The 1,100,270-nt window shown below is 48.3% G+C and overlaps 23 protein-coding genes, 2 long non-coding RNA genes, 31 other non-coding genes and 2 pseudogenes across 131 annotated transcripts; 30 read left to right on the forward strand and 28 right to left on the reverse strand.

Annotated features, from left to right (window-relative positions):
• Nucleotides 1-19,387: 19,387 nt before the first annotated feature.
• LOC141945032 (E3 ubiquitin-protein ligase RBBP6-like) lies at nucleotides 19,388-36,491 on the reverse strand (annotated as a pseudogene).
• A 115-nt stretch (nucleotides 36,492-36,606) lies between these two features.
• Nucleotides 36,607-47,068, reverse strand: LSS (lanosterol synthase). Its single transcript, XM_074872361.1, has 21 exons — nucleotides 46,869-47,068; nucleotides 46,648-46,786; nucleotides 46,458-46,566; nucleotides 45,930-46,051; nucleotides 45,503-45,599; nucleotides 44,529-44,664; nucleotides 44,216-44,324; nucleotides 43,796-43,914; nucleotides 43,273-43,370; nucleotides 43,119-43,146; nucleotides 42,471-42,527; nucleotides 41,698-41,769; nucleotides 40,964-41,014; nucleotides 40,667-40,816; nucleotides 40,220-40,316; nucleotides 39,937-40,042; nucleotides 39,328-39,393; nucleotides 38,843-38,923; nucleotides 38,384-38,554; nucleotides 37,869-37,947; nucleotides 36,607-37,651 (listed from the first exon to the last, which is right to left on the reverse strand). The coding sequence occupies exons 2-21, from the start codon at nucleotides 46,724-46,726 to the stop codon at nucleotides 37,436-37,438; spliced, it is 2,043 nt and encodes a 680-aa protein (XP_074728462.1). The 5' UTR covers nucleotides 46,727-46,786; nucleotides 46,869-47,068; the 3' UTR covers nucleotides 36,607-37,435.
• A 3,528-nt stretch (nucleotides 47,069-50,596) lies between these two features.
• LOC141945034 (uncharacterized) lies at nucleotides 50,597-52,403 on the forward strand. Its single transcript, XR_012629398.1, has 3 exons — nucleotides 50,597-50,703; nucleotides 51,324-51,366; nucleotides 52,233-52,403. It is a non-coding gene; the product is annotated as an uncharacterized LOC141945034 (long non-coding RNA).
• Nucleotides 52,404-55,821: 3,418 nt separating this feature from the next.
• Nucleotides 55,822-58,854, forward strand: S100B (S100 calcium binding protein B). The gene is made up of 3 exons (XM_074872363.1): nucleotides 55,822-55,976; nucleotides 57,219-57,371; nucleotides 57,894-58,854. Exons 2-3 carry the CDS (start codon nucleotides 57,234-57,236, stop codon nucleotides 58,032-58,034), a joined length of 279 nt encoding a protein of 92 aa, XP_074728464.1. The 5' UTR covers nucleotides 55,822-55,976; nucleotides 57,219-57,233; the 3' UTR covers nucleotides 58,035-58,854.
• Nucleotides 58,855-61,795: 2,941 nt separating this feature from the next.
• LOC141945012 (uncharacterized) lies at nucleotides 61,796-62,476 on the reverse strand. The gene is made up of 3 exons (XR_012629393.1): nucleotides 62,386-62,476; nucleotides 62,122-62,273; nucleotides 61,796-61,933 (listed from the first exon to the last, which is right to left on the reverse strand). It is a non-coding gene; the product is annotated as an uncharacterized LOC141945012 (long non-coding RNA).
• A 431-nt stretch (nucleotides 62,477-62,907) lies between these two features.
• Nucleotides 62,908-65,767, reverse strand: LOC141945020 (uncharacterized). Its single transcript, XM_074872352.1, has one exon. The coding sequence runs from the start codon at nucleotides 65,765-65,767 to the stop codon at nucleotides 64,691-64,693; it is 1,077 nt and encodes a 358-aa protein (XP_074728453.1). The 3' UTR covers nucleotides 62,908-64,690.
• Nucleotides 65,768-66,355: 588 nt separating this feature from the next.
• Nucleotides 66,356-206,236, reverse strand: DIP2A (disco interacting protein 2 homolog A). Of its 9 annotated transcripts, none has more exons than XM_074872365.1 (39): nucleotides 206,013-206,236; nucleotides 160,030-160,101; nucleotides 139,750-139,869; nucleotides 131,225-131,344; nucleotides 125,497-125,742; nucleotides 119,179-119,307; nucleotides 118,238-118,357; nucleotides 116,112-116,309; nucleotides 114,408-114,499; nucleotides 114,052-114,162; nucleotides 113,222-113,345; nucleotides 112,819-112,928; nucleotides 112,287-112,389; nucleotides 107,653-107,717; nucleotides 107,249-107,342; nucleotides 106,668-106,787; nucleotides 105,139-105,253; nucleotides 103,933-104,072; nucleotides 92,571-92,707; nucleotides 91,095-91,175; nucleotides 90,804-90,931; nucleotides 88,650-88,764; nucleotides 87,292-87,493; nucleotides 86,606-86,715; nucleotides 86,386-86,466; nucleotides 83,787-83,910; nucleotides 82,835-82,956; nucleotides 82,404-82,515; nucleotides 82,065-82,174; nucleotides 81,425-81,555; nucleotides 79,494-79,662; nucleotides 78,149-78,319; nucleotides 76,028-76,057; nucleotides 74,904-74,965; nucleotides 73,230-73,287; nucleotides 72,712-72,786; nucleotides 71,868-72,042; nucleotides 69,132-69,255; nucleotides 66,356-68,365 (listed from the first exon to the last, which is right to left on the reverse strand). In XM_074872365.1, exons 1-39 carry the CDS (start codon nucleotides 206,107-206,109, stop codon nucleotides 68,113-68,115), a joined length of 4,746 nt encoding a protein of 1,581 aa, XP_074728466.1. In that variant the 5' UTR covers nucleotides 206,110-206,236; the 3' UTR covers nucleotides 66,356-68,112. The 9 variants fall into 9 exon arrangements, 7 of the variants coding, with proteins under 7 accessions (XP_074728466.1, XP_074728465.1, XP_074728468.1 ...); XM_074872364.1 differs by having other exon boundaries at nucleotides 76,028-76,150; XM_074872367.1 differs by lacking the exon at nucleotides 125,497-125,742 and having other exon boundaries at nucleotides 76,028-76,150.
• Nucleotides 206,237-210,383: 4,147 nt separating this feature from the next.
• On the reverse strand, nucleotides 210,384-315,067 carry PCNT (pericentrin). Of its 10 annotated transcripts, none has more exons than XM_074872374.1 (55): nucleotides 314,885-315,067; nucleotides 308,734-308,928; nucleotides 306,720-306,770; nucleotides 305,583-305,762; nucleotides 304,018-304,161; nucleotides 302,408-302,572; nucleotides 298,638-301,109; nucleotides 298,436-298,528; nucleotides 298,065-298,241; nucleotides 296,803-297,058; nucleotides 294,866-294,924; nucleotides 294,512-294,686; nucleotides 292,839-292,975; nucleotides 292,207-292,318; nucleotides 289,998-290,030; nucleotides 288,357-288,621; nucleotides 288,017-288,104; nucleotides 286,762-286,978; nucleotides 284,505-284,743; nucleotides 282,481-282,956; nucleotides 280,629-281,205; nucleotides 279,277-279,510; nucleotides 277,504-277,668; nucleotides 274,180-274,326; nucleotides 271,463-271,614; nucleotides 270,443-270,657; nucleotides 269,768-269,976; nucleotides 268,170-268,332; nucleotides 266,942-267,085; nucleotides 263,596-263,634; nucleotides 258,101-258,330; nucleotides 257,551-257,670; nucleotides 257,021-257,041; nucleotides 252,968-253,195; nucleotides 249,047-249,217; nucleotides 247,525-247,677; nucleotides 246,759-246,929; nucleotides 245,383-246,504; nucleotides 238,857-239,381; nucleotides 237,843-237,948; nucleotides 237,249-237,403; nucleotides 231,314-231,511; nucleotides 230,872-231,045; nucleotides 230,053-230,248; nucleotides 229,178-229,391; nucleotides 228,349-228,499; nucleotides 225,985-226,692; nucleotides 224,953-225,233; nucleotides 224,124-224,226; nucleotides 220,665-220,829; nucleotides 219,095-219,333; nucleotides 218,055-218,143; nucleotides 216,428-216,581; nucleotides 214,427-214,554; nucleotides 210,384-210,783 (listed from the first exon to the last, which is right to left on the reverse strand). In XM_074872374.1, exons 1-55 carry the CDS (start codon nucleotides 314,936-314,938, stop codon nucleotides 210,740-210,742), a joined length of 13,479 nt encoding a protein of 4,492 aa, XP_074728475.1. In that variant the 5' UTR covers nucleotides 314,939-315,067; the 3' UTR covers nucleotides 210,384-210,739. The 10 variants fall into 10 exon arrangements, with proteins under 10 accessions (XP_074728475.1, XP_074728474.1, XP_074728473.1 ...); XM_074872373.1 differs by having other exon boundaries at nucleotides 237,843-237,945; nucleotides 269,768-269,979; XM_074872372.1 differs by having other exon boundaries at nucleotides 269,768-269,979.
• A 633-nt stretch (nucleotides 315,068-315,700) lies between these two features.
• On the forward strand, nucleotides 315,701-333,071 carry C6H21orf58 (chromosome 6 C21orf58 homolog). Of its 3 annotated transcripts, XM_074872230.1 has the most exons (10): nucleotides 315,701-315,743; nucleotides 319,062-319,145; nucleotides 322,003-322,068; nucleotides 323,641-323,698; nucleotides 325,604-325,671; nucleotides 326,390-326,533; nucleotides 327,002-327,116; nucleotides 328,523-328,662; nucleotides 330,400-330,572; nucleotides 332,042-333,071. In XM_074872230.1, the coding sequence occupies exons 3-10, from the start codon at nucleotides 322,009-322,011 to the stop codon at nucleotides 332,055-332,057; spliced, it is 774 nt and encodes a 257-aa protein (XP_074728331.1). In that variant the 5' UTR covers nucleotides 315,701-315,743; nucleotides 319,062-319,145; nucleotides 322,003-322,008; the 3' UTR covers nucleotides 332,058-333,071. The 3 variants fall into 3 exon arrangements, with proteins under 3 accessions (XP_074728331.1, XP_074728333.1, XP_074728330.1); XM_074872232.1 differs by lacking the exons at nucleotides 315,701-315,743; nucleotides 319,062-319,145 and having other exon boundaries at nucleotides 321,726-322,068; nucleotides 331,794-333,071; XM_074872229.1 differs by lacking the exons at nucleotides 315,701-315,743; nucleotides 319,062-319,145 and having other exon boundaries at nucleotides 321,726-322,068.
• A 2,042-nt stretch (nucleotides 333,072-335,113) lies between these two features.
• On the forward strand, nucleotides 335,114-345,525 carry KMO (kynurenine 3-monooxygenase). 3 transcript variants are annotated; one of them, XM_074872233.1, is made up of 15 exons: nucleotides 335,114-335,261; nucleotides 336,436-336,505; nucleotides 338,088-338,185; nucleotides 339,167-339,256; nucleotides 339,503-339,551; nucleotides 340,291-340,378; nucleotides 341,034-341,199; nucleotides 341,720-341,791; nucleotides 342,306-342,427; nucleotides 343,769-343,916; nucleotides 344,370-344,427; nucleotides 344,509-344,591; nucleotides 344,856-344,957; nucleotides 345,051-345,110; nucleotides 345,311-345,525. In XM_074872233.1, the coding sequence occupies exons 1-15, from the start codon at nucleotides 335,208-335,210 to the stop codon at nucleotides 345,476-345,478; spliced, it is 1,428 nt and encodes a 475-aa protein (XP_074728334.1). In that variant the 5' UTR covers nucleotides 335,114-335,207; the 3' UTR covers nucleotides 345,479-345,525. The 3 variants fall into 3 exon arrangements, with proteins under 3 accessions (XP_074728334.1, XP_074728335.1, XP_074728336.1); XM_074872234.1 differs by lacking the exon at nucleotides 339,167-339,256; XM_074872235.1 differs by lacking the exon at nucleotides 338,088-338,185 and having other exon boundaries at nucleotides 335,133-335,261.
• A 1,331-nt stretch (nucleotides 345,526-346,856) lies between these two features.
• ITGB2 (integrin subunit beta 2) lies at nucleotides 346,857-362,180 on the reverse strand. 3 transcript variants are annotated; one of them, XM_074872384.1, is made up of 17 exons: nucleotides 362,109-362,180; nucleotides 361,764-361,909; nucleotides 354,083-354,149; nucleotides 353,656-353,744; nucleotides 353,173-353,356; nucleotides 352,811-352,981; nucleotides 352,333-352,574; nucleotides 351,841-351,996; nucleotides 351,561-351,656; nucleotides 351,339-351,428; nucleotides 350,863-351,003; nucleotides 350,415-350,599; nucleotides 349,472-349,716; nucleotides 348,986-349,205; nucleotides 348,612-348,817; nucleotides 348,333-348,499; nucleotides 346,857-348,066 (listed from the first exon to the last, which is right to left on the reverse strand). In XM_074872384.1, exons 3-17 carry the CDS (start codon nucleotides 354,144-354,146, stop codon nucleotides 348,001-348,003), a joined length of 2,322 nt encoding a protein of 773 aa, XP_074728485.1. In that variant the 5' UTR covers nucleotides 354,147-354,149; nucleotides 361,764-361,909; nucleotides 362,109-362,180; the 3' UTR covers nucleotides 346,857-348,000. The 3 variants fall into 3 exon arrangements, with proteins under 3 accessions (XP_074728485.1, XP_074728486.1, XP_074728484.1); XM_074872385.1 differs by lacking the exon at nucleotides 362,109-362,180 and having other exon boundaries at nucleotides 361,764-361,914; XM_074872383.1 differs by lacking the exons at nucleotides 361,764-361,909; nucleotides 362,109-362,180 and having other exon boundaries at nucleotides 354,083-354,368.
• A 4,177-nt stretch (nucleotides 362,181-366,357) lies between these two features.
• Nucleotides 366,358-426,221, forward strand: SLX9 (SLX9 ribosome biogenesis factor). 2 transcript variants are annotated; one of them, XM_074872386.1, is made up of 6 exons: nucleotides 366,358-366,520; nucleotides 369,731-369,839; nucleotides 413,479-413,547; nucleotides 417,606-417,759; nucleotides 423,122-423,190; nucleotides 425,590-426,221. In XM_074872386.1, exons 1-6 carry the CDS (start codon nucleotides 366,380-366,382, stop codon nucleotides 425,714-425,716), a joined length of 669 nt encoding a protein of 222 aa, XP_074728487.1. In that variant the 5' UTR covers nucleotides 366,358-366,379; the 3' UTR covers nucleotides 425,717-426,221. The 2 variants fall into 2 exon arrangements, with proteins under 2 accessions (XP_074728487.1, XP_074728488.1); XM_074872387.1 differs by lacking the exon at nucleotides 366,358-366,520 and adding an exon at nucleotides 366,707-366,992.
• A 15,569-nt stretch (nucleotides 426,222-441,790) lies between these two features.
• ADARB1 (adenosine deaminase RNA specific B1) lies at nucleotides 441,791-532,187 on the forward strand. Of its 5 annotated transcripts, none has more exons than XR_012629401.1 (12): nucleotides 441,806-441,900; nucleotides 465,818-465,854; nucleotides 479,524-479,598; nucleotides 486,875-487,806; nucleotides 497,233-497,347; nucleotides 504,835-505,003; nucleotides 505,524-505,672; nucleotides 506,289-506,457; nucleotides 517,061-517,242; nucleotides 525,114-525,292; nucleotides 525,985-527,241; nucleotides 528,986-532,187. XR_012629401.1 is itself a non-coding variant. In XM_074872392.1 (12 exons), the coding sequence occupies exons 4-12, from the start codon at nucleotides 479,571-479,573 to the stop codon at nucleotides 526,159-526,161; spliced, it is 2,100 nt and encodes a 699-aa protein (XP_074728493.1). In that variant the 5' UTR covers nucleotides 441,864-441,900; nucleotides 465,818-465,854; nucleotides 477,874-478,047; nucleotides 479,524-479,570; the 3' UTR covers nucleotides 526,162-532,187. The 5 variants fall into 5 exon arrangements, 4 of the variants coding, with proteins under 4 accessions (XP_074728495.1, XP_074728493.1, XP_074728496.1 ...); XM_074872392.1 differs by adding an exon at nucleotides 477,874-478,047 and having other exon boundaries at nucleotides 441,864-441,900; nucleotides 525,985-532,187; XM_074872394.1 differs by having other exon boundaries at nucleotides 441,791-441,900; nucleotides 525,985-532,187.
• A 3,962-nt stretch (nucleotides 532,188-536,149) lies between these two features.
• POFUT2 (protein O-fucosyltransferase 2) lies at nucleotides 536,150-552,478 on the reverse strand. Of its 4 annotated transcripts, XR_012629403.1 has the most exons (14): nucleotides 552,322-552,478; nucleotides 552,110-552,238; nucleotides 551,086-551,154; nucleotides 550,527-550,890; nucleotides 549,503-549,753; nucleotides 548,272-548,416; nucleotides 547,831-547,941; nucleotides 543,469-543,535; nucleotides 539,978-540,103; nucleotides 539,228-539,408; nucleotides 538,289-538,412; nucleotides 537,816-538,000; nucleotides 536,856-536,919; nucleotides 536,150-536,633 (listed from the first exon to the last, which is right to left on the reverse strand). XR_012629403.1 is itself a non-coding variant. In XM_074872397.1 (13 exons), exons 1-12 carry the CDS (start codon nucleotides 552,446-552,448, stop codon nucleotides 537,847-537,849), a joined length of 1,848 nt encoding a protein of 615 aa, XP_074728498.1. In that variant the 5' UTR covers nucleotides 552,449-552,478; the 3' UTR covers nucleotides 536,150-536,919; nucleotides 537,816-537,846. The 4 variants fall into 4 exon arrangements, 2 of the variants coding, with proteins under 2 accessions (XP_074728498.1, XP_074728497.1); XR_012629402.1 differs by having other exon boundaries at nucleotides 536,856-538,000; XM_074872397.1 differs by having other exon boundaries at nucleotides 536,150-536,919.
• Nucleotides 552,479-552,539: 61 nt separating this feature from the next.
• On the forward strand, nucleotides 552,540-580,483 carry MCM3AP (minichromosome maintenance complex component 3 associated protein). Of its 3 annotated transcripts, none has more exons than XM_074872388.1 (28): nucleotides 552,540-553,357; nucleotides 553,449-553,675; nucleotides 554,353-554,431; nucleotides 556,303-556,450; nucleotides 557,526-557,710; nucleotides 559,278-559,417; nucleotides 559,903-560,100; nucleotides 560,319-560,587; nucleotides 561,261-561,423; nucleotides 561,982-562,142; nucleotides 563,351-563,595; nucleotides 564,329-564,519; nucleotides 565,459-565,559; nucleotides 566,436-566,567; nucleotides 567,119-567,232; nucleotides 567,747-567,899; nucleotides 569,274-569,471; nucleotides 569,764-569,832; nucleotides 570,522-570,656; nucleotides 571,067-571,220; nucleotides 571,667-571,925; nucleotides 572,280-572,377; nucleotides 573,745-574,135; nucleotides 574,283-574,540; nucleotides 575,206-575,335; nucleotides 576,277-576,483; nucleotides 579,575-579,725; nucleotides 580,215-580,483. In XM_074872388.1, the coding sequence occupies exons 1-28, from the start codon at nucleotides 552,556-552,558 to the stop codon at nucleotides 580,371-580,373; spliced, it is 5,517 nt and encodes a 1,838-aa protein (XP_074728489.1). In that variant the 5' UTR covers nucleotides 552,540-552,555; the 3' UTR covers nucleotides 580,374-580,483. The 3 variants fall into 3 exon arrangements, with proteins under 3 accessions (XP_074728489.1, XP_074728490.1, XP_074728491.1); XM_074872389.1 differs by having other exon boundaries at nucleotides 564,332-564,519; XM_074872390.1 differs by lacking the exons at nucleotides 579,575-579,725; nucleotides 580,215-580,483 and adding an exon at nucleotides 576,612-576,771.
• A 9,900-nt stretch (nucleotides 580,484-590,383) lies between these two features.
• Nucleotides 590,384-606,043, forward strand: LOC141945043 (centrosome-associated protein CEP250-like). The gene is made up of 16 exons (XM_074872398.1): nucleotides 590,384-590,395; nucleotides 590,428-590,508; nucleotides 591,730-591,957; nucleotides 592,537-592,633; nucleotides 593,075-593,173; nucleotides 594,161-594,310; nucleotides 594,615-594,793; nucleotides 595,244-595,426; nucleotides 596,336-596,480; nucleotides 596,765-596,911; nucleotides 597,092-597,321; nucleotides 599,499-599,691; nucleotides 601,885-602,011; nucleotides 602,204-602,373; nucleotides 603,233-603,404; nucleotides 603,926-606,043. Exons 3-12 carry the CDS (start codon nucleotides 591,758-591,760, stop codon nucleotides 599,533-599,535), a joined length of 1,467 nt encoding a protein of 488 aa, XP_074728499.1. The 5' UTR covers nucleotides 590,384-590,395; nucleotides 590,428-590,508; nucleotides 591,730-591,757; the 3' UTR covers nucleotides 599,536-599,691; nucleotides 601,885-602,011; nucleotides 602,204-602,373; nucleotides 603,233-603,404; nucleotides 603,926-606,043.
• Nucleotides 606,044-606,409: 366 nt separating this feature from the next.
• On the reverse strand, nucleotides 606,410-606,482 carry TRNAM-CAU (transfer RNA methionine (anticodon CAU)). The gene has a single exon. It is a non-coding gene; the product is annotated as a tRNA-Met (tRNA).
• A 120-nt stretch (nucleotides 606,483-606,602) lies between these two features.
• TRNAS-GCU (transfer RNA serine (anticodon GCU)) lies at nucleotides 606,603-606,684 on the forward strand. Its single transcript has one exon. It is a non-coding gene; the product is annotated as a tRNA-Ser (tRNA).
• A 4,029-nt stretch (nucleotides 606,685-610,713) lies between these two features.
• LOC141944917 (vitelline membrane outer layer protein 1 homolog) lies at nucleotides 610,714-611,459 on the forward strand (annotated as a pseudogene).
• Nucleotides 611,460-612,070: 611 nt separating this feature from the next.
• TRNAT-AGU (transfer RNA threonine (anticodon AGU)) lies at nucleotides 612,071-612,144 on the reverse strand. The gene has a single exon. It is a non-coding gene; the product is annotated as a tRNA-Thr (tRNA).
• Nucleotides 612,145-612,454: 310 nt separating this feature from the next.
• TRNAP-AGG (transfer RNA proline (anticodon AGG)) lies at nucleotides 612,455-612,526 on the reverse strand. The gene has a single exon. It is a non-coding gene; the product is annotated as a tRNA-Pro (tRNA).
• A 276-nt stretch (nucleotides 612,527-612,802) lies between these two features.
• On the forward strand, nucleotides 612,803-612,884 carry TRNAS-CGA (transfer RNA serine (anticodon CGA)). The gene has a single exon. It is a non-coding gene; the product is annotated as a tRNA-Ser (tRNA).
• Nucleotides 612,885-613,595: 711 nt separating this feature from the next.
• On the reverse strand, nucleotides 613,596-613,667 carry TRNAA-UGC (transfer RNA alanine (anticodon UGC)). The gene has a single exon. It is a non-coding gene; the product is annotated as a tRNA-Ala (tRNA).
• Nucleotides 613,668-613,917: 250 nt separating this feature from the next.
• On the forward strand, nucleotides 613,918-613,989 carry TRNAP-CGG (transfer RNA proline (anticodon CGG)). Its single transcript has one exon. It is a non-coding gene; the product is annotated as a tRNA-Pro (tRNA).
• A 638-nt stretch (nucleotides 613,990-614,627) lies between these two features.
• On the forward strand, nucleotides 614,628-614,709 carry TRNAS-UGA (transfer RNA serine (anticodon UGA)). Its single transcript has one exon. It is a non-coding gene; the product is annotated as a tRNA-Ser (tRNA).
• A 529-nt stretch (nucleotides 614,710-615,238) lies between these two features.
• Nucleotides 615,239-615,310, reverse strand: TRNAA-CGC (transfer RNA alanine (anticodon CGC)). Its single transcript has one exon. It is a non-coding gene; the product is annotated as a tRNA-Ala (tRNA).
• Nucleotides 615,311-615,914: 604 nt separating this feature from the next.
• TRNAA-UGC (transfer RNA alanine (anticodon UGC)) lies at nucleotides 615,915-615,986 on the forward strand. The gene has a single exon. It is a non-coding gene; the product is annotated as a tRNA-Ala (tRNA).
• Nucleotides 615,987-616,278: 292 nt separating this feature from the next.
• TRNAP-AGG (transfer RNA proline (anticodon AGG)) lies at nucleotides 616,279-616,350 on the reverse strand. The gene has a single exon. It is a non-coding gene; the product is annotated as a tRNA-Pro (tRNA).
• Nucleotides 616,351-617,237: 887 nt separating this feature from the next.
• On the reverse strand, nucleotides 617,238-617,309 carry TRNAA-UGC (transfer RNA alanine (anticodon UGC)). The gene has a single exon. It is a non-coding gene; the product is annotated as a tRNA-Ala (tRNA).
• A 1,089-nt stretch (nucleotides 617,310-618,398) lies between these two features.
• TRNAP-AGG (transfer RNA proline (anticodon AGG)) lies at nucleotides 618,399-618,470 on the forward strand. Its single transcript has one exon. It is a non-coding gene; the product is annotated as a tRNA-Pro (tRNA).
• Nucleotides 618,471-619,154: 684 nt separating this feature from the next.
• Nucleotides 619,155-619,226, forward strand: TRNAP-UGG (transfer RNA proline (anticodon UGG)). Its single transcript has one exon. It is a non-coding gene; the product is annotated as a tRNA-Pro (tRNA).
• Nucleotides 619,227-619,500: 274 nt separating this feature from the next.
• Nucleotides 619,501-619,572, forward strand: TRNAA-UGC (transfer RNA alanine (anticodon UGC)). The gene has a single exon. It is a non-coding gene; the product is annotated as a tRNA-Ala (tRNA).
• Nucleotides 619,573-620,404: 832 nt separating this feature from the next.
• TRNAS-CGA (transfer RNA serine (anticodon CGA)) lies at nucleotides 620,405-620,486 on the reverse strand. The gene has a single exon. It is a non-coding gene; the product is annotated as a tRNA-Ser (tRNA).
• Nucleotides 620,487-620,761: 275 nt separating this feature from the next.
• TRNAP-AGG (transfer RNA proline (anticodon AGG)) lies at nucleotides 620,762-620,833 on the forward strand. Its single transcript has one exon. It is a non-coding gene; the product is annotated as a tRNA-Pro (tRNA).
• Nucleotides 620,834-621,082: 249 nt separating this feature from the next.
• On the forward strand, nucleotides 621,083-621,154 carry TRNAA-UGC (transfer RNA alanine (anticodon UGC)). Its single transcript has one exon. It is a non-coding gene; the product is annotated as a tRNA-Ala (tRNA).
• An 828-nt stretch (nucleotides 621,155-621,982) lies between these two features.
• On the forward strand, nucleotides 621,983-622,056 carry TRNAT-AGU (transfer RNA threonine (anticodon AGU)). The gene has a single exon. It is a non-coding gene; the product is annotated as a tRNA-Thr (tRNA).
• A 668-nt stretch (nucleotides 622,057-622,724) lies between these two features.
• Nucleotides 622,725-622,806, forward strand: TRNAS-GCU (transfer RNA serine (anticodon GCU)). Its single transcript has one exon. It is a non-coding gene; the product is annotated as a tRNA-Ser (tRNA).
• A 5,038-nt stretch (nucleotides 622,807-627,844) lies between these two features.
• On the forward strand, nucleotides 627,845-628,141 carry LOC141944919 (feather beta keratin-like). The gene has a single exon (XM_074872236.1). It carries the CDS (start codon nucleotides 627,845-627,847, stop codon nucleotides 628,139-628,141), a length of 297 nt encoding a protein of 98 aa, XP_074728337.1.
• A 5,503-nt stretch (nucleotides 628,142-633,644) lies between these two features.
• On the forward strand, nucleotides 633,645-633,716 carry TRNAP-CGG (transfer RNA proline (anticodon CGG)). The gene has a single exon. It is a non-coding gene; the product is annotated as a tRNA-Pro (tRNA).
• A 158-nt stretch (nucleotides 633,717-633,874) lies between these two features.
• TRNAA-UGC (transfer RNA alanine (anticodon UGC)) lies at nucleotides 633,875-633,946 on the forward strand. The gene has a single exon. It is a non-coding gene; the product is annotated as a tRNA-Ala (tRNA).
• A 516-nt stretch (nucleotides 633,947-634,462) lies between these two features.
• Nucleotides 634,463-634,534, forward strand: TRNAA-CGC (transfer RNA alanine (anticodon CGC)). Its single transcript has one exon. It is a non-coding gene; the product is annotated as a tRNA-Ala (tRNA).
• A 915-nt stretch (nucleotides 634,535-635,449) lies between these two features.
• TRNAP-AGG (transfer RNA proline (anticodon AGG)) lies at nucleotides 635,450-635,521 on the reverse strand. The gene has a single exon. It is a non-coding gene; the product is annotated as a tRNA-Pro (tRNA).
• Nucleotides 635,522-636,105: 584 nt separating this feature from the next.
• On the reverse strand, nucleotides 636,106-636,177 carry TRNAP-AGG (transfer RNA proline (anticodon AGG)). The gene has a single exon. It is a non-coding gene; the product is annotated as a tRNA-Pro (tRNA).
• Nucleotides 636,178-637,094: 917 nt separating this feature from the next.
• Nucleotides 637,095-637,166, reverse strand: TRNAA-UGC (transfer RNA alanine (anticodon UGC)). Its single transcript has one exon. It is a non-coding gene; the product is annotated as a tRNA-Ala (tRNA).
• Nucleotides 637,167-637,440: 274 nt separating this feature from the next.
• On the reverse strand, nucleotides 637,441-637,512 carry TRNAP-UGG (transfer RNA proline (anticodon UGG)). Its single transcript has one exon. It is a non-coding gene; the product is annotated as a tRNA-Pro (tRNA).
• A 684-nt stretch (nucleotides 637,513-638,196) lies between these two features.
• TRNAP-AGG (transfer RNA proline (anticodon AGG)) lies at nucleotides 638,197-638,268 on the reverse strand. Its single transcript has one exon. It is a non-coding gene; the product is annotated as a tRNA-Pro (tRNA).
• A 1,060-nt stretch (nucleotides 638,269-639,328) lies between these two features.
• On the forward strand, nucleotides 639,329-639,400 carry TRNAA-UGC (transfer RNA alanine (anticodon UGC)). Its single transcript has one exon. It is a non-coding gene; the product is annotated as a tRNA-Ala (tRNA).
• A 292-nt stretch (nucleotides 639,401-639,692) lies between these two features.
• Nucleotides 639,693-639,764, reverse strand: TRNAP-AGG (transfer RNA proline (anticodon AGG)). Its single transcript has one exon. It is a non-coding gene; the product is annotated as a tRNA-Pro (tRNA).
• Nucleotides 639,765-640,040: 276 nt separating this feature from the next.
• TRNAS-CGA (transfer RNA serine (anticodon CGA)) lies at nucleotides 640,041-640,122 on the forward strand. The gene has a single exon. It is a non-coding gene; the product is annotated as a tRNA-Ser (tRNA).
• Nucleotides 640,123-640,531: 409 nt separating this feature from the next.
• FTCD (formimidoyltransferase cyclodeaminase) lies at nucleotides 640,532-646,736 on the forward strand. Of its 3 annotated transcripts, none has more exons than XM_074872237.1 (14): nucleotides 640,532-640,661; nucleotides 641,436-641,619; nucleotides 642,000-642,128; nucleotides 642,295-642,383; nucleotides 642,636-642,815; nucleotides 642,904-643,041; nucleotides 643,323-643,454; nucleotides 644,127-644,188; nucleotides 644,966-645,095; nucleotides 645,225-645,386; nucleotides 645,631-645,674; nucleotides 645,754-645,892; nucleotides 646,296-646,391; nucleotides 646,589-646,736. In XM_074872237.1, the coding sequence occupies exons 1-14, from the start codon at nucleotides 640,608-640,610 to the stop codon at nucleotides 646,673-646,675; spliced, it is 1,626 nt and encodes a 541-aa protein (XP_074728338.1). In that variant the 5' UTR covers nucleotides 640,532-640,607; the 3' UTR covers nucleotides 646,676-646,736. The 3 variants fall into 3 exon arrangements, with proteins under 3 accessions (XP_074728338.1, XP_074728339.1, XP_074728341.1); XM_074872238.1 differs by having other exon boundaries at nucleotides 642,904-643,023; XM_074872240.1 differs by lacking the exons at nucleotides 642,636-642,815; nucleotides 642,904-643,041.
• Nucleotides 646,737-651,768: 5,032 nt separating this feature from the next.
• Nucleotides 651,769-680,374, reverse strand: COL6A2 (collagen type VI alpha 2 chain). 2 transcript variants are annotated; one of them, XM_074872400.1, is made up of 28 exons: nucleotides 680,234-680,374; nucleotides 675,579-675,713; nucleotides 674,044-674,642; nucleotides 673,485-673,505; nucleotides 672,696-672,761; nucleotides 671,902-671,955; nucleotides 671,744-671,788; nucleotides 671,531-671,557; nucleotides 671,225-671,251; nucleotides 671,082-671,126; nucleotides 669,838-669,891; nucleotides 669,379-669,441; nucleotides 669,045-669,107; nucleotides 668,029-668,118; nucleotides 667,123-667,185; nucleotides 666,662-666,724; nucleotides 666,455-666,517; nucleotides 665,840-665,902; nucleotides 665,375-665,425; nucleotides 664,964-664,999; nucleotides 664,524-664,586; nucleotides 664,209-664,271; nucleotides 663,885-663,920; nucleotides 663,581-663,626; nucleotides 662,843-662,995; nucleotides 662,147-662,599; nucleotides 661,789-661,827; nucleotides 651,769-653,332 (listed from the first exon to the last, which is right to left on the reverse strand). In XM_074872400.1, exons 2-28 carry the CDS (start codon nucleotides 675,682-675,684, stop codon nucleotides 652,725-652,727), a joined length of 3,060 nt encoding a protein of 1,019 aa, XP_074728501.1. In that variant the 5' UTR covers nucleotides 675,685-675,713; nucleotides 680,234-680,374; the 3' UTR covers nucleotides 651,769-652,724. The 2 variants fall into 2 exon arrangements, with proteins under 2 accessions (XP_074728501.1, XP_074728502.1); XM_074872401.1 differs by lacking the exon at nucleotides 651,769-653,332 and adding an exon at nucleotides 657,282-658,820.
• Nucleotides 680,375-703,517: 23,143 nt separating this feature from the next.
• On the reverse strand, nucleotides 703,518-729,213 carry COL6A1 (collagen type VI alpha 1 chain). The gene is made up of 35 exons (XM_074872402.1): nucleotides 728,976-729,213; nucleotides 728,035-728,164; nucleotides 725,920-726,120; nucleotides 725,438-725,597; nucleotides 725,121-725,243; nucleotides 725,009-725,029; nucleotides 724,777-724,797; nucleotides 724,632-724,676; nucleotides 724,318-724,371; nucleotides 723,458-723,502; nucleotides 723,327-723,353; nucleotides 722,921-722,947; nucleotides 722,783-722,827; nucleotides 722,490-722,543; nucleotides 721,638-721,700; nucleotides 721,152-721,214; nucleotides 720,934-720,987; nucleotides 720,810-720,845; nucleotides 720,579-720,641; nucleotides 718,139-718,201; nucleotides 714,154-714,216; nucleotides 713,601-713,663; nucleotides 713,064-713,114; nucleotides 712,944-712,979; nucleotides 712,408-712,470; nucleotides 711,878-711,943; nucleotides 711,132-711,167; nucleotides 710,750-710,786; nucleotides 709,857-709,865; nucleotides 708,898-709,031; nucleotides 707,700-707,809; nucleotides 707,211-707,394; nucleotides 706,819-706,993; nucleotides 706,367-706,396; nucleotides 703,518-705,588 (listed from the first exon to the last, which is right to left on the reverse strand). Exons 1-35 carry the CDS (start codon nucleotides 729,082-729,084, stop codon nucleotides 704,978-704,980), a joined length of 3,072 nt encoding a protein of 1,023 aa, XP_074728503.1. The 5' UTR covers nucleotides 729,085-729,213; the 3' UTR covers nucleotides 703,518-704,977.
• A 9,147-nt stretch (nucleotides 729,214-738,360) lies between these two features.
• Nucleotides 738,361-800,174, reverse strand: PCBP3 (poly(rC) binding protein 3). 31 transcript variants are annotated; one of them, XM_074872420.1, is made up of 17 exons: nucleotides 799,942-800,174; nucleotides 795,809-795,899; nucleotides 789,100-789,181; nucleotides 787,771-787,876; nucleotides 769,063-769,134; nucleotides 768,750-768,773; nucleotides 767,732-767,764; nucleotides 766,959-767,075; nucleotides 766,440-766,571; nucleotides 766,031-766,159; nucleotides 763,195-763,269; nucleotides 760,144-760,185; nucleotides 755,797-755,872; nucleotides 754,981-755,040; nucleotides 751,882-751,934; nucleotides 748,771-748,940; nucleotides 738,361-738,807 (listed from the first exon to the last, which is right to left on the reverse strand). In XM_074872420.1, exons 4-17 carry the CDS (start codon nucleotides 787,834-787,836, stop codon nucleotides 738,762-738,764), a joined length of 1,095 nt encoding a protein of 364 aa, XP_074728521.1. In that variant the 5' UTR covers nucleotides 787,837-787,876; nucleotides 789,100-789,181; nucleotides 795,809-795,899; nucleotides 799,942-800,174; the 3' UTR covers nucleotides 738,361-738,761. The 31 variants fall into 31 exon arrangements, with proteins under 31 accessions (XP_074728521.1, XP_074728519.1, XP_074728506.1 ...); XM_074872418.1 differs by having other exon boundaries at nucleotides 755,797-755,875; XM_074872405.1 differs by having other exon boundaries at nucleotides 763,126-763,269.
• Nucleotides 800,175-802,262: 2,088 nt separating this feature from the next.
• On the forward strand, nucleotides 802,263-808,106 carry SLC19A1 (solute carrier family 19 member 1). 3 transcript variants are annotated; one of them, XM_074872443.1, is made up of 6 exons: nucleotides 802,263-802,372; nucleotides 804,791-805,101; nucleotides 805,832-806,579; nucleotides 806,901-807,093; nucleotides 807,177-807,318; nucleotides 807,416-808,106. In XM_074872443.1, the coding sequence occupies exons 2-6, from the start codon at nucleotides 804,925-804,927 to the stop codon at nucleotides 807,602-807,604; spliced, it is 1,449 nt and encodes a 482-aa protein (XP_074728544.1). In that variant the 5' UTR covers nucleotides 802,263-802,372; nucleotides 804,791-804,924; the 3' UTR covers nucleotides 807,605-808,106. The 3 variants fall into 3 exon arrangements, with proteins under 3 accessions (XP_074728544.1, XP_074728546.1, XP_074728545.1); XM_074872445.1 differs by having other exon boundaries at nucleotides 802,268-802,372; nucleotides 804,912-805,101; XM_074872444.1 differs by lacking the exon at nucleotides 802,263-802,372 and adding an exon at nucleotides 803,955-804,720 and having other exon boundaries at nucleotides 804,912-805,101.
• COL18A1 (collagen type XVIII alpha 1 chain) lies at nucleotides 807,899-849,643 on the reverse strand. Of its 5 annotated transcripts, XM_074872442.1 has the most exons (43): nucleotides 849,591-849,643; nucleotides 848,991-849,058; nucleotides 821,695-822,239; nucleotides 818,733-818,813; nucleotides 818,581-818,640; nucleotides 818,259-818,397; nucleotides 818,039-818,142; nucleotides 817,924-817,950; nucleotides 817,658-817,828; nucleotides 817,522-817,548; nucleotides 817,369-817,431; nucleotides 817,175-817,261; nucleotides 816,962-817,015; nucleotides 816,733-816,882; nucleotides 816,521-816,583; nucleotides 816,290-816,334; nucleotides 815,180-815,320; nucleotides 815,017-815,088; nucleotides 814,874-814,900; nucleotides 814,700-814,744; nucleotides 814,493-814,555; nucleotides 814,063-814,098; nucleotides 813,902-813,991; nucleotides 813,697-813,726; nucleotides 813,559-813,585; nucleotides 813,312-813,374; nucleotides 813,089-813,163; nucleotides 812,960-812,995; nucleotides 812,792-812,845; nucleotides 812,462-812,536; nucleotides 812,178-812,249; nucleotides 811,924-811,966; nucleotides 811,717-811,779; nucleotides 811,584-811,627; nucleotides 811,354-811,476; nucleotides 811,114-811,258; nucleotides 810,928-811,001; nucleotides 810,718-810,846; nucleotides 810,497-810,532; nucleotides 809,983-810,255; nucleotides 809,701-809,898; nucleotides 809,376-809,491; nucleotides 807,899-809,285 (listed from the first exon to the last, which is right to left on the reverse strand). In XM_074872442.1, exons 1-43 carry the CDS (start codon nucleotides 849,599-849,601, stop codon nucleotides 809,072-809,074), a joined length of 4,059 nt encoding a protein of 1,352 aa, XP_074728543.1. In that variant the 5' UTR covers nucleotides 849,602-849,643; the 3' UTR covers nucleotides 807,899-809,071. The 5 variants fall into 5 exon arrangements, with proteins under 5 accessions (XP_074728543.1, XP_074728540.1, XP_074728541.1 ...); XM_074872439.1 differs by lacking the exons at nucleotides 848,991-849,058; nucleotides 849,591-849,643 and adding an exon at nucleotides 825,982-827,410; XM_074872440.1 differs by lacking the exons at nucleotides 848,991-849,058; nucleotides 849,591-849,643 and adding an exon at nucleotides 826,672-827,395.
• A 37,474-nt stretch (nucleotides 849,644-887,117) lies between these two features.
• Nucleotides 887,118-913,085, reverse strand: LOC141945051 (aryl hydrocarbon receptor-like). Of its 4 annotated transcripts, none has more exons than XM_074872448.1 (11): nucleotides 913,002-913,085; nucleotides 912,670-912,857; nucleotides 900,668-900,774; nucleotides 895,928-896,017; nucleotides 894,873-894,996; nucleotides 894,475-894,605; nucleotides 893,439-893,641; nucleotides 893,204-893,313; nucleotides 892,769-892,910; nucleotides 890,466-892,059; nucleotides 887,118-888,956 (listed from the first exon to the last, which is right to left on the reverse strand). In XM_074872448.1, coding segments are annotated over exons 1-11 (2,847 nt in total). In that variant the 5' UTR covers nucleotides 913,004-913,085; the 3' UTR covers nucleotides 887,118-888,800. The 4 variants fall into 4 exon arrangements, with proteins under 4 accessions (XP_074728549.1, XP_074728548.1, XP_074728547.1 ...); XM_074872447.1 differs by having other exon boundaries at nucleotides 894,475-894,602; nucleotides 912,963-913,063; XM_074872446.1 differs by having other exon boundaries at nucleotides 912,963-913,063.
• Nucleotides 913,086-914,380: 1,295 nt separating this feature from the next.
• LOC141945052 (uncharacterized) lies at nucleotides 914,381-945,519 on the reverse strand. Its single transcript, XM_074872451.1, has 10 exons — nucleotides 945,479-945,519; nucleotides 941,102-941,289; nucleotides 926,478-926,596; nucleotides 922,666-922,755; nucleotides 920,720-920,834; nucleotides 919,909-920,051; nucleotides 919,585-919,775; nucleotides 919,090-919,199; nucleotides 918,606-918,747; nucleotides 914,381-918,157 (listed from the first exon to the last, which is right to left on the reverse strand). The coding sequence occupies exons 1-10, from the start codon at nucleotides 945,517-945,519 to the stop codon at nucleotides 916,294-916,296; spliced, it is 3,003 nt and encodes a 1,000-aa protein (XP_074728552.1). The 3' UTR covers nucleotides 914,381-916,293.
• A 9,653-nt stretch (nucleotides 945,520-955,172) lies between these two features.
• NDUFA10 (NADH:ubiquinone oxidoreductase subunit A10) lies at nucleotides 955,173-999,349 on the forward strand. Its single transcript, XM_074872452.1, has 10 exons — nucleotides 955,173-955,302; nucleotides 956,423-956,591; nucleotides 957,209-957,424; nucleotides 958,244-958,330; nucleotides 962,232-962,353; nucleotides 964,827-964,906; nucleotides 968,732-968,786; nucleotides 976,287-976,372; nucleotides 984,628-984,736; nucleotides 998,874-999,349. The coding sequence occupies exons 1-10, from the start codon at nucleotides 955,222-955,224 to the stop codon at nucleotides 998,940-998,942; spliced, it is 1,074 nt and encodes a 357-aa protein (XP_074728553.1). The 5' UTR covers nucleotides 955,173-955,221; the 3' UTR covers nucleotides 998,943-999,349.
• The last annotated feature ends 100,921 nt before the right edge of the window (nucleotides 999,350-1,100,270 follow it).

The raw sequence follows: 1,100,270 nt of genomic DNA on the forward strand, positions 1-1,100,270 counted from the left end.
GTCAGCATTGTTATCTTTGCAGACAAGAGGACCACCGCTGTCACCCTGCAGCAGAGGAGAGAGGGAGGGTTCAGGTGGTGTCGGGTGGCCGCTGGCAGCACTAGGGCTGGCTCCTTCTCTCTGCCAGCACCTGCCAGGGCTGTATGTGCTGCACAGAGAGGCTCTGCTCAGTGCTGGGGCCTGCAGCACCTTGTCAGGGAGAGGGTAGTAAGCCTGTGGGGTAGGGCTCTCTCTCATCTCGGCACAGCGATGCTGGCTGTGTGCAAGAGGGATGTTTTGGGATTGGGATCTGGACCTCGGGGCTGCCAGGAGCGCTGGATGGGCTTTCTGGGCAGAGTCCCGGGCCTCGGGGACAAGTGGGGCCCTGGGCAAGGAGCTGCAGCTGGGGAAGGGGAGGTGAGCCCCGCCAGCGGCGGGGACCCAGCGGTGGGAGGGCGACTTGCCAGGCAAAGCCCGTGCCGGGGTGTGTCTGGGCGGCTGTGCCGGGGCTGCCTGTGCCGCTGGGCGCTGCCTTGTCGCAGGCTCCTACCTGGCAGGTGTCGATGCCGCCCTGCGGATAGCCAGCGCACAGGTTGTGGGGGTGGACGGCCCCTGCGTACCACCGGCTGCTGTTGCAGAGGTTGACGCTGATGAGGTGGACCTTGGCCTCCTGCAGGACATCCGTTGATCCTCCGTCTGTGGGCACAGAAAGGAATTAACACCCAGCAGCTCGTTGCCAGGTCTCCTGCCCTGTCTGGGTGAACCCCTTCCCTGGGGCTTGCCCTTCTGTCTGGCCTTGGGCCCTGGGCCAGGCCCATCTCTCTATGGGCACACGTCCCCACAGCCGCACTCTGGCTCTCGCCCAAGCCACCTCCCCGAGCTCGCACTCAGGACACGAGCACTTTTGGGAACTCACATCTCGCCGTCGTGGACCCCCAGCCGCTGACGTAGCAGGTTGTCAGCTCTGACACTCGCAGGGAGGCGTCGGGCACACAGGCGAGCTGTACGTGGTAGCCGCACTGCACAGGCCGGTCCAACTCCAGCAGCGCAATGTCGTTGCTCTCCGAGATGCTACTGTAGTGTTCGTGAACCAGCAGCCGCTTGATATTGCGCACTTGGGCCTCCGGTCCCAGATGAGTCAACTGGGTGGCCCCGATCACCACGCGCCACATGCTGATGTGCCTGGAAGGCAGATGGGGAGAGGGCTCAGAGGGAGAGGAGCCACGTGCTGCAGCAGCCCAGCAGTTCCCTGTCATCTGCTTCAGGCGGGGGAGAGGAAAGCAGCGCTACGGAGGCTGCGACTGCCCGAGCGTGCCTTGAGCTCAGGACGTGTTGAGCTGGAGGCTGCTAGGAAGCCGTGGCAGGAGCCCAGCCCTCTCCTGAGCAGCCTCTCAGCGGGGCTCTGCAGTGCCCAGGCACTGGGCGTACCGCAAGGAAAGGGGATGGGAGTAGCACGTGGTGCTGCGCACGGGGCACCCGCGAGTGCTGGGGGGATATCCCCGTTCCTGGCCCTCCTTACCTGGCCTTGATGAAGCAGTGGGCTGCTGTGAGGACCCACTGTGGGCTGATTAGGGACCCTCCGCATATGTGCCCCGTGCCTGCTGCATAGGGATCCTGGATGCTCACGATCCAGGGCCAGGCCCCCGGCTGGGCGTCTGTGCCTCCCACGACGCGCGACGTGCCGGAGTGAGCAGCCGTGGGCCGCAGCCCGCAGGTCCTGTAACCAGAAACTCATCACCGTCCTGCTCGATGGCTCGCTGCTGTCCCGGCTGAAGGTCAGCCGTCTGCCCTCCCCACGAGGCACTGCATGGACAGCGAGGCCAGAGAGCCCCGTGGGGCGGGCAGGCGGGCGGCCGCCCCCGTTTCTGCTTTAGCCCCCGCAGGCCAGTTGTGCCAGCAGCCCGGGCGCTGCAAGGAGCCGAGGCTCCCGCGTGGGGCTGGGGAAGCCGTGGTGTGGCCACGGGGGACAAGCGGGCACCCTCCAGGGAACCCCATCAGGTTGCCCAAGCTCCCTCCCAGAGCCTCAGCCACTTACCCACAGCTGTCCCAGGTGCCGTGCGCAGGCCAGCACAGGGCCAGCAGGATGAGGAGCGGGAGCAAACTCATCGCTACCAGTGGCATGTGCCAGCTGCCAGAACCGAGGGCTTGTCACCACCAGTGCAGCAGCTGACAGACTGCCCGCAGGGCTCGCGTTGCCCGCAGTACCCTTGGCAACAGCGCTGATGTCACAGGGTCGCTGGTTCCGGCGGCTGGGCGCGGTCGTCTCTAGGGGTGGGGGGGGGGCCACAACATGGGGGTTTCCAAGCAGGAGGGGAGGCAGAAGCTGGGATCGGACACCCCCAACAGACGCCCGCTGAATGCTCTGCTTGCAGGACTGGGTGTGCAGGCCCCGTGGCAGGCAGCAGCGTCGGCCCCCAGCACTGCCTGCCAACGGCGAGCAGGAAAAAACCCAGTGTGGCACCACAGCCTCTCTGGGGAACTCACTGACCCCTGCTCTCCGCAGCCCTTTGCCACCAGGTCCTTCCCAACAAACGTACACCAGAGAACGTGACTACTACAGGCAGTACGCACGTTTGGGTGTTAGAGAGCCGATCCGGTTACAGCCGCGGCAGGCAAGCGGTGATGTGCGAGCCCAATAAACCGAGCAGACCCAAGCAGCGTCACCCTTCCTGTCACCCCCAGCAACCCCCTCTGGCAGGCTTCCTGACCTTGCTGTCTGTGCGTTCTGTTGCTGTTCTGGGCCAGCACCGACAAGGGCGGTTGTGGCACCTGGTGCGCGTGGCCGAGGACAGGCAAGTGCAAGCCCTAAACAGAGAAGGCTGCTCCTGCTCTCAGCCCCACATGCCACTCTCCATGGCTTTGGTCAATCCTGGATCGGCCTCAGCTCGTCAGTCTGCCTTCTGCAGCTGTATGGCGGAGCCGTGCTCACATGCGGGCGTGCAGGGCAGTCACGGGAGAGAAGCAGGAGCCAGCCACCTGCGTTGCCTTTGCCGAGCAGGGCTGGGTCCCTGGAGGCCGTGGCTTGAAGAGCGGCAGCCTCAAAGCTCACGAAAGGTGTGGTGGGAGCTCCCTGCTGGCATCCTGGCTTGTGTGGATAGACATAAGGCACACAGCTGAGCGCCCAGCCTGGTCCCTAGGATGCCAGGGACTTTCTCTGTCTGAAAGTGGAACAGCTGCTCTCAGGGCCCTTGAGGTGTAGCACGGCTTCAGAGGCACCAGGGCTGGGCCCCAAACTGGACTCAAGGCTGCTTCGGTTTCTGAAAGTTGACCTGGAGGTGGTGCCCCAGATCTGCTCAGAGCAGGCAGAAGACGGCCTGAGAGAAGGCATCTTGTCTTCTCCAGAGGCCTGGCTGCTGGCAAAGAAAGAGTGTTCTGAAGGTGAAAAGTTGAACGGAAACAAAGCTTGGTGGGAACGACGGCCTCGCTTAGCTGACACCCACTCCAGATTTCACAGGCTAGGGTAGTGGTAGCTCGTGTTCACGCTCAGAGCCCGCTTGCCCTTCACAGCCCGGTGCGTGTTTGCTTGACCTGGCTGAAAGGCGAGTGCAGCCTGTTCCCCCTTCTCCCCTCTCCTGTATGCGTATCCTCCGAGTAGCGGTACCTGACACTCCTGTCTGTCTGTCTGACAGGTCTGTTTGCACCCAGCCTCGCTTTTCCTTTCCTAAGCGTTAGCTCTGGCTTCCAAAGCCTCATTTTGATGCTCTAGGGCCTCATTTTGATGGTCCAAAGGCTCAACTGTAGTCTGCAGCATCTCCTGTGAAGGAGTTTGCGTGTGACCCCGTGGGAGGTGCGTTCTACGAGCGCACGCGTGGCTGGGTGCACGCTGTGAGCTTGCAGGTGGGCGCAGGGGTGTGTGCACGCGGGGTGCGTGCGTGTGGGGCGCGTGGGTGGGTGCGTTCCTCGTGCGTGCGTGCTGCAGCGTGTGCACGCGCTGCCTGTGCACGTGTGTGTGGGGTGTGTGTGTGTGGGTGTGTATGTGTGTGCACACTCGGGGGGTGTGTGTGAACACTGTGCGTTGCGCTCTGTGTTCCAGACGTGTGTCTTGGAGTACGGGTGTGCACACGCTGCGGGTGTGCATCGCACCTTCTCTTTGTAGCCCACGTGTGTCTCCAGGGAGCGTGTATGTGTGCACATGTCCCAAAGCTGTCTGCGTGTCACATTGATTTTTCCTGTCCTCTTTCTAGCCCCGAATGTGCCAGTCTTGTCTGTGCCGTGGTGACTCTGAGCACCCTCCTCTCCGACCAGGTCCCGGGTTCAGCCCTTCTGAGTGGCTCTTTCCCTTTGTGCCCGACCTGGCTGCCTGCAGCCTCATTTTGCAGGTGCCGGGCATGGAATCCTTGCCTTGCACAGGAGACTGAATTGGACTGCAGCGTGGTGAGCTGTGAAAATTGGCAACTTTATTTCCAGAACTGGAATGCTCAACTGGAGCGTTTGTGTGCGTGGGCAGGAGCGAGCAGGCCTTTGACACTGCGGCTGCCTTTGGATCAGCAGGCAGTGCCCCAGCAGGAGATGGTCGTGGTGCGCTGCAGCTTGAGCTGGGTCCTGCTCATGCTGCTGCCGCCGGAGCCTCTTTCCCCCACAGGCCCTGCAGGAGCTCCTGCAGCCGAGTGAAGAATTCCACCAGCTTCTGGAGTGGAAATGGACAGGCCGTAGAGCTGCCCGCTTGTGTTGGTATTGGCCTCGGCCTCTGAAAGGGGGTTGAGGTGAAGACTGGCCGTGGCGTTGGAGGAGCCGTTGCTGCTGGGTGCAGCCCCATCTGTACCAGGATCCAGTCATAGAAGTGCTGAGTGGAGGTGTAGACGCCGGGCCGTTTTGCTCTTGCGCAGCCTTTCCCCCAGCTGGTCACCCCAACAAGCCAGAAGTGGTCAGCATTGTTATCTTTGCAGACAAGAGGACCACCGCTGTCACCCTGCAGCAGAGGAGAGAGGGAGGGTTCAGGTGGTGTCGGGTGGCCGCTGGCAGCACTAGGGCTGGCTCCTTCTCTCTGCCAGCACCTGCCAGGGCTGTATGTGCTGCACAGAGAGGCTCTGCTCAGTGCTGGGGCCTGCAGCACCTTGTCAGGGAGAGGGTAGTAAGCCTGTGGGGTAGGGCTCTCTCTCATCTCGGCACAGCGATGCTGGCTGTGTGCAAGAGGGATGTTTTGGGATTGGGATCTGGACCTCGGGGCTGCCAGGAGCGCTGGATGGGCTTTCTGGGCAGAGTCCCGGGCCTCGGGGACAAGTGGGGCCCTGGGCAAGGAGCTGCAGCTGGGGAAGGGGAGGTGAGCCCCGCCAGCGGCGGGGACCCAGCGGTGGGAGGGCGACTTGCCAGGCAAAGCCCGTGCCGGGGTGTGTCTGGGCGGCTGTGCCGGGGCTGCCTGTGCCGCTGGGCGCTGCCTTGTCGCAGGCTCCTACCTGGCAGGTGTCGATGCCGCCCTGCGGATAGCCAGCGCACAGGTTGTGGGGGTGGACGGCCCCTGCGTACCACCGGCTGCTGTTGCAGAGGTTGACGCTGATGAGGTGGACCTTGGCCTCCTGCAGGACATCCGTTGATCCTCCGGCTGTGGGCACAGAAAGGAATTAACACCCAGCAGCTCGTTGCCAGGTCTCCTGCCCTGTCTGGGTGAACCCCTTCCCTGGGGCTTGCCCTTCTGTCTGGCCTTGGGCCCTGGGCCAGGCCCATCTCTCTATGGGCACACGTCCCCACAGCCGCACTCTGGCTCTCGCCCAAGCCACCTCCCCGAGCTCGCACTCAGGACACGAGCACTTTTGGGAACTCACATCTCGCCGTCGTGGACCCCCAGCCGCTGACGTAGCAGGTTGTCAGCTCTGACACTCGCAGGGAGGCGTCGGGCACACAGGCGAGCTGTACGTGGTAGCCGCACTGCACAGGCCGGTCCAACTCCAGCAGCGCAATGTCGTTGCTCTCCGAGATGCTACTGTAGTGTTCGTGAACCAGCAGCCGCTTGATATTGCGCACTTGGGCCTCCGGTCCCAGATGAGTCAACTGGGTGGCCCCGATCACCACGCGCCACATGCTGATGTGCCTGGAAGGCAGATGGGGAGAGGGCTCAGAGGGAGAGGAGCCACGTGCTGCAGCAGCCCAGCAGTTCCCTGTCATCTGCTTCAGGCGGGGGAGAGGAAAGCAGCGCTACGGAGGCTGCGACTGCCCGAGCGTGCCTTGAGCTCAGGACGTGTTGAGCTGGAGGCTGCTAGGAAGCCGTGGCAGGAGCCCAGCCCTCTCCTGAGCAGCCTCTCAGCGGGGCTCTGCAGTGCCCAGGCACTGGGCGTACCGCAAGGAAAGGGGATGGGAGTAGCACGTGGTGCTGCGCACGGGGCACCCGCGAGTGCTGGGGGGATATCCCCGTTCCTGGCCCTCCTTACCTGGCCTTGATGAAGCAGTGGGCTGCTGTGAGGACCCACTGTGGGCTGATTAGGGACCCTCCGCATATGTGCCCCGTGCCTGCTGCATAGGGATCCTGGATGCTCACGATCCAGGGCCAGGCCCCCGGCTGGGCGTCTGTGCCTCCCACGACGCGCGACGTGCCGGAGTGAGCAGCCGTGGGCCGCAGCCCGCAGGTCCTGTAACCAGAAACTCATCACCGTCCTGCTCGATGGCTCGCTGCTGTCCCGGCTGAAGGTCAGCCGTCTGCCCTCCCCACGAGGCACTGCATGGACAGCGAGGCCAGAGAGCCCCGTGGGGCGGGCAGGTGGGCGGCCGCCCCCGTTTCTGCTTTAGCCCCCGCAGGCCAGTTGTGCCAGCAGCCCGGGCGCTGCAAGGAGCCGAGGCTCCCGCGTGGGGCTGGGGAAGCCGTGGTGTGGCCACGGGGGACAAGCGGGCACCCTCCAGGGAACCCCATCAGGTTGCCCAAGCTCCCTCCCAGAGCCTCAGCCACTTACCCACAGCTGTCCCAGGTGCCGTGCGCAGGCCAGCACAGGGCCAGCAGGATGAGGAGCGGGAGCAAACTCATCGCTACCAGTGGCATGTGCCAGCTGCCAGAACCGAGGGCTTGTCACCACCAGTGCAGCAGCTGACAGACTGCCCGCAGGGCTCGCGTTGCCCGCAGTACCCTTGGCAACAGCGCTGATGTCACAGGGTCGCTGGTTCCGGCGGCTGGGCGCGGTCGTCTCTAGGGGTGGGGGGGGGGCCACAACATGGGGGTTTCCAAGCAGGAGGGGAGGCAGAAGCTGGGATCGGACACCCCCAACAGACGCCCGCTGAATGCTCTGCTTGCAGGACTGGGTGTGCAGGCCCCGTGGCAGGCAGCAGCGTCGGCCCCCAGCACTGCCTGCCAACGGCGAGCAGGAAAAAACCCAGTGTGGCACCACAGCCTCTCTGGGGAACTCACTGACCCCTGCTCTCCGCAGCCCTTTGCCACCAGCAAGAATCCCTCAAACTAACTAAATGGGAGATAGATTTTGTAGTAACACTTCGGCCAGTTTGGACCGGAGAAGGTGTGGAAAGCATGCCTTTACACCACAGCTGGGGATCACGGCCCTGCCTGGGGCCTCTGGCACAAAGCGCCTCGAGAGACTCCAGGTTGACCTCGAGGGTTTTGAGATGAGGATATAGAGGGTCCAAGGCCTGTTATACTCCAACTGCCAAGAATAAATTTTAGCAGCATACAAAGCGCTTTGAGCCACTTAGAAGCAGTTAATACTGAAGCACATCTGCTCATGGACTGGCCAGGTCTAAACTTCAGACACCAGAGGAGGTGACTTGTGCTGAAGGGGCCCCACTGTGTAATAAATTACCAGAAAAAGAGGCAATATGCCTTGTTTACAGATGTGTCCTGTCATTGTGGGAAGACGTCAGCGGTGGAAAGCTGCTGCGTGGAGACCTACATGACAAGTCACAGAAACTGCTGAAGGAGAAGATGAATTGAGTCAGTTTGCAGGGGTGAAAGCCATGCACTGGCCTCGGATATTGCTGAAGGAGAAAAATGGCCAGTCCTTTATTTCTGTACTGACTCACGGATGGTGGCAAATGCTCTGGGGAGTGGCTACAGTGACGGAAGCAGGGCGGCGGGCAGCACAGAGGCAACCCCCCACCACAGAGGCTGCTGAATTGTGGCAAGATATTGCTGCCTGTGTGGAGAACCTGGTTGTAAAAGTATCTCATGTAGATGCTCGTGTGCCCAGGAGTCGTGTCACTGAAGAGCATCGAAACAACGAGCAAGCAGACCAGGCTGCTAGAATGGAAGTGGCTTGGGTGGATCTGGCCTGGGAAGAGAAGGGTGAGTTATTTATAGCTCGATGTGCCCAGGACATGCCAGGACATTTAGGAAGGGGTGAAACACCGATGGGCTCGGGATCGAGGCGTGGACTTGACTATTGATGCCATCGCACCGGTTATCCACAAATGTCAAACGTGTGCCACAATCAAACACGCCGGGCGGCCAAAGCCTTTCTGGCGTACAGGGCGATGGCTGAAATATCAGGCCCGGAGACTGATTGTATCACGCTACCACAAACCTGCCAGAGCAAGCACTGTGTGCTTACAGAGGTGGAAGCGACTCCTGGAGTCAGCAGCCTGCTGAATGGCTGTGAATTGATTTTCACAATCTTTTGGTTAAAAAAACCAAGCAAAATATGCTTAGCGAGTCAGGAGGTAAACTCAAGAATTAATGTACCAGAAATTGGTCATATGGGGAAACGATGTTCAAGTGTGCAGGTAATATGGTGGAAAACACAGCTTCAGGATGGCATTTACTCGGTTTCAGGCCCCACCACGCCTCGTATCAGCAACTGGAGCTCACGTGAGGAGGCAAGGGTTCCACGGTGGTCTGACTTCTACACAACACGTGCAGGCCAGTCCCTGGGAGCTTGGACTTCTCCAGCCCTGCAGCTCTTCCTCGAGAAAGCAGTCCCAGCACCTCTCGACATCACACCTCAGTGGCACCAGTTCCACAGCGGACACCAGCCAGACAGCGCCCAGAACAAAACCTGCGGCCTTTAGACTGTTCCCTTTCTCGGAGGCTGATGTGCCTGGACCGAACAACAGGGATAAGCCAAAAAGTATTCAGTGTCCTTGCATTAACGAAATCATGCAAGAGCCCAAAGCCAGACAGCTTCCCTGCTCAGTCCCACCTGTGCAACAGCTCAAAATCTTCCCAAAGCAGATAAATCAGGTAAGGAACGAAGCCACGCTGCAGCCAACCACACAGACCCCACACCAACCAAAGGCACGGGCAGAACCCGGCGAGAAACTCAACCTGTGCAGCGTGTTGGAGCTGGAAGCACCGAGCTAGCCCAGGGCTACAGCAACCACCACTGCCAAACACAGCTGAAACTGCCAACCCCATTGTGTTGTTACGTGTCCTGATGAGACACTTCTGCCTTTCCCTCCTACGTTGTATTCTGTAGTACAGGAATATGCAGCTGGTTATTCTTGAACAGGTTATGAGATTATTCAGCTATGCAAACCAGAGAGGGACTGAGAGAAAGAGAGACATGCAGATGAACTAAACTATAAAATAATATCATTGACTACAAAGCAAAAGACCCAGAGACCGACTGTCGGTTTTGTAAGGACAAAAGCAGATGCAAGAAGTACACGGAAGCGTTTGCAGGTGGAAACCTAGCACGAGACTAAAGATTTGTGACCTGTCACTAGAAGGCAGCGGATGCTCTCAGTGCTGATCTGACATGTGCCAAGACATTTAATGTGGGATCTCCTGGTACAGATGGGGTGAGCAACCAACTTTATTGTGCTGGTGATAGGGGCCAGCACTTGGGGCTGACACATGACCGCTCAGAAGTGTTCTCCAGGCCGCTGGATGGTTTTTGTGCCCGACGCTCTAATCGTGCGTGGTGTCGCACCCGGTCTGGCCTGGGGTGGCTGCAGTGACTGCTGCTTCCAGGCACTGCGGAGCTGCAGGGTGACCCAGTGCTGCCTGCCTGACGGTGCTGGGGCTGGCAAGCTCTGAACTGTCACTGGAGGCTGTGAGGGGAGGCAAGAAGGTCAGTGGCATGGCCACCTGGCCCCGGGGTGGGAGAGGCCATCGTGGTGTCCCCAGCACTCCTGGAGCCAAGCCCAGCCTAAGCCCCTGCTACCAGGCTTAGCCTGGACACTAGCTCCAGCCCAGGGGCACCTGGTGCTTTGCCTCTTACCGGTGCTGAGGCCAGCACAGCTGTCACACTCCCAGGAGGTTTCTTCATTCCTCAGGTCAGAGCAGTGTTGGTGGGTGCCTTTGGCCCCACAGGAGCTGCACAGGAGCAGTTGCTAGGGCCTGGGGAAGACAAGGGGTTGCTGGTTGTTAGGACAAAGCGACTCAAGCAAGGGATTGCCTGGCAGAGCCCTTGTTCTTAGTCCTTCCTCCCCAAGCCTGTGGGGAGACAGAGAGCCCACGCAGAGCTCTAGATCAGTGCTTTGGCAACTTACCCCTCTTCCTCGGCCTGCTCCCTGCCTCCTGGACACAGGCACTCGCTGGCGTTGCAGCAGCCGTGCCTCTGGGACACCGCTCTGAACGCGTGGGCACTCTCCCGTGGTGGGTGTCTGCTGGAGAAGGAAGGGGAAAGGGTTGAGTCCTGCAGCCCTGCACCCACCCCAATAAAGACCGAAACTTCTCAACCGCTAAAAGGGAAGAGTTAAAACTAGAAGCCACACTTTGGGGGTCGAGCTGCATGGTGACTGTGGTCACACACACCCCGGATTTATGGTAACATTTTGGCACCCCAGATGGGACACTGCTGCTGAATCTCGACGGATCCGTGGGACCACAGGATCTCCAGCCAGCACCAAGGGATTCTCGGGGACAACCTCCGATCCCCAGACCAAAGAGCTTGGTGCAAGTCACCTGGTAAGATTAAAGGCGTTCTTCTGGGATTTCTGGTTGCCTGCCTGTAAGATGTGCTGAAAGCCTCACGAGGTTGGGCTATAAGGGTACCCAAGGGGTTCGAGTCCCCTCTTAGATAAGTTCTACCAGATGAAAGTTTGGAGGATGCCTGGGTTGTTGGCTTGGGGTTAGAGTCCCCGAGTGGGTTAGAGTCCCACTGAAAGAGCTACAGGGGTTCGAGTGCCTCTACTCCATACGCTTGACATAAAAAGGCCTGAACCATAGGCCTTGAACCAAAGCCTGAACCACAGGCCTCGAACCTAGGACTTGACTTCTGAGTGAACCTCCCAAGCAGTATCATATCAGCATGAAATATGACCATGCTAATATCCTCTGAAAACTATAGGTAAAGAATATATAGTTTTGGACCCCAAGCCAGCTGTTTCCTAGAAGACAGGAACTCCTTGGATGTGCCTGGGATCCTGGACAGATCTGGGATGCACCCGAAGGAAGTGAAGCCAACCTACCAGATGTTTCTGTGCTGCTTTTTTTATATGATTTGTTTGTTAAACTGTATAAAAGCAGGACCCTCTCACAGCGAAGATGGAGACCTCACCTACAGGTGGCCACACTGCGTAGGACTTCCCAATTGCCGGGAGCAGTTCCCCGATCCTTCGCTGTGATGGGGCTCCCCAGCTGAAGCATGGATCTGCATGATGGTAAAGCATTGGGGCAACTGGTGATGTATCTTTCTCAATCACTATAGCTAACTCTATGTGGTAATGATCAGGTGCATTACCTCGCTTATTCTTTCTGCTGCTGTAAACTAAAGTAAAATAAGCTTATCATTTTAACTTGGTGTCTGTGTCCCCTCTGTTGACCCCGTCAATAGGCAAAACAAATTTGGCATCACGGACAGGATTCTAACAAAATGCCACTTTTTAAACCTAAATGTAATGAATCTGCTCCGTCTGAAATTCCCGGATGGGAAAGCACTCCCAATAGCTCGCTGGCTCTCGAGTGGGCTAAGGTCAGAGAACCATGCAAACAATGGGAAGGACGGCTGAAAGAAGCCAAACAGCTGGATGTGTTAAAATACATACAAAATATTGCCTGTTGAAAAAGGAAAAGAAATTATGGGTTTGGGAAGACAGGGATGGATTTCGTTAGCAGCACATCGGAAACAGCACCAACTGAAAGAACAATTGTTTTCCCACATGGAGCGACAAATGTGTGATTTGCAGGGTCAAATTGTAACGTTACAGTGCCAAAATAAGTTGCTTGCCAATAAGTTGGATACTTATCAGACTGTAGCCGAAAGAGCTGCAGTACAGGTTGCACAGTATAAAAGAAGAAGGGGATGAGTGAATTGTAAGAAAGCGTGTGCAGTGATTGCAGAAGCGGGTGTGCAGTGGGATCCCGATAGATGGGATGGAGATATCTGGGATTCTACAGGTTCTGATGAGGCTGGTCCCCAGATGAAATAGTGGATGTGAAACCAGCGTGGAGATGGAAAACAGAATTAGATGTTAATGGGCAACAAGGAAGGAAGGATCTGGTAGAAGATCGTACTCAGCATGACATAAATGATAGAACTGAAAGATTTAAACAGAGGCCGGGGGAACCCCTGCTCTCTTGGGTGGTGTGTTTGCACAATCAGGGAGTGGCACGCATAACCCTAGATCCAGGGGATTCCAAGAAATTTTTAAGTTGGTATACTTTGTGAGACTAAACAATGAATGAAGGAGAAAGGGATGAAAATGGCAATCTTTGTAGGACACCCTGATGTGATCATGGTTGGTGCTTTAACGGTTACTCACAGGAATCGATTAATTAAGACTGCCCCACCGGCATATGAAAATGTAATCATGACTGTTTTGATTAATGAGACAGGAAATCCCCTTTGTGATGTGATAGAAAAAAAACAGCAGCTGGGTGACCCTGGAGAGTGGGGCCCCCAAGGGAGTGCAGGGAATCGAGATACTCGAGGCAACCCTAAAGGCAGTGAAAACAGGATTTCTCATAAGAAAACGTTTACAGCTTTGTTAAAAGATGGCATGTCTCGTGAAAATATTGACAGTGTTCCAACTGACTAGCAAGAAATTGCAGAGTTCCAAAACTAAGGATCCAGGGGTAACTCAGCCTACAGCACCTCTTCTTGAACCTCAGTGGGACTCCACATCTGTACGTAGTGGGCCCTCCACGGGCAGATCAGTTGTTCTGGGGAGAAGGAGGACTGGGAGCTGGATTATGATTTACACCCATGGAAAGAGACAAGGGAAATGGTCCAGTGTGATAAACAAGAGTGAAGTGACGGCCAAGCTGCGGTGCAATGGACGCGGAAGGACCAGTGACCCCATGTGGAGCTCCAAATATTTTGGGAAAAACAGTCCTCGCAAAATGTAAAAGCCTTAATTGACACTAGCAGCACTTGCACTATCCAGGAAAAATTCCTTTGCTTAGTTGCAAGAAAAAGAAGACCTTGTGCTTCCAGCAGCAGACGCGTGGACTCCAGGCTCTGAAATACTGCCCTTGCTCCTTGACGAGCTACAATTGTCTTCACTCCCTGGAAAGAAAAAAGGAAGAGTCAAAACATGATGGAAATTAGAACTCAAAGACTGTTTTCAAAGTAACAGTGAATCACTTCTTTTGCCCATCCCATGTGGACTTTAGAAGTTGTGTGAATTTTCAAACATCTCTGAGGACAAGCGCTGGATTTGTTCCAGATGTTCAACATTTCTTCAGAACTGGTACTTCAACAAGAGCAGAAAAAACATTTGGACACAAACCCTTCACGCTACAGAAGCCGTGTTAGGACTCGGCTGAGACATTTGTCGTGACAACCTGTTTGCTTTCTCACAGCCACCAACGCGTGAATGAGGCTGCTCACGTGGCTCCCTCGGGAGCACACAGCTGTAACTGTAGGTTTCCCTTGCTTTAAACCACAGGAAAATGCTACGCGCTGGGAGGAAAGCTGCTTCCCTTTTGGTTTCTGAGCTGATGTACACCTTGGCTAGCAGGGTAGATGCATGTGTATAAGTACACACATACGCAGGTTTTCATGGGGCCCAGAGGCATGGTAAGGCCGTTCCAGTAGCCTTTAAATAATCCAATAATCACACGTGGCTCTCAAGTGATTCTCTGGGGTTAAGTCATCTACTCGATTACTGACTTTCTACGGATCACAGCTTTTATTTCCCAAGCTCTGGCATATACAAGGAAAACTGCTCTTGTCTTGCTGAGGCCAGCAACAGGTAGGTGTACTAAGAAAATCTTCTCGTCAGGAAAAACCCACCCTAAAGTAAGGATTTTTTTCAGTCTGTCTCTCAAAAGGCAAATGTCCCAAGCCATCTCCAGATCTCACGCTGCAGCCACAACTGTGTATGATGACTTTATCTGAGGGGCTGGAAATAAGCTTCCAACATGCTCTGAACAGCTGGTCAGGGGGGAGCATCTCTCACCTGAGAATGTCTGGGCGCCATCCCACGCACAGACACCCCCGGCCAGCGGCTGCAGATGTACCAGGAACCCCAGTTTTGCCATCATTCCCATGAGGGGAGATGCTGCTGCAGCTCCCATCATCCCCAATGGGGCAGATAAACCTTCAGGTGCACAATCTCTATGAAATCCTTCACAGAGCTGATGGTGATGGGCACATCTTGCCTGACTTTTCCTGATAAACAAAACTCTCCCATCTAAGAGACTAAGATACCAAATGCTGTCTTGGTATCACACTCCTCCCAAACCTACTTTTCCAAATAAGACCTGAACAGGTAAACACATTGTCCTAAAAACTTAAAGCACTTAATTTGCTGAGCTTCCTTGCCTTCAAAAGCATCCTGTCATATGGCAAAGAGACTAAAATATGAACATGTATGTTCACCACTCCGGCGCAGCAACCAGAGGAATAAGTGGCACGCTGTCTCTGTAGATGGCTTTATTTAGAGACCCCAGGGGAAGAGAGAGCGCCTGACTTGTTCCAGCAAAGCCATTAGAAGCAGCTGGAAAAGTAGAGAGAATTCAGTTGTAATGCCCACTTTTGAAAGCACCTGTATTTTTAAGGGATTTATCTTAATTCCTCTTAAAACCTTTAACTCTCAGCTACATCTCCAGTTCCAATCTTTACCAGCATAAGCAGTATATTTCCAGGAATCACTAATGCTGCTTCTTTTCTATTTAATATGGGGTTGTTCCTGCAAGATTGGTTTTGTACACCATCAAGGAAAGAAAACCACACTGCTCACATGCACTGACAAATGTAAGAAAAAGAAGCTGCAAAGAAGTGATGAAGTCTTGCTTTAGCCTTTCAGGCTTTTCTTCAACTAACACCCCTAAGAATGACCCAATTTGAGGGCAAAGTCTCCCAGTGGGAAACATACTCGATCCACAGTGTCATGCCCACAGCTGGGTTTGGGCTCCGGTCCCTGGCCTTTGACTTCTTACTTATTTACTATGACTATACATGAGACTCTTGCCTTGGACGTACTATATATTTTGCATGAAACAGTAACTGGGTAAAGGCGAGTATAATCCTGGGAGCAAGGAACAGGACCCAGCACTCTCCTCCACACGGACTGCTCTGTTCTTTGGGTGGCAGAAGCTGCTCCCACATGCTCTCCCTCTGCTCATGTCTCCTACTCTCTACTACCACGAGGTCTAAAGTCAGTGGAGGAAGCTGAGGATGCTCCGCGGGTTGCAGTGGTTCAAGAACTCGTAGGAGAGGTGTGGATTTGAACTCCTTTGGTCTAAGGAGGGCACTGAACTCGGATCTTTCCCCCGAGCTCTGACCGCTCAGCTGCGACACAAAACAGGGGGGTAGCACTAGCACAGGCCATATTTCAAAGGAATGAAACGTGCTAGTTGCCTGCACTGACAGAGGAGGTCTGGCTCCAGTTCAGAGTGAAGCCGAGGCACACACGTGGGCACACCCAGGACTACAAGTAGGTGGCCAAGTCTGGGAGACGGGCACTCCTCTCTGCATCTCCTGGGGACGGGTGGGGGTGTGTTCCTGCCTGGCACGCTCTCTGCTGTGGATCTCAGCTTGCAGTACCCAACCGCCCCCTCTTATTTTCGATGCACTTTAGTCATCAAGCTCAGCAGTGGGAGCTGTGCTCCCAGAATGACGGAGAGAAGCTGAGCACAGCAATGCCTGGCACCGCCAACCCTGAGGGTACCAACAGGCAGCCCCTCCCCGTCCCACCGCACTGCCCAGTGAAGCCGTCGCTCCCCACTCGTGGGCGGACGCCCACCCAACTGCCTGCCTGTGCTCCCTCATCAGACAGAGCTGTTGATCACGGCTCAGCTGACTGCACGGCACAGTAACAACTGGGAACTCGGGCAGCTGGCAAAGATGCAGTCAGAGGAGACGTGGAGCAAAACTTCCAGTGTGAGTCTCCATCAATTGTTCAAACCTGCTGGGCGAGGAGACTTCCAGCTCAATACCAGACAGATGATTTCGGGGAAGAACTGCAGTGTGGATCCTGCTTCCCTGCCTTTAGAGCTAAACTTGATTTTACTCTTTCCCCTCAATTCATACTGCACGTTGTCTGATCTAAACTAGTTCCTTATCTTGATTTTCACTCATCTAGCTTGCTTACTCTTCTCACTTTGGAAGAAGGTTTGTTATCAAATAGTCAAAATTTAGCTCATGAAGCAGTTTTCTGACCTCATCTAAATACTATCGTTTTGGTAGCAATGGGAACTGCATTAATGCAAGTTATAAGCACTGCAGATCTCAAAATAAATACAGAATGTGACTTGTGTATGCTGTGAAACCACAACCAGTCAAGCTCTTCCCTAAACACAGTCACTACAAACTAATTTCTGAGAGTGGCTGAGAGCCGTCATGTAGATTCTGCATATCACGATCATCTGAGCTTGTGTGTTTCTTAATTGTTTTCAATTCATGGATTTGTAGAGCAGCCACAAGTGGATGTTGGAACAGACAAAGAGCATTACAAGTATTTTTGTTTCCTGCTTTATAGACCTTGAGGAGATTCCTCATACAGGAATCAGCCCAACCTAAGTATTTTCCTGTGCTTCTATACGCAGTTTGAGCTGTTCCAACACCACCTTAAAACTGGCTCCCATCAATTGTCTCTCCTCAGCCTGAAATGACCTTTGTCAGGGGGAACACATGTTCACAGAGTAGAAGGGAACAGTCTGGGTGACTTATCTTCCTCTTCAAACAAAAAGGCTCTTTCAATCAGAGATGGAAAGATGCTACTTTGCTACACCAACCTCATCAGGAACATTGAAACTGGAGGTTCAAAAAATACAGACAGTCGTATAACATGATACTCAACTTGCATATGACAGCTTTATAAAACGGATGTGTAAATCCACCTACTGACTTATCTGACTTAGAACAGACACTTATCTTTCCTAAGGAAGCACATAGTGTCACCTCAGAAGATTTTTCGTATACCTGGCACTACTATTTGTTCTGCTTGAAGGGATGGCAATATACTTCAAGTTCCTTGGGGAAGCGATGTACACCCTGCAGCGGCTGGAGGCTGGATTTATGAAAGGATGCCAGGTGCCCAGCTCCAAAGGGAGAATTTTGGAAGTAGCACTCTCCCTGTCTGCCACCTCGCCAGGGCAATCTCTGTCTCAACCAGCAAAGCTTCTCAGCTGTGGGAAACACTTGTTCCTGGGCATGCCTAGAAGCAGGCCGGCTTTAAAAGCACTGAACAGCTTGGCGCCTGGCTCCTCTCTAAAGACCGGGGTGAGTTTTCACACTGCACCTAGGACATCAGAGTCCACACAAAAGCAGCCCAAGGAAAGCTCTCTTCTGCTGTCTGCTTCACTGGAGAAGGGATCCACCTGGGATCTGCAGGGCCACATTTAGCTTTGAACTGGGAGGAGGCTGCGCTTCATCTCCCCATCACACCACCTGGGACATGCGCAGCATCCAGCAGTAAGAACCGGAGGAAGAAACGGGGTTCCCAGCCTCTCAGCTTATCATGGCCCTCTCCAGCTCCTCCGTAAATCCACCCCATTTAGGACGCCTGCCTGTCATCACCACCTGCTACTACATGGTGGGATCCCAACAGGCCTGAATTTCCCACGGCTCCCACCTCCATCAGGAGACCCCCTACCCAACCCCTGCACCCAGAACACCTGAGAAAACTAAGCTCTACAATCTAAAGTTTGGGGCAAAGTTGGGCAATGTCCATCTAGTTGCTCTTCCAGATGCTGGTTTGTTTTATTTTCTTCATTGTGGTTTACTTATTGGAACAGGGACTGGACATGCATTTCTCCCTTCTCCTAGCTACAACTGTAAAGGAATAAAAAAAGTTTCCTTTTAGCACATAATACTACGGAATGGGACTGTCAAGTCTGTTTTATGGCTATTCTGCTTCTTACATTGCTACATTCACATATGAAAAAGAAAAAATAACACAAACCTCTCTCAGTGGAGTCATTAGAACAGTTGCTCTCAAAAACGATGTGCAAGGCCGAGTCAAAAAGCTCAGCCAAGACCTGCTCACTAAGTATCCAAAGTGCCACCTGCACAGAGGGCTCCTCCTGTGCCTGCAGCGGTGGTGTCTGCCGGCCTTCGCACGGTTCCTGCCAAGAGAATGCCACCTGTCAAACATTCAGACTTCAGCTGCCACTTCTCTGATCTGGAAGAATGACTCAGCAAACAACACAATGACCAAGGACATCAGTATATGCAGCACCTGGTCCCTCCAGCCTCTACTTCTGCAAAAAGCATTCACAGGAGAAAGTGCTGGAAAGCAGGCACGCATTCAGCCTGGGCAGTAGCAAAACCCCCACAGGCTAGAGGGGAACTTCCTCCTTGATGTACTGGCTTTCTTTTTGGTAAATCTGAAAGTCAAGTGTCTCATGACTGGCCAGACTAAGCCTCTCCTGCTGCCTCAGCATGCCCTGATCTCCAGACACGTGGCTTTATTGAGACTGCAAATAAAGATGACAGTTAGCTGTGGGGCAAGCAGAAGGTGGTCCAGGATTTTCTGCACTTTCCAGCATTCCTATTTTCTACCCTGTTTGTTATAACAAACAGGATCTCCTGTTATATCCTTATAAGGCAAGAGTGAAAAAAGAAATGTATAAGGTTGAGTTACAATATAGGTTTACCTTTTCACCTCACTGTTGATGGGGAATTACTCATATCATCCGTTGACTACTTGGAAATCAGGGGTGCATTGCGCTGCTATTTAGGTTACAAGGTAGGAGGATGATTTTTTGAATTTCAGAGCCTTGAAAGTATTTGTTTAGGGCATTACCATCATGAACATGGCCAAGCTAACTGCTTGACTAACAACTGTACAAGGTACAGAAAAAGCTTGCGCTCAGGCTTGTCCTCTTGATGAGCCATCTAACAAGGCAAAGTCCCAGAGCACAACTGCTTCAAAGAAAGCAGTCTTCTGCCTCGGTTTTGCCCCAGAAACTGCAGATATGGGTTGTTTTGCTACAGCGTTTGTGAGCCTGGCTTTGCCTCATACCTCTCCTCCTTCAGCTTGCTGAGCCACGGCTCCTCCTTCTTCTGCCAGGCTGCAGAGCAAAGAGGGTGGTTGTTCAAGGCGCACGTCTGCATGTGAGCCCCAGGTTTGCTGTTGGGCTGGAGAGGCTGCAAAGCGCTCAGGAAAGCCAGGCAGAGAATACCCTACTCTCACGGACACAGGATTTCTTAAAACAAGCCCATTTATTGGATTTTGAGATGCAGAGGCTATACGGAAATGCAGAGGCTGTGTGGGAAGCGGGGACCTGGCTTCTGTTCAGCTCATCACGGGGCAGAGGAGGAAGCACAGCACGTTCTCTGGCAGGTGCTCTCCGGGGATACAGGAGTGCCTCGCTGGCGGATCCCCCACAGTGCCCAGCTCTGGTGGAAGACGTGCCCGAGGGGTGGTCTCAGTGGCACCAGCAGCAGGCGGTTGGTGATGTTGTTCTTGGGGGTGCTCAGGTGTTCGTAGGCTCTGCCCCATCCTTAGGCTGGATGCATCCCTGTCAGAAAGGAGTTCTTGGGAAGGGCTTGGCAGATGAAGTGGGGGTCCCCACTCGAGAGTTGGCTTGAGCCAAGGTGTCATTGGGGTCTGCTTTGCCCTCCCAGTCATCCTCCTCTCCCTCCTCATCAGCATTGCTGGAGCTTCCCCGCTGGCTGCCGCTGTCACAGTCGGCGCTCCTCCGCCTGCGCAGCCAGTAGAGCTCAAGGAGCAGGAGCAGGGTTTCGGCAGAGGCCCAAAACCACCAGTGCTGGCAGACAGCAAGGCACACGCCTTCCAAAGTGAGGCCGCATGACTCCTGGCTCCTCTGCTCCATCTGCGCCAGTGAAATTCCTAGGAAAGCCACCAGTTTGCAGTCCAGGTTAACGTCTCCCCGTGTACCCACAGGAGATAAACAAAAGAGGAGGTGAAGACAATTTCTCTCCCATATCTCCTCCCAGGTGCTTTGAGGCAACGGTTACACTCAGAACAGGGAGACACAGAAAATCCAGGCACTAGACCTCTTCAGGTTCTGGCCTCCTCATGGCTGTCAGGAGGTGAAGGGTGTCACTGCAGAGAAGCTTCAGTGAAAGAGACACCTGCTCCTCAGCAACTGCTGCCAATTGTAACTCTCAGTCAACTGTAATCTCTGCCGTAGCTGAGCTAGTACCCTACATACAGAACTCCTCTCCCTGCTAATCCCTGGAATCATCCCATCCACCTGGAGAGGGCAGTGGAGATCCTCCTGATTCCTCTAGCCAGCCTGCTCCTCCATTAAGGACATGTAAAGCAGTTACCTGGAAAAGGAACGCCTACGCTCCTTTGGAGTCTTTTTAGATTCCATCCGCTCCTGAACCATCTGTAAACTCATCGAGTCTGGACTTCTTCTTTTCCCTGTTAAAATAAGTTTGACCTTTATTACAATTACAGCTTGACCTTTATTACAGAAAGACACCAAGAAACAAAACATGGCCAGTGTGAGAAAATGCATACTGCTTGCAGATGTAAAGGTGGACATGCTATTTAAGCAACACCAGTTTAGAATTCCTACAAGTCTTAGGGAAAGTTTTAGGATGACATTTGTCTTGGTTTAGTTTTGCATGTTCACCATCTGCACCCAGAAAGTCTATTGGAGACAACACTCTGTCATTTTTGCTGATGTCAGATGCACTCGAGTGTAACTGCTGTCTGACAGGCCATCGAAACACAAACATGAAAAACAGCCCAACTTCACTGAGCCAAACCCCCACTCTTCTTTAAGTCTCGTTGTTCTCTGTCAAACTCCTCCCTAGACAAGGGAGGCCAAAGGCACCCTGCTGTGTCAGAAATTGCAGCAGGACCAGGGGAGCGACGGTCGCCCTGTCCTCGGCTCTGGTGAGGCCGCTCCTCAAATACCGTGTTCAGTTTTGGGCCCCTCACTACAAGACAGACACTGAGGGGCTGGAGCGCGTCCAGAGAAGGGCAACGAAGGTGGTGAAGGGTCTAGAGAGCAAGTCCTGTGAGGAGCGGCTGAGGGAACTGGGGGTGTTTAGCCTGGAGAGAAGGAGGCTGTGGGGAGACCTCATCGCCCTCTACAACTCCCTGAAAGGACGCTGTAGCAAGGTGGGTGTTGGTCTCTTTTCCCAAGTAACAAGCAATAGGAGGAGAAGCAACGGCCTCCAGTTGCACCAGGGGAGGTTTAGATCACCTATTGGGGAACATTTCTCCACTGAAAGGGTTGTCAGCACTGGAACAGGCTGCCCAAGGAGGTGGTTGAGTCACCATCCACGGGTAGATGTGGCGCTGAGGGACATGGTTTAGTGGTGGACTTGGCAGTGTTGGGTTAATGGTTGGACTCGATGATCTTAGAGGTTTTTTCCAACCTCAGTGTTTCTACGATTCTCCAAAGGAGGTGCTTGTGTCATTGGGATGGCATTTGAATGAGCCATTGGAACTGCTGCTGGTCCTCAAGCTGGTGACGTGTCTGCAGGAGCGGGGGGATATCCTGGAGGAGGGAGAGTGCACCCAGCAGATGGAGGCTGCCCAGGTGGAAACTGAAGAAGAAATGGTTGTGGTGGTACCCCTGGGGGAAGGGGAAGTGCGGGGGGTGGTGGAGGATACAAGGGAGGTGGAGGCACAAGCACAGAGAGCGTGTTGATGCTGGTAGTGCTGGGGCCTGAGTCCTCTGGGTACGTTCACTGTGCGGGCATCCTCGATTTGAGCTTCTAAAGAAACCCCAAAACACCAGTCACTGCTTGTTACACTCTGCCCTGATTTTAAAGAGGAAAGTGAATGGAGGAGGAGCGTGGTGGCGAGCACTTCTTGTTCTCAACTTAAGCATTTTTCTCCCCGCTTTTTGTTCATTTGAGACTACGCTCATTTCTTGGTCCTCATACTTGCCTTCCACATCCTCACCCCCAACAAATCCCTCAGTCTCCCCTTCTTATAGTTTGTTTGGCAACTGTGGCCAGAGGCTGCCCGTGGTAAAAGAGACACGTGCCAAGCGCTCTTCTGCCACACCTTGACACGCTTAATACTTCACAGTTCTGATCTTCAAAGTACTGCACAGACATTAACTCATCTTCTCTCAAACTTCTTTTAACATCTTCCGCACACGCTTCCTAGGTTGTTGCCTCATGGTGACGTCTTTGGCCCGTTCTTGGCCCTGAATTGCTGGTTTTTGCTTACTGAACTTGAGGTTTTAGACAATCTGTGGGATGGACCCTGGTTTTTGTTTTGACTTATCTTTAAGATTTTATACACACAATTCACCCTTACAATCGATCTATAACACATAGATACCAAAAGGAAGGACTAACGATGCTGCAATAAACCAAAAGAGGCTCCTCTCTCTCCAACCGAGAGAAAGCAGCTTGGCTACTTGAGATGACTAAATAGTAAAATAACAGCCTTGCCTTTTCCAATAGTTTGCTCAATCAGTATTAACTAAGGTGTTAAAAAGAATATTGGAGGCTGATCTCTATTGGGAAATCAATTTCTTCAGCCCTATTCAGTAATCAAGAGGGTGCCTTTCCATCTGATCCTTTAATAATGTTTCATTTTTACATGTAATTATGATTGCCTCAGAAAGACTTCATTCTTCAGAGTCCTCTTTTCAATCATGTACTGGAGTTTTATTTTAAATAATCTTCCTGAGAGCACAGATCCCCTTTGTGAAGGCCAATTCAAATTAAGCCATTTAAAAATTAATTACCACATGTATTCTCCACAACGATCTGTGCATACTTATTCCCTTATAAATCAGATGTTGTGTCCGTTATGTGTTACGGCCTCGTTTAACAGGTTACAAGCAGCAATATATTGAATTTCTGTAGCATACTTACACTTCCCAGTCTGGTCTGCCACTTGCCGAGCGAATTTTGCCGGCTCTCACTGGATGACCTTTTGGCATGGGGAGAGAAAAAAAATCCCTTTCAGTTTACCTGAAGAGAATTTTTTAAGAGAAATTTGTAAGTTACAGTTACTTACCAGTTGTGCGTATCGATCGTCCTTGGTACCCCAGAAGACTCGGCAATGCTGGCTGTCTCAGTCCAGGAACCAGATAGCCCTTGTGAATCAGTGCAAACAATTGGAAAATAAGCTCTACTGAAATACGAGAATCACTCCATATGGTGGAAGAAAACCTACCTTCTCTTCCCGCAAACCACGGATTGACAGCGGGGAAGATTGAGGACATCCCGTGGCAGCCACCAGCGCAGCAGGAGGTGTTAGAGCTGGTGGATGTGCTGGTGGCTGCTGCTGCTGCTGCCTCTGCTTACGGATCACCTGTGCATACCCAGTTCCATTTTTGAAGTTGTTCACACCCTAGAGGCAGAAAAACATTTACAAAGAGGTAACATGAACCTTCAGTAGCTCAATGAACAAAAGCCTCCACAGAGTAAAATTACTTGTGTATTCCCATATATACTACCCATCCTAAAATAAACCAACATACGGATATATTCAGATTAGATGTAAGGAAGAAATTCTTCCCTGTGAGGGTGGTGAGGCCCTGGCACAGGCTGCCCAGAGAAGCTGTGGCTGCCCCCTCCCTGGAAGGGTTCAAGGCCAGGTTGGACGGGGCTTTGGGCAACCTGGGCTAGTGGAAGGTGTCCCTGCCTGTGGCAGGGGGGTTGGACTGGATGGGCTTTAAGGTCCCTTGCAAGCCAAACCCTTCTGTGATGCATGAACGCATCCCATTAAACACTGGTGTTAATGACTGGTAACTCAGACTATCTGTGTGCAAAGCACTCCGGTGTTAACACTGAATTTGAAACTGAGGCAATCCTGTTGAACACAAGTGTGACCTGAATTTGCCAGCTTGTCTCTCAAGAGTTGTCAGCTTCTGTAACAACAGGGAATGTATTTGCAAAGTAAATTTATTCCATTTAGCCTTGTTTAAGGAGGTGTAAATTAATATTTTCTTCCCTTTCAGCTAATTGACTGACTAGACTTTTCTTACAAACAGTTTATCTAAAAGTCACTGCATTACCTGGCGTAGGCACTTGTCGGCAACTAAAGTGTCAGGAGAAACACCTGCCTGATGACATGTTGGGCATGTGTGTTCCTCACATTCCAGTAATGCCGTTCTAATACCTGGGTATAATCAGAATCATCAAAATAGGTTTTAGCTAAACTAAGGACACCGTTTGGGTTCTAATCAGTTATAAAAGCCTGTAGATGGTTAATGGGTGAATATGGTCCCGAACTGAGAGCATGAAGCTATAAATGTTCAGCAGTGTAAAAAATTTCTAGTATGCAGGAAATAGCTGCCCAGTTTTGATATTTCACTATTGTAGCATTTGAAGATGCAGAGTTGGCCGTGTCTTGATGTTTTGACTAGTCTTTTCTCCACTGCCCAGCACAGTGAGAAGTCACCAACCTCAAGGTTCATGAATAAGACACATCTCCAAAAACCATTGGTAGGTTCAAGTTCTGACGGTTGTAACCAACTCTCCCGTGGAGAAGAATGTGGATTAAATGCCTAACGAGCCATTTGCTGCAGACCACAGTAAGTCACCAGCGTTGGCTCTATAGTTTTGTATGAGAGAAAGGACTGTGCACAAACTAAATGCATTTGATAACTAATACCATAATCAGCTGCAGCATTACGCACTCTTCTTGTACTCATCCTTCTGCATGGAAAGAGGATTTAACTAGATGCATAAAAAGGGAAAAAAGCCTTCTGCCTTTGTTTTTTCCTTTCTACAAGAAGAGTCCTTTCCTACTCGGGGTATACTTAAGTATTAAACAGAGCTGGTAACAAAGGAATGTTATGATCTTTCTGCTGTCAGAAGATCAGGTGTGATGTTTTGAATTAGCAAACATGGCAGTAACACTTACATTCGTCACAGTAACTGTTTCCACAGCAGGGAATAATAACTGCATCGGCCGTGATTTCTTTACAAATGCAACATAAGAGCTCCTCTGGAATAGGGTCGTCTGAGGAAAAGGACGAAGAGGATGGCTCCGCTGGTAAAAAGGGAGGCTTTTCCTTCTTTCCTCTGGCATAAGCTTCCCTGGAGGGGGGATGGGGAAGGAAAAAGAAAAAAAGTTAAAGATGGGTAAAGGAGAACTTTCCCAAGCTTTGGATTTTGTCCAATGAAGACAGTAGGTGGCATTCTCACTCCACATTAGCCTTCAAAAATACAGGCATTTAGTTTAAACTACTTTTCTCTAGCCAGAGCACAAGAAAAGGGAGGGGGCAACAACTTTCCTTCTGCAGAACTCTTCCATTCATTGGATCAACTAAGAAATTAGCTCAGACTAGAGAAATCATTTTCTGACAGCTAGAAACCTGGTGAAATGAATCCCACCTCTCCTTTGCCAGACGGTAAATGTAGATCAGTCAGTCAGAATAAAGTCAGTCTCTGTGTAATTATGTTTTATAAATGGAAGAAGTCTATGTTACAGCTTCTGCAAAAGGAGATCCATGACGGAAGAACAGAGCTGCTACCGAGTACATTTTAAAACAGCCACTCTTGTCAGCACACAGCAGGATTTTCTTAGTTTACAGCAACAGGAAAACATCCCCCTGCTTCACACATGGGATCTGATAAATGTCAGAGGGAGAGGGAATCTCAGTCCAACAGCTATTTGTTAAATTCTGCAAGAAGCCTTAGCAAGATAAAACAGAAGCAAAAGGAGCTTTCAAAAACAATGATGCCACTGTAAACACGACTGAAATGTTTTGCAGAAATACGGATTCTTAGCATACCACAAGCTTAACCAACGTTCAGGGGTGTGAACAGCAGCACTGTCCTATTTTAATATTAGAAATCATCACAGATTTTAAGGTTAAGATACAATGACAGTGCTTCTTCCCCCGTAATTACAGATGCTGGCCAGCTTGGTGGCATTGCCACTCAGACACTGACACGTGGCTTCTCTCCTTCACTTTTTGGTCAGACCAACTAATTCCATACTCACGCATTAATAATTGGTATTGCATATCTTCCAGCCTTTGTCAGCATTGCACCCTTTGTATTGGGATCTTCCACCTCCACCATAAAACTCCTGGGAATTCCTGTGCACTTTTAAAGTCTGGGAACAGACTGAAAATTACTGTCCTGTTAAGAAAAGAAATGCAGACATAGCTCGTCTTGAGACCCACACTTAAAATGACATTTCAACCACTATTTTAAGCAGGAAAAGCCTTTTACCTAGCCTAAGGGTTGCTCAACTGAAATACTCTTTTTCCTAAATGAATATAGCCAGGATGCTCCAAAGGCTCGAGCAGTGTTCTGAACTCAGTCGACACTCTTTGGCTCAACTTCAGGGTCCTTAAGGGTGAAATATCCCTCAGCTCCCCATCCCCTCAGAGGAGAAGCACAAACCCCCTCCTCCTCCAAAGCGCAGTTCAGAGGGAGAGCTTAATGCAGGGCTCTGGATCGGCCACTGGGGAAACTGATATTCACCCCCTACAGATGAAGGTTGAATTCAGAGCTGATGCACGTACGTTCAGTGAGTAATGTTAAATGGCATGAATACTCAACCAGAGACTTGTGTAATTATAACACGCAAATATTCAATAGATGGGGTCAAGAGAAACGTCATCTTTTTCTACAAAATACTAAAAACTGCAAACTCTCATTAAAAAGAGTTAAGATGAGAAAAATTTGCAGTAACATTGGAATATATAAAAATATACATTAAAGTTCATAGAGAAAGATCTATGGACATATATAAGGACTATGACCTCGAAGAAAGAAAATTTCCCATTGAAAATCCCAGCTTTCCCTGGAATTTTGAAGGGCTTTGCACCACTGCCATAGAACCTCTGTATTTCAGCCCAAGAGACACAATTCCTAATAGGGGTATTCATGTAATTGCTGCGTAACTGCCAAGGTAAAACCATTAAAAACCAAGTGACACCAGAAGCCCCCCACAATCTTACCCCATTTCTTGGGCAGTTCTTTATATAGTGCCCAGGTTTTCCGCAGCAAAAGCAAGTATAGGACGGTGGAGGTGGACCCAAGGGTTTCTTCATGTAACTAAAAGGTTTTTGGGAAAAAAAGAAAATGGTATGTATGCGTCTCTCTTGTTCCAACAACCATCTCTACAATGTTTCCACAGTCTTCAAAGAACAGGTAGGACTTTGCCAACACTTACTTGATTGGATCGTACTGACGGCAAGACTGGATCATCATAGCTCGTATTTTATCTTCCTCGGAAGTGTTGGCTTCAGCCAGATTGCCGGTCTGTTTAACAGGTAATTATTGGACACGCACATTAGAAACACATTTAATATCCCCCAGCCAAAGACTCACCCAACCCTGCAAAAAGCAGCCCAGCAGTAGCTGAGGTTGCACGAAAGCAGCTGCTTCTATGAGCCAGAGTTGTCCCAGAGATGTTCTGGGGAGCCCTTACGCCATCACATGGTGTCTCTGTGCCCGTTAACCTGCTTGGAAGGAGCATTCTTGGGCACTCAAAACCTGAGGCTCTGTTTGTACCTTACATAAAGATTTGTGTAACCAATCCAAATGTCTTCCAAGCAGACTGAAGCTCTGCATAGAAAAAATTACATTATCCAGTATTTTTAAATGGATTCTTGAGCTCCAGAGTATTTGAAGGAGAAAATCTCCGCTGTACATTTAATGGAGATGTATGCAAGTATCAGTGTTTACATTTTGCAGCATTAAAAGGATATACAACTTAAGAGTCAGGGAAGTTGCTTTTGCTCACTGAAATTCAGCTTCAGACACAGAAGCATTAAGAGGAATCAAGCTTTTTATAATTCCTCAGCAAGACAAGAGATTCTTTTCAGCAGAAATTGGACCATCGTGTGCTGTAGGCAGCCCAAACTGCATGTCCCCTGCCTACTCACTTCTTCACGGTAAGTGATTTAACTACGGTCAGCACAACCTGCAGGTTTTTTCCTGTTTGCTGTGTCCTTCTAACACACAAATTGTAATAGAAACCTTACGCAGAACTAGACCTTCAAATTATCGAAGCCAGCTGATTTTTTGTAAGTAGCATTTGTTCAAATGTTCTCATTACACACTAGTGCAGATCCCAGCAGGGTCGAAGGGAGGGATGTAAAGGATACGGACCTCCAAGCACCCATCATTCAGAGCAACCACTCATGGTTTTGATTTTATATGCATTCGTTCGCAAAAGCAACCCACTAGTTTCAACAATTTATTAAATGGTTGTTTTATAGACACAACAGTAACATAATCCAGATCGACATCTATGAAACCCCTTCCGTTACCATTTACAGAAAACTTTACAGATACTTGACCAATTTGTTTAAACCCAGACAGTTTACAAGACACACCCAAACCCCACAAACCATTACTAGGCACAGACCATAATTCAAATACGGAATTTCCTACAAGGTAATAATAAAGCAGAAAACTTTTCAACACATTGCCTCCATGCCAAGCCCGTCTGCACTGAGGAGGTTGGAGTATAACAGTTTGGAGCTGCTTTACGTTACATTCCTGCATTTTTCTGAAATACCTACATTTTCTGAAAAGCTTAAATGTGTACAGCACTTGGACAGTTTTTCACATTTTAGAGTCAAACTTCACATGAGTTTACAGAACCAAGGACATGTTCAGGGACAGCGCTAATGGAGACCAATTTCTTCTGGTGACTACCTTCCAAAGTAACTGTTGGGGTTTTTTCCCCAAATGTACACAATTTAATTCTGCAGTGAGAGAGGGAAGAAGAGAGTGGGAAGAGATTTCTCGAACTCCAGCCTTTATTTTCAGAAGAAAGAACTAGCCCCTCTGCATGGCCCTGCCTTCTCTATTCTCTAAGACCAGTAATTTGACAGGCTCACACTACGCCTTTTCACAAAGTGCAACCACTAGTGCTTTCCCAGACAAAGTGACACATTGTTGAGCAAAACATGCAAGCAGTTCCATAGCAAACCATGGCATTACAGCAGCTTCAGAAGGCCACCTCTGCTAATACACTGCACTAACACATTGGTATATTCCTGCAAACAGTTAGGCACATTTACACAATTTACAGTCTGCGTTCAAACAAATTAGGGTGTGTTGTCCACTCTCCATAGACTACAAGTTATGAAACTGTGCAGCATTCAGAGAGTGGCTCTATAACTGCAGTGACTAGAAACTCAACAGTAGCCACGCAATTGTCCGTGTTACACAAACGCTTCTATTTTGGCTGTTGCAACCCCCCCCTGAAATGTCCATAACTTGCAGCCAGTTAAATTCTTCTGTGAAAATTGTGTCAGTCTCCAACACAAAATTAACACAAGGTCTGAGAAACAGTAAACAGCTCCCAAAGTGCTGCTTCTTTATGTCTTGAAGATGAGCAATAGTGCAACATTACGTTGAGGGACTCCCCTTCTATCCTCCCAAACTGGGAACTACTCTTTATGGGGTACTACGGGAATATACACACATTTTAAAGTTAAAACCAATACTGTAAATTATTAAAAATTGTTTTGTTCACATTACAACAGTCATCCAGTTATACCTCACCGTACAAGATTTAAAAATATGAAGCAAGTGGGGTTTTTTGGTGGTGGTGGTGGGGGGTTTTAAGTCTTTGACAAGAATATACACATACCTTAATGAGCTGGACCAGAGGAGTGGGTGCAGAAGAGTCCTCAATCTGTTCACAAAAAATTAAACACACATTCAAGTTGTAGAATCAAAACATAGCAAACGTTAACCTCTACTGTAGCCTGAAAGTCTGCACTACATCCTCCGAGTGTCACGGAAAGAGACATGTCCAACCTAATGTAAGTGTATTGGTTCAAAACAAAGTCCAAACCTATGACAGCTTCAGAGGGCCTACATGGTTCATGAGAAGCGGCTAAACTCGGTGCGCTGGGTTTCAGATATTTGCATTTGCAGACAAACTATGAAACTAAACCGTTTCATCGGATAAAACGGAAAGATCAAATGCAGAACTTAGGAATGCCACTTCAGGTAGCAACAACATTTAAACTCACAGCAATCTGTTAGAGACTTTAAGTACTCAGAGGAGGCCAAACAATAGCACTTCAGTTATACAGCTTTAGGAACAAATACCCAAGTATTTCAGGACACAAAAAGGAATCTTAGCTGCACAGAACTGTCCTCAAAATGTATGGGATACGTTGATTTTGGGATTTGTTTGAACCGCCAAGTCAAAAGTAAGAAACAGCACCAAGCGGAACAACAATGGTTTCTCAGTGTGTTTTGATAACATCTTCCAAAACTGTTAGGCAGAGAAAGTATTTAAAAACAAAAGCTAAGTGATACAATGTGAAAATGGCAAAAAATACACTCCAAACAATTTTAACTGCAAGAAACAAAGAGCACACGACAGCCTATACAAACATAGTAGCTCTAGACAGACAGATGTAGAACACAGCACCAATTGAACTGTGCAAACCTTGAACCTACCTGATCTAAAACCAATCCTACGTTATCTGTACAACACAAAGTCATTCAGGAAATATTCCAGCATATTCAATATGAAACACAATGCATCACTAGGCACAAACACCAATATTCACATTAGAACTGTGCAAATGATGGCATTACTCAGTTTTCACTGTGCTGTGAATCAAATACATGGTCTCTACAACATATACTATGTCTTACTGCAGAACAGATTAAGTTAATGTTTGGGAGATTAATACGAGGCTACGTTGTTTAGAATTAAGTGCAATGTGTAGAAAAAAAGTGTGAGGTTGTGTTTTTACATACTGCTTTTGGTGTTCCACTCCCTGGCTCAGTTCAAGTTCTAGAGGAAGAAATAAAGGTGATGAGAACTTAGAACAAAGCACTTGTACCCAACCAAAAGCAGTGAAAACAGATTATAAAACCTAAACATCAAGGCATTATGTTCTGATAGTCTAGTGAATGTGGAAATGTATTTGTATACATAAACTGTTCTCTCTTGGCACATTCAGTGCAACCAAAAAAAAAAAAAATCCCATTTCTAGTTTGTCAGCAATTACTGTCAGACTTACAGCTCTAGAACACAACAGTGCCAGAGGAAGTCCTCAGATATTTTGACTCTGCTGTGTAAGCATCAAAACGATGAAGTCTGTGCTAGAGCTTTGTGCTCTTAAATAACCAACCATCCAAACAGCGATCCTTGGTCTTTCCTCTGTAGCCAGTATGCCAGAAAGCCAGATTTGAGGCGTAAAAATACCTGCCATATCCCACCCCGCCTCCCCCAAATGCAAGACACAGTCAAACACTGTCAGACTCTTCTGAGAGGGGAACATGCGTATCTCTCTTTACTGTAAAAGCAATAAAAAGAAGAAAGATACACTTCGAATGCCTCTGTAAACTAATCTCCATACAAAAAGTTAACACACTGCAACCCCTCACAGACTACAATGCTTTATGGGTACTTACATAACTCGTGTTTTGCTGGTAGTTTTGACTCCTCTAACAGGGACTCTTCTAACAATCACCGAGGAGTTCTTAGGAATCTGGGTGTTATCATCTGTGCATTCTGAAAACAACACCAATACAGAAGAAAACATTAGTCAGTTCGTAAGAATGTATATTAATGTGTCATTACATAGCACTTGAGAGAACCCCTTCACAGACATCAAAGCAAAATTTTGTATGTGACATGGCACTTCTGTCATCTCAACACACTAACAGAACCTTTCAAGAAGTCTTCAGGTTTGAGAATCAAACACCAGCAGCAAAACCTTTTCCATTCTTTTCAAACACTTTGGATGCCAGCAGCAAAATGGTCTCAGAGGTCACTAAAGGAGAGTCTGCTCATGCATGATGTTCTTTCCTGACCTAGCTCAAGTTGCTTTTGCTTCTGTTAGGTTACAAACCCGAGAGATCTTTGGAGAGGAACAAACCACAGCAAAGTCTCACCTGCATAAACCAGATTCTAAAGTCTGACCAGCTTGCCCTGAAACAAAGCAGGCGCTCGGCTAAAGCATGAAAACTCTGCGCCGCTGCTTTCCGAGCTGTTCACTAAAAACGATTCCCCTCTGCCGCGAGTGCTGGGGACTGACAGAACACAGAAGAGAGCCGCCAGCTCTCTGCTTCTCGGGGCTTCATCCATCGACAGCCACACTGTCAGCTGCTCAGGGCTGTACATGCGAATGCAAACGGAACTGGCAGTGCTGGAATTTGGATCACAGAAACCTGAGGGGTTTTTGAGCTTGCTTTCACACGTAGGGCAGAACTGGCTCCAACTAAAGTGGTATTTCCTCTATTAAGCTAGTCATCTAGTTTGAATAAGCCAAAGGGACGTGAATTCTTTCAATTCACTTTTTGCAGAGCAGAGAGACTCAAATGAAATTAATTACGAAGACAAGTCTTCCGAAAAGCCTTTTGAAACCAGTGTGTGCCTCAAGGTCTCCATGCTTTGCCTTGGCTCACACCGTGTCCGTCTGTTGAAGAGGAGGAGCTACCTGAGACACTTTGACTGAGTGAGCCTCAAATGTAAAGATCTCCCATGAGTGACCTCAAATGTAAAGACGTCTCCATGAGAAGTGTTTATGTATTGTACTTACGCAAGCTGGATATGACTAAATGTTTTAAAGCACCATCAGCAGCCATGCCCTGTAATCTGCCTACAGTTTTAACTATTAAAAGCCCTTACCTTTGCAGGCCAAATCAGAACAATGGCCTGAAAGCCAAAGTTGCTGTGAAAGTACTACTAATGACAAAACCCAAAGCTTTTACAGAAGTCATACCCTGAAACCAACGCCTAGAGCTCTGCTCAAATGGGGAATCTCACCATGACACAGCCACCTGTCAGGAAAGGCCTGAGATGGGACTTTTTGATGTTGGAGGAGCTCAAACAGCACTGAGGCTGACAAGCAACGGGGAGATGATGCCAGCTGCAGCTCTGGAAGCCCAAAGCAGCTGTTTCCACCTGCTGAACGGAGTCATACAGAGTGTTCTTTCTGGTCCAGATCACAAACCACTGACTGAGATTTCAGAGGCACAGGATAAGTAACAGTGGCTCCACAAAAAGGCAGGAGTTTGCTACGCCTGTGCCCAGCTGAGGGTTGTGCTAGGTCTGCAGAGGATTGCAGGTGGCAGCACCTCTCCTCGAGGGAGGCTGTGTATATGAGGACAGCAACCAGTGCACTTATTTGCCAATTCTGCAAGCCTGCAGAGGTCAGCTGGAACATGCACAACAGGTGTATGATGCAAAAAGAGGAATGGGTCCTCTTTTTGTATTTTATGACAATTCATTGACCATTAGAAGAGAAGCATTGACATCTGCCTTCTGAATAGACTGTCCTTGCATGCAGATATATATAGATAGAGAGAGGGATGTTTGTTTTCAATGTACTTGTGAAGTGCACAGGGAGGAGACCTCCAGCCATCTAATACCAGACTGATAGAAAAATGAATTCCCCTTAAAAGTCAATCAGTACACATTTCAATGGATCAACTGAAAACTGAAGAGTGACAATAACCTGGTGAAGTAAAGGCTTTATTTGCACAGGACACTTATCACAGCACATATTTGTATGTGGGACTTGAAGCATCCCACCAGCTGGGTCACTGAGGCAGAGAATTTGTGGAAGAGGGTTTACAAACAGCGGAGTGCGCTGCTGAAGTAGTTCTGTGAAGGGACCTGACACCTGTTGGCTTTCATACATTTATTTTTCCTTCACGTCAATTAATTGAGTTCATTTTGGTGATGAAATCTGTGTCAATGATGAAATCTGGTGAAGTCAAACAATGTAGACTTAAAAGTTAACTTTTTTGGTTTTAAATAGGAAAGGACTAAAGCTGGAGCATTATTCCTGAAGTCCCCGGAAATTTCTGTTTGCTCATTTTGAATTTAACAGCTGCCAGCTTAGTCTAACAGCTCTCAGACAAAACTGGCATCTGCCAGCAGGAGCCTGTTCCCCGCAGGCAGCAACATCCCATGTAGCTGCGGGGCCTTGGCAACTACCAGTGTCACTCTGCCTCGCCACGACTCCACATCTGCAGATTGAGCAGTGACATCACGCTCAACAGGGCTACTTTTCACGCTTGTCCAAGCAGAGCTCCAACAGAAATGTTCAACAAAGCTGGAGCCAACACCACTGTTGATTCCTACTCCCTTCTAGCACAAAACTTGTTTTACTGCCAGTGATGGCCAGTAAGTGGCTACTGGGCTTTTGCAAGCACTAGACGTTGCACATCGACCACGTAGTCTTCTACGCCCAGCTCCGTGTCTAACAACAGATCGGAATGGCTCTGTGAGGTCCCCACACAAGCCACAGCTACCGATGGTGGCCGAATCGCACTGTCCCTTCCCACCCCACTGAATCGCTGGTGCCACTTGCCCTCCCGGTTCCCCGCACGCCGGCGGGACGGGCCCCAGGCTGACTCATGCCACGTGGGGACAAGCCACAGAGAGCAGAGAGTGGCTCCCGCAGGCCGCGGCCGCCACCAGCCAGGCAGTGTCCGAGGCCCCGTGCCCGCCACCCCACGCACCTTCTCCAGTCTGGGCATTGGTTATCTGCAGCTCGCAGTTGGTCACCTTCAGCTTCTGGCGGCCCATGATCTGACGCTTGAGGTCGCCCAGGGAGATGTGGAGGCCGCTGAAGGTGACCGTGTCGTAGTGCAGCAGGGAAGAGAACTTATAATGCACGCACGGCATGGCTGATGTTCCACTCACTGGCTCGGTTCGAGTTCTAGAAGAAGAAATGAAGGTGATGAGAACTTAGAACAAAGCACTTGTACCCAACCAAAAGCAGTGAAAACAGATTATAAAACCTAAACATCAAAACATTATGTTCTGATATGTTCATTATGTTCTGACAGTAAGGACTTTGTGAGTCCCAGCTGGGAATGGCCGAACAGGCCCCTGTGGGCCTAGGACTCAAAGATGGTGCAAGTCCATCACAGAGAACGGGATTTTGCCATCTACGTGCCAGTACAGGCATCCAGAAGGTAACTGCTGCCTTTATGACACTATTCAGCAAAAATGTTTATTTTGTTTGGTGCTTCCAAGCTTACGCCAAGCGAATACGGCCAGTGGGTTCCTCTCTCTCCGAGGGCCATCTATTCAGAAGATGAAAAGCCAGGGAAACAATCCCCCATCTCCACAAAAGGAGGCTGGTGCTGTGTGAGGAGCCAGGGCTCTGACACGTGTACATTGACCCTCCTGCTCTGAGGGGGAGCCGCTGCCCGCGGCTGGGCCACCCGCCACCCCGCTAAAAAAACCCCAAGCTAACAGGTTTCTTCTACCTTTAGAGGACCTATTTGCTGCCCTGTATCTCTGCTTTGCTACTCACCACAGCCTTCCCACTGCCCTGAAACTGAAGTGAAGGGTTCCTGAAATCCCAACTGAGAAGAGAAAATAAATTACATTCAGCAGTTTATGGCTGTAAAATTTGCAAGGCAACCCTAGTTTTGTTTGGTTAAATATGTTCTCAAGCCAAAACATAGGTGGAAGTCCAAACAGCCACATCCTCTCAAGACACATGACTGCATGACACTTGAATCAATTCAGTTTCAGCTAGAAGAAAGCTTAGTAACCACCACTCCCTGCTCCTGATCTCGTGCGAGGATGGAAACAACTAACTAACTGGTACCCAACATCACAAATCTTTGGCCCCTTGCCAACCAAAATATTTATAATGAAAATGGGATTTTAGTGATAAAACAACTGCGTGTTTGCAGCGCTCCTAAAAGACACCATGCTTTTTGGAGCAGTGGGTATCAAGAAACAGTATACTATAAAGGAAAAAAACCAAACTTATAATAACATGTGGACAGTTTTTATCAAGTTCCCCCACAATGACTTAAAACCAAAACAACAAAACGCTCTTCCTGCCTGTAATGGAGAATATGGAGGTGCTTTAAGTGCAGAGTAGCGTCACAGATAGGTGTAAAGGAATCCAGAATTTGGAAAAGGCAAACAGGGCTGCCAAAACAGCCCAAGCTGTTTGCTTAAGTAAGCTTTTCTAGCTAACAGCCCAGGCGAGGGGATGGGGTGCACGCTCAGCCAGCCTGCAGCCCCTACCAGTCTGGGCAGGCAGAGGATACGGTCCAGAGATGCTGCTTCTCAGAGGCTGGAGAAATGAGTTGAAGAGAAAGGTCCGTGGGTCTATGGTTCTTCCATGAACTTAGACCCAGGCAAATACAGTATTTTGCCCCTAGGATGGAATAACCCCACGCAGTGGCCCAGGCCAGCCAACTGGCTGGCCAGGGGGCTGAGGAAAAATGGACTGGGGGTCCTGGTGGTCAACGAGTCCAAGAGAGTGCAGCCAACTGCACACCGGGCTCATTGGCAGGGGTGTCAGCAGCAAGTGGGGGGAAGTGACCATTCCCCTGCAGTCAGCTGCTTCCTTGATTATAGTTTTGTGGCCAAAGGCCTGGGAGGAGGGCAGAGCAAGCACAGGGTCCAAGCATGCCCTGCTCACACCACGGGGTAAAGATGACCCAAGCTGGGTTACAGGACACTGCTGTGCAAGCTCGCCCCCACTTGGGACACACACACTGGGGCAGACATAAGGAGACCAACACACAGTTAAGCTCCACTTGCAAGACCATTAGCAATTTATTAACCTGTCAGTCGATGTGGCTTCCAACTCTGACAATGGAATGCGAATGCACAACTGCACCACAGCCTGAACAGAGGCACTGGCTGTGCTGGGAGGAGGCTGGAACCCAGGGACCCAGGCTGTGCCCTGACACTCACCACCTCAGTACTTTCTGCTTCAGTTTCCCCTTTTTCAAAGTGGGAATGATGCTGGTGACTTCACCTGTGAGGTTCTGGGCAGCCAGGTGTCACCAGCTGGGGGACAGAAGGGTAAGAAAAGTGAGTGAAGCATCCTCTTTCCCATGTGTGGGGGGAGGACAGGTGCCCTTCCCCGCCCAGTACAGGCTCCAGAGCAGAGAGCACTTCAAAGGCAGTTGCTGGCACCCACAGCACAGAGGCCAGCTCAGCAGGGATTGGGCAGCGCACCCCATCACCATGCTGGGCACAGGGGAGGCCCCACATCCCCCACTCCTGCTGCAGACAGCCAACCCGGACAGCAAAAGGGGAAGGTAAAGGCAGCCTTGCTCTACCCAGGATGAGAAAGTCTGTCTAGATGTGTAACACAACATAGCTTGGCAGCTTTCTCTTCTCAGATCACCTACTGGTCTGAAAAGGCACTTCACTCCCTGTTCCCTGAGGGAGGATATACCTGGAAAAAAACCTACGAAAGTGGATTTTTAGAAAAGGTTCAACAGAAAGCAGAGACTCTGCAGCACCGCAGGAGCACTCCCCCCCCAGCAGAGGCAGCAGTCCCCGCGTTAAGATCAGCACCGAGATAGCCTACAGAGGAAACACCGCCGTGGCCCCATGCAGCAGCCGGTACCTAGGACCGGTCAGAGGCCACAGCATCGGCGCTGGCCTGGGCCACCTCCTGCGTGGTCCTCCCTGCCCCAGCCGAGGTTCCGGATTGCAGCTTCCCTGCAAGAGGGCTGTTGGGATGCAGCCGGCAGAAACGCCCCAGCGTCCAGATGGGGAAGACGTTGCGGTACGCAGTGTAACTGATGGCACAGGACTTGTTGAATACCCCAGCAATATTCTCCTGAGAGAGAGACAGAGAGCGAGATGGGATGGGTGACAGTGGACCAGAGTGTCCAGGATGTGGTGCTGAGCTCACTGCCTTCCTGAAGTCCCCCACCAAAACCCACACATGGCTTCCCTTCCAGGTAAGAGAAAGCACACCACTGCAAGGGCTGCACAATGCCCAGGAGAGCTGCAACACCAGGGAACCCCTTGGAAAGACCAGAGGAAAGATGTACCTGAGGCCAGTCCCCATTGGGCAGCTGCTTATCGAGCAACACTTTGATGCCCCTTTCCAGCACATCAGTGTCAGGGTACCTGCCAAGCACAAGGGAGATGTGAGCACTCTTACCCAAATTGTCTGCAAACCCCCATCCATGCACTTCAGGAACTCAACCACCTCCAGGCTGCTCCGAGCTTGTCCCAGGCATGCTGGGTGCTTTGGGAGGGCCCCTCACAACCCTAGGACACCAGACATTATGAACACAGCAACATTTTCCCAGCCTGGAGGCCTGTGGTTACAACCCAGACCTTCGCTTTGCACTGACCCCGCCCTGCCCGCCGTTAGGAGCCTCGCTGGCCTTGCAGGAGGCTTGTGACCAACAAGGTCACAAACACACACAGCTGGGTGCATGGCCCACACCAGCCAGGCCCAGGGCCCACACCAGCCCTGCCACACCAGCCAGCCTGCGTTTTCTATCTCACTGAACACTCAGGGCCAGGCGATGCCTGAAGAGGTGAGGGCTGCTCCTACCTGACAGCCATGAGTCCTAGAAGGGCCCAACACGTGTTGTGGATCTGTGACGTGTCACTCTGCACATATGTGCGCTGCTCGCACGACTCGAAGTTCTCTCCCCACCCACCATCTGCCATCTGCTTGGAGAGGAGGAACTGGCAGGCCCGGGCCACCTCCTGGCGTGCAGACCTGCAAGAATGGGGCAGAGAATCAGACAGGGCCAGGGAAAAGGAGCATTTGCACACCCACATTCCCCAGCTGCTGTGCTCTGCCCTGCCCACAGCTGGGGCTGCCCCTAGAGTTCAAGGCTCAGGCAGGGAGTGCCCTGGTCATACCACAGGCACAGAATTTGGGAGGAGCAGTACCTGGGGCAGAAGAGCCCGTCTGCAGCCAGGGCATCCACCCAGCCCCACCACAGAGCCTTGCCCCAGCCCAAGAGAGGGGGAGGGGCAGGGGAAGCAGACAGCCCCTTCTCACCCATTGCGGTATGTGTGCTGCATACTGGCAAACGCCTCCAGACCAAACCAGGTGCCATAGGTGAAACAAACCCCCCAGCTCCTAGAAGGAAGGGAAGAGCAGTACCGTCAGGGGTAAAGGTAGGCAGCGACACGGCCACGTTCACAGCAAGAGCACAGCTAGGCACTGAGCTGCAGCCTGCCTTCCCCTGTGGAGCAACCATGCCCAGTCCCACCAGCACCTGCTCCCAGCTCACTCTGGCTCAGCAGCCACTCTGGGACCAGAGGAGCTGGAGACACCCTCCCCCCAGGGCTTGTCCCAGTCTTTTGCAATGCACGAGATGCCTGCTCAGCCTGGGCTGGAGGGAGAGGAAAGGAGAGCAAAGCTAGGAGGACCAGCCCCTACTTGTCCTTCCCACAGATCCTGCCAACCAGGAATGTTTGCCATCATGGTCCCCCTCACACTGGGGCAGCCAGGGAAAACTGGGCACCAGGAACACTACTTACCCTTCCCATGACCCATCAGCTCGCTGCTGCTTGCAACAGAAGTCCAGACCCTTCTGCAGAGTCTCCCTGGTCAGGAAAAAGATACCCACTTCAGAAGCAGCTCAAACTCAGTAGCTGCTTTATCAGGGGCATCCCTCAGTCCCTCTGATGGGTCCCGTTATTAGAGGGCTCAAGAGGCAAGAGCATGCAGACAGGCAGCCACGTTGTTCAGGATCTCAAGTCAAATCGTGCACCAGTTGGGTTCTTTTCTGCTTCACACTAGCACACAAACAGGGGACCAAGCCTACAGCTGGCTGCAAGATCAAGGCAACTGCTATGTCAAGAGGCAGGCAGATCTCCACCAACTTCCCCCAGCCTGATCCCAAACAGCCTATGCCCTGCTCCGTGAGAGAGGCTGGGCCTCAGCCTCTTGCAGGGGGCTCTGGTTTAAAGAAGTCACCAGCATCCCCACTGTGCACACACCAAGGGCCACTGCAGGGGCTATTCCATGCCAGTGCAGAGGTCCAGGCAAGACCCCTGCCAAGGCTCAGTAGGGGTTGTGCCAACAGAGGCCATCGGCTGTCTGCAGCTTGTCTCTTCCCCTACCTGACTCTTATCTCAGCGCCTCACCTGATCTCTGGGGCCCTGTGCTCAGGGAACTCATCGTGGAAGTGTCTCAGTGCCTGCATGACAGCCGACGTGCACTCCACGTAGGTGTAGTCAATCATGATGTCGCCTGCCAGCAGGTGAAGGGTATCAGTGGATCCGCCCCTCTGCTGGGGAGCCCCCGAAACACACGCTGCCCACCTCTCCCTTGGACCCAGGGCACCTTATCCCGCCAAGCACAGCGAGGCCAGGCCACTGTGTTCCTTCACAGCAGACGGGATGACCAGCCCCACACAGCTCCCCTTACCAAACACCTCTGAGGGGTTCAGCAGCTCCAGTAAGCGGCCTCCTCGCTTGGTTTCGTATGTGGCAAAGCCTCCATCCGAGTTCCTCATGCTCAGCAACTGCCCAGACAAGCAAAGAGAGCAGCTGGGCCTGGCTCACGGGCAGCACCACCCCAGTCTGGCCCCAAGCCAAGTGTGAAGCCAAAGTCAGACCCACCAGTCCATGGGGCTGGTAGACAACCCAGGTCCCAAACCACACTGACAGGAAAGTCCAGACATGGACCATCACGTTACATTAGGTCACATACATAGCTCCCTATCACAGTACATATGATGTTGCCATCCCAGGCCACAGGCCTTGCAGTAGCTTAGTAATACCAGATATAAAACTCATCAAGCCTTGACTTCTCTTATTTTAGCTTGGTTTAGCTGCCTGCATTTCCCTTGGCCCTAATCTTTGCAGCACTTACCACATTCACAGCATCAAAGAGGCGCTCAGGGGGGACAAGCTTGGCTATGAAGGGGCACTTCTCCTGCAGCAGCATAACCGACTTCAGCCCCTCTGCTGTGCAGTCTGCCACGATCCAGCCGCAGTCTCGGGTGCTGAAGGGGAAGCCACCCTGGAAAGGGGTCAGGAGGGCTCAGCACCCTCCCCTGACCTGTTTTGTTCTTGTAAGGGAGGAGGCGCTGCTCCTCATTACCAACCCCTCAGCCCAAATCCCTGCCCCGTTCATGCGTCCTTCAGAGACCAGCTTCAGCCATCGTACCTTGTTCATATGGCGGTAATATTTCTGGTAGTCAGGTGGGTTCTCTGGTATCTGCAGAAGACAAGAAACAAGTGAGGGCAGTCTGGAGGTGCCTGGCTGCAGGACCATGGGCTGAAACTGTCACAGATGCAGAACTGTGTGTGACTGTGCACCACCTGTCTTACTGAGGGAGGCAGACAGGGAAAGACGTCAGCTCTGGAGCAGGGAGCACTGAAAAGAAATCCCATTCTGGCCTGGTTTCAGCAAGTGTTGCTCAAGTCCCCTCTCTGGGCGCTTTCCTGCCAGGGAGCCAGCTGCTTTCCATGCTCCCATTGGCAGCACCATGAGCAAGATCTATGAGAGCATCTGCACCAAGCTGTTGGTGACAGTGACCCCCACCTTGAGCCACTGGCCTGGCCAGCAGGAGCTGAGCTCACGCAGTCACTAGCCAAGGAGTCTGGCCAGGCACCACATAGGATGAAGGGCAAAGAAGCCTAAGCTCTCAGTTTTCCAGCATCTCTTAGCCCAGGTAGCCAACCCAGACATCCCTGGGCCTGGCCAAGGTACTCTCCAAGCTGCAAAGATGGCTCCCAGCAACAGGGAGCAGTAAACAGGAGGCTGTCCCTAGGACTTTGCTAGTCCAGCCCTTCAGGAGAGCTCTTCAGAAGGCAAAAGATGCATCCAACAGGGCTCTGAGAAGCAGCCAAGTCTGCATAGCCAGCATGTGAGAGACACCACCAACTTGCTGCACTCACCTGGGTGAACTGGAGGAACTCATGGGCATTTTGGAGGCAGGATGTGAACTCGGGCATCTTCTGGGCTTCTGCCTAGAAACAGAGGTGCACAGTCAGCAAAAAGTTGTGGCCAACAAATGTGCCCCTCAAGAAGAGGATGTGCTGGGACCTTGCTAACATGCTGATCTTGGTGCCATTAATGCCTGGCCCTTCACACAGCCCCTTCTGTAGGTTTGCATTCATACTTGCTTTACTGTTTCCCTTACACACCTTTACAGAGAGAACTGAACCAACAACTGTTGCTGGCATCACTGAGAGAGGTATTTACAAGACCAGCTTAGGGACCTACCAGGGCAATCACACCACCCTCCACGAAAGCATGCCCACCGTAGCTGTCTCTGCCCCAGTGCAGGGAAGCAGGAGACCTGCACACTGTCCCTGCCAAACGGCAACGCTCTGGGGCCAAGCAGAGCAAGGAGGAAGGGCCAAGGTTTTACCACAAGACTGTAGCAACAGGGGAGTCTAACCTGACCCACTCAGCTGGTGCTGTGGCCTCCTGCTTCAAAAGCAGCTGGCAAAGATGGGTTGTAGCAGCTGTGCTGGGCATCCTGCCTACCACGGCTGAGGCAGGCTCTGAGCAGATGTGTGTTTGTCCAGCTCAGTCCTAGGATGCAACACCAGAACTGGCATAGCCGAGGTCTGGGGGGACGCACAGCAGGAGCTGCTGGTATTCAGGGATGCGCCAGGAGAGACTGTTTTCCCAAGGCAGCATGTAGCACTGAGGGGTGCATTACCTCCAAGAAGGCTTGGATGGCAAAGGCAGTATCCCAGAGCTGCGATCCATTTGTGCCCTGGAAGAAAGAAAGGAGACAGTGAGGCGCAGGCGCTGGCAGCAGCCTGACTGAGCGGTGAGGATGTGGGGACAGCACATCCCCCCTGCATCACCCCCACCAGCTCCCTCCTCCCTGCATCTTGTTTTATATCACCCAGCATCACAGCTGATGTGCTGGCACACAGGGGACAGATGCAGCAGCTCAGGGACAGCAAGGGAATAGGAAATGAGACAGCTGCTTCAGCCTGCTCTGTGAACAGCAACGAGCAGCAGAGGGACACAATAGCTACGAGAGAAGCACAGCTCAGTCCACATGCAGTATCATGCCTTTCTCCTGCCCTTCTCCCAGGACCCCTGGGGATGAAGGAAATGGAGGCCTAGAGCTGTCCCCTTAGCTCACAGCCACAGAGAGGCCAACTAGCAGGACGGACGCTACTCGCTCCTGGCACGGCCAGGGGAAGAGGCAGTGAGACAGACAAGGCCACCAGGCACCAAAGGCGAGATGCCAGGAGCTCAGGCCCAGGGTGAACAAGCTATCCTGTTATTCCATGGGCTGCTCCAGACTGCCAGGGTCCCTCTCAGTCACAGCTGAACTCCTACAGCACTTTACCTGCATCTTCATGCCGTCAAGGCCCAGCCTGTGGGAGAAGAGAGCACAGTGCTGTGGCACAGGGACAGCGAGGGTGCCAGGAAGCGGGTCGAGAGCTCGCACCACAGCAACCAGACCCCTACGCTGTGCCAGGTGAGCCACGCTCAGCCCTTACCAGAGATAGTCGGGGATCCTGGAAACATGCTCCTGAAAAGCCGAGGAGTTCTCCCCATCCACAAACCAGCGAACCAGCATATTGATCGTCTTGGAAATCTGCCCAAAGTAGCACTGTCACTGCTCTGGATACAGCTTCTCCCAGGCCCAGAGAATCCCTCCCAGCCAGCACAAAAGCCATCCAGAGGTGGTCCTGGGCTTGATCCCAAGGGCTCTATCTGTGGCATCGCTCAGTGTAGCTGAGTTAGTGGGGCAGGTGCCATGAGATTACTCCAGAGCTTCCCCTCAGATCATTTCCCTAGACCACAAGGAGAGGTACCCCTCACCAGGGCCACAGCTGTCCCCATGCCCTCTGCATCTTCTGTACCCTGTTAGCACTAAGCTCTTGAGCATGAGGAGTTGTGCTTGAGCAAGATCTGGTGATTAGGGTTACACACCACAATTGCACAGGGCTGCAGAGCCACAAAGTGGTCCCTAAAGAGCAAAGGGCAAGGTTTTTAAAGCATCAACAGCAAGCATCCTACCGGCCCAATGCTGATGCACTTGGTGAATCTATCATCAGCTTTGATGTGGTCATACAGCTCTGTGATGGCTCGCTGCCGCAGGTGAGTGCTGTGGTGGGCTTCATACACATTCATGATGGCTACAGAAGAAAGGGACATGCAGTGAAAAACCCACCCCATGTGGCCAGATGACCCATCGAGGAAAGCATGGGAACTTCTCTGCCCCAGAGTGGCCCGAGGACCTGGGCACAAGGCCCTGATGCTCTCAGGGCAGGAGAAGCCCAAGGATCACACAGTCCACGTCTCCATCCCAACTCCAAGGCATACACTGGTAGCTAGCAGTAGACCCTAAAGAGCCCCCATAGTACAAAGCAGCTTCAGTTCCACCACCAGCAGCTCACATGGCAAGGGCCCTCCGGCCCCAGCCCACACCACACTCACCATAGGCAGCCCCCAGCAGCCAGCTGTGCGGGGTGTACACATCACAGGCAGCCACATTGTTCCTCTGGGCTGGCCAGTCTATGCTGGCGTAGTCTTGCACATACAGCTCCTAGCACAAGACAACAAAGGGCATCAGCCTGGCAAGCTGGGAGCAAGCACTCAGAGGCGGCTTACTGCTGGAAGGTGGCTCCACTGCCTGGACAGAGAGACTGTGCAGGTATGAGAGCTGTCCTTCACAAGCCAGAGGCTGGCCCCCAGGGACACAGCGGGCACAGCAGGTGGTCAGGGAGCCCCACCAGGGTCAGCTCCTTACCTGCCGCAAGCTCCGTATGAGCTCATCCTCTTCTGCTGACAGACGCCTGGCGTAACAGTAGCTCATGGGGAGGTAAACCTGGCGGCAGTGACACCAGAGCCGGGACGGGTGGGCTGGGAACCACGTAGGAAGCAGCCTGTTGCAACAGAGAAGGTGTGATTGTGTGGAACAAGGAGGGCCAAGGGTAGCACAGAGAGACGTGCTGACAGGGGGATGCCTGCAGGCAGGGCGTGCCTTTCCCTACCCCTGTACCAGGCCTGCTGCTGCTGGTACAGCTGCAGGAGAAAAGAAGGGAATATCCACACAGCCTCGCCCTGCTCAGACCCTCCCCAACAGGGCTGCTCCCTCCCTACCAGGGCTGGCAGACACTGCTCCTGGCCCAGCTGACACAGGGCAGGGAGGATCCTGAGCTCGGAGAGGAGGGAGGGGAGAAGTCAATTCAGAGGTCCCTCTCCTCCCCACGTGAGTTTGAAGGCAGAGGCCCAGACTGACAATTAAGTGCATTTGATGACAAAGCACCAGCAACCCTTGGTACAGTGCAGCCCCTGATTTCCCCCAGGGAAAATGTCACACACTTCACCCCTCTGACACCCGGTGGCCCTCTGAGTAATCAGAGAGGGTAGGGGTGAGGGTTAGAGCTGGCAGCCTTACATGTCCTGTCCTGCTAGGGCCCAGTTCTGGCTGGCCACAAGACCACAAGACACTGGTGGCAGGCACATGGATGTATCAGGGACCCCGTGGGTAAGGTAACAGGGCTGAGCTCTGGCATCTCCCTTCAGCGCAGGGTTCGGTGCTATCCACCCACTGGCTGGCCTTGCTGCTGATCTCCCAGCTGACAAGCAGCCCAAGCATCCCCAGTTCCAGACCATAGCTGGAGTTATCCCAGCAAACACCAGTGCCCGGGACAGCTCTGGGTGGAGGCTGGTGGCAGGACAGACAACACCCCCTACCTCCACATTGAGGGCGGCACATACCACATCTCTGGGAGAAGAGTGTTCATTCCCTCCCAGCTGTAAACGTTCAGGACAGCCAGCCAAAACTTCCCCCAGGAAGGGATTCCCACAGCACCTCCTGCAGAGAGCGATATCAGCTTTCAGGGTTAACGAACCATGTCAGCTCCCTGCTTTCTTCCCCACTGCAGGGTCCACTTCTCCCCATGTTTGGGAACATGCCACTCAGGCTGGGACACATGGCCCAAAAAAGGGCAAGCAGGCAACCATACAAAAATGTAACACACTTTCCCATCATCAACTGAAAATGCAGGTGCCATCAAGGGCAAGCAAGAGGAACACTTCCTCTGCTACCTGGCAGCCCGCCATGCTCCACGCAGCCCTTGGGTCGGGCCAGACCTCTCCAGTGTACCAGCCCCACGGCTGCCATGCTGGGCCCAACAGAACTGACCTTTGCTGTGCAGGTTGACACGGGCCCGCACGATGTCAGGGTCATCTGGTCCAAGCCCCAGGATCCTCAAGGCTATGTAGTTGAGTGCTGTGCCAAACACCGTCGATTTGTCTTCCACATGCCTGTCAGCACACACACACAGAGACAGCATAGCCATGAGCCAGCCACTAGCATTAGCAAGGCACGACCCACTGCACAATGTTGTCTTTGTCGAGGTGAAGTGGGATGCCAGGGGTGACTGTGGAAAAGGGGAGACCCAAGTACTGCAGGGAGAAGCCCTGCTCTGCACTACCCTGTTCACACATGATGCTCTGGGATACAGAGGCACAGAGGAGATGCAGCCAGGCTTGATGCTCCAGCCATCTCTGTGACAACAGGTGCAGCTGGAGTGCTACACAAGTGAGTCCAACCACCCAGCAGTATCACACTTGCTGAGTCCCACTCCCCAAGCCTGTGCAGACTTGACGGCAGCTCCAAGTGCTGGACCTCAGAGGTGCCGTCAGTAAAAGAAGCACCTTCGCTACTCACAAGCCCCAGCCTCCATCCGGGAGCTGCACAGAGCGCAGGTAACGCACCATCTCTTTCCGAAACCCCTCCGGCAGTTGGATCTTGGCGGTGTGGCAAGTGATGAGGAGACCTGGAAGACGAGACAGGCTGGCTCCTGAAGCCAAACGCGACACATTCGCCCCCCTCGGGGCAGGCGCCCCGCGAGGCCTACCTGGCAGGAGGAAGAGGGGCCCGCCGTAGTCGCCCGCCCAGTGCCCGTCCTCAGCCTGCAGGGCAGCGTAGAACCGCATGGCCTGGCGGGCAGCCTCCCGGGCCGTGCCGGCCGCCGACGAGGGCCGCAGAGCCTCGTCCTGCGGGGAGACGGCGCCTCAGCCGGGGGTGCCCCCGGGAGCGGGCCCTGCCCCCGGCCCCGCCGGCCCCCCCGCCCCGCACCGTGTCCAGGCCGAGGCTGTGCTTCTCCAGCGCCGTCTGCGCCCGCCTCTCTCCGCCCGCCTCGCCCTCGTCTCCATCGCCCAGGTAGCGCCAGCGCTGCCGGCCGCCCTCGCAGCGCAGCCGCCAGGCGGGCAGCGCCGTGGCCGCCGCCGAGCGCCGCGGGCCGCCGCGCCGCCGCACCGCCCTGCTGGAGAGGCACTGTGAGTCGCTGCCGCCACCTCCGCTCTGCCCCGCCGGCTGCCCTACAGCACCAGCACCAGCACCAGCACCAGCACCAGCACCAGCACCAGCACCAGCACCAGCACCGCCACCGCCACCGGCACCCACCCGCCGTCCGCCGCCATCGCCACCCGTGTCAGCGCCGGGCGGGAGCCGGGATCGGGGCCGGAGCCGCGGCGCCCTGGGACGACATCGCCTCACGGGCGGCAGCCAATGGGAACGCAGAGCCGCCGCTAGCCCCGCCCCCGCACCGCCCGCCGCCCCGCCCCCGCGGGCCGGGCCCCAGGATTGCTGCGGGTCCCGGGATAGCGGCGGACTCCCGGGATAGAGGCGGGGTCCGGGATAGAGACAGGTCCCGGGGTAGAGGCGGGGTCCGGGATAGCGGCGGGTCCCGGGGTAGAGGCGAGGTCCGGGATAGAGGCGGGGTCCGGGATAGAGGCGGGTCCCGGGGTAGCGGCGGGGTCCGGGATAGAGGCGGGTCCCGGGGTAGCGGCGGGGTCCGGGATAGCGGCGGGGTCCGGGATAGAGGCGGGGTCCGGGGTAGCGGCGGGGCCCGGGATAGCGGCGGGGTCCTGGATAGCGGCGGGTCCCGGGATAGAGGCGGGATCCCGGGATAGAGGCGAGGTCCGGGATAGAGGCGGGTCCCGGGATAGCAGCGAGGTCCGGGATAGAGGCGGGATCCCGGGATAGAGGCGAGGTCCGGGATAGCGGCGGGGTCCCGGGGTAGCGGCGGGTCCCGGGATAGCGGCGGGATCCGGGATAGAGGCGGGGTCCCGGGGTAGCGGCGGGGTCCGGGTAGCGGCGGGGTCCGGGATAGCGGCGGGGACCGGGCTAGAGGCGGGGTCCCGGGGTAGCGGCGGGTCCCGGGGTAGCGGCGGGGTCCCAGGGTAGCGGCGGGTCCCGGGGTAGCGGTGGGGCCCGGGATAGCGGTGGGTCCCGGGATAGAGGCGGGATCCCGGGATAGAGGCGGGTCCTGGGATAGCGGCGGGGTCCGGGATAGCGGCGGGTCCCGGGATAGCGGCGGGTGCGGGATAGCGGCGGGGTCCGGGATAGCGGCGGGTCCCGGGATAGCGGCGGGGTCCCGGGGTAGCGGCGTGGTCCCGGGATAGCGGCGGGTCCCGGGATAGCGGCGGGGTCCCGGGATAGCGGCGGGTCCCGGGGTAGCGGTGGGGCCCGGGATAGCGGCGGGTCCCGGGATAGAGGCGGGATCCCGGGATAGAGGCGGGGTCCCGGGATAGCGGCGGGGCCCGGGATAGCGGCGGGTCCCGGGATAGAGGCGGGGTCCCGGGATAGCGGCGGGGCCCGGGCCGTGCTTCCCTGGGCGCCTGCGGCAGGGCCAGTGGAGGCTCCGGGCTGGGAGCCCCCTCCCAGACTGCCCCGTCGGGCGGTTTGGGCTATCAAGGCGCTCTCAGAGGGCTGACACCCAGCAGGAACTCCGGCATCACCCTTGGTCTGGGGGGCGGCGGGAACCTCCTGCCTGCGAGTACCTGTCGGGTGTGGCGTTGCTCAGAAGTCCTCTGCCAGCCCCAGAGCCACCAATGGGCACTAAAGGCACTTTTATTTAAACCAAGGAGCTGTACGTTTCCCTTTCCACCAGAGACTCCCTTGCAGGCAGGTGCAACCACCAGAGGTGATGCTTTGTGGGTCCAGCGGGCAGCCCGGCAGGGGAGGGGGATCTGGAGGGCAGCAGGTGACAAGCAGCAAGAGCAGCAGCTCATGGTGGTGTTTGATGAAGATGGACACGCACCCAATGGAGCAGGCGTTGATGGCATTTCACTGCCTGGCAGCGGTGGTTCGTCCTGAGGACCCACCTTCACACAGGTGGCCATGGGCCACCAGCCCCAGCTCAGCTCCGCAGGCATTGCTCTTGGACCTGGCGGCCCCAGTGACACAGCCAGCTCTGACACCTGGCCCCAGGGTGTGCCATGGTGTTGCTGCCCCTGGCTCTGCGGGGACGTGCCACTGTGTCTGTCCTGACAAGTGTCCCCCTCCTTGCAGCACCTCCTATCATGGGGACGTCATTACCCTGCCAGCAGCCGGGCCCCGGCTCCTCTGTCCCACATGTCTGGCCTGGGCACAGAGACCCCACTCGCTTTCCCAGGAGTGCTGTCCCCTGCAGACCTTGACAGCTGCCCTGTCCCTTTGGGTGACAGCGCCAACCCCAAGAGCAACTGTTGCCACCTCTGTGCATCCCCAAAGCCCAGGTGTGTGGCTTCCACTGTTAATGGAAATAATGAACCAACTGCAGCCGAGCCTGGGTGCCCAGCCCGCGTCCTCGCAGACCATGATGGGCTGGGGACACCGTGTCCTGGTGCACCCTGACCCACGGGTGCCCACGCTCCCACTGCCCCCATGCTCCCAGGCTGCCCTGCACCCCGCCAGGCGCTGCTGCCTCGGGGAGACACTTTCACTCACCAAACCTGCAGGAAAGGTCCCAGCAGAGGCGATGTCAGCAGCACCCTCTGAAAGCACCACTGCCAGCAGCACCCCTGATTACTGTCCTCAGCACGGCTCCCCTCGGGTGGTGGGCACCCGCTAAATACCAGGGCCCTGCCCGGGCGAGGAGGGGTGTGGCGGGCAGGGGTGACACCCATAAAGCATTTTGTTATGCTTTATAGATGCTGTAACCATGGAGCTACAGGAAAATGGACACATGGCACATCCCATCACAGGCACAACAGTCTGCCAGCCCTTACAAAAACACCGTCAGGGTTGGGGTGAGGACGGGTGGTCGTTTCACCTCTGGTGATAGAGTGAGTCAGGCACCCCCACTGTGCACCTTGCCTTGGTGCCCCCAGCATGGGTGTAGTGTCGGGGGTAGGGGTTGTCACCCTCCCTCAGGCGCTGCCGTGGGACGGTGATCCAGGAGGTCTATGAGGATGTGGCAGAGCTCCTCCTGTGCTGTCCTGCCCCATCTCTCTGCTAACACCCCCGGTGCTGCTCCATACTGGGCAACGCTCCCTTCCTGGGCCAGCGCTCCCAGAACGGAGGTACGAACTCCATCAGGCACACAGGTGGCTGGGAAGGGGCTAGCACCCTGCTGTGAGCTGAAGAAACCCAACAGGAGTCTGGGGAGGCACGTAAGGAGCCAGGGAACCCCTCCGGGACACTTACGGTTGTGTTGCTGGCAGAAGCGTGCAGGCCGGGGTTGTTAGGGACTGCTTTGCAGGAGGCAGGCCTGAGCTGGGCTGCAAGTGGGATTTTGTGGGACAGAAACATGCCTGGCTGGCAAACCCTCCCAACACACGCTGGGGCCCTGCAGCCACATCCCAGAACTGTGGGGATACAGACTTAAAGCACACATCCTCAGCATGGATGAGTTCCCCTTTCCTTTCCTCCTGCGGACATCGGTTCTTTACCATCTCTGTTCCTCCAAGGAAATGCACTGTTTTTATAACACACCTATAAAACCTGCTCTGGGAAGGACGCATGTGAGCCAGAGATGCTTTACTTGCAGCTGTTGTGTGTTGGAAGGGTGGAAGGGCTGGGTGGGAATTTAATGCGTACTTGTTTAAATGCGGTGATAAAATTTCTTCCTGCTGCCTTTCAGAGTGACCTGGCTTCCCTCCTACTGCAGAGGTGACACCAGATCAAGCTAAGCTAGTGGAAAGTTCAGGTACAAAAGCCCAAACTCATGGTCGCAAATTCAAACCTTGACTCTAAGGCCTTGAAGGCAGGGAGCAGCTCTGTGTCTGTGCACCGCCTGGCACAGCAGTCCCCAGGGGCCTCACGGAGCAAGGGAGGCCCAGGGATAAAAGAGCTACTCCCAAAGGTGGCACCCAGCAGCAGCCCAGGACAGAAACATGCCTGCGAATTAATACTTCCTCTTTTCACACGCTACAAGTTGAATTTAAAACGCTCCTCTGCTAGCAAATAGCTCTTCACTCATGTCCAGCGATTATTTGGAGAGGATACAGTCATTTGATTTGGGAATTATAGAATTAATTTTGTATTTATTTTATAAACTAGGCTTAGGTCACACACAGGTTTAGCCCTGGCTGTGTTCAGTAACGTCAGAATTTTGTCTGAACAACTAACAGTGCTGGAGTCCTCCCCGGGGGGTGTTATCCATGAGGATAACATCTTTTGGCTTGTGCCTCATACCACCCGTCCTCACTAGGGAGAGCTGTGTTGCTTCTCTAGCGCAGTTTAAATGGACAAAAGGAACTCTAGAAGTTCACAGATATGGGTGTTGTATTTGGGGCTTAATAGCCTGTTGTTTATTTTTGGTTTTAGAAAAAATATCTGTCATCATGAATCTGCCTGAGATGAGCTTCATGTAAGTATCTGCAATTCCTTGAGGATGCCAAAATCTTCAGATAATTTATGGTAATATTTACCTAAAGGCAGGGATGGAACATGAACCACTTGATTTTATTTTTCTGTCTCTACACAACCTCCCTGCTTAGAAATTCCATTTTAGTTATGAAACTTTTATTCTTAATAATTGCCAAGCTCCTGTTACCTGGGCATTACTTTTATACTAATTTTCATCTGTCTGAGGTTTAGACCACAGTTGACAGGGTAATGTGCTGTTCCTGCTTGTGGGCACTCTGCTTGCCAGAGACATTAGAAACTGAAAAATGTTTCCCTGAGCAAGGGACACCATCAGCTCATAAAAGCAAACACAACTTCCCTGCTTTTATTGCGGTCCAGCACGAGACTCTGTTCACAAGGTTTTATCTGCCAGCTTCTGTTTGTTAATGCTGCTAGCGTAAAAATTGCAAAAGTACTTTAAAGCCATGGGATATCATCTAGTTTGTGTTAAAAGGGAGCTGGTCAAAGGGATTTTACAAAACACGGTCTAAATATGGCCACCTCTGCTTTGAGAGAAGATAGACCTGAAATGGTCATTGTTTCAGCAGAAATATTTTAAGCTGAAACACTTAGAAGCATCTAACCCCCGCCCCAGTTTCCTCTGTCCCTGTTAAGATAACTTGGCTCCGTGCAGCCGAAGGTGGGAGCCCTCAGCACCCTGCTCCAGCAGCAAGCCTGCAGCCCTCTCCCGCTGGGGCTGGGGCTGTACCAGGGCCCAGAGACACACCGGGTCGATGCTGTAATGCCTTCTCTCAGCACAGGTTTGGTGGAGAACATATATTAATATATCTTTTTAATGAACTTAAGAGTAGTCTCTTGCTGTTTCAGCTGAATTCAGCCCAGAACTGACCTAAGCTCAAGGCCGTGTTCCAGACAAGGTAAGAGCATCCCAGTGTTTTCAATCCAGAGAATTTGTTGCAGTGGCAACAGCACTATTTGGTGTTTTCTTAAGGGCTCACAATAACTGCCAAGATGACAGCATCTGGTGGGCCAGCAGCAAGGTTCAGAGCAGCTGCTCTGCAACCCTAGTGCATGTTAGTGCTGGGAGAACAGTGGGGGAACAAAGAGACTGGGGGAAAGGGCAGTTAGTCAGAGCCCAGAGCCCAGGATTTGTGAGATGAAGGTGGATGGAAAGCTACATTTGCCTGTGGTTCCCAAGAGGGAGGCACCATCTTAACCTTACAAGTCTGTTCTGTGCGGGCAAAAAAGACTCACTGCTCATCCCATGCAGCCTGTCCAGTCTCTCCTCGTCCTCAGGTGGAGGCAGAGGTGACATCTGCACAGGGCTGGCAGAGATGGTGCAGGGCCCAGCAGGGCCCTCCTGGGGCAGACACAACCCCTCGGGCCCCCGGACCTATGGGCAGGGCACTAAATCCGGCCCATCATCTCCCTGCAAAAACTTCAACAAGCACCAGCCCAATTCCCAGATGTGTCCTGGTGTTTCTGCTTCCAGGCATCATTTGAGGCTTCCCACGAGGACCCTAGCTCACCTCTGGCTGCTGTGTTTGTGGGTTCAGAAACGGGCACAGGGACCATGGCACAGAGCTGGGGAGCCTGCTCTCTGCAGCACTGCTCTGCCTGCCGGGACTGCGAGCACAGCCCTGTGGAGGCAGAAGCAGCTGCTTCCCCCTCCCACCCAAATTCCTCTGCTTTCATTACTTTTTTCTCCCAGTTCAATGACCACCGGCCTTTGTCTCGTGGTCTGGCAGAGCCTGGTGCCACACACACCAGAGAGACAAAGAAATACACTGGCTTTTCTCCCTGAGCCTGCTATGAAGAGCCCACATTGTGTTCCACTGGGGAGGGAGTCAGGGATAGGGCTGAAGTGTTTTGCTCGGCCTTGGGCTCTGTAAAACCCTGTTTCTTCAAACACATCAGCTCAAAGCTCTGGCAAGGAAGCAGTGACCCTGAGGAAAGGAGCCCCAGGGTTACAATCTCCTGTTCAAAGATCAGGACCATCAATTTTGAAATAATGGAAGCAGCTCTATGGGCAGCACTAAAAGCACAGCCAGCTCGCAGCCCCACACCCATGCCCAGACCTCCTGGACTTTCACAGGCTGGGTCAGGGACGACCCGGGCAGGAAAGCAGTGTTTGCTAGGGTGTGAGCCTGGTCGAGGATCAGGGAAGTCGCCTGGAGCTGCTCACTAGCAGAAGCAGGAAAGGCCAAGGTTTCTGGGGGTCACACCTGATCATGCTGCTCCTTCCCACCCTATCAGCCAGTGCAGCAGATCATTCCAGATCATTTCCTATAAAGTACAGAAGTCTGAATGATTTGGGGTGAAATGGACAGTAAGAATAAGCAGGAAAGAGAATTTCAAGACTGTTCAGGTTTTGATCTGCCACACACTGATTTTTCTGTTCCGTTTTAAGAAAAGGTCACTTTCAAGAATGACATCAGGAAACAGTTTAATGAGGCCGAGCTAGGCCCTTGTCTCTGACTAGAAATGGTGTGCTTTGATGCACTTCTTTGCTAATGACCGAGCTAAGAGATCTACCAGATCAAATTGCTATTGATGCTGAAAAACACTGTTGCTTTCCTGCTGACAGAGAACCCCATTTACAGCCAGCTCTTAAGTGAATACAAATATCCTTGGAAAAAATTGAATATTGCAAGATTGTTGACAAACTATCTCCACGCTAGAAACACCGCTGCCTAGAAGTGGTACGCCCTGTCCCTGCCAGTCCTACAAAAGCACAGAAAACTGCGGCAGTTTGCAATGCCAAAAATTTCAGTGGTCAGGTCTATATTTAGAGTCAACATACTCAAGTTTAACATGGGAGAAACTATTTTTCCCCATACCAGTGTTTGAAGCTGTTACAAAAGCTTTGAGGAGCTGTGTAAGCAAATGATCCATGTGCATGGGGTTCTTTCACACCGGTATGTGAAAAACTGTTAAGTAACATGGTAGGTGTTGTCTCAGTGATCGCATCCATGGTAGCTTTGGGGGACACAGGAACTGCCACAGACTGTGTCTGCCCAGCAACTCTGTCTTGCCTCCTCAAAGGGACATTTTTGAAGAGGTCCAGACCTTCATCCTACCCCACAAGCATACACATAAGGCTCTTACACACTTCCCATTTCTCTGCAGGAGCTGACTGTAGTAACAAAATGACACCTCCGGGCTTTCCATCATGGGTCTAACCTGTCTTCTTGGTAACAGCACTGACCTGGTGGGAGTTGTGCTGAGTCTGAAATTCAATAAAGGCTTAAGACATAAAGCAATTATTGATCCTGTGCTGCAGTGAAAAAGATGTAAATGGAAACATGCCACATCAGTAATAGCAGAGAGCTGCAACTTTGGCTCATCCCATCTCGTTCTTGGGAAATAACGTGGCTAGGCAATGAAACACAGCGAAAACCTGCTTTATTCAGCATGTTGTCCATGTTTATCAACTACCTACTTGTACTGTGCCACCAGGAGCAGTCTGGGTGAAAGATGCTGCTTGCTGCTCTTGCTGCTTGTCACCTGCTGCCCTCCAGATCCCCTTTCCCTGCCGAGCTGTCTGCTGGCCCCCAACAAAGCATCACCTCTGTTAGGTCTGTGCATCTGCCTGCAAAGGAGTCTCTGGTGGAAAGGGAAATGTACAGCTCCTTGGTTTAAATAAAAGTGCATTTAATGCCCATTGGTGGCTGCTGGGGCTGGCAGAGGACTTCTGAGCAACGCCACCCGCTCGGCTGTGACATGGGCGACAGGTACATGCAGGCAGGAGGTTCCTGCCGTCCCCCCAGACCAAAGGGTGCTGTTGGAGTTCCTGTTGGGGTGTCAGCCTTCTGAGAGCACCTTGATAACCCAAAGCCACTGGACACAGCTTTTTGTGAGGGTACAGCAAGGCATGCCCCAGAATCCAGCACTGTTCCCCCCGTAAGCATCAGGAAGGAGCTGCTGCTGCTGCCAGCTGTCCTTCAACCACCTGCACCCCAATACAATCACAATTCCCTCATAAAGGGTCCCACTGTCCCCCAGACTGACAGGGTGGCAGAGAAGATACAGCCAGACCCGTCTCAGAGGTGCACAGCAAAGGGACAAGAGGCTGCAGGTACAAGCTGCCGCGATGGATGTTCCTGTCACGCACACAGAAAAAACTCTGCCCCGGAGGGTGCTGCAGCCCTGGGACAGGGCCCACAGGGCCAGGGGGGCTCCATCATTCCCACACGCCTGGCTCTGACTGTGGGGTGCCTTGGGGCAAGTGTTGGGGCCCCCAGACCAGCTCTGACTGTGCCTGTCCAGCCGTGGCTCATAATTCACTGCCTTTACTGTGCAGAAGAGCAGCAATGCCGCCAGGCTGGCTCTCCTGCTGACTGCCCAGTTATTTTTTTCTCACAACGGTGGCTTTCTCTGTAACGGCTCCCACGCCTGTGGCCGTGGGCTGGCAGCAAGTCAATGCATCCCTGTGTGCATCGCTGCGCAGTGCGGGAGCAGTGCCCGGCTCTGGACGCCCCTGCCTCCAGCTGCCATTGGCGCCGCGGGCACTGCGGCAGGGCCCAGGGCTCCCCGCCCCTGGCCATAAGAAGCCAGCGGGTCCCCAGCCACACTGCGCTGCTGTGCCACAGCTCCGCTGCCAGCAGGGAGGTGAGAGGGGCCGGGGGATGCCGGGGCAGGCGCTTGGCTGCTGGAGTGGGGGGGCTACGGCTGCGGGAGGGGTGGCACGGGGGGCATGATCGCAGCTCCGAGCTCTGCCACTGCAGCAGAGGCTCGAGCACACGCAGGCAGGGCACGAGCATGCAGAGGGCTGTTAGGATGCAGGCGGGAAGTGCTTCAGGAATATTTCCTACCTGACAGGAAACAGTCTTGCAGTTTGGACACTGACTGCTGCATGGGGGAGGGCGTCAGCCGTGGGATGAGATTCAGTGCCTTCGGCGTTGGGCCTTGAGGTGGTGAAACAGGAGCCAGGCTGCAGGGCAGGAGACATTTATCCATGGGGTATGAATTAACCGAGTACCAGACAACAAGGTGGCTTTTTTTTCCCCAGCGTCAGTGTATTCAACAGCTTTTGAGAAGGTGGTTTTGCATCTCTCCCTTTTCTATCAGAGTCTCTTTGGTTTGTGAAATCTGCAGGAAATGCTGCAATCCCAAGTATTAACATTCCTGAAAGGGTCTCCAGATCAAGCATGGGAGGAGGGAGGTTAGAGATGTGCTTATTTTGTCCCGCTGACACTCATCAAAACTGGTTCCTGCCTGGGTTACCCCGACTGCTCAGTTGGAGATAGGCCTGCAGGCAAGAAAGGCAGAGGGAGAGTGCCTGTGACAGAGGGGACAGCAAAACCTTTTCTGAAACTCCAAGTGCAGAAATGAAACCCCTACCTGCCTCTCTTCCATGCGAGGAGAACAAAGCAATGGGTTAAGCAGCAGGAGCCAAAGAAGAAGTGACAGAAGTGAAGTGACAACAAGCCGCCTGCTAGCCAGGTCTGCACATACAGAAAATGCAGGAGCACCTTGCTGGAAGCCGCCAGGGCTTTGCAGCCTCTCCTTGTTTTCTCTTCTACACTCTGATCACACAGACACCTAAGGTGCCAAGCTCACAGCAGTCCCAGGGGATGTACCAGCTCCCAGCGTGCACCAGTCTTATACTGGGCACTCCTTGCGTTGTGGTTCTCCTCTCCTTGCGAGGTCCCGGAGGCAGAGCCAAGGTCTTTCGGGGTCCTCCTCCCTGAAGCGGGAGCTGCCTGCGGTGCTTTTCAGCACCATGTTTTGAGCACGGGGTTCGGCGTTGCTGATGTGCGGGGGGAACCCGGGGGTGGCCGCGCCTGCAAAGCAAAAGGCATCGCTGGAGCTTGCCCAGGCTAACGCACCCGCCACTCCCTCTGACCTCAGGGCCACGCTGTGACCATGTCTGAGCTGGAGAAGGCCATGATTGCCATCATTGATGCCTTCCACCAGTACTCAGGGAAGGAGGGAGACAAGCACAAGCTGAAGAAATCAGAACTGAAGGAGCTAATTAACAACGAGTTGACCCATTTCCTCGGCGTAAGTATTGCCCTCCGCGCAGCACGCCTGGCTGGGCGCAGGGAGCCGTGTCGAGCAGCTGCCAGGCTCTGCTCACTCGGTCTCCTACGGGAAGCAAGCACAGGGGAAGAGGTTTACTCACACATCAGTGCATTAAACACTTTGCTCCAGCTCCGCCCGAGCAGCCAGTAGCAGGACAAATACAACAGCCTGCATTGGGGGCTGGGGTTTGGGTTGGATATTAGGGAAAATTCCTTCCCTGGGAAGGGTGGGGGGGGCAGCCTTTCCCCAAGGGGCTCAAGATGTCCCTTCCCGGCAGCACAGCGGTGGCTGTGATTCCTGCTTCAGGAGCGCTGCTGCTGTGCTGCTGCTACTGCAGGTGCAAGGCAGTGCCCCAACACAGATGGGAAACAGCCACAAGATATTTGGGATGTGTCTGAATAGAGATTCAGCCATGAAAGCACCCAAGAAGCGGGGACTTGTTACTGTCTGGGCCTCCCTCTGATCCTCCCCAGCTTTGGCTGCCTGTTTCTATCCCTTCAGGAGATCAAAGACCAGGAGACTGTGGACAAAGTCATGGAGGCGCTGGACAGTGATGGGGATGCAGAGTGCGACTTCCAGGAGTTTGTAGCCTTCATTGCAATGGTCACCGCTGCTTGCCATGAGTTCTTTGAGCATGAGTGAGCTGGTGGGAAGCAGGCGAGCACCTCCTCCTCATGCTGGAGAGATGCAGAGCAGCATCACTCCTCCAGGAAAAAGACTGGGTGTGATTAGGGGCTCCTTGGAGTTAAGCTTGTGCTAGACTTAAGCAGCTTATTAAGTTCTGCGGCTTTGTGAACAAGAAACACTTGCACAGCTCAAGAAAGCCTATCGGCCAGTGCCCACCTGGCTGGATACGGTGTGCAAATGCCTTGACTCAAGCTCCTTCACTGCTGCTGTATGCGAAGGACGTGCATGGGGCTGGAGGCAGGCGGACGCCGAGATCCAAGCTTGCTTGCAAAGGGAAAAGGGAAATTCAAGGGCTGAAATAGGAGGTTATGGCAGAGGGGCTGGTTACAGAAGCCTGGTTCTGAGCCCGCTGACCTGAACAGAAAGGCTCCCGTTGATTCCTGTGGGCTCTGACCACCCTGTGCATGGTACTAACCCAGGCAGCACAGCCCCTGTCTTGTCACAGGGGCTCAGCAGAGCCCAAGCATTTCTTGGCAAATTGAGACACCCTTGGCTTGAAAGGCAAAGCATAACCATCTAACAGTCCAGGCTTTTCTCTTGTTGATGAATCCTCCTGCTTTTAGCAGCCTGAAGAACTGGTAGTGAAGTGTATGAGGCTTCTGGGCTGGGGACAGCTTCTGGACCTGGGATATGCCTTGGCAAGGTCTCCAGGCTCAGTCAGAAGGGAAGGGGGGATCCGCCCAGCGTGACCACAGTGCTTTAATGTGGACCAGGCACAGCCTCCAGTGTGTGGAAATGATGAGAATAAAATGTTGTTTCGGTCTCTGGGCTGCAACTGGTCTCTGGTGAAAAATGTGTCCTTTTGTCCCAGGCTGTGTGCAGCTCCCCAGCTGCCCTGCACTGTCAGAGGGGAAGGCTGGAGGATGCAGCCTGAAGCACTGCTACAGCTCATGCCCCTGGGTTTCTTGTTGGGCCTCGACCCTTCATCTCCTCCCTGGCATCGCTGTGGTTGGCCAAACAGCTCTAGGCTGTCGCCACCACCGTTGCTCCACCTGGCTGGCCAAACCGGGAGATGTACCTGCAAGGCCAGAGGAGTGCAATGGGCCTCCCTGGGACTGCTGCTGTTCAGGATGTGGCTGCTGCTGCCAGGCTCATCCAGGGGCTTGCAGTGGTGAGCCTTTGCAAAGCCAAAACTAAACCTAGGACAATTTCCCCAAAGCCTATGCTCCTGCCTTTTTCACTCTGCACTTGCCACCCAGCTCAGCAATACCTGTGCTTAGGTGTTCATGGCTAGCAACACCTACAGTGAAAAATTCATAACAAAGATACCTGCTGATGTTGCTGTTGTTTTCACCTCATTCCACATTTCGTAATTATTTCATGTGTAAAATAACATATCTTCAGACAGAGACCATCTGCCTCCCCCAGCTGTGAAAAGGTACACTCAGGCAGAGACATGCATACAAGAAAGACAGCATCTTGTACTCCATCTAGAATTTAAAAAAGCATTTTTGCCATCTCAGGGTAGCGCTCATTTGTTGAGAACTTGTTTAGCATCCGAGTTACTTCCACCACATTTTTAACATCCTCATCCGTTCTCGGTTCAGCTGTTTCCAACACTTGCACAGACCTGAGGCAGCGTGTGAGGACAACGAATGGGGACACTGTCTGTCCCAGTGTCCCCAAGGTTAGACAGGGTAGATGGGACCCTCATGACTCTCTCCTGAGCCTGAACCTGAGTTCAGCAGAAGGGTCCGATGCTTTAGTACAAGGGCCTGCTGGTGAGGCTGCCTGGCAGCTCTCCAAGTCCCATCCGCCTTCTGCCTCACTGCCCCAGCAGTGCTCACAGGGATGAGGAACCCTTCCCCCAGACCAAGCCTTTTCAGCAGCTCTGCAAAGCACCGCAGCAGCAAAGAGCTGCAGGTGAAACAGGCGGCCTGAACGCTGGCAGAGCCAGCCAGACACAGAGCAGGTCACCCTGTCCCTCAGCGAGCAGCGAGAGCCGGAGCAGGGAGTGACACGGTACGACGGCGCACGTGTTTCTGGCAGTAAGGCTGATCCTGACTTAGCAACACCACTGCTGGGAATTCACAGAGGCTTTACCTGGCACAGGAGAAGGTGCAGCAGAGCTGCTGCCTCTTGTCAGGGGGGAAGAGAGTGTGCCTTCCTTTGAGGTGAGCACCCTGACTGCCAGTGGTGCAGCATGTGCTGGCTCAGGTTACTGAGCCCTGGATACTCCTCCCCAGTCAGCAAGGAAAGCTGAGCTTTCCTGAAGTGAAATTCCAGGAACAGAGATGCGTGGTTACAGGCCCCAGCGTCACCTAGTCTGCACTGCAGCTCTGCTCCCGTTATGTCCTGCTGCTCTTCGACACAGGCGGTGCCTCAGCTGATTGTCTCGGTTCACTTACTAAAGTTATCAGCTAATGAAGTTGCCAGTGGAATCGTTCCTCCGAGCCATTCTCTTAAGTCATCATCGTGACTGGACCCACCCTGTGGCTCTGCTGAGCAGAGACCGGCTCTTCCACTGCCACGCAGGCTCTCGGGGAATTCAAGACATTCACCCACCTCATAACCCACCCCGTGGGACGAGACAGGGATGGCCACACACGGGTGCAGTGGGGGAGGCAGGCAAAGCAGTTTGAGCAACACCAGCCCACGCACATAGTCTGAGGGGCCTCTGCTGACACCTCACCACCAGCAATCCCTCCTCGCACACACAGGCACAGCCACCCGCAGCACCTCTGCTAACACCCTGGGTCCCCACTGTGCCAAGCTGCTGTGGCCAGCCTAGAAAAAGGATGCTGCCATGCCAACAAGGGGTTTGAGTAGCGTTTTGAGGGGCTCAGAAGTGCAGCGACGCTTTCCGGGGGAAAAAAAAAAAAATCACTCAAGCCTTGGGGCTGATCAAGGAGCCGGTGTCAGAGCTCTGCAAGGCAGACATCACAGCTGGCTCTGAACGGGCTCAAAAAGCTTAAGCAACAACTCGCTAACCTCCCAGCAACAACAGGCTACATACTTAAAAGTGCCAGTCCTGGTACCACTGGTTGTCAGGCTCTGGCAGGAACCATTCAGTCTTCAGGAAGGGAAGGTGATAGGCTGATGACATTATTAAATATTTAATTTTTAGTAATGCTCCCATCCCAGCCAACAGAATCAGCCTGCTGGAAACACAAGGTGTGTGTGCTCTTACAACACCTCACTGGCACTGGTTAGCTTGACCTGATCACTGGGTGTATCGATCACCGGAAATATCAGAAAATCCACATTCCTGTCATTAGTGCAGACTGGCGTGTGACAACCTGCAGAAAGGCTGGTTTGGTAACAGGGAGCTCTGGGGTCTGCGCTGTGGGACCCTCAGGGCCCTGGGAGGCTCCCCGAGGACAAAACAGCACATTACACTGGCAGCGCCTACCTTACGCTTGGACACATCTGTCAGTTATGCTTTTGACTCCGTATAGAAGAGGATGCAAGTGAATTTCCCACCAGGAAGGGCACCAATGGATGGTTTCTTACATTAAATGAGCTGTCAGGACAAGAACTATTAATCAACAGTACTAAAAGTGAAACAAAGAGAAGAAAGTACACCAACAGGAGGAGCCTGAGGCATTTAACAGACGCAAATTAACTTTGCAAACTAGGAAAGTGACAGATGGGGGCAGATTTAGTACATACATGTTGAATTACATTTTCATAACTTAAAATGCTGCCATTACTTCTTTCTCTGGGAGATTAGAATCTGCACTTTTACTCTCTGCCCAGATAATTTTAGGCAAAGCGCACGTGTGAAAGGGAATCCTCCCTCTGGGTCAGACACAAAATTACTAGTGCTGGAAGAGCACTTACAGACCCCTACAAAAACTCTTCCACATAGGATGTAATTTTGCTGGGAGGGCCGATTATTGCTGTTAGCATACCTAAAAAAAAAAAAAAATTCATCTTGTTAACTATCGATAGAAGTGCATCCAGGCTGAATCATCCAATACCAGAGTTCATGTGCTGACAGCAAGAAAAATTATTTATCTTAAAAAGAAAACCAAAGTATGGTTTTTTCCACAAATCAAGTGCGGGCTTTTACAGACCCCAGGGAAGGAACATTCCTGACCTGGTTGGATGGAGGAAAGCAATTGCGTAGACAAAGCACTGTGCCCCTGGGCCACGTCTCCCACACCTCTGGAACTGGCACGGAGAGGTGCTCCTCCAGCCTGGCGGTCTAGTGACATGGAAGTACGTTCCTGCTCCCTCTTGTACATTCAGCTGAAAAATACATTTCAAAAGAAAATGGCAGCATTTCTGTGAGCGATCTGTGGATTGAATTTGTTCCCCCTGCCAGATATTAAATCTAAAGTATTTGCCTAGCCTTACTTACTGTACTGCAACAGTCAGGGCATTAGAGCATATTTTCAGTTTTTCCATTCTGAAATATTCTCAACACTGGATTTGACTGTACAAAGTCTGACTTCATCCTGCATCCCGAACAGTATGGACTTCCCATTGCAGGGGGAAGGTAGCTGACAGAGCAGGAAACTAGAAGAGCAAAATGGGAAGCTTTTTAAACACAACAAAATAAAACACCTCCAAAACTATTAAGGAGAAACATAAAACTGATCTTTAGAAGGCCACTGTTACATTTTCTTGCCACTGGAATTTTGATTCTGCACGGAGGCATACCATGCTACAAGTACAGACACAACCACCATGGCACTGTCGTCCACGTTTGGCAGAGAAAAATGCCAGAAATAAAGACAAATCATTACTTTGCACTTACCTTTGCAAGCTAAGTTTTAAGGAATGCTAGAAAATTAGGCAATGTTTTTCACTTCCATAAGCAAATTTTTATGTTTAGGTGAGAACAGGATTAAAAGAAAAAAAAAGTGACTGGAGGAAAAGATAGTGGTGCATATTATTTTAATAACCTGTATTGAAATACAAAAGAAGATAGAACTCTGCTTATATGGCACTGGCATAATTGAACTGGAAATAAACCCCAGTGTGTCTGGCTCTTTCTAACCAACACAATTGGTCACAAAACAAAATCTAAAGACTGCAGCAAAAATTTACATTAGAATTTGTCACGACAAGAAACTCTGGCTTAGAAACATCTCATTTGAAATATCTGACCATGTAAATGTTTAAAGTGTATTAACCAACTGAATATAAACATCAGTTCAACAATAAGTTAGACTTTAGTATACCCAGCATCAGCTAAATTCTGAAGTGCAAAAAGTTAAGAGAATTATTCAATGCATTTTGTGGCCGTAAATCAGTTCCTAGATGTAATCCAGCTCTATCATCTACTAACATAATTTCTGGCCTGACAGGCTGCAATACTTTAAACGTGCAAGCTTTCGGAAAATTCCTTTTTTGGCCTTAAAACAAAGTTGTGAATATGCTATAGAAACCAAAACGAGGTCTATCCAAAAAGATCCTTAAAGTGCGTAATACGTGTTTTCACACAATGGCAGGGAAATAGCATTTAAAAAATCAGGGACTTGCTACAGAAAATTAGGAATGTACACTTAAAATGAACTCACTGCTTCCTTTTCGCTGCTATAATAAATTCCTGGGTAACAATAAGCGTTAACTAAAGGCATAAAGTAACCTCATTGTACTGTGGCTAGAATGACATGAAACTTATAAAAAGTCAGTATAAAGTGCTGGCTCACAAAGGACACTGCTGCAATAAAGGCAGTTTTATTAATGTTTATGAAGTTATTTAGTACTCACTGGAGTCTGACCTCACACCCCAGAATAAATCTGAACCATTCCGCTTCCCCAGCAACCCTGCTGAGGCATCTTGACTCACTCCCTCAGCATGGTGACTGGCCAGTGAACCAGCTACAGCAGTATATTAATTCAGAAAGACATTGTACATTCCCAAATGACAAGGTTAAAAAAAAAAAAAAAAATCTTGCGCCTTTACTACAAGCTGGAACTTCAGATGTCAAACTCATTTAATTTAAGATGAATTACAGATTTTTGACCCCTGTCTTCATTGAGTGTTTAATTGTTTTGGTGGTAAAATAAAATTTGGCAATAAAACCTGCCGTACTTTAAATGCAGCTCATACACAGCATTATCTGGATGTCTTGTTGTAATTAACGGCGAGAAAACCAGAAAAGGCTCAACGATGCTATGGCTATGTACAGTGCTTTTAAAAACACATTGTGTTTCGCAGGATAAATTCCTGCTTGTTTCCTAAACCCACTGTTGGTACAAATCTGTTTTCTGTAGGTGCACCACCTCTCTTGCCTCTTCAAACAAAAACTCTGCCTTCATTTAAGAGGCTACAACTTAATTTATTTCCACACACAGGGAAGCATCTCTCTTTCAGTCTGGGTAAAAGCAGGTGCTTTTATCAGGAACCCCTAGAAGTCTTGTGTTAGAAAATGCTGCTGACATGAAACAAAACCAGGGGGGCCCACGAAGCGGGTGGAATCCCCTGTAACCGCCCAGCGTTCTGCACGCCACACCGCCTGCAGGGAGCCTCGTAGACTTTTACATATCTGCTGCGCCCCAGAGAAGTGTTTGCATGGAACCCTGCGTCGGAGAAAGAATTCCATTTGGAAACACGCTCTGGAGTGACGCTGGTGCAGCTTGAAAATTAAACCAGACACTCAACCTCCATGAGCCATGTTGCGGAGGGCCAGGAACGGTTCTTATTTTAGCAACTTTTACAGCCTTTCTGCCTGCTGCTGCTTCGGGTCAGCCTGGTGAGGTTGCTCGAGGCTGTTATCTCGGTGTTGCTGTTTCTGCTCCTGCTTTTTCTTTTCAGTCAGTGCTTTTGCTCTGGTGGTCATTGGCCTGTGTCTAGCATCAGGCCTCTCTTCATCCTGCTGGTGCTTTTTGCAATGTTTTTCAAAGGTAGAAATTTTGGCATATGTGCGGTTGCAAACCAAGCAGTGGTACGGCCGCTCCCCACTGTGTGTTCTCATGTGAAGCTGGAGGTAAGATGACCTGGAAAAGGCTCGGCTGCAGACCGAGCAGCGTTGAGGCTCGCGTGCCTCGTGGGTCTTCAGGTGCTGCTTGAGGGATGACGCCTGCTTGAAGGCCTTCCCACAGGTGGAACACTTGAAGTTCCTCTCACCCGACTCCAGAAGCTGGTGCGACACGAGGTGGGCGGAGGAGCGGAACTTCTTCCCGCACTTGTCGCACTTGTAGGGCCGCTCCCCGGTGTGCAGGCGGACGTGGAGGACCAGCCCGGCCTTCTGCGTGAAGGCCTTCTCGCACTGCAGGCACTGGAAAGGCCTCTCGCCCGTGTGCATGCGGCGGTGGGTGGCGAGGTGCGAGGCGCGCCCGAAGAGCTTGCCGCAGTCCTCGCACTTGAAGGGCCTCTCGCCGGTGTGGATGGCCTTGTGGCGCACCAGGTGCGAGGACTGGAGGAAGAGCTTCCCGCAGACGGGGCACTGGTACCTGCGCTCACCTGTGTGCGAGCGGAGGTGGAGCGCGAGGTGCGACGAGGAGATGAAGGCCTTGCCGCAGAGCGGGCAGGCGTGGGGCCGCTCCCCGGTGTGGGTGCGCTTGTGCAGCACCAGCCCCGAGGAGAGGGCGAAGGCCTTGGCGCACACGGGGCAGCGGTACGGCTTTTCCCCGGTGTGGACCCGTCGGTGCTTGGCCAGGGCGCCGGCCTGCGCGAAGGCCTTCCCGCACTGCTCGCACCCGTGGGGCCGCTCCGCCTCGGCGCCCAACGCCCCGCCCCGCCCGCCCCCCGCCCGGCGGCCCGGCCCGCCCGGCGGCCCCGCCGGCACCATGGCGGCGGCCCCGCGCCCCCCCGCGCCCCGGAAGCGGCGGCCGGGACGCGCCCTGCGCGCATGCGCCAACGGCGCGCGGCGATGACGAAGCGAAGCGCGGGCCGCCGGGGCCGGTGAGGGCGGGCGGGCGGCGCCGCCCGGGGCCCAGCGCGGCAGCGGCCCGGCGCCGCTCCCCCAGGGCAGAGGGAGGCCCAGCGGACTGCCCTCCTCCCGTCCGCCTCGCCCGGGGCTCCGCTGGGTGCCGCGGGGAGGGGTGTCCCACACACCCCCCCACCTCCCCGCAGGCCTCGGCCCAGCTTCAGAGAGCTCGGGGCGGGGTACAGGCGCCGGCCGGGGGAGAGGAGGAGCCCCACTGGGGTCAGGGCAGGGAGGCGAGGCAGACCCGAGAGCAGTTCGGGCACCGAAAACATGACATTGAGGAACAGGCAGGCTGTGAGGATGTGCGATTGCCTTAACTGTAAAGCAGCTGTAATGACATTTTGCAGAAAAAGCCCTTCAGGCATTAAACTGTCCAAAACACAGGTGAAAACTCTTGTGTAGACAAGCTAACTTTCTGACCTAACAGCGTTTCAACATTCAGCAGGCAGATTTTCAAGAGCTGTTTTGAAATGTTTAATGTGCTTTTTGTTTCAGATTTACAAGGCAACTTGTCTCACTGTCATCAATATCTAAATACAAAAATCTTACAATGCTTTATTTGCTAAAAACCTACAACATTAAAATTGGGGTTAGGTAGTTCTTTTGTTTTGCCAGCTGTTTTTTTTTACGAGGAGCGTCCCACGGTCCACTGCTAGAAGTTGCTGTACTTCAAACAATAAGTTACACGAGTTCTGTACATAATTACAGTCATAGTAGAGTATGCAGCTGTATGATACACCACAGTCAAACACCATGAGGGCAAAGAACTACTATACATGAAAGCTTTTTGTTGAAGACTTTATAGTTTATTTGACCAAGAGTCAATTTGATATCCTCATATCAGGAGACTGACATCTATCTTTCTTAGGCACTGATCCAGGCAGAATTGCCTTGCAGAAAAACCTGTCTCTTTTGCCAAACTCATGCGTTATTAAAAAAATTTTCTGTAGCTCAAAGTCTTTAAACAACTCTATAAAAATAATTATTTGCTAGTCTCGTGCTTATCTTCAAATACATGAAGTATTTGAATAACTTCACATTCTCTTTCTGAATTAGGTTCACTGCAGTAATTAGATCAGGCAGAAACTTCAAAGCCTTAATTAGTCAAGTGTGACTCAACCAACGGGGTATTTCAGCTTGAAAAAAAAGTGTCTAAATACAACTCTAAAAAAAAATGATAGTTTGTACCACAGCAGATCAAGCTAACTAACACTGAGTATCTTTTCCATGGTGGGAAAAAGAAAAAAAAAAGTCACTATCATAAATTTTAGCACAGGATATTCAGGAAAAACATATTGTAAGACCATGCTTTGTAAACATTTCTACAAATCATTCAGAGACTATTGGCTTTAGAATGAATTTTCAAATACTTGGCGTTATGCAGGGCAGTAATTAATAGCTAATGCTGTGAAAACAAGCAACTTTAACATGAAGTTACGCAGCAAGAGCAGTGAAAGCTCCTGCATCAAGTAGTTAAAACTGGATATTAATTTATATTTTATTATAAAGTTTATAGCATTACAGAGTCCAGCATGGCACGATAAGTAACCTTGTTACAGTTGCAGTATTTGTTTTTGCTTGGTACAAAAAAGCTGAACAGCAGCGTAATTGTTCTTATCTTGAATCTGGGACTGGAATGAATTCGTTTCTTCTGAATAGGGATGAGTCAGTGATTCAAAATAAAAAGGCTGCATTTTTAAATCTCAATATGTGCAAAATTCCTTTCAGTACAGTAAAGAATACGGTAGAGATGTGTGCAGTCCTGAAAGTTACATGCCAACCCAGATACTGCCAATATATTGCAAACAATCACATGAAGGGTAAACTCTGGTTACTCACGACTTTCAGTATTATTTCCAAGAATCCTCCTCACAGCTGGTGTTCTCTCCCCACCCTGATTTATGTCCTTTTATGCAGTGCATCAAGTACTGACATTCATAATTATTGTAAAAAAACATTGGTCCGTGATAGTTCTAATAAGCTTCCTTCAGGAATTCCAGTAAACTCTCCATCCTAAGACAGCTGTAACTGTTACAATGGATTTATGAAAGCAAATGCAGTCTGAGAGATGAAGGTCTGTGAAGATTAGGATCTCCATTTTTCTAAGGTCTTCAACAGCTTTTAAAAACACAGAAAATGAATTCCCATGTTATTGTCTGGAAAGTCCCTTGATTTTGGTGCTTTAGCCTTGATGTGATTTTCTGTTTTCACATGTTGTAGGCAACATAAATAGGATCTAACTGGTCAGCTAAAAATCCGTCTCTCAAGTGCATTCGTTGTTTCTCACCACGGGAATTGATAGGAATAACACCGGGGTCCACAATGACCACAACACCTACTATGAGATAATGCTCTTCCAGAACCACATTTGTTACCAGCGCGACCAGGTCCAACGCTTCTTGTTCTGAGCCTTCCAACTCCACAACCACCACAAGCAAGTTGGTCCATGTAAACACAGCGCTGTTGGCATAATACAAGTATTAATCGTCAGAAAAAAATACATCGTCAAAGGAAGCTAGTTATCAAAGACTCACTGGAAATAAATTTTGTAAATCAAGAGGTCAAAGCTGTAACTTCTTGGGATATTCTCTGCCACTTGTTTTTTAATTGTTCATGAACAAAATATAAGCAGGTTTTTTATATATACACAATCATGTATTTAAAAGCTCTTTGCACTTACGTATTAAGATGGGAACCATTAAGATTTCACATTCACATACTTGAGTAAATCTTCAGAGATGATTAAAGGGAAGACAAAGCTTACAAGTAAACACTACCACTTTGAGACTGAAGGGGACCTACAGCCAAATGGTATACATCATCCGTCAGGACCAAATGACAATAATATATATTAGAAGACAGCATTCAAGAAATCTTTGAAATGTATTTACCACGTCCAAGTGCGTCCGTTCTGACACAGCCAGGGAAGTCAACAACACAACTTGGATGCGTTCTGCTGCCCTGTTCATCCCCTGCCCTCCCTGTCTTCCACACTATGAAGATCAAGCTCTAATAAAAGTGTGGTTTGTTTTTTTTTTCCCCGCAGCAGAGGCAGGGGAAAGAGGGGTGTTATATTTCAGTGTCTCACTGCAGTAGTTTCTAAGCAAAGTTTTGGTGAGTTCACTTTACAGCAAGCTCTCAGTCTAGCATGCTTTTCCAAAGAGCTTGACTTCTGCTACTTTAAAAGACGTAAAAGGATACATAAAAATAATACTGAGGCTCTTACCATTCTGCAATGCTCTTATGTGCTCTTATTACAGATGTCTCTATGTCAATGGGATGGTACCTCATTCCTCTGAGCTCCAGTGTTTCATCCAAAGAGCCTACCACATAAAGGGCATCATGCCTCTCTGCAATATAGCACAGACATTTAAAACATCATCAGATCTATAGAGCAAACATGGTCATTTGTACGTGCTTATTCCTGACGTTCTAAGGTGTTCCCGGTGCTTCCTAGAAGAAAGAGTCTGTAATACACATCAAGCTCTCACATTTGGAGAGAAGAGAATTAAGAGGAGGTCATGTAGCACTTCTGCCTATTGACTCAAAGCAAATGAAAGAAGACTAAAAAGAATTTCTAGGTCATCCAATTATGCCCCTTTTCTCCCATAATGTAATCTCAGTTCATAAACTCAATCAAAATCCATTGTTAAAGCCTCTTTTTGTCCTACTATTCTTTGTCCCACCAGAGAACTTCTCTGACTGACAGGAACGCTTTTCCAATTTCCAAATTTAACATTTTTTTCTTTTTAAAACCAGCTTATACCCACTTGTCCTCATGCCAACAATATTCTTCTCAGCTTCTTAAGTTCCCCACAGTTAATGCAGCGAGAACAACTCTATTCCCTGCACAGCCTTAGCTTTGCTAGGTTACATAAGCAAAGCTCTCCTAGACCCTTCTTGAAGGACATGCTCTCCACACTGAGACATTCATCCTATAACTCTGTTCAGTTCAACTTCGCTTTTTTTTGAGCAGAATTATAAAATAGGCATAATCATGTAACTTGAGACGAAAAGGATGCTGGGAAGCTCCACTGTATTTCATGCATACTTGCTAGGTTAATTCACCATACATAACCTCTCAAATGCTGACAAACTAAAGGACAACTGACATTGTTCCACAGTGATAAAAATCTCTACGATACGTGATTTTTCAGAAAGCTACAAGGCACAAAAACTTGCTACACTTAGCTGGTGCCTTGCCACCTGCATCTTCTCCTTCTTTGCGAATGTCTACTCACAGATTCAGATTTCTGTCAACTACCAGCTTTCTCAAGAACAGGGAGCCATTTAACTTTGAATAGTGACAGAAGGACAATTCCATCAAAGCATCCTGTGCTGAACCTTGCACTAAGCAGCAATGTGCCCTGGAGGTCAGGTAGCTACCCTAGAAATCAGAGAGGAGGAAAGTAAGGAAAGCTTAGAGCACCTTGGTTGAGTGTTCTTTTATCATGCTCTACCAGCTCTGAAGAGGAAGATGACATGCAGTAAAAGTTTTTGAGGGAACTGGATTGACATTACATCAGCTCCCACCAAAAGCCTGAGACCACATTCCTTCAGGAACAGACTGGCAAACACAGAACTGCTCAGTGTACTACGTAGGTTGAACAGCTGGAAAGGCCTGGTGCCAAAGAAGGGACCCTTCTGTGTAGTGGTGGTAACTGTGGGCTAAGGATTCCACACATTGCTGATGTGTTTCTTTACCAGAATTCACCTTTTGCTCTCTGATGGCACTCTGGCTGTGGAGGAGGGAAGCCTGCATGACACTGCTCTGGGGGAGATGGAATTGAGTAGGCTGCAGGGATTTCCACAGCTGGAGCAATCGCATCCACCTTTCTTGTTCTCAAGAGCCCAGGGAGACTGAATAGCACATCAGCACAGTAGACTGAAGGATGGCCCTCTCTTAACGACTAGATTCAACAGAGTTACATCATGGACCATTTCTGAACCCTGGACTGGTATCCGCTGCAACAGATGGGCTAGCTCCTTAACAACAGTCTGCACCTTGAACAAACTGCTCTCCTCACTCACCCTTCTTCCTTCACATAACTGAGGACTAAAAGTAGGATGGACATGCACAGACACTTATGTTCCAGAAGTAGGAACACTGCTTTTCCATCTTGTACTATGAGTTAACCACAGGAAATGTAAAAGGTTTCTGTGAACCCCCTACAGTTCATTATCCAGTGACAGCAATGAGCAGACACTGACTATCCATGTGGATACCACCATTTGTTTAAGTCCAATCACAGACAATTAGCAATATACATTTGCTAATAAGTTATAAGCATCCAAACTCCTTTACTTAGGATGTTTAGAGATTACTTTTTTTTTTTTTTAAAAAAAGTAATAATCAAGAGTTATTCCTACTCCATATTCTGTCTCAACAGAAAAAGGAGCAGCTTTCCTTCCATCTCCTTCCATGCCTCAAGTTTACACATCTTGGCTTAGATTGAAAAAATGGTATTAAGAATTTATTTTCTATACTGGAAAAATTATGGAGAAGTTACTCCTCTAGACCTTTAACTTCTGCAAGGCTGGGAAGCCGCCGGTATTTGTGCGTGTCCGAAAACTGCTGAATGACAACATTAGTTGTGTTCTCTGGATCAGCACTGAAATACTGCATCCTGTCTGTAAGGAAAGCGGTGCAGAGGAAAAGTGAGTAGAAAGGCTCTAGTGCTTCTAACAAATGTGCTCGTATTATTTTGTCTAAGTGGAAATAAAGGAAGATGAACATGATTTCTAAATCTGTCAAAAGGGCATTATGAATTTCCCATTTTGCATGATGACCCGGTATCATTGTAACCAATGAATATGTACAGAGTAACAATTCGCGTTACATTCAGCACTTTTCTCTGATGGAAGTCAGGATAAACTTGCAGGACAGCTTACTCTTTGCTAGCTCAACTGCCCCAAGGAGTTTCAAACACACGCTTCTGTAACTACATTGGTTTTCTCTCACCTCCACTAGCATCAGTAAGTTCTGTTCTGCGCAGAAAGCCGAGGTACCCAGTCCGAGCCCACACGGTCTGAGTGTCTCCAAAACTCAAGCGAGCAGTAAAGTGATCAGCGTGCAGTGCTTCTTCTCCATACACTGTGTAGTAACCAGTAGCATTGTGCGGACTACTCACCCATATCTAGGGGATAAAAAAAAAAACAAACAAAAAGGAATCATTCCCATATAAACATAGGTTATTTTGCTAGACCCAGGCAGCATCACTTATTGATTTAAGAGATCTGTTCCACTGACAATTTCATTGCTCCTAAAATGCCAGGAGTTTTAAAATAATTCATTAACTTCTGCCTCACAGAAAATGACCAGGAAAAAGAAGTAAAAAGAAGTTTTATATACATGTAATTGGGGATGGTAAAGAGGAAAAATGAACTACACATTTGGCTTACTGGAAGGGAACACCTGTTAACCTGCAATCTTCTACTAGTTGGGCATCTTAGCATACCCAAATCCAGATTCATATAAAACAATGGTTAAACCAAACAGCAAATTTACTGATGTCCACTGATGGGACTACGTAAGGTACTGACTGCCTCTTCTAGCTGCCAATTTGACACAGACTAGTCAACTGGTATCACCTGGCACTAGCATGCAGTAGTTTGGCACAGGAGGGAGAAACCATTCAGACATACATACAAGTGTGTAAACAGTTCCACTCTCTGTAGAGTTCATTCACTTTCCACATTAAGGCGACTGTGGCTGTCCCACTAAGAGACGAGCATTTATCTAACATGATTTATCTATATATTAAATTACTGCTGATAAACAAAGTACAACAGCATCAAAGCTTTACCTCTCCTAAATGCGAGTCTCCCAGAGGTCCCTTGGTTTCTGTGTGTGCTATGATGACCTTTACCCCTGGAAGAATCTTGAATAAGAAGCAAATAGAAGATAAGAGAACTTGAATTCATCAAAAGAAATGTTAATAATGCAGAGCCACAGAAGTCAACAGTCTGTGCAATTCCTCCTTTTCTACTCTTCTCTGCACCACAGATATCAACCATCTCTTCCTATCAAGTTGTATCAAGCAGCTGTTTTGCAGCTTCAGAGTTGAAGTTTGTTTCACACCTGAAAAACACCTTCCACATGAAGGCCTGATTTTTTCAGTTGTAGCAACGTATCCTATTGCTTCACTTCACGTACCTGGCTTCATCTTAACTAGCTGTTCATTTTACGCTCTCTCTAGTGCCTCTCCTAGATATACTGTGATTAGTGAAGCTCATTGCACAGATTCTGTATTGAGATCCAGCTGAAGCATCTCACCACCCAGGTAAGGGTCATGAGGAGGAAGGATTGCTCTCAATCTCTCACCTTCCCAGACTCCATAAGCGGCAGACTGTGTGGAGAACCTCTCTCTACCAAACGCACCCTGAGAAAATAAGAGAATGCATTTGTACAAGGATTTATGCACTTAAATAGAAGTTAAATAGATGTGTTCCAGAATATCCAGTGTTATCGTATCCTTAGCTGCACTGACGAAACTGTTATGATGCCAGTTACTCACAATGCAGTAAGACAGTTAAGAGTATCTAGCTGTCTTCAAGACTTCCATATTAGCATTCCCATACACCATGTTTCTTTTAAGAATCAGAAACTCAGCTCTCTGGAGAGAGAGCTTCTTCCAGCAGAGCTCTAAGGTTGCAGTTCCATCAGCATTTTAAATTCACCTTCTTTGCTGGACTCTCCTGTCACACTGAACTCTGCTTGCCACACTGAACCATGGCACAGCATCAGTAGGAATTACAAAAAGTGATGAGCAAGCAGCCTAAATGGAATTGAGTGACACTATGCAGTCCATGAGTAGCATAGCTTATGAAGATAGCACGTTTACAGAAGGAACAAGAACTGGGTGCAGTAAAAGAGGTGTACAAGAGAAGCAGCTCCTACACATTATGTTTATTACACTATCCATAGGTTAGAACTAACTAACAGCAGCAGCTTTGAAACTATGGCCAAACTTGTTTTTAACAGGAATATATACCATATTAGTGATATATTAAATAAGGAGAAAATGTCTGTAGTTTACATTGATCTGCCCAGATGCCAAATCAGGATTATGCAAATGATGGTGAATAGCTTGTCTTCTAATGGCTAAGATTTAAGCAAGTTAACCAAGAGACAAGTTAATATGAAAATAATGACTACAGAATTAAGTCTGATAGAATGAGGTATCCCTGGCAAGTTTCCAGATGACGTGTGTGTACACGTGTTTGTGTATGTGTGTGTTTTGACATGGTGCATCCATTTACTGGATCTGGGAAGGCTGAGGGAATTGAGTTGGCTTTGTCTGAAGAAAAAAAAAAAAAACAAACAGGACACCAAAACCAAGGGGAACTCTTAACTGCACTTTTTCCACTACCTAAAGGATTGCTGCAGAGAACATGGAGCCAGATTTCTCAGTGTCACACACCATAAGGAGAAGAGGCCAGGGATACAATATACAAGATGGGAAATGTCAGTAAGGAAAACTTCCCCAGAGTGGGGTGTCAGTCTCAGCACATACACCCAGAGAAGAGGAGGATCTTCATTCTTGGAGATTTTCCGTACTGAACTGGTCCTGGCCCTCAGTAACCTGATGAATCTCATCTGGTCCTGCTCTGAGCAGAAGGTTGCATGAGGGACATCCATAGAACCTGCCCACCCTGTTTCTGTGATTCTGTGACTGAACGGCCAGTTGGCAAAGTCACCTTTTGCTAATGGTATGGTTAGGTAAGAAACAGCTCATGAGTCTAGATTATACAGGGCTGATGAACAGACAACAAGTTAGGTGAGGGTCTAGAAAGGAACAGCAGAACAAGTGATGGAGGACGAGATGCCGGACCACTTCCAGCACACAGCCGTCATTCTCTAGGGTGGGGTTCCTTGGACACGGTGATGAGGGATTAGCTACTGCCAAGAATATCTCAACAAACCAATGCAATGCAACAAAGCTGAACCTTCTCCTCTACAGCCATTAAACAGATAATGCTTTAACATAATCTGTACCTGTCATGTCGAAGCGCTCTCATATCTACATAGACTGTGGTTGGATCTGGTCCTGCTGTTCCCTAAGAATAAGAAAGAACAAACAAATTCCAACAGAAGCCAGAAAATCCTGCTTTCATTCTCACAGCCACACAAATCCACAAATTCCTCTCCCTTTTTTACTGACAAAGTACTGCCCTAATCTACCAGAAATACAGTAAAATAGCCACCCTTTCTAGAATGACTGCCATAAAGCTTTGATGTTTTATGGAATCAGTAAATGAATGAACAACTGAAGTATGTATTTATAATAACAGTTATTTATAATAATGAAGTTTTTAAAATTTTATTCTGGTAAGCACCTCCTCTAAAAATTACATGGCAAGTGCAAAGCATGTAAGCATAAAGTTATGCAGGCCTAATCTCTTTCCCAAAGCTCCTTTATAATAGTTTTGTCAACTTTGAAGAAAAAAAAATGGCACAACATTTAACTAAAACATAACTCTAACCAACCCATATCTTTTCAAGGCTCCTCCCAGTAACAGCACAGGCAGGGGCAGAGCTCTTGTTGCAGTCAGAGGATAAACCTTCTGACCAGCTCTGGTGAGAGGTTTCTCGCTTCCCAACATGGAAACAGGGGACCTTTTCTTTTCCCCAGCAGAATTTAATCTCAAAACAACTGGAAACTACTGTGAAATGCATATTTAAGCTAAAAAAATATGCAAAGTTTCGCTGACTATTCCCCCCCACCCCCCACCCCGGTGCACAGTTTCTTATTTTAGAAATACTTAAAATGAGGACACTTTGACATCAACTCAAGACTGCAGTGCTGGAGAACAGCAATAATGTCTTTATAATGACATTCCCTTGTAATTCTGTAGCACCGCTGAGGCTCAGTGACACTCACAGCCACACCAGTGGTAATTTTAATCATTGTTATAACCCCCTTTCTGGCTTGTTTGAGAAAGAGGTTTGGTACAGCTACAAGTGGTCTTTGTGAGTAAAACCGAACGTCCTTAGAAAAAAAAGTCTCATTTGATCTGTTTCAAATGAAAACTCTCTCAAACGGCATACATTCATTACAGAGCAATACTGCTGAACCAGATTGACTTTCGGACATCACAAGCACACATGCATCACTATACCTGTTCAGCCAGCTTGCCCAGCCTGTTTGGCTGACAGCGGGACCACAAACAGAAGTAACAGAGGCCATCAAAGTGTGTGAAACAGAGAGAAAGGGGAAAAAAGAAAATACAAACAAAGAGGCACTGGAAACATAAGATACACACAGTAAGACAGAAAACAAAACTCATACTGTTTTAGAGTGAAAAGAAAATTTCCATTTCAGATTACTTAAGAGCTCGACACTTTTAAGTGGTTCACTGGGAAACATGCAAGTCCCAGTTAATAAACAGTAAGTATGATCCCAGACAGATCATACGTAATGTCTGTTGCCTTATTGTAAATCCCTCCTCCACCTGTAAGTACCTAAAGGCTGCTTGCAGCTTCAGAAACACCTTCCCAAGTAAACCAGTCCAGTAAGGCTGGAAGATATTATGTATTTATTTGCATGCTAACTTGTACCAAATACCCATTCAGTTTGGTTATTCATCTATATTCATTTAAATTCAGTAATTTTAAAAAGTCAAATACAGATATCACTTCAGAAGAATGGGGGAAACGGGTTAAAAAAAACACTAAAAAAGGGCTCAAGAATGGAGGACAGATGAAAAAGGTATAAAATGAAGAGGAAGCTTAACTGCCCAGCAGCCCTACACTCTTCACGGTTTTCTTGGAGTACTTTTCACGTTGCCATTTAATATTCTGCAGAAAAACTGTTTTTTCCCCCTTTGAGCAGTCTGAACAGCAAATATCCAAAACTGGCTTTTAAAATTTTTATTTAGACAAGCAGTTCAGAAAGCTGTTGTCTCACACTTGGCATATGAAATGTTTTATCCAATGAATTTAAAGTCTTAATTTACAATCAACTTATTTTCATCTACATCCTTCCTATTTTTCCATCTACTGATTCATAAAATTGCTCTGGCTGCATTTCTTTATAACCATTTACTTAGGGGTTGTTAAAAACCTCTTCTCCTTTAATGTACGTGAAAGAAACGACAGAAGCTAAAGAAACAATTACAAATGGCAACATATTTAAGAAACTCATGGCCCAAAACATCTTTCTTGTAGGAAATCTAGAACATTAAAATATGTTCTGAGACGAAAAAAGGCTTTCCTTCATCTAGTGGGCACCAGAAAGAAAAAAAAAAGAAAAAAGTTTTGCATAAGCACAGTAGCAAACTTCATAGAAACATAATTTTTTTTAATGAAGTGTAATTCATATCAATGAAATTGGAAATAAAATTTACAATTACACACATATGTAATGCATGTGACATCTATGAAATTCCCCACATAAAAAGCTATATACTGCTGCAACTGAAACTTGAGCAGTTTATTAACTCAAGTATCATCCAAGACCCAGGGTGCTTTACCATTTTCTAGACCATACTTAGTACCTGATTTTCAGGCAAGGTGTGGAATACATTTTTGTTTCCTCTCCTAACTAGAGAAGAATCATCTCATTAAGAAAAATTAAATTTAATCTGGTTAAATTACACACACAAGATTATCATCAACTGATATGAAACCATCAAAGGTGGATCTAGACCACAGCATGTCATTATCTCCAGTCTGTGAAGTAAGGCTGTGTAATTCTATGGGCGTACTCTCCCCCTCAAAAGCTTCCAATTTTATACCTTTAATTGAAAAAATAGTCAACCTCTCACATGAGGTGAGACAAACATACTTCCATGTCGATAATACTCATTTTTAAAAGAACCTGCCAAGCTTGTTCATTTTCCTGGGTCTTATTTGAGGAACTCTGTCTTCCACTTAATTCCACATATACACAAGCTATTTTTCAATAGACAAAATCCAAATCACAAACAAACTGAAATAGCACTGCTTAAAACACTTAGTATGTTTATGAACAGGAAGTTGTGTATTTAATTTAATACTGCTCCTGCACGGTAGGAAGGAAACAAGTTTCTTAATCCTCTGTATTAGAAAGGCAAATCAATTGGTCAATTAGTACAGAAAAGTGAAATTATCATAATCCACATCTTCAAGGCTTAGTTAACTTGGTGATGAAGCAAGCAAGCAATGGAGCTCTAACTCATTAAAAAAAAAAATACAGCTGAACATGATTTCCTATAAAGTCCTCAGAGATTCTGTGTAAGCAACAAGCAGTTTAATCTCACCTGTAAGCAAACTGCTACGTTGACCCTGCACCCAAACGTAGTGCTCACTGCACGAGCAGAGAGGCCCAGGTCTTTGAATAACTTAGAGAAAGACTGTGTTAATGTAATCCTTGGTCTCTCCTCTGCGACCACCATGCACGTTCGCACGCAGGACAGGTTAACTCCTTTCATCTGAGAGGTTGCATGAAGAAAACAACGTTTTAAAATTGAAGTCAACAATTCTAGAAATAAGCTGTTTTAATTTGCAGAACAGATGGACTTTAAAAACACTAGAATAACGGACATGAACTGGTTAAACAATATAGACATGGACTGCACTCATTTTGGCTCCATCCACCCAGGACAACCCTCTAAAATCCCAAAATGCCAAGCAGCTTTGTGGCAGGGTTTGATACACAAGATGCAAACCACCCGCGTCGTGTGGCTGCAACACAGCCACTCATCATTTTGATCTGAAAAAACCCACAAAATGTCATTGTGTCACAGGGCTGGGCTCACGAGAGACCTCCTCGCTCCCAGTGCTGTGCAGTTCAGATGCAGGGAGAGTGTTCAAGGTGTTATTAGCTCTCAGCAACAGGCTGCGGGCCAGGATTCCCTTCAGTGAGGTCCAAGAGACAGAGGGACAGAGTTTTTTGTCTATACTGAGAATAAGCACAATGTAGCTGCTTTCTTGTGTGCAACAAGCTTCCAGACATTCCCAATGGAAGTCCTGAGCAGCTTAGTTACTACAGCCGTGGGAACTGTCCTGCCATTGAAACAGAGGCGCCTCTTCAAGGAAATTAAGTTTCAGTGAAGAGATTTCCCTCAAAAATAAATGGATGTATTAGTGTGTAATTGCTGCTGTTAGGAGGACTGCATCCATTTTAGAACTCAATCCCTTTGGTGTCAAGCGATCTGAAAGCAGGTGAGACTTGCCAGGTTTTTGGGGGGCTTTTTGTTTTGGTTTTTTTTTGGGGGGAGAGGTTTTTTTGAATTTGGGGTTTGGTGGGGCTTTGGGTTTTCTTCTTTTTTGGTATGGGTTTTGTCTGGGTTTTTTTGTTTTTTTCATCTCAGACAAGAAGAAGTTGATAAGCTTGCTATGTATTTTGCCCAAAATCTCAGAAATACCCAGCAGCACAGAGGTGGCACAAATAAGTAAAGTGGAAAACATAAGACTTCTTTTTTTTCCCCACCAGAAACAGAAGAGCTGAAACTTCCAGCAATTTCAGTATTTCCCAAAAACACAAGTCATAACAGGCTTTCACAGAAACACTTATGGGTCCATCTTCTGCAAGCCAAAACGAAGTATTTTTAGAAAGATACACGTCTTTATGTATCAGTATGTTGAAAAATTAGGTCCACTCACCCGGAGTACATCGGTCTGTGTTCCAAGGCCTTTGGTGCACATCTCCATCACAGAGTACGAGCAGAATGTGACGCGCACTTTATACTGACTTACAGCAGACAACCACAGAGATACATTGCTCTCCAGCTCCAGAGGAGGGACTAGAATAGACTGGTGACCTGAATATACACTAGAGAGAGGAAGAAAAAGAAACATGAAAACTTCAAGCCAGCATATAAAAGCCAGAAGTTACATAAAGTCAAAATGAAGCAAATACAGGAAAACTGAGAGCTTGGTATCTATCTGAACTCCAGCTTATCTTCTCCACACAGAGCAAGTTCTCTCTTAGTTAGGAAAGAACTATGGGTTAGAGTTAAGTCACAAACTTTAAGATGAGTGTATTTGTCCTGCAGTAAACTGTGCTGAACTATAGGCAAATACTCAATGCCTCGAACAGACAGAACTTCTGACACTAAAACATTAACATCATTTCAGTTACAGATTACAATCGATAATTGAGTTTATCTTTGTGAGCCATTCTAGGGAAAACTTTGCACCTTTTGCTTGGAGTGGAATGAGTCTTTAACATCTATATTGCACCACTCAAGTATTTAGTATAATTTTCTAGCCTTTGCCATAGGAATCTCAGTTTTTAAACAGTGTTTATGTAAAATATTTAACCTGGATACTGGTTAACATGAGTGAAATTCAGAGTAATTGAAGGAGTCAAATGAGTCAAATTCAGAATTCATGCCAACTTTTAATTATTCAAAAAAAACCCCAAACCAACCTCATTTCAAGACAGTAAACGCCACGACCATACAGTCTTAAGTTACCAAATGTTTTTTAGATCAGTTACTATCAACAAAATCAGTGACACAGCCCCCTGTAAAACCACACTTAGATAAACCAATGCATCTTGAAAAAATAACAGCATCTCTAATTGCTTTCAGCAGGTAGCTTGACACACTTGCCATTTCTCCTGACTAGAGCTGATGTGTTTTTGTAGCGGACAATATGACGAGTTTTTTTGTTCTTTTTAAACATTCTAAAATAGAAGAAAAATCGTTCTGCAATAAAACAGTCCTTCACACTAAAACAAAGCTGTAACTCAGATGAAACACAGCAGACCTTATATTAACTCTTGTATAGAAAACATGACACATGTAGTTCCCTTCCCTAAAAATATTTTTTTAAATGCATTTAGATTTTAATTCTTCCTTCCCTGAGGTTTCTTCTCCCTCCACCCTGCCTCACTTTATTGATGATATAAATCATTAGATGTTACCAAAGTTAAATTTTTGCTTTTCTTCAGTACACTTCCTTTACAGCTGGGGAAATGAGAGAAGTAAGGAACAGGTTAACTACAGTAAATTTAACCTCACCTGTTTACAAAATAACCTTTCATATTCAGTTTCTGCATTTTTTTAAATGAAATATCTAAAACACTATTAAATCTTTGGATTAGTTAAAGCATATGGAATGTTTTAAAAGGCAAACAAGAGGAAAGTTTTGCAGCTTTGTAAGATGTGCTGCATTATAGTAGTTATCTGATTGGATCAATTCAGGTCTCATTCATTTTAAGAAACGTTTAATTGCTTCCTTTAGCAATATTTCTTAGTGCATACCAATTTTGCAGCCAACACCTTAAGGGTCTTGTAAAAAGGTATGATTTAATCTCAAAAGACTTTAAAAGGATTTATTTAATCAATGTGAAATAGACGGTGAAGTCCTTGTTTTCTTGGATTTGGTATCTAACTAATTCCACTTGCAAAACTCAAGTTACTCAAGTAACTAACTAACTTAAATTGTGTTACCACAAAAGGTATTTTACAAAATACCTATAAAAAAGGTTAATTTGGGTTTGGCTGACAGTTTCATCCACGACTGTGCCCTTAGATTCTAGAGAAGGCTGGGAACACATGAGAAAGCCTTTGACTCAAACGACGTACCTGCACAAGCACCACAGTGCAAATCCCAAGCCACAGTAAGGGTCAAGGCAGATAGCAATCTGGCGTGAAGGGTACAGCTCACACTGTAGCTTGATAGAGCGACATAAGGCACTTGTAGCTGCATGTGACATCTGTAAGAGGAAAACAGGGCGCTCTCTGGGACTTTTTTTTTAAAAAAAAGGTATCACGTGTAATAACTGATAGAAATGTTTATTGTAGAAGACACAGCAACTCGTAGTGATTTGGGTTTTTTTAAGCACCTTTAAAACAGGAAAGGGATACGAGCCCAGGACTTCACAGGTACTTGTCGTGCTAGTGACAAATGACATCTGTCATGACATCGAATGACGCCAAATGACATGACATCTCTATGATAAATCACAAAAGAAAACATTCATGAACTTTATGACACTCTCCATTTAGTCCCCTCTGTGATTCCTCACACAGAGCCAGTAAGATTGAACGCTTCCAAAAAGTGCATCAAGAAATTTTGATGTCATGTAAATTGAAAAATAAGCTTTCTGAACACTAGGATGGTCCACTTACAGTTTTGTGTTTCTTCTCTGGCAGAAGGAATGAATGCAGAATACGCCTATATATAAGGAAACAAAGTATAATAATCTCTCTCTTGTTACTCTACCTTTACTCCTGCTAATATACCAGTAGTAGACACACTGAAGTCCAAGTATGCCAACATATCTGGAGATGTAGGTCTGAAAATACTAGCCAGCTTCTTTTTAGGCATATCATCTATTTAAAATATATAAAAAGAGAAGAGTACCATATTATTATTTTGGAAAAAAGAGCACAGGACAAAAATATATCTTTCTAGCATTAACACGAGATGCTTTCTACAGTTTCTGGACAGCTATTGTGATGCAGTGCAAGATACATCCATTCAATTAGGCAGTTACGATATAACAAAATAAATCAGTCTTCAAACTATTTACATTTCGGCTGGTAGGCAAACATTCTGTACCTGTATCCAAAATAGTGGGCCATGTTTTAATATCTACAGCTGTTGCAGCTTCCTTGGACTTCAGCAGTTTCATTATCACCTGTGTGGTCAGTATACATGCAGACTTACTGACCTGTAAAAGACACAGCGTTAAAAACATTTATAAAACCAGTGAATGAATGCTCGAGTGCTTTCATATCCATCCAGATGAGATAACCAGTAAGTTGAATAGATGAAGAAAAAACGTTGGAAACGAAGCAAAATAAATCACAACAATAGAAAGAACATTTTAAGGGAATTTCTGAAAAAAGAATTTGACAGCTCAGTCACAGCATACCGATTTTTTTTTTTCCTAGCTTAATTTACATTGACTGTGGCAAAGCAATTTATAAGGCTGAATCAATCATCCTACAGCCACCAAAACCATTAGGAGAGTAATGTCTAATACATACCTCTACAATCATTTTGACAGTGGGCAGAGTGGTAGCAAGATTCTGTGGATGAGGTGGGCGAACGGTGATAGGTATACAGCCAGCATATAAGCAGCCATAGAAAGTTGCTATCAAGTCTACTCCTGAAAAGGATATTTGTGAAATAAAGAATGATTAGAACAAAAAGCCAAGCTCTTTCACCAAAATCAAAATACGTACTGATTTATTTTATTAAGATGTAAGGATCTGTCACAAAGGTGTCTTCAAAACAACGGGCTGTTCTTGGCCATGCCCAGTTCTATAAGGTTAAAATATTTTGCATTTGAGAGTTTGGAAAAACTATTCAAACCCTATAAACTTTAAATTTGTAGGGATATGTTTTCATGGACAGGTAGTATAAAATAACAAAAATAACAAAACAAGGTATTGTAGGTTATGAAGATGACAACTCAGATTCTTTTAAAGAGCATACATTTGTTTTTCATAATTATCACTCTGAAATATGCAGCCATCCTACTTTTACAAGGTAATACTTTTTTCCTGAGGTACACTTGTAAATACACACTAGTAATGCAAGTTTGGGGTCCAGATTTCACTTTTAGAGACATCCTTTCAGGAAAGAAAGGGTGTTCATACAGTGGCATCCCTAATTTAGCTTTCAATGGATACACAGGCAGTTTTATTCCATTCTCTGAAGCTGAAAACCGAGACTCTTTGACGTGGTTTAAATCAAACTACTCTTGCATAACTGCCCAGACACCTGGAGCAGTGAGATGAGATGTCTGGTAAATGTAGTTTGCCACTTAGGAGAAGCAACTTAATAATAAAAAACCAAAAAGGAAGTCTCTTTCTTGCAAACCTAAGTCACTGCCATATATCACTATATTAAATGGATTTTGAATGCTCTGTCTTGGCAAGAGTTGTTCCTTTTCTTGTGGTCTGACTTTGATTTTTGCTGCTTGTTTTGCCCTACCTGGAGGATAAACGAGGGCCACGTGGTCACCAACATTCAGTCGTCCTTTCTCCATCAGTGCGACCGCCACTCTCTCTGCTCTCTTGTGCAGCTGTATGCATGACGCAGTGCTGGCTACAGTGCCCTGCACGGAACAGATGCAACATCAGGAAACTTTGTGGAGAACAGTGTGAAACTGAATAAAGTACATGCTGCAGATGCAGTATTTCCTTGTCCTTATTTTAACAGTACATTTTAAAGACTGGTGTTTTGGAAACCACGCTGCTGGTATCGTGACCTTTTAGAACGCTGGAGAATTTTATACGTATTATTTTGAACATCAGACAGTGAAGTAGCTTCTCAATTTATTTGGGACTGCAAAAAGAATACCTTACAAATATTTGAAATTTCACAGGCCAAGGGAGAAAACACAGTAGCAGTAGTGGTAACACAACTGTTTTAGCAGTGAGTGAAGCCCTGCATCAGCTTTACCCTGCCGTGCACAGCCAAACCTCCAGGTGCTTTTGCAATCAGCCGTCTTCAAAGTGCAAAGGGAACTCTCCTGATGTCTTTCATATAGATATTCTTTTAAAGGGTCATAGAGGCAACCTGAGCTGTGTGTCCATCTTGTAGAAAGTGTATTTCCCACAGCTGTGCATTTGGAAAGTCTTCAGATGGAAGCAGCTGTATCTTTGGATTGCTTAGGCAGTTGCAAAGTCATGGGGATTCCAAAAGGCTTAGTCCAGTTTTTGATGTGAAGACAGAAAACATCTTTTTGCTATCCAGCCTAGGAAGTGATGCCTTAACCTTAAGCCTGTTGGGAGGTTGGGATGTATCCATTTTTCCAAGATTACAATCCGATTCAAGAAAAACTGGCTGGACAACCACCTCAGAGGAAAGCAAACAGTCAGAGACCGAAGGAAGCCTCCCACTATACAGGTAAGGATTAGCACAGCAAATGTCTGCTATACAAGTATTCAGTTTCAAGCCCAAGACGAGCTGCCACACGTAATCCTCAGCCCAAGCACACAGCTCTCTGATCCGACACCTAGTTTGATGCAGGATGGCACTGGCACTCTGCTCGGTTTTATTAAGGAAACTGTTGTTAAAGTCATGCAAAATAAGAACAGTAAATACAGTGTATTGCTGATATAGGAATAGTAGCAGCTCAAGGCCTTGGGAGAAAAATATTGACATAAAAAGGTGTAAAACGAAAGGGTTTCTCACAGAGAGCTGTGAACATACTAACGTTTAGCACTGTAGCTTATTAGTCCCAGCTATTTAAGATGTGTTCACCAACACATAAATTTCTTTGCGCTTAAGTTTTTTGTCTCCTTTTTGCAGAGTCTCCTTGTCAAGGGTAAAAGTTGCCTGAACAAAGTGACCCAGACAGGGGATTCCTCATACTAGAATACTTCCTTCAAAAGTCTCTTCAGCTCTGAGAGAAGAATAAACCAATTCTGTGGCTTTTAACAATAGCCATATTGAAGCAGTTTCTTCTGCTAAAGCAGAGTTCTTATGAGAGAAGTCAGAACTTTGAACCATGTCCTAAACCATTTTGCCTGTGTGAATGAGACCCCAAAGGCAAATCCTTCACTTCCCAAGGACTGCTGCTGGACCTTCCGAAAGCACGTTCCCTATCTCATACGTCTGCAGTACAGCACAGCAGAAGGTAGACCTGATTTGTCACTGGGCTGTTATTGTCACTGGAAGGGTAGCTACTGAGTACAGGCTCAAAAACAGACCAACTCTGCCTCCTGGTAGGAAAGGAGGGGAATAAAAAAGTGCCAGAAAAGTAGCACAAGAATCTAAAATATTTGAGTTTTCTGAAATAGGTCCAGCAGTAGTGCTCCTCAAGCCCAGGGAGGCTGAAATACTGAGGAACATATAAAAGTGCTTGTTTTTTCACACCCCTTTACAAAATGTTGGATGCACAGGGTACGTGAATGCTCTGAAACTACTGACAGTCCCATGCAGAGCGTGGCTATGAGCAAAACCGATGTATTTACTGGGAAACATGACTGTTGCTTTGTCATATGTCATAAAGGCTCAGACAGCCCTTGAATAAAATAAGTATATAGAGCCTATAAGTACATAGAGCCTGCACTCCAAAACTGAAGCATTTACTTGTTCATTTCAGAGTGACTGTAAGTGCTATCCTTTTGGGGGGCAGAGCCTCGCCAAGGACAAGGCATCAGTGTCTCCTGAAGGCAGTGCAGTGCTCCTGGAAAATACGACTCCAAAGCTGTCTCAAGGGTTCTTTGCTTAGGCTCTAGATCTTCTAATTAAAAAATCCTCCATCTCTGACTTCCACTTACCCTTGTGCTCACTCATGGCTTCCATTAACGCGACAAAAAGTTGTGTTCCAGCAGGAAATGCAATTACTGCAATGTTTTAAGCTAGGCAGAATGCATACTGAAATTCCAGACGTGGAATGAAAGATGTGGAGTAAAATTCCAGATGTGGAAAAATTACGCTGCTTGCTAATCAGCAATTTTTGTCTGCTTCATCAAAATAGCCTGAAGCCTTTCAGGAAAAGACTTCTAGCTGGAATTTTCTTAGAATCCAAACAATCTTTTGCTGATCTCAATCTCAAAGTATGACCTAAAGTGCATCTCACCTTGGAATTCAACAAAAGGAAGAGAGGATGATCTGGAGTTGTCTGAGCTCGCCACTGAAGAACATCTGCTAAATACAGGAACTAAAACAGAAAAAAAAGGAGACTCTCAGATTCACTCGAAATGCACTGTGCTTAGTTTCAGCAGAATACTATAACTGGTCTTCTCTCATTTTGAATAAGCCAATTCAAATATTTAATAATACCAGGACATCAGTGTTACCTTTCTTGCCTGGTCGTTATCCTCCAACTGGGTAACATCTCTCCCTGAGGCTTGTGCAATTCTCTTTCCAGCAACAAGGTTTCCTACTATCATTGAAGCAGGGCCAACATCTGCATTTTGAAAACAATGCAAAATGAGGAAAAATAATGTAAGGAACATGTAATAATCTATAATTCAGCCTGTAGCTTACTATAAATGCCATATGTAACATACATCTGAAAAGAAGAAAAGCTAAAACCAAGGACGTTTGCATAGAAAAAGAGAGGATAGTATATGGTACATTAAGAATCAGTCCATTATCAGGTCGGTACATTAAAAATCAGTCTACTACTGATTCAGCAAATTGAGGTCTGTCTGTACTTCAGTTTTATTACGTGAGTTACAGCATGTCTGAGGACTGCCCTTTGCAAGATGGCCAATACAGGAACAATTTATCACGCAGCTAAAGCAGCATGGAAGTGGTACGTGCTGTACGTCCTTGCATTTACCTGGGACTCGAGGCAGACCATAACGCCTCCACTGAGCTCCGGGCTGCTCTGACACTACCACTAGCTCTGCCAAGTTACGCAGCTTAAAACCATCCAACTTGCACAGCCCTGAGCTGTCATGTTGCCCCTGGATGACACTCGGCGCACACCCTCGGAAACAGACACGCAGAACGAGGGAACGCGCTCTGGGTTCCTCACCTGGTTGTTTCTGTCGAGGCTTAGGCAGGTTAGTAACACAAGTATGTGGACACATCAAGACATTACAAGGGTGCAGAGCACCCTCTAAAAAGCGCTGCTTGGTTTCTGAAATATGAATTCCTCCGAGTGGAGCCTTTGGCAAAGTGTTGGCTGGCACCAAAGCAAGACAGTAGACGCCCACTTGGTGAATGCTATCAATTGCCTTGACAGAAAGAAAAAAAAATACATTCCATGTTATCAACTGGGATGTAGCTAGAGCAAGAATTTGAATTCAAGTCATTTAATAACATTAAAATTTTTACTTGCACCACAATTTGCAAATAAAGGGTCCAATTCTGCACTCACTGAACTCATAGAAGTTGTGCCATGACTTCAATGGGAGCAGGAGCAGACCCAGGACTTTGCTTGTGCACTCTATCAAGGGGATGCCACCTGCACATCAGGGATTAGGAAAGTCTCTTAAAAGTGGGCAAAAAGTGCAGAGATTTTAAAAAGCCAAAATTATACCACAGCAAATTTAGCACGTATGGCACAATCACAAAAGCGCAGTAGAACATAAAACCACAAAAATAGGGAGGGAAACATCTTGCTGCCTAAAACTTCAGTGTCTATTTTAGCTATGACACTTCTAAAAAGAGCAATAAAAATATTTTCTCCCATCAAAAACAGCTTTTCTATTACCAGATATTCCCTCAAAAAAGATTACAAAGCTGAAATTAGACAGAAACCATTATTACACAACTGCCTTACTTGTAAGAGGAATCTTCCCTTAAGTTGTTCTCTCTAGCCACCCCTTCAGTTGTCCCTTCACCAGAGTCTTCTTCCATAATTGCTCTCTCACTTTTTACTTCCTTAGAACTGATTAATTCTGAAATCTTCAAACGCAAGTCTACTAGAATGCCCCCACCCCCTCCCCGAAACGCGATAAAGTAATCAAGGAAAACGTTTTTAATGCTTACTGTTGGAGATCTAGAATAAGGATGTTAGTGACATAAAAAGTTTTCAGGGTCTGTTTTGATACTTGGCACTAAGTATACCCTTAAACATTTTCAGACTTAACTCTCCCAGCCGTATGAGATCAGCAGAGATATGTAGAATTGAAATGAACAAAAACTATCATTCTTAGGACTCTTAAAATTCCTAGAAGTATGAAGTTAAAAAACATTCTGAAAGAAAATCTTACTTTTTACAAAATTCTGTTACCTATCAACCCTGGAATACATTCCAAAGTCAGCTTATTACAACTCTCTGTAGTTACACTGATAGGTTTTTCTTATGGAAAAAAAAGATGCTCTAATATTCTCATTTCATACATCAGCCTTATTCACCTGGAAAGAGAGAAAGGACAGACTGACTACCTGTAGAACCCTGCTCATCCACTGAAAACTATCCTCCTCTGACGCATCAGGGCGCTGCTCTGCCACAAGCACTATTCGATCATCATGCAAAACGGTCACAGAAAACACTGCTATCCTAAAACGCAAAGGACAGAAGAATGATAGGATGCAACATATGATGAACATAGCATGGTTTATTATAATGTGGAAATGACTGCAACCTTTCATGGTACTGTTCCAACACATACAAGCATTATTCATGCCAGATCATCACAAAGTCACAGACAAATTTAGAACAAATGTAGGTTCTTTATTGTAATTTTTTTCTGCTGGGGGTCAAGGGAATTTGCAGTCACCGATGTAGCACAGTTTAACACAGGCAGGTTCATTCCGTGCAGGGGCTGTGCAAACCTTGCCTACAGGACTCCATCATGCACGCTAAATTGGTTGCGCCTACATACAGTGTCCCTTCTGAAAGGCAACAACCATGCCAAATTACTGACCAGCACATGTATCAATGCTTGCACGGAAAATTACTTACTCCCACTTGTGTATTAAATTAGTTTTAGGCTTGCACCTTCTAGGATAAAATATTAATAACGCCTCAACCAGGTATGTGCCATTATTTTTATGATATGCAAATTGCACAAGTGATGCAAAAATGAGGAAAGCTCAACTTTCATAGAATCATAGAATGGTCTGGGTTGGAAGGGACCTTTGAAGGTCTAGTCCAACCCCCCAGTGCAATGAGCAGAGCTAGCTTCAACCAGATTGGGTTGCTCAGAGCTCCGTCCAACCTGACCTTGAATGTTTCCAGGGATGAGGCATCTACCACTGCTCTGGGCAACCTGTGCCAGTGTTCTCATCATAAAAAATTTCCTCCTTATATCTAGTCTGAATCTACCCTCTTTTAGCTTAAAACCATTACCCCTTGTCCTGTTACTACAGACCCTATTAAAAAGTCCCTCCCCATCTTTCCTGTAGCCCCTTTCAGTACTGGAAGGCCGCTATAAGGTCTCCCCAGGGTCTTCTTTACTCCAGGATGAACACCCCCAACTATCTCAGCCCTTCTTCACAGGAGAGGTGCTCCATCTGTCTGGTCACTTTTGTGGCCCTCCTCTGGACCCACTCCAACAGGTCCATGTCTTTGCTGTGCTGAGAGTCCCAAAGCTGGACACAGTACTCCAGGTGGGGTCTCACAAGAGCAGAGCAGAGGGGCAGAATCCCCTCCCTTGACCTGCTGGCCACGCTTCTCTTGATGCAGCCCAGGATATGGTTGGCTTTCTGGGCTGAGCACACATTGCTGGCTTGCGTCCAGCTTTTCATCCACCAGTAGTCCCAAGTCCTTCTCTGCAGGGCTGCTCTCAATCCCTTCATCCCCCAGCCTGTACTGATACTGGAGGTTGCCCCAACCCAGGTGCAGAACCTCGCCCTTGGCCTTGTTGAACCTCATGAGGTTCACACGGGGCCACCTCTTGAGCTTGTCCAGGACCCACTGAATGGCACCCTGTCCCTCAGGCATGTCAGACACACCACTCAGCTTTGTGTCATCTGCAAATTTGCTGAGGGTCCACTCAATCCCACTGTCTGTCGTTGATGAAGATATTAAACAGTACTGGTCCCAGTACAGACCCCTGGGGGACACCACTCATCACTGATCTCCATTTGGACATTGAGCCATTGACCACTGAAGAGCAATAAGGCTGGTGATACAACATATACTATCTTTGAAGGTCCTTCAGCAGCCTCAACACTCATAGTTTGTTCTTTAGAACATGCTGCAAAGTTCCTCCCTAGGCTGCTCTGCATGAAAGGCTCAGGTGGACAAAGGAGAGTTGTGTTTTACACTTGGCATACAAGCTTCATTTGACTGTCTTAAGAGAAGCTTTGGAAGAAATTTCAAACAGACACTTAAAGATCTATGTTTATACTGTGTGAAAGTAATTTAGAATCTATTATGAATGAAGCAGGGTGTCAATATTTGTCTTCCAAGTTAGCAGGGACACCCAAGTCCTTATCTGGCATATCACAAGCTAGTGCCACCTTTCCTACAAAATACATACGTAGGAGTTCACATGCAGAGCTCCTGTGTACACTATGTTACTTGTTCATTTGCAGGTGAAGAAAGGAGCAACAAAGTCCAATCAGGAGTGGTGAAGTTTTTAATATACTCACCTTCCCCGATAAACAAACTTCATGGGTTCGACTGCCAATGCAGTGGCTACCACATCATCTGCATTGTGCCTGCGGCCACTAACTGTCATTAGGCCATCCAATTTTCCTACCACAAACACCAAATAGTCCTGAAAAGAAGACAAGATTAGAAATAGAGGGGAAAAACCTCCAGACTCCTCAAGATCTGTACGAGGTCACTGCCCCGACACAGAATTCTGCTGAGTTGGGGTGCATCACTTAGAGTTGGGAGTCCGGACAAAGCAGGGCCCCAGATGGCTCATTCACACTTACAGGACCCACAAAGCCAAGCAATCCTGTTCTTGTAAAGGGTTGGTCTGAAACAGGCACGCCGGCTGCCGTCACTGGAATGGCCTGAAAGAACATGTTAAGTATTCAGAAACTCACAGTACTGATAAGAAAAATGCTTTCTGCCTGTGGCACTGCAGCTCTGTGCTCAGGTGAAAAATGACCCGATGACAGCAGTTACTATCATGTCAAGTATGAACAACAACTTTTTGGATGGAGAACACACCAATTCTTCTTTCTTATCTTTTTCTCAGCTACTTAGCCTTCATAACAACAGTTCACACCACTTTTTAAATCAGGTTTTATAGTATGCACTCATATAACAATCAGAAAGTCCTTCTGTTGTTACTACTAACATCCCCAATGAGATACATATCCAGGCGTATCACTTCAACGGCGACAAACTCTACACTATCAGAACTTGGAGAAAGTTAAGTCTGCTGCAACTGTGGGACTGCCTACAATGGAGAATCAGAGCAAAAGCATTAAGCTCATCGGCAAGTTCCTCTCATGTGCTCAGGTGGTTTCCTTGCCCTCCCCGCACCCCCCAACTCTTCCATTACATCAGGTTTCTTGTTGGCTCTCTCACTAGCTAAGGACAGTGCTGAAAGCCAAGCTCTTTGAAGTGCTGAGGCTTGGCAAGCTGACAGGCAGAGCTTTTTTTGAAAGAGAAGACTATGGTCAGGATTTCCTTCACCTCTCTGGTAGAACATACTTCTGCTGAGCGTTCAAACTGCTGCCCAGTGTAACACTACTGCGTGTGCAACATTCACTCCTTTCTTGCCAGAAAAGACAAAACATGAAATTGGGGTACCACTGTGAGGAAAAATCTGGGCAGAAGGATTGCTTTTGCTTTACTTTGACAAACTACAAGGCTTATGACTGTTATGCTATCATCCTTACTATCTCTTCTTCCATATACCTAGGAACATAATTGCATATATCCAACAGCAAACTGTTTAGTCTTCTAAGCATTACAGCAAATGAACACTAACGGTCATTTTGAAAAGCACATACTGTTTGCAACACACAAAGGAAGCGTTCCTAAACCATTTATTACATCTTAACAAAGGCATTTTGATTGTATGAAGAAGTTCGCAAATATTAGAGCAACTTCTAACTCCATGTCCCAAGCTGTGCACTAATGAATTTGAAATGTCTACAGGTGATTTTACATAAGACTGCTGTGTTAATACAGAGCTAAGGTGAATTTAAATGCTAACACAGAAACAGCACTGGGTTGCAGAATATAGAGGCAACTGACTGACTGCTGATGGCACTTTGTATTTTTGGTTATAAAAGACTGAATTTCATATTCTGATAGAGAATAAAGCAGTATATTTGGCCATGGCTTTTTTCTAATAAAATAAAAAAGGAAGTTTAAGGAACAAATAAGTTTATGTGCAAGAAGAAATACTAGAAATGTAACAATGAAAGTACATTACAAAGAGAAATACAAACCTCAAACACATTCCTGGTGATTCCGAGGAGGCCGAAATATGCCATCCCAGTTGCACCTGAATTCACACATATTTCTCCAACCTCATCAGCTTTACACAGATAAGGAGTTCCATCCACCTTCACAACACACACATTTGCTAAAGGGAGAGGAAGAACATAGAGTCACAGCATTGGTTATGCTTCAACAGCTGACACAGAAGTTGCTTTGCCACTGAGAGGCAGATAAAGATTTTAGTATCAACTATCTATCAGCTACAGCAAAACCACAGCATGCAAGAGAGCTCTATCTATCTTTCTGACAGCTTGTGTAACGTGTTCTCCAAGATGCAAGTTTGCAAATGCAAATTTATTTCTGACAGTGCTTCACAGTCTGCACATTAGCAAACACCATAGCAATTGCTTTGCAACATGAAGGCAGGTGGTTTGATCAAGCACAAACATACATGAGAATAAAGAAGAAAAAGATAAAGATACCTATTCCAGACGTACTGCTCCTTTTATTTATTTACTTTGGTATTCACACTATCATTCCTTAAGTTATGTGAGAAATACATTAGAAATGGAGAGAAAAATAGGCATTTTTATTCTCTGTCAGGTCAATGATTTTTCTGCATTATATCCCACCTTCCCTTAAAGCAGACCAGCCTACCAACTATTATTTGGAGACCACAGACAATCCTCGCACAGAGTTGTCCCTTACTGAACTTACTCCTGTGACTACGTATTATATCTTCCCTAGCCTCAGTGTGATGTCCTTCTTCAACTCATGAAAAGGATTGCATTTCATAAAGGTCCTGCTGCTGTTATCCTTACCAACTTTCTTCTGAAATCTCAGAAGTCTTTCTACTCTGAAGTTTTCTTATTTTTAATCAAGGATATATACACACTTGTAAATCAAATATTACAGTGAGCTTTGCTCTGGTCACTGGTTACATTTTACTTCTGAAGCCACTGTTTTCTCAGGGGTTTCTCTGGCTAAGTAGAGCCCTTGCTTAAGCAGTCTGGATTTGTCCTTTCCTGGTTCAAAAGGGAAAGGAAAAAGGATATGGAGGGAGAAGGCATGACGGAGCAAGGAGGTTTAGCTTAGCACTCAAGACTCAAGATTAACAAAGATATCAAAATGGCTACCTAGGTCAATACAAAATAAAGAGAGCCTTTGAAAAATAACACAGACTATGCCATAAATTAATGTTCTGCCCTTTCCCATTGCATCTGCTCCCACCTCAGATAATCAGAGTACTTTGTGGTCATGCATACTGTATTAAAGAAACCAACCATGAGACCCCAGAGGTATCAGAAATTTATTTAGTTGGTTTATCTCAGTCAGAATCTTTTGAATGTTTTGGCCAGGGACTGTATTTCAGATAGGAAGCCCAGATAAGGCTTACAACAGCCATTATGAAGGACTGGACTACTGTTTTCTAATTTAACCATTCTTAAGTGATATACAGATAGCCCTTACTTCTACCACTGTTCAACGAGCATGAAGAGAAATCATAAATGGGAAGTGGCACACTTCCTTCAATACTAATACATAATAAAGCCAGGTCTGCTGTAAGCATGGACCAAGAACTCTGCTGGGTAGAACAGGTTCATAGGTGCATCTTCAAATCTCAGAGAAGTCTTCAGTTCTCAACAATTTAGGTCTGAATAGGAGAGACAGTAATTCACCCTACCAGTAGATCAATCTCTAAGTTACCTTGGTTTCATAAAAATTATCTATCAGAACAACTAGCATTTATTAATAAAATGTTTGGAAGCATGCAGTGATCACCTTTGGTGACCAAATAAGGAGACACCATTCAAATTCTGGTACAAGTCCAAGTCCAAATTAGAGCAACAGTTTCAGCTGCTGAAAATTCCACATATGAACTAAAAAGCTGGAATTAAATTATACAGTATGAACTATCAGTCAGTTGTGCAAAAAATGCATTTTGCAAATTAGGAGGAGAAACTGGGAAAAAAAAGCCATTTAAAACTTAATGGTAAATAGAAACAGAATAGTTTATTACCACAGGAAGTAACGAGTTAATCTCAGAACTCTGTATGTAATGCTTAAGCAATGATGCAGAGAGAAGTGCTAATAAGTGGAAAAAGTGCCACAACTTGTAGGCATACACAAATGCTACAGTCCTCAACTCATTCACAAACACGTAAAAACCAACAGATTAGCCTACTGTCCCCAAACGATGCTCCATCCATGAAGCCCAAGGACAATCCTATCACCCTGATCAAGTGAAAAAAAATACTTACCAGTAACCAATGTATGATACAGGTAGTCTACACGTACATTCTAACAGCAGGCATAGTTCTGCCCTGCCATGTGATACTGCAAGGTTTTCCTTTTGCAGTATCTGTAGAGCCTGTACTCTTGCTTCTCCTTCTTTTTCTGCTTCATGTGTGACATACAAGAGAGTGCATCTACCACCATTTCAGTCTCTCTCAACAGCATTGCATCTGAAAAAGAATTAGAGAGAAGGGAAAAGCAGATGGGATGGGAATGTACATGTGGACTACACATCACAAAGAATACTGATGACTGGTAAGAAAGCTTTCTTTCTTCAAATGAGTCCACATGTACATTCTTATAGATGATGACTCTCAGCAGTTAGCCCTGCCATGAGATTTCTGGCAGAGGATGAGAATCCTACTGTGCAGATGACCGCACTGATGCCCTACAAAAGACTGGATTCAGCTTTGGATGTTTCAAGACCAGCACAGCATGAATGGAAGAAGAATGTCGGAGGCCTGCACAGCAGAAGGCTACTACCAAAGGTGCCTGATGAGTGTTACAAAAGTGCTCTCTTGTTCCACTTTCACCGTTTCACAGTGGATCTGTATGCCACTGATATTCATTTGGATTGTTACTGTGTGCCAACAGTGGAACTTCAGGATCTTCTTGTAGCAAACAAGTCTTCATAAAAGGCCTGGGTCTGTGAGAATAAAAAGAAGAGGGTCCTCCTTGCACTACAGTCTTTAGTTATAGCTTCTGTTCTAGTGTTCTGTTCTGTTCATGAAGGCTTAGGAAAAATACTAAAAGGCTAGGATGAAATGCCCCTACCACCATTGTGGAAGGTATTTGCAGGGTTTCCAGAGAAACCTAATCTTTCAAGAAAACAGCACAAGGAGATGTCCAATGCAAGGACCTGAATCTTTCCCTGCTCTTCTGGGAAGGGCAATAGGCCTAAAGCAAGCCAACTTCCTAGATAAGGATGAACAAGAATCTAGACTCTAGAGGTGGTCACACAAGCATCCAAAGCACAACATTTAAACTGGAAGAAAATGTCTCATCACAAGTGTACACATTGCCACAGATCTCCACGAGAAGAAGTTCTGCAGTGGCAGGCTGTTGTGCCATCAGGTGATAGACCAAAGCCAAGTAGAACACACAGAACCGGTTACTACGATAAATTCCAAGGACTGAGTGGGGATGAGGTACTGCTATCTCATATTCACAATCCAAGAAAAAAGACTGAAAGCTTCACAAAATTGTTCTGTAAAAACTCACAAATCAGGTACTGAGATAAAGGAACTAAATGCATCTGCAGTGAATATACATCATGATAAACTACAAGAAACTGGGCAAATGTTTGCTGAGAGAAGGACAGAGGAAACAATAACATCTAAGGCATCCATAGACTGGAGACAAAATAAGCATCCTGCCATTTGAGAAATCTGAACTATTCTCCTTGAACTTCTGGGAAAGGAACTGAATACAGTCACAGTCCAGAACTTGGAACTGTATATGCATAAGTTCATCTTATGATCATCAAGAAACCTAAGATCTGGCACCAACCCAAAGTTTTCTGCTTAAGTATAAGAAAGTAGCTGCTGCATCACTCTTTCTATGAACCACGCTTTGTATGATTAAGAGTTATAAGGATATAGATCTTCTGGATTAGATTACTGTCCTGTCAAAGAAAGAATGTGAGAAGGATCCCTGTAGAAGAATGGAAACATTTAGTCATGAAGTAGCAGGGAGGCAAACTTAGTTGAATACCCTGAGCATCCATATACAGGTCCAAGCATAAAAGTATAATAAGCTTCCAAGATGACAGAAGACACAGGAATCACATCCCAGTTGCTGTGAAAGTTAGAGGCAGAAAACAGGCAGAAGAAGAGAGGTTTGGTACACTCGCTACCATCTTTACCAGTCCACTTTGAAAAAATGAACTGAAGATTGTTATAAGCCAAATATTGCTTCTTAGTAACATTAGTCCCAGACAGAAACCATGCAAAATAGCTCAAGGTGGTCAACGGGTGAGGCAAAACATCATCCCTCCAGGAGCTGCAGAGGAGACCTCAGGAGAATGTGTACTAGGTTGTCTCTTAAGAATTTCCATGCTATCTTTGATGGGAAGATTTCTTCATGGATGCTTGGACTTCCCTGGTGGCTCTTGTGATTGGCATTCATCATAGATAGTGAAAGTGAACAGCCAAGGCAACCAAAGAGACTGTGGCATCAAGAGTGGTCTGTGGGTTAAACACCGGTGACATAAGACATGGTCCTCCTGCTGAGGGGTCTGTTGAATGAGATCCCCTAAGCAGGTGGGCTCAGATCTGAAGAAAAGGAGAGGAAAAGCGGACACTTGATCCATGACCTTTTGACCTGCTGGTTCCTGAATAAAGTACATCAGAGATCTTCAAGGGTAATAAGATCAAAACCTTGAGGCTTGACTGAACAAGCCTCAGCATGACTACCAGTTCTTGGCTAGGAGACTACTTTCACAGCACATTTGACCAAATGAAATTCAGGAATGTGAGCTCCTATGACATAAAGTGTTTGAAAGACTAGGGCATGTAGTCACTTCCAAGACCTTAAATGTATTCAACAGGGATCAGAAGATGGAACAAAGCCTTCGGGGATGGCATCTGATTCAAATTAGGCCTTTGGTAAAAGCACAGCAATCTAAGGAAAGGAAAAAAATACAAAACCAAAAGCAGATAAAGAGCAAGACTCACCAGTCAGCAGAGTAATTCAAGAGGGTAACTAACAGGAAAGGAAATGGTGGTATGTTCCTCTCCTGTATGCCAAACACCAAGGAGAATGGACAGAGCACATCCTCCATGAATACTACATAGGCAAAAGCATCGATCTTACAAGGTAAGACACAAGTATATCCACTGTTAGAATGTACATGTAGACTTATTTGAAAATAAGTCATTAATTTCCTTAAGTCATTAATTTCTTTTCATTTGGCACACATCTATAAATAACTGCTAGCCTTTTTACTTTCTTCCTACTCTGGAAGCTTTTAACAATTTTTTGTTATTTTTTTTTAAGAGAAAACTCACAGGGAATAAAGTCATCGGATTATCCTCTATAGAGATTATCCTCTGTTGTGTTTGTTCTGACTTAGGGAACACACAGAGAAATTTCTGCTAAAAACATACCTTCAGACCTGGAATTTTTATCGTTTGGTCAAATTGAAGCTAATCTGCCCCAGATACTGATAGCCCAATGCTGATCAGAGTTTTAAAAGAGTTAATGAACTAAGATGCCCAACTTCTGCTTAACCTACAAGTAGTTTTGCCATTTGCTACTGTATTTCAAAATAGCAATAGCCATCCATTACAAGTCATATCATTCTAAGGCACTAAATGGACACACACTTAACTGTTCTCTCCTCATGCGATTAGGCAAGTCACTCAACCTTTCTTACTAATACAGAAAGTCATGGTAGTGTTTGCCAATGGCAATCCTAAACCAGATGGGTCCGTTAGATTTACCAGAGAATGCTCCAAGGCATTTGACAAAGGAGAAGGAGTTTTGTCAAAGATCCCTCATGCTACCCAATTAAGCACTTCACAAGGACAGGGTCATGTTTTTCATTGACAACTTATATAGAAGAGGAAACACACATACAGGTAATTCTTTCAACATCATAAGGCAGACTTGAACCTGCCACTGAGCGAAGGCACTACAAAAGGTTAACCAAGTGGCCTTACGGCTGTAATGGTTGAATATGAAGAGTAGCTTAAGGTGCAACACAGCCGTAGGCTGCCCATGTGATAAATTGAGCCAAAGAAAGATTTCAATCAATCCTGCATCCAATACCACTTTTTTGAACTCTCAAAAACTGGACCAACATCCAGTTCAATCTCAGCCAGTTCACCCAAGGATCCTGACTACCTGAAGGGCATGCAAACTTGTTCCCTCCTGTTCCTGTGACTGACCCATAACCTAAGTAGAAGATTGGGAGCACAGCTAAATTTCAGTGAGGTTTCAAGGGGACATCAGTAGTCTTAACAGCCAAACCAGATGGCAGTAATAGTCCATGCCACCTGTATTGTAGTTGAAGTGGAAAAATAACCATTCTGTTGAGACACAGAAGCCAGTTGCAGCTGACAGTCTTCTGGGTCTTTGCAGACAAGTTTAACAACCTGAATTTGAACATTCAGATGAAGCAAATTAGAAGCTGTAGATCAGATTAGGTTACCATACTGCTTTTTGTCTGCACTCATGTTTTCACATTGAGGCCATACAACAATGCACAGTCACTATTCTTGGTGGCTGTATTCACGCTGGCCTGCCTTTACAACCTTACTTCCTAGAGTGTTAAGTTGAAGCAGAAGCAATTTTGCTGTAAATTACCTGGCCCACCTATACTGACTCAGATCCGTAATGCTACAGTATGCTCATAAGGATCATAAGCAGAAAAGAGAAATGGCGACGTAATGGTAACTGCCAGAGCAAAGAGGACACAAGGATTTTTCACAGATCTGCTCAGATACCACCTGCCTGAGGGTGCCTGGCACACTGAACTCTAACAGGGTCTGCAGAATGCACACAGTTCTACGAACGTAGCTAGGAAAGTATTAAAACCCTCCTGTTGGCCACAAAGCCCTTGCTCCCAGAAGAACATTTTAAATATCTTGCCTTGCCTATCTACCTAGAAGGTCAGAATAGAGATGTTCAGTTTTCTGCAGCTAAAATAAGCAGATTGGACACGAATCCCCACAGGAAGGGCTCCTCTTCCTTTGCTTTCGTATGAAGTGCAGAGCTTCTGCTCAGTCTTTTATTGGTAGGAGGAGGAAGCAGGAGGAATGTGAATTTGAGTTCAGTAAAAACTGAACCACCAACCTTATTGGTTGCAGAGTGCTTCTGGGAGCCACGAGCAAAATGAAACACATTCAGTGCCACTTGCTACACGATGGCTGAAATTTTTATCAGCTGACTGAAAAGGTGTCTGCCTCCTCTCAGTCATAATGGGGGCCTTGATGTACTGAGAAGAGGTGGTTGCTGAAATAGCACAAGATGGCTCTTCCCTTCATCTTCACCTTGAGTCAATGCTCTACAGAGAGGAGGGCTTTGGAACCACAGCTCAGCAAAGCATGATGTTTGTAATGGAACCAAGAATAGCAAAGCCACAGGAGCCAAGGGCATGACCAGAACAAATCAGGTTCTTTGGTCACTACACAGTAAACCTGAAGGGGTAAGGAGAATTCAAAAAAATCTGTATCTCATCCTGTCCAAGTACACTCAGATCAGTTCAGGGCAGGGCCTGAAGCCAGTGGTACTGTCAGACAGATAGTGCCAGGGAACGTTACACTTCCAATCTAGATGCTGCAATCTTCACTTCTGCAGTAGAGGGCACTGAGAGGTCCGTCAGGACAGATCCCAGTCACTGCCCACAGTCTTAGGTCTGGTTTGGCACCCTCATTTTATTAATCTATCTCAGAGTGCTCTCCTCTCAAAATAACGCATAACTCAGCAGCCTAGCCTCAAAAGAGCACAACAGGGAAGAGACAAAGTCTTCTTGCTGCAATCCACTTAATGGGCTGGGGAACAATGCCCGTATCCACCTACTTTAGGAAGCACAGTCTTGCAAACAGATGTCATTAAGAAACTGAGGTTAATCCAGGACTGACCAGTTTGCTGTGATATCTAGAGTATGGGACTTTCAGAATGGTTAAAGTTGGAAGGGACCTCTGGAGGTCATCTGGTCCAACCCCTCAGCTCAAGCAGGGCCACCTAGAGCCAGTTACCCAGGACCATCTCCAGACAGCTTTTCAGTATCTCCAAGGATAGACTCCACAACCTCTCTGGGCAACCCATTCCAGTGCTCAGTCACCCTCACAGTGGGAAAAGTTCTTCCTTCTGCTCAGAGGAAAGCTCAGGTGTTTGTTTGTATCTACTGGCTCTTGCTGTCAGAGGACACCACTGAAAAGAGCCTGACTCAGTCTTCTCTATAAACTCCCTTCCGATATTTGTACATGTTGATGAGATCCCCCTCAAGCCTTCTCTATTCCAGGCTGAACAGTTCCAGCTCTCTCAGCTTGTCCTCATATGCTGAGATGCTGCAGTCCCTTCGTCATCTTGGTGACCCTTCACTGGACTCACTTCAGTAGCTCCATCTCTCTCTTGTACTGGGGAGCCCAGAAATGGACCCGTCACTCTACCTGTGACCTAACCAGTGCTGAGCAGAGGGGAAGGATCACCTCCCTTGGCCTGCTGACAACACTCCTCCTAACGCAGCCCACTACACCATTAGCTACAAGGGCACGTTGCTGGCTGCTGTTTGACTTGGTGGCCACCATGAACCCCAGGGTTCCTGCAAAGCTGCTCTCCAGACAGTTGGCTCCCAGCATGTCCTGGTGCACAGGGTTGTTCCTCCCCAGGGGACAGGGCTTTGCATTTATCCTTGTAGAATGTCATGAGGTTCCTGTCAGACCATTCCCTCAGCCTGACAAGGTCCCTCTGGATGGCAGCACAACCTGCTGGTGTATCAGCCATTTCTCCCAGCTTGGTGTCATCTGAAAACTTGCTGAGGATACACTCTGCCCCATCATCCAGATCATTAATGAAGATGCTGAAAATAACTGGAGCAGGTATGGAGCCCTGGGCTGGCTACATAGCTAGTTACTGGCCTCCACCCAGACTTTGTGCCACCAGTCACCACCCTTGGGCCTGGTTGTTCAGTCAGTTCTCAGTCCACCTCCCTGACTGCTCATCCAGCCCATACTTCATTAGCTTCTGTGTGAGGATCAAACAGGAGACAATGTCCAAAACCCAACCAAAGTCAAGGCTGACAATATTCACTGCTCTCCCTGCATCTACCAAGCCAGTCCCTTCATTGTAGAAAGTGATCAGGTTGGTCAAGCATGACTTCTCCTTAGTGAATCTATGCTGACTACTGCTGAGGACATTCTTGTTCTCTGCGTGCCTGAGAAAATGGTTTCCAGAACTAGTTGTTCCATCACCTTCACAGGGTTTGAGGTGAGGCTGACCAGCCTGTAGTTCCCTGGGTTCTCCTTCTTGCCCTTCTTGAAGACAGGAGTGACGTTTGCTCTCCTCAAGTCCTCCAGCACTTCTCCCAGTTGCCGTGGTCATTGACAGATAGTGGAGAGTGGCCTCACAATGACATCAAATTGGGTGAAGCCCGTCGGGGCCCATGGGCTGGTGCATGTGCAGGTCGCTTTAAGTATTCCTTAACTTCATCTCTTCTACCAAAGGTATGTCTTCCTTGCTCCAGACTTCCCCCAGGTCTCCAGTGCCTGGGCTTTCTGAAAGCCAGTCTGGATGGTAAAGACTGAGGTGAAGAAGACATTCAGTATCTCAGCCTTTTGCATGCCCTGTGTCACTGGGTCCTCTGCCCATTCAGCAGCTGGCCCATATTTTCCCAGGTCTTTATTTTGTCACCTATGTTTTTGTAGGAGCCCTTCTTGTTGCCTTTGACATCCCTTCCGATCCAATTCCACCTGGGCTTTGGCTTTCCTTACCCCATCTCTGCATGCTCAGTGGCTCTGTATTCCTTTCAGGTTACTTGCCCCTGCTTCCACCTTCTCTACACTTCCTTATGACATACGATTTCTGCCATGAGCATCTTGTTCATCCATGGAGGACTTCTGGCATTTTTTCCTGACTTTCAGCTCTTTGGGACGGACTGCTCTTGATCTTGAAGGAGGTGATCCTTGAATATTAACGAGCTTTCTTGGGCCCCTCTACCCTCCAGGACCTTATCCTATGGGACTCTACCAAGCAGATTCCCAAAGATGCCGAAGTCTGCTCACCTAGAGCTTTTGCTGTGATCTGTCCTCTCAGGATCTTGAGCTCTGCTATCTCACAGTCACTGGAGCCTTCAACCTTCACGTCCCCAGTGAGTGCCTCCTCATTTGTGAGTATGAGGTCCAGCAAAGACCCTCTGCCTCATTGGTTCCTCCATAACATGGGTCAGGAAATTGTCACTGATGTTCTCCAGGAACCTCACAGATTGCTTATGCCCTGTCCTGTTGTCCCTCCACCACACATCAGGGTGGCTAAAGTCTCCCATGAGGACAAGGGCCCACAAATATAAGGGTGCTTCTAGCTGTCTGCAGAAGGCCTCATACACTTGTTCTTCCTGGTCAGGCACCCACTACAATGTCACCCGTACTGGTCTGTTCTTTAATCCTCTCAGTTGGCTCCTCATCCAACCTCAGGTGAGTTCCATGCATTTCAACTGTTCCCTTGCATAAAAAAACCTGTTCTCTCCTGTCCTCCCTAAAGAGATTGTATCCATCCATGTGTCTGTAATCCCAGGTATGTGAATGTGTCCAGAAGAAGGCAACACAGCTGTTAGAGATGTCCTATGAGGAGCAGCTAAGGACTCTGGGTTAGTCTAGTTTGGAGAAAATGAGGCTGAGGGGTGACATCATTGCTCTCTACAGCTTCCTGAGGAGGGGATGTGGAGAGGGAGGTGCTGAGCTCTTCTCCCAGGCATAAAACACCTGGGAATGGTTCAAAGCTGTGCCAAGGGAGGTTCAGACAGGACAGCAGGAAGCATTTCTTTACCAAGAGGGTGGTCAAACCCTGAAACAGGCTTCCTCGAGAGGTGGTTGATGCTCCAAGCCTGTCAGTGTTTAAGAGGCATTTGGACAATGGCCTTAAAGCATATTAATTTTTGATCAGCCCTGAATTGGTCAGGCAGTTGGACTAGATGATGGTTGTAGGTCCCTTCCAACTGAAATACTCTATTCTATTTTATTCCAACATGTGGACTATCACTCCTGGATGAAAGACAGCATTTCATATTATGCTTTATGTTTTGTTTTGTTTTGCTGTAATTGTTCTGACATAGCTCTATGTCAGTCAGCACTAATGCTAACAAGTGAACAGTAACACAACTCTGCAGACCAGCCTAAAGCATCTGCCCATACCAAAACCTATGGTCATTCGAATTTATCATTGATTAATCTCTGCTGAAAACACTGAATAATCTAGTACTTAATCATCATGGGTTCAGATAACGTGTCAAAACTAAGTCATACTACCTTGAAAGTATTTATCATTTTACATTTTTATTTATTTCATCAGCACGAGTATAATAGTAAAGATAACTTATGTGGCGTGTACTTAAACCTATACAAAATGCTTTCCTACCTCCAGGCATAATCTGACCAACATCCTGCACAGTTAATACCGACAACTTCTCTTCCGTATCCACTCTTATCACGCCGAAACTCAGACAATTCATAGATAACACTGCTTTTCCTGGAGGAGGCCCGCCCAGTTCTGGAGGTCTGAAAACAGAAAGTCAAATTAGGTATGAAACAATAGACCAATGGCAAAATGGTCATCAAAAACACTGCGCCAGTCTCTCAGGCTTGTTACCAGAAATAATGGTTTCCCATTTTAAACAAACAAGAGTTCAAGACTGGTAATATATTTTAACTAGATGAAAAAAGAGCTGGAACAAAACATCATATAGCTTCCTCCCACTCTAAAATGTTACAGAGAGGATTTAGTTCTATTATGGGCAAAGAAGTGTCAAGAATAAGCATTCAATGGAAAAATTTTCTAAACAGCAGGAAAAATCAGAAAGTGTTTGGAGGGCTTGACACTTCTTACTCTGAGCAGAATTGATTGAGGACCAACAACTGTATTTTGTGTAATTGTTCAACTTTGAGTATGGAACAGAGCAAAAGATGCTGTTGTAAAAAACAGTTAAGTGCATTTTTTAAAAAACGGGGAAATGTCAGTTCTCCCACCACAGAAAGCACTCTCCAAAATCCCAAACCTTTTTTGTTTCAAGTTTTCTTGAAATTGATTTTCCGAAAACGCACATTTTGATCAAAACCACTGTCAACAAACTCCAGCATATTCCATCCATGTGTCTATTAATAATCGAAGGATTTCCCTTCTCCGGCGCATCCCTTGCTATCTCCAGAAATCCAATGGTATTTTTCAGCCCAGCTACAAATATTTTTTCTTTCTTGAGCCCCCTGTTTACAAGATATTGTATATAAGCAATTACCTTCTTCCTCCCAAGTAAGTAACAGTCTTGATTTTTGGGGCATTTTATAAAGGTCCTCCAACAACATCAGTGCGAATGAGACCTCGCTTTCCCAAACAGTAAAAAAAAAACCCTAATGGCTGAGTACTTTTAGGAAATATTAAACTTTATAAAGAAAAACAAAAATCACCCATCCTTCAGTAAAGGAGATATCTGTGAGCCTCAGACTTCCTCTGCCTAGGTCTTTGGGCATCTTTACGTGGGTAATGGTCTCTTCTGACTAGGATTTTAACATCAGACACACTTCAGTAGTCAAGAAATGCTTCAGTTCACTTCTCAGAAAAGAGAATTACCTGCGGATAGCAACAGTTAGTGCCTCTGAAGAACTCGCACAAGGACAGATTACTTCTGGTCTCAAACCTCTGGATTGAAATACATTCAGGAATGCATCACAGGAAGATATTGACCCTAAAAAGATCAATCACACAATTGGAAACATTTTGCCAAGGGAGGAAAGCTTGAGCTGCAGGATTTCAAAGTCTATGCTTACTCTCAGCTCAGCTACACAAACACAATATACTTCCAAACTGCCTAAAAGACATTCCAACCTATTATTAGATGCTAGATTTAGAGAAAAAACTCCCAGTGGTTAACAACTCATTGACTGAATTAAATTCACAACTCTCACTGCATAGTCTCTTTATCTGGCAGCACACTGTAACACTTAACATCATGGAAAGTCCTTCAGTGGCTCCGAAATTTTTGTCACTAAGGGTAACTTATGTCAACTTCCTATGTAGCTCCTATATGAACGTTTCTTATAGAGGTCACAGAACCAGAGCATTTAGAAATAGTATCAAATGTTTCTGACACATCTTCAGTTCAGAACTCTACCTGACCTTCATCACTCAGCCCAAATTGCAGGAGGATACTTCATCACTTACAGCTTTGCATTTTACAGTTGTGGAATTGCAGCACATAATGCAAACCATCAAATTTCACTGATTACAGTACATCCAAGGTATAATTTCATGTCAATTCATGTAACAGTACAGCACAGATGAAAAGATGAGGTTAAAAAATTAATTTACACAGCTAAATATAGCTAAGAAGTGCAAACAGCAATAAAAAAGCAGCGGCATCACTAGCATAGAAATTGTATTTTACTGTAGAACAAACTGCCTAACTTTCTAAGCACCAGGTCTGAAACAGTGCTTACAACAAACACAATCTTAGCAAGACCATTTCAAGTTTTCATCTTCCGCCATCACGGCTTGCTGACCTCTCATCATGCAACTCCAAGGCATCTGAAATATGATTGATTTTCTGGTGTATGAGAACAGCAAAATTAAGCAACTAAGGTATATTCTTGCCTGTTGCAAAAAACCCCTCCTAGCTGCTTTCTCAAATTACTGTAAATCACCACTGTATCATTCATAAAAAAGTGAAGAACCTACCACATGCTCTAGTTAACAGTTGTCATGGTTTTGAGTTAAGGCTGTGACTGCTCCCATTTTTATGCCCCTGCACACGACTGAGACAAGCCCTAGAGGCACGTACAGAATCAGACACACTGCAACTCAAGATTTTATGTCTCCATGCAATACATGAACAACTACTTCGAAACTGGCATTACGACTCACTTGCAATTTTAAAAGCCTTTTCCAAATTACATTGCCAACTATTCTTTATATAAAGAATAGATCCTTCAGAACATTTTCTATGAAAGTTTTGCTTCAGTGTCCTTGGCAAAGAAATGTTTTGCTGAAGATAACCGTAGCCAGTGCTGCTGAGCTCCTACAGTGCAGACCCAGAGTTCTGCGATTTACAGGGTGCTTTACTTCACCTTGGACTGACACGCAGAAAACGCATCCATACTCACATGGATTAGCTCCATCTGCCACTATTAACATTCGTAAAGAGCTCAGACTGACATCTCTCTGATCCCTCTGAGCCAAAAGTGACCAGTGCATATCACGTGATTTTACTAGTGCTACACGGGCTGAAAATAAAAAAATAATTATGGTGCATGTGCAAAACAAAATAAAGACCAATTATAAAAGTATATAAATATTTTTGTGTATTTACATAAATTTATGAAACTAGTTACACAGAAAACAAATACAAATGCCAACTATTTAACTACTATGTCACGTGTAAACTCAATGTCTCCAGACAGACTTGATTACAGACTTTAAATGCTTACTATAAATTCAAATACTGAGATCAGAAACACAGTTTCTTTGCAGGTCTATCAGAAGAAGACATCAATGTCACTCATCAATGAATCTATCAGTATATATAATACTGAAATGGAGTACCCAATTGCTAAAGCTGTGCAAAGAAAATCAGCTGGATAAAACAGCAGTGGCTTTGGCTAGAGCATTTTATACAAACAAATTGATTTTTTTTTTTTAAATCATCCAAAAAGAGATGGGTTAAGTAAAAATACTTTAAGGCTACCTTTGTACGAGCAGACTTTCTGTATCCAGGAAAGTGGATTAACCTTCATTAATGCATAGGGAATACTGATGACATGCATTCTGTTCATAACACTCTATGAGAAAAATATTAAAAAATAAACTTTCCAGTGGCTCAGAGAATACACAGCATGTACCATACTTTTAAAAAAAAATCATGACAGCTACAGCGTAACTCTTACATTTAACTGTTAGTGAAAACTACGTGTATCATCAGTAAAAACATAAGCTATGCCTATGCAGTGAGTTACTCAAAAAGTAACGCTTTATTCTGAAAAATATAAATATTGAAATACAGTTTGAGAGAGTTTATGACCTCATTCTGATACCTATACCACTAAAAGAAGCAACTTGCTGCAGGTTTTTTTCATTCATTCAAATACTCACTGTTAAAACTCCGTGCCAAAGGCCAGCATCTCTTTTGAAATCCAAGACATTTGTTAGTGTTTCAGCTGAAAGTGAAGGAAAAACTATCAGACTTAAGAAATTTATATATTTATAAGAATATTTAAGATCTCAAAATATTTGTTAAAGCAACTATGAAACTTCCAACACCCCTAAGAAATCAAAGCTATGTTGCCATGCATTCTTGTCTATAACAAACAGGCTGCTTAAGCTGAAAGTGTCTTATTTTACTTACTACAATCACCTTTAAATTATGATTATAGACTAGATTATTACAAAGTATTTAAGACCCTGTTTTCATTATAATACCACTTCCATGTGTTTGCTACATTTGCCAATGAACTGTGCAGACCAGAACTTTAGTTTTGATGCAAACTGAAAAAGTTCACTTATATTAGAAAGAATTAAATTTAGTGAGAAATATTGCCATGCCTGTACTAAATTTTCTTCAGTGTTTTCTCTGAGAAATTTGAACACCTGAGTAATTTAAAAACACAGAATCAAATATTTTAAATGAAAGATTCAACCTGACTTTAGAGGGATTTATTGTATTGATTAGGTGAAACTGGCTTATCACTGCATGCACCATGAATTGTTCTTTGAGGTATTTATTATTCTTTTTAATTTTTCAGAATGTACACAGCTATCTCCCAGTAAATAAAATACTTCATTAAGTCAGCCACATATCCATTCATTCTCTGGGTGACAGAGAGGACCAAGCACTCTGAGACAGGTGCATTGTCCCAGCCACGAGCCTGTATATAAGGAAATGCAAATCTTCCATACCCTCACTTCTTTTCAACGTTCATGAAACGTGAACTGCATAAAACTGGATTTGCTGGAGAAAGCAGCCAGCAGTTTCACAGCATCTTATGAAAGACTCTGTACGATCCTCATAGAGAAGCTGATGGAAGTATGGGCTAGATGAGCAGACAGGGAGATGGACTGAAAACAAACTGAATGCCTCTTCACCTCAGTCTTTACCATCCAGACTGGCTTTCAGAAAGCCCAGGCACTGGAGACCTGGGGGAAGTCTGGAGCAAGGAAGACATACCTTTGGTAGAAGAGATGAAGTTAAGGAATACTTAAAGCGACCTGCACATGCACCAGCCCACGGGCCCCGACGGGCTTCACCCAATTTGATGTCATTGTGAGGCCACTCTCCACTATCTGTCAATGACCACGGCAACTAGGAGAAGTGCTGGAGGACTTGAGGAGAGCAAACGTCACTCCTGTCTTCAAGAAGGGCAAGAAGGAGAACCCAGGGAACTACAGGCTGGTCAGCCTCACCTCAAACCCTGTGAAGGCGATGGAACAACTAGTTCTGGAAACCATTTTCTCAGGCACGCAGAGAACAAGAATGTCCTCAGCAGGTTGTGCTGCCATCCAGAGGGACCCTGACGGGCTGAGGGGATGGTCTGACAGGAACCTCATGACATTCAACAAGGATAAATGCAAAGCCCTGTCCCCTAGGGAGAACAACCTGTTGGAAGTGTGGGAAAAGCAAAACAGCGAAAAAGCTGCAAAACACACATTTCCTTAACACATGGTGCCCAGAACAAACACAGGACGGGATGGAGACCCAGTGACTTGTGTTGCCACAGTACCAAGGAGGAATGTGAAGCGAGGTGGAGGCCGCGCGGTCCCGTTCTTCCGCTTCTCTCAAGGAATATTTGACATGACTGCGCAGATTTATCTCCTGCTCTTCCCCTTCCCTCAAGGACTCTTTTGCAGTACTCTGTGGACCTTATCTCTCATTCTTCCTCTCTTCCCACAGAACCAGCACACACCTTGCACCAAGGAATGTGCTGTGTTGCTACTCAAGAAACAACCTTGACCACAGTCCCACCCACCCACTCACACACACTTAGATAAACACTACCCCGAGTTTGTATTGGACTCGGAGGGACGATAATCCGATACCAAATCGGAGGGACAGATTGACGGGTCTGTGCTCCTCACCCCCCCGAGAAGGGACGCCTTTTGGTAAGAGCTGGGCCCTCGGCTACGTCGAGTGACTACCCAGGAATTGTGTGTGATTGCAATCATTTTTTGCGTGTAGTGCTCTAGAGCCAGCCTGCAGTTTGTGCGTTTATCGTAGGCAATCTCAAAGAATCTGTAGATGTTGCATAAGAATAAACCGTACTATTCGTGACCCTGACGGCTTCTCTTGAATGCAACCGGACCTACAGCACACGGGCTGTTCGTGCTATAGTTACGGCCCTAATTGGCATAGCTATTAGGAGGTAAGTCCAGCTGCCCCCAGCCCCCCTGATCTCTGAGGACCAGCTAGAATGCAAGGGGATTCATCTCTTACCAAATTGTTCACTACCTTAAATGCAACACAACCCTGTGCACCAGGACATGCTGGGAGCCAACTGTCTGGAGAGCAGCTTTGCAGAAGGGGCCCTGGGGTTCATGGTGGCCACCAAGTCAAACAGCAGCCAGCAACGTGCCCTTGTAGCTAATGGTGTAGTGGGCTGCGTTAGGAGGAGTGTTGTCAGCAGGCCAAGGGAGGTGATCCTTCCCCTCTGCTCAGCGCTGATTAGGTCACAGCTAGAGTGACGGGTCCATTTCTGGGCTCCCCAGTACAAGAAAGAGATGGAGCTACTGAAGTGAGTCCAGTGAAGGGCCACAAGGATGATTAGGGGACTGGAGCATCTGGAAAAACTTTATGCACGGCTAACAGCCCTAGCACAAGTTGCCCAGAGTGGTTGTGGAGTTTCCATCCCTGTAGATACTGAGAAGTATGGACATGTTCCTGGATAACTGGCTCTACGTGGGCCTGTCTGAACCGAGGGATTAGACCAGATGATGTCCAGAGGTCCCTTCCAATCTCAACCATTCCATGATTCTGTGCGTATGTTAGCACACACTACGTCATTATGGGGTAAAAGCTAGTCAAACCATGAGATTCTTCCAGCAAACAGACTTCAGAGGGAAAAGTTTTTGGTTAATGGTAGCACAGATGGACTCAATGCACATCGTCAAAACCAGGTGCATTGAGAGGTTCATTGAGAGGATGACTGAAAACAAGTAGATCTCTCACATTACTCAAATCCCTATGGAGGTGTTCTTTTTTAGGACATGATTAACTAGGAGAAAGGTCCCTTCCTTTCTGAAAACAGGAACTACTGTGGTCAAAACTGTGAAGCTGCAAGAAGCTATAAACAAAACAGAAGGCAAAGTTTTATACTGGGTATGTTCTATACAGCACACAAACCTCGTGACAGCAACTCTAGCACATGGCAATAGAAATTTGAAAAACGAACATACAAGAGCGTTCAGTACCCTCTGTGAAGGTCCGACATGTTAATGGCTAGCAACGCTATTCCGTATTTGTCTGAAAAGGTGTGTAGACCCCTTCAATCCATAATTGCTTGCCATTATCCTTTCAGGATTCAGGAACCACCTACCTGCAGGCTGGGTACACCCTCCCCTCTCTGAGCACAGTTCCTGCAGTTGGCAGCTGTGATGGGAAGGTGTCCCAAAATGAAAATGGGAAAGGGTCCTCTTTGATGATAAGTAAAAGGAGTGCAGATATGTGACTGTTAGAAGTTCTTTTATCCTATTATACTACTTATGTGGACTTTGGAGCACTACAGGCATAAACCAATTGCCCAAAGGAGGAAGGAAAAAAAAAAGTGTAAGAGAGGACAGTTAGCAACTGTTAGCAATCTGTTCATGCCCTCAAATGCACTATTTAGAATCACAGACCTAGTTCAAGTATTTGGACCAGATGACTTGCACTGCGACTTTTAACTTTATGATCTATGCAGGCAGGGTCATCAAAGGTGCAAGAGCAGTAAAGTCAAGCAAGTCAGGGTGTTTTTAAATACAGTAACTCTCAGATTTTCTTGATCAGACTGTCTTTTAGGGGTGAAGTGTCACACTCCTAGGGATTACGAAGTAGAATTGTAAGGACTATGATGCATTTTACATCTCACCTAGTCATTACTGGGTTTCAAGTCAAGACTTCAAAAGGCCTTCCCTTTGGTCAGCAACTGCAACTCCTTCTCCTGTGAGATAAGAAGCTGCATAACTGCCTGTCTGCATGGCACACCAGTCTGCACTGTTACAGCAGCTACAACTGGAACTGGCAGCATCCAAAGCTGTTCAAAGAGATCCAACTAACCCAAATGGTCTCTAGGATCAGTCTAAGAAAGCTCCCTCAATTTCTGCTGGGAGGGCTCCTCTAACTCTGCACGTGGGCATCTCAAACAGGCCCCCTTATGACTTCATAAAGTGGCCAGTGTCCAAAAGGCATTAGGGAGGGCAAAACAGATTTGTAACAAAGCTCTTTTCAAGAGGATGAAAAATCAGTATAGCTCTTACCACCCACTAACAAATTTATGAAGATTCTAAAATCCAAACCCTTGAATAAAATCGATAAGGATCTTGGCTCAAAAAAAATTTAATACACATTGATTGTGATTTCACAAGTGGCTTCTTACTTTCCTTCACATATCACACCGAGGAAGTTTGTCTTTCCCTTTACAGTTAAAACTACCACTGCTTATCTAAAGTTCTTTTAAGACAGTAAACATGATTTTGCAACATAAAATGTCTGAATATTAAAAGCTATGAATATCATTTTAAAGTTGTACCTAACTTACCTTCTGAATAACCACATGCCTGAGTCAATGCGTGACAGTGTGCCAGCATGGAAGCATGAGATATAGTAATGCCCACTGTGCTGCCCTCTTTGCTTGTTTTGTACTGAAAAGAGAAAGTTTACACAAGCATTAGATTAAAAACAAAATCCAGAAAATTTATGGTAGTGAACTGAAAGGATATTTTATTATAAAAATGAAGCGAGCTTGGAAAAAAAAACAACAAAAAGCTAGCGTAAAAAATACATTTATGTTCAGAGAACACACTAATATTGTTGTGAAATCTGACTGTTTCCCTACTCCAATTAAACAAATTGTCCTAGGAATCCAAAAATGCCAATTATCCCCAATCTTCAATCTGATTCAACACAACTGTGCAACGACCGTTTTCCTTTTTGAGGGTAACATTCTTGTTTCACACTTAAAAATATTATAATCATCTCTTCTATTGCATCAAGAGATTAAAGGAAGAAAACATGCTGTGACACGAACTACAACAGAGTAACCGTAAGTTAGGCATATTATACTGGATCACCTCAATATATGCAATCTCAGCACTGGCATCCCGTACTTGCGGATGCCAGTCCTTAGTTGGTTTTGCCAGATGCTTCCCATCAATCACAAACCAAATGAGACGAGGCCAGCCTTCAAAGAAAAAGAAAAGCTACTGTCATTACAGTTTTTTTCCCCTGATTATTTCCCTGGCATTCAGGGATAAGAACAGGAGACAAGCAAAAGCTGCAGAATCACCCCCCTGACAAGCAGAAGCAGCACTAAGTACTGTCTTGACAATGAAGGCACTTCTTCTTTATATGGCAGTGGTTCTTTATAGGCAAGCTAGAGGCAGGCAAGCAAACTCAAAGATTTAAGTTTAATAGCAACAATGGATATACCCACTCTTTATCCTATAAAAACATTTGAGTACCTTAAAAACATACCTTTGAATGTAACCACCTCACCAGTCTGAGCTTTAGGAAGGCCTTTTTGACAGGCATCAGTGGTTAAAGCTAGTGTTACTCCACAGCTGCCCAAAAGAAATCCAATCTGCTGGCTGCCAGCATCCTACAGAGAAGCCATATTATAGAAAATTTACAAATAATGAAGCTTTTGTACAGTTTACTGTAGCTTTTCCGTGTTTAGAAAATATTAAGCCAATTTATATCACAGGAAAAAACCAAAATTCTAGCCTATAAAAGGTTTTATGGAAGACAAAAGACTGAAGTCTGCGCTCAAAAGGCTTAGTTTTCTTTAGTGCCAACTAAGTTAGATTTGGCAGTAGATCTGGCAAGCAATGGTTGTGCATCCCTCCCCAACTCAACAGGGGTGTTCGCAAGTTCTGGTAAAACAGAGAGCTGATCTGATGCTGCGCCTGAGTCCTGAGGCACTGAAGAGCAGAGCCTGTAACTTTTCAGCTCCGATTTCACACCTTCCCTCATAATCTTACTGTGTGTGGTGATGTGTGATTTTCAATAACTATGGTGTCTCCACCTGCCTGAGCTGTCATTGCATTTCTGTGTTGTATTTTAAGAAATATTTTCACACATCTTTAAAAAAAAAAAAAGAATTAAAATAATTTTTACAGTTATGTATCCTAAAATAGTTAACTTAATAGCTTCATACTATTTCCCCCTTTCCCTAACTAAATATTGAACTGCTTTCAGAAGGGCAGGCTGGCTTTGAGGGGTCCCATATAAGGACTATAGGATTCAGACACCCCCCACTTCATTTATTTACAAAGCCATAAAAATGTTGTAACGCATTTGCCTACCTTTCTTGTTAGTGGAACTTCTATTGGGACAGGAATAACTTCCGCCAGGAGACATCCATAAAACGCCACCATAAACATAACTGGATCACTATTAGGAAATACGAGAGCTACCTACAAAAATACATTAAAATAACGAGAAATGGGGTTTTTGTCATTTGGCAGAGGGACGTCTGCTTTTTATTTTATGGAAAAAATCTTCACAATGACGTTCAAGTTCATACTTAAACTATGAACAGAAATACTCAATGTTGTGATAATACAGTATTACAAGTCACAAGATGACAAGGCTTTCTTTAGCTAAAGTTGTTCCTCACTGTCTATTTTACCCACAGAGCCCATTTCAAACAGAAGCCTACCCGGTCTCCAGGCTTCAGCAGTGGTTCATTCTTAGTGGTTAGCTTGTTTAGCAGGGTATATGCTAACTTCAAGCTTCGACTCCACAGCTTGCCTAAAGAAAAAAAGGTAGTACAGATATTAAAAAATAGTGACTAAAATTTTAACATGCAATTGGAAAATCTCAGTGCTTTCTATATGCATTAGGCAAGTCAATAGTATTAAAACTGGGTCAACAGGCACATGAGCCTGTTGGGGCAAAGGGAACATTGCCATTGTGAATGCAATCCCACCTCACAAACCTGCTGAGTTCTTCCAGTGTTCCAGTGCGTGTCTGTGTGTGCAGACATGCAGCCTGGCCAACACAACCTAATCACATTTCCAAAACGCACTTAACAGGACTCCTTCCTAAGGGCTCTTAGAGACAGCAAACTGCTTGGGATAAAGAGTCCTCAACAGGACAAAAAATTAACTGAAGAAACAAAGGGTAGGAATGAATGCCACAATATCTGGCTCTGTGAAATGCCAGTTCATTGCTCTGTAGTGATCTACACTGCTCTAAATAATTCAAAACAAAAAATTATTCCAAGCTATTAAATACAAAGACAACAATCTAACTATTTGACACAATATAAAAAACAAATTTAATTTGTAGCCTCCAAAACAAAGAAGAGCTTTGCTAAAAAACCTGTTTATTAAAAATTGAGCAACGGCAAAACCCATCCACTGTAAATGGCAAATCAAAGCAAGAACCCCCCCAAGAAGCATGCTGTGGCAAACAGCATGCATCTGAATTCAGCCTTCTAGTACAGGGTCTTTATCATGGACCGACATCCACAGTCAATCCCTTCACACCATGTAGCCACTATCAGTTATTTTGTGTTTGTGCGTCTCAAACTTCTTCATTTCAACAGGTTTTTTTTCCTGTGTAATTTCCCATTATATAAAAAAAAGTTACACAGGGCTCAAGCACATCAAATAGTTCAGTGGCCTTTCAGTGCAGTTAGCAGAGAGCCCAAGTACAATTTGGAGTTTGGCTTCTTTATAGTTTGTCTTTTCCTTTCTTTTTTTTAAACGTAGGACTAAACACGTAGAACTGAACAACTCTCAAGGCTCCACTGCAAAGTAATGAAACTAATGCAGCTGCTCAGTTACATTTCCTGTAAGCATACTTCATCTCTAAGAATACAAACACGAAATTTTAACATTTTAACGTACTTTACCATGAAATGCTGCAGTTAGCTGTCCTGAGGGACAAAATTATCTTCCAAAAAAATGCAATTACTATAAGACTTCTCGTTCATTGGTAAAGGCAAGTTTCATTTCCCACACTAACATCTTTAATATGCTCCTGAAGTACAAATCTTCTCTATACGGATATGCAAAAGCATGCTAAAATTTAATATCTGGAAATCTGAAGACTGAATTGTCAGTCATTCATTTCTTCCTCCTATTTTACACCAGGCTATTTTTAGCCTTTTTTTAAGAAAAAAACCCCCAACTGTCTGAAATTTAAAAAGAGCCACTTGTAAAGAATCAATACCATATATATTTTCCCTTTGTTAACTTTCTTTAAAATGTTTTTCATATACAACAAATTCATAATTTGCATCTGAACAGCAATCTCAAAGTATCTGTCATGAGCACAGTCAGTCCCTATTAAGTAAAGCAAATTGTTCGTTCCACAAGGAACGCCTAATTCTTCCTCAGTTATTACCAATCCCTACCGTAGGTAAGCGTATAAATAGCTTTTCCAGTCGTATCCAAGGCAGTCAGACAGGGGGCTTTTGGCTGGGTAGTTCCCCAGCGCTGCAGGGCAGCCAGCAGAGAGGGCGGCCAGTTGGTTACCACCCCTAAGGGTTCACCTTTAAGTACATTCATTTGATTTCCTTCAGGCTTTGGTTGATTTGGGTCAGGCCGTTGCACTAAAACCAGAGCACAGTAAAATGACAAATGTCAATCCTTATGAAATGTGCAAGTTACAGTTAATAGACCACCCTACACACCATTCTCACAGCTATCCTTACTTCTCCTCTGCGTTACGATGATGCTATGCTAATCATCTCTTGGCTTCACAAAAAATAACTACCATCACTTTAGCGTTCTGATTCCACGTTATTCAAAGGACCTGGCCACAGGAACACAATTTGAATCTCTAGTTCACTTTTTCTCTACTTTGGAAAGACGATCTTGTCTGTTTGTTCTGCACATTTATTTAAATGAAAGCCTACACCAAGTTAATAAGTGTTCTCAAAGAGAATGGCTTCAGTGACAACTGGACATTTATTTTTGCTGCAACAAATTCTCAGCAGGTGATGAAGAGCACTATGCTCTGGTAACAATGTATTAAAAAAGAAAACAAATGCTCCTTGTATGGATTATCTACAACTAAAACTGTACTTCTCACAGAGTATTTTGTTTGATTTCTGGATCATGTCTCTCAGCTGTGGAACATTGCAGGGTTTGTACGCCATCTGCTCTCTGAGTAGCCTGCTGTTAAAATCCTGCTCCGAGCTGCTCAGGGTGAAGTATCTCGATCTTAGTTAACAAAACAAACTCATAGTTGGAATTAGTTAACACTCAATCTAGGCAATAACTAAAATTAACAGTTCAAAGCGATGCTCTCCACTCTCCACAATGACATATATGCACCTCAACAAAAGTCTGTCTGAAAAGTCTTCAAGTGGAAGACTAGAATCGCAATCACTTAATATCTTCAAGTATCAAACAGTACAGGGAGTCTAGTAGCAGCTGCTCAAAAAATGTCCCATCGAGAACAACACTTCCATTTAATCTTTAAGACTAAGAGAACAGAACAAAAGTAATTCTCCAAAATTAGCTGATGCAGCTGGTTTTATAGGCAGCGACATATTGCTAAGCAACTTCTACATTTGGTAGAGATGCTTTTCCTTCCGGCCAGACACATGCATACAGAGAAGAAAACAGTGGTTTTTAGCTGAGCAGCATCTGCAGAGCATGTACAAGCACTATCCTTTCATGTAGTGCACAGACAAGACACTGATTGCACAGTGCCCTCAATGCATTTAATTCCTCTGAACCTCTAAAATAATGAAAGTTTCTGGATTTCAAGAAAAGGGTATTAACATGCATGCCAACAATATTATCATAATAAATCCCAGTTACTAGTAAGTAACTTTTTTCATCTAACTATATTTGGGCACTGAGCAGCTGCAAAGCAGCTTTGTGGAGCAGGATGTGGGGGTGCTTGTAAACAAGCAGCTGAACGCGAGCAGCCAGAGAAGCCGTGGAATGCCCACGTTTGAACTGGACATGGCCCTGAGCAGCCTCATCTAGTCAGACCTGCTTTGAACAGGAGGTTGCTCAGAGGCTTCCTGAGGTCCACTGCACCATCAGTTATGCTTAGGCTATGCCCTAACTTCCTCCAAAGAGCACCCTCTGTAAATTTGACGATTATCACACAGCACAGTTTAAAATCTCTTGAGGCAAAAAGTGATGGTGGGACTGCCTCCAAACATGATCATTTCTGGACGAATGAATTTCTTGACAAAGATGTGAATAGAATTCTCCAAGTATCTGTAAATCACTGTCTTTAGTATTTACTAGCTCATCACACTGGTCCAAATTGGGCTGAATCGGAAGAGTTTCCAAAGCTAGGGAGGAGAGGAGAACAAGTACACCGAGTAGGAGGGTTGAGTTGAAGACTATGTTACACTTGCGACAGCACAAGACCTTTCCTCTCCAATCTAACAACTCTACTATGATTTGTTTTCTACTGGGAAGAGAAAAAGAAAACAATGCCTGCTAAGAAGTATCAGTTCTTTCCTGAACAGCTTACACAAAGAGTGAAAAATGTATTTGAAAGAAAATTAACCTTCTAGCAGTTCTTCAAAATCATCAACAAAAAACTCTTTCAAAGGTGGGCGCTTTGGTCTTTTCAAGGTGTTCAGAAGCTGCTGGATTTTAGAGGACACTCTGCTATTCACTGGGACACCTGCCAAACAGAAAAGACTTATTACTTACCATATATTAATAAAAAAAAAAAACACTAAAACACATGCTGCCACACTGCTAACAACATCACGCTAAGCTCAGTGCAGCTTTCAGATGGAGGAGTCATTCAAGATCAGCAGCTTGTTTGAAGAAAAAAAAAAAAACACCAAAAAAACCAGCTTTGATCAGTAGAAGTTTCAACCCTGGATTTGTTTTAAAACAATCCTGCTCCCTAGCTACCTGGCTGATGCATGTACCTTCTCACACTTTAATTTAGCTTTTCAAACTGCTGACTCCTTCATGAGATTCCAAAACAAACCTTTCCTTCATGAGTCTAGGTATTTGCTACATCTTAACGTTAATTCAGTACTGAAAACTGTGAGAATGCTTGGAAAAAGTGATTCTTTCAATATTTTACAGGGCTAGCAAAAAATAATCACAATACAAAACCATGTCAAATGCTGATTTTCATTTGTATATGTGATATATTTATTTTAAATTAAACATAAATGTGTATGTTTGTTTATTTTTATTGAAACTTAAAGCTCTGAGGCAACATAAAATTAAAATGTGAGACTAAAGGGCTTACATTGCCTTTTACTACAAAAATATACAGAAACGGGGACACGGCTCCCACCAGCAGAACACGGGAAATTCAGTACACTTTCCTCACCTGTGGCAGACTGACAAATACACCACACTACTGTAAAGCTTTGGAGGGGGCAGGCACATAGCACATGATGGGTGTCAAGCTCTGTTACGCCTTTGCTTATTCAGAAAAAGGGACAGGGATTGAAGGGAGGAGGTTTAGAATACAATCACCATCTGCAGTTTCCAAAATGCTGCTGTTGTAGCCTCTGGGAACTCCTCGTACTGATGCTACCTGTGGACGCTCATGATGTAAATGTTCCACCAGGCCAGTGGTTACATCTGGAGGTGCAGAGTGGTTATCTGTAGAAACAGAATACAGACAGGGGAGCTCATCAGTCATTTAAGAATAAATATAGCCAAAGTCGCTTATTACAGAATTCTTGCAGTTCTCTCGTGTTCTTTTAACAAAAGTCCAATTTCTCTAATCAAACTGTAACCAAAATCTTCTAGATACAGGGGGAATCCTGAAAGGAAGCGCTTTGTCTCTCCAGGGTGGAGAGGAGCTATTCCAACTTTCAGAGGGATCCAAACAAATTCTGGCCAATAAAGTGAGCAAGGGCTCACTCCACGGCGAAAGTGAGGAGATTAATTATGAGCAAACAGCACAAGTCTACAAAGAAAGCCTGTCTCACATCTCTCAGAAGAAATACAGGCACCCAAAGTCTCACCACAGAACTGGAATGACTAGTCTAAGTCCCATAGGAAGAGAAAGGGACAAAAGCATAAGGTCTAAAAGAATGTAATTTTTGCCCCAGGATAACACGAAGCACTTCTCTCCATTCTGCAGGCTGTAAGGGGAAGCCTTTTGCTGAGAAACACAGATTAAGATTTCAGGTGGGAAAGATAACACACTTAGGCCTGAACACACCTTGAGGATGAACACGAAGAGATGACAGACTGCCTCAGAGGAGGGTAACAGCTGATTTAAACTGTCACCTGCAGCTTCTAAGACCAGTCATGGTTTCCCTTTAGCAGCTTTTCTTACCACCTATTTTTAACAGTCTTGCAAGGACACTGTGGTAAAAGCTTCCTGTTCATGTTGTGGTACAGACACAGTATAGTCTTCACTGGGGCATCTATCAATGCAAACAGCTGGAATGCCTGTAACCCTCAAAAAAACCTGTGGTGTAGACATCAACATTATACACACACACTACTCACAACAGATAAATTTAGTTCAGGGTTTTCTGAGGCACGAGGTGGCCATTTATGGCTGTACACGGCATTGTTTCATTTTAATGGTGTGCACTACAAGCAATTAAATTTTTTATAATGTATATTTACAAAGGAAAAGCGGGGCCATTTCTCAAATCCTCACATACTCACAGGGGTTTGAGAACCACCTCGCAACAACCTGGAAGCAAAAGCCTGCTTTGCTTGGATCTGCACCACGTTTCCGTGCTGCAGAACTATGCTTAGGGAATACTGTCACTCCAAAACTGTGACCTAGATTATGGAACAACTTTGAATGGAAACAGAGGTTAGGAGATGGCAGTACTGGGGAGAAGCGTTCAAACAAGAAAAAACAAGAATTTGAAGCCTGAAATAAAAATAGAAGTGCAACAAGAAGGAGCTTAAGAACATGGTGCTGCACTGTGCTGGAGGAACAGCTTGAGGTCACGCAGCTCCGCAGCGATACCCCTTGAAGGACCTCAGCGTGCCACAAATCCTGCAGAAAGAACTTAAAAGCATAGGGCGACCTAGGCAGTGATGTGAAACACATATATCACTTCACCCATTTTGAGGAAGCGATTAGCACCAAGATAACAAGTGCTCACAGCTCTGTTCACAGATGTCCAGAGCTGCCATACGAGCCACCAGTACAGCTCTTAAGTGGCTTTAGAGGGATCACCAGAAGAAAAAATTAAATCCATTCCCAATGGTCATTACTGCAAGGCCACTTTTTGTATTGCAGAGACCTGTCTTGCTGGGTACTAAGCAAGGACTACAAATTCCTTTCATGTGGGTAAGATAGAAGAAGGATGTCTGACAACTGCCCGAGTTAGAACCAATAATAAGAAAAGGTGACAACTAAGCTGATCTGTGTAACTACTTCACAGGGTGCTCAGTAAAGAAACAAAAAACCCATTAACAATCATTCCCAGCTGAAAACAAGCACAAAAAATAGCTATATATGGAGGTGCTAATCTACAGCATTCACATCTCTTACAAGCATCTGGGAGCCAAGCTGACACAAATCAATGTCCCTCCATAGCAGGGAAATGGCAGGGGTCCTTATGAACAACTCTGCTGTCCACAGGTGTTTCATCTTACATGCAGCAGAGAACTGACTCCCTCCCAATTTTGCCTTGAGAAGGCAAAATTCTTTCTATGCATGTAGAAAGAATAAGTCCAATTTTCAGGATTTATGCTCAGATAAAAATCACATTAGCTTCATTAATTATTTAGGCATTTCATTAATATTTAGGCATCTATTTTATTAATATATGCCCATGAGAATCCATTAAATTAGTCTGTATCATCTAGAGATACTGTTGCAAAGCAGAAAAAAAGAAGTGGTGAGTAGTTAAAAAAAAGAAGTCTTCACAGACTTGTGATTTCAGGAAAAAAGTTAATTGGTTTTAGACTGAAGCACCTTTCTGTTACTGATTAGAAGACAGTTAAATACAAAAGAGCAGTGGCCCAAGAAAGAATGTATGGGATACGATATAGAAAATTATATAGAACAGATTAAATAAATATATTATTTATTTTCTATATAAAATTATACAGAATATATAGAAAATAGAGAAAGTAGTATCTAAGGAGGAATTCTCAGTGTGAAGACTCCAACACTTTAGAAAACTCCCTACCTAGCAGGAAGTCGGGTTAGACCTAGAGATGGCTGGGTATAATTTTTTTTGGTCTCTAGGAACCCACTCAACCAAAACGGACATTTAAAAGCACCTTTATTAAATTGTATTGGAACAACAAAACAAAAAAGAGCACACCAACCCAGCCAGAACATAAAATAGGATCCACAAGCCACTACTTCATTCTTGCATTTTCTCTTCAATAAACTCTTTGAAACTGTTCCTAACACTCTTCACTCTAACAACTCCTGTAAAACTCCTTACAGAGCCACAGCAGTTCAAAACATCTACTCTTATAACCCTGCTTCCCCTTAAGAAAAGGAACTGTACTTTTAAGTCTTTCAATAAACAGTGGGTCAAATACCATGATAATCTGTTTTTCCAGCCACTCTCAACAAGAGCTAAGTTGGGAAATTCTCCACAGTTGAGATGGTGACCTTGAGAAAAACCTAGACACACTGCTAGCCTTATTTATTACACTAAAAGAAAAAAAAGACCCCAAACCAACATGCAGATGGTGTCCTTGCTTTTACAGGTGAAAGACAAACAGCTTAAAAATAATGCATGTCTCTATCTGACTTTATTAAATACTGTAAACTTGCACTTCCACTGCAGTCTATTGCTTGGGAATTTAGCATGATCTCATCAGTAAAAACACAAGCTGGAGAAGATGAGCTGCAAGGGAACAATCTGCTAAATTTAAATTCTCCGACATATCAAAATTTTGAATAGCTATTCAGTACATAGTCAAAATACAGAATATTTTAGTAAGGCATAATATTTAAAATATGTAAGATGCCTTTTATATTGCTGAAGTCAGCGCATTAACTGAGAAAATAAACTCTTTTAGGACAAATGAAAGGAGTCCTTTTTGAAAGTATACTAATACTAATTGATAATCAAAAAAGTTTGCAATCTAAGAACTAAGTTTTCATATTCCTGTGAGCAAGGAAGACTATAGACAAAAATGAGAAATGTCACAACTGAATTGTTATTGGACATGCATGAATGTTACCAAGCGATGGAATACGGCAAGCATTTCAGAAATGAGGAAGATTATTCTTAGGCAAAAGGACATTTAATTTTTTCTCAAAGGCATTAGAAATTTTATCTTTCTGAATATTTTTAGTAGATCAGCTCTTAACGATCCCCGAGATTTCTTCCTGATAGATACTATGATTGCATATTTATTTCCCATTAATGACATTTCAAACCATTCCACTGCATGCAGTCCAACATTTAGCTGTTTAAATGTTAGACTTTGAACTGCTAATAAGGCCTTGATTTTGCATACAGTTTTGAAGATTAAATAGCCCTGATGGATAGGTCTTAAGAAGCTAGTTGTGAAATTTGATATGTATTTATACGGCCTGAGATATTAGACATAACAGGATGCTTGCAAGCTTTTACAGCTATATTAAGAATTTCAATCACACTTACAACTATGGCTAACCCTCCAAGTTTATTTGTTAATTTTAAGGAGTTAAACATGATTCTTATAAATTCATAATGTGAAATCCAGAATGCCCTCAAAGCAAGGTATAGACATATTCTATCTTTCTTAAATCCACTAAGTAAAAAAAAAAATTTCAAATTTCTCATTATAAGCAAGCTTGGGAATGGGAAGATAAAAATTTAGATTTCTTTAAAGGCAGTAAGATGGGTACATTTTGTACAAACAGGACAAATTTCACTAGAAATAAAGCCACAACAGTTAACTGAAGAGGCAAATCTTTCTAACTGTGTTTATGGATGAAGTACTGATGAAGTGCAGAAAAATAAACAAAGCCAAATGCAGCCCGTAAGTTTGCAAGACACAAACCAAAACCCAACATTTCAGCACGCAGGAGCTTTCTAAGGCAACAGCACTAAGCAGGCTGGGGGAAAAATGTTTTGCCCTGTAAAAGCTTAGATATCAGAATTACTCTCCATACTTTGCTTCCCCAATAAAGAGGTCCCCATACAAAACAGAGGAGGGAGCAAAGCAAGTAGGAAAGACACAGGTAACTCTTCCCAGACTCTGACATCTAAAGAGCCTTTCAGAACAGCTACCACCTCTTTCCATCCCAGCTCCACGTGCAGAAAACTGCCTGCACTGTGAAAACTGGGATGTTAATCACAGCCAAATTAGTCAATCCCTGTTTCTGTCAGCACCTAAGCCACACAGAAGATCCAGAGGATGCTCTTTCATGGAAGCTCGAGCTTGTTCATATCCCTTTCCCTGTTTCATAACGTGCTTTAGGAATCTGAAGAGGTAAAACTCCCAGTCACAAACGACAAGCATTGGTTAGGTTTTGAAGCCAATAGCTACTATAAACTATGGCTGATACCCCAAACTTAGTATAAGGCAGAAGGAACTTGGAGGGCAAACCAGCAAAAACAGAGAACCGACCCTCTCATGAATGGCTGCCTCATGCCTGAGAGAACTGGGAACTGTCTGTATCATCTAAACAGAGAAGTCTAAAGGATACATGATTGGGCTTTCAAGAAAATTTGAAGGCAACAGCTAGACCAGCTAAATGAATGGGTATTTGTAAAATATATTTGTGCCTTAAATTATCATGTTAATTGACACCTCTAAGTACACAAGAAGTCTGTACACTCAGTTTAAATCTAAAGCATTTCAATCTCTTTTCCTAACCTGTTCCAACAAAACAGAAAAAATGGTCCATATAACGTATGCAGGCATACAGCCACAGAGAAAATCAGGTAAGTAGAGCACCAAAACTGCCCAAACCTGAAATGTCCAGGAACAATGTATGTGATGCCTACTGCCTATTACTAGAAGCACAAGAACTTCATGCTGTAGCCCATAAGTGAAATAAAAACATAATTCTTCATTTCATTTTTCTAAATTACTTTGGGGAAAAAAATCAGTTGAAATACAAAGTTACTGTTTCTCCTCTAGGTCTTATCCCATCATTTAACATTAGTGTGGACCTGTTGCACATGCGTAGATCCACTATCAATCTTCACTACAGTGTACAACAACATTGTAGAAATTATTTCCATGGTGGAAGAGACTGCCTTTCTCCCTCCCTACCACATCTAGCACAAGACTAGTGCTCTGCATTTTTAGGACAAAAAACATAATCTTCAGCATTACATTTTGAGACAAAACTCACATTTACATTTTGGCTTACCAGTACTTCCAGATTTTCACTCTAGTTTCACAATAAACAACTATTCATGACTTAAACTTCAATTAAAGGGAAAAAAAAATCACAATTGAGCTTGAAATCTAGCTTTGTCAATATCTCTGATTTAATAACTTTCCAAAAGATTCTGGATGTTTTTCTAGTCTTTTTGGTGTTTACCAATGGAGTTACCTTTGAAATCCACAACCCAGTATTATCTACTCTATGGTAAATACCTGCAGATTGGAAAGCACGCACCAAAAATATGCCGCCTTTGAAATTCTGCTTTTGAATCCAGTAAAACTGAACCTTAGTTTCTTGATAAATCAAGCATTTTACCAAGAAGAATGCATGTTCAGATCTCATGAACAACTCGTCTGGTTTAAATTAGATACATATATATCATACATACCTGGTCTGTGGATTGTACATTTTAAGGCTATTTACAGATATCTTCTGGTGAAGACTTTTGTGTTAAGCTCTGCTTTGGGATTTTTAATTTGATTTTATTCCAACCACATAGGCAGTTCTTTACTGACCTAGCTGGGTGTGTGCCATGAGATCTGCAAGCACAGTGGCAGCAGTGGTGGCAGTAGCAGTATTGGAAGCAGCAGCAGGTTTCCCTCCTGGATGAGATGAGGTGGAAGATGCAGAGGATGAGGTGGAGGAGCCCTGAATAACCCGGTTAAGCCAGGGCTCTACGTTGGAATGGCTCTGGAACGGAGTGGAGGTGATCCGCCCTTGCCGACGTAACGAGCCCTCATCTTCTGATGCTGACGATGTGTCTGTGATTAAAATAACGATGACAGGCATGTAATGTGGGAATGACCCAACAGACGGGAACATGAAGTTTTTCCATGTTCTTCACGCAGTGTTCTCATGTGCTACACATGAGATGCATGTATTAAGCAAATGGTAAATTCACATGCACAAATTTTGCTCGTTGCCATTTTTTAGGTTAATGCAACAACTTCTACACATTATAGCTAGAACATATTTGAAGCAAAGTTTCAGTTACCTCCTCTATTCGAAAGGACGTAAGACTCACAAAAGGCTTCTACCCAAGGTACCCAGTACACTCACTAACCATGCTCAGCGAGCATACTATTCCATTGAAATAATATTTCTGTGCTGAACAGGTAAATTGGATCTCATCCCGCCTGAATAAATTCCATTACGTTTTTAATTGGGTATTTTATTTTTATTTGGGGGGGAAATTCTTCACTTTTCGATTCTTCTGACAAATTTTTTGAGGATTACTAAAAAAAGCCCAGTGCTATAAAGTTCAATGAAAGAGTAATTTCATTAATCTAAGAATAACTTAAAGGAATTTAAAAGCATGTATTTTAACCACATAAACTGGTATTAATTAGCACTAGATAGAAATGCTTAATAAAGTATCTTTTCAATCTAGATGTTTATTTGTTGCTGTTAGAAGTCTGATAAAGGCTCCTATTTTAATTACCATTCCATCATTTACAACTTTCCAGAAGTTTCCCTTTGACGCTCAATCTTTCCACATTCATTATCCACTCAATAACAAATAAAAAGGTCTTTCTAAAGATCAAGAAAATACATCCTTCTTGATTTTGAGTGAAAAACAGGAAGTTTTGTTACAGAAATAAAATCCTGCCCTCCTAAAGAGATTGCTGCATTTTAAAAACTCGATCCTTTATATGCCCCCCCACCACCACCTCTCCCAGGGTAATTAAAAGAAAGCTCCTAAAACAATGCATTGCCCATATACTGATAAAGTTCACATCAAGTCAGTTTGTGAAGAGTGGTTTTAAGTCACATATAATGGCCAGACCAATGAAGAAGTCAGCAGGAGCTGAAAAGCAGCTTCTGAAAAAGTTAGGGTGACCATTGCAGACATGGAAATCCTGGGTGATAGTGGGGTGGGTTACCTCAGAAATTCTGCAATATTAATTTTGGCTTTTTTTTTTTTTTTTTTTTAATCCTCTGAACATGTCACTGTTCAGCTATATACAATTCTATATAAATTTTGTGGAAGCCACATTAAAAATCTGCTCCTCATCTTTGGCAACAAATTTCAGTTACCAGGTGTTTAATTTTGTGCTTTTCAAGAACATGTACATTTTCAACAATATTCAGAATAATTGCTCTTAAACACTCTAAAAACACAAAAATCAGAAGTCATTTCACAAGCCTGCTTAACTCAATGGCATTTTCAAAGTTCAAATCGCAGATCTCTCATTACTTGAACATCCCTAGTCAAACATGACAATTTTGAATGAAAATACACAAACAATTGATCTTTGAGAAGATACAGATGGATCACCATTCCTGGGGCTGTGCCTTGTATGATATTTCTGGTCTACTGCCACGGTTGTAGTTTTGGCTGCTGACTCCATCTGCTTCTGGAGAGGAGCCAAACCTGCCCCTTAGTGCTTGCAACCTTGCCTTTCTTTTAGACAGAAAGCAAAAATAAACAATTCCAGGAATATGGAACAAGATAGGGCTACAAACAGTCAGGTTTCAAAAAAAAAAAAACCACACCAAGTCCAAAACATTTGCTATCTACTATCACTTCAGAGTAAGAAATGAAACTACAGAAAAACCAGGTTTCTCTAAGAATACATACTTTTGAGAGTATCTCCTTATCCAGACAGAAGTTTAATGAAGTCTCTATAAAATTTCTAAGCTTTCAGAAGTCTTATACAAGTGGAGAGGGAAAAAACCCACTTTAAATGTAAAATATTAACTGTGTACAAAAACGAAGGCTCTGTAGTAAAAACATTCTAACGTCAAAACATAATTACAACAGAAAAATAGTCAACGTCCCATCAGTAACTAGCTCCGTGGCAGTCGCAAGAGTTAATTAGTGGTGCTCAGCGTGCTGTGAGCAGAATGCTATGTACTTGGCTTGCGGCTCTTCCTGGCTGGGAGCTGACCCAAGAGAGCCACAAAAACCACCGCCCTTTGGACCAAACCTTCATCGAGACTACAGCTCAAGTTCTGAACATGTGAAATCCGTATGGGAAGGATGAGAGACTCGATGGGATGAAAACAAAAGTACATTAAAATTTTTGGAAGGATGACTGATGAAAGCAGTTCCATTACTGCCGGTCAGGAGATGGGTTTGAATATACTGTTGTGACTAGAATCCAATGCTTCCTTCCTGGTGACTGTTTGCAACAAAATTTCAATTACTAAGAAAGCCTGGTTTTAATTGCATTAACTTCTGCCAATATATGGATTTTAAGGCAGTGGTTTAATGGCTTAAGACAACAAAACTAGATGCTTCAGCGCTACTCAGGTTCTTTGCAATTTCAGATCTTTCCTGCTGAGCTAACTTTGCAAATAAAGGCAGGGCCATAAAAATACAATTATTCTTGTGAATTGATATAGTTGAAGCAAGTCCTCAGAATATTTTTGAATGGCCTGATCTCCCATGACACAGAATTCATCCAGTGGCCCCTTCTCTTGCAGAGATAAAGGCAACTCATAACAAATCACCTTCTCTTAGAAACAGCACGATAGATCCCAGAGACACTTCACTCCTCTTTCAGAATGTATCAGTTAGGGTGCTCCTGTATCCTGCCAAAGCCCAGTGCGAGTATACTTGTCTTCTCTGCTAACCACCTGGGCAGGGATGTTGGAAGATGATGCTCTCCAGCAGCACAAACACAGAAAAACACTTGCACAAACATGGGCAAATTCCATGGCCTCATCCTGCTCCCCTCTAACATGGGCAAATTCCATGGCCTCATCCTGCTCCCCTCTCTGGCTGAAGAGGATGGAGGTCATACGTGCACACACACAGACAATGTGCAACCCTCCAGCAGCTGGGCTTGGGTACTTGGTCTGCCAAGTAGCTGCCCCTGGATCCCAGTGTCCCCAGTTGCTGGCACCTAGATGGACATGCCCAAGGCTGCAGTCCCACTCCATTTGTTTGCACGGACTGACTGACGCAGCCACTCCACCTACACAGAATATAGAGTCCCTCATCCAGGAGAGGTGTTAGAAATGGAGTAAAACAGGAGGAGAGGACAGACTGCAGGGTCAGGTGCAGGGCATTCCCAGGCAAGTGTACATGACCAGACATTTTATCCCCTTACTCCACTATTTTCCCCACCCTTGTTGCTCTACAAATCACCTAAATCTACCCTTTTCCCCATCTGTGGTTCCTCACCTAAACATCCCATGCAGTCCCCAAATACTTCTGCTCTGCATCTCATAATGTGTCCTATACCCCTCCACAGCATCCCCCCTCAGTCCAGAAGGTGCTCTAGTGTTGACTGGTCTTGATGGGTTTCATGCCTGGAGAGGAGCCTTAGGAAGGACCTGGACAGGGTGACCTTCTTCTGAGTCCTTAACTTGATCCCACCTCCTGTTGTTTCCCTGTGCTCCTCTGGAGATGGGTCTGTGACAGGCTGAAGGCTTCTGGGACAGGCCTGGGAGTAACTGGGGCGGGGTATTATTTGAGCTCCCCTGCCTGCCACTTTCTGTGCTCCTGAGAAGGTGTGCAGACCAGCTTTTATCATATAATCTAACATTTTACCCACAGCATCTCAATTTTATTTTTTTTTTTTAATAGAGTCTCTTAACCCCCTTCAAGATTTTGCTCCTTCAGAGCAGCATGGAGAGCCCTGACCTCAGGCAGAGTGGGCACAGCAGTAACCACAGGGACATTGCTTCAAATCTGTCCTGACGGTATTCACAAGAGAGTATTTTGGTTCTCTCAAAAAAACTGCAAGGAAATTCCTCCTAGTTTGAAAAGCTAAGGGAGACAGCAAAGCCTAGCTGTCCTCCGCTCTCAGCTGAGCTTCTGGAGACCAGATATTTTTGTAGAGCAAATTTTAGGCAGAACAGTGGCATGTTCTTTTCTTGTCGAGATATACCTCACTCCAAGCACGCAGTGATTTGTCACACCAGAGGAATGAGAGAAAAGGACAGAGTGACGCTGCATGAAGTGCACCGCTGACTGTTCTATCAGAGTTTATTGTGGAGAGTGAGAAGGAATAGTGCTTTGAAGAGCTATAAACAGAAACCTGAGGGCCTGTCTCTCAAAGCCTCAGCATACAGATGGTCACTATGCATTAATTTTCTCCAGGATTTCACTTTATGCAGTTCATGACAACTTTCACATACCGAAGCAACATGTACGCAAGAGAACTCAAGAGCATGACAACCACCCTGCTGCAACGGCTGCCCTGATGGGCTTCAGATTACACAATAATAAGAGAAATATATAATAAAAGAATAAGCTAATCAAAACGCATGATACCTTAACATATCTTGCAGGCAAAAACATAAGGGTGAAGAAAGATCATATATAAGACTACAGAAGCACCTTATTATTTCTTAACTAATGAAATAACCAGAGAACCCACAAGGACAATATACAAAAGTGTGTGACTAGCAAACAAAAGTGACATTTCCTTTAAATAGGAAGAACAGAAAGAAGAGATATAGCCCAGGAAGCAAGAGAGCAGCACAGCAGACCTGCTCTTTTACAGAAGGGGGTTAAGAAATAGAATTGATGGAGAAGGGCACTAGAGGTCAGTGTGCCTCTACTCCCAGGCCACATTAGAAAAGACAAGAGGACATCATTCAAAACTTAAAGAGTTTAGGGAAATTCCTCTTCGTTGTATATAAGACACTGGCCCCAAAACACTTGGCTTGCTAGCATAACATGTTATCTGGAGAGAGATTTTTTTTTTAACCTCTAGAGAATTCATTGTGAGACAGCAGGAAGATTACTTTTTTTTTCCCCTAAAAAAAAAAATGAAAGAAAACATTCTGACCTAAACAATCTGAACAATTATAGCATATGATTTTCTGAACGTTTTAAATGGCTCACACTTGAAACCATCTGATGAGTGTTCTGCAAGCTAACGCAGCAACTTAATGCTCTGGCATTTTCTTCAACTATAAAAAAAAAGAATCTTATGCAACATGAAATAAGGTATTTACAGCTCTGTCATGCTTCCCAAGATTATCTTCTTTCAAGCAAGATATTACGTAAGAGAACATACTTAATGCATAAAGGGCAACTGCTAACTCTATCATTGCTTACAAGCATACCTTTAGCAGCTACAGTATCTCTAGATGAGACACGAAAAATCTTGAGGTAAGACATCAAAGTACAAACCCAACCAACACCTGATTATCAGGAAATACAGACGTGAATATAGAAGAAGTTTATTGCAACATACTTACAACTTAGAACAAAGCATTTGCTCTTTTATTTTGCTATCACGTTTACCTGGCAAGATTTATGTATGTTAACTCAATAGATACCTGGAGGTGTGTACGTTTCTACTGAAGAATGCACAAGAACAGACCGTCTTTTGGAAGGCATGGGCATTTTTCTCTCTTTGTATTTTGCGAGTGCTGCCTGTACTGCTTCAGTGTGGACATCTACATAGAAAACAAACAAACAAAAATATTAAGAGATTAAGTTTAAGCATTCTTTCTTTCTAAAAGCATAGAAGACATCAATGCCATCTTTTACAGCTCAAATCCAAAGGCTGAATCACACACGACAGCTCTTAGGGCTTTAGTCCTGTTTAGCCCAGTTGCTCAGCTTGCAGGAAGGAGCAGGTTCTCAGCTTCAGAGGAAGCAGCACTTCTCCGACAGCAGAAAGGTCCAAAGCTAAACTACAGGAACATGGTTTTTCAATTGTGAAGCTGTGACAACTTTCTCCTTCATTGGCATTTAACAGGACTGAATAAATACACCTGCCTCCCACCCAACTTCAGCTCAGAAGCAATAGTTTCAAAAGTTAAGGGAGGATATACGCAGGGTCAAGTTGACATATTTTCCTCATGAAATCAGCTTGAAAAGGAAGAACACCCTGAAAATCAATACTGAAGTTACAGAATACCTAGTACATTAGTTCTGAGCAATGATTTATTTTCATTTGGGGGGGGGGGGAAATTTCAACACAGATAATTTGAATTGGCAACAGCATTGGACTCTTCCTCCTCAAAATCCACAATGGGTAAAGAAGTGAAAAATGTATACTTGAAGCTCTCACAAAAGAACGCAAGTAATAAAAAGAAAGAAGACGCTAAATATATAAGAAGAATTAGGCAAGAGACAAAGTGTTTTCACTTTCCTGAAAGCAAAAGTTACCCTCATGTACTCATGGGTTGTATTTTAACTTTTCTTATTTCTAAGCCAAAACTGAGATTAAAGAGGAATTTAGTGTACAATCAAGACCACACTGCAGATAAAATTTAATGTATTCAAGTAATTCTAAATTGCCTTCAGCAGATTTTTCTCTTTGACATATATATATTTCAATGGTGTCAAAAGCTAAAACTTATGTAGAAAGAAAATTCATGAGGAGTGAACAGATGTCAAGGAGAAATGAGGCAGACCAAAAATATACTTTAACTTATGACCCAAGATTCAAACTCATGAAAAACAAGTACAACATGTATACACTCACACATAGCTACAAAGGGCCCAAAAGTATTATGATTCTGTTTTTGTCTTACCACATTTCTTTTACACGGAAGCTGCTATACAGGAATTACAGAATGAAACTGTTCAATTTGAAAAAAAGATGTATTCTTTCATTAAGTATCCGTCTATGGCTGCAAATACATAACAGGTTGATAGACCTGTAGGTGTGAAACTCGGATGTGTGACATACATACACTTACACAACTTACCTATTTAAAAAAAAAAAAAAAAGTAATTTTTCTGCCCCATACCTATAGGGATTAAGCTTGATGATGACTACAGTTAAGGCTTCATATTTTATGGTACCTTTTTTAAAAATAACATATCATTTGTGGTACTAGCCCTGAACCTGCTTTGGTCATGCTCAGCATGAGGTTCTTCCTAATTTATTTCAAACATGCTGATCAATTCCAGCTACCTTTGACAAAGCATGACATAGCTCAGGGGAAAGCTAACCAGTATATATTTGAACACAGATCAGAAGAGATTTTTGAGCGTGGCAAAGAATTAAAGGCTAGGAAACAGCAAAGCACAGCACATCAATGTAAACCTGTAGGAAGCCTTGGCACAAAGCACTTTCCAAAGGCAGCTGTGTCCCAAGGCACTGGATAAACACCTGACACTTGGGGGACAACTATTTAATTCTCCATTTCAAAAAGAGATTACAAATGCTGCCCATAAACTCAGAAGCATGACCTCGCCAGAGAAGGCTTCATGCAATATATTCCTAACCAACTCTAACGATAGATGCTGCCATATGACTTACTTTCGGAACTTCTACTCTTAGGTAAGTCAGACAAAAATCACCATAGCTTAATCTGACATCTTCTGCGTTAGATGAGAACACTTCCATTTCCACATGTAAAAATCCCCCCTGCTCCTAAGCATATTCACACCATGTACTGCAGGCATTTAACTTCTGGTCCCTGACTACACAGCACGATTTACTGCAATACATGAGTTCAAAGAGATGCCATGAGAGAAGCAAGTTAAAACCCCAGTACCAAAAAGCACAGCGTCTTTAAGAGAAATGCCAGAAAAAACCCAGTCCACTCTTAACCAAAAATCAGAAAGCTCCAAATGAGAAACAGTTTCCCTCAGCCTGGCCAAATGGATCAGAAAAATCAAAATAAGCCCTGTTGCGTATGGTCCCAGACACCACCTAGTTCTTTGCAGTAACAATGCTGCTTTTTAAGTCTGCAGCTTCCCCCAGATAATCTGCTCAGTGCTGCATTTAAAATATATATATGCAAATATACTATACAACCTGTGTATTCTTACAAGATTTAGGAATTTACTAGGTAGATGTTTGCTTCAAATAAGAACTTTTTGTGCAATTAAGCTGTGAGATTCAAGGACAGTGCTGCTATGAGGGGAAAAAAACAATTTTTTTAAAAAAAATCACCTATTAAACCTCCATCTTTTGAGACAAGATTTTATTTTTTTTTTATACTGGACACCATGTTAGATTTTTACTGCTGTCCTTCACACCAAGGGGTTGTTTGTAGATGTTTTACGGAATTAAAAATTCACTACCCTCTCTCTATGTCTCCCTGCCTCCCTTTCCCACATCTAGGCTACTGCTTTTTGTCAAGTCTTGCCTTCTTCTGACCCTTAGTTTTGGACATTCCCCCCCACCGCTTGTAGGTGTCCACTGTTGCAGTTTATTCTCATGGATACCCCAAAGCAAACCTCTTAATTCCACAAAACTCCAGAAAGTTTAAGCAGAACTCGACACAATTCTTATTTTGCTGCGCTAATTAGATGCACCAAGGGCATTACTGCTATCCATAGGCTTGAGAATATTACTTAAATTAAAGGTTGTTTTTGCAGCCTTAAAAGCTAGAGGCAAAATGCCAATTCTGCAGGACACATTTCCATAGCAAAACCTGAAGTCAAAACTAAGCTCTATGTTTTTAAAAAACGATGGTAACTATTGGATGCATTCACTTCAACCATGCATATATCTCCATATAATTTAGAAGATATTTTTATGTTACATTAACATCTGGTAGGAAGAAGGGGAACATAACAAATGTTTTCTCTCCAGAAAAGGTCTTCCAAAAGACAGAAACCCCCCCCCGATATTTATAGTATGTATATAAACTCATTAAATCATTAAATAACATTGCAGATTAAAAAAAATGAAAGCATTCTTAGCTATTTGTGTATTTAGGGAATGGAAGGGACTAGCTTGAGGCAAGGGTGTGTGGAGGCATTTTAACAAAGTAGAGTGGGACAGGTCATACAGATTTGTGGTAGCAAACATGGGAACTACTTTTTATTCCACTTCCAGAGGGCAAAATCAGCACCACCTCCTCCTCTAGCCTTCCTAACTCCTACCCCAAAACCTGGAAAATACTAGATTAAATGATAAAAACGCAACCAGAAGACAGTCAGGATAAAATTTTATTCTGTTTCATGTTTTATTTTTATAGCGCTGATTTAACTCATCAGTTTCTTCTGTACTTACTAAGATCTATTTCCAGCTTGAAATTTTTCTTTTAGTATCTCGTCCTTGGATACCAACTGAGTACGACCATCTCAGTCATATAAATTAAGTAATTGGTTTCACTTCCCTGGAATGCTTTGTTCCTATTCTACATTTCCTTTAAGAGCTTTTCTACACTATGTACACAATTAAACAGACTTCACTAAAAAAAGTAAAAGGAATGAAATAATTTTAAAGAAACAGAACATTTAGGGTACAAAAATTCATAAATTACTCTAAAGTTTAATGGGATATTGGAATTGCAGAAAGAAGCTCTCTACCACCGTCTATTACGAAATTCTTAAAAATTTACTGTGAAACTGATTTAACATGTAAAAACTGTGGACTTCAGTGTTCTTCAGTGCATTAAATAGTCATTAAAATCGGATCAAATGGGATCTATCTGTATTACGTCCTATGTCTGACAACAGGGAACACAAATGTTCAACAGTGAACACTGAAAGCGATGAACAGCAAGTCCAGCATCTCATTAACGTGAAGATTACACATACCAAAGTGAGAAAAAAATACGTATGCTGAAAAATACATGCAAAAGCAGGAAAAAAAAGTCTTGAAAAAATAATTCTAAGTTTCTATACTTCGTTAAGCTACAAACAACCATCCACAATTTTTTATTGATTCAAAACATTTTTTCCTTCCTCTGTTGTAGTAAACCACATAATCTCCTCTTCCATTTTACGTACTGGTTCTTCTTTTCTTTCCTTCTACGTGTCCTTAAAAAAGGATGGGGGAGGAAAACTAAGAAATAGTTTGTGGACTATAAATCACCTAAACTCTTACACCCTAAACCCTCCAGCTATTAGAAGAGCATTTTTCTTTCCTGTTTGTAGCCTCTGCTTGTTTATCAGCCTCTGATTCTTGTTCCTGCCTTAGGCACAGGAGGAAGAATTTCTACGGTTCTTTGAAGAAAAAAAATGACATTCATAGGTTGACCAGTTTCCCTTCTATTTACAGATCTCCAAATACCAGCAGCTAAAGCAACCAGTGCTGTCTGCCTCTACAAATGGCTGCTGCAAACCAGTGTCCCATATGATTGCATCCCTGTGACAAGGATTGCCAATGAAAGAAAAAATCAAAACAAAAGCAAAAATAATTTTTAAAAAGACTCCAGGAAGGCTGGTAGAGCAGAGAGGATCAGGTTTATCCCATGAGATGAAAGAGAGTGCTGCTATATATGGCACACTGCTGTACATCCCGGCGTGCTCCCGAAATGCATCTCTGGATCCTGCTCCAGGCGAGCTGGCAGAAGAGATACTGCAGCTGTATATCCAACAGGCTGAAGAACAGTAACCAGAAAAAAGTGCAAGAGAGGACAGAGAAAGTATATCTGCAGGAAAGCTTTTCCAGACACCCTAAAGGCTTACCAGCTAACTCAGCTGTGTTCTTACCCAAAACCAGGCAGCAGCAGCGCTGAACCCAGGAGAAGGCACAATGCCTCCACCACAAACTGCACATCCTCCCTGGAAGAAAAGGCAGCAGCAACAGCAATACACCCATCACCAAGCATCCTCTAAACTGAGGGTCTTAGCGCTTATCACAGACGAATTCTTGCAAAGTCTCTGCATTTTTCACTTTCTCTATCACGCTGTCACATTTAACAGAACAAAAACCTTGTTAAAGCACTGTAAGGTTAACTGCTGTTCCGGGATCTCTGAGGTAATTTAGTAGCCTACAGTATTTATTGATGGAAAGTTTTTTGGTAATATCTACTGCTTGAAGACAAAAATCTGCAGATGATAAACATTATAGTTAATTTAAATGGACAACAACTCTGGGAAACTATAAAAAAAGAAGTACTTACAGCTAGTACATAGCAGATCGATTGCATAAAAAGGCAAAATTGTTCTGCTTGCTTGTTTTAAGTAATTTATGTTGATGGTTCTAAAATAACTATAATTGCTCCAGAAAGAGATCCTGTTCTATGAAAAGTTGCGTTCAACCCTCATCAGCTACTCTTGAAAAGGACACAGAAGAACTGATAAAATGCAAAGAAAGGATAAAAAGAAATAAAGATTGTAGGAAATAAAAAAAAAGAAGAAACAACACACCCTCCACTCCCCCAAAAAGTCTAAAGAATTAATAAGGCCTGCAATTGATAGAAGCAATAGTATCCAGAATTATAGCCTAAAGCTGTTCATCCTTCACAACACATAGTGTGTGTCAACATACAGGGAAATTCAAAAAGGTAGTAACATTCCAAGCTGGTGGTGGTAGACATCTTTTCTTTAGGTAGAAAACACCTACAGCATAGTCAGAATTTCTCAGATAAACTGGGACTACTTTGTGAAGCCAAACTGTGACTCTTCTTATGTCAAAGTATTGGGAGGAACAAAGTGAAGCTACTTTGCAGTAGTGCTTTCTGAGTGTTCAGTGTTTTCTGAGATACCTTGTCAACATTTCTATTCATGATCTACATATACATAAATCTCACAGCATGAGTAGCCATTAAAAAAAGCATCAACACCATGAAGCGTTTTCAAACTCAAATCTACTGGTGATTCAACATCTATTGGAATCATAGTAATACTTCCAAAGAGTAAAAACACATGCAACAAACACCTTCACTGAGGTAAGGAAGAGAACCACTAATGAAATAAATCTGAAGAACATTTTCCTAAAAATTAGAGAGGAAAAAGGCAAAAAAGATACTGGATTCTGAAAGCTGTATCTACATTACCTTGTACAGACCTATGTTTAACCTAAATCAAGTCAAGTAAAGCCACCACTATTTGGTTTTGGTATCACCCAAGCACACTAAGCCTTGTCATATCACTAATGGGAAAAAGAAATGCAATAAGTAAGAACTTTTTCCCCAAGAGTTTAAACTTCAAAGTGAAGAACACATTCTAGGCAAAAATATTCAATGCAACATGAGTTAGAAGAGCAATGATGGGAAACCACAGAAGGCCACGGCAGGCCACAAAGTACTACCTAGGGTTTTTGCACTGGCCAGGGATAAGTTCAAGAAATAATCTAAACCCCCTACGCATCAGGCTTCGTCTTGAGTAACTGTCCACTGGAGGATTGCCTGAGCACAGGTTATACAGAAATACTCATATTGAGGTATAAAAACACCGACTAACCTCTAGGCTAATGAGACTGTGAGCAGTCCTTCAGAATCACTGGAAGCCGATTTAAAGGATTTTAAAATCAACAAGGCCATAGAAGTATTAACTCTATGAAAAGAGGAAGCACTGATAATTAACAGTGACAGACTAATATTTAAAAGCTACATCTATTCATAAACACGTATGCTAGCTGAACTTGCTAATATCCACCCACTTCTACTTGTCTTGCACTGTAAGACTAATGAGCCCTATGCCAACCTTCCCCCAAACAATACCAGTAATATGGCAGTGTTGTTTACCTGTTTCTAGTTTTGTTTGTTTGCTGTTTTAAGCATCCTCAGTGCACATTAAATAGGACATCTGAGGCTCTGAGACAGGAAAACTGTCTGTGTATACAGCATCTTGCTCTAGACCCTCCTAGCTCTCTCAGCAAATGGTTCCCACGTATTCCCTGTTGTAGTTGTGCTCTTTTCACAGGTTTTATTTCTGTATTTTAACAACTTCACGTTACTTTAAATAAATTAATTTCTATCAGATTCATGACTCTGCTTGTAATTTATTTGGAATCTACTTGGTCACAAAGTAACTAGGAAATTATGGCTGTAATTCAACCACTAAATCTGGCGGTTTCTTCAGTATATATTCAACAGTAGAATTATATTGATGATGCATTTGAAAGGCAAAAATAAATTTAAATGACCAATTTGCACACACTCTTAAACATGTCATTTAGTTAATTTTGATACTGTGTAATCTTCCCTGACATTCAAAAGTTTCTTCTTTGTGTGGCTGAATACATGCATCTTTCCCAGGAGTCCATATATATCCTCAGACTATTTAAGAAGTCTCATCCATCCTTCAATTATCCATAAGGAACACATACAGGCATATCAGCTCCATTTCTGGAGCCGTGTCAGCAATGCAAGTATGATGCAATACCCACTATGCCCAAGCAGTTGCAGAGCAAGGTGACGCAAGACCAACAACATATTAAGGATGCACCGTGCATGTCATTACTCGCACTTCTCATCCCCAAACCCAAGACATATAATTACCCTGGAAAACAAACAGAAAAATGTCCAGTGAAAAGTCCAAAGGTATTTAGGAGAGAAAAGCTTCCAAACACCTGCCTTTTCTCACTATTGTGACAAGGAATTTCACAGGGAAACAGTGTACTTCAACCACCTAAAAAGTAACAATGGAAACAGGATGTGATGAGGATATTGATATTTTCACAGAAGTTTCCAAAACAGGTTTGTCACAGTGGTGTCCATTTAAAATTAAGTAGAATATCTATTGTGACATTTCCCTTTTTTGTGCACTTGCTTTAAACCAGGAAACATTTGAAAGTGAGCTAACAGTAAATATGATAATCCTATAACCTTCCATTAACAAAATAGCCCAATCAACCAAGCAAAAAAATCCCCACAACCCACACGCTGTAGTCTTCTAAATGTTTAAATAACTGTTCTAGAGACCGGAAACCCAATCAGCAAGCAAAATAAAATTGTTAAGCACGGTGTAAAATTCACAGTAAGAAAAACATCAGAAGGCTTGTCTACAATTTCTTGCCCTCCTAGCATTTCCTCCGTGCTGAATTCAGACAAAACCATTCATGTTTAGAAATAAAAAGAGCTATTTGAAAAATATTCCTTAGCTCTTCCTGTCTTTCAAAGCACTTCCTACTTTTTCTTTAGGTGTAGGTATTGCTTTACTGGTACATTTTTCCTCTTAAGATGCCTGATGTTTTAGCTACATTTCGTTTCCTTACCAGATCGGAAGCGTTCATCCCTCGAGTTGGTAGAACGGGATTTCTGCTGTTTAGAGACAGCAGCGGTAGCTTGTGAAGAGCCTGGGACTCTGTTCTCTGTTTGCAGGGATGGATCCACACCTGAAATACAGTTTTATTTCAGTACGAATTCAGGTTTGCAAAAAAATCATCTGCTCCCCGTGCCTATGTTGTTTTACCACCCTTGACACCTACTTACAAGTTTAAGTGGAGCCCTAAGTCTACACCTTTAAAAAAAACTCATCTTCCAACTGCATTTTAAATTATTTAAACTAAAATCTATCTTGATCTGATAAGCATTTCACATGGAAGATAAGAAACACTTCCAAATAACAGAAAAACTCCTTTGCTCCTTGCAGGAGTCCACAACCATTTGTCATTAGGTATTCTGTATGCCAGATCCATGCGGGGGGAGGAGAGGGAACCAATCATCTCCCAACTTACTGCTGGACATCAAGAGAAATGCTGCAGAGACGGTTACAATTACACATGGGACTTGGAGATCCTTAAGAGACAAGATGATACTGCTCGCTCCCCCTTTCTGCCAAATTTCTTTTGAGTCTAAGCACAAGACCGCTAATCTGAGTAAAATTCAGGAACGTGCATATCTGTTTAATCTATTCTTATTTAACAGAGCAATACATAGAAGATCAGCGTTTTACAAAAATTCCACAATTCCCCAATAAAAACTTTTTTTTTCCCCCCAGGGGGACAGGGTGGGCAAGATCTTGAGAGGGGACACAACCAGGACAGCTGACCCAAACTGACCAAAGGGATAGAAAAAAAAAATTTTGACATAGCACTTAGGGATTTGGTGTAGTTGAGAACGGTCAGTGTGAGGTTAATGGTTGGACTAGAGGATCTTCAAGGGCTTTTCCAACCGAGATGATGATTCTGTGATTCTGTGAACTTTGCAGATATTAAGGGCAAAATTACTCTGTCAGCTTCAGCTGTCTAAAAACTACTGCTCTAATCTAGGTTGGCTGGGTACTTTATATTAAATATTTGTATTAAATGATTACAGATCTTCCCATCCCCATAAAGGGTAACAAAACCAAGAGGAACTGAACTGCTCTCTGGTTGTTTCCTGTTAGAACAGGGCTCTAGACAGCTAACCTAGAGCAGGCACCTACCTTTAGGCTGGCTAACATTCAGGAAGACGAATCTCCCCTTTACATTCTAGCACAGCAGAAGAAAACAAAGGGGTGGACAGAGGCTATTAAACATTCCCTGTCACTCCCCAACCCCCCAAACAAGGAGAATCCCTGCTGGCTCTTGATGCATCTGCAAGAACCATACAAATTAGAACTAGGAACTTACACTTGCAGTTTTATTTTCTCATCTATTATAAATCTACACTTAAAAGGACAAAACCTGAAATCTCTGCAAGTGCTCTCTGAGGATAGAGGTCACGCACAGACATGAGAAGTCAGAAGAATTAAGGAACAAAGAAGCACTCTTTTCAGTTTGTACTGTTTTAGGACCAGTGAATGATCACCTTCAGAAGTGCAACAGCCACTACATACCGAGTACAACAGCTATAACATTACAATGCAGTTGGAAGGGGGTTTTGTATGAACCTAGCATAAATTTATTACCTTATGTGGCTATTCCGCTTAGTGTTGTGTTTAATAGTAAACTTTCCTCAACATAAGATCTGCTGCACCAAGTTTACCGTGTGTCTACCCCTGTTTACCATACAGGGCTGAGTATATCTTTTCATTTTACTCTTTCCTTCCCTTAAAGAGCTTCTGCTTTCCTACCTGCCCTCAAGTCTTGCTAGAACTAGAAACATTACCAAAATTTTGCTAGAAACAACATTTTCAAAACCCAAATATTTACAGAAAGCAGCTTTCACTGAACTGAAGATGTCACTCGAGGAATCTGTGCCAGTTCATTTGCAAGTAAAGCTCTTACTTTAACAAGTAAGAAAGGATTCCAGGTTCCTCTTTCTCTCATGGGGTTTCTGTTCCCCCCTTCTCCCCAAGTATGTGCCAAGAAAGAAACTGGTAATTAATTAAGTGCAGCAATTATAAGAGATTTTTATTAAGACCTTTCACTAAGACGTTGTCTTCACATCTGAAGTGTAAATTTTCAAACAGTAATTGGATTAAATATACCAGTTCTACTGGAACTTTCAAATACCCTCTTTAAATATAATATCTTCAGGAAAACTGTTTTATCATCTTCCTGACTGGATCAGTTACTATACATCAACTTTCTTAGGTATCTGTTAAGACCACTAGGTGAACGTGCTCCGAAATCCCTTTCCCAACCCCACTTGCAGCTGAGAGTTAACACCTCTGGATGTTGAGAATGCAACCTTGAGTTAGTCATGCGTTTGGGGAGAGTGCATGTGGGGAAAAAACAAGCCTAAACAGTAGAAAAGGAACATTTAATTAATCACACAGATCTAAGATTTTAGAAATAATCCAGCCCCAGAGACATGCTCCTGTCTTTTACAATTTGCTCTACAGAAGCAACAAACACATTCTAACCTAATGGAGTTTTGCTACTCTCCAAAAGTAAAGCTTTTTAAGTAGACAACAGGCTAAGTTTCCCCAATAGGGGAAATGAGACAGGCCAGTAAAGAACCTGAAGTGTCCTCAACAGGGAGCAGTTGAACATGGAGCTGAGCAAGCACATGATGTTTCAACACTACCCAATATAAAGAGGCAACATTCCCTGAAAGACTTCAGCAGAATTCTGTTTCTAAAAGAAAAGCAAATTTAGTCTACCAACTGAATTGATTCAACATATCTGATACCTTAAGAGTGGTGAAAATACTTGAGAATTTTATTTTACACTTAATGTGAACAAGAGTTTTACAAAACCACAAGTCAAGAGTCCAGCGACATTTATTGATCTGGAAATAGTAAAGAGCAACTTCGTATTTCATTAAAAAGATTGAGGCAAATCATCTCCTCAAACCCTGAGCCAAGAACAGAGCAGATACAAACAGATAACACAGTAACGGAAGTGGTGAAAAGGAGAATAGGACAATCAGCTAAACTGGGAGTCTCCTTAAAATAGACTGTTTATGAAATTTTCAGACAACAGTGTATCTGTATTAGGAAGGCGAACATGCCAAACATCAGGTCAGTTTTGTGTGATCTTGTCACAGGGGACCTTGGATGAAGAAGGCAAGAAAAGAACAGGAGATATTTTTTGTGTGCGCACCATTTTTTTTCCTCCAAAAGAGGGTTGTTGTAAGTAGAAGAAGAGATTAAGGCTCCACTCATCATTCCTTGCTCTTATCTCTTCCAGTCCTACAGTTCAGTACCCAGCTTTCCAAACCTGTCTCTCTCCTCAGTCACGGTATATTCTCCATTTTGAACTCCTACGGCTCGTATGTAAGGAATTAACTACAGAACCTTGGAATCAGGACTCATCAGACCACAAACAAACCCCTTTCCCACTCTGTGATCCCACGTGCTCAACAAAGTTGGTCAGCGGGATCCGTGATGAATGACATTACTGCAACTGGCACAAGGGTCTAGTCCTTGAATGTACGGGGGAAATAAGATGAAAAATGAGCTAACTGGTATAATCAATCAGCAGACAACAAGCTGCATGTGGAATGCTCCTGAGCCACGTGCAACTTGAGCACTGTTATTTGGCCAGAGCAGTATTTGGGGCAGGAGAAGCGGGGCAGAGAAGGAACCCCAAATAAGCATAAGAGTGCATGAAAGCTTACCAACTCCAAAACCAGAACCCTCTCCTCCTCCAATGTTTATGGAACAGATTTTTGTGAATCAGAGTTAGAGCAGATGTATTGTGATGAAATATATATCAATGAACCTCAGAATTTTCATTCAAATTAGGATGAGGCACAAAATCAGTGGCACTGTTGGAAACCACAAGTGTGTTCCTTCAGGTTAAGTCTCCCTTTTCACTTTCTCAAAGAAGAAGGTTTCACATCATAGCGCAAAAACACCAAGGATGAATCTGAAAAACATCACTTTTTGGTAAAAAGAGTAAGATATTGCATCTAATTCTTAGGGTACACAAGTATGTACCAGAAAATCCTGTTCCACAAACTTGCTGAACTTATTTATTCTGGTACTGTGCAAATCACTACCTCAGCCTTCAGCAAAAGCAGCTGGATAATTGCGCTAACTCCACCCATTCACACTGAAAATCTTCACAAAAGTAACATTTTAAGAAGTATACACTGAAGACACTTGATCCACTATCACTGTATTTTGTCCATTTTTAACTTACCCAAAGGTAGCAAGAATGAAAAGTCATCTTAGAAAGGCTGCTTGTTCCAATTAACTGAGCAATTCACTTCTACAGGATGAAATTAAAGTTAATATTTGAACTATAACTGTATTTTTCCATCCTTTAACACTGGAGAATCAAGACTAACACTGACATTTCTAGCAATTCCAATTTTTACAAGCAAAGAATATTTCACTGTAAGAGCACTGAACAGTTGACAGTACAACGAAGACTCTTTGCTAGCATCGCTGGGGAGGATGCCTAACTAAACACATCTGGCACCAGATAGGCAGAGATAAAACTTCCAAAAACATACTTAGCAAAAGCACAAACTATTGTTAGAGGACTCTCCTGGGAACCTACGTGTAGAGCAGTTGCCATGTTGCCTCTTTCATCTCATCTGCATAAGATGTGACGTCTTAACGTCAAACTCAACTGTTTTTAAAGACTTTCACCAATGTGTCAGCAAACCCTTATTTGTAAGAGCTGTTACACGTTCAAATCTGATTATTTTTGCAAAAAGACTGATCATGAAATTCATCTCCCAAAACAGAAACTCAAAGTAATTTCAGTTCTAAACTAGGTTAATTTATATGAGGTAAGTTGTGCGAGTTTACTAGCTGAACCTTTCAAAAGTATTCTCTTCCAAGTTTTAATGGTAACTTGAAAACTAAAACTAAAGCAGTTAAAATAGCATGGCATCTCATTTCAGTTTCACTTGCATGGCTACCCAGTTATACATCATGCCTCCAAACATCCGCAGTCTGCAGAAGATGATGTATCATATTAAAGAGCTTTGCAGAGAGCAGAGGGGAAGAGAGAGGCCAAAGAGGAAACACCAGGCTTCTCGTACACCGTTAAACCTCTCTGCAGCTGTTGAACTGGATCCAGAAATAAGAAAGGGACAAAAGATGGCAAGCAGGTTCAAAGCACTAAAAGAAAGGAAAAGGGGTATGACAAGGCAGAAAATAAAACAAGTGTGGGAAACTCCCAGTTTGGCTCTAGGACAACCTTCCGGTCCATCTAGCGCTGCTCTAGGCCCTCTCTGCTGTCTCCTTGGCCCCTGGCACCCTGCTCTGCCCAAAGACCATGGCCAGCCATCCAGCCTTTACTGCCCTGTGCCCCCGGCTCTTCAGCCATCTCCTCCAACCCTGCCCCTGGTTTCCACCACTCCCCCCCGCCAATGGATTCAAGCCCTGTTCATGTTTCTCCGTTGTGGTGTTTCCCACTCACACCCACAAAGGGCCCCTACCAAAACGAGGGAGGTTTTCACCACGGACTGCAGTATTTATTTCCCTCTGCCTTTGCCTGCCCTAAAGGAGAGGGAGCTTCAGGAGTCTCCTAGTTACAGACAGGTGGTCTACAAGAATAGGTAAGGTCTTTCTGGCAGGTTTTTCAGCCAGTTATTAATGTAGGCAAGGAGCAGGGGCAGGGCCAGGTGTGCTGGAAGTAGCTTCTCCTCCCCCGCCAGTACCGCTTCATACACCATGGCAGAAAAGATGCACCGTCGTGTAGCACCTTCACATGACCTGGCTGCATGGAACCGCTTGATTTCAACATCACTAGGGTACCTCGTACTCCTCAGAGTCTTCTCAAGCAAAGCTGTGTAGCTGTGCTAATGCATACCTAGCTTAAGTACAGCTCCACAGTAACAGTAATATTCATTCCAGATGTCATTAAATAGAATTTTAGATACAGTTATTTCCCACAGAACTGCGAAGAGAAAAATAAGCAAACTTCTCACAAAAACAACCTGAGATGCTTAAGTTTTACATGAAACACATACAGTGAGTACTGGATCTTTTCATAGAAAACTTAAGGCAGGAGACTAAATGCAAATTATTCCTCAAAAGACTGAAATCTGAGGACTGAGGCCCTCTCTTTACGTTTTGGTCTGAGAAGCCTCACCTCAGTTATTAAGCATCTAGACCTTACTCAGGTCGTAGCTCAATTTTATCATTCTTTGCTGTTATACCACATTCCAGAACATATTACCTAATGCACACATTTTTGTCTTCAAGATCTGAAATGATTTAAGTCAGGGGTTCTCAACCTTTCTTTCACCGCGGACCCCCTTTAAATACCTTTTGTAGCCATGGACCAGCAAGACTTAATTCAAGATTTAAAGCACTAGACTGCATCAAATATATATTTCAATTTTCTCATGAAGGGTCTTCAAATTTGGAGAGACGGGGAAATAAATTAATCTGTTAATGCACACACTCCTATTAAATATCTCTGTTACAGTGATTCCATATGAATTTAAAATAATAGCATCAACACTCTTCCTGCTCAAATGGCCCATTTTATGGTATTTTAATATGCTAATTCCGAATCTGGTGCCAATTTTTACATTAAAATTTGATGAAAAGTTTTTACAATTCTTCTCACCTCCCCCCTTGTTGGTCTGTGTTCAGTCACCACATATTTTTGTTTACGGGTCTAGGGCCACCACTTGGAGGAAGAGACTTCAGCCCCGTTGTGGCCCTAAAGAGGGCTGTTGGGTCAAAAATATGTTTTTAAGGGAAAAAACTCCTAGTTAAAGTGGGTCCCACCAACCATACTAGCCCCAAATATACTAATGCGTCAGGGCAGACCAGGGTGGGGGATAAGCTGAGCTTGAGTATAAGAGGAGCACTGAGGAGAGGAGGCTGTAGGAAAAGGAGGCACAGTGCTTGCCATGGGCCAGACCAAATGTTTCCGGGCTGGACATTCCCCACCTCTGCTTTAAGCCTTCGCAGATCCCCTGTGACAACACTGTGGTCCCCCCAGGAGTCCACAGACCACAGGTTGAGAACCACTGATCTATGTGTTCACACCTTCTGGGTCAGTGGAACTGAACAGGGGTCCACCCCATGTAATTTATTACCCAGAATAAGATATGAGAAAACCATTAGTTTAAAAAAATAGTAATAAAAATGGGCATCATATACATGCATTATGCTTAACAATCTTCTACCGTTCTGTAACATTTTCCTCTATTCAAAGTAGTAAACTTCATCTCATAAGTTTCTACTTGGAGAAAAAGAAACAATTTTAAGGGCACTCTTACCTTCCATTAAAGTAAGCATACAACAGCAGCAAAAAATACAAAAGCATAGAAGACACTTGATAAAAATTCAATGAATCCAAATACTAGCCAGCAATTACACTGTCTCAATGAAAATACCAACAGCAAGAGACATGCTTATTTAGACATTATGACTAGACAGGTAAGCAGAACACCTACGTGTCATTAGGTAGAACTTTTATTTCTCAAAATAAGCAGCAATTCAGGAGCTGCTTCACAAGCAGCCCAGCCCTCCTAACGTAAGCGGATTCCTGCCTGTCAGTCAAGCCCAAATTAATATAAATTACCTCAGTGCCACGCAGCACTGGTCTATTCAAAGCAGGCAGTAAAAGAAGCAGAAGCTAGATAAGAAAACCTTCCATGGCAGAGTGTCAACAAAATCAACAATACAAGCAGGGAACGGCACGTGAAGCACAGCAACCAGAGGAAGGTGGCTGGCTGTGTAGCACCCAGCTCCAGCAGAGACCAATGGGGCAATACCATCCCTGGACCTTGCAAGATCCCTGTTAAAACACTCCTTGCTTTGCTGTATCAACTTTCAATGGGATGTTTGTCACATCACTTGCATAAACGTGGTTATATTAGCTGAGCCAGCAGAGGCAATGACTATTTAAGCACACAGATTAGAAAAGAAGAAAGCAAGCTACCAAGGATGATGGATATAACCACGTTTCGGTCCCCAACAGGAACAGAGGTCTCACATTGTTACTTTGAGAAAAGTACAAGGCATTGTCTATCAAAAAAGGCACGCCTCTGAAACAGCAGCAGCAGCAACGCTTCATGAGCACAAGGGACCATGAAGGACTGCCACCTACAAAACGTGCCCAAAGAACCCAAAACCTATGAATTCAAGTTTACTTTATTGCTAGGAAACACGTTATTTCTAGATAAAACCAAGATCACAAAAAACGCACCTTTTAATTTTATCATCATTTTTAAAAACTATTTACCTCAATGTTTCCTACAGCGTGAAATCCTTTTAGTATGCTACTTGATCGTTTGCTCTTGACTGTCAGAAAGTTTACACCAAGATGTGTAATGTCGCATAGCTTCTAAACCCTCAGCCAAATATTCTACAGCATGAAGATCCATACAGAATACACCATCCTTAAAATGATGTGATTATTAAGCTCTATACCATCTAGGCAGCCTGTACCACTGCTGAGGTGGTAACCACCAAAGACTACCAAATGAACCATGGGAAAAGATGAATGGCTTGGACCTGACTACTTAAGTTCTGATTACTTTAGAAGCACTTGCCTGAAGACTGATTTCTTTGAATTTATTTTTTTTTAATTCACAGTGAAATCACCAACATTTTGTTTCTTCCTTTGTCAGCAAGCTCAAAAATATTTGTTGTACCTAGACAGATATAGTTAAGACTGGTGCAGGATGACTCTTCATTTTCATGAAAAATTAATTTATCAGAAAAAAACTCAACAAAAACCATAGTCAACCTAACAGCCCAATCTCCATATTCAAGCTCCCGAAAGAATGTACTAATGAAGATTGGTCATAAAGGTGTAATACTAAAAAAATCACTTAATTAAAAAGGCACATGAACAGCAATCTTTTGGTGTCTTCAGAAACTGTGAGCAGTGAAGCTATAAACAGTTTTTTCAACTAGCCCACATGACATTAAATTTTCGTATATTTAATTTGTACCATTACACCAAGATCCAACCAAATTAGCCTATTAAAATTTGCATATAGTTTGATCATAGCTCTTATACCCATAATATAAAGTAGGAGTTTTAATTCAGTAGCATCAAGAAAGGTAACTGCACTTTTTTTCCTATAAATGATAAGAAATTATAAAAGCTATTGTGGACTCTAAGACACCAGAGTAAATTGCAGATTCCTTAGAAAAGGAACTGCAGAACAAAGTGCTATAGGGTATGTAAAACTCATCCCATTATAATTGAATGCTAGGCTGAAGGACTCACGAAGAAGTAAAAACAAAAATCACAGCTACACAGAATGACAGAACAGCCCAAATTGAAAGGGACCCCGAAAGATCACCTGGTCCAACCCTTCGGATGGAATAGAAAGGGCATGCATCCTTATTAGCAGCAGAAATATTTCTCAGAGACTGGAGAAATTTCAAATGACTGCAGTCTTAAACTCAGCTTCCTACACTAGCTGACTATGCCTTAATCCCACTCTAACATGCCTTTCCATTCAGCACAGCTAACAGAATATGCAGTCATCATTCATCAAGTAATTAAAAGTATTATAGTGTAAGAAAGATGCTCTTTTATTTTCAGGACTTCATACGGCCAGTAGACAAAACCATCAGTCATACAAGTCTGCACTGCTAAATTATCTTAAGCACTATTTGATTGTTTGATGCTTTACCTGAGCTCTTACAGAATTAGCAGCAGGGTTTTTCAAGTAAGTTACATAAAACAATGATAATGTAAGAAAAAGAGAAGTATGCATTTATATGCCATCCTCAATCAAAACTAGAGGAGGTTTCATGATCATTTTCCTTAAAACTGAAAATTTGAAAATGATAACATTTTAATTTTGATAGAGCAGAAGTGTTAAGGAAGAAAAAGGGAGGAAAGAACAGAAGAAAGTAATTTTAATTAGGATGGAATCACTCTGACAACAGAGGGAAAATAAAGTTATTCAGTGAGGTGCTTCTCTAGTGCTCACTAAATCCAGTGAAATCATTTACACAGATTGTTCTGTAAAGCAGCACCAGGACACTGACTGTCGTTGCAATCTGATTTACACAGCAGAAAAATTTGAAAATAACCCTTAGCACTGGAAAGATCAGTAAGAAATGAGGATACCAAGAAAATGAGCATCACAAGGCAAGAGGGTGGATGCACAGATTCTCGGGAGCATGCATGGCACAGTTGGCCAAAGGTCCTCAGGCTTCAGATCCAGTTCACCAAAATAGGCAGAAACCTCAGGGAGACAAGTTTCATTGACACACTCAAGTAACTGGCCACCGACGAGAAAAAAGAGGTTCAACAAAGTAATTCAGGGCCATCACAGAGAAATCCTGTTTCTGTATTAGCAGCCCTAGTGGAGAGGAAATGTTTCCATGCAAGGTGGCAGCAACCTAATGAAGGGAAATTATTCCATAATGTGTCTGCTTGATAAGATGGCCAGATTTACTTTTGAATTGATACCTCTCCAGGGGCAAAAAAAAAGGGAACTACTGCGAGGTGTTTCTACCATGAACCAACTGTCTAGACTTCTGACAGTATCAGAGGGCTGCAACGATGACTTGGCACCTGGGTGTAAAGGTGAAAAGTTCTCACACAGTATCTGAACACGGTCTTGCAAAATACTGGAGATGAACCAGCAGTAATAGTTCATGCGACACCAGTAAGATAAGAAAGAGGTTTCAGAGTTACAACTTGAGCTGTTTAGGACAGGGAAGTGATCTTGCCCCTGTACTCGGCACTGGTAAGGCCGCACCTTGATTACTGGGTTCAGTTTTGGGCCCCTCACTCCAAAAAGGCCATTGAATGACTCGAGCGTGTCCAGAGAAGGGCAACGGAGCTGGTGCAGGGTCTGGAGCACAGGTCTGATGGGGAGCGGCTGAGGGAACTGGGGGGGTTTAGTCTGGAGAAGAGGAGGCTGAGGGGGAAACTCACTGCCCTCTACAACTCCCTGAAAGGAGGTTGCAGAGAGCTGGGGATGAGCCTCTTTAACCAAGTAATGAGTGATAAGACAAGAGGGAATGGCCTCAACTTGCACCAGGGAAGGTTTAGACTGGATATTAGGAAGTTTTTCTTTACAGAACAGGTTGTTAGGCATTGGAATGGGCTGCCCAGGGAGGTGGTGGAGTCCCCATCCCTGGAGGTGTTCAAGAGTCGGGTCGACATAGCGCTGAGGGATCTGGTGGAGTTGGAAACTGTCAGTGCTAGGTTAAAGGTTGGACTAGATGATCTTCAAGGTCCTTTCCAACCTAGATGATTCTGTGATTCTGTGAAAGGAAGCTGAAAGACCAGCACCTTCATGGTAGCATCATCATTCCTGGTAAAAGCCACAGAATTACATGAAGACATGTGCCTGAGAAAACCGTGATGTCCAGTGAATTGAAACTGATAAGCTTTTCGAAGAACAGGCAACAGCACAGTAAGCAACAGAGCATCTACAAGCGTAAGAAAGCAAAATTAACAGTCATAGCAGACACTATTCCCTAGTTTCATCTCACAAATTAGATGACAGTTTTGTCTTCTGTTTTAAAGAGATCACTTTTGAATGTCTCCTCCCCTTCCATCCAAGCAAATCACAGTTCTCCTTTACAATGCAGTCGTCTTTTCCCTTTCAGCAAAGCTCCCCATTATCTCTGCATCTTTTTTTTCCCCCCTAAAAGTCTCCAGGCATCTTTGCTGAAGCTTTATCAAAACTAATGCTCTCCACAGTACTGCCTAGGAGATGACGGAGAAGAGGGACTTGTACTACAGGCAAGAGCCAGAAACACCCACACGGGACCGTCTCCCATTCCAATCTTGTATCTCAACTTCTCCAGAGGGAATTTCACCAGAAATACACTAACACAGGAAGAATGAAGTGGCACCTGCAACACACGTTCAGAGCAAAAGTCCCTCAGCTAATACCCAACAGCAATCTCCCACTCAGCACAACACATCAAATGGAAAGGAACTGGGATTTTATGATTTCTTTCCTTGCTCGGAGAATACTCAAGGAATTGGTCAGGATGTAGTTACTAACTCTAGGTTTAAGCAAAGGGGAAGACTCTAAATGAGCTTGAAAAGTTGGCTGGTACTCCTATCTGGAAGTTTGCTTACGATAAGCCCTTTGTCAAACCTCTCAGCTGTTAAACTAACTTAATTCATACTTGCCATTACCACACCCTTCTGCAAATATTTTGAGGAGTTTTGCAATATGATTCTCGGAGGCAGTCGTCCAGCTTACATAACCTTGTTTACATTGACGAATAAACTCTTCCCCTGATCTGCTTGCACATAACCCCCCCTTCCCTTTGACTGTGTCTTGAAGCCAAAGTCAGTTTGCTTTCAAGAATAACATGAGAAGGAGGAGTAACACTTTACGTATTTTGGGGGTTTAATGACCCAAACAAAGGAAAGCCATAAGTGATAAATCTGGAGCAGAGGAAACTGCAAACCAAACCATATCAAAGTTTATGCAGAAATACAGTACCTTTTATTAGAACCAGTAACAGTTGGGACAAAGTAGACAAGAAGAGAAAAAGCCCCCTTGATCTCAGACATAATTCCTTTGCCATACAACTCCTGTACATCCACAGGTACTTCACTTTTACCAGACATACCAGCTAGTAGAACATTTGTCTGCTTACAAAAGCCCCAATGGCAAAATCTCCTTCTATTATATGGCTTGCAAGCAATACTACCACTAATGATACATGTGGTGCTTTAAAATTTCAAACCACCTTTATAAAGCCCTCACTTATAAAGATATTTATGCAGTAGAAAATATCAGCTCTTGGGAACAGACAAATGAGTAAAGGACACTGACTGAACAGCACTTCTGTTTCAGGCCTAAAGAGGTCCTTAGAGATCTATGAAGGAACAAGCTGAAATCACCTGTCCTTATTTTAAAAAAATCTGAAGAAACATGTGTTTTAATAAAAAAAATATGATCAGCTTGTTTCCTTTAAGACTATCTCATCTCAATCATTCTCCAACTTAAATATAAGACAGCATTAGTAATAGAACTGAAAGATGTCTCTGTAGGTGTTAATTTGTCTCAGATTAAAACACGATGAAAAATTGGCTTAACTGATGCCGTTGAATGACCATTGGATCTCGTGATACTCAGAGGCAAGGTTTTGCTGTATTAAAAAGAAGCTATATGCTCAGGTTACTTGATATTTATGAAATGCAACATTTAGCATCGCTTTATCTCAATAGAATAACCTGTGCTTTGCTGCCATACAGGGTTTTTTGCATTTTATTTTTTTTTAATCCTGAATATTAGAAATAATATTCTGTTAATGACAATCAATTCAGGGATTTCTCTTCTCACTAGTTACACTCTTACCCTATGAAAAAGTACACTGGAGACATGCAAGTCTCTAAATTTAATCCACCACAGGAAAACTCCAGAACAGCAAGCTCAAGTCAGCTCTCAAGAAAAGAAATGCAAAGCTTCACATGGTAGCAGCTTTTTTCCCCCCCCCACCTTTTTTTTTTTTCAGTAATACCAGGAACTTGACCTAAACACTGTGGATTTTGTAGGTCATACTTTATGCCAGATTTCACTCAGGTAAGCTTTCTCAAAACTATCACTAATCTAGACTAGTACTTACGGTTGACAAACACACCATGTCCTGTAAATAACAGCTCTCAGAGGAAAATTAAGACTGTGTGTTTTTTCAAGTTTATAAAGCAGAAGCGTATTTTGTTTAGTATTTACATATCTCTCCATTTCTGTTTTCTTTGTATTTGTTATATTGTCACTAACAGATAAGCAGCAGTGGCAGCTGCACTATGGTTAAAGTATCACCTGTATGTTCTTTCACAATAAATCCATAAAAGTGACAATCTTAAAAATTTATTTGCCCAAGATGACAACAGACATTTGGAACTTTTATGTGAAACCTGATGGCTGAAGAGACGACCAGAGGCAGCAGGGATGAAACTGTAAGTTTTAATTTTGCACTGATTGTTTCTTCTTGTACCAAATTTGTTTCTAACCTCTACCAAAACAGACACGACATAAGGAAGCTAACAGGAATAGACCATTACGTGCTGTGGCTAATTATAATCACGTAGCTGATACAGAACAAGTCTATGTCATTGAATGATTCAGTGTAGATCCACTACTGACTGCAGAAGTATGGCCTCAAGCTGAAGCAATTACCTTCAAGTCAATAGAGTCTCTTCTGTCATCTCAGGATTAGATGGAAATCAACCAATGCATTTTTCGTGTTTGATTTTAGCTCATTTCTTCTGCTTTGGCTTGGAAGTGTTCTTGAAACTTTAAGATGACCAGGTCCTAGCAGGTTCTTCTGACAAACAATTTCTTTTTTAAGTACTTAAGTATATTTAAATACTTTTAAAAACCACTTATGTTGCCCAAGCCAGAACCTCTGAAATTTTCTTTTCCCAGCAGAGCTCTCCCAAGTTGGTTCTAGCTACCACACCAAGGTCTTCTTGGACTTTCTCAGAGAATAATCTTGGAATTTATTCTTATTGTTCTCACAAATGGCAAAAACGGGGAAAGGAAAGCTTACACACATCTTCTGTTCTTCAGAAACACAGGGCATTCAAGCCCTGATGACCCTAGGGTGCCTTGGCTAGGAAGAGGTCTCCGAGCATAGTGGTCAACCTGCAAATCCAGTACCAGTACGGAAGGTGTGCCTCAGCCAAGTACAGGTGCTCAAGGCACTGCTCTGATTCCACTGGCATTTAACAATTCATCTACACACCAACAGCTAGACTCAAATGGGAGCATTTGAGTTTTCTCAACTAAAAACATATTTAGACCAGGAAAATCTGACTTCTAAAACATTCAAGATATTTGCCTATCAACAGGCAAATAAAAAATAGTGCTGTATAGCTGCTGTTAGATATATAAAATATATATAGTGCTATATAGCTGTTGTTATATATATTAAATATATATTTTTTTATATATATATATTAAAAGCCAAGCTTTTAAAACTACAGAAAATACCCTTTTTTTTTTTAAGAAACAGCTGGTAGGTAAGCAGGAAATTACTACATCAGGAAAAGATGGTTCCCGGTTAATTCTTATTTAACAAAAGGGAATGCAGACTACCTTCAAGTGACTGACTGGTTGCTGTCAGAACCTCTGAGGTTCGTATTTCATCTCCCCCTTTGGTTAAAATAGTTTTGAAATTGTTTCGAATTTTGAAATCTGAGGTTGCAGAGAGCTGGGGATGAGTCTCTTTAACCAAGTAATGAGTGATAAGACAAGAGGGAATGGCCTCAACTTGCGCCAGGGAAGGTTTAGACTGGATATTAGGAAGTATTTCTTTACAGAACAGGTTGTTAGGCGTTGGAATGGGCTGCCCAGGGAGGTGGTGGAGTCCCCATCCCTGGAGGGGTTTAAGAGTCGGGTCGACATAGCGCTGAGGGATCTGGTGGAGTTGGAAACTGCCAATGCTAGGTTAACGGTTGGACTGGATGATCTTCAAGGTCCTTTCCAACCTAGATGATTCTGTGATTCTGTGAAATGGTTTCAAGTGTCTGGAGTATCAGCAGAATTCATGTAATGACATGGCCACCACTAAAAAGAAATCTACAGTTACCAAAGTATCACATTTGAGTGCAGAACAGAAATTTCATTTATTTCACATTCAACAATCAGCTCATGACATTCCACTTCCTGACATGAATTTTTTAATGCTCCAGCTTCACAGGTAGAAGTTACCTGCTCTCCCAAGCATAGCACTGAGATTGCTTCTAACAAGGCTTTTGGAGTTGCCATCGCCTTTGGTATTGTTTCTCATTCTGAGATATACTCCACATGTGGGAATATAAAGCAATTCTAGAAAGAAACAGTTCCTTTAGCCATCAAAAGTTTCCTGAAATTCAACAGAAAAATGACAATGAAAGTTGGCTACAAAGAAAAAAATGGAGAAGGGAGTACAGTATTTGCTCCCCATCAGGACAGTCCACTCCAGGGTGCAAGTTACCAAATTACACTGTAAACACTGCTCATTTTATCATGTTATTTCTGAATCTTTTTACACCCAAGCTCTATCCACATTCAACACACGTTTTTGCAACGTGTCTGATGTCACCCATTACTCAGAAGCTTCACCTAGGAGCATGCCAGGTTGCCTACAGATATATTTTATTATTTCCACAGAGTTTTATCTGAAAGTTGGGTGCAGAGGTTGACTGAGGAAACTGATTACTGTCTGATTACCGTTAAGGCTTGCTATTACTCAACACTTGTTTTTATTTTGCACAGTGCATTTGGTTGGATTACTGAAAGGGAACACGTTTTAGTTAGTATTTCTCCGTAACTACGTAGTTTTACAGTTCCTAAGTGAAATCTAGCATTTCTGCTAACTCTTGATAACTGCAGATTTAGAATTTTAGAACGCAAAACAGAGCCTACAGGAACACAACTCCTGAATACTAACATGTTCTACTTAATTTTACTGTTAATTGAAAATATGCTTTGCAGACACTTTTGTCTTTTCCTATTCAGCAAGCCCTCTGTGGGGTTATTTAACACTGCCTGTATAGTGATTTGGTTCCCCACAGATTCAGCTACACAGTGCAGTAGAAACTTAATCCAACCCATTTTAAGTGGCATTGAAAGAGCCATTCTCATATGATTAGTTTTTACATGGCAGCTGATGAAGTATAACATGAAAAGTTAAACTTCCAGAATTCAAATCTTATGAGTATGTGAGTAGGCTTTAAGAAACAAAGATCATACAACTTCTTGATTCATAAATATTTGTTAAAAGAAGATCCCATCAACTGCTCATGTAAGCTTACATAGCACTGAGGGATCTGGTGGAGTTGGGATCTGTCAGTGCTAGGTTAACGGTTGGACTAGATGATCTTCAAGGTCCTTTCCAACCTAGATGATTCTGTGATCCTGTGAAATCTGAACACTATGATTAGAAATACCTGTTTCCAATTTTTAACAAGACAGAAGAATCACTTACCCCAAAATGACAGAAAACCCTGTCCACATTCAAGTCTAAGTTGGAGAACCTACAGCAAATTCCCGGAACGGTCACCCTCTCCTCTCAATTTAAGACATCTCTTTCCACAGTTGCTTCCAAACCTATGCCAGCACTTTCTCCTTCTTTACAAGTACCACATCAACATGCAGTCCTATCTTGAGCTCTCTAATCATTTCATATTTCATAAACTTACAGTAATCAAAACCTTTCATTTCAAACAATATTTTCATTTCTCCTTTTTCTACTTTCCTGCCTCTCACCAGGGATCTACTTCTTACTCAGCTGCCCGCTCTACATTTTGTTAAAAACCTTACAAATCAGCAGAACTGTACTATCAGCTAAAGTTTTGTAACAAAACAAGTAGAGCTACGTATTGGTGCACTATGAGGAAGACATCAGGTTTTGTGAAATTCAAGTAAGTGCTGAAGAACATGAGATAAAATTAACTAGTCAGCAGTCTTTACCTGATAGACCAGCAGAGAAAAAACAATAATGCATATACGTGGAATAAAAAATGATGACCAGCTTTAGAAAGTCACAAGTTATTGGTCCTGGGGATGGTCAAATCACAGACTAAGAACTCTTCAAATCTAAAATGCTGGCATCAGTCTGCAAAAACTTGATGGATAATGGGAAACTGAACAAATCCTACCAAAAATGCTACTGAGCAAAGGACGTCACAAAAAAATCCTGTGATCAAATTGTTAACGATCAAAAATTACTGCAGGCTCAAAGCCACTGGGACTCCCACACATTAATCTGAGCCATGCTGAAACTGTGTCAATTAACAAAATTCCAAGCTAGAACTGGGTTAATGGAACATATGTCAGGAAACTGAAATAAGTAGTTGCTTAGAGTTTTAAGCGACCTTCGTCTTTTTGCTAGAGTATCATTCTTTGTGCTCAGAGGCAGACTGTCCGCTCACTCTCTTTTTAACATATTAAAGCTAGATTCCTGTCATCTTAATATAAAGCTAGGCAGAGGTGGTAGACAAATCAGGTAATCCATTATTTCTTAGAAAATGTGGTATCAAGCAAGTAGGACAAACCATAGTATCGCTAATTTTTGACCACTCCTTAAGATGATTAGGGAAAACCTGACTGATGAAGGAGAAATTTTTAAGCAGCTAGAAATCTGAAGAGACCTAAGATTCTTAGTTGAGCCTAATATCAGATCACAGACAAACTAGGAGACTGCTGAATTGCACCGCCATCTCCTTAGGGCATTATTGTCCAGGATGTTAAGGTGTTAACCTAGATTATATGAAGTCACTTCTCCTGAATGAAACACTCCTGAACACCTCAAGTTTGAAAGGGAAGCTTCAGTGAAAACAATTCTAAAAAAGTGTCATTAACATATTTTTCTTACTCATTTTTTTACTTCCAAAGCTGGCTAACAAGTCAATTCTGTCGTTCCATATACTGCTTCACCTGAGTGAGTTCCTGAATGAGCAGGTTACCTAAATGGGGTATTACAAAACACCTCTGGAAATTATGCAGGTATCACAGCAGGCTTCTAGGGCAGACAACCGAATCGAATCAGTCTTAACACCCCTGGAAACCCTGCACGGGAGTCAGTGTTGCTTCTAAGACCCCAAGAGCTAGAATATGACATGGGGCCAGCAGTATTCATGACGAAAAGGGGAACAAAGGTGTTTTACACTGCATCCTAGCTTTAAAATTTACTTTAAAAGTGTGGAAGACAAAGTGCTGTACTTCCTAAGCTACACTTGAGAGGTCAGAAGTTGAACAATTTGTGCAGCCTTCCAGTTTAAGGGTTTAGAGGGAATAAAATAAAAAAATAAAATAAAAAAATCACTATCAGTAGAATGGAGAGAAAGGGACAGTAAATCAATGGTCATGAAAGATTAAAACAAGAGACAGGAATCCAAAGACATGACTTTCTAGCAGACAGAGCTCACTGACAGAACACTTCCTCTAACTGTTAATCCTCAGCCAAAATCCATACTTAGCCTGGTCTCTAAATCTTTAACTAAGCTGACTTGGAGGACAGGGTATTTTGAACAGAAAAGTGAGACAGTTCCTTAGAGAAAAATGGTGTAAGGAGGAGAAGCTGTGGCAGATGAAACTAGAGCTTGCTGCTGACTGCAATATTTACCAAAAAAATCCAAACTGCTTCTATTCAAGGAATGAGCCTTTTATACATGAGTTAGGTCCTAAGTGGTCTACAGAGTATTACAAATTTGCTAAGGCAAAAGCTACAGTTGTTCTTAAAAAAAAAAAAACCAACCCACACAACAACAAAGCTGTGCTAGGAAGCCCCATGATGAAGCACCAGATCATGTTCTAACTGTTCAATGCCAAATACACACCATAAAACTTCTTCTAAAACACCGTAACTCAGCAGTCAGCAGAACTCAGGAGAACAAAACTTTTGTCTGTCTTGCTAGGAAGAGCCACAGGAGTCACTGCATCAAGATTTCAAAAGCAAAAGAGACTATCATCAAGTCCAATTTCCACAAAACTGGCTGGAGATGCCCATTCCTCCTTCAAATCAGTAACTTACCTAAATATCAGAACCAAAAGAGGACAAAAATCAGCATTAATGCCTCTGTTCTCTGATCTGAAAGCATAACACTGACATTGTAAAATAACACCTGTTATTCTTTTTCTCTCATCTGTCTACAGTGTCTCATTATCAGTTCCACTCATCTCAGTTGTCTTTTCATTTCAACTTATCTCAAGCAGAATCTCTCAAGCTGTAGAAGAACTGGCCTAGGGTTATTATACAAGACCAAAGCTCAATGGCAGCACAACAGCTTTAACCCCGAGTGATTTAAGTGTCCTAGTATAAAAATAAATTTTAAAAGTTGGGCATTTAGCTTTTGGCCATTGAAGATAAAGTCTGATAATAACTAGCTTAAGAAGTAATAGTTTATTATAAAGTCAGTATTTTGAAGAAACTTGGGGGGAGGGAGGGACACGAACGACACCAAAAAGCACACTAAAGAACGAGAGTGACTACTAGTGAGTGTTTTCATTTAATGAAACTGCCCAAGTGGCTTTCAGGAATAACTTCACTTATTTTTAAAGTTATCTTAAAACCCTGGATGTATCTCTCAAACTAAAGCTTGCTGACAAAAATGTTACCATTTAACGTTTCACATATAATATTCAAGAAAAACCTTTCAGACCCTTCTCTTGTTCTGCACTTCTCTGTAATAGCCATTTTCCACTACTGGTTAGGTGCCATGTCAATCAAATGCTATTAATTAATCGATTCTATTTAGGGAGAACTTTTCCATTACGTATTTTCACACATTTAGCACAAAAGGTGTAACTTATATGCAGTCTCTTACCTTGAATTAGTGGTATGTACCGTGCTAACAGCTTTGCTCTTTTCTTTTCGTATCCTTTCTGAGTGATGTCTCCTAAAGAAATTAAGAAATAAATTCATATTGTTTTGAACAGTTTTTAAATAAGCCTTCTCATTTTTGTGATACCTATGATTAAACTCACGAACTTTGAATCAGTCACATTAGCAACAAAGACCTGGGCATGTCAGATAAATTCACGGCCATACACATACCACCCACGCAGCACTACCAGTGCACATATGAAAATGAGTGACTTGGAGGTATACAACAGAGGAACAGTGTTTTTATCTGCACCACCTATTTTGAACCTGGTTCTGGAGATATTTACCATAACGCAGAATGCAGCACAAAAGATTTGCAGCGTCGCAGAAGCCAATGAAGCTAACAAGCCTGGCTCTGCACCCTCCTGGGGTATCGGAGATGCTCAAGATACCCGGGCTGGAGAGAACATCCTCTAGCACACCTTTGTAGGGCCTTCCAAACTCTAGACTATGTTGTCTGCTCTGCACTGTGCAGGCATATCAGTTCTCTGCTTTCAAATTCTAGGAGATGACGATCTCCTAGCGCTAGTTTTAATTCCCAGTTCTCATCTGATATCCTGTTTTAAACCTATATTGCAGACTCCACTGGTAAAACGGGACGTGTTTTCACACAGACTACAGTAAAACTTCTGTAGAAACCCAAAATAAGTTTCTGAGACGTTTCAGAATCTGTACTTTCATGATTCTACCAACAGAACAAGGTGTCTTCACACAAAACCAGTAGCAGGCTTAGAATTAAAACAAAAAACCCAAACTCCACGAAAATTTTACAAGCTTTGTGCATTTTCTAGATCTCAGCATAGAAAACAGTGATCTCAGATAACTTAAAACCACTCCCACCTCCCAAAATTCACACTTGCTTAAAAATGGTGAGATACTATGACATTCCACTAACAAAGAGGACTTTTATCCCTCCACATCTGGCAAATCACTGAATGCTTTGGTTTGGAAGGAACCTTAAAGATCACCTAGTTCCACCCCCCCACCACAGGCAGGGACACCTTCCACTAGCCCAGGTTGCCCAAAGCCCCGTCCAACCTGGCCTTGAACCCTTCCAGGGAGGGGGCAGCCACAGCTTCTCTGGGCAACCTGTGCCAGGGCCTCACCACCCTCACAGCAAAGAATTTCTGCCTTAGATCTAATCTAAATCTGCCCTCTTTCAGTTTAAAACCATTACCCCTCATCCTATCCCTACATTCCTCCCTTTCAGTCCTGGGAGGCCGCTCTAAGGTCTCCCCGGAGCCTTCTCTTCTCCAGCTGAACCCCCCCAACTCTCTCAGCCTGTCCTCACAGGGAGGTGCTCCAGCCCCCCGAGCATCTTCGTGGCCTCCTCTGGCCCCGCTCGAGCAGGTCCGTGTCCTTCTGATGTTGGTGCCCCCAGAGCTGGACACAGCACTGCAGGGGGGTCTCAGGAGACCGGAGTAGAGGGGGACAATCCCCTCCCTCGACCTGCTGGCCACACTGCTCTGGATGCAGCCCAGGACACGGTTGGCTTTCTGGGCTGTGAGCACATGTTGCTGGCTCACAGCCAGTTTTCCATCCACTTATACCCCAAGTCCTTCTCCTTGGGGCTGCTCTCAATCCACTCATCCCCCAGCCTGTATTTGTGCTTGGGATTGCCCCGACCCATGTGCAGGACCTTGCACTTGGCCTTGAACTCCATGAGGTTTGCCCAGTCCCACCTCCCCAGCCTGTCCAGGTCCCTCAGGATGGCACATCCCTTCCCTCCAGCGTGTCGGCCGCACCACACAGCTTGGTGTTGTTGGAGAACTCGCTGAGGGTGCACTTGATTCCACTGTCCATGTCACCAACAAAGATGTTAAACAGCGCCGGTCCCAGCACCCACCCCTAGGAATGTCACTGCTCTCCACTTGGACATCAAGCAACTCTGAGTGCAACCATCATGTATCACAACAGCACGAAATATAACCAAGATTAAAGACATTAAAAATATATGATGGTATTTTTGAAAACATATTCAAGTAGAAGGTGAATTTTAGAAACGTAGGCAGATAATTATCGTGACTTTAATTCGGACACAAAAGTAAAATTTTTCATTTAGATCTTTGTTTCAAGCACATTCTTCCAGCAACATACTGGTGAATGTGCCTTTCAAAGCAAACTACAGAAAAGAAAAAAAAAAAAAGAGCATGAATTACATATATATGGATTAAGTAAAACATCCTACCTCTGGCCATTTGCTTTCTGCCAAACCTGAAACTTTCTCAATCCTATTCACACAAGGAATCAAAAGTTAATGTCTGGAAACCGTAACAGGAGTAAAAAGAAAATACAAATTCTGCGAGTCTTAGCATGGCTGGTGCTTGAATGGATGTAGGCCTTTCACTGACAGAACTCCAAGAATACTACCCCGTGCTACTTCTAAGGCCTCTCTGACATCAGTCATCAGGTGTGCAGTAGGAGCTGACATGTCCCAGACCTGGGACTTTGCTAGGTAATTATCTTTATCCTTACCAAAGTTTTCTGCAGGCAACCAGCAGAAATCGAGTTATGAGGGCAACCCAGAGAAAGGCAGAGCATGATTTACACGGGATTCATTCCCTTTGGAAATGAGGCTATAAAATTATATATAAGATTATATGTTACTAGTAACAGTCATGTTTAATTGATCCAGACGAGTGGCATGGCTTGGGTATGCAGAAGCAGGAACCCCTTTTCCAATGTCAAGTTTTACACAGTAGAGTTCTTATTCAGTATTTTAAAATGTTTCTCTGGTATTTGCCTTAATACATAAGGGTTGGGTTTGGTTTTTTGTTTAACACTGCCCATAGCAATACGTGCTCTAAACATACTTCCTCAAACATCCACCTCCCTCCTACATCAGAGGACACTGCTAACAGAAACAAAGTCACTTCATTCTACCACCCCCCCGCAATTAAGTGAATATACATCGTTTAAAGTTACTGACTGTATGCCAAGACAAGCAGTGAGATCTTGAAGACGCTGTTCAAAACAAGTAACAAAAAAAAAAAAGCAAATTCCGGGGTGCTTGAATCATTGCCAGTATTTCAAACTACAACCAAACAGAATTTATCAGTTTTTACTCATAAACCTGTGTGAATATTTCACATAAAATTTGGACATAAACCAGAAATACTTTGGTTACCATTTTTCTTTAGCAGAAAAAATATATATAGAAATATAATTTTTATATATACATATCTGCATGTTATATTATTATATCAAAACAAGAATGAAATCAAAACAAAACACACAAATACCCAAGCAGATTGGTGTGCCTGGGAATAGCTGATCAAAATGACAAATTACACTCTTTAAGTAAGTCATTTCTACAAAGAAAGAAAAAGGAGACCTAAGATGATGTATAATTTTCAGTTATGGAGGAAAAAAAAACCCCACAGACAAGAAGCACCAGTAAGAAGAACAGTTAATCTTAAAACATAAGTAATTTGGAAGACTAAAGCAATCTCAGCAGATTATTTAGGTGACAAATGCTGCACGGAACACAAATTTGCCATACCGTAACTTCAGTGAGGACGGTAATCTTCACAGCTTCATAAATGATTCAGGTAATCCTTAGTGCCTGCCTCTGCCCAGATGAGCTACCTTGCCAGGTATCACCCAGCTGAAGAGGTATGCCATGGAAGCAGCAGATCAAAAGATGGGGTTGGAAAGAGAGTCCCATTTAAACCAGAATATCTCAGACTTTGGCATCTCACTGCATTTGGAAATTCTTTGATCTTGCTGGAATGCTGACTTGTATTATTTTCATTGAATCAGGTTAAGAAAAGTCCAAATCAAAAGCATCTCTGTCGACTTTTGCAGCCCCACTGGCAAGTCAGACTTTGCTGCCTAGCAAAGCTTTTCTTTGTTCCTTTCTCAAAAGCTCGGGGATGGACTCCTCCTGACAATTGCTCCCCACCCCCTCACCCTCAGAGCCTCCTCAGTGGGATTAACCCATCATTTGGGGTTCTTTGTGATCCCTCACCTCTTCCAAAAAGAGCTGCTTAGCCACATCTGGTATGTTGGGGCCACAGCTGCTGTCATTTAGCCTCACTTTCTCCCTAGTTATTAGATTACACAAAAGCAATATGAGGTTCCTCAGTCTCAGCAAACCAGCTGGGAAGCCTGGATAAAGCCAGACACTGGGTCGAGCTGTTAGTTCTCTGCCTGGAATATCTGACATACTGTAAAACAAGTTGAGGCTCCAAGAAAATATTCTAGACAGAGAAGAAAGCATTGGCATTTCTTAAAATCACCTCTAAAAATTATTTCCTTAATTAGTGCACAAAGAATCTGTCATGCAGTTACCTCAAATCTACCCAGGCATGTTTTTATTTCACAATGTTAGCACTAGAGCTAATGCCAAATTAACTAAAAAAAAAAAAAATTACCTACATTTTATTGGGTTTTGATGAATTATTTTTCACTGGCTATCCACTTGCTGGGTTAAAAAATGTCAACTTGCTTATTTTCAATTCTGAAAAGTAGGTGGGAAACACTAAGTGCTTCAATGCTCTTTGGAAAACATAAGAATAAGAAACAAGCACATGCTTTACTGCCTAGATACAGCTGCCATGCTTCATCGCATCACAAAATCCTCACACTGCAAATTCTGACTTTGTAATACCAAGTATTTTATGGTAGCTCTACCCACTGGATAACAATACTTAGAAAAAGCTTTTTTTAAGCTACGAATTGGGCATATGTGAGCTATGTAGCTCATAAATAAATACAGCGTGCCTAACAACATTATTTCCTTGATCACCCAAGGACACCCACAAGTGCAGCAACCTCTCCTCTTCAGTGCATGAGCATCCAGGGCAGAGCACATCATCCAGGGCCATTACTGCTCCTCTGCAGCTTTGTATCCCTGCACTGAGGAGTCATTGAAGGCTTCTGTTGGAGAAGGGAAGATGGGCAAGATGCAGGGACTGAACAGCTCATGGAAAGGTGAGCTTGCTATGAAGGGAGTGACTTCTCCAGCCTTTAATCAGTAGTTTGCCCTAAAATTCTCTCTGGGAACAGCTATAATACGCACCACACTGCTGGCAATAGGTCTCAAGAGTCCGTTGTGTCAAGGCTCTTCCCAAGATGACTGTGTACACCATAGAGCTGAGGACTGCTCTGTGAGAGCCTAGTACTTGCTAAAGAGAAGGAAATGGCTCCAGGTCACCAATTTGCAGAGGTCAAGAATAGAGACATTTCTAAATGAGGTAACTGTGCATTAAACGTGGATGAAAAGAACAAGATATATTAGATCTGTAAGATGAAACCTTTAAGGATTCCTCGGTTTGGCCACTGGTGAGCACAGGCACAATCTCAGGTACATTAACTATTGACAAATCACTGCAGAAGCTTTTGCCAGTTCCTTCAGTATGAAGTGAAAGTCAAGGCTGTGAATACTGGCTTCTGCCTGAAGAGGTGGTTCTTGGATGGTTTGAACAGACAGGCAAGTTGCCAGTCTAAAACATAACTCAGAAGTCACCTGTGGAAAAATTGAAAGTAAATCTCCAGTGTTTCTGGGGACAGGTTGTCACTGTATTTGAAGGGTTGGTGGAGTTGGAAGAGCCAGTTCAGCAGTCATAATTTCTAATTCTACCTCTTAAGACATCCTTGGTAAATATTTTTGTTAAGTGAAACAACTCATCAAGCTTTATTTTGCATCATCCTAGAAGTATTATAAAAGGAACACTGCATTGCTACGTGATTCTGACTTACTTCAAAGTCAGAAACAACAAAAAATTGCAAAAGAAATAATTACTCTGACATCTGTGATTTTTGTCCACTGCAAAAGCAAAAATAATCAAGGCATTTCTAAGAACTATGATCGTCAACAATAAGGAAAGCCAGTAACACTTGGTGTAACAGCTGGGGAATTAAAAGATCGTGCTGAGGAACATTGAACCATGCAGCCAGCAGAAGAAATGGCTCCCTTTCTCCTGTTATCTGTCCTCCAGAGTAAACAATGTGCCAGTCCTGAGGAAATTGCTGATAATGGAAGCACACAGGAAGAGAAAAGACACCGATAAAAAGGTTGATGACAACAGAACCATCAATGGATGGGTCATCTCCTGTGCTAACAGGGCAAAGCTCTGAAACTAGAGCTATCAGAGCATGGAGACCACAGAGATCATGAGCTTCTGAGTCGTATGGTGCAGTGCATAGCAAGGTAAAGCATTCCTGATACAGCCTCAGAAAGCACCAACGAGAAATCCCAGCCAACATCAACAGCGAAAAAGTTCCTTAAGGATGCTTACTACTCAAAGGCTTGAAACCAATACAGACAAGTAATAGCTAGTAATTGGTGCACCGGATCTGAAATAAGGATGATGAAACCATCTAAACAACAATCCCTATTACAAAATCTCAACTATAGCTCTGCAGTAAGCAGAGACTGGAAAAAAAAAATCCACGCTCCTGGAAACACATTTATCTTTCCATCAAGATGCATTTACAGAACATCAGCAGGCTTCAGAAAGTCCTTGCTAATAGTAATCAACATGTAAAACACTGAAAATGGAGAGAGCATGACAGTAGGATAAAGCTGTTTCTTCATCAAGGGGCAGATGCACAGCAGTACCACACGTAGTTCCCGAAATGAATACTGAGTCGGCATGGTAAGTCAGATCTATATTCTCAGTCATATATGGTACATCTCAAGCAATGTCATGCGTCCCTTGTCACCCAGCTTTCGAACTGCAGGGTACGTCATTTGTTACAGCACCCTGGTAACCAATATTGGTTGCTGATACCCTGAGAAAGAGTAGAGTGTGGCATTGAAATACAGCAGGATGGTTGTATTTATGCCTAAACTCGTAGTCACAAACAGGGCCTTGAGGAAGAGGAGGAGGAGAAGCAGCTCTGCTGGGTGCTGAACGCCCTCGTTGGGCAGGGCCATGCATCACAGGGCATCTTCGTGCTGTGGCGTTCAAAAGCTGGCAAAAAGGCAAGGTCAGTACCTTACCAAACAGCCATTTGCCTCTTAACACCTGACTCCGAAACAAAGACCAAATCACAAAAATGCCTGCAAGGTTGCCACTTAATTGAAATTAACGTCTCAAAATCAAACATTAAGAGGGTGTTTCCAAAGTCTAGCATTTGCTTTCCAAGAAGGTAAAACCAGCACAACTGCAACCCCTGATAAAGTGGTTGATGGACGAGCCCCCATGTAGCCAAGCCCGCTGCACCAACAGCAGTGAAGAAGAAATGTTTTGTGAAGCCTTCATTCTGGGACTGATAAACTTGTGGATGAGAGGACTAATCCCAGAGCTGTAAGACTATGATCTCACGTGCATGAGTATTGGCCACACAGATGAGAAGTGCCATGCTACCCAGCAAAGGGGGGAAAGTAAGAGACATCGGGAGGTCCCAATCCCCACTGAGATTAAAGGGCAGAGCTGCCAAAGTTGACCAAGGTCTTCCTAGCTTGAAAACAAAAAAAACCCCAAACCAAAACACACATACAAAAAAAAACCCACAGAAAAAAAACCCCACAAAACAACCAAACCACCAGAACTTTACTATTCACATAAAGTTCTGTGGACTTCTCCAGAAGATCATCACACAGCTTACACTCACTGTTTAAACACGCTTAAAGGCGTACCTAGCCAACATTTGGAAAGACACGTTCCCTTCCAGGGCTGCAGACATGTCTCATAAGAACGTGGAATCTGACAGGTGCAGGTAGTTCAGGGTTGAAACCTTTAGGAAAGTCCCTGAAGATGAATCAAATATCAAAACACAAATCCTTGAAGAGGTAGTAGAAATATTGGAAAGGAAGGGGGAAGGTTGAGAAAAACTTGCAGAAATTAAACACTCTTAAGAAAACTGGAAGTGGTTTAGGGACATATTTTCTCCATTTACACACCCATGAGCTTCAAGCTGGGCTGCATACAGGTGAGCCATGAACAGATTCTGCCGAGTGACAGTTCACAATTATTAACTCTCAAGTTTTAATCACCACTTAAATCTAAAAACCAGAACAACTCTCCCAAACCTACTACTACTTCCCATTACAAGCCTTGGCTACCTGCTACACATTTTTCTCCCACACTTTTTTGTATAAATCAGGCAAAAACCAAACTGATCAACAGATGATAAAGGAACTAAAAGATGAAAATCATTTGCAATTAAAGTGTTTTGGACCTCCAAACTATGCAGAAGCCAACATTTGCTGCCACCCATGAGATACAGTCTCTGGTAGGTCTGTGCTGTTCAAATCCAATAATCGAAGTGTTGGACGGGGAGAAAAAAAATCTTCCATAACTATAATTTACCAATATCTGGAAATTGGTGCACTTATTAAACAAACTGGTTCCAGACTGGATCCACATCCCCACAACTCTTCTGTAAACCATGCTGAGTTTTTTTCCTCCTTTTTCTGACAGCTGAGGAACCACCATTTTTTCCTGGGCAAAACAGAATTTTAGCACTGGATTCTTTCCCTAATAGCTTAATTCTAACTCAACAGTGCCTTGATAAACCAGCAGGACATCTCACAATGGTCTGTAAATATATTAAGTAATCTTGGTTCTACATTTTTAGCTACTCATATTTTTCCCATTTCAATCTTAACCTTTGATTCTTCTCCTAAAATTTTATTACAAGCTGTATATCTATCATTACTGAACTTTATACTGAAAGAAGTGACTGTATACATATTAGTGATACTGCTAAACTCAGTGGTTTGGAGGGGTTTTTTGGTTAAGAGTGGTAAGTACATCTGTTTCCAATTGTTCACTCTTCTATAAAACTCATGCTTCGCAATCACAGCTATAAAGAAGCACTTTTAACTTGTCATGTAACTTGAAGTCCATTCTGGCATGCAATTTCTAGTAAAAGTCCCATTTTTTTTTTCTCCTCTATACAACATTATCTTCATTCCAAGGCTCATTCTATAGCACAGTATTTCAGTCACAGCTAAGTTGATGTTCATGTTGTCTTTGAAAAGCATAGAAAATTGTAGACGCATGAGAAGCGGGTGAAGCTTTTAACGTCCAGAAAAGAAACATCCCTCCATCTGTAAGTTTTCAAAGTATTCAAACAGCAGTCCTTTATCCTAAATCACTGCTGTTTTCTGAAGGGCTATCAATTGATGCCTTAATTTAGTTTGCATATGATGAGCTAATTGAAGTGTGAAAATATCTTGATTATAATCTTTACTATTACATGAACCTGTTTAAAATTGAAATAAGTGACATCTGATCATTCCATCTGGCGATGCATTTGACTAACCTATAAGAAATTCTATTTCAAAGATCCTATTTTAAACAACCTGAGAGCATCAAGATGCCTTTTAAGCAGTATTAGAAGTTTAGCACAAGTTCACTGAAAATGTATGTTATTGCTAATCCTAATTTGCAGCAGAACTTTCACCCCTTGGACGGATTTTAAGTTACCAAAGTACAAAACTTGTCTGCATGTAGAAGTAGGAACATGGAGATACACAACTACTTAAATGTACAGAGTTTCATTAGACCTTTGCATACACAATGAAATCACGGAAACATCAAGTCCTAGAAACTAGACAAATATTGACTAGATAATTGCATGTATCTTAATGACAGAGAGGGAAGTAGTTTTACCAATATGTTAGTAGCAGAGTAAGTTTTCCACCTTGTGCACAGGTACACAATGGGACTATCTGTTTTACAAAACCATTAATTGCGTAGGGTGTTTGATCTTGGCCTAAATTTAGTCTGATCAAGCCATTAGCAGTTTTGCTATTGGCAATGTCAGATGTTAGAATTAGAAAATTCTATTCCAACACATTTGTACACCACCTTTTCACCTCAGTTTCAAAGCAGTTGTTAGACAAAGGCACCGCTTACATTTTACAAACTAAAAAAAAAGCCAAGGTGAAGGAAGTATGCAGTACAGTGAGGATGAGAAAAGTCTGTGCATTCCAGGTTATGCTGTTCTGCACAAATCCACGCTTGTAAATCGTGCATGGATGTTGAAAGACAAGAGAGCTGCTCCTCTTTAAATACTGAGCTGCCTGGTTTTAAGCCATTACTTGTTTCATCTGTCAGGAGTCAGCATTTGACAGGGTAAAAGAAGGTTAAATAATTTGATCACAAAAGCAACCTGGCAAGTTTCCAGGCTCAGTTAGCCCAATTAATGAATTGCTCTTCTACTGCTTCAGTAGATCCTTAAGCTCACTCCACAGGGAGACAGGAGAATCTCAAACTCTACCACTGCCCTTCTATCCCATTGGGGCTCTCTGTAGAATACAGAAACAGACTGGCAGATGTACCAGTCTGACCCTGGCTCCTGCTCTCACAATTATTTAAAAACTAGTTCTGCTTTATGTAAGTTGTTGCCTTTCAATGAAACATACTCTTATCTACCATTGCCCCAGGAGGACAAAAGAAGAACCATCTCCATTTAAGCTCGGGTTAAATTATGACTTGTATTTCCACGGCAGATACAAGCTTCAAAATATAATCCCCCCTGCAGCTTCATAATGTCAGGCATTTTTAAGTGTGAAAACTGTTTTTGAAACACTCAATTGATATGTTGTGTAAAGTTGATTAGAACCTTCGCACAGAGGTTATGAACAAAATTTATCAAAACAGATACAGCTTTCATATTTCATTATTATGTAAATCAGTAACGTTGCCATCCCTTTAACAAGCTGAGGAAAGCTACACGCATGGGGAGGGGGGTGTGGAAATCATCTGGTACATGGGGAATGTACTGTCTGCTTCCCACAAAAAACAACAAAAGAAGTTGAAAAAAAAAAAAAAAAGACTAGGAGTGGACGAGCAGTTCTACAAACAGGATCTTTTGAAATCTGAGCTAAAAATATTTTCTGACACAGTTGAAAATTACTTTGGTAAAATACAGAAATGAAAAGCTTTTGAAAGGATGTTATATGCATGCAATGTATCCCCCTTTTAAACACTATTAAGAAAACGGTGTTTCAAAATAACCAAGATCTTAGTGTACTGGAGAGACGAAAATATTCCGACTTTTTGCTTGTCAATTCCTAGATGCATCAGGGAGACAATATGAAAGTAGAATAATTGTGCCTGGCATGTAGTCATCAACCATTATAATGAATTAGGTCAGCAATAATTGTCTGAACCAAGTCATTTTAACCTAAAGCATGCAGTGGGGAGGGAGGGGGAAGAGGCTTCTCTTCCCTGCACTCGGCTGCATTGACAATTTCTACTGACATTAACGTCCAGGAGCAATCTCAGACCAAACTCTGTTCTGTGGTTACCACAAAAGACTCCCTGAAAACTGCCCCAAAGATAAAAATACAGAAACAACAAGATAAAAATCCAGTGGGTCATAAAGAAAAAAGCTTTATAGAGTACTTTTTGCAACAACTTTAATATACATTCCTCTCCAATAACGCGATGAGAAGAAAATTATTGGCTAGATAGAATTTCCTCTGTATAATTCAGTTAAGATAACCAACCACAAAACAAAATTCATATTTAACTTGGTAGTAAATGCCTTATATCACGAAGTCATCCCTTGCCTTGAAGAACGTGCGTGTACAAATAAAAGAGGATAAAGGCACCGTTTAATACTGTGTGAAGCTGTTAAGTTGTTGTAACTACCTTTCTGATCCAAGAAGCCTTTTTTTTTCCCTTTCACATCCTCCACACACTCATTACATAAGGCACAGTGATTAATGAGCAAGATTAAGATATTTCACACTATTGAACTTCTACATCTTGTATGAAGCTTTATTTTTATGGTGCACTTTTTGGATGTCAGTGATGTAGATTTTTTTTTTTGTTCTCTCCACCAATACCCAAGAAGTTACCCCATCAGCTGCAGATGTTTTAAGCAACTGAGCATTTCATGTTTACAAGTTGCAAAAAGCTCATATTCATACTTTGGTAGCAACCACAAAGCTCAACAGATCACAGCAAAGATGCCGTTTAGACACGACAAGAGCAGCTCAGAAATCCATGACTACAGGAAGATCCAACTCATTTATTAGACCATGAAAATCTTTTGAAAACTCACTAGAAAAATCTCAAATCACACGTACCACAATATTCAAAATTCACAGAGTACATTCAAAACACACAAAGAGAAGTACATAACCTCCAATACCTAGACCATACACAACTCAAGTTATTTCAATTTGTAAACTACAAAACTTTTCCAGTGTATTTCTAGGTCTCAGTTTCAGGTTTGATTAGTTTCCTGACACAGTATTACCACACCCTCACAAGCATTGTCAAATCCTGCTTTTAGAGGGAAGGACAGAAATGATTTAAAGTTGATCTTGAAATAGCTGGGGCAGGGTGGGGGTGGCTACTGGGCCAAGTTTTACTACGAATGCAGACACTTTGACTTTTTAAAATAAAAAGTTAGTATATATTAAAAAAAATCTTCATCAGTATCCATGGTAAAACTACAAAATAACATAATACAATATAATTTTACTAGGAAATTAGACCTCACTAAAAGGCTTTATATTGGATCCACATAAATCATCTGATGTGATCGTGAAAGAAACAGATGCAGTGATTCAGAGTTCCTGGCTGAACTACAAAATGATAAACCACACTGAAAAACTGAAAAAACCCAGCTGAATTATTCACGGAAGCATTCAGAAGAGCAAGCCAGCTGGTGCGCAGAAACAACCTCTCATGGCAAGAGAAAAAAAACCATCAATCCCTATTACGACCAGAACACTTCAGCATTTACAAGCTTGGGAAGCCCCAGCACGGGTCCCTGTGACAGCTAAACTTACTTACATTTATTTCTAGTTGCAACAGCATCTAGTTGAGGTTAGGAGTCTATAAATGATCAGCAAACATAAAGTATTTTCCTGAATCGGGGACTGGAAAAGTGCAAGAACATGTCTTGTAAAGGCCTTTCTGATTCCTCACGCACACGGGAGCAGTGCTTTGCCAGTCACACTTACCACACAGCACACACCGTGTATTTGTTCAAAGTCAGCAACTGTGAGTGCTCGCAAAAATTAAACGAATCATCTCATGCCAACTTTCTGCGTAGAAGGCCGTTATCAAGGACCAAGACCACCCCAGCCCAGCCTCCCATCAGTGCTGGTTATGGACAAGTGGACTGCTTCATTCCTGCAACCCTCCCCAGCCGCTTAACGACCAGACAGGAGCCACCAGTTCACTACCAATACTAGGAAAATTAGTTCTTCAAAAGGAATATGTTGATTTCTCTCCAAATGTTTTCATAGGCTTCACTTGACAAATCTTCCTTCGAAAACCAAATATCTATTTTCTGACGAGCTAGAGCTCTCCCTGTGCAGCAAGAATAAAAGGCTGTCATTTCTGCCCACTGCACTTTTTCCTCATTTCCCTTGTCAGAGAGAGCGAAAGGAAAGCCCAGCTCAGTGTCTGTAGTCTTAGATGCTCAAGCCCAGAACTAGCACCATGTCTGAGGCTGAATGTAACACACCGCTACGTGCTGTTGCTGAGGCAGTGGCTAACTGGCAGTATTTCCTATGAAATAAGGTTTGGTAAAACCAAAGTAGTGAAATGCATCGTTTTTATTATATTAAGTATTGAACACAAGAAATTGGTTTTAATTGGCTGCTAAATAAGGACAAAATATGTTAGGGAGAAAAAGTGAAACAACTCCAGTAACAAAACAAAACAAAAACCCCCATGTTTCCAGAATTTTACATGCAGTGATACCCATAATTAAAGGCTGCAATGTGTCTGAAAAATACTCTTTTGCAGTAAAATACCCTTAGTAACCAATGTAATAATGTTGTAAAGAGGTTCAAGAGACTTGTAGGAGGGAATCTAAAAACACCACTTACAGCAATCAATCTTGCCAATGAGTGTCACCATCAATTAGGCAGGAGAAATAACATTGCTGAATCTATGAAGCCCATTTAACATTACCAAAATATATCTGTGGTCAAACTGATCGCACTCTCTGTACCATTCTTTTTATATGGAAAGCTAAATGTTCAAAACCTGAGAAAAAAAGCTTAGAATAAAACTTTATTTGGCTCCTGATTCATATTTACTAGCAAAGTTCCTCAACCATGCACACCTTTTGTCTTTTCAGAAGTTCATTTCTTTCATTTCTGACATAATTTAAAAATCTACATCCGTGGATAAGCCACTGAGTGGGATGCATCACTACACAAACCGTAGCATACTCTGAACACACCACCTGCTGAAAAGAACGTTTTCCTGACAAATTTGCTTTCAGGCAGATCACTTGGTGACCAGGAGAGCCAGCACAAGGGGCCAGCAGTCCTCCACACACAGCACCGAGGACTTTGCTGGAATACATTAGCCCCATCGGGTTTTATAGCCATCATTGTATCCCGAGATATTCTGAAGCACTGCCATGGGCTAGCTGCTAAATTCCATCTTCGTTATTGAGCGAAGACCTACTCCCTTTATTAAGGGCTGACTGAAGCACAACACTTGGTAATTTTATAAATGTAATAACAAGAGCAGGTCAGCCAATTTCACCTGGTTTTTATTCCAGCACATAAATGATTTTTATTTTAACAACTCTGGTAACATTGTTATTTAATTCAAGGTGTATAGTCCAGCCTTTGCATTAATAAAATTGAAAGGTTTTTTTAAAGTTATTTTATAACTCAAATCTACTAAAGCACAGACTTCAGCATGACTAGGCAAAGAACACCAAGACTTCAGGCAATTTACCTCATCAACCTGACCAACTACCCAGCTATGCCCAAAAACACATTTGCTGCTCATACTGTGTGCAAAGTTCGATTCAAGTGAACTATTCTGTGTTTTTCCTTTGATCCAAGCTATTTCTTTATTAGAGAAATGTGTTAGTGGAATCTAATCCCCTTTTAGAAGCTGCAGATGAGTGCATTGAAGTGCAAAAATAACATAGGAAGAGAAAGGAATGGACCGGCAACTCAATTAGCCAGGAAATCAAAACTGGGAGGACAAAAAACCACAATAAACTGGTGTGGTTATCTTTGTTTACCAATTGCAGTCTACTTCAGCCCATGTAACAGTTTCTTCTTTCCTTCCTGTTACTCCCACACTTCACTAAAACCCTGATATATACATATATATACATATAAAAGTGACTGTCATCAAGAACTACACCAGCAGTATCACCTTGAAAACTCTTCTCAGTACAAGCTTTGAAAGTGTTGCTCCTTCTAGGAAGAAGTTATTGACTTCACAGGGAACCTGGCAAATAATTACTTTCCTCTTAAGTATTTCACACATTTTATATATCTGCTCAAATTAACAGATCAGACTCAGTGTTCACTTGGTTGGAATGTGAATGGCAGCTAAAAGACTAATCTAGAAAAGTAAAACAACAAAGTTCAGGTTAATTTCATCTATCAAAAATTTTATTCTGATGTAATCTTGTGTTTGCTATTCAGAGTTACCAACTCATACAAACACAGCTCATTTAAGTGTTGGATTTATGACTGGTGACATGCTTTTACACCTGGGAATTTCAAAGATTAACAAAACCAACTTGTACTGAACTTGAGTTTAATAAGAACTACCCCAAAATGAAGGATTTGATCATTAAGACAAGAACACATTCCTAAACTTACAAGACCTTCCCCCCATCCCTAAGCAAAAATGTAACTTTTTATTATTGACAGACAGGCCCTTAGATAGGTTCCCAGTGCTGGTCAACACCACAGAGGTTTCTCTAGTTACATACTCTCCTTAATGCAGACCTTTAAGTTGCACTGGGTTTCAATTGCAAGTTCAACAGTCGTACTTGAACAACAGCATCTTTACAAATACACCTCACCTTGATTTCAAATACTTTAATAGCAGAAATGTTGTTCCAGTATTTCCTACCACTAAAAAAAAACGTGTGCTTACTTTCCATTTAAGGTTTGACTTACAGCCACTGCTTCTTACTGTTCCCTTCCGCGACAGCTCTGAGAGCCCTCATCACCTTTGTTTTTCACATACTAACTAGTCTCCTGAATAAGCTCAGTCAATGCAGAACTCCCAAGCCCAATTCCTTAACCTATTCTCCCATTTTTTTTTTCAGCCCCCTCTATCTTTCCCAGTTTGCAGGCAGCAGAAGCAAAGAGATTCCCAGCAGCAGATGAACACAACGTTACTTCAGAAAGCTGCTATAATGTATTCAAGAGCCCCACCAACACCTGCAGCCTGAACATCACCTCTCTTGGCCAACGGGTCCCAAATTTTCTGCAGCTGCACACTGAGAAAACTGACAAAGCTCTCCTGCAGGACATTCAGCTCCTTGCATCTCCCACCCCTGCTCTCTCACCACCTCTCCTCTTGTGCCAATGACATTAATAGCACTGTCACTGACATCAAACTACAGATATTAAGTGGGACCCCTTCGATTCTGTCTGAAGCCACTTGGACATCTACCTTGTTCAAAGCTCCAAGTCTTGAGAGCACAGTTTGGCAGCACCTAAACTTACCAGTACAGAACCAGTCTGGCCAAGCTCGTTCTTGCCTCATGCTCTGGCATGCCTCAAATTGGAGAGCCACTGTTATATGCCATGAGACTGCACAGAAAACCTGCGTCAACTGATTATCCACTTCTCCCTATTCTTTGTGATTGTTGCTTCCCAGAATACAGCATATGGATAATGCCCTACATCCTTTGTTCCTGTGTCCATATATTTGATGGAATTGCCTCTAAATCTCCTCACCAAGATACTTCACTATTTACCTTTACTTCTCCCACTGGAATCTAAAAAGTATTCAACTGCCAATTGAGAAGTCTACTAAAAATGCTGTGATTCAAGAAGTGGTCATATTTATAATTCCATTTTTGAAGTCGTATCATTAAGCTGCTTTTTAAATCATTCATAGTGACTTCTAATCTCCCAATACCTCTATTTTTTTCAGAGATTCCCCCATGGGAGCTATTCACTATTTGGTCCATACAAACACGCTGGATTCTCAAGCCTTCCCCTATTCCCATAGGCCTCATCCTGTCCTAGGACATGCTCAGTCATGATCTGCTAGATGTCTGTGTTACCCAATGGATCCTAATTCCTTCCAAATCATCCATTTAATGGTTCTCTCAAAGCTGTGGAGCTTCCAAAGTCTTCTTCCTCTGTCCCTCAAGCTAAGTCTTCATGAAATAATTCCACTCTTCCCACTCCTATTAACATAGAATTGGAGAGTAATGAAGGCTGGACGGGACCTCAGGAGGTCTCTAGTCCAACCTCCTGATAAAAGCAGGAAAATTAAGAGGTAAGATTGGGCTGCTCAGATGTTTACCCAGTTGAATCTTGAAAACCAGAACAGAGACTGCACAGCCTCTGGGAATTCTGATCACCCTCATGGTGAAAAGGCCAATCCAAATCCTTCTCCTTACATCCCACCAGATCTCTCCTGCTTCATTTTAAGTCCGTTGCCTCTCATTCTCCCTACATGCACCACTCTGAAGTGCCTGGCTCCATCATCTGGATAACTTTTGGGAGATAAGGGACATCAACAGTTCAATGACCTTCTCCACTTGCCTCTTCCACCCCTTTTTCAAGGGCTCTGGCATGCAAACTGACCTCAGTTGCCGATTTAAAGTTTTCTCACTCCCCTGGGCAATGCTTAACACTCAATTACAGCTGAAAAAAAGGCATACAGCATCTTCTATCCCTTCCCTATACCCAGCAGGGAATTCCTTTAAGTACTTCTGCCTTTCCCAAATTATTTGAGAAACACCAGATTTCAATACGATTATGCTCCAACATCTCTCGGGATTCCTTTTTCCTTGATACAGTTATTCTTCTTTCAGTCTCAATGGGTCACATTTTGATGACTTTTTGATGTTTCTGTGCTCTGAACCTGGGAATATTAACTACAGAGTATCTCCTCATCCATTCTTCTAGTGTTTGTAGCATTATTACCTCACCTGCCTCCAGTTACACAAAATAAAATTGCTCTGGCTAATACAACCTGCCAAATTAAGCTTCTGGTTTCTTGGTGGGCAGTTTCTTAATTTTTTGAGTCTGGGAAACGGTTCTTTGCAAATCAGGTTGGAGAGAACGATGACTACCATCGACAATTCTCTGTATTGTCAGATCTTGTTTTTCCGAACCACGACATCTTCTTCCTGCTGAGCCACCAATACAAACCTCGTACAGAGAAAGTATGGTGTCAAGTCAGAAAGAGGAAAGCATTCACCTGCTGTTGATCAGCAGTAAGAGACCAATGCAATGTTTGTATTACAAAATTGTGTCTCAAAAGATTGTAGACCTTCTCTCAAGATACACTTGCATTTTCCACGGCAGCAACAGGCAGGTAAAGGTCCTCAAAGTCAGCAGGTACATAACAGAAGAGGACAGGCGTAGTAGGTACATAAGTTCCCGAGCCAAGGCCAAAGGACACTAAGGAAAATAGGATTAAAGCAAACAGATTAATTTCTCCAAGTCTGGTCACGCAACACACCTAGACTAATTTCATAGGTTACTGCTGCTGAAAGATGTAGCTCTGCTTATAGCTTCCAAACACTGCATCCTCCCGTGTGCCAGCCACAGAGCTCACGTGATCACAAATTACGCTCAAGCAAATCACTAACCTGGCAAGTTAACAGACAGACAGACATCCACTTTGTGCCAGGTAAGTCTTCTGTTCAGTCAACAAACTGAAACAGCTCTCTTTTTTTGGCACCAGCAAGCTGTTAAGATTTCCTTAGCTCCTACGGGGTAACTGGGTCCTCATTTTCACTTTTGTCATCTCCGTACAAGGAAATATCAATAATGTCCACAGAAAATGTAACTTTCCTAGAACAGCCATGAGTGTCAAAGCCAGGCAACTCATTCAAAAGGTTTTCCTTTTTTTTTCTCTCATACGTGTGTTCTCTCCATCTTCTTTTGCACCTTGCCCATGCCCATATCATACAGCTTTAGCTAGAGCTTATGTCAAATTTGCTGTTTATGTTTGGTGCTGTTGGTAATGCAAGTATTGTTGAAAGGACATTTAAATGTGCTGAAAATTGTTTCAGTTCATTACGAGGGTGGCTGAGGAGGGGTGCGGCAGCATAACTATTCTTCACCTTGGCAAGTAGGCAAAGGGTGTGGCTGCACAAGGCAGGATTGCAGCTGGAAGAGACAGACCTGCTCCTCTTCAGTGTGCTCCAAAAAACTGCTTCTGCCACAACTCCACACCAGCTCCAGCACTCAGACCCCTCCAAAACCTGAGATTAACTGAGGCAACAAAATTTTGAGGCAACAAAATGGGACGGGTGGCTCAGAAAGGCCTGTTGAGTCCCATAGTCAGGAGAGCATCTTGCGGCCCTGAGCACAAGAGGAAATACCAAGCAGCAAGGGACTACGCTGTCCTCAGCCACTGGTGAAGTACCAAAGTTCTTCAGCTTAATAGCAAACAGTTATGTTTTCCTGAAGCTCCTCCATTACTACCAGCTTGCTCTCACAGCTCCTTCACAGTGATTACTACTGAGCGATCACTAATCACTTGGAATCTCTTTATTAAACAGATTGCAAGAAATTAATTTAAAACAGTACTCATCTACGAACTTTAGAAAGTTCATGTATTAGATGCTCTAACAGTGAAGCCTAGTACAAAAAACCACCATATACAATGCTACCCAGTACTAACTGCAAAAAGGACAAACATTAAAGACAAATATGGGAGTTTAAAAATATCAGACTTCAGCTTGTCCATTCAATCCAATGTAGTCCCTTGCGTGCAAGTACTGGGAAAATCGACATGACCACATTTATTTTTCAAGACCTCTGACTCACCCAGTGCACTGAAGAGACATTGTTCAATGAACAGAATATTGAATAGGTTTGTGGTTTTTGTTTTAATTCTTATGCCAAGATAGAACAGGCTTCGGAATGCAAGAGCAGAGGAACAGGAAGGTCATGGCTGTGGGTACAGATTGGGGGTACTTGTGAAGGAGTTACACTGGCTGGCACCACGTGTCCAAACTTTTTCAAATAGTATGACAAGCCATCTGATCCTAAATTCAGATTCAGTCTGAGCATGAATTTATTTCAAAAGTCCCACCAGGATCCCCAGCAGCACCTCTTGTTGGTGTTCAGAACCTGATGAAGCAGCAACAACCTGCTGAATGCCTGGGACTGGATGCAGCACAGAAAGCAGGACCACACAGAAGTTGGTATCTTCAAAGATAACACCTGGATCTGGTTTCACCTTGTATAACCTGTATTAAAATAGTTTCCAGATATGTGTGGAATAAAGCTATCTACTGTTAGGTTGTTTTTAACTCTTGCACTTAAACTTAAGAGATTGGGACATAAAAGTTTCCACAGGGGAAACTCATTAGCAGTGAAATTGTCCTAGTTCAAAGCAATAGATTTTGACATTTGCCTCCAAAAGTCTTGGCAAACTTAAGGCATGCTGACATTACCCTTCCAAACACTGTGGTATAGAAGCATTTTTCAGCTGATTACAAGGTTATGTTTAACAGTAGCACATTAAACTACTTGATGTTTAGATCCACTTTAGCAAATCTTTAAGTTTCAAAACAAAAACGTCAGGGGATCATGCTAAAGGGCTGCTTGGTTTTTCCTTCAAAGTTAAAGCAAGTGAACTTCCAGGCAATGTAAGAGCTCATGGATGGGGATCACAGAACATGGAGGGGATGAACAGCAGCACAAGGGAGAGGGCAACGTAACACAGACCACATCCACTCCATTTCATACGGCAATATTGCTCCATTTACGCTTACTCAGCAGGCTATAGGAAGCCCATTTCCAGCACAAAAGTTCACTTAAAAAAAAAAAAAAATGTTTTGCAGAAATCCTTATCAAAAGGATTTTGGTTTTTTTATTTCTTAAGTTACCAATGAAGTCTAAATATTGCGTTTTCAGGAAAGCACTACAATGTTATGCAATCAAGATTTACTTTTTATTGTCATCAGAAAGGACTGGGGCACAGCCATATATTCATACAAATGCCAAGAACGGACTGTTCTGACTAAAAGTTATGAATCTGTAGTTATTTTTCCCCCAATATAACAGTCACTACGTAATACACAGTTATGATTCAACACCACCTCTTATGATGGTGAGAATTACCACCAAGAGTTTCAAGATTTTTGAGATAAATGAAATGCCCAAGCATTTTTACACTGACACCCCGAATCATGTTTAAATTGCCTGAATAATTGGTTTAAACATTCATGAGACAAAGCCATTCCTGTTTATAACAGACAAATGCTTCAGGGCTTTACATTATTTTAGACTGGAATAAAGAAGTCCCCACATTGCTAATATAAAAAATGCAGATACTCTTAGACTTAAGGATTTCGAATAGCTATAATTAGTCCCTTTATTTTGACTGATGATCAGAAGACATTTTAATGGCCTTACTGTGTTTTATAAACAGCTGTGGAATTTTAAATCAATTAAATTACTGTTAATCTAATATGTGGAAGCTGCTGACATGACCTGTACAAATGCTAAGCTTCACTTGCCTTGCCCATTCATCTAACTTGATTAGGTTTCTCAAGTTCCCCAGTATTCTCTCCCCAGTCTTGACTAAGACGAGGGAAAAAAATCCACCAGAGCTACTATCCACTTATCTACTATGACTTTTATTAATTCATGAGAGCATTTTCCTTTTTACTCCTGGAAAAATTAGTCCCTCCAGAGGGCTGGTAAGAGAGCTGTAAAAACCTGTGCCCTGAGTTCTCATCAAATTCCCCATTATCCATTAGTCTGACAAATTTAAATAAAACTGGAAAGCAGTCCAACACAGTTTTCTCGTAGAGAAGGTCAGGCAGTATTGCCACAGACTGTTTTAATCTTAACCATTATTTCACCTAGTTTCTAGGTAACTGTTACTGCATTCTCTAAGACAGGACCTGGAAATCTTAAGGTAATAAGCTTCTATTAGAAAGTGACAGGTAGCTCTTCCGTCCTCAAAAAACCTACACCTCATTTTCTAGGGGAATAACCTCCCAAGCTATCTAATAGTATTCTCCTTAAATTTCTAAGTGACAGAAAGGTAACAAATAATAAATGGCTAAAATACCATATTTGCATATATTGACATTACTGTAAGTGATACAGCCAAGATTGCAGGAACTCAGCTCTTCCATTAGAGCTCCGGCCCCTCAGCCTAAGCTGCGACTAGCTCACTTAGACCCCAGCTTTATTTCTTTCACAATAATTTTTTACTCCTGAAAAATATGTTTAATGTGATCTTTATACTACTAGATATATATATTTGTACAAGATTTCTCTTTTGGAAATGCAAGTCCTTTCCCAAGAAAATTGTCTTGGTATACCATGATTAACAGCTCCACTTTTTCAGCTGAAATTCTGCAATTTTAAACTTTCCAATATCCCCAAACTGCAGCTTTTCTGATTTTTGCATGTGTCTTCCTAGTATGTGCTGGGTCTGTAAGAAAATAACTGAATCCCAATAATCCTATATTCTCTACGGTTTTGTGGCTAAATCCTCCTGTGCTTCAGAAATTAGATGTTCCCTTTTTAGCTGCTCTCAGGAACAAAGGCATCGTAGTTTTCCATAATTATCTCACTTGTCAACTTTTTCAGTGTACATGACTTAACCCATAAACCATGGGTTTAAAACACTCAAAAACTGACACAAGTGGATAATAATTTCAAATCCTCATATATTTCTATTAGATATTCAAGTGTTCTTTCAACAGCTAGACTGATTTAGTCATAAATTTAGAAAGTAATTTTAGTTCCCAAATTATGAACGATCAAGTTTAAAATCTGAAAGCTTTTACAGTTGCTAAGGTTCCCTCCTTCCAATATTTTAGAAAGCAACATTTTAACCTTCTTCCCAGAACCGGAAAGACTGAAATCAAGAAATCCTGATTTCTCATGCCAGCCATCAGCAACAGCCCTGAAAAGCTCAAGTCACTGAAGCTAGGAGAGAAAGGGAAAAAAAAAAAAGGTCATTTCAAAGTCAATAGTCTGCATGATGCAGATTTTCCTTAAGGTCCTGTTGTTACTTTTTTTGTTGTAAGCATAAGCAAGAATAAAATTCATTACAAAAGCTACCAGTAAAGTCCATTCCTGCAGAAGTTGGAAATCAGTTATGTTATTAACATGGCATCAAGATGCACTAAAATCTAGTGGAAACACCAAAAAATGGTTAAAGACATCAATGTGACATTCTTTTGCAAAATGACGGATTTTATGTTTATTTCTATTTTTAGGCCTCAATTTCAACAGCCTTCAGTTGTTAAAGGATGTGCTGCTCAGAAACTCATCTAATAAATTCACGTGTATTCATGATTCTCCAAGAAACGTCATGTGAAAGCCCTGACATCATAAACTTCCTTGAAAAACCTAAGAGAACTGAGGTGAGCCAACATTTGTTAATTAGCACCTAAGAAAGGTTAGGAACTAAAAAGGTAGATGTTCTCCTAGGAGAAGCACCACTGGTTCTCCACGTGAATGTGTAAACAGCAATGTCCCCAAGGTCTTCACACACAGTTTTCCTGGCTGTTTGTAAAGCAGTAACCATCCAGTGCAAAGGGCTTCCTTGTGTCCCGAGCTCCCATTTCCTTTGGGTAGCAGAAGACTGCATTTGGCAAAAAAGCTGCAACTTCCTACAGCACAAAAATCATCACTGAGGTCGAACATAGCCCTGCACACTCTTGAAGTCCTTTTCTGCCCAAGATTTTGCAAGCATTTAGTGTAAGACAAGCATTTTTCCAGAAAGAAAAAAGAAAGTCTATTTGGAACTGATCCTGGGAGGAGAAAGAGGTAGAATAAAAACTTCTCAGCTAGCACTAGCAAAGAAAAAAAAAAAAACTTAATCTCCACTTGTCATCTGTTTTAAGCTGATCTCCAGCTGTCCTGTTATCTCGAGTCAAAAAGGAATAGTATGCTGTTAAGTTTTCCTCCATGCAGTAGAAAGTTGTAGAGGAGAGTTAGAGCAAGTGCCAGATACTGGGCAAACAGAATTTATGCTGAGCAAGTATTGAATCATAGAATGGTTTGGGTTGGAAGGGACCTTAAAAGATCACCTAGTTCCAACCCCCCTGCCCACGGGCAGGGACACCTTCCACTAACCCAGGTTGCCCAAAGCCCCGTCCAACCTGGCCTTGAACCCTTCCAGGGAGGGGGCAGCCACAGCTTCTCTGGGCAACCTGTGCCAGGGCCTCACCACCCTCACAGCAAAGAATTTCTGCCTTAATCTACCCTTTCTTCCTAAATCTACCCTCTTTCAGTTTAAAACCGTTACCCCTCATCCTATCCCTACACTCCCTGATCAAGAGTCCCTCCCCACCTTTCCTGTAGCCCCTTTCAGTACTGGAGGGCTCCTATAAGGTCTCCCCGGAGCCTTCTCTTCTCCAGCTGAACCCCCCCAACTCTCTCAGCCTGTCCTCACAGGGGAGGTGCTCCAGCCCCCTGAGCATCTTCGTGGCCTCCTCTGGACCCACTTGAGCACTGAAAAAAAGAGAATTACTATTTGGAAAGTAACCTCCTGCTCATTGTAGGAGGACTGGACTAGCAGACCTTTGAAAGTCCCTTCCAACCCAAACCATTTTGTGATTCTATTCTATGATTCAGTTCAAGAAATAACTGGAATAACGGTGCCTCTTGGTTTTGTCAAAAAACCCACTTCAATTTCTTCAAACATTTTCTCTAGTAAACATACCAATAGAATTATTTTTTTAAAATGCTCATGCCAGGTAAGTGTAGACTGCACAGACTAGCAATTCAATAAACAGTTTAAAAATACTTTGATATGCTTGGAATCACACAAATCAACTTATACAGAAAAACAAGTCCAAAACCTGAAGATGAGCTCAAAGAATACCAATTCCTATGATGCTGGTAATTAGACTTCTTTTAAGTGTAAGTTTCCTTAGTCTTAAAACACAATGCACTGGCATTTACCATTAAACACCCAATCACTTCATTCCATGAAATGTGTATTACTTGACTGCTATTAAGAATGTCTACAAATCTATAAACCTGCAAGTGTTACTATTTTATCACCTGGTTTATCATCTAAAGGTAGTATGTGAACATGATCAAGTTTGGGGTTTTTTTTTCCCCGCCTCTGGTCATAATGTAAAAGTGTTGTGCTTACAGAAATATCTCCATTTAAAATCACCTGAACCACATTTTGCTGAAGATACTTCTACCAATTATGCACAACAACATTACTTTCCAGTGAACAGCCATATTGTCCTCCTAGCAAAAATTAGGCAATGGTCTTTGTAGAGCATCAGTTAACAATTTCACTGCAGTCATTCTAGCAAATGCAATATCCAGTGATGACTGCAAAAGAAGTTCTCTCAAGTTTTGAAGTTCAGAATTTCCCTTATAAAAGGGCATTGAGAAGCTACTTAATGCGATGAACAGAATTTTGATAACATCAGTACTGCCTGAGTCATCAATCTATCCAACAGTACCCTTCAGTCACCACAGGGAATTATCTCATGCCGATTCATAATCTCTCTTTATTTTGCATTGTCAAAACATTGCTTGTTTTAACACAGCAAGGCTACCTCTTGTTATGATTTAGCCAATGTCATTTTTATTTTATCACGATCACTCGTTACAGGCTCAGTGAACAACAGCCAGTAATGAAAAAAACATTGGGGGGCAGCAAGGAAAGAACGAATGGCTCACAGAATACCTGCAGGTATGTCTCTTCTTAAGGAAAGTGTCTGTCCAAAGTTACAAGGCTGCTGTTAAATGCCCCCCTCATCCAGAAATGCTTATCCTGCTATCACACTTTTCACTGCAGCACATACCCATATTGCAAACATGACACAGAAACGGCTATTGAGCTTCATGCATAGGATCATGCTACAAGAAAATACTTCTTTTACAATCTCTGATCTTTTTTACTCAAAAAATATCCATGTGGACTTAACATAAAATAACATTAAACATATGCATGAATGCTTGTGATTCAGTTTATTTGGCTTCTCAAACTGCACCAACACAGCAAACATGATTGAAGCACTGCAGAGGACGGCTCAGAGTCAAGCATGAAGTATCTATTGATTCACTTCACTACTTACAAATATCCACCAAAGAAAGATAAAGGTGCCAAATAATCATGGGTTGTCACTAGTGCTGAAGGCTTGGGACAGAGTTGGCTAAAACCAAGAACAGCCTCTTCCCACAGTCAAGAAAAATCTACCTGTTTGTAGCACAACAGTGACCAAACCGGCCTAACCACAAAAGGAAACAACCCAAATAAATAGTAAAACCAACCCAGACGCAAGTGGAAGATGCAATGAAGTGCAATAGGGCACAGAAGACACATAATGATCACAGGAGCATGTGGTCAGATATTAGCTACGCACAAGTTTTGTGTATTTAGAATTATTTTTAAATTATTTGTTCTCCACTGGATACACGCCAGACAACACCAGTCCTGCCAGAGAAGGATCAGCAATACAGCAGATGTGTAAGTACCTACTGTCACTGAATTTGTCAAATCTTATTATTTAAGCTTCCACTTAAAAAGTACAAGACTTCATTTATTTCTTACTACTATCTACTATTTACTGGTTTTCACTAGGCATTCTGCTCTTCTTCCTCTGTCGTCTCAAACCAGCCTGTAAGCTACCTTCATCATCACAACTATGACTTTGCAACACACCGACTTATCTCAAAGTTTAAGACCCATACAACTTGCTGGGCAAAAGTAATATATACCAGGATTTACACACAGCCATAGCTATTTTATTATTTAAAATACTATTTGCAGTCTTAACAGTAGGATAAGATTAGAATATGGAGCTATAGCTACAAGCAAACACAGAGTATGAGGGACCCCTACAAACAGAAGGTAACAGCCTAAGATGGACAGAAACTCTCAGGAACTAGGAATCGTGCTGATGCCTCGACTGCAATGTTGTCAGAGTGTGGTTGATTATTCCATTTTCCAAGTAAGAATTCATATAGATAGTCTATAAGTAATTCTTTTTTAATCGCCTGTCCTGGAAAAGGAGAACAAGTGAATCTCCCTCTATATCGTTCGGTACCTGGTAAGATCCGTGGCCTGTTCACCAAGTGTGTCTCAGAGGCACATCACTGACAGGGTTAGAAGTGATTCCATGTGGCTCTGGTTCCCTTTCTCTTCCTGATGGAAAACTATGCAAGGTTTTTCTAGTTTACAGTGCGCTGTGCCGCAAGCTTCTATTATTAACAATAAGGTAAAAAAAAATTCACTTTCACTGGAAAAAGAAAGAGCCATAACCACACTGCCACCTTTTGTAGATCTTCATTCTTCTCTGGCGCAGCCTCTGCCACCCACAAACAGCTCCACTACAAGTATTTCCAGCACCCAAAGTTGTTCTTTCAACTAGCAGAATGTAAATATTCTGAAGGACATCTGCAAAACCCCTTTTTAAGGAAGGGAAGATTCTCGTTTGCTAATGGTCAGTCTCAGGCACTGATAAATTTATGAACTAATGTCCTATGGAAATAAAAACAAACCAAATCAGAACAGTGTCAGTGTCTGCTAAAACCCAAATCTGAACAAAACTATGACTTTGCACTCATTTAGGCAATAGTTGCTGATACATCTAATCCTGGCATCACGAGTTTGAAAAGCCTAGAAATATAATTTGTTCTAACCGCTAAGTTAATCAGAAGAGCGTTTCCTGTTTAAAAATACCCATTTCCTTAACACATTCCTTCATCTGTCACACAATCACATCGGTCAATGCTTTTAAACAGACCAGTTTACTGCATTATTCAAGAAAAGTAACCCAAAACCTCACAAAGAAGACGGGCACAGCTGTAAAGGGAGCACAGGGACCAAGGCACACCCTGCCTCTGCTCCTGTGCCGCTGCTCAAACGGACACGTCCAGCTGTGGTTTCAGATCTGACCACCACAAAAGACACTGCTTCTCAATTTACCAAACTGCTCGAGGAAGACAAACTCACAACCAACAAAAATGAGACACATAAACCCAAAACAGCCAAACTGATTCTTACCTCGCTGGTGTTTTCTGGGTGAATGGTTAACTGAAGCCCAGAAGTCAACTGAGACTATGAGGAGTCCAAGAGGAAAGGACACCAGTCATGCTTGCACTAGAGCAAGGAAGGAAAAAAAAAAAAAAAAAAAAAAAAGACCTCTAGCTCCTGCTTAAGGAGTGACTCTGGGTTCATCAGTTTGACTGCTAAGAAGTTTCAAGGTTATGAATTTTACTACGCACATGTATAACCCAAGGGCAGTAGAAAGAAGGCAAAGAGAAGAACGAGCAGTCCCAAGTACAGCCACTGTAACTCCCACAACATGTACTACAACCTCAACTAGCTGGTTTATGTAATTTAAGTTTCTTAGTGATTGTGACTTAGTAAATGAATACTTAGAGATCAAAAAATTAGAAAAAGATGCTCAAACCTAAATACTTGCAATACTGTTTCTGGAAAAAAAAAAATGAACGGAAAAATCTTTACTGAGCATCTATCTCTGGAAATAGTGAATATTCTGCAAACTGAAGAAGATACTACAAAATACAAATTATACACAAACATTTGAAATCAGAAATGTAAATATTTTTGTTAAACAGCATGTAATCATAAACTAACATTTTTTCCCCAGAGACCCTGAATGTCTTTTCCTAACACCGCCTCCCAGAGTGCTTTAATGACATGATATGTCCGACATGTTTTCTGTGCAACAACACATTCCTGCATTTTCTTACCATTTCTTATCCCTTATAATGTAAAGACAGAGATCTCATATTGTGGGACTTTTACAGAACTCAGGCTTCATATCAGGAAGCAAAATGATCTTGAAGATAACAAAACTGAGCAGCATACTCTTTTACCCCTCAGCTTCTTCTCCCTACTTTATTACGACACGTAGATTGTTTCTGCCAAAAACAGATTGGATCAAAGACCAAAGGTAAAAACCCTACAGTTGTCACGGGACACAGCGTGACAGTGTCAGCTGGAAATCTTCCTTGCTTTGTTACCCTGGGATCACAATTACAAAGCTCCAGGATGGCAGAGCCCACCCCGGCACAGAGGGTGACCAGCAGGACGGTGCAGCGCGGCGTTGCTCATAGGTAGCACACACCACTACAGCCACAGGACGGACCCACCAGCAGTCTGCAGCGGGAGGGCTGCTGGAGGGGAACACGTCAGCATGAACTGCAAGACAGCCAAAAACCTAAAGCCTGGTGAAGGGGGAAACTCACTGCTACTCCCCCTGCCCTTCCCCCAGACTACGCATTCCCACCATGGACTCTGCACGGCGGCTGGTGCTTACCAGCACCTGTGAGCTGAATCTGCTCCGCACAGAACAAACTGCTTATACATAATCTTTATACCATTCACAGGACTTCTTTTTTCAGCCTCACAGTCGCACTGCCACGCTCCATAGTACATACACCCCCTTCCCTTGGCCGCCTCCTCCTTACGTGCCTTGTTGCGAGAGGAAAAAACAGAATCAAAATCCCCAGCCCTCCAAGCCTCCAAAAAAGCTGGAGTTCCCAGACTGCCCTACTGAAACCTCTGTGTGGCAGGACGGAGCTGAAGGCCCTCTAGTTACATTCAAACCACCTACCATTCCACATTTTCAGTTCTCCATACACAAATAGCTTTTTCAAACCTTATCTGATAAAACACTGCGTGGCTTGTATTTTCTTTCTATCTGATGAGTCACAGATCTGTGGGACACTCAAATATTGATCTTGCACCATGATTTATGGGAGTTTTTATATATCAAGTTCTAGAAGGACAAAATGCTGCTATAACCAGCAAGGCCAATGTTTCATTCCAGGCTGGATCCAGGACAGCTCTGAAGGAACAGCAGTACAGGATACAGGCAGACGCTGAAAAAATTTTGGGTACTGCAGGAATACAACAGAAGACTGGCAAGGACTGTAAACATGTTCAAGTGACTTGCAGCTGGGGTGTCAAACACCACATATATCATACTAATTGCTGTTTAGCTTTGTGTGCTTGACAGGCAGAATGTCTGCGCTTAGATAACGCAGGCCTGTGATGGACTCAGAGGCACCTTATCGAACAACCTTGAGATTCCTGCTGTGGGAAAGATCAAAGCACAGTGGAAAGCTATGCCTGCAAAAATCCCTGATATATACAGGCAGAAGCAGCAGGTTCAAGGTCTTTTCTCTTTCTGGCTAGCAAGGACCGAGCTCTGCAGTGCCTGCGTGCCTCTGCCTGGGTGCTGCTGCGGGGATCCCCCGGTGTCGTGAGGTAACAAGAATAAATTTACTCTTCGCATTTCAGGTTATTCCTGCCTCCTGCCTATGTCAGCTCACACAGGTATGGATTCATGCTGCAGCTAAGCTGAAGTACTGGCACCCTCCTTCATCCTCCTCCCCTCAGCCCAATCCAGCTCTGAGCCCATCTGGCTATAACACTAAGCAAATTCAACTCACTTAAATTGCTTTAAAAAAATATATTTGTCTCATGTTAACTTGCTACCATTGTGCCCCAGCATCAGATGGACACCAGATGTAGCTCAAGATAAATGCTTGGGGCAGGAATTCCCCTTTTGGGCAAGGGCTGCTTCTCTAGTTCAGCCACCTGGGGAAGGGGCACCCTACCCAGAGCCCAGCGGGGGGGGCCCTTCCAGCTCCCTCCACCACAGAGCAGGGAAGCAAGGCAAGCACGCCACCCCCACCGTAAAAACTGAAACTCTCCTGTCTGCAAGATGGGACTCCTGCAGCAGCAGAAGGGTGCCCCCAAACTTCATCAGAAAACCGTTACGCAAAGGATAACAGGGCAAAAAAGAAAGTGGCAAAATCCCAGTGCTACATTCTTTTCCAGCAGGAAGGAAGTAGCCAGCTGAACAGATATGGCCCATACGGACATATGCACGCGCACACCCTTCAAACTTCAGCATCAGCCTATTAAGTGTAACTGGCATTTTCTGCAGGAGCATGGAATGTTGTTTTAAGGATAAATAAGGAAACGTTACCCTCATAACTTTTTCCTGAAGTAGCTGTTTACTTTGAAAGGCACTCTCGGAAAAAAAAAAGATAACCAGAAATGAAAGAAACAAGAAAACTGGGAAAAAGGGAAAAAAAAAAAAAACCTCCAAAATTTGAGTCATGATGAATTATAATGAAAAGCCAGAATAACAGATGATTTGCATCTATCTTCATGATGTTATGACATCAGCTATTAGTATATTTTCAGTGTTCATAAATAGTAAATACTAGAAGAAGCAGAACGTTGTCAGACTTTTCTTGCTGGCATCCAGAAGAAACACTGAAGAAGTTCCTGCTAGTGAAGGGATGAGGCCCAACTATATTCATCAACTCTAAGAGGTCTATCCAAAATCTTAAAGGGACATACACAGAGATAATAAAATAGACACGTCTGGACCTTTAAAAGGTAACAACCTGACATGGAATATTAAGAGCTGCTTCTTTCTTCGCTGTCTTGTCAATAAGCTTATCACAGACACCTATTACAAGACACAAGCTTCCACACGGGACAACAAAACACAAAAAAATCCAAGGAGGTTTAAAAGAAAGCAGTTTATAAAAAAAGGAGGAGTGAATAAAATGCACTTGTTAGGAGCAAGCCAAACAATGCTGCATTTTTCAGTAAGACTTAAGGGAAGGATGTATCTTTGTGTCCTGCTGAGCACTGCTGGGGAAAGAACAGTTGAGAACGGACAAAGGTGGTAATAAAACAGTAAGAAGAAGGTAGAAGTATACAATGATGATTTGGAGGCTTTAATGATTCAGCCACACATTTCAGCTTGGTCCCCTGAATTCGGCATTGAAGAACTGCTTTCTTCAACCTTAGCGCAGAAAAACTAGACACTCGCATTTGCTGCAGATCTTCCAATTTGGGTCTGCAATCATCACCAAGAAAACTCAGGAGAATGGAGCAAGTTTATGCTTCCTTGAAAGCTACAAACCTCGTGCCAAGAAACTGTCAAATACTTTGATATTTATTCCAAGGTAAATACACAGGTTCTTTATAACCAAATGAATGTCATGTAATCAGAGAGACTGAAATATTTTGCCTCTGTATTTGCATACAGGTATAATAAAAAGATCTTTCTTCCAGTAACAGAACTGGGTGATGCATCTGTAACTCAGCAGTATGAAATGTCATCAGGCTGGCATCCTGGGCATCTTGAATCTGTGTCATACTGTTCTTCAGTCCAAAAAATGTCCATAGCCCTTTGCCAATGAAATCACATTTCAGAAGAATAGTTTATTCCTTTAAAAAAAAAAAAAAAAAAAACACACACCACCAAACCAAAAAAAACCCACAACCCAACAGCATTTTAACTAGCAAATAAAAAAAAAAAAAATCACTTTACATTCTCAAGACTGGCAGAGCTTGATTTAGGTTTGGGGGGAAGGAGAGGGGGATGGAACACAAGACAGTGTTCAACGTTAATTTTATAAAGGTCGATTCACTTCGTAAATATGTGCATTTATGAATTTAAGAGAAGCTTACAATTTTGCATGAGAACACCTGGAAGAGAAAGTATTTCCTTTAATTCTCTTGAAGTACAGGTTGCCATCACACTTATGTCCTCAGCAGGATTTAACCCTCCTTGCCAAAGTAACTTACAAAAGAGTATCAAGGTTTAAAGACCAGCCCTCTGCCACAGAACAGCCAAGGTCAGAAAGAATGCCTCAAGTTCAACCTAGTTCAACCCCTGCTCCTTCAGGGTCAGCTAAAGCAGGCTATCTGGGATCACATCTAAAGAAATCCTAAAGGAATTTCTGACAAAAATTACCCATGTCTTAGCTAGATAAACCCCAGCATTTTACAGTTATCATTATTGTTGCCATTCAGACCAGCAGTGAATTAAGGTATCTCCCAGGAAGGTAGCAAGCTGCCACTTAAGTCTTCAACATCAATTTCCAACTACAGTCAACCATTCAATGCAGAATTGGTTCTGAAAGAGAGTATTTTACATTCTTCTACTCAAACACAGGTAAGAGAATAATTAAGCACTGGTTAACAACAGCAGAAACTCGAAAGGAAAAAAAAAAAAAAAAGCAGCCCCAACCACCTAACTGGTAGAGTCTGAAATTCTGCTTTGATTGGAAAGTTGATGACCTAGCACTCCCAGTTCTCCTGGTTGTGCATTTTCTGTTTCCAAAAGGTGATAAAAATAACAACACAATAGATTTAGTCCTTTTTTGTAAGCCTTTAAGTGCATCACTATCCCTTCTAAGTTGGAAGCCACAGACGTCAAAATAAGACTTTATGTCCTTATGTCTTCTGCAGATTCTCACTGCTCACAGAACTGTTTTCATTAGAAGCAGTTAAAGATAAACGTGTAAGGAAGCTCTCAGCTACGACAAGACACATTGCTCATCCTCCCATGTTCCAGAAGGCAGAGGAAAGAAAAAAAAAAAAGGGGGGGGGGGAGGGAGGCAGAATAACACTGATGGAAAATGAATGGGGGAATAGGAATCGGAGTGAAAGGAAGGGTGCATTGCAGATGAAAGCCATGGTCAATTCTATTATTTCACCACCACAACAGAACTTTCCAGCATGGTTGCTAATCTTCAAGGCCAACCCAACAAGAGTCCCTAAAACAGCTTCTCATTACCTTCCAAAACAGAGGGGAGAAAAAAAGAAAAAAAAAAAAAAAAAGATTCTATTCTGATCATCCAGCATGTCAGACGTGGTAAGAAAAAGAAAATGGGTCAATTTTTTTTTCTCTCACAACATAGAAGGGTACATAGGACTCTGACCTGTTCACACCACCTGTGTTAACTGCCATGTCTCTCTCAAATTCCTAGTTTATGAATTAGTTCTACTGAGGACATAGCAAGGTTTGGATAATGAACTTAATTATAGTGCATTCCCACAGGTGAATGAGAAGTGACAGTCTACCCCCTTTCTGAGGAATAGGCTTCTCATTTGAAAAACAAAAAATTGAAGGGTGTGGGGTGTAAAAAAAGACAGCAGTAAAAAGGTGTAAAACTCTTTTTCACTGTAGTAATCCAACAAACATAGCTACAAGAGTCTCAGCTTCACCATTACAATTATACCAATGCAATGGGATAACTCTGAAACATATGGTTCCATTCACAACATCTAACTCAGTTTAGATAAATACCTCCCACAAATTCTAGACAGGACAGCTGAACCTCAGCAGCCACTGTCAGCAACAGACCCAACCGCACCTTCACAGACCAACACAAGCTTTACAGTGTCACGTGGCTGATGTGCAGAATGGAGGAGGACACCAATGTTTAGGAAAAACAGCTGCTGTCATCTCAGTGCCCGGCTCAACAGATGTGCTCCTGCCTAGCCCAGTGACAATGCCTGTTGAAAGAACGCAGAGGGAGCCCAGCCATCATTTAATGCACAAAGGCTCAACTTTATTAGTACTCACACTTCTTTTATATCTACAATAATCAGTTCATACATATTGCAAAAAGCGAGCTCCCTATAGGTTGCTAAGGTTAGATACCTTGGTTGCTAAGGTTAAATACCAATCCCACCCCTTATGATTTCTACAAGGCCTTCTACATAGTCTTGCTTCTGTTCTTTGTTCTTCTTTGATACTTTTCGGTATTTTCCCATCACGTCGCCGTTGTCAGCAGTTCCTCGGTGCTGTGCCCTTTCTCACGTAGCCAGTTGTTAGCAAACTGCTCCACATCTCCCCCGTTTTCTTTTTGCACTTGTGCTAAAAATATTGCAGAGGCAGTCTTCTGCAGGGCCCTTTGCAGAAGACTGACAATACATGGCAACATCAAAAGTACAACCACAATTACCAAGATCACTACCCCTATAGACTTGATCAGAGATATTAACCATCCTGAAAGTCCCCATTCTTTTAACCAGCTTTCAATCCCTAATCCATCTACTTGTTTCAAGCTGTGCAGGCCTTCTTGCAATTTCCTAATCTTTGCATGGACTGAAGAATAATTGTCTGTCAGGTTCATGCAACACATTCCTTCAAATTCCTCACATCCATGGCCTTGTGCTAAAAGCAAAAAATCAATAGCTGCTCTATTTTGTAATACTGCATGGTTAACACTTTCTACATCTGCTGTAAGCCGATCTAAAATTTCAGAAGTGCGATTAAGCTCATCTTTTGTCCAACATCCTATCTGTTTTGCTAAGTTCATGGCTTTATTAGCCGCTCCTCCTGGCAAAATAGTTGCAACTAACACCTGTGTAAATTCTGCCCAGAATCGTGGCTCTCCTATCCCACTACAATCTAGTTCATGTATGGACCGCTGCGTCCTGGTTCTGTTAGTAAGTTTCATCAAGGCAGACATATCCGGGTGAAATAAACTTAGTCGTCCCAGGTAACAGGGACCTCCCTGTGGGTGTATCGGTATACCATTCCAGGCTCTGTCACCACATATTAAAAAGATTCCTGTTGGTAGCTCTCTTGCTGTTGTTATGTTGCTACCATTACAGCTTGAATATAGTTGCTCATACACACTACCAGGGTCTAATGCTGAATCTAATGAAGCCCACACCTTCCTGTGTGTATTAAGGTGTTCCTGCCTTTTTGACAGAAAGCTGACCCATTTTCCAGTTCTTTTAGTTGTTATGCTAGCATTTGCACTTCCAAAAAGTTCTAATTCCTCAGGTGGGGATTCTAATGTTGTATTTAGTGATAATATAAGCTCACACTGATGTTTCCCATCATCCTCTGTATAAGCCGCACTGCATAGTGTCTGATTCACAACATAACTACAAAACTCTCCAGGTTTCCACACTGGAAGTCCAACCAAACAAGTACGGAATGGATGGCTGATACTTCCTAAAGCCAAACAGAGTGATGACTGTCCTGTCAAGTTGGCCAACGTTACCCACACATTTTCCCTTGGCTGATTAAACCTCATCAATGCATCTATTGCTCCACTTAGTGTGAGGATGTAAAGACAAATTATACCTCTTTGTTTCATTGTTTTACCTTTTTCCCTATTGTTAGATATCGTCTCTGCATCTGTCCCCACCTACGGGGAGTAACCTGCATCCATGTAGGGATAGCACTATGTATGAAACACTCAGTCTGTAAGTGCACAGATTTTGATTCTTGCACTAGCCGCTGTTCGTGATGCTGTAACCACCAAACAGCCGCTGACAAGTATAATGACTCCTGATTTTCCCACAGATATAGACACTCTTGAGCTGGCTGTCCTGTTAACCTTGCAAGTGCCCTCAGTGGATTCTCATGAATCCATGCATTACGACAATTAATGCACCTTGACCCAAAATATAGCTGCGATTGATGTATCCAATATTTTTTCTCACACCCCCCACAGAATAGTTTTACCCAGGCCTTATGGTCTTGACTCTGGCAGCCTAAGCAAGCGTGACTAACACTTGTCACACTAACATTTAACCATTCAATAATTCTCCAAACATCTGACAGCGTTGCCCAGTAAAGTGGATGTCCGAGTAGACTCTCAATCCACGCTAGAACCGGCTGAATCTTCAGTCGCTGTCGATGAGCTTGTCTCTCTTCCGGCGTCATTGGGAGGTGCGGCAGGTTTCGCCCATCTCGCTGGAACCCATGCGGTGCCTTGAAATGACAGGTGAACAGTCTTTCTGGGTCTCGTACTCAGATTCAGTGTTAGCAGGGTCAGGCTTCCTGTGGATCCGAAGCCTTTGTTTCCGCGACTCTCCTCAGTCACTGGTCGTATTGTTTGAGTCACTTGTGGCAGGGGCACCAGCTGTGCAATCCGTTGTCCCTGTGCAATCTTTACTGGTGGATTCAGTGTATATGCCATAATATAGATTTCACCTTCATAATCTGCATCGATAACTCCCGGTAAAACAAATAGTCCACATTGTGATGCCGATGATCTTCCTAATAATAAAGCTCCCATGGCTCTCCCATTAATGATGATAGGTCCTCGTACGTTCGTAGATATTGTTTGAGGATTATTTGTTAACAGGGTAACATCTACTGCTGCTGCCAGGTCCAACCCGAGACTTCCCCGGGTGGCGGGTTGAAGGACTGCGCTGCGGCTGCAACTTTCGTCGTCGCGCGGCGGCCGGCGAACGCGCTCCGTGTGGAGTTTCCCGACCGTCTGCGGCAAGCCCCCTCATTATGGGAGTTGGATCGGCAAGTTTGACACCATACATTTCTGGCTGTACAACTCTTTCGTACATGCCCTGGAGCTCCGCATCGGTAACACCGCAGCTGCCCCTTTTGAGGTGTTTGTACTCTAACTGCTGCCGAAGTCTGAAGAGGCGCAAGGGCTGCCATAACCTGACTTTGAGTAGCCTGAGCCTGTTCTTTCATTCCTTCCCCTAATTTCTTTATTGCCTCTACAAGAAAAGCCTGAGGTCCAGTGGGTATCGATGACGCCTTTTCAAGTGCCTCCTCTACAGTCCAATTTGCCCCTAATGTATTCAGTAAACTCTTTGTAGCAGGATTGCCATTTTGTAAAATACATTGTTTTAAGAGAGCACCCTGCATGTGGATAGGTACTCTTGCTCTTTCAATTGCATTTACCAACTTATCTACAAAACTGCCCAAAGTCTCTTCTCTCCCTTGCTTAATCCCCATATACATTGGAACTCCGCCTGGCTCTTTCACTTGCTCTATGGCTTCTCTCACTAACCTCATTGCCTCTCTCACCTTATCCGGACCGAGCAATGCTTGAGCTTCTACTCTAGCATAAGGTCCTAACCCCATTAATTCATCCATTGTGATCCCTTGTAATGGATCTCCTGCTTGCCGCTGTACCGCTACCGATTCTAATACTCTCGCTTGCCAATGCGCATTAAACAACAACAACTGACTAGGAGAGAAAATTAACTTTGCTATACCCCGACAATCTGCAGGCAAAAGAAGTTGAGTGCTCCAGAGATAATCTAACATTTGACGAACCGGTTCACCAGTAACACCATAAGAACTCACTGTAGAGCGCAATTGTGACAAAAGCTTCCAATCTAATGCCGTAACAGTAGCATTTATTCCACCAGCTGGGTTCGGCTGAAACTGAACTGGAAAAGCCATTGCTGTCGCCATCTGAGTCATCGCCTCATCCCCTTTTTCTAACCCCTCTCGTGCCAATGCATTCCAAGCCCGACACCTTTCTTTAGCGATCTCTATCCCCAGCCCATCTTCTGAGCCAGGAGTAGAATTCTCGCTTTCCGGCGTCACAGTGTGGCTGGACGCGTCAGGGCTACTCAGGGCGGGGGCGGGGGGAGCGGTAGGGAGAACTCGTTCTGAGCTTTCCTGTCCCGTCTCTTCGGAACGTAAAGGTGGTAAAACAAGCTCACGAAACGTAGGCGGTAATGGCCACCTAGTTTCCTCCTCCCCATATCTGGTGTTTTTCTCTTTTGCCGCAACTGCGCCCTGTGCAGCTCTTTTTTCAGCCTGATGCCTTAGCAATTCATTATGAACCACCCTCCATAACTTTCCCAACTTTTTTGCTGTCTTATCATCGTTCAATGTTAATTCCCATAATTTATCTCCAAATTTTCGCCATTCCGATAACTCATGAACTGCATGTGGATTAATAAAACAACCTTGCTCTACCCCATAAGCTAAAAGCCCCTGAAGATCCTTTTTTACATCTATTCCCTCAACCCGGCGTTGTGTCAGCCAGGATGCAAATAAATCATATGCTGCTTGCCTGTCCATACCTGAATTTTTCCGTTGCAGCCTTTCCAGGTCTCGGCAGCACGTATCAGCAGGGTTCACCTCTTATGACACCCAGGGCGCGGGCCTTTTCTCTTATTTCAGTCGCCTTTCGCCGTCCTCGCTGCTTAAGGACCTGAACCACCTTCACTGGTCTTTATCCTTCGTGGCGCCTTATACGTCCTTTGGCACGTATCACGTCGGGGTCACCATTTGTTGAAAGAACGCAGAGGGAGCCCAGCCATCATTTAATGCACAAAGGCTCAACTTTATTAGTACTCACACTTCTTTTATATCTACAATAATCAGTTCATACATATTGCAAAAAGCGAGCTCCCTATAGGTTGCTAAGGTTAGATACCTTGGTTGCTAAGGTTAAATACCAATCCCACCCCTTATGATTTCTACAAGGCCTTCTACATAGTCTTGCTTCTGTTCTTTGTTCTTCTTTGATACTTTTCGGTATTTTCCCATCACGTCGCCGTTGTCAGCAGTTCCTCGGTGCTGTGCCCTTTCTCACGTAGCCAGTTGTTAGCAAACTGCTCCACAAATGCCTCTCTCCTCCGCCTCTCCCTTCTCCTCTCGCTCTACCAGCAAACCAGTTCACGGTTAGGGCATCCCACAGACCAGCTGTCCACCTGCCACCCAGCTAGCTGGAATGTCTTTATCTCCACAGACATGTGGCCTTCAAATGGACTTCAGACCTATCCTGAAGCAGAGTAGGAAGATTCTGAACCCACTTTTGGAAAGAAAACACTGTTCCTGACCATACCAAGTAAGGATGCTATTTCCTTTTTATAGTTTAATGGTATCAGCAACTCCGTCCAGCAGTAACAGCTTTTGCCCATGAAACCACCAGCTTTTCACAGCAGGCAAGAAATCTGCTTGGATAGAAACAAAACAAAGGTTTTGGAGCAAAGGCCTACCATCATGAAGGCAGCAGCTTTGATCTCCTAGAAGACATCCTCGAAGATGGCTACAACTGGAATTCCATATATCCACTCACTGTGATCACTTCAAATAGCAGCAAATTAAATCTTCCACTTGTTACCGGCTATGAAAACCCCTCTTTGCCTTAAAATAACCAAATCTCTCCCTAATAATAGTCCCCTAATACATGCATTAAACAACATAAACATAAGAATGACACAAATTGAGAACGTGCTTAGAGACCCACCAATGAAACACTGGACTCCCACAAGGTCAAGCCATTATATTAGATTCTGAACATTTCAGGAGGGCAATGTTAGCTACATCGTTGTGTAGTTTTACAATCAAAATCTGTCACAGCAAAACTAAATACAGGCACATTTTGATAAAAGGATCCAAATATGCTGCCCACATAAGGCACATCTGAGTTGGCTGATATACAGTATAGCATTAAAGCAGTGTGTATTCAGAGACTATGACAGCACCTGCCTTCCAGACAGGGCTGGCAGAAAGAGCTAGCCTTGTTCCATTGACTGATAGTCACCAACAGCTAACTCTCACGCCCCTCTTCAGATATCTCACATGACCAGAATTAAAGGATCCCTTGTGTATGGTAGCCATGAAACTTGCAATGGCAACCACTCCTTGCCACAAGACTGTTTTATAATAAATAAATAAATAAATCAGAAACCTCCTTTCCTTTGAACATTGAGTGACTGTCACAAACCAGACCTAAGGATACGAGCTAGCCTGAAGGATGTCAGACAGTTGCCGAGACCTGCGCCAGGTGTAACGTGAGAACAAGCTTTGTAGACTTACTCAGTCCCCATGGGCATTTGGCAAGCCCCACGTACTATCACACAATTAACAGTTTCTGTTGGAGAGGCCCAGAAATTAAGCAACAAAGATGCTGCAGGTCAAGTTTCACAGACTGCCATCCACTTGCCAATCATCTGTCTGCCCAGTTCCAACAGTTCTCCTCACTGACAGCCTCAGATTATATTTATTTCCAAGTATTAAAATGGCAGCAAAGTAGCAAACAACTGCAATTTGCAGATATACTTTTTGAACACGTCCGTAACAGAAAACTACCACTTTAAGGCCCAAAAAAACTTAACACCCAAATACCATGCTTTATCATGAGAATAGTCGAAGTGTGTGTGCATGCATGCCTCTGCCTCACCTGACTGCACATACAGTATTTTAATACCACATCAATACTGATAGCGTAACAAAAGCAACTAAGTTAAACTTTTCAGCTCTGACCGCTACCTTTGGTCTTTATAAGAAAGGTGTTCTGCCCAAAATAAGTATTCTGTTATCAACTTATTTTTTAAAAAACCCAACCAGACTGTTAGTATGGGCTAATACTGGCTAGCTGTTATTACAAAAAGTATTTGTTGGAGTATTGCTGGAATATTTGCAGTAGCCAAAAATGTCAGAGGCTAAATACATTTAATTTTTTGCAGGAAGCCTTTCTTAGCTGACACCTTCTTTCACACAGCTGTACGCATTACACTACCTGCAGTACCTCAAAACACACCAAAAAAACCCAGAACCACATAAAGCTTCCTTGTCACATGCATCAAATCTTCCTTTCTTAAATGGGAAATAAATTATTGGGATCAAAACTATGTGAGAGTCAGCTTTCTGCCCAGGCAGACGCAAACATCTCACTGGGAACCAGACAATTCCATCTAAACTGCCACGCTTTCCACTACAACTTAGCCAGGCTCAGAAGAAACTTTGGAGCGATGTGTTCGGAGATGGAAAACACAACACCCCAAATAGTGAATAAAAATCATAATTAAGACAGTAAACTACATGACAATTCATTTCTATCTCAGGACTAATTCTGTAGCCTGTTTGATAGAAGTCATCAAGAGCAGCACTTCCCATCTGGCAAACAGTGGGTAACGGAATAGATTTGAACTAGAAAAAAATATCTTCAGCCTCTTTACAGTAGGTAATCTCTGTTAAGAGTTACAGCTCAGTTCCAAAATAAGACTGACCTACAAATTCCTTAAAGCTGATCAGAAATTCAGACCGAAAAAAAGAAAAGTGTTATAACATTCACACGCTGGTCATACAGCCACCTGAAAGTCTGTAAACCCACATTTTTCTTTCCTCAGCTTTTATATAACATTTACTGAATGCAAATCACGTTATGTATCCAAACGGCCCGGTCTCACCAGAACCACATAGCAACAAGTACAGAAAACCTCCAAGAAAAGAAACAAGCTAGTCATATGTTCTTGTAAGACTCGGAACTGCTAGCTAAGAGGACTACCACCACGAACAACTCTACAAAACGAAGCCACACAAGCCAACACCAGTGGGATGCTCCTCGCTGCCACACAGACACGCAATACAGTTTTATCTTTGCCTACTTCTACATATATTGTCCTCGGATTAGAAAGGAAAAAGCAAGGCATCTTCCTGCACAGGTGACCTGAAAGAAGCAAAAAAGTGACCCAATTCCACACGCCCTAGGCTTCGGAGAGTAAAAGCGAAGCTGCTCAAATGGTGGAAGCGCACTCTTCAGAAAGAGGTCTTTGAACATCAAGATTTATTTCTGCCAGAGGAAGGGTTTCACGGCCTCTCGAGCTTTTCTCTTACCTTAACATGCATCTCGTTGCATAAGCCAGCAAATTATAGCCATGGAAAAAAATGTAGCAGAAAAACTGGGAAAGCTCTGAAGAGGAAAAGGATAAAAATTGGGAGCCTTTTGCGTGAGAGAAGAGTCAATGTTGTTTTGAGGCACAGCTTTCAAACAGAACGTGGCTTTCACGAACGCACAAATTACACAAGTAACATCTGTATCTAAATAAGACATGCTCTTCAAAATTATCATACCTTAATGAAATGCAGTGTAACAAGTACATTTAGATATATGAAAATATACACCAAAAAATACACAAATACATGATACGCTATAATAAAACAGGTACAGGCTTTAAAAAAAAGCACATTGATGTTATTCCTACAAAATCTCTACTGCAGATTGGATTTTTAAAAAAAAAAATGGGGTTTATAACCTTATAAGGAAGTTCTCCTTCCATGGACAGAGGAAAAAAATATTTTATAGTGACTAATAAAAAACTAAAGTAGTGGACTCCCACGGCATCACTTTTATGCTGTTACAGAAGATCCTGCCAGGCTGATTGGGGAACTCCACATCTTTACATAACATTAGAAAGTTGCAGCCTCTTATAGTCTTAAGGTAAGAAAGTCTCCAGATTAATGAGCTACAATTCAGCTTAGCTGCCAACCACAGTCTCAACACTGTCCTTATCTCTCAAGAAGGTTGTGGCAGATCTCTTAGTTTTCACTAAAAGATTTGCTGTTTTTTTTCAGCAAGAAAGAAATTACATCGTTGATATAACAAAGCAACATAACAGCATTGTTCTAGGGTTTTTTTTTTTTAGTCCCAGCTATTTTTTTTCTAGTACATGAAGAATATAAACAATTGTCAAGCAAGAGATTAGGATCTTGTACAAGTGGAAGGATCCCTAACAGTGACCAGAATCACAGCAAGAGTTGGGAGTTCCCTCCCCATTCAAAACTCTTCTAAAGCTGAACATTGCATTTGGGATTTTGAGTTGTCTTTAGAGAGTAGCAATGTACTCTGACTGTCTTCTGTTTTCTCTACATCTAAACGCAAACACTTTTCTCAACTTTCACTATGACAACCTGGGGCAAAACCAAGGGAAGTTTTTAATCCTCTTCCCAACTTATTTATAGGTGAAAAATAATGTAATCAAAGAGAACATACATCATTCCTGCCCCAGCATACGACACATTTCAATTAACAAAGTATACATAAAAAGTAGAAAGGAACTTGTGCTAAAGATTCTTCTTTTATTTTCCTCCCTTCCCCTCAGATTATGGTAACATCTTCCTAAGTACAACCTTCTCGAATTTACAGTGTATTCAGCATAAGAAATCCCCCGTTAAATCTCCCTGCACTCTGCCTGTTTTCACACACACAAGCCTTCACGAAGGCAGAGGTCAGCTACAACATCCATACACAAAGAGCAGAAGAGCACTCACTGTACATCCAGTAAAAGGCTGCTGAAAACTTGAGGAGGCCGTTGTCAGCAGTGGCCTTCCACTATGGGCTGGATTCTACTCAAAGAGGGAAATAACCGACAATCTCTACAGGTATTAAATTACTTCCACTTTACACAGATTAAAATGCAAGTATCTAATCCTAGATCACTATTCCTTCCTCTCCAATTAAGCAAGTTTTGAATATTAATGACAGAGGAATCCATTAAAAGCAGCATATCAAACATCAAGTGATCGCAGAACACGAGCACGTAACATATTACCGGGTGCTGAAGAACTGCCCACAAACGCTTTCAAGTCATTCAGGCAAGGCACAAAAGGAATTGCATCTAAGATCAGAAACTAAGTCTTCAGAGCGGTCAAGAACTTTGAGTTAACATTATCAATTTATCCAATCAATTAATTAATCCAGCAGCTATACAGCAATACAAAGTTCAGTACCAGATGCACTGCACTAAGAGAGTTCACAATCTCTTTAGGCATTTCACAGATTTAACATACTGCAGAATCACCGAATCCTCTGGGTTGGAAAAGCCCTTGAAGCTCCTCCAGCCCAACCATGAACCTCACCCTGACCGTTCCCAACTCCACCAGATCCCTCAGCGCTGGGTCAACCCGACTCTTCAACCCCTCCAGGGATGGGGACTCCCCCCCTGCCCTGGGCAGCCCATTCCAACGCCCAGCAACCCCTTCCGTAAAAAAATGCTTCCTAATATCTAGTCTAAGTAGACCCATATTAAAAAAAAAAAAGATTCCAGTGGTTAAACACAGAGTCAGGACCCAGGCAAAAGAGGAGCCAACCCCAGGACATCTTGGCCGACAGCAGGCACACACGCAAGAGCCGCTGTCCCACGCGTGGCTGCGGTGAGAGCACGTGGGTGCCAGCCCCACACGGCTCACGAGGCACAGCAACTCCTCTTGCACAAGCAAAAGTATGTGTCAGGCACTGCTTCCTACTCTGCTGGCAGGCATGCAGCAACACGTTAAACTTGGACAACAAAGTTATTAATCCTTTTCCCCTGCCTCTCCACCAAAGGTTCCACACTGGAGGCGAGAACAGCCGATCCGTGAATCATTTCCTAAACCACGACATATGTCAGGCAGCACGTTAAGGTGAAATAACCCCAGTTTTGCCCACCTGAACATATTGATCTGAAAACTACGACATCTGAGGAACAGATTGAATGCTCCTACCCCAAGGTCCATGGCATTAACAGCTTTTTAGCAATTCTATTCTAAGGTGCAGCTCGACAACATCGCTAAGGAAAATGCAATGACTATCTTAGACTGGCTCTTAGGAAGGATTTCTTTGCAGAAGGGGTTGTTGGGCGTTGGAATGGGCTGCCCAGGGCAGGGGGGGAGTCCCCATCCCTGGAGGGGTTGAAGAGTCGGGTTGACCCAGCGCTGAGGGATCTGGTGGAGTTGGGAACGGTCAGTGTGAGGTTCATGGTTGGACCGGAGGAGCTTCAAGGGCTTTTCCAACCGAGATGATTCTGGGATTCTGTAACTGGTCCCGGAAAACGCTGCCTCAGTCTCCTCTGCCCCTCACGTGCTCTCCCGCGTCTACACCTGCCTGTCCTCAGGGTGGGCCACGCCAAGGAACCAACATGCAAAAAACCCCGCCCCAATTCTACCAAGAAAACAAGTACAATTCCCATGGGCACCATAGAAGGACTGTTACCACCAAACACAAGCCTAGAGGTGGAAGGAAAGGACCGAACCTCTTGGGGGCAGCAGATCAATCGATGGGCTTTAAGCACGTTGAACCTTATCCTGGCAGCGCATCTTTGCCACCTCTGGGCAAGGGCTTGTTAACTAGAGATGTGGAGGGAATGTCACCGTGTTCCTGCCTGGAAACTTGATATACAGGAGAGCATGAAAACGTTCGGAATTTCAGAGAGATCTGAAGCGAGAGGTTTAAGATTTTAGCTGTAATTAGGAATAGATATCTTTTTTTAAAATGGTGTTTTCAGAGTATCCAGCTGCATACTAACTGACCGTTTCGGTGCCAGCTGAGATTGAGCGGAAAAACCTCTCGTGGTTGTTCCAGAGCCCTCTGAAGGGGCCCTTCCACCGCGTCCCCCCGGGGGCAGCGGCAGAGGCCGGGCGGCCGGAGCCCCCCGCCAGCGCAGCCCATCCGCCGCCCCGCCGGGTGAGCCCGCCCCGCCCGCGGGGTCCCGGGGAGGAGAGCGCGGCCCCACAGCCCCGAGCCCGGCTCGCTGTTGCAGGTGTCCCCCCCGGCCCCGATCCTCCACGGGCTGGCGGCGGGAGAGGAGCCCCGGGCCCGCAGGCCGCACCGCTGCGCCGGAGCCCGGGGCACGGGGCTCCCGCCGCCCCCAGGCCCCTCGGAGGGGCCCGGCCCCCGCCCCGTCCTGGGCGGGCGGCGGAAGCGACCCGCAGGCTTCCTGCCGCGGCGCGGGCCGGGCACCCCCCCCCGCCCTCGCCCCGGTCCCGGTGCCGGTGCCCGGCCGCGCTCACCCTCCGACAGCTCCAGCTCCAGCTCCGCCAGGCTCTCGCGCACCTCGGGCGGCAGCGGCACCGCCTCCAGGGAGCAGCCGCCGCGCTCCGCCGCCATGGTGCGGCCGAGCAGCGAGCGGGCCCCGCCGGAGCCGCCGCCCAGCGCTGCCGCAGGTGGGGCCGGAGGCGGGGGGAAGCGGCGGCGGCGGCCCCGGGACGGGCCGGGCCGGGCCGGGAGGAGGCGCCGCGCCGACCCTGTGGCCCCGCGCAGCCGCTGCCGCAGCCGCGTGCCCCGCGCCAGGGGCGGGCCGGGGCGGGCCGGGGCGGGGCGGGGGCGCAGGAGCCCCCTGGCGGCGGGAAGCGACCGCCGGCGGCTCCGGCAGCGGGAGGCGGCGCCGCTGAGGGCGGGGGAGCGCCCGCCCCGCCCCGCCGGGACACGGAGCTCGGGGCCAGCGGCGAGCGCTCCCCCAGGGCCGTGCGCCTTCCGCGGCGGAGCGCGGGGAGCCCCGGGGCTGCGGAAGGCCCCGGCCCCCGGCGTGTCCCAGCACGAGCCGCCCTCTCCCTCATCCGGTTCCTGCCCTTCCCCTTCCCGGTGCTGCGCCCCCTCGGGAACACCGGCACCGCGCGTGTGTCCCTCCCCACCTCATCCAGGGAACGGGGAACGTGGCCGAGCCCGAGGCCGCAGGGCCCACCCTGCCCACAGCGCCTGCACAGAGGTTTTCATGGAGCAGAATCCCCGGGAGTACTCGGGAATAGGAGAACTTGGATGTGAAGTGCTGCTTGGGCCTGCGCAAAGTTTAAAAAAAAAAAAAAAATTAAAAGACAACCACCTTTGAAGGTGACCGCAGGGACCAGCAGGAAATGTTTTGCAGCCCGTATGGATGCAGCGGCACAGCCCAGTTCAAGCACAGGTGCCAGGGCGGACGCGGGGCAGGACAGCAGGGCCTGGTCTGCCCCCGGCATTCCTCAGCCCCCAGAGACTCCTGCGAAGGCAAAGCCAGGACCTGGCCAGTGGGCCTGGCCAGAGAGGGGCTGCTCAGCCACTAACAGGATCTTTCCTGAAGCCAGAAAGTCGGGAAGAAATCCAGGGCAAAGTTTTCCACCAACAACTACTTCTGTCAGCAGTACAGTTCTCCCTCTGAGAGTGACCAGGTTTGTGTTGGCATCACATGTGGGGCAGGGGCCGTGCAGCCCCCCCAGGCCTCTGGAATCAGTGTGTTCTCTGCAGGTTGCCCTCCGGAGTGCAGCGCTGCAGGTCACCCGGCCGTGGCACCACACCTGCTGTCCCTGCGAGGCTGCAGAGTTCTGTTTGTTCTGAGAACAGGACACCGCGCTGCTGAGGACGTCATCACCTGAAAGCTGTTCTCATGTACGTACATGACAGGTACTAAAAAAATTACCCAGGTTTCACGTGGGTTAGCGTAGGTTCACGTCACACAGCGGCCCAGCACCAGTGGTGCAGTAGAGCCTCCCACAAGGGAGCAGTTTGGGGCTGCACACCGCCAAGCAGCAAGAGGCAGCACCCCATCCATGTTTGCCAGCTCCGTGTTTGCGTTCTGTGCAACGTGGGTCACTGGGTGGGAGACAGGCAGACATTTGCATTAACAGATACTCCAGGTCACTGCAGCAGTAGGAGAACCTCTACTCACGCTCCATTCAGGCCAGATTACCAAAAAATGACTTTGAGGATGAGCCACTCTCTGTTCCTGTTACCTACAACTGGTCCTTCCTTCCCTTTCCTTCTGCTCCTGCCATCTTCTTCCCCTACCCAGCCCCGAAATGCTTCAGGCTCTGATTTCTTTGCTCACACTACTGAGGTCGACACATCACAAGAGGGCGGGTCCCGTGAGGCTGCCCTTCGCCACACCAGCACTTGGAAAGCCATGCTGTTCAAAACTTGACCACCTCACGCTGAGCAGAAGCGTTTCTACCACAGCGCTTCCCTGTCCTTCAGAAAACCGTCTCTCTGGGATCCAGGGAGCTGATGGGAGCGTAGCCATGGGCAACATGTCCTGAAGGACTGACAGGCTTGATTTCTTCTCTGCAGATTTTGGGTTGACCCAGCGCTGAGGGATCTGGTGGGGTTGGGAACGGTCAGGGTGAGGTTCATGGTTGGACTGGAGGAGCTTCGAGCGCTTTTCCAACCAAGAGGATTCTGGGATTTCTTTTCTGAGTAGGAAGCTGCAGCATCTGCCTCTTACCCCCCACATCCCGCCCGTGTTTCTGGGAACAGCAAATGCCCAAGGAGACTATCTTAGAGGGGCAACTGCAGTGCCTGTGGGGTAGGAGGTCTCCATGGAGGGAGGAGTCAGGCAGGGGACTGACACCTCACAGGCTGTCACGGGAAGGTTCCACATGAACGCACAGCAGAATACAAGCCCTGCAGAGGTATGTGCAGAGGCAGGGGACGAGCCCAGCCCTTCAGCGAGTGCAGACTGCTTGGCTTCCACAGGTGGTGTGGGAGCCTGGCTGGGGAAACCTCAGCAGCCAACGAACAGCTCGCATGACCTGGAGGTGACTTGCTAACAGCCAGCCTTACTTCCTTCACAGTCCCCGTTTCTGAAGATGAAGTAGGCTGTGCACAGGAACGCTTAAATTATCCACAAAGTGCAAAGGGAAAATAGCGTTTGTTCCTAGGGTTTTTGGGTACACACTAGGGGAATACTTGAATCGTTTTCATCCTAAGAGCAGTGAATCTTTGGGACATTAAATTACTTATCCTGTAGATTGATTTAAAAATGTGCAAATGCAAAGCCAAGTTCACTTGAAACAGAACTGATCCTCATGATGTGCCAACCTACGAACACCAGGGCACACCAGGGAACTAAATAAATACACAGCTGTTACAATTCTGCCTGTACTTTTTCTAAAGAAAAAGAAAGAGAAGAATAAATCTTAGGTTATCCCAAGAACCACGTGGCTTCTGTGAAATATCACAGAAAGAAGTCTTTATTCAGCATGGTATTTGGAACGTTTCTGCACTATGATACATTATGAATGGAAATGGGTGTACCACCAGAACCTCCTCTTTCCCCCCGCTTCCCTTTTCCCTTCTCTGACCAGCAACTTCATACACAGCCCCCCAAAAGGTACCTACAGCACAAGGGCAGAGCTAGGATTTGCACTCAGGACTTTCACTTACATTAGAGGTAGAGAGAGTTTAGGGGTTTTGTTTGTTTTTACCAAAAATGTATGCAGCTAAACAAAAGTTATGAGCCTTTTGAATTAGGAAAATGAAGCAAAAAGGATCCAGACTAAATAGGACAGATCAGTACCAGCAGTCCAGTTGTGTTAAAAACTTCTAATTCAGTGCTTGTAAGCTTTACTTATTTTTCTATCCCATCTATTTGCACTTTAGACTGAACTTAATTTCTACTTCCCTGCCTTGACTCTGTTTATTTTCCCCTTTATAAACACTAGTCTAATCCAAATCTACTTTGGAAATAATTTATTTTTCTTAAAGTTCCTGAACATGGAAGCATTTCTGTAGCACAGATGCTCCAGTGCTGAGTGTCAGAAGCAGCTCTTTTCCAGACTACTCTAAGTCTCTGGTGAGGGCGCAGCCAGCTGAGTTCAGCTGTTTCCAAACTTCTGGAGCCTTCCAGAAGACCGGTGCCTGTCTTATCTCACAAGCTCCAGCACAGGTTTGCTCATATGTGGCCTAGCACCCATTACCTTTATTCAAATGATCAGCAGATACAGCCCAGCACCCTAGTGGCTGGTTGTGACAGGGCAGTGAGAGAAGATACCTGCCCGAGCTGTCACCCGGAGCAGGGAGGAGGGGACACGCCCGCAGTGCGGTAAGGGCAGACACCCTGCACTGTGTGGAAATACCAGACCTTGAACACAGAGGCAACCTCCCCCCAAAGCTCTGCTCAGCTGCCGTGGTGGCGGCAGGGGGAAGAACCAGGTACTCCCACGCTCCACTGCACCAGAGGGAACATGAGAGGAAACTGGAAGGACAGCTCTGCCAGGGAGTCAAGTTCATGGCTGGAAAGATCAGTCCGATGGGTGAAGGTCACTCTGGAGGAAAACCTGACATTCATTTGACTTCCCGAGCAGGCACAGATTAATTATATTGCATGAATTCAGTCAGACCAAATACATCATGCATGCATAGCTCAGTCACAGAAGAGCTCAAGGAGTGGTGGCTTGACACTGAATTGGAATGTGAAGAGAGAGACTGAGGGAAGGACAACTTACTTATTGTCAAACCAGAAGAGCAAACCCTAAATTCACAGAAGGCTACACGGATCTTTGATATTTGGGAGAGTATTTGAGCTGTTCTATTAGTCAGAATGATCCTACATACATATTAAAACCCAAACAATTTTAGGAAAGGCAGGAAAGTAAATAGGTAAGGTGGAAACAAATAACCATACAATGTAAGAATTCACTAATAAAATGCCATTTTAATAACTTTTTTTACAAGGAATCCAGCTATATGCTATAGAAAAATAAACACCAAAGAGACTATTTGCAACTTACAATACAGTGATGCAGGCACACTTCAGCTGTTAACTTAGTAATAATTTCACATGAGAATGTAAAACATTGTTCTTAGTGAAAAGTAATTTCCTCTTAAAGTACTAAAATATAATAAAAAGAGTCATATAAAAATCTGATGCAAAAGCACTGCCCTTTATTCAGTTGCACAAGAGATCACAAGCGCCTCCATTCAGTACTGACCAACTCAGAAGGAAGCAGTAACTCAGGGGGGTTCACAGCACAGATCTCAAGTGTTCTCATCACTTCTTCACGTTTCCCTGGCGAGGTGGGCCTGGAACTTTTCCTAAATTTAAATAAAACGAATGAGTATTAGAAAACTGCTTGTGTTACGAAGCAACAGGGTGCAGTTAGCAGCATGTAATTTCCTCGATGTGCTTCATTGTGAGCTACGCTGAAAGCAATTCCTGTTTTCATGAGGCACCTAGGAGCAATACAGATTGGAAAAAAAAGATTTGAAAGCTCACGCGTCTGCCGAAGCGAACCTTCGGACACCAAGCCCAGTGCTCCATCACGGGCTACCTTACACCCAGGCACAGCGCTGCTCAGCTCAGCCCCAGTGCTCCTGCAGCGAGTTCTGTGGCTGGACAAGGTCTTGTCACTGATTAGATGTTTTAAAGTTCATTAGAAACTGGGAAATCATTTTGCTTACAGCACCGTTCTAAAGGTTGCAACATCATTCTGTAATTCCTGACATCGTTCTGGTAACATGAAAATAACAAAAATGACATACACTTTCCACAAAATTGCTATTAATGGTGTCCCAGTTGTGGAATACTTATTCCACGTGTAGTGGAAAGCAAAATACCTTATTTCTATAAATGCTGTCAGGTTTCAAATCTAAAATTTGTTCATCTATCTTTATCTGCCATAAACAATTGCAGTATGGGGACGGGGGGACGGACACACGACCCAAAACCACAAAGTCATGGTATTAAGGTTTCTAGGTAAAATCCTACTAAGAATAATGTCAGACTTCCCATATGGAAGTGTCACTGTAGCTGTTGACTTCAGTGATAGAAGCAAGACTAGAATTTATAAGCAAAGCTAGCCTTTTTTTTTTTTTAATTAGCATCAGAAAACCAGGTAATATTTCAGACTTTCACCAGAGCTGTTGCCCAGCTCTACCAGACTCCTGTGAATGTTGACAAAGCCCAGATGCCTCCCTTTCTAGAGAAACGTGTAATCTTAAAGTATAATTTTTCAAAGTTAATACTAAAAATGTGTTAGGAATGTAATCATTAAAAAAAATTGCCTCAGAACTTAAGAATCATTATTCTTCTAAAAGCAGTAAAGTCAGTAGTCACAATAATGCCTTTTATAAATTGTGGGGAAACTGAATGAGAACAATAGAGCACCTCTGCGAGGCAGGTTGAGTGTTCAGCCCTGGTACTGCTGGCAGCCAGGGTGGTGGGTGCCATTTGAATGAGCGTCTGCAATGACTGCAGGGCCAAGAGCCCCTCATTTAATGCTGTGATCAGCGACTGAATCCCCACTCCTCCTCCCACAAAAACCACCACACAGATGATCTGCTGACAATAAGCGGTAAGAGCTCTGGTGACGTGCAGAGATTTTGTGGATACGGTCAAATATTTTTCTCATCTCTGGACAACTGATATAAAGCCACACATCTTTGGGCAAAGGCTGAAGGACAATTACAGGAGGCAAGTCTGCCTGGGAAACAGCAGCTGACAACGGTTACGCTTGGTGAAAGAAACATGTAAGATGTGTATGTGCAGTGTGTGAAGGAATCCACATGGCACAGCCCACCGTACCAGAGCTGGGCACCTTTCCAGCTTTTGGCTGAAATTGTGAGGAGCCAAGGGTGGTGGAAGGAAGGAACCAGTGCTTGCCTGGAGATCAAGGACCATGACACCCAAAAGGAGCATGACAAAGTAAACTGATTGTGGGGATGAGTAGCCAGAAGTAACACAGGGGAGGAACCAGCCACAGCAGATGGAAGAGATGAAGGTTGGATGAAAACATCCATGGTGTTATCTGACCTAGCGGCCCGGACCAGCTCAGACCAGAGGACTAGCAACACAAACCTGGGGGGCTGGAGGAAGCTTTGGGGAAGGTGCTCCTAAGGTCTTGAAGGAACAGCTGTCAGGAGGCTCCTTGGGAGCCTCCACAGCAGAGGCAGCGCTGGAGCTTTGTGCTTCTCCCTGGGCCTGGGATGAAGCTCTGTGCTGGGGAGCGTGGTCATGATGGTCCATCCCTATCAGTGACCTGAGCTAGCCCGAGTGCCTCCCCCCATCCCCTCCCAGGGTCGCGTGCAGGAGCAGCCTGCCCCAGCAGAGCCATGGCACAGGCTGTCTGCAGGTGCACCGATATTGTAAATATTATGTTGCTGCCCTGCGGTGGGGAAGGCAGGGAGCAGGAGGCTGCCTCCACAACACCATGGTCACACGTATAAACAAGGACCAGGTTATCTTTGTATTTGGTCTAGCACAAACAACACTGCAGCCGGAGGTCCAGCTCTGTTTTCACAATTCAGAGATACTAATACACTGGAAAAGGTTTAGACATAAGTCTCAAAAATAACAAAAGATTGGAAAACACATCTAATCATATCTTGATAGGAGGTGATTTGTGGATGATGTGATGACAGTTTATAAATTCTTCCTTGGGACAAGGAATTTCTGTGATATAACTAAGATATATAACCAGAGCGAGTAACTAGAAGATTAAATTCAGTCTAGAAATTAGGTGGAAGTGTTTTAAATAGCAAAGATAAGTGCTGCTACAATCCTTTGTGTGGTCTTTGATCAATCTTAGAACTAGATGGCTGTTTTTACCAGCCTCCAGATTTTTTGTTAATCTGCTAGGGAATATAAGGAAGTGATAAATGAGGGTAGTATTATAGTTTGTGCTGCAGAGGAAGCCATGTTCAGCTATTACAATGGTTCTCTTTGACTTTAAAGCAAATTAACTCTATACACAACTACATTTGAACTGCAACACTTGCTTAATTTAGACTTAATAACAGGAGGGGGCCAGAAAGCACATGAAATTATTCAGCCTTATCTCTGAAGAATTTCACTAAGAATTGATTTTGATTGACAGCCGGCTGAACATGAGCCAGCAGTGTGCCCAGGTGGCCAAGAAGGCCAATGCCATCCTGGCCCGTATCAGCAATAGCATGGCCAGCAGGGACAGGGAAGGGATCTGACCCCTGTGCTCGGCACTGGTGAGGCCGCCCCTCGATGAGTGGGTTCAGTTTTGGGCCCCTCACTCCAAAAAGGCCATTGAATGACTCGAGCGTGTCCAGAGAAGGGCAACGGAGCTGGTGCAGGGTCTGGAGCACAGGTCTGATGGGGAGCGGCTGAGGGAACTGGGGGGGTTTAGTCTGGAGAAGAGGAGGCTGAGGGGAGACCTCATCACCCTCTACAACTCCCTGAAAGGAGGATGCAGAGAGGGGGGATGAGTCTCTTTAACCAAGTAATGAGTGATAAGACAAGAGGGAATGGCCTCAAGTTGCACCAGGGAAGGTTTAGACTGGATATTAGGAAGCATTTCTTTACAGAACAGGTTGTTGGGCGTTGGAATGGGCTGCCCAGGGAGGTGGTGGAGTCCCCATCCCTGGAGGTGTTTAAGAGTAGGGTCGACATAGCGCTGAGGGATCTGGTGGAGTTGGAAACTGCCAATGCTAGGTTAAAGGTTGGACTAGATGATCTTCAAGGTCCTTTCCAACCTAGATGTTTCTATGATTCTATGATTTTGAGAAATGCCACACTTGGACTAGTTTTTGACAGGATTCACAAAAAGATTTAATTTCAGAGACTTTATCCCCCCCCCCCCATTATAACTATTCATTAAAATTATACTCTTTACATGCTTTAAGTGTTATAGGCAATATGTAGGAAGAACCTTGCAGAATAGCAGCCCAGACTGTTGGCTGCTGTGAGGGGTAACAAGGTAGTTCTTACCTGGCTGCACACCCCCTAGTCTTTGCTGGATAGCCTCTAAGCGATGGATGTATTCCGTTAGCGATCGTTCGGGATCCTGATTAGGCAAAAGTGACTTTTCTGAAGCTGAACTTGTGGATAGATGCAATCTTAAAAAGAAAACAAATTATTTTCTTCTTCTCATGCTATACTCTCAAATAGATATAATAAAGTTATGGGCAGTAATTCAGTGCAAAGCAAACTAGAACAACAGTAAAAGCCACCACTACCAAAAAAATACATATAAAATAATATAGACCAGGCAGCTTTGTATATAAGGGACTCAAAAGAAGGGATGTTTTGATAAAAGCTGGAGTATCTGTGAATAGATAGAATCTACTGGTACACAACACAAAGTCCCCCAGGTAAGAAAGCTGCAGTCAGAGGCAAGTCCAAATGGCCAAGTGAGAAAAGACCCACTTCTGCAGAGAAGGACTGAAGAGGAACATGCTACACCCTGGCACGCACTCTCCTGTTCAGCAGGTAAAATGCTGTCTTGAAGGACAAGGTTGAAAACGGGGACCCTTTAGATGGTACACTGCATTTCCTTTCTGGACATTAACACCACATTTCAAATATTAGCAGAAATGCTCGTTGGAGGGGACACTGTGCAAACATACTGCTCTTTGGAGCTAAGATTTGTTCCTTCCCCCTGCATCTTCTGATTAGCAGAAGGCAGTTCCTATCCACCCCTGCCTTCTGTATAGCTTTGCCAGGAAACAAAAGCAGCAACAGGCATCATTTAACGTACCTTGGATCCGTGTTAGACTTGAGCTACCATCACCCAGTCACACAGAGTGATTAGTCAGGGCCTACGATTATTAACACCCTTGTTCCATACAACACAGATGACTTTTCTCGATAGGCAAGCTGCCCACTACTCTTTCTGCCTGTCAGACCCATGGCACATCCAGTGCCATGACAGAGGAACAGGGTGGGGTAGAATTAAGTCTTTTTGGGAAATGCTTGCAAGTGTCTAACTCTCAAAAACGTTTTGATAAATCCTATGCAAACCAGAAGGCTACCTGTCCTTCGTGACAAGCACTGTCCCGTCCCCCAAAACAGTCAGCAATGTTAAAAAATCTAAAATAATTTGGAGCATTAGCTTTGTGATCAACACAGCTACTTCCTTGATACTCTTTTTTTCTGCTTCCCTGCTGGTTGGAGTTTCTAATTTAGCAAGGAGGTTAAGAAACAAACCACATGTCCCAGTCTGATGGGACTGAGAACAGCTAACCATCAACTCCTGCAAATCCTTATTTAAGGAGGAAGCCACACACAAGGCGTGGCTTGGGAGAGGAGACACTACACCCGGTAATGGGCTGTGCAATGCCCGAGGCTCCTCTGGGTCCTGGGAGAGCCTGGGAGCGGGAAGGTCAGTAACGGCTGAAGGCCACCTTCCTCCAACCAGCACAGAGCCTGCAGCTCAGGCACTGTCTTCGCAGCACTGTGCAGAATGTCACTGTGACATCCAACCCAGCAACAAGTTGCTGGGGTTGTATTTCTGTGCAGAACTGGCTGTAACGAATGAAAAACTGCAACAGCATGCACCCTGCAAGCTCCCCATCTCCTATTTGTGTGTGTGCACAGAGCCTGAAGGCAGCTAATACTAACGCAGTGCTATCATATGGTAGGGCAGCTGCTTCCACAGGATGCTCAGAAATTAATCTCCAACTTGGATGGCAAAGGCAACAAGAATTACCCCTCAGAGAAGGCTCACAGACATAGCCCTTGTAAATCCTGTAGCCAGTCCAAATTAAACTGGGGAACACCACTAGGAATGCTCTCAGCCCAGGAACGTCAGACATGCTGCCTGAAGCAAACACGTTTCTTCTCCTGTAGCATCTTGAAAGAAAACGTTTACCAGATCTGAGAAAACAAATTCCTCTTCTCGTTCCAGTACCTCCTCCAAGAAGTGGTTACATTTTTATGAAAGGCTGTTGTCCATCGGGGTGACTACACAGGCAGATACTGCGGACTGACCTGTTGTGTAAGCAGTAAGAAGATCTGGGGGAGCGGCTCACAAATCTGGCAGAGCTGGTTCTGTGGCACAGCCCCGTGTCCCGGGTGGGGGGAGAGCTGACGTGAACAGCTGGGGGCTGCTGCTCTTTCAGAATTTCTGTTCTAGCACCAGAAGCTGTGTTAAATATGAAACAGTTACATGTGCACTGGGAACCATTCAAAACAGGCTATCGTAAGCATAACCAATAAAACCCACAAGAATTACAGCAGGGTACAATTGTGTTTTAAATGCAGATAAAATACACTTTCTACAGCTAATTGCTTTTTTGTTTTGTTTCTTTGTTTTAACCAGACTTAACAGAAATTTGACATTTTCATGTCGAGCAACTGCCTCCTGCAAATGGAGAACTTGCACTGTTTTCTTTCTCCAGACTTGCTTTTTCAGTAGCTGTTGCTATACCCACACAGGGGACATTCTAACATATTTTTATAAATATTAGCAAAATATTTTTTCAAGAAATTTTAATACTTGTTGTTTGCTCTAACTATATGTTACTGTTGACTTACACTCTCTGACTTTAGAGACAGTGGAGAAAGAATGAGATTTTTTTTTTGTCTGGTGAAGGTTTGGGGCACGGGGTGGTGGTGGTGTGGTGTTTTGTTTTCATTAAAAAAAAGAAAAATCCCTTCAGGTAAGTCCTTTAAGTCACAAAAAGAAGTCAAATATTTTTTAATGAGGCTGCCAAAATGCTATTTTGTCACGAGGTAGAAAGTTCAGCATGCATTTTAGGATCCAAGTGGTTTTATGTAGGAAGCTGGGTTTCTTAAAATAAGTATTTCCAGTAACTTAGAAACAGTAAAAATTATGTAGTACCAGGTAATGAAAAATGCATTATTTCATCCGAATTTTTTTTAGCATTGAAAAGCTACAAGCAGTGGAATATTACATGAAATGGGGCAGTTCCTTACAATACTGGGTACTGCATTAAGGTGTTTGTCTGAATTCTTACAAACACACCCATAAGTAACTCAAAGGAACACAGTCCTTACCAAACGCATCAGCCCATCTATCCATCTGCTCCAGTTTGTCATCTTTGATAGCACTTAATGAACTCCAGCAGAAACAGTTGCAGGATATCTGCCATCGCATTAAGCCTCTTCTGAACCTCTGGAACCACCCTTTTCACCTCTGGTAACACTAGCAAGTACACCACTTCTAAGATTTATCTTGATACCACATGTACCCATTTTAATACTATTACAGCAGTATTTGTCCTTGCCTTATTAATAACTCGAGGCATTAATTTCCATTACAGGTAGCTTCAAACTGTACCAAACATAATTCTCTGATGAGTTTTAAGAACACAGGACTCTGTTTCGCAGCTTGAACAGTTGCAATAGAGGGAGAAGAGGACGAGCTTGCCCCTGCTGTAAACTATAAATGCTGAAAGTTTTCCATTGTAATTTCTTACAATGTCCTTATAAACTCATAATCACTGTGTTCAGGAAACGCATAAACACATTTGTGTTAACATATGAACAGATTTTGCCACTTCTGTGGGTATTTTTTTGGTTTTGTTTTTAAATGATACATACATCACTAAAGAGAGATTATGATTAAGACAACGTACTTGTCCAAAACACTTACCTGCATTACGTCTTATACTGTGAGAAACTGTTTCACCCTGCACGCTCTTCCTGCTAACCTTGTTCCACTTTTTCACCAAAAACTTTAACCTTAGTAATAAAATAAATTCGCACAATCATTAAAAATAAGCAAAAAAATACACTGAATTTTAATAATAAACTCTTTGTTGGCATGAAATGTATTAAACAACATAAGCAACAATCCTTGCAGGAATGGAGGAGGAATTCTTCAACTTCAGTCTTTAGAACAAAGGCTTATCCCGTTTTGCTCTGCAATGATCCTCTAGTGATTGGAAGAATTTGCTTGTTTTGGCTGCTCGTCCACTCTGTCCCTAATCCCCCAGGAGTTCTGGGGCAGCTCTTCCTGCCTTAGAGGAGTACTTTAGAGGTCACTGTTCCTACATCCTTTGATACTGCTATCGTTATAGCATCCACGTCAAAGACAACAGCCTGAAGACATCCTGTGCCATCTCCTGAAAGTCTTAAACTTGCTAGTAATCTTTTTTACTAGATGAGGAAATTGCTCAGAAGTAACCACCTATTACATTTAAAACTTTTTTTTTTTCATTAAATGGACTCAAATGCCATGATGATATGGCATATTGTCCCAAGTACAACCAGCAGAATCCATTTGATAGTAAAGTGACAGAGTATGACAGAATCATGCCCAATGAAACACAGGCTACTGGATTCAAGGGAGGGAAACCATCACTGGTGAGGTGATCAAGGCAAACAGGTAAGGGTCAGACCTAGAAGGACACCAGTTTGTAACGGTTGTGCACGGATTCTCAAATACACTGCAGCTGGGTATCTTCAAGACAGAAGCATCTTTTTATAAATCTTTAGCTTAGTATGCATCCAACCAAGCACTGACTCTGAAATGGCAGTTTGGCTAAAGTTCTAGCTAACAATTCATGTGTGAACTACGTCTGGAGATAGCTTTTGCTTAATATTAATGTAGGATAAGCCATAGGAACTATCAATTTTTTAAATTTACAAGAAAACACCAAGTATGAGAGACAGTGAAGACTTTGGCTTTACCTTGACACTGCGATGATTGCCCTGACTGTACATCTGAACTTGGTAAAAGGACGGGAACGGGATCCAGAAAGCTGCAGGTCTGCAGGTGAGGGGTAGATTCCCATACGTGCTATTAGGGAGAGAGTTGCTTGCTCACAGTCCTGAAATCCACCAAGCAGCAGCAAGAGGTATTTCTTCTGATAAACTAGAGCCTTTCTAAAGCTCTCTGCTCTAAGATACTTCCTATAGAGTCTCTGCAACTGGAGAAAGAAAAAATGGAAAAAACAAAACCCAATCTGTTAAGTTTTGGCTACAGAAAGCTGAGAAAAGTTGGTCGCTTTTTCCAGTGGTACCTCCCACAACTTGGTTGGGCACGGGTATCTACAACCTACTTTGCTTTACAAAATTGTAGAAAGCTATTTAATAATTATGAAGTACGGAAGCAGTGTACATTTATCTCTAAAATGAAATTCTGAGCAAGTATTTGTATGACAGACTCTGTGACTTGGCCAGTTTTGGTGCAAAGTAGCGGTATCACACTCCAGCAGTTCAGACACCAGCCATGGAGGCTTGTACCAAGCCTACTGAATTTCTGTATGTCTATGAAGTCTTGGCTAGGCTGGAAAATTTTGGCATGGCTACTAGTTGGTGTGCAAAAAGCCAGCCACAAACAAGCTGTCTTCATGTCAAATGTCCACGCTGCAGACACGGGCGGATGGAACAGTTCTGTACACAGCTAAAAAGCACTCGTGTGGAGTGTCAGACTGCCTTAAATCTCCTGAATATTTCCAAGCAAAATTGTCATACCCAAAACTCTAAAAAAGATTAACTCTTTAACAAAAACCATTACATCTGCTTTAAAAAAATATTAACTAGAAAGCATGTCAGGATAAGTGTCCATCTGACTTGATTACAATCAAATGTGTCAGAAATAAAAAGTATTTAAGATTAGGGGGAAAAAAAATTAAAAATAATGGGTGTTTGATATTTTCATGCTTGGACAAGAAATCTGAATCCCCCTCTCATTTAAGAGTAGAAAGGGGTTCCAAAGAGCTAGGTTACTTTTGGTGCAAGTTCCTGTCCAATGCTGAGAAAGTTACAAAGGAGCTTTTCTGATGAGACACATGTGAGGAAAGTGTTCCTAATTTAATATGCAGTTTATAAAACTGTTCATTTATAAAATCACCTTTTAAAATAGCAACTGAAAGAAAGATTACAGCAATAAGCGTAATTTAAATGCCATAATCTGACAGATACTTATATCCCCAGAAATCTGAGCTGTATACTTCCTGGCTCCTCTGCAACAGCAAGTGTTAGCAATTCTATTTTTTTTTTAATAAATAGGATAAATTACCTGTTCTACATGTGACACTAATCCCTTAGGCAGTGCCCAAGAACACTACTACCAAGGACCAAATTCTCCAGAGGTTCTTATGGCTGGCAACAGTTCTCACAGAGCAAATCTGTACAACAGGCAGAATAGTGAAAGCAAACCAAGTGCCAGAGGTTTAACTGACACACTGAAGGCTATGGCACCGCTCGCTGGTCAGGCTCCAGACAGCCCATCTGCTGGCCATCATGATCATTTTACCTTAGGACTGGAAGTTTCTACCACTGGTTTGTTTTCAATTTCAACAGTCGCTTTAGCCAGTTCAGATTCAGCCTGTTTCAGTGCATTCTGCAAAGTGTTTCTCTCCCGCTGCCAAGCATCTCTTTCCAGTTCTTGAACAGAGACAGTATCATCTGTAGATCTGATCTAAAAAAGAAACCCAAAGGAAGTGACCCATGATGGTTTTTGCACATTACTTCCACAGCCAAACATCAAACTGAATAACCACCTAAATTTATGGACAAGCCAAAACATAAAAAGCATGAAAATCAGCAACGGCATTCAGGTGTTAAACAGTAGGATGGGAAACTGAAACACACAAGCAGCTCTTCTTCAGAAGTATCCCATTCATTGTTAATCAAGCTGCCCCTTCTCTACACATCTGTCTGATCAGCTTTACAGGAATCCTATTCCCTTTAATAACAGAGTCTCCCAAACACTCAGAAATGGAAACAAAATCTGGCTTTCTTCCACATCCACAGGCAGCACAGAAACTGTGAAGAAAGATGTCTGTGTATATGCATGCACAAAAACATGTTGTGAAGCATCTACAGAAGTAAATTCTGAAAAAACACATTCCATTCTGAGAAATTCAGTTTTGTAGTAAGTCATCTCTTGTAGGAATGAGACCCACAACTCCAGTCCAGTTCTTTTGTGGAAGTTTTGCCTTCATGACCCTCTTCATATTGGCTATCAATTTAGTTATCAACAGTTACATCTCTGCATGATGCAGCAGACCACAGAGAAACAAAACATATTTGAGGTGGTTAATGTTATATCCCTTGAAATAAAATCTGTACATTAGAGGAGCCAGTACACACAACTGACCCTAGCAACTTATTTGAGTACAACCTTATTAGGAGTTTAAACATTTTCAGAAGTAATTTCTTATGAATACCTTAATACACTAATACATGCCATTTACATTTGACTTCTATGAAGAGCATAACTTGTCAAGTAATAAAGTTTAATGAACCACAGCCATCTAAGTCTTTTTACTGCCTGCAATATATACAGCAAACGGGGATTCCAATGCTATCTGCACCTTCATGGTGCATAATCCACCTCCCTCCCTTTTGACTTTGCAACATCTTTAAAGTTTCTGAAGGCAAAGGTTCTCCACTTCTCAGCTTCTTCCTAACAATTCTCAGAGTTAAAAAAAATGCTTCAAGAATCTAATGCTACCTTCAGTATTGTTTTGATATTAGGCATTTATTTCTGTCCAAGTTAAACTGTTGTCCTGTACCGATTATCTAATTCACAGATGTTCTATACAATTTCAGGTTTTTATACTGAAGTTCGACTAAAGCACGCGTTTCCCTATGTACAGCTTTCACTGGCATGGTGGTTTGCCACGTCACACATGGAGATGGGACAGAAGAACATTTTGAGAACAAGAGCAGAGGTAAGGACTTCAGATACAAACCATACTTCAGATAAGTATTATTAAAAATAGTTCAAGCATGGAAAACAAAACCCATTTGTATCATACTGAAGCGGAGGGAAGATGCTTTATATTGGCCTCCTCAGCAAGCATCCCAGTAAGGACTACAGCCCCACCATCCCAGGCATTTTACAGACCTGGAAAAGCTCAGATTGAAGGCAGTAACAGATACTTGTAATATGTGGAGGGGCGCTACACGATCCAGCTACACACTTGATTTCTACTGCACCAGGTGGTATTTGATCGACCAGTTGATTCCATATTCGTTTTGGCACAGATTTTTCAGTTTGGCATTTTGCCAGTTTCCCTGTCTAATAGTCCCCAAATTTATCACAACTCAAGGAGCTAACAGCAGTAAATTCCTTCAAGTCTCCAGAGCGTGTGGTTCAGTACCTTGAAGGAAGGAGAAATTCAGGGAGGAGACTGAAACAGAAGGTGGTTCTAGAAAAAAAATCAAAGCCTGAAAAGAAGGAAGAGTGGAGGACCATTTGTGCCCACAGAAGAAAGGATATCAAGGTAGAGTTTTTGCTCTCTAGGCAATAGAAAGGCATACATCTTTAGTGTGCCCCACTAGTCTCTTTTTTTGTTAAGCAAAACTTAAGGCCGAAAACTTGAGTCCCTTTGTTTTAGTGTGGCCATAGTCCCTGGAGGAGGCAATTGCAAAGTCTGGTCCCAAAAGAGAAGGGGCTGCTATTCTACATGGCATTCACTGGCTTCACGTTAAGAGGTCTGCTAATCGATGGTGCTAAGAGCCTCGAAACTGTAGAAGTTGTGAAAAGCATTTGCAACAGTTTCTAAGGCAAAAGATCTAATGGCATCAGAGGAAAAACAAACAACCCAAACTATTTTTTCTTTTCCAGTAGAGTAATAACTTAGAGGGAGCCAAGCCAGAAAAACAGCTCAGCTCTGGTGGGAGTTAAATCTGCTAAGTCAGATTTAAATAGAGCCATAAGGCTGTCTGGTTCTGCCCCCCAGGCTCTCCAAGCACCCTGTCCAGAGCAGAGGGCTCTAAAGCATTGGGAGAGGAAGGCTTAACCAAAATAACTCCTTGAACACCTACTTGGGAAGATGTCACATCCCCCTCCTCAAGGCTGGAGATGGTCCATTTGGCAACCACCCAAGTGGTTGCACAGGCAACAGAGGGAAAAGTATTTATTGTATTTTGTAAGCAGTCAGACACAGGGAGAGCTTGCACCATGCCAAGGCAGCTTGTCCTATGTCAGACTTGTATTATAGAGCATGTGAGAACAACAGAAGTTACAGAAGCCTCTTCACGGACCACAGTCAGAACTCCTTCTCAAAGGTGTGTTTCTGAGGATCTGCTATCGAGCAGGTGAAGGAAGAGAGAAGCTGAATCGAACAAGAGCCAAGACTTAAGTTAGCCCTAAATCCCAAAAGTTTGGCTGAAATGTGCTTGAAGATCTCTTTCTTACAAGAGAAAGACATAAATGATAGGACAAAGTTATCCAGTGAATATGATGGGATCTAAAAAGCTATGTTTTGTATCAATAGACCTGAGCTCAGTCTTTGATAATCCCTAGGCCTGTAAAAAGTATTTGCAATACTGCAAACATCTGTCAAAACACCCCTCCTGAGCTGACAAGCCACTATTGTGCTTTTTGAAAATTACTTTACAATTTGATGAAAAACAACTGTCTCTGGATGCATACAGAAGCAGCACAAACATATCCCAGGATTTGATATCCTTGGACATATTACATATCTAGGATAAGAAATGCCATCAGAAGCACTCTGCAATACAACAAAAAAGCAGGAGTCTGATACTAAAATACGTTAATCTAATGACAACGTGAGCACAAGAGTACATCTTTCTTCCATCCCCAAGGCAAAACACCATCTTCCTCAATGTTTTACCAAAAAAGGAAGGGGAGGGGAGAAAAAAAAAAATAAAAATCAATCAACTTACATGTATACTGCAACCCAAAGAATACAGAACAACTTACTGATAATCAACAAATATATGCTGTTTTCCTTACCTGAGATGCAGGAGGAAACAATAAATCTGATTTTAGTTCCTTTAACGTCTGCAGTAAAGAGGTTACAGCTTCATCATTTGATGCAGACCAATCATTAACCGTTCTGTTAAACAGAAATACTTTTTCAGTATCAGGTTGTTAACGTACATTTGATTCCCTCTCCTCACTGGATGCCCTTTAAGTTTTGAGGCTGTACTTATGCACTATTCATCACACAAAATACTACAAACACACACAGAAATTAGCACGTTTTGTTAATTTTTAAGAGTAGAACTTCTAAATAGTACTGCATAGAATTTATTCGGAAGTCCATATTTTGTACCAGCTTGAAATTCTATCATGCAAATTCAGGCTGCAGCAAAACGTCACTAGTATTTTACTCTGCTGCCAAAGAAATAAGAAATTACTGCTACGTGGCCACTCATTTCTGACCCCTAGCTTTTCCCTGCCATGCTCAATGGAGTTTCCCATTCTAAACACATGTTGATTGACTTGGTTTTTTGATTGCTCTGTAATTCTAAGGCTGTTGCAGCTGCCAAACTACCAAATGACTCTTTCCAGTAGGGGTTTTTTTTGGAGTTCTTTTTAAGCAGGGTCACTTCACAGATCTAGTTCAAACACAGGCTCAAAAGCTTCTAGTGGGAATGGCTGCAGTGGGATGACAATAACCAGAGTCTGCTGCCACCACGAAACCATGGTTTCAGACAAGGTTGAGTCTTGTAAGCAGATACATCACTCGGTCCCTTCAGCACAGGGCTCTCAGCCACGACCCACACAAGTTCAGAGGCAGGATGGAAAGTAAACTACTATTTTATGAACAACTACTCACTTATCTACAGTTTTATATATGAACTCATTCAGGTGTACAGCTACAAAAAGCAACTGCTGTCTTATCTTCTCCAGCTGTTGTTGCTGCTGTTGCAAATGTGGTTTTTCTGTTTCTTTTGCCATGGCCTGTTTGGCATTTCGATCTTTGTTTAAGGTACCCGACAGTTCTTGCTGAACCTTTGGAGATTGAAGGTTTCTTTCTCTTTCTTTTAAGACTGCCAGTATTTCCTGCAGCTCTTTAATTCTTTGTTGATCCCTCTGGTGTTGCCATTCCAACTTTTGCTATTTGAATAGAACAAGTAGTAGTTAATTGCATCTTATACATACACACACAACATATATATATATACACACACACACACACACTCACATATAAGTGGGGTTTGTTTTGGTTTTTTTTATACACACACAGAGGCTGCAAATAAAAGCATCACACCTAACCAGCATATCCATCTCAGTGTTCCTTAACTCACAGACCACTTTTAGGAGAAGGCTTACAGTACTGCCTTCCAGGGCCACCAAGAAGCCATTTAATGACTCTGGAGTGGTCATTTTCTCCATCCATTTCCAGACGTGGTGACTGACAAGTTTCCAGAGAGCCTGCAAAGCCTCCCTCCTCCTCTAGTGAAGGAGCTCCTCTAGTGAAGGAGCTCCTCTAGTGAAGGAGCTGAGAAACAGGAAGGGTGAAACCGATACTGTCGCAAACCATAATTAGGTGCCTAGCTCGAAGTAAGGGCAATGACGTGAAACCTAGTTCAGTTCTGTTTCACATTTAATTCTTCTCCATCTGTTAACTACCAGCAATTCCCAACCTAAGCAAAGATGTAAAGATCAGCTTCTGACAACAATAAACCCAGGCACAAACCCCTGAAAACAGCTGCGTTTGAGAAATGCAGGAAAAGAGCTCATTTAATGTGTTTTTCAGAATGCTTTAAGGGAAGGAAACGTTTCAATTAAAGAACACCATCCACGGGGTTAAATCTCAGTTTAAGGCTATTTCAGTGTAAGGCAAGGCTTGCAGAGGAATTCTCACCAGTCTCTCTTGATCTCTCTGCCAGTCCTTCTGTTTCTCTAGCTCTGTTTGTTGCTGCTGTCTTCGCTCTCTCTCCTCTTTGTTTTTATCTTGCTCTTTCATCGTCTTGAAGAGCAGTTGCAGTTGTTCCCACTCAGCTTTTAGCTTCGCCTCTTTTTCCTTCTGGGCCTCTAAGGAATGGATTACCTCTTGCTTTTGACCCTGGAGAGATTCCAGCGTAGCTCGCAATTTGTCGCTGACCTCTCTCTCCTTCTGGGTTTCTTCACAGTGTATCTGTACTTCGGCCTCGAGCTGCCTTTTGGAACGAATGGCCTTCTGGTGCATTCTCTCAATAACAGCAGCTAGCTCCATAGTTCGGGACCTCTCTTCTTCCAGCTGGGCTTGCAGCTCTCGAACAAAGGCTTGTTCCAGCAGCGACTCCCTGTGCTGACAAGAAGCACCTTCTTTCACTCTCATGCTCAACTGCTCTGTCAAAACACGTTCGTGATTCAAGGAATTCAGGAGCTCTAACGAACGATTTTTCTCAGCATCCAAATCTCTCTGTAGCTCCAACAATTTGGTCTGTTCCTGGGACAGCAGTGCTTCACAGCGGGAGTGCTCGATCTGAAGTTCCTTGCGGAGATTATCGTTTACCATCTGCTCGTGCTCCAAGGACACGGTCAGCTGGCTGTTCTGCACTGACTGCGACTCCGAGGCAGCCTGCAGCTCCTGTTCAAAAGGGAGAAGCACGTATCAATAGTCCAGCACAAACACTCATTTGGGGGCCAGGCTGGCATTTGGCAGTTTTCAACCTCCTGTTTTATCCAGGAAGAAATTCAAGGCTGAACTAAAGTAGTTCAGGCATTAAAAAAATTAATTTAAAATTACAAGTTTAATTTCCTAATTACAAGTACTAGAAGCATGCTTGTTAGGAGCATGACATTAAGTTACAAAACCAAAGACTGTAACGTTAAAATATCTTCCAGTACGTTATTTTTTCTCCAATTAGTAAGATCCTCATTAGGAAATCACTATTCTTTACGTCACTCAATCACCTTAATAAGTGATATCTGCAGCAGAAATAACCCATGTTGATTTAAAAAGAAGCAAAAATCTAAGCAGTAAGAGTAAACATAAAACCTCTGGATTTTACAACCCATCAGTTTAAAGCACCTAGTACACACCAGTAAAAATAATCCATCCCTGGGTCCATTTTGGGAGCCAGCCTTTCTGCAGAAGGAAAGGGGCAACTGAAGGGACAGTCCCAGGGCACTTGGAGACAGAGCCAGCATTGCTGTCCTCCTAGCAGGGGGGGGCCTGCCCTACCCCCCCAGCCAGCACCACCGCTCCTCTGACCTCACAGGAAGTCAGGTCAGATGCTAAGCTCATCAACTTCCCATAGAAGGGCTTCAAGGGACCATTTGGGAATGCCAGACTGCAGCAATGGGAACTGCGAATGGGTTAATCTGTTGCACAGTTACACCTGGGGCAGTGCACTTTCCTCTTTGCCCTGGCTGAGATGGTCCCTGCCTTCCCTGCGTGAGCAGTCCTTTTACAAGATGGAGGATGGCAGCACCATGTCCTACCAATGCCAGTAGTAACAAAAATCCCAACAAACAAAAGCCACCCATAAACCTAAACCCCTACCAGAAAGATGATGCGAGATGCCAGACTACAAGGAAATAGTGTCAGAATTGTGTTTCCTTACTTAGGACATTTAACTAGAATTGTTTTGGAGATATCTGATAGAGTTTGGTTTAGTTTTTAAGTTTAAAAAAGCTTTATGTTAAAGCTTCCTTTTCCAGTCACTGTAGGCCTTTTACAAGAACTGAGTCATTGATATCACATTATCAGAGAGAAAGCTGTTAATTTATTTTCTGTTCAATTTAGAAGAAAGGAAACAAAAACACATGTTATATTGGAAAGGCTCCAGTCATTCTCTGCCAAGCATATGTATCATTGTGTGGTTTTCTTTATAAGCTCCATTGATCATACACATCACGTCCTTATAGCACATTTGCTCTGGAATAAAGGGTGCAGTTACACAACTGTAGAATCTGCCTCTCCCTACACAGTAAGGGGCAGTACAAAAGTGGTGAAAACTGGTGAAATATGAAAGCGTAAGGCTCTGAAAACAGTAAGAAGAAGAAGATATGGAAAAAAAAGGCTAACTACTTTTGCTTATTTCTGCATGTGCAAATAAGGAGAGTAACTAAAAGCTTTGAGTCTACAAAAAGAAAATATACACCTTCAGTAGAAGTTTGGGGGGTTTTTTAAACAATTATTAAACAAAAAACATTGGACTTGAAGACTGCAAAAATAACCTCTTAGTTAACTTCATGCACCAAGGAAGGTGAACCGAAGCACTGAGACGTAGGGCATTACCTCCAAGGCCTTTGTCTTTTCCTCTTCTGCTTTCTTATGCTGAAGCTGTTGTTCCTCAAACAAACCTCGTAGCTCTGTTTCCTTCAAATGTGCAGTCTGCAAGTCTTCAAGTGCAGCTGTCAAATCCTTTTCTTTTTTTTCCAATTCAAAGCTGCAAAGTTCAAAACGACACTTCTATCTATGTTCAGAACAGAACATCCTTCACCAGCAATGCAACCAAGACATTTTCAGTTACTTTTTGTGAGTTGGTCTATTGACTTGTTTCTTTAAGATGGCCTCTGCTCTTTCTAAAGAGGGTCAGTTTTCAAGTCACAGATCTAGCATCTGAAAACATTTACCTCACTGCAAGCAAAGCTGGAATTGCTCTATTTAGAAATAAGAGATAGGGAGAAGTTAGCTATCCTGGCAGAGCAAAACTGTTGTCCTGTGAGAGGACAAAAACCCCATAGGAATGGAAGGACCTATCATCTACACAAGATGATAGGCAAGCTGAAGTACCAACCAAAAGACTAAGACAAAAACTGCAGGAATAAGATACACATCAGGGATACAGGGATCTACTCTGTTCACTTTTAATACACCCATATAACATGCACTTGTTTCCAGAGCCTTCTCAGTCAAGGCTAAAGAAAAGTTAAATATGTAAATTTGCACTGAAGAATAAACAAATTTAAGCAGTTAGTAAAGGAAACTGAACATATCTATGAAAAGTGAGAGGTTAGTTTTCCTCCTTGTGTTTCCAAGTGCTAAGCCATTTGTGGATCCAATGAGTATAAATCTCTTTCAGACTTTTTTATAAATAAAATAAATGAATAAATCTACTTCTCACCGTAACTGGTTTATTTCTCTCTGAAGCTCTTCTAGGGATTTCTGGAGCCTTTCATTCTCTTGCTTACTTTCATAAAGCTCTGATTTCAGCACTGCTTTTTCTTGATTCAACAGATGACATGTTTCAGAGGCTCTCTTCTGCTCCTCAGACAGGGTGCTGTGCAAGTCACTTAAGACAGATTTTTCCTGCTGAAGCTGATATTCTAATAATTCAACTAGGATAAGAAAGTGTTAACAGTTATTTGTATTACAGAGAACTTGACAATATGTTATCAGTTACACTGGTTCAAACTGGAGAAAAAAACCATGTGTATTTAAGTGTTCTTGTCTGGAGAATTCATTTCTTTTCAAACATGAAATGAATCGGCAGAGAGATCCATGTACACACTAGAGCTCTGCTGCTTGTGGACCAGGCAAAGTGAGAACATGAAAGCTGGGTGAGACGATGAGAGCTACTGCAATATGCTGTAAGCAACTGGTTACTAATGGATTCTAAACTTCATTAAGCAAAGCCATCCATTTACTAGCAAACATACATATAAAGAATTTCCTGAAAATCAAGAAGGGTATTTTACTATCCTTGACGGGTTTTCTATACCTATACACTATTTACCAGAGAGTCACCCTTCAGTTCTATTGCTTTGGGTTATTTTAAAGTTTCTTGTTGCTTTTCACAGATTTTTCTTAACTATTAATATTAAAAGAAGAATTCCTTCCTCTGCTAAAATAGTAGGAAACCTGAGTGCATTAGTAAAACTGAAGAATTGTACAGTATCTGCTTCTTCGCAAAACAATCTTTTTTGCCTTTTATCTTCTAAGCAAAAAAGGAAAGAACTGACACAGAAGGCCAGATAACAAGAACTTGGTGAGTACTACCTTTCCTCCGAAGCTGGTGTTCTTGTTTGCTCCCATGGTCTTCCGCATTGGTAAGGGTTTCCTGTAACTGCTGTAGCTTCTCCTGGTTCTGAAGATGTGTCATGCGTAGCTGAGCTCGGAGGTCCTGTATTTCAGACAGCAAGCTATTCCGGTCTGAGGAGAAGAGGTGCTCTACAACCATCTGCCTCTGTTCCTCCTGAAAACAAACCAAGTCCTATTAAAGCTACAAGGCTATTTCCATATTTTCTACTGATAAACCCTAGAGAAACCCTTGCAGTACAGGTTTTATACAGAGGGACTTCAAATGACTAAGTTCATGCTTCACATTAATGCAAAATGTAACAAAGAAAACCCCACCCCCACTTCACTAGCTTCCAAATAGATTAATAGTTATAATAGTTTATACATTATAGTTACCACAAACCATCTGGTCAGAACCTAGAAACTAAGTATTATCAGAAAAAAAAAAATCCCAGATTCAGTTAGATCAGTATATACCCTTTGCAAGAGAGGTTTGTGAAACTCTAGATAAATAAGGAAGGAGGGGAAGAATTCTATCAAATATTTCCTTTTCACTATCATAATCTTTCTGGATGTCAGCTAAAATAATCAATAGGCTTTGTAACACAATATATAAAGTTTGAGAAAAATGGCACTGAAACGTAGACTATAAAAGCCTACTGATCCCACACGATCTGGATCAATGCACAAGATAAAATTTAACAACGGAAGTAATGAAACTGTAAGAACCTAAAAAAATTTTAGAAAGACAATAAAGGAAGTGATCTCTGAGCATAACACTTTAAGAAGTTTTCTTACTTGTTGTTTCATGATATACTCCAGTTTTTCCACTAATGAACCTTCCTCACCAGACCCAGGATTGGAGAAGCGAGACGTCAAGTCAATTTGCAACACATCTCTCTCCTTCTCAAACACGCTCTGTACTGCTTGCAGAAGTTCTCCTCTCCAGTCAGCAGCAATACTGGAAAATTCCTGTTAAAAATTTTTTTTTTTTTTAAAATGGCATCTCTCTCAATCTGTAATCCACTGTCTTTCATATCATTATTGTGTAAAAGCATACCTACATATTAATTTAAGCAGACTAAAGGCATTTAAAGAGGTCTGTTCACATCTCAGAGAGGACTCTCTTGCTCCTCGCACATATATATACACACACACAGACAAACTACATAACAATATACATTTCTATATATATTAAAAACTGGTTACCTTGCTTTAAAGGATATTTTTATTGTCATACCTTGTCTCCTCTATCTGCCACCTTGCTAAGGTAATCCTTCAGCGACTGTATAGCGTCCAGCAAGGCTAAACCCTCCTTCTGCCAGCCCTCCATCGCTGCTCTGGTCTGATGAACATTTTTCAGCTCCCTAAAACCAAAGGGATGTTCTGACAAAGCCAATATTTTGCGGCTCTCCTCATACACCATCTTCAGCACAGTCTGAGAAGGAAAAAAAAAAAAAAAAAAAAAAAGGTGTAATATTAGGAAACAGGCATCAGCACCCTGACAGGGTAAGAGCAGGATGGGATAGCACTAGACAACAAAAATAAGGCAGCTGTCTGAGGCTGTGATAAAGGCACGCCGTCTGCCCTGCTATTTGGTATGCTTAATAAACTAAAAAACACACATACACACACACAGAGTGAGCCAACAGTTACCAGAGAATTTTTATCTCCTAACAACTGAGGTCAATATTTAAAAATACAGTGGCCAACGTTAAAGTACAAATGGCAGCCTCAGCCAGCACATTTTATTGCTGTGTACATCACCATGCTAATATGCAATTAAGCCAAAGGACTGCACTTTATCTTTGTTGTTTCTGAACCATTTAGCTAACTCCCCTGGGAACAGATTGAATTCTATCAAGTCGCTAAATCCCAGTCATGCCAGAAAACTGAATTATGTATTTAGACAACCTTGTCTTAATTTAGCAGATTGTGTACAAATAACACCTCCCAAAATAATCACTCTTAATTCACACAGTGGAAATTGTTTCCTCTGACATTGTCAGGCAAAATAATCTCTTTTAAATAAATTCCCTGTTCACAGACTATTACATCATGCACAGATGTTTCCTGGTCTCTTTTCAAAGAAGGTCACTGGAGATTTAACTCCTTTTCTACATACAGCTTATCGAAATATCCCAGCCTCAATGTGGAGCTGTTCCTCATGGCTACTCACTTTAACAACAACAATAGAGTACTTCTCTTTAACTCTTGATATTCTTTCTTTGCACTTTTTGAATTACTTAACTTCTGAACCAATCTGAGTTGCTTTTCTGACACCAGAATCAAAATAGTGATTATTTCAAGAGGCAATGCTATATGATGAAAACCTTTACTAAGCATTAACAACAGAAGCACGCTAAAGTGTTCAAACTAAACATTCAGTACTGGAATATGCACTCAGACCTTACAGCCAGTAAACTCTAGATTAATGATCCACAAAAGAAACCAAAAAATTCTGTTTCTTAAGATAAAATCCACCTTTTCCATGAAGTCTATGAAATTATGCTCGCTGAGATTGTTTTTTAGATAGAGAATCAGAATGGTTTGGGTTGGAAGGGACCTTAGAGGTCATCTAGTCCAACCCCCCTGCCACAAGCATGGGGACATCTTTCATTATAATGGGTTTCTCAAAGCCTTGTCTATCCTAGTTTTGAACCCTTCCAGGGAGGGGACATCCACAGCTTCTCCGGGCAACCTGTGCCAGTGTCTCACCACCTTCGTTTAAAGAAATTCTTACTTATGTCCAATCTACCCTCTTTCAGTTTTAAACTGTTGCTCCTTCTCCTGTCACTACTGGTGCTGGTAAAAAGTCCCTCTCCATCTTTCTTACAAGCCTCTTTTATATACTGAAAGGCCGCTATAAGGTCTCCTCAGAGCCTTCTCTTCTCCCGGCTGAACAGCCCCAACTCTCCCAGTCTTTCTCCATAGGTGTTCCAGCCCTCTGACCACTTTCATGGTCCTCTTCTGGACCCACTCCAACAGGTCCATGTCCATCTTGTGCTGGAGACCACAGAGCTGCACACAGTACTCCAGGCTGGGTCTCATAAAAGCCTCCCTTGACCTGCTGGCCATGCTACTTTTGATGCAGCCCAGCATACAGTTGGCTTTCTGGACTGCAAGCACACGTTGCTGGCTCATGTCTAGTTTTTCATCCTTCTCTGGTAGGGCTGCTCTCAATCCCTTCATCCCCCAGCCTGTACTGATACCACGGGTTGCCCCAACCCTTGTGCAGGACCTTGTAGTTGGCCTTGTTGAACTTCATGGGGTTCCCATGGGCCCACTCCTCCGGCCTGTCCAGGTCCCTCTGGATGGCACATCCCTTCCCGCAAGTGAATCAGTGGCACCGCTCAGCTTGGTGCCATCCACAAACCTGCTGACGGTGCACTCAGTCCCACTGTCTATGACATTAATGAAGATATTAAATAGTATTGGTCCCAGTACAGACCCCTGAGGAACACCACTTGTTACTAATTGCCACTTGGACATTGAGCTGTTGACTGTAACTCTTTGGATGCTGCCATTCAGCCAACTCCTCATCTATCTAAGAGTCCATCCATCAAATCCATATCTCTCCACTGTAGGAGTCTGGGCCGCGCTGGGGGAAAGTTAGTGCAGACAGGAGAATGCAAGGACGAAGACAAGGCCAGCAAAATAAGGCTGGCAAAAACACACAAGATAGCAGATAAGTGAGAAACACCTGTGGTCAGCAAAAGCACACAAGTCTGAGCAAAACAGGGTATGAGATAAGGGAGTTTTTGGCAAGTTTTGGGCTTTACATGCTAATTGCAATTAACCAATGCAAATACTTGTAGAGGCGCATGAACAGTGTGTGCAGATAACCTGTAGCCTATTAGAAGATAGATGAGTGTGTGTACGGAACTTAGTAGGATACAAATGTAACTAGGACTGGAAAAATAATGATGGATGATCTGATCATCACATTGGTGTTGTGTCGTTCCTGTTCCCGCACGGAGAAATAAGGACCCCGGCTAATGGTAACCCCGACACTCCACTTTAAAGGCAAGAATGTTGTAGGGGACCATATCAAAGGCCTTACAGAAGCCCAGGTAGATGACATCACTTGCTCATCCCTTGTCCACCAATACAGCTGCTCCATCATAGAGGGCCACCAGATTAGTCAGGCACAATTTGCCCTTGGTGAGGCCATGTTGGCTGTATCTAATCACCTTCCTGTCATTATGCTTCAGTATAAGTTCCAGGAGGATCTGTTTCATGATCTTACTGGGCACTGAAGTAAGGCTGAAAGGTCAGTAGTTCCCAGGGGCCTCTTTATTACTCTTATTAAAAATCATTGTGATGTTTCACTTTTCTCCAGTCACTGGAGACTTCATCCAACTGCCATGACTCTTCAAGAATGATAGAGAGTGGCTTAGCAGCCACATCTGCCAATTCCCTCAGGACCTTGGGATTCAGCTCTTTGGACTTGTGTGTGTCCAGGTTCCTCAGGTGGTCTTGAACCTGATCTTCCCTTATGATGGGAGAGACTTTATTCCCCCAATCCCTGCCTTAAGGTTCAGGGACTTAAGATGTGAGAAGAGCAACTGCAGTGAAAACTTGGCAAAAAAGTTGAGTACCTCAACCTTGTCGGTTGTCACTAGTTCTCCTGTCTTATTTACCATGTGTGTGTTCTTTAATCTTCCTTTTCTGTCCAATGTACTTGTAGAAGCCCTTATTATTATTCTCCCTCACATTCCTTGCCAAATTCACCTCCAACTGTGCCTTAGCTTTCCTGATCCCATTCAGACAGCATCCCTATGTTTTTCCCAGGTTACATATTACTCATTCCCCTGCCTGTGCAGTTCATTCTTACACTTTAGTTCAACCAAGGGGTCCTTACTCAGCCATGCTTGTCTCGCACCTTCCTTGCCTGATTTCTTACATATGGGAATTGAAAGCTCTGGTGCTCTAAGGACGATGTCCTTAAATAGCTGCCAGCTCTATTCTGCTCCTTTACCCCTGAGGGCAGTTTCCCAGGGAGTCCCATCGACAAATTCCTTAAACAAAGCTTGGTCTCCCAAAATTCAGCACCCTGACTCTACTCTGTTTTTCAAAGACAGCTCTGTAGTCAATCTGGTTGTGTGTTCGGTTTTTTGGTGGGTGGTGGTTTTTTTTTGGTTTTTTTTGTTTGTTTGGGGTTTTTTGTTTTTGTTGTGCTTTTTTGGGCAGGGTTTTTTTTGTGGGGTTTTTTTGTTTGTTTTTTGGTTTTGTTTTTGTTTTTTTTTTTTTACATAGAGAGAAACCCTACTGACTCTCCTTCCTTGCCTGTCTCTTCCAAACAGTTTATAGCCATCAATTGCATTGCTCCAGTCATGTGATTTGTCCCACCAAGTTTCAGTGACAGCAATTAGATCATAGCTTTCTAGCTGCACAATGACTTCCAACCCCTCCTGTTTGTTAGCCATGCTATGTGCACTGCTATAGAGGCACTTCACTTGGGCTGTCAACCGTGTCACCTTTGTGGAGGAACAAGCCCCAGTTTCTTTGAGGCATTTCATTGGTGTTTCCCTGTTGGTTTCTAATACATCAGCAACCCCTGGCTCTTCTCTGTTGCTCAAAGTTCCATCCCCTTCTCCCACTACATCTTATTTAAAGCTCTCCTTATAGGGTTGGCCAGTTTATTGGTGAAGATGCTCTTGACCCACTTGGTCAGGTGAATCCCATCAGCTCCCAACAGACACAGCTTCTCAAAGGAACATCCATGATCACAGAAATTAAAACCTTGAGTATTGCACCAGCTACACAGCCTGGCATTAACCTCTGTGTCCTCCATCCTGGACCCATTCCTCTGACTGGGAGGATAGAGGAGAATACCACCTGTGCTCCCACTCCTTTTAACACTGATCTGACACATAGTCTCTTCCGATGGTTCCAAGTTGCCTTGTCACAGTATTGTTAGACACTACGTGGAACAGCAGGAGCAGATGATAATCTGTAGAGTTCACCAGGCTTGGCAGCCTTTCAGTGATATCACAAATACAAGCTCATGGTAGCAAACTTCTCTAGAGAAAGTGTCTGGACAGCAGATGGGTGCTTCAGTGCCTCTTGGTAAGGAATCTCCAATTACTGATACTTCACATGCTTTTCTGGTGGCACTGGTTCTAATGTGAGTGGGTAGTTGCTTCAACTTCACATGGTTGGCTTTTCTTGGATCATGTCCGTTACTCAATGTGCTCCTTGTTCTCCAACCCCAGAGCATCATGTGTGCTATGAACAGGCACTTCAGAAGATGAGGGAGGGTTCCTTTGCCTTGAGCAGAGATGAAGGTCCAGTCTCCTTCATCTTGTGAGTTACTCGTGTCAGTCAGCTTAAGTTTGAATTCAGGCTTACCCTGCCCTTGCACAGCCTTCCTTCATTGCACAGATCTTCCTGCTTTTTGCTGAGCAAGATGAAAGAATCTGTTAAACATTTTATAAGGCAGCATTCACTTTCTAGGAAGTATATTTCTCCCAGTTTCTTATTACTCAAGTTCCCTGAAGTATTCAAACTCCCTGTAGCCTATTGCACTTACCCACATACTTCTCACCAGCCTTATACATGAGATGATTTGGAGCACTGGATTTCTCCCTTTCAACAGCTGGAATTCCTGGAATGGCTGAGAGCCTGTCCAGCTGCAGCACCAAACCAAAGAGTCCCAGGCATATAATTTCTTGAACTTGCCTTATTGGCTACAGTAAGCAATCAGCACTCAGTCTTCTGTACATTCCTCATGGTCCTTGAACTGACTCTGAAAGATCCCTCCACAGCTTGCAGTGGTGTTTCCATAGCTCTCCATCATATCAGAATGACAAGAATAGGCAGGGGAGCATGATGTCAGCTAGCTGTGCTTACTTACAAAACAGCTTCTGTAAAGCCTCCAAGACAAACCCATAAATCAGGTCAATTAATCCTTATACTGCCACATTCTGGAACATCACTAGTGCTGTCTAGCAAAACATTTTCAATTGTAGCAAGTATAAGCAAGACAAATGTCAGCAAATCTGTCACATGAGATGCAAAAATGACTCAAAAATCATAATCAAATTGAAGTTTAAACCATTACAGAACAGTTTACAGTGTAAAGGTAGCAGCTAACTATTTTATATTAGCATTTTATTTTCACTGTTTCAGTTTTAATTTGCTGGTATGCTTATATATTAACCATACATTACCTTCAGCTGTGGTGAAAGTATTTCCTTTTCTCTCATTGATTCCATAATCTCTGGAAACATTCCACGGTACTGCAGATAAGCCACGAAACTAGCATCTAGTTGGTCTGACATCTGTAGCTCCTGCTTCAGCTTAGCTGCCAAATTTGAGCTGGTATCTGAAAAATGAGACAGCCCCCCACCCCCACAAGTGTTACAAAGATGAAAAGAACTTGGAACCAGCATAACCACTTGCAAAATAACCATGATTTCTTCTGCTAGTATGAACACAGGGTCAAGCTGAAGGTAGTTGGTTGAGATCTCAACTACCTTAAACAAGTAAAAAGGTTGTAAGGTGCCTTTAGCACCAGAGAAAGTGTTGTAGTTAAGTCAGGACTCATCAAAACCCCATGCCTCCTTTTCAGTATATAAAGATAAAAAGGTAAAAGCAGACTTCCACTAGCACAAATATAAAAGTCTTTTTAAACAAAGAACTACCTGAGAAAGGCATAGTTTTCAAATAAAAGATCTACAGTAGAAAAGGGGATAAAGAAGAAATGTAATATTTTTATACTGAAATTAAGAAAAGGTGAAAGGAATCTACAAAGTTAAACTTACTGCTGTCATATCCATCGCTCATCGCATCTATGGCAGATGCTCTTGATCTTACATCGTCTTGTAAATCAGAAGGGGTTAAAGTTAGATTATCAACTTCTCTCATCTGCTTGGAAATAAATTTTTCACATTAATTTTCTGAATCCAGCTATAGTTTTCTGCATTCATAACAACTTGGTTACTAGTGCAGGTTTTCACAAATGACTACTTGATCATAGTGTTAGAGATGGCAAACACCACGATGAACGCAACATTGGTGCTCTTTGGAACCCATTCCATCTCGGTTTTTTCTCCCTTTCAATAGTCTTAATTATAAATACATGTCTGTTTCTTAATCACCCTTCAAGAGCAAGGCACAAAAATATACAACCAAAGATTAATTTTCTGAAGTACAGACTTAATCTTCCTGTGAAATGATACAGATACAAATATATAAAATATTTCCATTAAAAAGAAAAATCTCTATTCTTTGCTTTTGAAACGGTCTCTTCTAACACTCAATGACAGATATTCATAAGTGAGCTGTTACAGAAAATTGAGTATCGTGGTACCAAAAATGTTTTACAGATTTTAGCTCAATTACTTACACGTTAAGTATTATCACAAGTTTATCAGTTACTTCCATGTAGCGTCACTGCAAAAGTACCAGGATTTGAAGAGTTCTCTCAACAACTCTGAGAGCACAAGAGCAATACCCATATTTTTACTGACACCACATCAGCAGCGTATAGACATGCAGGACTGCTGTAAGCAGCTTATTGCTCAATTTTAGGTTTTCAAGACTGTTTTCAATTAGAAGCAGTGGTAAACAGTGCTTTAATACAGGCCAGAATTTGCTGCACTATCTGACAGGGCTAGAGGAACTGACAATCGTACATCCAGGACATCACTGGACCTACCCCTCCCGGTGTGTAAGTTTCTACTACTTGGAGCCAATGGCCCAACAATGATCCGAGGAGGACAGAGCTGAGCGTTCTTGTTTAATTAGAATTAAATCAGACATGAAATATCACTTACCAAACTCTTCTCCATATCTTGGCCATCATCAACAGAGTAGGTGCTTTCAGAGAAAGCTGGAGATTTTCTACCTACTCCCACTGCTGCTTCCTCACTGCCATTCTCATACAAGTTAGAATATCCCAGCAGTACAGAATTATCTTCTGGCATGGATGACCTGGTGGGCATCATTTCAAAATCTGTGCTTTCAACTTCCGAAAAGGGCGTCAGATGAAGCACTGGTTGAAGTTCCATACTTATATCTTGCTTTCTCACAATCTCAGGTGAGCTCCATGAAGCCACATCTGCAATGAAATTCTGGAAGTCTTTCGACGTGTCTTTGCCTAGGTTCAGGTCATGTTTTGGAGAATCAGGAGTTTGATGAATTTCCAACGTTTGCTGGCAATGCTTTTTCAAATCTTGCTCCTTTTCTGAGTTCTTGATCACATCCAATTCCTGAGACAAGATATTTTCTTGTGATTGCTTAATCTGAGTTTTTGGATTTATATTGTGAGTGGTCAGGTCAAACGTAGCTTCATCTTTTTCCTACAATGAAATAACACATACTGTTTAATGGACTTTAAATATCATTTTATAAACTGAAAACCATGCATTAAAACAGATCTTCTTAAATTTAATAGTCATATCTATTATTATTCCCAGGTTTTATGTAAAAATGATCCAACACTTCAGTATATTTTATATGCCAGCTAACCAGGCCTTTTAACAAGCATATCATCAACAGGAGAAATAAAAAAATCTATACAATAAGCAAATGCATTTCTGCAGACCTGATTTTTATATCAATCAGGAAAAAGGGTAATCCTTGTAGCTGTGTAGATAAATCTTCCTACTTTCAAATAAATACAAATCAAAACCTGTGGCTTGCCTAACTGGACACATCTCCTGAATATCTTAAGGCTTAATTCCTGACCCATGGCACCAGGAAAAAATGGTTAAGACAACTACCTATGGTTCCTATGCCTGCCATTTCAATGCAGGAGAAACTGCCAACTGTCTACTTCTACTCACTGGAGGGAAGAGCAACATGGATTCACATGTTGCATCATGTGAGACACACAGGAGCCATACGTACCAACATGCTTTATCCTAAATTTTGGTAAGGCCATACTTGTAACTTCTGGCATCCTGTTCCCACAGGAGTACTCTACTCATTTTTTTTATTTTTCCAAGCACCAAACAACAGACTTCGGTCTCTGCTGATCAGCAACACTGCAGACCATTTCTCAAACTGTGACTGTAAAAACAGCTACACTAGGTCAGATGAAAGTCTTTCTACCCAACCACCATCTCTGACAGAGGCCAACAGGGAAGCACAGCCAGCATGGACACAACAGGTTTTTGTGATCCTTGCACATAACTAGCTGTTTTCCAGCCTGAGGGCTTGGGTATCTGAATGGCCACAGCATTGTTCCCATGGCATGAGGGCATGGTCACTGACCAGGCCAAGGCTAGACTTCCACCTTCAAACTGCAGAGACACCTGAAGAATGTCAATACTGTGCCATGGAGTATGCAGATACATCCCCACCTACCTTGCTACAAGGGTTCTCATTTAGTCAGCATTTCTATATAAAGAACTTTTTTCCATTCCCAAGGTCTCTTGAAGTTATTGTTCATTTTCTATGATCTTAATGCTCTTTTCAACAAGCAGGTGTGTCACAGACACCATGGGAAGGCTGCTGTTGCACAGCCACTACCCCAAGTCCCACTGCTTGCTCCAGAAGTCAATCCTCCTTCCTGTCTTTCAGCCTCTAAACCTCTTACTCGCTTCACCTGGAGGATGACATCCAAGGGGAACATCTCTGAACCACATCATGAAAATACCTTTACCTTCATCCTTATCACCTCAGGGACTCAGTGTGGTAGACTTGCCATCACCAAGTGATTAAGGAACCCTAAGGCCTGACTCGCTGTAATTCCAGATCTTACTGATCTCATTAATATAGAAACTCCTAAGGGAAAAGTAGGCACAGGTATACTTATGGCAAAGGCTGTGCCTCTTCTGTGGCAGAAGGGAGACTCCAGAATGTGTATTGAGCATGGCAAGCCGCAGCTTCTCTTCTAATGCCTCCACAACTTCCACAGAAGCTCTGGCTGCCTTGGTTCCCTCACAGCTTTTCATATTCAGCACCCCAGGCACTGAATCCTCTCAAAGCCCGCTCCCAAGCGGGCCCACCCACTGCTTTAAGAGGGGTCTGTTTTCCCTCTTTCCTGCCATTTTTACTGTCATCATCCCGAGGAAGGTTTAACAGGACTAGAACAATCTTTCTTGCAAAGGAACCTTGCCAGGCAGCACAGCTTTGGCCTGTCCTTGCAAAGTGGTACCTGCCCAAGCATGCCTGCCCAGCTCCCTGCCATCTACACACCCCAGGCCACATACACAGTCAACATCTTTCTGTTTGACAGTTCTTGATTGATTTTTGCTTCAATTGCTTCATCTGATTCATTTTAAGATAAATCTTTTGACCTCTTAGCTACTGTTGCTAAGAGTCTAAATGATGCACTGTTTGAAAAGATATTTCCTTTAGTTTATTTTCAACCTGCCGTCATGCAAATTTGATTTCATCCTCCATACCTCTTACATCGTAAGATACAGTGAATAATTGTTCTCTCTCATTTTAGACAACCACCTTAATTCTTTTGTGTTAATCATCCACCTTAGCTGATGAGTCCTAGCCTGTTTTACACCTAGTGCTAGCTGCAAGTACTTTTAGCTCCTCCACCAGCTTTCGTTTCAATAGATTTCCCACATTTTTCCCACTTTTGAACCCAAGAATAACTGCAGGGGGTTTCTTTGCTCCTTTAAGATTGCTGCATTTGTTTGTGTTATGCTCACTATTACACAAAAGCTTTTTGATGTTAACAGTTTTAACCAACTCTCATTCATTATTCAAGGTTAAGTAAAGAGCTGCTTTAATCTCATATGGGTTTTCTGTCTTGGTATTCCAAGCTGTCCTTCCTTTTCTTCTGAAGATGTTCTGTATAATGCCATTTAGCTAATCCATACTGGAACAGAAGTACCCAAATATTGTTATTTTTCCACCTCTCCAGCTCTCGGGTTCATGGTCACTGTCTTGCTCAGACAGTTGATACTCTAAACCAAATATTGTACTTTTTCTGGTACTGGGATGAGCTTGATCCATAGGAGAAGGTCTAGTGTAATGAATGCTTGAAGACACAGTAGTTTACTTAATTTGACCCAATATATTCTCCAAGTTTGATGCTCATCCCTCCTCAGCCTACTTTAAAACTTTTAGCATTTAAACATGGAAATACATATACTGACATATATACATGAACTTAAACATTTAGGAATCTGTTTCTACTCGAAAAGTGATTTTTAATTCATTTAACTGACCCAGAATTCCAGCATACCTTTATGTCCTTCAAAATTTTACCAGTTCTCTCTTCATTGAACCCTAACTCCTTTTTTGCTGAACCCAATTCAGAGTTAAGTTCTTTATGAGATGCCATCTTTACAATTAAATTCTTTCCATTCTGTGAAGCGTTCGTAGCCTTTAACTCTCCCAGCATTGTGTTCAAAGGAAAACTATTTTTTACATAAGCCATTTCCATACTCATATAGATTGTATATTTTTCATACATTCTCAAATTGTATCTACAGTAACTACAATTTTAAAGTTGTGAATGCACCTCACACAGTGTATGTATTTCACGTGACAAACAGCATAAATAAAGGAGTTGGCTGGAACTCACAGAGCAAGTTCTGGTAGTGTAAGCTTGTGTCCTGGTTTCCACGGGGATAGAGTTAGTTTTCTCCCTAGTAGCTGGTACAGTGCTGTGTTTTGGGTTTAGTATGATAAAAATGTTGATAACACACCGATATTTTTGGTTGTTGCTAAGTAGTGCTTATCCTAAGCCAAGGACTTTTCAGTTTCCCATGCTGCCGGTGAGCAGGTGCACAAGAAGCTGGGAGGGAACACGACCAGGACACCTGACCTGAACTAGCCAAAGGGATATTCTACACCACAGAACGTCATGCTCAGTCTATAAACTGGGAGGAGTTGGTCAGGAGCTGTGGATCACTGCTTGGGGGCTGGCTAGGCATCGGTCAGCAGGTGGTGAGCAATCACATTATATTCTAATTATTTTATTATTATTATTATTGTAATTTTATTATTGTTATTATTAGCATTAATATTATTTTCTTCCTTTTCTATCCTATTAAATTGCCTTTATCTCAACCCATGAGTTTGACTTTTTTTTCCCATTCTCATCCCACTGGGCAGGGGGTGGGAGCAAGCAAGCAGCTGTATGGTGCTTAATAATAAATAATCATTACTAAGGTGAGATCAAGCAGCTGTACTCTTATTCTGGACGAGAGAAAGACAGTGTTGCTGCATGTGATTTCCACCAGAAAGCTGACAACTGACCTTCATGAGTTACTGCTACTACTAATTGGCTGTTACAGCTTGAAACAGATCTATAGAGACAGATAAACCACAGCCAGTGAATTTGGTACTTAGTGCATATGGTTATAGCAGTTGTTTATGTTCTTTAAACGAGGATCTAATAATCACTATCTATATAAGCAACGTGGTCCAGTACACTGGAAGGCTGAGCTCTGATGCTGCCTTGCACACATACATTCAACAGCCCGATGTACATCGTTCTGCATCGGTCATTCAGTGCTATTCCCTACCTGATCCCTTGTTCCGAGGGATTACTGAGACAGACCCTGAATGTACAGTATCACCTAGGCAAATGGCACTGATCCAAACTAGAACTTCTAAGCAAATAAAGATACAAACACACCAGTAACGATCACACATTTTGCATAGCTACACTTCATTTCTGCTTAAAAAATAAACACAAGTCATTTTACATAGTCATTATCTTATTTCTTTAAATAAGGAGAGATGGCATTCATGTACAATTTAAATAAGATACATCCTAAATACATCAGTGTAGCTTAACGATAACAGACAAAAGCCTACTGAAAACCCACTGTTATTACTGAGTAGGTTTTAAAAGGAAGAGCTGCATCCTGTTGGGCTTGCTGGGCTATGAAGTGTAAATGGCAAAGGAATATGAAACATTCTGTAACATCGCAGTAACTCTGCAAGTAGGTTTTTTTACCGTTAGTGATACCAATGTTAAAGCACAGTTATTTTGCTTAACTTGAAAATCCAATAATTCTAGCTATAAACCATCATTTCCACGTGGTGGTGAAAAACCATCTTCCCTTCCCACTACGAAGGGGCAAGTTGTACAGTGTAAGTCAACCACCTTGGATTTTTATACCCATATCATACTGCCAATCAGGACCCCCAAAATTCACATAAGCCTGACATCAACTTTTTTCCTTTCCTATGCACTCAAAAATTTTTTTCATATAAGCACTCTTACTAACTTACTAACACTTATCACCTCTGTAAGCCAGCCTTAAAGACAGTAAGTTGGTATATGAGACAACTACAGCTCTGAAAAACAGGTCTCTGGGTCCTACTGCTTTCCAACACTTCACATTAGGTTATCTGCAGCAAATGCTTCTAGAAGAGATTCAGAGTAAATACGAGAGTGTCACAGTAAATAGAGATTTCTAACAAAAATATGATACATGACAAAGTATTTTCAAGTAGTTCTCCAAGACAGCCATCAAACATGGCAACCATAGCCCTAGTAGCTCGTGGTGGGTTGACCTTGGCTGGCTGCCAGATGCCCATCCTCACTCTCCCTCTTCAACAGATCAGCGGGAGAAAATAAGATGGAAAGAGCTCATGGGTGATAAGACACCTACTAATTACTCTCATAGGCAAAACAGACTTGACTTGGGGAAAATTTATTTAATAATAGATTTTATTTAAATCTATTAAATTTAAAATAGAGTTGGATGGCAAGAAACAAAGACAAACACTGAAATAGCTTCCCCCCACCCTGCCTTGCTTTTTGTCCCCAGGCTCAATTTTGCTCCTTCATTCCAGACTCCTCTACGTCCTCCCCTGCAGCGTGGATATCTGCTCTAGCATAGTCTCTTCCAGGGGCTGTTTCTCACACTTTTTCCCCTCACTCATCACTATCTGTGCAGTGTTTTGCCCTTCCTTAAACATGCTTTTGCAGCAGTGCCATGCACATGGCTGACAGGCTCTGCTGTGTCCTGCGGTGGAACCAGCTGTGCCCAGCATGGAGCAGCCCCAGCCTTTTCTCACAGAGGTGCCCCTGCAGCTCTTCCACTGCCAACACCTTGTCACCTGCGCCCAATACATACCTTAGGATCCATGCCCAAAACCACACCCAGCTCAGAAAAACTGACTGGGTTGGGTTTCTACACATCCTTGCCGTGTTCTTAGACCTTCCAGGCATCTACCTCTAGCCACTGCTGGAGAAACTACACAAAGATAGACAGGCCCTTCGACTGACTCACCACAGGCATTTTTATGCCACAGTATTCTCTTCACCCTTTCTTACAACAGTGAAAAGGATGAACTATAGGGCTTTATATGACACATAAAATCGTATTATTTTAAAACACAACTAATACCATTGAAAAACAAATCACATACCAGTTTATCAGTAGGGAAAGCCAGTACTGCAAATGACTGATCAACGTTTGCTTCCAGTTCTTCCAATTCCCCCATTCCTTTTTTAGGGGCTTCACCTTTTCTTTCTCTCTGGCAGAATGACTTGAAAAGGCTAGTCTCTTCATGATCACGTTGCTCCTTTGGCTTATACAACTCCAACTGTGAAATAAGTTCATCTCTTTCCAACCGTAAGGCTTCAAGCTCTTTCACATATGCCCCAATCTGATCTTTCAGTTTTGCAGTGCTACCTTGCAGTTCAGCAATTTCTCTCTGATAAGCTACTTCTTTCTGATTCAGTGCTTGCACGTGGAAATCAAGTCTAGAATCTTCTAACTGAAGACTATAAACATCTTGAGCCTGGCTTACATCTCTCTTTTCCAACTCGGTTTGAAGCTCTGCTGCCTTTTTTCTTAAGTATTGCAACTCGGTTGTGTCAGCTTCTCTTTGATCTGCCATTTTCTTCATTTGCATATCTTTCTCTAGAGTATTTGCTTCCCTTTCTCTCACAGTATCTTCAAGTTCTTGAATGCGAGAAGTCATCATCCTTGCTTCAACCTCTCTCTGAGAAAAACGCGTTCGAAAAAGGCTGTACTCTTCCTGAAGTGCACCATACTGTATTCTCAGAGATGTCAGCTCTGCAACGTGCTGCTCTGATGACTCTCGCAGGTTTTGGCATTTTTTCTCCAAAATTTCCACTTCCATTTTGAACTGTGATTCCTTCTCTTCCAGTTGGTGCTGCAGAGCTTCTTCAGCAGTTGAGACAAGCTTTAGTTCCTCCTGAAGTTCTCTCACTTTGGAAAGTAGCAATGCATTTCTTCTGTTTGGATCAATATCGCCCTGACAATCTATGAGTCCCTTCCTCAACTCATTCTGAAGGTTTTCCACTGGCTTTCCCAATGAAACTTGATAGAGATCATCTTGGTTGTCACCAACTTCATGACATACTGGTCCAAATTGTGCCAGCTCTTTCTGAAGCTTCTCAATTACTCCATGGAGTTGCTCTACCTCTTCATCTTTGTCCTTATGCAGCCTTTCCTGGTCACCACGAAGGTGCTCGACAAGTGATCTGAGTTCTTTAATTTCAGATTTTTGGTATTCCACAACCTGAGCAAAAAGATAAGGTCTGAATATTGCTGTATGTAGGCAGAATTACTATTGCACATAGAGTTTAAATTAAGTTTTTATTCTGAATCACACAGGTATTAATTTGCACGTTTAACAGCACACTTCAGCTGGTAGCTACTCAGAATACTCTGTACCTTCCTAAAAGAATTATTAAATAGATTTCATTTACAATAATATTCTTTACACCTTTCTTCCCTCAAAATCAAGCAATAAACATATACTATTTATCTTACTTTATTTTCCTGAGTGTTCTCTAGCTCGTGCTGGAGCCTCTTCATCTGCTCATTCAAGTGATCAATTTCTTGATTCTTTTCTTTAAGTAGTGCTTGTGGGAATGACAAAGCTGAGGAATCGCCAATACCCAGATCCCGATTTTGCTTCACATGAAATTTTGTTAGATCCTCCTGATCAGAAAAAAACAGCAATCTCATCAGAAAGGACTTACTTTCTCTCCCAACCTAATGACAGAACAGAACCAAGGGCTTTATTTAAACATTTTCCTCCTTACTATAATGTTAAGGAGCTCAAGAACACAGCTACAGCTACTTTATTTAGATTTGTACCACTGGATTAGATTGCCACAACGTTTCTCATCTTTCAAGGTAAGAGATGAACACTCTAGTCGCCAGACTGACAGCCAACCAGCTTTCTAATTTGTAACATGTACTATGGCTGTAGAGGTCAGGAATGCACACAAAACTGTATAGTGTTTACTGTATGACAGCACTGCAGTTCATAATCTGACAGGGCTAGAAAAAAGCTAAACTTTTTATTTAAATCAAATGACTGTAGAAGAAAATGCCATAAGCATGAATCTAGAGCATCGGGGTTTTTTGTTCTATAGTAACAGTATCAGCCCTGTAACAGTAATGCAATATTCCTTTGACAAGAGAAACAACCTAAATATCTGTTTATAACATCACGAGATGAAGACCACAACACTCAAGAAAGGAGGTCTCTGAAGTTTTAGCTGGTGCCCAGAAAGCCAAGGAAACCTACCTTCAGCTGTGCATTCTCTAACTGCAGCTGGCTGATGCTGGAAGTGCTAAGGTTTTTTTGCATCTCTAACTGCAAGTTCAACTGCAATATCTCCTCGTTTTTACTGATCAAATTATCTTTACATTGTTCTAGTTGGTCCAACAAGCTTGCAATCTAAAAAAGAAGAAAATGCACAGTTATTTCAGTTAAGTCCTCTTATTTAAGCAGAAAAGATAAAACTTCATTCATCGCCTCACCTCCTGAGAGCAAGTAACTTCAGCAAGTTCTATGATTTAAATTCTCTCCAATCAATTAATACTTGAGACACAAAAAAAAGAGTAAGAAGCTAGTGTTCCAACTGCAAAACCGAAGTATTGCAAAGATGGTTTTCCATTTTCTTTAAAAAAAAAATCTAACTGGTCATAAAAGATATGTTAATCTGTTCTGAACAATCAAGGCTTGATCACCAATGTAATTTGACATAATAGGAGACATGTTAGCATCAGATGTATAAGGGAATCACAAGCAGTTAACACATAATCACCATTCTCCCCCTCCTAGAAAACAGAAATCAGCACTGCAGGGCTAATCCCAGTAACAGAGCAATCAAAAGAGTTCCGAGCATTGACTCCCTCAACCTGTAAAAGAGTCAATAATTACACATTTCTCTGCTTGTAGCTGTTTGAAAGCTTGAGGGCAAAGAGCTATTTGGAAACTCTGATCTTGCTACCCACAGCTTTTATCATCTCTTGCCTTAATGGGTAGGAAGCTACAGGGGCTTTGAGAATGAAAAAGACTTGGTGGATCCTGAAGCCAGACTTCATAAAAGACATGGAACTTCCACCTGTAAGAAATTAGTTTTTATTATCTTACTGCTCTTGAAACTGGTTTATAATTAACTGGAGAATCACTCAATTGGTCTTTGCACATCCTAAACTGGACTGTGTATATTACAGATACTATAATAATTCTGTGATATTACATAAACATACAGCAGGGGTCAGTGGGTGGGTGCGTATGTATCTACGCACGTAAATCCAATAAAAATTCTAAATAATGGGACCAATTACACCACGTTTCAACTTAGCTTGGTGCAAGAGCTCATCACTAACATACTCTGGCTCACAAAATAGTCAGATGACCATTATGGATAATTGTCCTTTCTGTTCTTAACGAAATTATTGCTTAAAGTCAAACAAAAATCTATCTACCTTCTGCTCCACTTCAACTTTGGAAGGAAAGGAAAATCAGTTTACAACAGATATTAACCAATCAGTCTCAAAGTTGATGTGAATCATCACAAGACAGTTTCCAGTGGGAGGGGAGACAGACAGATGGGGAATGACAGAACAGAACAAAGCAAGAGAAAGGAAGGTTAGTTAACACCAAAGCATGGAGAACGCTGGGTAAGAAGGCACATTTACTGCAACATTAGTCACTGGGTTTTTAAATGGCTTAAATTCCCAGTTACAAGTTTGCACAAAATGTTTCTGCAATTACATGAGTGACTGGGAAGTCTACAGGACCCTGCCAAAACTCTTACCTCTCTCTCTTTTGTCTGAAGTGCTTCCTGCTCTGCCTGTAACTGCTCCTTCAGCACTGGGGCAGAACTGCTGTCTGCTGGGACTCTGTGCCTCGCTTCATCCAGTTTAGACTGCAGGGCAGAGATCTGAATCAGGTTATTGTACTGTTGCTGTTGCAATGCCTCTTTATCCTGCAAAATATTTTTTTTTAACATTAGAATTAATTGTTGTCAACATACATACCCACCTAACCAGAACAATCCTGCCAAAATACTTCTTGATCCCTGACAAACCCCAGTACATAATCCCCATGGCCTATAAAGAAATAGGAATTCAAAACAACTGGATGTTTTTAGCTCACTTAATTTTTTACCCCTTTATTTTTTTAACAACTTCTGAAAATTTAGCATTCAGTGATATATTATACTTTCTCAATTACACAGCATTCTATATTTAATAACCTAAACAGCTTGCTCTCGTAGCCTTTTTCAAATTTATTATGATACCACAGATTTGCCAAACTAAGTTTAAAGGTGGAGACAATTTAATTTAACAGATGGAGAGATCTGGGTAGATCAAAAACCTACTACAAATACATCATGTTAAGTCAGAATGTGGAGCATTAAGTTTTTGTCAGATCTGTGGTCCGTCAAGCTACCACAGTATTAGTTATTTATTTTAAAGACTTCTCCTTTGGTCCGCTTGCTCTCACAGTCCTTCTCAGGAGCTGGGTCAGTTCAAGGAGGAAAGCTTCACTTGGGAAGTTGTCCAAACAGCAGGCATACATATCTATACTTAATACAATAAAAGTAAGCTGGGCAAGAAACCTAAGGCAGTAACTGCCTGTTGTTCAACGCTTATTCCACCCATAGCTCAATACACATACCTCTAACAGAAGGGTTATTTTACACTAATCATAAGATTTGCCAAAAAATTATGTAAAATTTCTCTATAACCAAAAAGAACTAAGACCCAGAGTACATGGGTAGCATCTTCTGATCTTAAAAAGAATGACGCATCAATTAAAACATAAAAAATAAATTACAAAGTTAACACTGTATCGCAGCATCAAAGCAGCATGCCCAAGAATAGCTATTGAAAACATACTAAATAGGCCATCTGATTTCCACCACTAGCCCCCAAGGCAGTCCCTGATGGCTTTCTGGCCAGCTCTGGCGGCTGCCCAGGCACACACAGCACATATGAGGAAAGATAAAATCACAGGGGAAACAGGCAGTTAGGGTACAAAGTTGTGTCATTCACACCTAGTATCACTGGCAGGAGAAAACCCAAATGTAATAATTATGAAAATATCACCTGCACTTTTTTGGGTAGGAAAGTACCCATCACAAAAATTTTTGTTTGTCCTGAAGGGAAAAATGAAAACTCTTCTTGCCCTCAACTGAAACCTATGATATTAACCAGCCCCATCGGCATCCTGCTGCTGTACATGAAAGGACACACGTAACAACAAAACCCAAGCAACAACAGAGCCTTTTTTTGTTGTGTATCAACTAAAAATGTTACCCATACCATCATGATCACTGAAAAAACATCTAGTAACAATGTGCAAATTCAGATTCCTGCAGAATTAGGCTGCCTTAGCTCCGCTGTTCCTGCATTTACTGGAGAGCAGAGCTGCAAGTGTCCTGTAGGTCACAGTGTCAGTATGGCTCTGCACACAAGACTGAAGTTTCTCCTAGCTTTCTCCAGTTGCTATGCTCTGAGGTTGCTACAGTGACCCAACAAAAACAAGTGGCCACCCGGGGAAAAATCAGAGCTTTATGCAATGCACCTTCACTGTAAAACCTTCTCCTGGCCACCCACACAGACGTAGTCTAACACAGTATTGTCTTTCACCAATACCAAAATCCATAGGACAGCAGACTCCTGAGATGAGCCCCACTTTCAAGATCTCCAGCAAAAGGCTGAACAATCATCTCAGCACAACCCTAACCAGAAGTGTCAACATTACAGCACAACCACCTGAACAACCGAAAGGAACCGGACCAGGAAAATACTAACACCTTCTCCATGCACACGACAGCAGGATGTCGTGGATCTGCTAGCTGAGAGTTTAGCCAGTATTCTTCACTAAAACATACAGTTCCATATTCAAAATTATTCTTTCCAGATCTATTTCTTATTAGTTCTAGTCTCCATTATCTGCAATACCTACATTTTTCATGTTGGAATTTGGGGGACAATAAAAATCTCTAATTGCCATTCCCGTCAAGTGTATTTTTACAGAAAAAAATCCATGACTTGCAATCATTCTTAGAGCTCCTTCGGCACTTATTTACTGCACAAAATTGCTTTAAGACACACTGTTACAATGCCTACAGTTGGCAAATTGAATAGTATGATCTTGCTTAAAGCTGATGAATTAGTTTCTTGGAAAAAAGAAAAAAACAAACATAAAAAGGAGTCTGAATTTGGCTTATTCAGGATTTTTAAGACAGACCATTTAACTGGGACATTAAGACAGCTAAAAGAACACTTTGCATTCCCATGGATAAAGAAGCTTGTTTAACTAAGCAAAGCTTGTTTAGCTAAGATTTCAGAGACAAGAGCAACTTGCCAACAGCAGTCTCAGAGTCTCCATCCACTCCAGGACAAGCCAGACAGAAAGCTAATGTGCACAGCTTTTGTATGTTTGGATAAAATCACAGAATAGCTTAAGGTGGGAAGGGTCTCTAGAGCTCTTTGGTCCAACCTGTGACTCAAAGCAGAACCAGCTTGACCAGCTCAGGGCCTTGGCCAGCTGAATTCTGAACATCTCCAAGTCACAGAGACACCACTGTCACTCCAAGCCCTTTTTTCAACATTTGGCTGTCCCCAGTACGACCATTTCCCCCTACCATTTAATTGGAATTCCCCTTGTTGCAGTTTATCCTTGTATCTTCTCATCCCTTCACTGTGCACCTCCCAGTCTGACCCCATTTTCTCATTCTCCTTCTCTCTTCTCAATCTCCTCATATTACGTGGTTGCAGGCAGCAACAAGATCTCTGCAAAGCTAAACACACCCTTTTCTCTCAGCCTGCCCTGAAAAATCATTTGCTCCAGCCCCCTGACCATCCTGATGGTCCTTTGCTAGACTTGCTCCAGTACGCCAGTGTTTTTCTTGTACATGGGAATCTAAAACCAAGCAGTTCTCTCCAGATGCAATCTCACAAGTGCCACATCGTTGGGAATAACAGTACCTGATTAAACTATGATTGGCTAGTCTACATCACGTTAGCTGAAGCTAAAACAAAAACATATCTAGTTCAATATTTTTAAAATGAAAAATAGTAGAAGTAAATATTTACAGAATTAGCAATTAAACTAATGGATTTAATTTAGATCATGCCAATCTCAAACCTTCAAACTTGACAGACACACCAACAATACAAGGAAAATTGCTGGGAAGAAACTGAAACATTTAGTTTAAGGTAGGAAAGGTTACTCAGATGTTTGGTAAAAGACAAATACTTTTGCCAAACGGAATGTAATTTTTAACTCTAAATCTGCAGTAGTAACAAAGGACTAAAAATTTAAAAGTATGGCAAACAGATCTGGCTCCAAAGACACATAGCAAGAAGAGCTGTCAATTAAGATAATATGATTTTGAACATAGTTACTTATTGAAGAGCCATGATGTTTAGTATTCAGTAACAGTATCTTCTCAGGAAGTTTCAGAGAAGCAAAAGGGCAGCTCTGATCGATGCAAACATGACAACTGTCAAAAAGCAGTGTCTGTAGTAAGTAGGCTTAGAGTTCGTAAAACCAGAGTTTGTTTAAAACTGTGGCTGTCATACCTACCATTAACACAGCCGTTAAACTCACCACTAGGTGCCAGGGCTAGGTCTCAAACAACACTAACACCCTCATTGATATCCCCCATGACGACACTGTCTGCATAATGCCACACCCATTTAAAGAAGTACTTTAAAATTACTTGTTTTAATTCGGTTTCCACTTTCTTCATTTTTTGCAGTTGTTGCTCCAAGCAGCGTACAGTCTTTGAGACTTCGGTACCGCTGTGTTCCAGCTCTCGGATCTGTGCCACCAGCTTTTCTATCTCTTTATCACGAGCTGTAATCTCTTGCTGGTTTTGCTCCTTTTCTAATAACAGCTTATTGTAATCATCCATCTTCTCTTTTATTTCTGCTTGCAAAGATTCTACCTATACAGAAATCACATTATACAGACATTCAGACAATATAACAAACTTCCAACTGGAAGCAAGAGTAATTTCATGGCAAAGCAAGTGGAGTTTTACTATGAACTAAACTAGTGCTAAAATCCCAGATGAAAGTAAAACCAGATGTGGACAGAAAGGATGAAGAAGTAACTTTCTGAAATCTTGTTTTCCAAATGCAGCAGCTCTTAAGTACACATTTGATTAGTCTCTCTCAATATTTGCAGTATTCTCACAAAGTACTGGATGAAGGCATACTCTCAAGGCTCAGTGGTCATCAAAATAAATCTTGTGGTGTGTGGGTTTTGGGGTTTTTTTTGTTCTTGTTTAAGATTAAAAATCACCCAGATTACATTACTTATTACTAACAGCATTAGATGTATTTCTGTAACATCAGAACCTTCCTCCATTACTTCAAGGAATTCCAGTTTAAAGTAAGATACCAAGAATTGAAGGGTAAATATGCAACATAACATAATGGCTGCAAAACAGAGATTCAGAGCAGTCAACATAGACCAGGTACTCTTTTCCAAAAACCATGCTTAAATATGAAGAAGGTAACAATTTTGCATTTGAGCTCACTGAGATCCAATCGTGAACAGAGCTGCAGGAAAATGGTCACTCATTCATCCCAGTAATTAATGTGAAGGCAAGGCTAGGAGCTTTGGTGGGTAACACAGGCAGGACAGACCCAAGTGTGACAGACAGATTACACCAGAAGTGATAAAGTCATTAAGCACATTGAAAGCAAGCTCAGATAGGAAAGGAATGGGAAACCTAAATGAGATATAATTTGGTCAGTACAAATGAGCAAGGAAGACAAGATTTTTAAAAAATAAATGCTTTGTTCATCAATGTGTCTGAATTTATGCAAATTCCACTTCAATATTATAAAATAAAAATTTTGTGTGTTAATATAGAAGCTTACATCCTCACAGCATTGTACAGATATTACTAAAGCAGAAAAACACCCACTAGCAAAATACAGAATAATTTAGTCAAATTACTACGCACAGAGAGCATTACAGACTGGTTAAGAATACCAGAAGTGAATAACATTACATTTTCAACTGCTTGCAGGCACATATACATTTCCTTCATTATATATATATATATATATCTAGATGTAGATCTTATTCCCTTCTTATCTCATCAGCAACTAATCAACTGTTAAGCATAACACAGGCCTTAGAGTAAAGCTTTTTGTTATAGTAAAATCTTTTAGAGGTCTAATACTTTCTATTGCTATAAAACTTTGGCATCAGAATCCCAAAAACTATGACACTTAACACATGAGAAGTGTGGTTTTTAACACCACATTGCTAGAAAGCTAGTGGTGCAGTCCTGTAGCTAAGAAAACACTTCCACAACCTTCACTCTCATGGCATTCTCTCAGATGGTAGCTCCCAGCACACTTTTCAGAAAATAATCCCACTCGCATAGACCTTGAGCCTGTCAGAGAGAACTACTATAAACTTGTTATAACTCCTACACGCACAAATTAGAAGTTCAAATGAACTGATTTGTTTTGGAGTGACTTAAGTAATTACCAACATTACAACTGCATTAAACAACTGTACAAGAACTGTCTAAATCCTGACATTTTATTTTGGCACAGATTGTGTGCCTAGATCACCCTACCCACAAATTTCACTTGCTTAGTTACCATCCTTGTGTGCCTTTCTCCAAGAAAGTTTTAATCCCTTCTGATAGAGGTTGCAAAGTTATGGTAGCTAGTCTTCATTTTTACAGATATTCCTCTTTACTGAGCCACAAGCACACTAGTAACTGTCATCCACGTAGTATCTTAGACAGAAAACAAGCTGTGATCTTAAGAGTTTGACATATTTTGAATAACCTGACATCACAGGATGGTTTGGTTTGGAAGGAACCTTAAAGATCACCCAGTTCCAATCCCCTGCCATGGGCAGGGACACCTTCCACTAGCCCAGGTTGCCCAAAGCGCCGTCCAACCTGACCTTGAACCCTTCCAGGGAGGGGGCAGCCACAGCTTCTCTGGGCAACCTGTGCCAGGGCCTCACCACCCTCACAGGGAAGAACTATTTCCTTACATCTAATCTAAGTCTATCCTCTTTCAGTTTAAATCCCTTAGCCCTCATCCTATCCCTACACCTCCAATAAAAAGTCCCTCCCCATCTTCCCTGTAGCCCCTTTCACTACTGGAAGGCCGCTATAAAGTCTCTCTGGAGCCTTCTCTTCTCCAGGCTGAACCCCCCCAACTCTCTCAGCCTGTCCTCACAGGGAGGTGCTTCAGCCCCCTGAGCATCTTCATGGCCTCCTCTGGATCCACTTGAGCAAATCCTTGTCCTTCTGATGTTGGTGCCCCCAGAGCTGGACACAGCACTGCAGGGGGGGGGGGGGGTCTCATGAGAATGGAGTAGAGGGGAAGAATCCCCTCCCTCGATCTGCTGGCCACACTGCTCTGGATGCAGCCCAGGACACGGTTGGCTTTCTGGGCTGTGAGCACATGTTGCTGGCTCACAGCCAGTTTTCCATCCACTTATACCCCAAGTCCTCCTTGGGGCTGCTCTCAATCCACTCCTCACCCAGCCTGTATTTGTGCTTGGGATTGCCCCGACCCATGTGCAGGACCTTGCACTTGGCCTTGAACTCCATGAGGTTTGCCCAGTCCCACCTCCCCAGCCTGTCCAGGTCCCTCTGGATGGCACATCCCTTCCCTCCAGCGTGTCGGCCGCACCACACAGCTTGGGTTCATCGGCAAACGTACTGAGGGTGCACTCGATGTTGATGTCCATATCATCAACAAAGATGTTAAACAGCGCCGGTCCCAACACCAACCCCTGAGGAACAGCACTCACTTGTCACTGCTCTTCACTTGGACATTGAGACATTGACCACAAGTCTGAGTGTGACCATCCAGCCAATTCCTTATCCACTGGGTGGTCCACCCGTCAAATCCAAGTCTCTCCAATTTAGAGAGAAGGATGTCATGCAGGACAGTGTCAGAAGCTTGTCATATACCCTCTATGATTTTGTATGCCCAAGACTGCCACAGAGGTATACCTTCTGGGTGCAACAGATCTTCAATAAATCATGTGGCCTTCAAAGCAAAAATCTTTGCCATTTTTTTTTCTGATCTTTGCCATGGCGTAAGGAACATGTAGGCTATGTGCGTGATGTACTCAGAAAATCTTATTGCCAGATAATGGCATTCATGCAAATGAGAAGCTGAGACTGATGCAGAATGATATGTCATCACTCGACTTCTTAAGAAGCCTAATGAAGGGCTATTAGAGGTTACAGAAGGCAAGTGATGATCAGGTGCCCTTCAACATGGAAAATTCAGTTGTTCCTACAAGATTTGCTTCTCCAACACAGAGGTACCTAATTACATAAACTGTAGATAAGCAAATAGAAGGAAATGAAATTAAGTAGCATACACATTGAAGTTTTGTTAAGAACAGGGCCACAAACAAAAGCTGAAGGCTAACGCACAGTATCATCAGAATTCTATTATCTTTGTTTTCATATTCCAAACCTCAACTTCTCCTTTCATGCCAAAAAGCTCTTTTACAGTAACTGCCTGTAATACATCTGAGCAATAAGCCAGGAGAATGAAGCACTTATGTACAGGCAATTAAATTGAAAGCAGTTCACTCCCTGCAAGAAATCAGCCACTGTAAAACATGTATCCTTATCTTGAAGTCAAGCTGAAGCAGCCTTGACGTATCAAGAACAGGAAAAAAGCCAAAGCAGATCTAATTAATAGAAGGGATTGAAAGGAAAAGGAAAGAAAAGTTAAAGAGATGTTCATGCTGTTTTCCATACCTGTAGAATCAATTCATAGTTCTGTATAATGTTCATTTATGTGAAAAAAAAAAAAAACAACAAAAAGCAAACGTTAATCTCCAAAACCAAGAATCAAACAAATGAACATGTGAAAAAAAGGACTGATTTATACACTTAAATAGGACAAGGCATGCAGACAAAGAACATCTCTTATTACAACTGTTACAGCTGGAAAAACTAAACACATTTAGAACCCAGAAGTCACCCTTCAGGTGTGCTCTGTAGAACAGAGTGTCTGTATTGCTGTCCTCAGTTAATTTAAACCAGACTCGTAGGCTGTGAAACTTTATTGTAATGCACAGACAACATTTCCTTCTGTCTCCCTGAGAAATAATATAAGTACACTCTCACTGCCTAATGAAGTCCAGTCAGCTGGGGGAAAATTTGCTTGCTGGGTGACAACAGAGAAAAAAAAGTCTCTCAAGACCCAGTCCCCCAAAACAATACAGGTTTTGGTATTTAATTGTACTAAACAAATGCCTTTGCCCACTAAGTGTGATTTTACTCACCCTATACTCTCTGGGCTCTTCCGAAGTTTGTGACTTTGCTGAAAGTTTTAATTGTTCTTCCAGTTTCTGAATTTCCTGCTGAAAATCATCACGTTCATGTTCTCTTTCTATAGCCTGTTCCTGTAAAGCCAGTCAGAGATAATGAAAAATCTTTTTTAAGAAACTTTGCATTTCATTAAAATATTGAGTACAAGAAAAATTTGGGGGTTGTTTTTGTGGTGAAGAAACTGAGCTGACGTAAAAATAATTAACACCTTTTAGTATTCCTGAAACAGCTAAAATTACAGGGAAAGAGAAGAATCTTTTTGACTCCAATGTACATACAAGCTACAATTAGCCATTAATAAAAAAGGAAAAAGTTATCCTGTAATCCTACACAAAGGGAATTTAAAAACTACCTTTTTTTTCTTTTGCAAGACTAGAACACCAAGGTCTTAATTTCAACCAAAACAGAAAGGATCCTATTTTAGAAACCAAGTCTCAGTCACAAATTAGAAGTAGTATTTATCAACCTCCAAAACCATGGAAATGTGGTACCAAGGCTGCTTACATCCATGAATTGCCGCTGGTTTTTAAGTTGTTTTTCAAGAACTTGAATTTGCTGTTTTAATTCAGCAACCTCCAATAACTGTGTAGCCAGGTCTTGATTACTATGCAGCTGTTCTTCCAGTTCCACCTCCAAAACTCTCATTTGAGAGCGTAAGTTGGAATGGTCCTTTTCTGCCTGACATTGAAGCTCTAATTTCTCCTTTGCTAAAAATTCTACTTCCTTGAGTAGACCTGAATAAGAACACAAAAATAACAACAAAGTTGTCAGTGCAGGGTACAAAAGTCAAATTGAGTTTAAGATGATTAAATTCAGGTACTTTGGACAGCATCAAAACCAAAGAAAAGATCTCCTGAGACGGTCTGTAAGACACAAAGCAAAGTCTGATATTTGACTGCTCCTTGTGTCTCCGAAAGCCATCTCTGATAAGATGTAGTAAAGGAGGACATAAGCATCTCTTCTCAATCCCAAAGTGAATCCTGGTTGGAGATATTCTGGGCACATAGAAATCTTTCACCTTCACCCTTGGAGACCTCACAATTCCGGAGAGCCCTATCTCACCTGAGCAGGAGTCCTTCAGATTCCCTCCCTAGGTCCTTGCCCTTTCAACCTCAGTTCCACACTCTTCCTGCCCCAGAGGCTCATTCCAAACCACACCAGATTCTCGATCCTCCAAATTCACTCCATTCCAGATGTGCTCCATCTCTAAATTTAAGCCCCACAGCCCACTGTCAGTCACCTAGTCTCTCATACCCATCCTTCCAACTGCTCCATCCTTCACTGTTCTATCCCAAGTCCTTGCCACCCCTTCCATCCCAACTTTCCATGCTACTTTGAATCTCTTCCTAATCAAGCCATCCAATACAGACTTCTCAATTCCTCCAAACTGTCATGCTGAGATCCTCCTTAGACCTCCAACATCCAACCTCAGGTCAGCCTCTCAATTACTCCTCTGCCTCGTGCCATGCTGCACACTGCTGCCAATGTCCACGCTGCCAAGTTAGCACCCAGTTCATCTTTTCAGTGGCTACCAGTACCCAGCCCTACTTTGAAGCTAGCTGCTATGAGAAAGCAAAGTTAATCTTCTCTGAACCTGAGAGGGGATTAAAACCCAGAGAAGAAAAAAAAAAAAAAAAAAAAAAAAAAAAATCACACTTACAGAAGATCAGTCCGGTTCTGGAGCTACAAACACACACCTGGGAAAAAGATGGCACATACTTGCCCTACACAGGGCCCTACTGCAGGAGACATACCACAAATATGAAAGCATACATAGCTCACGATTAAGTTATCAAGAGCTAATTTATACCTACAAACTGCAATTTCAGTCAGTTGGATGTACTGAATACACTGTTCAGGAGACAAACTGAGACTCTACTGTGAATGCACTTGGAGCAAAACTATTTTAATGAGAATACAGCAAAGTCACCTGAACATGAAAATAGAAGTCCAGCTATTCAGTGTTTAAAGCAAGGTCCTGTAAGAGCTCATTTTACTTTTGAAATGTTCCATTATTCATCTTATATGTTTTCAATCATAGAGGAAAAGGTAAGTGTACGACTCCAACAAGGACCTTAACTGGTCATCCAGCCCAGTTCCCAGGATGGGACCATTCCCTTTTCCAACTCAATCCACATGATTTCCGACTTAACAGAAGGTTCTGTTTTAAGCTTCTGTTACAAACCTTTGAAAATGGAAGCGATACCACACCCTCCTTACAACATCTTTTCTAGTGCTTCACTATCCACAGGCAATTAATTAAATTTCTAGACACTTTCACATAAGCCAAGAAACATGAACATTTCTATGTTCATGCTTAAGAGGATAAGCATCACAAGCTTAGAATGATGCAATCATATTTGCATTAACCATCAGGGAAAATGTCACCGCAGTAAGGGTAATGGAACAGAGTGTGCAGGGACTATGAAGTCTCTGTCTCTGGAAATTAAAGAGGCTGGATAAAAAAGTAAAATAGATTCTGTTTGGGGACAAAAATATGGATTAAATGAGCTCTCAAGGTCCGCAGCAACCCTGTGATTTCATGACTTAGTCACCCTGGTCCTTTACTATAACAACTCTACTTTCTCTGCATTAATATTAAAATATGCAAGATAAAACTAAGACGTTAATTGAGCAAAAGAAAACTTAGCAGATATGGAACTGTACCAGATTCTTTGTCAGATTTGCTAAGCACCCATGGTAGCTGGTGAAACCAACTGAAATGGACACAAAATTGCTTATGGATCCCTTGAACTCTGAGGGGCACAGCATACACGTACATTGCCAATGTGAGGGCATGACTGACACACCAGCTGAAGGAAAAAAGCATTTCAGGTTGCAGTCACTGTAGACAATGCATTAAGAGCCCTGCCCTCCCTTACAGACAGGTACACTGGCACGGGGCTTCTCCTGCCATTTCAGGTTTGCTATTGCCTGATAAATACAAATCACAGGATTAATAAAGGACTTTGATGAAGTGATGGAGATATACACAGAAACTATGTATCTCAAAAAGCTCCAGTCCTGGTAAGTACTTTCTGCCTTTAAGTGATAATCCACAACTACATTCCAACTACATTTCACTAATTTTGCAGACTCACAATTGCCAGGAGTGGTATCTCAGATGCCTACATAAGAACCACAACTCTGCAACAGCTGTGCCATGCTCCCTACTTTTTCCAGCACAGTGCTAAATAATCCCACGAACTAAGCTTCAAGTTGCCTAATGTTCATTTGTTCTTCGAATTGTGGATGTAACTCAGGCTCTGGCAGAGTACGTCACAGAATCGCAGAATGGTTTGGGTTGGAAGGGACCTTAAAGATCACCTAGTTCCACCCCCCCACCACAGGCAGGGACACCTTCCACTAGCCCAGGTTGCCCAAAGCCCCGTCCAACCTGGCCTTGAACCCTTCCAGGGAGGGGGCAGCCACAGCTTCTCTGGGCAACCTGTGCCAGGGTCTCACCACCCTCACAGGGAAGAATTTCTTCCTTAGATCTGTTCTAAATCTACCCTCTCTTAGTTTAAAACCGGTACCCTTTGTCCTATCACTACACCCCTGATCAAGAGTCCCTCCCCACCTTTCCTGTAGCCCCTTTCAGTACTGGAAGGCCACTATAGGGTCTCCCCAGAGCCTTCTCTTCTCTGGGCTGAACACCCCCAACTCTCTCAGCCTGCAGGCTGAGAATACATGAATATGCAGGTAATTGAAGAGTCTCCCCCACAGCAATTTCTCTCACAACCCATTTGGAGCTGTAATAGCCTCCCACCATCATGAGATGCAACAGAGCAAGTTAGCCAAGGCTGAAACACAGAGTCCAGAAAAAAGCCGATGACAGTCTGAATTCCATTCAGAGACTGCATACCAAGCCATAACTGCTCAACACAGAGAGAGTATCTTTGACCACGTGCTCTGTTTTGCCAGGCAGGACATGGGAATAAAATAGCACTCTACTGTATTTGCTTACACATGGTGCACAGAGGAGGGCAACATGCAGTGTGCACAGATATATGTGCACTCACAGGAAGGGCACATACACAGGCTGCCCCCCTGAGAAAAGAACTGATGCTTTTGTGAAAACAAGCGCAGGAATTTTTTCTTCTATATCCTAAGAAACACGGTCACTAATGAGTTGATGATTTCTTTTTAGCTTCAAAATGAACACTATTGCTTTCTGAAGAACAAAATACTGATTAGATAAAACTGAAATAAACAGTCACGATCACCTCCTAGGACAGAAATGCAAGTTAATGGAAAAAAGTAATTAAGCTAACAGATTTTACGTGGAATTGAAAATGTTTCAAGACAAAGCAGGTATCAAATTTTGGCAATCTCAGTAAGTGTAATCTGTTTGAGCTATTTTTTAGTCGTTTTTTTTAAAGCACATGTTCCCTAAGTGTATTATAATTTCAAGCAACATGAATAGATCATCAGATCACAGACTCGTTTCTTCGTAGGGACAAACCTGCTATTTTATTAATGCGAGTTCAAGTCATGCAATCCCACTTTGGTAATGCCCCAGCACACTCCTCCCCGCTCCCAAGATCATCATTAGCAAAGGCCAAGCTCCATTCTAAGTGCATTTTATTAGTGAGGCTATTTACTCACATTAGTACTCCACATCAAAAAAGGGAGGAGGCATCAGCTTTTCAAGGAATAAGCCATGTCAATCAAACCCAAACAATAGGATTTTTATCTTATTTTCCACATACTACAAACAATTCCAAACCAGAGGAAGAGTACTACAGATGGCTGCAGTGGGAGAAAGAGGATGAATTTTAGGGCTCAACAATTGCAGCAGATGCAACTGTTCAAGTTCTAATGAGCTGCTGGCAAGAGCTGGACTGCAGCTACCGGGAGGATGTCAATCCCCAGACACACTCTACCCAGCTAGGTTAGATGTTCCCTCTCATTGAGCGAGCAGCAGCAAATTTCAGGACATTGAGGTGGTTACCAAAAATATGTTAAATAAAAATAGTGTTTGAGGAAAGTCTGAATGGACATAAGGAATAAAGATATAGTAATGGGCAAGACAGCCCAGGGCAGCTTTTTAACCCCAACTGGAATTTCCCTAGATAATTTGTTTTTATTCACCTGAGGAGCTTTGTTTACCCAGCTCAAACTCTTGGGCAGTAAAGAAAAAGTCTAGCAACAAGAGACAGTGACTATGCAAGAAAATGCATCTACGAATATATATGTGTGTATAAATAAAATTAATCTAAAAACATGATAATTACATTTTGAGTAGACAACAAAACATAATCATGGCAGCTATGAATTTATCAGAGCTTAATGTTTGCTACTCAGAAGTTAAATATGCAAACTTTAGTTTGGGAGGAAAAAAGATGTGTCTTTCAATCTGAACATTTTACTTCAGCATTTGACTTCTAAAGTCAGTGTAAAACTCTATGGATCCTCCTTGCTTGTTTTCAGTTTCATCTTTCCTCCCATAACTAGCCTTCCTTTCCACTCTGTTCTCCCCTTCTTTTTTCTGATCTACCTATCCAATTCAGTACATTTCTCTAGTCTCCCTTAGACTTTCTTCAGTTCTTCCTGTGATTTTTTTAGCTCTCCGTTTTGCATCATCTCAAATATTTTTCCTTTTTCCCTCCCTTTAAATTAATTTAATCATTTTAACAGCCCACGGTGTATCATTAGAAGCTCACTGCAAGCTTACAACCCACTCACATCCCCTCAAAAGAAAAATTATGCTTGCAAACAAAGATAATAGCACAAGGCATTTTAAGCCTAATGGCAGCAAAACATTTTTTTTCCTTTAAATATTGACCAGTGAATTGAATATTCTTCGTTTTAGTTGTCTTCTGATGCATCACAGAAGTCATAACCTCTTTTTGTCAAGACATTCATAATACCAGTAATTTGTTGGGCCTATTTATGAAGTACTATTCCTCTTTATTAAAATAAAATCAGAACTATCAGTTCATTCACTGTGTTACAGCAACACAAACCAGAAAAAACCCACACTCATCATTACGAACCTGAACCTTCTTTTTGTGCTACATTAGCAATAGCTGTTCCTAGAAATCAAAACACACAGACACGTATAAGACAAGAACAGAACATTATGATCCATTCCATCTTCTAAATCACTACAAACTCATATGTAATACAGACAGTGCCTACCTTTTGTTCGGCAAAAATGCATTTCATCTTTATTATGCCACAAAGCTCCTGATGACATGTTGATCCATGTCTGTAATTGGACTAGAGCTACTATAGAAATGGTTTTACGTTATGACCATGCAAGTTTATTGCAACATTCTTGGCTAGTCACTTACACATTTTCTAAGATAATCAATATTCTCTTTTCACAATTTTTCCCATACAGAGATAAAATAATTAATGTCTCTAACCCCCTTTTTTGTTCCTGCCAGGGGATTCAAAGCAGGATTCGGTCCAGCAGGACTCACTGGCACAGACTTACAGACTCTGTAATCTGCCATACATTTCCATGACACACAGCTGTACTTGTGTTCAACAATAACATGGAATGATTTTGCGTTTCCTGTGGGACACATTACCCGATGCCATAATCACTGTCATAAAGCAAGCACAACATGCATTTAGTTTCAGCTACAGCCCCTGAATCTGTTTGTGTTCTGTCTTTCCCCTGAGGAAGAGGTGGGGGAAGACCTCTCTTCCTGGGGCAAAGTGTAGGCTCTGTAAACCAGGGCAATCTGTGAGACCACTATTCAATTTTCTCTTAAGGTAATAGTAAGATATTATTAAGATACCATATGAGAAGTCAAAGACTGACACAACTTTTAATACTAACATATGTCCTATACTTTTTAATAGGGCCTGTAGCAATAGGACAAAGGGTAATGGTTTTAAACTAAAAAGGGTAGATTCAGACTACATATAAGGAAGAAATTTTTTTACAATGAGGGTGGTGGAACAGGTTGCCCAAATAAGTTGTTGATGCCCCATCCCTGGAAACATTCAAGGTCAGGTTGGACAGGGCTCTGAGCAACCTGATCTAGCTGCTGGTAAAGGGCTGGAAGGCATGTCCTGTGAAGAGCAGCTGAGGACTATGGGTTTGTCTAGTTTGGAGAAAAGGAGGCTGAGGAGCAGCCTCATGGCTCTCTGCAGATTCCTGAGAAGGGGACCTGGAGAGGGAGGTGCTGGTTTCTTCTGCCTGGTGTCCAGAGACAGGACACCTGGGAATGGTTCAAAGCTGCACCAGGGGAGGTTCAGACTGGACATTAGGCAGCATTTCTTTCTTTACCAAGAGGGTGGTCAAACACTGGAACAGGCTTCCTGGTGAGGTCATCAATGCCCCAAGCCTGTCAGAGTTCAAGAGGCATCTGTACAACCCTTAACATGCTTTCACTTCAGGACTGACCAAAAGTTGTCAGGCAGTTGAACTAGATGATTGTTGTAGGTCCCTTCCAACTGAAAATATTTTACTATATTCTAGTTGAAGATGTCCCTGCTCATTGCAGAAGAGTTGGACTAAATGATCTTTAAGGCTCCTTCCAACCCAAACCATTCTATGATTCTACATACAACATAAGTACTTAGATCACACTATATTTGAAAGGTCAAGTGCAGAGCCAAAAGGAAGGTCACGGAAGGATGCCCACAAGAGCAGAACAATGGTAGAGTCAAAAAGTCAGAAGAGAGGTGAAGAGAGCAAGGTGAAGAGAAGATGAGGTGGGAGAGAGGCAAGAGGCAGACAAAAGTTGCAGAGGAATGATACAGTAGGACTGAAAGTCAGGCAGGAGTCTACAGCAGAGGTTCCTGAGAAGTGGACAGGTAATTGCAACATATAGACTGTGTCCAGTCAAACACACCCCTCCTATAGAATTTGGCTCCATACCCTAAAACCTAGAGTCTTTACATTCCTTTACTACTGACAATAGAGAAATTCACTACAAAACAGTTTCCTGCTGTCTTTATTTCTGACCTGTACAACTATACACAACTACCTGTTATGCAGCCTGCTCAGGCAGTAAAGATCTGTGCAACATCGCTGAAGGTGACATTGTGGTGACATAGCTGAGGGTAGCGTAATGTTGGCATTAGCAGAAATGGAAAGGCAGTGATCCCAAATGATAAAATTTCTACTGGAAGATGATACAGAGAAATTCACTTATAGAATTACTAGAATGACATTAAGGCTGCAAATTCAAAAAATTAAAACTATATAATGCTATTTAAATGACTCAGATTCATCACCAAGAACCAGCATAACCTAGTCTTGAGTTCCTGCATAGTGCAAGTCACATAAGATCTCTGAATTTTCTTCTGGGAATCAAAGTAGTACCTTACATGTAAGCCAGTTATATTACACTGAGATTCTTCAGGGTTTTTATTAAATCAGTGCTGTCACTGTTGAAACGTGTGCTCCCTCATTTGCAGTGTGAGTTATCACAGCAACAACTTCCACTCATTGAATATTAGACTCCACCCAGTGTGTTGAAACATTCCCCCCCATCCTACTCCCCTTCCCTACACAAGCTCCCTGTAGTTAGCTTACATCATATCACATACTCTGTGGGGCTGAGGGAGTGATGGAATGGGGGAAGGAGTTATGCAGATTGCTTATTTACACTTACTCATCTGAGTTTGATTTGGTATTTCAGTGGCTGGCTGTGCCTTGCAGTGAGTCACCCTTATATAAAAGTTTTAGATACTTGCCTCACCTTATCCTTTCCAACAACACTACCTCATTCTGCTCTTTCAACCCATACACTTTCCTTTAAAAACCTACACAGACTTTGAGCTTGATCATTACAGTCTTTCCACAGTCACCCTTACTGATCATATGTGTGTGTGTGTTTTGACAGGACAAGGCTGGAGAGCAGGGGAAAAGCTTATGTATGAAGCTAAGTACACATCACCACCACAATTGTGGCGTAATTCAAATAATCTTCCAGGAGTATTTTATTTCTTCTGTCATTATCAAGCTATCTTCTTAGTTCTGGAAGCAGTCAAGACCCTTGAAGCTCCAACTCTTCTCTTGGACTGCAGTTGTCAAATAACCAGCATTTCAGTTACTAACTACGTAGGTGCTAATCATCTGTTGCAACTAACTACCTGTAGTTAATATATGCCTCTTATTGTCTGAGACACTTTCCATTTCTAACCAAGCATAAGACTACAGCAGTACTCTTCACTGACAGTACTATCATCTTATAAGCAAAGAACCAGCTGTTTTATTTTCTGCTTTTACAGGAAGACCCTGCTAACCTCTGTACCAGACTGAGCTGCTCACTAGGTCATCAAACCAGAGACCGATACGTTCTAGAAACACACTGTGGTGTGCCCTGACTGGAGACAATTTTGTTTTCCACTAATAGTGTCATACCCACTCCTCACCAAGAATTGCTTGCTCCTGGGTTAGCTCCTGGAAGCGTTCCCGCATATTCTCCAGCTCCACAACAAGGCGACGTTCAGATTCCTCTTTCAGATTCAAGGCCTCTTCCAATGCAGCTTTTTCTGCAACATAGCCTTCGATAATGCCTAAAATCCCAAGTCAGAATGCAAATAAAGCAACAAACTCACTCATCTATTGGAAAAAAGCAACTTGAAAACATGAGTAAGCAATTTTTTGCAAAAACAAAAGGTGATGCAGAAAGAAAGAAATGCAAGAAAACTTAAATTTACACTGTAGCTAGGCTTTTTGAAGTATCTTAAGGAATAACATGTACCAGTTGATGTACTCTAACAGATTTTACGAGGACGCCATGTCACAAAATGTGTCCAAACATGCAGAATATATATGGGGATTGTTAAGCCTTGATGGCCTGGGATCACCTCACAACACAGGACAGTCTGACACATCCTCTGCTGGGGGCTGAAGTTCAAAGAAACAGAATCTCCAGAAAGTAGAATCAAATGTTAGATTCAGAGACCAAGAAATCCAGAAATGATTCACAGAAAGGAAGGAAACAGGATTTTGGAAAGACTAAATAAGCCTAAAGGAGTATGACTGAGAAGAGGAATGGAAAGCAGATTGCATGATTAGGGAGAGAAGCTCAACTTGAAGGACATGAAAACCCTAAAAAGATTCTCCTACATCAAGGCAAAAGCCTCGAGTCATAATCTTTACAAGGGGGAATTAGACCAACAATATGCAGTCTGTGATAGCGCTGAGACCAGCTGCCTCAGCCTTTTTGTCTCTTCTTACAGAATCCCTTTATGTCTGCACTGCCATCAACCATTGCTCTAGTTAATGCTGAACCCTTCCAAGGTCAGACAAGTGGGCTGATTTACACTGCAAGCATATATTCTTCTCAATAATCCAAGCAGGAATGCAAATTGCTGTTTTAAAATTTACGGTATTTTTCACACATGGTCAGTGGTGTAAGTATAAGACTAAGCACTATCACACTTGCCCCAGGGAAACCACATGAAGAGAATTAAGTAATAGATCTGCAAGAGAAGACCCATGCTTCAAGTAACTTAGCAATCTGAAATGCAGAAAATGGATGACAGATAGGCAAATTAACAGCAGAAGACACAAAAAGCGTATCTCAGATATTTGGAGGAATGAGCTACGAGTCAATGACACTGAAGTCTCTTTACATTGGTTTCATTTTCTTACCCTCCGCTTTATGAAGCTCTAGTGCCAGCTGATTCTTGGCCTCGCTCTCCTCATTGAGGCACTCCATTAGTTCCTGGTGCTGACTAACCACTTGGGCAGTTTCCCGATTTCGGCGGCTGAATTCTTCTTCAAATTGCGCATGGTTTTCATGCATTTTCTCCAGCTAAAAGTAAACAATTTCCCCTAGCAACAGATCTTGGATGCACATGCAGTGTAATAATACTACAGACATTTAAACAAAAGACTTAATTTTTATAACATTTATGCATTAAGGTCCAGGTTTTGAAGTCTCATTTTAGTACTAGGTTGACTTTGCCCCAAACCCCTGGATACTTTGGTGACTCCTTGTACTCACAAACCTGTATTTTGGCCACAAATCTTCCTTAGGCACATAAGTGTCTTCCTGTGCATAAAAAGGTACACCTCCCTGTTGGCTACACTGCTCAGCTTGATACTTCCTGAGCCACTTGAAATTCTTACACTTAAATTCTTCAAGAGATTCAGGCATGTCTAATAGACTGTGAAGTCAAAACATCATCAGGTTTCCAAGGTACAGCACCAGTTCTCTGAGTCTGTGTACCCTGCACTCCTGTGTGCAATGTCTCAAGTTCAAAGGAAAGGAATAGAGCAGCGCCATTCCCATTTAGTTTATATTTAGCTTATCCTGGTGGATAGAACAGACACAAGCAAAGTATGCTTGAATGCAGCTGATGAAGGTGACCTAGAATCTAGATCTGCCATGGCTTGGGCAAGTGCTTTAACAAATTAGCTAAATGCTAGTGGAACCAGCATCAGTGCCCAAAAGTACAAATTTAAGCACCTCGTTCTAGGAGGGATTTTTTTAAGACAGCAAATATACACTTCACACAGATCCTTATCTCTGGGTTGTATGAAATATCTGATAAGATGAATTTCAGATATATTCCTTCCCCTCACTTCTTCCTCTTAAAGTAGGGGCTTCCTTACTCAAACTAGTTTCTGTAGCACTAAATTCAATCCTCTAAGTACTCAGGCATCTACCTGAGATTTACAACTTCTCTTCTCAAAGCTGAATGTCTAAACACTGCAAAACTCAGTATGAAAATACTCAACTTTTTATGATATTCAGTCCAGCTCCTTTTATCACAACTAAACAGTACATAATTACAAAGATGTTTGCTTGCTGCTGTCTACATATTTCCAAAATATTTTAACATAGGACTGAGTTTTCTTGAACCTCTTTATCAGTGTTGAAGAAGCACTGATGTGAGGTGCAATAAAAACCCCCCAAAAACACTTAACTCTTGGTCTCCTGAAGTTACAAATGCATCTAAAACCCTAGTTTAAATCTACTTAAGGCAAACAACTTACAGCTTGCATCTGCTAGAAGAAAAAAGTCATTAAAGTCTCGCTGATAAGAAATGTTCAAATAAGGTAAAACCTTCATTGTAAAGAAGCAGGGGATGCACATGCCTCCCTATACTGATAACTTGTCATGTATTCAGACAAAAGCTGTTTCTTTTTAGCAGCCAGTCCTACAGGGTGCTAAATACACAAGCTTAAAACAGATTTCACATTTTCAGTGTATTTATACATCTGTACAGATTAAATAGTTTTACTTGTTTAGTTGATTCTGTAATCAGTCCCAGAAGTCTCTCCACTGCAGTGTGCAAACGATGGCAAATTTTCAGTATCATTTCTTCATTTTCACATGCCAATTCTGGCTTTGCAAAAACACTTTCACATAAATATTGGCTCAACTCAGACCCCTCATCAGTCACTGGAGACAATTGGTTGTGTTCTGTAAGAGTTTCATCAAGCAGCTCATCTACTGAAAAAAAGCAAGGTGTTCAAAAACACAGAAAAATGACACAGAACTGGCTACTCAGATAACAACTGACATCAGACAGTGACATCAGTTGGTCCTGAAGATGTATTACAAGGTGAAGACTTGTACACATCAATGCTGAAAAATCAAGATAATCTTTCACAACATTTGGAAATAGTGTGCTGTATCAGGGCCCAAAACTCTGCATTCACAAAGTTCATTTTTCCTGTCCTATAATCCATTCAGCCTTTTCCAGCAACGATTTAGTAGTTGCACTATTGAAAGAATTAAAATGAAAGAGCACTGATAGACACTATCTTAAGTGTGGAGCAACTTTGAAAGAGACACAGAAAACACTGCAACAAGAGTTATCCCCTTTCTGAACCTCATCCATATAAAAAGAAATGAAAAGGTGTTTTGCAAGAACGTGAATTGATTACATCCAGTTATGCAGATTTGTACTCACCTTTTTCTAGGTGATGCTTTTCTTTGGCTTTGAAACACTGCATGAATCCCATTTCTTCCATAATACTGTGGCTGTCTCTAGAATCTCCAGAAGCCAGACTGTCATCAATGCAAAGACCAATCTTGCTACAGATAAGGTCCTCAATAGCTATTGTGGCCTTCACCAACTCCATAAGCAGTTTCAAAACATGCTGATAGGATTCCTGCAGTTTTTTCCTAGAACAAAAGCATATTGAACACTTCAAAAATTGCATGCACTTGATTTAAAAGACACTTTGAACCAACTGAAAAACTGATAGCCTAAAAATAGCCTTGCCATAGGTTTGACAGTGATCAGTGAAGAGGATTCAGATGACTCACAAAAAAACAAGACCATTTTCACAGAGCAGGCTCAGCAAAAAACCTTTGTTTTCTCCACAGGTAGCTGGAGAGATCATACTGCAGTCACAAGTCTCCTGGGCTTCCACATCTGTGGAAGCACCAGTAGGGAGAACATGGCTACTACTACAGTATCTGTGGCATCAAAATAACTAGGGTGTTCTGGCAGAGTAGACAACAAAAATTATATTTATGAAAAAAAAATTAGTTTTAAGAAAAACAGTAAGCCAGTTTCTTAGAGGTGAGTGGGGGAATTCTTCTAGAAGCTTATTCACCACGACAGCTTCTCTAACCCACACATTCCAACGACATATCAAACCAACCCACATTACACTCAAAGGTTTCAAGACCAAGAGGCTTTTTCCATATCCTAGCTTCTTCCAAGATTATAGACAGTGGAAAACCCAAAACACCAAAGTGTCCATCAGACTGCAAGGAAAAAAAAGGAAAAAAAATCTTGCTCTCAATATCAAGATAGGTTGATAATTAAGAAAACCTTGCAAATAAAGCCAAAGCCATCATCTTACACTATTAATTTGAGCTGGCTTAGTTTTACCTAGTTATTGATTTCTTTATGAAAAATGAGAAAACAAGCAAACAAAAAACCAACCACCAAGCATTATGTAACCCAAGATGTACAAACCTTTCATCCTTTGACTCCTCTATATCAGATCTCAGCATGGCTACCAAATTCCCTCCTTCTTGGTTTTCCCTGTCCCGCCGCTGAAGCAGAGTCTCCAGTCCGGAGTTGGTCACCTCTATTTCATGGTTTAAAGACTCTACTTTCTTTTCCAGCTATGGAAAATATAGTAACAATACAACAAAGTCAATCATTTTGTCTAAACTACAAACTTCACCCAACGATCTTTGGATGATTTGGACTGGATGATCTACAAGGTCTTTTCCAACCTAGATGATTCTGATCTTACCCTTCATCACTTCATATATATTCACACAATAATTGTCTGCTGTTACACAAATTTACTTCTACAAATACTAGAAATGAAGGACAGCAGAAAGGCTAAGAATGAATTGTTATTTTTCTAGTTCTTTTCCGATGCTAATTTTGCTTCAGGGAGCTGACTCACTTGCATTCAGACTCAGTGCACACAAGCAATGCAAAAAGCTTGTAAAAAACTTTGCATCATACTGTAGTTTGTTTTCATTGTTATGCCTCAGAGACACAAAGCAACATCCTAGCACAGGCTTTGACACTAGCACACAAACCTGAACAGCAACCTGATCCAGTATCATCAGTGCCAACTAACTTCCTTTGCTTTATAAGCTCTGCCTGAAAACAAGTTCCTAGAAAAATGTCTTCTTACATTCATATGCTCAGATGACACCTCTGACACCCATTAAAATATATATACAAATACATATATGTATGTATATACCCACCTCTGACCCCTGGATTTAGCTGCCACACAAATCAGTACTATTTTGTTAGAAACTGTCTCAAAAGTAAGCCATCAAAATATTTGTTTGGGAGGAAACTGCAAGTAAAGCAAAGCTTTCTACTCTCCTGCCAGCTTTCTCACCCCTCATGAAATACCTGCATGAAGAGCAGGAAACAATAATGCATTTCTTCCAATAGGGAAAATTCTTAGTGTTTCTCCCAGTTTCCCCACTAAACAGGCCCTACAGAACAGCCCAATATACCAAATTTACATTTTGGTCAGAGCTTCCCAGACTGTGATAGGAGACATGAACGTTTGATTTCATTTTATCTTCTATTTTGAAAACTCAAAGCTATTATTTTAATCACTGAAAAAGAACTTGACATTTCTAAACTTCCTAATTAAAACAGATACCTCTTCCAAGCTGTTCTTCTTTCTCTAAAGCTTTCTTGGTAATCTAGATTCAACTTAGATACTTGCTTTACAGGAGGCATAAAATTTTGTTTTGTTTGGCAAACAAGTATTATCTTTGCCACTTCCAGATCCAAACTTCCAGTTTGCCTGTCTTACTTCCTCCGAGCTATAGACAAGTTGGTCCAACAAAAGCTACTAGAGCACTAATTCTTTTGACAAAAACTGTGATAGATACAGATGGCACCAATACACAGACAACAAAAAGGCAAACATCCAACCTTATCTTATAAAGCAGTGTTAATCTCCCTGAGAAATGGCTGAAGACCAGTTTTAAGCTGATACCAAATTTCCATCTTACTCCAACTAAGAGACAGAGCCCATGTGTGCTGGGTTTGTGTGGTGGGGTTTTGGTACTGGGGGAGGGGGCTACAGCAGTGGTCCCCCTTTGAGAAGCTTCTCAAAGCTCCCCCAGCTCCCAGTCAGACCTGCCTCTGGCCAAGGCCAAACCAATTAGTGACAGTGGCTGTACCTCTGTGATAACATATTTGAGAAGGGAAGCCTGCGAGAAGATTGGGGACTCTGAGGAGGCGTTACGAGAAGGACACCTATGTGAGCCCTGAGGTCAGTGGAAGGAAGGAGGAGGAAGTGGGGGGAGCTGCACCAGAGCAGGGAGGCCTCCCATATCCTGCAGTGAAATGGCAGGGCTGCCCCCACTGCCACCCGCAGAGCTCACAGGAGGAGCAGAGATCCACCTGCAGCCTGTGGAGAACCCCACACCAGCACTAGCCCGGGACTCTGAGGGAAGAAGCAGTCCCTGCTGTTGTAGTCTGGCGCTGAGAGGACTGCAACACATGGAGGTGACCCACACCAGAGCATCTCGAGAAGAATGCATCCTGTGGGGAGGACTCACAGCAGAGAGCTTGTGGAGGACTGTCTCTCATGAGAGGGATGCCATGTGGAGCAGAGGGAAGAATGCAGAAGAGTGCTTCCCTCCCCACACACCTTTTGGAGGAAGAAGCAGCAGACTGACCATACTGCTCCCCGCACTGCCCGTGTGCTGGGAGAGGAGGTACAAATATCAGGAACAAAACTGAGCCAGGAAGAAGGGAGGGGTGGGGGGAGGTCTTTTTAAGACATGGTAATACTTCTCACTGTCCCATTCTGTCTATTAAGTGTTGGCTTTGTTAGTGTTTGTATTAAAGTGATGGTCTTGTTTTCTTCTTGCCCTAACAAGTCTGCCTTTTGCCTGTGACTGTTAATGGGTGAGCAACCCCTCTCTGTCCTTATCTCCATTCCTGAGCCTTTTGATTCATTTTCTCCTACCCAGCACTGGGAGAGGAAGGGGTGAGTGAACAGCTGCGTGGTGCTCAATCGTTCTCTGGGCTCAAACCACGACACCATGACACATTACACCTTGAAAACTAGCGATCACAAGAATTATACACACAGTCCCTCTATATACAGCATGAGAAACCTGTGAGCACTGTGTTAAAGTCCAACCACAAAAGTGCATTTAATATCTAGATTTGAAGTATTTTCCACGTACCTGGACAATTATTGCCGCTTTTTCCTGCAGCTGGGCTGATAACATCTCCTGCTCCTTTTGGTGAGCAGTCTGTGTCATCTTCCTCTCCTGAATCAACATCTGTTCCTTGTCATGTAGTGATGCTTTTTTTTCAGCTTCAAATTCATCCTGCGTATGTCACATATACTTTGATTTACAGAGAAGGGGAAAAAAACCAAAACCAACCCCCAAAAACCCCAGAACCAAAACCCCTCTGCCCCCCCCTTTTTTTTTATTGCCTTTAAACATGCATACCTTACCTCTCAGATTAACTAGCAGTAACTTACACAGTTAACACTCCCAATCAACAAAACTATGCCAGAACTATGACTTAAAAATAGTTAGGTAGGTAAATGAACAACCTGAATGTGCTCACTGAGACCTGGGTCATTTCAGACCGCTGAGATAGTGATGAGGAACAGATGGATAAGTCAAGAGATGGAGAAAAGCTACTTTAAGCAACTGCAAGTAGTACGATAAACATAGTACTGAGTTCGACGTAAGGGGAGTGATTTACCAGAAAAAAATTAAAACCTATAAGGTAGACTTACATGGGTAAATGATCTAGAAGCTATTAAATTGGATATCACCTTAGAGTGCTCTAAAGCACTCTAGAGAAAGGGATTACTAGACATTCCCCACTCCTGCATCAGCAGGGAAGGTGAAACAAGGTCCTGGGATCCCTTTCCAAAAAGGCTAAAAGGAACCCTGATTAGTAATTGTTTCTGCAACACCAGAATTGGGAAATGAGTCTTCTTGATCACAGTATATAAAAAAAACACCACTCGTGTAATTTGATCTGTTGAAAGGGCTCAAACAAATGAATTCCTGACAATCATTGATTAAGACTAAACTGTGATGCATGAAAGCTTTGCTTGTGTTTTGCTTTGTTTGTTTTCCAAGGACTCCTTAACTGTTTTCCTAGGCCTCTTTGTCTGTTTAGGTAAGATTAAAACGTTCGTTAGGCTCCCTAGTAAATCACTGACAGCAGAGACTCAAGGCCTTCAACAGACACTTGGGCAGCTCCTAGAATGAGCAACTAAGATAAACGGGACTCGAACACAGAAACCCGATAATGGGAGGATGATTTTGCTGATTTAGGAAGAAGACACCCGGACTTTACTTCACAGCACATGCTCTGAAAAGGTCAACTAGCGACTACTGAAGGCTACTTACTTCTTCCCTTGAGCACCAAAGACCATCACACTATTTTTACTTCACATGCTTGGACTATGTAAATGAATGCTGGGAGCTCATTATCATAAGACACCCCTTTCCAGGAAATCTGATGAATATGTATAATTGGTGTGCATGTAAACTCATGTCCCTTGCTAATTCTTGGAAGCCCTTACAGTGGAGAATCCCCAGGGCGACCCCAGTGCTGCTAATCAAGAATATCTGCTTAACAGTAAAAAACTTTACTGTTGAGTCAATTTCTTCATTTCACTATGAACACCAATACACTCTAAGGTGATAGCTGCCTTTTTTTATTGGTAAATCAAGAAAACAGTTTTTTCCCAGGGCATGAAATAAGACTTCAGAGCAGAACATATATAGTCACCTGAGCTGTCTTGAATCCTTCATGGAAGACTCAGCCAGTGCTTGCACTGAGTAGACTGAAGCAGCAGAGTGCCTAGTAGTTAGCAAGGTACAAATGAACAGACACAAAGGAGTACGAGGACTTTCCTTGACCAGTACAGTAAACTTGTGGACAAAGTCACTAAAACAGCCCTGCCTATTCTTCTCAGAAGCAGTGCATCCACTAAAAGAGCATGTCAGACTGTAGACAGGAACTCTGAATACCTAAAACCTGCTAAGTAAACTGGCTAGCATGAAGACAACCCCATAAATGAGCACAGGGGAAGTCAGCAGGGAAAGGTTTGTTTTAAAAACCTCTATCAGACCATGACACAGCTCAGCCTGACATTGCAAAAAGATCCAGTCATCTCATCTGGGACAAAACACTGGTCATCAATTTAATGAGGAAAAAAAAAAAAAAAAAGCGACAGCTGTACTAGCAGTAGAATTATCCCTGGCTAAATTTCAACGAAGAGAGGTTTCTGGTGTCCCAAATGCTAACAAAAGCACCTAGGCAGCACAAGAGAGAGAAAAGCAGGATTCACTTCTGGGGTATAGGCATAGCAGTCAGTCCAGTCCCAGCTTCTGTGGACTGAAGGCTGGGCTTCAGTCGAGGACAGCAATGCCAAATATACCTCCAGCAGCCTTTTGGGGTACCCCTGTGTCCTCTGTTTCAAAAGACAGCTACACCAGACAGAGAGGTCAAAGAATGACCAGGACTCCACAGAGGCCCAGAGGCAAGAAATAGGAGAAATTTTCTGCACATCTGCAGCATCCAGTTCTAGAGGTTTGTGCAACTGTTAGGAAGAGTCCCATCTCAGGTTGGAGCACTGACAGGAACAGTAAGGATTTGTTGAAAGCTCCCAAGGAGAAGCAAATAAACAGATGGTACTTCATCTAATCTAACTTATCTGTGCTCAGCAAGTGGAGCTCAACACATGCTCAGTACAGGGATAACACTGAGATGAACGTAAGCACTGCTCTCAGTGTGTTGGCAAGTTTCCCTTTCTTCTGACACGGGATGTGTCTTCTCCACTCATTTAATAGCTCGAAAAGCACTTGTCACTGACCAATGAAGGTATTTCGCTCAGAAGATGATAGGTAATTACTACATCATACACAAGGCCAAACAAAAATAATTTTCAGGGATAAGCCTCTTGAAGATGCTTATCAAGATGAAAATTTGGAAGTCAAATGATGAACCCAAGAAAGCAGAAATTAAGAACAACTGCAGAAAAAAAAAAATTTCATGCACAAAGTGCTCACTGTCATCACAGACTTGGTAAAAGCTCAGATAACACCGAATGTGGTTTTGCCATATATACACAAGCACAGTAGACAAGGGATGATAGGCCAAGGGCACAGTCTCTGCAGACATGAAGAAGGAAAAATTTCAAATGACAAACTGAATATAAACATACACAAGGAACACTGCTTATTGCGAATACTTTCCACTGATTGTTTTGGTTTTGTTTGAAGGACATGACTTCACATCCAATTCAGGATTTTAAGACAACCCTGTAGTAAATACCATAACTGCTTACAGAACTCTGCATTGTTTCCAATACTGCTTTTCTAGTTCCAACATTGTGAAGAAAGGAAGAGATTTAACTCAGATTGTCATTTTAGAGTCATATGGCTGAAGAACAAAAACTTATACCAATTGTTCTTTTTCAGCAAAACATGCTATCAATGCATACGCTGAAGTTCACTTTAATCAGACTCTACCTTCAGCTGTGCAATCTGCTGTTCAAGCAGTACCTCCGACTGGCACTTCAGCAGCTCAATCTCTTCCTGAAACTGAAGCTGCTGCTTCAATTTTACCTCCTCAAATTGAGCCAGAAGAGCTGTTCGCACAGTTTCTACTTCAGAGGCCGATACAGAAGCATACATCTGCAGAGAAGTATAAAATATTTTAGCCATAGTGTTATAATTAAGGAAAAAAATAAAACCAAACCAAATCAAAACCATCAAGCTCAACCGAATTCTTAAGAGTATTTTCACAATAGCTCTCTCCAGTTTCCAAGGTCATACAGAGCTGCTGTCTGTCATCACGCTGACTATAGAAAAAAGCAAGTCAATAACAACAGATAAGCAGCAACAAGGCATTAGGTACCAAGTATCTCCTGTATTCATGAGACCATCAGGTCAGACTAACAAAGTACTCCCTACTTGTTCTTTCCAAGAGAAATTTGAAGAAATAGGGGGAGAAAAACACAGGGAAAGCATATTTTGTCAAGACATGATTTCTCTTGTTCAAATGGGATTAAGCATTACGCAGCTATATTTAATGCAATTATCCTATGAGATACAGCAAAGTCCATCAAAAATATCAGAGAAGGGTTTGGGGTTTTTTGTTCATTTGAATTTTCTATTATCCTCCACGAGAAGAGTCACTGTAGTCATCAGAATAGAGAGAAATCCTCTTTCTAGGGATGAAGGGCTTAAAAACTAAGAAAACTACCTTCCCAGGCAAGCTCTTCTTCCAAAAGTAAAGAGAGTTTGCAATGCACTCCAGCCAGCTGGAAGCCACTACAAGCTCTAAAGGCCTGACAGCCCAAAAAGAACAGAAGAGATCTCCTCCAACCTAAATGTTTTTTTGTGAGGTGCACCTGCTAATACAAGGCTGCACCAGTGATTAGGAAGTTATTTGGCAAATTATCCAATATTCAAATAAGTGAAAAAGCAGAGATAAGTTCTATTTTAACATAACATGTTGTTTGGTTACAGCTGAATAAAGCTCATTTTGTTTATGACTTCTAATATATGAATGTAATATATAATATGGAAAAGTGAAAAGTCTTGATCACTTGTGACTTATACAATCTGACTTCTGTTGATGCAAGCAAAGATTGAATAAATTGCCATTATTCCATTTCAATGTTTACAGAGAATTTACTGTAGATCAAATTTTTAGCCTTCAGTATGAAAGTAAACATCATCAAGCCTACACATAAACATTCCCAACAATGGCAAGATTTTAAGAGCAACTAGGAAGATTTCCAAACCTCACTGAGAAAATGTATTTGGGAAAGTATTACCTACTATAATTTCTCTAAGGAAACAAGAAGTCAATGGTAGTAAAGGGTGCTCACTTATAAAAGCTTTAAGTGAGCAGTTACTTTCCACAAATGGTTAATGACTGAAATTATTACCTATTATTTTTTTATCAAAATGGCAGCTTTAAAATTTTGAATCAAATATGACAGGAACTCAAAAGAAAGCAAGCCCACCCCCACTCCACTCAAGAGAGCACTGCAAACGTGGATTTAAGTTTTAAAAACTGAGGCTAATACACATCTATGAATTCTCTTAAGTCCTTTTAGATAAAGGAAGGCTCAAAAAAATGTTAGCATTGTTTATTATCTACTGGCACTATTAAAAGAAAAAAATCCCAAAAGCACCTAGATATACAGCCTTACTTCTAGGGTTAATAAAACTAAATTTACTTTATGATAAAGTATGGATTATTCTGGGTTTAGGTATTAGCAACATTCTGACCTCTTGCTCATGTTCATGTTGTGCTTTCAGTTTCCCCAATTCTTTTTCCAACTCCGTGGAGTATTCTTCCTTATGTTTCTTAATTTCTGCCTCATGAAGATCCTGAAGTTCTTGGAGTGCTCTTCTATGCTTTTCCTCCATACACAAGACTTCCTTGCGTAATATATCCAGGGCCAGACGTTTATCTTCTTCCAGCAACCTCTTTTGATTTTGAAGAGCTGTGTTCAAGTCATCCTGTGTAAGCATAAGTTAAAAAGGAACAAAAAAACCCATAAGTACAAATATTTCTGTAACCCATTTATGAAGCACATGTCCTACTGTATCAAAGCTTTTTAAGTAAAGAGGAACAATATTGCCTCACAAATGATGAGCACACATACATATACACTCTCTATATCACTGAAATGGGGTTATTTTTCCTATCTAGTAGAAGTTTTGTAAATCCCCTACTAATTCACTATCCATGACAGCACTCCCCATCAGCACGACCTTCAACTTTTTCTTTTTGAAGTTCTTTATGTTCAAGAACAATTAAAATGCAGATTTAAGGTTAGATAGCAGAGATAGGACAGAAGAAAAATACCCACCTTTCCCACCCTTAGGCTAAGACCTTCCTCTTTGCTTTTGTGGGCACAGAAACAACATGTAATCAGAAGTTTGGGAAGTGGGCATGACTGTCAAGTCTGGAAAACATTACATCTTTCTCTGGAAGGTTCTTTAGTTTTAGCAATGAGCTAAACCTTCCTACCTCCTTGACCTTGGAACAGTCTTGGGATCATTTTTTACCCATCTGAACTCTAAAGAGCTCAACCCTCTGCCCTATCAAGAGTGAAGCTATGGACTTTGTTAAAGGCCCTACGACAAGATCCACTCACCCAGAATCTCATGTGGGATCTTTAGAGATACCTTTCTTCTATTCTTCCCTTCTACACTGTGCCACATAGGGAGGATCTGTAGTTTCCTAGAGATGTAGCTTAACCTACAGAATTACATTTACTTCGTTTTAATCACCTCTAAAGAATTACATGGTAACTATATCAGGCAGAGAAGCTCTGAGCCACAAAATGGAGACCCTCCAGTCTGAAATATGTTAAAAGTATTTACCCCATTTCTACCTTTTCCACACACTGAAATAGAAAACTCATTAGTCTGAGCACTGGAGGGGGGAGGCAACAGATGGACTTAATTTTCAGCTTCATTTTCCTATTTCAATTCACAATATGACCACGTACAAGTGTTAGTGCTGGCACAAAGGAGGTTGCAGAAATACACCCCAAGAAAAAGCAAAAGGTGATCCCACACAATGTACCATGAAATTATACCTTCTATGTCAAGTTTCCTTTCTGGCTCACCTTATGAGCTTCTTCAGCCTCAACAGCCATGGCTTTAAGTTTTTCCATATGAACGGTAGCTAGCTCAATTTTCAAGTTATTTTGGCAAAGCTGAAGTTCTTCAGCATGCTTTAATTTCAACATCTCTATCTCCTGAACCAAGCGTGCTTGATCTGTTTTCTCCTTTTCATGGAGCTGTTCTGTGTGCTGCAGCTGTAGATTCTCAAGAGCCTGACAATGTTCATCTCTTATATTCTGAATTTCAGATAGGTAGGACGACTCCAAGGAATCCAGATTTGACAGGTGTTTAGCCTCCAGTTCATCAATTTGTGCCTGATGCTTTGTCTGTAGTTCAGCAACACAAGCTTCAAGCTGAATCTGCTGCTTTCTTTCTAGTGTAGATTTAAGCATCTCAATTTCAGCTTGGTGCTTTGTCTGAAACTCAGCTGTAAGAGAGGAAATTTGCTGTTTGTGTTTCTCCTGTAACTGCTGACTTCGGAGTTCCAACTCATCATCATGTTTCTTTTTCAGCTCTTGGAGAAGAATCTCTTGCTCAGTTGTGAATTTCTGAGTCATAGCTTTGTGTTCCTCCATAAAGCTATATTTCCAAGAAATTCAAGAGAACATTGTTATGAAGGCAGGTGTTGGGTTTTTTTTAAATAACTGAACTAATAAATAAAAATCAAAGAAAAATAAGTAGGCCTTACTTAGCCTCCACAAACTTTACTTTACGTTTCAAATAGAGAACTAATTCCAAGCAAGCCACAACAACGATTGCATAGCCACAAAATTAAAGTTTTCTGCAATGTCACTTGGTAGTATCTGGTTATGACTGGGTAGACTGGCACCCCTCTTAAATTACTCATACAACATCATTCACTGTCTCTCTGAGAAAATACCACCATATGAGAACATCTAGGACATAGTACATACATTGACTACATCTCAAATATGTTGTCTGCAAGTAAACAAACTGTCATAAGAAACATCTCTAAAATCATCTGGGGTTAAGACCGAGACATAAAACCACTGTGGAAGTGTACGTGGGGTACTTGGGGGCTCCTCCAAACTCATCTCGGCTCTCTGAGGTCTGCTTAAAGCTTGCTGCAGATGATTTAGTATCTGAAATGCTGCAGTGGATTGTAATCATTAACTATAGCATTTCTGGATACAGACACCAATAATTAAAAAGTGATTGGTTATTTAAAGGCTAAGCTCTTGCTTTTGTTGTTTTCTTATTGTAATTATTTCCCCAATCTTGTTCTGTGAGTGTATGTTGGGGAGGAATGGATAAATTTGAAGCAATGCATGCAAATACAAACAGGTAGTTTGAATATTTCCTTTAATACACTTAAAGCAATGGGGGTAGGAAAGGGAGGAAAAATTGAGCAGTTACAACCTTCATGTCTAACCAGAACTGAAGAATACCATATACAGCCCATCAACCTCAGCATTCAGTGGTTAACACAAGCTTCACTCACCAGGAAAAGCTTGCTCAAATTCATTTGAATTGTTTGAAAATACTCGAAAAAATTTAGAGAATTTTTCCACTTACACATCCTGTAACCCTTCCCCTCCTCCAAGGCTAGTGTATGATTTTCAGTGTTGTGTTGTATTCTTAGCTGTAACAGGCAGAACTTGACTACACTTCATTCGACTTGCTACACTAGATTAAATGCATTTACATGAAGCAAAATTCTACAGTAAACCATCAGCATTACTGTTCTTTGAGAGAGTAAGCTTTATGTAAGTTAGCTGGTACCATCAAGTGACAAACCTACATCACTACCACTCATCAAGCTTCAAATAAGAAAAAGCAACAATAACAATGACTGAACTGGTAGGTGAAAGTGCTCAGATACTCAGGACTTACTTGTTTTGTGCTTCCATGAGCTTCAGTGCACATTCTTCCTGCAGACAAAGCGTGGCCTTTTCCATCTCTTTTGCCATGAGCACTTTGGCTGCCTGCAGCTCAGTGTCATATTGCTCCTGAGATTTCTGCATAGCCTGTGCACTTGCAAGGCTGTCCTCTAGCTGCTGCAAGGTGTTTTGCTGCTCTTTTACCAGCTTCTCCAGTTCTAGAATTTTGGCAGCTTGGTGATCTTGAAGTTGTTTCATTTCAGCTTCACGAAGTTCAAACTCTTTTTGTAAATTTTGCTTCTCATATTCCGCTTTATTCTGCAGTTCTATACGCAACAATGATAACTTCTCCTCTGCTCGGATTCTCTGGTCCTCGCTTTCACATTTCCACTTCTTCTCTTTTTCTTTGTACATTGTCTCTATTTTCTGGACTTCCTCTCTGGCTTCCCTTAATTTATTCTTGTGATCCTCAGCAATTTTATATTTTACCTGTGAACACAGTTATTTAAAAAAAACGCATAAAATACCAAAACCAAACTGAAGTGCGTGAAGAAAACATTCTCAGATATTTAAGGTCTTGGAGAGATTCAATTCTTGCAGTGAAATGACCCTTCCAAATAAAAGTAAGGTTGAAATGTCAATTTATAGGTACTGGAATTCAATGTATTGTTAAGAATTAATTGAGGTAAGGAAGGTAACAAAAAAATTAAGGCAAAATTCTAGAATTAATATAGTACTCTTATTTTCTCTTGGGACCACTTCTCTTCATTTCAAGAGTTCAACTTACAAAGCTTACCTGGGCACCTTAGGTATTTATATTGCACATGATTAAAAATCTTTTTCAAACCTCTCCTTTTATGTTCCAGAGATATTTTATATGCAGTGTCCAAGTCCATGACAAGGACAGTTCTTGTACACAGCATAAAAGCAACATAAAAAGCATGTAAAAAGCACCAAATGTTTGCTCAGTGACAAGAGGTAAAAAAACACTCTAAAATACACTAGAGGTAAACAGGTAAACAAATAAATAACAAACTAAGGAAACAATGGGGTCTTCTCTTAAAAGAAAAATAAAAGCTAGTAAAAGATCACATAGAAGCATGAAGTATACTCTTCAGTTTTCACTTGGAAGGTTTGTTTTGAACAAATATTTAAGCATTCAGTTATGCTACAACCTAAATGAAGAGGCAGAAAACCCAGATCTTTAACACACAATCCATGAAAACTTTTGTGGGGGGCACTGGAAAGAGAGGCAGTTGAGGAAATTGGCTCACTCTGTTTCTGAGAGCAAGAGAGCAGAAGGCCAACGATACATGTGTTTCCAGAGAGAGGATCAGTGTGCAGGACAGGCTCATTTCAAACACTGCCAGCAGTGCCACAAACAAGATACTGCAGGTAACAGGAGTAAAGTAGTAGTACTGAAAGCTTTACTACTAGAAGCTTCAGCTCTGATTCTCTTTTTCCCCTCAAAACACAGTATGAAAAATTATTTTTTGTTATTGGCTTCAGAAGACAGTCCTATCAAAACCAGAAATTTCTTAGAGGGGACTCATTCAGCAGAGGGGCTTTTCCCATCTGACACAATGCTTTCTGCTGAATTCTCCATTACCACATGACATGTCACAGTATGCAAGAGCACCATGTTACTTTTTCACTAGGACACTATGAGGTACTGCAGGGAGATGTTCAGGATGAGGATCTTTTGTATGTGCCTGTACTGGAGCAGTATACATGTGCTTCACCCACATCAATATAAAAGGTGGGCTGGATCAACCCTTGAAGCACCTGCCTTCCCACAGCATCTCTGCTCTTAAAGAAAAGTTCATCTGCAGAGAAACTAAGTGTTTAACATTAAAGTTCTCTGAACTTCATACTTGCATTCCAATATTTGTGTGCATCCATGCAAGTCCATTTAAAGCTGAAGCTACTATCACTAAACTAGACACATTTAAAGATAAGTGCTGCTTCTATTTCCCTTGGCCTTCCCAACAGATACGAGTTTGCCCAACTCTAAAACAGTACTGTAATACGAATTACCTTTTCCATTTCCTCTTTCAGATGCTTTTCATTCTGCACAGAAAAATCTTTTTGTTTAGTAATCTCTAACTTCAAGTGCTTTATTTCTTCCGAAAGCTCTGCAATACACTGTTTCTCAGAATGGAAGAGAGAGAGCTTAGCTTTGTGCTCTTCCTCCAGCACAGACACTCGCTCAGCCACCTCCATTTCAACTTGACGTGCTGCATCTTGAGCACTCTGTAGGCGCAGTTTGGTGATTTCTGATCAAAAAAAGAAAAAAAAAAGAGAAAAAACTACCAAACCAAGCAATAAAATGACATTCTGGAAATTATTTTATTTTAACAGGTCCTATTAATGCACAGAAATAAAGTCAAATAGTCAAATGTTGTCAGCTATGCAGTTTATCAGTAGCCATACTAACTACAGACCAACAAGAATACCTTATCAGGATGGTTTTGTACTCTGTTCCACTTTATCACCACCTTTGGAATTTATCAGTATCAACACACACAGAATAACGGGGATGGATCATGAAATGTGTGACAGGACCTCCCTCCTATCAGCAACAGCCACAGGAGCTGACTTTGAGCAATGTAATGGCAGATTTATGGAAGTTTTGTCTCCTCCTTTGCACATACTACTTACACAAGGCACCTCCCCAAAAAGCAAGTCTCTAAACATTCTAATTTAAGAGGTTTTGATATACTGTCCAGTATTAAAAACAAATGTTTGAAGAAATATAACTGCAAATTTTAAAAGTTGTACTTATCCTTTTAACCAACATACAGTGGAATATAGTTATACCCATGTGTGTTATAGAGCCAAGTTATGGACTGTAAATCCAAATGCTTATGTATCATACTATGCTCCCAGAAAGAGGTTGCAGATAAAAGAACTGCCATGACCCCTTACCTGCACCTCAACAATATATACATTTCATATTGAACCAGTACAAGGCAGTATATTTCTATAAATTACAATTCCAAGAAAAGCAGTAACTGTTAAGAGATTACATAAATCCATGATCACATAGGAAGTCTCATTAAATTTAGCCTTAAGAGGAACTTTAACCTGAACTCTACAGCAAAAGACACCCATTACAAATTCTGCTCACATAAATACTTTCCTCTTTGTTCAAAAAATTCATCCCAATTTGTATGCCAACTAGTGGAAACAGAAATATTAATGATAAACGAGTGTGGAGCACTCAAACCTGTAACAGAAATACAGGGAAAAGAGGCACGGAACATAGAACAGAAGTGGGTCTACTCTATGGACTAGACTAAGAACTGCCCTATTTCATGAAAATAGAGGAGACAGTTAACATAGCTGACAGACAACACTAACAAATTTTCAAATAAATATTAATCTGGGAATTGACAGTGCTATTCTAGGCATCAAGAATGGAAATCTGACCAACTCCTTTTAGCAACTGCTCCACAGTTGTAGTAGGTTTTACTACAGATCAAATTCAAGTCACCACATCTTTGGAAATACAACTCAAGAGGCCTATAAAAGTCAAAAAGCAAAGTGCTCGATGTCAAGGATTAACATGTGTTGTGTTCCCTGTAGTTTAGAGTAGACTAATTGAAATGGGGAACTAGGAAATTAAAATAGGATATAGAAATTAGGCATTTAAGAAATGAAGATATAACTTAGTTTAGAGATAAAGATGGAAGACTTAGAGATCAGGCTAGGGGCTAGAGGCCCATTAGTTAAAAGATAACTAAGACTAAATAGGATAATAGATCATAGTCGATGGGCCAGAGAGCAGAACAATATAGAAACCTTGATTAATAGAAGCTGTGAGGGAACGCTTCCTGATGGAATAGGAAGACAGCCCTAAAAACTGGTCAAAACCAACCCCATGGTCCGGCCTGAGTCCAGGAGGCTACAGAGACCGTGTAAAGAACAGAGGTAAAAAGTTCAACAGTGAGGAAGAGGAGCTACTTCATCTCGGCAACCCCAGCCCACGACCACCTGGACACACTGCGGGGATAGGTCATGCCTATGTATAGGCATATTATGAATATGTGATGCTTTGTAGCATAAAGGCAAGACAAGGTGCCACGAGAGGGGCGCACGTTTGGGGTGGAGCGATCCCCCGAGCGCCTCGGCGCTGAATAAACATACATACTTTATAACCTTATAGGTTGTGGGGTCGTGTTTCTGCAAGTCGTAATAACAAATTGAAAACTTCTTCAGATAAGCCTATTTAAATAAATACATAGGCCACACAAGCAGCTTACCACTTTATTTCCCAGAGCGATCATCTTACCTTTAATATGTTCTTCTGAAAGGCAGGCACGGAGTTGCTCAAGTTCTAAGCTATGCTTTCTTTTCATGTCCTCAATTTCTGTTATACATTTGTCAGACAGATCCATCTTCATTTTCATTAGGTCCTCCTTATACTGAAGTGCAAGGGAAGATCTCAAGGAATCTAATTCATGCTTTTGTTGTTCTTTAAGTTCTGCCTGCAAACAGGCAAGTTCTTCCTACATAAGAAATAGGTTAGAAAGACATCATTAGCTTTGAAGAAACCATGCTGAGAATCTTTCAATGAGAGCACTACATGAATTGCACTCTAAAGCACCTGTTTGACATGTACATATCTGGTTTCCAAAAACCCAACTGGTTTTGCTCCATTCCTGCCACTCCATCTGCTACTAGAGCAGCAGAGCCCGTCAAGATAGATACACTTTGGAACCATGCCACAAGGCAGATCTGAGTTCCAGGAGCTGTTTGAAAGTATAATAGAGGAGGAAGTCCCCCATGCATCTGGGTAGAGAAACTATTGACTCTCAACAATGAGGAGACTCCCCCCTTCCACACACACCACAGAACTCAGAAGTAATGATCTATGAATGCAGTTTCATACTCAACTAGGTAACAGATAGCAAAAAAAAAGCATGATGTATACATTTCTCATTTATAACTCATGGTTTTTTATGTGATTTACTAATGAAATTGAGCTCATGCTGTCTTGTGTATGTTTTGTCTGCTTATCATTCCCTCACTAAAAAAATATTTTTTATAATTAATTTAAAAAATAAAAATCTAAAGCCCAAAAAAGGAAAATTCCTTTTTGAGACTCAGTCAACTTCAAGTAAGTTGAGCAAAGAAGTCAAGACCTTAAAATTACAAGGTACATGAAAATAGGTGCATAAATGGAAGAGGAACCAAATTAGCATGTCCACTTGAAGAGATCAGAGTAATAAAAGGCACAATTACTACAGAAGCTATAGAGAAGAGAAGCACCATGAATTCTTCACTTGTGTGGAAGAGCTTTGATAAGGTCGTTAACTAGGCATGGGATGACCCAAACAGAGGACACAAAGTTACAGAACACTGTTTCATCTGTTCTGCTAGTCTGAGAACTATTTCAAGTTGATAATTTACAATATACTTGTCAAACATAATTAAGCCTTAATACGTGTCTCAACTAACTCTTTGCTAAGAGCTAGGAATCAGGCATCAATTTTCATACAGGGCATGTAATGAACAGTAGAACTTTACTATATCAGAAATCCTACCTGGTGCTGTTCCAGCTGTTGATTTAGCTGATCAAGTGTATCCCTTCTCTCTTTCTCAGCATTCTCTTCAAAAACTGTGGCAGAAGAACTGAGAAAAGGGTTTTAAACTTTAAGATTGTAATATGTATCACAAATTAAGTTGAATGAACTTGCTGTTGACTTACAATTAGACACAAAGCAACTATACCAGGACTGCCCACTCACGACTTCCATTGCCAGGTTTCTAACTACAGATCACCTAATCCTCAATCTCATTATATTTAGAGGCTAACATCACCTTTTATATTAAAAAATAATAATATGGAAGCATGCTGTCATAGCATGAAATGAAAAAGATCACCTGATGTCCCCTGCTTGATTGTGACTCACTGCCAACTCTGACAGCGAATATTCCTTCACTTCTTGCAGTCTCTGATGCAGCAGAGTCAATTCTTCTCTGTAGTTTTCTTCAGCAATTCTTAACTTCTTTTCAAAATAAAGTCTCAGTTGTTCCAATTCAGTTTCATGCTCACTTTTTCTTAACTGACGCTGCTGTTCAAATTCTTGTTTTAAACGCTCTATTTCTTCCACCCGTGATGCACGAGCCAGGAGCTGCTCCTTCAGCTCTGAAATGGAGACAAAACCAACACAACTACTCAGTAGTACATATCTTTAGGCCAAGTCATTCTGTGAAGATCAGCCATTTTTTGTTGTTGAGATAGCAATAAAATGTTATCTCACAAGCTACGTTAGAAAACTAACTTCTGAAAGACAAAACATTCCTTCCTCAGAAGACAGTAAAACCACGTTCTCCATTTACACTGCATTCAGAGAATCCTCATGACAAAAATCAAAAACCACCATCAGACTGGTAGCCCTCCTCATTTCCTTATGCTTCAGGTCCAGGCTAGTAACATGCAGAGTCCTGCGATATTGCTTAATCTTCACACCTGCTTGTTGTAGCAACCAGAAGCAGTAATTCAGTCAAGAATATTTAATTTGCTCCAGAGAAAACTAAACAAACAAAAAGAACTTTAGCACAAACTATGCAGAAAAACAAAATCACACAAAAGAATGAATAAAATCAATTCTGGATTATTTTAGTGATGGTTTGGCTATCCTCAAGCAGAGGCTAAATTTCACTGAATTAAAAAGAACCATCAAAAAAAAAAATAGACCTCAGTAGAAAACAGCAATCAAGGCTGGTTCAGCAAGATACCCTCCTTTGAGGGAGTGAGGGCAATGGCCAGCATTGCAGCGTATTCATGAACTCTGAGAGCTTTCTTCCCCACGTTCTATATTAAAGAGCAGTAAGGTATCAGGAAGTTAAAAGGTAGGAAAAAAGGACAAAAATCATGAGAGGGAATTCAAAAAGTTTCCCAGATGGCTCAGCTTCCCAGATGACTGAAGTTAGCTGAATCCCCACAGAATCAGCTGAAGATAGAACTGCATTTCAAGAACGAACTTGGAGTTGCCTATGTTATACAATAGAAATTTCAGAAACATTTATGAAAACAGAGGATGCCACCCAGGAAGCAACACAGCTGATTGTCACTGTGTTTTTGTGTAGCAAGCCAGAAAACGCACACTTGGCATGAAAAATTCTCACAGTGAACGTGCAAACAGAAAGAAGAAAAGTACATGGCTCAAGCCTGCTGCCAAAGGGAGCAGTTGCCAGGCACGGGAACCAGAGGAATCAAGTGACAAGCAGACACCACCAATGGCATGGGCAAGGGAATGCAGTCTGACACAGGCAGGTTTTGCCTAACCAGCAAAGTTTGCTGGCACAAAATTGACACAGAAAAGCATTTAACCGTTTAGAACTGCCATGTCATTCTTGCGTCAGAGCAGCAATCCCATCATCCAGCTGCTATGTTTCGAACCCACCACCACGAGTTCTCAAATCAATGCAAATGAATTGTCAAATGATCACTCAAGCGAAGAAAAGCAGAGGAAAACAAAACACCTTAAAGATCTCACACACCAAAAGAGAAATTCTCACCTGGACCATGGGCTTGCATTCTGGTCTCACCATCTCAAGCAAGAGGAGGAAGAAACAGAAACAGTCCAAAGAATGGGAATGTGATTAGAAACATGGAAAGGCATTTGAAAGGTCAATAAAGATTAGGGCTACAGAGACAAAATATAAGAATTCCAGCAAGTACTGTGAAGTGCTATCTGCTATAATTCTGTAATATCAAAACAGAGATCCAAAAAAGTGAAGGTAAAGTCTGACTAGACAGAAAATTTATTCCATTTATGACTAAAAACACAACAAAAAGCCACCCTCACAAAACCCTACTATACTTCAAAAGCTATTTACAGTTATATTATTCAGAAAATCTGAAACTGTATTTGAAGCATATTACATTTGCCTTTTGTTTTAATTACTCCAGCAGAACTAAAGACCACCACCTAATGTTACAGTCTCAATACAAGGTGAACACACACATTCTTGTGAGACCCCACCTGGGGTACTGTGTCCACCATGGGGCCCCCAGCATCAGAAGGACATGGACTTGCTCAAGTGGGTCCAGAGGCAGCCATGAAGATGATCGGGGGGCAGGAGCACCTCCCCTGTGAGGACAGGCTGAGAGAGTTGGGGGGGTTCAGCCTGGAGAAGAGAAGGCTCCGGGGAGACCTTAGAGTGGCCTCCCAGGACTGAAAGGGGCTACAGGAAAGGGGGGAGGGACTTTTTATTGGAGGTGTAGGGATAGGATGAGGGCTAAGGGATTTAAACTGAAAGAGGATAGACTTAGATTAGATGTAAGGAAGAAATTCTTCCCTGTGAGGGTGGTGGGACGTTGGCACAGGTCAGAGAAGCTGTGGCTGCCCCCTCCCTGGAAGGGTTCAAGGCCAGGTTGGACAGAGCTTTGGGCAAACTGGGCTAGTGGAAGGTGTCCCTGCCCATGGCAGGGGGGTTGGAACTGGGTGATCTTTAAGGTCCCCTCCAACCCAAAACAGTCTGTGATTCTGCTATTCTATGATAGTCAAGGTTAACATCATGGTCTATAGCTTTTTAATTTCTAAAAAATTTCTTATTTCATGTAGACGTAATGAAATAAAACATGTCTCAGCTGTGTGATGCAAACAAGCAAAAATGTGTCATTTCTGATCACCAAACTGTAAAGCTGACTGTTTTATGTAATACACCTAAATTTTGAAACAGAAATCTTAAGCTATATAAGGTCTGATGATGTCTTATGATGACATATAATGTCAGATTTCATCCATTCTGAGGCTCAAAAATTTTTTCATAAGTTTAATGCAGATACACATAAGACTACTTAAAAAAAAAAGAAAACAAAAGAAAAACAAATAACCAAAACCTGTTCATGTTTAATTGCTGTGCACAACATTTTTCCTTTTATTTTTTGCTTTTATGATTAGGGGATTTGTTTATTTTTGAAATAGAAGCATCATAATGAAAAATAGGTTATTTTTAGCCTTATAGGAAAACAACATTATTATTCCTTCCTATTTCAGAAGTATCTCCTGAATGTGTTTATTTTCTACATGTAAGAATTAAATTGCATTGCCTTTCTGCATCTAAGAATTGCAAGTCTTTCAGAAGATGATGAATCTCCATGTTGAGTGTCAATGAAAAAGCGTTTAACTTACCTCACAACTGAAAGGGGAAAATGCCATTTCTACTTCAAGATATAACCTAACCAGTTTTAACATATTTCTGCCTTTTTTTTAAGCAGACTGATTTCTAATTATCTCCGGATAAAAGAACATAGCCATGATAAACCACTCAAAGTCATAGACAGCAAAGTTCACTGCTTAGTTTACCTCAATTAGTAGTTTTCTCAACTGAATCCATACCCACTTCATACTGAATACAAATAGGAGCACAGTATTGCATGACCAGCATTTTCTCCATTTTTTAACCACATTCTTTTTAATTTGACATTGCAATGAAAAATGTTCAGTTTTCACTAAATATTTTTATAGTGTGCAGGAACAGATTGGGAAGGAAAAGGACAACAGGAGTGAACTTTTCCCCACAGCCACACCATGCTTTTTGACATTGCAGAACCAGCTGGTCATCTCTCACTTCAGAAACAGATCACTAGGGTATAACCCAGTGACACTTCTGTGACCTACCTGTGTGTTTCTGGTACACAACTGAAAGTATTCGATGTCAATAATGTGTACCTCTATATGAAGAAGAGGCAAAAAATAAAATGTATCAGTTATGAACATACCACTTAGCTCTTGTCGATTTGCTCGGGTACTGTCAAGCTGAGACCAAAGCTGCCTGATTTCTTCTTGTGACTGAGTCTTGAGTTTGTCATGCATGACCTGAAGTTTCTCCAGCTATGGAAGGCATGTTAAAAAACAAAAAACCCAACTTTTTAAAACAATTTTGTTCTAATTGCTTATTTTATATGCAACAGATAGTTCTTTCAGAAATATGTGGAAACACTTAGTGACAGACTTTCAGCTCCTGAGCCAGGCTATCAAGAGATACTGAGTAGCACTTAACTGTTAGACTCATCACTTCTCAGAGAGAGGAATTTGTTCCTGATGCCATATTTATCATCACTAGCAAAAGTAAAGTATTAGCTAGATAACAATGAAACATAAGAACCAGAAAATTAAGCATGTAAATACAGAGGAAGAAACAGTACCAAATGACACAAACACAATTTCATTCAAAAGATTTTGAACTACTACAGAAAATCCCAGAGTATTTACCTGCTTCATGAGATGCATTTTAGTTCTTCAATAAAATCCGTAAACACAAACAAGTCACTCAAATGATATGTATATGGTCTAGGTTTTGTTATATAAAGAGTAATCAACCACTCTAAGTGAGTAAATAAATCTTATTTACCTCTTTCTGAAGATTCTGTTCTTTTTCTTGGCTTTTCACCTTCACATCTTCTAGGAGTTGGTTATGTTCAGCCTGCAGCTGTTCTTGTAATTTTGTAATGGCTAGCTGGTGTTGCTTCTCCAATTCTATGTATTTTACTAAAATTAAAATTTAGTTCTGTTACACCATCATCCTGGGTACTGAACAACCTGTACAACTTTTGTGCAGCTAAAATAGAAAAGCATGTGTCTAAACTAGAATGGTAGCTTACAGGAAGTCACAGAAATACTTGAATAGTAAAGTATTTGAAAGTCAGACATTTCCACACAGTGCTTTCTAGTTCTCTGCATCCCATGCTGTTAGCCAAGAGAAAACCAACAGTAGTGCTAGAGGGATGAGCATCTGTTTTCTGCGTACATGAACAAGCATCTTGTACTAGAAACACACATACTTGGAACATGGAATCAAGCATTTCTTCACAGCCTACAAACACAGAATTTCTCTTAAGGCCACGCTCAGCAGCAGGCAGTAGGATGAACAAGAGGAGTAGGAAAGTTCATGCCAAGTATGCTCTGCCTCAGTGCTAAGCACTCTCTGAACTCTCTAAACTTGCTACTACCTCATTTAGTCAACAAATCTTGACCTGCCCAGAAAGAACCTGCAATCAAGTGACTGCATTTTAGCCACAGCTAGCTGCAAGAGGTACACATAATCCTCAGAGAACAGACTTTAATGATAAAGGTTCAAGGAAATCCGGGAAAGTCAGTGCAGGCTGGGAAGAACAAGCCATTGCTACAAACATGTCCTCGCAGCAGCCAAAGGCAAGCCAGACACTGTGAAAGCATCCAGCCCTTGGCAGGTTGAAAAAGGCTACTCTTCACTTCTCAAACCTGGTCTTGCTGCCTGCCAGCCAGCATCATCCAGTACCTTAACACTGCATTTCCATTTATTTGGAGAGAGTATTACTTCCCACGTCTCTCCCCCGCATAGCGTCTCAGCGGCTATACAACCCAACCAGCTATCTCTTCTCTTCATGGCACACCACCTCTCGTGGCTCCTTCTCACACCATCACTGACAGCAAATCTGATGCTATTGTGCCGGTCAACCACTCGATAAATGTGTCAGATTTCTGAGACCTACACAAACTTTTTATAGTTCTATCTCCTATCTGTACCTCAACACAAGACACGAACAGATGTGCCTGGCCAGGTACTCATCCAGATCCCATTTTTCAAGTTAATGAAAACTTCAATTACAGTAGTCTCAAAAACATCACTTCCTGAACAGTATTTAAAAAAAGCTACTGTTCCATTAAGCTTTAACTCTTCACGATCCAAATCCTAGTTTTTTGTTAGAAGAAGCTTCTATTGATATTAATTGGAATTTTAATGAATTCAGTAACTGCCAAAACCAGCTTTCAGCTGGAAGCAAAACAGCACCTCCCTTTAACATGCGTGAAGGAAAACACGGTCCATCTCACTCTGTGGAAGTCAAAGCACAACACAGCTACCTAGGCCTTAAATAATTTTTAATTTACATCCTCTTTCTAGACAGTCTCATGCCATCAACCCAGTTTTTAAGTAAGTGTACATGGCTATATCTTGTATTTGTTTTTTAATACAGGTTTTAAAACACTTAGTTAGCTTTGCTGTTGTTCCAGAAAGACAACTGCTTCCCAGACCATGGAACTTACTTTTAGACTGTTCGTTCTCAAGAGAAAGAAGCCCCAGCTCTGCTTTGACTTTTTCTAATTCCATTTCCAGAGTTTTCTGCAGTTCCACCATTTCAGTCTGATGTTTTTCAGACAGCTCTTCACATGTGTTTTTTAAACGCATATCAGACTCCAATTCCCAGTCTCTCTTGAGAGTCTAAAAGAGCAAGACATGCATTATTAAAGCAAACACATTTAGTAAATTAGTACTTTTTTTTTTTCCTCCTCCATTTATTTGTCCTCTACAACAAATGTATAGTAGACACGCAACTTCTACCAGCTCTAGTTTACTGAAAGAAGTTTTACTTTTTCTTGTATGAAGAACAGAATTTGTACCTCTAATGCCTGGATATGTGTCTCTTCCATTTCCAATTCTATTTTCTTTCTCTGATCAACTGTGAAATAAAATACTTATTAATAAATTTATGTAAAATGTTATGATTAAATGATAAGTAGAAATATGGATGAAATCACCATTTTCAGCATCAAACCTGGGGCTTAAATAGGTAGACATGCAGAAGTGTAAGGTACTGGGTTCTAACCAAACCTGCCATTATACTATATCCTAGTAACTCATTTTCATTTTAGAAAATAAGCACCTAGCAGTTACAACTGCAAAGACAACCCTGAAGGTTAAGTTCAGCTTAATTAGCAAAAGAAAATCTGCTTAAATCCAGAGAGCACAATACTAACAAAAACCCAAACAAAACCCACCATCCCTTTAATCTTAAAGATATAAATTTAAATGCCTATCAATCTCATTTTAGATGCTAGTATTTCACTGCACATCACTATTAAGTGTCTGAATTATCTCCAGAGACACAGCAGAAGAGTAGCAGGCAGCAGCAGCAAGTAGGAAACTCTTCAAATTTCTTCTAAGAATGCCTAGGAAACAGACTGCAAGAGAGATGCCTTTGTCTGCTCAGTTATCACTGACACTGATGGCTTCCTCCTTCCCAGTTCCTCCCCAGATTCATTCCAACTTCTTGTTCAGCACTTTTCTTTGTCTGCAAAAACCCTGTAAAAGCCTATCAGTCTCCTTCTCACACCTTCAAAGTACTGTTGACTTAGCTTGCAACCTTATTTCAAGTCTTCCAGTGGGAAATGAGAACTCAGAGACTAAGATGGTGCCAGCTACCCAGCTAATGGTCCAGTAGAGAAAGAAATATCATTTAAGTCACAAGACATCATCCCAACGCTCCAGGGAGTTGAGTCAGGCCCAGTCATTGCCTCCCTAAAGAGAAATGTCTTTCCTCTAGCCCCCCAGGTAACAATATCCACAACTCCCCACCAGGTCTCCTGCATAATCTGATTCTAGATTCTCCTCTACATTCAAGCACTCAAAGTGGTTATGTTCATATTAAGTTACTTTGCCAAAACAGACATAAACAGCATTGATCTTCAGAACTGCATCTAGACCTCCTTCTGCTCCCAAATCCCATTGTGCCATCAGTTCACTATATTACTGGTGGCAACAAATGCTTTTCTACTCTTGGGTCAAAAAGACACAGCCCTAAAACATTCTCTTCTTCTCAGGGAAGGACAACTAAAGGCATGGCTCCTAAGCCTCTTCAGTGAATTGCTGTAGGCCTCACCTTTCTCCAAAAATTCCTCAAGCTCTGCCATAGAGGTCAGAAATGGTCTCCTGATCTGGGAAGAGGCAAATATCCCAAACAATGCCAAAAGCACCATGAGCAGGCCTTCCATATAATAAAGTGCAGCTTTCTTCTTGCTGATGTCAGATACAATCTTATATCAAACACATCTCAAAGGACACCCAGCTGCAGGTTCTCACTGAGCCTTTCAGTTCCTTTCTAACTCCTTTAACCTCCCTTTAAAACCACTGAGAAGGCAAGCTGGGAAGCATTTCCATATCTTGTCAGAAACACAACAGTAGTCAGTAGCGACTTTGGGCAATAAAAACCCTTAAGAAGCATAAGGGATAAGAGATTTACACTCTGCACTGATGCAACTCCTTATGTGAGCTCTGTCTAATGCCTCTTGAAAGTAACTAGTTCAGTATAGTGCTGTTTTACAGAGGGAGCAACAAAACACCCATATGGTTGAAGAAAAATTAAACTTAGGTCTGGACAACTTCATTTTCATATATAAACCACGCACTCTTGCACATGCCAGTCTAGCTGCTGTCCCTGTTCAAGTCAACACCAGCTATCACTCAAAAGGCTGGCTCTACACCAAGACAGGAACCTGTAGAGGAAGAAAAATACTGATGGGGTTTCAATTTCTGGTCCATTATTCCCAAATTTTAATACCTAGTTCTTGCTGATACTTTGACTTAAGGTCTTCTTTCTCCTTCAGACACTGTTCTTTAACCTTCTCCCACTCCAGCTGATGGCGGCTTTGCAGAATTGCTACCTCTTGAGCACGTTTATCATTGAGCATCTCACGTAGTTCCACAAGGGCAGTTTCCTTTTCTTTTCTCAAGTTAGATTGCGTAAGCTCAAGCTGAGAGGTATGCATATTATTTAAGCTTAGGCGTAAAGCTTCCAGTTCAAGGCTGTGGAGTGTCTGTAATGGAGAAGACAAACAGTTTTTCCCTGCCCTCTAATGAAACACATTCAAGATTTTTCAAGACCAGTTTCAGTTTCAACTGCTTTCAACTGTTAAACACATCTAAGTTTTGCCTTTCTGCACTTGTAAAGTGTTTCTACATGGCAGGGACAGAACCCTGAAAATAAGCTGACTTGTTACAATGAGATTTGCATAACATTCTCAGTGCAAAGTAAAAGGCTTTTCTTACTTGCCTCAACTTCACCTCCCACCATATACCTTGTATCTGTCCACTTCCTCACAATGTCACTGGAACATAACACAAGCACATCCCAACCCTTCACCATCTACTTAAAAAAATTCCTCATATTTGCTACTGGTTATAATTTGCTAAAAAGCAAAATTCTGAAGTGGTATTGGAAAAGTGGAAATAAAACTCACCATGCTTTACTAAAAAAAGAAGTGAGGAATATCCAACAGTTAGATATGGCAGCTAAAATAGAGCAACCAAACTTTTCAATTCTTAAATAAACTAAACAGTACCCCAACATCTTGTAATTAGACCTAACGCTAGACATATTCCTTCCATTTCCACTTTACATTTAGTGGAAGTATTCAAAAACCCAGCAAATATTCAGAGGAAAAAGTCAGGTTTAGCATACTGAAGTTTAGCATGAAAGCATTCCTAATTACATCAGTGAGATAATTAAGAAGTAGGAGGGGTTTAGTATTTTTTATTAATTTACTTGTTAAACTTATCAAGACATTAAAAATGACAAAGTTTGGGCTTTTTTTTTTTTTAAAACCCATCAATTTAAGCATCCAATTTGCTTCAGAGTTAAAATATAATTGCAGTGAGGATCCTGGAGAACTCTTGTTCAAAATATCTACCACCATGCACGAAGAGAACACTCCTAATTCTTCAATTGCAGCACTACATAGAAGAGCACATGCATCTGCAAGAATCAAAAACTTCTTTACATCAGCCAGGTAAGCACTACGGTAATTACTGTGTTTATTTTACCTGTGATTGGAGCTGAGCTTGCTCCATCTCTGCTTTGTGTGTGGCTGCCATTTGCTGCCGAAGTTCATCCAACAGTTGCTGCTGTTCTTTATTTAGTTCAGCACGGAGCTTCTCCTTTTCGTCTTCATGTTTAGTAATCAGTTCAGAGATTTCACGATCATGCTCTCGTTCGTGTACCTGCACAGAATACTCAGATAAAGAGCTTTCTTCAAAATAGGGTTAGTTAGCTCCTTAATAAATAATTGAGCCAAGATTCTCCCCTCCTCCTGACCCCAAATCAAAGACACCATGGAAAAAACAACAGATTTCTGCAAATGAAGCAAAATGTTGGTGTTTTTTTCCCCTGAAATAAGCCTAATTACAACATTTACCTTTTTTATTAAAGCAATCTGTTCCTTTCTTTCTTCTTCCAACTTCTGCTGTTTGTCCACCTTATCTTTTATTTCAGCATTTAATTCTTCTATCTGAAAACAGGCATACAAACATTTGCAATGACTACCTTCAGCATTCTGAAATCTCAAATCTCCTGCTGCTATAGGGGTTTCCTACCTCCTTCTTGTGTGTCAAACTCACTTTAGATAATTCAGCAAGGTGTTGAGTCTCCCTTTTATCAATTTCCTCTTTGTAATGTTTCACCATCTTGGATTGTGCTTCCTGCGCAGCTTGTGCAGACTGAAAGGACTCCTGCAAGCGAGTCTCAAGCTCCAAATAAGCCTTCTTCAAACGGGTGATTTCTTTGGTCAGCTGGCTTTCTTTCTCACTGTATTCAATACTTTTTGCCTTTGTTTCAGCATTAAGTTTATGAATTTCTAGGTTGCTGGAGTTTAACCTGTCCTCATATCCCAGTCTTTCACACTCCCGTATTCCTTTGAGGTTTTTCACTTCAGTATTGAGTTCATGTATGTTTTTCTCAAGATCCTCAATGATGTTAGCATTCTCTGCTAGTGCTTTTTCTGCTTTTATTAGATCCTCCTCCACGTCAGATAACCTTTCTCCTAAGGCTGCTTTTTCCTTCAGTAAGAGTGCTAAAAGTTGTTCTTTATCATTGATTTCAGCTTTGAGCAACTCCTGTTCTTTTAGCAATGTCTCTTCAGATACAGCTTTCTGACCAAGCAGCTCTGCTATTGTCTGGTTTTTAGCCTTCTGAGAATCAAGCTGGCTTTGCATTTGATCCCTCTGACTTTGCAAAGCAGCCAGCTGACGTCCAAAAAGAGTCTGCACTTCACTTGTTACAGAATCAGAAGCTGTTTTCTGCTCTTGAACATCTTTCACTAACTGCTCCTGAGTTCGCAGCTGCAACATCAACATTTCTCTTTCCTCCTGGAGGTCTTTTACCATTTCTTGCCAGGTAGAGGAGTTTGACGCTTGTGTTAAAGACTCTAAAGCACAGGAAGGTTGGCCGCCACCCTCACCCTGCTGCTTTACTAGAAACATTATTTTGTTTTCAAGTTTTTTCTCCTTCTCTGTTTTTTGAAGAAGTTCTTTTTCACAACGGATCCGTGCTTCACGTTCCTCATCCAGTTCCACACGTGTATGTGAGAGCTCAGCCATTACCTTTTCCCATTTTCCAACAGCTTCTTGGGTCTCCTGATAAGATTTCTTCAAGACTGACTCTTTCTCATGAAGCTGCTCTGTTAGTTTCACACATCTCTCTACTAAACAAGTTGTCTCACCTTCGTTTATGTCATCATGGTCACTTATTTGGTTCTGCTGCAGGGAGTTATCTGACAAAAATGAAACAAAGGCCTCTGCTCCCACCTCAGTATCTTCAAAAGTCTCTTGAGCCAAACCACTAGGACATGTTTCCTCATGAAGGTCAAAGTTTAACGAAGAAGGTATAAAATCTCTGCTGGGTTCCAGAAGCACACTACTGTCTAACCCATCCCTACTGCATCTACCTTCTTCAATGGCATAACCTTCAGAAGCACTGGATGCATATGACTCTTCCGGTCTCTCTGTGGAGATAAGATATTTAGCCAATATACCTTCATCACAACTGAGAAGCCCTAGCTCTGACAAGTGTTCTTCAGACAGGTTATAGCCATCACTACTTTCATTATTCTCCGTGATCTTTGAATTCTTAATTTCTTCTAGTTGATTCCTTGAGGAATGTACTCCCAAGTCCCACTGGAACTCTAGTTCTTCATGAACTAGCTCATCGTCACCTTTCAACTGGTGAGGTTTATTCCACATCTCCTCAAGCTCTGCTCTCTGCAACACCTCTGGTAAAATCTGGTTTTCCTTCAATTTCATTAGCTTTTTACTGGAGACAATCTCTTCATCATGCTTTTGCCTTACATCTACACTTTTTTCAGCCTCATAAAGTCGCTTTTCATTTAATTCCTGGATGAAAGAATTCAGTTTCTGGATTTCTTCATTCAAGGACTGTTTTTCTTGTTTATATCGCTGAGCTTCCTTGGCCTGCTCTTCTGCATCAGAAAGTTGAGACTTAAGGTCATCAATTAAATCCTTGTATTTAGTTTCAATTTCATATTTTTCTCTCTGGAAGTCTTCCTGTTGGTTTTCAAGTTTCTTTCTCAAATTTTCTTTGTTAATTTCAGACTCACAAAGTCTGTTATTTAAGTCAATTATTATGCCTTTCAAATTCTGAATGTGTTCTTCAGAATTCAGAGTACAGAGCTCTTTTTTCAACTGTTCAAGCTCATTCTTATACTTTAAAATAATTTCTTCCTCATATACCTGCTTGGCTTCTGCAATCTCTCTTCTGTGGCACTTCTCCAGCTCGGCCCTCAAGTTCTCCAATTGTCTGCAAATATCCTTTTCATGACTGATTTTCAGTTTGTCAATACATTGCTGTTCATTCATTTTGGATAAAGCCATTTCATTTTTTAATTCTGTTATTTCTGAGTCCCGGAGAGAAAGGGTGTGTTGTAGTACAGACAAGCTAAATCTTTCCGATGTCAGTAGATCCTGAAGACTTTTAATATGCTGTTCTTTTTCTCCTATGCTTTTGTATAGTTGTTGCATTGTATCTTTCATATCCTCTTCCATTTGAGCGAGCAGATTTTCTTTATCTTTGGTATTCTTCAAAATAAAATATTACATATGAAATATGCCATTGAAATATGCCATGTTTTAATTTCCTTAAGCCTCATGCTTTTAATGTGTCTTCACAAATACTATTTACTGCTAAGTGCAAGGTGTATCATTGGCCTAGACAACAGGATTTTTAAGCACATCGTTGAGAGAGGAAAGTACTACTTAAAGACTCTTCAAATGTGGTAACAAATATCAAATTGTTCAAGCAATAACAAATGGTATGCCACTGACTCCAGAAAGAATGAAAATAGCAGCTGTGTCAAACTTCACATAATTTAAACAAATGAATAAATAAAAAATAAAAAAAATCAGAGCTACAGACATCTCTCCTTCTCACATCCATCTGCACAAAGAAAACACCTTCCGCAGGCAGGAGTAGGCCAACAGAACAGCCATGTCAAATTTTGACTCATCTGATTCACTTAAAAGTTTAAGGCTTCTACTTAAGGCATTGCTGATTATGTGCTTAAAGGAAATCAGACCTTTTTAAACTGTTCCTTTAATATATGCTAGTAATCACAATCCCTATAAATTTCTTTCTAAAGAAAAAGACTTTTCATGACTATGCTACTACAGCAGGTAAGAATTATCACCAAATTTGAAACACATTATAAAAAAAATCTGTTATGTGTTTTTAACTGAGTTTCTTTATTCATAGTGCTTGTTTCTGGAATGATTACATCAAAATATTCCAACACAGGCTTTTTGCTTTGTTTTGTATCTGAAACTAACATGATTACAGATACAGTTAACTTTTACTCTTATCCAGGTGTTTCAAGTTCATGCACAACTGTTGTTGTATGTCTCCACAGCATATTCAGCAACCTTCACCCCACTGCAAGCCTCTGTCAGTTATGTTCCGACGTGCCTCAGTTCAAAAAACATCAGATGGACCTGCTTCTCATGGAAACTTCTTATACAACAGTTTAATAACTGAGTTAAAGACCAGTTCTTCTGCAACACAAACCAGTGGAGTAATTTCAAAAAATAAGCAAATTTTAAAGAGTCAGAACTGAATCCTTATTTCATGCAAAAAAAAAAAAATCTTAAGTTGTGAGCAGCTATTTTGCCTTAGCTGAATATCATTACCTTCAGAAGAACAGACTTTTAATTCCATAATAAATAGTAATTTCAGTCCTGAAGCATCAATGTTACCTCCTGCACAAATCAAATCTTCATTGCAGGTTCTTCCTCCAAGTACCACCACCTTGGCTTGCACAATTGCAACAAAAACCTAACTACCTAGAACTCATAACTATAAAGGAACTTTAAACAGTTTTTACCTTTTGAGGAGACTCAAGCTGTAATTCCAGGTCACGTGCTTTCTGATGTAGCGTCTCCAAATGAGCATTTTGCTCTCTCAGATGGTTCTGAAACAAGGATATTTGCTGCTGGGCTTCTAATACTTTGTTTTTCCCACAGCTTTTACTCCTCGGCATCTCATTAACCTGAACACATAAAGGTACTCACAGTCAGAAGAAAGTTTGTATCAGAATAACTCATACAGAAATCTCTCTGTATGCATACAATATACTGTATTCATTTACTACAGACTTACCCTATGGCTTTCATTCTCAATGAATAAGAATTTCCCTAAAAAGTCAGACAACACTTTCATGTTTTAGATACTATTACTTACTGTAAAGATATAAGTGTTAGATAATTCACTTCTATGAAGCCCCCAAAACAAAGCAGGACTTCCAATGGACTGGACATACTGGCAAGAAGACAATGAAAAAAATCTCTGCAAAGGATTTACAGCTCAATACAAAAGGTGGTTTTTTTTTTTTCTCTCCACTTCCCTCCAAATGAAAACATTTACCACTATGGCGGTAAAATAAAATGTGTTTTTAAAACATTTTTAAAAACTTTTCCAAAAGACTTTGCTAAAACCAAGAGGATAATATCTAAGACAGTATTAGTCTCTTTCACTATTACCACACATTTTGTCAATAGCAATCAGAATTGTAGATAGAAAACAGTATTTTTTTGTCCTTTTCCAAAATTTCATTTAGGAGAGGATCTATTGGCCAGGACATGAGCAACTCCTTCAAGATAATCCCTGGACTTCAGTAAGTCCCAGTTTTTAACTTTAATTTTTTTTTAAACCTGCTTCCTATCCAGACATTTAAAACATGTAATCTTTCCTAGCACAATTTTTATCTTACAAACCTGCAATTGTAAGTGAACATAAATATTACTTTTTGGCATACACTACTCCCAAGACAACACATATACAAGTGTTTAGAGAGAGAACAGCCACTAAAACACTGAGCTTCACCAAAAAAAGAAGTATTTCAAAATATTTTTTTCAAAGTAGATGAAAGTAGATCTCATTATCCAGGGATTAGATCCACAGTCAACTTGTGGCACTGAAGCAGGTTCCTGTGTGTCACAGGGGCTGCATCAACTGTCTTCAGGTTATTTTAAATCTCCTTCTTTGAGCCAAGTCACATTACCTCAACATAGCAGGTTTCTGTATAACAGCTGAGCTGCTACACTTACCCATGCATGTATTCAGAGCTTTCTTCGGCAAAGGCAAGGAAAACTGATCACATGTAAGCCCCATCACTACAGTGATTGTTGTGTACAGATGCCAAATCACTAACATAATGGGGTAAAATTCCCTAACAATGGCTAAACTGATGAACAAAGTAGTGTAATGACCTCCCAAACATTACACAAGCAATTAAGTGGAAAATAAAAGGATATTTCCAGGAATTCTCCCTAGCAACTGGAGAAAACTCTGCCTTGCCCTGAAATCATTTTCACTGCTGCACTGCAGGCTGAACTGTGAAGAGCTATGTGATAAGCTCAATATGTTTTTATGTTCAGATTCCAAACCTGTTCTTATTCTCTTTGTAAGAAAACAGAAATAGGAGGAGAGGCACACCTGATGTAACTGGAGTTGTAAATAGTGGATCTGACCAGCTACACATGAAGCCTCTTCCTGTAGGTCATTCCAATCCTTCCTTGCCTGTTCAAGGCAGCTCCTTAGTTTCCTGATGACTTCATTCTGCTCTTGTGCAGTAGTTTCCTATGTGGGTCACAAGAAGCACACTTTTAAAAAAATCAAAATATTCTTAAAGTATTAGGAACCCAGTAAGTTTTCTTAAAGCAAAGCTGTTAGACTCTATAGTTACACTTAAGTTTTAACAAACTTGCACCAAAGGACCAGAAATATTTGTGTTCAAACATGATGGCAGGGCTGATGAAAGAGTAATCTTACACTGATCTTAAAAGAGATGACAAAACTAAAAGTGACTTTTTAAACAAATTACAGGATACCAGTAATGAAACAAATATTTTTACTTTAAAATTTTATAGCTCTTACTGATGTAAAAGCAATCAAATTTTCTACAGGATATAATGAATATTTAGTATCCCCTAAGTTGTTTCCTATCTGTCAGCTCTTCTTTTCAGTCATGTGAGAGAAAGCTAATGAGATGGGATACATCAATCCTATTTTATGTTAATCACATTAACCTTTTCAACTTATTTCTCACCAACAGGAAATGTCTTTGCTTCCCAGTCCTAAAAGGAGAAAAACAACACGTAAAGAGGGAAGTAACTATTCTTCAGAAGCACCAGATAATTTACCTTTACACAGAAATGCTAGTGAAGGGGAATTCAAATTATCTTTTTCTTAATATTTTGGGAGAGGGGAAGCTACACATCAGTTTATTAAAGTTTAACTTATCCTACCTAATCATTTGTCCATACAAAAAAAAATCCCATCCCAAACCCAAAAAGCCACAAGTATTTACAAGTATTCAAAAAGCGTGAATGATCTCTGGGGGAAAAAGTCATCGGGCAGGTGATGGGGTAGTGGTGTCTGCCATCCTGTGTGAACACTTGGAAAGGAGCCTAGCTGCATCCTTAAAGTGGTTTCCAGGCATATCCACAGGAACACTGACATTTCAGTACTTCTTTTTCAAGAGTTTGAATGCTACTTTGGGGTTTTTTCCTCAACCATTTTCCAGCATGACCTTGATAGATAATACACTTTTTTTTTTTTAAAGTCAGTATTTATAAAAATATAAGCCCCATGCTTTTACATTGAGCCCCTACCTCAATGTATGATTAACTATACTTACTGTAGTGGTTCTTGTGGGTTCCCTCTATAAAGGCCTCCTCAATATGCTAAGAAAATTTATCAATAAAAACTAGTAGCAAGTGTCCAACCATTTCTCAGCAGATGAATTTAACTATGCATTTCATAAAAACTCTAAAAATAGAAGCCTTTCAAGTTTAATTTTACTCTCACTTGATTCCAGCAATATGAAGTCCTGGACATTGGTGAATGGAAAACCTAAGTACTGCTTTTCGCAGCACATGTTAGCAAAGTGAAGTATTTTTCAATAAAAAACAATACTTATTTTGAGTTTTGACCACTAAAGATTTTTAGGATTACAATAAAGTTGTATTATCCCCATTATCCAGTTCTGCAAAACATACCTGAAGTTGCACAGAGTCACTGTGCTGGGTAAGTTGTTCCTGTAACTCGTCCATCTGTGCAGTGAGTCTTTCGACTGCTCCCTGTTTCTCCAGAAGTCTGTTCTCTAACTCAGCTATTCTCACCTGACACATCTTAGCATCAAGCTCACTGTATTCTGCAGCAGAACTTATCGTAGCTTTCTTCATAAAAGAAACAAAAATGTATTTATTCACTGAAACAATATGCCATTTCTTTTTTGTGATTGCTCTAAATATAATTTCAGCTTCAAGCTTAAATTCTTAGCAAATTCTACTTTAAAAGTAATTCAACATTGGGACTTTATGTATAATGTTTCTATTAAATACAGAGTCCTTAATTCTTAAAAATTTCAAATAAAAAGTTTTCATAGATAATATATTTTCATATGATACTTTAAGGCACAGAAGTAAATTAGGGAGAAGAGCATTGTGATTCTATAGCACCAAATCACAGCAAAGTGCCATTTTGAGACACGTTGGGATTTAAAATACATTCCAACTTACAAGTTGGGGTGGGGTAAAGAGGGCAGGGCAGGAACACTACCAAAGTTAAACAAGGTTTTTACATCCATCTGTGCTGAGTGCAGAACTGTCCATCCATAGGAAAAATAATAATGCAAAGTTCTTGACTTAAAATTAAATTCAAGTGTAAGCAGCTATTCCAAATAAATATTCAACATACTCTGAGTTTCTACGGCCTTTAACAGCAAAACAAAAAAACAAGTACAAAGACAGAAGCTGCTCCAATCAATGGTGTGGTTTTTCTTAGGAGCAACATTGTCACAATTCTCACAGAGGAGACAGTATCTTGTATGTTATTTTAAATAATTTGTTTTTAACATGTGAAAAAGAATAAACCTACTTTTCAATTACAAACATAGTTCAGATTTCTCTGGACAAGGTCCATGATTTCACTAAAACCAGTTCTCTTAGCAACCAATTTCGTACATGTACTGACGGATAAGTACCCGTTTTAGACTGTAAAATGGTGAAACTGCATCACCTCCAGCACATTTGATACAATGCTCAATAAGTAATCATTTTAGTAACCAGTTATCACACTTTTCTTTCACACATATACCAGCATCTTTTACTAAAGATACATTGTCGCACACTTACTTCAGCCGCATGATCATTCAGTACATCCCAGTTGGACAAGTCAGCACTCCCCTGGTAAGTAAACACATGAAACAAACACTAAACCATGGCCATTTTAGAGACACATAAGGAAAAGCTGAATTTTTCTGGAAACACCCAAAGCACATAAGACAGAAAGGTCCATGCTGTCTCACAACATACCAGTGAGAGAGAGACTGAATTTAATGCTAAACTCAGCTGGTTGTCCATTCTCAAATGAATGAAATAAATGCAAAAAAATTTAAAATTATTATGATTGTCTACTCAAAAATTTAGGGCTAAGTCTCACCACTGAGATATAATGTTTTATATTCCACTTGTGTGGCTTGCAAATACAGTTGAGCACTCTTCAATCTACTACTAAGTATTAGTAAACTAACTGACAGATTATTTAACAAACATGCTAAAATCATTCAGACAATTACAAAAGCACTACTATTTTCTGACACATATACTTAATGTAGCTTCATATCTTAAAAGATATTTACCTCTCACTAAATTCAGAACAGAGATGACTGTAGCACTATTTAGAAAAGGCAGCCATAGCCCCTCTCTGTTTTGAATCTGCACAAAGTAGTTCCCAATAACTGTCTCCCTAGACATGTCCTCTCCACATAACCTAGAAAGCAATTCCATTTGCTTTACAAGACAGATATTTTGACAGAAGGTGTTTAGAAGCAATAAGTGATTTCTGTTTGTTTTTTAGTTTAAGTTCACATGAATGCAATAAGAACACTGCTGTGGTTGAGGGACAAAATTCTGTATGCTTTTTCCTTAAGGCAGAGACAGCTTGTAGCTTCATAAAAGCCTTTGCAATGCTCAGGGTAACCTCAAAGCACTAGGGATGCCCTCACAACAGAAAGCAGGACGATACATGCCAACAGTATCCTCAGTTACTGCAGGTTTGCAGACACACTGCTTTGATGCTATTGTTGTGTGTTGTAAAAACACACCAACAGCTGGAGAGATGCTTTTTATGCAGAAGGTACCACCTCCCCAAAAGTCAAACCTTTGCATAGACAACACGCTGAAATGCACTGGGAAACTACTTTCTAAACAAACTGCCAGAACAAGACAGATACAGTTTGTTGTGGCCAGAGTTGCCTTGTAGCTTCTGAGGCTTGTGAAAGCATTAGCCAACCGCTTCTGAAGCAAGCTGGATTCCTATAAAAAAATTGTTCAAAGCTACGTTTTGCTTATTTTTATTACAAGACAGACAGAAAGAAAAAGCATTACATGACTGTCTAATCCACAGCTGATATAAAAATTAAAATCTTGCTTGTGAGCTAAAGCAAGAAAGCAATTGCTTAATTCAGGCAGACCAGTACATCTACTAGCAGACATCTAATAATCTCTCAAGCTATATCACAAGCTATATTTCTATCTTTATTAACATGACTACCTTTAAAGGGCCACCAGTACAAACATACTGAAATGTATCAGGCACAAGCAGAGTCACATTTTAAACAAACTTGTCACAGAACATAACATCTATGCTGGCTTTACAACAGATACTAAGAGCATGCTGAAACAAATTACATTTTTTTCGGAAAACAGTAAGCACATTTGAGTCAGCAAAATGATAAAAAAAACAAACTAATGATGTGCATTATAAGGTCCTGGCAATTTTGCTCAGCTACTACGCCTCTCAGTCTGGATTTGCCATTTCATGAAGCCACAGCCACATAGCCAGACATCTGCCCAAAGAAGGTCACAGCAGTGAAAGGTGAAAGACCTCAATTTAGCAGGCTAAGAGCAGACAGCTCCTTGACAATACCAGCTGTCCAGTCCATATAGTGGAGAAGTTTTTTTTCAGTTGTTTACATCACTGTGTAAGAGAATTAATTATTACAAGTGAAAAAACATCAGTTTACTTCTCAATGGCAGGCAGTTGACAGTGCCAGAGAGCTAATACTCAAGTAAGTAAAACAACCACTTGGAATACTTGTTATTTGCAGATAGAGTCAAGCGAAATGCAAGAAATACCAAGATTTACCTCTGTCTCTGTTGTCTCTAATAGGTTGGTGTCTTCAGCCTTACTCTCTATACCCTTACCAACATCTTGGGCTGCGAGGGCACACTCTTCCTTCGGAACGTCATGCGTGTGGACAGACGAGCCCTTCCTCGTCGCCGTCTTTTTCTGCGACTGCGTGATGTCACTTTTTGGTTTTCGTTGTCTGAAGTAAGCAAACTGTGCAGAAAAGATTGGAAGAGGTAGAGGGAGAGGTAAGTGAGAAAAAGGTAGCAGGACCACAAGATTAACACACTCATGGGTGATGAAGATCTTATCTTGGTAAAATATATACATCTGCAGAAAAACTGCTTTATCTTCCTATTTTCTACACATTCAGAACATACTGGGTAACTGTGAAATTAAGCAAGAAATCTCACACCAGTACTAAAGACTCATTTCTATACAGAAATCAAATTTTACTCAGTGAAACTTTATGTGTCAACGATAATCCAGAATTACAGCAAGGCAAATCAGTAAAGGAATGAGTTGTTAATATACTAGAATCATTAGGAAAAAAGAATAATTGAGCAGTCTTTCTGCAAGACCAGCAAAAACAGTTACTGCCTACAAATGTATCTAAACAGATCTTTGCCAGCGTAAGCTTTAAGATTAAAATTAACGGAAGTGAATCCTCATGCTCCTTCCCTGTCACCCCCTTAAGGGAATACAGCAAAACTTCCTAGCCAGAAAGCAGCCTACAGTACATAAATAGAAAATCAATTAAGCCAGGTCATTTTAATTTTTCTGTTGAAGAATCAGATGCTCTACTTTATCACACTATCACAGCTCTACAAAGCACCAGGGACTTGTAAAGAATGTCACTGACAGAATTTATTACCCAACTTTCGTTAGCACCTCAAACAGCTTTAAAAAGATTATCGTATTTTCAACTCTAGTATTGTGTTTAGGCAGCATTTCCAAGTAACATCTCCCTCACAGCATAAAGCCAGCCATCACCCTCGTAAGGAAAAAGCCTTCTCCAAGGTTACAACCATAGGTTATCAAGTGCACAGTTCATATATCCTTGTGATGAGATAAAACAGTTAAGTGACAACGGGATGTAAACATGTTTGTCAAGTTCCACCTGCGATACATATGAAAATCCACTGCTTGAAGGCTTGGTTTTCCTGTAAAATAGACACCTTGCAGAAGAATTTTGTCTGTTTCTTTTCATTCAACTTGTGAACTGGATTTGGTTCAGCCCTTTCTCCTTACACTGGTAACATTATAGCAACTTCAACCTGAGAGCTTAGCTACTCAACAGATACACAGTTACAGACCCGCTGCACTGAGCAGCCTGTTTAAAAGGTGTATTTGCAGGAAGATAGCCCGTTTTTACCAGCATTCAAGATGTTCATGTACAAATAGCTTATTTTTAAGATTATGTTCTGTAGTTTCCACAGTTATTAATACTGAGTACAGATTAAACAAAGATTGCCAGGTGCTCTGTTGCCTTTCATAATACGCAAAATGAACAGACCAGTAGATGAAGCTGTAGTAAGACACAAATACTATTCTCTGCAATCAGGTGTTCACTCTAGCACTTACCAATGCCAATATATGTCAAAAATAGCTATTGCACTAATTAACCTGATAACACGGCGAAAAGGAACAGGAGGAAACCTGCATAAAAATGGAGACTAGAGGAAGCTGCTGAAGCAGGAAAAAGGGGAAAACAGGAGTAAAACATCAGAAAAGCTGAGAAAGAAAGGCAGAGAGCACAGCCATCATAGAGAGCAGTTAACAATTTCATGAACGGAGACCAAGGATTTGACATTAACATACCAAGACTTGCCATGACTGAACATCTAAATGAATATGAATTTTTAAATGCACGGCTCAAAGAAAACAAAACTTTGTCCCATTCGTATGTATTGAACATATGAAATCATAATACGTATCATGCAAAAATATCCAACTACTCCAAAATTTTATGGAACTACAGGATTTGTTGGTCCATGAAAGTGGCTGGAGTCAAGCATGCTCCAGATTTATGAAAACACTTGATGAGGAAAAGCTCTATTTAGGGCAATATCAGGTTTCCAAAGCCTTTAATTAGCTACATAAATTTAAGTGCCATTGTAAGAGTATCATCAGACACACACAGAGTCATCCAACATGAAGTAGTGTGTGTGAACATGAAGAAAGCATATAACACCGACTCTCCCCCATCCCAGTAAGAACCCATCATGTCCCCTTTGAAGGATCAAATTCTCAGTTTGCTTTCTGGCAGCATGTGCTCCATTTTTAGCTAAGATGTAGCATGCCACTGGAACACCAACAGCATGTTCACAGTAGCATCCAAAGCAGCCCTCTGTAAGAGAGGAACACCCGGCCTTTCTGCAGGTACCAATATACTGCAACTTCACCAGGACCAGGCAGTTAAAAGTGGCAACCGCAAGGCAGCTCTGAACTGGCACAGCCAGGACCATCGAGCATCCCAGAACTAGAACAAGCCTGCCAGGTTTTGTCGCGTGGTCCCCATGCCATCCCAGTCCCCAATTAACCGCTGCACTGACATCCTTCCGCCACATTATTGCAAGCTGACTGGCACCAGTGATACGGGCCAGCAGACAGGAAAACTACAGCACATGCAGCACTGTTCAGCTCTCCCCAGCCTACCTCACACATAATTTACTCTTTGACTTACTGCTTTACACGCTTCAGAAATTAGTACCAAAAGAATACCCATAGAAAATGAAACAGAGCAGAAAACCACATCAGACCACAAACAGAAACAGCTTGTTCAAATAAACCTTAGCCCACCTCTTGGATACGGTAAACTTAAGCAATGAGTGCTCTTAGACAGAATCCAGAAGTGTTTTCTAGAGCTTTCTCAAACTGATCAAGTGGGAAAACTTCCTGGAAAACAGGCACTCCTTTTTGAGCTCCTACCGCACAAGATGTGGAAACAGCAAAAACTTCTCGCACATACAAATCTGTAACTAGAGGCCAACATGCATACTAGGTAACGTGAGGTGGAAAAAAACAAGGAGGAAAAAAAGCAGCACTGCATACTTGGGCTTCATTCTGTTTCTCAATTACTACCTTGGCTATCTGTATTACATTTATTAAAAATGGAAATCTAATGTACCTAATACAGTCAGTACTTAGCTGCCAAATCACAACAATTTCCAATTAATACAACAGTTGGAATTATTATTATTAAGCGATAATTTAAATGCATTTCAATAATGGAGGTTTTGTTCCTATGTGAAAAAGAATAATGCAAGTACTGGTTTAAAGAGGAAAACATTCACATTATATTCCTTTCCTAAGTCATTATTTCGCAGACAAAAATCCAAGGATGCCAAAGACAAAAGAATAAATTGGGGGAGAGATGCAAAAAGACCCCACAGCAGTTCACACCTCCAGATCCAAGCAGCATCAGACTGCAGTTAGGCTGACTCCATAGGTTGCTACAAGTCAGACTGCTACAACAGAGGCCTGCAACATGCAGCTAGCCTGGCACTCCTGTCCCCTGCCGCTGTGAGCACCCTCGCAGTGATGTGGGGAGATGATTCAGGAAGCTGATCTGGATGAACACTGAACGGCTCTGTATCAGTCCAGAGACGGGATCACCTTAAGCTCCTGTAGGCCTGCACCACAGGAAGGCAATACTGTACCTGCTCATGGTCATTTCTCCCTTTCAAAATTGCATTTGTATTCATGAGGAGGGCAGCTCAAAGAAAACAAGAAAAAAAGAAAAGGAAAAGAACAATTTTCCCTGCTGCTCTATTATATAAGAGCCTTCAAAAACATGAGCTATCCAAAGGAAGAGTCTGAAGCAAGCTACAGTCCTGCAGCATGACCACATCCTACTGTGGGCTTACGGAAAGGGCTACACCAAGTAAGACCAAAGGTGCATTTATTCCAGTAATTAGCCCAATATGCATCTGTTCCATAAGCTAGTTCTACAACTTCAGGTATATAAGTAAAGATACAAAGACAGGGCAAGCACACAGCCATACATGGTAGAAAGTGGGTGTCAGCACAGTAAGGAATATATGTGCAGCTCACATGTTTGCCTTCCAAACTCTAACATACTATCTTTGCGTTTAATAAGCCCCAATGCATATAGTTGCCATTCATTTATCTGGACGTTTTTTGAAAGTCTGGTGCCCACAATCTGCTAGCTAAGTAATGGATCTCCGACATTTTAACAAGCAGAGGAAGCACTACATCTATCTCTGCCTTTCTAAGCCCTTTCTTCTCAGTATATCAGGTATGCAATACCATGCAATAGCAACACTGCTAGCATTGATATTGCTAACAATTTTTCTAAAAAATGGTAAGATGAGAGGTATTTAGCACATAGTTTATAAAAAATATGAACTACAACATTGGTTCTGCACACATAACTTGAAACATAATGCAAGTCCCCACTTTTTTTTTTTTTCCCAATGGCAAACAACAGCTGTACAACAGGTGGGAACTAATAACTTATTCAAGGCAAGTCCATCACATTTTTTCTAACTATAAACACATACTGCACTTAGGAGAAGTGTTAACAAAATAAATGTTAACATAAGTCTTGCCACAGCTAATGTAACTTTTCAACCCATTCTCAAAGTTTCCTCTCTCAGTATTAATCCAAACCCTAATCATGCGATTGCTCTCCAACAGGGGATTTTGTCCACACAGCACACAACAAGGCTGCAAGGGCAAGCGGATGAGGAGCTGCTGAGCAGAGAGTGTGGCAACTGTGACAGCATCTGGGTGGGACAGGCCAGGGACAGAGGAGCTGTACTGCCCACCATCAAGCTGCTTCAGCACAGCCCAGTCACAACCCCGCTCCCCGCCCAGGAACACTCTCTTTAATTGCCTTCTGCAAGCACTGGGAGGAGGGATCTGAAACAGAAACACAGAAGACTGCTGAAAAAAGTCTGAAGCAGACAGCGCAGCTCACTCCAAGCCACCTCTGACCCCTCTAGCTAGATTTCCAGACAGATCCCCGGCAGAGAGGCCATGCCCCTACACCTGTAGGAGAATCACTAGGAGTGATACCAGGGGTGAAGAGGCTGTAGCACATCATGTAAAGATCAGACCAGTCCAAACATCCTGAAACCCTGTGCAGCCCTTCCAGCTGCAGTCCCCCATTCCAGTCCTACTAGGATGATGAGAACTGGGAAAAGCTGTAGCTGCAGACTGGCAAGCCTTATTCAGCAATAGATTCCCAGAAGGGAAATATGACAATAGCAACTCAAAAAACAGCAGAAACACTGAATTTAAAGAAAAGCAATCAGGGAGTTCTAACCAGCTTCTTGAACATCATTACCAAAACAAAGCAGAAAGGAGGGTTAATACATATCAAGTACTAGTCATATAGTTGCAGACAATAATTACTAAGAGAATGTTATCTTCACACATGTCACATCATATGGGCTCTCTACACAGTCCCACCAAACTACACCTAACTGAAAGCATGTAACTGCTCAAAGCAGTGAAGTATTGGCCAACAGCATGACTGGAAACAAATCAAATCAATCCAGTTCTCCAATAACCCACCTGCAGATGCAAAGGCAAGACTAGTCACTGAAGTAACATAACATGCAACACCTATTCTTGGGGATTCTCACCTGGAAATACAGTATTTCCACAAATAACTGGGTGGAATCCTATGTAAAAATGGGAGAATTGGGAAAGGTCAACAAAACAAAACGAGAACCTGGGGAAGATATATGCACCACTTCAAGATGCTCCTTGCTCACTGAGGATAATGTTTATATACCTCTGTAGTAATTCGGGAAACCTCCCAGGCAACCTGCATTCCGGGAGCACCGCTAGGCACGTTTATTTCTGGCAGAGCCACGCTGCCCAGCGAAACACCTCTCACCTCCTGCCACAGCTCCGAGCTAGCAGCAACGCTTCAGCACCGCCGCTGCCCAGAGCCTCGGACTCGGGCTTCGAGGGCGGCACCGACCCCGCCATGCAACGAGGGAAAACCCGCCGGCGCAGCGCCGCGGGGGGGAGACCCGGGGCGGGCAGAGGCGACACCGCGGGCGGCTCCAGGAGCCAACCCCCCGCCAGGCCCCGCCGCTCGGTTCCCGGCCGGGAGCGCTGCAGGGCGCCGGGAGCCAGGCCGGGCCGGGCTGGGCGCGCCCCTCCTCCAGGACAGGAGGCCCCCGCTCACCTTGGCCCTGCCGGCCTCCACTTTCTGCCTCCGCACCCCCTCCTCCGCGTCCATGTGGCGGGCAAGGCGGGGGCCCGAGGGCGGCAGCCGGGACGGGCCCGGCCCAGCCCGCTCCCCTCGCTGCTCCAGCTGTCACACCGCAGCGGGGACCGAAGTTTCGATCATGGCCGCCCCAGCGCCTTCTCCCCGCCCGCCTCGCCCCCACCGCCAACCGCAAGGCGGCGGCAGCGGGCGCTGACCAATAAGCGATCAGGGGCCGGCCCGCCCCCCGGGGAAGGGAGGAAGTCCTCCAGCAATTGGCGCGGCGCACCGCACGTAAGAGGCTGGCCAGCCAATGCCGAGAGCGGCCGCTGTCTTAGTCCCGCCTACTCCCGCTAACTGACTCCTGGGAGCTGCCCCGCCCCTCCCCAGCACCCCCGGGCGAGCCGCCGCGCGCGGCGCGGGCTACGCTGGCTGGCCCGTTTCAAACAGGCCGCCGGGCGCGGCCCCGCCCAGCGGCGGGACACAGCCAATGGGGAGAGGGGGCGGCTGCCGCGCGGCGCTGAGCGGCGGCCGGAGCGGGCTCCGCCGCGCGGCCTCAGCCCCCTCAGCCGCCTCTCCCGTTGGAGGTGCTGGCGCAGAGGGGTTGCCCATCCAGCTGGATTATAAACTCCTGTGTAGAAATACTACCCTTTGCAGCACGCCTAGTCCGTCGTCTGCGTGTACATTGGGTCCTGGTTTTACAGCGTCGCAGCGCCCTGTTTCCATTGCAGCAAGCGGGCTGTGAGGAGTTACCTGCGGAATCCCTTCATCTAGGAAGTGTGGGTGCAGTGAGAGCTAACATCTGGAAATAATTGTCAGATAACAAGGAAGAAATAAGGTGCTCTTTTCTTAATATTGAAAATAATTAAACTTACAGTCAGCTACGAGACTTGGCAGCTTGTCTCTTGAAGCCATGAAATCATACTGGAAAACATGCTTTAATCAAATTTGCTACTTGCCCCAGTTCAGAGGTAACCTCTTGCAATAATACACTGGCTTTTTCTGCCTAAGAAACACAGAAATGCAAACGTTGTCATGATCTAACAACCCCTTTTCTATCCCTGGGCCTTTCCATGCATTTGGTCCTTAAGTTGGACTCCTCTGTATGGGCTTTTGCCCTAAATTCAGACATTGCATGGTCCAGGCCGTGAGCAGGACCCAGCTGCTCCTGAGGACTGTGTCTATGCTGTCAGTGTTTCCCATGCCTACTGTTGGGTTTAAGCCCAGAGGGCAACCGAGCCCCGTAAAGCTGTTTGCTTACTCCTTCCCCCTCAGGGATGGGGAAGAGAAAATAAACCAAAGGGCTCAGAATCGAGACAAGGACAGGGAGGGATGACTCAATTATGGTCATGGGTAAAAGAGAGACTCTGACTTGGGGAAGAAAAAGAACATTAGTTGAATTTGAACACAACCTTCATTAATTTTCCAATCAGAGTAGGACAGTGAGAAATGCAACCACATCTTAAAAACACCTTGCCCCCACCCCACCCTTCTTCCTGGGCTCAGCTTTGCTCCTGATTTCTCTCCCTCCTCCCCCGCAGAGGGGCAGGGGATGGGGGTTGCTGTCAGTTCATCACTTGTTGTTTCTGCTGCTCCTTTCTCCTCAGGGGAGGACTCCTCATGCTCTTCCCCAACTCCAGCATGGGGTCCTTCCCATGGGAGGCAGTTCTCCACGAACTTTCTCTGACATGAGTCCTGCCCACGGGCTGCAGCTCTTCCCAGACTGCTCCAGTGTGGGTCCCTGCCGCGGGGTGCAGCCCTCCCAGCAACTGACTGCTCCGGTGCAGGCTGCCCTCTCCGGGCACAGCCCCCTGCTCTGGCTGCAGGGTGGCATCTGCTCCACCAGTGACCTCCATGGGTGCAGGGGCACAGCCTGACCTTTCACCACTGGCTGCAAGGGTCTCTGCTCCTGCACTACCTCCCTCCTGCTTCTTCCTTTTCTTCCACTGACCTTGGTGTTTGCAGAGATGTCTCCCTCACAACTACTCCTCTCAGGTTCCCCTTCTTAAGTATCTTATCACAGAGGTGCAGGCACCATCACTAATTGGCTTGGCCTGGGCCAGCAGCAGGTCCAACTTGGAACTGGGGGAGCTTCGAACAGCTCCTCACAGGAACCCCCCCTTGTAGACCCTCCCCTGCTACCAAAACCCCACCACACACAAACCCAACACACTATGTCAACCAGCATCCAAAAAGTATCTGGGAAGAAACATGGACATGATCCTGTTCCCAGAGTAAACCCTTCTGTACCATTTTAGATGATTCTGTGATTCTGTACAAGCGATAGGACCAGAGGGAATGGCCTCAAGCTGTGCCAGGGCAGGGTCAGACTGGCTCTTAGGAAGTATTTCTTTGCAGAAGGGGTTGTTGGGCATTGGAATGGGCTGCCCAGGGCAGGGGGGGAGTCCCCATCCCTGGAGGGGTTGAAGAGTCGGGTTGACCCAGCGCTGAGGGATCTGGTGGAGTTGGGAACGGTCAGTGTGAGGTTCATGGTTGGACTGGAGGAGCTTCAAGGGCTTGTCCAACCTAGATGATGATTCTGGGATTCTGTACCCATGTCCTGGTCTCCCACATTATGTAAATATTTCAGGATAGACAACAAAAAGACTGGAGCAATGCCTGCTCAATGCTCCAAAGAGAAAGCTGAGGACACCAGGAGCAAGGCAGGGTTGGCGAGGCTTTCTCTACGCATCAGAAAGCCTGTCTGTGTCCAGAGCTGAGGTAGAGGTTAAGTTTTAAACTACTGCAGAGGTTGCTGGGGGACAGTGTGCCTTGGCTTTCCTTTTCTTCACAACCAATTTGTCTCTTCTAAGGAAGAGTGGAAGTTCCAGTGAGCAAACCATGCAGGAACATTAGACAGTGAGGACAGACTCCTGATGCTAATTCTGGTCACCTGCTTTGTCAGGTCTTGGCTGTTTTGAGGTCTTTCTCTGTTTATTTGGTCTTCCTGGTCGTACTGCCATGTCCTCTGACCCCATGGCCAGGATTCTGAGTTTGTCCCCAGTAAATGCTAAGAGATAAAGTCTGAATTATGAAATTTCTTAGTGCAAAAGCTTGTGTAATCTGAGAAGCAAAAGGAAACTGGTAAGCTCAGGATAAAGACGTTTCTTAAAAGAGGTAATATCATGGTATTTATAATGGCAATTTTGTTAGATATGTCACTTAAAAAATTGCTGCTTGGACTTCTTGCTCCAGCTAAAAATGTAAAATAAATAAGTCATGTTTGTTTGGGTTTAATGGATTTTGGTTTATTGGAAATTCTTTATTTAAAAAAAAAAAAAAAAACAAACCAACTCATGCATTATATTTTCTAATATTCCTGTCTGTTTGTTAAAACGTCAGGATTTCTAGTGCTAATCTAATTAAATTGACTCAAGTGGAAATATTTGAAGAGAGACCTGTCTCAGCAGCACATCAGCCAGCACCAGCAACTCCATTTGGGTCACCCCCAAATCGTCCCGCTGGCAGCTGGGCTCAGGTTCTGCACTATTCGTGCAGCTTTGCAGTGGGGGAGCTGAAGCCAACCAGACAGGGTGGCAGAGCCACCGCCGCTGTTTCCACTGGGGCCAATCCTACCTGACATAGCCATAAAAGCAGTAGAGATCATTTATAGGTCGACTAAATTAGCAGTAGTGCTGATAATGCTGCACCAAGATCAGGCTGGTAACAAAACTTTACTGAGAGCTCTGCGTGCTGCTGCAACACATCTGCAAATAAATGAGCAGTGTTTGCAGAGACTAGTGGTTTGCCACTGTCGTGTAGGAAGACAATAATCATAAGTATAGTATATGATTAGTACAGTGTACTTAATCATAAGGAAGAAGATTTAATCGTAAGTATAATTTGGTTCAAACAGGGATCAATGTTTTCAGAAATAACAGTAAAAATCAACATTGCACGTTGTTATATGAAAGTGGCATGAAATCACTCTTAATTGTAAAATATGTTTTATTCATATGTTTAGCTTCAAATGCAGATAGGACTTTTTACAATACCTGTAACCACCAAGCAGCCTAACAAGAGCTCTCTACTGTTAATTTGCAACATTACAATTGGCAAAAGTACGCAACTGATGGGAAGGAAATTGTATGTACTTCTCTGTTGGTGATTTGTGTATGCGTGTGTTTCTTTTTTTATTCTTTTAACTCTCTTTTAGTAAATTTTAAAACAAGCTGAAATGATAAAGACTCCTACCTGGGGAACCAAAGCGTGAAAGTTTATTGTCTCCAGATATTTCCAGGTGTGTCAGTTTGTTTGGTTCTTTTTATATTGTGTTTTAGAAATCATAGTAATTAAAATTAAAGGCATAAAGTATCAAAATCAATAAAAGACATCATAGAAATGTAGTACTGGTATGGACCTTACCAGGTTATCTAATCCATTCTTGTATCTGAGGAGTGGTCTAATAGTCCTACAGTGTACAAACTTACATTCTGTAAATGTACCGTATTTATCTTTTTTTCCTGGACTTTCTTAAACCATGATGTCTAAAATTAGGCATTAGTATTCAAACTCTGACTTCAGTGCTGCTAAATAGAGCAGAATAATTATCTCCTGTGGGGTGCAAATAACACTCCTGATAATCCTTTGCAGAATTAAGTATGTCTGGTTTGGCTCTTTGCATCACCCTGTTCATGTGTGATCCCCAGTTTGTGATTCAATGTAACTATAGATCCCTTTCAGCAGCATCCTTCGTGTCTGGCTGGCACATTTCTGGCAAGTCATTAATTAGCAGGTTGTAAGGTGTGCCTAGAGTAGGGATCCCACTGTGACCGGGACATCCATAAGTGTGGAAAAAGAAAGATCCCTTAGCAGATTTGCTGGAAAGCATTTTTTACCTAGTGTTGGATTTTCTCTGGGGTACCTGTCACATCAAGCAGAAGTTTCTCTCTCTTCCTTTCCTCTACAGTCAACTCAGTTCCTTAACACTGCCACTGTATTTTTAATGGAATACTTATACGTGGTTCTTTTTGTCAACCTTTCTTGTAACCCTCTATTCCTATTGCAATGAAGGCTCTAGAAATTTAACGTCTAGGGGGCACTGTATTAAACCAGTTGATGGTAAAACATCAGCTCAATATTCATCAGCAGTCAGGAAGTCTACTGCAGCATCACTAATGACTAATAGCAGGCTTGTGGCTGTTGCAGTTGTCTGGAGATGCCAACACAGCTTGCTTTGATACATCCCTGCCCAAATACTGCCCACAACCCCAGTCACCCCATCACGGAAGGGTTTATGAACTAGGAAGGTGCAGAGATAAGCAACTAGGATGAACATGAGACTGTACAAGCAGACGTACAGCCATGGTGTGATCAAAGGTGCAGCTGATGCAGCACCTTCTGAGAGTGGCCAGTAGAGGTGGGTTCTTTCATTACACCTTCCCAGCTGAGTTATGAGATCCATGAGTAAGGAAAATCTGCTATTTGAGGGCAATTAAATAGATTCTCTTGCTTAGAAAGGGAGACACCCAAATAGGAATGTGATACCTAAATGATTCTAAGTTGTGAATGGGATGGAAAAAGTGCATAGAGAACAGTCATATAAATTTCACACAACAAATGAGATTTCCAATAAAATTTTCAGGAATCTACATTCAAACCAGGCTAAATGTAATCATTTTTTTGCCTAATACTTAAGTAAACTATGCTTACACAGTTTACTTGCATAACTAGGCTTATGTTTAAGTTTAAGATAACTGGGAAACTCCTTGTCAAAGGTTATTGCAGCTGCCCAAAGGATGAAGGGATCAAAGATATTAGAGATAACGGGAGAAAAAGCTATTGGGGCTTTAAAGTACAAAAATGTACACAGAGCTGCTTCTCAGGAAAACTGCTGGCAGGTGAGAAGGTTTTCTGTCCCACCATGTCACTCGCAGCATTCACAAATGAGCCCTGCCAAAGAAAGCTGAGCCCCAGCTCTGACGCGGCACAGCTATTTTTGGGATCCCCACGTCTCAGTTTCTATAACCTCTCCAGCGACTACCAGCCTGTGTATTTTTAAGGACAGATTGCGCCCACATGCTGTGTGGGTCACAGCTGGAGAAGGTGATCCATGCTGTTCCCACACAGCTCCCTACAAGCATCAGTTGCTCCAGCTGCTAGCAGTGGCTCAGCTGTGGCTTTGCTAGGGCCTTCAAATAAGGAAGGGGTTGTAACTTTGCTCTCTGAGGAGCAGAATCAGGCTTAAAATATGATACTGAGAATGAGTAGCTACTACCTGGCTTCTTTCTCATGCCTTGGTGCTGATTTTATGGATGTCACTGATGAATGTTGTCTTGTTTTTTATGCTGGTAGGGCTTTGCTGGAAGGGGGAGACACCCTACATGTTGCTTGGGAGATGGGAAGCAAAAGGATGTTATACCATAGCCTCTTTACTCTTTTACTCATCCACAGATGAGTTCCAGCTATGCTCTTTAACTTTTTGAGTTTTTAGTTACTATCTAGTGATGAAAACTCATATGAAGGGCTATGTCAAAAGTGTATGAGCCCCTTACAGTGGGATAAATATTGCAATCAGCAAAATCGTAATCGGACCCCTAGCATTGGGCTTGTGTTAAAGAACCTTTGGCTTTTATTTATTTTGTTCTTGTCCTCTAATATGCTGGGCATTTGTTTTACAAAAGGAACTGGACCTTCTACACCTGGAGATTAAATTGTTTATATTGTGGCTTGACACTACAAACTTAGCAACCAGGTTCCAGGAACAAAACTCTGAGCTATTTAGAAGGCACTAACAATACAGAGGGCCAGGCTTAGTGTCGCTGCCAGGGGAGGGCTAGCAACCATTACGAACAGATTAATATTCACCCTGAGTCACCCTTCTGTGACTATCACAGCCTGCAGCATGAAAATGCGTTGAGAGAAATGGCAGGAAAAGCTGTGTCTGTGACATCGTGGTGAACATCGATACTCATTTTTACTTGGGAGAGAAATGAAGCTTTTATCTTCATGCCTCAATTCCTCGCAATCTTTTTTTTTTTTTTTCCTTAATGAAATTATTCTTCTATGAAGATTGTGGAGGGGAAAAAATGGCCACTGAAAACCTATCTGTCTTTGTTTAGCTTTTTAACCTATTTTTGCCTGCCCACTCTTCCAAGGCTATAATGACAGATCCTTTAGTGGTGGATCACCTGACACAACTGAAACTCAAACTCCTAGAAAAGGTAAGGGAGTAATTCTGCAGTGGTCACCTTTGTTCTGCTTTTTGCTCTTGCATGTTTAGGCATTAACATTGTATTTTAAATAATTATATTTCTACTGAGGTACAAAGAGAATCTGCAGTCAATTGAGAACCTCTTTCTTCATGCAGGCAGAGACAGACCAATGTGCAGTGGTGCTACAGTCACTATCACTTCCTTAAATAACATTGAACAAGTTTACATGGACCTACAGAAAAGAAAAATAGAGTTAAAGTGACTTTGAACTTATGGGATGTCTTATGGGAGATGTCACGAGTTATCTCAAAACCTGTTTGAGTTGTGACGGGAAAGGTTTAGGAGTAAATTTGGGGTAAATAGGACCTCGGATTGTTTTAAGGCAATTTCATGTCTTCTTTTTTGTTTACTTTTACATAAGATATGTTGCCTAGTGAAACATGGGCAGTCCTTCACTGGAAGCACACAAGGTGCTGCACAGAATCCCAGTAGCTCTTTGCTTTGACTCCACACACTAATGCACCCAAGGTTCTTGACTCAGCCCTGTTGCTCCACCCTCAGCACACCTGACATCCATTTAGTGTGGATCTTCTGCTTCAGTGTCCTCTAGAAGCCACTTAAAGAGTTTTCTGTAAGGACAAACAATTTGCCTGGGAACAGGAACACTGGAGGTGGCATCTAACCTTTCTCTACAGTGGACTTTTGTTCTTAGATGCAGCAGCCATTTGAGGGCAAAGCTTTCACCAGTGTGAAGACATACAGAACCAAGAAAGAAGCCTGTGCATGAGCGAAAGGTCTCTAATTTCTGAGTATCAGGGAGCATCAAGGGGCAAGTGCTCCCTAAGGAGGAAGGAGTTGAGCACAATAACACAGCCAGAAGGGCAGGGGCCTGGCTGTCCAGCCCCCAAGCAACGCAAGCAGAGCAGAGCCAGAGAAGGTGTCCAGGTTCAACCAAAAGTCCAGATCTATCAGGCAAACTTATGGTGATGGAGCAGGTCCAAGGCCAACCTGAGAAGTGTCTGCAGGTTGGGTATCGGGGTTAAATGGATCCATGGCCAGTCACAGGCACAGCTGTGGTTGAACTGCAGACTAGTACTCATCCAGTATCAGTTATAAACTGAAGACCTAGAGCTAAGATTAAAGGGGATCCTGGACACATGAGCAGCAGGTGTGGATGGTAGCCTCAGGTGGGGGTAGTCAGGGCCATTTAGGCCTATTAGTGCACCAAATACCCAGAACTGTACAGCATCAAGTTCTTCATATGATCCAGCTTTTTGCCCTACAAAATAAATGGTATACAAGACTCCTGATTCACCATGCTATCAATTTCCAGGTCTGGGATAGCCTGACCAGTTGGAAGCATGACTGTTTTGTTACCATAGATTTGTAGTGAGACATTTCATACTTCTATGAATACTTCTTGTATCCCTCACTAGCTGTGTTTCAGCAGCTAAGAAGCACTGCTTGTCTACACTTCTGCTTCATTTCCTCCATCCCAAACCTATGCCTGTAATTGTTGGAAATTGTTGTGATCTTTGCTGCCTGACTCATAACCAGTTCTTGTTGTGGTTCTACCAACAGAGACTACAAAATGAACAGGAGAACTTAGAGAAGATGGAGTCACTTCTCCCAACTGCAAGTAAAAGAGAAGCATTTGTTCTAATTATGGACATGATATACAAAGGGCTTAGTGATGTTCTCAGGCATGAGTTCCTCAGCAGGTCACACCAGATGATCACATCTCCTCCCTAAAAGCTGGAAGGGGCCTCTGTGTGCTCAGTAGTTGGGCATTTGGGTAGTCAGGACTTGCTCTGTCTTGGCTTCTGTGACAGGGACATTGTCTGGAGAGCAGGAGGGAGACTGAACTTGAGTCAGTGCTGCCCTAGCTCAGCCTGCAGATCTAAATCTATATGCAGCCCTGGGAGTAGCAAGAACGCAAGGTCCAGTGAAGCTTGTGCAGTAATGTCAGTCTGTATACTAGTCTCAGTCCTAACCAAGTTGGTGAATCTTAGCAGCCTTGATGCAAGGAGAACGGGCTTGCTATACTGCACAGCTATCTAAATTTTATCTTTTGAACTATCTAAATTTTATCTTTTTGAATTTCTTCAACTTTTTTTTTTATAAAGGGAAATGATCTGCCAGCTGAGCACTAACATAAGAATGACCTCCTGCCCAGCTGTTCTCTGCAGCCTCTCAGCTGCAGATGCTGGTTCAGCTGCAACAAACTACTGGTGATCCGATTTGTCCTAGCTCCTATAGCTAGGAGTGAGCCCCTGTTGCAGTCCAGCTGGATGCTTGGCTCTGGTGATCCTGAAAAGGAGTCGTTAGGATGGCTGCATGTCTCTGAGGGATCCAGGCAGGAGAAATACTCCACTACCAATGCTGCTTTGCACCTTTGAAGCTGACCAGTGCAGCCTTGTGCAGACCAGAACATGGTTTCCAGTGTAAGAAAATGTGACTCAGCTTATGAAACAAATCGTTATACTGAAAGAGTTGGTCTTGAGGACTGTGTTGATAAGAGCTGGGGAACCATTTTACCAGGAAACCACGCATGTGCGATTACATCCTGACTTTGGTTTGGGCAGAAAGGTCAGGAATTCCAGCATGCTTATGAAACTTCCAAAGTTTAGACAGTTTGCTATAAAAGCTAGTGAACCAGCTAAAAGTTGATAAATAAGGGAGTTGACAATAACTTGTGTCTTTATCAAACCCTTTCAAAGACTGCTGTGATATTTCACATAGAAGTAGCGTGTTCCCTTCAACAATACTCCCATGGAAGCTACGCATGCTATGTGCAATGCATTAATTTCTTTGCATGGCACATGCACTGTTTATAACTATATTATCTATGGATTAAAGACTACCAGTAGAAGATCAGTAATATTTCTGGATTGTACTCTGGGCTCATATCCATTGAGCTGATGCACAAATAGTTGGAAACTCAATGCTGTAGCCAAAAATTAAAAACCCGTTTAACAACTTACAGTTTCAAAATACAAAGTTATGCTTTTCAGAGCACATGTCAGACATGCCTCCAAAGTATCTGAAAGCGTTCTTTCTTATTTTCATTTCAAGCGGGTTCAAAATCAGCTGTATGTGGGAAGAACTGAAAAGGAAGTTGATTCAGAACAAAAAGGAAACAGAAAAGTTGACTTTCAAAACTGGGTTTGTTTTGATACGTCACAAAAACTTTCTTTACTATTTGCACAATCATCCTCTGCACGTACAGAGTATAGGTAGAAAATTTCAGGCTGAAATGAGTTTCTAAGCCAGGAGGTTAAAAGGGGACTTTCAGAGCAATCTGAAAAGTTTATTTTCAGAGAAGGTGCATTGCCTTTGTAGAGCTGCTGAACAGCTGTGTCTGCGTGTGGCACAAAGTCATTATCCATTCGTGGATTTGACAAGAAAAGTAGCCTAAAGCCTTTTGTGGAAGAAGTCAAGCTATCTTATAACACATTTTCCAGCATTAATCTCATAATGTAGGTGCTATAATAGCTCTGCCTTTGTGATCCTTTGAGAAGATAAGGGGCTTTTCTTCCTTCAGGGAACAGACGTGAGGATATGCTCCAAAGTGCCCTAAGGAGAAGGAAAGATCTCCTGAAGGAGCTTAGGGTAAGAGCCCTCTCTGTGGACAGAAGCAACAGAAAGGGTCAGGTTATCTGCACATCTGCTGCCTTTGTGGATTCGGTTTTTTCTTGTCCTTTAGTTCTTAGGCTGGGCAGTATTCAGTCTTCTGCTGGTCCAGAGTATAGAGGCTGGGCCAGCTAATGAGGGAGAGGGGCCAGAGAGCAATGTCCACCCTCACTACAGCTAATGAAGCTTGCACCCACTTCAGTTAGTTGGTGGGTTGATTCTGTTTGTCCTGAACTGCTGTATTATAAACTCTCTGGAGTACTGCCAAAAAGCAAATAAGGGTCTTTTAATGCCCCCAAAACAGGGACAATAGTAACTGTTATTTATTCCTAGTTTATGGAGGGTCCCAACCATTAATGAAACATTTTCCCAAACTTTTGGCAGTTTGTTCTTCACTTTATTTTACATTCCTTTTTTGCTTGCACTGAAAACTGTGTGGCTTTGAGATATGTGGGAAGAAAAACTTTCTTTATACTTGTGTGAGCACTGGTTGAGTGCTTCCCTTCGTGCCACGGCCACTTGTGGTCTGCCTGTCAGACGTGGCAGTGCTGGGCGTTTCTGCAGCGGTGTTTTGGTGAGTGAGGCTGCGCCCTGCTGTGGGCTCCCAGGGGCTAATCCCATTTATTCCAGAGAGCATAACAATACTGTCTGCCTTCCTGTCACTAGGGTTTCTTTAAGAAGATACTTGATTTTACAGGAGCAGCACCTTCTGGAAGAGCTTTCACAGCCGCGTGCACCAGCTGAAGGACAGTGTCTTAACCACAGAGCTGGCCTCCCTCATGTCTACCAGATACCTTTTCCAGCTCCCCGAGCAGAGCCACCAAGGATTATCCAGCAGACGGTAAGGATCCTCTCCCCTTGGAAACACGGCTAGTGCTGTGCCAGTCTGAGACAATAACCACAGGTGGAGGGACTTGGGGGCTGTATGGAAACACTCATCCCACTGAAAGGGACAATATGCCTCTTGCTGTGGTATGGGACTTACTGCCCTATGCAAAATCTAAGGGAAATCATCTTACAAATAAGGCACAAAATTAACAGTGTGAATGGTTTACCATAGGAACATGGTAGCAAGAGGAATGGGAGAAGTGCCCACGCTCTGACCCAGCCATTCAGCCAGTTTCCAATGCACATCACTGTCTGCTCATACAGCCCACAACTTCAACAGCTTCTCCACGAGGATCTCATGGGAGACCATGTCCAAAGACTCACTGAAGTCCAGGCAGATGATACCCACTGCTCTGCCCTCTCAAAGAGGAGGGAGCTGGCCAAAACCAACCCTGACTTTCCAATTTTCCTTTCTTTTCAGATGCCGCCTCAGCCTGCCACCATCATCCAGCAGTTACCTCAGGCACCCCCCCTGATCACGCAGATCCCTCCTGCCCAGCCTTTTGCAGCCCCCCACTCGGGAAGCATTAAAGAAGGTAATGTACCCTCCATCTAGCAGCCAGCTCCTATCACCAGGCCTGGAGAGGGCAGGCAGGCTGCCATGGCAAGTAGAAGGGGGCACGGGACAGCATCCAAGCTAGTTAGTGACGTGTTGTTTCACGACTGGGATGCTGCTGGAGCTGTGGGAATTGCACTCCATAAGTGGACTAGATACCGTTTCTGAGAGGCTTTCAGACAAATTCTTATTACTATAACTAAAGAAAAAGGGACTACAAACTCAGCAAAGCCAGATTAAGCTGCCAGGGAAACTTGGGAAAGCAAATCAGCTCAATCCAAGGCACTGAATAATATTAATGAGGTTAAACTCATGCACACAGATGTTTCCAAAATTAACAAACAGGCTTCTAAAATCTGGTTTTATTCATTTGTTCCCTGTTAACCTGCTGTTCAAACTCCTCAGAACAATACAGGCTTTTATTATGCCCTGAGTTTGGAAACAAGACAGAACAGCTGAAAGTGCTGTTCCAAATATAGTGCAATGGCAATAAAAAGCATTTGTTTCTAAACATAGGTGGATGCTATTGTGAAATAATACATGAACAAATCCCTAGGATGACTTCCCTGGCTCAACCTTCAGCCAAAGTTTTCTTCATCCCATAGAGAAATCCTCAGTCATGAAATTGCAATATTTCTCAGCTTCATTCTTCTTCATCTAAGTGCCTGAATTTTTGAATCAGGGTTTATTTTCATAAACAAACTAGTCCCAATTCATGCATGACTTTTCTGAAGCTGATGCATGTAAATTATTTTTGATATGACCAGTTAAAAAAAAAAAAAAAAAAGGAGAGTTGCCTTGATATTTTTTTTCTTCTTTTTTTTCCCCTCTCCCTCCTTCCTTCCTCCCTCCCCCAACCAAATTAGCTCCACTGCACAGGTCCTTTGTGATTAGGACCCAGAGATCTTGGTAAGCAGATTTGATGCACATGCAGTAGACTCTCAAGGTGGCACTGCAATATCATGTAAAGTTTAGGAAACCTCTCACATGGAAAGCAATGATCTTGAGCCAAAGCAATGGAGAGCACTGTAAGGAGCAGGTCCATGCTGGAGGAAGCAAGAGAGCTCTAGTGCTCAGCCCTTCTCCAGCACAGCCAGAGGGGTGGGCTTGTAGGGAAACTAACAGACAGAAGATGCTCAACAGCAGCTTTCTTGCAGAAGAGAGGAAAAACAGGAAACCTGGTATGAATATTCTTATTCATAGACATTAATTTTGCACTGCCTGGGCAAATAATGCTAATATTCTTCATGTGTCCCTTTCAGCTGCTTTGTCTTGGTTGCAGTGACCGGGCTGTGTGCTGAAGGACACTTCTTGCTGAGATGCCTCTGCTGCTTGTCAGTTGCTGATAAGACTCTTACTTTCTTCCTTGGGGTGACCTCTTCCCAGATATGGTAGAGATGATGCTGATGCAGAATGCTCAGATGCACCAGATCATCATGCAGAACATGATGCTGAAGGCTTTGCCACCGATGGCGTTCACACAGCCTGCTGGAGGCAGCTCTCCCCTGCTTCAGCATGCACAGCAGGTAATGACACTGGAGTGGGAAGGGCACCCTTGCTCGCACGAGGCAATGGTTGATCTCCTGGGTAGGGTGCAGGGCTTGGACAAAACATACAGAAAGTCGGGGATGTTTAACAGCATCTTCAAACTCACTGCACCAGGGAAGTGTTACTGAGCAGAGCACAGCCTGCCTCTTTACCATTATGAGCACTGTGACAGGACCCAATGGAAGAATTGTCTCCTCCACAAGTGCAAACTAGATTCAGTCTAGCTCTGAAAATTATCTGGCCTGTACAGTTGAACCACTAACAGACTATGCATGGAAGACATCTACAGGGGGCACCTGCTGCTGCAGGTCCACTTGCTGCAAACAGCAGGGCAATATTTGTGTTACAAATCCTGTAATTGGTAAAATTTGACTGGGCAGTTTCAAATGTGCTAGAAGAACAAATTTTGCGACTGTACTTGGAGGCCCACTGCTCTAGTTCCTGTCTCACTGAAAATCAATGGCTACTGAGCTCTGAAAGGACAGATCTTAAAGATATTTTGGTGTGTAGATCCCTATAGGGCTTTTTCCAAAACGTGTCCAGTGCCTGATAAGAGGTAAGTCATTTTGAATGTATCCTTAGATACCCAATTCCTAAGCTATTTTTAACAAAGTGATATAGCTCCTTAACATCCCTAAGTGCTTTGGAAAAATGCATTTCTAATCTCTACTCTGTAGCTTACTTATTACCTAAGAAGCAAGGACATTTGATCTCTAGGGAGGAGGGGATGTCCCAGTGTTGCAAAAACTCCCCTGGTACTTTTCCTACCCTTCCATTTTCGGGTTATGTCTTTTGCCAGTGCTGTAAGAAAGATTTGTTTTCTTTTTCTCAGATGTTAAGGTTGTCTAGTGCTGAGAAAGTAACGCCCACACTTCTGCAGTCCTTGCCCAGCTCACTCGCACCTTTCCTACGTGCTATTTGCAGAAGCAACAGACAGCTTAAAAGGCCCCGAGCCCCGGGTCTAGAGGAGCGGTAGGAAACGCCATCCTCCTCCATCACCCATCCCATGGCCTGGGTGGAGCAGACGGGTTTTTGCACCTGTTGGGACCAAATGTCTTCCCTGAACAGAAGCCCCCAGCAGCAGCTGCTAGCTCTCGTGTTTCGGGGTGCTGACGTCCCAGGAGGCCACCCGCAGTGCAGAGGGGCTCACTGGCTCCGTCAGCCATGGTCCCAGGGCAGACTTGCTGTGGAAATGGCAGGCAGTGCCAACGCTTCCTCGTGTCAGAGCTGTACCGAGCGCTGCCTCAGATGAAAGTCCTTTTCTATTTTCCTTAAACTTTGCAGTTTCTGGTTTTCAATACTCCTTCCCCCTTGCTGGGGGGGAGATGTCTGGGGCAGACGGTGGTGCTGGGAGAGCCAGCAGACTCATCTGCAGCCTTCTGTGGAGGACCCCTTCCAGGAGGAAGAGCATGTGTTGCCCCTGTCCCCACCTTCCTCCCCAGGCCATCCTGTCACCCCGTGTTTCCCTGGCATAGACTGGTGGAATAAACTGGGTGGGAGTGGGGTCTGAGTGCCTCTGAATATCAGGTGAAATCTGAAATCACCAAGTATTTGCTGGACCTTCTATGTTGGAGCCTGCAAAACCCATTTCCAGATGCATGCTGAAGGACTTCCTTTACCAAGCAGTGGCCACGTGGGAACGCAACCCCTCAGCCAGGGACCCTTCCTGTGGGGGCACAGGTTTCACAAATCACCCTTTGTCTCTCTCCAACAAGGACCTGCAGTTTGCTGCTCCCCTGGCTCTGAAAGCAAACAGGCCCAGGCCATCTGCAGTGCACCACCACCACCACTACCCTCCCGCAGGGGTACTCCCAGTGCCCCATGGGGGCTTCCCGGCCACATCCACAGTGCATCACTGGACCGGCAGCACGCTCCCTGTCCAGCCTCTGTAAGTAAACAGGTAGCCATGGCGTCAACTTTAGCCCTTCCTTCCTGCATGGGTTGGGTAGCACAGTAGACCAGATGATCCCATGCCTTTGTGGTTCTTCACTAAGGCCAGTTCTGTCTGGGCTCTTCACTAAGGCCATATTGTCTTTAACACAGCAATGGGATTGAGGTGGGTTAAGTGATGATTTGATACACTCAATCTTATAATTTGAGTAATTAACGCTTGCTTACCGTGGAATAAATGAGATTCAGACAAGGTCTACAGATGATACCAAGCTGTGTCCCTGCCACAACAGAGCCACCCAGCAATGCTACATGGCTCTGCTCTGCAGCAGCTGTTACCCTGGGTTTTGGGTCTCCCTGTGAACCCAGCAGACACCCGATAAATAAGGGCTGCACATGTTTGACATTCAGCCTGAGGTTCCCAGTAGGATTTATATTCTTGAGACACTGCTGAGACATTTGCTAATCAGAAATTCCTGGAAAAAAACCCACCACCACTCGCTAAGAAAAATGGTACAAAAGGAGGGGAGTACTCAGAATTAAAGCTGAGCCTTTGCGATAAGCCTGTGCTTGCAGCTGGGATGTTCTTTCAAGTGCAGAAATGGATGGACTTGACCCCAGGCTGTCCCCAGGTCTGTAGAGCCCTTGAGCCCTTCACAGAGCTCAGCAGCTGGCTTCTCCAGGGGCTCACTTGCCTGGGCCTTCCCTGCTATCTCTGAACTTGTCCTGGTCGGTTTTCTAGGTGTGAGCAGAACTCAGCCAGGACTAGTGTTCAAACTAGCCAGCTCATGTGAATGCCAGTGGCAGGAGGGGCCTTGGGCAAGGATCTGAGCCGAGAGAGAGGAGTGGTCTTGCCGAGTACGTCAGGAGGGCATAGCAAGAACGCAGGCATGGAAGCAGTGGTGCTAGAAAGTTCCTACATGCTAAGGCTGGTGAAGAAGTGCACATTGCTAGAGTGTGGTGGGATGACTGGGGACTTTGGCATGGGGACTCACTGTTGCTTCAGTGAGAACACACCTTTTATTTCTGTGCTATGGCTCTTTCAAAGCCTTGGTGAACAGAAGGACAAGATGGAGGCAGCTGCATCCTCAGGCATGGGTGGCTTGCTGGCAGGGGTATCCCTATGGCCCTCTTCAGCTTGGAATTTGAATTCCTGAACAGATTATTTACACAATGGGATTATAAAGGATAAACATTTCTAACCCTTTCACTTTTACAGGGGTTTGTAATCTGAACCAGTAAAGATCTCTTGGCTCCTTCCAGAATTGGTGCAATTAGCAGTTTGCAGAAATCAGCAAAGATCTTGTCATGGCTTTTAAGCTGTCTTCTTCTTCAGTTACCTTCCACCATGAATCATGAGATCAACACATCTACACTGTCCTTTTGCAGCTGCAGCAGGCATGCACTTTTGGCTACCAAACACATGTTGTGCTACCAAACACAACAAAGCCATTTTTCTTGTTGCAGGTGGCCCACATACTGACAGTACGTGCTCCTCTACAAGTGGATCATAGCATTGCTGAGGTCAACCTGTATTTGAACAGTTCCTAAATAATCTGTCTGATTGACAGTCTAATATCTGTAAGACTGCACATTTTCAGTACAAGAAGCGAGTGGGAGAAAGACTGCAGATGTTCAGAACAAATGTACCATGCTCCTGTAGCCTCACCCGTTTCTGCTAATTCAGTTGTTTCCTCTCATCTTCCAAGATCAGACCAGCCACAAGTAATCACCACTTTTTTTTGCTGTCTCTTCAAAGAATCAAGAAAACTCCTCCCAGACTGTCTTGCAGGCCTGGCAGCCCACAGCAGCCCCTGGGCATGAAATAATCTTAACACCAGTGTTATCTGAGCCCTTGCAAATGAATATGATCCAGCCCCAAGTCTGAGAGTCCCCTTCATGTGCAAATTGAGGAAATGCCCTTTGGAAAGGTGCATGCTGCTGTCTTTGGGAGGATGCAAGCTAACCCAGGATGCCTGAATGAGGGTTTAGTTGCCAAACCTCATCAGCTTGAAGTGTTCCTCCCTCAGCGTTTTTGGTTTTACTCCCTCACAGATATACTTGGCCTAAAGTAATTACCTATCCAGGGAACTAAAGATGAGCAGGAGTGACCTGTATAGCAGAGAAAAATCCAGGCATTGGATTTTCCTGAATACCAGCACTCAACCCTACCTGTGTAAGCTGCCTTTATGCACTATTTGAATAAATAATTCTCAGAGGAGAAGAACAGAAAGCAATCTGCTCCTGCAGTCATTGGGTCTGAACGCTGAAGGGCAATGCCTACCCCCAGCTAACCACAGTCCACGTTTTCTGCCCCAGGAGGGCTCTGACTCTCAGCTACCCAAGGTTTTTTTTGTCAAAGAGCTATTGGAAGGTGATTTAAGCAGCCTGGAATTGTGTATATTTGCTTCATTATTTCTCAACCTTTCCCTCATACAATCAGGGTTTAAGACTTGATTTTTAAAAAAATAATAAAGTCCTGAGGTTTTTCCTTGGATATTGGCATGTCTTTTTCTTCAGCAACACTTTTTCCTTTCTTTACTTTTCCCACTAATTTTCAGAGGGCAGGCTTTAAACTGAGCCCATGCTATCCTGTTCTTTTTGTTTTCATTTAGGACTCCTCAGAAGCTTCGCTCAGAGTTTTAATCAAGCAATACTTTTTCATGCTCTCAGAGCCTGGTTGTGTTTAACACAGAAAGATAAACAATGAATTAGTAGCACTTTCTCAGTGACTTCCCACTTTCTCCTGTCTTTAAAGTGGAGAACATCTTTATGTTGGTTTTGCCTGGTGCAGTTTGTGAGTGAATCTGATGAAGATAACCCAGGGACTTACATTTTGTTTGGAATGGTTACCCAGAAGAAAAGATATTGCACTGGGCATAGATAGCCCCCGAGAGGGAAATTTTAGTCTGGTTTGCCAAGAACTAAGTTCTCAAAATATAGTCTGGTTTGTCAGTAACTAAGGAGATAGGTTGGGCAGCAAGAAGCTGATGTGTATCATCTTAAAACTTTCAGTCTGTGGCCCATTTAGTGTACCACACAGCACTGCTCACCGACGGGTCGGGTGCTCCCCTGCGTGTCCGTGCCTCCTGCCCCTGGAGCAGGTACACGGACCGTGGCTGAGGCTGCTTGTGCAAGAAAGCAGTGTTACAGGACCGACTTTAGTTACACAGCTGTATGCTGTGTTATCCGCAGGAGTCCGTGAATTAATTGGTGTACCTTAAAGTGCTGCTATCAAATTGATAAGCCAGGGTGGTGGAGTAATCTGTAAAGCCTATCGGACAAGTATGCAAATGATGCTGTGGGTGATATTTCCAAATAATAACTGTCACTGCTGGAAGCTAATTGTGTGCTGTCTGTTCTCTGAAAACAATTCATGAATAATTTATTTACTGTGTAAAACTTACCTTGCTCTTTGCACTCTCTGCTCTGTTTTCTTTGCTCTGTGTGTGTGAGTCAACCAGATAGTGTGGGTCAAGTCACTGCTGTGTAGATCAGAGAAACCCAACAAGAGAGTCTTCAGCCGTGACTCATTCGGACGCAGTGCCAGGGCCCACGGGCACTAACGGCCTTTAACAACCCCTGCCCTCACCAAGGCCACCAGTCCCATTTAAGCTTGAGCCTGGGGCTGCTTGTGGGTCCTGTTGACCCTGGCCCGTGTGTCCTCTCTTTGCATGGACTGCAGGTTGAGACTGTGGCGTGGCACTTGCTCCCCGTCCCCTCAGCAGCAGCGGGCCCTTGCTGCACCGGGAACCAGGACATGCAGTGGAGGATGATGCTGTGCAGGGGTTTGGTCTTCCTCCTTTGGGACAAATCTGATGTTTTGCGCTTGCATTGCAGGGCTAGCAATAAATGGTAGTTAGTGTATGTTAATGTATGCATTTTCACTGCCTGCTGTTTAATTATTGTGTGTAAGCTGTGATTGGCTCCTCCCTTTTAAAAGCTTACTGTGTACAGCGCTGGTTGGGCAGAGCGCTTCCTCCCAAGGCCAGGCCTGTGAAATGGTACATGCCCAGATGGCTCCTCACAGCCTCATCCAAGTCCTGGAAAGCTTCTGCGGGTTAGGCACGGACCCTCTGCTCAGCATCACACCCCAAAACGCTCGAGCCACCTGCAACTTCCCTGGGAGAAAGATGTCCTGGCAGATGGGCTCAGGCCCCCGGGCCAGCAGCATGGTTCACATCCCACCCTCAGGAGAGTGCCTGCGAGGCTCCAGGAGTGACTCCATCATCCCACCGTGCCTCTGCAGTTGCAACCCAGTGAAGCACCAGCAAAAGCCTGGTAGATGCAAGTTCTCCTCCTGCTCTGTGCACATTTCCTTAAGACGTACTTGAAGGCTGCAGAATTGCTTTGCAATTTTCAAAAGAGGCCTTTTAATAAGGCCTGGCTGAATAATGCCACATTCGCATCTCTTTACCTGAGGCTCAGTGTGGCTGGCCACACAGCCTGGCTGACTCACTGACAGTCTCTGGTCTGGGAGTTAAACTTTAATATGAACCAGGGGAGAAGAACTCAGGCGTGACTCAGCCACCCACATCCTTCCCCTTCTCCCCCGCCACTGGCAAGGGCAGCGCAGCAGGACGGGGAGCGGGGACGCAGCAGTAAGACCTGCGACCCAGGGGCTGCCGCAGCGATGGAGCCCGGTGACCCACGGGGGAAAAGAGTCGCCATTGTCGGCGGTGGTCTGGTAGGAAACACAACTTGGCTGCTGTGTGATTGCGTTTGCCGGGGAGCAGGAGCTGTAAAATCATTGCTTGGAGGTGGGGTGAATGTTTTTCTTAAAATCATTCCGCCTTCAGATGACGGGGTGCTATGGAGGAGTTGGTTGAGTTCCCGCTGTGGGAGGCAGTGAGTTTTGTTTGAGCATCTAGGACTTTGTAGGAGGAGAACGGCTCTTTCCCTCGAGGGAAAGCTTTGCTGCTGTGATATCCCAGAGACGCAATGCGTGTCTGTGGTGGGCACTTGCCTTGAACGGTGTGTGCAAGTAAATCCTGCCGCCAAGAGTCCTTTTCTCAGAGGAGGGGGTTTGGGAGGTGGAGCAGTGGTGCCCAGGAACACTAAATAACAGTCCTCATTTGGGCTGCCAGGTCCTCCTGCCCCTCAGCTGCTTCTGGCTTTAACCAAGTCACTAACGTGAAATGCTTGGTGAGGACTAAGACTTGATAAATGCTAGGCTAAGAGGAAATGCCTTCCTCTGACAAATTTTGTTTGGGAATGGTTTTCCTCCATTGCACCTTGCAGAGTGGTCTGACTCTAAAGGACAACATGGAGCATTGCAGCACCTAAATCTCTCTTTTGACTTTTTGGCCATTAGCCTCTTGGTCCCCATGCTGCTGGAAAAGAGTGATGACATTAAAGTCTGTAGTCCTGACAGCGATTAATGATGGAAATTAAACAAGAAAAAGGGAGCCATCCATTTAAATAACAAGCAGGACGTATGTGTGCTGTCCTTTTGCACAGGTCTGCTGTGTTCCCAAGGGAATGCTGCAGCACCCTGCATTCAAGGAAGATACACAGGCTCCGAAAGGGAGCAGGGAGCTTGCCCTTACCAGATCCTGTTGCCTCTGGCTGAAGGGGTTAGCCCTGCTGCAGTTAATCACTGTGTGTAAACAAGCCCTGAACTTGGTATGACTTTGTACAATGAGTTTTGATGGATGACTTCTGTCTTGGAGGCTCTGTAGGCACATCAGGGTTCCTTCCTCCAGGAAGAAGTCCTCTAAGGTTGTTGATCAAAGGGTCTTCCTGTATATGCTGAGCTGCATCCCCTGACCGCTGCTTCCCCTTGATACATTCCAGTAGTGATCTGTTACACAGGTACTAGTGAAATGCTTCATCCACCATTCCTGATCCTTCTCTTGTAGGTGGGTGCATTAAATACCTGTTTCTTCGCTAGACGAGGTTTCCACGTTGATGTTTATGAAGCCAGAGAAGGTAAGTTCAGACTGATCATTACCGCTTTATTCATATGTTTCTGTCCCTTTACTGATAGCAGTTCTTGGAGAAGCAAAAGAGGAACTGTGTGAGCTCACTGAAACTGCAGAAAGAACATGAAATCTGAATGCGTGGCACTTTGAGGGATGTTCTTTTCACTTTTCCCTTTAGCTCCTGTGGTGAGGGGCAGCATTTAGTTGAAATATGTTGTCTTGTGTGGAGGGAACCCACCCTTCAGCTACTAAAATGAGGCCCTTTTTTATGTTCTTGGCTTAAATATTGATTCAAATCCTCACCTTTGAAAATTGGTGTCTGCATGAAGAATTATAGCACGGTGCTATTGAACCAAGCTGGGTCAGAAGTCTGGAAGCAATGGCTGTTGTGATGCTGCAGCATCTCTGTTAGGGTTAAAAGCATCAACTTGACTCGTAACCACTGCCACTGGCGGTGAGGAGGGCTGGTGGCAAGAGGGGCAGAAGGAGAGATGGAGTGTTTTCAGGAGCCTTCATCTCCGCAAGGCACTGCAACAGAGGAATGATGATTCGGAGCCCAGGTGCTGGCTGAAAGGGAGAGAAACTGTTCACCTTCAGTGTCTACCAGCTGACAGACAAATAAAACCTGGGCAGAGATGGCAAGCCAAGTGGCAGATGAGAATGAGACTGTGGAAGGTGAAACTCCATATGGAAGGGAAGGAGCAGCCCTGCCTGCCACGTGCTCTCTGTGGTACCCGTTCCCGCTCAGGCAGCGTCGGGACAGGCGGTTCTGCTGCGCGGCTCCCTGCTGCGCCCACCCGAGCCCTGTGCACAGCCCCAGGGCCCCGCTGCAGAAACGGGGGGTGACAGCAGCCAGCCCTAAGCAATGCCAGCAGGCTGCAGGCTCAGAGCAAGAGCAAACAGCTTTTCACTGTTGATCAACCGTTAAACTCTTCGCTGGAAGTTGTACATGCTGGAAGTTTCACAGGTTCAAAAAGCCTCTGGTTGCTCTTTCCTGCCTTCTGCGTTTGACAGATTTTACCACCCTACTCCAGTTTTTGGCCCATTGTTCACGCTGAGATGCAACCCTGCAAGGTATGGGGATGAGGCTCTGTCACACACACTGGCTGGACCACCCAGGAAGTCTGAGTGAGGCCGTTTGGAGGAGGAGCAGGCCAGTGCTGAGACACTTCCATCTAAACAGTGATGAAGAGGGTGACCCACGAGTGTCCTGAAAAGCATCAGTCCGTGGCTCTCAGCAGAAGCTGCCAAGCATTCTTCAATCAGCCCTCTCCACTTAGAGGGGAAACGGCTCTTAGGGATAACGCGCTCTCTGGCACTGTGGGGAGCTGTCAGGATCTGGCATTCCCTTCGCAGCACTTGCCTGCAGCTGCTTCTTCCAGGCTAGAGAAAGCGGCCCTCGAAGCTGCCCAGCTGCCTTCCTGACAGCTGAAGGTGCCTTTTGCTACCTGCCCTCTCGGCATGCAGCGCAGGGGGATGGGGACGCCCTGCTGCCCTGCCTGCTGTGGCTGCAGGGATTTTGGGAGATGCCAGCCACAGCAGGCTGTGTGGTATCGGTGTCTCCATACCCAACTGCTCTTTCCACGCAGATATCCGGGTGGCCAGCTTTACCCGTGGCAGAAGCATTAACTTGGCCCTGTCCCACAGAGGACGCCAAGCCCTCCAAGCCGTGGGGATGGAAGAGCAGGTACCCTGGCAGCTTCTGTCGGTGGTGGGATCTCTGTGGTTAAAACGCTGTTGAGTTCAGCTGGTGATGGACAGGCTCTCTTCTGCTCCCCAAGCACACAGAGGCCACCGCAGTGGTAGCTCTGCTTTCATGAGGGTGGAGGTAGACCTCTCCCACTACACGCTTGTAGCCTGGCTCTCCACTGCTTCACAGCACAGCTGCCAGCTGGGATCTCCCCCAGCCTGGGGGCAGCACCCAACCCCGGGCAGCTGAGCTCTGCGCATGGCAAAGGGTGCTTCCCCAGGAGACCAACACTCAGACAACACCTTCCAGTATTTACCTCCCTGCTGTGCTCTCCTCCCTCCTGGAGGGTGAGGGCAAACGAGACAGGAGAAGGAGGCCTCCCAAAAGAGCTGAAATACCAGCAGGATGCGATAAAGGGGGCTGATTTCCCCACTGATATGCCCAGATTTGTATTTTCTCACAAAACCTTGAGCTTTGGGCTGACCCCTGAAATTTGTGCACATCGACCTGTGCACAGCACACTTGGCTGAGAGCCCAGCACTCCTCTGCAGGGTGCTTGCTACCACTTAACATCCAGATGTTGGCAGTGGTGGGATCTCCTGGTCCCTGGCTCCCTGCAGAGGATTCCCTGCTTTGACAGCTCATAACCCAGCACCAGATGTAATCTGGCTCTCGTTCCCTGCCCTGTCCATACCCAGGGACTTTTCATGTCCCTTCTATCCAAAAATAATTTCCCCCTGATTTTTATGAGAATGAGCTTGTAAGAAGTAATCTCAGTAAAATGTAGTGACTTGGCACTGACAGCCCTGTAAAATTTTCCCCAGTAACCTGGATAACCGCACAAAAACATACAAACTGAGAACATCCCATTCTTCCTGGAGTGTGGTGCGTGGCAGGGGTGGCACTTGAATACTTGTGCCCTCCCCTTGGCAACTCAGTTTTGGCCAGAAGGCTGAGTTGTGCTCCCTTCCATTTCAGATTGTGTCCAAAGGCATTCCCATGCGGGCAAGGAGGATACATACGCCTTCAGGGAAGAAGTACTCTATCCCCTATGGGAAGAAGAACCAGGTACTGGTCTCGTGCTGCCACTCTGGAGATGCTTGGCAGAGCACGAGGAGTGTTTGACAGCATCTGTAGCTCTGTGTGATGGACAGGCTGGGCTCACGCTCTTAGACAGGATGCTGTGAGCGGGAAGGTGATTGTGTGACCCCCCGGTTTCGGCAAGGCTGTTTGGAGAGGGTGGTGTTTCTCGTCTGGCCATGCGGAGCATCCGTCAGCAATGCCTCCTGAACCCCGTGTTTGTTTGCCTTGCAGTACATTCTCTCTGTGGACAGAGCAAACTTAAACAGAGAGCTGCTAACAGGTAGGTTGCCAGCTCTGTTTGCAAACACTTTTACACCCTGTTCACCGAGGATTTAGGGTTCGCCCCATGAACAGGAGACTTTGGGCCCCAGGCTCTCTTTGCCCAGGAGTTCTGTATAACCTCGTTCTCAGAAAGTGCAAACGTGAACTAGCTGTGTTTTTAAGAACAAAATCTGTGCTGTTTCCCTGCTGCTTGCCTGACACAAAAGAGTATTCAAACAAGTCCCCTAAGGCCTCTCCCGCCTTTGCCTTCAAGTGGAGCTGCCTCCACTCCCCATCTCCTGGCACTGACATCTGCTCCCAGAACTTCACCAGCCAAAGCAGGAGGTACCTCCTCAGCCTTGCCATGGTTCATGGTGTTTTCTGCAACCCCTAATTGTGCAGAAATAAATAGAAATTGGAGTGCTGTGGCAAAGCATGTATTCAGGCCAGGCCAAATTTCCCCAAATTTCCCACTGACTAGAGGCACCTCATCCCATCCCAAAATATAATGTAGTAATGGTGGAAACAGGTCAATGACTCATGTCATTGCAGGGAAGAAAGAAATCTTTGCAGGATTCCTCACACTTTTTAAATAGTTTTCACCAGAGTTGACCAAACACAGCCCTAGTGTGCCCTGCCCACTGGCCATCATTCAACACAGCAGTCTTATTTGCTGCAATGGCAAAAGTCCCTATAATTTAGGGATCCCTTGGAAATATTTTTGGGGTCACAGTATTAGTTGTCTTTTATTTTCACAGCTGCTGAGAAGTACCCCAACACTAAACTGTACTTTGGACACAAGATCCTGGAGTGCAACGCAGAGCTGGGGAAGTTAACCATAAAAAGGTAATCCTTGTGCAAGCCTGAGATCAAGTGCCGTGTTCAGTTGGTTTCTGCTTAATCATTCATAAAACTTCAAACAATTGAGCAATCTCAGTCTGAAACTAGCATGTTCTTACTCAGTGGGCAAAACTTGGTATCAGCTTTGGAAAGGAGAGACATCAAAGCAGGGTTCATGGGGAGGCTGCAAAAAAATTAAGCAACTTGCTAAAGCTCCAGCAGCCTGGCAGTAGGCTAGGCGCACGCTTGCTGACCCATGCAGGGAACAAACATGCCAGTCTCCAGAGTGCTGGTTTTCAGGGACAGATGCTCATCAGCGAGGGCAGCTAACGACCTTGTTTCATAGTTGGTTTAAGTTCTGTTCATGCCTCAAGTCCACCTGGGATTGCAGGCTCTACAAAATAGCAGTATTATCTGAACAGTGCCTGTTGCATTCTTGGGCAGATCTGGCAGACTTATGCTTTTGATAACCTACAGGATAATTATTTATCCTAATGCTGAGCTTCCCAGTCAGTGAAAGCCAATCTTCCCTCGCACTAGAAGATTAATAACCCTGGAGGTGACCACAGCATTTTGCAATAGGCAGATCTTCTGTGCCCAGTGGTGCTGAGCTGGCCTGGAGTTATGGCAGGATTGATGCAAGGGACTCTCTTGTTTCCAGATCTGACCAGCAGCCCTTGGAAGTCACTTACGATCTCATTGTGGGATGCGATGGAGCCTTCTCAACAGTCAGAAAGCAGTTCATGAGGCAAACGCGCTTTAACTATAGCCATGAGTACATTCCTCATGGCTATATGGAGCTGACCATCCCTCCCAAGGATGGAGATGTAAGTGTACCTGTCCCAGGGGCTGCTACCACCTTTGCAGGTGGGACACCCTGCTTCCCTCTCATGGTGGTTCTGCTACAGCAGCTCTAGAAAAAACAATTTCTCTCCTCGGGCTCATCCAAGGGATTAAAACTTGCCTAGGAGAAGTCAGGCATCTCTTCCTCTTCCAGTGGTGGGGCCAATGTCTTGGTATCTGGCTGCAAAAATCCTAGAGAGCCTGCCTCAGAATGGTGGGGTTAACTCTAGCTCTGAGAGGTCCTGGGGATACAGGAATGTGTCTGAGGACATTAGCAACTGCAAACTAGCAGATTTTTGCCCATCTTTCCCACCCTTTCCTCTTGCCCTTGTTCTGTGTCTCCCTGAAGCATCAGGTACGAGAAAGTGGCTGTGTGGTCATTGTGTCTTCTCGTGGTACAGAGGATGGGAACTGGTGTGCTGGTGTGGAGGGGAACCAGAGACTGCGCTGGGGAAGCTAAACAGGGCAGGGCGGGGACACAAGGCCATTTTCCTTCTCTTTCAGTTTGCCATGGAACCAAACTACCTCCATATCTGGCCGAGAAACACCTTCATGATGATTGCACTGCCCAACATGGTGATAACCCACAGCCACCCTCCCATGGGGCACGAGGTGGAGCTTGTGGGCATGAACCGGCTGTGGTGGCAAGCACGTGGCCGGGGCTGGGAGGGCCGACAAGGTGCCAGGAGGGACCCTCAGCCTGTGCCAGGTGTCCCACAGCCTGGGGGGGGAGTGCAGGACAGGATCCCCAGAGCCAGCCCTGCGTCACTGCACTGAGCAGGTACCTGTGTCACCTCTGCCCACGCACCCGAGCCCACCCAAAACCCCCCCAAACCAGCTCTCAGCAGCTGGATGTGATAAACTAGATATGGGAGTACCAGGGCAGTGTGCCAGGCCTGTGCTGGCAGATCACACGCTGCTTCTTTCTGCCTCCCCCCATGGGAAAGGGGGGGGCTGGGCACTTGCCCCACTGCTCAGGCGGGTTGCTGTGACTGCAGGGTGACTGGCTGGGCACTGAGCTGCTGCTCCAGCTGCCAGGTGCTCTCTATGGCCTCTGGGCTTCTTTCTGACCTTCCTTCCTGGCTGGTAGGACAAGTCCTTCACCTGCACGCTCTTCATGCCCTTTGAGGAATTTGAGAAGCTCACAACGGGCGAGCAAGTGCTCCGTTTTTTCCAGACCTACTTCCCAGATGCCATCCCCCTCATCGGAGAGTAAGTGTTTCCATCTCGCTGTCTCACTCATCAACACAGCGCCTTGAAGCCAGGGGACACATCCCCACCCAGGCTCTAGGTCCTGGTGACAGGGTCATGAACAGAGTTGGGGTGGATCCCCGTGGCCTGTAGGTCCGTGTTGCACCCACACTGGCATAACAGGCTCAGCAGTGGGACACAGACCCATCCCACGGCAGGTTTTGATGGAGTCGCACTGCAGCACCGCTCCGTCCCTTGGAGGCACAGCCCAGGCCCTGCCGCTGCAGAGGCAGAGAACAGATCACCCCCCACCGCTTCCATGTCGCTGTTAAAGGTTTTGAACTCAAGGATTAGCTGTTCATAAGCCGTGGTTTACTGACGTTAGGCGTGGGTTAGCAAAGTGACTCTGCTAGAGCGAAGATAAGGGCTGCACACCAAAACCAGCAGCAGGAAGGCATGTTCAGATAGCGGAGTTGTGCAAATGTTGAGATTTTAGCTAACAGACTGAGAAAAGCTGGGCTTGGCAAAAAAAAACCCAACAAACAAACCACCGTGCTGACTAAACAAAGACTGGCACTTATCGATTGTATGGCTAGAACAAATATCAGGGCTGTGAGACACAAGAGCAGGCAGTTCCTAGTGACAGCTGCTCCCCAGGCAGGTGGGACCCTCTTGCTGCTGGGCGAAAGGCACAAGGGGAGCAGCATGGAGCCAGAGCATCCCACTCCCCCGGGGGCCCTGGCGGCAGCGGGACGGGGACCAGTGGTGGCAGGGAGACAGGGACCAGCCTTTCCAGCACACGTCCTGATGGCCGGGGCTCTGTTCAGCGAGTCCTCATGTTCCTGCAAAGGGGGATGATCCCCAGTCAGTGGGAGCTCCAGCCCACCCTATTAATGCTTGTGCTTTGCAACGTAGTTATCTTACAGGCTTTTTCTGGCTGATAGGAAGGGTCTCAGCTGTGTTAGGTATTTCCTTTCCTCTTAAGGAGGCTGCATCACAGGACTTCATATAAACTTAGAAACTCAGATACCCTCTAGTATATCCTTCCTACAGTGACCAACATCCACCACTGCTCACCGTTAAGAGGACTGAGATGTCGGTCACACTCTTACTCATGGTCAGGTTGTGTGCAGAGCTTAAAACTTGCAGACAAAATATTTGGTCCATAGGGGGAAGTTAATGAAATAGGTTCTATGACCTCTACATTTTTCCCAGACAAATATCCTGGTGAATAGGCTTGGTTTTCACATCCCAACACTGACAGCACCTGTGGCTCTGGCTTCCTGAGCCTGCACATGGTGTGACTTGTTTTTCTTGTCTCTTGTGGTCCCACAAGTGAAGTATCTGTTGTTTTGCCTGAAGGCGAGAGCTGAAGCACGATTACTTTTTGCTGCCAGCCCAGGCCATGATATCTGTGAAGTGCTCCTCCTACCACCTTGCTTCCCAGTGCGTGCTGATGGGAGATGCCGCGCATGCTGTTGTGCCCTTCTACGGACAGGGCATGAATGCAGTAAGTTCACGGCTGGCCCTGGGCCATGTCAGTCGGTGTCACTCTTTTCACCCAGAAATGCCTGGTTTTAGAGTGTGGCTCCACAGAGTTCCTGGGCTGGCCTGTCCCAGAGTCTGATGCGCTTTGCACTGGCAGGCACTGAACTCTTCTCAGGCACCTGGCTGCTCGCTAGGACCTGGCTGTCCTCTGGGGAGGAGAGGGGATGGGGTGGTGGTGCCCATGGGGCAGAGGACTGTGTGGGAGGGCGTCCAGCAGGACAGCCCCAGGCTGCTGGGAATGGCAACCCCCTGAATTTCTTTGCAATACCCCTGGCAGAGTGGCCTGGAGTAAGACTCCTGCTCTGAAGTTGTGGCCAGTGGGACCCTGCACATGCAAACAGCTACACTAGTGAAGCATCTGGAGAGCACTTCTTGTGATTCCTTCTGCCTATTTATCCTCTAATTTTCCTCCCAGGGCTTTGAGGATTGTCTAGTCTTTGACGAATTAATGGACCAGTTCCACAACGACCTTGGTGAGTGAGGTGGCTGGGGAGGAGCAAGAGCTGGATACCCTGCTGGGGAGCTGCTCCTGAGCTGCTGCTTTCTTCTCCCAGGTGTCTGCCTCCCCGAGTTCTCCAGGTTGAGGGTTCCAGATGACCACGCGATCTCAGATTTAGCCATGTACAACTATGTAGAGGTAGGCAAGCTGCACAGGGACTTGTGGGCTGCGCACACAGCAGCACCCTGTTAGGATGCACACAGCAGGCAGGAGCTCTGGCAAGACTCTGGTTGGGCTCTCACCCCGGCAGACTTTAGCCTAAGAGCTGCTTGGGAACGCCGCTGGCTCTGGGGAGGCTCTGCTCCCTGCGGTGACCCCCAGGACAGGCAGCCGTAGAGCTAGCTAAACACAGGGGGCTCTGCCAAGACACCCTGCAAAGGTGTCATGGTTGTTCTCTCGCAGATGCGTGAGCACGTGAATTCGATGTGGTTCATTTTCCGGAAGCACGTAGACAACTTCCTCCACACCCTCATGCCTTCCACCATCGTCCCGCTGTACACCATGGTAAGGCCAGCACCTTGGTCCCCGCTGCCTGAGCTGCCGTCAGCTCCTCCTGGCTGGCATCAAGGTGGTGATGTGCTCCTGCAACCCTCCTAGGTGACCTTCACCAGGATTCGCTACCATGAGGCACTTCAGCGCTGGAAATGGCAGAAAAAGGTTGGTCAGTGGTGGTGCCCGTTCTCCCCATGCCATGAGCCTCGAGAGCTCCACATCCTGCACAGCAGCACTGCTCAGCTGCGGGGGGGAGCTTTGGTGGTGCGATATTGCCAGGTCGGTGCAGGTGTGAAGACTTGGCTTGGTGCTGCAGGGTAGGAACGAACATCTGATGACACCGGGGTTTCTCTTTGTACTTGTAGATAATTAATCGAGGGCTCTTTGTCATGGGGGCAGCAGGACTGTGTGGCACCTTTCTGCTCATAAAGTGGTTGGCACAGGACCTGGACTTCCGCATGGAAAACTTGTGGGTCTGGTCCCATTATCTCAAGAACAATGGAAATTTTCCCTTTGGCACACAAGTGGCTTAAATGTGAGGGGAGATCCTGGCTGTAATAAAAGTGAAGGCATGGGCTCAGCTGGATGATGTTGATTCTCTTGGGATGTGGGCTGGCAGCTCCTGCAGCCCCTCTGCCTCCTGCCCTCCTGGGAGCAGTGGTGGTCCCTCTCCCTCTCCTCAGGTGAGAGTACCCATGGGGGCAGAGTGTCCAGAGAGCCTCTGCAAGGGCTCAGGCGTATCTCCACCTCATCTCAGCAGCCTTGTCTCAAGTGCTGTGGTGTGTCATGGGCCGGGTGCGGGTTTTGTGTGCAGTAACAGGGGGGGCGTGCGCTCTCCCAGCCAGCAGGATGGCCACTTGAACTGGTCGGGGTGTCCCAGCCTCTACTGCTGACTTCTGCTCTTACCAAAATCAAGTCAACATCTTGACTTGAAAATCAGCCGGCTTCCTGCCCACCCCAAGTCAGAGAAAATGCAGTTCATTTATTCTTGTTGGAAATGAAACAACTTTAAGAAAGGATGTTCTGGGGCAGTGCTTGAAGCCTGGAGAAAGGGCCGTCCCACGTCTGGCTGAGAATACTTCTGACTTCTGCAAGCAGGTCTCCACAGAGAGACCACCAAGCCTTTGGGCTAAAGCAAGACGAGGGGCCCGAAGGACCCTTCTTAGTGCACTGTTCTCCCCCTGGGCTTTTGCGCATGCCCTGGCATATACTTCTGTCTAATGCAATTACTGTTCATATTTCTTTTGGAAAAAGTCATTGATTTTCTCTAATTGTTCTCCAAAGCATGTATGTGGTTGTACTTGTACTGTACACACTACACCAGCAGTAAGAGCTGCTGCTGACAGGGGAGATAGATAAATGTTCAAGTAAGAGTCCTTGGCCATGGGCATTGCATCCAAGAGCCAGAGCCCTTACGGGTGCCTCTGGTGACTTTGTGCAGCCAAGCGCGGGGTGCGTGGGACCTACACTGAGTTTGGGGTCTTTGAGCCAAAAATAGCTGCAGGCTGGGATAGTACCGGGAGGAGTATCAGACACACTTTCCTTCATCTTACCTTGCCCTAGACCTTCACAGTCACTGCTGAGGAACAGCAAAATGGCCCAAATTAACCCCTGATCTGATGTGGCACAGCCAGTCTTGCTTAAGGTAGTTTACATGTAGCTGCCAGCAGACCTGCAGGGACAAAGGCTGGTTTGCATCATTTAGTGAATCGTTTTCGGCTTGCAAGGGAGCACCTTTCAGGCTGTAGGTGGAAAATTAGTGTAGAACACAGCTTGTTTCTCTGGCCAGCATCTTTCCCAGGCACTGTATCTATGGGAGATGCTGGCACAAATGACAGGATTTTGCTGTAGTTTCTCCCATGAAGGCTTCAGCTGCTGCCCTTGCACCTGATTCTTAGAAGGACAGATGTATTTACTTTATATATTAATTTTTATTAATGTTAAACCTCTTCAGAGAGCAATTGAAGATGTGACATAATACAGCTAAATGCAAATTATTCCCAAACTTAAAGCAAAGAAGGAATTGTACCGCTATTTCACAGGAATGACCCCACAACATAATTAGCTGCTGTGCATGTTTTGGAAAAGTGCAGAGCTGGCGATGCTCCCGGTACTGCCGGGTCTTTTGCACGTCTGGCCCTTGTCATGCCTGATGTGCTCACAGAGCAGGGAAAAGATCTAGCTCTGGGGGCGGTGGAAGAAGCTGTGGGCAACCTCCGAGCTGCAGGCAACGCTTCACCTGCTCGGTGCGGATGTTTTGTAGTTCAAACAGTTGCTCCTTTGCCTCCTTGTCATTCATGCAGAGGGCTCAAGGCCTGGTGGAGGTAAGCCAAGCTTGCAGGAGGCCAAGTAGAACCTTGCCCAAGGTAGGTCTGAGATGGAAGCAACACCGGGAAGCAGCTGATGATTTGGAAAAAAGATTCAGTGCATGTTCCCCAGCTGCTCGTCATCTCCGGGTACAGGTCCTCACTAGCCCTTAGGGCCCATCCCCTCACTGCAACCTCCAGAGCAGACCACCAGCCTGGAGGACCCTCCACATCCAAATCAGCAGTGAGTGCTTTAGAAACTAATAAAAACATAGTGATGGAGACCAGTGCAGCAGGGGAAGGCATGGAGCAGCCTGGGGGCAGATCCTGCTCCCAGGAAGATGGCAGTTTTGAAATTCCAGCTCCAAATCAAAGCTGGAAGTGCTCTGTGCGCTCAGCTGGCTTTGGGGCTTGGTGTCCGAGAGTTCTGCCAGAAGGCAAAGACAGCATCAAGTGCTGAGACAGTTGGTGGCTGGGATGGGAGCCATTGTGTGTGCCCGCTGGTGAGACCTGCTCTGCAGTCCCAGCCACGGCAAAGTGGTGTCTGTTCCCTTCTCCTGGCTCCATTAACTCAGCCTGCACCAGCAGACAGGCGTGGTGCAGCCAGCGCCTGACGTGCTGGTGGCCTCTTGGAAGAAGGGAACAAATGGGACAAAGAGGAGGAGGTGGGAGCCTTAGTTTGAGATTTCCTTAGCTTGGCGTTTCTTTATTTAACGGTGGGTCCTAGTGCTGCCAGGCGTTGTTCTGCTTCATTGCCCATTGAACCTGGGGTTCACAACCGTAGTGGTGGCACTCTTGAAGAGGGGGTTATCAGCCTGGAGGGAGAGAGGCGAGAGGCCCACACTGTTGTGCTGTATCGGATTTTCAGCAGAGCATCACCCACCCCACCCCTCCCAACAGTGCAGACAGGGCCCACAGGCTGCTTTAGCCCCCTGAAAAATCCAGCTGGCTGCCAAACTGGCCAGTGGGAGGGCTCAGGTCTGCCCTGGCTGCCTCTGGAGAGGATGTCCCCTCGGGGTGTCCCCACCACATGTACGTGAGCGTCCCAGCACACCCCACCCCTGCAGACAGGCTCTCTTACGTCGTTCCACTTGGCCTTGGACTTCTCCTTCTCGAACCGACGGTATTCCCGGCGGTCAAACAGCTCCGTCAAGAGCTTCCAGATCAGCAGGAGCACCAGGCCGATGAGGGCCACGCCAGCGATGGTGCTGCCCACAATCAGCGCAATGTTGGGAGGCTCTGGGCACTCTGAGGGGCAGACAGACAGTGTCTGGCTGCAGGCCCCAGCAAGGTGACAAGGCCACCATGGCAGAGATGGCAGCCTCTCTGCAGAGGGGCAGGAGGAGCAGGACTAGAGTACCTTTATTAGGATTGAAGGTGACGGTGTATATCTCGTCGCCATCCTCCTGGACCATGTGGAAGGAGATCCAGCAGTTTTCAGAGTCCTTCTCCCTGCACTGCCTGCTCTCCCCTGTCAACTCCTCGGCCACCAGGATGTTGGAGCAGGCCTGGGAGCAGTTCTTCTTGAAAGGGCCACTCTGGAAGGCCCTGCACTCCACACAGGAGCTGCAAAACAGGAGGCCACAGCTCACCTCTGCAGGAGCAGAGGCCCTCCCACCTGGCTTTGGCCATGGCTGGGCTCTGCCCAAGCACAGGCAGGGCTCGCCTGTGCATGCCTGGGAGGTGGGGGGGATCCCTGCCACCCCCCATGCCGCCTCCACACGCATCACTCACACATATCTGCCGCAGGGTGAGGGGCAGCTGGGGCACTCCTGGCAGAAGGGGGGCTGGTATTCCTTCTGGCACTGGCAGCGGTTGCAGTGGCAGGTCCCGCGGAGGCTGCACTCGTTGCCACGGATGTTCAAGCAGCCATCTGTCGACTTCTTGCACTGGCAGGCGCTGCCCTGGTACCCAGCCTTGCACTTGCACTCCCCGCAGTCACATCTCCCGCGTTCTGCAGTAGAAGACCTTTCAGACCAGGATCCTACAGAGAGCCGGGTTGCCCTCCCTCTGCCTGTGCTTGGAGAGCATCACCCACCCTGCGCTCTCCATCCAACCCTCCATGGGATGGTCGAGGAGGTCCTGCCGGCTGGTGCAGTGGGATCCAGGACCCCCAAACCCACCCTCTTGGGTTTTGGCAGGGAAAGGCAGCATCTCCCTGGGGATTTAATCTTTCTTAAACAGTGCCCCAGTAGAGACATCATCACGCAGATGCATCACCTTTGCCACCACAGGGAGAGCCGTTGTGAAACTCGCAGTTCATGTTGTCGCACTCGCAGAAGGTGCCATAGATCTCATTGTCGGGCACATCACTGGTGTGGCAGATGCACTGCCCGCACACGCAGTCCCCCAGCCCTGAGCAGATGACTGAGCTGTTGTCCTTCCGGCAGCTGCCCTCCAGCTCCTTGCTGGTCTTGCCTTTGGTTTCGCACTCGCAGTTCTTCCCCGTGTAGCCCGAATTGCAGCTGCCATCAAAGGAGAGGAGCAAGCCCGGGTCAGTGGCCACAAGAAATGCCTTGGAGCGTGTGCCGGGCCCAGATCTCAGCCAAAGCAGAGCAGATCTGGGACAGCCTCACCGAAAACCAACCATGGCATGTTGGTGCTAACTCCGTGCTGGAGCAGGGCAGCTGACTGGGAGGAAACCTCAGAAATGCTGCTTTTCCCCCAGTCATATTTACAACACCAAACACTTGCCCAGAGCTTATTGTTGTATTTATAATTTCCAAACCCTTGCCAAGGAGATCTGAGTATTTCCTGAGGAAACCCATTCTTTTCCTCTCCCTGTCACCGAGGGGCCATGAAGCAATAATTGCACTTAAAGACCTGCACGAACTGCAGCCCAGAAATGGGATTTTGAGAGATTTCTACAGAAATCTGTGTCTGCTCAATGGATGGGTTGGTGGGTGGTTGGATAGCTGGGTGGATGGGTGGATAGCTGGATGGACGGGTGGGTGGATGCTCTTAGGAAAGCAACAGAGGCTCCACCAACAGAAGTGTGGTGGTCACTGTGCCCCTTGCCTTCACGAATGTAATCCGCCTCTCTGAATAAGAAAATTGGTGCAAAGCTGCAGAGCCACGCCTTCGGCTTGGCCCAATGGCTCTCTTCCAGAAGCTCCCCAGCTCTGGCAGCATTTGAAATAGCGTTTTGGGGGACAGCACATACCTGCAGATCCCACAGATGATGCTGCCTTTCCCACTGCAGGCAGTTGGGTCAGGCTGCTCGTTGCAGTTGCAGTTGCAATTGCTGTCCAGGTGGACAGTGAGGGTGTCTGTGAAGCCCAGCGGCCGGATGGTGAAGGACTGGCTTTTGATGCATTCCTTGGCCGTGACCTTCACTTTGAAGATGACCTAGAAAGTGCAGAGTGAGAAAGGGAAGGGCCAGAGGCCATCAGGTAGCTTCAGCAACCGAAAGGTGGTATCAATCCCAGGCTGAGCACATACACATCTAGTGCAATGGAGGATGCCCCCATCCCGCAGCATTTTGGATACTCTTGGCCTTAAATTAATGTAAACAGAAAGTCTGGAACAAGAGGCTGGGTTCCTGCCATTAAACAGGATGGGAATCAGGAACCTTGCAAGCTGCAGGGCATTCCTGGTATGAGGGAACGTACCTCATCGTTGATCTTGATGTTGTCACACTCCCCTCTCGCTTTGTCCAAGATAACCTTGTCCTTGCTGCATATGGAATCGTATTTGACATCCAGGACGTCTGGCAGGGTGGAGTGGTCCAGGATGATCCGCGAGGAGAGGTTCTGCGGGGAAATGGTGGAGGAAGTGCCATCAGTCCAAGAGGAGACCAAAGTAAGGGGGTGTGGGTTTGCAGGTCAGGGCTTCCCTCCAGCCTGGGGGATAGGGGCAGGGAGCACCCCAGGCTGTGGTCTCAGCTGCCTGGGGTGGTTCTCAAAAGGCAGGTGATAGCATTGGAGAGGCAGGGACCTCTTGCCTGCTGCGGGCAGAGGGACTCAGCATGTCCTGTACTCAAAGCCCTGGTCCCATCTGCTCTCTGACAGCGAGGACACATGATGGAAACCTTTCCCTGCTCGGAGCCCTGCCAGACAGGCGAAACACAGCTTCCTCCAGCACTTACATTGTAGGCCACCTGGATGAGTTCAATGATGTTGCTGGAGTCTTCATTCAGCTCCCCTACTGCCGACTTTGGGATCATCTCACTGAGTTTCTGCCAATGGAGAGCAAAGAGGTGAGCAGTCCCCCTCTGTGTGGCAGCGGAGCAGGGGGCAGTGGCAGGAGGGCACACACAGCTGTTTCAGTCCTCCTGGGGAGGCACCTGGACCATCTCAAGTCTCCTTACCTTGTAAACATCCACCACCTTACTGGTGACAGCAAAAATGGGCTGAATGTTGTTTTCAGCAAGTTTCTGGACCAGTTGGCCAACAGACGGGTAGTCCTAGGTGGGGAGAGGGACAGCACACTCAGCTCAATCTCACCCACCAGCAGAAGGGTGGACAGTTTGTGTTTCACAGGCCAAATTATGGTGAGACCTTGTGGTCTCAGCAACAGGCTTTTTACGTGACTTTTTTTCTGTCTGGGGGAGTGAGGCTGAGGGTGTGGAGTCGCCCCTGGGTACTTACAAACTCATTGCTCCTTTTGTACATGTTGTCCTCCAAGTGGCACTGGCCATCGTTGGGGGTCAGGATGGCCCCAAGCTTGCCATCACCGGCGAAGTGGAAGCCATCATCGGTAGCATACACCAGCAAGCGGGTCACATTGCGCCAGCCGATCAAGTCCTGCAAGTGGCACAGAGACCTGTCCCTGAGCGGGGCTGGGAGAACAGTGCCAGCGGGCACGGTATGGCCCTTACCAAAGTTTAATCTCAGCCACAGTGTGGGGCAGAGGGCATGGGGGAGGTGGGTTACAGGAGACTGGGGTCAGGAGGCTCTGGGGTCAAGATGCTCTCTTACCACCCCAGAGTAACCTGCTCCACTGCCGACTTACACACGATGGGCTTCCAGAGCCCACCTGGGGAGGGGCAGAGCCACCTCCTGAGGGACAGTCCGTGAGCGTGGGTCGCAGCCCTCATGCCTGCGCATGCTGCCGGCAGTGGGACGGACGCAGGGACTCACCCCACACACCGCTGCCTGCATCATGGCATCCAGCCCCCCCTCCGGGGCATCCAGGTTCCCCGAGATGGACTGCTTCCCCACTTCGCTCTCGAACTTCTTGGCATTGTCGGTCAGTGAGAGGATGTGCTTGAAGGCGAAGGGAGGCTGGCATTGCTTGTCCTTGTTGGGGCAGGGGTTCTGCAGCTTCTCAGGGTGTGTGTTCACAAAGGGCAGCACTGTCTTGTCCACGAAGGAGCCAAACCCTAGGGCATGCAAGACTGCAGTGTCAGGTGCAGGAGGGACCAGCAGGCAGCCCCGCAGCACAAGGGCACAGACAATCTGCTGGCCCCCGCGTACATGTCCACGTCCCTTGCCCTGGCACACTCTCCAGGCGGGCAGAGGACGGGTCACGCTGCCCACTGCCTGCATCCTACTCCAGCCCCGTGACTCTTCCCAGCAGCAAACAGCCGTGCCGGGTCCATGCCAGTGACGGGCTCACCTATGCGGCGAGAAGGGGTGGTGCTCTCCAGCGCCCTGAGCAGCTCCCCTCCCAGCTTCTTCACCTTCTCCAGGTCATCCAGCATGGAGTAGGAGAGGTCCATGAGGTAGTAGAGATCGATGGGGTACCCCATGGCGCGGCGAAACTTCACCTCGAATACAGCAGGCTGCCCTGTGGGACAGGGATGCCGGGATCAGCTGCCGTGCTGGGGCTCACATCTCACCCCATCACACACCCCCCTGCTGGGATCCTCCTCTCTTTTGGAAGAAAAGGGGAGGAAATGCAGGCTGCGACGTGCTGCCATGTCCCAGCTGAGCCTGGGGACAAGTGGAAGGACGCTGGGAATGCCAGGCAGACCGTACCTATCCTCAGTTTCAGGTGCACTTCCTGGGGAGTCAGCTGTATGTCGTTGCTTAAGGGACTGTCCCGTGTTCTTGTAATGTTGTTGACTGGAAACTCAATCTCGCTGAGTGGACATCCCCTCTGTTGAAGCTGCTCGATGGTGTCACAGCGGATGGAGTCTGGCTCACCAGCTTTGGTGAAACTCTGCATGTTGCAACATCAGTGGGAAAAAAAAAAATCAGAGGAGCAGGAGATGAACGGGCTTGTTGCATGATGATACAGCTCCCAAGCCAGGTCTCCAGCACATCAACGGAGAAAGAAAGGTTGAAGGGTCCTGTCTGTCAGACCCCTCCTGGTCCTATGCACCACGTAAGACATGAAACACCCCCACGAGGCAGTCTCCCCACTCCACAGCAGGCAGAGCCAGGCAGGCAGGGTGACCATCCCACCGCCTGTTAGCTGACTGCTGGGGGCTGACAACGCAAGAGGCTACGCGGACCTACCAGCTTCTTGCACCAGGCACAGCCAGGACCGGACTGGATGCAGTCCTTGCACGTCCCCACCTTGATCTTGGGGCACTCCATGGCAAAGGCTGAAACGGAGGGAAGACAGCGTTGGTGTGGGGGGCACCTGGGGGAGGCCGGTCTGCAGCAGCGGCAGCCACAGGGTGCTCTGACCCAGCGTCGGGCACCCATGCTGTCCTGAGCCCACACTGCCTATAAACCCACGCCGGGGGCCCTGACAGGGCCTTGCTGTCCCTCAGCTGGGCTGGCTCGAGTTAACTCCAGATCCTGGGAAATGCAGGATCTGGCCCTTGCACGTCTCTCTGTTGGGCAGCATTTGGGTTCCCCCCATGTTGGGCAGCATTGGGGTTCACTGCCACGTAAGGTGCCAGGAGGAAGGCAGTGAGGAAGGGCAGGCTGGGCTCACCTGTCATCACCAGCAGCAGCACCCAGGTCACCGCCGGCAGCCAGAGGCACCAGTAACGCAACATTTTCTGCAAGACAAACAGCATCCCTGTGAGCACATGGTGCATGACAGCCGCAGAGCGGGGAGCCCTCGAGGGCCATAGAAAGGGGCTGCAGAGGATGGTGGCCCCCGGGGGACGTGCCCTTCCCGCAGCCGTGCCACTGCAGGCAGAGCCCGGCACAGTGACCCTGCTGCAGCCCGGGGAGTCGGGCAGCCGGGGCCAGGGCAGGGCACCCCGGGTGTTGGGGGCTGACTCGGGACAAGTGCTCACGTGCTCTTAAGAAAATAAGTTGGTTTCCAATAAACATGGCCTTTGGGCTAAATGTGGAAGTCAGCAGAGCGGGAACTTGCAGTGTATCTTTATGCATTCAGCTGAACTGCTGCAAAGCTTGAGGTAGTATTTATCCAGACTCTTCTGTGCAACACTGGAAAATCTCAAACACTGCATTTAGTTTTTATTAGATGTGAGTTTTTTCAGTTTCTGTGTTGAGCTACATTTGGATGGAAATTGGAATCAAAATTAAGAAAAGGACCGTTTCTATTACTTAACTAGCATGGCGTGCTAGGTACATGGGGAAAAAGTCTATTACTACTTGCTTTACATTTCACTGATTCATCAAGGAAATGAAGTATTTCATGTAGTGAATTAATGTAAGTTTTCCCGCTGAGGGTTTCCAACAAGCAAGGGTCTCCAACACCACGGCACAGGCGACTGACGTCCTAGGAGAGCCGCAGTCCAGTCTCCAAGGGAAGTGGAGAGGGTGGCTAGCGCTGCACGGTGAGGTCCAGCCTGCCGGCGTGCCAAACACCAGCCTGGCTCTTGCACAATGTGCGGGGTGAGGAAGAAGGAGGGAGTGTTGGAGTCAGACCCGCACAGGGAGATGGGCCAGGACGTGATGCTGTGCGTGGGGCCTCTGACCCTGGGGCTGGGAGGTGGCTGCACATTTCTTACCAGAGTGAACGGAAGGACATCCTAGTCCATTGTCCAAACGCCACAAGCACTTGCTATCCTCAGCCACACCAGTGTTTCAGACCTTGTTCTTCACAAGCACGTTCTCACAGTGCTGGTTCTAGCTGCTCACGCTACTTGCTTCTTGCCCCAAAGCACGTCCCCTGATCCCAGAAATTTATGCCATCCACAAAGTTGGCTAAATCGCTCTTGGGGAACGATTTTTCAGTGTTCTTCCCATCGTGTCAATGAGATCATGTTTATTAATGCCATAACTTCTCCTAACGCCTTCCCCCCCAGCACAACCACGGAGCAAAACCCAACAGAGTCACGGCCTTGCAACATGGACGCACATGGGGAAGTGAGAAAAGAGGAATTTGTTAAAAGAAGAAAAAGGAATATGAAAGTATGAAGGAACAACAAACATCACCCTTTTTAGCAATATTAGACATAGCATCTGAAAAACAGGTCATTGGTTTTGAAATAGCTCTGACGCTGCCCTGAGCAAGAAAATAACCACTCCCTGGCTCCTGCCAACTTTGCAAAGTGCCATCACCCCCTCCTGTGAACCTGCCGAATTAACAGCTCAGAGTGAAGTGGAAACGAGAAAGCAAGGGAAACCTTCGAAAGGCATTGAGGCCAGGTTAATATGTAGGGCTGCTCAGATCCCCTTCTGAGACGTCAGGATGTCCTTTCTTAGCTCATCAGCCTCTGTAAGATACCAGCAAAGGATGACACTGGTCAGCCTTGAAAGGTCTGATGTCCTCCCGAGGGTAGAAAGAAGGTCTGTGTAGGTCAGTGGGTGTCATCTCAGTGACATCTGCACAGCGACATTTGTTGTGGTTTGAACCTGGCCTGCAGCCAAACACCACACAGCTGCTCTCTCACCCTCCCCCTGCCCAGGGAGTGGGGGAATGAATTGGAGGGGTAAAGGAAGACTCATAGGTTGAGATAAAAAACATCAGTTATTGTAATAAAATAAAATAAAACAATAATAGAAAGTGCAAACGGGTAATGCACAATGCTGATACCCAGCCCATTCCTGGCTAGCGATCTTGAAAAACCAAGATCCCACAGTCACAATCCTGGAAGAAAGAGAGAACCCCCCTCCTTCCCAGCCACCCCTCTTTTATATACTGAGCATGAGGTTACATGATATGGAATATTCCACCGGCTAATTTAGTTCTGGTGCTCTGGCTGTGCCCCCTCCCAGCTTCTTGTACATCTGTGCATGGACAGGACATGGGGCGTTGGAGAGACCTTGATCTCTAGCAACAACCATAAACGTCAGTGTATTATCAGCATTCTTCTCATACCAAACCCCATGCTGAATCCAAACCCCAGCACTATTCTAGCTACTAAGAAGAAGAATTAACTCTATCCCAGCCAAAAGCAGGACAGTGACGTTTGGTGCCCAGCTGGAGCACAGACTCAGAGATGTGGCAGGACCACTACGGCTGGTTGCCACCATCGCTTATGGCACAGGCCATGTGGAAGTCTGCAGCGTTGGGAAGCCACCCTGCCCTGCTGCCAGCTTCCCCAGCACAGCTCCCACGGACGCCTCTGTGGTCACCCGCTCAAACCCTCATGGTGATGTGGCCCAGGAACTCACTCTGCTGTGTCTGCCCCAAGGCCATCCTGTGGTAGGTGACAGAGCCCTTCTTCAGAAAGATGTCCCCTGCAAGTCCCTCTCCACCACCACAGTCCACCTTGGTGAGTTTTTAATGGAATCATTTATCGTCACAGCCGCAACGTCCCCGCCTGCATGATACACACTTGCTGTGCTTAACTGGCCCAACACCTTTTTGTCACCTCTAAATTCTGCCAGCACTGTTTGAGCTTGCAGACAACAGGTAAAAACTCATAAAGTGAAAAAAAAAAAAAAAGAAGAAAAAAAGAAAAAGGTCTTAACAGTAAAAGCTCTTGTCAAGGCAGGGTGGTCATCAGATCCCTGTTGGACCCTCCTGGGTGCACCTTGCTGGGAAATTGCTTTGATCACTCATTTGGGCTGTGACACCCTGCACCTGGGGTGCACCCAGCGACCTCTGCCAGCCCAACACTGCACTCTGAGGCGTAGCTGCCTCCTTCATGACCACCTTTGCTGTACTCTCAGCTGTATTCACGCTCTTCATTTGTTATTGATTGCTGATTGTATCTGCTTTGCCGCATGTGTCTAGTTAATTAGTAGCGCCCTGGGGATGATGAAAACAGTGTGAACTCCTATTTCTGCAACCTACCCCAAAAATGGGGCCAGGGAAACCGACTCTTGCCCAGAAAGAGCTGCCACTGCTGGCTGGAGGGAAGAGCCACTCCCCCCTTGTTTCCTGTAGCACTCAGCCTATTGACACCCCAAATGTGCCTAGTTAGGCTCCAGCTCTTCTACAAAGTAGAAATTTCTACACAAGCTGCGGGGACAAAACCCATGGGCTGGATGAGCTCACAGAATCACAGAATCATCTCGGTTGGAAAAGCCCTTGAAGCTCCTCCAGTCCAACCATGAACCTCATCCTGACCGTTCCCAACTCCACCAGATCCCTCAGCGCTGGGTCAACCCGACTCTTCAACCCCTCCAGGGATGGGGACTCCCCCCCTGCCCTGGGCAGCCCATTCCAACGCCCAACAACCCCTTCTGCAAAGAAATGCTTCCTAAGAGCCAGTCTAAACCTTCGCTGGTGCAGCTTGAGGCCATTACCTCTTGCATCGCTTGTTACTTCATTAAAGAGACTCATCCCCCCTCTCTGCACCCTCCTTTCAGGGAGTTGTAGAGGGCGATGAGGTCTCCCCTCAGCTCCTGCCATCCCACCTGGCCAAAGTTTCCAAGTGTTTAATTCCTGCTGCCATGCCAAAGCATGGGGCAGTGATGGGGTGGATCAGGGCTCTGAGAGCTCCTCATCCTTGCTGGAGGTTAGAGGTTCTACTTACTGGCTCATCTCATAAAACAGAGCAAGTTTCTAATTAAAACTGGATTTAAAAAAGCTCCCAAACCCCAGAAATAAAGTGGGAACCTCAACACATGCCCAGTTCTGGCTGCTATTGAGTTTTGTAATGCAGGGTTCATTTCATGGCCTGGATTTGAATGCCTTTCTAATCCCCAAAGTAATTTCTTTCCCCTGTCACAAGAATGTAAAGCACATCCTGATATGAGAGGAGAGCAGCAGAAGAAAGCTCACCACTTCTCCTCTGCTGTGGAGGGAAATTATTCAGTGGTGTGTGGGTGGGTAAGTGTATACGTGATGTAGGGTGACTTTCAAAGAGAACAAATGGGGCTTCTGCTTTTGTCTGCCTCCTTACAGTGTTCAGAGGAGGGGAAAGCAGGTTTTCGGTCTGATTCTGCATTAGCAGGGCCTAGACATGGGCCTCAGCAGCATTTTCTCCAACTCCCTTGACAATCCCTTTGGCTCAGTCCTGGATTTGCACTGCCACCACCAGTCCTGGGTGCTCTTCTCCTGGGTGTGCTCTGCCTGGGATGTTTGGGTGTTTTTTCCTCTTTTTCATAAATGAAGGCAAGCAGAGGGATGCGCATAGTCCATCTCCCTGCTCTGGCGTGAAGGAACAGAACTGCAGAGCTTTACCACCACCTTCATCCTGGGTTGTGGAGCGAGGCGCCAAGCCCGAGCGCCCTGGTTAGGGGCAGGATGTGTTGCCACCAGGGTCCTCCTGGGCCAGGGCTGCTCGGTGGCATTGCGGGGGACAAGGCTGCACCCCAGGACCAGGGTCCTCCTTGGCCCTGAGCTCTGAATTTCTCACCACACGCCTTGGGCGGCTCCAGACTGGGGCTCTGCTTCACCAGGAGCTCTTTGCAGAAGCCACCAGGGTATTCCACCTATGGAGCATCTGTCGTTTGTTGTATGTCATGTACTTGGCAGACTCAGGCAGGGCAAGATGCTCCTGAAAGGTCTGTGAGCCAGAAAATGTGAAGGTGGCCTCGGGGAAGGTGCATGAGGAAAAGGCTGGGTGCTGTCCTGCGTGTGGGCAGGGAGCAAAGCTGGGGCACACCAGCATCTCAGGCTGGGGGTGTCAGTGGGATGGGGCAGGCTGCTGTGCAGCGTGGAGGAGCCAGTCAGGGTTTATAAATAGGGCTGAAGAGGAAGTGTTGATGCTAGTGGTGATCTTGCTGCTATAAAATGAGCGTTCAACAGCAGAGACGGGTCTTGCAGTCTGTTAGCCACAACTCCCCTTCAGTGCTTTGCTAAACATGTTTTCTTGCAAAATGCGAGGACACGCTCTCGTGCCCAGCATCCCAGGAGGACTCCTGGGGTGTTTGCACCATCCACCTGCAACAGGGAGGTGCCACTAGTGTCAGTTCTTGTGCCATGGTGCCCCTGGGTGCTTCCTCCACACTCCCAAGCATCCCTGGTGCCACAGCACCATCACACCAGCTATCGCACCCAGCAGTGATGCTCCTTTCCCACCCAAATCTGGGTGGCCCCAGACCCCGCGCACGGGTGGGAAACAAGCGGAGAGGAGTACAGCAAGGATGGGAGAGTGGATGTCACTTGGCTCGTAGCCATTTCTTCCATCACTTGTTTTTCTGATGTGGATAGATCCCACCAAGGCAGGTGGCCATACGCAGGGCTTCCCGCTGGCTAAGACCCTCTTCGTGCAGAGTATCACACAATGTGTGTGTATACATGTTTTTATAGATATATATTTTTATATATATTAAAAAATTACAGAAAAACCGTAAAAATATTAAATAAAAAATATAAAAATATTTAAAATATATATCTAAAGAATGTGTGTGTGTATATATTTCTATGTCTTATTATAGGAAATATGTATATGTTTTACAGATATCTCCTCCCAGCAGTCTCCAGGGACTGCAGAGGACAGGGGTGTGGGATGAGCCCCTGGCCTGTGGCATCCCTTGGTTGTGAGCACTCAGGTCCCCAGGTGCCGTGGGGCCCTTGTCCTGAGGGAGGGTGGGCGTTTGTGCTATTGAGTCTCCCTGGGTCAGAGCCCTGCTTGGGTGGGAAGGGGCTGCCCCAACGGATGTTGTGCCCTGGGGAGTCTGCGATTTTTAAGAGCAGAGAAGCCATTTCTTGTGTCTCATCTCCAGTGGGCATCACAGAATCACAGAAACATCTCGGTTGGAAAAGCCCTTGAAGCTCCTCCAGTCCAACCATGAACCTCACACTGACCGTTCCCAACTCCACCAGATCCCTCAGCGCTGGGTCAACCCGACTCTTCAACCCCTCCAGGGATGGGGACTCCCCCCCTGCCCTGGGCAGCCCATTCCAACGCCCAACAACCCCTTCTGCAAAGAAATACTTCCTAATATCTAGTCTAATCCTTCCCTTTGGCTGATCCCAGCAAGGATGCTGTGACGACTGCTGGGTTTGTGGAGACACAGGACAGAGTCCTGGGCCTAAGCAGGGACCCAGGGGACCTGCCCGAGGGCACAGCCTGTCCCCTGGAGCTTGCAGAGCTTGTGCTTCTTGGGAGCAGAGGAGGGATCGTCTCTCACCACCAGCTCTGTGGTGACTCAGGTATGTCTTTCGCTGAGAAAATAAGTCAACCTGCACCGAGCATGTTGAAATTGCTTGTGACTGAAACAGCACCAGCATGAGGACAGAAAACGTGCAAAAACCACCGTGTGAAGCAGGATGTGACAGCTGTGACAGCAAAACCCGCTGTTTAAAGCCTTCCCACACCTTGCAGAAGCCGCATACCAGCATCCTGTCGGCCACAGGGCATGACGCCTCTGCGAGTGCTCCCACGTTTGCTTTTCACCTGCCTGGGAGGCCAGGAGCTAGGGCCGAGGAGTTGGAAAAAGCATCAAAACCAGATGCCAGGCTGCCTTCCCTGACAGCTGGGCTGTACCCCGCATTTTGTCTGCATCTGAGAGCCACGGAGATTTTGGGAAGGACCTGCTCTCCCTGGGGTTAGCTTGTCTGCAGCCTCTGCTGCCTTCCCTGACACTGCCAGGCATTTTCAATGATCCTCAGCAGAGTATTTGATGTGTACAGCACAAGAGAGATGGAGGAGAAGAGCGAGGGTCTCGCCCCCCTCTCCCACCTCTTCTCCCATGCCCGCAGGGGTGCAGGGACCTCCAGGAAGGAGGTGGCACTGAGCCGAGCACCTCCCAGCAGCTGTCCCCGCCACCCTCGTGCCATGCCACTGCGCCGGTTCCCTCTTCCCCTCTGAGCTGGTACATCCTGCAGATGGTGGTGGCTGCTTGTACGGGATCCCAGGAGGATGAGGGGGGTCCCAGGAGGGCAGCCGGCACAGCCCCCAGCCCGGGTGCTCGCTGGCAGCCGTGCAGCCAGCGCCGCTCTCCCCAGCGCCATTTGCAAGGCTGCAGGGGGAGCGTGCTGCAACCCCTCTGCTCTGCTTTCCAGGCCCATGGGGTGGCGAGGAAGGGGTTGTTTGGGGTCTGACATCCTCCCCCTGATAACCACCTGCAGTTCCAGACTTAATCCTACCTCCAAAAGCAAAACCACCACAGACCAGGCAAGCTGCCTTTACAAAGGCTGCGTGGACTGACCGCCTCGCCATGACGTACGCGGGAGGGACACCGCGCCCAGCTCCCTGAAACCCGCCTAAGGACTCGAGCAGTCAGAGGTTAGATCAGGAATTATAAAACAAATTCACTGGAAACACCAGAGCTGTGAAACCGCCTTGTTGCTTGGCTGCCTCCCCCCTCCCAGAAAGGAGGAACAAAAGCAAAGAAAATGGAGATGCTGTACTTGCCTTGTATCAAGCCTCTCCTGTGTCCGGTGCTTGGGCTGGGATGAGGATGGTCTCAGCTTCTCAAGCTTGGCTGGGAAAAGCAGCCGGGCATCGGGAGCTCTGTGACGCACCCCAATCCTTCCTTCCTATTTCTGTCTTACAGTCGGCTGGGGCAGAAAGGAGGAAGTCAGAGCACTGGCTGTGGGAGGGCGGGTTCCCCCCCCAAAACCCAACCATCCCCACTCGCGCTCCCTGCAGGACTGGGGTGATCTCCTCCCTGGGCTACACCAGGGGGGCTGCAGCCCTCCCTCTGCACCCGGGAAAGGGTCCCTACCCAAAACTTGCCCTTTTTTCCCCACTTTTAACCTTTCACAGCACTGCCGAGGGCCAGTCCAGTCCCCCAGTTGGCAGTGGGGGAAACTGGTTCCTTTGGAAGCTACCAGTAGCCCCTGGGTGTGGAGAAGACGGGGAGCTGGCTCCCCTCAGACTCTGGGTTGGGCTCTGAAATTTTTGTGTCGGGGCTCGCTGCTGGGGTAGCGAGGCCTCCTTGCTTGGCAGAGGATGCCAGTGCTGTTCTCGCTGCGGTGCAGATCAGGGCTGTGTGGCTTTTTTTAAGCAGCCTTCAAATTTTGTTGTGAAGGCTGCAATAACTCCTCCCAACGCACCCACAACAGTATTTCCCTGAGCAGAGAGGAACCAGCTCCTGGCAACTATCTTTTAACCTCTCTAGGGCACTAACGTAAAAACAAAAAAAAAAGATCGTTTAGAAAATGTACAGGATTGTAGATTTTTATAAAGGTAATTAATGTGAAGCTTTTGTTAACTGCTTTGTAGGTAACATTGAGTGACCACGATGCATTATAAGGCACCGATGCAGTTCACCTGCTGCTGTCTTACAGTGGGAACTGGGTTTATTTTTGCAGCAAGCAAAGGGAATCACAATGCCAGCAGCAAATCTTTGAGCAGATGAATGCTCCGTAGGTCAGTGTTATCAAAGAAGACACCAGAGCTCTGGCCTGGCTTCAGCGCAGCCAGGCGCAGGGTGTAGTGAGGAAGCGCTGTAGCAGTGCTCGCAGCGGGATGGGAGCGTCGGAACAGCTGTCACCCGCCTGGAGCAGGATCCAGAGGGGATGGAGCCCCAGGATGAGCCTGCTGGGAGCTGGGGTACCCACCCCAGCTTGCTTGGAAAGCGCGGGGGGCTGCAGCTGGGTGCCGCAGAGCAGCCCCCAACCCTGGAGCGGGTGGGCTGCGGTGGGTGAAGCTGGTGGGGCTTCCTGCCAGCGTTGCTGGTGGCAGATCTGGGGGAAGGAAGTGTGCTCAAGTGAGACGAGCTGTCGTAATTTTTCCTTTTGTATTGCATAAGGCCTTTATTGGGCTGCTCTTTTCTCTTCCATTATTTCATGGGGTTTGTCAAAGCACTCTGCTCCCGCTGACAAAAGGTGGAGGGAAGGGGGCGGGAGAGCTGGCAGCCTCCTGAGCTGGAGCAGCGGGAGCAGAGCGGGTACGCCATGGCTCCTTGCAGCCCGAGGCTGGAGCTCGCTGGCGTACTCCCAGTTCCTGCCCAGCCACTCCCAAGGCTCTCTTGCAGCTTTGGCCTTGAGTGGACATCCACAGCAAAGCACTGTCGCTACAATTCCCAGGCAACCCTTCACACATCCGCTCCCTCCTGCCTCCAGCATGTCAGTGTTTAGCCCGGTAGCTCCTTAATCCTGGCTATTTACTACATGTATTAGCCAATGAGTAGTTACTCTTATGCCGTGTCCATGCTTTCACAATCACACATGGCACAAGATGTCCAAGATGAAGCAAGCCGGGGCTGGAGCAGGCAGCATTAGGACGCTGGTGTCCAACCTCTCCTGCTCGCTACCCACGCTCCTTCGGTGTGGGTTTTACCTGCTTGAGATTTTAATCTTTGATACTTCCCGGTTTGGGAACAACTTCCAGTTTTTAGAGGATGTCTTTTTGTTTCTACATTTTATTTCTCCTTGCTGCTGTTTAAGCCTGCTGCAGGTGAAGGGGGTGGTCACCCTTTGGAGACATGTATGTGCTTAGTCACAGTGCGTATGCTCCCCAACCTGACTGTAAGCATTTTAAGCTGTTAAACATTCCTTTTTCTATTTTCTTTCAATCATCTTTATTTTTATGAGTTCCCCTTTTTATTTTTACTAGAGTGGATTGTGTTTCCCCCTGCTGCCAACTGCGAGACAGTTGTGGTTTTTGCAGCCGGGGTGGGGAGCAGGGCATCCGGATGTGCACCCAGCTGGGCACTCCTGGAGCATCTGCTCCCTCGAGTCACTGATTTCGGTGATCAGAGAAGTCATTTTGGTGCTTTGCTCCTGAATGATGTGCACCCAGCCTACAGCAGCATAATAGAGGTTTTCCCGGTGTTATTTTCCATCCCTGATGAGCATTAAGTCTTCCCTGGTGTGTCCCAGCCACTGCCATACTCCAGCTGAACAAGGAGCACAATGGGAGCAGGGATTCGGGGGGGCTGTGGGATCTCCACCCTCAGAGATACTTTTTATTTTCAACCTTCTAGCATATGGGTACACTTGGTCGTGAGCTGCTGCCTTAACTGGATGTGGCACCTTTCCAAGTAGCATCACCTTCCCAGGGACCTCTCCCCACATTCCCCCGTGTCCCTGGTACCCAGGAGGAGGGTCACCAGCCATGCACTGGTGTGGCACAGCTTGCCTTGCAGTTCCATGCCGCCCACACCGAGCCACGCTCATTGACCCCTTGGCTGGGTGGGAGTGGCTGCCACCCAGGAGCTGGACTCACCGACACTGGCCATTCTGCTGGGAGCAGCTGGGCTTCCCCAGGCCTCACTCTTCTCATCCTCTGGCACGTCCTCACTCATCCAGAGCCAGTCAGAGAGGGACCTGGGGGGGTGATTGCCAGCCAGCTGAACAGGAGCCAGCAGTGTGCCCAGGTGGCCAAGAAGGCCAATGGCATCCTGGCTTGTATCAGCAATAGCATGGCCAGCAGGGACAGGGAAGGGATCTTACCCCTGTGCTCGGCACTGGTGAGGCCGCCCCTCGATGAGTGGGTTCAGTTTTGGGCCCCTCACTCCAAAAAGGCCATTGAATGACTCGAGCGTGTCCAGAGAAGGGCAACGGAGCTGGTGCAGGGTCTGGAGCACAGGTCTGATGGGGAGCGGCTGAGGGAACTGGGGGGGTTTAGTCTGGAGAAGAGGAGGCTGAGGGGAGACCTCATGGCCCTCTGCAACTCCCTGAAAGGAGGGTGCAGAGAGGGGGATGAGTCTCTTGAGCCAAGGAACCAGCGCCAGGACAAGAGGGAATGGCCTCAAGCTGCGCCAGGGCAGGGTCAGACTGGCTCTTAGGAAGTATTTCTTTGCAGAAGGGGTTGTTGGGCGTTGGAATGGGCTGCCCAGGGCAGGGGGGGAGTCCCCATCCCTGGAGGGGTTGAAGAGTCGGGTTGACCCAGCGCTGAGGGATCTGGTGGAGTTGGGAACGGTCAGGGTGAGGTTCATGGTTGGACTGGAGGATCTTTGAGGGCTTTTCCAGCCAAGATGATTCTGTGATTCTGTGATCCATCTGCAAGCCAGGGCTGAACAAGGGACCTGAGGAAAAGCAAAAAGGAACTTGAGTCAGCATAGGGAAGTAAGTGGCAAGAAGTCTGCCTTGCTTTAAGAAACCAGTTATTGGTGAATGTGACATCTGTCACTGTATTACTGTTTTTTTTTTTTTTTTTTTTTTGTATTTTTTGAGGTTTCAAAAGAGCAGTGGAAAAATGCTACCCAGGGTAGGCCTGGAGTGAGGATGGGGAGGTGCGTCCCTGGGTCTGCTCCCCAACATCACGCCCTGGGAGAAACAGCTTGGAGGGGGACAGGGAGGGCAGAGAAAGGCCAGCTGGAAAACAAAGATACATTATCCATGGAGCACCCGTCGGGGCTTTTTAAGAGCAAAGCTACTGTGGTTCCCAAGGCTGGAGCCTTTTATTCACTGCGGGGTGAGAAGTGGCCTTGCATGTCACCCCCTCACGTGCACAGCAAGGTGCAGCTAGGGCTGGGGCTGTTTCGTCCCGGGTCCCCACGCAGGCCCGTGACTGCACAGTCCAACACGTGCTCAGGCTCCATAGGGGCGCGTCAGGTATTTTCTGCTGTTGTAACTATGGAAATAAATTCTGCCAGGGCGTTTCAGAGTTCGGTTTTCTGTCCTACCCTGGCATCCTGGTCTCTGGCTCGTGCTACCGAGAGGCCTCATCTCTTCCAGCGGCTTACACCAGCCTGTGCCTGTGTCTCTGGGTTTAACCTAAACACACGGACCAAACACGCTCTGGCTATTTCCAGGAGCCACCTTCAGCAGGCTCTCTGCCGCACTGCCAGGCTGGAGGCGATTAACCCCCGGGCTGCCCATCAAAGCGACCGGTGGTGGACTACCGGCATTTAAGACGCCATCATTACGCTCCAGAGTCAACAGCCGCGGAGCGGGCTGGCTGGGGCTACCACGGAGACATCAGAGCAGCGGGGAGGAGCAGGCTCCCCGAGGGCCGGTGTCCGGCGGTGGCAGCCGGCAGGGCCCGCCCGGGCGGGGGCGGCACCGGGGCGGGAGAGGCGCGGCACAGGCCGGCCCGCCCCTTCCTTCCGCCCCTCTCCTCCGCGCCGCCCGCCCGCCATGGTGGGGAAGGCCAAGCGCCCGCGGCTGCACCGCGCCGCCCCCCGGCCATGGCCCGCCCGGGATGTGCCGCGCCCCGACCCCGACCCCGACCCCGGCCCCGGCCCCGGCGCGGGCGGCTGGAGCGCGGCGGCCGGCAAGGTAGCGGGGCGGGGGGTGTGGGGTGTGTGGGGTGGTGGGGTGTGTGTGAGGCCGTGTCACGTGGGGCGGGCGGACTGTCACGTGGGGCGGGCGGGCTGTCACGTGGGGCGCGGCGGGGAGGGGGGGCGCTGACCGTGATCCGCGGTCGCAGCCTCGCCTGGGGCCGTGACGGGCGCGGGAGCCTGGCGGGGGGCGGCGGGCGGGGCCGCTCCCGCAGGCCGGTCGCCCTTTTCCCGCCGGGGAAAGCCCCGTCGTGCCACCGGCGCTGCCCCCGCGGCCCCGGGCGGCTGCCGGCCGCTCCCCGGCGGGGGCGGGTCCCCGGAGCAGGCCGGGAGCTCAGACGAGGCGGCCTGGAGCTTCAGGGCCCGGCGCCAGGCCCTGCCTGTGCCCCGCATAGAGCGGCCTTCACCTTGGCTAGCAGCCGTGGCTCATGAGTATGCGAGTAGCTGTAGTTGCCACACATCGGGGAGCGGTAAGGAATTCATAAAGATTTGGCTTTGATCTCCAAAAAGAAATTAACAGTCAGCATCCAACAGAACCGTTCAGCAGGAATTCTTGATTAGCAGCGCTGGGGTCGCCCTGGGGATTGATTCTCCACTATAAGGGCTCCCAGGATCTAGAAAGGGACATCAGTTTACAAACACACAAATTATTCATTAGATTTCCTGGAAAGGGGTGTCTTATGGTAATGAGTTCCCGGGATTCATTTCCATACTCCGAGCATGCGTAGTGAAAATAAGGTGAGGGTCTTCAGTGGTCGAGGGAAGAAGTACTTGGTTTTCTTCACGGTGTCTGCTCTTTCCAGAGCACACGCTGTGAAGTAAAGTCCAGGCGCCTTCTTCCTAAACCAGCGAGATCACCTGCCCTAGATTGTACCTCTGTGTCCTTTTCTTCGAGTTCTCCTCAGCTTAGTTTGCCCAAGTGCCCACTGAGGGCTCTGAGCCTGCCCTCAGTGAGTGAAACAGGGAGCGTTTTACTTTTGTCTACACAAAGAGGCCGAGGGGAAACAGCTGAGGAGTCCTTGGGAAACAAACACAAGCAAAACTTCCCTGCATCACAGTTTAATCAGAAATTCATTGGTTTGAGCCCTTTCAAAACCCTAGAAAACAACGTCCTGGACCATGAAGGGAATGTCAGGGATTATGCTGAGGATGAGTTATTTGACAACCTGGCAAAGTGACTATTTGATTACTTCACTTGGCAATGAAACTAACTTTTGAGTTCTTGAAAGTGAACTACTTTCATCATAAAGCCAAAAAAAATACCCACAGGTCAAAAAGACCCCTGCCCAGGTTTAAGACCCTTCCCCTGAGCACGCGTAGGGGTAGTGGTGTCTAAAAACCAGGTCTGTCACCCGCTGTGCAAGAGGTCAATAATCACACACTCAGGAGAGACATTACTTATTTATTTTAGGGTTGCGTAAGCCTCGGTGCTCGGTGGTTTTCCCCAAATCAAGCACACCAGCGGGACTTTTTGCGCTATATTTATACACAGAATTTGCAGAGATAGTGATTTTTCAAGTCCATCCTCTCTACAATGATTGGTTAGTAATTTACATACAATTATAATACTGCTGATACAACCCTTCTACTACGACGCATGCTCAGGGGAACGGTCTTCACCTGGGCAAGGATCTTCTTGACCTATAGGCGTGATTTTTAGTATTATCCTGCGGGTAGTTCAGCTACGGATACATGGACCTTGAGTTTGCTTGCCAAGTTGGCAATCTCTGCAAGGTCTGCTGGTTCTGGGATGTCCTTGCTCAAGGCTATTGGCTTGTTCTGCTAATTCGGGACGCCTTTAGCTTTAACATGTACAAAACCCATCTTTCTTGACCTAAGCATAATCCTGCTACATTGTTCTAAAAATTTAACTTTTAATAGTAGAAGCATTATGTAAGAATGTGAGAATGTAATTATGTAAGAAGAATTATGTATTATAATTGTATGATAATCACTAACCAGTCAGTATGTAATAGGCGTGTTTGGAAAAGTACTAACCTCTGATTTTTGTGTGTAAAAGGAGCATGAAAACCTGTTGGGGTGCTTGATTTGTGAGAAAGTCCACCAAGCACCCAGGCCTGAATAGAGTATCTCTCCTGAGCACGTTAAGATTGGTTTACTGCATGCCGGGCAGGAATCCGCTTTTCAGATCAGACTCCAGTGGTGGCTACTGCCGCTCCACGCCATCGGCCACGATGACAGAACTGCCACGCCGTGGCGGCTGTGGCAGCCATGCTCTGGCACGGCCAGGCCTTTAGCATGCAGGAAGGAGAGCCTTCTCCGGGCGGGGGCCGTGAGGGACGGGTGCCGGCACTGCTCCTGCCCATGCCACCTCTCACTGCCGTAGCTTGGATGCGGTAGCAGGGATCATCGCCAACGAGTGTGGGGAGCAGAGGGGTAAGAGGCTGCCTGGCTTGTTTCGCAGTCGTTCTCTTCGATTTCAGGTTAGGGAAGGTGGAGGTGAGCTGTGAGTTCACACGCAGTCATTCAGGAGATTTAGACCGTGTCTGGTTTTACCAGCTGTGTTATTAATACACAGTTCAGGTTAAAGCTCCCCCAGCCCCCTTGCAGCAAGGACATGGAACAGCAGTAAATTGTTTTTATGCACCTAACAGCCTTCCTTGTGAGGAGGGAGGAATAGGCTGTGCCATATACAGCTGGTTTTATACCACTGTGAAGTTACGTGTCAGCGCTGGGCTAAAATCATAAATTCTTCTAAGCCAGCCAGAGAAGCCAGTGCAATGCTTAAAGGAACCAGGTGCTAAAGCTTTGGTAAGTCGCTTGTAGTCACTGAATCTGCTTAGTGTCCATTGATTTAGGATCTGGGCCCCTAATCTGCTCGTTTGTTGCTTATCTGTATTGTTATGTACTTCATACCTGTAATAAATCTTGCTTTTCCTAAGGGTGCTCTTCACAGTCCTCCTAGGAGTAATACCTGAATTCACTTGAGTGAGGTGAGGTTGAGTTCAGGTAGAAATCTGTTAGGAATGTAACAGTCCAAAACGTGACGTTGTGAAACTTCAGTCTGCGGGGAAGAGCCTGGGGGGGCCAGGCCGGTGGGGTGGCTTACCTCAGGAGATGCACCTGCACACTACTGCTGGAGTGTGCACCCTGCTCCTGCCTGGATTTGATTTTTTTTTTTTTTTTTAAACAAACGTTGCCTTGTGGTGTTTGTACTGACTCCTGCTTAATGTTTCTTTTGGATAAGGACTGGGACTTCTCATCTTCTGGTGTCTTTGCGGGGCTGAAGATTGACCCTGACACTCTAGTAAAGAAGCTCGACTTGGACTCCAGAAGCATCATTTCCTCCAGAACAGGTTTGTTGTATTTTGAATGAGTGCCACTTTAGGTTGCCAGCAAAGACACTGGCAACTGTATTTGCAGTGGCTGTCAGAACAAACCCAGGAGCATGGAACCCAAGCACAGCTTCCCATGTTCCTGCAGGGGCTTTTCAAAGCGGTTTCTGTTTGAGGTTGGAGGAGGCAAAAAGGCATGTGTGTGCTTAGTGCTCCCCAGGTGGGGAACTAGCTCTACCTGTGCAGCTGGAGCCCCCGCCTGTGGGATGTCCCTGTGGCCTGTGGGATGTCTCCATGCCTGCGGGAGGGATGTCCCATAGGCACCTGGTCCCCAGAGGCTGAGGGGACAACAGAGCCCAGGCTGTGGCCTTGTCTTTGGGCTTCCTCTGTGGCTGCTTTTGCCTCGCCAGCAGCTGCCATTCATGCCCCAATATTTTGTCAGCAAGTTGCTTGTTGTGCCTCAACAATGCTTTACCCACAGCAGCCTGATGCAGCCAGTTCTCTCCTCCTGTCCTTTGCTGTTGCGAGGTCCCTGGCTCAAGGACTCCTGGGCAGGAGAGGCCAGCTCACCAGGGAGTATGGGGAGTGAGAGTGGGAACAGGGAGGAGACGATAGAGGTGTTTGTTTCTAGTCCCCCAACAAGGAAGTCCTGCCTCTAGCTGCTTCGTGGCAGACAGAGCTTTGTATCTGAGACTGGGTTTTACCTCTCTGAATGGAAACAGATAGCACAGCGATCTGTCCTGGTGCAGAAGATGCATGTGACTCCCAAATACCTTGTTTGCAAACTAAATTAAATTTCTTCTCACCATGCAGATTAATACTGCTGCAGTGACTCTGTTTTCGTGTCCAGGGCTACAAACAAACCCAGTAACCACCCAAGGGCTAGTGGCTACCCGAGCAGTGGTGAGCAGTAGCAGCCATAGCCCATCGGTCATATTTGGTCACAGTGAGGGCATGGGAAGTTTGTGTGAAGACATGTTTGCTGGAGATGCTTGCCCTCTGCACAGAAACCTTTGTGAAATGTACTGTTTTCAAAACACTGAGCTCTTTGTTCCTAACTCTCCTGGGAAAAGGACATGTGTGCATATGTGTGTGCATGTGAACATAGCCATCTCTTTAATTAAATTAGACAGCGTGTTGTTGCAGGCTGACAGCCTGCAATCCTACTCTTTCATTGCAGGCTACAGCTGTACATGTCTGGTTTATAAATAGACCTGTGCTGCTGGTCCCTGTGCAGTGCTGATGATGCAGATGTGCGGTGCCTGACTATGTTTAACCCTCTCTTGAGGCTGCATGATGGCTTCCTGCAGACAGTGATGCTGACCCCAGTGCTTTGTGCTCCCTTGCACTTTCCAGATGATCAGTTAAAAATAGCTGTTTATTTGGGGGCTCAAAACTGCAATTGAACGAAGCAAAAAGTGAATTTTTTTTTTTTTTTTTAAGATCTTCCCAAGCTGCTGTGCCCTTTCTTCTTGTGTCACTCTGGAGCCATGTGGAGGCTTTTTCATTATGGAAATCAATTCATTTTTTTGTGTTAATTCAGTGAACTGTAACTAGGCTGTGCATACAATGGCAGACACCCTGGAGTTAGAAAAGAGATTGTAGGCAGAAGTGCTTTGTCTCCTGGGATCTCTGGTCTGCTGAGAGCCTATTCAGCAGGAAATTCAACTTTACTCCAGCCCTCCCTGCCCCTCTCCTCCCATCCCCCCGTAGTTCAGTGCACAGGGTAGGATTCTCCTGTACATTGTTATTTTAAGATTTAATAGCAAGACAAAAAGGTGTTTCTCTCCCACTTGCTTTTCAAGCTCTGAGAAGGTCAAGTTGGCAGGCTGTAGGTGGGCTTACTCTCTCTATCTCCTGTGCTTTTCACAGCTGAGGAAGATTTTTTTCTGTCAAGGACCCTATGTGGCAGTTGCGAAAGCTGGTATGTTTGTCCTCCCTGCGTGTACCTAAGATTGCTTCACATTATTGCTGGTATCTCTGTGTTTTGTGTTACGATCTGGCCTTGTGCTGTGACACTTTAGGGACAGCCAGGAAGACTTCAGTGTGGGCTTAAAGAGGCCTGCAGGGCAAGAGTGAAACAAGGGAGCAGTTACAGAGCTTGGACCTGTCCAGAGACACTCTGCTGGGTTACCAAGCCCAGCTGGCAGCTACAGGTTTTGGCTGTGTTATCTCTCTTCCTTAGACCCTGCAGCCCTCTGCTTTTGGGGATGTGGTTCCCAGAGAGCCAGCATCTCACTCCATGGCTGGGATTCCGTGGCATTGCAGCTTGGTTGAAGGTATCTGCATAAGATGTTTCCGGGTAAACTTCCAACTACTATTCTGCCTCTGTTCCTTTCTCCACTTGGGCTTTCACATTTTGGCTTTGTCCTTGAACTGGGGGACCCAACTTTTGTCTTGACAGAGCCCGAGCACCACAGCTATGTGAGCTGGAGTGCTCTCTGCTAATTCTGAAGCTGTCAGATGTGGAGCTGTCCCAGAAGGATACACAGGGATCAAGTGGAAAAGTAAGGAGGAAGAGGTGGTGACATTGGCTGCAGTGCCACCTGTCAGCACAACCCCTCACTGTTTAAGAGAGGATAACAACTAGCTGGATCAGCAGAAGGCACCTGGAAAGCCTGGTCTCCTCAGAGCATGATGCAGGGACAGCAGTTACTCCTGGACCAGTGTGAGGTGGTGGTGTGGGAGGAAGAGCCAGCCAGGCCTGTTCCTGCGGGGCTGCCTGGAAGACTTGGAGGGTTGTGGAGCTCCCTTTCCCCTCTGTCTTGTCTCTTTGTCCTTCTGTAACAGGGATGACTGGGTGACAATGATGGTGCATCTTTAGCTTGCTACTTCTCTTGGGTTCCTTGGCTTCCCTCTCTGCCTTGTATACCTAGCATGTACTTTCTGGCTCCCCACTTTCTCTCTGTCCATCCTCTGCCTATTCAGCATGCTCACGTGGTTCCTTCCTCTCTCCCACATGGCCTGGGCACTCAGGGTAGCTTTTACAGATTTTCTTTACCTTTGTCCAGCTGTGAAGGTATCTGTGCTCATGACAAAATATTCTGCTTCATTTTCTCTGGAGAAGATGAGGTGACTCTTGGTTCCTGTCATCTTTTTGCTCTAAGACCAGGAGTTCAGAGAGGTGAATGAGGACTGTTAGTTGAGCAGCTAGAGGAGGAGATTTGTTTCTCTCCACTGTTACGTTCCTGTGTCTGCCATGAGCTGACTGTGCCCTGCCATATCCCAGTTCTTCTGAATGCCTTAGATTTGGGAGGTGGTGGAGAGCTGAAGAAGCAAGCTGCAGAGAAAGGGAGGAGCCTCTTTGAAAGCCTCAGGTGCTGCTAATGGTTGGGGCTAAAACTGTAGTAAGGATCACCTCTCCCAGCCTGGCCTGGAGAGACTTTTTTCTCAGGGTTTGTCTTCAGCTTTGTTGTTAAAGAGGATGACTGCCTTCTCCCCATGTTCCTAGTTCCTAAGGCAGGTTTCTGGTTGCCCTGTCTTCATTCAAAGCAGCCTGCAGAAGGATGGGAGTGTGGGGAGATGTGTAAGCACGCGGGCCTTGGGTGCGGTGTGGGGAAAAGCTGCCTGTACTGTGGGGCTCTAACAAAGACAGTCAGGGCAGCTTGGACAGTAGGCAGAGAGGTGACATTCTGAATTTGCTGAATTATTTGGAGTACCTGTAAAATCAGGTTATAGTGGCAAATGAAAAATATCCCTTGCGTACTGAATTTTTACACTGTGCTTCACTCTACAGGTCTGGTCTCTTCCAATTAAAATCTAGTCTGAGGAAGAGCTTGGAATTGGGCAAGATTTCAGAAGATGTCAGCTTGGAGCTCAACAGTGGTCAAAAAAGCAAATGGGCTGTTGGGAAGGAGGAAGAAAAGAGAATGACCTGGAGAGCGTTGCTGTGCTCCATAAATAAATCCATGGTACATGCAGCTCTTTGATGCTGTGTGAGGCCCTGGTCTCTTGTCTCAGAAAAGATGTAGCAGACCCTCAGATATTCAGAGGAGGGCAGCAAGGCTGCTTGGAGGCCTGGGATGCCTGCGTAGTTGTTCCTAAAGCAAAAAGTCCTGGGCTTTTTGGGAAGGCAGCGAGGCAGGGTGTGATGGAAGCCTGGTAGCTGTGTGATGAGGCAGGGTGGGTGCAGCTGTCTGCTGTTTCTTCCACTACAAACCTGGAAGAAACAATGACAATAGCAGATGGTAGATATGCACCCGAACAAGACATTTTGCATCTCACGTGGCAAATTCAGCTCTGGGCTCTGTGTCTGTGCTGCATGTGATGGTGATGTGGGCACTGGACGCTTCTGTGGGTTCAGAAAGGGGCTGCATGGAGTGATGGAGTGGGCTGTCGGGGTTTCTTAATGCAAGGACTCGTCTGGTTTAGGATGTGCAGGTGAAGCATGCCAGTTCTGCTCTTGCCGGGTCTTAGGTGGAAAAAGGGAGGGATATCAAGGCCTGGAAATGCCTTGAGGTGTTGTAGCAGGACTGTTGTAGCAGGCTTTCCCCACCCTGGGGCAGTGGTCCTAAATCCAAGGAGGTCCCTGTGTGCAGCACAGAGAGGCAGGCAGGGGGCTGTGCGGTGGCTCAGGCCACCAGGATGTGCAGGGAGGGGACGTGGACTGCCACCAAGGCAGGGCGGGTCAGCAAGAGGAGGGCCTGAGTGATGTGCTAGGGACTAGCTAAACAACAGCAGAGCATGATTACTTCCGTGTGGTGCAAAGCTTCATCTGGAAGACCTGCTTTGATGCGTTGGAGCCAGAGGGATGCAGTCCTGTAGGAAAGCAAGCCACCGTTGTGCTGGGGCTCAGGGGCTATTTCCTCTAGCCACCAATGAGAGAGGAGACCTCTCTCCACTTTTTTTCCCCTTAGTTTTCATCAGTTCATTAAGTGACCGGTTTTTGTTTGTCTTTTGGCTGTGGTTATTCTGAGGGATCAGGGAGGGGCACGATATGTGAGTTGGAAAGTTCATCTATAGCAGGGTTAGTATCTCAGTTAACACCAGTGATTGTGTGTTCTGGGGCTGAAAGGAGATGGGAAGAGGCCCCTTGTTTTGGGAGGATAAACTGGTGGTGCTGGTTCTTGCCAACCGAAGGTCCCATTTTTCTGAGGATTCCTGGTGCATCTGGTGGAGGCAGGGTGCCCTGTCAAACTATCTGCTACTCTCACGGTAATAGTCTCATTGCTTCCCTTAGATACAAGCCTGATTCAGCGTGTTTGTTGTGGTTGGTGTGAGGTATCAGTTTAGGCTGTTCTGGCATCAGTAATTCTTGTGGCATGAGAAGGAAAGGGTGGAACTGTAATAAAAAATGTCACCCAAATGGATTTCATTTTAGGTGAGTCTTGTATGTGTGACAGTACAAAGCCAGTGGTCTAAAATGGAAAGTATTTTAATACGGGGACCTCTGAGCCATGTCATATTGTGAAGCAGACCTGATGCAACTGCTTTCTCCTGCTCTGCTTCTTGTCTTTAATCATTAGCTCATCTTAACACCAGATTCCAGATGATTTCCACGTGCTCGTAGGTAACAAAATCCAGCAACAGCACTGTGAACACTGGAGTTAAGTCCATGCGTTGCGTCCTGAATGATTACTTCCTATCAGTGTAGTTTAGTTAGCCACTGACATAAGGTAAATCAAATGCTTTGCCATAATCTAATCCATGCAAGGACCTCTGTGACTGGTGTGAGTGAATAAATTTCATCTGGGTGAGCCTCTGTAGCACAGGAATTAAATGTTTCCAACTAAGTCAGAAATAATGTCCTGTCATATGGGGGGGGGTTGCTTTTTTTTTTTTTTTTTAGCTTTCCTTCCTCAATGTTAGCTCCTTGAAGCAAGGGCCTGTTCAAGTGTGGCTCTGGCAAACCAGTTGCCTGGGAAAGTCTCCCTTTTTGGAGTGGATGATGAACCAGTTGTGGAATGATATGAACAACTGGACTGGCAGCTTCCTGCTTTATTTTCAGCTTCTCCAGAAGGGAACCGTGACAAGATGTGTTGTTGAGAAAGCAAAAGTGCAACGACAGCAAGTGCTACCACTTTAGAATTGCTTGTAAAACCTTAGCTTGTCACCTTGATTTCTGAGGTTGTGGCAGGAGTAGCTTTTCCTGCAGATTGCTCTAATAATCTGTGCCACTGGTGAGCCAGGAAAATGTGAAACTGGGTTAAAACCATTTGCTGCCTCTGGTCCTGGACAAGTTAAGGGTTCTTAAGAATACCACAAGGTCTACCAGAGGGTAGGTTTAGACTGGATATAAAGAAGACATTTTTTTACGATGAGGGTGGTGAGACACTGGCACAGGTTGCCCAGAGAAGCTGTGGATGCCCCATCAGTGGAAGTGTTCAAGGCCAGGTTGGACGGGGCTTTGGGCAACCTGGGCTAGTGGAAGACGAAAGGGGAGTTGGACTAGATGATCTCTGAAGGTCTCTTCCAACCCAAACCACTCTGTAAGTCTGTGATTCTATAGCGAGGTGGGGTGCACAGAGTGACATAGGACATTAGCCTGAACAGAGGTTGTGCTGGGCCTCGCCGTTGCTGATTTGCACAATGTGATGCAAAGCCATAGGGGAGTTTCAGGCACGCGTGCTGTAGTGTCTCTGACTTTCCCTTTGTATCTTCAGAGCTTTCATTCTCTGATGACCAGGACTGTCTTGCAGCAGCATGGGGTTTCTTTGTCAGTGGCACAGAGGGGAACAGAGCAGTGAAATTACTGAACATCTGACAAAGAAGGAAGTCCCTTTCCTCCTGAAGAAGTGTGGAGACAGGAGAGAATAAAGTCAGGCCAAGCAGGAACCTGACAGCTTGGAATTGCTGGAGTCTGCAGCCTGTGCATAGCCTTGCTTTTCCCCTTTGTTAGATACTCTGTGAGTTCCTTCTGTTACCAAGCCTCCCACTGCAGAGTCATTGACTATGCCCTTCTGGTTTGCACCTCAGCTTCTGCTCTGGCGTTCCAGATTTGCTGTGTCTGTCACGTATCTGCTTCCTTCTCCTTGGGCTCTGCAGCCACTTGTCCAATTCTGTTCTCCTGTTGCAGTCTCAAATGAGAAGCAGAAAAGCTGTGGTTGGTTGGCATCATGGTGCTGTCGTGGGACCATACACCAACTTCATGTGACACGATTTGCTTACCTGTTTGTTTTTATAATGGGTGATGTGCCAGAATCCACGTAAGGCCTCTCCTCTTCCAGCATCGCTGTTCCTGCAGTGTCTGGACTCATGGTTACCACTGCAGTGGATCCACAGTTGTGTTGCTTGCACAATTGCAGCCATGGCCTCATTACTCATGAGGAGGTCTGACAGGATGCAAATCTTTGTGTCCCATAACTTACTCCTGTCTGTTTGTTGGGTTACTGCTTGTTTGTGGCCTTTCAATATTATGGTTCTTCCTCTTCTGTCCTCACCCATGATCACGTTTCTCCATGAAATGCTTCTGTGCCTAAATCCTAGAGTTGTGCTGTTGGTAGGAGCAAGTTGCTTCTGCTGGGAAGATGGTGGCTGTGTTTCTCTGCAGAGCATGGTGTGAGTCTGCCCTCCTGCTGTGTCTAATCCTAGCACTGTGCACCTTCTTTAGGCAGATCTTTGGTGACGTGAATCAGTAAGAACAGGCCGGAGACATCAGCAGCCTTCCCCCTGCGTACATTCTGGGCCTTTCATTCACCTCCTGTACAGCGTGCTGCCTGCCACGTCGTGTAGTCCCCTTCAGCTGGGCCTTCCTGGGTGCTGTGCAGTGCCTAGCCTCATGAAGCTGGAGGTTTCCTGTTTGTTTTGAGGTTTTTTTTAGGTTTTTTTTTCCTTTCTGCCATGTTGGTGTGTTTAGCAATTGAAGGATAAAAAAGAATTTAATCCTGTTTGTTTTAATGAATGCATCCTTTCTGAGTATCAGTTTTAAGCCTTTGCTGCTTTTTCTTAATGCACATTTGGGGTATTTTTAAATCTGCTTGTGCTGGTCATTCGCCACATCGCTGGTGTGGAAAGCTGCTAGATCTTCATGATTCTGCTGCTGTTGCTTTTCTTCAGCATTTAATTCTGTGCTGGCAGCTGTCATACTCATCTTGTGTTTGTTTTGGGCAGAGAGCCTTTCTCAAGCTGTTCCCCACTGTAACACTTTTCAGATGGGAAGGGGTGATAAAATGGTTTGCTCCTCAAACTGAGAATGACAGTGATTGGCCTGTGAGGAGTGGCTGTAGCATCTCCAATGTGTGTAAAATGCGACGTGCTGTGCTAGTCCAAAATGACAAAATGTTCCTGCTCCATCTGTCTTCGTTATTAGCTGCCCAGGCTTTGGTCTGTGTGAATTTTGAGAGAGTTGAAATGCTCTCCCTTAAGGTGGTGTCAGAGGTAGCCTGTTGGTGATGCCCTTGGCAGTGTTGCACTGAAATGATTTTGACATCTGAAAATTTCTACTTGGCACGTGGATGCTGCCCTAGGAGGAGCAGCTGTTTGAGTGGCATTTGAGCTGGGATTTCTCACTTTCACAGGCAGGGACTGGATATCAACATGGCTTTAAAACAGGGCACCCAAGTGCCATTAAAGGAGCCTTCTGGTATTGCAGCTTGGGTAGAGCTCACCCTTCATCACGTGAAGTTGTGCTCCCAGCCTGTCCCACTCACCTGCTGCCCCTGATGCAGGTGGTGGCGGCTGCTTTTTGTGGTCTCGAGGCAGACAGAGTAGCTCTGCAGTATCCCTTGCCTCTTGCCCCAACAGGCTGAGAATGACACATGCCAATGGGCATCCAGCCTCGGGTAGAGACCAGCTCCCCTTCCCTGTGCAGACTTGAGGGACGTGGGGAGAAAAAGGGCTCAGGAAAGCCAGCAACCATTTTGGCAGTTCCTCATCTCTCTTTCATATTCTTACCTCTACTGGATCTTCATCCACCCAGCAGACATGAATAGTCAAAGCACAGCCACCTTCAGCCCTGAGGACTCTCTCCCAGGGCAGGCGTGGGCTGCACACCTCTCCTTTGCGTGCCTCTCTCCTCCCCACTCATGTACCTTCTGCAAGGTGTGTGTGTCCTTTGTGTAACCTGCACAGGCCAAGGATGTGTCCCAGGACTGAAACGTGCAGGTCTCAGGTCAAACTGCAAACTTCCCTCTATAAACTTGTGTTTTCTCTGACATTGTGTGTGAAAGTGCTTGAAACCTTGAAAAGAATTTGCAAGAAAGGAAAAATTTCCAGGAAGGGAGAAGGGCTGGGCAGGGATTAAACAGGCAAAGTGATACTCTTTTCCTCTCCCCCCAGCCCCAAGGTTAATGACTTGGCATCCAGAAATGGCTGTGAAGGACACTGTATGTGTCTTTATTACATTAACTGGGGGAGCAGTTCCTCTGCCTGTTTGCAGAAGCACAGTCCAAAGTATTGCTCGCTTCATGCCTTGAGCTGAGCTGTAACTAACCCTGTGCATCCCTGTACCCTGACTGGTGTGGTGCACCGCAGCCAGAGCCTGAACTGGTGCCACTGAGCAGGAGGAGACTGACCCTACCAGGTGGCCCTTGGTCCCAGCTGAGACCAACCAGCATGGAACAGGGGGGAGCCCAGTGCCTTTCTTGCATAGCATCAAACCACAGAATCACAGACTGGTTTAGGTTGGAAGGGACCTTTAAGTCCAGCCCCCTGCCATGGGCAGGGACACCTTCCACTAGCCCAGGTTGCCCAAAGCCCCGTCCAACCTGGCCTTGAACCCTTCCAGGGAGGGGGCAGCCACAGCTTCTCTGGGCAACCTGTGCCAGGGCCTCACCACCCTCACAGGGAAGAATTTCTTCCTTATATCTAATCTAAATCTACCCTCTTTCAGTTTAAAACCATTACCTCTCTTCCTATCCCTACACTCCCTGATCAAGAGTCCCTCCCCATCTTTCCTGTAGCCCCTTTAAGTACTGGGAGGCTGCTCTAAGGTCTCCCCGGAGCCTTCTCTTCTCCAGCTGAAACCCCCCAACTCTCTCAGCCTGTCCTCACAGGGGAGGTGCTCCAGCCCCCTGAGCATCTTCGTGGCCTCCTCTGGAACCACTCAAGCAGGTCTGTGTCCTTGTGTTGGGGGCCCCAGAGGTGGACACAGTACTCAGAAAACTTGAACCTCCTGGAGAAGGAGTGCTGTTAACTTTTGATAACCCAGTATGCCATTTATTAATGTGTTTACAGAGTTCCAACGCCCAACAACCCCTTCTGGAAAGAAATACTTCCTAAGAGCCAGTCTGACCCTGCCCTGGCGCAGCTTGAGGCCATTCCCTCTTGTCCTGGCGCTGGTTCCTTGGCTCAAGAGACTCATCCCCCCTCTCTGCACCCTCCTTTCAGGGAGTTGCAGAGGGCCATGAGGTCTCCCCTCAGCCTCCTCTTCTCCAGACTAAACCCCCCCAGTTCCCTCAGCCGCTCCCCATCAGACCTGTGCTCCAGACCCTGCACCAGCTCCGTTGCCCTTCTCTGGACACGCTCGAGTCATTCAATGGCCTTTTTGGAGTGAGGGACCCAAAACTGAACCCAGTCATCGAGGGGTGGCCTCACCAGTGCTGAGTCCAGGGGTAAGATCCCTTCCCTGTCCCTGCTGGCCACGCTAGTGCTGATGCAAGCCAGGATGGCACTGGCCTTCTTGGCCACCTGGGCACACTGCTGGCTCCTGTTCAGCTGGCTAATACTTTTATTTCAGGCTTAGGGCTACTGGCAGGCTGCTTCTGGGCTGTGGATGGGAGTTCCCATAAGGAGGCCGTGCCATGGCTTGAAGTAGAAAGGAGGGAGCAAGTGAAGAGCTCGGAAGGGTACTGACCAGCAGAGCAAGGCTGCATCTAGGATAGCCACCCTGGTAGTTTGATAAGGTGCCAGGTGGCAGTTTACCATACCTGGGTAAATTGCTCTAGGTAGCAGTTTACCCTGTGTTCCTCTTCCTTGCTTTTTTGGCTGAAATTTACTTGGTTTTTTGACTGCATCCTTAGGAGCTGCTCTTACCTTGACAACACCAGATCACCTTGTAAGGGCTGTTTTGGTGTCTGATTGTTTTATAGCAGGCTGTTATAAAACTGCGTGGTGTTTGAGAGGAGCTCCGATAGCTCTGTGTGGTATGGGAAGCCTCTCCAGTGAGGTCAGATGCCCTCAGCCTGCAGGATGCCTCAAACAGAAGGCTGTAGGTTGCAACAACGCACCTTGAAGCCATAGGGCTCTTCTGTTGCTTTGGTCAGAGGATGAAAATCAGTGGGACCTTGCTTCAAGAGTCAAATTGGCCAAGTTCTCCATCAGATGTGAAAAGCTGTGGAAACTGCTTGAAATGGAGGACAGTGACCTGCTGTAGGTAGCTTCTGGGAGAATTTGGAGTGGGAATCCTACTGAATGCTAAAGACACTGGTGCCTTAATAATAATTTTTTAAAAAATAAAAAATCCATGCTGTTTAAAATTAGTTTAACAATGTATTGTCTGTGCAGTGTGGTGCTGGCTGTGAGAATAGCTGTATGAAACTCCACTTTAATTAGAGTCAGTGCAATTAAATGAAAAGAGCTAAATGAGCATCTGAAACTTGCACTGCTTGAAGTGCTTTGACTGCCCTTCTGGAGATAGACCATTTCAGTGTTGTGAGTGCCTTCTGCCAGATCATGGGAATCAGTTGTGTTAATATTTATGGAAGTAATTAGCTTCCTTTTTTCCTTCTCTCCCTCTAGCTGTGGGTAAGTCCTTGTTCTTAAAATTAATGTTTTAAAAAAAAACCTCCTCCAATTAGCTAGTGGTCATGGATACTGAGCACTACACAAACACAGTAATGTTTTCCAGAGTGCCCAAAGCTGCCAAGATGTTTGCAGTCTGCTCCATGGAGAGGAGGCTGTTGGTAGTGGGAAGAGCCTGAAATGAGTCTTAGGAGTTTGAACGATGTGTCAGATCCCTCTAGTTTCTTATTATGGTTGGTTCCTGCGGCTGTGCCGGCTGCGTAACAGTCACCACTAGCAATGCTGGAAGGTACATGTCTGCCCCGGAGCAGCCTTTATGTGTCGCTTTGTGGGCTGTGTTGAAGCTGGGTGGCTGAAGAGGAGGGTGATGGCGATCTCACCATCGTCACCATCACCTCAGCCTCAGTGAAGGGATTGGGGAGGCCTTTGGTGAGGCTTCTGAGGCGCTGCTCTGTGCTTTTGCAAAGCCTTCCTCCGGCCTCTGTAAAAGCTGAGCGCTCGTGCATGTGCTTTTTAGGTGAAATGTGTCAGTCCCTTGTGTCACCGAAGGACTTGCTGAATTTGGGGCCAGTGTACCTCCTTGCCTTCCTGGTCAGGTGTGATGTGGCATGGCAGTTTGCATGTCATGCTGTGTCTTGCTCTGTGTGATTATGATTCCCAAGGCTTTAGAAGGATACTAACGTAGCCTGGTATTCTCCAGCTAAATCAGTTTAAAATGGTCAGACATCCTTACTTACACAAAAATAGATCAGCCCTGCTTAGTAGAGTACTGAAGCTGCAGTGTTACAAAAGAGGGTTATGAGCTGGAATCCATGCTGTTCTAATGTTACAGCTTTGGCATAATCAAGTTACAAAATTATAAATGCTACAAAGAGAGAGGAGGCACAGTTCTGCACTGGTGGCGAAGGTACCACCCAGCAGAAGTTCCAGTAATGAAAACCTCTCATGGGGCATGAGAGGAACAGTTTAACACTGCGTGAATTGAGAAACTGAATCCCAAGAGGGATGAAGGAGCGCTTGTGGAGAGGGCAGATTGACAGCTCTGGAAGTCAGAGCTCTTCCCTTGTCACCAGCGTCGGTATGGAATTGTGTCAAGCTGTCAAATGTATTTCTGAAATATGCGTCCTGGGAGTTTAATATTTAATAGACGCTCTATTTAGAAAATTGGTAGAGGCTGGTAAAGGGTGCATGACATGCAAGGTCTCCTTCTTCTGAGTTGCCCCTTCTGACTTGCCTTGACTTGCTTTTTGGCTGCAGGAATAAGTCAACCTCCTCTTTCCTCTGCTAATACCCCTGGCAAATGCCCATGTGAGGAAGGTTATTTTGCTTGGGTATTTTTTCCAAGAACTTCTACGCTAAGATCATCATCTATATGAATCAGATTTCTGGTTTACCTAGGGATAAATCTCTGCCCTGCTAATGTGGGTCTTATCTGAGTTACAGGCTGTGTATTTAATGGTAGATCTCTCAAGAGTTGATGTCTGTAATTCAGATTAAGTGGGACCTATAGTATTATTCTGTGTAAGTTATCCTTTATTGGAATAGTAGCAGGTCTAGCTTGCCTGAGGTTTTGGTTTTTGTTTTTGTTTTCTAAATTATACAGTCTGTTAATAGGGAGACAGATAATCTGTAATTCTTCAGTTACAGTACTAATGGCCCATAGGTTATAATTATGGGAAAACATGATACTCTCCCGGAGCCGCCTCCTTCTCTCAGGCCACCACTGACTGCAATGCACACTTACAAAATAGTATGTAGTGCTGGCTCCTGTGCTGAGAGCCGTTCTGCTCAGGGGATCCTCGGATACAGAGGTATTCAAAAAGTCTTTGTGAGCAATTTATGCACAAAGGTTTTCTTTACGCTCAGGTAGGAATGTGTGTACCAGCTGAAGGTCTGTTTGCCCACTTCAGTGCTTCAAAAGTGGCGTTATTGATGTTCATATGTGGCATAACTGGTAACGGCACATAATTTGGGTTTAGCTTTTTAGTCAAGTGGCTTATAGAAAGGAAGGAAGTTTTGTGTTTTTTTTTTTTTAATGGCGTTTTTAACACTGTCAATCTCAATGGACATTGTCTAAACTAAATGCAGGAAACAAGTCTATGCAAGAATTAAATGCAGTGGGTACTGAAATATTCTGGGTTGTTTGAAATGGTAATTTGGACAGGTTTAGATTGAACTAGCAGTGTTGCAAATATGCTATGAAGCTAACCACAGAAAATGGATCGTGCAGGAGAAGAAGAGGCTATCCAAGCAGATGTTGAGGCAAGGAGTGACTGTCAGCTGGAAGGTACTCTTGAAACCATCGTCTTTAGTGATATTGTTAACCAACCCCAATGAAGCGTCGTGTTTCAGAGAGTCCCTGGTACGATATCCGAGGGAAAATGGGGCACACAAATTTGTTTCCTGGCCCACTGGTGCCGTGTCCTCAACTGTGCATGGAGGACACACAGAAAATCAATAGATCTGCTTAAAGAATTTTGGCTTCTGAGGGTGTTGTGGACACTTGTGCCTATTGTGGCTGTGCATTGCATGCTCTGGGCTGATTTGCTGCTGTTGCATTTCCTAGCTACATGGCTTTTAAAATTTGTTTTTACCTCCATGTTTTCCTCTCCTTCCTTTCAAAATAAAGATTACTTGTATATTCAGGTTACTGAGCATTCTTATGTAACTGGGAATGGCTTCTTTAGCATGGGTAGGACATTCCCAGCTGCGACAGGTACAGGCTGTGTCGATTGCATTCAGTAGTTATTTTGCAACGAGCTTTGAGTTGAAACAGCCTGGTGTGTTTGTGGATTGGGAGGCAGGGAAAGGCTGTTCCAGACTGCAGGAGTTCTGCTGACAGAAATCACGATTTTGAGTTTTAAGTTGCTTTGTTCAGTGGCACTTTCATCCTTTTCTCCATGAAGCTTCTGGCTATTGCTTTTGATTCATGCCAGCAATTTGTGACCCCAGGGCTGGGCTTATGTGTACTCCTCTGCAGCTGCAGGCACGCTTGCTGCTTTAGTGCCTGTACCTGAGCAGTTTTTATTTATGGAAAAAGCATACAAATATGTAGGTACTGTTTATATAGGTTTATTATAACTTCTTCATGTCTTTTCTTCCTCCAGAATAGAGGGTGTTGGCCTGTTTACCTGTATTGGGTGTGTCAAGGTTTTGGTAGCAGGGGAGAGGCCAGGGCTGCCCTGTTCCCGACCCAGCCGGATCCAGACAGCTCCAGTGCACCCACTGCAGCCACAGCTGAGCCCCTTGGCCACCATGGTGGTGCCTCTGGGAAAACATGTAATTAAGAAGGTGTAAAAGTGCTGGACAGGTGGAGGAGTGGGGGAAGAAGTGAGAAACAGCCCTGTGAACACCAGGGTCAGAAAGAAGGATTAGGAGGTGCTCCAGCCTGTGGAGAGGACCACAGTGGATAAATTTGAGGAGGAAGGAGTGGCAGAGCAGGGCTGTGATGGACTGACTAATGCTACTCCCCGTCCCCCTGTGTTGTTCAGGGGAGGAGGTAGAGGAGTTGGGAACGAAGGAGTGAAGCCGAGCCTGGGGAGAAGGGGAATGGGTGGGGGAAGGTGTTTTAGTGTCTGTTTCTCACCACCCGATTCTATTTGAATTGGCAATGCGTTAAATTAATTTTCCCCAAGTCGAGCCTGCTTTGCCTGTGATGGTGAGTGATCTCCCTGTTACTTCGGCCCACGAACTTTCCATCTTATTTTCTCACCCTGTTCCGTTGAGGAGGGGGAGTGATGGAGCGGCTGGGTGGGCACCTGGCAGCTGGCCACAGTCAACCCACCACTTTACTGTTGCTTGGTAAAAGTTGAGATTAAATTCAGTACCAGGTAGAACTGTTGCTCCGTGGCTGTTCTTCTCCCTTCCTTACCGCCTTTTTCAACTGAATGTCTTCTGAGCACTGTGCCGACCCAGAGACACCCTTGCATGAGAACTGAATTCCTTTGCTTTTCATTAACACTCACAGATGTTTAAGCAAGTCATTCCTCCGTGTTTCTGTTGTACCTGAATACCTGTGACAACATCATGGCCCTCTGTGACAGTGAAGCGTACGCTCTAACTCCATATCATGAGGTTACAGTATGTTCTTTGCTGGGTTGAATTAAGAGATTGAACATTTGAATAGCACCCAGATGGACCCAAGGGAGGGACACGGAAGGTGAATGCAGCAAATGTACTTTGGAGGTAACTTTAGAGGGGGGGATGGTCCTCGTGAAAGCTGCAGAGGTGAGCTGATAGATATACCTGTTTGTGTCCTGAAGGTCAGAATTAGGAACCTCTTCCCTCCCTCTATTTGGGGAAGGAATGGGAACAAAACAGGACACAGCCATATACTGTAGCCTAAGCTCAGGAACGTACAGAATAGGTCTCAGGTCCATCCAGACGTTTCCTCTGCACGTCTTTGCTGTGTAGGAGGTGTTGCCTTGCTCCAGCTGTGACTGCACTGCTGACAGCTCTGCAGCAGGAGGGGATGTGCCTGTGGCCAAACAGAACATGTCTCTTTGAGAGTGCTCCTTTTCAGATGTTAGATGTGCTCATTAGAGGGCAGCAGAATAACTTTCTTTTTCTAGGTCAGTTCTATATTTTTGAATGATATTTTTCTCCTCTGCAGGACACAGAACAAAATTTTCCAGTTCTTCCTTCAGTTCTTCCTAGTGCAGTAAGTGTATAAAGCAGCTATGCTTGTGTGAAAACGTTACTCAGTATAAAGAAACATAGAGCAATTATAGTAAAAATTTGCTTCTTGGAAGCTTGTAAGTGTTGCAGGCTCAGATGAGATGGAGCTTCTTTAAGATTAAACCACAAACGGCTAGCACCATATGTGGAAAAGCAGCCAAAGGAATGTTTCACAGCTAACTTGTTTTTTGCTCAGCCTAATTCTTATTTGACCTATATGTCCATATGTGTCTATTGATTTGTTTGCTCTACCCCAGCTGCTGCTGCCACCTTTTTCTGCTCGAAGAAAATGTTAAAGAACCAGACTTGCTTCTTCTGAAAGTAATCTTTAAATGAGATCTGATAGCACGCCCCCCCATTCCTCTAATATAAATACTATAAATAATTATGGCACAGTCTTTAAAGGCTAAGTGAGGCTGGGATTTAGAGCCCTACATCACAATACTTAAATGCATTATTTATTATGTAACATTCAGAGAAGAAGGTTGTAGTGCTGTTTGTCTTTGCAGCTAGTGTGTTTCTGGCTTCAGAAAGAGCTATGTAGAAATCCTGGCTAGGAGCAAACATCTCCAGTGCACATCTTATTAGCAATATTTTGCACACTGTTGACCTCTTGGGGGGATGTGAGCTGGTTCAAGGCAGCTGCAATAGCAGGAAAAATGGGGGTTTCAGTTTTAGCATCATCAGCCATTGGTTTCCAACAGATGGCTCTGGTTTTGTAAGGTCCTCAGTGGAAGCAAAACTTCATTAACTAGAAGAAAATTACTGTTTCAAGAGATGTACAAATGGGTTTTGTGTCTTGAGAATGTTTGCTGAATCTTCCTCTTCCTGAAGCTCCTTGGCCCAGGGCGGTGGAGCACGTGTGAGTATTGGCAGGGGGAGACATGACACCTTCCTCTCATTCCTGGAATGTGTTGGGGTGTTTTCACATTACATCCTGCAGATTTCCGTATCACCCTTTCCCCTACCCAAAGGGGCACGTCTCCACCCAAAGGGGCACTTAGCTGCAGGTTCCTCAGGGTTTGGTAGGTGTCATGTGCTCCTCCCATGGGTGGGGTCTCTAGCACAGCAGGGTCTACTTGGCTGCTGCTTTCTGTCCTACATTATTTTTTAGGGTGGCAACATCCAAGCCCGCAAACCACTGAAGTGGAACAGCCGTCTTGATACTGGCAAACGTTGTTCCTGGCGCAGCGGCCTGGATCAGTCCCACCTACTGGAGAAGTCCAGATTGTGCTTTGCACTCCCGGTTTGCGATCCTGGCATTTCTTCATGTCTTCGCTGCGACACCTCAGCGAAGGCAGGACTAATGGGAAGGTCCCCACCAGGAAAGAAAAACTGAACAAAGCCAGAAAAATGTGAAAAATGCCTCAGAGTGCTTGGCAGCTCTTGGTCCGTTAGGTAAAAATTAGTATCCTGTCACTAGGGTAAACAGATTAAACTCAGCCTTACACCAAGTGAGACACGAGCAGTAAGTCTGTAGATGGACGACGTGTGGATCTAAAGCCCTTTGACTGTTTGGTCCATATTAGGAAATTAGCAGGCAGGGTGTTCATGCCAGCAGCCCTCTTCACCGCAGAGAAATACTCCTTGCCAGCATCTTCCGTGCAATATGGAAAGCTCTTCTGCGGGCCCTTCTTTTACAGTGAAAGTCAGTCTCTTCTGAGAACTAATACAGTATGTTTCGGGGGATGCAGGTGTTCTCAGTAGGTGTATTTTGTGCACGGTGAGCCTAAGCCTTCCCTACCGCTTGGGAAGGGGGGTGTAGTATTTTTGTTTGAGGATCACTGTCTTTTCAGGAACGATGCCAGGCCCGTGTTCCCCTGTAAGCGCGGGGATACTGAAGCACAGAGAGGCGAGGGGACAGTTGGTTCTCAGGGCTCTCTGGTTTAGTCCCAAAGCTGAGAACATCGAGGCAATGCCAAATGTCCGGCAGCTCTGAAAACTGACAGCAGGGAGTGTCAGAGAAACACCTACTATGGTTTGGTCCTTACCCACCCCGTTATTTCTTTTAATGACAGGAGTGTTCTTGCACCAGCTCTCTTCTGGCAGCTGCTGGATCTCATGGCTCACAGGGGATGGGGCTGTGGTAAGAGCACCCGTTTGTGCTAATGCAGGCGTGGTATAAATGCTGTGCAGCAGTGCATGCCATTTGCTGAGGCTGTTAGTGTATGCGTCTGCTGCTGGCAGAGGTGTAGAGAGCATGAAGTACAAAGTGGCGGAGCTCTGTCATTTTTTAAAAATTTTGCTTGCTTTAAAATAGATTCTGCCAGGAGAACAGCATTGCCCAATGGGTGACTGATCCTGTCCTGCAAGTTTCAAATAAAAGGTGATGAGGGAGAAAAAAATAACTTCTGCCTCTCCTAGAGGGGCTCAGATCTTGATTTCTCCTTTTTAAAGATTTCATCTTCACTTAAGTGAGCCAAATGGGCATACTGGAGTAGAGTGGCTTGCTCTAATTGAAGACTTCTTTGAAAAAAGGCAATTGTCTTGTGTGAGAATCATTGTGGGAAAGACAAAGGGTCCATGGCAGAGTGGTCGAGGCCAGCTTTGGCAGGAGATGAAGAATGCCGTAGGAGGTCTGTAGTGAGGTAATGATCAGGGTGGTCTGTCGAGGGGCTTGGTAAAGACAGTGCCCCTGTGTCCCCTGGAGCCAGGCGAAAGAGGAGCAGGGGCGTGGGGGGTGGATGTAGGGCTGTCGGGGGGTTGGGGTGGGGGGAGAGGATGCTGTGAGAGTGTTGTGTATTGCATAAGATGGCAGAGCTGGTGATTGTATTAGTGCCTCAGGGCTTTTGGGAGCTCTAAATTGTTCACTGAAGCGGGAAGAGCAGTTGAGACAGCACAAAAGCAGCAGCCACCAGAAATGTCAGATGCTGGAAGAGGCAGTGAGGCAGTGTTTGGCCCAGTTCCACTTAGGGGGCAGTCTGTGCGCCCATGAGGGAGGGAAGGACACTCGAGGTGCTTGGGCACCTCCTGGTGATGTCGAAAGAACAGGGTTAAGATTCCAAATTAAGCAACTGTGTAGGCTTGTGGGACAGTATCTGAGTGTGGTCACATCGCAGCCTTGGAACATACCTAATCTCAGACAAAGACAACACAGAAACTCCCAGGGTAAGAAAGCTGTAAATTTCTGCTTTGGAGTTTTATGTGCACGATTTTGGAATAAAATCAAGATGAGAGTGTATCCTATAGTAACCTTAGGTAATTATAATACTAAACTACACACCCACTTGTGAATAATGAGCATGCTAATTAAGGGACCTCCCCAAATGTTTTATACATGAGATAAAATGTATATGTATGATGAGGGTGGGTGAGAGTGGATAAGGAAGACTGAGAATGCCAATCAGCTGCATTTTGTTACTACAAAAAAGGAATGCTTGATGTGTTCGGAGTGCTGGCTGTGTTAGATGCCTGGCACCCTGCTCTGCAGACTAGAAATGGAAGACAAATATCTCGACTCGGTGTGTTGATTGGCTCTTTGCACACTGCGTGAAGAACCCAGATTTGGGACAACACTGGAATGAGTGTTTTCATGGGTTAGGCTCGCTGGACTGTGTAACCAACAACACCACCACCACAAACAAAAAAAGGTAGTTCACCGTGTCATGTTTGAATGCTAGAATTAGTAAGACTTTTTCAAGGTGAAAGGGCCATTATGATCATACAGTCTTCATGCAGACACTGGATCACCTTTGTCTTTGCTTTAGGGGCTTCTGCTTGGCATCTTCAGTCTTGATCTTGTGGTGAAGCGTTTACTTGTCAATGGTAGTCAGTTTTACAGTGCTGCAAAGAAAAAGTCAGCTTGTTTCTGGTCTGGGCATAACTTGCCAGCCCTTTGAGCTGGGAGGGCTGTGTGCTTACATCAGGCAGGAGAGGGTACCTGGGTGCACCAGATGCTAACCTGCAGTAGGTACTTGAGATTGGGATCGAGTTATCTCTCCACCCCATCGCAGACCAGAGTCGTGTGGATTTCATGCCTTGTACTTCTCCAGGCGATTATATGTCTAGCTCCATTCTTCAAATGCTTTCCAGTTTTGAAATCTGCTATACGTGCTCCAAAAAAAGGAGAGGGGAAGCAGAGGCAGTGAGGCTCCAGCAGTGTTATGCGTTGCCGATCCTGTGTGTCGATTGTTGCCCAGCTGCTTGTAGGCAAAGCTGAATGATGTGCTGGGGGCTGAAGGTCAAATACATGCCTGTCACAAACTATTTGGGAGGCTTTCCTGGGTATTCTCACCCTCCGTCCTACTCTGTATTTATGTTGGTGTTGCAGTCCTCTACGTGTGCAGCAGTTTATAAAGCCACTTACAATGCAAGTGGCGTTGGAACTGACTGATCAAAATGTGTCCGGGATCCAGCTAATAATTCTTAGGTTATGTAAATAATGAAAGTCTGCTGGCATTATACAGGCTGTGATGTTGAGCTCTTTTCATCTCTAAATCTAAAATTATCTTGTATACGTTGACTGAGCAGGTTATCGGGTAAAAGAAATTAATGTGGTTATATTTAATATATGGCTGTTCGGCGGTAGAAGATCCGGTGGGACTTTCCGTTCCCTTGGTGCTCCCAAAGTGTTAGGTGTTTGGGTTTCCTGGTGCGCCGGAGCTCCGACAGCTGCAGATGGCAGGATTAACTCCTTGACGTACGGTTGTGCAATAGATAGGACAGCATGGGGAGGGGGAGCGCACTACATTAATCTGCCACAAAGACTTAAAAATCAAGGGCAAGCTCTGACATGTGATTACTTTTTTCATTTCCCCGTCAATGCGTGGAGTGTTGGGAGTGGGGAAACAAACTCACACCACGGGGAGCCTGAGACCAGACATGTTAAAGAATCCAAGGAAATCTGCCAGGAAAAGAGAATTAATCAACAGTTAAAATAACTTAGTGGAAATTTTGCTGTGGTCCTAATGAGCTCTGAGTAAGGTTCAGAGTAATTACTTCATGCAAACTCTGATTGGAGCAGTAAGGAATCATCTCTAGAAACTCTGCTCCTGCCTTTCTTCCTGCTGGCATGTAGACATCACCTGAGTGCTCGTGGCTGTGAATGTACAGAAGGTGATGTCAGGGTTTCCTGAGCTTCTTTAGCACAGGGGCGGAAAAAGCACACGTGCCTCTCACCTCAGAAGCGAAAGCCATCAGCCAACCTGGATATATGAGCTTGTAACAGTGTCTGCAGTCAAACGCAGTCCTGTCAGAGCATTTGTGTTTATCTGTAGATCAGTTTTTCAGCATCGATGCTAAAGGCATGGAATATGAGCAATGATTAAATGGATCAGAGCTCTTTTGCCTGGAAGAAATTACTGTCAGAAAACAGGAGCTGATGAAGTTTGGTAAAATTGCCACAGAGGTGAAGAGAGATTAGACTTATTCCCAGTCTCTTCCAGTGAGATAAGTGGAAGAAATGAAAGTGAAGTAGAAGATGCTGGTTTCAGGATGGGCAAAGATCCTTCAGGAAAATGACAGTTAAGTTGTGGGACCCCTTGCACATAGGTGTTCCGAATTTCTGGTACCTGCATGGGCTTCAAAGTAAGTGGTCAGATCCCCCCAAATAAAAACACATTGGGGGTACTAAATGCATCTGCTCTGTACTTGGCCAGTGATCGCCGGCCCTGTTGGACACGTGGTGTTGGCTGGCATGAAGCTCTGCTCAGGCCTGGAGTGTTCGTAGCCCAGTGGTACTATTTACTAGTGGTAAAGCTGGACACCAAGGCGCAAACTCAGGTCCTCAAAGCGCCTTCTGTTAAAGCTCTACAAGGTGTTTGTGTGTTGCTTCTGCGGGTGGTTGGCAGGAGCGGAGGGAGAGGCAAGGGGGAGGCTGGCCCCGGCTGCGGGCAGCGGGCGTTACGCTGGGCTGGCTGCAGCTCTTGCGCGTGTTGCCTCTTCGGGTTTCCGTTGCGTTTGCAGCCCTGTTGCAGGTGATGTCGTATCTCCTAGTTTGCACAGGTGCTTTAGTCCCCTCTCCTGCATACCTGGGCAGCTGGATTTGTAATGTTATGGAGAGGTCTTTTTTTTTTTTTTTTGAAACTGCTAATCTTTAATTATTTGAATGGCGACCAGTAGCGCCTGTCCATCTCTGGGGAGCCTTGCAAAGAGGAGATATTCAAATGAAACCACCAAAAGGATAGAGGCAGCAGGCTTCCTGGAAATGTGCAAGAAGGATGTTCATGCAGTAATTCTGCCATTTGGCTATTTTAGCATAAAGTTGTGACTGTATTTCTAATGAAATTTAAAAACTGAAATGAAAGTGTTAAGAATCTGACCTTGCACGGTTGCCTTTAATACAATTCTATGGCAGACCTGCTGGAATCGAGAGGCGCTGATTAAAATATTTCAGGGGTACAAGTTAGGCTTTGGGCTTTTTCGTCCTTTCTGTCTGTAGCGTTCTTGTAACTGGCTGGAAATTGCTAAATCTTGCCAGTCTGTTTTGCAGTCATTAGTCTGTACTGCTTTCTTCTCTCCTGCACTTCCTGCTGGCCTTCAGATCTGTCATGGAATTAATTGGTGAGGAAAAAAGAAGAGGGAAAGATATTTTTTTCCTGCATGCGGCAGGAGTTTGCTGGCAGTGCTATCTCAGGTGCAGTACAGAAATGTAACACATAGCCTTTCTGTAAGATATGAGGCATCTGCTCCATGTTTCTTGCTTCAAGATGGGGTGTGCAGATTTTGCCTGGAAAATAAGGTCTACAGCCAAGACTGGAAATATCAGCTGTTGTAGCACTGAGGAGGAGAGGAGAGATTACGATTAAACAAGCAAACAGGGCAAGAATATAGTAGACAATAGAAATGCTGATTCTGCTGCGGTGGAAGAAGGGTAACCTGAGCCCAAGTGGCTGGGAAGCAACTGTCTGGAGGCTGGGTGGAAAGGCAGAGGCAGTGTGATTGGATTAACTGCACAGCATTGAAGGGCAAAATTCATGCACTACCTGAAAGAAAATAAGGTGGAGCAAGCCCTTTTTTCTTCCTCTTTGTTGTTTAGTCTCACCCAGGGTCAGGCACTGGAGGTTGCTTAGAAGAGGCCCCTTTGTCCCAAGCAAAGGATGCGTCTGGTTTACATCCCAGCATGGCCCTTCCTGAAGCCTGGAGCTTTGCTCTCCTGGGCTTGAGCATGTGATCGTGCTCGTTCAGTGCTTCAGGGACAGCCAGGCTTAGAGTGGCGAGTTGTCCCATAGCAAGTCTTGACCTAGGGAAGAGAAGCCTCCTGCCGCGTCCCCGCGTCTCCCCCTGCCCTGCCATGGTGTGCCGTACCAGTTGTGCCAGCTGGTGCAATGACAGATTTCCACCCTGCAGCGTGTGGCCAGATTTCTGCAGCAGTTTCAGGTCTGCTTAAACGCTATGGCCAGTTTGTCGGGGTGATAGTGTGTAACATACTGTCCCAAGCTGGAGGCAGGAGATGCCCTGCAGTTTCACTGGGTCTGTGCTCCTGCTCCCGGCTAATTCATCACAAACTGCCAGTGTTAGGCGGGGTTGCGTAGGACTGGATTTCAGCCCATCCCACAAGAGGGTTGGAAGGAGTAGGAGGCTGCTCAAGCTAGCTAACAGAGAAGCAGTCCCCATGGTGAATCTGTTAAATGCACCTCTGATGTTTGATCTCTGCATTCTGCAGAGTCTGGGATTGTGTGGTCTTCTGCCCAAACCCTCCTTCTCACCTCACACCCATTCCTAAAGCAGACTAGAGATCTTAGTCCCCTCCTTTGTTTCTCTTCCCCTTCTGTTTTCTTCTGTTCATTGGCCTATTCCAAAATTCAAGCTGTGTCTGTTTGTTCCTTGTAAAATTCCCACGTGCACATCCGATGGGAAGTTTCTGTGTGCTTGCATCTTTTCTTTAGTAGCCACATGCTCTTCTCTGGGTGTGTGGTCTGGGCCAAACTGGGCAGTGGGGTGGCTGGTGCTGTACCACTGGTTTTATGTGTATCCTACACTCTGTATATGCCTGGGACCCGTTATGAATTTGCTATTTGCAAACACACAGCATGTAAGACATTCCAGTCAGGCCGCAGAGGTAGGCCTATAAGTGCCACCAAATGTTACGAATATCTACTGTATTTTTCTTCTTGCATCATCGACATTTTATTTCGTGCTTTTTTCTTTCCTGAGATCCTTGTGGGGGAAAGTTTAGTGTCCGGAGAAAGTCAGCAAGAGTCAAAGAGGTTGGACCTCCTGTGCCAAGGTGTTCACATGCCAGAAGGAAGGAGCCTGTCGCTATAGCAGCGGGTGCGGGGATCCCACGTAACTTTGGAACCTTTGCACGCGAGATGCTCACACGCAGCAGGGCTGCACTGAGTGTGCCTTGGCCCACGCAGGAGAGCATCTCTCTGGCTGCCTGCTTTCTTCACGTCAGCTGCTCTCCAAGAGCCAGTGCGGGCGCTTTCTTCCTTGTCATCTGTATCTGAAACCTACAGCACCTTTGGTGTGCTTGCACAGCCTCTTACCACCAGCTTCCTGGCACAGCCTTGAGCTGATAAGTCTTGTGTTTTGTAGTCTTGGTGGCCTGACCTCTTACCAAGGTCTCCCTTCTGGGTATTGAGGTGTTCACAGGAAAGGAAGAGAGAGTACTGTGAAGATGGTGGAAGGCTCATTCATGGGACAGTTACAGGACCATAGGAAGAGAGGAGAGGCATTTGTGCCATGAGAGACTAAACTGTTCAGCTGTTGCTCACATCATCTGTGGGGAAGAAGAGAGGGAGGAATACGTTCTGTAGCAGTGTTCATCGTAACTGTTCAACAGACAGATGTGGGAGATGTGGTCAGGGTTCACCCCAAAAGCTCTTTATTCAGAGCATGCATCCAGGTTTCCTGTTAGTAGTCCTCTGCCAGCTGCTCCCCTCCCTTGCCTCCTCCTGTCTAACAACATGGCTCTTCTGGAGTCAAACCTGAGGTAGTGTTTGAATCTGGCTGGGAAATCAAGCCATGGTGTCATGCCAGGTCTTGTCTCTGGTCGTCTTCCTTCTCCTGTGCCACATGTTGCCTTATTTTCCGATGGAGCCACGGTGGCTGCCTTTCGGCTGTTTGTTCTTCTAATTAGTTCCTTGAGAAGAGGCAGAACCCAGCTGAGAAATCTGTAGCTAGAAACATAAATGGAGAAGGTGAAATTGCAGAGGAAGGAAGATTTTTCAGGCTGTTGATGAGCTGGTGTTAAAGCTGGTCAGAAACTGCCAGTTTGATGTTGACCCCTGAGCTGTTTCTGAAGTCACTTCTGTTTTGTACTTCCAGGCTGCTATCAGGGTGGGAATTGGTGCTGGGATGTTTGATCAGGAAATTTGTTTCTTCCCCTCTTTGTCTGATGGTGAGAAGTACACATTTCTGTGGCTCCTGTGGGTGGGGGAGCTGTGCCTGCAAGGTGAGGGATGGAGTGGGTCAGCCTGAGCTTTGGACAGTGAGCTATGCCAAGGCTAGACACAGGGCTCTTGGCCCTTTGAAGCAGCACGGTTATGCATCTTTGTTGCTTGGTTTGAATAAACCTAGAAGAACCTTGAAATCAGGATGTATTTCAGGATCCATCTCAGCCTTGCTGCTTCTTCTGTCCCAAAATATCGACAGGATTTTCACACCTGGGCTCCTGGCAGCATGCAGAGAGCAGAGGAGAGGACTGCACTCTGCCTTAGAACAGATTTATCTCATGTTGTGGCAGTTCAGTTAATCTACTTAGAGTAATTTAGGCACAAGGCAGTAGTATTCCTAGATTGCAATCCTTCATCCCTTTGTTATTTTTTTTAGCATGAGTTTAGTAGATGATTGAGTGTTTTCTGGTCTGGGCTCTGTGAAGAAAACTAAACCAAAAAAAGTCTCCACTAATCAAACTCTGAAATGGTACTTAATTTCCAGTGTCCTGCCCACTGCTGGAATTACCAAGTTAGAGGTAATTGGTAATTACCTCTGGGTATTACCTAGAGGCACAAAGCAATGATTTTCCCATTTCTCTTGTTTCTCAGGGCTTGGTCAGTGCTGTCACTGCTGAACCTCTAACTGTGACAAGATCTTTCCCACGTAGCTTGGCATATGAGCTGGTGTACCACGTCAGAACAAAAGGGTAGCCAGGTTGGGGAATCCCATCTTTTGACAGCAGGGAAAACCTGGAGACTGTAGCAGTACTTTCCTCAAAATGCTTAGCTGGCACTTAAAACTTCCAGTGCCTAATAACTATTACAAAAAACAAGCTAGTAATCTGAGGAAGTAGAAGGCTGTAGATACCACCAGTGCCAAAGCTTTTGAGCCCCCGCTGTTCCCCCAGCCCTGAGAAGTTCTGCAGACATTGCCTCTGCCCTTGCTTGTGAGCCCATCTGGGGGACTTGGAGTGCTCGTGTACTCAGTCATGTCAGCCTGGAATAAAGACAACCGTTGGTCTAGAGATATGTTGCTACTGATAAATTTTAACTTCTGTCTAAAAGACGATGGGCGCTTTAGATCTCGGGTCTGAAGTCTGCAAGATCAGTCCAGCTGCATCAAACAACCTGCCACTGCAGAAGATGAGGCGTGCTTCCTCCTTCCCCTGCTCCTGACCATGCGTCTTCCTGGCCCGATGCTGACTTGATTTGGTTCAGCTCACTAAACTAGCAGAAATCTAACCTGGGTGGAAGTGAGTTCAGTTTTTCTGTTGGAGGTGCACCAGAGCTGGGGTAGGAGAGCATGTGGGAGGCATGGCAGAAGGCTGATGCTGTTGCAGCAACAAACTCTTGGGTAAGCTAAGCTGGGCTCTCGTTTGCCTGCACCCTGAGCTGCTCTTCCCTGAAGTCTGCCTGCTGTTGTCTCCGTGCCAAGTTTCCAAATGTCATGTGTTGATAATGCTGCTGGTATCGATACTGCTGCACACTGCATGTCGATCTTTCCAGAGGAAACAGCCCTGTCTCTGTGTCATTAACAGAGAAGTCGATTACAATCGATTTTTTTTCTCTAGTTCCATTAGAGACAAGCAATCCAATATTGCATTCAGTATTCCCTGGAGCAGGTCAGCACCTTCCAGACCTCTTCCCAGCTCTCCAAGCCACCCCTGAGCATCCTGCCAGCATCACAGCAGAGTCTGAGAAATATGTCTTCCCTCTTCTTCATAGACTTGGACCTGGGTGGGAAGCCATGCTGAAGACTTAAATTAGCTCTTTTCTGTTTGTATTAGAAGGGAGTTATTCTGATTTTTAGTGTGAATGTGCGGCCCTTGTGCAGAAGTGACTGCTCTTGCTGTGCTCATGGATATTTGCTGATGGATGGGAGCAATCAATCCCTTTAACAGTAGGTGTGGTGTTGGCATACAGAGACCTTGGAGTGGCGTGCTGGAAACATTGCCTGTACAGGCATGTAGTGGAAGAGGCTGCTAGTGTGCCAAGAAAGCAGATTTACTGAATGGAGAGTTTATTAAATTAAGTCAAGGCTCCTTCTCTGATGCATAGTCTAGCAAAGGCTGAGGATCGCATACTTTAGGAGTGGCTGGCTACACTTCAGTCTTTTTGTTTGTTAACTGACATATTTTTCTGGAATATCTATCTTGGTGGAATCCCAGTTTTATTATAGATGCTGAAGGACTATTTCTGTTTATTGGAAGGTCTTTTGGGGTGGGAAAGCAGAGGGGTGACATTTCAGCTTCCTTGTCACACCTCCGCTGCTGTTCTCTGAACTTGGCTGGCAGACTGAGCCTGAGGCCATGCAGATCCCTGGACCTTGGTGGCAAGATGGTCCTTCCTACAGATGGAGCATCCTCTCTGCTTCCTGAGCATGCGACCTTGCTGAAAAGGAGACCTGAAATAGCTACTTGCCATGACAGTATTAAAGGAACTAATTCAGTCAGGGCTATCTAGCAAATGCCTTTCTTCAGGGCTAGATTGCAGCTGGGCTCTCACAACTGGAAGGCAGTGCACACTTCAGATGCTAATTTAGCAAATCTCCCAAGGAGAGGCAGGGAAACTGTTAGCTGGGAAGGATACTTGTGTGGATCTTCAAGAGTTTTCCTAAGATTTCTCTCAGTTTCACACATAGGCTTCCTTTGTGTCCTTGTATATCTGGACACTTGGAAGGCAGGGAGGACTTCAGGAATAAATTGTAGGCAGTCTTCTCTTAGTTTGGGCAAGTTCAAGTCCTTGTTGCCTTTGGAATAGTGGCTGCCATGGGGAATGGTGGGATGCAGAGATCAGGCTTGGATGTTACTTTTGGGTCAGCTGTCCTGTTTAAAAAGTAATAGGTTCAGATTTTTCTGCAAAGCACTGATTGGCATGAGCACAGTTATTTCTGAAAGAGAAGATGCTGGGGTGAAGTACTTGATGCCCTTCTAGCAAACTAGACTGAGGAAGTAATGGTGAGGGGAATCCTTTCCTCTCGCAGCTCTTCTCTGCCTTCTGCTGTGCCTCTGAATGCTTATTCCTTCTCCACTGATGGAGAGGACAAAACTTGCCCGATCTGTGCCTCATGTGCCCTGTGGAGAAGAGAAGGCAAACCTCACTGTACACTTAATGGTGTCTTGTGGATGTCCAGCTTCCCTTAATGCCCTTGTTTCTGCCCCTTCCCTAACTGTCCTGCTTACCCCCACCCCCCTTTGTCTCTGTGCAAGAACTTCATCCTTCCTGTCATTTGAACCTATCATTTCAGCCAGTTTTGACATTCTTCTCTTGACCTTCATGGCTCAGTTCTTCCTCCTTCACTGTGAAAACATCTGTGATGTGATCTGTTCTCTCCGCTCTGTGCACGCTGCTGAAACGCCTGTACAAGTCCCACTTAGTGCTGTTCTTGTGGTGGTTTTGGTTTTACGTGGAACTTATGTATCTGCATTGTCTACCCAGTTCAATTTCTGGCTGACGTTGTATTGCCTGGAAATATAATTAAGTATTGATCACAGAGCACTCAGCAGTCAAATTAGTTAATATATTAATTATGTGTAGCAGTATGTCATTCCAGTAGCGTTTGTTACCTACCAGCTTAAGTAGCATTGTGTGCATGTGTTGAGAGGAAGGGCGTAGAGAGACCTGGGAGTGGTGGGCCGTTTGCTTTCCTTTTTGCCTTTTAAGAGTTACGAGTCCCTTGGCCAGTGGTGGTCTGGGCATTGCTGTTTTCTTGGTACTGTTGTTTCTTGCCTGTTCTGCTCGTTACTCTCTGCTGGTCATAAATTTCCAGGAGAAGCCCTACACCACCTCAGTGATTACTGCTAAATCCTCTTGTCTGTTGGAAGTCAGGCTGGAGTACTTCCAGTTAACATCTCGCCTTCTGGGGGCTTGGTGGAAACCGCCAGCATCTCCCTCACTCAGACAGAGTGTCAGTAGCTGACCTAACTTAGGAGCTGAGTAGCTGCTTGCTGGAAGATGCCTTCCTCTGCCAGGTCTCCACATCACAGTGCAAATAAATGCAACTTGTCCTCTTTGCTCCCTGGTGGTCTCCACTGCTCCAGCTCCCGCGCCTCCCTTAGACCTGCAGAGAGCCTACAGAGAGCCATTGTAGATACAGGGCTTAAGAAGCACAGATGGGAAAAAAACATTTCTCTGCTGTGAAGTCTTGCTACCAATCCACATTGGATTCTGTCCATCAAAAATCTTTGAAAACCTCTGGTCAGAGGTGGCCTTTAGTATGAGCTGTGTGCTTAACCAGAAACTGTATGTGCCTGCTGGCTTCCCCAGTGCTACTACTAGCATAAAAATATCATGTAGCCTGACCTCAGTGAATGTGGTGGGAGATACAGAGCTTTCTCCTTTGTGTCCCTCCTGCTTAGTTACTGCAGGGTGTGATGAGCTAAACCCCATTTTATTATGAAGGTTTTAAGATGCTTTGGGAATTTAAATACTGGGCTAGCCAATTATGTGGCTGTTCAAATTAGCACAGTTGCAGTGTAGCAGGACCTGGCAGTTGGCTTTGTTGAACTTCATGATGTTCACATGGGCTCACTCCTCCGGCCTGCCCAGGTCCCTCTGGATGGCACATCCCTTCCCGCAAGTGAATCAGCGGCACCGCTCAGCTTGGTGCCATCCACAAACCTGCTGAGGGTGCACTCAGTCCCACTATGTCATTAATGAAGGTACTGAACAGTACCAGTCCCAGTAGGGACCCCTGAGGGATGCCACTTGTTACTGATCTTGGTTTGGACACTGAGGACCCAGCCTCAGCCAAACTAGACAGTGTGAACAAACCTGCAAGAAGTATTTTCAAATACTCAAGTCAGATTGTCCTAAAATAGAGTGGATGGACTGTTGAGTTGGAGTCCATGGTACCTGTGGTACATCCCACTCTGTATGGAGTGGTCGGAGCTGGGATGTGTCGTGTGGGACTTGAATGTTGGGAGGACATTTAGATTCAAAGCTTGGAAATAGCCATAAATTAAAACAATGCTTGTATGCTGCTTGGAGAAGGGTGAGAGGGTCTGTCATTGGCAATATCATTTATAAAATGGTTTGCTGTGTAATTTTCCCCTTTTGGAGAAACGCTGTTGCTGACTCAGGCGATGTCAGAGTGAGGTTTGCCTGCACAAAGCTGTCTCTGTTTTTGTACGTGTTTTCCAGTTACATCCTGCACTCTTTGTAAAGCACACAACTTTAAGAATTTTTTTACCCTAGTAGTGTAAAAGCCCTAGTAGAACAACCTCTCTCCATGTTTGAAGGCATCTGATGGAGTGGTCCTGCGGGATGTTTGGTTACTGTGAAACAGTCTTAGGGCTGTTTTTTCTTTATAGAGTGGTTTCTAATTTGCATTTTCTAATGAAAAACTGCCTAAAAATCCATTTGTATCCCTGAACTGTTTGGGAGGAAGAGTCAAAAAAGTTGGGATAAAGCTCTGAAATAATTTCATTTTCCAATGTTGTGTCTTTTCAAAACAAAGTAAAAAGCATTAAAACAAAAGGATTTTGGTGGAGATAGTTTTGTAATCTCTGTTAATCGATCCTTAAATTCTGAAGTAGTTTGAATTTGGAATCCGCAGGCTTTCCTGGGATGGAGGAAGCATCTCCCACAGATCATTAGTGTTTTAGCAAAAATCACAGCAAGGTATGGTGTGCTTCTGCGTGGTAAGAGCATGGCACTTGGAGGCCAGCCAAAGGGCAGCCTGCTTTACGGAAAACTCTACAGACTAGCTGCAAACTCACATGGCCCAGGGATGCCCGTGCTGTGGCTGCTACTTTGTGCCACGTTTCCATGCAAAGCCTGTTCTGAGAGCCTGGGCTTACTGCATACTTCTCCAGGATGGAGAAGGGACAGCAGAGAAGGGACAGAGCAGTCCTTTTGGCCTGCACGAGGATCTTAAGCTGCATGTTACCGGGGAAACAGCATCTCTTTCTGCACCTTCATATGTATTTACATCGAAGTAGATGCAAAGGGATGGTTGAAGGGGCATCCTTGTCTTCAGTTTTAGATAGCATTTAGTGGTGCAACTGTTTTATTAGCGTCTCTTCTTTCCCCAGCTCTTACTGTCAGGTAAAGCGTATGCGGCCTTTGCTCAGCAATACCAGAAGGGCTGAGCCCTGGGATTCCTTCCGCCTCTCTTCCTCCATCTCCATCCGAGGAAAGGTCCAGCTGCAGCTCTTCCTACTGGCTGCATTCTTGCCTTGTCCATGGATTAAGGCAGAGGTTCCTGCAAGTGCCTGTTTCACCAAGTCACATAGTGAATGTGGTCCGGTTGCCTGTCCTTCCCCATTTCAGTTGGAAGAAATAATTTCAGATGATACCGTCTGTCTGCATCTCTCCCATGTCCTGTTTTTCCCAGTGGAGGGAGGGAAAATGGCTTTAGATGCTAAATCTGGATCGAGGGACAAGGAAAACTCAGTGCTTCTAACAACAAACCAACGAATCTGTGAAATGTATTATCCAGAGAAGGTGGGGGGGAAGGTGGGGCTCTGCACGTAACACATTGTAGTGTCTGCTGTAATCCCTGAGGAACAGAAAACAACTCCACAACTCGTTCTAGGTATCATCTCACACATCCCTCTGTGCGTGGCTGGTCTGCTGCCAGTGCTGCAGTGGCACCTGACAGTGACATATTTGCCTGTCTGACTCGAAGTCTCGCCCTCTGTGCTTGTGCAGTTCCTCTGAGCATCATTAAATAATTATTTTTTCCCTCTCTTCCCTACTGTTGTCTGCCCTCTCTCCTTCCCCCAGCACCCCATCAGGACACTGCTTTGACCTTGAGGGAAATGCAGTATAAAATGAGGTTCTCTGCTGTGTATTTTGAGGAAGAATACCTGTGGTTAAAACACAGCTATGGTGAACATACAAGTGTGTTCATAAATATGAATAAACAGCGATTACGTCTAAACCTCCTTTGTGCGCAACTTGCAGGAGCTACAAAATTTTCTGTGTAGGGTGGCTTCAACTATATAAAACTGCTAAACAGTAAAATCTGTATTTTGGGTAAAACAGAAGTCTTTTGTCTGCAGTCCCATTAAAGGAGCTCTTCAGAAACTAAGGGCTGAAGTGGAGAATTCAGGTGGGAAGAAATCTGCCTGTTGTTAAACCTAGGGAAGAGGATTGGTAACTGGTTTGCAGGGTCACCACTAAATCTGTGCGTTGGGAATGCAATGACAGGTAACACTGAGCAGAGCTGGCTCCTCTAAGGAGCTGAACGAGCATGTATGAAGTGATAGGTACCAAATGTCAGGTACCAAAACAAATACAAGAGAGGTTATAGGAAGCAGTGGCTGGAAATGGAAAACTTCCCTAGAGAATACCCGTTTAATTGTCTGCTAGCTAATATACAGTTGAAAGACAAGAAAATGAAGGTGAATTAATGTTTTCTTGCGTTTTGCAGAAATTACAAGCACGGGGTAAAGTCAAATAGTATTACACTTTCAGATCTAGATCTTTTACTATGTAATACTGCAGAAGGTATCAAACTGCTGATTTTTCAAACTTTTCAAAGAACAATGTAGTCAAAGGTAATCTTATTATCAGGAATAGAAAGGATATTTTGGTGAAAATCTCTTTAAAATACAAGCCTGCAAGGTGCTGTCAGAAAGCGTAGGGATGTTTCAGTATTCTGTCTCCTTTAGTAAGCCCTAAGGAGAGAATTTACCCATTGGCAAACATGAATCACTTCTGGTCACAGCATAAATCTCATTCCAGATATTTGTTGCTGTTTAAGCTTTTGTAGAAATTGTGTTCTATCCTTCCCACTGCTCTCTATTGAAACTGCAGTATCCACACAAACATTTCTTACGCATGTATCTTTCTTTGTTGTTAAAATATAAATTTCTGTTCTGTCGAAGGGGAGTTGCCAACTGTCCAGACTGTGCTGTGCTGTGTGGACTTCCTGGACTCTACTTCAGTGGGTCTGCCTTGGTGGTGTCCATGGTTTTGTACGAACCTTAAAAATACCTGCTGCAGGAGGTAAAGACAGCTCAGAGCTACACCTCCACGTGCCCCCAGTACCTTGTTTTCAGGTTGCGATGGCAAACCTGTGAGTCATTGCCTTCAGATGCCTGCTTGAAGGAACTCTGTTGCCAAGGTGACTTTTCAAATACTGTTTTTGCAAGGACACGTCTTTTCTGGCAAGGGAGCCACAGATCTGTGCGCTTTCCTCGCTGCACGTAAGCTGAGGGTGGGCTCAAAAGGGAATGGATCTGTCCACGTCGTGCTGGCCAGCCGGGAAGGCGGGTCGTGTCCTGTCGGGGCAGCTGGGAAGCTCTAGCACTCTCTACTTCTAGTGCTCTTGCCTTACAGAAAACAAACTGGAAAGCAAAACCCTGCTACCCTGCATGCTCAGCATGTGCTGAGGCTGGAGTCAAGGGCTGATCTGCGCTGAGCTCGTGTGCTCTGCTGGTGGCACTGATCTTTGCTGAAAGCAGCAGCAGGCAAGGGTAGGGATGAAAAATCTTCTGCAGCGCTTTCCCACACCATGCCACACAAGTGTTTTGTTTTTACAGCAAGTATCTTTCCTAAAGGATAGCCCCCCTATAGGGGCGTTCAAAGTAGGTGCATCAACGAAAACTATCTGAATTTTTTTTTTGGATGTTGCACATAATCACAAAATTGTTAAGGTTGGGAGGAGCCTGCTCAAGCAGGGTCAGATACAGCGGGTTGTCCAGGACTGTGTCTAGTCAGGTTTTGAATATCTCCGTGGATGCAGACCTGGAGGCTCTATAACTTCTTTGGGCAACCTGTTCCAGTGTTTGACTACCCTCACAGTTAAAAAAACATTAAAATTATCCCCAAACCAAGTGTTTCAATGCGTGCCTATTGCCTCTTTTCTTGTCACTGGGCACCTCTGCGAATAGTCTGGCTCCCTCTTCTCCTTCCTTCCCATCAGGTATTTATGCACATTAATAAGATTTCCCCTGAGCCACTGCTTTTCCAGCTCTCTCAGCCTCTCCTCAAGTGAAAGATGCTCTAGTCCCTTAATCATCTTAGTGGTGTTTAGCTGGATTCATTCCAGTAAGTCCATATTTTTCTTGCACTGGGGAGCCCAGAAGCGGACCCATCGCCCCAGCTGTGGCCTCCCCAGCGCTGAGCAGCAGAGAAGGATCACCTCCCTTGGCCAGCTGACAACACTCCTCCTAAAGCACCCCAGGACACCATTTGCTGTCTTTGCCGCAAGGGCACATTGCTGGCTCATGTTCAACTTGGTGGCCACCAGGACCCCGAGGGCCTTTTCTGCAGAGCTGCTCTCCAGCGGGTCAGCTGCTCTTTGTTCACATCTGGAAGCATATGACACAGGAGAGAGGAGATAGGTGGAGAAGAGGAAGATAGCGATGGAGGGGAGCTACAGCACTGAGCTGGTGGGAAGGTCCATCGGTGGGTGCGCACACCCTCCACAGCCCTTCAGGACGTGGTCGACTCTAACCCACTTGGTTTGGTTTTGACCTTTCTCGCTAATTGCTCAGGAATCTTTTAACTAACAGCATTATGATTCCACATCCAGCTCAGTGGAGGGATTCCAAGTACCTTGCAGCAGTGTGCAGTCTGCCCTTGCTGTCAGTGCTTATAAATGGGAACACAGCCCCTTGTATCTTTGCTGTTGCCCTTTTACACTTTTACATGTGATATAATGCTCAGGGTGTTCTCCACTACTTCTTCCTATAGCTGACCTCCTTGTCTCTGTAGTCTTTTCATGTCAGAGGTATGATACATGTGTCAGTCATGCTTGCATAAGGAAAGCGCCCCCAACACACAATTTGGAAAGTGATGTGGCTATTTAATTTTGGGTTTGTTTGGCTCCAAGCATGGCATTTGAGACTGGCTGCTAGTGACACCTGAGGACCTGAACTCTCAGGTCTCTAGGGATTTTTTTGGAAACCTATCTCTGCAGAGAGCAAGTGCCAGCCTTCTTGCTGAAGGGAGCAGAATTTTATTTTTCTGTTGTATTGGAAGAAATGTCAAATGGTTCAAAACTTGAGTAAGAGATAGGTCAGAAGCGTCTGTGGCAGAGATGAGAAGAGGATAGTGATGAGTCTGCTTTCAGTCCTAGCTTATACCACAGCTGATCTGGGCTGCAAATGTATGGGCTGCTGTGGAGTGCTTCATACCCCAAGCTTATGTGCTACTTCCCAGAAATAGCGTGAGTGTTGGATGAAAGGAGGAGGAGGAAGAGCGGCTTGCTAGGCTTCCACGGGCAAGGGAAGGAATTGGCAGTGGAACAGAGACACTGCAGATCCTGTCAGACCAGGTCTCGTTCCCAGCAGGAGTGGGGAAGCAGATATAGTGGGCGTACTCCCAAGGCGGGTTGTGTGCTGCTTGTTTGCAAAACTTTTACTAGGGCTGGGTGCCACAACTTTGGGAAGGCTGATGTCTTTGAGAAGTGAGGGCTGTCCGTGCTTCCAGGGGAGCCTTCCCCCTGAGAGTCAGGTCTTGAGGGCTTTGCATAGCACCATCGTCCCCTGTATCTGAATTACAACAGAGGAAGCTGCTTTACCGTATGGTAATGCTCAGTGCCAACGTACAAGCACACCAGCTTTCTAACCTGAGAGCTGGCAGAGATGCGCTTGTTCTTGTTTCTTAAGGAATATCTTGAGCAGATCAGACTTGTTTCCCTTCGGCAAGGGAGGGAAATGTATGGTGGCATTATGGGTGTGGGCTCCCCTGGTGCTGCCTGAAGCAGCATTTGGCCTCAGCTCCACCATCTTGCACTTCTTGGAGACTTGACTCTTGGGCTTCTACATGGACGATGAAAGCAAAGAAAGCCTCTGCTCTGAGGTGGCTGGGGCTGTGAAGTTGCCCTCAGAAGCCGGCGGGTGGGGTTTCTCTGCTAGCAGTAGCACAGCAGGAGGTTGGAGATGGTCAGATTTCTTGGCTGGGTGTGGAAAAAACAAGGCTCTGCTGCAGACCTACAACTCCTTGGATCAGCTGGATTGTAAGACGGCTTTGCCATTCATTCCGCCTCACACACACACACGGCAAATTCTCATCTTCCATGGCTGTTTCCTATGTAATTTGCTGCGATCAGAGAAGGGTATGCAGGCAGGACAAGATGGCTCATCATGAAACCTGAAAGATGTCTCATGAACTGAGCTGTTGGGAATGTCTCCAGTGTGCACCGATGCCCGAGCCTCTTGTTTCTTTGGATTGGGTGACCTTTTGTAAGGCAGAAGCTGCAGCAGCACTTGCTGGGAGCTGCTGGGCCTAAAATTCACTGTGATCACAGGTATTTAAACTGTTTATGGGGCTGAACAGAAAGCAAATATATGCCAGAGGAAGCAAAGAAAAAGTAACTGTTTTGGACATGCCATTCCTTGACAAATAAGAAAATCCTACTTGTGCTGTGAACTTCTGGATACTTTTGGAGGTCATCTTGCTTTTTTGTTGGAAGAAACGTACACACACTTGTTGCATGTACATTGTGGTTTTTGAAGTATTACAGCTCAGAGAGTACCGAGAACTGTTTTTTCCTGGGTGGAGAAAGAGACATGAAGGGAAGTAAGTAGAAAGTAATCCAGCATCTTTTCTCACAAAGACGTGTTGAATCCAGGCAGCAAGCTGACCTGTCTGGTGGGTGAGCATACACAACTGGGGATGCTTCTTCTAGCAAATGATGTGGAGCTCCTGCACTGGTGCAGTAGCATCCTCAGCAGTGGCACCTTTTGCCAAACGGTGTTTTTCTCTGACCAGGGAAGCAGTTGAGAAAGAGGTGAGGAGCTGTTTCATTCACTGCTTCCGTGCTCAGTGGAAGAACAGCAAGAGGGTACCTCCAAGTCTGCTGAGCACGGAGGTTGGTTTGGCTGTTGCTCACTGTAATCATCCAAGACTCCTAGAGAACAGACAGCCAAATGTGCAGGCAGCAGGAATAAAGGATGGTGAGTGGTAGCACCTATGTTATTCAGGCAAAACTGTGTCTGCAATGTAATAAGGACAAATGATTTTAAAAAAGTAAAACTATTTAAAAAGGGGGTACTTTCTGCATGCAGAGTTTCAAGAGCTCTAGTAGATGTCAAATGGTTACCGTTGATCGCCTTGGCTTTGCTTAAAGCCAGGCTTTCTGAGTTCAATACTTGGTTCACTTTGCCTGCTGTAAGCAAGTCCTCCTCTTCCTGTGGGTGCCAGCAAACACTTCTACAGCTGCTTTGTCTCCTGTGGGTCCTGGCTGCATCTCATAATGCTTTCCTGGTAAGGAAGAGGAGAAGCAGCATGGCCTGTCTGGTAGCAGACAGTGGCACTGTCTGTCTGGTATCCTGTGTTTCATTCTCCCTCTTCAGTCTCACCGCCTACCCAGTGACTCAGCAGGACATGCTGATAGTAAATACACGATTTCTTTCAATTTTTTATGAGAAACTTTCCAAAACCAGCAAAATGTATGTGAAAAAAACCATTTCAGTGTCCTGGACTAGTGATGGGTCTGACCTAATTTGCTGCTCTCCAGGGTGATCGCAGAAGGATGGAGGTAATAGAGGAGAGGCACTAATGGAAATTCATGAACAAAATAAAGCAGAGGCCACATGATTGTCCTGCTGTCCCCCAGTGCTACTTCTGTGGATGTTCCCCCCCTAAGAAGGCTGCATGCTACAGAAGTCATGGTGGGGTGGCCCCACCATGTTGGTACTCTGTATGTGTTTTATGGGGAGGATAACTCCTGAAATAAGCTGACTTTTTTCCAAGAGCAAAGAGCTCCAGGGAGGAGCCTGCGACCTGGCAGATGAGGTGAGCTCCTTGTGGCAGCTATAGCTTCTCCTGTGGGAGGCCAACGGTGGTTTCTGGGATCTCTCGGGGCCATGAACTGGCAATGCCAAGCACCTGGCTCACACAAGGCATTTTGCAGACCTCGTGGCATGGTTGGTTCAGAAATCTAGGTTCCCCAAGACAGATTACCTCTTTCTGCCTTTCTGGTGCAGGGTCTGGAGCACATGTCGTACAAGGAGCAGCTGAGGGAACTGGGGTTGTTTAGTCTGGAGAAGAGGAGGCTGAGGGGAGACCTCATCGCCCTCTACAACTACCTGAAAGGAGGTTGCAGAAAGCTGGGGATGAGCCTCTTTAACGAAGTAATAAGTGATAGGACAAGAGGGAATGGCCTCAAGTTGCTCCAGGGAAGGTCTAGACTAGATATTAGGAAGTATTTCTTTGCAGAAGGGGTTGTTGGGTGTTGGAATGGGCTGCCCAGGGAGGTGGTGGAGTCCCCATCCCTGGAGGTGTTCAAGAGTCGGGTTGACATAGCACTTAGGGATATGGTGTAGTTGGGAACTGTCAGTGCTAGGTTAACGGTTGGACTAGATGATCTTCAAGGTTCCTTCCAACCTAGATGATTCTGTGATTCTGTGATTCTGTGCCTTGGTTATGAAAATCACCTTCCAGCTGCAGAGTGACTTTAAGGACAGTGACCCACTGGGCCACCTTGAGCATCCTCCATGTGCCTATCTGAGACTGTTAACCTCTGTGCTGGGGAGGGCTGCTGAGAGGGTGCATGTGGGAAGAGCAAAGATTTCTGAAGTGTGAAAAAGGCCTCAGGCAGAGGAGGAGGAGGAGGTACTTCTACCTGTGGCAGGGGATGAGCGTGCCTGCAGCACTTAAGACATCACTTAGGAGGACAGACATTGTGTCTGGAGTTGCCTTTCGTATACTACTGTGCAGATTATGACTTCTCGGTCACCTCCTGAGGGGAACTGCTCCTGCTTCAGACAGCATGTCACTTGTGTGCTTATGCGGCTAACTAGAGATGAGGCTTGGCTCTTCTGCGGGGGGAGGTGTCGTGCCCTTGCTGTAGCTCCTCAGAGCCCGGGGATGTTTACCAGGCTGGACAGAGGCATGACCTTGGTGCGAGGACATGAGTCGCACTGCTCCTCCGGGTCTCCGATGGGAAGCTGGGCTTGGAAGTAGGCTCTGCTTTAAATAACCAGGGGATCTGGGAGGGTTGAGAATGCAAATCCCACTTTAAATAGGATGCATTCCTCATCAGGGGCAGGAAGAAAGCTTGCGGCCTGGTGTAACGATTAAGGGTGAACAAAAATAATGTAGCTTGTTTTGGAACATGAAAAGCAATTGCTGTATCCGTGGTGGAACCTGCCCTGTCCCAGCAGGGGCTGTCATCTCTTCCAACACCGGTTCCCGAGCCTGCTCAGGGTGGCAGGGCTTGGGCTGGGTAAAACCCGAACACTCCCCCCGCCCATGGTCTCTGTGCACCCTGTGCAGGTTCCCAAGCTGTCTCCGGGGTCTCCTCTAAGAGCAAGGGGGCAAAGACCTTGGATATCAACCCCCTGCTTCTGTCCTTGCCACCGCCAAGCCTCGGTCCCACTAGTGACCCAGACTCCCCAGAGACTGCGTGTTGGTGCTTTACTGGGAGGAGGAGCAGAGCTGGAGGTCGTGTGGTTGGGAGATGAGCTGTTGGGTGGGGTGAGGGCAGCGAGCCACCGGGCTGGCTCCTGTGGAGCACCGGCTCTGCTGGAGGACATCTTGGCTGACTTTCTGCCTGGCCTCTGTTGTCCCTCAACTTTCTTCCTGAAGGAGAAAGAGTGCCTTCAGTGGTTCTGGACTGGCATCTGTTAGGTCACACCACTGCACCCTTGTCGTGTTTGCCCCACGAGGCTGCCGTTGCCATTTCCCACGCCCTTTCAGTGGAAAAGGGTATCAGACACTTTACAAGTGACACTGTGTAATTTAAAAAAAGAAACAAACCACAAAAAAACCCACCCCAAAACACACCCAATCTTCTGCTTTTGGATGTACTCTGAATTTCTTTAGTGAACTCATCCTACAGCTGTAGGCATATACTCATTTTTGCTGCTGTTATACAACCGAGGCTAAAATTAACACATCTGTTGTTATTTAACTTCAATTTATACAGTACCCTGTTTTGCCAAAATATTATGTTTCGAGCAGCAACAGCTTTACTGTTATGTATCATCAGAGTTCTGGGAATAATGCTTAATACTACATGCTATTTTTTAATAGTTCATACCAAAGCAGGGACTTGATGCTTCACTGCAGCCTGGCATGGTGGGGAGCAGATGCCCGGTGCTGAAGGCCCCCCCTTTGTTCGTGTGGCACCGCACAGGCACAGGTTTATTTGATATTTCTGCTCATGGCCAAGTCCTTGAAGTAATGTGGTTTCCTGGAACTGTGAAGCCTGTGTTTTCACCCTCTCGGTTGTGGAGTCAAATTTAAATAGTGGGATCTCAGGGAAGCCTGTAGTGTTATGGCTTTAACCCACTCCAGCTTCTTTCTGAGAAAGGATAAAGTGGGGACTTTTAAGGTAGGATATATGTATTTTTAGTCTAAGGAGTCCTTTATGAAAAGCAGACATATAGATACATATATATATTGATGTCTTCTTTAGTTTAAGGAGTCCTTTACCCAAAAAACTCAACCCTTTTGAAATGAAGGAAGCCATCCTGAAAAAATATCTGCTTGTTTGCCTTGAAAGCAGGATCCTGAGAACTGCCAGCAGTAGTATCAAACGCTTGATGTAGGAGGCAAAAAGCTACCGTTTTTTTTTTTAAATCTGTTTATATTTGAGATGTTTTGTGCTGCGCAGATCAGAGGGAAGAAAACACGCATCCTCGCTAAAAGGAATAATTGTTAAGTTTACAGTCTGTAAATTGCCCTGAGCTAATGTAAGTGGGTTTTGCTCACCTTTCTTCCATGCACAAGGTTTCAAAGGCGAGAGTTGTTAAATTACATGTGGAATGGGCCGGAGGGCGGGACCAAAACCCTTCTGATTTCACAGAAAAATAATTAAACTGGAGCTGTGGCCTGCCTTTGATCTTGGAGGTGCTTGCAAGCTAAATAAAAATAAAAGACTACCTTGGGGACAGTCTGTGTCATTAATTAACTAGCTAAATTCTGCCTCTGCTGTTCTCCAGTGGATTTCCAGCGGCTTTGGCACTCGGCATCGCCACTGGAAGTTGCCAAACACAACTTGGCACCTTCCAGCAGCAAAACAACCTCCTGAGGGGCGGGGAGGGATACGTAAAATGGAGGTGTCCTGGGAGCAGGCTGTGAAAAAGGGCAGCAACCGGCCGCTGCTGGCGATGGGTGAAGGAGGGACCCGGCTCCTCTCCCTGCACCCCTCCGGGGAGCTGCAGCGGCCGGCTTGAGTGCCGGCCGCCAGCCCCAGCCTGCAGCGAGGTTGGGCTGCTGCCAAGAAAGCAGCTTTTGTGTTTCCTTAAATATTCCACTGCTGTTTGGGTGGGGGGAAAGTCTGAATTGATGCTATTACTAGAATTGGCCAGCTGGCTGAAATTTTTTTTTTTTTTTAATTTTCATTAACAAATCCTGCCGGGCGCTGTTTTCCCAGTGAAGCGATGAGCGGGTTTTTAGACAAGGGGGCAAATCTCCCTGGCACTGCTGATGCTGAAATCCAAGCAGGCTGGGCGGCCAGAAAGGCAGGGCAGAGGTGTCTCGTGCAGGCAGCCCTTCAGAGATCATCGGGGCATGATTTCGGTTTTGGCCTCTTGTGATTCATCCTTTTTTTTGCCTGAAACTGCAGAAATGTGGGGTGACTGGGGATGAGGATAGCTGGGAGTTGGCTACTGGAACATGCAATTAGTTGTTTTAGCGTCTGCTTTGATACCACAGCAAATGGATTAAGGAAATTTGCCCTTAATATTATTAGATGTTTGTCTCTGCTATTGCTTGGCCCCGTGTCCCGGCAGGGTTGTCCTGCCAGCCTCCACCTAGCAGGGTGCCTGGGCATCGGTGCTTTATGCAGGAGATGGAAAAATGGATAGCAGCATCAGTCACATACAAACTCTCCAAGACACCCCTGAGCTTTGTAAATAAGGGATGGCTTCTAGGCGTGGTTTTACCTCTCGCTTCCTAGGTGTATTGACTACAGTAACATATTTTTCCGGGACACGAGGCAGTGAAAGCTACAGCTTTGTTCTCTGTGTCCTCTAGAAACTCAGAACATGGTGGTGGTTGTTGACTTTATGGAAACCCTCCCCACCAGCCCCAGCAGGCTTGTTCTCATCTTAAGGCATTGAAATTACTAAATTATGACCCTGCTTTTGTTTAAGTCATCCTGAAAGATTCACAGCTTCAGAGAAGTTGTCCACAGTGAGTTGTTTTCAGAATTGCATTGCATTCCTTTCTCCTGTTTCTTTTGGGGAGAAAAAGGGCATTTTTTTCTTTTCCAGACTTAAGAATAACCTAAGGTGAGAGGAGTGGTCTTTGGGGAGCTTGTTCCTCCATTGGCATTCCTGTAGCAGGATTCCCAGCACACTTAAGGAGAAAAGATGGCTAAAGTCAATTTTGCTTTAAACACCAGAGATAAGATAAAATTTTACAGTGTCTGCAGTGGATCCGCAGTAAAAATATTTGTGACGTTACTTTACTTGGTATTGGATATCAGTGATCGACAGCAGGTTTCCAAATACTGAATTGGGTATATAGCCTTTTTTACAAGCTGTTAGTAATTGGCTGCTCCTTAGGGCTGCCATGGGTCTGGGTGTTTCGGACCCTTTTCAGTCCTTCCCTGCCTGCCACGTGCTGTCTGGGCAGGCGATGAGGCTGTTGGGCAGGTGGATGCCAATAGCCGTGTCAGGTTGCCATTCCCCTTCCTACCCTTGCACATGTGTGCAGCCCGTGTTTTCTTTCTTCTTAGCTTTATTGGCCTGCATATTTTCAGATTAAAACTCGGGTTTTGCTCCTGGTTCTGGAACCTGTAGGTCCTCCCATCATTTGCAGCTAGTCTTCAGAAGCAAATCCCAGCTCCCAGGCCAGGTTCATGCAGGACACGAGGCAAGGGTCTCTCAAAAAGCTTTTCTCAAAGAGCTACCTGGACTGAGAAAACAGGGCCTATGGTGCTGATGATCTGATCTAAAATCTGAAACTTGCCCGTTTCTTATTTCTTAACCAACAGTGTGCCAGGTTTGATTTGTTTGGCTAAAAGTTGAGGTGCAGTGTAGCCCCCAACGTGCTTGCAGCCTGCCCAACCTATCAGCAAGTTCAAAAGCATCAAGGGTTGAACAAAATATTACAGATTCTGCTATCCTTGGGAAGGTGTCCCGCACTGAATCTGTGTGCAGGTTCCACCTCATGTCTCTCTTCTCCTCTAGGTTTAGAAGAAAAAACGGTTCTTTCCAAAAAAGAAAAAATGAAGCTGAGGAAAGAAAGGTGGCTACAGAGTAAGTACTTCTCTGAAACGGCAGTTCCATGGGCATCACAGAGCGTGGCTCCGCTGGATCTCTCTGTACACGGGGTGTGGGTGGCAGCGTTGGCAGTGCCGGGGGAGGCTGAATGCTTCTCAGAAACCTTCACGTCTGCTCCTCAGCACATGGGGTAAAAGTCCCAGGTATTGTTTCGCAGTGTTCAGCACCGAGATTGAGTCATTGCCCCAAACCTACTTTTGATCCTCCTCCATGTGTATGTAAGTGACTACATAAAACCTTTATTCACCCAGATAGGACACTGCCCATATAGGCTTAGCATGTTTCTTTATCTTTTAAAGCTCTGGTACAGATATGACTGGCTGTATAGCGGAGCTCCTCCTCTCTGAGGAGCTGTGGGGATGGTAGGACAGCCTGGAGCTGATCCCCACCGAGCCACCAGCTAATCCCAAGCCTCTGTGGTGAAAGCCTGCAGTGGGCCTTCCTGCCCTTCAGTGAGGAAGCTCTCTGGATGCTGCTGGTTGCGTTACTGCTCTTTCCCACACGCCCCAGGTCAGTGAACCCTCTTACCAGACAGGCTGGCCTTTCTTGAGGTTGTGAAATCTGAGCTAAACAAAACCAGCCCATGGCAGAAATGCTTCTGTTTCCTGTGGAAAGTGTCTGGATTTTTGCATCAAGTATCTCAGCACAGTGAGAGACGATGCTGTGCTACCCGCTGTAGCAGAGGGATTCCTCTTGCCACCTGGAGCTGTTCTTGGGACAGGCTTTTCCCTTAACACCTTCTTGCCCAACAGAGTTGCTGACAGACTGTGTTTGGGGCTGAGGGATGTGGCTTTCTGCCACACCATATGCTCTGGCTCACTCTGCTCCTGAGCTCTGAGCTCAGGTCCATCAACCTGTGATTTCACCAGTTGCAGTGCAGGTGTCTCTCTTCTCTTACATAAAAAGCTGATAATTTAACGCTGTGAGCACGAAGGAAACCTGCTCCCTATCACCAACCAACAACTTCCAAGTGCCTTTGACATCTGCAACCCTTGGTGTCCCTGCTGGGCACGAAGCATAGATGGTTGTGCTAGTCCTAACATCTGGCCTCCTGCTGCAATTTCAGTGCTCCTAAATGTCTGTCCTTGTCTGATACTATTGTAGGAACAGGGGAGGGGACTGCTGGAGCACAGCTGGAGCACAGCTGAGCTTTCCCTCCCCTGATACCAGGACTGGTACCAGGTGCCATGGAGGAAGGCATGTCCTCAGCAGCATTTTATGACGGAATCCACAGTAAAAGGGATACATGGGACTCGTGTCTTCTGCAAGAAACAGAGGGCACAGTCCCGCAGTTAGGTAACAGCACTGCTCCCATAGGCAAGGTCAGCTGCTTTGGAAAAGCCCAGGAGCAGGACCCCTACACACCCTTAACCCTGCCCTCCTGCATATATGCCTTTGTAGCACCAGTCTTTCTCAAGATCACATATGTTATTTTGGCCCTGCCGTGGCCTCTTTCCTCCTCTCTTGGCTCTGAAATTACTAAGCTGAGGGAATACAAATGAAATGCAGAGGCTTTGCTTTGAGGAGAACACCAAGACAGAAAACTTCAGGCCAGATTATCTGTCTTAGAAGATACTAGGTATTAGAAGTGCTTTACAGATACAGAAGTACCTAAATTGCTGGCTCTCTGGACTCCCCCGCTAAACTTGTGGCCACTTGGCAAATACCAGCAGTCCCTAGCAAATGCCTTGCTAAGGGTAGCAAGTACCCAGGGATTTCTGTAAGAAAAGTCAGCAAGTGTTAGTACCAGGTGTGCAGCTTGTTACTGGGAAAAATGGATTAGCTGGAAAGAGCCTATATAAACATCAATAAAGAAACTGATTTTATTATTATTACTAGCTGATGGAGCGAGATGAACTGGTATTTCCAGAGATGGAGATTTTTAAATGAAACTTGGCATTCTAACATTGTGACCTTAAAGAGCTGCAGTCAACTGAAACACATTGATTTTTATCTGATGCAGATAACTCTGCTAATTCTTCATGGGTTTTGCCCCTCAGAAGAGAACCCAACTTGGAGTGATGAAGTTGTTATCATTACATCTCTGTTTTTCTAAACCTTTCCAAGAGTTTGTTGTTTCTTCTTGTCCCAGGGCTGCTTTTGTGACACTGGATGCCAAGACCCTGGGAACTAAAGTTCAGCCCAGCAGTGCAAACGCAAAACTTGGAGATTTCTTCCATTCCAATAAATCATCTCAGGAGAGACTAGAGAGGGAAAAAAATTATGTAATGCTTCAGACATTAGAAGTATGCACATTTGAAAATACATATACTGCATGGCTCCTCAGACAAACAAGACTTCACAGGAAAAGAATTTGGGATGTTTGCGCAGAATCAGGTGTCTGAAAATTTTGAGCACATACTGTTTATGAAAGCACTGAAAGTAGTCAGCTTCATAAAGCCAGACCAAAAAAAGAAGTGATGCAGAACAGAAAGCTGTGTTCTTGGCAGGGATTGCTGTGAGGAGAAGCGTTTACAATCCAGATTTGTCACAAACATCCATGTACAGCATGATTGCAGTTCATGAAAAACTGTTGCTCTTCGACTCAGCTGAGTTGGGGAGTGAACAAGACAAAGATATTAAAGGAGCCAGCGGCTAGCCAGTGAATTTGAGTTCTGCTTTCTTGAATGTGGGCAGCGGGATTAGACACAGGATTGCTGGTGGCATCTTGCCTGCGGTCCGTAGAGTGGGAATGGCTGCTTTCGTGTTCCCACCAAAAATACTTGCACCAATTTAGTCCTGCTCTGTGGTTGTGCTGCATTGGAAGCTGTTGGCCTCCCTGTGTCGCCAGCTTGGCCCCACTGCAGCACTGCACTCTCTCCTGTCCAGACAAGGAGTTCCTAGCTCAGCGCTGAGGCTCATCCTTGTGCTACGCTCATTGTCCGAGGCAATAAGCAGAACCTGCTCTTCCGCCGTGGCCTTCGCTGGGTGCACGTGGAGGAGGTGGAGTCCTTCACCACGTACCCTGAAGCACTGGTACCCCTCATGGGTGTCAAGGCAACACAGTGGGTTTCCAGGCCTGGCGATCACCTAACAGAAGGAGAAGGAGCTCATGGATCCCGCTGAGCTGTAGCCATCTCTGGTGGCATCACCAAGGCACTTCTGGAACAGGTTGGGGCATCTTGGAGCTCGGCTGGAGGCTTACAGCAGTGCTGGGCTTCTGTGGGCTATCCTGGAGGAGAACGTGTTCTGCTGGGGCTCGCCCTGGAGGCTGCTGGCTCTGTAAGGCTTGGGCAGCTGTGGGACCTATTTCTACACCAGGGAGCCTCAAGGACTGCAGCAGAAGCCTGCAGCTTTCAATGCCCACCTCCCATGGCTGGGAAGGGAGACTGCCCTAACCTTTGTAGAGCCTCATGTGCCCACAGCCTTGCTCAGAGCTGCTGCAGGGACACTGGTAAACGTGGTCTCCAGGAAGACCCAGCTGCCTCTGTGTCTGCCACTTGGTGCAGTGCTTTTCTAACAACCCAGTTTATCCAGCGTCTGACTGCTTGAGCTCCACCATGAGTCATGAAGGTGAGACCTTGGCTTCCTCCAAACTCAGTAAACAACTGAAATGAAGTCCCATCTTTTCTGCCTGTGCTAGTCCATTGTTTTGTCCCAACAGCAAAGCAGAGACAGGGCTGTGACTGTTTAATGCCACATGTGGAGCTGCCTGGTTTGTCCCTTCCCCTCTTGTTTCTCTCTCCTAATTCCATGCAAGGTCAGTGTGGTTTTTTCCACCCCAGGACTCCTGTGCCATGTTGCTCTGAGCAATGAACAGTGCAAGGGCTGGAAACAATTCAAAGAAAATCAGTCTGGGGATTTCACTTCTCATTGCAAATGTCAGTAGAGATGTATATAGTTATAAGCAAACACAGCAAGGGAGGGAACTACCCAGATGCATTAGATACATTATTTTCAGTCATTTCCTGGTTTAAATCACTTCTGGCCTGTTGTTCCTGTAGATGGTGAAGCAGCCTATGAATTTCCTAGCTCAGGGGTTATCTCTTACAAACGCTTCCCTTTCCCCCAGTAACGTCTTGTTTCTGATTCAGAAATAGAAAGCGTGAAGCTAGCCAAGCAGAAACAAAAAGCCGAGGCAAAGCGGAAAGCAACACCTGTGGTGGGAGACATGCAGCCATTGATGGAAGCCCTACCTGAGCTCTCCGACCTGACCACAGGTGGCAGGGGCAGGAAGCCACCCAAGAGGTACGTGACATTTAGGGATGGGCTGCGTCTTTCCCTTCTTCCTGCACGATGAAGTGCCTTGCAGCTCAACTTGTAGTTACAGGCAATGCAAGCTCAGTAACGATGGTCAGGAGAACAGGACCTCATTCTCAACTCCATTGCACCCCTTTCCATGCTTCGCTCACCACGAGAAAAAAGCTTAAATGTGTCTTCTGAATCCACAGCTAAGAGGGGAGCTGTATTGCTCAGATGAGGCTTGGCATGAGACAGGCTGGGAGCAACCAGATGGCCTGGGAGTTGCAGGAGTGACACACAAGTGTCCAGAGTGTAACGCTGCGGAGCTCACCTGAGAGTCTGCACTTGAGGTGTGATTTTTATGATGAAAATAGTCCTCAACATAACTATCAGCAGATGATGTTTGACTCAATGAGAGAAATTCATTCTCTTCTAGCAGGTTATATCTGCAGCATTCAAAGGGGACAAATTCTTGTATTGCAAGTGGCAAAGACTGGGATGGTGGCTTGTCCAAATTCGCACAGCTCTGATGTGGCAGAGGGGAGTGGGTCTGGAGAGCCAGGGTCCGGAGCACAGTGCTGCCTGCTAGGATTTTTGACTGCCTTCCCAAATGAGCTATGTTGCAGCCTGCCATTCTGTTCTTCCAGACCTCCAGGCTTTCTCCTGAGGCAGTTCAAGCCCTTTGAGCAGAGCTTTATGCTCTGGCCAAACTCTTTGTTCACCCTGTTGGCTTGGAACGTGACTTTGGACAAGAGCAGAAAGATGGTGTTTCCGTTCCCTGAAATAGAAGGGCTATTTCTGATCCTCTGACACCCATGTGTCAACCATCCCAGCCAGCCGTAGGGTGGGTTCTGGTTGCCCTTATGTTTTCTCCTTTTTAACGCAGTGCTCTGCCTGACTATCCGGTCAGCATTGCAGCTGCTTTTGCATCCCCCAGTGCAGAATGAAAATGCTCTGTGTGCTGCACAAACACTTGTCCCTCCTCTCCAGTTGTTCAGTAAAGGTTGGAACTAGAAGCTTGTTTTGGCCATACTAAGAAAGCATTTGGATTAGAGAACGGCCAAGAAGCTGGCTGTCTGGCAAAACACCCTCTTTTTTGGTTGCAGATCAAGGCTGGAGATACCATAAACCCTCTTGTGACTTGCTGGATGCCCCAGAAATAAACTCTGACCCAGGTGGGACACCCATCTACAGAGCATGGCTGAGTTGGCAGTTCCCTGTGCTTCCGGAAAGCCATTCCTCAGACAAACAGCAGCTATGAACCTTGCATCTAGGCATGGGAAAATATTTCCTTCCTTAACTTGGCTTCTAATTCTTAGAATAGCAATTTTTTTCCTTTTTTTTTCTTTATGCAGCCATTCAGTCAGCCTACCCTCTCTTTCAGTGGGAATGAACAGCAAAAGTACACGCAGAGTTTCAAGTCTTGCAGAGCACCGAGGGTTGGTTGGATGGAGTTCTGGGCCAGGGCTTAGCCTGAGCCTGAATAGATGGCTTTGCCCTCTTTCTGTGATGATGTGCTGCAACCACATGCGGCATCCGACTCCGGGTTGTGTTCAGGAGTCATTCCCCTCGTCATTTTCCCCCAGCCCCCTTGGTGGCTGAGCTCCTGCTATCCAGGAGAGCGGCTTGCAGAAAGTACATGTAGTGGAGGGAGGACAGGTAGGGTCCTTCCTTTGGGAATTGCTTTCCCAGGTGGCTGCATAATCTAGTACAAATAGACGGTGTCGCTGCAGCCTGCAATTCTCGACCAGCTGAAATGATAGAGTAGAGCTGGAATAGGCTCAGAGACGGCTGACAAGGGTGACAGTGGAGGATCTGGCACAGCTTCTGCACAAGAAGTGACTAAGTGAGCTGGGGAGTCCTCAGCCTGGACAGGAGATAGAGGCAAAGAGGTGTGGGAATGTAATAGGCTATAAAATCAAGTGTGACGTGGTTAGGAAGCAGTTCATCTTCTTTTCCAGTATGAGAAATAAAGGACATCAAACATAGCTAGCGAGTAGGCAGTTCAGTGCAAGCAGGAGGCTCACTGCTCTTCACAGCTCCTCGCCGCAGGATGTCATCGCTGAGGGAAGCCTGTGGGTCTAGGTGAGACCTGACAGATCCAATGGGGAGAGCTCCTTGGAGGGTTACTGCATGTCTATAAACTGCAGCTGGCATGAGGTCTCTGAGCTGCAGATACTGGAGAGGATGTGGCTATATATGCTTGTCTGGGTCTTATCCCTCTCTGGCCATCTGCTGCCGGCTGCTTCAAGGCAGAACACGGGCCAAAATGGTCCTTCCAGCTGCTGCAATCGCTCTTCTCTTCTGCAGAGAGCGTGTGGCACACGTGGAAGTGTTTGGTGGTCTTGCATGAATCTCTAGCCTGACATCCTCAGAGAAGCGCTGTCAGCTCCCTCTGTCTCCAAACCCAGACCTCCTGGGGGAGCGTGGCAGCCCTTCCCTCCTTCTGGAAGCCTGAGCTTATCCTCTGGCTCTGTTTTTACTTCGACTGCAAGGCTCTGGTGTCTAGAAAGCCCAGTAGGGCTGTGGCACAGCAGGGTAGAGAAGCCCAGCCCTGGCTGAGAATTTCAGGATTGGCTGGTACCATCTGCAGTTGGCAGAGCGGAGGTGGGAGCTTGGCATCAACTGATGTCACCCAGATTGCCTGTGACATGCCAACCAAAAAGCAGTCCCTCTTGGTACTGTCATGGAGAGCGCTGGCTTGTGGCTTCCTGGACTTCATGAGGATGTATGTGCGTAAGTGTTCGAAATAATCAGAGGAGGCTTTTATAGGATTTGAATCATTACATAAATGAAGGGTAATACTCTAGTGATTTGTCAGCATTATTAATAAAAGATTAGATTCTCCAGGAATTTGATCTCCTGCTGGGTAAGAGAGCATTACAGTGAGGTTTTTATTCTGTTTTATAATGAATGAAGGCAATGAAGTGTAATGAAACAGGGCTACTAACATGATCCAAGTGAGCAGGTAGCGTGCTGGTGAGTTGGTGGGGGAAATCCAGGCAGCAGCCTCTTGAACCTGCCAGACCAGTGGGGCAGAGCTGTTGAGTGGAACTGAAAATCCTTCAGAAGCACCAAGGCCTGTAAAATAGCGGTGTGGCTGGAAGCAAAAGGGGGCTTGCACAGCCTGAGCAGCGCCGTGCCCTTGTGGTGTGTGCTGCAGAGGAAGCTGCCCTGAGAGGCACAGCCCCTGGGGCACCCGCTCTCATAGGGCCCAGCAAGTACTGGAGGAAGGCTTTCCTTTAAACACCGTCACCCTCTGCAGAGCCACTCATCTTTGAAGGGACTGCCATGGTGACTTGGTGGGCACGCTTGGCAAGCCCCTGCTCTGGTGACTAGGGGTTGCCATCCAACTTGAGAAGGGATTTCTCTGTGCTTCTGTGAGCGGTCCAGGAAAACTGGGACAAGAAATTGTTCCTGTGCCAAGCAGTTAACGGACACGAAGAGAGCAGAGATGCTTCCTGCTCTTTCTGTGTCCTGCAGTACCAGTGGACACAGCAGTGTGACGAGAGCTGCTCGAACCCCTGTAGCTGTTTGTTTGCTCTTTCTGATGGCCATTCCTCGTGAGCTCTCCGGCCTGTTGTGTAATGCCAGCAGTGCCGGGGTGACCTCGAGGGTTACAGGACCAGCGTGCAGGCATTGCTCTGCCAGGCTCTGTGCTGCAAAGGCTCCTTGACATACATCCACGCTGTTTGGGTTTGTCCGGGTTGGCAGGGAGCTTTGATGCTGGGGCACACTGTGCTGGGCAGAGGGTAAATCAGATGTGATCAGGGCAGTGGTGAGAGCAGCCCTCAGCAGCTTGGGTCCACCAAGATCCCCCCTGAGGAAGAACAAAATGGGCCAGGATGGGCAGAGGGAGAGATGAGGAAGAGGAGCAGGAGCTGATCGAGCAGAGAGGGATGATGAAAGTGAGTGGGGTGAAGGAATATGGGGCAAGGGAGGAGAAGGAAAGGAAGAATGGGAAAAAATGGGAATAAAAGGATGGAGAGTAGCAAGTCAGAGAGGGAAATAGGAAGAGGAGATCACTCTAACACTGCCAACAAGAGACCAGATCCTGCTGTCTTGAAGAGAAAGTGAGGGACTGTCATGTTTCCTAACCTTGAGAAAGCTGAAGGGTCAGATTAGGCGGGGGAAGCCCTGGCCCCCAGCACCCACCAGTAAGGAAAGATTCCTCCTCGAGCCCTGCTCCAGCAGAGGGGTGGGAGGCAGACCCTCTTCCCCCCTTGGGCTGTGTGCTGGGGCTCAGCCCCAGGGTGAATCGGAGGAGAGCTGCTCTGCAGAGGCAAACCCTCTTCCCCACTTGCTTCTCCTGTTTACTTCTGTATCTGTGTGATCCTGAAGAACGGAAGTTTTTTCTCCTTTCCTTAAAGTCCAGTTCTCCCCTTGTGCACTTCAAGTCCCAAAAGCAGCCACTGCCCTTCCTCCACGTCCCTTGCTTGGGCTCCGTGCTTGGCTTTGTGGTAAATCTCTGCCGCTGCTTGGCATCAGGCACCACATTCTTCCAGCATCCTGTGCACGATGGGATTACATCTCTGGTCGCCCAGGACTTTGCCCAGGAATAAGAAATGGGTGCAGAGTGAAGATCTATGCTTGCCACTGTGCCTCAGCTGCATGTGGTGCACCGTCCTGCGTTCCCATGAGTCATCTTCTTGCAGCTTCATGGGTTCTCAAAAACTGTGTTTGGTGGCAAAAGCTGAAGCTCTGTTGTTGTGCTTTCTCTTTAGCTAATCTGTTTGCAGCTGCCTTAAACTGGCAAGCCTTTGGCAAAGACATGTGTCCACAGGGAAAAAGGCATATTGCCATTCTTTATCTTAAAATATAAGTGACACCTTCTGCCCCAGGGGTCCCGCTGCAGGATCTGAAGCAGGGCTGGCAGTTCCCTCGTCTTGCTGAGTAACTTGTTGGCACTGTCTGTAGCTGCTGTCTGCCGATGCTGGAGTGCTGCAGCGTTAGCAAGGAACATGAGATGTGCAGAGGTGTCAATGCCCGGTGGTGAGGGGAAGTTCAGGGGGATCTTTTCTCTGAGCAACAGTATCGGTTTGACCTGGAGGTTAGTGATAAGCTGAAAGTGATCTGGGCATGGACAGCTAATGACCAGTTCTAGAACTAAGTGATCTGATTTTTCTTTAGTGCATTTGCCTCCTACCCATTCAGACCTGACTCCTAAGCTGTTGTCAGAATGTGGCAGAAGAATTCTGTCTGGCTATGGAAATAATTACCTTTCAGGACAATTTCCGCACAGGACAATTACCTATACTTTCTCGGAAAGCAGATACAGAATCCCTGGACTCTTTCCATCTTCACAGCAATTGCTAAATTAACGGTCCTCTATAAGCTCGGTCACTTGTTTTGTTTCTTCTCTCCACAGCCATGTAAAAGCAAAGGCAGAACCAACAGACTTCTGTCTGATGAAACAAGCTCAGAAACGCCGACTCTTGTAAGTACCCAGCTATCAGTGTCCAGTCCCTGGTGAGCATCACAGAATGGTTGAGACCGGGAAGGACTTCTGGAGGCCAGCTGGTCCAAGCCCTCTGCTCAGGCAGGGTCACCTAGAACTGGTTGCCCAGGACCATGTCCACACAGCTTTTGAATATCTCCAGGAATGGAGACCACACAACCTCTCCAGGCAACCGGTTCTGGTGTTTCAGTCTTGCACGCCTAGAAGAGGTGGCAGCTTTGATTTGCCCCTTTACACAGCGCAGGATGTTTGTGGGTGTCCTTGTGTCTTAGTCGCTATGAGACTCGGTCAGTTCTAAATGGATTCAGTCTGCTTCTGCTTCTGTCTCTTGTAAAATCTGAGTGAAGAGAGCACAGGAACAGCACTTGCTGCTTTAAGAGTTCACTTTCTCTGTCTCATTGTAAAGAAAGTGATGGATTGGGCCTCCTGCATATGGTCTGTGGGGTTTCAGGACAAGGCCACACCAACTGTCATCTTGTTCCTCCTGGCCGCAGTGGTCATTTCTGGGTGTACCAAGTGAGTATGTCTGTACTGTGTCCCTCTGCAGCACTGGTTATCCAGATTGGTTATCAACCAGGTGGTGCGTCCCTTGTCTCGGCTTGCTGAGTTGGAGCTGCAACATCAAGCTGTGGCTGAGTTTCTTATGACACCAGGCCCACGTAGCTCTAGCTGATACCATTCAGGAAGGCCTCCTGCAGTTGCAGGAACCCTGCGCAGTATCAGGAGCTACAGCTGCTCTGTTAAAACACCTCTGGGATGCTAACTTACATGCCATACGTCCCTTACGAGGACAGCTGTCCATTGGCATCTGCCAAGCCTTTTCTTGTAAAATGAAGCACTAAATGCTTTTGAGTAATTCCTCGACTCGGTCTGGCAACTCCTTATTCTCTCTGTATTGGATATTTTATACTGCCGCCAGGCATCAAGAACTGCATTTGCCCTCAGCACAGCTCTTCTGGGGCTAGGCACTGTGATCTGGCAGTGTTTCCTTTCTGTGATCCCCATTTCCAGGATTTCTCTCAGTTCTGAGCCGTTTAACTTCAAACTGAGGCTGAGAACAGTCAGTCTGCAGATCCCAGCACTGCTCTCCAGTACACTCTGAATACCTTTCCCTGTCTGAAACTGGCCAGTGTCAATGCTGGAATGCCTTTTTTGCTCAGTTCTGCTTTTCTGGATGAGTCCCTCCTTGGCTCATTGCAGAAGCCCACAGGTCACGGCCTTGGGTGCCACGGGTGTCTCATTGTGATGGAACTCATGGGTGAGGAACACTGCTTGAGGAGGGACTTGTATACAGATCTAAGTCCAAACAGGCAGCTCCTCCACAGTCCTGGGTATCAGCAAGCCAATGATCCCGTGTGCCCCCCTCCTCTCCTCTGCACAAAACTGGGCAGAGATGCACTGAGTAGCGACATGTATCCTACCATGCTGGTTTGGGAAGCCTGTGTTTCTTGAGAGGGAAAGAGTTTGGAGAAGGGTCTTGAGGTTTATTTTCCAGAATGTTAGTTGGGACTGGAGGTTCCCTAAGCCTCACCTTAGTGCCCCAACTGCCACAACCCGAGCTTCAGGCTTGGCTTCTCCCTCTGTTACTCTGGCAGGGGCAGGGCTGGTGTTGAAGGAAGGGGCTGTGCTGGGGGGGGTCAACTAGCTGCGTGCTGCAAGCTGAAGTGCTCTCTGCTGATCCAGAGTAACTACTGAGAATGTGGAGATGTGTGTCTGCCTGGGCTGTGGAGAGTCTGGCAGTCTGAGGGAGATGGGGAGGCTGCAGTGGATGTGACTTCTGTGAAAACTCACTGGGTTTTTTTACACTCCTGATCTGTTCTTGTTCCTCTGTGCTTGCTTGCTTGCTTTTTAAGACAAGACCATTTCCACAGCAACCATCTGTGTCCAAGCATGCAGAGGTAATTCTGTCATGCTCCTCCCATGGTGTCTAGCTAGTGTTGCACGTAGGATTACCAAGCCTCTACACTGAGCAATAAAGAGTCAGTAGATGAGCTCTCCAAAGCAGAATCTGCTTTTGTGCTAGTGCAATCTGAAGTAGTTTTCCTTCTTAGTGATTTACCAGATACCCACAGTCTCTTGTTCTTGATTTACTAGGGAAACACTCTAAAAAAAAACATTTCCAAGTGATGCTGAACACAAACATGATTGTTTCTGTCTCCATGGCATGAGATCAAATCTGGCTCACATGAAGCTGGCAGCAATTTGAGCTTTGCCCTTGGGTAAATTAGGTTTATTTCTTGCACTGTTTCTTTCTGAGGTTTACGCCCAGGATCATTTCTGTCTGTAGAGAACCCACAGCTTTATGAGTTCTGTTCTTATCTCCTGAGTTCCTTCTGCATGAGGCACTTAGAATTTGTGTGTTGGTTTTCTTTCCTCAGAGAGAAGGAAGTGGCTCAGTTTCATGAGGTCATCACCGATCCCAGGTACAGAGCCAACCCCCTTATGGCCATCAGCGAGCATCTCTCCAAGAGGCTGAGGCAGGAGGAAAAAAGTAACCCCCTCTAGGGTGTCAGCTGGAGCTGGTGCGAGGGCTCTGGGCTGCAAAGGAGCACATCACTAACATGACCTCTCAGCCACTTCAGTCCTTGGAAGCAGTTCAGCAGATTATTAAATCCAACAGTCCTGTTTTCTGTCTGCAGGAATAATGCAGTTCTCTCCTGACAGTGGCAGCTGCTCCTTGGCAAGCAGCCTGCAGAGAGCAGGGTGTGCTGCAAGATCTTTGTGCAGACATTAAGCTCCCTGCAAAGTGTCTTGACACCTTTTCTCTCCTTGTGAGCAAGCACAATTCCTTAAATTGTGCCAGTGGCAACGTATCTGCTTTCTGTCATTTCCTCCACTTTCTGACAACTCTGAAAAGAGATGCCCTACTGCTCTGTTGAGATGGTTCAAGATCCCAAGCCCTGGAGCCCAGAAGGCTGTTGTAGATCTGTGTAAGGACCGATGCTGCTGTTCAGAGACGTTGTTTTATGTGAGAAATTTAGCTTTGGAATAAACAGACTTTCACACAGTACTGAGTTTGTCTGGCTCTTGTTTTGGTAAATACTAATTGAAATACGAGCTTATTCCCATCACTGGAAAAATGATCTAAAAGAATGTGTTTTTTTCATGTGTGCAGTGGACCACTAGACTGCTGCTGCAGCACGCAACAGAAGCCATGTGAAACCATTGCAGATCACGTCTAACGCGTAGACTCGCCTTCCTCCTTCCCTAGAAGTGTGTGCTTTCTGTGGGTGATGCTGATCCCTTTTGGCCTGTGTCATGTTCCCTACCTGGCCTGCCCTCCAGGAAGCATCCCAAAACGTGCCCTGGCTGCAGGCTGTGAACTTCAGCCGGTCATTTACGGGTTTGGGAACCACTGCAGCAGGGGCAGTCCTTTCCTTCTACCGAACACCAGTTTTCACAAAACTCCAGTGAATTTTCCTGGGGACAACTGAAGGAGGGGCTGTTCCCTATTTGAGATGATCCCAATTTGACACCCCAACACGTCAGTGCTGTCTTTTGAACCGCACAAAAAGTTTTCTGATGCTTCTTAACCTTGGGAAAGCAGTCTGCCTATTTTGGGTCAACTGTGAGGAGCATCTGAAGCCTTTAGGGAAGAAATTCACTCTGATGCACAGACAGATCATGGAAGCTGCAGCTGACTCTCACCCAAGTTAGTGCCTAAAACCAGCTGCACTGGGAGTGGCAGGCACCTTGATCATACCTATCTCTTGCATCATTATTAATGCTATTTTTTTTCCTCCTTCTAGGCTGGCACTGTTGAACAATGGCAGTTTTTCTCATGCCTGCCTCTTAGCCCTGGCAGAGCAGATGCTGTTGCTGATGCTGTTTGTTGTTAGAGGAATGTCACCATGCCACCCCTCCTCCCCCAAGGCCTGGCAGGAAAGTCCTGCTGGCAGAGGCTGCAGAGAGACGCTGTCTATGTCCCATCCTCCACCCTGTTGCTCCTGGGCTGGCAGAGGGCTGGCAGGGCTCTCCTCTCCCCTGATGGCTCCTGCACCAGTGCTGGGAGGGAAACACTGCTGTGCTGTTTGTCTGCATGCTGTAATGCCCTGCAGGACTGGAAGGCAGATGACTGTGGTGGGGTCAAACAGCTCAAAATACCTCCCCACCTCCTGTCTGGTTCCTGCGTGCTCTCTTACCAGTATCTGATTGTGTTTGGAGGTTGCACAGAGCTGGGGATGAGTCTCTTGAACCAAGGAACAAGCACCAGGACGAGAGGGAGTGGACTCAAGCTGCGCCAGGGCAGGGTCAGACTGGCTCTTAGGAAGTATTTCTTTGCAGAAGGGGTTGTTGGGCGTTGGAATGGGCTGCCCAGGGCAGGGGGGGAGTCCCCATCCCTGGAGGGGTTGAAGAGTCGGGTTGACCCAGCATTGAGGGATCTGGTGGGGTTGGGAATGGTCAGGGTGAGGTTCATGGTTGGACCAGAGGATCTTCAAGGTCTTTTCCAACCGAGATGATTCTGGGATTCTGTGTTTCTTTTAGACCATGTTGGATTTTGATCTCTGAACACCAGCCCCAGCTGCAGCCATGCTTCCCCTGCTCATGTTTTGCCAGCTGGGCACCTCATTGCAGAGCTGGGCCTTGGATGGGGCTGTGCACTAACAGCACCTCCTGCCCTTGGCTTGCAGCTGCTCTGCAGCTCCCAACAGCCCAAGATGCAACCAAGACTTGGACCAAGCTAAGGTTTTTGGGGCAGTTTTCCCCATAAGCCTACTGTTTACCCCTTTACTCCATCTCGTAGCTAGCTGCCTCCTGAGAAAGGCACCATCCTTGTGCTTAAATGGAGGGAAGGTGAGAGATAAAGAAGGCGAAGACATCCCAGTACAAAGGAGGATGAAGGTTGCTCCTCTTGTTAGTGAATAAGGCACTCAGGGGGATGGAGAAGTGTATCTGGAGAGCAGGAGAGACAGAAGGCAGCTTGAATGGCATGTTGGAGGACTTCTGTTGCTTGTCTATTGTACTTTACAGGAGCTTTGCAGCTTTCTTTCTGTCTTGTGGTTTTTAGATAGTACGTGACACACGAGGAGAGCCCTGGCCTCCTTGTAGCTGGGTCATGCAGTAGCTGAGCTGTGCCCCTCACGCTTCCCTTTGCAGCAGTGGTGACGTCCTGCTCTGCACCATCACAATAGCTGGAGAGAAGCCACAGGCAAGTTTATAAAACGCCATCCTGGGTTGCTGCGTGCAAAACCAACTCTGAGCACCTTGGAGCCCCAAAAAGCATCACCGGGGTGAAGGGCTCTGTGGTTTGTGTAGCTCATCCAGGGTGGCATTGAGGCAGGGGCTGTCCCCATCTCTCCGCCTGTACGTGCCTTTAGGTTGCCAGCTGCGGTGGTTATGGCCAGGGCGGGTCACTGGAAATTTGGACAGCAACAGCGCAGCCATCCAGCACTTCTGCCCTGCTCAGCCTGCTTGCTGGGTCCCGTCCTTTCCCTCCAAACCACCTGGAGCCAATAGAGCTGAAGCCTCGTTACCTGGGAAGCGAAGGGGTGACTGACCCCGCGGAGGTGTTAAGCCAGGTGACACGCTCAGTGCTGCCTGGTACCTGTAGTCGTGCTGGTGGCCCTTCATCTCCACGACCAGCATCACCGTGCAGCACGTTCACACCTCTTCTTTATCTCCAATGGGCCAACACCACCACTTGGCTGTGTGTCTAGCTCTTAGCCCATTGTTTGAAAATGTTGGTCTCCTGGGTATTTAGCAGCAGTTAAACATGTGAGTGTTTGAAACTACAGTTCACAGCCTGCTACTGCAGGCATCTCCTGCCCCCGCCATCCTAGCAGTTGAGCAAAGGACTTAAAATCTGCCAGGAAACAGGCGTCTGAGACACAGAGTCGCCTTCGCAGTTGGCGTGTTTTCAGAATGATAAAAGCTTTCACACCAATTTTTTTCTTTTTTTTTTTTTTTTTAGGTAGCAGGGTGGGAAAAAATAGCTTCCAAGCTGTAAGGAGTAGTTGTGCCAGAGGGGAGGGTGGGGGCCTGACCTGGCAGCTCTAGACTTAGCAAGAAGTGAGTAAGCAGCAAATGCACTGCAGACTCAGGAGTGGAAAAATTTGGGGCTACTTTTTGCAGTTGTTTTCTTTCTTCTTGGTGATTTTGCCTTTGAAGGCTGTTCACAGAACCGTGTCTGAAAGCAGAAGCCCGGGTATCCTGTCCATCTGGTGGTACCAGCAGATATTTTCTGCTACACACAAAGCACCAAAGCGGTGGGTGGAAGGGAATTCTCCTTTACCAGCAGCTCATGGGTAATGTCTTCAGTTCGCAGGTTGTAAAGGGATTTTTTTTAATAGCAGCTCTTGCAGCTCCCATGTTTCTCCCTGCTACCAGCGATGGCCCATCGTGCTTTGTTTCTGCTGGAGCAGGGGTTGCATCAGGCCAGTGGCATGTCTCAGAAAAGCGTGGTGAGTCACACAGACCTGTCCCCGACCCTTCAGCTAACCCAAGGAAGTTCCTAGTGTGAGTATGAGGACTCCCTCCTCCTTCGACTTTCTGGCTTGTCTGCCCTGGAAAGTTTTCCATATAGATCTTGTGCAAGTGAGTCCCCCCATCCCCTTTGCATATGGAAAATATGATTTATGCTGCGTTGGCCCCATGGCTTTCTTTTTTTCCTAGAGCTAAGCATGTGCAATGGCGCTTGCCAGCATCACCCCTGCCAGCTCCGGCACGGAGGCACAACCAGCATGGCAGGTACTGGTGGGGTGGAGCTGGCTGCCTCCAAGGCTGCTTGGGGCAGGCAGGTGAGCCCAGCGAAGCTCCCACGTTTGTTGGAGTTTTGCACCTGGGAGTTCTGCCCCTAGGTTCTCCACCAAGCTGGGTGTCTGGTGGCAGATGGAACCCATCCCTGGAAGTGCATCCCCTCCTGCTCCCCAGGTGTACTTGAACCTTCCTGGTAAATACAGTCTGTAACGGACTGCAAAAGCTGTCTAATCCAGGCTGCTTTAGTCAAACTGGCTTTGTCAGTAAATGCTCTGGGATGGTGCGTTGGGCTGGCATAGAGAAATCGGGGGCAGTATCATTATTGCAGGGTATAGTCAGGACAGCATTTGTAGGCACTGGTAGTACCTTTCCTTGGATGACAGGAGGGTTGCTATTGGCACCACCTTCTCCATACCAACACCAATTTGTGGAGGAGAGGAATGGGAGCATGACAGATTAATTTACTTTTTCCCAAGTCTTGCTGAGCCAGTGAAGAGATCCCAGGACTCTGGCAGAGGGACACTGGCTGTGTGAGTGTCTGCACTTGGATCCCTAAACCCAACTGTTGCCCTGCCTTTCATCCCTGCTGTGTAATCACCTGTCATGGGAATGAAGCTCTCGCTTGGTGTGGCTGAGCAGGAACAGCTGGATGTCTGACAGGGATGCTGTTTTCCAGCCACGTAGAGCTACCTTCATCCTGTAGGTTCCTGAGCTTGATCCCAAGTTCTGACGCGTGTCATGGCTGTGCCAGACACAGCCTCCAATGTGTGCAAGACCTTGCCCGGGGAGGCACCTGTTGCCTGAGCCATCTGTGAGTGAGCCCAGCCATCCTTCCTTCATGTGATTGAGCAACTGATGTCATCTACCTGGACTTGTGCAAAGCATTTGACACTGTCCCTCATGACATCCTTGCTCTAAATTGGAGAGACATGGATTTGATGGATGGAGCACTCAGTGGATAAGGAATTGGCTGGATGGTCACACTCAAAGAGTTGCGGTCAACAGCTCAATGTCCAAGTGAAGAGCAGTGACGAGTGGCGTTCCTCAGGGGTCAGTGTTGGGACCGGCGCATCTTTGTTGGTGACATGGACAGTGGGACAGGGCGCACCCTCAGCAAGTTTGCTGATGACACCGAGCTGTGTGGTGCAGTGACATGCTGGAGGGAAGGGATGTGCCATCCAGAGGGACCTGGACAGGCTGGAGAGGGGGACTGGGCAAACCTCATGGAGTTCAACAAGGCCAAGTGCAAGGTCCTGCACATGGGTCGGGGCAATCCCAAGCACAAATACAGGCTGGGCGGTGAGTGGATTGAGAGCAGCCCCAAGGAGAAGGACTTGGAGGTGTTGGTTGATGAGAAGCTCAACATGACCCGGAAATGTGCGCTTGCAGCCCAGAAAGCCAACAGGCTGCATCCAGAGAAGTGTGGCCAGCAGGTCGAGGGAGGGGATTCTCCCCTCTACTCCGCTGTCGTGAGACCCCCCCCTGCAGTGCTGTGTCCAGCTCTGGGGGCACCAACATCAGAAGGACACGGACCTGCTCGAGCGGGGCCAGAGGAGGCCACGAAGATGTTCAGGGGGCAGGAGCACCCCTGCTGTGAGGACAGGCTGAGAGTTGGGGGGGTTCAGCCCAGAGGAGAGAAGGCTCCAGAGAGACCCTATAGCAGCCTTCTAGTACTATGGAGTGGGGAGAGACTCTTTATCCAGGAGTGTAGGGATAGGATGAGGGGGAACAGTTTTAAACTGAAAGACGGTCAATTTAGATTAGATGAAGAAATTCTTTACTGTGAGAGTTGCCCAGAGAAGCTGTGGCTGCCCCCTCCCTGGAAGGGTTCAAGGCCAGGTTGGACGGGGCTTTGAGCAACCTGGGCTAGTGGAAGGTGTCCCTGCCCAGGGCAGGGGGGTTGGAACTAGATGATCTTTAAGGTCCCTTCCAACCCAAAACAGTCTATGATTCTGTGATCTGCCTGAGGCTCTTGGGCATCTCATGCCAACTGCTGGCTAGGCAGTGGGGCTGGGGGGCTGCCATGGGCTCCTTGAGATGCCTCCCAGGTTCTCCTCTTCAGCAGCTGGCAGCAGTCCCTGGGTCCTGCCCTGGTCTGGTGGAACTCCAGCCCTTGGCTACATTCCTCACCCAGTACTTGGTGTGTCAGCAGCAGCTGGTGAGGAGCAGTGGGAATGTTCGGATCATTGGGTCTCTCTCCTGCAGGATGGTTGCTCTTCTCTGCTCCCCGGCCAAGGCACACCCAGGGCTGGCTCCCTTCCCATGCATGGCTTCACCACAGCTGCTGGTCAGACTGTCCCGAGGAGCACGTCAAGCCTTGAGCCTCTGCAGAGTCATTTGGGGGTGCATCTGTAGGTTTGCCATCTGGGGATGAGGTGTCTCCCAGCTCACAAAAGAGACCTGAACTTCTCACCCTCCCTAACCTTGCGTGTCACCAGGATGGGCTGTGAGCAGGAGCAGCCGCTCCAGGGGCTGAGTCACACCCCAGCCCACAGGAGTGTCTGTCTGGGACCCGGCGGGCTGTGACTCAGCCTGGCCACGGCTGTCCTTGCCAAGCCTGGGTCCTGGTCGCCTCCCTGTGACCTGGAGCGCCCATCCGGCCCCATCGTGTATGGGTCAGCTTCCTGGGGAGCACTGTGACTCGTGGAAACGGAGATCCCAGGGCATGAGGAAGCCAGATTTTTCCTTTGAATAGCAAGTAGCACTGAACTTCCTTCCTCCATCCCTGCCCCTGCGTGCTCTGCCCGGGGCAGCTTGCCAGGAAGGTGGCTGCAGTGCTTGGCCTGGGGACTGGTCCAGACAACAGCCACCCTCCAGCCATGGAGACGGTCCTTGACAGTCCCACGGCAGGGAGCGTGGCTGGCCCAGCACTCAGGGAGCTCCAGAGGGTTCAAGCTACAGTGACTCCTGCTCCTTGCAGCCTAGAAGGGACAGAACTGAATGTGGCTGGCAGAGCAGAGACCTGACACTTGTGACCTTCTGCCACTGCTCTGTCTTGCATGCTCCAGCAACAAGCTCTTTCCACATGTGGGGTTATTTCTTCCCCCAGATGTCCTCTTCCCTGGCTGGTTTCCCATACTTTACAAAGCCACTTGCACATTCATACCCATTTCTTTTGCCCTTTATCTACAGCATGGGTGCATCTGAAACCAACCCAACATGGGTTCCTGGAGATGTAGCAGGAGCCGCCGTATGGAACCTGAGGAAATGACTGCATGCGAATTTGAGCTGCTTGATGGTTTTGGAAGCAGATGAGATTGGCACCAGCAACTCCTCCTTTCATCCACGTCTTGCACAAGAGAGGGGGGAGGTGAATCACCTGGTCAAGCCTTTGCCCCTAAGCACAAAGCCACGTGTCCCTGCCTGGAAGCATGAATTTCGCCATAGCCTTTTTGGGGCATCCTTTGTCCGTTGCTTTCACCGCCCTTGGTGGCCATCCTGCCAGGACCTGTAGTCAGCTTGCTGTGTCCTGGCATTTTCCAGAGGGCTCAGGGTGGTGCAGGGTGGGTCAGACCCTCGGGAGCTCTGGAAAGATGCAGTCCTGCTCCTGCTCTTCACTTTCCGACCTTTCACCAGTTACTAATCCCAGAAGGTCTCTACCTCATATCCCATAGCAGCTCAGTTTCTTTAAGAGCTTTTGGGCATTCTTTAAGTCTTAAGAGTATTGCCACATGCCATTTGGAAATCCATGTAAAGCCTGGTTAATTGGATCACCCTTATCTCCATATTTACCATTGTCTTGCAAGGGAAAATCATGCCCTCCAATGCTAGCTCTTCCCAATGTGACAATTATCTGGGCATCTGCTGATTCTGCTCTGAACCATGACTTGCTTCAGTGTGAGGCATTGAACCTGGCTTTGTGTTTTCATTTTGATGAGCAATTTAATCCTGTTCAGCCATTTTCTCTGCGAAAGGCAGCATTTCCCCCTGGGAGCTGCAGAGCTACAACCCAGGGTGGAAGCAGCACGGAGGCAGGGTGGCACCTGGGGACCTGGCCGGGCACATCAGCAGCTCAGCCACGGGGCAGGGGCAGATGCATGACCTGCAAATCCCAACTTCTCTGTTTTCTTGAAGCTGCTGGGATGTCTCCCCAGCCTTGTATGTGGTGGCAAAGGGCGGGCATGGGAACAGTGCTGGGCAGGCCAACGGTTGTGCTGCATATCAGTTGTCAGGGCTGGGCTTTGTGCTCAGTGTGAAAAAGCACTGCCTCCATCCACCAAAAAAAAAAAAAACAAAACCCGTGTGTTGAAACAGGTTAGAGTTCCCCTAAGCAGAAATTTATGTAACAAAGCTAGATTTGTGGTAAAAAAACCTAAATATTTGAGGGCTATAAAATATACAGATGGGAGAAAAATGCATTATATGCTGAAGGAAGTGTTTCCAAAACCATGCAAAAATAAATGGTTGTCTTCAGTTCGCTGAGGCCAGTCCCCTCCTGGCAGCCGAGCAGACGGAGTTGCAGTGTGTGTCTCTGGTTTCTCTCCGCCCAGTCCAGATGCCTCGCTGGGTGCAGGAGCTCCAGCAACCCAAACTGGGACTGGCGTCAAGGGCGATATCGCTGATGGAGCTCTATCGGCTGAGCAGTGGGGCGAGGATTTTTGTGGTGGCTTTAACCCAGTCAGTCATTTCCTTATGAAGAAGCTGTTAAATAGTGCAAACAAAACACAGAGCCTTGCCAGGAGCATCGTTAAGGTTTAGGCTTTTGCATCCGAATGCTCTGGGATTTTCCAGATTGCTTGGTTGCAAGTAGGATGCATAAAATATAATCTAAGGGTTTCTCTCTGCTTTAACAATCGGTGTTTCATGCCAGACGGGGTGTGTTGGTGACCCTGTTTGAACTCGGTGTGATTTGTACATGAACTGCTCCCACTACCATAGAGGGAGCGCTCAGTGCGACTCTGGGGTTGTTTAGTCTGGAGAAGAGGAGGCTGAGGGGAGACCTCATGGCCCTCTACAACTACCTGAAAGGAGGGTGCAGAGAGGGGGGATGAGTCTCTTGGACCAAGGAACAAGCGCCAGGACGAGAGGGAATGGCCTCAAGCTGCGCCAGGGCAGGGTCAGACTGGCTCTTAGGAAGTATTTCTTTGCAGAAGGGGTTGTTGGGCGTTGGAATGGGCTGCCCAGGGCAGGGGGGGAGTCCCCATCCCTGGAGGGGTTGAAGAGTCGGGTTGACCCAGCGCTGAGGGATCTGGTGGAGTTGGGAACGGTCAGGGTGAGGTTCATGGTTGGACTGGAGGAGCTTCAAGGCCTTGTCCAACTGAGATGATTCTGTGATTCTGTGATTCATCATCCCTGCGCATGTGGGGAGCTGCAGTTGTCTCTGATGGTACTGAAGGGGTTGCTGTGCTGCCCCGGGGCGATGAGGGTGGGTGGCTGCAGCGGGATCCAGACCCTGTGCTCAGGGTTCATAAAGTGAGGATTTCTGTGGTTTAGTCCAGTGCAGGTTCTCTTTACAAGTGGGTGAGCCGTGGCCCCAGGAGGCAGGGAGAAAGATGTCAGCCTGGCTGGTGGGAACCACAGCCACGTGGTGGGGTCTCTGGTGGCGTTGAGGCTGCCGTAGCAGGGTTGCTGCCCAGCGTGGTGAGGCAGCAGGTCGGCCCAACATGGGATGCAGTTTGCTGTGGAGAATGTCGACAGCACAAAAATTGGTGTGTGACGCTTCGGTCACTTAATGCTCCTGGGACAGTGGCCTTGGTTTCAGTGGCACAAGCAGGACAGGAAGCTGAGACAAAGAAATATCCCAAACAGGAAGCTGCTGGGAAGGGAACAAATGTCAGGGCCTGGATAGGTGAAGGCAGAAGATGCCAGGATATCCTCCCAGGGGAAGGCGATGGAGGAAGAGATAACCACCGCGGGCACACGCACCCCTCTGTCCCACGCTCAGCCGGCCCGGGAGGATGGACGGACAGACGGCAGAAGGGCCCATGAGGACAGAATGTTCTTGTGGCTGAAAACTTGATCTGTATTTGAACGTGTGGTTTGTCTGGCTTTAGCAGGCACTGTTTGAGGTACTGAGGGAAGCCAACATGTGGGGGGGGGGGCAAGAAGGAGAGCTGCTGCCTTGGGGGATGCTGCTGCTCCTGGTGCTCCACTCTCTGCAGGCTCTGCCAGCTCGGCAGGGAGGAGGGGGCTGCTTAGAGCCCCACACCGGGATGGGGACGTGGTGGGGGATCAATGGCTCCCGCAGCCTGTGAGGGCTGCAAGCCCGGATGCTGGTTGGTTTATGAGTGCATCAGCAGCACCATGGCCTGGAGACAGGGCTGGCAGCTCCCCGATGGAGCAGTGTTGGTGTGCCAGGCCAAGGGGATGTGACTGTGTTTACGGCTATTTTGGATACATTTAACCTGAGTGCGTTTACAGCCATCCTGGCTGCGTTTAATCACTGCTTGCCAATGCGAAGGTTAATCTAAACACCTTCCACTTCACTTGGTAGAACAACCGCTGCCTGTCCCATGAACCCATTTGCTGGTGGTTTGGGAGCAGGGAGGTATTACTATGGGAAGAGAACTTAACTCTTACAAAGCCACTGGTGTTCCTCCACCTGCCTGTTGGGCCCCTGTGTAAAGGTAGAGCTCGTGCTGCCTCAGGGGGTCCCCTGCCCGCAATGCCTGGCAGGGGGGTCCCGGTGAGCACTCAGGATGCTCTGCCTGGCTCAGTGTGCTTCAGCCAAGCGGGGGATGCCGCAGGAACCTGGGGTGAGCCCTGGATGCTGTTGCTGATGGTGACCAGCCTAATAGAAGTGGCAAACCAGTTCAAGCAATGCTTTTTCACACGTTTTTTCCAACCTCCCACAGTCCGTGTCTTGGGATTTCCAAGCCAGAGATGTTGTTCTTGTACCTAATAACCATTGCTAGATCTTGCTTCCAGTTTTTCCTCCTCCTAGTTCCCAATGTTAACTTTGCTTTTTAAATTTTTTTGCCATCTCCTTGATACAGCTCCCAAAAAGGTCAGCTCGAGCTGTCCCAGTGCCGAGGCCTCGCAGCCGAGCGGTAACAGCCAGCCCAGGGCTGCAGGACTGGGCTCTCCCGGTGCATTGCTCTGCAATTCCCTACGCTGGATTTCATCTGCCTCTGTTTTCTGGACACCCTCAGTCAGCCTTGGAAAATCTTTCTGCAGTTCTTTGCGTTCAGCCTTGTCTTTGCTTCCTTGATGTGAATATCAGCAACGAGCCGTGCCACCTGGCTGTGCTCCCCTTCTCCAGACCGTTTATGACTGAGATGAGGAATGCAGTTTCATTCTGCCATGCAGATCCCTGTGGGGCTTCCCAGTGAAAACTGCCTGTTGCTCGCACCCTCCATTCCCTATCTTTGTAACCAGGGATTTACCCTTGTAAAGGCAGGATGGAGAAGGCGATGGGTCTGGCAGTGCATCCACCACGTCCCTCAGGTGAGGGCAAGGACTCTAAAAGCAGGTCTGGATGAGCTGGCACACCGGGCACAAGGTGTGGGTCCAGCATGGTGGATGTGGGATGGAAACTGCATTGCAAGAGCTCTGTGCCAGGGTGGCAGGACCAGCACGCAGGGCTGCGTTCAGCACCTGCCCTGAAGGCCGTCGGGATGTTGAAACACGTCTCCTTCACCTTGGACTCCACTTTCTAGGTCAGAGCTTGTGGGCAAGCCACCTGCAGAAGATGCCAGCACGTGACGCGGATGACACGTGCAGACAGAGACATTAAAAAGCTGCAGGAAGTTTCAGCTGGTGGTCAGACATGGCAGCGAGGCAAGATTGCAAGGCAAAATTCCCTGAAATCACAGGCGACACTTCTGGGAAGAGTGGGTCATTTCTGAAATCCGTGGCTCTCGCAAGCCCACAGTCATCTCAGCTCTTGAAACCCCACATCCCACAGGGACCTCCAACGCTGCACAAGCCTCGCTGGTGATACTGGCCAGCAAGTTAGCCATGGCTGGGGAATGCTGGCGGAGCATCAGCCTGTGCAGACGCCCTGTGCTGGGCATCGCCCTGCTCCTGCTCCTGCTAATTGAGCCCCAAGACATGTCCTGGGGTGTGGGAACCACAAGGAGTGAGGCCAGCTTGCAAATCAAGCTGCCCTGGGGTGGAAAACCATTTCAGAACGTGGAAACTGTAAAGCTGGTTTTGGCTTGTGGCGTCTGAAACGCGCTGTGCTCGGTTTTAAAAGCAACAGCCTAGTATTTCCAATTTCCCAGGATTTTGATGAAAAAGCCATTGTTAAAAAGCCATTCATTTATTAAAGTAAGTTTACGGAAAACAAAGCAAGCAAAAAAAAACCAAATAAAACCAAAACAAGATTTGGATGAAAATTAGGAAAAAAAAGAGCAAATGATTTGGAAAAAATTGTTGTTTCATAAGCACCAGCAACTGTGTTATAGTGGTGCAGCTCAGCAAGGCCGGCGCTGTTCAGGGAGGGAGCCCTTTTCATCCCGCAGTGGTAGGGAGCCAAGCTGATCCGTGATGGAGTCAGGCCAGCCGTCGAGTGGGAGCCTGGGGACATGCCGTGCCTCCCACCCCACCCTCGCCTCTGTGCCATTTGCCCAACGTGAGCCCTCATGGGAGCCTCGGGGGTGACTTTCCTCTTTCCAGTGCAGGGCTGGAGCTGGCAGAGACCCCCTCCTTGTCCCTTGGACTCCGGAGGGGCCAAAGAGGACATCCCCAGGTGCATTTCTGGCTGTCCTGGAGGGTACATCCAGATGTCCTCGGAGGGAAGAGCTGTCCCAGGGGCCAGCACCTCCCCAGTCTCTCCCAGCCCAGTGGTGGGTGATCTTCATCACCATCTGTGGTACCAGTCAAGGTAATTAATTCTCAGCCTCGTCTCCCGGCTCCAGCCCCAGTAGTGGTTTCCCCAACCCCCTGGCAGAACACAACGACTTTGGCCCGTGACATGGAGGTGGAATTGAGGAACGCGGTTTTGTTTTTGCTGGCTTCACTGGTGATCCTAACGAGAGGGGAAAAAAAAAAAAAGTAGTAGCTAGTGTTAAATTCCTTGAGCTGAAAATAAAATACAATAAGGAAACGCGGACAGGCGTTCCCAGAGGCGAAGGCTTTACCAGCCAAGAGCTGCCCGCCCACAGGTGCTGCTGCTCCCAAGCAGGGCAGAGGCGGAGGATTGTCTCTGTGAGGGAGGAAGTATAAAAATAGATTGTTGTTTCCAGCACGGGCTTTCATGCTGGTCCTCTTCACCCTCCCCGTGAGCATGTGTATGGATCCTTACCCCACCAGGAACAAACGGAGAGAGGGAAGAAGCCACGTGCAAGCGGAGCAGCCGCTCGGTGCCGCACCTGGAGCCTGTGCTGGGCGTGATGCAACATGGTAATAGGGATGCCACCACCCAAGCGCTCTAGAGAAAGGGGTGAGAATGCACACCGAGTTCTTAGCACGAGGTTTGAATAATACCAAGGTGGTTGATGCAGCAACACGTATCGTTTTTGTCTGATTGATTTCTACACAAGGCTCCTGTGATGGCTGGGCACATCTCACCGTGGGATGGAGCTGGTTTCCCACAGGGGAAGCCAGATGGGAGATGCCAGGGGGTCTTCCCACCAGAGGTTCTTCCCACTGGCATGTCCGTGGGTCAAAGCCTTAGAAAATCATGTGTTTCTCTTTAAATATCCCCTTTAAATATCCTATCTTTAAATGTCCCTTCCTTTTGGATTGTAGTTACTTTTACAAACAGTTTCTTCTTCTGGTGGCCAGCAAGCTGGGTGTCTGTGGGCAGCCGCAGGAGGATGGACATCAGGAGTGGTCTTCCAGGAGGGGCCCTGTGGCCAAGGTCCCACCTTACTTCACAGCACCTTGGTTTCAGCATTGGCTGTTGCAGTTCCAGATATTCCTCTCCTCTGTGCAAAGGTCGGTGGTTCCTGGGTTCTGCTTGTGTCTTGGTGTCAACAGCAGCCGGGGGCTTTGAGCAATATCCGTGGCCAAACTTTGTGTTGGGTGGGGAAACCTGGCTCTGCTTTGGTGGGGAGGCAGGCTGGGGGAAGCACTCCAGCTGCCCTTGGTACGCCTGGTACTCTCGGTATCTTTGCTCTGCTTTGACCCATTGCAGAGAGTCGTGGGGCTGGTGCAGCCCATGGCCACCTGTTCCATTGCTCCCCTGGGGGAAGATTCTGAGGATGTTTCCAGCATATATTCTGCATTTCACTGATTTTGTGCTTAACACCTTGCTCTTCTCACCAGAAATACCTGAGTGCAGAACAGCCATTACCTTTTTACCATGAAGACAACTTTGTGCCTGGACATCCCAGAAGTGCCCCAAGACATGAGTTGCAGGGTTGGCTTGGGTGTTCACGGTGGAGCTGAATCTGCCAGCTTGCTGTTCGTTTCTGGGCAGCTTCTGGGCACAGAGCTGATGCTTTTGTGAATGGGTCCACCTCCATCCTGAGATCTTCCATCACGTGCAGCTGGGACTGGGGGTGTCCACTGTCCCCCCTCGCCAAGTGCCAGGTCCTGCCCTTGGGCCACAACAACCCCCTGCATGGCTACAGGCTTGGGGAGGTGTGGCTGGGGCTGTCTGGAAGAGAAGGATCTGGGGGTTCTCATTGACAAACAGCTGAACATGAGCCAGCAGTGTGCCCAGGTGGCCAAGAAAGCCAACGGCATCCTGGCTTGTATTAGAAATAGTGTGACCAGCAGAAGCAGGGAGGTGATAGTCCCCCTGTGCTCTGCACTGGTGAGGCCACACCTGGAGGGTTGTGTCCAGTTTTGGGCACCTCGATACAAGAGAGATCTCGAGGTGCTGGAGCGAGGGCAGAGGAGGGCAACGAGGCTGGAAGAATAAATCCTGTGAGGAGTGATTGAAGGAGCTGGGACTGTTTACTGTGAGGAGAAGGCTGAGGGGAGACCTCATCACTCTCTACAGCTACCTGAAAGGACATTGTAGAGAGGTTGGTGCTGGTCTCTTCTCACAGGGGATTAGTGACAGAACAAGAGGGAACGGCTTTAAACTGCAACAGGGGAGGTTCAGACTGGACACGAGGGAAAAATGTTTCCCAGAAAGAGTGGTCAGAGAGTGGAATAGGCTGCCCAGGGAGGGGGTGGAGTCCCCATCCCTGGGTGTGTTTAAGGGTCATTTAGATGAGCTGTTGGGGGATGTGGTGTAGGGGAGGACTTTGTAGAGTCAGGCTGAGGGTTGGACTCGATGATCCCGAGGGGCTTTTCCAACCTGAATGATTCTGTGATTCTGCGACATGTGATGGATGGATACCCCATCACTCAGCTCTGGAAACCACACTCTAGGCAAACAGGCTGCAGTATATAATGTTTAACGTGGCTTTTTAGACGGAAAAATATTACCCGAGGGCAAATTAAATTAGCTGATGGCTTATTTTATAACTTTTTGTGTTCGTTTGGTAACCTCAAAGGGACAGAAAGCGGGGAAAGTAGGATTTCTGCTGGACCAGTGGATGTCTGTGGTCAGCTGTGGCCGGGGATGACATTCTGGGACGTGATGAAGTGCTCTGAAGGACAGAGGAGAGGAGTAGCACTGGGCTGCGAGCCTGAAAAGCCACGAAAGGCGGCAAGAGCGAGGCCGGCGCTGCCCGCCCCGGCCCGGCCCGGCCCGGCCCTGCCCCACCTCCTGCCCCTGCCCCAGGCCCCGCCCCTGCCCGCCCCGGCCCCGCCCCCTCTGCCGCCCCGCCCCTGCCCGCTCTGCGCCGCAGCGCTCCCCGCCTCTCGCGCCGCCGCCTGGCCCCGCCCCTCCGCGTTGGTCCAATCAGCGCCGGCTCCCCCCGCAGCCGGCCCCGCCCCACCCGGGCCCCGCCAATGGGAATGAGGGCCCCGCCTCCCGGCTCCGCCCCGCGCGCGGGGCTCGCGCCGCTGGCGGGCCAGGCGCGGCCTGCACGTCGGCGGGGGCGCGCGCGGCCGGTCGCTCCGGTCGCGCGCAGGCGCGCACGGGAGCCGGCGGCGGCGGCGGCGGTGGCGGCGGCGCAGCGGGGGCCGCCGCTCGGCTCGGCCGGGGCTGTGGATGGCGGAGCGGCGGGCGGCGGCGGGGCCCGGGCAGCGGCGCGGCGCCGGGGGAGGTGAGGTCCGGGTGCGGCGGCGGGAGCGCCCCACGGGACCTGTCCAGGTCCTGACGCGGCGGCAGGTGCCGGTGGCGGCGGACCCGGCCGCCCCGCACCTGTTGAGCGCGGCGGGGCCGGGGGTGCCGGCCGCCGGCGTGGCGGGGCGCAGTGCGGCGCTGGGCCCGGCCGTGCCCGGCGGCGGGGCGGGGGCGGGTGCCGGGCGGTCTTACCCGGCCAGGGGCCGCGGCGGCGGCGAAGCCATTTTGAGGGGGTGGTGGCGCGGCGGGAAGTTTGGCCCCGGTCGCCCGCCCCAGAGGAGCCACCCGGCGGGGCCGGCCGCCGAGCCCGGCGCCTTCTCCTGCCTCTCTGGGATGCGGCAGCCGCGGGGACCGGCGGGTGCCTGCTCTGCCCGGTGCTCCGCCGTCCGGCAGCCCGCTGCTGGCGGGGAAGGTGAGCGCGGTGGCCTGGCCGCCCTCCCCTGCCCTTCCCTCGGCTGCCGCCCGGCCACCCGGGGCCGGCGTGCCCCCTCCGGTGGAGCCGGGGCTGGCTGCGCCCCCCCCGGCACCCGCTGCCCGCCTTCTGCAGCGGGGAAGGCGGGCACGTCCTTGCGAGAGGAGCTCGGGCGTAAAATGCGGGTTCCCCTCGCAGTGTCTCTCTTCCCTGGCTGGGTAAGGGACCCTACGAGCCCTTGTTTTTTTTAGCGTGCCATCTGTTGCTTTGGCCTCTGGTGGGTTTGGGTTTTCTGGTTCCTCCTGGATTTGGTTGGATTTGGGAACAAGACCGTGGTCGCAATGGCTGTTACTGTACGAAGTCTGGTTTGCTTAAAAACCGTTCATGGGCGTTTTTAGAAATTGAGGCGCGTTGGGTTCCCCCCAGAGGGTGCCTGGCTGGCCTGTGGCTGAGAGGCGGCTGCTGGCCTGATCCAGCCCTGCTTTCTGCCCCAGTCCTCACCCTGGAGCTCTCAAAACTCAGGGTAGGGGAGCGCTAGTGGCGCTTGGCTGGAGAGGAGCCTGCGAAGCCGTCGGGGCTCTGGGCTCAGCCTGGTGAAACCACAAAATAGATCGATGAGCGGTGTAGCCAACAACAGCCAGGCTGGTCCTTAGAAACATGCTTGGCCTGGGCTTTTATTTAGTTCTTTGGGCAGATACATCTGCGTGGAGGAGCCTAACCTCTTTTTTTTTTTTTTTTGGCCATCTTCAGTAGGTCCTTCCAAGCAGCAGCAAACCACAGTTGATCTTTTTACGTTGAGCTGTAGCAGATTTGAGTCCCGGGGCTCTGAAAGCGGTGCTGCTCCTCAAGGGTGCTCGCCACTGTTCGTTGCACGTTTATTCCTTGGGGAATCTTTTCCGTTGGTAAATTAAAACTTCCTGTTTTTTGTAGCATAAACAAAAGATTGTGGTATCTTTTTTTTTTTTTTCTTTGGAGTGCACAAGCAGTGATGAGCTCGCCCCAGCTGTTGGACTCTTATGGACACGCCGCTTGCTCTGCGAGTTACCTGTCACCACCATTCGAGCGTCACACAAGTGAGGCCGTAGCGTTGTTCTCTGAGCTGTTTTACTGGAGAGTGGCAGTAGGCCAACCTACGGAGCGCAGAAGATGTTTAGAATAATTAGTGATGAAACACCCTTTTAAAATAATTGTTTGGTTTTATCTAGCACTCAATTGTAGTGATATCTACCTCTAAAAATAGGCAGGCCTCCTGTGTAATGAGTCTTGTAGTATAAACAGTCATGTCTTGAATGACTGTTGTTACTTTTAGGATGTCCAAGATAGATGCTTTTGGGGGTTTTGCCAAATCCTCTGTCTGTTTAACTTTTTTTTTTTTTTTTTTCCTGCAGCAAATAATGCGGTTCTTGGCCCTTACGGCGTGTAGTTGTGCAATGATCAGAGGAAAAGCTCAGTAACCCTCACTGTTCGGGGCTGGCGCAGCAGGACAGAAAGCTTCCCACCACTCCTCTGGCAGCCCAAGGTCAAACAGCCCTGTCTTTCACAAAATTCATTCTCTGTACGCTGCCACGTTCACAAAATGTGGCCAGCAGTTGGGTTTGACAGGTGACTGTGCATCACTTTTGCTTTGAGGTGCTGTCCTCAGTTAATTCAGCGCAGAGCTCCATCCGCTGGCATTTGTCTGTGCTGGTAAGTCCAGGGTTTTTGTGTGATGAAGGGAGAGCAGCTCAGGCGTGATCGTGGTCGTGCTGCTTGCACTGGTGTGCTCGCCCCGCGCTCTTTGTCACAGCACTCAGCTTCACAAGGGCGGCCTCTCGGGATGCCTTCCCCGAGTTTGCTGAGGCACAGCTGCATGAATGTGCAATTCTTCCTTTCAGTAATTAAGAAGGATTGTGTGATGAATTTCTCATGTTTTGCCATATGGTTTATCAGGGCGTAACAGATGAGCTGTGGCCCTAACCCCTCACGCACACATGCTTTGTAAAGTTTCTTTTCAGCAGCCAGTGTGCTGGCTGAGGCTTCTCTGGTGTGGCTTGTTTGTGAAACCACTGGCTCCTCAGCTCAAGGGAAAGCATCCCAGCTTTTTCAGCAGGAGGAGAATTTGTTTTATGAAGACTTGTTTTCTGAGAAGGTACCATAGCGACATGGTGCTTAGTGTTTGGAGCAGGAAGTGTCTCATAGCTTTGCTCACACTGCGCTCGCAGACCTCGGGCCATTTTAATATTTGCCCCTAGCTTATTCAGATTTATCTGCTCTGATGAAAATTTAGTGCCCTTTTGTGGGCTGTATGTGGTTTGGGATTGGCAGTACAGTGCCGTAAGCCTTCAGTGGAAGGCCTCTTGCTTGCTGTGAGCACATAAGTCTTCTAGAGTACTTTCATCTTGTTTATTATAAACAAATGAGACTTTTTTTTCCTCTTTTAAAAGCCAACTGTGTTTTGACTTAAGTGAGTAAAGCCTTCTAAATGGCTGGTCTTGTTAGCTCAGACAGGTCGTCGCAGTTTGGGACTGCACCCAGGTCAGGCTCTGCTCCTCTCCAGCATCTCTGCGCTCGGCATACCCCACACCGGAGCCTTCAGTTGTTCGCAGTCACCCGGTCAGAGATCCTGCGTGGGAATGAGGGGTTCCCGTCAGACAAGGTGATGGCAAACACTTGTGTGGGACACACCAGAAATACTACACGCCCTCTAAGCAGCTCGTCATCAGTGGTTTTGGGATGTCATCTGTGACTTGAGGAAGTTTTGGGGGTGGCAGTGGTGGGTGTGCCTCTGGTGAAGAGCATGGCTCCGGCCGCAGGGACTGAATGAGTATTAGAGCTTCTGTGTGCCAGGATGATTTTAGGCAAGGCTGAAATGAGTGTCTCCAGGTGCTGGCAGTGAGCGTGGCTTGTCAGGGTGATGCCTCTTGCATTTGATATCAGGTCAGGGGGTGCAGGACCCTGACACATTAGGTGAGGATCTTTGCTTGAATGTCTGAGGACATGGTCTGATGAAGAGAGACGCGTAGCACTTGCTGTTTCTGCAACTTCTGAAACCAGTAAGTGCTTGGCACCTTTGAAACTCAGGCAGTCCAGCTGCCATGCTATGGATTTCAGTTTAAGTTTAAGTACCAAAGATTAAAACTGTGGTTTTGGACTGTATTTATCAGTAGAAGCTGTTATTTATGTACCTTGGTTTTAAAGGAGATACCTTTATAGTAGAAATGTTGTGTGACCAAAAAAAAAAAAAAAGCTTGGTAAATTGATTATGTAAGCAAATGAAGTGACATTTTAAAGCCAGTTCCTTTCCTGTTTGCATACAATGTGGCTGTTTTTTGCTCTTTCCTACCATTTAACAACAGAGTGCATTTTTTCAGTCCTTTTAGTGAATGTTTTTTGTATGGCAGGTATGAGAAATATTTGTTTTCGCAAGTTGAATCCTTGAAGGAGGTCATCAGCAGGCTCTGGAAGCTGGCAGGAGCCAGCTGTGAGTGTCAGGGTCTGTAGCTGACCAAAGCAGCAGCACATCTGTGCATTTAAAAATAATAATAAAAAAAAAGAAGAAGAAGAAACCTACGTAACTGATATTACTGTGGGAGCCGAGCTTGTCTTGGAGCGATGCTCCGGACAGCCGTCCTCTCAAGGATATCTGGTTGCAAAGGGAATTGGAATCTTTTTACGTCCTGTGCCTCTGGGTCAGCCACGGCGTTTGTCTGTCCCCGTGCAAAGGGAATTCGTTGCCTTCACAAAAGCTGCGCTTTGCTTTACCTTGAGCCTCCTGTGCCAGCAGGGAGTGCGGGGCTGACTCAGTGCTGGCTGCCGAGGGCTGTGACTCAGTGCTGTCCCCTCGGATGAACGGCCAGCCTGCTGCCAGCAGAGCCAGGGAATAACCTGATTACAGAGGTGTCCTCGGTGGGTGTCTGCTGGTTAGAGGGGTCTGGGAATGTCGGGCTGCTTTCGGTAATTATGTGTGTGTTGGTGGAAGTTGGTTGTTACTGAGCTTTTGTATGTGATACCAAGCATCTGTGAAAGTGCCAGGGAGCTCGGAGGCCAGAAGCTTCTTTCCTTTGTACTGATAGCATGGTGTTACAGTTTTATATCTTTGTGGGATGTGTTGGTTTTTTAATTTTATTTTAATTTATTTAATTTTAATTATTTTACTTACGAGCTTGAAGAGGAATTGTGCTTTGTTTTCCCTAGGGAGAAATCTCCTCGCTGATGCTGTAGCGTTAGGTCTCTGTATTTCTGTCTCTTAAAGTGAAGATGCTCTCCATGTCTTTAAGTCAGGATTGCCTCATGAACAAATGTTTCTATCGGGAACTCCTGCCACCCCTGTATGTTTCTGAGCTCAGTTTCCCATTGCATAAGCGTCACACTGTCAGTGCCCCTGAATGAAAATGGTCAACACATTGAAAAGTCCATCAAATTTGACAAGAGGGTAGAGATGTCACAGGTAAGTGCTGAGAAGTTGTGTGAGGGCAGGAATCTGCATGGAGGAAATTCTCAGGTTAGTGCTCTGCTGGAAGAAAACTTGTTGGCTGAGTGCAAATATTATTATTAGACATCAGAGGATCTTCGTGGCAGGGAGACAGACAGGAAAGCGAGTTTTATAAGTAGTTCCAGTAGAAGCTGTTTCCTTAAAATCCTTGTTTTCCTTTGTGAAAGTGGTGAGGAGTGATCTGATGAGCAATATTGCGTTGTCATAGGTGATAGAAGAAAACAAAAGGGTTTGGGTACCGTTCCTCACCCTGACCCTTGGGGCTGAAGTTGGAGGGAGATGAGTGAAGATTTTAAATTTCACTGTAAAGGCTTTTGCAGTTGTCTGGGAAAATGTCCTTTTATAGGTGCCATGTAACCACTTGGGTCAGGATTTTTCTGCGCAGAGTGCTCTTGGCAGAGATGCCGAAGGAAGGTCTGCTCAGGGTATTGAAGAGTATTGCCTTTTTCCTGTTTGCACCAGTACAAATTTAAGATATTTATACTGATGTTCTTTTCCATTTTGGTTTCTGAGGCTTTTCCTTTGTGAGGCACACTGAAACAGGACTTTTTTTTGTTTTTATTAAATTTATTTTTTAGTTTAGAGAGATTTTAACAGAAAGGAGCTCTTGGACCCGTATCTTGAGTCTCGTGGTTAAGATGCCGAGTATCCTGAGTATTCGCGTTCGAGGAAAGCATGGGAGTTTTGAATTTAAAGGAAAGTAGAAATATTCCTCATTGGGTGATGAGTTTGGCGTTGCACGTCAGGGTGTATTCTCTGATTACCTTGCTGTCTGTTGATTTTGTTACTATAATACTTTGTCACATAAACAATTTTGTGATGGGCCTTTGGTAATATTAGGCTTGAGGACTATACCGATGCCAATTTATCATTGTTCCAAACTCTACGTGCACTAGCACTCTTTAATTTCCCAACGGCTCTCACTGCTCCTTTCTGCTATTAATTTTGTCATATGAACTCTGGGAAGAGATGAACAGTTTAAAATTTGATCTAAAAGAGAACAAGCAAGTATGGAAAACATTAGTTTCTTTCATTTGTCATATGTAGCATGTGAAAATGAAGTTTTTACACAGGGATTGTGAGGCAGCCTCACCTATTTTTTCCAATTTAATCTGTTTAAGTCCTGAGATTTGCAGAGATAATCAGTACCTGCCTCTTTCATTTTGAAGGGTTTCTGCTGAAAGTGTTCAGGGTGTCTAAAATGAGGTTGATTTTTATTTAGATTGATTTACTCAGTTCCTCATCTTTATTTGCAAGTGAGTCTTTAAGTTTAAATTTTCACTACCTTTTTCCTTGCTTAAGTGTAATCTAATATTTGGGCACAGTTGCTGGGAAACTATTAGAGGGGAAAAAATTTCTCTGACTTCTTTCTTTATATGCAGATTTTATAAAACTTTGTTTACAAAGCCTATTCTGAATCAAAAAGAGTTTTTATTTTTCACCTCAAATATTGAACACAGGTACCGAGTACTTAGTAAGGAAAAAAAAAAAAGTCTTTATATGACTCCCAGTAAGAGCATAGTAAGATCTTTAATTCAAAAGGATGATCAGCCCTATGTTTTCATTAATAAAGTTTGCAAGTCCATGCAGATTAGCTGGAAAGTAAATGTGGACATCCCTAGCAGAGGACAGGTAGGGACAATATAAAAACCAAGGTACGGACTGTAAATCAGGAAATTTGTGCAGCAGAAATTACTTGGGAGAGTATTGAAGGAAAATATCTCTGCAGGCTTGCTCTGTTCTTGCAGCAGCTGTTGAGGGAAGAGTACAGCCCTCAGGATGATGGAGCCTTGGTGTGGTCCACCCTGGATGCTATGAGGAGAATAGTAAGGAAAAAATGTATATTGATCAAAACCAGACTAAGATAACATATTTTAATGCTGCTTTTATCCTTAGACTTGCCATGTTTTTCACAGCTAAAGATAGAGGATCAGTACCAGTATATTTAAGTCTCTGAAAAATGAGAAGAATGAACATAAGCCGATGGCTGAACCGTGCTTTGTTTGTAAGAAACATGTAATAAAGCTACTCCATGGGGGAGCCGGGTTTATAGCCCTCCTCCACTGCCCAAGATTTAAAGCTTGCTCTTGACACACACAGGTAGCTCACATTGGGAGACCAAAGGAGGAGGAAACTTCTCTTTTGTCAGGTGCTTACTCACTTTTTTAATCCTGACAGCCTTTGGTCAAGTTTACACCCTGGAAAGAACTTTGTAGCAGATGTGTTTAATGGGTTTTCCATGCTATGGAAATTACTGAGGGGTTTTATGTAGAGAGAGATCTCCTAATGTGATAGCTGCTTAATCTGTATGAGAAATAGCATTGTTTTCTCACTTAAATTTTGGTAGTTTTGGTAGCTGAAACTTTTAACCTGGTTGAACGTCCCCTTTTGGACACTGACTCCATGCAGCTTTGCAGCACCTTGGACCTGTTGCCTGTGGAGTCTGCACAAAGTCTGGGTGCCATTTCAAAGGGGTGGAGCTGCAGGCAACTATGAATTACGGTCCATGTTAAACCGGAGTCATCTCTTCCAGCTAGGCTAAAACATGTTCCCATTTTTTTTTTTCTCCTTAAGTTTTTCAGAGCAGCCATGTGGCGTGACACTTCCATTTTCTCAGCCACGTTGGCTTTGATGTCTTCTCTAGAACTGCAGCCCCTCTCTTGGTTAGAAGCACTCTTACAGCCAGCAAAGTCATCATTCAAGTGCTGAGAGCAGATGTGCTTTCCTGGATTTAATGCGTATTATACAGCCATTCTTGTATTTTTACAGATGCTTTTTATCTCCTGCCGCTTACCAGCGCCAAGCGGTACTCTGCAGTTTGATGTCGTGTGATACTGTGTTTTGATAAGAAAGTGGAGCTGGAAATTAATGCTTAACTCGAAGCAGTGATCCTGGCAGTTGTGTGTTGGGTGTGTACGCTAGCACTTTAATTTGCATCGGAAACATGTTTTTGACAGTCTCCTGCTTGTCTCCACCTCTGTGCTTCACCTGGCACGGAGGAGCGAGGTGGGAGTGGGTGCCTGGGCTCCCTTCGGAGGATGGCAAGCCTAGAGATGAGCTGTCGGGGCACGTCTGCTACCTGTAAATTTGTGATTGGATTGTGCCTCAATCGCTAATGAGCGTTCAGCCTTTGATTAATTGGAAGCTAAATTGGGACCCTTTGCTGAGTTCGCAGCTCTTAAGAACGTGAGACAGGGAAGTGCAGCTGACTGCAGCGAAAGCATGGCGGTCCGCTTGGGACCGTGTGTGCCTGTGCTTTTGACAAAGTACAGACGAAGGGACAAGGTCGCCCAGACTAAAGAGCTTTCAAGAAAGTGCATAAAATCTGCTCTTAACTCTGTAACTGACCTGCTCAGACCAGCGGGGGCTTGAGCCCAGTAGTCTCCCCTCTATTTCCTGAGGACTATCAGGTCCTTCTATAATACTAAAGTCTGCAAAGTCTGATTTCATTTTTTTTTCCCCTGTGTCTTTGAACCTCTTTGCAAAAATCGGTGAAGTTATGTTAAACCCAGCTCTGCTGTTTTCCATGATGATAATGAGTTGGAAATGCTTCCTGTCTGTGCAAAGGGCGCATTAGTCTCAAAGCCTTTGGGTAGTTTATCCCCGTTGATGCTTTTATATCAAAGTTGATTTCCATAGACCTCAGCACTGATGAATGCGGATAATGAGGGATAGCAAGTACTACTGTAGCTGTGTCTGGTTTTTTTCCTGGTGCAGCCTAGTTTCTCTTATCGCCCGAAAGCTATTCTTAGTAAGGGGTTGGTTTTTTTTTTTTTTTGAATTAAGTGAGTGAATAATCAGTATTTCATTCACTGTCCTTACATATGCTTAAATATAGTATTAACGTAATCTTCTTACATGCTTTTCCTCCTGCTGCTCCTGAGTTCATAAAGGAACCAGGTTCGCTATTAATAAGATCTATGAATGAACTTGCCTGGAAGTAAAATAGTTCTTTCAAGCTTTGGCTCATATTTATTGCCAAGATGATAATTTATTTATATTTTTGGGAGATAGCATCATTCTTCATGCATATAACTTCTTGTACTGTGTCATCCCCGCTTGTTTTCTTTGGTGCTGTCGAGATTAATTTTTCTGTGTACAAATTCCTAGATACAGTCAGCGAAATGGTTTTTTTTTTTCCTGCTTTGCAAGTAAAATGACTGCCTGGTGGCAAACTTTCTATTTTCTCTTACAGGAGGCTTGATTGACTTGAGAAGACCAAGTTGGTGATTGACATCTGTCAGTCTCCTCGTGCAGGAGCTTCTCACGCCTCCCCTGGGGTCCGAAGCCCCGCTGAGCCAGGGGGGGCAGTGGGAGGCCTCGTCCCGCAGATCCACGGGTGCGGATGGTTTCGGGGTCCCCCCCCCCCCCCCCCCCCCCGCCTGCCGGGAGGGTGGGAGGGCGGTGGGAGCTCTCCGTGGTGCCGAGCGGGGGCTTCCCCGTCCCCCCGCCGCTGAGGAGTCGCATCGCCTGACAGAGGCTTCAGCCCTCCCCGCCGATTTCGGTGTATCCCAGCGTGGGAGCTGTCGCCTGGGAGCAGATCTGGGGTCTTGCTTTGGACGTGGGCTGCTCACCCCACTTTGCCAAAGGTACAAAGTTTGAGTGGTTGCTTTTTTCAGCGGATCTGCTCCTCGCTCTGCTGACAGCTTCAGCACACTAGAAATATAAACTTTGAACGTTAGGCCGTGGTCATGTTTCCTGGGGACGGACTAAATATAATTTAGCTTAAATAAATATAGCTAGTGTTCCTACAACTCCGTACATTTTTCTCAGCCCCCCACGTCTCCCATCATTGCATTTCAGATCATGATGACTAGCTTTTTTGTGGCCCAGATAATACCTGGTGCTATTAGACAGGATTCTCAACTCCACTGTTCATTTTCCATTTCCTTTGGCCTCCTCGTGCATTTTTTTCTTAGGCAAAATTGCCTGCTTTTCACATAGGGTTCAGTCTGGTGTAACAGTCAGCAGGTGAGATCTCAGTCAGAACTGAACCACAATACTTCTGAGGCCGGTTTTGCCAGCCCTCTTGGGAACATGTGCAGCTTCTCTCAACATCAGGGGTGCCCTTGCTGGCTCTTTCAGCATAAGCCTGCTTCAAATTCAGAGTTGTCCTTTGTTCTCCTTTTGATCCGTTCTTTCCTCAGTAACTCGTTCAAGAGGTTTGCTTTAAAAGAAAGTTGGCTTTCCAGTCTTAAGCAAGCTTCCCTGATAGCTGTGAGAACATTTTCTAAATAGCTGCCCTTGATTGCTTTAAGTGAATGTGGAAGAGACTCGAAATACAACATTTGACTCTTGCAATAAAAGCTCTGTTGAGGAATATGGCTATTGACTGTTATTCTCTTGCCAGAGCATCACCTGATCTATACAAGTGCTTGGACAAAACAGGCTGCTTTGAATCCTAAAGAAAAAAAAAGCCAATATTTTGAAGGTCATAGCTTTTATAGTGCAGTGGTAGAAAGCAGGGAAAAGAATTGTTCTCCTGGTAGCTTTCAGTGTAACATAGCTCCTCAGCACTAGCTAATGTTTTGGCTTTGGTATTCGTGCTGCTCCCTGGCTTGCATACCTTTCTTGCCTTCTTCTAGTGGTTTCTTGCCTAGGTTTGGTACATTGCTATAGTCCAAATGGGCCATAAGTTGTAAAACAAGCATATTAATCAGGACAGGATAGTCCCTTTGCCTGGAAAGAGGTAGGAAGCACTAATGCTGTCCATTTAGCTGCAGGTTTTGCTCTGATTAGGAGACCCAGAAGAGCGACTAGACAGCGGGCTGTCCTGACAGAATGTGAGTGAATTGTTTAAAATGGAATACTGCACTGCCACTGTAAAGTATTTGCTGCTTCTTGCTGTTGAGCCATAATCATCATCTTGTGTAAGTCTTAACTATACCCATAACCAGCTCTGTGCCTGCAGGACATTGGGGAAGGTTGATGATGGTGGCTCTGAGCCCTGTATAGGTCCCTCTGATACAGAGGTATGGTGGTTGTCCCGTGAAACATGGGAACAGCACAGCCCTCTGAGTGATCTGAAAACAGCAGCCCCCAGATGTGCAGAAGCCCGGGAAAGTGAGCCTAAGTGTGTATTTTTGCATCCACTGGTACTTAAAATGCGTGCAAACTCCTCTTGCTCCCGGACTTCAGGTGTGCATTGTTCTGGCAGCACTGGTAGTGAATACTGCTTTAATGTGTGTGCAGTGGGATAGTTTTGAATCTTTTGGATCTGTGTTAGGAGGCTGCTGGCATTCTTACTGGAGGTTTTCACCTCACAAAGCTAAAGCCTTAGTTCCTTGTATAGTGCATGTTCACATTGCTTAGGTTATCCTTCAGAGAACAGCTAACTCCCTGCATTTCTGAATCAATAGCTGCTTCTTTACTTCGTGCGGAAAATGCATGCAGTAAATGTATATATATGAAATACATGCATAGATATATTTTTTTATGCTCAGTACTTTGTCCAGAATAAAAAATTCAGATTAAAAATAATTTAGATACCGTAAAAGGTTACTAAAGTAGGTGCATAATCTAAATTCCACTCGATAACATGTTTTTTTCACATATGAACTGATGTGCTCCTTGCTTTGGTGGCTGAGATCACTTAGGTACTCTTGATTGCACTAAATGGCTCTTTCACTCTGTAGTTGTGTTGTAGTGAACCTGAAGCAATTTTTATGTCTTGAGTTATTTGCTCCCCTGTGTCAATGTGCCAGGGGAATGGGGAATTTCCACCCTATTGCAGGAGCAGATGCAGCATAGTCTGTACAGAAGCAGTGCTTTTCCGTCTGTTAATCTTTTGCTGTTTTTTTTAGTTCTTGGGGACCTATGATGGGGTGGTCTTCAGACCTTGTGTTTGTGTTGGTGTACATGTGGGAAGTGGCAGAGATGTAGGGGGGATGTGGTGGCAGTACAGGTATGTATGTGCCCCCTGAGGTGGGGAGGATGGCAGTAGCATCCTGTACCGCAGCAGGCAGCTTGGATGGCACCGCAGTGCTGGACTGGAACTGCGATGAAGCGGGGGAAGAAAGAGATGTTCTCTCTGGTTTCCAGCAAAATCACAGGGAGATGCCCCTTGTGCTGCAGGTGAAGGCTGGCTTCCCTCAGCTTTTCCGTCCTTCCTTCCGTGGGGGCTTGGGGCTGGCCAGCCGCTGGGTGCCGCTCAGCTGCTGCCCTCCCACCGCACACATGGGATGCTGGCAGCTCTCTCCTCCTGGGGCCACCTGGAAATGCTTTCTGAAAGGCTGTAGAAAAATGAAGGTGTTTCTGGCTAATGCAGTGTAGTCCTTGGTCTGCCGTCATCTGCAGCGTGTATATCAATTCTGTCTGAAAAGCAGAATTATTTTGTGTCTTGATACAAAAACCCTCCAGGTTTTCCTTCCAGGACAGATAATTGCTTCCCTTTTTCCTGCCCCCCCTCCCCTGTATTTGGCACAGTCATACTCTGATTTCCTCTCTTAGACTGAGCAGCTCTTGGGAGACTTCCCTCAAACTCCCTGTGCCATGTATCACCCTGTAGTCCTTCTCTATTTGCCTTCTGCTTTGGAATGATACTGATTTGCAAGAGATGGCGAGGATGGGCAGGCTCCTGTATGCAATTTTGCTGTGCCTCATGCAATGATAAATTCCTGATATAAATAATTTTCCTGTATTGGTAAATTTTCCCCAACAAAATGTCTGTTCTGGCAGAACCCCGTCCTCTCTCTTTTTTAAGCCCTCCCATTCTGAAAGTCGCTGTCATCACTGCAGAACTAGTTAATTATTATGGCGTTCTATCAAATACCATCCTGATTTATTTTTATTGATACGAGTGGTATTAATTCCAACTCTGTCACTTGCCCATCTGACTGATGATGGTGACTGTTCGGAAAGATGTGGGATTTCTTGAGAGGGGGACATTGACAGAAGTAATTTGAAAATCTAGGTGAGGTCAGTACACCTGCTTCTAACCAATGCTTCACTGATGCACTCGAGATCTCTAGTAAACGATAACACAGTTGCACTGTTGGAGTCCCATGGGGTATGTGGTCCTCTCTGAAGCTTCTCCTTCTTGTTGCTCAGCAAGGCTTTCTTTTTAGCCAGTCTTATTTAACAGTTGGCTAAACTAATCTATAGAGGAATTAATTCCCATTCAAAGTGGTCTTTTTCTTCTAAAAATCATTTTTGCATCTTCTATCATCAATATTTCCCAGCTTCCTCAGTTATCACAGTTACAAGGCTGCATTGTTTATGAATCAGCAAAACACTTTTGTGGGTTCAAAATGAAATCCCATCCCAGCGAACGGCAGTAGCAGAAATACAGACTTTACACTAGCTAGGGAATACAGATATTGACAGCAGCACAGATGAAAGTAAGCATGGAAGTACTGAAGTCAAGGAACCGATGTGGAAACAACAAAGAAACCCCACTAGGATGTTGTAATTATGCTAATCTGAAGCTCAATATGTATAACTGAAATACTATTTTTCTCACTCATTATTAAGACTTAGATTTGATTAAGTCATGGGGGTAAAAAACCACGTGGCTTATATTTTTGTCCCTTTTTTTAGGACTGAAATTTCTTCACCTTTCTTTTTTAACATGAATAGTAGTACCTGTTACTACCGTATATAGTTTTGTGAGTGACCACCATTTAAGTAACTCTTAACCTCTTGCTTTCAAGGAAAACTAATTTATTTGGAAAGGACTCTTGTCTGTAAATACACATAGGGTGGACCTACCCCCCCAAAAAAAAGTAAGAGGATGGCATTTGGCATAAGAATCAAGAGATTAGCTACCTGGGAACCAGTTTATCATGGAAAATGAGATTTGCTGTGACCTGTGGTAGTTAGAGAAAATACCACTTCTCTGACTTGTTACTCAAGGGGAGAGTCAGCCCCAAAGTTCCCGTGAGGTTATAAGAGACTTGTACTTTGGAGAGACAAATCACCCAGCTCTTGTGGAGAAATACTTACCTTCATGCCCTGCCGTTTAATCGTTTTGATTTGGGGGATCATCTGGATCCTATATTCAGATTTTTTTTGCTGAATGCTGTAGACACAAAATCTGATAGCTGTAAACTTCAACTCCAGCATGTGCTGAGCTCTGCGTTCAATCTTAAACACTGTATTTTAGGTTTCTCTCTGTTTTTGTTGGATTGACCTGAATGTTGGTAGTTTGAATTATAAGCCAGCCTTTGCTCCGCTGGGAGGGGAAAAGCACAGCCTGATGGTTAAGGGCACTGCATTGCCACATCTGCCAGCTTGGTGAGTGCTCACTGAGTGCCAGCCTGGCTGTGGCTGCACCGAGAGCTGCAGCACCTCGAGACCTGGCGAAGCTCCTGGTGTGTAGCTGTAGCAGGTGTTGCAGCTGGGTAAAGCTGAGCCACTTGGGATGCTCCTGGAAGAAAGCACAAGCAGTATGGGAATCCCCGTGCTCTGGGAAGCCACGCAGCACCAGACGTCAGCTCAACAGCCCACAAACACGGGGCAAGGTGGGGTTTTGGGTGTAAGTTGGGAGAAGCATTTTGTATTTCATATGGACCAGTGAAGTGAATTATTTCAGCTTGCTGCAGTTTGAACATCTGTGTTTCTATTTAAGATTACAGTCCTTTAACCAAATTTTTTCAGCCCTAGTATTTAATTTTTTTTTTAATGGAACACAGAAAAGTGAAGAAAAAATTTGCTCTGTATCTGAAACTTTCATCACTGAATGATTAATTCTCCCCCTCTTAAATATACGTAGTTTCAGATTGTCTTGCTAGGAGATTCTTTGGGCCACTTTGTATAATTTAGTTAGTAAATAAAGCAGGCATAAGTATTTCTGCTCTCATTAGCCTCATTTCCTTTGGCTATCAGGAACAACTTTTAATACTCAGCAAGAGATACTATATTATCTGAAAAGGTACTTATCAAATTTTATCTGAACTCAAAAAGACTAATGAAAATGAGTATATGAGTTACCTACTGACAACTCAACCTATGGGGGTAATGCATCAAAATTGTCTTCTGTAGTCTTGAGTCACTGTCTTGATACACTCACAAGTTTTTGTCCTGTTGCCCTCAGCTGTGGTTTCTGCTCAAGAATCACAACATGCAAGACTTTTCAGACCTTTTTCTGTATGCAAATAATCCAAGCCAAGGGTCTGTTCTGGACATGCCATCCTGGCCTGTGCCTGAGTCATGCCAGCATCCTCCCTCTCTCTTGCTCTCCTCCTGCCTTATCCAAACTCTACTGGGTGTTTCCCTTGCTGGTTTTGTCGAACTCAGGGATGTATTACAGTTTCTTGAGTAAGAAGGTGGTAAGTACCGTTTCTGCACAACGTGGCTGTAAATGTCTAATGTTCTGTGATGGCAAACACTCTGCCCACACACCAGAGTGGTGATGGAAGTCAGATTTTACACCATAAGTGTGGTTGGTGTTTTATTTTTTTTTTAACATACAGATATTTAATGTTGAATAACACAAGGAACTACTCTGGAAGGGACAGTTTGAGTCAGTCTTGTGTTAGAGAGATCCCCGAGAGCCAGCTGCCACTGCCAGGTCCCAAGGAAGGCTTCCAGAACCTCAGAAGACTGACTGGGAGTCGAGCCCTCTCAAAAGTTAGCTTGAAGTTCCTAAAATCTGCTTGTATTTGTAGTGAGGGAAAAGCAGAAATGTGATTTTAGAAGTGAAAGGTAACACTTTCATATTCTTAGAAGTCCAGCAGCTGGTTCTTTCAGAAACATCGCAGTGATGAGACACACACACAAAAATCCTGGAAGCTGCCACCATGGAACTGCAGACTGTTGGCAAGACTGGAGTTACAAACGTGGGGTGCTTCAAGTTTGGCTTGCCAAGGCTGCTGCCCTGCGCTCTCCCTGCGTGCTGCGATGGCCTGAGAGCAGACCTCTGCAGGGAAGAAAACCCAATTTAAGATGCAGGTGTTGTGTTTTGGCTCCCTGCTGCATTGAGGGAGTGCATCTGATCCCCCTTTCCTCACCTTGTGCAGCAAGGCGAGGGCTGCTGAGGGCCTGCAGGCAGGTCAGAGTCCTTGCTTGTGAGCCAGCCCCAAGGCTGGGCTGTGAAAACAGCTGCAGCCAGACTGGGATGGCAGGGAAGAGCAGGGTGTGGTGGCATGTGAGCGATCCCATGTGTAAGAGGAGGGCAAAAGTTACGACTCAGTGCAGCCTTTGGCAACTCTTCCCCTTCCCAGCTCCCTTGGAGGTTAGCCCGTCTCCTGTCTCCGATTGCTCTCCCGCAGGCTCCAGCTCTGCCCAGCACACACAACGGGTATCTGTGCCTAAATAGGGAAGCAGCGGGAAAACATCTGACACAGATGTGTGATTTGCAGCTAATCACGCCCCGGTCCTTTATTTGGGAAAACAGTGTGATTTGGGTTTCTTCTGTGGTCTTTTCACTTCCCTGTACATGGAGTTCCTGTAAAGTGCAAGTTAAAGGATTAAAGAGCTCTGAAACCCTCCCGTGTTAAATGCATAACGTTTATGTAAAAAATAATAAAAATAGAGCATGCACCAGCAGCAACCACAACCTGTCTGCTTGAGTAGAGGGATCGCTGGGACGGCGGAGTACTCGCTGCTGCTGTTGGGTTTTGGTACATGCCTGCAATCCACAATTTTTGTTTCCCCAGTTTAGTTTGTGCTTCCTGGCTTTTTGTGCACAGTGGATGCAGTTTCATGCTGTTTCTCCCCGTGGGGAAGCTGTTGGTGAGCTGCAGGCTGGTGGGGAATGGTTAGCGTTGTGATTCATATCAAAGGCTAAGCCTGAAATGTGCACAAACAGTATCTGTGTTAAGCCCCGTTTCCAGCCTGTACTCTTTTTTTACTGAAGCTGCAGCACCCTCTTCTGCTGTTTTATCTTCATATAGGTGCTATAAACTGCAATCAAGTTGCCGTCTTATCTTCTCACTGATAATGAAATTCGTTGACTGGGCTGCATGAGATGCTTTTTCCTGCAGTCATTGCTGTGTGGGGTATGCCTGTGCCCCTTGGATCCTGTTGACAGGAGTGGGGCTTTTAATCTTCGTGTCACTTGGTGCAGATGGGTAACCCTAGTCTTGCTCAATGCTCTGCTTTTAAGTCCAGCAATAAATTGTGTTGGTTCCTCAGGCTGCAGAAGTGGTCTGGGAGCTCCTAGCAAGTTGTGTCTCCTGTGTTAACGGGTGCTGCTGGGTGTGGGCATGCTTCATCCCACCTCTGGTGATCGCTGGTCTGTCTCCCGGCTGCATCAGCTTGTTACACCAGGAGGCTGGAGGCAGCTGACGGCAGCGGCTTGGCTATCCCATCCTGCGTTTAAAAGTAGAAGTCTGTGAATAAGGTGCATTGTTTTGGTGGTCCTGAAGCAGTAAAATTTATTGAAGGACTGTGGGGAGTGACTTCTCGTGGTAAAGGCTAGAGAAGATGTTGATACGTCCTCAATGCAGGACATAACCTCATGGTTTTGAACACTGTTCATCTAAGTGATAATTAGTTTGCATCTTTTTATTAAGCACTGATCCTGAGGCATTTTTTTGAAGTGTGATGTTAAGGTATAAAATGCTCAGATAAGTGCATCTTATCTTTGCCCTAGGGAGGAAAATCAAAAATAATCAGCCTGCCTTGTTCTGAAATCTTAAAAATATTGCTGCTGTTCAAATGATGAAAGGTTTGCACTCCTCTAGTATATGCTGAGCATATGTAGAACAAGCATGCAGGAGGTTTTACAGGTATTTTTTTCAGGATGTATTAAGCAGAAGCCCCCGGTTGCTCACTGTAGCAGAGACAACAGCTTTCAGCAGCTTTCTTGGTTGGTGCAGGAACGTCCAGGTCTTAGTGGAGCACCTTCCAGAGCCAGAATTGGTGCAGCTGGGTTGCTGTTGTCCCATCCCTGCCCGTCCTCTAGCCTAAATTCTCATCCACTGTCTGTAGTCCACACTAATCTTTTTATTGTAGTGTTGTCTAAAAAGTACTAATATGGAACAGAGAAATTACTTTCAATTGATTTCTTAAATTCCTTTGTCTTTCAAAAGTTACTGCTTCGTCTTGAGATTGCACTATTTCAATGTGACTAATGTTTAAAACAGCTAAATGAGCAATGTAAATGTTTAAACATTAGCTGTAGTGAAATAATGAGCAACAAGATTAAAACCTAGATTCCCTTGAAGACATTTCTAGTAATTTTGCTCATGTGAATAATTCCTTTGGCTTCAGTCGCATTCTCTTCTAAGGTTAACTGCTCTTATACATGGGATGTCATGATCCTGTAGAAAGGAGGAGTGGCATTAAACTCTTGGATTTTGAAATAATGTTGTTTCAGAATTGAAATGTTATATTGAGACTTTAGGCTGTCATAAATATGAGCGCACCAACACATTGTTAATATAATTTTTCAGATGTAGGGGATCACAGAATTAAAAATCAGAAATGAAGAGTTCCTTGCTGATATTATGTGTATCCATACGTGAAACCATTTTTGGTGAGAGAATGTTTGAAAAACTAATTTACGTCTGTATTTGTTCCTGAACAGGTTTGAATATTTGAGTGTTCCAGAATAAATGATGAATGTAATCTTATTTGATACTTGCAGCAAAAGCAGTAATAGCTTGGATATTACTTCATGGAGTAGCATATTTTTTTTTCCCCATGGTTACTAACCTGATTCCTGCTGCTTAATAGCTGCTGAATTTTCATTGCTTTTGAACTGTCAGTGAACTTGGTTTCAGTGTGTTACAAACAGTTACTTTCTATACACAAGTTCAAAAAAAGAGTTTGTTTTATGCCAAGGGAAGGAGACACATTTGACAGCTTTGCATTGTGTATAAACTGCGCTTACTGCTTTTTCTAATTGCAGCATGTATGTCCTTTTTTCCTAAACTATTTTTTTCATTATGATGATCGGTTGCTTGTCATTCCTGATTTATTTTAGAATTTCAGATGCGCAGCTCAGAAGAGATACAGGGATCGTGGTTTGGATTTGGGCTATTATTTCATTAACTCAGTCTAACAAATGTGACATCATAGATGTCAAATTGTTTCTTCATATCTAGGTGGAAAAACTATTTCCAGAGGAAAACTCAGTTCTGTAGTTGTTCTGTTAAACTTATACTTTGCGGCACTCATCCCCTTTGTGTATGAAAAGACATACAATTTCTTTTATTGCAGGCTAACGCTATAGTTTTTTTGGGGTCAGGAGCAAAATCTGCCATGAAGGCACCTCTTCCCCATGTTCCTTGGGAGAGGAGGAATGGGAGCAAAGCCCTGGTAGCTGTTCACAGCTGGTCTCAAACTGGAGACACCCTTTGGAAACCAGTGGTGGCAGTTTGAAACGGGGAAGATTTCTGGTTGAAGGAGAGGAATCATAGAATCATTTAAGTTGGAAAAGACCTTTAAGATTATCGATCTTAACTAACACTGCCAAGTCCACCACTTGAAGATGGTATAGAAAAATACCCGGAGGGACAAATTCTAGAAATTAAATACAACCAACCAAAAAATCCCAGTCAGCTTCATTTGCTTTGCAACTGGAGTATGTTGGCACTTGCCCATGTCCCAGCAGAGGAATGGATGGATAGTTCAGGCTGGAGTAAAGGTTTCTTCCAGCTGCTTGCCTTAATCTAGGGTTGAGAGGCAAGCCTAATTAATAAAAAACCTATCTCCTCTGGTGCCGGGGGTGGGGGGTGTGCAAAGCAGTTAGCAAAACCCATGGCTGTGTCTGCATGAAAAATACACCATCTTTTGAGTTTCTTGTTTGACTTCTCTGTGAAATGTCTTAACGCAATCTGTGTCAGGGTGTAAACTGAGCAAAAATGAGCTGAGCAATGCAGTTGGCTTTCCACCTCTAAACAGTGCTATTTCCTGAGCCAGTGGTAAAATTGGAAGGACAGAGGATGACAGATTTAACATACCTGTGGTTTTTATCATGTGGACACCTGCAGTTGAGATGCCTCAGCAGCTCACCTGTGTTTTTCAACACCGGAAAAGTAAAATAAATAGGAAAGTCACTATGTAAAGATTGGAAGTAGTGTTTTTTATGGTGAGTGCTTCCAGATAGTTGCCTTGCATTTGGGTGGTTCTTGCAGGTTTGTCTCAAGGTGGGACCTCCTGTCCCTTGTGGGTGAGTGTTTTGGAGGGCTCTGCGACTGGCCATCCTTTTTTCCCCAAAATCTTGCAGAACTGAATCGATGCTTCTAGCATGTTGCAAATTTAAAGTATGTTGGAGAATCACTGTAAGTTACTGGAGGGGAACACAGATGCATTTGTGTGTGTGCCCAACTCAAGGGTGCCTACTGTCTGTGACTTCTTCACTGGTGTCGTGCCCGGGACCTGGGGCTGCAGCTACCTGTGGAGGAGCCTGGACAGGGCACCCCATCCTCTGACCCCGTAACGTGGGTCCCTGCTTGGTGGTGTGCCTCTACTTCTCTGTGCTGGAGGAGGTGGGCCTGGGATGGGCTGATGGCTCCTGGGATGGGGCAGGGTGTTGTTTGGGCAAGGTGGCAGTGATAGTCGTAGAGTTTGAGTCACAGGACGTCCCCCACCTGCTCAGCCAAGGAGGCCTTCATTGCCTTCAAGGAAGGAGATCTTCATTGCTTAAGGAGAGCCCTGAAATCTTTCTTTCTCAAATATTTTAGGACTCTTTGACCAATGAAAACCTCAACATTTTAGCTGGATGCACTTCTCAGTGCCTTTCTCCTAAGGAAGCTTACAGAGAGCCAGCGAATTACCTCCAAGGAACTAGAGATGCTGTTTCGTACATGTGAGATGCAGTCAGGGTGCTGAAGTTAGTTATCATGTGTCCGTTTCGATTCTCATTGCCTCCAAACGTCTTCAGTTCAGCTTTAAAAAGTTAGTATTTTCAGAAAGTCCTAAATGTCCAGCAGGATTTGTTCTTCAAATGGGTTTCAAGTATCCTTTGCTGCCCTGGCAGAAATCATGTTGGGTGTGTTTCCGAACTTTTTTGGGTAAACTCACTAGTCATGTTTAGAAATGAAGCTGTCCCAAAGTTTCTTGGTTTCCATTTGTTTTCCTTTCTAGTTGTTATTCCAGCCATGTGATGAAAAAGAAAAACTCCTCTTGGGCTTAGTTTTGAAGTCTTTATTTTACTCCTGTCTGTGGCAGGAGAAAAAAACCTGTATTAAAATGGCAATCATCGTTTCACCAGGGAAGCAAATGCCAGTGAGGCAACATGCACATCTGTCTTCGGGGCCTGTTTTCTGGTACTTGTAAGGGACTAAGAATTGATCTACTGTTTTTTTGGGAAGTAATGATGTGGAGATGCTGCAGGGAGGTGCTGATCTCCTAGAGGAGCCCCTTCTGGCAGGCAAACGCCAGTCTCCCTGCAAAAGGTGGTGGGGAAGCATGTTATGAGTTGAGCAAGCCCTGAGGTGTCCGTCTGCCACCAGGCAGAGTCAGGTAGGATACGTAGAAGATGAGAGGTTTGTTCCTGTTTTTTTATAACATAGTGGTATTTCCATTTCCTTCCTATTTAGCATCTTTACTGATTTAAGGTGTTACAAGTCTCATTTTTTTTTCCTCCACCTGTCTTTACTGCTCACAGTCCTTCAGCAGCGAAGCTGCCTTGTCAGCCCGTGCTTGCTGGCGGAGAGGGTTAGTGCTGGACCGCGGGTGCTGGGCTGGAGCCTGGCTCACAGGGGCCTTTCTTCTGCTGGTGGTGGTGTGGGAGCTGCAAAACCCCAGGGCAGACCCATCCTCTGCTGGGTGAATGCCCTCGGAGCCCCGAGCAGGTGTCTGCGCGTGTGGCCCTGCCCGCTGCGGAAACCCACCGCGGGTGGTGTGGCATGCCCAGTTTGACTGAGATTAAAATGATGGTGTTTTTTTTTTTTTAAAACAAGAAAATTCAAATAAGCATTTTTTTCCTGGTGTTGAGCAGATGAATGTAGGGTCTTAGGGGTGGGCAAAGGTGCTGGGTGCTGGCGTGGCCATTCCCTGCAGAAGCAGCACCCAGCCCCATCTGGGCAAGCTGGCAGTGCCTGCCCATCTTGCTGCCCATCTTGCTGCCCATCTTTGCTGCCCATCTTGCTGCCCGTCCTGCCTGCTGCTACTCACATCCTTCAACGCAGACTTGGACTGCTGCGGTTTGCCAGCTAGAAAACTAAGAAAATAAACATTTTGATTTTTGCTGTCGATATGTTTTTAAGCAGTACTAAAACTGTTCCTTATGCATCATGCCTGTGGGTTGGTTCTTAGCCTGTAAAACTGTCTGCAGCTGTCAATATATAAGGATTTTTTGTACTTAGTGGTAAACTTATTTTAAGTCCCAAGTCTCATGAATTGTGTTTGTTTAGTTTGTTTGAAATTCAGGGAATTACCAAGTGGGGTAACAGAGTGTATAAGAAATACAATTTCTACAACAACTCAAGGTTATACTAATCTAAAAACTTAGTTAAAAACTACTAGTGTGTGTTGTCTCAGGATTAATTACAACTTTGTTTAAAGCAATGCTCATGTAGAAACACTTATCAAAACCTCATTTTTTAAATTTTTTTTTTCAGTGGATGTTGCCACAAATACTGGAATTTCGTGTCATACATAGTTTATAGCTCATATTCCAAGGGTTTGGAAGAGGTTTTCTTGTGGATATGGGGCTTCTAGGTTGGGAAAATATTAAAGGAAATGCTAAATCATCATGCTGTAAATACTGTATCCCCATTTGGTGGGCCTGAGTATAGTCCATTGCAGCGTGGGAAGCTGGCTTCAGTTGACACTGCATTGAGCTTTCTAGGCATTTTATTACTTCGTGCTAAGGCCAATGTATTATTGGATATTTTTGGCATATTTTTCTGGATTATTGGAAAATGCCACCATGAAGCGCTGGGAAATTAAAATGTCTTTGAAAGAAACCAAGATTGAACCAATGCAATCTTCTAGTGTATATGGCCTTTAGATATTGTCTCAGATCCCTTCTTGTCTAACTTGACCAAAACAGTTTAAGATACGATATGTGCATCCATCAGTTTGTATTCTCCATAGCTGTGCTGTATAACTTAAATTTAGTGAAAGTTTTTGTAGGGTGCCAGCACCCTCTTGTGGGCAGTGCAGCAGCAGAGAATTTTTGTCTTTTCAAGGTGCAAATATCAAAATCCTTTACAGGTACAGGTGGTGTCCCCACTCTTATCAAGTGCTGGGCTGCGTGTGTGTTTTTGCAGCATGTAGCTGCTTGACTGAAATACTCTGTTGCTTTGGAAATAGCTTCTGTGATTTGCTGAACCAGTTTAGAATAGTGTATCTTCACACTGACAGTCACATAAATATTTTCTTATAACTGGGAGGTTATCTGTAAAAATAAAGCCATCTGTTCCTGATTGAACAGCTGTGCAGTTTACATCTATTCATGGAAATAAAATAAAATTTCTCGTAGCATTAGTCCTTCCTGTTAGCCTGTATCCTTCTCACCCTACAGCTGCCATTTCTTGCCCACCCCACTGCTGGTAGTTAAAGTTGAGGGATATTCCAGGTTTGCAGGCACTTCAGAATGCAAGCTGATGACAGTAGTATCAAGAAACTGGTGTTTGAAAAGGGGGTTGTAGTGTGAGGTGGTGTTTATATAGATTAAAATCAACCACTAAAAATAAAATTTAAGATCTAAATTAAAAAAAAAAAAAATTCTAACAAGATGACAGCTTTAGATTTGCTTGCAGGATAAGTTGGCTGTGATAACACAGAAGTTGATTTTAGTTTTAAGCCATTATTGGCCAAATTTTTTGCTAACCCTTTCTGCTAGAAGGTGCAGAGATTGCAGATTGCATTCTGCTATCTGCTTGTACCTCTGGGACATTTCTCCTGGCCCCAAGTACTAAGCATGGCCTGGGTCTTGGGCTTTTGGAGTTTTGTTTCTTTTTTTTTTTTCCTGACCAGGAATGTCCAGAATTGTTTCTCCCCCCCACCTTTGCTGGGGTTACAGGGGAGTTGGCTCTGTGACTGTGTCTATGCAGTATGTACTATTTATTCTTACAGAATCAGACATTTGTCCCTTCTAAGGTCAGGAGTTGCCATTTGTAATGCACTTAAGTTTGTAAAAGAAAAAAATATTAATTGTGTTTCCTCTTTTTGCAGGTTGCAGAATCAACATGTGTCTCTAATAGTTACAAAGGTAAGCACACCATATTTGCAAATATATGGCAAGATTCTTTGTTTTCTGATTGATGCATTTGGATCATAACTCGGAGGAGAGAATTCGTCTTAATATATTTAAAGAGTTATTAAAACCATTATTATTTTATATATCTTTGATTTATGTTTGTACACTAAACCCATTCAAAGGTATTAAATCAGTACAGTTTGAAAATGGAGAAAATATTGTTAAGAAATATCTAACTGCATCAAGTCAATGTATATGTTACAAAAAATTACTTGCCCTTCTGACTGCAAGTTTGTATCCAATCCATATTAATAAAATAAATATGCAAAGCTGGCAGTTAGGCCTTGAGAGTTTGCTGAGTGTCTGAGCCAAGCTTGGTAACTGATTGTGGTGGGAAAGGAGGAAATATTTCCAATTTATAAGTCCGTTTCCTAATGCCAAACATCACCCTGCCTGCAGGACTCTCTTTTTTTCCCCTCTTTTTATAAAATAACTTCAAGATCTTTGAAGCTTTTTTAACTTCCTTTAAAACTATTTTAGATTTTTCTTCCAATTAGCTATTATTTTTCTTAGCACCACTGGGTAGCCCCACCTATTATCTTTTAAATGATGATTAAAATACTGATGTTACTGGGAGATCTAGGCTGCTCGGTTTGCTTCTCTGAATGGTTACCACTTTTTCCTTGGAAGCACATCTTAAATACATTTCTTGACAGTCATGGGTGTTTGAGGAGTCCTTCAGAGATAACATATGTTAAGAATTAGATGTTCAGTCCTCAGAGTAAGCCAGTAAGAAGGATACAGATGGAGGATACGAAACTTCATAGTAAATATATGTTCCAAAATAGTTTACTGTAGAATAGATCTGCAAACATCCTAAGTTATTTCTAATATGGAGCTGGGCTCTAGAATTCCCTAGTCAAGAGAGCAATAGGTGTAAAATCAATTATGGATGTAGTGTAACAGTAGATGGTGCTGTTGGAGTGGATTTAATCACCTGAGGAGTTGAACTGCAAGCTGAGGCATATGGTATCAGAGCTCTTGGGGTTTCTGGTGTGCAGCCAGCAACTTTGTGTTTTGAGATTTGCTGTGCTGAACAAATGCTTGGGCTGTAATTAACCTATACAAATTCTAGCCGTTGCTGCTAATTTATATTCATTTTTGCTGCAGTACACAAAACTTGAAGGAAAACTGCTGTTGGCCGGTAATGCCATCCTCATGCTTGAAAAATACATGAATTGCATGTGGGAGAAAAAAATAACTGAAAGTGCTTACAAAATACGGTGTGTGACTATTTCTTCAAAGAGTATATAAAGTAAGCTGATAACAGTGGCTAAACCTGTAAGTAAATGAGATTTGCAAAGGTGGTTTTGGTGCATAGAGATTTTCATGTAATGTATCTTTTAAAAAAAAAGTGAGTTTCTTTTGTGTTCTGTGATCAAAGTCTTTTTGTCATCTTTCTCCTTTCCCCAGCAGCTTTTCAGCCTATCTGATTTGAAGTGAGTCTGGAGTGTACCTAAAGATATGATAGATTATTCCCGTGAGTTTTGTGAAGAGTGCCAGGTGAAGGAGACACTTGATAAGTGCTGTGTCTGGCAGAAGGGCTGTACCATGGCCTTGAGCCTCCTGGTGCTAGGGAGCCTGGATGGGAAGGGACTGTAGATGCCACAGCTACAGGGTCTCCAGGTTGCACTCACAAATACTTAGCCACAAAACCCCGTCTATCACAAGCCATAGCTCCACAGAAACCTAGGCTGGCTTTGTTCCAGTGATCTAGGTGGTAGAGGGGAGAATTGAGAAGCTACTGAACTCTTCCATCAGTCTTGCTGTGCAGCTCCTGATCTCACTTGGGTTAGTTCACCTCCGTTGTTTAGTGTCTCTGCATTCCTAATTCAGTGATGTGGGCGAGATGGAAGTGTTTGAGACGTGTAGGTACGTAACCGAATTCCCCCTGGGAATTGCTTTTTCTTTGGAGAGAAGGCAGTCCAGTTTCTCCTTGATGCTTCAGTGGGTGTTGAATCTGTGAAATACAAGATGTTACAGCATTTACTGCTTCCAACGCACACGTTAAAACTGAATGCTGTGGCTTTGTTCTGGCGTGTTGGATTTGCCTCCTTGCGCTCAGCTTTTAACCTGTTTTGTTCTAATCATGCAAACTTTGCAATATATTTACAGATGTCGAATATTTAATCTCATACATGTTACAGATTGCGTATTTTTTATTTCCTAAAACTGTTGTTAATGTGCCAACTGCAAGTGAAAGGCAGTGGATCACTAAGTTTCTCTCCCAGGTGCATTGTGGACGTTCCTTAGTCAGATTTTAGAGACTTTTTTGTCTGTTGAAAGCTGTCATCCTTCAAGCTAAAACTATCTCAGATCTTCCTTCTGATTCTCACAGCCCGGAGTCACTTTGCCTTGGGGAGCAATGGTCAGTAGAGTAGGAGCTGCTTTGGAGAGGAGAGCTACAGGGGTGATCCATGGGAGTCTTTTTTTCAGCCTTTACGCCAAGTCCTGTGACAAAAATCTCTGACAGGTTAGGGCAAATAAATTAATTGTTGAAGGCAGAATCACTTTTGAACTTTCAATGCCTAATGCAGCATTCTCCCTCTCCTCAAAGGGAAGGAAAAATTATCCGTTGTTATGTACCTCTTCCTCACCTGTGGTAAGAACAAGGTGGTGAAAGTTACAACAGCTGGAAGAATTATGGTAAAGATCTCAGTGGTTTCACAGGCTGCTTTTTTTGCATTTTACAACGTGTGTTGTTTGCTCAAAGGAACAAAATGAATTCCTTTTCCCCTAAGGAGTGTTTTTGCCCTTTTTCTCTCTGTGTATCAATGGTGCTTTTCTTTCAAAGCCATGTAGATGTAGATACCCTCCTTGTCCTTTCCTTGTCATGCACAGCTTAATGCGGATTGAAATGTCAAACTTGGCCTGAAACTGTTAATTAGCGAGGTGCGGAACTGCTAACCTAGTCTTGAATTAGGTCTGGTCAGATGGGAAAGCGCTCTGCCAATGCGCAGCCGGTGCCCATGCTGACACGAGCTGTGGCCTTCACTGGGGTTTCCTTGATGTCCGCCTTAATGTTGCCGTGACTGCGTAGGCCCGTTGGGATGTAACGTTGCAGGGCCTGATGTCAGACTATCAGCTCTTTTAAATGAAGTTATTTCTGGTTTCCATGAAGGGAGAAATGTTGCTGTGTTAATCCAGAGCATGGCTCTGGTCTGTGAGCCTAAGTGAGCAGTGTTTAATAAAGGAAGGAGAGATGCTGGAAGCATAAGAAAACGCCTGACCTTATATCTGCTGCAAAGGAAGATCACACCTTATTGCCCTGGGGAAGACTGGTTTGGGGAGTTGGTCTTCGATGGTGATGGGACTCATTTCCTCCTGGACTTCTTGATGGTAGTGAACACGTGATAGCATGACCATTGATGACTTGTTTCACCATGGCAAGTTCTTCTTTTTAAATTGTGTAAATGAGCACAGATGGTTCTGCTGATACTTCTTCATCCTCAGTGAAGTAGTGTCCATTAACATAGATGCTGAAGTAGAACTTCAGCTCCTCTGAAGTGGGGATGTTTGCAGCCCTTAGCACTTGGGCGTCCTGCAGAAATAACTTCAGTCAACAAGTTAACTCAATCTCAGAAGCTTTCTGTCACAGACTGGAGGTGAATAAGCTGGCGCCTGGGATCTGGAGAACAAGTGCCAGTAGAGGGAGCAGGAGGTAGAGAGGTAGGGCTCCTTGTTAGCAGGTCAACCCAATCCTGGTGGTGAACTGGAGTGTGTTGGTTTTGGTTAGTGAAGTACTGCTAATTTAAGATGCCAGTGGCAATGTTTTTCCAAAAATGCCAGCCTGGCTAGTTGTCAAAATATGACAATTTGTGCAAGTCACCTACCAGACTTATCCAGATTTGATTGTGTGCTGTCTTCCAAAGAGCCAGGGCCGGGTAGACTGAGAAATGAAGGTCTGAGAGCAGGTGGAGGTGACTTGTCAGAGAGGTCTCCTCACTCTAGTAACACACTGAAGAAAGCTGTGGAGCTTGCACCTGCAAACATGCCCTGCTGGAAGATTTTTTTTGTCCTACGAGGTTTAATCTGCAGGCAGGACTAAAGGATAGCTACAGTCCCCAGTCTGTGCTGCTGATCCATGGGATCCACAGGATGAATATGGGTTTGGTTGGTTGCTTAGACTGGGGAAACTGGGTAATATCTCATTATCCCATAATGTCACATGTTGGTCTTTTGTTTGTAAAGAGGCTGGAAAATGCTACTGTTGACATTGGGAAGCCTCCTGGTGAGACCTGGTATACAAACCCTCCTATGGGATATGTGCCACTAAAACATTGCTCTTCGAGATTTGCATATATGTGTATTCCTGCTATTCACAAATATATTTAGTGCAGTTCTAGGCGAGGTATGAAATACACACCTGAGAACATGAGAAGCAATTTTAAAGGATGCTGAAGGCATCTTGGTTTCATGCACTAGGATGTATAAACGTTTCCTTATGTCTGTCCTTGTTCCTGAGGTATGTATAAGGCTGAAGCCACACCAAAGAGTTCCCCTTCTTTTTTAATAATGAAATACAAATAAATTTGCCTTTCCACACCCAGTAGTGAGGATGTCTTTGATATTGTCCTTCTAAGAAAACTGTCCTTCCTTGCCCCTTCCACTTACCGAAGGGTTAATTGTCACATGTGCCTCTTGCGGTGGGCAGGGACAGCTGCAGCGTTTGCTCAGCTTTGTTCGCTGTGGTTCTAGGACCGGGCCTTGGCTCAGGGAGGAGAGGGCAAGGCAAGGCAGGGCTGACCCTGCTTTGTGAGGAGGGGGCGAGGGGGTCGGCAGCGGTGACCTGTAGGTGTGTGCATGGCATCTCTTCTAGCCGCGGCTCTCGGCATGGGAACCCTCTTCTGCACGGTCCAGCGGCGCTGGAAACGGAGGAGGAGGAAGAAGCGATGCGAGCGGAAAGGTAGTGCTTTATTGCTGTGTGGGGGCCACAAAGTACGGGGGGGCTTGTCATGTAGAATTCTTCAGGTGAGGTTTGAACCTGCGTTGCTAAGTGCAACTTCAGTGTGTTCAGTTTGGATTTATAGAGGAAGAGAAGTATTTTGAACAGGATCCTTCAACATCTCCCGGCATTTTATTTCACTTAGCTTTCAAAGTTCAAAATTTTAACAAATACGGAACTTCTCTTTTACTTCTCTTTCTTTTACTCTCTGCTAATAATAGTTTTATTTCATCTGTCAGGTTACGAGTTTTTGCATATGTGCCATTCTCTGTTAACATAAATATAGCACCTACCCAATGTTTCTCCTTTCAAGGTGTATCTCGTTTTTCCTCAATGATGAGGATAAACCAAGATAGCTGTTAAAAGGGTCCTTCACCCCATTTTTTGTGCGTAGTGAACAGACAGAATATTCAAACAAAAGAAATGTGAGTTATATCTCTCTTTGTGCTTGTGCAGCGTGTGCTTGCTGTAGCCAACATTTAGTTAAAAATCTTTCAAGTAGTCTCTTGGGGAAATAAAAGCAAATACTGTTGTGTTGGCTAGTACGTTTTGAAGTACTTCTGGTGTTCTTCCTATCTTTGGAAATGCTCTGTGGGGAATAGGGACTTCAAAAACACGAGAGAGTTAAAAGTGTAAATATACTGTACTTCTTAATGACTCCACTTAAATTAGCTTGCATTTAGATATCATTTTCCTGTTTGACGTGGCTGGCATGTAATGCATTCAGAAAAGGAAAGCTTTTTGCAGTCCTGCTTCTAGTCTAAATATTGCAGGGTGTGCTGCTGTGCAGAATCACTTGGTTTTGGTGAGTGTGGACTTCGGTTTGCCACTCCATGTGAAAAGCAAAAATCCCCTCTACTACACTTGAATTTATTTTAGCAGTATCCCTGAGAGAAAACAGTTCATGCAGCCAAGGAGCAGGCTTTCTCCATAGTCCTATTCCACATATAACATGCTGGACATGCACTGACCCAAATTATTCTTTGTTGTTATTTTTGAAAGCTCTGTAAACCTCTGAGCAGCAATTAAGCTTAAGTGTAAATTCTGTCTCTTTTAAACTTCAGAAATGCCACCGACATTAATTTATACAAATATTTATGCAACTGGAGTTCCTGTTTACCTATGCTTTTAGCAGACAGGAGCTGGCTTTTCTTCTTCCTCAGGCTGGAGGACCAGGATGCTCAGCTGAGGGGCGGTGGTGCTGATTACCCAGCTCCTCAGGAGGGTTTTTACCCCTGGAACAGCAGCGGGAGGAAGCTGTACAACATTTCTTGCTTGTGGCCCATGTCAGGTAGCTGGCTGATCATCTCTGTAGCAATTCAGATGGGAATTGCCCAACTCTTTTGTCCTTGAGCACACAGTGATGCTGCAGGAGTAACTGGAGGTGGCTTGATGTGCTAAATAAGGTGACAATTATTTACAAGTCCTGTTGATTGCAGTCCACTAATTTCCTTTTGTTACACTGGAGTTATGCTGATGCTATATAATGCAAATGTGGCAGTACAGTACAATGTTTCCTTAGCAGCTCTAGTACTTCAGTGAGAACATTGGTTACTTATTGTGTGGTGTTTGGGTTTTTTTTTCTGGGAGGGGGAAAAAAGTCCCTTTATACCATGCTTCAAAAATAGTCACCAAAGGTAAGACTAATGGAAAAATTAAGCCAGGTCTGAGTCTACCTAGCAAAGCACCAAGACTTGGGTTTAGAGTCAACAGCCATATGAAAGCTTATCTTAATAAATACTTAAGCTTTAAGCAACATCTGAGTAACAGCACAGACCAAGCTTGTGCTGTGGGCTTGGCTCATTTTCCTTACCTCTCTCCAAGTTTGGGCAGCAGCAAATGTGAGTTTTGAAAGCCAGCTTTGTTAGGACAGTGGTGATGCTCCATCGGGGCTGTGAGGGATGAACACCACTGGGCATCACACTTCTGAGGGAGATAAATCAAAAGGAGAGCTAATCTCTTCCTATCTTTCTTCTAATTCAGGCTTGGACCTCATACCTGCATCAGCTCTCACTCTCCCCTAATCTCTCTGGCCTGGCACAGTGATAACTGCACTTGACTCTCGTCACAGATAAGAATTTTCCAGCCACCTGCTCACGCTTTTAATCTTTATTCAGTAACGTGTACATGGTGGTGGTGTGGATTTTTAAAATTGATGTGAAGCTACCTGTGGTCTTGAGGAATACCTCGAACAGCCTAAAGCTGTTGAAGCATTTTATTGTCTTGGGAGTATTTTATTTTACTGTTTCAGATGCATTGAAATAAATAATTCTGAAAAGAATCTTTACTCAAAAGGAAAATTAATTTTTCAACAACCTTCCAGGTCCTTTCTCTAACTAATTTATTTTCAAGGAAAATTTATCCTGGAGCTTGGAAAACATAACATCTTTTGGAATACAGTACTTCTAGAAGCATCTCACCTTTTTTCAAACATATTTGAAATGCTTGCTTTTTAAACAATACATACAGTTTACATGATGTACTGTGTACACACGTACAGTATACAGTACTGGCAGGGGTAGTTTGAAAACAAGCAAGCATCCCTTCCCCGAATTCAGTACAGCATACAACATGGCAATAATACTTTGGAGATGTTGGAGTTTGATTCTGATTCCAGAATGCCTCGTTGGTCCATGCTTGTCATGAAATATGCATTGCCATGATGAAATAAAATACCAGTGCTTTCATGATAATGCATAAACATGTTTTTTTGTAGTACAGAAAAAAAAATTCACCTTTTGTAGACACAATTTTTATACTTTCTCAGCACAGCTGGATTTTAAATGCACGTTGACTGTGGTGCCTGAGCTGTGTATCTACACAGAATGAGTGTTGCTGCTTCTGTTACTGTATGTTACTGTAATGTTTCCTCCTAACTGCTATACATAAATGTGCATAATACTATCCATAATATATAAAAAAGATCATCTAGTTTTTGGTAATATTAGTATGCCAAGAGTTATAGCCTTATTGATAGTACAGAGTTAATTAGGATTGGAATCAGACTTTCTCTATGGTAATAGGAAAGCAAATTTAAGCAGCTTTTATAGAGCAAATAAAAGAAGCCTGTTTAGCAAAAGTTCTGCTCTAATTTCTAATCTCTTTAAGCAAAAAAGGATTATGTGATTTGCATGATCCTCTCCCCTCCCTCTCCATCTGCTTTAGCGAGCATGGTGACCAGGTGTGAGAGAGATGCCCAAGCTGGCGCTGCCGCAGTGGAAGCATGACATGCTGTGTCGTTAAAAATTGCTGAGCCAGGCATTTCCAGGTCTTATGGGGACCTGGATCAGACAGAGGTGTGACCCTGCCTGTCTGAGTGTGGCCTGCCTGGAACTGTTGCAAGGAGCCTGGCTGGTAGCAGAGGTCCTCTTGAATGTGTTGTGCTCCTGTTCAGACGCGCACTAGGACAACGTCTCAGATTTTATCAAGTGGTGTCTTCTTTCCAAAGTCTGTTGCTTCCCAGCTGGGACTGGGGAAATCTCAACAGCTCGGTGTCTCTGGCTCTTCATTTGTGTAGCACTCCAACAAAAAGCAAAGTAAGGTGCCTGGGCATCCTGTCCTCCTTTCCTCCCACTGCGCCCTCATGCATGCACGTCCTATGTGAAAGTAGTTGCCTCCAAGCTGTAGGCATTTCTTTTTACTTTCTCTGAAAAATAACTTTTCCCAGTTTTCTCGCTCATCCTTTCTTCCTCAGTATTTCTGTTCTTCGTTGGTTATTGCTGCACTTGTGTACTTGGCATTGATGCAAGCATCGCCACTCCAGCCCCCACTGGCACTGTGTCTAGGGACACGAAGTACTGCAAGAAAGGCAAAAAACCCACAAACTTGGCAACGTTAATTAATACACACATTTGCAATTTCTTGTTCAGCATCGTAACACAATCACCTGGAGAGAAAAGGCTGGTAATTCTTTCCGTATTAAGCAGTAGAGGTGACTTTGCTGCTCCGTTCAGCGCAGTGGGATGTATTTTGGTGTACGGATGAAATACAGAGGCCGTTGAAGTCAGAAAAAAGGGAACTCTGATCAGCTCCCACTTACACGTTTGAAAGGCTTTTCTGACTCCTGAACTATCTAAATGAAGAGTGATTGAGGTAACTTGTTTTACTCTGCTTAGTAAAGCATGCTCATTTGTGGCAACTTTAGTTACTGGTTTGTTTATTCCCCCATTATTGCACTGGGACAGATGCTGTCACAACATGGGGACTCTGCTAGCCAGCCTGAAGTGAAGTAGCCAGGATTGTGGCTGCTGTAGCCTGCGGCTGGGATAAAACATCATGGAAAGCTCTGCATCCCCCTCAGCTCATCAGAAGTATTTTAGCTGAGATGAAGAACAGCCCACCTAAAGTATGTCAGTGGTCCTCTGATGCTAAAGGGATTTCCACTGGGGTTGGAGCTGTCTTGTGCCACGTCAAACGAGGCATGAGCATCTTAGGGGGTGAAGCCTGTCAGTTTTAGTGGTGTGGGAGGAAACATAAATGGTGTGTTAAATGGTGTCGCAAGGTCGGCAATGTGATGTGGGCTCACAGACCTGCTCCAGTTTGTAGGACTGATGGGCATGGCAGCAGGAGAGGGCTTTGAGGAAGGATTTGAGAGGGTACTATTACAGCATTCTGGGTACTCACAGGGAGCTCATTCCTGGTGTGATAGTGCTCACACGAAAGCCTGGTGGGACAGTCATGGCTGATGTCTGTGTGGCATGAAGTTCAAACCAGTCTCACAGCCGTGTGGGAGAGTGCTGGAGCTGGGCTGGGTGTGAAGAAATGCACAAGTTTTCTGTGAAGTCAGGATAGAGGATGAGTAGAGGATGAGTGCGTGTATGTGTACCCAGGCTGGAAGCAAAGGTCTAAGGAGCTCTTCGAATATGCATGTTACGTGGAAAACAGGATTTGTTATGGACCAGCAGAGACGTGGTGGTACACAGGGTGAATGATTACAGGGGCGTGGAAGGGATTGCCACTCTGAAACCCACAGTTTACCTAAAGCTTTGATGCATGTAAGATGGAGTTTACATAGTCATTTTGGACATAGTCTTTGGATTTAAAAAAAAAAAAAAAAAAAGTAGGTGTGGAAATTCTGTGATTTGTTTTAGGTGCTCCTGGGATTCTTGGGAGAAGTCGTATGTGTGGGTCAAGTATTTTAGCTCTGTGCCTCTTGAAATTCTGTACTGTTGGTGACAAAATTAGCGAGGAGTTGCTTGTCTTTAATTGTCATGTTTTTATGATCTGCTTGAGTTTATGCTGTCTGGCTAGTGGGGAATCTGAACAGCTTCATTGTGCTCAGAAGGGTGTTTTTGCATCTTTTGTCACTGCCTCTCCTCCCTGTTTGTGCAGAAACCTCTTAGTTACGTAAATCAGTGTCTTCTCCAGACAGGGTTGGGGAGTGCAAAGGAATCGTCTTGCGTGAGCGAAGACAGTCATTCGGGTCACAAACTGGGATCATTATAAATGTTTTGTGGTCGTGATAGAAGACTCAGGATATCAGCAGGCATGTGGGCTTTGTTTCTGAAACTGTGTGAAATGGTGACACACACAGAGATGTATTTCTTTCTCATTCTGCTATTAGAGGCATAGCATTAATTAGCATAATGATTGCTAAAGGCACATTTTACATTTTCAGTAGGGGCTGCTTAGCTCCTGCTGTGAAAAGTAAACTGTAAAGACTGCAACTAGTAGTGTGCTGAGGATTTGTTTAGTTGGGGGTAAACAGATTTCATGGTTTTAAATTGCTGGATAACAGTATTTAGCATGGATGTTAAAGTTGCAAACATACACATCTGTATGTATATTTTAACATTCATCATTTCTCAGTGTCTGATATTTATTTTTGGACTACAAGTTTCTTGGTGTTTCTGATACACACTTTTACGTTTTAATCACCTGTGTGCCAGTGGTTGCAATTTTACAAAACCCTTTTTATTTAAGTGAGTTTCACTAGGCAAGTCGTGCAGTGATGCTGCCCCTACGTCATCTCCTGGCAGATCAGCCGTGTGAGTGTGGTGATCAATAGCTCCGTGGGTCAGCCATTGGGGCTGCAGGGGTGGGCAGTGCTGCCTCTGTGGCTGGGGTGCTGGAGGAGGACTGCCCGGGCATCACCCCCATGGGTCAGACTACTGTCGAGCAATCAGCTGCATTATTTCTTTCTGTATCCCTGTGTATCTTTAATTCTTGGATGGAAGTTTTTGCGGGATTTTTTTTATTCTTCTTGTGTTAGCAAAGATAAAACCAAATTGACTTAAAGAACAAAACAGAACAATATGCAGTTCATTATGTTTGGCATTTAGGCCTGGACTCTGGATTTGCACCATGCTTCTGCATGCTTTGCATGAAGTGTCTACTAAAATAAGAAATAGGGGTGGAATGGCTAGTTTCTTTTTGCAAAACTTGGTAATGACATATTATGCACTCAGATTACTGTAGTATGCAATCTGTTCATTAAGAACAACATCAGTGCAAAGTTCTGCCTCTTGTTTACTAGGTAAAGCTGACTACAGTTTTAATGTAGAGTGGAATTAAAGTTAGATTTTCCCACAACGGGTGGAAGGAGAGATGGAACAAATTCCTTGTTACAGAGCAGGCATTTGGCTATGTTAAAATGAGTGTTGATTTTATTGTGTCAACCTTATCAAGTGACCATGTTGGTTTATATGGTTCCTCTTCTTGATAACTTCTGATTTGTCGTCTGATTTCCACCAGTGCCGACACTTAAAGAAATCACAAAGCATTGAATTTCCTAAATTCTTGATATTGGCAGCTGGATGAGAGACACAGATGTGTGTCTTCAGTGAGGGAAGGGCAAATGTCATAGAGCAAATACTTCAGTGCTGTAAATTGTGCCAGCCCACACAGCAGTGAGAACAAGCCAGCTACCTTCCAGTGTCCCCATGCTTTTGAAGGCACAAACAATCTCTGCTTCCCTCCCCGTTTTCCCCGTCCCTTCCAGCTGCAGCCTCAGCCCTTGGTTTCACAAGGTGTAACCATTCCTGGCAGTATCCCCTCAAGACATCACTGTGCCTCTCTTCTTCCCAGCCACAGTGCCCAGGTGTTTGTAGTGGTACCAGTAGCGATATACGGGTGGTGAGAATCAGATGTGACCACAGCTTCGGGCTGAATCGTGTATTGCTTGTTCTGCCAAGACCTCAGGATCTTGAACATTTACCCAAAACCATCTGTGCAGTGGTTAACTTTTAAGATATGTACAGTGTAAGTAAAATGTCCATGGATAATTAGAATTGATACTGTCTACGGTAAAAGTAAGCTAAGTAAATGACTGAAACTGTGCTGGGAGATAATTGTAGTATTGGAAATAACAAAAGAAGGTTGAAGTTTTGCCCTGTGATTTCTGTGGACTGTTCATAATAGTTTTGGAGTTTGATCAAAGACACACTTGAAAGTAGGACTTCAATCTTAATTTAATCTTACTGTCAGCAAACGTATTCAAAGTTTACAGATGTTACACAAGACTAGATTATCACAGCAGGATTTTGCGTTTGTACTGGACTTTACTCTCTTTGGGTACTTTCCAAACATTTAATTGTGGTAAAGAATTGGCAGAAAATGAATGCATTATATTAAAAAAAATATTGCAATGCAGAACATAGAAAGCTCAACGCTTAGTTGTTAACACTTCAGAAAAGCTAAGAGCAGATGCACAAAATTCAACAGATTGGCAAGTACAAGTCAAATTCCCACATTTTGATTCACTCCAGTGTAAGAATGCAAAGCCAGTTAATGCTCCACTACTTCTTCCTCGCTGTAATAATGGATCTTTTGTTAAAAGTATAAATCCCTGTGTGGTTTTGGGGTTCAGTGCTTCCTGTTGGAGCACTTGTGGCATTATGAGATTAGAGCAATTACCTAGAAAGGTACTTGAGTGGTTTTCAGGAAAAACAAACTGGAATAATAAAAAAACCCGAAACCAAACCACAAAACTCATCACCCTTGCAGTAGTGCTTTTGATTTGGGTAAAAGTGGTGCCTGCTTTCAAACCAAATGCTAGGTAGATTACAGAGTTTGCATGTCAGGTGCTCATACTCACCTTTAGATCAGTCTCTCCTGATGAAATCAAAGTCCCTGTGGCTAATAAAATCTATTTCCCCACAGCCAGATAACCTATATGTAATATCATCTGGACATGTCAGTTAATAAGGAATCCACGTGTAGGAGAGAGGGTTACCATCCCCACTCTGTCCTTCGCCTGATATGGGGCTACATCTTTCAGTTGTCGATGATCATCTCAGTTCTAGGAGGGATCTTGGGTCAGGATTTAACCAAACCAAGCAGACATTCATCAGTTTGGTGCTGAGTGAAAAACTGCATTCTCAGTGTTTTGACTGCTTGAATTGTCTGTGTGGTAACCTGCAGAGTGGATTTGACATTATTTTGGAGTTTTTTAGAAAAAAAAAAAGTAGTGAGATAAAGTAGTTTACATACTTCTTCAGGTAAAAAATATTCTAGCTCATCACACAAAACCCCAAACCTTGTCGAATTTGCAATTCTGCAGAGTGCACTTCAGCTACAGAAATAGGCACTTTGGAGAAATACTATGTGCAAATTGAGCAAAAACTGTGGACAGCCCAAAGCAAAGCCAGTGCCCAGGCTGCTGCTTTTAAAGGAGATTTAATGCTTTACCTCGTGTTGGTACCTTAAAGCTTAAATATCCCACTCTCTGTTTTCCAGACAGAAGCAGTCTCCGCCAGCCAAGAAACCAGCAAAAATATTTCACAATGGATGTAGACGATGAAGAAAACATGAGTAAGATGTGTTTATTTACACAGTAACAAACTATGTAATAATTTCTGAAGGTGACTTTTTCTCACGAGCACAGGGACGACTGCAGAGAAACTTCAGATGCACACGTTAAAATTTGTATGTTTTAAAATATGGTATAGAAGAGTGAATCAGAGCTTTTGTATTAAAAGTGTATTAAATACATGTGGTTATATGCTAGTCTAGTTATACCTTGTGTTTCATATTTTTCTTCCAAAAACTGACTAAGCAAACAAAATATTTTCCTGTTTTGAACCAGCAGTGAAGAAGAGATAAGAAGAGAATACCGGTAGCACCGATGCCAAGAGTTAAGGCCCAAACAGAAGGGAGGGGTCAGACAAAGGAGACGGAGTTGAAGTGTATAAAATAAATGAGGGAAAGCAGAAATGGAGGAAGGAAAAGCAAAAGGAGGAGCTAGAAGAGCTCCCTGAAGGCCTTGCATGGCTGATTATTCTTATTAGATGCTGATTGTTCCAACCCTGAGCTACTATTAAAGTGCAGTTAAGCACAAAAATAGTCAAATACAGTGATCATCTGGCAAAGTGCTGCGAGGTTGCTGCGGTATAATTAAGATCTGATAACCTGTGGGGAAAAGTGTTCTCCTTAAAACATTATAGAAGCATTTTTACTATTATTGGCCTTTCAACTATCTTTTTTTTGTGAATGAGAGAAATGTTCTGTTGCTGCTATGCTGGTGTACTGTGCCTGACTGTAAATAACTGTATATGATATAATAACAAATGCACTTATTTTTCCCCTAAGTGACAATGGCTAAATGGCGCATCTCTGGCAAAGCTGACAAAGCCCAGCAGTGTAGGAGGTTTTGGAGCAGAAGAGTCTGAAGGAGTTACAGAACATGTTTATTAGGAGATAAAGAAGTTACATCGTGTTTAAAAACAGACAAACACCACCACCACCCCCAAAAACAGCCCAAACCTAAAAATATTACCTTCATGCATCTTTTTTCTTTGACTGAAACAGTAAACTCAGCTGAAATATGCTTGCTAACACTTTCTTTTCTTTGGTCTGAAAGAAATTACTTCAGATGGATGCTTTAGCTATTTCTAAAAGTGGCCTTCCTAAGGAGGACTTCAAAAGAAGTAGGAGCTGTAATTGGATGAGATATCTTATTCACATAAGACATTTTTTTGGGTAAAACATACACTTATCTCAATAAGGAGTATGAATAAAAGGTGTCTTCCTGAGCTGGAGAAAATATCATCTCTCTACAGGGGCATTCTGTAAGTGTCCTTAAGCAAAATACTCCATTTTTGTCTGCTTCTGGGTTTTTTTTGTGTGTTAGTGCATCAATATGGGAAACCATTCACTGAACTTTTTGTCTTGTCAGGAGGCTGGCTCCATGGAGTTATTACAGGCTTGGGGCATGCATTTGCATAACTGCAGTTGTCTCCCAGAAGTATGTTTTGAGATGTCCTCTGTATGATGTTTTTGAAAGGAAGCTACAGATAACAGCGTCTGCTTGGATGTGCCCAGTTAATCCAAAGTGCAGGAAGCCCTTCCTGCGTCTGCATGCCCACACAACCATCATGAACTTGAGATGTTCGATCATCAGATTGGGGGGGGGTGAAATCAAAGTTCAAATTCTTAAGTTCTTCACCTTGATTCATTCAAAGATTTTTTTTTTTTTAAAAACATTTTTTATCTTTATTTTTATATCTCTTAAGATTGCGAAGTGCGATATCAGAAGTGGTCTATTAAATTTTTGTTATTTTATGTAACTCCTTTTTGGGGAAGTATCTTACAGGAAAAGAAGGTGGGCATATGCAATATCTGTAGCTTGCAGTTGCATAACTAGAATTGCTCTGCAGAAGCTAGAATTAAACTTGTATTGGTTCAGATAAAATGTATGACAGTGATGAGGTTACATTAATATCCCTGAGAAAATAGAATCTTTCAGGCTTTAAGGTCTTCCTCCTTTATCCATCAAACATAACGATTTGGGGAAAGATTTTTTTTTTTTTTTTTATAAGAACCTCCCCTGTGAAGACAGGCTGAGAGTGTTGGAGCGTTGGGGTTGTTCAGCCTGGACAAAAGAAGGCTCTGGGGAGACCTTAGAGCAGCCTTCCAGTACTGAAAGGGGCTACAGGAAAGATGGGGAGGGACTCTTGATCAGGAGTGTAGGGATAGGATGAGGGGGAACAGTTTTAAACTGAAAGAGGGCAGATGCAGATTAGATGTAAGGAAGAAATTCTTCCCTGTGAGGGTGGTGAGGCCCTAGCACAGGTTGCCCAGAGAAGCTGTGGCTGCCCCCTCCCTGGAAGGGTTCAAGGCCAGGTTGGACGGGGCTTTGGGCAACCTGGGCTAGTGGAAGGTGTCCCTGCCCATGGCAGGGGGGTGGGACTGGATGATCTTTAAGGTCCCTTCCAACCCAAAACAGTCTGATTCTGTGATGTTTTTATTTGGTTTTCCATTGCTTTGCATGGAGGGTATGTTTGCAACACTCTGAATACCCCAGAAATCTGTGCCAGAAGCCCATCTGCATATTATTGCAGCGTCACATCAGAGAGCCCTGCAGAAGCATCAATTGAACAAAAATAAATAATTTACTAGGTGTAAATTCATGCTGTGGCCTATCCTTATCACTTACCTTGTGGGCAAGGGAAAATTGGAGCATTTTGCAGAACACTTGGGACACTAGCATGTGGCTGTCCTGACCTTTCTCTTTGATGTTTTTCCCCCTTTTTCTAAAACGATGCTCAGAAGAGATCACGTGAGTTTTTTTCTGCTTGTTTTTTATGAAAAAATTACTTATTTAGAATTTCCCCAGGCCAGTAAATGAGAGCAGCAGTATAGGGGTTAGCTAGAAACATCCTTCAGTTCAGGTAAGAGTTGTCTAAATTTAAGTAGTTGTTCTCCAGATCAGACAGCACAGGGAGAGTGTTGTTTCTCAGAAAGCAGGTAATGGAAGTTTCCCAATGGATAAAGCATCTTAATTACAGACAGTTTTTAATTACAGGGAATAAAACCAAAAATGAACCAACACACTTGGACGGAAGATTTCTTTCTTTACTGGCGTGAAAATTTCATATGCCTCTTTCCTTCTTCAAGTGCTCCTGGGTTTGTAAGCCTCTCAAACAAGATTTCAGGGGCAGGACTTTTCTTCCACTGAAGTTGTTGGCATATGATACTGCCAGCTATGATTTTTACCAAGGCAGCTTCTGCAGACATCAGTGAGATCTCTATTCAAAGCTGCCAACTATTTTTAGTGACTAGAAAATAAGCTAGTCTTCTGAAAAATGTCTTATTCTTAAACCATGGTAATATTAATGTTTAAGAAAACAGGATCCCATTATCAAGTGTTTATATTTGTGTTAATGCTACTTTATAGTGTTGAATACACAGCAGCTGTGATGGACCTCAAAGGGCACTCTAAAGCATTAATTCCTTGAAAACTTATTTAAAGACTGGAACACGCACGGACTTGAAAGTACATTTAAAATCTAGGATTAAGCTGGTTTTAAACCTCTTGATTTTTGGGTATGTTAGGAGATCCGTGAAGACTGTGTAACCTTTCTGAGGCAAGCCATATGACGTTAACATATAAAAGTTTAAGAAAAAGCTGAAAAGAATAATGAAGAGCATCTTCGTTACCATCTGAATGCAGATTTTATTTTTTTTTTTTATAATTCAGATGGTAAGTTTTTTCTCCTGCCAGCTCTCTCCTATGCTTTATACTTTCTAGTAGTGTTTTAACATTCACAGTTCTCATTTTCCTGCCTTATTTTAGCTGTGAGGCTGGCAGCACAAGGCTTAGTACTGGTTTCCAAATCAGACCGGTAGACTTTGAAAAGATCTAAGCTGGTTTTTAGAACATGCATGGAGTGGTGGTCTGCATCTGCCATGACCTCTGCTTTAGAGCAACAAAATTTTGCTGCTTCTGAGTACTGATGCTCCCAGCTTGAGCTATGATGGGATCCTGAATCAGTCAGAGCTTTTGGGGAGTGAAGATGCCCTCTCTCATTCTCTTTGGAATGAATGAGAGACTCTCCAAAGTCTTACAGTCTCTAGACCAATGCATTACCAGGGTGAAAAAGAGTGCAGAATAGAGCAAGAAAAACAAATATAGAGTGTATCCAGCTGTGTGTCTGCTGCTGTGAGAAGAGGATGATGACCTCAGGACAAGGGGCAGTTAGAGCCCTGCGGTGTAGAAGAGGGAGGACAAGGTTGAAATACTAGAGATCTCTGTAACATCATGTGTAGCACAGGGTGTTTAATATTAGAATCATCAAATTGAAAAAATAGCAAATAAAATACAATAGATGCGTTGAGTGAGACTAGCAGATGGCGGTTCAAAACAAGCAACGGGAGAAGTTTTCATGCAATGTGGATATCCACGTTGCACATAGCAAGGTTTTATGGGGTCTTGAAAACCAATCAGAAAAATTTCTAGGGGGACAAAACCCATCAGTGGCTCCCTGCCAGCCTCTCTGGCACAGCCCAGAGCTGCAGCTCCCTGCAGGCTGAGCGGCTGTGCTGGGGAAGGGCCGCTGTGTCCTTGCTCAGGTTTGGGGTCTGCTGGTGGCCCCCTCACAGGTGGGAGCTGGGTGAGGTGAGGATGTAGGGCTGTTCTTAACTTCTCTAACTAGGTGAGATGCCTGGAAAAGGGAGAGCTGTTTCTGAACAGCGGGGAGAGGCTGGGCTGGATGAGTTACTCCATGTCTGAATATGGACAAGATTAAATGAGGTGACTTCTCTGACTTTAACAGGTGGTGATAGCTAATCTTACTTTTTGACTAACCTGTTAACTCTTCTCCAGCCCTAAGGTAATTTAGGGGACCTCACCACTGCTGGGCAGGACAGGCTAAAGAAAAGGACCAAAAGCACATCTTCACCCTCAGCCTGAGAAGAAGTTGCTCTTTCTTGTAGTCCAGTGACTGTGGGTTGAAACAAACCTGGGTTCTTCTGGTTCGCATGGAGAGTCTTTTTCTTTCCATCACGTGCAAGGCTTAGCTTTGGATCAACTCCATGATGTAGAAGCTTGCCTACTTCCATGGTCTCTGGGTTTGACTCAGGCTGCTAGCTCCCTGCTTGCTTTCTCTCTAGTCTCTTCCACCCTGCAGGTTCTCCAAAGCTAACAAGCCTAGTAGCTCTCAGGCAAAGAGTAGTTTCTTCCCTTCTTTCTTACAGAGACAAGGTAAGCATGCAAGTTTCTTCCCTGCTTCCTACAAGTCCCCCCTCTCTGTCAGGGCATAGTTTCCCCTACCTGTGTCATGAGATGGAATAAGGAGTTCCTCCAGCTGCCGTACTTACGTGCAAAAGTTTATTTTTTTACATTTAGCTGGAGTCTATTAACTTGTATTTTCCTTCTGTGGTTTCCACAAACACTGGTAGTAGTCCACATATAAAAAGAAAGATAAAAGCAGAGGCCATTAATTAGTGTTAACTCAGTTATTTCTGTTTAGCTGGTAAGTCATATTGGTTGATAGCAAATTCCTGGTGCCACTAGAAAGGGCAATGTTCCAGAAATGGTGTTTTAGATGAGATGTAATTTTTGGAGATTTACAGTTTCAGGTAATTCATTCTGTTGTCCTTAAACTCCTTTATTGTATAGATATAGATAAAAGGAATCTATGTGCATGAACACTGTGTATTGACAGTTGTGACCCTATACCACACAATCTGCAGGCAATATCATTTGTGGCTGAATGTTACAAGAGATACTTTATTAAATTTAGCAGATTTCTAGCAATGAAATGCTTCAGAGTATTTAGTGTTAAATTCTTGACCGCATTTAATTGACGGGAATTTAATGTTCAGTACTGTACAATTCTTGTTGTGCTATTGTGATTTAACAAGATGTGTTCCTGCTTTGGCTTTTTCTTTTGATCTGTTTTTTTTCTTCTTTTTTTCTCTTCGAGCACCGAAAGGAGTAACCTATCGAGCTTTTGCTGGAGGATGTTATAAATGAAAATTTAGTAACCATTCCATCAGCTTTGTAACCTGGGCTAAGTGATGTGTGCGTGGTAGGGGATTCTTAGGGAAGACTTAAAGTGTGGCTGAAATCTGTCACTGTGAAAGAGAGCTTCCACCGTGGTTTGGTCTCATTTCAGTCAATGTTTGTCACCTAGTATCAGTGTAGACGTAATATAGATATTTTTAAGTTTTGGAACAGAGGAGTTAGAAATACTTGACCTACTGAATTTGCCTTTTCATTCACAAATGCCATATAAAGCACAAATAATTAATTTCCTTAGTTTCTTTATCCGGGTAAAAATGAGATCTTTGCAGTTATAGCAAATTTAATTCTTTAAATATACCTCTGATATATCATTACCCCAGCTTTCTACTTCAGAAAATAAATCATTAAACTGATATTATAATGCCTTTTTTTCCCCCATTAAAATACCATCATTGTGACTGCGCAGCTTTTGTCACACTTCTTGTATTCTGCATAGTCTTAAGAGAGGATCTTTATCATGATTTTTGGGTTTGTAACTCTGTGACAGCAGTTTTCTTACTTTGCAAGGAATTACAAAATAGCTTGTAAATGACAAATATAAGATTTCTTAATAGAAGGCTGTGTGGAAATATATAAAGTAGTCTTGTGGTCATGCTGGTGCAGCAGGCAGCTGTAGTTCCTAAGCAAATTGGGGTGAGGTGAAATGAATGTCTAGGAAAGGCATAAAAAATAATTGAATTTGGAGAATATGGAATAGCTAAAGAGAAATAGAAGCATTCAAACACTCTTCAATCACGGTGCCTACCAAAGAGCTGCCTAATTTTTCATCGGGTTTTATTTATGTAATTTCTCAATTTGAGCAACTAAAATCACTGAGAAAAAAATAACATGCCTAAAATAAGAATAAAGTAGAATTAAATATCCATCTCCTAGTGCTGGTCTTAAGCATCCATTTTTATTTTACTAATGGTAGTTCTTTGTTTTATGGGCGTATGCTACTATAACTTATATTTCTCGTTTAAAGCATTTTTCAGGCCAAACTTACAAGTAAAAGTTTTGTTCCGACATGATTTAAATGGAAAACAAAAAAAGCCACAGTGTTTTTTTGCTATATGATTGTGTCAAATGCATAGTTTGAAAATCATTCTTGAATGTATTATTTCTTGAATTATCGAGAGGTTGTGTTGCATTTTTATTATCTCCGATCATATTGCAAAACATTTAACCTGTGAGCACACATCACTTAACCAGCTACAAAGAGAGATAAAGGAATCTATAAATTTTGCATTTACAAGATCCTGCAACGAAGGCATTGTAAGTTACTCTTTCTGGGCACCGCAGGTTCGAGCAGCACTGATGTTAAAGAAAACCGCAACGTGGACAACGTTCCCCCCAAGGACGGCGGTGGGCAAGGTGCCGGGGAGGGGACACAGCTCTCCAATGGTGGTGGCAGCAGCAGCAGAAAGCGTCCTTTGGAGGAGGGCAACAATGGCCACTCCAAATTTCGTCCAAAGAAGAGGAAGAAAACACCCGGCCCTGTTCTGCCAAAGAATGCCCTGATGCAACTCAATGAGATTAAACCCGGTTTACAGTACAAACTCCTCTCCCAGACAGGGCCAGTCCATGCCCCCATGTTCGTGATGGCAGTCGAAGTCAACGGGCAGGTATTTGAGGGGTCTGGCCCGACGAAAAAGAAAGCCAAGCTTCACGCTGCCGAGAAGGCTCTGCGGTCTTTCGTCCAGTTTCCAAACGCCTCGGAAGCCCACCTGGCAATGGGGAGGACTCTGTCGGTCAACACAGACTTCACCTCTGACCAAGCGGACTTCCCCGACACCCTTTTCAATGGGTTCGAAACACCGGTCCCTTCTGATGCTTCCTTTTACCTGGGGTCCAACGGGGATGGGTCCTTTAGCTCTAGTGGGGACTATGGTTTGCCGTCGTCAGCCGTAGCCAGCAGCCTCTCCCAGTCGCCTCTCCCTGCACCATCACCCTACCCCTCCGCCAGCGGGAAGAACCCCGTCATGATCCTCAACGAGCTGCGGCCGGGGCTGAAGTACGAGTTTCTCTCAGAGAGCGGGGAGAGCCATGCCAAAAACTTTGTGATGGCTGTGGCGGTGGACGGTCAGACTTTTGAAGGCTCGGGAAGGAATAAAAAGCTGGCAAAAGCTCGGGCCGCTCAGTCGGCCCTGGCATCTTTGTTTAACATGCAGCTGGACCAGACCCCGTCTCGACAGCCCATTCCCAGTGAGGGACTCCAGTTACACTTGCCACAGGTGAGAAGCCCTTTGGGTTTTGTTGATGGCTGCTCTTGGTCATCACCCAAAGACAAGTAACGTGTATTGAGTCAGCTTGAACAGTATTTCTGCTGTTTATTCTGCTTCTGTAGATGTGTGTGTGCATATATATGTATTAGGTGATTTATCCACTTACAGCTTCTGACAATCGCATGAACTCTTTGCATTCTGTTGGACAGAGAGGAGGCTTTGTTGCAGATGCTTTCAGCCTTGATCGTGTCACGTAAGAGAGCACCAAGCCCAGTGCAGTGTCAGCTTAGTTTATGGTTTGGGCTGAGGAAAGCTTGATTCTCATCTTGCTTGTCTTAGGCAGCAAGACTTAGATGGAGTTTGAATCAGAATTACTGCTTTAAGTAAAATTATTATTTGATTCAACAGTTTTTAGCAGAGAAGAAAATCGTTCTCTTCTGCAAACTGAAATTGTTGACATTAGCGAAGCTGAATAATGGAAGTCAAGGACAGATTAAGTGAGGCTGATGCAGTCGACACATTTCCAGGGTCTAAATAAACAACACACAGTGCATGTACCCAAGACGTGTGGTTAAATAGCTGTCATCTGTGCTCTAATCATATTAGTTAATAAGTATATGTAAGTCGCTTAGGCAAGTAAATCTGGATGAGAGAAAGTTTAAATCGAGTGATTCATAAACTAGGGAAAGTATCAAACATACCAGACATAGACCAGAAATTTAAAGTAGCTAGAATGGAGTCTTTTTAATTTTTTTAATGGAGAAAAATTCTCCCTTGTTTGCTTCCTTGTGTTTCTCCCCAGTCAGACACCAGTATTGATTGTTCAATTGCCCTCTTTCTACTGCATCTCTTGGGTCTTTTTAATGATATTATATGCCTGTCTAAATTCAAATACTTGCCTGTGACTTTTTTGCAATTTTCTATCTGTTTATTGTGAGAATTTCAAGGCTTTGACCTTTTCTATCTCCAAACCATTGTTTTACATTTCATTAAAATGACAAGATGCTGGTCTGGTTTGATCATGTGGCATTGAAGAGTGTAAGTAGATGTTGCGGCTACTTTGAGTACGTTGTTTTCTCAAAATGCACGGACAATATGTATTGTTTAGAAATCCCTATATGCTTTCTTTTTTCATGTTGCAGTTATTACATTATTGATGAATGTTTCCTTCATTTTCAAATCTAGGAGCATGTTATTTCAGGTAGTTATGATTCCTTCAGTAGATTCAGTAATTTCAGACTGCATTCTCTGCTGTGCTTTCAAAAGTAGATTTGGCCCCAGACACCAAAAAAAATTTCACTGCCAGTAATTTATGTCTTATTAGTTCTTGAATCAGTAAAATGGTGAAAAATGGAACTGGAATAGGGAAGTGAGAAAGAGCACGAGGTGAGACGTGAAAGAGGTCAAGTTGTTTGTCCGCCCAGCAGCCTCTTTTCTTTAAGGGACATAGATGGACCGCTGGGCAGTGCTGGTTTTTTCTGAGCTCCTTGCCTTTGTCAGGTTTTGACCGAGTCCCAGGTAGCTGTGCCCGGAGCTTATGGGATGATCGGGGCATTTGCGCCCTAGGGTACACTATTAAATGACAAAAAAGCAACCCATACAAACACTGGTTTTCATTTTTTCCAGTGCTCCTACGCTGACCTTGATACCCATATTGTGTGCAACAAAGCATGTCCCAGGGCTAGCGTGCCTTTCACCTGGCTTATAGGTGTGTGCTGAGGAAGGCTGCTTCTGTGTGGAGGAGAACCCGGTGGGCTTTAGGAGTAATGCCAAATACGCTGGATGGGAAGGGGGAGGTTGCCAGTGCTGCCTCATGTAGACCTGTTTCAACGTCAGTTATTTATTCAGAGGCTTTTGATCAGCTTGTCATCAGGACGTCGTCATCCTTTCTGCACTTCACGTGTTGTATTACTCTGTTTTTAATTATAATTAGCTGTCAAGTTATTGGAATTATGTCAGGTCTGTTACATATTAGTAACAGACCTGATATATTAGTGATTTTGGTCTGCTGTGTATTGATGATTAATAAGGGATTTAAGCATTTGTGATGTTGTCAGGTTCTGCTTTATTTATCTTTTTTTTTAACTCTGTGAGTTGTTTTATTTTTTTACGGTGTTTGCTCAGGATGCGTAAAGATGTTAAATTAGGAGATAATCCTAAAGTGGGTGCAGTCGCAAACATTGGAGAGTACAGGTATGACGTAAATGAGGATAGGATTTGTTATAACCCGTAGACCAAATAAAATGCTGATTGAGTTGGAAAAAATGGAAGCTAGAAACTTGCAAGGGGAGGAAAAATCCAAATACCAAATGCTTTGTGGAAATAATCAAAGTACAGCGTTGTTGTGGCGATGAAGGTGTTGAAATCGACTGCCTGGGTGGCAGGTTCAAAGCCTGCCTGTGGTTAGTGTGTTAATTTGTGGTGCCTCGTGAGAAAAACTGATAGAGCAGAAAGCGTCAAGAGGAGGGATGATCCCTGCTCCAGTGGCGGTCGTATCAGCTGAAATGCATAGCTGTGATCCCACACCTCCCGACAGCTGCAGGCACTCCTCAGAAAATTAAATGCAGAAATACACGTGCAAGCTGTCAAATGGTACGGAAGTGCAGTTGACATCAGAAATAAGCTTATAAAACAGGCATAGGTATAATCTCACGGTCTGTAGAGTGGGTTATCGAGGTATTGATCCCATGGTCTAATAGATTTAAAACCAGTCTCTGCAAAGCGAGCTTACCTGCTTGCTTACAGCTTGACCTTTTGTGAGGGACGAAGCACTGTTGCCTGTGGTGAGGAAAATATCTTTGCTGGGAAAGTGAGTTAAAGCCACTAAGTCACTCAACATGTGCCTCAGAGCAGATGAAAGTGCCCCGCTGAAAAAAGCAGCCCTTGTGCATTTGTCACCTTGGCAGCGAGTGTCTTAAAATGGAAGAGGTTGTCAGTCTTGCGTTACAGGGACTCGCCTCTCTAAAACAAAGAAAATATTTTTATGGTTAGCTATGCTTTGTAAATTGATAGCCATCCTCACTTCACCTCCCACCCCTCGATGCAAGGAGGTGTCCTGTATTCTGCAGTAAGCCGCAGGACGTACCAAGGGCTCTAAAATGTGCGTCCTTCAAGTTTTATTCTTTTCCATGGAAGAAAACTGCATGTTTCAGCATACTTAGATTAATATCATTAAAAACTTTAAGTGCATGGCTTTGTCATAGGTCTGCCGAGTTGGTGGGTGACAAGAACTGGAGAAGACAGCAAGATGTGAACAGTCCTTTAAAATCCCTTCTGAAAACAAAGGGGTCACATGTTTATAGACAAAGAGTAGAAGTCAATTTGACTTCATGGAAACTGTTAGTGCAAAGTCCAAATCTGATTTCTGGGGCAAAGAGTATTGTTGAGCACTCAACCACAGCAAGAGCCACACTGGGCCAGGCCAAAGCTCCTTCTCACACATCATCCCGTCCCTGGTGGCAGGTCCCTGCCGGCAGCCCCAGCACTGGGAAGTGGGAGGTTTGCAGGGGATGCTGGTGCTGGCAGGGGCCGTCTCCACCCGCAGGGTTGCCAGGGACACCTCGGGAGATGGGACAGGGACGTCCATGAACAGCTCGGGAGCAGCGCATGCTGCTGGGAAGTTGGGCTTCCCTATTTCTTAGTTTTTGATATCCTTATTACCCAGAGATAAGTCTCCTAGAGATCACTTGTTTTCTCTCCTTTTGTTCTTTTCCCTTAGACACTCCCTGCTTCCCAGGGAAGGCCATGAGGGGTCTCACCTCTGTCAAAGGCGGGATGGTGCTGTCCCTACTCAGGCCAGTAGTAAATGCCTTGGAAAAAACTGAGAAAAGGCATATTGGTGGCAGTACTTCCCCAGTATATGCTTCTAACCTTCAGCAGTTTATCTCAGGAATTTTCTCAGCCAGCAATGGTGTATTTCCATCTGAGAGTCTGATGGATTATTTTTCACCCTCTGAATTTCAACCCTTTCTTGAACTTCTGTAATCTTTTAGCTTCCACAGCACCTTGTGGCAATAAGTTTCACCATTTAAGCACGTATTGTGGGAAGAAGAGTTTCATCTTGTTTGTTTTGAACGTGCTGCGTGCATCTTGGTGTGCCCTGGTAAAATGCTCTGTGTCCCAGTAAAACACTCTTTGCCAGCAGTAAAGAAGGGAGCAGTAAAGTCTGCTGGTCCAGCCACTGGCAGTGCTGATGGAAGCGGTTTCCAGCAGATGGTAGGAACCTGCTGATGGCCTCTGTTAGGAAAACCTCCATATAAGCTTAATCATGATATTTCCCAGATTTCCTCAAACTGTTTACTTAAAAAGATAGCTGATTAATCAGGATGCAAAGAGGTGGAAATTAGAGAATTGAAATTGTAGATACTGAAGGTTAAATATAGAGTTACTTAGATTAGTAAAAGCTGGACTACTGTGAGAGAAAGCAACTTCAGCTACACAAATAAGCAGTGTAGCTGCAGATTAAATGAATTTTTAAAAATCCACTAGAGGGAATACTTTTAATTATTCACCTAATTCAATTTAACCTGCGTATCACTGTGGACTGACATTGAAACAAAACGTTAAGCAGAAGAAATGGAGTGAGAACCAGTACTGCAATGGCTACTTTTAAAGTGTTACGTTAATCCTGGTTCAACCTGGGGTGGGGGGAGCTATAAAAGAAGTATTCAAATATAGAAAAGACATACAAATTAGTGATAAAAATCACTGGAGATCTGGGAAAGCTGCTTCTGCAGAGCTACTGAAGAGCTCTAGGCAGTTTATTGCAATAGACTGCTTAGTGTATGCAGGAGAATGAGAATGTAACAGATTCAAACCGAGCAAAAAGATGATACTAAATACATTTATGGGAATTAATGAGTTATATACAGGAATAATTGCTGTGAAATTGGAAGAAATGTTAAAGGTACAACTGCATAAGCAGTGAGAGACTCTACTGCCAGGCAGGAGTTTCTTTAAATAAATACAGGAAACTTTGGAGCACTAGGAAATAATTATGCTATTTTATTAGTGTAGATATGTTTCCACCTTCTCTGAATGTTTGTGCTGGTCACTGTCAGAGAAGAAATAATGAACCTGATTGCCCTTGATTTTACCTGCTCTGGGTAGTGCCACTGCTCATCAACTTGTGAAAGTTCACATAAACCCTAAACTGTGGAGGTAAGAAGAAATAAAGCTGAAGGAGAACATCTGTGCTTAAGAAGGATCACTGGAGATCCAAGGAGAGCTCAAAAGATTGGGAGGTCTTGGGTCAGTTCCCCAGTGCTGGGTGCTGTCAGCCCCTGCAGTGCCCCTGCTCCCGCTGCCTTTGGTTCCACCATGTAGATGATCACCAGCATTCATCTGAGGTGGTCTCTATGGCCTTGCCAAGGTCTTCCTGCAGATCCAGACAGACCTGAACTTCATTAGTTTCAGACTATTTTAAAACATGGGTGGTCAGGGGGGTTCTGCTACAACATTGCTGCAAGATACCTGTTAACAAAATCAGTCTGTATGTGTAGAAAAAAAGTGGGTTCGCTGTAACTCCATCAGAGAAAGGAACAATGCACCCAAAATAGCTTTGAGCTCACATGCCTTAATGAGCAAACTGTCAGCTATTTTAGGTCTTTCTGTTTTTGAATTGCCCAACTTTGAATAATGATTTAATGTAGGAGCGGGGGTAGAGAAATTGTATGTCGGATGTTAGGGCACTCACTGGGAAGGTGAGGCATGAGTTCAATTCTTATTCCAATTAATATTTATTTATATGAAAGGGAGTAAAGTCAGAATGAGAAGTGAAAGATCCCTGCCCAGGCTGGTCAGTGGCCTGGGCTTGATGTGAAGACAGCTTCAAGTCCTTGGTTTTGAGATGGGGAAGGGCATCATTTTAGGCCAGTACGGCTTGTTTCTGGCACTGCAGTGGTGTGTTCATAGCCTGCCTTATTCCCATCCCTTCCCTGTTCTTAGTGACTCTTAACTATGTTCATGTGATAAACCACTTAGTCTAGAATGTAAATTATTCTAGTTTATCAGGTGAGTATTCTTATAAAAGCCCAAAACCTTAGTAATTAAATCTGTAGACATTTAATAGTGTTTCTTTCTCACCACCCACCTGTTGTCACTCAAATTGAGTATCAAGTAAAAAAAAAATCTTTAGTATATCTGCCTGTTTTCTGGCAGTGATTTTTACCTCCCCCCTCCCCTACAGTTCCTCCTGTATTGTTTGCATCTCAAGCAGTCATTTTGTCTTGCTTGAGTTCTGCTTAGTCCTTCTTATCAGCCCTCCCCAGTGTCTGACTTTCTGTTCATTCAAGCGTTTTTAGGTTTCCTTGCCAGCAGCTTAGCTCCACACTGAGATGCAGCCCCCTCCCATCCTTCTGTGCCAGCTTACATCGTCCCAGAGGGACTCACCGTGTTCTCACTTGTATACCAATACCACAGTTTCTTCTGCTTTGCTGCGAAAAAAGTAATCTTTTGGGAAAAAGCTAATGTGTCCACCCTGTATGCAGGTATCTTACCCAATTGTTGTTCAGGTGGCCTTTTCGTCAGCAGTATTGGAAGGTAAGTTGGCCATGGGTTTCTTCCCAGAAATGCCTGGCAGTTTATGTTCCCACCTCATGATGATATCCTCCTCAAGCCCAGGGAATGGGCAATCGTGTGCCTCTCTAGATCCATTTGGCCGGGTAGGTTGAGGATCTATGTAGTGAGTAATCCGCGTTTGGTGATCGTGAAGAAGCGTTCCTGTATGTTCACCCTTGGCAAACGGTCAGTTTTGGTTCAGCATTTTGGAATCACCATTTCTGGTATGTGCTGAACTTTGTGTCTTTGTGTAGCTCAGTGTTGGAGAAGACTTCTCCAGTTACCAGTCATCCCACTCTTTTTTTTTTTTTTTGAGAAGGGGTGACCCATATTGTTTATTACCTGCATGGCAAGCCTTTCTGGCAAGCTTTGAAGCCTGTCTGAAGCCTGTATTCTCTTTGTGGATCAGGTCCATCCCTATTTGGAAACTTGTTTCCCTAATATATTCCATCATAACATCATTCATTCAGCACAATTCTACATTGCACAGTAGCTTGTCAGCTGCCAGCCGTGTTCTCCTGTCCAGCACATCATGATGTAAGGTAGAGCAGAAGTATACATATATTACAGAAATGAGAGCATAAAACTTGCAACTGGGAAGCAGTATCCATAATTATTCAATGGGGCTATGGATAAAACATTGGAATAGGGACTCTGTTTCTTGTCCCTGCAGTGATCTGCCCACGTGGCTGCAGGGAGGTTAATCATTTAAGCCTTTTGTGTATTAATTTTCCATTTCTAAAACCAGGGTAATAATAAAACTGTCATTCATTATTTTTCTTTTGCATATTTACCTTAAAGTTCAGCTTTCTGCATTAGGTAAGTACTAGCACAATTAAATGTAGACTTTGTGCTGCGTGCTCATGGTGCTGCCAGAGCACAGATTGTAACACAATTTTGGGTCCAGCAGCAAAAAGACTTTGTTTGAAAATCAGTGCCTGAGCAGACATGTTTGTAGCCTCTGAGCAAAATTGCATTCCTGACAAAATTTCTCAATCTGTTGATAAGAGTTTCTGAGTTGCAGTCCACTCAAATGCATCCAGAAAATTTGCATTTGCAATGTCGAGAGTCTTCTGCCTCTGCAAGTTGTGCAATTGCAAAACATGGGCCAACGCTTGGGGCAGATGTGACCTCAGTCACCACTGACTGCTGGTCGCTGTTTCCAGTCAGATTCTGGAAAAAGCTTTCAAGCTCTGAAATCATGACACAGGAGCTTTAATTGTTGCTTCCTTGGCTACTAAAGCTTTTCCAGAAGGAAGGTAACGGAACATTGAGAGCTCCTCCACACGTTATTTCTAGCCTGTCGGTTCTCATGAGCATTGTTAAGAAAATGATGGTGAATCAGGCTGGCAGTTTTCAAACTCCCTTTTTCTTTTCTTTCTTTTGTTTTGATGTTGGCAGTCTGTTTTTAGAACTGATTGTGTTCAAGAGTTTGAGCCATTTCAAGTGAGTGTCCCTGTACATGGCTGCCCATCAGCCCTGTTGATTTTCCGTGGGCCCTCTGGAGGGCTGAGGGTGGTGAACTTCCATTGCTGAGAGCCCAAAGACAGTTTGTAAGCAGAAGACCCTCAACCACAAGCATCATTTTGTGCTGGATGTAGTTGCTTACATGTGTGTTTAGTACCACTTTGGATGCTCTTAGGTATCTAAGACATCTGCGTGACGCTGGCAGGTATGACACAGGACCTGTGTCCTTCTGGTGTGTCAACCTGTGGGCTAGGTGGTTACCCCAGAACATCTCAGATACTGCTGGGTGCCAACATACAGACAACCAGATCAAACTCTTTATGCCTGGTGCTCCAAGACAGGGACCTGAGCTCACTCCCTGGCTATCCACTCTTCTTCTCCAGCTGCTGGTCCCGGTGCTGCTGGAAGATGGGTGGGTAACAGTTTTAAACTGGAAGAGGGTGGATTTAGATTTAGATAAAGAAGAAATTCTTCCCTGTGAGGGTTGTGAGACCCTGGCACAGGTTGCCCAGAGAAGCTGTGGCTGCCCCCTCCCTGGCAGTGTTCAAGGCCAGGTTGGACGGGGCTTTGAGCAACCTGGGCTAGTGGAAGGTGTCCCTGCCCATGGCAGGGGGTTGGACTAGATGATCTTTTAAGGTCCATTCCAACCCAACCATCCCATGATGCTAAGTTAGGCCCCCTTACAACCTGAACGACGTTGCTTGCTAACCCTGCTGGCAAGATACAGCAAGGCTGTGACTGTTATTGTTCAAGTTTTCCTGAAGGTGAAAGAGATGAATCCTTCCTAATTTTGAGATAGCTTCTTTTGAGTTATGCATTGACATTTTCTCTGCCTAAATTTGTATATGTCTCGTAAAAATAAGAAATAGAAAGTGTTTAACCAGTGCTGAAAACAGATTTCTGCTTATTTATGTAATAGCTAGATAATGAATTCGACTGTTATAAAAGGTTTACACGTTGGCTTGGTGAGCCTGGTTTTTGCACTTCAATCTTCTTGTCAGGTCTAGTGTTGAAGATACAGAGATGATTTGTTTTGAGGTTTGAGCATGAAAGTATAGACTTATCTGTCTATCCAGTTGTTCTCCTAAGCCTCAAACGTTCATAACAATCATGAGCACTAGGTACTTCGATGCTTGGCTTACGGCTGCCTGACCCTGTTTTAATAGACGTGGAGCACAGAGCTCTGACTTATAAGAGCCATGAGTGCTCAGTACGCCTGAAAATTGGACCCAGCCACCTCCTTGACATACTGCTGATGCCTCAATGTCTGTTTTTAAAGTGAACAATAAAAACTCATTTAATTTATTGTGTCAAATCATTTAAAAGGGCAAATCTTTATAACACAATGCTGCTGTAATTTCTAAATTATTTGTTTAATTTTCTAATGTGCATTTCTGTATGATCCTACAGGTTTTAGCTGACGCTGTTGCACGCTTGGTTGTAGATAAATTCAGTGATTTGACAGAAAATTTCACATCTCCACATGCACGTAGAAAAGTCCTTGCTGGAATTGTCATGACAACAGGTAAAGAAAGAAAAAAAGGGTCTGTTTTAACTGCTTAAATATGAGAGCTCTGTTTGCCTTCTAGGAAACTATCTTTTTTCAGTCAACCAGTATTGAAATATATTTTTACTGTTTAATCATCAAGGTGCACTAAATATAGCAATCAAATCTTGGCTAAAGATAATTACAGGAAAATTAGACCTGCAAATACTTCTGTTTCCACAGAATTCCTGTCTTCTGCCTGATTGAGACATCCGGGATAACTCATGGTCTACAAAATACACGTACCTTGTAAAATTAATGGTGCAACTTTTTGAAAGTAAATCTAAAAAAAATCTCACCACATTGGTCACACAGATGGCATTCTTGGGTTTTGGCATATTATGTAAGAAATTATGCTCGCTTTCCAAGCTTTTAAGGTTTTGCACTTTGTTAGAGTTATTCTTGCTATATTTTATTCTTAGTGCTTTGTGTCTCAGTCATTTTAGTAAAAATATGTGAAGAAAGTAGCTTATGTTTTGGCAGCTGACACTTGTGTGCATGTACAAGCAGCAGTAATGTCCTGGTTCTCTGATTGCTGACAAGAGATCCATGCTCTGTCAGATCACCCAGAACAGTGAAGTTCTGCCCTAAGCTGATCTGTGACCAAGCTGCTACTGAATCTTCCTCACGCTAAGATTTATCTTGGTCTTCAATCCATCTGAGCCCTTGCTGGGACATTCATATTGGGCCTGTCACGAAATGTCCTCAGTTAGTTGTAGGAGTTGGATGGATATTGGTGATAAATGTACAGCCTTCCCTTGGTGATTTGGGCAGTGCCAGACCTTTCCTCCTGCAGGGATGTTTGTAGGGGCCTCCTCCACAGAGCAGAGAGGTCTGAGGGTGCTGGTTAAGGTAGGTACCTGCATGCTCTAGGGACAGGGGAATGTGACAGAGGGACAGCGTGGCCCAAACGCTGTCACAAGACATCTGTGGTGGGCTGACCTTGGCCAGCAGTCAAACACCCACCCAGCCTCTTGCTTGCTGCCCTCTCCTGGGGCATGGGGAGAAAATGGAAGGAGGACAAGAAGATTTGTGGGTAGAAAAACGCTACAAACTTGAATGTCCTCTCTTCCTTTTCCTGAGCTCTTACTGCTGAGCACAGCGCTTATGGTGTGGGATATCCCTTGGTCACTGTCACTCAGCTGTCCCAGCTGTGTCTCCTCCCAGTCTCTTGCCCACCCCCAGCACACTGGCCTTTGGGAGGTTTGGAGAGAAAGCCTTGACGCTCCTCAAGCGCTGCTCGGCAACAGCCAAAACATTCATGTGGTACCAACACCATTTTAGCCCTGTCCTAGTGCCAGCCACAATAGCATTAACGTTCCTTGGGCTGAGAGGGAGCACAGCTGGAGGGTTATTGGAGTCACGCTCCGTATATAAGCGGACACGTGCTCTCTCATTTCCGTTTCTGTTTTCCAGTTGGCGCAGCGGGATTTCTGGTGCGGTCGGGATCGCTGCTGGGGGAGGGCTGGTGAGCAACTGCATTGTATATTACCCGTTTGGACTTAGTATTGTTACTGTTGTTTTGCTACTATTACTAAATTTTTTTTTATTCAACCTACAAATCTCTTTTTTTGTCCCTCCCCTGTTTCACCGGGGAAGTGTGTGGGGGGGAAGTAAACAGCTTGTCACGTGGTGATTGGCTACCAGCTGAGTTCAAACCGTGACAGTCTATTTTGGCACCCAACGTGGGGCCTGAGGTTTGAGATAACCACAGATAGGGTCATAATGTCTGTTGCTTGGCTCCTTAAGATTCTATCACCTCATTTGCTCTATGTATTCCCCATGCTGTCGCTCACTGTCCGTGAGAGTTGGGTTAAGATTTTGGTTTTGCTGTACTATGTCATGCTGATCTATGACACGATGCAGTTGTTTCTCTACTCGAGAGAACCGCTACACACCACGGGGGAAGCTGTGGCATCGCCTGTGTGGCCATGGAGAAGACGTGAAGAAATGGAATGGAAAACCTACCTGCCTCCTAGAAGAGCTGGTGCGTGAGCTGGAAGGAAGAACAGCCACAAAATGGGGTTCTTTTAGAAGAAATGCTGCTCCAGTTTCCAGTAATCCCAAACAGAGCAGAAAGGTTGACTTTGCTCATGATCCTATGAGAAGAACTTCTGACTTGTATTCACAAGAAGTGAGTGATCAAGATGAGGCTGAAACCCGTGCACACCACACTGACCCATTTGTCGTTAGCGGGTATCATGACCAACATTAGAGGGGCCCTGCCTCCAGCCAGGTGGAGGACAGGGACAACCGAGTTTACTGGCCCATGTGGATTTGATGGCCTGGCATGTCTGACCCCCAGCAGTATAAGGCTCTAGTGGACACTGGTGTGCAATGCTGTCAAATTTTAAAGGGGAAGAACCCGTTTGTATTTCAGGAGTGATGGGGGGGACTCAACAGCTGACTGTATTGGAGGCTGAGGTCAGCCTAAGTGGAAAAGAGTGGGAAAAACACCCCATTGTGACTGGCCCAGACGCTCCATGTATTCTTGGCTTAGATTATCTCAGGAGAGGGTATTTTAAGGACCCAAAAGGGTGTTGGTGGGCTTTTGGTATAGCTGCCTTGCAAACAGAAGGAATTAAACAGCTGTCTGTGTTGCCTGGTCTCTCAGAGGATCCTTCTGCTGTGGGATTGCTGAGTGTTGAAGAACAACGGGTGCCAACTGCCACTACAACCGTGCACCGACGGCAATACCGCACCAACTGCGACTCTGTGATCCCTATCCATAAACTGATTCGTCAGCTAGAGAGCCAAGGAGTCAGCAGCAGGACACACTCCCCTTTTAACAGCCCCATATGGCCAGTGGGAAAGTCTAATGGAGAGTGGAGATTGACAGTGGACTATCGTGGCCTGAATGAAGTCACGCCACCGCTGAGTGCTGCCGTGCCAGACATGCTAGAACTTCAGTATGAACTAGAGTTGAAGGTGGCCAAGTGGTACACCACGACTGATATTGCCAACGTGTTTTTCTCCATCTCTTTGGCAGTAGAGTGCAGGCCACAGTTTGCTTTTACCTGGAGGGGTGTCCAATACACCTGGAATCGACTGCCCCAGGGGTGGAAACACAGCCCCACCATTTGCCATGGACTGATCCAGACTGCACTGGAACAGGGGGAAGCCCCAGAACGTTTACAGTACGTTGATGACATCATTGTATGGGGTAATACAACAGAAGAAGTTTTTGAGAAAGGGGAGAAAATAATCCAAATCCTTCTGAGAGCCGGTTTTGCCATAAAGCATAGTAAAGTCAAGGGACCTGCACAAGAGATCCAGTTTGTAGGAGTAAAATGGCAAGATGGATGTTGTCAGATTCCAATGGAGGTGATTCCTAAAATAACAGCCATGTCCCCACCAACTAACAGAAAGGAAACACAAGCTTTCTTGGGTGTTGTGGGTTTCTGGAGACTGCACATTCCAAATTACAGTCAGATTGTCAGCCCTCTCTATCAAGTGACCCAGAAAAAGAATGATTTTGTATGGGGCCTGGAGCAGCGACAGGCTTTTGAACAAATTAAACAGAAAACAGTTCATGCAGTAGCACTTGGGCCAGTTTGGACAGGACAAGATGTTAAAAATGTGCTCTACACTGCAGCCGGGAAGAATGGCCCTACCTGGAGTCTCTGGCAGAGAGCACCAGGGGAGACTCGGGGTCAACCCCTGGGGTTTTGGAGTCGGGGATACAGAGGATCTGAGGCTCCCCCTACTCCAACCAAAAAGGAGATACTGGCAGCATATGAAGGGGTCTGAGCTGCTTCAGAGGTGACCGGGACTGAAGCACAGCTCCTCCTGGCTCCCCAACTGCCAGTGCTGGGCTGGGTGTTCAAAGGGAGTGTCCCCTCTACACCACATGCAGCTGATGCCACGTGGAGTAAATGGGTCGCATTAATCACACAAGGGGCTCGAATAGGGAGCCCCAGCTGTCCAGGAATACTGGAAGTGATCACAAATTGGCCAGAAGGCAGAGATTTTGGAATGGCACCAGAGGAAGAGGTAGCACGTGCTGAGGAGGCCCCGCCATAGACTGAGCTACCGGATAATGAGAAGCGATGTGCCCTGTGTACCGACGGGTCCTGTCGCATTGTGGGGAAACATCAAAGGTGGAAGGCAGCTGTGTGGAGCCCCACATGGCGGGTTACTGAAGCTGCTGAAGGAGAAGGTGAATCGAGTCCGTTCTCAGAGGTGAAAGCCATCCAGTTGGCCTTGAATATCACTGAGTGAGAAAAGTGGCTGGTGCTCTACCTCTGCACTGACTCATGGGTGGTGGTGAATGCGCTGTGGGGTGGTTACAGCAGTGGAAACGGAGCAACTGGCAGCACAGAGGCAAACCCGTCTGGGCTGCTGAATGATGGCGAGATATTGCTGCTGGGGTAGAGAATCTATTGTGAAAGTATGTCGTGTAGACGCTCATGTACCCAAGAGCCAGGCCACTGAAGAACGTCAGAACAACCAACAGGTGGATCAGGCTGCTAAGATTAAGGTGGCTCAAGCAGATCTGGACTGGCAACATAAGGGTGAACAATTTCTGGCTCGCTGGGCCCATGACTCCTCAGGCCATCAGGGAAGAGATACAACATAGAGATGGGCTCGTGACCGAGGGCTGGACTTAACCATGGATGGTATTGCACAGGTAATCCATGAATGTGAGACATGTGCTGCGATCAAGCAAGCCAAACTGTTAAAGCCCATTTGGTATGGAGGACGATGGTCAAAGTATAAATATGAGGAGGCCTGGCAGATTGGTTATATCACGCTCCCACAAACTCGGCAAGGCAAACACTGTGTGCTTACAATGGTAGAAGCAGCCACTGGTTGGTTGGAAACTCATGCTGTGCCCCATGCCACTGCCCGGAACACCATTTCAGGCCTTGAGGAGAAAGTCTTATGGCGGCATGGCACGCCAGAAAGGATTGAGTCAGATAATGGGGCAATTTCCGAAACAACCTCATAGACACCTGGGCCCAAGAACATGGCACTGAGTGGATATATCACATTCCCTACCATGCACCAGCCTCTGGGAAAATTGAGCGATACAACGGATCGCTGAAAACTACACTGAGAGCAATGGGGGGTGGAACTTTCAAACACTGGGACGTGCATTTAGCAAAAGCCACCTGGTTAGTCACCACCAGAGGATCTGCCAAGCAAGCTGGCCCTGCTCAATCAAACCTTCTACGTACCGTGGATGGGGATAAATCCCCTGTAGTGCGCATTAAAAATATGCTGGGGAAGGCCGTCTGGGTTACTCCTGCATCGGGTAAAGGTAAACCCTTGCATGGGATTACTTTTGCCCAAGGACTTGGGTGCACTTGGTGGGTAATGCAGAAGGATGGAGAGGTCTGATGTGTGCCTCAGGGAGATTTGATTTTAGGTGAGAATAGCCAATGAACAGGACTGTCAAATAACCCTGTTATTGTAATTGGTGCCTTGCAACATCCCTGTGCCACATCCAAAGCCTCCTGCTCCACCGACTGAGCCAACTCCGCCTCATTCTTCCAGCCTTAAAGTCTGTCATGACGGCTGGAACCTGAAGTTATGGACTAAATGAACTCAGTAGACATTTTGGAAGGATCACCCATAGACTAAGGGAATGAAATCTGTGAGACTTGGGAAAGGGGTGGTGATTCCTTAGGATGTATTTGGAACCTGAGCATGACGTCAGTGGTATGGAATAAGGGATGGAGACTGTTCTGGTTTCAACCAGGATGGAGTTAACTTTCCGTGGGCTGAGAGGGAGCACAGCTAGAGGGCCAGGCCCAGATGGGTTATTGGAGCATTCCATACCATGGGACGTCAGGCTCAGGATATAAGGGGACACATGCTCTCCCGTTTCCGTTTCCCAGTGGGCACAGCGGGATTTCTGGTGCGGTCGGGATCGCTGCTGGGGGCGGGCTGGTGAGCAACTGCATTGTATATTACCCGTTTGGACTTAGTATTGTTACTGTTGTTTTGCTACTATTACTAAATTTTTTTTTTTGTTCAACCTACAAATTTCTTTTTTTGCCCCTCCCCTCTTTCACCGGGGAGGTGGGGGGGGAAGTAAACGACTGGCCACGTGGTGATTGGCTACTGGCCGAGTTCAAACCACAAGAAGCCCCAAATGCAAAGCACTGTGAGAAACATGCTCTAGTTTTATTTAATATGCTTTGTGATATTTAACAAGTTTTTATCATAATTACAGTCCTGTGTCCACAATTCCCAGAAGAGCCATGTGACCAAGGAATTAAGACTTAATTAACATGTGAATATGCTTTGATTAACAGAAGAAATAGTTTTGTACAGAATTAGAAACCATCTTTGCATGGATACGTGTCTGGGGAACCCCTTGACTTAGATGAGCTCATTGCACAGCCTTGTGATGGAGAGTGAAGTGGCTCCCTGCTTCTCCTCCCTGGTCTTCTCCAGCCCTGTGGGCAGGAGGGAGCCGCTGGGCTAGGGTTCATTTTTTTTAAGGCTATGTATTTCATCAGGAGTGAGAGCTCATACAGTCCATGTCTCAATTACCTTTTAAATTACTCCGTTCCGTTGCTAATTACTAGTTGGACCCTTTGTATCCGCACTGCCATTGTGCAGCCAGATGGTTATGGGAGTGTCCTCAACTCTTGGGGTGTGCTGAAAGTGGTGGTTCTGCTCTTCCATACCACGGTAACTATTCTATGGGAGGAAGGCAGCAGAAGGTGTTTGGAAGGGCTTGGCCACTATCTGCCTCTGCTGGTGAGGCCTCGAGAGCTTCAGAGAAATTAGTGTGTCTTGTTGGGGCTTTTTTTGCTGAGAGTTTTGCTAGAGAGATGTAACATTTTGACCTGTCTTTCTGAATTCATGCAGAATTTTGTGTGTGTGTGTGTGATAGAGTTCTGTCTAGAAAACACCCAAAATATTTTTTTTAATTCTGTCGTACAGAATGACTTAATGCCAAGAACTACACTTCTAGAAGCATCATATTGCTGATAAGCTTTACAGTGGCTTAAGCATTTAAATTTCTTCATTCCCTAGTCTTACCTTTCCTGTTGTTGGCTTAATGCTCTTCCATAACATGTTGCTGCTTTAATAAATCAGTGCCTTTCAGATTTCTAAAGTTGCTATAAATATCTGCATTAGGTGGCCAGAAGGTACATGCTAGAAGCTAGCTGGCTGCCTGGGGCTCAGGAAAAAAGCACCGTCTTTGGAGCTCGGGCTTTAATAACTCTTCCTGAAGCAGCAATTTTTCCCTGCAGGTTCTCAATCTCTAACTTGTCTGAACTCCAACATGAAGAATTCACTAGAACCACAGGCTGTACTGGTACAGGGAGGGTATGGCTGAGTGAAGCTTTTGCTTTAAAGAAAGTATCAGAAGAAAAGACTTTTTTTTTGTTTTTTTAAATAAGCAAACAAAAAAAAAGGAGCCTTATTTGGGTTCTGCAAGAAGATCACTTGCTAGATTATTTGTGATTTTAATTGCATCTTCTTCCTGGAATTTTGTTTTGCAGGTACAGATGTGAAAGATGCCCTGGTAATAAGTGTTTCTACAGGGACAAAATGCATCAATGGTGAATACATGAGTGATCGTGGTCTTGCATTAAATGATTGCCATGCGGAAATTATATCTCGCAGGTGCCTGCTTAAATTTCTGTATACACAGCTTGAGCTTTATCTAAGGTAAGCTGGAGGGAAAAGGAAGATGAGCTGATCACACGGAGCTGAAAAGGTGTTTGTCTAAAACATTTCAATGTGAATTATTATTTCAATGTGAAACACTTGTCCTGTTGCATTAGGATGTTTAATTTAGAACCCAGGCCCTTTGCCCTAAAGTTTGACTTTAACAAAACATGTGTTCAGTTAGGTGTCAGTCATGAGAGGGGAGGACAGAAAAAAATAATTGGGAATCATTTTGCAAACTGTAAACATGTAAATCAAAATAATCTCAAGTGGGCTAAAGGGTGGTGATGTTTCATTTGCTGGTAAGTGCCTGACAGCTCTTGACATCTGGGGATGTCAAGGACTCTCTATTTCTTGTCTTGATGGTCTTTTAATTTTGTTCATTGTAGTAGCTGTTAGATTTATGCTATAAAATTTCCAGACATTCTGTGTTCATTTTTAATGCCTATTAAGACTGCCCAGCTTATGGTTATTTATGTGTTAATGTCAGTTTTGACTCTAGCTTTATTCTCCGTTTCAGCAATAAAGAAGATCAACAAAAATCCATTTTTATCAAGTCGGAGCGAGGCGGGTTTAAGCTGAAGGAGAACGTGCAGTTTCATCTCTATATCAGCACGTCTCCCTGTGGCGACGCTAGGATCTTCTCACCCCATGAAGCAGCACAAGAGGGTATGACAGCAGCCCTACTCAAGCAAGGGAGTTTAAAGTATTCTCTGAGCATGTACAAGTGGCACAGATAAAATTTAGGTGTCTTCTTTCCTTTTAGTGTAGATGTGTGTTAGACAAAGATCTCTTCAAAAAAAAAAAAACTCTGAGCTGTTCTTCCTGTGTGGTAGAAGTTAAGTATAGACTGATCCACCATGTGGTCTCGAAGAGGCTGAATGCTAGCTGAGATAAAGCCAGTGAGTCAGCAAGTGTTTGTACAGAACTAACCAAACCGCTTCGCTGTTCCCAGCTTTTAACGGTGGGTGTCTGCCTGCCCCTTTCTTGAGCTGTCCGTTAACTTCATCCTAATGCTGTAGCGCGCAGAACAGAACTGGAGAGCTACCTGCTGCCTACTGCTCCTTCAGGGAAAGCTTGGTTTAATTGCAAGTGTGTTTTAGAAGACTGTATTTGCAAGAGATGGCCGATGCTGTAGCTAACTTGCAAGGAGCAATAGGAATTGTTATGCAAGACAGCAGTTACGTGGGCAAATACCTTTATTCAACTCTTCTCCTTGTAATGCTATCTGTAAAACACACAGAGAATGTTTCTCAGCTGATTGTAAGTGGTTTTTGTCATTTAGATCAAGGGGACAGGCATCCAAACCGCAAAGCGAGAGGACAGCTACGGACAAAAATAGAATCTGGGGAAGGGACCATCCCCGTGCGCTCTACTACCACTATCCAGACGTGGGATGGTGTATTGCAAGGAGAAAGGCTACTTACCATGTCCTGCAGTGACAAGATAGCGAGGTGAGATACCCAATTATCACTTTCTTTGGTATTACTTTCTATTGCTGAACAAGGAAGGAAGGTTGCATGATAGCTGCAGTGAACGTGCACGTTATTGATTGGCTTATTTCATTGCTTAGATGTAGCGTGGGGGTGGCTGTAGCTCCAGTGATAAAGCTCTGATCCTTCACCTGCAATTGGTGTCAGACCTTCTGCTGGCTTCAGAGGCAAGGTGAAACCATTATCTATCACTCCAGCCGCTTCGAGTCATGACAGCTTTGTTTTATATTTATATCCCTGGGAAATAGCAGAGGAATGCTTCCCCCCTCCCCTAAAGTAGTATAGCATTAGCAAAACAGCACAATAAATATATTACATTAGTTATCGTTGATAACTTCCTCTGATATACATCCTTGTCCCCTCCCTGGAAGGATTCAAAGTCAGGTTGGACGGGGCTTTGAGCAACCTGGGCTAGTGGAAGGTGTCCCTGCCCATGGCAGGGGGGTTGGGACTAGATGATCTTTAAGGTCCCTTCCAACCCAAACCAGTCTATGATGTCAAAGATACATACATTTTCCATGGATAGATTTAGATTTGTATTATTTTATACAGGGAAAAAGTGTTCCCGTTTAAAAAATCGTAATTGATGGGCACTTTTAATTTTTAACTTTAAAATTATTTTAGTTTTAGTTTAAATATTTTTACTGTAATTAAGTATTTTGTTTCAATCCTAGCGCTTCTATTTATATTTTATCCAATTACTTCTTTGTTGTTCTTTTTAACAAAGATTGAAAGACTTTTTTTGTTCAAAATCATAAATGGACAAATGATTACCCTCCAAAAAAATTTAACAGCAGTATCCTTTAACAAGTATCAGAAGTATGGGAGAGTTGCAACATAATTTTTTGAAACGAGTCTGTGTGTTTGCAGCCTCCGTGTTCTTGCAAAATAGAGGAGAAAGTTTTTCAGCTGATGATACTCAAGTTATTTTTTTAAATTAAAATAGCTCTGCTGTTTTGTCAAGTCACAGTTAACCTGATTCAAAATTTATGAAGTGTATTAGTTTGGAACTATTCTTGTGAACTGCGTATGCTGAATCAAAAATACACGAGGAAGGTTACGTAATCGCTTTGTTCCTCTAGTCTTGTCTCGAGTAATCAGCATCTCTGCTAAGGAAGATGTTTTACTTCAGTCTAAATCTCCCTGACATAAATAGATAGGGTCTTTCAGAAGCTAGGACAGCGGGTTGCTGAAAGGTAATTGTACAAAAATAACATGTGAGTTTCTTTTATATTTTCAATAAAATTCAGCAAATAAATTCCCCAGCTTCATGCCAGGGACTTTTCCCAAGCACCTGACATGGTAATCGTGCCACATTCATTTGACTTCTTTTATCACGTCGTTGTTGCTGTTAGTGCAAATTAAAAAAAATGAAGACAGTTATTGAGCTAGAACACATTTGACTATTTTGTTGATTTTGTGTGATGCAGAACAGAATCCATCTCTCGCTTGCGTAGCTAGCTGTCACCTCTCCTTGGGGCTAATGGGAATAATTTTGTTTGTGCCAGTGAAGGAAGCAAATAGAACCCCTTGACACAGAACAAAGACTGTATGACGGGTAAGGAGGCCCAAATTTTCATATTCTTTTTTTTTTTTTTTTTTTTTAACATTTCCCTGACACTTATGACCATGTTTTGTCCATTTACATTTGAAAGAATGCATTTCTCTGTAGTGTCTGGCCGTCAGTCCTCCAGTATGCCTCAGCCCTGTGGATTTCCACTGAGTTTTCCCAAAGGTGCCCAGTCCCAGCCTGGAAAAGACATGGGTAAATTCAGGGTGCAGGATGGCACAAGCAGGAAAACTGCTTGTATCTGAACAGCCTCATCTGTGTGGATTATTTGTATAATCCAAGCTGTTATTTTCAGCCTCTGAGAGCTTTGTTGCAGTGTGGTGTCTAGCACCCTTCTGAGCCTGGTAGGAACATTCAAGAAAAACTCTGAGAAGCACAGGAAGGCCGTGAGTGTAATACCATTTGGGTCAGAAGGATTAGAACAGGATTATCCCAGCGTGTTAGAGCCTGGTGGCACTGCAGTATGGTGTAAGGGTGGTTTCTGTGACCAGAGTAACTGTTTTGGGTCATTAATATACATGCATTTGTTTTAAATGTATCCTAACCTTGTTCCATGGTACTTTATGAAGTCTATTTTTGTCATTCTCCTTTTGATGCGTTTTTCCACCCACATTCAAGTTTTTTGGCTTCAGATAATTACTTAACTACTCATGAAATGTTCCAGTTGTGGCTAGTGTCTTGCTGAGAAGAGCAAATATTTTTTTCACCCCACTTCATTGGTAGGAAGGCTGTAGGAATTGAGAAGAGCTTTAACATTAGGGCGAGTTGTTAAAGGGGAAATAATTGGTGCTCTTCTCTAAAGATGGGAAAATATTATTTCTGATCACCTTTTGTGTGAAAGAGCATGGCGTGCCCATGCACTGGCCTTGTTTTGTGCTTATTCAGAGTGGGAAATCCAAACGGGAGTTTGTAACTCAGTCTTTCTCTTTATCTCCCCAATGGCTTTGTCATCTTGACCCTACCACTTAGTTTTTTGAGACTGATGAAGTTGCACACAAACACGTCTTGAAATCCTACGCATGCTCACTCATGCATGTTCTGCAGCTATGTCCCTGCCCATGCATCTGTCTTTGAGAGTTATTTCTAAGTGGCAAGTTCCATGACAGAGCCAGTGTGATTTCTGAACAGCAATAGAAAGAGCAGTTCTTAACCCAAGTGGCAGTGGCTGATGTGAATGTATTCCCTTTGATACGTGGTGGCTGTGTGACACCTAGCTAAAAAAATGGGGGGAAAGTGGTAGGAAACTACTACCCAAGGTGTAGCATCTAAATAACCAGATGTAGCATCATGTAACCTCTCAAACCAGTGACCTTGAGCCTTGACCCAGGCTCACTGATATACAGCAAATCCAGGCAACACCAGAAAAGCTGGGACAAGTCTGAGCTGTGTGGTTGCCAGCCTAGGTACAGCTACAAGGGAAAACAGATTCTCTTGTCTGTAACTGCACATCTGACCTCATGATAAATAAAAAGATGTTTGCAAGAAGTGCTACTGTCAGAGACCATGGACTGCTTGCACTTACTGATTTATAGTGTGGGCCACTGACCGACCACTTGATGTAAAAGAAGCTCTGACTCCACGTAAAGATGTTGCTGCCTCTCTATGCTGTGGCTCCTGAAAGGCAGGGACTGATCATAGAGATTCAGTTAATCTCTTAAGGAAACAAAGAGAAATCAGATTTAAAATCAGAAAAGAAACCAAACTGCAGTTAGCTGAACGAAGTCAGCTCTGCCAGTTCGTTCTGCCAGGTGATGAGAGTGAAGCCCAGATAGATGGGTGTCCCCAGCCAGCAGATCATGACCTGCCCAGTGTGGGTCTGAGCTGAAGTTGAGCAGAAGTGTCCCTGCACATGAATGATGAACCATGGCGACGTGGTTGCAAAGACAGACAAATGCTTGTCACCAAGCTACAGAGGTGGAGGCCACCACAGGGCTCTGCGAGCATCCCTGGGGATGCTGCCAGCATCAAACTTGTCAGGCTGATGGCAGCAGTCTTGGAAACCAGAAGCACGCAGGAAAACCCACAAGCATGGCTACTGCAAACTCGAGCACCTTCTGTTTAGAGCTAGCAGCAGCCCCTGGGTCTGCAGCTTCCAACATCTTCGTTGTAAGAAGCAAATTGCCCCGCACCTCGGACGCACAGTGGTCGAGGGGAGCTCGTGGTTTGTGTCGCAATTTGAAAGACCTTGAAATCTTGTTGGTGTCACGGTGAGCCAAGCCTGCCTTTGGGAGATTACTTCCTGAGACAGCTGCCATCTGAGCTGTGTGCCTCTGTCATGCAGGAGATGCATATAAGGAGGTAAAATGCTTTTTTGGAGGTAGTCTGACATGTTGTCACACATTGACACCTCTCCCTTGCCATCAGTTGCAAGTAAAAGCTTGTCATAAGCAGAAGGCCTACTAAATAATTTTCCTTTGTTCATAGTCATTGCTGTTTATAAATTATATTAATAAGAGCAGCTCTTTGAAATGTAAACACTTGTTTTCGTCAGGTTTTTCAGTCTGCCTCATTTTGGTAATTGCAGGAGACTGTTCATTCTCCTGAGATGAATTCTGACACCAGTTCCTCGTGCACACCATTGTAAATGCAACGCACAGTGACTCGCCTCCTCCATGCTGCTGTCTGCATAAAAATTATTGAAAGTGATGCTAAGACGTTTGATATCAACACCAAACTTTAGTGCTTACTGCTGTTAGGCTCCCCTCATTTCTGCGTTTTCTCTAAAATAGTGCAAATAACAGAATTTCTATGCAGTTTGGGTTTCAAAAGTTCAGAGGAGAGTTTTTACCTGAAGTGTGTATTTCCAGCCTGGGTTTTTTTTTTTTTGCAAGAGGTGCAGTAGCACACTCTGTGGAAGTGTTGCTTCAGAGTCAAATTTTATTTACCTTTTCATGTATTGAGAGTTGTGAAATCAGCTGTATGTCATGAAGAAAGCAATAGACCTTTCAGGAAACCCCTGCAGATACGCTGAGCTGCCTCTGAGCACATGGTAGTCTAAAGCAGAAATGTGACAACATGGCAAGGAAGAGAGGACTCCTCTTGATTTGGTGTTGGTCTCTGGTTTCTCTGCCCTCTTTTTTTAATGTAGGTGACTGAGAACAGCAGAAACGTTGAGAAAGTGCATCCATCCTCCAGGTTGTTACCAATAAAATCTAAGTGGGGAATATAGAATAAGGAAACCACTGAGTATGATAAATTTGTAAAATTCAGATTTCCCCAGTGCAGTGCTCATCTATAAAACCTCAGGTGAACACACTACACAGAGTATTTTCTGTGTAAATAGTCAGGAGCTGAACACAATTCATGCGCACAGATCTGCAAAGGCCACTGTTGGGGTCTAGTCCGTAAAGGTGGTGAGATGTAGTGCTTTGAAAGAGCATTTCCCTGGATGCTCGAGCACAAGATTACGTCACAGATGAGATAGAGGACACGGAAGAATCTTGGTGACAGGGAAAATTTGGTCTTTTGGTCTCACTGTAGCTGTGTGTGCATGGGGAACTGTGAACTGTAGAGCAAGGTGGGGATACGAGGCACCCCAAGCTGTACTCCCAGGGAGACATCTCAGCAGTGTTTCTGAATTGAAGTAGTTTTTGGTTCACACCTGAGATTTTTAAGATGGCTGAAATTTTTCATGCCAAACAAAAATAACCTCAATGAAAAGCAGAGTTTTTATGTAAGAAAAAGACTGTATCAAAAAAGATGGTCTGCTGGTACAATTTTGATGGAAATTTCTTAACAAATCAATAAATGTGGTACCAAATAAGGGAGTTTTGTGTAATTATGAATTACTTCTTCCTCATAGAAAACAGTGAATATATGAATATATGAAATAATAAGGAGTTTGGAGAGGAATAATAAAGGGATACATGTTGTATATTGGTCAGACCAGATGTAATTTATTGCTCCTCATGCAGTTTGCTCCGTTGCATCATTTTGCCCGGCAGAATTGCCCCGCTGAAGTCAGTAAGATTATCTGCAGGAAAAAGCATCATTTGTCCAGTGCCTATTTCCTTTCTAAAAGCAAGCTAACTTTCAGCTGGAAACATGCTTTCGGTAGTGTATTGTCAGATGGAGAAGGTGTTTTAGGAGATGCCCATCACCCGTGCCCTGGTGCTGCATCCCTCCTGTGCTGTGCATCTCCCTGCCTCTCAGCAGTGGTCCCGCAGCTGTTTGTGGAGCTGTGCTGTAAACTGGACTAGAGGAGCTGCCTCTTCAAAATACAAGGCCAGGGGATTGGGTTTTTGTTTAAAAAAACTTGATTCATGTCACTGATCTGACTTTATGGAGAGCTGTACAAGCAATAAAATTAGCAGGCTGAGGGGGATCGAGGTGGTGATAGGCACATCCTCTTCAGTCAGGCTTGGCACTGGGGAAATGATGGGACGCAGCTTCGCACTTTATAGCAGCATCAGATTATGGCATCCTTTGACTGTCATCCTCCTTATGTTTTTTAACTGTTTGGAGCTGTTCAGTGGCCAGATAGTCAAATAAAAGTATATTTTTTTTTTCCTTGTCCCAGAAAAGCATCAGTAGCTCATACGTGTAGTGTTGGGAACACTGAACCTCCTAATCCAGGCGCTAGTAAGGGCTATTGCAGTGTGTTGGCTAGCCTGTCTGAGGAAAAAGGAGATCTGTGGTTTTGATTTTCAGCTTTTGTTTCTCTTCTCAAGCTTAAGTTCTTTTCTAATTATTGCTAGAAGAGCTTGAGAAATCTTGTTGCCTCCTCAAACATGGTAGGGCTTAAACATCACCTCAGCAAACCCCTGGTAGACAGTGAATCAAACCACTTGGTGCCTCTGAATGATCTTCTGTCTCACAAAAGGCAGCTCAGAAGAGAAAGGCCAGTTCAGGATGAGTAAATACATCTTTGCTTGAACTTTCTGGCATCGTGTCAGATTGCCTTTCCTTGCAGCATGCATTGCTTGCAGAACTGCAGAGTTGAAGCTGAAAGAAGCATGTGGCTGAACATGCAGCTGGTGTTTGGCCGCAGGTATCCCCATCCCCGCCAGGTGCCCCAGCTTCCCTGGCAGTAGACGGCTGACTCAATGATGGAGAACTGTTCAGCCCAACCACCGTGGTCGTACTCAGCTGCTGAGTACATCATGATTAACTGCAATGAGACCTAGGCCCCCAGCTCAAATCAAGGCACCTGTATGTAAGTCCTGGCAGTCTGGACCTAAATCCTGTGGCTCATGCTTGATATCAATAGAAAAGCTTGTATTTTAAATGTTAGTTTTGCTTTGAAGCTTTTTAAAGGTTGTGAAAGAAAATTCTTGTAGTAGCTTAAAACCAGAACACTCAGAATATATAAAATACTGTCATGAGAGGCATTGGTTTTATGCTCGCTAAGACAAGCGTCTCGGATTTTCCCAGTGAGAAATTTTACGTTGGAGGGTGTCTCCCTGCCTGCTGAGGTGTTCTTCCCCTTCGGCAAATCTCTTGTCTATGCACCTTTAGGCATTTCAGTATCACCACTGACTGATGCCGCATTCCTGCTTATGCTTTAGTGCTTTTCTCTGTTGCAAACATGGTGCCATTTTCCTGTTTTAATGGTGAGAAAAGGTACTGCATGGGTCCAGTCTGCTCTGTGGTCTGCCCACAAAGACTTATTTGAGATCAGGTCATTTTATGTGGGAGCTCTGTGTTTTTGCCCATGGCTGGTGCAGGAGAGATTTAAACTGCTGAATTAGTGATGGGAGAGTTGTCTTCTGTTACTGCTTTCTTGAGCCATCAGGTGCTCCTAAATGAGTACTGTGCCACAGCCAGGGTCTATGTCCACTCTCCTGCAGTGTGGGAAGGTTCGTTTCTGTGTTATAAACTACATTTGAGCCTTGAAAGGTTTGAGTTTGTAACCTGGATCTAAGTCATTTCAGTTACTTAACCCTTTTCTGATACTATTTTTAATGTGAAGAAAAAAACCTCTGCTTAATTGTTTCACTGGAAAGGCAACACTGGCTTTACTGAAGTTTTCTGTAATAAATTTTGCTCTTTCTGCTCTGCACCTCACAGTTTGTAGTGAAATACAGAATCTGGCCCATTAACTTCAAAAGAAGTTGTGGTTTCAGTAAACTTTAGTACTAGACTGACAGCCATTGTTGGCACGTGTTCTGACAATTCATGCTTGTAAACTGGAAGGAAAAGGCAGTTTTACCATTTCAGGAGGCAATGCCTGTGGCCTTTCAAAACCTGATGTGTGGTATTGGTGTAGCTTCTCAGCTTATAAAGGTGGATTTTAGTGTATGTGCTAATAGAAGTGAGGAATTAGTTTGACAGAAAGACGTACAGTTTAGAAAAGCAACAAGAAAGTCTGTGCAGTCTTCCCTTTGGCTCTGTTACAATCTGCAGTTGGGTTTCATCTTTATCTCTGCGCTACTGCCGGTTTCTGATACACAGAGAATCACAGGATCACAGAATCATCTAGGTTGGAAAGGACCTTGAAGATCATCTAGTCCAACCGTTAACCTAGCATTGGCAGTTTCCAACTCCACCAGATCCCTCAGCGCTATGTCGACCCGACTCTTAAACACCTCCAGGGATGGGGACTCCACCACCTCCCTGGGCAGCCCATTCCCAACACCCAACAACCCGTTATGGAAAGAAATACTTCCTAATATCCAGTCTAAACCTTCCCTGGTGCAACTTGAGGCCATTCCCTCTTGTCTTATCACTCATTACTTGGTTAAAGAGGCTCATCCCCAGCTCTCTGCAACCTCCTTTCAGGTAGTTGTAGAGGGCAATGTATACCTTTCTATAGGTATGTTCTTTTTATTGTAACAATTGAAACGTAAAGCTAGTTTTATGAGTCTAATCAGTATTAAGAGCTTGAGGCTTTGGTTGTGTGAATGGTTTCTGCAAACCTTGTCCTTGCAGCAAGGCAGCTGCTCTGAGCCCAGCACTCGTGAGCACGTACCGCAGTGGTAACCATGATGCAGCACACCCCAGCAAAACAGCAGGCCTGTGGGCAGGCACAGAGTCACTCTTGTAATACCAGTTCATGCAGTTCACCTCGCAGAAGCTTTTTCAGGTGTCCACGCTCCGCTTTTAATCAAAAGAAGTTGAGCGAGACAAACTTCAGCTTTCATTTTCTGTGCCAGCGAAGGTCACCAAGTGTGGGAGGAAGCAGCAAAACAGAAGCTCTGGAAATACTGGAGGCTGAAGCAAGGAAAAGGATCTGGCAAAGGTTTCGTTTAGGGAGCTAGGGCTTGCCAGAGGAACGCTTTGGCCTTCTTAAAAATGTCCATCTGTCACTCAAGTACGGTTCATGAAAAGTAAAATGTGATGTGCCTCACTGAAGGAAGCTTGGTTCGTATGTCTGCAAGTTTCAGATACACTTGTAAGACCCCAGTTTGCAATGCTTAGTCTTGAATTCTTAGTCTTCCCTAATATTATCTGTAGCAGTTCGTATGGTTCTCTATGCTTGATGCAGGTAATACTGCAAATAACAAGAAAATGCTGTTAATTCAGCGTGTAAAATACCTCTGTGCTTACAAAGTTCTAGTCATGGTAAGGTCCTTAGAAAGGCATCTTGGCCCTGGGAAGCAATAATTTTTCGTTTGATATCTTTACTCTGACGTTTGGTCTCTGATTGCGTTTTCAGTGTTATACAAAATACGCCTTTATTCAATGTAAAATATACCTTATCATTAGGGCCAGCTTTCTTAATGACAGGTGAGTAAGCTAATGCACATTGCCTCCATTTTCACCCTCAGTAAAGATATGCAAAGAAATTGTTTCCTTGGATTGCAATTTTTCTTTACCCTTTTTTTTTAAAAAAAAAAAAAACATTTTGCAAGTCTTGTAGCCAAAATGTGTAGTTCAGTTTTTGCAGCAGTGAAGCAGTTGTGCTGTATAGTTTCTAGGCAGAACTGACGATGATGTGTAGCCATGCCACCCCAGCACGAGCTGCAAGAAACACTGGTAGCAATACCAGAGTTCCCTGTCGCCCTGGGGGAACCTGGAAGTGTGGTTTAGGATGAGCCTTTTCATAAGGATAACCATTCTGTATGGGTTTCCATTGTGCTCATCCCTTTTACTGAAGCACCAAAGAAACCTTCCTGCTGCTTGTGTCTGGGTGCTGCAGTTGTACTCAAGTACGCTATTTTAACAGTGCCAAGCTGTTTGCTAGTAAACCTCAAAGACAAGGACAGTGAAATACTCTGCAGGAGACTTGGAGGTTTTAAAAAGTACTTTGTGTGACTGTTACATACAGATAGAGAGCCAAAACTTGATCAAACGAACACAGCTACAAAACCACTTGAGTATTTTGCTCCTAGGCTTGCTATATCCCTGCCACCGGGCCCGATCCAGGGTAGGTCAGAATGGTGCAGGTAGGGATTTATGGTTGGAGTCTGTGAAGCAGCTAAAGCGAGCAAATATGCACTCTTTGCATATTTTCAGTTTTCAGATTCAGTTTTCTCCCTGCCCGTGGATATTGCAAGCAACTACATCCGTCCTTTCTGGCAGCAGGATGTGGATAGTTTGGCTAGGGTGTCACGGACAAGCTTTCCCTTGTGGTGCTGAGGTGCTGAGGTCTTGCAGACACAACCCTTCTTGCATTCTGGGAAGGACGGTTTGCCCACTGCTGGGTGTCTTTTGGAGGCATCAGCTACTGTTTCTGACTGAGGATCTCACAGTTTGGCTTTCTCCAATTGAATGATTCTGTCCATCTCTGGCATTAGGGTGCTGGAAAATGCATCACCAGACATGTTAGGGGGGAAGTAAAGTTCTGGAGTCTGCTTCTGCAGTGGATGCTGACAGCAGACCTGTTGCTGTAGGTCATCTTACTCAGGATTTCGCTGGGCATCCCATAAGCTGATCTCTGAAATTCTGGCAGGTGTCACAGCTATGCTACCATAGTCATGTGCTAGTCAAGAGGAAGGGTTGAAAGTCTGATCCGTTGTGATTGACTGCTATTATGTCCGGCAGATGTTACTTGTTCCATTAAAAAGAAAGTGTTTTTTTTGTTGTTTTGTTTTGTTTTTCCCTCCCTCTTAGGTGGAACGTATTGGGTATTCAAGGAGCCTTACTTAGCCTCTTTGTGGAGCCAATTTACTTCTCTAGCATCATCTTGGGGAGTTTATATCATGGGGATCATCTATCCAGAGCCGTATACCAGAGGATAGCAGAGATAGAAGATCTACCACCTCTTTATACACTCAACAGACCTTTACTTAGTGGCAAGTATCTAATGGAGAAGGCCGTGCCGGTAACTAAGTCTGTTCCAGTAGCAATGTGATTTTGCAGTTCTCAAAACCTTGCAAATTATGTACTGTGAGTAAACTGCTTTCTGGTTACAACAGAGAAGTTATGGTCTAAATCTATGGTAGTTACTTGGTCAGAAATACCATAGCAAGGTCCCTGTGTGAGTTAAAAGGTGGAAAGAACTAGAGTATGAACCTTTGGATGCGGGTTCACATAATTGCTGTCTGGAGCATACCCTAGCAATATGTGAGGCAAGTTGAAGGCCCCGGCTTAGTGAAACCTCTTCCCACCCATGAAATAGTGTGTTAGCTCTCACTGTCACTTCTCTTGCCATTGCAGATATTTGTTGAACAGCCGTCATTAATCAGTATGCCAAGATAGACACATTTGGCTCACAAATTCTAGATCAACAACCAACTAAAAATGGATGGAGAGAGCATCTCAGCTGCCGTTGGTTGTATTTTCTTTTTACCATCAATCTCTGTTGGATGCAGCATTAGCTTTAATTAGCATGGCACCCAACTTGTTTGCATGACCCAATAATAATTTTAGTTTCCACTTTGTAGGTTAATGCAGAAATGCTGCATTCAGAGCCCAGTGGCACATTCTTGGGGAATATTTTTAATAGAGTATTAAATATATCTGACAGACAGCAATATGGCAAGCCCCAGCTGGTGTAGTTAGCGGTTGTCTTCTGCATCTGCTGTTGAAAATTTAAGTACTGTTCTTCGGCATTGCGCTGATCCTAGGCTCTAGTGGGGCTAAGAGGAATGGCAGTATTTGAATTAACAGCTCATAACTCCTAATTGAGCCGTGACTTTCAAAGGAAAGTTCTGAAGTGTCTTAAATTCTAAAACTGCTAGTTACAGGAATGCTGTGAAAGCTTTAAAACTGAAATCTCTTATCTTTCCTCTGTTGCGTGCATTGCTTTGTTCTGTAGAGCTTGGCTTTTGGCATGTGTCTGTTTATTTTCCAGGGGGAAAAAAAAAGCTCAGTAGTTTAAAGCATGTTTAAAGTTTGACATGAATTTTTAAAATAGATTTAGGGAGGGAGTGGAGAAAAGAGCATATTGAACAGCCAGCATTTCTTTAGATAAGAACGCAATTAATAAGGATTCCCTAAGCCAGAACGTATTACAATGTGAAGTAATGTATTTGTCCTTGTATTGGCAAGTAACAGTTACAACACTCACAGCACCAAATATTAAATTGTTATATGGCCATAGTAGCTGATCTATGGACTTTTTCTGCCTGATTTGGGGGAATTTTTATCGGTTCTTCAAGACAGCAGGTTTCAGGTGGGGTGGGAGGAGTTTTTCTTATCCTTTTCACAACACATAATAGTACCTTGTCTTAAAAATTATCTTTCTGCAATATTGATATCATCTATTTGCCATGAACTAGCACCATCTGTTTAAACAGTTCAGCTGGGACTCACTGAGCAGCAGAGAGAGTTCAGAAGTGTTTTCAGCTGTTGAGTTTTCATGAAAATACATGTCTCAAAGTTGTACGAGAAGCTGATTTGGGAGGTTGGTTGGAGAGTTATGTTGATAGATTTTTTTTTTTTTTCTTTTTTTTCTACTGGTTAAGTTTTGCAAGCTAGTCTTCTGACCCATGCTGCTGGATTCAGCTGGGGCATTTATGTAGCTACCCATCTGCTCTTTGATTCACACATTTTACAGTGTATTCTTACCTGGGATAAGCACTGCAGAAGTACCTGTCCCCAGTTCTGTGTTCCTCCTGGTACACACACACAACTGCGTGATGGTGGCTCGTTTCTACCAGAGGATTAACTAAAAGAGAAATAGCTGTCTTTTCCACTGTCTCACATGTTTAACTGAGAAAGTACTGTAAAAACTGTGGGTTTTTTGGTCTCATAAAACAAGTTTTATGTCTGGAGGGACAGTTGCATTAGGTCAGACTGAGTTATTGTTATCTACTGCTAAAAATTTTCTTTTTAATCATCTTTCTTTCCTCATAGGAGATTTTCTACTTATACCTCCTTTTCCCAGCAAGTCAAATATAAACATGCATATCAGAGTAGCTGATTTTCGGCTAGGGGATGCGGGAAACCTGTATGTTGGTAGAAAACTCCCTCCCCGTGCTGACTCTTGGAAGCCCTTTGGTTGCAGGGCCCAACCTTTCGGGATCCCCTTAGCATCCTGCAGCACTGAGGGCACGTGAGCTCTCCCTGAGAATTGGCCAGCTCACTTGGAGAGAAGACACATTCGAATCTTGTGAATTTCTAGAATAATCTGAAAAGGGGTCAATTTCTCAATCAAATAGAATGTGGATGATTGATTGTATACATCAGCCAATAACAAAGTGCCAGTCTGCAGGGTGATCTGCAGAGACTCTTTTGGAAGCCGTTGCAGGAGGTGGGCACAAAGGAGTTAACCCAGGGTGGAAGTAGGGTGGCAGAGCTCAGCAATCAGAGAATCAGCCCTTGAAAATCCTGGAGAGCTGAAGTCATTAAATACAAGAGAGAAAATGCAAAGTTTTCCCTGTTTTAATGTCTGGTCAGTTGATAGTTTTCTTATGCTTTAGTTTCTCTAGACCTTCCTGTCTTTTACCAGAGTATTGTCAGAAATGATGTTGGTGGTGGTTTTGACCTGTTCCTCATGGTGCTGCTGACAGGTATTTCTTATTTCGGTTCTTGGCTGAAACATCCTGCAGCAGGGTCACATCTGCTGTCACCAGCGTAAGAGCTGGCTTAGATAAGACCAAGATGTTAAGATACAATCCATCCAGCGCAGTATGCTTTTCCACAGGTAGTTAGGCAGTGAAAAGAAAAAGGAAATAGTAAGCCTCTGCAGGTGCCTCCTGAGAATCACAGCAGGGATCTGCGGATCAGGGACATCCTGAGTCAGGTAGTAAGGTCCTTGTGTTTAGAAATCCTTCATGGATCTGTCATTCATGAACTCCTGGTTTTGTTTTTTGAACTCGTTTAAACTTTTTACCATCCGCAGCCTCCTTTAGTAAGGAGGACTGTAGGACATGTAAAGATTTGTGCCATGGACTTTCCTTTCTGCTAATTTCATTAGATGTTCCTCAGCGCTCTGTATGATACAGGCCACAAGCAGTTGTCGTGGCACTTGTCATGACGCTCAGTTTTCTATAGCTGCGATATTCCTACATGTCTTATTTTTTGAAAGTTGAAAAGTCTGCTTTGCTGTTCCTTGCGTGGAGACCCTTCCACGTAAGGATCATCCCTTCCATTTTACAATCATGTTTTTGAGCTGGTGAGGCTGGAGCAGCACCTGATAGAGCAGCAGTACTTATTTATATGGTGGCACCATGATATTCTGTTCAGTTCCGTGATCCTTCAGTATTCCTAACGTTTACTTTGCTTGCTTTGATTACTGTTGATCATTGACCTGATCTTTTGGTAGAACTGAGTATTAGAAACTAAAGCCTCATTCCTGAATGCTAATATCCAGCTCCAATCCACCACTCCTTATACAAAATTGCTTTGCTTTTTCCTCATATGTATTACCTAATATTTATCTGTGAGGAATTTCATCTGCCTTTTTGTTGCTCAGTCACCCAGTGCTGTGAGGTTTTTTTCTGCTACTCTTTGCAATTTCTTCTCTTAATATTCTTAAATAATTTAGTATCATCACCAACCTTATTCACCTCGTTTTTTCCCCACACATACTATCAAGGTTTGCACAGAGCTTGAGGTTCTTCAGCTGTGCTGGCTCTTCCCAAGGAGACTGTCTTCATCCAGGTGTCTATTAAGTCTGTTTTTAAGGTACACATTGAACAGACAGGCCTTCTACTTGCTGGGCTCTCTAAGAATTTCTGTCACACTGGCCACCTCCAGTCTTCAGTTACAAAAGGCAGTTTTTTGTGGAGTCCTCCACAGTATTGCTGTATTTACATTTGTACCTAGTAGTGTGGGATCATAGTTCCTGCAGCCTTCCTGGTGCAGATGTCATGTTTATTGGCTGGTAGCTCCCTGGCACACCTCTAAACTCCTTAAAGATTGGAGTCTCATTGGCCACCTTTCTGGAGAAGTTCTGGAGAACTTGTGTGGTTTGTGACGAGAGGTTATATACCACGAGTGCTGCTCCTGCTGCCTCATCTTTAGTTTCCTTGAATGCGGTCGAATACTGTCTGGGTGCTGAACTGGTGTTTGCTTACTTCATAGGCATATCTTGGAACTATTTTTACTGGCACCTCAATTGGAGGTGGCTCCTCTGGCACGTTGCCTGTGAAGAGGGGCTCCAGCCTGGGGACCCACCCAACCTTTTTGCAAAACATTCTTTCGGTTTTTGTACATAAGAAGACTTCAATCACCACAGCAAGAGTGGTTATTATAAATGTTCATGCCTCAGCACTTCTCTGACTGTTGTCTACATTTTTTTTTTTTTAACAAAAATAAATCCTTCAGCAGAACCTTTGGTGATTTTTTTTTTTTTTGGCTGTTTCCTTGGTACCTTGTCCTCCCGTTCACACTGGTGTTTTTCAGCTCTCTATGTCCTTTTTTAATGAAGCTTTTTTGAGCTCTGTCCTCAAAAGAACTGTCAAGCTTTATTATTTATATAAGCACTGGCACAGAGAGCTGTGACCTTTGCTTTTGCTTATTATACCCCATTTTAATAATATTCAACAATAAGTTCTGAGCGATGTTCTCTAAATAGCTTAGTTATGTCAGTTTTCAAAGGAGAATAAAATATTTTACTTTCTATCCTAGCTTTCTGTCCCATTACTAGTTTCAGCTTATCATGCTATGTTCACGTCTAGATTTTGAGGGGAAAGGTAAGCTCCACCTAGAGTGTGATCAGATGCTTTGCTTTTGAGATGACCTTTATTCCCTGTCTGTGGTACCTGTGATCCACCTTCAGGCCATCTCTACAGGGTTCATGCAGATAATTAAGCAGCTGAACAGGGTGTTGTTATTTAAGTCTGTTTGAAATTCTCTTTTTTCGTAATTTATTTAGTTCATCAAAATAACCTAAGGAATGCAATTGTATAATTGCCATGGAAATGTAATGCGTACTGGATGTTCAGCTTCCTCATCTTTACTTGATTTGCTTGTGTGGCTGCTTGGAATGTCACAGGTGCCTGAGTAGCTGATACCTGGTTTGTGATGTCACAGGTGCCTGAGTAGCTGATAGAGCAGGACCAAATGCTGTTTTGTAGTACTCAATGAACTATATCTGATACCTGTACTTGTCCAGCAGTATAGGGAACAAAAGCAATAATATAGATGTCATTAAAATAAAGAAAAAATATGACTGACCTGCCTGTCATGTGGTGGCAATTTCTTAGCCCTCTTGCTTCGGTGGTTTTGGTAGAATCAATTTTTGATTAAGAGGTTTGTCAGCAGGGGTCTGTTTCACATAAGCTTCACAAAGCTGCCTGATTTTACATGCTTTTGGAGACTCAGAGTTGAGATTCGTTTTGTGTGCACCCAAAATTCACAATTTATTAGGGGTTTAGGTGCAAGCCTTGTGTTGTGTGACTCAGAGCGGCAGCGTTTGCACTTCAGTGGCACAAGACAAGCTGTGTTGGGCGTGACCAGCTCCCGTTTTCAGGAGGCGTGATGCACATGTTCGTTGCCAACGCCTCAGAAGGACCACAGCTGTTGTGATGAGGACTTTTCGACTCCCTATTCCTGCTGGGTCTTCCTTCAGCATTGCTCGAGTGATATTCTTGATGGTACCTGCTCAGCAGGGACCACTGTCTGCCCTCCCAGGCTGGTCAGTGTGTGGGTCCCACGTCCCTGCTCACTGATTTACAGATCAGTGGGTGTAGATCTGTGGCATGCTGCTGTATTACAGCTCCTGCATGCACCTCTCCTAAAAGAAATCAGAAAAGAGCTCTCCAGGAAACTTTTGTTCTGATTCTCAATTTTTTCAACTTGTGTTTTAAGACAATGTGGAATGGTAGTGTTATTTTTTATGATTTACTTATTCACTTAATTACTGGTTATCAGTCATAGTGACCAGGTTGACATAAACCAGGTGTAAAAATTCAACACGAAGTTCAGTATGATTAATATTTCAAAATGTTGGTTTATTTATGAAACGAGGAACTGATTATAGTAAGCAAACTGAATTTCACTGTGTCATTCAGACCTCCCAGTCCTCACGCTCTCAGCGCTGGGCCCAGAGACCCGGGCCAAGTGAGCCAGTCCTGCGCTCGGGTGCAGGGTTGGCTTAACTTTGTTTATTAGACTGTGTTTCAAATATCAGCAAGAAGTGCATCCTGCTGCAACGCTTATGTTTGATTTATACAAATTTGATAGATTTTATAAAGTGTAGGACCTAGCATAACCTCAGAGTAGATTTGAAATAGGTTCTCAGTGAGAGTTGCCTTAAAGTAAAAATGGGATTTTTATTGATTGGAAAGAAGAAATCGCCCTGTTCCTTTGTTCTCTCCTGGTGAGACAATTGAGACGTCTTAAGGGTAGATTTTTGCCACGCCTGTAATGGCAGGATCAAATCCGATGTGCTCCTCAGCTTTTCTATAGCACACACAACCCAAACTCCTGGCCCTGGCTGCTGCTTGCAAGTGCCGTCCCGCTGCCCGTGCGGGAGAGGAGCTGCCCGTGGATGGCAGCGCCTGCTGGGATCTTCAAGCACGGTACCGCAGTCATTACACACAGGGCATCTCTGTTGGGGTGCCGTGGGGGGATAAATCCTGCCACAGGCAGCCAGCCAGCCTTGCTTCGCACTGGGGTTAGACTTCTGGTGGCTTTTCTTCTCCATCAGCAGAGGTGAAGCCGTATTTGAGAGGTGTCACGCAATTTAATATCTGAGCAAAATGATCCATGTTTCTCTCTTGAGTCCTGCGGTTTGCCATTCCTGGGCACTGTAAGTAGCAATGGGCACGTAAAGTGGGGTGGCAGCCAAAGCACAGCCAGGTCTATGCTGAAAGACTCAAATGTCTGCTGGTTTTGGCTTTCTGCGGAGGATGCTGAGGATGGGGCTCATTTTGTTTAACTTGGATGCCCACAGCATCAGTGCCGCTGCCTGTGCTGGTCACACTGTGCCCGGCAGAGTCCATAAGAAGGAGGAAATAGATCCCTAGTTTGCGAGGCATCCTATACCATCTCGTGCCACTGCTCTGACTCAACTCCATTTTCATGAGGGAAAGTGAAAAAGCACGTTGTAGGCACTTCTAAATAAGCATGACCTCTCCAAATAAGATTGCCATCCAAAGTTGTTGGCTGAATTGTAACTGAGTGTTGAAACATGACAAGGGTTTGTAGTTTCACACCCGTTTTGAAATGAGATAAGCAATATTCACCTAAATTTTTACAACTTCAGAGTGAAAGGGAGTTGACTGGAGAGTTACACCTGTCAAAATCTACAGTATCTGCTTTTTCCTACAATTGCTTTGTCCTGCTACTGAGTGAGCTCCGAGAGCAGAGGTTTCTTGTGCAGGAGCAGAGCAACTTCTTTTTTTTTCTGCTTCATAATTATTTGCAGGTTAATAATTAGTTCATTGGTTTGCCCTGTAGGCAAGTCCAGATCCTCCTGAGACGGATGTGACAAGGTGCTCATGTCACTGTCCCCACGGACCCTTGCCACAGACCTCTCCGCAGCCCCCCCCCGCTGAGGAGGCTGGTTTCTCACATGCTTGCCCTGCTAGAAAGGACAGGAGGAGAGAGCACTTCAGCCAGGATGAGAATGAGATGTGTGCACGGTGGTATTTCCACGAGTCAGTGAAAAATCTGCAGGAGAATGTCCTTGGAATAACAGATCCGCATGTCAGACAGCAGTCTTAGCTTAGCAGCGTGATTTCAGTAGCTGTGCTGTATCGCTTACTCCTCAGTAAAAACAAAAATCAAGAGTTAGCATTTACTATTGTCATTAAACAAGCTTTCCTTTCAGGTATTAGCAATGCAGAAGCCCGTCAGCCAGGGAAAGCACCAAACTTCAGCGTGAACTGGACAGTAGGAGACACTGGTCTTGAAGTTATTAATGCTACAACCGGCAAAGATGAGATGGGTCGTGCATCTCGCCTTTGTAAGCATGCTTTTTACAGCCGCTGGATGCGTATTCATGCAAAGGTATGTCTTCCAGAGTGCTAGATTTTCTACTTAATTCTTAATGAAATATCTGCTTGCTGTATTCGGAAGCCATTTTCTGAGCCTGTTTTAAACTGAGCCTGATGTTAGCAACTGCTCCGTGTAGTAATGGAAAAGAACGATGTCTTTGTTATTCTTCTGTGTTTATCTTGATGATGTCTGGTCCAAAGTGCGTGCAAGGATCTAATAATCCTTGGTTTATAGCGAAGTAAACAAAGGGTGCTATCTCCTTTGAGCTTGCCTTCGCAATTTAATTCATTTGGAAGGATAATCCCAGTTTCACTGCAATCGAACCTACTAGGATTTCATTCTGTCCTCTCTTAGAAAGAAAAGCTACAAGAAAGTATCTGTCAGTGGTTTTTCAGTATTTAGATTTCTTCCACTGAAGGAAGTTGATAGTCCAGAGACAGCGAAAGGCAGGCTGGCCGAGGCGAGACTGGCCCCAGGGGTGCCTCTGCCATGTCGTGACCCGGCGTGGTGCTGCGCAAGGGCTCGCTCTGCAAGAGGCACACCCGGCCGTTGGGGGCCGTTGGGGCCTGCCTTTGCCCAAACGTTTGGTTTAGTGGTTCATTAACTTGTTTTAATGATAGTTGTTTTAATAACTCAGTCACTCTCAAACCGTTTGGCTTAATAGTTTCTTGTCTCTCTTCTTTCCTCCTCTTTAACCCACACAGCTTTCCTCTAGCCTGCGCTCAAAGATCCTCAAGCCTAACCTGTACCACGAAACCAAGCAAGGAGCCACCGAGTATCAAACTGCCAAAGAGTGTTTGTTTAAAGCATTCCTGAAGGCAGGACTTGGAGCCTGGGTGGAGAAGCCCATAGAACAGGATCAGTTTTCTCTCACGGTCTAATTCACAGACTGCACATCACTTTGGAAAGGGGGTTGTTCTGGAAATTCCTGGTGTCCAGCGTTGCTTTCTGGCATCTCCACAGCTGTCAAAACATCTTTTTACTGTTTGGAGTTGGGCTTTTTCCTTTGTTTTTTTGAAACTTCATAGTAACTGTTTCTGTTTTGCCTAAGTATTGAAAATCAATGATGATCTGACACATAATTGTATATTTTGTTATGGGAAAGTAATTTCTGGTGTATTTCTAGAAATACTTTTACTGTAGAAAACTTGCAGTAAGGCTGTCCTTACAGTATACAATGACTCATTTTTTCTGGGTTAAAATTTTTTTTTTTTTTTAATTCAATGTCATCAAGTGCATGAAGAAATGAAAGTTTCTCTAGGTTTTACACCACACTTTTAGGAAGTAGCTTAATTTTTTAAAAAGAAAATAGGTGACAAAGCTGATTCTACTCCTCTGTTAACTTGTTTTTGAAGTGCAGATATTTCTAGCATATAGACCACAGAGCCAGAACGGAGTCTGGACAGCTAGTTTTTCCCCACTTCCTTGCTCTTTAAAACCAGCTGCTGAAAATTTCATGTCTTTGATGTATGTATTTATTAGTCTGTGACCCAGTTTTTAACATGCAGCTTTTTATTCTGTTTTTAAAAATACATTTACCTCCCATTTATACACATTGTGAAGTCTTCATTTTTTTTTACCATTGTAAACTGGAAACAGCAAAATAATTATTTGTAAGTTAAGAAGTTTAGTCTATAACGTGCAGAAACCTGTTTAGAAGTAGGTGATTTGTATATCCCAGGAACTCATCAGGATACGATCGTAACTGTTACAGTAATATGACAACTTTAAAAAAAAAAAAAAATGCTCCTTTTAAGGGCGCTAAGCCTGAATTGCCAAAACCAGACACTTGCTGGGTGTGAATTGCTCTCCTCTCAGAAATGGAAAGCTCTTGTATGGACAAAAAGTTGTTAAAACTTCTTTCCTGTGAGTTATATCAGCTTTCACCCAAGTTACTGTGTCTCTGAGATTTCATTGCCTTTTGGCTTTACACATGTGATGGTCTTCATGCAGCTAATTAGGTAAGTTGCTCTGAAACGTGCTTTCGTTTGTTTTGACAGTTACTTAGAAAGATGTTTTTCCTGAAGGTGTAGACACTTCTGCTTTATGTAAAAATGTAACATAGAAGGGAAATATTGTGAGTTCAGTTTGATTAACTGGTATATAGAAGGCACTTTTAAAAACATTTTTCAGTACATGACGTTTAGGAGCGGGTGAGGCAATCGCTTCTCTGCTCACAGTGTGTTTCCAAACACATCCCTTGGCTCGTGCCCATCCAGGTATCACCTGTGCTTTCTGAAGAGCATCTCAGATGTCCTCCGTGTTCACTTGCAAACAGTGAAGGTGATGGTTCGTGATGTGGGAGTTCACCTGACAAAACCGAACCGGTGCACCACTGCTCCAGCTGTTGGTTCCTGCCCCTCCGCTCCACCACCCCTCACCTGTGCTGTGTGGGACATCGGATCAGCGGGCTTGGTCCGTGCTTTGGAGTCAAGTCAAGGGTTGCTTTTAGACCCACATTGGGTCAGGGGTCCAGTTTAGAGTTGTGCTGGCACATCTGCGGAGGCAGTGGAGTGGAGCGTGGGTCCCTGCAGCCAGCTTCATGGCCAAAGCTGTAACTGGAGTGACCGTACCTCAGCCCCAGCATCTCCGGGGGGGTTTCAGATACTTGGGGTGTTGGAGACTTTGATGTAAAACCCCTTCTGGCCAATCGTGCATGCCAAGGAGATGTGCTCTTTGTTATTGCTCAAGTAGGAACCCATTTTCAGCTTCAAAAAATGGCCAAGCTTTGATCATTTAGTTCAAGTTGAAGTCAAAGCATCTTGGAAGTAATGCATTGAGGTGCAAACAATGCATTTTTGGTGGTGTTATGGATAATAGCGAGCACTGCTGTGGGAAGGCAAGCAAGTCTGTGGCCTGGTGGTCCCCTCGGAAAAGTCTGATGCTCCCAGAGGTTACTGCCTTTTCCAGATGCCAGAGGAACAAATGTTGAAAGCTGTGTTAATTCAGCTTCATCCTGTCTGCTTCTCATTAAAACCAGAAGTGCTCCCATGGCCTCTCCAAGCCCAACAAGGCTTCTCTGGTTGTCATCTGACTGAGGCTTAGACTGACCTTCTAAAACTAAAAGGAATTTAATTGTGTGTGGTCAGATTTTGCAAGTACTCGGGCATCTGCCTTTGAGATCAACCTTGTCTCGTTCACGTTGCAGAAGTTCTGTTGTGGCTGTAGTTGAGTACAGGTCTGGGTTTCTGCAGGACCGAGGGAAAGCTGGTTGCACTGTGTGTGTTTTCTTGAAATCACTACTGCTCTCAGATGAAATACACATTTTTAAGGGGCTCAGTCGATTGATACATGAAGTCCGTTGATAATTTTTGGCACATTGTTTTTACCCATCTTTCTGAAGTGCTCATTCAAAAGTTGGTGTCTCTGGATTTTTTTGATGACTAGGAAAGTATTAGCTCAAACTATTTTTTTTATGAAGTCACAAATATGAGCAATATATTTAATTATTATTATAGACATAGTTTTTTAAGCTGTTCGAATGAACGACTGAAATTAAACTGTAAAGGAAATATGTTCCATGGCAAAACCTTTTGACAAAGGAGTGGTGTCAGGTTATTTATGAGGAATGAGTTCTCTTGTTTATAATTCCAGGATTTTAAAAAGTAAGAAGTTTTCCAGGGTTGTATGCAATCCATATCTGTCTTCTGGGAGTCAATAAAATACCGCTTGGCTTCCTTCACTTGCTTGTTCCTTTTTGTGCAGTTAATATGTGGAAAGAAGTTGGGATTGCTGATGCTGCAATCAGTTGATGCTTCTGTATTCCTCACAAATCACCGTCACCAAGCGAGAATGGATAGCGATGTATAGAATTTCGAGTGACTGCAAAAGAGAAGGTAACTCAGCTTCCAGCAGCTGCCGAATGTTGTGGCGGGAGCTGCGAGTCTCCCCGACGGGTTGTGAGACTGAGCGGTCTGGTCTGAAAAGCCTGGGCTGGGTGGATGGGAGCTGGCCTGCACAGGGACTTGCAATGCTGCTCTGGGAGCTGCTTCGGTTCTTTTAATTTTTTTTTTTTTTCCTTATTTTTGATTGAGTATGAGTGTTTGTCTCAGGATCTTCAAAGAACTTAGAGTGACAACTTTAATGTCGATGAATACTTGAAATCTAATTTAAGGTGTTTTCTCCAGATGACAGCCTAGCTATAATAAAGTTTGTAGGTTAGTAAAATAGATAATTTTAAATATAGATGTTTGAAATATATATGTTCTGCAGGATCATTTTAAGAAAATTTGGGCTTAAAGGTTAACACTTGAAATATCAGTTATGGATGTACTCAGGACCTGGTAGTAATAACTATAGATTATTTCTCACTGCTTATGTATGAAGCGTATTGTGTGTAGGAGCTTGGTAGCAACTGTTCTCCCCCACGGGCGTGGATGTCCACGTGGCCCTCGCGGCCCCGCTCGCCCTCCTGTAGCTAGTGAATGGTAATTGTGACTCTGCCTGCTTAGGGTTGTACAGCAGCGGCGTTTCTGTACGGTTGGTGATTTTGATCTTCTCAGAGAAATCTTTTCACGACTGGTTACTGCATAGGAGACTCAGGAGTAGAAGATTTTTGTGTGCTATTACTCTAAATCTAAAATAATTTGCAGCTGAAAGTCTGAGGATCTCGGAGCTCGTGTTGCATTTCATCAGTCCAGTTCTGTGATGCTTAAGAGTGCCGTTGACCCAAGGGAAAAAAAATAAATCTCATCCTGCCTCTCTCAGTGAAAATGTGCGTGAAATAAAGCTGTTGGTTCAGAGTGCTTGGTAGCACGAAGCAGAGAGCGTGTCTCATGGAAGAGTAGTGCCACCTTTTGAAACCAAGCTGTCTTTTTAAAAAAAAAATAACCAACCAGGAATTGAGAATAAAATCTAAGAATTGCTCAGTCACCGCATAATTGAGATTTTATTTTTTTGTTTTTTTAAAATATCAGCGGTTTTCTAAATAGTGAAGATCATTATTGCCATTTCTTAAATTAGGCTTTAATGCTTGGGAGGCTCACGATTGCAGAGCAGCTGTGCTTTGGATTCCTTGCATTTTTATCATCGTAAAATGTCCACTGTGAAAATTATCCCAAAGTTTACTGAAAAGGAAGAAGAGCTGCAATCGAGAGAATAAAGTCAGAACAAAAATGTCTAATGTTATTTAAAACCTACGAACCCACAGAAATAAAATGTATAAAATGTAATTATCCTGTCTCAGAATTGCCATGTGTTTGTTTTGGTTGGTTGTTTTTTTTTTTTTTTTCCTGAGTTGAGTTGAAAAGAGTTTTTACTCGCCTCGAGTTTAAAAGCTTGCATCTTTCCTTAGCGTGCTCCTGTTTGAGGAGGAGTTGGTGTTCATCGCAGGGTCACCTGGAGCTCCCAGAGGCACGGCTTTTGAAAGGGGCATGAAGTGGATTTTGGCAGGGACACTGGCCTGGGTGCCGTGGGGCTGGGAGGGAGCTGGGGCAGGGCCAGGTTCCCGCTGTGCCCCAGTGCCGTGGGCTTGGGCTGGGCTCAGCCTGATGTGCCACAGCCGCTGCTGCGTCTGCACCTGACTGAGACAGGAGGAGCGGGAGAAGCTGACATTGCTGCTTTCTCTAGTTCCTAAAAGCAGGAATGACGGCACGGGGTGGGATTTCTGCTCCCTCCTGCTCTCCGGCAGAGAGGCCCTCGGGCAGGAGATGGGCAGCATGGGCTGAACGAATTGTTCCCAGCTCCCCTTTCCCGGAGACATCCCAGCACAGGCGGGCCCCAGCTGTCGGTAAATTGGAGGCTTTTAGGGTACGTCGGGCTTGCTGCCATTCCTATATGGAGACAACTGATCTGGAGTATTTGCAGTAATTTTGGGTCGACCCCCAAGGAAGAAAGTTGTGTGGGTGTCTGTGGCAGACAGGTTGGGTGTTTACAGCCACAGGACGTGTGGTGGTTCATCACTAGGCAGGTGTCTGTCCCTGGAAGACACTCAGGCGCATAAAGCCAAGGTCCCTAAGTACCTCTGCTAGCATCACGTGCCGAAGCTGGTACCGTGCTTCTGATAAAACAACTTCTTCTGTTGTTTCTGTTGAGCTGGTTGTGGTAGGAACGATGCAAACCGACAAACAAGCTGTGACTGAAATCCTGAACCTGTCACAGCTGGTGGAGAGCAGATAGGACTGGAGTTTCTCCTTGGATCACGTCAACATACGGTGTTTTTCAGAACCTTTGCAGCCAAAGGTCTGTCCCATTGCCTGCTAATAAATGGGCTGTTAATTGTGCCAACAGCATTTGCATGTGCAGGAATGAGTTTTATGGGTAGCTATGTTTTGTTTTCTTCAGTCATTTTGGAAAAGAGGAATGAAGAGATGTGTTTGCTGTCAGTACAGAGGGCAGCCAGCCTCAGCAGGTGTAATGATTTAAAGAATTTCCGTTCTCCGGAGGGAAAGATCCATAGTTGAGGTCACTGCAGTATTTTTTCACATTTATAATATCTTCATTGTTACCATACCAATATCATTTTTGTTGTAGTCCGGCTGAGACGTCTTTAACAAATTTAAGATCAAATGTGTGTGTGAATATATATTTATACATATATATATATATAAAATATTGCTGTATATTATTTGCATTAAGCAGTTATTCTTCCCCAATCTTCCTGTGTGATAGTGTGAATACATTAGCTTTACCTACCTGGTGTAAGGATATTAAGGAACACTCTCAGATACTGTCTTTATACTTACTTTCTTCCTCCATCCATAATCACGACTTCGAAGACGAGACCTCATTTTACCTCTGGTTTGTCGCTTTCCTCAAGGCACATGTTCCTATCCCGGTGTCACCGCTAAAGCACAACCCATCGGTCGATTATTCTAAGCAATGACTGTTTTGCATACTACCTTGCTTTGTTTAATTAATGTTTGTACAGAGATTTGAAAATATAAAGAGCTATATCATTGATAAGTTTCATCATTGTTTTTGTATATTTGATATCGGTAGCGGCAGCAAAAAAATAAGCGAGGCGTCACGGAATACTGTGTGTCCTTAAAATGGTGGGTTTGGTTACACCCTAAAGAGCTTAGTTGAGGGTGTGTTTCTGAAGCTGCCAATCTGATCTCTGAAATCGCAGCTTTTGCAAGGAGGGAGGGAGAAAGGGATGGCACGCTCGGGAACACACGGCACTGCCTTGCGGAGGAAGCGGGAGCGCGGGCGCCTGCGGCTGGAAAGGGGAAGCTCTGGAGGTGGGAGCTGCCCTCCCTGGCCCCAGGACACCAACCCACTGCTGGGGTGCGGTGTTGCTGCTGCCCAAAACACGCGACAGGTCTGCAGCTCCAGCACAGACACGTGGCCTGTGGCTGGGTGTGGGGAGGGCTCTGTGGCTGCTGCTGCTTTTGGGAAAGGTTTGCAGTTGTTTACTCAAATCCCAAGTGGAGGTGTCCCTCTCTAACTTCTAGGGACTCGTAGGTGGTCACCAGGGTTTTCATCTGAGCACGCATCCTCTGTTGGGTTTGCATCCTGCACACAGTCGTAGCCTCGAGCCCCGCTTTTGGGTGGGCTGGGTGAGCCCTGTGGGGTGCCAGTGCTACTGCTGCGTGGGGTGGGGACCCAGCTCCCCGGTGCTGGGGACAGCAAAAGCCCAACCTCCTGGTGCTCACCCTTAGCACCTGTCCTGACAAAGGGGGAGAGCCTGGTCCCAGATGTGCTGCCCTTGCGTTCTGCTCAAGGGACACCTCTGCGGCAGCATCCAGAAACCGCCAGCAGAGCCCTGGGAGTGGTGGTGAACGGAGTTAAATCCAGTTGGCAGCCGGTCACGAGTGGTGTCCCCCAGGGCTCGGTTTTGGGGCCACTCCTGTGTAACGTCTTTATTGATGACCTAGACGAGGGGATCGAGTGCACCCTCAGTCAGTTTGCAGATGACACCAAGTTGGGTGGGAGTGTTGATCTGCTCGAGGGTAGGGAGGCTCTGCAGAGAGACCTGGACAGGCTGGAGTGATGGGCTGAGGGCAACTGCAGGAGTTTCAATAAGGCCAAATGCCGGGTGCTGCACTTGGGCCACAACAACCCCCAGCAGGCTACAGGCTTGGGGAGGAGTGGCTGGAGAGCTGCCAGTCAGAGAGGGACCTGGGGGGGTTGATTGACAGCCGGCTGAACATGAGCCAGCAGTGTGCCCAGGTGGCCAAGAAGGCCAATGGCATCCTGGCTTGTATCAGAAATAGTGTGGCCAGCAGGGACAGGGAAGGGATCTGACCCCTGGACTCGGCACTGGTGAGGCCGCCCCTCGATGACTGGGTTCAGTTTTGGGCCCCTCACTCCAAAAAGGCCATTGAATGACTCGAGCGTGTCCAGAGAAGGGCAACGGAGCTGGTGCAGGGTCTGGAGCACAGGTCTGATGGGGAGCGGCTGAGGGAACTGGGGGGGTTTAGTCTGGAGAAGAGGAGGGTGAGGGGAGACCTCATGGCCCTCTACAACTCCCTGAAAGGAGGGTGCAGAGAGGGGGGATGAGTCTCTTGAGCCAAGGAACAAGCGCCAGGACAAGAGGGAATGGCCTCAAGCTGCGCCAGGGCAGGGTCAGACTGGCTCTTAGGAAGTATTTCTTTGCAGAAGGGGTTGTTGGGCGTTGGAATGGGCTGCCCAGGGCAGGGGGGGAGTCCCCATCCCTGGAGGGGTTGAAGAGTCGGGTTGACCCAGCGCTGAGGGATCTGGTGGAGTTGGGAACGGTCAGGGTGAGGTTCATGGTTGGACTGGAGGAGCTTCAAGGGCTTTTCCAACCAAGATGATTCTGTGATTCTGTGATCCTGGCCATGGCTTTCCCAGCCCCCAGCACTACAGCTGAGAGGCCCCCATGGGCTGCAGCAACCCATTTGGGACCTCTTAGGGAAGGAAGCCCGGAGTGTAACGCATGTGGGGCCCAGGTGCAAGCAGCCGAGAGGGATGTCTGCCCCGAGAGCAAGGAGGCTGCCCCTGCCCCAGGAGGCTACCACGTAAAACGCTGTGGTGTCCAGAGACAGAAGGTGACAGAGCAGCACAGCCACGCCGTGTTGCACCCGCTTGGGAAGGGCAGTGGGAGCTGAGATGGGTGACAGGAGCCAGCCAGCGAGGTGCTGAGGGCGAGAGGTGCAACATTCTGGGTTCAGTTTTATAGAGAAGAGAAAGGAAATGCACAGGGACTTTCTTCTAATCACAGTTAAACACCAGAGCTTACAAGGCCACACAAGCAGACCCATGGACATGCCTGGTAGCCATTAGTTTACTCCTTTCCTCCCCCAAAGGAAATTGTTGAGCAAAAGAGGAAAAATAACCCTTGCCCCACCATCCAGCTCTCTCAGCAACCATCCATGGCTGGTTACAGTAATCTGTACACACTATCATCCTTTATAGGTTTTACAGGTGCTGACAAACCCTACTCCAGTGCTGGTCGCAGGGGACAGCTGCTCTGGTCCAGTGTGGAGCAGGAGGACTGGATTTGGGGCTGGTCACAAACTGGTCTGTTGTCTCCACCTTGTGACAAAAAGGCTATGCTGGTAGCCAGGGTGCTCAGTGGCTGGGCTGAAAAAGGACTTATGGAATAAAAACCCAATACAGCAGGCTCCTACAATGGCTGTGCAAAGGACGTGATCACAGCTGTGCTTCAGGTTTCACTCCCTCTTTAAAACTTCCTCTGTGGAATGGGAGCAGACGAAAAACACATGCTGCTTGTCCTTGAAGGTGGAGAGAAAAACCCGTCGCGATACTGTCTGTGGCTATTCTTGCATCTCGCAGAACTTCTGCTTTTTGTTTTTGCATTGATGAATGTGTCTTCCTCCACTACACACCGAGACAGAACTGATCCTGTAAGTTCATCTACTCTAAAAATGAACTGTAACAGCATTACTGCCAAGGATACAAGTCTTCTCAGCTTTCCCGTGCAATGGGATAACGAGGGCTGCTCTGCTCAATTCCCTGCTCTACAGTCCAGAAAACAGCAGCCAGCGGTAGAACACCAGCAGGTATGGAATTACAGGGCAATAGATGTTTGGGTACAGATTACCAGATAAAAGGTGTTGTGGTCATGTATACATGCATCATTGTGCATGTATTTGTGTACATACGTGGTTGTAAGTACATGTGTTGTCACTGCAAAGCTAAAAGATAGTCATGTCTCAAGAGCTTGTGGATTTAAGAAACAAGAAGCAAATCCCACCCTTTCACCCACTGCTGTCGCCCTTCCAGCTTTTTATGATGATGGCAGGGATTCAGGGGGAAGGGGTGTTGTTGGAAACCCTTGACCCTGGGAGCTGTCACCCTGCTTTCATCGCTCTGATCCCCATTTTCTGTTTGAGCCAGAAAGGTGGATAGAAATGACATCCTACTGCACGTGAGCTTGTCCTCCACTGCCTTTGACTCCTTCAGCGAGGCTGGAACTGCAGAGCCGAAGAGCCACCGCTCCCCTCCAGGCCCTGTCCCCGGGCTGCGCAGCTCCTGGGCACAAGAGACTGCACCTTGTGCCCAGCCACCAGTTACCTTGTGGCCGGCTGCGCCCGGGCTTCTGCGGTGCACCTCTGAGAGAGGCCGAGCCCTGCCCTCCCTGAGACCCCTTTTATGTAGCGCAAGACAAGTCAGATCCCTCTTTCACCTTCTCCAGGCTGAAAAAGCCAAACTCTCCCCTCCTCTCCTCCTGTACTCCAGCTGCCGCTGGCTTTAGCAGCCTTCCTCTGGCCTCTTGTCTCTTTGGCTACATCCCTCGTGCAGTGGGGGGCAATGAGGTTTACCAGTGCCATCTCCCCGTGCCAAGAAGGGTAACACCGGCTACGCTCGCTAACGAAGCGCCTCATGGGACAGACCATGAAAAAACCTTCTTGGGGCATGCAGCTCCTCCTACACCGGAGGCTGATGCTAGGGAGCTGGGAGATGGCAAAATGCACCGTTAGGAAGAAGCATGGACACATCGCATAAAATGCTACAAAGCTTTTTATTTTTCCGAATGAGGTATACAATACACATAAAATGCCACCATCGCTTTAAAGGGCGCACAGGCTAAACGACATTTGACTTGGTGGGAAAAGGCACTGCTTTGGAATGCTGGGCTCCCCCCTTTGCTGCCAGAGAGGCTCAACCACTCCACGGAGATACAATAAACAGCTGGTAAGAACAGAAGAGCTGCTGCTACTGCTGTCGGAGAAAACTTCGCAGCTCCCACTGCAGCTGCACGGGAGGAAACCACCTGGTCTGGGAGCATCTGTGAAATGTCCATGGCACAGTGCAGGTTGTGTATGTTCCTGCTCAAGCCAAGAGGAAAGAGCAGGTGAAGGGACAGCTATCAGAGGTAATCTGGTAAAACTGACTTGAAGGAAAAATGTCTGCTTCCCCTTTTGAAATCTGTCTCCTAGTCCACTTCTGGAAAAAGGTTTCTCCCGCTTAACAGAGCCATGCTGACCTGCAGGGCAAAAGACCCACCTGAAGCACAGAACGGAGCAGTCAATTCTACGTAGCAGGAGACTGCAAGAGCTAGACCTGGTACTCGTACAAACCCCTCCTCAAACGGGAGTCACGCTTTCCCTCCACCTCCTGCAGGGCTCTTCCCCTGTAGCACCAGCCAGCCGCCTCCCTCAGAGCACCACCTCACCTGCAAGGTGCCCAGCTGCCAGGGCTTACACACCTTATCTCGAGGCCCCGTGACCTTTGCTGTCTGCGACTGTCCTCAGTTTACTCCCTTGTATAAACTGAAAGCAGAAATGCAGAAAATTCATTTGTCAAATTACTGGGACGATGCATTTAAGGGATGTGGAAAGCTGAAAGGCCTTTTAGCACACTCCCAGGCAAAGCACCCCTGAATTCAGTGGCTGGCTGATCCCAAAAGGGTGCTGACTTTTGCATCAGTCCAACTGATGGGAGGCCTTTGGGAGAACGATGGGGGGGAAAAAAAAAAGTTTCCTTTGTGAATGTAAAACCTAAGAAGGAACAAGCTTTCTTTTACCAACCTAAGCCCCATCTTTGTGCCTCTCTCAGCACAGGCCCACTGAGACTGCTATCAGAAGCAGCTGGTGTTCAGGTAGAAACACCACCTCCTCTTCTTTTATCGAGCCCTGGCAATTTGAATGTTCATAAATTACTATCTGAGAAGGGAAGACTCCCCCAAGGAACAGCAGAGTTTATGCACAATCTGCAGCTCACATAGTGCAGGTTACAAAACCAAGATGTATTTTTTGCAATCAGAGAGGCGAACACTGATCAGAACAAAAAGTAAAGACAGAAATGCAGTACAGATCACAGCTGTGTTACATTTGTAAAAGTTAAAACTGTTCCTTGTCTTCCTCAGAAGTCCAAAGAAACCCGTGACTGACTTCATTTGTTACTCAGTTTCAGGACAAAGTTTTGCCTTTCAAGTCTCAACTGCAGTGTCTGGTATTGTCCTGTAATCCCAGCTATGCTGAGAACTGGATCCCAGCCTGACTTCATTTTTCTCTCTCCCATCAATGCCTGACTAAGAAGATGACTATTGCTTGTACTTCAAACCCCAAATGTCAAGTAAACGCCGAGGAGAGGGTAGAGGACTGAGTTGTAGTTTGAACGACGGGAGGTACCTCCCCGTAGTTTTTCCTTATTCTTTTGAGCTCACCAGTATTGCAGTCCTTGGATTTCTCTGTATTTTAGTATACAATTTTCCAGTGAGTTGGCTGCTCACAGTTTTTCTCTTTTTCACCACAAAAGCGGTTGTAAGTTGTTTTTGGATCAAATCCCAAGATCTCCCTTTCCTCATGGATCCGGAAGGAAAACGTTGAAACTGAGGTGCCTATAAAATACCTGCGAAAAAATCAGAACAGGTTTGTGAAGGGGGCCAGTTTCTTAAAAGGCAAGTAGTTGATTTCAGTCCAATGAACTTTAACGTTCATATACGAAATTATATGATACGAAATTATCATATATATTATATATACACAATATAACCATTCTCTATTATATATATCTCTCAATTCTATAATATCATGTCTTATATGATTTGTATACAACTCTATCTGGGTCAAAAAACAATGTTCAGTTTTGTGACAGTGAGAACAGTAAGATTTGGCTCCTCAAAGCCCAACTGGCTACCTTGCATGGGCGCAGATCCACTGGTCAATCACGGCCAAGCCCCCATCTTTGTAGAGTTCCAGCTCCTCCCAAGAGGGTTCAAACCTCACCATCTCAGGCAGTAGTTGCTTGAGCAATTCAATCTCTGAAAAAGGGAAAGATGCAAATTTAGTTTTACATTATAAAGAGCAACTCGCTGCTGGCATAAAACATAAGCGTTTAAGGAAACCCTGGGTGAACAGTTACGAAGCAAGCGAAACCAAACTCTGCCTACAAATTTTACAACACGTTTGCCAAATGTCAGAGTATTGTAGGCATGGGGGGAGCCAGTGGGGCAGAGACGCGGTGCCAAGGGGGGCAATTCTGAGGGGCTGGGGAAGCCTGCCAAGGGTAGAACAGATGCTACCACCAGCCTCGCTGTCTAATCCTATAGGCTAGGTGGCCCAAGAGGCCTTTCTTGACAGAAAAACTTAGGTGAGTTGTTGCAGATGCCATGCCTTGCAGGGTTATTCTAACATCATGCGTTGAAACAGGCCCCTGGATATTACTGGGAGGGAGGTACAGGCCTGGGATAAGGCCTGGGGAGGGGGGAAGCCCACTGCTGAGGGTTTCTAAACCCTGGCCACACACAGCCAGGTCCACACCACCAGTTTGGTGCCAGGGGCAGCCAAGGGGGGAAGGCTGGGTGTGAGACTTCCCACCTGCATGTCCCAGAGTCTCTGAAACGCTAAGAAAAAAAGGTGGGATGGAAGGAAGAGGAGGAGGAACAGGCAAATTCCATTCCCGACTTCCCACTGTAGAGACCATCAAACCTCCTATGGGAAATACCAAATGAACGGTTGGATACCAGCTGTTCAAGCCAGAAGGAAAGAACTTTTCAGTCATTTATAAAAACAAAGTGGTAATTGCTGCTCTCATTGTCAAAAGTTATCAATCTTAAACTGACTATAATCTGCCTACCCTCCTCGACAGCATCAGTGGCTACAAAAACTTTTTCAAGTTTATGCGTCTCCAAGAGGCTGCGGATTTTCTTTACTGCTCCTTGCAGGGAAGGCACGTCCTCTCTGTGACCCCAAACGAAGTCTTTCCTTCTGAGATGAACCCCAAGGTATGGACCACCTAGAGCTGTGCCCATCTTAACCTAGGAGAGAAAGATCAATCAACTTTAAAACTTGAAAGCACCACTATTCATTCACACTGAAAAGGCCTGAATGCCCAATCTCTGGATAAGGCACTGAATTACTCTAGCTCATAAAGTAATTTTAAGGCATGGATTGGCAGTATTTTGGGACACTTATTGCAACATTTCGATCTTGGGTGGCCTGCATTATACAAGAGAAACTAGAGTGCAAAATCTTTGTAAGCAAAAATTGCTCTCCTTGACCTGCACAACTAGCAGCTTGCAGCTGAACTTTATACCCACAGATGATACTGAATGCAAGGAAAAATACAAGTTTCCTTTAGTGAAACAAGGGTAAGAGAAATCTGGCACCCAGAACCAGGCAGCCACATCTCAACAGACTCCATTAACTCCTGTCACACAGGGAGAAGAGGGTACAGTAGGAACATGCATGTCCACCTCGATCTGAGCAGGGAGAGCTAGATTCACACGTATCTTCCAATATTCCCTGCAGTGTACAGCCAGGAGTACACAAATAAAACAAAAGAAAAAACTTATTTGTTATGGGAAACAGACTGTTATCGTTTTACCTTCATCTGTGTCCAGTCCTCCTTGTAATGAGTCCTGTCTGCCTCATCCGTGGATTGAAGATACTTGTTTCTAAACTCGTCTCCCACTACACGGAGGTGTTTAGCAAACACCATGCTCCGACGGGTCTGTTGGAATAACAGCAGATGCTGAGTCAAAAAAAAAAAAGGGAGAGCTAAAAATGACTAAATGGAGATAGTTTTGCATACACAGAGCTTCCAGGACGGGGTTACTTCCGATACATCCATGCAGTGCTACAAGCAGCAATTTCTAACCTTTCATCTGAGCTTTAACTGTTTAATCCTAATCGTTAGCACATTTATAACCAGCATACTTGTCTGACCTTGTCTGTATGCAGAGGCGTACAGAGTAGACTGGAGTTATTTAAAAAATTAAACACTCTAGCAATGTACTTCACCTTTGGAAACAAAAGCTGGGCAAAGACTAGCTTGAGAAACACCTGTAAGAACAAAACCTGCTTAAAAGAATCATGCATCCAGCCATAGACACTCCTATCAAATTCAGCAGAAAAGTGATGAAAAAGGAATTATTTCCTTCACTCGTGGATAATAACCTCTTTCAAAGATTCTGTGATGCAGTTACCACTGCACAGTCACACACAGCCTTCTTATTAACAGGCACCAGAACTAAGGAAATCCCATGTGACTTACACTGCTTACAAAGGACACTTGGTAATTTGGTCTAATTCTTGATTTTATACAAGTCTGTAGTCTGTCATGGGACGGGCACCAAAGAAGGTGCAACGAAAACACTTCAATTTCCAAAGGGCTCTCATCTCTCAGCACGGTGTAGCCCACAGTGGAGAGAGTCTACACGGCGGAGAAGCCAGGCAGAGCATTACTGGTACTCCAAGACACAGCCGCACCCATCGCCTTTGCCTTGCTCTAGCAAAGAGACAGAACTCGAATCTGCCAGCCTTTCTTCACCTCTTCCCAGAGCAGCAATTTCTCCATATGCCAAACTCGCTGTGGTTGACCTGGTTCCTCCTCCGTATCATTCAATAAGACACACAACAATTTAGTCTTCTGTAAGATCCACCACACTGGTAGCTGGAGATCCACGCACTTCTAAATATTTAATGGAAGTACAGAGCCTGCTCTTCTAGCATCTTTAAAGAGATCAGCTTTTTAATCCCATCCCAAGTTCTCCAGCAAAACATTTACATTAAGGGAAGATGCACACGCTGTCTGCTGCAGAACGGTCACGCTGCAGTTCAGGAAGAGATATTTTCCCTCCTTTTTGTACTATGTCAACACACTACGATCCCGTCGAGTCAAGTCACTGGCGACCTTACCCAAGATGCGAAGAGCACACTATGCCCAAGAGGCACCAAAGCTGTACACAACCCATGGCAGTGCAGTGCACTGGGGAGGACAATAAACATCTTTGAATGCTATGCTGGTGTCAAACACCTCTAAACTTCACCCCGACAGACTGCGTGATTGCCACGGCATGTTTGGCACCCACACAGGATGCTGTGCCAAGTTCTTCCTGGGCACAAGGCACTGACAGCAGCTGTTCTGGATGAACACTTGTTTTGCAACAGCACATGTAAAAGAGAAAACAGATGAATGTGTGAACCTCCACTGATACACTTTCTGAAGTGGATGCTCTCTGTATCTGGTTATCCTCGTATTTAAAGTATATGTTTCAAATCTGCACGTGTGATATTGTCACCCTTTCCAACTACCTCCAAGGTTGGCTTCTTCTCCCTTTCTGTCTGCAAAGAAACAAACGACAGAGAAGGGAGAGACGCTTCTCAGAGCTGCATGGAAAAAGACAAGAAGCCACGGGCCTAAGCTGCAGCAAGGCAACTTCTGTTTGGGTATCAGGCAAAACCTCTTGCCCACAAGAGTGGCATAGCCACCGGCCAGGCCCCAGAAAGGTGACAGATCTCCACCCGTGGGGACCTTCCACCTTCAGCTGGACGCAGCCCCAAACCACTAGATCAAGTTCTGGAGTGCAAACCTGGAGGCAAGGCTGCCAAGGCACCTCCCCACCTAAATTTTTGTGTGATCCTAAGTTTAGGAAGACAAACAAGCAAACAAATACAATCAGTGCTGGTTATGCTGCCTTTTGTGTACATGAATTGAATTAATGTACAGATCCTCTAATTCTTTAAGACGGTCCCCCTCCAAATGGTGAAACCAGACACAGAACTCCTGGCTTTTCTAGAGTTGTCCTTAGAGAATTTTCTGCTTCCATAGAGATGGTAAAGCGCTCATATGGTCTGTGTGCCACACTGACGCTCTTCAAGGGATTCAACAGTTGTGTCTAAACCATTTTGGGAGGTCTTTCCTGCTCCGTGGTCATTCAACCATTAAGAATCCCAAAACAATACCTTTCAGCTTGCAGCGGTAGGGAAGCCTAGGCAAGAATGGTGACAACAGTGAAAGCAATGTGGCTCAATATTAAATTCGAACATTTTTGGATACCAAAAACATAGGTTGGTTACAAAAGGAAGCTGGCTTGTTACAATTAAAAAGCTTCTTTGAGACAAGAGGGCATCTGTTAGCAAGATTTATAAAGAACCTCAGATGTTATCCAGAGAGTTATTAAGAAAAAAACAACAACCAAAAATCATGCAGATAGTTAAAATTGAAATAAGGAAGAATATTTTTCAGAAAGTTTTAAATAATTTTGAGAGAAGTTTAAGTTGTTGAGACAATGTTTAAAGTGCCACTGTAAGAAATGCATGTTATGGACCCATATGGACTTCATAGTCTGCTTTTACAGGACTACAAGTCAAGACTCAGAAATGATACGTGGGTTGCATTTCTCTGTTTGGAAACTCACTCTCAATGAAAAATTCATAGTTAGCAAACTATTGCTTGGTGCGTTTCTGAAAAATATGCCATAGACCAAGTGAATAGCCAGATGTTTGCATCTTACAGGGCTGAGGTCTATGTAACTTCTTTCATAATATCATGAGAGTCACTTTCTCTTAGAGATGTTGATTATATCAAGCACTCCATATTGCGTTGTTTTCCTGCAACCTTTGTCTTAAAACTTCCCCCCTAGGAATTATTTTACCATCAGATCAAAGTGCTCCAAAGGTCTCCCAAAGTGCTCAGCGTTACCTTGAAACCCATGGGAATTTTGACATCAAAGCCAACAGGGACAAGTTAGGACAATAGTGAGCACTTTTGGGAATTCTTTTGAAAAGTCTCATCTTGAGGCTGACTAGACAAGCAACTGCACAAAGGCAGTTCCCTTCTGACTGCACGTGTGTTGCACAGGGGAGGTCCTTCTAAACGCCATGCTCTGTAGCACTAAGGCACCAGGACAAACTCCTGCATGACATTAATTCACAGCGACCTGAAGACCATCGTTAGCATACGCTGCTGAAACATAAGACACAAGTTAACTTTCAAGAAAAGAAACCCGAAGCAAAGCTGAAGCACATACCGGTTATTGAATTTTTATCAGAACCAAGTAGAAAGTCTAGAGAAGCTAACTGGAAAATACTCACATTCCAATAATCTTTCCCTCCGTAGTGGTCATGAAGAAGGTTTTCAGCTCTGTCTAACATCACTGACCTATTAAAAATTGTAAAACTGAGTGCAGTTCCCTTAGGAATATAATTTACATTACGAAGTTTCTTTATACAGTTGCCAGGATAAAGCACAGACTATGATCTGTTTGCAAAGGGAGCACGGGGAATGAGGGATAGCTGCCAGTCTGTTCTGTATAAAGCAAACTGTCACCCAAAGCCTGCTGGGGAGAAAGGGGAACTCTGCCACTGCATGTTCCTGCTCTCTTCCTTAATAAATGGTACTCTTAATTCCGGCAGTTAAACACAAACAAGCATTAATAATCCCTCACACAGTCCTCACAGTAGTTGCTGCTGGAGAAATAAGGCTGCCAATGGGGAGAGTGACCCAAAGGGGAGAAGTGACCTATGAGATGATGCTCAGCCTCGGAGCACGTCACAGCCCCTTGGAGGAAGCAGGAGTCACGCTCACAAAAGCAAAACCAGAGAAGGTATTCTCCACGTGTGGAATAAAATGTCCTACAGTAAAACAACAGATCAAAGAACACGTAGACACTACAAAAACATGCGTTAGCAACTAAGCACAAATTTTAAAATGAAAATTTTTCACTAACGTGAAAACAGCCCATGGTTTTCAAAAATACGCACAGTTCAGGATTGTGTACTGGAAACATAACTGCACTGTCCACGTTCTAAGAAGCAGAAGAGATTTTGAGAGTTCTGAGTGTTCAAGAGCGCAGGGGATGCGAGCACACTGAATATGAGCGAACACACAGAGAAATGCTTCTGCTGAAGGGAGTCAAAGTCATTATCCGGACCTTCTTCTACTAAAACGAGTAGAAGCAAATAACCAATCAACTTTAGATTATCACTGTTGAGCATCAGCTGGACACCTGCACATAAGGCTACAAATAATCTGGAAAATAGACTAGACTCTGCTGGTAGAGAAGCAGCACTGCATTAACAAGAAGCTTGGAGGTGAAATTAGATTAATAATCTAAATGTATCAAGAATATTCCTATAGGTGACCACACCTGAAGACTAATAATACAGTATTAGGACCATACAACTGATTGTCTGGCCAAAAGGGCAATACAGGAGATCAGAGAGGCCGTGGTGCACGAGTGACCATAGCCACTGGAGAGATTTCAACTATCCCCAGGTAGGCTGGGCAAGTGTCATAGCAGGACGTGACCAAGCAACTGCAGTTTGAGACAGTGTCAAAGACAGTTCCATGAGCCAAGTGAGCAGGGAGTAGCTCCTGGTAACGTCTTGAGCAGCAGCAAGGCACAGACCAAAATCTCACAGTGAAAGAGATACTCTCTGACTGTGGTCATAAACAAACTCATCTTCAACATCCTACTGGATCAACAGTGCCCAAAGGAAAGCTACTGCAGTTGCATTCAGTTTCAAAAAGGGGACTATGCAAAAATGCAGAAGTACTGTACTAGTGAAGAAAACAGAAAGGCTCATAAACTCCAGGAATTTAAACAGAAAAAGACAATAAAGAAGGTCAAAAAAGAATTTGAGCGACAAGAAATAAAGGCCTTCAATCTAATGACAGATCTTTCTTCCAAAGAAAAAGGGAATCAAAGGCTTAACAAGCACTTGGAGACAGTAACATCATGACAGAAACAGCTACCTAAGTCTTTTGTAGCTGTGTGCCAGGTGGAGGAGCTGGGAAGATTCATATTTTACAGAGGATGTGTCTCAAACCAAAGTCTCCACAAGAAGTGTCTAGCAATGGAACAACCAGACAAAATGAACCAACAAATGGCCAACACCAGGCGGTATTCACCCAACACTTGTCAAGGAACTCAAGGAGGAAGCAGCTGTGCCACTAATTCTGGTATGCAACACCTCTCTTAGAACTGCACCACAGCAAATGTGATGTCAATTTTCTAAAAATGCACTTGGGGAGGTCTGAGATGCAACACAGCACCAAACCTGATGTCAGTACTGGACAACTTAATAGCAACCATTATAAAAAACAGAAGTAAATGGATACCTAAAGTAAATTGGGAAAGTATCAGCATGGAGCTTTGAACTCTGAACAACCAGAGTAGTCTGAAGACATAAGCACACATGCAGGTAAGGGAAACCTCACTGACATTGTCTACCAGGATTTCCTGACAGCCTTCGTTAAAGGCTTTTAAGAAAACTTAACAGAAATGGCACACAAGGGAAGGTCCTTACACAGATTAAAAAAGAGTTTAGACGGGGATAAACGTCCAGTTCCCATTGTAGAAGGGGGTCACAGGTGGAAGGGATCTGCGTTTCACTGTATTCCTGAACAACCTACAACAGGGCATGAACTTTGAGGTGACACGGCCTTCTGATCATTTTAAACTGCTCAGAGCAGCAAAGACAAAGGCCAGCTGTGAAGAATTAGAGAAGTCTGACGACTGGCCAATAAAATCTAATGTAGGAGTGCATCTAGGAAAAAAAATACTGGCTTCAACTAGAGGGCTCTATGCTTACCATCGATGCTCAGGAATGAGGACAGTTTGATGAAAACATCAAGGCAACACTCATCAGAGGTCAAAAAGGGGAACTTGTATATCAGGAATGGCCAGAAAAAGAAGAGAGCACTAAACAGGGCATGTCACTGCACCACTAGGTAATGGGTTTACCTGCACTCCGTGTGCAGGGTCCAGCTGAACTGTGAAGGTTCAGAGAATGGCAGTGAGGGTAACCAAAGGCACGGAATGGCTTTCACGCGAAGAACAACTAACGAAGCCAGGACTCTTCACACTGCAGAGGAGACAACTGAGGGAGAACAGGATAGAGAAATGTAAAATCATGCATGGAGGTGAATATGGAAGAGCTGTTCCACTACATGAACTAGGGAACATTAGATGAAACTTGCAGGTAGGAGTTACAAAAGGAGGTGGATTTTCATGGGATGCACAGTTAAGGTGCAAAACCTTTTGGTCTTGTCCCCAGATTTTGTGGATGCTAACAGCGTGCATGGAGGTTCCAAGGGAAGCGTGCACAGATCCATGGATCCACTGAAGGATACAGAAGATCACTTTTGGCTCAGAAGGTCCCTACGATCACAAATCTGAAGGGTGTGACAGGACTCAGGGGAGGCATTACACACACTTGCCCAGTTCTTATACTTTCCCCCAGACATCTGATTTTAGCCACTCTTGGATTTCACACACTAAACTAGATTGACTTTAACATGAACCACTAGTTTTAACAGGAACACTGTAGCTGCCCTTGCATCTCTTATGTTGGTACTTCTTTGTACTTGGATCTGAGAAATGTGATCTTGTGTATAAAGCACCTTGTCTGAGTGTTAGGAATACTCGGGCACCACTCCTAATTTTTCTCTTGACTTTCCTCATCGCTAGACCTTTGACAGTTGCCATGAAAAAGTTCACTGTAGGGCTAAGCATGGAGACCTCTATGGCATATTTAATCCAGTTTTCTGCTGTCACTGGCAAAGATTCTGGTATAACTCCTACAAAGAGAACAACATCCCTGTTAAAAACCAGGACTTGCTTCCTCTGCTCCCAGCAGGAGGTACTACAGATCCCCACTGCTCTGCTTAGAGGAACCTTCATCTCATTTTCAATTAAATCATATTGATGTCAAACTTTTGGATGTTTTTGCTCTCATAGCAAAACTGCACTTGAGCTCACAGAGTCTGTGTCTCTCCTATGGATTTATTCCCCTGATGCATTCATGGACAGTGATTATTTCCTCTTCCTGTTCTCCCCTGCACCCCAGCAGCTTTTGCTTTGCTACGATGTCTTCTCTTGCTACAGGGTCACAGCTGACTGGAAATACTTTGCTCTTGGGATAATGTAAGCGTGCTCCACCTCTCATATAAGAGCTTTCCTTTCCTCTGATCATCCTAGTGGCGTCTCAGAGCAGAAAGACAAAACATGCTGCTTGCTTTCTCTGAACCCAGCTCACACTATTGAGGATGGACGTCACAGGAGACCAGGCACTGCACCTCGCGATCTGAGACGTGAGCTTGGGAAACACTGATTCCACTCTGTTTGTTCCCTCTTGACCCAGCATCAAAGGATAAAGGCAGGAAAGGTAAACACAGGGTGGCAAGGACATTTAGCTACCTGAGAGAGAATATGAAGGAGCTCAAGGCTATCTCCTTTTAGGTTTTAGCACTGCAGCATTTAACCTAACTTACAGTTGGGCGCTTCTTACAGTGTAAATTCCTTTTGTAATTATTTTAACAGATTACACTAACTCAGCGATGAAATATGACAACAGCGAGACATAGCCTGTAAGGTCCCCCTGCTCCTCCCACCTGGCAATGGGTTTGTGAGCACGCAGTACAACACCAAATAGCAATACAAGGCAACTCACTGTGCTGAAGTGTTCTTCAAAAGGATGGGAGCCACGATAGAGGCAGATCCTTGGACAGACAAACAAGAGACATTTAGGCCCCGCGTTTCCTCGTAACCCCAGAACCATCCCCTGAAAAGGAACACAAAATACTGGTTCACAGGCTTGTATTTTAAACTAATGACATATATAATGAAACACATAAACAGTACACGCTAAAAAGATCATACATCACGTAAATAAACCAGCCAGCTCCTTTATACTGTTTTTGTGTGAAACAACAACTTTCTAAAATTAGATCTTCTAGTACCAGTATATGATTGATGGAGTTTTAAAAACCAAGTGAACCCCAAGCATCCAGAGATTCACAGACAACACTACAACAACCGTACAACTCTGCTCTGTTAGTCTGTCTCATTGAATACAACTAAAAAGAATACTGCAAGGACTGCGAGATGTTACCTGTAGTACTCGTGTTTGTCTCTGGAGTACATAAGCTGATCAATGCATGGCCTTTCGTCTATTTTTTCCTCCCACGTTCCTTCTTTCCATCCTTCTGCGTAGCCTTGTAGGACATAAATCTGTTCAATAAAGGGCCCACCTGACTCTGAGTAGAAGGCAAAGCAAAGCATTTGTGAGCGTGAAAAAACACATGATAAACGTATGAATCGGCATTACTTGCAGTTACAAATCTGCTAGAAATGCCAACGCTACACTACTCTCTCTCTTCCCTGTTTTCCCTATAAAAAAGGAAAGGGCGTCCTGTGTAAGCCAGAAAAGCCAAAAGGGTCAGGGGATGTGACAACCTGCTTCTCCCACCCAGCCACGCGGGATTTAATGTGCCAAACAGAACTGAATTGCCACGGAAATGTAAATTTAAAAGCTGGATAAACCACACCATGAAGCACAGAGGTTTTCAGTGCTGGAGGTAGCTGCTATGGGAAGAGCACCTCCAAGCAAATGACAAGCACAAGCCCTTCTTCCCCTACATTTCAGGGTTTGTAAATGCTTTCTCCTGAAAGGTAAGGGACAACTGATCCCTTCAGAGATCTTTGCAGAGGTGTGACCTTTGGTCACCTTTATGTCCTTTGATGAAAAAACCTGTGACACTGCTGCAGATTCTGGCATTTGGCGATTAGCTCAACATTGCGTTAAATCCTAAAGGAACCAACTTCATGGTTTCCATATTCTTAGTGAAAGTCTTTCTCTTATATACCATTTTGCATACAAAAAGCAGGGGATAAGTATTTTGAGTTATGTGCAGCATCGACGATGAAACAGTAAATTCACTGGAGAACCCACTGTACAGCTTTTACTGTCCAACCACCTCCAGAAAAAGGTGGCTTGTCTGTAGTTCAACAGAGAGCTGCAGGCTGACTCTCTCTCCTTACAGGGTTGTTACTACAGCCAGAACTATGCAGAAGTACCTGTGACTTTAACCACAGGCATTAACTGTCTTTCTCCGGGGTCCCTAGGAAGTCGAGGGGCTGACGGTGCTACATCAAACGAGCTGCCAAATAATTGGGTTACTTCATTCTAGTGGTTTGTCACTACGCACAACTCTTTCCCATCCCGCCTCTCGCCACCTTTTTTTATTTCACATATAAGGATAAAAGCACATATAAGAATTAACCCGCCAAGAAACCACCTCAAATATTTAGTCAACTGTAGACTGTACAATTCCATACTCTACCTGCAAGGAACTGCTCATATTCAATGACAGGGATGTTCCTGTTGAGGCTTGGGAGGTCGAAGAAGTTGGCCCAAGGGATGCGGACCTGAAGGATGTCAGGGCTCTGCCAGTGATAAAGGCGTCCCCAGGGAGGCAGAACTAACACCCAGTTTTCATTTTTCAGCAAGGTCTTTAGAAGGGAAGCAATGCGAACGTAGACATCTCTGCGAAGGTTGAACCCTTCAGGAGGATTTACATCATATAAAAGGTATCTGGGGAGGACAAAGCAATGTAGTTACTTTGGGAAGTTTAAAACTTTTACATGTTTTTTTTTTTTTACCCCACGATCATGTGATGCAACTTTATTGGGATGGAAACTGTTCCTCTTTCATGAGGTTGTGGTACTCAGAAGATGGGAGGGGATGAAGGAGGGGAAGGCAGAGCAGTGCGTGGTGCAGGGGCTGGGGAGAGCATCGGTGTCTCCTGGTGGGATGTCACCAAGGTGGCACGTGCCACACGCCCTTCCTGTGGCGGGGTGGGATGCGGGGGGTCAAGGAGTGAACCCCTCAGATGTGCTGCTCATCCTGAGGGTAACGGGGTGTGTGGTGAGAATGGTGAAATAACTGGCACGTTACTCGGGCAAACTCCCATGAGTTGAACAGGAAGGCGGGAGGACACGTTCAGGAGGGACGGGGGGAAAGGGTGCGCGTCACCCGCCACCGGGCGGGGGTCCCCAGGCCACGCTCAGAGCAGAAAAGCCCCCGGACACCTGTGACAGCGGCATCCTCCAGAAACGACCCCAACAGCCCCGTCAGGGGAAGGAGGACCCTCACGTACCCACCAGCCGATGGCTCCGGGGGCCCCGCCGGTCCCTCGGGGCACCACGCCGGGGCCCGCGACGCCAGGAGGGTCCCGGGGGCGGCAGGGGCTGCCCTCGGCAGGCAGGACCGGCTCGGGGCCGCGCTGGGGCTGGCCCGGGGGGTGGCTGCCGCCCAGGCGCGGCCCGGCCGGGGCCCGCGGTGGCTGCGGCGGCGCCGCCTCTCACCTGGTGCGTGGCGCGGCGGCGGCGGCGGGCAGCGAGGAGGCGGCGTGGCCGGCACGGAGGGCGGCGGGCGGCGGCTGGGCGGCGGCGGGCGGCGGCAGGGCGAGGGCGGCCAGGCCCAGCAGCAGCACCGGCGGCAGGCGGCGGGCGCGGCCTTGCGCCGCCATCCCCGCGCCGCGACACGTCTGGGGGCGGCCCCGGCGGCGGCCCGGCCCCTCGGTGCGGGCGGGGGGGGGGGGGGGCGGGAAGCGGCGGGCGCGGCGTCCCCCGGCCGGCTCCTTCAGAAGAGGCCGGCGGTCAGGGGCCGGAGGCGGGCGCCGGTGAGGCGGTTCAGCTCCTCTAGGATCTCCACCTCCTTCTGGTACATCTGCGGGGGAGAAGCCGCGGTCAGCGCCGCCGGTTCCGCGCTCCGCGGCCGGGCCAGCATCGACGCCAGCCACCGCTGCCCGGGGCCGGACCCGCAGGTTCCCCGTCACGGGAGACTGGAGAGGCTTCCCACCCGGGAACGGCCCGACACGGGCGGGACACCGCACGCCTTCCCAGCTCCAGGGCATCGCCGTACCTGTTGCCACTCGGGTTGGGTGTTGTGCTGGTAGCCAAGCAAGTGGCACAACCCGTGGGCTGCCGTCACCTAGGTGAAGAGACAACAACAAGCCACACGCGTTATCAAGGCGACTCCCGTGCTGGCGGAGAGCCCCGGCCCCCCTGCCCTGCTTTCGCGGGGTGCCCAGGGCTAACCCCGTCCTGCCAGGAACCAGCGGGGAAAAGCCGGGACTCTGCTCACAAACCGAGAAAGATCGGGTAGCATCCTGACTCACCGGTTAAAAGAAATAAGCTTTAAAACACCAAGAGTTAACCTTTCAGGGTAAGCTGTATCACCAACAGTGTGGCCAGCAGGGACAGGGAAGGGATCTGACCCCTGTGCTCGGCACTGGTGAGGCCGCCCCTCGATGAGGGGTTCAGTTTTGGGCCCCTCACTCCAAAAAGGCCATTGAATGACTCGAGCGTGTCCAGAGAAGGGCAACGGAGCTGGTGCAGGGTCTGGAGCACAGGTCTGATGGGGAGCGGCTGAGGGAACTGGGGGGGTTTAGTCTGGAGAAGAGGAGGCTGAGGGGAGACCTCATGGCCCTCTGCAACTCCCTGAAAGGAGGGTGCAGAGAGGGGGGATGAGTCTCTTGAGCCAAGGACCCAGCGCCAGGACAAGAGGGAATGGCCTCAAGCTGCGCCAGGGCAGGGTCAGACTGGCTCTTAGGAAGTATTTCTTTGCAGAAGGGGTTGTTGGGCGTTGGAATGGGCTGCCCAGGGCAGGGGGGGAGTCCCCATCCCTGGAGGGGTTGAAGAGTCGGGTTGACCCAGCGCTGAGGGATCTGGTGGAGTTGGGAACGGTCAGTGTGAGGTTCATGGTTGGACTGGAGGAGCTTCAAGGGCTTTTCCAACCCAGAGGATTCGGTGATTCTATGACCATCACCTTCTCGTTTAGCCCGGCCGGGAACGCAGCAGCTGCTCCCGCGCCCCCGTAGGACACTGCCCAGCTGTCCCTCCCCGCAGTGCGAGGCCGGGGCACCGTTGGCCGCGGCGGGGCTCACCGCCAGGACGCTGTCGAAGTCCTCCCCGGTGTCGCAGCACTGCTGGTGGATGTACTCTACCCCCAGGAAGATGTCCCCCAGGTTGTACTCGTCGCGGCTGAGCGGTCGCGGCAGCTCCCCCGCCGACACCTGGTGGAAGGGGAAGGAGAGGACGTCGGTGGGCTCCGGGCACTGCCGGTACGCGCCGTTCAGGCGCCGCATCAAGTCGTTACCGGCGCAGATCAGCCCCACGTCGAAGTGGGAGACGCCGAGGGCGGCCCGCAGGGCGCAGACAGCGCGGCGGAGCGAGGAGCGACGCACCGACACGGCCCGCTGCGCGTTCCTCAGCACCACGCTCATGGCGGCAGCGGCGGCGGCGGCGGCGGGACCCCACCCCCCCGGCCCGCCGCGCGTGCGCGCCCCGCCCGCCCGCCCGCCCAGCAGAGGCTGTGGCCGCCGCCGCCGCCATGAACGCTGGGGGCCCTTTCCGCGGGCCGCCCGCCTTCCCCCCGCCGCTGCGCTTCGGGCAGGCCGCCGGCTTCGGGCAGGGTGGCGCTGCCGCCGGCCTCCCCTTCGCCCCCGCGCCCACCACCGCCTTCGGGCCGCCCTACGGACTAGGCCAGGCGCCGACCTTCGCGGCGGCGGGCGGCAGCGGCACCCCGGCGGGCAACGCGGGGTTCAGCTTCAAGCCGCCCACCAACCTGGGCGGCTTCCCGGGGCCGGGCGAGGCGGCGGGCGGCGGGGCCTTCGCGGCGCCCGAGTTCCGCTTCAAGGCGCCCGAGAGCGCCGCCGCTTTCAAGCCGCCGGCGGGCGGCGAGGCGGAGAAGGGCCCGGCCGCCCCCGCCGCCTTCACCTTCTCGCCCCCCTTCGGCTTCGCGCCCGAGCCGGGCCCGGAGGCGGCGGCGTCGGGGGGGCCCTTCTCCTTCTCGCGCCCCCCCGCCGCTCTGGGCCGGCCGGAGGAGAAGGGCCCGCGGCCGCTCGTCGAGGAGCCGGGCGAGCCGGCGCCCAAGAGCCTCAAGCGGAAGGAGGAGCGGGAGCGGTCGCCGCGGCGGGCGGCGGCGGGCGGGCGGGCGGCCCTGGCGGCGCCGCCGGAGAAGCGGGCGGTGGTGCTGAGCCGGCCCCGCGGCGGAGCGCTGTTCGGCCGCACGCTGCAGGAGGTGCTGCGCAGCCAGGGCCGCGGGCACCGCGACCGCGGAGAGCCCGCCGAGGCCGAGCGGGGACCCGCCGAGGAGCCGCCGCCGGCCGAGGCCCGCGAGCTTCCCCGGGAAGGTAGGCTGGGGCGGGGAGCGGGGGGCAGGCCGGGGCCCCCACGGCCGGGTGTCACCCCTCGGCTGAGGTGGGTGTCTCCCTGTTTTTACAGATGCCGCCGCCGCCGCCACCCCCGCCCGCCGGGCCCGGGGCAGCGAGAGCACGGAGGGGCTGGGGGGCCCGTCCCCCGGCGAGCTGACGGCCGTCCAGTTCAAGAACATCCCGGATTATCTCAACGACAGGACGGTGCTGGAGAAGCACTTCGGCCAGTTCGTCAAAGTCCGACGAATCATGACGAGGCGCAATAAAAAAATGGCCGTTCTCCACTTTTTTGATCATGTGAGTGTGGGAAGCGGTTGGTGCCAAAGCAGCCTTAAACCCGAGCGCTTGTGATGGGCCCGGCCCTGGGGGGAACTGCCCCCCTGTTTGGTGACGCAGGGTGGTTTTCACCTGGGGGAAAGCTTTGTGTCACGAGCGCCGTGTTACGGACGGGATGGAAGTGTACAGAGGTGCACGTCAAAGCGGTCGCTGCCAGAGCTCTGCCTGGCTTTGGCTGTCCTGTTAGCACCCAGCGCGGGCATCAAACAGATCTTCCCTGTTTGTTGTCTCACGTCACCCAAACCTGAATTACGTACCCTGCTGCGTTCTTGGCTTGGCAGCACCGAGGGTGAGGTGAGCTCGTGCCAGCCTTGCAGGGTGACCTGCTCGCTGGGAGTACTGCCCTTACATCAGTGCTGAGGTGTGTTGAGGAGCCAGTTCAGAGACTGCGTGGCCTGTTCCTCTTTTGTGCTTGAAAACACACCTTTGGCTCAAGTGCTCTAAGCTTGCCGTAGCTCTTAGAAAAGCAGCAATTTTTGTGGAAACTGCTGGTTGCGTGTAGGTCTTGAGTGAGAGATTAAAAAGCAGTAACCAGAATTTCATGGAAATTGGTAAATGTTTCTCTGTCAAAAACTGCACTGGTCGTTTGGTGTTGTGATGCTAACAGGTTTTCATACTCTGCTTTTGTTTTCTTTCAGGCCTCTGCAGCTCTCGCCAGAAAAAAAGCGAAAGAGTTGCACAAAGGCATAGTAACGTTTTGGCAAAAGAAGAAAACGAGTAAGTCTGTGTTTCGAGGTATTTTTACTGGGTGATACATAAATGGCGTGTCATCTGCTCTGTTCTTGTTTCCTGATGTGCTGAGATTGATAGAGAGATGATCTCCGCAGTAAGGATGTTACAGTTCCAGAAGTAGGATGGTTTTCTTTGACTTTTGCTAGTCAGACTGTTTGGTGTGCAGAGCTTACGGCAGCGTTGAAGGTTGTTCTTTGCAGAAGCATAAAAATAGTTGTTCTGCATTTTGTGACATCCCGGCTAGCTCTGTCTGTGGCAAAGGCTAAGAGTTAACATGTAGGGGAGGGGAAGAAGAACAGGGTAAAGCAAGTAATTGCTTCCAGAATAATTTCTCAGCCTTTAACAGCCTATGGCTGGGGAACCCTGGGCGCCAGAAGGGGTGCCTTAGACCTTGGAGAATTTTCCTCTTGTGGAGTTCCCCAGTTGCTTTTGTAAGCTGTGTAAACTTCCAGCATCCAGAGTTCTGTCCTCTGGTGTTGGGAAAGTTTTAAGTGAGCGACTGCAAATCACAGTTGGAAATTGCACTGTTTCTTTCTTAAATTCGTGTCGTCAAAAACATTTTTCTTGGTCTGAGCCAAAGTGCTGTTCCAGCCATATGAAAGAACTGAAGACACTTGAAATGACAGTGCACGAGAGAATTAGAAACCATTCATGCAGCCACGCAAGAGGAATATGGTGATGTTAACTTTGTGCTCCTATCTAGAAATAGGATGTTCTTTGGGGATGTAGGAAAACTCGGCTTCAAGCACCTTGCTGCCTGCTTCGGAGCACGGTCTGGGATGTGGGCTTCCAGGGCACAGGAAAGTGTTCTGAGAACTGTTCTGGAGTACCCCGGAGCGATTGTCAGTGTTGCTGAGGCTGCTGTTCTGCCTATCAACAATTACACGCTGCTTAAACCAAAAAGAGAGCAAGCTACGGAGAACTGAGTTTAGTATTCCAGACCCTGTTCAGGATTAGGGCAAGAGGAGATGTGAACCTTGGCTGTTCACCCCTTAGGCAACTACCTGAACTGTCAGGTGCTTCCCTTTCTTCAGCTTTACGAATGCTGCATGTGTACCTCTGAGATCCCGGCCTGGGGACACGCTTCAGCTGTCAGCAAATGAATGGTCAAAGCTGTGGTGAACCAACCTTTGACTTGCCTTTCAGAAAATGAGCAGCTGCAGAGTTGTCTTCCTGAGAATTAACATCTTGAAGCGGCAGCTATAGGGGTGCCTGTTTGCCTTTGTCATTTTATTGTGGTGTTAAGTGTCTGTAGAAATGTGAATGGCAGTATTCTGAAATAACTGATCTGAGATAATGTAAGAAATCCAACTGGCTGAAAATTTATTCCTGGCAGAAGAAATTCTCTCTTCCTGCAAGGTGTAGATGTAACTCTTGAGAAGGAGTGCCAACCTCAGGCTAAGTTTGGGATTGTGAAATAAATGATTAAAATGCTTCAGAAGGAGCACTGGGAATTGTGGTTACGTAGGTGAAATGGGTTTCATAGCCCGTAGAGAGTTACAACTTGTGGATTATATCCCAAACCTGAGAAAATTTAAACTTGGATGATGATCAGACTTCACTTACTGACAATCTGCTGACTGATTATAGTTATTGCTAAGTGACAAGTGTTTTTCAGTAAAATATCCTTTACAGAACAGTGAGGCTGACTAGCAGTTGGTAGACTGACTTGGTACAGCTTCCAGTGCAAGTAGTCCTGGAAGTTTTGCATACAAGTAGAAAACTGTGACTCTTAGTTTTATTTTCTAATAGTATTTTTTTTTAAACAAACTGCTCACCACCACCCCCCTGCGGGGAAAAATGTTGTTGCTTAAACTATTAAGCATAAAGCCAGGTCTTTGCCTACGTTATATCAGGTCCAGCAAAAAGAGAATTTTCATCCAAGGAGAAGAAAGCAGGTGAAGATGAAGGAAGGCAAAGCGGTGAAGAGCAAAACTATCAGCATTCCTCTCTTCAGAAGCCTTTAATGAGATCCTCTGCCAGCGGTGTCATGCCTGGTAAAAGGTACGTCTGCTCCTCTGGGAATCCCGCTGGCAGGAAATGGGGTGCCTGGGGAAAAATGATGTGTGCCAAATAGTCGTGTTCTTATCAGGGGGTGTGCTTCCCTTGTCTTCTGGTTTGTCTGAATTACAAGCTCGCAGATCTTGCATTTTGTCAGAAAGATATGTCTAACGGCTTGTGAAGGTCTTTTACTTTGGTCTGCCTATTTCTTTTGAATATTTTGTTCATAAGAGCAAGTAACACCTGCAATAGTGAGGCATAAGGGAATTGAATGAAAGAGTGCAGAGCCAAACTAGGACCAAGCAGTAAGGACACTGTTTGGTGGTCATGATTAAATGAGCTTTTGAAGTGAGTAGCTTCGTTTGTAGTCAATGACAGCTCTGTGGAATGAGAATCCCCTTTTCAGAGTAGCTGGTAAGTTTGGGTCATCATCTGGTCTCACTTCAATGAATGCTCTTTGTACAGGAATCCTGTTCCGTGTCATTCACTGAAGGGGCAAAGTTGTCATCTTCCTGTGGTACCTTAATGGTGTGTCTAGTTTGACAAAAGTAATTTGGTGTGTGCAGTCATGTGATTATAAAATTGATAATATATTGTGAAGGAACAAATGCTCCTTGACTTAAAAATATGTTTGTGTCTGGCCCCTTGTAAAATCTCTTGACAATCTCTGTTGCTATAGAAAGCATTAGGTTTTTTTCACACCAAACAGCTTAAAATGCAAACAGCTGTGCCACAGTCATGCAAAAATGCAGCTATCTGGTTCTGTTCACTCTCAGACAGATTCAGTACTACCATTTCTGTTGTACAGAGGTTGAGGCTCTCACCACAATCGAGAATGCTTGGCTGTGTTGTCAAGGCAGTGCTGAGGATTTAACCGGATTAACTCCCAGTGCTGGTGTTAGCTCATAACAACCTTAGTGTGTTGACACGTACTTTGTTTATTTGATACATTGCCTCGTGAACAAAATAATCTTCTAAACAGAGATGTTGAAGTCCTAAAGGAACAGTGAACTGATGAAGGCTGGGGCATGCTTTAGTGTATTAGTGATTAAAAAAAAAAAAATCTTCTATTTTTTAGTTCTCCGGCAAAGAAGCCTGGTCTTCGAACGACACTGCAGCTTGCAGCAGATCTGTTTGATTCTGGTTCTGAAGGGCAGAGCTCAGAGGCCTTGTCATCTCTTGGTAACCTGGTAGGATTAGTGGCCGAGACATCTGAAGAAAGATACCGTCTTTTGGACCAGAGGGACAAAATCATGCGACAAGGTAATTACACAAGTTAACGAGTGTAACATCTGCTTCTCTGCTGAAAAGAAGGAAGTGTTTGGTGTCTGTTGCAAAGCTGTTGCTTTAAAGGGAGAATTTAACATGAACTAGTCTATAAAATACTCTTCTGTTGTACATATATACATTAATTTCTTGTAGAACACACAAAAATCTGTTTTACTCGCTGCATGTGCGTATTTCTTGTGGAAGGTGAAGAGCAGACAGTTCGTCTTCTGTGAAGGAGGCTATGTAGGGAGATTTTCATCCCTGCAGGCTCTTTGAAGAAGGCTACCCAAAGGCTAACTGTGTTTCTCTAATTTCAAACTACTACACAGTTAGTAACTATTTCAAGAGAAGGCCCTTTGTTTTACAGTGCTGGGTCATAAACCCTTCCGTCCTGTTCTTGCCATTTCAAGGCTGACCCTACTTTTAATTTAAGATCTTGTTTTTAATATCAGCAAATAGATTTCTCATCTGTTTGATGTGGAATGTCTGGTGCTTAGTTAGGACACAGAAAATTGGGTATCTTTTAGAGGCTTCAGTCTTCTCAGCAAAACTCTTGATATCCAGGTGGGACGGTAGGAGAAACTGCCCCAAAGTGTCACCAAAACGGGATAAAAGAACTTATGGACACCGATGGGATGTAGATAAGCAGACGCTCCTTTATTAATGGCCGGGTGCGCAGGGGAGTCTTCTCACCAACAGCACACACCTAACTCATGTAACATGCTGATTATAGAGGATACAGTCATACATATTACTCAAGTTCTCATACATAAACATGATAACTCCCATAACTCCTTTTCATATTCCCACCCCTTTCTGGTCACACGCACTTGAGTCCTGAAATGAGTCGTGGGCTGCTTTTGCGACCACCACGGACTACTGACTCAAAAGAAAGACCCTCCAGTGCCCTTGACCCAAGGATTTTTGGCTTACACTGCAATTTTAACATGCTTTGAGGCCCTTTCACAATGTAACTTTTACAGTACCTGGTCTATAGGGCAGTAAATCGTCCTGACCGGACAGTCTGATGATGGTACCTCGTCACGAGTCTTATTCTTTGTCTAGAAATGTAGTTAATGGTTATCACTAGTCTACGTGGCCTCAGCCTGGCACTTTAAAAGAAGAACTTCGTGGCAGTATATAACTGGTTATATAGTTACTCTAAATCATGCCTTATTTAAATCCAAATGATCAAAAATCATTAAAATCGGCTCAAATTAATAACAAACCAGTAAGACAAGGAGTGGTGCAACTCTGGGACAGGCCTCAGAGTGGGAGAACCCAATCCTTGTGTGTTTCTGACCACACCAAGGTATGGGTACAGCCTTGCTCTGAGTAGAGGCAGGGTGGGAATCCCTAGAGACCTTGTCCCACCAGCTTTTTTGAGAACTGTTGCCCTAGCAATGTACTTCTGGACATCCATCCATCCATCGACCAGTGTACGTACTCCAGCTGAGGCGTGTGGCACGCTTAGGGCTGCGTTGGCACACCAGGGTAATAGCTTGTCATGAAAACAAAAATGAGAGATGCTTAGTGTTTGTTCAATTGTATTTTCTTTTAGCTCGAATAAAAAGGACTGATCTTGGGAAAGCAAAAACTGTTGTTGGCACTTGCCCAGACATGTGTCCTGAAAAGGAGCGCTACATGAGGGAGACGAGAAATCAGCTCAGTATCTTTGAATTGCTTCTAGGGTCTGACAAGGTATGAGCCCTCTGTATTCAGGGGTTTGTTGTTCCCAGGACATCTGTTTGCGTGCTGCTCATATAAAGCTGTCAGTGTTTAGTTGATCACAGGGTTAATTCCGGTGGAAAAATTCTGGAGGCCATTGCAGTAATTAATGTCTTTCAATTCCCTGTTGTACAACAAGGCTAGAGAATTGCTTTTTCAGTCTGAGTAATGTCTTTTATTTAGCTACAGACAGGCTTTTAGAACTATAGTTCTAAAACTATAGGGCAGCAGTATACACTGTCTTGAAGGTTATGAGTTTGAGACTAAGTCAACATGTAGGATCCTGTCGTAAAAGAAAACAGAATACATTTGCTATTGGGCTGTTGGTGTGAACAGTGGAGGAACTCCTTTAATAGTCTGCTCCTTACTAAACTAAAGGCATGGATGGGATGAAATGCTCTCTTCTGAAAAGCTGACCATACTCCTTGAGCTTTGATTCTTTTCTCCACGTCTTGCAGGTAGATCATGCAGCAGCAGTCAAGGAATATAGTAGGTCTTCAGCAGATCAGGAGGAACCTTTGCCCCATGAATTGAGACCCTCTGAGGTGTTGAGCATGACCATGGACTATTTAGTGACAAACATTATGGACCAAGGAGAAGGAAACTACCGAGAGTGGTATGACTTTGTTTGGAACAGAACTCGTGGAATAAGAAAGGTGAGCACTGGTGGATGGAGGTGTTTGATGATAGGAAGCAAAAGATCACATAATGCTGTAAAAAGTGAAGCAAAAAGCAATAGTAATTCAAATGTTTTGAATTGCAAAGTGACTCAAAGCACAGTTGAAATGAGTTTTCCAAAGGTAGGGCCAGATGACTATGCTCTTCAGCTGCAGTTTAAAAATACATGCAATGCTTTCTTTATCGTTCTGTTTAGGATATAACCCAGCAACATCTCTGCAACCCTCTGATGGTGTCTCTGATTGAGAAGTGCACTCGCTTTCACATCCACTGTGCTCACCACTTGTGTGAAGAGCCCATGTCCTCCTTTGATGCCAAAATCAACAACGAGAACATGACTAAATGCCTACAGAGCTTGAAGGAGATGTATCAGGACCTGGCTAACAAGGGGATTTACTGCAAGAGTGAAGCAGAGTTCAGAGGTTATAATGTCTTGCTGAATCTCAACAAGGGTGATATTCTCAGGTGGGAACAACAGATAACACTTATTTTCTCCCTTTTGCCTATGGGAAGAATTGAGATTAGGATTAAGTCCACACAAATTGTAGTGGAAGTGCTTAGTTGCAAAATATTTTTGCCAAACAAAGTGTACTGTAGTGATGGTTTATTTTAATTTTTCAGCAGGTCATTTTAAAATTCTATCTTTTAAGAAAGATAAAACAAAGCTTATTTTTTCTTCCTTGAATAACTCACTAGAGCTTCTTCAGGGGGTATAAAAAAGCAACCAACCAACCAAAAAAAAAAGTTAAACCTTCACTATTCTCAATCAAGGAAAATTTTTTTCTTTTCGCATGATGGTATCCAATTTTCACTGCTTTATCTGCAGTAGGAATAAGCAAAAAACGTTTTGTGGGCAGAGTCATAGTTTGCTTTTCTGGTCAATCTCTTAACTGCCTTCCTCCCTAGAGGTTGGAGCGATGTACCTAGGTAATAACATGCTGATTATGCAAGCATCATTAGAAGATTAATGATCAGTAAATAATGCTGCAAATTTAATTCACAGCCATTTGTTTTGAACAGGAGTTGCATGTCGTGCTTAAAACTCCTGACTTTAATTCTGTTTTGTTACAGGTTGCTGTTATATTGTGATTGTTAGTATTGAAGCAAAAGGTTTGTCTCTGTCTTTTTGTCTCCACAGAGAAGTACAGCAGTTTCATCCAGAGGTTAGAAACTCTCCTGAAGTTAGATTTGCAGTTCAAGCTTTTGCTGCATTAAACAGCAACAACTTTGTGAGGTTCTTCAAGTTAGTGCAAGCAGCTTCCTATCTGAATGCCTGTCTCTTACACTGTTATTTCAGCCAGGTGAGAAAAAGGCAGATGGATGTTTTTTAAAGTGTTAATCAGTAAACCAGTCTGGAACTTTTGGAAGGAAGTCTTCTTAGCAGAAAACTCGGTAGATGTTTAGCCTTTAAAATAATCTTATTCTCGTTTCTTCAGAAGTGATTAAAAATTTAAAAATATAAATATAAAAGGCAAATATTAAAATGCTACTCTTAACATCTTTCTTCCCACAACTGTGTACAAATACGTTATTTCCACTGAAAATAATTGGGAAGCAGAGAAGCAGGCCTGAGACTTTTGCAAAGGAAATATCAACCTGCACTTTCAGAAGCCCTTGCAAGGTTTTTCTCCTGTACAAGAACCACAGTGATACGATCAAAATGAGCAGTGTTAAGGAGGAGCAGAAACTAGAAAGCGAGTGCAGAGAATTTAAAAAGAAAGTTAAATCTGAATAGATGTTTGATGACAAAGTATTGATTTCTTTTAAACATGATTTTCATGTTTATAGTACATTTTGGGGTCTTTAACTTAGTAGTTACATGGCTTTTTCTTTTATCTTCCCCCCCCCCCCCCCCCCAGATTCGTAAAGATGCTCTCAAATCTCTCAATATTGCCTACACTGTGAGTACCCAAAGATGTACAGTGTTTCCCTTGGATCACCTGGTCCGCATGCTACTGTTCAAGGATTGTGAGGAAGCAACCAATTTTATCAGTTATTATGGCCTGAGTGTATCTGATGGGTAAGTGTAAGGAAAAGGGCGTCTGTGCCTTAAGATGCCTAGTGGGGTTAGACTGAAGTTACATGAAGTGTTAATGGGCTGCTCCTGCAGTCTGCAACCAAAAAAGAAAAAACACACGTGAAGGGCAGGGGCTGGGCTCTGTAAGCAAAGCACCAGGATAGTGATGGGTGCAAATTTTAATAATATCTTCTATTTTATTGCTGTAATTATGAAAAGTTCTTTAATTTTGCATCTTTCCCTCAAGAAGTGAGGTTTGTATCCCTGTAACTACTGTGACTTCCCACAATAGCTTTTTTTTTTTTGCACTTGTACATCTTTTTTTACTTGGTTTGATAGGGATTTCGAGGATACAGAATTCCTTCAACTTTCTGGAAGCTGGTGGAAAAACGAGAGAAGCATTTCCCCCAAAGGAGAGACTGTATATTGAGCTCAGTCTCCATTGGACTCCAGGGATTTTTTTCCCTACAAAGAGATGTTGTGGATAACCCAGTAGAAAAAAAAAAAATTGTTTCGGCTTCTTCTTTTGCAGCTGAATTGTAGTAAATTGCAGCTCTGTAGGAAATGAGAATACAGTTCTGCTTCTCAGGAAACTGGCATTGTGGTGATGCATGTAGGGTGGGGTGAAGCCGAACAGTGCAGAGCAGTTTAATTGAGAGGATGTTGGAGGCCAATGGTTTGCAGAGAAGTGTCTGGCATGGAAATAGATATGTTGTAAGGTGTGCTCACGCAGACTGGCAATCTCAAGAACTTGAGAAGGCAAAAAAACTTGAGCATGCCAGTTACTCTATTTAATACTGTTAACATTCTGTTTTGAAATAATAAATTAGCCAGACTACAGGTGCCAAGATTAGAAGATTGCAACTTTTAAAATTACTTCTGTAGATAGCCATGGCATCTGTCATGTGGGATGTAGTCTAGGCAAAATGTGCATGGATAATACACACAGTGGATAAAGGTTAAAAGGAGAAAGAGACAGAATACACCCACAAGGGTGCCCAAAAATGTTAGTTCAGCTTGTGCTCTGTCCGGGGAGGATAGCTGTGAAGACAGTGCTGTCTGCCTTCCCTGCTCTGGTTCCAGCCAAAGATGGCGATACAGGCTACAGGGAGCAATCCTGAGTGCCCAGTGCCTGTCTCGCTTTGCCTTGCTAAGCTGGCCAACTGAAAACCTGGAGCTGTGAGGATGTACTCCTGTTTATTTCTCCCCAGCGGTTACGTGGAGCTGAATCGCTCAGCTTTCTTGGAGCCAGACGGATTACCCAAGCCGTGTAAATCGGTGTTTGTCAGCCAGAAGCTAACTGTCTCCGTTGGGGAAGTTGTAAATGGTGGGCCGCTGCCCTCGGTGCCTCACCACGTGCCTGTGTCCAGCTTCAACGGACAGAATAAGTACACCGGCGGAAGCACCCCTGTGGATCAAGCTAGTAGTAGCCAGAAATCCAGAGTGGAAGCAACAGGTAAGAGCAAACATGCATTTTAGATACTGCTCAGGGATGACCTGTTGAGTCAGCTCCAGAAGTAGTTTTTACAAAGCAGAAACTGTTCTTGGCTCACACAGGTTGGAATTCCATGGAAATTTGGATGTAATGAAAGCATGTTTTGATTTAAGTGTACTTATATATCCGTAAAATCTACGAAGTGGCCTGATTCATGAAACATATTTCCCAATACAGGAAAGGCACTAATAAAAATGAATGCAATTTTGCCAACATAGGTGAAATAACTAGATACCTGGCTACTTCAGGCAATCAGCTGCCCTCTTCAGTTTGCAGATTTTGTATTGCAACTGTTTGTTCCCGCTGTATATATAGTCATGTTGTTTATCAGGTTAGCTGAATGTATGCTTTTTTGGTCCGTGTTGGAAGTACAGATATTTTGCATTTATTCAATGGGGGTGTGTAGGTGCTAGGTGTGTACTTGACTTTCAACAGTTGTTTTATTGGAAATGAATGTGGTTGGTATTGGAGGTAAGGTGCGGTGAAATTTTTGGCATGTTTTGTATAAAATACTCCTAAATTAGTTTCCATGATATAATTCCATTTTTAACTTTAAGGCAGCAAGCTTCTGTTATGGACTTGTTTTATGACCTGACGAGACTTATCAGACAAGCCAGCTTTTGAAGGTGAGTTGTTTTGCTTCTGTTTTGACTGACCTGCTTTCCTTAATTTTTCTCTTTCCCCTTTTGCCAAGAAGGAAGAGGGGAAAGCAGAGGTGTGGATTTAGATGCCGCAGCAGTGAGAGTCCAGCCTGCAGCTCATCTTCTGCCCTCACTGTTGCCTTGTCAGCTTGTGCCAGTGCTGCCTCCTGCGCAGACAATCTCCCAACCTGCTGGGCAACCTGAGCCCCTCTCTTCAAAGCCTCAGCCTGTCTACACAGACACAGTAAGGAAACTTAAACCCATCCTGAAGCGTTTGGGAAAGATCTTTGCGATATAATCAAAGGTAACCAAGTTCTTAGGTGGTTTTAGTTTTCCAGAACCTGCATGTGTTATGTAGAGGCGAAAGGAGACGCTTCAGTGCTCTGGATACTGTAAGAAGTTGTTTTCTTGGACTATTTTGAAAAGAGAAGGTCTTGAGTGATTTCAGATGCAAGCCTGAAATGTCAGTGTTTATCCTTCATAGGATAAACAGTCCTGTCTGCTTAGTATTTGAGAAACCTGTAGGGAGAGAGTCAGAAAGTGATAGTACAAAGTTATTATCTTTTACTTAGCAGGTAAACTTTGCTTTAGTGAATAATATTGAGCTGTTTCTTAATGGCTCGTATTTCAAGTGAGACATGACAAAGTTTCTTCTTGTGGGTATATGACTATTAATGTTGGGTCTTGAGTGCGTACCCCGTGTATCTGTGCCGTTCCCCTTTTTCTCCCTCTGCACATGTTTAGGTATGTTCTAATGCTGAACCCATCCCAGAGTGTCCCATTGCTTTGTAAAGTACAGCTGCTATATTCTACTTAAATGTGGCTGCATTTCAGTGAAGATTAGACCTGGTCATTTGGAATTAAATGAGCTAGAATGAGAGAAACTCTCAAGTAAGAAAATAAATTCCTCTCAAAATTCACTTTTCTTAGCTATTATTTCCTAACTTGACTTGCCTGTTTTAATAGAGAAAGCTGCTTTTTGTTTCTGGGCTGTTACTAACCTTTTAGCCTCAAATTTCCACGCTGTTGTGTTTTAAGTTAGCTTAGTAGAAATATAGATGATGTCACCAATTACAGTCAGTTAAACAAGGCTGAAAAGCCTCACTTCTCCTTCACATGTGCGCCCAGGCCATCCTGAGCAGGACTGTATCTTGCTTCAGCTGTTTTCTCTGTTGTCTTGTAGGACATCGACGAAGTGGTGGATGGGCTGGTGGACGACGTCCTCAAAGGAGAGTGCCGAGAAGTCGCCGGAGCGGGAGCGGCTTACATGACTGCTGCCATCTGGTAAAGAGCATTTATTGCTGGTACTGCTGGAGTCTGTCATCAAAGCTGCAATTTGCCATAGCAGTGGGAAGATCATAAAACTAAGCAAGGCAAGGTCTTGCTAGCCTAATGGAACGCTAACTGCAAACCTGTAAACCTTGCCTTGCGTGGCGCTCACGCCGCTGCCACGAGAAACGTGTGTTGTGGAAGGGAAGGGGCCTGAAGGGGGACCAGAGGAGTAAAGCCCAGATCTGGCTGCCTCTCTGCTTCAGATAATGCTTCCTCTCCAAGGCATTTAGTAGAGTTGTAGATGTGGGTTTGTGACAAAACCAGTGTTGCTAATGCACGAGTGTTTTCATCATTGCTGAACAGCACAGGGTCAAGGCCTTCCTGTTTTCCATTCCGCAGCTCTGCAAGTAGGCTGGGGGCGTGCCAGAGGCTGGGAGGGGACACAGCTGGGACAGCTGGCCCAGACCGACCAAAGTCCGTACAATGTGATGTCATGACTGGCATTAAAACTGGGTTGGAGGAAGAAGGTGGTGGAGTTTTCTGGCTTCCAGGGTGGCCATTGGTTGGAGACTGTCTGGAGATTGGTCTGCCTGAGGGAGGTGGTGGCTGACTGCCTTTGCCTTGTTTGGTGGAGGTGTGGGGTTTTTTCCATTCACCTGTTATAGTGTCTTTATCTCCATCCACAAGTTTTCTTGCTTTTGTTCTTCCTATTTTATCCTCTGTCCTGATATGGGGTGGGGGAGTGAGCCAGTAGCAGTGTGGGTGCTTGATCGGTGGCTGGAGTCAGCCCACCACAACGGAACAAGGGTATGTTTGAGAAAGCACAGACATAGGGCTTTGAATGAAAACTTTCTGGTTTTTGAAAAGAGAATTGCTCTTTCTGCACAGCACCGCAGAGGCCACCACGGAGGAACTCGTGACTGAAGTGATGGGGGAGATGCTCAGACAAGTGGCTGGGAGTGTGCTTAGCACAGAAAGGGAGCGTGTCAAAGAGGAGAGGCGCAGGGTGGAGGAAGAGAGGTGAGTCGAAGCTTTTTCTGCGGGGCAGGGTTGTATACACCCCTAGGCAGCGTAACGACAGCTGGTGCCAACCCGAGTCCTTGCGTGTGTGCTCAGGCCCTGTGTCTTTGCCACACCCATAGCACTCAGTTTGTCTCACCTTGAACTGCCCTGGGATCGTGCAGTCAGTCTGTCCTTTTTATGTTCTCCGGTGATCTGCTAGTTAGTATTTTGGTGACCTCCCAGAGCCACTATGAAAATGGTGGAATTTTGGGAACTTTTATTCACCCAGAGCTTCCAGAGAGGGAGATGCATTCTGGCGCTGCTATACACAGGAACTTTGTCTTCCGAGTGTGCTACTTCTCTGTAATTTACTGGGGTAAGAATAAAATAACACCAATGTTGTCCCATTTTTGAGGGAAACCTGGATCTGTGCAAAGCTGTTCAAAGATTAAAACCAGCTGAGTTTTAGGTGAATTAACTGACACCACATGTAGTGCTTGTGTAACTAAGCAGCAGGTCTACCACTGTAAATCTTGCCACTTGTGCAAATCTTTTCTCTGTCTTTCCAGGCAAAAGCAGGAAAGAGAACAGTTAATAAAGCAGTTGAGCCAGTTGGTGGGTATGGAGTTAATGGAAGAAGTAATAAAGGAGAGTGTTCAAGAAGCTTCAGCCAGTGAGTTAAGGTACGTACAACATACTGTATGCTATACTTTGCTGTAGTATGCTTTCCTAAGGGCAAGAATTTGTTAGGGAGTGGTGGGCTTCTTGCTTGGCCTTCTCTGAGTCCATCTTCAATAAGGTACTTTAAGGAGAGGGTAAGTGTACTTGGTCGTACAGGGGGCTGCCTGTTTGCAGTCACACTCCATCAGGTAGTAGCAGTCCTCTGGGGTGGAGGAAATAAAGGCTTTGTCAAGGACAAGGCTGCCCTGTGTGCTAATTTTTCTTCTGAATCCCTTATGGCTCAACTGTGGGCTCTCTTGTAGATGCTTCTTTGGAAGCCCATGATCACTGTAAAACTTGAATGATTTCTGACGGACTACGGGCCTTGTTTAGAAGGGCAATAATGTAGAAGTGTGGAAAATCCCTCCCCTTTGCTAAATGTGATGGTCTTCCCTGTTTGCACCTCATCTAATTGTGCTGGCACTTGTGGTGGTCTCCACCTCACTAGAGGTCTTGGTTTGTTTCATTTTGAACTAGATGTGCCTTGGAAAGAGACCGTCAAGCCCGTATTGCCCGATGTTCAGAAGAAGTTTGTGGTCAGGTCATGGACCTCTTTCTGGAGGACGAGATTTTCCAGATTGCCAAGGAAACCCTTCAGGAGCTCCAGTGTTTCTGCAAGTACTTGCAACGGTGAGTTGCCGCCCTATGACACAGCTGCTTCTCTTGGGAGTGTTGGCACGGAGTGGTTAATAGAGTTTGAATTTACAGATGTCCAGTTGCATTTTTTGCTGTTGTCTTGATAAGGGTAGACTTAAGGCCTTATTACTAGCCTCTAGGAAGTTGCTCAGCTCTATGTGGGCAGGGGAGCATACCTCATCAGAGTCAGGAAATGAGCTTGAAAGATTTCAGCTTCACTATCTAGAAACTTGTAATAATTTTTCCTTCTTTCTACTGGATGCTGGTTTTTCTGGGTGTGTGCTAGGCGTTCAGTGGCTGTTGTGGTGCTCCAAGGCAGAGATTCATTTCTTCCTGTGCTGTGCTGCCCCAGTGCAGTCAGGGTGAGGTGCATTTCAGGTGGCATTTCTCATTGCTAAAGAGGAAGCAGCAGGCTAGTCTCTTTAATGCGGAGCACCTTCCCTTGCAGAATGCTTTCTGTCCTAAAACTGAGTGTATGTGTGTCTTCAGAGTGTGCCTAAATCACCTTCAGTGTGATGGTGAAGGTTAAGGAGGAGCCTAAAGATACATGAAACAAATGTACATGCAGCAGTCAAGAGAAGTGGATGATGTAGGAATGTTTTTTATGAGCCCTGAACATACCTGAGGAAACGTAATAAAAGATTTCAATTCATAAATTTCTGTGTTACGAACCTGTTAGGTGTATATGTTTTGAATCATCTGGTCACAGAAAAATAGATTAGCATCTAATGATAAAGGCTTTATTATATGTTCTCTCCTTGATGGTGAATTTGCCTTTTTAAATGTTCATTAGAAACAGAACAAGAAAAAAAGAGAGGCTTACCTTTCTTACTGCAATAGGTGTTGCAAAAGTATTTTCAGCAAGTGAGATAAGAGAAGCTTTATAATGGGTCACTGTAAAATGCTCTATGGGCTAGGAATAAACACTCTGAAAAAGGTGAAGGAGAACTATACTTTTGCCTGGGGAGCACAGCTAGGCCGGCTGAGGATGGGATGAGACGGAAGAGCGGTAATCCTGTTTCCCTCCTGTCATCTCTCTGGCCACTGAGAGCAAGTGCAGCTTGCTGAGCAGAAGGCTGCTCCCTTTTGTCTGCATTGGTTTTTGACTGGGGCACAAGGCTGCCCCGTTTGGATGCTGCATGTGTACAGCTGGCAGGTCTCGTCCTCTGCGTGCTCTGTTTGAGCTCTGACTCCGCAGCTGTGTGCAGAAACACAGCCTCAGCCCGCTGCAGCACCTCACGCTGGCCCCTGGGCAGACTGGGACTTGGGTGTTTGAGAGCCCAGTCCAGTCTGCAGAGCAAAGGTGAGAAAACCTTGTTTGGTCTGCAGAAGGGTTTATTAATGTGACCTATTTATTCTCTTCCAAAGGTGGAGGGAGGCAGCGGCAGCTCGAACAAAGTTGAGACGTCAAATGAGGGCATTTCCAGCTGCTCCCTGTTGTGCAGATCCAAAAAATAAACTGAAAGCACTGGCCCCCAGTGCTGAGTGGCCTGTAACCATGGAGAACTTGCGCAGGGGAATTGTAGACCTGGGGAACGGAGGAAAGCTGGGAGTCTCTTGCACGAGGTAAGGATACTTACAGTGACAGTAGTTGGCAATCTGGTTGGTTACAAAGTAGTCCTCTTTGAACCTCCATTGTGAACGTCAATGGTTTTGTAAAACTGCTCTCAAATACCCCCAAAAAGACCCTTTCTGCACAAATGCTGGGACAAAGACTGCAAACCTGAAGAAACCCTTCTTCTATTCATGGCAGCTTTCTAAAGTGTCCGCAGTACTTTTCAGGTCTTGGTGTTTCTTAAATTTGGTTAAAGTACCTGTTTTGTACCCAGAATTACAACCAAGAATCTCTTGTTTCCAGATTGAATTGGCTGAGAAACAAGACAGTGCATGACATCAAAGTTCAGCACTTCTACCAGCAATTGTTAAGGTATGTTGGCGTTTGATCCTTGTTTTCTTAGCAAATTGTAACAAATGCCAGAAATCTTGGAAATACCAGTAAGGAATGGCAAATCATACTCGGTTGTCCACTTGCAGCCTTGCTTCTGGGAGCATTTTCCAGAGAAGGGAAACTGAGAAATAAATTCATGAAAGTGTTAGGCCATCTGATCCTATTGCCGTGGGTGTAACTTTAAGGATCTGATGGATATTATGGTTTTCTTGTACCTGGGTGGGATGATGCCTGGGCTGGAGTATAGTGGGAGAGGAGTAAATGAGCTGTTACTGGCCTGGCTTGTGGCAGGAAGGAATTGATCTGGATGTTGAAAATGCAGCAGGAGGTCTCCCTTCACACAGCTCATCATGCATGGCCCGTGTGTTTGTTGGAGCCAGGTGTGTAGGGTGCAGTGTGTAAGTGAAGCGGTGCACAAATGGTCCCACAATCCCCAAAGTAAGGCTCATGCAACACATCTGGCAGCTGCAGTTCTTGAAGGCATCTGGTCTGTAGTGAAATAGATGTGAAGGCAACAGATCTAAAGAATTAGCTCAAACTTTTGACTGTTTGAACTGGGTGGTAGCTACTTAGAGTATTGTAACTTGTTCAAAGCGAGAAAAACGTTCCCCAGGTGGGAAATGAGCACTAGGGGGTCTTTTCACCAGCTTCTGTCTCTCTCTTTTAAGTGATTTCGCTTGGACTCCCCTGGATCTTGTCTCATTAATCACTGAACATACTCCAGTTCAACAAGAACAGGTGTTTTGGAAGGTGCTATTGGTTTTGCCAAATGATGATGAATATGCAGAGGATGATCCCAACAGGTAAGTAAGAGTTGATTGCTGGGTCGCTTTCTCAAACAGGGCAGTCAAATAGAAGAAGAGTAGTAGTATACAGTCTTTGATGTATTTTTTTTTTCCCCATACCATGTCAAATATCCAGTTTGGTTTTTTTCTCCAGAGCACTCTAAAGAATATAGCTGTAGTTTATTGTAGTGGTCTCTATCTTCTGACATTGTTCATTGAATTCCTTTTGCTGAAAACAGAAAACCTTGAGATACGTAGCAGTGGATCATTTCAGCACATTTAGTAGCTATTTAGTAAAATCCAAGCAATATGAAGGTTGGAGTTATAATAAATTGTGGTGTCCTAGAGGTGCTGGTGTTAAAACCCTAAGATGCCATTTAAAAAAACCAAACAACCACCCCAGAAGCCCACTCTTTCTTGTTTGCCAGGGTACTGGTGGATTGGTTAAAAGCCAAATTTAAGGGAGACAAAAACTGGAAGAAAAACGCTTCACATACAGAAGGCAGAATTCAGACACTGACGTTATTTAATTCTCCTGGCATGCAAGGGAGCAGAAGCGTTAATATCAGTGTGTGTGTAAAGGTAAGTGAGAACAATTTTGTGATACCTAACAGGCCATAAGTGCAGGGTGTGTTTTTTGCCAGTGGATGTTGTGCAGAGGCTTTTGACACTGTCCTGTCAGATGGAGGGAGATGATACTGGGAGGGATGAGGTTGACGAAAAGGTCTGAAAAAAGATGGATTTTGTCTTTGTTTCCAGTCAACTGAGTAAATAACCTGCCTAAATGCAGTGCAATAGTTAGAACCTCAGTCATCTCAATTCCTGATGCCACATCAGGTGCTGAAGTGCACTTCTGTAGCATCTGTTGAACACATTTATCTAACCGCTCGTTGTTTTAGGGTTTGCAGAGCTCTTGGTAACAAATGTCAGAGCTGAATGCTAGTGGTAGTAAACTGCAGATCTCAGTATGAAAATAGCTTTGTTTAGCTTCAGCTACATTACTGTTGTCGTCCTTGTTACTTGTATAGGTGGCACACGGTGTGCTCTCTGACTCTGAGCTCGATATGGCTGAGACGCAAAAAGACGTGCTTGGAACCAGTGGTCTCATTCTTCTCCTGCCCCCTCGAGTTAGGAGTGAAGATGTTGCGGATGATGATGTTTATTGGCTTTTGGCTTTGCTACAGTTGAAACAGTTGCTCCAGGCCAAACCTTTCCACCCAATAGTTCCCCTGGTGGTTCTAGTCCCTGGTCAGGAAGAGGCGGCCACCGAGAAAGAAGTAGAAGAAGGTATGTAATTATTTCTGTGCCTTGAAAAAAGAACATGAATATTTAGGGCTGTCCCAAGTAGAACTGTTGCGGCTACCGCAGTTTCTCAAATGCAGCATCTAGTAAAGGGAGAGACTGAAGTACAACACTTCTTAAAGCTTTGCTAGAAAGCCTGGGGCCTTGAGAATTGATCAGTATGGAAAGAGATGACCTTCCTTTTGGCTTCCAGTTGCCCTTTGCACACAGTATTTGATCCTGAGAGTCTGTGGGCAAGGATGGAGAAGTGATGCTGTGGATGTATGCAGAGAGTATGGTCAGAGTAGGAGGTACCCATTTGTTTGTTCTCTCTATATGGCGTGTTTTCTTATTTTTAAGGTTTGATGCTGCAGGACTTGATTTCAGCCCAGCTTATTTCAGATTACACCATTGTTGAGCTCCCAGGTTCTATCAATGACTTAGAAGGCACGAGAAGGGTAAGAACAGCAGCTCACATGAAGAGATACTTGACTGGTTTAGCATTAACCTCTCAATTACTAATGCCTTATAAAGAATGATTGTGTTCTCAGTAGCTTAAATAGCAACCGAGGCTTGTGTAATGGGGTATTTTTTCCGTTGAAGTTTCTGTAACAGTTTTTGTTCTAAAAGCTCTCTTCCCATTTTTTTCACATACCTGAATTTGCTGAAGTCGGGTGCTTTCTTGTTAATAGTAGTTCCAACATCAGCCAGAACTATTCTGAAATTAAATATTTCTAACTTTCCATTATTTGAGACTGTTGTATTTTAACTGAGTAGAGATCAATGGCATTTCCTACATGAAAGATAGTTTCACCTGTGTAATACTGAAAAGTGCACTGAGACCAAAGTATGTGGATTATGTAAACCCATTCTTGTTTGTCCCACCTGCCTTGACTAGCAGGGGTACTGTTGCTGCCTAATGGGTGAGCGTTAGTGGTAGTTAAGCCTTTGTACCTCTAAGCTGCCAGCCCTAAAATGCAAAGGACCCTTTGTAGGTCTTCTAGCTGCTGTGAGATCAGCCAGTATTGTTCCCTCTTGATGGATGGGACTTCAAGCTCGGTGGATGTCTTTATGCTCTCACATATGTAAAGAAAGATTGTACAGAGCTCTCCCTGACAGACTCCAGACACCAGCTTCTCCCTTTGTCCTTCAGTTTGCTGTGTGCTTGGTAATAGTGACCTGGAGATAACTCATAAAACCTATGGTAGAAAATTATACTTATAAGTCTGAACAAGTTTTTTGTGTGTGAGTCACAGCAGGGTGGTTTGGAGAGGTGGGAGAGGGTAATGACCAAGAGCAGGTAAGTTGACTCAGACCAAAAGCAGCTCCAGCCCTGTATTCCCTTCTCAAGGTGTCTGAAGAAGGTGCCTCAGAAAGAAGGTGAGAACAAAACAAGCCCAGAGTGATGCTCCCCCACAAACCCTCACCGCTTGCATCTCTTTGCAGTTAAGGCCTGCCAGTATCAGACATGGCTTCTCTGATATAGTCACCTTGGGTTAATTTCTGTAAAACTGTCCAATTTCTCCCAGATAAGTTTTTTGGCATCCCCAGTGTCCTGCAGTAGGGAATTCCACTGTGTGACTGCACCTGGTGTGAACAGCCTCTTGCTGTGTGTTCCTGAGCCTGCTGCCTGGCAATTTAGTGTCACGCACCTGGTTGGAGAAGTACTGTTGCAAACGTTGGGATGATGAGAGTTGATTTGGTTCTATTTTGCTGCATAGCATCTTCAACAGTCTTACATCAAACTTAGGCTTGTAGGATTGAATCCTTTGTGCCCTGATCGCCGCAGAGCACTTCCCAACTACGCGTGTTTTGTGTGTTGTAGATCGCAGCGGCTGTGGGCTGGCTGGTTTCCCAGGGCCCTGACTCCCCTGAGCTCTGCAGTCAGACCCTCCGGGAGTACATCGAGGATGGGATTAATGGTGAATTTGCCCAGCGCTTCTACCATGACTGCAAGGAGAGGCGTTTAGCTGGCCTGTCATCTCAGGAGCCTGGGGTCATCGTAGAGCTGTACAACAGCGTGCTGCAGTTTCTTTCAGATGTGGTGTCATCAGAGCACTTTTGTGATTTGTCCTGGCCTGTTACTGAGTTTTCTGAGCCTGGGGGTAACAAGCTGTTGCCCCACCTGCACTGGAACACACCTGATCACCTGGCCTGGCTGAAGAGGGCTGTGCTGTCCTTCCAGATCCCGTACCTAGATCTGCCTCCGTTAGGTGGTATGTACTTCACCCTGCGGTGTGCTCCTGGTGGCACGTCATTCTCTCAGATGTGCCTGTGCCATGTTGAACTACCAGCCTGTAAGGTGGATAGTTTCGCTCTGTCACAAGTTCTTGCAATTAACTTGCTTTTTTTTTTCCCCATAGCTCCCTGGCGTCCTGTTTGCCACATGATTTTTCAGTACATGTCTCAGATTGCTAGTTCTTCCCATACTCAACCACTGATCCAGTCTCAAGTGGAGAATCTGCTGAGCAAAACTTATCAGAAATGGAAAAACAGGACATCTGGGGACTCTGATGAAGAAGGACCCTCTGTTGAGGAGATCCCTTGGGACGATATTTTGGCAGTCTGCATTGATCATAAACTGAGAGACTGGAAACCACCCAAACTGCCTATTACACCAGGTATCTTGCGTCCTTCTGCAACACGGATGATACTTCTGACATGACTGTGTTCAGTAACTTGACAGGAGGGAACTATGGTCTTGATCTCCTCTTGTAGAACGACGCTGTGCTTACTGCACATCTAGCTTTTCTTTAGAGCGTGTGTTTAGTGTTTATGACTTGGCTTGAGCTTGTGACTTAAAATCTTGTCTCTGTGTGAAGGGATGTGGTCAGAGTCTTTCAGCCCTCCTCTCCCAGTAGGAGAGGGTTTACATTCAACCAAAGGCCAAGAATTAGTCCCTCAGACGTCACGTAAGCTCAGGTCAGCTGAGATGGCAGGCTGTGACTGTTAATGAGCACGTCTATGGATTAATGAAGGTTGTCTCAGATTCTGCTTGCTTTCAGTTTCAAGTGTGTTTGGCTCAACTATAGGGAGCCTCTTTTAATGAAACGGCTGCTTAACCCACTGAACGTTGAACTTGGATGCACTAGAATTTTTAAAATGAAGATAAAGCAGCATTTTAGAGTCTTGCCCAGGCGGCTTCTTTTTACCTGCAGATTACAGTTTAAATTACTTGAAAGCGAACATGCAATTTTTCTTCAAATTGGCTTTTCAGTACTGAGCTTTTCTTCTGAAGGGGAAAGTCTGTTCTAATGTTAAATGTTGGGTTTGGGTTTATTCACAGAAGCAGTAAGTGAAGATGGTCAGATTCGTGTGTACTTCTTCAGGGAGCATTTAAAGAACTTCACTCTCCCTTTTTCTTGGGAACAAGCCAGACTGCGCACACAGGAGGAGATCCGGCAAGGCCACGAGAGGTGAGGTGGCTGCTGGCACTGCCTGGGGGAGTAGCATTCAGCGGGCCATTGTGCCATCAGAGTTGCTCGGTGAACTCTCTGGAGGTTGCTCAGGGCCTCTGTGATGAACATACAGTGCTGTCACGATGCTGAAAACCAGCATATGGCATCCTCCCAGAAAGGGCTTGTGCACATCTCCTTGAAATGCTGTACAAGGGTGTGCTGAAACCTGGTAGTAAGTAGATTTTATTTCTGTAGGGTTACTCAGCTCTCAAAGAAATGGATTGCTTGGGAGATGCTTAAGTATTATAAATGGAGATATTAACTTATCCCAAAGAAAATATTCTTGAGGCTTTGGAATTAGACTTGTAGACAAAGCATGGAAGAAAAACAGTGTGAGGTTGGGGAAGAGCACAGGAATAAATCATGAGCGTGGCCTTTATTTCATAATGCCCCCTCTTACATTCACCTTCACTTGCAGCCTGGACATGTGAAACGATTTGCTGATTTACTCTTTGGTAATTACATGCTAATTTTGCAGTGTTTTGAGTTCAAAAGAAGGCTTTGTCTCTGACTTGTGGGAAGACATCAGGAAGGGACCACTGATAAGAGAAAGTGATAGAGGTTGAGCAGGGAGTGTGCCTTAGGGCTGTGTGAGATCTCAAAAGTCTAGCTTGCTTCCCCAGCCTTGTTCTCTTCTCTCCTGGAAGCTTAGCTGCTGCTCTTCTGTGTAGCAGATGTGTAGATACCTTTCTTTGGGGTGAATCCCAGCCCCCTGTCAGATTAGTTCCTCTCAAATCCCACACACAGGTGGTGGTATGTTGGACCCTGGTACAAGGGAATTAGTCTCCAAATGATCAATTCTCACTCCCTGCTATTTCCAGACTTCAAGCTAATAGGGAAAAATCAACACACTTATGCCAATTTCTGTGCTTTTGTTTCTTTTTTTCCTTCCTCCTCAGGTCAAGGGTAAAATCTTCCAACTCTTCTAAGAAGCCCTGTAGCGTCTCCATGATGCCAGGTCAATATGGTTCTGGCACAAGCATGCTGTCCAGTCAAGAAAAGAGCATTCCCAGGGCAGATGAATTCACAGACACAGCCTCAGCCCAGGAGCTTCTCCCAGAGTGTCTGTTGGCGCAGTTGCAGCTGGAGAAAAGGGAAAGCAGGAGGTAAGTTGCCAGAGCAGCATCCTCTCCCTGTAGCTCTAGCCCAGGGTTAGAAATTGTTTACAACTTGGACGTAATGGGAAGCTGATTAGGAAAGAGCCTAATCTCCAGTTTCATCTGATTTCATCAAGCACATCAGTGCAGTGCAGTTCCCCGCTAACTGGATGGTAGAGACACTTGGAGTTTTGAGGAGCAGTTGGAAACTGTGGTCAGTCAAGCCACCAAAACTACAGCAGTGCCGTGTGTACGGCAGTCTGTGTGTCCTGCGGTCACAAAGGGCACTCGTCCTACCTGACCCTCAGGGCAGGATGGCGGGCACTGGTCTGTGCCATCTACCCCAGCAGCGGCCGGTGTCTCCCCGCAGACAGAGCTGCCGAGGGCAGAGGCAGCAGCGCAGCCTCAGACCGCGGGACGTGCCCAGACCTTTCTCCTGGGGCAGGGACAGGCAGCAGACCTGCCCGCGAAAGGTGTGCCCAGGTGGAGGAGCTCCTGCAGCAGGTTGGCTGAGCTGCAGGAGGTGGTGGGAAAGCTGCCTTAACATCAGGGAGGCTGAGGAGGAGGAGTTAGATGGCTGGTTCTAAGTGCAGTCTGCAGTGAGCCCACGGCCAAACAGCCAAAACCTCCTGCACCGGCGCACGTGGAAGGGAGGGGGGCAACGATGCAGAAGAATGGAAGCTTGCCAGGGCAAGGACCTGCAGGAGGGAGAGACTTCCCCTGAAGCCTGAGGTGCCTTTGCAGAACCGCTTCACCACGCCACACACTGAAGAGGAAAGACTCATCGCATCAGGAGAGACGCTGGAGCTGAGTACGGCCGCCTGGTCTGCTCCCGTATAACAACCAGTGCGACTAAGAAAAGGCGGTGGGTGATGGTAGGTGACTCTTCTGAGAGCTACTGAGGCACCATCTGCCGACCTGAGGCACGCCAGAGGTGTGCTGCTTACCGGGGGCTGGTGTCTGAGATGTCACCCAGAGACTGCCAAGCCTCCTACAGTCCACTGACTGTATCCACTGCGATTGTTTCACGTGGGCACCGATGATACAGCCAGGAGCAGCCTGAGGAGTCTCAAGGGCTCCGGAGCCCTGGGGCTGGTGGTAAGGGACTCTGGAGCACAGGTGGTTTTTTCATCAGTCCTCCTGGTCAAAGAGAAGGGTTTTGAAAGGACTGGTTGAATCTGGCAAGTCAACAATTGGTTACAGGGTTGGTGCCACAGCCAGGGGTTTGGCTCCTTAGAGCATGGGACTTGCTTTGAGAAACCTGGGCTGATAGGGTTCATCTGTCAGAGAATGGGAGGAGCATCTTCGGCCATAGGCTTGCCAAACTGGTGAACTTTAAAGTAGCCAGGAGAGGGGAACCTTAATCCATCCCACTCCTACCAGCTTGATGCCAATGTCAGCCATAGATGTGTGGAGAAGGGTCAGAGGGCAGCAGGAGAGCACTTGAAGAGCAGCACAAAGGAATTCCAGCCAGTAGATCAGCTTCATTGGGGGCCCAACTTAAACACCTCTATGCACATGCATGTAGAATGGGGAACAAACAAGAGGAGCTGGATGTGTGCATGCCTGCAGGGCTACGATCTTACTGGCATCACGGAGCTATGACTGGAGTGGTGACATGGAAGGATACAGACTCTTTAGGAAGGACAGGCAGGAGGGACAAGGAGCAGGCGTGGAGGGTTCATCCTCTATGTCAGTACCCAGCTGGAGTCCCTGGAGCCCTGCCTGGGGATGGGTGAGGATCTGACCAAGAGTTTATGGGTCAGGATTAATGGGAGGGCAGGGACAGGAGATGTTATCATGGGGATCTGCTGCAGGCCACCCAACCAGGAAGACCGAGTGGATGAGGCCCCGTATATACAGATAGGAGCAGCCTCATGTTCACAAGCCCTGGTCCTCATGGGGGACTTCAACCACCCTGATATCTGTTGGAGGGACAACACAGCTGTGCATAAGCAACCCAGGAGGTTCCTGGAATGCATTGATGATAACTTCCTTCTCCCAGTAATAGAGGAGCCAATGAGAAGGGGTGCTGTGCTGGATCTTGTTCTCACCAACAAGGAGGGCCTTGTGGGAGTGTGGAGCTCAAGGGCAGCCTTGGCTGCAGTGACTGTGAAATGGTGGAGTTCAAGATCCTTAGGGCAGTGAGGAAGGGTGCACAGCAAGCTTGCTACCCTGGACTTCAGGAGAGCAGCTTTTGGCCTCTTCAGGGATCTGCTTGGCAGAGTAACAGGGGATAAAGCCCTGGAGGGAAGAGGGGCCCAGGAAAAGTGGTCATCTCTAGAGAGTGCGTCAGGTCGGCAGACAGGTGTCTTGAAGGTGAACCACAAAGATGCTCAGGGGGCTGGAGCACCTCCCCTGTGAGGACAGGCTGAGAGTTGGGGGTGTTCAGCTGGAGAAGAGAAGGCTCTGGGGAGACCTTACAGGAGCCCTCCAGTACTGAAAAGGGGCTACAGTAAAGGTGGGGAGGGACTCTTGATCAGGGAGTGTAGGGATAGGATGAGGGGTAACGGTTTTAAACTGAAAGAGGGTAGGTTTAGATTAGGTGTAAGGAAGAAATTCTTTGCTGTGAGGGTGGTAAGACACTGGAACAGGTCAGAGAAGCTGTGGCTGCCCCCTCCCTGAAGGGTTCAAGGCCAGTTTGGACAGGGCTTTGGGCAACCTGGGCTAGTGGAAGGTGGAAGGTGACCCCGTGGCAGGGGGTGTTGGAACCAGATGATCTTTAAGGTCCCTTCCAACCCCAACCATGCTGTGATTGTATGACATGTCTATGAAGCCCACTTTGGGATGTCAGTATGGTGCCTGTAACAATACAGATGACAAAGCTGAAGAACTAAAGCTTTTGAGGTTGCACAGGGTTTTCTTGTCTTTGCTGCCTTCCCCATCAGTTGGGCATCTTCAGTCTGTGTGGCTCCTTTCTGTACCATCTATGATGGATTTTTGTCATAGCAGTGGCACACGGCAGACCGTGTTGGCAATGAGTGGGAGCATCAGATCTTTCTTGCAGATGTTTCTGAACTGCAAACTCTTGGTTAACCCACTGGTTACAAGAACAAAGCCAGGCTGTAATCTGACTGGTGCTCTTGATCTTTCTGTCCAGGTTTGAAGAACAGTTGCACCAATGTCTAGCTGAGGGCGTTGAGCCCCGTGGTAATTTCGTAGGTCTTCCTCTCTACCTCCCCCAGTCCCTGGTCTCCACCCCAGCTCTCATCTGTCCACTGATGAAGAGTCCTGCATCATCTGCTCAAGAGGTAAGAAAGGGTGGTACTGAGAATTAACTAGCTCTGAGGAGTGCAGGTGCCAAACCTGCTGCAGTTGCAAAACCTTCAATGGGAATTACCTTAGTGTGCAGTACTGGATAGACTTGGGAAATAAAGAGTCGAAAAACTACGCCTTGGAAATAACTTCTTTCCAGGGATGGATCTGGAATAAGAGTTCTTCACAGGTGTTCATGCTTTCTGCTGCTGGCAGTCATAACAGTATCCCTTGTGGTGCTGCCCTGTAACACAGGGAATCGCTGTTGTGGGTCATCTTCCCCCGGTTAAAGGGAAGCTGGGGACAGAAATAGAAGAACATGCCATTTTTGCCTTACCTCTTCAGGAGTGGGGGGGGTGGGGGGTGGTGGTGCTGACCTCCATGGTTGTTCTCAGAAGTGGGGGAACAGCCAGTGCGCTGAGTAGTTCCTTGCTGGTACTGGGTAATGCTTCTTTCTCAGTCTCCTCTCTTTTCCTTCTGCCCAGGGTGGGAGTCAAGAGGAGTGCAAGCCTTTGGCGGAGGAGCGAAGCCCCATGCTGTCGGACAGACTGAAGCACTTGCAATGGCTCCTCGGATCAACCAAGGAGAGTGAAGTTGTCTCCGAGCTCCACCTGTCTGCTCTGGTGGACATGGTGGATATTTGAGTGGAGCTGAGAAACATGTGCATGCCAACGCGGAAGTCTCAGACAAAACTTAGATGACCAATTTGATGTCACTTTTAATTATTAAAGGTTCCACAGCAATTTATACTCTATCTCAAGCTTCACACGCCGCTATCTTCTTGCTCATAGGCTAAAGCTACTTGTTCACGCGCCCTTCTGCCCTCTGTGATTGGTCCCCCCAGGTAGACCCCCTGTTTTTGACATTCCAACATCTTTATCTCTTGGCCAGAAATGTAGTTCCTCAGGCTGTCTCGGCCTTGTTTATGTCCTTGAACACAGCTGCAGCTTGCTGTTCCAGTGAGGCCCCTTGGTCTGGATCGCTCACACCATGTCCGTTGTTCTCCAGCGATGCCACATGTGCAGACCAAGAGGCTTGGCAAAGAAATTCAGCTCTGCCTGACCGAACAGATAAGCTCCCGGCGAGCATTGCAGAAAAAGCAGGTGTACTTCTGGGAGAACAGAGAGCACAGGTGGGGCCTGGGCCCTCATAGCATAGCTGCCTTGGGCTCACTGTGTCCCTTGGACTCAAGACTAAACTTTGGTTGGTCTGGGACTCCCTCATTTCTGCTTCTCAGACACTTTTCTCGGAAGGCCTTACATTGACACTTAGTGGTGATTTTTTTTCTTTTTACCAGTTCTCATTGTAGAGAACTACAAGGGAGCAGAGGCCCTGGGAACATCAAGGCAGTTGCTCTCACTAGACACAGTCCCTGCGATGTTGTCCCAGCTCGGGGCTTGCTCCACGCAGAAGCTGCCTTGCAGCAGCGCTGTGGTTTGAAGTTGCTGCTTTGCTGCCCAGGAATGTCAACACTGTCATTCCTGAGCCAGTGCAACACTTGGCCGTGTTTTGTACTTAATGGTGCTCCAGAAGGATTTTTGTGCTGCTGGGACCCAGTTTGAATGTATTGAATGTTTAGAGCGTTAAAACCAGAGGAGTTGCTTGTTCTACAGATTTAATTGTCGTGCTTGAAAGTGGGACACTTTCTTCAGTAAACAGCTCTGCAGAAGTGATACTCCTTTTTTGGAAAAGCAGATCACCTGCGTTCTCCCGCCTTTAAAAAGCTGTGACTTTGGAAGTGGAAGACTTTTGGTTTTAGTTTAATATTGATTCCCGGTAAATAGTATGAAGATAAACTTCATGTCTGCAGCGCTCCTGTACAAGTAGTCTTTATAATTTATTTATAGCTGAGGAGAATCTGCTGCCAGACTCCTGCCTGGTGAAGTACAAATTGCTGCAGCTTTGGCAGTAAACAGTGATGATCTCGCCTGCCAGAGATCAGTTGTCTGACTTGCTTCTGATTTCATTTGGAGTTTTCAGCAGTCCAAACCTGTCAGCTACTTTCCAAAAATAATTTTATCGTTAGTTTTTTAATGCTGTTTGTATTATTTCTCTTAAACCTAGAATAGCAATAGTGACTTTAATAATAAGTCCAAATGAGAAATTTAAACCCCAATTCCCCCCCCCCAGGACACCCCAATTCCCCCCCGCCCACCCCTGCCCGTAGCCCAAATCCCCCCCCAGTGATGGTGCCCCTCCCCCACAGGGGGGCTGGGGAGTGCTGCGGCTCTTGGGGTACATGAAGGAGACGGGGAAGGGGCTGAGCTTCCCCCTCGGGGGCGGGGGGGCTCCCCAGATCCCCCGTGTGTCGGCTGTCACCGCCAACGTCCTGCTGCTGTGTGCCAAGCTGGACCTGCTGCAGGCCGTGAGCGCTGGGTGGCACTGGGACAAACTGGGGGGCACTGGGAAGGTTGCAAGGACGGACTGGGAGGGCGATGGGAGATACTGGGGGGCAGCAGGAAATATTGGGATATAGTGGGGAGCACTAGGAAGGTCACTGGTACATAGTAGGGGGCACTGGGAGGGCTACTGGGACGTACTACAGGGCACAGGGACACTCTGGAATATATTGGGGAGTGCTAGGAGTGTCACTGGCACATACTGGGGCGCACTGGGAGGGTCGCTGACATATACTGGGGGGCAGTGGGACATACTGGAACATACTGAGGAGTGCTGAGAGGCGTACTGGGCCATACTAGGGGTCACTGGGCCATAGTGGTGAGTACTGGGAGGGGCACTGGGACGTACTGAGGGACATTTTGATGTACTGGGAGGCACTGGGATGTACTGGGAGGGCACGCAGCTATACTGGGAGGGAGCGCGGGGAGCGCATGGCTATACTGGGAGGGACTGGGAGGAGGCTGGTCTGCACTGGGAGGGGTGGGCAGGGCACTGGGCTGTACTGGGGGTTTGGCTCCTTAGAGCACGGCACTGAAATGGCAGGGGGTGGCGGTGCTCTCGAGGCCGGTGTCACTGGCCGGACCCCCCCCCCCCAGCCCCTGAGGCGTCGGGGGCGCGCCGGGGGCGGCAGCAAAAGCCCCGCGAAGGCGGGATTCGAAGCGCGGCGGGCCGAGCACAAGGGCTTAGCAGCGCATCGCCTTCCCCGCCCCTGCCGCCGCCCGCCCGACGGCGCGCTGCCCCGGGGCCTCTAAGGGTCCGCCGCGGGTCGCGCCAGCGCGCTGCCCTCTTGGCGCAAGCGGTCGGCGCATCGGCCTCAGGCCCGCAAGGTCCCGAGTTCGATCCGCGGACGGGGCAGACGCACGTGCCCGCCCTCCCCTGCGGGGTGGGCAGCCACCCGGCCCGTAAGGGGTGGGCGGTTTTTCTTTCCAGCCGCGGCAAGGGGCTCTGCGCTGGGACCAGCCCCCCCCTTTCCTTTGCCCTCCAGCAGAAGGGTGGCCCCGCCGGTGGGGATTTGCCCCCGCCCGGCGGGGCGGCGGGGGCGCATTAGCGCTCCATCCCCTTCACCACGCGGCCACCTCGTCCCGGCCCGCGGCGCGCACGGCCCCGCCCCTCGCCTCATAGCCCACAGGCCCCGCCCCCCGCTCCCGCCCCCTCTAGCGCAGCGGCAGCGCATCAGCCTGGTCAGCTCAGGCACACGAGTTCGAGCCTCACACGGGCCGACGCTTTTGCCGCCCGCCCGCCTGCCAGCGGGGCCCGGGACGCCGTTTTGCTGCCCCGCGCAGACGCGGCAAGGGGCTCTGCGCTGGGACCAGCCCCCCCCTCCGCTCCCCTCCGCTCCGCTCCCCTCCCCGCTCCTTTCCTTCGCCCCGCAGCACAAGGGCCGCCCCGACGGTCGGTATTTGCGCCCCCCGTCCCCCGTCCTCCCCTTCGGCCCGGGCGGCAAAAGCGCTGCCCCCTCTGCGGCTCGAACTCAGCACCTGGGGGGCAGCGGGAAATACTGGGATATATTGGGGAGCGCTAGGAAGGTCACTGGTACATAGTGGGGGCACTGGCAGGGTTACTGGGACGTACTACAGGGCACAGGGGCACACTGGGATATATTGGGGAGCGCTACGAGTGTCACTGGTGACGTGCGGAGCCACGACTTTACAACCAGTAAGGTTATAAAGAAGGTATGTTTATTCAGCGCTGGGTGCACGGGGGATCGCTCCTCCACAAACGTGCACATTTTGGAGCAAAAAGCAGCTCCTTTCTACAGCGTAAGTGTTTACATATTCATGATAATCCCGAGACTAGGGAGAGATATTACAATTAGTTTTGAGAAATCATTATCATAAATCCCGCCCCAAGTCCCTCCCCGTTGCGCCTGCGCAATGTCTCCTGATGGTCTTGGGCAGGGGTCTTCAGGATGAAGACTGAAGATTCCTCTTGTTCCTCTCGTGACTTTTCACCCAATTAGGTCTCTTCAGCATGTCAATTTAGCATTCTTTGAATTCCCCTTCCTTATCTTGGGACTCAGTAGTTGCAGCTCCTCCCTTATCTCAAGAGCCCGCCCTGCTGAGAGCCCACCCTGCTGAGAGGCCTGCATCTATTTTGTTAAGGTTTCTCACTTCACTGGCACATACTGGGGGGCACTGGGAGGGTCGCTGAGATGTACTGGGAGGCCCTGGGACATACTGGGGCAGCTGGGGGTGTCACTGGTATGTGTTGCAGGGCAGTGGGACATACTGGGGGGCAATGTGAGGGTCGCAGAGATGTACTGGGAGGCCCCGGGACATACTGGGGCAGCTGGGGGGGTCATTGGTATGTGCTGCGGAGCAGTGGGATGTACTGGGTGTCACTGGGAGGGTTGCTGAGATGTACCGGGGGGCAGTGGGACATACTGGAACATACTGAGCAGTGCTGAGAGGCGTACTGGGCCATACTAGGGGTCACTGGGCCATAGTGGTGAGTACTGGGAGGGGCACTGGGACGTACTGAGGGACACTTTGATGTACTGGGAGGCACTGGGATGTACTGGGAGGGCACGCAGCTATACTGGGAGGGAGCGTGGGGAGCGCATGGCTATACTGGGAGGGACTGGGAGGAGGCTGGTCTGCACTGGGAGGGGTGGGCAGGGCACTGGGCTGTACTGGGGGTTTGGCTCCTTAGAGCACGGCACTGAAATGGCAGGGGGTGGCGGTGCTCTCGAGGCCGGTGTCACTGGCCGGACCCCCCCCCCCCCAGCCCCTGAGGCGTCGGGGCGCGCCGGGGGCGGCAGCAAAAGCCCCGCGAAGGCGGGATTCGAAGCGCGGCGGGCCGAGCACAAGGGCTTAGCAGCGCATCGCCTGCCCCGCCCCTGCCGCCGCCCGCCCGACGGCGCGCTGCCCCGGGGCCTCTAAGGGTCCGCCGCGGGTCGCGCCAGCGCGCTGCCCTCTTGGCGCAAGCGGTCGGCGCATCGGCCTCAGGCCCGCAAGGTCCCGAGTTCGATCCGCGGACGGGGCAGACGCACGTGCCCGCCCTCCCCTGCGGGGTGGGCAGCCACCCGGCCCGTAAGGGGTGGGCGGTTTTTCTTTCCAGCCGCGGCAAGGGGCTCTGCGCTGGGACTAGCCCCCCCCCCCCATCTCCTTTGCCCTCCAGCAGAAGGGTGGCCCCGCCGGTGGGTATTTGCCCCCGCCCGGCGGGGCGGCGGGGGCGCATTAGCGCTCCATCCCCTTCACCACGCGGCCACCTCGTCCCGGCCCGCGGCGCGCACGGCCCCGCCCCTCGCCTCATAGCCCACAGGCCCCGCCCCCCGCTCCCGCCCCCTCTAGCGCAGCGGCAGCGCATCAGCCTGGTCAGCTCAGGGACACGAGTTCGAGCCTCACACGGGCCGACGCTTTTGCCGCCCGCCCGCCTGCCAGCGGGGCCGGGACGCCGTTTTGCTGCCCCGCGCAGACGCGGCAAGGGGCTCTGCGCTGGGACCAGCCCCTCCCCTCCGCTCCCCTCCCCGCTCCTTTCCTTCGCCCCGCAGCACAAGGGCCGCCCCGACGGTCGGTATTTGCGCCCCCCGTCCCCCGTCCTCCCCTTCGGCCCGGGCGGCAAAAGCGCTGCCCTCTCTGCGGCTCGAACTCAGCACCTGGGGGGCAGCGGGAAATACTGGGATATATTGGGGAGCGCTACGAGTGTCATTGGCACATACTGGGGGGACTGGGAGGGTTACTGGGACGTACTACAGGGCACAGGGGCACACTGGGATATATTGGGGAGTGCTAGGAGTGTTGCTGGCACATACTGGGGGGCACTGGGAGGGTCGCTGAGATGTACTGGGGGGCACTGGGGCATACTGGAACATACTGAGGAGTGCTGAGAGGCGTACTGGGACATACTAGGGGTCACTGTGATATAGGTATATTAAGAAAGTTAAGCATAACTGTAAAATAGTTAGCTATAGTAAACTTAAATTGTACTTTAAACTAAAATTCCTTTAAGCTGTCAAAGCAAGGCATTTCTGAATTGTAAAACAAGGACAAAGGACTGGGGCCTCTGACACCTGGAGATGGAGGACACCTGCACCCACCCCCCCGCAGACGAGGGGCACCTGTGATTTGCAGCCCAGAGGATGACTCCCCATTCAAGGATATGCATCACACATCAAACCGAGAACCAAGGAAGATGGCACCGCTCAGGGATGCGCATCAGATCACGTTTCGATAAGATGGAGGAAAGCACGACAGTGTTGATACATTTATGGCCTACGGAAGAGACTGCTGATACAGAAATTCCAGGACTAATTACACATCATTATGAATACGTATGTTTGTATTGTAAGACCTTGTGAATATGTATGAGATACCTGCATTTAGGTCGGGGTTTCACTGGCTTAAGGTGTGCGTGTTTGGTGGAGAGATCCCCCAGCACCCAGCGCTGAAATAAAGAATGCCTGCTTTCTAACACTCTGACTTCTGGGTTTTAGAGAGTTCTTCTCCGACCGACTTTTACGGTATCAACTGGGCCATAGTGGTGAGTACTGGGAGGGACACTTTGATGTACTGGGAGGGCACGCAGCTATACTGGGAGGGAGCGCGGGGAGCGCATGGCTATACTGGGAGGGACTGGGAGGAGGCTGGTCTGCACTGGGAGGGGTGGGCAGGGCACTGGGCTGTACTGGGGGTTTGGCTCCTTAGAGCACGGCACTGAAATGGCAGGGGGTGGCGGTGCTCTCGAGGCCGGTGTCACTGGCCGGACCCCCCCCCCGCCCCTGAGGCGTCGGGGGCGCGCCGGGGGCGGCAGCAAAAGCCCCGCGAAGGCGGGATTCGAAGCGAGGCGGGCCGAGCACAAGGGCTTAGCAGCGCATCGCCTGCCCCGCCCCTGCCCCGCCCGCCCGACGGCGCGCTGCCCCGGGGCCTCTAAGGGTCCGCCGCGGGTCGCGCCAGCGCGCTGCCCTCTTGGCGCAAGCGGTCGGCGCATCGGCCTCAGGCCCGCAAGGTCCCGAGTTCGATCCGCGGACGGGGCAGACGCACGTGCCCGCCCTCCCCTGCGGGGTGGGCAGCCACCCGGCCCGTAAGGGGTGGGCGGTTTTTCTTTCCAGCCGCGGCAAGGGGCTCTGCGCTGGGACCAGCCCCCCCCCCCCCCCCCTTTCCTTTGCCCTCCAGTAGAGCCCCTTGCCGCGTCTGTGCGGGGCAGCAAAACGGCGTCCCGGGCCCCGCTGTCAGGCGGGCGGGCGGCAAAAGCGTCGGCCCGTGTGAGGCTCGAACTCGTGTCCCTGAGCTGACCAGGCTGATGCGCTGCCGCTGCGCTAGAGGGGGCGGGAGCGGGGGGCGGGGCCTGTGGGCTATGAGGCGAGGGGCGGGGCCGTGCGCGCCGCGGGCCGGGACGAGGTGGCCGCGTGGTGAAGGGGATGGAGCGCTAATGCGCCCCCGCCGCCCCGCCGGGCGGGGGCAAATCCCCACCGGCGGGGCCACCCTTCTGCTGGAGGGCAAAGGAGATGGAGAGGGGGGGGGCTGGTCCCAGCGCAGAGCCCCTTGCCGCGGCTGGAAAGAAAAACCGCCCACCCCTTACGGGCCGGGTGGCTGCCCACCCCGCAGGGGAGGGCGGGCACGTGCGTCTGCCCCGTCCGCGGATCGAACTCGGGACCTTGCGGGCCTGAGGCCGATGCGCCGACCGCTTGCGCCAAGAGGGCAGCGCGCTGGCGTGACCCGCGGCGGACCCTTAGAAGCCCCGGGGCAGCGCGCCGTCGGGCGGGCGGGCGGGCGGTGGCAGGGGCGGAGCCGCGCGCTGCGCGGGCCGCCACGAGGCGGCCCAGCGGGGAAGACGATGCGCTGCTAAGCCCTTGTGCTCGGCCCGCCGCGCTTCGAATCCCGCCTTCGCGGGGCTTTTGCTGTCACCTCTGCTGGGAGTAGGGGAGGAAGAGGAGGAGGCAGCGACCGGCGCCGCATCCACAACGGCGGCGGCGGGTGAGGAGAGGAAATCTCCTTTCCGCCCTGTCGCCGTCACGCCGCGCCGGCCCCGCCCCCGAACGGGCTGCCCTCACCCGCCATGGCGGTCATGGCGTCGCTCCGCACTCGCCTTCCAAGTCCGCGCATGCGCGCCGCTGGCCCCGCCCCAGCAGTGCCCACACTCGCCATGGCGGACCGCGTTCCCTTCAGGGCCACTCTGATGGCGTTGGTCCCGCGGCTCCGGCCGCTCCTTCGGGCCCTGCGGGCTCAGGTGAGGCGGGAAGGCGGGAAGTCGGGGACCTGGGGTCGGGGGGACCTCGGGGGTGGCGTCACGCCCGCGTCGCGGCCTCACCCCGCCCGGGGGGTGTGAACCCGGCGTCTCTGGGGGGGCTTGGGGTCCTCCCTCCCCTCTTCCCTTTCCCCTCTTCGCTTTCTTCTTTTCCGTCCTTCCCGGGGGTCACCGGGGGCCGGGACTTCCCGGCGAGCGCCCCGACTGCGGGTGGCGCCGATTCAGCCCCCCCGCAGCTGGTCGCTGCCCCCGCGGGCCTCGGCCCGGCGCTGGCGGAGCCGCTGGAGGCGGGGGGGTGCGGGCAGGCGGGCGGCCTCGCACTGCCCACACACCAGCGGTGATAGCGGGGCCAGGCGGGGCCCAGCGTCCCTGGGGGGCGACGGGGGTTCAGGGGCAGCCCCCAGGGAGTCTTCCCACACCTGCCCCGAGGCAGCCCCCGCAGATTCCCACATACAAACCCCCACAGGGGCGTTTCACCGCCCCACCGAGACACCCCAACCCACAGAGACACCCCCCCCGGCCCCATAGATCCCCCCTCAGCCCCACAGATCCTCCCCGGCCCCACAGATCCTCCCCCAACCACACAGAGACCCCCCAGAGAACACTCCAGCCCCACAGACTCCCACAGAGACCCCCCCCAACTCCCCAGATCCCCCCTCAGCCCCACAGACCCCCCCCCCAAGCCCCCAGATCCCCCCTCAGCCCCACAGAGCCCCCCCCCCCGCTCACCGATGGCCATGGCCCCCACCAGGGCAGCCCTACTTGGAGGTGCAGGAACTGGAGGAGGTTTTGCACCAGCCCCATGGGGGTGTAGGCCCCCAGCCCCAAATCCTCTAACCGCTCCTCCCACTCCACACCCACGGACCCACAGCAGGGGCGGGTTCAGACCCACGGCGGGCTCTGTTTGCCCCATGGTGTCTGTGGGGGGTGGGGAGGCTGCCTGGGAGGGGGAGGAGAAGGGGAGTTATAGGGGGGTCTGACCCACAGCCCCTCCCTCGAGCCCCCACCCTACCCCGTGGAGCCCCCCAGAACCCGCAGTCTACCCCCCAGCTCCTCCAATCTTCCCCCCCCCCGAACCCTCCCTCCCAGACCCCCAATCTGCGCCCCCAGACCTCCAATGTGCCCTCCCAAGATCCCTGTCCTGCCCCGTGGTCCCCTCAGAGCCCCCAGTCTACCCCCCTGCCCCCCCCGAACCTTCCCTCTCCCCCTCACTTGGTCACTGGCGGTGGCGAGGGTTCGGGGTGCGGGGCCCAGCCCCAGGGGGGGTCTCCAGGCCCAGAGGGGCCCCTGCAGCATATGGGCGGGGGGGGACACATGATGTCACATGACATCATTGGCACATGACATCATCAGCACCCACACCTCCCACCCCCAGGGGCAAAGCCCTCCCTCCGCAGAGCCCCAGCACGGCCGTGACGTCACCACAGAGGGCAACACTCGCGAGGGAGAAGTGGCGGAGGAGCGTGATGCCACCACCGGCCATGACGTCATTATATAGTTTAAAAAAACCACAGGAAATGATCCCTACTAGGTCCTGCCCCTCTTCATCACCGTCTCCACCTGGCTTGTCCTCGAGGTGTGGGGGGATGGGGGGGTTTGGGGAGGACCTACAGGAATGTGGGGGACATGGGGGAGTTTTGGTAGGACCTACAGGAATGTGTAGAGATGGGGAGTATAGGGGAGTTTTGGTAGGACCTACAGGAATGTGAGGGGGTGGGGAACATGGGGAGTTTGTGTAGGACCTACAGAACTGTGTAGGAGTGGGGTATATGGGGGTTTTTGGAAGGACCTACAGAAATGTGTGGGGTTGGGGCACACAGAGGGGTTTGGGTAGGACCTACAGAAATGCAGGTGGCACCAGTGCAGTGAAGGTAGAACCCAGCTCTTGGGGTCACCACCCCTGAGAGCCCTGTGCAGCCCAGGGACACGGAGGCTGCTGCAGGCACAGAGCAGGAGATGGGCTGGGGCAGCTCTTGGGCTGCGTGGGAGGGGCGGTCGCTGCAGGGAGTTGCAGAGGTTTGGGGTTTTTTCTTGGGGTGTGGGAACAGTTTCTGTGTGTTCCAGACACCCAGTGCCCCCTGCTTAGAGTGACAAACATTCTCCTTCCCATCAGCTCTTCAGTGATGCATCGAACCAGCAGCTGCTCACCAACAGAATTCAGATTTCCTGGGCCTGGTCGCGGGAGAACTGGAGGTAAGAAAGGCTCCACTTCCTGCGCTGCTCCGGAGTCATTCGCAGCTCTGCTCTTTTTTCCCTCGGGGAAAGCAGAGCCTGGGGCAGAGGGTAAAACTCTGCAGGCGTGGGAAGCTTGGCCTTGTGCTGGTGACCCACGGGGTTTGTGTGCTGCTGGTGTCTGGGGTGGAAGGGCTGAGGTGGGGACCCTCTGAAGAGCCCACGCTGCCCCAGACCCAATCTGACAGACCCACAGCAGAGTGCAGCTGTTGCTTTCGTACTTCTCAGCAGCTCTTTGTCCTGATCCTTCCCAGAGCTTTGACCTGCAGGAGGAGGGTGACAGTCTGTCGGGTGAAGAGGAGCTGCCCTGAAGAGAAGCCCCCGTCTGCCTCAGCCCTGCACCCTGGGACTGTTCTTCCCTCTGCTCTGGATCTTGGGGGCTACTCAGAGCTGCCCTTGGCAGAGTGAATCTTCTCAGGCCCCGACAGCTCTGGGGATGTCGTTACTGCAGGTTTCTTCAAGGCAAAGCTGGCCAGGAGAGAGAAGCCATGTTTGGGCCTGCAGGGCAGGGTCCTGCCAAGATGCTTTAATGGTACCTACTGGAGAGAACAATCACTAAATAACTTTTTGTATAAAGCTTTGAGCTCGCATGCTGCTGCCCTTGTGTCAGCAGGCAGCCCAGTTACTGTCCAGTGCCAGCCCAGCTGCCAGCCATCGCCTTCACAGCCAGCGCTGCCTCTGCCCATTGTGATCTCTGCTGCAGAGTTTCTCTGGGTTTCCTTCCCCATTCTGTCAGGGAGCAGCCAGGGCACCGCTGAGCACGGGGGATTTGTCCTTTCAGTCCCCCTAGAGCTGAATCTGGGGGACTCACCCCAGGAGGTTTCTCCTGTCATGCAGTTTCAAACTGTGAGTTGCTGTCAGCCACTTACCTTACTTGACTGTAAGCTTTCCTCAATGTGCAGGGTATGCCCTCACCTACTACTTGCAGCCTTTTGGCTGTTCCATATGTTTCTTCTTATCTCTGAGGAGAAAATAGCCTCACTCCTCAACCCGTCAAATGGACCCATTGCTCAACTATCAAGATGTGTCCCGATCCCAAAGTGTCAGATGGGTGATTTGTCCCCAGCAAAGATGTCATCTTTCCTGCCAGCTTTTACTGCTGCACCATTAACGTGCTTCAGAAGTGAGTCAGCTGATAAAGATGGTGGTGTGAGTATGATCTCTTTCTTGATCCTTCTGCAGAGATGTGTCCGAGCTGAAGGCAGAGCAGATGAGGCGTTCTGGCTCTGTACTTGTAAACTGCTCCCACCTGAACTCTGGCGTGCAGCTCTGGGAGCCCGTCAGCCTGGGCAGACCTGTCCTAAAGGGTCAGGCACAGCAGCAAGCGGGACAGGAAACAAGCCAGAAGACTTGGGAAGTGATGCCCTTACAAGTCAAGGGGGACCTGGAGAAGAAGGAGCTTCAGGACAGGTAAATGTGTTTTAAACTTTGCTGTTACCAACATTACCTTTTGTGGCTGCTTCTTGGATTCACAGGCGGGCTGTGTTCACGTTTAAAACCCACCCGTTCTGCACAGCCTTGTTTCTGTCCCTAGCCAAGCTATGGCCTTCAACAGCACGGGTAGAAAAACACGTCTGACCGACAGAAGCTTTTGTAAGACAAGACTGGAAAAGAGATCACAGTGTATTACAGTGTTTTTGCTGTTACCTGATTGTTGGTGAGAAGTTGAGACCAGCATAAAGAGAGCTGTGTCTCTTGTACAGCCCTTGGTACCCCCAGGGCTGTGCAGAGGAGTTGGGAGGGATTTGCCCAGGGCCATCCTAAGCCCCTCTGTACTGACAGTTCCTTACCAGACTGAGTGCAGAAGTCCTTTGGGGCAGGAAGGGCCATTTTGCAACATCAGGCATGTTAACCTGTAGAGATGAACGCTGCCTTTGCTGTATTTTCTGGGCTGAACTTTCTCTGCTGTGCTTCTGGGAGCTGCTTAGCTCCTCAGCGGGTGCTGGTGTGCGATGCTTTTGGAATGGCACGTGGACCTTCTCTTCTCAGGGGGACGGAGCTCTCAGCCTTGCTCGTACAGTCTCAGAAGCAGAACGAGGAGAAGGAGAAGACAGTGAAAACACTTAACGACACTGTGGAGATTCCAGTATGTTTTACCTTTATTTGGGAGATGGCCCAATGGTTGCTCTCCAGCTTTAGCACAAAGGGGTGTGGTTTCCTCAAGAGAAAGAGCGGTGAGGACGCTGACTGTGTGGGAGCATCAGGCACGTGTGAGTCAGCCCAGGGACAGGCAGTGGCGGGGGAGCTGCAGACAGTTCCGGGGGTTGCACCAGTGCTATTCTGCCTGTGACTAAATCTCCAGGGATCAAAGTTCCTTGGAACTGACAGCTTCATAGCAGCCTGTGAAAACCAGCTGTTGGTCTTTCTCTTCTTAGTTTTAGCAAAGAAGGAATTCAATAGGTGTGGGAAGGAATATACTGGAATCACTAGGGCTGAGGCTTATCAGCATGATGATGCTGCTGAGGCTGGGAATGCTGCAGAGGGGAGCAGCTCTTCCCCACCCACCCTTTGCTTATTCTATTCTCAGGAAGCAAGTCTGCTAGAGAAAGAATATGAAGCTTCACTGACTAAAAGTGTCAAAGAAGAGAATCTTTCCCTCCAAAAGCTGATAAAAGATACAACAGAGGTGAGTACAGAGTTGGGACCACATCCCTGTAATTTGATTTAAAAGTACTTGAGGAAGGCAAACGACTGGCCCAGGGAATAGATAGATGTTTTATACTGTTTGTGTTAACTGCTACTGGCTGTTTAATTATTATACCACTGCTATAACCTGCTCTAACTTCTCAGTTGGCTGTCCTGTGACACTTGAGCTAAGTCACTAGAAGTTTCCGTACCTTTGCCTTTCCCGTGAGGTCTCTATTTGACTATGCTTTGAGTTGGCTACTTGACATTTGTGTTCTAGTGTTGCCTGGAGGCTTCTCCCACCTCCTTGAGCAATGACTCTCTTGTTCTTTAGACTTTTATAAAAGGTCACTGACTGAATCAATGCGCTTGCCAACTCTGCTCCTTCACTCTGCATTCACTGACCATTATTATCTCCCCAGAATTGCAACTGATCTAACTGTTTAGGGCTAACTTTAGCTTAGTCCTAAACCTCACTCTAGGGAGGGGGGTTTAATCATCAGATGTTTTACACAGCTTCTCACAAAGTCAGTTCTTTCCCCTTATGCAGTCATTTTTATCCTCTTGTGCTACTGCTCAGAATAAACATTAGCTTTTTCATTGCTGTTTTCCAGTATTCATCAGCTTTCTTCTTCCCTGGGTAGCATTAATATTTCCTTTCATTGCTATTTCCAGTGTTGACCTGGTGCTCCTCATCTCCGTGGCTCTAAGAAGCTGAAGGAGACTAAAATCATTCATGAGAGCTTCAAGAAACTGAGCGTTCAGGCAGCCTCCAGCCACTTCACACTTGTTTCTTCTTGTTTGTAGTAGCTGTATTCAGAAACCCCTGGAGCACTTGTGACCGCAGGGACAAAACTTCTTTGTTGACTGAAGAAATGAGAGAATTGAGTTTTTAATGACTCTAGGGTGAAGTGGGGGGAAAAGGAGAAATAGACAAAGAAAATCAAGCAGAATGAGCAGAGAGTAACAGCTTGATGTGGGCTTTCAGGTGGTGTTAGATGAATGTGCCAGCGTGGTCGCTGACAGCTCCCAGCAGGCAGAGTCTAGCAACGTCCTCTCTTGTCTGAGCTCCGTTGATGCAGAGCGTGCCTTTGTGTTGGTTCAGGAAGCGCTGGCAAGGAGGAGAGGAGCAGCACAGGTGAGAATTTCTCCTTGCCTTCACCACTGGCCGCAGGCTCAGCTGCTGATGCCTTGCTTATCTTGAAACCTTTCCATTCACTTAGCCAGTTTCTTTGTAGCCATCCCACTCTTGGTACTATATCGCCTCACCAGTCTCACCAGCTCTGTGTTCTGTTGCTTTTCTCTCTTTGATCTCCACCCCCTCATCACAACTTTTGCCTTCAGGTGAGCTGTCTCGCTGCTTGCTTCTCTCACAGCTATCAGGAGCCATCTTCCCTGCTCCTTATTGCTTGTTTGTGCTTTTCCCTGCCCATTCCTTGCAGGCCCCAAAAGAAGAGCTCTCTGCCAGGCAGGACTCTATCAGTTTCCTGCTGCACCAGCACAGGCAGCAGGAGGAGAAGTGCTGGAAGCTGCAGCAAAGCCTCGAGCAACTGGAGCAGGAATGCCTGACGGCCAGCAGCCACCAGCAGCACCTGCAGTCTCTGGTAGAAGCATTCAGAAGGTGAGTGTTCCCTCCTCCTCCTGCGGTCTGGAGGTAATCTGCTTCCAGTTCTGGCAGTTCAGAGCTGTTACGGGCAAAGAACTCGCCTGCCCTCCCCATGTATGCCCCTGTTTGGCACTTCAGCATCCTCCTGTCACTGCTTTTCCTGCTCTACTGTGAATCCTAAGGCTGTCTCGGAGACTCAGAGCGACGTTGGAATACAAGACGCCTCCCTCTCGATGTGCTGCTTCTCTGAATTCTGTTCTTTGGGGGCCCTTTCCTAGCCACGGCTTCTCAGTGAATGAAGGCAAAAGCCTGCCTGCCTTCCTCTGTCCCTCTCCAGTGACCTTGTGAGGGGAAGGGCAAGTTCTTCCTTACCGTGCTGCCCACAGCGCCAGCCTGGAGTGACTGGAATGGCATCCGTGACTCTTCAGGCCTGTTCATTCTTCTGACTGAGCCTTGTCTCTGCAGTGACCGTGCAAACCTCGAGAAAACCAGGGCAGAGCTACAGCAACAGCTTGAAGAGACAGAGCAAGAAGCCTCGTGTCTGTGTCAGAGTAACACTGAGCTGCAGCTGAGGGAAGATGCAGCCCAGGGGGAGAGGGTGGAGCAGCAGCAGAGGATGGAGAGAGCGCGTCGTGACCAGGAGCTCCTGTGAGTATTAAAGCTTCCTCTGGGCAGGGGTGGGTGCTGCCGGACGGTGGGAGGCCCCCCTAAAAGAACGGATTTTGTCTGCTCAGCGTGTGTAGCACAGACTGGTGAAGGGAGCACGTGGGCAGGACACACAGCAGAGGTGCCTCCTTGTACTTTCTTTATGGCCCTTGAAAAAAATCATTCCAAAGGTGACCGGAGTAGTTGGTGACAGGCCTAAGGTGAAACAAGAGAGGTTCAGGCTGGCTTTAAGGAGAACAAAAAATGGAACCATGAGGGCAATCCTGCAGCAGAACAGGTTGCTCGAAAGGTTGTGCAGATTCCATCCCTGGGAATTTGGAAGCCCCAAGTGGATTGAGCCTTGAGCAACCTGGACTGATCCCATAACTGACCCCAGGTGCTTTGAGCTGAAGATTGGGCTAGAGGCCTCCTGGGGTCCCTGCCAGCCTGAATCGTCCTGTGATCTTATGGTTATTGGATTGGAAATTCATACAGATCTCCCCAAATAGATTGCAGGCTCTTTCATCGTTTTGTTGCCGCAGGCAAGAATAATGGAGAGAATGTTAATCTGGGCTTTAAAAGTCTGTCTTATGCAAAGAAGAACTTTGGAAAGTCTGGTATCTAATGTATCAAAAAGGAGAGAGAGAGCTAACAGGCAGGAATCTGTTGAGAGCACCTGAACTTTTTGGAAACCTGTGATTTCTGGAAGTTCTCAGTGATGAATGTTTCACCTGGGTCAGTGACAAAGACTGATGCAGCGCTAGGCAGGAAATTACAGCATTCTTTGGGGGTAAATAGAAAGCTGTTGCAAATTGTTCAAACTGCCATATCTCAGAAATAGTATGTAATCTTGGTTTTGGAAATGAGACTGTTTTTACATTAAAAACTTGTTTGTCTTTCCCCTTCTCGTAGGCTGAAGGACTTAGCTGCACTTGAAGAAGAACATTCTTTATTAGAGAGTGAGCTGGTAGTTGCAAGAGAGACACTGGAGGAATCACACCTTCAGAGGGATCTGCTGAAGCAAGAGAAACATGAGCTTACCATGGCCCTGGAGAAGGTATGGTCACCTTATTCCTAGGCAGCACTCGTGGGAGAGGGAGTTGTGATAGCAAGACCAGCACAGGTGCCGTTTCTGTCAGTAGAAGACAGTGACAGTGTTGTTCTCCTTCTTGGAAAAGGGAGATCAGACCACACAGGCTCCTTGGTGCAGTCAGTCCCCACGTGGTTATTGGGAGCGCTGGGCTGGGGGTGTGTCAGAGCCACCAGAGGGGATCTGGAGTCGCTGCTTAAAGTCAGGGATTTTCTTGTCTTTGCTTTCATGTTGTTCTTTTGTCTCTTCAGGCAGAGCAGTCAGTGGCAGAGTTGAGAGGGGCTCAGAATAAGCCGAGTGCTGAAGGAGCTGATCTACACGTTGCAGCAGCGAAGATGAGCAGTGTCAGTGAAGCTCTTGCACTGGATAAAGTGCGACTGAACAAACTTGTGTCGCAGGTGAGCAGTTGCCAAAGATCTTGGCAAGTGTTCGTCTGCAGCTGCTGCTGCTTTTCAGACTTCTTGCCTTCAGACGTATGACTGCCTGAATATGGAAATGTTCCTTTTTCTGTCGAAGCCAAACCTTCTCCATGGTAAATCTCACTGTATTTCATTTCCTCTGTGCTTCTGTGACTGCAGCTGGAGCAAGAGAATGAAGTTCTGTCGGGTAAAGTGGCTGAGCTGGAGAGAGTAAGGATCTCTGACCAGGAGAAGCTGAGCTTGTGTGAAAGAACAAATGAAGAGCTTGGTGCAGAGAAAGCCCACCTGGAGCAGCTGCTGAAGAAAGTGGAGGAGCAACAGGAGGGGCTGCGGGAAGAGCTGAGGATACTGGCAGAGGAGAAGGCAGAAACCAAGAGCAGCTCAGTCAGGTGAGACCAAACACCTGGTGCTTTCCGGGTGGGCTTTTGGCTGCTCGGCTCAGTGAAGCTCCGTCTGTTGGATTCTGCGGTGGTTTTGTCAAGGAGACACTTGGTAGTGCTGGAGGTCAGAAGCTTTGTTTACTGCCTTTTGGAAATGTCTTGATGGCTGGCAGAGCTGTTCTGCAATTCTCTCAGTTGTCCTCTGCTGCTACAGATGACTTCAATCCACCTGCCTGTGGTGGCCTCTTTTTTGGCTTTTGATAAGCTGCAGAGAGATGATTTGTCTTGCCCATGAATCTGAGTGAGGCTGCTACTCTCCCATGTGGCAAAAGAAGCCAACAGCGTAGCTCTTCACCCTTTTTCTGAGTCAAAAAACCCCGGGGTTGCATGTTTCTATTTATGCTTTTTGTTGTGAATCTGCAACTTTCAAAACTCCATTTGTTGGAGCCTGGAGAGTGGGACAAAGCTGCAGGTCAGTGTCTGCTGTCTTGTACTGCGAAGAACGGGAATGAGATCCTGAAGTTGTTGAAATTGTATTTTAAGACATACATGCAACTTTGTGGCTGGAAATATGCCTGGGGAAAAAGTACCTGGGGGTGCTGGTCAGCAGCTGGCTGATTATGAGCTGGCAGTGTGCCCAGGTGGCCAAGAAGGCCAATGGCATCCTGGCTTGTGTCAGAACTAGTGTGGCCAGCAGGACTAGGGCAGGGATTGTCCCCCTGTGCTCAGCACTGGTGAGGCTGCACCTTGAATACTGTGTTCAGTTTGGGCCCCTCACTACAAGAAAGAGCTTGAGATGCTGGAGCGTATCCAGAGAAGGGCAACGCAGCTGGTGCAGGATCTGGAGCACAGGTCTGATGGGGAGCAGCTGAGGGAACTGGGGGGGTTTAGTCTGGAGAAGAGGAGGCTGAGGGGAGACCTCATCGCCCTCTACAACTCCCTGAGAGGTTGTAGCGAGGTGGGTGTTGGTCTCTTTTCCCAAGTAACAAACGGTAGGACGAGAGGAAAAGGACTCAAGTTGCACCAGCGGAGGTTTAGGTTGAATGTTAGGAAAAATTTCTTCATGGAAAGGGTTGTCAGGCCTTGGAACAGGCTGTCCGGGGAAGTGGTTGAGTCACCATCCCTGGAGGTATTTAAAAGCCATGTCGATGTGGCGCTTAGGGACATGGCTTAGTGGAGGGCTTGGCAGTGTTGGGTTAACAGTTGGACTTGCTGATCTTAGAGGTCTTTTCCAACCTAAATGGTTCTATGATTCTGTGAGCTGTTAGAGCCTCTTCAGGCTTTGAGGAAGATGAGAAAGAGGTGATCACACAAGACTCTTCACTCTGGACTAACTGATTTTGATACCCTGGAAAAAGAGCTTGGGAGAATCATGTCACTGAAGGAGACCAGGGAGTTTGTCATCATTTAAATGTCAGTTTCATAATGTACAGTCTTGGGTATTATGGGATAACTTTGAGAGAATTGTTTGTTTCTGATGGTCTGTTCTCTGTTAGATAGTCAGTCTTGGAGTCCACGGTATGTTTGGCAAATACCCAGCAGAGGTGTTATATTGAAGAAAAAAGCTAAAAACCCATGGTTAATCTTCAAGTTTGAATACCAGCAAGGTATATTAGACAACTTCTTTGTGTGAAACAAGCAAATAGTGTTGTTGACATGAACCGCTGTAGGAATAGAGTCTACCATCTCTCTGGCCGCATCAGCCAGACTTTCATAAATCACCCCAAGGGCTGTTTCCCTGCCCAGCATCACCTCATTGCAGCCAATGCACTTGGATCTTTTTCTTTTTTTTCCAGAAGGAGAAACCACGTGTATTTTCAATTTCTTCAGCGAGCAGATTTCCAGCACTGGGATAGATTCTGATAGAACTCCAGTTTGCAAGGTGGCAGTTCTGGAAGGTGCCGTATTTTTGCGTGCAAACACATAGTCTGGTGTATTTATGTTTGCTGTGAAGGGGCTGTGTGGTCCCAGGCAGCCCAGCGTGGCCTTACTCATCACTTCCAAGTTAACAGTCCCAGTGCCTTTTGGCAGCCCAGGGTATTAGCGTGGTATGGAGCAGATGCTCTTAAACTTCCAGCCCGCAGTACAGGAGCTCTTTCTCCTCCAGCTGATGCAGAAGTGGCACTGGCTGGCTCTGCACAGAACTCCAGAGAAAGGGCTCTAACTGCCTTTTGTCCTGCTTTCAGGTTTACCGCCAGCAAGAGTCAGCTCGCAGCGGTCTGAGCAGCTGCGCCAGGAGTCCTCTCGCCAGGGGCATGCACTGGCCACGGTGTCCAAAGAGAAGGAGTTCCTGGAGCATGAGAAGGCTGCCCTAGAGGTGCGCCTGGCAGCCCTGCAGCGGGACAGACAAGGCCTGTCAGAGCAGCTGGCAGAGGCCAGGTAAGGGCGGGGAGGAAACCCTAGGCAGGACATTAGATAATGGCTGTAATTATAAAGGTGGTAATCATTCCACGAGGATTTATTGCATCCTGTGTGCTTTTCAAATGTTTTCACCTTCCACGGGCAGAAAATGAAAGAATCTTGAGCAAAATGAAAAAAAGTATCCTATGATTTTAACGTTGGTTTCCTGACAGCTCAAACTAGCAAACATCTCCTGGGCCTCGGGCTCAGGTTTGTGTCCCCCTGCACATTCCTGTGTGAAGTCCAAAGCAAGGCAGCTTGGCTCTGAGTTGAGTAATAATTAAACCCTGCAGACGTTTACGGAAACTGAAGTTTCTCTCTGGTTTTGGTTTCTTGTTCTATGCATTTGAACATAGATCTGTCCTTATCAAGTAGTTTGGCTGTTGATGGCTGTTCCATGCAGACGTTGTGAGTAGGACACTGCCATCTAGGGTGGAGCCAGAGGCTGGTGCTGCAGATCTCGAGGGCCTTCTGGTTGGAAGGTAACTCTTGTTACTGTGGTGCAGGACCCAGGGCTGGTTACTCCAGCAGCTGGGAAACCTCTTTTGAATCCTCACGTCTCTGAGGATTCTTGCCCATCGCTGATGTCTGTGTCCTGTACTCCTTACCACCTGCTGTTTAGAGACAGATGTCGTGGAGAAGTTACACAGGGAAGGAGCGAGATTCTGTCCTTTTGCCTTTCTAAGGTCATATGTGACAAGTTCTGCTCAGAAAAAAAAAAAAGTCGTTTGTCCTCCTTGTAGGTGTTTTTTAGAAGACTCCTGAACTTGCAGAGCTGTACAAATGATGTTTTAGACATTGTTTCTCATGTTTCTTGACTTTTACACTGCATTACTCCAGAGTATGTCGTTAGGATGGCTGATAAACACCCATTTTGACTCAGTGTGTTTCTTGAGAGCTGCTGCTTCTTCTGAGCTCCAGCTTCTCTTATTTGATCCAGCTGAGTTATGTTTGGTCAATTATTGGGCTGTTACTAAACTATTAAATGTTCAGCTCCTTTTTAAAAATTTTTTTGGAAAGGGATACATTATTTTTTTAAAAAGATAAACTAGTTCTGAAGAACCTTTGACAATAGATAAAAATTCAGCAACTGTTCTTGCCAGATGTTGTTCTCAAGAGCCTTTTGTTGTCACAGTTTTGGACTCTATCTTTTCTGTTCTGTTTTAGAGACTGATTCTATTTATCCTAAAATGGAGCATATTTGCTTTGGACTGCCAGAGATTGGCACGATCAGAAATATGTGCTTGTTCTCCTTGAAGATACACCCTCCATTGTCCATCCAAGCAGTGAAATTCTACTGCTGTGGTTTTTATGGCACCCCCATCCTAGCGAGGCAGTGCTGTGTGTTGTGGGAACCTGGCACACAGGGCGCTGTGTTAGATCAGGGAGGTCACTTCAGCTCCTGGTTCCAGAACCCTCGTGTCATACGCAGCAGTTGGCTGAAGTCTGTGGCTGTAAGAATTTGGCTCTGCAGTACTACAGCTTCCATTTTAAAGAGCAACAAGTCACTTGGGCTACTGCCTCCTTAGTTAGCAACACTTAGAGAAAAGCAGCAAGTTTTTCTCTTGAACTTTCAACAGTTGAAACTGAAGGCTGCCCGTCTCTCCTTTCAGTGGTCCTTGTTCAGATAAAATCTAGTTCAGGTTTCTTACGAATGCTGCTCCAAGCGAGAGATCCTACTGTATCATCTGATGTATTTCTTGAGTCCCTTTTAAATACAAGGAGTCTGGAAAGTTACTTACCTACAGCTACACTGTGAACAGCATTCAAAAAGTCACCCAGGGCAATACTCTTGTTCTGTCCCCCTGCAGAGCTGCTTGGAAGCGCTGATGAGCTGAGGGCTGTGAGCAGAGCCCAGGCTTTTGCTTGTTGGCCCAGACTCTGGGCACAGCTACCCGTGTGTCAGCCAACAGCAATTCCAGATTTGGCCGTTGAGATCAAATTCGGCTGGGCTTTCTGTGTTATGCTGGGTCATAAGCAAGGCCTGGGCATCGCCCGGAGGGGCCGGCATTGCTATTTTAAATGGCAGAAATATGCTTTCTGTATACGAGTTTCCTTGCAACCCATCTTCTGTACTCAGGGGTAGGGATCTTGAATGACTTCTTACTGGAATAACTCTCAGTGGGTGTCAGGAGCAACAAACTCATTTCTCTCTGTACTCACAACTCACAGGTCAGTGAAGGAGACGCTGGAATCCAGCCTGTTTGAAGCTCACCGGCACTTCTCTCAGCTGGAGATCACCAGGAGTCAGCTGGAAATCCAACTTCACAGAGTCATGCAGCCAAGGAGGTGATACAAGGTGAGAGCCTCCTGTCTCTGGTGATCCTCCTGCTAGGGAAGATGGTATAAAAATAGCTCTGTGTCCGAGTGCTTCTGAGGAGTGAAGGAGATGGAGGCAGATCTCTCCTGCACTGGAGTTCAGATGGCGTAAGGTCAGTGAAGTCAGAACCATTGTGTAGACTCTGAATCTTGCCGTTTGTCCTGTTTGCAGGGGAAGTGAAGTGCCTTCAGTGTGAGCTGGAAGCAGAGCGATCTCTAATGAGGCAGGAACGGGAAAACATGGCACAGCAGCTCCTGCAGACGGAACAGCAGTGTAACAATCCCCTCAAACTGCGGCAAGCTGATCATGAAGTGGAAATAAACCAGCTCCTGCAAGACCTGGTAGGAAACAACATGCTTCTGAATCCTTCAAGCAAGCTTTGTGGGCTGGCTTTAGAAGAGTAATAGCCTGAGTGTGTGAAATGGCAGCAACCATCTGTCATAGGTCACACCTTGCTGGGCCAGGCACATAATCCTGACCCCTATCCCCTGACCATAACGCCTAACCCCCAACCCCTGACCCCCTACACCCGACCCCCTAACCCCTACCCCCAGCCACAAACATCCTACCCCTAAACCTAACCCCTAACCCATAACCCTGACCCCTAACCCAACCCCCAACCCCCCCTAAAACCTAACCCCTATCCTTAACCCCCAGCCCCTTACCTCTTACCCCTAACCCCCGACCCCCCAACCCCCCTCCCCCCAACCCCCCACCCCCAGCCCCTAACCTCCTAATCCCCAAGCCCTAACCCCTACCCCCACCACCAGCTCCTAACCCCTAAACCCCAACCACTAAACCCTAACCCCCATCCCCCAACCCCCCATCCCCTGTCCCTCTGTCCCCCTCTCCCCCAACCCCCATCCCCCATCCCCAACCCCTAAACCCTAACCCCTCTCCCCTCCTCTGTTGAGGAGATCCCTTGGGACGATATTTTGGCAGTCTGCATTGATCATAAACTGAGAGACTGGAAACCACCCAAACTGCCTATTACACCAGGTATCTTGCGTCCTTCTGCAACACGGATGATACTTCTGACATGACTGTGTTCAGTAACTTGACAGGAGGGAACTATGGTCTTGATCTCCTCTTGTAGAACGACACTGTGCTTACTGCACATCTAGCTTTTCTTTAGAGCGTGTGTTTAGTGTTTATGACTTGGCTTGAGCTTGTGACTTAAAATCTTGTCTCTGTGTGAAGGGATGCACGCAAACCATCCGTAGTTGGGAAGTGCTCTGCGGCGATCAGGGCACAAAGGATTCAATCCTACAAGCCTAAGTTTGATGTAAGACTGTCGAAGATGCTATGCAGCAAAATAGAACCAAATCAACTCTCATCATCCCAACGTTTGCAACAGTACTTCTCCAACCAGGTGCGTGACACTAAATTGACAGCAAGAGGCTGTTCCCAGCAGTGGTGCCCGGCTCTGCGCTGGGCCCAGCCCCCCCCCTCCTCCTTTCCTTCGCCCCACAGCAAAAGGGCCACCCTGCCGGTGGGTATTTGCCCCCCCCCCCCGCCCAGCGGGGCGGCAAAAGCGCTGCCCTCTCTGCGGCTCGAACTCAGGACCTTGTGGGCCTGAGACCGATACGCTGCCGCTTGCGCCAAGAGGGCAGCGGTGGAGCGACCCACGGTGGGCCCTTAGAGGCGCCGGGCACGCCGCGGTTCGAATCCCACCTTCGCTGGGGCTTTTGCTGCTGCCCCCAGGGCGCCCCCGACGCCTCAGGGGCTGGGGGGGGGCCGGCCAGTGACACTGGCCTCGAGAGCACCGCCACCCCCTGCCATTTCAGTGCCGTGCTCTAAGGAGCCAAACCCCTGGCTGTGGCACCAACCCTGTAACCAATTGTTGACTTGCCAGATTCAACCAGTCCTTTCAAAACCCTTCTCTTTGACCAGGAGGACTGATGAAAAAACCACCTGTGCTCCAGAGTCCCTTACCACCAGCCCCAGGGCTCCGGAGCCCTTGAGACTCCTCAGGCTGCTCCTGGCTGTATCATCGGTGCCCACGTGAAACAATCGCAGTGGATACAGTCAGTGGACTGTAGGAGGCTTGGCAGTCTCTGGGTGACATCTCAGACACCAGCCCCCGGTAAGCAGCACACCTCTGGCGTGCCTCAGGTCGGCAGATGGTGCCTCAGTAGCTCTCAGAAGAGTCACCTACCATCACCCACCGCCTTTTCTTAGTCGCACTGGTTGTTATACGGGAGCAGACCAGGCGGCCGTACTCAGCTCCAGCGTCTCTCCTGATGCGATGAGTCTTTCCTCTTCAGTGTGTGGCGTGGTGAAGCGGTTCTGCAAAGGCACCTCAGGCTTCAGGGGAAGTCTCTCCCTCCTGCAGGTCCTTGCCCTGGCAAGCTTCCATTCTTCTGCATCGTTGCCCCCCTCCCTTCCACGTGCGCCGGTGCAGGAGGTTTTGGCTGTTTGGCCGTGGGCTCACTGCAGACTGCACTTAGAACCAGCCATCTAACTCCTCCTCCTCAGCCTCCCTGATGTTAAGGCAGCTTTCCCACCACCTCCTGCAGCTCAGCCAACCTGCTGCAGGAGCTCCTCCACCTGGGCACACCTTTCGCGGGCAGGTCTGCTGCCTGTCCCTGCCCCAGGAGAAAGGTCTGGGCACGTCCCGCGGTCTGAGGCTGCGCTGCTGCCTCTGCCCTCGGCAGCTCTGTCTGCGGGGAGACACCGGCCGCTGCTGGGGTAGATGGCACAGACCAGTGCCCGCCATCCTGCCCTGAGGGTCAGGTAGGACGAGTGCCCTTTGTGACCGCAGGACACACAGACTGCCGTACACACGGCACTGCTGTAGTTTTGGTGGCTTGACTGACCACAGTTTCCAACTGCTCCTCAAAACTCCAAGTGTCTCTACCATCCAGTTAGCGGGGAACCGCACTGCACTGATGTGCTTGATGAAATCAGATGAAACTGGAGATTAGGCTCTTTCCTAATCAGCTTCCCATTACGTCCAAGTTAGAGAACTACAAGGGAGCAGAGGCCCTGGGAACATCAAGGCAGTTGCTCTCACTAGACACAGTCCCTGCGATGTTGTCCCAGCTCGGGGCTTGCTCCACGCAGAAGCTGCCTTGCAGCAGCGCTGTGGTTTGAAGTTGCTGCTTTGCTGCCCAGGAATGTCAACACTGTCATTCCTGAGCCAGTGCAACACTTGGCCGTGTTTTGTACTTAATGGTGCTCCAGAAGGATTTTTGTGCTGCTGGGACCCAGTTTGAATGTATTGAATGTCTAGAGCGTTAAAACCAGAGGAGTTGCTTGTTCTACAGATTTAATTGTCGTGCTTGAAAGTGGGACACTTTCTTCAGTAAACAGCTCTGCAGAAGTGATACTCCTTTTTTGGAAAAGCAGATCACCTGCGTTCTCCCGCCTTTAAAAAGCTGTGACTTTGGAAGTGGAAGACTTTTGGTTTTAGTTTAATATTGATTCCCGGTAAATAGTATGAAGATAAACTTCATGTCTGCAGCGCTCCTGTACAAGTAGTCTTTATAATTTATTTATAGCTGAGGAGAATCTGCTGCCAGACTCCTGCCTGGTGAAGTACAAATTGCTGCAGCTTTGGCAGTAAACAGTGATGATCTCGCCTGCCAGAGATCAGTTGTCTGACTTGCTTCTGATTTCATTTGGAGTTTTCAGCAGTCCAAACCTGTCAGCTACTTTCCAAAAATAATTTTATCGTTAGTTTTTTAATGCTGTTTGTATTATTTCTCTTAAACCTAGAATAGCAATAGTGACTTTAAGTTGAAATGAGAAATTTAAACTGAATAAATTACGCTTTGGGACTGTTCATGCTCCATCTCCTTTTGCTGGGCGGAGTTGTGTTAACTGTCATAGCTGCGTGCACAGTGAAGCCTTCGTGCTGCTCTCTGCTGTGCTTCACCCCAGCGCTCCTGTTGCTGTTCTTGCTTGACCTGGAATTCAGCTGTAAAAGCCCAGAGGCGGTTTAGGACGGGGTTCACGCCATCTGCTGTAAACGTGTTTTCTACCGAATAAATTTGTAGTGACTTGAAACGTGCTGTCGCGTTGTTCCTACCCAAAAGCTGCGGGTGCAGCACCTTCCCCAGCGTCCTGCCTTGTTTAATCCGTGCCTTGTTTAGTGTAAAGTGGCAGGGGGTGGCGGTGCTCTCGAGGCCGGTGTCACTGGCCGCCCCCCGCCCCCCAGCCCTTGAGGCGTCGGGGGCGCCCCGAGGGCGGCAGCAAAAGCCCGGGCGAAGGTGGGATTCCTGAATGGGGGGGGGGGGGGGGGGCTTTTGCTGCGGGGCGAAGGAAAGGGGGGGGGGGGCGGGGGCTGGTCCCAGCGCCGAGCTCCTTGCCGCGGCTGCGCGGGGCTGGAAAACGACGGCCCGCCCTCCTAGTCAGGCTGGGCGGCAAAAGCGCTGCCCTCTCTGAGGCTCGAACTCAGGACCTTCAGATTATGAGACTGACGCGCTGCCGGCTGCGCTAAGAGGGCGCCGGCGGGCCAGGGCCGGGCCGGGCCTCCCGCGAGCGGGCGGGCGGTGGGGCCGCACCTGGGGGCGGCGGGGCCTCGCGTCTATTAGCGAGGGGCGGGGCCGTGCGCGATGCGGGCCAGGACGAGGTGGCCGAGTGGTGAAGGCGATGGACTGCTAATCCATTGTGCTCTGCACGCGTGGGTTCGAATCCCACCCTCGTCGGGATTTTTGCTGCAACGGGGGCTGGGGACAGCTCGGGCCGGCCTGGCCTGCGTCCGGTGAGGAGGGGAAACAGTTAATATCTAATCTGTACCTTTAAGATTCTGAGCCCTTGTGGTGGTTTGACCTTGGCTAAATGCCAGGTACCCACCAAGTCGCTCTATCACTTCCCCCCCCTTCCCCTTTTTTTTTTTTTCAACAGGGCAAAGAGGGAAAAGAAAATAAGATAGGACCAAAAAAACCAACCCTTGTGGGTAAAACAAAAGCAGTTTTAATATAAGCAAAACAAAGCAAAGGTCCGTGTGCGGAAGCAAAAAAAACCCAAACAGATTTATTCTCTACTTCCCATGAACAGGCGATGTCGGGCCTTCTCAGGAAGCAGGGCTCCAATACACGTAGTGGTTGCCTCGGAGGACCAAGGGTGACACCCCCCCCCCCTTCCTCCTTTCTCCCAGCTTTATACTGAGCAGACGTCATATGGTCTGGAATATCCCTTTGGTCAGTTCGGGTCAGCTGTCCTGGTTGTGTCCCCTCCCAAGATCTTGCCCACCCCGTCCCACTGCAGCGGGGGGTGGGAAATGTCAGAAAGAGCCTTGGTGCTGTGTAAGCACCACTCAGCAGTAGCCACACCACCAGTGTGTTATCAACACCCTGCCAGCTCCCAACATAAAACACAGCACCATGAGGGCTGCTACAGGGGAAAACCAGTTCTGGCTCAGCCAGACCCAGTACAGCCCTTTTGCCCTCCTAGCTGCACAGAGATCAGGACAGGCTGGAGCGATGGGCTGAGGGCAACTGGAGGAGTTTCAATAAGGCCAAATGCCGGGTGATGCACTTGGGCCACAACAACCCCCAGCAGCGCTACAGGCTTGGGGAGGAGTGGCTGGAGAGCTGCCAGTCAGAGAGGGACCTGGGGGGGTTGATTGACAGCCGGCTGAACAGGAGCCAGCAGTGTGCCCAGGTGGCCAAGAAGGCCAATGGCATCCTGGCTTGCATCAGCAATAGCGTGGCCAGCAGGGACAGGGAAGGGATCTGACCCCTGTGCTCGGCACTGGTGAGGCCGCCCCTCGATGAGTGGGTTCAGTTTTGGGCCCCTCACTCCAAAAAGGCCATTGAATGACTCGAGCGTGTCCAGAGAAGGGCAACGGAGCTGGTGCAGGGTCTGGAGCACAGGTCTGATGGGGAGCGGCTGAGGGAACTGGGGGGGTTTAGTCTGGAGAAGAGGAGGCTGAGGGGAGACCTCATGGCCCTCTGCAACTCCCTGAAAGGAGGGTGCAGAGAGGGGGGATGAGTCTCTTGAACCAAGGAACAAGCGCCAGGACAAGAAGGAATGGCCTCAAGCTGCGCCAGGGCAGGGTCAGACTGGCTCTTAGGAAGGATTTCTTTGCAGAAGGGGTTGTTGGGCGTTGGAATGGGCTGCCCAGGGCAGGGGGGGAGTCCCCATCCCTGGAGGGGTTGAAGAGTCGGGTTGACCCAGCGCTGCGGGATCTGGTGGAGTTGGGAACGGTCAGTGTGAGGTTCATGGTTGGACTGGAGGAGCTTCAAGGTCTTTTCCAGCTGAGATGATTCTGTGACTCTGTGATTCTGTGATAAAAACAGCACATCCCTGCAGAGAAGGAAGATAGAGCCGTGCCTAGAGACAATGTGGTTGTACAGAGAGCGGTTCTGACGGCCCGAAGCACACAGCTCAGCACAAACTGGCAAAAGGTCAGAAATTACCAGCGAGGAAGACTTCAAGCCTTAATCAAACGACCACCAGAGAACACCCAATGACTACCACCACATTTTACAGAGCATGTGTTGTTGGGGCGAGAACTATGTAAACAGTTTCTAGGAAATCATTTGAACACTCTGGCCTTTTCTTGGAAAACTTATGCATATGTATCTATACTGCCTATATAGCCTGAGGGCTTTTAACTCGTGTGTGTGCGTTAGGAGGAGAGATCCCACACACACCCGCCGCCATAATAAAGGAATACCTGCTTAATAACTCTGGTTATTGAGTTTTCACTACGTCACTGGGGTTGGGTCAAACTCCTGCCCGGCACACGGGGACCCTGGACTCAACTCCCAGCAGTGTCTGAGCCCCAGGAGGCATCTAGTATCAATTGCCTGGTCCGCCATGTGTAAGGAACTGAAGGAATGCCTCAAACATTCATCGACACAGAAAACCTCAAGGACAAGCTGCGGCCTTTGGATTAGTCTAAGGAATGTCACCCGAGGAAGTGGGAGTGGATTTAAGGATGCACCCCCCACTCCCTTGCAGTTGCATTGACAAACTCCTTAGATAAACCTCGGAGGAGGAGACATGGACTAAACCAGATGTTTCCCCTAAGCCCGATACTTTATGGCGCCTTTGCCATTGAAGTGGTAACAAGAACAAGTGGTAAGAGGGGATCATTTCTGGGATGACTGATAAAATCTCTGGGAACAGAGGAAAAACCAAAGCTGGGCAAGGACCACCACCTCAACTGGAACCCATGCTCCACCTTTTTCCTCGTCTCTCATGGAAATGAGTTTGTGGAATCCCTGCCCCTCCTCATCTAGTATGCTAATCAGCTAATAAGATGAACTTAAAAGGGGACAGAAACTTTGCTGGGTTTGCACCCTCCACCCAAGATTATCAGACCTGAGACAACGCTGGATCCAGGGGTGGTGATCCACATTTCTTTGACTCTTCTTTCTCTCTTTCTTTTTTTTTTCTCCTTTCCTTTCTTTTCTTTCTTATAGATTTATAAGAGACCACATTGCTTATTATTCTTTTCCAAGTTTAAATTGTTCTCTACCGCAAGTAAAACATTTTAACCGGTTGTTTGGTGTCATTTCACCTTAATTTAACCTGAGGGGATCACAGAACCGTTGCGATTCTCTGGGCTTCCAGTCCGGATTGTGACACCATGGCAACTGTGTCCTCCCAACGGGAAGGTGTCACCAGTCCCCCCCACAGTAGTGTTTGGCTTTGGAAAAGGGATGGCAGGAGGAAACCGAGAGGCCCAGGCAGAAGAAATTGAAGAAGCATCTAAAAGGGCAGCCGGGTCCTGGCATGGAGGTGGCTGGAAGTCTCTTATCCAAGACTCATGGGAAAAAATCCACTCAGAAATCCTTAGAAGAGCTATTACTGCAGAAAGTTGCTGTTAAGCAGTAAAACAATAACCCTCTGAAAGAGGAGGGTGCAACTGGGAAGCAAACTGGGACTGTTCAGTGTGAGGAGGAGAAGGCTGAGGGGAGACCTCATCACTCTACAGCTCCCTGAAAGGACATTGTAGAGAGGTTGGTGCTGGTCTCTTCTCACAGGGGATTAGTGACAGAACAAGAGGGAACGGCTTTAAACTGCAATAGGGGAGGTTCAGACTGGACACGAGGGAAAAATGTTTCCCAGAAAGAGTGGTCAGAGAGTGGAATAGGCTGCCCAGGGAGGGGGTGGAGTCCCCATCCCTGGGGGTGTTTAAGGGTCGTTTGGATGAGCTGTTGGGGGATGTGGGGTAGGAGAGAACTTTGTAGAGTCGGGCTGAGGGTTGGACTCGATGATCCGGAGGGTCTTTTCCAACCTGAATGATTCTGTGATTCTGTGAAATGAAGCATGATGCCATGATGAAATGGATACCTTGGGGAGTGAGGGCAGAGAAAATGGGAAGGGACTTCCCTCAGAGGTGTGGGTGAACTTGTCTGTTTATTTTAACTGCAAAGAAAGAAAGAAAGATCAAAAGGCAGAGTGCAAATCCCATCTTGCACGCAGTGGAGGCCTGGAGCGGGAGAGAAAGGTGCCCTGTCCCCACACCGTCCCAAGCCCCAGTTGGCGCTGGGATACATGGTGGCTCTGGGTGAGCTGCCTGGAGAGGGACCCAAACAAAGAGGTGGTGGATCAGGTCCCAGCACCCCACCCAGCAGGGAGATTAGCCCTCCCGTGCAGCTAATCCTGGCTGTCTGACAGGTCTGGGCACCCTGGGAAGGTAACTGAGATGCTGTCACGTCCCTTCTGCCAGCCCTGCTAGGTATAAGAAGCCTGTCGGGCCAGCTGCAGGAAGGGCAGCCATGCTGGGGGAACAGGTCCTGCTGCTGCCCATGGGGCTTGCCGGTGCCACAGGGCAGGGACAGGAGTGGGACCTGGGCGGGAGGGATGCCTCAGTCATCACCGTATCCAACGGGGGACCCTGGGGAGACTGGGCCTGGCCAGAGATGTGTCCCAAGGACTCCTACGCCAGTGGCATCGGCTTCAAGGTTCAGCCACTGTGATGGTGCCCACGGCCAGTCTGGGGATCCTGCTCCTGTGGGCAGTTAACCCCCCACCTCTGTCCCCTCACAGGTAGAGCCGCCCCAGGGAGTGATAGAGGACGGACACGGTGCTTAACAGGATTGGGCTGCACTGCTCCCATGGCAGAGACCCCGGTGTCAGCTTCACAGCCGAGTCCCAGAGCGACAGGTGAGTCCCCATAGGTCCCCGTCCCCTCCCCGTGGCTGGAGAGCTTCCTTTGTGGCTGCCTCCTCCTCCTGCACCCCCCAGCCTCTGCACCGACCATCTCTCTCCCCCGTCTAGTTGGGGCCACCAGTCAGAGGCCCACTGGTGCCTGAGTGATGAAGTGGCCGTCACCAGTGCCTGCTTTGCCTGCTCCGGTGGGCACATCCCGGAGGGGCCAGGGTCCACCTGGGGCCAGCAGGGCGGCTGGAGCCCTAACTGTCCCAGGGTGGTGTGTGGCATTCAGATGCAGCAGGATCCTGCACAGGGGCTGAAGAGGGACAACACGGCCCTGAATGATCTGTGTCTCTTCTGGTGCCCCTAACAAGCGCTGGAAACCTGTTGCAGGGCACCCAATCCCATGACCCAGCCCCTCAGCAGAGCTGGTGCCCAGGGTCCCCTCTCCCAGGACCCCACATCCACCAGGAGATGCCTTAGCCCTGGTACCCTCAGGGGGCACCTTTCCCTTATCCCCCTGGGCTCCATCATTGAACAAGTGCTGCTGCTGGCCCCCCAACACCTACCCTGCTCCCCAGAGGTGCTCCCAAGTCCTTTCTGCCCTCACCTAGACTTCCAGATATTCCCCAGCATCTCCAGGACTGTCCCTGTCCTATCCTGAAATGAGCTTTTGGTAAAAGCATGCACCCAGACTGTGCCAGGACAGCTTCATCACTGGGAGGGGGAAAACTGGGGCAGAGAAGTGGAGAGCTGTGGCTGGCCCTGCCAGGACGTGGGGATGCATCCCCCACTGAAGGGGGTAGCTGAGAAGTCACCTCTGGACCCTCTTCGAAGGGCAAAAGAACAGGAGGCTGCAGGCACTGGTGGAAATCCTGATGGGGCAGAAGGAAGTGGGGCCACCGGTGACCCCTACTTCAGTTAGAGACCCCCAGCAGTGCCCCCAGCTTGGGGCAGGGAGGAAAAACAGCCCCCAGGCCCAGGCACCACTGGGAGTCGAACCCAGGATCTCCTGTTTACTAGACAGGCGCTTTAACCAGCTGAGCCATGGCGCCCACCTGCCCCAAAGATGTGGGGTGCCCCCCAGACATGGAGTGCCCCACAACTATGGGCTGTGCCATGGCTATGGCCCCTGCTGAGTCCCTGTCCCCATCCCACTGCCACCCCGACACCAGGGTCACCCTGCAGGACCAATGGGCCTGGGCACAGGGTTGGGATGGCAGAGATGGGGGACAGTCCTGTGGTTACACAAAGCTCAAAGCCCCAACGACTGTGGGGTGTCCTTGGGGGATAAAAATTGACAGCTGGGTCCCAAATGAGCTCGCGCTGGCCAGGGGAGAGGGGGGTGGTGGGTGCCCAAAAGGAGGGCTCGTCCGGGAGTTGAACCCGGGACCTCTCGCACCCTAAGCGAGAATCATACCCCTAGACCAACGAGCCGGGGTGTGCAAGTGTCCGGGCACCCCCAGCCTGTGCCGGGCACTGGGGTGCTGGGGGGGCACTGCTGCCCAGGGACACGGTGCCCCAGGAGCCGCTTTCTGGGGCTGGGCCCTGCCCCCAGCCCCTGGGGAGCAGAGCGCGGCTGAGGGGGTGTGTGGGGATGCACCGGCCACCCCAGACACTTCCCCACTTCCCAGCACAACGGGGTGCCCGGGGGTGCCCGGGGGGTGATGGGGGGTGGGGGGCAGGTGTCCCCCCGGGGAGCACAAGGCTGTGGCTGTGATGGCCGAGGGGTGAAGGCGTTGGACTCGAAATCCAATAGGGTTTCCCTGCGCAGGTTCGAATCCTGCTCACAGCGAGAGCTTTTACCTTCTCCTTATAGGAGCCGGCTGGGGGGAGCAGGAGCAGGAGTGGGAGAGGGGCCTGGGGTCAACAGCAGCGCCAGCCCTGCACCGCACCTCTTCCCTGCTGCTCCCTGGAGAGTGAGGCAAGGTAGGGCAGAGAGCCATGGACCACGTGCCCTGGGGCCAGGTGAAATCCTCCCCTCTGAGGAGGGACTACCATATAGGCTGGGGACCCACAGCCATGGGGCGTCAGTTGTGGGCTTGTCTGCAGATGCTTTTACCAGTGGGTCAGCTGGGACCCACACCGAGCCCAGGGCTTTGGGGCAAATGGGGAGGGCTGGGGAGTCCAATGCAGGTTTGGGGTACGGTTCCACCTTCAAGTAAAAGAGAATCTGGGTCCAACTCCCAGGGGAGGCCTCCCTTTGGGCAAAGTCTGCCTGGGTTTTCTCTGGGAAGCACTGAGTTCATTTGGGGTCAGCTGTTGGCTTTTGTCCCCTTGTTCCCCCCACAATCACCACAGCTTTGGGTTGGGCATGACGAGTGGGGCACCTCCCTCTCTCCAGGGTCCTGGCATTGGGTGTGGGCACCCACTGTGCACCACTGCTGTCCCCCCCAATCCTGGGCCAGATGTGCCCACAGGCAGCCCCAGGACTTTTCTGGGGGTTCCGGAGGGCTCTGCCAGTCCCACAGCTGGCAGGGAGGGGGTTCTGGGAAGGCAAAAGACATGGAGATGCTGGGGGTTGAACCCAGGGCCTCTTACATGCAAAGCAAGCGCTCTCCCGCTGAGCTACATCCCCCTGCCCATGGGCAGGGCTGCACCCAGGGGTCCCCACTGATGCCCGTGGTCCAGTTGCCTCCATGGCCACTGGGGCTAGGGCGCTTATGTACTGTGGCCACCTCCAAACAGTGGCCCAACGTCCTGGGCACAGTAAGATGGACTTCCCTGCTCCAGGCTGTGCCAGGGGCAGAAGGCAGCATCAGCCACCCTCACCAACACCCAAAATTGTGGGGCATAGATGCTAGGGGTGCATTGGGGTGCAGCACCCCGGCTCGTTGGTCTAGGGGTATGATTCTCGCTTCGGGTGCGAGAGGTCCCGGGTTCAACTCCCGGACGAGCCCTCCTTTTGGGCACCCACCTGCCTTGCCTGGCATGTGGGGCCATGGCATAACCAGAGCACGATGAGGGCAGTAGTGCCCAACCAGAGAGGGGTTGGTGCCATGTCCTGGCTGGGTGTGTCCCCCTGCACAGGGTGGACCCCCAAGAGCTGACTGCGTTCCCTGAGGGTCTGTTTTTGGAGTCAGCACCCTGGGGGCAGAGCAGGGTGAGCAGTGGGCAGTGGGGCAGTGGTGGGGGGTGAGGGGAGTTGTGCAGGCCTCCACCCCTGCCCATACAGAGGAGATGTAATTCAGTAGCAGAATGCTTGCTTTGCATGTAAGAGACCCTGGGTTCAACCCCCAGCATTTCCATGGCCTTTCCCCCCGACCCTGATACCTGTTTTCTCCCTGGGCATCACTGGAGGATGCTTCCCTTTGGTGCCCGTGTCGAGGCTCTCTGCTGTAACTGGATTTTTTCCCAGCCATTCATGAATACCCCCAGACGTTCCCCTTTCCCAGCCCTGGCACGTGTGGGTACTGGGGCTACCGAGGGATAGAGGGACTGTGCAGATGTCCCCACACCAGGCTGGGGGACATTTCTCCTCAAAAGCAGACTGCAGAACAAAGCCGGGGTGTCAGTGGCCCACGGGGAGGCACCAGGGGCTGTGATGGCCGAGGGGTGAAGGCGTTGGACTTGAAATCCAATAGGGTTTCCCTGCGCAGGTTCGAATCCTGCTCACAGCGAGAGCTTTTACCCACGGTGGGATGGGGTGGGGGGCCAAGGCAGCCCCAGACCACAGGAGCACGCAGTGAGGAGAGCGAAGGCAGACTGCTGCCCTTCTACTGTGCTGGGCCTGGGGGACCCTGGGTCCAAGTCCCAGATGAGCCCTTCTTTTGGGCATGCACAGAACCTGTGGGGATGGGGCATGGAAAGGGTGACCTGCCCAGTACAGGGGGGACAGGCAGCTTCCTTGGCCACATCCCCTCTGCTGGGACGGTCCCACTACTGCTGGGAGCGAGGTGCTGCCCGCGGCCCTGTGGGCAGAGACACAGCTCAACCATACCCGGGCTTGTCCCCTTCTGGGTGGGGAAGGGGCTGTCAGGGCAGTGGGGGATGGCAGAGTGTGGCACTGCTGTACCACATCCCCCGTGGGCAGCTCTGCCTGGGACGTGGGGAATCCTTCCCTGCTTTGGGGATGCCTTCCAGAAGTTCAAGTGGAATTTATCACCACTGTCCTGTGGAGGTGGTGGGTATCAGGGAGGCAAAAAAACCTGGAGATGCTGGGGATTGAACCCAGGGCCTCTTACATGCGAAGCAAGCGCTCTCCCACTGAGCTACATCCCCCTGCCTCATAGCTACTGGCACCTGGGGGTCCTGCTGCCCACCCTGGTCCTCTTGGTCCCACGGCTTTTAGAGCCAGTGGCCATGTCCAGGTTCCAGCCCTGCAGCCAGGGCAGAGCAAGGGGGACCTTCCAGCTGTGAACTGGGGCCAAAACCAGCTTGCGCAGGTCCCATCCCGTGCCAAACAGTTCCCTGTGTACTGAAGCTCAAGCAGGGGGGTCCTACCCCTCTGTAGCACACAGGCTTGTTGGTCTAGGGGTATGATTCTTGCTTTGGGTGTGAGAGGTCCCAAATGCAACTCCCAGACAAGCCCTCCTTTTGGGCACTCGCTTTCCTTGGCTGCCGTGCGTGGCCCCAGCCCGTGGTGGGACGAGGGGTTGGGGTAGTGTGAGGGCACTGGTGCCTGATGCAGTGGGGATAGGCAGAGTGTTTGGAGGGGACATGTCCCCACGGACAGGATGGAGCCTCTTAGAAGCAACAATTGGGATGATGGAGGGTCTGGTTTTGGTGTCAGGGCTCTGGGGGCAGTGCAGGGTGAGGAAGGGGCAGTGAGGGAGCAGTGCGGGGTGAGGGGAGTCACTCAGACCCCCACCCCTGTCCATGCAGAGGGGATGTAGCTCAGCGGGAGAGCGCTTGCTTTGCATGTAAGAGGCCCTGGGTTCAACCCCCAGCATCTCCAGCTTTTGTTCTCCCAGACGCCCCTCCCTGCTGGCTGCGGGGCTGGCAGAGCCCCCAACAGCCCTAAGAAAAGCTCTGGGGCTGCCTGCAGGCACAGGTGTCCTGGGAATGCTTCCTGGCACCCACGGCCTGCGGGGAAATGCCTGTGGCCATTTCCCTCCCCTGCCAGGGGACTGCGGGGTGTGGGGGCACCTGGTGTCCTGTGTCTATGGGGCTCAGGGTGTCTCTTGGGGTGAGTTTTGGTGGTGGTGGGAGCAGCTGGGTGGGAGGAGGGTGGTGGGTGCCCAAAAGGAGGGCTCGTCCGGGAGTTGAACCCGGGACCTCTCGCACCCTAAGCGAGAATCATACCCCTAGACCAACGAGCCAGGGTGTGCAAGTGTCCGGGCACCCCCAGCCTGTGCCGGGCACTGGGGTGCTGGGGGGGCACTGCTGCCCAGGGACACGGTGCCCCAGGAGCCGCTTTCTGGGGCTGGGCCCTGCCCCCAGCCCCTGGGGAGCAGAGCGCGGCTGAGGGGGTGTGTGGGGATGCACCGGCCACCCCAGGCACTTCCCCACTTCCCAGGAAAAGGGGGCAGCAACGACAGGCTGGGGCAGTGGGAGCTGGGGATGCACAGGCCAGGAGGGATACAGGCCCCCTCCAACGTTTTCCAGGATTTGCATCCTGGATTAGGTAGGGAAGTGACATTTCCCCACGATGCTGAGTGGAGTCTTCCACATTACTTCATCCCTTGTCGAGCTGGAGGAGCTGATGCCTGGAGACCAGAGAGGAGAGAGAGGGCAGCACCCTGGGGCATCCCCCACCTACACTGGGCAGGCTTGGCCTGTGTGGTGCCTGGGGCCATGGGACTGTGGGGAACAGGAGCTGGGCTGGGTCCCCTCTGCGCATCCCATCATGTTGGTCTAGGGGTATAATTCTTGCTTAGGGTGCGAGAATCCCAGGTCCAACTGCCAGATGAGCCCTCCTTTTGGGCACCCACCACCCTCCTCCCACCCAGCTGCTCCCACCACCACCAAAACTCACCCCAAGAGACACCCTGAGCCCCATAGACACAGGACACCAGGTGCCCCCACACCCCGCAGTGCCCTGGCAGGGGAGGGAAATGGCCACAGGCATTTCCCCGCAGGCCGTGGGTGCCAGGAAGCATTCCCAGGACACCTGTGCCTGCAGGCAGCCCCAGAGCTTTTCTAAGGGCTGTTGGGGGCTCTGCCAGCCCCGCAGCCAGCAGGGAGGGGCGTCTGGGAGAGCAAAAGCTGGAGATGCTGGGGGTTGAACCCAGGGCCTCTTACATGCAAAGCAAGCGCTCTCCCGCTGAGCTACATCCCCCTGAAACACCCTCTCACCTGCCTTTCTCATCACTCCCACAAAATACCTCTCACCTCCCCAACCTCCTGCAGCTGCTCACCGTGCCCTTCAGGCCTTTCTGGACACTGCGTGGCCCTCCTGGGCCATGGGGCCGCTGACGGACCTCTCACTGCCGCGTCGACACAGGAGCACACCAGGGACACGCTTTTCTGCACACAGCCCCCACGCACACCTGCCCACTGGGGATGTGCTTGACAGCCCACACACGCTCTCACATCCCCCACTGCCCCGACAGACCCTTCCCCACCCACATGGGGACCACACTGCCTATGCCTGACCTCTGCCTCTCACCACAGGGCCACGGCCAGCACCTCGCTCCCGGCACTGGCAGGACTGGCCCACCAGAGGGGACGTGGCTGACCTGGGGAAGCCGCCCGTCCCCCCTGTGCCGGGCAGCGTCGCCCCATCGGTGACCCGTCTGTCCCCACACAGGCTGTGCCCGGCAGTGCTGCCCTAAAGGAGGGCTCGTCCGGGGCTTAGACTGGGGATCTCTCGCACCCTAAGCGAGAATCATGCCCCTACCAAGGAGATGGGATGCGCAGAGGGGACCCAGCCCAGCTCCTGACCCCCATGGCCCCATGGCCCCGGGTACCGCACAGGCCAAGCCGTGCCCAGCGCAGGTGGGGGCTGCCCTCTGCCTCCCCTCTGCTCTCTGCACATCAGCTCCCCCAGCTCGCCCAGGGACAAGGCACAGGGTGATGCAAGGGACTCCACTCAGCATCTCAGGGAAATGCCACTGACCCCACCTGTGCCAGGGTGCAAAACTTGGAAAACATTTGCAGGGGTCTGTGTCCCTCCTGGCCTGTGCACCCCAGCTCCCTCTGTCCCAGCCTGTCCTTGCTGCCCCCTTTTCCTGGGAAGTGGGGAAGTCTCTGGGGTGGCCGGTGCATCCCCACACACCCCCTCAGCCGCGCTCTGCTCCCCAGGGGCTGGGGGCAGGGCCCAGCCCCAGAAAGCGGCTCCTGGGGCACCGTGTCCCTGGGCAGCAGTGCCCCCCCAGCACCCCAGTGCCCGGCACAGGCTGGGGGTGCCCGGACACTTGCACACCCCGGCTCGTTGGTCTAGGGGTATGATTCTCGCTTAGGGTGCGAGAGGTCCCGGGTTCAACTCCCGGACGAGCCCTCCTTTTGGGCACCCACTGCCCACCGCAGCCCCTCTGGGCACGCATGGGGTGACACCCCAGCTGGGTGGCTCTGCCCAGGGCTGCGGTGCCGACGGTGATGACACTGCAGCTGGGCTTCCCTCAGCAGCTCTGCTGCCCACCCTGGCACAGCTACTGGCAGCCCCTGACCAGCGGCTGCATCCAGAATATCAGGCCCCTGCTCTGCCCCGGAGCCATCCCCCTCCCTGTCCTGGCCCCATTCGCACCCGTGGGCAACCAAGGGACACCCAGTGCCTGCAAAGCCCCATGGTCAGCAGCTCTGGGGGGCTGGGGAAGGGAGTAGTGGCAGGGATTTTCTGGGAGTGATGACAAAGCCACATCAGAGTGGGACATCAGCTTTGGGGGATGCCCCATGGAGGAATATGGAGGTGGGTGATGCTGCAAAGCACCAGCCATGTCAACCTTGGCAAGAGCCAGGGAGGTGATTTTGAGGAGAAAAAGCCCTGGAAATGGTGAGAATTGGAGATGCTGGGCACTAATGTCCCATGGCCACCTGCAGCTGCTGCATCCACTGATCAGGGATGGCCAGAGGGACCCCCCTGCTCCCAGAGTGTGCCGAGAGTCACACACCCCCTCAGCTGCCCCCAAGACCCCAAATCTGCGTGGAGCACAGGGGCTGGGGGCACAAGGGGGTACAGCACCCTGGCTCGTTGGTCTAGGGGCATGATTCTCGCTTTGGGTGCGAGAGGTCCCGGGTTCAACTCCCGGACGAGCCCTCCTTTTGGGCACCCACCTTCCCCAGCAGTTCCTGCAACCATGGCCCAGCTGGGGCATGTCGAGGGCAGCAGTGTCCAGCACAGAGGGCTCAGTGCCACGGCCTGCCTGGCTGCGTCCCTGTGGGCAGGAGGGACCCCCAAGATCTGGCAGTGAGTGCCCCACCCCGAGGGTCTGGTTTTGGTGTCATGGCCCTGGAGCAGAGCAAGGTGGGCAGTGGGGAAGCAGTGGGGGGTTCAGGGGATTTCCCCAGGCCCCCGCCCCTGCCCATGCAGAGGGGATGTAGCTCAGTGGGAGAGCGCTTGCTTTGCATGTAAGAGGCCCTGGGTTCAACCCCCAGCATCTCCAGTTTTTGTCTCCCCAGACCCCTTCTCCCTGACAGCTGTGAGGCTGGCAGAGGCCCTCAAACCCCTTAGGAAATCTCGGGGGCTGCCTGCAGGCACTACTCTCCTGGGGATGCTTCTTGGCACCCGCAGCCTGCACAGAATGCCCAAGGCCCTTTCCCTCCCCTGCCAGGGCACTGCGGGCTGTGGGAGCACCTTGTGTCCCTTCCCTACGGGGCTCAGGGTGTCTCTTGGGGTGAGTTTTGGTGGTGGTGGGGGAAGTGTGGTGGGTACCCAAAAGGAGGGCTCATCTGGGAGTTGGACCTGGGACCTCTCGCATTCTAAGTGGGAATTATACCCCTAGACCAACAAGATGGGGTGTGCGGGAGGGACACAGTCCAGCTCCTGTCCCCCACGGTCACGTGGCCCTGGGTACCGCACAAGTCAAGCCATGCGCAGTGCATCTGGAGGCAGCCCCAGGGCGCTGCCCTCTCCCTCCCCTCTGCTCTCCAGACATCAGACAAGGCACAGGGTCATGATGGCGAGACACATGACATCTCAGCAACATGGTCCACACCTCCCCATCCCACTCCCCTTAATGGCTGTTTCCTCACCTCTCCCGGGTCTGCAAAACCTGAAAACACCATGAGAGTCTGTGCCCTTTCTTCTTTGAGGCCATCACAGCCCCAGTTTGGGGCATTCCTGGGGACTCAGCCATGAAGTGGGTTTTCTGGCGCAGGAGCTGCTCCCTAGGGCAGGGCTGGGGCTGTCCTGGCTGCCATCACTCTCCCACAGCAGCTCCCCCAGAGGCAGCTGGGACTCCCAGCGTGGGTACCAGGGCGGCGGGTAAAAGCTCTCGCTGTGAGCAGGATTCGAACCTGCGCAGGGAAACCCTATTGGATTTCGAGTCCAACGCCTTCACCCCTCGGCCATCACAGCCACAGCCTTGTGCTCCCCGGGGGGACACCTGCCCCCCACCCCCCATCACCCCCCGGGCACCCCCGGGCACCCCTTTTCCTGGGAAGTGGGGAAGTGTCTGGGGTGGCCGGTGCATCCCCACACACCCCCTCAGCCGCGCTCTGCTCCCCAGGGGCTGGGGGCAGGGCCCAGCCCCAGAAAGCGGCTCCTGGGGCACCGTGTCCCTGGGCAGCAGTGCCCCCCCAGCACCCCAGTGCCCGGCACAGGCTGGGGGTGCCCGGACACTTGCACACCCCGGCTCGTTGGTCTAGGGGTATGATTCTCGCTTAGGGTGCGAGAGGTCCCGGGTTCAACTCCCGGACGAGCCCTCCTTTTTGGGTACCCTCATCCCCACTGGTGCCTGGGACCATGGCTTTACTGGGACAGGGCGAGGGCAGCAGTGTCCAGCACAGAGGGGTCAGTGCCAGGTCCTGCCTCCCCGTGGGACCTTGTGGATGCTTCTCCATGGGCAGGATGAACCCCCAAGTGTTGATAGTGTCTAATTTTGGGGTCAGGGCCCTGGGAACAGAGTGGGGCAGTGGTGGGGGGGGAGGGGATTTGTCCAGGCCCATGGGCAGGGGGATGTAGCTCAGCGGGAGAGCGCTTGCTTTGCATGTAAGAGGCCCTGGGTTCAACCCCCAGCATCTCCATGTCTTTTTTCAGGGAGAGCCCAAAAGGAGGTGTCATCAGAGAGTTGAACCTGGACCTGGGCCTGTGCCAGGGACATCCCCAGTGTAGGGTCCCCTTTGGCAGCTGGGACAGCTGGAGGGTGCTGCAGAGCTGTGTTTCATCCTCCGTGTTTCAGACTTCCCGCTGGGTGTCCGTGGCTGAGCAGGTCTCAGTCCCACTCCCCAAGTCCCCTTCCCAGTGCTGGAGCCCATCTGAGCCAGGCCAGGAGGAGGCAAATGGAGCTGGGTGAGCACAGGTGTCACCAGCACCCGTCGTGCTGGGGAGCTGCTCTCGGCCACTCTCCCCCTTGATGTGTCTCACACAGCTCTCAAGAAACCGGAGACTTTAGGGGTGCCTGGGCGCTTAGAGGCTGCACTGAGATTATCTGGGTTGGCCTTTGGCACTCATGGGTGAACTGGGCAGGTGGGCAATATCCTGGGGACCCCTGGGATGCTGGGGTGAGCTGAGCAGCCAGAGAGAGACCCAAGGCAGAGGCAGTGGCCTCAGGGCAGTGCAGGGGCTGGGGCAGCTGGCAGGGCTCTGCCAGGGAAAGAGGAGGAGGGTAGCAAGTTCCTGCAGGGGCTGGGACCCCAAAACCCAGCTGATGGTGGTAGGGGACATGTTGGGCTCCCTGTGCCAGGGGACTGGGTCAGAACTGGGGCTGCTTGCATTGACAGATAGAAAGGCTTTGGGGGTGGGGTACCCCAGACCTGGGGCAACAGTGTGGGGCATGGGGAGGGGGAGTGTGGCTGCAGGTGGGCAGAGGGTCAGGTGTGTTGGGGGGGCACCCCATGTCTGTGGGGCAGGTGGGCGCCATGGCTCAGCTGGTTAAAGCGCCTGTCTAGTAAACAGGAGATCCTGGGTTCGACTCCCAGTGGTGCCTGGGCCTGGGGGCTGTTTTTCCTCCCTGCCCCAAGCTGGGGGCACTGCTGGGGGTCTCTGCCCTGCCCCCTAACAGTGGAGCCCCCCACCCCTCTGTCCCAGGGAACCCCACTCTGGAGGGAAGGCGTTTCCTCTGCTCCCTCCCCCCTGGGAGCTCACAGTGGAGAGAGATGACCCAAACTATTTCTAGACCCCAGGGGATTTGGGAAATAAAGTGGTAGATCCAATGCTGACTGGAGCCCCACCATCTTCCCCATTTATTTGCACAGCTGGTGCTGAATCACGCAGAAAAACCCTCTGGACAGAGGTTGGGGGCGGTGGGATGGTGGTGTGGGGGGTAGTGGAGACCTGCAGCAAGTAACAAAGCCCAGGGCACACGCTTTTATGGCAAAAATAAATGCCACTTTGCCCTTTGCCATCCTCTGAACACAGGGAGAGAAGGGACCATGGAGAGGGGCAAACGAGCTGCTAGCACTTGGTTGCTGCCCTGCCCAGCTGCCCTGCGACAGGGAGGTGGGCAGTGGGCTGCCATGGCCAGGCAGATGGGCTACCAGGGCTCTGCCTGCCCAGCCTGACTCTCCAGGGGACACTCTAGACAACCAGCCACAGGTTTGCAGCCTTTGGTCAAAAAAGAAGAAAAAAATCCCCAGAAAAGCACCTAGAACAGGGGACGAGGTGGCCGAGTGGTGAAGGCGATGGACTGCTAATCCATTGTGCTTTGCACGCGTGGGTTCAAATCCCACCCTCGTCGGGGCTCTGGGGATACCCCACCCAGATGGGGATAAGTTTTTGCTGCAGCTCCCAGTGTGGCTGGCTTCCTTCTGCCTCTCTCTGATTTTTTTTGTTCTGCCATGTCAAATACCTGTCTGCCCCTGGGTTGCTGCTTCCACTTGTTGAACCTGCTCCCGGTTGCTCAGAGAACTGGGTTGCCCTTCAGTGCAACGTGCCAGGCCCCACACGCTCCCCTGCAGGAGCAGGCTACCGACCCTCTCCGTTTCCTGAGCTCTCCTGCCAGCTCGCTAAGTCTTTCTCCAGGAGGTAAAGCACCAAACCGTGGCCAGGGAAGGTCAGCCACAGGCTGGCTGGGCAGTGATGTGGGCACATCCCGAGCTTGTGCTCTACTTTATTACCTTCTGCTTTCTGTCAGCCGATTTATTCCTTTCTGCATCTCACACATAAGCCCTGGGCATCCCTGTCATGCTGATGGGAGCCAAAAGCCATCCCTGGACAAAGCTGTGTCTTGCTGAGCCATCGCCACATCCTACAGGTTCTTTTTCTGAGGGTGGCATAGCTGCTGCGTGCTGGCAAGCTCCCTCCTGGGTCTGCAGCAGTGCTGGCAGTGCAAGTTGCTGGGGAGAGAAGAGGGCGAGCTACTGCAAGATGAAGAGGAAAGAGGTAAAAAATAAACCTCACCTGCTGGGTATTTGACTGCTGAAATCCCAGCGGTCTTGCAGAGGGGGAAGCCTTGCATTCCTCAGAGCGTGTCTGTGCTTCGGTGCAGCTGGGCAAACGTGTTGTGCCAGCCTTGCAGGTGCCTTACCCGCTCCCGCCCCTTCTTTCCGCAGATGAGGATGTGGCCAGGCAATGCCGTGGCTTGGAGGCAAGGCGAGGACTCTCAGGCTGCCCACACTGCAAGCCCTGCACTGGCTTTTTGACCTTCCCTGGGGCCACGTTTCCTTCCCATGCCTTGGGGAGGTGCTCCTGGGGACCAGCTGGGAACTGCTTCCCTCTGTCAGCCTCCCCCAAGCCAGAAACAGTGATCAGGCTGCAGTGAAACACTGGCCTCATCCTGTCCCGCTGCTGTGAGACACTGCGGTGCTTGGCCACTTTCGGTGCATGGGGGTTACAGCCCCGGAGAAACAATAACTCACAGCTGGATGTGGTGAAATGGGAAGAGGTGGGGGGTGCAGGCTCCTCCTCAGGTGGTGGTGTATGGCACGGGGGCTGCTGCAGCAGGATGGGACCGGGGGGCTTGCCAGGCAGAGGCAGACAAGAGAGGGGACAAGCTGACTCCCTTGGGACACCCTTCAGCCCTGCTGGGCTTTATCCGCCCTGGCACATGCGTGCCTCCACCCTGGTGTGTAGTGATGAGGCCTCCTTGGGGGACCGTGCCAGCCTCAGTGACGCTGTGGAGCATCAGCCCACCCAGGGACCTGGCAATTACAGGTGGCGGCATGAAACCAGATCATCTGCAGCCCCAGGGTGGCACACGGCAGCCGGGGCCTGGCTCTCCACAGTGGCACCGGCTGGACTCTGCTCCCTGGGATGCACACAGTGGCCCTGGAGCACACCGAGCCTGCCCTGGCAAGGGCACAAACAGCCAAGGATGCTCCGTGGCTGTGTGGAGGGGCAGCTGCCCCAGGGGGTCTGTCTGTCTGTGCCAGGATGCTGCCTCCTGGCACCAGCGTGTCCCGCTCGCCCTCAGCCGCCTCAGCGCAGTCCCCGCATGTCCCACTGCTGGCAGGTCAGCTGTGGCCCTGGGCGAGCATGCTGGATGCAGGTGTCCCTTGGAGATGGGAAGCAGTGGGTCTGTTGCTGCTCCAAAATGTGCCTTTGGCTTTCAGGAGAAGTTTGGGGCAAGCTTCTACCCTCCAGCCGGTCCCAGAGACATCTAGTCCTTGGGTTGTTGGAAATCAAAATGCAAAGTGGTGAAATTGGTGTTGCAGAGTGCTGCTGGGGCTGGTGATGAGAAGGGAAACAGCGAGTATTGGTCCTGGGCCGTGTTTCTTCTCATGTCCTTATCTGCAGGAGGAACCAGGGCTGAGATGGCCACACATCCTGGATCCACTGCAGAAGTTAAGAAAATGGGTCTGACATGTTTGGTTTGGTGAAGTTTTCTCATTTTTGTGGTTCCTCCAGAGAAAGTCATGTCTCAAGCAGAAAGTGCTCATTCCCTGAAATGAACAGGGGTTTGGAGAAAACAGCCCTTGTCTTTCTTCCAAATAGCTGCATTTCCAGGAAGAGTTCTTTCCCCTCTGGTTTTCCTGTGCTTTAATCTCATTCATTACACAAATCTGATTATTTTAACTTCCTGACACATGACTTTTGTTTCCCCTTCTTCAGGCAAAGGTCTTGTTCAGTACACAGATCCACTCACATTCAGCAACATGCCCTCTCTAAGTACCCCTGTGCATTTATTTCAAGCATCACTGCGTCTGTGGATATTCTTCTGGGACACCTAAACTGGGTTGCAAAACATGCAGTGAGGCTGCAAATCAGAAGATCCCAGCCTGTGTCTGGAAGCCTGGAAAGGAGTGCTCCAGGAAGGGCTGTTTTCCCTGGGATCATGGCAGTGCACAGAGGCACAAAAAAAAAACCAAAAAAAGAGAGATGGAAGATGTTTAGTGAAGTGGAAGAAACCCTGACTGGCAAAAGAAAGGTTTAATTCTTAGGCTGTGGGTCGGAGGTGCACCTGTGGCATCATTTTCTCATTCAAGAGTGGTGCAAAATGCAGCAAAGTAAAGCTTTATTTTAAGCTCACCAAATTGCTGTTTAGGAGGTCGTGATGAACCACAGCCTCCTGCCTTACTCCAGCAGGCTGCAATGTGGCTTCTGTCTGAAGCACGTGTCCTCCGCTGCACCTCGGAAAAGCTGATTTTCTCTTTCCCCATTCAGAATGATGTTAAAAAGAGCTGGGCTTGACTCCAGTGCCACTGAAAGGCCTATTTGCCCTGGCAGGCAGGGCAGGGAGGAGTAATTAGGGACAATTCAGTGCTATCAACCATGGCTCTGCAAGGCCACATCACCCTTAGGAACTAAAATGACCCCCAAAACCCTACAAGGTGTGTCTTTAACAGTGATGCTGACAACCCCTGGCTCCACACATGCATAGTACATGTGCCCCAGTACTGTCATGGTTTATTCCAGGGCAGAAGATGTTTGTGCCTTCATCTGGGCTCTGCTGGCATGAAATGAAAAGCCTTCTTCAAACTTTCCTTGCCCCTAGAGCCTGATGGCTCATTCCCCTGCTTGGGACCACGCCAGTGACTCCCTCTCCCCAATGTGCAGGTGATTCACGTTTAAGTGCAGGTCGGGACTTTTGCGACTCCCTGGCTGTTTAGCAGCTAACAGGCTTTCAGCAGAGCAATCCGGTGTCATGCTGCAGCCTGTAATTAAAAATGTCTTGATGATGTCACTCCATCACAAGAAAGCATAGCTGTGAACTTCTGGCTCACCACTGTTAGCATATCCAAAGAGCAGGATGGAAAGGCTCTTGGCCTCAGAAATCAGCTCACTGCGCAAAATCAGTCAGTTTTGGTGTGCGTCGTCTTCAGGGGTGGACTCCAGAGCCCATGATTACTTTGCTTTTAAAATTTGATGTGTCTTCCAAGCAGAATTCATACCCCAGGCATGAGGAATAGTAACAAAAAAAGGCAAAATGCTCGAAGTGGATCCAAAAGCGTTAACAATTTGCTCATGCCAGGGTAACTCAAGTCCCTGTGTCTCTGTCTGTAGTACCTGGACATCTGGGGCGGTAGAAATGCCCTCTGGCATTTTTCTTCCAGCCGTCTGTGGTTCCCCAGCACCTTCACCCCTGCACCCCCCTGGTTTTCCTGCCATCGATGAGGTCACCTTTACAGGGTTTACCTACAAATGTATGTTTTTCTTGTGTTCAGCCTATGTCCCTGAGCTCACCTCAGGTGCACTGGGGAGCACTTGGTTGTGCTCGGAGGAAGGTGGGGAGCGATGCGCCAGGGATGTGCCTGCCCTAAATTCTGCTGAAACACTCTCCTGCCTGGTGGCATAAGACCAAAAATGTACTTTGGCCTTAGGAAGCAAGGTAATTAATGCCTGTAGCCCAAATCATTTCAATCTTACTCAGTATTAAATGGAAGCAAAACATGACAGATGAAAGAGGGAACTGTTTAATCAGCCGGGGGAGCTTTCCAGGAGAAAACTGTCGGTTGTTGGGAAGTTTCAGGCGGAAGGTATGCACCCGCTCCCCTGGGGGCTGGGACTCCCTATAAAACCCCGTGTGACTCCCGGCCCCACCACCCGCTCCCAGCTGCTGCCGCTGCCTCTGCCTGGGTAAGTCGAGACAGGCTCCGTCTCCTCCCCACTGAGCTGTTGCTTTCACCGATGCCTTGTGCCCGGTCCTCCGCAAGAGTTCAAGGTTTGTTACCTGCCTCCCTCCCGCCTGTGGAGGATGCTGGGGAAGGGTGTATTTCTGCTCCAAAACGAGGAGTGCAAGGGGTTGTGGGATGCAGGGCTTGCAGGATCCGTAACCACATAGCAGGGTGCATCCTGCGTGGCTTTCCTGTTGAAGGAAAGAAAAAGAATAGCACATGCCCAGGTTGCAGGGATAGGTGTGTCCCTGATAACGGAAGGGCATCAGAGGTCCCTTATATTTTGGGATGGGATAGCTCAGCTCATGTGAAGTCCAGCTTGCTCACATTGTATTGATTTAGGTGGGTTTTGCTACCACCAGATGCGTCTCGGTAAGCATTTTGCTTGCTGAAGGCTTGCTGTCAGCTTGAAGGCGTGTAGGAGTGGGTCTGTTCTCAGTGCTCAGAGTCTGGTGCCTCCAGCTTCCCCAGACGTGCAGTCCAAACCAAACTCCTTGTTTTCTCCTGAGCAGGTTATGGGGTGAGGGAAGGGGGAAGCTGGCTCCTGCCCATTTGGGAAGCGTTCCTTCGGCGTTCCTAAACCATCCAAACTCACCCTCTAACTAGTTTTCCCACACCTCTTATTATGGGAGCCACTGAATGAGGGCTCAGCAGAGATGGACCAGCCTCTGCCTTACATTTATACCCTGGCTCTGGCTTTCAGGTGTACGTCCTCGCCGTGCGATGTCCTGCTACGACCTGTGCCTGCCCTCCTCCTGTGGTCCCCGGCCACTGGCCACCAGCTGCAACCAGCCCTGCTTCCGCCGCTGCGGGGACTCCACTGCCGTCATCCAGCCCCCCACCGTCGTGGTCACCCTTCCCGGGCCCATCCTCAGCTCCTACCCGCAAAACACGACGGTGGGGTCCACGGCATCAGCAGCGGTTGGGAGCTACCTCCGGTGCTGCGGGGTCCCCGTGGCCTCCGGTGGTAGCCGGGGGCTGGGGAAGGCGGGACTGCTGTGCCTGGGCAGCGGGCTGTAGGGGTGTCCCTGGCCACCTCGGGAAGGACAAACGAAGCACAGGACCAAGACTGGGGAAGAGGACTAAGGAAATGCCCATGGGTTTCCCAGCTGGGGGGGGCACCTGCAGCCCCCCCAGGAGGAAAAGAGCTATGCGAGCGTGTTACTTGAGACCGTGCCTCTGTATACCTTTATCTCGCTAAGCCTTACTTTATATTCCCACGTAGGTGTCACACCCTGCAGTGCTACACAACATTTGCTGCTGGCTGGGCAAAAATGCTTTAGGGGGCTGTAGACAGAAGATGATAGTCATGGGGCAGTGGGGCAGAAGAACACCTTGTAGGGATTGGCTTGTCCTGGAGTGGGGTTTATCCATTTCTTTACCGAGCGCTGGAAATGCACTTTTCATACTCTGAACTGGTTTATTCTCCTTCTCCTTCTCATTAAAGTCATGCTACATCATAGCCTGAGTCTTCTGGTGTTCCTTGTGCCTCTGGTCTGGAGGGGTAACCTGCTCTGGAGGCCACTTGTTGCTGGAGGAGGGAGGTTTCTTTTTCATCTGAAATGGGAGTTCCTGCTGCTCAGCTCCACACTGTACTGACATAAGTGTGTGGTTTGCTGTGACCAGCCTGAAGGCAATTTTCTCAGCCTGGAAACCTCTCCTGCTGCCCTATAACAAGTGCCATCTTAGGGATGACTTCCCACAGGAGCAGACTTGTTGCCTATTCCCTCAAGGAGTTGGGAGCACGAAGGTTTGACATTTCAAAATGACATTTACCCTGCCTTTTGAAGCAATTTTTTGAGGGAGCTAAGGAGGATGGATGTGGGGTCAGGGAAGAAAGGCAGAAGTGGCCTTCTTGGGAGATGCTTCTTTGGAAGGTCATCCTACGCCCAACTCATCCAGTGTTTTATGGGTGACAATTAAGAGTAAAAAATTCCTAAGATATATCAGGGCTGCTTCAAGCATTAGACTTTTTATTCTTACTCTTTACAACAGCATGTAGCAAAAGGGGCCTTATACAAATAAATATGTACTGACTCAAACCCAGATAGCCCAGGTGCCAGCGAGGCATGTGGTGTGTCTACATGTGATGTATCTCCTAAGGAAGCAGCAGAAACATTTTGTTCTGTGCTGCCGCCTGCACGCATAGACATGCATATGTACAGGCATGGCTGCAACATTGGCCTTGAGAGAGTCCTGTGAATAACATGAGCTGAATGTCCCTGTGCTAGCTCCGTGTGACAGCTCAGGGAATGCCATCTCACCCTGCATGCAGGTGCACCTTGTCCTGCAGCCCATGTCTGCAGCAGCATCCCCGGCCCCCTCAGAGAAAGAGGGGTGCCTGTGATGTGAAACGCGCTGCAGGGTTACCCAGACTTCCTCTGGACACAGATATTGGGAAGCCCAAATTTGCTGAGACCTGTGACTGAGCACTGATTGATCAGAGGTGTCGTGGGGAGAGGCATCCTAACATTTCTCAGAGACTCCAAGCATGAGGACACTCAGACCTGTGGTAATGCCATCGGGACAGATATAGAAACGTAATAACAATGACACGAAGAAGCAACTATAGTTTACCCGTGTGCTCCAGATACAGAGGCAAGAGCAACAGCTGGACTGGCACACAGCAGGGAGCTGTTGCTGGGTAGAGAGCCCTGCAGGTCCCGTGCTTGTGAGCTGCTCAGTTAGAGGAGGACAAGGATAACCCCATTCCCATCCCCAGCCACAGCACGGTGAGCTCCATACTGAGCTCTTCCCAAAGACTGGGACACAAGACTTTAGTTGAACACATTAAAGAATCAGAGAATAATTTTTTTACAGGGAGGGGATGCAGGTGTTTCTGGAAAAAGATGTCAGGCATTGAGTAAAGCCATGTATCATCAAGCAGAACCTTTTCAGCTGATGAAAGGAGGAATAAGAGTCCTACATGGGTATTGTTTAAATACCCTCTCATACCTTATGCATTTTGGTAGTGTGACGATTTGCATAAAGCTGATGAGTGTTTATAATGAAGGATTATGCTGAGCTTGAAAGCATGTTGGTCTTCAAAAGCCTTTAACCAAGCTCAACTGGTTTTATTGCTCAGGAGGTCTTCACAGAGGTGCTCCTAATTTGGAGAATATTTATGTGGCAATTGCTCAGCAGTCAGAGCACCAGGAGAAGAGAGGTGTGGCTTTGCATCCTTCTTCCAAGGACTGCTCAGATATTTTTATCCCAGCTCCAGAAATTGCCTGTGGAGATAGTATGCAAAATTCTCCTGAACACTGCAATGAGGAAAAGCATTGGATTTCTAGCAAAAGATAAACAGATAATAAAGATTAGAAAGCTGTAGGCATCTGGAGCTTGTGCAACCATCCTCCATCAGTCTGTTGCACAGGACAGTCAGGATGGAGCCAGTGGAAAGAATAATGACATTTTTATGCAGCTTTTCTCTGAACAACTCCACTGGTGAGGTTATACAGATCGGTTTTTTTCTGATGATCCAGTGTCTTAAAGGAGACTAAAATCCATGCAGCCCTTGATTTGACTTGAAAATTGTGATGCCTTAGTGCAGACAGAGTTGGGGAATTGAGGATCTCGGTGCCCTGCAGGGCTCCCTGTCCTGAGGGACCTGGCACCCTGTCTCCCACGGGTGCTGTGACACCCGTCTGGGAGCCGTGCCGTCTTGGCTCCCAGCTCAAGAGCTGTCCTGAATTCACTCCACCATGTATCCCCCCAGCCAGTGCTTGCCCAGGGCAGGACCCCACAGACCTGCTGATCAGGCCCTAAAATACAGGTTCCTCCAAAGACAGTGCAGCCAAAGGCTCTGGTGAGAAACAGAGAACTGCATGCCAAGACTGAGATGAAAAATAATGCTTAGCGGCTGGAAGGACACACATGGAGGGAAATAGCTGGGTCCTGGGGTTTGGTCCCAGCTTTGCCTACTCATGGCTTTCAAAAGCAGCAACAGCAGCAGCATTTCTCAGAAAAGCCTGGAGCATAGCCCTTTGGCTATGCCTGCATCTGTTGAATTTCATGTCTCCTGCTCATCTCCCATCTTCTCTCACCTGCTCATGTCCTTAGAGGAAACCTTCTCCCTGCTGTCTCTCAGCATCCTCCTCCGGCAGCAGTCATTGCGTCCTGGAGACCCCTATTTCCCTTCATTTTCTTTCTTCTGTCCTTTGCTTTGGTGAAGCCAACTGCACCAGCAGAAATTACAGTGCCCAAATCAACAGGGCCTGGCAAGGTGATGGTGGTAGCTCCCCATTGCAGGGTCACATCCATGGGGGTGTTGATCTCCTCTTTGGGGTGTCTGTAGCCATGGGGACACCCCAACCTGCACCACCACATGTGGCAAATGGGCTTGCTCAGGTTCCTCTGCATTTGCTTGTTTGGGGAAGCCAACAGAAGCAGCCAGTGAGCATTTTGTATGGTGGTGGGTAATTTGCCCCCCCCTGGGGATGGAGGAGGTGGGGAGCAGGGATGAAGTCATGGTTTGAGTTGGAATGATGGAACAATGGAAAAACATAGAGAGTTGTCATGGAAAAGGGAAGACTGGTGTGAGTAACAAGCGAGTGGGACCATCAGGAGCGGAAGTCCAGGACAGCATGGAGCTAGTGATAGGGATGGAGGGATTGGTGGTGGCTGAATGATTGCTGGGTCAACAAAATACAAGCACATCAATCTGTGGCTTCTCTGTGCATCCATATGAGAAGACAAAAAACGTGGTGACTCACAGCAGTGGGATGGGATGAAGAGCCAGATCCACTGCCTGTGCCTTTGCTGGGTTGCAGAAGGTGTATCCCACCCCAGCACCTGGGCACCAACCTGAGGGCAACACCACCAGGAGGGTGAGCTGGCTTCCACAGGCAGTGTCCCTCATCCTCCTAGCTGGGGCAAACACCCCTGGCCAGAGCGCTTGGGGACATGCCCCTGGAGCTGGGAGCCCGCAGGCATGGCAGACTGAGATGGGACTTGTTTGTCAATAAAAATCTCCTTCCTCGCACACCAAAGCCTGCAACACAATTTCCCACAAAAGCAGAGAGGACACCTGCTCTTGGGCTTTAGGAAAGGGAGAGAAAGTGGTTGCATGGCTGGGATAAGAAGGAGGAGAAGGCACCACTGAGAGGACATCCCACCCCAGGCACCTGTGGACTGACTGCAGGGCAGGGGCTCGCTGCTCTTTCTCGGGGTGCCCTCCCTGCCATGCAAGCGCCCTGTGTCAGCCTGGGGAGCCAGACAGGCGATGGCTCCTGCAAGGGCTCTGGTTCTTCCCCAGGGCTGGAAATCCCATAAAGCAGGAAAATAACAGGCCACCCACATGTATGAGTCATGGGGGAAGAAGCATGCAAATCAAAGGGCACTGGCACCCTGGTCTTGCCCTCCTGGTGCTGCCCATGGGAGCAGGGCACACAAGACTTGCACCCCAGCGATCCCACAGCCCTGTTGGCTCCGCCAGAGCCGTGCCTCATCACCGCTCCCGGCTGTCCTATCTCCCATTCTTCTCTGAGCCTCTCCCCCTGGGGAGGGCAGACCTCAGGGGGAGACAGGGATGAGTGCAATGAAAGCAGAGCCCGAATCCCAATGGTTTACAAGGTCCCGGGAGTGAAATACTTGTGGATTTGTGTTTAAAACTCAAGAATTGTTCAGTTAAATATTCCAAGGCTGTTAATTCACATTTGCTGAGAACTAGACGTCTGCACATTCTCCGAAGAGGACCAGGGTGATGTGGTTATTGCTGCATAAGGTGGCTGGTGTTAGCACTGGATACATGGGCTGAAGGAGCTGGGCAGCCATGGAGGCTGATATGACATGGAAATCATGGGGGTGCAGTGCTTCCCCTGCCTGCTCCTCCCCCCTCCTCCGTGATTTGAAGGGCAGGGGAGAGGAGTGAGGCTTGCCTGCACTACCTATGGCTGATCCATCCTCTCGGTTCCCCGGGGTCAGCTCACGGGGTTTGAATGTGCCCCAAGGAGGGAACCCTTGCTCTGGCACAGCACGCAATGTGATATAATCAGCATCACAGACTTGCTGTGGGCAGGTTGTCTGAAAATCAGCTCTTCACCCTGTTCCCCCCGTGACTGTCCTGCGTGGAGGGGGGTCCCTACCAGCTGGGGCTCCTGCAGCAACTTGGCTTCCCAATCCAGCACAGCTACAGGCAGCCCTCGGGGACTGTGTCCAGAAAGAATTCCCCTGTCCTGCCCTGGAGTTGTCCTCCCAATCTTGCCCCCCATGGCACCCGTGGGAGACCTGGCACCAGCACTATGCTGACCCCCATGGCTGGCAGCTCCCGGGGGCTGGGAAAAAGGTATGGCTGGGGGAATTTGCTAGTAATCTGGCACTCGCAACTCCTGTCCCTTGTCCCAAAGCCACACTGGCATCCGTGGGGCAGGGGAGAGGGAGATCCTTAGCCCTGGGACCACGTGAAGTGGGTCTCTGAGGGGTGGCAGTGGGAGACGAGGACACCCAGGAACCATCACCCTCTGCCCAAGGCCACGGGTAGATGGAGCACAGGGGCCAAGGGCAGGGAGGATGGTTCTGCCCTGGCTCGTTGGTCTAGGGGTATGATTCTCGCTTCGGGTGCGAGAGGTCCCGGGTTCAACTCCCGGACGAGCCCTCCTTTTGGGCACCCACCTGCCTTCCCTGATGGCATGTGGGGCTGTGATTAGGGCAGCAGTGCCTGGCACAGTGGGGTTATCCCACATCCTGCCTGGGTACAACCTGACCGGGCAGGATGGACCCCCAAGAACTGGCATTGAGGTGCTCCTGGTGCAGGGGGATGTAGCTCAGCGGGAGAGCGCTTGCTTTGCATGTAAGAGGCCCTGGGTTCAACCCCCAGCATCTCCAGCTTTTGCCTCCCCACAATCCACCCTCCATGCCATCTGCGGGACTGGCAGAGCCCCCCAGACCCCTAGAAAAGTTCTGGGGGTTGCCTGTGGACATGGCTGGCCTGGGGATGCTGCATCCCCAGCCTGCAGGTGTGCTTGGGGAAAAACACAGCCCCAGGCACACCCTTAGCCCCAAAATTTGGGGGTGGGACAGAGAGAATGGGGGTGCAAAAAGCATGCAGCACCCTGGTTTGTTGGCCTAGGGGTATGATTCTTGCTTAGGCTGTGAGAGGTCCTGGGTTCAGCTCCTGGACAAGCCCTCCTTTTGGGACAACCCCTCCTTTGGGGACTGCATCCCTGCCCCTCTCTGCAGACCCCGTGGAGGAAGGTCAGCCCTGGCATCCCTCAGAAGCCTGCAAATGGCACCCTGTGGGGTGGCCATAGGGGTTGTCTTTGAGCTGACCCCGGTTTTAGCAAGCTTGGACGCTGTTGCTGTGGTGCCAGGGACAGTCCCTGGATAATATCCCCCAGGAAAGGGGATGTAGCTCAGCGGGAGAGCGCTTGCTTCGCATGTAAGAGGCCCTGGGTTCAACCCCCAGCATCTCCAGCTTTTGTCGCCCTGAAAACGTCCGCAGGAAACATCCCCTTTCTTGCTGCATGGCACATCCTCAAAGCTGATCTCCATCTCTCACCAGGGTTTCTCCCCCTTGCTCCCTGGAATCCTGGTGGCTGTTTTCTTTCCCAGCTATCTGTCTCTGCCATCAGGCTTAGCTGTCCACTGGATATATTGTGGTAGTAGGGGCCACCGTCAGCCATCCCCCACTGCCCCGACAGCCCCTTCCCCACCCAGGAGGGGATGAGCCTGGCTATGGCTGACCCATGTCTCTGCCCATGGGGCTCCAGGGAGCACTTTGCTCCCATCAGTGGTGGGACCATCCCAGCAGAGGGGATGTGGCCAAATTAGGGAGGCCACCTGTCCCCAGCAGCATTGCCCCATCCGTGCCCTGTCTGTCCCTGCAGGATCTGTGCCCAGCATCTCCAATTCCCACCATTTCCAGGGCTTTTTCTCCTCAAAATCACCTCCCTGGTTCTTGCCTCTTCGCAGCATCACCCGCTGCCCTCTTCCTCCACGGGGCATCCCCAAAGCTGATGTCCCACTCTGATGTGGCTTTGTCATCACTCCCAGAAAATCCCTGCCACTACTCCCTTCCCCAGCCCCCCAGAGCTGCTGACCATGGGGCTTTGCAGGCACTGGGTGTCCCTTGGTTGCCCACGGGTGCGAATGGGGCCAGGACAGGGAGGGGGATGGCTCCGGGGCAGAGCAGGGGCCTGATATTCTGGATGCAGCCGCTGGTCAGGGGCTGCCAGTAGCTGTGCCAGGGTGGGCAGCAGAGCTGCTGAGGGAAGCCCAGCTGCAGTGTCATCACCGTCGGCACCGCAGCCCTGGGCAGAGCCACCCAGCTGGGGTGTCACCCCATGCGTGCCCAGAGGGGCTGCGGTGGGCAGTGGGTGCCCAAAAGGAGGGCTCGTCCGGGAGTTGAACCCGGGACCTCTCGCACCCTAAGCGAGAATCATACCCCTAGACCAACGAGCCGGGGTGTGCAAGTGTCCGGGCACCCCCAGCCTGTGCCGGGCACTGGGGTGCTGGGGGGGCACTGCTGCCCAGGGACACGGTGCCCCAGGAGCCGCTTTCTGGGGCTGGGCCCTGCCCCCAGCCCCTGGGGAGCAGAGTGCGGCTGAGGGGGTGTGTGGGGATGCACCGGCCACCCCAGAGACTTCCCCACTTCCCAGCACAACGGGGGCAGCAACGACAGGCTGGGGCAGTGGGAGCTGGGGGTGCACAGGGAGCCCAGGAATGCCCCAGGCTGGGGCTGTGATGGACTCGGAGCAGGAGGGTCACCGGTTCCCCTGGGGTTTTCCAGGTCTTGCAGAGCTGGGAGAGGTGAGGAAAGAGCCAATTGTTGGCGAGGTGTGTAGGACCATGTTGGTGAGCTGCCACGTGGCTCGCCATCATGACCCTGTGCCTTGTCCAAGGACTGGAGAGCAGAGGGGATGGAGAGGGCAGCCGCCACCTGTGCTGGGCACGGCTTGGGCTGTGCAGTGTCTGCGGCCGTGGGGTAGAGGAGCTGGTCTGGGTCCCCCCTGTGTACCCCATCTCGTGGTGGGTGCCCAAAAGGAGGGCTCGTCCGGGAGTTGAACCCGGGACCTCTCGCACCCTAAGCGAGAATCATACCCCTAGACCAACGAGCCGGGGTGTGCAAGTGTCCGGGCACCCCCAGCCTGTGCCGGGCACTGGGGTGCTGGGGGGGCACTGCTGCCCAGGGACACGGTGCCCCAGGAGCTGCTTTCTGGGGCTGGGCCCTGCCCCCAGCCCCTGGGGAGCAGAGCGCGGCTGAGGGGGTGTGTGGGCATGCACCGGCCACCCCAGACACTTCCCTACTTCCCAGGAAAAGGGGGCAGCAACGACAGGCTGGGGCAGTGGGAGCTGGGGGTGCACAGGGAGCCCAGGAATGCCCCAGGCTGGGGCTGTGATGGACTCGGAGCAGGAGGGTCACCGGTTCCCCTGGGGTTTTCCAGGTCTTGCAGAGCCAGAAGAGATGTGGAAACAGCCATTAAGGGGAGTGGGATTGGGAGGTGTGGATCATATTGCTGAGATGCCATGTGTCTCGCCATCATGACCCTGTGCCTTGTCTGATGTCTGGAGAGCAGAGGGGAGGGAGAGGGCAGCGCCCTGGGGCTGTCTCCACCTGCGCTGTGCACCGTTTGGCCTGTGCGGTGCCTGGGTCTGGGCTGGACTGTGTCCCTCCCGCACACCCCATCTTGTTGGTCTAGGGGTATAATTCCCACTTAGAATGCGAGAGGTCCCAGGTCCAACTCCCAGATGAGCCCTCCTTTTGGGTACCCACCACACTTCTCCCACCACCACCAAAACTCACCCCAAGAGACACCCTGAGCCCCGTAGGGAAGGGACACAAGGTGCTCCCACAGCCCGCAGTGCCCTGGCAGGGGAGGGAAAGGGCCTTGGGCATTCTGTGCAGGCTGCGGGTGCCAAGAAGCATCCCCAGGAGAGTAGTGCCTGCAGGCAGCCCCCGAGATTTCCTAAGGGGTTTGAGGGCCTCTGCCAGCCTCACAGCTGTCAGGGAGAAGGGGTCTGGGGAGACAAAAACTGGAGATGCTGGGGGTTGAACCCAGGGCCTCTTACATGCAAAGCAAGCGCTCTCCCACTGAGCTACATCCCCTCTGCATGGGCAGGGGTGGGGGCCTGGGGAAATCCCCTGAACCCCCCACTGCTTCCCCACTGCCCACCTTGCTCTGCTCCAGGGCCATGACACCAAAACCAGACCCTCGGGGTGGGGCACTCACTGCCAGATCTTGGGGGTCCCTCCTGCCCACAGGGACGCAGCCAGGCAGGCCGTGGCACTGAGCCCTCTGTGCTGGACACTGCTGCCCTCGACATGCCCCAGCTGGGCCATGGTTGCAGGAACTGCTGGGGAAGGTGGGTGCCCAAAAGGAGGGCTCGTCCGGGAGTTGAACCCGGGACCTCTCGCACCCAAAGCGAGAATCATGCCCCTAGACCAACGAGCCAGGGTGCTGTACCCCCTTGTGCCCCCAGCCCCTGTGCTCCACGCAGATTTGGGGTCTTGGGGGCAGCTGAGGGGGTGTGTGACTCTCGGCACACTCTGGGAGCAGGGGGGTCCCTCTGGCCATCCCTGATCAGTGGATGCAGCAGCTGCAGGTGGCCACGGGACATTAGTGCCCAGCATCTCCAATTCTCACCATTTCCAGGGCTTTTTCTCCTCAAAATCACCTCCCTGGCTCTTGCCAAGGTTGACATGGCTGGTGCTTTGCAGCATCACCCACCTCCATATTCCTCCATGGGGCATCCCCCAAAGCTGATGTCCCACTCTGATGTGGCTTTGTCATCACTCCCAGAAAATCCCTGCCACTACTCCCTTCCCCAGCCCCCCAGAGCTGCTGACCATGGGGCTTTGCAGGCACTGGGTGTCCCTTGGTTGCCCACGGGTGCGAATGGGGCCAGGACAGGGAGGGGGATGGCTCCGGGGCAGAGCAGGGGCCTGATATTCTGGATGCAGCCGCTGGTCAGGGGCTGCCAGTAGCTGTGCCAGGGTGGGCAGCAGAGCTGCTGAGGGAAGCCCAGCTGCAGTGTCATCACTGTCGGCACCGCAGCCCTGGGCAGAGCCACCCAGCTGGGGTGTCACCCCATGCGTGCCCAGAGGGGCTGCGGTGGGCAGTGGGTGCCCAAAAGGAGGGCTCGTCCGGGAGTTGAACCCGGGACCTCTCGCACCCTAAGCGAGAATCATACCCCTAGACCAACGAGCCGGGGTGTGCAAGTGTCCGGGCACCCCCAGCCTGTGCCGGGCACTGGGGTGCTGGGGGGGCACTGCTGCCCAGGGACACGGTGCCCCAGGAGCCGCTTTCTGGGGCTGGGCCCTGCCCCCAGCCCCTGGGGAGCAGAGCGCGGCTGAGGGGGTGTGTGGGGATGCACCGGCCACCCCAGACACTTCCCCACTTCCCAGGAAAAGGGGGCAGCAAGGACAGGCTGGGACAGAGGGAGCTGGGGTGCACAGGCCAGGAGGGACACAGCCCTGGCACAGGTGGGGTCAGTGGCATTTCCCTGAGATGCTGAGTGGAGTCCCTTGCATCGCCCTGTGCCTTGTCCCTGGGCGAGCTGGGGGAGCTGATGCGCAGAGAGCAGAGGGGAGGCAGAGGGCAGCCCCCACCTGCGCTGGGCACGGCTTGGCCTGTGCGGTACCCGGGGCCATGGGGCCATGGGGGTCAGGAGCTGGGCTGGGTCCCCTCTGCGCATCCCATCTCCTTGGTAGGGGCATGATTCTCGCTTAGGGTGCGAGAGATCCCCAGTCTAAGCCCCGGACGAGCCCTCCTTTAGGGCAGCACTGCCGGGCACAGCCTGTGTGGGGACAGACGGGTCACCGATGGGGCGACGCTGCCCGGCACAGGGGGGACGGGCGGCTTCCCCAGGTCAGCCACGTCCCCTCTGGTGGGCCAGTCCTGCCAGTGCCGGGAGCGAGGTGCTGGCCGTGGCCCTGTGGTGAGAGGCAGAGGTCAGGCATAGGCAGTGTGGTCCCCATGTGGGTGGGGAAGGGTCTGTCGGGGCAGTGGGGGATGTGAGAGCGTGTGTGGGCTGTCAAGCACATCCCCAGTGGGCAGGTGTGCGTGGGGGCTGTGTGCAGAAAAGCGTGTCCCTGGTGTGCTCCTGTGTCGACGCGGCAGTGAGAGGTCCGTCAGCGGCCCCATGGCCCAGGAGGGCCACGCAGTGTCCAGAAAGGCCCGAAGGGCACGGTGAGCAGCTGCAGGAGGTTGGGGAGGTGAGAGGTATTTTGTGGGAGTGATGAGAAAGGCAGGTGAGAGGGTGTTTCAGGGGGATGTAGCTCAGCGGGAGAGCGCTTGCTTTGCATGTAAGAGGCCCTGGGTTCAACCCCCAGCATCTCCAGCTTTTGCTCTCCCAGACGCCCCTCCCTGCTGGCTGCGGGGCTGGCAGAGCCCCCAACAGCCCTTAGAAAAGCTCTGGGGCTGCCTGCAGGCACAGGTGTCCTGGGAATGCTTCCTGGCACCCACGGCCTGCGGGGAAATGCCTGTGGCCATTTCCCTCCCCTGCCAGGGCACTGCGGGGTGTGGGGGCACCTGGTGTCCTGTGTCTATGGGGCTCAGGGTGTCTCTTGGGGTGAGTTTTGGTGGTGGTGGGAGCAGCTGGGTGGGAGGAGGGTGGTGGATGCCCAAAAAGAGGGCTCATCCGGGAGTTGAACCCGGGACCTCTCGCACCCTAAGCGAGAATCATACCCCTAGACCAACGAGCCGGGGTGTGCAAGTGTCCGGGCACCCCCAGCCTGTGCCGGGCACTGGGGTGCTGGGGGGGCACTGCTGCCCAGGGACACGGTGCCCCAGGAGCCGCTTTCTGGGGCTGGGCCCTGCCCCCAGCCCCTGGGGAGCAGAGCGCGGCTGAGGGGGTGTGTGGGGATGCACCGGCCACCCCAGACACTTCCCCACTTCCCAGGAAAAGGGGGTGCCCGGGGGTGCCCGGGGGGTGATGGGGGGTGGGGGGCAGGTGTCCCCCCGGGGAGCACAAGGCTGTGGCTGTGATGGCCGAGGGGTGAAGGCGTTGGACTCGAAATCCAATAGGGTTTCCCTGCGCAGGTTCGAATCCTGCTCACAGCGAGAGCTTTTACCCGCCGCCCTGGTACCCACGCTGGGCATCCTGGGGAGCAGCTGTTTTCCCCCACCATCACGGAGTGCTGGTGTTCCTGTTGCTGTGCCTTGGGCAGGAGCAGGCTGTCCCTTCAGGTAGCCACAGCATGTTGCTGCGTGCAGCAGATCCTTTTTTTAATGTGGCATCACCTTCTAGCAACTGGCGCTTGTATTTAATTAGTGTTACAGGCTGTCCCTGGTAAGCAGGCAGAGCCCTTGCGCCTGGAGTTGCTCCAGGCATGGAAGGGTTAGTACCATGCTGTTTATCCAAGACCCTTTCTGACTCCTGGCCATCGATCAATGCAGTTAATGAGAAACCCTGGCTTGGGGAAGAGGCAAGGGGTGGTGTGTCCTGGGAGTATTTTGCTCTGCAGTGGGACGGGAAAGGGCAGGCAAACCCACAGAGTGTGAGGAGCCAAGCGTGGGGCTGTGGGGTGCAGACAGGCCCTGGGACCATGGCCAAGCTGGTGGAGTGCGTCCCCAACTTCTCGGAGGGGAATAACAAGGAGGTGAGGGAGCGCGTGGAGGGGCTGAGGGGTGGGCGATGCCAGGGTGCAGATGGCTGGGCTGCCTCAGCGGAGTGGCCGTGCAGGCAGCACCCACTGCCAAACTCTGCCCTGCCTCTTTTGAAGTGCTGTGCACCTTTCCCTGCCTGGCTAATGCCAAAAATGCCCAAAGGCAGCCCCTGCTGAGGTGGGGGCTCAGAGACACCCCATCCCCACAGCCTGCAGGTTGCTGTAACACCAGGGCTTGATGTGGTCTGGCATACCCCCTTAGAGAAATATCACTTGCAGTTGTTGTGCTGAATGACACTGTCTGGGTTAATGGGATCTGTCCTGGTCATCAGCCCTAGGCTGAACTTTGGCCCTGCTGGGGACAGGGGAGTTCAGTAAACCCAAAATTGCAGTAAAACCACTGCTTCCCCCAGGGAACAAGTTTTGCAGAACCAAATATTTTTGAATCTGGTAGGGGACGGTATCCTCAGGATTAAAAATCTGTGATGGCTCTCTCCAACCTGCAGCAGCAGCCAGGTGTATCTCCCCCACCACAGCGGGTTTGGGGCTTGCTGGCAGCCATAGGTGCCCCAAATCCCCTGGGTAGGAGTGGGATGCTCGTTCCTTTGCATCACAGGGCTGCATCCCCACTGATCATGGGGTCGTCCCTGACCCCAGTGTGGGTGGGAAGGGGGAGAGCTGAGAAAAGGTGTCCCTCACCTTGCGAAGCTGGGGCTGTGGCAGGGATCTGGCTGACTCAGCTTCTTGCCCCCATCTGCTGTCTGGCAGGTGATCGATGCGCTGGGGCAGGCCATCTCCCAGACGCCGGGCTGCGTGCTGCTGGACGTGGACGCTGGTGCCTCCACCAACCGCACTGTCTACACCTTTGTGGGCTCCCCTGAGGCCATCATTGAAGGGGCACTGAACGCGGCTCGCATGGCTGGGCAGCTCATTGACATGAGCCGGCACACAGGTGAGCTTGGGGGTGGTGTGGGAGCTGATGTGGCATGGAGCATCCCTTGACTGTGGTGTGTAGTTGGCTCTGGCTGCATCTTGCATGGCTGGAGCTAAAATCAGCTGCTGGTGGCCAAGCACAGCACGTTACTGCACCTGCAGCAAGCAGCGCTGCCAGGATGGATGCTGGTGGGACTGTGCAAAGCTCTTGCTCATCCTCCCAACCCAGAGAGGCTTAATGTCTCCTGTCCTTGGGCTGGAGTAGACATTACTGCCACAAACTCAACTTTCCTTGTGGTGGCAGTGTCCAATCTGCAGAAGAGGCTGGGAAAGGGTCATCCTCCCTCCTTGTCTGCTTGCTCTTCCCAGCTCCCATCCTTGTATCTGCCCTGTCACCAGGTGAACATCCTCGCATGGGAGCCCTGGACGTCTGCCCCTTCGTGCCGGTGATGAACGTCAGCATGGAGGAGTGCGTCACCTGCGCCCACATCTTTGGGCAGCGCTTGGCAGCAGAGCTGGGGGTGCCTGGTGAGTGGGGCCAGGAACCTCTGCCTGTGCATCCGACCCTGCATGCTTCCAGCTGTGGAGAAACCACATACCTTTTGCAAAAGCTTAACCAAATGGGGTTTGCTCCCAAATGGGCAAAACCAGACCCTGCTAGACGACGGTGCTCAACCCCAGCTTTGTCTTGCAGTTTACCTGTATGGAGAGGCAGCACGGGAGGAGAGCAGGAAAGCCCTGCCTGCCATTCGCGCTGGCGAGTATGAGGCGCTCCCTGAGAAGGTGAGCCTGGCAGCACCCGGCTGGGTGGCATGGGCTGGGCAGAGCCAAGCTGCAGCTTCCTGGCTTCAGGGAGAGTGACAGGGGCTGGCATAGTCCCTTTGCACTGAGAGGAGCTGATGAAACACTTTGGGTGATGCTGAACATGGAGGTGATCGTGGTAGATGCCGGCTGGGAAGAGAGATGTTGCCCCTGGGAGGGGGTCTCATGCTGCTCAGTGGTGCCAGCCCATGCACTCTCCTCCCTCCTCCCCAGCTTGCTAAACCAGAGTGGGCTCCCGATTTTGGGCCCCCAACCTTTGTCCCCCGGTGGGGGGCCACGGTGACGGGTGCGCGGACCTTCCTTATCGCGTACAACATCAACCTGCTGTGCACCAAGGAGCTGGCTCACCGCATCGCCCTCAACCTCCGTGAGCAGGGTCGTGGCGCTGACCAGGTACCCCCATGCCGGCGGCATGCCGGGAGCTGATCTGCTTGCCCCTGCACCTTCTGGGCCATGCCTTGACCATGGCAGTTCTTGGCAGCCCGGGCGCTTGAAGAGGGTGCAGGGCATTGGCTGGTATTTGGAGGAAGAGAATATAGCCCAGGTTTCGACGAACCTGCTGGACTTTCAGACCACGCCGCTCCATGCTGTCTACGAGGAGGTCTGTCGAGATGCAGAGGTGGGTGGCGCAGGGCAGCATGCCATGCTTGTTTCAATGGGGACTTCACAGAGGACGTCTCCCTCCAAATTCTCCTTCCCATCCCCAGGTCAGGCTCTGCTTTATCTCATGCTCAGCTCAGCCAAGCTCAGCAACTTGTTGGTAGCCCCCAGCTCCTCCATTGAAGGCTTTTCCATGAGCTCCCCATGTCCTAGGAAGGGATGAGGACCACCAGGCTGGGGTAGTAGTGGTAGCAGGGCAGGTGGCTCTGGAGACAGTTATGTTTCTGATGTCCTTTGCAGGCACTGAATCTCCCTGTGGTGGGGTCCCAGCTGGTGGGGCTTGTCCCCAAGAAGGCCATGCTGGACACAGCTGAGTTTTACATCAAGAAGGAAAAACTTTTCATCCTGGAAGAGGAACAGAAGATCAGGCTGGTAATGTGGCTCCTCCTGGTACTAAGGGGGAGGGTTGGATCATGAGAGTCACACTGCCCACCCCCCAAGCCTCCCAAAGTAGCACTGAGCAGAGATGTGGGACCATGGCAGACCCTAGGCCTGACACTTGTCTCCAGGAATGGTGCCTGGCAAGCTGTGAGGGCACAGCAAGTGGGAAAAGTTGCTTTATTGTCCTGAGGATGCTGAGATGCTCAGGAAGCAGAGAGCCCATCTCATGAGGACAGAGTGTGGGCCGCAGCTGCCCAGCTTGCCTGCAGGGAGGGCAGAAGGGGAAGGAGACCTCCCCAGAGCTCAAGGACAGTGCGTGGCATTATGGGCAACTGCCCCAGGACCAGTGTAAGCTGGAAAGGAGGAATCAGGCTCTGCTTTTCAGCTGCTGGAGGGAGGGACTTTTCCACCCTATGGGGAACGTGCTAGATAAGAGCAAGGTAATTATTTATTGGTGCAGTTTCCAGTCATTTGTAGGTGGCCGCACACCGCCCCCAAGTCTGAGATGGGATGGGCTGGTGACGCCAGCCGTCCTTTCCCCGGGTGGTGGCCTGAGCAACTCTGTCCTAGGGCTGGATCACCCATGGTTAATTAACAGCAGGGAATGAGGATGCAACAGGACTTATCGTGACAGGGCTGACGCCGTGATGCTCCTCCTTGCAGGTGATCAGCCGGCTGGGCCTGGACTCCCTGTCTCCGTTTCACCCCCGGGAGCGCATCATCGAGTAGGGACCCCCATCCTGCTTCTCATGATGGTGCCCACCCCTGCCCAGATGGGGGGATCCCACTGCCTGCATCTCGCACTCAGCTTGTTTTGGGAGTGGTGCCTGCACCCAGCTCCTCTTCACACCCAGGGTTTGCCAGGTGTTGGGCAGGCATGGTGTGGTTCCTGCTCCCAAATGCTGATGGCTATCAATGAGGAGTGGGGGGACCCCAGGTCACTCGAACAGGCTGGGGGAGCAGGTTTCATGGCCAGACTTGAGCATGTACACGTTAAATCCTCCACCCCAGCCCAAATTTCACTGCCTCCAGCTCACATGCTGCCCTCCAAGGAGAGACGCCGTGCTGCAGCGCCCAGTGTAAAACACATGTCTGCCAGGGGAGAGGAAAGGAAATCCACCCATGCCAAGGTGAAATCAGGACATGCACTTTAAGTCCTTGTCATTGTCCCCTGGGGATGTGGCTGCAGGCATGTTTCTGTCCCACCAAATGCTGTTTGCATGAGCCCACCCTGCCTAATGCTGAGCAATGCCCCGCCCCCCCCCCCCCCCTCCCCAGGACATGTGCTCCCCAGTTGTCCATCTGTCCCTGGGTCTCCTTGTCCTCTCCCTGACCCTTACGCTGTGTTTTTTTGAGCTAGTCCCCTTCTCAGCCATCTGCAGAGCCAAGGGGTGAATGAAAACCTGTTGGAGAGGGCAGTGCCGGGTGAGAAGGGACCAGCTGGTGATGGTGGGTATCCCTGAACCTGGGGGGCTCTGACCCACGGGGCCACTGTGCTGCAGGTACCTGGTGCAGGCAGGAGAGGTGGACAGGGGGCTGGTGGCCAAGCCACTGGGTGCCTTCGTGCGAGCAGTTGGTGGCAGGTCGGCAGCACCGGGAGGAGGCTCCGTGTCCGCAGCTGCGGCTGCCCTGGTATGTCCCCCATGCCAGGATGGGGTCCCTGCCTCCCTGGGGGGTCCTCTGGGTGTGCTGAGCCCCTGAGAGGAATTGCCACGGTGGTAGCTGTGTCTCACCAGAGGATTTACCACTGTGCCCTTTCAGGGAGCGGCGCTGGGCTGCATGGTGGGGCTGATGAGCTATGGGAAGCGGCAGTTTGAGGAGCTGGACCCCATCATGAGGAAGTTGATCCCCCCTTTCCACCAGGCCATGGATGAGCTGGTGGCCATGGTAGACACTGACTCCTGTGCCTTCAGCAGCTACATGGTGAGGTCCCACTGTTGGCAGATGTCCCATGGGGAAGTGGAGGGCTTTCCAGATGGGAGGGAGGCCAGCAGCACTGCACCCCAGTGTTCTTAGAGTCAGGGCCTAAGCCAGGGCCAGGGGAAGGGACATCATCACCTAAAGAAGTGCAAGACTATGGGAGCTATTGGGTCTGCTCTGGTCCCTGATGCAAGGCAAACAGGATCTTGAAGCAAATGGCAGAAAATCTGCTTTTCTTCACCTGCAGGAAGCAATGAAGCTGCCAAAAAGCACCCCTGAAGAGCGGGAGAGGTAAGCTGGGCTGGTGAGGACTTGCAGACTGGGGGACCATGGCCACCCAGTGCTCACTCCGGGGCTGTTCCCCTCCCAGACGCACAGCTGCCATGCAACAGGGGCTGAAGACAGCCGTGAAGGTGCCCTGTGCCCTGGCAGAGAAGGTGAGCGGTCTCTGGCCTGCTCTGAAGGAGCTGGCACGCCACTGCAACCTGGCCTGCAAATCTGACATCCAGGTATGGCCCTGGGCTCGCACACTGCCCTGGCTGGGGTTTTGGAGCCTGCCAGGCTTACCTCTTTTCCCTGAAAGGTGTCCCATTGTGTCCTGACCTCCAGGATGCATCTCTCTAGCCACGCTTCCCAAACTGGCCAGTGGTTTCCACCCGCTAACTTGTTGGCAGCTTGCAACCCTTGTAGACAAGTTAACCTTCAATAGCCCTTGCCTGAGTTTTCCTGCCTGTGTGGCAAGGCAATGAATGGTTCCCACTTTACATCCTGAAAATACCGTGTTGGAAGGTGTTGCATGGCACTGGATGACGGAGGGTGGGAGCCCTGCAGTGTAAGGGTCTGCCCTGCTGCAGGATCGTATGCTGGTGCTCCGGTTCAGCAGGAGAGCTTCCCACAAGCCTCTTTTCCTAGGTGGGAGCTAAAATGCTGGAAGCAGCTGTGTTCGGAGCTTACTTCAATGTCATGATCAACCTCAAAGACATAACAGATGAGAAGTTCAAGCTTGTGGTAAGCAGGGGCCACGCATGTGCCCCATCCCTGGTAGCGGAAATAAGGTAGGGCAGAGATGGAGAGGAAGCCCCTTGGGACCCCTCATGCCCAGGCACCCCATCCCTTTGCCACCAGCAGGATGCATGGGGTGGACGGTGGACAGCTCTCCTGTCCTGTCAAGTGGCAAACAATGCATCTTCTCCCTCCCTGCGCAGATGTCACAGAAGGTCTCTGGGCTGCTGGAGGAGGCGAAGCGAGGCTCGGCGCTTGTGCTGGAGCTGCTGGAGAAGCGAGCAGCCTGAGAGGGGCTCGTGAATGGACTGGGGGCTCTGCAGTGGCAAATACAGATGGGAAACACACTCATCCCTGCTTGGGCTCCTTTGGTATCTGCCCTGAGAATGCTGCTCCACACAAGCATATCCCAGTGACGTGTCCCCTGGTGGCCTTTCCCTGGCCAAGGTTGATTTTTGCTGTCTGGGGCTTGGACCCCAGTCTCCATCCCCCCATCCCTGGGGCAGAAGGTGCCAGCAGGTCTGGCAGTGCCTAGGACCACAGGGGTCCCAATGGAGGGGATGTCGGCAACCCCGTGACGCTGCCCGGGAGGAGATTCCCGTTTGTGGGTACCTCCTGACTTTGCACACTCCTGTGTGTTTCTGTGCCCAGAAGACCCCCCCCCCGAGTCACCCCACTGCCCAGGGGAAAGACCTGTCTCAGTCCCTTTCTGTGAGGTGTCTTTTTGATGGTGCCTGAATGATGAGACCAGCCTGTTGCATTGCTCACTGGCCCGGGGAGAGGAGAGCTGCCAAACACGGGGCAGCATCAGGCGTGTTAGCAGGGAGATGGGGGTGGGACAGGAGGAGCTCTGCCCCCTCCTCATAGACCCCCCGAGAGGAAGAGCTGAGCATTGGTGCATCCAGCCCTGTCTCTTGTCTCTGTTGACTGGGTCTGATGGCAGATATCACCTCCTCCACCCGCACACCATGGCAGCACCCTGAACAGTGTCAACAGGGAGTCATTATCTGGACCCTGAGCCCCGCTGTCCTACAACAGTGCCTGTGGGAGGGTGACCCTCCCCATTCCAGCCCCCCAGGACACTGTGTCCACACTGGGAGCACTGAGCCAGGGCTCATGGTGGGGACGCCTGACTCACCTCATCACCTCATGCTGGGAGGTGAAACCACCACCCTCTGTCCCTGGTTTTTATCAGCCCTCTGGGACCTTTGTGCTGACTGGGAGCGGCGTGTTGACATTTCCCGTGTGCCCATGGTGACGGCCGTGGCACAGGGAGTGGTGTGGCTGGTTCCACAGCTTGGCGGTGTCACCCCTGCCCGCCGCACCCCTCCTTGCCTGGGCAGGGCCCTGGTATTTAGCGGGTGCCCACCACCCGAGGGGAGCCGTGCTGAGGACAGTAATCAGGGGTGCTGCTGGCAGCGGTGCTTTCAGAGGGTGCTGCTGACATCGCCTCTGCTGGGACCTTTCCTGCAGGTTTGGTGAGTGAAAGTGTCTCCCCGAGGCAGCAGTGCCTGGCGGGGTGCAGGGCAGCCTGGGAGCACGGGGGCAGTGGGAGCGTGGGCACCTGTGGGTCAGGGTGCACTGTCGCCAGGGCTGGCACTGCACTGAGACATGGTGTCCCTGGCCCCTTACGGTCCATGAGGACGTGGACTGGGCACCCAGGCTCAGCTGGAGCTGGTTTATTATTTCCATTAACAATGGAAACTACATGCCTGGGCTCTGGGGGTGCACAGAGGTAGGAACAGTCACTTTTGGGGTCAGCACTTTCACCCAAAGGTATGGGACTGCTGTTGGGGTCTCTGGTGGAACGACACTTCGGGGGAAGCAAGCGCGGTCTCTGTGCCTGGGGCAGAGGAGCCAGGTCCTGGCTGCTGGCAGGGTGATGACGCCCCCATGACAGGAGGTGCTGTGAAGGAACACTGACGATGCCTGTCCTTCCTTTGCAGTTCAAGGACTGTGGAGGATGTGGAACCCCAACCCAGGTGAGGGGCCATGGGGCTGGGCAGGGCTGTGGGTACCTCACAGCCATCGGAGCTCAGAGAGGGGCTCAGTGCAATCGCCACTGTCACCTGGGGGGATTATCTGCTTACCAAAGGGGAGTGGGGCATCATTTGTGAGGAGGGGGTAGGCCGGGAAGGGTCTTTTGGGTGCGTGGGTACACCAGTTCCCTGTATTGCCTGCCTGGGGAGAGCCCGACTCTGCTTGCTAACAGCCCCCCTCTTCTTCCTAGGCACACCCGGAGGAGTGCCACCACCACAAGTGCAAATTTGCCCACCTGCCCCTCCGGGATACCCTGGTCCCAGCACTCCAGCAAGTCCCTGCCCTGGCTACCCTACAGTGTCGCCTGGCACCCCCGGGGCCTGTCCCCCGGGACCCCCAGGTGGCTATCCCTGTGGCCCCTCTCCACCTGGCCCCTACCCACCAGGGCAGCACCCCCATGGGCACCCCCATCCGGGGCATCATCCCCATGGGCACCCCCATCCGGGGCATCACCCCCATGGGCACCCCCATCAGGGGTGCACACCATGCCGCCCTGAGTGCCACCAGAAGCACCATAAGAAGCACAAGAAGAAGCACTCCAAGCACCATGGAGGCAAGGTAAGAGTGAGGCAGCAGCAGATCCTTCCAAATCTCTACTGTGGTTCTTCCCACCCCCTCTTGCATGCCACAGCATCCAGCCTGGGCAGCTGGGGCTCCCCTCTTCCACCCTTGGGTGGCCAGTGTGGGCTGTCAAGACCTCAGTGGCTTTTTTTAGATGTGGAGACTCCTGTTTGGTTAATAAATAGGCAAGCATGAGTCATTTCAAGTGAGTCTCTTGAGATGTCATCCGTGAAATTCCTTGAAGCTCTTCAGAATGGTGACACAATGCAGGGTGCACCATGCCGCTGTATTAAATCCCAGGACTTTGTCCTGCTCACTCAAGAGTGAGTCATGTCTCTGTAAGGGACATTCACTCAGTGTCCCGCAGCAGAGGAGCAGTTTAGTTCCCTCTTAAAAAAGGAAAAGAAATGGAAGAGATGCAAAAGGAGATGCTGCAGAAATGCCCTTCCACGGACAGGCACTATCCAGAGTAGGTGTGAGTGAGGGACTGCTAAATAAGACCCCAATTTCACCATTGGAGGTAGGAGCATTTCCCAAACCATCAGCTCCTCTTGATGTTTAACGGCTTGGAAAGTGAACAGCCTTGACATTTGCCCTCGCTGGCAGACAGCAGGACCCTTCTGGATTTTGTTTAATTGGCCTGAACAGCCTTGTAAAATAATAATAAAAATCCCAGCCCTCTCATGATATGCCTGCAATTATATTCTCCGAGCAGAAAAATAATGGCTCCAAACTAAAAAGCAGTTTGTAACAGCACTGCAATAAACATTGTGGTGATGTTATTAGCAGCTATTTTATCTTCAAGTCAGGGTAACCTGGCTGGGGTTTGCTGACTGAGGCTGTGGTGCTGTGCTGACTCCCTCTGCATGGCCCCCCCAGGGGCCTTGACATTAACTAATTACTGGCTTGCAACCCAGCCAGCGTGCAAACCTGAGGGCACACCGTTTGCTGGCGTGCCAAGGCACGTGGGGAGGGGTGGGTCTGCAGCCATCACTGCTGCACGCTCAGCCTGGACACAGCTGGGCATGGGAACGGGCGCCCACCACAGGATCACTAACAAGAGGGTTGTTTCTGTGCTACCTAAAGCTGTTTTTATCTCCTCCAGCACTCCAGCAGCTCAAGCAGCAGTTCCGACTCTGACTGAAGAGGACATCTCCCATCCACATGATGCTGATGAAACACAAAGAATGCCCCATGGGAACCATCTGCATGTTGCTCCACTGCTTTCCCCTTTCTCTTAGAGCAGTGTTTTGCCTGCTGAGTGATTTTCTTGTTTTTAGCTTGTAAATTCTTTGACCTGGAATTGCTGTAAGAGGACGGGCAGCAGCTCCATCCTCTGTCTTTCAGAAGCGCCACCGAAAGTCATCCCCGAGGCTGCAGGTAGCCACACGGGGAGTATCACGTGCTGGTTTGCAGTCTGTTGGTGTCCGTGTGTTTTTTCCTGTGCAATGAAGCTGGCTGCTGATGTGGATCCCACCACCCGTAGAAGTCCTTACATTTCACATGAGCTTTCCCAGGTGTAGCAGGGGGCCTGGCCGAGGAATGCCATAACTTTCCCCTTGCTGAGATGTACGGGTTGTCATCCTCCATGCCACGGTAATAACTGATAGGAAAAAGTAGTGAGCTCTCTTTCTGCAGTCCCTGAGCCATGGCCATGCCACTGCAGCATGCTTGCTAGGAAAGGTGAAAAGTCTGGCAGTGCTTTCACCACAAAAATGTTAACATAGGGCTGCTTTTGCTGGTGTTTTATTTTTGTTTTGCCCACTGTCATGGCTCAAGAGGAGCCTTCCCAGCCCCGTTATCAAGAAGGCTTTGCTGCCAGATGGTGTGACTGGCTACTGGACCCAGTGACACAAACACAAGCAGCTCACTGTGGCAGAGGGAATCTCCAAAAGAAGGGGTGCAGTCCATCTCACCCAGATTTACTGCCAGCATAGCTTTGTTCATCCTTGTTGCACTGCTGGCTGTGCATATGTGTGCTGGGGCAGTGGGATTTCACTCCTGCAGCTCCTCTCTGGATGCAGTTGTGTTTTGTCCTGTGACCCTCAAAGCTTCCCTACAGCTCTCCTTTCTGAAAGAGGGAAAACATGGCAGTCACACTGCAGCACGCACGGCCGCAGCTCCCCACCACCATGGCCTTCCCTGCATCTGCGCTGCTGGCTCCTCTGCACCCTGTGCCTGGGGTCCCCTACGGACAACCCAAGCCCTGCCTGGCCTCTCCTCCCCATCCCACCTCCATCACCTTACAGAAATGCCCCTGTCCTTGGAGGGTTCCCCTGCCCTGCTGTCCTGGCTTGAGACACCCAAGTGCTGGATGCAAGACGGGCTGAAGAAAGCACGGGTAAAGCCTGACTCAGGTGCAATGTCACCTTCATTGGGGGGAAAGGCACAGCCCCCTCAAAGAGAGGCACCTGAGGTCTCCTCACCCATGCACAGGTGAGGAACATGAAGCAGGTGAGGAATGAAGACAAGGTCTTTGTTGTGCTGTGAGATCATGGTCTGGATGGGCACTGGGAGGGTGCGGGCACAGAGGAACAGGTCTGCAAGGGTACTGCTGGAGACAGTGGGGAGGGCTGGAGGGGCTCCATCAGCATCCTGTGGTCCTTCAGGTCCTCAGCAGTGACCCCTGTGCTGCAGGGACGCCCAGCTTTGTGCTCCAGCATTTGGGAGGAGAGGCAGAAGACAAACTTATCTGGACTTACCAGCTTAGCACCAAAAGAATCAGCTGCTCATTAAAACTAATTAAAGAGGCAAACTACAGAATAAAGAGGCTTTTGCAAGATAGGGTGAAAAGGGTTTGTTTATTTTGCAGATAGCACAATTCAAGTTCAAATCTGGGCATTGCTCAGCAGATACCGGTGGGAAGAAGGCACCATGGTTACTTTGAGCACATTGGGATGACAGCTCTGGTGGCTGTCCAGTATTTTGAGATGCTGGGAGGTGTGCTGCCCCTCTCAGACAGGATTTTGGGTGCAGTAATAAATGAACAGGTTCTGATGAAGGTTGGAATGGCAGAAGGAAGCAAGGGAGATATGGCCCACAGGAAAATAAAGATCTTAAACTTGATCTGTGAAATTTAGAATAGATAAGAGCCCCAGAAGGAGCATCTGCAGACAACTGTAGAAGGCAGCAAAACCTCTCACCATCCCGTTGCTCCTGGGAGAGAGGAGCAAGCCACCGAGGGCCATGCAAAAGGCAAGCAAGTGGCTGACCATTTCAAGCAGCATGTGATGTGCCATAAACTCACTGGGTCCTCTCAGGGCAGAAGTACTGAGAGAACAAAAACCATGAGATAATCTGGAGAACAGTTTGCTAAAGAACGGGAGATGTCACAACCGTAAAGCTCCTCACAGGACACTGAGGGATATTGAGAGTTTTTGAAAACTAGAGATGATCATTTGTCCTGTTACAAAGGTTTCTCACTTCTCTGCTAAGCCCTCCTAGGATTACAGTATGTACACAAGTCATGTCTTTGTGTGTGTAAAGCTTTATAGAAGTATGTCATATGGCTCTGTATCCTGCTTCAATCTTGATTTTAATTAGCACCATAAATGTAAGATACACGACTTCTCATGATGAAAATCAAAAAAGAGCTCTGAATTTGGCTAGAAAGGAGGACCCAGAGGGCAGCTGTTCTGGGCCAGCTCAGAGTTGCTAGCAACCATACAGAGGGAAGAAAATAAAACAGGTAGTATGAGGGGTGTGTATACTGGTGAGAGGAGGACATGTGCGCTCCCTTTAACATATCCACCTAATGAACCTGTCGAAGAAGCTGGGCTGGGAGAGGCTGTCATAGTCCTTCTCCCGGAAGATGGCCGCCCGGTCCCCAAGGCCAAGCTTCAGCAGGACATCCATGTCTACATCACTCCCGAGAGCCACTACTGTGGGCATGACGTCTTGCTTCTTCATGGAGTTGATGGCCTCCTCGAGGTTCTTGCTTCCTGTGATGCCGTCAGTGATGAAGACAAAGGAGAGCTCAGCATTGCGACGGGCGAGTCGCTGCCCATCTCCCGGGCTGAGCACGATGTTGTTGATGGCGTGTATGATGGCTGACCCGATGTTGGAGGATGAGTCCAGGTACTTGATCTGTGCCAGGGCATTGGAGATTTCTGTCAGGTTGTAGGTCAGTGGGAAGACCACATCCTGGTCCCTCTCACTGCCGTACTGCAGCAGCGCAATCCGGGCATTCATGTTGTCACTGTTGGTCCTGGCCAACGTGAGCTGTCGGGCCACGTCCTCTACAAAGTGGTGGGCTCTGTGGAAATTCTGCTCCCCGATCCTTTCAGAGCCATCAAGCAAGAAAACAACGTCAACGGGGCGCTGCGTGCACTGAGCCACCGCAAGCTCTGCAGGAGAAAGAAGACAAGATTTGGGAGCATAAGAAAACCTATGGGATAAGGTTGGGGCTTGCCTCGGGCAGTTTGGGCTGGAGTTGCCTCCATGCATCTTTGTCCAAAGAAGGACCAGCTCCACTCTGCTGCCAAAGCCTGTCTTTGCAGCTGGTAATGTGGGAACTTTGCTTCTGATGCCCTCAGCTCCTGGTACTAGGTCTTAATATATGTTAATTCTGGGGCCTACGACAGACCTCCATGAGATTAGACAGCTCTGTGCATTTCAGTCCCAGAATTACCTCCACCTTCTTACAGCAGTTCCCAGATCTTATCTGTAAGAGGAATACCCAGAGATTAATGGCAGGCAGTCTCTGCACACCTCTTACTTTTAGAGAGTGGTTTACTTTCAGAGTTACTCTTCACACACAGATTTGTAGGATGAAAGCTGTTTTCACACCTCTCACCCAGATTAGTTTAATCAGCAATCACTAATTCCTGAAGAGCTTATAAAGGTTGGGTCATATGATTCGAAAACAAGACTATCCTTGTCAGATATATTAAAGGTTATATTAAAGCAGGCTATATTAAAGACCAATATTTGAGTGAAACACAGCGGGACACTGTTCTTCAGCCACTCAGAACAGCACCTGTCCACAGAGCGGGCATGTCAGCATATGAATATACACAGTAAATGAAAAAAAAAGGAGACAAAAATAGCTATCTTTGGAATCGGCTGTTAGTTAGGGACCATCATTTTGTCCCTTTGCAGTAGTTGCGTGTATTGCATTTGGTGTTCCTCAGTGTGCACTGCTTCTCTGAGAAACAATTCCATTTCTACACTGTTGAGTTTTCTTCTTGAGTTTCCGTCTCTGCTGAAAGCACTAATCAGGAATACAACTGCAACAGCAATATTGATTTGTGATGTACCTGCTGCGGCTGGCCACCCCCTGAGTTGGCAGCAGGGGAATGGCCATATCATTGTCAAGCAATTCTGTGGCTCTAAGACTGAATTTCGAAAGGGTGAAGTGCTGGAGCTGATGTCATGTTGTGCTGCATGACTGGCAAGGAATAGGAGATTCTGGATCAGCCCCAATTTGAACATCCATTTCTGGCAATGAGAGGTAACTTTTGGAATAGGAGTATCACATTAGGTTGACTTTCCATACTACGGGCAAATCCAACCTGACAAAGTGCTTCCTCAGCACTGAATGCAGCGTGGTGGGGTGCTGAACGGATGTAACTCCTTGTATGAGCTGAGCAACAAATGGATCACTGCTCAGTACATGAGTACTATGTGTGTGGTCAACATTTGGCAAACAGTGAATTTATATTTTAAGCCAAGTAGATAAATGCACTCTTGAGACTACAGACACAGTGTCCAGCATGAATCCAACAGCACAAGACAGTGTAGCAGAAGCTCTGATGGTGCATATCATTGAGCTCGCAGATTATTTGGCACCACTTTCACCCATAAAACCGTCAAACCTGATGCAGGAACTTCTGCTGGTACTTGTGGCTTAACCTAACACACTGGACATAGCACAAGTCTGTGGTTGTTCCTCTATCCTATTCCCTGACGTTGGAGCCTTGCATTTCTCCTTAGCCCATACTGTAAAACATATCTACAATGACGGCATGCCTTGAATGGTGCTTACTGTACATTGTCTTATTGTGAACAACAGGCTTCTGCAATGCGAGTTCTGACTGCAGTAGAAACCAATCTCTAAGCGATGCTTTTTCCCCCAGAAGCTTTTTGAATATCGCATTTCCAAATTCAGCTGCGATACTCCACTCCTTTAAAGCAATAAAGGTACATACTCACCTCTGCCCAACCTTCCTTGAGAAATGTGTTCTAAAGGTACATTGATGCTGCAGTTCCTGGTACGCAGGTGCTGCTGCCACAAGGATACTTTGCCTTGGCAGCACCTGCGCTCTGGTCCTCACATGCTCTGAGCAGTCGTGGAGGGGGAAAGGAAGGAAGGCATGCCCTTTGCAACCACACAGTCTGAAATCTAAGCAGGGGGTCTGCAAAAGCAGGTGGAAATGAGCGGGTGGGAGCGAGGGCTGCATATTGCATTGGAGAATTGTTACCAATCTGTCTCCCCCAATGTCTGTGTGTAGCCACGTTTCTTGAGATGACAAGCAAGATCCGTCCGTCGCCCACATGACTCGAAGCAAGCCTTAAGAACTCCTAGTTAAGCAGACCGTGGCTGAGAGCAGCATCACTCCATGAAGCTTCAGCGAGAGTGTAACGCTCTCCAGGCAGCCTCTACTGCAAGAGCACTCCCCAGAGACACTCTGCTTGACGCTCAGCCCTCATGGCTGGAGGGCACTGCCTTCGAGCTGTGTGATAAGATACCTTCACATATGAGTTATCCCATGTGAACATAACATAGATGCAAGCAGTGCAGAAAAACCTTGGGTTTATCACGCTTTGGTTCAGCTTGTTCCCATTTCTGAGAGCCTGAGGACCCAAGCGCCCTTTCCTGCAGCAAGTAACTACATTCTAGATTCTAGCCCTTAACTGGGAGATAAGTTCTCAGAGGCATCACCATGAATTAGGTCCACTAAAATCTTCATGTCGTGCTTTTAGTTGGCGCACTGGTCCTTCTCATGCGGCTTACAGAAAGGCATGAATGCCTGTAGCTCATCACACTGCATACCACGTACTAGGACACAGGTGAGGATGTCTAACAGAGGCAAGCACAAAACGCAGAAATACCATCGATTTTCCTGCCATTAGCAACCGATCTAATTACGTGCACGTGCAGAGTAACCCCACCCATACACATCATGTTCCTACTTCTTCTAAAACCTGGGTAACTTGTATTTCCTCTACTGTTTCACAATTTTGACAGTGGAGATGAAAGCGACAGTGAGATGGGGACCCCCCTTTCTGGGGCTTTCCCCTTTCACAACCCCTCCTGTGTCTCTGGGGAGGTGTGGACTGTCCTTTCCCTTATCTGTGTTCTTCCTTTGCCCAAGAACTTCACTGAAGGAACCACTGCTGTGATGAAATCTATCTGGTTTTATCAGAGGGATTAGCCAGGATTATGTTAGCAAAACATGACTACACTCACTTGACTCTGTCTAATAAGGACCAAGGCAAATACGGCTCAGGCAGAGATATTTTTTCTCTTCTTCCCCCCCCCTAATGAGTAGAAGGTTTTCGAGAGGTAAAAAACTTTGTTTCCAATGTTGTACGGCTTTGCTAGGAAATTTTTCAAAAGGAAACGAAATAAACTCCCCCTTGCTGAAGTCTTGCCAAATCCTCGTCTTGTTCAGCAAGATGTCCCAGCCCTGAGTTGTTCTCTTCAAACCAGGGTTTTTTTGGAGCTTTTCCTCTAGCATCATGGCTGAAGCAGCTTAACTACTCTGAGTTCAGTCCTCTTCCTTGGATCCCAACAGGCTAAGTCACATGCTAATTTGGGGGTAAAAATCAAAACAGAGTAGGGAGCTTGGCTTTTCACAGACTATCTGGAATATGTGGATTACAAACAGACGTTGCCTATGGACTCAGATACAGGCTGATCCTTTTGCCTTCACCTAAACTGCAGAGCACACCACGTAAAGCTCTCTGAACTCTCTTCCCTCTATTACATGCCAACAGCAGAGTTCTCTGAACAACCTATCCCTATAGACTGGGACCAAAAAGTACTGAAACTTGGGAGAAGAACTATTTTTGTGCAGTGCGTCTGATCTGCTCATGTGCTGAGTGACACAAACACCTCCCCTGTGTGCCTGTTGCCGGATGGCTTCTAGCCTAGAGTGGCAAGCTCCAGATGTTGAAGAAGAGCTGGAAGAAAATGCTGCAGTAAGTTCAAAGTGGGCAAGTTCCTTGTTCCGATTCCCATGCCTGAGCTCAGCACCTGGCTCCACTTTGCACACATGGAAACATTACAGCCCAACAGCATTTCTGAAGACCGTACACCTCCTTTCTGCCCATTAAATATGACATTTGCTCAGTATACTTTATTGCAATAATACCATGTCAGTTAGAGAGGCTGCAAAATTCACTTGCTGGCAGTAAACACTTCTACTCTTGTGTCTGCACACGAAATGCCATTTTCTCTTATGGCTTGAGAAGGCAGCAGTTATTCTGGAGGCAGGAATGGCAGTCACCTGCCTGACTTTTGGTGAAAACCAGGGGCAGCTGAGCTCATGGAAACATCACTCCTCATGAAAACGCACGTACCTGCAGTGCAAGTGGTGGGTCTGTAGTCTCTCTGAACCAAACCAGCACTGGATATGGATTGAATGGGCTATACTACATCAGGTTTAAATATTTGCTTTTAAATAGCTCACGTAATGCATCACAGAGGTTTGACTGCACGGTCATGGATTTTTGCTTTGAACTGCCTGGCCCTACCATAACCTCTATCTCTTGGATATGAACAGGTATACGTTGCTAATTAAGACAGAAGAAACACAAACGTACAAGCAGAGAAAAAGGCAGAGGGAGCTCATACAGCTTCTCAGAGAAGCACTCCCCAGGTTTTGGTGCTCTTGAGGATGCCCCCTCCCCTGTACTACTTGCTCCTTCCCTTCAGTATCCCCAACAGCCCATTGAATGGTTTTACGGAGACACTCGCTGCGGCGAGAGGGGATACACCTTGCCTTGCCAGTCTTGCCACACAAATGGTTTGCAAGACCTGAAGAAACCCATCAAGGTAACCCAGCGAGCGGATGCAGAAGATGCTTCAGGGGCAGTCAGCAAATATATATGTAAGAAGGCATGGGAAAAAAGTGCATTGTTAGGCTCTCTGCAAATGAGGGCTTGCTCCGGCCCTCAGCCACGTGCATCCCAGCACCTCCTTGGTGGGGCCCAGTGCTGGAGTGTGGCTGAGGGCCAGGGCATGCTAGCCTGCCAGGCAGGGTAGCAGCGCGGGAGGGGAGCAGCATGGCTGGCTCAGAGACTGAGGCAACACAGCTCGTCTGCAGAAAAGCAGCAGGAAAAGCAAGAGCATCTCTTGACATCGCTGGAGAAAGCTGCCGTGCTCATCAGTCAGCCCAGCCCGAGACGTCTGTTCCTTGTGTCCCATCCCTGATTGAGCGCAACCAAGCCACTTCACTGCCTGTTTCTCCTAAACTAAAAGCACCTACCAATGTACCTGTCCCCTCTGCCAAACGGGCACTCAAGGCAAGACGATTACCACCTCCACTCAACCTCTGCCTCCACCTGCTACATATGATCTCTAACAGAGATGTCAGCAAAGCCCTAGCACGGTTTCTGGGTCCCCCACAATCTCGCTGTGCACCATTTTGAAGGTGTCAATGAACAAGTCCATCCACTCTTGCCGCTCATTTCCAGTGGCAAACTTGGCTTTTTCGGCGGTAAAGGCCAAAGTGGCCACCAGCTGCGTGTACATGCTGGGGTCCTGGGTTTCCCGCGTGGCGTTTAGGAACTGGGCGATCGATTGTATGGTGCTGGGGAATTCTATGTTGATTCCCTCTTCCATGGGGCGGAAAATAAGTGGGTTTACGTTCCCAGGGTTCCTGTCATCTGCAAGTGAGCGTCAAAAGAATATTTTCAGGGCTTGCTAGCAATGGCTGTGTCTCTGAAAGCTACCTGGCTTCCCTACGTGCACTGCACCAGAGAAGAACAGAGCTAACGAGGACAGAGAAGCAAAGACCGAAGTTAGATTTCAAATCTTTCTGCCACATTTATGTGTGAGGAACCATGGGATTTGTACTGAAATTACTCACACATCAGCCAAGAGACCTCAGAAAGTTACACGAAACCTTAACTGCCCAGTTCCTTCCCACTCATCCAGCACAGTGTGATGGAGAAAGAGCTGTGCTCAGGAAGACGGCCACAAGGTCCAACTTATTTCTGCATATGGGATTCAGCCATCATGTACGTAGCTTTGAACTCTGCTACGTGCAAACTATGCACATGATGCTGTGCAGCCAGAAAGACATCTAAGGGACAGCATTACGTGAACTTGTCTGGCACTCAGCCTGCTGCGCTCTGGCTAGAGTCACTGCCCTGCAGTGTGCAATGCTCCTGTGTGGAGCACAGGCTAGGGAGGACCCTGAGAGCCTCCACCTCCACCTGATTGCAGATAACATCCCAAAGCTCAAAGCAAAGCCTTTTGCGTGGGTTAGAGAGCCGCACAGAGCGTCATGCGGTTTCTATTGAAGCAAGTGGTCAGTTCAGATTTGCTCAGCATTTAACAATCCAGCAGCCTGTTAGCACCACAGTAATCGATGGGTGGTAACAGGGAGACAAGGGTCTGCCCTGAAAACAGGAAAACCTGGATTTCCTTAGGCAAAGCACTGAGGCAGCACGCCTTTAGCTGCAGATGTGACCCGAAGTGGTGATGTGCCTGGATCTGCAAGGCAGCAGGGAGGAAGCTGGGGTGTATGTAATACCTGTCCCTCTCTGTGCTCTTCTGACAATACCCAGTCTGGAGTTGGGCCACCGGGCATGAGAAATTGATTTGCTCCTTAAAGCGCCAGGACTGCAACTCTGTCAGTCATGGGGCCAGGAACAGCCCTGGGTGTAGCTGTCTCCCTGACCTGAACCGGTCTGGCCTGTCTACGTCTGGACACACACATTGAATGTGCATGAAGCTCCCGCACATACCCTGCAAAGGGCACTGCCTCCATCCAAAGGGTTTGCATGTGAATTAGCACCAACTCTTGAGATGTTCTTGGAGAACCAGAGGAAGCTGAGCACTGAGCAGAGAAGCCTGAGGCTGTCACACATTTTACGTTACACCCCATCCAACATGTTCCCTTGCCACTAGGCAAGTGTGATCATTGCAAATCCTTCTAAATGACGGCAGCAATGCATCATGGACCATCCAGTGCAGTGGGTGGAAGGCGCTTTGCCTAAAGGCCCCTGAATCCCTCAATATCACTTAGAACTTGATCTACTGGGCCCAGCACAGATCCTTGCACACCAGGAGAACTTTTGCCCATGCTGAGATGGGTGTACTGTCACTTTCACAGGAGGCCCAGACCTACCCAGTCACATCACTCCACCTCCCATGTCCTCTGGGGTGCAGGTGTAGGGCCTGCACTTGACCTGGCCTGCCTATGGCATGGCTTGAGGGATTCACCCAAGAGGGAATCCCCTCAGATAGCTCCTCAAGCCATTTCTGTTCTTGTTCCCAGGACTGTCAGGTACCAGCGAACTGTTCTCACCTTGCATCAGGAACAGAAACACCCAAGTGCACTACAGGTAAAGGACCGCCAACTTCGCCTTGCTTTGGAGGGCTTTGATGGCCCAAGCCTAGGAGAACATGAGTGCGCCACAGCTTGGGTCAGTCTCTCTCCTGCAGTGTTCCTCAGAAACAGGGAAGCTGCAAAGACCAAAACCTTTGAAGACACCTGAGCAGTCACCAGTGTGGCATGGGGAAGTTGCCTCCTTGTGCATGGATCCGCAGGAACAAGCTCCTCAGAGGACACTGCAGAGGAGCCTGCGTGGGTAGCTCAGCATCACGGTTGGACATTATGCTCTCTGCATGGCCGGGTGCAAATACTCTAAATACTAGTAAGAGATTTTAGACGGGAATAATTATAGCTTTTCTGTCTTCAGATTTCTGAGCATCCTGGGACCAGTTTTCCTTTGCTTTGTACGGAAATGAAGGGACTTCTCTGAAAATGAACTTTGAGATTCTGTTCCATACCGAGTTGAAGCTGAGGACTTTCACAAAAACATTCACGGCAAGAGTAGAGATAAAAGTTGCAAGAACTGGCAAAACTTTTTCCCTTATAAGCCTTGTGTATATCAGCAAACAGTGCATCTACTGCTTTTAAACAGGCACAGAGACTCAGACAGACGGGATCTCGAGGAATTCAGGTGGCAGATCTGCCCCTTAACAAGCAAAATGTGATCAAGTAAAGCTACCTGCAGCGAGCAGCAGCCATCTCTTTTATACCAGAGGATCCTTAGAGCCTTTTGTCCTTTAATACAACACTTTGAGTTAATTGTTAATTAAATACAGCCAGCGTTAGAAAAGCCAAAGCTTTGGGTCCACTATGGTGTCATTTTCCAAAGAGTCCCTGCCCCCTGCTCTGCCCTTGTCACTCCCAAGGAGCATCCTGCCCAGTGCTGCAGGTTGGGCCCTGCATTTCAAAGGTCACATGGGTGGGACAGTTTAGCAAGGGGGTTTCAACTTGATGTATTACAGAGACATGGAACAAGTGAGAAATTAATTGCCGAGTTCAGAGGTCAAAACCTGGCGGCTCCCAGGAATTGGGACAGGGAGAAATATCAGGGCTGAGCCATGCTGGTGCACTAATACGGTGCACTTGTACCTACCTGTGCAGAGAACCCAGAGAGACAGGAAAGGAGCAGGAGATGAAACCCTTGAGCCTCTCCTCATGTAAAATAACACTATTTACCAAACTCCTGCCATCCAAAGGGAATGAACAGGGTTTCTCTCACTCCTGAGCCTTGTGCACTCTCCCCCAGACCTACCACTTTGTGCAGATAGCATGAAGCTACTTGTAATGTTTACCTGTCTGACAGGGCAGCTCAGGACAGACAATCTGTGGATCTGGAAGAAAAAGAAACAAGGAAAACTGAGTGATGTGATGCCATCCCCCTTCACGGCTTGCACAGTCAGGGTGGCAAGGGGGAAAAGACTCCAAAGGACTGCCCCAAAAGGCTGGCCCATATCGGAGGAAGGACTGTTTACCCAGGGCTACATAAAGGTCAACCCCCACCATGAATGACCCAGTTTATGAGCTATTGGCCAACCTGCTGGGACACAATGTCTCTGCAATCGTTGTAATGCACCATACGTGCCCCCCACCCCAAACCCTGGGGGTGAACACTCCAGTTTCAGTAAGAACTGTGCAAGGACAAGTACAGACCTGGGCAGAGCACGTCCTCCATCTTGTCAATGAATTCCTCTGCCACCAGGTCTGAGAAAAGCCTCATCTTCTGGACTCGCTGGGGTTCATTGCAGGCAATGGAGACCAGGGTCTCGCTCTGTTCTGGCTGATCAAACATGTCTCCAATGCCAATAGTGTTGACAACCACATCTCTACCGCAAAGAGCCCCTAGGTTCTTGTCATCATCCCGGGGGTCGTAGCGCCCATCTGTGATCACCACAGCAAACACTTGGGCTTTCTCTCGCTTGCTTTCCTTGATGAGCTTGTTGTAGGCAAACTGAAGGGCAGATGGTGTCCAGGTGCCTCCAGCGATCCACTCCAGGCGCTTTACTGCTTCTTTGAAGCTCGACAGTGAATCAATGCGCTCATCATCAAGCTTGATGGCTTCGAAGGTCCCCTCGTGACTGTACTGCACCACCCCAACACGGGCACCTGCCAATGAAGTGTGACGTTACTTGGCTTTCCGTCCTCAGTGAAAGTCAGCCAACTTTTGTGTCAGCAAAGAGCTGCCCTTTTGCCCTACAAAGATGGGAAGGGGGAAAAGCAGAAACTGCTGCAAAAATGCTGGACAGACGGATCGTAGCCCAGGGCAGCTACAGACAAACGTGGAAGCTGGAGGGATCCAAGACCCTTTTATTTTCCCCATGCCCTGCTCTGTCCTCACACAGTCCAGACCTGTCTGTGACTTGGGGTCCTTGGCAATAGAGCCCAGCCGGCTGACCACGTTGACAACAAAATTTTTCTCCAGGGTGAAGTTGGTGTAGCCAATACTCTCCGAGCTGTCTATGACAAACATGATGTCCAGGGCACCGCAACGCTTCTCACAGTCTGGGGAGAGGGACAGAAGGAGGAAAACATGAAGGTCAGTGATGGTGGGAACAAGAGCCACCAGGGCAGAAGAGACCATCTATGGGAAGATGGAGACAGTTAGCATCACATCAAGCATCCACAGGGTTTGTGGTGCTGCCTGCAGCTGGCAACATAGGGAGGATTTTAGATGCATCTTTCTATTGATGTATATTGAAAGAAATCTTTTTACTCTTGCTGTGTAATACGCTCTATGGGATCATCTGGACCATGCAACTCTGTATTACAGGTCACTGCTCCTGCGATGGCAGAGTTAAATTTTGGGAGGTAAGCCAGGCTGCCCCTGCAGTGCTACCACACTGGTCCTGGTGGGCTGGGACCAGGGTGAGCAGGGAAGGACTTCCCATGGTGTCTCCTCTGCAGGGTGCAGCCCTGTGCAGAGAGGCAAAGACCCCATCATGCCAGCAGCTCAGTGCAAAGGGCAGCTCACGGGGCAGAGCTCCCTCAAAGGAATTCCTGAAGAAGGAGGCAGTCTCTGGTGACCCCCTTTCCCCATCCCTTGAGTGGTCGTTCCTGTGCCCAGGGGAGAGATGATGGTCTGCTCACCACAGCATCCGCACGTCTCTCGCACGTAGGTCATCACGTCGCAGTCCTGCCAGCAAAAGGGTGCAGGGTGAATGCCTCCCTCCCCTCATGCAGCATCCATTCTCCCTAAGGGAAAGGCTCCCCTTTCCCCTCCCACCCAGTCAGCCCCCTCTCCTCTTCCCTTGGCTCCCATGGAAAGTCGCAGACCGGCTCTGCTGGGCAGCGGCAGGACCTAATGCCCTGTTTTGTTCTCTGGCTGTGCACAGCAAAGCCATGGTTGCCCCTGGAAGAAGAGCACCAGGGGCTGCAGAGCAGTGCTACTTACAGTCAGGCCAGGATCTCCTGGTGGGCCGGGGGTTCCCTGTAAGAAGAGCACAGGGATTTCAGGCAGTTTTCCCATGAGTTCCCTTTTTGGGAACTGGACGCCAGAGCCATCAAAAACGTGGCTTTTTGCAGAGGTCTGCCACAGGAAGGGTAGGAAAGCCTCGTGGGGATCCAGCAGACATGTCTGGCAGCTGGTGTCCCCTCCAGCAAGTCCTGTTGTGGGGAGACCAGCTGGGGTCCGATGGGCTTTAGAGCATCAAGGAGAAGTGGGGAGGAGAGGAGGGAGCTAAAGCATCTGCTTAGACGCAATAGCATGGTACTATACCTCGAGGCCTGGTTCACCAGTTGGACCGCGGGGTCCGGGCTCCCCTCCTGGGCCAGGATCACCCTGGGGAAGAAACAGAGAAGGGTCAAGTATTTCCCTGGCAAGGTTGGTGATGCAGCTGCTGGTGTTTGGGGCTCCTCCTGATCCCCTCATCAGCTGCAGCCCTGCTAAGCGTGGTCACCAGCCTGCCCCAGCAAAACTTGGGGACACAGGGCAGGCAGGACAGCAGGCAGCACCATCCCCAGCACACCTGGCAGGGGAATCCCTGTGACAGGGGGACCCCGACCCCATGGGCAGTATGGGAAGTCTGCTTACCGGTTCCCCCTTCTGTCCTTTGGTCCCTTGCACTCCTTTTGGCCCAAGTTCACCTCTTACTCCCTGCTCAAAGGAAGGAGAAACAGATCTGGCATGGAGCACATCTGGATGTGCTCAGGCAGAGGCACTGCTGCTACGAGCCTGTCAAAAACATGTGTGCCTGAGAGAGCACCCTCTAAACCAGCTGCTCAGTGCAGAGCAAACAAGCAATGTTTACATAGGCATTAACTAAGAATGAAGAAGTTTTGCAGAGCATATTTCAGATGGTTTCAAAAGGAGATGGGCTTGGGAGATATACCCAGGCTCCACAGCTTCAGGGAATAGGCAGGGCAGCTGCCAGCAGGACAGGCTCCTTGGCCACGCACCCGGAGGGTTGGGTGACAACTACTCAGCATTTCAGTCAGTACAAAAAACCAGGTGAGAGAGACAAATATACTCACCTTGGGTCCTGGTTGACCCTTCTCACCCTTGTCACCCTGCAAAGGCAGAGGAGGGGGAGGTCAGCACCCGAGCGGTACCAACCTCACACCGTGCACACATACATCTGAAGTTTGCATTGAGGGGCACAAAGCTGAACATCAGGTATAGCTTCAGGCTGATGGTTGGGGTGGTGGGTGCAGCCACCTCCCCATCACCACCGTTGAGGCTGGGGTCCCCAGCACCTCTGTCACAAGGCTGATGGAGCTGTGGCTTGGCTCAGTCCCAGTGTTCAACCCCCATCACCCCCTTTGCAGGCTCCGTGTTTCTGTGACCCTGATAATTTTAATTCCTCTTTCCCTCTTCTCCCAGGCTGCTCAGCTCCAACAGCATCCTCACAGCATGTGCATCTGTGCTGGATGAGGCATATGTACCTGCGGTCCTCTGGGTCCAGGATAGCTAAAGCCAGGTCTGCCTCTGTCACCCTTTGGTAGGAAAAAAAAAAAAAGATCCATCAGAAACCAAACCAGGCCTTTCTGGTGATGCCAGTGACAGCCTGAGCTGTTTTCATCTTCTCTCAGGGTGAGACAACCCCAGGAGCTGTGACTTCTGCAGCTGGCCCTGAAACACTGGGAACAGCTGTGCAGAGCAAGGCTTCGTGGGGTCCTGGGGACGTCGCATGCCAGGGACACCCCTGAACTTGTGCAGAGCGAGGGGTGCAATCAGAGCTGCCTTGGCCAGAGCAAGACCTACATCTCTGCCCCACAGGAAGGCTCAGGTTTGAGCCATTCTGTTTCTGAGGCACGCAAATTTCTGCAAACTGCCTTTTTTTTTAATAATTAAAAAAAAAGGACACCAAAATACACTTTCAAGTGCAGAGTTGCATTCATGTACTTTACCTTTGGTCCTGGTGGCCCGGCGTCACCTCTTGGGCCCAAGTCACCAGGGTCCCCACGCGATCCCTGCAGGATAGTGTTGGGAAGAGTGGAGGAAGTGGGTGAGGATGGTCCCTGCAGCTGCCTGGCCACACAGGGGACTGTGCTGGAGAAACCAGCTCTTGAGATGATTCTGCGAGACCATCTCCCTTCCCAGTGAGGTTATTGTGACAGTGACTGATTCAGCATGTGAGTTCCCACATTCCATGGAGCCACACGGATGTCACAGCACTATTGCCACCGTGGGGTGCTGGACTAACCACAGACCCAGGACAAATGGGCACCCAGGGAGCCCCATCTTTCCTTGCTCCATGACCCACTCTGACATGATCCCTTCCACATTGTCATAGGAACATCTGGGACCGGGATTGATGGAGAAGCAGGGAGTCCTGGCTCCTGCAATTTCTCCTTGTCCCAGAAAGGGGTAGCTAGGGGCCTCTGGGCTAATTTTTGAGCATCCCTGAGAAAAAGGCAGGCAGGCTGCCCTGGGGAGGGAAGGTGAAGCCAGCTTATGTCAGTGGGGCAAGCTGTCACTGCAGAGGGAGGACACAGTCACACAGATGCCCCAGAGTGACTTACTATCTTCCCTGGCTCTCCTACAGCACCTGAAGGGCCTCGGGGTCCTGGCAGTCCTTGGTCTCCCTGCAAAGCAAATCAAGAAGCAAGAACGTACAGAAGCAGGTACAGGCAGATGTGCATGAGGAGGAAAGCCAGGGGAGCTGCCCCTGGATGGCAGCAGTGCTCTCCCTCACTCCTGGCTGTCACCAATCCCTGCTCCATGCTTACCCTTGCTCCTTTGCTTCCAACCTCACCGGGCAGGCCACGAGGACCCTCTGTACCAGGATCTCCCTGTGAAGTGGGTAAAGATATTTCTGGTCAGGGATGTCTCCAATGCTGTTTGTGTGCATGGCAGCGCTCCTTGAAGCGAGGAGGCATGATGCCATTCTCAAATCTGGTGTTTCTTGGCTAGAAACACAGTGTCAGGGCAGCTTGCACTCTGAACATCTCTCTTATCCTTGAGCTTTTCTGCCCTTTATCCCTGCTCTGGATCAAGCACTGGAAGAGGAGGCTGTACCCACTGCCACCAGGGCACAGCGGGAGCAGAGCACACATTCAGAACCTGCTGGGTTCTGCAATTCCCAGCTCTGGTGTTGGATGCTGCGTGGCTGGGCAGTAACTCATCATGCACATTGGTCCTGTGCATCTTGGGGCTCACTCCCAATGGTCTGGACAGTTGCTTTACTCACTCTTTCTCCTTTGGCTCCAGGAGTACCTTTGCTGCCTTTCGTCCCTGGATCTCCACGTCGACCCTCGGCAGACACAGAAAGTCACATAAATGGGATGCAAAGATGGATGCTACCTAAACAGTGACTCCTGGCTGCTCTGCCTTCTCCCTCCTGGCCCGAGACGTCTCCTTGCTCCCTTAGTGAGCACATGCTTGGCAGCAGGGAAACAGGGACGCCCATGTTGGCACTGCCTGGGGGGTCTTGCCTTTGGCTTTTGGGAAGCTACAGCCAGACTATTCTTTCAGGAGAGTGGTCACCGCAGTGACCACAAACACTTGTGGTTCATTCCCTCAGGGTTAAAGACTCTGCTTTACTTCCAGCTCATCCAGCATTGCTTCCCCCACCAGATATCATACAAGGATGCAAGCCAGCTGGGCTCTGGCCTCCTGGTGCTGGTGGAGCCGTGATGCTGTATTCTGCCAGGGAACATAATCTTCAACCCACTCCCCAAATTTTGCAGCGCCCCATCACATTAGCTTGGGTCTGCATGGCACCATTGATGTTGTGACACAGCTGTGATTTGATGTTGCCCTTTTCAGAGCGCTCTCCTGTAACAGCCACCAGATCTCAACTCTGTGAGCACCTGTGAGAAGCCAGAGGTTTGGGAAACTTGCCAGAGTACAGGCAAAGGGTCTCTGGGCATCCACAGGGGCATTTGTGGTTATGTGGGAATACAGGATGCTTCTCTAAGGTGTAATGGTTATTAGGCTTAGGATCATGGAAGTACTGCTCTGTAAAGTTCAGGGAGACAAGGAGATCAGCATCTGCACATCTTTCGGGATGCAGAAGGTGGGGCAGGCAGGCTAAATGGGGCAGTTTCTCAGAGCTCATCCATGAAACTCCATCGGGCTCCATCCAGACACTTACAGGCTCTCCTTTGGGTCCAGGAGGTCCCGTTTCACCTTTTCTTCCCTTACTTCCAGGAGGCCCTTGAGGTCCAGGGTTGCCTGGAAGTCCCTTGGAGAAGAAAAAGAAATACAATTTGTCAGAAGAGAGGTCAAGGTGCACACACACACACAGAGCTCTTGTCCTGTGTCAAGCAGTCCACCCTTTAGCAGACGTGTGCACGAGCACACAGCTTATGCTTCCACACACCTACCATGCCTCCATGTCAAAGCTAGGTGCACAGGCTCCAGCCTTGGAGCAGTGTGATGCTGTGTCACCTTTCCTCCAACAACCAGTGCAAAGGCTCATCAACTCTTCTTTACAGCATCTGTTCAGCCCTGCCCAAAGCTGGAGGGCTATTTCAGCCTCCTCCACTATGTCTGAAGTATCTGGCCATCAGCATAGCAAACCCTGGGCTATAAGGTTGAGTGCAGTCGGCAAAGCCTGTGCTAGATCTCTGAGCAGTTAAAGTTTACTCACATGAATAAAACCAGCCTGCAAACACTGGCAGTGCCACAAACACTGAGGAAGTCATGAGACTGTGGCAGGGGAAACCATGGCCAAACAGGGTCTTTCTACTCAGGAGAAGATGGGAAGAGAAGGAAAAATGCAGCGCAATGGATGAACTAGAAAGGTAAATCCTTCTAAGTATGTTTTTCCTGCTTTGCTCTGCTCTGGGCAGATGCTCAAGACCCATTCTCATTTTTCTCTGGGCAGCTGCAGGGATGTTGCACAGTCCCCTCTCCTGTTGCCCACATGATGTTTCCCACTATACTGGTGGGGACACACATGGCAGGAGAGTTCACTCGACCACCCAGGGGCTTGTGCTTTCTCTGCGCTAGTGGCCTAATTTGCAGAATCACCAGGATTCCTTGTCAAACAGTCATCTTTGTGGTGCAGCTGCCCCATGACCAACAGTTGATACTACTCCGGTTCCACGCCATGTGGAGCAGACCCTAGTACGACACTGGAGACATCTGAACACTGCATGAACCTACCGGGCTTCCTTTTTCTCCTGGAGGTCCCAGGGGTCCGCTGCGACCGGGCCGACCAGGATCTCCCTGAAACAGCCAGAGAGCAATGGTCATTGCCTGTGTCATCAGCATGTGGCTGTGCACCACTGACATGTGCCATGAGGAGCCCAAGGAGCAGGGCCAGCAAGGTTCTTCCCTCAGCTCCTGTGTCTGGTGATGGGATCCAGTCCCCAGGCAGACAGAGCCTAAGGGGTCCATGAGTAGTGAAGGATTTAAGAGCAAACACAGGCAATGGTGTTTAGCTGACCCCACTGGTGGCCTCTGCCCACACCCTGCTCACTGTTCAGAGTACTTGTACCTTTATGCCTTCATCTCCTCTTTCACCTTGGTCTCCTGCATCTCCTGGGTAGCCATCAGGGCCCTAGGGAGGGAAAGGACAAGGGACCACACATTTTGCAGTGGCAACAATATGGACTTTCCCTGCAGAATAAAACAACTGGCTTAGAAAGTTGCTCTAGAGACTAAAATAGTTTCTGCTTGTTGCTAGAGCTGCCGAAAGGAGCAGCTCCTCCTCTCTATGTGGAGGGAAGGGACACTGCAGGATGCCAGCTTACTTGCCCATGGAAAGAAGGCACAAAATATTCAGGCTGTGCTTCCCATTCTGGGGATCCCAGGCCTGGCATCAGATCATGCAATTGGTTGGAAAATGGGCCAGTAACCTCTTGTTGGCCATATCTCTCTGCATGTGCAGCTCATTTAGCAGCTAAAGTTGGGGTGATGCATCTGATTTGCCTTGTGAAAGAGAAGGCATTCCTACCTTGTCACCGGGGTCTCCCTTGCAGCCCGGTGGTCCAATTCTCCCCAGCTTGCCCTAGAGAGAAAGCATTCAAAAGAAGACACAGAAGCTGTAGGTGTCTGAAGGGAAAATACAGCTTTCCTGTTAACAGTTACTGATTTTTAACATCATCAACTGATCGCACTGGCGCTCAGTTAAAGAATAAATAGCAAGTGTCTTCCTTTAAACAGGATTGTGATGTGCAGGGTCAAACAGAGGAGGAGAAAGTAGTTGAAACACCCCAAGTGGTAGCACAGGTGTTGGTGGGAATTCAAGCATGTTCATCCCACACACGTGACCTGGGTGATGGGCACGTCCCTTCACTGAGGCTGGATTTGGTCATCACTCATGTCCATGGTCGCACTGGTCCTCCATTGTGCATCTCGTGTCAGAGCAGCTCAGGTTCACAGGAACGTGAGGCAGTGACCACCTTGCCCTGTGCCATGAAACAGCTTTGCCAGCAGCACTTAGACAGCTTGCCCTGGCTAAAGAGCAGTAGTGACTGAAGGACTTTTGTGTTTTAGAGCTTCAGTGGCTTTTTAGTAGTGGGAAGAGTTGGTATTATCTCACAGATGTACTTGGTTGAGTATACGAGGAAGTGCAGAGCAAAACCAACGTGTGCTGGCCAGCAGACAAAGCCAGCTGAAATAATCTCAAATTAGACTATCCTGCTGTGGTACATCTTCATGGCATGCAGATCTAAGGGAGGTCGTGGCCCTCTACACTTACCACAGAGGGGACAGAGGATTTCAGGGACTTTGTTACAAGGTTCTTGAACCTGGTTTTAAGGCTTTAGTATTAAGAACAAGCAGTAGTTAGAGATGAAATCCCAGATTCTGTGACGAACTGCCTTGAAAACCAAATTTCTGCAAAACTTTCTGTGTACATGTCCTGTAGAGGTCACTAACACCCAAGATATCTACACCCAGATGATCCGGCCATATCACCTCCTGCAGCAGCACAGCCCGGGTTACACATCGAATTCCTGCAGAGAGCTTGCTGATGAAGCCATAGCACTTCTGTGACCTGAATTAATCCATCTCCAGCTAGCTCACGTATTTCTACATGACATGCAGAATAATGTGCAAATAAGTTCATAGAAACCTCAGTCAGAACAAATAGCTAGTGTGTGGGATGGGAGAAACCAAACAGCCTGTGGAGACAAGGGTGGGTAAAGAAATGAAACAGCAGCAGTGACATTACAGGGTGCTCCCAAGTGGTGTTACCTTCTGTCCATCGGTGCCATTCCTGCCTGCCAAACCAGCGGCACCCTGGGATCAAGGGGAAAAAAGATGGGTCAGTGATCTGTTAACACGCTCAAGGGTTGGTAGCTGGAACAACATGCAGGCTAGAAAATGTCCTTTCTTACCCTCCGTCCATCGGATCCAATCTCGCCCTGGAGGGAGAAGAGAACAGGAGTCAGCTGGTCTGCCTCCCTCCCTCCCACCCATTTAGCTCAGTGAAAACATCAACACTTCCCAAGATCATGAGCAATGCCTGAAGGAGACAGTCTTTGGGATGCCCCTGGAAATCCCCCCCCCACCTCCATGTCTGCAATTACATATTAATAGGGTTGTTATTCTCCCCATTACAGCTAAACTCTCCCTCTTTGCAACAGAAAGGTGTGCGTCCCTTGCCAAGGGCCCAGACAGCCATTTCGTCTCTTCCTTCTCACCTTCTCTCCTTTCAGCCCTGGGACACCCTAGACAAAAAGAAAATAAGAAAAATGCTGTGTTAGTGCCTGGGGATCAGCAGAAGCAGAGGTAATGACGTGCCGGGGGGTCTTGTGTGGTAAACAAGCAGGTGGAGAGGGAGAAGCAGCACTCCCCCTGCTTCACCAAAAATCAACGAATGCAAAGAGCTCAGTCACCAGCTACAGGGTTCTTACCTTGGGACCAGGGTATCCGATCGGACCTTCAATACCTGGGTCACCCTTAAGGGAAGAAGACATGGAGCGTTAGCTTGAGCACGGCAGTGCTGCGGCCCCAGCTAATGCAGGGGCAGCTCTGATGGCTGTGGCAGGTGGGGGGACTTTCCACAACTCACCTGTCGTCCCTTCAGCCCAGGGGAGCCTGGCTCGCCCATGTTCCCCTTTGCACCCTAAGGAAAGAAAAAAACCCAACATAAGTCAGGGCTTGGTGCTGACTGTGAGAAAATGGCAATTTCTGGAAGCATCGGGCTCACTGTGACTGCTCCTACAGAGATTGGGGCAGCATCCTGGTGGAGTGGGACCTGCTTTATTCCAGGGAAGCTGGGGAAAGACTGTATGGGGATGGGAGCACACAGAGCTGAGGACAGGAGAACAGCACACCCTGTACATGTAAGAGCTCTTCTCTTGAGGGTGGGAGAATCGGAGACAACTGCTGCCTCACTTCTGTGCTTGTGCTTCATATGTAACTTGTCTTTTCCCACAAACATCTAAATATCCAGAGGAACTCCTGAGAAATTCAGACAAGCCTTTTTTCCCACTGTCCTTTGTGTGTCTCTATTTCCCCTCCATGCTCAGTTTGATGGGGATCCTGGAGGTGTCAGTGTTACCTCCCATAACCAGATAATTTGGGTGTCAACATGCCTGATGCTCAGCTGCCTCTCTGTGCTGGTGTCAATGCATCAGCCTTGGCATGGACATGAAGAGACACCGGTGCTGGCTGTGTGCTCCATTCACTGCAGCATGGCAGTGTCTCAGGGCCAAGAGAAATCCTGGGGAGTTATTTCCCACCTCACAGCATAGGGTGCCATGCCTGAGAAGGCTGCTGCAGCCGAGGTGGGATCTAGGGCATTCTGCAGCGTCTGTGGCAGGCACTGGCATTTTTCTCTTCCCACAGGTTAGGGTGATTTACCTTCTGCCCTCGGTATCCCTTGGGACCAGGTGGACCTGTAATCTCCAGGCAGCTCATCTTGTAGCACTGAAATACAGAAGAAATTATACAGGAGGTGTAACCCCGCGCTGCAGCGTGCCGGCCGCTTCGTGCACTGAGCCAGTGCGCACCTGAAGCTTGGCTCTGCACCATGGTTCTCCATGCACCTCTCCCCGTGACCGAAGTGCTAAAAACTACTACAGCTCCAGCTGGGTCAGAGTTGAGGCAGCAACAAGCATGCAGAAAAATGCTGCCCGTAAATTAAAAGCAGGAAGTTGCCACAAGCACATTCATTATGGCTTGGCTCTGGGCCCAAACTGAAGGAACAGGACTGCTAAGTGTCAGGCAAGGTGATGTGGGCTTGCTCTTCTGGTGCCCTCAGGGGCTGTGCATGCCCTCTGGAGCATTGCTCTGCATACTCCTCCCTAGGTATGCCTGTCCATGTGATACCAGTAGGGCAGGATCTTCAGCTTGTGCAGCACCTACAAAACATGCCTCCGAAGTGATTAAATCAGTCTATTCAATAGACCTGAATTCATTACAAGTGAGGGGGAGGCAGAGAGTGAAGAGTCCAGTGTATGCCATTTTAACCACTGGGTAAGGGGACAGGTCCCCAGGCTCTGCACTAATCCACAGGTGGGCAGAGACCCACCCTGTGCAGCTCACTGCAAAACCTGGCTTGATACTTCAGGGTGCAAGCTGGTCTGCTTTTAAGTGAGGCAACTTAAACCTGTGTCATGTGGCAATGACATAAAGATGCTGGTCACTCACCTCTCCGTAGGCTTCGTGTTTCTGCAAAGGAGAAAATAGGATGAACAGAATCAGTTAAGGTGGTAATCCCCAACAGAAAACCAGCATCGTGCCCTTAAAGGTCCCATGGCTTTAAAGATGTTCTCAGCAGAGTCCCCAGTTAACAGGTGGGGCCTCAAAGACCACGCTGATGGTGAGCACATGTCTCAGTGCTGCCTACTCTTTCACATGCCCCTGGATGGGGAGTAGCCTAGGGTGTGGGTCTGGCCTTCAGCAAAGCCAGGACTAGGGTGGCAGCCTGCCCAGACATACCGGGGAACAGAGGCGCAAACCAAAGAGTCCTGGTTAAGCACCTAACCAGAGAAATCAGAGATGCTCAAGACTGCATTTGGCCCGTAAGTGCTAAAAGGACATAAAAACTGAAGAGAAACAAAACAGAGGCTTTTCCCTACTACAACTGATCTCTAGAGCCCTGCCAAAACCCACTGTGGGGCCGCTTGGAAAACATCCCCCCTGCTCCATGCGCTGCTTCTCTTGTCCCCCCTGTTATACTCCCTGCACCTCAGACAGCACTCCGTACCATAGCTTGGATTATCCTGTCGATGGTGTTCACATCGATGTCCAGGGTGTCCTTCTGCGTGATGGCATAGTTGTTGCGGTACAGCTCATGCGGCAGGTTGGCGATCTCCCGCAGCCCCTGCTCGTAGACGTTCTCGCTGGGGGCCACTGCGAAGAGCTTGATCCCCATGTCTCGTGCCCTCTCAGCCTGCACCTTCATCCCCCCGCAGGGGCTGCCAGTAACGTGGCCATCGGTGATGACTATTGCAAAGTTCACGCCTGAAGCCATCTGTGTCTGGATCTGCTCCGTCATGTTGGAGATAGCGCAGTCCGTGAAGGTGCCCCGGCCAAGGTAGTTAATAGCAGACAGCCTGGGGAGGTATATGTCTTTGCTGCTTGTTAAAGGGCTGTAAATTTCCACCACATCTGAGTAATGAAGTCCACCAAACTGCCAAGTGATATAGACTTGGTTCTGGTAGAGCTCATTCTCCAGTTTATCGATGAACACAGGGATGAACCGCTTTATTTGATCCACGAGGCTCTGGATAGGCACAGTCTGCAGAGCAACGCTCTCCGAGGTGTCAATGATGAAGTACACATTGATGGGGCAGTTCCTCTTTTCTGCATGGAGACAATTATTCAGATCATGTCAGAGGACTTCACACACCACTGCACCACCTTCACTGTCCCCCAGAAACCTGGACTAAGAAGCGTATATAGACAGCACACAGAGGACAGCACATAGAGTTGTGAAGAGAGCAAACAACAGCACGAGGTTTGATATTCAGCTTCCTGCGAGTGTGTTGCAGTTCTTACTAATCAGGAGTTATTTCCACCTGGGTTGGAAGAAATGAGGAAACTGCGGACTAAGTGCTGGGATTAAACAAAGAAGAACAAGGTTATGACTTTTGCTCTCCTGCACTAAATAAATGCTCTGCCTGCCAGGCTGCTGCTTTGCTCTCTGATTTATAAACATTTTGAAAAAGGTCATACCCAAGTGTGATACTGGAAAAAGCACAAGTCCCACCCAGCTCTAGCAGAATCATCTGTGTTCAGGTCAGAAGACTCTCCAGTGCCCAGGACTTCAAAATCCTAAGATCTGCTGAGTAATGAATCAATCTTCAAAATCTTGCAATTTTTTGTAAAAGCCAGGCTGGACATGTAAATCACCTCCTCTGCATTGCAACTGAACAGCTCTCAAATCATCAAATCCTAAGTGAGCTGCTTTCTGACATCAGATACAGACCTGAGCTCCCTGGTATTTATTACTGCATCATCTGGGAGAAGCCACCACTGGCAGACCCCAGCTCTTCAATCTCTACCTCTCTGCACTCAAGTGTAAACCCAGAAATGGGAGTTTTTGGTGGATGGAGGATGGTGTTCCTGACAGAGGGATCGCTACCCCAGGGCACCGCCCAGGAGAGCAAAAGGGCAGGAGAGGTATAACGTGCCACTGTCAGCTCCTTGGGAGCAGGCTCTACAACCGAGCATGGCCATTGCTTTCGGCAAAATTGCTGTCTACAAAGAAGAGAGAAACCCAAATTATCTGGTTAATACCTGCACAGGAGACAGGACTGACATCTCCAGTATCCACATCAAGCTGAGCATGGAGAGGAACTAGAGCCACACAAAGGAGAGTGGAAAAAAAGGCTTGTCGGAACATCTTAGCAGTTCCTCTGGATAGTTAGATGCCTGTGGGAATAGACAAGTTACATGTTAAGCACAATATACAACCTCCTAGCTCTGCTGGGAAGATGCAAAGCTAGCCAATGCTCCTTGTAAACCCTGTCTGTGAAAAACAAGACCTTTCCCTCACTGTGAGTCGGTGAATGATTTAAAACTGCTTTAGCTTCTCTGTCAGTCTGAAGGGAGGGATCAGGTGGTGGAGCTATGGACAGTGGATCAGGATCTTCTCATTTCCTGGTTTCTCTCCAGGTGTGACTCTGGCTGCCCCATGCCCACATTGACTCCATCATGCCTGATCCACGCAGACATAGCATCCATGCTCCTCTCTTCTTCTGCTTGGCCAGACCACTAGCGAAGGTGTGCAGCAAGTCCTTTACACTTCTAACTCACCACATGGGTTTGGTGGTGCCTGTGTATACTGAAAAGGTACAAAACCCTGTGCTTAACAGTGCTGCTTTGTAGCCCACACAACCCATGGAGTGAAGGGATGAATAAACAAGCACTTGAAGAAATGAACATCTTTAGTGTTCAACCCATCACTGGGCCTCCAAGGTCCAACTGCACATGGGAGTATATTTTGTGTAGGGTTATGATAACTTCAGCAGCAGCAGAGTTAGCGCTCTAGTCTGAAAAGTTCTTGGGAATGTGTGTAAGTGTTCAGAGGAACCCGGGATTTGAAAGGATATTCACAGACAAAACCCAAGCAACACTTATCAACAGCAAAGAATATGGAGGACGAGGCAACACTTGCCTTTATGTCTAAACAACAATGGCACTAACCAGCATGACCCCTTGACGGCACACGGGCCAAGTAGTAGCATAGACACTTTTCTGCTTGGTGGTCACCACAAGACAAAACAAAAAGGGCCATGTGTGATTTCTGTTAGGAAAAGAAGGCCCAAGTCCAGAGAGCTTCTTAAATGGCTTTTTTGGGTAGCTCTTGGAAGAGTCCAAGGCTTAAACGGACACTGAGAGTGCATTTGGTTGCATTGGCTGTGCAGGGGGAGGGTAGGGGGTTAGCAATGTACCTGAGCTGCTGCCTTAGTTGCATGGGAAACGGCATTACCTGAAGAATACAGACAGCTCAGCCCCCCCTGCACCTCTCCAGAGACCTCTTTCCACATGGTGACCAGCTACTCCCTGGTGGGACATGTCCTCTTCCAGTTTACACTGCAAGCTGCAGCGCATCACAGGGTTCTGCAGACTGGTTTGTTCAAGAAAGGCTGGTTCCTATCAGTGCTGCCTATATCCTTACAACAGTGACAGCCTTTCTTCCTTACTAAGGCTTGTGCATATGCTAACAAGCCTGCGAGAGCCAGAGCTCAGGCTGGATTTTAGATAGGGGAAGGAGAAACCCTCATGCTCTTTGGAGATCTCCTGGGGAAGGGGACAAGATGTACAGAGAGCTTTGGGAACACCAACCTGAGGTGCTTCACAGACATGGCTCAGCAAAGCCCTCTGACATGTGGGCCTCTCACGTGCCTCCAGCTCAGCAACCAAATGTCCCTACCAAGAGTTAGTGGGTCCTTTTTCCCCCCTCCAGCTCAGAGAGGCTGCACAACTGCTTGCAAAGAGACCTGACTGTGGCCTCATGAAGTCCCTGCATAGGTAAGCATGGCTCAGCATTCACTGCGCTGCAGGGAACAGAAGAGGTATCGTAAGGATAAAATACTGTAATGATTAAGGGGTATTTTAGTGAAGATCAAGACTTCCTCCCTCTAGCCCTCGTCTTGTTTGCCCTCCACAAAGCAGAGCTGCAGGAGATCCCGATCTCTTGTAAGACACAACAGCTTTGTGCCTTCAGACAGCACCATTTTAGAGCTAGTCTTCCGTGATGGCTGAGGAAGCTGGAGACATCAGCTTTTGGAGAGGCTGGGAGCACCGGAGTCTTTGGCCAAGTGTCTGACTCACAGATCACCGCATCCCGAGTTTAACCACCTCCCTCCTTTCCTCCCTCCCGCCATGTGTGTGTGGGTGGGAAAGGCGCTGTGCAGAACCGCTGCTCTCCCGGCAGAGCTGCGAGGAGCAGTTAAACCGCACAGGCAGCCAGGGCCAGCTCTGGCACAGGACTGGATCAGTGAGGCACCATGGCCTTTGCCTCTACACGAGCAGAAAAGTGACAGCTGCAAACACTAGAGACGGACACGCTGTGGCAGGCACTCTGTCTCCCTCAGAGGGGGTCTCTGTGCCTCCCGCCACGTTAGCCTTCTGCTCTGCCAGCATCCCACCTGGTCATTAACAGTGAATGGACACAGAGTGGGGGAGGCCCCTCTCCCCACCTAAGGGGTCTTCAAGGCTGGGGTGGGCAACGGTGCCTATTTTGTCATCCTCAGAGCACTATCAGTTGTTGCAATTCTCTCACAAATTTCATAATATGCAATATTTTCCTTACAGCCCCGCCTCCTGCTGCGAAATTCTCAAATTAAAATCTCAGATTTCACCAGTAAAAGGGTGTATTTCAGACTAATGCGTTTTCTGGATGTTGAAGACAATTTTTGAACACTGACAGTCCAGAAAACTAATGGAAAGAGCAAATTGGGAGCTGACTCATTATGTTTGAATATCAGGGTCTGCCCATCCCGTTCTTCCTTGACCTTCCTCTCTCTGCAAGAGCAGGACCATGATACTGCGGGAGCAAGGCCTTACAAGGCTTTCCCTTGAAATTTCCTTCTCTCAGTATTTGTATTGTTGAGTGATGCATGAGACGTACACAAGAAAAAAACAACAGGGAATCTCGCGCAGTGGTTTTGGGTGCTCTGAACAGATTTTGAGGGCGCTGCTTTGCATCGTCCTCCCTGCATTAGGGTCTATGCTCCTACCTAACGTCTCAGGTGCTCAGCAGAAAAAAATGCACGGTCTGTGCTGCTGCCACACTCAGATCCCAGGTGACCTGGCTGTTGCCTGCATAATTGCAAAAGTATATGGAGTTATCTACACAGATCCCTGCACAAATAGTGGTCTTGCAGAAGGACCTGAGTTCCCTGCTTGTGCGTACCTCTTCCCACCCTGAGCAACTGAACCAAATGTAATCTTACGGCAAACAAATGACTTGCAACGACGCTTTCAAATGTGCAAATTACAGTCGACTTATTTGCACTCTCACATCTGATTATCAGACAGTTCAGATTTTAATGCACTAACAAGATCACCTCATGTGCCTGGCTGGGCAGAGCCATGGTCTGTCTTACCCCACACATTGACATTTCTGAAGTTCCTCCTGGTGCACTGTGTATTTCTCCTTCAATACCACAACAATACCACAACAATTGCAACGAGCAAATTGATCCCAAATTTACAAAATTCAGGCGCTCTGCTCTCTAAGCTAACTCTGCCTGCAAGGAGCTTATTTAAAGCCACAAAAATTGCATTACTCCCAAGAAAGGAGAATTGTATTAGATATGTCATATGCAGAATAAAGTTTGAAACTCCACTGCTGCTCTGACATGGGCCCAGTCCCAACTTTTTCATGGCTATGCTCAGCTGGCAGTGTCTCTGGTGCCACCCACTTGTGCATTTTGCTCCACTCAAATATTTGCTAAATAAAACCAGGGGGGGAAAAAAAAAAAAAAAGTGTCCCAATTTGGAACAAAAGCTCTTATAAATGCACCTCATCTTTATCATTTGCGTGCCCACGGTGGTTTGCACATTGCGTGCAGAGGGAATTTCAGTGTTTCTCGCAGTCGCTACCCAAATGTGCCCTGTCGCTTGAGTCCCTGGGCACACCACACACGCGGAAGGTTTCCTGACAGATGCAGGGAGCCCAGCAATTCTCCAACTGCAACTATCTGGGCACTTCAGCCAGGGGAAGCCCAGGCCGCAGCGAGGTGCTCTGGCTGCAGGACTGTGCCCAACCCCCGGGGGGATGCTGCAGCCCCCTGAAGCTTTGGCTCTGGCAGCCAGAAACCTCCATTTACAGCACTCGTGTGGACCCCTGCCACCAAAAAATAGCTGACCCGAGGAGGCAAGCACAAGTTGCTCTCAGGCATCGCCAAATGTGGTGTTACCCCTATAGAGATAACCCACCCCCAAGCTATAGAGGAGCTTGAGTTCATGAAGCTCAGTTTAACTAGGAGCCGTGAATCACAGATTAGTCTAATCCGTATCTTCTGAAATTCCAAAAATCAAAGAGGAATCATGAAGCAGATCAGAAAGTACCGTGCTGCCACTGCAGCCATCCCTTCTCTCTGTTGTGGCTGGTGAACTCAAATCAGTTGCCCCAGGGAAGGATTTGGTTCAACAGGTCCCCCCCTGAGGGATTTTCTAGACCTCCAGCCCTGGCAGATGAAGAGTGTGTAGCTCACAATATCTGCACCTGGAAAAAAATGTTGGAAAAACTCCCAAACTACCCAAAAGCTGAAAGCAAATCAGATATTCTCTTATAGCAGGCACTGCCCAAACACGATGGAGAGCCCGCGCGCAGCGTCAGGGGCCCAGGCGCAAACTGGGATCCCTGAGGCTGGGCTCTGCTGGTCCTAAACTGGAGACGCCACACGACCACTGTACAAGGAGAGGAAAACTCTGCCTACCTGGAAAACGAGGTCATCCAAATTACCTCCAAAAAGCCTCTGAAATGCCGGGAAAAAGAGTTTGTGAAGTGGCCCGTATCAGGAGGGCTCCTGCATCCCCAGCTGGAAGGGTGAGCTCCCAGGCTCGGGGTGCTGGGTGGGGAGGAGCGGCCGGCAGCAGCAGAGGCGTCTCCAGCCCAGTCCCTCTACTCCCTCGCAAGCTGGAACTGCCCTCTATATTCCTCCTCCTTCAGAATCAGGCAGAGCCTCATTTGCAGTAGCTCCAGACATCCACGGAGAGTCACTGTGGGTCCACCGACACCTCGGGCCAGTCCCCTCCCACCCGCTCCCCGCCCAGGGCAGATGCTGGGCTGGGGCGAGGTTGTCATCTTCGGAGCTGAAGGCAGTTTTGTTTTACACGGGCTGGAAGAAGTCACTTTTTTCCATGATGAGAGGTCCCTTTTCGTGGTTGGCATTGCTGCCCTACATATTTGTACCATCAAAGACTGTTCCTATTTCTCCCCCCCCTGCCCCTCCCCTTCCCATCCTAGTAACGTGTCCTGAGTGGAACAAATAAAACAAGAACATTTCAAAAAAGAGCAACTTGCATCTTAGCCTTTGCCAATATCCAAGTCTTGCTCAGAGTCACCCAAGTCTGAGTATTACCTCTTTGTGTTGATTTATTTCTGGGTTTTGTTTTTTCGTTGTTGCGTTGGGGTTTTTTGTTGGGTTTGGTTTGGGTTTTTTAAAAATTTTATTTTTAATTTCACAGGCAATTTTTAGCTTTCCTAAATGAAAAATAGGGGCAAGTGTCACAACAAAATACGGAGAACGGCAATGACTTTCAGGAACATGGCTTTTTATCTCCTGAGTTATGACTTTCTGGTTCCAAACTCTGGTGTAAATGGACAGTGTGAAGGGACCACAACCAGGCCACAGCTGCCAGACACGGTAATCGCAATGGGGAAACCCAATTTAACTCTCATTTAACTCTGCTGACCCCAAGTAGTGACAAAACCAAAGGGTTTGTCTCAAGAGATCTTGGAGTATGTTGCTAACCCACCAGTCCTGATCTATGGATCATGTTGCTCAGGCTGTTTGTGTTTGTGAAAACGTTTGAACTATCAGATTAAAATAGTAAATCCAACTCTGTGTAGCTGCCAGTGCTTAAAAAGGTACATTTCTGGAGTATCTTCTGTGTCAGCATCTTCACCGGAAGTGCTCTGGTGGACTTGGCAGTGTTAGGTTTATGGTGGGAATCGATGATGTTGAAGGTCCATCCAACCTATGAATTCTATGATTCTGTGATACTCAAGCAGCACAGCCGTAAGCTAGAATTTTACATGCCCGTTTCCCCGTTCATCTCAAAGCCCTGTGACAGAAGCAGGACTCATTCTGGAGCAAGGGGACACAGAAGAAGAAGCATACCTGAGAAACAAGATATTTCTCAGTGACCATGAGCTGTCTAAGCAAAGCACTCACCTTCCAGTAATCCAGGGAACACACCACATGAGCAGGCCATCTGCTGCTGTGTCCGAGCTCTGTTGTGTCCATGAGTACCCACCAACACTGCTGTTAATCCACACTCAATAAGCCTATTTCTAGGTGAATCTGCCCCTGTAGAAGCTGTTTCTCCATCAAGATGACTTATCACAAACAACTGGACAGCACATCTGTCTCCTACATTGCTGCTGAGTGCCTGGAGTGTAGAAAGGAGAGCACAGGGCCACATCTCCCTCTTCCTCCTTGCAGACTTGTCTTTTGTCTGCAGTTTCTTGGCCAAAGGACCTACAGACTTTTAACTTTCTATGTGTGCTTCTTGAGCTTTCTCATGTCAAATCAAAACCTTTTCCTGCAGCTTGACATGACGTGCTTTGTCTCCATGAGGATTCCCATATATTTTACAAAACAGCCCCATATTGCATCCTTTCCCTCAATAAAAAAAGACTAACTTGGTCTTTCTCACCTACCCAGGCACCCATTTTCATGACATTTGTAGGAATATTATCTTCACACCTCTGTCACAGATTAACACATCTGGTGAGTTCATTTCTTACGTCGGGGTGCTCTGACACACAGGCCTGTTGAAGTGGTGGTATGTCTTGTTTACATAGGAATTCAGACAAATAACTCAAAACAAGATGCTGTTTTTTCTGGATTTGTTGGGCTTTTTTACAACCTTCTTTTATAATTGGTGACATTAAAAGCCTGAGCTAGTTCTCTGTAATTGAATTTTTGTTGTGAATGGGATGAGAATGTAGGAAGCTCTAAAGGAAAACGGATATAGGGCAGGAACTGTTTGAGACAGTACCAAAATTTTATCTAGCATCTCCTTTCTTCTTTGTAAAGGGAATCAGGATGGGCAAAGACATTTCTTTCTGTGCACAGTGACCCTCTTTTATACATCGTGCTTGCTATATATGTATATGGAGGTCTGTCCAGGTGAGGAATCACTCCCCTTCACTCAGGGGAGCCTCATTCACTATCTCTGTCCTCTCTTTGGCTCCTCTTCCTAATCCTCAAATCAATTGTCTTTTTTTTTTCTCCTTTCTGTGGAACTGCAAATCTCATGGAAACATTTTTGCAGAGAACGTGCATGGGCGTGTATTAGTTGTTCATCCCCTATGTTTCTGACCTGCATACTATTATTGCTGCTCACAGAACACACTATATACTGAATAGATGTTTAGTATTCAATTATATTTAAAATGGAGAGAGAGGAAATGGAGGAAGATGAAGAGTAGACAGAAAGAAGGAAAAAGCTGGTTGATTTTCTGCTCTCTTCTATAGAGTTTGAAGTAAGGGAGCCAGTCAGGCACAGATGGCTACTATTTCATTTACATCCCCTTGAAGTTGAAATGTGATTTACAGTATGTTTAGCTGTTACTGTAAACTATGTAGCTCGTTCTTTTTTTTTTTTACATCTGACTTGTAGCCCCCAATAAAATGCAATCTCCTGGTTTTAAATCACATACATACATCTGAAACAGCTTTATGGGACTTCTGTGGTTCTCTGGAAAGCAGCTACTGTAGTTTCTTTGTGTCTGTCTGCCATTGCATCCACCCTTCATGTGATTCTGATATTACACAGTGGTCTCCCAGGGTCTTGTTTTCTAAATATGTGAAGAGAACCAAAAACGAGGCCAAGATTGTTAAGTGCTTAGTGAAAACAATGAATGCTGCTTTTCAAATATTTGTAAGAATGTGATTGATAATCTCAGCATTTTAACAGATGACAAACGGAAGGATGGATTTTACGCCCTTTGTAGTGGCCATTTTCTGAAATTCTTGCCTCCTAACTCAATTTGTACAATGCATTTGTATTCCTCTGCCCCCACAGGCAAACCCCTGCTCCTCTGATGTAATTCTGCTGTTTGCCTTGCTGACTTCTCTCAGCACCTGAAGTGCCACAGCCTTGTTGTCCCTGCTGACAAGGCTGCCTCCAGCCTTCTGCAGCCAGTTCTTCCCTGTGTTTGAGCAGCGGGCCCGAAAGAGTTTCACCCCTAGTCGGTTCATTCATCACCTCCATCACGAAACTGCCTTCAGCCCATTCCAGAAACCTCTTGTGGTGGTCATGCCCAGCCACACTGCTTTCCTAGCAGATGGTGAGGTGGTCAAATCCACTCATGAGTACCCAGGCCTGTGGCTGTAAGGATTCCTCCAAGTGCTTAAAGAAAACTTTATCTACTTCCTCTTCTTCATCAGGTGGTCTACAGCAGACCCCTACTACAACATCACCTGTGCTGTTCTGCCCTCTGATCCTCACTGCCCTTTGTGCAGGCACTGGGTGCAGGCTTGGTTGGCTCTGAGGTGTCCCTGGAAGATCTTGCTCATCCTCACCAGTGCCCAGGAGAAGACATCTATTAAAGAAACAAAAGAAGAAAACCCATTTGTTTTTCTAGATTAACCCAAGTCACGTATGTGAACAGCCCCCATTGTGTTTGGCAATCTTGAATTGTGGTAAAATGAGACACAAAGGGGAATCTTTCTGAAGAAAAATGTAAATGTTCATTTGATACCATATTTTAGCAGCACTTCCTGGGATTTAGGCTATTAAAGCTAACTGCTCCAGGATGTTTAGAGAGTCATCATGAACACACAAACACAATCTGAGGCTTTGCATACTTTTTCCTAGTTTAATATTCTGGTTAACTTTTAAGTCCCCTATGCTACTGCAGTTCGTATTTATTTAGCACCCCGTTTTTATATACAGCATTTGTGTGCTCATAAATTGTTGTTTGCTAACATGTAAGGAGGTACTATTTGGAGTTTCTAGAGGGTTTTTTTTAAACACTCCCAAGGATTTCCCAACCTACAGCATTACTGAAGCCTTGCCAGACAGAGGTGCATATTTGTGACCTTGTGTTTTTTCACTAGAGCCCAAGATCCTTGGAGGATGATGACATCTCAGAGACTCTGCATTGTGTAGATACAGTGGTGGGAAAACGAGCAGCCAGAAATGGAGGTGGCAGTCCCCCATCTTCCAGATGGTCCCATGCTGCACAGACACCGGAGAAGCCACCAGTGGAGCATTAGCAAGATGCATCTTGCTTTCGTTGGTGGGCCCAGGGCCTGTTTCGGTTCTGTTCTGCACAGCAGAGGCTTCGTCGTGAGAGACCACCCAAAGGAACGGCGTGCTCCTGGCTCTCTGTCCCAGCTGCAGGTTGCTCCTCACCGAGGCTTTGCTCCTACAGCCAGCCATGAGCCTGCGTCCCCACTATTTCTAATAATCCTCCTGAAGTGTTCATTTAGAGCTCGCTAGTGCGGAGACGCTTGCTCCAAGGTTTGTTTCCCCTCTGCTCAAGATGTCCCTTGCCAGGATTGGTTTGACTATGCTGGCTTGAAGAAACAGCAGGGATGCTCTGGGGCTCTTGCACTGAGCTGCTCTTGCTGCACAATTTCTTTGTGTCTTTGAAGTTTGCCCTTTTGAAATTGAGGCCATATTTATGAACTTGTTGATATTTTACCTTCAGTTTCTCAGTCCAGGCTTATTGTCTAGAGTCAGCTTTTCTACAGTGCCCCAATGGCTCACCATTTCTGGAGCTGCTCCCTCCCAACAGGGTGAAAACCCAGGGCTCCCAGCTGACCATTTTGGGGTCTCCTCGCTACCGTGCACTGGGTGGAAGAGTAATCTCAGCCATTTTAATACCAGGGGAAGTGAGGGTGCCCAGGGCTCTCCCAGAAGTGCCAGCTAGCAGCAACACAAGATCATACATGAATCCAGCAAGCAAAAAATCGGTGAACAGAGAGCAGAGAGAGTGGAGAAAAGGACAGACTGAAACCCTTTCTCCCAGAATACTTCCCCTTTTACCAGTTTCACAATCCTTGCTTTTTCATGCTTTCATCTCTTGCAGCATATTTTTTCCACGCAGCTAGTCAAGACGGTTGAGTCTCAAAATCTGTTGACTCACTGGGAAGAGCCTTTGCATAGTAAAGTGATTGCATTCCAGCTCTCTGGCAAGATAGACCTTGGAGAGGCAACTGATGCCTCCGTGGTCCGCAGTACATGCTGGATAATTCCGAGCTATCTTTGTGGAGAGTTCAAACCATCTTTAGTTTCGGAGCCCATGGTAGGGAAAGAGTTAAAACACACAGTTTGCGTCTTTGGGGCTTTGTGGTGAAATACAGCAAGAGCAGAATGACCCAGCTGCATTTGTTTTATTTTCTTGTCACCAGAGAAACGAGAAGGAAAAACTTGCAGTGGTGTTTCCATGAAATTAAGAGAAAAAACCCACATAGTTTATAGAGGAAACCTCATTCCCCTCCCCAGCCTGTTACAAGTGACGGTTCACAAAAATGTACATATTTGAAACTTAGTCACATCCCGCTCCACCCACGGTCCTTAATGCCATGTACAGACCTAAGAAAGAGATTTCAGTTTCCTTCTTCCGCTGGTGAACTCCTGTCTAAACATTTGCTTTTTTCACTGCTGGAGCCTGGAGGTACTGCCTCCCCACGTAATGACTACTCTGGCTAAGGTTACAAATAAAATATAGACTTTCTCTGTTAGATTTCAGCTAACTGTATGAATATTATTCCCTCAAGACATACTCATTATATTGAACCATAAATCTACTGGGGAACACTTCTGCAGTGACTAATGGGTATAAATAGAAAGGAAAGGAATTAATTAGTGCTTTATTCTGGGAAAAGAGGGGGCTGAAAGGCATCAGATAAGAAAAAAAAGTTTTTTCTCTGAATGTGGGGGTACAGCAGTGTGGGCTGCTGGACTGGGAGGAGGTTGACCCTGGTTGGAGTGACTTCCCTCAGGAGTCTGGTGGCCTGGCAAGGACACATTAGGGCTCAGCAATTGAGCTGATTTATTTGAAATGCTAATCTTGTCTTTAATCCCAGTTTTGTCTCTCTGTAATCACACTGTTCTCCTGCCCTCAGGTCTTAAACAAATGTTTCCAACACCAACTCTTGTATGGAGCTGAATCCTTGAGAGAGATTATGTGTAATTCCCATTTCCATGGGACCAGTAAAAAGGAATTAGAAAGGAAATATGGAAAAAAACCCCTTGAAGCCAATGAGAGTCATTTTACTGGCTTTAGGGACCTGTGATTCAGGTTCTAAATGCAAAATCCGCACCGTTGAGGTTGCAATTTCTAACTAAAAATGCTCACCAAGAGAAAGCATGAAGTTTAGCTTCTTGAAAAGCCCTAATCCTCACAAACCCCCAGGAGATGGAGGGGGTGCTGAGAAATGAGCTTGGCTCTCCTCACTTGGGATGCTTTAGCACGGGGTGCAATAGTGTAGCAGTCAAATATGAGCCCAGGTCAATACCGAAGAGAGCAGGTAAAATCTACTGGCATAGCACCATGCTGGTACGCTGGCAGCAGTACCTCCAACACCGCCTGAGGGAGGCTTGCCTTGCCTTCCAGGAGCACAGAGCCACTGAAAAGCCTTCCCTTGGGTCTCTCCTTAACTACACAGTAAGCTTTTAGTTTTTATCTTATAGAGGTTAAAGGAAAATATAATCTTTTACTCCCCAAACCACAGCAGGCAGGCAGCAAGGAGGCCAACAAGGGTCTAGAAGAGCATCTGATCCATGCTTGTGTGAATCAATGGGCTGACGGGCAAAAGACTCTGCACAGGTAAATGATAGCAAACAAGACCGAACAGTAATATTTTCTGGAGTTTCTGCAGTGTTAAGGAACTGTATCTAGCTACTCACTAACAACATTGCCCCCACATTCTCTGGAAGTCAAGTGTAGTCCTGGAGCAAAGGCTTCCATCATGACCCCTTTCACAGCCTGAATTGAATACAGGGCCAAATTTGACACAGGTTAAACTAACAATAATTTACAAAAATTTCGCACAAATTTGCAATCATAATAATTTGCAAAATAATTTGCAAAACCAAAATTTTGCAGCTAATTCAAGTCTTGCTAACAGTATATGCCACAGGTGTACAGATGTGCCTCTGAACTGGAGTGATAAAGACCTCTGAAATCTGCGCCCACCTCAGCCACCAAGTCACAAAGCAAAACTCCACCATGCCTCCAGCCCTCCTTGGACTGAATTTATGTGCTGAGCCCTCCCAGGACTTGCTTTTCTCTGCTGGGGTAGAGTCTGTGAGGAGCCGCCCAGCTCTCTGGACATCCCTGTCCTGGGGAGTGTGGTGGGCAGCCACCCAGCTGCTGTTCCTTGGGTTGCAGAGCTTTTCCACTGCTCGGTGGCTGCTGTTCTTCACGTATTTGATGTGAATCCAGGGAACCCTGTGCAGCTCTTCGGCCCAGCTTCCCGGGTCACGTACAGCAGAGCATTGCTTCTCTGTTTTTGGCACAACGCTTAACACCTCCCCTTCCCTTACGCACATACTCGAATTTTTGCTTTAACACAAAACATTAGAGGCCCTCATTTCATTTGTAGCTATAGATTGATGCTCAAGAAGTGTATAATTCTGTAATGAAGTGTCCTCCTGACCAAATACATCATCACAGTAAAATTCCCCTCTACCGTCACGTGAATCTGCTGCTACTGACAAGGAAAATGGTATTTGCACAAAGTCATAAAAATTTGAACAGGAGTTTTATGCATGTAAGAAATGTAATATAATTAGTTACAGAGTCAGTGTTAAGAAAAAGATTCTCATCCGAGTTGGTTTCAAAGGTCCTCCTACAAAGTAAAACAAACAAACAACAAAACCCAACCCCCCAAAATATGCTGCATTATTAACTTGTACTCCTCTGAGACAAAACAAGCAGACACTCTGCGGAGCAAGTTAGCAATACAGAGGTACAGAAGGAGAGCAAAATTCCATACTTCCTTGGATTCTTTTTTGACGTCACCTTAAATCAGCCCAAGAGATCAGGGTCACAAGGAAGTTAAAATATTTTTGCCAGGGATGTGACATCCCCGTTTACCAGTAACTGAACATCTGTGCTCTTCATCTGAGCATTAATGTGAGCCCAACCTCCAACATCAAATGAAATAATTTTGATCACATGTGCACAATAAATAACATCTTATGTTTATACTACTTTTCCTTAAGACCGCCAGTGGAACTCAGAGTCTTATCTTCAGCCCAAAGAGGCTTGAGATTTTCCAGATTCAGTGTGTGATAAACAAAATTAACAGTGGGGAGGTGAAAGTGCAGACATGCACTTACTGTCTTTTACATACAGTTCTTTTTTTCATACAGTTCTTTGCTCTCTCTTCTGTCCCTCATCCCCCCCTGCCCACGGCGAGAGCAGACTCTGACAGCCTCCATCTACAAAGATAAAAATATAGAGAGAAGCAGAAATGAGAAAGAAATCATGAATGATTTGCTTCTTTTATAGTTATTGTCTTGTGCACAGAAACCAGATTTTCATTTTACATTGACATTTCCCCTGCATCACTCTGGCAGTCTAAAGGCCCCTGAAATTGTTGACATTACCTACCTGAGTGCCTCTTCACACAGCAACATAACTAGTATAATTGCATTAAAAATGTGCCCTGCCGTGAAATCACAAAGTGGATTGTTTGTGCCTGTCCTAAAATCGTGGTAACGATTGTGGCAGGCTCACCAGTCTGCTCACAGGAGAAGCTTCAAGGCTTAACAGCTGAACCATGTATGAGATCAGGCAAACGTGAACATCCTGAAAAGCAATCCGCTCATGTTTGCACACCTTGCTGCCTCGCGAAGGCAAAATAGATGTCCTGTCTGCTTAGCATCTCTGTCAGACATGAAAAAAATAAAAGGTGCGTCTGTGATCGAGATACAGTCTAGCATAGCCCACCCTCAGGGAGGCACAAGGACAAGCACAGTGAGAAAGGATGGAGGGTGCTGGAAAAGGGAAATGGGGAGGGAAGGAGTTGCAGGAGCTGCTGGAAACCCTGTGGGGAAATCAGCCTCCCACATCCTTTCTGGGGAATCCAGATAATTGAAGGCTGTAGGAGTGCTTGACAGAACACCCCAGACCAGGAACAATTAAGTTCTCCTGGTCTCTCATCGAGAACACATGGATCCCATTGAGAGACCACAGCTTGGCCAGCAGTGGAAAGATGTCTCCTTGGGGGAGGACGGGGGGCTGGCAGTTTCTGACAACAGGAGACAGCAGGCAGCAGTTGGTTTTGGCAAAGCCTCTGTCATATTTTGTCTCTGCAGGCAAACAGCAAGCTTGCCTCCAGTCCAGGGTTTTGCTCTTGAAACTTTTGGGAAGAGGTGTGGGAGCACGGGAGGTGACAGGTCTACATTTGCCCCTCTGCAGCCTTGGTTGTAGATGCTGCAGCCGCTGGAGAAAACCCATGTGGGCTCCCTCCCCACCCACGGCGAGAGCAGGGGCTGGCGCTGGCTGTTACGGAGCACACGGGAGAGAACTTGAACCAGAAATGCCAGTAAAGATTACTGCTTGGGTTTGCTACCTCTGAGCTATGATATCCATGAGCAGCACCAGCCTCAGTTTCAACACCATCATGCTGACTTAAGAGCCCTATTTTCAGGGAAAACATGTTTCCAGAACAGGGAGCTGCTTTCATGCAGTCCAAAGTCCACATTTCAGGGGAAAACGTATTTAAGAGCTGTCATTTGAATATACATTAATTAAAAAGTTTTAATATCATCACAGCCTTAACATATATGTGCTACTAACTCTACCTTTCCTCCCAGACAGTTCAGATGGACATAGTAACACTGTGGCCATGTACTCAGTAAACAACCCCCCTCACCCTACAGCACACCAAAATTAGGAAGGTTACAAGTTTGAACACATGTATGTGACGATCTCTCACCCTTTGCCCCTGTGGATCAGGATAGAGGGTTTACACTGTGATAACCTCCATCCCTTGCTGGTGCAGAAGAGACATCCCAGAACAGGACAGCCACTTGAATATTCACCTATTGCAGATGCCATGTGCTGTGTCTCCATGGGGGTATTCCCTTTGTGGGAACAGCAGGATTTATCCACTGCCCCACATATTCCTCCACTGGTCCCTCCCAAAGACTTTCTCCCCTGCACAGGACACCGTGGGCCCCAGCAAACTGCTCTCATGACCCATCAGCTGCATCCCACCAGCTCCAGTGTCCCACCACCACTGTAGCTGCTGCAGGAGCATCTCCCCATTTCCCTGTCCCAAGTGTTGGGGTCCCCCTTTGTGGGAGGAGTGGTGGTGTCAGTCCCCCATCTCCATCTGCTCCTGCATCTGCTCTGGGTTAGCTTCAGTGCTGACTCCCATCCAGCAGCCCCACTAGTGTCCTTGTTAGTAGCTCATTGCACCCCCTAAGGCCATCGGTTGGACTCTCCAGCCCTGCCCAGCAGCCCTGGGCAACTGGGACGAGCCCCGGGCACCCCCACAGTGGAGTAGCACACGTTTACCTGGGTCTGGTACTCAGCACAGCCCTGCTGCAGCTTCTGAGCTGGTGCGTCTGGATCCTACGCATGGTGAAGGTCCCAGACCCAGGCCACTGGGGCAGGGGCTTGGAGCAGGACCCATCCCAGGACTGGCTTCCCATCTGGGGAGAACACTGTGGGGTCTCACATGACTCTGAACTTCTCTCCTGTTCTTCTCCCTGCCTGGGCAAAGAAAGGACTGGGTAGGACTCAAGCTCTTGAGAAAAGGATAACGCACATACTGTCTGCATCCTGTGATATGATGGTTTTAAATGGCTCCCATTTTCTTTTCTTGAATCCTCGTCATAACACAGGCCAGAAAGCTGCAGACAGAACTTCATCAGCGGGGCCTGGCAGTAACAACACATTTGTTCTTCCCATGGTGGCTCCCTGTTCATAGGAGCTGAATGCTTTGATTGTAGAGGAATTGGCTCTGGCAAAGACTAGGCTTTTTTGGCTGGAAAAATCAATGCTCTGTTTTCAAAAGTTTTCTCCAGAAATCACATATTTCTACAGAATACCCAGAACCCAGACAAATGTTTGAAAGGAAACAATTCAGACATGGAGAGGTTATCCGTAACCTGATGAAGAAGCAGCTGCCAGGTCAGTGCTCCAGTCTTTGCATCCTTTCTGCCCTGCCAAGGGGGTGAGTGCCCCCAAGGTGCCCTACTCCACCTGCAGCCACCTCTGGCCAGTCAGTCCAGGTTTCACTGTGGCATGTGCTGAATTTCCACAAAACTACATGGAGTGGGAGCAAAAAGCATGGGGTTTTCAGTGCCTTGCTGAAATTGGGCCTTATACAAAAGATCAGTTATTTTTCCAATCTGGTGCCCTGGGTAAGGAAAATGATTAATTTTTTTTTCTCAGTTCTTCTCAGCCTGCTGCTCCACATTAGGCATGTGAGCATGGAGCGGAGCAGGGGATGGGGAACCGGCAAGCAAGACAAGGTGCGAGAGCAAGATGGGGGTGCAGCATCCTAGTGCTGTTCCCCCAGAGGCTCCAGCCCCAGCTACGGCAATAAGCTTGCAGAAGGCATATCTCTTTTGCAGCTCAGGTCACGACTCTGCTTTATCTGCCCTAAAGCTCTTCATAAGCTGGGAATGCTTTATTCCATAGGCTTGATGGAGCACAGTGCATCGTAAACCTGCACATCTGTAATGCATGGAGGGAACCTGGATCCCACATGCTGTGTCTCTCTGTAACTGGATCCTCTCTTCCTGGAGGCCAGAAAGGAGCATTCAGGAGCTATGGCCCTGGGAAGAGAATGGGCACAGCTCTGAGGGTCTCCAGCACCGCCCGCTCATGTGGCTGCCCCTTCTTCGGTGTCGCTGGCAGGACCAGGCATGACACACAGCTGCTAGCAGGGACAATCAGGTCAAATGGCCATAGCTTTGTCCTTCACAGTGTATCTGAGCCCTAGGTAAGGAAAATATTGACAACCACAATAATATCTGCTCTCCTGCCGCCAGACAGGCGCAATGCCTGCTTCTGGCCAAAATGATCCCTAATGAATCCCTGGAGCATCCTGGGTGGTGTGCTCCCGTAACAGATACTTGAAGAGCAAGGTATGAATACACACAGCTGGTTTCTCCCGATGTAAATCTATGGCCTCCCCTTTTGGAGACTTTCCATCTGTGTGGCGATTGGAGGCAAAGGGAAATAAAAATCCCAGCCATAAATGGAAACATTTGCAAGGAACAGGGTAAGACCAGCTGCCAAGTTACAGTTACTGCAGTATGACTAAGCAGCAAAATCAGCACAAGATACTGTACTTTCTGTAAGCTGCTGCTCTTTCACACACAAAAACCATGGTGCTCCACACGCACTACTCCTCCACCATCCCCAGCTAGAGCGTGGTGACCAGGAACACAACGGCACTGGGAGCTAGTAAGCAATGGGATGTCCAGCTCCTGAAGCTTGGCTCTGGGTGCTCTGAAGCAGGGGTCATGCCAAATCCAGCAGGATTACCTTGAAATAAGAAGTCAGGGACCATTTCAGAGTTTATAAACCTTACCCCACACTTTCTCAGTCCCTTCTGAGCTGAGGTGATGCACTAAAGAGGGGACAAGATCTTTAATTTTCCACTACCTCATGTAATGCCTTGGGATTGCAGAATGCTTTCCTCTGAAACCCTGATTGTCCAGGATTCTGCAGGGAGGCAGAGCAGATGACCTTCTGTTGGCTTCGGTGAAATGGGGACCACCAGAATCACAGCCGAGGCTGGCAGGCAGCTCTGCAGATCATCCAGTCCAACCCCCCCCAGCTCAAGCAGGGTCAGACAGAGCAGGCTGCCCAGGACAGTGTCCAGCTGGGTTTTGAGTATCTCCACACTTGGGGACCACATAACATCTCTGGGCAACCAGTTCCACTGTCTCACAGTAAAAAACCTGTTTCCTGGTGTTCAGATGGAATTTCACGTGTTTCAGTCTGTGCCCGTTACCTCTTGTCCTGTCACTGGGCACCACTTCTTTACTTCCCATCAGGTATTTATACACATGAATAAGATCTCCTGAGACTTCTCCAGTCTGAGCAGTCCCAACTCTCACAGCGTCTCCCTGTATGAGAGATGCTCCAATCCCTTCATCATCTTGATGGCCCTTCACCAGTATGTCCATCTCTCTCTTGCCCTGGGGAGCCCAACACCGAACACAGCACTCCAGTGCTGAGCAGAGAGGAAGGTTCACCTCCCTTGACCTGCCCCACAGCACTACCCCTATTGGAGCCCAAGATGCTGTTGGCTTTGGTACAAGGGTGCATCTCTGGTTCATGTTCAATTACAGAACTCATCACATCATGTTGGGCAACTTTAAAACCAGAATCGGTATCTACATGACATAGACCTAACTCTGGTAGAAACCATCCAGGAGGGGAAAGAAGATGAACAGAAATATTCAGCGAGAAAAATTCTTTTCAATTCAGCAGCAAGTTCCTTATGACATTCTATTAAAATCACTTGCTTCCTAAATTTCTCCTCACATTTCAGTAAAAACTATCAGCCTCCTATTCATTGAATGATTATTTAACATATATGACTACATTTCAAATGTTTTAACAGAATTAAAGGGACTTTTTGGACTGTTTTGATGCAAATTTCCTGGAAAAATGTGCAAAGTAATAAATCCATTTTTACTAATGCAGCACACATGTCCTATCCAGTGGCTAACAAGCAATCATTAGTTTAAGTGCAATAAAAAAAATAGTGTTTGTGAGTCAGCTGAGTACTTCAATTCCAATTTTGCAACTGCACAGTGACCACATGCTTCTAATTTGGCTATCAAAATCAATGGACTTAAGGAAACTGGAGACATAGTGGTTTCAGGCTTGATTCAACTATCTAAGCTTATGAAAAATTGCCCCAGAAATACATGATAACACTACACAAGAGCTGAAGTGAGTGTCTACTCTTGCTATCATAAAGAACCATGCACTTCTGAAACAGCCACCATGACCTCCTTTATAACTGGTGGAGAGAAATGGGACTTGTATGGACCAGTTCGTCACCTTCTGACTTGTCTGACATGATTCCGGTTAATTTTACTCCAGACGTACTTATTTCTTGTCTGTGTTGTGAAGAAGTCCTAAATGATTAGCTTAGACTGAGGTGTATTCACTGAAGATAGCTCAAGCTATAGGAAATTAATAGCCCCCAAAAAGGCTTATAGAAGAAGGCATCTGCCCTGACAGTGTTGTACAGGATTCAGCCAGTATAGTTGTCTCAGGAGGGTGCTCTCATGCTCCATGCAGAATGGAGAAAGAAAACATTATGTCAGAAGCGTGCCTGAACAGGAGCTTGACGTTTTTGTGCATCACTGCCTTTGTCTTGTGTCCCCTGTGCACTCAGGATGGTTTTCACAGAATCTCTTGCACACAAAAATCAAGTGAGAGAGGTTCAGTTCCTACATCTCTTGCAGCCTTGAGTTATGGTCTTGGGCAAACTCTTAATTTCTTTGTTTTGCAACTCCCTGCCAGCAAAATAGCTCCCATAATATTCTTCTAGCTCTTTTCATTACCTAATAACCCATCAGACATCACAGGCAACAAATATTCTACAAATCATTTTGTCAACCAGAGTGTTTTCAGTATCTTCTGGCATTACCTGTAGACCAGGCACAAGACGATCAGAAACTGATTTTCTGATTTCAAAGCAGAAACATTTGAAATGTGTGGTGTCTCCCTGGCTCCATGCAGATATCACATGGTCATATCTGTCTTTGTTATGCAGGCCGGACACTGCTGTGTCGTAGTTTCTTACATCAAATTGCCTTCTCTTGCAAATTCCCTTGCCTGCACCAAAGAGGATACAGAAAAGCTTTCCAGATAGCACCCTTTCTGCCTTCCATGCTCGAGTGGTACCTGTCTGGCAGCCAGACTGAGTCTACCAGAATGCCCACACAGCAGCCTGGTGTCAACTGGATGAGACATCTCCTTGGCTGTGGCATTGCCTGTCTTCTGCATAAAGAATGCCACGGTGGACTCACCACTCAGTTGTGCAGCATCTACCAGCAGAGTATTTCTTGACCATGTCTTGCCACATGCTCGAGGTTCTTCCCAGGCCCTGCATAAAACATACAACAATGTGAGCCCAAGGGACCCTGAATATGCAGGAAATCCCAAATCCCCTTGTGGCTATGAAGATGGAGCCACTCAATTTGGGTTTGATAACACTGAACTCCCAGGCCCACCCGTCTGCAAATGAACCGGCAAGACAGCCACCTTGCACAGCAAAGGGGACAGTGTGGGCTAGATGAGATGTCAGCTGAAACTGGAAACCGTGGGGTCCCTGAGACCCTTGGCCCGATTGCACAAGCTTGAAGCACGTGTGGCCTCAGGGCAGTATTGCTATCTTTCCATGCAGCCCTCTTCCTGCACTACGGGGAGCACGGGGTCTTCTAACACCCAGCATGGGTCTTCCCGTGGGATGGGACCTGTGAGACCCAGCGATGTTGCAGAGGGAAGTTTATGCAGAAGGCTAGTCTGCTCCTGCCTTGCTTTGCAAGGTAGCAAATGACACTTTCAGCAGGGCCCCGCTGTGCCCTGGGGGCGGTGTTCGGGTCGCATCGCAGGCTGCTGTTGGGACGGCTGGTTTCAAGTGCAGTAATCTGCCACATGTTCTCATTTCCCCCGCATGCCAGACCCCTTTTGACACACATTTCAAAGGGGCTGTGGGGCTCCAGATGGGACTCATCCAGCTGTCCTTGGCTGCGTCTTGTTAAGTACGTGCCCAGCGCTTCCATGCTAGGCTCTCAGAGCCAGAAAAAACTTCAGTCTGCTGCTCATGGCCTGAGCTTTATCCGGGACAGGCTTGCCCTAGAAAAGCAAAATGCTGGTTTTACAAGCTGCCTTTGAAAAATCTCAAGTACTTCAGGTCCCGTGGAAAATACTGTATATAACTGTGTTTAGCTCTCACGTTAACCAAGACATAATTTTATATGCAGGGATAATTTTATCACCAGAAGTACTATCAGAAATCCAGAGCCCTCAGAAACACTCTGGGCTGAATTTCCCATTTATGTAGAAATAAACACGACTCAGACGAAGGAGCAAACATTTTGTGGTTCCGGAGGGCTTGGATTCTTTTAGGGCAAGAGAGGGATTTGCAGGGATTTCAGAAATTATAGACAAGCACTTTGAGCTCATATCCATGTTTATGAAGGTTTGAATTGCTTTCTAGAACTGAGCCAGGAAAGAAACACCAGCCAGGGTTTGACAGATATTTCTCCGTGCTTTCAGAGCAGTGAAAATCTGTGGGATCTAGGTGCCAACCTTGCACGCTTATTCCTGCCTTGTTTACTTTCTCTTAAGCCATGAAAAATGCTAGTTGAGGAGTATAGGATTTGGTTGTTGGGGCATAAGAAAAGAGAGACAGAGAAAAACTTCAGGGGCAACCTTAGGATCACATTTAGGTTCACGTTTAGGATCACATTACACCAGGATTTTGCCATGTAGAAAAACCTGCTTTCAAAATGGGGTGCTCCAGACCCACACTGTCTGCAGCTGTCCTTCCACTGCCTCTCCCCATCAGCTGTCTCAGGCCAGGACCGGGGCAGTAGCAGCACAGGCAAAGGGGGCTGTAGGCTCCTTCCTTGCCTGCAATATCTATTGCAAGACATATCTTGAAACTGCTGGCTGAGCTCCATGGGCAAAGACCTCCTGCTGCCAGGGCTAGCCAGTGTCTGCACTGGATATGCCTTGAATGTGGTTATGAGGTCATGCAATGTGGGGCTAGGTATCTGATGTCTGATTTGGTTCGGTCTGACTGCAAGACATGTATTTGTGATGTTGCAGAAATCCTTCTCTGGCTTACAGCAGCATCTGAGGTTTAGTATACCAGTAGGAGCTAATGCCCCAGTCCTAACACAAGAAAAGCTTGTTTCTGGAAAGCTGGAATAACATCAAAGAGCCCTTACCCCCCATGCAAAGGGCAAGGAGGTATTAACAACAAAATTACCTGCTTCTAGTATTTTCAGCCTGGCAGCCAACACGGATCATCCTCAGTGAAAGGAAAAAATGAAGCGGTAGCAGGGATGAGCCTGAGATCATCCTGAGAAAGGACAGGCTCTTCCAGGGAGGGAGCTTGAAGGACACCTGAGATGCTGAATGAGGCCCAAGCGGGTAGCTGCCAATGCCTGTCCCAGCCGGTCTATGAAACACATATGTCTGTTCTGGTATTTCATTTCATATCTCCCTGAGGGGTCAGAGTACAAACTGGTGTGCTTAGGAAGGACAACCCATGGTGAGTGCCTGAAATTACTGTGAGGCTTTGGGGCTCTCACACGCTGATGTAAAAACTCTTGTAGACACGTATATTTTGTTCCCTTTCGTGCAGAGTTCATCCCCTTTGCAGAGACTTTTGGGGCCATTGGTGGTGGTGCTCCATGCCATGTCAGCCTGCGTTCCTTCCCCCATGGGACACAGCCCCAGCAGGAGACCCTGCCCCGACGGGTGGAAGAGGGAGTGCTGGCAGACATGGGTCATTGCAAAGCTGAAACATCTGGCTGGCCGTTTTGGAACTAAGTGATTCAGAAAGCACAAAGTCCACTGACGGCTCAGCTTCTGGGCTCCATCATCCCTACGTGCTGCAGCAGCCAAACTCGCCTGCGCGTTGTGGTGCACATCTGAGGGATGTGAGTACCGCAAGGTCTGGCAGGCTGTCTGTCCTCCTCAGTTTGATTCTGTGGAAGGATGCTATTTATTTCTTTTTGTCAAGCATCTTCTGGCCTCACCTCTGTGACTGGGAGCTCTCTGAGGCCCATATTTTCCAGGATAACAGGTCAGATTTCAAATTTCAACTTCAAAAATGATTTGCTGCTGGCTGGCATAAGCTTGTTACCGAAGATGGCTAACTCTGAGCATGTTCTGCTGATCCACACGTAAACCAGAGGTTGCCTTTCACAAAGGTTGTTGCAAAGCTGCCTGTATACGGAAAATTTGCACCTTAATCCCTTCCTAGTCTCTAGGACAACTGTGCAAAACAAATGTCTCAAGGTTCTCTCGCCAGAAGTGAGTTTGGGTTCTTAATCTTCTCCACGGGGGCTCAGAAAGGCTTTGTCCTGTCCCCACATTACCTTTATGATAGGTAGAGGTCTCAAAATGAAATAACCCATAACTACCCTGTGGGCCAACCAGAAAAGAAAGGTTGTCCGTGAAGACTATTCGATAACATATGAAAACAACTCCAAACAGACCCAGGACAAAGGACTAAGGGGATCCTCGCTACTGTCAGACCCTTTACCAGTTTGGAGAAGGTTTTCCAGATTGCTCCTGGGATGAACATACCTGCTGCGAGACTTTTTGCTGTAGCCTTACCTTTGGGTGCTCCCACAGGCTTCTGGCACCATGAACAAGGACCGTGTGTTCAAGTCATGAGAGAAAAAAAGAAAACACAAATAAGAGACCTCAGCTGATAAATGACTCTGTAAGAGAAGGAGGAAATGATCTCTGTGTCCACAGTGCAGATGACAAGAAGTAACAGGCTTAATGTCAGCAAGAGTAACACCAACTGCATTATTTGCAGCACTGTGAATAGCAGCAGAGATTTGCCCTAAAACACTGTCTGCAGATGTGGTAAAGTCCCCATGTTCAGAGCTCTTTAAGATTCGACAAACACCCATCTGACAGGGTAACAAATATGTAGCCTGTGGGGTAAAACATACCTTTAAGGTAGAAAACAGGCTTAATGACCTCTTTGTGCCTTGTTTCTTGGTGCTTCAGTGACTAAAGAAACCTAAGTTTGTTAAGGCAGCATCTTCTATTTGGCCAACAGATTGTGGAAAAAAAAAAAGTTTAGACAGAGGCTAAGTCCGTGGCTACACCAGGACTGCTACAGCATATGCTTTGTGCAGTCAAATCAGATGACACTGTAAAAACAGATGGCCCCCCAAGTTTCTTGCATGATTTTTCCTCACTAGAAAGCTCATCTCATTTCAAGAAGCCGTTTATCTCCCAAGACCTTTGGAGTCACCCAGAACAAAGTGCCATAATCAAAAGTGGAGAAAAAAGAACAATTTTCTCCAGAAGCATGAAGTAAGGGGTAGGATGCATCTGCATTGCCTCCAGCTTCTGCTATTTCATTCCATTTTCCCTTTTAATATACTAACATCAAGAAGATATACCCCAGCTGCGTTTTCGTTTGGTTCAGTGGCTTGGACGTTAAACTCTAACATTTTCACAGGGATGACAAAGCTGAGAAGTGTTCCTGTGGGTGTCTGCAGCAATGGATGGGAATGGGAGCACTGCTCTGCTGAGATGGTGGGAAGGTGGAAGGGCTGAGGTGATATTTCATGGGGATAAGTCACTCCACGCATTCCCAGTCCTCGCTGGAAAGGCTGTGTCATTGTCTCAGGGTGTTCCTGTGAGCACCTCAGTAGTTTCCATGTCTGACAGGGGTGACCATGCGTGTGAGAAACTATTTAAATGAATCAAGAAAAAAACCCAAAAAATAGAAATTAAACAGCATCGATTGCTCAGTCCTCTCAACTTCTTGGTGAGGCTACCTGGCTGCAGCTTCCCTCCTGACATCCATCCTCCAGAGCTCTCTGCTGCCACAGGTCCTGTCGGGACAAACCAGGAGCTGGGCTGATGCAACATATAATTTCTGCAGACAGTCATGGAAAGTAGAGACTGTGGTCCCAGCCTGATCTGACAGACAGAGAGGAGAAATTTTCAAGGGAAAGACCCTGGCAGAGCATGCTTGTTGTGTGTGGGCTTAGCTATGGGCAGCCAAAAAAAGATGCTGTTAAGTGTAGATTTAAAAATTCGTTGTTTGTCTAATTAACATCTTAGCCTAGCCAGAGTACAACTTGCTTAATCCAGTCATTATATAGGTACCTATAATCTAAATGACAATTATTGATAGGAATTAACCTAAAATTGTTATATACATGTGTCCCAGAGCTGCACCATGCTTTGGAGATGCTCCCCCATCCTATGTAACGTTATGGGAGGCCATCAGCTTCTCAAATCCTTTACCTGATGAAGTATGATGATGACCGTATGTTTTGGGTGGGAGGGGATGGTCTTCCTCCATGGTCTTGACTTTGCTCAGAATTACATCTGTGTGCCAACCCTGTATTTCTTAATGGGTTCCAGTCTTTCCTCTGCTGTTAGCCCACAAGCTTGTGTACCATGATTCTTTCTCCATATACAGTATGATTTCTTTTAAGGAGGAGATCCATGTAATTGGACAAAATAATGCAAGCTTAGACTAAAACACATTTGGTAGTAATAGAGTTAAAACAAACCCCAAACCCCAGGATAGCAAGAGGCATTTGAACATTCAGTTATTCTGTTGTTACAGTTAGAGAGGCTAGACAATGGACCTCTGCTCCTCAGGAGAATCATAGGCACATGAAAGGTTCTTAAATAATTCTGAAAACGCAATTCAAAATCATTTCAGAGCAGCTATTTATTGTTACACAGCTTGAGGCCTAGCGCTAGCATTGTCAACAGTAATTTGGCTGGGCTACAGGGCTGCAGGCTGAGGGAAGAGTTGCCCTGACAGCCCTGTGGTCTCCAGGAGTCCCGTGTTGTCCAGGGCAATGGTTCTGGAGGACGGATCTGCCCAAGGGTGCAGAGGTAGCATTCCCAATGCTACTGTGCCTTCCCTTTAGTAGCAGGAGCAAGCACTCGCCAGGGCCCAAAGAGATGATTTGGAGCTCAGGGCTGTACAGGTACACTATGTGGTGCCAGTCAGGGCCTTGTGCTGTACTTGACCGTCCATGGAGAAACAATGACCGGGGCAGTCAACTAATCTGCAGACCTGCTCCACAGCTGGAGATGGAAAGCTGGGTAGGTCAGGTCAGATGAGCAGTGCCAGTGGATGGGTTTAACTGAGCCTCTTAGGGTTTCCCAAGTGCAAGCAGTCTTATGTTCTCATTTACAAGAGCTAACTGGGTAGGATATTTATCTCTCACTTACCAGTTTACCTCTCTTACATCACTTTTTGCTCTGTCCTTTAGGATTACAATCCCACAGGCCTGTCCCAGCCTGTTGCCTTGTTGTTTTTTTGCATTGCTTGTTGGGTACGTGTTTTAGGAGTCCCACCACATTAGTAAAGTGGCCTCAGTGATCCCTTCCTTCACCAGCCATCACATTCCCATGAAGGGCTGTGAATCAGCATTGCCTCAAATGAGGAGAATTTAGTCAGAGGAAAAGAGAGAAATGTGGCCCAAATTCTGATGTTGTTACATAAACCCCCTTGCTGAACATCTGGAGAACATCTGAAGTTTAACAAAGCAAGCCTGCAGGCAGAGGCATTTTTGACCTTTCCTGTAATGGAAGCATAGAAATTGAGACTGAAAAGAGGGGAGTAAATATAACTAGAAATGGAAGACAAAATGGGTCCAGCATATCGGGGTCGACTTTGGCCCAACCACCCAACAAGGGCTCCTGCAATCCTGCCTGGACAGTGCACAAGCGTGGGGAGAGACATGGCAACACACCTAAACACAAGGTGTTGGGCACTGCTGAAAAATCCCTGCTGGTCCCTGTCTGCTGGGGAAGCCAGCTTGCATTAGGCTCTGATTAAAACTATGTTTCTTCTGGGCAAACTGGAATTTAAAGGGAATGTTTAGATTTTTCTCATGAGGAAAACTGACAAACACTCCAGAACTGAGGCTTAGAAACCGACAATTTTTGCTACTTTGGGATTTTCTTCCCCTTTCAGTAAAGGGAAAAAACGAGGGCATGGTTGGGGGAAATGCACAGAAGCAGGAAGAATTCCTGCTTTTTTAGCATAAACCAGCCCAAAGGCAGAGATAGCTTTCCCTGGGTGTCTTTTCTATCCCTGCATTTGACACGGCCCTGCTTGGATCTGAGAGGGACATACCCCTGGGATGGTGCAGGAGATGTCCAGGAGGGGCAGCTGCCTTTTCCCACCCCTCCTTGATGGCAGCAGGGCATCCCGCCAGCCGGGCAGTCCCAGCAGTAGGTGTGTGACCCAGGGGCTTGTCTGTATCATGTTCCCTTCCTTTGTGGATGATTCATGCTGAGGATTGCAGTAGGCCATTAAGAAATATTTCTTTAGCTGTAACAATAACTTTCTTTATTAGGGCAGACGTGAAGGCATTTTTTCCTAACTTTCCATGGAGAGGAGAGCAGGACATCTGACACAAACTGCAGCCACCCACAGAGCCTCCCCAGAGGTGTTTCTCAGACTTTCCAGCTGTGAGGTGTCCCCAGTGCTGTGGGACAGTCAGGGATCTCAACAACCATCTCAACTGAGGTGCTTGGCCACGAGAGAGGATGACTAAGAGGAGGACATGAGACAAGGCAGAAGCCTTTCTGTTACAGAAACAGGACATGAATGTGGTCCACTGTCTGGAGAGCAAGTGAGTGTGCATGCATCCACGATGAAAGGTTGCAACAAGCCCCTGGGATGTACAGGTACGGCCTGGGAGCTTTCCCAGAGATAAGCACCCTTTAGAGCTGTCTTAGGATGTAAAACAAATGCTTGAGGACCACTGAGCCTGACAAAGCTGGATGAGATGTTTGGATACCTCCACCACTAGCCCTGTCTGAAGAACGGCATCCCCATGTGCCCAGGAAATGAGGTACTACGGAGAGATGCTGAATATAAGCAGAAAGCTGGAGCACCTACCTCTTCACCTGATGATCACCATCCCTCTGCACCTGGTCTTCTGGAAACAACAGTTCCTAGCTGTGTAGTTGTTTGGCTTTTTTTCGCAACCAGAAGGCAAACAGAAGCTGCGTAAGCATTTCCCACCCTTTGAGAGCTTGGTGCTCTTCTCATAAATTTTTTATGCACCATTTAATAGATGAAGAGAATTCACAGTATTTCCCAAGTCCATGCCATTCAATAATAGCCAGATTTGTGATACAAAAGCGATAGATCTCTTTTCTTCTATTCCTTACAGTTTTATACGAGAAGTTCTGCTACAGTCTTCCCAGATCCCAGCAACCTCTATTTCACTGACTGACTATTTGAACGTTTGGAGACCTTGAAATTCAAGTCAGATAAACTTCCAACGAGACTGTGGAAAACAATTTATTTGACAAATTTCCGAAGTGGACAATTTCAGTAAAACACAGGCATAAAATAAAACTAACTCATACAGTGGGGTTTTGGATACAAAGTAAAGAGTTTGGAATGCCGATACCTGGCAATCACTATTGCTTTCTCAGAAGCGCATGAATTCATAGCAAGAGCACCAATGGAAGCGCTGAAACAAAATCTCACCCAGCCAAACCACATCTTCAGTGTGGTCCTGGAAACAACTGTGTAAACACCAAGGGCCCATATCACCCACGTAGTGATAGCACCTTTGTCAGTATATCCGTAGGGTGTGACTCAAAAACCCTGGCAGATAATGGCAGCCTTTCCCTTGACTTTGCTGGGCTGTGGATGAGGCCCTAATTCAATATATATAGTACAGTTAGTGGGCTTCCCTAGGGCCCAGCTGCCTAACTCCTAGATGGTCCTATATAAACAATACTCCCAGAGAGCTTACTGGGAATTAGACAGCTTGGCACTTTTGAAAAAAATATTTTAAAAAATCCCACTAACTGGGCTCAGAGAGATTTTCCAGAATGGAGCTTGGACCATAACACAAGTCATCAGGTTATTCATGAGGTTCCTGGTTTCACTGTAGGACCATGAGATCAGTTAGTGATGGAGTGCAGTTCCGTAGCTTCTTCTAGGGTTTCCCCCCTCCCCAATGGCTACTGTCCGTCTTTCATTTGGTCGGTGCCCAGCCTCCCTGCCCTGAATGGGAGTGTCATCGCTGAGGGATGCTCCACCACCCACCTCCACACCATCCCTGGGAAGTCAGTGCCCCATCCCATGGCACTGGAGGACAGAGATGCTTCCACCCAACTTGGGTAATGCAGTCCAGCCCTCCCTGTGCCCCCCTCCAGGCATGGGACATAAGAATCAAACTTGCCAGCCAGGACAACAATCCCCTCTCAAAGCTTTGCTGAAGTGTTGAGCGTTTCACTTGAAGCACAGCATTGGGTTAGGACCATTGTGAGCTGGGCAAGTGCTCAGCTGATGTATGAAAGAAAGAAGCAAATGAACAAAAACCCTGGTATCTGAAAAGAGCATAATCAGCCTTATGAGAACCAGGCCAGTCCTTAGTGGTACAAAATTCCTCATCCTGATTCTTTCTTGGCAAAAAAACTGTGAGATGAGGTTGCTATTGGTGTTCTGTCAGCTTATTATTAGATGTGTTTGTGTTTGCCTGCTGTGGGAGGGAGACGCAGTCATGGGCAGGGAGGGAAGTTTGAGGCTAACAGAGTAGCAATGCAAATGATGAAGCTGGGGGAGAAGGAAGGGGACTATGCACAGCCAGGCTGTGACACTATGGCTATCTGCATAGACGCAAATTCTTCAGGTTGGTCAAGAGTACCGTTAATTTTTTTTGTTTTGTTGATTTTCATTTTTAGGCAAGACAGAAGCAGGCATGGCCTTGGCAGAAACCCACCCAGACACTCAGTCAACAGCTATCTTCCTGGAGACAGTTTGGTAGAAGACGCCACGCAGCAGAGAGGTATAGTCAGGCACACGGAAGAGGTGGCGCTCCCCGTAGACCACATCATAATCTGCGCTCTTCCCTGTGACCAGGACACGGATGTTGGGCTCGTTGGCTTGGCTGCCCACTGCCAGCACGTAGATCTCGATGCCAGCCTGCTGAACTTCCTGCACTGCCCTCTCAATGGCCCTCGCAGTGATCCCTTGAGAGTTGCCATCAGAAAACACCAGAACCCTCTTCTTTGCCCCAGCACGGGAAGACCGCTGGTACAGCCCCGTGACGTACCGCAGGGCAGCGTTGACATCCGTGGCGTCGTTAATGAACTCCATGTTGTCGATGGCTTTGGCGATGACTGTGTAGTTGTACTGGAACTGGGCTTCCACCTTCTGCTGGTTTCTGCCACTGTACTGAACCACTGAGATGCGCACGGAGTCATCGGCAGGCTTGCCAGCCTCCAGGAACCGCTCCGCCAGCCGCTTCACGAACTTCTTGGTGGTCTCAAAGTTCTTGCTCCCCACACTGGTGGAGCTGTCCACCAGCAGCGTGATGTCAGCCAGCCCATTGAAGGTGACTGCAAGGGGAAAGGCCAGGGCTTGTTATGTTGCATTTCAACTCCTGCCTCCTCCATGGAAAGCCAGTGAAGTCACCAGCTGTCTCGCAGGCTTCCTGCCTTTTCAGACTTGGGAAATCCCCACTCTCTGGGTATTTGCTAGCTTGGTTTCCCCTACACCAGTGCTGTCCCACACTTGTCCTTTTACCTTTTCATTCCTTCTTTTATTTGGTTTATGGCAGGCTGCATTCCCAGGTACTTATCTGGTTTAGATAATCTAGTGACTCTTGTTGTTTAAATACAGTGCTGTCCTTGAATGTCTGGGGAACCACTTCATCTCCCAAGGCTGCTTTCTTTCCATCATGAGTCTGCACATTGTATACACTTCTGACTTGGAGGTGTACCCCACTAAATTCCTCCCTGAACTCACTTTTCAGGCACCTTTCACAAATATCACTGCCATGGTGCTGATTTTTCCTTGTGCTCCCACCACCACATAGCAATTGATCTCATTACCTGCCTCAGCTAAAGCCTGTGAGGGCTAAAATCTGGCACAGCCTCCTCTCTAGGTTTGTTGTCCCAGAAAAGCAACTCTCTAGGCTTTTCCCCCAGGTGCTTTGGGCTGGCATGTGTGTGAGAAACCCTGTGAACTTCTGACATGACTTGCTTTCTTCTCCAGCCCAGGAGTCTCCCTGTTGCAAGAGGTCTCCAATCTATGCATTCTCATAAACACAAAGTCCCGCTTCTTCCACCACAGCACCCACAACCCCTTTGGGTGGCACGAGGAGTCAATACTCACTTGGGCAGGTGTAGTCCGGACATTTCTTCTCTGTTAAGAAAATTAGAAAGAGCAATGTCACCAGCTCACCCAGGAAAACCATTTCTACTATAGCTTCCCAGTGAGCCACAGAAGGAACAAATGCTCACCTCAGTCACAGGCGCACTGCACAAGGTGCTGTGCAAAGGCTATAAACATGCACCAGAAAGAGCAGAGGTGCACACGTGGAAAATGCTGTGGACGGAGGTGTCCTGCAGCAGGAGAGGACCTGGACCTGGCTGCAAAGTGTTCTGATACATGAGCTGTCCTTGTCCCTTATTGAACTAAAAATTGAATGCTGTTCTCCTCCTTTAACACCTGCTTAATAGCATCTCTGGGGAAAGGCAAGGGAGGGCAGCCCACATCCCTCACCCGTTGGCTGAGGCAATCCTCACTACCTTCCTTATTGCTTCCAGACACAATCTTTCACCCACCTTGGCAGACGTACGAGGTGATGTTCTGCAAGAAGGTGTCATCCAGGAGCTCGGCGTAGTTGTCCCTTTGAATGGACAGTCCTGGCCTGGTCGGTCTGCTTAAACAAGCGATGTCATTCAGGTGATCTGGATTTGGAGGATTCCGGAAAATATCGCCTATCCCAAGGGAAACCACCTGCAGTGAAGTTTAGAGTCCATCACCAGATGCATTCATCATCTGATGCATTCATAAGCTTGTCAGTTTATGACAGTGCTTCTAGCGACACATGTCCCCCCTTGCCCTAGCCTTGGGTAGCAAAGACGTGGAGACTCCCAGAGAGCCTGCACTGCTCTGATGCACAGCTGCTGTGTGGCAGTTCCCTGCAGGCAGGGTGCTTCCCCTGTGCCCTTACCGGGGTGACATCACACAGAGAGTTGAGAGGAGTAGGGTCCCTCAGCGTGTCAGAGCGTCCATCCGTGATGACAATGGCAACGCGCTTGTCAGAGGTGAATCTCCGCAGCAGGTTTTCCTTGGTGAACTGCAGGGCTTCTCCAGTGTACGTGCCCCCAGCTATCCATTTCAGGTTCTTGACTGCCCTGCAAGCATAGACAGGTTAGCCTTCAAGCCCTGCCCCGTGGATACAGAAGGAGCCCCTGGTAACATGTATCTCTGACATGATTGCGAAGCAGGACGACATCCCTGCATGGGGCTTTGGGTGGAAAGCTGGCAAGCTCCTTGGCCTCAGCACCACTTACAATGCCGGCAGCCTCTACTTTCTGCTAAAGAACATTTAGCATCCTTGCAGTTGCAGGAGCTGCTGTTCTGGACATGGAGGCTGGGAGGTGAGTAGGTGTCCCTGTATCAGATCTCTGCATGATGCGCTGAGACCCCACAGACTCACTGTTTGAGCGCCCCGATGTTGTCTATGTTGGCATCCCCCATGGCCACCAGCTCCTGCGTGTTGTCATGGCTGTACTGCACAACACCCACACGGGACTCCCCAGCTTCAAACTGTTGGGAAAAACAGAAGCAAGTTAAGGTCAGATACCTCAGGGGGCCCTTCAGAGCTCAGAAATCATCTGGTGGTTTGCACTGAATGCCTTCATGGCAGGATCTGCCATCTCTCCTCTGTCTTATTCCAGGCAGAAGAAGCCCCAACAGGAGTGGATGCACATGGGGACAAATTCAGTGAGCCAGCCAGTGAAACAAGACCCAAACCCAGGTTTCCTGGCTCAGTGGTCTCAACACAAGCCATTGGCCATGGTGGGTGGCTAGGAATAGATCTTTTGTCAAATTTTCTGGTTTTTTTTCCAACACAGTAGTTTTGCTGCCGAGCTCTAGGCTTTCTGCTTGTTACCATCTCTTTGCCAGCCAAAGAGAGATGTGTATGCCCACACAAGTGTCCAACAGCAGGTCGCTGTGGCTTTACAGCCCGTGGGCTACAGATGTCTCTGGTTATACCTTAAGGAAAGACCGGATCCCAAACATTCCTTCCAAATCACAGAGGTAAACGACATTTCCTGCGCACAGCTGGTTACCAGGGAAGAGTTGGGAGAGTAACCATTTGTGTGCGAGACTGGAAGACTCGCTACTGGGACAATATTGCTCTTTTGGGCTGCAAAGGTCCTTTTTAGTAGTGTGCCTAACTGGTAACCTAAACCCAAGCTTGTGTGCAGACAAGGGCACCTGGGGGGCTGACCATCACGGAGCTAGGGTAAGCTGGAACACACCTCATGGTGTTATGTACTCCAGCCACCTGAAGTGCTCATCAGGACAAGGAAGAGACTGAGAGGCTGATTGATCAGGCTAATGCTTTATAAGCCATCTGCTCTGGGACATGGAAAAAGAAGTCACAGCCACAGCAGGCAGAGTCCCTTTGCGCAGAAAGAGTAAAATGTCTATATTTTGGGACAACAAACTGCTGTGTCATCTCCACCACTTTATGAATCTGGAAGGAATCAGGATCCACCCCAGTTAAATACTTGAAGCTAACCCTTGTGGAGGCTCTTTGGAGTGGAGGCACCTGCCTGTTTTTCTGCTTGCAGTGAAAAATAAGTGAGTGTACACAAGTGTATCTCAGCACTAGGTGGGAATCTCACCTTCACACGCTCGTCCTTGCTCAGACGGTCAATGACTTTGATGATGAAGTCCTTGGCAATCTGGAAGTTCTGCAGGCCAATGCTCTCCGAGCTGTCCAACACGAAGAGGAGGTCGACGGGACCGCAGGTGCACTCTGCAGCAAGGCACAGGAGTGAAGGGGCTTGTGTTTTCTACCTGAGCATCTTGCTCAGAGCAGCGCATTTTGCAGGGAGGCATACCAAAGCAAGCAGCTGATGTCTGCTGTTAGCATGGTGTAAAGTAAAGCGGTAAAATAGCTGCACAGGAGACTTGAGAGTCAGTTTACTGATTTCTCCATTTGCATTTTGCTCAGCATCCCTTATAAGACATGTAGCATTTCCAAGCTGTGAGTACCCTTAAAACACCCAGTAATTATTCCAGAACCTGATTCTTCGTAAGCCTTCGCACTTCTTCCACTCACCCAGCCCAGGAGGACAGAGGTGATACTGGTGAGCTGGAGAAGGCTGACTCAGCTTTCTCCCCTCTTTCCTATGACTGAAGGACATCACGTGCCCTTGGCTCTTCCTTCGAGCTCTTGGACTACAAACCCAACCCATCGGGACAGCATCAGAGAAGAAAGCCCAGCACATTTCTTTGCAGACCAGCACAGGATTTGGAAGGAGGAGAGAGCTGGATCCACAGCATGCCCTGAAGTGACGTCCCTTTCAACTGCAAAAAGGGTGGAGAAAATCTGCCTGCAGTTTGCTGGCACAGGGCACCTTGACAACAATTTTCCAGTTGTAGGACCCAGCCTCTGGATCCACGCAACACCCTTGGGGAGAGCTCGCTGCCCTTCCCTGCCTTGCTAATGCTCGGTCCTCCCTCCCAGGCTCTCACCACATCTCCATAGCAGAAGGCAAGGAGCAGGGAAAGGGAGGCGTGCAAGCAAGGAGAAGGGCTAGCAAATGTTTGCAAAGCAACTTTGCCAAGCAACACTCACCACAGCAAGCTAGGGGAGAAGGGAGAGAAAGAGACAATGTTAAAATGCGTGACAGAAGGTTTTTCCACCCACTAATGTAGACTGCAGACTGGTGTTTCTGCAAACCCGAGGACACCTGGACTGGACAATTCAAGCTCATAGAGGTTTCCCTCCCCTTTGAAATATCCAGATCTCTCTCCTCTTTCAGATTGTTACGCCACAACCTGGAGCACTGCATGCAACAGAGCCCTGTTTCTGCACGCGCTGATGCATTCTTATTTAAATAAAAATAAAAGCTAATCCTGAAGGGCTTAGGTAAATCACCAGAGTATAGAGCTCAAACTCAGTTCGTTAAGTAAGTGTCCTTCCACCACTTCATTACTGGCCAGAAACCCTTTGCAGCACATGTGTACTGCTGCTCCCCATGGCAGGACACCCCAGAACAGACCTGCCTTTCCCAAGGGGTAAAGCCAGGCACTGCTATTTAAGAAGAGAACATTGTAAAATGGTCCACACAAGGACTGTACACAACTTTGCTTGTATTTTCACTGAGGGGTAATTGTGTATATGCAGAGCCATAGACATAGCAAACCAGTCTGCAGCATGCACAAGTGAAACGCAGCTGCATGATCTACTCTAGAGATTGAGCTGGAAGTCCCTGGGTCAAGAGAAGGGACAACAACACACAAAAGATTTGCCCCTTTTAGGTGCTGTCCCGGCTGCAGGGAGAGCCTCCCACCTCTCCCCGAGCTTGTTGACTTAATTGTGACTTGTGGAAGGGGAGTGATGCCCACGGCATCCCTCTCCGTGCGGCCCAGGGATGGCTCTGCTTACTGGGGGCCAGAGAAAAAACAGCTGTCTCCCACTCGTCAAGGACCTGAGCAGGGCAGGAGGAGCAGTACAGGGATACTCACAGCACATCTTCATGATGATGTCCAAGATTTCACATTCCTGAAAACAGAGGTAAAGAAATATTTGAGTAATGGTGAGGGCAGCCTCCTGGCTCCCAGGTGCTGCCCACAACCCCGCCGCTGCTTTGTACCCTCAGAGCAGATCCTGATCTGGAAATGAGTGATGTGCAAGTGGAGTGCACTAGAGAGGGGACTGCCTGGTGATGGACTAGCATGAAGGAAATCTGGCCAGTGAGACTCGCTGGGACAGTAATGGGGGGAAGACACCACCCAACCCGGGAGGACAAGACTTCCCCAGCAATGACACCCTCCCAGGAGCCATCATGTGGGGTAGGGAAAGCACAGACCAGGTAAGCAAGCAGTGCCCTGATCCTATCCCACTCACATCTGGTCCTGGAGGCCCCACAGGTCCTGGTGGTCCCTGTCAAACAGAAGTGTAGAGAGAGCAATTACAAGAGCAGCCAGTCCTATCTGCAGCGTACTCTGCCGATACCTTGCTAAGCAATGAAGAGTCTGGAAAAGTCTCTTGGCTTCCCAGTTGCTGGCCCCTGCACTGGTCTTTGAGCAGGTACATCTGCTTGTTTGCATGATGCCCTGGGGCTGCACAGGGGTTGGGGGAAGGAGACCCACTTCCATGCGTGCCATGCCCACTGAGTTCGGAAGGCAAGCTCTTGCTGCAGGCAGCGAGCACACACACCATGTGTGACATGGCTTGACATTGCTCCCAGAGCACCCAGAGGATGGACGGATGGATGCCATTTGCTTGGAAGATGCCTCTCCTGTAGCCTCTAGGTCAACGTGAGGCAACACAAGCAAGTGGCGGCTCAACATGAATGCTTTCAGGTTCAGGATGGCCACCCCGAAAGGCTGCTTACCCTTACTGAACCTGATCATATGAGAATGTTTTGCTCATGAAAAAGCACAAATGCCTCAATTTTCTGCCTTGATTTGGGATGATCATGATTTCAGAGACCCATGTATCAGGCTGCAGCAGTGGGTTTTCAAACTGCCTTGTTCCTGCTGTGAGCAGGACCAAGCACAGCAAGTCTGTGGTGAGCCCTGCTATTGGGAGCTCCATCAGCCTGGCACACTGTGCTTATCGGTGCAAACCCTGCCAGGGTCCTTACTTACTGGGCGGCCTTCAAGTCCCCTGTGGCCCTTTGCTCCTTTGATGCCCCTGGGGCCAGGGGTTAGGTTCTGGAATGAAAACAAAACAAAAATTCACAAATCTGTTGGTGTCAGGGTGCAACACCTTCCCCTCCAGATGTCTGCTGAGCTCTGCTTAACCACAAAAATGTTATCGGAGATTTCTGTACCCGACCAAAGGAGTTAGGCCTTGGGAAGATTGGGATGGACTGGGAAAATCTTCCTCCACAGGACAGTGGTGCAGCACAGCTATCTGGAAACATACAGAACCTTGCAGAGATGATACCCATCTCAGCCTAACAGACCTGGAGGTTTGACAGCCATAAGCTGTCACAATGAACATCTGGAGGGAGCTCCCCTTGCCATCAGACACTGCTCATCGACAAAGGGTACTTGCAGACTTATAAAGTCTGATGAGCTCTGACCCACAAGCAAGGTAGTGTTAGAGACCCAGCCCAAAGCTCCTGTACTGTGTTCATGGAGAAAGAAGATTCAGCTTTATACAGATTACTCACATCATTGCCAGGGTCACCAGCTTCTCCTTCATCACCTTTAGGACCGACATAGCCTTTAGTTCCCTGAAAAATAGTACAGAAGAGACTACTGCTTGGACAGTAGCGTGGTGAAGTTGGTGCTGGCATGCAGTCACCTTGTGAGAACTGGCTCGGGAGGGGGTAAAAAGCAGCATATAGACTCCCTAGCACCAAATTGCAGTGCTACTGAAGGAGAGAGCTTCTTAGGTGGCTTTCACTGTTATTGCATCATCCAGCTCCCCCTGAGTGGCACTCCCAACACCAAACTCTGGCTCTGGCATCAGAAAGCACTCAACCCAGGCTGCTGCCCTTGGGTGTTACTACCAGTACACCAAGGCAGGACACTTCCACCAGCAGCATCCACTGCAGGGAAAGGTGGGAAGAAGGAAAAGAGGGCTTTGGAGGAGCAGGATGCTTCAGGGAGCTCATTTCACCATGCAGCTGATGGAGAGGCTCTAGAAGCCAAACCACCAGCCAGGACAATTTCTGCTGGGAGTATGAAGAAGCAGCACACTTACATTAGTTCCAGGGTCACCTCTGTCTCCTGGTTGCCCCTGGGGATGAAGGAAAGGAAGCGTGTTAGGTCAGACAAGCAGAAATAATGGTCTTATGCTTTCAAAGCAGCATAAAAATCTTACCGGGGCACCTGTGAATCCAATCGTGCCGTTCCCAGGAGGGCCATCCTCCCCCTGGAAAGGAAGGGAGAAATATGTGAGATAATGTAAAGCGGACCCCTCAGATAGCACAGCAGCAGGATCTTGACCTCCTTGGACAGTTTATCTCCACAGCAGAATGTCTGTGCCAAAAATAAGTGACTAGTGGGTTGAACACTGGTGCAGGCAGGTAAAAAGACCATCTTGCTTGTGTGTGACCTGCACAGCCACCGAGAGGAGAGTGACACTGTTCCTCTCAGAGACTGGGGATATGACCACAGGCTGGGAACAAACTGGGAAGTATCAGGTCTCTGTTGCTGGAAAGTACACCCCAAAATACAGCTCTAGAGCCTTAGAGATGTGATGCATATTCAAAACCAGGCTGCTTGCAAATTTTCCCAGCACCTCAGCTGTATATGAATGAGATTTCTTTTCTCCTGAGTTGGATCATGCTCTGTGGAACCAGCATGTTGTATATCCTTTCCACATGACGTGCAATCCCCCCAACCAAATACCACTCACCCTTTCTCCCATCAGGCCAGGGTCTCCAGGCAGCCCAGGTGCTCCAGGCAATCCCTTTGGGCCCTGGAAGGAACAGAAGAAACAGTCAAGCATTGTATACCATCCTTTGAGCTGGGAAGATGATGCCTTCTGAGGCAACCAGCTACCATCACAAGCCCATCACGGGATGCATTTTGCTTTTACAAGAGCAATGCAAAGCCCACAGCTGGGGTTGGGATTCAGTTTACTCCCTGCCCTGGGGATCGAATCTGCTGGCAGATTCAGGTGACTGCCCTTGGAGAGCAGCTCCTCCAGCTTCTGTGATGGGAAGTCACATGGCTTCTGGTGTGGCTATACTCTCTCCATGAAATGGCCTCTGGGTGGTAGAGAAAAAGGCAGCGAGGGCCTTATGAAAAATACCTCGATGTGTCTGCCAGGAAGCTAGCACCTGAGTTTGTATTTACAACAGGTTTCCAAGATCTGACGGGTTTGGGGACAGCCCTAATGGGCAGCATCTCCTGGTCTTCCCTTCATTCCCTCCCCCCAGAAGTTGCGGTGATGAAGTAGCACTGACCTCATTGCCGCGAGGGCCGTCGTCTCCCCTGTAGCCCTTGGGTCCTGGCGGTCCAGGCTCGCCCTAGGGAAACAGAAAGAGCTCTTATAACAGGGATTTTCTCTTGGTGCTGCTCCTGCCCTGAAGGGCTGGTCCCTTCATTTTGTGATGTGGTGGGTGGGGGCATCCGCCTCGTGCCTCGCACCCATCTCCACCTTGGCCAGCCTCACAATAAAGGACATATTGATGGGGGTTAACACAAGTGGGGAGATGCTGCAGGAGCTGTGCCTGGCTCCTCCCGTGCCTGCCTGCCTTCCTCTGTCTGCACAGGCTGCAGCTCCCCATGCTTCCTTACGCCCTGCTTTCTCTGCAAAGCCCTGTTGAGGCAGCTCTGGCCAGACCCCTGCTGATTGCGAGCCAGAACAAGAGGCTTTCTGGGCCAAGGTGTGACACTGCAGGAGTGGGTTGAACACCACATGCTTTCAGTGGCAGCCGGGCTGCAGGAGGGAGCAGTCTCTGAGCAGAGCCTCCAAGTCCCTAAAAGCCATCCCTCTCCTCCACATCTCAGTCCAGTAACAGAGGACCTGCTGGGGGAGAGGACCAGGGAGGCAGGGATGATGTTTTCTAGCTGGGTTGTGTAGTGGCATCTCATCGGCTGTGACAGAGGTGTCGCCGGGGCAGAGAACGGTCTTTGGTGGAGCACCTGAAGGTGACACAGACCTCCCTCCACAGAGTCCCTTGGGGCTCGGACATGTCTGGGTCACAGCCAGGCTGGCAGAGGCCCTTTTGTGGCTCTGGGGGGTTTCTGTCCTCAGGAGGCTGCAGATCCCTGGCAGCGTGTGCTGGAACAGACCAAAGCTGTCACTCTGCCACATCCCATCTGGGCAGCAGCCTCTCACTCCATCAGCTGTGCGGCTGGCCAGAGACAGACAGAGATAAGAGAGGAGGTAAAAGGAGATTTTTTTTCTCCGAGAGCTCCAACAGATGTCCAAGGGAGCCTCTCCACCTTCTGCTGGGTGCCAACAGCCCTTCGCTGGGTTTACTTGCCAGGTGATGATGCTGGGTAAAGATTGGGTAATGATGTTCTTGCTCATGGGTCCAAATCCTTGAGCAAGCCAGCATCTCATGTGGATCTGGGTGTGCAACCGGTCCCCAGGCGATAGAGGTGACAGAGGTAGGCAGAAGGAAGGCAGAGAGCAAGATGTGGTGGGAGAGAGCAATGGCTCGGCAACTGACCCCTCCAGCATCGCCGCTGCAGGCAGTGGGCATGCCAGTTCAGAACTCCCAATCTCTGAAATGTTCACTGCGGCAAGCCACACGACTGCACTGTCCTGGCAGGCAGAAGACAGCACTCGCTCAGTGGTACCTCAGCTTTAGCATCACAGTGGTGCATGCCTGAGAGCTTCCTCCATGTTTTCCGTACATCAGCAGCACCTCTGAGCTTTTCTGGGGAGCTGCCTCAGTGCAGTGGCTCAGCCTAGCCCAGCTTTGCAGCCTCTCTCTCACCTCCTGAATGCTGAGGAAGCTGAAATCCCCTCCAGCTGTCGTCCCTGCTCCTCTTCGCATGACAGCGGCTGGGAGAATCTGCTGCCAAACATCCATGCACGCCGCACGCACCCTTCTTCCAAGGAAAGGTGTACGTGTGGGTACAGCGGACTTAAAATTACACAGTGCAGTGCAGAGCACTAAACTGCTCAAAGGCATGTGACCTTCTGCACAAAAGCCCAGAAGAGAGAAAGCTGGGAAGAAAAGACAAGAACTCATGATTGTTCACATCAGCCAAAGCTGGATCCACGGCACCCTTGGCTCGTGATGGCCGTACATGTTCTCACTGTAGCACACAGTGCAAATCCCTCACGGCCCTGGAGGAATTTATGAAGATGCTGGATTTTGGGTTGCCGGATTTTTTAGTAGCTCCCTGTCCACTACCTTTCTGGGTGTGACAGGAACCACAGGAAGGATGGGCACCATGGCCAGGAATAGAGAGGGACCAGCAAACCTGCCCATGAGGACCAAGGAAAGAGTGTGCTGACCTTTAGCTTCTCTCAGATAGAAAGAGGATGAAAGGGAGTCACAGGTTAGCGGGAGCCCTTTCCCCTTGCCAAGAGAAATACACTCCAAGAGCCAGAGCTTGCAGATAACACGGCTTGAAAAACACTTGTGTTTGCCAAAGTCCTAGTCTTGCCCAAGCCCAATTATGCATTTATTTTTAATTTGGCCAAACAAAAGCATTCTTCCTCAGCTTGTGGAAAAAATGTCCTCACTTTGCAACTGCTTTTGAAATCTCCCTGGAGCTGTGGAGGTTCTGGGGTAGTCTCTGGTCTGGGGAGGCATGGGAGCTGCTTCTTTAATGCTTCCCTCTCTGACAGGGGTTTGACTCAAGTTCAGTGCTGGGGAGGGAAAACTGGTGTCCCACAGGCTCAGTGACAGCAGGGAGACCATTCTTTCTCCTCCTCCTCCCCCCTAGTGAAGACTGGCTGAAGGCAGGATCTATCCCAGCCTGACTCCCCACCATGCTTGTACAGCTTCGTCTTCCAGGCTTGCATCAAATCTTCACCTTAGCTCTGTCTTCTTCTGCACAATCCTTCTCCTGCCTTGAACTTGGAATGAGCCTCTACCACATGGACAGCAGCTCCAGTCCTTCCTCCTTCACTGATGTCAGGCTGTAGCACCAGTCCATTACATGCACACATCCAAACAGCTGCCTTCCTACCAGGGCCCCCTCCCAAAATGACACCTCCCACCATGGCAGTGCTGAGCAGGCTGGATGCTGTCAGATGCTCTTTGGTTGCAGCAGGAGCTCAGCTCAGCTACAGACAGTAAGATCTAGACAATCCCCCTGTGTGAATTTGGTGCAATTCGCTAGCATGAGACAGGCTCAAGGGAAACCCAACTCCAGGCAAGCACAACACCGGCGCAAGCATATCCTCTCCCCGGGCTGCGGCATGGTGCGGGTCTGCCATGGGGATCACCTGTGGTGGGGATAATGTGGCCCCTTCATGGCTGTCCTGCCCTCTGGATCTCCTTCAGGGCTCTTCAACAACTGGTCAACCATAACAGGAATTCAGAAGCTGTCTCCTCTTTGTCTGCACGCTGGTCTCCATGCTTCACCCCTTCTGCAAGTCCTGCTCCACCAGTGTGGGGATGTTTATCTCAATACTTCCCTGTATCTTGGGCTCTGTTAAAGCTCTGACAGTATGGGTAGCAGGGGAGTTTTCCCACAGAGCCCTGTCCAAGGATGATGTCAAAGCATGCTTGCTCGGGTGCAGAGACCCTGTTGGCATTGCAACCAGTGCTATCGCCATGGAGGATTGACCCAGCAACAACTCCAGAACCAGAGTTATCATCTGGGCCCTGGGTATATCTTTGGGAAGAAAGAGTCTTTAATTGTGCAGGGGACAGAAGCCATCCTCAGGCTGGAGGTAGCCAGCTCTGCTCTCCAGAAAGCCCGTGGGGTCTGAGATCTGTTCCTTGAGGCACATGAAGACAAGCAGACCCCAGAGCAGGAGGGCCAGACCTTGCAGCAAGCAGACTTGAGGAACACTGGCCTTGAGACAGACTGTCTCTGAAGATGCCAATGGTGTCAGGGGCAGCACTGGGGCCCCGTCAGGCTATCCTCACTGGCACAAGATGTCTCATTGACTCCTTTGACCGAGGTGAGCAACGTCTGGCCCCAGGCCTGAACATTTTGTGCATTACTGCAGCTTGTACTTGCCAGTTTCCAAATCTGTGAGACGTGTTGACATTTGTTTCCATGGGATTTGGAAATGGCGCGGAGGTTGCTTTGTCCCCAGCCCAGCAGCCAAGTCTCCATTTTTTTCAGCCCTGTTCATATTCTGGGTTCTCCTAGAAATCCCTGCCCCTCTTCACCAGCTTTGCTACCTGGTCTGAAAGATGCTGAGATCTTGCCCCAAGATGCTGTGGCATCAGTCAAGCCCCTACCCCACTCTCCCCTCTGCCCCAACCACTTCCACCTGGGATTCAGAAGGTTAACCCAAGCTCCTACCTGGTCGCCAGGTGGTCCGAGGGGTCCTTCCCGTCCTTGGTCACCAGGTGGTCCAGGCTCTCCCTGAAAACACACACAGAAGGCATGAGAAACTCAAAGAGGAACAGGTGTAGGGTGTAAAGGGCCCTGCGTGCAGTCGGGAGTGGGGATACAGCACTGATAGCACATGCTGGATAGAAATGCAGTCATCCAAACAGGGAAGTTTTTGAGGCAGATCCAGGAGCTGGGTAGGAAACAGAGGTATGGGGAGACAGAGGCTAGCGTGGCCACCTTGCAGTCAAGAAGATAGCCCTAAGAGTAAGACCTTCAGAAAGATGAGAGTGCTTGCCTCTGGGTGACATGTTTCAGCCCATTTTGTGACAGAAAATCAAATGCCTGAAGAGATCCATCTTGCAAGTCTTCTACAGATACACAGACCTGGACCTGGCCCCAAAACCATGTAGTGACTTTTCCCAGCTATGCTCTGTAACCATGGCTGCTTTTCTAGAGCAGCTCCTGCCCTGGGCAGTCTGCATGGAGAGGAGCTGCTGTCCCCATGCATGGGCAGAGACTTCAGGCTAGCAGCCTCCTTCCTCCACCCCCTCTTCCTCCAGCCTGCCATCCCTGTGGAGCTAAGGGGGTTTTCCAAGGGAATGAGCCAGCAGATGGGAAGGGACATCTTCACCTCTCACTGCTGATGCTCTCCCCTCTCCTTACTAACACTCAGCACCCTGAGCTGGGTTAGAGCTCTTTGCAGAGAACTGACAGCCCAAGAAAGCCTAGAAAAACCTGAGTCTGGGTTTTTTAACACTCCAACAACTCCAATAGAAGGAAATGCCCAAGGGCTGGACACAGCTCAGTTCCACTTTCACTTAAACAATGTGGAAAGGGACAGCCTTCCACCAGTCCAGCAGAGCTGCTTCCCAACAGGGCAGCATGTCTGTCAGACCTGGGCTGGCTCCAGGGCACCTTCCCCATCTAGACCCATGACTAGGACTGAGCAATCCAGGAAGTCAAAAGGAGAGCCATGAGGCACGGCCCCCCATCCCTGCAGCCTGAAGTCTTGCTGCAAGTCCCCAGCAATTCAGAAGAAAGATTTCCCTCCTGCAAAGTAGAGCATTACCCCTTACAGGGCTGCACAACAGCCAAGCACAGAGCTTTGCACCTTACAGTCAAACCACCCCTGAGATCAGCCAGCACCAAGTGCTGCAAGACAAGGATCTTGCACGAGGTGCTGCTCTGCCTGCAGCCTGGGGATGTGGGGCTAGGCAGCCACCAGCCCATGGGGAAGGGAGGTGTTCAGGAATGTCCCATGACAGTCACACCTGACTTAAAACTTTGAGGAAAGAGGTTGAAAGCTTGCTGACCTAAAGCTGTTGTTTGCAAGCTAGAAGCTTCCAGATGCCTAAGCCAAACAGTGAATATAAAACACAACTTCCAAAGGACCCTCAGCGCCAGTGGAGACGTTTCTGGCGAGGTTACACAGCCTTGTGCTTGGACTAAAACTTGGAAGGAAGCAGCCCATCGCCTGCTGAACAATTTAACTCCGGGACACTGGCGTGCCTTCATCTCCTGCGCACATCTGCCCCACACATCACGTGCAGCAGTGCTGCCGCTCCCTGAGCAGTAAACAGGAAGGGGGAGGCTGCCAGCACCCCCCTGCCAGAGCTGCCCCCTCTCCAGGGTGGACATCTGCCCCCCACTCCCTGAGCTGGTGGTGGGTACTGGCTGTCCTCGCTGCAGGGACAGGGGAAAAGAAGTGTGGTGGTGGCTGCCCAGCAGTGCCAGGACATGGCTGGCCACCTGCCAGGATGCTGCTGCTGGACGCCTTGACTCCCGCTGCCCCCACCCTAAGCAGCATCACCCCTCGTCCCTCCTCAGTGTGCGTGGCACCTCTGCCGCTCACCACATGTTTGTCCTGGCCTGCTGAGGGCTACTGCCTGTCCCTCCCACGCTCATGCTCCGTGACTCACCCCCGGAAGGCAAGAAAAATACTTTCCTAGTGACTCCCACCCTAAAGGGGAGAGAAGGGTGTTCCCCCTCCCATCTACACCCACACATGCTGCTGTACTGCTAATGGTACCTGTGCCCTCCTTCCCAAGTCACCGGTACCCCATGCAGCCCCCCAACACCTCCAGAGGAGGACACCTTGACTCTTGTCTCTTCATCAACTGGTTTTGCAGCTGTGAGGCAGGGGCTGATCCCCCCTCTGCCTACTTTTGGCTTGCTGGGCATGCTCTCCTCTGGGTTTGGGCTGTTTGGTAGTTAGCTGCCAGTGTAAAGGGGCAATTGCTGGGGGACAACAGCAAGTCCCCCCTGGGCTGGCAGTTAAAGGTACCGAGCTTGCTTACTGGTCCATGGGCTGGTGGGTTAGCCACTGAGCACCTGTTTTTAGTCCCTGGCTGTCAAATGCACCCCATTTGCAAGCCGATGTCAAAAGCCACCCTGCAGATGCAGTTACCGGCTCTCCTCTTGGCCCACGATCACCCGGCGATCCCGGGGGTCCTCTTTCTCCATTGCTGCCCTGCAAGGAGATGGCAGGAACACAAAATCAAGACCTGCCCCCAGCAGCAGCAAAGCCCTCCCTCATTTCCCACCTCTCAGCAGGCTCACCCCCAGCCCTCCTCCTCCTCAGCAGCGTACCAGCCTGCACCCTGCCAGTGTGGTGCCTGGCAGTGGAGCCCTCACTTACCCGTTCTCCAGGAGGACCATCCATGCCAGGAGCACCCTGTGGAGAAATGACAGGGGTGGTCAGGCAGTGGGGATGGCCAGTAAGCATGCATGGGGAACATGGTGGGCATGGGCAGAGGACTCACCTCATCGCCTGTCTCTCCTGCAGGTCCAGGCTCACCCTGGTTTCCAGGCATGCCCTGGGTGAGCAAGCCACAGAGGTGCAAATGAGACAAGTCAGAAGATTTTGGAGCAAAGCCCCGCAGAGCCTTGGGCAAGCTCTGCTTTGAAACCAAGGCTGACACAGGGGACCTCTCCCTCTCACAGAGGGCAGAGGATGGTCACGCACAGACACTTCACCCACCTTCTCTCCAGGGCTGCCAGGAATCCCCTGTCGGCCAGGTTTTCCGTCATCCCCAGGCTCCCCCTTCACAAGGACACAAGGCACTGTCAAGACTGCAGCAATGGGTTTCGGCTCCCATGGTGCAGAGGCTGTCAGGAGCCCTGGTGCACCCCAAACCTCTTTCTGGGCTCTGATCTCTCCCCAGGGAGCTCCCCATGTCCAGCAGACCCTCCCCCACTACTCCACCTGCCCAGTGCAAGCCACCTTTTCACAGTAGCCCCCCAATATCTCAGGGATGCTTGTGCCAGGCTTGTGGGCACCCACTAACCTTGGGCACGCTTGGAGTCACACCAGCAGGATTTTACTGTGGGTGAGGGGCCTCTAGCACAGGTTTTCCCCCATGCAGTGCAAAGGAGGCCAGTGATGGGTCAATTGCCACCTCTCCCTCTTGCAGGAGAGGGGCCCCAGCAACCCTCCTTCTGCGTGAGGCTGGGCAGAGTGGCTCACCTTTCCTCCCTTGGGTCCGTAAGCACCAGGATCTCCCTTTGGTCCAGGCGGGCCTTGAGCTCCCTGTTGAAAATAAAGACAACATCACTAATAACCAAGCTGGTATCACTATCTGCAGGAAACTGGGCATGGACCGAGCATCCCAGCAGGCTGGCCCACAGTTCCACAGCAGGACAGACAGGAGGGACGTGTACTCAGGAGCAACGCAGGGATGGCGTGGTAATCTTGCACCATGGAGCCGTGCAAGCAACGCTGCGGTCATGTTGCTGAAACACTGCAAAACTGAGTGTGCTTTTGCAGGTTAGAGGAAAATGGCAGAAAAGGTGGTTGTTGGGCTGCTATGGCTTGACTGCAGTGATACTGGTGCCACCATGATTGTGTCATCCTGGGAGCATGGAAACAAGCAGGGAAACTGGAGAAATGCAATGTCAGAATAATGTTTTCCAGAGCCCTCCAAAATCTCCAACATTTCCTGGGTGGCTGGTCAGAGCAGGCTGAAATCAGTTAATCCTGGGCTTTCCTATCTGGCACTGAGATCTTCTTTGCCAAGTTCCCTGTGGTAAAGGTGCAAGGTGCCCAACCTCCAGCCAAATGCTCCCCCAGCATGCAGATTCCCAGGCAGCCCCATGCAATGGGGGACAGCTTCCAGGCAAAACAAGGCAGACTGCCTCGGGAACACCCCCGAGGTGCCGTGCCTGGGATGAGCATCACATGTCTAGAGGCGTATTTCCAAGCACAGCAACTCCCTCCCACAGCACCCCTTCTTGGGGGGCTCCCCGTTTCCATGCGCCATCACACCAGACCTGCTGCACTGGTTCATTCGCATACAAGGAGCACCCACAGGGTACGTACATCGAATCCAGGTGAGCCTTTGCAGCCAGGTAAGCCAGGGTATCCAGCTTCACCCTGTCAGACAGAGCAGGGGTCTCCATGAGCGGTGCCCATGGAAGACCCCATCCATCATCCCAGAGGGATATCCCAGCCCTGTCCTCGGCTGGCAGGTGGAGGCCCCTGCAGGGAGGGATCCCCACTGCCCCACATGGAACACCGGCTTCAGTCTGGGACCCCACAATGGTTTTGAAGGGGTGTCTGAGCAAAAGTCAGGGTCCTCAGTCTAAGTAAGGTGCCCCAGATCCAAGGTTTACCTTCATGCCATCAATGCCATCGATTCCACGCCTGCCTTTCTCACCCTGAAATGAAGAATAGGGACCATGAATAAGTAATTTCCAAAGACCCGCAGGCATCAACTAGAAAGAATAAATGGTGTAAAACTGAAAGCTGACCTTGGCTCCTTTGGCTCCTCTCGAGCCCTGTGAAGGGAAGGAGAGAGAAGTTAGGCCCCCATGTAGAGCAGATCCATCCCACCGCCATGCAGTGCTCCCCGTGCTAGGTCAGTCTGAGGGTGCAGGCAATCACTATGCCCCTGCACACCACTGGTCCCTCCCGTTCTGCCCAGCTGTGCTCACTTCATGGTGCTTGCCTGATCCCCAAGGCCACATCAGCTGCAAATGTTCTGCTCCCGTTGGATCCCTGCTCCTGGCGCAAGTGGTGCCAGCAGGAGGGACAGATGTGTGGGCATGGACATGTACCAGACCCCAACACTGTGCAGCTCCAAGGGCAGCCCCGGTTAACCAAGCAGGAGGGCACAGAGACACCTTCCCCCTCCCATCAAGTCCATGCTATCCTCACCTTTTCTCCTCGACTTCCTTTGTCACCCTAGAGATGAAAGGAGAGAGAAAAATGGGAAAATGAAAACACTTCCAGCACAAAGGCTGTGGCCCATCTAGGAAGAGTGCCCATGACCCTGCAGCCCCATGTACCTTCATTCCTTGGTAGCCAACAGGTCCCATGTCCCCTGGCCTGCCCTAGAGGACAGAAAATGGTGTTACGGAGGCAGAGATTATCACTACCATTGCCATGGGGCAGTTTCCCCCCAGGCTCCAGCCGCCATACCATCCCTCAGGAAGCTCTCCCCTAACAATGCTCCTCGTTTGCCCAGTCTGGAAGCACAGGATCATTGTGGAGGACAGAGGAGACCTGCCTTCACCTCCACAATCTCCAGCCCTTCCTGGGGGTGAGGGAAACTGGGCACTTGGGAACATGTAATCTGGGATGAAAGGGAAGGGCAGAAAACCCTTGGGAAGGAAAAATCTGCATGTGCATGACATGGGGTTTCCAAATTGGGAATGCACAAGCTGAGTAATTGCACACTCACGTGTGTGGGAGAAATGCACCTCCCAAAAATAAGCACACCTAGTAAAAAAAGGGGAGGAGGAGGGAAATAGTTTCCTCATGCTATTAGTTTATTATTTAGCAAAGGTTTCCCTGGAACACTGCTGTGCTTGTCATGTCAGAGGACACGGGAAGGAGACCAGAGTCCACCCCTGGACTGGCATACATGAGTCAGAGATGTGTCCTCCAGGAAGAATGGCTATTTTGGGTGAAGAACAAGGAAGCCTTGTAGCAACAGAGGAGGGGACCACCCCACTGCCCGCCAGGAGCCATTGCTCAACAGGGTGGCTGCAGAGGGGGACAGCTGGACGTGACCCCCCACTGACTACCCCATGGAAACAGGGTGATGCGGGGGCAAGGACTGATGAGGATGCACCTGAGAGGTCTGGCCAGAAGTGGCCAAAAATTAGCTGCTGCACATTGTCACCGGGGCTGGTCCTTTACTTACTGGGTCTCCAGCATCACCTTTCTGGCCAGGAAGACCTGGCTTGCCTCTTTCTCCCTGCAATACAGGACAGAAATAAAGTTAGCTCATCATCCTCAGGAATAGAATGATGACCTGTTGAAAGGAGATCAGGGAGGATGATAGCAGCAATGATCCATCAATGTGGGGAGCAGATGTGGGCTGCATGGAAGCATGGTGTGGGTCCTCATGCACCTCTCCATGGGGCAGTGGTGGGGTGCTGAGAACCCGTGCCGCACCAGTCTCTGAGCCCATCCCACCACCCCGGTCCTGTAATGTGGCTGCAGCTGGTCCCTCACCTCATTGCCTGGGTCGCCAGGAAGTCCGGGGAGCCCTCGGGGAGGCTGCAGGAGAGAGGTATGGGTTAGATCAGTCACCAAGGCACAGCCTGGGGCCATGGGGATATGAAGGAAGGGGACAGGGGTTCTCAAAAGCCTGACTTACCTGGCACTCAAAGGAGCAGCACTGCCCAGAGAGAAAGAGAAAACAGCATTAGAAGCAGTGGGCAGCACCATGGCCAGGCTGCACCTTGCTAGGGGGGAGCTCCCCAGGCTGGCAGGGGCCGAGCAGGGACTGCCTGCAGAGCAGGGCTGTGCCACTGAGCCCTTGTTTGGCTGTGGGTGACCTGCAGGGAACAGGCTCAGGCTCAGGACTGAGGGGGAGTGGGGATACTCACCGATTGCTCCGTGTTAGCTTTCTGCAAGACAAGAAAGAAAAGAGAGGAGATTTGAGAGGGATGGGTGAGCCTGGGAAGGGGGCTGGCTGGGGAAGGGGCAGGCAGCACTCACAATCATGTCGATGATGGTGTTGATGGTTTCCTCCACGTCGAGCTCCCTGGTTGGCTTCAGGCTGGTGGCGGTGAAGTTGCGGCGGTAGGCATGGTCCGTGGCGATGATGTTGAGCCGTTGGTCCTAGGATTGGGAGGGTGGGGAGGGCAGAGTGAGACCTGCAGGCACCCGTAGAGGGCCCGTCTCCAGAGACTACCCTACACCCTCCCTCCATGGAGGGCCTCTGAAGGGCACTCAGAGCCTCCTTCGCTGTGCTGGGGGTCTTGTGGGCCCACTCGGGACCCCTACAGGGAGCATCCCAGCTGCATGGTCCCTACCAGGTGGTTGGGAGAAATGGCGACAGAGAACACTTTGATCCCCAAATGTTTGGCTTCATTGGCAGCATCGTCCAGGCCTCCACAGGGCTCCTTGTACCCTTCCAAGGGGTGTCCATCAGTCACCACGATCAGGTATTTATTCTCCTTGTGATGGGAGCCACTGCAACAGTTTAAACACAGGATTTAACATTGCAAGAATTTAACAGATTTAGCTGGAGAGGAGTGGCTTGGGCACCTCTGGGCACTCACCCCAGGCAGTGCCCCAGCCTATCATGAGGGCAAGCCTCATCCCAGCAAAGCTGGAGCACTAGCAACCTGCCACCCCTGTGCCTATTTCATGCCTAGGTGACCTCTTCTCCCACCCTGGGGACAGCTCTGCACAATGCACAGGGATGTCCTAACCCAGAAGCTCCCAACCTCCATCCACCACTGCCACATCACCAGCATCACTCTCTCTGCCCATCCCAGCCCCACTGCCTTACCTGATGAGCAGCTCCTCAATTCCCCGCTTTATGGCACAGTCGGTGTAGGTACCCTTCCCGATGTAGTTCACGGCCGAGACGCGGTTCTTCAGCTCGTTCCGGCCGCTGGGCATAGAGGTGAGGCTCTTGATGAGCACGACCTCATCGCTGTAGTGCAGTGCCCCGGCGTTCCACACCAGATTGCGGTCACAGCGGTAGTACCTGCGTGGATAGACCAGGACACGTGCTTTCAGCACCTTTGTCCATGCCCTGCCGCCACATCCACTTCACTTGCACTGGCCTGCCGTGCAAAATGCAAATCCTCTGCCAAACACTGCAGGGCTTTGCTAGGGCTCCTTGCTCTCCTGCAAGGCTGGGGTGTGCTTCACATGCAAAGCCCAGCCACGGGAGCAGGGCAGTTTGTTCAGCAGGTGGAAGGACAAAGGGGTGCAGCTGGTGGGTGTCCACAGGGGTCAGACAGTTTGGCAGAGAGGCTTCCCAAAGAGGTACTGGGATGCAGTGTCTGGAGCTGAGCAGGAGGTGCTGAGCCAGACAGCCAGGGGTGTGTGTGTGCAAGACAGGTAACAACCAAAACACCCCACACAGGACTGGGGTGAGTTTTCCACTGCAAGACGTGTTAAAATCGAAGAGGAATGCCTCCCTCTGAAGGGTGTTCTGACTCAGAGGATGATGAGCGTGTGCTGAAGTCCTGTGTGCTGACAGAGCCTGCACCTGTGACCCCCTGGGACAGGGGCATCACAACTCCCTGTGCTTTGGCCAGTGCCCCAAAAAGAGTATTTTCAGGATGTTGGGGCCAATCCCAAAGTGATGGGGTTGCACAGCTCCCTTGTCTTCCCAAGCTCATCTTATCTCTGCCCAGCACGACCTTTCCCAAAGCCACCTGAGCATTGCCTACTCCTCTCCCCTCCATCCCACTGCTGCCAGCTGCCTCACCATCATCTGTGCCAACCATGCCATGCATGCCGTGGGTGCCTGGCAGCATAGCATGCACAGTGGTGGCTTGTAGGGAGATGTCTCCAAAGCAGGTAGAGGAGAGCAGGGTGGGCACAGGGGTGTTTGGGATGGGGTCAGGAGGTCCATCCATCTGTCTGCATGCAGCAGGGGCTCTGAACAAAATCCAGTGCCTTGCTTAGCAGAGAGTCATGTTGCATTGATGCAGGCCTGGCAGGTTATTCCCAAGCACGAGGCTCCTGATCACTCAGTGGTAACTCTCCTACCTGGGCAATGGGGAGGTGAGCTGCTGACTACCCCACATCTGTCAAGACAGGAACCTTGCCCCTTCAGCTCGTGCAGCACTGGGACATCCCTGCAGTGCCCCTCTGAGCAACAGCACACATCTCCTGCTGCCCCAAGGACCAGGACCCACATGCCCCCAGGACTTGTGGTGCTCCTGTGCATCCCTGGATCTCCTGCCAGGAGGTGACCCATGGCCTTTTCCTCCACCTCTTCCCAGCATCACCCCCCTCCAGGATCTGGCAGATTTGGTGCCCCTGGGTGCCCTCACCCTGGGAAAGACAGGGTCAGACTGGGGTTGGTGACAACATGGATGGGTGAGGAGGAGGCAGATAAAGGGCTGGGCAGTGGAGTGGATGAAGGTCACTCCACAGGGGCCTCCAAAGATGGGTTCAGTGCTGCAGGTCATCCTGGGGGATGCCAGTTGCAAGGGAGGATTTGTTCTGCAGGGTGCCCATGAGTGCTGGGTTTAACATCAGAGGTGCCCTGCTGCCACTCAAACACCTGGGTTGTCCTGGGCCTGAGCAGTCAGTGGCATGGGGATCAGCATCATTTTGGACCTACAGAATAACCATCCGGCCAACCAGGCCAGCTGGAGGTGGTGAGGATGGGGTGCCATGTCTGCAGCCCCAGGAAGCCCTCACTTTCCCAAGGGTGGGTGTAGGCAGCTCTGCTGAATGCACATTGCCACCATCGGCATGGATGGAGCAGAAACAGGGTGGCTGCAGACCGGGACAGGGAGGAGACACTCCCACCCCCCTCCCCAGCATCCCTGCTTTCTTCCTCTCCCTCCTCGGATGGGCACACAGGGTGGTCTCAGCATTCCACCCAGCACCAGGCTCCATCCCTAAAGCAGCCTGGACAAAACCCCGGGACATGTACCTGTTTGTCAGCTTATCAATGAACCGGTTGGTGAAATCTTTCACTTGGGCAACCAGGTCCCCAAAGGGCTTCACCCTCAGGGCGACACTCTCCGAGGTGTCCAGGACAAAGAACAGGTCCACAGGGCAGTCTGGGAAGAAGTGGAGAGGCAGGAGTCAGCAGGCGGCCCTGCGGCATCGCCTCCCCAGCTCGGGCTCCCCACACCCGCCCGCTTGCAGCTCAGCTCCCCTCCCTCCCAGCAGGCTCCCCGAATCTTTGCTAAGGAGACCACGTTCACATCCTAACCCCAGGCAAGACACAGAAGGACACACGCACTGGTGAGGTTGCTTATTTCTGTTTTGGCATCAGGGGTAAGCCAGATCGAGCACATATTCAGAAAACATCACTTTGTGGCATTTAACACTTTCCTGTACATTTTTTTCCATTTACATTCAAAGAATATCTTTGCAAGACCAATACTTGTTATTATATAAAATAACATGCAGCTGCAGCAATCACTTAAAAAAATAAAACCAAGACATGATAGCAATTAATATAATGAGAAACCAATGAGCACATGTCTGACACATCTTGGCACAAATATCATTGCAGAGGAGAGCAAAAATGAAAATGCCCTTTAACGGCCAGTGCCAAACTCAAAATATTTCAGAAAGCTAAACTGGTATCAGCTGTTATCCCCATCTCCTGCATCCCAGTGCTGCTGGTAACACCTAACAAGACAGCCAAGGAGAAAGACCCAAAAAGCATTAAAAGTAGGTATGTCTGGCAGATCCTCTCTAATCCTACATCACTCTCCTCAAACACAACTCTTCCCCCAAATGTCCTGACAAAGCTGTGGCTGTGTTCAGTAGTGGAGGCGTCCGCCCAGGAGGGAAACAGCAACCCGACTTCTCTGCTGATCCTGGGGAGGAAAAACACTCTGGGAAGCAGCCCAGGCTTACCTTCTGCGTTTGCAACCCGGGTGGTGATTTCTGGGCGCTGAGCCCATGAGCCCCCCCCCAGGAAGACGGTCAGGAGCAGCAAAGTGAATAGAAAGTCCCGCAGCCTCATTTTTCTTCGTTCAGATTAACATCAAGCTGGATTGAAGAAAAAAAGCAGGGAAGGAGAACCCAGCAGCACAGAGAGGCTGCAGTCCGGAGGCAGGAGTCACTGAAGATATTTTTTTACCACTTTCCCCTTGGTTTCTGTGGGAGGAAGAGCAGGCAGGAGGGTAAGGGTGAGGAGGAGACTTCTCCAGCCTGAGGATGGAGGGAGGGATCAGGAGCTGTCAGCTGTGAGTCAGAAACAAATGAGGCATTTCTCCTTACCCATTTTCTGGATGTGGCTGTACCTGCAATGGCACCCTGGCCACCGGTTCCTGGGATCTCCGCAAGCCTCACGCAGGGGGCCCTGGCACAGTCAGTGCCCAGTATTAGCATACCATCAGCCTTCTCTGTGGGGCAGGGGCGATTGGGCCACCTGCCAGACTGCTCCCTCCTGGCTCCTGGGATGAGAAAGCTGGGGCAGGGGGACATGCATTCCCATTGCATCCCCACCTGTGTGAGCTGGCCTGTGTTGTCCTGCTAACCAGGGGAGTCCTTACTACAAGGCAGAGCTGGAGCTGTCCCATGGGCACCCAGGGATGGGGCAGCATAAAGGCACCACATTTTTGGAGAAGCACCTTCCTCCCTGACTTTCAGGGCTTTCTACTCAACCCAGTCAGGAACCTGAGAAGCAAGCTGAGAAAAAATCCCACAGGGACACCTACAGACTGGGAACAACTCCTCTGGGCCATGCTCAGGGCAGGGAGCAGGAATGGGGTCAAAGCTGTCAAGCCCAGAAGGAGTGCAAGTCCTTAGGGATGCCTGGAGATGAGCATCTTCCCATTCTGCAGGATGGCAGGAGAGCCTCAGGACCTGCAGCAGTGGGGAGCTGGACCCCCACATCAAGGTCCCCCAAAGTATTGTAGACCATCCGCTCTCCATGGCCAGCACTGGAGATGAGTCCCGTGCTGCTGAACTCAGACCCAGAAACAGGTACTGCCAAACCCCTCATCACAGTGGGAGCATTAATTGCTATTGGAGAGAGAGGTGAAATGCCTGGGGGCTGATCCTACCACAGCTGCAGCTGTAACCTGCTCCCAAAGGGGACCAAAAGCTGTCATTAAATAACAAATTGATGGATTGTCCAGGATGGCTCCAAAGCGCAAAGAGTCGACAGCGCAAACCCAGCCTGTACAAACGGTTTGCACACAAGTTGGCTGCACAAAGGCAGCAGGAGACCTGCCCTTTGTGGGGCTGTGCAGGGCTGGCTGCCACCTCCATCACCCTGCCTTTCACGCACAGCTTCTCTGACAGAATCTTTGTGTGAATGATCAGGAGAAAATATCATAAGCTTGGCTGTAGGAAGTTGTCTCAAGTTGAGACAACTAAAAAAAAAGCTTTAGCTCCACTGATTACAAATTACATCAGTGGAGGGGCCTGTCCACACTATCAAGGCAGATACATCAAATAATGACTCTTTGGATAAACAAAATCCAAGATCAGTGGAAAAAAACTGCAGACTGTGCTGAACTGAAACCTCGTAAACCCAACAGCACAACAGGCACTGTTTTTCATGCCAACACAAATTTAGGTGTATCTGTGGAAGATGATGTTAAAACAAAGGAAAGAGGAGAAGCTGGTGGTCTCAAGAAGAGGCAGGACCGCTGCTGGGCACCCCTGCACCCCGTCCCCACAGCTCCTCCCGACCTTTGGAAAGCCTCAGGGTACCATGTGCTTTGGCTGAGGGGCAGCCAGACCAACAGGGCTCCTCCTTGGAGGAGACAAGAAGTGTTGGGGGGCTACACCAAAAAGTGAAACAAAACTCTGTGTGCGTTGGGGGTGGGAAGAGACACCCCAGCTACAAAAGATCCAGGTGTTTGTTATGCTGAAGGAAGCATTTTTCCCCCAGCTGAAAAGCTTTAGTACCAGTGTGAACCTGGTGGGTGTAAATAACTGCCCAGGCATAGAGATGGGTGGGCTTTGCAGAGCTGTGCATGTAGCACCAGGAGATAAGGACACCAAAAGGCAAATTTTCAAGGCATTTCAAACCTACTAAAGATGCTTTCCAAGAGAACAAGGGTGTTGAGGGACAAATCCTGCTGTGTGACAGTTCACAGGGGATCAGACCTGATTTGGCTTTCCAACACGCCTCCTTGGTGCCCCCATGAGGGAGCTCACCTGGGATTTTGAAAACCAGCCAGAGGCTCCCAGGAAGGGGGGTGCTGGGAAGGGACCCGTCTTCATGCCTCAGCTCAGCGGAGGCATCTTGTGAATCTGCACACCAGAGACATTTCCTCTTTGTTTTATCTCTTCCTCTCCCCCCTTCCCTCCCAGGCAATTACCCTGAGCAACACAAGAGCCGATTCCCTCCCCCTCCTTAGAGGAAGGGAAAAGCACATCCATCTCAGGAACAGCCCGGCTGCTCCACAGAGCCTTGCAAGCTGGAGGCCGGTTGGCTGCGCCAGCAAAGACTTAATGATAATGGTATGGCTTGTGCAAGGCGCCTGCTGACCGTATATGGCTCCACACAGCTGCAGTTTGTCCGACCCTGTGCACCCCGGCATGGGGAACCAGCAAGTCAGGGCTCCCCCCGCCGCCAGGGACCCCAGTTCCCAGCTGCCAGCCACAGGGGCTGTTATCAGGTGCAACATCCCAGGTTCATCCTCACTGCTGTCCAATTGGGCCACAGGCTTGGATCCCTGTCCAGCTTCAAAAGCGTTTTAAAGCGCTGCTAAACCAGGGCTAGCAGCCAGCAGTGTCTCCGGGGTGTTGAACGGACGTTTCCTTGGAAAAGTGTGGGCTAGTTTTGTAGAAATCCAGCTGATAGCTGGGCAGCAGTTTGCAGGCTGACCCCAGGGGTGTTGCAATCATTGGGCCTAGCAGCATGCCATCATGTCCAAAAATCTAAGGACACGTGCCTGTGAAGGACGTTCCGTTTCCCTTCTTCTTCAGATGAGGCCAGGGGAGCTGACCCCTATGGCTCTGGCACAGCGGGTCCCCCAGGAGCAGGACACACCCTTCATCTACCAGCATTCCTCCAGACGAGCAAGGGGAGCCCCTCCACGGTGGCTGCATGCCCTGGGGGATGAGTGCTCCCCATCCCAAGTCCCAGCCCACAGTACTGCAAGCAATAACTTTTAGTTCAATACCAGACCAAATCGGGGTGCAGAAAAAAAAGTGCACTTGGGACAGAATTTTTGCTTTTTCTCCTCCCAGAGATTGAGAGAAGAATGAATTTGCTCCATTTTTCTGCTATTAACTCTTTCACACAACCTTTCCTTCCCTTTGATCAAGTCCACTTAGAAATGGAAAACACTCCATCCACAGGAAATATGGAAATGAGCTGAAATGAATTCCCCTGGGAAAAACCAGGATTGAACCCACCAGCACACTCATAACCAAAGGGTGCTTTCAAAAGCAGGGAAGGACTGAGTACCAGATTTCCAGCTCCATCTTCTGCAGCTGGGGGTACTTTGTCCTCTCACACGGTCCCAGGAGATGCCACAATTAACAAGCACTGAAATTTCCCCAGTTGCAACCCCATGAAGCACATTGGCATCCTGACAGCTGGCTGTGTCACCTTCCACCACTCCTGGGGACGTGAGTGCCCAAGACTTGCTAAGCGTTTGGGATGTTGAAGGCGTTTGCTTGAAGAGGTTTCCATGTGCTCTGGTTGCCACAGACTGCACCTCCCTGGGCTGGCTGTTGGACCCCCAGGGTGCACAACCCAGCTCGCCCGTGGCTCAGCTGCATCCCCACTGGCTGGCCCATCTCCATGCTCAGACCTGCACAACAGGAGCAGCAGTGGTCCAAGCTGAGCGCTGTGCCAACCACAAACCCTGCTGGAAAGAGTGTGGCTTGTGGTGTTTCTGCACATGATAATTTATCTTCCCACAGTGGATCTCTGTGGGAGGAGGCAGTGGAGAAACCCCTCCAAGCAGGAAAAGCATCACCTCTCCCAGCACAGCAGCAGCTGCTCTCCCAGCACAGGCGGGTGGTGCCTTGCAAGCATCCTACCATGGGTGTAGAGTGGGCTCAGCAGCACCAGAGGAAGGTCTCACACTTATCCACCCACCTGCAAAAAGACCCAGTGGAAAAGCCAACCCATGTCATGCAGTATCTTCCAAATCCCTTGACAGCCCTACTCAAAGTGACACGTTTTCTTTGCCAACCCTGCAAGAGGCAGGACAGCCAGGATGTAGAGCTTGTCCTCTGCTTGAATCGATGGCTCATCTGACCTGGCGCGAACTTCTCCACAGTGCAGATTGCCAGCGGGGCTCTGCACCTACAAGTTTGAGCTGTCCTGGGGGGACCCTTCCCTCCCTTCCAGCACCATCTGGGGACATGCCCTTCCCTTCCCCATCAAAACCTTCCTCAAGCCACCCCCACAGGGCCACCGATGGTCCAAGGGGGGCTTTCCAGCTACCCCACTGCTCCAGCACATATTGGGTGCTAGTTCCCCCCCGGCACCACCCACTCTGCAGACCCCTTGCGTGCCGGCACAGCCAAGACACGGCACAGCTCCACCAGCAAAGCCACAATCCCATGCCCAGGCTGGTGTGGGATGGGTTAATATTTTCCCCGTTACCTCATGCTGGCCTCTGGTCCTATGGAAAAAACAAGCCATCTGGTAATAATATTTCTCTAATAGCTGTCTGGGTCTGTGGGAAAGCTTGGCTCAGCTTCTTAGGAAAGATGAGAGGGTCGAGTGAGAGGGGAGGTTGCAGATGCGGCATGGGAGCTGTAGGAGAGGAGATAACATTTTCGGGCTCCTTTTTCTGGCCCCCCAGCTCTCGCAGGGCTGCTTTCCTCATGGCGGTGCTGCAGGATGGGTGGGATGTCTTGCATTCGGGATATTGGGAAGGGCCTCCCCGCATGCTCCTGGGAACGAGAGCCCCACCATGGAGGCTTGAAGGTGAACAAAGCAAAACTCACTTTCAGGTTTCTTTGATTTTTTCTTTTTCTCCGGGGAAAATGTACATTTTACACTCAGAAAATTGAAACAACCCAAGGCGTAGGCTTTTTGGGGTTGGGAGCGTTGTGGTTTGGGAATAAAACTGGCCCAAACCGGGAAGATCGCCAACACCTGCACTGTTCTCCTGTTCTTGCAGAAAACAAAACCGAAGCGGGGGGCCTGGTTTTCTGACAAAGCTAGAGAAGAAATGATGGGAGGCTTTGATGCCCGAGAATCATTGCTTGCTAGCTCCTGACCAAGCCCTTGGCAAGCAACCGTGCTTTGCCCCAGCCAGCCCACGTGGTGTCAGCAGCACCCCGGGACATGCCACCTCCAGCCCTGGGGATACGGCTGCCAGGACAGGGGACAGAGCACCCGCCTCTCCCACGTAGCCTCTCATGGAGCACATCCAGCAGGCACAGCATGAAAACTGGGTGGAAAAACACGCGCTAACCCCTCTGGCAGTTGGGCGGAGAATATTTTCCATTTCTCTGCAGTATAATGCATCGCTTGGGTGATTCCCAGGGAGTGGAGCATGCTCGCCAGACTGGCCACATCTTCCTGGGAAAAGGAGGCACCAGGCGCTCGAGGAACAGCCGAGCAGCCGCCAGACACAGCCCTGGCTCCAGCTGGGGGGACTGGAAGCCACTGGCTCCCCCCCCAGCCCCATACGGGGGGAGGTGGCACAGGGCTCCCTTGCCCTGCAGTTTGCAGAAGCCAGGCCAGCCTTTGTCACCAAACTGCAAAGAGATGAGCTAATCAGGTAGGAAACCTGGTGTTCCCCTGCCACGGATTACAGCACCACTTCCAAACCTTCCTCTCCGCATCTGTGCGGATGCCCAGCAGCTTGTTGGTGCACAGCAGTGACCAGGACTGGTCCCAGAAAGCCCCAGGTGGAAGGGGTGACACGAGGCTGGCAGCGTTCCCCATCCTCTCCTGAAGCAGCACAGCAAAACCCCCAACGCCCACATGGCACCGTGCTTCTCCTTTCACCCCTCGCCTGTTTTCCAGCAGCTTGTCTCGACTTTCAAGATGCAGTGGTGCTATAGCACAGCTCATCTCTTCTGCGGAACCAAAAGACCACCCTGAATTGCTTTCATTTCATTTCCTCCTGCTTTCAAGTGACCTCCGCTCCCCTGAACACGCTGTCATTTTCCCTCGGTGTAGGCAGCAAGCCCCAAAGCCCTAGGAAGGCACAGAGGTTGTTGGACACCCTCCAGATAACGCCTAGGCTGGCTTCAGGGCACAGTGCAGTGCACAGCCAGCCCGACCCCTTTCCATGCTTTTCCAGGGGGATGATCCACCCCAACTGAGGAGCTCGCACATATCTGGCAGACTCCTTGAGGTCCCTGTCACCTCTTTCCCAGACTGTTTCTTCTCTCAGTTTTTTTAGCATGCATCATTTATACTCATCATTTTTACCACTCCGGCAGCCATCACAGCTTCTGGGGTGGCTGCGCCCTTTGAGAGCAGTCCTAGGATGCAACAAGGCTTGCAGCTGAGCTTTCTTTATGCCAGAGCCAGATCCAGCCTGCAGCCTTTTCCTAGAAGATTAAAGCAAGTCAGCTACCCTTCCTGACAAGGACACCTTCCCAGCACACTCCAAGCAGTGCCAAGCATCCTCCTCAGATCTTTTGCAGATAGTGAAGAGCAAATGTAAACCATCCAGCCATTTTGCTGTCCTCAAGCTTATTTCCCCAGCTGTGTTTAGCCATGGCTGAGACAGGAGTGATGATGCTGAGCTGGAGGAGAAAACTGTCCCTCAGGAGCACCACTGAGGAGGAGCAGCACTCTTTGGAGGACAGCCCTTGGTCCTGCAGACACACACCCTGCCTGGGAGACATCTAGCACATCACCCTTGCAGGATGGAAAGAAGCAGCCACCTTTTAAAAGATACCAGGCCACCAAGCTGGCCAGGGGGTTGGAGCACAGGGCACACAAGGAGAGGCTGACCTGCTCCATCCTGGAGCAGAAGCAGGGGTTACAGAGGAGACAACAGACCAGAGGTTCCCAGCACAAGCTGCAGCAAGGTCATAAAGATAAGCATCTCTCCTTCACTGCTTTGTTTTTTTAGAGGAACAGTCAAAGGTAAACAGGCTGTTTCAAATCTCCAAAGACGCACCCTCTCAGGAGGAAGCCACTGAGCACTGCAGCCAGCTACCCTGCAGCAGAGGGCTGGAGGCAATGGGGAGGGGTGTGGGGCATCTGCATCCCTTAATGCCTTTCACAGGGGCAATGATACTTTGTGTTTCAGCTGATGCATCCTGCAGAGGAAAAGCCAGTGCATGCAGGTGAAGGACGTTGGTGGTTAATATCCCTTCACACCCACCTCTCCAGCCTGGGCAGGGATTCAAGCCCTGTGGGTGGGTGGCAGTATCTGGGGCTGAACCCCAGGTGTTTGCACTCACAGATCTACTGTCTCCTTCCGTGGGACTGTTCCCACCCTGGGATGTCTCTGTCTCTGGCAGTGTCTCCTAGCACCAGGCAAGGGTGCATGGCCATGCAATGTGCTCATGGATGGCCCATGGCTTTGTGGAGGTGGGAAAGGATCCCTGAGCCAGGCTGACCCATGTTTCCCAGAACTCAGAACTCTGCTTTGGGAGGGTCTCCACAGTGCTGCTGCTGTGAGGAATGGGAGAGGAGTGGGGACATGGGTTTTTCTCTAAGCCAAAGCATAGGACCAGCTGATGGAGCAGGAGAAACACTGAAAACCTGTTTTTTAGTGAAAAGTGGGTGCCAGGTCTGGAGCTGCATGTTGCAGGTGGCTTTGTGGCTTGCCTGAGCCAGGCAGCAAGCTGGGCTGGCTGCTGGCACCCTGGGCACCAACACACCGTGGGAGCCAGCACAGGTAGCAGTGTGCATCTTCAGTCCCCAGCAGGCGTTGCCTTCGCTGTGTCACCTCATTCCAAATAAAGAGATTTGTGAAGGAGCAAAATGATTTTTTTCTAGTCAGATTCCCATCTTGGGCATGATAACAGCCTGCTTTTAAGGATTGCACTGGCTGACTTTTTACCACAGAAGATCCCTGGCTTTTTGCAAGTTGCCAAGGGTGGCTTTTCCTCCTGGAGGTGCTGTGGGGTACAGATACTGGGATGGGGTGGAAATGAGCACCTTTTCTGCCAGTGGGCCCATAATGCTGACTATGAGCTGGCCGAGACCTCCCCAGATAGTGCCACAGGCTGACACCTCTGTATAGGACCAGTGTGATGGCACAGAGGAAGCACTTGGGGCAAACACTGGCGCCCATACAGATTTGGGGCTAGTGCTCACTGGGTTTAGCAGGGGTGAAAATCAGGTTCCCACAGCAACACTTGGGCTCGGCCAGCTGCCAAAACCCAGAGGGACTGTCTGCCTGCCCACAGCCTCTTTGCAGGGCCAAACAAGAGCAGGGGTGACATGCACAGCAGAAAATACAATTCTAAACGGAGAAAAAGGTTGAAATGGGCATTTTTGCCTTCATTTCCCCATGAGGCAGAGGTCTGAACAGGCAATGCTGGCTTCTCCTGGCTGCCTGGCTGTGTTTCAGCCCTGGAGCTGGACTGGCTAGGGACTGGAGACCCTCACTGCATCAGGGCAACATGGGCGAAGTCAGCAGCTCTGCTTCACAGGGTGATACCCCTGCTTGAGGCTGGCTTTACCCAAGGGCATGGGCACGTGTGGGCATGGCAGGGGAACTGCCGGGGCTGGTGGCGTGGCAGGGAGAGGCAGCACTCTGGCATCGCTTCTCGAGTAAGAAATGAAGCATCCCAGTGAAAACATGTGCCCCGATGCAGACCAAAATAGTGCTGGGTCTGCTCCAAGGTCTGGGGCTGGCGTGTGGCAGTCTGGGGCGGGGGCAGTTTGAGAACTGCCATTGTGTAGGGCTGGATGGGCAGCACATACCCCATCCGCATTGCTGGCAGTCCTGGCGGTGGGCTGCTCCCATCCAAGGGGCCTGGCAGTGACTCATGCTTGCTATAAACAGATCTCCTGACAGATAATGAATCCCAGCCGCTGCTGTCTTTGGGGAAAGCTCTGGATTTTCTTCACAGTGCTCTCCCCCCCCCCGTCCCACTCTCCCTCCCCTCTGGGCAGCCCCGCTCCCGCACTGGATCATTTCCTGATGCCGAGCGGATGAGGCCCTTTTTCCAGCCAGTCGTGGGTTGTTTCACAGGCTGTGTGCACTGAGTTTCCCCATTAACCCTCCCGAGGGGACAGAGGCTTCTGCCCTGCTGGGCCACCCCACAGCATCCCACCACCCTCCCTGTCGATGCCCCACTCCCCAAGCCACAGCTGTGCCAGCTGAGCAGCATGTGCCCCCACTGGGGACCCCCTTTTTGCTGTCACCCCAACCTTCTCCTGCTAACCATGGAGGGTACCTCAAGCGACAAAAGCTTTATTGCAATTACACAAATAAGCCACAAAATACATCGCAAAGCAGCAGGGGAGTGAGGGGTGATACAGAAGCGCAGAGAGGGGCGGTGGGGAAATGCTTGCTTGCAGAAGCAAGTACTGCTGCAAGCTGGCTGCAAGCTGCTGTTCTGCTGCAAGCTGCTGTTCTCCTGCAAGCTGCTGCTCAAGCCCCCTGGTCCCGCCGCTGTCCTGTACCACAGCTGAGGGAGCAGGGTCTGTGCAGCCATGGGCAGGGGACTTCGGGCAGTCAGCCTGAAGGGTGCCACGGAGGAGAGGGAGAAGTTCATGGAAAGCCGGCAGCATCTTCGGGGGAGGCTCAAGTGTCAGCCACTGGCACCATGTCTGCTGCGGTGCTCCGGTCAGGCGATGAAGGTGTTCCTCCCATGGGGATCAGGGTCTGGAGAGCTAGGGGGTCAATCAAGGGAGATGGTCAGGGCTCAGCTGAGGCTCCAACACCAGTCCCTCCCCCTCCCAGCCCCTTGGGCTACATGGATGCATGGCACCACACAACGCCCTGAGCAACTCTCCAGTGTGATGCTGAAATCACCTGCACCCTGAAGGCCAAACCTGGGTGAGCTGTGCCCAGGCTGAGCTCTGTTACACCAACACAACCCTCCCTTTGCCACTGAAGCTCACACCCAAACACATCCCACGTGAGTGCCCTGGGCTGCTGGGTGAGCCAAGGTGTGCTGTGGGTTTGCCTTGTGGGCTCTCACTGGGTGCTGTGAGCAGCTTTTTGGGAGCTCCAGAAGAGCCAGCCGAACATGTCGAGGCCACAGGCTTTGTACAGGTAAAATGCCTTGACCCCATGTCACACGCTGTGGGCTGTCCCCGGGCTGAGCATCGCCCCTGGCTGTTTGCCTGCCTGCCCTCCTTCCTATGCCTGCCTCTCTCTGTCCCGCAAACAAGGCTGCAAGGATGGTGACTGAGGACAGCTGGTGCTGCTGGCCCCCATCAGCTCAGGCAGTGAGGTTTGGGGGTGACGGGCAAGGGCGAGTGCATTGAGGGGCTGGGGGTGATGCGCAGGAGCCAGCAGCTGGGAGGGTAACACTGGGGAAGGGCGCATACCCCTGCCCAACCTCTGTCTGTGAACAGCAGAAAGCCTGTGAGTAGGTTTTGGCATTGTGCTAAGGGGAAAAAAGCACACCCTGCCCGTGTTCTGGCCAACAAGGAGCCACGGTCACACAGCTCTGGGCTGCCCCAGCACAGAGGGAACAAACATCACAGGCTGAATCTTGTATCGCAGGTACATGAGCACATAAATATTTTTTTCAGTCCAACCCCCCCACCCCGAGCGCTGCTGCATTTAAAGATACACTGTGGTGTCCTGTACATCTTGAAATTGTTGCATTTCAACCTGAAATGTTTGGAGGGAAAATCTACTTGAGGCAAGAAAAGAAATATTAGCATGCAACTGAAAATCTGGTTTAAACACAGAGATGGTGGTTTCTCTGGGGTGTCAGGTTTACGTGTTTAACTAGCTTTTCATAGGCAGTGAGAAGCAGCACACCATTCCTCTACTGAGTAGCACACAGCAGCATCCATTGGGGAAACCACAGCACTGGCTGCAGCAGTAGCCTCAGGTTACACCATTGCAATGTCTGGGTGGGAGCTCCTGCCTGAAGGACCCCATGAAAAAAAAAAAAAAACCCCATACCACCAAATCAGAGGTTTTGACTGAGCACGTCATGAAGCTATCTTGCTCTCCTTTGCACTGGGAAATCCTGTTGGATTTCTGCTGTGGTTCGACCCTAAGCTATGCACGTAACCCTGAGTTCATGAGTAATGCTGCTCCATCCCTCCATCCCTCCCTCCCACCTCCCCAAGCTCTTCGTGCTTGGCCGTGCTGCCAGCTGCCCACCACCACCATGCCGCCATGCCCACGCTTCCCCGGAGCATCCCACGCCTCAGACTCTCATCTGAAGCATCAAAACTCAGAGAGCGTCCAGAGCCAAGTGGTGCTAGACCTTTTTTGGTCCAGATGCAAATGCTTTTAGACATAGGCTTTCCTCCAGGCATAAATAATGCCTCTGAGATGCTGCTCACAGGGAACCCAAATACAACGCTCTGGGAGTGCTTCAGATACTTGACTCCTCGTGCACATCCCGGCTTTCCCTTTCAGGATCAAAGCAGTTCCTTCTAGAAACAGCACGCGTGTTTTAAATCAGCAACAGGCTGATTTCAGCATGTTCAGCATGGGGTTCAGCAGCGAAGCCTCCTCCTGCCGCTTCATTTTTATCTCGCTCATCTCCTAGCTGTTTTTTCTCCCCATGTGCGGAGCCGACACGAGCATCATTTCTGGGAAGAGACATCTCTGCGGTTAAACTGCCTAAACACTAGTGTGGGAATCCAGAGCCAGTCTGGTTTTGTACTTGGCTAGATTTAGTTTGCGGGCTGCTTTCTGAGCAATCTGGTGTCTCTTGTTCCTTTTTGCAGGACAACTGTGCTGAGGCAGAGCGGGAGCGGGGGGCTGCACATCTGGAGTTGAAGGAGTTGCACATCTGGTACATTCAGTACTTCCTAAAAGTCACTGCCACGTTACCCTTTGGATGGAGGCCTGGGGCTTGATGCATAGCACAGTGGATTGAGATCCACAGCTGCATTATTTTTTTGAAGGGAAAGCAAAAATAACCCTCAGCACAACCCCAGCTCCCCGTGATATCCAACATGTGAGTAGGGGAATTACACCGAGACTATGACCTTTCTGCAAGTCATTCCACCAGCTGCAGACACTCCCGCAGCGAGCTGAGGCACGGCGCATGCCGACCTCCCCGTGGACAGCGAAGGCTGGGGACACCTGGGACCTCTCTAGCAAAACCTTATCCTTCTGTTGCGTAACACCGGGTCAGGGAGACCAGAAAGTGTGGGGACACCCGTGGCCAAGGGAGCTGCTAGCCATGTGTGCTTGCCCAGATGGGCTAGGGTGTCTCCATGAAGGTCCCAGCACTGATGGGACCCTTCCCATAGTGGGACACAGTGCCAGCCACCTGCTAGGTGGATGTCGCTGGTGGGGGGGGGGGGGACACAAATACCCACTCCCTTCTCACGTCCAGCAGCGTGGCACGTCTTCTGCAAGTGGATGGAGCAGAGGCTGGGAGCACCCGACATCCAAATGCTCTGCCCACGCCCCGGCTGGAGCAGGATGCGTGCAAAAAGCTGGTCAAGGGGGACACCTAGTGACCAGCCGGGGGGCGGGGGGGACACGCAGGGCTGGGGACCGGAGTACCTCCCTGGGGCTGGGGCCTGCAGCCAGGCAGGGTTAGGGGAGATGGGCTGCGGGGCTCTCATCTTCTGCGAACGGCGTGAGAAAGGTGTCAGAAAGGGTTGGCGCCCAGTCGGTGCCATCCTCCCACCCCTGTGGCCAAGGAGAAAATGAGATTAAGGATTCATCCTTCCCACAGCACAGAGAGAACCCCCAGAAACCCACCTCTGTCAGCACTGGAAGGGTGACATTAAACTTGCTAATGGACCATAAGCTTGAAATTAGCATAATTAAAAGTGACTAGCATGAATACATAAAACCCCCTGAAATATGAATAAAACAAAGTATTACATTTAAAGAGTCTGCCCGGTAAAAGTCACTTTCCCTTAGGGGAAACTATTTTTTTCAACCCCATTATGTACTAGATTTGCAAAGACAGTCTAGGAAAAAAATGCACATAACAATACTCCGAACACTTAATTTTGAGAGCATTATCTGGGAAGGATGTGAGGGGGAGTGGAGACCTTCAGCTGAGCTCCAAAGGGCCGAGCGCAGTCCTCAGCTGCCCCTCTCTGACGGAGAGCCACTGTGCTATGGGGGCAGGGGGAGGCATCAGACCAATACTTTCCTGCCAAAGTAACAATTTCCCACAAAATAACACATTCCCAAGGAATCTGACTGAGTAATACTGAGTTAGTTACTTCCAGAAATGTTGAATCATTCTGCCTGGATAAAATTGCATTGCTCTGAGAGAGAAAAGCAATGTGCTAAAGTTATTCTGTTGATTAAATGGGACATTCACCTTGTATTGAATATTCATTCCAACATTAGAGATGTGCATATATTTTTCCCAGTGGCATGGCTGTGGGCACATCACTGGAGCATTTTAAGATCATATAAAATGCAAACCCAAGACATATCACAAGTAAAAGCAAAACATTGAGGCTCCTTCCAAATAAACCATCGAATCTCCTTTTGACCCATATCAAGGAAATCAAAGCCGAGTTTGACACATTCCTTGTGATTTCGTTGTTATCATTGTTGTCATCCACATGTTCCCAGGAGATGCTACAATTTTTTAAACACCTCTTTCTCCAGGCCTAGCTCAAGCCCAGATGATGATGGATAAGCTGCTAGATTCCCACGTAACACTGGAATTTTGTTTCTTTTTTTTTTTTTTTTTCTTTGCAAAATAACCTGACCCCTAAGAAAAGTCACAAAGTCAAAGGCCTGGGTAATGTCAGAAGGAGGGATACCTCAACCACACCAGCATGACTACATCCTTCACTGTGCCCTCTCCTGTAGGATCCCACCCAATGCTTTCTGCAGGCTCCCCTCCCTCCAGCACTACAGCAAAGGGCTCAGCTCCTTCCCACATCCTCTAAAACCTAAATGCACAGCAGGGAGAGGCAGCAGGCTGGGCTGTATCACTCCCTCTGCCAAGGTGATTCCTGAGCAACAGAAGGCAAATAAGCATTTGCTTTGTAGGGGTTCGGTATAGATTTATCATTTTTTGCACGCCTGGTTTGATAAACCACCAGTTCCATTTGCAGGAGGGCTGGCATTTCCCAGGTAGAGTTGCTCAGGTGGCTTTTTCTGTAATAAATGGTATCCAGACAGCTGAAACAAAAAAAGCATCCTGTGTCAGAGCAAAAAGCAGAAATGTGATCAGTTTTGTACATCGAGGCTCCTTTGCCTCCTCAAGTCCCTTGGGAATACCTCGAGCTTTAACGGTCACGCAAGCAGACATCATGCAGATAAAGCAGGCTGAAGTGCCGTGGGGAGAAGGCAAAACCCAGGACAGCACATTTCAGCAACAGTCCTTAAAAACCACATCCCAAGACGCGTTGTTTTTTATCTAGGTGCTGGAAGATTTGTGAGACTGTCCTGCCGCTCCATGCGGAGCCGAGGCTGCAAGGATGTGTCTGCTACCGCTGGGACCGTCCCTTGCCCCCCCACAGCCTGATGCACCATTCCCCAGAGTGCTCCCATGAGCCTGGGTCCTTGCTGCAGTGTGTGGCTTGGCACAACAGCTCGATGCTCATATCTGACCTCCCCTCCTTCACCATGGATTCCTGCAGCGGCTTTACTGACAGGCACAGTCTCGCTGGGTGATGGACGTACCACAGTGGGCTGGGATGGGGATGGTAGCCAGAGGGGGAAGTTATCTGTGGGTTCACTGGCACGGAGATGCGTGTAGAGGTATTGCTGCAGCCCGCTCCTCCTCTCTAGCAGCCTCTGAGCTTGGTTGCATCTGGCAGATCCAATCTGGCATTTGCTATTTTGGGCAGCGCTGTCTCAGTGGCGGTGGGGAATAGCATGGGGAGCACACCACACACACAGCAAAGAAATTCAGGGCAGATGCAATCTGCAGAAACCACAGGTCCCCGTGCAAAGCCATTCCCACGTTCATTGCAATTAGCACGCTATTACAGTCCCCTGCCTTCCTCAGGGCATAAGCACCCAACACGTGTAGGAACCCCGCAAATGCATTGGCTTGTGATGGGTTTCTTGGTCTTGGTGACATGCTCCTGCTGCTGATTTCTGATGATGCCAGAGTTTTAAAGTGCTTCCATGTGCCCAGAAAGCAGTGCAAGAAGAGGCAGGCTGCTCCTGCCATGCACCTGGGTTGCTTTCCATCCTCCATCACCTGCAAGATCTGCTCATGCTTTGGCTTGTCCTGCAGCTTCATGGGAGAGCCGAGCCACAGCGGGATGGCCTGGTTCCCTCCATGCATCATCCCCCTCCAAGAGGGACATCACCCCAGGCCACTGGCTGCTTCGAGGGTGGTGGCAGTGGGATGTGGAGCTTTTGCTGGCAGGCACATGCCCCGGCTCACCACCCAGGCCACCAGGGTGGCTCTGACAGGCTGATGGGTGGTTATTTTCACGCTGGGTCTCACACACAGATATTTTGTTCTTTTAACACAAAAAATACTTGGCTAGACCGGAGTGAGGAAAAGGAGAGGATAAGGAGTGCCGGTTGCCCACAGCTGACTTACCACCTTTGCAGGTGGCTCTGCGCTTGCTCTGGGCAGTCAGCAATGTGGGGAAGGTAACATTTGGTGCCTGGGCTCTCTCTTTCCTCCAGCATCAGCACAAATACAAGGGGAGGGATGCTGCTGGGGTGGAGGTTACTGGCTCCACCCAAGCCCCTGTAGCACTTCCCAAAGCACCTCCGAACCCCTGGGTGGGGAACAAAGGGATGCTCTTGCATATGTTTGGCTACTGGACCACCTGAAAGGCACAGCTGAATCCAGACTGCCAGGGAGAGCGGAGCAGTGTTGGGAACTGGCAGAAAAGCATCTTAAGAAGGAGCTGGAAGCACCTTTAAATGCAGAGGCTTGAAATGCTCCAGAGAGCTGAGCACGCATGGGTTTTATGACACCTAGGCTGAGCGAATCATTGGTGCTCAGTGGCAAGGACTGGTAGCCACCTCCACCTTTCTGGATCTTTGACAGCAGTGGGGCCCTGGGCTGGGGGAATGGACTTCTAAGGGGAGGTGACGATGCTGCTTGATACACGCAGATAGCAGGCACATGATGTCTTGCTCAAGCAAACTCACTCCCTTTGCCCTCTCCGAGCCATGCTACCATCCCTGCCAGATGCTGGGCAGCCGCACAAGCCCCCATGCTGGGGCTGGAGCCCATAACCCTCTGCCCAACTCTGGCCCGATGGATGCGGTGGCATCATCTGGGGTCCCCACTGCAGCCCCTTGTGAACGCCACTGGTGACAGGAGGAGAAGCAGTCCAGCATCCCAGCAGGAAAAGGGAGGGGAACTGCTAGCAGTACCTGCTGGCAGTAGGGGTAGAAGAGAGGGAAAGGCCATGAAGTCTTGGGGGTCCCCTGGAAAAAACAATATATTTCCCATGTGGTACAGTGCAAAATGTATCTGCTGCTTTAGCTGCCTGGGGACATGGTGTATCACGATCCCCTCCTTTGCAATACAGGAAAAAACATGTACCATATGTTTTGTACAGTAGGAAATTAACAGATGGAAAATATATTTGTTTCCCTGTTTGAGAGGTAGGAGAGAGAAGTAAATCCTGGAAGCAGAAGGCAGGGCTGGGCATAGAGGGTCTTGGGGAAAGGTGTGAGGCACAGACATGGTAGATCCATCCAGACAAGGGGGCAGTGAGAGATGTTTGTTGTCATACCGTAACTTGTAACTTAATCTTAGGGAAAATCAAAGCATTATGCAAGTCAAGTACCCTCCCCTTTAAAAAAAAAAGAAAGCCTAGAATCACTCAGGAAGTGCATCACTCATGGGGACCTTCTCTAAATAAAATAAAAGAATAATAATATGATGATAATAATAATAATGATGATGAAGTTTTGCATACAATCCCCACCTTCCCTCCAAGCAGCTAAAAAGATGCAGAAGGATGCAGAGGGAGGGGTGGGGCTGGAGATGGCAGGGCGACCCAGGAGAAGAACAGTCGGAGCCCATCGGTAGCAGAGCTGCACAGACATTTATTGAACACAAACAACGACAAACACAGCCGGCTCACAGAGCTTCCTGAGCTATCGTCCAAAGGTTTTGCTCGTGGGGATTGTCAAAAGAGTGCTTTCAAAGGCCCCTGGGGGTGTGAATCCCATGCAGCTGAATTCTTCCCACTTCCAGTTGCTTGTTAGTTAAAAAAGAGGACCATTTTTGTGTATGTGTGTGTGTGTGTGTTTCCCTTCTTTTAGTATGAAAAATGGCTTGTCTGGACCCTGCCACGTTTCAAAGAGAGAAGACTGCAGGTGTACCCATGCGTGTGTGTCAGCTTGGGCTCTGCATGTTCTGCTTCCCAAATAACATGGGGTGAAAACTATGCCTTGCCCTGAGGGCGGGGATGCAAGGTCACAAAGGTGAGCCAGGACAAGCAAAGCCAACGATAAGGGAGCATCAAAGGAAGAGGGTGAGAAAAGTAAGTACTCTGAAGCACGCACAGCTCTGGGTGGCGTCACATGTCCATAGGCTACAGCAAGTACCGCCAACTTCAACTCAAACGTGTAAGTAGCTACTCTAGACTGACACTAGAGACCCCGTCAGCTTCTGAAGTCCCACCAGCAGAAAAAAAACAACCCCCCCTTCCCCACCCCCCGAAAAGCAGATGAAGTAATAACACCGTACGCTGAAAACAAGGACCATAACCAAAGAGTTTGGGAGCAGTCTCAGGAGCACAGTAAGGAGCTCGTAAAGAAATGTTCCAGTGTGTGCATATGCATGTGTATTTAAATATATATATATATTTGTTAGTAAAGAAAAGAGTATCTGTGGAGGCAAAGGGAAGACGGTAAATGTACAGGCAGTACAGGCTGGGTGGAGTGCCGGTGGCTGGAGAGGGTCGGGTGGTGCGGAGTGGAGGATGGTGGGTGGAAATTAGAGTGCGCCCATTCCAGTGACCTCAGACGTCAGCCTAGAATAGACAGGGACAGAGAGAGGGGTGAGGGGGAGACAAAAACAAGCGCTTAATATCCAGAGCAGAAAAGAAAACGAAGACCCTGTGGGGCAGCGCTCCTCCTCTGGCCTACGCCCCGCTGGGACTGGGGGCAGAGCATCACTGGGTTGCTTGAGCACACGGAGCTTGGGGGTCCCTGTGGAGGGCACGGGGGGCTGGAGCAGAGAGCCAGCTCAATGGCCAGCTGCCTTCTCCTCTCCTCGCTGCTGCCAGGTAATGCCTGTCCCTGGCACTGCACCCACCAGGGGTGCTGGCAGGAGGCATACCAGTGCACGGCTTCACTGCTACCAGCATCCCTCTCAGGGAGGGCAGGCAGCTGTCCCAGCTCCTCCGTCTTCTTCATTTTGCTTTGGTTTTTGAAACTATGGGAGAGGCTGAGCTGTGCCCCATCCTGCCGCCTGCCAGGTCATCTCTGCCACAGCACAGGCTGCAGCTCAGCTAGCCCTTTCCAGTAAGGAAGAGCGACTCGTTTTTCTTTTCTTTCTCTCTCTTGTTTCAAGAGGTGGGGGGGGTTGGCAAGGAGCTGAGGGAAAAGCTGCTTGGCCGTGCCCATGGGCATGGGGCCGGCCCTGTCCCTCTCCTGAGCGGCTGGAGAGGTGCCATGGGTGGGGGCAGCGGGACAGCGGGGCAGGATGGTGGAGGTCTGTTGCAGGTCAGGGCTGAGGTGGGTTGGGTGCAAGGAGGAGAAGGCACATACAGACCTCACCAGTGCTCCCAGCCCACACACCAACGAACGTCAGAGTCACTGCCAGCAGCCCCCCATCCTCAGAACCCTACCAGCAGCCTCCTGCAGCCACATGCATCCTGGGCTGGCGGCAGGTTAGCACGTCACCAACTCTGCCTGTGGCAGAGGGCATGGACAGTTGGACAGCCTTGGCTTGCACGGCTGTTCCAGGTGAGCGCGAAGCCAGTAAAGGCCCTCTCTCCCCTTAGCTCCCCATCCGTGAGTCCATAGACGCAGGCAAACAGGTCTGTGCGAGCACCCCAGACATGGCTCACCACCAGCACGGAGATGGTCCCCAACCCCTCTTCAGCTACATCTCCCCTGTACGCTCCCCTTGCAGTCCCTTGCTGGACCCCCAGTACCCCACGGCACAGGCAGCATCACCCCCCAGCTGGAGGCAGCGTCGGGAACCCTTGGCCCTTGTAAAGTCCTGTTGCACCAAGCATTTTAGCATGAAAAGGAAGCAATCAGGCCGTTCCCATGTCTTGAGTTTATTGGACTGATTATTTTCATTGGATGGAGGAAAGCCTTTGGGAGGCCTGGAAGCACACAGAAGAGGCTCTGAAGTGGTAGTAAGCGATGCCGGGATCCCAGTGAGCAGGTCCCAAGTGATACCTCCCCACCACCAGCTCATATCTGTCCCCGTCCCTGTCCCCTGCCTTGTCCGCAGGGAAAGTCGGCGGCAATTTTGCCCACCCACGAGCAAAACCCTCGAGTGAGGGTGATGAGTGGGCAGGTGACCGGCGCAACCCGCGGCCACTCCGCCGTCAGCAAAGCAGCTCCCAGTCACCAGCCAAAGTGCCAGTTGGGGGGAGAGGTCCCGCTGGTGACATCTGGTCCCCGCTCAGAGGTCTCAGCAAGCCACCATCCGTCCCAGCCGGCCTCAGGAAGCCCCTCCTGGCCTGCAGTGCCGGGAGCGAGTGCTGCTCCCACCACGCCAGCAGGACAAGTTTGGCCGTGGTGGGAGGCGGCGGAGGTCGGCGGGGGGGTCTCACCTGGCGTTGATGAGGTACTGAGCGAGGCTGATGTTTGCAGGGGTTCCTGTGATGGTAATTTGGCGCTCTGATGACCCTTCCGTGGCGTTGGCGATTTTGATCTGCGCTCCCGACATCTGCCGAATTTCATTGATTTTGGTCCCTTGGCGTCCGATTATGCAGCCTATTAGCTAGAAAAAAAGCACGGAGGGAACGTCTGAGAAGCGGCAGCTCTGGCAGTCACCGGCGGGATACAAGCACAACCACACGGTGCCGGCCAGAAGCTTTCCTCCCTCTGCCCTGGGACACGAGTGACCTTAACGCTCATGAAAACAGGAGAGGGACAGCCCGGGGGTCAATCCCACCTGCACACAAGCACAGTCCTCTCAGGACACGTCCAGCAGCCTGCCCTGCTCTGCTCCTTGGGGGCAAATTTCATTTATCTGCACACAATGCCCAGCATCTCAGAGGGCTTCAAGAAGGGCGAGGTGTTATATTGGGCTCATTTCGGTAATAATAATTTTCACGGTCTAATAACTGGTCAGTGTTTTGCAAGGATGGGAATAAGTCATGTTTCAGACTGTGGTCTGCACTTATGCCCTTGCCAATCACAGCGAACCTGAAGGAGGTTATACAGGACATGTTACTAGAAGAAAACAAGCCTGCCACCTTCCTTGGGGACATCCCAGCTCCAAGAGCCCCCTCATCAGCTGGTGCAGCCACACATGATCGATAGCTTCACATTGCTTGCCCCGTCCCACACTTCTACCCTGTTGGGACACACTTGCTGCCTGTTACCCCCTTCAGCTCCTTCAGTGCAATGCAAAGGCTCGCCCGCGTGCACACCATTGACAGGAGAGCACCACATGTCTGCAGCACCAGCAGAAGAGAATCCTACTTAAACATGTATTTCACACTCTTGTGAAAAAATTAGAGCCAGCTGGAGACTTGAATTTCCTCAGTTGCCCACGCCTTGAATTTTCTCAATGGTCCTCAGTGGTTTGAATCTCTTCAGCAGTCTTCATCTTTGCTCTTGCTCATTTTTGCATCAAACTATGGTCCCCTCAAGCACCTCTGCAGCTTGGTAACACATACCGAGATGTCCAGCTTTACCAACACAGGCATGAGGTGTTTCTGCATGCCTTTCTTGGCCATCAGCATTTGAGCTCTTCTCCAAGGTTACACCTGGGAATTTTATATGTGGGACATTCATCTTGGCAGCTGCTAGATTTCTGTCACTGTAGAAGTGGAGACAACTACTCCTCCAAATGTCCACTGGTCCCTTTGTTAGTGGTTTGTCGCATGTGAACCTGAATATATACACCACACTGCAGTGCTGGAAGAGTATCAACTATCTCAGGGGCTGCAGTGGGCTGTTCAGCCCAACAGCTGCCCATCCTGGTCTTCATGGCGCAGAAATAACTCAGAGATGCTTCAGCAAATGAAAATCCCTTACAGATGGGAACCTGCTTGGGAGACCTGAGGAGCCAAACTATTTAGACAGATGTTCAACAACATCCAAGCTGAACAGCATTTGAGTTTCTCCTGACAGTCAGAGGAGCAACAAGATGGATACCATCAGACTTCCTTGAACTGCAGCGCAAACTCAAGCTGATCTACACCACTAAAACATGCCTGTAGACCCTTTGCTTTAAGAAATCCAAACCTGTCCTCCGCTTCCAGGGAAGGTGGCAGTGAGGACTTAAAAGCCTTCAAAACAACAGGAGGCAGAGCTAAGGAGGCATTTTTCAGCAGACAGAAAAAGGCAGGTGATGACATCTAATGCTGCGCAGGTCTGATGAGAGCTGGGCTTCTAGCGAGCAAATGCTCTGAGTGCTCCTGGGTCCTGTGGGAGGTCCCCTGGAATCCTTTCCTCCCCTTTGGGCCCTTTTCCAAGGGGTCCCTTGATATTCCTGAAGATGTCCTCATTGCTGCCAGGGCTATGATCCCCCATGCTTGACAGACGTGGCTGTTGCAACCTTAGGAACATTTTCAGAGCTCCCTACAGCCTCCCAGAGGGAGCTTGTCGCTGGACAGACAGAAGCAGACTCGGGATCAGCCCTGATGCCATCTCCCTGCAGAACCCTGCCTTGGTGGTTGGCCTTGGTGTGAAGCGTCTCCGAGGGTTTCAGCCAGAAGATGTTGAGAAGCTGTTTCCCTGACACATCTCTCGGGTGGAAGGAGGCTGGGGCATGCATCCTGGAGGAGCGGAGGTGCCCGGCAGCTGCATCCAGGCTCGCTGCCCATCCCTTGCATTGCCATGTGTTGGTGAACAGCAGGAAGAAGTATCAACAGCTGCCAGACCTCGTCTAGAAACTCCTGATAAGGGTGGGCTGAAGGTGCTTGGAGATGGGGACAGAGACTGGAAGTCATGCCCCTGCTTGCCCTGATCCTGGTTTGAGTGCAGGCTGGTTATTAACTCATGGAAAACAGTGGGCCAGTCCAGAAGTGAGACCCATGGATCCAGGTGCTGCTGTGTTGTGCTCTCCATCCCACCTCCTCCCCGCTGAGCATCCCCAAGCACCCACCTCGCACCGTGTGGTGCCCAGCATGACTGCAGCCTCCTCCCAGTGAATATCCCAGTCCAACATCTACTTTACCACAATGCCTTCATCTATAAGACCCAAAAGTTACCTGCCACCAGTACTGAGATAAGACGCACCATCCTTCAGATTTTTGTGTGACACTTTGTATCATCAGAAACACTATTTACTTACCTCCTCTTCAATGCCCCCTCCCCCAGTAACTACGCTTGAGCTGAAACATCATCTCAGATCTGCCAGTGCTAGATTAAACGATTATAGTTTAATCAGGGCTGGCTCAGGAGCTCTCCCCCTTCCCAGTGCTGTCAACTGGGAGTGTTTCATGAGCACTGATTTCACTTGGAAAGGGAAAAGGAGCATTAAGGATTGTACCTAGGAAAGCTACCGACAGAGTAAAGTCCAACGGGTGCTTTATGCTGCAGGCTGATTCCCAACAGACCGCACATGACATGAGTGAACCTGGTGAAGGGGCATCTCTAAACATATTTAACAAAGTCATATGCCTGCAGCTTATATATATATATATACATACACATATATATGTGTATACACACACACACATGCCAAGGAAGCACTTGGATTTACTTACATCATTGGGAATGGTGAGTTCATGAGTACTGGCCGGGGGACTGGCATCCAAACCTGGGCATATGCAAGGGAAAATGGTTATAGCTTGTAGAGACAGCGCGGTGGAGCTCCGCTGCTTTCCTGCAACAGTCAACACTGCAAAAGCTGCGTCCTGCCGGGATGGGAGGGGAAGGGGAGCACACACGCTGGTACAAGGAGGAGGAAGATGGTTGCTACCTGACTCTGCTGGAGCTGGCTGCCACCTTCCCCTGCATCCCTCGAGCTGGCCTTGCAAGTGCTGCCCCATGAGTGCCTTGCTTCCCATCCTCCATCCTCCCACTGAGAATGGCTTCAGAGGAGGCTGCGTTACAGTGCAAGGTCGCAGCATCGTCAGGGAGAGGTGGGAAAAGCACCTTCCCACAGAGCCCTCTTCCACACAGCAGCAGACAGCCTGCTGGCTGGGAGACTCAACCCCAGAGGCAGACAGCCTGCCAGCTGGGGGGTTCTCCACGCACCCTCCAGCCCTCTCTGGACACAGCAGCACAGAGCCGCTCGGTTACAACAGCTGCTTGGTGCCCCAAAGCCAGTTTCCCTGGGTGATCCGGCAGTGCTAGCACAGGACAACCTGCAAAGCATTTTGCAAGTTACAGCCCCACAGACTTGCACACTGAATTTAAGCCAGACCGCTAAGACATGCAGGCTAGCTGGACCCGGGACTGGTGGTCCCTCTCACTCTCAAGGGAAAGCGTGGCAAACAGTATGGAGATTTAGAGCCTGCTTCACTACAAAATGACATGGCAAGGAGTGAGGGCAGCAGTATGCTTCCTCCCAGCCTCTCCTGGGCCAGGGAGAGCACTCTCCTCCACAGTGGGAAAGGTTGGAGCCAGCAGGCTGCCCTGTGTGTGTAGCTCCAGAGTAGCATGGCATGATGCTCCTAGACCAGGTCAAAGCTTGCTTCTCCGAAAGGTTTCCCTATTAAATCACCTCAATGCTGAAGTATCTGCAAGACAGAAGCTGTCTGGTGGCTAACAGGAATTTGCAGTAACCTCAAAAAACCCCTTATCCATACGATATGAACTACTGAGGAAGGCTTTTAAGAGCAGTGCGTGCAAAAGTCCAAGACGCTTGTGCAGAGTAAAGGGTGGCAGAAGCACAAGGAGACTGGAAGTGCTGGGCTGCTACAACACAAGCCAGCAGCAGCACCAAATTCCTGGTCACCCAGTCCGGCAGGGCTTCTTCACACTGCACAGCATGATGCCGCTGCCGTAACCACGCCGAGCAGCTCCTCCAAGCAATGGCCAAGTTTTGCTGGCCCGCATTTCCACCAGGGCCCTCTGCACTGCGGAAGAGGAGCTTCCCTGCAGTTTTGCCAGCAACAGCCGCCCAGGTTTTAAAACGCAGCAGGTCTGAACTGATGTCTGTCTGGGTACCAGCACTGTCAAAGGAAGATTTTTAAAATACTAAAATGAAGCCTTAGGCTGCAATCCCATTCGAGCATCGCCCCTAGAAAGGACAATATCAGGTATTCTCACTTCACTCTTGCATGACTCCTGCGCTTTCCCACATGCACTTCCCTTACAGAGACGCAACGCCTGGGTACCCTGCCCAGGCACCCACTGGTCTCTCTACCACATTTTTCACTCAGGAGCACACAGAAAGGCAGGGAATGGGGATGCAAATCCTCCACTCAGCAGCCCTACGCCCTCCTTCACCTCTGCTGGGTGTACTAATGCTGAAGTCTGCACAAAACAGCTCCTGGCCAGGTTTTACACAGAGGGCAATGCTTAATGCTGACTTTACAGCATGTTGCACTGGAAAAGACATTTCACCAGCCCTGGATAATCTTTCATGCTGAAGCTCTTCACCGTCTGGGGCAAGGTGGACTGCACCTAACACAAAAACATGTCCCTCAGGGGGCTGGTGTCCCTGTCTCTCAGCCATGTGGTAGGCCCTGTCTCTCGGCCACACAAGGCTCAGCTCGGTACCAGCCTGGGTATGACAGAAAAGGTCTTCTGAAGGGAGAACAGCACTGGAGATGGGCTCAGAGCAGCACTGAGGCACTCAGGGGTCTTTGGAAATGCAAGCTGGGCTCCTCAGATTCTTAGATAGGGCTCCCCACCTGATGCTCAGATGGCATGGGTGCTGCTGAAAGCTGGGGCAAGCGGTGCCATGGTGCTGCACCACCCCTGCATCACAATGGCCATCAAGGAATGGCCACGTCTTTCTCCATTACCTGGAGACAGTTTATTTTAGCATACCAGATCCTCCCTCTCTGATATGCACATGCAGTCCCAGAAGCTGTAATGTGGGGAGGTCAGGGCAGGATTAATGCCTTGGGTGATGGTAAATGGCAAAGCAGGGCGCACAGAAAACAAGGCTGTGCAGGTTGGTATCATGAAATCTATCTTTGCTCTAGTCTTGTGGGTTCTATTTACTTGGGCTACGTTTGCTTCCATTGTTAGGCCATGTCCCCAGACTCTTTCAAGGCAGGCATGTCATGAGCCCTGGATGGCTCCAGAGCATGTGTGTGCCCTGGGTACCCCCAGGGAGGGGTCTGGCTCACATCACCTATGAGCCTCCAGGTCTCAGGATAACTCCTCTAAGCAATGGTAGGTTGTGAAAGATAAGCATGATTGGCACATATGGATGAATGTGTGGGACATTTGAGATCAAAAATTCTCCAAGTTTACAGCCACGCTTTGGCTCCTCAGGGTCCTCTCCCACTAAAAATACAGCTCACCCTGAATGGCTTAGAGATGGCTAAAACTGTGTCTTGTTTCTGTTCCCACAGGCATTTTTCTACTGTTTCTGAGCAAAGTTTACGCAAAATTAAATGAAAGAATAAGGGCAATGTCTCTGATGTCTTTCTGTTACACAGATGGCAGTTATACACAAACATCAAAAAACTAGGCAATAAACTCCAGGCACTTTTCTTTTGACATGCTGTACAAAGGAGAATGGCAGGCACAGTGCTGCCCAGTCTCTCCCTGCTCAACAAGAAGACCTGCCGTCTTCTCCACAAATACCACAGTTTATCTAGGAGCACAACGATGGCACAGTCCTATTTAAGAAACATATTTCAACAGACACCTGCTTATTTCCCTGTAGCTTTGTGTTTTACCTGATGATTGGCCCATCAGATTTTGAGCTTCTTCGGAGGAATGTAAGGGCAGCTTTTCTCCTGAAGAGCAAAGAAGAAACAGGTTTAATGCTTTTGCCTTCGAGGAGATAAGCAATGTCACTTCATCTAGGAAGCTCAAAATATGATGAACATACTGTCCGAAAAGGCATTTCCAACCAGCACTTTGACCCCTGAGTAAGCAAAGGTACTTTAAGCATCTCCATCCCCTGCGCTCTATCTGTTTCCCAGGTCACCGTGAAAACGCCAGCCCTGGGGACGAGGCTGCTGAGCCACACCACGTCTGCCTGTCCTCCCATCAATGCGGCTCCCTATGGCTGTGGCTCCTTCCCATCGCTCTCCCCAGTGCAGGGGTGCCGTCCTGCCCAGCTCAGCACCACCAGGTACCAGGGCAGCATCCCCAGCCGGTGCTGAGCCGTTCCCCCCGGGAAAATGGGGATGTCCCACCAGGGTCCAGATCAGCACACGGTGGGAGATGCTACCTCCTTTGGCTGGGGAAGGTGAGAGACTGGTGCTCATCACTTCTGCTGGGAAAGCCAGCAAAGCTGGAAGCAAGGTAAACGTGGCTTCACAGGAGCAGTCCAGACATGCATGGTTAATGGCTGAGAGCTCGCCCGTGAGGACCGTAACCCCCAAACATTCATCCTGTCTCCCTGCTAACCTTTCCCCATGGACATTGCAACTTCAGTTTTACTACTTGCCCTGCTTGTTTCCATAAAATAGCACGAGTTTAGAAAGAGAGAGAAACTCTACAGGTAAGAAGAGAAGGATATCTAGAAAGGGCGTGTGGGTACGTACCAGGGAAAGCGGGGGTGGTCTGTCCAAGGGGAGTAAAGGGGGTTTGCTGCATAGCCAACTGGTGGAGCTTGGTCAACTGCTGAGGGGTAGGAGGGACATTAGAGCTAAGAAGGTTATTGTCATAGAGTACAACAAGTCACACCGAAAATCAAGAGCAAAATTATAACGGAAGAAAAAAAAGAAAACAAACCAAAAAAAACCAAACCAGGAAGCCATGGTGAGACATGGCAAAAACATTAGCAGAAGGACTTGGCCTGGGTAAAATGCAATAAAGCCCAAATCTTTTGCAGAAGTGCTTGGTCAGGGTCTGAAGTACGATACCATCAAGAAGCCCATTCTTAGTTTCTGCCCCTTGCCAAACGGTTCAGCTCCTTTGCCGCGAGCGAGTGGCCACCTCAGCGCATGGCCGGCTGCCTCAGCAGTGGCAAGGCTGCTGCCTACGGCGCTTCCAGCCGCTGCCTTTCCCTCCCAGGCTTCACAACCTGTGACAAGAGGCTGCTGCTCGCTTCAGGACAGATTTAGAGCAAAGGAGCCATCTCAAAGACACTGCCAGGCTAGTGGCCATTGTGTGCCAGAAGCCAGAAGACCCTCTTTGTGCTGCTGGAGCTGCAACATGACCACTTGCCCCCCAGCAAACACTCTTGAGCTGCACCTCAGATGGAAAATGCCTCTTGGAGGCAGACAAACCGTGGCTCTTAACACCAGCATATAAGAGCAAGTCCCTTAGCAGTACGAGGAAATACGGGCTTCAGCCATGACCAGTAGGTATTTCAGATCCTTGTATCCCTTGTTGTGCTGGGTAGGTTTTCGTGCCCCGTCAGGAAGTGGTTGCGTACAGAGGAGTTTGTTTGGAATACATTTTGTGCTCTGTTTCACTGCTCCAAATTAAAAAAAAAAAAATCAATAAACCAAAAGAAAACAAAACGAAGTGGGCTGAAATCTAGCAGTGAGCAGGAGGGGGCAGGTCTTTATCACCTCCTGCTCGGCAATTTCACAGCTGCTTAGAGGGTTGCCAGGATCTCATCATCCCCCAAATGCAAACCACTCATTGCACCTGTCCCCCGCCTGAGGAGGGAGAGGCAGGAGTTACAATTTCCATGTTTTTGGGGGAAACAATAATGAAAAACCTCCTTGCTCCTCAGCGTGGCTAGGGAGGTAGCGCAGGCAGGTCTGGCTGGCAGCAGTGAGGGGGAAACACTGGAGAGAGCAGGTCTGGGGGGCTGAGCACACCGGGGAAGAGGCTGGAGGGAGGCAGAGGAGAGGGGGAATGCCTGCACGTCTCCAGAGAGGTACCCGAGGGACCCCTGCCTGGCAGAGGTGTGAGGACTTCCAGCCTCTGCCTGCTCGGGGGAGAGGTCTCGCCACCCTGTGAGAAGAGGCGCACGCCCACCTCTCCATGTGCAGCACGGAAAATAAGCGAAAGGTGTGCTATGGCAGGTTCCTGAAGAAAGTCAGCTCCGGATAGGGCCAGGCATGCCACTGTTCCTGCAGGTAGCAGGGACATCAGCATCTGCTGGTTTTAATTTAAGAACTACCCTGTTTTCTACCAAATTCAACCCATGTGCACCCTGTTTGTGGAGCTCCTCGTTACAACCAGTCCCACCAGCAGGACTCTAGATGAAACCTCCCCCCTCTTTGCTGGCACTGCTGAGGAGCACCGGGGAGGCAGAGCTCCTTGGGCTCCAGCCGTGCTGTGGGGCAGGAGTCCCACTTTGCCTGACAGAGGAAACACCAAAATCCTTTCTAATTGTGGTCTAGCATATTTTTAAGACATAGTTTGGATAGTGGTATTTAGCAAACGCCCGTAATAACAGTAATAAAAAAGCCTACAAGACGAGAGGATGGCTACATCTAGGTGTTAAAGTGAAAGCTGCTTGCAGTGCATGAAACACCTCCTCTCCCAATTCCTGTGGAAAGCTGAAAGCAAAAACCTGAAAGCACTTCTTCAAACTCTGGTTTTCCCCACGCATCAGAGGAGAGTTCCCCCACTGGCACTGCTGGGAGGGACAGAAAAGGACAGGACAGGACAGGACAGGACAGCAGCACTGGGACCAACATACAGCGAACCGAGCATCCCTAGGTACCCGTAGCAACGCCTGGTTACATCTCATTGGATGCCAGCCTGGTGCATACCCAGGAGTGATGCCCTGGTTTGGGAGGTTTCCTGCGCTTGACATTTATTTCACTCCCAAATGCACCCGACTCCTGACTGCTATGGCTGTTCTTTCATCTCCCACTGCAAATTTTGTGAAGGCAGGTAGCTACACATCGCATCCTGAATGTCTTACACGAGCACTTGGTCAATGCCGAAGCCCTTCATGAGCCAAAACTCCTACGGACCTGGGTGAGCCTTTCCCAGCGGAGAAGATCAAGGCAGGATCTTGCCTTTCCCAAGGCAGGAGCTTGCATTTTAGCTTTGGCATTCGAAATTCTGCCCGCTCTGCAGTCATGGGTCTGCAGAAGGCATCCGCTAAACACAGACACCTGTGACAGCAAGGGCAATGCCCTAAAATCATGTTCAAGAGTGCACTGAGCAGTGTTTAAAATGACCAGTCCTTGCGAGAGAGCTATGAGAGTAAGGATGGAGCACATGGCCCCTGTACAAACAACTTCTTCCAGATCTAGGCATATCTGCTGGGAATAGGGCAGAGCACAGCCAGCACATGTATGAAATGTATTTTATTCCTGTCAGAGGAATATAATAACTAATATAATAACTAATATAATACCTAACCAGAGGAATATAATAACAAGGAAAACACTAAGCTGTCACCACCACTTGCAAAGAAAAACTGTGACAAAGAATATATTGATCTACCCTCACTAAATATGCAGGTTTATTTATTTATATTCCACTTAAGGAGCAAAAGTGAAGCCCACACAATTAAGAATATTTCTGAGGAAACATAACGTCAGACTATTCAAAGTACATTCATACTGGTGTCGCATGGAAAGCCAAAGCCTCAACTAAATGGAGTGAAATCACTGCTCCGAAGATCAAAATCCAGCCTACAGCTCCTAACCGCTCCCGCGGGGAGCGCGCATTCATGGTATTGGACAACCTTGCCCCATTCTCAATCACGCAAAAAGTAATCCCATGATTTAATACCCAACACGCCCATCAGAAAGAGGAACACCAAGCTACGTCAAACTCTTCCCATGCATGGAATGACTGGAGATGGCTTTCCACCCAGATCACACCACTTACAATTAAGCCGCATCCCCAGAGCGGCACTTTGTGCTCAGAGCCCACTTGACTCACAGGTGTGCCAGCAAGAAGGGGCCTCTGCAGTGGGACTTGCCAAGTATTTTATCCCCTCTGAAACACATTTAGAAAATCCCAGCTTTTTCCAAGAGTTCCTCTGCACGTGTCAGCCGTGACAACTCCAGAAGCTGAGCAGCTGTCTGCTGATGCAAAGGAGCTGCTGGCATTGCAGTGCTTCGCTGCTGCTTTTCATAGAGAAATCCTTTAAAATAGACTCGTTTTCTCTTTCTTTTGGTACTTTTACATGCAGACATGCCAGCAGTTGTTCCCTACATGTCCCCCCACAAACGTGCTGAGGCTCCCTGACCCAGCCCAGGCTAGGAGCCTGCACGAGCATCAGCAAAGCCCTCTGGCGCTGCAAGCCTGAGCAGTGCCTGTCTCGACACCAGACAAAGGGGGGACATTGCCCGCGATGCTCCCCTCCCTGGGTGACTGAAAGCCAAACCTGGCACGACAGCCATCAAACCCAGGGTGACCGCTTTGCTCCGGGGTGCAGAGACCTCAGCAAGGTGAGATCCAGCAGCGCGGCAGGATCCGCATCCTCTCCATCCTGCCGGGGGACACGGGAGGTGTTTGGCCCAACCTCAGCACCTGCTCCTGAGTCACCCAGAGGAGGAGCCCCAAGAAGGCATGTCCCCCTGCCCAGGCTTCAAGTCAGAAAGCACACACCGCTGGAGCTCTGGCTTCTCCCCACCCCATCAAGGAACTCAGCACCCAAATAAGCCCTTGGCTTACCAACATTTTAAGGACAAGGGAGAAATAGAGAGGAAAATATTTATTTTTCCCTTTCTTTGCATGTTTTGATCATTTTGAGGCACAAAATGCATAGAGTATGGTTTGTCTCAGAACAAAGGGATAGCACTGAACAATGCAAACAATTTAGCATCAGGCCAAGTCCTCAGAATTAATAAAGTTTAGTGCTAACAGGTTAAAAGACTATTCAAGGTATTACGGATACTACACACGGCCAGTTACTTTGAAAATGTGCTATTAATATTATTGTCTAATATTAATATTATGTGAATTAACAGTAGCATGCAGGTGACATAAAAGGGTATAAGAAAAATAAGGGTAAAACTCACATCCGGGTGTGGAATAGCGTATTGTCCCTGAATTGTATAGGCCTGCAAAGAAAAAAACACACATTATTAGGGCTGGCAGGAGGTGGTGACAAAGCCCCATGCCTCCACAGGGACTGCTGTCCCCAGGCTTTGCTCCTTTCTGCCTGGCGTGGGCTAAATGCTGTGAATGCAGGGGCTAAAGAGGAGCTCAGCTCCCACCCTGCTCTGCCTGGGACCCTGTGTTACCCCCAAATAATGGAACATGGGGAGCTGAGCATTGTGACACCAGCACACCTCTCCCCTCACTCCACTGCAGGGTGTGGGATCTTGAATTTTGACTTAGCCGGCTTAATTTTGAGGCTGGAGGGCATGAGGGAAGAAGCCCTTTCCATGCGCACCCCCCTGGCTAGCCCAGGGAAAGATCCCCCCATGCTGCATTAAATTCGCTGGGCCAGCGAGTCCTTGGGATGGGAGGGAGACGTACTCTTTCCATCAAAGCTGGAGCACGCTGAGCTACCTAACTTGATGGGCTTGGGCTCAGTTTGGCTTTTCCAAAAGGAAGGAAACAGCTCTTTAAAGGTGCCAGATTTGCATGGAGTGGGAAGACTGGGCTTCTCTGTACAAAAGATATTCATGAAAGCAGAATTATCTGTTTAGTGGATGCACAGTAACATCACCACTGCCCTTTGCAGCTAAACGAGATCCTAGAAAGCAAACCAGTGCAGTGAGTCTCTCCATATTTTCAGGTGCACAAGTCTTAACACGCTTTACATCTACCCAGTATGTTCCAGTGCTCTGCTGGGGGAAAGGCATTGCTGCGCAGAGAGCCAGCTGGGCAGCACTGTGCTGTATCCGCAAGCATGGAGAGGGCTCAGGGACGGACTGCCTGCACTGCAATGCCTTTCACCAGCTATAGCTGACAAATCCATGCAGATGTCTGCTAGGCACATTGTTTAGTGTTTTTCCCATCGTTTGTACCAATCCTTTCTCTTTTGTAAATAACCTGAAAATAAGCATCACTGTGGGTACAGAGCCAGACACTAGAGAGCCCAATATTTAGGACTTAACCAGCTAGCAAAACATATCTCACTGGTTGACACATTTTTCAGATGATTCTGAAAGAAATGGCAAAAGAGATGGATAACACTTTAAAAAGGGAGAGTAAAGATAGCCAAGAACAATAAAAAAAAATCTCCTCTGAACCTTCTGAAAACTTGCTGCATCATTTGCAAACAGCAAAGCACTGTGTGAGGAAAACCCCTGAATTCATGGAGGAAGGAGGCAAAGCCCCACGCAATCCCCACGCCTGCTGGCATCCCAGCTCGATGGGGACGTGGCAGAGGCCACTCTAAAAGGTTCAGTCTTTCCTGGCAGTTTAATTTGGTGGTTGTTTGTTTTTGGTTTTTTTTTTTTAATTTATTAGAAATATTGATTAGAAAAAGCTAATTAAAGGCAGGAAGGTGTCTTGGACAGATGCAGACCCGCCTGCGTGACCCTTGGCTTTCTGACATTGTGCACGGACAATGGGGCTGATCCAACTTTGGCAGCTGCCACTGGCCACCACATCCCTCAGCCTGCTGAGCTCCTGCAAGTCCAACCCACCCCAAGCACCCTGCAGCACCACTGACTGCCACCTGATGTTCTCTGCCCACCCGCACTGTGCCACCCCTCAGGCAGAGCCAGTGCTCCCTCGGGAGCAGCAGGGAAGAGCTCTCATTTCAGAGATGGTTGCTTCTTCCCGCAACATCACTTCTGCGCAAGACACCAACCATTCACCAGAAGGAGAAATGCTACCTCTATCTTACTCTCCCTTTTGAGAAGATAAGTTCACCAAGCAGATGGACTCAAAGCTCTTTTCCAGGATGGCTGATCAGACCAAACGACACACTCCTCCTGATGCTGGCAGTGACTAAGAGATGCCAATTCAGCACACGGCCTGAAATAGCCTGTGCTTTGGGCTTTGTCCTTCTGCTATTTATTATGGTTGGGGAGAAATGAAATAACTTGTGTGGAGCTGCTCTGGATGGCATTAGCTGTAGCTTCGCGGTGCTGGCTCTACCTGACTGCTGGAGCTCCTGGGAAAGTTCCTGCTGGTGCACCACAGCATGGTGGCTTCTACAGGCAGGTCCTCAGTCAGCCAGTGAGGTGAGTAGATGAGGTGGAAAAAGCAAGGGTTCAAGTCCCCTCTTTAAAAGCAGTTGCCTGCTCAACTCCTCATTTCATAAATGACACGCTGCGGGAGCTGATTTTTGTTTGCAGAACAACCACCAGCTCCCACGGCACATGTGCGCTATGGTTATCCTGCAAAGGAAAAATCTGCCGTTGCTTCCTAAGGGTCTCTAGAAGCACCACATCATGACTGCAAGCCTGCAGCCCGACCACCGTGCAATGTCACTGAAAGCAATGCAATGCAGGCTCTCCTGCGGACAGAGCTAAGGCCCAGCTTTGCAGCAGAGGTTACGGGAATTTCAGGGGAAGAAGCACCCCAAACGGGCTGAGCACCAGTGATGTGGACGTGACTCTTTCATGGACACTGTCCTGAACAGAGGCTCAGCAAAGTCCTGGGGTGGCTTGGACGAGCCCTTCCTATCTTGGATCGACTACAACTATGCGAAGTTATTTTTAATTGGACTAGAGATGCCAGAAAATAAACACTTGCGGCCACCGTGAGAGCATGGCTGCGGCCTCTTGTTCAGTGAGGCTTTTCACATTTCCTCCTTTACAGTGGTAACTGTAAATACTGAATTTCTAATGAATAAATGTCTAATGAAGAAAACTCCAGTGCACAAACTTCTTGCTGCACAAGCACCCAGCAGAGCTAATACTGTTTCCCCTGGCTGCCCTTTCCTTATCCCCCAACAGCCATCACAGGATCTAAGCCATCTCCCTGGGCTTGCAAACTGCCAGTGGTTCTGCAAAGAGCTTTCAGTCCACCTGCCGTGGCACACAACGGATGGGATGACACCATGCAAGTCAGAAGGCAAGAAACCTGAGTGCACTAACGGGCAGCGGCTGGTGCTGCAGTAAAAGGCTGAGGTTGGCAGTGGAGGCTGCAAGCGGGTCGGCTCTTACCTGACCACCTGCAAAAATGACAGGGGTGGAGGCGGGCTTTGGGCGGTAGGGAATGGTGGCACCTTTTGGTGGGGACTAGGAAAAGGGACAAGGAGAGGGAGAGAGAACATTAGAAGAGCTTTCCTGAAACGGCGGCAAAAAGAGTGTTAGAAAGCACCCGACAGAGCACGGCCCCCGGGGCCACCGCCAGCAACACCCACACCAGGCAAACCGCGTTTCTGGACAGGAGGACATGGGGGGAAATTGGTGTTTAATGGACAACAAGGACAGCCTGGGGTACGGGAGATCCCCTGACAAGACACAGGCCCCTATATCACTTCCTGGACCTCCACTGCCTCCCTCGCCTTCACTCTGCTCTCTGCAAACTGGTCTAGATCTAGCCTGATGCTTGAATGTAGTACCCTCTTCAAAACACCCTGAGGAGACCCTCAGGCAGTGAGATAGGGAGGTACACTCACGGACCAGGCTTTTTAATCCCTGGCTGCCAGGAGCGTCCTTGTACGGTGGTTTTCTCTGCAGCCTGAGAGCTCTTGCACGTTGACGGCCTGCCCTGGAGTCATACCAGTCCCACTGAGCACCAGGAGCTGTGGCGTGGCATCGTGAGCATGGGCGTCAGAAGGAGTGAGCAGCCAGTCTAAGTGACCCAGCACAATGCTCAAGCTCTTTGACCCCTCTCATCTTCCTCACTGCCTCAGGGAACAGGGCCACCTTCAGGACTTGGTTTGGTCTATTGCCACTCAAGCTGGGATGTGGGTGGCCGTGCAGCAGATGCTGAAAAGCACCTTCATTGTGGTCTAGACCTTCCATGCCCTGGCAAGACAAGTGGCAGTGATCACTTTGGCCAGAGTGCTGAGCTCTGGAGAAGCCAGAGGCTGAAAACCCCTCTCAGATGGCAACACCAGAATTTCCAGAGATCTTGTCCTAGAGCTGCATGGTAGTAGTGTTCCTTGTGAGCAGACAGACAGATGCCAGCAGCAGAGGCACTGGGCAATATCCACTCCCAGACCTCCTCCTGCGGCAGCGTGACCCACTACAGCCCCGCTCTGGCTGGGCAGGACATCTTGCTCTTTGCTGCTGTGGCCTGACCAGTCCCTGAGTAGGTCCAAGCAGAAGCTTGATGGTACTTGATGCACATCGAACTGTAGTGATGCATCTTGCTGCACAGTGCATGGGCTCTTCTCACCCAAGTTATCTCTGTCAGTTTTCTCTTGAACATAACTAACAGGCCATTGAAGAGATTGTGGAGGTTTCTAGGGATCAGAAGAACTTTCAGATAAAAGCCTCTAGGTTCTACCTGAAGTGAAATGACCAGGCTACTGCTATGTAAAGATAGGCAACATAAATTATGCTATCTCATGGAAAATTTTTCATTTTTTCTGTACATTCTTCTAGATATCCACTTGTAGCCAAGTGACGTATCCAAATCTTCCTGCTAAGCACAGGTCTGCAGGAAAGCTGTACGATCAAAGCACAGCCTCTATAATCACAAACCTGCTTTTTTTTAATTCTGTGACAAATCTTGGAGGGGATGAGTGAGGATTACTGTGGTAAGATAATTTAAGACTAAAAGGTTATGAGGAGCATCTCTGTGAACTGTTAAAGTCAGGGGACTTCCCACATTTCAGACTGCAAGAAAATTCATGAGTTTTTCTCTTTCCCGTTGCTGAGTCATACAGAGGAGCAGCATCCCTTGCTTTGGTCAGTGAGAACAGTAGTCATGAAAGACTGTATAACACACCTGCAAGCATCACCTTGGGCCCATCTCTGCCACAGTCCAGAGCACAACCTGGAGTCACCGTGCAGCTAAACTGCACTCCTCTGGCAGCACGGTGTACCTGCCTGAGCATCACTACCAGCAGCAGTGGGTAATGTGGCTCATGGCAATTCCTCCCTAGCTGTGCTGCTGCCAAACTGAAGTTGCTTCCATTTGGTTTGGTTTCACCTCCACCAAGCCTTGCTGTCTTTGTCTGAAACTCTTGCAGCACCAAATGCTCTCCTCCCTGCCATGAAAGGGCAGTGGTGTGCAGGCTGTGCGGCAAGGCAGAGGGGTCTGACATCGGTCTGTGCTTGTCTACCTCTGGGAGACACCAGGAGTAGAGGGTATCACCATCCTGTTGTCCCAACGTGTTTCCTCCTGGAGCTTCTCCTATCTGAAGTAGCAGGTGTGGATGTGGGGCACCTGGCCATGGTCATCCCTGGCAATAAGCCATTGGTACAGCAGCATCTCTCCATGGAAGAGATCTTCAAGCTCCGCTTGTCAGCATTTCTCCCAGAAAACGGCACCCTGGACACATGTCCATGCACCCTACAGGCCATGCTCTCCACCAGCCTTCCTCACTGCCCTTCCTGCTGTGCCTCACTGAAGCCTGGATTTGCGCTCCCAGTGTAGGGGATGCACTGGCCTTCTCCCAGCCATGGTCCTCACGGGGCCCTGTGAGGCCCATGCAGAGGAGGCCAGGCACATGGTGGAGTGGCTGCAGCCCCCATCCCCTTCCCATGGCACTCTGGGTGCTGCTGGGACACCAGGCTATGGCTGTCCCAGCCTTCCCAGCCTCCTCCAGCACCCCTCTCTCCCAAAGCCACCCTGTGCTGTGACACAAAACATCTCCTTTGGGGCACCCGACCAGGCAGGTTTCCAGTGTGGGACTCTAGAAACAGTGGACAATGGTGGGGAAAACACACTGGGTGGGTTTCAAACGGAGGTACCAGGAAATGAGAGTGGTCTGACAACGCATGGTGAAGTGTACGAGAGACACACCCCACAGCTCCCAGCGCTGCTGTGGTTCCAGCTGGGTTTTTTTCCTATGTACTTTACCCCCTTTGTTACAGACTGTACCTCCAGCATCACCACACAGATCTGTTTGACACACTGGATAATTGCGTCGGGTGTCCCCGAGATTGTCACCGCCCGCTCCGTGGAGTTGGGCAGCATGTCCCCCGCCACTTGCACCTGAGCACCTGTTGACTGGAGACAGAAAGAGAGAGGAGGAGAAATCCCACAGCTGAGTGCCTTTCCTTGCAGCCAGCTCCAGCGCCACGCGCCTCCCAAGAGCTGCACTGCCCTGCACGAGCCCAGATGCCTGCATCCGCAGGAGCATGCTGGAAAGGTCCCACGGGATGCTGCTCCTACATCAGCAGGATCATCCTGGGAAGCAGCATGATGCATGATGCTAGCAGAATAAGGATCCAAGATCAGCTCCGAGGAGCTGCGATTACATGCAATGATGAAATCAAGTCTGACTTACCTCCCTGATTTCCTTGATCTTGGAGCCTCCTTTGCCGATCAGTGAGCCACACTGACTAGCCGGCACAACAAGTCTCAGTGTCACTGGAGGTTTGCTGGTAGCAGTGCTGTTGCTCATTGAGTTGGTTATGTCCTTGGGAAGGAAGAATGCAACGCATCAGCCCTTGGTACCTGAGCAGACCCTGCCAACACAAATTCCCTGGGCCAGAAAAGAGGGGTCATGGCCCCCAGACTGTGGCTGGTCTCTGTCTGCAGCTGCATCGCTGTGCATCCCTGCAGTTAATTAACTATGAGATCTCTGGGACAGTTCACTGAAGCTCTGTTCTTGCCTAGTTAGAGATGTCTGTAAGGTTTTGTCCAGCCAGGCATCACACATGGGTTGGAGCTACCCATGCCCATCTGCACTGCTGGCCCCAGCACTGGGCATGCCGGAACTCTGCTCGGCTGGTGGGCCACCCAGGGGTCTGGATGCAGGCCCTTTTACTCTGCCTCCCTGGGGGAAAGGGCTCACGTTGCTCACCTCCTCAAATTTGTAGGCGATCATGGCAAAAGCCTTGAAGATGGCATCGGTGGGGCCAGTGATGGTCACAATTCGTTCAGGGCAGTTTCCCTCTGAGATGTTGATCCTTGCCCCGCTCTGGAAAAAGAAGGGCAGCCCTGGAATAGCCACAGCCAAGCAACTCACGGGGATGTGCCGGAAGCACAGTCCTTCCTCTGGGTCAGGTCCTGTCCCAGCTTGGTCCCTTGTCATCCTCTGTGCCAGCCTCATGGCATCCCATCTAACCTTAAAAACTCCCATACCTGCCCCCCGTGGTGCTTCCAGCGCTGCCTTACCCTGACCCTCAGAAAGGGTTTCCAAGCATCCGCTTTGCATCTTTTACTGCAATGCAAACCCACACAATCAAGGTAAGACAAGCTCATGGCATCGTTATAAAAAGAAGAGTGTTGCTTACAGATCTGATAACTCTTTGGTAGCTGCAGGCACAAAGACCTTGGACAAACTCAAGCATCTTACGAGTGACTTAATTTCAGTGTTTCATTAAGAGCGAATTCTTGGCTCTGGAAAATTTCCATTAAATGTGATAGGAGTTTGTTTGAGTATGGAGTGAGAAAACTAGACCAAAGACCTCTGAACACAGATGGCTTGCGTGTCCTGACCCTGGGACCTACTGCACATATTGCACAGGGCAGCTCTGGCCGCTGTGCTGTCTGCTGCTGGACAGGACAGCTCAACAGCCCTTCCCACTCCTCTCCCCTTCTCCCACAAATAATTTTTCCGAGCAGGTTCCTCACCTCCTCACGCATCTTCTTCACGGTCTCTCCTTTCTGAAATAAGAAGCAGAAACACAGGCTATTACTAAAAATTCAAGACTTCTACCTTCAAAACAACCCTTCCAAACATGCATCTCTCTAATACGTGGCAACACATAGCCAAACATTTGGGCAGCCTGGTCCTCCACCCCCACATGATGGTCAGATGCAGAGCTGAGGGTGTAAGCTGTTGTAGTCCTGCTCCCTGTGTCTGTAAGACATGACAGACAAAACAGCTACTAATGCACAACTTCAGCCTCCACCTCCATTTCTATGTTTCCTGTTAGGAGGAAAAATGCACAGGAAAAGCTCAGAAACTCATCAGGTGTTGAGAAAAGCTGGCACCTCAGAGTGGCTTTGAAGGGCAGTTATCTAGTAACTACAGAGAGATCTAGTATCTTTATACCCAGATATAAAGCAGGTACAACTGTGAATCTTTCCAGGGATGGACAGGCTGATGGAAAAATAAGGTGCAAGCATATAGAAGAAGGTGCTTGTACTGCAAATCTTTGCTACCACAAAACTGTCTTTTAAAAACACCAAAACACAAATCCTATATAGCCAGGACTTTCCAAACCACCACGGCAAGCACCAGGGAGCAGAGCACCTCGTGAAGCTTTTCTGCACAAGCTAAGTGGTGTCCTGTGGCCTCAGAGGGAAGTGAATTTAAATGGGTTTGCATGACATTTCTTAATCTCTCTTAATGAATCTATTTAATTAACACATCAGGGCAACATGATCATAAACACCCATTTGTCACCACAATGAAGCAGCTGGAAACGGCACTGGATAAGTTTGGTGGTGATTTTTTTTTAGGGGAATGGTCTTTGATCCCTCTGTGGGTCTCCGATTGTTTCTGTCTCACAAACCCACAGACAAGCTCGTGCACACCGAACATTTAAGGGACATTACAGGGAAGAGGTGACTGGCATCTACCACACTGGAGGCAGCAAATCGTGCAGGCAATAACATTAAATACACATGTAAAAGACGTCCTTACCTTTCCAATGATGCTTCCAACTTCCTACAAAAAAAAAAAAAGCCAAACACAAAGGAATTACATTACAAAAAGTGAAGACAACTCAGCCCAACCCCATGATGCAGCAAAGACCTGGTGCACGGTGTCCCCAGCAGAAGGACAGGGCGGGGGGCAGGCACGAGAGGGGCCAGGAGCACTGTGCCACCGTGGCACCCTCCCCACCAGCAGGAGGATGCCTGCTCCCTGCAGCCTGGGGCTGGCTGGACCTGGGCACAGCTGGAGCAGAGGCACAAGAGGGAGCTGCGAGGAAACCCCCTCACCGGGAGCCCCTTACCTTGCCATGCATTAAGAGCCGGATGGTGAGGGTGACGTTCAGGCCACCTTCAGAGACCTTGGACTCCATTTCCTACCAGGGGACGGGAGACGTGTGTTAGCTGGGAGGGCAGCCCTGGCGCAGAATGAGACAGCACCACGGCCGTATCACCTGGGGATAGAGAGGGAGAAAGGTTTTCTCTCAAAACGGGCAGGTTTCCTGATGGATGGAGCTGGCAGAGCAGCAGGGCATGGGAAAGCCACAGCTGGGGGAGCTGTGGGGAGATGTTGTGGGCCGAGCACCTTCATGGGTGCAGGTCAGGCTGCCTGCTGGGTGCAGGGACTATGCTGGGTGCGAGCCTGGGGACAGCCTGTAGCTCTGCCATGGCTTTCCACCACATTTATGCAAAAGCTACTGCAGGAGCAAAGACTCAAGTGTCCAAGATGGCACAGCCAGATGTCTAGCCCACACCTGCATGAGCCAAAAAGCAGCTGTGCCCAGCTGAGCGTGTGGATGCAGGAGCAGGGAGTCAGTGGAGCAGCTTGGCCAAAGACTGATGGATGGACTGGGACCATCCATCTTTAAAAGACCCAGGACACCTAGCTAGCAAACCGAAATTCACCATTTCAAGTATGAATGGGCATTCAGAAAATCAAAAGCCAGTTTTTCAGTAACCAGGAAATATCTGACCCCAGGAGCACAAAGTGGGAAGGATGGAGCTGGTGTCCCAATTGCTACACACCTGCGTTTTCATCCCGACCTGTGGGCACCCTAGCTGGGCACTGGGTCTCAGGATCAAGCCATTTCCAGCCATTCATGCTTTGCATGGATCTAACGAAACCTCTGCGAGTTTTCCCTCTGCTGTCATGTTCCTTTCCCTTCCTATTCTCTCCCTTTCCTCCTCTGCCCTCTAGAGGGAAAAATGCCACTTAGTTTTGAAGGCAGGGGAAAAAAATCGCAGAACGGCAACAAATCCTTCCTTTTTCTTTCCTGACACCTCTTTAGTAGCATGTCTGCGTGTGGACCTGGCATATGAAATGTCTCTGCAGCCCACTGCATGGGGTCACCAGTCCTGTCTCAGAGGGAGGTGCCAGCACCCTTCTACATGCAGTGCTGAGAGATCTGTAGCAATTCTCCCCCATGTTATTTAATCCCTCAGTATATATCAGATGGGAGATTTTTCATCCTGGTCACAAGCATCTGGAATTTTCCTTTGCTCAGACGTGGACTTATCTGACCAAAAAATGGGAGGTAAACCAGTTCTCAAATATTGCTTTAGTGCAAAGAGGCAGTCGGGATGAATAAACATGCAGCAATGCACAAATCATGGCTGGGAGATGGGTTTGATGTAAAACCTCTTCCAAGGGGCTACTATGAAACCCAAAATGTATAAAACCCATGTGGTTAGCCAGGAGACGGTGTTCCCACCGAGCTAACAGGAGACCAGCTCACTGGGAATGAGTTTGCTTATAACCTACTTGGAAACGCTGGTCTTGAGGCCACTGGATGTTACAAATGAAAAAAAGTAAAATCCTCACAAGAAGGATAAGAAATGAAACGTGTTGAAGATGTCAAGCCAAAAGGCACTGTTAAGGGTGGGGAGGAGAACAACATTTCTGAGGGAGAAGGTGACAACGTTAGGTACCAGACTAATGGGAACAGGCTGAGACACGATAGCACAACGTGCAAGATCAGGAACTTTCTCTTTCAAAACTGAGCCCACTGCAGGTGAACAATAAAGGAAAATGAATAACTGGTTGTGTTGGTTAACCCCAGGCTGACTCCTGTGCATGGGAGGCAATGCTGAAAAGGTTGAACGGGCTGATTTGTGGATGTCAGCGTTCCTAGTGCTCCTGATGTGCCAGGAGACAACGTGCCTGCACCAAAGAGGTGCCCTCGTTGCACAGGGGGACAGCCATCCCCAGGCATGTCCTGCCCCAGGAGCAACCTAGCCCTGCCACAGGGAAAGAAACAAAGCCGTGACACCACTGCAGCTACCCGTGAGGCTGGTGCACGCCAACACAGTTTCTGCAGCTCCTTTTCCCGGCTGATGAGCATCCTCTGACAGCACAGCCAGAGGAGGGTAGAGGCTGTTCCCAGTTGATGGTCAAGGCATATTCACATGCAGTGGCTTTGCCAGCAGGGTGATGGACCCCAAAGCCCAGCTGGGTGGCTGAGGTGCTCTAAACCCAGGCACATCCTTGTGGCAGCAGGACAGCTGGCAGTCCCAATGAGGTAGGTCACAACTTGCCTGCTAAGGACCAGCCAAATTCGCCATTTTCTTTCCTACAGTGGTAGTGCTTATCGCGGGAGTGTCTGCCATCCCCTGCTCCACATCCCTCACAGAAGGAACCCTGCATCAGACCATTATGTAAATGTTTCCAATTGATTGAAAAAGTGGGTCATGTGTTAGCCAAATGCTTCTGGCTTTAAGATTTATCAGCATTATTAAATTAAACACGCTTCATGCTCCAGTGAGCGGGAAAGCTACATTGGCCTTTTCTTAATCATACTAGTGAAAGGTAAGTATTTTATATGGAGGTTCATAACCTCAATGGAAACGATGGGAACAATAGAGCCGAGGCATTTACCCTGGGTGCATGCCTCCCCCCACAGCCCTCATTCTTCACAGACAAAGTGCTGGGAAAAAAATTATCCCCCAAACGCCATTTTGAGCATTTCAGAGCATTCCCTGCCTGGAGAGAGACCCATCTCGGACCCTTCCTCTTCACCATCATATTCTGCCTAGTTTACAGCAGCTCTGAAATGGCTTCTTTGTCCATCTACTTGAAAGCCCTGAGGACACCATTATGTCGAGTCTGACGGATAGAGTAAATCCAGAGTCCAACTCCAACCCAGTGCAAAGCAGGTGCAGCCCTGCAGAGGTCAAAGACACAGCACTAGGAGACAGAAGTGTTGTGTTTGGCCCCAAAATGGAAGTTGCACAGCGAGCCAAGCGAGGCTCTGCCAAGCATCACGCCTGGGTAACTGCAGATGGAGGACCAGAGCAGCATCCTCCCATGCACGGCCATCGCGAGGAGCAGCCAAATGTCTTTGCACTGCAGTGAGGGGAGTTCTGCAAGGTGGGGAACATGGTGTCTGGTGCTGATGTGCCCCAAAACAGCTGGATAATGTTATTCCAAAGGATGATCCTACTGCAGAATAAATAGGTTTTTTTAATGCAGCTGCATTTTGGGAGAGTGCTTGGAGAAGGCATCATCAGTACTCAGAGCAATCTGATTCTTCCTTCTCCCTTGGTTTTGAGATTAAATATATTAAATTCTGGGAAATTTCCTTAGTCTATCAGAGATTCCCTATGTCTGAAAAAGTAGCTGAAGTACCAGTGACCAAGGAGAAGAAGAGGAAGGAAAACGAAAACCCAGAACAGCAGAAAGACTCCTTTTCTCCATGTGCAAATATACACTGATTTTTATCCTTTCCAAAATTTTAGAGGTCGCAGCTATTGCCTGGGCTGGTGGTCTTGCGTTTATGCTTGCTGATACCTCACAAATACTCATACTCTCCTAAAATTCCAACAAAACCTTCTAATTAGGGGAATTCTGAACACCGTGTATTAAATTAATTTAATACCATGATCATCTCCCAGATGGGAGACAGCATGTGAAGCAGAACAGGGGGAGGGAGACTGAGCTCTAGGCTGGACTTTGTTCTCCAGCCTGGTTTCCAAACAGAAGCTGGAAAAGCAGATGCTGGGATCCCCACAGCCCACTCCAGACAGGCGATAGCAGGGGGCTTGGCTGAGCTCGGGCAGAGCCGGTGCCTCTTGCAGGCATTGGGAGACATTGCTGGCTCTGTGCTTGCTGAAGCCAGCCCTCCTCCTCCTCCTCCTCTTCCTCCTCCCATGCATCCCCTTGGCCTCCCCGGGCACGTTAGCCACGCGCGAGCAAGTCCTGCGGCGCAGCTCCAGCAAACGCTGCCTATGCCTCCTCTGCAAATGCCCAGTGGAGAGCCAAGGCATCTGCTGCCAGTACTGGGGGGCAGCTCCCCCGAGACAGCCCCCGCTGCCCCGGGATGCAGCAGCAGCAGCCTGCATGTCAGACAAGGTGGCTGAGGCTCTCATAAACAAGCTCCATCACAAAACGGTTCCTCTTGCTTTGGTGCTAGCATTGCTACTGCCTGCGGATCCCAACTCCAGAGGGAGGGTCTCTCTTATCTGCACTAAAGTCACCCTGGTGCTTCTGCGACATACGGTCCTGCCAGAAGACAGACGACACACAAGGTAGAGCTTATTTGGTAGATTTTGTCATGGAATATTCTCATCAGCTTTATGGAGATCAAATGTCATTGCTTCATCTAGGTATTTGTTTTGGGGGACAGCAAGGTTTTTTTCAAGCTGCCTGAAAACAGAGAGGACAACTCGGTGCAAAAATGTCCCACAGGCATAACCCACCCCCTCCCTGACAGGTTTGGATGGAAAGTTCACAGGCACTGCCAAGCAAACTCAAAGAAGAAAGTCTCCAATACCCCCCTTGCCCATCACACGGCCTTCAGAATGTCGCATGTTGTTGACAAGTTTGGTCAGTGCAGGCTGATAAACTCCAAAACCTTGGAGCCCTGTTGACCAAGAACCCTCGCTGACCTGTGCAGGTAAAGAGCAATGTGCCCGGGGCACCGGCCTGTACAGGGATGTTGTGCCACTTGCCCAGAGGACTACTACCCCCAAGACCCTACCCTGGAGCATCTTGGCGGTTGCTCAACGGCAATGCTACCCTGAAAAACATCCAACATGCTTCCCAGGCTCTTTGGTGTTTCAGCAGCCCCACCAGCAGAATGCCAGGTATTGAAGACAAAGCTTCAGTGTCCTTCAGCACACTGCAATACGCTACGGCATGGCCCAGATTTCTAATGTGGTTGGCAGACTTTCATGCTGGGGATTAACATCTTGTCCAGAAAGTCCATCACTCAAGACAACATTTTCCATTGCGAGGGAGGTAATGTTTAAACACCTCTGACCTCTCAATACCTCCTTCACAAGACTCAGACCAGCATTTTCTGACCCTTGGAAAAGGAAAGATGTGCTAAATGTAGAGAAAAGCAGGAAAGCCAGGAAAGAAGCTGCTTGTCCAATATTTTGTGCTTTTTAGCTTGCTTTCCTGAGGAGCACTGCCTGTCCACCTGTGTAAGCAGGAGCTTTCTCCCCACTCATTTCCCAGTGACTTGATCCTGCCATTAAGACCTAATCCGGCGATTTCAGCATTACGTTTTAGTAGCTGGGAAGCACCATGATGCAGCGAGCTCAGGATTATGACGACAACACAGTCTGGCCTCATCAGGACAGGGGTGGAAGGAGAAAAACCGCTATGGCAGAAAACCAAAGCCAAGCATTACCTTAAACCCAGGCTCCAAATGCAAATGTATCAGCCACCAGCAGGCTTCGGCTGCCAGAAGATGAAGCCGTGAGAGGACAGCAGCACCATCTACATGAGTGACACCAAATGCCATTTTGCAATAAAGCTGCATTTCCAGCTGCTGCCATTTTCCACAGACTGGAGCAATTTTGGTTGACCTTTCCTCTGCTTACTTTCCATCTTCAGTGGAAATATTTTAGATATCTCTAATCAAAAAAGAAAAAATATATCCCCCATGCTAACTTGGTATATCAGCCAGTAGTATATCCTCGCTGCCCACCTGCCCTTCATCTTTCCAAGCATCACGGGAGACAAATGTCCCTGCTTCTGCCCTCACAGCAGGCATCTCTGGAGGCTTCACTCTCAGTCACCTGCTCCCATTTCCCTGCTCTCCTCTGGATGTCTCCATTCATGGCCCAGGCTGTCACTTGTTGGCTGCTGACAAGCAATTATAACCTGCCTTCTCCTCCTTGCTTGTGTGCACCAGAGGGCTCTTCCAGTCTTGCTCACCTCTGTGCCACTTACCCCAATTACTACTGCAGGGATGCACCTTCCTCTGGACCCTCAGCTCCCTCCCTTCCCCTCTCTGCTCTGCTGGCTCCTCTGCCCACAAATGCAGTGCCAGGACCACCAGAGCAACCTCTCCTGCTTCGTCATTTGCTACCTCCATGCATCAGGTGGTCTTCTAACTCCTGCTTCTCCCACCAACCTCTTTGGTGGCTGCAACTCTTGGGAGCTCTTCTCTATTTCTAAACAATTATTTCCTACCACCCTTCTTGTCAGCATGGTTTTCTTCCCAGATACTCTGCCCTCTAAAGATCAGGGTTGGTTTTCTACACTGGGAGAGACAATGGATCTAGATATTGGTATTAGCCAGAGTTCAGGAGCAACTGGTACGATGACCCATCACTCCAGTCCTGTCACACAGCAGTGGGCTCAGCCACATCCCAGCCAAATGCACACCTCTGCTCTCAGACCAGCCCAAAGATGTGCTAAGCCTGCTCTCTCCTCCAGGAAATTCCCAGCTGCTTTCCTGGGTTTCTCCTTCATCTGGTGCACCCACAAGCTGGTATCAGGCTGTGCATCCTGCTTTGGGTGTTGACCATACCAGCCTCGTTTGCCTCTGCTGATCCACCTTATATTTGTAGGTTTTTAGTGGGGTTTCACCCACTTCAGAGTGATTTCTGACCTGATGGATAAACCAAGTGGAATAGAAATGCAGCATCGCATACCTCCAGCACAGTCCAGGAAAACTGGCAAGTCTCTATAACGAAGAGTAGCATAAACCCCTGGCTCCAGTCTGTGGACACTGGAAAACCAGGGAGGGATTCCAGTGAGAGTCCCTGCTCATCCTCTGAGCACCGTGTGGTTCATCGCAACAGTTAACCAAGACCAGCAGCAGCCACCCACAGAAGTGCAACCCTTGCACGGCTGGTGCATGGGTGTGCAATCATGCATGAAATCAGAATCAGGCCCCACATGTCAGATGGTGTTAGTCTCCACCTTCTCTAAAGCAAGCCCGGTCTGAGGAGAATGACTGGTTTGTCGCAATGGCAGTGCCATTATTGCAATCATTTTTGTGAAGGCTAGCAAACAAAGCTGTAGCTTTTCCCTGTCAATCTCCCCAGGATGAAGGTCTTGAACATAATTTCATCCCATGCGACAGGACAGCAGGGTGATAGCACCTACCTCTTGCCCTGATACATCTGCAGGAGACAAAATTTGGAGGCTTATGTTAATTATTAGGTTTGGAGGAAATTTAGGTAGCTGTACCTGAGAGATATATCTGCAGAGATCTAAAGAATGCAGAATTTCCATTCATTCATATGAGCCACTGCTGTGTTGCAAGCAGAGGCTGGGCACACATCAGAGAGGGAAATTCAGTGTAGTAGGAGCAGACTATTAGATGCCCTTGTGCAAGCCAGGAAACCCTGTCTGGGCTGATTTCAGGGCTCTTTCATTGTGCCAATAAAAACAGTATTTTCAGTGAATGTAAAGCTGCTTAAGTCAGTGTTAGGTTAATGGTTGGACTAGATGATCTTCAAGGTCTTTTCCAACCTAGATGATTCTGTGATTCTTTGAAGTACCTCAGAAATTTCGCCTCATGAGGTGATGAGAACCAATGCTCCTTGCACTACTCAGTTGGGCCCATTGCGACTCAGTGGCCAAGAGCATCCTCAGATGTCTGTGAGCCTTTAGCAGGTGCTGGGTGCACTCAAGATCCTATGTGCTGAGAAAATAACATTTCCTGGGATAAGGAAGGTCACTCTGTCTCATTTGGTCTGCCAGCAGATTCAGATAAAAATGACCCATTACAGTTTTTTCTTGAAATACTGGCTGTCCCTCCATGCCCAGGCCAATGTTTTGGAGAGGCTGGGAGCAAGGGGCCCACAAGAGCTGCTGATGGACCACTGAGGACCAAGCGTTTGCCTGGTGTCCGCTCAGCCCAGGTGCCCTGGTCATCTCAGGAAGGCAGAGCCAGCAGCACTGCATTGCACCCCCAGCCTGGACCCTGCCGTGGGGCTCAGCACTGCAGAGCAAGGCGGATTCTATTGCAGCATCTGAGCAATAGGAAAAAAATCCCAAGGCTTTCATGAATTAGCTGAAACAGCACCGCCTTGCACTGTGGAGACCGGGAAGATGACTACTTCAGTGCCACGCTCCACATCTGCACGCCTGAACATGCAGTGGGACACGGGAAACACCACTAGCAGTGCTGCTGAGGGCAGCTGGGCCACGCCGCTGGAGAATGGAGAAACTCGTGTGATGTGAAGGAAGCCATGGCACCTCATCCAGCATTTCTGCAAGCACCAGCAATAAACACCCCCTGGGAGGAGCCTTCACAGAGCGGGGAAATGCCCTAACGGGTAGTACAGGTGTAGCAGTAACAAGGCTGTTAATACTATCCTACATGGCATTGTCCTGAAAGAGCCAGGGAAGCCTGGGGCAGATGAAATCATTTGAAGATGGCTGAGAAATGCTCTAACCCCCCATGAAATATTTATCAGCAACATTCCTGTTAAACTGCCAGGTGACAACCCAGGTGGGGGAAGCTCTTGGAGAGCAGAGCAAGAAGCCAAAGTGAGCTTGGCAAAAGGGGGAAAAAAAGATGCAGTTCAGCAAGGCAAAGTACCAAGCTTGGCTGTGTGCAATTAAGTGCACAGAAACAGAGGAAGAGCTCTCCATTCACCTGAAAATGACTGGGAGTGACAACTCAACTTGCAGGATCTGCAGAAGGAAACCAAGAATGACAAGGTGGGTCTTTACAAGAGATCCAGCCAGCAGAGAGCAACCCCAGATCCTGGGATCAGCAAACACGGCCCACAGGGAAGGGCTGGAGGAACCAAGGCTCTGCAGGAGAGGTAGGTGGTGGGAGATAGGGCAATGGTCTTGAGTGAGGGGCTTAAACTGTAGTGAAGAAGATCCAGGTCAGGTGCTGGAAAAGAGCTTCCCCACAGCTATGTGCTGTTGGTGACAATGTTATTCTGGCAGTCATCATTGTTTAAATCTTACAGACATTTCCGTGTTTGCAAATAAAGCTTATATCTGTTGGACAACTGCACTCATAACCTTGACACTGAGCTATGCCCAGGGTCGGTCATGCTTCAGGGATGCACCCAATTTATCCTTTTTTGCCCCCAGACAGAGGCTAAGGAACAGGACCCAGAAGACACTGCCTCGCACAGGGAGATGCCTCAACAGATGCCCCAGGGATGCTCTGCTGGGGCCGTGCAACCTCTCCAAAGAACCCGTGTCTTGTCCAAAGGACGCCAGTGCAGCCAGCATTGGAAATACACCCCTCTGGAGATCGAGGAGTGAGACAATCAGATAGCAGTCCCCCGTGTGTCAGTTTTTAAAGGGCCATTTTTCAGGGCAAGTCCAAAGGACGCCTAAAAAAAGGATGCTCATGGCCATACATCCATGCCTGCTGCTTATAAAGGAGAAGAGACCACGGAGAGCTGTGTGGACCTCAGAGGACAAGCGGCTTGTCCTCCAGCAGCCTGGAAACAAGAGGGCACCGGTCTGCAAAGAGCTTCAGGCACACTCCTGGTGTTCTTTTAATGGGGAGGGGGGTGCAGCTGAGAGGAGAGCACCTCCGGGGTCTTGGGAAAGCAGAAAGCAATGGGCACGTTTATCCCACTGCCATGCCAGAGACTGCACAGCCTTAGCCATAACCTCCAGGAGGTAACTCAGTCCTCACTTAAAAGAGCTGAATGGACTTAACCAGCACAAGACTTTTGCCCATGCTGTTTCTACACCACTGCTGTACAGATGCATGCGTGGCCTCAACACCCACAGAGCAGGCACCAAACCACACCATCACTATTTTTCTTGACCAGGCCACCAGGGACATGGCCTCTTTTCCCCTCATCCCTCTCTCCACCTTGGCCCATCATACTGTACACCCTTTCAGGCATCCTGGAGAGCTGGGGCCAGGGGGCATCTGCTTCCAGTGCATCCTCCAAAACAGATGAGGATGCAACCAGGAGCATCTCCCACAGTTCAGAGCAGCAGGCATCCTGCGGCTCCCCCATCCATGACCACCGCACTCCCCTCCTCCAGAGCCTGCTGGCTGCCCTGGCTTTAATCCTGCAGGCAGCATCATCCCAATAATTTCCCCCCGTTTTCAATCTACTGATCTGGGGGCAGTCTACAAATCCCTTCATCCTGAGAGCGAAGCAATCTACTGCCTCATCTCATCCCATCTCCATTTCTCTCTCTCTAATCCCTGGAAACAGGGACAAGGCTCGCAGCGCATGGGCTGCCCTGGAGGAGTCTGTCCAGGCGCCAGTGGACAGGCAGACAGACCGACCCAGAGCACACAGGGGCAAACAGAAGGTGCCAGGTCAAGACGGGCAAAGAGCCTGTTATTTTGCCCGTGCTCAGTCTCTACAAAAACCAAGATTTAGCTGATGATTTTTTCTTTTTTTTTTTAAGTAGATGGCAGCCCAATGCTATGCTGTGCAGTAAGAAAGATGGGGGGTTGGGGCTGCTCTCATGAATGCCACTGAACTTGTCAAAGTACCTGGGGTAGGTCCTAGACCCTCTTCATCCAGGGATGGGGGAAGAGGAAGTTCTTCCCATTCTCCTCCCTGCCCCACACTCCCCACCACGCTGGGGACATAAGGACAGAGTACAGTGTCATTCTGCTGGTCGCTTCCACGCAAAATGTGTGGCCACCAAGTGAGACTGACAGGGGAGCCATGACCAGCCTGGCCCCATAAATCCTAGCTCCTCCAGGCTCAGGACTGGATGCAGTGCTTTGCTTGTGCTGTTTCCCCACAAGCCTAAATCCATGACTTTCACCCTGGCCATAGATGCTCCTTGGGAATGGGAGACTGATGGGAGACATGGAAAGGGAGACACTTGGGGTCTCTCCCTCCCCTGGAGAAGCAACTGGCATTGCTCAGTCAGGACCGAGCAGTTTGGTCGGGATGCAGCACTAACCCCATCCTTCCTTTTTCAAGCATCCATTCGCACAGGGCTGGACTTAGCAGGGGTAAGTCCATGCTCGGTGGCCACCACAAGGCCGTGTCCTGCCTGACGCTGGCCCCAGCCAAAAGCACCGCAAGGAAGGAGGATGCAGGGGTGGCATGTGACAAAGCCATCCGGCAGCCGTGTCAGCGGTGGAGCCGGGCTGCATGGCCCCTGTCCTGTGCTCAGTGGTGGTTGCTCTCCCCGGGTTTGGCTGGCAAGGAGGAGGACGGGGGCCCTTTGGTGGCTGGGGGTGGATCGCTGCTGCGCCATGCTCAGACCCTGACAGCAGGCTCCAAAACTGTCACTCCCGATCTGTTTTCACTTCAGCTAAACCTCAACCCCGATTAAAATCAAGGAGAGCTGCCTTCTCTCTCCTTCTCCCCATGGTAGGTCCTCTGTAACCTCGGGTCTAAACACTGAGCAAAACACACCGGTGAGGGAACTGGTGAATTTTCTCGGCTGGGAATTGGGGCCATGACAACTCCTGTCCCTAAACCTGACCCTGGTTGAAAGGGCATGGCTGCTGCAGCGGTCCCATCCCCAGGGGCTGTGGGTCTCTGCTGAAATCCAGGGTGGGATGTGCCACCGACACCCCGACCTGCCTCTGCCACGGGTGGTACCCCAGCAGCTCCGGCAGACTGTGCATCTGTGGGGTGGAGCAGGTCTGCTGCCAGCGGGGTGCCCTGCGCTGGCACCCGCTGCCAGCTACCAGCTCATTTAGCAAAGCTTAAATAGAATAAAGAAATTAAACCAGGTATGTGCGTGTGCATGATTGCAGCACCAGGATGGGTGCATTCATTGAGAAGCTGAAAAAAGCTCACTACAGGGATGGGGACAGCCCTCATCCATCTGTGAAGCATTTAAATTCACTTTCCATTTCAGCTGTCCAAAAAGCAGCTACAGAGGTCTGGAAAACTCAAGCCATGTAGGCTGCCACCCACCCTCACACTGCAGGAATGGGGGCTCAGTGCCAGAGGTGCCACCCTGCGCAGCATGTCCCGGGGCTGGGAAAGCATCCTCTGCTTCGCCAAAAGCAGCCACGTCTCTTCTCTACAGATCAGAGCCGGGGCTGCAAGCGCTCCGCCGCCAGTGGGATCGAGCTTGTCCCTGTGTGCTGGGCATGAGCCCCGCTGCCACACGGAGCCACGCTGGCCAGCAGCGTGCCACCGGCAAGGTGCCTGCTCCACTTGCCACACAGCAAACGCCCATTTTCCAAGCAGGTGTCCGACTTGGAGGAAAAAAAAAATCATCGCCTGCGAAAAGTGGTTCTGGGACCACCAAACCAGGAAAGGTAAAAGCATCGTTGGTAGTTACCCAGAAGAGCATCCTGCAAGGTGGTGAGTGTCTGCCTGTGCAAGCATCCAGGTCCCCTCCGCTTCCACCCCAAATCGGGGCTGGCCGCTGCGGAGGTGGTTTGCTCGGTCTGCTCTGCACAACCCATGCCACTGATTCTGACAACATTTGTGTTTTCTGATCCTATGCACTGAAACCCCACAGTTTCTCTAATGCATTTTGAAAGCAGAATTTACACTCATTGCAATATGAACATTAAAATAATGTTGAAACCACTTAAAGAGGTTTTTTTCCCCTTGGTCTTGATCAGTAGCCTTTTTTACCCACTGAAATGCTCGTTTTTCTTCAGAAAGAAATGTTGTCTTAATTCAGCCAAGATTAAAAGCACATTTTTTACAGCTATTTCTCAGGAAGAAAGAATTCAAATTTGCTTTTGTATCTGAGAATACTAAATATGTTTACATAAATAAATCTAAAAAAGAGGAGGAAAGTCTGAGATTTTGGAATTCTGTATTAAAAGCAAACCCCCAGATATCAGGAAAAACTGCTAGTTTTCAGGGTTTGGTTTCTGTATCAAAATGCAGGCTAGCATCTGTCTTTGCATCTGTCAAAACAAAGGTCAATCATTTTATGGAAACTTAAACACAACGCCCTTGCTCCACTGTTTCTGGTTTATTTTTAAGCTGGACGTGACTTCCGACTAATGAAATAAGATTTTCTAATATGGTTCATATTAACATTACATTATCCCAGAAAACTCAGATTACAAGAAAAATACGTCCGAGAACATTTTCCCTTTATAATAAGAAGATATTTTGGGATTGAGTTCAACAGCATTTAAGTCCTCTATAACCTTTGCAACTAATATTTCACTTTTCTGCTTATAAAGCAATGGTGTAACCAAAGAAAATGCAACAGAAACATGACAGTATCAGAAATAATTTAGCCACCCTGAGCAAAATGGGTATCTGAAGGCAAACTGAAAAGAAAACAAAGCGAGCCCCATAATAAAAGGTATTCCTCTCTCCAAATCAAATTTCCCTGGCACAAGAAAAAAAATTAATGGAAATAGAACCAAAAGGTAAAAATTAAATCAAACAGGGTCAGGGGTTTTATTACGTTGCCAGACTAAGACGTGATTAACATCTATGCTATTTTAGTATCAATTTCTTTAAGGCAATTTGATTTGTGCTATTCCCACCTGAGCGCATAAACAAATGACACTGCCCAAAGCCTGCACTGTAAATCAGGTAAATTAGGAATGGCTGAATATTCTGGTTAATGCCAAGATGGATGCTTCCCTACCCAGGGATACAATCTTTGGCTTTAGCCACAAGGCACAGGTAAAACTGGATTTTATCAAAATAAAGCACACAGAGAGAATGACAATTTTGCAAAACAAATCTGGCAAAAATATATTGCAGATATCTTATAGGAGAGACTTGAGGAGCAGCTGTTAACTTAAGCTAACCCCCTTGCTCGCGCACCTATTTCTCCCATGATCCCACCTCTCTCCGACACAGACTTAAATTTCCTCTACGAGAAATTCACTTAAGATGGCTCTTAAGCATCCAAAGCTCTTCTAACCCACATTGCAGCCCCATACCCGACTCATTTCGTGATTCTTCCCTGATTTTCATAGGTAGGAAAAGTTGCATGCGGCAGGTGGTCTTCCACCAACACAATCTTTTAAATCTTCTTACCTTCCCCAAAGAGCTGCTTTAGTGCCGATTTGGCGTGAGGGGGGTCCGGACAGATGGCCAGTCTTTTCACGTTTGGAAAGGATGAAAAATGCTAGGGGGGGGAAAAAATCCCAGTGGTTTTTTTCGCCGTACGGCGCAGAGGGCTCCAAACCTCATTGGCCCTGGGAGGTCCACCACGTGGCACAGGATGAAGAGCACGTGACCTATTTTCTCCCAAATCCCTTGGTTTGCTGGAAAGGGGGATGCACCCACTGCTGATGCTCTTGTCATTTCAGTAGGCTTTGATTTTTTTTTTTAATTTTTTTTAAAGGCCACTGAGCAAATCGGGTTGCCTCAAGGCGATGAGGGTGAACCAGCCAACGCTTTCAACATGAAGGAGAAAGGAGCTTGGGTACGAGACGAGCACCAGGGCACTGCCCGTGTGCAGGGAGAAATTGGGAGATGCTTTACCAGGGTACCGGCAGAGCAGTGCCTGCCCACCCACTCCAGGGATGGAGCCTTTGGAGGGGAGAGGCGTATAGCAATGCACATTTGGCTGCTGGCAATGGACTGTGTTAAACCCTCCATCTCAGACGAAGCAGCAGCAGAGGGAAGGACCAGGCTGAAGGACTGCAGAACCCAGAGGAAGAGGATGTGTTACAACTGCTCCATCACCAAAAAAAAAAAAAAATCTTGTGCCTTTATGTTGCTTCTGACCTCTCCCAGGCCGATCCCATCCTCTGTTGCCTTACCGGCTATTGCACAGTTGTTGCACCAACCAGCTGCTCTGAGAGATAGCAAGTCTGCTTTGGAGGCAGAGCGTCTGCTGAAACTGCTTTCTTGGAAGAAGGACCAAGGGCAGTGGAGGGAGCACGGCATGCTCTGGGTGGGCATTGCCTGCTCCCACCACCACATGGCCATGCCAGGCTCAAAAGGCATTTCAAAGTGTCCCCCCACAGACACTCACCAAACCTAAAATGCAGCACAATTCTGGGGATGTTCTGCCCCAGAGGGGTGCCCAAGGCCCTGTGGATCAAGGCAGGGCAAGCCACAGCTCCCAGCATCTGACTTTGACAGGTGCTGGGGGTCTCTCCTTGCCCCAGCTCTCTACTTCCCAGGGGACAGCAGCTCTGAGCCACCACATCCCAGCCAGCCATGGTCCACAGGCCAAGCAGCTCCTGGCCTTCCCTCGGTAACTGCAGGTACCAGCCCATCACTGTCAGGACACTCAGGTTGGGGAAGGGCAAAGGAATTTTTGGAGCCCAAGACATCCTCTTGTTTTTCCTGTCAAAGCTCAAGCCCGTGTGTTGCGCCAGTCAGAAGGTGCATTTTTCTGGCAACCTGAGTTCCCACCTGACACATCCCTTGACTGTGCCATCTTGTCGTGCCAGCGATACGCCTGTTCATCATCTCTGCCAATAGAAAGCCCTAAGTGAATCTACCTCTGGCATCTGCCCTGGAATTTCAGTGATGTTACTTCTGCAGAGCAGCTGTCCCCAGCCATCCTATCATCCAAGGGTTCAAGCCCTTCTTATCTAAGGATAACACCTAAGGCTCCTCGAAGAACCAGCTGAACTTGGGCTCTGGTGAAAAAGCACAGCTCCGGCCACCTCCATGCCTTCTTGGCATCACCACCACGTCCTGACCTGGCGCAGAGCCCAACTGCTGGTTCTCCCTTGTGACTGTTCCCCTGCACATGGCTCTGCACGGGGACAGAAAGCATCAGGAGCACAGTCCCTATTTCCAGGTCCTTCCTGAGGCCAGACTGTCTTACCATGCTGTTATCAAAAAGAGAAGTACAGCCATAAAATGCCTCAAATGGTGTAGAGAAGTGCAGGGTTTCACCTGAAATCCTCTGTGGCTCAGAGGGTTATACTTCTCCAGCCACCAGCCAGACGATGGGGCATTTTAGTCCACAAATACAAGCCGAGGGAGAAACTTGCCATGCTCAAATGCAAATTATGGACACAGCCAAAAGCGCTCAGCTTGCTGCCTTCCCCTCCCACATTTTGTGATGGACAGTGTGCAAAGGGTGAGAAGGAACCCCCCCACCTTCCAGCCCCACAGCTCCCTGTTTGCAGCCCCCTCATCCTTCCCCAGTGATGCCCAGCTAAATCTGGCTCCCGAGTAATCTTCTGAATAATTATATAATAGAGAGGCAGGCATAGAAATAATTTTAGGCTGCTCTGTTGATAGAAAGCAAGCTGGATTAAAAGATCAGAACAAGCAATACTTAGATTAAAATGGTTTGTTATTTTCAGCTGTGGAAAATCTGTGGCTAAAGCACGGAAGATGTTGAGGGAAGGCACATCATCTTTCTTTCCCCAAAACCAAGCTTTCTACATATTAGCCAAGGCAAATTCTAGGTTTCCAACCTACACTCAGGTTTGTTTCCCAATGGGTCAAATAAATACAATTTGCCAGTTCATATGGCATTTTATGTAAAGACTTAAGAGCAGCGCAGAGATGCTTCAAGTTACATTCTGCCCTGCGAGCTGAGTCCGAATTAAACGCCATCAATGCATCGCTGCTTGTTAAGACATCAGACCACCCGAGTCAAGAGAATCAGCATGCGGCTTGGCAGACAACTTCATTACCTACGAGAAACGTGCCTCCTGACACACAGCATGGGCTTTATTGGTACCAATATATTTGCCTTTATCATGTGCCTCCCTGCACCCCTGAGCTGATGGCAGGCAGACGCCAAGCTTACCAGTGGTAGAGGGGCAGCTGCAGATGGGAGAAGCTCGTCAGACAGTGGGGCAGCTCTCTGCAGGCACCTATATGGCATCCCCCTTGCCCCCAGCAAGGTCAGCAGCTTGGGGTGCCACACCAGGCCCCCGCTCTGACTGATGGCTTTGGAAAGGCGTGAAGGAAAGGCAGGAAAAAAACAGTGAGACAGGGACCTGATGCTGGGGGCCAAGCCCTCCGCAGGGCATGGCGCTCATCAGCCACATCCCGGATCGATGCCGCTAGCTTTGCTCATTCACCTTCAAGTTCAGATTAAGCAGAAGGGTCAAACAGAGAAATTGTTTGCCACTGGCGGGCATGTCCCCACCCACCCCCCACAGCCTTGTGTCACAGCCTTTTCCCCTTGCTGGCATGGACACGTCCCACCCGAGCCCCTTGCTAACCTCACAGCATCTCTGGCCCCCAGCATCAGCAGTGACCACTCATGACATCACCTGGATGCAAGATGGAGCAGCAGCAGTTTCCCAGTGCCCAGTGGTCTCCAAAAACTGGGTCCTCTTCCAGGTGTCCTTCACACCTGTAGTTTTTCTATAAAATAGTCATGGTACTACACACACAGGATCACCTCTGAGTTCTAACGATGAAATCCCATGGGGCAAGAGGTCCAAGACAGCCTTGAAGAGGGGTTAGCATTTAAAATGAAAACCACACCTTGCTTTGCATTTTAAGCTAGAAGCTGCTGGCTTGCTCAGAGATGGGAACCAGGCTACTCTCTTGACTGCGAATGTGGTAGAGGGCCAGGGCACAGGCCTGGGAGAAGGGATGGGATGTTGGACAGGGAGCATGTGAAGGCAGAAAAATAAGGTCGGAGACCTCCCTGGAGGAGATGGGAGATGTGAGTTGTTGTGATGTTCATCCAAATGGTGCTTTAATAACCATTTACTGCAGAAAAGTGTCTTCACTAAAGTCAGTCAACAAATTGCACTTGCTGGACAGACTGGGCTTAAGAGCGTTTGTGGGAGGACAGTCTGGGGACTTGGTCCCCAGCTGGACACTCAGCTCCCCCAGCAAGGACATGTCCCAGTTTTCCTGGGGTTGGCGATGGGAATCCCTTCCCCAAGACCTGCTGTGCTCAGGGAGATGCCAGCAAGCAGGGAAGAGGCAGGGCCCTCCAGGGATGCACTCCCAAGTGCATCCTTCAGCTCGTGGCCTCCAGGCTACCAGCAGGAAAGACAAAGCTGCCCTCCACCCCCCAAAAAAACCCCTCTACAGATGGATGTGTTTGTAAGAGGCACACAGGAGCTGCAGATGGTGATGGAAGAGACCTCAGATGATGCATGCTTAAGACCAGATATAACTAGTACCCACCATGTCACCAGTGATCATGGACAAGCCTCCTTGCAGGTTTTTGGGCAAGTTCTACCCTTACTGTACCTTAGTGAGTCACCTACAGCTCCTCTGAGAAACCTCCATCCCCTTACCCAAAACGCACCATCTTGTTGCAGGTATAGGGTGTTGCTCTGGCTGGTGTCTCCCAGGGTTTTATGTGCAGAAAACCGCGATTAGCGACACTTTTAAATGGAAAGGGAGAGAAGAGAGATGGATTTGTCTGTCGCTACAACATTTCTGCTTTATGGAGCTGTCTTCTCACTCAGAGATGCGTGTTCTCCTCTTCACTAATGGAAAATGTTGCCTCGCCGTCCATTTGCGATAGTCAATGCCTGGGACAACACAATGGCCCCAGGCCAAAGCAAATCTATTTTAGTAACAAAAGCAGAGTGGCTGATGAGAATGACCCCATCTATGCACTTCCCAGCTTAGCTCTTTAGCTGGTTTTAATGGACCCCTGTGACCAACGTGGTGGAAAGCAGGCGGCTGAGTGCAATGAGGGCAGAGGCGGCAGGATGGGACACCTGCACGGATGCACAACTGTCCCAATCCCTTTGCACAGAGACACCCCAGCAGCAAAACACACCTCTCACAGAAGCTCTGTTAGCAGGATTGCACCATGCAGGGAGCAAAACCCCCTTCCCTTTTTTGCCCATGCCACAGCATTGCCCCTCACACGGAGCTGGGTCCCTGCAGTGCAGCATTATGTCTCTCTGAAGAGCCCAACCACGTCCTCCCTGCAGGCATTTTATAGCCTAAGGGAGACCATAGTGCAGCTGCTAAGACCCACCGGGGTTGGAAAAGGATCTGAGCTCACCTTACCTTACCCTGCAGGCCAGCCTCGAGCTCCAGAGCGATTCCTTGGAGGGTCCGGTTGCACCAGAAAAGGGCATGCTGAGCACAGGGTGGCAACCAGCGGTCCACAGCACGAGTCTGCAAACCAGGACATGGCAGAGGTTAGGCACAGCACAGAGGAAGGACACCCGACGGCTGCTTACTGTCCAGGAAAAGTGAATTTCAGAGAGAAATAAAACATGGTTTGGGTTGGGGGGGACAAAATAATCAGGAGCATCACCTCCAGGTTGTTTATGGGGCAGGCAGCAAAGCCCCGTCTATATTTTTATCTACATTCAGAGCAGATTTGGGCAGGTCCTACTCCAGCATCCATTAACCAAAGGAAGTCAACCAAAGAGCTGGGCTGTGGAGTAGGGGACCCCAACAAGACCCCCCAGGCGACCACAGCCCAGCGGTCTGGCTGTGGGAACTCCCCCCACCACAGAGGGAGCACAAGCCAAGGGTCTGCTTCATCCATGGAAATAGTCCAGCACGTTTCAGTGACATGGGTGCAGCATTATTTTTATTGCTTTATTTTTGCTGCTGTTCCCAGTAAGTTAACTGGGGCATGCATTACCCATCAATAAAATCAATCAAGAAGCCTGAGCTGTTAATAAGCTGAGTGCCAGAGGGCAGAAAAACCTCTCCATCTCCCAAAATATTCTTTGGGAAGTGGGGTGGGTGAGCTGCAGGCCCCACTCATTGCTTGGCCTTGATGTGCTGGGGCAGCTTGTGCATTATAATGGGAAACCTTCCTCTTCCTGGTGACTCAGCAACCACCGCGCTTATCCCCAGCGACCTGGGCACGAGGGGCTGATGCCATGGGAAGGAGCACATCAGTGGGAGGGGAGCCCATGAGACCCCCCTGAGGTCAGTCTTCAGGTCCTGCCTGCTGCTCACAACATCATCAGCACTAAGATCAGAGCAGGTTGTCCAGGGCTTTATCCCTTTGGGGCTTGAAAATCTCCGAGGATGGGGACTACAGAGTCTCTCTCAGTGACCAACTGTCCTCAGAATTCATGTTTTTTCCCTGTAATACTCTATATGTCTCTCTGAATGGCAGCCATGTCCTCCAAGGTAACAACTACATCCCCAGCTGGTGTCACCTGCAAGCAGGACAGATCCCAGGACAGACCCTGAGGCACTTCACTACTCTCCACTGAGCCTACACAAGCAAAATAAATTTTAAATCCCACTGTCACAATCGTAACATCCTTCCTCATGGACTCCCAACAGACAGAGAGGGAACAAAGAAAAACCCCAACCAAATCCAACTAGCTGAAAAAAATTGGAAAGGATGGAAAACCCAACCTGCGACTCACCGTTGGAGGAACAGCAGGGGCAGGTCGGGGATCCCGTGGGGTAGATGGCTGGGGGTCAGCAGCTGAGGTGGCAGGGGAGGACCTGGAAGACAGCACGATATCTCAGCACCGCCGGGTGGTGGCCAGGCCCCCTACCTGGGAACCCGCAAGAGCCTCCTCTCAGCACTGCTTCCATGGCCAAAGGTAACCCAGAGAACAGGGCAAAACAGCCTTGAGCAGAGGAATCCTTGGTAATTTTTTTATGCCAGTCAGCAAAAACTTCTGGTCACTGATTCCAGTATTGAGAAAAAGAAGGAAAGACCCTGACCATGGCGCCAGCTTCATCAAAATACACATGAACAAGGGGGCTCAGCCAAGGATTCAGGATGCTGGGAGGACAAGGGGTTGCAAGAAAACCCCCTTCCTTCTCCTCAGCGCCAATGCAGGCAAGCCCCTCTGCCACAGCCTCACGGGCACATCCTTCCTCCCCACTGCCCACACAGGCACAGAGCAGCGACCTGCAGCCCGTGAATTCATGAGGAAAGAAACTTTTATTTGTCTTCCAGGTCATAGGTTTGAGTTTATCCCAAGACAAGGCTTAGCATTCAGGAAATGTGTCATTAAAGAATTTGTCAGCAGTTTTCTTAATCAAATATTGGTCTGTCTCCCAGCAGCTCTGCTTCTTGTTATGTTACAATCCGTCCACCCTTACACCAACATGCTGATTGGTAAGATCCCACCCACGACCCCGTCGTCTTTCACTGTGCACCACATGTACACCCACCCACAGAAACTTCTGCTTCCAGAACAGCTTTTTCCTCTGAATGTTTGGTGCAGATAGAATTGTAAGCCAGTCTCCAAAACTGCTATTTCTATGTCTTGCAGCCTCCTGAGATGCACAAGAGCAGGTGAGTCAAACCATGCAGAGGAGCTGAACACTTGCCTAGACACCTAAGTGGTGTTCTCTGTGATTAAGGTGCAGGTCACCTGGTATGGACAGGCCTGCGTTTCCCACAGGACTGGTGCTGTGCTGGGGTCAACCTCAGTTCCATCATGGGTATGAGTGCACCTCAAGTAATCCAAAAGTTGACTCCAAGCAGAAACCTCAGTGCTCCAAAGCACGTCTTGACCACAGCTGCTTTAAGCATCCCTCGACTCCTCCTGCAGGGCTGTTTCCAGAAGAACTCTGCCAGGAGCAGCCATCCACCGTGGCCAAAGAGGCTCTGGCTGTGGCAGCTGTCTGTGTCCCCACATCACCCAACAGCGGTATCTTGCTCATCAGTGACCAATGCAAGGCAGTCAGGAGTTGTCTTAAAAGACAGCATCACAAGCTTATGGACAAGCAACATTTTGGTCTGCTGGTAGACTATCATCCTCACCATCATCACTCCAGCACAGCTAAAGACCCTGCACCTTGTGTCTGCTCTGGCAGTACAAGAAGAGGAGTCAATTACTTTTTTTCCTGGTTGTTTCTCTCCACTGAAACACACATGGGTGCTGTGAGAAAGACACCAGCAAGCTTATCACACCAAAAGCTTTCTGTCTTATGATCCATGGCAGTGGAGAGCACGGCTCCATCCCTGCATGGCCAGCTCACCCGCTAGCTCTCGTGGACTACGTCCCATTAGCAAATTTCATCAGCAGTGTTCATGAGAGGTCACCCAGGATGCTGAAGGAGTCACCTGTGAACAGCAGAGCAGCAGAGGTATCCAGATCCCAGCAAAAACACACCTATTTCTCCCAGAGAAAAGAACCTGAGGATGCAATGAATTCCAAAGCATTGATGTGGCCAGTCCCCTCAAAAGTCAGCCTTTGTAGACTATGATATTTCAACATCTTTAACTTATGACAGGGGGGCACCAAGCACCCTGAGCAGAGCAGCAGGGACCCCATACAGCACTCCCCAGGGGCTCGGCAGCACCCTCAGCTTGATGCCACCTACATGCACTGGAGAACTCAGCCACCTCATTCCACGGGGCTCAAAATTTCACAGCATTTAGTCTTGAGTGGGTAAGGAGGAATCACAGAGATATGGACAAACATTCTCTGAAGAGGGTTTGACCATGTGGCATCAATAGGATGCAAAGGTGAAAAAACTGTATGTAGCACCCTGCTCGTGCCCAGCCTCGGAGGTGAGCTGACGGGTACTTCCAAGTGTGAGCGGGTCCTGTGCCCAGTTCCATGTGGCTGTGACAACTTCCCCACTTTTTCTCAGGCAGAGCAAGCTGGTGAGCACTGCTCTTGAGGACATCTGTGGGCATCCAAAGCAGCACCTAGGCATGGAGGCTGTCCCTTGCACTTGCCTTGGTGGGTGTCCAGCTCACACACTGCCCTGCTGCCCAGCCCAAACCAGCAGATCACACCAAGAATCATTTTTAAGGGCCCCCCAAAGTAAAGCTTGCTCAGGCAAAACCAGATTTTCAGCAGCCTTGCGCATAGTCTCCCCATCTCTGTGCCTACTCTGGGCTGGAGATGCAGAAGCAGCCCCCTGACAACCCTGGCACGCTGCCCTATCCTACCATCCCAAATAACAGCAGGTCCCCCCATATCTCCTACCACACACCACCTCTCCTGCAAAAAAAAAAGTCTGCTCCAACATCAGTCCTGCCTCTCCTGCAAACAGCCAGCCAAGATGGACTTCAGCTCCCCCTCACCTGTGAGTACTTGGATGTTTGTGCCCACAGGACATCTCGCTTGGCCCTGTGTTTGGGGCACCTGTGTGGGGTGCAAGGTCTGCAGAGAGTATGGAGAGCTTGCAGATGTCCTCTTCCTTTGCTGCAACCCCGCCAGGGAAAACACAAGCTCTTTGGGAAAACGTGTTGTGCAGCTGGTGAGGGATGCACCAGATGGGATGGGATGGGATGGGGATGTTCCCCCACCATATCATCGATTTCCTGAGCTATAATACACCTTATAGATGGAAAACTCAGCAAAATGGCTCCATCAGCATTGTCCCCCCGGGCTGTTGGCCCCCTTCATGTTGTAGGGGACCCCACTCCCATCCAGTCGGGGTGCAGCAGCCCCTGTACCGCTGGGATCTGCTTTGTTCTGCTGCTTGGGGTTTTCAGTGCCGTCGCTCATTGCGCAGGGGAGAGAACGATCCTCCCCTGACCTGTGTTCCCATCATCCGCCTTACTGGGTGTTTTACGCAGACAGAGGCAATGATTTTAATGTCCCAGTGAACAAGCTGTCGGGACGCATCAGCCTCAAAGGGCAGACTTCAGAGATGGCTTCTCCTCCCAGGCGCTGCCTGGGAAAGGAAAACCAATTCCAGCTCTGCACACACACACACACACACACACACACGCCATGCGTGTGCCACTGGTGCCCATTACTTTCCAGCCTTTTAATAAAACATCCTTCAAAACCGCACTCCTCAGGAGGGGGAGGTGGTGAGCCCAAGGTGGGGGGGCCGTAGGTGAGCCACCACCAGGACGGCGTGGCCGCCGGGCAAGCAGAGCGGGCAGCCCTGCAGGCAGGAGCTGGCCTGACGTGATGGGACCTGAGCGCTCTGAAGCCGTCAAGAGTCTCGGCAGAGATGAGCTGAGAAAAGCCATGAGCAAAGCTGACATCTGCCCCCTGGGCGGGTACCTAATGAGCGGAGACATTGTCCATTTGGGGAGATGAGGTAAAGTTAAAAGATTTCAGAGCTGACACCTGGCAGCCTCCATTGGTATTCCTGGCAAAACGGCAAGGGAAGGAGAATGGAGATGGGGGCCTGAAACTGGTCCCCGCCCTGGGCTCCGCAGTGGTGAGTGAGTGGGATGGGGGTGGTGTTGGTGTCTCAGCATCTCATCTCTGCTGCCTGGAGCAACCGTCTTTGTGATTTTCTACCACGTTAGAAGAGAAACTGGTGCTTTCTGAGAGCTGCCCCACCGGGATCATCCCCGGGGGGGTCTGGCAAGGTCTCACATGGCCCCATGCCCGCCGAAAAGGCATGGGGAGAGCACGTTCCTGGGTCCAGCAGCACACCAGACCCACTCTCAGCTGGGATCTGGGTACAGGCAAAGGCTCCCATGTCCCACAGCCCCCACAGCCTGGGAGCAGAACAGCACTCAGCAAAGCCCTGGCCCCCAGCATCACCCAGCAGCCCCCCCCTGCTGCTTCCACAAACCTAGTTCAGTCAGTCCCTATAAATCCAGTCTCTGTAAGCCCACTTGTCATCTGCACTTCCCTAACTTACCTCCAGCCTCTTTGCTTTCCACTACCTTCAAATGGTGCCTGACGACGAGATGGGAGTGATGGAGCATATCACCCCTATCACCTCCAGGTTTTCCCCTCCAGAAAACCTGGCCAGCAAACTCCCCTCATTTACCCCCAAAGCCACATCGTGTGCCCCCACTGAGATACTTTCATCCCCATCCATCTGCCTGCTTTCCCAAAGGCCAAGTGGGTTTTACAGGGCAATCATCTCCTTGGGACCATCCTGGGTGGAAGGGGAGTTCCTCGAGCATCCTCCAGGCCTCCTACCAGCCAACAACAGCTTACAAAACTTGCCATTGCTCCACACAGTTTCCATCAGCTCCATCAACGAACGCCCTCAGGTCTAAACCACATTGCAAGTGCAATTTTCACCCATGTAGCTCTGGGTTTTTTTACTCCTTTCCAAAAGATATAGCCAGAAACCACCCATGGTGGCTTTGCCTGGGATGCCCGGGAGCAGGGACAGCATCTGGGCTCTGGCTGCTCCTCCCTGGCACCCGCTGACCTGCTGGGCTCAAGCAGATGGAGCGGCCGCAAATCCCCCTGTAAGCCAGGGAAGAAGACTAATCTCCTAGAGGACAAATCGGTTGGCAAGGGGGGGAGCTCGGCATTTCAACTTTTCCTCCCTCTTCCAGCAAATGCCAGCAACATCCAGCATGCTTGGAGGGACCCCAGCACCCCTGAGGGCAGAGGTGGCAGCGCCAGGGGCTTGGGTACCTGGTGGAGACCTGGTTTTGGGACAAGCAGACTTTTCATTTAGGTCACAGCAAGATAAGCCATAAGTGCCCTATCAGAGACACAGCAGCTGGTGTCTTCTTGGGGAAAACCACATCTGGTGAGTTCTTAAAACTTCCAGAGTGCTCCCCAGCCACGAAGGGCTGAGGCTTTGCTGCACCCGAGAAGTCCTTGGTGGGTTAAGGAAGCCTTAGGAGCAGCCACCGGCATGAGATGGACCATCCGCAGTGGAATCCCCAGACCTGCCTCACCTTTGGGGAAGAATGGGAATTAGGTCCATTGGAGAGGGCCAGTTTAGGTCTTCAGGATGGGATCTGGAAAGCCAAACATGTTCTTTCCAAAGCCATCACTAAAAGGATGAGGAGTGATGTAATGCGCTGATGTCAAAACAGTCAAGCCAGAGCCAAGCCCCAGCAGCAGATGCCACCAGCAGCTCCCCAGGACATCACCCATGGCCAAGCCCACCCCATGCCTTTCAGAAGGGTGTTTCTGCCCCAAAGACCCCAGAGCAGAGGTCAGCCTAAGGAGACCCCAGGATCTGCACAGCCCAGTCCTGCTCCCGGGGCCATTTGCAAGCAGCCAACTCCCTCCAATTCATTTTCCTTCTGCTCCAGAGGCAACCAAGAGGGAGGAGGTCAGCAAATTTGGTACCATTGTCTGTTCTTCTGGTTTTTTTTTTTTTCCTTCCCTCCTTTATCATTGCCCCTCTTCCCTTGCTTAAGGGCTGGCAAAACTACTCCTGCACGCTTGTAAGGGAGAAACTTCTCAACAGATATTGTCAGCTCTACTTGCAAAACTATGGAGTGTTTTCCAGCTGTGACAGGGAGAGCTGTTGATGACAGGCACGTTAGCTCTCATAAAAACTTGAAAGGAGGAGGCCACAACCCAGGGCAAGGACAGAGACCATATAGGGTGGAACGCGTGGCATCTGGGCACAGTTTGTACCCTGGTCCTCTGATGAAGGTGCTTGGGTGACCAGCAGAGCCCAGTTAAGCCCTGGCTGAGCTGTAACACACATAAGCATGGCACAGCATTACTTCTACCACTCGCCCAGGGAGCCAAGCCCCCAGCGCAGAGTCCACATGTAAGGAAATATCCCTGGAGAGAGAGGGTGAGCTATCAGTGCGTGTCCCTGGGGACCACGGTCACCCAATCTGTTCAGTAAAAACAGGCAACTTCGGGTCCCTCGCTTGTCCATCCCCTGCCATGCGCTGGTGTCCAAAATCCCCTGGATGGACAACACATTTCTGAGGTGGGGAAACTGAGTCACATAATTGTCCAGACCAGTGAGGTGCCTGAACAGGTCCCCCTAGGTGGATTTTTCAGCAGACACTAAAACCCCTGATGATGCTACAGGGCTGCTTCTCTGCACCTCACTATGCACTCACCATCCTCCCCATCACAGCCTCCTGATTTTTGCAAGATCCTTTGCCCTGCACAAGCTCAGGGAGCCCACCCTGGGCAGCCCCAAGGCATCCTCCTCCCCTGACACAAAGCATCCAACATAGCCAGATCAGGAGAATCTCTCCCAAAGCTATGAGATGTCAGAAACGTGTGGATTTTGCCCATTGGCTTTGGGCTTCGTAGCTTCCCAGGATTCCCGAGGTGCGTTTCATGGAGTGGCCACGGGCAACCACAGCAGAGAGGCTCGCTCGCCCCATGGAGCTGCACCTCCACAGGAAAGGGTTTTGTTTCACGGATACCCTGGGGTCCCGTCTCTACATGCCGCTGCCATGCCTGGGGTACCCTGGGGAGCTTTGGACCTGTGGTGGGGCCATTCCTGCCTCCTTACCCCTGGGGCCGGTCCCCGGCGCAGCGCGACTCGGAGGCACATCTGGTAGCGTTGGGAAGGTGACAGTGCAGTCGGCTGGGCGGCCCTTGCCCTGCAGACAAAAGGGATGAGAGTCAGGCTGCGCCGGGGCAAAAGCATCCTCCGAACAACGCGCCCCAACACAGAGCAAGGCACTCGACTGCCCAGCAGCAAATCCCCCAAAATCCTTGCAAATATGATGGAGCAAAGATGTCACAACCAGGGGGAACCCACGTGACGGAGCAGGGGGAACCTGGAGGGCAGAGCCCATGTCATGATGTGTTTGCACAAGGGGGAAGGTTTCAAGGTTTCAAGGCAGAGACCCCTGGCAGCACCCCCAGCCCCATGCTGGCTGTGGTTCGGTGTTTCCATGAGTCCCGTGCTCATGCAATGTTCACCACGAACAGACTGCGGGGAGCTCCAAAGCACGCACGTACCAAAGCTGCACATCGCAGATGAGAAAACCTTCCACGAGCAGCAGCTCAGCTGCTAACAGCAGGAATAAGGCAAGCATTTGCTACCTCTGCTTGCAGCAGCACGTCGCTTATGTTTCCAAATGCGTTGCTTAAGTTACTATCATTTAGTGGCTTTTAAGAAAAGACTCTGCTCCCTTCCCACCCCGAGCTGAGCGCGGACAGGCTGTGCTGGTGCTGGTCGCTCACCCTGTGCCCACCACAGCAGGTCCCCATTCCAGGGACACCCACGCAGGTGCTTCAGCTTCACCCACGCCAGAGGTGCCACAGCCCCAATTCCCTAAGGACAAGCAGGTCCTAGCGCTGCTGGGAAGCAGCTTTTCCCAAACCCCAGGTCAGCAGACTGGGGCCCTCCAGGGCACTTGGATTTTCAGGAAACCATCACCTTAGACTGGGAAAGTCTGGACAAGAGGGTTTACTCCTTGGTGGAGGATGCATAAGTCATCCTCCAGCCTGCCCTTGAAACTGAGCCAAAAAAGCTTTTACCTAAAGCAGTCAGCAATAGGATATCAGATCCGGAGTTCCAGGATTAACCCCTTCCTGGGAGATGCTGGCTGGTTGCCCTTGCATGTGGCCCCCCTTTCTCCTCCTCTGGTCGATGCTGGATTTCCCCACCGTGTGTGCCCACCAGGCTGGTGGACGCAATGTCTGTACTCCCCTGGCAAGGCTGGGGGGGCACACACCACGAGACCCTGGTGATGGGCTGCTGCCAGATCAAAGGGGACTGAAAACACATTCCCCCCAGCCAGGGAGTGGCATTTCTCTTCTGTGTGTCTCCTCGCAAAGCCTGCCCAAACAGGCCAGAGTTTGGGACTCAGCAAAGGGAAGAAGCAACCAAAAAAATAAGGTGGAAAATTCAAAGCACTTCATTTTGCCATTTTCAGAGGAAAGCGTTTGGGTTTTGCACTCCTTAGGAAGTCACCAACTGTCCGTAGCTCCTCTAAAGGGCTCGCCATTGATCAGTGTGCCAAGTCTCAGTGGGCTTTCCCCAAAAATACCATATTCCCTCCTTGACAGAAAACAGCCCCTTCGGGACACCCAGAGGAGGGACCTTCTGGGTTAAAGGGAGTTTTTCTTCTTTCTGGGTTCCCTGCAGACAATCTGAGAGGTGCCAGCACCAGTTTGCCTGCCAACCTGATGAAAAGTGAACCTATTTCTGCAGTGTGGAAAGGCAAGAGTCTCCACCCATGGCCATGCACTGGGATGGGGCAGGAAGATGAAGGATGCCCCTGTCCCTGCTCCAGGTATCACTGCCCCACAGCCGGGAGCAAAGGGTCCACCCTCGGTACAATAACACTGTCCCCCAGCCCGGCACGTCTCCAGCGTCCCCGCAGCCTCTGCACAGGAAAGGACAGCCAGCAGGCACCGCGTGGGATGCCGGCCATATCTTAGTGCTGTTAATTCACCTCCACAATTAGCAGGGCGGAGAAGCAGCGCTTCTGGCAGAGCACCGAGGCCGGGAGGAAGTGCTGCCATTAGCGCTGCCAGCAGCTGCCTGAACTGTGCCTGCAGCAGCGGGGGGGTGGGTCTAAGGACATTTTTCCCTCTCCCCAGGCTCTGCCCCATGGGAGGGACACCACGTATGCAGGGGTGTCAGCAGCACCCCAGCCTCACTGTGCAGCTTCCCAGGGGCAGGCACAAAGACTGTCTGGGTGGGAGCCAGCTCCAGTCCCAAAAGAAGCCCATGGTCTCCTGGGGCCATTGCAAAGAGAAGGAAAAGGAGCCAGGGGCTATAATTGTACCCACTAACCTGGGCTGGAGCCGCCCACGACAGTCCTGTGGACCCAGGGCTCAGGCAGCACAGGGGCTGAGCATCGCTCAACCTACCCCAGCAGTGTCTGGCAGCGGTTTCAGCACCTGCATGGGCCTGCCTGGAATTTCACTGCAGAATTACACCTCCTCCGCCATCATTTAAAGCAAGCCCAAACAGTGGTTTCCCTCTTGCATCCTCCCAGAGGCCACTGTGGAAATGCTCCTAGAAAGCACGGATTAGGTCACAGAGATTTTGGGTGCCTTTGTCAGCTCCCATGGGGCTCTCCGTCCCCAGACTGCTTGCTTACAGCTGGAGTCGGTCTGTGCGAGGTGCTGCTATCCATCCCCTCCACCCTGGGGGACTCCTGTCCACCACCCAGCTCCTCCAAGACCCTGGCACGGAGCAGTGGCTGGTGCATCTCCCACCAGGACCACCCTCCCCTTTGCTACCGCATCCCTCAGGATGCGCAGTTGCTCTCTCCTCTCGCAAGGATGAAGAGCGTGCACCGTCCACAGCTGCAGGCTGGGAAAGCCTGGGACACCTGTGCCACGCCGCACGGACGTGGCCCCTGGATTCACCCGACACCCCCAGCACCGTGGGAGCCCCTGGGGCATCATGGCCCCCAGCTGCCCCATCTGTCCCCGGGCTGACCGTGCCGCAAGGTGGGGGAGGACGCTCTGTGGCGCGGGGCTCTGCGCCATTCCCGGGGGGCCATGCAGCATCCGCACCAGGGTGGGGACGCTCTGCAGCACAGCGGTCGCCAGAGAATGCTGCACAGGGCTGGGCTGCTGCGAGGAGGGTGGTATGGGCTCCCCCCTCACCAGGATGGGTCACCAAGGCCTCACCCAGACCCCAGGGGCACTCACCGGGATGAGCTGGGCAATAAATGCTGCTCACTGCCCCAGGGGTGATACCCATATAAACCTACCCCTCTCAAATCGGCTCCATGCGAGGAGGGGTGATGGCTCTGGAGGGGAGGGAGGAACAACCCCAGCACAGGGCACCTTGTGCTCCCTTGAGGCACATGCTGATGAACCAGCTCAATTTCAGAGGAAGGACAGAAAGGTACCAGCTGGGGAAATAGGCTCCCAGGAGATGATTTGCCCAACTGCGGAGGCAGCTTGGAGGCATGAGCTCCAGAAACGAGGCCTGGGCCCCCTTCCTCCCCCCCAGCACTGATACTGGGGTTGCATCTGCCCCAGCTGGATACACCGATGAGCTGCTCGGTGGGTGCTTGGTGACCGGCACACCCGGAGCCAGGGCTTAGAAACGACCGCTGGACCAACACAGTGGGCCACCGCGGGATGCTCGTGCCCGAAAGCCACCACCCAAAAGCCAGCTGCCTGCACAGCATCGCTGCCATCACCTGTCCCCACGCACAACTCTCCCTGCAGTGGCGGGTGGGGGGCTTGGCAAGCCCTCTTCTCCCTTGGGGATCCCCACTTGTGGGCCAGGGGCGCAGGGAGCTTGTTTCGGTAGAGGCCAGTCCCTGCTGAGCCAAGCAGCATCCCGGGCTGGGAGTCAGGGACGGAAAACTCTCAGCAGCCTCGCAGAGACGCACACCCGGGGAGGTGACAGGGCATGGGGGGGGAGCCCCTCGGGATGGCGACACGGGGGACCACCGCTCTGCAGAGCCACCCTGCGTTCGAAGGGTGCTCGCCTCCTGCTCCCGGACTGGTTCCCGGAGTGATGCCGCACCGGGAGCCGCTTCCTCGTCGGAGGGGCTCTGTTCCCCTCCCCGCCACCACCCGGGTCCCTGCGGGGGGGACCCAGCCTCCCCCCGCCCCAAGGACGGACCTGGCTGGAGCAGGACGAAGGCTCCGTTCCGGGCCCCCCCGCCAGCCCGCCCCCGCCCAAAAAACAACGCCCCAGGGAAGGCAAACCCCTACCTGCCCCCGGACGGACGGACGGACGGAGGGACGGAGCGACGGGCTGTGCAGAGCGGGGAGGGATCGGGCAGGGACAGGCAGGGCTGGGCAGGAGGAGGGGAGCGGCGGAGTTGGGGGCCGGGAGGGCGCGGCGGGGCTCGCTCCGAGGGAGGCGGCAGCTGGAGCCGAGCGGTGGGTCCTGCCCGGCCCCGCAGCCCTGCCCGGCCCCCCCGGCTCTGTCAGGCCCCCCCGGCTCTGCCCGGCCCCGCAGCCCTGCCCGCCCCCCCCGGCTCTGCCCGGCCCACCCGACGCACCGCCCCACCGCGCCCTGCCCCTGCCCCAGCCTCTGCCCCATCCCTTCCCGCCCCCGCCCCTGCCCCTGAGCCTACCCCAGCCGCTTCCCCACCTCGGCTATTGCCTCTGACAGGTCCCAGCTCCTGCCCCAGCTCCTGCCCCAGCCCAGACCCCTGCCCAGACCCCTGCCCCTGTCCCTTTCCCAGCCCCTGACCTTTCCCTGTCCCTGCCCTTCTCTGTTCTAGCCACTGCCCATTTCCCAGACCTGGTCCCTGCCCCGCCCCAGCCCCTGTCCCTTCCCGGCCCCAGCCTCTTCCCATGTCCCTGCCCCTGCTCAAGGCCATGCCCATGTCCCAGACCCTGCTCAAGCAGGGTCCCCAGCACCACACCTTGACTCTGGCCCTGCCCCAGCCCCTGGCCTTGATCCTGCCCTTAAACCTGCTCTGCCTCAGCCCCGTGCCCCAGCCCCTGCTCCTGTTTCTGCCTCCGAACCCGCTCTGCCCCTACCCAGCCCCTGCCTCTTCCTCTGCCCCAGTTCCTGCCCCTGCCCCAGCCCCAAACCCTGGCAGCTGGCATTGCCCGGGTGCACAGCATCACCTCTGACCTGCACCTTGGGGTGCTCCTGCACCCAGGTCCTGCTGCACATAAAGAAGGGACCCAACCCTGCCATTGCCAAGGCACAGAGAGATGGGTCCCACCAAGGGCTATGCCCCTGCCTGGGGGTCACAGGGAGCCACATCTGCTGTGGTCTTGCCATCCTCCCCAGGACCAGTGCCCACCTGGGAGGGGATATGAGCTGGCTCTTTCTGCAGTGTCAAAGCCATCCTGGTAGGACACCCCAGGGAGGAAACTTCTTCGTGGAGCAAACATGTCATCATTTAAGAAAGGATTTGTGATGTCCCCCACCTAAATAACACACCCTGGCTCTATCTGTTTGGCTGAGAAAAGGAGGAGAAAACCCCAAGTGAAATAAAGGCTGGTCCAGCCGCTGCCACAGTGGTTTGGTGGTGAGCATCTCTGTATGGATGTTGGGGGGCTCAGTGGGATGGGAGGCCTCTGGGTAGGAAGACCCCAGGCTGGGGTGAGGCTGCCTGGACCCCTCACAGCCCTGGGCAGGGGGCTGTGACGATCCCTGGACATCTGGGATCCCGCTGCCACGCTTCCAGGCGGGAACATATAAATATTTCAGCGGAGTAGCTGAGCCCTGTCAGGTTGCATTTGCTTCTGGCAGGGTAAGTGTTGGGAGAGGGGGAGGAAAGGCAGGGAGAGAAAATGCTCTCAGAAGATGCATCATCTCCCAGGAGATGGGGGCACCAGCTCCGGGGCTCGATCCTCGAGGGTCTCCACCTCTGCTTAGTTTGCCTCTGAGGATGCTCTTGCCTCCGGGACCGGTGCAGTCCCCCTTGCCCCGATGTTTGGGTCTTACCCCATAAGCGCATTTTGGGGGCTGCTGCCGGGCTGTGCCGGAGGGGCAGAGGGGCTTCGGAGATTTCGCTCGGAGCCCAGCAGGCAGCGGCACGTCCAGGACCCTCGGGGACTTGGCACAGCCCGGGCTGTAACAAATTCCCTCCCCGCCTCTAAAAACTTGGGTGCAGAAATAAATCCAAGCGGCTTATGGGCAGTGGGGAGCGGGAAGGGGAGGCGTTCAATCACTTCGGGGGGGGGGGAGCTTAGGCGGTGGGCAGCGTCCCCCCCCCCCCCGGGGGATGCGGGGCCCTGCAGCCCAGACGCTACGGCAGATGGGCGGGGAGCTGACCCCGGCCAGGGGTGCTGTGTCCCCCCCTCTGGGGGCTGCGCGGGCAGGATACGGAGGCGATGCTTTAGGGGGGGGCGGGACTACCCCCCAGACTCAGACAAACAACCACTGGCCGGCGGGACCCGGCCCCCCGGGATAGATGAGCTCCTCCTCCTCCTCCTCTTCCTCTGCTTCCTCCTCCCTTTCCTCCCGCCCGCTGCACTGTGGGGCTTGTAGTCCCCCGGTCACCCCGCACATGGGGCACGACTACATTTCCCGAGGGCCCCCCAAACCCTCTTCCTCCTCCTCCTGGTTTTGCTGCGGCTGCGGCTCCGGCGGCAGCGGGGCCGCGGGGAGCCCCGGGACCCCCCCACCGCGCCCGGGCGGGTACGGGCCGCCGCCCCCATGCGCACCACCCCCCAGGTACGGGCCGGACTGCGGGGGGTACGGGGTGCTGGGGTGCTCCCGGTGCTGGGGTACCTGGGCTACCGGCGATGTAGGGTGTCCCTGGGATGCCCGGGGTACCGGGGATGTGGGGTGTCCCGGGGTACCTGGATTGCCGGGGCTGTGGGTGCGCCCCGGGTGCCCGGGATGGTGGGGATGTGGGGTACGTAGGGTGCCATGTCTCAGGGTGAGCTGGTGCCGCGCACCCTCCCCAACACCCTCCTCTACCACGTGCACCCCAAACCACCCCGCAGCACCTGAAGGAGCCTCCCATCCCTTGGATGCTGGGGAGGAGGCAGACAGGAGCCCACGCGGTGGGCGAGGGTCTATTTTAGGGAGCTTCCCTCCCTGTTTTGGGGAAGGTGCCCCAGGGGCTCGCACAGCCCCATCTCCTGCCCGCTCGTCAGCTCCCTACAAAATGCATCGTGCTTCGGTGACGTCACTTCTGTGCCACCAACATGTGGCTGTGGGGAGAGCATCCCCGCCAGGGCTGTCCCCTCCAGACCGCTTGGCCGTGGCTCCCAGAGAGCTGTGCCTGAGCTCATGGCCCTCAGCACCCGTGACCCTGGGTTGACAACCGTGTAGTGTGACCGCGATCCCTCGTCAAGGTCATGCTACAATAACCAGGTTCACACGGTGATAACTGCCCGTGCTCTGCTCCCTCTCCTCTGCCTGGCTTGCACCAGGGCAGAGGGACAACAGCTCCGAGCTGGGAGCATCCCTTGGGACCTGTGCCTGCTCACTTCGAGCGGTGGCAGCTCCCTGGATGGTCCAGAGCGGTGGAGCTGGGTCCAGCCAGATGGGTTTGGGGCTGGGGTCCCTGCATGCGTGGGAATGCACATGCCAGGAGTTAGGAGCCTGGTGCTCCTGGGGACAGTGGCACCGAGGCAGGTGCATGGATCTACATCCTGGGTTTAGTGCAGACAGTTTCCTTTGGGCCAGGCACGAGCACACGTATCCATCCTGGATAGACACGAAGGGAAGTGGGGAGCATCTGCTTCCAAAACAAGTTTGAGCAGGGGGTGGAAAACAGTCCCTCGGGGTCCCAGCGTACATGGCGAGGGGCTGCCCCACAGAGGTGATGATCGCTCACATCCGCAGCCTGACCTGGGGACAACCGAGTGATGGGGCATAGTCCAGGCAGTCACGGCTGGCAGGGGCCCAGGGCGGGCACGGCACAGTGCTTGGGTGGGCGTTTGCGGGGGGGCTTTAGCCCCTGCTCCGTGCCCCTTGCCCTTCCCGACACAGCGGGGGGGCTGTGGAGCTCCATCCAGCACCCAAACCAGCACCGGGTCTGGGCCCTGAATCCCCGCCTCGCTCCCCAGGGACCTATTTAAGCGGTACGAGCTGTTTGTCCAGCTGTGAGCTCCAGGATGTGCGTGTTCTGGTGATGCTCAGGCACCGGTGCTGAAATGCCATGGGATTGCCCCATTCGCCGCATGCGTTATCGGGGGCTGGGGGGGGTTCTTCAGAGGTGAGCCACCCAGCCTCACTGCGCAGGATGGTGGGGGGGGGGCACAGACTGGGACCATGGACTTCCTTTTTAATGACCGTGATTTGTTGTTCTGCAATTAGCAGGGTAATCAGGTTTCTAGACCTTGCTCCTGCAGCGTGGATTGGCACACGTGGATTTTTATGGCTCGAAAAGCGCCGTCAGTGACTTGTGGGAGTGAGGAGCACTGAGAGGACGCCTGGGCCAGGCCTTCTCCCTTCCTGCCTTCATCCCGTGACTGCTAATCGGCCCTCCCTGGCGCTGCCAGCTTTCCAGTGTCCAAACCTCAGGATTTGAGCATTTAATCCCCCCCTGGACCGTGAACCTCATGGCATTTTGCGTTGTCCCCAGGCTGGGCGATGCCACCCGAGCATCGCGTCCTGCCATGGGAGAGCCGAAGGGCAGTCACTTGCCTGCGGCTCAGCTGAAGTCCTGCCAACCGCCCAGCTAATGTATAACACGAGTGGCCCCGCACCAAGTGTGCACATTAACTCGCTTTCACAACCGGCACAGTCCCCACGACCGCTGCCATCTCCCTCCGGAGCATCCTTGGCACAGGGTGTCTGCATCCCTCTGCCTCCGGGTCTGCAGCAGAGCGACTCGGTTCAGAGGGAAGCGTCGCTTCGAGGAGGGGTTAAAACCCCACTGACTCTTAAAAGGGAGAAAAAGGAGGTGGTGGGAGCCCAGGATGCCCTGCCGCAGAGCCGGGTGCTTCATGCATCCAGGCTCTTTCACACGGGATTTACAAACGCCGCCCTAAATGGGCCCCCCCAGCTTTTGCACAGTGAGACGCGCAGCTGCTTTTCTTCTTGCAGGAACATCTCCTGGGGAGAAGGTAGTGGTATTTATTTGCCTTGCGATTATGGAGGAATTTGAGCCTGTGCCAAATGCTGCTTTCTCCCCAGAAACTGCAGCGACGTGGCTTTCAATGCGTTGGAAAGCGCCTGCGGCCAGAGAGGGGCTGCCTGGCCTGGCAAAGCCCGTCTAGCTGACAGTCCCTGGGATAACGCCGCCGTCCTGCTGCAGAGCCAGCGGAGCCATGCCTAAGAAGGATGACGACGCCAAAAAGCCAGCGTCGGAGACGGTACCAGACCAGCGCTGGAAACTACAAGTCTTCTACCTCTGCTTCTATGGCTTCATGACGCAGGTCCGGCCTGGGGAGAGCTTCATCACCCCGTATCTCCTGGGGCCCGACAAGAACTTCACACAGACAGAGGTGAGCCGCGGGCAGCCTGTCCCCCATGATGTCCCCCTTTCTGGACACAGTCACCACCCTGGGACTGGTCAGAGCATCCTTCTGCGGTCCTGGGGTGTGGAGGTGTGCAGGTGTGCCATGTCCTGAGCGTGTAGTGATGCACGGTGGTGCTTTTTGGCGGGGAGAAGGTGGTGTGGTATGGGTCCAGCTGGCAGCGTGTCCCTGTCTCAGTGGGCTGCGAGGTCACCCTGTTCCTTAAGGTCCAGACTCAGCTTTCTCTGACATAAGACCTTGTGCCCAGGCTGGCAACCAATTTGTGGGGGTGATGCCTGACCCCTGCCCACCTGGGCAGCCAGTGGGATGGCGGGGGGGTGCTGAGCCAGGAAAAGCCTCATCCCATCCCACCCCCACTGACACGGTGCAGTGGGGAGCACAGGGCTGGGCACTGCCGGGCTGCTGGCAACGATGGGGTTAGGTGAGGAGGGGCCACATGTTGTCGTCCCCCAAGAAAGGAACGCTGGCACCAGTCCCGGCAGGCTGTTGTGTCCGTGGGAACGCTGTGTTCCCGGCACGGGAGGGGGCCGAGCCTCAGCCAGACCCCCGTCCGAGTGCGCCACAGGCCACATTCCTCCCCGAGGAAGTGCCGTGATGGGGGTCAGCAGCTGGTGCCCACCCAAACTGTGTTCCTCCGGGCTGGGGGCATCCCCCAGGGACGTGTCCTGTGCTCAGCCCCTCCTTGCACGCATGGCAGGTGACCAACGTGATCACGCCGGTGCTGACCTACTCCTACATGGCCATGCTGGTGCCCATCTTCTTGCTGACGGACTACCTGCGCTACAAGCCAGTACTGGTGCTGCAGAGCCTGAGCCACATCTCCATCTGGCTGCTGCTGGTGTTGGGCACCTCGGTCCTGGCCATGCAGCTGATGGAGTTCTTCTACGGTGTCACCATGGCTGCCCGCATCGCCTACTCCTCCTACATCTTCTCCCTTGTGACCCCATCCCGCTACCAGCGTATGGCCAGCTACTCCCGCTCCGCTGTCCTCCTGGGCGTCTTCACCAGCTCGGTGCTGGGCCAGCTCTGCATCACTTTGGGTGGTGTCTCCTTCCTCACCCTCAACTATGTCTCGTTGGGCTTCGTCAGCTTCGGCCTCATCCTCACCCTCTTCCTCGAGCGGCCCCAGCGCAGCCTCTTTTTCAACCGGCCTGAGGGAGCTGGTGATGGGGCTGCGCCCACCGAGCTGGACAAGATGGCCAGGGAAGACGGTGGTGGGGGGATGCGGGGCTGGCGGGAGGCAGCGCTGTGCCGTATGCTGCGGGAGGTGGGAGCGTTGGCTGGGCAGCCCCAGCTCCGGCTCTGGTCCTTGTGGTGGGTCTTCAACTCAGCCGGTTACTACCTGATGCTGTACTATGTGCAGATCCTCTGGAACGAGATCTACCCCGCCACGGAAAATCGCCGGGTGTACAACGGAGGGGTGGACGCTGCCTCCACGCTGCTGGGTACGCTCACCTGGGCTGGGGACACCAGGGATGCAGGGGGACACCCCCATCCTGCTGCATCCCCTGGGAATGGCTGGGGTCACTGGGGATGCAGGGTGACACCCCTGTCCCACTGCATCCCCTGGGAATGGCTGGGGACACCGGGGATGCAGGGGGACAACCCCATCTTGCTGCGTCCCCGGGCGTGGCGGTCCTTATGACATTTTTGGGGATGCAGGGGGTGGTTTGGCAGTGGTGATGAGATGAGCATCGCTAGGCTGGGGGACACAAGGTGTTCCCATGCTGCTGAGGTGTTCACAGCATCCTTCATCTCCTCTCCAGGGGCTGGTGCCTCCTTCGCTGCTGGCTACGTGAAGATCCGCTGGACGTTGTGGTCAGAGCTGGTGATCGGGGTGGTAACAGCTTTCCAGGCGGGGCTGCTCCTGCTCATGAACACCACCAGCAACATCTGGCTGTGCTACGCTGCCTACGTCCTCTTCCGTGGCTCTTACCAGTTCCTGGTGCCCGTTGCCATGTGCGTGGTACCCCTGGGGACCCGCTCCCACCTCAGCAGCTGGGCTGGTACCAGGGGTTCACTGGTGGCCTCCTCTTTCCCAGTTTCCAGATCGCTACCTCCCTCTCCAAAGAGCTCTGTGCGCTGGTCTTCGGGGTCAACACCTTCTTCGCCACTGTTCTGAAGACCATCATCACCATCATCGTGGCCGACAAGAGGGGCTTGGGCTTGTCCGTGCATCCACAGGTAGGGATGAGGGGCATCTAGGCTGGAGGCGGGCCCCTAATGTTGTGAGATGAAGCAGGAGGTGCAAGTGTTGTTCTCTCCCCCCACTCTCTTGCAGTTTTACGTGTATTTCGGCTACTTCACGCTGCTGGCGGTGGTCTACCTGCTGTCGGCCGTCGGCGTGGGCATTCGGTACAGCCGCCGCAAGCAGGCGGCAGAGCTGGCCTTGGCCAAGGAGCTGTGCCAGCTCCCCGCTGAGGTGCCAGCACAGGAGAAGAGCCTGGAGGCAGGTGCTGTGCAAGCCTGAGCACTGGCACCATGACCACTGAGGCCAGGTCTCGGCTCCATAAGTGAGCGTTACCATCACTGCGTGCGTAGTCTCCTGTCCCACTGCCGGTCCTTGGCACCGGCCCGTTGAGGACACAACCCCTTAGGACCAGTTTCCTGCTTCATGGGGGCAGGGCTGTGCCCCCAGCCCCAGATACAACCAGAGCAGGGGCAGGATGCCCATGGCCACCGCCACCAGGTACCACACAGGGATAGAGATGGGGTCCGGGGTGTCTCCTGGCCACCAGCTCCCCATCATGGCGCGGAGCCAGGCTACAAGAAGACAATATTTCTTTATTCAGTGCCTTTAGAAAATGGTTTATAGGACACAACTGACAACAACAAAAAAAAAAGATCCACAGGCTTTAAATTGCATTAATTACACAAAATACAGTAGACTGTAAGAAATAGAGACCATGTGACTCGCACAGCTTTTATGGTAATAATTTCCATACAATAATAAAAAGCTAGTTACAGATTTATCTTTTCTTCTCTTTTTTGTTTTTTAGCACCTTGGATTTGCCCACACCAATTCAAACCAGCTTTGCTGTGCCTTGGCCCTCATTGCGCAGCAAAGGTGGCACGGGGAGGGGGGCGATGGCGGTGCCTGCCCTCGGTACCACGCGTGTTCAACACGCACACGTACGTAAACACACGCCAAGGGCATGCCTGCCCCGTGTCAGAGCCACCCCATCACCCCAGTCCCTGCGCTCGCCTGGGTGTAGCTGTACCTGGGGTGTGGGGGAATGGCCTGGGGTCCCGAGGGTGTGTGGAGGGGCTGGAGGGACCAGACCCCCCAGGGCTCACGAGCTGCTGGCTGGGAGGTGGAGGTGAAGATGATGATGGGGGACTGGGTGGGATGGTCCTTACCTGGGGAGGACGGAGACCATCTAAGGGGAGCCCCGGCACCACCACGGGACGGTCCCTTGCTGGGGTGGGATGCCAGGGTTTTGGCTGGAGAAGACCCTGTGGCCCTCACAGCGGGGATTTGGGTCAACCCCGAGCTCCTAGCGAGGACAGTGCAGGGCTGGGTGGGGGTCGGAGAATCCCCTGCAGGCTTTCCGGGAGGGCATACTGCATGGCAATGCCAAAATCTCCCAGCTGAGTATCCTCTCACCCAGCCACCCTGAAAAGACCATCTGAGCAGGTGGGGGATGCAAGCTGAAGTGGTTAAATATTAGGAGTTAGAAGAGAATTGGAGCAAGAGGAGGAGGAGGAAGGCAGCCAGCCCATGGCTGCCCTGCCCCAGGTGGGATATGAGCCCCTGCCGACCCAGGGCAGGGGCGATGGTGATACTCTTTGGCTTCAGGTCTGCAGGAGAAGAAAACCCTGCGGGGCGAGGGCAGGTGCATGGGGAGGGCTGAAGACCACAGGGGTGCCGGGGTGCAGGCTGGCTCTGGCCCGACCCTCCCTGGGGACATGTGGGGTATCCAGGGGTGGGAGGGTGTCACTTTTTGGCGGCAGTCATGAAGCTGTTCTCGATGCAGAGGACGATGAAGGCATGCTGGCAGCTGCTGGCCACTTGCTCCAACAGCTTGCCAGAGCCCAGCGAGGAAGCCTGGCCGGTGACGGCGTGCTCCTCTGTCCGCCACGTCTCACAGTAGCTCTCGGGCAAGCGCCGGCCCTTGGTATCTGAGCCGTGCCAGACACTCTTCTGCGGCCTGGAAAGGGGAAAGGTGGGGGTCTGCCGCTGCCCCCAACAGTCCAGACCCCATCTCCCCTCCTTCCCCATCGCTAGATCCTGCACTCACCATCCTGCATCCCGCAGGACATCCCGGCCGTCAAAGGAGAGGATGTGGGCGCCGGCTCGCAGTGGGGCCCCATTGCCCGTGAAAAGGGCTTCCCAGTTATTGAAGAGCACTTCGTCCTGGTGGGGGGGGGGGTGTGGGGTGGAAAAAGAGGAGGGGGGTGTGTGTCAGCCCTGCTTGCACCCTGAGAGCATCACAGGAGCTCCAAGCCCCAGCCACCTCTGGGGAGGGGATGCTTCACAGTCACTGCCACGTGGATGGATGGAGGATGCTCTGTAGCCCTCAGAGCTCACGGGGTGTCAGAAAGGGGTCGGAGACATGCACGTACCCGGAGGTTGACGATGGGCACGGTGGCACGGTCGGCCCTGCGCACGATGCTGTAGAGGTCCTGCAGGCGGGAGGAGAGGAAGGCACGGAAGGTGCCAGCCAGTCCGACCTGCCGGGCTTGCTGGAAGCACTGGAAATCGGCGCCCCGGATGCCACGCATTCCACCGCTTAGCGGGGCGTTCAGGGCCACCAGGTGAAGCTGCCAAGGAGGGGACAACAGGGCTTGAGGGACATGACTTTGACCACCATCGTCACCTCCCCTCGGCTGGTATGTGGCACTCACAGCGGGCTGGAAGTCCTGGTGCACGTGGGCAGCCACGGGGGCTGGATCCGGCCGGTGGTGGATGTAGTAGCTATTAAGGAGCTCATGCTGGTGGTGGAGCAGGGGTTGCTCGGGCAGGCGGTGCTGGTTGGCCACCACCTCGTCCCCACGCCAGGGTCGGGCAGTGGGTGGGGGGCTGTGGTTGCGGAGGGGGTGGAGGGGTCCGCGGGGCTGGAGGGGGGGCTGGGGGCCAGCATAGTGGACGCTGGGTGGTTTGTCATACACCTCGTTGTCCTGAGGAGGGAGGGGGAGAAAGGCTGAGGGTTGGTGCTGCCCAGGTGGGGACAGGGATGATGATGAATATGGGGATGGAGATGGTTGGGGGGTGGATGGAGATAGGGATGGAGATGGTTGATGATAGGGATGGAGATGGGGATGGAGAAGGTTGGGTTTGGGATGGCTGGGGATGGGATGAGGATGGAGCATGGAGATAGGGATGAGGGATGAGGATGGGCATGGGGGACAGGGGACTCACCAGAGCTGAACTGGGGATCAGGGTGTGCTCCTCCAGCTGCAACAGCATGACACATCATATCCCAGCTGTCCCCCTCTCCTCTTCCTCACGCATGAGTGGGGGGACCCCCAAGCATTGCCAAAAGACACCACCGAAACCCCAGGGCGATGCAGTCTGTACTCCCCTAGGGCCAGGCAGTGCAACCCAAGATGGGGGGGCCCCTTCGGCCCCCTCCCACTCACCAGCACCCGTCGGAAGCCCCCGCGCAGTCGGACATAGAGCTCTTGCCGGTCGGTCAGGAAGACGAGGCTGCCCTCGGGCAGCTCATGCACAGCACTCAGCATCGCCTGGTAGGTTGGCAGGGTGCGCAGCTACGGGGCACAGCCCGGAGGGTGGCTCAGGACTCGGCCAGCCAGCCCATGGGCAACCCCCTGCCCAGAGCCCTGACTCACCCCCAAGGACATCCCACTGGTGCCTGGTGGTCCAGGGGGTCCCGGTGGTCCAGGGGGTCCAGGAATGCTGATAGCTGGGGGGGAAGAAGGGTGAGATGGGGCGGGCTGCAGCATGGAGAGGGATATGGTGGGTGCAGGGAGGGATGTAAGGGTGGCAGGGAGGGATGCAATGGGGCAGGTACTCACCTTGTCTGTGGGGACCTGGGAAGGAGGGTGGACCAGGGGGGCCGGGAGGGCCAGGAGGGCCCTGCCGCCCCTCATATCCGATACCAGGGGGGCCCTGAGGTCCAGGAGGCCCTGGTGGCCCAACGATACTGTCCCCCTTGGGACCCTAGGCAGTGCGAGAGAGCATCCCTGGAGCAAAGCACCTGGGGATGCTGCCCCTCCCATGCCTCCCCCCTTGCCCCTGCGCCATGGGGTACTCACCGGCAGCCCGGGGTAGCCCTGGGGCCCTGGAGGCCCTGGCAGCCCAGAGACACTGGGACCGTAGAGTGGGGTGCTGCCCGGCTCTCCCTTCTCACCCTTGGGACCTGCATCCCCCTTGTCACCCTGTGGGACAGCACAGCCTTAGAGTGAGTGGCTGGGGCACACCCCAGTACCCCAAATCATGCTGGGTGCCAGCCCCGCGAGCTGCCGCTGGTGGGAAAAGGGCTTACCCGCAGGTTGGCACCGAAGTGACTCGGGTCATAGGGGAAGTGGCCTGTGGAGAGGGAGAGGAGGGGAGAGGAGAGCTGGGATGGGCACAAGCCACCTCCTGCCTGCTCCTGCCTGTGGGGACCAGTCACCTACCTGGGGGTCCCGGGGCTCCAGCATCACCTTTCTCTCCCTTTTGTCCTGGAAACTGGTGAAAACCTATGGGGGGCAGCAGAGAGATGCCATCTCAGTGCTGCAGCATTCTAGCCCCAGCTCTAACGGAGGGGGTCTCCCCACCCTGCCGTGCCTTGCTGGGTGTCCCTGAACTGCTCCAAGGCAGCTGGGAGAGGGACACCCCCTTACCGGGGAAGGCTGGCAGCACAGGATGGCTGGAGTCGCTGAAGGCCTGTGGGGATGCAAAGAAAGCGGCTGCAGAGAGAGCAGCTGCATCCTTGGGCATCCCTCCCTCAATGTGATGCTGATGACAGCCCCACGTGCCAGTCCTGGCCAGGATGCCACCAGAACATCTTCCATCCCCTCCAGCCAGGTGGGGGCACTGGGGGGACTCCGTCACCAGCCCTTAGCACCCCCATCACAGTAACCATGTTGTTACTCACATTGCTGCTGTCGTATACTATGCTGCCAGGCGGCCCAGGGGGCCCTGGGGGACCTGGGGGTCCTGGGGGACCCTGTGGGGCGAGAGAAGAAGTGTCAGGGTCCTGGAAAGTGGACGGTTCCCATGGGGGACACACTGAGGCCATGCCCTGCCCCAGAAGGGCAACCAGTCCCTGGAAGAGGGAGGCATGTGCCCTTTGCCAAAGGGATTCGGGTCTCCAGGGAGACGCTCGGTGTGTGTCCCCTACTCTGACAAACCAGCCAGAGGGGCCACCACAGTACTCACCCGCAAGCCCAGCACACTACTGACATCCACGGGGTCACCCTTGTCGCCCTTCAGCCCGTTCATGCCAGGACGTCCCTGTGGATGAGCAGCACAGATGAGCCTCGTCCCCGTCCCCCTGCCAACTCCAGGGTGACACCCCGGCGTCACCTCTGATGCCCTGGAGTCACCTCCGACACCCTGGCATTGCCTCCAACATGTTGGCATCACCCCGCCCCTTGGGGACACAATAGGATTTGGGGTTCAATGGGTGCAAGACGTGCAAAGGGGGTGGGGGGACGTGGTGGAGGAGGCGATGGCCGAGGGGACAAACAAACCGGGAGCAGGTCTTACGGGTCTGCCCGGAAAGCCGATCTCTCCCTTCATCCCTGCTCGTCCCTGGGGACCCTAGAGAGGAGAGAAGAGGAGGATGATTGTGCTCAGAGCGGGAGCACACCCTCTGCCCTGGATCAGTCCCGGCCCTCCCCGTGGGCTCTGAGGAGGATGGTGCTGGTGACTTACCAAGGGTCCCACTGGTCCCCGCAGCCCCGGCTCCCCCTGCGGACAGCAGAGAGGGAAAGAGCATCACCACTGGGACCACCTGGCACCCGTCGCATGGGGACGTGCCCCCAGTTCCTGCAACACACCCACCTTTTCTCCTTTCACCTTTGCAGTGACCACGGTCCCATCGGGGCTGATGATGACACCGGGCTCGCCCTTCTCCCCCTGTAAGAGAGGAGGAGGCACCAGGGAAGATGGAGGGACCAGGCTCCCTCCCATGGTGGGACTGGCATCACCACTGGGACCTGGTGGCCAGGCAGGATGGGGGACCAGGTGATCACCCCACAGGGTGGAGGTGGCCCAGAGCAGTTACCTTCAACCCCGGCGAGCCCTGGGGACCAGACGACCCCCGGTCTCCTTTTGGTCCCACTGGGCCCTGCAGGGAGCACAGAGCCCACGTCAGCCCTGACCCACCAAAGGCAGACCCTGCCTCCATCACCACCACCCCAGCACCACTGCGGCAAATCACAGCAGGACCAGCAAACAGAGGTTTCACCAAAGCGTGCCTGGAGCTTTCAGTGGGGCCACCCTTGTGGTCCCCAGCCCTGCCACTGACTCACCGGGAAGCCGGCGTGACCTGGTCTGCCCTGCAGAGAGAATCAGAGATGCTTGTAAGAGCACACCCCCTCTCTCCAAGAAACTGGGTGCCGTGCTGGCACTGCTGAGGGGTGAGTGTGGCTAGCAGGGGGGGCACTTACTTCTGGACCAGGCAAAGCTGCCAAAGACTTCTGCAAAAAGAGAGAAAACAAGGTTTTTCACCCTGATACTTGCTCTGAAGAGGTCATAGCTCCTGGAAAAGTCTCCCTCAGTCCCCCCACGCGATGGGTGCTGGGAAGGCCATTCCCCCCACCCCCCCAATTTTAGCTTCCTCCAGCAGCGGTGAAGCCAGGTGCCATCACTTACATCTTCGCTGGAGATAGAGATGACCTGTCCAGGGGGACCAGGAGGACCAGGGGGGCCAGGCAGTCCCACACCATCTTGGCCTCGCTCACCCTGAAAGACACAAGCCATCAGCTCCAGGGCCGCTGCCAGCTGGTCCCCATCCCCAGCCCGGTGGCACTTACCTTCTCGCCGGGGCTGCCTCTGTCACCTTTGGGTCCCTGGAAGGAGGAGCAGGCAGGGGTGAGCTTCCTGCTTGGCACCACATGCAGCCAGACCCTGGCTCACAAGCAGAGACGCCCTCCTGCCTGCTGCTCCGCAAAATCTTTCAGGCCACTGCCTGAAAAGTCCAGGCAGTGAGCCAGGTTGGGATGCTTTTGGGTGGAGGTGGTGGCAAGCAGGGTGGCAAGTTGATGGGGACAGGGTCCCAAGCAGCATAGACACTCCTGGCAGGCAGTGAGCCCAGTCCCAGAGCAGGGGACAGCTGAAGGCATCGGGGGGATGTGAATTTTGGCTGCTGGGGACGAAGCTGCTGCAAGCGGTCCTGCAGCGACCAAGGGTACCCTGCCTGGAGCGAGGGGGCTTCTGCAAAGCAGGGGCTGATGCTCCTCCTACCTGCGGTCCGGGGAAGCCCTCCAGGCCAGGGCGGCCATCCATGCCAGGCACACCAGCATCTCCCTGCAACGAGATACAGGGAAGGGCAAGATGCAGTAGGGAGCATCCTCCTGACAGCCTCAGGATGGGGAGCACAGGGGTCCTGCCCAGCACCCTGCAAACCCAGGTGCTCACACACAGCCCATCCCAATCTCCCAGTGGCCCTACCTTCAGTCCCGGCAAGCCAGGCTGCCCAGGGCTGCCAATCTCTCCCTGCAAGGAAAGAGGTGTCAGAGCAGGAACATCCCCACAGGCTGCCTGTGGGCATCCTGCAAGGATGGAGCCAGGCTCCTGCGGCTGCGTCCAGCGGAGGGCCAGGAAAGTGTTTGAAGGGCTCCTCACCTTCACCCCTGGCAGTCCTGGCACCCCCTGCAAGCAACAAGAAGTGTGTCATGAGTGTTGGGTGATGGCAGGGGACGTGATGGCAGAGGGCGCCCCCAGGGAGCCCAGGATGGAGGGGAGGGAAGGGGAAAGAGCGGAGCTACCTGTGGTCCTTCAGGTCCAGGTGGTCCAGGGGAGCTGGCGGCGAATGGCAGCCCCGAGCCCTCCATGTCACCCTAGATGGGGGGGAGAGGGAGAAGGGGCTGAGCTGCGTCTGCGCCCCACTCCACTTCATCCCACTTCCCCATCTCAGGGATGATCACTTACAAATCCAGCCTCGTAGCCTGGCCCCGGTGGTCCCGGGGGACCGGGGGGTCCTGGCTGCCCGCGGGGTCCGATGGGCCCAGGAAGGCCAGCTAAGCCCATTTCTCCTGGGGCTCCTGCTGGTCCCGCTTCTCCCTTGCTGCCCTGCAAAGGTGACAAGAAAAACAAGGGGACAGATGAGATAAGGTGACAAGGGTCCCTGCCTGGAGCCTGCAAAGCGGGCTGCAACATGTCCCCTCCCGCATTCCCAAACCGCCCCTTGGGACAGGACAGGGATGCTCCCTGTCTCCTGGACAGCAGCAGGAAGGGGCACTGCCCAGCTCAGGCATCCTTCGTGCCGGCTGTCGCTGGACGGCCCCGGCTCCCCCTGCAATGTGCACGGCGGCCACCAGAGGCTCGTCTAAAATCATAAATGCGGATTGTTTTGCATACGTCACTGTCTTTGATGCTGCAGCAGAGCTCAGCGCCGAGGGGGGATGCTCGCAGGCACCCTTGCGCTTTGCTAGAGGTTTCTGAGCGGCATGATTGGTCCTTATACCTGCTGCCACACCATCTACCCTCTTGGTGCTGGCAGCATTAAGAAACCTTAATTCTTGAAGCTCTTGCCCTCAGCTCAGACTGCAGTGGATGGGTCATCCCAAGGAGCGTCCTGGCCCCCAAGGGAGGGGAGTGTAAGCGTGTGCATCCCAGCAAGCCTTCACCTCCACCCTGGGGGACGTGGGGAGGAAAGAAGCTCGAGCAGGCAGGCAGGAGAGTGATGTGCAGAAGATGGGGTATTTTCCAGTGGGGTGTGGGCACCAAAAATCCCCCAAGCAAACCCTCTTCTGTGCCTCCGAACACCCTGCTCAGCTTTCCTGTCCACTTTCCGAGGCAGCAACGCCCGGAGCAAAGCCAAGAGAGGGTGGCGGGAGCCTGGAGAGCATCCTGGGGGTGTTCGGTGGCTCCACGCACCCTTGAGCTACGGCACTGCTCTGCTCTGGGAGGAACCCAAATACCAGTACCCCGCTTCCCACTCTGGCGCAAGGTGGGCCCCCAAGCAGCATTCCTGCCTCCAGTCTGCAGTGCGCATGGGATACCCCTCCTGCCCCAAGAAACCTGCCCTAGGCACAGTACCTTGGGTCCTGGTGCACCGGGGAGGCCAAGGTCGCCCACATCGCCCTGGGGAGGAGGAAGAAGAAGAAGAGGGTGTGAAGAAGCTGCCCAGTTCCAGGCAGGAGCAGGCTGATGCTCCCCAGTGTGGGGATGGAGGGAGCTGGGACCTCCCAGAGATGTGCCAGGGGTGCTGGCTGCCCTGGGTGGAAGCCATAACATGCTCCTGGGGGACATGGGACAGGAGACACTCACCTGTTCTCCTTTGGGCCCTGGCTGCCCAGCTGCCCCATCTCTTCCAGGAGGACCCTGAGGACCCTGCAAGATGCCCATGAGCTGGATCCAGTGCCATGAAACCCCATGGAGCTTGTGGGCACTGAGCCCCCCACCACCACAGGGGGCAGTTACAGCCCCACTGCTACGGGGTGGCCCTGGGATGGGTCCACTTGGCCACCCCATACACTTACCACTGGCCCTGGGGGTCCAGGGATCCCATCCCTGCCTGGCAGCCCTGGGGGTCCTGGCAGGTCCGTGCGGTTCATCCCAAACTGTCCTGGCTCCCCTGGCAAACCAGGCACGCCGGGTGGCCCTGGGGGACCAGGTGGCCCTCGTGGACCCTAGAAGAGAAGGAGGGGACGACGGCTGAGCACATCCCCACACACCCTGTCAACAGGACAAGCACCCACCTGCACTCACCCGCAGGCTCTCCAGGTCGCCAGCAAAGCCAGAGCCCTCCATGTCAATGAAGGTCTGGGGGAGAAGCAGGAGGGCGATGTCAGGCATCGATGGGCAGGGTCAGGGTACCCAGTGGTGCAGGGATGCTGCCTGGGGGCTGGTGGCAGCATCCTGCACCTCGGTGGCTTGATGGATACCCCCCCGCCAAATCCCTGTGTCCCAGGGGGCACCCACCAGCTTGTCATGCTTGGAGGAGGGTCCTGGTGGTCCTGGGGGGCCAGGTGGTCCGGGGGGTCCCCTTGGCCCCATGCCCGGGTCACCCTAACACAGAGGAGAGAGCGGGGTTTGCGAGCACAGCCAAGCTGATGGTGAGAGGAAAGGGGGGGCAGCGGCATGTGCTGTCCCCCTACACTGGCACCAGCACTCACCTTCTCCCCCTTCAGACCGGGCTCCCCCGGCGTCCCGGGGAACCCCTGGGGCCCCATATCACCCTGCAAAGGGGAGCAGTCGGGGGTCAGAGGGTGCCAAGGCAAGGGGGTGGTTGGCATGTATCAACCCCACCATCCCCCCCACCAACTTACAGGTTTGCCGTCCTCGCCAGGATCACCCTAGGGAGGGATGGCAGAGATGGGAGAGGTCAATGTGCAGGCAGGCAGGCAAGCAGGCAGGGATTGGGGGGGAGAGTGGGATACCCGAGGGGTGAGGGGCTCAACTCACAGGCTCGCCGTCCCTGCCAGGGGCTCCATCCTTCCCCGGTGGCCCTGGGGGACCGGTGACCTGCTCCACCACTGAGCCATCAGCATGCCGTGAGAGGGTCCCGGGAAGGCCAGGTTCACCTGGTTCCCCTTTCTGGCCCTTGGAGCCCGGGTAGCCAAATCCAGCGCTGCCCTGGGGATGGGAGGGATCCAGGATGGGTGGCATGTCCCCAGGGGTGGCAGTCGAGACAGGCATGGCTTTGCCCCAGCTCCCTCAGCGATGCTTACCTTAACGCCCAGCTCTCCTTTCTCCCCCTGTGGGACAGAAAGAAAGAGGAGCAGGTGTCAAACACGGGCACATCACTGGCATCCTCGAGCTCCTGGGGTACACTTTCTCACCCACCTTGTCGCCCTTGAAACTGCCCGTCCCCATGATGCCGCTGGTCCCCGAGTCCCCTTTCAGGCCACGTTCGCCCTTCTCCCCTTTTTCACCTTTGGGTCCAGCGCCTGTGGAAAGGGAAAAGGGACCTGGTCATGCTTGGGGACGTCCACCCCACTGTGTCCCTGCTGGTGTGCCTCAGGGCTGGTGGCATGGCAGGGAAGGGGAAAGCTGCCAGCATTACCTCCCGCGGAGACCTGCCGTGTCTCCTCCACTCTGGTCCTCTCAACTTGCTGTGGGGAGCCCCCACCGCTCCTCGGCTCGCTGCCCGCCACCACGGGGGGAGAGGTGACGGGGACGGCATCCACTAGCCCTGGGACACCCTGTGCCAACAACAAGGGGACATCATGGCACTGTTGACCTCCTGGTGCCCTCCCAAAAGAGACAGGTGCCAGGACCCCATCAGGAATCCCAGGACCTCAAACCGTGGGGGGCACTCAGCCCTCCCCAGCCCTAAAATCTTGGCGTCCTGTTGCCGAGTGCAACGCCTGTGGACACCTACTCACCCTGACTTTCCCCAAGGGTTGGTGTCCACCTTCTGCCCCGCTGCCAAAATCGCCAGAGACCTGCGTTTGCCCAGGGAGAAGGGGCAAGGGGTGAGCTGGGAGTGGGGGGTGGCCGCCTCCTATCCTGCCCCAGCCGGGCTGCTGACACTCACCTCAGCATCATCCTCCTCTTCCTCGCACTGGCGCTCGGCCGCCTGCGGGTCCCCTTGCAGCTTCAAATCAGCAATCACCCCCTGGAAGGAAACCACACTGAGGGCTGCCACGAATGGACGTGTGCCACGGATGGAGATGTGTCACAGGCCATCCCGCGGCATGATGTGACCTGCCATGCCACTCAGCCACCACGTCCTCGAGTGCCCCGTGTACATCAGGCTTTCTCACCTGCTGCAGAGTGCTCTCCCCCCGCACATCCATCCATAACCCAGCACTTGCAGGTTTCAGCCTTGCAGCCCCTGTGCCCAGCACCACCAGCGTGGCTTGAGAAGTCATGGGAAAAAGCCATGTGCCAACTCTGGCACCAGGCGAGCTGAGTGGAGATAGCGGCCAGGATCCAGCTAGCCAGACAGCAATGCTTTTACAGGGACCTTTTTGGCCATGCTCCTTGTTTCCCCACTCTGGAGCGTTCCCCAGCCACAGACTGCCTCTCTGCCTCAAGCAAGGGCTGCTGGCAGGTCCCATTCCACTGCAGTCCCGGTTTTGTGTTTCTTAGGCTAATCCGTACTTCCTTACCATTTATTTGGGTTTTGCAAGCACTGTGCACATCCAAGCTGCTTGTTTATACAAGAAACCACCACAAATTCCTTCCTAAGGATGCTGCCTCCAGACAAAGCCCTGTAACTGAGCTACCGGGACTGCCCAGGAGGGCAGCATCCCCGTCTTGGCTGGGGAGGTTGCATGGGTACCAGCCTCAACCCCACAGCTCCCACAGTGAGTGAGGTCACCCAGTGCATCTCAGAGACCAGCCCAGGTCCTCGCTGCTGGGATGGGACACAGGGATGCTGCTGGGACGGGATACTGCTGGGATGGGATGCTGCCCATCCCTCTGATCCCAGCAGGGAGGTGCCGAGAACCACACTGGGAAGTGAGCTCAGAGAGGGCAGATACCTCCTGCTAGACCTCCTGTCTCTTCTCTGGGCAAGACACCTAAAATAATATTTGGGCTGCTTGAAAGCACAGTGCACCATGTCTGGGAAAGAGGGTTGTACTCGGGAAACACAATGGGTTTAAGAAAACAGGAATCATGGGCAGTTGCAGTTCAGCCAGGCTGGCTATGACATATTATAAATATACTATATTGTAGATATATGGTAAATATATTATAAATATATTTTTAATATATATAATTTAAAAAAAAATCCCTCCCTCAAGGAAGTGCCCCCCAGGTGACCTCCTCCAGCTGCTCACCCTGGTGACAGCTGGCTCTAATCCATTCCTCTCCTCCCCACAGAGCACCAGCAGCAAGCCCAAGCTTTGATAAATGCAACACTCCAGCCTGGCCTTCCTGGTTCTGGGGCTTGCCAGAGGCATCGGAAATAATATGGTTCCAGCCCTGAACTGAGGGATGGTTATAAGGGCCCTTTGCAGCCCGTTTGCCCCAGTAAAGGGGCAGAAGCACTGCAGGTGTTATCACGCATCCAGCTGCAAACAAACCCTCCTGCCAGACCCCAGCTGAGACCCCATTTACAGTAACTCCCTTGATATCTGCTGTCCCAGGAGCTTCTGCGTTACCTGCAGGCTTTGCCCCTCCAAGTTTCACGCCATTGCCACAAGGGCAACTCCGAAAGAAGCACAGATGCCAGCTGAGACCCCACCAGCAGCCCTCCAGCTGCCCGCAAGCAGCTCATCTTGTGGCTTGACCAAGGGCCAGGTTTTAATCAGCTTGATGCCCCATTAGTTCCAGATAACACGAGTCAGGGCTGGTCAGCGATGGAAATACCACAAGGCAGTCAGATGACAAGGAGACGTCTGAGCCCACGTTCCCCGCTCCCCTCTCGGCCAGCCAAGGCAGTCAGCCTCCTTCCCTCAGACCGGCTATGCCCTGCGGGAAAACCGGGGGCGGGCAATGGTGGGATCGGGTGTTAGGCAAGCTCAGGAGCACCACCTGCTAGAAAGGCAGGAGCGCTTCTCTCTGCTCTGGGCTGTTGCTTTGCCTTCCAAATGGTGCCAAACCCTCTCCAGCTGGGGAGAGGAGCTCCTCCACAGCCATGACCTGGCCCTCCCAGCATGTTCAAGAGCAAAAAGCTGCTCTTCAAGAGCAAAAAGTTGCTTTTAGAGACCTCGAGGGACCAACCCAGTGCAAACTGGTCTCTAGCCCACTAATCATTAACCCCTTCCTGGGGGAGCTTTTCCTGCCTGAAGGCATTTAACTAGGACTACAGCAGCACTGCTCGTTAGTCAACATGAAGTTTAAGTTCAGAAACGTGCTTTGCAAAGCTCCCTGTGAAAAGCATCACTCCACTTGGCAGAGCCTTTGTTGCTGGGCAAACCATGCTCAACCCAGGAGAAACGCGGCGGTGCAATCCTGAACTTTCCTCTCCTCAAGCACCGCGGGGGATTTCCATGTCAGCTGCACATTTTCCTCACACTTCCCATATACCTTATCTAGAACATAAGTCATGCTCAAATCACGGGCTGAGCTATCACCTCCCCTTGCTTTCCAAAGTCTTCCTGCAGATATCACCCATGTCTGCTAACAAAGATATGCTCCGGTCCAAGCATTTTTTCCAGCTAAGAGAGACATTTTGCCAGCCAAACCAGCTCCTCCACCAAAGGAGCTGGGTATTTTTAACAATGTGGAGATTTGAAGAGGCTCTTTGCGTTTGCTGGAAAAGGTATGGGCAACGGTGGCTGCTGTAGTGCAACCCCATCTCCTCCTGCCAGCCCAACTTGAGAGCTTTGCTTTGGTGAGACCCAAGACAATAAAGTTGGTGGCATCTCAAGCCACCTCTTCCCTCCATCTCAAGTGTCTCCTTCCCCAGGGATACACACAGAGTGTGACTGTTGGTTTGACTTCTGGAAAAAGACTTTGGTTCAACAGGCACAGACTGGTGTCATGTCCCTCTAGCCTCACCCAGGCTTCTTGGAGATGCTCCTTGGAGTGACCTGAGGTCTTACCTGGTATTTATCTGGGTCGGCTCCTCCAGCCTGAGCAACAAAGAGCCCAGAGCCATCTTCCAACTCCATCTCATCCGGGGACCGCTCGAAGCGGACCCGCTGGTGCTCCTCACAGTCCAGGTAGAGGATGACTTCATCCTCCTCCACGCTGATGGCAAAGCGTGTCCACTGGTTGAGCAAGGTGGGCACGGTGAAGGTGGCCGCTGCATATGAGCTTGGTGAGCCTGGCTCCGTGTAGTAGAAGATGATTTGCTGCTTGCCCGCCCGCAGCTCCGAGAGCTTGACGCCCACATAGATGATGCTCTGTGAGGAGTCCGTGACGGCAAAGAGCACGCCGGCCCGGGGGGTGGTGGGCTGGATGTGGAACAGGAGGGAAAAGTCCCGGTAGAAAGGGCTTGGCAGGTGGTACCTGGCCACTTGGCCCGTGTTGGCATTGGGGCCGAAGACATAGCCGGGGTTGTTGTCAGGGCCATAAATTTTGAGGATCTCCTCCGGTGGGGGATCTCCAATCAGCTCCAGGAGGCTGACCTCATGGCTCAGGTTCTCTGCAAGAGGAACAGAAAGGGGACAGTCACAACCGGCCTGGTGAGGATGGTCACTCTCAGCAAGGCACCTTTGGGGGGGACACGTCTGGTCATGCTTCCCCCAAACACTGCTCTTCAGCAGCTCCCTCCATTTGCCCTCCCCATGGCCTGGGATTTTCCTTCAGGCTGCGGACTGGCCAAGGCAGCAGGCTCCCTGAGCTGCTCCAACCACACCATTTCAATGTGACTCCCAAAATGCCACCCATTCCCTGCTGTTGGCCCTCCAGCTGGGATATCGCTGAGGTGGGATAAAACCAAAAGGATCTTGCCCATGGTAGCAACATGCCCGTGCAGACAGCAGGGATGCTGCTGGAGCACTGGGATGCTGAACAACCATGGAGCTGCGAGGAAGTGTGTTGCATCCATACCCACTCTGGGGTCATGGTGACCCCCCACGTCATCCCGGAACAAGCTCACGGGGTCACCCCAGCTGGGAATAAATCAGAGCCATCCCCTTGCAACACCCTGGGAACGGGGCTCGAGACGGCGCAGCCTGTCAGCTTCCCAGATGATCTCAATTTGGAGCTCGCCTCCTTTTCCCGACTCCTTTTTCTCAAGGCGCTTGGGGAAGTTCTGCTCGGGACGGTCTCCCCTACCCGATGCAGCTGAACATCTGGCCGGGGTGAGCCGGCCCTCTGTACGCCAGCTCCCGTTGTTTTGGCAGCAGGCACATCCTCATCGCCCACACACCGGGCGCTAGATTCCTCCTCTCCTATGTCAACTGCTCGGGCGGGTGCCAACTCGATGGGAGCGAGCACCTCGGGTGCTTTTTAACTCCATGTTTCCCAGGAGGAAGGAAATCCAACCACCCCGGCTCCAAAACAGCTAATGGCTCACACTGGGAACAGATGCCCAGTGCTGATTTCAGCCCCATCCTGAGTCAGTTCAATGTCCCCAACTCCATCTTGGTGTTTCACGTGAGTAATAGGGGGTTATGAGAGGTATGTTGAGCCCGGGAGGGCCAGCCAGGAACCTCCACCCTGCTCTGGAGCCAGGCATTGTCCTCCAGAGCTCTTTTAAAAAAAAAAAAAGAAGAGGAAAAAAAAAAAAAGACATCAGCCCAGTCTTGCCCAGCCTGGAAGGAAAACATGTCTTAGGATGGTGGGAGGAGATGAAAACCTGGGTGCCTCTTCCAAAGCCTGGGGGTACCTGCGCATGCAGAGCATCCCCAGCCTCACCCTGCTGCCAAGCTCTGATGCCAGCACCAGCCCTGTGACAGGGACCCAGGCAGTGGGGACATTAGAAATGCCACTGAAATGGAGGCAAGTTTTCTCTCTGCCAGACTCCAGACTTGTTGATCCTCTCCTGAGCCTGCTGCTCTGAAACTGCTCCATGCCCACCATGCTCCCTCAAGACCCCAGTCCCTCCCAAGCTTGGCACCCCAAACCTGAGCACCCAGCCAGGAGGAAACCTCCCTCCTGGGGTCGTGCCTGTTCTGACCCTCTCATCCACCCTGCACCTGGACTGGGCTATCCTGTGGGGCATCCCCAGCCCGCTTGGAGGGGAAGGGCTCAGTGCAGCCCCTCTGCCCCGCCAGCTGTGGGGACCTCTGGATCCTGGAGCCCAGCATCCTTTCGAGCCTAGCATTCTTTTGCACCCAGATGTGCGCAGCCCTACACCAAAAATGATGGGGTGAGTGAGCAGGGCTCCCCTGGACTGGCAGTGAGCCCCAGCCTGGCACCTACCCTTGGGACACCCCACAAGCTCACTCCTATTGCCCCGTCCCCAGCTGCACCATCCCCAGTCGCTCCAGCCACCCTGCAGGGGGCTGTGGCCAATGCCAGGATGCAGGGATGGAGCTTATCTTGGGCTGAAGGAAGCCAGATTCACAGCAGCTTTAAGGGAAGAGGAAACCAGCGCTTCCTCCTGGGGGTCTGCACGGGTGTAAGAGCCAGCGATGCAATTTCTGCAACCAGACAAGCCATCGTCTGCCCCCAGGGCTCAGGATGATGGGGGACGGGCTGAAAGAGGCTATTGTGAACGATGCAATTTTCAACCACGCTCCCCTTCGCCTTTCAGCTGGCTCTGAGATCTCCCCTCCTCTCCAAACATGCCACTCGCCCCCAAGCCTGGGGTGGGAGCTGGGTGCCAGTGCTTCCCCAAGCAAACAGGGACACATCTTTCCCCAGTGCAACATGCAAAGCAGGCAGAGGCCAGGGCTACGAGGCTGGATGGGCCCTGGGGAGCAGGGGAATGTAAGGGGAGATCCCTTCAAGCAGCGGCTCCCCTGCAAAAGCCAAGTGCCCCTTCTCAACCCCAAACCTTTCAGGCCATGCCTGCTTTTTCCAAAGGGCACCCAGAGCCCAAATATCACAACCCTCATCCCTGTGGCAAACCAGCAGCACCCAGAGCACAGGGAGCCAGAGATGGCAGAGTCCACAGTGGTTTTGTTATGGGTGCTGTCATAGGATGGCTGTGGGGATGCCTCTGGCCACAGCGACCCAGCCATTTGTTCCTGTTGCCATTGGAAAGGCTCCAGGGATGTTGCAAGCCACCTTCCTGCTCTGCCATGACCTTCCTGGCTGGCCCACGCCGCGGCTACCAGCCTTGCGCATCCTGTCCTAGCTGGGATGCAGGGGACCACCAGCACACAGGAGCATCTCAGGTTACTCCATGGGATGCACCAGAGTCCCCATGTCCCCCGCCTTTTCTCCATGCTGCCCATCCGGGAGCGTGCGCCTCCCGTCAAGCATCCCCATGATCCCGCCGCGCTGCCCCGGGGTCAGCTGGTGAACAGAGCCGCTTTGATGCCATGTGTGTGACCCTTGTCTACTGGCCCCTGCTAAATCGCCCCTCTGATGGCAACGGGCGTCTCGCTGCTCCTGGTCGGCAGCCCCAGGCCATCACCCGAGGGCACAGGGGGCCAGCGCAGGAACACAGCCTCATTCAGAGGGCTCAGCGGGGGGAGCAGTGAGCTCCCACTCCCGCTTTCATCCCAAACTGCGTTCTTGCTCTTATATCCCAATATGCATTTCTCCGAGCGCCGGTATCCCCTCCTCCCTTCCTTCCACCCTCCCCACTGCCAAAGAGGCATGTCTTGGTCCCTGGCTGACATACAGAAGGGTCACAACCACCAAATGGTGAAGCTGGAGGTGAAGTAACCTCTCCTGCCTGCCAAGCAGGGAGAGGATCAAACATTAGCTGTTAGGTAAATAATTAACCCCAAAGCAAAGACCCGCTCTGGGAGAGGGGAGCGTGTGGGCACAGCCACAGGGTCACCTTGAAGCTTCCTCACTGCCATGGCCCCAGATGCTGCTGCGGTTGGGTGGTCACAGGGTCCTGGTCATTCCCCTGTCCCCACAGGGAGCTGCCAGCTCTGCAAGCACTCCGCTTCTGGGATGGACACCCCAAAGTCCTTTGTTGTGCACTGCAGCACCTGCAAACCAGCCCTGAATGCCAGCATGATGAGCTCAGGGAGCATCTCTTGTCCTGGCCACTGGAACATTGTCTTTTAACATGGTCACAGTGTTTCACTGGGGGTGAAACAGCCCGAGGAAGGGATGGTGATGCTCAGCCTTGTGGAGGGAGCCAAAACCCACTGGTGGTCCCTGTTTGAAGAAGCCAAGGCTGGATGGAAAGCGATTTTGGACTCAGCAGCATCCCATGGGGCCAAGGCAGAAGCATCCCTCAGCACCTAAAAACCTGGGGGAGTTTGAGGAGGGGAGACACACACAAACACATGGAGATCACCCAGCCACATTACCTGCAGAAGCATTAATAAAGACACAAGAATACCCTTCGTCCTCCTCGGGGAGAGCATCACAAGGCAGAGGCAGGCGCCCGCCGGCCAAGTGCATCCAACACAGGTCTCTGACGGCCTCGCAGAAGCCCTGGCATGGCGGGGGGGTTACAGGGACAGAGGCGCTACACCCAGGAAGCAGGAGCAAGCAGAGAAACCACTCCACGTAGCGATGGCACCGCGATTCAAGCAGCCCCTCCCAATCATGCAAAGCTGCCCGAATTTCCACCTCACTGCTGTGGCGGAGGTAATTCGGTAATCTGAAATGGTCGGTGCCCAGCACACTGCAGAAGGGCAGGCGTGTTGGGATGGGCAGGCATTGGCCGTCTGCCAACATCAGTCCAGGTAAGAAGGATGTGAGCCCTGTGCCGCTACTACTGTAGAGTCGCGTAGCGGCGGTTAGTAAATCAAACTCGAGAGGACTGGCAAGAGGAGGATCCACACCATTAGCTGCCCTCCTGTTAGGCAAAGGTGGGCTCCGGCTCCTGTTCATGCCAGCCAGCGCCAGCCCCCAGCGGCCGGTGCCATGCCACGGGATCTGTGGGGCGGGCGATGCTGCGTGGCGGTGTCGGGGTGGTTGTGTCGTGGGGTCCTGGGGCAGCATCGCCTGCTCATGGTTACTGTCACCTGGTGAGAAAGGAAAAGGAGCACTACCTGGCCGGGGACCTGCTGGTCTCTGTAAGGACACCCGTGTCCCCGTTGCTGCAGGGGTCCCCGTCCCCAGGAGCTGCAGGTCTTCAGTGTTCCCCGTCCCCAGGAGCTGCAGGTCTTCGGTGTTCCCCATCCCCAGGAGCTGTGGGTCCTCAGTGGTACCTGTCCTCAGGAGCTGTGGGTCCTCAGTGGTCCCTGTCCCCAGGAGCTGTGGGTCCCCAGTGGTCCCTGTCCCCAGGAGCTGTGGGTCCTCAGTGGTCCCTGTCCCCAGGAGCTGTGGGTCCTCAGTGGTCCCTGTCTCCAGGAGCTGTGAGTCCTTGGTGGAGCTGCTGACCGCATCCTGGCCAGGAGCAGGTGACGTGCTGCGGGGAGGAGCGATGCTTGGCTGTGCCGTGCTCTCCACCAGCCTCATGGCATTCCTGTCCCACTGCTCGGTGTTTTCGGCCACGGTCCCCTCACCCACCGGTGCTCTTGTGCCAGGATCTGGATCCTGGGGCTGTGGGGTGGTGACGTCCCCCACCACCTGGCCGCTCCACGTCCCCAAGGATGTGCTGGGGGTGCGAGCAGCCGCAGAGGTGAGCAGTTCTGGTGCTGTGGTTCCCTCGCCGGGTGCCGCTGGACTTCCCATGGTCTTTGTGCTGCCCCAAATCCAGTCCAGAAACTGCATTTCAGAGGAGGAGAAGCAGCAAGCCAGGAGGAGCAGAAACCCCAGGCGAGGTGGGGCCATCAGGAAGGGAAAACGAGCCCCGTTGCTTCAGAGAGCGAAACGGAGAAGCGGGAGGAAGGAAAGGAGGGAAGAAGCAGGAGTTTTTTCTGGGCCGGACTCCCAGAGCACTCACATTGCTCTCTCCTCCCTTGCTCCAGCACACCACCCTTCAAACCAGCTGGAGCAGTGGGAGGAGTGGCCGCGCTGCTGGCCCTGCCAAGCCCTCCTCTCCCAGCGCCAGCCTCCCAGCACCCGGCACGGCCCATCAGGGACCCCGCCGTCCTGCTGGGAACCCACCTGAGCCCCCCAAAACCTCTGGGAGCCAAGCCAGCCCTCAGACGCACCCTGTTCCCTGTCTCAGCTGCTGCTGCCAGCTGTTTAACTCCTTCCTGCCCAGAAAATCCTAAATCCTCTCTCCCTTCTCGGTGGCTCTGGTTAAATTACCAGTATCCAGAGCCGTACATGGGGCGGGAGAGGGATCATGCATGGACACTGTCCCCACGGATGCCCAGCTTCGGTGGGACACACAGGTCCCCCTGCTCCAGAGCTCAGGGAAAGGTTACAACCTCAGAGCAAAACAGAATTAGAAGGGAAAAAAATTCCAGAAAACATTTCCAAGATTTCCACTGGCTGGAAACACAAGTCCCAAAAGTCAAGTGTTTTTAAGCCACTTTCCCAGCTTGGTTACAGAGCCAGGACCCCCCAGGTGCTCAGGACAGTGAGGGGAACACTTGCAATCCCCCCCAGCCACGAACATCACATGCCAGTGACGTCTCAAAGGTCTGAGCAATCACAGCCTTGAGCACGCAGCTTTCCTGAAGTCTGGGATGAAAATCTCCCCCCAGCAGCTCTGGCGCTCTCCCACACCCCAAAAAATTCAGTTGCTCTTCACCTCAGCTTAAAAAAATCCCCCCCAATCCACTTATCTTTCCCATTTTCCCACGTCAGTGATGCCCCACTCTGGAGATGATGACCCCTGTTCCTGGGGACCACCTAATCCCCAGTCCCCTACAGGGATGGAGCACACCCATGGACCTCATGCTGCTCTTGCTGTGACACCGAGCAAGTCACCTTCATGGCTCAGAAAGTGTTCCTGAGAAGGTAGATCGAGGGGGAGGTGACAATTTCAGCTCTCCAAGCCGGGATGCTGCGTGACCAGGAAAGCCATAGTCTGCGGGAATGTGGTCCCACAACGTGGAGTGGGAAGGGATGCAACTCTCCCCATGCTCCAGTTTTAAAATATTCAGGAAAAGCACTGAAAAAAATGCTCAGATGTCTATTTTGCTTTACACAACATTTCCCACACTCCTTTTTAAGCGAAACGGGTGAGTTTTCCCCTTAAAATGGTAGCTGGCACAGCAAGGATGATGTTGTTAATAGGCTTGCCCCATGACTGATGCTGTTAGGGGCGCATGTTGTGGAACAGCCCACAACTAATTGAATACGGGATGTGTTTTTGTCCGTACGTCAGAGTTTCCATATGGCCCCCCCAAAAGCTCATGTGCTCCCATCAACCTGATGAAAGGAGCCAGCCTGGCAACCCGCCCTGGCGTGTTTGGACGGGACCCTGCTGCGCCCAGCAATGCTTCCCTGGGGCGAGGGTGCAGCATCCTGGTAGGGTGCGGGATCCCCCTTCCGCGTCCTCGGGACGCCCAAGAGGGATGCCAGTGACTGCTGCTCCTCTCCCACTGGTGGGGAGGACAGATGGAAAAGCTTGGGGTTCCCACGGTCTCTCCCCCAGCCTGCAGTGGAGATGGGATCCAAGCCCCCCAGAGCTGCACAGCATCACTAGGGCAGCTCCCGGAGCCAGGGGGGAGCATCACGAGCCCCAGTGAGCTGCCTCATCTAGGAGGGTTTTGGCAGCAGCACCATGCTGGGGTGCCCCAAGCGTGTGCAGACATGATGCCCAGCCAGAAAAAAATCCCATTTCTCCCTTCTGCTGGGATTAGGCAGCTCACGAGAGCAGACCAAAGCAAAGCAGCAATCCTGCGGGACCTCCCCACGCGGGGCTGCTGCCGCCAGCCCTCATTAAATCAATGATCTTCATTTCACTGCACAACTCCATGCTGGTAGCTCCCAGGGGAGGAGCCAGGGCTGGGGCGTCCCCACAAGCCACAGTATCCGTGTACCCTGGCTGCGCTGCTGACCCCCTCCCAGCAGCGGGATTTCCAAAATAAGGGCTCAGGGGGTGGCCCAGTGGCATGGGTGGCACTAGAGCATCCCGACCCAGTGTGCCCAGCTCTGCCACCAACCAAGCAACAAGGCAGGGACAGGGAATGTACCAGCCAGTGAAATATTTTGTATAAGTATTTCCCCAAAGAGAAGCCATGGCAGCCGACTTGCTGGCAGAGCAGGGGAAACCCCTTGTTTTAGCCTCCTCTAGGCTAAAGACTCCCCAAAAGCACTTTGCACACTCCAGAGAATGCTGCTGGAAGCTCATCACAACCTTGCACCTCTTTAAAAACAAAACTGGGCCCTCAGTCTCACTCTAATTCCCTCCTGAACAGGCTGGCTGTGTCTTCCTGCCGCCATCCAGCATCTGCTGGTGCAACCTTGTCCCTCCAGAAAAGGGGGATGAGGCTGCCCTGCTCACTGTGGGCTCAGTCCTGTCCCAGAAGAAAAGAGATGGGGAAAAGGAGAAGAGAGAGGGGACAAGTGGGAGGCGTGGTGGGGAGGAGTGAGGCGGTGGGGGGAAGCAAGAGAAAGGGGGAAAGCAAGAGGTAAAAAAGAGAAAGAAAAGCCTGTCATGCAGGTTTCAGACCTGCAGCATGACACCAGTGGTTAAAGAATAATGATGTTATTCTTCAGGGGCCAAAGTGGAGCCGAGCGAGTGGATTTCAAGTGACCAGGCCACGCATGTCCCTGTGTCATGGGAGCAGCCCACGGTGGTGACTGGGGATGGCAAGCCCGGCCATGAATGTCCTGGGCTTTGCAGCGTGTGCTCCGTCCCCAGCCCACGTCCTGAGTTTTCACCAGGGGCAACTCTGGGTTGCTCTCCCCACAGCATTTTGGGAAGGGATGGGGACCCTGCCCCAGCCCAGCTCAGCAAAGCCTCCCTCCACAGTCCAAGGAAAGAGCTGAGCAGGCAGAGACGGACAGACAGACAAGCAAACGGACAGCAGAGGGAGCCTCAGGCTGGCCAGAGCGCAGGACACCCATTTTGCTGCATCCCATCAGGGGTGATGACCCATCCCGGTGCCCTATCCTGGCCATGAGCCCAGTGGTCACTGAGGTCCAGGCAGCAATGGGCAGTGATTTTTGCAGGGTGCAGCCAGACAGAGTGCAGGCAGGGATTTATGACCTCCAACTTCCTTCCTCCCCCTGCTCACATTTCGAGGGAAGGTCTCCCAGCCCGCAGGCAGGATGGCTGCAAATCACCTCTTGCTTTTGGCCACCATTAGAAGTGTCCCCGGTCCCTTCAGAGCAGCCACGATGACCCACACACAGCATTTCATTGGGGAGTTCTCCATGAAATGGCCCCCCTGGGGCCAGTAGGAAGGATATCTGGTGTCAGCCCTGGGATGCAAACAAATTGCAGGCCCACGACCTTTCCAGAACTCATTGCTTCACTTCAGCAGCTTGCCAAAAGCTTGCCAGGTTACCATCAGTGACGGCAACATTGCCATAGGGTGCTCAAGAAAGCATCTACCTCCAAAAGGCACAAAACTGCAGCAGAGCAAGCGCTTGGGACTGCTGCTGATGTTCCATCCATACATCTCCCCTTCCATGGATGCTGCTGGGGAGGGAAGGAGGGAGGAAAGGAAGGAGGGAAGGAGGGAAGGAGGGAAGGAAGGAAGGAAGGAAGGAAGGAAGGAAGGAAGGAAGGAAGGAAGGAAGGAAGGAAGGAAGGAAGGAAGGAAGGAAGGAAGGAAGGAAGGAAGGAAGGAAGGAAGGAAGGAAGGAGGGAAGGAGGGAAGGAGGGAAGGAAGGAAGGAAGGAAGGAAGGAAGGAAGGAAGGAAGGAAGGAAGGAAGGAAGGAAGGAAGGAAGGAAGGAAGGAAGGAAGGAAGGAAGGAAGGAAGGAAGGAAGGAAGGAAACCTTGACAGTGGCACAGCCAAAATGATGGAGGCAGGAGCACTCATGCACAGAGAAGAAAAATTCAGCGACTGTCAGTGGCAGATGGTATCTATAAATCCTATCGATGTTTGGGATTTTAATCCGTTCTTCATCTAAAAGCCCAAACAATTAAAACGCCCTCATCGAGTCGCATGCCGAGGATATTGCCACATCCCGAGCTGCTGACCTCCCATGCAGAGACAACCTCCTGGGAGAGACCAATGGACATATGCCCATCGATGGGTGCTCAGCCAGGGAGACGGGAAGGCAGGGGCAGAGGACGAGGAGGCATGGGAGCCAAGCCGACGTGAGTGACAGCACCCATCACAGCCCCAAAAATGATGCAGGTGCCAGTTTGCTGGGACCTGCCTCCAGGCCAGCATTTTCCCCTGCCTCTGGCTGCACAGCACCACTGAGTCCCTGGGACCGCAGCGTTCCTAAACATTTACTCATGGAGAGCCAGAAACATCCTCCCAGCAAATTCCTCAATAAGATAAACTGTCAAAATGTCACGACTGCCTCAGTGAGACACCAAATAACCCCAGGGGGTAAGAAGGGTGGCAGTGCCCAGACCCCTGCCATTACCTGCATCCTCCTCCCACTCCTGAACTGAGCAGAGATGGAGGCATCCGCTGTGCCAGGGCATCTATCCTGCTCATCTAAGGAGTATTTTTGTCAGAAATCATGGGAAATTATGCGGGCAATGGCAACAGGCAGTGCAAGCAAAGCACAAAGCAAACAGTCTTCCTTCCAAGTGTGGCTAAAAATACCCACGGGGGTCAAGCCCCTTGGGAACGGCGTGCGAAGGAGCAGGTCTCGCTGAAGACATCTTGAGTTTGCCTTGTAACTTGTTACCCTTCAGTGAAGACTGAGAGCCCAAGCTGGAGAAGGCACAGCCAAGAGATGCTGGTGTCCCCCTTTTCCCCATCCACGTGGGCAGGAAGACAAGGCAGCAGGGGCAGGGAATTGGGGCTGGGGTGACTTTGGCCACCCCGTGAGGTCCCCTGGCCACCCCAGGGGATGGATGGTGGATAGGGGCCATCAACCTCTGGGCACAGCCAAACCCAAGGAAGGTCTTGGTCTTTAAAATGCAAGATGAGCTTGATGTGACCTGTAGCCCCCAGCCCCACCACTGGTGTCCCCTCCCCTGCCCTGCCTCCACAGGGGCCACCGGCTCTGCTTCCCATCACTCGCCTCCCTCCAGGGCCGACCGACAACCCGGAGATAAGGTGAAGGGAGGCGAGGGAAGGAATGCAACCCCCTCACTCACTCTCTGCCATGTTAATAAATCACCTTGCAGACTAATTGCTCCTTGGAGGGGGAAGACTCACCCCCCTCCTCACCCCCCACCAAGGCCCTGGTTCAGCCTGGGAGCCACACTCCCAAGAAGCCCCGAATTTCAATCGCGTTCCTGGCATTCCTGCCCCGGCACGCAGCCGAAGGGCAGAAGGGGCTCCGGCAGCACCCGCCAGCCACCACCGCCTGGGCAGGCACGGGGCGGGGGGGGGTCTTATCCTGGTTATGGGAAGTGGGGGTCGGTTTCCATCTCTGCAAGGAACTGAGCAGGTCTGCAGCTGGGGACCGCGTCCCTATTCTCAGGTACCTATTTATCCAAAAATACAGGGAGACCAGTGTGCCCGGCATCCCAGCTTGTGGACGGATGCTGTACCGCAGGACGAGGGGAGATCAGGGTTGGGATGAAGGGTTTATTAGCCGACTCGATGCCATCACAACCTGCTCACTTGCACAAAGCAAAGTAGAGAAGAGAATGACAATCTACCCAGGCAGGATACATTTCCCCAGAGCTCAAACAAAGCCTTCCAGCATCACACAGCAGAGAAGCCAGTGAAGCCCAAAACATCAGGACATGACTCCCACGAGCATATTCCCAGCCACAGAGAGGACTGGGCACCAAGAAGGACTGGGAAAGGGCCCACGGGACACCCTGCCCATGCCCTGACTGCGCTTGTTAATGATGCTAAGCTGCTGATGTCAAGGAGCTCTGCCAGAGTGTAGCCCTCCTCCAGAAGGCTGCATGACAAAATCTGGGTCTTACCCATTCCCAGATGTTTTTCAGGACTTTAGTGCAGAGGAAAATACCAGCACAGCTTAAAAAAAACCCCAAAAACAATTCACCATAAAAAACACAGAAGAGCTGCCAAACAAAGTAGTACCTGAAGCTGTGATGGAGCAGTACAGCATCCATGCCGTGCTACAGCATCCTTCCTGCATCTGTCACGAGCTGGTGGTGCTAGCTGGTCCCTGCCACTGCAAGAGGCAACTGCCACAGCTTGTGGATGCTTTACGGAGCCTCTCCACAGCTTTATGGTGAGGAAAACCCACCCGGCAGTTCAGTAACCTCATCTTCAGTGCAGCTTGCAGCAAACAAAATCCAAGCTCCTGCAGTTGCTGCAGGACCAGGTGGGAAGAAACACTATTCTGCTAGGGAATGGAAAAGACGGATCTGGGAGGGGTTTTTGGTTTTGGACTTCAGCTACAATCTCCCGCTCATCCAACCAGCCTCAGTCTTGTCAGTGCTTCCCCCCTGAAGTGCAGGGGACTTTGTTTAGCTTGGATCCTCTCGAAGCCCCTGGCTGTGCTTGTAATAAGACCCCTCATTCGCTCCATGGCCCTTCCACCTCTCTGTACTCCTCAGACAATAGTTTGCCTGTGCTGCTAACTTTGGCATCATTTCCCTGCTCTTTCCAAAAGTTTCCTCTGTATAAGGCAGCCGAGCTTGGTCATCCCGCTTTGGCATTGCATCCCATCCCAGGGTTGTCTGCTGGGGACCGCACTTCACGCCAGACCTTGCCACAGCTTTTGGTCCCTCAAGGTGCAGATACAAGGGGGTGAGATGCCCGGTAGACTCTCTGGGGTTGGATGGGGTCAAAGCTATTTAATGCCTTCATTAGCAGCCTGAATGAGGGGCCACTTATGTACGGAAAGTGTCGTCTGGCCCTTGAACCTACCCGGCTGCACATGTCCCAGTGCTAAAGAAAAAACAAGTAAGTTGAACGCCTTGAAATTAAGTTGAGCGATGACAACTTGATGTCAGCCAAGGCTGAAATCCCCCACTCCCTACCAGGATAATAGTCTCTGTCTCCACTGGCACAGAAAGTATTTAAGCAGCAAAATTTAGATCTTTTGAGAGAGTCCAAGCACCTCTGGAGATAGACATTAAAGGGGTCAAACAGGTCAAGGTTGTCAGTGGCTACTTTGCTGCTCCATACAAGTGGAGAGAAGGTATCTTAGTTTCCTTCAGCACTAGGGAAAGCCAACAGGCCCTGAATGAGGCCAGAAAACACATCATCCCTTTCAACCAACAACTGAACATGCCAGGCAAGAGATCTTGTTTCCAGCACAAGCAGGAGATGGGGACCAAAAGCCATCGATTGACCAATTATTCCCTTTTTCAACAAATCGTTTGGTTTTAAAGCAAAATACGTCAGTAAAGTAGCTTTAATGCACTGGAGTGTACCATCTGTAATGTAACATGTCAAGAACAAGGATGGGTGTAATAGATTCCTGCTCACATGCAGGTGGGGATTCAGGAGCAGGTTTGCTCCCTCCTGAGCACAGGGACAATGCCATGGCCAGGCACTGTCCCCAGCACTGGCATCCCAAAGCAAAGCTGGCCAGACCACGGGCACGCCACCACGGAGATGAGTCTCTGCAAGCTGTTTTCTGGGATGATAAGGGTTAAAAAAAAAAAAACCAAACCACACAAAAAATCCAGCAGGCATGCCTGAAGAGGAGGATTAGAGAGAATAGGGCCATTTCTCAGCAAAGACTATGGCAACGTAAATAGAAAAGTAACATTACGCTCAGGACCGGGGCCCTTTCCCTTTGCTCCTTCCCTACAATGCCACTATTGTTTTGCTGACAACTGGTAATTATCCCAAGCTGCACACACTGGTATTCCCACCCTTTAACCGGGAGGGATTTTGCTGCCGCCGACCCTCTGACACCAGCAAAAATTCACATACCACAGGGTTCAAAGGGGGGGCGGGCTAGAAAGGCTGGGCGAGCCTCACGGGTACGTCATTCAGGGACCTCCTTTTAGTCATCGCTAAAAACCAAAGCTATTTGTGATGGTTTTGCTCCTGATGGCCATGCTTGGGGTTCAAGGTGCCCCAAACAGCAGGGGTCTTTCCCCCCATCCTGAGTGAGCATCACCACCCTAGATGAAATTCATCTCCCAAATATCTAAGTCTGCACAGTGCATCCTTTCTCAGCCTGGCAGCAAAGAGGAAACAGAAAAAAAAAACCCAAAACCAAAACCATGGAGGCAAGGTTTTCCTTCCCTCCTAAAAAGCTCAGGCAACCCTTGGGATGCTGGGCCCCTGGGATGAACCCCTGCAGGCAGATGCTGCCCTGCTCCTGCTGCAAGGGGGCTGTAATGGGGATGAGTTGGACCCATGACTTCTCATTTATGGGATGGGGGAGTCACGGTCCCAACCTTCCCAGCCCACCAGGAGTCCCGCCTGGTGCCAGAACCAGCTCAGATAAGGTGATAAAAAATACTGGAAACTGCCTCAAGAGGGATTAAAACACTCCCATAGTCAAAATGTAGATTTTTTTTTTTTCCCCCAGGCTGGTGCATGAGCCAGAAAGACCAGAAAAAGGGAAAAAAAAAAATGCACTTTTTTTCTGCCACGGGCTGCAGGCAGCACAGCCAAGGACAGAGCAAGGCAGAGGACGCACACAGCCGCCCAAGGACCCGGCTATGAGCACCACAACCAGCTGCTCTGGGATTTTTTTTTTTTCTCCTGCATTTTAATTACACGATTGCAGAAGTTTCTTCCTAACGGGAAAGCTGGAAACCAGTTTTTCCTGCAGCAAGGCCAATTCCACAAATGCTAGCAGTGACCTGTAAAGATAAAAAAAGCCCCATAAATCAGCAGAGCAATATCTTTCCTTCCTTGCAGCGTCACCAGCCTGTTTCACTGGGGTGGGTTTTTAGTTGTTGTTGTTGTTTTAAGCACCCAAGAGAAAAGAAACCGCTTCTAAAACCCCACTTAACCCATCCCAGCTGCAGAAAAAAACCCCACGTAGGCTGGAGGAGCTATGCTACGGGACTCCGGGCAAGCTCCAGCCTGTCCCTGCAGCGCCTGGCTGGGTTTTGTGGGGAACAATCCCCCCTTCTCTCAACCCTGGAGCCCCGCCAGCCTCTTGCCTAACTGAAGCGTGTGGCCACTTGCAGGAAGGAAAGCCAGCAGCCAGGGCACGGAGGCTCCAGCGCCTCCAGGGGTGAGCCCCACCGCTGGACCAGCACCCCACTTTTAAGGATGCTGAAGCTTGGAGGAACTACTAGGGTTGTGTCAGTACCTGGCTGCATCACTTGCTTGGCCAGACTGGTGACACAGCTGCAGGGAAAAGAATAAACCCAGATTTGTTCTTTAAACCACTTCTGGTTGCTTTGTCCTCCCTTTTTGGGGATATTGGAGCAGAACAGGATGGTGGGAATAGCAAGGAAGGGACTAAGGCTTGCACAGTTTGCGAGGGAAATGCTCGCTGGCCCCTCTGCAAGGGAAGGAGGGCAAGAGAAAGCCCGGAAGGGGCCACAGGGAAAACAGAGGAAGGGTTTAACAGATTAAAATAGGACAATGTTATCAGTGGGCAGCTGCCCCACGCCTTCAGGCCACGTACGCGGGGGGCTCCGGCTGCTGGCTCTGGCTGCACGGTGCCCACCAACACCCTGCCAGTGCCCACTGGGGTGTGTCTGGGTGTCAAGTGCTGACACCGGCTGCACCAGTGTCATCAAGAGATTGAACACCAACAGTGCCATAAAAGGATTAAACAGCAAAACGGAAGAAATGGGAAACATTTTCACTCCCTACCCAAGCAAACGGGCTTTTACTGGTGTTCATGCAACTGCAGTTCATCAGTGCAAACCACATCAGCGGCACCCCAAGGCCAGAGGGATCCCAGCAGCTTAACAGCAACCCCTGCACAGCGACTGTTCACACGGCCGAAGCATTGGGGATGTACTGAGAGACCCAAACACTGGGATGCAGGGGAGGTACTGGGAGACCCATTTCCACTGTGACAGATTTACAGTGACACGGGCTGTCCCGAGGTCCCAGCGTGGTCACGGTGGAGCTGGTGCAATGAGGTTGGCTGTACTTGGCCATGGAGCATCCCACCCCAGCGAGCTCCCAAACCAGGCTTGGTGTCGGTCTGGGGACAGAGAAGCTTCACCACCTACCTACCCATCGCTGGAGGGATGTGGGTCAGCCAAAACATCCATAAGCCTGTTTTATCACCCATCTCCCACATTTCCCTGCTGCTAGACCGAGGCTAACCATCGGGAGCTGCCGGCAGAGCCTGGGGCAGGCACAGGGAGAGAGTCCGGGGCTGCCCCCAGAGCCCAGCCCACATCTCCCCCCTGCCCAGCCATGCGGAGCGGCACGCATCCGGACCACCAGCCCGGGATGGAGTGGGACACAGCCAATGTCCGCCTTACACCGCTGCATTAATCCTGTTGCTAGGACACCCGTGGGCAAAGAAATACAACTTGACGGATTAGCGTCTAGACTGGCTGACCTTTCCCTCCGCTCGCGAGGTGGAACCAGGGCAAAAATCGGGCGCCGTTGGCTAAAAGAAGGGTTTTTTGTAGTTGTTTTTTTTTGTAGATGTGAGCCAGGGAGGGAGGGACATCACTGTCGCTGAAAGAGCCATTTCACTACCTGCTGCTGGAGAGGGATGTGCAGGAGACGGACCCGGGTCTTGCAACCTGCTGCCAAGCAGTGCTTTGCCCAGCAACCCAGTTGACAAAAGAGTCTTTCATGAGAGGGGACGATGTCAACTCCGCAATTAGCAGGGGAAAAGAAAAAAGAGCCGAAAGAAGATTATTACCTCCAGCAGTTGCCTCTGGGGGCCCCTCTCAAATGGTTTCGTTAACTCTTTCAGCCGAGCCCAAGAAGAAGAAGGTATGGAAGGAGCCACCAATGTCAGCAGAAGCCAGTGGCTGACTGGACCCAGGGTGGCATCCCAATCGTGCAGGATGCCATGAGGAGACCTGTCCCCTTGGGTGCTGTTGGGGCAGTCTGGCAGTGATGAATAACTCTGCTCCTGAGCTCCAATGCTGGATCAGACCCAGTGGGAACCAGGACCACCACCCTCCTGCATCTCTGCTGGGAGGGTACCACACTACAGCTACCACAGTCTCCTGCCCAGCCCTGGGGAGTCCCTGCAAGACCAAATGCTGACCTTGGCGAGTGGCAACCTTGCTCAAGCCATTGAGTGGCCGCAGAGTATGTCACACACCAAATGTCTTCCACCTCCCGCCTTGCTGAGTAACCTGACGGAGAGCCCAGCCCACCCCACTGGGTATCACACACAGAGGGAATGCCAGGACTCCTCCACACCCTCCACCTTCATGGCCCGACATTTCCACCTCCCCACCAAGAAGACGCAATAGCTTGTTGAAATAAAAACCCACGTGTTTTTATCAGATGGTGCCCTGGTTACCTGGTGGGAAGCGGTTAGAAACCTCCCTCAAGGCATCTTTTCTCTTCCTGATGCTAAAACCCCCACAGCTTTCCCTTTTGGTACCCACCCTGAGGAAATCTGGGACAGGTCACCCAGAGGACAGCGGCTCACCTTGATGGTGCCACAGTCCCCTACCCCAGGGGCATTGTGTGATGCAAGTTGTCCCTGCAAAAAGCCATCCAGAGAGCAAATCCCCAACCTGGTCTCCAGCAGCTTTGGCAGGCAAGATGCCAGGCTGACTGTAGTCACAGGATGGGGACACACAGGGACTGCTTGCCCTTCTGCCAGGAGTGGCCCTGTGACCACTGCTTTCCAGGCTCACTGTGGAGCTGTGGCACTTGCTCCTAAGGAGCCAGCTGAGGCTTCCCCACGCCCCAAGGATGCCCTTGGGGGTCCTTGGGGGCCTGCCTTGTCCCGGCACAGAGATTTAACAGGAAGCCCCAGGCACAGAGGCCCCCAAAGCAGCTGCAGAAAGAACTGGTTAATCAAGTCCTAGATTAAAAACCAAAAACTCACATGTGCTGTTGCCACACAACTGCCTCCATCCACAAACTCAGGGACTTTCTCCCACTCCCTGGTATTCAGTGGGATTCAGTACTAGCCAAAATCATTGCAGATCTCTTCTACACCATCTCCCACCCATCAGTGCTTCCTCTGAGCACTGGCTTTCAGCAAGACGAGGCACATCTTCCCAGAGGGCAGCTGTACTGCTGTGCCATGCACATTGGTACCCAGGAGATGGGGAGCATGGCTGGAGGACAGGAGAGCCAGTGAGAACACCCCACAGATGGCAGAGAAGAGATGGAGCGATGGGGTGAAGCAGAGTCCAGAACTGGCCCCCCCCGTTCATCACAGAAGATGATGCCTCCAGGCTGCATACAGGCTGCACAGGACGTTCTTGCAAAGGGTCCATCTCCCTCGATAAGGCTGCGGGAGGCTGAGCCATCGGGTCCGTGCCTGTGCTGGATCAAGCCTCTCCAGCAGACTCGTTGGTGCTGGCATCTCCCAGGAGGGCAATGCCATGCCATGCACTCCATGCTGGGGCTTGGGAGGGAAACCCCACTTCACGATGCAGTGGGACATAATCTCCTTAAAAGACATGAGGCCTCCTGGCTCTGAGAGCACCCATCCCCTCCTCTGGGCGAATGACCCAGCACTCAATAGCAGAGTGTGAATTCATCTGGTGAGCAAGGCAAGCAGTTATTAATCATAACACACTAATGAACGCTGTATTGAAGGCTTACAGTCCTGGCACATGGGCACTACAAGCCCTTCTCCTGTTTCAGAACCCAGCTGGGGTACCCTCAGCAAGAGGGTAACGTGAGTTGTCCTGGGGGTCCATGTCACCCACAGGTCCTGGGTCTGGGCAAGCCTGTCCCCTTGCTGCAACGCAGACCCCTGCCGAAAGGGAGGGAGGGACGGTTGCTATGGGCACCCCATCCCTGGGAACAATGTTGGGAGTGGGGCAGAGGTCCTAGGGGGTCACCCCAGAAGGGAGCAGGGATGACCCCATGCTGGGGTTTGGTGAGGAACCTCAGGAGTGACCACCCCCCCAGACCAGGCTGCCTGCATGAGTGCTCACCATTGAAGCTGAGCAAAGGGTCTCTATCCACACCCAGAAAGGGCTGAGGCTTCCCCAAAATGAGGGTCCTGGACCCTCTGGAGAGCATTTTTGGGGCAGAGGGGAAGGACCAAGCCAAAAAGATGCTTTCCCACCCTGGGGATCTGCTTTAAAGCAAGACAAGATGTCGTTTCACCTTCACCCTAACACACTGGTCGGTGCCTTCCTACTCTGACTTGCATGCATCATCCCTCCAACCCACAGGTGCTTAGGAGAGGTGTCCGCATCCCCCCTTCCCTGAGGATCCTGTTAATCCTGCTGCTGGACAGCACAGCAGAACATGCAACACCCAAGCATCACCCATCTCACCAGAGGCACAGGTCCCACATCAGCACTGGGAGGAGAAGCCCCTTGGCTTCCAGCAACCCCTTGCCTTCCCCCATCCCTCATCACCACCTGTTTAATAAATTACAGCCTATTGCCACCAGAACAAACACAGAGCCCCTGGTCTGGCACCACCAGCTGCAGCGCTGGCCTGGGACCCACCATCAGGAGTGAGGCTGAAGCCTTGTGCACCCATCATATGTGGACCTCCTTGACCTGCCTCCCTGGGAGACACACCTCGACTGGAAATGCCACTGGGCTGGAGGGAGCAGACGGGACCCAGGACACCATCCACAGCATGCATGCAACCAGCGAGCACCACCAGCTTATCTGGGGTTATCAAAAAGGTGCTGTTTATCCAAAAGTCAACAATCTCCAACTCAATTAAGTTACAGACTAACAAGGAGGGTGGAAAAGAATAAATTTGTTTGACTACAGTGTTTACTGGAGGAAAGGCAGGTGGCTTACTTATGAATTATAAAATCAGAGACAGCTTCAAGGGCTGCTGGGCTGTCAGAGATTTTTGCCAGTGGTGAGGTGGGAAGAGCACGGGGATGGTGATGCTGGGCTGGTGAGCTGCAGACTCCAGGTGCCCTGGATGCTATTCCCACCCCAAGCTGTTTGAGCAGCCTCCCACAACCTGGGGACAGGGTCAGAGGAACAGCCAGATCTTCCAGTCCCCCGGGGAGGAGGAAACCAGCAAATTGAGCTTGGGAATAAAATAAAAATACAATAAAATCCACTAATGACCAATTTCCATCTTAGAAAAGGGTTGGGAGGCGATGCCAAAACAAGCAATAAAAATTCCACAAAAGCAACCTTTTCAACTGAAAACCAGCAGACACGGGATGTTCCGGACCAGATGTTGCTTGTTGAGAAAGCCCCCAAAGCTGGGGATGCTCCTGCCAAACAGCGCTGCTGGTCAGAGCCAGGAGCACAGCAAGTCCCTGGAGCCTTGTCCCTGGAGCAGCCCCATCCCACAGCCCCGGGGCGAGGTGTTCCTGCTCCCCCCGCCAGCCCCCAGCACATGCTGGGAGGCAAAAGCCACCCCACCTTTGCCTTGCAGGAACCAGCCCTTCACCCCCAAAGGGTTTATTAACTGCGTTCATGCCTCAGGACCATTGATGGTTTTTGGCCCGCAGTTCACTCTCGCACATGCTGGCAGCGAAGGAAATAGAGACGAGAAACAGAAAACACGCTGAATGACGCCAAGACATACAATTACGTGGGCAGAGCTGGCAAACACGTCCAGCACCGCCGAGGCAACCTACCAGCTGTGCTGCCAAGCTGCCACCCACCCCACAGGCAACCCTGCTCCCGGTGACCGGGAGGGATGTGGGACATCAGGCTGCAACATCGCAACTACGTACCCAATGGCTTTCTCTTTAATGAAGGCTTCTCGCTCATTAATAGTGGAGCCAAGCTTTCCAAGCACAGGAGATGGCCTCACAAGTGTCTGAGCAACTCTGCATTAACTCAAATCTGCATGAACAGCACCCAGACTGTATCAGCCATGAGTTTCCCAGGTTCTGCTGGTTGCCCCCCACTGCGTCCTTCCCTCTCCGCTCTCTGCTCGCTCCCACCTAACACAACTCATTTTTGCCCTCAAGCCCACTTCAGCTCTCCCCACACCCGCAGCGTCTGCTCTCATGTTTCTCCCAGTGGCTGAAAATCCACATTAAGGCAATGCCGGAAGCCCCCGTTAGCTGTACAAACGTCCAAAACATTTTCTAATCCCATTCAGCTTCTTGCTTTAATGATATCTTTGGCAACAAGCTCTCTAGGCTAATCAAATCCCACATTAAAAGCCAAAACCCACACATGTGCTGCTACCACATACCTTCCTCCATCCACAAAAATCAGGGACGTTCTCCCACTCCCTGATATTCAGGGAGACTTGGTACCAGCCAACACCATTGCAGGTTTCTTCTCCACCACCTCCCACCCATCAGTGCTTCCTCTGAGCACCAGCTCTCAGCAGGACAGGGCACATCTTCCCAGAGGGCAGCAGCACCGCTGCTCCACACACATTGGTACCCAACAGATGAGGAATGCAGCTGGAGGACAGAAGAGCTGGTGAGAGCACCCCACAAATGGCAGAGGAGAGATGGAGTGATGGGGTGAGGTGGAGCCCAGCACTCGTCCCCCCATTTGTTGCAGAATATGCTGCCTCCAGGCTGCATACAAAGCCAGAGATATGTGCAGGACACTCTTGGAAAGGATTCATCTCCAACGCTTTCTCAAATGTCATCAGATACGCTAGAAGATCGTTAAAATGCTTTATTAATCCCATACCTCTGGGCTGCTGATATACATCCGATCCTTAATCCCAGATGTCTCCTTCAGCTCTTTGAACTCTCTCCTGAAATGCCAGAATTAATTCTTTTCTTGGTAAACTATCAGAGTTTGGAAGAGACACAGCACACTCACTGGGATTGTTATTTCAGGGCTTAGATCACCGTCCCCAACAGTCACCACAGACCAGACTGGTGCAGGAGGGAAGCTGGCGCTGTGCACATCCGACACCAGCAGGAGCAGCAAGGTGTAGACAAGCCCTCACCAGTAAAGCTGTGCAACAGCCCCTGCCAGCCCCATGTGAGCAGTTCGCATGGCTCCATCCCTCCTACGTCTCCTCCAGCTCCCCCTCTCCATGTCTCCATGTCTCCCAGAGACATCTCCCTCTGCAAAGCAGCCTCAAGCTCAGAGCATCTCTCGAGGCAGGGAAGCATTAGCTGGAATAACATGGGAAGTGTTCCTGAGGATGGAGGATCTTCTCCCTCTGCTCTCCAGACATGGGGCAAGTACCATCCTTGAACCCACCTCCCTGGCACACCTCTCCTGGCTGAGCAGGGCTCTGCGTGGACCTCACCGAACTGGAGAATTGCTCAGGCCCTACTGAGCGGGTTACAGTGGATGTCTGCCTGTCATGACCATGGAAGCCCAGGGAGTCCACTTAAGAAACATGAGGACTCCAGCGCAGGAAGGATGCACTGTTGAGTTGCACACCAGCACAGACCATGGGGCTTCCCACATGTCTGGGCAACAGGAACACCAGATGCCCACCCCCTGGGCAGTGGCTTGGAAGGAAGGGTGTATGTCCATGGCGGGATAGCCTATACCAAGACCACAAACCAGAGTGGGAGCAAGGTAAAAAGCATGGCCAGCAGGTCAAGGGAGGTGATTCTCCCCCTCTACTCTGCTCTTCTGAGACCCCACCTGGGGTACTGCACCCAGTTCCATGGTCCCCAGCACAAGACAGACATGGACCTGTTAGAGCGGGTCCAGAGGAGGTCACAGAAATAGTCAGAGGGCTGGAACACTTCTCCTATGGAGAGAAGGTGAGAGAGTTGGGGTTGTTCAGCCTGGAGAAGAGAAGGCTCCAGGGAGACCTTACTGCGGCCTTTCAATATGTAAAGGCGACTTATAAGAAAGATGGAGATAGACTTTTGCCAGGGCCTGTAGTGACAGGACAAGGAGCAATGGTTTTAAACAAAGATAGTAGGTTTAAATTGGACATAAAAAAGAAATTTTTTTACAATGAGGGTGGTGAGACACTGGCACAGGTTTCCCAGAGAAGCTGTGGATGCCCCATCACTGAAAATGTTCAAGGCCAGGTTGGACGGGGCTTTGAGCAACCTGGGCTAGTGGAAGGTGTCCCTGCCCATGGCAGGGGGGTTGAACTAGGTGATCTTCGAAGGTCCCTTCCAACCCAAACCATTCTGTGATTCTATGATAAAGCAAGAGTGGGTAAATTAGTAAGACTGCAGAAGCACGAGGGTGAGATGCCTTGGGCTTGCGCAGAAGAGCAGGTTGCCCCACATGCCTGGGATTTTCCTCCCAGAGCTGCTGCGACAAGCTCCAAATGTGCTGGAGGACACAACAGTGGCATCCCATGGTGCAGGCTGGGGTGAGAACAGCCCTCCCTTACTATCCCAAAGGACCAAGGTCAGACCTCAGCTCTACCAGACACCCTCTGGGCTGCCCAGGAGGCTGGTTTGCATACAGAAGTCATGTTTGCAAACAGATGGCGATGTCACCCATGCACCCGCGTCCTCAGCATCCTCTGCAGGCTCCATGCTCATCAGAGGATGCAGCTTCGGATCAGTCCTCACTCCCTGTGCTCACTCCCTGCTCTGCATGTTCCTGCCTCCTTAAAAAGGAATGGTGACATCCCCCCACTAGAGAAAAGACTCTTTCGCAGCAGCAGAGTTATCTGCTTGGGTTTTTTTAAGCCTTGCAACAACGCTTGAAACGAGATTGCAAAATGTGTTCCTCTGTCTTCTCTAAGTGTTCAAGGTTCGCTATTTAACAGCACCCAAATTGTATCAACATAAACACTGCAAGAAGAGGTTATTCCAGCTGCAGGCCAAAATAAATAAGAAGCAATGTCACAAAGAGGCTGCTATTCAGAGCAGAAACCCCACTTCTCTGGGATCTGGTAGTGGCTGCTGGAAGACACACACACAGGGAAAAGCACCTCGGCTCTCTGTCCTCCCGGGGACATGCACCAGCAGGGAGGGAGCTCCCAGGAACCCGCGGCCACGCAGGGCCAGGAGAAACCTAGGCTGCTCCCTTTCCCCACATGGAAACCTAAAATCAAGTCAGAGCTCTGGGCGAAGGATGCTGTAGATGGACTGAGTCCAGGTACAGAGCTGCAAAACCACAGAGAAAATTAAGATTGGTGCTTGAAAAGGTTGCTTGCATCAAGGGAAGCGAAGAAAACTCCTGCCTGGCAGTACAGCCGCTCTGCAGGACTACTCAGCCTCCTTTCAAACCAAGTTTCCAGCCCCAAAGTGCCATCCGAGCTGCCTCCTCCTCGGAACAGGCAGGAGGGATGGGATTCATCTGTCAGGGGATGGACCAGGAGCCCCAGGAGCACCCAGCAGTGCTGCAGGGAGACATCCGCAGGCTTGGCTCCTTCCAGCTGCCAGCAGCCCAGGGCAGCTCTCCCTCCCCACCAGCTCCCACAGCAGAGACCAGCAGCCCAGATAAGGTTTTGCAAACAGAAGTCCCGCCAGCTGATAAGGAGATGATGAGCCCACAGAGCCTCCTGAGCACAGCATCCTCCCCAGTTGCTCCAGCCCATCCCAGCGGCCTCAGCAGCCAAACGATGCTGTTGGAGCCAAGAGGTGTCAACTCTCCCCGGGCCAAACCCATGCTGGTGCGTGCTGCCCGTGGCCGATTCCCCACAGTGCTTCTCCTAATCTTTAGAAGAAATTCTTAAAATAATGTTTGCGAAAGCTCCAATCCACCTGTCAAAAATCCCCAGGCGCTGATGCCAAAGCAGTTATGTCACAGGCTGTAAATCGCTTTGCATAGCACCTGTTTCATCTCTGAAGGCACGTGCTTGCAAGGAATCCCAGCCATTGAGACCGACGAGCCATTGAAGATGGAAATAAAATCAAGCACGAGCCTCTACGCTGGCAGCAAGTGGCTCTGGCACCTGCTGTATTTAACAGCATGAGGAGGCAACTTGACTTCCCAGGTGCTGCCTGCATCCTCATCATCACCAGTCAAGGTCTTGATGTACCAGCCCATTCCAGCCCCAAATCAATGCAAGAGAAACTCAACACAAGAGAAGATGAATGAGGCCAGGCTGTCTTACATCCCCCCACCACACTGGGGTGACTCTGGCCAGCTTTGTAAACCCCTACTGGCAGGCATTCCCCCATCTCCAGGGACCCGTTCCAGGCTTGTCCTTCCTCCTGGGAATGGGGATTTCCCCAGCGTCTGATCCAGCCCAGGCTGCTTCCCCATGTACGGGGGACTCCCACAGCCCTACATGTGCCCTAATTTCCCCATGCTCTCAGGACTGGTCCTGCAGCAGCATCCCTGCTGCATCCCCCTCCCCTGTGAGGCTACGTGCCCTTGCTGAGGAATCCCAGAGATCTGTTGATAAGAGGTAAGACCAACTCCGGGCAGCTAAGCCCCCAAATTTGCAAGGCAGGCAGATAAAGGAAAGGTTATCTCCATGCCAGGACAGCCTTCAGAGCAAACATTCCCCAGGAGCCATCACAAAGGAGGGCTGGCAGAACAGGCCCTGCAGTCCTTGGACATTGAACCAAGGAAAGAGAAGAAAGAAGAAAAAAAGAGAGAGGAGAAAGAGAGAGGAGAAAGAGAGAGGAGAAAGAGAGAGGAGAAAGAGAGAGGAGAAAGAGAGAGGAGAAAGAGAGAGGAGAAAGAGAGAGGAGAAAGAGAGAGGAGAAAGAGAGAGGAGAAAGAGAGAGGAGAAAGAGAGAGGAGAAAGAGAGAGGAGAAAGAGAGAGGAGAAAGAGAGAGGAAGAAAAGCCACACCAACCCTCTTGCAAATTCTTTTAAAACCTGATTCACAGGCTGCCTTTGGGAGACGGCCAAGTCAGCTGGGTGAAACGGGCACCTCCCTGCCAGCGGTGACCGGCGGCGCCGGCAGTGCTCCCCGACGTTTAACCCCTCTGCACACCATGGGAAACCTCCCTGGGGTCCTTCAGCGTGGCTCTTCAAGGGGGGGGGGGGGGTGCAGCTTCAGCTCAGCAGAGGGTCCCAGCCAGCCCTGTGTGCCCAATGCTGTGCTGAGAGCCGGGACACCAGTGGCAAGGGGGGTGGCAAGGGCATGAATAGCTCTTGAGGAACCGCTGTTAAACCAGCTCCCGGCCTTCTAGCTCAGTTTGGCTCTGCTGGATGGTCTCCAGGGACCTAAACCAGTCAATTCAGGATTTCACATTGGAATGATGTTCCCATTTCTGAAGACCTCCAAGCGGAGCTTTGTTCCCGTGGTCCCTGGGGAGGCACCCACGCCATGCAAAGCAGCATCATAAACCCAGCCTGGGGCACTCCGAGAGCTTCTCCAAGTGTTCCCAGACACACTCTGGGAGTGCTGGGCATCGCTGCTGCCCAGGTCACAATCCTCCCCTCGCGACGTGACCTAGCCGCCAGCAGAGCCAGCCTCTGCGCAGCCGTGCCCAAGCTGTTCCTAGATGACACGAAGCCTTGCTCCAGTAAATAATCCACCGATTTCATGGGCCAGTGCCTGTCTGACTTCCAGCTCGTCTGTACCTGGGGCAGCCACTTACCAACACATCTCACCCAGCCTACGACAACAGAGAGGGGCACGAGCCATGCCTTGTAACGCGCTGGCAAGCTGACAACGCTCAGCCACGAGCAGAAGACAACCAGAACATCCCTAGAGAAAAGCCACCCTTGCTCGGTTTTGGACTGTCGCTTGCAGCTCAGCTACTTTTGCAAAGGGGGTTCAGGGGCCATAAGTGAGGTCAGGGGCTCCCTGCGTCAGCCGTGGGTCTCTCTGCTGCCTCGTGCTGGGCACGCGTCCAGAGACTGGCTGCAAGAGGAGGAGGGCTTTCAACCGGCCTGGCAGCCAGGAGGAAACTTCCCCGGTGCGGAGGTAAAGTTCACCAGGAAAATAGGCAGCTCGTGCAGCCAGGCAGCGGGAGAACCGGCTCGCGTGTCCAGTGGGGAAAGAAGGGCTGGAAAGCTGAGTCAGCGCTAAATTCCCCTCTCCCAGGGCACGAGCTGCGAGACAAGCAGGTTGTTTTGCCGAGCCCCAAAGGCAGGGGAAAGCCGGTGAGCGGTATGGGAGGTGGTGCATCCCCCCGGCACATAGTCAAGGCTTCCCACAGCTCCCAACGCTTTCAAGGGCTCACAGTCACCAGGAGGACTTCTGCAGGCATGGCAGAAACCGCTAACACATGGAGTACAGCCACTCCGGGGCAACGCCATCCCGTCTGTCCCACAACCAGAATGGACCAGACAAACCACTCTCACCCAGTAACGCCCCTGAGCACACTACAGCCAGGCGTCTCTCTCAAGGGTGGCCTGGCACAGCATTTCCCCAGCATTCTTCCCCGCTCCCCCACTGAGAGATGGGGCACACGGGACCCCAACCCTGCCACCTCCAGTGGCCACAAGGGTGCACGGGAGGAAACTTCCCCCCAGGACTCTTCTTTTTGGGATCACAGCCTGGGCACAGCATTTGGCCTGAGGGGAGATGCAATCCCACGCCTGCTGGGGAGTCGGGCTGTATTCGCACCGCATCCCAGGGAATGGGGGGGCTTCAGGAGAGGAAGGGGGTCCGGAACCCCAGGCACGGCGCAGGGACCCCCCTCCCCAGCATCCCGCGCACGTTACCCGGCTCCTGGGAAGCGGCGGGGACCAGCAGGACAAAGAACCCGAGCAGCAGCCGCCGCGGGGGGCACCTGCGGGAAGGGAAGGAGAGAGCAAAAGGTTACCCACCCTCCCGCCGGCTCCGGGCTGACCCCGCCCGGCAGCCCCGGGACCGACCCGTGGGGCCCCCCACTCCCGCAGCCCCAAGGCGGCTCGGGAGTTCTCACAGTACCGGTGCCCCCGGGGTTCCCACGGTACCGGTGCCCCCCCCCAGCCTCGGCGGCAGCGATGCACCGGAGTCTCGGCGAATCCCAGCCCCGCTGCCCCCGGGATCCCCGCGGTACACCGGTGCCTCCCAGCCCCACCAGTTCCGGTGTCCCCGCGTACCGGTGCCCCCGGGGTCCCCCCACAGTATACCGGTGCCCTCCAGCCCCGGCGGCACCGGAATCCCGGTGTCCCCCAGCCCCGGCAGCTCCGGGGTCCTGGTGCACCGGGGTCCCGATGAGCCCCAGCGCCGGCTGCTCCGGGGTCCCCGCGCTACCGGCGCCCCCTCCCCAGCCCCGGCGGCTCCGGGGTGCCGGTGCGTCCCGGTGCCCGGCAGCCCCCCCCAGCCTCGTCGCTCACCCTGGGCGCATGGTGCCCGCTCGGTGCCGGCAGCGCGGCTCGGCTTGGCGCGGCTCGGCACGAGCCCGGGGGGGCGGGGAGGGGAGAGGAGGGGAGGGGAGGGAAGGGGAGGGAGGGGCGGTCCGTCCCGGGCTGGCGGCGGAGCGGGCGAGCCAGGGCCGGGCCTCAGCCCGCCCCCAGCCCCCGGTGCCGGGTCTTGCACCGCCGCTGGGCTCCTGCAGCCGGGAGGGGGTCGGGGACACCCCCCCCCGGGGCGTCCGGGCTCTGCGCCAGCCCCAGCACAGACCGGTGTGCAGGGTCACGGCCCGGCTCCCCCCAGGAGCATCCTCTCCCGGGGACGCCGGGGAGCACCCTCACCCCAAAAGGGCACCGGCAGCCCGGACCTGCCCTGGCGTCTCCTGCTCTCAGGCCAGGCCTGGTCTTGAAGGAGGGGGTGAATCAGCGAGCTGAACCCATTCCCTCTCCCCTCCCCTCTCCGAGCCCCGGGGGGCACCAAGCAGGGAAGGGTGCTCCCATCCGGGCACCCCATGCCCTCCTCTGCTGGACCTTCCCTGCCCTAGCAGCCCCTCGCTCCTCCCTGATGCGTGGGGGGCTTTGGGAACCCCACGAGCCTCCCCTGCCGCGCTGGCTGTTCATGTGATGAACCTAGCCCAGCCCGCAGAATGGGGGGGCCTGGGGGTCCCTGGGCACCCTCCCAGGACAGCCCTTGCCGGGGGGCTGGAGTTCCCGGGTGGCAGCGCACCTCACCTCACCTCACCTTTCCTGTGCAGGGAAAGGGGTTAAAGCTGGCACTGCTGCCCCCTTTCACCTCCTCCCCTTACCCCAGCTTTCATCTCCCTCCAGCCCCAGCCCCGCTTAGGGCAGGATAATCCTCACCAAACCTGCCACACCTTGCTTTGTCTTCCGCAGCATTTTAGTGCCCCGCGGCAGCAAGCTTCTGAAATCCAAGCCCTGGAAACTTCCAGGGGATCTAGAAGTGATTCACTGATGATGGCAGAGGCAATGTTTAGTCTAAGCCACAGTTTAGATCTAGCAGAATAAACCATGACATCCAGCTACTTGTCTCTATGCTCGCAGAGGTGCACGCTATCACTATCCGTCTTTTAGCTATAAATCTTTTAACCGTGCCTTGCACCACGGAGCCAAAGGCAGGCAGCCCCTCGGCATGACCCCAGTCTGGGGGCGATGAATAGACACTGAAGCTGCCTTTTGTTTGGGTGCAGAATGATTTCACGCGGTCGGGACTGTTAAATTTACGCTTTCCCGGCTGGATGCTGAGTGATTTACTGCCCCTTTCTTCTGCCGCAGCTGGATTCCTTTCCTCCAGGTAGATGATGCGCGTTGTACCAAGTACCTGAGCTGCACAAAAGGCAACACGTGGCAGCCCTGAGTCACCGGGCTGCCATTTCACGCAGGGTTTTTGGAGGGGTGGATGGGCTGCAGGAGGAGTCACGATGGCGCTGGGCCTGGAGAGCATGGAACAAGTGGGAGGAGAGTCCTGGGGCAAGGATGGTGCTTGGAAAAATCTCCTTGAAAACTGAAAATGATCCTCCCCGACAGCCGCGGTCTCTTCAAAGTGATCCAGCATTTAATGGGCTTGATGGGAGCAGGCGGGTAAACACTCCCGCGGAGTGGGAGAGGCCGTGGGCTCTGGGCATTGCTCTAGGTCAGCTGGGAAACGCGGCGCTGGCCCTTCCTATAGTTATCAGCACCGCATGGGTCAGGAGGTGCAAACCTGGTCAGGGCTACCCTGACTGCCTGCCCGGACATTCCCGCACACTGACGCAGCCGGCACTTCACCGAGAGCAGAGATGTTATCGCTGGGTGCTGCGAGCGCCAAGGTGCAGGTGAATGTGGAGCTGCTCTACAGCCCAAACTTCCTCCTCGCTGCACCTCCGGGATCTGCCTGGCCTGGCCGTGCTCCCCCAGCTCCTGCCATACTTGTTCACCGAGGAGAGACATGGGGCAGGTTCAAGTGCATCATCTTTTGCCAGCCCTCCTGCCTTCCCTGTGCCTGCCAGTGGGTCTCTGCCCCAGTGTCGGCCCCACAGCCATGGGGCCGTCTCCCCCCAGCAGTCCTCCATGCAAAGCGCCTGGCTGACACCAGGGCAGTTTCCCATCATAAAACTTCCTCCCGCTGTGCTTTAAAGTTTGAGAGCCACGAAGGACAGATAATGAGGCTCATCTTTTCCCAAGCAAACAAACACTGCCTGCCGCGGGGGGGACACGCTGCCAGGGAGGCAGCTCTTTCGAAAGCCGACCAAATGGAAACCAGCGGTGCTCCGATGGTGGCTCAGCCGCTTGCAGCCGTGACTTCCCAAACCCCAGCCAAAAAGGCCCTCCTGCCCCGCAGGCTTCAAGCTCCAGCAAAGCTGTGACATTTTTCATCTCTGCAAGGCTCTTCCAGGGTCCAGCTGTCCCCCCACCCCTGCTCCCTCCCGGCTGCATCCCGTGGCTGGTGGTCCCATGCTGCTGGGTGGCCCCGGGCAGGGGCACCCCAGTGCAGGGACAGAGGGGCTGCCCCAGCTCCCAGTACACAGCCCCTGCCAGCTCAGCGTCTGGGACAGCACGGCAGCCAAAAATATGTCACCCTGGCAACCCTGCGGGATGACTGGCCTGATTTTCCCTCCTTTGGGCAGAGAGGAGGGGTTGGATACACTGGGTGTCACAGCCCAGGCGCGTCCCTGGCAGTCGCTCCGGGGCTGGCACGCATGGCCTGTGTCCATGTCCCCCTCCCAAAGCAGCTTCGGGGCGGTGGCCGCCCCTGCACTGTGAAGGGCAGTGTGTCCCCAGGCTGCTGGGCGGCCCGAGGAGCTGTGACCCCTGTGCTGTGGGAGCAGTGGGGGTGCCAGCGGACACCGTGAACCATTGCCACTGCCAAAAAGCCATTGCTTGTGCACGGTTGCTTTGAGATGCTCCTGTGACTTGCAGCTGGGATGCAGGCAGGGCCTTAGTCCCTCTGCCACTGTGCTTTTCCACAGGGCACTTAGCGAGGAGGCTGGGCAGCAGCGGGAGTCACAGGATAGGGACCAGGGGGGCAATAAGGGACAAGGAGGCAAAGGACAATATTTGGCAAGTGTCCACACAGAAAAACAAAGGCTGCAGCAAGCGGAGGGAGCAGAAAACCACCGATGGGCAGGGCTGTCCTATCTGTGCCAATCCCCAAGCAGTCACCATGGCCCGTCCTACCACTTTGATGTGCCATTTGTTCATGTTAAAGCCACCTTCTTCCAGCTGCAGTCCCTGGGTGTGAGCACTCAGGACCACCAGCACCAGCCAGTTTTGCGTCTCTCTGACACATCCGTTGCTCTGGCTCAGAAGTCTGTGTCTGTTGATGGCCCAGACCTGCCAGGACAGAGGTGGAGGAGCTGGTCTGGGAGGGACATCCACTGCAAAGGGCAGCACCATGCCCTCCCTTCAGCTGACACCTTCAGCGAGGATCTGGCAAGGGATGATGTGACAGCATCTTGTCTGTGAAAGGCACCCCTCCTTTCCGGAGGTGAAACACGCACAGCCACGAAGGTGGGCGTTTGGGAAGGACCCAAGGCGCTCAGGCAGGGAGTGGGAATAATTGGAAATCCAGATATTCCCCCAACGAGGAAAGCTGGCAAGCACAAGAGCTTGGCTGAGTGGGGAGCATGTTACCCGCCCATGTAGGCGGGGATGAGGTAAGCCAGGTTGGGGTGCTGGGAGGCTGGGAGCGTAGCAGCACTGTGCGTGGCCTCAGCAGCCAGATCTGGTGGACGTGTTAGTGAGGGGCTGCAGAGGACGGAAGAAGGTGTTATGGGGGCGGCCGGAGGCCTGGCCGGCAGCAGGAATGCTCCAGGATCTGGAGCCCACGGATGTGAGGAGGACAGGACAGTGTGGATTGCTGTGGCTCGGCAGGGAGGTGAGCTGGGGCCAGGGGACAACCGCACCATCACTCCGACCTCAGCAGGGTCAGGACAGACTCCTGTCTGCAGCCCCCCACATCACATGGCACAGCCCCCCCACCACTGCAGAGCCCAGAGCCCTGCACATAAAGCTGGGTGGGCAGGGGACCCCAGCTGTTGCCTCTCCCCCTGGGCCATGGTCTGTGAACACCTCTCGTCTGGCAGAGTTGTGACATGATGGAGATGGCCTGGACCATTCCCAAGCTGGATATTGGCAATAAAAGAGGTGAGCGACGCACAAGAGAGATGAGCAAACGAGAGGATTTTCTCCAGAGCCAACAGATACACAGCCACTAACTCAGCAGAGGCACAGCTGAGAGCTCATCCCCCTAACACACAGTAACCTCCTCCCCGGCAAAGGAGGAGGGGGACCAGAGGAGGGATCACCCTTCCTATCCCAGGGCTGAGGAGCACTGTGCAGTGTCAGCAGGGAGACAGCCAGCCGCAGACCCCCAGACCACGTGCATCCTTCCTGCTCTCTGTCTGCACCCCTGGGCAGTGCCTGCTCCCTCCCACGCAGCCTCCCCACCGAACAAAGGCTCCCGGGGTGTCCCGACAGCCCCTGCTCCCTCCCGGCTTCTCCGTGACTCATCCACTCCAGAGGAAAATCAATACTTCAGCACACATCAGACGAAGGACCAAGAGAAGCATTTCATGGGAAAGGGGACGAGGCAGATGCTTCTCGCATGCCTCATCCCAGCAGCTCGCCTTTGGGTCTCTGCCTCTTGGCTGGCTGTGGGAAATGGCACTTGTTTCCCTTCCCGCTGCACAGTCATGCTTGTACACCACCAGTGGAAGATAATAAGGATTGAGTTCTGCAGCCACATGAAACCTTGGTGCATCTGCATCTCAGGTATGAGGTGCAGGTCTGGTCCCCTATAGCTTCAGAGGGACCGGTTGGAGCTGGGGTGAGGAGCATCTGCAACGATGGAGGGGATGGAGCAGCTGCCCAAGGGGCAAGACTGCCTGGCGGGGGCTCTGGGAGGGGAGGAGAGGGTGGAAGGGGGGGATGACGGAGGGCTACATGCTCACAGAGCTGGTGGGTGAGGTGGATGTGGAGCTGTTACTCACTGCAAGCTGCAACACCAGCATTGGGGACACCTGCTGAGGCTCAGCAGAGAGAGGCTGAGAGCAGATCCCAGCAGGCACTTCTGTCCCCAGCCACAGCGCTTGCTGCCAGGGTACGATGGGAGCTGGATGGGACCAGCAAGAAAGGGAGGAGAGAAATTCGTGGTCATGATCAAGTCCTAAAGAGCCTGGACAAGCACAACCCCACCAATATCCCTGATGTGATGACTACAGACACTGCGGGAGTACGAGGGGACCAGTCCACAGAGAGTGGCCAGGCTCACGGCACCCCCCAGCAGCATCTCTTGTCTCTGCCCATGGAGACGTGTGCCAGCCTGTGCGCCATATCCCACCCAGGGGAGGACACCAGGTCCTCCTCTGCCCCTTCCCACTGCACGCCCTGCCCGAAGCCCCCATCCCTCTGCAGTATGGGGAGTGCCAGCAGCACTGGCCATCCCAGCTCTGCCAAACCCAGCAAGTCTGGGAGAGTTCCAAGGCCTTCCCCCCAATGCCCCAGTCAGCTGCAATGCCTGAATTGCCATGTCCTCCCACACTGGGACACCTTGGCTGCCAGCTCCAGCCCCTCCATGTCCCTCCTGCGACTGGTGGGGGCCACCCACAGCCTCCAGCTGCCAGTCTGGATGGGCCCCTCAGGCTCTCCCATCCCCCACATGGCCTGCCCAAGGGTGCTGTGCCCCAGCAACCTCTGCTCATACACCCACCTCCTCGTTTTCCCCCAGAAAGTGCAGTTCAGTTCAAATCAACATCCGCTCGCTCTGCTTGGTGTGAGACAGGATCAGCAGCCACCGAGCAAGCACACTCATCCAGATTCTTGCTTCCCTTCCCCAGCCCTTTCAGACAGACCTCTTGAAAAGCAGTTTATTTATAACATGAGAAAAAGAGCATGTTCCCTCTCCTTCCCACGTTGACAGACAGGTGCTTGCTCAGTGAAGAGCCTTGAAATTGGACCAGGCAAGATGAGGTCTCCGGGAGAGAGCCAGGTCTGACAGAGTGATGGGGCTGAGCCCAGGTTGCCATTTTGGAGGAGAGCCCTGTAAGCATCACCATTAGCTTGTCAGGCACAACGCTGACAGGCTGTAAGTCATGGCTGTCTCTGGCTCAGGCACAGGGAGCAGGATGCAGGGGGAAGGACATGGCTCCCAGTGCAGGGTGGTGGCTGGAGGAGGGACCGGCGAGTCCCTAGGGATGCTGTGTCATTGGTGAAGCATGTCTGCATTTTCCCTGTGTGGAGGTAACGCTGAGAGCAAACAGCCCCAAAACTGAAGGTCCTGGCATGCGGCAGTGCTGCTTCCTTGGGGAGTCTCCCAGCAGCCCTGAGGTTGTCAACTCCTCTCTCTGACTGCACTCGGCGTCTCCCCTGGAGAGGAATGGTCAACTTTGACTCAGATGGAAAAAAAAAACCCAACCAAGAAATCAAAGTCCTTTGCTCCAGCACACTCAAAATAGGAGCTTTTTGCTTCCTGGGAAGAGGAAATTCCTGGCTCCCCACAGAGGAGCTTGTGCCGGGTGGCTCTGCGGGACCGGACTGCCCCAGGCTGCTCAGTGGCTGGATGCCCTGAGGTTCTGCCCCAGTTCCCCATGTCAGGGTGGACAGAGCTGCCGGGCTTCCCGCAGCTTGTGAGGGGGTCTGGCCACTGGGAAGGTTTGCTTCTGTGAGGATGCCCACGCTCGAGGATCCTCGAACCCCGCCTCGCATAGGGTAGCTCTAGGTCCTGACCACGCACTGGCTGACACTCAGTGTGCCCTATCCCTTTCTGGATTAGCTGGTGCTGGCCACCTCTGAGGTGTCCAGTACTGACCAACATTTTTCTCTCCAGGATAACCCCACCAGGATTTCTATTCCAATTTATGAGCCCTTCCCACCCATCTGGGGAAAAAAATGAGCTGGGATGGGTGAGGGGGGGTGGGGGGTGGGAATGTCCCTAGGGCAAAGACCTGTCTGCTGTGGCCATCCCATCCCTGTGCACCCTGATCACCTCCCGGTCCCTGCAGCAGCTTTGCTGAGCTGTTCACCACTGGTTTGAGCACATTTGGCAGGACAGTCCTCAAGCATGCTCCTAGTCCTCTTGCTTCCCCGTTTGTATCCGACTTGCTGCGTTTTTTCAGCTTTCTTGTTCTTTTGGCAGACCTTACGCTTTTCAGCATCAACCTTTTTCCTGTGCTCCCCATTCTTTCCCATCAGCTGTGTGGGGGCTTTATGGGATTGCCCTATTTGCTCTTTGCTCCATGTTCTACTGAGGCTCTTAAAAAGGCATTTTTTTACAGCCTCCAGGCAGCTTAGAGTCTTCTGGCTTTCTGGACCACACCACTAAGAGGTTTGGGATTGGCCCATTTTTTTCTTTTTTTGACACATTTCCTCATTTTTACATGGTCTCTTGCCTTGAAATTGAAAAACCACATGCTGGATTTATTCAACCTGCTCTTCTTTACCATAAAATTAAAACCAAGTGGTATCACAGCTGGCCTAGACCCTCCCAAGCTAAGCCCCATGTGCTGTGCAAGAGCAGATCCAAAAAAGCATCTTCTCCTAGTGGTTCTCAGACTGCTTCTGGGGGGATGGCACCATGTACCTCATTCAAAGGTTTTATCCTTACATCTTGTCCCCTGGCGCTTCGATCCAGTCTGCAAGTGGGTCGTTGAAGTGTCCCCATATTACAGCCTCCCCTAAAATCCCTGAGTATCTGGCTTTAGGTGTCTGGCATTGGTGCAGGAGCACTTGTAGGTTTTCCCCTTGCTCTGCTGCCCAGACATGCACTGGCTGCTCTCCTGGCACTGCAGGGGATCTGATTTGCCCTCCTTATTTATTGCAGTTACGCTGTTTATTTTGCTGCTGGCGTTTTCAGAAGTGTACTGAACATTAGCTGCATTTCCCACATCAGTCCCACCAGGTCAAGCCACTGCCCGCTTCTGGTTCAAATACTCTCTGGCATTGCAGTTCTCAGTGCCAGCAGCCTGCTTCTGTTACAATGAAGGAACAGCATGTGTCTCTGTCCTGTGCATCCCAAGAGGTGCTCCAAGTCCTACCATAGCTAAACACCTCCTCTCTGACCCACCGTCTCATCCTACCCTGAGACTCCAGCTCTGCCTGTTTCCTGGGTCTCACCCCTGGGACTGGCAAGGTTTCAGAGTACCCCAGGCAGGTCCCGGGCACCAGTGTCTGCCCAAGCAGCCTGGACATAGCTGCCAGCTCACCCTCCGATACTCACCTACCACACGGCGTGGCACCATCAGCTTCTCTGCTGTAGTAGGAGCATCTCCCCAGCAGTGTGTGAAGGCATCCTGGTGGGGCTGCTCTCGGCATACAAAGTAACTGCCACCAGGCACCGCTTTCCCCAAAGAGCCTGACCTGCTGCCTAACCCTGGTGATGAGAAAACAGTCCATTTTCTCCCAGCACTTATGAGCTGCCTTTGGCTCGTCTTCACTTGCTCAGCAAACGCCCCCGAACAGGTCAGCACTTTCTTCACAGCAAAGCTATGTGAGGAATTTCTCCTAAGGCAGCTGGACCCTTTCCAAAGAGGGTGAGCTGCCAAATTCCCCCCCCCCCCCAGCCCCCAGCAGAGAAACAAGGTGCAAACTTGGCCCCTGAAGGCTTGCTGTGTGCTTCCACTTCTGCCCTTGTGTCCACTGGAGCTGGGGAAGAAGGGGCCCTCTCCACTCCCCTCCCATGCCTGTGTTGACTGCACCACGGAAAGGTCCTGCCCCATCTCTCCAGAGAGACCTTTAGGTCAACTCTCCCCAAATGCAGCAGCTAGAAGACACAGGTGTGGGTCTGCAGCTCCTGGCGCTCCCCTCTCTGCTTTCAAGCAGTGCCTGGCACTGCTGGGTGGCAAGCAGAGGCTCCTGATGTGCAGGCTGCATGGCGCTGGGGGATACTTGGGCACTTGCTGGCATCATTGCCTCCTGTGATTTATTATTTTTTTAAATCTCAAATTGCTTCTCAACGCTCCAACTGTTGGGCTCATGTGCTCAGGCAAGACACTAGGCTTTCCCATAAGCGCCCATCCCCAGCCCTGCCGGCATGGAGAGATACTTGCAGATGTGTCCCCACAGGCATGCTTTCCACCTGCTCCCACTCCGCAGGTCCTGCGGAGCTTCTGTCAGCAAGACACAGATCCCAGCAGAGTGTGGTAAGCGCTCTGGCCTGGTGGAGGACAGACACACTTTGGCAAGCTGGAGAAGCAGAACGCCCTCCAGGCATGGATACCAAAACACCCCCTGCATGTGGCAAAACCAACTGCAGTTGAAATTGCTTATCCAGGTATCTGAAACTTCCTGCTCTTTATGAGCATGGCTGCAGGCTGCACAAAGAAGGCTGCTTATCTGTGTTGTGCTGTGGGTTCATGACTCCTCTATCTTCCGCTCCTTCCAGCCTTCCAAAGGCCCCTGGAGAAGGTGCAGCTCCCCTGCCTGGCCCCTAGCCCCTGAAGTTGGCTTTTTGGCACATTGTCCCAGTGGCACAGCTGGAGACTCACCTGCTTTATTTCTCTGGCTTCAATTCATGGGTAGGAAAGTTGGCTTTTTTCTCCTGCCTGTCTACTGAGAAGGTAAAAGATATTTCCAGGGGATGCAACCCCTCTGTGCATTCAATAGGGGAGTGCCAAGGGCCCTTGAAAGCCAAGCACCTAGGAGAGCAAATGAGCAAGTCAGCCTTGGCCACCCAATGACATTTTTCTAAAGCTTGGTGACCCAGATGCACCTGGGATTTCACAGAAGCAAAGGTACCAAGTGTTGGAGCCTCTGATCTCTACAAACATGGCACCTCACTCTTCCTCCTTCCCTGAACCAGCAGATCATTCCCAAAAAACATCCACGAAATCCACTATTGGAAGAGAGCTATAGGAAAACAGGCTCCAGGTAATTGGCCATGACCACACATGGGAATGGGCACCACCACCTTGCAGCTCCCCTCAACCCCCACCTTAAGGAGTAGCCTCAACCAAACCTGAACACTTGAGGCACTGGGTGGCCTACACCTCATGCTCAAACCTTGGCTTGCTCTAAGTGTCAGGCCCTTGAGAGCACTGATGGGTCTTGATGACCCTGAACAGCCTCACCTGGGACCCCCACCCACACATCCTCCAGCTGTGGGCCCTGTGCTTACTTCAGCCCTGGGCACCTACTCCTGTGGGGAGCTCTGTGAGGGTGTGTATATTGATGCCTCTGTCTCCAGATGGACCTTGGACCTGTGTAACAGGTAGCTTATCTCAGGTGCTGTTTCCTGTGTAGACCTCATACTTTGTGGCAGAGAGCTTGTGTTCAGCCCACCTGCTGGATAGCCCTTTGACAGACGTTGTATGTAGCTGGTCTTTGTGTCTGGCCCCATCTCCTGGATGGAGCCCTCAGGTCCTTGCTGCAGTGTTGCTTTGCTCCCAGTGTTGCCTCCAGCCCTCTCTCCTGCTGCTCCTGCCTGGGCCTTGGCCCCGGTCCATCCTCTTGCTGTGGTTGCTGACAGACCCTGTTGCCTGCACACAGCACAGCTGGGAGTGAGCTCCTGCAAAGCAGGTCAGGGCTGAAGCATGAGAGGCACTGGCTCTCCTGCACTCTCTCTGGGGAGCCTCCGCATGGGCCAGACCAGCTGGCAGAACAGGACGGTGCTGCCTGCCTCTTACCCAGGGTGGGCTTGTTCCCTGACCTGCAAAGGATGCAGGTTTTAAGCCAAGAGTAGGATCTCTGGCACCTCCAAAAGCAATTTCGTTTAGCACCTTGCCTATTTTCTGGCAGTGACCCTGCCCAGCTGCTTGCACCCTCCTCAGGGTGGAGGTTGGCTGGGCTCCCTGGCCTCCTCTTCATCGGCACCTGCCATCTATGGCGCTGCAGTGGGATGCCCTGGCTCCTGGGAATTGTCCTTGGTCACCCTTTGGTGGGATTGCCCTGCCCTCTGCTGATCTTTGCAGCAGCAAGCCTGGAGCTGAGGAACGGGCCAGCAGCCAGCAGCATAGCAAGGCTCCCAGGCAATGAATGTAGGGGAGAGAACCTCTACAGATGCCTGGGAGAGTAAATATTCTGGAATAAAGCAAGCAAGATGCACTCTCAGATACTTGCTTGTCTTGTGCACGCTCTGCAGGGCAGTCGTGTGTAAAAGCAGGCCTCCACAGCTAGGGATGGCTTTTCCCTGTGTGCTTGCTGCCTTGCTGGAAAATCAGATGGGGTCAATCTCCGGGAGGCAAACAGTGACAGACCCTGACCAGCAACAGAGATGCTTATCCTGCCTCTCCAAAGAGATGGGTTGCTGCTCTTGTAGCTGGGCTGGGAATGACTGCCTGGGGGTGCACCCTGCTTCACAGGAGGTGCAGGAGGCTTTGGGGATGGCCTGGATGGGAGCTGTTACCTCTCCCAGCAGCACCATGCAGACTGCAGGGCAACAAGTCTGGGTCCTGCCAGCTTCCAAGTCTGGCAAGGCATTTTCTGAAGATCTCTTGGGACAAAATGGCTCCATAGGGCAATCACCCAGTGGGTGAACAGTGAAGCTGTGGGCTCCTGCAGTGCTTTGGGAGCCAGCTCTCCAGGAGAGGAGAGGCCAGCTAGGAGAGCTGTGGTCTGAGAGCCAATGTCCCCACACAGGGACATGCACCTCACTGTGCTATGCAAACATGACTGCCTGAGGCTGTGTCTAAGGTCTCTGACATGGTGCCTACCTGGTGAGGGCTGAGCTCCTCCATCTGCCCTGGCACAGGGGTCCAGGAAGGATGGACAAGGAGCCTTGCTCCTCTGCTCCCCTGCCTGGCATCACTTTCCCCTTCCAGCACCAACTGCTGCTGGGGATGCTTTACTACCTCAGCCTGCCATCCATGCGTGGGAGACACACATGCTGCCCCTTCTTTGGGGAAAGCAGTCCCATGAGGAATGCATCAGCCATGGACAGACAGGACAAGCGATAGCCCGAGGAGCTCTGATCCTGCGAGGTGCTGGGGCCCATGGGGCTGGCACATGCTTCCCTGCTGCCACCCCACAGGCATCAGGAGATGTGCGCAGGAGTCAGGCAGGCGTGGTGATGGAGCAGCACGGAGGGAGTGTGAGCATGCAGGGAGGGAAGTGGGGACATAAATGTTCCCATGGTGGGGACCAGAGCTGCTCCCATCCTGCAAGGTGGGAAAAGAGTTGCACGGGATGCTCAAAGCAGAACGGAGCTGACCTGAGGGTCATTCCCCTAAAATCTACTGCCAGCTTTTCCTCTGCAGTGTTGAGACCCAGGCCAGATGGAAAAAGATCCTCTTGGCTCACCAAAGGTGATGGGACCTTCAGAACAGGAACCAACATCACTGGAGGAACATTTGCTGCGATCTGCCCTTGTTCACCTCAGCACTTATGTCAAAAGAATCTTGCAGCTCCAGTGCCTGTGTGACAGAGGCTGTACCCCATCCACCCCTTGCCACGTGAGACATGAGCGCTGCAGAGCGGGTGCCTTGGAAGAAAAAGCTTTTCCTCTCCTTTCCTCTTGCTCTCACAGGCCGGCAGAACAGCCAGCGCCTGTGGGCAGGCCATGGGCTATGGGTATGTCCGGCGCTGCTGCCAGCTGCTGGAAAATGGGCAAGGCTGGTCACTCTCTCCTGAGGGTCCCAGTTGCTTCAGGGCCTGGGTTTTCCACTGTTTTGTTTCCACAAAGGAAAACACGCAGAAGGCAGCACCTTCTCCACAGTTCTGTGCTCAGAGACCATCACGGTCCACATGGTCACGCCAGCTCTGCAGGCCCAGAGCAGGGTCTCGGCCACAGTGCTGTGGCCTGGGCAACCACAAGGGCCTGGGCTGGCTGCCAGCCTTGCCCCCGTCCACTGCCCCTTGCCAGCAGCACCCAGCAGACGTGCCCCTGTGGGGGCTCCTTCTCACCCAGTCAGGCCAGCCTAGGCACGTTGAAGGGTATCCCCACCATGCTGCTGAGGCTCAGCCTCGAGGGCTTCTGCCACAGAGATGGGAGACACCTCGGGGAAGCACGGTGGCAAGGAATGAGGTGGCTGTGTGGGGGCTTCTTATGGCCTCCTGCCACCATGTCCTCTCAGCAGTTCCTGCTCCTCAGGACCTCCCACCGCCCCATCCCCTCAGGGTCTCTCCCCAGCCTGGCAAACGTGCCCTGCAGTGGCACAGCACCGAAGGAGCTCCACAGGAGCTAAAACAGCACTTCAGACCCCTCAACAATCCAGGCAGCAACACACGGGCAGGAAACAAATGGCAGTTCACAGCTGGGAGAGTATTTGTGGACGTCTCCAAGGACAAGTTCTCCAGGGATCGCCACGCAGGCAGCCAACTTTGCACAAAGGGGAGTCAGTACTAAAGAGGATACAGAGGATGGCCAGCTTGTTTGAAAACCAACCCAATCCCTAAAATGGGTGGTTTTCTTTCAAGTTTTTCCCAGCATAATATACTGTGTGATTAAACTAATAGCAGGCTGCCTGTGAGCTAGTAACAAGCTGCACCTGCAGTGTTGTGGTTGGTCACCTGAGGCCAGCACTGAGGCAGACTGAGAAGTTCCTCCACTGCCAGCTGAAGTAGGCTGGTTTGCTGGGTTTTAATGTCACTGATCCACAAGTTCATTTTTGGTAAGAACTCCCTGGAGCTGTGATTCTCGCGTCTTCCTCCCTCAGGAAAGAGAGGATCAAAGCACCCAAATCTCATAGGCTTTTCCTTCAACAATCAAAACCGCATGGGTCTTTGACTTCTGTGTCTCAGTTCTCAGCTTCCAAGGTGCAGGGTCTCAGCTAAGCTGACAAATATTCAGTGTGCTTTGTTGACACTTCCTTCCTTGGTTGATATTCTCCAAACTGGAAGAGATACAAAGAGTGATAACAAGAACCAGTTGGGTGAATATAGCTGGAGAGCTTCCACCCTGCCTCAGTGCCAGCAATCTGCATGCAAGCCTTCCAGCAGATGAGGCTTTAATCTCATCTGTATTTACTTTCTGTGGCTCAACTGACTCAGGAAGACTGGTATTTATCTTCATGTTTTAAAAGGAGGAAAAAATGTAATATTCAGGATCTTACATTTTTTTTCTTCATTCAGTATTGGACCTGACAGCTAGCAAAGGTTTCTGTTAATTTTAATAAGACTTGTAGCCAGGGTCTGTTCCTGGAGAGGAGGTTGCCATGACCATACATTCATGATGGAGAGATCATGTTAATACAGAAGATGTCTGAACTATGGGCATGTGTTACTTTGAGGATTGCTCCAGACATGTTCTTTACCTGGATTTTCTGTCCGATCCTTTCTCAAACCCCCAGTTCTTCATTCTCCAGGGCTCTCCCCTTTGCCACAAAGGGTCAGACTGCAGCCTCCCCACAGGCCTCTTGTCCTACAAAGTACACCAGGTCAAAGTCACCTCATTTGTAGCACAATAAAAGCACAAGCCAGAAGGCCTGTACCTCCTCAGCAAGGCATCAACACTGGTGATGATGCCAAAAGTGGGGACACTGTGGGCACAATTGCATGTGGTTTGGCAGAAGGCTTGGGGAAAAGGGGCCATAAGGGCTTTATATTGACTTCCCAGCCTCACAGCAACACTTTGCAGCTTCAGGTGCTGCCTGTCATCTTGGCTGCCCTTAATCACAGTGCTTGAGGTCAGAGTCACCCTCCACAGTCAAGTGTCTCAAGCCAGCTGCATCTGTGCCATCGTTAGGCTGTGATGGAACCCGAGCCTTGAGGCGCATCTGATGTACCTCTCCTTCATGCAAGCACCTTAAAAATATGTGAATGAACTTCTAAACTCTAAATCCAAGACTTACTAGGAACAGCAATACTGTTTTCAGAGGAACTCTCTTGGCATGCTTTCACTCATAACTGAGGCTGATAAGTTGCAAGCCCATGTAGCTTTCCCTAATATTTCCTGATGGTGATCCTTCTCACGGGATCCTTCTTCTCTCCCCAAGTTCCAGAGGTGAATAGGACATGGCTGGGGAAAGGAACCTCATTTTGCCTTTCTGAGTAACTGCACAGTTCCCTAGAAACTGGGATGTTCTGCATGCAACTTCCTTTCCTGAAACAAGAAAGCCAGCTCTGCAATAACATGAAACCCACAATGTACATTGTCTGTGGCATCATACAACGAGAGCCATGGGGCACATAAGAAATGTAGGAGTTTGTATGCCCTAGGAGAGGAAGGAGTAGCAGTCACTGAAGAAAAGCAGAAACTCGTGTGGATGAGATTAAGTGATGGAGTAAAGTAAACATGTTGCTTTGCTCTGCTTGAAAAGATGGGTCACATTGGGGTGCACTAGAGCCAAAGCCTCTGACAGCAACATGGGGTGAGCTCACAAACCATTCAACGATGAGCAAGAAAGTATCAGAATTGTGTGTGCCTGTGCCGAATTTGGTATCTGCTGACAAGATGGCCCAGTTCACAAGCTCAGACTTTGCTGCTAGAGGATCCTACACTGGTCTTGCTGGAGGCCAGTGCATGGCCATCCATTGTTCCTGGATCAAGCTTTCTGGACTTGATGGGAACAAACCTGTCCAGTGTCCATCTGGCAGCAGAAAGTCGCAGAACTTCTCCGCTTCCAGCACTTCTCTTGGCTGCTCCTTCAGGATAGTGGCATCATAATCAGACACAGAGCAGGTTCTCATCCCAGAGTCATCCCCATCCTCTGCACTCCCCAAAGTAAATGTCTCCCGTGTTATTCACAGGGGAACCTCCCTGTTCATGGCTGTACGTTTCCTCGCACAGTAGGCATCTAGTTTTGTTTGGATATCAACTGCTAGAAGCAGCCAAATATGTAGCAACTGGAATGTTAAACACTGGAGACTGGACTTCTTTTTTTCCACAATTCAAGAAAAAAGCCAAAAGAACACATAGAAACTTGAAAGTATCTCTGTACAAGTCTAATTAACTTGTTAAACTCAGCAGCTCATGATATTTTTGTGCTGCAGCTAATCAGTTCCATGAAAAAACATTCCAGAAAGGAGCAACAGCTTCTATATTCTGCCAGATACCAACTATTGCCACTGGTTCCTCCAGTTCCTCCTCACAACAGCCACCTGCAAGAGCCCAGACATCAATGCACTTCGACTTCAACTGTCCACTTACACAGAAGTCACCCAGGGGCTGTGCTGGGTTTGTGTGACGGGGTTTTTGGTAGCAGGGGAGGGGGTTACTGCAGTGGCCCCCTGTGAGAAGCTTCTTGAAAACTCCCTCTGCTCTAAGTCAGACCCACCTCTGGCCAAGGCTGAGTCAATTAGCGATGATGGCCTTGCCTCTGCAATAATGTATTTAAGAAGGGAAACCTGAGAGGGGGTGGGGACTTTGAGGATGAGTCACCTTTGAGGTGAGGCCATCTATGCAAACACCAAGGTCAGTGCAAGGAAGGAGAGGGTGGTGTGCCAGAGCAGAGAGCCCCCCTGTATCCCATGGTGAGATGTCAGGGCTGCCCTCCCTGCCACCCATGGAGGTCACTAGAGGAGCAGAGATTTGCCTGCAGCCTGTGAAGGACTCCCATAGGGTTATGGGAAGAGGCCCCTACTGTTGTAGTTCGGTGCTGGGAGGACTGCAACATGTGGGGGTGACCCATGCTGGAGCATCTTGAGAAGAATGCATCCCGTGGGAAGGACCCACAGCAGGGAGAGTTTGTGGAGGACTGTCTCCCGTGAGAGGGACACCAGGTGGAGCAGGGGGGCGAATGTAGAAGAGTGCTTCCCCCACCTTGGAGGAAGAAGCCGCAGATTGACTGCACTCCCCATCCCCTACCTCTGTGCTACTGAGGGAGGAGGTAGAGATATCAGGAACAAAAGCTAGGCCTGGGAAGAAGGGAGGGGTGTGGGGAGGTGTTTCTAAGATACAGTAACGCTTCTCACTGTCTCATTCTGTCTGTTCAGTGTCATTATCATTAGTGTTTTTAATTACAGTGATGTCCTTTCTTCCCTTAATGACCCTGTCTTTTGTCTGTGACTGTTAATGGGTGAGCCACCCCTCCCTGTCCTTATCTCTATACCTGAACCTTTTGATTCACTTTTCTCCTTCCCAGCGCTGCGGGGGGAAGGGGTGAGTGAAGGGCTGCGCAGTGCTCAGTTTCCCTCTGGGCTCAAACCATGGTAGGGGCGCAGGTCTTTGAGGTAGAAGATGGGTACCACAGTTTGCAGGAATCAGTGGGGTGACAGGTCTCCTTCTGCAAGGACGCATTCTCCACCATACCTACTGATTTCAGTACACCCGAGGCAAAATGTGTCAGATGACCATTCAGGCACTTGTCCATTTGGACACACGTTCCTCGTCCATGTTACAAACAGCGTGTTTATGATTACCACAAGCCGTGACTTCTTTCAGGGAGGTCATGCCAACTTCTGTGGAAGGCCCTGTGCCCTTCCCACTGAGGCTGCTTAGGCAGCCATGGGTGTTCCTTCCACTGAAATGAGCAGGCAAAAGAGGTGCCCCATCAGCGAGGTGAGTGTTTAGTTATTTTTTGAACTGTTACTAGGGTTCATTTCCAGTTGTCTTAGAGAGGTTTGAGAACAGATCCTTCTCCCAGACACAATGCAGTTGACGAATTGCAGCCATATCTCAGCTGTAGCTGGAGGGTATGGGTTGGGGGAGATGGAAGCAAGCATTTTGTCTATACTTGGCTTCAACAGTGTTTAGAACGTTCTGTTATCATATCAAATCAGAGGAAGATGCTATGAACGGCTCGTGTCATTCCTCTCTTTGCAAGAGGGTGATGTGCTGTCTTCTTTCATGTTCGCTTCTTAAAGTGCTCCTCAGCCATGGCTGTAAGGAGGACACTGAAGCTGGAGAAAGGCCACCTACTCTTTAAAGTCAGCCTTAAACAAAAGGGAGAAGGGCTGTGTGCATCTCAGAGCTCTCCTTCACCTCTTTGTCCTGATGTAATCAGGCTCTTCCTGTTTTTCAATAATTAATGGCAACAGTAGTAAGGGCAATGCAGCAGTAACTGAGGAAACCCACATGAGCATATAGGACCATGCATTAACAGCAGTACAAGGGAACATTTTTTTACTGCATTTACTGTTCAGTGTTCTTGCTATGACCTGTACACCGCCAGGTGCCTGCAGTATTTCCCAAGGCACTGTGGTGCCAGCTTTCCAAAGCAACTGATGGTTCTGGTTGGTTCTGGTCTCGGTTGCCCAACTTGCAAAGTTTTCAAAGGGCCCAGTTTTGGAAAAGCAGAAAAAACTTCTCCAGTGAAGTGACTTGGGTTGAACACCTAAAACTCATGAGCTCCTCCCTGTTCTCTGTGAACAAAATCAGTCCATATCTCCTCTCATGTTCCCAACCCTCCCTCCTCCCCTAAAGCTACCAGAGTCAGGGGGAGGCTAATCACAAGACTGCTTGGTGAGGAGTGTCTCATCATCACTGCCAGGGCCCTGAGGGCACTAATAGGCCTTGAAGGTTCTGACCAGCCCCTCCACTGGGGCCTCCACCTACTGCCCCAGTTATTGAAGCTCAGCCCCCAATCTTCTGAGCTATGTGGTAGGAATGCCAATCTCCAGCTCAAACAAGGGAACATGGCTCGAGCAAGTTATCTAGATTACGTAGGCTTTCCCTCACACTCTCTGTTTTTCCTCTCCATGATGTTGCTTAAGTAAGTATAGGAAGAGCCTTTGTCCTCTCCTTGTTCACAATTGCAATGTTCAACCTGCAATGCCACGTGCTGACCAACACACATTGATCCATCTAGTTTTATTCCTCCCAAGTCCCATATCAAGTGTCCCCATAACCAGCACTGGGCTGCAGTGTTCACACTGGCGATGCTTAGAGGTGCCCCTTCTGGCAGTGACCTTAAAAATCCAGCAAAGCCATATGCATCCGATTTCCCCATACGAGGCCTTTAAAGAATAGCTCCTATGCTTCATGGAGCACCATGTTTTATTCACGAGTCTGCCGAAAGATTCAAAGCTCTTCCAGAGCAACATCAGGGAGAATGTGGCTGCTTCCAAACAGATGGCCCCAGAGGGGTAGGTGCTACTGAATCGATTAACAACCCCACACAGTAAAGGTGACCGCCTTTGATGAGATTGTTAGACCAAGCCATATGTCTGGCATCTAACCCTGGAGATTTGATTACAGTCCCAGGGAGATGGCAGGTTTTGGGCCTGAAAGAGCTTTGCCTCAGGGCAGAAGCTCATGGGGAAAAAGCAGACAACCAGTATCTAAGTCTTGTGCCGCTCTCTTAGACCCTTGCCCAAATTTCGTAGACTTTGAGAGATTTCATTAACCCATGAGCATGGGTACACCATGGGCACACTGTGCTTCCTGCCTCTACTGGAAGATAGGAAGAACTGGGGAAACAGCCTTCCTGCAGTGAGCAACCCCTCTGACATCCCAGCTCCAGAAAGGCAGAGAGGTCTGGCAGTCTTTGCTTTAAATCACTTGGACTCAGTTTTAACTACTAAGGCGGAAAGACACGTTGCTTGGGATTTCAAACACATCTATTAAAAAAGGACTCTAGGAAATGGTACAAGGGGAACACAGAAAGAGCATCAAGACCTTTCCTAGAGCTGGGAGAAACACTTCTGCAGAAAGGATAAAAACACCGTAAAGAGCTTCACCTGTAGTTTGCAAGAATGTAATGTGTAGGACATAGGATCTAGAAGAGATCATAAATAAATTTAAAATTCTGTATAGAAAGCCAAAACAGCTTCCTTTGGAAAAAACCCATGTGTTAAGTGTTGATTTTGATAAAAATGTCAGCATTTTCCCTGGAAACAAGAAACCCTTCATTGAACATTCATTGCATCTTAAACCCAGTTTCCTCTCTGAATTTTTTTTTAAAGGAAAATGTTGGCTAGCCCTGCCAGTCCTATGTGTAAATGTCCTCCAAACACAGAGCACAAAGTGTTGGTTGCAAATCAGATTTTTTCCTGCTAAACAGATAAGGCAAAGGGAGAGAGAGAATGCACTTACCATCCCCAGAACAAACTTTCCCCCAGACTGTGGTTCAAAACCACCAAAATGCTTCATTCCCATAAAGTCCAAGTGGATCTTAAAGTACCGCAGCCACACAATCACATCAATATCAGGCCAAATGGAAGCAAAAGGTTCAGAAAGTCATAGCTTTTGATTAGGTTTAAGGAAAAAAAGAAAACCAGAAGTGCATTCTGTGCTTGCCTGCTTGTTAATACACGAGTCAACACCAGTGCACTGCAAGGAACACTTCAATGACTTTCTGACAGCAATCATGTTGCCATGTTGGCACCTGGGAGCTCTCTGCCCCTGTAGGAGGTCCCCAAGATGCAGCCTTATCCTTTGGACCTGCATGGATAAGCTTTGTGAGACTGCCTTGTTCTTCACGCCAGCTAACACCTGAATAGGTGGTCTGTGGCACAGCTAGGGACCTGCCTGCAGGCAGATCGTGCATGCTTATCTTTGCTGTATAAAATACAAGAAGCTCAGCCTGCTTCCCATGTGTGCACTGGATGTGGCTGGTGTCTGAGATGATAAATGCCTTGTCAATGCATGTCCTGCTTCCCAGGATCTCCAAGGGATGCAGTCTGTAGGGCAAATCATCCTCTGTATTCATACTTTTGTCATCAAATCACTTGTATTTGGAGAGCTGCGGAGTTTAACTTATCATTGTGCTGCCTGGAGGCAAGTAAAGAAGCTTAGCAAGGAAGCAACATGGCCTTAATTCTCTGAGAGAACTGCTCATTTCAGGGCTATCAGATATGCTTTTTCCCCAGGGGTTAGACAATGGGAGGACAGAAAATAAAGAGGTGCTTGATAGAAGTCACAGTCCCAAGTAGCCTGCTGTGAAATTATCAGAAGGTCGAGTCCATTTGGCTCTGCTCTGGGTGCATTTGCTTTTCTTTCTCCAGATAGATGTTTTGTAATGAAACAATCCGTTTCATTAGGATGAGTATTTGCTGCACGCATTCTACTGATGGGCTGCAGCTCCCTCCTGCCACAGCCTCCCCCCGTGGCTTTCTCTCCCTTCCCTCCGTACTCTGCTGGAGCGTGGCTCTGCTGTCATCAAGCAGAGGCTGAATCTCATGCTGGTCCTGCAGCACCACCTCACCACACTCCCTAAGAGGATGTCAGACCAGGGAGGAGCTGGCAATGAGGTGGTTCACGGCTGTTGCCCACCCCACTATCCATCACTGCCCATCCCTCTGGTTGCGGTGCCTGGGCCATAGGAACCACGTAGAGAGGTATGAGGCCAGAGCAATACATGGCACAATGAGGAGACTCCCTGCGGTGTCCCCATGTCCCAGGAGGGGACCATGATGGCCCTAGGCACCCTGTGCTGGCCTGCCTGCTCTGCAGTGCCTAGCAGCAGGCTCAGAGCTTCCCTTCCATCTCCCCCACCTCGGAGAGCAATGTCTGGCATCACTGCCATCGACATCACTGGGTGTCAAGACAGACTGCAACAAAATCCAAACAAGCAGAACAACCAGCCTGCTGACAAGGTTATTCATAAAAAAAAGAGTTTGTAATTGCCTCTGGCAGCTGTTTGCCCAGGGTTTAGAGACTTGCCCATGTCACAGTTCATTAAGTGCTGTGGCTCGTTAAGTGATAGCCAGTTTATTTACACAGAGGAAAGGCTGTTGCTAGAGCTGCTGTGCTGTTTGCATTTCAGGACTGAGATGAAGCCCCTAGATTTCTGCTTTCAATGACACAGGGACTGGTAAGGAGGGGAAGCTTGTGGGGAAAGCCAAGGACCCCAGAAGGTTATTAGCAGGTTTCTCTCCTATTGTGAAGGAGTGTTTGGCTCACTCAGCAGAGGTGTTTTGAGGGTACATATTAAATAGATGGTTGAAAAATTTGGAAGTGCTGACCACAAAGATCCCAGTACAGATCAGGAGAACAAGGGTTAAAACCCCTCTAGCTGCCAGCTCATGGCCAGTCACTGGGGCTGAGGATGCTCAGCCACTGTGGGTGACTGCAGGAGTTTTAGGGACTGAAATCTCAGTGTAGCCAAACCAAATGCATACTGAAGTATAACATGATAGCTATGTTACCACACTGATGGAGGAGGGATCTGTAAGGGGGCCTGCTCTCCGGGAATAGCTGTCCTTTTAAGAAAGTCCCACCAGCTTTCCCAAAATTGTGAGCAGTTTTCTTTTCTTGCCAGAGGCTGGTGTCACGGGAGAAAACTGAGGGCCCTTCTCATGTTGAATGAAGCCCTCAGTTCCTCCTGGATGGGTCCTTAAAGTTAAGAAGCAGCAGAATGGCTGTACTTCTTACAGACACTGCACTGAATGACACAGGGTGGCAGTACGCCGCATTCGTACAGCTCTAAGATCACCAGAGGACTGATCTTGCATCGGTGCAATAAACACAAAGGCTAGGACACAGCAGCTAATAAGGAGCCAGTTTTAGCAACTGCACAGGGTACTCTGCAAGCAACAGCACCAGGCCTTGCACCATGCTGCATTTAACCAGACAGCAGAAGACCTCAGCTGTAATTGTTAAGTATGGGAAAAGATACCTTCATCAGCCTATTTCGTGTGTATGGCTCTGGGTCCTAGAAGAACCCTTAGCACCAAAGCAAGTCCTGCCCTTAAGGAGAGGGAGAATAACATCTGGATGAGATGAAGAGCTTAGAGCTTAGACTGGCTTTTAGGAAGTATTTCTTTGCAGAAGGGGTTGTTGGGCATTGGAATGGGCTGCCCAGGGCAGGGGGGGAGTCCCCATCCCTGGAGGGGTTGAAGAGTCGGGTTGAGCCAGCGCTGAGGGATCTGGTGGAGTTGGGAACGGTCGGGGTGAGGTTCATGGTTGGGCTGGAGGAGCTTCAAGGGCTTTTCCAACCGAGATGATTCTGTGATTCTGTGAAGAGCAAACCCTGTGCTGCCCAGGCAGATCCCTTGTAGGCTGGGTTCCTCCAGGCAGATTGCCAGCTCAAATCCCAGGAAGCAGATCCTTGAAGCGAGTGGCTCATAAGAGCTAAGGCAGCTGCTCTGGCTCACAGACTCAGTAACACAGAGCAGGACTGTTTGAAAGCCCTGACTGTTCCTGGTTCACACTGGTAATGCTATGGTTCCTAATGACATGACTTCCTCAGCGCAGAGAAAGCAGCTCTCAAGCCCCCATGCATTTCACTCGTGCAAAACAACAGGCTCAGCAGCGGATAGTACATTTCTGGGGAGACTAAGTCATACACTCCCTCCATGGGAGACAACACCAAGACATCAAACCAAGTAGAGAACCTGGCTGTGGTGGGTTGACCCCTGCCAGCAGCCAAACACCTGTACAGCCTTTTGCTCACTCGTCTCTTTTGCAGGATAGGAAGAAAATAGTAGGAAGGTGAGAAGACTTGTGGATTGAGGTAATAAAAGCTTAACAGGGAAAACAAAACCTGAATGCATAAGCTAAGCAGAAGGGGGAATTCAATCTCTATGTCCCATCAGCAGGCAGACACCCCGCCACTGCTTGGGAAGCGGGGCCTTTGTGTAATGGTTGCTTGGGAAGACAAACACCATAGCCACAAACGTCCTCCCTTCCTCCTCCTTTCCCTGAGCTTTTATTGCTGAGCACGATGTCATATGGTTTGGAATATCCCTTTGGTCAGTTTGGGTCATCTGTCCCTGACTGAGCAGTGGTGTTTGTGTTGCCCATACACAAAGAGCTCCTAGGCCATTCCAGGTTGCACACCATCCACTGGACAGTGAAATGGTTTTCCATCTATTCTCATATTCTGATTAACTGATGAGCACTTAGCTAGATTCATTGTTTCTCAAAATTCAGAAAGATGCATTTGGTCCTTGAGGTCATACTTGAGGTCATGATGTTAACTCACACAGATCCTATTTCTTCATTTCTTCCACACAGAGAGTCAGCAGAAAAACATGCACACCCAGGGAGTTTTAAGCAGCTGAACTGCAAGACCATCATCTTGCTTTTTTCCTAGATGCTTTCAGGTAGGCTCTGGGGAAAAAAAAAAAAAAATCCTTTATTTTTCAGATGGAGGATTTCAGATATTTCCTTTTCCTATTTAAAAAAATCTGATTTTTGTCATCCAATAAGATTTTGTAGGTCTGAGCACTTTGCCTTCTACCTAAGCAAAGGAAATTCCCTTCCCCTCAAAAAGAAGATAAATTTAAATCCCATGCAGTCAGCCTCCCCACTCAACCCAAAACCAGTAATGGACTTGCACCATTCCTTCTGCCTTCTCCATAGGTTAATAAGGTTTGGTTTCCTGGTATTTAGATGCATATAATGGTATGCCTTAAGTGAGCTGCTACCACCCAGAGAGCAGGTCCTGCACCATAGCAGCTGACTCACAGTGCAGCAACTGTCAAAACACACTCCCCTAGCCCCAAAGATCAGGATAATCAGGAGGAAGAGCAGAGCCAAGGGATGTCCCAATGCCCCTGGAAGGGTACCTGATGCTTAATGGCCTCACCGCACAACGGTGAGGCTCTTCCTAAGGGCAGGCAAGTCTCCACATGCATCCAGGGATGTCACAAGCCACAGACACTCAGGATCCTGAAGTCCAGCTCCTCAGCGGAGAGAAGGACACCCTAGAAGCCAGACAGGATGTAGTCACCTTCCTCTGTGTTTTGCCCTTTTGCAAATTGACTTGCTCTGTGCCCTCTGCTCTGCTTAATTGATCCACTGCCCATCTCCAGCAAATAAATTGTTCTCCTGTCTCATTCATAATATGCTTCAAATAAAGTGTGTTTCTGCCTGAGTGAACGCCCTTTGGGGGTACTTTTAAATTGTCACAGTGCATAAGGCTTTCCCTGAAATCTGCATTTTTACAGTGCTAGGTCTCTGCAATGGCCCCTGGAGCCACACTTAATGTATTTCAAGGGATGTAAAGATTTATCTTGCTTAAACAACTTGTCTAGGAAGGCAAAGCTTACTTTAAACCAAGTTCTTTCTGTCCTCCCTTTCCCCCCAAACCAGCTGAGTTTTGCTTTTTCATCCTGAAAACAAAGAAGAAAACCAAACTCCAAAAAGTGTTTCTTGATCCAGCTCTGAGAACCCACCAAATCAAAGCACAATCCAGTTGAAATTGGGCAAAGATTCAAATCCTTGTAGGATCTGAGGACCAGCAGCCATTGCAGTTGATTCAACCTGGTCTTGCTGCTTGAGGAACATCGCTGAAGAAATCAGTGAGGCTGGATGTCCCCACAAGCATGCTTCGAGCAAGTAGCCAGTGTGCCCAGGAGATATGATCTGCAACTGTGAAATCCCACCACAAGCTTGTAATTTACTGCAGACCTAACAGTGGTATAGAAATACTGCCAAAGGAGCAGCCATCACTGCTGATAAACAGGGAGGAGCTCAGATTTGAGCTTCTCTTTGTGAACAGAGAAGGACTGGTGGATGATGTGGTGACTGGAAGCCAACTAGGGCACAGCGATCATGAAATAATAGAGTTATCTGTTCTTAGAGAGGCCAGGAGAGGGGGCAGCAGAACTGCCATCCTGGACTTCCAAAGGGCTGACTTTGTCTTGTTTGGGCAACTGCTTGGCAGAATCCCTTGGGAGACGGTACTGAAGCGTATAGGGCTCCAGGAAGGCTGGACACTCTTTAAGGAGAAAGTCTTAATGGCTCAGGAGCAGGCGGTCCCCAGGTGCTGTAAGGGAAGCCGGCGCCAGAGAAGACCACCCTGGCTGAACAGGGAGCTTTGGCTGCAACTCAGGGAGAAAAGGAGAGTTTATGGCCTCTGGAAGAAGGAGTTAGCCACTCACAGTGATTACACAGATGCTGTGAGGCTATGCAGGGTGGAAATCAGGAGGTCTAAAGCCCAGCTAGAAATTAATCTGGCTTCAGCAATCAAGAATAACAAGAAATGTTTCTATAAGTATGTCATCAGCAAAAGAAAGACCAGGGAGAGCCTCCATCCACTGCTAGACGCAGGAGGAAACATGGTAACAAGTGATGAGGAGAAGGCTGAGGTGCTTAATGTCTTGTTTGCCTCAGTCTTTAATAACAAGACTAGTTGTACTGAGGGAATCCAGCCTCCTCAGCCAGAGGACAGAGACTGGGAGAACGACCCCCCCTACATTCCAGGAGAGACAGTCAGTGACCTACTGCATCACATAGACATACACAAGTCTATGGGGCCGGATGGGATACACGCGAGGGTGCTGAAGGAGCTGGCTGGGGTGCTCGCCAAGCCACTTACCATCATTTACCAGCAGTCCTGGCTGACCGGGGAGGTCCCGACAGATTGGAAATTGGCCATTGTGACACCCATATATAAGAAGGGTTGGAAGGATGATCCAGGAAATTACAGGCCTGTCAGCTTGACTTCGGTGCCCAGGAAGCTGATGGAGCAGCTCATCCTGAGTGCCATCACACAACACGAGTGGGACAACCAGATGATCAGGCCCAGTCAGCATGGGTTTATGAAAGGCAGGTCCTGCTTGACAAACCTGATCTCCTTCTACGACAGGGTTACCCGCTTATTGGATGAGGGAAAGGCTGTGGATGTTGTCTACCTTGACTTCAGTAAGCCCTTTGACACTATTTTCCACAGCATTCTCCTGGAGAAACTGCCTGCTCATGGCTTGGATGGGCACATGCTTTGCTGGGTAAAAAACTGGCTGGATGGCCGGGCCTAAAGAGTTGTGGTGAACGGAGTTAAATCCAGTTGGCGGCCGGTCACGAGTGGTGTCCCCCAGGGCTCAGTTTTGGGGTCACTCCTGTTTAACATCTTTACTGATGATCTAGACGAGGGGATCGAGTGCACCCTCAGTCAGTTTGCAGATGACACCAAGTTGGGTGGGAGTGTTGATCTGCTCGAGGGTAGGGAGGTTCTGCAGAGAGACCTGGACAGGCTGGAGCCATGGGCTGAGGGCAACTGGAGGAGTCAATAAGGGCAAATGCCAGGTGCTGCCCTTGGGCCACAACAACCCCCAGCAGCGCTACAGGCTTGGGGAGGAGTGGCTGGAGAGCTGCCAGTCAGAGAGGGACCTGGGGGGGTTGACTGACAGCCGGCTGAACATGAGCCAGCAGTGTGCCCAGGTGGCCAAGAAGGCCAATGGCATCCTGGCTTGTATCAGCACTAGCGTGGCCAGCAGGGACAGGGAAGGGATCTTACCCCTGTGCTCAGCACTGGTGAGGCCGCACCTTGATGAGTGGGTTCAGTTTTGGGCCTCTCACTCCAAAAAGGCCATTGAATGACTCGAGCGTGTCCAGAGAAGGGCAACGGAGCTGGTGCAGGGTCTGGAGCACAGGTCTGATGGGGAGCGCTGAGGGAACTGGGGGGGTTTAGTCTGGAGAAGAGGAGGCTGAGGGGAGACCTCATCGCCCTCTACAACTCCCTGAAAGGAGGGTGCAGAGAGGGGGGATGAGTCTCTTGAACCAAGGAACAAGCGCCAGGACAAGAGGGAATGGCCTCAAGCTGTGCCAGGGCAGGGTCAGACTGGCTCTTAGGAAGTATTTCTTTGCAGAAGGGGTTGTTGGGCGTTGGAATGGGCTGCCCAGGGCAGGGGGGGAGTCCCCATCCCTGGAGGGGTTGAAGAGTCGAGTTGACTCAGCGCTGAGGGATCTGGTGGAGTTGAGAACAGTCAGTGGGAGGTTCATGGTTGGACTGTAGGACCTTCAAGGTCTTTTCCAACCTCGATGATTCTGTGATTCTTTTCACCTTTCTCATATATTTCCAGGACACAGACCAAAAGCGAGCGGAAGCCGCTCAAATGCCACCCAGTCTGCATTTCTTTAGTGATGCTAGACCCGTCTGAACAGTCTGTGTGTGAAGGAACTCAGTGAAACAGAGACAAGGGGACTGGATTTTGCTCGTGTTCGCACAGATTTGGAAAATGAATCAGCTCCACCACATGTATTATTAGCACAAGAAAGTCCTAAAATGCTGTCTATTTTTGCTGTCAACCCTGTTAAGAAGCATCTCCCATGAGAGGGAGCTCCCATGTTTGTGCAGGATGGTTTTGGGGAGCAAGGAACTCCTCAGCATCAGGAAGCATGGATCCAACTACTCAATTTTTGTCTTTGAATCTGCATATCATGGAAAAAAAAAAAGACCAAGACCAAGGTTCCACAGTCTCTTCCCAGGAGCTCTGAGAAGAGCAGCAAGTCACAAATGCACACCCAGCAGCACGGAGCAGTGCAAAGGTCTTTCACCTCAATTGATGCTGGCAGCTTCTCACTGTGCAGTTTGTCTTGCTCAGAGCCAGTGAGAGCAGATTTGGAGCATGGGCTTGGCAGGATATTTCAAAAGCTGGGATCAGAGCTGCTTCCCAGCTGGAGTCTAAAATAACTATGAGATTAGCTCCACAGGGGCGCAGCCAGCATATATAATCATAGAAACATGGTTTGGGTTGGAAGGGACCTTAAAGATCACCCAGGTCCAACTCCCCTGCCATGGGCAGGGACACCTTCCACTAGCCCAGGTTGCTCAAAGCCCCGTCCAACCTGGCCTTGAACCCTTCCAGGGAGGGGGCAGCCACAGCTGCTCTGGGCAACCTGTGCCAGGGCCTCACCACCCTCACAGGGAAGAATTTCTTCCTTATATCTAATCTAAGTCTACCCTCTTCCAGTTTAAAACCATTACCTCTCTTCCTATCCCTACACTCCCTGATGCAGAGTCCCTCCCCACCTTTCCTGTGGCCCCTTTCAGTACTGGAAGGCCGCTATAAGGTCTCCCCAGAGCCTTCTCTTCTCCAGGCTGAACCCCCCCAACTCTCTCAGCCTGTCCTCACAGGGGAGGTGCTCCAGCCCACTGATCATCTTCATGGCCTCCTCTGGACCCTCTCAAGCAGGTTCATGTCCTTCTTGTGTTGGGGGCCCCAAAGCTGGAGACAGCACTGCAGGGGGGAGTCTCACAAGAGTCAAGTAGAGGGGGAGAGTCACCTCCCTCGCCCTGCTGGCCACAATTCTTTTGATGCAGCCCAGGACACGGTTGGCTTTCTGGGCTGAGAGTGCATGTTACTTATAGAAAGTTTTCCATCCACTAATACCCCCAAGTCCTTCTCCTTGGGCTGCTCTCAATCCACTCCTCACCCAGCCTGTATTTGTGCTTGGGATTGCCCCGACCCATGGGCAGGACCTTGCACTTGGCCTTGTTGAACTCCATGAGGTTTGCCCAGTCCCACCTCTCCAGCCTGTCCAGGTCCCTCTGGATGGCACATCCCTTCCCTCCAGCGTGTCAACCACACCACACAGCTTGGTGTCATCGGCAAACTTCCTTAGGGTGCACTTGATCCCACTCTCCATGTCATCAACAAAGATGTTAAATAGCGCCAGTCCCAACACCGACCCCTGAGGAACGTCACTGCTCTCCACTTGGACACCAAGTCATTGACCACAGCTCTTTGAGTGTGACCATCCAGCCAATTCCTTATCCACCGAGTGGTCCATCCATCAAATCCATGTCTCTCCAATTTAGAGACAAGGATGTTGAGCAGGACAGCGTCAAATGCTTTGCACAAGTCCAGGTAGATGACGTAAGTTGTTCTTCCCTTATCCACCAGCTCTGTAACCTTGTTGTAGAAGGCCACCAAATTTGTCAGGCATGATTTGCCCTTAGTGAAGCCATGTTTGCTGTCACCAACAACCTCCTTATTTTTCATGTGCTGTAGCATATTTTCCAGGAGGATCCGCTCCATGATCTTGCTAGGCACAGAGGTGAGATTGACTGGCCTGTAGTTCCCCAGGTCTTCTTTTTTTACCTTTTTAAAAATGGGGGTTATGATTCCCCTGTTCCAGGCAGCAGAAAATTCACTGGAATGCCATGACTTCTCACATATGATGGATAGTGGCTTAGCCACTTCATCTACCAGTTCCCTCAAGGACCTGTGGATGCATTTTATCAGGTCCCATGGACTTGTGCACCTTCAGGTTCCTTAGATGGTCTCGAACCTGATCTTCCCCTTCAGTGGGCGGTTCTTCATACTCCCAGTCCCCACCTTTACCTTCTGCATCTTGGGCAGTGTGGCTGGAGCACTTGCTGGTGAAGACTGAGGCAAAAAATTTGTTGGGTACCTCAGCCTTCTCCATATCCCAGGTAACCATGCTTCCTGTTTCCTTCTGGAGAGGGCCCACATTTTCCCTAGTCTTCCTTTTATCACCAACATACTTATAGGAGCTTTTCTTGTTGCCCTTGACATCCCTGGCCAGATTTAGTTCTACCAGGGCTTTGGCCAACCTGATCCCTGGCTGCTTGGACAGTTTCTATGTATTCCTCCCAGGCTACCTGTCCTTGCTTCCACCCTCTGTAGGCTTCCCTTTTGTGTTTGTTGTTTGGCCTGTTCCTCTCCCAGCTTGCTACAGTCTTGCCTGGCTTCCCTTCCACCTTTATTTAAAGTCTTCTTCACTGCAGGAACTATTCCTGCTGAGGGGAAAGAGAGGGCTGAGCTTCCCCCCTGCTGCCCTCCTCCTGCTCTCCCTCAGGTGCTGTGTCCCATGGGGGTGCTTTGCAGGTAGCCTCTGGAGGGCCCCTCTCCATGCTTGGCTGTGTGACTGCCAGAGGCTGCCACGTCCCTCTGCACCATCCGTATTCCACCATGCTCCCAGGACTGCTCCTTTCCTACCCGCACTGGGAAAAAGATCCAGGAGTCAACTGCTGGCAGACATATGGACACCTTGGGAAAACAACTCTGAAATTAACTGCAGGCAAATAATTGAAGGGCAGGATCAAATATGTAAAGCCCAGGATCAAACCCTTCTCCAGGGGCAGGAGAGGAGAAGCGTGTTTCTGCAGATGCTCCTATTCAGAGGCAAAGCAGACCTGGAAAAATGCAGCTGATCTCCCTTTGGGGATGAACTGAACCACATGTAACTTGGAGGGCACATCAGAGGAGTCCAGCCCAACGTGTCTGTTATGCTCCACAAATTAGCTCAAATAACTCTACCCACCGACCCCACAGGAAGGCAACAAGATCTGAGCTTTTGCAAGGATCTTCCAAAGACAATACAACCTCACGGGCCTCACCAGCAGCAGGGATGACAGGTTTGGTGTCACTTCTGTCCCTAGGGTTGATGTAGAGCTCAATACACCTCTGAACTTCTCCACTTTTACACTCTGTGCAGACGTCACATTGCTTGTTTGCTAGATTCTTTACTGCTGGGCTCTGCTTTCTGCAAAGTAATTCCAGCTATTAATTTTGCAGAGGGCTAACGCGCAAATGAATTTTCTTCTCCCTCGAGAGCCTTGCATGGCTTGTGTTCATTTTCCCCTGTGTGGCCAGGCCACCATCAGCTTGGACTGGAATTTTAAGCATTAATGCTATTTCACACTCAAGCCAAGGGTTTTTCTGGCATGAACCATCCTGTGAAAAGGCAACAAACACAGAGACGCAAACTGTTCTTGGGCAAGCTCGCAAGAGCCATTTCTTTCCCTGCAGAGCCAAAACCACTAGAGATGGATGGAACAGCTGGGGCTGGAGCCCAGCACCAATGCAGAGGACTGTGCAAGGTAGACATGACACTTTGTTCACCTGGTCAGTTTGGAAATCCTCTCAGATGTGTTTGAGGGTTTAGCAACCACTGCTGACAGCTGGCCGGGAAGAGGGGAATTAATGACTGGGGGATAGGCAGGGAGGGTGGTATTCAAAGCGGACATGGGACACCATGACACCAAAGAGCCCTGGAACACCTCTCTGCTCAGTGGAAAGACATCTGGGAGACATCAGCAACATAACAACAGCAGCACATCTGTTAGCAAAAGCAGGAGATTTTCACAGCTGCAGAACAACAACAAGCTGCCCACACATCAGGAGAAGAGGCGAGGACAGTAATACATGGTTATACCCAACAGACAGTGTTAAAGTAACCAGACACAGGTGACTCCAACACTGTTAGATGCTAGTTGTTTAGCATAAAGCTAATCCTGTTCTGTCCTGAAACAGCAATTTCTTAGGAGAAGGGACCTGACAGACAGTGATGCTGTGAGGGTACAAATAGGCAAAGAAATGCAGCCCTCCTCACCTTCCTAAGAAAAAGGGGTGACTCCACAGAAGCCGAGCCTTGCATTCCTGAGGAACCACCCCATCACAGCCGCACATTAGCCAAGCAAGACTGAATGACAGTGCTTATCTGTGAATCCATTCCAGAGAAGGATGGATGCTCCTTCTTGGCCTCTGCAGTTTACTAGCACTGAGCTGGTGTCCAACAAGACTGGCAATAGGAGAGGCTGACTTCACTCTCCTGCTGTTTTTGGTTACAGATATGTCAGCAGCTTGGGTCCTTGCCTGTCTCAGGCACACTGTTACTGGTCCCCAGGTACCTCCGGTGATTTAGCTTACTCCCATGCAGGTGTTCATCCTGGCCACCTAAAATTAAAGTCTTCTCAAACTTTGCAGAAGGTAAGAAATATAAAATGAAATCTAACATGCTCTGGGTTGAAAAGAAATGTTTCACTGGAGGTTAAATACAGTGATGAGTTTTGACTTTAGCTTTCTAAAACCCATCAGGTAAGCTGAAGTAAAGATTCAGTATGAAATAATTAAATAGGGGAGCTGAAAGCTTTTCCTTTAGAAAGATTTCACATTAGATTTGAGATTATTTTTCGTGGCACACACATTTATCCAACAACATGAAAAGTTTCAGCCCATTCAAATCCAACTTTCCTAGGTCCAGAAAATAATAATGATAATAGTGATAATAATGATAATTATGATATAGTTATGATAATGATAATATCATTATGACAGTAATGATAATAATAATAACAACAACAACTACAATCCCATTATTCAGAAGTACCTCCTAGCCATGAGCTGGTTATTCCTTCCAGGACAATGGCTGTGTTCCACCATTCTTTATGTCACCAGCCCAGCTTGGAAGGTGTTTGGACCTATCAAAAGGATACACAAATGTATTTCTCTGGGCAGATAACTGGTATATAAAGCCCATCATACATGAAAATCATGGGCACAGAAGGTTGTGTACATGGCTGGCCACTCCACTCAGTATTGGGTACAAAGCATTGCACATTCCAGATGCTCTGAAGCGCCTGTGTATTAGAAGAGACTTTATGCTTCATCTAAGTTTTTTAATTATTTAAACCAAAGTGAAAGGTGTCTCGGCTGTTCCCCAGGAACACACTAGTTAACTTTACACCCAGTGTTCCAGGTGTTCCAAGTCAGGATACAGCACCAGTCTGGGGCTCTCCTCTCGCCTGCCACAGGAGATCAGCATGGCCCTGGCACCAAGCTGCAGCCAGCAAAGAGGACACAGGCTAGGAGTGAACAAACCCCACCTCCCCACGTCCTCCTTCATCTCTATTTAATGCACGAACGATTGGAAAGTGTTCTGCTCTACTGCCCATGGCTCCAACCCCCATGTATAATGGATAGTGCACGTAGGTGGTGTGGGCAAACACCAGTCTGAGCTTTTATAAAAATATTTACTTTGCTCTCTGCTGCCTTGGGGCCCTGGGAGACATCTGCTCCTGGCCTCCATGATGCTGTCCAGGGACCGGTGCTTTCAGCCTCACGGATGCAGGCAGCATCAGGTGTCACCTCTCCTAGCTGGCTTGAGCCAGGAGCCTCATTTTTCTGCAGGCTGTGACTCACAGACCCCTGCCCTGGCTGGCATCTGCTGCAGCTTGAGAAAACAGTGGGCATGAAGGTAAAGGAGAAAGATGCAGAGGAAAAATGCTTTCCTCCTCCCCTGCGTGCATGCCATTAGAAGTGTTAAATCTGCTCAGTTATAACCCAGCAGGGTGTGATCAGGGCCCCGACATTCTCACCACTGCTTCCAGGTCATCTGCATCCCCTGCTATGGGTGAGGGGACATCAGGGGTTGGTCCTTGGAGGGCACAGGGCTCACCCAGGCTCAGCCCCTCCTTGCCATTGACGTCTATCTCCCTGTGTGAGGAGGCTGCAACTCCACAGTGCATGCGAGGCACCCAACTGGACCATAACTGGACTTACTTAAGTCTTTGCTTGGGCTGTTCAAACATTAACTTGACTAACAATAAGTTCTCTTGGATCCTCACATAAGTCATGTATTTTTGGCTGCCCACAACCACATGGCAGAGTCAACAGCAGACCTGGGGCATGGAGGCAGAGCAGAGTGCATGGAGAGTGCAGGACTAGGAGTGTGTAGGCAGAGCAAAGTGCCGGGTGTAGGACTTTCACCTCCCCAGTACAGCCGGAACAAGGCCACCCAAACACGTTTTATCCTGCTGCGAGGAGGCTCCAGCCAGGAGGCACCACAGCTCTTCCTGCCCTTCCCCAGATGGAGCCAAGCGCAGAGCTACACAAGCATCCCCAAATCTCTCCATACTCTTTTCTCACACCTTCCTCAGGCTCATCCGACTCTTCAGGGATGAACACATCCCACGCGACAGCGCTCACCCCAGGTGTGCAAACAAGAGTGTAACAGCACATCTGTCTGATCCCCTTTTCTACCGCCATGGATCAGGGCAGGCTGTGGGTGCCATGATGCTGAACAGTGGCTTCTCCTTTCCTGCAGCTCACACAGGAGGTTTTACTTCAGCCAGGCTCCCTGAGCTGGCCAGGTGTGTTGCAAATCATTGCCATAAGGCCCAGAGGAGGACAAGCAGCAGCTGGTGTGAGGATGGGCATGAATTATGGATGTGCTGGCCTCCTTGAAGAGCAGAGGGCACCTGCTGCAGGGCACCTCCTGCTGCAGAGATGATGGCTTTTGCTCCACAGACCTCACAGAAACACAGCACCAGACAAATTGACACCACGTTCGAGTAAAGCACAGCCTGGTGACAAAGCCAGGAGGGCTGTAGTTCTCTTTAAGTCTCTTTGGCTGCTGGGAAGCTCTTGGGGCTGTGGAGACAAGTGGAAAGGAAGAGGAGGAACCAGTCAGGGTATTTGGCAGTGGTATGACTGCCTGCATATCCAGGACCTTTCTCAAGAAGAAAGTTTACTAGTGGTCAGTTTTTTCTCAGCGCCTGGCATTCAATGGACCACCAGAAGTCAAGGACCTACAGCCACAAGGATGCTCCTGTGCTTGTGCCACAGTGCTGAAAGTGGCCATCCTTCCATCCCCATCAGTGTGCGTGGTGCTGTCCATAGCCAACTCCTTAGGAAGAAAAAGGAAGAAAAAGCAGAGCAGAGCACAGAAACTCTAGAAGATCTAATTCTCCCAGCATGTCTCCATCAAACTTCAGAAAAGTTACAATGTCGTGGAAAAGCAGGTGCCAGGCAGGGGTGGGAATATGCTAAAATTTAATATTCAGAAAAAGAAACCTGTGTTTTTTCTAATTTCCAGATTGACAAAAATGATGCAGATGAAAAGTATCAGCTAGTTTGTCATAAAAGACATTTTATAAATATATACATTTTATATTTCACAGAATCACAGAATCATCTAGGTTGGAAAGGACCTTGAAGATCATCTAGTCCAACCGTTAACCTAGCACTGACAGATCCCAACTCCACCAGATCCCTCAGCGCTATGTCGACCCGACTCTTAAACACCTCCAGGGATGGGGACTCCACCACCTCCCTGGGCAGCCCATTCCAACACCCAACAACCCCTTCTGCAAAGAAATACTTCCTAAGAGCCAGTCTGACCCTGCCCTGGTGCAGCTTGAGGCCATTCCCTCTTGTCCTGGCGCTTGTTCCTTGGGTCAAGAGACTCATCCCCCCTCTCTGCACCCTCCTTTCAGGGAGTTGTAGAAGGCCATGAGGTCTCCCCTCAGCCTCCTCTTCTCCAGACTAAACCCCCCCAGTTCCCTCAGCGGCTCCTCGTACGACATGTGCTCCAGACCCTGCACCAGCTGCGTTGCCCTTCTCTGGACACGCTCGAGTCATTCAATGGCCTTTTTGGAGTGAGGGGCCCGAAACTGAACCCAGCCATCGAGGGGCGGCCTCACCAGTGCCGAGCACAGGGGTAAGATCCCTTCCCTGTCCCTGCTGGCCACGCTATTGCTGATACAAGCCAGGATGCCATTGGACTTCTTGGCCACCTGGGCACACTGCTGGCTCCTGTTCAGCCAGCTGTCAATCAACACCCCCAGGTCCCTCTCTGGAATATCTCTCTAATTATGTTTTTTTATATATACAAGGCTGCACAACTGATCTCATAGAAACCTGAAATTTTATCCCAAACCTGAGCAAAGCTCACATTTCAAACTGCTGTATGAGAGAGCTTTCCTGGCCCAGCCCAGGGGAAGCTTCTGGTTCTGCATATTGCAGATACTTTCTTAGATCAGAAGGTCATGCAGGATGAACAAAAAGATCTCACAGAAGTCTGTCGTAACCACGTGCTCACCCTTCTCCATCAAATTTCTCAGTTCATTTCAAACTTGTTTCTGATGATTTTTTTTTTAATGGAAAAAAAAGAATAAAAACCACACAAATTTTATTTTGCATAAAGACCACACTGAATAATAAGAGCAACCTTAGCAACCTTTTCATGTTAGAGCAACCAGCTGACCTCTGGAGAACTTTCCCTGGTCCATGTAAACCCAACTGACATGCTGGTCTCTGGTATCCCACCTGAGTCTTTCTAAATATTGGCAGAGTATTTGCTTTTTCCCCATTCCTTTAAAATCATCAGACACTCAGACCACCAGATCAGTGATTCTTTTCATACCCCAGGGTACCAGCTCTCCAAACCTACTGAGATTTAAATATTTGCATATGTCAGCTGACTTGCTTCTTTTTAGAGACCGGGGTTCACCATCCCACCCTATCGCCTCTCTCCACGTTGCCTGTAGATTCCCAAGGGACAGAATGGGCACATGAAGTCTGCTTTTTCTAGAAAGAAGTCACAATCTCCAGGCTGTCCCAAGAGCCTTCTGAAATGCCACACCCCCAGGGTGTACCAACACCCACAACCCACCTTGAAGACCAGATGGTGTCACCCGCTGGAGTTAGCCAAAGATGCTCCTGCGATAAAGGGACAATGCTCATGGACTGGCCAGGCAGCAGCTGTGCCCACCACGTGGCCCAGGTCTGCTCAGCCCATCAACCTCTCTAGCACTGCGTAAAGTGCCCTCCAGGTACTTGTGGGGATGCAGACATGTCCATGGCAGGAGCTGGAAGATGGGTGGTGTGCACCTGGCATCCCAAAGGCTGCGAGTGTTGCTGTGGTGGGGTGGCTGCGCTCCTGGCTGCCCATCATTCCAACAATGGCTTCACCTTCAGCTCTTCCAGGCTACATGTGGCAGTCCCCAGCATCAGATAGGACAACAGGACTGAACCAAGAGCAATTGCACACAGAGGAAATTTTCTTCTCCAGGTACTGAGCATCACCCAGAAGCAGCTTTAATCTCCCTGAGCAGAGGGCTTCTTACAGGCAGGGCTAGCAGGAACCAGAGCCTACTGCCCTAGCCTGACTGCACACCAAACTCACACGCAAGCTTAACTGCCCCCTTCTTCAGCTCTGTAAACCTCAGCTATTCACTGAAGGCAGTGGACAAAGGTCTCCAGGCTGGGCTCTCTCCACTGCATGACCTGGGCATACTCCCAGGAACAAGGAAAAGCAGGTACAAGCTGAGAAAGCTCCTTTGTAGGAGCCTTTGAGGGGCTCTGCCTTACACAGAAGGAGTGCACCTTGACTGCACAGCTTGCAACTGCCTTCATCACACAGGGGTGAGCCCTACCTGTCTCCCTCACGTGTGGCTACTGCCCCGGGTCACCAGCGTCAAGACCCAGGCTCCAACACTGCAGCCAGCCAAACCTTGACATGCTTGAGACAGGGAAGAGACACAAACCATCAAGGGAGATGTCAGGGGCTGAGGTCCAAAAACATTTATTGAAATGAAAAGAATAGAAAGTTCACATGAAACCAAAGCCGGACACGCAGGAGGAAGGATGATGCTTTGTCAGGTTTCTTAAAAGGTCGCTGTATTTCCGATCTTCTGAACAGCCTCTTTGTCCCGTTCCATAGGATGCTACTTTGGGAAGGTAAGAGGATTTTTTTTCTCCACTGGAGTAGCATAAAAATAAATCTGTCAACTCATATTATATACATAGGTATGGGCTGAATTTATTTTCTGTGGGAAAATATCACTCTATCAGTACTGAAAATTAAGTATCATTATACTTATTTTCTTTATCTTACCGAAAACTGTTTTTTGTACAGTAAATCTGAAATCTCCTTAGGTTAGGCAGCTCCACTATTTATCTGCAATCTTTTTAGGCACAGATGCTTATATGCCAGCCGGTTCCTGCTGTTTGAGAATGAGACCTGCTGCCTGTTCAGGTACCTCAGACCCTATCACCCAGAAGAAAAAACTGCTTATCAGTCAAACTGGGCATATCACATACAGCACAGCAAAACCCAGGGTGTTTGCTAGAGGAGCTCTAATCTGGATCCTATCAAATGGGAACATCTGGGACACAGAGAAACCTGGGGTGGGGAAGGACAAGTGCAACACAAGAACACAAGTCAGGATTCACTTTCTTTATAAAACGGGCATTATCTGTACAATGTGGCCACAGCCACAAGTGCCTCACTGAGATGGCAGGAAATTTAGAGGTGAAAACCTTTCCTGTCTTTTTTTTTTTTTTTTTTGACACACAAGTCTTGCATCTGTGTTGGATCACGCATGTAATTGCAAAGCTTTGGTAGAGCTGGAGGACATTAGCCATCAGAAACCCACCTGTCCTTCGGGGCGAGGCTGCCTTGCACAGACACTCTCAGGGACTACCAAACCATGGGCGCCAAGCGACAGCCATGGAAGCAGCCCGGGTTTCCAAAAGCCTGGAAAAATGCACCAGAAAAAATGCACTCAGTTAACAGCAGAACTGCAAAGACTGGTGCGATGGAGAGCTCATTCCCTGGCTTCGTGGCAAAGTGTGGGATTTGCCATGCAAACATCACACCTTCAATACAGCAGCGTGGCTGGCAATAGAGAGCAATCCTTTTTTTCTTTTCAGAGCAACAGTTAGTCTCCAAATGTCATTTAAAAGACAGCAGCAACCATAAAAGGCCCAAACATTTCAAAGCTGACGCTCAGTAAGATGCGCAGGAAGGATGGGCAGATGCTCACCCCACCAGGGAAACAAAAGCAAGGAGGTTGGGTGGGTAGGATGAGAGATGGCAAGCGGCAAATGTGCTCTGAGATCCTCCAGTTGACCAAGAGCCACACAACTCTTGAGCACCATGAGATAAAGACGAGGCTGCATGCACTGCCTGACCTGCATTGTTTCTGTGCCCTGGGGAAATCTGCCCTGTAGCCCTGCTGCCTGCTACAGGGACACCTCCGTGGGACCAGCACATGGAGCCTCGGCAGGGGCATGATGATGGGAAGTTGATAAAAAATTAATTAAAAAAAACCAAAAAACCGCAGCTGAACCAAAGCAACCAACATCAAGAGCAATGGCAGGACATGTGTGGCAGGGGGAAGGTTGCAACTTGAAGGCAGCTCCTTCCCCAGGGAATAGTCCTGCTTCGTCCATTCCACTTTTTCTCTCCTAGAGACAGAAGTCACCGCTGGAGACATGAGGGTGATCTGGCAGCATTTCTGCCCGAGCGCGCGGCTGTTGAGGGGGAGGTAGGCTCCCCCCAAGCACCGGGCAGTCTCTGGAGAGTCCCACGGGAGAGCTGGGCAAAACACAGCTGCTTTCAGGCTAGGAGAAGAGAGAGATGAGAGAGAGTGTTGAGACATTTTGCAGTGTTTTACTAGTACTGGTCCGGCTGAGGCCCAGAGGAGGCTGGCAGGAGGGGCAGGAGTCTGCTCCAGCCCTACCACCCCCGGTGGTACAGCAGCTTAGCAGCAAACCCATACATGTACCCACACCTTCCCCCAGGTCCTTTCTTGCAAATGTCGACCTGTCACTTCATCCACAACAAGCTGAAAGCACGTAGAAGGCAAGTGCCTCCAACCTCCTCAGCTGGCCCTAATTTTCACCTACTGACCTGCTAATTGAGAAAGCCTGACCAGGTATCACAGCCCTGCAGCTCAATCATGTACTGAAAATCACAGGGACCTGGACTGCAGGTGAAGCAAGCACCTGGGTCTTGCACTCTTGTTGCACTTCTGGCAAGCCAAAAGCATGCCAGCCACATGAGGTGGCCACCAAGCTCTAGAGATGTGGGACTAGTGAAGAACAGCCCTGACACAAGCTCCCAAACCTCTAGGCAGGACCAGAGTCAAGCTCTTCAACAAAGCTAGAAGTGCCTGGTGTATCCAGTTAGAGGAGATGGAGAATGGTAGGACCTGAGGTGCAGGGCATGGCCTTCAGGAAGAAGCAGAAGATGCTTTGACAGCATCTGATAGCCCCAGAGGTTAACATAGAGGTCCCTATGAGACAGCAGGGCACTCTTGCAGTAGCAGAAGATGTCTGGCACCAGGGAACAAGCTGCCCTAGGGACAGTAATTGCCAGGGCAGGGCTAGGTAAGTAGAGAGGTGGGACAGACCCACCCTAGACATCTCACCCTGCCTGGTAGTGCTGTGGACTGGGGAGGCATCACTGCAGAGACAGGCTCCTCCAGGACCTAGTCCATGCTACCAGCCCCAACCCAGAAAGTTGATGGCCCTTACAGACACGCATGACATCTGCATCAGAGAGAGGGGAAAGGACCAGGCAGCTTTCACTCCCTATGCCTTCCCCAAGCAGACCCGGTTTGGGCTGTTGGCCCCAGTCCCAGGGGAGACACTTGCGAGGACAGCCCCGAAGGGCACTGTGACACTCAAATACAATGCTGCAGGCCTTGCCTTGTGATGCCGGAGGGCTAGCAGCAGCCAGATGGGCTCTCGATAGCAGTTGTGCACAGGCCAGGGGACACTTCCACAAAGGAAAGACCTTATGATACAGAAGATGATCTCACATGTGCTTTGTACCACCTGTCAATTACTGGAATTACTCCCTGTACAGATATGGCAATTAAACAAACCGTATGGAAATCAGATGCAGAGACAGCAACCTTCTAAAGGGAAGAACCCACACTCTGGTCTTTTGCTCTTCAACTCTTGGTGCAAAGAAAAGCTCCTGAAGTCTTTCTTTCTAGTCATGCACCAGCTAGAGCAAGGCAATTTCTGTCTACTGACCAGACAGTGCATGCCTCCCTGTACTGAGACCCTCGGGAAATACCAGCACAGAAAGTAGTGAGCATGAGAGTGGAGAAAGGCCCTTACCCTGTGCCTGCTCTCCTGGCTCAGCGTGGAGGTGTATGTCCCGTTCACGGGAGTCTCCAGCGGGCTGCTGATGCTCCCAAAGTGCCCTGCAGCCGAGCTCAGAAAAGGGTGCTGGGGCACAGAAGGAACAGGGCTCAGCTGCTTCTCAGGATTAAGCTGATATGAGGAGGAGGGGAAAAATCTGGAGTATGGAGCCATCTCTTCCTGTGACCTCCCATTGCTGGCAGCTTCCATATTGCTTAAGCCGTTCAGGTTAAAGTGCACCATCGGCGTGCCGGACCCTGGACCCAAGCAGCCCTGGTGCTGGGAGATCAAGTCCTGGCTGATGCCATAAAAACCAGGCTGAGCTGGGGACCCCATGTCCTGCCATGGGCTGGTGCTGCTGCTGGGAAGAAGGTGTGGAGCAGAGTCAGGGCTGTGACCACACAACCCATTCATGAGCAAGTGATGCTGTTTTGGCTGCCTGGGTGGCCCCATGTGTTTCTGGCACTGGCTGGGCAGGAAGAAGGACCGGCGAGCATCCTCTTGGGTGGGATGCATGGCTGGGAAGTCACCCTCCAGCTGCTGATCCTGGGGTGGATCCTGTGGGCAGGGGACTTCTGCGGGTGAGCCAGGCGCCTTGTCCCACAGGGTGCCCCGTGCCGGCTGGAGGAAGCAGAGAAGACCCTCCTCCCCAGCTGGCCTCCACTGCAAGCCATCAGACAACTCTTCTTCCTCAGCCAGCTCCAGCAGCAGCGGGGGCGGCTGCCCCAGCACGGCATGGGGGGGCTGTTCCCACAGCGGAACAGGGGGCTGGCCCGGGACAACACTGGCCTGCACCGCACCCTGGGGCAGGTACTGCGAGTCCTCATTCTCCACGTGGGCCTGGTATGTAGCAGTGTCTCCACCTGGGCTCAGGGATGTGCCTGGCAGGGAACAGACCTGTTGTCCTCCCTCGTGCTTGTTCACCAGAGTGGTGTGGATGTAGGAGAGAATCTCATTGCTGGTGAGGCAGTCGTTCAAGGATGGGGTGTGGTCAGGGTCCATATTGACCATCACCATTTTCTCATCCAGCAGCAGGAGCTCCAGGTCCTCAGCGTTCAACCCCAGGCCCTCCAGTGCACTGAAGAGCTCATTGTTGGAACAGCTCTCATCACTCTTAATTGAGAGCGAGTCCAGGGTGGCCAAGAGAGGGTCCTCCTGCTGCAAATCCACCAGCTCATCTTTGAGGCTGTCCTCCCTTGAAGAAACTGGAGCAGCACCCATACTCCAGGCATCTCTTCCTGCATCCAGCAAGGACACATTCTCGAGATGGTCCACGAAACTGCTGCTGAAGGAGCAGTTAGGTGTGGGAGCCGGATGGGAGGTGTACACCGCCTTGTCCTGTTGCATCACAGCTCCCAGCAGAGAACTGGGGTCAATGCCATTCTTCTGGGAGCACCCTCCATGGCTGTGGGAGGTCTTCTTGGACTTGCTGGTTTTCCCTTTACTCTGGAAAGGGTCAGGGATGCCCTGGAGAGGGTAAGCGCTTTGGTATAAGAGCGCCTCTCCTGTAGCAAAGGTAAAGGGAAGATGCATGGACCGTTTCTGAAGGTGCTCTCCTCCTTCTTCATCTCTGCAGGGCAGGAAGAGGAGACTGTGGCTTGCATGTGCGCAAACACACCCCACAAAGTGCTTCTGCAATGGTTAACTGTGATTTCTACAAGCCAAAGCCCCTTTGCTATGACTAGCATGAGGAGTGTACCAAGCAGAACCACACACTTATATATATTTACATATGCATTTACATACAAATACACACATACATATTTTTATATGTACGTACATATAAAAACACACCTTTAGCCTAACCAAGAGGATACTTAAAATGCAAAGGGTAACAGAGCTCTTCCAGACAGCAGTCACACCTTTGCCCTGCTCATCCATGCTGCAGCCACCCCTTAGGACAGGGATGTTGGGCTGCTGCCATACGGCAGCCACATTCGATGTCCTTGCTGTTCCTGCACCCCTGTGTCCCTACAGCTGCTGGAGAGCAGTCACCAGTCTCCCCAGGGTAAGTCTGGAGCAGTGCCCAGGACACTGGGGCAGGGATGTGAGGTGCAGGGCACTGCTCAGCGCTCTCCCGTACTTGCAGGGTGGCCTTGCAGAGGGGGATGTGGCTGAACAGCATCACAGCACAGTATCTGATGGCTGCTCCTTTAAAAGGCACAAGAAGCAATGATGAATCGAACATCCTGCCCTGCTTGGGAAGTCCCAGAGCCCACACCAATGGAAAAAGCCAGCCTGTCCCCATCCTAGCCTGGGCTGACCCAGATGGCACTTACAGGAGGGGTCTCTGCGTGACAATGATGTACTCAGGCTTTCCGTTCTTGTAGACGAGCCGTGCATTGGCCTGCACCCATTTCCAGCGATTCTCCTTTGTCAGCAGGCGGAAGACCGTCAGGCCACTCTCCCCTGTCTTCATCACTGCCGGAAGGAAGCATGCGTGCCGAGGGCTGTCAGCATGTCACCAGAGGCAGGGCTGCCTCCAGCGACGCTGCCCTTTCCAGCCAGGATAAGCAGGTAGTCACAGCAGTGGCATGGCTGGCACACGCAGGGGACACCATCCCAGCTAAACACCCCTCAACACACTCCACCCCAAGCTCCCTACAGCAGCAAGAACATCACAGTAAAGCATGAAGCAAAGCATTGAGCCCAGCAGCTCTTTCCCCATAGGATGCTTAGAGGTGGGCACAAGTGACCAGGGAAGGGACTCTTACTCCTGACGTGGTTCTCGGCACAGTACAGCATGTCGGCAGCATGGATGAACTGGTAGCCAGTGCCACACATCCGCAGCTCTGCCTCGGTGTAGCCCAAAACGATCTTCCCCCTGTGGAAGACCGAGAACACACCCCACTCAGAGGCAGAGTCAGGGTGGGACATCACCCAGGCAGGGTATGGCATGGCACACTGGAAGCCCGCAGCATCACCCCTCAGATCAGCTCTGTTGCTTACTTGGCATCGCATGCCAAGGGGGTGAAGTCCAGCTTGTGCTTTGTCCTGAAGATCATGTTCTTGGTTCGGATCTGCAGGATGGATGGTGGCTGCAAGGGTGTGGAGATAGCGAAGAGAGCGAGCTGGGGTGGCAGTGCAGACCCGTCTTCAGACCTTTTGTTCTGTCCATGAAGGAATTTCAGCCTGCCTTGAAGGTTTAAAGCCTGGGAAGAGAAGTGAAGTTTGGTGTCACACAGAAAATTGGATGGAGAGAGAAGAGGAGGAGAAGAGCTGCACGGAAAGCAAGCCATCTCTCTGCAGCATGGATGCAAATAATCCCTCATGACTTGTCCCTTGCGACTTCAGTGCTCCCCACTAAAATAAGAGAGAGGATCAAAGGGATGCTACACTGAGCTCCATGCAGCAGCAGCCCACTGCTTTCTCCCCCTGCAGCTGCTCACTGCTGGCCCAGGGCTCGGGCACACGGTGGCTGCAGGACCAGGCACATGCTGCAGTTGCATCAGAGTATCACGCAATACATGAGCTGCTTTGCATTTTAACTGAGCTGTATCACAGCCCCATCAGGGATCATAATATTGCTTCTAAACAAGGGACAATTAGGACTCTTCATATCAATTTTCCAGACTAAAGTGGGATGAGAGGGAGAAGCATGGTCATTACACCTGTGCTTATGAAGGTAAGAACCCCATTAACTTGCAGCAGAGAGAAGGAGGGATGAACACCACCTACTTGGTCTTAAGACATGCCTTTAGCACAAAAACCTAGCAAAACATGTGGAGGAAAAGCACTTTTGCTCAAGATTCAGCATCTGTGAGAGGAGAGGAACAAAACCTACACGGAGAGGTTGTAGTTACAGACCAAACCTGTGAAAAACAGCAGAAATATCTCCTTATTGAGACAGGCAGTTGCTGCACATGGCAGAAATGAGTGCTGGGTCTTTCAAGGCCAACTTTTATGCTTCAGTAGTGGCACGAACCCCTCAGGGTGAGCCTGCACCTCTCCTGCTGTGGAGGTCACTGCGTGGGTCTGTACTCACCAGGAAGCCGGAGGAATTATCCAGGAGGCAGCGAAAGCGGCACACGAAGCTCCTTTCCAGAAAGGAGGAGTTTTCTGGGGGCAGCTGATTAGGCTTGTAGGCAACAGCAGAAGAGCTGAGACTCTTCCCTGCTGTGGGAGAGAGGGACAGAGAGGAGCAAGCGAGGGTTGGAGGTTCCTAGAAAGGGCTGGAGGTCCCCAGCATAGCGCACTGCAGCTGTTTGCAGAGCACAGCAACAGAAACTCAGGGAAAGCCACAATGTCTGGATGAAGCCATGGCTCGAGCCACCGGGACGCAAGCCCCGTACAAGCGGCAGCAGGGACTTGGGCTCCCCAGCGTACGTGGGGAGCTACACATCTTGTGCCAACCAGGGTGCCTGGCTCCCAGCCTGTGTTTACCTTCTGGAGAAGGTTCACCCTCGGGAACGTGGGGTGGGTTGAGGGCCCAGTGAAGGTTGCGTCTGAATTCCTGCTGGTCCTCGGTGTGGATCAGCTCAAAGACGCTCTGGTGCATGACATCTGTCTAGAGGAAGAAAACAATGCATGAGCTCTGCAGCCTGTCCCCAGGTGCCAGTTTTCACACCCCGCCTGGAAACAGCCCTGATTTGCCATATCTTACCCAATTTCCCTGGTGCTCAACTAGGTCCCTGGCTGAATGAGGCTGGATACCTTCCACCACAGTTGATGCTGGTGGGAACATACAGCGCATCTGGCTTTAAAGACCCCTTGCCCATGTTGGTCCAGACCTCCCCCCCATCCTAAAGAGCCACTAGCATCAGCAATACGGCTCCCCTCTGACACGCTCGTCCCTGTAACATTGTGTCCTTCGAAATCTGCTGATCTATGGGATGAGATGAAAACATTGGTTTGAGAACAAAACAGCAGCAAAGCCACTCCATCCCTACCACTGTTCCCGAGAGAACAAGACACCTGCTCCTGGACTTGCTTCCTCTGCCTAGGAGGACAGTCCTCATCTACCTGATATGTTGGGGAAAGCCAGCTCTGTGGGAGCAACACAGAGCTACAGTAACTAAAGGACTGTAGGTAAGTCCCACTTCCCTGTATATCTGACCTAGTGCCTTCCAGCATTGGAGCCTTACGGGATTTACCAGGGGTCACCCAGAGGAGTGGGTGCCCAAAGGCAAACCGGGCAGGGAACCGCAGACATCTTACCATGGCATTGCACAACGGGGCCATGAACCTCATAGCCTGTCAATGTGGCTGGTGGAAAGCATCTGTGGGCTAGTGAAGTTGCTTTGATGCCTCCCAGCGACCATGTCTGGCAACACAACGTCCAAATTCACAAGACCAAGGAAAAGCCCCATGCAGCCCCACTGAGACCCTGTGGTCCCCGCAGAGCTTCATCCCTGCAGGGAACTTGGGGCTCTTCACCACCACCAAGGAAAAATCCACTCTGCAAACCCACCACAGGGAGTCAAAGGTGTCCCACCAACCTGATGAAATCCCAGATAGTCCTGAATCGTATGTGAGGAGTAAAATATCAGTCCTTCTGATGTCACCACCAGCACGAAGCCGTTGAGCGCCTAGGGTAGAGAGGAGATCAGCAGGTACATGTCACACTCACATCACCCTTTTCTAGCAGGGCAGTGAGTTCCATTCTGCTTGGACACTGGTCACCCAAGTCCTGGCCTGTCCCAGCTAGCAGGCAGCTGAGCCACTGCCCCACCAAGAGAACGGTGTAGGGCAGGAGATAAAGCATGGGAAGAGCTGGAAGGAAAGGAAGCCCTTGCCAATGGCATCTTGCTGTTGTAACACTGGGTACTGCCCTGGATTTCACCAAATCCTCTGATGCACTGTTCAAGCAGCTCCTTTAAGCAGGATGGGGACAGCAGCAGAGACCTCCATCCTTGCAACTGCCTCTACCTTGCTGTGGTGCCAGAGCACATGCATCTAAAACACAGGTTTTTGCAGACCTGATGAGCCTGCTTTACCTAGCAGAGGTCAAAGCCTGCAGCTCATTCTGAGATTTTCCTCCACTCTGCCTTGCTTGAGTAAACACCAACTGAAGACTGGCTGGAGAAAAACGGAGATCAACGCCAGCAGAGCTGTGCTCACCAAGAAAACAGATGGTACCTTCTGCTGATTTTCTCTGAGGTCATGTAGCTCTTCTGTACAGCTGCCCAAGCATATCCTAATCCAGACTGATGGAAAACTTTGCATCCATCTCAGGAGAATTTGCTCAGACTCAGATTTGGACATTTATACTTATCCTATTTGAAGAGCAAATAAAAATCTCGGAACTGATTGCAGAACGGAACTGGACACCATCAGGACCTGGTTCATTCTGGTATTCTGGTAGAAACAAGCCTCTCTGACAATCTTGAATCAAAACAGTATTTTATGTCAGCTGCATTTAACGTTGACCTGCATCTACCTGGGCGGCTCTGCTCATGTACTTCCCACCCTCCTGACAGCACAAGAGAGTCTTGGCAGCCGTGTGTGGCTTAGGACAGTGTGAGGCTGAAAAAGCTGGGGGATGTTGAGTGGAGAGCAAACCCACCGCAGATCACTGCATGCTGCCAGCATTGGTGGGACGTTCCCTGCTGCTGCTTGGGCCATGGGGATGGGGATACTCCTGCTGGTTTGGGAGAAACCTGCCCAGCTCCTGGCCTTGTTTGCATCCCTCCTGTCCTCCCCTGGTGCCAGAGGAGAGGCCTGGAGAAGGACCATGGTGCGCCTACCTGGGTTGTCCATGGGCAAGGAACAAGGCCTAGGAAGGTGTTGTCCTTACTGCCCGCTCCCTCCTCCTGCATCACTCACCCTATGGTCGAGGTGGCCAACCCAACTCTGCAAAGAGCCTTAACTAGTGAAAACGGAAAAGGTGAAAGCTAAACCATAAGCGTTGGGTTTTTGAAACCACAGCAAAAACATCTGATTTCTAAAAAGCTATTTTCTTCCAAAGCAGGAGGGATGACAGGCTGAGTCTGGTCCCTGGACTTGGGGGAAAGCCACAGAATCACTGGTTGACCTCAAAGTACCTTTTCCTATTGGCAAACGTGTGATTCACCCCAAACTCACACCCAGCAACAACCTGGTGCAAGGCACTCATCCAACCTGCACAGCACCGTCCTTCCAGAGCATCATGTGGCAGCGAAAGGACCAAGTATTGATGTTCATGGTGGGAAGGGATGTCTGCAGCCACCTGTGCCTGGGATGCACATTAGCCATGAGAAGCTCCCAGCCACCCTTCTCTTCCTCTGGAGCTCTCTCTCTCCGAGTGGGGTACAGATTTACACAACGCTAACAGCCTGTCCTGGAGCACGTGCTCATTTGTGCGTGACCTCTGCCCAAACAGACTGAACGCTGCGCTCTGTTTTCACAAAACAAATACTCAAGCATCTTTGCCCATGCAGGATTGAAGCACTAAGCCCTTCCCACAAAAAAGAGCAAATGCATCCATCAATCTGAAGTTTCCAATGCATTTTTAATGTTACACAACTTACATATTTTACACTTCACTAGCCCTTCCATGCTCTCCTTGAGCTCCAGGACTGCAAAGTCAACATCCAAGGGAGCCTTGCATTTCCCAGCAGGAATGGGCCGAGCTGCTCAGAGCCTCCATCTTCCTCAAGAGGGGCTCACTCCTACCAGCTTAATAAATTTGGGAAGTAATTTGTGTGTTTTCTCTGAGCCAGCAGCCCCAGGGCTGGCAGGACAGGACACAGGAGACCAGAGTGCTGGCTGACAGTGTCCTTTGCACCTGGAGATCCATGAACATTAGAAGGTGCCGAGGAGCTTCCCTACCAGTTTGGGAGTGCAGCTGCTGTCCAGGAGCCCTGGCTTTTCATCTCTGCTCTCTGGCACCAGGCAGGAGCTGATACACAGAACATTGCTAACATAGACCCTGGAAGGATCCAGGGGAGCACCCCTAAGTGCTGCAGGCACTGCACCAACCTTTGCCAACCATGGGGAGCAAACCTCTGTGGCACAGAGCCCAGTGCTTTGAAGACCTTGTCATCACCTTGCCAGGGCTGGAAGTAGGCCCACAGGAATGTCCCCCTGACCCCAAGTGATAGGCATCACTCTGTGACTGGGTTTCTCCAGCTCTGAAAAGATCCTGATAGACTTCCAGTAAACACCTTCAAGCCCACGGTGCTGCCTAAGAGCAAAGGCCATGAAAACCCAAGAAAATCACCAGTTTAGCTCCCCAGAAGCTGAACAGCTTTCACTGCTGTGACAGCACCACCTGGCCACCGCTTCCTAAGTGCAACACGTCCCCATGTGGAAACTCCTGCCACCTCGAAGCAGGAGCCCTCTAGAAGGCAGGGGTCCTCCCGCAGTGTCGACCCTATGGCTGTCCAAAGCCAAAACCGCCCTGTACCACTAACCTGGCTGCAGGCAGGGAAGCCACAGTAGACAGCCCTGGCCTGCTTCCCCCACTTTGTAACGTATAGACATCAGGATTAATTAGGGTCTAGCGTGTAGTCTCGGCCAAGTCCAGCTATTGTTGCTGCCAACTCCTGTTTGATTGTCCAGGTCAGTGTTTCTCCCCCCTCTCCTTTCCTTTATTCTGGGCACAAACGCTCTCTCTATTTACTGGGGTTGATCTCAGTGTGTGGGAATCTGCTGCAGAGGTTAATTAGTGCTGCCAAATGCACTTTAACCCTTTGAGCAGTTTCAGAGGCATTGCTCTGCCATGGCAGGAGCAAGCAACATCTTGCAGCGCTCTATCCTTCCCTAACTGCACTGACCAGCAGGCAGATTTCATACCCTGCAGCCAGCAATGTGTACCTGCTGTGCACCTGGGTAGAGGCATTCCACCCAGTTCTCAGCCTTCCTAAGGCCTTAATCCCTTTAGAGCTATTTTCATGCTTACCATCAGTTTAAGATACCTTCCTCTGCTGAGACTCTGCTGGAGAGAGCCTTAGTGGAAAAGGACAGACCAAAAAAGTAAGGCTGTGTGAAAGTCAGTGTGAAAGTAGTTTTATAAACATGTAGGACCATTTCCTTGGGGCACAGAGGTCCTGAGCCCCTGCCAAATCCAGTATCATGCAGACAGACCCCTGGGAGAGCCAAAATTAAACCCAGAGCTTTTAACACCCAGCTTGGTATCTCTAAAATGATGGCATCAAACTCTGGGCGGAGTTGATGAGCAGGACATCAATCCCCAGCAATCTCTGCTGAGCATGGTTTTGTTATATCCACAGCAGAAAACCCTCAGGTTTTGATTATTAACCAACCTGGCTTTAGCATTTCTCTCACTAGACACTGAGATCCTGGCTCCCCAGCTCTCAATTAATTACACTTACTGCTGAGTGAGCTTTTGGATAGGAGTGGGGGCTGACCAGCCTGCTCACCCCACTCTGGACAACAGCCAGGCAGGGGACAGCGCTGCAGCCTGTGCCTGGGTGCCAGGCGGGGAGGGAAGGGAAGACCTACGTCCTCGCAGGACCTCACGCTGCTGGAGCCTGACCTCTTCCTATTCACTCTGCACAGTTTGTAGACAGAAGGTCAGCTCCCGGCATCTCTGAATAAACCACGGAATCTGCAGGCTCAGCCCAACCATGCTGCAGCATCACCAGCATTGCCTCCAGCACCACCAAAGGAGACAACTATATGCATCTCGCAGAGCTCCTGAATACATCCATGTGCCCTGTGTTTATGGGCTGAGCATATGGCCCATCAGCACCTGTGTACTCAGTGTTGTGCATCGCTGCCTGAAAATCAGGGAAGACTTCCATGACATTCTCTTCCCTCTTTTCAACTGGCGTTTGGACAACATCTCCGAGTTGGGACCAGTGTGCCCATGTTGAAAACCACACTCAAAACGTCTTGCTCTTCTTGGCTCCTGTGTTACACCCATGGCCTATTTACAAGGGCAGAGAAGCAGTAAAGCTGAATCTTCATGCTCAGAAATTCAGCACTGCTTCCACCAAGATGGAGGGTTTCTTACACACGGACAATTTACAGATAGCAATTTTCTCCACGAAGGATGGCAAAAGGAGGGGAGAAGCAACACAGTTTCTGCCCCAGAGACCTGAACAGGTCTTAAACCTCTACTCAGTCAGAAGCAATGTGAGCTACACCACATGAAATCACCGCTTCACCAAAACATCCTGCAATCAATAACAGGTCTGCTCTTTGGGTAAAATTCAAAGAAGCTAGAAAGGGGACAAGAGGAAAATTCCTTGAAGGCATCTGCCAGGGGGAGGTGGCCAGCGAGGAGCACTAACCTGTAGGAGCAGCTCGCCCTCTGGTACTGCTGCTGAGCCCAGAGTTGGTCCATTGCCACAGTCTCCATCCCTCTCCACTTCTTTGGCACCGTGATTCTTTAGAGCAACTGCATGAAGCAAAGGGAAGGGACTTCAGTGCTGCAGTAACACGCGCAAGCCACCATCGTGAACGTCTGAAGTGTGGACCTGGCTGCAAGGCTGGACAATGCTGTGCCAGGGGAAGCTGTGATATAGTCAGCCCTTTGCTTCACCCCTCAAAAGAGTTGATTTTAACAGAACATTTCCTCACCCCCAATACTCTCAACTTTCACACCGCCTCCTTCCTTCCCTTTTTTTCTTCTCCCCTAGACCTTTAACAACCCACAAATAAAGAGCAGTTAAAGCCAGGGGTCATTAAAGCAGATGGGCATCAGCAGAATGTCTCTGAGATCCTCTGTTTACCAGCAGTTACCTGTAACCAGTAGCACAAAAGGACGTGTTTAGTGAGCTCACCAGCTGGAAATCTCTCTTATCATTTAGCAGTAGCAACCATGGAGGTCCCCAGTCCCGATCTGGACACAGAGTCAACGCCTCACACCACTCCTTGCAAACAGCAAGAGCCAGCCCTTGGTGCCACACCGTGCACACCCCACTGGCTCTCAGGGCATGGCAGCAGCTCTGCTCTTGCTGGGGGAGTCACCGCACCCAGCATTTCTTTGCAGTGCTGAACTAGAATGGATCAGCTCATGCATGCCCTGACTCTCCAAAGGACAGCGGACCAACAGCAGCAAAAGTCTGCCCTACACAAAAAGCATTGCAGCAAACCCCACTCTTCCAGGGTAAAGGACAAGCCATTTTGAAGGGTCCAATCCAGATAGCCCTGTCAATGATGTCTCACTACAGTTCAGCAACACAGGAGGTTTATTCAATCAAACTAAGGCAAGCCACAGCTCACAGTGGGAGAAAAACAACATGGGAAAACATACACATGGATACAAACACAGACACCCGAGATCACAGGCATCCTGATAGTGATTGATGCACAATAAATATGGATGAGGAAATCTGTCACTCAGTTTAACTAAAAGGTGTATCTGTGAATTTTGTACTTTACTCCCCAAGAGAACAAATCCTGGGGATATTTTAGGGTGGATAATATTTAAAGACTAAGACGACAGCAAGCCTGTGTACTGGCAGACCTGCCCAGGAAACAGTGGAGATTGCAGCAAAGCTGCTTGTGAGCATCGTGAGGACACAGGACAGCATTTGGCTGCTGGTAAAAGGCTGCTGCTCCCACCAGCACCTGTGAGGAAAGGTGTGAGGCACCAGTAGCAGCTACCACTGCATCCTGCCTGGTGCACTCCCTTGCTCCTGCTCAGAGCAAGCAAAAGCTCTTTTGAACTTGCCTTTCCCAGTTCCTGTGCTACATGTGCCAAGGAGCTGCCATGCTCAGATGTGACAAGAGCATCAAGTGGACCCTGGAAATAATGTAACACCCGTAAAGCTGTCAGCAGGAGCAAAGCCATTAGCTGAGACAGCAGCAAGTCAGAAGGCACAACACACCAGCCTTCAGTAACACTCTGCTCGCCTTGTGCTTTGCCAAAGCAGCTGCTGAAACTCAGCTCCTCCACCCACGTGGAGCAGATCCTGAAGGACCTCAGCGCCTGCGTGTAGAAGCTTGCAGGCGAGCAGCTTCTCCGCCACTGCAAAAGGCAGATGCTCCAGACGCATCTCTGAGCCTTCCAGGACCACGAGGTTTGAAGCTGAACCCAGCAGCACCTGTGTTCACAGGACAGCCATGAGCAGAGGGACTGGTTCAGTCTCCAAAGTGGAGTCCCCCCATCTATCAGCATTTCTCTGCTGGGGAGACAAGCACATAGCAAAGGCAGGATGCCCCCTCTCCCACTGCCAGGGCTCACCTTCCACCCCAAAGTCCTCTGCATCCTCAGTGGGCATTTGCCAAGCACTGGCTCGCAGGTGGGTTGGAACAAGGAAGGATGCTGTGGTCTGCGGAGCCTCACCGGTATGCACATGACATGAGGCTCTGGGGCCAAAATGTTCTTCCACCAGACACAGGACTACCCCAAAGACTGACTCTGCTCCATAACCAAATGTAAAGCACATCCCAGTTCTAATATTGCTTTTAATTAAAAGAAACAAAACTGATATGGCAGCAAAATCCCTGCTTCTGGGAGGGCCTGGAAACTCCCCTCAGGTTCAGCCTGCACAGATTATTTCAGGAGCTATTTGAATTGAGGGGTTAGCAGCCTGGGATTAAGGCTACAGCACATCTTTGAACAACAGCAGGTTGATCCCGAGCATGCTGAGGCGGACACGCACACACTGCCATGTCCTGACTGCCCCCGACCCTGAACTCCATCCCGCTGTGAGCACTGCTGCCCGGGGACTGCCCAGGGTCCCCGGCCTGGGTTGGAGCCCCACAAGCTGCACAAAGTCCCAGGCACAGGCAGGCCATCGGGCAGAGCAGCCTGCAAGCACAGTGGCTGCAACACCGAGGCAGGTCCTGTGGCATGGATGGAGCAGGTTTCTGGCAGCGACCTTCCAGCAACTTGCTCTTCTGATCCCTGGGAGCAAAATGTAGGAGCTATGAATTATTAAAGGTCTTCAGTACTCCTCTGCTAGCTTCCAGACTGCTGCGCCAGAGGTGCAAGATAAAAATAAACCTGGGTAATAGAAGAGCAGCCAAAGTGTGTTGCCCTCTACTCAGAGGTCTGATTTAATGATTTGATAATTCCCTGCAAAAAGAAAATTTGATCACGACCACTGCCTACAAATAGACTTTGCTATCAGCATCTGGGCTGCTCCTAAGCTGTGGGGCCAGAGGAAACAGAAGTTAAAATCAGAGGATGGCCCCGTGGGGGTTTTCCCGTGACCTTTGCCAAACAGCATGTTTTCCATCCAAGCCACCCAAGGAACTCCAAAGATGACCCGCTCTTGGCTGCAGACATCTCAGGCTGGCCTCCCGCCTGGTGTCCCTCGGCTTTGTCTCTCCATAAATAGCCCCGCGCAGCCCCTCGGGTCAGCAATTCAGCAGAACTGTCACAGCGCATCAGCCTGACGGAGCGGAGATGAGGCGGAGAGCCGCTGCAGCATCCTCCCCTCCTGCCCAGCTACCCTGGGGAAGGGGAAGGCAGGAATGGGGCGAGATCAGCACCGGGGGAAAGGTGGCCTTCCCAACACAGCACTTGCCTTCCTGTTGGGCAGGGAGACGAGGTGCAGCCTTCACCCTCACTGTGTAACTGAGGACAGGCATTTGCAGGAAAGAAAAAGAAATATTAAAAAAAAGGAGAGAACTGGCATTTCCTGGGCTCCCTCACTCCAGCCACTAGCAATACTTCACTGCTGGCAGCTGTGGAAGAAGGAAGGTGAGGAGAGAGAAGTTGGTCACCTGAAAGCAGCAAGGCTTGCACGTTATTCCTGCTATTTCTTCAAAGAAAAATAAAAAATAGTTTCTGCCAGGACCCGCAGGCTATTTTGCCATAAAAAAGGCTTTTAGCCGAGAAGAAAATCTCTCCCTGCCTGGCCCCATCTCTGAGGAATGAGCTCCCTGCCTGCACCTGCCTCCCCACAGGAGGAGGATGCTTTCTGCACTGTGGTGGTCCTCGTGCACATGTGTCCGCATTGCTGGCCAGGTCCTGCTGCCCCCTGGGGAGCAGAGGGCCAGGGGGCCAACGAGGGTGGGTTTCCTCCCTCCATCTCCAGGACGGCAGTGCCCAGCCTGGGAAGCTGTTTCACGTGATGCTGAAGGGACACCTCGCCGCCTACCAGGTTTGCCAGTGAACTCCTGAACCTGCCAGAGCTTTGCAGACCTGAGAAATCTCTACACCAACAAGCGGGTATTAACATTTTTGAGAGGATATCCCCCAGCCCCCTTCCCTCCACATGGCAAAACCTCCAAGTGGGAGCAAAGTTTTGCATTCGCCACTGATTGTGAAGGAGGAAAACAAGACAACTCGGCCCCACACCCGCTCCGGATGGTGATGCAGGAGAAGCAGCAGAAGGAAACCCAACTGCTTTGTGGCTCTTCAAGAGCAGCAAGGGGTTGTGTTTCCCCACCACTGCTGGCATCGTTTAAAGGAGGTGAGGAAATGCTGAATCCAGCTGCAAGTGATGGCAGAGACACCTGCATGGCAATTTTTAGTCTGAGCAGGTCTTGGGTGGGGAGAGAGGAGTTTTGGTAATGGTGCTCCCTGAATGCATTCTGCCACAGGGCTCAGTGCCCCAGTGTGTATCAGTCACTCCCCAGAGGAAGGAGAGATTGCTTGAATTATTTATTAATTAAATTGCCTTCTATCTCTTTCTGCCAGTTGTGCCAGTTCCTTGAAAAGCAGGTCTTCTACTCACAGGGTATCTCCAGGTCTTCCTTTCCCACCCACCTCTGCAGTTCTGAGATGTTTATGGGCAGAGGATCCTGCAGCTCTGCTGCTTGGTACATAAACCCTCACATTAAATAACCCCTCAAAATTGTTTTCCTGCACTTTATTGCAAAGAAGAAACAAAGTATTGGAAACTAACAAAAAAAACCTCTTTGGGTTCCTTTTGAATAAACTGAGGTTGTTTCATTTTTAATCTAGAAGTGTCGTTTAAACAGAAAAATGGTTTCTTCCCAGTCAGGATGATACTTTCCTTTTAAAATAAGTAAGTAAAGGGGTTCCCCTACTGTAAGAAAAAACTTTGCCGATGAGCTCACACGGGTCCCGGGTAGGAGGCAGGTGACACCTGCCACAACCTGCCACAGCATGGGAGCAGGCAAGTTCCCTTCCCCGCCACAGCAGCCTCAGGTTGCCCGTGTCAGACATCACATATCTCCCTCTTCCCTTGGCTTGGCAGGGTCTTCCCCTGCTAACAAGGACTTCCACTGCCCAGGGCACTGCTGGGGAGATTCCCCCCAGACCTGCCACATCCACCTACAAGAGCAAGCATGTCCACCCAAGAGAGCCAAGGAAGAGCCCAGCTTCCTCCCTCTGTCATAACACACAAATTCTGCAACGCTCCAGTGAAACCAGCACAAGACCTTTCATTTCCACTGGTAGGAACCCATCAGGTGACACAGCCGTGGCTCAGCAGGAGCACGCAATGCGGAGAACAGTGGCATGATGCTAAGGGAGCAAAATTTGGCCCAAATGTCTTCTTGATCGACACGCTCAAACTGGTGGAAAGTTAAATTGCTGTTGTGAAGGCAGGTGAAGCACTGCAACCTCGTCTCTTGTTTCTCCAATGGCATCTACACTGTCAGCATGCCAAATCTGATCATTGCTCTGTCATTTAATCCACATGTTTTACAGCAAGCTTACACACCTCCAACTATTTTGAGAAGCAAGGAACAGGAACATGCACTTAGTAAAGTATATCCTATTCTGTTTTTTTTTTTTTTTTTCCTTGTTGAACATGAAATGAGCTCTTCCTAGCCAATGCAAAATTACTCCACTTCCACGTGGACTCAGTGGATGTAGCCAGCAGCTCCTCTGTTTGAAATGCATGAGAAGGAAAGAGCATCACAGAAACAGTGAGAGAAGCAGGACAAGATTTGCTGAAACCGGGTAGCAGAGCTGTCTCCTCCCCAGCTTGCCAAACCATCAGTTCGTTTCTCAGCGCTGAGCTGTACAGAGCCCATTTTCTAGTAATTGGCAAATACTTCTTGAGTTTCCCATTGCCTACTCATAACGGATACTACAGTTTTACTTACCATTTCATAATACCTGCCACAGCTCCCTGTTGACACAAATTTCATTAAATAGATGAATTATTTATCCCTTGCCTGAACGGTGTAGATACCCCACCTTCCATGAACATGTGTGGTGAATAATGGATGTCCTGTTAAAAGATCTAATTGAACTTTTAAAAGCAAGGAGGCCTTGACTATGCTTAGCTTTCCGTTGTGTCACTAAACGCACTTGGGACTCAAAGGGAGAAGCACGTGCTGAGGTTTAAACAGGGACAAAGCTGACAAGGACCTGCCAGACTTTCCCTTCTTCTTGCAGCATCAATAGTGGTTTGAACTCTCCTGTTCCCACCACTCGTCCCCCAGGAGCTTTAGGTGTGCATTATCCCAGCCTGAAACCTTAACCTGGAGTTTCCTGTCAGCTCTGCTCCCATGCTTGCGTTTGAAGAAGCCTTAAGAGACCCTGGTTGCTTGTAGGCAGCCGAGCAGGCAGCCACTGAGAGCCCAGTGAAAACCCCAGGGACATCCAACAGCTTCCTACTAGCTACTCTCACGAGAGCCAGGGAGAAATATTTGGCAAGGAAAGCACAGAGCAGGAAAATTGCCTACCTAAGGGAAGTCACAAGACTTTCCCAGCTTAAATTGCTCCTCCAAGGCTAGCTTATTACCTAGGCAATTAAGAGAGCAGGGTGATCACAGTACTGGGCTTTATTTTCTTAAACCGTCCCTTAGGCTTTATTGCTACAGCTATTTGCAGTACATGGCTGAGCAGCTCATAGGGTGGGAGAGCTGATGAAGTGAGGAAACGAGCAATGTTAGTCATCTCTAAACAACCACACATCAGTAAATGCACATCCCATCCTCCCTCCCTCACCCCTAAGCAGATGTTTCATGGGCACAGTTATGCAGTCTATAATAACTATGTAATTTAAAGCACTTTCACAGTCTGACCCGATGGCCAGGAAGCAGCTTACGCACTTTTTTGGCCATCACAGCTCTAGTAATAAACTGTCCAGATTCGTACCATAGTTTAAAGGGTTAGGCTCAGCCTTGAGGCTGCACATCAATCCTACAGGTGCCACCTAAGATTAAGAGAACTCCAGGAAAATCCTCTAACGCTCAACATCCACAGGACTGCTGTTTTTTTAAAATATGTGGGAGAGGCAAACTGCTTTGTTTTGGATATGTGACACTAACCTTCTGTATAAAACATACCATGCATAGCTCAAAACCACATACAGCCCACAAAGAAGGCTACATCTACCCTCTGATCCGTGGTGACAGACCGTGCAGCTGATAATCCATCCTGAGCCAAAAATTTCTAACACTGAAATACATTGGTATTTTTTTCTCCTCTCCTCCCAGCCAGCAATGCACCCGAGCTGCCCAGAGGCCGTGCCTTGGCTGCTGGCAAGCCCAGCTCTCCAGGTAGGATGCTGCTCACAGGCATCTGTGTCTCTGAGGAGCCCCATTTTGAAGCAGAGTTAGCCCATTACTGGCTTACAGCAAGTCTCGGCAGTGGGGTTCAAACACGCACCACTTGGCACCACGGACTGAGCTTTTCTTACCCCTCTTCCTATGGTTTATAAACCCCACACTCGATTCAGAGCCTCATGTGAGCCTGTTTCAAGGTCTGCCAATTGACTTCCCACCGAGTCTTTCACTGGATGAAGCAACACATGTTAACTGACAGCCACACGACAAGGCACCTTTGAGGCATCTTCCTTTTTGCTAACAAATCACCATGCAGGGTGAGACCCAGTGGCAAACCTTCCGCTGGAGCAGCTGCCTTTCTTCTCTCCCCCCTTCTAGATGGTGAGGGAGACAGAAGAAACAGGGACCCCCCTATAAGCCAGCGGCATTTGCCTGGGCCCTAGCATCAAGGGGAGGAACAGGGAGGGATTAGAGGGGAGCAGCCTGCCAGGCACCGCCAGGCTAAGCTGGTGGTGATCATCTGCTACGACGTGCCGTGCAGACCCTGACACGGTGGCACCGGCTGCCCAACAGCAGGACACGGGGTAGGAGAGAGGGAGGGGAGGATGGCAGGAGCAAGGCTGCTTGGGGGCTTGGCTTTGCTGCACCGCTCCGAGGACAGTCCTCAGCATCAGCAGAGAGAGAGGAGTGGGCTCCTGGGCTTGGGGGAGATGCAGACCACTATGCCTGGCTCCTCAGCTCTGGGCAGTGGCAGTCCTGCAGCGCGCTCCCACCTCTACTGAGCCACACACACTGAAAGAGCCTCCTGCACAGCAGGGAAGAAGGTTAAGATGGTGAACGAGAATTAAAAATATTTGTCTCACCAAGGGGGGATAAAGAAATAAGACATCTGGGGGGACTGTTGTAGAGGAAAAGAGACCTGGATAAGAAAGGAGAAGGTAGGAGCCCTTAAGTCAACTTGCACTGACGTTTGGATAAGACCCTTGATTTGGAAGCCAGCTTCAGCTCCTTTCGGTCCTCCTGGTCCAAACTAATGGTGCTGGGTTTGGGTCGCTGATGCTTTACTCAGCAGGATGGGATGTGGGATGGGCAGGGCTGGACCTCTCTCTGGAGACCACCTCCTGGCAGGACATCTCTCCCAATGTCCTTCCGTGGCCCTGCTCCCCCACCTAAATTCACCTCTGTCATGGTAAGCAGTGTTCCTGTGGACAGAAAGCATTTGTATACACTTTGAGCTGCAAAGCCAGCCAACATGGTAAAAGAAAGGCACCTGGGCATCTTGCAGAGGACAGCAGCGCTGCTCCATCACAAGAGAAATCTCTTCCGACACGGACCAAACCTGGCATGCTGGGGTGTGCTTGCTGGGGGCACAGCTGGCTCCCCACCATCCTTGTTGGCACTGCGCTGCGTCACAGGAAAATCTGCTGTCGTGGGGTGGGCACTCTGCAACCCCAGGCACTCCTAGGGGCCAGAGGGTCCTTCAGATGGTCAAAATCAGAGAGAACCTCTGTTTGACATAAAGACACCTGTACACATGATTTGAAGCCCAACACTTGTCTAAACAGTCTTCTACCATTATCGCTGCACAAGGCAAAAAGCAGTGCTCCTTCCAGGAGGAGACCACGGCCAGGAGCTGTCAGGGCCCAGAACCCTCCTTCCCCAGAGATGCTGAACGCATGTGGCAAACTGGCCCTAAACTGCTTCCCACTTCATTAAACTGGAAAAATTTGCCAGACCACAAAAAAGGAACAGAATTAATAGACAAACACACACACAGATGCTCTTGTCCCTTGGACTTCCAAAGACCTGCAGAAGACCATCACCTGGCATCAGGGGTTTCACAGCACAGACACCCAACCCAGTACTCGGCACTCAGCCTGAGGAAGTGTTTGTTTAGATAAATAACCCTGATTAACAAAGACAATGTCTGAAGATCTCTAAACCACTCCAAAGATTAAGTGACAAAGCATTGAGCAGCCTTAAATCCTCTGATTTCTATGACCTAACTGCAGGCCTTTAATCATGCCCCCAGACAGGCAGAAAGGGAGCAGGGACAGTTTCACTTGAGGCCATATAAAATACAAAAATCCTCACGCATGAAGGAAAAATGTATTTTTAATAATCAAAGACTTTCTGTCGATATCTCCCCAAACTGTCGTTCAAAACTCCCCTGTGCAGACAAAAGCACACGCAGACACTTCTTGCATGCCGTATCTTGGCCATCTCTGACAGCTAAACAGCAGGTTTCTTCCACCGTGCAGCTCAGTCAATCCACCCCGACCTGTGCAGATCGGCCTTTGCAATGTACACGCAAATACATCTTCAATGATAGCTGTGAAGCCTGCTCTGCCTTTTGAAGAATTTATCATGTGGCCAGAAGGTGATAGGGAGCCCAAACCAAGACAAGAGAAGCTCACAAAGATTTTTCCAGTGACCAAGACCTAGAACCCACCTACTTTTTAATCACTTAATGCTGTACAAATTTCCCCATATACCAGCTGCACGTAAATCAAGATGCCAAAATAAAATAACAAAATAATTAATTTTCAAATAGCCAGGAGGAGACACACAACAAATTATTTAAGATGGGAGCTGGAGAAACAGCAGCTGGCATAAACCTGCTGGGTGAATTGATGTCAGTGATGGCACCACCCGAGACCTGCTCCAGGAGGACATGCTGCAAAAAGATGTTTCTCCTCAGAAGGCATGGAAGTGCAACCCAGTTTATGCCCTTGCTTCTCCTTGGTCTTCTTTCAGGGAGCGCTGAAGCAGGGACACACTCGAGTTAGGGAGATGGCAGCTCCTCCTTCCTCCCAGCCAGTACGAGGGTTTGCACTGCCTGTTTCTGAGCTGACTTCTGACACAAAAAGACCCCAAACCATTTGTGTTTTCTGATCCAAATCTCACACAGGACTTGTCAGCATTCAGCAGCTAAAACAGCCTCCTCAGGATCCCTTTTGACATATCCAAGGATGCCGAGCAGGAGTCGGAGCACACAAGCTCGCCCGGCTCAGCGGCAGGCAGGCAGGCAGGCAGACCCCAACTGCCCCTCCTAACCCTGTTCAAGTGAAAAAAAAATCCCTAAACATGTGGATGACCAGGAAAAAAAAAAAAAAAAAAAGGTAAAAAGGCAAGGAAGAAATAAGCAGACTATCTTGAACTTTGAATTTTGAGTGAATAAGCGGAGCATTTTTTCAGCCTTCCAAAGCTGAACTTTCTCTCAGCTTTAGCACAGCTTGTCAGAGAGCAACATCACTCTAGCATTCACACCGAAAGGGACTAAAATAACTTAAAATAATTTTATTTTTTAGAGGGCTTGCCCAGATATCCTTTTAAACGTTTTTTTAAAGCTGCAGAAGAGACTCAAAGAGGTCTGAAATCACTATTACCATCTAAAAGGATGAGGCTTTCCTCCTTCCCTTCCACACCTGAATTACTGTGACCTATCTTAAACCGGACAGAGGCAGGTACCATCCCATAGCTTCAGACACACTGATGTGCTCAGTTGTTGGGAAGTTGGCACCACGAAATCAAACCAGATAGAATGACAGGGAGAAAAAAAAAAAAAATAAAGAGAATCTCAGAACGGGATTTTCCAGTTTCTCACAATGCAAACCCAAAGTAACCCATGGTGCCGGGGATGCTGGAACGTCAAACCCCAGGACGCAGAGCCCTAGCAGGATATTTGTGGAGCAGTGGGACCGTGTCCACCGGGGTCATCCCGTGCTCACCGAGCTGGCACAGCATCCCAGCACAATCACCCTCAACAGGGCAACAAGCCCCAAAGCAACTTCTGGTGGGATGCTTTGCGACAAGACCAGCCATTTCAAAACCGCTGTTTTAAGGAATTGCTACCACCCCTCCGTTTTATAAATTCTGTAAGCGGCGAACTTTAAATTATTAGTGTTTCAGGGGAAGAGTGAGGCTTGTACTGCGCCACAGACTCCCACCCTGTGCAAGAACAAGCATGCTCCCGTGGGGTGGGAGCCTTCAGAAATACCAGCACCACGCTGGTCCTCCTGCTTCAGAGCAGTGTCACGGATGGTGGGTTTGGGGCAACACGCTCAGCGTTGCAAAGGCTCATGCAGCAAATCTCCTTTCCAGGGCAAAACCAGTGTGGAAAACACAGCTGATACAGCTAAATAAATTGATCTGATACCGCGAGGTAAATAATTCCTCTCCGAGGCCATTCAGCTTTCATTTCACCTGCTTACCAATCCTACAAGTAGGGTTTAAAAGAGAATGGAAAAGGAAGAAAAAAAGGGCATCCAATACATTCAATTTGGGGTTAAAAAGAAAAATTATGGTGTTTCTGAGGTTTTATGCAGCATTCTCAAGCCACTGCTAGTTCACCAGGAGCTGCCTAAATACCCTCCTGTGGGCTTCTATTAATTACAACAATTATAGCCCAGTGGAATGCAGACATGCCTTTGACACAGTCTTATTTTAAAAGGTTCCCAAATAAACTGTAATCACATCACAGGTGATTATTATTCACCGTCATCACACTGAGTATTTTATCGGTCTATTATAATGGGAGGGGGAAAAAAAAAGTCACTTGCATCATGAAACTTCCCAACGGGGCTGCCACGATCCACTGCTACCCTCGCAGCTCTGCCTGCCAAAGCTCGGGATCGCGCTGAAACCCTCCAGCCTAAACCTCAATTTTCTACTTCAGCGGAACCCCCAAACAAAACCAGCCTCCCCTGTCCCGATCCCTATAATTCCAGACAAGCGGGAGCTCTGCTTTCGCCCAGGCGCGACGCATCCTGAAGCCTCGCAGCTTGAGAGGGCAAAGCGAGAAAATCCGGTGTTAGAAAAAAAAAAAAAAAAAAAAAAAAAAGCACTTCTAAGGGGGGAAAAAAAGAAAGAAAAAAGGGGTGCTCCCGCCGGTGGTGCCCCTTACCGCTGAAGAAGCTCTTGGCGCGGAGGTAGCCGGCGCTGAGGCGCAGGACCGACAGCTTGTCCAGCCCGGCCACCACCTCCTCGGGGAAGGGCAGCAGCCCGGCCAGCCGCTCCAGCTCCCGGTTCAGCCGCTCCCGGTGCCGCTTGGAGGGGTTGGAGGTGCCGCCTTCGGCCGGCCCCGGCCGCACCCTGTCGGGCAGAGCCACGTTACCGGGCGCCGGTCGGGTCGGGTCCTCCCTCCCTCATCCCTCCACTCCTCCATCCCCAGGACCCTTCTCCTCGCCCCCCACTCACGCCCGGGGCACCGGCTTCCTCCGCTTGCGCCCCGCGTACATGGCCGGGTCGGGGCAGAGCTCAGCGCATCCCGGGGCAGGAGCCGCCGGTGAGCCCCGAGCGGGCCCCGGCCACCGCCGCCCAGCCCGCAGCCTCCCCGGGGGGTGATGGAGCGGGAGCCGCCCCGCCTCCCCCCCGCCTCCGCCCGGGGAGAGGAGGGGCTGGGGGGGGGCGGAGGGGTGGGGTTGAGGTCTGAAGGGGGGTCGGGAGGTGAGGGGGAGCTGGGGGGGTGTGATGGGTGAGGGGGGGTAAGGGGGGGCTGAAGGGGGAGTGATGGGGGAAGCGGGGGTGATGGACGGGCTCTCTGCGTGCAGCGTGTGTGCCGGTGTGTCTGCCAGAGCCGAGTATCACAGAATCATCTCGGTTGGAAAAGCCCTTGAAGCTCCTCCGGTCCAACCATGAACCTCACACTGACCGTTCCCAACTCCACCAGATCCCTCAGCGCTGGGTCAACCCGACTCTTCAACCCCTCCAGGGATGGGGACTCCCCCCCTGCCCTGGGCAGCCCATTCCAACGCCCAACAACCCCTTCTGCAAAGAAATCCTTCCTAAGAGCCAGTCTGACCCTGCCCTGGCGCAGCTTGAGGCCATTCCCTCTTGTCCTGGCGCTTGTTCCTTGGCTCAAGAGACTCATCCCCCCTCTCTGCACCCTCCTTTCAGGGAGTTGTAGAGGGCCATGAGGTCTCCCCTCAGCCTCCTCTTCTCCAGACTGAACCACCCCAGAGTACATGTGTCTGTGTACAAGTGTGTGCGGCAGTGACACCCAAAAAGCTGTGCACACGTGTCAGCGTCGAGTGGAACCATGTGCGTGAACCCCACCACCGTGCAGGGAAGTCAAGGGGTGCAACCAGGTGACACCGTCACCCCCTGCTGCTGGGCACGGCCACAGTGGCTGGGGACAGTGAGAACAAGCGTGTCACACGCAGCCTGGGCTGAGCACACACGGCTGCACACTCAGCCCATGGCAGGGGGTACGTGCGTGCACCAGCCATGGTCCCCCCAGCTCCCTCCTTCCAAAATGCTCCACCGAGTCCCATGCAGCAACAGGGCCAGGAACCAAGCAAGGTCAGAGCCCAAAGGCACAGGGCAGCAACCTCTGTTTTCATTGCCTGTAGCATCCGAGGGTGTCCACATGGCTGCACGCCTCCTCAAAATTACACTGTACGAGGCAAAGCACAGCCCTTCCCCATCTGTGATCCCAGCCCCGTGCCTCCCCGCATGTAGGAAGAGGGGGTGAGCCAGGACTGTCCTCCTTCAGCTAAAGCCCAGAGAAATCAGACTCGGGGCTGAGCCAAAAGGAAGCTTTTTCACATCCTTGCTCAGTCAAGAGGGAAATGGAGAGACACTGGTTCAGGTCAAAACAAACCATCACCACTATACAAAGCAAATCACCTTTTAATACGTAACCAAATACAGGGGGTGAGTTCCAGGACATCTTTTTCTCCTCAGCATTATCCGTCTGCCAACAGCAATACAAAGAAATCACAAAGCGTAAAATGAGGCACTGCCACAAAAATAGATGTTATGTGCACATACACAACGTATAAAGAGATAAGACACAAGTAACAGAACACCAGGGGTTTGTCTTGGCCCCAATCAGTAGAGCCTGGCAGGGTGCCCCCTGCCCAAGGGCACCTCTTGCAGGACCGGGGGCCCTCGGCACCCCCTTCACATCGCCTGAATAGGTGCCAGGACAACAAAGGCTGGTAAGCAGAGTCCATCTTGCTGCTTTTTGGGTCTGCTGATTTGTAAGGCTCCGTACCACAGTCAGTCAGCTCCTTGCCCTGCCCTGGGCACTCCTCCAGGCCACTCTGGAGGGGTCTGGCCTGCTTCCAGGACCTCAACCCTTCCCGAGCCCCATCTTGGCCTGCAAGCAGCCCAGGGAGCCCCAGCACAGCGAGGCAAAGTGGGGTACGAAGGAGGAGACCCAGGGAGATGAGGCCACCCTACACCAGGACACATGCAGGCTTGCTGCTGGGCTAGCCCTGCGCTAATTACCTCATTTTACTCACTTGGCAAACAGTATGTGCTTAATACTGGTGTGAGAGGCAGACACAATGCTTGGGGTGAGGGGTGCAAGGGGGGAAAGGTCTGTAGGTCTCCAATCGCTCTAACCAACCTGGCTTGTCACATCTGGTCTTGAACCAGACCCTCTCCCCATCATTGTTTTTTCTGGGGGGTTTCCCTGATGGATCTGGGAGAATTTGCCCCATGGCAGAGAAAACAAAATAATTTCACATCTTAGGTTAAAAAATACAAAAGAAAGGTAATTCAACAAAATGGCTGTGCTGGTGTCCAGGATGACAGTTTGAAGGGCACAAACTTGGTCCAAAGGGGAGAGACAGACGACAGTCACTGCACCCCTTCCTACCTTTCCTTCTTGCTGCTTTGGCAAAACTACACCATCCTGAGCAACTGCAGGAGCAAACCCCATCATTTCTCCGTCTAATGGCACTGCTGAGCGCAGGAGAGGAAGGCAAGAACAAGCCAGGGACAAACCCAAGGGGAGCTTGGCTGGACCTTCCACACCCTGCTGCCCAGAAGGGTCACAACAGATTCCCTGGAAAGGCTGCCAAAGAGCCCCAACACCTGAGCTGCCTCTGCTCTCACGCCCTCCACCTCCCACAAAGACCCTTCAGATGCTGCTGAGCTTCTCAGAGTGCTTGGTAACATCCCCTTTTCTAAAGGAACTGGGTCACTAGGGGCTCGGGAGGAGGAGATAGAGAGCACAGGAGGGAGGGAGCAAGGAGCAGAGCGGAGGGGCTCGGGCAGGCTGAGATGATGCAGAGGACTGAACAGCAACATGTCCAGGGTGGTCCACACACACAGGTGATGAGGAGACCACGCTGCATCGAGAAACAGCAATTCAGTGCCACATGCCTGTAAGGCAGCAGGTCCATCTGCAAGAGGCTGCCACGAGCAGCAAGCAGGGTGTCCCTCCTTGGTCCCCAAGAGTCTGACAAATCTCCCCACTGGCATGGCTGCATCTCCCTGAAAGACTTCTCATGGGCAGGGGGGCGGGGAAGAACAAAGTAAAACCAAACCACACCAAACACTTCATCCTAGACTGCCTGAAAGCTCTGCTAGGGCACCTTGTTTCAGGCACTGGAAGACAAAATCCTGAGTGACCAGGAAGCTTGGGGCACCACTCGCAAGTGCGCACAGCCAGAAGAGCTCGTAACTGCTGGTGGCTTTTCCAAGTGTGGCTTCACAGTGAGGTGCCCACAAACGATGCTGTGCCTGCATCCCCCCGTAACACCCATCGCTCCGTCCGTGTGAGCTGGGGCACCCCTCAGGTCCTGCAGCCCTCACACCTCACCTTGAGCTGGACCTCGCAGGCACAGAGCGGCTGCCCACCCGCAAAGGACTCCGATGGGAAGAAGCCAGGGCCCTGCTCAGAGGAGGGCAGTGCTCCTGCACCCACCTTTGCAGGGAGAGTTGCTGAGCACCTCAAAACTGAGCCCTGTGAGGAACGTGATACTCCAGGGTGGCTCTCGCTGGGAGAAGGGAAAGTGCCCAGCTGCTGGGGAAGGGATAGTTTGGAGGCATCCCTAATAAAGTTGCTCTCGTGTCTACAAAGGCTATTTCCATACTGGCACTCAGGCAGCACAACGTGGTCTGTCCAGTGGGTGCTGGGACCTGTGCTGGACCCCAGCCTGCTGTGCTGCACCGCACCCGCCCCACCGCATCTCCAAGGAGCTGCCCCAGTCTGCAGGAGCCACGGCTGGCACTGCACGGACCGCTTGTCCCCTCGGAGCACTGCCTGCTCCCCTTCCCAGGAAAAGCCGGGCTCAAGGTGGGGTATCGGTGGCTGCTCCAGGAAGCCACCATCCCCTAGAAGCTGGCTGACTCCTAAGGGTGCTGATGCTTGTGCAGGGAGAGCAACCTCCTCATGATGGAGGTCCCCAGCCCCAGAGAACGAGGACTCATGCAAGCCCCGTGCAGGGCAAGGAGCAGGTTGGGAGGGCAGCAACCACAGCCCAGCCCCCGGGGGGCTCTCGGGGCTGCCAGCCAGCAGAGTTTGCGACTCCACATGTCTTCCTCCCACTTCCAGCTGTTTCGGAGCTATGGCCATCCAAGCCTCTGATGGGCAACCTCCAGAAGAAGTGCTCTGCCCCAAAGCATTGGCTGGGTTTGCCCGGACCGGGACATTGTGCCACTGAGTCACTAGTGTGTTTGAGTGTAACAGAGGTGGGCAGCTTGAGCCCACCAGCTTGCACCCGGGCTGGATCTGATCATTAGGAATAGCGTTATCTATGGGAGCAGAGGTGGTGACTTCTCCTTGAAGCACCTGTCCTGGGTTTGCCAGCTGAAGTGCTACGGAGGATTTGCTGCTGGAGACCGGGACATCCAGAACAGTCCCCTCCACCAGCCCAGCCGAGTTAAACGAGACCTGCTGTTCTGGTTGAGCAGAGCTGACTTTGGATGTAATGGAGACTAGAGAAACCACAGCATCTTGGCCTTGTGCATCAGGTGCCTGGGGCTCTGGTGGGGCTTGAAACACTGAATTAGTTGCCCAGCAGTGCTGGAAATGAGGCGCAGCACTGTTTTCTTCATTGCAGGGTGATGCACTGCAGTTCAGGAAGTCCATGCTCTTCCCAGCATCCTCCCTGAGGAGCATCTGCTCCACAGAGGATGTCACCTCAGCACCCAGCCTCTCGCCAACCTCCTGAGCTGGCGGCTCCTCCTCTGCATCCAGGGTGAGCAGAGCCTCCTCCCACCGCTGCAGCTCTGCATTGTCCACATTGAGGCTCTGGAGGGTCTGACGGATGTTTCCGTCCACCCCACTCTTCTCAAAGAGGGTTTCAATAATGACCAGGAGGGAGTTGCTGTCCTCCTTAGCATCACTGACTTCCTCATTCTGGCTCAGTCCATCAGGCTCAGTGATGAGATCTGGCAAGGAGAACTGAGGCACATTATCAGCGTGGGAGATGTATATGGATGCATCTTGCTTCATCATGGCCCCAAGAAGAGAGTTGGGGTCTACCGAGCACTGCTTTGAATGGGAGTTTGCTTGTGTCTGCAACTCCTCCTTAGCCTGGAAGGAGTCCAGGAACCCAGGAAGATCATTCTCATACAGAACTGCTTCCCCTGTGGCAAAGCTAAAAGGCAGCTGCAGGTTTCTCTTCCGCAGATGTTCCTCCCCTTCTTCATTCCTTCAGCGTGGAGGGAAAAAACCCACCAAACAAACCAAAAAAAGAGATGGAAACAGCATGAGCACCTCCTCTGGGTCAGGCAAAACCACCCTCCCAACAGCAAAACTGCCCTGGCTTTTCTGAAGAAAAGGGTGCTGGTTTGGGCTGGCTACAATGCTGCTGGTGGAAAACCGGGGCTCTGGGGAGCCCACAGGGAGGTCTGCATGGCTCAGGAAAGGGCTGCACATCCAGGGCTCACCCCAGGCAGGAGCAAGCGTGTCTCCAACCACCTTCTCAGAGTCGTTTCACTTGTGCCTCCCTACTACAGGAGGGCACGTGCTGCAAAGTGCCACCCATGCAACCCAACCACCCTTTCCTCCACTCTCATTGCCTCCATGTGCCTTGGGCAGCCCCATGGCCACCCAGGCCGAGAGCAGGTGAAGGCAGCCGGAGTCCTAGTGATACTCACGATAGGGCTCGCTGCTGGGCAATGATGCAGTCGGGCTTGCCCGCTTTGTACACCAGCCAGGCGTTGGCCTGCACCCACACCCAGCCACCCTTCTTGGTCAGCAGCCGGAAAACCGTCAGCCCGCTCTCCCCCGTCTTCATCACTGGGGGAGAGAGAGAAGAGAGGCAGCACAGACACGGTAACTCCACGAAGGCAGACAAATGGCACGTGAAAGATGCCACAAGGTTCTTGCACGTGGGGGCAGAAGAGGGATGCAGGCCAGCACACGATGCCATGTGCGGTGCTGTCCCGCTGCCAGCTCCCCAAGCAGGTAATACCCAGGAGGGGAGAGCCTTTAGCACAGCTGCTCCAGACCCAGGACAGACAGCCCACCAAGGAGCAACAGTACTGGCACGGCCAGAGCTGCACCAGTCCCGGGGAGCCACGAGGGCGCCCACAAACACACCGCCCCAGCCAGTGCTGCTGCTCCCCCCCCAGCACTCACTTCTCACATGGTTCTCTGCGCAGTGCATCATGTCAGCCGCGTGCACAAACTGGTACCCGGACCCTCTCCTGCACAGCTCCGTTTCTGTGTACCCCAGGACAACCTTCCCCCTGGAAACAGTGAAGAAACCCCATGACACCAAGGATGGATCCCCCAATTGCACCCCCACTGGCCAGACACAATCCCCTGCCCAGCACCCAGGCAGCGAGCCAAAGCCTCCCACTTTGGGTGGTGCAACTCTCCATGCTGGGCTGAGCTGCATCCCCTCTTCCACAAAACCACCCTGTGCTGGGCTTGCTGGGCTAAAACACAGCAGCCAAGAAGTGCTAGTGCCCAGTTAATCTGCTCCCTGTGTTACTGGGGGGCTGCAGCAGACAGACAAAACCATCAGACACCTTGCCATGGGAGTTGGGTCAGAAGTGCCCTGATCCCATAGCTCTGGTTTTCTGTCCAGCACCAGGGATTTTGCCACGGGGAAGATGAGAGATGCCCTACCGGGAATCACAGGCCATGGGAGTGAAATCCAGCTTGTGCTTTGTCTGGAAGATTAGCGTCTTGGTCCGAAGCTCCAGGATGGAGAGTGGCTGGAGGAGAGTTGCGATGGCGAAGAGAGCTAGCGGGGACCTGTCCGATGCCTTCTTCTGCTGCCCGAGAAGGAATTTCAAGCGCCCGCGGAAATTCAAGGCCTTGGAGGGGATTAGTGGATGTGAAGCAAACAGGGTGATGGGAACTGGCTGTGCTCCCAGCCCTACGGGACATGATCGACCCCTAGGGAACACACTGGGGGCAGGGGGGTGTCCTGGTGTGGGGCTGCGTTACCAGAAATCCTGAGGAGTTATCCAACAAGCAGCGGAAGCGGCAGGTGAAGCTCCTCTCCACGAAGGAGGGCTTCTCAGGGAGGAGGTGCTGTGGGCTGGACACGGTGCTGCATCCATCCAGCAGCAGCTGGTCAGTCGGAAAGGCTGGGAAACCAAAGGGAAAACGAAGCCAAAGGGTGGTAAGGCACCAGAACAGGTTGCCCAGAGAAGCTGTGGCTGCCCCCTCCCTGGAAGGGTTCAAGGCCAGGTTGGACGGGGCATTGGGCAACCTGGGCTAGTGGAAGGTGTCCCTGCCCATGGCAGGGGGGGTGCAATCAGGTGATCTTTAAGGTCTCTTCCAACCCAAACCATTCTATGATAAGCTTTTTAAGCTGCACACCTTGAACTCACAGTCTTGCAGACCTGCTCCTGGTGGAGATTTTGCTGCTCAAGCAAACCCATGATCTTCACAAGATGGGTGAGACCTTGCCATGGGAAATCACCAGTTCACAATAGTTTCTGGTCCCCTGGCCTTTTAGGAGCAAGACAACAAGCCACCCCCACTGAAATAAATAGGGTTTCAAACACTGAAAAGGTTTGGGGTAAGTGTCCCCATCCCTCCAGCACAGCGAAAGACAGCACGTCATTGCTGTTGGTGGCTTTTGGCAACATGTGGCCCCGGGATGATTGCGAGTCCCAGAGGGAGGTTTATGGGATGCTCCTCAGCACAGAGCTGTGCTTGGTGGCTATAAATGCCACCAGGAGGGTTTTCCAGCACGGGATGGCCATGCAGGGGAGGCTGGCTGGTCCCCAGGAGTCTCCCCAGCACTCACCACTGGCAGCGTGCTGGGGGCTGCCAGATGCTGGGGCCTGGTGCAGCTGGCAGCGGAAAGCGGCTCTGTCATCCGCGTGGATCAGCTCATACACGCTCTGGTAGATGAGATCTGACTGGAAGGACAGGGGAGAGGGGTGTCAACTCCTGCCCAGCCTGGCAGAGGTGTCTGGAGGAGGACACAGCAGGAGGCTTTCCTTCGCAGGTACCAGAAGCGCAGCAATTGAGTGTGAAGAAACAGGCAAATGCAGCCAGCTTTGTGTGCCACATGGAGAGCAAGGACCAGGAATCATCTGCTGTTTTAGGCTCAGGAAGGACGAAAAGGGAGCAGACAGGGAGTCTGCCTGGGAAAATCATGGGAACGGCTCAGGGGTTTCTAGAAGCAATAGAAGTGGGGATGTCCGAGTAACCCTGGCTGCTCAGGACTGCCACGCTTCCCATTTCCCCAGTGTCCTCTGGCCATAGCTAAGCAGAGCTTTCCAGCCTGTTCCACGCCCCAGCAAGGCTGAGGTTCCCCTGGTGTCACCCAGCTCTTCTAAGGATATTTCACCCTGGCTCTGGCTCCTGATCCTTAACCCCAGCCCATGGAAAATGCTGAAACTCCAGCTCCCTCCCCTGCCACAGGAGCCCCTGTGCTTTGGGAAGCTTTACTCCTGATCTGCAGGGTGAATGCTGCAGCCGTGTCATTTGCCTAGTAGGTCTTAACTTCTAGTATCTTCTCAGGACCAAGTTCAGACACAGCACCAGAAAGGCTGTGGGTTGTCAGAGGGGAACTTGTGGGGCACAAATTGCTGGTCTACAACAGCATGCAAGATCTCTTGCGTTGCCATCCCTAGCTTTCTGCAAATAAGCAGTTTTGTTTCTTCCACAGGATCAATGTAAAAAATAATTTCAAGGTTGATCAAAACATTTTCACCAAACCAACTTTTTTTTTTTTTTCATACTTATGCAGGTGGATTTGCTGATTTAAAAAAGGTTTTTGTAGGTTTTTTTTTTTTTTTACTCCAGACCCGTGGGAATCTATATCCCAGTGCAAGCCATCGTCCTGCAGTGGGCCACCAGGAAAGACAGACGTGCTGATGCTGGGCTGAATGGCTGGCCACTCAGCAGAAACACCAGCAAGCCCTCACACCTCCTGCCTCCTTTCTTCTAGGGCTATGCCTTGGACTAGCCTTGCCCATCCCAGTCCTGAATGCTGTGGTGGTCAGCATGGTCCTGCCAAGCCCACGGGCAGCTCAGGCTACTGACTGCCATGTCCCTGCCCTCAGAAACATGCCAGAGCAGAACCTCCTGCTTAACCAGACATACAGGTACTTTGAGAAGACCACTCACTGCCAGACAGCTGTTTTGACTTGGGCCATCAGCCCACAAGGATCTCAGTGAGCTGGGAAAGGGTGCAAAGAGAGGACAAAGAAGAAAACACATCAGTCTCTGCAGGTGCACCAGGAACCCATGCAATGAAATGGGTTTGGCAGCCTCTCAGGCCTTCTGTTGACTCAGTCCTTTGGCCAAAGCAGCTGGACATCAAGGGAATCGGAGGTAACAGGGTTGATGTGGGGAGAGACCTGCTTTTCCTTCACATCCTGTGTAACCCACGGTACTCCAGGGCACTGACACTGCCCACCAGCGAGATACCCTCAGCCCTCTGTAAGTGAGAGCACATGTGCCCAGCAGCATGATACAAGAAAAATCTCACACCCCTCTTACACACAAAGACAAGAGGATACAGAGCCTGCCATTGCTCAGCTTGCATCTGTTCCTACTAAAGTCACAAGCATGCTTGCTGGCTTTCACAACGCCCAGAGAACATAACTCATTTGAAAACGTACATCAAAAATGACCCAAGGGAGCTGGGAAGGGAGAAGAAAGCCCTAGCATGGCTATCAGCACCTCTTCCCAGACCTGCACTACATCAGTCTGTTACAGCCAGGAAAAAACAGTACCCACCTGATGAAAGCCCAGATAGTCCTGCACAGTAGGGGAGATGTAGAAGATGTAGCCATCTCCGGTCACCGCAATGACAAATCCATTGAGTGCCTGAAAGCAGAAATTGGGCCCAGAGTTACTCTCCCTAGCTTCAATCCAGCTGCTGAAAGGTGAACTTCTCCAGGTGTTTCTTCAGCATTTGGGGACAGGAGGGACCTTCTTCATGAAGAACCCCACAGAAAAGAAAGCACCTTGTGACCATGCAAGACTTAAACCTGATCAGTTGCTTTGTTGTTTGTGGGGTTTTTTTCCTTCAGTGTTAGCATGAGCAATGATCCAAGGTGGACTGACCACTTTTTCTAGATTCATCATTGAAGACTGCAATCTCACTGCAGGGCAGCTCCTGCATCAGGAGGGACCAGCTAAGAAGTTTCATGGAGGACCTAGAGTTAGTTACCTCCTCTCTACCTGTACCAGCTGGGTATAGCTATACTCTTCTGGGGCTCTGATTTTCTCTAACAAACCTGCCTACAACTTCAATAACAGGCAGCAACAGGCAGTGTAGAGGGAAGAAGGACTGCCCTGAGCCATGCAGGAGCCTGGGGACTCCAGGACGAGCCTAGCATCAATTCAAGCGTACTGAAGCCTTCAGAGATAGTAACCAAACTGCAGTCAGCCACTGACCTGGACCTATTTATCTACTCATTCATTTTAAGGATGACCTCCAAAGACACTTTGGGCCTTGCTCCTCACCCTGAACTTTACATTTAGGATGTTATACAAGCTTATTTCTGCATTTCTGTATGTCTTCTCCCTACGCTTACTCCAATCACCCCCCAAAAACCTGCCTTTTAATCCTTAGCACCTGAGGACACTGCTGTCCCCTGGACTCCTGCTCTCAGCTCCAAAGGTACATGAACAACTCATCACAAAGTACATGAAGTAAGAGCAAATCTAGTCACCGCTATCATTCGAAGACAGTAATACAGCTAAAAATGACACCCACCTTGAAAGCAAAAGAGGTAGAAAAATCTGGAAACTCAGATCCTAGATTTCTGAAGGCCCTGACTTCACATCTGTGATGCCTGACATGGCACACCCTGGTCCTTATAAGCACGCAAACATCTTTGAGGAGGCAACAGCTTCGTATTCTCATTTGTTTCCCATTACATAGGGCCACAACCTCTTCTCATTTGATTTTGTTCTTGTTCCTGACAAACATCTGAAGAGCAATGGGACCTTGAGATGTTTGTCAAGAACAAGCCCCATTGCCCCTTAAATACATCCTGGCGTTGAACTGCCGCTGTGAGATACCACACTGGGAAAATTACTCTCCTCTTGTCAATGTCCTAGATGACAGAAGATAAGGCTTTAAACACAAAACCCCAAAATCTCTATTAAAGATATTCTTTGTGCTCATACCATCTGACCACTCCTCGCCTTGCACTCTGCAATTATATATGTATGTTCTGCAACTAAATCCATACCCAACTGGTAGTTCTTTGCTTGAAAAAGACCAAACCCACACCAAATTAGAGAAACTATTCCAAAACTATGGAGATCACGGCTGTGGTGGAGGGAGGGAGGGGAGATGATGCATCTAGTGAATACCCACAAAAAGAGGCAAGATGAAGATTCAGAGATATCTGGTGACCATTTCAGGTTGATTTTCTTCAAAAGGAAAGTACTGCAGTAGATAGTAATTCTTGCCCCCTGCTTTTGTCTGTTAGTGAATAGAAAGAGATAAATTAGGAAAAGAAAACCCTAAGTGGAAGTCTGTGTTTAATCAGGATGTGGGCAGAAGTTTCAGCAGATCTCATCAGCATCAGGCCAGGACCTGTCGCAAATACGGACTCTGCCCTCACTGCCCAATGTAGCCATGCTGAGCTGGCCCTTGGTGGGACCATGGGGACATGCTGTTTGCTTGAGACCAGGCTGGAGGGAAGGGTCCGGCCACCCATGCTGCTCCTTTGGCCCTGCTCACCCTCTCCCCCCATGCAAAGAGGAGGCAGGAGTAACCGGCCGACACAGCTCATGCATTTGCCCATTTAGAGCGACACTCTAAGGCTCCCATGGGCTGGCTTTTTTTAGTAACTTGGATTATTTGAAAGGCTGATGGATTGAGCATGCTGCCAGATATTGTACAGATCCAACCCCTTTCCTTTGTGTGCTGCAGCCCCTCAAGGGGCCTTGAGTCAGAACTTTCTGCAAATGACAGTATCTGATTAAAATGCTCTTTGGGGAGAAAAGAAAAGAAAAAAAGAAACATCAGGCAGCTCAGCCGGGGGATTTCTGTCACATTAACACCTCACAAGCTCTCCAGATGCCTTCAATCACCCAAGGCTGACAATGCTCTGGTGGCTCAACAAATTGCCATCATATGGTCCAGCTCAAACCCCCAGAGAGCACTCAGGAGCAGCTCCATCATGGGACTGGGGCAACCACAGGCTCCCTCCTGGCTATCACATTATTCCAACTGTTCCTCCGTGACTACCACACTTGCAGGCAGCTGAGAGCACTCCTGGGAGTGAAGCCCACAAGGGGGACCATGTGGCCCAAGTTTCACTGCCAAAAGTCACATTGGTCTCCCAGGAGTCACCACCTTAGCAAAATCCCCTGTGGGGGCTCCTGCTGGGGCTCTGTGGGCATTCAGTTAAGGCCATGCAGGAGCAGGGTTGAAGGCACCAGAGTCAGACTTTAAGGAGAGCCAAGTATTCATCTGCTTTTGTTTGGAGAGGTGGAAAAAGGGAGAAGAGAACTCAAGGCCCAGAAAGCACAGACATATGCGATATCAGGAACACAGCTATGGAATGATTAAAGGTCTTGCACGGACTTGCCCTGCAGCCCCAAGGAGCAGCATGTTTTAAGTTGAGATGCCTAGACGTTCATTCAACAACGAGCCTTTCCATGGACCCTTTCTATCCCATTTCCTTCCAGCTTACATTTATAAATTGCAGCCCAAGCAAACAGCATCGTGGCCAGCTGATTCACCAGCTCCTTTTTCTCTGAAATTCAGTGACAGCTATCTCATTAGACACATTCTGGCCTTTCTACAAAGCAAAGCTCCCACCACGCATTGGATTTTTCCACCGCTGTCTCCAAGATCCACCTTCCTTTCTTTTCTCCCTCTCAATCTTCAAACTGAACTTGAGCTTTTTCCATCCCAGGCAGGCTGTGAACTCATGCTAGGGACCTCATGCAATGCCCCAGGGAGGGCAAACAGATGCTGTCTCCTGCAGTGATCATTGTTCTCCTCTTGGCATTTATTAGCACACAAGGAGCCTGCCACCTGAGAGACCAGTCAGGGGTCATTCCCTGCACTGCTGTATGATACCCTTGCACCCTCTTGGTTGGGATTTACAAACCTGTGCACGTTGGGTCCATGAGCTGTAGTGGGTCCCAAGGGAAAATGCCAGCTTTGGGCTCAGTGACAGCCAGTGCCTGCAAGCCACAGGCAGCACCCAACACCTTTGCGAGAAGAACACAACCCACCACCTCAAGCCCTGCTCTGTTCATGGATGCAGTTTACAGCACAGAGCTGCTGCAGTGTAACCAAAGTGGTAGCAAACTGCAGTGTGGGGTGGGAGGGAATGGTGGGGACCGGGACCCATCCCACCCAGTCAGCGTCACTGGTCCCTGTCCCAGGGTGCTCAGTGCCTGTCGAAATCACAGCGAAGCAGCCCCTGGCAAGGCAGGGTCTCCTCTTGCTCCGTCGGTGGGACCTCATGCTCCATAGCTGCTGTATGGTTCAGCAAACACGGGTCTGTCGTCATGCCCAGCAGATTACAGAAGCCAAGGGAAAACCCCAAACGACCGAGCTATGGGCATGATACCTGGAGCAGCAGTTCCCCCTCAGGAAACAGCTCTCTGTTGACCTGCAGGTCCATCTGTCTGTTCCCTCCTGGGGCTCTGGGCCGATCCAGCACGCAGTCACCAACGTCCGTAGCTGTGGCTGCGAAGAAGAGGGCAAGAAATCAGCACAGAAGGGGCAAGCCAGGAACCTCCCCACCCCAGCGCTGCTCGTGCAAAGCTGCACCATGCTACCCCATGCCCAGGGACCCACCTCAGGGGAAGATGAGACCAATGGTAGCTGGAGCAGACACCCTTTACAGAGCCATCCCCAACTTGCCCAATGCTTCCTCCAAGACACTGTTTTCCCTGTTTGGTCCTATTTCTGTGAAACCTTACTTCTGCCGAGGTCTGAGGCAGAGACGCAAAGGATAGAGCGGACATGAGCATTTTTAGGCTGCCCAGGCTAGAAAACACCACCCAACACAGCAAGAATTCTTCAGATTAGAGCCCGGTAGAGCTGGTATTGGCTTCAAGCTGCCACAGTGCTACAATGTCGGCTTTCCTGCCCTTCAGGGCTGATGAAAGGCAGGGGCAAACCCTCCCAAGCCATTTCAGATGCCATCAAAGCACCAGTATTTTTAATCCCTTCCACCTTTGGCTGCTTGGAAGTAGATCAGAGGGTTGGTGGCCACGGCACTCCTAGTGAGACACCTAAGCAGCTCTCCGCTCCCAGAACTCACTGCTATGACCTTCTCAGGCTGATTTACATGCTGTCTCATGTTTCTTTGCTAGATGCCTTCAACACAACACCCATGGGTGTAGCCAACATGAAACCTCCTGCCCCAGTTGCAGGACCTCGAGCATCATGGGACACACAGAAAAGAAGTTGTTCAGGGAACAGGAATGAGGACAGCGGTTCCTGGGTACATCCCCAGTGAGGTACATCATCTGCTGGGGAATTATCCTTGAAAAACCTCAGTCCAAACTCAGCTTCCAACAAAAGGACAATTTTCAAGGCATGTTTTTGCAACAACTCGACCAAAAACCTGCAGGAAAACCTCAAAGCAGCTCCCGTGGAAGAACCACCCCACCTCTGTGAGCTCCTGCAGCACCCCAAGGTTGGACAGAACTTGTGTGCCCCGTGCACAGCCACATCCTGGCAGACCATCGCTGCCTGCCCCATCGGAGCCCTGGGTTTCTGATGGTGCTGCATGACCTTGGCTGGATCCAAAGGGAAAAGGTCCTCTGAATTTGAGGGAGCGGTAGAAAGTAAGGAAAAACCCCAAACCATCCCAAGTCTGACCACACATTTAATTTTCTCCATGGTAGAAGCTCTTACCTCACCACTGAAAGGTTTTAAAAGTTTGGTTTTTCTCCCCCCAGTAGCACCAAGTTCAAAGCCAAAATAATTCCAAACCTAAAAAAGTTTCATCTGAAACTGCTGATATGAGACATTTTGCTTTTCATCCAACTATCAATATGTAAAAGCAATTTCCCTGACAGAGCTGCATTTTTGTATTAAAAAACAGTTTGAGGTCAAAACATCACTCAGATCTATTTACATGTGGAGCTTGAGTGACAACAAGCACCCACCCACACAGAAGTTCAGCAACCAGGCACATGGTTAAAGATAATTAGCTGAAGGTCTTGCTTAAGGTGACACAGAGGAGCCACACTGTTGCAGTCACACAGGTTTAAATAAAAGTTGCGAGGATGCTCTGAGCCCACTGAGCAGAACTCACCTCGATCTCTATCGCTGATAGAACTGGGCTTCTTCAGCCTCCCCCAAACCTTGAGTGCTCCTTGAAGATGGTGTCTTCTGCCCTTTCCATCCTGCACCATCGCTTGCTGGAGGAAAGCCCAGGTTGTGGGGAACTCCCACAGGACATACCTTCCCCTCCCCGACAGCTCCCCGCTGGGTCAGTTCAGCCCACACCACAAATCTGCATTGTCCCCCACATAAGCTCACATTCCTTTCTGCAGGGGACGACCTTCTGCTTAGACACATGCCAAACCAGCAAGAGGTAGATCAGCCAGGCCAGGGGCTGGGGGTGATGTCAGCCAGGAGCAGTAACATTTTCAGCATTAATGAATCAGAATGTGTCCTGTATGTCCCCAAGAGCATCCCTTTGGGTTGGCTTTCTTGCCTCTGCAAGGAGGTTTCTAAGCCCTGCAGTGTGGAAGAGAGACCTCCAGGAAAGGTTGGGGAAGGTGAGGTTCCACACCAGGCAAGCAGTCACTGTGCTGTTTGCTCATCAGTCAAGAAAAGGCACGTCCCCAGGAGTTTCCAAAGGCAGGTTTGAGGCAGTCACCAAGCAAAAAGCCTCCTCACATGACTGCCAAGTGATCCCCAATGAAAAACATCCAAAGCCCATCTGGACTACGGGTATGGCTTCAATTTGCACATGATGGAGCGAAATAGTTTCAAAATGAAACATTGATTCTTTTTTTAAATTTTAATTCTTTTGAAGGGCTGAATCCCCTCTAAAGCATTGAAATGAGGCAAGCTGGCGGGGAAATCAAAAAAATAAACCAAGTTCTTCCAAAACAAAGCTCCAAAAGGGCAGAGAGTGTTTTGAGAGGATGCATGTCCCAAGAGCACATTGTCTCCAGCTCTTTGACAGTGTCCACCAGCAGCATCTGCAGGGAGAGCTGCAACAAGCCGGGGAGAGCAAACACCTATTTGCTCATTTTGTGCTTTCCAGCAAAATAATTTCTTCCAACTCTCCCACTGATCTTAGCAAGGAGCTTTTCATCTCCCATCAGAGATGTTCACTTCCCCTACTCTGAAACACAGAATGTCCATTTCTGCACAGCTGAGCTAGAAAGTCCTGCAGAATCTATCTCCCATGGGAGTCACTATGATGACCTGGCTTGGCGAGAAGGCCTGGAGCACAGAGAGAGGGTAGAAAACCGAAGAGATGGAGTTTGCCAACTGCTTTGCCACCAAGCATCACTGCACTGGGGTTGCAAGGTCCTAACTGCAGAGCATGGATTGTAACTGGTGCTTCTAAGTATTGGTGGTGTAGAGCAGCTGGTGTTCACATCCAGCCCAACCTCACCATCCACGTGGCCAGAGGCCAAGGAGATGCTGAGGCCAGTGCGTGAGGCACTGGCACTCTCCCACCAAAATAATCCAGGAATGTGTGACATGAGCTCCCCTTCCTTACTTTCATCATCACTTCAACACCTGCAGCCCAGTCTTGTTCTTGCAGAGGGCTTCTCTGCTTCAAGAGACAGCCACCCTGCTGGGTGGCTTTGCCAGTGATGGAGTGAGCATCCAGCAGACGGGCAGGGCTGAGGGTGCCCTCAGAAGCTGCAGTCGTTCCTCAGCAGTCTAGATGATCTGCAGACCTCTTGCACCCATTTTCAGGTGATGACTCTTCACATTCAAACATGCCGTGACTGGGTGTCCTCCTCAACCAGTAAGTTGGGAGGAAAGCGTCCCTGTGGCTTTCCCCCTCCAAAGAGGTCTCTGAACTCATCCTCGCTCTAATTGCCAAGAACCACAGGGGCTGGTTGGGAGCAACCCCAAAGGATGCCTGAATACATCCAGAGGACTCCAGGTCCGTGTAACCACCAGGGTTACAGATGCTATTCCCAGTTACTTTTTGACTTGGAAAGGAAAAAAAAAAATCGTTTTAATCAAAGTGCAGAAAAAAAACCCCACCCCATCTGCAACATGGGTAACCTCATGGGAGGGAAGGATCACTCCTGAAACATCCCCCATTTGCTTGAGACAAATTATTAGTCTCTGGGGGATTTCACCAGCACATAAATCCATGCTCACCAGAAACAACTTGCAGTATCATCACCCCATGACAGGCAACACTGGCTCTGTCTCCCAATGACATGGCGTGGTGACTTGGGGTCTCTTCCCCTCCCACTGGCCCCCCGATGCAATGGGGCAAGGGTGACACAGCAAGCATCTCCAGGACATGCTGTGAGTCCGGAGCAGAGCCTGCAGCAAGGTCAAGCTGGAGCCAGCACTACCGGGAGCGGGGAGGACTGACAGCCAGGGATCTTCACGCCAGCAGAGCAGGCTAGGTGATGGGGAGATGCCACCCCTCAGCATCCCACCAAGGGGCCCTCAGCCTGCTGAAGGCATGTCTCCAAGGGGCTGCTGGCTAAGAGGCAGTGAAAACAATTGATGGCAAGAAGAGGAGATCCTGGTATGCTGCAAGGCAGGAGAAAACAGCTGCCAAGCCATGTTAAAAGTTGGCTAATTTACCCCCCATTTAAGAGACTTGTTGTAATGGACCACTACGTGTTGAGACTCACTTCTGCACAAAGCAGCTGAGACCACAAAGTTAACGGCATTAAAACAGGTCCAACATGTATACAAGTTATAATATACCCACAGTAAAAGCAATAACTATAGACACAAGGACAATGCACATTTTCTGCTGGTGCCCAGCTTTTCCAGTCTCCTGCTCTGACTCTTTGAGAATTAAATGGGAATGAATGCAAAGTTAAAAAGACCATGACAAAAGTGATCTGCAGTTACTAGACAAATTCTAGGCATTTGCTGAAGCTATTTGGTGATCATTTATATTTTCAAAGTGCTGGGATAGAGGCTATCGGTGTGTAATGTTAAAGACAGGAGGGGGAAATCCAGCTCTGTCCTGAACCCCTAACACCAGTCAGAGCAGAGGCTTCCTGCTGCTGGTGTGATCCCCCAAAGACTGTAAGGCTTTCATTCAGAAGGAAGCCGGGGGAGATGTCAGCCAGGAGCAGTAACATTTTCAGCATTAATGAATCAGAATGTGTCCTGTATGTCCCCAAGAGCATCCCTTTGGGTTGGCTTTCTTGCCTCTGCAAGGAGGTTTCTAAGCCCTGCAGTGTGGAAGAGAGACCTCAAGTGTGAGAAAGCAAGCTAATCTCTCCACTTTTTGCTCATCACATTCACCAAGAAAAACAAAGCAATGCAGCCATAAAGGCTAACACGTCCCTTGCCTCTGGCATGGTTTTGTCACTGAAAAAAAAAAAGAGTTATTGGTAAAAAAATCCTGGAGTCAGTTCTGCTCTCATGGACTGAGTTACACCGGTGGGAAATGAGAGACTTCACCCATGGCAAGCATTTCTCTTTGAACAGGCTCCAGAGATGCCTGGCATCAAGAAACCAGGAGCTCCCAGCTCTTGCAGCAACACCAAGCCATGTGCACCATTTTCCTCTTGGACCCAATCCCAAACCCTGTCAAATTAGCACCAACCTTTGCCTCAGCTGTTTAACAAAGGCATTGTGCCAAGCATTGTGCTCATGCCATCCAAGTAAAACAGGCAAATGCCAAAACCACAGATTATAAACCTATTAGAAAAAGTCACCCAGTGTTTTTCTGAGGAGCACAGAAATGCCCAGGGGAGCACTGGCAGCCCTGATGCCCATGCCAACCCCTCCAACCTGCTGCTGCTGCAAGCCCTCCTGCACAGTCCTGCAGAATCTTGCCCAGGGAGGGATTTCAGCTTGACTCCTGTCACTGCATCAGTTAACTTCAGGTCCAGACCTCTGCAACTCTGGCCCATGGTAACAGCAAACAAGTAGATGAATAAAAAAGCTAATTTAATGTTGACTGCATTGAGGGCACCTGGTGAAACCCGCGGTCAGCTGCCCTGCAGCAGAGCATTTCAGAGTTGCACAGAGAATGGCAGAGGTGGGAAGGGACCCAGTGAGATCTCCTAGACCAACCCCCTGCTCAAGCAGGGCCAGCCAGAGCAGGCTTCCCAGGACCATGAGCAGTCCCCAGCACAGATGGGGATCTTGGATCTAACTTTTATAACTGCGTCAGTGCAGGGACAAGGAATGTCTGAGACTGCTGGTGGGAAGCATGGACCTTGGAGGACTCATCCTGCCCGCCTCCATAGGCAGGAGAATGGAGACCCACCAGGACTCCAGCTCCCATGGCGGCAGGACCATGCCACCCAGCACATCCTTGTGGGATCCATCTCTGCACTGGTACTGCTGGTGCTCAAATGCTTGCCTGCAAACGGCACATCTAGGCCTTGGTGTGGAGCTAAGAGGCTGCCATCGTGCTGAAAGGTAGCAGTCGGGACCACTTGGACCTGGCACCAAAATGAACTCTTGCTCAGCACTGGCCAAGCAGAAGTTCCCATCACAGCTGTCTGGAGAGCCCAGGGGAAAGGCTGCATCATGCAAGACCTTCCCCATGTTCATCCTGAGTATATTGCAACCCTGAAATGGGAGCAGCCTAAAAATACATCCACACGTATAAGTGTCAGCTGCAACACTGACTACTCTTCACAATCTGTGACCTGCCATCTCTGGTGCACCAGCATGAAGAAGTGCCCCTGAAGCTGGTCCCACCTGGGTGGCTCCTACCTGCAGCCTTAACTACTTCTCTCCACCAAGCCAAAATGCCCAATAACCTTGTAGGAGCTCCTTCAGATTCATACACACCTCTGTGTCTCAAGCTGTGCTTGCGTGGTGCAGAGTGAAGTCTATTCAAAGTTGTTAGTCATCTCAAGCTTTGCCAACTTTCAGAGCACGGTCTCATACTAGGAGAGGATTTTTCCACTGGTTCTTTCTATTGCAGACCTCACCATCTGGGTGACCCTAATCTAGGAAAAGGGCATGGCAACACACACCCTAAGCACATCCTCTCCACCTCACAGAGCATTTTAAGCCCCATTTTCTTGCTGCTCTCACCCTTGGCAGAGTCACATCTGCAACCCCCAGCATCTGCTTTTGTTAAGTGAACCCTAGGAAATGAACTTCAGCACAGATCTCCAGCTAGCTGGAGGTTTTCCAAGCCACTCAGCACTAAACAAACCCATCCAAGCTTTCATGAACTCTCACTGCTTGCAGCAAGCAGAGCTCCCATCACACTGTACAGAGCCCAGAGCATCACGGCAGCCAGCAGCACTGTGAATCTAGAGGCAAGCTTTGTTCCTTGGGTACTTACTCTCAAGGAGACAGGGATCAGCAAAGTTACTCCATATTTATCTGGGAGACCATCAGACATAGGTCCAAGGAGCAATCACTGCAGATTGGTTTGCAGACAGAAGCTCAGTGCAGGTCTGGTAGTGAGGTCCAGTCATTTTTTTATACAAGTGACAAAACCTTCAAGTGCCTTTAAGGCAGGTTTTGATAGCACCAGAGTTGTCATTGCTATCTACCAGCACTCAAAGGGTGGATCTGATGAGGAAAGCTTGGAAGAGACCAAGCCCTGACCCTCCACCTCACCATGTTTTACCCATATAACCTTGGGCAAGACTAAAACTTCCCTGATGCTCAAAGCACGCTCTGACCCTGGGAGCACAGAGGTGCTTCATCTAGCTCAGGAGAGGAGCAAACACAGGAGTGTTCAACTACTGCAGGTCCCCATCTGAGGTATGGCTACCCGCACAGGGCAAGCTGTCCCCCTAGGTGGGCATCAGCCACAGCCTGGTGACAAGTGCATGCTGCAAAGCAAAGGAAGAGGGAAACTGGGACCTCTGGGTCTATTCCTCCTCCTGACTACGGGGAAGAGTGGACATAGCCACCACCATCCTGCTGGCACTTGGCACACACCCCGAGGGCCACCATGGCTCGAGACACACGTGTGCCACACGCCAAGCCTGAGACAGTGCTTCCTTCAGCTTCACCAACAGTGGTTTGTGCAACCACCACGCTACTCCTAGGAGAGCAGGGAGACCAACCCTGACAACTTTCATACTGTAGAAGAGCTTGGCTAAAATATACTGAAATTTTAGCAACCAATCTCAAAGTCCAGTCACACCCGACCCCAGGGGAAGGAGTGGTTCAGAAGCTGACAATCATGGCCAATCCAGATGATTGCCCTGAACACCCAAATCCAAACTCGCATGCCAGATTTTCATTCATTTTTTAAACTTGCACTGTGATAAAGAGTTCCTCTGTGATACCAAGCAGAAGAGAGCTGTGCAACATCTGCAGCGCTTGCACCAGGGGACAGGAAAGTTACAGATGTGTACGTCCCAAGTAAGCCTATGGAGGCATAGAGCTCCGAGAGCTTTCCTCTCGATGCCTGAAGCTTGTCATTTCCAGCAAACGATAAGTTTTTCTAGTTTCTCATTAAAGCACAGACAGAAGAGAGAGAACATTTAAGAGCAAAGCAGATTTAAAAGATGATCCTGTGAGTCATTACCCTGCAATAGCATCTCCTGGTTTCCAAACCACTCCATGCTCCAGAACCAAGTTCAAATCCCAAAAGCACTTTCTTTCAACTTTTTAAAATTAAATCCTCACCAGCTTTCAGCTGTGATCCTGCTGTCTGCTTATCCAACTGCAGACCCCAAGCATAAATCATAACTCTCCCCTCGGTGGGAGAGTGGAGGATGCAGAAACTCCTGTGTACCTGCTGCTGAGCCGTGGTTCTCATGGCCAGTCCTCACCTTGGCCACCCCCTTGCTGTGCTCACCAACCAGCTCTTCCTCACACCACGAGGAAGGTGATGGTGAGCCAAAAACAGCATTACGGAGGAGTAACACAGGGATATCCAGGAGGGGACATTTGAGTTTCACATCAGACAAGCACAAGAAAGCCTGAGCTTTGGGAGCCAATTCCCTGGAGAGTTCGGCCATCAATTTATTTTCTGCTTTGAGTTTGTTGATAGGGCTGGGAAAACACCAGCAGGAAGGGGTACCCTGGCCCACGCACGCCCTGCTCGGCACCAGCCCACTGAGCAGGGCAGCCAGACCTCCAACATGGGACCCAGATGACCTGGGTCTGATCCCACCCAGATGACATGAGACAAGTCCCTTTCCCTGGTGTCCACCATGTAAGCAGGCACTGATACCAGCATCCAAACCCACTATGGGTTGCCTATCACTCTGTCCCACCCAGGACACTGTCCCAGACCTGATGCCTGACTTCCTAAACCCCATGAACTAGATCTGTTCCCAAGCCAGAGGCACACTGTGCCCATGTATCAGAAATAGATGGAGAACATTGGAAAGCCCCTTCCTCACATGTCTCCTCATGTAAGCAGCCAGGTAAGTTGCAGACAACACAGGGAAGCTCAGTCTTACGGCTGGGGGGAGCACTAGAAATGCAATTTCCTTTCTGAAAGGAGCGTTTGGACACTGGATATATACCCAAGCTTGCAGAAGGACAGATTTAAAGGCCACAACACAGCCAGCCCAAACTGTGGTTTCCCGAAGGGTAACAGATTCAGTGGCATGGTGCTGCAAAACTCACCTCTAGGTCACTGAGATTTCAACATGAACACATCACGAATCTTACTCGCTTTGTCCCTCAGATGAAGCAACCTTACAAAAGTCACGGTGCAAACATTTACAGTAGGCACAAAAACCTGTGCAAACCCAGCTCTAAATCCAACATGCAAAATAAGAGCTGGGCTTGCTCCGTCAAAGCAAGAGCCGCGCTCGGTCCGAGATGCAAAGTGGTGGAAACTCCAGGAACTGGTCATTTTTTCCATGGAGAGTAGTCAACTCCCAAAATAGCACAAGATCAGAAAAGCTGTAAAGCTTGTCAGAAAACACTAACCATCCTTGCTAAGCTTTCAGTCCATCCACAGAAGTATACCATTTCTGTTCTGCTTCGAGGAGGTCTCATTTCTAAAACAGATCCCTCTCCACCAGTCACTGCTTGTTCATGGCATCTGCGTGGCAGATGATTTCCCTTGACCTGGGCCAGCACCACAGGTGCCATGTGCATTTTTATGAGCCTGATGGTTACTACAGCCTTGACTGCTGGTGTCAGAGGGGAGGGTTCCAGGAAAACCTGGAGTCTCCCCAGTCTTACCCCCAACATTTGAAATTAAAATAAAAAAGCCAAGAAACCCACAACCAGCAACAAAAAGCCAAAACCAGTTTGGTTCATCTCTACTCACAGAAGCACCACGACGCACATCAGGCTGTACAGGAGACTTAAAGCAGGGAGGAAGAGCTAGCAGAAAGGCACCAAACGGTGGGCAGCAGCTAATCCCTCCCGCCTTCCACAACAATCAGCCTATCTCCTGCCCCAAAGACTTGAATATCTGCTCCAAAGACACGAAGCCAAGAGGAGGCAGAGAGCCTCAGATGGGCTTTCTGGCACATGCTGTGTTTCTTGCAAGAACCATCTCTAGCAGTACATGGGATTTTTACTTTTAACCTGTGATACAGCACAGGCAGCCATACATCCAGGGTCACCTGCCAGCATACGCCTCCCTGACAGACTGGTTGTGACCACATACTTTGGCTCCACATAGAATCTATTAACCTTTTGCCTAGGAGAAAGGGCGAGTGCCCAGACTTGTTAGAAATGCTTGAAAAGAGGAACTCTTTATCAATATGGGACCAATTAAAGCTGCCTGGAGTCAAGGCAACAGGCTTGGGCTGCTAGTGGAGAAAGGTCGAGGTAGCAGAGAACAAGGATGCTCACCAGGCCATGCCATGCTCTCCTGCTGCAGGAGAGGAGCCTGCACAAAGAAGAAAGCAGTCAGCAGCAAAACTGAACCAGAAAGCACAGCACAAGGGCTTTCACAATTTCCCCCTGAAACGCCTGATGTGATACACCATGAACAGGCTGCTGTGACTTCCAGATGACATGGGTCTTCAGCAGGCAAGGCTCAGACTGAGGTCAACCTTGATGAATCAGTGGGATGATCTGAAGTCAAACAAGACGAACTTCAGGGCAGACACGGGCGAAGCAAGGAGGCAGGGGGTAGAAATCAAAGGCACGGTGGCCAAATGGGAGTAATCGCCCTCACAGAACAGGTCTCCAAGGAGGGGACAAGGCTGCCACTAAATGTGAATCCATGCAATGATGACTCCTTTTCCAAAGCAGCTCTCATGCTGGGAAGCACATGGTGAGTGCATCCAGTGGGAATTGCTCCTACTCAGAGGCAGGGGTTCCAGCTGGAGAGCTTGGCACAGGACTCTCCTCCTGGGGATCAGCATCCCCAGCTGGAGAGGGCCCTGGGAGAGCCCCTGAGGGACAGGTTACAAACCTGGCATGGGGCAAAAGCTAAGGGAGCCAAGTTTATTCAGTCTGGAGGGGAGGAGATGTGACAAGGAGTATTTAAGTATAGAAAGATGTTGATGGCTTCCTGCCCTCATCAGGGTCCATCACCTGTCCCTTTGAGCCCAAGGCACTGGAGATGAAACACGTCTCTGTCTGTACGTCCTGACCCCCATTCGTGTCACGCACACACACCAGTCCCTGCCTCCCCCAGCTGCAGGAATCACCCCCGCAGCAGCACTGCTCCACAGCATTTAAGCAGCTGCTTTTGTAAGCAGGTTATGAAAGCAATCCCTGGAAGCCTTTCAAGCTTTATTTGCACTGCAGCCTGCAGTGTCGTGGCCTACTTGCAGGCAGGGGAGCGTGGTGACTCACAGGTGTGCAGTGACTAAACCCCCAGCCAGGCTCTGCACCCCCGCTTTTCCCCTCTTAGCCCAGACATGTGTGGGGTGACTCAGAGTCAAGCCATATCAGTATGAAGGGCTGGCCACGACTTTTTTGGAACTCTAGTGGAGAAACAATGTAAGGGGGTGATTGATAATGAGCCAGCAGTGTGCCCAGGTGGCCAAGAAGGCCAATGGCATCCTGGTTTGTATCAGAAATAGCACAGCCAGCAGGGACAGGGAAGGGATCTGACCCCTGTACTCGGCACTGGTGAGGCCGCCCCTCGATGAGTGGGTTCAGTTTTGGGCCCCTCACTCCAAAAAGGCCATTGAATGACTCGAGCGTGTCCAGAGAAGGGCAACGGAGCTGGTGCAGGGTCTGGAGCACAGGTCTGATGGGGAGCGGCTGAGGGAACTGGGGGGGTTTAGTCTGGAGAAGAGGAGGCTGAGGGGAGACCTCATTGCCCTCTACAACTACCTGAAAGGAGGGTGCAGAGAGGGGGGATGAGTCTCTTGACCCAAGGAACAAGCACCAGGACAAGAGGGAATGGCCTCAAGCTGCGCCAGGGCAGGGTTAGACTGGCTCTTAGGAAGTATTTCTTTGCAGAAGGGGTTGTTGGGCGTTGGAATGGGCTGCCCAGGGAGGTGGTGGAGTCCCCATCCCTGGAGGGGTTCAAGAGTCGGGTTGACCCAGAGCTGAGGGATCTGGTGTAGTTGGCATCTGTCAGTGCTGGGTTAACAGTTGGACTAGATGATCTTCAAGGTCCTTTCCAACCTAGATGATTCTGTAGGTTAATGCTATGCCAGCACCACCTTGGACAGAAGGACCTGTCGCATCCCCAAAACATTGCATTTTGCCGTCACTGCTTTAGGCTGCCTTCCCACCTAACCACCCTGCATCTCAGACAGGCAGGGAGTGAATCCTATTTACAGAATCACTGAATCATCTCGGTTGGAAAAGACCTTGAAGATCATCCAGTCCAATCATTAACCTCACACTGACCGTTCTCAACTCCACCAGATCCCTCCGTGCTGGGTCAACCCTATTTCCCAATTTGCCCCCTGAAAAGCAGACAATGAAGGAAGAGACACTCAACAAGGCTTGCTCTTAGTCCAGCCTTGCCTTTGAGGAGCCCCACACCATCCAAAGCATATCTAAGCAATCACCCCTCTTGTGCAAAGGCAGCCAGCACAAGACATTCTTCCCTCTGCGACAAGGTGCTTCTTCGCGCCCCCATCATGACCTTTGGGGTCCTGCTCCAAGAAGGACCTGCTGGGTCAGAGCCTTTTTGACCCAGCCACAGCCAGCCAGTACCAGCACAGGTTCAGCGTGGCCTTCAGCAGCCAGAGCTCTGAAGACATGCCGGAGGTGCTTGGGGAACTCCGCAAGAGAGGTCAGGCCAGCACCTGGGGCCAAACAGTCAGCATCTCCAGGGCAAGAACAAGGGTCAACCACACTCAGAGCCACACTGCGTAGTCTGCCAGCCACCCTCGAGTCCTTTGCAGAGGCCACACACTGTTATGATGATCCAACTGCCCCAGGGATGGGAGCTAGAGGAGCAGGAGGGAGCTGCTCTGGTTCCCACCTGAGAAACCATTTCTGCCAGAGAGATCTCACCGCTGCAGCCCCATGTGTGAGCTACAGCTTCAGAAGTAGGAGACAGACCATCTGCAACACCCGGGACTGGAAGAAGCTCGTTGGCAGGATATGGCATGAGCACATGGTATGTGTGTGGCTGCGGCGAGAGGGCAGCCAGCAGGTCTCTGCACCCAGGGTGGCTCAGCTGGCCTCCTCTTTGCAGTATTTTTCTTGCTCATAAAGGCAACACCACATCAGGTGATGTGTAACATGTACCTCACATTGCTCCTCAAACCCAAGGTCTGCAGCCCTGGAGCCCCAGCACAAACTTTTTCACCAGCAGTAACTATCTCAGATACATCAACAACTGCTAAAAATCCACAGTGCTACTGCTGCTGTGACCTGTGAACAGGAGGAAGGAGCCCATGAGGGAAAAACACACCCAAAAGCCCCTGGTGCCAAGAGCAGGAGCAAAATAGCAGCAATGTCCAGCCACAATCGCTCTTCCTCTGTGGTTGCTGCCCTGCACCGACGTCTCTGCAGCAGCAGAGCTGCAGAGAGGCAAACATGAGGAGATTGGTTTTCCAGCCCTATCAGCTCAACCCTCCATCCCACAAAAATGAGCTGGGGTCTCTGGGTATGAGGCATCACCCTCAATCTCATAGAAATGCTCATTAGAGAAGTAGAACAGACCCACCACAGCTGAGCCCAACAGGGCCAAGGTGGCAAGCGCAGCAGTAAACTACCAACGTATGAGACCCCCCACCAAAGGAAGAAAGGGGAGAAAAATGAGCTGACGAGATGCCAAACCAAAGAACAGCCTTAGGAGCAGCCTTGTTTAACCTGCCAACCTCAATGAGCAGAGCAGCCCTGTGCAACACTTCCTACCCTCGTCTGCCCAGCAGACAGCAGCCCACAGATCCTGGGCATTTTCAATTTAACTTATTTATAAACTGCAGTTCCAGGTAGATGAGGGAAATTTTGCTGTTCAGCAAGACACATTGTTTTATCTATTGCTTCCTTCTTCACCACAGGCTGGTGGGAGCGCGACACAGGAGGGGTTTTGGACATAAAGGAGGGGTAACATGGCTGCTAACGAGAAGTAAACGGAGAAACTCTGCAGGAGGTCTCAGATGCTGGGCAAGCACCCAAGCTGCTCCCCTCCACCCATGGTGCTGTTTCTCCCCCAGACACCCCCTCCGAAAGTGATGGGGCCAGAGTCCTCTGCTCCCAACACCCCCATAACCTCTCCCAAATCACTTGCCTGCCTGCTCTCCACCCCTGTGACTCAGTTTCCAAGACCAAACTAGGCGGTCTCACTTTCCCAAGGACATTGCTTTTCTGAGACACCAAGCACCCATAACTGACTGAAAAGGATTAGATTTGGGTGTGCAGCACTCAAAGGTGGTGATTCCTTCCAGAGGAGACATGGATAAAATGTGTGTTATGGCAGCAAAAGAAGGCCTGAGGGGTAGATGTCCCATGAGCATAGCACCTCCCAGCAAGCACTGCCAACTCCTCCACATTCCTGGAGACGTGGCACTTGCCCAGTTTTTCAGGGCATTTTCAGGCCAATGCCTCAGCTAAAGGTGCAACACTGATGCATTAACATACAAGGGTCTCATACCACAACTCATCATCGTCCCACCTTCAGGAGACAACTTCCCACCCCAAAGCAAAGATGGCTTGGGATAGACTGTGAGCAGTGCAGGGGGGATTGACCCCAGGCGCTTTTTCACCCCTCACAACACAGACACTCACCCATCAAGTAGCTCTTCACCTTCAGGTATCCAACAGCCAGTCGTAGGATGGAGAGTTTATCAAGCCTGCTGCGCACATCTTCAGGGAAGGGCAGCAAGCCAGTCAGCTTGTTCAGCTCCTGGTTGAGCCGGTCTCGATGCCGCTTGGAGGGGTTGGACTTCACACCCTCAGGGGGTGGTGGTTTGGGGCTGGAAGAGGCAAAGGAGAGTTTAATCAAACTGGGCCTGTCCAACAGGTTCTTTCCAAACCCCGTGTTGACTTCAGTGCAGCTACAACCACGGTAAAACATCAGGTGGCCAAGGCAAGGCCACATGGCAGCAAGAGAAGCTCCAGCTGGCCCACAAGGCTGGAGGAGACACGGCCATCCCAGCTCACCACCTTGTGCAGCCCCAGGCACGGTGTTCTCCAGCTGGTCTGTGGGGTAATCCTCAGATGGGCACCTTAATGTGCAGCCTGGCTGAGACATCTCAGCTGGATACTACAGCCTTGCTCCACCACTGAACCCTGGCAGGGAAAGGGACACTGAGGGCAGAGACCTACAAGCCATCAGAGCATCTTTCGGAGGTCTAGTTAGACTTTTCCATCCACACTCTGCTCTATCCACCCTTTCTCTTCTTCTTCCTCACCCCATAGCCTTCCTGCGCAGCAGGTCTCTCCCTGGCCATGCTCCACATGCTCACGCCAGGTCCTCACCACAGAAAGCACGACCCTGAGCTGCTCAGAAGATTCACATCAGCTGGTCTGCCCGCCCAGGACTGAGCAGCTCTCGGCCAGGCCTTGGCAATGAGCATGCTAACAAATAGCAAGAATGGAAAGCAGGAAGGTCCAAAAAGATTTTTTTTATTTGAATTTATCTTAGTTAGCTTCTTTTAAGTTTCCTCTGACTGCTCAGAGCCTGAATCCATTGCTTTAATGACAAACATTACAAGGAGGAACACATGTGAAAGTTAACAACAGGACTTGGACAAAGAGATACTACATACAGTGGTTTAGGACACAGCACTTAATAAACAGCCTATTTTTTAAAAGAAAAAAAATGTATATTTAAAAAAAAAATATTGTCTTTTAATAGTTTGATTTCTGATCCTTCCAGATGGGCATTTTCAACCTGAAACAACATCTGATGCCAAACTTAGGCTCTGGGAGCAACCCTCAGTCTGCAGAAGGAGGAGGGTCCACAAGGGCAGCTCTTGTCTGTCTTAAGCTGACATGGGAACCTGTCTCTATCAGCTGCAGTTATTTCACAAGCTACAACTGAAGTTCCAGCCACAGCAGTAAGACGTTAGTTAATAACTTTAATGAGTCTTGGATGTCACCTTGTCTCCTTTGATTTTTAATGCCAATTTGAGTTTTCTAGCTTGAAGAAAAACCCTTCAGACCCCCACACTATATTTGGTTTGACTATCCCCTAACATGCAACTCACTGTTTTGATGTAATTTGTCTAACCACAAACTCCCTCTCTGCAGGCATCCTTGCTTCATAAAGTAGCTTCGGATAACGAGATCTGCCAGTATTTAACAGCAATTTAGGCTCTCCCCTCTACTACCGCTCTCAAATCTTGCCTGACAGGACCGTTCACATGTGTGACAAGGGAGGAAATGAGCATTAAATGAAATGCAGTGAGGTGCCTGTTGAATCTTCATTGCAGACAGATACCAAGCATGAATGGAAAATTGCAGCATTTCTCCAGAAAAGCTCAATCATGCTGTTTTGTAACATAAGCATCAGGAGGAATATACCCTGCTTCTCAGAGATGCTGGGTACAACGCAGCACCAAACTCATCCTTACAAGCTGGGCAAAACACACTGGCACCAGTGCTTTTATGTGCTCAATTAGTCAGTGGCTTAAACACCTTTGAAATCACCATCATTCATCAGGAAGGAAAAAAATGAAATCGTTTTCCTTTGATTTAAAAAAAAAAAAAAGAGAGAAGTAAAGAAAATTATTCTGAGTTATCTTTAAAGAAAAGTCCTCTGCCTACTCACTGTCCAAATATAGCTCACAAACAGCCATAAAGAAGAGAAAATGAGCCTGGAGATGAGCAAGGAGTGCTGCTCTTTATGGGGGGGGGGGGGGGGGGGGGGGGGGCAAAATGCAGACATGCAACAGGGTCTCTTGTATAGTCTGGCCCAGCACTGGAAGTTCTCTGGCTGAGACACATGGGGTGACATAGCCAGCAGCAAAGCACCAGAAGGCGAAAGGACGACACCCCAACATCTCCGTTCCTGCACATCCCCAGCTGCAGCATGCAGGGTGCTTCACGGCCACCACTGAGAGGAAGGATGGTGAAGAGCAAAGCAGCTCTGGTGATGCCGGGCAGCTCTTTTGGCAGCCCATTTCCATGGGAAAACGCTGTACCCAGGAGCTCCAGGGCCAGAGGCTTCACAGTTCTCCATCCTTAAGGATGCCACAGGGAAACAGCTGCCAGGTCCTCATCGGTGACAAATCTGTTAGCGCTCTGCAGCTCCCAGGAGCTCCGTACAAGCTGGCAGGCAGGGCCAGGAAAACCACCAGCCCCCATCACACACATGCACCAAGGGAAAGGCATTGGCTTGAGCACAACCACATTATTACCCGCCACAATCTGCATGGGAAAACACTGAAGGAAACGATATTTCCCCTGCTCACAGAAAAAGTGAAGCTTGGTCTAGATGTTTGACACCTGTTTAAATTCCCTGCCTTTAGGGCTGTCTCCATCCACAACGCAGGGCAAAGCACTGGCAGTCCCCGAGGGCCCCAGGCACCGTGCAAAGCTGTCCCAGGGAGCACCACTACCCAAGCGCGACCCCGGGGTTCAACAAAGCAGCTCAACACCTACTCAACAAGCGAGGAAAAGGCATTTTAAAGAGGTCAGAGCCCCCATTCTGTTTGCAGGAGCCCTAATGCAGCAGAGTCTTTTGAAATGGATACAGTGCAAAGCTCAGTGTGGTTGTGCCATGAAGTTCACGATGAAGTTGCTGAGAAGAGCTGCTGACCCCTGTGTAGATGGGCCAGAGCAGAGGCGCAGGGAAAGCTTTGCTCCCAGCAGGGCAAAGGCTGTGCCACTGCTTCAGTGTTGTTTTTCCCCAGCTGCCCTTTGAACGGGGAACGCAGCAGGAAGTTTATCACTTTTGCAAGCTGGCAAGTACCAAGTGATATTAACTCTTAACAATAGCTGAGGTTGTCTGAGCTGATATATTGTCTCCTAATTTTTACTATTTTTTTTTTAATAAGTAAAAAGCCCTGAGCAAGCTGCAAAGGGAGCAGAGAACTCCCTAACCCCATCCTTCCCTCCCCACCAGGCTGGCTGCACATCCCGCCACCCCCAGCCTCGCTCTGCCTGACCTCTCCCAGCAGGACGCTGCTGCAAGATCTGCCCAGTCACAGAGGAAAATAATCTCTTCCGATTCCCAAGCTTGGCCCTGCAGTACCAGGAATTGAGGTCTCTCCTGCTCCAAAGGGACACCTTCTCCCACACCCTGAGCCACCAAATCCAGCCCAAACCTTCAGTCTGGCCACACCAGCCCCACCACAGGGCTGGAATTGCTACTCGGAGTGGGGGAAAGGTTTGAGGCAGAGCAACTACTCCTCACATTTTCACACTTCTTGAAGACTCTCTCATAAACACCCCAGAGAGGCTCTGGCTCACCTTCTCACCATAGATTTATAACATTGATGCTCCTTCCTTCATCCCAGAGTTGGGTTCAGCTCATCCGATTCCCCCCCACTGCCTCCTAGAAATATATATATACACTTTTATTTCCTATACACCCAGTAACCTGGGGTAAACAGGCTGATGTGACTTCAGAGCTAGTACGGGGGGAAGGCACGGGAGCCCCAAAGATAGGAAACTCCAGCAACGCATCAGGGGGGCATTACGCAACAGCTATTGAGCAGCGTGCTAATTAATTATTAAGAAATAAGTAACTTTTGGTAACTAGTAATTGCTGTACGTTTGATTTACGCAGGCACTGAAACACAAGCCAGCCAGCAACTCCAACCAGAGGACAGCTGAGCATCTCAAACTCTCCAACGAGCTTCCTCAGAGGAACGCTGCGGACGCAGGACAGTCATCGTTGGGATTTTTATTTTCCTCCAGCATGCCAGAGCCTACAAAGCATTAGCTCCAATTAACCCTAATTAACACAGAGAAGCCCAAGCACGCTGTCTCCCTATCTCTTTTGCTGCTCCAATGCTCACATCAGAGCAGCTGAAGGCAGTTCCCCAGAACCAGTTGAGCTCTCGCAGACCGGTTTTCCACCACCCTGCCGGTCCCACACACCTGCCCCCAGCTCCCTCCACCCTCCCGGCGGCTCCCAAGCCGCCGCACCTGGGTGTTACCGGAGGAAACACCCTTCCCGGAGCGCCCCCGACATCCCCCCCCCGCTACACCCACCTCTTCGGCACCGGCTTCTTCCTCTTCCTCCCGGCGTACATCCCGCCGGCAGCACCGAGCACCGGGCGGGGGGCAGCGGGGGCCGCGCCCGGAGGCGGGGTTTAAGGAGGGGGGCGGTGGGGCGGCCCCAGCCCCGGCCCCTTCCCCGCCCCGCCCGCCCCTCCGGGGGCCTCGGACCGGCTCCACCGCGGGGTCCCTCCCACGGGAGACGGTTCTCCACGAACTTCTCCGACGTGAGTCCTTCCCACGGGGCTGCAGCTCATCACGAAGTGCTGCAGCGTGGGTCCCCTCCAGGGGTGCAGCCCTTCGGGAACAGGCTGCTCCGGCCTGGGTCCCCCGCGGGGGGCACACGTCCTGTCAGCAAACCTGCGGGGGCTCCTCTCGCCACGGGGCCACAGGTCCTGGCTTTAGCACGGGCTTCCCACGGGGTCACAGCCTCCTTCGGGCATCCCCCTGCTGCGGCCTGGGGTCCTCCACGGGGCACAGGGGGGGTATTTGCCCCACCGTTAACCTCCACGGGGCACAGGGGGGGTATTTGCCCCACCATTAACCTACACGGGGCACAGGGGGGTATTTGCCCCACTGTTAACCTCCACGGGCTGCAGGGGGGTATTTGCCCCACCGTTAACCTCCACGGGGCACAGGGGGGGTATTTGCCCCACCGTTAACCTCCACGGGGCACAGGGGGGGTATTTGCCCCACCGTTAACCTCCACGGGGCACAGGGGGGGTATTTGCCCCACCGTTAACCTCCACGGGGCACAGGGGGGGTATTTGCCGCACCGTTAACCTCCACGGGGCACAGGGGGGTATTTGCCCCACCGTTAACCTTGGTGTCTGCAGAGTTGTTTCTCTCACATATTCTCATGCCTCTCTTTTGCTGCAGGTTTTTTTCCCCCTTCTTAAATACATTATCCCAGAGGCGCTACCACTGTCACCGATGGGCTCAGCCCTGGCCAGCAGTGGGTCCGTCTTGGAGCCGCTGGTATGGGCTCTATCAGACACAGGGGTGGCTTCTAGTAGCTTCTCACAGAAGCCACCCCTGTAGCCCCCCCCCCCCCCCGCTACCAAAACCTTGCCACGCAAACCCAAACCAGCCCCAAAGTCACTGTGCCCAGAGGGTCACCGTGCCTGGGGAGCCACTGTGCCCCAAAAGTCACCATGCTCACAGCTCACTGTGCCTATGGGCCACTGTGCCCATGAGCCATCATGAGCAGGGGGCCACTAAATCGTGGGAGCCACCATGCCTTCGGGCCTCTTCTTTTTTCTGCAAAAGGTGATCATTTCAGAGCAGTTTCCGTGCTCCTCTGCTGCTGCAATGTCTTCAGGACAACTTTTACCCACAGGCTCATGTTGCTGGTCTCCACGCATCACGCTTGGTGGCTGCGCTGTCCCTCCTGCAGCACAGTTGCCAGCCCTGGCAGCCAGGCCGGTGTAGCCCAGGAGATGTAATCCTGCAGCCAGAGAGACAATGTGGAACTGGAGGGACCTGAATTACTGCTCTGTTTCAACATCAAGATATTTTGTCATGCAGTCACCAGTGAAAAATTAAAAACTGAGCAGAAAGATGCAGTGAAATCCTTCATTGTCCTGCTCCATGGAATAAACCTTCCCTTTTCCCTAACCCAGCAGGTACCCTGCATGCCATGACTCCAGGGCTTTACAAGATAAGCCTCCCCACCTCCCAGAGCCTGATGTCCTCGCTGGTGTCCCTCCAGGAACCTGGAGGGGCCTGTTGCCTCTCGCTTTGCATTTCCTTCAGTTAATGCTGCCCAAAGCTTTTGCTCTTCTACCCAGCAGCCCCTTTCAGGTGCTGTTGTGAAAACAGGGGTGACAGAGGCAGGCAACCATGAACACAAAGAACAGACTGTTAAAACAGACGCAGAGACGTCACATCTAACCATGGTTTTGTTTTTGCCATGAACTGTCTTATAAATCAAGCCTGTTCACGTCCCAGTGGGAGGAAGGCATGGTGGAGAACCATGTGCTTTCATGGCTGCGTTGGCAGTGTAGGCAGCTACGTGCCACGGCACAGAGTGGTGGTGGTGTGGTGGGAGGTGAGTCTGTCCTCTGTATTCAGCAGTGGCCACAGGAAGACTAAGAATAGGACAAGCAAATTTGATATTTCCCCTGAGGACTTTCCTGGCCTCCAACTATTTTCAGCCCAGAGAGGGTTTCTACCTAGTCATGCTCTTCCAGGCTCCCCTTAAATCTGCATAAACATTTATCAACATAAACATTTATCTGCATAAACATTTAAACATCAAACCTTTAGCACTGTTTGGCAACAAGTTGCACAGCCCAGCCATCATTGCACAAAAGCCCACCTTCTCTGATCTGATTTTAAAGCCTGGCTTCCACCATTCGTGTGCTTGTTTGCCCTTCTCTTCCACCACATCCTTTCTGAGACAAGAAGGATGATGAGACAACTGTGGGTTCATACTGGGGCCAGATGATGTCCTTTATTTTCTCCTCTACACCTTTCCTCACCGCTTTCCTTTTTTGATCCTTGCTGAGCTGACATTTTCAGAGACAAGATGCCACCCCTGAGTAGTAAAGGCTCAGCTCAGAGCCCCGTGTGTTATGTGTCCATATTCTCACCTGCATCACTTTTACAGTTACCTACACTGAACAGGACCTGCTATTTTATTGCTCCATCATGGAAGACCCCTTTGACATTCTCCCTTGGATGAGTAACCATCACCAAACATTTAGGATGTTGGTTTCAAAGACTGATCTGTCAGAGCTTGACCTCCTGGTGCTGTGGGAACAGCTTTCTTATTCTCATGTGGGTGCAGAGGAGCACGCAGCGATGGTTGTCAAGAGTCAGCCCGTCCCCTTCTCTGGTCACCCCTTCAGCATCCTTCCAGCCCTACAGCCTCCACTGCTGAGTTTTTCCTACCCTCTCACTGGAAAGACTTGCCTGACGTGCCAGCACATTGCAGACAGAGCTGTTAAGGATAGAAAGCCAGACCCAGACACATCATATGTGGGTTGGGTTTTTTTTAAGCTGTTTGCAAATTCCAGAGATAAATTCTTGAAATGAAACTTGATCACTTCTTGCCAAGGGGCAAAGCAGAAGCAGCTAATGGTATCAAAAATGTCCCGGGTGAGCAGAACTGATGTCAGTTTGATGGGAACTGTGTTAATATATTTGTTTATGACCTTCCTGGGCCATATGTAGAGGCCCGGTAATTTAGCCATGCTTTTTAATAAGGCAGGCAAAGATCCAGCTCAGCCCTGGAAATTGCACTCCAGTGTCTCCATCAAGTGGAGAAGGGAAGCTGCAGGAGGAAGGTGTCCCAGCCTCAGCACCGCAGGCTGCCCAGCCCTCGGGTGTCTCAGTGGCAGACAAGGCTGTGGGAAAGCAGTTTCCAGAGCCCGTGGGACACCCCCAGATTTGGGAAGCGCACACATGGTCTCTTGTTCAGTCATAGCCCTCCAGTCCCTTTTTGCCCCCAATGCTCTCCTCCTAGACTTCTCTTCCTCAGCTCCTACAAACCCCAGTGCTTTTCCAAAGCAGCTCTACATTGCTCACCTACATCTACTCCCAGCTTTCCTCTGGGAAAATCCACCTGATTTACCTCTTTCCACGCACTGCGGGTGGACTTTTGTCAGAGGTGGAGCAACACCCAGAGCAGCTTTAAGCAAACAGACTTTGTAAGGCATCTCCTGCAAGGCAGAGTCAGGCCTGGGGCATTGCACATGTTTCGAACCTAAAAACCAGGAACCCTCCAGGGATGTCTCATGCAGCAGGGAGGGGGCTGTGAATGTCCCACCTGAGCTCCAGGCTGCAAAATGAGTTTCCTGGAGCTGCACTGAACAAGAGGCAAACCCATAGAGCTATACCTGTTTGCTCCCTGCTCACCTGCGTCGGATTGTTCATCACCCCGCTGTACACGTGGGGGTCTTGGTGGGAAGGGACCTCTGCAGGTCTCCAGTCCAACCTCCCACCTGGAGCAGGAAAGGCACGAGGCACTGAAGTGGGTCAGCAGGGAAGTTACCTGAAGCACACGATCCTGTGGGTGAACAACGCAGGATGCCTGTTCATGTGGGCTCACCTGAAGGCAGGGAAGCTTCGAGATGTTGGTCAAGGACTCAAAGCAGGGGTGCAGCGGGAACATGGACAACTCAGTGTACAGATACTGAAAGAGACAGCAGCCCAGGCAGAAGAAAACAATCTCCCTGCTGCAAAACTGGACCACTCGGACAAGCCAGTTCACCTGGAGATCAGCTGCCTGCTCTGCAGCTATGGGGAAGCTTGTGTGGACATCCCTGGGTCCAAATTTCACCAACTGTGGAACTCAACTGTGCAGCTTTATCAAAGCAAAAGGCAGAAATGAGCATCTGTGGGTTTATACCAATTTGTCTGTATCTGCCTCTCCTGCAAACACGGGGCTGGGAATAAGTGATGGGTGAGGGGAGTGGCACTGGCTGTTGTGCTCTATGTGAAAAGTGCCTAAACCTAGTCAGGGCAGCATAGGGGCAAATCTTGACCCAGCAAAAACTGGTAGAGCTGCCTTGTCTTTGATGATATTCATAATCTCCAGCGTGGAGACTTCCCAAAGCCCCTTGTATGACAGCTATGAGGGTCAAAAATCTGTTACTGGCTTTCAGCAGGGCATTGACTTTTGGCCGTCCAGTGCCAGAGTATCCTTAGAGGTAAGTCTGACTGTCATTGCCTGAGTTCAAGGACAGCAAGAGATGACAGAAAGGAAACCCTCTTGTCCAGTTCGGAAGTCATGCGGGTGCCTGAGCTGAAAAGGAAAAAAATACCTCACGTCTAGTATCAAAACAGGTCCAGTGTGTAATTGAGGACTCAGTGCTCAGCAGAGTGATGGCAGCCCCTTCCATTTCAACTCCCTGCCAAGGAGCAATGAGAGTTGGGCTGCCCTGGTGGACTGGACATGGGTGCCTGCCCTGATGAAGCACTCAAGGGAAAGGGTGGCAGCATGGGCAGCCTCTGGTGACAGCCCCAGGCAGGGCAAGCTAGGGAGGTTGGTTCAACCTGGGGGAGCCCAGGAGCAGCCAGGAGATGGAGGCTGAACAAGAGACGAGGCTGCAGCATAAGTCCAAGGTCTGTCTGGGAGACAGGGCTGGGGACAAAGCTACCTGCAGAGTAGATCCAAGGCCCACCTATGTGCAGGGAGACTAGAGAGAGACAGAGATAGACACAGGTAAAGGTACAGTCTAAGACCAAGCCTAGGTACTTGAGGTGGAGATTAAATGGAGCCCACAGAGCTGTGAGCAGAGGGTGAGGTTGGCCCGAGCCACTAAGACCTGCTGGTGCTCGCAGAGCCCTGGCAGATGGTCCACCATCATGCAGGGAGATGTCCCTTATGAAGTGCTGTGGGTGCTGCAGGTCACTATGGAGCTACATCAGGGTGACACCGAGCCAGGGCAGGGACATGGTGTGGGGGGCTTGAAGCTGGGACAGAGATGGGGAGTCACTAAGATGCTCCAGAGGCTGGGTGGGGAGGTGGGTGGGAGTCAACACTGAGGGTCCTCACGTAGTTATAGAGCCCAGTATCATGGGCAGGCTGGGTTTTGGAGAGCGAAGGGGTGCAAGATCCAGGGGAGCCATGGGGGCAAGACCCTGCAGCACCTGAGGGCCAGGGCTTGTGGTGAGGGCAACAAGATGATGAACTGGGAGCCAAGGGGAACTCCAGCACAGGCAGGTCCCACACTGATGGGATGCAGCCCCACAGCCTCTGGATTGGGCTCAGGACAGGGCTGAAAGCGTGGCCGTCTCCCTGCAAGCACCGTCAAGGAGCTGCCCTGCTCACCCACAAGAGATGCCAGTCCCTGAGGAGACAGCAGGCTGGGAATTATGTGATGATTGAAAGCAGGACAAAAACAGACAAAGAAATCTGATTATGGAGGAAAAAGTCGGGCAGAGACTGGTCACAGGTTAGGGAGCAGTGCTGAGCCCTGCCACATCAGCAGAGCATTGCAGAGACTAACCCTGCAGCAATGGTTTTCTGCCCACCCAGCTCTCCAAGCTGGCCTGGAGTGGCAGTGGACGTGCTCTACAAGGCAGCACTAAGCCTCCACTTGCTCCCTTTTCTGAAGGAGTTTCTTTTCCAGCAAGTGAAAGAAACCCCAGCCCAGGGAGCATGGTCTTATGTACAAGGGAGACACCTGGTATGGGGCACAGCCGTCCCTTCCTACTCTGACATCTCTTTGATCCTTCCTCTTCCTCCCCATTTGTTTCAATGAGGCTTTTCCAAGACCTCAAAGCTCGGTCAAGAGCTGAACATTAGAGAGTCAGAGTCTCTGGTTCATTCAGTGGTTTCTCTGCAATTTTCTGCACTTTGACCAACATGGGAGGTGAGGCTGGCCGGGCAGATGGATCTTTTCAGATGCAAAGCAAATTTGCTCCAAAAGCTTCCCAAAGCAGAGTGGCTTCTCCAGGGTTCCTTTTGGTAAGCATGGAACGCAAAACCAAAAAAGAATGGGAAGTAAAACTGCCCACATGGTTTCCAGCAACTGTGCATTGCAGCCCTACAGAGACAGGAGCAGCTTCCACGGAGAATGTGATACCCCCAGATGTCAGCAGTGTCGTCAGCCTTTCCCAGTCTCCAGCGAGCCCTGGGCAAGATGGGGACTTGCTGACACTCGTAACACGGCTCTGTGGGACAAGCCGTGATGGCGAGCAGGGAGAAAGCAGCTTTTCTTCAGCATTACCCAGCCCCATCTTGTGGCAAAGACCAGCAAAACCTCTGAGAGCAGCAGCGAGATTCGCCACCGCCACATCCGCCTGCTTGTGTGGGCATCAGGCTGCTTCCCAGGATGTGTCTTCTCCTGCCCTACGGTTCAGGCATCTCCTCTCCTCCAGCACCCCCAGACCAGCCGCAGGCAGGAGTCAGTGTGTGCATGAGGAGGTTGTTCTCAGCTGCTGCCACCCGAGCCCTGAGCCTACCGCGGGTTCTGTGCAAACAGGCTGGGCACGTCTTGACTGCAGAAGCACACGTTGGTGAGTTATCCCCCATGTCCTCTCTTTGCCACCTCATCGTGGCCTCCAGCCCTGGTTCATCCTTGATTTCTGGAGGCCACCAGTGGAGTTCACCCCCATCGCTGGTGAAGGAGGCCCAGGGAGCTCTGCCACGAGCATCGAGCAATGGTGAGAAGCACCAGGCAGATGCCCTTCTCTCCACAGAGAGCGATGGGGATCCTCTCTCCATGGTGGCCGAGCAAGCCCAGGTTGGGAGCTCACAAAGAGTGGTGTCACAAAGAGTGACCAATGCATATGGGGGTAGGTGGATCTTCACTGTCCTTTTCCCCAAGGAGAACAGCGAGACATGTAAGGATACAGATGAGGATGGGATCACTCAGAGGTGCCCATATAGAAGGTGTCAGGCTGTCACCAGCTAGCAATGGCTAGCAAAGACAACCCAAAACAAAGGCCCAAAGCATATGGCAGGAAGTGTTTTAGATGAGGAACTGGAAGCTGTCCCAGGCTCCCATACAGCTGGAGAAGGAGGTAGATCTTGATTTCCACCTCTTTGCCTTTGCAAATCTGGAATGGTGTGGATAGGCAGGCACTGGGGCCTGCCCATGCCAGGTACCCACCAGTCCGGAAGGGGAAGCAGCGGTCTTGCAGAGGCAGGGGCAGCACACAGGATGCATCCTCCACGTCTGATTACATGGCAGCTGATGACACAATGGACACAACATGGCTGGTGGCTGGTCGCATCCTATTGTAGCAGCAGAACCAGAAATAAGCAGTTAATCTGCAGTGAGACACAGCTTGCTTCCCCAAAGCTCAAGCCCCAGACATCCCACTCCTCCTGACTCAGAGACCCAGTGGGCAGGGGGAGCGTGAGGGACTTGGGCATGAGAACTCCTGTCTGTTTTGGCTGAGGGGTTGTTGCATTTAAGGTAATGAATTAATTTGGTAAGAGATGCGTTCTAGCCTTGTGTTCTAGCCGGTCCTCAGAGATCAGAGGGGCTGGGGGCGGCTGGACTTATCTCCTAATAGCTATGCCAATTAGGGCCGTAACTATAGCACGAACAGCCCGTGTGCTGTAGGTCCGGTTGCATTCAAGAGAAGCCGTCAGGGTCACGAATAGCACGGTTTATTCTTATGCAACATCTACAGATTCTTTGAGATTGCCTATGACAAATGCACAAACTGCAGGCTGGCTCTAGAGCACTACACGCAAAAAATGATTGCAATCACACACAATTCCTGGGTAGTCACTCGACGTAGCCGAGGGCCCAGCTCTTACCAAAAGGCGTCCCTTCTCGGGTGGGTGAGGAGCACAGACCCGTCAATCTGTCCCTCTGATTTGGTATCGGATTATCGTCCCTCCGAGTCCAATACAAACTCGGGGTAGTGTTTATCTAAGTGTGTGTGAGTGGGTGGGTGGGACTGTGGTCAAGGTTGTTTCTTGAGCAGCAGCACAGCACATTCCTTGGTGCAAGGTGTGTGCTGGTTCTGTGGGAAGAGAGGGAGCGGGCAGCGAAGCTGGTGCAGGGTCTGGAGCACATGTCGTACGAGGAGCGCTGAGGGAACTGGGGGGGTTTAGTCTGGAGAAGAGGAGGCTGAGGGGAGACCTCATGGCCCTCTACAACTCCCTGAAAGGAGGGTGCAGAGAGGGGGGATGAGTCTCTTGACCCAAGGAACAAGCGCCAGGACAAGAGGGAATGGCCTCAAGCTGCGCCAGGGCAGGGTCAGACTGGCTCTTAGGAAGGATTTCTTTGCAGAAGGGGTTGTTGGGCGTTGGAATGGGCTGCCCAGGGCAGGGGGGGAGTCCCCATCCCTGGAGGGGCTCAAGAGGTGGGTTGACATAGCACTTAGGGATATGGTGTAGTTGGGAACTGTCAGTGCTAGGTTAATGGTTGGACTAGATGATCTTCAAGGTCCCTTCCAACCTAGATGATTCTGTGAAATTCTGTGAAATTCTGTGAATGAGAGATAAGGTCCACAGAGTACTGCAAAAGAGTCCTCGAGAGAAGGGGAAGAGCAGGAGATAAATCTGCGCAGTCATGTCAAATATTCCTTGAGAGAAGCGGAAGAACGGGACCGCGCGGCCTCCACCTCGCTTCACATTCCTCGTTGGTACCGTGGCAACACAAGTCACTGGGTCTCCATCCCGTCCTGTGTTTGTTCTGGGCACCATGTGTTAAGGAAATGTGTGTTTTGCAGTTTTTTCGTTGTTTTGCTTTTCCCACACTTCCCAGAGGGGTCAACGCCTGAGGAGCCACTGTTGGTGACACGGGCGCGGTGTTGTCGTTGTCCCACCACCAGGTCTCCTCCCAGCACCTCGGGACTTGCTGAGGGAAGAACATTTGCCAAGGAAGTGACTTTCTAGGCGCAAGGAAGCCAAGGTTTGCCAGGCACAGCGCACGGACAGGCCGGCATGGCTCTTTACTCCTGGTGCTGCCTGTCCCCCTGCCGGCTCTGCCTGTACCGGGACTCGCCCAGGGCAAACTTAGCGCCAGAGAAAGAGCAAGGCTCCCTCTGTCGCCCCTGGCGCTCCCACCCCACTGCATGCCCGTCGGCGAGGGAAGGCGCTCCCGCTGCCTGCTGCCTGCTTGCTGCCCGCCTGTCTGCTGCAGGCAGCGCCGGCGCGGCGCGCCGGGGGCGTGGCCGAAGGCGGAGGGGGCGTGGCTGAGGGCAGGGGGCGGGGCGATCTGCACGCCCAGAGCGAGCCCGCGCGGGCTTTGCTCCCCCTGCCGTGACGTCATCTCTCTGCGCCCGCCCGGTTCCGTCGCGGCGGGGCCGGCTGCGTCTCCGCCATGTCCTTGTGGGTGGCCAAGCTGGGCCCGGCCGCGGCCGCCGCCGCTCGAGGCCGCCTGCGGAGCGCCGTCGTGCCGGCGGTGAGCGGGGCCGGGGAACGGGGAGGTCCCTGCGCCCAGCCGCGGTTCCCCTGGCTGCGGCGGCCGCTCCTGAGCGCGGCCGGGCGAGCTCACCTTGGGGTGCCCGGGCCGCTCCGGCCTCCCCGCGGGGCTGGCGGTGGCGGGAGGGGAGGTTAGCCTGGCCCCTTGCGCCGCCTTCTCCACCCGTTAGGAGCGGGGCTATGCCCCCCAGCTGGTCTCTGCTGGCTTCCAGCAGCGTTCCTGTGCTGGGAGGGGGGGCTGTGTCTCCGGGGAGCGTTGGGGACGGCCCTGCGGCGGGGGGCTGCCCCTTCGGAGGGGACGTTCCCGGTGGGCGACTGCTGCAGGGTCTTAGGAGAGGAGGTGAGATTTAAGGTAGATGCACAAATAAATAGCTGAGGTCAGAGTGTGATGACTCCGTCATGACCTTCAGCTTGTGAATGTGATCTTTGGTGGTGCAAGCAGAAGAATATGAAATAGTCTCACGTGTGTAAGTGAGGTCACTACACTGCTCAAAATAAGGCTTACTCAGTTTTTACCAGGGTCTCTGGGTGGCTTTGTAGAGCAGGGCTCAGTAAGGTAGTGCCTTCAGATTTATAGGCCAGGTGGATATTTCTTTCCACCTTTGTCCAGGAACTGTGTTGTGCGGGAATGAAGCTGTAACTCTCCTGAGAGACTGGGAGAGGGTTTAATGTTAGTATCTACCTAACAACAAGCAAAGAAAAATGCAAGCAAAAGCCTACTCTGGGATCTCCCTTGGGAGTGCAGGGCGCATCATATGTCTGTGGCCTTCAGGAAGTCTGGGAAGCTCCAGTCATTGTGTAGATTCGGAGCAGAGTTCTGTCGAAGCAGTCCCGCTTCAAGCTTTAAACACACTGAAGATTGTTTCTTGTTTTCTATCTTCTCAGCCTTGCACTTCATAAACAGCTTCTCAGCCTAAATACTGCTTCATCTGCTAAGCTGAAATGGCAGTGCTAACTTTACCGTATGAAAATTCCATGTATTAGATGTGCCAGTGTGTATAATCCTGCATGTGCAGAAGGTTTAAAAAAGCTGCACTTTGAACATGCCTAGTTCACCTAAGAAAACTAAAACATACTAATGTTGTTGTGTTTTCTTTCAGGCAAGAATTCATATCAGCCCTGAGCAGAATTTGCAATATGGTTGGCTGGCTTATATGTTGGGAGAGAGAACTACAAAAAAGTTAACTGAATACAGCAAAATCTTTACAGTGGAGGGAAACTTGTCTTCTGGAAAGGGCAAGCTTGCACAGCAAATAGCAGAAAAACTAGGTACCTCTTACTTTACCTTTTTCTCTAATAGTTAATAGAATTTAACAGTGTAATTGTGTTTCTGTGTAAAGAAAGTTAGTTCACCAAACCAGCAATTCTTGACTAGCAAATTATTAGTTAGGCAATGCTACAGTTAACGTGGAGGGCTTATAGATAAGGGGAGAATAAAATGTTGCTGAAGCTTGAGAGGGGGACGGGATGTTTGTCAGATCTGTGGGATATATGTGTAGGTGTGATTTGTTGTGAATGAAATTTCAGTTCTAATGAAGTCAGTTTGCTCACTGAGCTCCTAGCTCTGGCAGAGTCACTGAGCATATTGAGAGGTAGGATTTTCTGCATGGCTTTACACAGTACGTCAAGGTGATTAGAAGATTGGTGGCAAAAAGATTCTGCTTAGAACGATAGCTCAGCTCTCGCGGGAGAGGTGAAAGGTGACAATACTTCAGAGTAGGGTTTGTCTGCCCTCTGTGATGTGATTGACCAAAGGATTTTGTGCTGTTTTCAAGAGTTGTTTAAAGTACAGCTGTATATTTAAATGAGCTGAATAGATGTGTACTGTAATTGAACAAAACTAATTATTTTGATTGGTGTTCTGTTATGGGTTTCTTTTTTGTCAGGAATGAAATATTTCCCAGAAGCAGACATCCATTACCTAGACAGGATCACAGGAGACGGAACGCTGCTGCCTGAAAAATTTAATGGTTTCTGTAACCTAGAGAGGTTTTACAATGATCCAAAATGCCCTGATGGACACTCTTATCGACTGCAAGCTTGGCTGTTTGGTAATCGTGTTTTACAGTATGCTGATGCCTTGGAGCATCTGCTGGCCACAGGTTAGAGTTCAAAGTAAATAAATTTCGTTTCTACATTGACTTCTGAGTGTAAGTTGTGAGTAAGCTGTTTTGAAGTGCTTTGCTAGTATCTGCATTTTAAAGTGAAAGGCTCTTTTATTGTTAAGCTTTTGATACTTTTTCCCCCTTAGTATAGTTTAACAGCCCATTTAGAAAACTACCTTGCAGATTTTCTGTTAGAACAGTATCTTGTATCGTTTCTAGCAAGGAAAATATGTACCAGTTACCAACTTCATTAGTTTTAATTTGGCAATCCTTGATGATTATTTTCAAAAAGACATTTTAAACATACCCAGATAGCTGTGAGTTGTACAGCTTCTTTAAAACTCTCCCTAGATTTAGTTCGTGATGGTGTCTGTTGTTCATTCTTTTTGATTTCATCAAATACTGTTTTGTGGTGGTATTGTTATAATTTGAATGTCTTCCAGTGAGAAAAGATTTCCTATACCAGCGCTGATTTACTTGTTGCTTGTGCTTCAATAAGCATTTTCCAGAAAAGATTAAAAGATCTGAATGCCAGAAAGTTTCAGACACATATATAAATGTGCTCCTTAAATATAGTAGTACTTAGTACTACAGGCACAGTAGGAGAATATATGGGTGAGACAGGCATGGCCAGCATACATACCCAGTATGTTTGTGCGAGCCAAAACCTTGCTCTTTTATTTAAAATTTCTTGGAAAAGCATTCAGAAAATTGACCAGTGAGAGCATTAAATTGAGCGGTGCTGTCTTTAATTTTAAATGTTGCTGCCAGCAGTCTCTTTGAGCCTTGCTGACTGGAACCTACTTTCAATTGCAGGACAAGGTGTGGTGATGGAGCGCTCTCCCTACAGTGACTTCGTGTTTCTGGATGCAATGTTTAAACAAGGCTATATCCACAAGCGATGTAAGTTACTTGCATGCAAAAGGAAGTTATTTTGCCGTAATCTGTTGGAAGTGTGGTAGTCTGTTTTTTAAAAAAGAAACAAAAATGCCTGCTTGGAAAATGGACTCCTTTAAATATTCAGAGTTGTTCATAAGGTGCTTAGCACCTTGCTGTACCATGCCTCGAGGACCAACCTCAAGCCATGAGACATCCAGTTTTTCTTCAAGGCTTTGGTTCTGCTTATATGTTAAAGAAGGTGTATTGCTTGTGTCCTGTCAGCCAGAGACTCCTGTAAACGTGGGTGAGCATTCTGATGAAGACTAGAGGTCCTTCAGGCAGACCATGATCTTGCAGCATGAGATGGGAGGTAAATAGTGGGTCAGCAGGATTTGACCTACTTGCCTTAAATTGCCAGCTCCCTTTTGAATCTCAAAGAATGCAAATGTTATCCTTGTCTTCAAGAAAGGCAAGGAGGAAGATCCAGGGAGCTACATGCCAGTCAGCCTCAGCTTGATCTGCAGGAAGGTGATAGAGCAGATCGTCCTAGAAGCCATTTCCAAACATATGAAGATGTGAAGGTGATGGATAACGGTCATCATTGTTTTATGAAAAGGAAATCATGCATAAACACCTGATAATCAGCATCTCATAGAAGGCTAGTGGAGAGCAATGGCTATTATTTATCTTAAGAAGGGCTTTCAGTGCTGTGTCTCGTCAGCCCCTCATTGGCAAACTGGTGAAGTATGGATTAGATATGTGGGCAGTGGATTGAAAGCAGTGACTGAACTGCTGGGCTCAAAGGTTGTGATCAGCTGTGCAAAGTCCAGCTGGAGACCAATAACTAATACTGTATCCCAGGGGGAGGACACTGGGGCCGAACCAGGTTTAAACTAGGTTTAAAAGATGGATGACAGGACAGAGTGCAGCCACAGCAGACTTGCAGGTGATGCAAAATTGGGAGGGGAGTGGCTGACACACCATATGTTTTTGGTGCTATTCAGAGGAACCTGGGCAGGCTGGAGAAATGGTTGGATGGTAACCTCATGAAGTTCTACAAAAGGAAATGCAGAGTCCTGCAGCTGGGAAGGAATAACTGCAGGTGCTCGTATGTGCTGGGAGCCAACTGTTGAGAAAGTTATGCAGAAGAGGACCTGGGGGTCCTGACGGACACCGAGTTGAATGTGAGCCAGCAATGTGCCCTTGAATCAAAAGATGCCACCAGGATGTTGCATGAAGAGGAGTGTTGTCAGCAAGTCAAGGATGGTGACTGCCAGATCCTGAGTATTATGCCCAGTTCTGGGCTACCAGTTGAAAAAAAGATGAGAACTTACTGGAGTGAGTCTGGCAAAGGGCCATGAAGGTCACTAAAATTAGAGCATCCAATGCATGAGGAAGGGCTGAGAGAGCTGGGATTTTCTTGGCCTGGAGAGAAGAAGGCTCAGGGGGATGTGTATAAATACCTGATGGTGTTTATGTGTATAAATACTTGATGGGGAGGAGTACTGGGTGGAGCCAGTCTTTTCTCAGTGACACCGAGTGAGAGGACAAAAGGTGAAGGGCACAAATTGAAATACAAGAAGTTCCATTTATTAAAAAAAAAGTTTCTGCTGTGAAAGTAGTCAAACCTTGGAGCAGATTGCCTGGGGAGGCTGTGGGATCTCCATCCTGGAGATACTTGTAACCCTGTGGGACGCAGTCCTGAGCCACCTGCTGTAGTTGACCTTGCTCTGAGCAGGGAGGTAGAATCAGCTGCTCTGTAGATGTTCCTTCCAGCCTCAGCGATGTGGTGGTTCAGGGTTGTGGGCACCGAGCTCCTGAGCAGCACGGTGCTGCTGTGCCTTGCGGGCAGGCTCGTGCAGTCTCCGTCCCTTGGCTGAGAATGGAGCAGTGATGTGGCACATGTTAGGAGACCAGCTGCAGCCAAAACATGCAAACTTATAGCTGCACAAAAGTTTGAAAGTCTGGAGAAAATAGCTGGAAATCCCAGTCATCAGCTGACCCCTAAATATATTGCTACTGAATTCTTGTTTCTGCCTGTTCTTAGGAAATCTGGCATTTTGGCTACTTCACGGTGAAGGTAATTGTTTTCCTGACTGCCTCATGTTTCTGCTGTTTTCTTGATTTGGCTTAGGTTTAGGAGGGGTGTATTTTTTATAACATCCACTGTAAGTTGCAACTTCTTGCTGAATGGAGAGCTGGTTGTAATGACCTGTGTCTACTGCTTTGCATTGGAGAGGCAAGCAAAGCCCAGCAATCCACCATTTATAGTTAATATAAAATTCCAACAGCAGATAATGGATTGTACTGAAATCCTCAAAAAGCAAACATCTCAAACAGCAAAAATATTTGAGGAGGAGAAGGCTGAGGGGAGACCTCATCACTCTCAGCAACTACCTGAAAGGACATTGTAGAGGGGTGCTGGTCTCTTCTCACAGGTAATTAGCGACAGAACAAGAGGGAATGGCTTTAAACTGCAACAGGGGAGGTTCAGACTGGACATTAAGAAAAAATGTTTCCCAGAAAGAGTGGTCAGAGAGTGGAATAGGCTGCCCAGGGAGGGGGTAGAGTCACCATCCCTGGATGTGTTTAAGGGTCGTTTGGATGAGCTGTTGGGGGATGTGGTGTAGGGGAGGACTTTGTAGAGTCAGGCTGATGGTTGGACTCGATGATCCCAAGGGTCTTTTCCAACCTGAATGATTCTGTGATCTCAATTAGAGGTACCACTGACTGCTGCAGCACAGTAGGCTTTAAATTTTTCACAATCCATTAGAATTTGAAAGCCTGGCACCGCATTTCTGGCTAAGCTGCTGAGTCTTACTGAGGAAAACTTGTGCTTGAGCTAGGTTAAATGGAGCCTGTGCTATTCATGCTACTTAAATGTTGAATAGATGCTTACCCTGAACCTGCGTGGCTTCCTAATCAGCAGCTATTACCCCAGAAATGCTTTAGGTTATTGACTGATGTGGTAGAAGAACCCAGTTGCACAAAACTGATCAACTCCTCTTGGATACATTTTTCTGTATGGGAAGGTGAGATCCTCCAGTCCCGTCCTCCAAAGTGGAGTCTGGTGGTTGTGTTTTTGGAGAGGTCTGCTGTTGCTTGTTTAGAGCACAGAGCTCTTGAGTAACAGTAGCACAGAGTATGCCTTCAATACCAGCGAGGAAGGGACACAGCCGGGTTGGTGACCTCTTAAAATATTTGCTTTACCCCAGCATGATTTGTGTATGCATTAGAGGGCAAGGCAAATGCCCGCCTGATCCTATCCTTGTGTTTCCTCCCATGGTGGGAAATGGGGTATTTCTTGCAAAGTCTTCTTGAAGCATATGACTTTTTTTCCATTTTTCCACCTTGCCACACTGCCATCTTTGTGGTAGGACGGCACCATTTATTTCGTGTATGAAGCTGTGGCAAAAGGCAGCCCCAGCCAGTGGTCACCTCCCGTGACCTGAGTGCCACAGTGTCTCCGTGATTTTTGAGGTGTTCTCTAAACAATGGAGGAGAAAACTAGGTTTCTCTAAACTGAAGTCAGAAATAAATCCCCCTTTTGATATAACTGATGTTAGATTTGTACATTTCAGTGCTTGAGGCTTCTTAGTTTGTGTTTTACTTTCTGTTTCTGGAAGACTGTTTATTCTAAAAACTTCCTGAATCCTATTTAAGGAAAAGCCTACCCTAAACTTGCTATACCAGCCAAGAAGAGGAGACCACAAATACAAAGGTGGGGGAATGTGATTTATTTGCAAATAGAATGTGTTTAGGAAATGCAGGAAAAAAACACTCAATAAATGATTGCAGATTCATTATCTGATAGGTTATAATTTTAATGCTGTTCCTGTTGTACTTACCCTCATTTGGAACATGTGTATGTGTTCAGCTGGGCTGCCTTTAACTCTCCAGCATGCTTGGTTTTGTCTTTATACAGGTCTTGATCACTACAAGGAGATGAAAGAGGTCAGTATTAGTGAATTCCTGCCGCCTCACTTGGTCATTTATATAGATGTACCTGTCCCGGAGGTGCAGAAGAGGATCCAAGAGAAAGGAGAGGTAACTTTCTCTCTTGCTACTGATACTACATATTAATGTCTGTTGTAATCATGCCCTTGTGTGTGATTTCTGTGGGGTTTGATGCAAAATTCTGCTTCAGAAAAGCTTCTTGTCCTCTGAAGTATAAGAACTGTGTTGGTGATGATTGTGTGGGTATTCTGGTACGCTTGCTCTTAAAATACCAAAAAGCCAACAAACTTTGTGACTGCATCAGCATGCTGTGATTTCTGTAATGTGAAGTTCTATGAAATTCACCTGCTCTTAAAAACCAGCCTTTTCAGCACTCATATCCTGGTAATATGCTTCTTGCAATATATTGTAAGATGATCTGTACTTCCTGAGCGCCAGCAGCCGCAGCTGTGGTCCCTGTCTCTGGGTTCCCCAGTTAACTGCTTTTTCAGACCCGTGTTGATGCTAGTGTGGGTCACTTGTGATGAGCAAGTTCAATCAACTTTCTGAAATTAACGGGATTACTGCTTGGTGCTTTTGTGTTAATGCAGAGAAACCACCAGCTTTAAACTTGAAACTGTTTTTTGTATACGTATTCCATAAAATACAAAATCCAGGGAGCTTTGGCTTCCAAAACCCTTTCTTTGAGGGTGGCATAGTTTCTCTTTTCAAGATATCTTTTTTGAAGTCATGGTATTAGATGGACACTACTGTTAAAAACACAAGAAAATTAACTTCTGTAGCATTGTCTTCAAATTACCTCTCTCATTATATCAGCATATTGGATTACTGGGCTATTGAAATAGTCTTGGATCAGAAAAAGCTGTAGAGTGTTTTTGTATAATGACTAATCTAAATAAGGTGTTTTCTTTCCGCTCCTGTGGTATTTGGACATGTGCTTGTAACTGTTCTCAGATGTATTATGAGGAATAAATGATGTTTATCTTGTAGCTTGTTCAAAGGCTGAGGGAAGTTGTAGTCGAGTGAAGTATTTAACTGTGGAAAGCCTGATAGATTCAAAGAAAACTTTGATTTATTACTAAAAAAAAAAAAATCTAAAATGCTTGGTGCCGCCTGCTGCTTGGAGCATGTATGTTAGTGTGCTAGGGTGAGCTAGCAGTGTTTTGTTTTGCAGTTTCCTGCTCATTTAAGAGGGAGACTGATGGTTGCCAAAGGGAAGTCACTCCAGAGCCATGAATGGAAGGCTGCCCTTGCTGTTTCGTGAGCTGTGTGGCCTGAATTGCTTAGTCTACTGATGGAGTGACTCTGCCTTTCTGCCCTCCAGCAGTTTAGGCTGTGACTGAACGTGCCTCTGCGCTTTAATGAACAAGATACTTTTGTGTAGGAAAACCATAGCTTTTTTGTTTTAATGACTTCAGCGACAGAATTAGAAGCTGCTTAATGTATCGTGGGAACCTGTGAATTCTTTGCCCTTGTGAACATTAAAGGTCGGTGGCATTTTTGAGAACTTCTGGCAGAAATTGCTGCTGCTGTAACTTGTAACTTCCTTGGGGCAGTGGCACTGCTGAACACTACTGCTTGTTTGGGGATGGTATTTTTGGGAATTGCACATTTTTGGCGGATGCAGTGTTTGCTTGGTATTCAGCGTGCTGTTGTTGCAGGGCACTGGAAAAAGAAAAGCCCTCCAGTGGGCCCAACTAGCAGAGACACAGATCCTCCCAACATAATGGGCATCTTGGATGAACGTTTCAAGCAGGAAATGTAATTTAATTTTAGAATTGAACTGAAGGAACACATGGTAGATTAGACAAATTCATGGCATTTTGCAAATGTGGCATTAAAGTATACCGTGTGGCAGATGCAGCTGGTGGTGAACTGTTTAACAGCAGATAGAATAGCCATGAAATCTCAAGGAAAGATTTTTGCAGTGGCTGGTTGCCCGTGCACTTGTCTGAAACTGGAGAAATGGATGCACGTTGGCCCTGTCATTGAAAAGGCAGACTTGGACAATCTTCTATTCTACGATTCTCCTTTTTTCTGGGTGTTTATATAAAACTTGAATATGCAGTTAGCTAGGATTAATCAGTCCTTGGAAAGTTAAACTTTTTGAGACTGTTGGCTTCTAGCTTATGCGAGCTCAGTGAAAACGAAGTGACTGCTGTAACTGAAATAAATTGCAAGAAAGTTCATTTTGCTTTTACATTCTTTTGTTGAATCTGCTTTTCCCTTTCTTTCTAGTTTCACTAATGCATCAGAAGACTCATACAGCTAATTATTAAAACAACGGACATAATAGTACGTGGTAACGCAGTGATTAATGCAGACTGACTTCTTCCTTGGGGTACTCTAGATATTTAGTGCCACATAAGAAATTCTAAACATTCCAAATGTCTTAATTGTTAAAATTTTCATTAATGTCTATGTGGTTCACTGGACATCTGGCTGCTAATACAAGAGTGAGCTCTTGACAGATGGTGTAACAGTGCCTTCTGCTTAGGCTGGAATCTGCACTGGTGGGAAAAATAAAAATCATTTCACAACATTGTTTTCTGTTTGTTTTTAGCCATATGAGAAAAAGGTGTCTCCTTTGTACCTTCAGAATATTGAGGATGCTTACAAGAAGACCTTCTTACCGGAGATCAGGTTAGCAAACCAAACAGTTTTGTCTGAGTCTTTGAGTAAAAATGTGTGTAAATCCTAAAATCTCTGCTAATATAAGCAAATAAAACCGTGTCATGTGAGAAATCTTTTTTGTGCTGTGTGGTACAGTATTATGTCCTAATGATGGGGTATTGCATCCATGGCATAATAACTATGTAGACTTGTGCGTAGTTACCTCTGGCGTCTGAGAAGTCTGATGTCACTGTTACACTGTTGGAAGATTGAAAATGAAGTTTTTTAGGTGTGAGCTTTATAAAGCAGTGTTTTTCAACTCAACAGATTCAGAGTGGGTGAAGTGTTGTACAATAATAAATTCATTGGATTTCATTAATTGACCTATTTGATATTATAGAATCATTTAGGTTGGAAAAGACATTTAAGATCATCCAGTCCAACCGCAATGTGTAGCAAATATGTTGCAAATCTGATGCTGTCTTGGGGCATTGCAACTTTGCTCTCATGGGGTTAGGTACAGGGAAGCATAAATTTGTTCATAGTTAAGATCACTTCAGCAGCAAAGCCAGGAATCTGGTCTGTGTTTGTTCTGCAAAACAACTTCTGTCTCCCTTTTCTGACAGTGCTCTGTGTGGTTGGTGTCGACACCTTTGTTTCTCTTTCTGTTAGCTTGCAACAGGGGTTGGAGTGCTTTCTTGGAGTGATGTCCAGAATGCTATAGCTATAGCAGTGTTTGTGTTTGCGTGACTGGAGGATTATGTGATGCAATGTAAGCTTTTCCCAGGCCTTTTTGGAAAGTTTGGGATTTTTCTCTCCTAAAACCACCTTTCAGTTGTCACAGCTTTAGTTAGTCTCTTTATAGTGATAGAGAGTGAGAGGAGAAAGAGGTTTTCAGGTAAGGGCTTGTTCTTCCCTCTTCTGCTTCTGTTTCTCCATCTCATGAGGCATACACCTGACAGCCCTCCACATTTGAAAAGGATTTGATGGACTTGTTGGTGCTGTTAAATAAAGACTGCACTGCTGCCTGCTCTGAGAGTCTAAAGGTGCTCTCCATTTGGGTTCCTCTGTCTTTCTCTAGCTGGGAAGCAAGAATGTGTGCACTGTAAACTTGAGATGAGTAGACTTTTACAGTTTGCCAGCTGTCCCAATTCTTGTAGAAGAGATCTGTCAAAAATCAAACTGTCTTAAAAATCTAAAAGCATGTGAACGTAAGCAATCTTGGTCCCTCATAAACAAATAGCTTTCTGGAAGGGAAATTCTTAAAGGTCACAGAGCCAGGCCTGCTTTACATCAAAACGATCTCTAATTGTGCAAGGTTTGGTGTGTGCACGAAGCTGACTATTTAAGTCAAAGTAAATCTTCAGGTGTATTGTAGCCTGCTTGTTTCCCCCTGCTTTCTCGCTCCATCTCCCAGGGTAAATCGGTGTAATTGCGCTGTCAGCAATTGAACTGAAAAACTTCATACTGAGCTTGTCACTCATACAGGGCAGAAGCTGTTGGTTTGATGTATGGTCAGCTGCCTCCCAGCACATCCCCCTCAGGTTAGTGGCCAGCATGTGGCTCTTGGAAGGAAACAGGGGCTGAGGATGGAGACGGAGGGTGGGAAACCTTGGGACTGTCATCGCCCCGAGGGCAGAACTGTTTAGAATGTACTGGTGAGGAGAAAAATGCTGCTTGTTCTTTGGATCAAATCAAGCCCCAGAAATATATCGTGGTGTTTAGTGAGGCTAAATCCTAGACCTGATCCTGCTGTGATTTCAACTCTTTCCCCTTTGTCCGTACATGGTCAGTACACTTGTTAAGCAAACACCCTCTGGTTGGCATCCTCATCAGTGGATGGGCTCACAATAGCTTGTCAGATCAATCTTTGTGCTTGGGTCTGAAGGAGGACATCCCTGTCCCCTTGATGTGGGGGAGTTATGAACGTGTGAAACTTCAGCTTTATATGTCTCTGGACCTCACTGATGTAAATTGTATATTGGATAAATGTACAGAAGCTCCAACTGTCTTTAACTGTTTGTTTGCTGGCTTGCACAGTGATGCAGTGAACTATATTCATGCCTGACTGTTAGTATCTAGGCAGACTAAGAAGTATTTGATTCCCTAACTCTTGAGGATGATGAAAATCTGGTTCAAACAGGCTGAATAGTTGTTACAGACTGTTGAACAAACTCCTGCATACTTGCCATGTTCAAACTTCTGCGGGATTGTTCTCTTGCTTTTCTTGAAATGCAGCAGGAAAATAGTCTAGTTTGTTACTCAGCAAAACTTCTGTTGTTCCGTTTAATTGGAGCGATTTGATGCTGCTTGAAGTGGTGTGTTTTTTAGTGGATATTTGGCTACCTTAAAATTGGTGCTTCCTTTCTAGTCTGACGTGTTTATGAATGTCTTTTAATGTTTCTTTTGATAGTGCCAGGTGCTGTGGCAGGTACTACCTCGTGATTTTTAAACAGACACCTTGTTTTTCATTCGATTTTTCTTTTCCTGGACCAAAGCCCTAAGACTGCTAATGTTCTTTCATATCCAGTACTGCTTCCACTGAGCAGCTGTTTTCTCTTAATGAAAGCCCTAATAATCTGCAGAGTATCAAGTGATTTGATCTGCATTGTTAATGCAATTGCCAGTGTAAGTCTCTGGTCAGGTCTGACCTCTCCCTTTGATTACCAGCAGTTGATATTAAAGGATGTGAGTATGTGTGCTGCACTGTCACAGCAGCTCCCTTTGCAAGGAGGCCATTTATTTTCTTTCTGTGACTGAAGAGTTGTGTGAGGCTTTCTGCTTTGTTCTCAAGTTGAGAACAAACTCCTGAAGTAGTTCCCCTACTAGGAGCACCAGTTGAATGGCTGACTAAGAGTTTGGGGGTTCATAGGAATAAAAGGCATTTTATAAATGAACTTTTTTACCAGAGCTGACCAGTGTTAATGTAGACCAGGAACTAGTTTGGACTGTTGCAGCTATAAGTTATTTTGATGATGTAACTACTTAGAGCAATTTAGATTGCCAGCCTTAATCCTGGTTAAACTTGTAATTGGTTGTGCTAAGCAAAAAGTCTGCAAATTCTTCTCTGTGCTCTTCAGCTTTGCTGTGTGTTGTTTGACATACTGTGTGTGCATTGGGCATCCATTTTATTTTCTCTGAAGTTTTTGTTAGCTAAAGGAAAGGTCTTCCAGGGCAGCTGGAGCAGGTTTGAGAACGACTGTTACTGAGGGCGACTGTGCGTACGTAGTAGGGAAATATGTTCATACAGGAACTCCTGTTGTGGAACTGCTCTGCAAGTGACTTTTCTGTGAAGGCTGCTCTATGAATAAGAAAACAATCTTGTAAACAGGAAGCTATTACCCATTTTCAATGTTTTTATACTTACAGACCCTGCTGTCTGCCTTGTATTGTTTTGGTTAGCTCAGTCTTAGTAAATAATGATGAATTAAATTAAAAATTACCCACAGGTACTAATGTACTTGTAAAAAGGAAGGTCTACTGAAGTTTTAGGTTAGAATGGTTGAAAATTTCACTTGGATTCAAATAGATTGGGCAGTTGTAATTGGGGCAAATATCCACATTAGTGAAATGGAAACAAATTCAGAGGTGGGACTTTTTTTTTTTCTCAACTAAAACTGTGTAGATACTACAGACCACTTGCCCTTTAAAAACAATTTTCCACCAGGGAAGAAGCAATTTACAGTTCTAATAGGAATTCTATTGCAAGAGCTCTGTAAGCATTCTAAAAAATTGTAATGATTCTGGTTCTGTGTTTATGCCTTTTAACTTCATTTCTGCTTCATTTTGGAGAGGAGGGAGAGGATGAGTAGAGCAGGTGTATCAGAGAAATTCAGGTTTCTTTCCTCTTTGCAGTGAGACCAGTGAAGTTCTGCAGTACACAACAACCGACACAGAGGATGTGGAGAAGGTAAGAGTTTGCTGCATATTGATCTTTTTTCTTTAAACTTCCAAGACAGAAATGTAAAGAGAACACATTGTCCTAGATAACAAACTTAGTGAACTACGTAATACATTTAGTGTTTGTTGCTATGGCAAAGATCTGGGCTGGGTCTGTACTAGAATATTTCGATCAGTGAGTGTCATTTTGTCAGGAGAGTGGAAATCTCACCCCCCCCTCCCCGTTCCTTTTGCCAAGATACCTGGCTGGCTGAGCAAGCAAAGACCTCAATAGGCCACATGATTGTGACTAATAATTTTTTTAGTGTCTTCTGTCTGATGTAATTTATGCCAGATGTTTCCAGATTTGGTTGGTTTTTCCAAGCAAATCCTCTGAGGGAGGTGGAAACAGCATTTTCTGCGTCCCTGCTGGGCTGAGCAGTGTTTGGCTGTTCAGTCAGCATCCCTGTTTGAAGTGGCTGGTGGGATGGGCAAGGCTCTGCATAACTCAGTTTGAGAACTAATGACATTAACGTAGAGGTAAGTCACCCTAAGCATTCAGCTGAGACTGTCTACAAATATAAGGTCTGTCTCTTGGCTTTTTCCATTGTGCAGCTTCTTGTGATCCAGGTTGGTGCACAGGTTCCTATGTGATAAAATACCTGTTGTTTTCTAAAAGCTAGTCATTATTTGGTTATAGCAAACAGCTGGATAACCAGAGCTGTTATAAGTGTCATAACCCTGGATTATTCATCTGTATGAGCTAACAAGTGGTATCTAAACTTCATTTTTTTTTTCTCCAGATGGTTTTGCCAGACATGTTAGAGCTGGACCAAGCCAGATAAATTGCCTTCTCATTGCTAGAAATAAGTAATCTCTTATGTGACAGGATTAACATGAGATCACTGCTTCCTCCTACTGTGTTATTTTTTGGAGTAGGTGTAATATATTTGCTTTAATTCAACAAACATTCTTGCTCATGGAGGGTTACTAGTGGGATAACGGGAGCCTCTTTCTTCCCCATTGTTAACTTTTCTCTGTAGCTGCTGTCTCCTGCCGAAAAGAGCAACAAGCTTTCTGGAATTCTGGACAGGTTTGTAGTGGGCCCGTTTCAGTCCTAGGGATGAAAGTTACATGGTGAATCCCTCAAAGCTCACTTGAATTTTGTAGTAGCAATAAGGATCTCAGCTGCACTAAAAATATCTTTTCAGATGTCTTGCTGATTTTAATGTTTTCATCCTGTGTATTTATTGTTTGAAAGCTCTGATAATCCTTCCAGAGTCCACTTAATGCTCTTCTTTGTTAGAAGGGAAAAGAAATATGAGGCTGGTTATATTGCTTTTGGCTTTAGGAAATAGGTCCAGACCTTTACACAGCAGTATGTGATTAATCTCTAAATCAGCTGGGGACAGAGAAGGGGCAGGGTGATTACTTTGGGATGGAAAACTCACTAGTTTGGTGAAGGGGAGAAGTTTGGGAAAGCATAACAGGCAGATGCGAAAGGAAAACAACATTCATTTCAGTATACCAGCACCTGTCCACCCACTCAGCCATCTTACTGTAGAGGTTTCTGTGTGGTTTTGTGGGAGCACTTCCATCTTGCCATGGGACATGTCTTAAAGCCTTTCCTAGCTAAGCTTCCAAGTCAATCCTTAGCTAAAGATCCTTAAGCCCAACATTGCCATTCATAGCAAGGGAGGTTTCTGCCTACTACTGCCTTTGTGGAGTTCTTTACAGAATCACAGAATCACCTCGGTTGGAAAAGACCTTGAAGATCCTCCAGTCCAACCATGAACCTCACACTGACCGTTCCCAACTCCACCAGATCCCTCAGCGCTGGGTCAACCCGACTCTTCAACCCCTCCAGGGATGGGGACTCCCCCCTGCCCTGGGCAGCCCATTCCAACGCCCAACAACCCCTTCTGCAAAGAAATCCTTCCTAAGAGCCAGTCTGACCCTGCCCTGGCGCAGCTTGAGGCCATTCCCTCTTGTCCTGGCGCTTGTTCCTTGGCTCAAGAGACTCATCCCCCCTCTCTGCACCCTCCTTTCAGGGAGTTGTAGAGGGTGACGAGGTCTCCCCTCAGACTAAACCCCCCCAGTTCCCTCAGCCGCTCCCCATCAGACCTGTGCTCCAGACCCTGCACCGGCTCCGTTGCCCTTCTCTGGACACGCTCGAGTCATTTAATGTCCTTTTTGTAGTGAGGGGCCCAAAACTGAACCCAGTCATCGAGGTGCAGCCTTAAAAAGAGAAAAAAACCACATTTGAGCATTTCTAAGTCTTGCAGGATACAGCCTGTTACTGCTGTGCTCACTTGCTGGTGGACTGGGTTTCACTGGGATCAAGTTAATTTTCTTTGCAAGAGCCCATATGGTGCTGTGCTTTAGATCTGACCAAAACAGTGTTGATAATGCACCAGTATTTCAGCTATTGCTGAGCAGTGCTTTCACAGCATCAAGGCCATCTCCATTTCTCACTGTGCCCCCTGCGATAAGGCAGAGACTGTGCAGAGGTTTGGGAGGTGACACAGCTGGGACACCTGACCCAGACTGACCAAGGGGATGGTCCACACCATGGTTAGCAGTAAAACTGGGGGAAGATTTTTTCCAAACTAGCGGTTGCTAAGAGCAATCCTGGGAGCAAGGGGCTGGAAAATCTCCTGGGTCTTTGAGCTTGGTTCCTGCTGTTGGAGTTGATGAATCTGTTTCAGTTGAAGTCTGCAGTAAACTCTCCTCTCTTAAGCCTGACTTGGTTTGGAGGAATAAGTGCGGATTTTAGTTGGCCTTGTACATTACAATAGCCTCCACCTAATATCCTCATGTTCCCATGCAAGACCTTTGTGAAGCAGAAAATATTGATAAAGACTTTCCTGGTCCTAAAAAAGTAATCGCAATTAACTGCATTGCTGTGCATTTCTAGGCCTTTTAGTTCCCCGTATGAGACTATGGTTGTGTGCCACATTTTGGGTCTTGCCTTGTGGCTGGATTTCTGGACACTCATGCACTGAGTAATAGGTAGACTTGTGAGGCAGTTTGAGTTTATACCCACAAAAAGGGCTGGTGGCTTCAGTGTGACAGCAGCTAAATAGAAGTTCGCTGTGAAGTCACACTTCAGGGAGTCTACTGCTTGCATTTGGAGTACTGCAAAAATTTCTGAACTCTCTGAAAATTAGGTATTTTTGGAAACTTCAAAAAAACCAAAGGCCTTTCCTTTTGTTCTGAAATCAACTGTATTTATGCAGATAGCTACCTGCAACCTTTACCAGCTGACAATTCTGACATGGATCCTTCTGAATCATTTTCAGGAAGGGGAAAAATGATTGAAGAGGGTAAAGCTTCACATTTTGTCTTAGTTCTGAAATTACTGTTTTCAAAGAGCTCTTGAATCTCTGAGGTTTCAGTCTTGTGAGTACCCCTGTGAAAAATCGAGAGCACAGCCTCATTGTTCTCATGTGCATAAAAATGAATGTATTACTTTAGTACTAGCAGGGTAGGGGTGCCCTTGAGTCTGTGGTAGACAAGGCACATAGCAGCTGGAAGGCGCTCCTTCTCACAGTTCACACACGTGCAGCCACAATGAAGATTCAGCTTTGCAGTGAGAAGCATCCCTGTTTTTATGATAAGAAATAACGGCTTAGAGGTGGCAAGAAGGATCAGCATCCCAGGAATAATATGTTCTGTCATGTTTTTAGACTTTTTTTTTTGTTGAGGAACAGAAATAGTGAAATGGGAAGAAGCCGAAATGAACAAAAAACTGAGGTCAGGGTATGAATGAGAATACTGAACAATTATAGTTAATTTTTTCCAGGTAATGTAAAAGAAAGGATAAGATTTGAGAACCATGGAGTTTCAAGAAGGTAGCTGTGGATGTTTGGTAGAAGAAATAAGAGAAAGTTGATGTGGGGGTTTACTGCTTGTTTTCTCCCCTTCTCTCTGAGCACGTCTTGAAGTGGTCAGAATAAAACAGTTTGTTTCCTCCCTAGATTTTTTTTTTTTTGTAGTAAAAGCCATTGCTAGGGATTTTATTTTAATCCTTTAAATCAGGGTTTATAGTCAGTCTGAAGCTCTTATTGCTCAAGTAGAGAGTCTACCAAGCTCAGCAATCTTGTGTCATCAGTATGCACTGATGTAGTTCTTAATTTGGTTGGACAAATCTGGACCAGAGGAAGGATTATTATTTTGAAGTCAAAGTACAAGATGGTACCATTTTCCTTGTTAGATGTTAGCTATAGACATTGGTTCTTTTTCCATGCAAAAAATAAAGTTGTTTTTTTCCTTTCTGCTCAGATTCAGTTTACCTTTGGAATGAAATAGTTGGAATGTGGAAATAAGTGTTGGGAGGAGGGATTTGGCTTTGATTTGTTTGTTTACACAGGTGTATCCTGTTGATAGATAGCAATGTTTAACTGTTAGCTAGCTTCAATCTACAAATTATTTGCTATGTGATTTGGGAGCTTAATTTTTTTTTTATGACTTTATAGTTTAATGGCTTTTGATTTGCTCATAGCAGACATACACAACTTAGAAATGCCTTTTGTTTCTGAAGTGTTTTTTAAAAAGATCAGTCAGGATTTCATATTGTAAATATTGTAAACATTGGTTGTAGTGGCTAAAGGAGTAGTAAGTGCTGAAATGAGCTTTGTTAGTGTGTTTCAGACTGCTTTGTACACCAGGATAAAACTGGGAATAAAAAGTTAACTATCCTTGTTTAAATTTTTTTTTAAAGCCCTGAATATTAAAAAAGAGGTGGGGGTAGAAAGGAAATAACTTAGAAACTTAACCAAAATGGTTTCAATTCCTCTGTGCTCATGGGTAGTGTTTTGTATTTATGTATCAGTTTTATTCAGTGTCCCATCTTGCCTAAACTGGAGAACAGTGAAGATGGGAGGCTGCTGACAGACCAGCTTTGGGCTGTGTCCTTTGCCAGTGCAGAAGTGAAATGCTCCAGAGCTAGCCTGCACGGATTTTTCAGTTGTAGGTGCTGTATGTGGGCTGAGCTCCTTTCTGCAAGCTGTGGGCTGAACTCCGAAGGGTTGTAGCCTGCGTTGCTCCTTGTGTCCATCTCTTGCTCAAAGAAACAACCTGCGAGGAAGGAGTTTGGGGAGAAGTCAGTGGACAGAGCAGCCTATTGGGGTTTGGTGTTTTTGTCCCCATAAACTTTAAATTTTGTCCCCATGATATAAGAACAGTGTCTGCTGCCTGCTACCCCCCCAGCACTTCCAACAGCAGCACTCACCAGATCACTGGGAAACAAGCTTAGAAACTGTAAGCTGTTCATATTGGCTTAGTTGCAAAGATTACAGAAAGGGGTCTCATTACTGAAACGTTTTTTTTTCTAAATCCTGTCTTGCTCTGCAATATATTAAGACCTGATCTCTCCTGGACATTATTACAAGTTGTGCTGCAATCAGGTTTAAATCATTCATTTGCTGCTAATTCCCAGGGAGAGCCGGGGCATTCCTCATAAATTAAGAAGTTCTACCCTGGTTGGGAGGCCGATACAATTGTTAACGAGCTGCTGGGAGAGATATTTTCTGATATGATAATAAGAGTGTGCAAAACTAATTTGGATCTAGATTTCTTTTTCCCTGCAACATAATCGGAGCCCTGTTGGTAGCAACTCTATTATTAGTCCTGTCATCAGCTGTAGCGGGGAGTTTCCAAGGCTTTGCCATGGAGTAGAGAAGTGATTGCTTTTGCATAGCTCATGGGAAGTATGGTCGAGGTTCAGCTTTTAAATTAAATAGTGGATATTTGAACTAACTTACACCTTTCTTTCTCTTTACATCTTTGAATGCTTATCTTGAGTTATGTTACCACAGTTTGGTAGGAAGAAGCAGTTTCTAAATACAATTTTGAAAACTCTTCTAAATCTATGTGGTGCAGTTTAGTGTTTTTTGAGGACTGTTTGTAGTGTTTTTTGATGGAAAAATGTTTATTTTTCCATCAACAGGTGGATTTGTTGTTGGCTTTTTTCTTTATGTGAAAAGTAGGTTTCCTCAGCTCTCAGCTACAGTATCTGGCTTGCCTACTTTGCCTCTTTGTAAGAGGTAAAGAATGGTTAAAGAGCATCTCAACTTGTTTGAAGTTTTAAATATGCTTTGGTGGTGTCATGTCAACCTTATTTAAGTCTTTATCAGTGAAATTAGTCTTTAAGAAATATAAAAGCCTCAAGGAAAAGGATCATGCAGTTACACCTCTAAGCCATTATTTCTTACCATAAAAACATAATACTGGTAATAGTGTGGACCTTTATAGTCAAAGCTACTTTGTTGCCTTTTAAGTGGTAATAGATGGAATTTAGTGTTTGCTGTGATTGCAGGGAATAATTTTAGTAGATTTAATGTACAGTAAAGAATAGAAGCATTTTTCACTTATTATTCTATCACTCACTTTATTAGTGGCATCTGCTTACTTGTCAATAGATTGATAACGTGTCATCAGGATTTCAGTCCTGACCTCATAGTTTTATCCTTTCCTCCTGGAAGAGGTCTCTGAAAAGTGATGTTTGGCACTGTAACAATCCACTCCTTCCCAAGTTGCTTCAGGGTACTATCTCCACCTCATGATGCACCTTAAGCGCGTCCTCCCAACCCTGGTTTGGGTTTCCTTCGGATCTAGTCCGTCGTGTGTGATAACCTCGGGCTTGTGTTAAGCAATTACTCAGTAGACCAGCAAAGATCTGTTTTCTGGTGGAGCCAGGTTGTAAATGAAGCTCGAATATGGGATTGATAAGTTTGGGCATGCTGAAGGGGAATGATTTGCTGAGCTGGTGTTATTTGAATGGTTCGGGGTGCTGAGCTGTGAGTTTTACCTGTCCTTTCTGCTCAGGGTACGTGCATGCATGGGTAGGTCCTGATGACCAATGAAATCCTGGGCCTTTGGACTTCTGTCAGTATGGCTACTTCAAGTGTGTTTGAGTTTTCCAGCCTGAAACATGCCTCTGTTTCTGTGATGTGAACCACGCACGGCAACACTGAGAGGCAACTGCCACAATTGCTCCTCAGCCCCTCTCAGTTAGTATGCCACTGAGCCTTTTTGAAAACAAAACAAGCTTCCTATGTAACATGATGGGTTTTGTTTTCAACAAACAGGAGTTAAATTTAGACTTACTTCCATTTCCTCCTTTAGAGGTGGGGTTGTACCTTCTTTGCTTGCTTTCAGCCCCAATGGCTGGTTAAGGAAGAGTGTCTTGGATAAGGTAAGAATTTGGAAACAAGACACATCTCAGCCAATTTATTCCCTGCCATTCTCTGCTCACCAAGGCTGAAAGCACCAGGAACTTTAGAGCTGGCCCCCATGTGTCTGCCCAGTGCTTATGGCAGGGACACAATCTCCACAAATATGACTCAGAGATGATATGTTTGCTCTAAACATTTGCACTGTTAATACAGCATTAGCAGTGCTGCCTTTTTGCTGGGTGACTTGTTTAATAATATATTTTGGTTATTTCATTATTTGGGAGGCGTGTTCATTGATTTTGGGTGTTCTGATCAGACCACCTCTTAGTATGATTTTTATCTTCCGATTCCAGGTAATCGAAGACATTGAGTACCTGAAGTTTGACAAGGGGCCGTGGCTGGAGCAGGATGATGTTTCTTACCATCATTTGAGACTTTAGTAAGTATGATGACTTCCAGTACCTGAACATTACTTAGCATCAGATCTCAGGGAAAATCTCTAAAGCCTTGAGTTTTAAAGGTATGTTTATATCTGCACTCTGACTTCTCCTTCTTGTCAGAAGTCAGCAGTGAGAGCAGGCTTTTGTAATGGTGCTTGGCACTGTAATATGGTGTGGCATTTTGCTGCTGCTGCTAATTGAGTAGATGAGAGACTCCAGATGAATAAAGCCCATTCCATTAATGAAGCACAATAACTCTCTAGGCAGTTCCTTAGTGCTGTGAGCCTTAGAAAGGTATTTGTGTGAGCACTTCTGTTCCTGGGTGATCACAGAAAAGCATTTCATTTTAAAATGGAGCATTTATGCAGTTGATGTGGTAGTTTCTCTGCTGCCCTGGCAGCATGACATCCTTCAACAAAGCTTGTTGACAGAGCAACCTTGTAGCAAGTTTTATATGTGGTGCTGTTTAGATTGTCTGTGTTTAGAGTGTTTTTTCTAAAACTAGACTACTTTCTTACGGTGTCTGCTTTTAAACATCTTTCTGGCAGTCAAGAAGCTGGCTGGACACAGTATAGGGGGTAAAAAGGAATCGGGCAAATTTGAGTGACTGCTCAGTAGGTCAATTTTTCCTCCTTTCCCCTGACTCCCAGTAAATAATCCTAAACAGAAGTTGATCCTAATTTATGGAATGAAGTATTGCAGTTTTGGTGTTTGTTGTCTGTAATAAGGGGGAGGATTGTAGAGTACAGAAGTTTAAGGGTGTTTTTTTGTTGTGGATTTTTTTTGTTAAAAGATCCTTGTCTGTCTAGTTGGATGTGAAGAGATCAAACTCAGATAGTGCAAAGTGCCTTGCTGGAATAGAATCAGATTTGATTATAATAATTCTTTGCAAGTACTCCATGATCATCTGTCCTTCAGTTCAGCTGTGGCGTGCTACTGGTGGGGCTTCATATGTCCCCAGAGCAATGCAGGAAAGAGGTAGCCCTCCAAACTCCAAAAGGTGTTGAACTAAACCATTGATGTGTATGTAAAGTAGTGAGATCAGTTTTATCCATGTGTCACAGATGAAGCATCAGGAGTGCCCCTCTCAAGTCATGGTGATGAACAAAATGTTCTCTGGATAACCCCGTAGAAAGAATATATCTATGCTTGTAAGACTCTTGATAGAGTTAACCTTGTAGTGAAGTGAGACAGGCTTCCCATTTTGTTAGAACTTCATCTTCAGACTGAATGTGCAGGTAGCAAGTGCAGAATAGTTATTACATTTTTAAAACAAAATTTAAGAATTAATTATTTTCCTATTAGTTTCTGGTTATCTCACAGGTTAATAGAAACACACAGGGATTTTTTTTTCAATTGAGTATCTGCCTCTGAATTTCTGTCTCTATTGTGACAGGCATTGGAGTAGTAAGTTAAACTTCTTTGCAGGTTTCTGAGATTCTTTACCTTTTACTGTGCTGTTACTTCAGATGCCTCCTAAAATTAGAAATGATGTTCCTTTTCTATGGCACTTTTATTGTGAACGGGGTGAAGATAGATGAAGAGCATGAAGATGAAGATAGATGAAGATAGAAGAGCAGTGTTGGGTGGTGTCTGAGAGAAACAAGTCATGATAAATATCAAAGAGGCTTCTTCACGTAGTAATTAAAGGACAGCATCTGGTGACTTAGACCCTGCAAAACTATCAATCAGATTTCCTTTGAAAGCGAAAATACAGCTAAGTTGCTTGTTTTCCTGTAGCTTCACACTAGTATAGGTATTAAGAAAGGATTATTAACTGTGGAGTGTAGGAGGGAGTTAAAGGAAAGCATATAATTAAAGAGCAGTGTATTAAGATACTGTATGAAAATTCTATTTTGCTGCTGTAGAAGGGAATAAATTGCATTAAGGACTCAATTTTTCGTTGAACCCTGCGGGAAGGTGAGAGGGTCTCCTGTACAAGGCTCTTATCATTGTAGATAATGCAGAATTATTTCTCCTCTTGGCACTGTGTGGCTGCTCTTAATATCTAGCACTGCAACAGACTGCTCATTTAAATGTTTATAGTTTGACTTTTGCTGTTTCCCCGTGCCTTCAGAATAGCATTGTCAAGATAGAATTTGTATTTGGACATCCGATCAACGTGCTTGGTGTTTGCTCTGAATCTTCGTTTGGTGCTGGGTATTAGGGCATTGATCACATGTGTAGCAACAGTTCCTGTGTCAATTTTGTGCTCATACCTTGCTCAGCTGAATGAGAAAATCGTGGGAAATGTGTTGGGCAGCCTGGGAAGAGCAGCTTTATAGCTTTTTATAAAAATGTGTAGGTTTGGATGCAATCTTTCCTGATGTTAACTCCAGAAGTGCAGGACAGACATGAGTCTCCCATCACAGCTTGCACAGATACCACTCATGAAAACATGTCAGGCGTGGTGCCAGACAGAGGACAAATGTGTAATGACTGAACAAAAGCTGCAGGGAGTTTAAGGGTCGTTTGGATGAGCTGTTGGGGGATATGGTGTAGGGGAGAACTTTGTAGAGTAGGGCTGATGGTTGGACTTGAAGATTCCAAGGGTCTTTTCCAACCTGAAGGATTCTGTGATTCTGAGTCTGCTGCATGTCTTCAGGGTTGGAATTGCATCCCAGAGCATCAAACGCCAAACTCAGGTGCTAGTTCATGAACGTTAAAGCTGATGCTTTCCTCACTTTTGCCAGTGCCCAAGTAGAAGAGAGCTTGTGGTACCCAGCTTTCTGCAGATTTGCAGGTGTCCCATGCCTACATTAATTTTTCCTTTTGAAGAGAGTTTTTTAGCACGTTCCTGATGGGCTGCCTGTTCCATATGCTGGCGCATGCTGCCCTCTCGTGGGTGTTTGTGGAAGGCTGCAGCAGGTATTTGTATATTTTTCCATCTGCAATTGCTTCCTTTGCTGACCTCCCAGCATTGCGCACAGCCCAGTCGTTCTGCTTGGGCTCTTTCAGATCTGATGCTGTCAGAGGGGCAGATGCTCTGGGTGCCACAGAGGGTGTTGTGGTTGTAATCCCACTCTGGTGCTGGTTTGGCTGTTGGCAGTTTTACCTTTTCCACCTTTTCAGCTTGTAGCAGCATGTCTGGGGGAAGGGGATTGATGGGCAGGGGTGAGGATAACTTTTTCGTTGCGTGTATATAGGGTCTAATGCACAGAAACCCCAGCAGGGCCTCTGACAACTTTGGTAATGCAAATAAGCAAGCTAATCAAACAAGTGAGCCACACCCATATAAAACCAGTTGCATAATGATACCTTTTATCTCTCCGCGTTGCCCTTGAGTACTCTCTCCCTTGCCCTAATAGAGTAATGTGGTTGTGGAACTGAGGCATGTCTTGGTAAAAGATTAAAAATTTATATATTTGTGTATGTAAGCTGGAGGGATCTCCCAGGGGATGCTCTTCCTATCTTTCCTTCCTCTCCAAGTGCTGAGTCCAATAGAAACCATTCTGCAGGCTTTTTGAAATGTCTCAAGGAGTTCTTCTGTTGCCACTGCACTGTCTCAAGCATGTTTTTATCCGTGCCCTTCCCTGTGAACTTGTGTGTCTGTCTACATGCATTGCAAAATAAAGAATGTTTTGGAATGAAGAGCTGTAGTTTGTGTAATGTTGCCTGTGTTACTTTACCAGCTGGTGGGGGGAGCTTACTGCATTTGACTTGTTTCATCAGACAGGCTCGTGGTTAAATCTGTTGCATCCCTGCAGCTCCTTCAGGATTTACTATAGAAGAACATATTTTGCATGGGCAAATTTTTTTTTTTAAGCCACCACTAATTTAATTAAAAAAAGATAGGTATTGGCATTTGTTTTATCTTGATGAAAAGAGGATCTGTTTCCATTTGGAAACAATCTAGCCATGAAATAGCTTGCCACTCTCATCTGTTCAATTTTGTTCATTAACAACTATTAGTGTGCCCCAAACACTGTGTAGTAAATCCTCCCGGTATTGTATTTGGCGGGACATCAGACACACTTTGAGGTTGTTACTGAAGGACCTTGTATGTGCAGTAACTCCTAATTTCTAAGCTCTCTTTACAGTTGTTTAGCTTCTTGTAGCTCTACCCCAGAGCTTGGCTTCTATTTCCTTTATGTTTTGCTCTGGTTAATGAAAGGTTGCAGCAAGGAAGCATGGAAGGGAATGAGGGAGAGCAACCTGTCAACTCTGTTTCACAGTGTAATCCAGCATGCTTAGCAAAGGGAAGAAATCTCCATGTTTGAATGCCTGTCTTGTCTGATTTCAAATAGCAGGGCTAGAAGTGCTTGCAAGAGGTGTATTAGAAGTGTTTTTGAAACTTTGTCATGGAGTCTCCAAAATCTCATAAACCATTCATCGTAAAACTTCTGGTACTATTAAAAACTGCTTCCGTTAGCACCTTCTTTCTTGCTTCAACTGAAACAGTTCTTTGTAATTTCCTCTTTGCAAGGGTTGTTTTAGAGATTTGAAGAGCTGTTGTTGCACCTTCTCACCTTCTCTTGCAGACCTGCTTTTTGAGGAAAGTTGTTTTCTTTCTTGGCGTTCATGGTTAGTGCTTGTTGCTCACCAAGGGAGTGGCTGTGGTTTACCTTGGGCATGGCATACATGTTCTGCCTAACCAAACGGTGAGTCTGAGTCCCTTTGGCAGAAGGAGATCTGTATGTCATCGCCCTGCCTTTACGAAGTTCTGGAGAAAATGGGGAAGGAAGAAATGACAGGCAGGGAAAGACACGTGTGGGACACACAGCCCGTGTCTGTCCTGTGTGCCTGCTGAATGAGCGCAGGAGCAGAGGAGGTCAGTATGGTAAGAGTTGGATGCAGGAGCCATCTCTCCTACCCAGCTCTATGCACCTGTGGCATGAGTCAGGAGCATTTCTCCTTTCCCCTGCTCTCACAAGCATGGACAAAATCACGAGCATATCGCACGCTGGCTCACTGGCACGTGTTATACCCTACTCATGGGAGGCAGGGAAGCCGACCGCAGCAGGGGTTGAGGAGCCCTGGCCAAGGTGGTAAGGGTGTGAATAGCAGAGGAATGAATGCCACCCACTCGCTCAGATTCAAACCTGAAATGCAATAACCACTTGATAAGCTGGTTTCAAGGTGTGTGAGAAAATTTTCTGTTTTCCAGTGGGATCTACCTGCTATTTCTCAACTTGCTTTCATGTATAAGCACAGAATTGAACTCGATAGGCTTTTGTGTTGCTGGCTCTAAGCTTCTTAAACCAGTGAATGCTTTTAGGTAGGAAGTGGGGTTTTCTAATACTGTGTATTGTCACTTCAGTTTTTGTGACTATGCCAATATCAGTTGTTGAGAAATCATGACTCAGGCTATGTAATCTGGGTTTTTTGTTTGGTTGACTGTTTTCTGGTTGTTTTTTTTTTTTTTTTCCAGTCTACTTCCTTTACCCTCCCTTGCACCTTTAGCACATACATTCATAAGACTTACTAATGTTCATTGTGGTAGGCAATCTTGGGACTTTGTTTTACACACAGATGGGGAAAAAAAGTGAAGCTACACGTGTGTCATCAGGTTTCTACAGGTTCCCTGAAAAATTTGTGTATCCTTGCTGTAAGCTGCCTGTGAGGGAAACAGGACTTCCTCCTCTGAAAAGAGACAGGAATGTGTCAGTCCTGATTGCTCAGTACTTGCTCGTGCATGTCATGCTGGACATAGTGTGTGAAGTAGGTATGTAATAGGTGCTTTTGGAGAAGAAATGAGCTACCCGTTGCTGTACTATACTTACAAGTGTGTTTCCTGTGTAGCAGTGGGAAGAACCCTAGCTAATAGGATTATGGCCAGTTGCAATGATGATGAGCTAAAATCTAATGTTCCTACAGTATTAGGACCATGCAGTCACTTATGTGCTCTCAGTTAAGTTTGAAATTTCACATAACCTTATGGGTAGGTAAAGCATGCTCTGAGAAGCTATGCTACTGCACGATGAGAGCTGCTTCAAGAAAATATGGGTAAGTGCCAGAAAATAATAAATAGTGATAATGTTGTGCTGGGGGAAAGAGAAAACTAAAGCAACATAAAAGGTGCCTTTAAATGCTTCCTGCTGAGCAGTGAATTAGTTCTGGCAAGCGAATGTGGTTTTGTGGTTAAAGACATTGTTGTGGCAGGTGTCTGGGTGGTGCTTTTAGTTAGCGTTCAAAGCTATTTCTTAAGGTACAGAGCAGAGCTGAACCTGGAGAAGCCATCTTTGGTACCATTAGGTTTGCATTTTCTTGTTGTGCAGTGGTTTCTTTGGAGGCAGTGGTTGTGAGAGCAAGGAAGTTTTAAAAGCAGCAGGTTTTCAATCTTGACCATTAACTAAAATAAACTGGGCCTGGGCATTGTCCTCTACAGTTGTCATTTGGCTAAGATTCTTGAAGGAATGGATTAACTGTGGACTGATTGACTACTAGACTCAGTTATTCTTCATATATGCCTGGGCAAATTTTATCTTTCTCCTACAGACTTGTAAGGTCCAGAACATCTGCTGCTACTTGGCAGAGAGCATACTCTCCCCTTTCTGTGGGAAGAAGAGATGGAGATGCTTATTCACTGATAGATGAGTGGACCTTCCACAGCCTGTGCTGTGAAGTCTGAGCTCAGCAAGGTCTTTATGTATTGCCCTGTACATGGTCCTGTTCAGATCAAAACTCTTAGCTTGCTGTCTTGACCACTGCTCATCTCTGATCTCTGCACAATGAAAATGCAGATTAAAGCTCATGGTGTTGGTACTGATTACAAGTGTGGTTACAGGATGGACTGCATTTAAGTGTTGAAGAGCTGATACTTAAAGGGCTGACTTTGGAAGGGGTCTGTTTGGTTTAGTTCCAGGTTAATTAGCAGTGGGTATCCGAGCTGATTTCTTCTCAGCAGAAACCCAAGAGAGGAGACTTAACAGGTGCAAAGGTGTTTTTCCTGAAGTATGCTGGGATTCAGAAATAAAACCGGTTGCATCATCAGACCGTTTTGGGCAAACTTCTCTATCCCAGCTCGGTTATTCCAAGCTCTCCTGGAGTGGGAAGGCTGGGAGTGGCCACAGGAGGGCCAGTGCTAGCATGTCGTGGAAAGAGCTCTTGCTGTGTTGGTTGGGAGACAAAGGAGGGCTCATTTTCCCGGCTTCCAGAATGTGAAATACACATTTAATGTATGTAAAGATAGATAATGTAGTATTTTATAGGAAGCATCACTGGTGTTCATCCTGGCCTTGTAAAAGGGCATTTATCCTCACTTTCTTCCATCTCAACTTTTATTAGATTATTGTATTTCCTTACTAATTTGTCTGTAGTAGGATAATTTACAGTGTGCATATCAGGATATATTAGCAGACTAGTTTACTTGTTGAAACTGTAGTGCTGTGAGGTAAGGTCCCAAAATTTGTGATTTAGGGGAAAAAAAATAATTGCTTAAAGATGATTAACTTTGCTTTGAGGGCATGTGCTTTATGTGTATGCAAAACTTTGTAAAGAAATGCAATTCCCTGAAAACAACACAATTTGCAGAGTTTCAAGTGTTGCATTCAGAATTTGGTTGCTGTTGACTGCAAGTGGATGTGTTTTTCCCCAAATACGTGTAGGTGGCACTGTTGGTCTGTGTATAATACCGGTATGGAGAAGGTAGCTTTCTAGCAGTTTCTCAGACATTTTAAATTTGGGGTATTTGCACTGTGCAGCATTGGATTTTGGTGGATCCTAGTATCTGTCTTTGCAGGTGCTGCAGCGTGCTTCCCCTGGTTACTCCCAGGCAGGGTGCTAGAGGCACTGTCTGCTTCCAAACCCTGCGATTGCCTCGGTGTCAATCCATTTAGGATGGGAATTTGGGGAAGAGCACCACCTTACTTCAATCCTTGTGAGGGTTCATTTGTGAAAACGAACTGAACAGGAGGTGATTAAATGAAGTTGATATAGCAAGATAGTGTGTGGGACTCAAACCACTGGTTTTACCTTGCTTATACGGGAAGCGAAAAGCTAGTGATGCCTTATGGAGAAGGCTCCCAGCAATGACAGAGCGTCTCCAGGGAGGAAAAACCTGGGGGAGGGAGTGGAGAAGCAGGGAGAAGTTGGAGCAGAAGCAACTGGAGGCAAGGGTGAGGGGGGAAAAACACAGTAGCTGTGTGAAGAAAAGGCCTGTGTATTCATCATAACAGGAAAACAGCCAGAACCTGTGTAAGTATTGTTTAACAGAAAAGTAGTTCTTTAATATTTGATCAAATTCAGAATTGATGTTGCTGTCTTTGGGGCAGGATGTGGGCTAACTGCTTCTTTTCCTTTTCTTTCCCCTCAGTGTTCAGGACAAAAGTGGAGTGCTGGATCCTACATCCATCCCTCGCTTCATCCCAGAAATCACAATTGGAGGCACTGAATATGACAAAATCTATTATGACTATCGATCAGTAAGTAGCACTGGAAGGGGAGCAGTTGTATGATAGCCAGGCAGCTGTCCCCACCGAAGTGTAAGCGCGTTCGTAACTGTCCTGTGCACAGCCTGGGTGTCAATCTCATGTACAGGGATACACATTTCTAAGAGCATGTTCTGGATTTTGCCCATTTCCCCACCTTTTCTGAAATCTAGCTTCTCCGCAAGAAGAATAGTGAAGCAAATGATTTGTTTCGTAAGCTGATTTTCTTTTTTGATCTTTGGATGTGGACTAAAGGATAAGTGGTTTTCATTTGTTTTTGTTTCTCCTGCCCTGATTAGTCTCTGACCTCTGAAATCTAAAATAATCCTTTGAGTCAAACAAGAAAATTGGAAACCCATGGCGACTTCTATAAAGAAGACTGCTTATAAAACGCTGAGGGAGGGGGTGTTTTTTCTGGAGTAGGCTGAGGAGGTACGAATGTTACATTGCTTCTCAAAACTCTTGTTGCTTTAAATAGTGTGTTTCTGTACGTGGGCACACATCCAAAGCCTGTTGTGGCCCAGCGCTCTCTTACACCTCATGCAGGCTCCCACACAATGTTTTAATTAGCTGCTCGCCTTTCTGGTTCTGGAGACAACGGCTTCCAATTGACTTAGCACTTTGCCCTATCGCTTATTGTTATTTAGCTGGCATGGGGTCCTCGCACACCATGTGGTCTTTTCCTGAGGCCCACGTATTGTAAATTCTCATTAGAGAAATTGTGGAACTGATTGACAATTAATATGGGTTAGACAAACTGAAGGTACAGGTGATGGTTTATTTTCAAGTTGTGTTGAAACCTTCATGGCTGTTGTTTTCAAGCAATCACTGAAGACAAAGGAAGGAAGGTCTATATAAATTGCTGTAAACCGTGATTCTCATAGTCAAAACACTATCATTTTTCTGGTTCTGTTAGTATACAGTGTCTTACTGAAATTCAAATTTCAGATACAGGTTTGTGGAATTGTTTGGAAACCCTGAGCTACCAATGTTTTCTTCTGCAATAGTCAGTTCAGAAGTCCCTGTGAATATTCAACATAATTTGTTCCTCCTCAGCTAACTATGTAGTGGAGAGGCTCCTGGATTCACGCTGTTCTGCCTTGTTTAAGATGTAGTCTTTCCAGCTTGTAAGAAGCGGCTAAAGGTTAAAGCAGCAGAAAGCATCTTGGTACTCCTTGAGGTTGTCCTCAAGGGTTTGAAAACAAGGGTGTCCTTGGGGTTTGAAAACTCCCTGGTCCACGTGAGAAATTCTTACGAGAATTGTGTGCTTCACATTTTTAAGTCCAAAACTTAGAGCTCAGACTAAGGATTTTTGGAGTCCTTCACTCCAAGAGACGTCTGTGCGTGTGCAGCACATATTTCAGAAGGATCTGCTGCATGACTTGTCGCCAGCATGCAACATCCATCTGTACTGACAGTGCCTTTCTTCCCGAAGATGATAGGGTTTTTTTGGCTGAAATGTCACTTTGCAGTGGAGCTGGGAATTATTGAGGCTGCCTGACACACAGCTAGATGTGACCTCGATGCTGTGTGCTGAGAACCAGGGGTAATACTTCTGAAAGCCTTTTTTCTCTGACTGTACAACAGCACATTCCTCTCTGTGCTGGCAAGAAACTGAGAATGCCCTGGCTCATCAAATAGCTGGCTTCCAGGAAAAATTGTGACTTGCCTTGCAGATGCAGCAAAGAGATGCTTAGGAGTAGGAATATGAATACCTGGGGAGGAGAGCTGGGCTCTTGGACTGGTCTGCCTGATGCCAGTTAGTTGACAGCAGAAGCTGAGCACTGTCAGTGCAAAAAAAACCACTGCCAAAATATAATCTCCCTTCTGCCGGCATGCTTTTAGGCCCTGATTCAGGAACGTACTGTGGAAAGTGATAATGTCATTTGGAATAAGGAGGAGTTGTACATTTCATGAAGCATTCTGTTAAATTCAGGCAATGCTAGCTGCTGTTTTTCTCTCTTCTGAATGCTTAGACACTTGTAATCCTTCTGGGATGAGGGGTGTCTATGGGGAAGGTGCACAATGCAGAAGATGCTGAGTTTTCCTACTTTCCGTAAGCTGCTGGAAGGGGAAGCAGAAAGCCATCCCCACCCACTGTTTTATGTTCTAAGAATTACGTTCTTCGCGTTGAAGCTTTGAAGATCTGTGTTTTTCCCTTCAACTTTGTTTAGCAAATGAAGATGTGAATTTCTTTGTAAGGCAAGGCTTATATTCAGAAGTAATACAGCATGAGACCAGCCAGTGCAGGCAGGAAAAGCAGACGAACTTCTAGACATACAAATCTTGGCTGTGAGGTTGATGGGTCTAACGAGAGGGAATCGTAAGGCCTTGCCTTGCCCATGTCTATGCAGGGATGGCTACAGCTGTGCTACCACTTTTGCATTTGAAGACAGAGAAAGATTTTAGGCTCACATGACTTGTAAGTAAAGACTTAATTATGGTATAATTACAGAACTTTAACTCTTCCTTGTGGGAAATATGTGCTTTTAAAGTTAGTGTAATGATGTTTACCACATAAATACAATGATTTGCGTAGGGGATTTTTTTCCTCGGCAGTCCTATAACTAGTCATAAATCCTTGATCATACCAATAGGCAGCTAACTGCTGTGCTTTTCAGTTGCGTGCACACAACTCATGCTGCCTAATAATGGTGGTTTTCGGGGATTTGCAAATTCCAGGCAGAAGCTGGGTTTTGTTCAAAATATTCATTAGTCAGAAGCAACCAAGAAGCAGGAAACACTCTTCGGAGTCCAAGATTTTAGTATGTGTGCCTTTCTGTAAAATAATGAGGTAGCCACATACAGCTCTGAATACTAGAAACTTGGTGGTTTTTTTTTTTCAAGTATATCCTCTAAATTTCTTCTGTAAGTGTTCTTTTCACATGTGAGGAGGTGGCTTTCTGCCTCCTTCTCTTACCAAGAAGTCATCTGGCAGGCTTCAGCCATTCTGTTCAGGCATTCATAAACTTCTAAAGATGCTTTTCTGGCAAGGGAAAAGTAACCTTTTAGTCAGGTTCTGTAGATCACAGAGATAAGCATGTTCATTCTTAAGTGAAGCAACATTATTTTAGGAACTGTCAGACTAGTAAAGACTTGACTACTCTTTTTTTTTTTTTTTCATAACAACTGCTGTATCTCTCTGCTTTCTTCCAACTGCGCACAATCCCCACGGATAATGCTCCAAACTCCATGTGTGCCCTGCGAAGCTGGAGCACTTAGGCAGATGTGTTTGCAGAGAAGACGAAAACAAATGGTTCTGTTTAATGGTATCAGTGTACTTATAATGTACTTATGTACTTCACACTCCCGAATGCTGTTGGCAAGTCCTGCTGAATCTCCTAGGGGTGGTGGAAAAAGGCTTCTTTTACGTGCATGCTCTCTTCTGTATACATAAAAGTGCAGCTGTCTAAGAGTCATATTCAAGCCATCACCTACGTCTTCACCTCTTGAAAACAAAGCCGGAGAACTTTAAAAGAGTCTTAGCTACCTCTCCCTTCACTGCAGATCATAAGGAAATGATCAGCATGTTATTTATACAAACTTTGTGGTTAAAAATACAAAAAAACCCCAGTGATCTTGCTTATCACAGAGTGTACCAGAGCTTGGAGTGCAGTACTTGCTGGTGGTTATTCAAGCACTGGAGTGGAGAATTCCTTCGCTAGAGCAGATGAAAACAAAATGGTTAAAACCTAGTCGTCTTTCTCATTTCATCAGCCCTAGCGGAAAGCTTTTATGCTAGCCCACTCACCCTGACCCTGCTTCAGGTAACCCAGCTCCTCTGTCCAGTGGCTTGCCCCACCATCTTAAACACAAGTCTAAGAAATCCTGAAGGATAAAAAGGCTATTTTCAGTAGTATGATAAAAACATCTCATGCCCTTGGATTTGTTTGTTGTTTTTTCTCCATCCTTTCTCTGGAGGGGTAAGATTGTGCAGTGGGAGGAGTATCCTAGCCTCTTTATATTTTGCTGGAATTCTTTAAGTATATGTGCTGGTGTGTATATTAAGGAAAATGACCGAATGCTTGGGCACACAGATTCTTTTTCAGACAAGACAACCCTAGGCACCTAAAAGTTCCTTTGTACTAAGGCAAAATCCATAGCAAATGTATTATCTTTTGTTAGTTTAACTTACACAATTAGAAAAAAAGTAAGTCAGGGATGTGTACCTTACCCTTGAAGCAGATAGTTATGATGAATTCTTTGAAGAATTTATTCCACACTCTTGAACTACCTTCAGAGACACTTCCTATCCCAGTATGACTTTGAGCTCCAGTGTGTCCAGCATGTGCCTGTGTGTAGAGTTTTCTTAGATCAGTTTTAGTTGTCATCTTTCAATCTGAAGTGTCCTTTTGCTCTCGCACTGAAATAGCGAGCCACATGCTTCCCTTCCTTTCTTTACTCTCTTACTGCTTTTCCCCACCATGCACTGGCTATTTGCTGATCCTGGCACACTTCAACTCCCATCCATCAGCTCCTTTCCTTGATGATTTTCATTGTCCTTCTTCAAACCATCTAATTGTGCAATGTCACTTTCTGCAATGAGATAAACTTTGCATGTGTGCCGTATTCACCATGTGAGGAAAGCTGAGGCTTATTTGGCCTAATAATGATTCTGTTTTGTCCATCCATGTCAGTGCAGCTCCATATTAAACAGAGACAAAATGACTGTCTCAGATTTTTCTGCCTAACATTTAACTCATCAGGAAACCAAATAAGTATGCCACTGAAAGGTAAGAGGAGGCTCTTGTTTTATTTTCCCTGCGCTTTTCCCTTGGTGGAAGACTGCTTTTGGAATACAGGGATGCTGACCGTGAGGCAAGGAAAGCTTGAGCTGGTCAAAGACCTCATTACTACTGTGAGGTACAATCTGGCTCCCATAACTGTCTCTGACAAGTCCCTTCAGTTTGCTAGCCTAGAAGGGATTTATTTGTTTTATTCTTGGACTAGTTTTATGCTAGATTGCCAAACTGAAGGGGTTGCTGGGGTTAGGTGGATACTGGAGCTGTGGAAGGGACGTAGCAGCAGTGTGTGGTGGGGGTGGGATGGCTGCCTTTCTACAGCAGCTGCACCGACTCAACTGACTTGTCAAGCTGCATCTTTTTATCCTGCTCCTCATCCTCCTCCCTTCTGCCCCAGGACCTGGGAGTGGGTGGCCTGCAGTCTTGTGTAGCAGCAAGTGGAGAAGAGGCAACAGGTTGCAGGGCAGGAGACTCCCATGCTTTTTCCCCAGGCTTCTTATTACCCTCTTTTTTGTAAGGATGCAGCCTTAGAAGGAGAAATCCTTAAGTGTGTAATGTCTGCCATGCCTCCAGTTATTAAGGTGGTTGCAGGGAAATAGCTGTAACACAGCGAGATTTTGAGAGACGGGAAGGTGAACCTGCAGCACTAGTAACTCTCAGCCTCACAACCCAAAAATAATAGTAGTGTAAGAGCATGTATTTGTAATGTGAAAATCATAACTAGCCCAAAAGGGAGAACATTAAGGGAAGACTTTCTTCAGGTTTGACGTGGCCCAAGTTGCATGTGAAGTGCAGCCCTGACACTTCTTGGCAGCTGTGGTTGCAAGGTGCTGAAGACGACTGCTGGCAAATGGTGGGGAGTTAGGAAGTCCTTTAGCTTTGCCATCTTCTCTGAGAGTGCAGAGCACTCCTGGCTTACACACAAATCTCCTGTTTAAAATACCCTGAACTACAAAATAAATACTTGAGCTTTCAGGAAGCCAGAGTCTGGATCAACAACAGGGGGCGTTTGTGCCAAAATGGGGCACTGAGGTTTAATGTGGTGACACTGTGTGGTGGGGTCCTCGACATCTTGGCCTTTGGCTGCAGATTTTGCGTTACAAGAAACGCTTCAGGTTTCTAAAAAAAAAAAAAACCCCAAAAAAACCCAACAAAAAAACAACCCATAACAAACAAACAAAAGACCCCAAACAAAACCCAACAAAACAAACACCCTTTGACCTATTCTACTTGTGTGCACAGAGGACATTACCATGCATACATATAAAGTAAAACTGCAGCAATAAGCCTTATCTAAGCCATGAATCATCTTCCGTGGTACTCTTGCCTTTGCGGAAATAGGGAGGTTAGGATATCTTTGTTCTCCATGTTTCTGATTGTTACCATAGCGGCTGTCTTTGATACAATCTTCTGTTTTCTCTCTCCTGCCATTTTTTCTTGGCTTGATGAAGATTTCGGTTTTTTAGGATCAAGGTCTCTCTTCCTAATTCTTGTTTTAATGGTGGTTTTTGACAGCTGTAATGACCAGCCCTGTCAGCTTTTGAGTCCAGGAAGGAATGAAAGCAGACACACAATAAATTAGGAAAGGCTTAATTTAAGGTTTTTTTCTGCTTTATCTCTGCAAAATATTTTTAGCCCTTTCTAAAGTAACAAGATGTTGCCTGGCTAAATATTGGTAAGACCAGAAGAACCTGAAGAATAATTAAAACCTAGGAATGACAAAGTTGTTCCTGAAGGGCACCTGGAAAAGGTGGGAATAGGCATGTGATCTCCTCCTCTTCCCAACCTTTCCTACTCCTCCTTCACTCTCACTGATCTTGTATGTACAGAGGGAGCGTGAGAGCAGCCCCTCTTTTGCTTTAGAAACATCTCTATGCTGCTTCCCTTAAAATATCATGGGCATTTGGCAGGGATATCTGTCCCAGATACAGCAGGGGGGAAGGAACCTGAGAGACCTTGGGACTATCTCAAATCTTGATCTTGGTAGTTGTGTCTGGTTTGTTTTAGATGACAGACCATGCTGTCCCAGGCACTGGGTACCTACGTAAATCAAAAAGACAGTAAAATCCCAATGGCATTAAAATAATCCATTTCAAACTTGACAGTCTGCCACTGATCCCTGTGAAAGAAAACACTTTTTTTTGTGGGAACACATCCTCCTCTACTAAACCCCTCTCAATCCCATACCCATGTAGGAATGTAATCTCCAGGCTAGACTTCTATTAAATAACAAAAAAAATAACAAAAACAAAACTGAAGAAACAACAAAAACACAACCCAAGGAAAATAGCTCAGAAGAAAGATCTTTTGTTAGTGATTAAGCAAAGTGGAGAAAAGTTGCGGGAGAACTGCTCCAACTCCGCTCTTCCGCATCTCCTAGGAAACTTTAATTAAAAAATACAAACCAACCCTCAGAGGACAGTTTCATCGTGGTATCTTGTATTGAAAATTATGCTCTAGATCAGGAAAAGGTTTTGGCGAATCTGTAAGAAGGATAGTTGGATTCATTTTTCGCTCTCCCTGCTTTGCTCCAGCTTCTCCGTGGTAACATCTCCATGGGTCTTAATCTGTGAAATAGTGTCAGTTTGAGGTGCTTTAACTGTGCTGGGTGGTGGTACAGCTTTGGTTGGGATGGCATTAGTGTATGATCTTCCTTGTTTCCTGATAGCATTTTTATGCTGAGAAGTGCTTTTGGGCTTTTTAATGTAGAACTGACTTTGCTAAGACCTGCTGCTACCTTGAGTAATGTAACGAGGAAAGCTTTTGTGAGAAGGCTTCTGCGTTTCACCTGTCAGTTAAAAAAGCAAGCCTACAGTTAGGATAACACTTCATCTGGCTTGGATATAGCTACCTGGCTTTTTCCTGTGGTGGGTTTGCACTCTGTAGTGGATAACTGGCATTTCTAATGTATTTGAGAAAAAACAAAGTAGATATTCTGTCACTCAGGCATGTAGGCACTGTGGGAAAAAAACTGCAACAAAATATTTAGCTGTACCCTGTTGTTTCCTTATTCTTGGCTGTCTTACAAATGCAAGGCTGGAGATATAGGTTAGATTGTTTATGGTGTTTGTAGTTGTTCAAATTGTCACAAATTCATTTCTACAAATCAGATTCCTGCTTAAACTCAAACTCATTTATGTTGTTTGAAATAAAAACTACTTACGCTTTAAAGAAATATGCTGTGTCCTCCTTATGGACACTTCTCTTTCCAAAAGATTTCTACTGTCTTGTCTGTTTTAATGAATGAATGAAGGGTAGGACAACATTCATTGAACAATTTGAGCAAATTGGAAATGTTTTAACCTCAGTTCAGTAAAGCTTTTGAGTACTCTTCTTACTTTGGCTATAATGAATGTTAACAGCATTAAGATTTTTGGTTGAGTAAAGAATAGCAGGAGTCAAGCTGTAAGCAAACATCTATCTATGCCAGTCCTTTGGAAACCAAACCATATACACTTTGAATGTCTGTTGGGGGGGGGGTGTGGTATTACACCCCCCTCCCTTTTTTGCTCTGGAACATAGGAACCAAGTCCTTCCAGAACACAGCCAATATATGAAGCTACATGTTCCTAGATTCTCTCGGATTTTAGCTGTGTGCCCAACAACAAACACTGACAACAAACTTCTGGAAGTTGGGATTTCTACTGGAAAAAGCAGTAGTCTTTGCTAACAGCAGTGATGGAAGGTGCTATTATTATGCCTGTTATAAACAGCCACTAAATGACAAGGTTTGGATATTGATGAATGAGCCCATGCTTGTAGAGTAATGACTCCGTTTTTAAGTGCTTTTTGATCAGCACTGCTCAAAACATGCTATTTATAGATCTATCTTAGCTGTGAAGCCCAGCCATTAGTAGAAAGCAGCACAGGAATAAAAGGAAAAAATGGTAATTCTTTTTGCTTCTGAAATGTTGGAAAACAAGACAGGCTCTAAACTGATGGATGTAGACCTTTTCAGATTATTAAAACTCTCCAGAGCTCTACCTGTACATGTCTGGTTTGAAATTATTTTGAGGAGCTATGAAATGCAGCCACAGCCTATAGCAAACAGCTGGCTGAAGCTGTTTGTTGCTATTCTGCAGCCTATACCACTTTATAGGGCTTTTCATCATGTTTATAGTTTTGACAGACACTTCTGTGGCAGAGTTCTTAATTTAACTGATGAGATGATCTTGTTTTCATCTTTTTATTGACGTTCTTTTAAAGTTAAGCAGTTTCATTCCTTTGAGCCGGCTCTACCTTTGGGTACAGTTCACTTCATTAGTTTCATGCTCTGTGTGGTGGATTTTATCACATACTTCTTGAGCTAATCCTTGCCTGCCAACTTTTAAGTTCTGCACAGTGTAATGCAGCAGACCAAAACTTGATTCTCAGTCTCATCCATTTCCATGGAGTGGAAAAATCTGTTACTTGACAGTGACCTTGCAGGAGCTCACACTTACCTCCTGCTGCAGGGATGTGTGTGAGCTGTTGGGCTTGTCTAGTGGGATCTCTGTTCCTGTTTGCTTGTTCAGTGCTGCTTCAGTTGTAAGCTCTTGAGAGCAGAGACCTAATTCTTGTCTTGCAAAGTACGTGTCTAGGTGGCTGCTGTGATAACAGCGTGGCTTTTATTATTCTTCCTGGGAAAGATGGTTCAACCTTGGTGTGATAGTCGACTGCTTTCTCTGCCACTTGGTGCTGGACAAACCTGTTGGTGGCTCCATAGGTCTCCTTGGGCTGATGTTAATGAAGAACCTAAGAGGGTCTGAAGGGATTTATTTGACCCTGTATGCTATTCCTATGCCTGTGGAAATGTGCTGTTAATAATTAATCATGTGTAATAGGTTGTGCTACTATTATTTTGAATGTAGCCATTAAGTTATATAAGTTATATATAACCAAGTTCTTTGGTCTTACTCAAGTGTGATTTGAAGGTAACACACGTGGAGCATTCACGTGAACGTGCCAGCCACTTGCAAATGATGTGGCCTTGCTGATTTTCATTATAGTTCTGACTGGGAAACTTATAATGCACAAGTCTTGCGGAAAATGCAAGTCACTTCCAAGTTCTTGCCTGGTTTCCTATCAAGACTGCCTAAATTTTGTGTCAGCAGTATCCTTCAGCAAGGAGTCCTTCAAGCCATTGGCTTTGATGGCACCTGTATCTTGTACTGGAAGAGACAGTGAATATTCAGTCCCTCTTTGTGTTCTCCCAGCTACTGGCAAGTTATGCAGAGTTTTTTCCTATCTATGTTCCATCATCTCTTTTTCTAGGCTGGACTGTTTACTTCTGGCTGCAATACCAGCAGATTCAGGGCTGGCCACTTGTTCCCATCCCTGCCCTTGTGCTGGCTAGGCAGCCCTGGGCAGAACAGGCTGGGAACTTCAGCTGGGTGCGGTTTGCAGCACCAACTTAACCATTTGTTGTCACCGAAAGAAGCACATCCTACCACTTGCCTTGCATCCCCAGATCTTCCCTGGTGCTCCCACCACTCTTCTTTCCAGTGGTCTGGTATGTGTTTGGCTGACTGAGCTTGCAGAGTCTCCGAAAACGCACCCAGCCAGAAGGAGCGAATAGCTTCTTGCTGGGCGAGAGGGTTGATCGAGCTTGTGGAACGATCCAGCAAAGCTGCAGAGCTGGCTTGGAGTGTGCAGCAGAGAGATGAGAGGATGGGTACTGTAGGACCTCTTTTTGTTGGCATCGTGCTTATTCAGTCCATTCAGCCACGCTGTGTGACATCGCGGCAACACTTTTTATTTGGCCGTTTTAATCCAGGCTCCTCGTGATGCTGAGCAAATGCTTGTTCTGGCAGGAGGTGGGCATGCGAGGAGCTGGAGGAAGGGCAGAAGACCACAAGAACAGAAATGACTCCTGTTCCAGTATTTTTCCAAGTGCTCAATAAGTACTAAAAGATCACCAGCTTCCTCCCCTCTGGGGTAGACCTGCCTTGTTCCTAGTTGTGCAGCTCTTTTACTACAGTCACAGCTGTAAAATAGGAGCTTTGAAGAGCCCATTCTTGGGAAGTCGTCTGTGTTACTTGTATTTTGTGCAGATGGCGTGCAGAACATAAATTCACATCATTCTGCTTGCTAGGTAATATGGGATTTGTTTACTGTGCCTTCCTCTTCCCATTTTTTTTGGCTCTTTTGAAAGCTTGGCTGTAACATATCCCAAAACTCGACTGCTTTTGCCAAGGCCCACTGTGAACGATGGAGTATGGATGAATACTTATTATAAAATTTGCTTTGATGTATTGCATGTCTTTAACCAAAGGCACATGGGGAATTTGTTTTGGACAATGAATTTGAATTCTGTTGGGATTGATATTGTATCTTTTAAAGACAGCAGATTTACCCAGAAACGAAATTGTAAACTCCTGTATTTTCTCAGAGAGCTCCTGTTGCTTTAATAATCTAGTTATCTGGGAATCTCTTGAAGTATCAAAGGGCCAATTATGTGCTGCCTGGAGAGGACTAGGGAGAGCTGTTTTTGTGCTAGAATTAATAGATACAGGCTGGTCACAGGAGGTCTGATGTCCTCCCTAGCTCACCACTGTAAGTTTGCAGGACAGAGATAGTAATCGTTTATTTTCATCTCACATCTCTTTGCTCAGCAGGAGTAACTCTTTAACAGGACTGCATGGTTTCTTCTGATATTTAGACAAGACATTAAAGATGACTTTAATTTAAAAACCTTAGAAAAACCAGTCACGAATGGCTTGTAATGGCTTGTGACAGGGCAGGGTGGGGAATGTCTCACAAAGGAGGTAGGAGTCTTCTGTTAGCCTGATGTTTTAGGGAAAGAAGTGCCTTATTTTCTGACCTTCAGATTAAAAAAATGAACACCCCCCCCTCCCCTTGCTTAGAACAACAGGCTTCATCCTGGATTAAATAGCTGGTTTTGTGACCTGAGTATAGATTTCATCAAGACTGGGTCTTGCTTCTCTCTGCAGGGGCAACAGTCTCAAACAGGATACTCTTACAGTTTTTTGAAAGGAAAAATCATCAGGACAAGTCAGGGGTCTTGTGTGAAACCAGTGTTTGTGTGGAGATGAGCAGATGATCTGTGCTTAATTATTTGTACAGACTGCCAGCAGATAGCTTATTTTTAAAGGAAGAGTTTTGTTATAGCATCTTTGCTTGCTTCAGACTTTCTCACAAAACTAATTTGCTTTTTCATGGTGGTTTGCTTCTTGATTCCAGTATTGTATCTCAAAGGTGAACACTGTGTTCCCTCTCTTTCATTCCTGGGGATAGGAAGAGAGGTTCTGGAAATAGACTCTGCTTTTGGAGCTAGGACGTAACCATCTCTGGCATTCCAGGTTATGGTCAGTACTTTCCAAAGGGAACTGCTTTAACATCTGAGACTCAGAGGTTGAAACGCATCTACATCTGTTTCCTCCATAGGATCACTCAGATCAGAGTAATTGCCAAAGTAGGTACTTTATGCACTCATCCTGTCGCTGGCAGGTTTTGTTCCTGTGGCTTAGTGAACTGGTGGGTATGGAGCCTGCTTTATGTTTATTCAGGCTGAAACTGCACTAAAAATTTGTGTTGCTTTTGCAAAGCAAGTTGTTAGGAGATGATTTTGATGACAGCGTTGTTGGCACACTCGTGGTGAGTCTTGTGTCACATAAAGTGTGCTTTTGCTGACCTGATGCAGCCCGCTTGGCCTGGAGGAGTGCTTTCCTTGCCTGCAGAGAGAGCACGTACACTGTGTAAGGGGAATTTGCTATTTTAACCGTACTGGCATGCTTTCTCTGGTAGTCTTGCGTGCTGTGTCTGTAATCCCTTAAAATGGCTGCTACTTAAACAGCCTCTTTTCCTAAATCTTTAAAACTGAAGGTAGAATGGATTGGCCACTGAATTTTTGTCTGCAATGCTGCCTGAATGCTTTTGCAGCAGGCTGAGGGGGCCAGGCTTGGCTTTCCATCCTGGTGCATGATCCACACAGCTGTGCGTGTCCTCTTCCTCGTGAACCCTTGGGGAAAGCTTTGGTTGTGGAACATAAGTTTGGTTGGCTAGATGGACTACCAGGGAGGGGGTTGTGTGCTTCAGTGTCTCATGTCCTTTCACAGACTTGAGGGTAACAGATCCTCCTCTCTAGGTCTAGACACAACTCCTTGAACTCACAAATACCAAGACTGTTTAGGCTACTGCTGTTCACCTCCATTAGCTCTCATCTCAGTGATAATTTGCTTTCCCTTCCTGGTGAGGGTGCAGACCATCCAGCTTTCCTCTGATATCCTTCTCCCAGTGCTCCAGTATATCTGATGTCCCCCTCCCAGTGCTCCAGTTCATCCAGCCTTTCCCTCTGCAATGCGTGTCTTGGTTTGCGAGGCTCAAACTGCTCCTTGCATGATCCTCTTGTGACCTGGACAACCAGCCTAAGCTCTTGAAACGCTGCCAGAAGGAAAAGCTTCCTGCTGCGGTCCCCAGCCCTCTGCCGTCTCGTGTACAGTGAAGTGCAGCGAACTGTACGGAGGGGTGACTTCGTATGGCAGCACTGTGGTTCCTTGAGCCCTGGTTTGGGAACCACAGGTACAGAAGGGTTGGTCAGGCTAACCTCTGTGTCCGAGCTGCCTAGGTGGAGGCTGCTGCCAGCAGCATTAAGGGTCCGTGCAGAAGAGTTGCAGCCTGAAAGATCAGTGAGGTTCAGAGGCAGCAAGTGAAGGCTGTTGCTTAGGTCCCAGGGTACTTGTGAAATTTGGGTAGGGGGTTCAAGAAACTTCATTTTTTCTAGCAATAGTGGTTTCTGGCTTTGCTTATGAAGACAGGCAGCTATTGCTTTTGCTTTAAGGAAGTTAAGTTCAGCTCTTGAAGGCTAAATATTGAATTTCAGTTGAATGGCTGTTGTGGTTTGACCTCAGAGGGCAACTGAGCACCATGCAGCTGCTCACTCCTCCCTCCCCTACTACCAAAAAAACCCCTGCAAACCAGGACAATGGTTTAATTTAATGTAGTAATTAACTCAGTATTTCATGCATGAAATTTTTCATGTATTTAATAACATGTACCTATTTTGGCATGAGATTCTACTGACTGATTCAATTCCTCTACTACATACTACAGTTAAAGGGGTCTTCTCTTACTAAAACTGGAAACAAGGGTGTGTGGGGGAGAAGAGTTGGATGCATCCAGATGGAATATGCTGTTGTACTGTTGAGATTATTAGCCTAGTTTTCATATATATTACGGCATAGTGTTTTTGGTGGGTCCCCCCTTCAGCTGCACAGCTCAGTTTTTTTTCAAAGGGACTGTTTTTTCTGTGAGTTTTAATCATTAGGTTGTAAAAACATATTTCATGTTGCACTTATGCAGATACCATGAGGCACTTCATAAAGAATCTAAAAATTTCCATAAAGAATGAAAAGAGACATTTTTCTGACTGAACTTTCTGTTTTCTCTAGCTTCCTGGTCGCAATTATAGGCAAGGCTACAATGCTGATGTTGGTGACAAGTGGATCTGGCTGAAATGAAATCTACTCCCTAGGAGTCCTAACCACGATGGACCACAGAACTTGAGTGAAGAAGCAGCTGAGTTCAGTTTGCCTGCTCCACATCAATTGTGTAGTGTGAAGAAAATGCTGGTTAAATCATCTTCCAGCTACAGAATAAGACAATAGACTCCTAGAAGGGAAATCACTTTATTCTGGTTTGTTCTTCACTGATGAATTCAGGGTGCTTTGTCTTTAGATGTCAGTCAATGTGTGATAGTAAAGTGATCTGGTATTACAGGGGCAGACTTGATCTTCAGACCAGACCTTCAGATCATTGCTGAACTTTCTCTTCATCAAGACTGTGGCATATTATTATACAGGATTATTGTTGTTTTGTTAAATCAAGAGAAATTAAACTTGTATCCTCCTGGCTCTTGCAAAGTGAATTTCTTGCTCTGTCATGCATGATGCTGTATTAGTTTCATTAGAAGAGTGCACATGCTAAAAAAAAAAAAAAAAAACAACGCACTTGCATCATTTTCTGAAAGCCTCTTACTGGACATGAGCATCAAAGCAGGCAAGGGTAAAGAAGTTCATTGAGAGAAGAAAATAAGTGTTGATCTCTATTTAAACAGCAAAATATCTGTGCTTAGAAGTGTAAAAAGATACTCAAAATAACTGCTAGCAATTGTACTCATAGCTTCTTCCTCTGAATGGATTCTATAGATCAAAATTGTTGCATATAAAAGACAAACATAATTATTTTGCAAGTCCCTGAAAGTCCAAGCTGGAGTTCTTTTTAAAGAAATGATTCATTTGGTATTAGTTAGTCACAGAAATGAGGCACCTTGGCCTTGGTTCAAGCAATGCTGTCCAGATTTAGTCTGCAGTAATTCTGCGTTTCCAGCAAGGGGCTAACTACTTCAATCACTCAGTAAAAGTGCTGCCAGGCATTCCAGTATTCAGGGCAATGCCTTTGATTTAAGCAGCCAGGTCTTGCCCATGCCCCTTCCCGTATCAAAACTAGTATGAAAAGATTCCTTTAACAAGAGCTTTGGGGGCCTGGTTAGATACTGAAATGAATGAGCAGTGGGATAGAAATGTGGCTCTTCTCACTGATCTGTTAGCTCTCTCTTTTCATGTTTTATGGCTTTAGAGAGTTTCCCTTCTGGTTGCAAAAGGACTGACTGTTTTGGTGCCACTGTGCCACCCCACACTAATGCAGCTGGTGGCTTCACAATGATGTGCAAGTGTTGGAGTTTAAGGCCAGCATAGTGCCTTGGACTTGTGTGGAAATGCAGCAGAACTGGTGTAGTCAGTCCTGCAAGGCCATGTGTTTTTTTTGAACTGTTGCAAGATCTTTGAGTTTTCACGTTCCAGAGGGTGGTTGTCAGAGCCGTGGACCTATGGGTGTTGCAGCTCAGCAGTCTGCTTCCTTATCTTGTGTCTCTCCCAGGAAGGTGCATCTTAGTGTTCTTATGCCTGAGGACTTGTACCCCTGTGCTCGGCACTGGTGAGTCCGAGGCCGCCCCTCGATGACTGTGTTCAGTTTTGGGCCCCTCACTCCAAAAAGGCCATTGAATGACTCGAGTGTGTCCAGAGAAGGGCAACGGAGCTGGTGCAGGGTCTGGAGCACAGGTCTGATGGGGAGCGGCTGAGGGAACTGGGGGGGTTTAGTCTGGAGAAGAGGAGGCTGAGGGGAGACCTCATGGCCCTCTACAACTCCCTGAAAGGAGGGTGCAGAGAGGGGGGATGAGTCTCTTGAGCCAAGGAACAAGCGCCAGGACAAGAGGGAATGGCCTCAAGCTGCGCCAGGGCAGGGTCAGACTGGCTCTTAGGACGTATTTCTTTCCAGAAGGGGTTGTTGGGCGTTGGAATGGGCTGCCCAGGGCAGGGGGGGAGTCCCCATCCCTGGAGGGGTTGAAGAGTCGGGTTGACCCAGCGCTGAGGGATCTGGTGGAGTTGGGAACCGTCAGTGTGAGGTTCATGGTTGGACTGGAGGATCTTTGAGGGCTTTTCCAACTGAGATGATTCTGTGAGGTGAAATGAACATCTGCTGTGGCTTTAGGTTCCCTGTGGAGTAGTCCAGATCTGTTTTTACAGGTGTCCTCCATCTCAGTATTGCTGTGTTCTCCAGGTGCTGTAATTCACTTGGCAATGTGTGTGCAACCTGATGTTGGATCTCCTAGAAAGGTGTTTTGTGCCGTGTGTGGTGCTAGTGAAGCTGTTGTGTTCAACTTTGCCATAGTGGGGCAAGTGGGGTGCAGAGCATTTTGAAGAGCTTTCCCTGCCTGCTCCAGCAGCACACTGAGAGCTGAGCTTTGAATGTAAAGGAGTTTAATTCCAGTCAGGAAAAGCAGTGTTGGCTTGTATGGCAAGCAGTGTGGTATGACAAAATGCGTGTTGAGCATACTTTCTTATCCTGGTTTTAACTCTGCTTTAAAAGTAAAACTGTTTATAAACTAAATCTGTGAAGGAAATAACTTTCTCTCCCCTTGCTGTAGGAAGGAGTGTTAGCTGTGTTTTTCTCTCCCCTCCTTCCCACTCCAACACCTCAAAAAAACATCTCTTAGCAAACCAGCTGTAAAATTTTTGGCTTTTGAAGACTGTGCTGTGCTAGTTGGATGAATTTATCTCCAGTTCTTTGTTAGATTGGGAAAGATAAAATGGCTCAAGTCCTCTCCACGCCTCTGTGTAGGTGCGCATGTGATATCATCTGTGGTCAGTCCTCTTATTCTATTGCCTGTGTTAATGCATGGGGAAGTTTGCCTCTTGCCCGTCGTGTCCTGTGCTTGATTCTGCCTGCTTTAGGAAGGCAGATTCCCTGGGAACAGTGGCATTTCATTTATAGTCATTGGCCACGTTTTATGGGCAGAACTACCAGCTTTCCCAATGGCTGCAGTTGGTCAGTCCAGAAGTCCAGTGACTTAACTCCCTCTTGGGTTCACTTCTTGGTTGCACAGGAGGGGTGAAAGGAAAGAGGAGGTGGGTGGGAGTGGGTCTTGTCACAAAAACAAAGGCTTGACATGCTGCAGCCTCAGATGAGGTGGTGAAGATTGCCTCTCAGCCTTAGGAACCTGTGATTTCATGCCAATGCTTGTCCCACGCTAAAAACTTGGCTTACTGCATTTCAGATTTATTCTCTTAACCATCCCCCTCTGACCTTTGCTGTGGTTGACTGGTGCATGTTTCTGCTTTCTCAGTATGTCCATTAATAGCTTCATCGTCAGCTGGGGGACAGCTGAAACTGTCTGGGGTGTGACAAGGTCAGCCTCTCTGCTGAAGATACCTGTGTGTGTCTGAGCCTCCTCGAGCTTTGCACTTCAGCTTGAGGTACTGCTTCCTCACCTGCCCCTACCTACCTTGTGCTCTTCAGCAGTGACATTTGGCCCAGGCCTAACAATTAAGAGATCCAGTGAGTTTCTTCTTCCCCTTCTTCCTTCAAGGTGTAGCTCTCATCTTTTAGTAGCATTGAGGTTTGGATATTAACCATGCTGCTTCAGTTCTGCAAAAGGGAAGAGCCTCTGCAGTGAAAGAGAGGATGTGCATTGCTGTGCCCCCACCACAGGCAAAGATTCAAACGAATCCCTTCTGTTGGAAGAGCTTGCTGAGCAAGTGTAATTTAGGTGCACAACAAATTCCAGCTGGCTTTGAATGCTGTTTACAAAAGACTGGGCAAAATGAATCATTTGTGCAAAAGTTAATGGAAGCAACCAGAGCAGAGTGTGCGGGTGGGACGGCACACCGTAACCTGATGGGTTGCTCTCCAGAAATGGGCCTGCTCAGGTTTAGTGTAAACTGAACGTCTGTGGAGAACCTCAAAAGCCATCTGCGTTCAAGGAGGTCTTGGAGGAAAAGGAGGTCCAAAGACCAGTGAGAAGGATTGACTCTCCTCCATGTGTTCATAGCCTTCAGTTGACTTGCATGTGATCTTGGCAAGCTTCTTGGAGGTGTGTGGCCTGGGGAGCTCCTGTCCGTGTTGGTCAAAACTGAGCCCATCTGACAGTGTTGCTTCCCATGACCCTGCTTAGCTCATATGCGAAATGAGTGTTTTATAAACCACTGGTTGAACAATGGGCTAGGCATTCAAGACTGTGTCCTCTGATGCTTTCCTTGGGGCTGAAGGGAGGTAAGGTCTAGGTTTCCCTGGCAGAAAGGTGCAGCTCTGGGATGCCAGCTTGTCTTTCTGCTGTGCTGGTGACAAGGTGCCATGTCTCAGTCTTGCTGCAGTGATGAGCAAAGCCTTGGCCACCCAAGAGACTGCTTTGCTCCAGTTTTGGTGGTGTTGGTTGGAGATAATCTATTATGCTAGAGAAAGGAGCTCATACCAGAGAACTTTCCTGGGAAAGGGAAATTATTTCCCCTTGCAGTCGCTCAGGAAGAAGCACTTAATTTGTTCTGACCCTTTTTACCCTGATAGGAGGGCAATATTCATTACATAGCCGCTGCTCGGATAGCGTCACGGGCGGCAGGATGGCATGGAACTTGCAGGTTCTGCTCTGGTTCCCAGCTTTTCAAGTCTTGATTTGCCAAATACATATTCACAGTGAGATCAAAACAAGCGTGTTGCCTGCTGGTGCTGTGTAATTCCTCTGCAGGTGCTGGAGCCCAGCCTAGCTGCTTCTAGTTGATAGGACCACTCCTGCCGGTGTTTTCTACCCTCCCAAACAAAAAGGACAGGTACAAATGATACCCAAATTTTTACATGCCTGAGAACTTCATCTCAATTAGCTTAGTGGGTACTGAGCGTCTTCAAAGATAGCCAGGCATTGAAATCCGTGGCAGCCGCTGCAGTTCCCTCTGGGAGAGGCAGACGCCACACCTCATTCCTCCACCTGCTTGTGGATCAGCAGTTGGCGGAGCATGGCCTGGAGACACAATCCCAGACAGTGGTGCTGCACGGGGGATAAAGGCTGCATCTGCTGGTTGGCGTGCGGGCTGCTGCGCCGACGGGAGAGCCTTCCCAGGCCTCGGCTGGGTCTCTGCGCAGAGGCATGAGCTGGAGGAATGTCAGTGCGTGGCCAAGGAGGGATTGCTGGTGGAGCTGGCTGCGTGTGGGGTTGCTGGCATGCCAGATGGGAGTGTGCTTCTCCCAGCTGTGGGCTAAAAGTTGTGGCAGAGCAAGGGGTTTTGGTTTTTCTGGGTTCCTTATCTCGCTGCTTCAGGCGGCCTTTCAGTGCTCGTGGGGCTCTGGCAGAAAGTGGGGAACCAGCTCTCGGGGTGGATGGTGTTGTGCTGCATTATGGTGCCAGAATAGCACAGAATGCCCCTCTGCCTTTCAAGAAGTGGGATGTAAGTGTGATAGATTGAGCCACTGATGTACAGGTTTGCTCTCTTCTGGTTCTGCTTCTTGCTTACAAGGCTGGTCCAAACAGATTGCTACTTTGTGTGGAAGCTTATTTCCTTTTTAGGAATCAAATTCTTACATGCAAAGTTCACAGAGTTTGTTGTGTGAAAGGGAACCGATGCATGCAAAAAATTGAACAAAACAGTGTTACGGTAAAGTAGGCATCAACTGTCCAGCCCTGACATGGCCCACGTCGGCCCCCAGGCTGTGCCCATTTGATGGTGCCTGCCATGGTCTCTGGGTGTTTTGGGAGACAAGGTTGATTTTTATCATCCTCGTAAGAGGTGAGGGTGTTCAGAAACTGGTGGGACCCACCGCTGAGCACAGTGGGATTTGCCATTGTGCCATTTGCTGCTTTCAGGTTCCGCTTTCGGCTTACGGGGAGACCCAAGCGTCTGAATGAGAAAGAGAGGAGGAACTTGACAAAATCCTTTGCTGCTTTTATTTTTGGATGTGGATAAAACTCAGGCTCGTGTTGTCCTTAGTGACTGAGATTGTCTGTACTGGCTTTGCCTTCATAAAAGCCCTGCCTGCTGCAGAAGCAGTTTCCTACTCCCAGAATAAAGGCCCGTTTGTGACACGGAAAGCCGCAGCTATTCAACTGGTCTGTTTGTCTTTGAGGATTAGTGTTGATACCTAGACATGGTTTTGATCTTCTGTTCTGAAGAAGCTGCCTGCTGCTGGGGTCATTGCTGGGAACTGGGGGGAAGAGAGATTTTGACATGTTATCAGCAGTTATGGCATCTTTTGGGGGCTCAGCTGAGGTGGCCCAACTTACCCACAGCAGAGCAGGATGGTAGGTGGGTTATGGACTTCTGACCCATGCTGTGTCTGATAGGACCACGGCCAAAACTATGGCACAGCTTTAATCCTTGCTCTAGCCCTCATTCCCTCTGCCTGCTCCCTTTGTTGGGCAGTGCTGTCTGGGAGCTGAGGTGGATGAGCCAGGCTTGTCCTGCTGGCTGAAACGGTCCTGGAAGTCAGGCTGGTGTGGGAGGAAGGGGCTGTACCTTCAGCGAGAATGGGAAACCAAAGACAGCACAGTCTGAGAGGTCTCACGGATCCCTGCTGACTTCCCTCTAGGGTGCTTGCTCTGAGCACGAGTGACAAAGGGATACTGCAGCTCGACGGAGCAGGAGGGAGATGAAGGACTGAACTGGAGTGAGGCATCAAAGCCGATTCTCTAACTGCTGCTTCCTGATCACAGTCTGGGTTCTGCTGGGTTGTAAGTTGGTGACACAGACCATCCACCAGTCTCCAAACAGGACTGGGGAGGTGAGCGGATCCTTCTGGCAGGGCATTCAGCTCAAGCATTGCTTTCAGATTACTTTGTCCAGTGTATTAATTCAATAGATGCGATCCTTGCTGCTTGCAACGGTTCCCCATGAAGGACCATGAAAGGTCATTGCTGTGTTGGGACAGATCGGTGCTGTGTTGGTCTCCAGGTGGTGATGGAGAGCAGCGGGGTGGAAGACTGTTCTGTTTTGTGCGTACGGCTTCCTCACACGTACTGGCATGTCTGCCAGCTCTCTGATGACCAGCGCACACCACTGTACGCATCTTTGAGTAGCTCCCAAATCCTGTCGGTGGCTTCAGACCCTGCTGCCAGTCCCATGGATAGCCCCAAGTTTGCCCTGTGCAAAGCAAGGTCAGGTTGGCCAGTCTTGGGGCTGCTCCCACGTAACCTTCTGGTTCCTTCAGGCTGGTGAGATGGGGTGAAGCACAGCCGTGCCATTTCCAGTGCAGGGGTCTCGTGGGAGGCAAGGGGGCAGGCAGAGGTTTGCAGGCAGGGATGTCGTGTTCATACAGTAAGGCTGTTGAAGTTGAGTGGTGTGGGCTCTTTCCAGGAAACGTTTTGGTGGCTCTTTGCTTTAAGACACGGCTGGCTTACTGCATCGAGGAGCTCAGTGGGAGGGCTGCTTCCCAGCCTCCTGCAGGACTGGTTTTCTTGGGCATGGGGAGGTGGAGGCAGATCAAGTGAGTTGCCTGCAGCAAATCTGGGATTGCAGCAGACATAGTGCATCAGTCTCTGCCTAACTGGTCCCATGCTGTTGTGGCACATCTGCCCCCCCCCTTTCTCCTAGCCGTACTGATTGCCACCCCATGGACTCAACATCTGTTGCTGGAGTCCCTGTGCATCTGGTTTTCCCCTTGGTGTCTGTCTGCATGCAGCATTTTGGCAAGGAGGCATGTTTAACTGGACAACGTATCTGCTTCCTCGAAGAGCTTAATATTAAACATGCTCTGCTGGCAGGAGCTTTTACTAGCCGTGGAGGCAGTGAAGGGAAAATTACTTTGATACCCAATAAACCTTTTGCCTGTGTGTTCAGATCTGGGTTGTGATACCACTGGGTCACAAGCAGTTGGCTCACGCTGGTGTGTCCTGGCGCAGCTCTGAGTACACAAACCCGCTCGCGTCCTCCCCATCCTCTTTGATTTGTGCCTCCTGCACTGTTTTATATTACAGTGATGGGGACGTCCCAACCAGATCTCTACTGGTGCTGTGGAGCTGTGGGTAAGCAACTCCACCTCTTGCAGAGCCTCCAGTATACCAGTCTTGCTGGTTTCCAGTAGGATGCACAGGGCTTTCCCAGCACATCCCATTAGGTGGCAATGCAGCCCTGTTCCTCTGTGCAGCACTGGAGGATGATGGCAGCCAGCGTGGGGCTTCAGCCTGCCTGGGGGGAGAGATGAGCTTCAGACGGGGGCCTGCAGACTGCTGTGGGATAGGCTGGGGCAGCCAAGGCTCTTGAGCATGTAGGAAGGGCACTTAACTCTGTGCTTTTTAATTCTGCTTTGGCTGCCGATGCTAAGAACAACCCTGGGATTTCCATCCTCCTGTCTTTGAGGTGCCCTGTATCATGTGGTGGCTGTGGTGATCCTCGGACCCACTCTGTACCTTTTGTGGGCTATGTAGGTTCTCTGTAACCCCATTGGCCTCTGAGTCTACAAGCCTGGTGTTCCCTGTTGCCTTATTGCACCTCACCTCCAACCAGGGCAACAGGAGAAAGTGCCCAAGTGGCATCAGGACAGGAGGGGCACAGAGCATCTTCTCTGGAGTGACCAGCAAGCCAGGCAGCTCTTGTTCATCTGGCTGGCAGCCCGCATGCCCTTCCCTGCCCTACAGGCCCTGCCCCAGCTCGAGCTTCAGACAGGATAAAGCTTCTGCTCTCCATCCTTCCCAGGCCTGCAAAGGATGGAGGGGAAACACCTGCCATGCCCTTAGCCGGGGCCCTCAAGCTCTTGCTCAAGAAACTGGTGAGTATAGAGCTCATCTGGGCAAGTGCTGACAGGCATGCTGGCCTGCAGCCAGGGGCCTTCCCAGGATGACTGCTGGGCCAGACAGCAGCATTACTCATGGACCACGCAGAGCATCACCTGTGTGAGTGCCCTGTGCATTGGTGGCAAGGAGATGCCTGAATTTCAAACAGGAGTTGAGATCAAAGCATGAGGCTAGAGGCTGTGTGGACACCCCCAGGGAACACATGAGGGACTGGAAGACCTGACGTGGGTTGGGGATGCTCTGCCACCACCCAGCTCAAAGGCTGTGCATGATAGGTGCCCCCACATGCAGCCCCATGCTCTGTGCCCCCTTCTCCTGGGCTCTGGTGGGTCATGCATCCCATTAGCTGCCTCTCCCTTGTTTCAGTAGGATGTTATCTGGAGATCAGAAAGCGCTTGGGTCCACGTCTTGAACCCAGCAGCATTTGACGGCAGCCTGGCCAATGGGAGTTAAGTAATATTAAAGTGTGATATTTCATTGCTGTGCAATTAACTTCAGCTGCTTTCGAGCTGAAACAAATTACCCTCAAAGACTGTTTTTGTACCGGGGAGAACTTTGAACTGTGTTACCAGCTCTTTTGTTGTCTGGGAGGGGAGCAGCCCAGCTGGAATAGGGAGGCTGCTCCTTCTGTCTGTGGCTGCAGCTCTGTGTGTGGTTTTAGATGCGATAGTGTGGCCCAAACCAGCCCCATTCCCAGTGACGGCGGGTGTGCCAGCCTCCAGTGTAAACAAAGACAGAGGTTGTTAGCTGTGAATGTAATTAACCCCTAAAAGGGGGAGCCTGAGGCATGGGAAACTACCACAGCATCCCAGGAGAGCCTTTGGCTCCACCCTGGGTGTCTTCTCTGCTCAGATATATCCTGATGTGCCCCCAAGATGTTGGGCTTGCGGGTGGGAAGGACTGGCTCCTGGGTCTGCGTAGCCAGAAGCGTGTGTGCCCCACGCTGCATGTTGCCTCCCGGCCTCCGTGACTGCCTCACAGGCTTCTGGTGTGTGCTGCCATCCCCAGGTCTGCCCAAATCGCCGTGTGCAAATTAATCCAGGGCCGAGCTAGTTGGGAGGGAAAATACAGCTGAACTGCCTTATCTTGCAGTCATCCATGTTAGAAGGTGGCTGGCTGGTTCTGCAAAGATCTGGTGATCTGATCGCCGGCGGGAGCCACGGATGCCCTCTTGAGACAGGGATAACGCATGGCTCAAAATACAGCTCTGCATTTCCCAGCAGGACCCCTCCTTGCAGAATACACATAGCACTTGTTTGCGTTTACTTTGCGTCTGCATTTACTTTGCACTTGCATCTTTTATCGCTCGCCAGCAGGGACGGTGCTGATGGTACGGCTTGACCTCCTCTACAGCCCAGGCCGAGGACTGTGGCACAGACTCCTGTGATGCGCCCGGTGGCTCGCGGCTGAGCCACTGCCAGCACTGCAGGCAGAGGGTCTGCCTGGGCCGATGGGGCTGAGCCCTCCCCATCCTGGAGAAGCTGCTCTGGAAGAGCAGGAGGACTCCAGCAGCTTGTCTGGGATGTCTCAAGCAGGGGTGGCTTAATTGTCTTTGATAAATTCATGAGATCATAAAAACAAATGAAGATGGGAAGCGCTCATGCTAATCCCTCGTTGCCGATGGGATGCAAGGCAGGCACGCTTGGAACTGGCCTGAGAGGATTAAGCTCAGCATCCTGAGGAACTTCAGAGGCACTGAGGGCCCCCGCTTTAGCCAAAAAACCATGCACTTAAAAGATGAGGAGAGCAAGCCTCCCAGCTCTGCAGCGTTATTGGGGGGTGTGTGTACCCCTCCGAGCCTGCCCTGGGAGCCGAGGGCTGGGATCATGTTCTCAGCGAAAGGCTGGCTGTCCTCTTGGGTGCCCTCAGGAGAGAAGAAGGGAAGAACTGTGACTGGTCTGGACCTCTCTGCTCACCAATATACCCCCTAAGGTGGTCAGAGGAGTTTTAAGAGCTGCTCTGTTACTTTAGATGAAGATGGGGGATGCGAGTCCCTGATCTGGATGTGTCAAACATGAGAGGCAAATCTTCTGCTCAAGTTCCCAGGGAGAAAACCACCAGCCCACATCTGATTGTGGCACCCTGGTCTCGCCTCCTTTTCCTCAGGCAGCAGCGAGTGCTTGCTATGCCTGCGGTACTGGGATGGATCACTCCCAGCGTGGGACTCCAGCACCCCTGTTTACCACTGCGGGGGCCAGCTGCAGTGGGGTTTCAATGCCCAGATGCAGTGTAGGAGGGGTCACAAGGAGCTGGATCTGTGGAGCCAGAAGGGAGATGTCAAATCCACAAGCTGGCGGAATTCAGGTTGAGCACTCTGCCATTGCCTTTCCAGGGCTGCGTTGTGCTGTGCTGCATCTCCAGCCACCGAGGAGCGTGGGATGCACCACAACCTCCTTGCTGCTGGGGGCACGAGATAACCAGGCTCTGCTTGGAAGTGCTGAATAACCAGGTCTGTCTAATGGGGCTGACCTAATGCCTTGTGCTTCTCTAAAAGCCAGCTCTTAATTTTAAGCCTGGGCAAGAGCGATCTCTTCAGCCTGACTTAAAAAAGGAGGAATTCTTCACCTCTGGTTTTGGCGCTGCCCTTGGAGCGGTATAGGAGCCAAGGCAAGGCTTGTGCCCCATGCATGAGGGGCTGCAGAAAGAGGTGTCAAGTGCCTGAACACCCCTTACTTACCCAAAAACATCCACCTGGGCGAAAGTGTGGGGTGGATGCATCCCCCTGGCACAAGGCAAGAGGGAGGGCAGAGCCTCTCTGGCTGGAGAGGCCCCGTCAGGGCTGTGAGCCGGCAGCAGCTTTGCCGAGACGTTGGCCGTAGCGAAGTGGGCATCGCTGTGTGAAGCTGCCCTTCCCTGGGGAAGGCAGTTGGTTTGCAGCCCGCTGGGGCAGCTGCAGAGCCAGCCTTGTAACCTTCAGATAGGCCAAGTGTAGTAAGTTAATGATTAGATTTATCATAAAGCAATCTAATGAGAAGCAATATAGCCAAGCACTTTCCATTCAGTGACGCACATCCAAATCTTAATAGAAGCTGACAGCCTGACCCTGTTACTGTGCTCCGGCCAAACAAAATCATCCTGATAGTTCCCTGGAGAAACAGCCACGGCTTTAATATGACTTCTCAAAACATTTATCTGACCAGCTTTTAAAAAAAAAAAAAAACAAGACTTGCAGTGATTCAGAGCTGGTTTACATGACCTCTCCTCACGCTTGCTTCTCCAGCTCCTCTGCAGTGCAGGGGAGTCAGGGCAATGCAGCTCGAAAAACCTCCACCTGCCCCTCGGCCTGGGATCACACAGCAGTGCGAGCACGGGACAGCTCGACCCCGTGCAGAACGCTCTGGTGGCATCCCCAGTCCTCTCCGGGCTCTGCTCTCGGGTTCCCAGAGTCCATGGCGCTGGCACCTGGAGAACGTGTTAACATACTGCAAGTACTAATAGGGAAGCTTCAATAGTTGAAGGTATTGAACGGCTTTTACTGGCATATTATTTCTTTGCAGGTAACATTTTACCTTTACAGCTCTTGCAGGGCCAAGCCTCTGCTCTAAACCTTTCCTTGTGTTCTCTCTCTGCAGTTTAAAAGGGAAACAACATGTGTTTTATTACAAGTTCCCAGTGTAAGTCTCTGTCCCTCTCGCCAACTGTACTTTGATTAAAAAATCTGGGCATGTTTTAGGATCTTAGAAATCATTGCACTTCAAGCAAAAGATCAAACCCTGGATATAAAATGGGACTGGAAAGAAGGGCTGGTCTTTCCAAGCCCAAGTTTTATTGTTTGACTCTGTGTATTCGCATCTTCACATGTTTTCACATCTTCTCTAGAGCTGTTTTTTGATAATCAATCATGCTACTGTTGTAGACCTGTTTAGTGCATCAACTGCAGTAAAGAGAAGGACCAAACCAGACCATGACCTCAAGCTGCACCTGATGGTGCCATCCAGAGCAGCTGGGACATTAACGGAGTTAAATCCAGTTGGCGGCCGGTCACGAGTGGTGTCCCCCAGGGCTCAGTTTTGGGGCCACTCCTGTTTAACATCTTTATTGATGATCTAGACGAGGGGATCGAGTGCACCCTCAGTAAATTTGCAGATGACACCAAGTTGGGTGGGAGTGTTGATCTGCTCGAGGGTAGGGAGGCTCTGCAGAGAGATCTGGCCAGGCTGGAGCGATGGGCTGAGGGCAACTGGAGGAGTCAATAAGGGCAAATGCCGGGTGCTGCACTTGGGCCACAACAACCCCCAGCAGGCTACAGGCTTGGGGAGGAGTGGCTGGAGAGCTGCCAGTCAGAGAGGGACCTGGGGGGGTTGATTGACAGCCGGCTGAACAGGAGCCAGCAGTGTGCCCAGGTAGCCAAGAAGGCCAATGGTATCCTGGCTTGTATCAGCCATAGCACGGCCAGCAGGGACAGGGAAGGGATCTGACCCCTGGACTCGGCACTGGTGAGGCCGCCCCTCGATGAGTGGGTTCAGTTTTGGGCCCCTCACTCCAAAAAGGCCATTGAATGACTCGAGCGTGTCCAGAGAAGGGCAACGGAGCTGGTGCAGGGTCTGGAGCACAGGTCTGATGGGGAGCGGCTGAGGGAACTGGGGGGGTTTAGTCTGGAGAAGAGGAGGCTGAGGGGAGACCTCATGGCCCTCTACAACTCCCTGAAAGGAGGGTGCAGAGAGGGGGGATGAGTCTCTTGAGCCAAGGAACCAGCGCCAGGACAAGAGGGAATGGCCTCAAGCTGCGCCAGGGCAGGGTCAGACTGGCTCTTAGGAAGGATTTCTTTGCAGAAGGGGTTGTTGGGCATTGGAATGGGCTGCCCAGGGCAGGGGGGGAGTCCCCATCCCTGGAGGGTTCAAGAGTCGGGTTGACCCAGCGCTGAGGGATCTGGTGGGGTTGGGAATGGTCAGTGTGAGGTTCATGGTTGGACTGGAGGATCTTTGAGGGCTTTTCTAACCGAGATGATTCCGTGATTCTGTGACGTGGGCTGGAGCTGCAGGTGCCCTTACACCTGAGCCCGGCACCTAATTTTAATGCTGACTGCAGCTCCTTGCAGGGCAGGCACAGAGATGAGGAGCCAAGATCTTCCCATCAGTGGTTATGGGGATTTGGGCAACCAAGCTGGGTACAAGGGAAACCTTCCAGGAGTGGCTGGAAGGAGCAAGTCATGATACCCATCCTTGTGATGGGAGTGTCAGTTGCCGCTGTCACTAGCTAACACCTAACTCAGCCAGGGTGGCATCAGCTGGTACCAGGAACCTCAGGGAAATTTCCATGAAGTCCTGCAGTCCACATCCAGGCTCTTCCTAGAACCTGTTTCCAGAAAAAGTGGTTTCTACTTGGGAAGTCTTCTCCAGCGTGGTGCTTCATGGGCAAAACAGCCCGAGCGGTTTTTGGTGCTTGCGTGTGGTTCACTCGGTGGGCTTTCCCCATTTGTATGTAGTTTATTTTTTGGTATGAATAATAGAAATACCCAGGGTCAGCTCAGCAGTTGTTTGATCCCACAAGTCCCTGCCCTTGGCCACATCATATGACATTGAGTTCCCCAAGGCAGATTGTGTGAAAAGATGCTTTTTTTCATCACTTCTGAATTTACTGTCTCTTCATTTCTGCTGAATGCCCTGTTGTTCGACGAGTGTGAATACAAGCTCTGTCCCTGGGACCGGGATGGCCCCAACCGCTGGGCACCAGAGGACCTCAAAGACGCATTTTCTTGAATACGCTGATTTTGAGAAGGGCCCTCCAAGGCAGGGCAATTACCCCGGCTTTGTGCAACAACCTTGGTCCACGAGATGGCCCAAGAGGAAGATGGAGACAGAGGCACAGAGAAGACCCACTCCGAGGGGGGAGGGAAGCTAGCCAGCTCTATCGGGAAGAGCTCTGAACCCCTCTTTGTGTTGCTGGCCTCGCGTAGCAGTGACCCCGTCCTTCCTCTGCCCTCGTGTGAGTGCAAGTGCTGCAAAAGTGCCTGGGAACCAGTGGCGGAGCAGGGGCTGGGGATGATGGGTCTGGTATTATGCTCATTCCCTCCTCGGTCCTTTCCTCCCCCGCAGCCCGGGCTGCTCTCTCCCTTTCTCTTTTTATCGTGCCGTATCTCTTTATCCAGTTGGAAGCTCGAGCGCTCTCTGCTGCTGCTCCCAAGGTCTGACCATGCTTGCTGGGCATACCAAGCCACCAGCCCCTCAGCCCCAAAGCAGAGCCCCATGGTGTGGATGCTCCCTGGGGCACACAGCCTGCTCCACACACATCCTGACCCCGTTCTTCAATCAGCTCAGGTTTTGGCATGTCCTTGGGGACCACTGCACCCCCTCAGCTGCTCCCTGCTGAGCCCGGGCTGACATGCACCATCTTGCTCGAGTGCAGCTCTTGTGTGTGCTCGTTTTCTACAGCCTAAAGCAGGCCACGTCCCCCGACACGTATGGCAATTGACCTGGGAGGCTAAGCGTCCCTGGGCTCTGTGTCCCCTCCAGGCGCCTGTCTGGAGGATGCCTGTGTAGGTCAGGATGCTCTGGGGAGGCAACAGTTCCTCAGTAGAGGGTTTCCAGGGGGAAATCCCTTCCAGAGCCATTGCTGACTCACCTGAGCAGAAAGGGAAACCTGCCTTCCAGTAAAACGGGAGCCAAGGGCTGGTTAATCGCAGGAGGATCATATGGCTGATGAATTTTCCATCCCTTGGACTTTAACAGGTACATGGGCATCAGGAGGAAGAATGCTCCAGTGCAGCTGAGAGGGACAGGTCAGTGGCAGGGAGGCTGGGGGACAAGCCAGGACACCGTGATGGGGACCCCCTTCCCCATCCAGGACCTGTCAGTGCTACCCGGGAGCAGCAATGCCCCCACCAGCTCAGCTGGGACTCGCTTCACAAGGTCAGCATCCCTCATGGTAGTCTGTGGCCACGTCTGTGTCACCCCTCAGATGTGGGGACTGAAAAGTCTCCCCTAAGTGTCACTAGAGGTCACTGCCGCACTGGCTGGTCTCCGGAGCCTGCTCCTCACCAGGACAGCCAGCAAGCTGAGGAGGAGCAAAGGCAGAGGAGCCCCAAGGAGCTGGAGCCATGCTGCGCAGCCCCGCTGCAGCTTTTGCAGGAGCAGGTGCTGGCAGGGAGATTTAGCTTGGTAGAGGAATTGTGCGCTGGAGATGCTAAGCAGGGAGGGGATGCTGCTGGATGCTTCCCTTGCCGTTGGGCTCTGTCCCAGCCCTGCTCTCCTCTCGCTGGAGCTCCAGGACCCAAACCTGTCCCAACGCATGGCTCGTAAGGGAAGGAGTACAGAGGGCAGGGAGCAGGCAACGCGCTCCTCAGCAGCAGAAGCAAATGGTGGCTGTCACATGGCCCATCTCCCCTTCTTACTGAAGGAGCTGGGGCAAACAAACAGCCAACTGTTGGACTAGATGATCTTCAAGGTCTTTTCCAACCTAGATGATTCTGTGATTCTGTGAACTGTCCTCCTAAAAGCGAGGGCTGGGAAGAAGGTAGGCTCTAGTTCATCTTTCTGGGTGAACCCTGGCACATAGTGTTGTTGGGAGCCTGTCTCAGTTTGCTTAGAAAGGTGGGGTTTGTGTTTATGTAGGGGTTTTTTTTGTATTTTTTTTGCCTTAGGAGCATCCGGGTAAAACTCTTCAATACTTTTGATCTTTGGGGATTTGTTTTGTGTGCTTGATTTATCTTTCATCTCCCTAACACTGTTGTAATCACAGTAGGAATCACATCTTCCTTGTCACATCTCTAGAAGAAAGCTGAAAGCAACCTGTTCCTCCATAGTTCCTGCCACAAGGATCCTGCCAAAACAGGTCTGACCAATGTGCTTCGGAGACCAGATCTCAGTTGTAGCTGACTTCAGCACCTACACAACCCTCCCCAAACCAGCCCCCTGTTTCCATGCTGGATGGAGGAGAGCAGGCACCCACCAGGGAGTATCTTGGTGAGAGCTGGTCAGCTCTGAAACGAACTGCGTGGGGCAGGACCTTGCTGTGGTGTGCGATCCATCCCATGTACCGGGAGGAGAGCAGAAGGAGCGGTCACTCTTCTCTGCCTGCGTCCCATCCCTGCACACTGCTTGCTGCGAGTTGTCTGAAGAAACAGAAATTGCCGCCAGGTTTGGAGGTGTTTCTCACCTCCTCGAATACAAACAGGGCTGATTTGTTTCTTAATTGCTTGTCCATGGGAGCTGCAAGGCTTTGTCTGTGTGGGGTGGGAGCTGGGAGTTTTGCTCCATTTGATCGTGTGCTCTTTTGCCTCAGCTTCAAAGATCTCTTTGGTTTTCTTCTTCCTTTTATGTCCCATTTCTTGAAGTCTCACTCCTGCATGAAGGCACAAACCCAGGACAGCTGAAGGGTTCCAAATGCAATTATTTTGCAGAGCGTTTCAATAAATTAGCAGCTCATTTCTTTGCCAGACAGCACTTACTTTTCAATTGGCCCGTGTCTGTGCAGCCTGCAGTATGCATTGGACCTTTAGCCTTAGGGATGTCAGCTTGGGAGGACAGAGCCAGGCATGCTTAGCTGTGATTCAGGCCTGGATGTGACTCTATGCAGGTTTTTGCCCAGTAAAACAACAATGTGCAATTTCATCTCCGTTGGAGATTTCCGCAGTTTGGATTTCACAATGTAAAGACAAGGAGTTCCGCCTGTGAAACGGGAATGCAAAGTACCAGCACCCAGAGCTGCTGCTGGAGAAGAAAGGTTGGCACCAGCATCTGCAGATATTTTTTTTTTTAATAGCCTTTTATTTATTAAGCTCCTTTGGAGTCTGATTCACTTGCTTTGCTCAATATTTATTAGTACTTCACCTGCCTTGAACTGGGAGCTGCAAGCACTTTGATAAATGGATTGCCTTTCCTGGAATGATGTCCCAACATCAGCTAATCAGTATCCTCAGCGAGATTGCCAAAGTACCACTCTTGTAAATCAAGGATGGCAAGGAGAAAGACCTCGAGCGCCAGCAGCGCAGGGCTCGCTTGGAGGCAGGACGGCCACCTAAGCACCAATCTCCCCATCTCCATGGGGTTTGGTGTTTGCGTAAGGGATCTCTCCAATTGTCTGAGCTCTCTGTTTAATTCCGGGCTCTCTCGGTTGTAATTGCACACAGTAGCATCGCCCGTTGGCCTGGCTCGGAGACCTGCCAGAGGAGTCAGGCCATGCTTAGTGCGACTGGATACCAACACCTGGTTGCAGCTGGCCATCGCATGCAGAAAAGGCAACTCCCTGTCTTTGGTAACAGGAAAAATGCCATTAAGCAGCAGACCTACTTGCTGTAGGATGTTGTGGGTGCCAAACAGCTATAAACGGCTTCAAAAAGTGACTTAACAGATTTGTGGTAGGAAAATCACACCAGGGCTGTGAGAAACCGAAGAGCGGGCTCTGGTCTGGGAAGTCCCTAGGCTCCTGTAATCCCCGGTGCTGGGAGCACAGGCTGGGCACAGCTGCAAAGCAGGTTGCATGAGGAACACATTACCATTGCGGAGGTTTTCCACCTCGTGCTGCCAGCGAGTAGGTTTGGGCTTTCTGAAAGAGGGTTTGCTGCAGTTGAAGCATCACCGCGGTGCCCGCCGAGCCTGTTTGTGTGTGTGGTGCCTTCAGCCTCCCCTTACAGCACTCTGCAGTCCAGCGGGCTCTCCATGGCACACACCATGCAGTGAGGGCAACCATCCCCAGTGCCCTTTCCATACCAGCTCCTGCCTGCCGCTCACTGCAGGAAGGTCCCTCACCCCTGTCCTAGCACACTCCAGGCTTAAAGGGCTGAGGTGCACAAGGATCAGGTAGCAATGTTTTCATAGGAAAGAGCCCAGAAACCCCAAGTTTGACCTCAAGCTGTGGCAGGGAAGGATTAGACTGGATATTGGGAAGTATTTCTTTGCAGAAGGGGTTGTTGGGCATTGGAATGGGCTGCCCAGGGCAGGGGGGGAGTCCCCATCCCTGGAGGGGTTGAAGAGTCGGGTTGACCCAGCGCTGAGGGATCTGGTGGAGTTGGGAACGGTCAGTGTGAGGTTCATGGTTGGACTGGAGGAGCTTCAAGGGCTTTTCCAACCGAGATGATTCTGTGATTCTGTGACCTGCCATCATTGCATGAACAGCCTCCCTGGGCTGGGGTCAAGGAGGCTTGGGACATTTCACCAGGTTCTCATGGGTGTGATTGCAGCTTTTCCTGCAATGCCTCGCATCTGCCAGTGGTGTCCAATAAAGATTTGGTTCTTCCCTCAGCGGGGGAGTCAACCGTGTCTCCTCTCACCCCCGCTGTCTGCTTGTCATGAAACTGGCAGGAACCAGGAGCTGTACCCTCTGCTGAACTTGCCAGAGATGCGTTGCTGGGGATATCGTGGGGAGTCACAAGGCAGGCAAGCAGAGCATGGCTGTGTACTGTGCTTTCTCAGAAATGCCCAGGCTTGAGCAGAAAAGGTGAGTCAAGAGCCACAGTATTTTTGTGTGAAAGTCCCAGGACACAGTGGGGGCTGTGGCTCTGGGAGGCACTTCTCTTTCACGCGGTGCCAAGCCATGCTCTTTTAGCATCCTGCCCAGTGCAGCGGCTGCAACCTGCCTCCATGGCTCTTCATTTTCTGACCTCATATTTTCTCTGCTGCTTAGCAATGAGAACTGGGTGCTGGGCTTTCCTTGGCCCTCCTTGACAGTCTCAGCTGTCCTCCTCTCCTTGTCTTTCCTCTGCCCCCCTCTACAAGCATTAACTGATGAACGATCCCCAGGAAGGTATTTGAGCAGCATCTTCTGTGCCGAGGTTTGCTGTGGCCCTGAACGTGTTCAGCCGTTACTGAAGAAGCTGCCTTGTCCATCCTCCGAGGGCGGTGAGGTGAGTTCTGCTTTCAGCCTGCACCCAGCACCGGCAGCCCCTTGCCTCTGGGGGTCCTGGCTGCCCCCAGCCCTGCTTTCCTCCCCGGGGTGTGAGCAACCTCTGGTATTGGAGTCTCTGGCACTGCCCGGCTGTCCTGGGGAGCAGGAGTTGTCCCTCTGCATCTGAAGCCATAGGTTAATCTCTTTCAGGAAAAAAAAATAATTTAGCAGCTCATCAGCTAGCTAACAGCTTGGGATGCAGATGATGCGAGACCACTCCTAATTAGCTGCTTTCCCATCTTCTTCGTTTGGAGATGGGTAAGAGGGAAATGTGCTATTCCCTGAAAATGCCTGTCTGTGGTAGGGAGCGGTGGCATTTTTGCAAAGGCGGTTTGGGGATGCATCTATATTTAATGTCTAGATGTTGCTATGGAGAAGCTGGATGGAGGCCATCAGGAAGTAGCACCTGGGTGAGAAGGGACTGTGGCCCCAGGGAAATGTTCCTGTGGGGCTTCCTGCTTGCCCAGGTGGCTTGTGCTGGCCACTGGGGTGAGCCGGGCCCCCTAGGGCAGGGCTGTCCACGTAGGTATGAGACGGGTGGGTGTCACCCTCCCTGCTGCCCCTCCAGAGAGGAGGGTTGCAGGTGGGGGGACAGAGGGGACAGGATGGGCAGACGGAGGAGCTGCCAGCGGGCCTGAGCACAGCAGTGGCACCCAGCGCTGACGAGAAGCTGTACCCATGGCTGTCCCCTCTGCATGGTGAGTTTTCTTTAAAAAAAAAATTAAAAAAAAAAAAAAATCTCTGTCACTTAACAAAAATGTTTCAGGCCTTTTGGGTTTTTCCCTGTGATTAAGTCTAATGAGAAGAGACAGTGGAGGATTTATTAGTATCTGCTTGCTGATTTCAGCTTTGCCTCTGTTATAACAGCGTTAGGTCTTCTGTCACTCCTGAGCAAAGACTTCACGCAATGTGACCACAGCCCTGACGGCAGAGCAGCGTCCTAACCCTTTCCCAGCTGCCTCATGAGGCGGGCTGCGCCAGTGTGGCTAGCGAAGTACTGAGTGGGGGAGAAACAGAGCGGCAGCAGAAATCAGGATGGAGGAAAATGTTATCTGAACCTTGACAGCATTGCCATGGTAACAGGGGACCTGCCAGCAAATGCTGCAGGCTGGTACTGCGGGCAGCGTGGCACTGTGGGCAGCGTGGCACGCTGTCAGCTGGGCGTCAGAGGGCTGCTGGGATGGAGAGGCTGCGATTTCCCCTGGGGAAGCCGGCAGGAGCCTTGGGAAGGTGCTCTGGGAGGTGATGGCAGGGTGAGAGGCAGCTCCGGGCAATGACAGTCCCTTGGGCAGCGTCTGGCCTCCTCTCTCTCCCCTCTGGTCTTGCTTCGCGGCTGCGCTGCTGCGCTCGCGAGGGGCCAAAGCCTCGGCCGCAGCCCTGGCACCGCTTCCCGAGCAGCCTTGCAGCGCGGCCGCCTTTCCACCCAGCTGCTGCTCGACCGCAAAGGCCACAATTAGTGAGGTTAGTCATGCTGGTGGGAAGCAGTGATTCCCCTTCGTGAAATAAAACCAAGGCTTGGGCTATGCTTTAATTCCCCTAAGGAGTGAAACCCAGACCATCACGCATTGCTCATCCAAACCAAAAAAATCCACTGGCCCGCAACATCCGCTGGGCAAGCACCCACAGTGTTTGCCCTGGCCAGAGGCGTTTGCATCCCTGGCCGAAGCAGCTCCTGATGGTCCCCAGCTGCCTGCCTGCCAGGCTTTGCCTGAAGGCAGAGACAGGCAGAGGAGACCCTGTCCCATGCAGCGCCCCGTTTCTTGCCCCGCTGATGGCTTTGGCCAGGCTTCAGCTCTGAACACAGCTCTGGGAGCTTTTGCCTTGCTCCAGCACCCCATGGCCTTCCTGGGGCCAAACTGCTCTTGTGGTGTAAGAGAGGGACGGCATGAATTGGGTCCCTTGGAGCAGCACTGGTGGGATGGAAGCGTGTTTGGCTGGAGGTGTCTCTAGCTGGGGGGCTGGTGCAGGCAGCGGTGTTGACTAGGAACAACCTTGCTGCCCTGGAGCGGCAGCCCGTGGGCTGGGGAGCAAGTCTGCAAGCAGCAATTGATTTAATGATGATGACCTGTAATTACCAGCAGCGTGTTTGCCCCCAGCCCTACCGTGCTGTAGAGGGAGAAAGCGCCCTTCCAGCCGCTGCCGTCGGTCTCCTGCATGCCTGTGGGGTGGGGGTGCTCCCTTTACAGCCATGTGAGAGGCATCGTAGGAAAGATTAAGTAAAAATAAACCAGAGTAAAAATAGTCCCACGTGTGCTTGCTTTCTATGGGAAATGAGGGGAATTTTGATATTAAGCAAAAAATGAGAGTGAAATTTTCCCTCCCAGCTCACCCTGTGGAAACTGGGGCCTGTCTCTGGGTGGGGGAGAGGGGTTTTGGTCCAGTATAGCCCCTGGAAGATGGGAAGATCCCCCCTGAAGTGGGTACGTCAGCTGAAGCGAGCGACCATCATCACACGTGGGTTGCTGCCCCAGCTGCACCCACGAGCTTTGGGCAGCACATCTGGGCTGATGTTCGCAGCACAGAGCTGGGCTGCCACAGACAGCTCCATGGCTGCGGAGAGCCCATCTGCCTGGCAGAAGGAACAGCCACCCGGCTGAACCCAGGGCTGGCACGTCCCAGCGTTGGCTGCCTGTTTAAGGGGCAAAGAGAGAAAATCCAGCAAGAGCTGTGTCGGGCACCCCCCTGCACTGCTCCTGGTCCCTGGTGCACCTGAGGGCATCCCCACCGCTGCCGCCACTGTGAAAGGTGGCTCATGGGCCCAGCCTTGGGTGCTCAAGTCCTGCTGCAGCTCCAGACAGCTACAGGCTGAGCTTTGAAATCTAGCAAATGCTGCTCTGTCCTGAACACAGACATAGTGCTTGCCCAAATAGGGCAAGGCGGAAAAAAACTGCTATTAAACTAAAAAACTGGGGTGGTTTCTTGGGAGTTTCACATAGGAAGATGCCTAGTCTGGATTAAAGATGTCACAGGGTACAGACACATCTCAGCCCGTGCTAATTCACAAAATATATAAATGCACCTCTCCCCTCTGTGTTGCTTCTTCCCTCTTTTGCAATTTCTCTCAGCTGCTGTAACCTTCCTTTCTGCCCAGCTAAGCTCTCTTGTGCTTAAGCAATGCTTCTGGGGTGACCTAACTCTTCTGTATGCAAAAGCAAATATAAGGATTCATCCTTAATTGCACCAGTGGGAAAAGAAAACATTAATGGTATTATAATGGCAATACAACCCCGCCCAGATTTGTACACGGCCCCGGTGCACTGGGAGGCCTGGGAGTCAGGGGCTGGGCTGCCTGAGCCTTCGCCTGGGCTGTCGGAGCTGACGGCTGGGGCTGTGACCACTGCACAAGGCTCCTCTCTGCGTTCTGACACCAGTAAGGCATTAAAAAGTCCAGGCAGAGTTCCCGTCCAAGATCCATGCAGGCTAGCTGTGCCAGGACCGCCAGTTTGCATTTTGCTTTTTCAAGTGTTGTCTCCTAGGTATTTTTATTACGCAGCAATCCTCATAAGCCCAGATGGGCTGGGCAGTGAGTTGTGGGGGTACCCTGAGTGTCCTAAATCACAGGCCTTCCAAATGTGAGCTGTGCAGGGGCGCCTCTTGCCCTGGGTATGATGCAGATGACTCCGACTTCTTCGTAGGTACTTGGGTCCCACTGCAAGACCGTTTGGTGGGAATTAACCAGCTGCGCTGAAGCTGGGGCAGCAGCATTGGCCTCACCATGCCACGCATTGTAAGGTAATGATGTGTTAAAAGTACAGAAAGCAAAGACTCACCAGGGAAGCTGTGCTTCAACCCAGGGACTGCAAGCTTAGGTGGGTAGGTATGGTTGGCTCCCAGGCACCAGGATGGGGAAAAGCCATGAAAAAAGGGGTTCGCTGGGAGGGGAGTGGATTTGGCTGATTAAACACACTGAGAACAGACCCCAAACCAGAAGTGTAGCAACTGTGGCTTGTCCCACGCTGTGTGACTGTGGAAGGAGCCTCACGTATGGCATTGGCTTTGGCTGACTCTGAAGAAAAATCGTTCTGTTCACTCTACCCAGTAGTTCTTGAGCAGACCTCTGCCACGTGCCGAAAGCAGCAGCAGCCCCTTGGGGCCAGCAGCCCCCAAGAAAAAACATTAAAAAAAAGAGTGAGTCCCTGCAAACAAGACACCACCCCAAGAGCCCAGGAAGCCCCTTCTCCTTCCTGCAAAACACTGGAGTATAGAGCAAAGGCCAGGTGTTATGGAGACCTAAGCTTTTTAAGACCCTTTTGATGTGCTGATTCCCACAGCACCTGATGCCCGTAGTGCCAGCTGGCTGGCTTTAGGGCAGAATAACCCTTGGGCAGCATTTTCATGTGCTGTTCCATGGGCTCAGGAAATCAATTCCAGCCATGGAGAGTGCCAAACACCCATAGTGAGCCCTTCAAGGGCAAATGTGTGCAAGGGCAGCGCTCTTGTTAATCAGAGGTGGGAAGGAGGGGTGGCTGAGAGAGGGAGTGCAGAGGATCCTCCTGGCTTTGTGCGTGGGCAAAGCTGACTCTCGGGGAGGGCATCTCTTTTTGTTGTCTGGGTATCAAATGGAATCGACTTTTCTCTGCCACCTCCCTGCTCTGTGGAGGGCAGGAGTTGAGACTTAAATCTGCACCTTTGCAGCTCCTCTGGAAAATTCTCCAGAGTTTCACACATAAAACAGGGCTAAAAGATTGGCTGAGATTCATCTGTCTGTTTGACTCTCACTCTTTCAACTTAACATCCAGTTGTGTACATATTTAACTTTGCAGTCTGGCGGGGCAAGATGGGCCACGGGTCATGGCTGCAAACAACATATTGGTCCTGGAAAAGAAGATTTTGGCTTGTTGCTGCAGTAACGCCTGTGCCGTGACAGCAGGAGGCTGATGGCTGTGTCTTGACGGTGCAGCTGGCTGTGTCAAGCTGTACTGCAGCGGGCAGATGAGGTCCGATGGGAGGCACCGGGTCGCTCAGTACGCAGTTATCCACCGCTGTAACATTCAGAAGACGAGTCTCCCCGGGTAAGCATAAGGCACAAGGATCCTGCCTGGGATTTGCCACAGACGTTGGAGCTGATGAACAGCAGAAACTGTGTGACCAAGCTATTGAAGCTCATCTGCGCCCTGTTACAGCAGAAACAGAGGCAGCAGTGGCAAGACCAAGAGATGGGCTGATTTATAAGAAGTCAATTTACTACATGCCTTATCCTATCCTCCCAGATCCTCTTCATTTCCTGTGTCCAGAGAGAAAGGAAAGCAAAACAAGGGAAACATGTTAACAGCGCACAACAGCAAAGCAACCCTCCCTGGTGGCTTCTGTGGGCTAAGTCTGAGCAAACTACCTTTCTACTTACGGCCTCTGTCCGGATGGATCCCAGGCAAGTTAGTAAGTGTAAAAGCCAAAAGGGACCGTGATTAGATCTGGTCCTTTTGGGTGCCACAGCCTGCAGTATCTCATCTTGTTACAGGTCATCTTGAGCTGGCCTGTGCTGACACATCTGATAGGAGTGCTTGATGACTTTGGGGACATCAGAATAGGACTAGAGATATCCTGGGCTTCCCTCCCCATTTCTTGCCTTTTCTTTTAACTGGCAACCAGCATGGCCTTTAGGAAGCAGGGAAGAAACATTACTCAGTTACGCTAGCCAGGCTTCTCATGCATGACACACAGAAGTAAAGAGAGGCTGAAGTCATGGTCGCCCTTCATGTGGTCCACCTGTCTGAGACCTGATGGAAGTTTATTGAACCTTACTGGAGTCTGAATTCAAGTTTTTCTCTTCAAATCTGTCCTTTATGGGCTTGGTTGCATTTTAGAAGCTCAATAAAAGCAATCGTTTAAACTGAAACAGAAGAAAAATGGTCATTACATCACATTCCTTCCAGGCTGGCACATGTTAGAAATATTTTTAATTAATAACACGATGGGAAGAAAAAAGAAAGGGAAATGTTAAAGGAAGACCATGGACAGATGTAGAGGAGGAGCTCCATGAAGGAAGATGTCCACAAAAATCTCTCCTACCACACAGCCTCCAAATTGTTCCCAGGAGAGGACTGTGGAGCCAAGGCCTGGCTAGATCAGCCCCCGCGATGATCCAAGCTGTGGCAGGATGGGATACTTTGGTGGTGCCAACATGTGAATGTAGCATGAGGAAAGGACAAGAGTAGACAGTCTTGATTTAATTGGAGAAGCTGTGTGGTTCTCTCGGTGAATCTGCCAGGCTTGCCTGCCTAATGAAAGGTGTGTTTTAATTTCTGACTAAAACTTCAGTTTGGCTGGGTGAAATGGCATTTTGCAAAAGGAGGAAAGACAAATCCCAGCATCTGAGAAGGCTTGGTACCTGCATTAGGCAACATGTGGCTAGCTGTTGTGAGATCCTGAGGTTGTGCTTGCTAAAAGGGACTTCTTGGGTCACGCTGGATGGAGATGAGGTCTGGTGAAATCCAGCCAAGTTGATCCAGAGCCAGTTAATGCAACATCCCTCAGCACACTGACCTCTCCATGCTGTTATACAAGGCTTTTTGAGGTCTACCAGGACAACCTGTGTTTTCAGGCTGGAAAGGTGCTCCCCATCTCTGCTTTATCTTATGTGTACACATGAAGGAGGAGAAGTGGGGAAAAGACCCTTTGACACCTTCTCATTCCTGGATTTTTATTAGGACAAGCTCCCTCCTCAATGCAAAACGCAGTTTTTTACATGTCGCCTTTGTTTTGTTTGCTTGGAGAGAGCACTGGCACTCACTCCAGGAAATTAGCTCTTAACTAAAAGCATTTATGTAATTGGGGAGGGAGGGGGAGGTGTGTGTGCACTGAATTTGGGGAAGTTCAGTCTACAAAAACAAACCTCGCTAACTACACTTGGTTCTGATTAAGGAAGATAAATCTGTCAGTGAGAGGCTAAATTTACCGAGAGTGTAACCTCCCGCCCCTCGCCCCACCAGTGATGGTCAGGCTGCATTTATTTCTATTGGGCAATCTCCAGAAAGCATCGGGAGGTGAAAAACAATCCCCAGAAATGTGAAAAATGTGGAATGAAGTGGGGGCGGCAGGAGGAAGAGTGGGGGGGAGAGAAGATTGAGCGACCAATAGCAACACGATGGGTACAATTTCAGCTCTTTCGCTGCTTCCACAGCTGAAATAAGAAAGCCCAAGATGCGTGCTGAAGCCCAAGATGTGCATGCTGAAAATGCAGCGAAGGGAATCCCTGCTCCTCAGCTTCTCATGAGAATTGCTATAGGTGGGATCCTCGCAATTGCAGAGCTGAAAAAGCCATCCTAAAGCTAAAATGCAAAGGGGTACAGGTCACTAAAGCCACCTTGGTGCTGGTCTGTACAGCCAAGGTGTAGCTAGCCCTCTGCAGTCACCCACCATGAGGCCAAAGCTGGCCTTGGACGCGCAAAGCTGTGTTAGACTGGTCAGAGGATGTGAGGAGAATTGGAAGGACCAGGCAGCAGTAAATCTGAAGACACAAGGTAGGTCTTGCAGTTGGCTGAGTAATGGTTTAGGTCCCTGGTTACGTTAAGGTGGGAGAGAGATGATTTTGCAGTGAGAGCTATGACAGCTGCTTGCGAAGGGTATCTTCAGTACTGCTTACTCTCAACAGTGTCACCTGCAGGGCCCTTTCTTACAGGGATGCAAGAGCTTTTGTCACATGCCACTGGCCAGAGCAAGCTGCTTTTAGATGTATTAGCTTGCCTGCTGCCACCAGATGGTCCTAGCGGTGTGTGGCTCGAGACACGTGCCAAGGATGCCCGATTTACTGCTGACCTAGCTGTTTATTTTTGTTTTCTCAACAGTTTGCTCTCTTTAAAGCTTTTTTTTGCATCCTGCAAGGAGCTGCTTTTGGTCACACTTGGTGTTTCTTTTTGCAGTCAAAGAGATGGATATGTTTGACCCTGCCAGGGAAGAGTTTTGTGAGCAGAGATTCCTGCACTAGAACTGAGGAACCACAGCATGGCAATGGCACCTCGCCCCATAAATCATGTACACTGTGATATCCCCAGCTCACGTGGAGGGGCAGCCCCTGTAACCACTATCTGTGGCCATCTATCTGTGCTACCGTGGCAGTTGTCTCCCTTTGGTTAGTTCGTCAGGAAATAAGCTGGTTACATCCTGGAGGAAAGTAGCTAGGAACTAAGCTTTCTAACAGTCTGATGAGGGACAGGGTGGCATCCATAGCACATGCTTCCCATCCATACCGTAGCCACCACCTTGACCTCTCCCACAGGGACAGACCTGCTCTAGGACACCATCACTGATGGCTCATGGACTCCAATCTGCTGCGTGAGGGCACTGGGAACGATACCATGCATCCAGAGCAATCTTCCTCTAGCATGCAAAAGATGTATGCATGGTTGAGATTTGGCTAGCTACTCAAATCTGTCATTGTTTTCTGTTAATCAATAAGTCACTGACTTCCACTGGACGTGAACCAGAACACAGGCCCACTTGGTTCAGGGTTTTAGCCCTCTACAGCAATGCTTTTTGTGGAAGAAGTACTATGAGATGGGAAAAAACTTGTTCACATGGTCATTGGCAAACCGAGACCTCTCACTTGCAGCCTTGCTCTCGGAACTGTTTGAACAACCTGATCCCTTCTGAGTCTTGCTGATACCAGAACTGAGAAAGCCATACTGACACTACAAGGAAGGCTTGGCTCCTGAACAGGAGACATCGTGACTTGCTGAACCTCTGTGGAATGTGGCTGAGTTTGATGATAATCACATAGCACTGTGGCATCTAGAAAGCCACCATTTTGTAGATTAAGCATGAGAAGCCCAAAGGAGATGTCAGAAAACCAGAAAATGAACAGACCAAACAATGAACTAGGGCCAGATGCTCAGTTGGTGTAAAGCAGTAAAGTGCCATTGGATTTGCTGGAGCTGGGTGGATTTCTGCCAGGTGAGGATTTGGCTCTGCTGTCAGAGCATCCCTGTGCTGCTTTGTTCTAGTAGCTTTGGCTCTCTCCAATGGTCTATGCAATCTATACAACAAGGACATGGTTTTTTAACAGACTTTGCAGCTGCCAAAATAAACCCTCTCTAAGATACAAACAAAAAAGGCATTAACAATATTGGCATGTGCTCTGGCTGCTGCATTTCCTCTGACTATCCCTAGCTGGACCTTGATAAGCTTGATTTCTTTGTCACTTAACTCTACCTCCTCCTTAATGAGATTTCCATTGAAATGAGCCAGCCTGGGTTCCCGGCTGAGGGAGAGCACTAGTTGATGTCCTTTAAGAAGTTAGTCCAGGGAGAGCCGCTCCCATCCACGGCAGGAGGCAGGGACAGGCAGGTTCAGACCCTGCCTGAAAAGGATGGCCTCCTGGAGCTCAGAAGCTTGCAGGAACACAGGCTTCTGACTCACTTGGTGCACACTGTGCCTGTCCCTTTGAGGCCATTCAAGCGCAAGGAAGAAGCAATATTTATCCCCAGCAGCAAACCCAAGGGGTGAGGCTTGTGATGGCCAGCTTACACAGCAACACCACCCAAGGACTGAAATCCTCCCTTGGGCTTGAGCCAGAGACAGTGCATGTCTAACAGTCACCCATGCCCCTTGCCTAGCCCCGGTCAGAAGAGGAAGGGCGGTGTGTTCTGTCTCCGATGATTATCATTTATCAATGCTTAGTGTGCAATAATACACCTGTCACTGGTTTCCCTCTTAAATTTTCCCTTCCACAGTTCCATCTCCTCTTTTCATGTCCCCTGTCAAACTCTCAAAACATTTAATCTTTTATTATTGGTCTTCAGATAAGCTGACTTGGGTTTCTTATTTCTCACGCCAAAAAGCCTCTGTTCAGTTCCTCTGATTTTGCTGCTGGTGTTTTTAAGATGGGTTTTGGATAGATGAAGCAAATTCAGCTGATGCTCCAGAAAATGCCTTGCATGCAATGACAGTCAGTTTTCTCTTTCCAGATGGGGCATGAGTATCAGATAGACTGGTAGGGACATTCGTGGACTCCATTCTAGAGTAATTTTATGTTTGTTTTCTCTTTGGTGCTACAGCCTTTGTTGATACACAACAAATGGTTTAGATCTGGGCTGCTGTGAGGACAGGGGCAATGGATGGTACATCTTTTCTGCAGTTGCATTTGCATGGCTCAGTAGAAGATGGACCTGGAGCTCAGAGATGTTCCTCCCCTTGGGACATAGTGTCTGCAGTGTCATGAAGCTCGGAGGTGGTTTTGAAGTGGGTCACAGAGACTAGATTAGGATTAGAGTTTGGAGGAGGAGTTCATCATGTCTTTTGGGAGGAAAACCTCATTTAAAATGTAACAAGGAGGATATCCTCTCCCAGCCATGGGGTATTTTTGTAGAGAGGATCTAATGTGGGTTTTAGGTCTTTCAGGTGAAGCTGTCTGAGACACAGGGCACAGCCTGTGCCCTTCTGCTTCTGTATGTTCTGGGGAGATGGTGAGAGGGGGTTTCTCTATGTTCAAAAAGGGTGGGGACAATATACATCTACTTCTTTATTTCCCCAGTCTCCCTGGCAAAAACAGTCACATTAACATGTGTGAAAATTATTTACAACCGAGCTTTTACACTCGTGTCTTCTCCAGGCAAGGCGAGGCGGCACAAGGCAGGGAGGTAATTATCCCCACCACCCTGCTGAATTGCTGTTTTCTGGTGAAAGCCCCCTGGTTCATCACGGGGAAAAAATACAGAGAGTTTTTAAAGGATTATTTAGCAAAATAATCAGGAGAAAGGTGCTGTGTGGGCTGATGCTGTGGGGTCAGCACATTGGCCTGTCCGAGGGGATGAGAGGCTGCCTCACCCACACACAGCCACGTGAGGTAACCTCATCCCTGCTGCCTCTCCCCAGGGATGCGGGCCTGAAAACTGCTGGGGGAAAATCAATAGGAGGGCTGGGACTCTGCCCTCTGATCCCACAGTCCAAGGCTTGCTGCCTTTGGGGAGGGAGGGAGAAGATGATGGAGAGGCATTCCTCTATGGTGGTTCTGCTTCCCAGGTGACCTCAGAGGATGCAGGGAGGTGGCCATCTGTCTGGGTCCTCGTGGTCACCACCATGGAGGGGTGCTGGGCCTGGTGATGGTGGGCTATGCAGGGACAGCGGGTCAGGGAGATGCCCGTAGCCACCTCAGAGACAGTAGCCTTCCCTTGCTCAAGATGGCCTCCACCTCCAGCGGGGTGAAGGTGCTGCCACTGTTGCTGTCCCTGGAAAGGCAAGCAGTTGCAGCCCTGCAACCTCTTGCCATGGCTGCCACCACTGTGATTAAAAACAATTGTGAGACTGTAAAAAAACCCAAACCAAAACAATCCCTGTATGCACATTTATTGCATTTATCCAACAATTTTGTAGTGGAGGAAAATAATATTGGCTTGGGAAGAATTGTAAGTTATATTCAAGTCTTCTGAATGTGTTCAAATGGGTTTTATTAGAACTGGAGATTTTAAAATATAATTACCGCTCTCTGCTACAAGGGCTCTGCTCATGGAGGGGTGTCCCTTAGTGGGGTGATGGTGGTGCTGCCAAGGTGTGCTCTCACGTCTGCTCCCTGTGGCTTGTACAGGCCTGAATGTGAGCTCTTCAGCTTGATGCTTTGGCCAAGCCAAAACCTTGGGTTAAATAGTTCAACCTCCTGTTGAAGTATTTTGGTTTTCCTTTCTTGGGATTGGCAGGGCTGGGTGTGTGGTAAATCAGCTCATGCCCATTAATTAAAATGGTGCCTGGAGTCTTGGTGAGGTGCAAGGGCTCCCTGGCATCAGTCCGTGGTGTCCAAGCCTCAAGGAGCCGCCCAGAGCTCCACACCTCTGAACCTGGACAAGTCATTGTGGTCCAAGTTGACTATGAGGGAGTCCAACAGGGAACAGCATCTCTTCTGGGCCAGCCAATGCCCTGAAATGCTTCACCTGGGCAGGCCATGGAGGGAAGGCTTTGCTCCCATCTCTTGTGCTAGGGTAGGTAGGACGCTACATTGCTCGACCTGTCACCTTCTGCAGCTTCTGGGGTGGCTTATGTGGTCATCTCCCTCCCACTGTGCTTGAGCTGGCACTGTCCTCCACCCAAAGCATCCCTTTTATCTTTTCCAGCATGGAAACATTGACCTGAGTGAAAAATCTCTGTGTTTGTCTGCGTGGCATGTGCTGGATGCAAGAGTGGACAGTCCCATGTAGCCTCGATCCAGCCAAGCTGGTGTTGGGATGGTGCGTGGTAAGTCCTGCCTGGGTGGAGGGCTGCTGGGAGGACAGCTGTGGTCCAGCTCTCCCACCACCTTGGCTTGCTGGCGCGTTTCCCTGATAAATGAGCTGCTACGTTGGGGAGCAGAGTGGGGAAGAGAAACTATTGCTCAGACCTCACGCAACAGCTGTGATCTTGACGTGGACCCCCTCAAGGCTGAGGCACTCTCCCTCCATGGGGGAGAAGGTCTCACTTGGTAGGGGATCTGTAGTCTCCTCCCCTAGACCTCAAATCCCCTAGTGTGTTGGAAGAGAGGGTGCTCTCCTGCAGAGTTTGGCTCCATGATCAGCTGCGGGTCTCTGCCCTGTGTTGGCTCTGAGATTTGGCCCTGGGCTGCTCTGGTTTCACTGCCATCTGAGTAGCTTTGCCCCTGGCAAAAGGGTGCAAGGGACAGCTTGTGTCCCTAAGGCTCATTTACTGACCTAACCGATGGCAGACATCTGCTGGGAGTAATGGGCAGATAATTTTCCATGTCCATCTTGGACTGCATATGGATAAAATTAGGGGAAAGGGAAGACTGGAAAAGAAACAGACTGTTTCTGCAGGAACAAATGAGTGTATTGAAAGGGAAGGGGAGGGAGGGGAAACTCAGCCCTTTTCCCAGCTCCCTTGCAGAGTGAATAAGATGTCCAGTGCCCCAAGTACCAAATGGTCTCAATTTGCTCCTGCGTCAAATAGAGCTGGTTCTCCGTTGGCGGGGGCCTTGGAAGGGCCACGAGGATGCGTTTCATAACAGCAGCTCTTGTCAAGAACAACAACAACAGCATCAAAACCATCAAAAACCTGTTGAAACTGTGCTATGCTCAGAACAGAAAACACATGCAAAGAGGAAAAACTCCCTCAATGAAAAAGCCAATGTAATTAGCCCTGACAAACTCTGCAAACCAGAGTCAGCCAAGTGGTGGAAGAGGAGGAGAGAAATAACCCAATATCATTTTATAGGCAAATGTAAATGGGTCATTAGCTGTCTTCGAACAAAATGTTCCTTGGTGGGGAAAGCAAGGGGACAGGCCTGGCTGTAGGAAATATTGCGGAAAGCCTGGCAGAGCATCCTGTGAAACCAGCTTTTGTGAGATGCTGGATGAAAAGGTTGCTCTGCTTTCTCCAGTTGCAAGGAGAGCTCCTGGGCTTTTTGCCTTTGAGCTAGGGTTACGGTGTCAGGACACAGGCACTTGGAGCTCCTGCCTGACTGGTTAAGAGAAGGAGGACTGCTCTCTGAGGTGCCTAAAGTCAGCTCTGAGCCTCTCCACATCATCTTCTCCATCAGTAGAAGTATTGACCTGCTCTAGGGTGTCCTGACTAACAGCAAGCTGAAGGTCCTCCTTTGCTGTGCTAGGTGCTGCACAGTCATCAGGGAAGACACAGAGAGTCCTCTCGTGATGTTAGAGCTTGGCTGGAGCAGTGGAATAGTGAGAACAGTTGATGTAAAGTGAGAGCAGCGGTAATAAGAGGATTATTGCATGCAAACCCAATGCGTGCTTGTCCAGACTCTGAATCAAAAAAACACCTAAATCAATAGTACCTGATCCTGTCCTGCTGCCCCTGTCACCCACAGCTCTTCCCCTGGAGGCTGGACAGGACAGCCATAGCTTTCAGCTGCTGTTTCTATAACCTAGCGAGGAAGAACCTTTGGGCTTTTTAACTGAGACTAGACTCAGTCCTGCTTCTGGTCTCAGCAGGGAGGCTGACATTACCTTTCCACATTGTTAATAAATGTACCCTAGGAAGGGTGGCCCTGGTGAATTTTGCTTTTGCTTGTCTTGAACTTTTCCTGGTTTCTCTCCATAATAAAGGCACGTTCAGAAATTATTTCAAAAGGGGGAACAAACTGAGGAGCTGGACTTGGTTGCTGCAGATCTGATCAGCCTGTTTGATACATAACTATCCTGTGTGGCCGTATCAAGGCTGCTCAAGCCAATAACTGAAGCTCTACATACTCAGAGCAGAGACATACCTAAGACTGCTGCACCCCTGAGCTTCCAGCTCAGCTTCTAGTATCAGGATTTTGGGGGATGTTCAGGCCTGGAAGTTTCCATCAGATCCCGGTGTTTAATGGCCATTGTTAGATCTATTGTCTTAACTGGGTCTAATTCTTTTTGAGCCCTCTTATATTCTTGACTCCCACAAAGTCCTGTGGCAGCGGGTTCTGCTGTTTAACTGTGCACTGAGAGAAAAATATGTATCCTTTTGCAGTGTGAAGCCCATTGCCCGATCCTGCTGCTGCAGGTCCCTTAGGCCTTGGACTGTACAGAATAATGACCGGATTTTGTATCCCTTCATAGCTGTTTTTGTTTGTGACTATCCTGTACATTTTCTCTCTTTGTCCCCTTGCTGTTCATACCTTCTCCAGACTTTTCCTGTGCATGTTGAAGAGCAGCATCCTGGTAGTACTTGGTTGATCACCATTGCAAAGACCACTTATTTTTTTTCACACTTTGTTTTCTACCATTCCTCCCTTTTGTGAGGACCTTAATTTAGCTATTTTAAAAGCCTTGAGGGGTCTTGGCAAAAGTTGAAAAGATAACACAATACATTGCGCTTCTCCCTGCATCTTCCACTCTGCTGTCTTGCAGTTCCTCCTGTCTAGCTTGGCATAAACTACTTGTAGCGCCCAGGATTTCGCCTGAAGCTCTATTCAGATGTTGCATTTGCCACTTTAGATTTTTTTTGATCCTGAGCAGCACTTCTGATTTTCATGTTTGGGCTCTATCAGAGCTCTTAGGTCAATTACAGCCTGGTCCTGGCAGGCAGCTGATTTTTATTATCCACACCTTGGCTTCAGATGGTTCAGGTCTCTTGTGACCTCTTTACAATGAACACAGATTGCAATTAGCTTTTCTGTGCTAGTCTTATTTTTCTGGGTGTGTTTAACAATAAAGCGTATCATGTGCGAGTATGTGATGTGTGTGGGGTGTTGGGGCACAGCTAGCAAAAATAAGTGTTTTTCTTAAGCACTGAGTCCTTGCGTTTGTTTGGATTGTTTGTTTCTGGTCTCCCCACGGAAGATCTGAAAGTTTCAGTTTACTTATCCCACAAGAAGGGTGAAACAGCTGGATTCAGAAGATCAGTACCTCCTGCTCACTCTCTCTTAATAAATTTTTAATTGACTCATAATACCCTATATCTTGCTCTGCAGGATTGTCAATAGCCTGTTTCCAAACAGCTGGCTGCATCTCTCGCTCTGAGAGAACCCACAGAGTGGGAGGAGGGAAGACCTCCCCTTTGTTATTGTGCAGGAATGCTGATGGATAGTTTTATTCTTATTATAAATTTAAAATACTTCCACTTGCCTATTGCAAACAACAGATTCGTTGCAGATACCAAGCATGCATTTCACAGTCTTGACAGTGAAAACAGTACCAGTACAAACACCCTTCTGAGCCCAACCTTGAAAACACAGACTCACAGAATCATCTAGGTTGGAAAGGACCTTGAAGATCATCTAGTCCAACCGTTAACCTAGCACTGACAGATCCCAACTCCACCATATCCCTCAGCGCTATGTCGACCCTACTCTTCAACACCTCCAGGGATGGGGACTCCACCACCTCCCCGGGCAGCCCATTCCAACACCCAACAACCCCTTCTGGAAAGAAATACTTCCTAATATCTAGTCTAAACACAGAACAGTTGAGTTGAAAGTCTCCTTTGTACCTGCAATAGCATCACTTTTGCTGTGGTCAGTGAGGCACCTGGATGCTTCCTCACATCTGCAGCGTTCTGGGAAATCTTCTGTTTTCCCCTATAGTCACAGAGAGACATTATACAAACTGATCTGGCCTAAACTCTCTGCTGGAACTTTCCATGAACACAACCCGGATGAACAGGGCTTGGTACCCATTCATACCTGAATGTGCAGAAGCCAGACAATGAGGCCCCCTTACCAAGGAAAAAGCCCTCTGATCTTTAGGGAAGCAAGAATTTCATTCCCAAGTTTCTACATGTTTTAACAATGACTTTGAGGAAACTGAAAAACTGGCCCTGGAAGGTCCCAAGCTGGCACCACTGAGAGCAGTGGGAACTGAACAACATCGCTGACACCACTGAGGTTGTCCAGGTCATGGAGTCTGTGTCCTGCCTTGGCTGGCTGTTCGAGTTTAGCCCTTCAGAGGGCTGGGAACATCACGTTCGAGAAGAGGTGCCTCAGAGCAATGTAGCTTGAGTACTGCCTCTGGTGCAGGGAAATCTCTGGGTGCAGGTACCGCTGCGATGGAGAGATCCTACTGCTGATCTTGCTGTCATTAATACAAGGCTGGGTGTTTGTAAAGGGTCCGTGGGAATCTGGGACTTGGGTCCAATGGCAGCTGGGAGGTAATCGTGCATAACTCAGTTAAGGTCTCCTGGGAATGCCAGTGGAACTTCTCCTTTCTCAGCAGAAAGGCGACTAATATGGGCACAGAGGTGCCACATGCTGGGTGGGGGGAGTGTGTCTCTAAGCTACCTGCAGTCTTTGAAACCTTCCTTCACCTACTTTTCTGTCTGAGTCCTTCATGTCCAGAAATCTGATTTTAAACACAGTAGTTCAGTCCTACCTCAGATCTTTCTTCATTTTTGGTTTTTGCCTGGTGCGAGGTTCTGTTTGACAGTGGACTGGGTCACTTGTTCTTCCCAGCTGTGTCTCTTGATGCAGGTTTGATTTGAAGGTAGTGCTTCACAGACTTCTCCAGCTTTTAAACTCAATTAGAGAAAATTTGCATGGCCTTATTTCCCATGGGCCAGCTCAGTGTCCAGGGGACTAGAAGAAACAGCTGTACACCTGCAGTTATGGGTGTCAAGAGACAATTCTCCAAAGCCAGCCCCTAGAAAAAGGGACCCTCAGAGCCATCCCCAGTGTAGGGCATACCCTTTAATTCTTCTCCCCATTTTCAGGAGGGAAAAGAGCTGTAAGCTGGTTGCAAACAGCTACACTCAGCTTCCCCTACCCAGTTTGACACATCAAGGGACTGTGCTGCTAATTCAAGACCACTGTGGTCTGGTTTCTGCAGCATTTGTTCTCTGCTCCAGCTCTTCCTTCCCACCCCAGTTCCTCAGCCTTCTGTGTGGTTTTCTCCATAGCTTATCAACTGCTTTTTCCCATCCCCATCCACTGACAGAGAGCACATCCCAAGAAAAGAAAAAATAAAAACAATGAGACATGAATGCTGCTGCAGCCAGGGCTCCTCTGTCAGGCAGGGAGTGTGTCAGAGCTCTGTGTAGCCCAGCAGCATGAATACAAGCCTTTCTGTGTCCCTGGCGTGTGCTTCCCAGTCGTCCCAGAAACACAACATTTCTGTCAGAGATTGTTTATTAGCCCCTCCATCTGGAACAGAAGCCGTTTTCTCTGGAGAAGCAGCCAGCAAGCTTTGTGCTCGCTGTGCATGATGAACACACGCAGAAGGCCACGTCCCCTCCTGCCCTCCCACTGATGCTTGGTGTGCTTCTGGGGACAGCAGTTCAGTGACATGGGTTTGCACCCCTTCAGGCAAAACTTCTTGAATAATGAATAGTCATGACAGGCCTGGCTGAAATGATAGGTGGTTTGGGTTATTGAAAATAAACAGCATAAACTGCACAGATATATTTACAGTGATGAGCTGCTGCTTTTAAGTGGGCTCTGTTTCTCTTAGATTTCCTTAGTCTTCCATTCCTTCTTCCCTGGAGACTTTTAATGCCTGCAAACAGGTCCCAGTTAGTTGTTTTCGTGCTCTGTCTTGAACCACGGTGCAGTCACTGGTCTCTGTTTATCTTTCCCACCATGTTGCATCTTCTCATAGCTCATTGAAGGAGTCTGCTGCTTTCTACAGTTCTGGTGAAATGCTGAACCATCCATCTCCTTCTTCCAGCCCATGCAGAATGGGGTGTCTTCCCCTTCTCTGTGTGGGAGGTTCAGTGAAACAGCTTTGGATGGCATGTTCAGAGGGTACGTATGCTGCTGCCACAGTGTGGAATGGGTTTGGGGGGATTATTATAATGGGCTAAAGAAACCGTTGGGCAGCTTCTGGATGCTTGCTTTTTTGACCCAACCTTTTTCCTCATCTAGGGTTGAGGGTTTGGGTAGAGTTTGTATGACATACATACTCTAGCTGCTTCATATTGCCTGCACCTCGTTATGAAGACCACTGAAAAAAATTCAATTTAAAACGCAATGGTGATGTTTGACTCCAAGTAAGAGCCTGCCCGTTCTGATCTGAGGATTGGTCCGTTGATATTTTGCTCTAGCAGGGGAGGTTTCCGTAATGCTATCCAGCTGAGCCTGCTCATACCGAGATGCTGGCATGTTGCTCTTTAGGCTATGAACTTCCAGGAATTTGTAGGTGGAAATCTGACTTGCTTGCATTATCAGAGCCTGGCAATGGTGGTGGTGGTGAATACAGAGTATGCTGCTCAAGCTGTGCTCTGCTAGCACAGGAACCTCGAGTTTAATAACAGCTTTGGAGTCAACTGGAGAGCAGCTATTGTTCTTGGGGCTTTTTCACGCATATATTACTTCAAGGTTTTTCCCTCCTTTCAGCTTAAGTACCTGGGGATAGAGGAATGAAGGAAGCAAGCTGCCAGTGCCTAATGCATATTTCTCGAAGCAAATATATTGGTTTATTTTGTTTTAAACAGCTTATTGCAAATGTGGAGCAGCTGTGGATTTTGTGATGACTTTTTTTATTTTTCGGAAACATGGGGTCATCTTCCTATTATTTGACAGCATGCTTGCTATAGAAAAAGTTGCAATAGTGAAGAATTTCAAAGTAGTTAGACTCAACCATGTTTTTCACTCCCAATCTATTAAAGTCTATTCTGTAAGCACTCTGATGAGAAAGAATCTGGGGTTTCCTCAGGGGTCCCTCTTGCCCTTCTCTTCTGAGGCTGAAATTGAAGCAGCCCACAGTTCCACGCATCAGATCCATAAAGGGATTTAGGTATCCAAGTCCCAGCTCTAAATATAGTGTCCCAGCCTATCTCCAGAGACATTCAATTTTCACAGTGTCTTGTGCACTGTACCACAAGGCCTTTAGTCACACTTGAGTGCCCCCAGGGTGTCTGATCTGGGCATCTCTACACATCTTCTCTGAGGAACCTGGACAGAGAGGATTTGGGGACTTATGTAGTAGTGTTGTGATTCAGGTTTATGCACTCTTCTCCCTAAAAGAAGATGGCAGGGTTGTTCCTCTTTGGACCATAACGCACTAAGTGAGTGTGCTGTACGGCTTTGAAATAAAGTCAAGGAAAGAGCAGAATTCAAGGGGTAACATGAAGTAGGTAGGGCTCCAGCTCTTTGGAGGGTGGCTGGCAAGGAGGTTTTTTGTTTGGTTTTACTAGAGGCATTTGTCCAGCAGGAGGTATTATTGCTGCTTGGGATGGATGACAATTAATATTAATTTCATAGCACATAGTTTGCAAAGTGGTTGCTAGTACCCTGTGAGGCTGAAGATGGCCTGGCAATTCATTCATGAGAGTCATCTCAATTAGTCCTGCAAAAAGTGGAGTACTGATTGCTTACCGATGCCGGGTTAAACACTGCGACGGCCCATGGTAACTCCTGGGGGTGGGTGACATGTTCAGTGCCTAGTTGTGTATTCTCAACTGTCGTCCCTTGTTGAGAGCTGAAACCCTCCAGCAGGGCTCTTTATTGCTGGGAGAGCGGCAGCGTTCCCTGTGTCTGCTGTGCCCGTGTCCTCAAGGAGACCTGGTTTTTAGCATAGCTCCGTTGCAGGGTGGATGCAGACACCCTGTAACAAAGGAGCAGACCCTGAGTATTTTGAGGGAGGGAGATAATAAGCCAATCTGGCACAGCGCTTTAGTAAGCCTGGCAAGTCAGCTCTGACAATGTAAACAGCTCTTTGGGGTGAAATGTTGCTTTTCAGTTTCAGAAATCTGCTGGCCAAGCTCTCTGCCAAAGTGTGGCATGAATGAGGTGCCCTATATTTTCTTGATCTCCTGTTCTGCCCCTCTTCTGCAAAAGGGAGATAACTGCTGGCTTTGCAGGGCTGGCCCAGGGTCTGTGGACCTGGGAGCCTTGGTGGTCGCTATGGTCTGTGGGCAGAGCTGCCCAGAGCACAGGAGATGTGCTTCCTTCAGCCTTCCCTCAGCCACACAGCACTTCTCAAAGCTGTTTCCCTAAAGAAACCTGAATGGGAGTTGAAGCTGCAGCTACCACAATAGCAGTGAAGTCCCAGCAGAGCCCCGGACTCATCTCCAAATGCCTCCTGCAAAGATGCTCTGGGGACTTGTGCAAGATCTTCTGGGGAGGAGGGGGAATGGAGCAGTTTGCTTCCCAGGGTTAATGTCAGCCTTCACGACTCCTCTGCCACCCCCAGCTCCGCTCTGCACACCCGGGCTCTCGGCTCTGAAGTTTGGGAACGCCGGCCTCTAACTTTTGACCTCCCACACAACTCTAATTCCAAGAAACAATGCCCTAAATCTGCTTGCAGTGACGACAGCTCTCTGATTCCTATGGCATGGCTTGTTAAAAGATCTGAATCTACTAATAGGAATTGGCCTGATAAAAGTGACTTTTTTTTACCTCCCCACTTAGCAGCTATATGCAGCCCGGGGAATCTAGAAATTAAATTGGCTTTTTTTCAAGCCTCTTCTATGCAACAGAAATGGGACCCCTGCAGTGCAGTGCAGTGTTTCCAATTATATTTTGGGGCATGTTGCTAATTTTTGGCAGACAGAGAGAAACAGGCCAGGCAAATGGCAGGTGGCAGGCTGTTTTCATATTTTTACCAGGAGCATGGGGGAAGGGAGAGGGGAGAAGGAGCTGAGCTGAGCCAAGAAATGTGACCTCGCGCGAGTGTGAGCAGAACAGTTTTGGCACATGCCGGAGGATGGAAGGCTGGGCAGGGATGGCTGGGCCCATTTACATCCCTTCCTGCTGGGAACACGTATGCATGCAAGCAGGACTGAAATAAACACGCTCAGGCAACGGCAGCCGCCAGGTCTGGACTTGGGGACCTCTCGGTCATGCATAGCTCCACCAAGACTAATCAGCATCACGGGGCACACTCGGGACGCCAGTGTCATCTGTGGAGTCATGCTCCACCTCCCTGCTCTTACGTGTTTCTCTCCTCTGCCTTCGCCACATAGTCAGAAAAAAAATTGGCTTTTGTTCATTCATTTATTCATAACACAGCTAATGGATTCAAGATGGCACTGTCTCCGGAGGGCCTGGATGATTTTTCAAAGCTATTACACAATCTGCATCTATGTGCATGCATATGTGGAGTGAGGGTATTAATAACCAGAAGCTAGTACCCAGGACCTGCATATCTTCCAATGTGTCTTTCCCTCTCAGGACAGTGGCATGGTGACATGAATGTTAGGAGTCAGAAATGTTGTTGTGTTTGTAAAGAGCTGCCTGAATTTGCGTGGACCAGGGGCAGAGCGCCCACATCGCCCCAGTGATGCGCCAGCCCCGGAGGACTCTAGGGGGAAAAGCACTAAGACTCGGCATGGAGTCTTCTAGATGCTTAATTTAGGAAACAAATCCAAAAAACAAATTGTGAAAGCCATGAAGGAAAGTTGTGAGATATCTTAATCCAGGTCAATCTGAAGCTTTTTTTGGGCTGGGTTTATACTGAAGCTTGAGGGTATTAATTTAGTTATAATTGCTGAATTTTGTTATACAGTAGTTATTTCACTGGAGAAAAGCAGAAGTGTTTCCTTTTGAAAAGACTGTACAGAGAGACTGGGGATGGGAAAAGATTTTCCCGTAGAGGAAAAACATTGGTGAAGTGGGCGTGATGTTGCCAAGCATCTTGTTTGGGTGGAATTGCATCTTCTGTAGGGGACTGGACAAGCTGAAGGTTTATTTCAAGCTGGCTTTGCTGCTTTGTGCTTAGATCTATTGTCAGAGGTCTTCAGCTGATGGAGTGTCATGGTGACAAAGAGTATTAGCTCTGGCTGAAGAGAAAGCAAGAAGACTTGCTGGAGTGGTATGAGGTGAGTGTGGCTGGCCATGTTTTCCTGTCGACAGCAGGAAAACCACTCTACAGCTCTTCTGTTGGACCTTTTTGAGCTGTTCTTGGACTTCTACAGGGACTTGCAAAGCAGTGACTTCCCAAGGGTGCATTCACCTTTGCTCTGCCATTGAGGCACATCGCCTCCTAGCCGGTGTTGTTTTACTCTTCCTGGCATGCCAACTAAACGAGATCTCAACAGCTCAGCCCCACCCATTACTCTGACTATTCAGACTCTGACATTTTATCTTCAGCCTCCTTCTCCTGCTGCTGTTTTGCCGCAGGGACAAACCCAGATATTTCTGGCACCAATGTTAATGTTCTTGAAATGTCTTTCAGCTGATAGCAAGCCAGCTAGTTAGGGACTTGCAGGATCCTCAGTGACCTTATTTCAGAAGCAAATTGTCAGGGTTTCAACCTGTTAATTTGCTTTCTTGTAACCTGCCTGAAGGGCCTGGAAACCAGGGCCCTGGTCAGCTTAAATCTTGGCAGTGTGCTTTCAGGAGGAGGTGCTGCCTGAGGATGGAGGGATATTAGTAATGGATTGTTCCACTGCTAATGGGAGTGTGGTTAATGTATTGCAACCTTTATGTTAAACATTTTCTGATCACAAGTCTGAAATTAGATGACAAGCAATTTGCCATTAGACCTTCTGTACAGTGATGGGCTAAACCTAGCTCTTGGTTTCACTGGTGTAAGTTCAGAAAAGCTCTATTGACTCCACCTGAGGGATGCTGGAAGGGAAGGTTGGTTTGATGATTTTTTTTATCTGTCCCCTGTAATCCATTTGCTGTTAGTGCTGAGAAGCAGTGTTGTGTTCTATGGCCTTCACGTGGTTGTCTGAAGGGAAGTCAGTCCCTTTTCATGCTAGCATCTACCCTTAAAGAACTGAAAAACCTTGTCAAAAGCCATGGCCTGTCTGCTCTGGCTTTGATCAGGCAGATCTGACATTTTATATCCACTCCATACTGTGGTAAATCATGCCTGTGACAGTGGCAAATCTTACTTTTCATGAGAATTCTCACCTACAACAGTGCACAAGAGGTGAACACACTTGTCTCAACACTATTCAGCAACTCTCCTTGGTGTCCTGGGGAGGCATCTAGTTCTTTTGCCCCTGGACAGGATCAATTTTACATAAATAATTCCTGACAGGCCTTTGTGGAGACTCCATGCTCTTCCAAGACATCATCTCCCAGTGCGTTGTTGCTCTTCCCACTGAAGATTTTTCCTGAGTGTTTAGCCTGGATTTTCTTTGCTGTCTGTTCAAAGACATGCACAGGATGCTTAATTACATCTGGATTAGCCCCAAGACAAGGTGCCTTTTACCTGGAAACAGCAGTGCATGATGGAAGGGGAAAAATGCCAAACAGCCTAGAAAAGGACTTCCAGACCTGTTGAGTCTGGTATATGGAGCCAAGGGGTTCCTTAGGGATGGGGTAATCTAACACCACCCCAACATTGAGGTGTTGTATGTTGGAGTTCAGGGCAATCGTTGCTTGATGTCTTCAACCTGCCAGTGTCAGAATGGTTCTGGTGGCCTTCAGAGCTGTTCTTATCTCTACCCTACTGTCCTGGTTTCAGCTGGGATCGAGCTGGCACCCAGCAACTTCCCTGAGTTCGACATCTTCAACCCGCAGACCATGAGCGTGGACTGCACCAGATACATCAGTTATGAGCGCCAAACAGTCGTGAAGATGGAACCCAAAGTTATGGACTAAAGGAACTCACTACACATTTTTGAGGGTGGCCCATAGACTAAGGGAATTATGTCTGTGTGTATACATCAAAAACCAGGAAGAGGGATGGTGATTAATTAGAATGTGTTGGAAAACATGGAAGCTGAGCATAATGTAAATCGTATGGAATAAGGGATGGATACTGTCCTGGTTTCGTCTGGGATAGAACTAATTTTCCTTCTTAGTAGCTAGAACAGTGCTGTGTTTTGGATTCAGTACGGGATTTGGTATGAGAATAATGTTGATAATAAACTGATGTTTTCAGCTGTTGCTAAGAAATCAAGGACTTTTCAACTTCCCACATCCTGCCCGTGTGCAGGTGCACAAGAAGCTGGGAGGGAGCACAGCCAGAGCAACAGACCCAAATTGACAAAGGGAAATTCCATATTGTATAATGTCGTGCTCAGTGTATAGAGGAGGATTGGCCTAGAAGCTCGCTCTCTCTCTTCTGATTGAGGTTTCAAGGTTTTCTCTTCTCTGGGATCTCTAGCTATGAACAGTTTGGGCATCAGTCAGCAAGTGGTGAGCAATCTCATTGTGCATCACTCATTTGTATGTTCTATTATTACTATTATTGTTATCATTATTATTTTAATTTTATTTAATTTCAATTATTAAATTGTTTTTATCTCAACCTACGAGTCTCCTTACCCGTACCCCTCCAATTCTTTCTCCCATCCCCCAGGGCTTGGGGAGGGTGAGTGAGCGGCTGCGTGGTGTGTGGCTGCCGGCCAGGTTTAAACCATGACACCTCCCCTCTGCAGTAACGGAGGGTTTAGCGTTATCAATCTTTATTAGCATACGTGGAGCACTGACGAGCCTGATCCATCGCCTGCAGTCCTTACCAGTGTTTAAGTCTTATCACTAACCACATATTTACCTTGCTCTGATTCCAGAAATGGTAACCACTTATTTATAAAGTCTGTTTGATCCTGAGGCAAGGCTCATTGCCACATGCCAGTGAAGGCTTTTTCTTATTTCACTTATCTGCAGTGCTGTTGTTGGGAGGGCAGTTCTGTCCCAGCAATGAGGCCCGTTGCACATCTGGACAGCGTAGAGATTGCTGGACAGGACCAGGCTGTTGGTCTGTCAGATCCCATTTCCTGCATCTGACAGTGACCAGGACTAGACTCTTTAAGACTATCCACCCCAAGAAAGAGAGATCCTTATTCCTACTGAAAGTTTTTCTAAATCCGAAGCAAAGATGAAAAAGAGAAGTTCAGTGAGCACTTAATTAAATGTAAAGAGTGTTGTTAGTGCTGTGAATGGCCAACACAACTTCAAAAGTGCCTCGAGCTGAGACATGTCCTTTGTTTTCCTGCTTCACTTTGACTTGCAAAGATATACGCCTAACACCTTGCTGTCCCAGTATGGTCTTTGCTCTTGAGGCCACTGGAATTCACTCAGGACCCTCAGGCACACTTGGATCTCCAGAAATGTCTAGCTTGGCTGCCCAAACCCACCATGTTGCACGCAGTCCTTGCTTCCCAGCATCTTCATCCCTGCCTTGCTTATTTCTGGAGTGAACATACCCAAAGAGCAACACACTTATCCCCGTGCCTGTGTCATGACCTGAAGCCTTGTGGCACAGTGGAGGTGGTACTGCATTTTCCTAGGGAGCTGCTTGTAACGTCCATCGAAATTATTTTGGGAGAAGCAGTATATATTTCCAATTCCTCCACCTAATGAAGATCTTCATAGACCTGTTAGGGTAGGATGGATAGTATCTCTCCCCCCCGTACCCATGACTTGCAAATCTTTAACAATTTCACAAAATAAAATGGAAATTGGATAACACCCTACACACCGCCTTTTTTTGTTTTGTTTTGGTTTTGTTTTTCAAACTGTGATTAAAAATACGAAAGCTTCAGCTCTGCTGTCTGTAAATTGTGTGCCTATGTTTACATTGGCATTTGAACTAGAATCGAGTTGCCTTCATTATGAACCAAAACGAGGTGGGGGGGCAGGAAGGGGAATATACCCCTGGAATGATAATAGCTAAGCACTTGCACACTAATAAATTTAGGTGTTAATGTCTTGTTTTTGTGCTGTTTGGTTGCCATAGAGATGGGCCGCCTGAACTAATGGGTTTGTTGTGAGAAGTTCAATACACATTTGCCAAATGTTCTGTTTCTCTAGTTACCTCTCTGCTTTTTCCCATGCCACAGAGCAAATGGGTTTGGAACCAAAGCCCATTCGCCCTCCGTGAGCTGAGGGCGACGGGTCCCTGAGAGAGAGGGTCCCAGAAAATGGGGCTTGCTGCGAGTTCTGCAGAGCTAAATAAAAAAATAGACGCAGGAAACATCAGGGAGCAGCACTGCTTACAGTGTAACCCTGCAAGGCTATTTTGGAAACTGGCATATGTATTTATAGCGTATATTCCACGAAAGGCTGCGAATCAATGTCAGTATGAACAGAACAAGCAAGGGGGAGCGCTTACCTCATGAAACAGTGCAGGTAGGGACTGATATTTCTCCCCGCCCCGCTCCATAAGGACCTCCACCATAGACACCCCGCCGGGGTAGAACTCGCTGCATGAACTTGGTACACCTCAGATTTGCACTGCTTGCTTGTTCCTCCTGCCTGGGGCTCATCCAGGGCTAGAAACAGACCTCCGTGACTTGGGTCCTACCCCGCTGGGAGGCTTGTGGTGAGCTGATGCTTCTGAGTTGGATGTTTCCGTGTGATGACATCTGAGGTTTAGCGGCAGACCATTTGGAGAGCCCTTCTCTGTTCTGAGAGTAAATTCAGCTGATGCTTAGGACAGATCATAGCTTTTTGTATGTGCTTTTAAAGGCCCAAAGAGATTGTTATCCTGTTCTATATATCGCAGCCAAACAATACCAAGAGCATCGACTCTAAGATGTGTGCAAGGGGCATCTGGTTTCCCAGAGCTTTACCTCTGCTGGAGGAGGCATATGCACCCATTTCATTCCTGCACAGAGTTTCCATCGCCCGGCTTAGCTGACGTACAGAATGTCTCGTTAGAGAATTGTGTTTGTGCACAGAACATGCACTGTGTGCGTTTTTCTCTTGATAGACTAAAAAATAAAATAAATAGGTGATTATTGTTTGGAACAATGACTTCCCTGTTCCTGCTTTGTGATAAATCTCATCTCAGCTTTGTTTACAAAGTAGTAGCTTTACTTTAGGGTTGGAATCTCTCTTTGCCAAATCATCCAGCTGCAAGCAACCAAAAGAGACCCTGACTCATTCATCTCTGCTGCAAAGGCAACAGCATTCCAGGGAGTTGTGGAGCGTTTTGGGAGAAGCGTACACTGGGACTAGCACTGTGGCATGGGGAAGGCGATGGAAGAGGTGAAGGAACTGCTGCCGGGCAAGTGGCCTTTCAGGGAAGAGGAATCCAATGAGATGTTGCTTTTGTGGGTCTCTAATACTCATTTGAATCTCCTCTGATGGTAGCTGGGAGGAATCTGTCATTAAGGGGGAAATAAGTCCATGTAGCTGTGTGTGGTCCTCCTGGGAATTTGACTTTAGTCTCAGATTTAGGTACCTTTTTACCTGGAGCCACTGAAAATTCACCAGCAGGGAGGGTTTTTTTTGGTGAGAACCTTCTCACTCAAAGTGCCAACATGCACTTTCTCTCATTTAAAAAGGAAAAAAAAGCAAAATCCAAAGCTCTGAACAAATTTTTGTTTTTCAAAGCTAAATATTTGGTGGCTGCTAAGCACTAAGCTGAGAGGTGTGTTGCCAAAATATCCTTTTCCAAAACCTCCCTTTTAAAGTTGGTGCTTGTTTAAAAAAAAAAAAAAAAGGCATTTTTTTCCCCTGCATTTTTATGCAGAAAATTATCTGCGTAATTTTGTATGCTATGCTTATCACAGCATGTCTGGAAAGCTTTATCCAAAATGAAAATGTGTCTTGTTTTAAAAGCTATTTCCTTCTATTTGAAAATGTTGATGATTTTGGTCCATATTTGAGGCGTGGTTTTTTGTGGTGGCGAAGTTTTTCCGTATCTCCTGGCAAAGATCAGTGCACTTTGATAACAGAGATTCACTATTCGATGGCAGGGTGATGGGACAGAGTTTTTGCCTGGTGTTTTGGGAGCATTTTGATTTGTTATTCAGCTCAGTGGCTTCCTGGGAGTGCTGTCTGCAGTCTCAGGAGAAAGGCACACCACCCAAAGCAATGCCTGAGCCAGCAGCTGCTGCTGGCATCCCTTGTAGGATGTTCACGCTGGCCTTGAGACTTCTCCACGCCAGAGCAGGGAGTCACCAACCTCAACAGCCCCATTGAATAATCAGTTCAGCATTAACAATGAACAGTCATCCAGGGAGCAGGCACAATATCTAAAGAACAAAGAGCAGGTGCAGATATGCCTGATACAGCAAAATAAACTGTGAGTTGTGCTAACTACTGCTGGGTGACCTCATGGGCTGTGCAGTTATTCTGGCTGTGTCTGCAAGTCAAGGTTTTGGATAGAGGTGGGGAGTGTAATGATGGGGGCCTTTTGAGCCAGCTGGGGATGATGCCAGTCCCGGGGGGACTGGCTGCCTGGTGGCATGTCCATAGCCTGGAGGAGCGAGTAGACCCAAGGCCAACACAAACTGAACCGCGCTCTCGGTTTGTGAGGGCACACATGCAGCACCAGTGTCATTGCGTGACTCGGGTGGCAAGACTCGCGAGGCAGAGGACTTGCAGAAGGACCTTGGGCTGAAAACCTGGAGGCAAATGCTGTGCCAGTGCCCTGTGCCCTGCTCTGAGGGTGCTCTGGGGAGTTGGGTCTTGAGGATGGGTTGTCCTGGGCTCAATCTGTGTTGCTTTGATGTGCTGGGCTGCTGGGCCAGATCCCATAGGAGTTTTTGCCCAAGCAGTTTTAGAGCATAGCTCTAACATCAGTGGCTTTCCCAGCGTAAAAGGTTGAGCAGTTTTGCTAAAGGTGAGAATGGAGTGAACTATATAAGAGGGCAATTATGGATGCCAACAAACAGGTTTCTGATCCTTGAGCTATGTACACACAGCTTGCTTTCACTTTCCCAGCTAATCATACAGAAATTAAAGAAAACCAATGTTTTTCAACTGAGGATAGCACCAGGTTCTTTTTTAATGGGATCTTTCAGGCCACTGGTTAACTCATCAGTGGCTTGTGAGGGGTGGATGTGATACACTTGTTCCAGGTGTCACGTGAAACTTCTGATACTGCCTCCTTCAGTTCAGAAACTTGTGGTGGCAGAAGGTTTCCTGGGACATGAGGGAATTTATTCTCGGGGCAGAGAGGAAAAGAAATGGGGAAATGACTGACTTGGCAGGAAACTTGTCTTAAGTTATTTGAGGAAAGCATAAGGCTGACTGGAAAACAACTGCCCATGCACAAAGCAGAGATTTCACTCTGCACTGGTAGGGTGGAATTGAAGAAGAGTCCTTCCCCTAATTTTTTTTAAGAAGTGGAAATACAACAAGACATGACTGGTAGCCTAGGAGGAGAGACCTGAGGTACCTGATGGGCCTGGACTCATGGGAGCATCCTAAAACAGAGGTCAGTCTCTTGAGGTCTCTGTTACACCAAGAGTAACAGCAAACCAAGAAGTGCCACTCCTTGTGAAACTGGTTCTAAATGAAACACTAGACCAAGTGCTTGCTGTGGCTTTAGGAAAGGTTGTGATGAGTAGGTTAGAAGTGACTTACACTTTAAAAAAAATCTTTTATATAAATAAATATCATATAAATATATATGTAGATAAAATCATGTAAACCCAAACTGCCCAGTCATGCTAAGACCTTAGCTAAGACTTTGGAAAGCCTTTGACTGACTTCTGATGTTAGATGAACACCTAATAAACTTAATTAAAGTTCAATTAGTGTAAGTAGGCTAAATGTGGTGGTCAGCAGGCAGAGCATAAGCTAAAATACTGTTGGCAATACTCAACCTGACCAAAAAAAACCAAAACAGAAAATTCCCTTCTTAAAAAGAAATACCTTTAGGGGACTAGTTTAGACTAGCTGCTTCATCCCTCAGTGGTGGGTTTTTTTTTTCTTTTCTTTCCCCAGGCAATACTGACCAGTTAAAAGCAAAGCCTGTTTCCTCACATCAGTGAAAAAAAAATCAGTTTTCATCCTTCACATTTCTGCTGCACTGTGCTCTGGAATTTCCCCCAAAACAGTTTTCTTAAGTCTTGGCATATGACACAGAGAGGTGTGTCTCACTGTTTTCTGCTGTTCTTTTCTTTCCAATAAAGTTCTAGCTGATGAGTGCTGTGGTTAGACAGCCTTAGCTGAGTTTATTAAAGATCTGATACTCATTTATTAAAGGACTTAAGTGAAACTCAGCACCGCATCACCAGTCTTGCTGATCCTTGTTGTTTAGGATGTCCTTCACAGCTAAGGATGATGTTTCCTTGACTTTGAAATGAAATTTGGCTTCAGTTTGGGTATTTTGGCATTCAGATGACCGTGTTTACCTATGATGATCTCTCCTTTTTGTCCTAAAACTGTGTTGCTCGCTGGATGCTGGTAGGCAGCACAACCGAGCCATCAAGGTCTGTTGATGCATCCTTGGCCCGTTCAGCTGTTTTTATATGAAGGTGTGCTCACTGTCTAGGAAAGCTTATGGACAGCAAGATCACAAAAGGAGGCTTGCCCAAATAAGAGCTTGTTGGTCCAGTAAGTAGTATTGTATCTCATAATGGGAAAGGACTACATCAGTGAGTAACGGTGGCTGAACCCAACACCACCGACCAAGAATGTGATCCCAGTTAAGTGTGTTTTCTTTCAAGTGCTTTTTTGGACTGGAGTGTTGGGCTGCCTATTGTATCATACCAGCTTAAGCCTTTCTGCACCAGCATCAACATCACCTGGCCACTGTTTCTCAGTTCAGCTTCAAATTCAGAGCTGTTGTGTTGCAGGGCACCTCTGTTTGCTGTTGCACCTCCCTGTGAGAGGCCACAGGCTTCTTCTGCATGGGATCTCTCTAGCTCATAAGCAGGAGATGGCTGATGCCCAGGAAGCAAGATACCAGGGAGAGAGAGAGACTAATTTGATAGCTGGTGTGCAGGCTCTTCAAGGCCCTGCTCTGAATCAAGTCCGTCAGTAATATGTTTTCCTCTTTCTTGGATCAGGAATTCCACTCCGGCCATGAGACCAAGTACGGGTAAGTCACAGTGTTTTGCAGTCAGCTCTAGCAAAGATTCAGCTTGTTTCTTATTTTATCTGTCTTGATTTGATCATCCCTAAAAATAATCTGCAATGCAAGATACCGCAGTGCTGAATTCCCCAGCTGAGCAAGTGGAACATGTTGAGAGGGTTTCTTGGATCAAAGTCCTAGGAGAGGAGCCAAAAGCAAAAGTCAGACTAAAGTTCAGGAGTATCCTTCAGATATAGAAAGTAACCGCACACAAAAAGCTGTTGTTCTCATGAGACTTTATTAGGCGCTGGAAGAAGCAATGCAAGTTTCGGACTCTACTGCAGTTAAGTTGGAGGGAATGTGAAATGACCTCTGGGATCATATAATGTCTGGGAAAACTGAGAGGAGTAGGAAGTATTTAGGGCAATGGTCTCAGACACAACAGATGAAATCCTCTGCCCCCAAAAGCCATGTGTCAGACACAGGCTAAAACTTCCAGTGACCAAAGTCTGCTCTTGTAACATGCTAAAGCTTTCTTGTTGAGTCATTATCACTAAGCACAGGCAAGAACCAAGAGGCCTGCAAAATACATGAGCAAGCTACTAAAGGGAAGAAATATGTATTATTTGCTTTATTAAGGATAATTAGAAAAGTCTCAAATGAAGGAAAATTTCAGCCTTCAGAATTATTCAAGAAAATGGATGGATGGTGGTGGGCTATAAGGCCTTTTAAAGGGCTGAAACCCAAGCACAATGAACTCCTCATGTCAGCTGGAGCTACAGCCATATATAATCAGTCATACAGCTATCTCTTAGTAATAATGATGGACAAGTAATGGTGGGAAAGTGATGACATGATGTCTGGGATGCTGGAAGGGGCTGAAAGGAAAATGCAGCGTGGGAGATGAAGTAGAGTCGCTAACGCAGAGGCTTCTCCAGGAAGCCTCCTCTTGCAAGTGAAACATAAGCCCTGGTGGACTCCAGGCTGTTTCAGATCAAGGAGCAGCTGCTGAAGTCAAGCCCTTGTCCTGTAGGATATTGTGGGAGTCTCTCCCTATTTACATCTGTGTCCTGTTGAATCTTGCCATCAGGGCTCATTTGATTTTACTCCTGCAAGCATCAGATGAAGAGAGCATTTATGCTTATGTCTCCAAGTACTTGATGAGTGCACTCCTATCAGTAACGTCCCACATACCTACCACCAGCCTCATCCCTTAGGAAAGGCCATTACTGTCCAGCAGCTTTATCAGAGAGAGACCTGCTTTGCTATCCTAACTTTGCTGGGCATGACTGAGGATCTGCCACCCCCTGCTCTGTGGGTAAGGCTGGTCATGCCAGCAAAATCACTGTGAGTTAGGTGCCACTTGCTCTTAATGAAGCCTGAAAAAATAGTCTTGCCTCTACCCTCTGGGTCAGGACTGTTGTGACTGCACAGTTCAGGTCTTCTAGAGGGTACTGCTGTATTACTTTTGCTGCAATTGCTTTTGCTGCTAAATGTTAGGTCTCCAAGTGTCTGGCAGGAACCACAGCCCAGCTGAGCACAGGCAATCACTTCATGGTGTAGAGGAATAGCAAAAGATGGAAAATGACCTTCTCACATCTAGAAAGCTGGAGGCACTTTCAGTGGTCCAGGCTGGGACACTTGCCTCCATTTCCTACCCAGGCATCACCCACTCTTTCCATTTGGCCAAGGGAATATTTATTTATTTATTTTTTAAAATAGAGCAGTTTTAACAACAGGGACTAATGCATCCTTGTTGACAGTGCACCTGGCAAGATGAGACATTTTATGTGAACACAGACTGATGTTCATTTATCACTGCTTATTGTTGTCACCTGCCTCAAACCCGGCATGCAAGTGCTTTTTCTTTCAAATGAGCTGTGCAGTCCCCTGATTTCTAAGTGGCTTCTGCCAACCCCTTTTTCGCCCATCATGAAATGTGGTTTCCCAACAGGGCTATCACCTGAAAATGGCCTCCCCAGCAGCACAGCAGGACACAAGGTCACTCACTTCTTAATGATGTGCTCAAAGGAGAAGGCAAGCCTGGGGCCAGCCTTGCAAATCCATCCTGATGCTTGGGCTGCCTTTGAAACTGGTTGAAAATTCAAAGTGGACAGCTAAACGCAATGGTACGGAAACTGCTGGAAGAACGGGATAAAATAACCAAAGACTCTATCTAGAAAACAACACAGTGTTGTGACTCTTTTAATTTGTCCTAAGTGCTTTTCTTTCAAGTGAAATCAATTTGCTATATATCTGCAAAGGACCGCATTCAGCCCAAACCCTTACAAACAATGCTTGTGTTTCACACCAGTTTACTCCCTCCCAGATCATATGTAGCCTGCTTTCCTCTTGTCCTTTGCGCCCTGCTGCTCACCGATGTCTTTAATGTCTTGATGAAAATCAAAAAGCAGGTTCTCCTTGGAGTTCAGAGGGACTGGACTGTGATCAACCTAATTGAAGAAGGAAAAGAAAACCAGCAATTTTTATTTCTCTGTGCCATCATGGACAAGGGCACAGTTAGTGCTGGTGATGTCAGGGTGAGGCAGGTGCTTTCTGGGAGATTTGGAGCAGTTAGGAAGAGAAAATCATATCACATGTCATTTGAAATTTCCACTGCCAGCCCTGGGAGCCCACAGAGAGGTGTGAAATGATGCATCCTACTTGTTCTCCTAGCTGGGCTGAACCTCTAGCTGGAAACACATTTTTGGTCAGGCTAAGCAGATGTGAGTGAGGTTTTATAAGGTAGCAGATACCCTGAGTAAAAAGCTTCTTTTTTTTAAGATGCTCTAAGGAGACTGCAGGGGATGCACACCCTCTGCTTGCAGATGATGGTACCCAGAGGCCTTTTTAATATCCCACATGCAGGTGAAGCATGAGTATAAGTGTAGTCTGCACTTGTGCTTTGCATTTTGAGCTGCTAGTTTCCAAACCTCCTCTTTGCATCTTTAACTCAGCTATTTCTGGTCATAGTGGCTGGGATGCCATGTGATGGAGCACAACACACCTCAGGGGGACAGCGACATGGCTCCGTCAAAAGGAGAAACAACAAGTTGGGTCGTTTGTCTTTCTGGAGACAGCGTGAAGCATCTCTGGTTTGAATGCATCTCTTTGTATATCTTGCTTTCTGCTGATTTGATCCTGGCTTTCTGTAGCGCCACAAGCAAAGACACTTGCATGGTATCGCAGAGTTATTCAGGTTTATAAAGTACTTGGTGCCCTATGCAGAGTAGTTACTTTCCACACGTACCCTATACCTATTTTTTTACTGTATCAGTTAAAGGTTAGTAGTAGTCTTATACTCTTTTATGAGGCCATAATCAGACTCCCAAGTGGATAATTCAGAAAAGCAAAGGAAAACACAGTGCAACTGCTATTATTGTTCTTCAATGAGGTTAAAGGCAGTTGTTTAACAACTGAAGGACACTTGGTATGAAGGGAAATGGTTGTTTCTACCCTGGCTCTGGCAGATCTTAAAACTAAGAAACCTACTCTGTTGTTAAAAACAGCCATCTGACTGAGTAACCACTGCACTTTCTGAAATGGCTTAATTGGAAGTGGGGCTTTTTCCTTGATGAAGACTTTACAACTGAAAAAATACAACTCCAAAGCGCAGCAGGCTGTTATTTTGTTCTGCAGGTCATTCCAGAATCTTCTATTTTGGGACATCTTGAACTTCTTCAGGGGTTCTTCTTCTTCAACTCTTCTTGAAACCCTGTTCAAGCCAGGGGTTCAATGGGATTTGTCTTAGTGCCACTTTGCCACTGCAGGGCTTTGATCTTCGTTTTCATAGCCAGCCAACGCTCTTGGGTTGTCACTGGGGCAATGTCAGACCCTTACTCTACAGGATCATTTAAACCCTCTTGAATGTGGGAGAGCTGCTGAAGACTAAGTCAAGAGCTGCTTTCAACCAGCTATTAAATCCAATAGCAAGCCAGTTCCTTGGAGGACTGGGGCATCTGAAAACATCTTATGAACCAAATGGAGCAGATGAGCCACATGGGCACGGCCAAAGGAGACAAGATCCTGTCACAGGTCCCCAGGCTGACACGCTCAGGCTCTTCTCAGTGAGGACATTTGGAAGGGACGATCTTTGCCCCAGCATCCCCAAGCGATGCCCCGCAGGGAGGGTAGCTGTTGGGCTATGGATGGAGCAGCCTCCAGCCTGAGCTGTGGTTTTAGCTGGGGAAGGCAGCCAAAGGCAGACACTCTGTCTTGCATGGCCCTTCATCTCCCAGGTCTGCTCCTCTCACTACACAAAGTGACACGGACATGGCCTGGACAATGTCCTATAGCTTAGGAGAGCTAGACACACTGTGCCAAGGTGTTCATGATGTGCCTGGTTAAAGTTACTCAAAAAACAAAGAAAACAAATTATAGGAGGGTATTAAAAAAATCCAGAAGTTAAACTATTGTTTGATTTTAAAATTGGCACGTTTCCTTAAAGTATCCAAGAAACTAAAAGCAAAGCAAAAGATTTTAGGTCAAATTAAACATTTCAGGTCAAACAGAGACTTTGTTTTTGAAATCTAGCTAAAGAATATGAATTTTCTTTTCTCTTTTGTAGTTTTTTTTCTTCCTGTTTATAGAAGTGAAGGGGAAAAGAGACTCTTTTTTTGTGCGACTCCATAGATGTGCGTGCCAGGCTGCAGATCTCCAAGCTGCAGCTCAACTCTGCTCTGAACTTGGCAGTCTCACCCTGGGGTGGAGGGGTAAAATCCTCACAGAGGTTTGAACCTCCCAGTCCACCCTGTCTCCGGGGTAGTGCAGCTCCCATGGTCATGTTCAAGCTGGGATATGTGTGGGGTGTTGGGGACCCATACTAGGCAAATAGATAGGCTCCCTGTGTCCCTCGGCTCTACAGGGTTCACCCTCTGCTCCATGACCCAGTGGCCGGGTTGTTTGATCTGTGCCCATGCCTCAGGTGAGAGCAGCAGCACACATCCCCTGCCCTGCAGCACATGTGCGCAGGGACCTTGGTAACCACCACGTTTAGGAGCGCTGCATTCGATGGCCAAGGCACTAAGCATTGGGTTTTCAAGCTGCACTGGTTTTTCGACTGCCTACTCCTTGGCCTGGCATTTGCAAGCAAAGGGCTTCTGCTTTTAGTACCCAGTTCTGCTGGGTTCTGCCAACCCAGGTCTGCTTTCACAGGCTTCTCTGAAATTCCTCCTTCCACCTTCCCTGGAGACAGACTAACAGCTTTCTCCTCTGTGCACACCCTCTAAATCTTGCCATCTGCCCAGCTCAGGGCCCAACTTGAGTATTGTTTTCATTAGTTTCATGCCCTGGATGCCATGTGTACAAGTGCAATCTGCCCTTCTCTAGGGTCACATCGCTTTCAGCTAATACCAGGGTGCTGCCACTTGCTGGAGCTGTACCCCGTTAAAATTCCCCCCTTCAGTATAGTGACATGAAACAAAGGCACAAGACTCTCAAAACTGTTGCCTGAATTACCAAGCACTTGCTGACTCTGGAGCATCCTACTACTTCTTTAAACAGAGCCTTTAAACTGAGTCCATGCATTTATGTGGGCTGCAGCATGTTACTTGTCCGGAGACTTACAGACATGGGATGGGGTTTGGTTTAGGGTTTTGGGGTGGTTTTTTTTTTTATATCTCCTTCCTCACATGGAGGAAAGGTGAATCCACAGGGATTCACAGCTGGAGGAAAGGATGAATCCACAGGGGCCCCTTGGGTGGGGGAAGGGGTGAGGAAATGAGAGCAGCTTCAGAAACAGCAGGAGAATGAGCTTGAGGCAAAACATGAAAGAGAATATTCAAGGAGGAGGGAAAAAATCCACCCCAGTTGTTGCTCGGGGAGGACTGGTAGAGAATGTGTCATCTGGTATGTGCCACCATAGCTGCCTGGAGAGCGGCAGTGCTAGCCATAGGCCATTCCATGCCTGCTGCAGGCAGCTGCCCAGCATGGTGAGGGATGCAGCCATGGGGCTGGCAGGACCCCTCGCCCCCCAGACAGGACCTTGGCTCCTGACATCTGCACTGGACTGGTCCTGGCTTTCATTTTGGAGAAAGAAGGAGCTCTGCTCAAAAGATGGTCAACTAGCATGCACATAGGGGAAGGTTGCATCCAGGAGGGGTGCAGAGCTGTGGGCTGGGGTCATATTGGCCTGTTTGCCCCCTGTCCATCGAGGGTGGATGTTGAGGACTGCCGGAAGGCAGGAGGGATGGTGCTGGCAGATGGCACTCCAGAATGCACAGCGCTGGCTCACCCACCTCCAGCAGTGGTCCAGCACATTTGCTGGATGAGTTGAGTTGGACAGCGGTCAGGACCTTTTCAGAAAGAAAACGTAGGTGGCCTAGAGGGCTGGTGTACCCTGGAGTGAGCTGTGCCCTGCCAAGCCCCTCTGAAACCCACTTGATTGTGGGGCAGAGCCAAGGCAGGGCTTGGTGCTGTGGAAATCTCAGCACTTTGTTCCAGTTCAGAAATGATGGTTTTCAACAAGCCAAAGCCAGAATAGGAGTAGTATTGGTTAAATGAAAATGAAAACACAAACAATAAAAAAAAAATCAATCTGCTGTTTGAAACAAGTCAAAGCAGCACTGAGCACTCTGGTTTGAGGACGGCTTTCCCTGCCCCTCCAAATGAAAACTCTAAACTGTGCCTGCTGTATTTTAGCTTTGCTCCATTTTTACCCTAAAAAGTGTGTTTATAAGCATTTATTTGTAGCTAGCAAGCCGCTTCCAGATGTGTTTATCCTGAATGTGCTTATCGGTTCCTGTGTGCCACTTTGTCATAATGAGCTCAAGAGGGAGCTTGCTATGTACTCAGTTCAGAGGACATTACTGCAGGAGCCGCTGCTCTCAGATACTGCTTGCTGCTGCAGGATGGGATCGAGACAGCTTTGAGCAAAGTGCTGTACAAACATCCAGGAAACATCCATTCCTGCCCTAGGCCCTGGTCTTGTCCCTGAAATGTGCACCCCATAAATACAGCCAAATCAATTTGGGTACTTCATTTGTGCAGTGCAAAGAGAGCTGCTGTGGGGACCTTGAGAGTTTGAACATCTTTAGTGTTTTGCATTTAAGTTCTCAGCGTTAAAGTGCATAGCTAGAGGGCTTTGCATTTAATAATTTATTATTCAGTCCAAGAAATACACCAATACCTTTATCAGAATTACATATGTCATTCAAAACACAAAAGCACAAATCACTGAATCACTGAGGAATGGGCAGACATTAATGGCTACTGTTCTCCCTGCCTCCTGAGTGGTAGCCAATAATCAGCAAGAGAAACATGATTTTCTCCTAAACAAATGTTTCACTTCTGTGTGTGTATCAATATGTACAATTTCTCTCTTTTCTTTTTTTTTTTTTTTTTTTAAATTTTTTAAGGAGGCCAAGGAAAGAAAGGAAAACTTAAGTGCCTGAGGTGTGGTGAAGCATTTTGCTCTATCCTCTGACATTGCTAAGTGCCAGCTGTGTTTCCCGCCTGCTTCCCAGGAATGGGAGGACAAGAGCAGGAAGCGTGAGGATTTGGGACTGGAAAGACTGGACTGGGGGAGGAATTTCATCTTAGCTGTTCCAGGTCATGGGCCCTCTGGTCCTGATGGAGGTCTGGTGGCAAGGCAGCGAAAGAAGGGTGCTCAGTGAGATAACCCAACCTCAGCTCAAGAGATCACACTTGAATGTTCCTCTACCATGTAAAGAGGTGGTGGAGAAGCTTCTATGTGAGAGGCAGAGGACGGGTTTGGGTGCTACCTAAGGAATTTCAACTTAAAGCTTGTTTCAGTAAAACATTTTGGGGACCCTCTCATGGGTCTTGCACAAAAGCAGGTCCAGCTGCTGCAGCTGGGCTCAGACAAAGCTGGTCAACCCATGACTCACACCATATTGTCAAGGACCTCTGAGATCAAGTACCAGGGCTAGGCACAGAGACCTACATGATGAGACCCCTCTAGCCAGAGCCCCAAGGTGCCCCAGCACGATTCTCACCGGGAATCTGGCCAGCAGCATTCACCCTACAGCACATGGAGCAGAGGCAGGAAAAAAAAACCACTCAGGAGCGCTCACGCATTTGCCAGCGTTGCTGTAGCCAAAATATATTCTGGAAAGTATGGCGCATACCCGTAATTCATTTAACACAGCCCCGGGCTAAGAAGAAAACAGGAACTGCCCTTCTGAAACCCACTAATGGACCTTCTCCTTCAGTCTCCTGTTGCTGATAAAGCCCAACTTCATAAGCCACAGGGGAAGTCATAAAACTGGTGTCATGATCCCAGTGCTCGAGCCAAAGGCAGTTGAAAGTCAATGGAGAGGCTCTCATTGACTTGGATGTGCTGTGAAATTGGAGCTTATGCCATTAAACCTATATGGCGAAAGATGAGGGAGGGAAGATGTGTGGGAGTAGGACTGTGAGTCCTCACTAAAACTCTTTGTTCCCTTATTTTTAATCTCCCATCACTGGACATGGTCCCTCTGGAGGTGCTGCCAGACCATTGAGTGCCTCCATCCCTGCACATCAGGCACCCTCTTCCTTGAGCAAAGCGGGGAACTTTGGTTTTATTCCATTTTTTTTTCCATGCCAAAGTCTATTTAATATCAGGTTTGCTGTGGTTTTTTTGGGTTTGGTCCCATAAATGCCTCTGGGGCAGGTCAGTACATCTCCCAAGCTACCAATTTGTTGTGCCTTTGGAGCATGCAAAATCCAAGGAGACCTCCACCGTTCAGTTTGAACATCACTCCCTAGTTGAGACTCAAATGGCGGGAATGTTAGAGAATATTATTGATAAACAATAGATGTCTGGTGGAGACGCTGATTATTTTCCTGGTATAAAAGGATGCTGCATCCTATGTGATAATTCCCCTTTCTTTTCCTCCTTGTTGGCTTTGTGTTTTTGTGATTTATTTGTGGGCTGGCAAGTGTCCACAACCCTGCAGGAAATGGATGTCTGCTATTGTGTTTGGGGGGGCTATATAAACGTGTAATTTTCCCACTACATTAATTATAGACGTTTCTCCCTTGCTGGAGCAGCTCCATGTTTTCTCTGCCCTTTCAGTTTGGAGACAGAGCGTTCTCCCCACACTCCCAGCCCAAGCCGCATGTATTTATAGGGAACCCCGACTCTGACATCCTCAACTGAGCTGAGGGAAAGTTAAAGAGTGGGTCATTCCCATTCGCCAGCTTGGCCTGGTCACAAACACTGTAGAGGGGAAACTCACTGGATTTTTTACCTGATGATAATAGCTCCAGAACAGCAGCATAGGCAGGTTTTCTTTGGCGATTCCTCCTGCTAACACTTTCCTCAAGAATAAAAGTGGTTTGCCCTAAGAAAACAACCGTCTTGTTATGGAAAAGCAATCGTAGAGCAATTTACTTTGGAATAGCTATGCTACTTAATTCCTGACTCCTGGATATAGACCCAGCTGAGCTTGGAGCATAGAAATGAAACCCCAGGCAAAATTCAGGGTGGTTAGATCAGGTTTTGTTCAAGAAAAGGCTGGAGGGAGAGGTCATGCTGAGATACACCATCCCAGCTCTGTGCTTGTTTGGCTCTACTCTGTCAACCAGGTCTGGTCATATGGCCTTCAACTTGAATGGACTGGAAAAGTGTCCGTTTTTTGTTTCTTTCTTATGAAAATGTGGCTAAAGTGAGGAATTCCTCAGTGGAAAATGCCCTGCTCTGAAGAAGGCGTTTTAAAAAGGGATTTTGTCAAAATCCTTGTTTGGCTGAAGTGCAGGTTTTGTCCCCTGCAAGGCCACCACAGTGCTTGGTTGGATTCATAGTTTGTGCTTCCCATCCCACGGGACCCCACTCAAGGTTCCCGTGCAGGTGCTGTCTCCCACGGTTGATTTGGGACAGCAGTGGAGCCACACGGTGGGTGTGTGCCTGCAGATCTATATGGGAAATAATCTGACAAGGGAGCCCAGGCACAGAAGGAAATGGGAAAACCACACTACAGCTATGCAGGTCCTACCTTGCAGCCTGCCAGGCTCCAAAACCTGAATTTCAGGGCTGGTGTGGGTATTTTTTGTCCTTGGTGGCTGAACTGACATGTGGTTGCTATTCACCTGAAGCTGTGATGCCTCTTCTGTGGGCTGAGCTGTGATCTGTGTTTGCTGGGTGGTCTGGAGAGGATTTGCTGTAGCTGGTCATTGTTTCAAGGGTTTATTGATCTCCTGTAGTGCATGAAGTTCTTTCACATTACTTAAATGCTGGAGCTGGGCAGTGAGATGTTTAGGAAGCCCCTGACACTGTGTGTTTTGGCTCATGGTGTCTCTTGCTTGCTTCTGACCCAGGAAGTGTTAAAGTCCCCTGAAGAAAAAACATCTTAGAAGTACAAATGCACACAATGCAGACTGGGACAAGGAGAAGCAAACATCTGCTCTTATTTTAGAGGGCATGGCTGCCAATGAGAAGTCTTGAAAATGAATCATGTTCTTTCTTTCTTGAGCTGCAACTCCTGGAAATAAGAAACCTGGACAAATTTGTACCAGAGGGTGCTGCATCTCTGAGTAGACCCTCCTCCTTCAACAGAGCAGCTCTGTTGAGCATCCTGGGCATCTCCAGAGATAATCGAACAGGTCATATGATTTCCAGCAGGCTGGAGGTACCTGAATGTCCTTTGGCTTGTAATGAGGGTTCCCCATAGGCTCCTAATGAAGTGCAAGTCCTGCTGTGATTTTTCTCATTTTTTGCCTGCCAGAAGTGGGCATGTTCATCACACAGGGTATGTTGGAAAGTACAGAGCAGGTCAGATTTATTACAAGCACACAGGCTGTGCTGCCTGACCGTCCCTGTGTCTCCTACAGAGGCTTTGTAGAGCTGATGCGTGTGGGGGATATGGGCACACTCAGTTTCCACAAGCCAGAGACTAAGAGCCAAAAGGAAGAGAGTGGGGGAGGCCAGAGCAATGGGAGATGGCTCATTGATCTGTGAGAAATCTGCAACTCATTGCTCTGCAAGAAATCCCAGACCAGGGTTGAGCCATCATTTTGGTTCTTCACCATGGGACTGAGAAGGGAGAGGGCTGTACCCACTGCATCCAGTCCCTGGGAGCGGAGGGACGCATGCCGTAACATCAGGGAGGTCTGCAAGGACAGGGCACAACCTGAGCCAGCTTGGTGGCATGAAATCAGGAGGAAGGTGAGGATGTGTGATGGGTGGACATCCTGGGATTCAGCTTTCTGGGGATATGGTGGAGTTGAGAACAGTCAGTGTGAGGTTAATGGTTGGACTGGATGATCTTCAAGGTCTTTTCCAACCGAGATGATTCTGTGATTCTGAGCTGTGTCAACCTCCTGTCTGGAGGCACTGCCTGGATGTGCTGGCACCCTGGCCATGCCAGGATGTGTTCCCTTGGTCTCTTTGGGGCTGGGAGTGTGCTGCCAACAGAGTTTCTTCCAGGGGTCCCAGCTATTCATGTGAGGTAAATCTGTCCAGATCCACATCAAAGTTAAGCGGCTTATTGTGTTTATTCTGCCTCATCCCTGTAAATCTTGAGCACTTTTCACAATCTCTCTTGCGTTTGACTCTCAGAGCACAACTGCCACACAGTCCATGTGCTGGCCAAACACTTTATCAGTCTGTGTAGATGAAGCCTTGTGGACTTGTGCAGGAATGTTATTGTATACCTGTGGCTGATGTCAGCAGGTTGAGGCTGGGACAGTGCCGTCAGAAGCCGTGTTTCCTTGAGAAAGCACCCACCTGATTGTGAGCATTTTTGGGGCGAGTCAGTACATGCAGCGTCCAGAAGGTTGCCGTTACATATACATGTGGTCTGGCCTCACTGGCTGATGGAAATCCTCCTGGGGAGGGAAGGATACCTTCATGGAATCTTTTGTTATCTTCAGTTCATCTCTTTCGAGAAAGATACCAGGAGGGGATGCTGCAGTGCTCAGCAGCAGGGGAACCAGGGCTTTTCTCTTTAACAGAAGTCAGCATTAGAAATTCCCCCTAATTCCAGCTTGAAGGCAGGGCTCATCTGTGCACTGGCCACTGATGAGGTGGGACACGGAAGGACCTTAAGCAACTAAGCTTTGTCCATTATACATCTACTGCTGCTGCCCTGTCAGGTGTCATGTGTACCCAGTGCTGAGAACTGGTTGTGACCAGTTGTTTGGGTGGGTTGCCAGAGGGGTCACTGGAGTGGGGGTGAAGGGTTGGGAGCTGGGCTGAAGTCTCTTTAGGGGCTCTCATTTCCACCCACCAGGCCTCTCAGCACTGCCGCTGGTTCCCCTTTCCCATAACGTCAGTAAGATTTGGGCAAGGAGAGCAGACTGTTGACTGCTTGCCCACTCTTCCCGAGATGCTGTTTCTCAACCTCCTTTTTATTCTGAGCAGCCAAAAGGCAGGAGCGCGGGAGGCAAAGTGTGGCACTTGCAGCAAGCACTTCATGACATGCCCTGCGCATCCAAACACTATGCAATTTTGCATCTGAGTACCGAAAGCTAAAAATCAGGTGAGACTGGGTTAACAGCCTGGGCATGGCAGTTTCTAAAGCAACGCCTGGGGAGCTCTAAACACAAACACCATTAGCAATAACAGGATCTGTGCACTTAACTCCCTGCCCTGCTCTAAAAGCACCAGCCCCAGCAGCAAACGTCCTCCACTTTATCCTCTTGGTCCAGCTCAGTGTTTAGCAGCCAAGCCCAGCCCGAGGAGCTGGACCACCTGCCATCACACAGGCATTTCGTTTAAATCGCATCCACGCCCTTTTCCATTTTGCCAGTTTTGAAGAATATTCACCATTAAAGCCCTTCCTTTCACGCATCACAAAGGTATGGATTTATTTGTGCACTGTAACTGCCATGAATTTACTGCCCTTGTCAGTAACAAGGAGGTGCTGCTGTGATGCCGATACAGCCACCAGCGTGTGGCCTTCAGTGGCTGTAAGCTAAAGAAACACCATCCATCTGAATACTGGGCACTGCAGGGGGAAAGTATGCAGGGCAGGTGTAAATGTGGGCCAGACCTGAGATAAAATACAGGAAGGCAAGTGTGCTCGGCTTCCAGAGACCCAGGGAGGCTGCAGAAAGATGCTGAGCAGAAATTGAAGAGCAGGACAGCGCAGGTGGTAGAGGGAGTCAGAGGAACATCTATTATTTATATACCCTCTGCAGTGAGCTCACGGCAAGTTGGGATTGGTCAGGAACTGGGTCAGGACGAAGTGGGATGAAGCAAACAAAATCTGAAGTCCTTGAGCAAGGCCCCCTGTGAGCCCGTGCCGATGCTCTTGCACTCTTCCAGCCACAGCACCCTCCAGCCAGGTTCTTGGCAGCCACATCTCTGTGGCAGAGCCACCCTCTGCGAGCTGGATATGCCTGCAGTCCCATCCTGGTGAGTACGTATGGGAAGAGTGATATGTATTGCACAGTAACACACTTCGGGCACTTAGCAGTTTAATGACCCACATAAACATTTTCATCTTGTCCAGTTTTGGGTAACAGAATGGGTTGTTGCATTGATTGTGTCATGCTGGTGTATTCAGCAAACCCAGAGGCAGAGACACAGCTGATGGAGGGGAGAGGTGTTCCCTCACCATGAGCCAAAGGGGAGATATTGTTGATGTGTGGGAGATGCAATGAGTCAAGAGAGCCCCTGCTGCCTGCCAGTGTTAACCCCCTCTGTCTCCCTGCATGCCCAGTGGGGAAGGTGGATTCATGCATTTGGCAAGGCCTGGTGCTTGTGTGTGCAGAGACAAGGTGTTTAGTTTTACATGATGAATCGATGTGTAAGCCCACGGAGAGGGCCTGTGGGTTTGATGTGGCACTGGCAAGCTGTCCAGTAAGGCAAGTGATGCTCCTGGTAAGTGTTTAATCATGCTGCATTTTCTCAGGGAAAGCAATGATCTTCAACCACAAGGTCTGAAGGGCAGGCTCAGAAGGTCTGAGGCCCATCAGGATTGTTCTACCAGGTCTTAGCAAAGGCTAGCTGTCCCTGGGGTTCAGCTTCAGGTTTCATGTGTGCATGTGACATGACCCTGCATGACAAGCTACACTTGCAGAAACAACAGCCACATGTGCACTTGTAAAAGTATGAGATTGGTGGACGCATACTGGCTAGGCACCATGGGCTGCCTTGAGTGTCTGCAGCTAGCAGCTCAAGGTTTGGGCTATAGAGTAACCCAGGTTTTAAGCCAAGTGACATCATCTTCAATGCTATTTCAACCTGCAGTGAAACTGGTTTCAGAACATATGAGTTCTTTGGTCCCTGCACAGGCGAATTCGTCCATGGAGATCACAAGGTACCCTAAGCCCCCTTTTTCTACACAGATGTGTCCGTTTCAAGATCCTGCTTTGAAAGGTACTGAGAAAACTCCAAATATTACAGTCAATGGGAAGAACCTATGAGAAGCAAGAGTAGCAGAAAACTGAGGCAGCACACACACTGTTGGGGAAGTGCTGGCACTGCTGCAAACCACTGCAGGTAATCCCACAAATGCACAACACAGGATTTCTTGGTTTCCTCCGAGGCTGCTGGTATCAGACATGAAATAGGAAAAATATTGCACTGGATTGACTTAGTTTCCCATCAGGTCTGGCAATCTGTTTTTTCTTAAGGGGGGAAAAAAAAAATGAACACTCACACACACTGCTACAACAATGTGAAGTATTTTCCTCTTCAAGAGTCGTTCCTCACTATTCAACGCCTTCCTTTAAAGAATGGTGCAGAAGTCAAGAGCTGTGCATCATCCAGAAAGCACGCAGCACTCAACCGCAATGCTCAAGGATTCCTAGAAGCCAGTGTTGCACGAGGAGAGCTAAAACAGGGGACTCTGCAGCAAGCGTGCAGCTGCTCCTTCCATCCGGGGAAGCGGGGCTTGGAAACAGCACTGGGGGTTTGCAATCTGGCAACGCGCGCCTTCCACTTGGAGGAAGAAATGTCAAGGAGAATTAGTGAGATGACTGGAGACTTAGACTGCAATGGGAAGCAACGGCTGTTCATAAGCAGGCTGTGACTACTCAGCCTTGCTAATCAGATTTCAGAAGATGCTCAGCTGGCTCATGCTGTAGGGTGCTCATTGCATGTTTTGCTAACAGGGCTGTGTTGGGGGCGTCTGTCTTTCATGAGGAAGGAGAAGGCTTCCCTGGGGGCAGCCTGATTTGATGCCCAGAGACCTGATTTTTTCAGTGGCAGGGAAAAAAGGCCATTTAGAAACCTGTACCTCTCGGGCATGGCTCTGATACCTGCTCTGTAGGTCATTTAAAGCAAGCAAGGCAGGACCAGATGCTCCTCTGAGCACCAGCTGTGAGCACCGAGGTTACCACACCCCAGCCTTACCCCAACAGATCTGCTGGCTGAGGGTGAACCAACAACCTGCCCAGCCTCCTGGGCAGCTGGAACCTGCCCTGATGCCAGAGCCACGGTGGCTTGGCACAAGGCTGGGCCTTGGCATGCCAGTGCCAGGAGGAAAAGCAACCGCATCCAGCACTGGCATGGCAGCTTCCTCGTGCTCGGCTGGTCCAGCTTGCTTCAGCCCCCCCACCGGAGCACACTTTGGAGCTGAGGCACTGGAGAACACGGATCAATACCTGAGCCAAGGGAAATGGGGATCCTTCGCACAGCATCAAGGTTTTAATTAGTAAAGGACTGTGCGATTTTTTCATGATTTTCTTGATACCAATTCCCATGAAGAATAAAAGTTTATTTCCATTTCCCAGTGCTCTATTAAAGCAGCTTCCGTTAGCGCTGCCTGTGCTCTCGGCTGTGCTGTATATGGCATTTCTATTTTTAGAAACCAGGGTTGCCATGACAACCCAGTGTATTTTTTGTTAAATATAGCAGCTGTTGCAGGGAACTCTTGTCCTTCTGGATGTAAAGGCTGTGTTTTTGCCCTCTGACAGAGCTCAGGGTATTAAATGCAGATGAGAAAGGATGATTAAATAAGTGGAAGCCCAGAAGAAACCATGGATCTGTAATTACACAGAGGGGTTTTGAATGAAGCCGTGTGTCTGCTGCTTCAAAAGCAGCCCTTCTGTGTTAGAAACGGTGTGGGGACAGGGACGTGGAGCTTTTTAGTGTGGGCTGTAGGCTCCATGAGACCACCCATCCCCTCTCTTTTGCCAGCCGGGATGCTCTCTTGCTGGCTGACTGGTGAGCTTGACTTTGTCCGTTCTGGTCTCTGCCCCTTCCAGGAGCCAGCCTGGTCCTGGCTGTGCTCCCCAGGACTTGTCCCATCTGGGAGGAGACGTGGGGGTACCAAATAGGTTGTGCCACCAGAGGATCCCTGTGGGAAGGACAGAGCCTGTTTCGGGAAAAGCAAGTTTTACCTCCTACCCACACTTAAGGAACTTAAAGAAGGGGGTTGTGTTGCTGGGTTAGGGTCTGGAGCTGCATCTCCTGTTGGGTGATGGAGACTTCACTGGAAGAAGTGCCCATGCACAGGTGCAGGTTCCATCTCCAGGGCTGGCCCAGGGGTGCGGCATGAGAGTGCCACAGAACGGTGCTGCACCCCAAAGCAGTAATGTGCCCAAGCTTTGGTGTTCGGTGGTAAATAAACTGACTCTGTTTCTTTTCTTTTTTATGATTTGTTTGGCTTTGTCTCTTCTTTACTGTACCCCTGTACGGTGCAAACACATCCCCTCAAAAGGGCTGTTTTTCATCTCCCGGGAGAAGGGAGAGGAAGAGGGAGTTCTCATTCTGCCAGGTTCATTTTGTGGCTGGCGCTTTGCCTTCCCGTTTCGATGGGAGCTTCCAAATTCAGCGAGCTCCAAGGGGCACTTGCGAGTCTCTGTCAGCGCAGCCTCTGCTTTGCATTTCTATTTCAGTTCGCGTTGTGCCCAGGCGGCTGCAGCAATAGCTCTGTGCACAGGGTGGGGAGCACTATCGCTTGGGCCAAGGGCAATATGTCAGCTGGGAGATGGAGATCTTTTTTTAATTAACTGCTCTTTGCCTCATTAAATGAAAAAGGAAACCTAGCGAACAGTAGATACACAGCAGGGTTTAGGGTCTTTGAAAGTTTCTTTAAAAAGCGGATGCAACAACAAACAAATAAAGAACCAGAGTTAAAACAGCTTGATTTTTAAAATATCCGTGGAGGTCACTGTGACCAAGACTTTGAACAGGAATAACATATCTCTGGGATTCTTATCTGTTCCTGGAGTTATCGTGAGCGGGATCTATTGCTGGGGATGTTATTGCTTTTCTGAATTTAATAGCATAAACGTTGCTTATGCAAGCAGAATGCTGCAGGGGAAGGGATCTCTTCTCGCACACCGCAGAGATGCCTCTGTGGACATCGGGGGCTTGGCTCCTCAACCAGCTGTGCAAGGGGATTTTGAGGGGTGGGGGATTTTGAAAAGTCAGGGATTTAGGAGGCAGTAGGATGGAGTCAGATGCTGGCTATGCTACCAACTGCCTGCTAGATTCTGTCCTGGTCCCTCTGCAGAGCTGGAACCTCTTTCCACGTGTGCTAGGGCATCTTCCTCTAGCTGAGGGCATAAATATGGGGGTCATCCCTGAGGAAGCACTGCCTATACTGAAGGAAGGAAAGGCTGCCACATCAGGCTTGAAGACTCCCTTGCATCCTTCAGGGAATATGTTGTCAGACATTTCTGGCCCAGAAAACGTAGCTTGCAGCTAGGCGGGAGGTTTAGGGCAACCATTTTAGATGCTGCTTTGGTTTTAATCCAGCACGAGGTGAAGAGAACTGTGGAGTGGGCACAGTTACAAAAAGAGGTGATTGCACATGGACCCGACGTGGACCTCCTGTGTCTTCATGCTCCTCCAGCTGCGATGCTCATGCTGCAGCCTCTCTTCCTTAGCAGCTATGGCTGGCAGGACCTGGTACTTTTGATGTTCCCTCTCCCCACTCTGGCTCTGCTTCGTTGCATCCCTGAATGTGCACAGCTTTAAAGGTGGTGTCAAGGCCCCAGAAACACTGGGCAGCTTTGGTGAACCCTGGTCCCAAGCGGTTGGACCTAAAGAACTTCAAGCAAAAATCACGTCCCTCAGGGTGCCCTTTGGAGTGGTCTTGTCTGACAGCCAGGCCAAAGACCACCCCAGAGCTGAGGACAAAGCTGCTTTGTGGCCTTTCACCATGCTTCCCCCAAGGTCAGTGCCCCAGGACTTCCCATAAAAGTGCATCTTCCCATTGCACTTTTATGGGCTCCTTGTAGGGGGTGCCCTTGGCTTGTGACTATCCCTGGTCTCGTGGGGATGATGCCTCCCATTTCTCACATGAAGCACTGGTGCCCCTGAGATATAAGAGCTGCTGCCTGTGTGGAAAGAGTGGACACAGATGGTACAGGGGAGAAGTAACGCTGATGTCATACAATAGGACCCCAGCAATGTGAGGAGCTCAGGCAAAGCTGCCAGCAAGCGGTGCAGGATGTTTTGTCCTTGGAGCCACTTCCCCATGATGACACTTCCCACAGGGTTAGATACCATGCTGTGTGCTGGCAGCTAATCCTGCTGAGCTGCCCAGGAAGGGACAGGCACTCCCTGCCCACCTCAGCTGTACCCACCCGCAGGCAGGGCTGTGGGGCCAGGGTGATGCGGTGCAGGTTGTGGGCTCCATCTTTTTTCCTTGGTGGGTGCACACACCCAGCTGGCCCTGCCCACGGGGCACCAGTCATTTGACTGGCTCCACTCTGCAGATAAACTTTCTGCTGGTGCCAGAGGCAGAGTTTCCCCAGGAATGCATATTTATTAAAACTTCTGCCTCTGCTTATATGTCCACTTCCCTGTGTATTCAGTGATCATCTTGGTGTTTATGCTCCCTGCTTTCCCCCTATTGATTTATGGGTTTATTGTAATCTCTCCATTGTGTTGCTTCCCCCTCCAGGCAGCATGGAGCAGGCAGCAGTCCTGGGTGTTTTTTCCTTTCGCCCTGCGTGTTGGCTGGTTCATCCCTCAGCCATTTGCAGTGATTTGTGTGAGGAAGGACCATGGCAGTGGCACGCTTCAGCTGCAGACCATCACCCACAGTATCAAATATTGATGAAGCTGTGTTTTTCCCAGCGAGGATGCTCTAGAAGGCAGTGAAATTTCCCCAGCAGTGATGGGGGCTGCTATGAAGGATGGAATGCTTTTCACCTGCTCAGGAGATGGGTAGGGCTCTCTGCTGTGCCTCTGCAATATGAGCATGCCACTCCAAGTTTGCAGCCTCTTATCAAAGCCACTTGTGAGTCTTTGTGTGTTTGGTTTCTTAACAGTCTTTCGAGAGAGGAAGGAGTTATTTATTGCATCTCTCTTTAGTTTCTCATCTTGGGCTGTGGGACTTGTGGCTCAGGTGGACATCATGTCTGAAGGTCTGGTGAGAGGGTGCAGCTGCCAGGAGCATGTATGTGAGTCCCTGCCAGGGAAGAGGGGGTGAGTGTCTGCCTCAGCAGCAATCTGAAAATCCCTTCTCCTGGGCTGTTTTTCTTGCCCCCTCTTTCCTCCAGATTTGTGCAATGCTCCTCCCGTAGCTTTCCCCATCTCCCAGTGGAGATACCTTTGCACCCTGGTCTCCAGGCAGTCGCAGCTTTATCCAGTCCTGAAGCACTGCACTGTAGGCTGCAGCCAGCCAGAGATCTCATCCCCACAGCTGAAGAAGGGAGCTTTGAGCACCCAGTGTACTGAAGAGATGAATGAGCATCTCCTCCGAGCTGGGGAAGAGAGAAGGAGTGCTGGGAGTTACCTTCCCACAAGCACAGAGGAGAGAGGATTCTCAAAATCTCTAGAAATGGGGCCCAAATTCCCTTGTTATCAGGCTTATACCTAATTGGGAAGGACATTTGGAGCATGCAGGGAGGCTGATATTCCTGCCCAGCATCCGCATTGGATGCTGGGACCCCACTGGGCTGGGCATTTCTTGGCAGCTCTGTGGGTCTTCTTGTCACTGTCCTGCTGCCTGGAAAGGCTCTCTTGGCTTGTACAAAATAAGGCAGGGTGTCCTTCAGTGAACGAGAGCCACTGCAAGGGCAGGGCTGTTCTGGAACTATGTGCATTGGGTGTTTTCCACATCAGGGTTTTTTTGGGGGGAAGGGGGGAATACATGAATATCAAAGGAATTTTTGTTTGTTTGCCCCTGAAAGCAGACAGTTCTGCTCTCTCTTTTTCAAGCTCAGCCCTGTATCAGTACTCGGTGTGTTTGCCAGGGCAGCCTCAGCAGCATCCATATTTTTGTGCCATTTGGGGAAATTCTCTGAGAGAGGAGTCTCAATGGTAGTTTTGATTTAAGGGGAAAGTCCATACCTTCTGTGTGAGTGAGAGTTTCTGGGCACCAAGAAAACAGGGAGCAAGTTTTCAGGATGAGGGCACAGAAAGGAGAAAATGGCTTAGTCTCTTGTTCAAGGTTCCTAAAATGATTCCCAGCCTCTGTGCCTCTCACAACCCTGCCCTGCACAGCATTTCTTCCCTGGGTCTGCCCCATACTGATTTTTCTCATGGCTCTGTGTCTGCTGGCATGTGGGTGTGGACTTGGGGTGAGTGGGAGACCAGCTTATCATCAGGTCCTTTGGGTCTCTTCCAAACCCGCTCCAGGCTGAGCACCTGCAGTGGCTCACAGTGCCTGGAGGGATAACTGAGGACCAAAATGGCAAAGGTCTACAGTGGCTGCTGAGTGCCAAGTTATCTGGAAATCCCAGGCCCAGCAAACACTGAGCCTGATGCCAAAAACTTGGCCTCAGCGGAGGATACAGACGAGAGATTCCTCTCTACAGCAAGAGGATGGGCTCAGGAAGACTTGCAGAATACCTGCCAGGCTACCTCCTGACTTACTGCTGACGAGCAAGAACATCTTCGCTTGTTTCTGGCATGGGCAAGTGTCTGTAGCCTGTAACAACTTCAGGTGAGATCAGGTTAAACTCCTCACTTCAACTACAGGAGTTCCAATTAGTCTTTAGTAAAGACAAGAAGCTTTCGAAGGAAGAGGTTCAGAGAAGCCTCGCAGTCTGGGAGTGAGACCAGGAGTCTCCTGGCTGCTTTAGGACCTCTATTTACCACTGGCTACATTCCCCTTCCCAATTTGTGAGAAAGCCCATGGAGAAGACCTCCCCGAAGAGCAGGACGAGGAATGAGTTACGATCAGATTTGCCCACAAACTTCAAAGCAGCCAAGGTTTCCACCCTCCCCACAGGAACGTGAGCTGTTTGAGTAGCACTTGTTTCTGAACCAAAGCTGTGGCAGGAGGTGAGGAAGCAGCAGGCTGAGTTTGCTGTAGGCTTGTACCCTTGTTTGCTTTTAATCCAGCCTAAAACATGGGCAAGCATGGAGACACTGTAATCAGTTGTGCTGGTGCCTCCAGCTTATTTAGATTTTTTTTAATTTTGGTTTTGGTGTTTGTTTTTTTTTTTTTTTTTTTTTTTTTAGTTTTAGCCTCCCCAAACACTTAGCTCAGTCCCTTCTAGGAGTAAATTCAGGAAGACTGTGTTTTGTCCTTTGCTGTGATCTCCCCATGCCCCAGCCCCTCGCCTGCAGGTTGGACTACACCCCTGGCAGCTGCAGGATCTCTGCCCCTCTTGCAGGAAATGGGAGGCCAGAACAGATGAGGTGAAGGTGAGTATCCTCCGGTGAGCCTGTGGCTGTGTCCAGGGTGGTGTGGAAATAGCTGCTGAAGCTTCATTCTCTTTGATGTATTCTTGGATGTGCAGTGTGTGGATTTTCACCTTCTTGAATTTCGCCCTGAGCCTTGCGTTTGTCCAAACAGGAAAGCCTGCCCTGAAATCCAGACATGACCACACAAGACAGGCAACAGGCTCATGTTACAGGTCTCCTCCTGAAAACAGCCCTGCCACCTCAGAAAGTGCGGGGGGCACTGGGGAGACAGATGCCAAAACCTCTCCTCCAATCCAGCAATTCTCAAAGGCAGCTGCATCTCTGAAGGAGAAGCAGGAACAGCTGGAGCAGAAGAAAGGCCAAATGAGATGATGCCATTAGGATTATTTCACCTCCCTGTTGAACGGGAGCCCTTTGTCAGTGAAATCCTCCTGTGTGGGGCTGTTACACCATTGCAGGGCAGGGGTCACAAACACCTGCAAGTCCTGGAGCATTTCACGCTCTGGGAAGGACAAGATGTCCCAGAGAAATGGCCACAGGGGATTTTTCAGCTCCTGACCTATCCATCACAGGTAGCGCTGGAGGAAGCTGTGATGAAACGGACTATAAAAAATACAAAAAATCTTGGAAAAGGGTATATGGTGCCCCAGGATAACCTGTTGGGAAGGTTAGTTAAATGGTGTCTTACGTGAATAACAGCATCTCCCTTCCCCACAGAAAAAGCTTTCCATGTCCAAACCAAAACCTGTTGTTTGGGTGTGTTGTCTTTTGGTTTTGTGGGGGGGTTTGTTTGTTTGTTTGTTTGTTTGTTTTTTCCAAATGAATGCCATGACACAGGCCTGCCCCTTCAGGGAGGGGGGTCTGGCATGGATGCAATGACAGTCTCTCCCCGCCTCCCTCTCTCTGTGTTTCCCAAAGGGCTCATTCTTGCTGGATCCTCTCTCTAGTGCTCTTTGCATCTTTGTTGGCTCCATCTGCGGTACACAAGTGCATGTAAAGGCCTTGGAAGAAGAAAGCATTAGGTAAAGGTAATTATTAATGGTAGTAAGAACAACCGTGAGAGGGACCCTACTTGGGCTGCATTATAAAGCCTCTCTGAAACCACCCACCCCTGCAAAGTAACCTCTTTGCTTGCTCTGCTTTGTCTTTCATCCTCCCGTGTGCCAATTACTTAACTCATCTCACTTCATGTTTTTCTTTCTCCTCCCTGGAATCTGGATCAAGTGCCCCTTTCTGTGGTCATGATATGCCTCCTCCATATCTTCCTCCCACCTTGTCATGTGTAAAGAAAAAGGGGGGGAATAATAATACTTTTAATCCCCTGTGAGCCCTCCAATGCCACTCACTGTGTCCTCTGATCCAAAGGCCACATAAAGGGGTAGCACAGATGTGTCGCTCAGCTCCAACGGCTGAAGACAGTTGTTAAAGGCTGTCAGTTGGGTGCATACAGCGAGGAAAAAGGACCCCCCCTCTTCTCTCCTAGGGCCTGGGAAGCTTCCCAGTTTCCCTGACACCAAAAGCCTTCCCCCTACAAGGTTTCAGCATCTGGTGCTGTTAACCCCACTGATCCCAGGTGGATCAGATGGAGGGGTCCTGCCAGGGATGCTCTTTCTCTTTCTCCCCCCCATGCAGAGGGTGGGTTGCAGTGCTTCCCATGTCATCCTGTCAGTGTCCTCGCAGGAGACTCTGGCTCTCTCTGCTAGGGGACACTTGTCCTTAGCACGCCCAGCTCAACCCGCAGCTGGCAGAAAGCCTCTACAAAAGCCAGGAGCTGTCTGGGAAGCCACCTCTGCTTAAACAGCAGGATGGATCCCAGCTGGGACAGATGCTGAGTACAGTTCCTCCTCTGGCTGGTGCCAAGCTGCCTTCAGAAAGTTCACCTTCACTACCAAAAAGCTGACCTCACAAGTATGCTGTGTTTTTCAGGTGGGCAATCCCTGGTGTGTTCCATGTTCAAGAGCCACTTCACAAAACAGAGTCCCTTCTGTCATTCTTTGAGGCCAGGGATGCTCCTCTGCTCCTCCTCTCCTCTGCTCTGTGTGTGCACAGGGGCAGCTGTTTAAAAGCCTCTCCCACCAGCATCCCTACACACTCTGTCCATGGGGGACATGGGGAGTGCTCAGCAAACACGCCCTGCACCCAGTCAGTTTGCAACAGAGAAAACTCATCCAGTGCAGGAATTAAACTAATACATGATCTGTTTAATTTCCAGCAGCAGTGGGGAAAAAGAGATCCTCCAAAATCTATAAACTGGCCATCTCTCGAATGGTGTGGGATTAAGGAAAAGGTCCAGAATAGAAATAATTTTCATGGGGGGAAAGCATATAATTTCATTTGCCAAGGAAATAATACACTGTCTTCATGTGTGTCTTCCAGAGACTTTAAAAAGAATTAAGTGAGGGGTCAGAGGATGCAATTATAAGCGTGGTTTCCATGGGGGCAAAGTGGGTGGAAGAAATTTCCCTCCTCCCTCGTGACCTGGAGGTTTATACTTGCCCTAGTCCTGCAGTTCACTGCCTCTGTAGTCACGTTGGTAACTCCTTGTCCCCAAAAATGCACATACAGAATGAAACACTGGAATAGGCCAAATACTAAAATCTGGCAAGGACCACTTTATTATTAACTTTTAAAACCAGATCCCACCCAATATGGGATGCTATTCGGGGGGGAGATTGTCTCAGTCCAGCTTTGCTACCAAAAAAATGTCCCCATGCCCCACACTTGGTTTCAGCCAACAATTGGCAATGTTTGGGAGTGGGTCTGTGGTGGCAGCCCCAGCGTGGAGTGAGCGCTAAACCCAGAGATCCCTGTGCTGAGGGCTGGCTTTGCTGTCACCCAGCTTGTGTCCTCCGCGCCCCAGGGAACCTGATGCTGGCTGTGGGGGCCATGCTGTGCCCCAGCTCCAGCATGGTTGGTGGGACCTCTGCGCAGCGTGATTGTGGGGCATACGTATAGCCTGCACCCACCTCCCCATACCCCTGTGCTGGAAAAAGGGAGACGAGACAAGACTCCCTGAGAGTCTTTGATGCGCTCTCATTAGCTGTGCAACACTGCTACGGCCTCTGATCTCATAATGCTAATTTAAGACAGAAACTAAAACTTTTTGTTCTCTCTCTGCCGAAATGTGAAGCAAAAATCAGCAGCAGGACTTCTCGTATCAGCTGTGATTCCCATCAGCATCCATGGGGCAGGGGGAAGTGGGACACCAGTGGGGCTGGATGGTGGAGGAGATGGATGGGTGCCGCTTTGCAGCCTGCGCATGCCGAGGCAGCTAGTAAAAGCCAACCCTTGGCAGCGTTGGTTGTATTTTAAAGAGACCATCTGCTCCCACCAGCCAGCAGACCAGCCACTCGGGCAGAGTGTGGCTAGCCATAAAATGAGAGCTGGCAGGGACTGCCCCAGTGGGACCGCATCCACTGGACAGACCCCAAAACCACTGCATGGCGAAAGGGCTGCCACCCAAGGTCCCAACCCTGCACTGTCCCAAAGGTATCTTTTATTTATAGACCAGAGCCATTTGATGTGAATTCCTCCTCAATTGTCTTCACTCAATTGTCACATGGAAATCAGGTCTATTAAGCAGCTTTGGGCTGCAGCCAGTGCGCTATCCATTACAGCAAACTTTCATCCAATTATTATTATTATACCTCCCTCTTCTGCCATAAATAAGATTGGAGGCTTTTTCTGGGTCTCTTGTTGGAGCAGGACAGCTGTGAATCGCTGCCCAGAATTGCACAGGCGAGCCCAGCACCGCCATGCTCCCCTCCTGCCTGGGACACCCTCCTGGGACAGCAATAGATCAGGGTGATGATGGGAGGCTGCAGGTTCCTCCCCGGCAGTGGCAGGAGCAAAGACCATGAGCAGCTGAGCAAGGAGAGGTGCTGCTCCTTGAACCGGGGGTTTGTAGATTGATGCTGCAAAGCCTTGGGCAGCATCGTGGTTCAGTGACAGGGGCTGGCTCATCCCAGGGGACAGCTGAGCAACAAAAGGGGTCTGACCTCTTCTTCCTACCAGCCTGCATGCATGTATAAACATTCCTGGCACTCCCCTGGGATGTTTCTCCCTTTGTTATCCATTGCAAATAAGGAATGGATCAGCTTGACTTTTTAAATTGAGTTGTGTCAAAACTCGACGGCAAATTTCTGTGAGCTCTGAAACGAGTGGTTGTGCCTCTTTGGGGACCCTCTGTCCATGTTGATCATGGGGGGAGGGTCTCTGTGTGTTTGTGTTAGCTCCCAGACACCCCAAGTCCCCCACATCAAGCCCTGCTGCCTGGGGACCGCCATGGACCATGCCGAAGGTGCTCTGCCTGCTCCAGGCCATGTGTACTCCACCATGCCGCTGCTTCTGCTTGAGTTTTTCTACCTTCTATCTCCATTCACATCCCTTCCTCACATTTGCTTCCCGTAGGTGGTGCAGAAAACAGCCCACCCTTCAAACAGCAGCAGTAATTCACAGGCACCACATGGCAGGTGTAGTCCCAGCTGCAAGCAGGGGCCGCCGGCCAGCTCCAGTCACCCTGGAGACCTTTGGCCAAATAAGATGTGCAGCTCTGGCGTGGGCCCTGCAGCACCCGGGTGCTCCCTGCACCCTGTAAATGACATGCCCACATGTGCCATCCCTCATCTGCTCTTGCCTGCATTTTCTTGGCATGCAACCCCTCTGTCCCTGATGGCATGCCTGGTCCACAGCTGCTAGCCCCAATGATTTTTACTGTAAGTCACCAAAACTATCATCTTGTTTGAAGAGTGGGAGAGGGGTAAGTCCAGCTATCCAGTGGATGCTGCAATGAGATACTAATTAAATTAGCAAACTCAAGGAATTTTGAGAGGGTCATTAGGACTCCTGCCCTGCCTTCTCTCAAGCACGTGTACAGGAGGGCAGCTAGCCCCACAACTGCCAGTCACAGGCTTTCTTGCAGCCTCCTCCAGTGCTGCTGAAGGCGCCTCGAGTCAGGAGCAGAAGATGCAAGGCCAGCCTAATCTGCTCTGGCAATTCCCTCATCTTTAAGCATTGTTTCCCCCCTCTTCTAGAAAACAAGCATGTTTAGCGTTACACGGTTTTGGCATCTGAGTTGCCTGACGGCTTTAAAAGGGAGTAAACATTCATCCTGCTGACATGGCAATAAAACTGGTGCATCTGGAAGAGAGGAGTCAGCAGCAGATGTGCCCCTGCAAACTGCTCGCCGTGATGAATGCTCTTCCCAGATCCTGCTAATCCCTTTTCTCTTGCTCATAGGCCTCCTTAATTGTGCTCTCTGTGATTAAATAACTCTTTGAAGACATCACTAGAAGTTATTTCTTCCATGTGGGAATGTCGCTTGCCAGGTTCGTAGCCTTTGGCTCTGGGCATACACAGCTTGTATTGCAAGGGAGCTGGGGAGAGCAGTGTCCGGGGTGCTCCGGTGACCCCAAAGTGCTCTGGGGAGAAGCCTGCACCAGAAGATCAGGCCCAGCCAGCTGCCCAGGAGGGTTGCTGGGCTTGGCAGGGATGCACCTGGATGCCCCGCATGAACCCAGGGATGACAAATTTCCAGGGAGATGTTGCTTCCCTGGTGGTGATTCCTCTCCCAGCCATCTGGAAAGAGCAAAGTGTATGGGTCTGGGGAGGAGAGAGGTGCCATGGATGGGGTGATGTGTTAAATCAGGCCATCTTTCCGTGGGCAGAGGGGAGGTGGGCCCTTGTTTCCAGCCTCCACAGGCTTCCCTGCAAGCATAGTACCCAAAGTCAGGTTTTTCGAAGGATGCTGAAGGTCTGCAGGAGGGACACAAAAGCCCAACAGGGCTTCAAGGGTGTCTGAGGAGCTTTGCCAAAATGCAGATCAGGAGGGAACTTATGGGTGCCTACACCCAGGAAAAATACCAGACACAGGCACTTTCTGCAGGATGGGCCCTATTGCGGTGGGAAGCTGGCAGAAGTGGTGTTCCATCTTCCGCATGCCATACTGCTGCCATGCTCCCGAGTGCTCCTGAGGAACCCAGCCCCACACCAGCAGAGCCTGCCCCACCACTGCCCACCCTGGAGCTTGTGCCCGCCTTCCCTGAGGCGGAGGAGGCAGGTCTCCCTAGATAGAGGCGAGTGATTGCCTGAATATTCATGTATCGGCAGGCAAGCTACAGCAGGCCCTTGTTACAAACTGCTACCCAAACTGCTTACATCCATAAATGAGGGAAATAAATAAACAGATGCTTGTTAATTGACTTAATTACCCACCAGCAAACAGGAGACCGGGAGCACATCAATAAAAAATGTTTTAAAAAGCAACTGATAGTAATTCTTTTCCATATGCAAACCACGCCGGTCTCTTCTGTCTACAATAGACTCCCCAAAGACAAGAAATGGATTTTCATTACACAGGAAGGAGAGATCAAAGTCTGAAAATTAGGGTTGTGGCCCAAAATGAGGCCCAAGTTTATGCCCTCTTCCCAAAACCTGAACTCTTCGAAACCCAGGCTGGGCTAGCATTTAGCCATGCCAGCAGTTACTGCAAACAACCCTCCTTGAAGAAGAGAAATCCAGCAGCTGAGGTAATCCTTGTTTTCCAGCGAGGAGCAGGCATGAAAGAGAAGGAGGCAGGGCTGGGAACTCTTAAAGATTTTTTTTTTATTGATTTTTTTTTTTTTTCAGAAGACGCTCGAGCAAAAGGGAGATGGAAAAATTGAAGACCTGTCCCCACGTCCAACCTGAGAACACGGGATAACTCTGATGTGCTCCTGATGGGGCTGGTGCTCAGTGCGAATACCCACAGCCGAGCACTGAGCCGGCAGACTTGGATGGATAAGTAAGAAATACCACCCAAGACAGAGGCTTATGGCCAGACCCCCAATCTTTTGTTCCAGGGCAGATGCAGAGGGTCCTGTACAGACCCTGGAGCTGTCCTGCTGAGCCTGGGAGTGGGGATCTGCCCCACAGCTCTGGATGGACATCCCTGTCCCCACCCTCCAGCTTTTTGCATGCCCCTTCCTGGCAGCCTGTAACTTCTCATGGGGAATTTTCTGTCGGAGTCCATCGGAATGAAGCACAGACCATGATGTGGTCTGTTGACCAGAGCTGCAGAAGCTGTCATCTCCCGCAACCTCACCTGATCGTAACAGCACCAAAAAAAAACCCCAACCCTGCAAAAATGGCTATGCCAAGTTCCAAATTCTGCAACAACTTGAGTTTTAAACTATTGTTTTTCACTTTCTAGAAGTGATTCCCCCTGTCTGGGTGCTGCCAGCTCAGCAATGCACGAAGAAATCACTGCTGCAAACTGCCTCGTGCAAGCACCCTAACCCCCACCAGCCAAGACAGGTACCTGCCCTTTTCCAGCCTCCTCTCTCAGCGTGTTTGCTCTGTTCCCAGTCTGGCAGGGTGGCTGTGTGGAAAAACCAGTGTGGGCTCCCTAGGGACTGCTTGCAATCAGCCTCCAGTGCCGTTACCTGCGTATCACGCAGCCCCAACATTTAATGAGTGCCCCCAGGGCAGGCAGATTATGAAAGAAGCCCCATTAGCGTGCCCCTCACCGCCTCCCTGACGTCAATGTGACGCAGTGTAATCAGGGGAAAACGCAGAGCAAGGTACAAAACGCTGGGGAGCGCAGGCTTTTGGGTGCAACCGGAAAAAAATAAGAATTGAAGGGGTGGAGCAAGTGGCAATAAGAGATGAAGGGAGATTGTCTTATCACCCAGAGCTGGCAGCTGGAGTGAATTTCCCCTCCCAAGTGCAGACTCTGCAGGCATGGGTGATGTTCTCCCATGGCTCAGGTCCTGCAGATCCAGCCCTCGCTGTGGGCACCAGGGTGACTGCAGCAGAGAGGGGACAGCGGGCGGGCGCTGCACCAGATCTCAGGCTGGCCTTGCTCAGATCTGATGGCATGTGGATTTTAGATCATGCAGGGATAATGTTCACAGAATCACAGAATCACAGAATCACAGAATTGTCTAGGTTGGAAAAGACCTTGAAGATCATCCAGTCCAACCATCAACCCAACCACTGCAATGCCCAGGCACTTTAATTTTGCACCTAGATTTTCAACAGGCTTTAACAATATTTGTTGGAGAACAACTTCAGTAAAGAGCCAGAGCATCTGCATCAACAGGAAGCTGCTCGTATGGCTGCATCTGTCCTGTGAAGTCAGGGAATGAAACTACATCTGCAGAGTCTCTGTGACAGCAACCAAGCAGCAGGTAAACTAGGGATTGTCCCACTTGAACTGTAGGGTGGCAGACTGTGTTGTGCGTGTCGTGCTGCAGAGGATTACACGTTCACTGCAAACTCAGTGATATTTGCTGAGCCATCTCCATCAGTATTTCTGGTTTTGTCTGAAAGAAAGGAACAAGCAAGAGTATTTCTGTTCCTCTGCTTGCAGGGCAGGCCCTGCAGCTGGGACCCACGCAGGCTGAAACAGCAGAAGGCTCTTTCAAAATGCACATGAACCCACGTCTTACTTCTGAATCTTTTAAGTCTTACTTCTGTATTTTTTAACACAGCCTTCTGACTTTATTTTTTTTTTTCCTTGGCGCTCACAGCAGTTGCTGAATGCAGGTGACAAGGGGGACATGGGCTGGTAGCAATACTTTCGCTGTGCTGACCAACCTGGCTTTGGCTGGACATCGCCAGCGCTCAGGAAGGTGACTGTTGGGAAGTCCCCAGGGTCACAGGCACAAGCCAAGTGGCCAAACACTCAGTGAGCACTGGGTGGTGGAGATGGAGAGAATGGGAGCCAGTACAGGGAGGGGAAGAGGCAGCCTCTCAAAGCACGGTGGCAGTGTAAGGCAGCTAGGATGTGCTTGTTGCTCCTGCTTGGGAATATCAGGCTGGAGTGAGTCAGACACAGTGATGGCATCTGGGACTTTTGCTCCATCTATCCCTCAGTCTCCCACCGAGTCTGGTGTCATGGGACACAAGCAATGATCCCTCTAAAGCTGAGGGCATGTTGCAGCTGGCACTGCTCTGCAGCATCAAGGGACAGATGCAGTTTCAAACACGGGAGCTGTGCATCTTTGAGCCTTGAGCCCATGCAAGATAAGCAGCAGCTCCATAAGCTCTCCATGCCCTGCCAGGTACAGGTCCACCCTGTCATCTGGCACTGCTCCTGGTTCAGTGCCTGGGAAATAGATAAGAGGCTCAACTGTGGGAATGGGACCATTGCACATCCCTCCCTCTTGAAAGCACTGCAGGAACCCATCGAAGGCCAGTGGGGAGACGCGTGGAGCACAACGAGGTGGTTGTGGTGGGGCCAAGCTCGCAGTGCTTGGCCGGTCTGTCCTGCCCTGGGGGAAGGGAACGTGTTTGAGTCTCTCCGAAGGAGCAGGGTGCCAAGCAGGCTCCCTGGCAGCCTTGCACGACCAGTTTCCAAGCACAACGTGCCTTTCAGCAAGACGTGCAGTTTCACCACCTGCTCATTCAGGCCTCTGGCTGCCACATTACCTATTTGTCGGTGTGCTTGTTTGGCTTTCTGAAATGTGCCTGTCCAGCTCCTCTGGCATCCAACATGCTGCTGCCTGCCTTGTGCAGTCTCCAGATTTGGGTTCCTCCTTGGAAAGCATCCACATTGCCAGCTATTTTTGGAACAGAGGCATCTATTGTCTTGTGCTGTTCCCTGCTGGGTTCAGGTCATGGCTCCCCCAGGGCCCCCTTCCCCCAGTACCCTCTCCCTTCCCGTGGCATGACTTCCGCGTGCCCCACGGCACCTCCGGTACAGAGTGCTGCTAGAGCCCCACGAGGCAGGGCAGAGCCCTTGCCACCATTTTGTGGATGCCCTGAGCCCGTGTCTGCCCTGTGAGTCATCAAGGGGGTCCAGGAGCGGGGTGGACCTGGGTATGTGAGGTGTCCACCTCCAGCGGTGGGCTCCTGCAGTCTGGCATGATCCTACCATGAGCCAAAGATGGACCTGAGTGGCTCCGAACAGGATGGGTGGGAGCTGTATTTCGGGGTGAGCCCCTGCATTAGGCAGAGAGAGATTGATTGCTGGACAGACTGGATGTTCTTGGCAGGTCATGTGTTAGAGGCTACGCTGCAGCCCTTGGGCTGCCCTTCTCTCTTGCCACAGCTGAGTTTTGCAGCCATGGTGTCCATAGCAAGAAGGATGGGCTTCTGCTCCCCCAGCTCAGGACCTCTGAGACACCTTTAACCAAAAGTTACACCTCTTTGATTTCCTCAGTGGTGTTGGGTTCCACTTGCTGCCAATTTAATTGTACCTCTTCCAGGAAGCTAGTCAACAATCTTCAACTGTGTCAGTTTGCAGAAGATAGAAGCGGGGTGGGAAGGGGAGATGGGACAGAGCTATTTTAGTCTAAGTCCATCTGTGTTGATAATTCTCCATCCAGCCATGATCATTACTGGAGCAGGATTTGATGGGTGACCTGGCTGAGCAAATGCTTTACACGCTTTGCAAGCACCTCAGTCTCTGCATACCCATGCATCTCTGCTTGCAGCGTGGTGGGTCAGCACGTGCTTCAGCAGAGCCACCAATGGAGCTGCAAATGTGGACACTGCTCCACAGCAAGAGGAACAAACAGCACCAGCAGCTCCTTCCCACCCCACGTTCCTCTCCCTGCAGTCAGCTCCACATCTCAGGAACAGCGATTTCGGCACTGATGGCCCCTCAGCATGTTAGAAAAGTTTCATGCAATCTGTTTACTTTTGGACATATGCTGTGTTCATGCTGCCTGGAGTCTTGCTGCCTCTAATAACTTCGGGTGTAATTTTCTCCAGTTTGGTGCCTGGGGCACTGATTGACACCTGTGGAAATAGGCCTCCAAGGGGGTGCAAAATGCCTTTGTTCCTCTGCTATAACTTCTTTACTGCAGATATAAAAAATGACACATGTTGCCCCTGAGGCATGGATCCTCCATGAGAAATCAGAGGGGAGAGATGGAAGGAGACGGGTCCACGCTGCACATCACCACCTTAGGAAGCTCAAGGGAGCCTGAGGTATCTGTGTATACATGTGTATAGATCTATAGTGCTAGATATATATGTCCCACAGAGAGTGAATAGTGCTGCCAAGGATGACATCTCTCACCTTAGTTTCAGGGATGCCGAGGTCTTGGCGACAGCAGCTTTGCTGCACCTGGAAGTCACCTGGGTGGACGGGAGGTGTGCATTTAATGCACAGCATCTCTTCTTGCAGAAAAAGAGCCCAGCATCCTGGTTTGGTTTTCCGATTTTCCTCACTTTCTGAGTGCTGTTCCAAAATAATGCTCTGAGGGGAGTCCTTTGAGCCCCCAGCTCTGTGCCATGGTGTCCTGCTGTATGTGCCTAGATCACCAGCTTTGCTGCAACACAGTTTGCACCAAAAGAGACAATTAAAAAAAAAAAAAAGAAAAAAGTGCACTATTTCAGGGATAGGAAAATCAGGTTTTTTTCAGCATGAGTGAAGTGATGGGACAGTGCTCTTCCAGCACTGTGTCTGATCTCAGGTGAAGTGTTTGGGCTGTGATGTACTCTGTGAGCCAGGTAAAGCTGCCTCCCACAGAAGTGTTTTTTCAATGTACATATTAGAGTATATTTGCAATGTAAATTAATAAGTGCCATCTGCTTACCTCTGATGTTATGAGAATGTTGTCTTGTGACTGGCTACAAACAAGACAACATTGAAGAGGTAACACCTGCTGGTACATATTACTGCAATTTATTTTCAAACATTAGAAGATTATTTTGGATGGGAGAAATAGGTATAATCTCCTCTTGCTATGTATTAAGTGCTAATGAGAGGCACGTGTGTGGATTGCCAGACAACATCTTCGAGGAATAAGCAGTAAAGATGGAGTAAACCGCATCCAAGGGCAGAGGGACCTCAAGAAGGAGGCCATACCTCTGCAGTTTGTCTGTGGCTTGGCCCCTGACTGATGAAGATTTAAGGGGATGTTTAGCTGGTGATAAGTTGCTGCTTGTCAAATGTAAAGCTTGCTGCAGAAATATATTGATTTCAGTCAAGAGAGCCCTGGAGATAAAAAAAAAAAGAAAGGTTTGTCACAACATCCCACTTTAGCCTTTGGGGATGGGATGGTCTGAATTTTCATTTCCAAAATCACAGCCTACTTTTGAAATGGAAATTACTCGAATGCTGAGACAGAGATGAAGTCTTTCTGCTTTAGCAAAATGAAACGTTTCATTTGACCCCGGATCCACTTTTCCCCAGTTTTCCCAGAATAGGAATAAAACTAAAGAAACAGATAGTAGATAAAAAACTGGGACCCTTGAAGACTACCAGCTCACGTTTCTGCTCAGATATTCCCAAGCTGACATCCATCCTCCCATCATACCTCTTTATTTTTCTCATCCCCTTATTCTTCCGCAGATTGGCAGCACCACAGGGCAGGGACTCACAGGCCTGTGTTTTAATATCTGACAGCATGCGGGTTATGAATTCCAGTGTGGCTATATAGGTATTTATGTAGGTAATTGTTATGTTGGTGACTAGTTTTTATTTTACGCTGCCTGAAGCATCTTGTGGTGAACAGGCGGGAGTGTGGTGCCAGTGTGTCCGCTCGGCAAAAGCTCCGTTGTGAAAGGTATGGCAGCTGAACTGCTCTTACCAGGGAGTAGGCAATGTTGATTTTTCCAATTTCTCTGCAGCCTGCATAGAGCTGGGTGTGCAGGACAGGTGTTTCCCCCAGGGCAGAGCAAGGATGCTGGGGGGGTTAGACCTCCTGCCCAAACCTGCAGAGATGGGGGAGCTTGAGCAGGGGAGAGGAGAGCCCAGTGGGATTTTACAGAGGAGACGTTTTTTTCTAACAAAGGAGCAAGGTGAGAAAAGGAGAAACTGGCTGCAGAAGGGCAGGGTACTTACTGCTGGGCAGGTCTTGGGCTGCCAGAGCAAACTGGGGATGGGAAACATTGGAAACATTAATGATGCTAGCCAAAGAAAGGAATGACTGAGTTTGGGGATGCTCCAGAGAGCTGGGGCACACGTCAGCTTCTGCAGAGAGGTCAAGGCAGAGATAAGTGTCCTGTTCTCAAGAGCAAGAGCTTTCAACATGACCCTAAAGAGGGGGATTTGGAGACTGGAGCGGTCTCCAGGTGCATCCTTAGGGAGGATGGGGAAGCCTGAGCAAGCAAGCCATGAGCAACTTCAGAAACATTCCTCCTGGGACATGCGTGGAGTGAATTTTCTAACAGTTATTTTTGAGAGGCTTGTTATCAATGTTACTAAGCAAACCTGGCAGGTCCCCTTCCCCTTCTGCAGACCTGCAGGGAGCAGTTTTAACGTGGTGCACCAAGGGGTGTGATGCATGCCAAGGCTCTTCTTACCCTGGGTGCAGGGTGGACCACAGCCATCCTGGTCTTGATAGTAGGACAAAACAAGCAGACCGAGGTATCTGCAGTGCAGGTAAGTTGTGTGGAAGCATTATTCTGCATTGCATGTAACTGAACTCCCGGAGTCCCAGCCGCACGGTGGTGGTGGCTCAGAAGCAATAACTGGAGCAGACCTCTCATGGAAGACAACTGCACATGTCATTTAAGATGGAGGAGGCAGAAATGGCCTAAAGCGCAGACTAATTTACCGGGGAAAGTATCACTGTGTATTCACCTGGTCCTCCTGGTCTTTCCCTAAACATACACCCCTGTTGTAGACTGGCAGAGATGCTGCTAGAGCCATTGCTGTTAGACAGGACCCTGGGCTAAGCAGATCTGAAGCAAAGAATTGCTTTCAGATGGGAAAAAAAAATTATGTTACTCTTAATTTTAAAAAGGATTTTTACAATGAAAAGGCACCAGCGGAAGTTTTTCTCCCATCTGACTGACTTCTGTGTCATTTTAAGCACAGGGGCAATGGTGGGCTGGCACAGGGATACTCTTCAATGTGGGTGGATACTGTTGCTTTCACCGAGTTTTTAGGGCAAAGCAGAGAAGGCTGGGGTCTGGAGCATCACCAGGGTGCTCACACGTGCTGTCTTGGCTGCGCTCGAAGTACCGCTGTCTCCTGGACATCCCTCCCTGATGCCCCATGTTACCCATGGCCCTTGCTGGAGGGAATGGGAGCTGTTGGGGCCATATTTGTTAGATAAAGCCTTTTATGCATGATGTGCCTCCACTGTGCTTCCTCTTCAGTTTAAAACTCCCAGTCCTTTAAATTATCCTGGTGATGTTCAGCTGCCTCTCTGCCCCTTGGCTGCTTTCCACCCCTCCTACTTCCCAAAATCCAGAGTGATACAGTCAAGCTTTAATGAAACATTACCGGTGACTCAGGCCCGCTGGCTGTTATGAGTGGCACATGGCCCAGAGCAGAAATGCCATTGTGGGTGTTTGCACTGGAAATGGAGGGCCGGGGAGGGAGAGGGGTGCCGGTGGCATCCACAGGGCACTGCTGCCTTGCCACTGGCACAGCCTCATGCCACGGGACATTTTGCAACTGATGCTGATGTGGGGGGATCCTGAAGGGCAGGGGGGGATGCTAGAGGCAGGTGTGCAGAGAGGGGTACCCAGCAGGGATGTTGGCATGATGCATGGTGGTGGTGGTGATTGGTGTTCCTTATCCCCAGGCTGGGCAGCTGCCAGAAGAGGGCTAACCACAGCTGGATTTCCTGGTAAAAATAACTCCAGAGCATAAACTTTCACAGGAGGAAGGGTAGAGAGCACCTGGGGTCTGACTCCCTCCCTCCACCACATCAGCAAACATCTGCCCAGGCCAGCTGAGGCTGGGGGCAAGTTGGGGGAATGCCTTAGGCTGACACTGGTAAAACCCAAGAGAAGTTTTTTGGGGTTGGAAGGGAAATAGATACTGGGCTAAACTGATTAAAAGAGGACCTCTGGTCCTCTGGCTCACTGACCATTTTCATAAGAGCAGCAAAAATGGGCGAAGGGGAAAGAAACAGAGGAGGCGATGCACATGCCTTTCCTGAGAGGAGTGGGGGAAGATGGCTTTGCCCAGGGCGGTGATGCTGTTTGGCTTTGTGGTATTTCTTTTGTTTTTCCTCTGTGTCCTAGTCACCCAGCAGGATGGGGCCAGGCTGCCTATGTGATGCTGGTGTGAGTCTGATTGCTTCGCCAGGGCATGGTGGGAGCTGCTTTCCCACCCCAGCCACTGGGCTGGAGACCGCTGCCCCTCTTCCCAACTGCTGCAGCTGCTCCTGTAGTCCGGAGCCCAGCACAAGGGTAGCCGTGAGCCATGGGGTGGGGAAGGAGGACACGCATGTCCCTGGTTGCCATTTCCACATTCCCATCAAGACGTTTCCCTGGCCAATGCTGTGCTTCTCCTCCCTGTGATCTGCCATCGGTTGCAGGGGATGCTTTTGGCCATCCTTTGGTGAGGTTGCAACTATACAGCCACCTTGCCAAGCAGGGAGATACCGTGCCACCCCAGCAAGAAGAGGGCACCATAAGCACACTGCGCTCACCGGCTCCTTCTCTACAGGATGTGGTGGCAATGTTGTCTCCATTCAGTGTTTCCCGGGTCATGCCAGCGGTTGATTCCTTCACCCTGCCAAAGCCTGCTTGTGCAGTGGCGCTGGGAGGAGAAGCCAGTAATTTTCCACTATCCCCAGCATCGGGAGGCACAGAGCAAACACTGAAAACCTGGCAAGGCTCCATGGCGGGTTCACACCTATTGCTTTCGCAAGACATGCAATGATAAAACCCCGAAAGGCAAAGAAAGGCCATTGCTCTGATTCACTTAGCATGCTGCAAGCTGTCTTGCTTTGTTCCCTCTCTTCTCTTTTCTTCCCCCGTTTTGGGAGAGGAGGGGGGGGCATCTAATGTTCTCAGGCTATTTCAGGCAGTGGCGGTGTTAGTGTCTCAGGTAGCCTGACCCTGCCACTCTGCTTCTGTCCCAGCACTTGCAGCGAGCCCGGGATCTGCATATTGGCTGTGACACTTCCTAATTGCTCAAGATGGATCGCTTAAGAAAAAGCCTTCCATATGGTCCGCAGGATTTAATTTTTTTGTATTTTTTTCCCCCTTGCTTCTACAACTGTTACAGGAAAAGATATTTTTCCCCCTGTTTGACATATATGTAATCTTCTTCTGATACACAAATGCCAGATGGCACTGCAAAAAGATAATAAATGTGTCTGCAGCCTTCGACAGTTAAGTCTGGGAACCTTGAATATGGCTATAGAGGAGCTGGAAGTGGCTGGGCTTGGGGTTTTTTTTTTTGGGGGGGGGGCATGTTGAAGATGGATCATTTCATCAAAGGCAGTTAGGGGAACTGGAAACAGTCCCTGTCCACCCCATGCCCAAGCCCTGCTGGGCACCCCAGTCTGGTATTTGCACCGTACTGCTTTCAGTGGTGAGCAAACCCAAAGAAACCAGAGTGGCAGAGGGATGTTGTTCTTAAATCTGCCTCTGGGAAGAGGCCCTGAGATGCAACGAGCAAGAGGGAAAGAAAACTTCAGAAACCTAAGGGCAGAAAGTTCGTTGCAGTCAATGGGCACCTTACTGCTGGGTTTGGACTCTCTTTGGATCGGGTATTTAAATCCCCTGGGAACAGTGATGTGAACACAGTCCCGCCTGCTGCAAGGGTGGATGAGCTAGGCGGTCTTTAATTTGGTTAGGAGTACCATCCCGTAACCATATTACTGTATGTAAATGTTGCTTAACGTTAATCTGCTAACACGCTTTCTCTAATTATGGGGGTGAAAAATGACTGTCGTCTTGATTTGTGCTCCGGGATAACCTTGGAAACACAGTCTCTTACCGCAGCAAGGAATTTCCTCCCGAAACCTTTGTTTAATAAACAGATAGGAGAGCAATCAGGTTGCAAAGCACTTTCCTGGAAAAGGGCAGATTAATTTTTTCTCTGCTGAAGCTGTGGGGGGGAAGGGAGGCCGTCTGTCTTCACATGTTAAACTCCTTTCCATGCTTGGTGCGGTGACTCACTCCTGACAGTCCAGCAGTGGATGTGCTTTCCTGCCGAAGTGGCTCGTCCTCTCCGGGACCAACCTCGCCGCCGGGCTCGCTGCAGAGCCACAGCAGGGCTTTCACCAGCAGAGCTCTCCATCTGTTTGGGTTTCTTCACGCTGGGCTTCACCTCTTCCCTACTGTCCATGAGGGATGCAGGCAGACATCAGGCAGGACCTCCTGTGCGTGCGCTCCATTACTCGTCCCCCTGCTGAAGCATCCTATCATCTTCTTTTATCTCTAGCAGGCACCTTCCAGAGCTGCCTGCCCCCACCAGCCCTCATGCCATAGCTGATGGCCTCCACGAACATATTTTTTAGAAGAATGGATGGTTTCCAGCCTTGTCTCAGGACCAGCAGCATGCATCGCCTCTTGCACGATGTTCACCTTGGGCAAAGCACAACTGGGATGAGTTTGGCTCAGCATCATGCTGCCTGCATTGAGCACAGGTTGGACTCCGGAGCTCCTTCCTGGCCAAAATATCACTGCTGGTGACCATTGCGGAGGGTGTTTGGGACATCAGCGGTGGGAAAGGTTGTCCAACTCTTTGGCCGGCTGCCTTTGCTCCATAGTCCCATCAAGGAATTTTCCACAGCCTTTGTACAGATAATCAGCCACGCCATCCCCAAACAAGTTGACGGCCTGTGCATAAGGTTATGCAACTGTTTTTTAAAAGCTTTACCATAAAATGCAAGCTATATGGGAGGCAGAAGGGCAGGTAAACCTGCTTGTGCATGAGGAAATTTAACTGGCATTCCCTTTGTTATGCCTAGTCCAGAATAACTGCCCACGCAGACATGCTTTTTCTAGAGCAAGGGTTTAGACTGATGCACCTGATGTGATCTCTCTGATGGGTAGGTGTCAAGCAGAGAGGCGTGGGATGTGCCCGAGCACGGGGCTGCAACCCTTCCCAGGCAGGAGCAGGTCTCCTGTGTGGCTGCACGTATGCAGGACAAGGTTCACTCTTTGGCCTCCGCTTTCACCTGAGACCACCTTGGAAACCATGCAGCTTTCCTGCAGAACGGAGCAGGTTTGGCCATTGCTGCAAGTTCATGGGTGCCCTTCTTAGCCTGTGCAGGGCAAGTTTGTTAGACATCCGCATCTGCTGGAGGGTGACCATATCTCCCCAGCTTTCCACCAGCTGCCACCATCAGTTCTGCTTTGAGTTATGCATTTTTCTGCTGGGTTTTTTAATAGCTGCACCTCTCCTGGTGCTCCACGGTTGAAGCAGGGAGTCCTCTGCCATGGGGTCTTTGCACCCCGATGCTGCATATGAACATTGAAGGCTCTCTAGTTCACCAAAAGTGAGGGGAAATGGAAAAAGGAGTGAAGCACCAGAATGACATTGCCTGCTTCTCTGTAAACACTTGGTGCCATCACTCTTTCTATCACTTGCCATGAAGTCCTGAACTGCTTTCAAACTTTATTTTTAACAAAAAAGGTGGGAGATTGCTACAAATAGCATTCTTCCTGCCTATGGGCACATAAGCCAGGGAGGAAATATTTGCTGGCTGACCTGCAACCGGCAACATCTGGGCTTTTCCAGAGGCAGCTGACAAGGTTTTGCAAGGAGACCTTGGGCAGCTGTGCTGCTGATTCAGGAAACGTCTGACTGTGGGTGTTTTATGGGCACTTGCAGATCACTGCTGCAGTTCCTGCGCTCTCACGGGGTTAAATAACAACAAAAACACTGGGGAAAATGTTACTGTCGCCGATATCAGCTAAAGAGCTGTTCAGATGGCAAAGCGGTTATTAGATTTGGTCCTAACATTGATTAAGTGTGTGTGTGTGTGTGTGTGAGACATTCGTGCTGCTCCTCTGTGTATCTTTGGACATGTCAGCTATACCAAGGCATTTCCAATTATCCCGTCATCTACCAGATAAGGTGGTCTCAAATAGGTTTTTAATTTCTTGGGGGAAATAAAAAAAAAAAAGGAGAAAAAAAGCAGCTCAGCAATCTTATATTTTAAATGGCCTTTGAGTAGCAAATGCTAACTCTGTTTCATCTCAGGAAGCCAAAGGAGAGCACACACACGTGCGTGTGCATGCTCACACACATGCGTGCATGCCAACACCACCTGGGCAGATAACACTCCATCACACCTTCCTGCCCTATCTTTGACATTTCTTGGGCTCTGCAGAGAGTTTTGCAGACCAAGAAGCAACAGATACATCTGGGACCCTTTCCGCATAGTTTTTTTTTTTTCTTTCCTGCAGTGCTTCTGACAGTCTGGAGAAGTTCCCTTCAAAATTTGTGTGCAGTGGTGCAACAAGTGGGCAATAACACTGGCTCTTTACAGAATTTCACTAGGATTTCTCCTGTGTGTGCCCTCCATGCTTCCTCAGGCTCGTAGGCTTTGCCACGTGCAGAAATGAGGACAGGAAGGTGCACGCATCTCTGTTTTGCTGACCTGTGTCTTGGGTCACCTGGGGTTTCCAGCTTGCATAAGGAGTTCAGAAATGCCCCAGGCTCGATTTCAAAAGGCATTTCATTTCTAACAGGCAGGTGAATTTGGTGCTTAACTTCCAGTGAGATCTAACTAAGCAGCCTAAGTGCCTTTACAGTTCTTGCTGGGCGCCTATCTATATCTTTAGGTAGAGAAATACGGAGGGAAATGTGGCTTTTAATAGCTTGTGAGTCACGGTGAGGCATGCCTGCGCTGCAGGCGAGCAGCTGTGGCTGTTGCACAGTGGAGACAGACCCAGGCAACTTTTAAATGCTCCCACACCACCAGCCGTCTAGCTGGGACCAGCCCGGGCGAACTTGCCCTGCTTCATGGCATCGGGCAGCAACGTGCAGGAGCATCCTGGATTCCAAAGGCTAGCAGACCACCCTCAGGCTATTAAAAAAAAAATGATTGATTTACCAACATTGCCTTTGGTTTGCCCTCCTAGCGAATGTGCATCCCTGGGAAAGCTGCAGCCTGAGCTCAACGGAGGCACAGTGCTGTGGGGATGGGGGGAGCGTGGGGCTCACTGGGAGCTGCTGGAATCAGCAGCAAGAATATTCAGCTGACCAACTATGGCAAGAATGAGCAGGTTTAAGTTATAGCAGGAAGGATTTTGGTCAGACATCAGGATATGCTTTCTATGGGTAGGAAAAGCGAAGCACCAGATACAGAAAATAGCTTTAGTACGTCGCAGAAACCAACAGACTCTGAAAGGGAAACCGGGACGTGCCTGGTGCGATGGTGAGGTTAGTCATGGAATGAGGAGATGGATGTGCAGCTGTGGCTGAGCTCACCCCTGCAGACGGGCTCTGAAGCACTGTTGTGTTTATCCTAAAATCAGTGTAAATTGGGACAAAGCTGGAGATGGAAAGCCTGGATGGGCTGCTTGTCTCATATGGAAAGGAAACAGAAAGTGCTCTGCATGAGGATGGGGATGGAGACGGGAATGGGGTTGGGAGTGGGGATGTGGTGGGGTTGGGGATGGAGATGAGGATGGAGATGGAGTTGCAGATGGAGATGGGGATGGATGGGGATAGGAACTGGGATGGTGATGGGACACAAAAGCATGGCTGGGGGAACACAGGTGCGTTCCCAGCTCCGCTGCACTTCCCACATGACCCAAGCAGACCCCTTAGCCTCACTGCACATCCTTTGCCCATCTCTACATTGATGTGCTGAGCACTGCCCTTCCTTGCAGTGTCGTTGTACATCAAATGAGCTGTTTGAAGCCTGTAGCAAACAAGCCTTACAGAGAAATTTGCTATTATCCCTGATTGTGTGGACTCCAAGGCAAACTATTATCATATTTCCCTGTGATCAAAATGTTAGCGGTTATCATAAAAGATGCTTTAGGGTTTAAGACAGATACAGACTCTTTTAACAGCATTTATTTCTGAAGAACCTTCATCTTTACTCTCTCTCATGACAGCTGGTTTTTGAGTCATGAGCTGGTTGCAATTACTTTGCCTCTGTAATTCCATCTTCCCCACACTCTTCCTGGCTTCAGAGCTGCTGGAGGATGGTCACCTGTGTGGAGCCGTGCATGAAAATTGGATCCCAGCTGCAGGCAAGACTAGGAGGAAGTGAACGTGGAATATTTCAATTTAAAGTGTGTTTATTGTGCATTCTGTCACTGATTTGATGTAAAAAAATTTGCATGCAAATGACAGCAGATTTGCATCTCTCCTTTCATTGACTGCAGATGTTGAAAAAAAATATTTGAGGGGTTTTTTTTTAAGCTTTCAAAACATCTTAGAGGAGATTTTGGCGGCTGCCCTATTAACGCATCTATGTAGATATGCTGACCTCTCTTGAAAACAGCAGGCTGACGCCAGGGCATTTACACAGAGATGTTTGCTGCAGCACTCTGCAGTCTTCGCCTTTCTAAGATGTCCAGCATCATTTTGGAAGGATGTGGTGCTGACATCCTTGGACACAGAACCGTGTCTCTTATAAAAGTGGATTTTTTACATGGAAACACGTGGAAGGATTCTTCTGAGTATCATGAAGATGCTAGTTGTTTTTTATAATAGTTATAATGGGCTGAAGAACATTCTAACCAAGGCTCTAAGCAACCAGGAGGCATCCAGAGAGTTTTGGAGGCATCTTCTTCTATTGACAGTAGCAGGCACCAAGATCAAGGCAGCCTTGGGTAACAGTGGAGTGAAATTGTTCATCTTCCCCTTGAACTGGACAGATGGTTGAGTGCGTTTTTGGCAGCACAGGGGATGGGATGGGACCTGCCCAGGGGGACACTGGCTCTGCAGGGCTCTCCTGCCCAGCCTGTGCCCAGAGCAGGGCTGCCTCTGGAGACCCGTGGCTGTGGTCCCTGTGTTTTATTCAGAGAAAGTATAAACACTCTTCCTTTGTTTTCTTGGCAGCCCTCATTTGCAGAAAACCTGGGCCTGCTTATCAGAGGACTGGTGCATGTTTACATACATGTTGTGTACACAGAAGTATCCAGCGTGGAGTGCTCTGCTTTGCCTATGCTATAAGAGATCCCAAAGCAAATTTGCAGCCCTGGTAGGACTAGTGAGCAGAGCACTATGTAGGTCCTGAAAACCATCCAAGCAGTAGCTGGTTTCCTCTCCTAATCTCCTGAGTGATGAGTTGAAAATTTAGCCTCTCGCTTGACTTGATTTATTCCAGTCACCTGTGCTTCAACTGCTGTGCAGGAATCAAAGACTTTGTTTTGACCCTGTCAAGGTTTTTTTTGACCAGGGAAGCTAGAAAAATGACCAAAGGGGAAAAGAAAAAAACCCCAGAACAACCAGCAAACATAAACAGGAACAAGGCAGCTAATGAACCAAGTTTTGCTGAGGTTGTTGTGACTCTACAAAAAATAGGCAAAGGAGTTACTCTTCTAAAGCAACCAGGTTTAAATAAGATGTTATCTGTGTAGAGATTTTTGTAACATTAGCTCTGCATCTGTCTGCAGCTGAGAGATATAAATAGATTTATACCTTTCTCTCCATATATATGATTTTATATATAGGTGTGAGTGCACATTAAGTGTATGCACGTGTATTTGTATATAAAATATGCACACTGGCTAGATAGAGACATCCATCTATCAAGTTATTGGCCTATCTTGTGCTCATTCGAGAAAGGGTTTAAAAGGAATTGCCTAAATACATAATACATGCTGGGATTTTTTCTTTTTAAGAGATGAGTCAAGTCAAATGCTATGATATAAATTTTTAATACCCCTATGACCTGATTTTTTTTCCTCTTGTGCAAGGAAGTTAACAATATGAAATGTCTTTCTGTTGTCTCTAATCACGGGCTGATTTGATAAGCTGTAATTATTATTCATATTTGAGATCTGCAGCTAGGGAGATGCAGGAGGTGTGGGGACTATTGGGATGTTTAGGTTTATTATTATTTATTACTGCTATGAATAAAAGAATAATGATTTCAGAGATTCTGCCAAGTAGTTCAGGCTGCAAATTTAACCCCTTTAAAAACTATTGCAATCCATTTGCATCTGATGGATGCTGGAAGTCATTTTAATCATGTTTTTTGGTTCCTTACTCCATTGGAGGAGTTGGAAAACTAGAAGAAATGGAAGAAATTATTTTTGTAGGCCCTATCAAAACTCTTTGTGTTTGTTGTTTGACCTTGGGCACTGTGTCTCTTAGGAACACTGGAAGAAGACTGTGCAAGGGGTAGTCATATCTCAGCTGCTGTTGTGATTATAACTGTTGATCATCTTACCAGATACAGCATTCAAAGGCGTGTGGTGAGCAGAGAGAGAGTTGTGATCCCCACTATTATGGATATCTAGTGCTATACAAGTGTCGTGGCAAAGGTGAAGGGGTTTGTTAGGTGGGAAACAGCAAACGGCGTCTTCAATTCAAGACCAGTATGTGCTTGTGTTGATTTCGACACTGGTCCTCATGACCAAACCCATAAATCGTTGGTTGTCTGGGAACATTCGGTGTCCTTGAAAATGTCCCAGTGGCTGCACCGAGTCAGACTGAATGCCCGTCTCGCACAGAGGCAGAAAGGCAAGCACAGGTGGAAGGTTGTTTTTAAGCCTCTGACATGTCTGTGCAAAAGAAAGGACACATGTAAAACGGGTGTCTATCAAGGTGCTGGGGGTGATGTGCAACAGGTCAGTTGACTGTATAAAGGAGAAAGTGGAGAAGATGGACCCTGTCTCGTTGCAGGGTCTTTGCTGTAAATACAGAGCAATATTTTCACTGATTCTGGACCAAGGTCCCCAGGTCTCTTGAGGGAGGGAGTGGGGGAGGTCAGCTCCTCCTGGCTCAGGTCTGATGTGCACCACTGCCACTTTCTCCTTCTCTGAGCATTGCCACCAAGCACCCACAAGCTTCCTCCCTTCTCCTTGCCATCATGCTCACCTTGGCTCACCACTTTTGAAATCCCAGTTCATAAATACAGATCCGGGAGTTTTTGCTTTAGCCACGCAAACCTGAAACACCGCCTATGGCTTCCAGCCACCGTATGAGGCAGTGCCAGAGCCCTGGTAAAAGGAGAAGGTGTAGTAGGCAGTCTTTAGAGACTTTACCTACCAGCATGCCAGCCTGTGTACAAGTAGATCCATCACCTGAGAACACCAACCTCCACCAGGTCTCTCAGCAGCTTCGTCGAAGGATTTCTGGCACCTCTCAAAACCATATCATTTGAACTCTAAATAGGGTTTTGAGGGTTTAGCATTGGGCACTGGTTTGAAGATAAGAGTGCAGGGATAAGTTCTCGTAGACGTCCTCCACAAGCAGAACATGCTAGTTTTAGCTTGGATGAAGGAAGGAAAGAGCCCTTTTTTGCTTTCAGATCTGGAACCAGTGTGGCACTGTCCAAGGAACAAAACAAATGTGTTTGTAGGCTACTGATTCATCTGTCAAGTGATGTAAGTGCTTTGGGCTGCTCCACTTAAAGCCTTTGACATCTGTGGGTGTATGGGTGCAAATACATTGCTTATTTGTTCCTATTACCCTCCTGGAGTCAGAGCCAGAATTACCTTCAGTCATAACTCTCTCCTGTCTCCGTAAGTATAGACTGTCCTTGAAAGAGAAATGAATACATCTAAGTAACATCCCTTCTGAAAAATGTGGGTGTAGATTCCAGGAAAAGATGCTTTCATAAAACTCATAGTCGTAGGAGGCTTAGCCATGTGATGGCCAGAAACACCAGAAGGAAGAGCTCTGCAGCCAGAGGCCATGGCTTGAAAAATACATGATCAGAAGCCTGAAATGTCACTCAGCAGAAGGAAAAAAATCAGTGTGATGCTCATAGGGAACAGACTGGTGCAGCTGCCCATGACTCGCATTGGGAATCAACTCCTGAGCACATACCTTAGCAGACATTGGTGTCTCTTGCAGAATCTCTGGTACCCATTTTCTGTCTGGAAGTTTTGCTGGAAATTTTGGAGATGGTAATAAGGGGCTGGAAGGGCCAGTGAGGTTTTAGGCAGTAATGTTGCAGGGGGGTTAGAAAAGCTTTGACATTTCAGTGGCATTTTTCCTATAATCAGTTTCCCGAAGTTGGATCTTCTCTGTAACGTACTCAGAGGCAAGGAATTAATCTCAGAATATAAAATATACAAATCTCTTCCAAACAACCACATTTTAAATGAAGTCAGAGTCCCCTTATGTTGTGGCTTTATATTTCTCTGTCTTCAACTGTTTTGCATGTTAAAGGAGAACTTGAATTTAAGATTGTCCACACCAACATGACCTCGAACAAATTACATGTCCTGGATCCTTCTTTTCCAGTGAAGGCTGTGCCAGGCTTCATGTCTGCTAGCTCTCTAGTCCTTGCATGTTTTCCCATCCACCTTTTTATGCTGTAGTCTCAGTATCTTTTCCTTCCTTTATTATACCAGGGCATAAGTTTAAAGACGTGAGCCACAGCATATGCCATTGTCCCCTCCTAGAGATGAACAAAGTATATTGTTATGCTCCAAATGTGATACTTTTTTCCCCTGTTAAATGTTTTCTAACTGCATAGACCAACCATCTGTTTCTCTTTCTCTCTTCCATCATTCAATTCTTTGCACGTTATTCAAATTAATTATCAATTAAGAACCTGAAAGACTGGATAATCAAATTACAGAATGGTAAGACGGTCAAAGTAACACAGCACCTTATTAAAAGTCTCCAGATATTTAATAAGACAATAAATTCCTGATCTTTTGTTCTAAAGATGAACCTTCAGCCCAGTAAATGAAAACAGATTGACATGTATCTCTTCTTGGTCATTTATTTATGAACATAGGAAATGACATTGACTACCCCCCTTTCCATTCCAGATTTCAGATTGCAATCTTCTCCTCTCAGATGTCAAACTAACCCAGATAATAAAACAGCTTGAGTCTCAAGACATTCCCCAGAGAGATAAGAAAGTTCTCTGTTATTTTTTTTTGTGCAGAAGTGAATCTGGTTTATAAGGCGTAAAATCAGCTGTCCTTTAGCTCTGTGGTTATCCCAAAAAGAGAAGGGGGGTCTGGTTTTGGGACAAAAGCAGAGCAGCAGTGCTGGCTGCTGTGCCCTTGGGCAGCCATAGGAGCGTGCAGTTGGACTGTCTTTCAACACCCCTCCACCGAGAGGTGCTCAGAGAGGGAAATTTATGAGGCTTGGCATCAGGGTTGGCACGCAGGGCGTGCCCGAGGAAGATGAGAATGGAGGAGAGCTGATTGTGCCCTGTGTGATACCTGAGAGATTCTGGCTCTGACCATCTGTACAGTCTGATGTGCCTAAACCTTTCCCACAGTAATCCCTCTGGCTGCTTGCCCTCCTCTTGTAGATATAACCACGTCACATGGTCGCAAAGGTGGTGGCTCATCCTCAGCCGTGAAAGCAGAGATTACCCAAAATTTAGGGCTGAAAAGGACTGGAAGAGATCACATTGTCTGGCTGCGAGCCCCAGGGGATGAAGTCCACCTACCCCACTCCTGGTGACACCAGGCTGCCACCTCTAATAATATGGTAGCTTTCATTTTCAGCTGCAATTTTACTGATGGGACTTGAGGGCAGCTTTGCAACTGTGCCAAGAGCACAGATGCCCTGCAAGCCCACTTTGCTCTGGGGGAGTATCCTTAAGGGGCTGCAGCTTCAGTTAGTCGGGCCCCTCAGATCTGCAGCAGCCAAGAGTAAAGTTGTGTAATTAACACAAGCGGTCATCGCTATTTGGTGCGGTTCCCGACGACAACTCATTTGCTTCCGTATTACCCCTGTCCTTTTTTTCACCCTTCTCCAAAGCCTCTTCCATCACCCCCCGCCCCCAACCCAAATTCGTCAGAGCCTCATAGCCATCGCAGCCTGCAAAGCGTCCTCTTCACATTCTCCTAACGCAATTGCACATAATTAAGCGGTACATTTACATGTCAGACTAAACCCACTGTCCAAGCTGCTCGTTCTGCTTTGTGCAGCGCTGTGCCAGGCGTCCTCCAGAAAGGATGCAAATCACAGCACAGAAAACATATTACGAGTGGCATGCAAGATCTGTGCCCACTTTGCCCATTGTGTCAAGAAAACAGAAATGCTTGTCAAAATACCAGCTCGAGTAGGAGCTTGCGGCTTCTGGAGGAATAAAAGAACCATGTTGGCAAGCACAGGACTAGACAGGCAGATGTCCTCCTCTCCACCCACTAGAATTTTATTGGCAATTGAGTTAACAACCTCTTTGCATATGAAAGTAACGGAGAGGCGCTGATGCGGCCTCGCTGGCAGGAGACTTGGCTGCAAAACCAGTGAGACATTTGACAAGGAAGCAATATGTTAGCAACATCTCTTCATCCGTGTTATCAGGGCCAAATTGCCACGGCACTTGCAGCCATGTGGAGGCATTAGATGCAAAGTGTTAGACGCCCTGCCATTCTTCCTCGTCATTTTCTCTTTTCTCTTACTCCTTTTTCAGAGCAGCCTGGTCCTGACACTTCTCTTCAAGTGGCTCTGGAGCCAATCCTGCCTTGTGCTGCTGTATATCCTTAGAAAATAGGCTGCCAGGTGCTGAACACCCACATTTTGAAATGATGGCTCATGGTAATAAATGGTTCTGGGGTTTTTTTGTGGGGTTTTTTTTGTGTGTGTGTGGTTTTTTCTTTTTTTTTCTGTAGAAGCAATTGCATTTTCAGGTTTTCCTTTAAGAGGTCACATTTCCGAGCTGATGAATGGGAGGAATACAGACTGGCAAAGCCCTTCACCACACTGAATCCTTACAACAGAATTTGTACCCCACAGCAGTTGTCCCCATACTCTTTGGATTTGCAGACTCGCAGTCTACCTACTGTGGAAAAGCAGGCTTCCCTGTAGTAGACTGACAATAAGCTTGCAGTGATGAGCTGTATTTCATTGGTTTCTGGACACTGTGCTGTATCCAAACATACCAGTGGACCCCCAGGAGAAAGGTGCTGCAGAGAAATCCATAGAGGTCTGAACAGGCAGAGGAGTGTAATCAAGTCAGTAGTCTTGGGGTCATTTTTGGAGACCCTGCGTAGCTGCAGTCTGCAGCAGAAGCTCTGCCCTTGTGTTTACCAGGGAGAGAAGGAGGGATGGGGAATACTGTAGGAAACCTGCCCAATCTCCCATCCAGCCATCGAGCCCTCCCCCAAAAGCCGAGCCCAACAATGCAGCAAAGCTTTGCAACAGAATTGTTTTCTCACTGGTTCCTTCCCACTCTCTTTTAAGGCTCATTGGGTTTAATCAGCCATTGCAAACTGATGGGGTCACATCCTGCTGTCTGTACAGCTTGGAGGTGAACAACTCTCCCATTAAGCATCAAAGGATTATGCAAAATTCCTGTACAGAGCTGAGGAAAGAAATTGTGGCAGGAAAGCTGAAGGCAACCCTCTACCTATGTAAAGGTGCTCCTGAACTTAGCACATGGACAGCACAAACTGCCTGTGTGCAGGCAGAGAAGTGCATCGAGGCAATGTATGGTGTGGCCCCTTGTGAAGATCTTGGCCTTTCCGTACTGTCGGGTTTTGGTGATAAACTGGCTTCCCTGCGCATAGCCCCTCCACTTGCTGCTGCTGCATGCAAAGGGCTGGTTGGTCACCAAGAAAGGGAACCAATCCACCCAGTATAAAAGGAGTGAAGTGGGAGTGGAAGGGAATTGAGGCAGGTGACTGCAGGTTTGACTTAGTGTAGTGAAAAGCCTCCCATGAATGAAACCCGGGTCCATGCAAGAGAGGCCACTCATGTCCATCCCTGAACTCTGGGTGACTATATTTGCCCCTCGCCTTTCTGCATTGTCCCAGGGACTAACCACAGCCCCAGTCAGTGTTCCTGCAGATCTTTGCATTGCCCACTGTCCACGGGGACACGGTGAGCTCTTTCTAGGCTGGCACTGTCTCTCGTTGTGTGGTCCTTCTTTCATTCTCCCATGCCTTCTTCCCAAGCACCGCTCTTTAAGAAGTTTCATCAGTGCTGCTGTGGTTTCTCCTATAAAGCACACACGTAGACCTGCTGCTCCTTCAGGGCAGGTATTTAAGCTCCCCATCTCACTGTCTTCATTGTGATGGCCAATAAAGCCATCCTGTTTTAATGGCATGCAATGATGTTTCTCACAACTCAGCTTGTCTTTCAGCTGCTATCATCTCAACCCCGAGATCTGACTCTATAACCTTGTGTTTTAAAGCATCTTCTTCCCTGAGGGTCAGCAGTACGCTGGCACGCCACGGCAAGCCGAGCTCTTTGTGTGACTGCAGTGCGTAAGCTGAAGATGTACCCTGGGGTTCCTCCAGGCTGCTCTTCTTGCAGGTTTTCCCAGCTTCCTTGCTGGTCCCGGGTAGGACAGCACGTCTTCCCTGCCTCCCTTGTGCTCCCCTACCCCTCTCTGACTTGTTGAATCATTGCTCCAGCCCTGAGACACTTCTAAGCCACAACACTCATTTCGCAAGGATGAGAAAGCAAGGTTTTCTCAACACTTCAGGTGCCCCAGGTGAGGCTGGGAACACGTTGGCTGGTGGGGGCATCATCTCTCCAGCGTCCTCTCCCTGACATGCCATAGAATTAATACTGAATCTAGAAAACTTGCTGAAAATCCCACCTGGTAATTTTTCTGCATCTCCCACTTCCTCTGGACAATGGTCATCTCTCCTGAGCAGAGGTATGGACTGGTCATTCCTACTCCCTGAATCCCCAGGTAGACATGGCAATCACTGGGCAATGGACCAAAGATGTTGCACCTCATTGGAGGTGTTTTAAGTTTTTATGTCGCTCTTCTTCCCAAGCCGTGATGGACTTAAATAACAGCTGTTGATTGCACGCTGACTTGTTCACCAACAA

This window comes from Strix uralensis, chromosome 6 (genome assembly GCF_047716275.1).
Source record: "Strix uralensis isolate ZFMK-TIS-50842 chromosome 6, bStrUra1, whole genome shotgun sequence".
Lineage (NCBI taxonomy): Eukaryota > Metazoa > Chordata > Aves > Strigiformes > Strigidae > Strix > Strix uralensis.

Coding starts and splice junctions, on each gene's coding strand:
- FTCD (XM_074872237.1), top strand. CDS start 640,608: ATGGCCAAGCTGGTGGAGTGCGTCCCCAACTTCTCGGAGGGGAATAAC. Junction 642,384..642,635: donor ATGAGGCGCTCCCTGAGAAG/GTGAGCCTGGCA, acceptor CCTCCTCCCCAG/CTTGCTAAACCAGAGTGGGC. Junction 645,096..645,224: donor CCGCAGCTGCGGCTGCCCTG/GTATGTCCCCCA, acceptor GTGCCCTTTCAG/GGAGCGGCGCTGGGCTGCAT.
- COL6A2 (XM_074872400.1), bottom strand. CDS start 675,684: ATGTTCCGACAAGCCTTTTTTTCCACTCTCCTTTGTGTGGCTCTAGTT. Junction 668,119..669,044: donor CAGGAGAAAAAGGAAGCCCG/GTAGGTTCATGC, acceptor TTCTTCTCCAAG/GGACTTCCAGGCAACCCTGG. Junction 667,186..668,028: donor CTGGACCCAAAGGAGAGCCT/GTAAGTGTCTGG, acceptor GTGTCTGCCGAG/GGTCGACGTGGAGATCCAGG.
- LOC141945043 (XM_074872398.1), top strand. CDS start 591,758: ATGAGGCGTTCTGGCTCTGTACTTGTAAACTGCTCCCACCTGAACTCT. Junction 594,794..595,243: donor CTGGTAGAAGCATTCAGAAG/GTGAGTGTTCCC, acceptor TTGTCTCTGCAG/TGACCGTGCAAACCTCGAGA. Junction 597,322..599,498: donor ACCAAGAGCAGCTCAGTCAG/GTGAGACCAAAC, acceptor TCCTGCTTTCAG/GTTTACCGCCAGCAAGAGTC.
- MCM3AP (XM_074872388.1), top strand. CDS start 552,556: ATGAACGCTGGGGGCCCTTTCCGCGGGCCGCCCGCCTTCCCCCCGCCG. Junction 572,378..573,744: donor ACTTAGAAGGCACGAGAAGG/GTAAGAACAGCA, acceptor TGTGTGTTGTAG/ATCGCAGCGGCTGTGGGCTG. Junction 579,726..580,214: donor CTGCATCATCTGCTCAAGAG/GTAAGAAAGGGT, acceptor CCTTCTGCCCAG/GGTGGGAGTCAAGAGGAGTG.
- POFUT2 (XM_074872397.1), bottom strand. CDS start 552,448: ATGAGCGTGGTGCTGAGGAACGCGCAGCGGGCCGTGTCGGTGCGTCGC. Junction 552,239..552,321: donor CGTGGGGCTGATCTGCGCCG/GTAACGACTTGA, acceptor CCCTTCCACCAG/GTGTCGGCGGGGGAGCTGCC. Junction 551,155..552,109: donor ACTTCGACAGCGTCCTGGCG/GTGAGCCCCGCC, acceptor CTCTTCACCTAG/GTGACGGCAGCCCACGGGTT.
- LOC141945051 (XM_074872446.1), bottom strand. CDS start 913,003: ATGTACGCGGGGCGCAAGCGGAGGAAGCCGGTGCCCCGGGC. Junction 912,858..912,962: donor AGGAAGCCGGTGCCCCGGGC/GTGAGTGGGGGG, acceptor TCTGCCCGACAG/GGTGCGGCCGGGGCCGGCCG. Junction 894,606..894,872: donor GGGTGAACCTTCTCCAGAAG/GTAAACACAGGC, acceptor TCTCTCCCACAG/CAGGGAAGAGTCTCAGCTCT.
- KMO (XM_074872233.1), top strand. CDS start 335,208: ATGGAGCCCGGTGACCCACGGGGGAAAAGAGTCGCCATTGTCGGCGGT. Junction 335,262..336,435: donor CCATTGTCGGCGGTGGTCTG/GTAGGAAACACA, acceptor CTTCTCTTGTAG/GTGGGTGCATTAAATACCTG. Junction 340,379..341,033: donor GGGAAGTTAACCATAAAAAG/GTAATCCTTGTG, acceptor TCTTGTTTCCAG/ATCTGACCAGCAGCCCTTGG.
- NDUFA10 (XM_074872452.1), top strand. CDS start 955,222: ATGTCCTTGTGGGTGGCCAAGCTGGGCCCGGCCGCGGCCGCCGCCGCT. Junction 964,907..968,731: donor ACCTTCTTACCGGAGATCAG/GTTAGCAAACCA, acceptor TCCTCTTTGCAG/TGAGACCAGTGAAGTTCTGC. Junction 968,787..976,286: donor ACACAGAGGATGTGGAGAAG/GTAAGAGTTTGC, acceptor TTCCGATTCCAG/GTAATCGAAGACATTGAGTA.
- LSS (XM_074872361.1), bottom strand. CDS start 46,726: ATGCGGTTCTACGCTGCCCTGCAGGCTGAGGACGGGCACTGGGCGGGC. Junction 44,325..44,528: donor TCATACGGAGCTTGCGGCAG/GTAAGGAGCTGA, acceptor GTCTTGTGCTAG/GAGCTGTATGTGCAAGACTA. Junction 37,652..37,868: donor CCAATGGGGACTGGCCTCAG/GTACATCTTTCC, acceptor TCTCTCTCTCAG/GAGAATATTGCTGGGGTATT.
- SLX9 (XM_074872386.1), top strand. CDS start 366,380: ATGGTGGGGAAGGCCAAGCGCCCGCGGCTGCACCGCGCCGCCCCCCGG. Junction 366,521..369,730: donor GGAGCGCGGCGGCCGGCAAG/GTAGCGGGGCGG, acceptor CTTTTGGATAAG/GACTGGGACTTCTCATCTTC. Junction 423,191..425,589: donor GCTCAGAAACGCCGACTCTT/GTAAGTACCCAG, acceptor TTCTTTCCTCAG/AGAGAAGGAAGTGGCTCAGT.
- LOC141945052 (XM_074872451.1), bottom strand. CDS start 945,519: ATGTACGCCGGGAGGAAGAGGAAGAAGCCGGTGCCGAAGAG. Junction 919,200..919,584: donor CCCATGGCCTGTGATTCCCG/GTAGGGCATCTC, acceptor CACTGTTTCCAG/GGGGAAGGTTGTCCTGGGGT. Junction 918,748..919,089: donor CGCAGAGAACCATGTGAGAA/GTGAGTGCTGGG, acceptor TCTCTCCCCCAG/TGATGAAGACGGGGGAGAGC.
- PCBP3 (XM_074872404.1), bottom strand. CDS start 787,836: ATGCCCTTTTCTGGTGCAACCGGACCCTCCAAGGAATCGCTCTGGAGC. Junction 767,076..767,731: donor TGAAGAAGATGCGTGAGGAG/GTGAGGAACCTG, acceptor TTCTTTTTCCAG/AGCGGGGCAAGGATCAACAT. Junction 766,572..766,958: donor TCGCCTACAAATTTGAGGAG/GTGAGCAACGTG, acceptor TTCCTTCCCAAG/GACATAACCAACTCAATGAG.
- S100B (XM_074872363.1), top strand. CDS start 57,234: ATGTCTGAGCTGGAGAAGGCCATGATTGCCATCATTGATGCCTTCCAC. Junction 57,372..57,893: donor AGTTGACCCATTTCCTCGGC/GTAAGTATTGCC, acceptor CTATCCCTTCAG/GAGATCAAAGACCAGGAGAC.
- DIP2A (XM_074872364.1), bottom strand. CDS start 206,109: ATGGCGGCGGAGCGCGGCGGCTGCTCCCTGGAGGCGGTGCCGCTGCCG. Junction 119,308..125,496: donor CATGGCACACACCCAGCTAG/GTCAGTAAAGAA, acceptor CTGTTTCTACAG/ATAACCACTCTGCACCTCCA. Junction 82,175..82,403: donor GCCCACTATTTTGGATACAG/GTACAGAATGTT, acceptor TATTTTAAATAG/ATGATATGCCTAAAAAGAAG.
- COL6A1 (XM_074872402.1), bottom strand. CDS start 729,084: ATGAGGCTGCGGGACTTTCTATTCACTTTGCTGCTCCTGACCGTCTTC. Junction 725,244..725,437: donor CCATTTCTCCCAACCACCTG/GTAGGGACCATG, acceptor TCCCAATCCTAG/GACCAACGGCTCAACATCAT. Junction 722,828..722,920: donor GAGGAGCCAAAGGAGCCAAG/GTCAGCTTTCAG, acceptor TCTTCATTTCAG/GGTGAGAAAGGCAGGCGTGG.
- SLC19A1 (XM_074872443.1), top strand. CDS start 804,925: ATGCCTAAGAAGGATGACGACGCCAAAAAGCCAGCGTCGGAGACGGTA. Junction 806,580..806,900: donor CGCTGCCTCCACGCTGCTGG/GTACGCTCACCT, acceptor TCTCCTCTCCAG/GGGCTGGTGCCTCCTTCGCT. Junction 807,319..807,415: donor GCTTGTCCGTGCATCCACAG/GTAGGGATGAGG, acceptor ACTCTCTTGCAG/TTTTACGTGTATTTCGGCTA.
- LOC141944919 (XM_074872236.1), top strand. CDS start 627,845: ATGTCCTGCTACGACCTGTGCCTGCCCTCCTCCTGTGGTCCCCGGCCA.
- C6H21orf58 (XM_074872230.1), top strand. CDS start 322,009: ATGACAGATCCTTTAGTGGTGGATCACCTGACACAACTGAAACTCAAA. Junction 323,699..325,603: donor GTCACTTCTCCCAACTGCAA/GTAAAAGAGAAG, acceptor TTCTTCCTTCAG/GGAACAGACGTGAGGATATG. Junction 328,663..330,399: donor TGCTTCAGCATGCACAGCAG/GTAATGACACTG, acceptor CTCTCCAACAAG/GACCTGCAGTTTGCTGCTCC.
- COL18A1 (XM_074872439.1), bottom strand. CDS start 827,395: ATGGCCCCACCTCGCCTGGGGTTTCTGCTCCTCCTGGCTTGCTGCTTC. Junction 818,814..821,694: donor CCGACCCAGATAAATACCAG/GTAAGACCTCAG, acceptor GTTTCCTTCCAG/GGGGTGATTGCTGATTTGAA. Junction 812,250..812,461: donor GTAGTGTGCTGGGCTTGCGG/GTGAGTACTGTG, acceptor CTCGCCCCACAG/GGTCCCCCAGGACCCCCAGG.
- LOC141945020 (XM_074872352.1), bottom strand. CDS start 65,767: ATGGTGCCGGCGGGGCCGCCGGGCGGGCCGGGCCGCCGGGCGGGGGGC.
- ADARB1 (XM_074872394.1), top strand. CDS start 479,571: ATGGATGTAGACGATGAAGAAAACATGA. Junction 505,673..506,288: donor CCATGAAGCAGCACAAGAGG/GTATGACAGCAG, acceptor TTTGTCATTTAG/ATCAAGGGGACAGGCATCCA. Junction 525,293..525,984: donor GGATGCGTATTCATGCAAAG/GTATGTCTTCCA, acceptor TAACCCACACAG/CTTTCCTCTAGCCTGCGCTC.
- ITGB2 (XM_074872383.1), bottom strand. CDS start 354,188: ATGCACCATGTGCTCACAGGGATGCTGTTTGTCTTGCAGAAAATGTTG. Junction 351,429..351,560: donor AGGTGGTGGATGTTTACAAG/GTAAGGAGACTT, acceptor CTCCATTGGCAG/AAACTCAGTGAGATGATCCC. Junction 348,500..348,611: donor CACCTTCAATCCTAATAAAG/GTACTCTAGTCC, acceptor TCTGCCCCTCAG/AGTGCCCAGAGCCTCCCAAC.
- PCNT (XM_074872372.1), bottom strand. CDS start 314,938: ATGGACGCGGAGGAGGGGGTGCGGAGGCAGAAAGTGGAGGCCGGCAGG. Junction 288,622..289,997: donor AATGCAAGCCCATGGTCCAG/GTGAGAATTTCT, acceptor TCTCCATTTCAG/AGCTGAAGGAGCAGCTCCTG. Junction 218,144..219,094: donor GCAATCATCGCAGTGTCAAG/GTAAAGCCAAAG, acceptor TTTATTACTAAG/GTTAAAGTTTTTGGTGAAAA.